The sequence below is a fragment of the Bombina bombina genome, chromosome 2, assembly GCF_027579735.1.
Source record: "Bombina bombina isolate aBomBom1 chromosome 2, aBomBom1.pri, whole genome shotgun sequence".
Lineage (NCBI taxonomy): Eukaryota > Metazoa > Chordata > Amphibia > Anura > Bombinatoridae > Bombina > Bombina bombina.
The window spans coordinates 931,458,007-932,568,006 of record NC_069500.1 but is presented as its reverse complement, the minus strand read 5'-3'; the positions used below and the strand labels follow the sequence as shown (position 1 = coordinate 932,568,006).

The 1,110,000-nt window shown below is 38.5% G+C and overlaps 1 protein-coding gene and 1 non-coding gene across 3 annotated transcripts; both read left to right on the top strand.

Moving 5' to 3' along the window:
- Positions 1-498,728: 498,728 nt before the first annotated feature.
- Positions 498,729-1,064,684, top strand: PTPN13 (protein tyrosine phosphatase non-receptor type 13). 2 transcript variants are annotated; one of them, XM_053703379.1, is made up of 49 exons: positions 498,729-499,143; positions 664,994-665,113; positions 701,377-701,546; positions 723,367-723,432; positions 726,373-726,558; positions 733,854-733,938; positions 774,345-774,878; positions 803,773-803,868; positions 821,989-822,073; positions 832,775-832,994; positions 842,290-842,364; positions 842,444-842,618; positions 857,736-857,889; positions 859,092-859,230; positions 865,844-865,996; positions 868,933-869,115; positions 874,701-874,863; positions 889,976-890,399; positions 893,681-893,778; positions 903,820-903,876; positions 910,939-911,028; positions 914,336-914,443; positions 925,825-925,956; positions 934,559-935,001; positions 937,035-937,163; positions 939,089-939,182; positions 940,375-940,460; positions 940,905-941,055; positions 947,999-948,210; positions 950,059-950,157; positions 962,416-962,744; positions 971,485-971,647; positions 974,033-974,191; positions 975,419-975,590; positions 975,693-975,903; positions 977,783-977,853; positions 978,456-978,517; positions 984,471-984,626; positions 1,011,014-1,011,161; positions 1,021,045-1,021,191; positions 1,028,362-1,028,444; positions 1,029,299-1,029,351; positions 1,034,630-1,034,727; positions 1,035,950-1,036,098; positions 1,043,296-1,043,386; positions 1,044,344-1,044,681; positions 1,045,487-1,045,702; positions 1,058,214-1,058,276; positions 1,063,952-1,064,684. In XM_053703379.1, the coding sequence occupies exons 2-49, from the start codon at positions 664,999-665,001 to the stop codon at positions 1,064,030-1,064,032; spliced, it is 7,512 nt and encodes a 2,503-aa protein (XP_053559354.1). In that variant the 5' UTR covers positions 498,729-499,143; positions 664,994-664,998; the 3' UTR covers positions 1,064,033-1,064,684. The 2 variants fall into 2 exon arrangements, with proteins under 2 accessions (XP_053559354.1, XP_053559355.1); XM_053703380.1 differs by lacking the exon at positions 984,471-984,626.
- On the top strand, positions 930,282-930,474 carry LOC128650579 (U2 spliceosomal RNA). The gene has a single exon (XR_008400867.1). It is a non-coding gene; the product is annotated as a U2 spliceosomal RNA (small nuclear RNA).
- Positions 1,064,685-1,110,000: the final 45,316 nt, after the last annotated feature.

The window sequence follows — 1,110,000 nt, the reverse complement described above, 5'->3', positions numbered from 1 at the left end:
ATATGTTCAAGCATACTTGATGAAGGTATCACTGTTGTAATTATAGTGTGGGCTTATTTTACTGTGCGTCCTCACGGCCTATGGTCTGCTTTAGCTCAATTGATTTTATTGAGCTCTACCTTTTTTATTAATGCAATACATGTTTTTAAGAGTGCCAGCACGTAATATTTAACCCTTTACAAGCATTCTGAGTGCCCCCTAGCCCTAGTATGTATATATATATATATATATATATATATATATATATATATATATATATATGTTCAGTACTGTGATCAGAGTTTTAGGCAGATGTTAAAAATGTTGTAAAGAAAGAATGGTTTTTAAAAATAGAATGTTAATAGTTTATATGTATTAATTAACAAAATTGTGAGTGAATAGAAATCTAAATCAAAACAATATTTGGTAGGACCACCATTTGCCTTCAAAACCGTTTGTCTAGATATACTTGCACACAGTTTTTTAAGGAAGTTGGCAATGGCAAGTAAGTTGCTTCAAACATCCTGGAGAACTAACCACAGTTCTTTGGATTTAGGCAGCCTCAGTTACTTCGGTCGCTTCATGTAATCCCAGATAGACTCAATAATGTTGAAATCCGGGCTCTGTGGGGATCATACCCTAACTTCCAGGACACCTTTTTCTTCTTTATGAAGAACATACTAGTTATGAATGACTTAATGGCTGTATGTTTGTGGTCATTTTCATGCTGCAGAATAAATTTGGGGCCAATCAGATGCCTCCCTGATAGTATTGCATGATGGGTAATTATCTGTCTATACTTATCAGCATTGAGGAGACCATTAATTCTGACCAAATCCTCAACCCCATTTGCAGAAATGCAGCCCCAAACTTCAGACACCTCAACCATGTTTCACTGTTGCCTGCAGACAAAATTATTGTACCGTTTTCCAGTACTTTGGTGAGCAAACTGCCTACTGCTACAGCCAAATATTTAAAATTATGGCAAAGTGCCAATAAGGCGTGAAACGTGTCAGTGACATCACCCTCCGTTAGTACCTGTGTCTCCTGGTAATCACTAAGCTTGTGAATGCTGTGTGTTTCTTACACAATGGAATAAAGGTATGAACTTTTTATATTGCTCCGTCTAAAGTGCTTCATATGTGCCTTCCAATATCAACTTTACTTCACCTCACCTTGTTTGTATACCACGTAAAGGGAAACTTTTGCATTGCTTATATATATATATATATATATATATATATATATATATATATATATATATATATATATATACAGTATATATATATATATAGACTCCAAATAAGTGCACTCTCACTCGCCAACCCAAACACAGACCAGGGTGCTTAATAGAATATTCAATCAGGGTAGAAGTAAGCACTCACTGGATTTACATACAACAACTAATTTATTTGGCAGTGACGTTTCGGGGCATTCACCGTTGTCTGAGGAAGGGGTGAATGCCCCGAAACGTCACTGCCAAATAAATTAGTTGTTGTATGTAAATCCAGTGAGTGCTTACTTCTACCCTGATTTTATATATATATATATATATATATATATATATATATATATATATATACATATATATATAATGTATATATATATTTATATATATATATATAGTTACATAAATAAACATTACTGTTTTTTTAATAACAGATGCATTAATATCAATGTTTTATAATAGTTCTAAAATGCCAAAGTAATGTATTAAAAAATAAAAATAAATAAAGGAAAAAATAGCATGTTTGAGTTCTCCATATACACATTTGTTTATAGAGCACACAGCTGATAATAATAGAATAGTTAATTACAGCCCAAACGGAAAGTATCAAACTGAGAATATCAGCATTTGTTTCCAGACCTTAATGAAAGTTTTTATTTGTTGAAAGATAGAAGCACATATATTATTTCATACTACAATTATATTCTATAATATATTATTATAATGGTGTCAGATTGAATTCCTTTTAGGTTGCTAGTCATGTTTTTTTCTGTTATATTCTTGTGGCAGATAGGTGCTTATATTTTGCAGTTTGCAGGGATTTTCTTTCTGTTTAACGGGTAAATCATATATATTATAAGCCTATATGAGTCTTGCCGGAAGAGCTGTAATTTGTTGTTTTTGTACTCAGAATATGATCTTATTAAGCTTTTTATATTGGATGCCTCTTAGACTTAAAAGTGTCTGTGATCTGAAAATAAGCTAAAATACAAGACCATCAAACAGTTTTACTACAAAGTAGCAGATTACTTTTACTGTGTGAGTAGTTCTGGCACCTGTCAGAAATCAGATAGATAGTATATTTACTATAAGTGGCAGGTAATAACTTTCTGGGCCAGGTTTCTTTTTATCTTTTTTATTTATTTCATTACAATATTACTTTTCTAATGAGTTTGAGATCTTTTAATAAATATATGAACAAGTTTAAACAAAATAAGCAGATGTCTGAATACAGGACATACATTTAAAAACAAGACATGGATATTGTCTTAAGCACAATTAAAACAAAAAAAGACATAAGTAAAAATGTGACTCTCGTTCACATAATCCAACACGTATGCTTTCCCAAACATTGTCCCTCATTCCAAAAACATTGGAAAACATTGGAATAATCATGCAAATTGCTTAAAGGGACAGTCAAGTCCAAATAGGGCATGTCATTTTAAACAACTTTCCAATTTACTTTTATCACCTATGGTTTGTTCTCTTGTTATTCTTAGTTGAAAGCTAAACATAGGAAGAGTCATATGATAATTTCTAAGCCCTTGAAGGCCGCCTCTTATCTCATGCTTTTTAATTTGCTTTTCCCAACAGGGGAGAGCTAGTTCATGTAAACCATATAGATAACATGGTGATCACACCCGTGGCTTGTGGCAGACACTGCACTAATTGGCTAAAATAAAAGTCAATAGATAATAAATAAAATGTCATGTGATCAGGGGGCTGTCAGAAGATGCTTAGATACAAGTTAATCACAGAGATAAAAAGTATATTAATATAACTGTGGTAGTTATGCAAAACTTGGGAATGGGTAATAAAGGGATTATCTATCTTTTAAAACAACTACAATTCTAGTGTTGGTTGTCCCTTTAAAGGGACAGTCTACACCATCATTTTTATTGTTTAAAAAGATAGATAATCCCTTTATTACCCACACCCTAGTTTTGCATACCCAAGACATTTACATTAATACACTTTTTACCTCTGTGATTATCTTCTATCTAAGCCTCTGCAAACTGCCCCCTTCTTTCAGTTTTTTGAAAGACTTGCATTTTAGCCAATCAGTGCTGACTCCTAGGTAACTCCATGTGTGTGAACACAGTGTTATCTATATGACACACATGAACTAACACCCTTGAGTGGTGAAAAACTGTCATAATGCTTTCAAATGAGAGGCGGCCTTCAAGGTCTAAGAAATTAGCATATGAACCTCCTAGGTTTAGCTTTCAACTAGGAATACCAAGAGAACAAAGCAAAATTGGTGATAAAAATAAATTGGAACGTAGTTTAAAATTACATGCCCTATCTGAATCATAAACGTTTATTTTGGACTAGACTGTCCCTTTAACATACGTTTTGCAGGGTTTTCAAATTCATTGAAATCCAGGTGACAACTTTGGGGGGGGGAAATATATATATATATATATATATACACTGTATATATATATATATATATATATATATATATATATGTATATATATTAGGGCTGCACGATTAATCGCGGATGCGATTTTAAACCACGATTAATCACCGTGGTTTTAAAACTGCTAGAGTATGCGATTTTTGGCCCGCCCCATTTGACGTCACCTATGACGTACAGGAGGGCTGCCGACTTGCCTTGCGACATTGAGCCGACTTACCTGGGAGCGATGTGGCTGATGCGGGTTACAGGGAGGGGAGTGCGCTGTGGCTGATGCGGGTTACAGGGAGGGGGGCCGACTTAGCGGGGTGCCTGTGGCTGATGTAGGTTACAGGGAGGGGGGCCGACTTATGGGGGAGCACTGTGGCTGTTTCGGGTTACAGGGAGGGGGGCCGATTGCTTATGGAGGTTACAGAGGGTGCGGGATAACAGTGGGAGCTGATGGGGCTTATGTAGGTTACAGAGGGGGGCTTATGGGGTTTACAGGGGGTGTGGGGTTACAGTGGGAGATGATGGGGCTTATGTAGGTTACAGAGGGGGGCTTATGGGGTTACTGGAGGTGCTGACGTTAAAATCGCGATTCAATCGCAATTGTTTTTGGGGGGGTTTAAATCGCAATTTTTTTACACCCATATCACACAGCCCTAATATATATATATATATATATATATATATATAATCAAAGGAAAAAAAGTTCAATAAACTGCACAGAGAGGTGTAAAACTGTAAGCAAGATTCAGCATGATATATATCTCCTTCCTGTGATATGTGATAGTTCACTTGGTAAAGCAGTATATCGGCAATGATGCAAATAGACAAACAGAGGCGGACTCTATCCCCGGTGTTACTGACACTAGCGGTGCTTAGTGGGACCTCCTAGAGCAATCTGTGCCCAATTACAGCGATATGCTGTACCCACTCACCGCTCTCCTAGTGCCTCCAGCGTCTGGAACAACCACCGTGATCTCCGAAATCCTTCGGCTCTCTGTTTGTTCGAGTACGGCGTTCCGCCGTGGTGCCGGGAGGAGTGTCCTCTCACGTGACCTTGTCACGGCCAATCGACTTGATTGCTGTCGTAACCAGGCAACAGCATAGGTGAATCCAGCGTGTCAACAGGTGGTGCTAAATCTGCGAGCTTCTCCTCGCACTAGGAAATCCTGGTGCAAATTTAGACAACGGTAACAAACTTGATCCCAGGCGAGGTATTTTAAAAGCACAAAAAGTCTTTATTAGATTCCACTTGTGGTAAAAGCATAAGGAGGTACCAAAACACATAAAAAGAATATTCACACGAAAGCATAGGCTAACATGTTTCGGCCTGATGCCGTAGTCGTAGCTGGAGTAATGCAAGCGTGTGAAGCATTTAAAGGAACATCTGTTCAATGATAGGTCAAATAGAGACCAATCATGAACCTTCATTTTAAGTGTGTGAATACAGACATTTAACCCGTTAGTTACCAAAAAGATACATAGAAAACTTTGCACATCATTTTTCCATAAATACAAAAATGCATACTTAAATTATTGACATTTTAGCCTGAAGGACAATTACATGAGTAATGTACATAAACTTATAAACTTAAGATCTATATAATACTTAGTAATTATGTATCAAGTTAATAAATAAATGAATCAAGTCAAAGGGAGCAATTCAAAAGAAGCAATACTATTGCTAATACATATATATATGGTCAAACTGGCACAATTGCGAGTCTATACAACATGATAAGATGAACAAAATTGAACAAAATTGAACAAATACTGCATATGGAATGGAATATCATAGGCATGGAAATAATAATAATAAATAAATAAATTGAAAAGGCTCAATTCCGTATAGAGCTAAAAATAAAACTTTTCCTTTATTAAAATGTCCGATGCTTATGTTGATAACCACCCTCAATCTCTGTATGCAGCACAGTGTTCATACACACTGTTAAACCGATTTTCAAAGTTAAATAAGTTGGGGTGAACCAATATATAAATGAAATGTCAATTGATACAAAACAAAACAAACACAAAACCAAAACAACTTTCTTATTATGGTTGGTATCAATAAACAGTAGTAATGAAAATATACTGGAATGGAAGGACGTTAGTGTAGGTTACAACACAATAATAATAGTCATATATGGCTGTACGTGTGTATATACAATCAGCCCAAGGGTGGACACAGAAATGATAAACCTGATCTATTTCCAATAATTAATTAAGTCATATTCTGAGTTGAGGCCCTTGGGTACGCGTGTTTGCAATCTAAAGATCCAAAACATTTCGCGTTTCCCCAAAGCCTCATCTCTATTACCACCTCTAGGGGGATGTTTAACCCATTCAATGGCTTGCCATCTTAATGTGTTGTTATTTTTATTATGTATGTTTTTGAAATGTTTCACCAAGGGTGTGGTTGCTTCACCAGTCTTAATAGAGGAAAGATGATTTCTTATCCTCGTATTGACATCTGTCGTGGTGAGACCCACATATTGAAGGTTACATTGGATACAAGTCAGGACATAAATGACATAGGAGGATGTACAGTTAAGGCAGGAATCAATGCTGAACTCCTCACCAGTCACTGTTGACTGAAATTTATTTGAGAGGGTAGCAAATTCACATGGTCTACATCTAGACCTGCCACACCTGTACATCCCCCTATGTCTAAGCCAAGACCCACTCGGGGGATCAGCTGGACTGGGAAGTTCAGAGGGAGACAAGTAGTTCCCTATGGTCTTACTCTTTCTGTAGGAACAGCGTAAACCTTGTTCCACACATTTAGTCAATTTGTTATCAGCCACTAGAAGTGCAAAATGTTTTTTCACTATTTTGCATATACTTCTATATTCTTCGCTGTACTCAGTTACAAAAGTAACCTGGTCACTTTGAGTGGAAACACATTTTTTGTTTTTGGACTGTTGTAACAATGTCTGTCTATCAAGTCTGTCTACTTGTGTTTGTGCTCTCTCTAATACATGCTTCGGATAACCCCTATGTTTTAATCTCTCTTTCATTTCAGTACTTTGCTTTATATAGGCATTTTCCTCTGTACAGTTTCTTTTAATCCGTATAAGCTGTCCCTTAGCAACCGCAAAAGGCACATGCCTAGGATGGCAACTCTTAGCATGTAAAATTGTATTTCTGGTAATGGGTTTCCTATACAGATCACTGACTATCTGTCCGTTACTTTTATGCATATACCTCGCCTGGGATCAAGTTTGTTACCGTTGTCTAAATTTGCACCAGGATTTCCTAGTGCGAGGAGAAGCTCGCAGATTTAGCACCACCTGTTGACACGCTGGATTCACCTATGCTGTTGCCTGGTTACGACAGCAATCAAGTCGATTGGCCGTGACAAGGTCACGTGAGAGGACACTCCTCCCGGCACCACGGCGGAACGCCGTACTCGAACAAACAGAGAGCCGAAGGATTTCGGAGATCACGGTGGTTGTTCCAGACGCTGGAGGCACTAGGAGAGCGGTGAGTGGGTACAGCATATCGCTGTAATTGGGCACAGATTGCTCTAGGAGGTCCCACTAAGCACCGCTAGTGTCAGTAACACCGGGGATAGAGTCCGCCTCTGTTTGTCTATTTGCATCATTGCCGATATACTGCTTTACCAAGTGAACTATCACATATCACAGGAAGGAGATATATATCATGCTGAATCTTGCTTACAGTTTTACACCTCTCTGTGCAGTTTATTGAACTTTTTTTCCTTTGATTATTATTTCAGTGCCTCCTGGTAGCACTGTCTCAATTTAAACTGCACCCTCTAGAGCTTCGAAACAATAATATATGGAGAGTACCACTACAGACTTTTATTCCCTGTTACCGGTCACTGAAAGGAGCAATGACTGTTTGGTTATGGACAGAGTCTTTTCAACTGATATAACTACATATTGTTTGGGGGATCTATTTGATGAAATTGAAAAATTGCTTGTGAAAGAACATAAACTTCAGTTTGATGTTTGGACTCTTGATAAGTATATAAAATTGCAGATTATACCAAGAGGTTTGAGGATAAATAAATTTCCGACTTTTGAGGTTAAAGAAATAGATCTAGTAGAATCCTGGAATCTTATACTCACTGAATGTTCTTTCAGGCTTATGCATTGGCTTATTTCTTATAAAACACAACAGCTTGATACTATTAGAAATAAGATTGGCACACTACAACTTGAGCTTAACAATAGGAGGGATGATATTGATTTTTCCAAATTTGATGGGATATTAAGAACTACTCTCTTAGAGTCTAAGAATCTTGTATTAAATTTGAAACATACGAAATATCTCAGAGATTCTGCAGACTATGAAAATAAAATAGTCTATAATTGGCATCATCAACAGAGTAACCAAAACAGGAGATTTAATCGAAGGGGGAGATCCAGGAGCAGGAGTAGAGGTAGGGGTGGCAGACAAGGGGTCTCCAATAAGGAGACAACACTTTCTGGTACCTCAGATAGTGAAGGGGAATCAGGTGAAGATATTGGTGCGTGCAGTGAGGATATACCTGTAACAACAAAAGGTATACTTAAAAACAAGATCCCTGAAAAACAGGTCACGATACAGTTTCCCACGCAAGAACAGTGCACCAATAGTCAAACAGTGAGACCGAAAGAGCAAACTACCAAGAAAGCATCCCCACATACAAACTCAGGGTCTAAATATATAAGTCATACCACTACTACACAAATTGCACCTACCACTACTAACACTAGTGTAGATCGACAAGTTTTTGAACAGGTTTTTTACAAACCAACAGAGAAAACAGGAATAGGCCAAGAGAAGCAAGAGAGGTACCCACGGAGGGGGAACAGGAACACAAAATACAAGTAAACAATGTTATTAATCTCTCTGCTTATTGTCTATCGGAAACACAATTAAGGGTATTAAGTTATGGCTTAAATTTTGCGCCAACATGCAATTTTAATTTGTTTCACACCATGTTGGATATTAACAAATTGATACGTAACTTAACCCTTAAGAAACATTTTAGTGACATTGAGCAGGGTTCTATAGAAATGACACAAAATGGGGCTACTTCTGGCACGACTCCGCATGCAGTTTTGAATTTAAATTTTGAAGAGACATGTGATGTGATTGCCTTGGAGAATTTGGGGAAACAGGGAGATATTGTTGATGATAGAGATTTAGTCAATAGCTTTAATGGCTTCAAGAATCCCTCTGAATTCTACCCAATTCAGAGTAGGGGGTCTATTCTTGAAACCTTCTACCATAGAGTGGAAGCTGATTTAACTAGACTTTCTGAAACTATTCGATCAGGGAGTGTGGTTCAATCTAAGAGACAGAATCTCAGCAAAACCGAAAAACAAGCAATGTTAGAATTACGTGAAAACCAAGATATAGTCATTCGTTCAGCGGATAAGGGGGGGTCAGTAGTTGTTATGAGCAGAGACAAGTATATTGAAGAAGCCTACAGACAACTACATAATACTAACAACTATGAACCCCTTACTCGAGACCCCACCAATTTATACCAAAGGGAATTAATGTCACTTTTGGATGATGGGTTGGAAGATGGGCACCTCGATCAATCTACCTTTGACTATCTTTTGGTCCATAACCCTGTGGTGCCCATCTTCCACCATCTTCCAAAGGTGCACAAAACACTTACCAATGTAACAGGTCGCCCGATAGTGAGTGGGATAGGTTCCATGTTGGAACATCTATCCCAATGGCTTGATGCCATACTTAACCCCTTTGTCACGTCCCTACAAAGTTACTTAAAAGACACCAAAGACTTGGTTAATTTAATTGAGACATTACATTGGGACACTAACAATGTTTGGTTCACAGTAGATGTAACAGCCCTCTACTCGTCCATTCCACATGACCAAGGTATACAGGCTCTTTCATTTTTTCTCAAAAGTTATTCTAACTTTTCTACCAAATTTGTGGATTTTGTATTGAGGGTAGCATATTTTCTCTTGACACACAATTTTTTCAGATTCGAGGGCAAGTTCTATCTCCAGAGATGTGGGACAGCCATGGGGGCCAAATTTGCCCCCTCTTACGCCAACCTTTTTATGGGTTGGTGGGAGCTGTCCCACATCTATGGAGATAGAAATGCCTATAAGAATAACATCGTCTTTTATAGACGTTATATCGATGACCTGCTATTTATTTGGCAGGGAGAAACCGAATCTGTGGATTTGTTTGTACAAGGTCTGAATAACAATTCGATGGGACTTGAATTTACATTTGAAAAACATGAAACCTGTATCAATTTTTTAGATCTCACTCTAATGCATAAAAGTAACGGACAGATAGTCAGTGATCTGTATAGGAAACCCATTACCAGAAATACAATTTTACATGCTAAGAGTTGCCATCCTAGGCATGTGCCTTTTGCGGTTGCTAAGGGACAGCTTATACGGATTAAAAGAAACTGTACAGAGGAAAATGCCTATATAAAGCAAAGTACTGAAATGAAAGAGAGATTAAAACATAGGGGTTATCCGAAGCATGTATTAGAGAGAGCACAAACACAAGTAGACAGACTTGATAGACAGACATTGTTACAACAGTCCAAAAACAAAAAATGTGTTTCCACTCAAAGTGACCAGGTTACTTTTGTAACTGAGTACAGCGAAGAATATAGAAGTATATGCAAAATAGTGAAAAAACATTTTGCACTTCTAGTGGCTGATAACAAATTGACTAAATGTGTGGAACAAGGTTTACGCTGTTCCTACAGAAAGAGTAAGACCATAGGGAACTACTTGTCTCCCTCTGAACTTCCCAGTCCAGCTGATCCCCCGAGTGGGTCTTGGCTTAGACATAGGGGGATGTACAGGTGTGGCAGGTCTAGATGTAGACCATGTGAATTTGCTACCCTCTCAAATAAATTTCAGTCAACAGTGACTGGTGAGGAGTTCAGCATTGATTCCTGCCTTAACTGTACATCCTCCTATGTCATTTATGTCCTGACTTGTATCCAATGTAACCTTCAATATGTGGGTCTCACCACGACAGATGTCAATACGAGGATAAGAAATCATCTTTCCTCTATTAAGACTGGTGAAGCAACCACACCCTTGGTGAAACATTTCAAAAACATACATAATAAAAATAACAACACATTAAGATGGCAAGCCATTGAATGGGTTAAACATCCCCCTAGAGGTGGTAATAGAGATGAGGCTTTGGGGAAACGCGAAATGTTTTGGATCTTTAGATTGCAAACACGCGTACCCAAGGGCCTCAACTCAGAATATGACTTAATTAATTATTGGAAATAGATCAGGTTTATCATTTCTGTGTCCACCCTTGGGCTGATTGTATATACACACGTACAGCCATATATGACTATTATTATTGTGTTGTAACCTACACTAACGTCCTTCCATTCCAGTATATTTTCATTACTACTGTTTATTGATACCAACCATAATAAGAAAGTTGTTTTGGTTTTGTGTTTGTTTTGTTTTGTATCAATTGACATTTCATTTATATATTGGTTCACCCCAACTTATTTAACTTTGAAAATCGGTTTAACAGTGTGTATGAACACTGTGCTGCATACAGAGATTGAGGGTGGTTATCAACATAAGCATCGGACATTTTAATAAAGGAAAAGTTTTATTTTTAGCTCTATACGGAATTGAGCCTTTTCAATTTATTTATTTATTATTATTATTTCCATGCCTATGATATTCCATTCCATATGCAGTATTTGTTCAATTTTGTTCAATTTTGTTCATCTTATCATGTTGTATAGACTCGCAATTGTGCCAGTTTGACCATATATATATGTATTAGCAATAGTATTGCTTCTTTTGAATTGCTCCCTTTGACTTGATTCATTTATTTATTAACTTGATACATAATTACTAAGTATTATATAGATCTTAAGTTTATAAGTTTATGTACATTACTCATGTAATTGTCCTTCAGGCTAAAATGTCAATAATTTAAGTATGCATTTTTGTATTTATGGAAAAATGATGTGCAAAGTTTTCTATGTATCTTTTTGGTAACTAACGGGTTAAATGTCTGTATTCACACACTTAAAATGAAGGTTCATGATTGGTCTCTATTTGACCTATCATTGAACAGATGTTCCTTTAAATGCTTCACACGCTTGCATTACTCCAGCTACGACTACGGCATCAGGCCGAAACATGTTAGCCTATGCTTTCGTGTGAATATTCTTTTTATGTGTTTTGGTACCTCCTTATGCTTTTACCACAAGTGGAATCTAATAAAGACTTTTTGTGCTTTTAAAATACCTCGCCTGGGATCAAGTTTGTTACCGTTGTCTATATATATATATATATATATATATATATCCTTAATAAATATTTAAACAAACACTTCATACTTATAATTATTATCAGTTATTTGTAGGGCGCCACTTTGCAGTGCTAAAAACATGGGTCTAATATGCAAGGTGACAATTAAGGAAGACAAAGGGATAGAGGGCCCTGTCAAGAGATTCACTATTGTAAATCAGCTCTCATGAAGGTTGTAATGGGACCTAGTGGATTGCATCCTGATGTGAGGGTCAGATCCATCCCGCTCTGCTGTTCTCCCTTCTACAAAAAGTGCCAGAGAGGTACAGCAACCAGGCTACTTGACTAATATCCCTATTTGCAGTGATTAAGCTCTGTAGTGAAGAAGCTCTTTCTCTCCCATACAAACACCAGACAAGGCTTAGTGCAGTAGAGAGTAACACACTGTAATGGTCAAGACACAAGGTTTATATATAGTACAAGGTATGACATGTATACATGCAAAAGCCAATCACATAGTGCCCCCGCATCCCCCTTGTGCAAAGATCCCACTGGGAGATAAGGTTTCTCAGGAATAGCATTTAGCTCCTTTTTTTTTTTTCAAATAATTTTTATTGAGGTTCAATTAGGTGCATACAGGCAATAATTGGCAAACAACAAAGAAAAAGAAATATAATTTCACGGTGCACAACCAAAGTAAATAGGTGAATACATCACATGTTCATATGATAACTTACATATTGAGTGTGATCATTATATGTCCCCCAGATGACGTATGGGGCCACTTTTGGACTTCTCAATGATGTCACATGTATAGCACTAAAGGGGGCAATCCCAGGTAAAAGGAAACCACTCTTGGGTTCCAAATTATGAACCTCTTTTTGTTTTTAACCTTAACTCTTTTTTATAAGAGAAATTCAATTCTAACAGTAACAATAACAATAGTGTCTCAGTGCCCATTACAATATGCTTGTTATTCTACCTTGAAAATTATTTAAGAACTGTACTCAAGTAAAAACTAGATCGATGTGAATTACAGTCTATAGTGCTCTAAGAGCCGTCATGTGGGGTAAGCTTGGACTCTGTGTTTTTAGTATAATTCTCCCATGTATTTTGCAATTCAATGAATTGCTCCCGTTTATCAGACAGATGAGACCCATATTCCTCCAGTTCGATCAGATCTGTGACCTTATTACGCCATCATTTTAGGGAGGGGACCTCTGATGATCTCCAGTTTTGTGCTATCAAAACTTTTAGACTGTTTGTGATGATTTTAAGTAGGGGTCTAAAGTGAGATTGGGGTAATTTGATTGATTTATTTAACAACCATATAAGTGGGTCCATGGGGAGAAGGGTTTGGAAGATGTTTTCTATCTCATTAATTATTATTCGCCATAGTGTATTTATCTGGGAGCACCACCACCACATATGACTCATGCCACTTCCAACATGTCCACATCGCCAACAGCGATTATTGGTCTGTGGGAATAATTTGTGTAACCTCCTGGTGGTCAGATACCAGCCATGTAGTATTTTGTAATTAATTTCCTTGATGGATGCAGATGTGGAGGTGGATTTAGTATTGTAAAAGATGTTCGCTGCAGCTTGAGGAGTAATAATTACCCCCAATTCCCTTTCCCACATTTCAATAGAGCGCGGTAGATTACCTGGCGGCAGCTGGGTAATAATATTATAGATGTGTGAGAGGCTATGTTTAATTGGATGCGTGGATGTATATCATTTTTCAATGTTGGTTAGTGTACGTGACATATTTATGTAATGTTGATGGGATGTGATATAATGATGTGCTCTCCTGTAGGAAAACCAATTGCTAGCCCAGCCATGGCCCGCATCCACCAACCGTTCTTGGGAGCTCATCTGATCGTTATTAATGAGCAGCATAATCGGGACCTCCCTACAAGGAATTTGTGTCTCTATGTTCGTATTTAAGGATAGCAAGGAGAACTCGCTGTTATGGATAACTGATGTTAGTGGGCCAGGGGAAGAGGATAGATATGGATTTGTCTTATTGGAATAATCCCAGACTCTCAATGTTTCATGTGTGATTGGGTTACTAATTTGTTTGTATAAGCATTTAGCTCCTTTTTATGTCCAGTAAGTTTAACAATGAAGCGCCCAACTTCTAGTGGGAGCACCAACAAGTTTATCGTTTTTAAAGCTCCAGTTCAGGCAGCTAGAAAATACTTCCAGGCAGCTAGAAAAAGTAAACTAAAATGGTGCTTTGTGATAGGCTGTGGCACAGAGTTTGCTTTACATTATTAAAAGTTTACAATAAGGTAGAAAGAAAATAAATAATGGGAATTGTGGCAAGGAAATATTTTTTTAACCCTTGAGTGGCTGGGCTGTAAAAGAAGCAACTGGCTTTGTGTCACAAAGGTGATCTACAAAGCAGCTGGGCTTGTAGGCTTACATGCTAAGAGCGTTCAAGGGGATGACAAAGGAGGAGAGGAACTAAGATAAGAAAATGTTAGTGTATATTGTATGCATCCCTGGACATTAGAGTCTTTAAGGAGAGCTTGAGATTTTGAAACTTAGGGTAAATTATTGTGGACAAGGCAGAGAGTTCCACAAGATAGGAGCCAATCTGGAGAAGTCTTGTAGATGGGAATTTAAGGAGGTAACAAGAGATGATGAGAAAAGAAGGTCATGAGCAGAGGGAAGGGGATTGGAGGAAGAGTATCTGGAGACAAGGTCAGAGATATAGGGGAGAGCAGTGTTATTGAGAGCTTTGAATCTCAGAGTCAGGATTTTGTGTTTTATTCTGGAGGTTAGAGGAATATGTAAGGAAGATCATCCTGGTAGTGGCATTTATTATTAGTAAGGGAGATAGATGGCAGCTATGGAGGCTAGAGACGATGGAGTTGTAATAGTCAAGATGGGAAATGATGATAGAGTGGATTAATTGATAATTACAAGATGAATTTCAGTCTGGTGTGAGGTCAGGTGAGTGGAGCTTGTTAACAGAGGTGATTTCAAACTTAGGAAAACACACAAGAACTCCTCAAGTTTTACTAGTGAGTATAAACTAAACCCCTACATACTTGTATTCCCAACAAAAGTACGATAAGACACAAAGAAATCAAAATAATTGGGTAGCGCAAAAAAATGCTTCTCACTAGCCGGACAGATAGCTCAGCATGCTAAGGCACTGTGGCTGAGCTCTGTAGTAACCCAAGGGTTGCAGGTTCAATCCCCGGTGAGGTCCACTCAGCCTTTCATCCTTCTGAGGTCAATAAAATGAACAGCGCCTTGAAACACTTACGGGTGATTAGCAGTGCTTTACAAGTATCACATACATATACTATGCATACAAAATTTACAAAATCTCTATAAGAAATCTATAAATCTAGCTCTTATAAATAAATTATTCAAAACAGGGGGGCGGAGTTAGTTGCTGAGCAGTCACGCATCTTAGAAGCGCCATGCACATATCAAAGATCCTAAAAAAATGTACACCAAAAACTCTGGTAACCTCTACAAAGTCACCTAAAACTGAAGACCAACTGCCCAGACCTAGGGACTGACTTGCTCCGTATCGCAAACTTCAGTGAGCACAACAGTGAAGTCATGACTAAGACCACGACTGCGGCCACAACTAAGACCAGCCAAGAGGCTCGGACCTCCCACGGGAAAACAGACCTCTGAGCGCCACATTTGCTTTCCTGGGCTACACTCTACTCTGGAGGGTTGGGGCTCTGCTCCGGAGGTAAGAGTACCTACAATAAGACCGAGAACTGACAAGGCCTACTAAGACAGGCAGGGGCTGACTGATCCTACGGATACCAATCCAGCACAAGGTACAATCTTCCTCTCATGGCATAAGTTGGGGACATATTAATATTACCGGTCTAATTCCCGAAATGCTACGCCACCAAGCCACATATACTACTGCACCAGCGGATCAAGGCCACAACTCACAAGGCCTGTCGCCCACATGGTACTAGGGAAATAGGTCCACTCTGAATTGTAGAGGCTGCAACTCACTACACAAGTTGATCCTTGATCCTCAGACCTGAAAACATATCCAAATATCAGGTATAGTAGATTTATTAGCCCACAAGCCTACTTCACTGAACTTGCTAGGCCACTACAATAGTTCATCAGAGCCCCTTCTAAGAGGCATTACCAATACCTAATAGAGTCTAACAGGCCCTCAGAACTATCCAAAGTATAAAGCTATACACTAGGCCCCACTTTTGACCTCATACAGTACCTACTTCCTTCCATTTCCCACCGGGGGTCTACCGGTGGGTCATATGCACTACTCCTGCTCTGCATCATCATTAGGTGACAAACTCCCCTGGGGAGAGGTACTAGTATAGTTCTATTGTCTCCTTTAGGAAAGCGCCATAGACCATGATGGCCTAAAAAAAAGCAAAGATTATGCTGGACATCTAGGGATGAGAATCATATGTGAAATCATCTCGGGAACAACTGAGTGAATTTTTACCAAGGGCCTGTTCTAATTTAACTTGTGTGAACTCGGATAGGACAACCAACATACTGCTATGTCCCAATCCAATAGGAAAAACACCAAGCCAATAGCACCACTTAAAAAACAGTAGTAGACCACTTCAGACATTCTTTTGGCCACCTCGCTCCGGCAGTCAGGCACCTCCCTGGATGCTGCTATGATGAAAAGTTGCTATAGTGAGAAAACAGTTCAACCAGTGCTCTTAATTCCTCGTTAATATATGTATGTATGTATTAGGTACTTGTAAAGCGCGGCTAATCACCCGTAAGGGTCTCAAGGCTACAGAGCTCAGCCACAGTGCCTTAGCATGCTGAGCTATCTACTCAACTTATTCCAAGTGAACAAGGAAAATAAATAAATAAAATCTTGGTAATAATTACATATACAAGTCGTGGTATATAAAATAAATCATTTCGGGGATAGGGAGTCTTACATGTAATTTATCCAAATATGTTGATCAGTTTTTGAAGAAGTGTGTAGTGGCCCTGCAGTCATATATTAAAGATACAACAGATCTAGTTGTTAAATTGTCAGCGATGAACAAATCAAAAAGAGAGTTATTGTGGCTCACATATGATGTATCTTCTTTGTACTCTAATATATCACGTGAATTAGGTTTGGGGGCCATTAACAAATTTCTTAAGATAGATATATATTTACCAGAGAAACAAAGATTTTTTTACTGGAAGCCATATCTTTTGTACTGAAACACAACTATTTTGTGTTTCAGGAACAATTTTTCCTCCAAATTAAAGGGACGGTCATGGGGACCAGATTTGCCCCAAGTTTTGCAAACATATTTATGGGGTTATTTGATGAGAGATACATCTATATATTAGCTTATGGGGCAAATCTGGTCTTCTATGGCCGCTATATCGATGACCTCCTTTATTTTGGGAGGGGACTGAACAGACAGCTCTAGACTTTGTGAGTTCATTAAATGCTAATGATATGGGTTTAAATTTTACTTCCAAAATTAGGCAAGATTGCATTGATTTGCTGAATCTCATATTGGATTGGGATAGAGAAGGCAATATACTCACGAAAACCTTTTTTAAGTCAGTCGATACAAATAGTTATCTCAATTATAATAGTGACCATCACAAACCGTGGAAGAACAATATCCCATTTAATCAATTCTGTAGAATCCGCAGGAATTGTTCTAATTTGGATATCTACGATGAGCAGTCTAAAATTCTCATGAATAGATTTTTGAAGAAAAAATATCCCAAAGAACTGGTACATGAAAGCTATATTAAAGCAAGAAATAAGGACAGGTCGGATTTCTATAAGAGAAAAGAGCTCTACTTCTGTCGAACATAGGGTTAAACCACTGGACTCTGAGACAGTGGATAGTGAAGTCTAAGATTTATCACTTAATATAATAATAACCATAAAGAGATCCAGTGTATTCTGCAGAAATATTGGTTTGTTTTGCAGGGAGATACAATATTGGGGAAATTTATAGAGCATAATCCCATTTGTACATTTAGAAGAGCATCAACATTAAAGAATAGACTAGCACCTAGTAAGGTTGTAATGAGGAAAAACTGTAACATCAAAACAGATAAGAAATTCAGCCCATTACTAGGCAAACCAGGTTTCTATAAATGTAACAGACATAATTATGGCCTATGTAGTTACACTTCTGGGAATAGGACTTCTTTTAGTTCTTTTTCAACTAAAGAACTTTTTGAAATCAAGTCACACTTTACGTGTGATTCTTCCTTTGTTATCTACATAATTAAATGCTTATGTAACATTCAATATGTAGGGAGGACCTCAAGACCCCAGAAAAAAAGATGGGGTGAACATTCTAGAAACCTCAAAAAGGCAGTGGCCAATCACAGTGTTCCAAGGCATGGGATTTGTTGCCATAATGGCCATTTAGATATCTTTAGGATCTTTCCCATTGAACTTGTCACTCCCAAGTGGGGGGAGAAATAGATTTATTCATCTAAGACAAAAGGAAACGTTTTGGATTTGGAAGCTCAAGACAATTAATTCCTTTGGCTTAAATGAAAATACAGACATGGCAGTGTTCAATTAAGTGTTGCATTTGCACTTATATCTGTATATGTATCAATAGATCCATTTGTATTTTTTTAGATATTTTAATTGTTTGTATGATATTATTATACATTTTTGGCTTTCTGTGTTACACCTTTTTATTAACGTATTATTTAGTACGGGTTCATGTTACATTTTTACATTCACATTGTGTCTTCTTTTTGTAGATTTTGACATTTGCGATGAGCAGTTACATACATTGTTACTCTCTTGATATGCTTCTGGATATCTATTATGCAATATGTATCTTCAAATTATATGCAAAAAGATGAGATATTTTTCGATCCATATCAATTGTACACATTATCCAAGAGTCATATGCGAGGGATCCCGATACCCATATGAACTTATTTTTATTTGGCGATCCACCCATTTGTATATGATTTGGCTTTGGGCAATTCAAAGTTCTCATATTGAAATCTACTTTTACACATTTGTTCTATTTTGGGTGTATCGATTTAATCCATCCCCGATTGGTCTATTTTGATCCAATCATTTTTGCAGACAACATGATGACATATAGGACACTTCACACATGTGCATTGGGTTTTACTAGATGCCGGTTTTAGTGTTTATAAGTCGTGTTATTCACAGTTAATGTATACACCTGAAGAAACGGTCATTGACGACCGAGAAACGCTTTGTGATGCATTGTTTTTATTAAAGCTTATTTTATATACCACAACTTGTATATGTAATCTGATTTTACACCATGACTTATTACCAAGATTTTTTTTTTTTTCCTTGTTCATTTGGAATAAGTGATTAACAAGGAATTAGGAGCACTGGTTGGGCTGTTTTCTCGCTATAGCAGCTTTTCATCATAGCAGCATCCAGGGAGGTGCCTGACTGCTGGAGCGAGGTGGTTGAGAGAATAGCTAGCTGGATTGCTATATAAAGTTCCAGAAGTCTTCTGTTGCACTTTTCAAGTGCTTGAGATCTTGTGAGTACGATGATGAAGCATTCTGCGTATGTGTTTCATTGATCACATTTTTTTGCACGATTATGGTGCCTTCTTCTTTTTTCATCATTCAGATTCGTTTGGATCCTGCCTGATTTACCACCAGCATTGGAAGGAGTTAGCTGCTGCCACCTTTGTGGAGATCACACTTTTGCCACATTGGGACTTTATCACTTGTCACTGCATAAGTATTTTTGTGTGTATGTTATTTATGCATAAAATTGATTGTCACATAAGATTGATTGTTATATTTATAACACATATTAGCATTATTCACTTTTTCCTCCTCTGAGGTAGAGATGATTGTTTTTATTGATTTATCTCATTATTATTGTTGAGTATTGCACTGTATATCAAATATTATATTTTATATTTGGTCTGGCACATCCAATCTCTTTTAGTAACACTTCAGAAATTCCTCCTCTCAGGAAGACACACTCCTTAGTGAAAGAATCTACTCTTTAGAAGATCAGGAGACCGAACATACATTTACACCTCAAAACCCTGGGCCTCCTTCAACAGAAAATATGGCTGGCAGTATTGTGGACACACTAACACAATGTATAAAAATCCTTCAGGATACTTTAACCAAAGCCATTAAAGGCTCAGCAGCCGAATTATGCAGGGATATAGCCGCCATTAGATAAAGAACTAAAGCTCTGAAAAGGAAGCACAAAAATCTGGCGGTCGATCAAGAAAATCTACTTTGCTACTCACAAAACCTTCCAACACAGATATCTGATCTGGAGCTGAAGTTGTCTGATTTGGAGGAGAGATCCAGACGTGGAGTGTCAGAAGATCTCACTATAAAGGACTTCTGTCTGCAATTCCTAACAGACCCGGATGTCCCAAACTTCATTCTGGATAAAGTCCATCATACCCCAAGACCACGTAACATTTCGGCTGACAAACCCAGGGATGTTATCTCTCTCTTATTCTCTCTATATGTATGATACACATAAAGAGAGAATTAGCTACTAAACCAACTTTACCAGAAAACATTCAGACTATCGCAGTTTTTCCGGACCTATCCCAATATAAGCTACAGAAAAGAAGATAATTCGCCCTGCTTACTCAGGCACTTAGACATCATAACACCAAATACCAATGGGGTTACACCACCTAGCTTATTATCAACAGAAACTGACCGTACATACAGTGCTGGCTCTAAATAAGGGACTTGAACTACTCAAAGAATGAGACCTGACGATATCACCTCCTTACTCATCAAGCTCTTCTAAATCTCTACAAGCAGCTGCTCCAGAGTTGACACCCCACCAGCAATGTTCCACACTGCAGAGAGACAAGGAAACCCTTTCTGCAAGATGGGACTACTCTGATACGTTAACAAACTGAGTTAAGTTCTCACAAGTTGTCTTTATTAGATTTAGTTGATGTTGTAACTTATTTTTGTGTTTCTGATATGGGCCTACATTAACATTTAACACTACCTGCTGACAGGAGGGCTTTCAGGGCCACTACCTGCCTAGTTAAGACGTAGACCTTAGAAATTGATTCCCGTCCCTGTACCAACCTAACATGGAAAATCAAGCTAGATCTCTGAAAGTGACTGGGAACTAATGCATTCTACTGTAGGCGACATAAGGTCTTATATTGCGCCCTAACTACTACCTCTAATCGTCGTCCTGTAACCTTCTGGAATCGGACCATTTATAGAACCCTCACTAAAACAATTCTGCACATACTTATGGTTACCTGGGAATACTACTTTCATCCCAAGTTCATCCAAGCACATCCCATATCCTTGAGCAACAGCACATACCTTAATAATAAAAACTTAAGCCCTGTGAGGTAGCTGATCAATCTGGTGTGGATCACAACTGCAGATGGTAGGCAAAGAATGGGTTAAGTGAAAAACTTGTTGTTTAGTGTTCTGGAGTACCTAGCTGATGCCTGGTTTTGCTGGTTACAGGAGAGAGAATATAACAATCCCTGTATCTTTGTTTAAGGCTGGAATTGCCCAATGGAGGTGACTGTGTTAAAGATGGAAATCCTGTTTTAAATGCAATGATACAAGGATCTCAATTATACTAGTATTCAGTGTGCTCCGTCATATAACAAGTTCAAACGAGCGTGTAGAGTAATACTCAGTATATAACAGCAGTATCCGGATAATGTGCGTGTGATAGGATTCACAATAACTGTAGCTGGATCGGAGTTGGTAGCTGCTGAACTGCTCAGTGATTTCCCCTGAGAATGCTGGAGTGTGTGTGTGAGTGTTAGCCAATCAGGAGCTGTGATTCCATGACAGTCTTGGAAGCAGGGAAGAGAGGAAGGAGCTGCAAGTTCGACAGCAAATCCGGAGATAATCTCAGAGGTTGTGCTAACAATGTTGGTTACAGGCACAGGTAAATAATATGGCAAGATGCTGAGTATTATATATTATGGAACAGTCCTTGGAGAATATACCTGTTTGAGTTACACTACACAGGTTAGCTTGAAAGCGAGACAGCTGTAGATATCCGGAGAAACTGTTGTTGAGGAAATGTAATCCCACAAACAGGAGTATGAGGGAATGGTAGCTGAAGCAGTCTAGTAGATTCACTTCTGGAATTAGGTTATTGTTAACCCAAAGAATAATTGAGCCAAGAGAGTTTAGAATAGAGCTAGTTCAGTTTTCCACGTACTGGCTACACTGCTAAACAAAATTAACTGGCAGGTGTGAAAGGGAGGTGCAGGGATTTATGGGAAAGTGTTACAGGTATAGGCACCAGAGCCACAGTCCCTGACATGGCCCCCCATTAAGGGTGCTGCACACCAGCAGGAGGACCAGGCTTATCAGGGAATTGGCGATTGAACCGGGCAACCAAGCGAGAAGCATGCAGATTTGAGGCAGGCTCCCAAGAATCCTCGTCAGAGGTATATCCCTTCCACCAAACCAGATACTGTAGAACTCCACGGAATACCCGGGAATCCAGTATTGAAGTGACCTCGTAGACTTCCTCATCCACTGCACTGGTATTTGTGGGAGAATGGAGTGCTGTAGCCTGGTTGGGGTGTAGGGTTTCAACAGCAAAATGTGGAACGTAGGATGGATACGAATGTCCGAGGGAAAGGACAGGGTGACAGCATTTTCATTGACCACCTTCGTGATCTCAAAGGGTCCAATAAAGAGATGGGAGAACTTCCTGCAAGGTGTCTATAGCCTCAGATGCCGGGTAGAAAGCCAGACTTTATCACCAATGGAGTATGGAGGTGGCTTTCTCCTATTGGAGTCATAGTACTTCTTTTGACGATCCTGAGCTGATTTCATATTCTCTTTGAGGAAGGTGAAGATCTCAGTTAGGGTATTAGTTGTGTCATCAATTTGAGGAGAAGAGGTGTTCAAATGAGGGAATAGCTGAAAAGTCGGATGGTACCCATAGTTGAAGAAGAATGGTGAGTATTTGGTAGAATTATTCGAGGAGTTGTGTAGGCATACTCGGCCATAGTGATGTTATTACACCACTGATCTTGCTGGTGAGCACAGTAACATCTGATGTACTGCTCTAGCCATTGGTTCACTCGTTCAGTTTGCCTGTTGGTCTGGGGATGGTATGCGGTACTATAACAATGATTGATTTGCAGGACAGTACAGAGTTGTCTCCAGAACCTGGAGGTGAACTGAGTTCCCCTATCAGTTATGATGATGGAAGGAATTCCGTGTAAACTAACTATGTTGGATAGGAATAAGTCTGCAGTCTCCGATGAGGTAGGCAATTTTCTATAAGGAATGAAGTGAGCCATTTTTTTAGAAGGTCTACAACAACCATGATGGTGTTGCATTTATTGGATAGAGGTAGATCGACTATATGTATGTATGTATTGTATTGGGTACTTGTAAAGCGCGGCTAATGACCCGTAAGGGTCTCAAGGCGCTGCTCATTTTATCAACCTCGGAAGGATGAAAGGCTGAGTGGACCTCGCCGGGGATCGAACCTGCATCCCTTGGGTTGCTACAGAGCTCAGCCACAGTACCTTAGCATGCTGAGCTATAAAGTCCATTCCAATCGTGTGCCACAGTCTTTCAGGTACAGGAAGAGGTCTTAGTAGACCATAAGGTTGGAATTTTTCAGATTTTGTTGTAGCACAAATGTGACAAGCTTTGATGTAATCCTCCACAGATTGGTGGATGTTAGGCCACCAGTAGTTTCTTTTAATGAGGTCTGAAGTTTTGTGGATTCCGGGATGGCCTGCTAGAGGGATATCATGATGGTATCGGAGTATGGTATTCTTCAAAGTTGGAGGGATGTATAACTTGTCTTTGGCATAAGAGAACCCCTCTGGCCCAGTTTGCAGTTGGTCTTTTGGGTAAGAAGAATCTTTCCTTTGGGTTGTTTGGAGTGTCTTATAACTACCCGTATTGATGTCAAGGAAATGTTCTGGGGACAATATTGAATGGGGTGTGAAGGTTTGTGGAGGTCGATCAAACTGTCTGGAGAGGGCATCTACTTTGCCGTTCTTCACACCAGGACGGTAAGTGATGTGGAAGTTGAAGCAGGTAAAAAACATACTCCAACAAAGCTGGCGAGCGGATAGAGTTTTGCTGGACTGCAGATATTCCAGATTACGGTGGTCGGTATAAATTAATAGAGGGAGTTTAGTGCCTTCGAGCAAATGTCTCCAGTGTTCAAGGGAAGCTTTAATTACCAGGAGCTCTTTTTCACCGATAGGGTAATTTAGTTCAAGCGATGTCATCATTCTGGAAAAGTAAGCTACTGGATGTAACGGATCGGAGGGGGACTTGCGTTGTGACAGGATGGCACCTAGAGCATTCTCGGATGCGTCCACCTTGAGGATATACTGCAGATCCGAGTTAGGGAACTGAAGAATAGGGGTTTGCGTGAATGAACTCTTTAAGAATTTTAAAGCCTTTCATGCCTCTGAGTTCCAGGAGAAGTGACCATGAGAACCAGTGAGACTAGTAAGAGGCTTGGCGATTTTAGAGAACCCTTTAATGAACCTTCTTGCAAGTAGGTATTGGCCATTTCTTTATAGAATCTATTTTCCATCTTAATGCCAGATGAAGAAATCTGATAGCCTAGGAAACGTATTTCTGTGGTATGGAAAGAATACTTCTCTGGTTTTGCGTAGAGCTGGTGAGACCTTAAACGTCTAAGAACCCAACGTACATGTTTGTTGTGGTCCTCCATGTTATCCGAATATATCAAGATGTCATCAAGATATATCACCAAGAACACGTCCAGTAAATCAATGAAGATGTCGTTGATGAAATACTGGAATGTGGCTGGGGCATTGCAAAGTCCGAATGGCATCACGGTGTACTCGTACAGACCATAACGAGTCCTGAATGCAGTGAGCCATTCGTCCCCTTCTCGAATCCTGACCAGGTTGTATGCTCCTCTAAGGTCCAGTTTGGTGTAGATACTAGCATGAATGAGGCGTTCAACGAGCTCGAGTATGAGAGGGAGAGGGTGTCTATTTTTCCTAGTCCTCTTATTAAGTTCCCGATAGACGATAATGGGACGTAGGGAATTATCCTTGTTCTTCACAAAGAAGATGCCTGCACCTGCTGGAGAAGTTGAAGGCCTGATAAATCCTTTCTGCAGATTCTCCTCCAAGTAGGTCTTTAAGTGTTTCAACTCTGGTTGAGAGAGGGGGTATATGTGGCCGTAGGGTATGTCGGAGCCGGGTAGCAGTTCTATAGGGCAATTGTATATATACGATGTGGGGGAAGTGATTTTGCTTGTTCTTTATCAAAGAAATCCAGAAAATTGCGATATTGCTCTGGTATAGAGGTCTCGGTAATGTGTAGTAGCCTCTGTTGGGGATAACAGGAGTTGAGGCAGTAAGCTGAATCCAATTCCACATGTAAGCTGTCCCAGTATATATTGGGTTGGTGTTTTTGGAGCCATGATAAGCCCAGAACAATAGGATACAAAGGTGAGGACGTCAAAAGTAACATATTCAACATGACCAGTACCAATAGTGACCAGGAGGGGAACAGTGTGGTGGGTGATGGGGCCGGAATTTACATAGGAGCCATCAATAACTCGAATAGACACGGGTTTAGTTTTAATTTGCAGTGGTATTTTATTATTAAGTGAAGCATCAAGGAAATTGGAGTAAGCCCCTGAATCGAATATTAGCTTCAAGTTTGTAGAATTCGGTGATCCCACTGTAGAGAGAGAGAGATATGGTACAGTAAGCTATATTAGTGACCTTATTAGTGAGGCAGTTCTTTATCTGAAATCACTTCTTTTCTGACATAGGAGGGTTGGGCAATCTTTCACTGAGTGAGAAGGAGATGCACAGTACATGCACAGGTTTTTTTCTTTTCTGCTGAGTCTTTCTTCGGGCTGCAGAAGACCTTTCATGAAACCAATCTCCATAGGTACAGATACTTCTTTTCCAGAAGATGGTTGTGTGTGCCTTCAGGTAGTTGGCGTTCTGCTCGTCTCTCTCTAAGTCGTCTATCAATCTGGATAGAGAGATTAATTAGACCCTCTAAGGTCCTTGGGAGTTCAATCCTTGCTATTTCATCCTTGAGGGGATCGGACAACCCTAGACGATATTGGTTGTGGAGGGCGATATCACTCCATTCGGTATCTTTTACATATAGCTTGAACTCTGTTAGGTATTCTTCGACTGGACACCTGCCTTGTTTGAGTGCATTCATTTTGGTCTTGGCGGTCAGTTGTTTCTGAGTATTCTCGTATAAGAGACTCATTTGTATGAAGAAACCAGTGAGTGATCCTAATATAGGGTCATCATTTTCGAGAAATGAATCTGCTCATACCCTAGGTTCTCCGGTTAGGAATGATATTACTGTCATAACCTTAATCCTTTCCGTATGGTAGGTCTTAGGTCTCATCTGAAAAAGTAGGTAACAAGCATTTCGGAAATGCAGAAAAACCCTTCTATCCCCAGAGAATTTTTCTGGCAGGCAGATCTGTGGTTCAGGGGTGTTATCTTTTACTATAGCCCTGAGGCTGTTGTCTCGTAGCTGGAGTTCTCTTAACCCCTGTGTGAGTTATTCAGCCATTAGGCAGGTCTGCTGGATCCATGGTAGTGTCCAGTTAATATGTGAGGTAGCTGATCAATCTGGTGTGGATAACAACTACAGATGGTAGGCAAAGAATGGGTTAAGTGAAAAACTTGTTGTTTAGTGTTCTGGAGTACCTAGCTGATGCCTGGTTTTGCTGGTTACAGGAGAGAGAATATAACAATCCCTGTATCTTTGTTTTAGGCTGGAAATGCCCGAAGGAGGTGACTGTGTTAAAGATGGAAATCCTGTTTTAAATGCAATGATACAAGGATCTCAATTATACTAGTATTCAGTGTGCTCCGTCATATAACAAGTTCAAATGAGTGTGTAGAGTAATACTCAGTATATAACAGCAGTATCCGGAGAATGTGCGTGTGATAGGATTCACAATAACTGTAGCTGGATCGGAGTTGGTAGCTGCTGAGCTGCTCAGTGAGTTCCCCTGAGAACGCTGGAGTCGGTTTGTGAGCGTTAGCCAATCAGGAGCGGTGATTACGTGACAGTCTTGGAAGCAGGGGAGAGAGGAAGGAGCTGCAAGTTCGACAGCAAATACGGAGATAATCTCAGAGGTTGTGCTAACAATGTTGGTTACAGGCACAGGTAAATAATATGGCAAGATGCTGAGTATTATATATTATGGAACAGTCCTTGGAGAATATACCTGTTTGAGTTACACTACACAGGTTAGCTTGAAAGCGAGACAGCTGTAGATATCCGGAGAAACTGTTGTTGAGGAAATGTAATCCCACAAACAGGAGTATGAGGGAATGGTAGCTGAAGCAGTCTAGTAGATTCACTTCTGGAATTAGGTTATTGTTAACCCAAAGAATAATTGAGCCAAGAGAGTTTAGAATAGAGCTAGTTCAGTTTTCCACGTACTGGCTACACTGCTAAACAAAATTAACTGGCAGGTGTGAAAGGGAGGTGCAGGGATTTATGGGAAAGTGTTACAGGTATAGGCACCAGAGCCACAGTCCCTGACATGGCCCCCCATTAAGGGTGCTGCACACCAGCAGGAGGACCAGGCTTATCAGGGAATTGGCGATTGAACCGGGCAACCAAGCGAGAAGCATGCAGATTTGAGGCAGGCTCCCAAGAATCCTCGTCAGAGGTATATCCCTTCCACCAAACCAGATACTGTAGAACTCCACGGAATACCCGGGAATCCAGTATTGAAGTGACCTCGTAGACTTCCTCATCCACTGCACTGGTATTTGTGGGAGAATGGAGTGCTGTAGCCTGGTTGGGGTGTAGGGTTTCAACAGCAAAATGTGGAACGTAGGATGGATACGAATGTCCGAGGGAAAGGACAGGGTGACAGCATTTTCATTGACCACCTTCGTGATCTCAAAGGGTCCAATAAAGAGATGGGAGAACTTCCTGCAAGGTGTCTATAGCCTCAGATGCCGGGTAGAAAGCCAGACTTTATCACCAATGGAGTATGGAGGTGGCTTTCTCCTATTGGAGTCATAGTACTTCTTTTGACGATCCTGAGCTGATTTCATATTCTCTTTGAGGAAGGTGAAGATCTCAGTTAGGGTATTAGTTGTGTCATCAATTTGAGGAGAAGAGGTGTTCAAATGAGGGAATAGCTGAAAAGTCGGATGGTACCCATAGTTGAAGAAGAATGGTGAGTATTTGGTAGAATTATTCGAGGAGTTGTGTAGGCATACTCGGCCATAGTGATGTTATTACACCACTGATCTTGCTGGTGAGCACAGTAACATCTGATGTACTGCTCTAGCCATTGGTTCACTCGTTCAGTTTGCCTGTTGGTCTGGGGATGGTATGCGGTACTATAACAATGATTGATTTGCAGGACAGTACAGAGTTGTCTCCAGAACCTGGAGGTGAACTGAGTTCCCCTATCAGTTATGATGATGGAAGGAATTCCGTGTAAACTAACTATGTTGGATAGGAATAAGTCTGCAGTCTCCGATGAGGTAGGCAATTTTCTATAAGGAATGAAGTGAGCCATTTTTTTAGAAGGTCTACAACAACCATGATGGTGTTGCATTTATTGGATAGAGGTAGATCGACTATATGTATGTATGTATTGTATTGGGTACTTGTAAAGCGCGGCTAATGACCCGTAAGGGTCTCAAGGCGCTGCTCATTTTATCAACCTCGGAAGGATGAAAGGCTGAGTGGACCTCGCCGGGGATCGAACCTGCATCCCTTGGGTTGCTACAGAGCTCAGCCACAGTACCTTAGCATGCTGAGCTATAAAGTCCATTCCAATCGTGTGCCACAGTCTTTCAGGTACAGGAAGAGGTCTTAGTAGACCATAAGGTTGGAATTTTTCAGATTTTGTTGTAGCACAAATGTGACAAGCTTTGATGTAATCCTCCACAGATTGGTGGATGTTAGGCCACCAGTAGTTTCTTTTAATGAGGTCTGAAGTTTTGTGGATTCCGGGATGGCCTGCTAGAGGGATATCATGATGGTATCGGAGTATGGTATTCTTCAAAGTTGGAGGGATGTATAACTTGTCTTTGGCATAAGAGAACCCCTCTGGCCCAGTTTGCAGTTGGTCTTTTGGGTAAGAAGAATCTTTCCTTTGGGTTGTTTGGAGTGTCTTATAACTACCCGTATTGATGTCAAGGAAATGTTCTGGGGACAATATTGAATGGGGTGTGAAGGTTTGTGGAGGTCGATCAAACTGTCTGGAGAGGGCATCTACTTTGCCGTTCTTCACACCAGGACGGTAAGTGATGTGGAAGTTGAAGCAGGTAAAAAACATACTCCAACAAAGCTGGCGAGCGGATAGAGTTTTGCTGGACTGCAGATATTCCAGATTACGGTGGTCGGTATAAATTAATAGAGGGAGTTTAGTGCCTTCGAGCAAATGTCTCCAGTGTTCAAGGGAAGCTTTAATTACCAGGAGCTCTTTTTCACCGATAGGGTAATTTAGTTCAAGCGATGTCATCATTCTGGAAAAGTAAGCTACTGGATGTAACGGATCGGAGGGGGACTTGCGTTGTGACAGGATGGCACCTAGAGCATTCTCGGATGCGTCCACCTTGAGGATATACTGCAGATCCGAGTTAGGGAACTGAAGAATAGGGGTTTGCGTGAATGAACTCTTTAAGAATTTTAAAGCCTTTCATGCCTCTGAGTTCCAGGAGAAGTGACCATGAGAACCAGTGAGACTAGTAAGAGGCTTGGCGATTTTAGAGAACCCTTTAATGAACCTTCTTGCAAGTAGGTATTGGCCATTTCTTTATAGAATCTATTTTCCATCTTAATGCCAGATGAAGAAATCTGATAGCCTAGGAAACGTATTTCTGTGGTATGGAAAGAATACTTCTCTGGTTTTGCGTAGAGCTGGTGAGACCTTAAACGTCTAAGAACCCAACGTACATGTTTGTTGTGGTCCTCCATGTTATCCGAATATATCAAGATGTCATCAAGATATATCACCAAGAACACGTCCAGTAAATCAATGAAGATGTCGTTGATGAAATACTGGAATGTGGCTGGGGCATTGCAAAGTCCGAATGGCATCACGGTGTACTCGTACAGACCATAACGAGTCCTGAATGCAGTGAGCCATTCGTCCCCTTCTCGAATCCTGACCAGGTTGTATGCTCCTCTAAGGTCCAGTTTGGTGTAGATACTAGCATGAATGAGGCGTTCAACGAGCTCGAGTATGAGAGGGAGAGGGTGTCTATTTTTCCTAGTCCTCTTATTAAGTTCCCGATAGACGATAATGGGACGTAGGGAATTATCCTTGTTCTTCACAAAGAAGATGCCTGCACCTGCTGGAGAAGTTGAAGGCCTGATAAATCCTTTCTGCAGATTCTCCTCCAAGTAGGTCTTTAAGTGTTTCAACTCTGGTTGAGAGAGGGGGTATATGTGGCCGTAGGGTATGTCGGAGCCGGGTAGCAGTTCTATAGGGCAATTGTATATATACGATGTGGGGGAAGTGATTTTGCTTGTTCTTTATCAAAGAAATCCAGAAAATTGCGATATTGCTCTGGTATAGAGGTCTCGGTAATGTGTAGTAGCCTCTGTTGGGGATAACAGGAGTTGAGGCAGTAAGCTGAATCCAATTCCACATGTAAGCTGTCCCAGTATATATTGGGTTGGTGTTTTTGGAGCCATGATAAGCCCAGAACAATAGGATACAAAGGTGAGGACGTCAAAAGTAACATATTCAACATGACCAGTACCAATAGTGACCAGGAGGGGAACAGTGTGGTGGGTGATGGGGCCGGAATTTACATAGGAGCCATCAATAACTCGAATAGACACGGGTTTAGTTTTAATTTGCAGTGGTATTTTATTATTAAGTGAAGCATCAAGGAAATTGGAGTAAGCCCCTGAATCGAATATTAGCTTCAAGTTTGTAGAATTCGGTGATCCCACTGTAGAGAGAGAGAGATATGGTACAGTAAGCTATATTAGTGACCTTATTAGTGAGGCAGTTCTTTATCTGAAATCACTTCTTTTCTGACATAGGAGGGTTGGGCAATCTTTCACTGAGTGAGAAGGAGATGCACAGTACATGCACAGGTTTTTTTCTTTTCTGCTGAGTCTTTCTTCGGGCTGCAGAAGACCTTTCATGAAACCAATCTCCATAGGTACAGATACTTCTTTTCCAGAAGATGGTTGTGTGTGCCTTCAGGTAGTTGGCGTTCTGCTCGTCTCTCTCTAAGTCGTCTATCAATCTGGATAGAGAGATTAATTAGACCCTCTAAGGTCCTTGGGAGTTCAATCCTTGCTATTTCATCCTTGAGGGGATCGGACAACCCTAGACGATATTGGTTGTGGAGGGCGATATCACTCCATTCGGTATCTTTTACATATAGCTTGAACTCTGTTAGGTATTCTTCGACTGGACACCTGCCTTGTTTGAGTGCATTCATTTTGGTCTTGGCGGTCAGTTGTTTCTGAGTATTCTCGTATAAGAGACTCATTTGTATGAAGAAACCAGTGAGTGATCCTAATATAGGGTCATCATTTTCGAGAAATGAATCTGCTCATACCCTAGGTTCTCCGGTTAGGAATGATATTACTGTCATAACCTTAATCCTTTCCGTATGGTAGGTCTTAGGTCTCATCTGAAAAAGTAGGTAACAAGCATTTCGGAAATGCAGAAAAACCCTTCTATCCCCAGAGAATTTTTCTGGCAGGCAGATCTGTGGTTCAGGGGTGTTATCTTTTACTATAGCCCTGAGGCTGTTGTCTCGTAGCTGGAGTTCTCTTAACCCCTGTGTGAGTTATTCAGCCATTAGGCAGGTCTGCTGGATCCATGGTAGTGTCCAGTTAATATGTGAGGTAGCTGATCAATCTGGTGTGGATAACAACTACAGATGGTAGGCAAAGAATGGGTTAAGTGAAAAACTTGTTGTTTAGTGTTCTGGAGTACCTAGCTGATGCCTGGTTTTGCTGGTTACAGGAGAGAGAATATAACAATCCCTGTATCTTTGTTTTAGGCTGGAAATGCCCGAAGGAGGTGACTGTGTTAAAGATGGAAATCCTGTTTTAAATGCAATGATACAAGGATCTCAATTATACTAGTATTCAGTGTGCTCCGTCATATAACAAGTTCAAATGAGTGTGTAGAGTAATACTCAGTATATAACAGCAGTATCCGGAGAATGTGCGTGTGATAGGATTCACAATAACTGTAGCTGGATCGGAGTTGGTAGCTGCTGAGCTGCTCAGTGAGTTCCCCTGAGAACGCTGGAGTCGGTTTGTGAGCGTTAGCCAATCAGGAGCGGTGATTACGTGACAGTCTTGGAAGCAGGGGAGAGAGGAAGGAGCTGCAAGTTCGACAGCAAATACGGAGATAATCTCAGAGGTTGTGCTAACAATGTTGGTTACAGGCACAGGTAAATAACATGGCAAGATGCTGAGTATTATATATTATGGAACAGTCATTGGAGAATATACCTGTTAGAGTTACGCTACACAGGTTAGCTTGAAAGCGAAACAGCTGTAGATATCTGGAGAAACTGTTAGGTTTGTGAGGAAATGTAATCCTTTTCACTCTGTAGAACTGGACTCTGCCACAAACAGGAGTATGAGGGAATAGTAGCTTAAACAGTCCAGTGGATTCACTTCTGGAATTAGGTTATTGTTAACTAAAAGAATAATTGAGCCAAGAGAGTTTAGAATAGAGCTAGTTCAGTTTTGCACATACTGGCTACACTGCTAAACAAAATTAGCTGGCAGGTGTGAGAGAGAGGTGCAGGGATTTATGGGAAAGCGTTAAAGGTGTAGTCCCTGACAAGCCCATACAATACAGTTGCAGAAGTTACCTAATACCTTATATTCTAAGTCAAATCGAGATGAGAACTAGTCCCAAATATTGATCTGGATAACAGATCCCTCCTTAAATTTCTCCCTCCCCTAAGATTACTCCCAGCTTTAACCAAGCCAATATATATCTAATTGAGAAATAACATACTTCCTCCCCCCCCCCCCCCATTCTATCTCTCATTTTGATGAGATCAGGGAATTTGATAACTTACTGTGTTTTGCTGAGTTTTCTGTTATGCGATAAATAGTGCCGCCACTGTTAAATAATCAGTGTTAACTGCACCATTGTAACACTGAAATATATACTCTGTTACTACTGCATTGTAAAACTTATGTTGTATATTCTGAAAGTTTTGACATTAGTTCGCATTTGTTAAATTTGTGTTTTTAAGTTTGTGTTTGTTCTTTCCTAGAAAATGCATATATCCATACTGCAGCTGTAAAACGTCACCTAAGCTCAAAAAAAAGGTATACTACATTGATTGACATTCCCAGGTATGATTTTATACCCTTCCCCTCCTACTAACCAATTTTCCCATCCCCCCTCTTTTTTTCTCTCCTCCTCTGCTCTCTCTCTTATTATGCCAAGTGGGTCGGAAAATCTCACCTTTGCGACCCTAAATTGTAAGGGACTCAACTCCCCCAAAAAGCATAGCATGTTGAGCAATTACATGCAGGCCATGAATGCTATGATTGTATTTATTCAAGAAACTCACTGGTTGTCTACCCTAACACCCTAACTCAGATCTCCCCATTATGTACATTGCATATCTGCTCTATACACAGATAAAACTAGGGGAGTAGCTATCCTAATCCACAGACAGGTAGGCTTTGAACAGCTTTACTTAGAGACAGATCCTGAAGGGAGATACATTATACTTATATGCAAACTAAATGGACGGACATACACCCTAGTTAACATATATGCCCCTTTTTCTAAGATCAGTTATGCATAACGTAGAATGAGTCAAAACAGGCACACTCCGGATTGGAGGAGACTTCAACATGGTATGAGATTCAGTCATAGATAAACAAGTTAGTCACAATAAAAAGGTAGACACGTATACGATAAACATATATATATATATATATATATATACAAGAACAATTCCAGCAAGATAGCTGGACAGGATACTAACCAGGAAAGCATTGTTCTTGTATATGTTTCTCTCTGATACTCAGCACATATACACAATTACATAGTATAACTACATATTAGATTATATTATATACATTTAAATAAAGTGTTCCCTCAAAGTAATGAGTGGTGCCATTGCTCATCTCTCAAATTTTACGTATACGATAAATACTGCCACCAAGTTTAGAGACACCATAGCACAATATAACCTATATGACATATGGAGAGCATGCCATCCTACCACTCTAAATCCCGTGGCACATACTTGAGACTCGACTACTTTTTTTCAGACGCGTGGACCCTAAATAAAGTTAAAAACACTAAGGTCAGGACCTGTTTGTGGTCCGACCATGATGCACTCACAATCACGCTAGACTCTAACTCCTACACAACATCCTCTCCTATCTGGAAGCTGCCAGGCTACCTATGGTCAGACCCTGAATTCAAATCCTTAATGCAAACCTCTATTCAGGAATACTTAGTACATAATACAGGCCCATCGATTCCCAATCCGACCATATGTGCGGCCCTAAAATCTTATATCAGAGGAATCTGTATTCAGAAGCAATCCTCCAACAAAAAACTGAGAGGAGCCCCCCTGGGACTTTTGGTTGCCAAACTCAGGAGTGCGGAGCGAGATAACAAAATAAGACCTACCCCAGTCTTAAGCGTAGAGATAGAATCTATTCGTAACCACATTAAAGATATAGAAATAAAGTGTGTACAAGATGCTGCCCTTCGATTTAAACAATTACTGTACTACCAGGGTAACAAAGCATCGACCATCCTGGCACACAAGCTAAGAGGTCGAAACATGAACTCCAGCATTCACTGTCAGGGTGCCAGGAATCAGACTGAGACGAGAAGTGCTAAAATAATCACACCTTTATTAATAACAAAAAAATAATAAAAAGTCCAGAAGTCAAATAACAAGCCAGGAGTCAAAACCAGAGCTGGTAGTCAGACGAGCCGAGTCAGGAGCCAAAGCGAATAGTCAGACGAGCCGGAATCAGGAACAAGGAAAACAGCAGAGTCAGGAACAAGCCAGGGATCAGGAACAAGGAAGGACGTCAGACAGCCAGGTAATACACAGGACATCTCACAAACAGATCTGAGACAAAATAAGTGATGACATCACAATTCTGAGACTGCATCCTGTCTCACACAGATGATGCACACCAGTCTGGCCATAAAAGGAAGTGCAGGAAATGAGCAGCATCCCCCACAATGCACCATAGTCAGCAAGAGAGGTGAGTAAAATGGCTGCCAGCAGCACATGGCAAACAAAACAGGGAAAAAACCCTGACATTCACACCATTAACAAAGAAGGGATAGAAGTTACTTCCCCTAAAAATATAGTCGATGCATTCGCCTCATACATACTACTCTAAGCTTTACAATTTATCTATAACTGAAATAACAGATGACCACATAAAATATAAAACTCAATACTTTCTACAGAAATTGCATCTGCCAACAATGTTTTAGGAGATCCAAGAGGCACTGAAATCCCCATTTTCACAAGCTGAGGTAGTAGGGGTCATTAAACAGCTACAAAATGGTAAAGCACCAGGCCCTGACGGATTTACTGCAGTATTCTATAAAACCTTTAGGGACCTCCTTACGCACTTGCTGCTCAAGACGTTTTCAGAGGCCAGAGAGACTGGAACCTTTAGAAGAGAACTCCTAGAGGCTATGATACTGACAATTCCCAAACCTAAAAAAGACCCCACCCAATGCAGTAGTTATCGCCCAATATCTCTAATTAATATAGATGTCAAGTTATATGCTAAATTATGGGTCAGCAGACTAAGAAATATACTACCTGCACTTCTACACTCGGATCAGGTGGGGTTTACATGGGGTCGAGAAGGTCCAGATAAAACTAGGAGGCTATTGAATATCTTTTGAGGCCCAAAGACAGAAGATCCCTATGCTGGCCCTGTCATTGAATGCCTTTGACAGGGTCAGATGGGATTATGTGTGGGAAGAAATGAACCAATTTAGATCCCCAACAGAAATAGTTACAACCATACACGCTCTATACTCTTCCCCTCATGCCAGAGTTAAAGGTCTGGGCTTTAGTTCAGATGTACTTCCCATTACTAATGGAACCCGCCAGGGATGCCCCTTATCCCCACTAATATTCACCCTAGCCATTGAGCCTCTCACCAAAGTTATCAGACACTCCCCCTTGATCTGAGGTGTTCCCTTGATTCAACAGAGCAAAAAAATAGTGCTCTTCGCCGATGACATTACCATTAAAGTCTATGGAGAACTTTTATGTTACCACCAGTTTCCAAGCTTTACCACCTCAAAGGAAACTAGGCCTGAATGGCCATACGAAGAAGGGAAGACATTATTCCAGCAAAGAAACTGCTGAAAGTAAAGTCTGAATACGGTTCAAACCTTTTTTAGGTTATTATAAAGTTGTATATTTTCATCTCATTAATATATAACTTATGTTAATGGGACATATATACATTCCACTTAAGGGACATTGTGGATTTTAGTATATTATTATATTTTTCCATATATAGATTTCTGCTGATGTTTTGTATCTGACTGCCGTGACGTTACTAGGCCATGTTGGCGCCTCTGTGCTTCTTTCTCTTATATTTTTAGTGACACCGGTGTCTATTTATTTTAAATATTTTTTTTAGAAATAATCTTAATAAATAAATACCCTTTTAATTGTTTGTTTTAGTATATTAAATGAGTTTTGAATAATTTAAATACAAAAGCTAGATATATAGATTTCTTATAGAGAGTTTGTAAATTATATATGTATAGTGGGTAACATTTGCTTGCACTACCCCATTCTTTTGATTTCAAACTTAGGGCCTGATAATCAAAAACTCTGCCTGCATAGAGAGAAATCATGCAAAATCTTGGTGTCTCTTCACCCCAGCAAGAGCCGATCTTAGAGAGATTAACAGCTATCAAGCTAAAATTTCCTTTCTAAAAATATCTGAGGGACTTCACAGTACTGAGGAGACTTTTTCGATAATCTTGCCAGGGCAGAGACGAGCTTTAGATCATCGAGTCCTTAGTGTACTGAATCACAAAAGGTGCAAGGGATACTTATCTCATTTGAGGAATATTAAACATACACTGGCTAGTGTCAATTTTTTATTAAACATAGAAACAGAGATTTTGACAGCAGATAAGAGCCATAGCAAGTCTGCACAATATTTCATAAAAGTATAAACTTATCTAGTACTAGAAAAGCTTTATCCTTATCCCAGGCATTTTTTAAAGTCCCCCACAGTGTTTGTTATTACTACCGCTTGTGGAGGTCTATTGCATGAATCAATCACCATTTCTGTAAAGAAGTGCTTCCGCAAATTACTCCTTAATCTACTACCCTTCATCTTGAGAGCATGACCCCTTGTTCTTGAATTTGATGCATAATGTTATCCCTGGAACACAAGGCTGAATACTGGTACCTCTGGAACACAAGGCTGGATAATGGTACCTCTGGAACACAAGGCTGGATACTGGTACCTTTGGAACACAAGGCTGAATACTGGTACCTCTGGAACACAAGGCTGAATACTGGTACCTCTGGAACACAAAGCTGAATACTGGTACCTCTGGAACACAAGGCTGGATACTGGTACCTCTGGAACACAAGGCTGAATACTGGTACCTCTGGAACACAAGGCTCAATACTGGTATCTCTGGAACACAAGGCTGAATACTGCTACCTCTGGAGCACAACTCTGGATACTAGTATGCCTGGAACACAATTCTGGATACTGGTACCCCTGGAACACAAGAACAGATACTGGTACATCTGGAAAACAAAGGTGGATACTGTTAGGAAGGTCCAAGGAGTGACCAGGTAATGATGTCATAGTATGGTAGAATCAATAATAAAGGCATATATCAGAAACAAGTCAAATGCTATTATATTATTTGTTATCTTCTTTCTGCATAAGTAATTTCACTTGAATAAAAAAAAATCAGCTTTTTACAGCATGACGACATTTAGAGTGTTTGCTATAAGCCTATTTCACTTTTGTCTGTGCACCCATAGCTTTATCGATATAATGGTGTGCTGCCCAACATGGGCATATCAACAGCTCCAGCTGATCATTTTACCCTCTACAATGGCGATACAGGTGGATTTTGGCAATGTCTGCAGTCATTTCGAAAAGTGTGACGAGTGGAAACGTTTGCTGAACAAAGTTAGATTGGATTTGCCTTCACTCATTCATGGCACCGGCAAGTGAGAGAGAGATAAAGGACTGATTACATGAGGAGGTGGAGAGTCCCTACTTTATGAGAACTGTGTAGCTCTTATACATCAAACTAAGTAAGTTCAGCTATCTTGTTACTGGATTCCTTATAAGTTACTACCCATGCAATTATTTTCTACATATTTTGGACATTTACTTTTAGTTAATAAATGTATAGAAACATTTTTAAATACACTGACACATTGCTGTTAAACCCAGTTTGAGCACTGATTCGATGTGTCCTTAAATTAAAAAATGTCTGTATATATTGTTATGGGAATCCGGTACACAATGTGATGTGATAATATCCAATGTCCAATGGGGAACAATGGTGAAAAAAATGTGAGAAAAAAAAAAAAAATCTATGTAAAAAGAGAAAAAAGACAAAAAAAGTTAAAAAAAAACTAATCAAAAAAATATATTGATTTTTTTTTTTTTTTTTTAAATGTGAAAAAATAACCCCTAAAAGATGATTCTTGCAAAAAGGTAAAAAATATTGTGAAATAGAGGCTGGTGGGGTTGGTTGGATATCCAGAAATGTCAGGGTGGACCTTCTGTGTATTAATAAAAAAGTCCCATCTGTAGGTAAAAAATGTGTCCTAAGTGATCCTGTGGGAAACAAAAAGTACAATAGTGCAAAACTGTTTAAACACCTGATTAAGGTATTAGAAAAGTGCTTACCATTAGTATGTTAACACGTTTCGGCCTGTTAACAAGCCTTTTTCAAAACTATCTAACTGTGTGTGTGAACTGGTTGCTTTTACAGGCTAAGTGAGTGTCATCTATTGGGAGTGTTTGGGCGTCAAACGGAGCTAACAGCCCGCCCACTTCCTATTTATGTCTGATGTATTGTGGGTGTAATTAAAAAACGGAAATGGCCACTATTTATATTTAAATCATGTATTGTCAATCTTAACCTGTGTGTGATACCCGATGGTGCTAGTCCAAGCTTGAATCTGAAGTCTACAAAGCTTCTGAGCAAGCGTAATACTGTGTTGTGGTTATTATCCTCAATTTTCAGACCGCTCTGAGATTTGTCACAGTCTTTTGGTCTATCTTGGCGTCATATCCAGTTTCGGTATAAAGACGTCACTTCCGGTTTTGGTTATGCCGGAAGTGTACCAGATCATAAAACGGACTTAGAGACTCCTGATTTCTTTGAGTGTTTGAAAACATTTTATTATGTAAACATACTGTATGAGCTCATATGAGCTTGTTAGAACCTGATCTAGACTTGTGTGGTGAGTTAGCAGTCGTAATTAGATGGGATCATTGTAGAATAATAAAAATAAATAAAATAATCATCAAAGTGAGTGTCAGTAATGCTACACTTACAAAAACATTTTAAAAAACATTTTAAAAACTTAAAGTCGGCACTTAAATTGACATAATATAAGAATATATAAAAACAATAGGTTAAGGTTATGCAAAATGTCTGGGAAGATAACAATAATATCTATTATTGTAGATGGTGTGGGAAGGACAAACGTGCGTACATATTAACAATGGCTACTTAGAGAGCATATGTACAATATATCAAATCTAGTTGAAAACCAAATGTGGATACTAATATTTATCAGCAAAAAATATTGAGGTCACGTTTGATGGGGGCCTGTCATGTATATTGATTCCATCTCAGTGTCTACCTGCATCCATCTGGTACATTCGTTAATCAACTGTTCTGGCAGGAAGAACCATCATTCATAGGATTTAAAAGGGTGCTTATTATAAAACTGATATGCTGTATTACTAGATATATCGCAAAGTATAGGGACAGTAAAAACAGGGAATAGCAAAAAGTAAAAAATAAATCTAAATACTCTTAAGAACCAAGAATATAGAGGTGACACAATATACGCTGACTAGTCGGCTTGTGCAAACATATTAGTGGCTATAAGTACAATGATCAGGAAGGGTATAGAGAATTGAAGGGAATATGGAGATATGTCGATAGTGTCAGAAAACGCATTGGAAGAACTAGGGCAATCTACTGGATGCCTACAGTATAAAAGACATGTAAAGGACATATAAATGACAGGTTATGAGATCTAGGGGCAATCATTCTAGGTGTCTACAGTCATATTAGTAAGGTCACTGTATAATTGTATCAGATATCATGAGTGACATTGAGATCTAAACAGCTGTCCGGTCGGGGGTCTATATAGTATGTGGTCAGCTACCTTTATACCATAAGTGTTGAATAGGTGTCTGACAGCAGAATGTCAAGTGTCGGATAGGTAACTAATAGTTTCTCAGTTAACAAATCCTAATTAAGTGGTGGGGTCTCAGCATGAACTTTAATGGAGGTAACATACAATTTAGGTACTGTATAATGGTTATATAATGGAGTTTATCTAATTAGTCTGGGTAATTCTCCCTGGACTACCAGTGCCTTAGTATGTGTCTACTGCAGTCCACACTGGAAATGAGGTAATGTGAGGTTCCAAATGGTCATATCAAGTCCTTATGAGCCTATCACATTGGTTAAATATGAGGACTAGTATGAAAATACATGTGTTCATATTTTGTCAATTCGTCCTAGGTAAGCTTGTTACTTCTTTAGATATAAAAGATGTGATAGATCCTCTTTGTTATTCAGTCCTTTTGGGTAAAGACAATCCAGTGTAAATATCCATTTGGATTCATTGAAGAGCAATTTGTGCTAATAGTTGCCTCCTCTCCAATTCCTAGTCACTTTCTGGATCCCAAAGAATTTGACATCCTTGATGTTACCACCATGTGTCACAGAAAAATGTTTATACAGTGGGGTATCCATGTTTTTCTTTTCAATGCATAGTATATGTTCCCTGATTCTGAGTATTCTTGATGTCTGCCCCACATATTGTAGGCCACACGGGCAATGCATTACATATATTACACCCTTTTCGTGACACCTTATCAGGTTACGTATTTCATATTTTTCTTTCTTTTGGTGTGAGATAAAGGAGTTGGTTTTCAAGCCGCATTGCAAGCTTTGCAACTTGGGCATGGGTAGAACCCTTTGATTTATTTTCCTTGAAAGTTGATCAAGCTTTGCTTTTTCTGTTTTGGAATGCATGGGACTAGCATATTTTTCAAGTAAAAAAAAAAAATTAAACACAATTTATCTAGGTCCCAAGTCGAGACAATAAAGAAACTTGAGAACAACCACAATTTGATGATTAAGCTGGCGGACAAATGTGGCGGCATCGTTATCTTGAACAAGAGAGATTACGATGGGGAGAGTAGGAGGATCCTCAGTGACAATAAGACATACCAGAGATTACCCAACAACCGGTGATCAGATATAAAAGAGAATTAGATGATTTGCTCACCAAGGCGAAGACACAGGGGATACTCAATGACAAAGAACTGGATCGTCTTTACCCAAAAGGACTGAATAACAAAGAGGATCTATCACATATTTTATATATAAACAAGTAACAAGCTTACCTAGGACAAATTGACAAAATATGAACACATGTATTTTCATACTAGTCCTCATTTTTAACCAATGCGATAGGCTCATAAGGACTTGATATGACCATTTGGAACCTCACATTACCTCATTTCCAGTGTGGACTGCAGTAGACACATACTAAGGCACTGGTAGTCCAGGGAGAATTACCCAGACTAATTAGATAAACTCCATTATATAACCATTATACCTAAATTGTATGTTACCTCCATTAAAGTTCATGCTGAGACCCCACCACTTAATTAGGATTTGGTAACTGAGAAACTATTAGTTACCTATCCAACACTTGACATTCTGCTGTCAGACACATATTCAACACTTATGGTATAAAGGTTACTGACCACATACTATATAGACCCCGACTGGACAGCTGTTTAGACCTCAATGTCACTCATGATATCTGATACAATTATACAGTGACCTTACCAATATGACTGTAGACACCTAGAATGATTGCCCCTAGATCTCATAACTTGTCATTTATATGTCCTTTATATGTCTTTTAGAGGTTTTATACTGTAAACATCCAGTAGATTGCCCTTGTTCTCCCGATGCGTTTTATGACACTATCGACATATCTCCATATTCTCTTCTATTCTTTATACCCTTCCCGATCATTGTACTTATAGCCACTAATATGTTTGCACAAGCCGACTAGTCAGCATATATTGTGTCACCTCTATATACTTGGTTCTTAGGAGTATTTAGATTTATTTTTTACTTTTTGCTATTCCCTGTTTTTACTGTCCTGATACGTTGTGATATGTCCAGGAATACAACATATCAGTTTTATAATAAGCACCCTTTTAAATCCTATGAATGATGGTTCTTCCTGCCAGAACAGTTGATTAACAAATATACCAGATAGATGCAGGTATCTACACATTTGCGAGCATCTCTATGTCTGTACTATCTAATTCTGTTGGTTTCTGTTCCCTTTGTCATTTGTTATTTTCCGCAATTTTTTTATATTTTCACTATTCATATTCACCTTCGCTAAGCTGATGACTATCACTAAAAAGTAATGCCCCCTCCACACACTGAGATGGAATCGATATACATGACAGAGCCCCATCAAAAGTGACCTCAATATTTATTGCTGATAAATATTAGTATCCACATTTGGTTTTCAACTAGATTTGATATATTGTACATATGTGCTCTAAGTAGCCATTGTTAATATGTATGTACGTTTGTCCTTCCCACACCATCTACAATCATGGATATTATTGTTATCTTCCCAGACATTTTACATATCCTTGACCTATTGTTTTTATATATTGTTCTTATATTATGTCAATTTAAATGCCGACTTTACATGTAACCTATGTCCCATTGTATATGTCTATTGAAATGCCATTTTTCCATGCTGGCACAGTTCTCTTTTTAAATGTTTTTAAAATGTTTTTTAAAATGTTTTATAAGTGTAGCATTACTGACACTCACTTTGATGATTATTTTATTTATTTTTATTATTCTATAATGATCCCGTCTAATTATGACTGCTAACTCACCACACAAGTCTAGATCAGGTTCTAACAAGCTCATACGAGCTCATAAAGTATGGGCTCGATTTATCAAAGCCCTATGGCTGTAAGTTCTCATAAGAACTTGCTCACCGTAATTTAACAGGCAGCGGTCACCAGACCGCCGCTTCCCTAACCTCTTCTCCACCTCTAAGGTGGTGAAATTCAATCTCCGCAGTCGAGTCCGACCGAGGAGATTGACAGCTCCTGCCCACACATGATTGGCTGCCCCTGTACGCCTCAGCTTTGATAAATCTAGCCCATAGGGTAACATAAAGTGTTTTCAAACACTCAAAGAGATCAGGAGCCTCTAAGTCCGTATTACGATCAGATACACTTCTGGCATAACCGAAACCGGAAGTGACGTTGTTATACCAAAACCAGATATGACGTTAAGATACACCGAAAGACCGTGACAAATCTCAGAGCAGTCTGTATATTGAGGATAATAACCACAACACAGTATTACACTTGCTTAGAAGCTTTGTAGACTTCAGATTCAAACTTGGGCTAGCGCCTTCAGGTATCACACACAGGTTAAGATCAATGATACATGATTTAAATATAAATAGTGGCCATTTCCATTTTTAATTACACCCACAATACATCAGACATAAACAGGAAGTGGGCAGGCTGTTAGCTCCGTTTGGCACCCAAACACTCCCAATAGATGACACTTAGCCTGTAAAAGCTACCAGTTCACACACAGTTAGATAGTCTTGATAAAGGCCTGTTAACAGGTCAAAACACGTTGACATACTACTGGTAAGCTCTTTTCTAATACCTTAATCAGGTGTTTAAACAGTTTTGCACTATTGTACTTTTTGTTTCCCACAGGATCATTTAGGACACATGTTTTACCTACAGATGGGACTTTTTTATTAATACACAGAAGGTCCACCCTGACATTTCTGGATATCCAACCAACGCCACCAGCCTTGTTTTCACAATATTTTTTTACCTTTTTCAAGAATCATCTTATGGGTTATTTTTCAAATTTTTCTAAAAAAAAAATTCCCCCCAATATCTTTTTTTGATTAGTTTTTTAACTTTTGTCTTTTTTCTCTTTTTACATAGATTTTTCTTTCTTTTTTTTTCACATTTTTTCATCACTTTTTTCACCATTGTTTCCAATTGGACACTGGATATTATCACATCACATTGTGTACCGGATTCCCATAACAATATATTCAGACATTTTTTTCATTTAAGGACACATTGGACATATCACTTGGGAAACACAATTGTTCATTTATTTTATTTTATTTAAGCAAGACATACACACTATATATCATCGTCACTAAGGGATAATCCTTTAACCCCTGTATAAAGTGTTTGATGTTCTACCACCTTTACGTTTGTCGTATATTTAAACACCAATTTTGCTTCTAACTGTATGCTAATTCATGCTTATTCATGGATCCATGATTTTATTGTCCTAATCATAATTGTTTTAAAGTGTATTTTTGAGATTTTAATGATCACAGAATAAACTGTAAATTTTATGTACAGTATCATCCTATCTATACATCACTATTTCACCTTAGCCTTGCTTTTAGGCGCTCACTTCTTCGATACTTCAGATTTATACCCACTAGGTCTACTAGGAGACCCACAGAAGCGAGCAATAGGTGCACCCACTAGCGCTAGGTCTACTACCCCAAAACACATATTTGGGAGCAGAGTCTGTACAGCATTATTATTTTTACATACATCTCTAGGTTATATAGTTCAATCTAACATGGTTTGTACAATAGCTATAGTTGTTGGTTATAGAACGATATATCTACTTATTTGAATAATATCAGTAGTGCAGATAACACAACATATATTTATTGGGTTTATTCAAACCACTACAGGCATATAGAAAAATATACTTTTCCCGTTGCTATAATCATTATATCAGTGGGAATAACGGTTACAGGGCATGATATCAATATGACCACATATATATAAAATCTATACATGGAGTAAGTCCAGGAGAGCAGATAACACAGCCAATCTTTAATAGATTTATTCAAATCGTTATTCAACATACAGCAAAATATACATTCTTTCCACTGCAATAATCAAGTTATTTAACATAACATATACGCATCAGTGGAAATAGGATGTATTGAGATTTATGTTAATGGGATTGCACTAACAAGCCTGGCAAATTATCTAGATAGAATCAAGCCCAGTGAACCGAAAAAAATAAATTATATATATATATATATATATATATATATATATATATATATATATACACATATATGCATATATTAAGTTACATCTAATGTTGCAGTTATTGTAGCAACGATGTACTCTATGAATGCCGAGCAGTATTGATACATAGAGAGAAAGTGTCTCTTTACAATTTACCTCTCTTAGGAACTTGGCCAATTCTCAATATACAATTTGTATTTCCTATTTCCTATTTACATATATTAGCTATTGCCATATAGATATGTATCATATTATCCAGGACTATTTAACTCTAGCCCAATATATTATAGATCTTTACCTATAATAGGAATGATACTATTTATCCTTTACAAGTATGGAATGTTGTTGTAACGTGCAATAAACACCCACAGACTCTAACCCATAATCAATCTATAGCCAATAGGAGCAACTAACACTCGTTGGCCTCCAATATACACATGATATTATTGGGATCATCAGGTGATTTTTACAATGAAAGACTATGGGTTAACACTGACATCCTAGGTCGTTTATACTTCAATCGCTGATACACTTTTATATATACTGTAGGAGCCTAAGTCCCTAGTTAGTTGAAATTCATTGAGTCTCCCGGTTAACCACGTCACCTTGTTCTAACCTCTTTTAGGTCTAGACATCATTCCTGTGTTTTTAATATTTTTGTCCATTATTTTAATTTGCCCTAATAAAAGTTATATTTATTATTATTATTATTATTATTATTATTATTTTGAATATCTGCCACTTGTTGCTCACAAGGTCTAGTAATTCATTAGGGAATTAGAGTGCTTCCAGTTGTACATTTTTTTGCAGTCCTGTACTGCTTTCTTGTAAGGTATCAAAATATTGTCTCAAGTTGGTTCTTTTTTTCTTAGATATAAGGAGCTTAATTGCACCCTTTAGCTACCCCGGACACCCATTTCTTCAGCCTTTAAGAGCTTAATTGCCCCCTTTAGCTACCCCTGGACAAATCTCAAATTATATCAAATACATAAAAACTTTTAGAGCAGTGTAATGAAATTGTCAACACTAACTAAATGCATATTGATTTGTGAATGAAACAGATTATTCCTTGTACTATTATTGATATTTACTGCAATACTCATTTTCTTCTTATTTTTCTGATTGATCAAATTCTATATTCACTGAAGGTAGACATGTGCTTTAAATATTTAAAAGATCTTGCTTATTATAATATTAGAAGAATATATTGAGCACTCAGCTCCCTGCCATGCATAATCAATTCACTGTATGAATCATATATTTTATAGCTTTTAACAGTATGCAATACTAAGATTTAAGCAAGCCCCATGCTGTATTCTTTATAATATTGATAACTAGTAAGGTAAGATGACTTACTAAATATTGCAGTTAATAATTATGCTAAAGATTTATCATGTAAAGTAAATATATAGGCCAAGATTACAAGTGGAATGCTATTGATAGTGTAGGGTGTCTGCAGAAAGAATAACACACAATCTGATAATACAAGTCATTGGTAAAAAAGATTTACCAGAGAATGTGAGAGTAGCCAACATTGTTTTTGTCATGTTCCTGTGTATATGCGCTCAGACACAGACCCTCTGGGCAGTGGTAGGGAATTGGAGACACTGACCCCTGACCCAAGGAAGAGTATCCTAGACGTGGATAGATTATATTCTGTGATTCATAGGCCTCTATTTATCAAGGTCTGGCAGACCTGATCCGACAGTGCGGATCATGTCCGCCAGACCTAGCTGAATACGGAGAGCAATATGCTCTCCGTATTCAGCATTGCACCAGCAGCTCACAAGAGCTACTGGTGCAACGCCGCCCCCTGCTGACTCCCAGTAGGGAGCTGTCAATCAACCCGATTGTACTCGATCGGGTTGAAATGCGGCGATGTCTGTTCGCCTGCTCAGAGCAGGCGGACAGGGATATGTAGCAGCGTTCTTTAGACCGCTGCTTCATAACTGGTGTTTCTGGTGAGTCTGAAGACTCACCAGAAACCCGGGCCCGCAAGCTCCCTACGGAGCTTGTTAAATGGGCCCCTTAGTTGCAAGAAGTTATTGTAGAATTCATTGAGAGTTAAACATATGTATACAATATATTTTGTCTTCAATGGAAACATAAATTGACATTGTGACATAGTTAATAGGAGTAGCTGCAGGATTCATGAATGAAAAATATAGCAATGTAAGATGTTCAGGCTTCAGAGTAAACTGGTAGAAGATTGACTCATAGATGCAAAGGTTTGTTGCAGGTTCATAGTACATAATATTATATAGAGCCATATGTCAGCAATAAGCAGAGCAGCACAGGTGATAGACAAGTTGCAAGTTTAAGGCATTAAATACTGTTTCTGCATATATTGGAGATTCACAGGAAAGCTGTTTAACTGAACACATAGATGCAGAGTTCTGAATATATTAACATATTTGGAGGAGGATATTTCAGCTATAACACCTTGTAGCAATGAATAGTTATAAAGTTCTGAGTAAGATGCTGTTGTAGCAATTAGAGAGTGATTATAACCAAATGCATACTTGTAATTTAGAATAAAGTTCAGAGTTTGTTAAGTAGCAGTGTCCAGGAAACAAAATGGATTTATATGGATACTTGCGATTAGATGATTTTAAGCATAGCTAAAAGGAAAGGCTGTAGTTTGAATATGCTGGTAAAATCCATGCAGGAACAGTCACAGACCTCTGTTGTTCTGGAACAAAACTTTAAAGCTAATGCGATGCACATTAGACCTGAGCTGGTTTAAAAAGAGGCTGAGGGAATCAGGTGCATGAATGATTAATTAGGCAGGTAAGTTGAATGCAGATACTGCCCAAACAGTATGATTTTTAGTAGCAGGGAAGGCAGTTTTAAAGGGACAGTGATATAAGGCAGGCAAATGATGTCTTATACTTTCAATTGATAATGCAGCCAAGTTAACAGTGATTTAAAAGAAGGTGATGGGAATTGAAGGGATCCAAGGTGTGTGTCTCTCTCCCCCTCCCCCCCCCCCCTCCATTGTAAATTTGAGTTTTCAGACACCATGGGGCCAAATTATCATTGTGCAAGCGGACATGATCCGATATTGCAGATCATGTCCGCTGCACATCGATAAATGCCGACAGCATATGCTCTCGGCATTTATCATTGCACCAGCAGTTCTTGTGAACTGGTGGTGCAATGCCGCCCCATACAGATTCACGGCCAATCGGCCACTAGCAGGGGTGTCAATCAACCTGATCATATTCAATCGGGTTGATTTGTGGCGATGTCTGTCTGCCGCTTCAGAGCAGGCGGACAGGTTATGGAGCAGCGGTATTAACAAAGGCATTAACGTAAGTATTTTGGCAATATATATAATACTGTGCATATATATATATATATATATATATATACTGTATATACAGGGAGTGCAGAATTATTAGGCAAATGAGTATTTTGACCACATCATCCTCTTTATGCATGTTGTCTTACTCCAAGCTGTATAGGCTCGAAAGCCTACTACCAATTAAGCATATTAGATGATGTGCATCTCTGTAATGAGAAGGGGTGTGGTCTAATGACATCAACACCCTATATCAGGTGTGCATAATTATTAGGCAACTTCCTTTCCTTTGGCAAAATGGGTCAAAAGAAGGACTAGACAGGCTCAGAAAAGTAAAAAATAGTGAGATATCTTGCAGAGGGATGCAGCACTCTTAAAATTGCAAAGCTTCTGAAGCGTGATCATCGAACAATCAAGCGTTTCATTCAAAATAGTCAACAGGGTCGCAAGAAGCGTGTGGAAAAACCAAGGCGCAAAATAACTGCCCATGAACTGAGAAAAGTCAAGCGTGCAGCTGCCAAGATGCCACTTGCCACCAGTTTGGCCATATTTCAGAGCTGCAACATCACTGGAGTGCCCAAAAGCACAAGGTGTGCAATACTCAGAGACATCTCCAAGGTAAGAAAGGCTGAAAGACGACCACCACTGAACAAGACACACAAGCTGAAACGTCAAGACTGGGCCAAGAAATATCTCAAGACTGATTTTTCTAAGGTTTTATGGACTGATGAAATGAGAGTGAGTCTTGATGGGCCAGATGGATGGGCCCGTGGCTGGATTGGTAAAGGGCAGAGAGCTCCAGTCCGACTCAGACGCCAGCAAGGTGGAGGTGGAGTACTGGTTTGGGCTGGTATCATCAAAGATGAGCTTGTGGGGCCTTTTCGGGTTGAGGATGGAGTCAAGCTCAACTCCCAGTCCTACTGCCAGTTTCTGGAAGACACCTTCTTCAAGCAGTGGTACAGGAAGAAGTCTGCATCCTTCAAGAAAAACATGATTTTCATGCAGGACAATGCTCCATCACACGCGTCCAAGTACTCCACAGCTTGGCTGGCAAGAAAGGGTATAAAAGAAGAAAATCTAATGACATGGCCTCCTTGTTCACCTGATCTGAACCCCATTAAGAACCTGTGGTCCATCATCAAATGTGAGATTTACAAGGAGGGAAAACAGTACACCTCTCTGAACAGTGTCTGGGAGGCTGTGGTTGCTGCTGCACGCAATGTTGATGGTGAACAGATCAAAACACTGACAGAATCCATGGATGGCAGGCTTTTGAGTGTCCTTGCAAAGAAAGGTGGCTATATTGTCACTGATTTGTTTTTGTTTTGTTTTTGAATGTCAGAAAGGTATATTTGTGAATGTTGAGATGTTATATTGGTTTCACTGGTAAAAATAAATAATTGAAATGGGTATATATTTGTTTTTTGTTAAGTTGCCTAATAATTATGCACAGTAATAGTCACCTGCACACACAGATATCCCCCTAAAATAGCTATAACTAAAAACAAACTAAAAACTACTTCCAAAACTATTCAGCTTTGATATTAATGAGTTTTTGGGTTCATTGAGAACATGGTTGTTGTTCAATAATAAAATTAATCCTCAAAAATACAACTTGCCTAATAATTCTGCACTCCCTGTATATGTATATGCTTAAATACATACAGGCATACCTCTGAGATATTTTTTGGTTTGGTTCCAGACCACCGCGATAAAGTAAATATAGCATAAAAGTGTTTCCCAGTGCATATAAGTTATATTTCCACTATACTGTAGTTTATTAGTAAATATAAATGAGATAAAAGTACCAATTTATCCCATGGGGGGGGGGGGGGGGGGCTTCCTACCTGATAATAAAACATCTATCAATAAAACAAATACACAACAAACAAAAAGTCCATATTTAGTTTATTAAGTGTGCAATAGCTTAATGTATAAAAAAATCTATGTACATATCTTAATTAAAAAAATACTTTATTGCTAAAAAATGCAAACCATCATCTGAGCCTTCAGTGAGTTATAATCTTTTTGCTGGTGATGTGTATATACAGTATCCCACAAAAGTGAGTACACCCCTCACATTTGTGAAAATATTTTAATTATATCTTTTCATGTGACAACACTGAAAAAAATTACACTTTGCTACAATGTAAAGTAGTGAGTGTACAGCCTGTATGAAAGTGTAAATTTTCTGTCCCCGCAAACTAACTCAAAACAAAGCCTGTCAGTGCTCAGACCATACGCCACACACTGCATCAAATTGGTCTGCATTGCTGTCATCCCAGAAGGAAGCCTCTGCTGAAGACAAGCAGACTAAGGACATGTATTAGTAGAACCATGTCCTGTGGCCTGATGAGACCAAAATAAACTTATTTGGTTAAGATGGTGTCAAGCGTGTGTGGTGGCAACCAGGAGAGGAGTACAAAGACAAGTGTGTCTTGCCTATAGTCAAGCATGGTGGTGGGAGTGTCATGATCTGGCCCAGCATGAGTGCTTCCGGCACTGGGGAGCTATAATTCATTGAGGGAACCGTGAATGCCAACATGTACTGTGACATACTGAAGAAGAGCATGACATGATCCCCTCCCTTGGGAGACTGGGCCGCAGGGCAGTATTCCAACATGATAACGACCCCAAACACACCTCCAAGATGACCACTGCCTTGCTAAAGAAGCTGAAGGTAAAGGTGATGGACTGGCCAAGCATGTCTCCAGACCTAAACCCTATTGAGCATCTGTGGGGCATCCTCAAACGGAAGGTGGGGGAGCGCAAGGTCCCTAACACCCACCAGCTCTGTGATGTCGCCATGGAGGAGTGGAAGAGGACTCCAGTGGCAACCTGTGAATCTCTGGTGAACTCCATGCCCAAGAGGGTTAAGGCAGTGCTGGAAAATAATGGTGGCCACACAAAATGTTGACACTTTGGTCCCAATTTGGACATTTCCACTTAGGGGTGTACTCACTTTAGTTGCCAACGGTTTAGACATTAAAGGGGCACTGAACCCAATTTTTTTATTCAGATATAGCATGCAATTTTAAGCAACATTCTAATTTACTCCTTTTATCAATTTTTCTTAGTTCTTTTGCTATCTTTATTTGAAAAAGAAGGCATCTAAGCTTTTTTTGGTTTAGTACTCTGGACAGCACTTTTTTATTGGTGGATAATTTTAGCCACCAATCAGCAAGAACAACCTAGGTTGTTCTCAAAAAATGGACCGGCATCTAAACTTACATTCTTGCATTTCAAATAAAGATACCAAGAGACTGAAGAACATTTGATAATAGGAGTAAATTAAAAAGTTGCTTAAAATTTCATGCTCTATTTGAATCACAAAAGAAAAAATTTGGGTTCAGTGTCCCTTTAAAGGCTGAGTGTTGAGTTATTTTGAGGGGACAGCAAATTTGCACTGTTATACAGGCTGTACACTCACTACTTTACATTGTAGCAAAGTGTCATTTCTTCAGTGTTGTCACATGAAAATATATATTAAAATATTTACAAAAATATGAGGGGTGTACTCACTTTTGTTGGATTCGGTATATGTGTTCATGTGTGTTTCTGTGTCTATATGTATATGTATGTTGGAAAAATGGTGCCGATAGACTTGCTCGACACAGGGTTGCCATAAACCTTCAATTTGTAAAAGAGCAATATCTGCAAAGTGCAATAAACTGAATAGCTATAAAAGGAGGAATGCCTGTATATATTTATATGTTAATGTGTATATAAACATATAAACACATAAATATATATATGTATATATTCATGTACATATATATTTAAACTTTGCTACCCCTTACTGCGTGACTTACCCCTTCATTACGCTAGGTTCTTTGCCGTGACTATCCGCATGAGAACGAGGCTCCCATTGGGGCCTATGGAACAGTGCTCTCGTGAGTGCAAAGCTTACATGCAATGCTCTCGTGAGTGCAAAGCTTCCATGCAATGCAAACACAAGGTCACATTCGCATTGCACTTCACTAGCGCAATCGCCTTTACACTTCAATCCTTTCCGCAATCTAAGAGCTGTGGTTAAGCACAAAACATAACAACAATACATTACAAACTACACTTACACTCATAAATAAACGATTAACACCTAAAGGGCCATCCCCTCCACAACAAAAAGTACCTAAATAAACTATTAACCCCTAAACCACCATCCCCTCACAATGCAAAGTACCTAAATAAACTATTAACCCCTAAACCAGCATCCCCCCACAATGCAAAGTACCTAAATAAACTATTAACCCCTAAACTGCAATGCCCCCACGACACAAAGTACCTAAATAAACTATTAACCCTTAAACTGCCCATCCCCCACAACACAAAGTTCCTAAATAAACTATTAACCCCTAAACCGCCATCCCCCGCAACGCAAGTAATAAACTAAAATCTAAACCCCCTAACCTAACACCCCCTAACTTAACACAAATTAAAATACCCCTAAATTTACTAAAATATTTTAACTACCTTAAAAAAAAACGTACCTGAAAAATTAAATAATAACTAATCTTACCTTTAAATATAGAAATCTAACATTAAAAAAAAACTAACATTATAAAAAATAAAAAAATGACATTACACAAATAAAAAAGTCTAAGATCACATAAAATAAAAAAAATCCTATTACAAAAAATAACAAAAGTCTAAGAGTACAGAAAATAAATTAAGTAATTACAAAATAAAATATTAATCCTATTCTAATACCCCCCCAAAAAACACCCCAAAATAAAAGAAAGCCCTATTCTAAAAATACATTACTAATAGCCCTTAAAAAGGGCATTTTGTAGGGCCTGATCTAAGGTGGTGAAATTCAATCTCCGCAGTCGAGTCCGACCGAGGAGATTGACAGCTCCTGCCCACACATGATTGGCTGCCCCTGTACGCCTCAGCTTTGATAAATCTAGCCCATAGGGTAACATAAAGTGTTTTCAAACACTCAAAGAGATCAGGAGCCTCTAAGTCCGTATTACGATCAGATACACTTCTGGCATAACCGAAACCGGAAGTGACGTTGTTATACCAAAACCAGATATGACGTTAAGATACACCGAAAGACCGTGACAAATCTCAGAGCAGTCTGTATATTGAGGATAATAACCACAACACAGTATTACACTTGCTTAGAAGCTTTGTAGACTTCAGATTCAAACTTGGGCTAGCGCCTTCAGGTATCACACACAGGTTAAGATCAATGATACATGATTTAAATATAAATAGTGGCCATTTCCATTTTTAATTACACCCACAATACATCAGACATAAACAGGAAGTGGGCAGGCTGTTAGCTCCGTTTGGCACCCAAACACTCCCAATAGATGACACTTAGCCTGTAAAAGCTACCAGTTCACACACAGTTAGATAGTCTTGATAAAGGCCTGTTAACAGGTCAAAACACGTTGACATACTACTGGTAAGCTCTTTTCTAATACCTTAATCAGGTGTTTAAACAGTTTTGCACTATTGTACTTTTTGTTTCCCACAGGATCATTTAGGACACATGTTTTACCTACAGATGGGACTTTTTTATTAATACACAGAAGGTCCACCCTGACATTTCTGGATATCCAACCAACGCCACCAGCCTTGTTTTCACAATATTTTTTTACCTTTTTCAAGAATCATCTTATGGGTTATTTTTCAAATTTTTCTAAAAAAAAAATTCCCCCCAATATCTTTTTTTGATTAGTTTTTTAACTTTTGTCTTTTTTCTCTTTTTACATAGATTTTTCTTTCTTTTTTTTCACATTTTTTCATCACTTTTTTCACCATTGTTTCCAATTGGACACTGGATATTATCACATCACATTGTGTACCGGATTCCCATAACAATATATTCAGACATTTTTTTCATTTAAGGACACATTGGACATATCACTTGGGAAACACAATTGTTCATTTATTTTATTTTATTTAAGCAAGACATACACACTATATATCATCGTCACTAAGGGATAATCCTTTAACCCCTGTATAAAGTGTTTGATGTTCTACCACCTTTACGTTTGTCGTATATTTAAACACCAATTTTGCTTCTAACTGTATGCTAATTCATGCTTATTCATGGATCCATGATTTTATTGTCCTAATCATAATTGTTTTAAAGTGTATTTTTGAGATTTTAATGATCACAGAATAAACTGTAAATTTTATGTACAGTATCATCCTATCTATACATCACTATTTCACCTTAGCCTTGCTTTTAGGCGCTCACTTCTTCGATACTTCAGATTTATACCCACTAGGTCTACTAGGAGACCCACAGAAGCGAGCAATAGGTGCACCCACTAGCGCTAGGTCTACTACCCCAAAACACATATTTGGGAGCAGAGTCTGTACAGCATTATTATTTTTACATACATCTCTAGGTTATATAGTTCAATCTAACATGGTTTGTACAATAGCTATAGTTGTTGGTTATAGAACGATATATCTACTTATTTGAATAATATCAGTAGTGCAGATAACACAACATATATTTATTGGGTTTATTCAAACCACTACAGGCATATAGAAAAATATACTTTTCCCGTTGCTATAATCATTATATCAGTGGGAATAACGGTTACAGGGCATGATATCAATATGACCACATATATATAAAATCTATACATGGAGTAAGTCCAGGAGAGCAGATAACACAGCCAATCTTTAATAGATTTATTCAAATCGTTATTCAACATACAGCAAAATATACATTCTTTCCACTGCAATAATCAAGTTATTTAACATAACATATACGCATCAGTGGAAATAGGATGTATTGAGATTTATGTTAATGGGATTGCACTAACAAGCCTGGCAAATTATCTAGATAGAATCAAGCCCAGTGAACCGAAAAAAATAAATTATATATATATATATATATATATATACACATATATGCATATATTAAGTTACATCTAATGTTGCAGTTATTGTAGCAACGATGTACTCTATGAATGCCGAGCAGTATTGATACATAGAGAGAAAGTGTCTCTTTACAATTTACCTCTCTTAGGAACTTGGCCAATTCTCAATATACAATTTGTATTTCCTATTTCCTATTTACATATATTAGCTATTGCCATATAGATATGTATCATATTATCCAGGACTATTTAACTCTAGCCCAATATAGTATAGATCTTTACCTATAATAGGAATGATACTATTTATCCTTTACAAGTATGGAATGTTGTTGTAACGTGCAATAAACACCCACAGACTCTAACCCATAATCAATCTATAGCCAATAGGAGCAACTAACACTCGTTGGCCTCCAATATACACATGATATTATTGGGATCATCAGGTGATTTTTACAATGAAAGACTATGGGTTAACACTGACATCCTAGGTCGTTTATACTTCAATCGCTGATACACTTTTATATATACTGTAGGAGCCTAAGTCCCTAGTTAGTTGAAATTCATTGAGTCTCCCGGTTAACCACGTCACCTTGTTCTAACCTCTTTTAGGTCTAGACATCATTCCTGTGTTTTTAATATTTTTGTCCATTATTTTAATTTGCCCTAATAAAAGTTATATTTATTATTATTATTATTATTATTATTATTATTATTTTGAATATCTGCCACTTGTTGCTCACAAGGTCTAGTAATTCATTAGGGAATTAGAGTGCTTCCAGTTGTACATTTTTTTGCGGTCCTGTACTGCTTTCTTGTAAGGTATCAAAATATTGTCTCAAGTTGGTTCTTTTTTTCTTAGATATAAGGAGCTTAATTGCACCCTTTAGCTACCCCGGACACCCATTTCTTCAGCCTTTAAGAGCTTAATTGCCCCCTTTAGCTACCCCTGGACAAATCTCAAATTATATCAAATACATAAAAACTTTTAGAGCAGTGTAATGAAATTGTCAACACTAACTAAATGCATATTGATTTGTGAATGAAACAGATTATTCCTTGTACTATTATTGATATTTACTGCAATACTCATTTTCTTCTTATTTTTCTGATTGATCAAATTCTATATTCACTGAAGGTAGACATGTGCTTTAAATATTTAAAAGATCTTGCTTATTATAATATTAGAAGAATATATTGAGCACTCAGCTCCCTGCCATGCATAATCAATTCACTGTATGAATCATATATTTTATAGCTTTTAACAGTATGCAATACTAAGATTTAAGCAAGCCCCATGCTGTATTCTTTATAATATTGATAACTAGTAAGGTAAGATGACTTACTAAATATTGCAGTTAATAATTATGCTAAAGATTTATCATGTAAAGTAAATATATAGGCCAAGATTACAAGTGGAATGCTATTGATAGTGTAGGGTGTCTGCAGAAAGAATAACACACAATCTGATAATACAAGTCATTGGTAAAAAAGATTTACCAGAGAATGTGAGAGTAGCCAACATTGTTTTTGTCATGTTCCTGTGTATATGCGCTCAGACACAGACCCTCTGGGCAGTGGTAGGGAATTGGAGACACTGACCCCTGACCCAAGGAAGAGTATCCTAGACGTGGATAGATTATATTCTGTGATTCATAGGCCTCTATTTATCAAGGTCTGGCAGACCTGATCCGACAGTGCGGATCATGTCCGCCAGACCTAGCTGAATACGGAGAGCAATATGCTCTCCGTATTCAGCATTGCACCAGCAGCTCACAAGAGCTACTGGTGCAACGCCGCCCCCTGCTGACTCCCAGTAGGGAGCTGTCAATCAACCCGATTGTACTCGATCGGGTTGAAATGCGGCGATGTCTGTCCGCCTGCTCAGAGCAGGCGGACAGGGATATGTAGCAGCGTTCTTTAGACCGCTGCTTCATAACTGGTGTTTCTGGTGAGTCTGAAGACTCACCAGAAACCCGGGCCCGCAAGCTCCCTACGGAGCTTGTTAAATGGGCCCCTTAGTTGCAAGAAGTTATTGTAGAATTCATTGAGAGTTAAACATATGTATACAATATATTTTGTCTTCAATGGAAACATAAATTGACATTGTGACATAGTTAATAGGAGTAGCTGCAGGATTCATGAATGAAAAATATAGCAATGTAAGATGTTCAGGCTTCAGAGTAAACTGGTAGAAGATTGACTCATAGATGCAAAGGTTTGTTGCAGGTTCATAGTACATAATATTATATAGAGCCATATGTCAGCAATAAGCAGAGCAGCACAGGTGATAGACAAGTTGCAAGTTTAAGGCATTAAATACTGTTTCTGCATATATTGGAGATTCACAGGAAAGCTGTTTAACTGAACACATAGATGCAGAGTTCTGAATATATTAACATATTTGGAGGAGGATATTTCAGCTATAACACCTTGTAGCAATGAATAGTTATAAAGTTCTGAGTAAGATGCTGTTGTAGCAATTAGAGAGTGATTATAACCAAATGCATACTTGTAATTTAGAATAAAGTTCAGAGTTTGTTAAGTAGCAGTGTCCAGGAAACAAAATGGATTTATATGGATACTTGCGATTAGATGATTTTAAGCATAGCTAAAAGGAAAGGCTGTAGTTTGAATATGCTGGTAAAATCCATGCAGGAACAGTCACAGACCTCTGTTGTTCTGGAACAAAACTTTAAAGCTAATGCGATGCACATTAGACCTGAGCTGGTTTAAAAAGAGGCTGAGGGAATCAGGTGCATGAATGATTAATTAGGCAGGTAAGTTGAATGCAGATACTGCCCAAACAGTATGATTTTTAGTAGCAGGGAAGGCAGTTTTAAAGGGACAGTGATATAAGGCAGGCAAATGATGTCTTATACTTTCAATTGATAATGCAGCCAAGTTAACAGTGATTTAAAAGAAGGTGATGGGAATTGAAGGGATCCAAGGTGTGTGTCTCTCTCCCCCTCCCCCCCCCCCTCCATTGTAAATTTGAGTTTTCAGACACCATGGGGCCAAATTATCATTGTGCAAGCGGACATGATCCGATATTGCGGATCATGTCCGCTGCACATCGATAAATGCCGACAGCATATGCTCTCGGCATTTATCATTGCACCAGCAGTTCTTGTGAACTGGTGGTGCAATGCCGCCCCATACAGATTCACGGCCAATCGGCCACTAGCAGGGGTGTCAATCAACCTGATCATATTCAATCGGGTTGATTTGTGGCGATGTCTGTCTGCCGCTTCAGAGCAGGCGGACAGGTTATGGAGCAGCGGTATTAACAAAGGCATTAACGTAAGTATTTTGGCAATATATATAATACTGTGCATATATATATATATATGGTTTGGGCTGGTTTGGGCTGGTATCATCAAAGATGAGCTTGTGGGGCCTTTTCGGGTTGAGGATGGAGTCAAGCTCAACTCCCAGTCCTACTGCCAGTTTCTGGAAGACACCTTCTTCAAGCAGTGGTACAGGAAGAAGTCTGCATCCTTCAAGAAAAACATGATTTTCATGCAGGACAATGCTCCATCACACGCGTCCAAGTACTCCACAGCTTGGCTGGCAAGAAAGGGTATAAAAGAAGAAAATCTAATGACATGGCCTCCTTGTTCACCTGATCTGAACCCCATTAAGAACCTGTGGTCCATCATCAAATGTGAGATTTACAAGGAGGGAAAACAGTACACCTCTCTGAACAGTGTCTGGGAGGCTGTGGTTGCTGCTGCACGCAATGTTGATGGTGAACAGATCAAAACACTGACAGAATCCATGGATGGCAGGCTTTTGAGTGTCCTTGCAAAGAAAGGTGGCTATATTGTCACTGATTTGTTTTTGTTTTGTTTTTGAATGTCAGAAAGGTATATTTGTGAATGTTGAGATGTTATATTGGTTTCACTGGTAAAAATAAATAATTGAAATGGGTATATATTTGTTTTTTGTTAAGTTTCCTAATAATTATGCACAGTAATAGTCACCTGCACACACAGATATCCCCCTAAAATAGCTATAACTAAAAACAAACTAAAAACTACTTCCAAAACTATTCAGCTTTGATATTAATGAGTTTTTGGGTTCATTGAGAACATGGTTGTTGTTCAATAATAAAATTAATCCTCAAAAATACAACTTGCCTAATAATTCTGCACTCCCTGTATATGTATATGCTTAAATACATACAGGCATACCTCTGAGATATTTTTTGGTTTGGTTCCAGACCACCGCGATAAAGTAAATATAGCATAAAAGTGTTTCCCAGTGCATATAAGTTATATTTCCACTATACTGTAGTTTATTAGTAAATATAAATGAGATAAAAGTACCAATTTATCCCATGGGGGGGGGGGCTTCCTACCTGATAATAAAACATCTATCAATAAAACAAATACACAACAAACAAAAAGTCCATATTTAGTTTATTAAGTGTGCAATAGCTTAATGTATAAAAAAATCAATGTACATATCTTAATTAAAAAAATACTTTATTGCTAAAAAATGCAAACCATCATCTGAGCCTTCAGTGAGTTATAATCTTTTTGCTGGTGATGTGTATATACAGTATCCCACAAAAGTGAGTACACCCCTCACATTTGTGAAAATATTTTAATTATATCTTTTCATGTGACAACACTGAAAAAAATTACACTTTGCTACAATGTAAAGTAGTGAGTGTACAGCCTGTATGAAAGTGTAAATTTTCTGTCCCCGCAAACTAACTCAAAACAAAGCCTGTCAGTGCTCAGACCATACGCCACACACTGCATCAAATTGGTCTGCATTGCTGTCATCCCAGAAGGAAGCCTCTGCTGAAGACAAGCAGACTAAGGACATGTATTAGTAGAACCATGTCCTGTGGCCTGATGAGACCAAAATAAACTTATTTGGTTAAGATGGTGTCAAGCGTGTGTGGTGGCAACCAGGAGAGGAGTACAAAGACAAGTGTGTCTTGCCTATAGTCAAGCATGGTGGTGGGAGTGTCATGATCTGGCCCAGCATGAGTGCTTCCGGCACTGGGGAGCTATAATTCATTGAGGGAACCGTGAATGCCAACATGTACTGTGACATACTGAAGAAGAGCATGACATGATCCCCTCCCTTGGGAGACTGGGCCGCAGGGCAGTATTCCAACATGATAACGACCCCAAACACACCTCCAAGATGACCACTGCCTTGCTAAAGAAGCTGAAGGTAAAGGTGATGGACTGGCCAAGCATGTCTCCAGACCTAAACCCTATTGAGCATCTGTGGGGCATCCTCAAACGGAAGGTGGGGGAGCGCAAGGTCCCTAACACCCACCAGCTCTGTGATGTCGCCATGGAGGAGTGGAAGAGGACTCCAGTGGCAACCTGTGAATCTCTGGTGAACTCCATGCCCAAGAGGGTTAAGGCAGTGCTGGAAAATAATGGTGGCCACACAAAATGTTGACACTTTGGTCCCAATTTGGACATTTCCACTTAGGGGTGTACTCACTTTAGTTGCCAACGGTTTAGACATTAAAGGGGCACTGAACCCAATTTTTTTATTCAGATATAGCATGCAATTTTAAGCAACATTCTAATTTACTCCTTTTATCAATTTTTCTTAGTTCTTTTGCTATCTTTATTTGAAAAAGAAGGCATCTAAGCTTTTTTTGGTTTAGTACTCTGGACAGCACTTTTTTATTGGTGGATAATTTTAGCCACCAATCAGCAAGAACAACCTAGGTTGTTCTCAAAAAATGGACCGGCATCTAAACTTACATTCTTGCATTTCAAATAAAGATACCAAGAGACTGAAGAACATTTGATAATAGGAGTAAATTAAAAAGTTGCTTAAAATTTCATGCTCTATTTGAATCACAAAAGAAAAAATTTGGGTTCAGTGTCCCTTTAAAGGCTGAGTGTTGAGTTATTTTGAGGGGACAGCAAATTTGCACTGTTATACAGGCTGTACACTCACTACTTTACATTGTAGCAAAGTGTCATTTCTTCAGTGTTGTCACATGAAAATATATATTAAAATATTTACAAAAATATGAGGGGTGTACTCACTTTTGTTGGATTCGGTATATGTGTTCATGTGTGTTTCTGTGTCTATATGTATATGTATGTTGGAAAAATGGTGCCGATAGACTTGCTCGACACAGGGTTGCCATAAACCTTCAATTTGTAAAAGAGCAATATCTGCAAAGTGCAATAAACTGAATAGCTATAAAAGGAGGAATGCCTGTATATATTTATATGTTAATGTGTATATAAACATATAAACACATAAATATATATATGTATATATTCATGTACATATATATTTAAACTTTGCTACCCCTTACTGCGTGACTTACCCCTTCATTACGCTAGGTTCTTTGCCGTGACTATCCGCATGAGAACGAGGCTCCCATTGGGGCCTATGGAACAGTGCTCTTGTGAGTGCAAAGCTTACATGCAATGCTCTCGTGAGTGCAAAGCTTCCATGCAATGCAAACACAAGGTCACATTCGCATTGCACTTCACTAGCGCAATCGCCTTTACACTTCAATCCTTTCCGCAATCTAAGAGCTGTGGTTAAGCACAAAACATAACAACAATACATTACAAACTACACTTACACTCATAAATAAACGATTAACACCTAAAGGGCCATCCCCTCCACAACAAAAAGTACCTAAATAAACTATTAACCCCTAAACCACCATCCCCTCACAATGCAAAGTACCTAAATAAACTATTAACCCCTAAACCAGCATCCCCCCACAATGCAAAGTACCTAAATAAACTATTAACCCCTAAACTGCAATGCCCCCACGACACAAAGTACCTAAATAAACTATTAACCCTTAAACTGCCCATCCCCCACAACACAAAGTTCCTAAATAAACTATTAACCCCTAAACCGCCATCCCCCGCAACGCAAGTAATAAACTAAAATCTAAACCCCCTAACCTAACACCCCCTAACTTAACACAAATTAAAATACCCCTAAATTTACTAAAATATTTTAACTACCTTAAAAAAAAACGTACCTGAAAAATTAAATAATAACTAATCTTACCTTTAAATATAGAAATCTAACATTAAAAAAAAAACTAACATTATAAAAAATAAAAAAATGACATTACACAAATAAAAAAGTCTAAGATCACATAAAATAAAAAAAATCCTATTACAAAAAATAACAAAAGTCTAAGAGTACAGAAAATAAATTAAGTAATTACAAAAAAAAATATTAATCCTATTCTAATACCCCCCCAAAAAACACCCCAAAATAAAAGAAAGCCCTATTCTAAAAATAAATTACAAATAGCCCTTAAAAAGGGCATTTTGTAGGGCATTGCCCTAAAATGATCAGTTGTTTTGAAAAAAAAAAAAAAAAAAACAGTAACCCCTCTAACATTACAACCCCCCCCCCCAACCCCCCAAAACAAAATCTAACTAAAAAACCTAATTTACCATTTGCTCTGAAAAGGACATTTGGATGGGTGTTCAGCTCTTTTGCTACCCAAAATAAAAAATCTAAAAAAATCCTTCTTTTCTTCTCCCCAGTGGTCCATCTTCTTATCTTCATCCTGGTGATGGCAGCAGCGATAGCTGCGACAGTGGTCCTCCTCTTCAAAGCACGGACATAGAGCTCCTCTTCATGCACCCCTTTTATATAGGGGGACCCTTGAATTCCTTTTGGCTGATTTGAATTTTCAAATTCAAATCAGCCAATAGAATGAAAGGAAAAAGCTTTCATTCTATTGGCTGATTTAAATGTAGGGGTATTTTAATTTGGGTTAAGTTAGGGAATGTTAGGTTAGGGGGTTTAGATGTTAGTTTATTACTTTGTGTTGTGGGGGATGGCGGTTTAGGGGTTAATAATTTGTTTATGTAGTTTGCAATGTGGGGGAATGGTGGTTTAGGGGTTAATAGTTTAGGTATTTTGCGATGTGAGGGGGTGGCGCTTTAGGGGTTAATAGTTTATTTTGGTGCTTTGCGATGTGTGGGGATGGCTCACTAATTTAAACTCAGAAGTCTTATTTTTTGAAAACATCATCATCATTTTATATTTCATCTGTCAACCTGTATTTGTGTGTGTGTCACTCTGCCTGTGTGTTTGTGTGTGTGTCACTCTGCCTGTGTGTTTGTGTGTGTGTCACTCTGCCTGTGTGTTTGTGTGTGTGTCACTCTGCCTGTGTGTTTGTGTGTGTGTCACTCTGCCTGTGTGTTTGTGTGTGTGTCACTCTGCCTGTGTGTTTGTGTGTGTGTCACTCTGCTTATATGTGTGTGTGTTTCCCTGCCTCTGTGTGTGTCTCTCCCAGCCTCTGTGTGTGTCACTCTGCCTATGTGTGTTTCTCCCTCTGTGCGTCATTCTGCCTCTGTGTGTGTGTCACTCTGCCTGTGTGTTTGTGTGTGTGTCTCCCTGCCTCTGTTTGTTATTCTGCCTCTATGTGTGCCATCCTGCCTGTGTGTGTATTTCTCCCTGTGTATGTGTGTGTATGTGTGTTTGTGTAGAGGAGGTATTGCTTGTAGAAAGGGATTAATCATTGATCTATTTATATACAGAGAGAAGAGCACTCACAGGAACGAACAACCAGCTCAATACCATTGTTAGCCTTTTCTATGGTGATTTACCATCTGGGTGCAGCTTATTATTAGCCCAGTAATGCTTTTCACAGAGTAGAACTTTTTGGGCATTGCCCTACCAAATGCGCTTATCAGGGCAATATTTAGTTTTGTTTTTTTAAATAGGCTTTGCATTTGGTTGGTGGTGGGTACATTGGTTTTAAAATAGGGATATTTTATGCCAAGTAAAAGAGCTAAATGACTTTAATGCAATGCCCTACAAAATGTCCTTTTCTGAGCAATTGTTAGAGCAGGTTTTAGGATCCGATTTATCAAGCTCACCGGAAACAGAAGTTATGAAGCAGCGGTCTAAAGACCGCTGCTACGTAACTTGTCCACCAGCTCTGAGGCCACGGACAGAAATCAACCCGATTGAATACGATCAGGCTGATTGACACCCTCTGTTAGTGACCGATTGGCCGCGAATCTGCAGGGGGCGGCATTGCACAAGAACTGCTGGTGCGTATGCTGTCGGCATTTATCGATGTGCGGCGGACATGATATGCTACATACGCACTATGTTAAATATACCCCTCTGAATCCACATGAAAATATTTATATTTGAATCTCACATTCAATATTCCTATATATCGTATACAATCGGGTTGATTGACACCCCCTGTCTGCAGGGGGTGGCATTGCACCAGAAGTTCACAAAAACTGCTGATGCAATGATAAATGTCGACAGCGTATGCTGTCGACATTTATCGATGTGCAGCGGACATGATACACTACATCGTATCATGTTCACTCGCACTATGATAAATCTACTCCTTAGTGTAAATATATGGGGGTTTTATAATGAGGTAGGCTTTTTTTAAAGGGGTCTTTAGTTTTAGGCATAACTGGGTTGTATTTTTTATAGTGATTTGTTTTTTTTGTAATGTATTTTTTATTTTGTGTAATTTTAGTGGTTGTTATGGGGTGTTAGGTTAGATGTCTGTGGGAGTAGCTGTTAGGTTGTTAAGTAGTGTAGGGGTAGTTTGTGTTTAGTTTTTTTGCCTGTTTAGGGGTTAATATGTTAGGGGCTTTATTGTGTTGTGGTTTGTGTCTGTTTAGGGGTTATTAGGTTAGGGGTTTTCTTGTGGTGGTTAGTTGTTGCGATTTAGGGGTTAATAGATTAGGGGCCTCTTGCAGTGGGGGGTTGTGACAGTTTAGGGGTTAAATAGTGTAGGGCTATAATGCGGTGGACTATTGGTGGTTTAGGGGTTCATAGGTTAGGAAGTTCATTGTTGTGGGCTATTGGTGGTTCAGGGGTTAAGTACTGTGGGGTTAGTTTGTGGAGGTGGGTTATGTCAGTTTAGGGGTACAAAGCTATATTTATTGGGTTCGGTGCTATATATTATTATTATTATACTTTATTTATGAAGCGCTGTCCATGGATACAGTTCATGTAAATAAAACAATGATATAAAACTTGTAAGAGACAGGACACAATTTACAAACACATACAGGAGGAAATGAGTGCCCTATTTTCATGGGAACTTACAATCTAGAAATATTTAAAAGAGATCCTTTACTTTACATCGCCAATGTTGGTGCTGATGCTGCTTGGAATATTTCGCCAGCATCGCCACCCTATGTGATGTATAGTAAAACGCCTGTCTGTGATGCTGCCTTTGAACAGTAATGTCAGAACTTTTGAATATTTTGCCGGCTTTCTAAACATTGAGTTGGATCTTTTTTGAATATATCGCCACACTGCAGCACTTTTGATCATCAGTGCCTTAAAGGAATAGAAAAGTCAAAATTGAAATGTGCATGGGTTCATTTTGATTTAAATAGAATCATTTGTGCAATTCGCTTATATTAACAAAAATGCTTATAGTAAAAGGATCAAAAATATGAGGTCTCAGGTGTTAGAAAAAAAAGCAGGCAAATGGCATTAACATTGAGATACATACACATGTCTAAATATGTATGTGTGTATATATACACTCACCGGCCACTTCATTAGGTACACCTTGCTAATACTGGGTTGGAGCTCCCTTTGCCTTCAGAATTGCCTTAATTCTTTGTGGCATAAATTCAACAAGGTGTTGGAAACATTCCTCAGAGATTTTGATCTATATTGACATGATAGCATCAAACAGTTGCTGCAGATTTGTCGGCTGCACATCCCAAAGGTGCTCTATTGGATTGAGATCTGGTGACTGTGGAGGCCATTGGAGTACAGTGAACTCATTGTCATGTTCAAGAAACCAGTTTGAGATGATTTGAGCTTTGCGAAATGGCGCATTATCCTGCTGGAAGTAGCCATCAGAAGATGGGTACACTCTGTAGTCATAAAGGGATGGACATGGTCAGCACCAATACTCCAGTAGGCTGTGTTGTTTAAACGATGCTCAATTGTTACTAAGGGGCCCAAAGTGTGCCAAGAAAATATCCCCCACACCATACCACCACCAGCAGCCTGAACCGTTGATACAAGGTAGAATGGATCCATGCTTTCATGTTGTTTACATCTAATTCTGATCCTACCATCTGAATGTTGCAGCTGAAATTGAGACTCATCAAACCAGGCAACGTTTTTCCAATCTTCTATTGCCCAATTTTGGTGAGCCTATACGAATTGTAGCCCCAGTTTTCTGGAGTGGCACCCAGTGTGGTCTTCTGCTGATGTAGCCCATCTGCTTCAAGGTTCAACATGTTGTGCATTCAGAGATGGTATTCTGCATACCTTGGTTATAATGAATGGTTATTTGAGTTACTGTTGCCTTTCTATCATCTCGAACCAGTCTGCCCATTCCCCTCTGACCTCTTACATCAACAAGGCATTGTCGTCCACACAACTGCCATTCACTGGATATTTTCTCTTTTTCAGACCATTCTCTGTAAACCCTATAGATGGTTGTGCGTGAAAATCCCAGTAGATCAGCAGTTTGTTTTTTTTGTTTGTTTGTTTTTTTTATTTGAAACAAGCAGTATTGAAAATAAATCACATTAGTGCAATATAGGTTATACAGGTTCTGCTCTGCAATGTCGCACATCATTCTTAAATGTTATGATTAACATCATTCAGTAAGAGTCACTATATGAAGAAAAGAATGAACGTCCAGCAATTTGAGCCTGTTCTGATGTTTCCACAATAAACAAACATGTATGATTGGTACTGACAATGATTTTAAGTAATGGCATGGGGGAACACCCTATATTAGAACAATAGTGCAACAATAATGAGGATTCATGCTCCCTTTTTCACAACAAGCAGGGAGATCATAAGGTCTAAGGGTGATCACCCATAAGTGGTGCAGGGGGGAAGGGAACTGTAGGTACAGGGATCGAAGGGGAAGGAAAAGAGGGGAAGTGACTAACTTGGAGGAAAGTACAAGGGATACTCTGTTACCAAGATAAATAGCCAGAAGTAGTTCTCTTTCAGTGGCACTGCAAAAAGGCTCTCTAGTCTTGTGTTAGATCTAAAACTCCTTACCCTCCCATGTAAGTAGCATAATTTCATGTGTTTCTATCCTGCCTGTCTTCATATAATGATACCTTTCAAGCCGAAGCAGGTCACAGACCCCGGCCTTCCACTCCTGTAAGCTAGGAATTTGTTGTGATTTCCAATATTTGGGAACAAGTCTCTTAGCCCCGTTTAACATCAAAAGTAGCAGCCAGTGACTGACATCTCCCATTTTCCTAGGCAAGTCATGATATATTAAATAGCTAGGATTGGGAGGGAGTATCGTCTTTCGGACTCTGCTCATCTCAATCAAAATAGACTCCCAGAAGGGGTGAATCAGCGGACATGTCCTCAAGATATGAAGGACAGTACCCATCTCGCTACAGCCTCTCCAGCACTCCCCACATGCATGTGGATATATATGTGATGTAGTCTCTGGGGTGTCAAGTGCCAGCGACTCAGAAATTTATAATGCATTTCTTGCATTCTTACAGAGACGGATGATGTCTTGGACTTTTTAAAAATGTTGAGCCACGCTTTAGTGTCAAGATCAATGCCCAAATCTCTCTGCATATCTGGGTTTTCACGTATCGGTGTGATGGGTGAATGCCTGGTGGAAACATAACTTTTTGTTCGAATCAACCTGTCCCTCAACCTGTCCCATGTCGAGAACACATCCTCTATCAAAGGGTATTGTTTTATTTGCTTTGGTCTGTGTTCATTCGAGACCCAGGCCAGGGAGCCCACATTACCTCTCTGAAGTATTTTGGCGTCCAGGTCTTATTTGATGGGCTGTGACACCACTCCACTAGTCTTTGTAAGCTAATGGCTCTATAGTATTCCTCTAAGAGAGGGACTCCAGCCCCACCCCTCTCCCTTGGAAGATAAATGGTTCTCCGCCCAATTCTGGGTTTAATACCATTCCAAACATAAGCCTCGATAGTGTTCTGCATCTGATACAAAATGTGTACTGCTATAGATATAGGGATTGTCGGTAAAATATATAAAACTCTGGGAAGCACGTTCATTTTTATTACTGAGATTTTCCTTAACCAGGAGATATTTTTGTTTTTCCAATTAGTTAAGTCTCATAAAATCTCATCCCTGATGCACTTATAATTTAGTTCTAGTAGATCTCTTATGATGGGTGTAAGGGTAATGCCCAGATCTCTTTTGATAGGACAGCTAAGACGGAGAGCATCAAAGACCTTAGGATGTTCTGTTATATTTAATATCTCTGATTTTGTGGGATTAAGCAAAAATCTGAGACTGCTCCATACTCTCCAAATTCAGTCATAGAGGCCTGAAGGGATGTGTTAGTGTCAGATATCATTAGTAGAATATCATTGGCGTACATTGTCAACTTGTGCTCTGTATTCCCAACTGTGATGCCTTTTATTCATGGGTTAGCCCGTATCTTGGATGCTAGAACTTCTATTGTAAGTGCAAAGAGAAGCAGAGATAGAGGACATCCCTGCCTAGTTCCATTATTAATCGAGAACTCTCTAGAGAGCATCCCATTAACTCGAACCTTAGCGTTGGGTGTTGAGTAGAGAGAGAACACACGGTTAACAAAGTTAGGTTCAAACCCCAATTTTATCAGAGTATGGTGCAAAAATGACCAGTTAACCTGGTCAAACGCCTTCTCTGTGTCTGTAGAGACTAGCGCAAGGGGGATAAACTTATTGTGAGCATGTGATATAAGCTGAATAATTTTAAGTGCCTCCCTGGCTGGAATAAATCCCACCTGATCTGTGGAAACCAGTTTGGGCAGAAACGTATTCAGTCTCTCGGCTAACACCTTTGCCAAGATCTTCATGTCTGAGTTAAGCAAGGAAATTCTCAGGTTTGTTTGTGGGTTTATCCGGCTTGGGTATCACTGTTATATGGGCTTGTAACATTGTACTGGGAAGAATTGGGGTCTCAGGCAACTGGTTAAAAATAAGAAGCAGCTGCAGGGCTAAGACATCAGAGAATACCTTGAAGTATTTGGCACCAAAGCCATCTGGACCTGGGCTTTTTCCCACTGGCATCTCTTTAATTGCTGTTAAAATTTCAGTCAGAGCAATGGGCTATTCCAAGAAATCTCTGTCTTCCTTTGTCAGGGTTGGCAAAGTCACACCCAACAGATATTTGAGGATATCTCGCTCTGATGGGGGTTGGTGTAGATTCCCCTCATCCCCCTGCTCTGGAGTATGAATGTTGTACAAAGACTTATAAAAATTCCCGAACACATCGGCTATTGCTACCCCATCCATTTGGTTATTCCCTTGAGAGTCAATAATCTCGTATACAGAGAATTTAAATTTATTACGTGCTTTGGCTCTCGCTAGTAATTTCCCTGTTCTGTCCCCCTGTTCATAGTACTGCTGCCTAAGAAATAAGGCTTTTTTTTGGTGCTCTTCTTGAAGAAAGTGCAAAAGACTTCCCCTACTCAGGTTTAAGGCTGCTAGGAGTAATTTGTCTCTGGGATTTTCTTTATGATCGTGTACGTTTTGTGTTACCTGTTGTGAGAGTGTGTTGTACTGCTCTTTTATTTTCTTGGTGATGTTGGCCCTATACTTCATTAACTCCCCTTGGATAACACATTTGTGGGCCTCCCAGGTAGTGGTATGGTGCATGGTCTCATCCACAATAAGGCGGATATACTCCTCCAGGGTTTTACGGAGTTCTAATTTAAGAAGAGGGTTGGTTAGTAGAGTTTATCTAACCTCCACACATAAAGTGTGACTGGGATATTAGGCCACAAGATTAAGCAACACTGGGGCATGGTCAGACCATGTTAATGCCCTGATTCTGCTCTCAGAGGTTATGGAAAGGCCTGCAGGATCTGTGAAGATATAATCAATCCAAGTATATTTCCTATGTGGGTGCAAATAAAAAGTGTAATCCATAGTGGTTGGATGTAATGTACGCAATATGTTGTACAAAACCAGGTCCCTCAAGGAACCCACCAATTGCCTGACCACTCTAAGGGGAGTGCTGGAAATGCCATCTGACGTGTCTAGAATAGGATTCAGCGAGGCATTAAAATCACCTCCTAAGAACATAATACCCATCTGTACTTCCTGCTACTTCTTTATAAAATGTCGTAAGAAGACAGATTGAGACTGATTGGGAAAGTACAGATTGGCCAGTGTGATGGGTCTGCCAAAGAGTGAGCCAACCAGTATCATAAATCTGCCCTCCGGGTCTCTTACTTCCTGTGTCAGCTGGATAGGTAAATTATTGCGGATGAGTATACCCACCCCATTTTTTTGGTTGGGCCTGATGCAAAGTAAGCAGTCGGGAAGTGACGATGAAACTATTTTGGCTCCCGATTTCTAGGAAAATGTGTCTCCTGTATATAAATAATATCACCTCCAAACCCACAGTATGTAAATCCCTCAAAGCTATAGAACGCTTCTCTGGGGAGTTGAAACCCTTGACATTAATGGATAAAAGCTCCACTGAGAGTGTCTGTATGCGTTTCCTACGTGGGGCCATCTGAGTCAGGAGAGAGAAGAAGAAAAAAAAGAGGGGGGGGGAATAGGAAGGGGGGGTAAGGGGGTACGTCAGGAGAGAAGGTTAAAGGTAAAGTGGCTGGGGCAGTAGTGAGAATTGGTTAGTGAAGGGTATATAGAGAATAGCTCAGTACATGTGCATGCAAACAATTCCACAATCAGAAATCAAGGTCAATATACCAATATCAAATCAGGGGTAGTAGTCCCTGTACTCTCACAACTAAAATATAGAACATAGAATGCATATTTATAACTTAGAACAACCTTATTAGGCAAAAAAAAATAAAAAAAATTGAAAACAATTATAATTAATTATGAACTCAGTTTTCAGCAACCCGCTGTGACTATATATAACTGGTCATTTCTAAGTGAATCCCCCCCCCCCCCTCAGCACCTGATGAACAAGTACCTTCTACTCAGTGGACTGGTGTCAGGTTTTTCTCCCTGTTGTGTTTGCCATGTGCTGCTGGCAGCCATTTTACTCACCTCTCTTCCTGACTATGGTGCATTGTGGGGGATGCTGCTCAATTCCTGCACTTCCTTTTATGGCCAGACTGGTGTGCATCATCCATGTGAGACAGGATGCAGTCTCAGAATTGTGATGTCATCACTTATTATTTAAAGGGCCTCTGTTCAGTATGCTTTGCCTTTGCGTTGTCTCAGACCTGTTTGTGAGAGTTCCTGTGTATTACCTGGCTGCCTGACGTCCTTCCTGGCTCCTGTTCCCTGGCTTGTTCCTGACTCTGCTGTTTTCCTTGTTCCTGATTCCGGCTCGTCTGACTATTTGCTTTGGCTCCTGACTCGGCTCACCTGACTACCAGCTCTGGTTTTGATTCCTGGCTTTTTATTTGACTTGTGGACTTTTTATTAGTTTTTGCTATTAATAAAGGTGTGATTATTTTTGCACTTCTCGTCTCAGTCTGATTCTTGGCACCCTGACAACTGGCCTATTGTCACTATGTTACTGTGCAGCCTTAATGATATTATTTTTGCAGGAATATGTGGCTGTTTTAGCTTTGCATGTTCACTAAAGCACTTCTTTAAGTAGAGTGAAGTATGAGCAATCAGGAGCAGTTACTTAACCTCCTTATTGTTTGAGCCCTCATTTGTTAGATCAGAATCAGTGTTCACTCTACAAGCAATTATCTATATGGTAATGTGGTATTTAACATAGCTAGTTAAAGATATAACCTTATTAATCGTGTCAGAATCAGTGGATAATCGGCTTAACTTTTCTCTGCTCACCACCCAGTTATCGTGTCAATAGTTTAACCCCTTAAGGACCAGCGATGTACCCTGTATGTCACTGGCCTTTTTTTGTGACTTGATTGTTTTAAAGCGCGGTCTTGCCACCAGCGCTGAGACTGCTCTATTCCACAAAGCCTGCTGGAGGGAGGGCATTAATAGTGTGTTCTTGCTAGACTTGTGCTATTATGTCCTGAAAAAACCCTTAATGACCAGTGACATACAGGGTACATTGTGGTCATTAAGGGGTTAAATATGCAATATGATATGGTGAGTGCATACAGCAGACAGATAACCGATAAACTTAGCAGTAGATCATCACCTCCCTCCGATTAACGCATTTAATAAGATACCTGCTCAGCCAATTACAATAATAAACTACTGTTTTAGCTGAGGGAGAAAAAAAGGGGTACAAAGCAGATAACATAGTAATACATAAAGTCAACATAAACATAAACTTATCTGTGGCGCAGTCTGTAAACTGTTGAGGCAGTTGCCCTGAGTCCCTATGGAAACAGTATGCCTCCGACAAGCCAGTAGGAAATCCCCATCTGTATGAGATCTTTTGCTCCTTGAGAGGAGCGGTGATGAAGCGCAAATCCCTTCTTTTCTGTAGCGTAGCCGGGCATAAATCGGTAAACACCTGTATCTCAGCTCCTTCATATGATATTGGATGCTTATTCCTGGCATGTTTATGGATGTCATCTTTATCTGTGAAGGATAGACATTTGATAATTACGTCCCTAGGAGGAGCTCTAGATGGTGGTTTTGGGTGCAGCGCTCAGTGGGCCCACTCTATTTGGACGTTGGTAGCTTCTGGAGAATTTTTAATGAACCTGAATCGATCTTGAAGGTATTTGAGTAGAGCAGGTGGGTTCACTGCTTCAGGGATGCCCCGTAATCTCAAATTATTCCTCCTGCTCCTGTTTTCAAGGTCTTCCATACATTCTAGGAGGCCCTGTACCGTAACCTCTTGAGCTTGCAGGCAGCTTAACTGATGTATTAAATCTGAACACATATTCTGTTGCCTTTCCTCTACTTGAGTGACTCTCTGATCCACAACTGCTTTCTCTGTTTTAAGCTCTCTGAACTTTTGTTTTACATCTAGCAAGCTTCTTTAATGTCCTCTTTAGAAGAAAGGTGTTTAAGATCCTCTTTAGTAACATAACCACTGTGTGCTGCATCTGTATTTTGTGCCTGAGCCACTACCGTTTGCGGGAATCAGGATGATTTTTGCTGGATCCTGGGGCTGGATCAGTTAAGACAAGAAAACTTTCCACGCTGGAATTCAGCGTGCTCCTAGCTGGTCTAGCAGACTTTTTATTTGGCATTACAGACTATTGCCTAGATTTAGAGTTTTGTCAGTAAAGACCCGCGGTGCTAACAAGCCTTTTTTTCCAGTGCACCCTTAAGCCAATGCTGGTATTACGAGTTGTCTGAATGACTGCGTTAGCCTCAGAAAAGGGAGCGTTGAGCATAATTTAGCTCCACTTCAACCCTCAATACCAGCGTTGCTTAAGGGAGCGGTAAGCTGGAAAAATGTGCTCATGCATGATATCCCCATAGGAAACAATGGGGCTGAGCTGGCTGCAAAATAACCTAACACCTGCAAAAAAGCAGCGTTCAGCTCCTAACGCAGCCCCATTGTTTCCTATGGGGAAACACTCTCTAAGTCTACACCTAACACCCTAACATGAACCCCGAGTATAAACACCCCTAACCTTACACTTATTAACCTCTAATCTGCCACCCCGGCTATCGCTGTTGACTACATTATATTATTAACCCGTAATCTGCCGCTCCGTACACCGCCGCTACCTACATTATAGCTATGAACCCCTAATCTGCTGTCCCTAACATCGCTGACACCTATACTATATTTATTACCCCCTAATCTGCCCCCCCCAATGTCGCCGCCACCTACCTACACTTATTAACCCCTAATCTGCCGACCGGAGCTCGCCACCACTATAATAAATGTATTAACCCCTAAACCGCCGCACTCCCGCCTCGCAAACACCATAATAAATTGTATTAACCCCTAATCTGCCCTCCCTAACATCGCCACCACCTACCTACAATTATTAACCCCTAATCTCCCACCCCCAACGTCGCCGCTACTATAATAAAGTTATTAACCCCTAAACCTAAGTCTAACCCTAACCCTAACAACCCCCTAAATTAAATATAATTTAAATAAAACAAAATAAATTTACTATAATTAAATAAATGAATCCTATTTAAAACTAAATACTTAGCTATAATATAAACCTAAATATAGCTACAATATAACTAATAGCTATTTTAGGATTTACATTTATTTTACAGGCAACTTTGTATTTATTTATATGTATATATTTGTATATAGGTACAATAGCTATTAAATAGTTATTAACTATTTAATATCTACCTAGTTAAAATAATTACAAAATTACCTGTAAAATAAATTCTAACCTAAGTTACAAATACACCTAACGCTACACTATCATTAAACTAATTAAATAAATTACATATAATTATCTAAACTAAAATACAATTAAATAAACTAAACTATAATACAAAAAAACCAAACACTAAATTACAAAACATTAAAAAAATTACAAGAAGTTTAAACTAATTTAAAAAAACTATGGCCTAGATTTAGAGTTGGGCGGTAGCCGTCAAAACCAGCGTTAGAGGCTCCTAACACTGGTTTTAGGCTACAGCCGGTATTTGGAGTCAGTCAGGAAAGGGTCTAACGCTCACTTTGCAGCCGCGACTTTTCCATACCGCAGATCCCCTTACGTCAATTGCGTATCCTATCTTTTCAATGGGATCTTTCTAACGCCGGTATTTAGAGTCGTGTCTGAAGTGAGCGTTAGAATTCTAACGACAAAACTCCAGCCGCAGAAAAAAGTCAGTAGTTAAGAGCTTTCTGGGCTAACGGCAGTTTATAAAGCTCTTAACTACTGTGCTCTAAAGTACACTAACACTCATAAACTACCTATGCACCCCTAAACCGAGGCCCCCCCCCCACTTTGCCGCCACTCTATTAAAATTTGTTAACCCCTAATCTTCCGCTCCGTACACTGCCGCCAACTACGTTATCCCTATGTACCCCTAATCTGCTGCCCCTAACACCGTCGACCCCTATATTATATTTATTAACCCCTAATCTGCCCCCCACAACGTCGCCTCCACCTGCCTACACTTATTAACCCCTAATCTGCCGTCCAAACGCCGCCGCCAGCTACATTATAGCTATGTACCCCTAATCTGCTGCCCCTAACACCGCCGACCCCTATATTATATTTATTAACCCCTAATCTGCCCCCCACAACGTCGCCTCCACCTGCCTACACTTATTAACCCCTAATCTGCCGAGCGGACCGCACCGCTATTATAATAAAGTTATTAACCCCTAATCCGCCTCACTCCCGCCTCAATAACAATATAATAAATAGTATTAACCCCTAATCTGCCCTCCCTAACATCGCCGACACCTAACTTCAAGTATTAACCCCTAATCTGCCGATCGGAGCTCACCGCTACTCTAATACATTTTTTAACCCCTAAAGCTAATTTTAACCCTAACCCTAACACCCCCCTAAGTTAAATATAATTTTATTCTAACAAAATAAATTAACTCTTATTAAATAAATTATTCCTATTTAAATCTAAATACTTACCTGTAAAATAAACCCTAATATAGCTACAATATAAATTATAATTATATTATAGCTATTTTAGGATTAATATTTATTTTACAGGCAACTTTGTATTTATTTTAACCAGGTACAATAGCTATTAAATAGTTAAGAACTATTTAATAGCTAAAATAGTTAAAATAATTACAAAATTACCTGTAAAATAAATCCTAACCTAAGTTACAATTAAACCTAACACTACACTATCAATAAATTAATTAAATACAATACCTACAATTATCTACAATTAAACCTAACACTACACTATCAATAAATTAATTAAATACAATATCTACAATTATCTACAATTAAACCTAACACTACACTATCAATAAATTATTTAAATAAAATATCTACAAATAAATACAATGAAATAAACTAACTAAAGTACAAAAAATAAAAATGAACTAAGTTACAAAAAATAAAAAAATATTTACAAACATTAGAAAAATATTACAACAATTTTAAACTAATTACACCTACTCTAAGCCCCATAATAAAATAACAAAGTCCCCCAAAATAAAAAATGCCCTTGGAAAGAAGATGGCTCCGCTCCGCTCCAGAAGAAAGAAGATTGAAGATGCGGCTTGATAGAAGACTTCATCCCGATGATGGACTTCCGACTTCAGCCGATGATGGATTTCTTCAGCCCCGCTTGGATCCAGACTTCAGCCCGAGGATGGACGTCACTCTTCAGCCCCCCGCTTGGGCTTGGATCAAGACATCGGAGGCTCTTCTGGACAGATCGGGACCCGGTGAGGTGAAGACAAGGTAGGGAGATCTTCAGGGGCTTAGTGTTAGGTTTATTTAAGGGGGGTTTGGGTTAGATTAGGGGTATGTGGGTGGTGGGTTGTAATGTTGGGGGGGTATTGTATGTGTTTTTTTTACAGGCAAAAGAGCTGAATTCTTTGGGGCATGTCCCGCAAAGGGCCCTGTTCAGGGCTGGTAAGGTAAAAGAGCTTTGAACTTTTTTAATTTAGAATAGGGTAGGGCATTTTTTATTTTGGGGGGCTTTGTTATTTTATTAGGGGGCTTAGAGTAGGTGTAATTAGTTTAAAATTGTTGTAATATTTTTCTAATGTTTGTAAATATTTTTTTATTTTTTGTAACTTAGTTCTTTTTTATTTTTCGTACTTTAGTTAGTTTATTTCATTGTATTTATTTGTAGATATTTTATTTAAATAATTTATTGATAGTGTAGTGTTAGGTTTAATTGTAGATAATTGTAGATATTGTATTTAATTAATTTATTGATAGTGTAGTGTTAGGTTTAATTGTAGATAATTGTAGGTATTGTATTTAATTAATTTATTGATAGTGTAGTGTTAGGTTTAATTGTAACTTAGGTTAGGATTTATTTTACAGGTAATTTTGTAATTATTTTAACTATTTTAGCTATTAAATAGTTCTTAACTATTTAATAGCTATTGTACCTGGTTAAAATAAATACAAAGTTGCCTGTAAAATAAATATTAATCCTAAAATAGCTATAATATAATTATAATTTATATTGTAGCTATATTAGGGTTTCTTTTTATAGGTAAGTATTTAGATTTAAATAGGAATAATTTATTTAATAAGAGTTAATTTATTTCGTTAGAATAAAATTATATTTAACTTAGGGGGGTGTTAGGGTTAGGGTTAAAATTAGCTTTAGGGGTTAAAAAATTTATTAGAGTAGCGGTGAGCTCCGATCGGCAGATTAGGGGTTAATACTTGAAGTCAGGTGTCGGCGATGTTAGGGAGGGCAGATTAGGGGTTAATACTATTTATTATAGGGTTATTGAGGCAGGAGTGAGGCGGATTAGGGGTTAATAACTTTATTATAATAGCAGTGCGGTCCGCTCGGCAGATTAGGGGTTAATAAGTGTAGGCAGGTGGAGGCGACATTGTGGGGGGCAGATTAGGGGTTAATTAATATAATATAGGGGTCGGCGGTGTTAGGGGCAGCAGATTAGGGGTACATAGGGATAATGTAAGTAGCGGTTACGGAGTGGCTGATTAGGGGTTAAAAAAAATATGCAGGTGTCAGCGATAGCGGGGGCGGCAGAATAGGGGTTAATAAGTGTAAGGTTAGGGGTGTTTAGACTCGGGGTACAGGTTAGAGTGTTAGGTGCAGACGTAGGAAGTGTTTCCCCATAGAAAACAATGGGGCTGCGTTAGGAGCTGAACGCGGCTTTTTTGCAGGTGTTAGGTTTTTTCAGCTCAAATGGCCCCATTGTTTTCTATGGGGGAATCGTGCACGAGCATGTTTTGGAAGCTGGCCGCTTCCGTAAGCACCGCTGGTATCTAGAGTTGCAGTGGCGTTAAATTATGCTCTACGCTTCCTTTTTGGAGCCTAACGCACTGAAAACCCAGCCATTCTGTGAACTCTAAATACCAGCAGTATTTAAAAGGTGCGTGGGAAAAAAAGCATGCGTAGCTAACGCACCCCTTTGGCCGCAGAACTCTAAATCTAGGCGTAAATATACTATATATATAACTAATAGCTATTTTAGGATTTACATTTATTTTACAGGCAACTTTGTATTTATTTATATGTATATATTTGTATATAGGTACAATAGCAATTAAATAGTTATTAACTATTTAATATCTACCTAGTTAAAATAATTACAAAATTACCTGTAAAATAAATCCTAACCTAAGTTACAACTACACTATCAATAAATTAATTAAATAAATTACCTACAATTAGCTAAAATTAAATACAATTAAATAAACTAAACTATAGTACAAAAACAAACAAACACTAAATTACAGAAAATAAAAAAATGACAAGAAGTTTAAACTAATTACACCTAAACTAAGCCCCCTAATAAAATAAAAAAGCCCCCCAAAATAATAAAATGCCCTACCCTATCCCAAATTACAAAGTAATCAGCTCTTTTACCAGCCCTTAAAAGGGCTTTTTGCGGGACATTGCCCCAAAATAATCAGCTCTTTCACCTGTAAATAAAAATACAATACACACCCAACATTACAACCCACCACCCACACACCCCTACTCTAAAACCCACCCAAACCCCACTTAAAAAAACCTTACACTAACCCCCTGAAGATCTCCCTACCTTGAGTCGTCTTTACTCAGCTGAGCCGAATTCTTCATCCAAGCGGGGCAGAAGAGGTCCTCTATCCGATTGAAGTCTTCATCCAAGCGGGCAGAAGAGGCCTTCTATCCGACTGAAGTGTTCATCCAAGCGGCATCTTCTGTCTTCATCCATCCGAAGCGGAGTGGCAGCATCCTGAAGACCTCCGATGCGGAACATCCATCCTGGCCGACGAATGACGGTTCTTTTAAATGACTTCATCCAAGATGGCGTCCCTCGAATTCCGATTGGCTGATAGGATTCTATCAGCCAATCGGAATTAAGGTAGGAAAAATCTGATTGGCTGATTCAATCAGCCAATCAGATTGAAGTTCAATCCGATTGGCTGATTGGATCAGCCAATCAGATTGACCTCACATTCTATTGGCTGTTCCGATCAGCCAATAGAATGCAAGGTCAATCCAATTGGCTGATTGGATCAGCCAATCAGATTTTTCCTACCTTAATTCTGATTGGCTGATAGAATCCTATCAGCCAATCGGAATTCGAGGGATGCCATCTTGGATGATGTCATTTAAAGGAACCGTCATTCGTCAGGAAGTCGTCGGCCAGGATGGATGTTCCGCATCGGAGGTCTTCAGGATGCTGCCGATCCGCTCCGAATGGATGAAGATAGAAGATGCCGCTTGGATGAACACTTCAATCGGATGGAAGACCTCTTCTGCCCCGCTTGGATGAAGAATTCGGCTCGGCTGAGTGAAGACGACTCAAGGTAGGGAGATCTTCAGGGGGTTAGTGTTAGGTTTTTTAAGGGGGGTTTGGGTGGGTTTTAGAGTAGGGGTATGTGGGTGGTGGGTTGTAATGTTGGCGGGTATTGTATTTTTATTTACAGGTAAAAGAGCTGATTACTTTGGGGCAATGCCCCGCAAAAAGCCCTTTTAAGGGCTGGTAAAAGAGCTGATTACTTTGTAATTTAGGATAGGGTAGGGCATTTTATTATTTTGGGGGGCTTTTTTATTTTATTAGGGGGCTTAGATTAGGTGTAATTAGTTTAAACTTCTTGTCATTTTTTTTATTTTCTGTAATTTAGTGTTTGTTTTTGTACTATAGTTTAGTTTATTTAATTGTATTTAATTTTAGCTAATTGTAGGTAATTTATTTAATTAATTTATTGATAGTGTAGTGTTAGGTGTATTTGTAACTTAGGTTAGGATTTATTTTACAGGTAATTTTGTAATTATTTTAACTAGGTAGCTATTAAATAGTTATTAACTATTTAATAGCTATTGTACCTAGTTAAAATAAATACAAAGTTGCCTGTAAAATAAATATAAATCCTAAAATAGCTACAATGTAACTATTAGTTAGGGTTTATTTTATAGGTAAGTATTTAGTTTTAAATAGGAATAATTTATTTAATGATTGTAAATTTAGTTAGTTTTATTTAAATTATATTTAACTTAGGGGGGTGTTAGGGTTAGGGTTAGACTTAGGTTTCGGGGTTAATAACTTTATTTTAGTAGCGGCGATGTTGGGGCAGGATGTTAGGGAGGGCAGATTAGGGGTTAATACAATTTATTAAAGTGTTTGCGAGGCGGGAGTGCGGCGGTTTAGGGGTTAATACATTTATTATAGTGGCTGCGATGTCCGGTCGGCAGGTTAGGGGTTAATAAGTGTAGGTAGGTGGCGGTGACGTTGGGGGGGCAGATTAGGGGGTAATAAATATAATATAGGTGTCGCTGATGTTAGGGACAGCAGATTAGGGCTTCATAGCTATAATGTAGGTTGTGGCGGTGTCCAGAGCGGCAGATTAGGGGTTAAAAAAATTATTATAGGGTTTGCGATGTGGGGGGCCTCGGTTTAGGGGTTCATAGGTAGTTTATGGGTGTTAGTGTACTTTATAGCACTGTAGTTAAGAGCTTTATGTTCCGGCGTTAGCCCATAAAACTCTTAACTACTGACTTTTTTTTTGCGGTTGGAGTCTTGTCGGTAGAGGCTCTACCGCTCACTTCTTCCAAGACTCGTAATACCAGCGTTAGGCAAATCCAATAGAAAAGATAGGATACACAATTGACGTAAGGGGATTTGCGGTAACCTCGAGTCGCGGAAAGAAAGTGAGCGGTAGACCCTTTCCTGCCTGACTCTAAATACCAGCGGGTGTTAAAAAGCAGCGTTTTTTAACCCTAACGCAGAACTCTAAATCTATGTCCTGTATGTAGGTTCACGTCCCTCCAAGCAGGCCAGCAATTTGTTTTCTTTAAAGAACAGTATTAATTCAGGCTGTTAAATAAGAACCCAGAGGTGTCCCACCTTAAGACGGCACGTCCTCAACCCTCTCCCACTCTGAAGGCAGTACAAGACAGCAGAACGACCACTCCAAGAGGACAGAATGTGTCAAGCTTTAAGTGAGCAGGGTTTATAACATGCCCCCTATATTGTATACTCCTCTAATGAAAGCAATGGGACTCTCTGCAAATGGTAGGCTTAATCATTATGCCCCCAAAAAACTACCTAGGTAACAGTAAAGGAGCGTTATATGCAAGCTCCTCTCGCTAAAGATGGCCTTCTCCTCCCGTACTTCACCATTTGGTGCCTGTCTTTGTAGACTTACCTCCTCCCCTGAAGTCACTTGAGGAGTCTTGGATTGTTAGGAGCTTCAGTATGCTGTCTGGTGAGTTCCTCCACTTGTTGCGGCAGCAGCAAAGGCAGCCCCGATGTGGAGCCGCTCTGCCCATGTGGTTCCCTAGATGTCGCAGCTCTGATCAATAGTGCAGGCCCACCTTGTGGGGTTCACCCAAAATCTGCCAAATCAGCTGAGGAGGTAACTGGTGGTAGCGAGTTCTGGGGCTAGATTTTCTGCCGAGTGTCCTGCAGGATGTGTGCAGAGCCAGGTGAGTCCCCTGAACAAGTCCGTTTTGACGCAACTTCCGGCACAGCAGGCTATCTTCGGTCCGCCAGTGTAGCTTAGAATATAAGATAGCTGAACAGATGAGGTTAGTGGTCAGGACCACTCCAGCAAGTCTCAGGCCAATATAACTAATTTAAAAACATAGGGATGCTCTATTAGTTAGTTGTGAGAGTTTAGGGCTTCAGAGCTTAACAAAGTGTAGCCATCTTCAATCGCGGCTTGGCTCCGCCCCCAGATCAGCAGTTTTTTTTTAAATACTCAGACCAGCCCGTCTTGCACCAAGAACCATGCCATGTTCAAAGTCACTTAAATCTCCTTTCTTCCCCACTGATGCTTGGTTTGAACTTCAGCAAGTAATTTTTACCATGTTTAGATGCCTAAATGCATTGAGTTGCTGCCATGTGATTGGCTGACTAGCAATTTGTGTTACAAAGCAATTGAACAGGTATAACTAATAAAGTGGCCGGTGAGTGAATATTGTACTAAAAAAAATCAGATATATGTAGACATATTTATTTATGAATAAATAGAACATTTTCGTGTATGTGAAGAACATTTTACTTGGAAATATTCATATTTTCATGTTGGGTTAGTGCACATGAGAATATGCGCTCAGGTTTGCGTCAGAGTGGGGTGTTAGGTTTTTTTCACACTTTTTTTTTTCCATTGTCTTCTATGGGGGAATATGTGAACGCGCATGTGATGTTGTAAGTTCAACCGAAGACAGTTTATTTTCAACTCATAATACGAGCGCAACCCGATGCGCGGAAATAGCTTACTTCTAGCGCAATAAACACTCGAGTGGGAGCATTTATTAGCACTCCACTTGCAATCTGGTCCTTAATTTGTATCATATAAACCACTGCTGACTCTCTGAGAAGTTGTGGTGTTTGCCACTGAAAAACAACAATTTACTAGAAGCATATTTGCTAATTGAAAAAAAATGCTTCTATTTCATATTTAAAAGCACTCATACACATTTCTTTTTTGACCTTTGTATCCCTTTTTAAGCGACTTATTACTCAAGCAATTCTATCATTCATATGAAAGGACCTCTGTTAATATGTTAAAATGTTTTTTTGTGTTAACAAATGTCAAGTAAAGAATATAAGGGGGCCGAATGATCAAGATCCGAATGGAACTTGATGCCCCTGTTTCCGCACGAGCCTTCAGGCTCGCTGGAACAGCAGTTATGAAGCAGCGGTCTGAAGACTGCTGCTCCATAACTTCTCCGAAAGAGAGTATATACACTGGACTTAGGAAGATAGAACAGTACTGGCCGACTGACTTGTTCACACTTCTCACCCTTGTGAACAGGGCAAAATGTAAAAGAAAAGGGGTAGTCAGTGGCACCTTAGGCTGTCAGTTACAAAAGCTAATATGAAAAATAGGGGGTAGACTATGAGGCGACAATGGAGTGGCGTGGTGGGCTAGAGGTGGCCAAATGTACAAAGGGCTAAATTTATCTGCCAAATTGATACGGCTCAAGGTGAACAAGAATCAATACAACTGCATACGGGTATGGCTACAGGTTCTAAATAAATACTAGGCTGATTAGGTCAACATTCTAAAGGGTACAACATTCATCGATCTTGATAAAGGCTTGACAGCTGAAACGCGTATCATGTCCGCTCGCACATTCATAAATCGGCCCCTTAGACTTAAAGGGGCAGTCTACTCCAGAATTGTTGTTTAAAAATATAGATAATCCCCTTATTACTCATTCCCGTTTTTGCATAACCAACACTGTTAAATTAATATACTTTTTACCTCTGTGTTAACTTTCGGCTAGCTTACAAGTTTTTGTTGGTAAGGCTGTGCGGTGCTAACGAGCCTTTTTTTCTTACTGCTCACTTAAGCCAACGCTGGTATTACAACTTTTCTTCAAGCCGGCGTTAGCCTCAGAAAAGTGAGCGTTGAGCAAAATTTAGCTCCACATCTCACTGTAATACCAGAGCTGCTTATGGTAGCAGTAAGCTGGCAAAACGTGCTTGTGCACGATTTCCCCATAGGAAACAATGGGGCTGAGCTGGCTGAAAAAAAACCTAACACCTGCAAAAAAGCAGCGTTCAGCTCCTAACGCAGCCCCATTGTTTCCTATGGGGAAATTAATTTTATGTCTGCACCTAACACCCTAACATGAACCCCGAGTCTAAACACCCCTAATCTTACACTTATTAACCCCTAATCAGCCCCCCCGACATCGTCGCCACCTACATTATATTATTAACCCCTAATCTGCCGCTCCGGACACTGCCGCCACCTACATTATACTTATGAACCCCTAATCTACTGCCTCCAACATCGCCGAACCCTACATTATATTTATTAACCCCTAATCTGCCCCCCCAACATCGCTGCAACTATATTAAATTTATTAACCCCTAATCTGCCGCTGCCAACGTTGCCGCCACTATAATAAATTTATTAACCCCCTAAACCTAAGTCTAACCCTAACCCTAACACCCCCTAACTTAAATATAATTTAAATACATCTAAATAAATTTACTACAATTAAATAAATTATTCCTATTTAAAACTAAATACTTACCGATAAAATAAACCCTAAGCTAGCTACAATATAACTAATAGTTACATTGTAGCTAGCTTAGGATTTATATATATTTTACAGGCAACTTTGTATTTATTTTAACTAGGTAGAATAGTTATTAAATAGTTATTAATTATTTAATAACTTCCTAGTTAAAATAAGTACAAATGTACCTGTAAAATAAATCCTAACCTAAATTACAATTACACATAACACTACACTATCATTAAATTAATTACATAAATTACCTACAATTAACTACAATTAAATTAAATAAACTGAAGTACAAAAAACAAACACTAAATTACAGGAAAAAAAAGAATTACAATTTTTTAAACTAATTACACCTAATCTAATCCCCCTAATAAAATTAAAAAAAAAAAAAAAATAATAAAATTCCCTACCCTATACTAAATTACAAATAGCCCTTAAAAGGGCCTTTTGCGGGGCATTGCCCCAAAGTAATCAGCTCTTTTACCTGTAAAAAAAAATACAATACCCCCCCAACATTAACATTAAAACCCACCACCCACACACCCAACCCTACACTAAAACCCACCCAATCCCCCCTTAAAAAAACCTAACACTAGCCCCTTGAAGATCACCCTACCTTGAGCCGTCTTCACCCAGCCGGGCACAAGTGGACGTCCAGAGGGGCAGAAGTCTTCATCCGATCCGACCAAAAGAGGACCTCCAGACGGGCAGAAGGCTTCATCCAGGCGGCATCTTCTATCTTCTTCCATCCGGAGTGGAGCGGGTCCATCTTGAAGACATCCGATGCGGAGCATCCTCTTCCATCCGACGGAGACTGAAGAATGAAGGTTCCTTTAAGTGACGTCATCCAAGATTGCGTCCCTTCAATTCTGTTTGGCTGATACAATCCTATCAGCCAATCGGAATTAAGGTAGGAAAAATCCTATTGGCTGATGCCATGAGCCATTAGGATTGATCTCGCATTCTATTGGCTGTTCCAATCAGCCAATAGAATGCAAGCTCAATCCTATTAGCTGATTGCATCAGCCAATAGGATTTTTCCTACCTTAATTCAGATTGGCTGATAGATGCCACCTGGATGAAGCCTTCTGCCCATCTGGAGGTCCTCTTCTAGCCGGATCGGATGAAGATTTCTGCCCCTCTGGACGTCCACTTGTGCCCGGCTGGGTGAAGACAGCTCAAGGCAGGGTGATCTTCAAGGGGGTAGTGTTAGGTTTTTTTAAGGGGGGATTGGGTGGGTTTTAGAGTAGGGTTGGGTGTGTGGGTGGTCGGTTTTAATGTTGGGGGGGTATTGTATTTTTTTTTACAGGTAAAAGAGCTGATTACTTTGGGGCAATGCCTCGCAAAAGGATCTTTTAAGGGCTATTTGTAATTTAGTATAGGGTAGGGAATTTTATTATTTTGGGGGGCTTTTTTATTTTATTAAGGGGATTAGATTAGGTGTAATTAGTTTAAATAAAATAGTAATTCTTTTTTATTTTCTGTAATTTAGTGGGTTTTTTGTACTTTAGTTTATTTAATTTAATTGTATTTAATTGTAGTTAATTGTTGGTAATTTATTTAATTAATTTAATGATAGTGTAGTGTTAGGTGTAATTGTAATTTAGGTTAGGATTTATTTTACAGATAAATTTGTACTTATTTTAACTAGGAAGTTATAAAATAGTTAATAACTATTTAATAACTATTCTACCTAGTTAAAATAAATACAAAGTTGCCTGTAAAATAAATATAAATCCTAAGATAGCTACAATGTAACTATTAGTTATATTGTAGCTAGCTTAGGGTTTATTTTATTGTAAGTATTTAGTTTTAAATAGGATTAATTTATTTAATTGTAGTAAATGTATTTAGTGTTATTTCAATTATATTTAAGTTAGGGGGGTTAGACTTAGGGTTAGACTTAAGTTTAGGGGTTAATAAATTTAATATTGTAGCGGCGACGTTGGGGACAGCAGATTAGGGGTCAATAAATGTAGGTAGGGACGGCAGATTAGGGGTTAATAAAATGTAACTAGTGTTTGCGAGGCGGGAGTGCGGCGGTTTAGGGGTTAATAAATTTATTAAAGTGGCGGCGATGTCCGGTCGGCAGATTAGGGGTTAAACATTTTAGTTAAGTGTTTCCGATGGGGGGGGGGGGGCTCGGTCTAGGGGTTAATAGGTAGTTTATGGGTGTTAGTGTACTTTTTAGCACTTTAGTTAAGAGCTTTATGTTCCGGCGTTAGCCCATAAAACTCTTAACTACTGACTTTAAAATGCGTTAGGAGTCTTGCCAGGAGAGGGTCTACTGCTCACTTTTTCAGGCGATCATAATACCGGCATTAGGAAAATCCCATTAAAAAGATAGGATATGCAATTGACGTAAGGGGATTTGCGGTATTCTAAAATCGCAGAAAAAAAGTGAGCTGTAGACCCTCTCCTGCCTGACTCATAATACCAGTGGGCGTTAAAAAGCAGCATTGGGACCCCTCAACGCTGCTTTTTAAAGCTAACGCAAGACTCATAATCTAGGCGTTTGTTTCTAAGCCTCTGTAGACTGCCGCCTTATCTCAGTTCTTTTGACAGACTTGCATTTTAGCCAATTAGTGCTGACTACAAGGTAACTTTGCGGTAGTGAGCACATGAACTTACAGTGTCTAGCTGTAAAAAGTCAATGAGATAAGAGGCGGCCTTCAAGGATTTAGAAATTAGCATATTAGCCTACCTAGGTTTAGCTTTCAATACGAACACCAAGAGAAGTAAGCAAATTTGATGATAAAAGTAAAATTGTTTGAAATGACATGCCCTATCTGAATCACAAAAGTTTAATTTTGACTAGACTGCCCTTTAAGTTTAAACTAACAGGAATGTGTGCATCTGGGTCACGGGACTCTATTGCTCTTTGGCGTACAGAGACAGCTACCACATAAAACAGCTGGAATATTTAGCAAATAAACAAAAACAAAAAAGTGTTTATAGATAGAACAGAAAAAAAAAATCAAGTCCCTGAAAAATTATGAAACCTATAGCAGTGAACGGGTTAAAAGATACTTATCACATTGAACTGAAGTTTCATCTCATGTTTTGAATTTAGCACTTTAATATAACAAAAGGTGATTGTATGGAATGTATTAGTAGTAAATTTTATATTTATGTGACTGCTTTTATACAAGGACAAATCCATGCTAATGTATCACATCTACTGAAGTACGCCCTGAAGACATAAACTAGTAGTAGTAGTCAATCAAAACCCATTTTTTTGTGAAATACAAAGTCTCTTCAAAATATAAATCATTTAGAAGCATCAAGGACTACATCATAATTTTATTTAAAGCATAAGTATATCTATGGTGCGATGTCGCAAACTTTATTTTATCAATGTAGAATAGAGACCTTTTCAAAAAATACATGATTATGAGTGGAGCGGTAGTTTGTGCTCTCACTCGCACGTTAATCCCTCTTGGCTTTTTGCGCGCGTCTGGTAGCCAGTGTATTACAAGTTGAAAGTAATACGTTTTTGCTCGCTCGCTAACCTGACGTGTGCAAAATGCTGAACTTAGAGTATCGCGACTGTGTTAATATTTCCCTATAGACTTCAATGGAGCGCACAAACCTGATTGCATTTTCTCTAGTGTGCTAACTTGACATGGAATATTAATATTTTACATTCCAATGTTCTTCACATAGAAGAATATATTCTATTTTGTTCTTAAATAAATATTTCTATATATCTGATGTTTTTTTTTTTAAAATATATATCTATACCTATAGATAGATAGATGATAGATAGATAGATAGATAGATAGATATATAGGCATATCTATTTAATATCTATTCCCTATGTGCAGAACATTGGAATGTGAAATATTTACAGTAAATACACAGTTAAAATCATTATTAATTATAAATATTGCATAAATATGATTTTCATGGTTTTAGCTACTTGACTGCAAAGGGCTCTAATTCAGATATACAGTATATACATTATATATTTGTCTGTAAATACTCATATAAATACATACTGTATTCACACACATATAAATATAAATATATATATATATATATATATATATATATATATATATAGAGAGAGAGAGAGAGAGAGAGAGAGAGAGAGAGAGAGAGAGAGAGAGATAGATAGATAGATAGATAGATAGATAGATACATATAGATATTTAGACGTATTTATTTATACAATATTTTACCAGGAAGGATACATTGAGATTTCTCTCGTTTTCAAGTATGTCCTGGGTCCACAAAACATTGCATTGATACAATGGGTACAATAAAATTCAAAAACAATAATACACAATATATTCAAAAATGTAACATAGAACAGGTAGGAAATATATAATCAACCATGACAGGCGCATACTGTTTTGAGATATGTAGAGAGGGGTCTCTTAAAGGATTTTAGACTTGGGCAAGGGTTGAAAGTGTGCGGGAGGTCGTTCCATAACTGTGGCGATCGGAAGGAAAAGGAGGATTGAGCTGCTTTTTTTTTGTATAAAGGCAAGCTAAATAATGTGCTGGTACTGGATCTGAGGTTATAGGACGTGGGAATAGCTGGGGAGAGCATTCTGCTCAGGTAGGGTGGGAGCTTCCCAGAAAAGCTCTTAAACACAACGCAGGAAAGATGGAGGGTGCGTCTGGATTCCAGCGACAGCCAGTTTACTTCTTTTAGCATATCACAATGGTGGGTCCTGTAGTTACATTGTAGCACAAACCGGCAGAACAAGTTATACAATGTATTAAGTTTATTAAGGTGAGTTTGCGGTGCAGGTGCGATTACTACGTCCCCGTAATCCATGATAGGCATCAGCATTTACTGTATATGTATGTATCTCTATGTTAAAGCCCTTTACCTGCCTTTTATTTATTTTTTAACCCCTTTGAGCCTTTATAACTTTAATAATTTTATTAGTCAGCATTATTATGAGTGTAACTATACTTTTAAATGTAATTTTTAAGTATTTTGTGCAACTTTTTTGTTGTAAGTAACAACTAATCAGAGCTCTGAAGTCACGCTATTCCAATGCGCGTTATAGTTAATTACGCTCAAGCGAACGCAAAAAGCATCATAAACCCCTTTTCGCTTGCGTGCAACAGAGCCACTTGTAATTTGTCAAGATTAAGCTATGTTAAATATGTTTGACAAATGCATCTCTGTAAACTGATACTACTAAGTACATGAAATTATACATTTTTATACTGTCTATCCTGTTTTTTTTCTTGAAAGTTCTACGTTTCTAAGCATTGTTGATAATGTGGAATGATTATTAAAATGCAGTCTAATAACAACATTCTAATTACACTCTATTGGTTAGAGCAAGTCATTTCTGTTTTACTGTTCCCTGTCCTTGCGCTGAATATTGGATACCGATTTGCGATGCGGTCCCATGTTAGCTTATGGGAGTAAAAATTGCGTGCAACGGGTGAAATATATGTGCCACATTTATATGTGGCGCTGTATATAGGATACCAAACCTGCGCAAAAAACGGCGTTGCTGGCTTTTACAGGCAACACCGCATATCTAATGGGGCCCCTGATCTGCCCAGGATGACTGACAAATCATGCACTTACGTGATTGGTTGTTCAAGAGCAGGAGGCGAGGCTGCTTGTCCAATGATACATGCATGCAGCAGATACTGCTTCATTCCCTGCAATCTTAGACACACTGGTGCCCTGTCTCGGAATATTGTCCTTACCCATATTAATAAAAGGGAACCAATGGTAATTGAACTATTATGATCTAAATGGCTCATGACTATATACAGCCATTAAATTCACTGAAATTTAGAACAGCTTGTTGGGTTTTTTTCCGGTGGAATTGTGTGATTTTAAATCTTCAAAAAAAAGTTAATTTTGTTTTGTTTTTTAAATAAACTTCAAGAGACTTTAATAAATCCCTTTCTTTTACTGTGTTTAACGCCTTCAAAATTGTTTAAACGTAGTCAAAGTTCCCCATCTTGAACACCTCCATTATGCTCTAGATAATGATATGGCCAGCAATTTAGCATATGCAAGTTTGCCTTCTTATTATTTGCACACAAGCCCCCCAAAATAAAAAATGCCCTACCCTATTCTAAATTACTAAAGTTCAAAGCTCTTTTACCTTACCAGCCCTGAACAGGGCCCTTTGCGGGGCATGCCCCAAAGAATTCAGCTCTTTTGCCTGTAAAAAAAAACATACAATACCCCCCCCAACATTACAACCCACCACCCACATACCCCTAATCTAACCCAAACCCCCCTTAAATAAAATTAACACTAAGCCCCTGAAGATCATCCTACCTTGTCTTCACCATACCAGGTTCACCGATCCGTCCTGGCTCCAAAATCTTCATCCAACCCAAGCGGGGCTGGCGATCCATCATCCGGCGGCTGAAGAGGTCCAGAAGAGGCTCCAAAGTCTTCATCCTATCCGGGAAGAAGAGTAGATCCGGACCGGTAACCATCATCTTCCAAGCGGCATCTTCTATCTTCATCCGATGAGGACCGGCTCCATCCTGAAGACCTCCACCGCGGACCCATCTTCATCCGGCGACGTCCAACTGAAGAATAACGGTTCCTTTAAGGGACGTCATCCAAGATGGCGTCCCTCGAATTCCGATTGGCTGATAGGATTCTATCAGCCAATCGGAATTAAGGTAGGAATATTCTGATTGGCTGATTCCATCAGCCAATCAGAATCAAGATCAATCCGATTGGCTGATCCAATCAGCCAATCAGATTGAGCTCGCATTCTATTGGCTGATCGGAACAGCCAATAGAATGCGAGCTCAATCTGATTGGCTGATGGATCGGTGAACCTGAAGACAAGGTAGGATGATCTTCAGGGGCTTAGTGTTAGGTTTATTTAAGGGGCGTTTGGGTTAGATTAGGGGTATGTGGGTGGTGGGTTGTAATGTTGGGGGGGGTATTGTATGTTTTTTTTTACAGGCAAAAGAGCTGAATTCTTTGGGGCATGCCCCGCAAAGGGCCCTGTTCAGGGCTGGTAAGGTAAAAGAGCTTTGAACTTTAGTAATTTAGAATAGGGTAGGGCATTTTTTATTTTGGGGGGCTTTGTTTTTTTTTGTTTTGTTTTTTTTTTAATAGTTTTTATTGAGGGACCAACAAATACAAATGCAAAATTCTGTTTGCTCAAGATAACATAAGTCAGAAGTTGATACAGAGATGTGCAATAACATGCATTAGATAGTATATGACAATTCGGGTTAACAACATAGTTGAAAAATAGATTGCTTACATAACGGTTGGAGAGCAAACACCACACCTCCCCCTTTTTTACCTCAGGAATGGCTGCGGCCACTTTTGGACCCCAATGCACTTAAAGTCTCAATTAGAGGATTTTTGAAAGAGATAGACCACTTTTGGGCCTATACTGAACATTGTCCTTCACACAACTACTAGGACCTTGAGTAGGTCCAGAAAACTGGAATAAAAAATGAAGGAGAACACAACTATTAAGAAGATATGGACTAATAACATTTAATATGAAGATATCTTACATAATGCTAGGGAAACACCAGAAAGGGAAGCACAAGACAAATACATTAGAGCTCATGACTAAAACTACTCTTATATCTGCTGTAGGGCCAGTAAAATAGGAATTGTGGAGCCTGTAGTAATAATAAGTTTCATAATTTCAATATGCTTTACTTACATCTAGATCATTTAACGCCAACCACAATCTCTGCCACCCTAATGGTTGCTTGTGCTTTCATGTAGGCTAGCAATTATATTACTATCATAAAATCAAACCGCATTATGAACATTCAAACACATACAGGGAGGCACAATAAGTCCTTCCATGATAGAGCCCGGAGAGCCATCTTTACACTAATATGTGGACAAACTACGATGACGGTTCTACGGGTAGGGCAGAGGCTACGAAACTCTGCCAGCAAATTAAATGTGGAGGATAGATAGGCTATCCCTAACCACAAAGTGGGGGGGGGGGAAGGGAGAGGAGGAGGAAGAGGAGGGGGAAGGGGGGCGAATGAAAAACTAGTTATAGCGTCCCCTATATCAAACTTGGTACCCAGTCAGACCTGCATTTTCTGTGTATAGTCTCACTAAAATATAACCTATGTATACTAGTGGTGAGGGTAAAGAATCACCTAAACAGTATTACAAATACGCTTATCCTGGATGGGGTTAACATAAACTGGGAAGATGCTTCATTCCTGCCAGTGGTATACTGCTTCATACATAGTTCTACATTTCAATTCCAAAGCAGTGGACGAGTAATGCAATATGGCATATAAACATTTACACATATACTTTGTTCTCTATTATACGGCTGAGCATTACATAATATAAAATTATTCCTAAAAAAGCACTCTGAGGTCTCAAAACCACTATGACAGTGCCTCACTGACAGAATAATACATTATATGTAGCCTAAAAAGTACCTAGGTATATTTTAATTATCATAAACCATGATATATTTTTACTAGTACCCTTGAAAAAGCTAGATGCTTGTATATCAAAGACATTTCCATTAAGCGGGCTTTGTTATTTTATTAGGGGGCTTAGAGTAGGTGTAATTAGTTTAAAATTGTTGTAAGATTTTCCTTATGTTTGTAAATATTTTTTTATTTTTTGTAACTTAGTTCTTTTTTTTTTTTGTACTTTAGTTAGTTTATTTCATTGTAGTTATTTGTAGATATTGTATTTAATTAATGTATTGATAGTGTAGTGTTAGGTTTAATTGTAGGTAATTGTAGATATTTTATTTAATTAATTTAATGATAGTGTAGTGTTAGGTTTAATTGTAACTTAGGTTAGGATTTATTTTACAGGTAATTTTGTTATTATTTTAACTAGGTAACTATTAAATAGTTATTAACTATTTAATAGCTATTGTACCTGGTTAAAATAATTACAATGTTACCTGTAAAATAAATATTAATCCTAAAATAGCTATAATATAATTATAATTTATAGTGTAGCTATATTAGGATTTATTTTACAGGTAAGTATTTAGCTTTAAATAGGAATAATTTATTTAATAAGAGATAATTAATTTTGTTAGATGTAAATTATATTTAACTTAGGGGGGTGTTAGTGTTAGGGTTAGACTTAGCTTTAGGGGTTAATACATTTATTAGAATAGCGGTGAGCTCCAGTCGGCAGATTAGGGGTTAATAATTGAAGTTAGGTGTCGGCGATGTTAGGGAGGGCAGATTAGGGGTTAATACTATTTATTATAGGGTTAGTGAGGCGGATTAGGGATTAATAACTTTATTATAGTAGCGCTCAGGTCTGGTCGGCAGATTTGGGGTTAATAAGTGTAGGCAGGTGGAGGCGACGTTGTGGGGGGCAGATTAGGGGTTAATAAATATAATATAGGTGTCGGCGGTGTTAGGGGCAGCAGATTAGGGGTACATAGGGATAATGTAAGTAGCGGCGGTTTACGGAGCGGCAGATTAGGGGTTAATAATAATATGCAGGGGTCAGCAATAGCGTGGGCGGCAGTATAGGGGTTAATAAGTGTAAGGTTAGGGGTGTTTAGACTCGGGGTACATGTTAGAGTGTTAGGTGCAGACGTAGGAATTGTTTCCCCATAGCAAACAATGGGGCTGCGTTAGGAGCTGAACGCGGCTTTTTTGCAGGTGTTAGGTTTTTTTTCAGCTTAAACAGCCCCATTGTTTCCTATGGGGGAATCGTGCACGAGCACGTTTTTGAGGCTGGCCGCGTCCGTAAGCAACTCTGGTATCGAGAGTTGCAGTGGCGTTAAATATGCACTACGCTCCTTTTTTGGAGCCTAACGCAGCCTTTATGTGGACTCTCAATACCAGAGTTATTTTTATGGTGCGGCCAGAAAAAAGCCAGCGTTAGCTACGCGGGTCCTTACCGACAAAACTCTAAATCTAGCCGTAAAGAAATATAACATTTATATCTACTTAATGTTATGGTTATATAAATTATATCTTTTTTTTTTCACTATATTTTCAGTAGAACAAAAAAAAAAAAGGTTCAATGGTTTCTCGGGCAGTTTGACAAACAGACCTGAAAAAAAAAAATAATAATATATATGCTTGTAAGGGTTATTTATATCCTGGCTTGCTATAATTATTTACAATAATTGTGATTCAGGATACACTTATAGCCAGGTGTGTAATTAAACCTTACTAGACCTCATAGCAAAGGTTGCTTTGGGGCCCCTATTTCAATAGGGCTCTTTCTGCCTGTTTGAAATCAGCAGCCACTCAGGACTAATATGGTGGTAGGTTTTTATGTACAGCCTCAGTGTGAAGACCAATTTGTAAGCCTTGCCCCCATATTTATGAGGCATAATCAGGGGTAAAGTCAAGCGGGAACACATGGGAATGGAGTTCCTGCACTATTTTTTCAGGAGGAGCTTAGTTCCCTCTGGACAGAAAACTGAAATGCTTTAGTAAACACTGCTGCTTTTGTGGGTTTTCCGATCAGCCAATAGAATGCAAGCTCAATCTGATTGGCTGATTGGATCAGCCAATCGGATTGAACTTGAATCTGATTGGCTGATTCAATCAGCCAATCAGATTTTTCCTAGCTTAATTCCGATTGACTGATAGAATCCTATCAGCCAATCGGAATTCGAGGGACACCATCTTGGATGATGTCACTTAAAGGAACCATCATTCGTCGTCTAGTCGTCGAGGAAGGAGGATGTTCTGCGCCGGAGGTCTTGAAGATGGAGCCGCTCCTCGTCGGATGGATGAAGATAGAAGATGCCGCTTGGATGAAGATGTCTGCCGGTCTGGATGTCCTCTTCTGCCCGGATAGGATGAAGACTTCTGCCGCTCCGGATGTCCTCTTTTGGTCCATTGGTGCCCAGCTGGGTGAACACCGCTCAAGGTAGGGAGATCTTCAGGGGGGTAGTGTTAGGTTTATTTAAGGGGGGTTTGGGTTAGAGTAGGGGTATGTGGGTGGTGGGTTGTAATGTTGGGGGGTGGTATTGTGTTTTTTTTACAAGCAAAAGAGCTGATTACTTTGGGGCATGCCCCGCAAAAAGCCCTTTTAAGGGCTGGTAATAGAGCTGTTAACTTTTGTAATTTAGATTAGGGTAGGGAATTTTTTTTTATTTTGGGGGGCTTTGTTATTTTATTAGCGGGCTTAGAGTAGGTGCAATTAGCTTAAAATTCTTGTAATCTTTTTTTATTTTTTGTAATTTAGTGTTTGTTTTTTTTTGGTAATTTAGTTTAGTTTATTTAATTGTATGTAATTGTAGGTAATTTATTTAATTCATTTATTGATAGTGTAGTGTTAGGTTTAATTGTAACTTAGGTTAGGATTTATTTTACAGGTAATTTTGTAATTATTTTAACTAGCTAGCTATTAAATAGTTAATAACTATTTAATAGCTATTGTACCTAGTTAAAATAAATACAAAGTTGCCTGTAAAATAAATATAAATCCTAAAATAGCTACAATATAATTATTCGTTATATTGTAGCTATATTATGGTTTATTTTACAGGTAAGTATTTAGTTTTAAATAGGAATACTTTAGTTAATAAGATTTAATTTATTTCGTTAGATTAAAATTATATTTAATTTAGGGGGGTGTTAGGGTTAGACTTAGCTTTAGGGGTTAATACATTTATTAGAGTAGTGGCGAGGTCCGGTTGGCAGATTAGGGGTTAATACTTGAAGTTAGGTGGCGGCAATGTTAGGGAGGGCAGATTAGGGGTTAATACTATTTATTATAGGGTTTGCGAGGTGGGAGTGCGGCGGTTTAGGGGTTAATAGCTTTATTAGAGTAGCAGCGAGGGCCGGTCGGCAGATTAGGGGTTAATAAAGTGTAGTTAGGTAGCAGCGACGTTGGGGGGGGCAGATTAGGGGTTAATAAATATTATGTAGGTGTTGGCGATGTTAGGGGCAGCAGATTAGGGGTTCATAGGGATAATGTAGGTGGCGGCGGTGTGCGGTCGACAGATTAGGGGTTAAATACATTTATTATAGTGGCGGCGATATGGGGGGACCTCGGTTTAGGGGTACATAGGTAGTTTATGGGTGTTAGTGTACTTTATAGCACAGTAGTTAAGAGCTTTATAAACCGGCGTTAGCCCAGAAAGCTCTTAACTACTGACTTTTTTGGGCGTTATGAGTCTTGTCGGTAGAGGGTCTACCGCTCACTTCAGCCAAGACTCTAAATACGGGCATTAGGAAGATCCCATTGAAAAGATAGGATACGCAATTGGCGTAAGGGGATCTGCGGTATGGAAAAGTCGCGGCTTGAAAGTGAGCGTTAGACCCTTTCCTGGCTGACTCTAAATACCAACGGGCGGTAAAAATCAGCGTTAGGACCCCTTAACGCTGCTTTTGACGGCTAACGCAGAACTCTAAATCTAGGCGAAAATTTATTGTGAGGGGGTGGAAGTCTTGGTGAGTTCCCACATTTTTTTTGTAGGATTCGACTCCTGGGCAAAACTATACATGTTCCTTACACTGTGTTCAGGGATCCCACAAGGCTCTACTGTAGTAAATCGAATTCTGATTTCAGGGCTAGATGGACCTGCTAGAGGTGTGTGCTGGTCTCAACTGAGACCCCTTCATATAGCCTTTATTATTTCAGTCTTTACTATATCTATGACCTTGTGTAACCATATTCATCCAGTAATACAATGTATATTACAGTATAGTGAGGTATGGAATGATTGTGAATATTTTATTTTTTTTTTTTAATTATTTTTATTGAGGTAAAGTTTCGGCATACAGGGAAAACAGTGAAGCATTTCACAATGGCTTTCAAAAAGTAGCATTAACAAGATAAATGAAACAGAATACATAATGAGCTACATAGTCTAAGATTGGTGGTAACAAGTGTGCTACGTAAAGACAAAGTTTATAGATGCCCATGAAAATCTAAGCCTTCTCTACGATGACAAGAGGCCACTCTTGGACCCCAGCCCACAAGAGAAAATAAATGATATTTACAGAAGACTATCTGGAGTAGAAGAAACAAACTCATGGATCTAATTACATTCACCTCAGATTTTATTTTTTCATTATGCTGTAACTGCTAGCTATGAGGAGGACACAATAAACAAGGTTTAAACGCTTATTATATATATGTAAAGAAAAACCTTTTTTTTTTTACTGATAAAGACATGCTTACTGTTGACAGAAGACCCGGCTACGGTTTTAAAGACCCCTGCTATTGCTTAGAGAAAGAAGGGGAATTAAGTTAAAAACAAATAGACCTTAAGACTAGATGCCCTGTTAGGATTTCTTAAGAGCTAATTATAAATCTCCACCTTGCGTTAATGTTTCTTTTCTTATGGCACAGAATAGGCAAAACTAAATATCTAGGAAGTGTTGCTAAAAAGATGATCTGCAAATCATAACCCCCTCAACATATCATGCTGCTCCTGGTGACTACTGGGAAAACATAATAGATATGGCAAACATCCTTATCCTACAGTCAGTGAGTGATATTAGCATAAGTCCAAATGACATGAGATACGTCTGCAGGTCTGAAGATCCCCACTATTGCACAAGTAAGGAAAAGGGCTATATTGATATTGCAGGGACCCATGGAGCTAAATGGCATACAGCAGTTACTCAGAAGGTACTTTTAAATCACTTGGCACTAATAACTTCAAAGGTATAGTATGAATTCCCCCAGAGATACTAAATTAGACATACTGTCTGGGTTGTACTAGATGGCCGAATGGTAATACTAAAATATAGGCAATGGGATATGCCCTCAACCACTTATAATACTCTGAATCTCCCTTACTGTCAGTTACATTCCTAGCTATATAAATTAAGGATAGGTAGTCCTAGCTCTACCTCCTGTGGGTGATAATCTTTTACATCTACCCAAAATAGTAACTGTGTGAAAATCGAGATAGCACAGAGTAAGGATATATTTGCAGGACCAGCCTACATTAAAGGTAAACTAAGGAGGGTTTTGTAAAGGGGGCTAAAACCTCAGAGTAAAAAAAAAGAAAAAAGGAAACGTACTGTGCCTAGATATAGGATACTATAAAGCATCAGACTCAGAGGTTATGAGCAGCATAAGATTTCACTAGTATAGAGCACCACACTGCACTTATTTGCCAACATATGTAGATTCACAGGTGATACACAGTCTACGTAACAATCAACAGCAACTTAGAGTCCATGCGGTAGAGGCCATCAGCCAGTGTATGGGGAGCAAAGAGTCACTGCTTGAAATAGTAACGGGTTTAAGGGGTAGCTTACTCTTGGCTCCAAAGTTAGTATAGTTTGCCAGAATGTTCCGTTAACAGCTAGCTGCTATACCTAACAGCCTTCAGGTCACCCCTCGATCATGAAAGAAAAGCAGAGCTCCTGGGTCCCAGACAATGTGATAATGCGTATATGGCCACATCAGAGCCGGCAAGCGTGGAACTGCATTGTAGGGAAACACATGCAACCTCATCACAGCTGAGAGAGGGGGTTAGTATGAAGTAGAGGGATCATACCAGATCGGTCTTGCTTTTGTGCTGGAAGCGCTTGTCTGTTGTTACTTTTCAGTAAGCTGTAACTGCTAGCAAAGCGGTCTTGCTGTTGTGCTGGAAGCGCTTGTCTGTTGTTACTTTTCAGTAAGCTGTAACTGCTAGCAAAGCGGTCTTGCTGTTGTGCTGGAAGCGCTTGTCTGTTGTTACTTTTCAGTATGCTGTAACTGCTAGCAAAGCGTTCTTGCTGTTGTGCTGGAAGCGCTTGTCTGTTGTTCCTTATAATTTGCGGTCCCTCTGCTTGGAGTCCTTGTGAGGTGCCTACATAGATCTGAGGCATATCATTAGGGATTTGCAAGACAACCGCTGTCCTTGCCCCAAGCTTTGAGTCAATCCACACAGCTGCTCTCATAACTCCAGGCTGTCTGACGTCCGTCGATGTGCCAGAGGTAGGGGATAAACGCTGGGGCCCCAAAGCACCAACCCCCCCTCTTTCGATCTCGCAAACTTCAGGTTGGGTAGGTTTGTACGGTGGATTAGCACTGCTGCGATCAAATGCAATAAAAAGCTTATTTTCCAAGGCTGCATGGTGGCTTTGTAGCAAGCTGCGCAACTCCCCCAGGAAACTTGAGGGGATCTCCATAGCGTGCATATAATGAAACACAGTAAGCAAAGATGGGACAAACAATGGTTTTCTGAGAATATATTGTGTCCTATGGAGAAAAAGATTTGCAGTGTTGTGCGGAGTTTCACTGCTTCCTAACGATAGAAGCAAATTAGTGCTCTGCCGGGGGGGGGGGGGGGTGGTGAGATGGTAGACCACAACCCTTAAACTATTCCGGTACGCTGAGTATTGTCTCTGCTCAAAAAATAATAGTATGGCTTAAACAAGCTCACTTTCCTGTATATCCAAAGTCCAAGAAACATATGTAATGGAGTGATAAAGAAGGGATTTTACACATTCTTGTGCAGAGAGTTGTAGGAGCTGATGAATTTGCAGCCTGTCATGGCCGCTGCCCGGAAGTTCCCCCGATTGTGAATATTTTAAACTTTGTTACTTAGTGGTTTCAAAATTTACCATATGAGAACTGTTATATCATCTTCTGTAACAGGATTTTAAGTTGCATAACATTTCTTCTTGATTTTAGATGAAAATCTTGCAGAAACAGAAAATGAGGTTTTCTCAATTAAATATATATGTTTTAAAATTATTTAAAAATATTAACATTTTGAATAATCATTGAGCAAACATGCACAGTATACCCATCATACCCATATACATATGGCATTCATACTGTACACAGAAATACCATTCTATCGAATTGCATAACAAACACATGGACCTCATTAACCTCATTAGACCATTTTGGTTTTCGGCCATTATCGGCTCATAACCTTGTCTCCCCTAAGTTTGACTCAAAACAGTTTGTAAATATTTTGATTAAAAGAGAAAAAAAACGCAGATTATGTTTTCTTTATATTCATTGAGAGTTTTGGCAAGATTGAAACTTAAACTCTGTATAAGTTCTAATAATGAAACTGCTATGACAAATAGCGATAACGCTGTATTTTTTTGAAGTAGCACTATTTTATGGATTTGGATCATATGAGACTCAATATTATTTAGTGACAAGGAACTATGAACTGTTACTAGCTTTAAGAGAGTCTATTACTTAAGTCAATATAACACAATGTATATTACATAGGTACCAGTGTTTAGAATCCATTAACAAATTATCAACGTAAAAACAAAAACTAATCAGTGTGAATCTCTTACCACAACTAGAATGGAATAATACGCAAAACACAGTGGCCTAGATTTAGAGTTTGGCGGTAGCCGTCAAAACCAGCTTTAGAGGCTCCTAACGCTGGTTTTAGGCTACCGCCGGTATTTGGAGTCAGTCAGGAAAGGGTCTAACGCTCACTTTCCAGCCGCGACTTTTCCATACTGCAGATCCCCTTACGTCAATTGCGTATCCTATCTTTTCAATGGGATCTTTCTAACTCCGGTATTTAGAGTCGTGGCTGAAGTGAGCGTTAGAAATCTAACGACAAAACTCCAGCCGCAGAAAAAAGTCAGTAGTTAAGAGCTTTCTTGGCTAACGCCGGTTTATAAAGCTCTTAACTACTGTGCTCTAAAGTACACTAACACCCATAAACTACCTATGTACCCCTAAACCGAGGTCCCCCCACATCGCCACCACTCGATTACATTTTTTTAACCCCTAATCTGCCAACTGCCACCTACGTTATACTTATGTACCCCTAATCTGCTGCCCCTAACACCGCCAACCCCTATATTATATTTATTAACCCCTAACCTGCCCCCCACAACGTCACCGCCAGCTACCTACAATAATTAACCCCTAATCTGCCGACCGCAAAGTGCCGCCACCTACATTATAGCTTTGTACCCCTAATCTGCTGCCCCTAACACCGCCGACCCCTATATTATATTTATTAACCCCTAATCTGCCCCCCTCAACGTTGCCTCCACCTGCCTACACTTATTAAACCCTAATCTGCCGAGCGGATCTCACCGCTACTATAATAAAGTTATTAACCCCTAATCCGCCTCACTCCCGCCTCAATAACCCTATAATAAATAGTATTAACCCCTAATCTGCCCTCCCTAACATCGCCGACACCTAACTTCAATTATTAACCCCTTATCTGCCGACCGAATCTCGCCGCTACTGTAATAAATGGATTAACCCCTAAAGCTAAATCTAACCCTAACACTAACACCCCCCTAAGTTAAATATAATTTAAATCTAACTAAATAAATTAACTCTTATTAAATAAATTATTCCTATTTAAAGCTAAATACTTACCTGTAAAATAAACCCTAATATAGCTACAATATAAATTATAATTATATTATAGCTATTTTAGGATTTATATTTATTTTACAGGCAACTTTGTATTTATTTTAACCAGGTGCAATAGCTATTAAATAGTTAAGAACTATTTAATAGCTAAAATAGTTAAAATAATTACAAAATTACCTGTAAAATAAATCTTAACCTAAGTTACAATTAAACCTAACACTACACTATCAATAAATAAATTAAATAAAATACCTACAATTACCTACAATTAAACCTAACACTACACTATCAATAAATAAATTAAATAAAATACCTACAATTATCTACAATTAAACCTAACACTACACTATCAATAAATAAATTAAATACAATTCCTACAAATAAATACAATTAAATAAACTAACTAAAGTACAAAAAATAAAAAAGAACTAAGTTACAAAAAATAAAAAAATATTTACAAACATTAGAAAAAAATTACAACAATTTTAAACTAATTACACCTACTCTAAGCCCCCTAATAAAATAACAAAGACCCCCAAAATAAAATAATGCCCTACCCTATTCTAAATTACAAAAGTTCAAAGCTCTTTTACCTTACCAGCCCTGAACAGGGCCCTTTGCGGGGCATGCCCCAAAGAATTCAGCTCTTTTGCCTGTAAAAAAAAACATACAATACCACCCCCCCAACATTACAACCCACCACGCACATACCCCTAATCTAACCCAAACCCCCCTTAAATAAACCTAACACTAAGCCCCTGAAGATCTTCCTACCTGGTCTTCACCATGCCAGGTTCACTGATCGATCCAGAAGAGCCTCCGATGTCTTGATCCAAGCCCAAGCGGGGGGGCTGAAGAGTGACGTCCATCCTCCGGCTGAAGTCTTGATCCAAGCGGGCAGAAGAGGACATCCGGACCGGCAAACATCTTCATCCAAGCCGCATCTTCTATGTTCTTCAATCCGATGACGACCGGCTGATCTTCAAGACCTCCATCGCGGATCCATCCTTCTTCACCGACGACTTCCCGACGAATGACGGTTCCTTTAAGGGACGTCATCCAAGATGGCGTCCCTCGAATTCCGATTGGCTGATAGGATTCTATCAGCCAATCGGAATTAAGGTAGGAAAATTCTGATTGGCTGATGGAATCAGCCAATCAGAATCAAGTTCAATCCAATTGGCTGATCCGATCAGCCAATCAGATTGAGCTTGCATTCTATTGGCTGATCGGAACAGCCAATAGAATGCGAGCTCAATCTGATTGACTGATTGAAATAAATATAAATCCTAAAATAGCTATAATATAATTATAATTTATATTGTAGCTATATTAGGGTTTATTTTACAGGTAAGTATTTAGCTTTAAATAGGAATAATTTATTTAATAAGAGTTAATTTATTTCGTTAGATTTAAATTATATTTAATTTAGGGGGGTGTTAGGGTTAAAGTTAGACTTAGCTTTAGGGGTTAATAAATTTATTTGAGTAGCGGTGAGCTCCTGTCGGCAGATTAGGGGTTAATACTTGAAGTTAGGTGTCGGCAATGTTAGGGAGGGCAGATTAGGGGTTAATACTATTTATTATAGGGTTATTGAGGCGGGAGTGATGCGGATTAGGGGTTAATACATTTATTATAGTAGCGCTCAGGTCCGGTCGGTAGATTAGGGGTTAATAAGTGTAGTTAGGTGGAGGCGACGTTGGGGGCGGCAGATTAGGGGTTAATAAATATAATATAGGGGTCGGCGATGTTAGGGCAGAAGATTAGGGGTACATAGGGATAATGTAGGTGGCGGGGGTGTACGGAGCGGCAGATTAGGGGTTAAAAATAATATGCAGGGGTCAGCGATAGCGGGGGCGGCAGAATAGGGGTTAATAAGTGTAAGGTTAGGGGTGTTTAGACTCGGGGTACATGTTAGAGTGTTAGGTGCAGACGTAGGAAGTGTTTCCCCATAGAAAACAATGGGGCTGCATTAGGAGCTGAACGCGGCTTTTTTGCAGGTGTTAGGTTTTTTTTCAGCTCAAACAGCCCCATTGTTTTCTATGGGGGAATCGTGCACGAGCACGTTTTTGAAGCTGGCCGCGTCCGTAAGCACCGCTGGTATCGAGAGTTGAAGTTGCGGTAAATATGCTCTACGCTCCTTTTTTGGAGCCTAACGCAGCCATTCTGTGAACTCTCAATACCAGCGGTATTTAAAAGGTGCGGCCAGAAAAAAGCCAGCGTAGCTAACGCACCCCTTTGGCCGCAGAACTCTAAATCTAGGCGAGTGAGAGCTCAATATATTGCTAGATCATAATTATTATATGAACCATTAGAATGATTAAGCAATAAACAGAACTCTGCATCATGCAGCATTATGCGGGATTGCCAGGATTTGAAAGCTCTTCCCAACCTCTTCTGCAGCTCTCCAGGACTTTATACAAGTTCTGGTTTTCAGATGGAAGCCTAGCCAACCCCATTTCCATCCACTACCCACATTATGAGGGTCCATATGTGGCCTGAGTCTGCATCCAGTTTGCCATAACAATGCCCCAGACCTAGACCTCCCTGACTGAGCTACCAGCCTCCTCATCCAGAATAGTCTCTGGGAGATATCAGGAGGTATTAGTGATGAAAAAGATATAACAATATTTATAGCAATACCCATGATTCATTTGCTTATGTCTCTCAAACAATAATGAGAGTATAACAATACAAACAATCATTACTAAGCTTATTTCGCAAAGGCAATAGGCCAGTCTTATAAAATAAAGAAGTTGTATCACGGATTGCAACGGGATTCCTTACATTTTCACAACTCTGCAGTTCAGGTTTCAAATGGGCACATGCACTTAACAGTAAGACTCCTTCATTTTTACCAAAAAATCCTCAAAAATCAACGCCTAATAAGAATTAATAAAACACAGCTAACCAAAAAAAAATGTCCCGATAAAATGTAGCAAAGACACATCTAATATTAATTATTATTATTAATCTAATATTAATTTCTAAGAACAAATGCACATGAGTGTAGTGTTTGTAAATTTAGGTGATTTAGAAATATATCTGACACAGAGTCCATTTATAAAACAACTAACTCATACACTTTATTTCCTGGTAACTCATAACACTGTTCCCGGCCCTGCTTCTTTGCAACAATTATATACATTTCTAAGCCAGAGCACAAGCTAGGAAGAAAACACTATATATTATAACACAACAGCAAACACCATATCCCTCCCATGCATGATGACATTATAATACATTATATGAAAACACTGTAATATTATTTTTGATAGTCTTTAATGTATTCAGGAGGTCTTCGATTTTCTCTGAGGGGGTATTTTCTATTAGTATCTGAGGACTGATCATGGGCTATGTTTTCTTTCCCCTCACTGCTCTCTGTGTTATTATCCCTGTTATCATGTTCTTGAAATAATTTGGGTATATCAGAGTCATCGTCTTCTGCATCAGATAATTCAGTGTCCTGTTCTTTGTGTAGTTTCTTGAAGAAAGAAGAATTCTGAATAATTGTATGTTCATTTCTTACTGCAGTGATCATTGATCCTTGAATTCTTGTAACTGTATATGGGACCATATTATATAAAGTATCCAACTTGTGTAGTCTATCTTGCTGACACAGGACTCCCCAACAGCAAAAGGAGCAGATTTGGTATGATAGTATTTATTTGCATAAGCTTTCATCTTGGCTTTGGCTTGACTGTCTTTTTGTAGCAAGTCCTTGTTGAGTGTCTCTGTTAGTGAATCATTTATATCCGGAATATTGATCCGAAGTTTGTGATTGAATAACAGCTGTGCAGGCGATCTGCCAGTAGTACAATTGAGAGTTTGCTGTGCGAGTAGGACTGATCTATATAACCACCTTAAAGAGCCAATGAGAGCAGACTGCAAGGACTTTAAATCTGTTTACAACTGACAACCAACCATCTTGATAAAGCCCAGATACAGGTAAAATGTGTAGAAGGCGGAGGAAGTCCGTTTGACAAGTGCTACACAGCTTCATCTGCCCACTCTGTGTGAGTGTCACGAAAGGAGCCTACAATCAGAGGAGGATAAAGAGGGAACAGGTCGAGACCATGCGTACGATAAGTACTAAGTGCAGAGGCAAGGAGAACCATCCTGATGGTAATTAATAAACGGACCGTCACGGTCAGTACTTGCGCAAGTACAGAAGTAGTTGGTTAAGGATTGTTAAGGTAACATCCGTTAAAATGGACAGAGGTATTTACATTGAGACTGAAGTGTGTGGTAAGATACGCAATACTTTTTTGGAATTTAACACATTGTGTCATCAGACTTTAGGCCATATACACAATTGGAAACAGCCTGCAACTTTGCGAGTATTCTAACATTTGGTGGTGAAGTCTATGATGAACTGTTAAACAAAAGGAAGAAGGAACTTTTGGTGGCTTTTATTTAGGCTCTGAGTTTTATTTTAAGTTTGGGGAGACATCCCTGTGTTATTTAAGTTGAATTGAGTGATTTTAAGAAAATTAGATATTTTAGTTTTAAAGTTGGAACTCATATTTTGGAAGTTTTTTTTAAATACGGAATATATAATATGTTTTAAAACGCAACATATGCTAGGATTTGTACAAAACTGTGATTATAGCTTATGAATTTAATTTTGCTGATGCAATTTTTTCTGATGAAATTCATATAAGTACTGCGATTTCTGTGTGCATAAATTGGCATTTTTACAATTTGTTATTATTAATTTAAAGTATTGCTTAAATACATTTGGTAAAATCATTTTTTATCAAATTGGAAGTATCCCTATTTTTCAATTGGTCTGAATATTACACATAGTATAACTGTAGGAGGAGTTATAGCGGTACATTATTCTCTTTGCTTAAGAGCGCCCTCTTTAACCCTTGTTTGTCCAGTAGTACAATGGGGAGTTGATTGATAGTCTCTCAGAAAAGAGTATACATTTTGTTTCCATGGTCTACTTTGTGCTGTAGTTGCCCTTAGAAATTTCCCCATAGAACACATGAATCTTTCAGCTTTTGCATTAGCTTGTGACAACAAAGGAGTAATGCGCTTATATTTAAATCCAAGATATGAAGCAAATTCATTAAACTGAGTACTGTTAAACGGGGGGACTATTATCTGTTTTAACAATTTTAGGAATTCCCAATAAAGAGAAATCTTTGTCTAACACAAGAATAACAGTAACTGGGGATGTTAGCTGATAACTTCTACTACCGGGTATCGTGAATATTCATCTATAACCGCCATCAAGTAATCTCCAGTAGGTAATGAGCCATAAAAATCAAAACTCACATTGCCCCATGGTGCTTCAGGCAATGCAGACATTTTAAAAGTTCTTTATGAGCTCCTGGAGTTGTGGCTTGACACACAATACAACTTCTCACCAACTTTTCTGCTTGTTGATCTATTGTTGGAAACCACACTTTTTCTCTTAATAAACTTTTCATTTTAACTATTCCTTGGTGACCTTCATGTGCTAAGGATAATACTTGTTGTTGTAAACATGTCAGAACAACTTTTCGATTACCTCGCAAGATAATGCTGTTGTCATTATTCACTGAGGGCTCAATGATTGAAAGTTCTCTGGACTGGCGAGATTATTAAAGAATGCTCGCCAGTCCTTCTGATTCCCTGGTGGAATGATCAAAAACCACATTTTAACAGGGTGTCTCGCTAAGGGGCATATACTGCATTTTCATATGAAGGGGGGTAGTTATCAAGCCGTCTACTTTTCTGGCTTCGCCGGCCCAATACGCCCGCCTAAGCTTGCCTCACATCGCCGCCGCGGACCTGAAAAAATACGCCTAAGTTATCAAATAAAGCTGTCAAAAAGCCACGGGGCGATGAGCAGCGGACTGTGAGAGTTATCACTCATCCGATCTCGCTGCCCTTCGGCTTTTTCCCAGCTTTATTGCTAGCCTGTCACTAAGCACTCACACTAAACTACACTGTTCTACCCCCTATACCGGCGCCCCCGGAGCCCCCCGCAACTCAATAAAGTCAGTAACCCCTAAACCGCCGCTCCTAGACCCTTCCGCAACTCTTATAAATGTATTAACCCCGAAACCGCCGCTCCTAGACCCTGCCGCAACTCTTATAAATGTATTAACCCCTAAACCGCCGCTCCCGGACACCGCTGCCACCTACAGTATACCTAGTAACCCCTATCCTGCCCCCCCTACACCGTCGCCCTCTATTATAAAATTATTAACCCCTATCCTGCTGATCCCGCACCTCTCTGCAACTAAATAAATAGTTTAACCCCTAAACCGCCGCTCCCTGAACCCGCCGCAACCTATATTAAATTTATTAACCCCTATCCTGCCCCCCCTACACCGTCGCCACCTATAATAAATTTATTAACCCCTAATCTGCCCCCCACTACACCGCCGCCACTAGGAAGTTATTAAATAGTTAATAACTATTTAATAACTATTCTAACTAGCTAAAATAAATACAAAGTTACCTGTAAAATAAATATAAATCCTAAGATAGCTACAATATAATTATTAATTATATTGTAGCTATCTTAGGGTTTATTTTACAGGTAAGTATTTATTTTTAAATAGGAATAATTTAGTTAATAAGAGTTAATTTATTTAGATTTATTTAATTAATATTTAAGTTAGGGGGGCGTTAGGGTTAGGGTTAGACTTAGGTTTAGGGGTTAATAATTTTATTACAGTGGCGGCGGTGTAGTGGGGGGCAGATTAGGGGTTAATAAATTTATAGTGTAGTGTTAGGTGTAATTGTAACTTAGGTTAGGATTTATTTAACAGGTACATTTCTCTTTATTTTAGCTAGGTAAGCTATTAAATAGTTAATAACTATTTAATAGCTATTGTACCTAGTTAAAATAAATTGAAAGGTACCTGTAAAATAAATATAAATCCTAAGATAGCTAGAATATAATTATTATTTATATTGTAGCTATATTAGGGTTTATTTTAAAGGTAAGTATTTAGTTTTAAATAGGATTTATTTAGTTAATAAGAGTTAATTTATTTAGATTTATTTAATTAATATTTAAGTTAGGGGGGCGTTAGGGTTAGGGTTAGACTTAGGTTTAGGGGTTAATAATTTTATTACAGTGGCGGCGGCGTAGTGGGGGGCAGGATAGGGGTTAATAAATTTATTATAGGTGGCGACGGTGTAGGGGGGGCAGATTAGGGGTTAATAAATTTATTATAGGTGGCGACGGTGTAGGGGGGGCAGGATAGGGGTTAATAAATTTATTATAGGTGGCGACGGTGTAGGGGGGGCAGATTAGGGGTTAATACATTTAATATAGGTTGCGGCGGGTTCAGGGAGCGGCGGTTTAGGGGTTAATACATTTATTATAGTTGCGGTGGGCTCCGGGAGCGGCGGTTTAGGGGTTAATATGTATAGAGTAGCTTGCGGTGGGCTCCGGGAGCGGCGGTTTAGGGGGTAATAACTTTATTTAGTTGCGGCGGTGTAGGGGGGGACAGATTAGTGGTGTTTAGACTCGGGGTACATGTTAGGGTGTTAGGTGTAGACAGCTCCCATAGAAATCAATGGGATGTCTGTCAGCAGCGAACTTGTACTTTCGCTATGGTCAGACTCCCATTGATTCCTATGGGATCCGCCGCCTCCAGGGGTGGCGGATTTAAAACCAGGTACGCTGGGCCGTAAAAGTGCCGAGCGTACCTGCTAGTTTTTTGATAACTAGCAAAAGTAGTGAGAATGTGCCGAACATCTGAAGTGATGTAAGAATCAATCTGTGTCGGACTGAGTCCAGCGGATCGATGCTTACGTCACAAAATTCTACTTTTGCCGGTCTCGAGCCTTTGATAACTAAGGCGTATCAGCCTCGCCACAAATACGATGCGGAATTCCAGCGTATTTGAGGTTGACGGCTTGATAACTAGGCCCCGAAATGTGCACAACAAAATTCATATTTTAAACATCATACAAAACAAATATTTGAACCATTCACACAAAAATAAGCAGGGAAAAATTGTATTATTAAGGTGCATCAAAAATCGTAACAAAATTCTTCACCAAAAATCGTATGTTAACAAAAAAATTAAAATTTGTATGTAATTTACACAGCAATAAATCAAATTAAATATGCACAGCATAAATCGTAATTGAAGTACACTGGATGTGCAAAAATCACAAAGAAATTTGAACTTATAAATACAAAATGCAAAGCGTAATTTTAGTTTTTTTGTAAAATGGGTGTTCTATGGGCATAGATGAAAATGTCTCTCTAATTCCAGCATAATTCTATAAAGATTTTCGCACTGCAGATCTCACAGTTTTTTCTTGCCAACTAAAAGGTGGCGAGCTTTTGTCAAAACAATATGAACACTTAAAACCCTAATAGAAAAATAAATGCATACTAAAATACAGGCGAATGTAAGATTATCTATGCAGAAAGCAGCATAATGTGGGTTTTACTGGCTGCAGGATTTTTAATTTTAAAGTACTCCCCCTGCTCCCTGCTAACTTCGCACTAAGGAGCGAAGTGCCCTATCCAGCAAACTTGATTACTTTAATAGGAGCCATCTCGCCATTTGCAGGGACTGTCCCTTTTTTACGATCATTGCAGCCCTGTGAGAGTCAGCGAGAAAACGTAGGTTTGAGCTAGCGAATATTATATAATCGAGCCCTGAGAGTTCTTTGCCAAATCTTGCAAATAACTTAAACTCTTTTCCATGTACTTTGTCAGAGTCAGCCAGGGGCGAAACTACAGGGGATGCAGAGGTCGCAATTGCGACTGGGCACCCAAGGGTGGGGGCCCAGCTTAAAAAAATATATATATTTTTTTTACAATAAAAAACATTGGCCACTACCTGCACTGATATCATGTGAGTGTGACATGATGCTTCACTAGTGTCTCTGACTACAGTGGTTAGTGTTTCTGTTTTACCCATTGGTGTTTATGTGTATGTATGTGACTGTGTGAGTATTTATGCATGTATGTGTGTGTGTGTGTGTATGTTTGTGGAACCAGCAAATTACAGACCTTGGCCCATATTTATCAAGCTCCGTACGGAGCTTGAAGGGCCGTGTTTCTGGCGAGTCTTCAGACTCGCCAGAAACACAAGTTATGAAGCAGCGGTCACAAAGACCGCTGCTCCATAACCTGTCCGCCTGCTCTGAGCAGGCAGACAGACATCACCAGAAATCAACCCGATCGAGTACGATCAGGTTGATTGACACCCCCCTGCTGGTGGTCTATTGTCCGCGAGTCTGCAGGGGGCGGCGTTGCACCAGCAGCTCTTGTGAGCTGCTGGTGCAATGCTGAATACGGCGAGCATATTCAGCGAGGTCTGTCGGACCTGATCCGCACTGTCAGATCAGGTTCTACAGACCTTGATAAATAGAGGCCTTTGTTACTACATCATGGGGGGGCAGGGGGTAAACAGTGTCAGTCTATAAGGTACCACTATATAGAGTACGGGGGGGCTGGACCATGTCACAGACTACTGTGGTCACTTTATAAAGTACTGGGGCAGGTAGGGTCAGGCCAGCCATCTCACTGGCAGATTACAGACTGTGTCACTGACTCATTATATACAGTACTGGTGGGTTAAACATTGTCACTATATACAGTAATGGGGGGGTCAGACCATCTCACAGACTGTGGGCACAGGGTACCTTTTTTGTAGACATGTAATCTGATTCACATTTTTTTTATGTGTTAAATGTAAAAAAAAAAAGATATGTATCAAATTCACTTTAGGGGCTTGGGGGCCCTTCTTAGATTCTTGCACCTGGGCCCTGTGGTTTCTAGTTATGCCTCTGGAGTCAGCTGTGTACCATTTTCTATTCCGAATTAATACAGCAAGTTTTTGCAGTAAAGGATCAGCTAATGTTGCTTGTTGTATTTCTTCTACACTCATTGCTTTAGGTATAGCATGATTAGTAACAAAATTAATATATTCTTCTGCAACCATGGAACTTGGAGAACTTGTGAGTGAATCTGCTGATATAAGATGTCAAGACATATAATCTGCTGGGTTTTCGTTTCCAGATTTATAAACCACAGTAAAATTGTATAGTTGTAGCCTTAAACCACATATTTCTATTCTAGCGGGCGGTTTGGATTTTAGATTATTCCAGATCAACTGTAAAGGCTTATCATCTGTGATCAGTGTAAATGGACAACCATATAAATATAAATGAAAGTATTCACAACTCCAAACTATTGCCAGAGCTTCAGGTTCGGATTAAGAATAAAATTTTTCCATATAATTTAAAGAACGGCTACCATAAGCAATGATATAATGCTTGCCTTTGTCTCTCTGCACCACAATAGCACCTAAACCAACAGGGCTAGCATCTACTAAAAGAATAGTTTGTCGTTGAGGTTTAAAATAGGACATTGTCTTGTCACTGGTCAAACTCTGTTTTAATTCTTGAAAAGCTTGTTGTTCAGTTTCAGTCCAACGCCATGGCACACTTTTCTTTGTTAACCCTCTTAAAGGTGTGGCAATAGTAGAGAAATTAGTGATAAATCGAGAACAGTAATTAACCATCCCTAGGAATGGTTAATTCCACATTACAGCTGAAAAAACAAATCCATAAAATTCTTTATGTTAAATTCACACTTACTATGATTTAAAGGGACAGTCTAGGCCAAAATAAACTTTCATGATTCAGATAGAGCATGTAATTTTAAACAATTTTCCAATTTACTTTTATCACCAATTTTGCTTTGTTCTCTTGGTATTCTTAGTTGAAAGCTTAACCTAGGAGGTTCATATGCTAATTTCTTAGACCTTGAAGGCCACCTCTTTTCAGAATGCATTTTAACAGTTTTTCACCACTAGAGGGTGTTAGTTCACGTAGTTCATATAGATAACACTGTGCTCGTGCACGTGAAGTTATCTGGGAGCAGGCACTGATTGGCTAGACTGCAAGTCTGTCAAAAGAACTGAAATAAACGGGCAGTTTGCAGAGGCTTATATACAAGATAATCACAGAGGTTAAAAGTATATTAATATAACTGTGTTGGTTATGCAAAACTGGGGAATGGGTAATAAAGGGATTATCTATCTTTTAAAACAATAACAATTCTGGTGTAGACTGTCCCTTTAAGGTAAGTCCTTTCTCATGAAGTCGCTCAAAAACTGCAGTGAGATTTTTATCATGGTCCTCTTGAGTAGCTCCAAACACAATAATATCATCGCTGAAGTTCTTAACTCCTGGAATTCCAGATACTGTTTGCTGAATTGCATTTTGAAGAAGTAACACCAAAATGTAGGCGCTTGTATCTCCACAATCCTGTGTGTGTTGAGAACGTAGTTATATATCTGCTTGTTGGATCCAATTCCAGTTGATGATAGCCTGATTTTAAATTAAGTTTGGAGAAAACTTTTGCCTGGTTGAGATCATGAATTATTTAATCTAATGTTGGAGTAACGTGCCGCTCCCTGATGATGGCAGTGTTGGTTTGCCTTATGTCTATGCAAATTCTTACACTATTTGGGTCTTTGGGTTTTGGCATTGACACTATTGGGGAGACCCATGGAGTTGTCCCCTGCACTCTTTTGATGATTCCTTATGTTTCAAGGTTCTTGAGTTCAGCATCAACTTTGTGCCTTAGATTAAATGGAATTATTCTATGTGGTTGTATTACAGGTTTTATATGGGGATTAATATGCAGCTGTACTTGAAAATCTTACAGTTTACCAATGCCATTAAACACATGAGAATACTGCTGTACTAACTGGTCTGCTACAGACCATGTGCCCTTTCTAGGTGAGATTGTATTCATAAGCTTTATAAGTCCCAAACTGGATGAGGTTTCAAAACTCAGAAGAGAAGAATTTTGACCCTTTACAACATAAAACATAGTTGCTGTTTTGTTGTGTTTGAATGCACATGTGGCTGTAAATTTACCAATGACATTAAGGGGTTTAGTTGATCCATTTGCATATATATTTATTTTACTCTGTAATAACTGTGGTTGTGGGTTTAACAACATGTGAAATGTTTGTTCACCCACTAAATTAACAGCAGATGTGTTGGCTGAGTTAGGTTACACATGCTGCTTACTACAAATATATATCCGTCATCATTGTTAGAATATTGTCCTTTTTGATCAGGAGATCTGACTAGATTTACTTTCCACTGCTCTGATGTATGTGGATCAGTATGTGATTGAAGTTTTTGATACAATTTTGTTTTACATTGTTTTGCAAAATGATTACATTTTCCACATGCCCTGAATTGCTTATTCCTTGCCGGACAAGTCCCATTATGTAGATAGAAACCACCACAGATTCTGCATAACACACATGAGGTCTGGTTCATTCTTGTGGGTTGTGCTGTTGAACTGTCTTTTTGAACTCTATTTGTAATAAACTGATCTTCGGTAGATCTATTTTCTATGCTTGCAGCTTGCCTGTCAGCAATTTCTAATGTTCTGCCATAATCAAGCAAGTCTTTTAAAGATAGTTCAGATTGTCTCAGTGATTATTTCTTAAATTTTGAAGAAGTGCAGCTTTGTATTATCTGTGCTTTAATCTCGTTTTCAACATCAGAAAACTCACAATTCTTTGCTAGTAAACGTAACCTAGTTTGAAATGCATCTAAAGGTTCATCACCCTGCTGTGTAGCCTGTCTGAATATGTATATTTCATACTGAGTATTCTTTTTAGGGAGAAATAAGGTTGTCAGTTTATCTTTAACATGATTGTATGAGTCAGTGGTTGCAGACAAGGTATCATAAATGTCATACACTTTTTCTCCAGCTAAATGAAGCAGTATAGCCTTTTTTTCTGTTTTTATCAGTAACATCCAAAGCAATAAAATAATTTTCAAATCTCTGAATCCATTTTAGCCATCTTGGGCCTACAGAGCTAAGTTCTGCATCAGAGTCAAACACAGGGAAGTTGTATTCATTACATGCAGCCATTCTGGTCAGTATTGTAGCAGGTTACTCACTGTTTGCTGAGACAAAGCAATATGGTTCAAACATAATCCTCTTCACCAATATGTAGTGTTTGTAAATCCAGGTGATTTAGAAATACATCTGACACAGAGTCCATTTATACTGCAACTAACTCACACACTTTCTGCTAGATTACGAGTTTTGCGTTAGAAGCTGTGCGGTTTATGCTCACCACTCACTTACAGACAGCGCTGGTATTACGGGTTTTTATAAACCCGGCGTTAACCGCAAAAAAGTGATCGTAGAGGAAATTTTTGCTCCACATCTCACCTCAATACCAGCGCTGCTTACGTTAGCGGTGAGCTGACTGAACGTGCTCATGCACGATTTCCCCATAGAAATCAATGGGGGAGAGCCGGCTGAAAAAAAAACCTAACACCAGCAAAAAAGCAGCGTAAAGCTCCTAACGCAGCCCCATTGATTCCTATGGGGAAAATACATTTATGTCTACACCTAACACCCTAACATGAACCTCGAGTCTAAACACCCCTAATCTTACACTTATTAACCCCTAATCTGACGCCCCCGACATCGCCGACACCTACATTATATTATTAACCCCTAATCTGCCACTCCGGACACCGCCGCCTCCTACATTATACTTATGAACCCCTAATCTGCTGCCCCCAACATCGCAGACACCTACATTATATTTATTAACCCCTAATAGGATGTCCCGAATGTCGCTGACACTATTCTAAATTTATTAACCCCTAATCTGCCGCCCCCAACATCGCTGCCACTATATTTAAATTACTAACCCCAACCCTAACACCCCCTTACTTAAATATAATTTAAATAAATTTAAATAAAATTACTATCATTAACTAAATTATTCCTATTTAAAACTACATACTTACCTATAAAATAAACCCTAAGCTAGCTACAATATAATTTATAGTTACATTGTATCTAGCTTAGGGTTTATTTTTATTTTACAGGCAAGTTTGTATTTATTTTAACTAGGTACAATAGTTATTAAATAGTTATTAACTATTTAATAACTACCTAGCTAAAATAAAGACAAAAGTACCTGTAAAATAAAACCTAACCTAAGTTACAATTACACCTAACACTACCACTATAATTAAATTTATTCCCTAAATTAAATAAAATTATCTAAAGTACAAAAAAAAACCCCACTAAATTACAGAAAATAATAAACAAATTACAAGATTTTTAAACTAATTACACCTAATCTAATCCCCCTAACAAAATAAAAAAGCCCCCCCAAAATAAAAAAGCCCTACCCTACACTAAATTACAAATAGCCCTTAAAAGGGCCTTTTGCGGGGCATTGCCCCAAAGTAATCAGCTCTTTTACCCTACCGGGAGACGTCTTCATCCAACCGGGCAGAAGTGGTCCTCCAGACGGGCATGAAGTTATAATGTTACTCTCAATTAATGTTTGTTATATGGAACACAACAGTAGTAAAAATTTGGTTGTTACACTTTATTTATTGAATCAACTACTGACAAGCAGATTCTGAAAAATAAAGTGTTTTATTATTTCAAAATATACACAGTCTATATCTTTATCTTATAAACACACACTGTATACCTTTTGACAGAATAATTAAAGTATTGGACAGGGAAATATAAGACCACCTTATGGTAAAAACAGGTTGTTAATAACAACTCTGATTCACAGGTTGTTAAATGAAGCAAGCAAGACTGGGCTATGGTAGAAGTAAGGTAAAGTTATTCAGAACACACTCTGGCTCAGCGTGCAGAAAAGTACACAGATCCTGGATTCACACTCAAAGAATAATTTCAGGATGGAGAGCGTAATACTACCTAAATATGTATAATCAAATACTGCAATATTTGTAAGTGGTAGCAAGCTAAGCAGTCAGTAGTAGTATTTGCAGAGAGTGTACCTGAAATGCTGCAGGAGCTGAGAAGTCTGATGTGGAGCAGGCAGGCAGCGTGTGAATGCTAAATGAGGAGGAAGTGAGCCTGTGAAGTCACTGGCAGAGCTGACAGCCTGGAATGTAGCAGCGGCTGCTGCTGAAGCAGAGAGACACTGAGAGAAGGTAATAAATCTTCCTTTACCCCACTGAGGAATCTTGCAGAGGCATCAAATGAGGAAGTAAGTGAGAGTAGGATCCGGTATTTAGGAAATCCAGCAGATATTTCAACCTGTTAGAAAATAAGGCAGAGAGGCTTAGACAACTTGTAATCCAGAGCATAATACAAGGAGTACTCAGTGGATACTGGAACACAATACCAAGCACTGATTGCAATGTGCTGTGTTGTTTTATAGGAGGAGCAATCAATTAGGAGAAACTTCAGAGTCTCTTAAAGAAACAGTGCTCAACCCTGACATGACCCCCCGCTCAAGGAAGCTGTTCCACAGCGGTAGGACGGGGTCGATCAGGATGCCTGCGATGAAATTGAGACGTAAGGCGAGGAGCATTCAAGTTGGTGATGGGTTCCCAGGTGTCCTCGTCAGGTGAATAATTTTTCCACCTAACCAGATATTGTAAGACCCCCTTATAAAATCTGGAATCCAAAATGGATTCAACTTCATATTCATCCTGACCGAGGGTGGTAGCAACAGGTGGTAGAAGAATTCGCTGATCCCTTGTGCGGGCATAAGGTTTTAGAAGGGAAACGTGAACTGTTGGATGAATCTTAATGTTGTTGGGAAGTTGTAATCGGATGGCATTCTTATTGATGATGCGTTCTATTGGGAATGGACCTATGAACAAGCTTGCCAATTTTTTAGAGGGTATTTGGAGTTTTAAGTTTTTTGTGGATAACCAGACCAAATCACCCACAACATAGTCAGGAGATGGTCTCCTTCTGAGGTCGTAGTAGTGTTTCTGTGTCTTCTGTGCTGAAAGAATATTGTCTTGAATGAATTTAAAGTTTTCTTGTATTGTATTGACAATATCATCAACCAATGGGGAATCAGAGGGGTTGTGTGAAGTAAAAGTGAAGTCAGGGTGATAGGCATAATTCGCATAGAAGGGCGTCATCTTTGTGGAGGCGTTCAAGGAATTATTGTATGCATATTCAGCCATTGATAGGAATTTCATCCAATCTGATTGGTGATAAGAACAATAACATCTTAAGTAATGTTCTAGCCACTGATTCAGTCTTTCTGCCTGCCCGTTTGTTTGGGGGTGATAAGCTGTAGTAAAGCGGTGATCGATCTGGGTTACTTCACATAGTTTGGTCCAAAATTTTGAGGTAAATTGTGTTCCTCTGTCACTAGTTAATATAGGAGGTATGCCATGTAACTTGACTATATTATCAATAAACAGAAGAGCTGTTTCAGAGGAAGTGGGGAGTTTGTGATAGGGGATGAAATGAGCCATCTTTGTGAATAAGTCAATGACTACAAATATTGTAGTTTGTTTGTTTGAAAGAGGCAAATCAACAATGAAATCCATGGAGACATGGTACCAGGGTCTTTCGGGAACAGGAAGAGGCATGAGTAATCCATAAGGAGCTTTGCGATCTGGTTTGGAGGTGGTACAAACCTTGCAGGTCTTTATGTACTCTTGAATAGTCTCCCTCATCTTTGGCCACCAAAAGGTTCGTGAGAGGCGTTCCATAGTCCTACGAATGCCAGGGTGTCCGGAAAGAGGGGTATCATGAGAGGCTTTTATCATCTGTAACTGCAAATGAGGAGGAAGATACAATTTACTCCTGTGGTAATATAATCCGGCAGACTTATGGAGTTCTGGTTTAGGAGGTATTGGAACATCTTTGCAGTAAGTTTTGAGTTCAGAGATGATTGGAGTTATCAGTCCAACAAAACAATCAGGAGGTATGATGCTGGATCTGAGTGGGAGCTCTTCAGATTTTATGAGTGAACGGGATAAGGCATCAGCCTTTCCGTTTTTATCTGCTGGTCTGTAAATGATGGAAAAGTTAAAGCGATCAAAATAGAGGCTCCAACGAACCTGTCGGGCTGAGAGAGTTTTGTTTCTTTGGAGATACTGCAAATTTTTATGATCAGTAAAGATGTTAATAGGTATGGTAGTTCCTTCGAGCAGATGTCTCCAATGTTCGAGGGATCGGCGGATTGCTAAGAGTTCTTTGTCTCCAATAGCGTAGTTTCTTTCAGCAGGTGACATTAATTTGGAGTAAAAGGAGATGGGATGTAGAGGTTGACTTAAAGAACTTTGCTGAGAGAGAACGGCTCCAATTGCATAATCCGAAGAATCGACTTCTAACGTGTACTGGTACTGAGGTTTGGGAAAATGCAAAATGGGAGCTGATGTGAATTTTCTTTTTAAAATTTGGAAAGCTTTCTCTGCCTGAGCATTCCAGATGAAAGGTGTTGTACTGCCAGTTAAAAGTGTTAAAGGCTTGACTATAGAAGAGAAGTTTTTGATGAATTTTCTATAGTAGTTTGAAAAACCCAAAAACCGCTGTACATCCTTCCTTGATTTAGGTTGAGGCCAATCGAGAACTGCGTTTACCTTTTCAGTCTGCATTTGAATACCTAAGGGGGAGATGTTATAGCCCAAGAAGGATACTTGATCTGTGTGGAACATGCATTTTTCAGGCTTTGCATATAGTCTATGCACTCTAAGCCGGGAAAGAACTTGACGAACATGTTTTACATGTTCTTCTCTGGTTCTAGAATAAATGAGAATGTCATCCAAATATATTACAAGACATACGTCCAACAGATCTCTGAACACATCGTTGATAAAGTGCTGGAACGTAGCGGGGGCATTACACAGGCCGAAAGGCATTACCAGGTATTCGAAAAGACCATACCTGGTCCTGAATGCCGTCAGCCACTCATGGCCCTCCTTTATCCTTATTAAATTATATGCCCCTCTTAAATCCAACTTGGTGAAGATGGTGGCATCAGAAAGTCTTTCGATCATTTCTGGAATTAAGGGTAATGGATAACGATTCTTAATTGTACATTTATTGAGTTCGCGGTAATCAATAATGGGTCTTAGACTGGAATCTTTATTTCGCACGAAGAATATCCCAGCTCCAGCTGGAGAAGTGGAAGCTCTAATAAATCCTTTCCTTAAGTTCTCCTCTAAATATTCTTTCAAATGCTCCAATTCAGGGGGGCTGAGAGGATAGAGATGACCGTAAGGGATCTTGGCACCAGGTTGAAGGTCTATCGGACAGTCATATATCCTATGAGGTGGTAAGTTCTCTGCCTCTGTCTTACTAAACACATCTTTAAAATCAGAATATTCATTGGGTAGGTTATCTATTGTTGTATGAGTTTGCATTAATAAATGACCAGTGAGACAAGTATTTCTGCAATAATCTGAATTAAACTTTATTTCAAAAGGGGACCAAACAATAGTTGGGTTATGAAGTTGCAACCACTTCATCCCAAGAACCAAAGTGAAATGAGGAGAGGGTAAGACATCTAAGGACATCAATTCTGTATGTCCACAGATATTCACAAAAACAGGAATGGTCTCATGGGTTATGGGACCAGAAACCATGGGTGATCCATCGATTACTTTGATGGGGACTGGTGTCTTCTTGCAGATCAAGGGGATACGATTCTGAAGACAATAGTGAAGATCTAAGTAGTTACCAGTAGCCCCTGAATCAATGATAGCGTCATCAATTTTCAGTAGACTTTGTTCCAGCTGTAGAGAAAGAGACAGCGTGCAATAAGATGTCTTTAACTGAGAATGTACAGATGAATTAATAAGTTTAAACTTACATTTCTTAGACTTTAACAAGACTGTGCAGTCTTGAACATTGTGAGTAGGACTGGCACAGTATAAACAAAGATTCTTCATCCTACGGCGTAATTTCTCTTCAGGACTGAGTGGTCCTCTGAGGATTCCTATCTCCATTGCCTCAGGCTGAGGTTTAGCGGAGGCGTAGTAAGGACTGGTAGTAGCAGAGTATGAAATTTTAGGTTTTAAATCTGTTGCAGATTTTTCCGCTTTTCTCTCACGGAGGCGGCGGTCAATTTGAGTAGCCATTCTCATAAAGGCGTCTAGAGTTTTTGGTTGTTCAATCCTAGCAAATTCGTCTTTCAAAGCCTCAGAGAGACCAATACGGAATTGGTTCCGCAAGGCTATGGGATTCCAAAGAGAATCAGCAGAAAACTGTTTAAAGTCTGTGATATACTCCTCCACGGGTCTTTTGCCTTGTTTGAGGCTTCTCATGGAGGATTCAGCTGTGAGCTGGATATCTGTATCTTGAAATAATGCATCCATGGATGCAAAGAAAGCTTCTAGTGATCCTAAAATTGGATCCTCTGTCTCAAAGAATTTGTCAGCCCAGTTTCTTGGTTCCCCTCTGAGGAATGATATGGTGGTCAGAACCTTCACTCTCTCAGTGGGGTAAGTCCTGGGTTTCATGGAAAAGAGTAAGTGGCAGGCATTTTTAAACTGCCTGTACATTTTTCTATTGCCTGAGAAATGCTCTGGTAAGGAAACCTGTGGTTCAAGCATAGTCTCAAATTGACTAGATTTCAGTGCAATGGATTCTTTTATAATATTTCTTAGTGCAACATTTTCAACTTGTAAGTCGTGTAAGCCCTGGGCTAACTGATCAACCCTTTGAGTGAGATTAAAAACAACCTGTGGAAGATCTACTGGTTCCATATTTTTTTTTTTTTTTTTTTTTTTTTTTTTTTTTTTTAGGCTTGGTATTATATAATGTTACTCTCAATTAATGTTTGTTATATGGAACACAACAGTAGTAAAAATTTGGTTGTTACACTTTATTTATTGAATCAACTACTGACAAGCAGATTCTGAAAAATAAAGTGTTTTATTATTTCAAAATATACACAGTCTATATCTTTATCTTATAAACACACACTGTATACCTTTTGACAGAATAATTAAAGTATTGGACAGGGAAATATAAGACCACCTTATGGTAAAAACAGGTTGTTAATAACAACTCTGATTCACAGGTTGTTAAATGAAGCAAGCAAGACTGGGCTATGGTAGAAGTAAGGTAAAGTTATTCAGAACACACTCTGGCTCAGCGTGCAGAAAAGTACACAGATCCTGGATTCACACTCAAAGAATAATTTCAGGATGGAGAGCGTAATACTACCTAAATATGTATAATCAAATACTGCAATATTTGTAAGTGGTAGCAAGCTAAGCAGTCAGTAGTAGTATTTGCAGAGAGTGTACCTGAAATGCTGCAGGAGCTGAGAAGTCTGATGTGGAGCAGGCAGGCAGCGTGTGAATGCTAAATGAGGAGGAAGTGAGCCTGTGAAGTCACTGGCAGAGCTGACAGCCTGGAATGTAGCAGCGGCTGCTGCTGAAGCAGAGAGACACTGAGAGAAGGTAATAAATCTTCCTTTACCCCACTGAGGAATCTTGCAGAGGCATCAAATGAGGAAGTAAGTGAGAGTAGGATCCGGTATTTAGGAAATCCAGCAGATATTTCAACCTGTTAGAAAATAAGGCAGAGAGGCTTAGACAACTTGTAATCCAGAGCATAATACAAGGAGTACTCAGTGGATACTGGAACACAATACCAAGCACTGATTGCAATGTGCTGTGTTGTTTTATAGGAGGAGCAATCAATTAGGAGAAACTTCAGAGTCTCTTAAAGAAACAGTGCTCAACCCTGACAGAAGTCTTCATCCAAGCCAGACAGAAGTGGTCCTCCAGACGGGCAGAAGTCTTCATCCAGACGTCATTTTCTGTCTTCATCCATCCGGCGCGGGGCGGGTCCATCTTCAAGACATCCGACGCGGAGCATCCTCTTCATCCGGAGTCTTCTTACTAAATGACGGTACCTTTAAGTGACATCATCCAAATGGCGTCCCTTCAATTCCGATTGACTGATAGAATTCTATCAGCCAATCGGAATTAAGGTAGAAAAAATCCTACTGGATGATGCAATCAGCCAATAGGATTGAGCTGGCATTCTATTGGCTGTTCCAATCAGGCAATAGAATGCGAGCTCAATCCTATTGGCTTATTGCATCAGCCAATAGGATTTTTTCTGCCTTAATTCCGATTGGCTGATAGAATTCTATCAGCCAATCAGAATTGAAGGGACGCCATCTTGGATGACGTCACGTAAAGGGAGCATGCCATTTTAAGCAACTTTCTAATTTACTCCTATTATCAAATTTTCTTCATTCTCTTGGTATGTTTATTTGAAAAGCAGGAATGTAAGTTTAGATGCCGGCCCATTTTTAGTGAACAACCTGGGTTGTCCTTGCTGATTGGACAGCACCAATAAACAAGTGCTGTCCATGGTCCTGCACCAACAATGTGCTGGCTCCTTAGCATAGATGCATTCTTTTTCAAATAAAAATAGCAAGAGAATGAAGAAAAAATGATAATAGAAGTAAATTAGAAAGTTGCTTAAAATTGCATACTCTATCTGAATCATGAAAGAAAACAAATTTGGGTTCAGTGTCCCTTTAAAGGTACCGTCATTAAGTAAGAAGACTCCGGATGAAGAGGATGCTCCACGTTGGAGGTCTAGAAGATGGACCTGCTCCGCGCCGGTTGAATGAAGATAGAAGATGCTGTCTGGATGAAGACTTCTGCCTGTCTGGAGGACCACTTCTGCCTGGCTTGGATGAAGACTTCTGCATGTCTGGAGGACCACTTCTGCCTGGTTGGATGAAGACGTCTCTTAGTAGGGTGATCTTCAGGGGGTTAGTGTTAGGTTTTTTAAGGGGGTATTGGGTGGGTTTTAGAGTAGGGTTGGTTGCGTGGGTGGTGGGTTTTAATGTTGGGGGGGATCTGTAATATTTTTTTACAGGTAAAAGAGCTGATTACTTTGGGGCAATGCCCCGCAAAAGGCTCTTTTAAGGGCTATTTGTAATTTAGTGAAGGGTAGGGCTTTTTTTATTTTTGGGTGGGTTTTAGAGTAGGGTTGGTTGTGTGGGTGGTGGGTTTTAATGTTGGGGGGGATCTGTAATATTTTTTTACAGGTAAAAGAGCTGATTACTTTGGGGCAATGCTCCGCAAAAGGCTCTTTTAAGGGATATTTGTAATTTAGTGAAGGGTAGGGCTTTTTTTATTTTGGGGGGGGGCTTTTTTATTTTTTAGGGGGTTAGATTAGGTTTAATTAATTTAAAAATCTTGTAATTTGTTTAATATTTTCTGTAATTTAGTGGGGGGGGGGTTTGTACTTTAGGTAATTTTAATTAATTTAGGGAATTAATTTAATTATAGTGTAGTGTTAGGTGTAATTGTAACTTACGTTAGGTTTTATTTTACAGGTACTTTTGTCTTTATTTTAGCTAGGTAGTTATTAAATAGTTAATAACTATTTAATAACTATTGTACCTAGTTAAAATAAATACAAACTTGGCTGTAAAATAAAAATAGCCCTAAGCTAGATGCAATGTAACTAACTATAAGTTATATTGTAGCTAGCTTAGGGTTTATTTTATAGGTAAGTATTTAGTTTTAAATAGGAATAATTTAGTTAATGATAGTTATTTTATTTATATTTATGTAAATTATTTTTAAGTTAGGGGGGGTTAGGGTTAGACTTAGATTTAGGGGTTAATAACTTTAATATAGTGGCGGCGACGTTGGGGACAGCAGATTAGGGGTTAATAAATGTAGGTAGGTGTCTGCGATGTTAGGGATGGCAGATTAGGGGTTAATAATATTTAACTAGTGTTTGTGAGGCGGGAGTGCGGCGGTTTAGGGGTTAATATATTTATTATAGTGGTGGCGATGTCCGGTTCTGCAGATTAGGGGTTAAATTTTTTTTTAAGTGTTTGCGATGTGGGGGGGCCTCGGTTTAGGGGTTAATAGGTAGTTTATGGGTGTTAGTGTACTTTTTTGCACTTTAGTTAAGAGTTTTATGCTACGGCGTTGTAGTGTAAAACTCTTAAAGGGACACTGAACACAAATTTTTTCTTTCGTGATTCATATAGAGCATGCAATTTTAAGCAACTTTCTAATTTACTCCTTTTATCAATTTTTCTTCGTTCTCTTGCTATCTTTATTTTAAAAAGAAGGCATCTAAGCTAAGGAGCCAGCCAATTGTTGTTTCAGAACCCTGGAGATCACTTGTTTATTGGTGCTGTCCAATCAGCAAGGACAACCCAGGTTGTTCACAAAAAATGGGCCGGCATCTAAACTTACATTCTTGCTTTTCAAATGAAGATTCCAAGAGAATGAAGAAAATTTGAAAGTAGGAGTAACTTAGAAAGTTGCTTAAAATTGCATGCTTTATCTAAATCACAAAAGAAAAAAATTGGGTACAGTGTCCCTTTAACTACTGACTTTTAAATGTGGTACCAGTCTTGACAGGAGAGGATGTACCGCTCACTTTTTGTCAGACTCGTAATACCGGCGCTATGCAAGTCCCATTGAAAAAAGAGGATACGCAATTTACGTAAGTGGATTTGTGGTATTTCCGAGTCTGGCCAAAAAAGTGAGCGGTACACCTGTACCTGCAAGACTCATAATACCAGCGGGCGTTAAAAAGCAGCGTTGGGACCGGCCAATGCTGCTTTTTAAGCCTAACGCAAGACTCGTAATCTAGCCGTTTATTTCCTAATCCCCCACTCTGACAACACTGTCCCCGCCCCTGCTTCTTTGCAACAATTATATACATTTCTAAGTCAGAGCACAAACTAGGAAATAAACACTATATATAACTATATAACACAACAGCAAACACCATAATGAGCAAGAAAAAAATCTTATCTCCTAGCCTTAGGTGCATTGAGCTTTAATTCGAGAAAATGCATTTTATTCTTAAACGTTGCTTTTTCAGAGACACAATAACCTCCTTCTACTAAACATGTGGCGTGAACATATCTTTTTTTTTTTTTGTACCTGTTTTTTCTTTAATATTATGTTTTTAAATTCTTAGTGCACCTTTTAAGAACACATTTATCATATAGGCTCTCCGTATTCAGCATTGCACCAGCAGCTCACAAGAGCTGCTGGTGCAACGCCGCCCCCTGCAGACTCGCGGCCAATCAGCCGCCAGCAGGGGGATGTCAATCAACCCAATCGTACTCGATCGGGTTGATTTCCGGCGATGTCTGTCCGCCTGCTCAGAGCAGGCGGACAGGTTATAGAGCAGCGGTCTTTGTGACTACTGCTTCATAACTGCTGTTTCTGGCGAGCTTGCAGGCTCGCCAGAAACACGGGGCATCAAGATCCATACGGAGCTTGATAGATAGGCCCCACAGTCTTAAAGTGAATGTCAATTTTGAGGCTAAAGTGTCTGGTTTTTACAAATTTGATTAAAAACAGTGGCACTTTGGGGGGCGGAGACAGCCCTGCATCTGAGCGGTCACACTCTACATGAGCTCCGGCTATATTTTATAGATTTTTTTCTCCATTGACCGCTCAGAGCAGGTAAATACACTCTGACCATGAGTGCCACTTGAGGAAAAACACCTAAGTTAACGAAGAGGACACAGGAGGCAGTTACAGCGCCATATTATACGGCATTTATTCACTGAAGACGACACAGCGCTTACATTACAGGCGCCATCTTAGGGTGCAGGCCATACTACAACATCGCTTCTGAAAGAAACCAGCAACAACAGAGACTTCATAACCTCTGCAAGATGGAGAGAAACCCTTTACCTACAGAGATAGTGGATCGGCTGGCAGCCTTTGAGAGGCAGATGGACAGATGCTTTGAAAACTTGCTGCTTACCCTACACCCGGAGAAAGCTAAGATACATACCCAACACAGCATATCGGACCCTATTAAGCCAGATAGCGCTGCCGCTTCTTCTGTGCCAAGGTTTTGCCAGGAATCTCTGTTAGATGCAGCTTCACCCCTTACGCCGACGCACCTCGCTTCTGTACAGCAGCCAATACCTAGGCCTTCAGGAGAGAGACCTTATGGGGGTGTCCAGCTCCCGCAACGTTCCAGGCAAAGACAGCTCAGCAAGCCCCGGTACGTACCGGACCTCATTACAGACACTAGACCTACCGCCTCCTGCAAACCCTCACATAAAGTTCAGAAGACGATGGAAGGCAGAGAGAATGACCCGCACATTAATGAACCGCAGGGTCTCAAAGATCTCCTACAACTGCCCCAGAAACCTCACTCAGACTTCGACAGAAATCCCACTAATCAGAAACTTTTAGCAGCTGCTGTGTTCATGGCCCTTAGATTGGGGATAGGATAGATTGGTCAGCACCTTACTTATATACATCCCCATAGCCTGATCGATATATGCTACGAGGAGAAGACATGCTTGCTTAATGGGTCAATTTGACTTTTTCCCTCACCGGGTTGAACTGCTAAAAATTTAAGACACGTAGAGCTGAATCATTTCTACTGCTTATTAATGAGTTTATTATTGTCACACCTAAGTTTTTGCATAGTTCTACCTGTTCTGAGTGCTATCCTAATGTTGTATGGAATATCCTTTAAATACTAATACCCATTTTCTCATATATTCCCCAGTTTGTGACTACCCCGCAAAGGGTTTTATATCTCTCATATATGGTGTATTTATATCCTTACCATGTACTATTGATATTTATTAATGTTGTTTATAGTACCCTTGATGTAAAAGAGTCATGCTACCTAGAAGTGATTCTCACATACTCTCCTGCGAAGGAACTATATAGATATAGTGTCTGTTAGGGCACAGTGCAAACTAAGGCATTATTTACTCAGATGCACATGGGAAGTTCTTTTCTTCTCTTTACTGAGCTACTTAAGTCCCCTAGAAATAGCCTTTAATGTCTCTCTGAATGCCAAGTGCACCATAATCCCTTCATCTAATAACCCTATAAGGTACCCTTCATAATTCTCTTATCTAATGGGGCCCCCTCAAACCACAACTTCACTGGCACTCCCTTAGCATTAGACAACTCATGCTTCTAACAAGAGCCCATCCCCCCCCAACTCATCTTTTTCCCTTTTCTCACCTCTTCCCCTCCCCCTCTTTCATTTCTTCTAAGCAGCCTTATCCTGCTGCTTTTTCCCTTCTTGCTATCCCAATCACTAGGCCCAAAAGTGGCCTCCTCAAATGCCAATTTCCTCTATCTGTGCACATAAGCTTTTGGGGGTTCAAAAGTAACTCTCCCTTTACATAGAGGATCACACTATAGAAAATAATATAAAAATAGAGGTTCAAGGTTGATGCCCACACAGATTTATTGTATTATCTCTGCATTATTCATCAGCTTTTTGTGTGTTAACTACTCAGTTGCTCTTATTGCATGGCATTTTATTAACAATGTATTATCTTTATAACCTCAATAAAAAAATGTATTACAAGAAAAAAACAGTGGCACTTTAATTCATCAAAATTTACATTTCACTCCTGTTGAGAAAAAAAACTTACCTTTTAAACTTGACAGCCGCTCCAGCTTCCTCCACCCGTCGCAAAGCCTCTTCCTGGGTCTAAAATGAGGAATCCGGCTTCCTCCAATCACGGTGTTGAATCAGACACTGATTCCCCCGGGGGGGAAGCCGTAATTGGAGGATACCGAACGTCTAAGGTAAATTCAAAGATACTACACTCTGTCTCTTATTACTGATCCCTGTGTAGGTGATATAACCTCAAAAAGATCACCTGAATGTATATAGAAATGAGAATGGTAGGGATAGCACTAAAAGCTAAGAGAATGAGGGATAGAATATGTCTTTTCAGTATGTTATTGAAATATACCACCGTATTTTTATGGTGAGACCTGGTGTCTAATGATATAATCTAGGAGACTGTGATATCCGTGAATACACCTGCACAACCTTAGGTATATAGTGTATAAAATGCAATATTATGTTGCTTCAGTGAGAAGTTGCTTCATTAGAATATTGCTTCAATAAAATTATTAGTACTATCTAAGTTTTTGACCTGTTATATAAGCATGATATTGTAACCCAAAATTGTAAGCGTAAAATAGTCTAATAAATGTCTACCTACACAGTGTGAAGCATATAATGTATAAAATATATGATATGCTGCTTCGATGAAATTTGAATAGCTATGAGGGTTATCCCTGTTGCGTTAATGTAGGTGTGTCAGCAGGATGTTTTAACCCAGGAGGGTGAGCATAAAGAGTCTGATAAATTACTAATATGGTATAATAAAAATATAAATTTAATATAATTTAAAAGAAAATTACAGCTCATAAATACAACCTAACATCTTAAATAATCTATAAATGATCTCAAAATATAAAAAATTTTATAATAGAAATCCTATCCTAATGGATGCCGGCATCTAGGAAATTGCATATATATAATTTAAAACTCTATTGGTACATAAATCAACATAAAATATTGACAATTGTTATAAACTTGACATGATACATTTGTATCTATATAGAAGATAGATGGTGTATAACAGTCCCAGTGTGTATATTAGGGTTCCACGATAAATCTCTTTGATGTGTGAAATGTCAAATGTTTGTATTTAGTTGTACAACCTTATCTCCTTTATAGTATGACCTTTTTGAGAGTCCGATAACAGAGTCCGTTCCCCTCCTTTGGATCGTTTAATCTGTGGTTAGGAAAGCATCCGTATCCGTTCTTCTTGTTTCATCGAAGCAGCATATCATATATTTTATACATTATATGCTTCACACTGTGTAGGTAGACATTTATTAGACTATTTTACGCTTAAAATTTTGGGTTACAATATCATGCTTATATAACAGGTCAAAAACTTATATAGTACTAATAATTTTATTGAAGCAATATTCTAATGAAGCAACTTCTCACTGAAGCAACATAATATTGCATTTTATACACTATATACCTAAGGTTGTGCAGGTGTATTCACGGATATCACAGTCTCCTAGATTATATCATTAGACACCAGGTCTCACCATAAAAATACGGTGGTATATTTCAATAACATCCTGAAAAGACATATTCTATCCCTCATTCTCTTAGCTTATAGCGCTATCCCTACCATTCTCATTCGTAATTGGAGGATGACCGATCCATCATTTCTGACGTCAGAAATGGCTTGCAACAACCGGAGGAAGCTGGAGCTGCTGTCAAGATTAAAAGGTAACAGGAGTGAAATGTAAATTTTGATGAATTAAAGTGCCCCTGTTTTAATCAAATTTTTAAAAAACGGGCACTTTAGGGGCCGTGGCCAAGCTGTCGCCATGAGCAGTCATGAATTCTAGCAGCTCCGTATATATATATGATTTTCATTATATACCAAATATCTCTCAGATAACACTTTGCACAATTATATAAGTGGAGGTATAAGCTAAGAAGAAGTTCTGGGGCCAGCAAACATCTCTTTCTATCTTGATCCAGACCTCAGAAGATCCGAATAGCCTGAGACTGCTAGCGGCGGCCTACACGAGTTCATCAATACCCCCCCCCATCAGATTTCCGGCAAGGTAAGAGCAGCTCCTGACTGCTAAGAGAAACTCACTTCTATAGCTTAAGTTGAAGCTTTCAACATGGAGGAGGAAAATTGCAAGGTTATCCTAACTGTGCTTTCTAATTTTGGTATGCAAATGCAAAGCTGTTTCGATTGGCTCATTTTCTGTGTGGGACCAAAGCATGGAGCGGGAGATGAGGACAAGATTAAAGCAGCGGAAAAGGCAGACCCAAGTCAGCAGCATAATGACATGCAGTTTAGCTTCCTGAGCCCCGCCACTGAGGTGAATAACTCACAGATCCACTTTAGGGAGCACGGTGTCACGAGTGCTAAGAAGTTGCTGGGTACTCCGAATATTCAGAAATATAATACCTCTGACACAGCGGTGCACTTTATCCCTTCTGCAGAATTCCGCAAATTAGATGTGTGCTTACCTTTCACCACATTCCAGGTAGATGCGGCCGATCTCCTGGGAGGCGTTCGGGACGCATGCAAGGCTCAGTCCATAGGGAATCGAGGACCCCTGACATGGAGGGCGGAGAGGCCCTGAAAATACTGCCACGATAAAATGGGACTTTGGCTACTTGCGACTTGCCTGCTATGAGGTAGCTTACACTTTCCTCTTCTTGCAACGGAGCAGGCTAGATACCCTAAGGGACTTCTGGATTACTGACTGATGACAAAGTCTGGCATGGGTTACTCTGAACTCTTGCCTATATAAGAAACTGCTCTGTAACAGGAAGGCTTTTCCCATTCAAATTTACCCTTAAGGACTGTATATTAGGTGGCAGTCCCCTAGCCCTAGCCTGATATTAGATGTTTAATCTCCATGACTCATACTTCTACTTCTTTTAAGCACTAAATTCAATGAAGATATCTCATATATATCTGATATAGCATGTAGTGCTATTCATGTAACTTCCTCATATAATATTTATCACCATAGGAGCTTCCTTATCATATGGTAATTCAGCTGTCCTAATAGTGCTGTTATATGGGTTGGTCATACTTATTTTAATTCCCACACCCTTAAAAGTTTTATGGAACTGGGGTGAAGAGGGATATATCCTTATACCAGCGTCCCAATATACGCCTGGTATGATGTGTATTAGAAGTCTAAGGCTGAGGCGCCGCTTAATATAATCACATATGTGCTATTTACACTCTCCAGGCATGTTTTATATATTTTAATGGCCTTTGTCTTAATTATTACAACCTGTATTATAGTTTACATTTTATAGTTGTTCTTGTTCACAAGATGTTCATGTTCTGACAGATATAGTTATTACCCACATAAGGGATCATAATTTAGAATAAGATTACAATATTAATGCCCTCTTTACTGAGAGCATGAATTCTTGTTTTTTTTGTCCGAACATAGCTACCTTGAGGCTTCTATATACACTACCAAATCTAGGCGGGTGACTCGGAAGGCATTTATAGCTCCAACTACAGACCACAGCGTCCTCTGCGGGCTACTCACATAGAGTTTCATATTGTACAGTCATTTCTGATTACTAGTAGCACAAGCTCCAAAATCATAGAAGTTTTTACTTTTTAACCATGAGTAGCTAACAAGATATATATACATATACAGTGGGGCAAAAAAGTATTTAGTCAGCCACCAATTGTGCAAGTTCTCCCACTTAAGAAGATGAGAGAGGCCTGTAATTTTCATCATAGGTATACCTCAACTATGATAGACAAAATGTGGAAACAAATCCAGACAATCACATTGTCTGATTTGGAAAGAATTTATTTGCATATTATGGTGGAAAATAAGTATTTGGTCACTTACAAACAAGCAAGATTTCTGGCTCTCACAGACCTGTATCTTCTTCTTTAAGAGGCTCCTCTGTCTTCCACTTATTACCTGTATTAATGGCACCTGTTTGAACTTGTTATCAGTATAAAAGACACCTGTCCACAACCTCAAACAGTCACACTCCAAACTCCACTATGGTGAAGACCAAAGAGCTGTCGAAGGACACCAGAAACAAAATTGTAGACCGGCACCAGGCTGGGAAGACTGAATCTGCAATAGGCAAACAGCTTGGTGTGAAGAAATCAACTGTGGGAGCAATAATTACAAAATGGAAGTCATACAAGACCCCTGATAATCTCCCTCGATCTGGGGCTCCTCGCAAGATCTCACACCGTGGGGTCAAAATGATCACAAGAACGGTGAGCAAACATCCCAGAACCACACGGGGGGACCTAGTGAATGACCTGCAGAGAGCTTTGACCAATGTAACAAAGGCTACCATCAGTAACACACTACGCCGCCAGGGACTCAGATCCTGCAGTGCCAGACGTGTTCCCCTGCTTAAGCAAGTACATGTCCGGGCCCATCTGAAGTATGCTAGAGAGCATTTGGATGATCCAGAAGTGGATTAGGAGAATGTCATATGGTCAGATGAAACCAAAGTAGAACTGTTTGGTAGAAATACAACTCGTGGTGTTTGGAGGAGAGAGAATGCTGAGTTGCAACCAAAGAACACCATACCTACTGTGAAGCATGGGGGTGGCAACATCATGCTTTGGGGCTGTTTCTCTGCAAAGGGAACAGGATGACTGATACATGTACATGAAAGAATGAATGGGGTCATGTATCGTGAGATTTTGAGTGCAAACCTCCTTCCATTAGCAAGGGCATTGAAGATGAAACGTGGCTGGGTCTTTCAGCATGGCAATGATCCCAAACACACCGCCCGGGCAATGAAGGAGTGGCTTCGTAAGAAGCATTTCAAGGTCCTGGAGTGGCCTAGCCAGTCTACAGATCTCAACCCCATAGGAAACCTTTGGAGGGAGTTGAAAGTCTGTGTTGCCCAGCGACAGCCCAAAAACATCACTGCTCTAGAGGAGATCTGCATGCAGGAATGGGCCAACATATCAGCAACAGTGTGTGACAACCTTGTGAAGACTTACAGAAAACGTTTGACCTCTGTCATTGCCAACAAAGGATATGTAACAAAGTATTGAGATGAACTTTTTAAATTGACCAAATACTTATTTTCCACCATAATTTGCAAATAACCTCTTTCCAAATCAGACAATGTGATTGTCTGGATTTGTTTCCACATTTTGTCTCTCATAGTTGAGGTATATCTATGATGAAAATTACAGGCCTCTCTCATCTTCTTAAGTGGGAGAACTTGCACAATTGGTTGCTGACTAAATTATTTTTTGCCCCACTGTACTTCAAGCTTTGGTGACCCTTACCTTAATAATTTCCTCCTCAATGGGCAACTATTTACTCTTAGTTCTAATGATTTCAACAAGTCCATTTTGCTATCCTTACTTATTATTGGGGGCCATGGTCCAAGAGTGACCGTATATCACTTTCGTTCTTTCACCTCCAGCGATTCAAGATATATTGCATAGGTTCATGAGTAGCCCATACATTATTTGGGAGGTTTATAAAACTATATTTCATTTTAGTTTTCCTCCATTAATACTTGTTATTATGTGTGGGTTCAAGAGTGGCCTACTTATAGCATATGAGTTTTATATAAATATCTTAAAGGAGGTTTCAGATGATCTTACCTATCATTCCTGGGTTTATATGTCATTATTGGAATATGTTTGTATTGTATATTACTATATTTGGTGACTATATTCTCACCAATTTGTAACTGTTCTGTATATATTTTTTCATTATGGTACAAAAATTGTTCTTATACTTGTTTATATTGAATTGTGACATATTATATTTGTAATTGTTGCTAAAAACCTCAATAAAATAAAAATTAACACAAAAAAAAACGGGCACTTTACCATCAAAATTGACATTAACTTTAAATTTTACTGCAGGCCAGGACCTCCTCTCACCAACCTGAACGATGCAGCTCATCCACATAAATCAAATCCAGAGGGACATCCTCCTGAGGGCCATCGTATTGTGCCAGGTTATGAAAGAAACATGTTGAAATTAAATCCTTGTTTTTCAATGGAAAATACTTTAAAGTATTACCAGAATGATCCAGGCACTGGAACCATGATTTGAGTACACCATAAGTGCCCTTAAACATAGATTTATATAACATTTTCATGTGCTTGCAGATACATTAAATGATGGGATAATACTTCTATTTTGAGACAAGTACTTGAGACATTATGCTAGCATTTTTAAGCTGTAAATCAGATCATATACTGAATAAAGCTATCATTTATGCTCTGGAAATAGGATTACACTCCGAAATTGTGTGTTAGCACTCAAGCCTCTATTTTATTTAAATAAATATTCACTTGCCTCAGAAAATATATATATATATATATATATATATATATATATATATATATATATAAATATATATATATATATATATATATATGGCATAATGATATATGCCATCTCTTACATCTTACATTTTAATGACGTTCTTGTTTCACAGTTGATGTAGAGTATTAATGAAGACTAACATTTCTTCCCTTCTTAGGATATTCCCTTCCATGTATTTTCTAAAAAAAAATGTCCACATCTGCAATGTGAGCACAGATTGGCAGTGTTGTTTGTTTACGTGCTGAAAGATTCAGAAATTATGGCATTTTGCCCACAAAGTTCTAAATCCAGTACAGTGCAACCTACTTTAACCCCTTTTTCTCTCAGAAATGTCACCATACCTTCAAAATGGCACAATGCACATTAACCCCCTCAGTAACACACACAGCAGCCACTTCTATCTAGTGAATAGAAAAGCGTACTGATATGAGCACACCTCATGCATTTCTAATGTTTCCTCCACAGTAGTGGAACCTCTACAATTAACCCTAACTATGAGGATGAATCATATTGGTCAGGATTTCATTGACAGATTTATTAACTTTTTGTTTAATTGTTAGATTGCAAACTTTATAAAATACATTTTATATATTTAACATTTCATTTTTGCCTTTTGGCAAATATTCTTACTATTATTATTCTCGGCCTGCTGATTTACAATTTATTTAAAAAAAAAACATAAAATAAAATGTATAATCTTAAAGAGATGTTTTACTCTTTTCAAGCATCACTGATTTTATTGCCAAGGGCATGTACAGTTTAAATGTCACATTGACTAAGCAGAATGGCTATAGGATGCCTTATGTTTCAGCAAACTTTACAAATAAATGTAAGTTATGACAAAGGTTGCATACTGGTAATACTGTAATTTAAAATGAGTGTCTATGGCCTCTATGCATGAAGCCGTCTACTTTCCTGCATTCGCCGGCCCAATACGCTCGCCTAAGCTCGCCTACCATCGCCGCCGCGGACCTGAATACGTTCGCCAAAGTTATCAAGAAAGCTGTCAAGAAGCCGCGCACCAAGTATGGTGCGATGAGCAGCGGACTGTTGTTAACTGACAGTCATCGATCTCGCTGCTCATCGGCTTCTTCGCAGCTTTCTTGCTAGCCTGTCACTAAGCACCCACACTAAACTATACTGTTTTACCCCCTAAACCGCTGCTCCTGGAGCCCCCCGCAACTGAATAAAGTTATTAACCCCTAAACCGCCGCTCCCGGACCCCGCTGAAACTCTAAAAAATATATTAACCCCTAAAATGCCGCTCCCGGACCCCGCCGCAACTATAATAAATATATGAACCCCTAAACCGCCACTCCCGGACCCCGCTGCCACCTACATTATACTTAGTAACCCCTAATCTGCTGCCCCTATACCGCCGCCACCTACCGGACCCCGCCGCAAATAAATTAATTGTTTAACCCCTAAACCGCCGCACCCGGAGCCCGCCGCCATCTACATTACATTTATTAACCCCTATCCTGCCCCCCTACACCGCTGCCACCTACATTACATTGATTAACCCCTAATCTACCCCCCTACACCGCCGCCACTATATTAAATGAATTAACCCCTAAACCTAAGTCTAACCCTAACACCCCCCAACTTAAATATTATTTCAATTAATCTAAATAAATATTCCTATCATTAAATAAATTAATCCTATTTAAAACTAAATACTTACCTATGAAATAAACCCTATGATAGCTACAATATAATTAATAATTACATTATAGCTATTTTAGGGTTTATTTTTATTTTACAGGCAACTTTGTATTTATTTTAACTAGGTACAATAGCTATTAAATAGTTATTAACTATTTAATAGCTACCTAGATAATAGCTACCTAGATAAAATAATTACAAAATTACCTGTAAAATAAAAACTAACCTAAGTTACAAATACACTAGCAATAAATTAATTAAATAAATGAACTACAATGATCTAAAATAAAATACAATTAAATAAACTAAACTATAGTACAAAAAAACAAACACTAAATTACAAAAAATAAAAAAAAATTATAAGAAGTTTAATCTAATTACACCTAATCTAAGCCTCCTTATAAAATAAAAAAGCCCCCCAAAATAATAAAATTCCCTACCCTAAACTAAATTACAAAAGTAACCAGCTCTTTTACCAGCCCTTAAAAGGGCTTTTTTGCGGGGCAAAAAAAAAGGGCTGGTAAAAGAGCTGGTTACTTTTGTAATTTAGTTTAGGGTAGGGAATTTTATTATTTTGGGGGGCTTTTTTATTTTATTAGGGGGCTTAGATTAGGTGTAATTAGATTAAACTTCTTGTAATATTTTTTTTAATTTTTAATTTAATTTAGTGTTTGTTTTTTTGTAATATAGTTTAGTTTATTTAATTGTATTTTATTTTAGATCATTGTAGTTAATTTATTTAATTAATTTAATGATCGTGTAGTGTTAGGTGTATTTGTAACTTAGTTTAGGATTTATTTTACAGGTAATTTTGTAGTTATTTTAACTAGGTAGCTATTAAATAGTTAATAACTATTTAATAGCTATTGTACCTAGTTAAAATAAATACAAAGTTGCCTGTAAAATAAAAATAAACCCTAAAATAGCTATAATGTAATTATTAATTATATTGTAGCTACTTTAGGGTTTATTTTATAGGTAAGTATTTAGTTTTAAATAGGATTAATTTATTTAATGATAGGAATATTTATTTAGATTAATTGAAATAATATTTAAGTTAGGGGGGTGTTAAGGTTAGACTTAGGTTTAGGGGTTAATTCATTTAATATAGTGGCGGCGGTGTTGGGGGGTAGATTAGGGGTTAATCAATGTAATGTAGGTGGCAGCAGTGTAGGGGGGCAGGATAGGGGTTAATAAATGTAATGTAGGTGGCGGCGGGCTCCGGGTGTGGCGGTTTAGGGGTCCAGGAGCGGCGGTTTAGGGGTTAAACATTTAATTTAGTTGTGGCGGGGTCCGGGATCCGCAGGATAGGGGTTAATAACTTTAATATAGGTGGTGGCGGTATAGGGGGCAGCAGATTAGGGGTTAATATATTTATTATAGTTGTGGCGGGGTCCAGAAGCAGCGGTTTAGGGGGTAATAACTTTATTTAGGTGCAGGGGGCTCCGGGAGCGGCGGTTTAGGGGGTAATACATATAATGTAGGTTGCAGCGGGGTCCAGGAGCGGCGGTTTAGGGGGTAATAACTTTATTTAGGTGGCGGCGGTGTAGGGGGGCATATTAGGAGTCTTTAGACTCGGGGTACATGTTAGGGTGTTAGGTGCAGACATCTCCCATAGAAATCAATGGGATATTGGGCAGCAGCGAACATGAGCTCCCCATTGATTCCTATTCTCCAGGGTGGCGGATTGAAAACCAGGTACGCTGGGCCGGAATTAGTAGTCAGATTGTGCAGAACTTGCGTTCGGAACATCTGTAGTGACGTAAGAATCGATCTGTGTCAGACTGAGACCAGCGAATCATAGCTTACGTCACTATATTCTACTTTTGCCGGTCTCTAGCCTTAGATAAGTAAGGCGAATCAGCCTCGCCACAAATACGCTGCGGAATTCCAGCGTATTTGCGGTTGACGGCTTGATAACTAGAGGCCTATATGTTGTGTGTGTATGTCTATATGTGTTTGTGTGTCTATGGCCCCTATTTATGAAAGGCCTGTCGGACATGATCTGACATTGTTGTGGATCATGTCCGACAGACCTCGCAATATTGGAAGAACGTATTTTTGCGGGTGTCAAGTTAGCGCTAGAGAAAACGTTTTTCTTTCAACTTGTAATAGACGCGCAGCCTGTCTAGTGGGGTTAACGGGCAAGTGGGAGCACAAACTACCACTCGTAATCTGGCCCTATGTATATACATGTGTATTTATTAGTTAATATGTGTAAATATCCATGTGCACATATAAATACATATAAACACTCTTGAGCCCATCCCAGTCATATACCTTAAAACATGCAATATCATTTTTAATACATTTTAATATGTTTTATTGTGCTATGAATAGAAATACTTGAAATTTCTGTGTTCTTTACTTAGAAACAAAATGTTCTTTTTATTTAAAAAATAATAATGCACCACTTGGCCCAATATACGAGTCAGCAGGGGGCGGCGTTGCACCAGCAGCTCTTGTGAGCTGCTGGTGCAATGCTGAATACGGCGAACGTATTGCTCGCCGTATTCAGCGAGGTCTGGCGGACCTGATCCACCCTGTCGGATCATGTCTGCCAGACTTTCATAACTAGGGGCCAATGTGTGTTCTGTATTAAAACAAAGGTCTATATGATAGAAGCCCATTTAGTCTAAACAAACATTTTACTTACTTTTTCTATTTTTTTTTTAATTCTAAATTAAAAAGGCAGTGGCCTCCATTACAAAACATTTAGGGCTAGATTACGAGTGGAGCACGATCATTTGCACACGAGCGATATCGGGCTAGATTACAAGTGGAGCACTAAATTATTGCGTGCCCGCAAACAGACAAATTTGCCCGTTTGTGGTAGTGTGATAATTAAGCAGCCATTACAAGTGGCTGGTTATTGCTACCACGAGATCTCTGGTTAATTTTGTAACTGTGCCCCAAATGACCCCAAAATACTGTGTAGGGTATTGTATTTACAAATAAAGATAGCAGCATCTTTATTTTTTAATAAAATTACTGCACTAGGAAGTATTTTGGGGCTAAAAGTTGGTGGGTGTGGGGTGCACTGAAAAGTTCCTTTACATTGCGGTCTATGGGAACTGGGTGTTCCCAATAAATATATACGTATATGCTTATATGTTAACACAAAAGAGAAAAAATCATATACAGAGTTCAGCGCAACAATTACCATATATTATTCTATATAAGGCGTACTAATACTGATAAAGTCTTAGTATAAATATACTGTTTGTTGGTAAGAAAAGCCTACAAAGTCTTTTCTGCTTCCAATATTAACGTGGAATATGATCAACAGCATTCACTATAGTAGGTGTCTGCTTACCAGATTTACCCTCAATCATATGAGGTAATGAGTGGTCACGAAAAGGTAAACTCAGGTGATTCTGGAGCAGTGGTGGTGTGTTGTCTGTGACGGTTTTTCACAGGAGAGTGTGGGTACTCTGTTCTTGTGCGTGCCACTTGCTGAATGGAAACTTCCAATGGATCTTTTCCTTATTTTGAGGAACTTGTCTGTGGTCTCTCAGGAGTATGGTATTATCCCAGTTCGATAAATTATAGAAGAAAAGAGAACAAAAAAGACATAGCGTAATACTGTATAAAAAGTGTTAATTTATTACAGTGATTTAAACTAACAGGCTATGTATAATTTTAAGCAAATAAGTTGCCTGTTGTAATGCGAGAGGCTTGGAGTATGGCAAGCAAAAATTGAGCCGGACCGCTGGATATAGTAAGACTGCACTGCCACTATTCAAAAGACCTTACGCGTTTCGAAGTACCATACGAACACACTTCGAAACGCGTAAGGTCTTTTGAATAGTGGCAGTGCAGTCTTACTATATCCAGCGGTCCGGCTCAATTTTTGCTTGCCATACTCCAAGCCTCTCGCATTACAACAGGCAACTTATTTGCTTAAAATTATACATAGCCTGTTAGTGAACAACAGGATAAATAGTGGCTCCTTAATCCCACAACATTGATTTCTTCAGTCACACTATTTGACTATTGCAAGTGCACTGCAATTTTCTATCATCAAATACAAGTGACTGTGTGTGTATTAACGGATATAAATCACCGGTAATCAAGTCATTCAGTATCAAGCTCTGCACCATTAGATTGACCTGGTTCAATCTACACCTTTTTACTATTTTAAATATTTGAATGCTTACCTCATTATGGATTGAGGTTTTAAAATGTAAGTGTGTAGCGTTTAAATCACTGTAATAAATTAACACTTTTTATACAGTATTACGCTATGTCTTTTTTGTTCTCTTTTCTTCTATAATTTATCGAACTGGGATAATACCATACTCCTGAGAGACCACAGACAAGTTCCTCAACATAAGGAAAAGATCCATTGGAAGTTTCCATTCAGCAAGTGGCACGCACAAGAACAGAGTACCCACACTCTCCTGTGGAAAACGGTCACAGACAACACACCACCACTGCTCCAGAATCACCTGAGTTTACCTTTTCGTGACCACTCATTACCTCATATGATTGAGGGTAAATCTGGTAAGGAGACACCTACTATAGTGAATGCTGTTGATCATATTCCACGTTAATATTGGAAGCAGAAAAGACTTTGTAGGCTTTTCTTACCAACAAACAGTATATTTATACTAAGACTTTATCAGTATTAGTATGCCTTATAATAGAATAATAATTTATATATGGTAATTGTTGCGCTGAACTCTGTATATGATTTTTTCTCTTTTGTGTTAACATTTCTATAAGTGACAAGGGTACACTTAGATCATTTCAAGCTGCACTACCATTTGAACGACCAGGTAGTTTCATTAGACTACTCTCTATACCACTCTCTGTCCATTTAGAATAATAGGTATAATTTAGCGCTGGTAGCTTCTCTTGCCTTACTCCATATATGCTTATATACATATATATTTAATATGTGTATATACACATATTAACACATAAATATATACGTAGATAATCATATACATATATATTTAAATTTGCTGCCATCGCTGCAATACTTACCCTTCGCTGCGCTTAGGTTCAGAACGAGGCTCCCATAGGAGCCTATGGAAGTGAACTCTCATGAGCAAAATGCTCCCCATCAATGCTGTGAAAATGTAATACCAGCACACATTAGCATGGGCTGGTACTACACAGTGGAGCGCAAATATCGCTTTCTTGAAAGAAATACTGAGCGTTCCACTTGTAGTTTGGCCCATCGCATTTTAAAGGCCGTTTGTGCGCAAGGTAAATTCCAAACATAATACAACTTGAAAGTAAATGCACTCGCGTGAGCGCAATCATAATTTATGTTAGACTGATTACCGCAACTTTTAAAAGTACAGTTACAATCATAGTCACAGTAACTAATAAAAAGTATCTTCAAAAAAATTGCATAAAAAAGTTATAAGGGCTCAAAGATTTCTCAAGTTTGGGGAAAAAAAGGACACAAGAAATGCTTGTGCAATGTTAAATGCCGACAGAGTATGCCGTCGGGTTTTGCGATGTCGGGCAGACATGATTCTCTACAGGGAATCATGTCCACCCGGCATTTGATAAATTGACCCCTTTGTGTGAATATTGGAATATCCTACTAGGGGGTAATTGTAATTATCAAGACAGACATTTATTCATAAAATTTTTATGTGTGGCATTTATCGATGTGCGGTGGTCATGATCCGCTGTAGCGGATCATGTCCGCTCATACTATGATAAATCGGCCCCACTGTGTGAATTAAAAAAGAGCAGATATATAATTTCCTCAGTCACATACTTATTATCCCTAAGGTTTGTCAGAGTGGGCAGTATTGAGCCACATTTAATGCCAATGTGACTAGTATATGTTTCATCCATGATGCAGAGAATTGTGGCGTATGAAGAATCAATACTTTGGACATGCACATATTCACTACAAAATACAAATCATTATAAGGGTCATGATGGAATGGTATCTGTGCATCTGTGTATCAAGCATGTATCAAAGAAAAAAGTATAACTATCAATAGAAATTTATAGAAATTGAAGTAAAAGAAACTAAAAAGAAGAACTATAGGAGAGATAAAACTAACTATAATAATTATAAAGAGAGGAAGGAGAGGAATTATTTAAAAAAAGGGAATAATAAAAGGGAATACATACCCAATAGAAGAAACTATCAAGGTAGAAGTGTAGAGATTGCAAGTAATACTGAACCCCTTAAAAATGGAAGAAGCAATTTAAGTACATTTAGGTATGATACCAAAAAACAAATATGAAACCCAAAATTGCACAAAAGTTCCAGACTGAAGATCTAATAATAAAAAAAACTATTTAGATAAAATTAGCTAGATTACGAGTTTTAAGCGCTATAGGGAAATTAACAACTCAAAAAGCAGGCTTGTATGGGCGATATGGTGGCGTTGAGCTCCATACCGCACCCAAATACAAGCACTGCTTTGATGTGCTCATACACGATTTCCCCATTGACATCAATGGGGAGAGCCGGAAAAAAAAAGTCTAACACCTGCGATCGCGGAAATAAAAGCTCCGTAACTCAGCCACATTGATGTCTATGGGGAAAGAAAAAAGTTATGTTTAAACCTAACACCCTAACATAAAAACCATGTCTAAATACCCCTAATCTGCCACCCCCGACATCGCCTCCACCTACATAATGTTATTAACCCCTAATCTGCCACTCCCTATATCGCCGCCACCTACATACAGTTATTAACCCCTAATCTGCCGCCCTTAACATCGCCACCACCTACATTACAGTTATTAACCCCTAATCTGCGCCCCAATGTAGCCCCAACAATACTAAAGTTATTAACCCCTAAACCTCTGGCCTCCAACATCAATAACACTAAATAAATATATTAACCCCTAAACCTAACCCTAATGTAACCCTAACCCTAAGCATAACCCTAACCCTAACGTAACCCTAAGCCTAAAGCTAACCCTAGCAACCCCTAATTTAAATATAATTAAAATAAATCTAAATAAACCTTACCATTATTAACTAAATAATTCCTATTTAAAACTAAATACAAACTTACCTTTTAAAAAAAAACTAAACTAGCTACAAAGTAACTAATAGCTAACGGCTAGATTACGAGTTTTGCGGTAAGCTGAAAAAGCAGCGTTATCAGGTTCTAACGCTGCTTTTTCACGCCCGCTGCTATTCCGAGTCTTGCAGGTTTAGGGGCACCGCACACTTTTTTGGCCTTACCGCAAACCAACTTACGCAAATTGCATATAGTCTTTTTCAATGGGACTTCCATAGCGTTGATATTACAAGTTTGTCTTGGGACGCCAAAAAGTGAGTGGTACACCCTATCCCGTCAAGATTACTAACGCATTTTAAAGTCAGTAGTTATGAGTTTTATGGTACAGAGCTATAGCATAAAACTCATAACTAAAGTGCTAAAAAGTACACTAACACCCATAAACTAACTATTAACCCCTAAACCGAGGCCCTCCCGCATTGCAAACACAATAATAAAAATATTAACCCCTAATCTGCCACTCCAGACATCACCGCCACTAGAATAAACATATTAACCCCTAAACCGCCACACTCCCGCCTTGCAAACATTAGTTCAATATTATTAACCCCTAATCTGCAGTCCCTAACATCGCCGCCAATATACTAAATGTATTAACCCCTAAACCCAAGTCTAACCCTAACACCCCCTAACTTAAATAGAATTAAAATAAATCTAAATAAAAATTACTATCATTAACTAAATTATTCCTATATAAAACTAAATACTTACCCGTAAAATAAACCTAAGCTAGCTACAACATAAATCATAATTACATTGTAGCTATCTTAGGTGTTATTTTTATTTTACAGGCAAGTTTGTATTTATTTTAACTAGGTAGAATATTTAGTAAATAGTTATTAGCTAAAATAAATACAAATTTACCTGTAAAATAAAACCTAACTTAAGTTACACCTAACACTACACTACAATTAAATTAATTACCTAAATTAAATACAATTCAATAAATTAAATACAATTACCTAAAGTCCAATACAAACAACCCCCCAAAAGTAAAACCCACCACCCACACAACCAAACCCCCCAAATAAAACCCTAACTAAAAAAATCTAAGCTCCCCATTGCCCTGAAAATGGCATTTTGATGGGCATTGCCCTGAAAAGGGCAGTTAGCTCTATTGCAGCCCAAAGCCATAACCTAAAAATAAAACCCACCCAATACACCCTTAAAAATCCTAACATTAACCCCTGAAGATCCACTTACAGTTTTGAAGATCCGACATCCATCCTCAACAAAGCCGGGAGAAGTCTTCATTGAAGCCGGGAGAAGTGGTCCTCCAGATGGGTAGAAGTCTTCATCCAGACGGCATCTTCTATCTTCATCCATCCGGCGCGGAGCGGGTCCATCTTCAAGACATCCGGCGCAGAGCATCCTCTTCTTTTGAGAGGATGCTCCGCGTCGGATGTCTTGAAGATGGACCCACTCCATGAAAAGGGCATTTGGACCACTTCTCCCGGCTTGGATAAAGACTTCTCCCGGCTTTGTTGAGGATGGATGTTGGATCTTCAAAACTTGTAAGTGGATCTTCAGGGGTTAGTGTTAGGATTTTTTAAGGGTGTATTGGGTGGGTTTTATTTTTAGGTTAGGGCTTTGGGCCGCAATAGAGCTAACTGCCCTTTTGAAGGCAATGCCCATCCAAATGCCCTTTTCAGGGCAATGGGGAGCTTAGGTTTTTTAGTTAGGGTTTTATTTGGGGGGTTTGGTTGTGTGGGTGGTGGGTTTTACTGTTGGGGGGATTGTTTGTATTTCTTTTACAGGTAAAAGAGCTGATTTATTTGGGGCAATGCCCTGCAAAATGCCCTTTTGAGGGTAATTGGCAGTTTAGGTTAGGCTAGGGTTTTTTTATTGGGGGGGGGCTTTTTTATTTTGATAGGGCTATTAGATTAGATGTAATTAGTTTAAATATCTTGTCATTTGTTTTTTTATTTTGTTTAATTTAGTATTTGGTTTTTTTCGTACTTTAGGTAATTGTATTTAATTTATTTAATTGTATTTATTTTAGGTCATTAATTTAATTGTAGTGTAGTGTTAGGTGATAGTGTAACTTAGGTTAATTTTTATTTTACAGGTAAATTTGTATTTATTTTAGATAGGTAGTTATTAAATAGTTAATAACTATTTACTAAATATTCTACCTAGTTAAAATAAATACAAACTTGCCTGTAAAATAAAAATAACACCTAAGATAGCTACAATGTAATTATTAGTAATTTTTATTTAGATTTATTTTAATTATATTTAAGTTAGGGGGTGTTAGGGTTAGGGTTAGACTTGGGTTTAGGGGTTAATACATTTAGTATAGTGGCGGCGACGTTGGGGCGGCAGATTAGGGGTTAATAAATGTAGATAGGTGGTGGCGATGTTAGGGACTGCAGATTAGGGGTTAATAATATTTAACTAATGTTTGCGAGGCGGGAGTGCGGGGTTTAGGGGTTAATATGTTTATTATAGTGGCGGCGATGTCCGGAGCGGTAGAGTAGGGGTTAATAAATATAATGTAGGTGGCAACGATGTCGGTGGCAGCAGATTAGGGGTTAATAAGTGTAAGATTAGGGATGTTTAGACTCGAGTTCATGTTAGGGTGTTAGGTGTAAACATAACTTTTATTTCCCCATAGGAATCAATAGGACTGCATTACTTAGATTTACGCTGCTTTTTTGCAGGTGTTAGACTTTTTCTCAGCCGGCTCTCCCCATTGATGTCTATGGGGAAATCATGCACGAGCACATATAACCAGCTCACTGCTCACTTAAGCAGCGCTGGTATTGGAGTGCAGTGTGGATCTCAATTTTGCTCTACGCTCATTTCTTGCCTCTTAACGCCGGGTTGATAAAAACCCGTAATACCAGTGCTGCAGGTAAGTGAGCGGTGAGAATAAAGTGCAAGTTAGCACCGCACCTCTGTTACCGCAAAACTTGTAATCTGGCCGAAAATTTGTATTTATTTTAACTAGGTAGACTAATTAGTAAATAGTTATTAACTATTTAATAACTACCTAGTTAAAATAAATACAAAGTTACCTGTAAAAAAAACCTAACCTGCCTTACACTAAAAACTAACATTACAATAAAATAAAATAATTTAAATTATTAAAATACAGTTTTCTAACTTACAAAAAAATAAACACTAAATTACAAAAAATAAAAAACTAAATTATAAAAACTAAAAACAAATTACTCCTAATCTAATAGCCCTATCAAAATAAAAAAGCCCCCACAAAATAAAAAAAAACCCTAGCCTACACTAAACTACCAATGACCCTTAAAATGGCCTTTTGTGGGGCATTGCCCCAAAGAAATCAGCTCTTTTACCTATAAAAAAAAATACAAACACCCCAACAGTAAAACGCACCACCCAACCAACCAACCCCCCTAAATAAACCTAAGCTAACCATTGCCCTGAAAAGGACATTTGGATGGCCATTGCCCTTAGTGTAAGGCAGGTTAGGTTTTATTATACAGGTAACTTTGTATTTATTTTAACTAGGTAGCTAGTAAATAGTTAATAACTAGTTATTAACTAGTCTACCTAGTTAAAATAAATACAAACTTACCTGTGAAATAAAAATAAAACCTAACACCTAACACCTAGAGTTCTGAATTAGCCGTCAAAAGCAGCGTTAAGGGGTCCTAACGCTGCTTTGGCCATCCGCTGGTATTTAGAGTCGGCCAGGTAAAGGTGTACCGCTCACTTTCAAGCCGCAAATTTTCCATACCGCAAATCCCCTTACGCCAATTGCGTATCCTATCTTTTAGATGGGATCTTCCTAACGCCGGTATTTAGAGTCTTGGCTGAAGTGAGCGGTACACCCTCTACCGACTAGACTCCTAACGCCCATGGAAAGGCTGTAGTTAAGAGCTTTATGGGCTAACGCCTTTATATAAAGCTCTTAACTACAGTGCTCTAAAGTACACTAACACCCATAAACTACCTATGTACCCCTAAACCGAGGTCCCCCCACATCGCCGCCACTATAATAAATATTTTTAACCCCTAATCTGCCGACCGCACATCCCCGCCACCTACATTATCTCTATGAACCCCTAATCTGCTGCCCCTAACATCGCCGACACCTACATAATATTTATTAACCCCTAATCTGCCCCCCCAACGTCGCCGCTACCTAATTTCAAGTATTAACCCCTAATCTGCCGACTGGACCTCGCCGCTACTATAATAAATGTACTAACCCCTAAAGCTAAGTCTAACCCTAACCCTAACACCCCCCTAAATTAAATATAATTTTAATCTAACGAAATAAATTAACTATTATTAACTAAAGTATTCCTATTTAAAACTAAATACTTACCTGTAAAATAAACCCTAATATAGCTACAATATAACAAATAATTATATTGTAGCTATTTTAGGATTTATATTTATTTTACAGGCAACTTTGTATTTATTCTAACTAGGTACAATAGCTATTAAATAGTTATTAACTATTTAATAGCTACCTAGTTAAAATAATTACAAAATTACCTGTAAAATAAATCCTAACCTAAGTTACAATTAAACCTAACACTACACTATCATTAAATTAATTAAATAAAATAGCTACCAATACCTACAATTAAATACAATTAAATAAACTAAATTAAATTACAAAAAAAAAACACTAAATTACAGAAAATAAAAAAAATTACAAGATTTTTAAACTAATTACACCTAATCTAAGCCCCCTAATAAAATAAAAAAAAAAACAAAATAATAAAACCCTATTCTATATTACCAATTAATCAGCTCTTTTACCAGCCCTTAAAAGGGCTTTTTGCGGGGCATGCCCCAAAGTAATCAGCTCTTTTGTCTGTAAAAAAAATACAACCCCACCCAACATTTAAACCCACCACCCACATACCCCTACTCTAACCCACCCAAACCCCCCTTAAATAAACCTAACACTACACCCCTGAAGATCTCCCTATCTTGAGTCGTCTTCACCCAGCCGGGGCGAAGTCTTCATCCGATGGGGCAGAAGAGGACATCCGGACCGGCAGACATCTTCATCCAAGCAGCATCTTCTATCTTCATCCATCCGGAGCTAATTTATTTAATTAATTTAATGATAGTATAGTGTTAGGTTTAATTGTAACTTAGGTTAGGATGTAATTTTGTAATTATTTTAAATAGGTAGCTATTAAATAGTTAATAACTATTTAATAGCTATTGTACCTAGTTAAAATAAATACAAAGTTGCCTGTAAAATACATATAAATCCTAAAATAGCTACAATATAATTATTCGTTATATTGTAGCTATATTAGGGTTTATTTTACAGGTAAATAATTAGTTTTAAATAGGAATACTTTAGTTAATAAGAGTTAATTTATTTTGTTAGATTAAAATTATATTTAATTTAGGGGGTGTTAGGGTTAGACTTAGCTTTAGGGGTTAATACATTTATTATAGTAGCGGCGAGGTCCGGTCGGCAGATTAGGGGTTAATACTTGAAGTTAGGTGGCAGCGACGTTGGGGGGGGCAGATTAGGGGTTAATAAATATTATGTAGGTGTCGGCGATGTTGGGGCAGCAGATTAGGTAGTTCATAGTTAGTTCATAGGGATAATGTAGGTGGTGGCGGTGTCCTGAGCGGCAGATTAGGGTTAATTGTGTAATGCAGGTGTCAGCGATAGCGGGGGCGGCAGATTAGGGGTTAATAAGTGTAAGGTTAGGGGTGTTTAGACTCTGGGTTCATGTTAGGGTGTTAGGTGCAGACTTAGAAAGTGTTTCCCCATAGGAAACAATGGGGCTGCGTTAGGAGCTGAACGCTGCTTTTTTGCAGGTGTTAGGTTTTTTTTTCAGCCCAAACTGCCCCATTGTTTCCTATGGGGGAATCGTGCACAAGTATGTTTTGCCAGCTTACCGCTACCGTAAGCAACGCTGGTATTGAGGGTTGAAGTGGAGGTAAATTCGGCTCAACGCTCCCTTTTTGGAGCCTAACGCAGCCCTTCAGACAACTCTAAATACCAGCGTTGTTTGGAAGCAGCGGTAGGAAAAAAAAGATGCGTTAGCTACGCGGGTCTTTACCTACAAAACTCTAAATCTAGGCGTTAGATAGCTACAATATAACTATTAGTTATTTTGTAGCTAGCTTAGGTTTTTTTTTTACAGGTAAGTTTGTATTTAGTTTTAAATAGGAATTATTTAGTTAATATTTGTAAGGTTTATTTAGACTTATTTTAATTATATTTAAGTTAGGGGGTGTTAGGTTTAGGGTTAGGGTATGTTAGGGTTAGGATTAGGAGTTAATATATTTATGTAGACTTAGTGATGTGGGAGGTCAGAGGTTTCGGGGTTAATAATTTATTTTAGTATATTTTGTTGTGGGGGGCTTGCGGTTTAGTTAATAAGAGTTAATTTATTTTGTTAGATTAAAATTATATTTAATTTAGGGGGGTGTTAGGGTTAGACTTAGCTTTAGGGGTTAATACATTTATTATAGTAGCGGCGAGGTCCGGTCGGCAGATTAAGGGTTAATACTTGAAGTTAGGTGGCGGCAACGTTGGGGGGGCAGATTAGGGGTTAATAAATATTATGTAGGTGTCGGCGATGTTGGGGGCAGCAGATTAGGGGTTCATAGGGATAATGTAGGTGGCGGCGGTGTCCCGAGCCGCAGATTAGGGGTTAATTGTGTAATGCAGGTGTCAGTGATAGTGGGGGCGGCAGATTAGGGGTTAATAAGTGTAAGGTTAGGGGTGTAAGGTTAGGGGTTCATGTTAGGGTGTTAGGTGCAGACTTACGGCTAGATTTAGAGTTTTGTCGGTAAGGACCCGCGTAGCTAACGCTGGCTTTTTTCTGGCCGCACCTTTTAAATAACTCTGGTATTGAGAGTCCACATAAAGGCTGCGTTAGGCTCCAAAAAAGGAGCGTAGAGCATATTTAACGCAGCTTCAACTCTCCATACCAGAGTTGCATACGGACGCGGCCAGCCTCAAAAACGTGCTCATGCACGATTCCCCCATAGGAAACAATGGGGCTGTTTGAGCTGAAAAAAAAACAAACACCTGCAAAAAAGCCGCGTTCAGCTCCTAACGCAGCCCCATTGTTTGCTATGGGGAAACACTTCCTACGTCTGCACCTAACACTCTAACATGTACCCCGAGTCTAAACACCCCTAGCCTTACACTTATTAACCCCTAATCTGCCGCCCCCGCTATCGCTGACCCCTGCATATTATTTTTAACCCCTAATCTGCCGCTCTGTAAACCGCAGCTACTTACATTATCCTTATGTACCCCTAATCTGCTGCCCCTAACACCGCCGACCCCTATATTATATTTATTAACCCCTAATCTGCCCCCCACAACGTCGCCTCCACCTGCCTACACTTATTAACCCCTAATCTGCCTAGCGGACCGCACCGCTATCATAATAAAGTTATTAACCCCTAATCCGCCTCACTAACCCTATAATAAATAGTATTAACCCCTAATCTGCCCTCCCTAACATCGCCGACACCTAACTTCAATTATTAACCCCTAATCTGCCAACCGGAGCTCACCGCTATTCTAATAAATGTATTAACCCCTAAAGCTAAGTCTAACCCTAACACTAACACCCCCCTAACTTAAATATAATTTAAATCTAACGAAATTAATTAACCCTTATTAAATAAATTATTCCTATTTAAAGCTAAATACTTACCTGTAAAATAAATCCTAATATAGCTACAATATAAATTATAATTATATTATAGCTATTTTAGGATTAATATTTATTTTACAGGTAACTTTGTATTTATTTTAACCAGGTACAATAGCTATTAAATAGTTAAGAACTATTTAATGGCTACCTAGTTAAAATAATTACAAAATTACCTGTAAAATAAATCCTAACCTAAGTTACAATTAAACCTAACACTATACTATCATTAAATTAATTAAATAAAATACCTACAATTACCTACAATTAAACCTAACACTACACTATCAATACATTAATTAAATACAATACCTACAAATAACTACAATGAAATAAACTAACTAAAGTACAAAAAATAAAAAAGAACTAAGTTACAAAAAATAAAAAAATATTTACAAACATAAGAAAAATATTACAACAATTTTAAGCTAATTACACCTACTCTAAGCCCCCTAATAAAATAACAAAGACCCCCAAAATAAAAAATGCCCTACCCTATTCTAAATTACTAAAGTTCAAAGCTCTTTTACCTTACCAGCCCTGAACAGGTCCCTTTGCGGGGCATGCCCCAAGAAGTTCAGCTCTTTTGCCTGTAAAAAAAAACATACAATACCCCCCCCAACATTACAACCCACCACCCACATACCCCTAATCTAACCCAAACCCCCCTTAAATAAACCTAACACTAAGCCCCTGAAGATCTTCCTACCTTGTCTTCACCTCACCGGGTATCACCGATCGGTCCTGGCTCCAAAATCTTCATCCAACCCAAGCGGGGGCTGGTGATCCATCATCCGGTGGCTGAAGAGGTCCAGAAGAGGCTCCAAAGTCTTCATCCTATCCGGGAAGAAGAGTAGATCCGGCCGGCAACCATCATCTTCCAAGCGGCATCTTCTATCTTCATCCGATGAGGACCGGCTCCATCCTGAAGACCTCCACCGCGGACCCATCTTCATCCGGCGACGTCCAACTGAAGAATGACGGTTCCTTTAAGGGAATTCTATCAGCCAATCGGAATTAAGGTAGGAATATTCTGATTGGCTGATGGAATCAGCCAATCAGAATCAAGTTCAATCCGATTGGCTGATCCAATCAGCCAATCAGATTGAGCTTGCATTCTATTGGCTGATCGGGTTGGATGAAGATTTTGGAGCCAGGACCGATCGGTGATACCCGGTGAGGTGAAGACAAGGTAGGAAGATCTTCAGGGGCTTAGTGTTAGGTTTATTTAAGGGGGGTTTGGGTTAGATTAGGGGTATGTGGGTGGTGGGTTGTAATGTTGGGGGGGGTATTGTATGGTTTTTTTTACAGGCAAAAGAGCTGAACTTCTTGGGGCATGCCCCGCAAAGGGCCCTGTTCAGGGCTGGTAAGGTAAAAGAGCTTTGAACTTTAGTAATTTAGAATAGGGTAGGGCATTTTTTTATTTTGGGGGTCTTTGTTATTTTATTAGGGGGCTTAGAGTAGGTGTAATTAGTTTAAAATTGTTGTAATATTTTTCTTATGTTTGTAAATATTTTTTTATTTTTTGTAACTTAGTTCTTTTTTATTTTTTGTACTTTAGTTAGTTTATTTCATTGCAGTTATTTGTAGGTATTGTATTTAATTAATGTATTGATAGTGTAGTGTTAGGTTGAATTGTAGGTAATTGTAGGTATTTTATTTAATTAATTTAATGATAGTATAGTGTTAGGTTTAATTGTAACTTAGGTTAGGATTTATTTTACTGGTAATTTTGTAATTATTTTAACTATTTTAGCTATTAAATAGTTCTTAACTATTTAATAGCTATTGTACCTGGTTAAAATAAATACAAAGTTACCTGTAAAATAAATATTAATCCTAAAATAGCTATAATATAATTATAATTTATATTGTAGCTATATTAGGATTTATTTTACAGGTAAGTATTTAGCTTTAAATAGGAATAATTTATTTAATAAGAGTTAATTAATTTCGTTAGATTTAAATTATATTTAAGTTAGGGGGGTGTTAGTGTTAGGGTTAGACTTAGCTTTAGGGGTTAATGCATTTATTAGAATAGCGGTGAGCTCCGGTCGGCAGATTAGGGGTTAATAATTGAAGTTAGGTGTCGGCGATGTTAGGGAGGGCCGATTAGGGGTTAATACTATTTATTATAAGGTTAGTGAGGCGGATTAGGGGTTAATAACTTTATTATAGTAGCGGTGCGGTCCGCTCGGCAGATTAGGGGTTAATAAGTGTAGGCAGGTGGAGGCGACGTTGAGGGGGGCAGATTAGGGGTTAATAAATATAATACAGGGGTCGGCGGTGTTAGGGGCAGCAGATTAGGGGTACATAAGTATAACGTAGGTGGCGGCGCTTTGCGGTCGGCAGATTAGGGGTTAATTATTGTAGGTAGCTGGCTGCGACGTTGTGGGGGGCAGGTTAGGGGTTAATAAATATAATATAGGGGTCGGCGGTGTTAGGGGCAGCAGATTAGGGGTACATAAGGATAACATAGGTGGCGGTCGGCAGATTAGGGGTTAAAAAAATTTAATTGAGTGACGGCGATGTGGGGGGGCCTCGGTTTAGGGGTACATAGGTAGTTTATGGGTGTTAGTGTAATTTAGAGTACAGTAGTTAAGCGCTTTATGAACCGGCGTTAGCCCAGAAAGCTCTTAACTACTGACTTTTTTCTGCGGCTGGAGTTTTGTCGTTAGATTTCTAACGCTCACTTCAGACACGACTCTAAATACCGGAGTTAGAAAAATCCCATTGAAAAGATAGGATACGCAATTGACGTAAGGGGATCTGCGGTATGGAAAAGTCGCGGCTGAAAAGTGAGCGTTAGACCCTTTTTTGAGTGACTCCAAATACCGGAGGTAGCCTAAAACCAGCGTTAGGAGCCTATAACGCTGGTTTTCACGGCTACCGCCAAACTCCAAATCTAGGCCTTAGAAAGTGTTTCCCCTTAGGAAACAATGGGGCTGCGTTAGGAGCTGAACGCTGCTTTTTTGCAGGAGTTAGTTTTTTTTCAGCCCAAACTGCCCAATTGTTTCCTATGGGGGAATCGTGCACAAGCACATTTTGCTAGCTTACCACTACCGTAAGCAATGCTGGTACTGAGTGTTGAAGTGGAGGTAAATTCGGCTCAACTCTCCCTTTTTGGAGCCTAACGCAGCCCTTCAGACAACTCTAAATACCAGCGTTGTTTGGAAGCAGCGGTAGGAAAAAAAGCTGCGTTAGCTACGCGGGTCTTTACCGACAAAACTCTAAATCTAGGCATTAGATAGCTACAATATAACTATTAGTTATTTTGTAGCTAGCTTAGGTTTTTTTTTTACAGGTAAGTTTGTATTTAGTTTTAAATAGGAATTATTTAGTTAATATTTGTAAGGTTTATTTAGATTTATTTTAATTATATTTAAGTTATGGGGTGTTAGGTTTAGGGGTTAATATATTTATGTAGACTTAGTGATGTGGGAGGTCAGAGGTTTCGGGGTTAATAATTTATTTTAGTATATTTTGTTGTGGGGGGCTTGCGGTTTAGTGGTTAATAGGTTTATTATAGCGGCGGTGTGAGCAGACAGCAGATTAGGGGTTAATAATCTTTAAATAGTGTTTGCTATGTGGGAGGGCGGCAGTTTAGGGGTTAATAGGTTTATTATAGTGGTGACGATGTCGGGGAGCGGCGGAATAGGCGTTAATAAAAAATTGTAGTGGCGGCGATGTACAGAGCGGCATATTAGGGGTTAATAAATTTATTTTAGTGTTTGCGATGCGGGAGGGCCTAGGTTTAGGGGTTAATAGGTCATTTATGGGTGTTAGTGTACTTTTTAACACTTTAGTTATGAGTTTTATGTTACAGCTTTGTAGCGTAAAACTCCTAACTGCTGACTTTAGATGGCGGTATGGAAGTCCCACTGAAAAAGTTTAAAAGTGCGGTACTGACGTTGCGTGACGGCCAAAAAGGTGTGCGGTACATCTATACCTACAAGACTTGTAATAGCGGCATTAGAGAAAAAGCAGCGTTATGAAGCAAAGCGCTGCTTTTTCAATCACAAAGCAAAACTCGTAATCTAGCTGACTGACAGCGATCAAGAAGGGGGCAGACTAACACAATCGTTTTCCAATATTAGAAGAGAAAAATGAAGATGTAAGAGAAAATAATGTTTTTTTAGAAAGGGAAAAGAGAATGACAAACCACACTGCCACACCAAGGAAAAGAAAGAACAGCGGCAACAGGGAAAAGTACAAGACCAAGACAAAGAGGAAAACTTAACGGTATCTTAAACCCCATTAATAAGATCTTAAGTAAAAACCAAATAAAAGTTTTGAATAAAGGCCTGAAATCTGCGCCTACTAAACAACTCAAAATATTTGACACCTTTATAGGAATTAATACATTTATAAGGAATTTAACTTTGAAAAACATCTTTATGAAAAACCCTATTACTACAGGAACAATAGGTAACAATCTTTTAAACACATAGATGTAAAAAACAGATCTAGGGCTCCATGTACGAAGCAGCGAAAGCCTTTGCGGGGAAGGTTTGCATATGCGAGCCTGCTTCCCGCAATTTAAGAAGCAGCGGTCATTAGACCGCTGCTTCCTACACCCTACGCCACCTCTTAGGTGGCGAAGCAAAATCACAGAGAGCTCGCTCGCTCTCGGTGATTGACAGCCCCTTCAGTCGCGTGATTGGTCGCGCGACTGAAGGGGCGGGCATTACACACTCCACTGAGTGTGTAATGATACATACGGGCAAGCGGATCAATAGATCCGCTGCCCGTGTGTAGCGGAGGCGGGTGGACAGCTTCGCGAGTTAAGAAGCTGTCCGCCCGCCTCTTAGTACATGGAGCCCCTGAATTTTACCCTACAGGTCTTAGAACAAGCCTATTGGATGCATTTACACAATTGGTGACAAAATATGTAGACAAAATAAAATAGAATTATAAATATAATCTAAATAAAGCAGAAAGTGAAGCTCTAAGAGAAATGGAACAAGATAAGGACATAGGGTACCATCCGATATGCAGCGTCACCCGCAAAAGACGGCAATGCCGGTTTTTGTGCAGGTTTGGTATCACATATACGGCGTAGCATTACAACTTACGCCTGTATATTTCACCCGTCACCTGCAATTATTACTCCCATAGGCTAATATGGGACTGCGTCGTAAATCGGTATCCAATATCCAGCGCAAGGCCTTACGTGGCGAAAATGGAGAAATCTTACTCCATTTTCACCTCGCCATAAAATGCAGCCGTAGCAGGCCTTGCACTGAGTATGGGAGCACCGTAACTACCTAAAATGCCTGCAAAAAAAAAACTAACACCTAACGCATGCGCAATGTCTATCTACCTGTCAACCGCAATCCCCCACCGCAATAAACTAATAAAGTGTATTAACCCCTAAACCGCCGCTCCCGGAGCCCACCGCCACCTACATTATATGTATTAACCCCTAAACCGCCGCTCCCGGACCCCGCCGCACCTAAATAAAGTGTTTAACCCCTAAACCGCCGCTCCCGGACCCCGCCGCCACCTACATTAAATTTATTAACCCCTAATCTGACCCCCTACACCGCCGCCACCTACATTAAATTTATTAACCTCTAATCTGACCCCCCTACACCGCCACCACCTACATTAAATTTATTACCCCCTAAACCTAAGTCTAACCCTAACACCCCCCTAACTTAAAGGGACAGTAAAGTCCAAAAAAAACGTTCATGTTTTAAATAGGGCATGCAATTTTAAACAACTTCCAAATTTACTTTTATCACCAATTTTGCTTTGTTCTCTTGGTATTCTTAGTTGAAAGCTAAAACTAGGAGGTTCATCTGCTAATTTCTTAGACCTTGAAGACCTTGAAGACTGTCTCTAATCTGAATACATTTTGACCACTATAGGGCATTAGTTCACATGTTTCATATAGATAAAATTGAGCTCATGCACGTAAAGTGACCTAGGAATGAGCACTGATTGGCTAAACTGCATGTCTGTCAAAAGAACTGAAATAAGGGGGCAGTCAGCAGAAGCTTAGATACAAGGTAATTACAGAGGTAAAACGTGTATTATTATAACTGTGTTGGTTATGCAAAACTGGGGAATGGGTAATAAATGGATTATCTTTCTTTTTAAATAACAAAAATTCTGGTGTTGACTGTCCCTTTAATTATTATTTAAATAAATCTAAATAATATTACTATTATTAATTAAATTATTCCTATTTAAAACTAAATACTTACCTATAAAATAAACCCTAAGATAGCTACAATATAATTAATAATTACATTGTAGCTATTTTAGGATTTATTTTTATTTTATAGGCAACTTTGTATTTATTTTAACTAGATACAACAGCTGTTAAATAGTTAATAACTATTTAATAGCTACCTAGTTAAAATAATTACAAAATTACCTGTAAAATAAATCCTAACCTAAGTTACAAACACACCTAACACTACACTATCAATAAATTAATTAAATAAATTAACTACAATGATCTAAAATAAAATACAATTAAATAAACTAAACTATAGTACAAAAACAAACAAACACTAAATTACAAAAAATAAAAAAATATTACAAGAAGTTTAAACTAATTACACCTAATCTAAGCCCCCTAATAAAATAAAAAGCCCCCCAAAATAATAAAATGCCCTACCCTAAACTAAATTACAAATAGCCCTTAGAAGGGCCTTTTGCAGGGCATTGCCCCAAAGTAATCAGCTCTTTTACCTGTAAAAAAAAAGAACAATACCCCTCAACATTACAAACCACCACCCACACACCCCTACTCTAAAACCCACCCGATCCCCCCTTAAAAAACCTAACACTACCCCATTGAAGATCACCCTACCTTGAGCCGTCTTCACCCAGCCGGGCCGAAGTCTTCATCCGATGCGGGCACAAGTGGTCCTTCAGCCGGGCAGAAGTCTTTATCCGATCAGGGCAGAAGAGGTCTTCCATCCGGCAGAAATCTTCATCCAAGCGGCATCTTCTATCTTCATCCTTCCTGCACGACGACTACCCGACGAATGGCTGGTCCTTTAAATGACTTCATCCAAGATGGCGTCCCTCGAATTCCGATTGGCTGATAGGATTCTATCAGCCAATCGGAATTAAAGGGACACTGTACCCAATTTTTTTCTTTTGTAATTCAGATAGAGCATGCAATTTTAAGCAAATTTCTAATTTACTCCTATTATCAATTTTTCTTCGTTCTCTTGCTATCATTATTTGAAAAAGAAGGCATCTAAGCTTTTTTTGGTTTCAGTACTCTGGACAGCACTTTTTTATTGGTGGATGGATTTCTCCACCAATCAGCAAGGACAACCCAGGTTGTTCACCAAAAATGGGCCGGCATCTAAACTTACATTCTTGCATTTCAAATAAAGATACCAAGAGAATGAAGAAAATTTGATAATAGGTGTAAATTAGAAAGTTGCTTAAAATTTCATGCTCAATCTGAATCACGAAAGAAAATTTTTGGGTACAGTGTCCCTTTAAGGTAGGAAAAATTTGATTGGTTGATTTAATCAGCCAAACGGATTGAAGTTCAATCCGATTGGCTGATTGGATCAGCCAATAGAATGCAAGGTCAATTCTATTGGCTGATCCAATCAGCCAATCGGATTGAACTTCAATCCGATTGGCTGATTAAATCAACCAATCGGATTTTTCCTACCTTAATTCCGATTGGCTGATAGAATCCTAGAATTCGAGGGACGCCATCTTGGATGATGTCATTTAAAGGACCAGCCATTCGTCGGGTAGTCGTCATGCAGGAAGGATGCTCCGCGTTGGGATGTCTTCAAGATGGAGCCGCTCCTCGCCGGAAGGATGAAGATAGAAGATGCCGCTTGGATGAAGATTTCTGCCAGATGGAGAACCTCTTCTGCCCCGATCGGATGAAGACTTCTGCCCGGCTGAAGGACCACTTGTGCCCACATCGGATGAAGACTTCGGCCCGGCTGGGTGAAGACGGCTCAAGGTAGGGTGATCTTCAATGGGGTAGTGTTAGGTTTTTTTAAGGGGGGATCAGGTGGGTTTTAGAGTAGGGGGTGTGGGTGGTGGGTTGTAATGTTGGGGGGGATTGTTCTTTTTTTACAGATAAAAGAGCTGTTTACTTTGGGGCAATGCCCCGCAAAAGGCCCTTTTAAGGGCTATTTGTAATTTAGTTTAGGGTAGGGCATTTTATTATTTTGGGGGGCTTTTTTATTTTATTAGGGGGCTTAGATTAGGTGTAATTAGTTTAAACTTCTTGTAATATTTTTTTATTTTTTGTAATTTAGTGTTTGTTTGTTTTTGTTCTATATTTTAGTTTATTTAATTGTATTTTATTTTAGATAATTGTAGTTAATTTATTTAATTAATTTATTGATAGTGTAGTGTTAGGTGTGTTTGTAACTTAGGTTAGGATTTATTTTACAGGTAATTTTGTAATTATTTTAACTAGGTAGCTATTAAATAGTTATTAACTATTTAATAACTATTGTACCTAGTTAAAATAAATACAAAGTTGCCTGTAAAATAAAAATAAATCCTAAAATAGCTACAATAGCTACAATGTAATTATTAATTATATTGTAGCTATCTTACGGTTTATTTAGTTTTAAATAGGAATAATTTAGTTAATAATAGTAATATTATTTAGATTTATTTAAATAATAATTAGGTTAGGGGGGTGTTAGAGTTAGACTTAGGTTTAGGGGGTAATACATTTAATGTAGGTGGCGGCGGTGTAGGGGGGTCAGATTAGGGGTTAATATATTTAATGTAGGTGGCGGCAGTGTAGGGGGGTCAGATTAGAGGTTAATATATTTAATGTAGGTGGCGGTGGTGTAGGGGGGTCAGATTAGAGGTTAATATATTTAATGTAGGTTGTGGCGGGGTCCGGGAGCGGTGGTTTAGGGGTTAATACATATAATGTAGGTGGCGATGGGCTCTAGGAGCGGCGGTTTAGGGGTTAATACTAAGATAGGTTTATTGCGGTGTGGGCTATGGTGGTTTAGGGGTTAATAATAAGGGTTAATAATAAGGGTTGTCGGTCTAGGGGTTAATAAATGTATTATTAGGAGTGAGAGGGGGGATTGCGGATATAGGGGTATACGTATCGGGCTGATTTTTGGGAGGCATGTTTGACAGTTACGGGAGATTTAATATTTTAGTTAGTTTTTTTAAGGCGCAGGCAGTTTCTAAAGTGCCGTAAGTCACTGGCGACTCCAGAAATTTGTAGTTAAGCTCATTTCTGGATATAGCTAGTTTATCCGACTTAGGGCACTTTAGCAACTGCCAGAGGGGTATATGTAATACCCCGATGTGCGAGGTAAAATTACGGGCGGCATGGGTTCACTCGCTTACGCCGAAAACTACGCCGTATATCGTATCGCGCCCATAGTAGTTAAAGGGACAGTCTACAATATAACTGTTATTGTTTTAAAAGATAGATAATCCCTTTATTACCCATTCCCCAGTTTTGCATAACCAACACAGTTATATTAATATACTTTTTACCTCTGTGATTACCTTGTATTTGAGCATCTTCTGACAGCCCCCTGATCACATAACTTTTTATTTATTATTTATTGACTTGCATTTAGTACTGTGTTGTGCTAAATCTTAAATAACTCCTTGGGTGTGAACACAATGTTATCTATATGGCCCACATGAACTAGCAGTCTCCTGTTGTGAAAAGCTAATAAAAAATCATGTAATAAGAGGCTGTCTGTAGTGGCTTAGAAACAGGCAGAAATTTAGAGATTTAAATGTTATAAAGTATATTAACCCCTTAAGGACCACAGCACTTTTCCATTTTCTGACCGTTTTGAACCAGGGCTATTTTTACATTTCTGCGGTTTTTGTGTTTAGCTGTAATTTTCCTCTTACTTATTTACTGTTCCCACACATATTATATACCATTTTCTTGCTATTAAATGGACTTTCTAAAGATACCATTATTTTCATCATATCTTATAATTTACTCTAAATTTTTTATAAAATATGATGAAAAAATGGAAAAAAACACACTTTTTCTAACTTTGACCGACAAACACATTGACAACCACCAAAAAACACCCATGCTAAATAGTTTATAAATTTTGTCCTGAGTTTAGAAATAACCAATGTTTACATGTTCTTTGCTTTTTTTGCAAGTTATAGGGCAATAAATACAAGTAGCACTTTGCTATTTCCAAACCAATTTTTTTTCCCCAAAATTAGCGATAGTTGCATTGTAACACTGATATCTGTCAGGAATCCCTGAATAACCCTTTACATGTATATATATATATATATTTTTTCTAGTAGACAACCCAAACTATTGATCTAGGCCAATTTTGGTATATGCCACCATTTCACCGCCAAATAAGATCAAAAAAAAAAAAAAATCGTTAACTTTTCTACTAACTTTTTCACAAACTTTAGTTTTCTCACTGAAATTATTTACAAACAGCTTGTGCAATTAAGGCACAAGTGGTTGTAAATGCTTCTCTGGGTTCCCCTTTGTTTAGAAATAGCAGACATTTATGGCTTTGGCATTACTTTTTGGTAATTAGAATGCCACTAAACAGAGGCGTAACTAGAAACCACAGGGCCCAGGTGCAAGAATCTAAGAAGGGCCCCCCCACCCCCACCCCCACCCCCCAAAAAAACAAGTGAATTTGATACATATCTTTTTTTTCTTTTTTTTTTACATTTAACACAGAAAAAAAATGTGAATCAGATTGCATGTCTGCAAAAGGAGGTACCCTGTGCCCACAGTCCGTGAGATGGTCTGACCCCCTATTACTGTGTATAGTGACACTGTTTAACCCACCAGTACTATATACAGTGAGTCAGTGACACAGTCTGTAATCTGCTGGTGAGATGGCTGGCCTGACCCTACCCGCCCCAGCACTTTATAAAGTGACCACAGTAGTCTGTGACATAGTTCAGCCCCCCCGTACTGTATATAGTGGTACTGTATAGACTGACACTGTTTACCTCGCCCCCCCATGCTGTAGTAACAAGGTCTGTAATTTGCTGGTTCCACAAACATACACACACACACACATACACATGCATAAATACACACACACAGTCACATACAAACATACACACACACACACATACACATGCATAAATACACACACACAGTCACATACAAACATACACACACACACACATACACATGCATAAATACACACACACAGTCACATACAAACATACATACATACACACACATAAAGACCAATGGATAAAACAGAAAGACTAAACCCTGTAGTCAGAGACACTAGTGAAGCATCATGTCACACTCACATGATATCAGTACAGGCAGTGGCAGGTCAACGTTTTTTATTGTAAAAAATAAATTGCGACCTCTGCACCCCTGTAGTTTCGCCCCTGCTGCTAAATGCCGCTGAGCACCACACTTGTATTATGCCCAGCAGTGAAGGGGTTAATAAGGTAGCTTGTAGGGTTAATTTTAGCTTTAGTGTAGTGTAGTAGAAAACACAAAGTATTGATCTAGGCCCATTTTGATATATTTCATGCCACCATTTCACTGCCAAATGTGATCAAGTAAAAAAAATTACTAACTTTTCACTAACTCTAGCTTTCTAACTGAAATTATTTACAAACAGCTTGTGCAATTATGGCACAAATGGTTGTAAATGGCTTCTCTGGAATCCCCTTTGTTCAGAAATAGCAGACATATATGACTTTGGCATTGCTTTTTGGTAATTTGAAGGCCGCTAAATGCTGCTGCGCACCACACATGTATTATGCCCAGCAGTGACGGGGTTAATTAGGTAGCTTGTAGAGTGCTTTAGTGTAGAGATCAGCCTCCCACCTGACACATCCCACCCCTTGATCCCTCCCTGACCACTCTCAAACAGCTCTCTTCCCTCCCCCACCTCACTATTGTCAGCATCATCTTTAGTACTGGCAGAAAGTCTGTCAGTATAAAAATAAAAAGGTTTTGTTTAGTTTTTTAATTTTTAATTTTTTTTGTATATATTTTCTGCAGTGTAGGATCCCCTCTTACCACCCAACCTCCCCGAGCCCCCCAAACAGCTCTCTAACCCTCCCCCCTCTCACTATTTGCTGCCATGTTGGGTACAGGCAGCTGTCTGCCAGTACCCACTTTTCAATAAAATGTGCCCATTTTTATATATTATATATCTTTTTCTGTAGTGTAGCTGTGCAATATCGAGGCATCGAGGCATCACGGCAATATCTTGAAAGTGTCTGGAAGCGATCAGGATTACTTCCACTGCTTGAAACCCCTGAGGACGTACAGGGTACGTCCTTGGTCATTAACTGACCTTTTTGTAGGATGTACCCTGTATGTCCTTGGTCCTTAAGGGGTTAATATAACAATGTTGGTTATTCAAAGCTGGGGAATGGGTAGTAAAGGCATTATCCATCTTTTTAAACAATAACAATTTTAGTGTAGACCGTCCCTTTAAGCCTGCGGATAAGGGTGGGGTTATTCTCCTCTTAGATAAAGATAAATACAACAAAAAAAATTTAAAACAACTGAATGATACGACTACATATAAACTTCTTAATCATAACTCCATTTAGAAATGTAAGGCTATCTTGGTTAATTTTGCAAGGAGTGGACTGGAAAAGGGCATTTTGAGTAAAAAGAATTTGATTTAATTTGTTCTGCTTTCCTTAAAGGGACAATGTACCCAAAATATTTCTTTCGTGATTCAGATTGAGCATGAAATTTTAAGCAACTTTCTAATTTACGCCTATTATCAATTTTTCTTCGTTCTCTTGCTATCATTATTTGAAAAAGAAGGCATCTAAGCTTTTTTTTGGTTTCAGTACTCTAGACAGCACTTTTTTATTGGTGGATGAATTTATCCACCAATCAGCAAGGACAACCCAGGTTGTTCACCAAAAATGGGCCGGCATTTAAACTTACATTCTTGCATTTCAAATAAAGATACCAAGAGAATGAAGACAATTTGATATTAGGAGTAAATTAGAAAGTTGCTTAAAATTTCATGCTCAATCTGAATCACGAAAGAAAATTTTTGGGTACAGTGTCCCTTTAAAGTCCCCACCTTCTATATTTTACCCAATATCTACAAAAAACAAGAAGATCCACCAGGGAGACCGATTGTCTCTGGTGTGGATTCTTTAACTAGTATTGTATCCCTAGATATAGATAGGATGCTACAACCCTATGTATGCACTACTAAATCAAACTTATAAGTCACTATGAGCATACTACAAACACTAAATGATTTAAAGTGGGAACCCAATTGGTGGCTCGTAACAGCAGACTTCACCTCATTATATACCATTATCGAAAAAGATAAAGGTCTAAAAGCAGTTAAAAGCCTAATCTAAAGACCAACTAGTTTCATTTTGCAGGGGATACAGCTCATATTGGACACTAACGTTTTTTGGTTTAATGGCCAATACAATCTTCAAGTCAGTGGTACTGCTATGGGCACCAGATTAACTCCAAGTTATGCCAATTTGTTTATGGCAGCTTGGGAGGACACATTTATGTTTTCTTCTCCCCTTGGAGTGAGTCTGGTGTCCTATAAGTAGTACACTGAAGATTTATACTTTATATGGAAGGGATTGCAAATAGAGCTGGGACTATTTATGATGAATGTCTTTACAACAAATGGAATATTGACCTTAAATGGCAGTGTAGTCAGGATTCTTTTTTATTTCTAGATTTGGAAATTTACATTAAAAATGAACATATCCATACAAAAAAATATGTTAAACCAGTAGATGTGAATAATTACATCAAACTTAATAGCTGTCACCTAAGGAGATGGCTACTAAACGTACCGAAAAGACAATTTCGGAGATTAAAGAGAAATTGTAGTGAGAAGGACATTTTTAATAACCAGGCAATTATTTTTAAAAACAGATTTTTAGAAAAATCATATACAGAAACTTTTATAGATGAGGTTATCGAGGAAACTTCCCAAAAAGACAGATCAGAGTTTCTTCACTGCAAAAAAGAGAAAAGTTAACTAATATCTGAGAATAATCAGGTAAGCCCAATAATTCTCAATGATAGTGTACAAATTAAGGAAGTAATTAATATCATTAACAAACACTGGGATGTCTTAAAGGGACAGTCTAGTATAAATTAAACTTTTATTATTCATATAGGACTCTTCATTTTAATCAAGTTTCCAATTTACTTTTATCATCAAATTTGCTTTTTTTCTCTTGGTATTCTTAGTTTAAACTAAACATAGGTAGGCTCATATGCTAATTTCTAAGCCTTTGAGGGCTGCCTCTTATCACATGCTTTTTTAATCTCTTTTCAACACAAAGAGACAGAAAGTACACGTCAGCCATATAGATAACACTGTGTTCAGGCACAGGGGGGTATTTAAGAGGATAAGCAGAGAGAAATGGCTTTTTTTATTTTGCTGTAAGTAGGTAGTTGGTAACCTTAACAACTGATATAAGATTAAATAATCATAACAATGAATATAAGAAGCAAACAGGGTATTTTTAAATATTTATTAGCACAGATAAAATATTTTATATAGATTAAGCCAAAGTAGTCAAATAGTCCATCCGGTGTAGAGACAACAGTTGAATTGCTTTGTCTTTTAATAGTCTAAATCCATGTAGGGTATCAGGGTGTTAACAAGATGTGTTGAAATCGGCTATAAACTCTCTCCTGTAGGCTGGGTCTTGTCTGCCTTTTGTGTAGTTGGTATTTTCACAGATTATATATATAAAGGAGGGAACCCCTGCCAAAGTAGTCAAATAGTCAATCCGGTGTAGAGACAACAGTTGAATTGCTGTGTCTGTCTTTTAATAGTCTAAATCCATGTAGGGTATCAGGGTGTTAACAAGCTGTGTTGAAATCGGCTATAAACTCTCTCCTGTAGGCTGGGTCTTGTCTGCCTTTTGTGTAGTTGGTATTTTCACAGATTGGATATAAAGGAGGGAACCCCTGTTTTGTACTTTCCGTGTAGTTGGTACGAGCTGATGGTGTCCTCAGAGGGTCTTGTATAGTCAGCTGTTGCACGGTTTGTACTTCTGGTTGTCAGATCCTTATAAAGTCATTTAAAAGTTTAAAGTATTTAATCCTGTCAGAGTTATCTAGACAATAAAGAAGTAATAGTTTAGTTTGGATATAACATTAGGAATGATTTCTATACGCAAGAGTGGTATAACATACTGTGTAAAACACTAATGAATGCTGATTGCCCAAGATGCCAAATTCTCATTGTCACCAAGCAAAATGTACATTGTTTTACTAAGTCAGAACATTTTATGGACATAAAACTTGAAAAATATCTCTGATGGCCAAATAGGTACATAAATGAGCTCCTGTAGTGATTAAGCAATCACTGCGTATCATGTTGCAGTTTATAAAGGATGTACTTGAGCCTCCGTGGTGAGAAGGGGAGAACCTCAATTTTATTTAGGGTAAATTACATTAAAAACAGGCGGATAAATAATTTATACAAATTGCATAGTTTTTAGTGATTTCTAATTACATATTTGTGACAGATTACAAGTTGAGAGCTATTTAACGCTTCCACTCGAGCGTTCGCTCTAGAAGTAAACTTTTTGTGCGTGTCAGGTTAAGCTCTTGTTATAAGTTGAAAGTAAAAAGTAATTACTCGTGCTTTAACCCGACGTGTGTAAAAAGACAAACTTAGAATATTGCGTGCGCAATAACGTATTTCACTATAGTAGTTAAATCGAAAAATCGAACACCGCACTTGCACACAAACACAATCGCATATTCTCAAGTGTGCTATCCTGACATGAAAATATGAAGACTATCGTCTATATATTTATAAATACATATTTCTTTTTTTATTTCGTTTTTTGGTACAAAATATATATATATATATATATATATATATATAGTATACATACATACAGTACATGATCATATATAGGAATAGATATATACAGATAGATAAATATATAGGAATATCTATTTATAAATACTTAGAACATATTCTGCTACGTGCAGAATATTGGAATGTGAAATATTTACTGTTAATACAAAGTATAACACTTTATAAAATATGAATATTACATAAATATTATTTAATGGGACAGTCTACTCCAGAATTTGTATTGTATAAAAAGATAAATAATTCCATTATTACCCATTTCCCAGTTTTGCATAAACAACTTGGTTATATTAACATACTTTTTACCTCTGTGATTTTCTTGTATCTAAACCTCTGCAGACTGTCCCCTTATTTCAGTTCTTTTGACAGACTTATATTTTAGCCAATTAGTGCTGATTTATAGGTAATTCCATGTTATTCTCTTTTCAACACAAAGAGACAGAAAGTACACGTCAGCCATATAGATAACACTGTGTTAAGGCACAGGGGGTTATTTAAAATTTAGCACAAAACAATGCTAAATTTAAGACAATAGATAATAAGTCACAGTCATGTGATCAGGGGGCTAGAAGAAGGTACAAGGTAATCACAGAGGTAAAAAGTATATTAATATAACTGTTTTGGTTATGCAAAACTAGGGAATGGGTAATAAAGGGATTATCTATCTTTTAAAACAATAACAATTCTATGGTAGACTGTCCCTTTAAGGAAGGACAGAAGTTTATAGTGTATCTTACCCGACAAACCAAAAATAGTTTTTAAGAAAGCACTAAATATTAAAGATAAAATAACCTCTAGTTATTTAAGAGAAGAAAAGAACACTTGGCTGAGTAGAGATGAAAAAGGTTTGTCATATGTGTCTCATGTATGGGGTGCAAGAATTTTAGAACTCAAAATACGACCTTAAAGGAGTTTCAAGTGACTAGTAAGAGTAACAGCAAATGAGATACAATAGAACAATTGATTAACTGTCATTCGAATAACGTTGTGTACCTTGTGGAATGCTTTTGTCATCTACAGTATGTTGGTCGTACCAGTAGAAAATTGTTCAAAAGTTACCAAAAACATATGATATAAAAAAGGGATATGATCTCCATACTGTATCTGAGCATTTCAAGAGGGTACACAACAAAGACCTTATGCATATAGTGAAATATATGGGCATTAAAAAATAATGCCTCATTGGAGAGGAGGCAATCTAGCCAATACTTTAGGCAGATCCGAGATGAGATGGATTTTAAACTTAAACACCTTTATACCTAGTGGGCTAAACAAAGACCTTGAGCTATTCCATTTCTTATCGGTATACTTCTGATCCTTTTAAAATATACTTTTTTACATTTTTTCAAATGTTTCATATTTAAATTTGGAGATAGTTGTTCCATATTTGTACACCAACTATGATCCTTATACTATGTCTCCTTAGTATAATTTGTTTTCTTATAAGTATGTCACTTTATATATTGGTCTGTACATACACTTAACATGTGTCCTGTGAGAATGGCATAGTGGTAAAGCATCCACCTTAGAAATAGGTTATCTCTTTTAGTCTAGCAGTTAGTATCCCAAGTAATATCACATATATATTTTTGGATATTTTTACAATATATTTTTACAATACGTTTTATAAATTTAGAATGCTGTTTATAAATAGAAATGTTATTCAATGAGATAAGGGTTTTTATCTAAAATGAGTACTATAAGTATGATTCCTGAACAATACACAGATATGATATCCGCATATCACGCTATAAACAAGACAATCGTGACCACCAGAAGACGATTATGTGACCGACATGTAACAAATGACGTCATGCATTTTTGGCGAATCAGAAGATATCTGAATATTTAAAAGATGGCACTTTTTGAAACCAATTATCCTTGAAAAAGCTGTCTGTTTTCCAGCGAAATGTACATCAGATTCTGGACATTTATAGGACTTTACAAACGTTTGTATCGATGGTAGGATCTTTGGGGCTATCTGATTCATTTGCTTAGAGCCATTGGCCGCACATAGAACTGTTGCTTCTAACCTTGTTCCTAGACTGACACAGTTTGTATTTTATGTCCTTTTGCTTTTAATAAATTTTATTTCCCTACCTTGGGATTGTGGTTATCTATTAATAACCAGAGCATTATTGGGAGTTGCTACTGAGAGCCGTGGGGCTTTTTTACCTGCGATACTTTCCTCTAAGAGCTTAGATATAGCTCTCAATAGTGTGAGTACTATTCCTTTTGGTACTGGGTACTGTTCCATACAGTCTTCACTATTGTTCTCTCTTTTCTCTCCTATATGGTCTATTATGGAATATACAACTATCAAGCATTTGTGAGACTCTAACACATCCTAATTCCATACACATTGGATTTTTCACATATCCTTTCCTATTTGGATACACTGTTTTATTATAATTTTGTTATATTTTAGTGTATACAGCTACAAAGTAATACCTGTTTTTATTGCTGGAAAAAGTTTTGTGTTTTTAACCCCCACACTTAGGGGTCGGCCACTAGCAGGGGCTAGTGGACAAGTTAAGGAGCAAGTTAAGGACAAGTTAAGGACAAGTTAAGGAGCAGCAGTCTTACGACTGCTGCCTCTTAACTTTAGTTTCCGGCGAGCTAGAAACTTTGGGCATAGAAAGCAGCATCCGCTGCTTGTTAAATCCCCTTAATCTAATTCTGTAGCCACAAGACGAGAAACAAGAAGTCATAAAAATCTTTAAAATTATATTATTATTAGTTATTTGTATAGTGCCAACAGATTCCGCAGCGCTATAAACATAGGCAGAATACAAGATAACATTTATAGGGATCAGACGGGTAGAGGGCCCTGCCAAGAGTCGCACTGTTGTAGTCAACTCTAAAGAAGGTGATCTACAGCTAGGCTCTTAGGATTACATGCTAAGCGGGTTCAAGGGGATAGCAATGGACGAGAGGAACTAGTATTAAGAAAGGTTAGTGTAGGTTGTATGCATCCCTGAACAGTAGAGTCTTTAGGGAGCATTTAAAGTTTTCAAAACAAGGGGAGAGTCTTGTGGAGCGAGGCAGAGAGTTCCACAAGATGGGAGCCAGTATGGAGAAGTCCTGTAAGCAGGAGTGTGAGGAGGTAACAAGAGAGGAGGAGAGTAGGAGGTCATGAGCAGAGCGAAGGGGATGGGAGGGAGAGTATCTGAAGACAAGGTGTGAGATATAGGGGGTAGCAGTGCAGTTGAGGACTTTGTATGCCAAAATGAGAATGTTGTGTTTAATCCTGAAGGCAAGAGGAAGCCAGTGAAGGGATTGCAAGATAGGTGCAGGAGATGAAGAGGGATGTGTAATGAGCCTGGCAGAGTCATTTATTATGGATTTTAAAGGAGCTAGTCAGCCGCTGGGGAGAACAGAGAGGACAGAGTTGAAGTAATCAAGGCAGGAAAGGATGAGAAAGTGGATTAAAATCTTAGTTGTGTCGAGGCGGAGCGTGCGGTCTCCTAAGATGGCCGCAACAAATAAAGCTCTTCCGACGGACCGGGAACTATACAAAATAAAACTATTCTAATCAGCACTGTTGAGATCCTAAAGTTGCAGTTTACTGGGGGAGGCAAGCCGGATCACAAAGACACCACTTGGTATGGCTTTTTTTGTCCCCACGGAGTATTGTCATAAGGACTGACTGTCGGCACTAACGGAGGCCTACAAGACGCAAGGTGTTGTACGGGAGCTTGACCGCCACAAGGCAGGATGAAACCCTAGCTACGTATAAGATCGAAAAGATATTACGGGCAATATCTGCCTAAAGCCCTTAATGATTTGTGGAGCGAGCACCAGTTAGATCAAACTCCAACTCGAGACGGTTTGCAAATGCTCCGGAAAACCAATACATCATTTAGAAGGGTGAGAGAAACTGACTAGCGATAAGTATGCTACGACATTGCCTGACACCAGCACCTATTTTATTCCGGTAAGAAGATAGAAGTAGCTCTAACTATATTTGTACGAGCTATGCAAAGACTTATGTGTAATATTGGCCGCAGAAACTATGTAACGGTTTTACCTCATTGCTGTGCCGCAGGGAACCATAAATGATCTGTAAGACCAAGAAATCTTTAATCTTTGGAAAAAGGGGCCTCCTAGTACATGTTTTGCTATAACTTTTCCCATGCAAGATACTTATAAATGTTACCACAAGATTATAACAACCCCTGCACAGAGAATTTGTCCATTGGTTTGTACTAGACATTAATTCTGATATCCTTGTTAGAGTTGTGACGCAGTTACACAGAAACGTAAATTAAACCCTGAACGATCAGTGCACCACTGTTATAGAGCTTGAAACTTTGATTACTCCAATTTTATAAAGAGGTCAGATTACTTTGGATTCCTTGCTGTAATGGTGAACTTTATATACCTTCCCCAACCAGCTTCTCTTTACCTCGTAATTTAGGATAATAGACCAAGGGACCAAATAACGCCTAGACTGTATTGCTGCACTCCAACACCTATAATTCTACACTAGGTATTTCAGCGCACCCCACAATAGAAGAAAATTTGTGGCCATATCTTGATTTTTGGGTCAGTGACACGAAGAACTCCCTAACAACACAATAAATACAGCCTATTCCCCCCCCTTTCCCGCTGTCCCGTGTGTCAGTGGGTCATATTCACCTTCCCTTGCCCGCGATCGCTCTGTGAGAGCAAAGCCCTGGGGATTTAAGGCTCATTCAATACGCTACAAAGTCACTCCTGCCATACCATCATACAAATATTTCATAATGTCACAGAGAAGGGCAGGAAAAGCAGACAAACATCTAAAAACTCCCCAAAAATCTCAGGAGACAGTGAATGCCTTCTTTAAACAGGCCGATAAGAACAAAAATAAAAACGAATCCACTATTCCGCACCCTCCAGTCTCAGAAGAAAAAATGGATGACTCTGAGGATTCCAGGTGCACAACGCCAGAAGCCACTGACTCAATAGATGAACCCCCTATCACTTACAGAGCCATGGAGGCGCTAATAGATCAAGTTAAAACATGCATCAAAAGTGAATGTGCTGAATTAAAAAAAGATATAACAGATCTTAGTCGCAGAGTTGATTTACTAGAGGAACATGAGTTTGTTTTTTCTCAGAAAATGGCAGATCTATCTTCCAAGGTATCACATCAACAACATAACTATACAGATTTAGAAGAAAAACTGGACGAACTTGAAAATCGCACCAGGCGAAACAATCTACGATTCCGAGGGATCCCTGAAACAGTGCAAAACAACGAAATAAAAGAATTCCTAAGGGGTCTATTCTCAGAAATGGCTAATGGTGAGGAGGGTATAATGCTAACAGATGTGGCCCTAGACAGAGCACACAGGGCCCTTCGACCAAAACCTGATGCTGATTCACCGCCGAGGGATATTATTGTCAGATTTCAAAGCTACCCACAAAGGGAAGACATCTACAACTTGGCCAGAAAGAAACAAGCAGTGATGTATCAAGGAAGCAGAATACAGATCTTCCAAGACCTTTCCTCGAGGACTCTGCAAAAACGGAGGGACTTTTCAATCTTAACCCTTCACCTAAGACGACTAAACATTCCATATAGATGGGGTTTTCCCACCTCTGTAATCATCTCGAGAAACGGCAATAGACTTGAATGCAGATCCATATCTGATATTGGCAAATTCTGTAATATGGCAGGAATACCTACACCCACACTGGACGCAGAGCTGTCATCTCATAATACCTTGCCGGACCAATTGGCCCCAAAACAGCAGAGGAAAGCATGGTCCATCAATACCAGTACACAACTTAAAAGGAAACAAGACAACACAGTGAATACGGACTCAATACAACCAGGTTGAACTAAATATATTGACTTGTTGCCAAAGACCGTTGTTTACTATACATGTCCCAGTGTCTGTCCACGCTTATTTTTTAGGCTGATGAGTCATCATCAGAAATTCTTACAATAATATGAAGAAATATTGAGTGAGAATAATGACTGAAGGAATTGGGCAAGTATATCAGTTATTAAGTTCTATTGTTCCAGTTATTGGTTTAGTTAAAATGAACGAAAGTTAAATGTAAACAGGGTTATTACATTAGAAGTCTACTATATACTACATGTAATAGGCATGCGTTAACAGCTCAGGTTATATGACAATGTTCATGTTTCAATGTAGTAACTACTATAAGGGATTTGTTTAGTACATAAGGGCTCCCGAAAGAAAATGAGATGTATCCCCCATAGTATTAACTCCAAAATAACTACCCCCAATATAGATAAATCTAAAATATAACTTAGTAATCTGTAACTTCAAAGACCGATTTTCAAGGTTGACAATGTTCATAGGGCTGGTTACACAGGGGTGTCCAGGATTAAAATTAGAGAAAAAAATTAGGTGAGTTGGATATCTTATATACTATGTTGATTAGCATGGAATTCTATAGCTAAGGATATTAACAGCTGTAACATTGGCAGAAAAGTGTGTAGTTACCCGGTCTGTTATTCTGCCTCATTTGTTGAAAGTTTTTCAAGATTTAAAATATTTGCATTGTATTTGTTAATTAAAATACTGTTTACTGTATCTCTTCACAATACGACGAGATTTGCTCTATCTAAAAGGTAATAGTTCACTTACCCCCTGCTATATCTTTCCTTCCCTTCTCTCCCCATCTTTGTTTATCTCCTCTTCTCTAGACAACAGGCACACAAGACTAATAAGGTAAATTACTAACCTAGCGATCTCTCCAGCTAAAACTAGGGCTGAAAATGAATACAATTAGAGTAGCAAGCCAGAATGTAAAGGGTTTCTTATCAGCGGGCAAACGATCAATTGCCTTTTTTGATTTTTATAAAAAGGGAATTGATGTTATCATGCTGCAGGAGACTCACTTTAAGAAAAGAAATGAACCTCAGTTAGCCACACGACATTTTGACAAGCACTTCCTCAGCTCAAACACAAGTAGACATAATGGTGTTTGTATTTCGTTCAAACGGGGCACCCCCTTTGAATTGACACAGAAATATACCGACAAAGAGGGTAGACTATTGATGCTCGTAGGGCTATATTACGGTAACTTGGTCACCTTTGTCAATGTATATGCCCCGAACCGGCCCACTCCCCATTTTTTTAAAACGGTTATCAATGCTATTCTTGACGTCTCCAAAGGTCCAATTATAATGGGAGGGGACTTCAACTTTACCATGCACCCCTCTCTAGACAATTCCACAGGGAAATCATATCTCAGTAATAAAGCCCTGAAAGCCAATTGTGAAGTCATACACTCCATCTCACTTTTTGACACCTGGAGAGTCGCACACCCTACACAGAAAGATTACACCTTTTTTTCTCACCCCCAACATTCCTACTCCAGACTGGATTATATCATGTGTAGCCAAACACTCTTAACTAGCCTGACCCAGTCTATCATATCACACACACCTTGGTCAGACCACAGCATGGTCGTGTCCACCTTTCTCTGGACAACTAAACCGACAAACACACTGACTTGGAGATTAGACGAGACTATTCTGGCAAATCAAGAAACAGTAAAGGAAGTAACTAAAGCGACTGAGGAGTTTTTTTTACATAACAAACCAGAAGACACATCAGTAGGCAATAATTGGGAGGCGTATAAATGCTTCATAAGAGGACACTTAATCAAATATACCGCTAGACAACGGAAATTGGGGAAAACTCAATTCACCTCACTGACTGACACTTTGAACGCAGCTGATAAAGCACACAAGGCAGACCCGACTTCAGACCAAAAGCTGACTGACCTTAAGCTAGCACGGGAAGGTCTCAACAATTATTTAACCCAAAAAGCCCACTTGAGGGCGTTAACAACCAAAGCCAAGTTTTTCGTAGAAAGTAATAAAGCGGGGCGTTTGTTAGCAAGATCCCTTAAAAGAAGACAGATTAATTCGTTTATTAGGACTATTATACATCCCGCTAGAGGACCGGTCAGCAAACACGAAGAAATAGCAGACACGTTTGTTTCCTATTATACAAAGCTCTATAATATCAATCCCAACATCACCCAGGAGACTACTAAAAATATTTCTCATTATCTTGCTTCTCTGGAGACCCCTTGTATTTCAGAGGAAGATTGCCAGGTTTTAGACGCCCCAATAACAATCCAAGACATAGTAAACACCATTAAGGCACTCCCAAATGGTAAATCTCCTGGACCCGACGGGTTACCTGCCAAATTTTACCAACTATTCCAGGCTCATCTCTGCTCCCCACTACACGCATTATTCACATCTGTAGATAGCGGAGGGACATTCTCTACCTCCTTACTAGACGCCATAATTACAGTGATACCGAAGGCAGACAGAGTGGGGACCCTGGCGGGTAACTATAGACCCATCTCACTTCTAAATACTGATATAAAGATCTATGCAAAAATTCTCTCTAACCGCCTTAATGTAATTCTACCTAAGATCATACATCCGGATCAAGTTGGCTTTGTAAGGGGCAGAGAGGCAAAGGACAACACAATTAGAGTGTTGCAATCTCTGCAGTGTACATCAGATAACAGGACCCCTCTAGCGCTTCTGTCATCTGACGCTGAGAAGGCCTTCGACAGGGTCAACTGGCAGTTTATGTGGGGGGCTCTGTCGAAGTTCGGCTTCTCGGAAGCTTTTATAACAAGAATTCAGGCATTGTATTCAAACCCCCAAGCTAGAGTCCGAGTGAATGGAACCCTTTCACCGTCTTTTCATATAACGAATGGAACCCGCCAGGGTTGTCCCCTGTCGCCTTTATTATTTGCAATAACTATCGAAATTCTAGCAATAAAAATTAGAGAAAACAAAGATATACTAGGCTTGCAATATAATCAAGTAAACCAAAAGTGCCTATTGTTTGCGGATGATGTGATCTTCACTCTCCAGTCACCTTCTACTTCCCTCCCTGCCCTGGTAAACACCCTAGAGGAGTATGGGCAGGTCTCTAACTTTTCTATAAACATGGAAAAATCAGGCATAATGTTATTGAATCTCCCTCAGCAAGATATTGACTTTATACGGATACACACGCCATTTCGTGTTACAGACAAGCTCAAATACTTAGGTCTAAATCTTCCCCAGAATAACACAGACCTCTTTCGGTGTAATTATATCAGTCTACAAAAAACAATCAAAAACCTTTTGGAGGGATGGCATAGGCAGGGTCATCTTTCCTGGTTCGGGCGGGTGAACACCATTAAAATGATGATAATACCTAAATACCTATTTCTCTTCCGGACACTACCGATGACCCTGCCTATCTCATATTTAAGGTCGCAACAGAAAATGATCAACTCATTCATATGGTCCTATAAAAAACCTAGAGTTTCCCAGCACACACTATACATGCATAAAGAGGATGGAGGTCTTAGTGCGCCAAACCTCTTAAACTACTACAAGGCGGTACACTTGTCCAAAGTGATCTCCTGGACACATTCTCGGCAATCAGACCTATGGGTGCAGGTAGAGAGCTCCCTTATTGAAACAAACCAAATGAGAGATATAGCATGGTTGCCTAAAACTCACAGACCACCACAGGCATACCAGAACGCCTATGTCAAGGCCACTCTAGACATATGGGACTCGGTTTTAGCCAATAATACTGAAATCTCCACCCCGGTTTCGCCTCTCACTCCCTTACTAGGCAACCGGCTATTCTTAGATAAGGTCTCCTTTACCCACTGGAACTCCGAGAAACATTTATGTAATTTGCCAATATATCTCTTACTGGAATCAGGAAAATTTAGGGACAGGACTGAATTAAACGACAAGCTGGGAGCACCCTTTCATGGTTGGTTCTCATACCTACAGATAAGACATGCGCTTCATAATAACACACACAAAGCTCACATATTTAGACCACTGACTGTATTCGAAAAGATATGTATTAATCCCGACTACAAAAGATCACTTCTTTCTTCGACATATAGACTTCTGAGAGGGTCTTTTCCTGACCGTAGCCCTACTTTTCTAAAGAAGTGGGAGACTGAGGGACTGGAGGGGATCACGAACGAGGACTGGAAAACCAGTTTTAAAGCTACACATTCTGCTTCCACCTCGGTGCTCTTAACCGAGCTGAATTATAAAATACTCTCTCGCTGGTATCTGACACCACAGCGTCTTAGATACATTTTTCCGACTACTTCCTCAGCATGCTGGAGGCGCTGTGGGGGGATAGGTAGCCTGACTCACATATGGTGGGATTGCCCACTTCTGGCGGAATTCTGGTCACATATAGAAAGATGTATTAATAAAATACTAGGAACAAATTTTTCTCTCAATAGTAAACATATTATGCTCAACATCCTTCCACCAACACATTGTATCTACCGCACAAAACTTCTCCAATTGATGCTAACAAGCGCAAAAAGACTAATTCCGCGACTATGGAAGAGCCAAGACATCCCCACTCATACACAATGGCTAGCTGAGATGGACCATATTATAACACTAGAAAAATATCATTATAACTATATCGGCAAACACGACTTTATCAATGATATACTCTTTATCTGGGAACAGGGTATATCTACCCTAGTTTAACACACAATCAGTGCAGACAAACATTTAGGAGAACTGGATACACTCTCTTACTCTCTCCCCTTTCCACCCTCCCCAACCTTCCCCTTATACTATTGCCTTTCTGTATAACCTCCAAAGATAGAAAACTATAGATAGAAGATAATCATGTGGTGGCATAAAAACTTTGTGATATAAAGGATCTAGAGAACCTAGAGATACTATTTTAATGATTGCCATCTACTTCGGATGTTTTCTGTTATTTGTGTGAATTGTATTTTTCCATTTGTTGTATTGTTTTGAAAAAATTGAAAACTAATAAGAATTATTGGAATTAAAATCTTAGTTGTGTCTTGTGTAAGGAAATGTCTAATTTTAGAGATGTTTTTAGGGTAGAAGCGGAAGGATTTAGCCAAGGACTGAATGTGAGGAGTGAAATAAAGATCTGAGTCAAGTGTGATCCCAAGACATCGGGTATGCGGGGTAGCGGTATTGATGGAGTTGTCGCCAGTTATAGAGAGCTTGGGGGTGGAGATTTTGGAAGAAGGGGGGAAATAAGGAGCTTAGTTTTGGAGAGATTTAGCTTGGGGTAGTGAGAGGAAGAGATGTGAGAAAGACAGTTATTGGCATGGGTAAGCAAGGAAGGAGATAAGTCTGGTGCAGAAAAGTAGATTTAGGTATCGTTGGCATACAAATGATATTGGAACCCGTGGGACTTTATTAGGGAACCTAATGATGATGTGTATATTGAGAAGAGAAGGGGCAGGGCCAAGGACAGAGCCTTGCGGTACTCCAACAGAAAGTGGTGAGGAGGCCCCAGATAAGGCTACACTAAAGATACGGTTTGACAGGTAGGAAGAGAACCATGAGAGGGTTGTGTCACAAATGCTAAAGGATTGGAGGGTTTGGAGCAAAAGAGGGTGGTCAACAGTATCAAAGCCTGTGGACAGATCAAGGAGGATAAGCAGAGAGAAGTTGCCTTTTTATTTTGCTGTAAGTAGGTAGTTGGTAACCTTAACAACTGATATAAGATTAAATAATCATAAAAATGAATATAAGAAGCACACAGGGTATTTTTAAATATTTATTAGCACAGATAAAATATTTTATATAGATTAAGCCAAAGTAGTCAAATAGTCCATCCGGTGTAGAGACAACAGTTGAATTGCTGTGTCTTTTAATAGTTTAAATCCATGTAGGGTATCAGGGTGTTAACAAGATGTGTTGAAATCGGCTATAAACTCTCTCCTGTAGGCTGGGTCTTGTCTGCCTTTTGTGTAGTTGGTATTTTCACAGATTATATATATAAAGGAGGGAACCCCTGCCAAAGTAGTCAAATAGTCAATCCGGTGTAGAGACAACAGTTGAATTGCTGTGTCTTTTAATAGTCTAAATCCATGTAGGGTATCAGGGTGTTAGCAAGCTGATTTGAAATCGGCTATAAACTCTCTCCTGTAGGCTGGGTCTTGTCTGCCTTTTGTGAAGTTGGTATTTTCACAGATTGGATATAAAGGAGGGAACCCCTGCCAAAGTAGTCAAATAGTCAATCCGGTGTAGAGACAACAGTTGAATTGCTGTGTCTGTCTTTTAATAGTCTAAATCCATGTAGGGTATCAGGGTGTTAACAAGCTGTGTTGAAATCGGCTATAAACTCTCTCCTGTAGGCTGGGTCTTGTCTGCCTTTTGTGTAGTTGGTATTGTCACAGATTGGATATAAAGGAGGGAACCCCTGTTTTGTACTTTCCGTGTAGTTGGTACGGGCTGATGGTGTCCTCAGAGGGTCTTGTATAGTCAGCTGTTGCACGGTTTGTACTTCTGGTTGTCAGATCTTTATAAAGTCATTTCAAATTTTAAAGTATTTAATCATGTCAGAGTTATCTAGACAATAAAGAAATAATAGTTTAGTTTGGATATAACATTAGGAATGATTTCTATACGCAAGAGTGGTATATCATACTGTGTAAAACACTAATGAATGCTGATTGCCCAAGATGCCAAATTCTCATTGTCACCAAGCAAAATGTACATTGTTTTACTAAGTCAGAACATTTTATGGACATAAAACTTGAAAAATATCTCTGATGGCCAAATAGGTACATAAATGAGCTCCTGTAGTGATTAAGCAATCACTGTGTATCATGTTGCAGTTTATAAAGGATGTACTTGAGCCTCCGTGGTGAGAAGGGGAGAACCTCAATTTTATTTAGGGCAAATTACATTAAAAACAGGCGGATAAATAATTTATACAAATTGCATAGTTTTTAGTGATTTCTAATTACATATTTGTGACAGATTACAAGTTGAGAGCTATTTAACACTTCCACTCGAGCGTTCGCTCTAGAAGTAAGCTTTTTGTGCGCGTCAGGTTAAGCTCTTATTACAAGTTGAAAGTAAAAAGTAATTACTCGTGCTCTAACCCGACTTGTGTAAAAAGACAAACTTAGAATATTGCGTGCGCAATAACGTATTTCACTATAGTAGTTAAATCGAAAAATCGAACACCGCACTTGCGCACAAACACAATCGCATATTCCCAAGTGCGCTATCCTGACATGAAAATATGAAGACTATCGTCTATATACTTATAAATACATATTTCTTTTTTTATTTAGTTTTTTTGGTACAATATATATATATATATATATATATATATAGTATACATACATACAGTACATGATCATATATAGGAATAGATATATACAGATAGATAAATATATAGGAATATCTATTTTTAAATACTTAGAACATATTCTGCTACGTGCAGAATATTGGAATGTGAAATATTTACTGTTAATACACAGTATAACACTTTATAAAATATGAATATTACATAAATATTATTTAATGGGACAGTCTACTCCAGAATTTGTATTGTATAAAAAGATAGATAATTCCATTATTACCCATTTCCCAGTTTTGCATAAACAACTTGGTTATATTAACATACTTTTACCTCTGTGATTTTCTTGTATCTAAACCTCTGCAGACTGTCCCCTTATTTCAGTTCTTTTGACAGACTTATATTTTAGCCAATTAGTGCTGATTTCTAGGTTATTCCACGTGAGTAAGCACAATGTTATCTATATGTCGCATATGAACTAAAGCTCTCTAGCTGTGAAAAACTGTGAAATGCATTCAGATAAGAGGCGGACTTCAAGGGCTTGGATATTACCATATGAGCCTACCTAGGTTTAGCTTTCAACTAAGAATAACAAAAGAACAAAGCAAATTTGATACTAAAAGTAAACTGTAAAGTTGTTTAAAATGATATGCCCTATCTGAATCATAAAAGTTTAATTTTGACTAGACTGTCCCTTTAACCCCTTAATGACAACTGACGTACCAGGTACGTCATGCATTAACAAGCAGTTAATGACAATGGATGTACCTGGTACGTCAGTTGTCAAACAGAGTGCTGGAAGCGATCACAAATGCTTCCAGCAGCTCTGAGGGTATTGCAGTGATGCCTCGATATGGAGGCATCTTGCAATACCACTTTACAAGCCTCCGATGCAGAGAGAGCCACTCTGTGGCCCTCTCTGCACCGGTAGCGATAGTGCCAGTGTCCGCTGGGTGCACGATGCGCGTGCACGATGCGCGTGCGCGTGCACGATGCGCGAGTGTGCACGTGAGCATGCATGTGCGTGTGCACGGGGCGCGCGTGCACGTGCGCGCGCGTGCGCGTGCACGTGCACCCATTAGCCACACTGACACCAATGAATGAGGGCAGAAAGGGGAAAAAAAAGGGATTTTTTTTTAAAAAAAAATATAAAAGGATCTGGGAGGGGGTGGGGGTGGGGGTATTGTGGGGGGCTGCTACACTACAGAAATAGTTTTTTAAGTAAAAAATAAAATAAAAATACTTTTTGGGGGGTTTTTGGGGCCAAACTGGGTACTGGCAGACAGCTGCCAGTACCCAAGATGGCGGTAATTAGGTAGGGGAGAGGGTTAGAGAGCTGGAGGGGGGATCAGGGAGGTTGGGGCTAAGGCAGGGGTCCATCACAGCTAAAATACTTTATTATTTTTATTTTAAAAATAAAAAAACCTCTTTTATTTAGTACTGGCAGACTTTCTGTCAGTACTTAAGATGGCGGGAACAATTGTGGGGTGGGGGAGGGAAGAGAGCTGTTTGGGAGGGATCAGGGGGTGGGATGTGTCAGGTGGGAGGCTGATCTCTAAAATTAACCCTGCAAGCTCCCTGCTGGGCATAATTAACGTGTGGTGCGCAGCAGCATTTAGCGGCCTTCTAATTACCAAAAAGCAACGCCAAAGCCATATAAGTCTGCTATTTCTGAACAAAGGGGATCCCAGAGAAGCTTTTACAACAATTTCTGCCATAATTGCACAAGCTGTTTGTAAATAATTTCAGTGAGAAACCTAAAATTGTGAAAAATGTTAAGTTTTTTTTTTTATTTGCTCGCATTTGGCGGTGAAATGGTGGCATAAAATATACCTAAATGGGCCTAGATCAATACTTTGGGTTTTCTTCTAAAAAAAAATCTATACATGTCAAGGGATATTCAGGGATTCCTGACAGATATCAGGGTTCCAATGTAACTAGCGCTAATTTTGAAAAAAAGTGGTTTGGAAATAGCGAAGTGCTACTTGTATTTATTGCCCCATAACTTGCAAAAAAAGCAAAGAACGTGTAAACATTGGGTATTTCTAAACTCAGGACAAAATTTAGAAACTATTTAGCATGGGTGTTTTTTGGTGATTGTAGATGTGTAACAGATTTTGGGGGTCAAATTTAGAAAAAGTGTGTTTTTTTCCATTTTTTCCTCATATTTTATTATTATTTTTTTAGTAAATTATAAGACATGATGAAAATAATGGTATCTTTAGAAAGTCCATTTAATGGTGAGAAAAACGGTATATAATATCTGTGGGTACAGTAAATGAGTAAGAGGGAAATTACAGCTAAACACAAACACTGCAGAAATGTAAAAATAGCCATTGTCATTAAGGGTAAGAAAATTGAAAAATGGTCCGGTCATTAAGGGGTTAACATGTTTTCTTCTGCTTTACAGCAAAGGACTGCAATGCAGTTATATATACAGTATATATGTTACAGTTAAAGTGCAGAAACAGTTAAGGTGCACATTACCTAGCTAATCTGCAGATTAACTGATTTGCTCAGTTAAATTGCAGAATCTGCACTTTACCTAGGTAATGTGCACATTAACTGCTTCCGTGTAGTTAAAGTTGGAAAAGTTTGTTTCTCTCATGTAAACTGTTTATTGAAAAAGAAGCCAAAGAATGTTCCGATTTCGGTAATCTGCACATTACGTACTAGGCACTAGTTAAAGTGCAAAAAATTGTAACATATATATAAACTAAAGGGAGTCCCATGGTTTTTCTTATGATAATCAGTTCATATCACTTTTTTTAGAGAGCCTGGGGCAGTTTCTTCTGAAAATGGAGGTAAAAACAAAATCTTAAAGGGCAATGCAGCGCACTTTATGCATCATTCATTGCCCAGACACACTTCAACTTCTTAACAAGTTTATAGTAGTTTTCCCAAGGGTATAACAACTGCTCTCATTCTGTTTTTGCATTTATTAGCATCTTGGCCTCTACACTTCTAAGCATTGTATATTTCCCATTCTGCATTCTGAATCGACTTCCCTGCAACCTATTGTGGAATTATGCAATGAGCACAAATAAATGTAAGAACATCGTACTGAGAATGTGAAATATCTGCCATTCTAGCTGTAATGTATCTGCGATAATGCAGTTGAAAAACACATAATACACTTTCAAGCACTTTAGCTTTTTAGAAAAGTTTGTTTCTCTCATGTAAACTCTCATGTTTGTTTCTCTCATGTTTATTGAAAAAGAAGCCGAAGAATGTTCCGATTTCGGCCGAGGGCAGATACGCTCCAGAGTGCTCTGTGCTAATCAGAGCCTCGGGCTCCGCAACTGCCTCTGGGAACCTTGCCATGGGTCCCAGCCCGCACGTCTGGGAAATTATCTATCGAATCTATCTATTTATTATAGATTTGGTAGATAGATAGATAGATAGATAGATAGATAATTTCCCAGACAGAGAATTTCAAAATGTGCGGGCTGTGACCCATGGCAAGGTTCCCAGAGGCAGCTGCGGTGCCCGAGGCTCTCATTAGAACAGAGCACTCTGGAGCGTATCTGCCCTCGGCCGAAATCGGAACATTCTTCGGCTTCTTTTTCAATAAACAGTTTACATGAGAGAAACAAACTTTTCTAAAAAGCTAAAGTGCTTGAAAGTGTATTATGTGTTTTTCAACTGTATTATCGCAGATACATTACAGCTAGAATGGCAGATATTTCACATTCTCAGTACGATGTTCTTACATTTATTTGTGCTCATTGCATAATTCCACAATGGGTTGCAGGGAAGTCGATTCAGAATGCAGAATGGTAAATATACAATGCTTAGAAATGTAGAGGCCAAGATGCTAATAAATGCAAAAACAGAATGAGAGCAGTTGTTATACCCTTGGGAAAACTACTATAAACTTGTTAAGAAGTTGAAGTGTGTCTGGGCAATGAATGATGCATAAAGTGCGCTGCATTGCCCTTTAAGATTTTGTTTTTACCTCCATTTTCAGAAGAAAGTGCCCCAGGCTCTCTAAAAAAAAGTGTTATGAACTGATTATCATAGGAAAAACCATGGGACTCCCTTTAGTTTATATATATATGTTACCATTTTTTGCACTTTAACTAGTGCCTAGTAGGTAATGTGCAGATTACCTAGGTAATTTAGGAAATGAAACAATTTTTCTGCACTTTAACTGATCACCTTAGTTAATCTGCAGATTAGCTAGGTAATGTGCGCATTAACTGATATCTGCACTTTAACTGTAACATATATATAAATATATATAGATATACACATATATATGTACATATGTATTTATGTGTTTATATGTGTATATTATATCTGTAAATACATATATATATACACATATAAATACATATGTACACACATATAAACATATATATATATATATATATACATACATATACATATTTACATATTTAGACATGTATATGTATGTATCTCTATGTTAAAGTTCTTTGCCTGCCTCATGTCTTTGAGCCCTTATAACTTTTTTTGTGCAATATTTTTTTTTATAATCTTTATTAGATGATTGTAAGTATACTTTATAATGCATTTTTGATGTGTTTTGTGGTTTTGTGACCCTTTATGTTTTGTGAAATAGTTAACCAGAGCTCTGAGGACGCACTATTCCCACGTGCGTTAACTTCAATTGTGCTCAAGCTATCGCGTTTATTTTCAACTTGTAATACGAGCAAAAAATCCAACATGTACAAACACCCGCGATAAAACCCCTTATCACTCGCTCGTAGCTGTTAGTTATCCATTCATAATCTGGCACTTTGTAGAGAAAACCTAATGGCTTTAGTTTATTATTAGCGCTACAAAAACTTCCAGTGTTTAGGTTGTGCTCACCAGATGGTCCTTATCATGTGTCTGGATGTCAGATGTATTTATTTTTTTGCCCTTTTTAACAAATTGTCATATAGTTTTGTCTGTTTGTTTTCTACTCTGGTCCTGCTGTTTTCTTTTATAAGGTATGAGAGTCCACAAGTTATTACTCCTGGGATTCAACTCCTGGCCTCTAGGAGGAGGCAAAGATTCCCAAAGCTCCAAAAGCACTTAAAGGGACAGTCTAGGCCAAAATAAACTTTCATGATTCAGATAGAGCATGTAATTTTAAACAATTTTCCAATTTACTTTTATCACCAATTTTGCTTTGTTCTCTTAGTATTCTTAGTTGAAAGCTTAACCTAGGAGGTTCATATGCTAATTTCTTAGACCTTGAAGCCCACCTCTTTCAGATTGCATTTTAACAGTTTTTCACCACTAGAGGGTGTTAGTTCACATATTTCATATAGATAACACTGTGCTCGTGCACGTGAAGTAATCTGGGAGCAGGCAGATTGGCTAGACTGCAAGTCTGTCAAAAGAACTGAAAAAAGGGACAGTTTGCAGAGGCTTAGATACAAGATAATCACAGAGGTTAAAAGTATATTATTATGGGGGGCGGAGCTTGGCCGTTCAGTGAAATGGCCGCGTAGTGCAATAGCTCCTAGGCCCTAAGTTGTTAAACCCAGCAGTTATACCCGATCGATGCCTCAAATATAGCACCGCATCAGAGGACACAATCCCCTGAACCTGGCTCACCATACCAACAGCCGCAAAACCCCTGCTTGCCAACTCCGAGCTCGCTCACGACATCGGGCGACGCCCGGGCCTGAAGGTAAAGATGACACGCGCCCAGATTTCAGCGGCACCAAAGCTGAGAACTATCCAGGGAGACACAGCGCAGCGACTCAGCGGCTGCCGCCACCCGCCAACGGTCACACACATCAAAGCACATAACAGCTCTGCGGGCGCGGCCCTCTCTCAAGGCGGAAGCTACATACCGGGACAGCAAGGTAAGAAGGCAAGCACATCAGGCCTCAGGCGGCAACGGACTTAGCTACCCACAGCACCGTAGCACATCAACCCTCCATCACAGGGACAAATCAACCCTCAGACTCACTAAAGCCCTCAGTGGAGAAGGAGCACACCCTCTACACCCAAACAGACACTGAAACAAGGGGCATACCTACTCAGCTTCTAGCGGTTACCGTGAATCACACACCCTGCGCACTTTCTGAGGTGATTTACTTTTTCTTTTCCCCTTGCTGCACGGTTCAAAAATACAGTCACTAGAGACAGTGCGCCCACACAACCCCCACTAGGCAGCACTACATTGCCAGAAAAGTAACCCACAAGACAGCAGCCCCTCACAGTGCACAAGAGAAACAGCACAAAAGCCAGCACCAAATCGACTGCCTTACAAACTTTCTCTATAGCTCTCTGTATTTAAAAGAAAAAACAAAAGCAGACAGTCCTCATCCACCCTAATCCTAAGCACACCAAACACAAAGCAGATAAGGAGGACAGTGACACCCTTAGGGGGCACAGGGAGAACAAGCTCAGGTATCAGCAACTGCATTTGATTTATAAACTTTATTTTTGGCCCACAATACTCCTGAAGGAGCAGCTAGCTACTATCCACGCTAGCCCTCAACATATCATAACAGCATGCCAGCGAAAAAACCGACTAGGCTGGACAGCATACCACATCCCAGGACCATGCAGCAGTTCTTAAAACAACCTGAATCCACGTCAAAGACACTACCACAAGCTGCAGACAGCATCGTGCCCGCATCTAGCCCACAGTCCAGTACTCAGACAGTGAGCCCTGCTCTTAGTACTTCACAACAAATCACTAGAGAAGACCTCAAATCTTTATGTTCCAAAGAAGACTTTAAAGAAATGCTCACTGAAGTAAAGGGCTGGTATGGGGACCTCAAAAGGGATTTATCAAAGGTGACGCGGAGAGTTACCAATCTAGAAGAAAATCACAACACAACCAGTAATGACATCAACCATATGTCCCGCCTTCTCTACGACCAAGAAGAAACCATATACAACCTACTAGAGAAGGTCAAGGACTTAGACAACAGGGGTAGGAGGAACAACTTGAGAGTTTGAGGGATACCAGAATCCATCCACCCAGGAGCCCTAGAGGGTTGCCTGCAGGCCATGTTCCGCACGCTAAAAGGGGATGAGAATGCCCCCGAGGTAATTATCGAAAGAGCACACAGGGCCCTTAGAGCGAAACCCCCACCTAAAGCACCCCCAAGGGACATTATCCTGAAACTACTGCACTTCAAGGACAAGGAGGACATCTTAAAACACTCAAGGCAAAAACAGGACTTCACGCATGCAGGCTGCCGCATCCAGATTTTTACAGACCTGAGCCCCACGACACTCCAAAAGAGAAGGGACCTGAACCACATAACATCAGTGCTCAGAGAGAAGAAGATCGCCTATCGCTGGGGGTTTCCGGTCAGCATCATCGCCAATAACGGCAATACCACAGCTATCTATAAAACTCAGGATGACTTACCCCGCTTCTGCGAGACACTTCAGATACACATCCAGACAGAGGACCAACCAAAGGACAGCTCCACACCAAGGCCCCCCTTGGGGACCCGGATGCGACCTGCACCCACACTCAACAATGAAAGGAGCCTACACAAACACCCCTCACTTGTGACTGTTGCTGATGATGCGGAGGAAACGCATCAACATATGGACTGTTCGCCCCCACGGCCTAGGCTGGAGGCCAGTCCCTGATCCAAGGCGTCAGGTCGTATATAATATAATGTTATCTTTAAATTTACTTTTTCAAATGCTGGGTTTGATAACAGGGATAATACCCTATTTTGCTAGTTACCTACTTTGCTAGTTATTTGTTAATTTTGATTGATTGCTGCTTTTATAGTTTTCTAGTGTTAACTTATCTACACAACATCGGCTTCCTAGGTGAAGCAGCCGTACTGTTAGTACACTATACCTACTTGCAAACTCACCCTTCCTCCTCTTACCCTCGCTATCACCCCCCCCCTCTTTTCCTACCCCGACTCCCCCCTTTCCCACCCCACTTTTCACTCACTATCATACACAAGGACTTGAGAGACCTAGACACTACCTGTTCTACAGACTCACAGAGGAGGTGGGGTCTACAGACTAGACAGACACTGCCCAGCCCTCAGCACGCCCGCACTCTAATAAGCAGATTGAACGCAACCGAAGCCCTCTGGAGTTGTGTTACCAAACTTATAACACTCCAGAAACATGCAGCCGCGTCCCATTAAACTCATAACCATTAATGCCAAAGGACTTAACAGTCCTGAAAAGAGATCAATTGCTTTCACGCAGTTACACAAAGCAGGAGGGGATATTATCTGTATACAAGAGACACACTTCAAGAGAGGGAGGGAGCCTAGGTACATCACTCACAGGTACAACACGCACTATCTAGCATCGGGCGGTTCTAGGAAAGGTGGGGTGGGTATCTTCATCAGGAACTCAATCCCCTTCCGACCAACCAAGGTATTCAAGGACCCCAATGGTTCTTACCTCTTAGTGGTGGGGATCCTGTATAACTCCCATATCACAATAGCCAATGCTTACCTGCCAAACCAAGGACAACATATTGTATTCAAACAACTGACACAACTGATCTTGGAACACACGAGAGGTATTTTATTCTTGGCGGGCGATCTTAACCCACCCCTGGTCCCCTCCCTGGACACCTCATCAGGGAAGACCTCTACACCGCACAGAATAATCAGAACTGTCAATTCACAAATCCGCTCACTAAAATTACATGACATATGGAGATTCTTACACCCAGACACACGGGACTACACCTTCTTCTCACATCCACACCAAGTCTACACTAGAATCGACTACCTCATAACGGACCAATTAGGCCTCTCACTGATTGACAACGCTAACATTTTGCCAATTACCTGGTCAGACCACGCTCCCGTACAATGCACATTAGACTGGCCAGATATACCCATAAAACCTTACATCTGGAGACTTGACGACCACACACTAGACAACCCTTTACACAAACTGGCCATTGACTCTACCTTACGGAACTACTTCATTGAGAACCCACTAGACGCTTTGCCCACCTCTACGACATGGGAAGCACACAAATGTGTAGCAAGGGGGGAATTTATACGACTCAAAGCAACAGAAACCAAACAAAACCGACAATTCCTGAACTCATCTTTGTCTCAGATTCGATACTGGGAGTCTGAGCTAAAGAGGAACACATCATCTATCACAATACTTAAGTCCCTAAACACGGTTAAGGCTGAACTGAACAATCACCTCATCAAAGAATATCAGAGTAAAGCCTCAATGCTACAGCAAAAATACTTTGAAATGAACGATAAAATAGGCCCATCTCTAGCCAAGGCATTTAAACGCAAACAATTGAGCACGCATATACACTCTATCTCTGACGCATTAGGGCAACCACAGAAAGACAGTGTGACCATAGCTGAGACATTCCGACGATACTATGAAGCACTTTACAATATCACCAACAACAGCCCACAATCACATATAGACACATATTTAGGGGACATCCAGCTACCCACACTATCTCAAGAGGACTCAGATCACTTGGATAGACCGATAACAGCTGACGAAATTAAATTAGCCATCAAGAGTATGCCAAATGGTAAGAGCCCTGGCCCTGATGGACTGGGGGTGAAATATTACAAAGAATTTGAACATCACTTGCTAGCACCTCTTACAATTCTATTTAACTCGCTGCTGTCAGAGGGGGGATTCACAGATCAGATGCTGGAGGCCAATATCACTGTCCTCCCTAAACAGGGTAAAACACCAGATAGGCCAGAAAATTTCCGCCCGATCTCGCTCCTCAATGTGGACATAAAAATCTACGCCAAGGTATTAGCCAACAGAATCAATAAGATCCTACCTACACTGATACACCCTGACCAGGTGGGCTTTGTGCCAGGGTGGGAGGCGCGAGATAACACACTGAAAGTACTACAGCTTGTCTCGCACGCGCAGCATCAGAACACACCTCTCATACTGGTCTCGACAGACGCCGAAAAGGCGTTTGACCGTGTGCACTGGCCCTTTCTGAAGGCGGTACTAGCGAGAATGAAGTTTAGCGACACCTTTATCAGACAGATATTTGCCCTCTATGAAAACCCTTCGGCTAGAGTAAAAGTCAATGGCCTACTGTCAGATAGATTCCACATCAGAAACGGGACCAGGCAGGGCTGCCCACTCTCGCTGATCTTATTTGCTATTTCAATAGAGACTTTAGCGCAGAAAATTAGAGAGGACCCTCTGATCTCAGGTATCAAAACCATTTCAAACACACAAAAACTGGCATTATATGCCGACGACATCTTACTGACGCTTTCCGACATAGAGACCTCCCTCCCTAGAGTCTTAAACACCTTCAGTGAATACGGCCGACTCTCTAACTTTCACCTCAATGTAGCTAAATCAGAGATATTGAACATCACATACCACACAGAGACACTGACCGCAACATTAGGCACCTGTCACTTGAGATTACAACAAGATAAGCTTAAATATTTAGGGATATACATCTCCCCAGACGCCCAAATTATTTTCCAAGAGAACTACAAATATCTAGAGACCACGCTGATAGCGGACCTATCCAGGTGGAAGAACAAATCTATTTCCTGGCTAGGACGAATAAATGTTGTCAAGATGAATGTGCTACCCAGACTGCTTTACATTCTCCAAACAACACTGATTCCCCTTCCAAGGAATTACTTACAAAAAATTCAGACCCTAATTGAACAATACATTTGGGGAGGGATCAGACCAAGTGTAGCCAGGAGAACTTTATATTTGCCCAGAGACAGAGGGGGCCTAGGGGTCCCAAATATACTAACATACAAACAGGCAATTACACTGAGCAGACTACTGGACTGGTGCTCCAACGACCCTAACAAAGAATGGGTAAGACTGGACTGTGACATCTTAGAAACAAACAACGCAGGCCTAGGTGCCTGGACACTAGAGAAGGACAGACACCCAGCCACAACAAAGTACTCTTTGCTGATAGACTTTTACTCCACATGGGACAAGATAATAAATACTACACCTCATATATCAACCAGACATTCCCCACTAACCCCGATTTATCGGAATGCTGCACTACCCTGGAATCTACCCGATAACAGAACCAATGCCGACACACCTCTAAAAGACTACATCCTCAGGTCTCTGACTGACGGCCATAGGCTCAAGACTCTGACTGACATCTCGGAGGAGTACCCCCACCTGACGCTGAACTGGTACTCATACATGCGGCTGAATCATTACCTCATGACACATAAACACAGACCTTGTTTAACCAGAACACCCACCACCTTTGAGACTTTATGTCTAAAGGGCACACCTACAGCCCATGCAGTCTCCCTGATCTATAAACTGTTACTAACAGATGATGCCCAGACACTCCCCTCCTACACGAAGATGTGGGAAAAGGAGTGGCAGACCGAGATAGGTTATGAGGACTGGCAAAACGCCTTCTCAGTGACCAAGTCAGCTTCAATCTCTATGAGAGTACAGGAATCCAGCTTCAAATGCCTGGCGAGGTGGTATTTTACACCCAGCAGGCTGCAGAGGATTTACAAACAGGCCTCAGGCAAATGTTGGAGGGACTGCGGTGGAGTCGGCACTCCAACACACATTTGGTGGGAATTTCCTATGCTGGATGAATACTGGGTCAGCGTTTTTAATCACATAGAACTAGTCCTGGGGAAACCCCTGCAGAGCAATCCAGGAACATTACTGTACCTTTCCTTACCCAAATTAACCTGCAAAGCAAATAGGGCACTCCTGTTAGTTATGCTAAACGGAGCCAAACTACTAATCCCAAAGCACTGGAAGTCTAGAACTACACCGACCTTCCAAGAGTGGCAAGACCAAGTAGACACACTACTACGCCTAGAAAGATATCACCACATCCGGCAAGGGACGGTAGACACACACGAGATAATGCTGGAGGGCTGGGCAGCACACAGACGACAGATAGTATAAGACAAGCTAGGTCACAATCTGGTCCTATACCTCTTCTACCGACATTCTCCTCTCCTCTCCTCCTCTACCCCCTCTCTCAACTTCCCTCATTACCTCCACCTACCCCCCCACGAGACTTGCACAAACAACCTGTAAACAACCTAGATAACGGGAATACAGGAAAGGGATTGTTTGCACAAACACCCCCAAACAGCTCAATGGAGACAGGTATCACTCCCCCCCCCCTTTTTTTCCCTCACCCCCCTTATCCCCTTTTGGTTTCATGCCCCCTGGTAACCCCAGCATATGATGGTATAACTTTGTGGGACTTGACACAGAGCGCCTGGGACAATGCACTAATGGACTCTTGGACTCTCATCAACTAAGTGCCTCTTGAACTCTGAATTTGTCCCATCCTCTTGAGAATTAAACTCTACCTGCATTATGAACAGTTAATATTTTACCATGCTGAGGGGCGCCAGGGGTAGAATGAGAATGATTAGCATGTGTTAACACTGGTTAGTTACATTTTGTAACGCTATGTTTGAATAATCCTGTATACACATTTATCTTGGAAAAACTGAAAAGCTTGTAATTATTATACGTATTTTCTTTAATAAAGCTTTTTTGAAAAAAAAAAAAAAAAGTATATTATTATAACTGTGTTCGGTTATGCAAAACTGGGAAATGGGTAATAAAGGGATTATCTATCTTTTAAAACAATAAAAATTCTGGTGTAGACTGTCCCTTTAATCCCTCCCACCTCTCTAGTATTCAAGTCTTATCTGCATAAGAGGAAGAATTGAGGTGCTGCAGATATTTGTTGAGAGCGGTCCTCAGATTTGAGGCCAATTTTCCCCTCAGAGACCTGCTACTGAGAGACAGAGGGGAGATTGGAGTATAGTTCTGTTTTACTTTTGAGTGTTTTATTTCTTACAAATAAATAAAACAATATAAATGCATGATTGAGTTTCTTTTTTATTATAATCAGACATTACTGTAAGCTTCAGATAAACTGTAATGATGCAGTGAATTTAACATGACTGTTCTTATCTTTAATGAAATTTGTAAATTCCTAATATTCCCTCTACAGCCTGAATGGGAGCTTGTGTGGCTCATTGAATGAAAACTTCTTATTTTAAACCTTAATTTGTTATATTTTTCATAGATGAATGTCCCTTTAAACTCTTTGTACACTTCTCGGACAGCTAAGGGTTCTAGAGAGGCACTGACTTCCTACTGAAGGGAAAGTAACTCGGGACTCAGACAGTGATGTATAAACCAAGAGAGATGTGATATGGGTGATGAGGATTCATTTCCCCTGTAAATATCATTGTCAGCAGGGTCTGCAGATAATTCTATTATTTTCTAAGGTGAGGATGACTCACATTTTAGTGATTATTTGCCGTTGGTAGCTAAGTGAGGGGAGGTAATATCCAACTTTAAAATAACAATTAAAAAAACATCAACATGCTTTTTGTTAGTTTTTTGCTGCCACAGTATTTTTAAACTCAAGCCCTCGTGGACCCATAACAGATGGCATATGAGAATGGAATTAGAAATAATGTGTTGTCTTGTTTGAGAGGAAGACATTTTGGGAGTGCTCCTGAAGGCAACGGTATCAAGTTTTGTTGAGCAACTGAACATGAGCTATTTATAAGAGACAAGAAGTACAATTTTGACGTTGAGATTATTATGATAGAGGAAGTTCCTAGTCTTTAGGTTACTGGAGATGAGAAATAAGTTAATGCTTACTCATTGGCATGTTTGCTTTGTTGTGGTAAGGTAATGAAGAAGATAGGAAGTTGGTGACAATAGATAATAGATTAAGGGATAAGTATGGAAATAAGAGAGACTCGCATATAATCAAATTTAGAAATTAAAAGGACATGTTTAGGGAATAATACAATTCATCTAATTCATGGGGGCCCATTTATCAAGCCCTAGAGCTGCTGGTGCAATGCTGAATACGGAGAGCGTATTGCCCTCCGCATTCGGCGAGGTCTGTCAGACCTGATCCGCACTGTCGGATCAGGTCTGACAGACCTTTGTTAAAAAAAAGCCCCATGTTGTAGAAATCTTTGCATCAATATGAAATGATCCTCCTGAACAGGACATAGACAGTAAGCCAATCAGCCTTAGCAAAGGTTAAACACATAGTTAATGAGCCTCTGTGCAAAAATAAAATGGTCTAATTTATTAAATAATTTTATTATTTCACTAACATGTTCATTGAAATATGGTTGAGAAGAGAGATTGGGAAGAAAGAACGGCCAAAGTCTGAACCTTAAGATACCCGAACAAAGAACATCAGTGAGAAGACAATGGAAGAGAAGTTATTGAGATAAATAAATACAAAGCTGTATATTTGGAAATTATCCATTAGACACTTCAGCCCCTTTTTCCCTGTTCCATTTTTTTCCCTGAACTCATGTTTAAAGGACCAGTAAATTCAAAATTCAAAATGATCATGATTCCAATAGATCATGCCGTTTTAAACAACTGCTACTATCTAATTTGTATCTTTTATCTTAGTAACATTTGTTGAAAAACATACAGAGGTAGGCTCAGAAGCAGCAATAAACTAATGGGAGTTAGCTGGTGATTCCTGGGTGCATATATATATATATATATATGCTTCTTCTCTTTTGCTCACCTGGTGTGTTCAGCTACCTCCCAGTAGTGATTCTTCAATGAAGGATACCAAGAGAATGAAGCCAATTTGCTAAGAGAAGTACATTGTAAAGTTGTTTGTTCTGTCTGAATCATGAAATAAAATGGGTTTCATCGTATCCCTTTAAGTACTGTAACCCAAGCAGTTGCTGAACAATTAAGTTGAATATCCCCAATGCTCAGGATGTGTTCGTTCTCACATGGCACTTATATGGTTTTTACTAATGTCATATGTATTGCCAGTCTGTTTTATTAAAATAAAAAGGGACCAGAACCTTACACTTAAACCAAACAAACCAAAACAGAAATGATGAGAGAGTTTTACATTTTCAATTACAGGTAATGGGATAAAATAAATAATAAGAGTATATTGTAATGTTTATATTACAATCACATTGTTACCTCTAATAGTACTTGATACTGAAATGATTGCTAAACACAGAGTAAAGCAGACAAATAACAACAAAACACAGCACTTACCAGCTTAGGACATTAGATGGCAAGGGGAGACCTCATGGATTTCCACTTGTCACAAGCTTCTGTGATGGTGAGTTCACCGCGCTAAAGAGATAAGTAGATTTGTCAGTGAGAACAAGTAAAAGTGTTACACCAATAGTAAAACCATATCTGCTGCACAACTAGGAATTGTACATTGTATAGTGCAGATAATGGGTTTGCTGTTCATTTCAGTCAACAATGATGCTTGTTTCGTGTGTTTGGTCTGTACTTTATTTCTAAAGGCAAGAGCTTATTTTACTAACTGTAACGGTAACTTGCAGGATTTAGCTTCAATATTGTATTAAAGGGACATGATACTCAAATGTGTAAAAACGTGAAAGTGATGCAGTATAGCTGTAAAAAGCTGACTAGAAAATATCACCTGAACATCTCTATGTAAAAAATAAAGGTATTTTACCTCAAAATGTCCTAAGTATTCACACCCCATTGTAAATGACTTAAAGCAGCAAATCAGGATGCTTGTCCTGGGACCTGTAATGGAAGTTTACTATGAATTAAATCTCATGAGAGTTAAGTGAAATCTCATAAGATCACAGTAAAAGGATTTATGACCTCAGTACTGCTGATGCTGATTGGCTGCTGATCATTTCTTCCTTCCTTTTTTTTTTTTTTTTTTACCTGCAGCTGGACAGCAGCTGAAGTATAACTGTTTATGCAGCACTTACTCTGGTGAGCTGAGAAAATTGTGAGGTAAAAATATCTTTTTTTACATAAAGATGTTCAAGGCATATTTTCCTGTCAGCTTTTTACAGTTATACTGCATCACTTTCATGTGATTTAGCATATGAGTATTTTGTCCCTTTAACTGAGTTGTAGCAATAATGGAAATGTATATTGCAGATTACATAACATAATGATGCAAGAGCAGAGTGAAGTGAACAGAAGGCAGTCATTGTTTTTTGTCCTTACTTTTCTGCGGCTTGGCATCCTCTTCTCCCCTCTCTGTGGTGGCAGCGATTCCTGCACGCTATGGCCTGTGCCAGCAGACGGGCTGCGCATCTTAAGGAGAACATGGGGAGAAACAACAATTACATTTGACAAAAGCCTCAGACCAATGCAATAGAGATTTACTGTGCATTACTCTGTTATTTGGTTGCAGGTCTGTCTGATAAGGCTTAAAGGGAAATTAGACTCAGAGCATATATAGGAAATTAAGCACTGCATTACAAAATATGTTTTTGATCATCACATAACTTAACACTATTTTTTAGCACCATTAACAAGGTTTTGCAGATCAAAAGCATTTCAGGTATACACCCCCTAAAATGCCTGGTGGGATCCACGTTCCTGATCTCATTTTCTGTGGCCAATTAGGGACAAATGTAAAAATAATTGCACTCTGTGCTAACTAATCACTGTGCAGAATGTTGCAGATTCAGTTAACTTAACCATACTTAAGTATGATGTACGCACTTCATCATACTTTTAGTCATTTTTTTTTAACAAAAGGTACATTATTTTGCAGTGTTCTCTACTGAAGCCAATTATGAAAATATGTAACAGAGTTGAACTAAATTCTGCAGTGTGCACTTCCAATTCTCAAAACCGTGAAAAACCCATTTTTTTGAAATTCAGATAGAGCTTGTCATTTTAAAAAATTTCGATTTATTTCTATTTTCTTAAAGCATAAACCAAGGTAGGCCCATAAGTCCTCAGGAGTCTGCAGATGTATTTAGCACTCTATGGCAGCAGTATTGCAACAACATATAGCATTGCTTCAAATATTGTTGCTAATGCTGCTGCCATAGAGTACTAAAGACATGTGCACTCATAGGTTTACACTTCAACAAAATATATCAAAAGAGCAATGTAACTAATAATAGAAGTAAATTGGAAAGTTGCTTAATATTGCACACTTTATCTAGACCATGAATGTTTATTTTGACTTTACTGTCCCTTTAAATTACAGTAAAAGGGGGCAAAGTAAATAATTAAAGAACATTACAAAGTACAGTATTTTTAAACACAATTAAACATTTTATATCACGTGTTTCATGTCCATTTGTATTGGTTATATTTTCCCATTTTGTCACTAGGTGATTTGAGATAATTGTTACATACCTCTAAAAGTACTTAATAGAGAAATGATTGATAAAGACTGATTGAATAAACCAGACAGATAATAAACATTAAAACAAAACTCTTACCAGGTCAGGCCGTTCAATGATAAGGTCAGACCTCATGGATTTCCATTTCTCATAAGTTTCTGTGATGCTGAGTCCACCGCACTAAAGAGATGTGTAGATGTATTGGTGAGAACAAGTATACCTGACATTGATGCTTGTTTTGTATTTTTCTTTGATTTAAAATCGTATTTATTTATATATATATATATATATATGTGTGTGTGTGTGTGTATATATATATATGTGTGTGTGTGTTTGTGTGCATACTGTACATATAAAATTATGTTAAGTCATTGTTAATCATATTACTTTTTTGCGGCTTAGCTTTATCTTCTCCCCGCGCAGTGGTGGGAGGGATTCACCCAGGTTATAGCCTCTGGTTGCATCAGAAGCTAAGTCATATATGTTCTTCTTTAGATCTGTCAGTGAAACAAATAGTTAAATTAAAGTTACATCCTTCTATTCATTAGTTATACATAGAGAGATGATAGAGAGATAACTTTTGTTAGATTTTTTTGGCTGAAGTTACCCACTAAGGGATATAAAGTATTTCACACTAAAGGGACATGAAAGCAAAACAATTTCTTTCATGATTCAGATAGAGAATACAATTTTAAACAACATTCAAATGTATTTCTCTTATCTAATTTGCTTAATTCTTCAAATATCTTTTGTTAAAGAAATGGCAATGCACATGGGTGAACCAATCACACGAGGTATTTATATGCAGCCACCAATCAGCAGCTACTGAGCCTATTTAGATATACTTTTCAACAGGTTGTTTGACATCCCCTGCTAGCGGCCGATTGGCCGCGAATGTACAGGGGGCAGCATTGCACAAGCATTTCACTAGAAATGCTTGTGCAATGATAAATGCCGACAGCGTTTGCTGTCTGCATTTAACGATGTGTGGAGGACATGGTCCGCTACAGCAGATCATGTCCGCCCGCACATTGATAAATCTACCTCAATGTGTTCAGCTATCTTCCTGTAATAATCTACTGCCCCTTCAACCAGGAATACTAAAGGAATGAAGAAAATGTATTAATAGATGTAAACTCAAAAGTTGTTTAAAATTGTTTGCTCTATCTGAAACATGAGAGAATATTTTTGGGTTTGATATTATTTTAATCAGAAGATAAAGTAAATTGAAGGTATGGAGAAATCCTCAAATAGAATCAGATTAGTTCTGAACTGACTTAAAGGGACATATCAATGGACTAATAAAATGCTCTAATTCATCATTTATTTTTTGCAGTAATGTGTGTCATTCCCTATGCAATGCCCTTCCTGAGCAGGCCATGTACAGCGAGTCAATCAGCCTTGCAAGACTTAAACGCATAGTTACAGGTCGAATTAAGCCATTTTATTACTTCACTAACATATGCATTTAAATTAAATTGATAAAAGAGACTGGAGGAATGAGAGGCCAAAGTCTGAACCTTAAAGGGACATGAAACCCCAAAAAACTAAATTTATGCTTACCTGATAAATGTATTTCTTTCTGGATACGATGAGTCCACGGCTTGAGTAATTACTGTTGGGAATATCACTCCTGGCCAGCAGAAGGAGGCAAAGAGCACCACAGTTAAACTGTTAAGTATTACTCCCTTACCCACAACCCCCAGTCATTCAACAAAAGGGAAATGGAGAAAAAGGAGTAACACAAAGTGTAGAGGTGCCTGAGGTTATAGTCAAAAGAACAACTGTCTTAAAATAAAGGGTGGGGCCGTGGACATATCAGGAAATAAATACATTTATCAGGTAAGCATAAATTTTGTTTTTCTTTCCTAAAATATGGTGAGTCCAAGGCTTAAGTAATTACTGTTGGGAACCAATACCAAAGCTAGAGGACACGGATAAATAGGGAGAGACAAGACAGGCAGTCCTAAACAGAAGGCACCACCACTTAAGGAACCTTTTTCCCAAAAGAAGCCTCAGCCGAGGCAAAAGTATCAAATTTGTAAAATGTTGAAAAAAGTATGTAGAGAAGACCAAGTTGCAGCCTTGCAAATTTGTTCCACAGAAGTTTCATTTTTGAAAGCCCAAGAAGAGGAAACAGCTCTTGTGGAATGAGCCGTAATTCTCTCAGGATTCTGCTGTCCAGCAGTCTCATAAGCCAAAAAAAATATACTTTGTAACCAAAAAGAAAGAGTAGTAGCAGTAGCTTCCTGACCTTTACATTTCCCAGAGTAACAGAAAAAGAGGGCAGAGGATCCTTAGTCACCTTTAAGTAGAATTTAAGACCAAGTACAACATCCAAATTGTGTAACAAACGTTCTTTGGAAGAAGAAGGATTAGGACACAGAGAGGGAATAACAATTTCCTGATTAATATTTCTATTAGAAACAATCTTAAGAAGGAAACCTAACTTAGTACGAAGAATCGCCTTATCGACATGAAAAATAAGATAAGGAGAATCACACTGCATAGCAGAGAGATCTGAGACTCTTCGAGCAGAAGAGATAGCAACAAGAAACAAAACCTTCCAAGATAACAACTTAATGTCTATGGAATGCAACGGCTCAAACAGAGCCAGCTGTAAAACTTTAAGAACAAGGTTAAGGCTCCTAGGAGGAGCAACAGACTTAAAGACAGGCCTGATTTTGACCAAGACAAAAAGATTGCACATCTGGCACATCCGCCAAACGTTTATGTAGTAAAACTGATAAAGCAGAAATCTGACTCTTCAGGGTACTGACTGTCAATCCCCTCTCCAGGCCTTCTTGAAGAAAAGATAAAAATCTAGGAATTCTAATTATATTCCAAGAGTAGCCCAAGGGCTACTCTTGGAGTATAATTAGAATTCCTATATTTTTATTCACACCAATAAAGATATTTATGCCATATCTTATGGTAAATCTTTCTAGTAACAGGCTTGCTAGCCTGAATCATGGTCTCAATGACCGACTCAAAAAAAACATGTTTAGACAGAATTAAGCATTCAATCTTCAAGCAGTTAGCTTCAGAGAAACAAGATTTGGATGAAGAAAGGGACCTTGAATCAGGAGGTTGTTCTTGAGAGGTATTCTCCAAGGTGGGAGAGGTGACATCTCCACTATGTCTGCAAACCAGATCCTGCAAGGCCCCACAGGGGCTATTAGAATCACTGACACCCTCTCCTGTTTGATACGAGCAATGACTCGTGGAAGGAGGGCAAACGAAGGAAACAGGTATGCCAACTTGAAAACCCAAGGAACCACCAGAGCATCTATCAGAACGGCCTGTGGATCTCTTGACCTTGAACCGTTCCTTGGAAACTTGGCGTTCTAACGGGATGCCATCAGATCTAACTCCGGCCCCCCTATTTGAGGACTAAGCTGGAAAACACCTCTGGATGGAGTTCCCACTCCCTGGAATAAAAATTGTGTCTGCTCAGAAAATCTGCTTCCCAGTTGTCTACTCCTGGAATGTGGATGTCAGATACCCAGCAATTGTGGGTCTCTGGTCACTGAAGAATCTGAGTAACCTCCTTCATGGCTAAGGAACTCCAAGTTCCTCCCTGGTTATTGATGTAAGCCACAGAGGTTATGTTGTCTGACTGGAACCTGATAAACTTGGCTGAGGACAACTGAGGCTAAACCAATAGAGCATTGTAAATTGCCATGGAAAAACAAGTAATGAGGTGCACTTAACGACCTGGGTGTTATAAAAGATTTACTTTATTGAAGAATTCTAAAAAAATCCAAAATGTCAAAATTTGACAAAACATTATCAAATAGCTGTTGTGAGCGGTTAGCACTCCACTCCAAGGACTTCTGGTGACGCGTTTCGGCTCCAAATGCCGTAATCGTAGCTGATGATTACGGCATTTGGAGCCGAAACACGTCCGCAGACAGTCTTTGTAGTTGAGTACTAACAGCTCACAACAGCCATTTGACATTGTTTTGTCAAATTTTGACATTTTGGATTTTTTTAGAATTCTTCAATAAAGTAAATCTTTTATAACCCCGGGTCGTTAAGTGCACCTCATTACTTGTTTTTCCATGGATCTTTGAAATAGAGGTTTGCACTCTTGAACTTCGGATGTTCCCTGCGCCCAGTGGTCCCATCCACCTCACAAAGCAACCAATGGAATCGAGGAGGAAGAATTCAGCACCCGGAGAGGATTGAGTATGTCACATGCCATTAGTAAGTGAGCCAGAGAGGTGAGCGGAGTCGACCATAGATCAGGATACAAAGGTTTTGAAAATACCTGACTGATCTTGAAACCTGGATGGTGGTAATTTGATAGTGCACCCTGTGGACAGGCCATTTACGTGTAACTTGGGCAAGTGTTACCCTCAGATCGGAACTTTGGAGTTGAGGTGAGTGGGACAGGGAGACCCGTAAGACTTGTTCTAGTCGCATTATAGACACAAATACATACATTTTTGTGAATAATGTCAAGAATTGGTGCAATACTGTGATTTACGGGTTATTGACTCTAAGAGGACTACAAGTGCCATCCCATACCAGCCTGTATTCCATTGTAAATTGCACTCAACTCCAAGATGTTGATGGAAGAGCAGACTCCTCCCAAGTCCAAAGGCCCTGAGCTTTTAACGAGTTCCAGACTGCCCCCCGACCCAGCAGGCTGGCATCCATAGTCACGATCACCCAGGAAGGTCTCCGAAAGCATGTGCCCTGAGACAGATGTTCCTGAGAAATCCACCACGGGAGAGAATTCCTTGATGACTGATCTAACTCTGTTCTCTGAGATAGATCTGCATGGTCGCCATTCCATTGTCTGAGCATGCACAACTGGAGAGCTCTCATATGGAATCGAGCAAAAGGAATGATGTCCATGGAAGCCACCATCAGACCGATTACCTCCATATATTGAGCCACTGAAGGATGAGCAGAAGCCTGAAGAGAGATATCCGCAATCCTCCCCTCTCATTACTAATATTAAATGTATTAACCCCTAGACCAACAACCCCCCACAACGCAATATGCCTATTTAAACTATTAACCCCTATATCCGCCATCAAACCCACACCGCAAGTAATAACTAAATTATTAACCCCTAAATCCACCAACCCCAACATCGCAAACTACCTATTAAAACTAGTAACCCTTAATCCGCCATTAACCCACAACGCAATAAACCTATTCAAGTATTAACCCCTAAACCGCCATAGCCCATTAACGCAATAAACCTAACCCCTAACCTAACCCCCCTAAATAAACAAAAATTACCTAATTTACAAAATACTAAAGTTACTATTAAATTTAAAAAAAAACCACTACTTTTAAAATACAAATAAACTAAGTATAAATTAAAGGGGCAGTCTAATCAAAATTCAGGAGTAGACTGTCCCTTTAAGCTAAGGTGACCAGATTTTTAAACTGAAATCCGGGGACATTTTTATTTTTATTGGCAAAAGATAAATAACTATTTTATTAGCATAATTTTCCTCAAATTATATATGCAGTGTATTTGGTGTGTGCTTATGGAGTGATTGAATGATATATACGCTATTTCTCACATTTCGTCCATGAGATAAAGAAAAATACTTCTTAGAATTTTTGGGATGTAACTACCAAATGTTAAGAAGATAAGATGGAGAAAAAATTTTTTCAATGCATAAACACACAAGCATACAAATACACACACATACACAAGCATATATATATATATACACACACATGCATATACACGCACATACATATACACACATGCACATACGCACATGCACACATACACAAGCATACATATACAAACATATACAAACATGCACATACACACACATAAATATACACACATGCACAAGCATACATATACATACACAAATATACACACATGCACATACACACATGCATAAGCATACAGATACACACATGCACAAGCATACATATACACACACATGCACATACACATACATATACACACATGCACAAGCATACATATACACACATGCGCAAGCATACATATACACACATGCACATACACACATGCATAAGCATACAGATACACACATGCACAAGCATACATATACACACATGCACATTCACACGTGCACAAGCATACATATACACACATGCACAAGCATACATATACACACATGCACAAGCATACATATATACATGCACATACACACAAGCATACATATACACACATGCATGTAATGGTGTAGGTTAGGAATGTGTAGTTTTTCCAGGGTGTGGGTATGTGTATACTGTATATAGGATATTGGTACTTGTGTATAGGCAGGGTGTGAGCATTGGACTACTGTTCTCAGTCTGGTGTGGGCATGTGTGTACTGTACAGGGGATGTGAGCTGGGTGTCAAGTGTTCACAGTAAAAGTTAGCTTATCACATGTCCTCTTTTTTCATTTTATGTGACATTCCTCAGCATATTTCATGTTATACCACCACTGTCAGGTGCACTTTTCTGTCTCATATTCTATGTTACTCCTGGCAGTATCTGAGTATTAGGTACCCACATACTGCAGCACAGGTGGCACTGGTTTGTTAGGACCCCAATTTTTGCTGTAGCCCCCTAAAGGAGCAAAGTACAAAGGCAAGTAGCTAAGGTTACAAACTATTCAGGCAAGTAGCTCTCTTCTGCTCTTCACTGGGAGGTAATTTCTGGTGTTGCCTCTTTTTATATAGCTTTTCCACAATACTACAGTAATGTATAGGAGGTTTCAACTAGCTATTTCAAATAACAGATTAAAGATAAATGAGCCATTTGTAAACAATTCAATGCACTGGAGCAGGTAAAAGATCAATGTGACAGCTGAGATAATTTTACAGGAGATATGTTCATTTAAATATATGATGGACATAGAAAGAAATGGTCTAGCAGTCTCAGGTTTCAGCATTGAAAGGATATAAATGGATACGGCACATTACGGCTTACATCCATAGCTAGGCATTTACCAAGTGGGGAGCTTGTGAAACAGCTTGTCTCAGGTGGTGAACAGAGGGATCATGCCATTCCACACATCCCAACACTTTAAAGCAGTCTTTTTCAACCAGTGTGCCGTGGCACACTAGTGTGCCGTGAGAGATCCTCAGGTGTGCCACGGCAGACTGACAACAGTGTGACATATTTTTTAAACTTTGCTTGTTTTTTACTCCCAGTGCAGGGGTAGTTTGTAGGAGGCATGGCATAACAGCACAATACATACAGTATGTGTGTGTTTGTGTGTATGTGTATATATATATATGCTGTATTAGGCTACAATGTGTGATTTTTTTAAAATTTTGGGATGGTGGTGTGCCACAGGATTTTTTAATGTAAAAAAGTGTGCCACGGCAAAAAAAAAGGTTAAAAATCACTGCTTTAAAGAAACTGGCTAAATAGAATAGGGGACACAAGTTTAAGGGACAGAAGATCAAAAGAAAACTCCCCACCAGTGACAGTTATATACAATGGGATGGTTGGAAGCCATGCCTGCCACTCCTGAGGCTGATACCAAGTACTAATATAAAAAGTGAGAGACAATGAAAACTCATTAAAAAAACAGCTATTTTTAACTTTTTGGACATAATATTTTACTTTATACTGTACTATGAAAGAGTGTGTGCTAATTATGTGCAGTTGTTAGTAAATTGTTATAGTTTATTCAGCACTAACTGTACAATTCCACCTTAACTGAAAGCTTGAGAGATGATGTGAGAAGGGAAGGGCGGGGCTTAGAGCTGAGTTATTCTGCCATCTGCATCTGCATGGACACCATGGAATACAGGAACTGTTCATGAAATTATGTGTTGCTAATATTTTTTAGGGGCTGCAGACACATGCTTCCTGTGAAGTAACAGTAACCCTAAGAACAAGTTATACATATTCATATACCGTTCATGTACAGTATTATTTTCCCAAATGTACAAGAACGTAGTTTAAACCATGCAGTGTGTTAGAGTATCTGCAAAAACTGTTATCCTGTGAATTACCGTACCACTGTGGCAGCTAGACGGATATTATAATTACAAATTACAGGCTCTGCTGGAGTGTAAAATAATACAATGTATGTCACACTTGAGTAATATATATTTAACGTATCCCCAGCTGAGTACCTCCTGAGTTTCCAATTGTAAACCATTGTCTTATTTTAGTGCAGTCTTGCAGTTGTTGCTGTACAGGAGCTCTGCTCTTCCCTCCTACGCGCTGCCTGCCTTACGCTGGGACCAAGTGACGTTATCAGGATGATCACTTCCTCCCAGTGCTTGGCTGCAGTGCAACAGGAGCCGGGGACATTTCCGGGGACATAATTTGTCCGGGGACAGTCTCCTCAATCCGGGGACTGTCCCCGGATATCGGGGACGTCTGGTCACCCTACTTTAAGCAAGAATTACAGAAAATCTAAGATTACAGAAAATAATAAATAAAATTACAAAATTTTAAATAAATTACACCAAATCCCTATGAAAATATAAAGCCCCCCAAAATAAAAACACCCCCTAATCTAATAAACTACCAGTAGCCCTTAAAAGGACTTTTTGCAGGGCATTGCCCCAAGATAATCAGCTCTTTTGCCAAAAAAATACACAAAGCCCCCCTAACAGTAAACCCCCCCACCCAAAAAAAAACTAACACTAAAAACCCTAAACTACCCATTGCCCTGAAAAGGGCATTTGTTGGGCATTGCCCTTAAAAGGGCATTCAGCTCTTTTGCTGCCCACCCTATCTAAATAAAATAAATCCCCACAAAACAACCCTAAGTCTAACCCTCAAGTGGTCCTCACCTGTCCTGAAGTCCAGCGGAGAAGGTCCTGTTCCAGGCGGTGAAGTCTTCTTCCAAGCGGCGACCTCTTCTTTCTTCTTCCAGGAACCAGCCGGCTTGGAGTGGAGGGCGGAGTTGAAGACCGATGACCACGGAGCTGAAGACTGGAGACTCTGGAACTGAAGACCGGCGACTGCGGAGCCATGGAGAGTGGAGGATCCACTTCATACGAATTCAAGGTACGCAATTAAAAATGGCGTCCCTTGAATTCCTATTGGCTGATTTGAGCCTTCAAATTCAAATCAGCCAATCGGATGAGAGCTACTGAAATCCTATTGGCTGTTCAAATCAGCCAATAGAATTTCAGTAGCTCTTATCCTATTGGCTGATTTGAACAGCCAATAGGATTTCAGTAGCTCTCATCCGATTTGAATTTGAAGGCTTGCTTAAAGGGACAGTCTACTCCTGAATTTTGATTAGACTGCCCCTTTAATTTATACTTAGTTTATTTGTATTTTAAAAGTAGTGTTTTTTTTTTAAATTTAATAGTAACTTTAGTATTTTGTAAATTAGGTCATTTTAGTTTATTTAGGGGGGGTTAGGTTAGGGGTTAGGTTTATTGCGTTGTGGGCTATGGTGGTTTAGGGGTTAATAGACTTTATTAGTTATTGCGGTGAAGTATTGCGGTTGACAGGTAGATAGACATTGCGCATGCGTTAGGTGTTAGTTTATTTTTGCAGGTATTTTCGGGAGTTACGGTGCTCCCATACTCAGCGCAAGGCTTGCTGTGGCTGCCTTTTATGGGGAGGTAAAAATGAAGTAAGATTTTTCGCCACGTAAGTCCTTGCGCTGGATATTGGATACAGATTTGCGACGCGGTTCTATGTTAGCCTATGGCAATAATAATTGCGGGCGACGGGTGAAATATACGCGCGTAACTTGTATGCTACGCCGTATATGTAATACCAAAATCACGTAAAATCTGGTGGCGGAGGATTTTGCGGGCGACGCTGCATATGTAATGGAGGCCGTATTGTTTTATCAAGTAAATATGTGTCAGAAAATAAAGCCTAATAAAAACATTTTACCCTTTCTTTTTAAGAGTTTAAATGTTAGTCTCACACATGCTACAGTGCCTGCTTCATGCCCCAGTGTAACCCATACAGCAGGGTTATCTATGTCCCAATAAAAAAGCAGTGTCTTTTAATTTGTTAAGTGCATGGTCTCCTCAACTGGAAGAAAAAGCACTTACCTGCTCCTCTGTCCTGCATGTAGACAGTTACAAAGTATGATAAGACATAGTTCTTCACAGAGACCTTTGAAATAGAAAGAACAGAGTAGCCAAAACTGGCTTTCTAAACTAGGGCAGCAATTGTTAGAAAAACTCAGTAAGTACCTCTTTACAAGTTCCTAACTGCTTTAAAGCCACCACAACCTGACTGCAAGGAATGACGAGGAATACGGCTATACCCCAAAACTTGCTTGTAGATTAAATCAAAAATTTTCTTCAGGCACCTAAACTTCCCCTCCTACATTCACCAAAGGCAAATAGAATGACTGGGGGTTAAGGGTAAGGGAGTGATATTTAACAGTTTAACTGTGGACTCACCTTATCTTAGGAAAGAAATTTGTTTTCATGATTTAGATGGAGAATTCAATTTAAATAATTTTCCAATTCACTTCTTTTATCAAATTTGCTTAGTTCTCTTTGCATTCTTTACTGAAAAGGTTCAGGCGCTGGGAGCTGCTGGTTGGTAGCTGTACATACATATCTATTGTCACTGGCTTACAGATGTGTGTTTAGCTAGCTCCCAGTAGTGCACTGCTGTTCCTTCAATAAAGGATACCAAGAGAATGACGCAAAATGTATAATTGAAGTAAACTGGAAAGTTGTTTAAAATGTATGTTCTATCTGAATCATAAAAGAACTATTGTTGGTTTTGTGTCTTTTTAATATACCTAAACAAAGAACGGCAGTGAGAAGATACTGAAAGAAAACTCATAGAGATAATATAGAACCAATACAGAGCTGTTTATTATAAAAAGATCCATTAGACTCTCCAGATTCAGATTGCACAGGCTTATAATATGGTCCATACCTCCCTTATACTTATTGCCAGTCTGTAATGTTATTACCTTTCACCGATGTAGCCTTGTCCAATACTGGTATCTCCATATACGTGGGTCTCTTTATGTCCTTTAGAATAAAAACAAGAGGAAAAAAAACAGTTATTTGAAATAACGCATAAGAAACAGCACTTTATTTGTCCATAGCTTAAGATCAAGTCAACAGATTTACAGCACATTAACCTGTTATTGAGTTGCAGGCCTGTCTAATGATAAAAGGAGACATTAAATCTATAGCATATGTCATTAATTAAGCACTGCATTGCATAAGGAATGTTGTATTATTTAACATGAAAGCATTTAACACTACATTTAACTTTTGAAAAATCAAGAGCAGTTCAGGGATTCACCCAGTCTCCTTTTTTGTGACCAATTATGGACAATTGTATAGGAGCGTGTGCTTTGTGCTAACCAATCACTGTGTAGATTGTTGAAGATTCCCTTAAAAGAACAGTAAATACCTTGAGATTTTAATATAAAATGTTACTTACAGTATATGTAGTAAAAAAAGTTTGCATTATACTTTCATTTTATATTTTGTCCTTTTTTCATGAAATGTATCTGTAAAAATTATAGCTTTTCTAATTCTCAGAACTGGAATTACACACTGCAGACTTCTCAAGGCCAAACCTGCTACATATATTTCCCTTATTTACTTCAGCATAAAGCAATAGCAAAACAATGTACTTTATACTAACATAATGGCCTTGCCTTCTGCAGACTCAAGCCCGCAAAAATGATTGGTGAAGTTTGGCTATGGGAAAAACAACTACAGCAAATACGCTGTTAATTTGTTTTTACATTTTTTAGACTTGGCTAATATGTTAGTCAATAGAAGGACAACAGAAATGTCTGGTAATTACAATTGCGTCTCAGTAACAGTCAGACATGCACTTGTTTTATTTGTCTCTAGACTCATCTTCTCATCCATTGTCCAGTATATTAAATTAACATTCTCTTGCACAAATTATATGCTGAGTTTAAGCCCGGTGAAGGGTTACCAGTTTACCGCTCTCGAGTTGGACCTTACCCATATGTTTCACCTCTTAGCTGGGGTCAATAATGCAACAGTTACATGCCCTAACAAATTAAAGCATGCATTTTTGGCACTAGTATAGTTATTTAACCCCTTCAATGCGCATGGCGAGCTATGTTCGTCATGCACATATCAGCCTGCAGGTTCATGACGATGCCTCTTTGTCATGCAGGGGTTGGTGACCTAGTGGGTGCCACTCCCAGGCTTCATGGGAGTGCTGGTGAGGTCACCACACGTACGCACGTGTTGAAGTCACAAAGGTGGTTGAGCCAGGAAGATCAGAGAATCTTCTAGGGTACTGGAAGGGGGAGATTCATTAAACCCCTCGATATCAGCTCCCACAGTAGCTACAAACCTACAAGACCCCTGATATGAAAAAGAATCACCTGCTTTGTAAAAGAAAGCTGATAATTTAAAAACAAATTTCAACAATGTCCCTTTAAATCTCATTTTCTCTTGTAAGGTGTATCCAGTCCACGGATCATCCATTACTTGTGGGATATTCTCCTCCCCAACAGGGAGCTGCAAGAGGATCACCCACAGCAGAGCTGTCTATATAGCTCCTCCCCCAACTGCCACTCCCCAGTCATTCTCTTGCAGCTCTCGACATGGGTAGTTGCTAGAGAGATGTGGTGCATTAATGTAGTTTATCTTCAATCAAAAGTTTATTATTTTCAAATGATCCCTGAGTTGTACTATTTTAGCCTCAGGCAGAAAGTTGAAGAAGAGTCTGCCTGAGGTTTTTGATGATCTTAGCAGTCTGTAACTAAGATCCACTGCTGTTCTCACACATAACTGAAGAGATGAATAACTTCAGCTGGGGGAATAGCGTACAGGGCTACCTGCTCTGAGGTATGTGCAGTTAAAAAATTTCTAGAGAGAGGATAAGCTAGAAAATGCTGACAGTACCTGATTTATTTAAGGTAAGCCTGATTACAGTGATTTAACGACTGGTATCATGCTTGCTGTAAAGGGTAATATTTTTGTTATTTACTCTCATTACTGAATAGATATAACGTTTGCTTGATGTATATAAACGTTTATTACAAATGGTGATAAAACTTTATTCTGGGGCCCAGTTTTTCCACATGGCTGACTAGATTTTGCCTAGGGATAGTTTTTTATGGCCCTCTCACTGTGAGTACAGGTTGGGAGGGGCCTAATTTCAGGCCTAAATTGTGCAGTAGTTTTTGCAGCTTGAGACTTCCAGCTTCCCTGAAGGAGTCCCCTGAACATATAGGACCTCTCTAAAGGGTTTTTGTGCCTTCCAAAGTCGTTGTATGGGCAGGTAGGGCCACAGTAGAGCTGTGGCAGTTGGTTGTGACTGTTTAAAAACGTTTATATCGTTGTTTTTTATCTGGTTTTGAAACTAAGGGGTTAATCATCCATTTGCAAGTGGGTGCAATGCTATTTAAGTCTATTATACACACTGTAAAAATTTCGTAAAATTTACTGCTTTTTACACTGTTTTGAAGTTTCTGTGATTGTTTTTTTCTCTTAAAGGCACAGTACCGTTTTTATTTATTGCTTTTTCACAGTTATTAAAGTGTTTTACAAGCTTGCTGGTCTCATTACTAGTCTGTTTAAACATGTCTGACATAGAGGAAACTCATTGTTCATTATGTTTAGAAGCCATTGTGGAACCCCCTCTTAGAATGTGTACCAAATTCACTGATTTTACTATAAGCTATAAAGATCATATTCTGGCTTTAAAAGATTTATCACCAGAGGAAACTGACAAGGGGGAAGTTATGTCGACTAACTCTCCCCACGTGTCAGAACCTATGACTCCCGCTCAAGGGACCCACACTCTAGAGGCGCCAAGTACATCTAGCACGCCCATAGCGTTTACCTTACAAGACATGGCGGCAGTTATGGATCATACCCTTACAGCGGTATTGTCCAAACTACCAGGGTTACAAGGAAAGCAAGACAGCTCTGGGACTAGGAAAAATACAGAGCACTCTGACGCTTTAGTAGCTATGTCTGATATTCCCTCACAATATGCAGAAGCTGAGAAAGGAGAGCTTCTATCTGTGGGTGATTTTTCTGACTCAGGGAAGATAATTCAACCTGATTCTGATATGTCTACATTTAAATTTAAGCATGAACACCTCCGCGTGTTGCTCAGGGAGGTTTTAGCTGCTCTGAATGACTGTGACACCATTATGGTCCCAGAGAAATTGTGTAGATTGGATAAATACTATGCAGTGCCTGTTTACACTGATGTTTTTCCAATACCTAAGAGGTTTTCAGAAATTATTACTAAGGAATGGGATAGACCAGGTGTACCGTTCTCTCCCCCTCCTGTTTTTAAAAAGATGTTTCCCATAGATGCTGCTACACGGGACTTATGGCAAACGGTCCCTAAGGTGGAGGGTGCAGTCTCTACCCTAGCGAAGCGTACAACTATCCCAGTCGAGTACAGTTGTGCTTTCCTAGATCCAATGGATAAAAAGTTAGAGTGTTACCTTAAGAAAATGTTTATTCAACAGGGTTTTATTCTCCAGCCTCTTGCATGCATTTCCCCTGTCACTGCTGCTGCGGCCTTCTGGTTTGAGTCTCTGGAAGAGGCTCTACAGGTAGAAACCCCATTGGATGATATACTTGACAAGCTTAAAGCTCTTAAGCTAGCCAATTCATTTGTTTCTGACGCCGTTGTTCATTTAACCAAACTAACGGCTAAGAACTCAGGTTTTGCTATTCAAGCGCGTAGGGCATTATGGCTTAAATCCTGGTCAGCTGACGTTACTTCAAAGTCTAAGCTTCTCAATATTCCCTTCAAGGGACAGACCCTATTCGGGCCCGGACTGAAGGAGATCATTTCTAATATTACTGGAGGAAAAGGTCACGCCCTTCCTCAGGATAGGTCCAACAAATTAAGGACCAAACAGACTAATTTTCGTGCCTTTCGAAACTTCAAGACTGGCGAAGCATCAACTTCCTCTAATACTAAACAAGAGGGAAATTTTGCCCAGTCCAAGCCGGTCTGGAAACCTAACCAGGCTTGGAACAAAGGAAGGCAGGCCAAAAAGCCTGCTGCTGCCTCTAAGACAGCATGAAGGATTAGCCCCCGATCCGGTAATGGATCTAGTAGGGGGCAGACTTTCTCTCCTCGCCCAGGCTTGGGCAAGAGATGTCCAGGATCCCTGGGTGTTGGAAATTGTGTCCCAGGGGTATCTTCTTAACTTCAAAGCTTCTTCCCCAAAAGGAAGATTTCACCTCTCACAATTATCTGCAAACCAGATAAAGAGAGAGGCATTCTTACATTGTGTTCAAGACCTCCTAGTTATGGGAGTGATCCACCCAGTTCCAAGGGAGGAACAGGGGCAAGGATTCTATTCAAATCTGTTTGTGGTTCCCAAGAAAGAGGGAACCTTCAGACCAATCTTAGATCTCAAGAGCCTAAACAAATTTCTCAGGGTCCCATCCTTCAAAATGGAGACTATTCGAACCATCCTACCAATGATCCAGGAGGGTCAATATATGACTACCGTGGACTTAAAGGATGCTTATCTTCACATTCCGATACACAGAGATCATCATCGGTTTCTCAGGTTCGCCTTCCTAGACAGGCATTACCAGTTTGTAGCTCTTCCCTTCGGGTTAGCTACAGCACCAAGAATCTTTACAAAGGTTCTGGGATCACGTCTGGCGGTCCTAAGGCCGTGGAGTATAGCAGTAGTCCCTTACCTAGACAACATTCTGATACAGGCGTCGAATTTTCAAATTGCCAAGTCACATACGGACATTGTTCTGGCATTTCTGAGGTCTCATGGGTGGAAAGTGAACGAAGAAAAGAGTTCTCTGTCCCCTCTCACAAGAGTTTCCTTCCTGGGAACTCTGATAGATTCTGTAGAAATGAAGATTTACCTGACAGAGGCCAGGTTGTCAAAACTTCTAAATTCCTGCCGTGTTCTTTATTCTACTTCTCGCCCTTCAGTGGCTCAGTGTATGGAAGTAATCAGCTTAATGGTAGCGGAAATGGACATAGTGCCATTTGCCAGCCTACATCTCAGACCGCTGCAACTCTGCATGCTCGTTCAGTGGAATTCGGATTCCACAGATTTGTCCCCTCTACTAAATCTGGATCAAGAGTCCAGGGATTCTCTTCTCTGGTGACTATCTCGGGTCCATCTGTCCAAGTTATGACCTTCCGCAGGCCAGATTGGACAATAGTTACAACAGATTCCAGCCTTCTGGGCTAGGGTGCAGTCTGGAACTCCCTGAAGGCTCAGGGATCGTGGACTCAGGAGGAGGCACTCCTTCCGATAAACATTCTGGAACTAAGAGCTATATTCAATGCTCTTGAGGCTTGGCCTCAGCTAGCTGCGGTCTGGTTCATCAGATTTCAGTCGGACAACATCACGACTGTAGCTTACATCAACCATCAAGGGGGAACAAGGAGTTCCCTAGCAATGTTGGAGGTTTCAAAGATAATTCTATGGGCAGAGATTCACTTTTGCCATCTATCAGCTATCCATAGGAGTAGAGAACTGGGAGGTGGATTTTCTAAGTCGACAAAGTTTTCATCCGGGGGAGTGGGAGCTCCATCCGGAGGTGTTGGCACAGTTGATTCAACTTTGGGGCAAACCAGAACTGGATCTCATGGTGTCTCGTCAGAACCCCAAGCTTCCTTGTTACGGATCCAGGTCCCAAGGCAGCACTGATAGATGCTCTAGCAGCACCTTCGTCCTTCAACCTGGCTTATGTGTTTCCACCGTTTCCTCTGCTCCCTCGTCTGATTGCCAAGATCAAGCAGAAGAGAGCTTCGGTGATTTTGATAGCACCTGCATGGCCACGCAGGACTTGGTATGCAGATCTGGTGGACATGTCATCCTTTCCACCATGGACTCTGCCACTGAGACAGGACCTTCTACTTCAGGGTCCTTTCAACGATCCAAATCTGATTTCTCTGCGTCTGACTGCTTGGAGATTGAACGCTTGATTTTGTCAAAGCGTGGTTTCTCCGAGTCGGTCATTGATACCTTAATACAGGCGCGAAAGCCTGTCACCAGGAAAATCTATCATAAGATATGGTGTATATATCTTCATTGGTGTGAATCCAAGGGTTACTCATGGAGTAAAGTCAGGATTCCTAGGATATTATCCTTTCTCCAAGAAGGATTGGAGAAGGGCTTATCAGCTAGTTCCTTAAAGGGACAGATTTCTGCTCTGTCTATCCTTTTGCACAAACTTCTGGCTGAGGTTCCAGATGTTCAGGCGTTTTGTCAGGCTCTGGTTAGAATCAAGCCTGTGTTTAAACCTGTTGCTCCACCATGGAGTTTAAATTTAGTTCTTAAAGCTCTTCAAGGGGTTCCGTTTGAACCTTTGCATTCCATAGATATTAAGCTCTTATCTTGGAAAGTTCTGTTTTTAGTAGCTATCTCCTCAGCTCGACGAGTTTCGGAGTTATCTGCTTTACAATGTGATTCCCCTTATCTCATTTTCCATGCAGATAAGGTAGTGTTACATACCAAACCTGGTTTTCTACCTAAGGCGGTATCTAATAAGAATATCAATCAGGAGATTGTTGTTCCGTCACTGTGTTCTAATCCTTCTTCGAAGAAAGAACGTCTATTACACAATCTTGACGTGGTTCGTGCTTTAAAGTTTTATTTACAAGCTACTAAAGATTTTCGTCAAATTGTTTGTTGTCTACTCTGGACAGAGGAGAGGCCAAAAGGCTTCGGCAACTTCTCTCTCTTTTTGGCTAAGAAGTATAATCCGCTTAGCTTATGAGACTGCTGGCCAGCAGCCTCCTGAAAGAATTACGGCTCATTCTACTAGAGCTGTAGCTTCCACATGGGCTTTTAAGAATGAGGCTTCTATTGAACAGATTTGTAAGGCGGCGACTTGGTCTTCGCTTCATACTTTTTCTAAATTCTACAAATTTGATAATTTTGCTTCTTCGGAGGTTATTTTTGGGAGAAAGGTCTTACAGGCAGTGGTGCCTTCCGTTTTATCACCTGCCTTGTCCCTCCCTTCATCCGTGTCCTATAGCTTTGGTATTGGTATCCCACAAGTAATGGATGATCCGTGGACTGGATACACCTTACAAGAGAAAACATAATTTATGCTTACCTGATAAATTTATTTCTCTTGTGGTGTATCTAGTCCACGGCCCGCCCTGTCATTTCAAGGCAGGTGTTTTTTATTTTTAAACTACAGTCACCACTGCACCCTATAGTTTCTCCTTTCTCTTGCTTGTCTTCGGTCGAATGACTGGGGAGTGGCAGTTGGGGGAGGAGCTATATAGACAGCTCTGCTGTGGGTGATCCTCTTGCAGCTCCCTGTTGGGGAGGAGAATATCCCACAAGTAATGGATGATCCGTGGACTGGATACACCACAAGAGAAATAAATTTATCAGGTAAGCATAAATTATGTTTTCCTTGTGAGCATACTGATGTAGGCTCAGGAGCGTGCATGTGTTTGCAACCATGAGGTCGATCAAAAACCCTTTAAAAATTTCATCTAATGATCTTTCTACAAAAATTCACCATTAAAGGGACACTAAACCCAATTTTTTTTCTTTCATGATTCAGATAGAGCATGCCATTTTAAGCAACTTTCTAATTTACTCCTTTTATCATTATTTTATTTTTATCATCCTTTTATTATTTATTTTTCTCTGTTCTCTTGTTATCTTTAGTTAAAAAGCAGGAATGTGATGCATTGGAGCCGGTCCATTTTTGGTTGAGAACCTGGGTTATGTTTGCTTATTGGTGGGTAAATGTAATCCTCCAATAAGCAAGAGCTATCCATGGTGCTGAACCTAAAATGGGCTGGCTGCTAAGATTTACATTCCTGCTTTTAAAATAAAGATAGCAAGAGAACAAAGAAAAATTGATAAAAGGAGTAAATTAGAAAGTTGATTAAAATGTCATGCTCTATCTGAATCATGAAAGGAAAAAAAATTGGGTTCAGTGTCCCTTTAAAATCTATGGGGATTTTTGTAGATAAATTATTTGATAAACTTTAATAAAAAAATTGTGATTGGCCCCTAGATTTGTAACCATATTATACGAATATTATACGTATAGTACCCAAGAAACGTGCACTCTCCTGAGCCTACTTCAGTATGCTATCACATGGAAAGCAAATTATACAAAGGGAAATTGGAAAATGTGATAACAGATGTGAAGGGGACATGAAACACACATTTTTTCTTTCAATATTCAGATACAGAATAACATTTTAAACAGCTTTAGAATTTGCATCTATTATTTAATTTGCTTTGTTCTCTTGGTATTCTTTATTGCAAATTATACCTAGGTAGGCTCAGGAGCTGGTGGCTGACATATATGCTTTTTGTCATTGGTTCACCAGATGTGCTCAGGTAGCTCCCAGAACTGCATTATTGCTCCTTCAATACAGGATACCAAAAGAATGAGGCAAATTTGATAATAGAAGTCAAATTGAAAGTTTTTTAATCAACACACCTGATCTACCTGACATGGGGATAGCTCAAGTCATAAAAAAAGACTTGTAATATAACCACAAAAATTGAAACGCTTAGGATTGTGCTCGAGCGACATTAACTCACCGTACTACTCACATTTTTGTGATCTAGTCCTCTATTTTTATGGGGTAACTGAAATCACTAAATCTTGAATTGTACATTGATTAATGCAGTTAAATGTATTTGTTTTTTATGCCACTTGAACATAATGCTTGTTTTGTGTTTTTCTTATTGGCATATATATATATATATTTATATTCTACTTTATTTATAGTGCCAGCAAATTATGCAGCGCTGTCCATGGGTACAAATGAGAAATGTACAACAATTCTACAATATTTGTAAGAGAAGACACAATTACAAATACAGGAGGAACTGAGGGCCATATTTCAATGGGAATTTACAATCTTGGAGCTAGTCCCTCAATTCTTCCTGTATTTGTTTGATAAATTGTGTCATCGTAGAAGTTTTAGAATTTGAACCCATGGAAAGCGCTGCAGAATTTGTTGGCAGTTTATAAATAAAGTATATATACATATATAATATATATTTAGCAAAGTGAATAAGATGTAACATTAAAGAAACACACAAAACAAGCACCATTTTCAAGTGACATAAACAACAAACAAATTTAATTGCACTAATCAGGGTACAATTCAAGATTTAGTGATTTATTATATAAAATTACAAATATAATTATGCCTGACCATAAAAAAAAAGTAAGAATAAGCAGACGCAATTCAATTCCATTGCTGTTGTAAACATACTTGAAAACAAGAGCAATCTCAATGTATCCTTCCTGGTAAAATATTTTATAAATAAATAAATAACTGGTGGTAACAAGAAGAATCTCCGTTAAAGTCTATAGAGCTGTTTTATGTTACCACCAGGTTATACAGTTTACAACAGCTATGGAAACAAAGACTAAAGGTGCTAATTTTACAGATTGTAGCAGCAATGTGCAGGATTTTCCCCCAATAGTGTATTAGATCTGTTGTAGTAACAATGTAAAGTACATATTACAGATTGTTATTGTAATTACTTTTCTGCGGCTTGGCATCGTCTTCTCCCCTTGCAGTGATGGGAGCGATACCCGCTCATCATGGCCTTTGGTTGCAGGAGCAGCCGGGCTGTACATCTCCTTCTTTAGATCTGTGTAGGGAAACAAATAATTAAAGTAAATGTTCTCTATTCATTAGTAATACAGACAGATGAAAGATAGCTTTAGTTAGATTTTTTTTTTTTTGGCTAAAGTTACCCACAAAATACTGTGCTTTTAAATGAGGATATAGAGAGAGATAGACAGATAAATAGATAGATGTACAGATAGAATAAGTGCTGCAAAATCTGTTGGCACTCTACAAATACCTGATAATAATAATAACAATAGATAGATAGATAGATAGATAGATGATAGATAGGCTTTAATATATATATGCATATATACACATGTCTAAATATGTTTTTATGTATGTATATATATATATATATATATATATATATATATATATATATATATATATATATATATATATATACATATACATATACATATACGTTGATTGGAGTAGCCGTGTTAGTCCAGAGAGTTAGATATAAAAATAACAAGAGTATTGCATTGAGCAATGATACTTTTTTATTGGACTAACTATACATTTATAAGTTGACAAACTTTCGGAAGAGTTCCTTCCTTTATCAAGTCTAAAGCAATACAAAAGGGTATTGCTTTAGACTTGATAAAGGAAGGAACTCTTCTGAAAGCTTGTCAACTTATAAATGTATAGTTAGTCCAATAAAAAAGTATCATTGCTCAATGCAATACTCTTGTTATTTTGATATATATATATATATATATATATATATATATATATATATATATATATATATATATAGTATCTCACAAAAGTGAGTACACCCCTCACATTTTTGTAAATATTTTATTATATCTTTTCATGTAACAACACGGAAGAAATGACAATTTGCTACAATGTAAAGTAATGAGTAAACAGCCTGTATAACAGTGTAAATTTGCTGTCCCCTCAAAATAACTCAATACACAGCCATTAATGTCTAAACCGTTGGCAACAAAAGTGAGTACACCCCTAAGTGGAAATGTCCAAATTGGACCCAAAGTGTCAATACTTTGTGTGGCTACCATTATTTTCCAGCACTGCCTTAACCCTCTTGGGCATGGAGTTCACCAGAGCTTCACAAGTTGCCACTGGAGTCCTATTCCACTCCTCCATGACGACATAACAGAGCTGATGGATGTTACAGACCTTGCGCTCCCCCACCTTCCGTTTAAAGGGACAGACTACACCAGAATTTTTATTGTTTAAAAAGATAATCCCTTTATTACTCATTCCCTAATTTTGCATGACCAACACAGTTATATAAATACACTTTTTACCTCTGTGATTACCTTGTATCTAAGCCTCTGCAAACTGCCCCCTTATTTCAGTTTTTTCGACAGACATCCATTTTAGCCAATCAGAGCTGGCTCACTGGAACTCCACGTGCATGAGAACAGTGTTATCTATATGACACACGTGAACTAACACCCTCTACTGGTGAAAAACTGTCAAAATGGCATTCAATGGCTTAGAAATTATCCTATGAACCTCATAGGTTTAGCTTTCAACTAAGAATACCAAGAACACAAAGGAAAATTGGTGATAAAAGTAAATTGGAATATTGTTTAAAATGACATTCTCTATCTAAGTCATGAAAGTTTATTTTGGACTAGACTGTCCCTTTAAGGATGCCTCACAGATGCTCAATAGAGTTTAGGCCTGGAAACATACTTGGCCAGTCCCTCACCTTTACCCTCAGCTTCTTTAGCAAGGCAGTGGTCGTCTTGGAGGTGTGTTTGGGGTCGTTATCATGTTGGAATACTTTCCTGCGGCCAAGTCTCTGAAGGGAGGGGATCATGCTCTGCTTCAGTATGTCACAGTACATGTTGGCATTCATGGGTCCCTCAATTAAGTGTAGCTCCCCAGTGCCGGCAGCACTCGTGCAGGCCTAGACCATGACACTCCCACCACCATGCTTGACTGTAGGCAAGACACACTTGTCTTTGTACTCCTCAACTGGTTGCCGCCACACACGCTTGACACCATCTGAACCAAATATGTTTATCTTGATCTCATCGGACCACAGGACATGGTTCCAGTAATCCATTTCCTGTCTTCAGCAAACTGTTTGTGGGCTTTCTTGTGCATCATCTTAAGAAGAGACTTCCTTCTGGGACGAAAGCCATGCAGACCAATTTGATGCAGTGTGCAGTGTATGCTCTAAGCACTAACAGGCTGACCCCCCACCCCTTCAACCTCTGCAGCAATGCTGGCAACACTCATACGTACATTTCCCAAAGACAACCTCTGGATATGACGCTGAGCACGTGCACATAACTTCTTTGGTCGACCATGGAGAGGCTTGTTCTGAGTGGAACCTGTCTTGTGAAACCGCTGTATGGTCTTGCCCTCCGTGCTGCAGCTCAGTTTCAGGGTCTTAGCAATCTTCTTATAGCCTAGGCCATCTTTATGTAGAGAAACTATTATTTTTTTCAGATCCTCAGAGAGTTCTTTGCCATGAGGTGCCATGTTGAACTTCCAGTGACCAGTATGAGAGAGTGTGAGAGCGATAACACCAAATTTAACACACCTGCTCCCCATTCACACCTGAGACCTTGTAACACTAATGAGCCACATGACACCGGGGAGGGAAAATCGCTAATTGGGCCCAATTTGGACATTTCCACTTAGGGGTGTACTCACTTTTGTTGCCAACGGTTTAGACTGTGTGTTGAATTATTTTGAGGGTACAGCAAATTTACACTGTTATACAGGCTGTACACTCACTACTTTACATTATATCAAAGTGTCAATTCTTCAGTGTTGTCACATGAAAAGATATAATAAAATATTTACAAAAATGTGAGGAGTGTACTCAATTTTGTGAGATACTGTATGTACTGTATAGTGTATATATATATATATATGTATATATATATATATATATATATATACACCTATATATATATATATATATATATATATATACCACTACAAAAGCAGATTCCTAGAACTTCTAAGAAACTAAGACCTCCAGCACCAAAGTATGTCACCTTATAGCAATCTAAATATCTCTGTTATAGGAACAGACAAGTTAGAACATATAAGAGCAAAGGAACACCTCCAATTAGAAAATCCCCACTTATATATCAAGTTCATTTTTTTCAGTTTTTTTCTTCTTTTCTGCAGCATTTTCTAATGTGAGGTGTTCCTTTGCTCTTATATATTCTAACTTGTCCGTTCCTATAACAGATATATTTAGATTGCTATTAGGTGACAAACTTTGATGCTGGATAAGAGAGGTCTTACTTACTTAGAAGTTCTAGGAATCTGCTTTTGTAGTGGTAATTATTCATTATATATATATATATATATAAATGTGTGTGTACATATGTATTTAAATATATATATTTGTTTTATTATATACTTACTGTGTTCACATTGGTATGTAATGCATAGTTCACATTGGTATGTATGTATTGTGTACTTGGAAAGCGCGGCTAATTACCCATAATGGTCTCAAGGCGCTGCTCATTTTATCGATCTCTGAAGGATGAACGGCTGAGTGGATTTAGCTAGGGATTGAACCTGCAACCCTTGGGTTGCTAAAGAGCTCAGCCACAGTGCCTTAGCATGCTGAGCTATCCGTCTGGCTAAGATATATATAGATATGTATTTTACATGAACATAATGAGATATATATATACATAGAAATACAGTATAGAAGGTTTCATGATTTAGATTTAATGCAAAAAAATTAATAAAAATTATTAAACATGTAAAAAATATTGATATATTCTATGGATTAACAATCGGCTAGATTACGAGTTTTGCGTTAAGGCTCTTTTTCACTACCGCTGGTATTACGAGTCTTGCAGGTTTAGGTGTACAGCACACTTTTTTGGTCGGAACGCAACGTAACTACTGCAGCTTTCAAACAGTCCTTTTCAATGGGACTTCCTTTGCAAGTTTTCCTGGGAGGCCAAAAAGTGAGCGGTACAGCCTAAAACTACAAGATCCATAACGTAAACTAAAAGTCAGTAGTTATGGGTTTTATTCTACAACGCTGCAACATAAAACTCATAACTAAAGTGCTAAAAAGTACACTAACACCCATAAACTACCTATTAACCCCTAAACCGAGGCCCTCCCGCATCGCAAACACTAAAATAAAATTATTAACCCCTAATCTGCCGCTCCAGACATCGCTGCCACTAGAATAAACATATTAACCCATAAAAGGCCGCACTCCAGCATTGTAAACACTAGTTAAATATTATTAACCCCTAATCTGCTGTCCGTAACATCGCCACAACCTACATTACTGTTATTAACCCCTAATCTGCCTCCCTCAACGTCGCCGCCACTATACTAAAGTTATAAAACACTAAACCTAACCCTAAGTCTAATCCTAACACCCCCTACTTTAGTGTAATTAAAATAAATCTAATAAAAAATTCCTATTATTAACTAAATAATTCCTATTTAAAACTAAATACTTACCTATAAAATAAACCCTAAGCATGCTACAATATAATTAATAGTTACATTGTATCTATCTTAGGTTTTATTTTTATTTTACACAAGTTTGTATTTATTTTAACTAGGTAGACTAGTTAGTAAATAGTTATTAACTATTTACTAGCTACCTAGCTAAAATAAATACAAATTTACCTGTAAAATAAAACGTAACCTGTCTTACACTAACACCTAACCTTAAACTACAATTAAATAAATTACATTAATTAAATACAATTAAAGTGACACTGAACTCAAAAAATTTTCTTTCGTGATTCAGATAGAGCATGCAATTTCAAGCAACTTTCTAATTTACTCCTATTATCAATTTTTCTTCATTCTCTTGCTATCTTTATTTGAAAAAGAATACATCTAAGCTTTTTTTATGGTTCAGAACTGTGGACAGCACTTTTATTATTGGTGGATGAATTTATCCACCAATCAGCAAGAACAACCCAGGTTGTTCACCAAAAATGGTCCGGCATCTAAACTTACATTCTTGCATTTCATAATAAAGATACCAAGAGAATGAATAAAATGTTATAAAAGGAGTCAATTAGAAAGTTGCTTAAAATGTCATGCTCTATCTGAATCATGAATGAACAAGTTTGGGTTCAGTGTCCCTTTAACTAAATTACAAAAAAAAAACCACTAAATTACACAAAATAAAAAAATTAATTATCAAATATTTAAACTAATTACACCTAATCTAATAGCCCTATCAAAATAAAAAAGCTCCCCCAAAATAAAAAAAACCCTAGCCTAAACTAAACTACCAATAGCCCTTAAAGGGGCCTTTTGCGGGGCATTGCCAAAAAGAAATCAGCTCTTTTACCTGTAAAAAAAATACAAACAACCCCCCAACAGTTAAACTCACCACCCACACAACTAACCCCCCAAATAAAATCCTAACTAAAAAACCTAAGCTCCCCATTGTCCTGAAAAGGGCATTTGGATGGGCATTCCCCTTAAAAGGGCATTTAGCTCTAAAAAAAACACCCAATAAACCCTAAAAAAAATCTAACACTAACCCCCGAAGATCCACTTACAGGTTTTGAAGACCCGACATCCATCCTCAACGAAGCTGGCAGAAGTCCTCAACGAAGCAGCAGAAGTTCTCATCGAAGCCAGCAGAAGTCTTCATCCAAGCGGGCCGAAGTCTTCATCCAAGCCGGCATCTTCTATCTTCATCCATCCGGCGCGAAGCGGCTCCATCTTCAAGACATCCGGTGCAGAGCATCCTCTTCTTCTGACGGCAACTGAAGAATGAAGGTTCCTTTAAGTGACATAATCCAGGAAGGGAGTCCCTTGAATTCCGATTGGCTGATAGAATTCTATCAGCCAATCGGAATTAAAGGTGAAAAAATGATATTGGCTGATGCAATCAGCCAATAGGATTGAGCTTCAATACTATTGGCTGTTCCAATTAGCCAATAGAATGCGAGCTCAATCATATTGGCTGATTGGATCCGCTATTAGCAGAGTACAGTGTTGAGAGCAACCCCTTCTGGCTTGTGTTTTTCTCCATATCTGTGAACTTCACGGTCTGTAAACGGACGGAGGGAGAGTTTTTTGAGGGCCAAATTGGAAGTTTCTGTCTTCACAAGCAGTGGTACCTGAGGATTCCGTAACCCATCAACACTTTGATCCATACTCTGGGAGTGCCTGGCTGGCACCCACCTAATTTCTTTTATTTAGATGAAATCTGCATTGATATATCTAGTCTATGTCATGATTTGTTATGCTTTCTGAATACGTATTTTATATGCTTGACATGTACATATATTTATTTGTCTTTTTATGAACATATGTCCTTTTATCATTGATATTACCATTGATGTGGCTATGGAATAATAGTCACCTGCAATAAGTATCCCTAAACACTGGTAGACATTTCTATAGATTGAGCGCCATCCCTGATCTTCCTATAATTTTATTTATTTGATAAGTTTGAGGGACTTATCTACTCTTGTGGGGACTGGCTGCTATAGTTTTAGATTCATCTACATAATATACTGAAATACCAATATATCATAGTAGTCTGGTTTCCCTTGCTGGCAGCATCTTTTGGGGCTTACCTGTGGACTTTCTGTCCCTAGATATTCTTGATTTTGTATTGACAATTATAAGTACTTGTTATTTTTTATTACATTGTGCACTGCAGCATACTCAAACAGTATCATGGTGTGAGGCCTGTGGGTCCCCTGGGCAAATGTCTATTCTGGTCCCTAGGTAAATGCTTTTTGTTGGTGCAGACCCCTTAGGCAGACCCAAAGGCAAATACTTATTCTGAGCTAGATTACAAGTGGCATGCTAATTAGCGTGGGTCACGAGAAGTAATATCGCAACCTTGCTAACTAGTGCGCATATTACAAGTTCAAAGTAAACGGTTGCCTTTGAGAACGAATTAAAATTAAAATAAACTGTTACACTCATATATACACTTTCTGATAAAAAAAAATATTTCATATAAATATTAATTCATTTTGTTTATAAGGGTTAAAAGTGATATGGTGGGGGCGGAGTTTAGCCACGCAGGCTGATGGCTGCACTCTAAGAGAGCTCCCATCTCCAAGCCCGGCAAACATCTCTAAGAAGGGCATGTAAAAGTATAACCACCCTTATTTTACTGGGGGTACTCCTGGGATCACACTGCTAGTATAGAGCAAACTTTTGGCTACGATTCTGCAATCAGACTATCCAGCAAACACAGACACCGCTCCTGTGACAGCCATTACAGCGGACATTCGACTATTAGAAAGCAGCAAGCTGCAGCATCTCAAACTCCCTCTTCCTTACGGTAGGAGGACTTAGTGACCGTAAGTCGCAAAAGCCAAGAAAAAACTTACATAGAGAACAGCGGCTACACGGACCTCTCTGGCCTCCACACCGCATCTCATCTAAGACATCCCGGTCGCCATCTTTACACCACGTGGGCTGCTCTCCTGTACTAACGCAGCTCATAAAGGCAGGAAACAGACCCGGAGGAGACAACAGCATAAACGCTTGGCAACACAAGTAAGCCTGTGATTATATAACTACCCCATAAATACTCCAGCTTGGGGGTGCAGGAGGAGGCATAGGGTCATAAACAGAAAAACATAATCACGCACTGTCACCCACTATAAACAGTGCTCATATAACTAAGCGCATACCTTTAGAAAGAAGGGACAGGCAGCTAGAAGGCTACATAGGGTTGCTCTACCTAATTTCTATTGTTTAGTTCATTGAGACAGGAGTGCAACACACGTACACCTCACTCACCTGTCTCTAAAGCACAGCTCCATTGCATGTGGGATGCCTGGTAAAAGGCAGGCAAAGACAGAGAAACTGACAACTAATAAAACTATAAACAACTATCTTAAACCTGCAGCTGCCCCTGACACAGGCACCCCAGGTGAAATGTCAGTCCCCACAGTACCTTTATCAAACCAGGCACAGCTCATAGACCACAGTAACAATATGTATCTATCAAAGAATGATATATTGCACTTATCCTCAAAAGAGGACATTAAGGAGGTTATGCAAGAAATGAGATCTCTATTCGGCGACCTTCGCAAGGACATAAGTGTTCTGGATCAAAGGGTTGTGACACTAGAAGAAAAACAGACAACCATGGACAGACAACTTCAAAAGACCTCAACTATCACACAAGAACATGAACATAAGATCACCAGTCTCGCTGACAAGTTAGAAGACTTAGAAAATAGATGCAGACGCAATAATCTACGAATAAGAGGAGTCTCAGAATCAGTCTCTCCCCCTGCTATTGAGGGTTACCTTCAAGCCCTGTTTAAAATTATTAGAGAAGACCCTTCTGCAGAAGATGTCTCTATAGAAAGGGCTCACAGGGCGTTAAGACCGAGACCTCCACCCAAAGCCCCACCTAGGGACATTATAGTTAAATTCTCACGATTCAAAGACAAAGAAGATCTCATTAGACACGCAAGACTGAAACACCCGATATATCACGCAGGCGAAGAAATACAAATTTTCTCAGACCTCTCCCAAGCAACACTCCTAAAAAGAAAAGAACTAAGTCCTATCACCACCATCCTCAGGAAAAACAGAATTCAGTACAGATGGGGATTCCCTGTGTCACTGATTGCAACAGGTAACAACAAAACAGCTACCTTCAAACCCGGCAATGACCCTACACACTTCTACGATGAACTCTCGCTCTCACCAGCCTCTAGAGACACCACTGACTCTGCACAGTGCTCACAGGAGAGGCGCCTGAACTCACAGAATGCAATTGACTAAAGGACCATACATCACTCTGGGTATCCCTTTACCTTATTTTTCCACGTGAACAGCTCCCCTCTCTACTTTGCTTGGTGACTTTTTTGCTACCACCTGTTCGCCAACAACTTCCCACGGGATGTACCCCTTTGCACCCGGTATTATCCCCCAGCCCCGTGGGGACATATTGATACCTACTGGGAGGCTTTGGGCCTCCCCTACCTCCCAATAGAACTCACAGAAGTCTCAGGACGCCCCCCGGCTGCTGGTAACCTTGTTCTAAAATTGTTATTTGTTATAACACTCTGCTTTACTTGTTATCTTGAAATTGTTTGTGTTTGTTATTCCTGCTTAGGAACTGTTGTTATTACACGACTCCAGACTATAGCTCTGTAGTCTCACATGTGTTACTCATCTAGTTATTGCGCCTACCACACGCTTTATAGATAACACCACGTATTTATGCAAATAGATTTATTCGCTGGAAAGCATACACCTCCACATTAAGCAGGAGACAGTCTACATATAAGAAGAAATCTCTGCTTTTATAACTCTCACCCCGTCATTTTCTTTCACATATACGACATGAGACAAGATCCTCTGGAATGCACATCCCCTATGACACATGCATACCAGATTAGTTACACATAAGAGCAACTTCTACTCTCCTCGGACTTACGCAACCACTTGCCTCCTCTTCAGCCCCATACACAAAACACTTTTACGCCTGAGTGTAGACTAACATAGACCTAGAAAATACAAAACTTCCACACTGTACCATCCGATTACTGTACAATGTAATATAAAACTGTTATTTGTCATACCTTACTGTCTTCATTTTTCTACTTGTAATTAATGACAGTGTATGTGTTTAGGAGTTTGAAACTGTTATTTGATGTTCTTAAAATTCATTAACAAGTTTATATAGGAAATATTCTTATGTAATAAGATCCTTTTGTTGAATGTCTCCTGCCTCTCATCATTTTTAGGTGCTCCTTAAATACCTTCTCAATACACCTGTAGAAAATTAGAGCTTAATATGGCCCCATAAGTGCTATCAGTCTGATACAAAGCTGTCTATCTATATGAACACACCTATATACTCACCCCTTCCCCATTTAGTTTACATGCCTTTCAGACTTTTCAGCATCCAATACCATACCTCTCCTTGCCGGTAAAGGAGATACTACCCCCAATTGCTTCCTCTCCTTTAACTAGAACTGTTCTGCGAAGGAGACTCACTAATCTTACCACTCTCAGAAGGGTATCTTACATTCCCTCTGAGTAACACCTCACCCTCTACTCCTCACCTTCAAAGTCTTTTACCCTATTCTCTCCTAATAACTTTTTCCCTCCTTTCTTTATCCCTCCATTTTTCTTATTTTTATTTTTATTTTATTTTTATTTTTTTATTTTTTTTTCTTCTTCTTCCCATCCCCCTCTCCATCTCTTCTGACAATGACCACCAGACCCAGCAGATTCCAAGACCACTCCTTACAGATCAATAAATGTAAAAGGATTGAACAGCCCGGGTAAGCGGTCAATCACGCTCAGAGAACTTTCTAAACTTAAGAGCCAGATCCTTATGATCCAAGAAACTCACTTTCAAAGGGGCAAAGAACCTAAATGGAATACCCCGAATTTTCCCATAGCTTGTTTTGCCTCTGGCCCGAAAAAAAAGTCTGGTGTGGGTATAATGATCCATAAATCCCTTCCATTCCAGATCCACCAAACAGTCAGGGACCCGGATGGGCGTTTCATACTACTGACAGGCCTCCTCTTTGGTCAACAATTATCATTACTGAACATTTACGCACCAAATCAGGCTCACAAAAGTTTTTTCAAAAAAATAACAAACCTAATTCTGGACCAAACAGGGGGTACTTTATTTCTAGCGGGTGACTTTAACCTAACATTTGACCCCAGACTTGACTCTTCCAAGGGGGCCTCGGGTGTACCTAAAGCTGTTCTAAAAGCAATTAAGACCTCATTTAACAATCTCGCCCTCCACGATATCTGGAGAACTTTACATCCAGAACTCAGGGATTACACCTTTTATTCCCCTCCGCATAATAGTTACTCTAGGATTGATCATATTTTTACTGACGCAAACGGATTATCGCTAACTAATAGATGCGAAATAGGAAACATATCATGGTCGGATCATGCCCCAGTGACATGTTCCATACTATGGCTAGACCTCCCCATCACCACCAAGATTTGGAGACTGGATGACTCCATCCTGGACGATCCAATAAACCTTGCAGAGATAGAAAGAGACCTCTTAGAATACTTCACAATTAATAAAAACACCTCCACATCATTCCAATGTGAATGGGAGGCACATAAAACTGTACTAAGAGGCACACTAATAAAACAAAAAGCAAAGATTCTTAGACAGGCCAGAGAGAAACATACCCAATTATTAGATAAAATCCAAACACTTGAAAAAACCCATAAACAAGATGTGAATAATGAAAACATTAAAAGCGAATTACTCAAGGCTAGAACAGACTTAAAGACCCTCCTAACAAATATACACCAACGTAATGCATTATACTTAAAGCAATATTATTACGAAGGGGGAAACAAACCTGGGAAGCTGCTAGCGCGATGCCTCCGTAGGAGGCAACTAGCTACACATATTCACTACCTACAAACTACTGATGGTCACATAGCTAAAAGTAATAAACAAATAGCCTCCACTTTCAGAAACTATTACAGTTCTCTTTACAATATACCAGACACTAGTGACAATCCTTTGAATAAAGACCCCATATGTAACTCTGATGAGTCTCTGGATAAATATTTCCAAGACCTAGAATTACCCTTAATAACCAAAGAAGAGGGGGAGCACTTAGAAGCACCAATCGCACTCAGTGAAATAAAACAAGCTATTAAAGACTCTCCCTCGGGTAAAAGCCCAGGCCCAGATGGATACACCATAGGATACTATAAGAAATTCACGGATATACTTTCTCCTCACCTTCTTACTTTGTTTAACAGTCTAAGAGACAACCCCGTCTTGTCCAAAAATCTTCTTGAGGCCCATATCACTGTAATCCCCAAATCGGGCAAACCTGCCACTTGTCCCCAGAATTTTAGACCAATTTCCCTAATCAACACAGACATGAAAATACTCGCCAAAATATTAGCCAACAGATTAAATAAATACCTCCCGAAATTAATATCAAATGACCAAGTTGGATTTATACCCGGACGTGAAGCCCGAGATAATGTCCTTAAAGTTACACAACTAATAAACCACGCTAAGATTTCTGGGACGCCCATGATCCTTTTTTCATCCGATGCGGAGAAGGCCTTCGATAGGGTTTGCTGGTCTTTTCTGCGTAAAGCAATGGTTGCTATGGGAATTCCAACCCCCTTCCTAAATTTATCCTTGGCCCTATATTCCAACCCTAACGCTAGGGTCAGAGTGAACGGAGCCCTCTCTGACCCCTTTAACATCAGCAATGGCACCAGACAGGGGTGCCCCCTGTCCCCTCTCCTCTTTGCCATCTCCATAGAAATTTTGGCTCAAAAAATTAGAATTAATGACAAAATAAAAGGACTCAAAATAGGACAAACAGAACATAAACAAGCATTATATGCTGATGACATCCTCTTTACACTTACCAAAGCAGAAAGCTCCATTCCAGAATTACTAAACGAATTAGCAACCTTTGGTGAATACTCAAACTTCAAATTAAATATCAACAAATCCGAAATCCTGAATATAAACTCCCCAATGCACATAATACAGGACTTGAGAAACAAATACAATCTCCCCATTGCCCAACATAGACTGAAATACCTAGGGATATATTTGACTGCCTCAATGCAAGACCTATTCAAACAGAATTACACCACTCTAAAAAATGAAATAACTCACGACCTCTCCACTTGGAAAAATAAACCCCTATCATGGTTAGGCAGGATTGGAGTTATAAAAATGAATATCCTCCCTCGAATACTCTACCTAATGCAAGCCCTCCCTATCCCATTACATGTCAACTACATTACTCAATTACAGAAAATAATAGAACAATACATCTGGGCGGGAACAAAACCAAGAACGCCGAAAAAAACACTATATCTACCTAGAGACTGCGGGGGACTGGGAGTACCAAATCTTCGGGCCTATAGACTCGCGATCACACTTAGGCATATAGTGGAATGGGCACACAACAGTGATAACAAAAAGTGGATACAGATCGATAGAAATATCTTTAGCTTAAACAATATGGCCACCCTAGCTTGGTCACCCCATCAGAAAAGACCTAAACACCTACAAAACTATATAATCACAGCAGACATCCTTTCTGATTGGGACAAACTGACAGCTACCAGAACACATATCTCTTCTAAATTCGCCCCACTCACCCCTATTATCGAGAACATGGAGCTCCCTTACCACAACCTGGGTAATAAACTTTCCAAACCCTATGAATTAAGAATAGGAACCATTCAATTTATTACAGATAATGGCAAACTGAAAACCCAAGCACACATGGCGGAAGTTCACGGGGAGATCTTCTCCTCTTGGCTCCACTACAACCAACTGTTACACTACATATCACATCACAAGTTCAAAAAAGATCTTGGACGGGAACCTACTCCCTTCGAGAACTTATGTATTCAACACACCTACCCCGGACACTTGGTCTCTAAGTTATACAAACTTACTATTATCTCATCCCCCACAACACTCCCCTCATACACTCTCTCTTGGCAGAGGGACTTGAATAAAGATATTGACGCAAACACTTGGCAAAAGGCATTCACTTTAACCAAGCGCTCATCGGTCTCGGCAACAGTACAGGAGGTTCACCTGAAACTGTTAAGCCAATGGTACTTGACCCCAGCAAGATTAAGCAAAATGTTTCCCAGACTGAGTAACTCTTGCTGGAGGGGATGTGGTGGGGAGGGCTCCCTCCTTCACATATGGTGGTCGTGCCCTCTTTTGAAGGGGTTCTGGACCACTGTCTTCAAAACAATCTCCGAAATTGTAGGCACGCAGATCCAGGCGGCACCCGAGGTCCTCTTGTTCTGCTCTCTGCCCAGGCTAGAAGGCCAGGACAAACAAACACTCTTACTCATTATGCTGACAGCAGCCAAAAAACTTATCCCAAAACATTGGAAAACTCAAATAATCCCCACCGAACAGGAATGGAAAAACCAGGTAGATGACCTATTGACATTGGAGCAGTACCATTATCTAAAAGTCCATAAACTAGACCAACACGAATTACTGCTAGCGTATTGGAACAAAACAATTTAGAAAAAGGCCCTCAGTACCCCTGAGTTGGCTTCCAGATGGGAACAAAGACCTTCCCTCCCCCCCCCCCTATAAATATATATATATATTTTTTTTTATTATTATTTTTTTTTCTTCTTCTCCCCTAACGCCTAATTTTCTATTCTTCTCTCTTCTCTGTCCTCCTTTCCCTCCCAGATTTATATACAAAGCTCTCATTTCCACAACTGCCCTTATAGATGATATAACAGATATTATAAAACGACAAGAAAACACAAATAGCTTTAAGAAACACCTCAGACATGGTGATATAGTTAGATCAAAGTTTATTTCTTTATGATTACAATGCCAATGATGCGTTAACATTTGTTATCTATCTTACTGATCCACACGAGACATATGTTTAAACTTATGTTCTTCCCTAGACAATATTGTTCGACCGGATATAATATCATCTCTGTTTAACCCATCATTCTTTGTCACCTGTTCCACCTATACGTTCGGATGACAAGTCTGGACCATATAATGTGCTTAATGCTGTATATCAAACATCACTGTATCTTGTTGTTATTCATATTTCTTTGAATATACTAATAAAATTTTGAAAAAAAAAAAAAAGTGATATGGTATATGGCAAAGTATTCAACTGGTAAGGGCTAGAATGTGTTTATATGTGCATATATACACATATAAACACACTTTTTACACATGTATATACATATATATTTTGAGCCCTTTGAAGTTAAATAGCTTGAAACATGAAATATCATTTTTATTCCATTTTAATAATTTTTGATATTTTATTGTGTTTTGAATATAAATACTTTACATTCCATTGTTTTTCACATTTAAGAAAATGTTCATTTTATTTTTAAATATATATATTTCTATTTATATCTGCATATACAGTATATATATAGATATATTTATATAGATATATTTATATAGATATATATATATATATATATATATATAGATATATCTATATATACTGTATATATATATATATATATATATATATATATATATATATATATTTTTATATATATATATATATATATATATATATATACCTGTATATATTCATATAAATATAGCTATTTATTTTACAAAAAAAAATACAGAACTATATATGTCGAGCAACATAATTACACAGATATTATATACTTAAAGGGACACTGAACCCAATTTTTTTCTTTCATGATTCAGATAGAGCATTCCATTTTAAGCAACTTTCTAATTTACTCCTATTATTAATTTTTCTTCATTCTCTTGTTATCTTTATTTAAGGCAGCTAAGCTTTTTTTTTTCAGTACTCTGGACAGCACTTTTTATTGGTGGATTAATTTATCCACCAATCAGCAAAGACAACCCAGGTTGTTCACCAAAAATGGGCCGGCATCTAAACTTACAATTTTGCATTTCAAATAAAGATACCAAGAGAATTAATACAATTTGATAATAGGAGTAAATTAGAAAGTTGCTTAAAATGTCATGCTCTATCTGAATTACGAAAGAAAAAAATTGGGTTCAGTGTCCCTTTAATTAGGGGGGCTGGCCCCCAAATCAAAATTTCAGACTAAAAATCATTTAGGCTGATAGATATTTGTTAGATCAGTTTAGTTTAAATGTTTAAAATGTTAGATCTAACTTGCAAAAGGTGGTATTAATAATCATATAATGTGAACTTTAACGGGCGATAATTAACCAGCCATTACAAGTCGCTGGTTATTGCTACCGCAAGCTCCCAGTATCAATTAGCGCTTATAAAATCTCTTGTTAATTTTATAAATGTGGCCCAAATGCCCCCAAAGTACTGTGTAGTATATTTCATTAAAAAATAAAGCTAGCAACTTCTTTATTGTTTAATAAAATAACTGCACAAGGCAGTATTTTGGGGGTAAAGTTGGCGGGAGTGGGGAGTTAGAAGAAAAAAACAGCACTGAAAAGTGCCTTTACATTGCGATCTATGGGAACTGTGTGTTCCCAGTAAATATATATGTATAGAAGCATATACATATATATTTATATTTGCTGCAATCACTGCACTACTTACCCCCTTCGCTGCACTTAGGTTCTGAACATTAGCGTGCGTTAGTATTACATAGTGGAGCGCAAATATCGCTTTCACTAAAGCGATATTTAGCGCTCCACTTGAATTCTAGCCCTTAATACCTAATTGCTCATTTGAAACATCACTAATTGCTCTCTCTCTTTATAGTCAAAGGACAATACTTTCTAAATATTCATTTTGGGTAGTGGTTTAAAAAAACAAAGTCAACTATTTAATTTACACAAACAAACCTAAAAGGAGCAGTTTCCAATACATGTGATACCATGTAGCCGGTTGAACAAGTCAATGGGAATATGTTAAGACAAATAGGGTACAATGTCTACTTAAACATTAAGAACCATTAATCTTATTTGCACAGTATGTTGTTTAAGCAGTAAATTGTGCTTACAATTTGTATCCAATGACACATTTATCTATCTTTCTCCTTCTCCATATCAGGGTCAGACATAGAATGTCACAATTTAACCCCTTGTTATAAAGCTATTACACTTACAGAACTGGAAGCTCAAAAGCTTTGTAAAAACCCTTTTTTCAGTTTTAGGGCCTCATTAATGTTACTATAATCACAGATGTGCAGTCATAATAAATTCCAGACTTCTCATGTGTAGGAGCTCTCATGAACATATTTAGAAATCAATAACCAATCACATTGCATCTCCCTCTAAAACAGACATCCTCAAACTTGGCCCTCCAGAGGCTTTGGAACTACATTTCTCATGATCCTGATATTCTGGCTGAGTATCATGGGAAATGTAGTTTCAAAACCTCTGGAGGGCCAAGTTTGAGGATGCCTGCTCAAAAATCTACTCTGTTTTGAACAAAGTACTTACAAAACTATGTTCTGAAACTTGTTGCATCCATTTAAAAAAATGTAGGTGTATAATAAAAAAACTGCTGCACTCAAAACTTGTTACTATAAAGAAGGTGGCGCGATGAGTGTGTTCCCATACTAAATATGCTCAAACAGTCTTATTAACCCAAAGCATCAAAACAACTGCAGAATTTTCTCCATCTCTTTAGTCCACCACCCCCTTGAGTTAGAATATTGTTTGTAAGTATGGATACAGCTCCAGTACGAGTCATTGTAATAACCCAGAAGAGATTGTTACTAAAATACAAAGGTCATGTTGCTCTCACCCTTCAAAGTCTGGATCACACGGAGATCTATAATCTGGTTCTGTTCAATAAAAGGTTTAGTGGGCTTCATGCCTCTAGAATACATTTTCCTCCACAATAACAACAAAACTTCTCTCCTGTAGCACAGTTTGCTGCACAAGTAACAGTTGAGACTCTTCTTAGGCTTTTTCACCATGTGACCATTATGACATCATCAGCCATTGGATTTTCTCCTGTAGCACAGTATGCTGCACAAGTGACAGTTGAGACTCTTCTTAGGCTTTGTCACCATGTGACCATTATGATATCATCAGCCATTGGATGTTACACTTAGCAAAATCCAAAAAAAGGCTCTGAAATAATGATAATGTTATAGAGACCATATTATTTATAGGATTCTGAGTAACAACAGTGTATTTAGCACTATTACACATTATGTGACTAACTGACCCTTCATTTTGAGAGTCATCATAGTCTCCTACATCTAATATCTGACTTTTACAGTAAACAAAAAAAAAAATAACAGTGCTGGTATCTACTTATTTACACTCAAATTTTCTCTAATGTAAATTTTAATAAAAGAAAAAATATGACAACATTTATACAATAAGTAAAACTAATAATCAGTTTAGAGTGGCACTGGGCATGCAAAAACAATGACAAAAAAAGGAATTGTGAAAGAGCAACACATTACAGTGCTACAAATATTAGTGCTGGCTTGAGACCTGAAATAAATAGATAGGCTAGAATAAAAGTATAACAAAACACATTTAAAACAATAAAAAAAAGTATAATTATACTCATTTATAAAAAATATTAATTGTAAAATATATGTGTATAGTTGAAATAAATGTATGAAAAGTGTTTTAAAGAGATATAATACTGTATATGACAAGGTGTTTGACTGGGAAGGGCTCAAAGTTCTACACATATGTGTATATATGTGTATAGATATTAGAAGCTCTAATTCCAATTGGCTGATTCAAAATTTTCAGCCAATAGGAATGCAAGGGACACAATCTTGAATCGCGTACCTTCCATTGAAGATTGGTCCACACCGGATGTCTTCAGCATGGATCTGCTCAGCACCGCCGAGATCACGATAGAAGATGCCGCCTTTGAAGAAGCCGTCTGGATGAAGACTTCTCGCCATTTGGATGAGGACTTCGCCGACGGGATGAAGATTGAAGAGGCCGTCTGGATGAAGACTTTTTGCCGCCTGGATGAAGATCATTCAAGCGGGACTTCAAAAACTGTAAGTGGATCGTAGGGGGATAGTGATAGGTTTTTTAAGGTTTTTTTGGGTGGTTTTTTGGGTGTTTTTTTGGGTGGTTTTTTGAGGGCTATTGGTAGTTTATTGTAGGCTAGGTTTTTTTTTTTTGGGGTGGGCTTTTCTATTTTGATAGGGCTATTAGATTAGGTGTAATTCTTTTTTATTTTGGATAATTTAATTTGTTATTTTTCATAATTTAATGTTTGTTATTTTTTGTAATTTAGTCTTTTTTATTTTTGTAATTAGATACTTTGTAATTTTTAGAGTAGTGTTAGGATTTTTTTAATGTGTAGTTTAGTTTAATTTAATTGGTAGTTAGTTTAATTTTAGTTGAATAATTATATTAGTTTAATTCTTAGTTTTTTTAATTTGACAGGTAAGTTTTAATTTAATTTAAGATAGGGAAATTGTAATTTTAATCTAAAATTAGGGGGTTACTAGTTTAATTTACTTTATTGCAATGTGGGGGGCTTTCGGTTTAGGGGTTAATAGTTTATTTTAATATATTTTGTTGTGGGGGCTTGTGGTTTAGGGGTTAATAGGTTTATTATAGTGGCGGCAGTGTAGGGCTTAATAACTTAAGTATAGTGGGGTGGACGGCAGTTTAGGGGTTAATAATATTTAAATTGTATTTGCGATGCGGGAGAGCGGCGGTTTAGGGGTTAATAGCTTTATGATAGTGGTGACGATGTTGGGGAGCGACGAAATAGGGATTAATAATTAATACACTACTGCTTTTAGATTGTGGTACGGATCTTGTCGTTTTAGGCTGTAACGCCGGTTTTTTTAGCCAGAACGCAAAACTCGTAATGGCAGCGCTATGGGAATCCCATTAATAAATGTCATTTTAAAGAGTGCAGTACTAGCGTTGCATTACAGGCTAAAAGGCTTGCGGTACACCTATACCAGCAAGACTCGTAATGGCTGCGTTGCTGTTTTAACACTGAAAATACCATATTTTCAGCGTTAAAAGACGAACGCACAGACTTGTAATCTAGCTGTTTGTTCTTTATTCATGAGAACATTTTATTTTTATATCTATATCCATATATATATACTCTATATATATATATATATATATATATATATATGCAATGATAAATATTTTATATATATATATATATATATATATATATTTATATACATACACACATATATATGCATATATATATTTGTAGATATGATATATATATATATATATATATATATATGTATATATATATATATATCCAAATGGTCGTAAAGCACTCACAGAAACATATTGTAAAACCCAACAATTAATTTCTGCCCGGGGTGCGTGTCAATGTATCAATACAGTCAGCCAAATAAGAAGGCACTCACTGGATCTTGAAATGCTTATCCTTTTATTCTATGTGACGTTTGGGGTTCCCCCCCCGTCCTCAGACAAAATGTATAATTACAACAGTGCACTTACCAACAGTTAAAGGGACACTGAACCCAATTTTTTTCTTTTGTGATTCAGATAGAGCATGCAATTTTCAGCAACTTTCTAATTTACCCCTATTATAACATTTTCTTCATTCTCTTGGTATCTTTATTTAAAATGTAATAATGTAAGTTTAGATGCCAGCCTATTTCTGGTGAAAATCCTGAGTTGTTCTTGCTGATTGGTGGATAAATTCACCCACCAATAAACAAGTACTGTCCAGAGCTCTGAACCAAAAAAATAGCTTAGATGCCTTCTTTTTCAAATAAAGATAGCAATTTAACAAAGAAAAATGGATAATAGGAGTCAATTAGAAAGTTGCTTAAATTTGCATGCTGTATCTGAATCACAAAAGAAAAAATGTGGGTTCAGTGTCCCTTTAAGGCAGCGTTCCAGAAGTCCCCACGACCACGTGATCCAACAACACGTCATTGGTTGCTAATGGTAATAAACAATTCAATTACAGAAATCTTTCTCATGTAACATAGCGGTTCAATTCAAGGATGCTGGAAGCAAGTTGTGCCTTTGTGTTTCTTTTTAACTTTTTATTTATGAACTTAAGCACATATTTAGATACTTATGGCTAGATTACGAGTTTTGCGGTATGAGTGAAAAAGAAGCGTTAATGCTCTTTTCACTACCGCTGGTATTACAAGTATTGCAGGTTTAGGGGCACCGCACACTTTTTTGGCCGTAACGCAACGTAACTACCGCAGCTTTCCAAAAGTCCTTTTTCAATGGGACTTTCTTTGCGCCGGTATTACGAGTCTGCCTGGGAGGCCAAAAAGTGAGCGGTACAGCCTAAAACTTTAAGATCCATACCGTAAACTGAAAGTCAATAGTTATGAGTTTTACGCTACAAAGCTGTAGCATAAAACTCATAACTAAAGTGCTAAAAAGTACACTAACACCCATAAACTACCTATTAACCCCTAAACCGAGGCCCTCTGCATCGCAAACTCTAAAATAAAATTATTAACCCCTAATCTTCTGCTCTGTACATCACCACCACTATTATAAACATATTAACCCCTAAACCGCTGCACTCCCGCATTGCACTTACTAGTTAAATATTATTAACCCCTAATCAGCCGCCCCTAACATCGTTTCCACCTACCTACATTTATTAACCCCTAATCTGCCACCCTCAAAATCGCCACCACTATACTAAATTTATTAACCCCTAAACCTAACCCTAAGTCTAACCCTAATACCCACTAACTTTAATGTAATTAAAATAAATCTAAATAAAACCTACTATTAATAACTAAATAATTCCTATTTAAAACTAAATACTTACCTGTAAAATAAACCCTAAACTAGCTACAATATAACTAATAGTTACATTGTATCTAGCTTAGGTTTTATTTTTATTTCACAGGCAAGTTTGTATTTATTTTAACTAGGTAGAATAGTTACTAAATATTTATTAACTATTTGCTAACTACCTAGCTAAAATAAATACAAATTTACCTGTAAAATAAAACCTAACATGTCTTACACTAACACCTAACATTACACTACAATTAAATAAATTACATAAATTAAATACAATTAACTAAATTACAAAAAAACAAACACTAAATTACACAAAATAAAAAATAACACCTAATCTAATAGCCCTATCAAAATAAAAAAAGCCCCCCCAAAATAAAAAAAACTAAACTACCAATAGCCCTTAAAAGGGCCTTTTGCGGGGGAATTGCCCCAAACAAATCAGCTCTTTTACAAGTAAAAAAAAAAAAAAACAACAGTAAAACCCACCACCCACACAACCAACCCCCCAAATAAAATCCTAACTAAAAAAACCTAAGCTCGGTTGGATGAAGACTTTTGCCCGGTTGGATGAAGACTTCTGCCGCTTCATTGAGGACTTCTGCCGGCTTCGTTGAGGATGGATGTCGGGTCTTCAAAAACTGTAAGTGGATCTTCTGGGGTTAGTAATATGCTTTTTTAAGGGTTTATTGGGTGGGTTTTATTTTTCGATTAGGGTTTGGGCGGAAATGGAGCTAAATGCCCTTTTAAGGGCAATGCCCATCCAAATGCACTTTTCAGGGCAATGGGGAGCTTAGGTTTTTTAGTTAGATATTAGATATTATTTGGGGGGTTGGTTGTGTGGGTGGTGGGTTTTACTGTTGGGGGGTTGTTTGTATTTTTTTTTCAGGTAAAAGAGCTGATTTCTTTGGGGCAATGCCCAGCAAAAGGCCCTTTTATGGGCTATTGGTAGTTTAGTTTAGGCTAGGGTTTTTTTTTATTTTGGGGGGCTTTTTTATTTTGATAGGGCTATTAGATTAGGTGTAATTAGTTTAAATATCTGATAATTTATTTTTTTATTTTGTGTAATTTAGTGTTTGTTTTTTTTGTAATTTAGTTAATTGTATTTAATTTATGTAATTGATTTAATTGTAGTTTAAGGTTAGGTGTTAGTGTAAGACAGGTTATGTTTTATTTTACAGGTAAATTTGTATTTATTTTAGCTAGGTAGTTAGTAAATAGGTAATAACTATTTAGTAACTATTCTACCTAGTTAAAATAAATACAAACTTACCTGTGAAATAAAAATTAAACCTAAGCTAGCTACAATGTAACTATTAGTTATATTGTAGCTATCTTAGGGTTTATTTTACAGGAATTTAATTTTAAATAGGAATTATTTAGCAATTAATAGTAGGTTTTATTTAGATTTATTTTAATTACATTAAAGTTAGTGGGTGTTAGGGTTAGGGTTAGACTTAGGGTTAGGTTTAGGGGTTAATAAATTTAGTATAGTGGCAGCGATGTTGGGGGCGGCAGATTAGGGGTTAATAAATGTAGGTAGGTGGCGGCGATGTTAGGGGCGGCAGATTAGGGGTTATTAATATTTAACTAGTGTTTGTGATGCGGGAGTACGGCGGTTTAGGGGTTAATATGTTTATTTATAGTGGTGGCGGTGTCCGGAGCGGCAGATTAGGGGTTAATAAGTATAATGTAGGTGTTGGCGATGTCGGGGCAGCAGATTAGGGGATAATAAGTGTAGGATTAGGGGTGTTTAGACTCTGGGTTTATGTTAGGGTGTTAAGTGTAAACATAAATTTTCTTTCCCCATAGGAATCAATGGGGCTGCGTTTCGGAGCTTTACGCTCCTTTATTGCAGGTTTTAGACTTTTTTCAGCTGGATCTCCCCATTGATGTCTATGGGGAAATCATGCACGAGCACGTAAAACTAGCGTACCGCAGCGCTGGTATTGGAATGCGGTATGGAGCTCAATTTTGCTCTACGCTCACTTCTTGCCTGCTAATGCTGGGTTTTTGAAAATCTGTAATAACAGCGCTGTAGGTAAGTGAGCGGTGACAATAACTTGCAAGTTAGTACCACACCACACTTACCGCAAAACTCGTAATCTAGCCAATAGTATTTTAGCTATATTTTATTTAAGCAAAGTCATAGTTATATATCCGGATATATTTGAGATACATAAAAATATGTTTTATTTATCCTGATGAATGTTCTAATAAATACCCTTTCAATTTTTTCCTATATTATTTTATTTGTTATTTTTATTTTCTTCTTGGTGCTTTCTATTGGAGTTATGGATACATATTGATATATGTACACTGAATTTTAGACCCCACAACCTTATTCTATATTAGTATTTCTGATATATTTCAATATTCAATATTATATATGATCCATTTCTATAGATATCTATTTATCTGTAAACAGCATATTTTTTTCTAAACTGAATATTTTATTTGCTATATTGATATTTCCATAGTGGGTCCTTCAATTGCTTTGTAGCCCTGCCGTTATCTTGTGTGTTGTGTTTTGTATATTGACTAATAGGGAGTTAGGGTCTTATTTTGAGGGTTTAGCAATATTAAAGGTTTTGAGGGTGTCGGATTATCTTCTTTTACTTTAAGCTAGGGCAAAACTCAAACCCCTATTCAACAGTGAAATTTCCTGTTCACTAAGGGTTCTGGAAGATAAATTAACAACATTGTTTATGAACGAACTGTCCTGTATGATACTTCCTTCTTTTGAGGATACCGACTGTTGATTGCCCCTTCTGCCTCGTCCCCTGCTCCCTCTACGTACTTTCTTTTTGCTTTTATCGTTATGTTTGGTTTGGAGCTGCCCTCCCCATTTTTGACTATGTGGTGGTAGAGGGTATGGGGTATCTAGCACAGAAATAGATTCCCTGGCTGTTGTTGAATTGCTGGCTTTTTGTGGTAAAGCCTCCTGATCTGAAGTATCATAGTCATATTAAGTTTCACTGAATGTGACTTTTTTACGTTGTTTGGGCCCTGAGTTTTTATTAGTATTCCTACGTGTGGCTCTACCCTTAAAAGATGTTTTGAACTCATTGTTACTAGTCATTTATAGACCTTATTCATCTCATAGTACAACTTATCTCTATGCATTTTTTCTGTTTAAACAGCCACAGTTCCTTTTTTAAATATCTCATATTCTTCTGGAACTGTTTATCTTAATCTTTAAACTCTTGTTGATACTTATGTTTCTTTAATTCCATTTGCAGCTCCTGCATATGCTGAATTAGTTGTACTCTCTGTTTCTTTTTGTACTCAACAAGTAAATCTATGAGTGCCTTTGAGCATGCTGTGAGAACATCATCCCACTTAGCTATAAAGTCCTGGCAGGTAACCTACAAAGAGGGGAAACCTCTACGCAGAATATTCATCCCTCCGCTGTGACATCATCACTATCAGACTGGGCTTTGCGCTACCATCACTGGATGTGCTGAACGGAAAGACAAGGGGCAACCCTGAGGCACAAACCACTGACCAAGCAGATATGTACTGTATATATATATATATATATATATATATATATATATATATATATATATATTTATATATATATATACATATATACATATATACATATACAGTATCTCACAAAAGTGAGTACACCCCTCACATTTTTGTAAACATTTTATTATATATTGTCATGTGACAACACTGAAGAAAGGTGTTGCTGTCCCCTCAAAATAACTCCTCACACAGCCATTAATGTCTAAACCTTTGGCAACAAAAGTGAGTACACTCCTAAGTGGAGATGTCCAAATTGGGCCTAAAGTGTCAATATTTTGTGTGGCCACCATTATTTTCCAGCACTGCCTTAACCCTCTTGGGCATAAAGTTTACTAGAGCTTCAAAGGTTGCCACTGGAGTCCTCTTCCACTCCTCTATGATAACATCATGTAGCTGGTGGATGTCAGAGACCTTGCGTTCCGCCACCTTTCTTTTTAGGATGCCCCACAGATGCTCAATAGGGTTTAGGTCTGGAGACATGCATGGCCAGTCCTTCACCTTTACTCTTAGCTTCTTTAGCAAGGCAGTGATCATCTTGGAGATGTGTTTGGGGTCGTTATCATGTTGGAATACTGCCCTGCGGCCCAGTCTCCGAAAGGAGGGTATCATGCTCTGCTTCAGTATGTCACAGTACATGTTGGCATTCATGGTTCCCTCAATGAACTGTAGCTCCCCAGTGCCAGACCATGACACTCCCACCACCATGCTTGTCTGTAGGCAAGACACTCTTGTCTTTGTACTCCTCACCTGATTGCCGCCACACACGCTTGACACCATCTTAACCAAATAAGTTTATCTTGGTCTCAATGGTCCACAGGACATGGTTCCAGTAATCCATGACCTAAGTCTGCTTGTCTTCAGCAAACTGTTTGCGGGCTTTCTTGTGCATCCTCTTTAGAAGAGGCTTCCTACTGGGATGACAGTCATGCAGACCAATTTGATGCAGTGTGCGGTTTATGGTCTGAGCACTGACAGGCTGACCCCCCACCCCTTTAACCTCTGCAGCAATGCTGGCAGCACTCATACTTCTATTTCCCAAAGACAACCTCTGGATATGACGCTGAGCACATGCACTCAACTTCTTTGTTTGACCAATGCGAGGCCTGTTCTATGAAACCGCTGTATGGTCTTGCCCACCGTGCTGCAGCTCAGTTTCAGGGTCTTGGCAATCTTCTTATAGCCTAGGCCATCTTTATGTAGAACAACAATTCTTTTTTTCAGATCCTCAGAGAGTTCTTTGCCATGAGGTGCCATGTTGAACTTCCAGTGACCAGTAAAAGAGAGTGTGAGAGTGATAACATCAAATTTAACACACCTGCTCCCCATTCACACCTGAGACCTTGTAACACTAATGAGTCACTTGACACTGGGGAGGGAAAATGGCTAATTGGGCCCAATTTGGACATTTTCACTTAGGAGTGTACTCACTTTTGTTGCCAACGGTTTACATTAATGTCTGTGTGTTGAGTTATTTTGAGGGAACAGCAAATTTCCACTGTTATACAAGCTGTACACTCACTACTTTACTGTTTCGTCGTCAAATACGATCATATTAAAAAAAGTCATTAACTTTTTCACAAACTTTGAGTTTCTCACTAAAATTATCTACACACAACTATTGTAGTCATAAGACAAAGTTGTAAAAGCATCTCTGGGATCCCCTTTGTTCAGAAATAGCAGACCTGCATGACTGTGCCATTGTTTTTAGCAATTAGGGGCGTGATCCGATATGCAGCGTAGTTTGCGGCGCAAGCGAGGGAACCCCCGCCGCCCGCAGTTTCAGATCACAACTCGAGCTATCCTATATATGGCGCCGTCAGATGCTAAAGTGCCGTAAGTCTGATAAACCAGCGATGTCCAGAAATCTGCGTAAGCACACATTTCTGGAGTCGCCAGTGACTTACGGCACTTTAGAAACTGCCGGCGCCTACAAAACCTGACTAAAGTATGAAATCTAAAAAGAAAGAGAGATGCACTCAGCTGAGACAGAACAAAAGCTGGAAAAACTTCCGTGCCTGTTCATTTTATTATAGTGTGTCACTCAGGGTGCATACTCTTTTAGCACACTATGCCCCTTCACAGAGAAAAAATATCCTGTAGCATATCAGTCTGACCCTGCCCAATGACAGTCCAGCGTCGAAATACCAGGCAATTCTTCTCTGAACAAGAGAAACAACAACCCCAGACGATCGTTTCGGCCTTCTGTGGGCCTCGTCAGTGAGGTGCAGTCGCATCTCTCTAAGGGCATGGGTGCAAGGAGTCCACGTCTGGTTTCCCCTTTTACTCTTAGGGGGCCCAAGAGCAATTTGCATAAATAAAAAGAAAGAGAGATGCACTCAGCTGAGACAGAACAAAAGCTGGAAAAACTTCCGTGCCTGTTCATTTTATTATAGTGTGTCACTCAGGGTGCATACTCTTTTAGCACACTATGCCCCTTCACAGAGAAAAAATATCCTGTAGCATATCAGTCTGACCCTGCCCAATGACAGTCCAGCGCCGAAATACCAGGCAATTCTTCTCTGAACAAGAGAAACAACAACCCCAGACGATTGTTTCGGCCTTCTGTTGGCCTCGTCAGTGAGGTGCAGTCGCATCTCTCTAAGGGCATGTGTGCAAGGAGTCCACGTCTGGTTTCCCCTTTTACTCTTAGGGAGACCCAAGAGCAATTTGCATAAATAAAAAGAAAGAGAGATGCACTCAGCTGAGACAGAACAAAAGCTGGAAAAACTTCCGTGCCTGTTCATTTTATTATAGTGTGTCACTCAGGGTGCATACTCTTTTAGCACACTATGCCCCTTCACAGAGAAAAAAAATCCTGTGGCATATCAGTCTGACCCTGCCCAATGACAGTCCAGCGCCGAAATACCAGGCAATTCTTCTCTGAACAAGAGAAACAACAACCCCAGACGATCGTTTCGGCCTTCTGTGGGCCTCGTCAGTGAGGTGCAGTCGCATCTCTCTAAGGGCATGTGTGCAAGGAGTCCACGTCTGGTTTCCCCTTTTACTCTTAGGGAGACCCAAGAGCAATTTGCATAAATAAAAAGAAAGAGAGATGCACTCAGCTGAGACAGAACAAAAGCTGGAAAAACTTCCGTGCCTGTTCATTTTATTATAGTGTGTCACTCAGGGTGCATACTCTTTTAGCACACTATGCCCCTTCACAGAGAAAAAATATCCTGTAGCATATCAGTCTGACCCTGCCCAATGACAGTCCAGCGCCGAAATACCAGGCAATTCTTCTCTGAACAAGAGAAACAACAACCCCAGACGATCGTTTCGGCCTTCTGTGGGCCTCGTCAGTGAGGTGCAGTCGCATCTCTCTAAGGGCATGTGTGCAAGGAGTCCACGTTTGGTTTCCCCTTTTACTCTTAGGGAGACCCAAGAGCAATTTGCATAAATAAAAAGAGAGAGAGATGCACTCAGCTGAGACAGAACAAAAGCTGGAAAAACTTCTGTGCCTGTTCATTTTATTATAGTGTGTCACTCAGGGTGCATACTCTTTTAGCACACTATGCCCCTTCACAGAGAAAAAAAATCCTGTAGCATATCAGTCTGACCCTGCCCAATGACAGTCCAGCGCCGAAATACCAGGCAATTCTTCTCTGAGCAAGAGAAACAACAACCCCAGACGATCGTTTCGGCCTTCTGTGGGCCTCGTCAGTGAGGTGCAGTCGCATCTCTCTAAGGGCATGTGTGTGGGCCTTCTGTGGGCCTCGTCAGTGAGGTGCAGAGTGCATCTCTCTCTCTTTTTATATTTATGCAAATTGCTCTTGGGTCTCCCTAAGAGTAAAAGGGGAAACCAGACGTGGACTCCTTGCACACATGCCCTTAGAGAGATGCGACTGCACCTCACTGACGAGGCCCACAGAAGGCCGAAATGATCGTCTGGGGTTGTTGTTTCTCTTGTTCAGAGAAGAATTGCCTGGTATTTTGGTGCTGGACTGTCATTGGGCAGGGTCAGACTGATATGCTACAGGATATTTTTTCTCTGTGAAGGGGCATAGTGTGCTAAAAGAGTATGCACCCTGAGTGGCACCCAAAAATGAACAGGCACGGAAGTTTTTCCAGCTTTTGTTCTGTCTCAGCTGAGTGCATCTCTCTCTCTTTTTATATTTATGCAAATTGCTCTTGGGTCTTCCTAAGAGTAAAAGGGGAAACCAGATGTGGACTCCTTGCACACATGCCCTTAGAGAGATGCGACTGCACCTCACTGACGAGGCCCACAGAAGGCCGAAACGATCGTCTGGGGTTGTTGTTTCTCTTGTTCAGAGAAGAATTGCCTGGTATTTCGGTGCTGGACTGTCATTGGGCAGGGTCAGACTGATATGCTACAGGATATTTTTTTTCTCTGTGAAGGGGCATAGTGTGCTAAAAGAGTATGCACCCTGAGTGGCACCCAAAAATGAACAGGCACAGAAGTTTTTCCAGCTTTTGTTCTGTCTCAGCTGAGTGCATCTCTCTCTCTTTTTATATTTATGCAAATTGCTCTTGGGTCTCCCTAAGAGTAAAAGGGGAAACCAGACGTGGACTCCTTGCACACATGCCCTTAGAGAGATGCGACTGCACCTCACTGACGAGGCCCACAGAAGGCCGAAACGATCGTCTGGGGTTGTTGTTTCTCTTGTTCAGAGAAGAATTGCCTGGTATTTCGGTGCTGGACTGTCATTGGGCAGGGTCAGACTGATATGCTACAGGATATTTTTTCTCTGTGAAGGGGCATAGTGTGCTAAAAGAGTATGCACCCTGAGTGGCACCCAAAAATGAACAGGCACGGAAGTTTTTCCTGCTTTTGTTCTGTCTCAGCTGAGTGCATCTCTCTCTCTTTTTATATTTATGCAAATTGCTCTTGGGTCTCCCTAAGAGTAAAAGGGGAAACCAGACGTGGACTCCTTGCACACATGCCCTTAGAGAGATGCGACTGCACCTCACTGACGAGGCCCACAGAAGGCCGAAACGATCATCTGGGGTTGTTGTTTCTCTTGTTCAGAGAAGAATTGCCTGGTATTTCGGTGCTGGACTGTCATTGGGCAGGGTCAGACTGATATGCTACAGGATATTTTTTCTCTGTGAAGGGGCATAGTGTGCTAAAAGAGTATGCACCCTGAGTGGCACCCAAAAATGAACAGGCACGGAAGTTTTTCCAGCTTTTGTTCTGTCTCAGCTGAGTGCATCTCTCTCTCTTTTTTTATTTTTATTTTTTTTATTTTTATAAAGTATGAAATCACCCGTACTGTCTAACACACCTCCTAAACATAGCCCGACACGTCTAACCCTCTACCCGCTTTCCCCCCTCACTATCCTAACAATATAAAAATGTATTAACCCCTAAACCACCGCTCCCGGACCCCGCCGCCACCTAATAAAGTTATTAACCCCTAAACTGCCGCTCCCGGACCCCGCCGTCAGCTATATTAAATCTATAACCCCCTAATGTGAGCCCCTGTCCCGCCGCCATCTACCTTACCTACCCCCCCTAAAGTGAGCCCCTACCCAGCCGCCATCTATTTTAAAATTATTAACCCCTAATTTAATCCCCCTACCCTGCCGCCACCTATATTAAATTAATTAACCCCTAATCTAATCCCCCTACCCCGCCGCCACCTATATTAAATTAATTAACCCCAATTTAATCCCCCTACCCAGCCGCCACCTATATTAAATTAATTAACCCCAAATCTAATCCCCCTACCCGGCCGCCAGCTATATTAAATTATTTAACCCCTAATCTAATCCCCCTACCCCGCCTCCACCTATATTAAATTAATTAACCCCTAAAATACTAAACTATCCCTACCACTAAACCTAAGTCTAACCCTACAAATAGCCCTGAAAAGGGCTTTTTGCGTGGCATTACCCCAAAGTAAACTGCTCTATTGCCAGCCCTTAAAAGGGCTTTTTGCGGGGCATGTCCCAAAGAATTCAGCTCTTTTACCAGCCCTTAATTTAATCCCCCTACACCGCCGCCGCCTATATTAAACACGTTAACCCCAATCTAATCCCCCTACACCGCCGCCAGCTATATTAACTATATTAACCCTAATTATATTAGGGTTAATATAGTTAATATAGTTATTATATTATATATATTAACTATATTAACCCTAATTATATTAGGGTTAATATAGTTATTATATTATATATATATTAAGTATAATAACCCTATCTAACTCTAACATCCCTAACTAAACTCTTATTAAAATAAATCTAATATTAATATTATTAATTAAAATATTACTATTTAAATCTAAATACTTACCTATAAAACAAACCCTAAGATAGCTGCAATGTAATAAATAATTACATTGTAGCTATTTTAGGGTTTATATTTATTTTACAGGTAACTTGGTATTTATTTTAACTAGGTACAATAGCTATTAAATAGTTAATAACTATTAAATAGCTACCTAGTTAAAATAATTACCAAGTTACCTGTAAAATAAATCCTAACCTAAGTTACAAATACACCTACACTATCAATAAATTAAATAAACTGCAAATATCTAAACTAAAATACAATTAAATAAACTAAACTAAATTACAAAAAAAAAACCACTAAATTACAAAAAATAAAAAAAGATTACAAGATTTTTAAGCTAATTACACCTATTCTAAGCCCCCTAATAAAATAATAAAGCCCCCCAAAATAAAAAAAATTCCCTATCCTATTCTAAATTTAAAAAGTTAGCTCTTTTACCTTACCAGCCCTTAAAAGGGCCTTTTGTGGGGCATGCCCCAAAGAAAACTGCTCTTTTGCCTGAAAAAAAAACACAATACCACCCCTCAACATTACAACCCACCACCCACATACCCCTAATCTAACCCAAACCCCCCTTAAATAAACCTAACACTACCCCCCTGAAGATCTCCCTACCTTGTATTCACCCAGCCGGGTAGAACTCTTCATCCGATCCGGGCGATGTCTTCAATCAAGCGGCAAAGAAGTCTTCTTCCATCCGGGCGATGTCTTCAAGCAAGCGGCAGAGAGTCTTCTTCCATCCGGGCGATGTCTTCAAGCAAGCGGCAGAGAGTCTTCTTCCATCCGGCGATGTCTTCAAGCAAAGCGGCATCTTCAATCTTCTTTCTTCGCTCCTCCGCCGCGGAGCATCCATCCAGCACGACGACTTCCCGACGAATGAGGTTCCTTTAAATGACGTCATCCAAGATGGCGTCCGTCGAATTCCGATTGGCTGATAGGATTCTATCAGCCAATCGGAATTAAGGTAGAAAAATCTGATTGGCTGATTGAATCAGCCAATCAGATTCAAGTTCAATCCGATTCGCTGAACCAATCATTCAAAATTCAGCGTCGCCGGCATTTGCGGGGGACGCTGCATATTGGATCGGGCCCTAGAAGTCTGCTAATTGCAGCTGTGCACCACACCTCTAAAATTCCTGACAGTGAAGGAGTTAATTAGTTAGTTGGTAAGGGTAATAGTATTTTAATCCAGGGATTACCCTCCCACCTGAAACTTTCCAACCTCCCTGATCCCTCCCAAACAGCTCTCACTCACACTCCTGACCACCATCTTAAGTACTGGCAGACAGTATGCCAGTATAAAGTTTCTGAGTTTGTTTGTTTTTTTAAATAAAATTAACTTTACTTGTTTATTTGTTTTTCTGCAGTGTAGGATCCCCCCCCCTTACCCTCCTTGATCCTTACCAAGAAGCTCCCTAACCCTCCCCTTCATAACGGTGTCCGCCATCTTAGGTACTGGCAGCTATCTGCCAGAACCCAGTTTATAGATTTATTTTGATTTGTTATGCATTTATTTATTAATTATTTGATATATATTTCTATAGTATAGTGGTCCAACCCACCCCCCTCTGATCACTAATGTAGGGTCCTCCACCTGAATTCATAGTTTTTTCTGTAGTGTACCATCCCCTCCCTCTCCCATCTACACTTATTTTTCTGCAGGGTCTCGCCCCTTCCACCCACTCCCTCCACCACTGTGCCGCCCACTCACCTCCCTTTATCCCTTGTGAACCTCCCAATGACACAAAAGGATGTTCATTACAGATAGTAAAAACTGCTCTGCTGTAACTTCCTAAGGATCAACATATATATACCTGTACTTTATGTGGTACTATGCGTAAAGTACCTAATGAAGTATGTATACGTCCTTTTGGGTCAAGGGTTTAATAAAGTGTATAACTGTGTATGTATTGTAAATATTTCACATTCCCATGTTCTTCACATAGGCGAATATGTTCTAAGTATTTTTAAATAGATACTCCTATATATATCTGAATATAACTATATCTATAAATAATCATATATATATATATATATATATATATAAATATATATTTTACCAAAACAATCAGATATACAGTATGTATAGAAATATTTATTTAAGAGTAAATAGAACATATTCTTCTATGTGAAGAACATTGGAATGTGAAATATTCATATTTCATGTCGAGCTTAGCGCACTTGATAAACACAGGTTAGCGCGCAAGTATGGGTGCTATTTTGTTTGCAGTTTTTGCAGGACATTGAAGTTTATGGGAGAATACGTTAGCCTAGTTGCGATATTAGAAATTGGAGTTTTTAGGTGCATGGGGTTTTTGCTTGCTCGCTAACTTTTTACTTTTTTTATTAGATGCTTTAATTGAATTTTTAAGTCGCAATAACAATAAATGAGAAAAGAGTATACTGATAACATTGAGATGTACAGAGTATAACATATATGGTTTCATTAAGAAGAAAATGTTTCTCTTCTTTCACATGTAGACGGTGTATCAGATTGAGTCTTTGATCTTTAGCAAAAAACAAGGATACAAAACAACCACGGAACATCTCATTGTGCATTCTTAAGTCAGTTATCTCTTTAGGGGTAGGAAAGGAAGAAGGTAAGGAAAAGAAAAGCTTGACTGGTAAACAATGAAATCTCCCACTCGTTACATATTGAGATATAGGTTGGGTAAAAGTGTTGAATGTTGGGTTTATTGACATTTGCTTCTGTCTGTTTCAGATGAGCTTTGTAGCTGATACAAGATAGTTAGATTGTGTTGTGTTTTATGTGGGGGTTTTCTGTTCCCAGATAAATATTATATCCAAAATAAAATCTTGTTTACCTAAAAAGGTGTAGTGTATTTTTTCCAATGATAGGACACGATCAACCTCTTGAAGCCATAGTTAGTATGTGGGGACTAGAGTTTTTTCCCAGTACCTTGGAGTTAACCGTTTAGCGACTTTCAGCATACATTGAGGAGTTTTTGACAGTATTGAGCTAACTTTTTACTTTTAACTCATAATACAAGTGCAACCCAATGCAAGCAAAGAATCTCTGCCTAGCGATGTTAATGCGCAAGTGGGAGCACTAAATAGCTCTCCACTCGTAATCTAGCCCATTATGTTTTTTACTTTGATACTGATTTACCCTAAATGGTTTCTCAAACATTGTTTATTCATATAATGTTACACAATCTGATTGTGTTTCTTTCACTTTAACATTTTTATTCTTCATTGAGTAGCAACTGGTTCAATACAGGTAGCCCTCAGTTTACGCCGGGGTTAGGTTCCAGAAGGAATGGTTGTAAATCGAAACCGTCGTAAATTGAAACCCAGTTTATAATGTAAGTCAATGGGAAGTGAGGGAGATAGGTTCCAGGCCCCTCTCAAAATTGTCATACGTAACACCTAATACATTATTTTTAAAGCTTTGAAATGAAGACTTTAAATGCTAAACAGCATTATAAACCTAATAAAATAATCACACAACACAGAATATATAATTAAACTAAGTTAAATGAACAAAAACATTTGCTAAACAGCATTATAAACCTAATAAAATAATCACACAACACAGACTTCACTTGCATTTTTCTGCAAACAGTTCTTTCTATGCATTCCAATCTGGACTGATTTATAGACAGGAAGATCTTGTTCCTTTGAAATCTGCTCGATAGATCAGGTCTGGTTAAACTGATAAATTTCAGCTTGCTTGGCTTTGCTGCAACACAAGCGGACAGCTCCACCTACTGGCTATTGTAATAAATGCACTGCTTCTCAATGCTTTTCAATAGCAGTCACATGACTGGAAAAAAAGGTTGTTATTCTGAGACGGTGTAAATTGAACCGTTGTAAAATGAGGGTCACCTGTAATTGAAAACATATATCTTTGTTCTGATCCACAGATCTCATATCTTGCTCCTACACATGTTCCTATTGAAGTCTTGCAAACTGAGTTCTTACCGCTTGAAGAACTGTAATCTAACATGCACTGATAACTTGTTACCTTATCAGAGCAGTGATATATCAGCTCTCAGACATATAACAAGGATGTATTCACTCAACAATATATAGAGAGCTTGATAAATCACAGGCACTAGTTCTAAATAGAAAGAAATCAAATAAAAATTATTATATAGACGAGAAACACAATTGTTTACTTCCTATATTAATAATATATTGGATAAAATGCAATTGTAAAACATATCATAAAATAAAACTGAGCTTGATGACATACAAATCCTAATAATTATATGGGTATGATTTATTATTTGTCAACTGAGGATACAGAAAGACATTAAACTATCCTTTGCACATTCATTTCTAAACCTTATAAATTTAAACATTTTCACACACTTAATTTCATTGTAATTAAAACAAGTTATGAAGGAAATCTTTCTTGACTGTGCTAGGTTGAAATGATTACACACAAATAGAAAAGCAAAGACAGAGATTTATTCCAATTAGAAAATGAAATCATGTGAAACAAACAGTGGATGGAAAACATACCACAGTTTCATGGTTCATTATCAAGCCATACTCAAAATAATTTCTGTTGGCCTATACTGTTATCCTTTACCCTAATGTTATTTTTTAGTTAAAACTATATAGCGGACGTATCTCTCTCTCTCTCTCTCTATATATATATATATATATATATATATATATATATATATATATATAAAATAATAAATATATATATATATATATATATATATATATATATATATATATATAAATAGAAAGAGGCAGGGTGGTGCAGAAAACTCAAACTAGAAAATACAATAAATGAAAAAATAAAATACAATACAATTTACAGTAAAATATTATAGCAATATATAGTAAAATGAAATAATATAATGTGATACAAATGTCTATTAGCTGTAAAAAATCCTAAACGATCAGAAGTAATCAGGAGCACATCAAATATGGAGAGCAAAGTCTTCAGGCGTTAGTCCCCTATTAGATGTACACTTACTTGAATGAACCTCAATCACATGAGGTAAGAATGTAGCACTTTCATAAAAGATAGAACGATCAACTGGATCTCCCAGAGTGTAGACTTCTGTATCTTGGAATATGGATAGTAGAATTAACCAGCAGTGCAACACCTGTAAACAAGTGCAACACCTATGGAAAAATATGGTCAAGTTAGTGTATGAAAGAATTGGAAGTTACTACTTACTACTTACTAAAGAGAGCACGAGGACATTTGGAGGATTCTACTATCCATATTCCAAGATACAGAAATCTACACTCTGGGAGATCCAGTTGATCGTTCTATCTTTTCTACAGGGAGTGCCTTACTCTTTTATGAAAGTGCTACATTCTTACCTCATGTGATTGAGGTTCATTCAAGTAAGTGTACATCTAATAGGGGACTAACGCCTGAAGACTTTGCTCTCCATATTTGATGTGCTCCTGATTACTTCTGATCGTTTAGGATTTTTTACAGCTAATAGACATTTGTATCACATTATATTATTTCATTTTACTATATATTGCTATAATATTTTACTGTAAACTGTATTGTATTTTATTTATTCATTTATTGTAGTTTCTAGTTTGAGTTTTCTGCGCCACCCTGCCTCTTTCTATTTATGTCTCTTTATTAAGGAGTGATAGGTCTCCTCTGCCATTTGGGGTTTGGCAGCAGGATACATCTTGCTGGAATTTTTTATGAGGTGCTGGGTATAGAGTATATACCTTGTGGCATAGCCTTTATTTGACAGTGAGCGCCTAGGAGTGATTCAGTGGATTCTTTCTACTGGTTCATTTATCTTCTGTCTTTATATATATATATATATATATATATATTCACTCACCCACTATCCCTGGGTGAGTAGTAGAAATTGAACTGGGGTGAGTAGTGAAAGATGAATGTTTAATCAACATTAAAATAAGAAATGCTTGGGGGAACTTCAGGGCAATGGCAATGATCAGTCGCATAGCTGCATGCTGCTACAGCTTTTCAACAACACCTTCTAAAGGAATCATCCATTTGAAATATTAATAGAGATGAAACCTCCTATTGTAGATATAACAATAATCCATTTTAAGATCACGGCCCTTACTATAACCCCCGGTAGAGACTTTTTTGGCCCTATGATTATGCAGCACTTAATATTCCTTAAACTGTACCTCTGCCTGCATTTACTTGTATTTCTTTACTGTGCACTCACATATCCAACGGCAATAATAATCTTATTCTACTTGAGATTCGAGAATTCTTGGATCCATATCATGCTGCTGCTTTCATTAATGCTCTAAATTAAAATTTTTGGCCCTTCTGATATAAATGCCCTTAAACAAGGAAAATTGTTCTGAGCCTATGAAAGGAATAAGTGGAGATAACGACACTATGTGGCCCCAGCATCAGCCACCTCTTAGGACGACTAGACAAGGAAGTCTCAGCACAGTTTGTAACCAAGAGGCCTATACAGAAAGGATTACGCCATAACACAGTGGAGTTGGAATATGAAAGCGGAGGCGTATCTTTCATCGGTGATGGCTCGGCTGAGCTGGCTCCTAGTTCAGAAGCGATAGAGTCCGTGCCCAGAGGCATAACTAGAAACCAGAGGGCCCAGGTGCAAGAATCTAAGAAGAGTCCCCCCAACCCCCAAAAAAAAGAAGTGAATTTGATACATATCTTTTTTTTTTTTACATTTAACACAGAAAAAAAATCAGATTGCATGTCTGCAAAAGGAGGTACGCTGTGCCCACAGTCCGTGAGATGGTCTGACCCCCTATTACTGTGTATAGTGACACCATTTAACCCACCAGTACTGTATATAATGAGTCAGTGACACAGTCTGTAATCTGCCGGTGAGATGGCTGGCCTGACCCTACCAGCCCCAGCACTTTATAAAGTGACCACAATAGTCTGTGACATAGGCCAGCCTCCTCGTACTGTATATAGTGGTACTGTATAGACTGACACTGTTTACCCTGCCCCCCCCCCATGTTGTAGTAACAAGATCTGTAATTTGCTGGTTCCACAAGCATACACACACATACATGCATAAATACACACACACAGTCACATACAAACATACACACATACACACACACATAAACACCAATGGGTAAAACAGAAACACTAACCCCTGTAGTCAGAGACACTAGTGAAGCATCATGTCACACTCACATGATATCAGTGCAGGCAGTGGCAGGTCAATGTTTTTTATTGTAAAAAAAATAAAAAATTTGCGACCTCTGCACCCCCTGTAGTTTTGCCCTTGTCCGTGCCTATGTGTTACGACACTTGAAGTGAGTGCCCATCCCTACCGGCTTGAAAACAATATTGTCTGCTTACTGCTTCATTGGAATTCCCAGAGGGTGAGCTTCCCCTAGAGAAAATACCTTGAGGTCTCTTGCACTCCACATCAGTGTAAAGGAGATTAGTGATGTAGTTCATTCAAACTACATCCTTGGCTTACTGGACTCATCAAACTACCGAGGTGTCTAATATATTGCTAGGCGTTCAGAAGCAGTTCATCAGTGCAAATTTGAAGTACGTTTTTCAACTCACTATTCTTTGGGATAAAGGACCATTTAAAGGGACAGTCTACACTGTGGTAATTGTAAAGTCTTAGCTTAGATTAAGCTGCAAGTAGCCTCCTGCACCTTTTCTATATCATGCAGCAAGGTTTTAAAATTAGTATTTTTTCTGGACACTTTAAAATGGCTGCCAAGCTCAGCCCACTGATGACATCATGATCTGGGCTGCATATGGCATCCAATCACAAAAGACTCACTAGTTGAATTCAACAGACTGTCAATGCTTTTCAGGAGAGTGTCTAGATGCAGCCCAGATCATGATGTCATCAGTGGGCTGAGCTTGGCAGCCATTTCAAACTCGCCAGAAACAATATATTCATTTTTTTTTTTTTTTAAACTTGGAGACACCTAATTAATTATTTATGCACTTGATTCTCTCAGCCTCTATTTAGCTATGCTTAGGTTTGTTCTGGATATACAGATCTCTCAGTGTTTGTTCCCAACGTGCCTTTCCTAGAGATATTAAAGTTTATAGCCTTACCTGACTACTAATGCCTAATTTGTACTAACTGCAAGTAACCATATATTTCCTGCTTTGTTTCCTAGACACTGTTATTTTGCAAACACTGAACTCAATCTAAATTACAAGTTTTTATTTTATTTCAGTTAACCAAACTGCTTTCATGGGATTTTCTAATTATTGCCACAACATTATTCAATACTCTAAATTGCAACTTATCTATCACCAGAGCTACACTACTTTTATTACTCTGGCATCTGCTCCAACTTATATTGTAAACTGTGAACTCTGCATTTCCAATGTACTTGGTAAAGCTATATCATACATTCTGAATCCTACAACACCTTTTCCAGTTTGCTTATTGTGAAAAATGTCTCCTATCACATTCATATTGTACTCTCTGGATGATGATGTTTTGCTGTGTATGTCAAGATTACAGTCATTCTCTCTGAAGATAAATACTATGGGGCCTATTTAAGAACGTGTGAGCGGACATGATCTGATATAGCCGATCATGTCTGCTGAAAATCGATAAATGCCGACAGCATACGCTCTTAGCATTTATCATTGCACCAGCAGTTCTGGTGAACTGCTGGTGCAATACAGTTCCTTGCAGATTCGCGGCCAATCGGCTGCTAACAGGGGGTGTCAATCAACCCGATCGTATTGGATCGGGTTGATTTCTGGCGATGTCTGTCTGCTGCCTCAGAGCAGGCGGACAGGTTATTGAGCAGCGGTCTTATAAAAACACGGGGCATCAAGTTCCATACGGAGCTTGATAATTAGGCCCCTATCTGTTTCCTTTAAAGCCTGAATATGTTGCATGGATGTGTTTTACATTTCATGATCTATGCAATAACTCCTATCAACTATGAATCAAAGAATCTCAACTACCCACTTCCAGGATACTGTTCCCCGGGTCAGGGCTCAGTGGGGCATATTTATCATGCTCCGAATGGAGCTTGATGCCCCGTGTTTCTGGCGAGCCTGAAACAGCAGTTATGAAGCAGCGGTCACAAAGACCGCTGCTCCATAACCTGTCCGCCTGCTCTGAGCAGGCGGACAGACATTGCCGGAAATCAACCCGATCGAGTATGATCGGGTTGATTGACACCCCCTGCTGGCGGCTGATTGGCCGTGAGTCTGCAGGGGGCGGCGTTGCACCAGCAGCTCTTGTGAGCTGCTGGTGCAATGCTGAATATGGCGAGCGTATTGCTCGCTGTATTCAGCGAGGTCTGGCGGACCTGATCGGCACTGTCGGATCAGGTCCGACAGACCTTGATAAATATGGGCCAGTGTTTCCAATTCCCTACCACTGTCCGAGGGTCCCTCTCCTAAATGGTTATACACCGGAGTGTGACAATAACTAAAAAGCTGTCTAGCAAATATCACGTGAAGATTTCTTTGTAAGTAAGTAAGTGCTGTGTGACCTGGGCTGCTTTTTTTACTGTCATCTGTAAGGTGAAAAAACAAAAACTGTTAATCAGCTTCATCAGTACTGAATTTACATTTCCATCCTGAAGTATGCCTGCAGGCCAAAATATTTAAATGAGTTGACTCTAGAGGCATTAATTGGCTGTTCATGCTTTTGAAGTAATCAGTAAGGTAATCTGCTAATCATTCTGAAGTCATCACCGATAATATTTTTACCTTAGCTGATGACTTTACAAACCTGATGATGTCTGATGATGTGAAAATGACTTCCAAAGTAGTTTGATGAACATCAAATGACTCCAGGATGGACTCTAAAGTAATCCTGTTTGTCTTGGGTTACTCACTGCTGCCTATTACCTTGTCTCTTTACCTGAACTCGGAATTCCCTCTGGTACCTCTGCTTTCTGATATTGTTGCTGACCTGGCTTGGACTTTGACTTTGATCTGCTTTAACCTTTAATTCTGCAATATTCTGCCTTCCCGTTGCTGACACTGGCTTTGAACCTTACCATGAGTCTGGCTTTTCCTGGTGCTGTTTATCACCTATCTGACTGCCATAGCCTTTGGCCTTGTTTTGTTAGCTTTCAATGTCCTTATCTGGGTCCTTGCTTTATTCTCGGCTGTGGGATTTCCGATCTTTCATTTTCACCTAATGCCGGTATAAGAAGATTACTGGACAGGCAATTGGAGTGATAGGTGGGATCTCTCTGCAGGTCTAATAGTTAAACACATCTGTATAGCCAATGATAAGAGTCATATGAGCACAGCCTTCAATCACTGCTAGCTCAGAGTAGTGCAATGCTGCTCCTGAGCCTATGTAAGTATGCTTTTCAATAAAGGATACCAAAAGAATGAAGTACATTTCCTAATAGAAGTAAACAAAAAGTCTCTAAAAATTGCATTTCTATCTGAACTTTGAAAGTTTCATTATGACTTTCATGTCCCTTTGACTTTAATCAACTTTTACTTCTGAATATTCTTTTAGAACAATGTCCCTTTAATCAGGTACTTGGAAGTCATGCTACCTTATGGGTTCATTAGTATGATTAGTTTTATTAAACAGGAAACAATCGTCCTTGATGAAGATGCTGCTATTTCTGTAATTGTCTACTTAGCAGCAGAATATATAGCTATACAAAAAGAACATGGTTATACTGCGCTATTAAAGTTGATTTATTTAACTAGCTACAATGAAAATGCCTGTATGTATTGAAGATAGAAAAACTTTATATAATCATGCAGTCAAGAACAAAATGCATCAGATCAAGGTCTAAAATCTCTTCAATGCCATAATAAAGATTTAATTTCCATTTATTCTGACAGCAGAAATTGAAACATTGTTCATTGTGTAGTGAGCATTTATAACAAATGGAGAGTATTAATGCTCACCTACTTTGAGGTTCGTAGAGTTTCTTTGCTAACTAGAGAGAATGTAGACTGGGGAACTTTTATAATAATTTCAGTTGGTTAAACAAAGAATATTACGTGTTTTTAAGAGGCAAAACAACAATACTGAACTTGTGTTTGTGTTCGTGTGTTGTCCAAGTGACTAAAATGTGTGTGCACTTTAATCTTGAGTGTAGTCAAACCTGATAATGTTATAAAGGTAATAAAGAACTTCATAATGGATGTTTTAAACATATACTATCCTCAAGTACCCCCAACAGGCCAGGTTATGGCAGAACCAGTGCACAGGTGAAATAATCAGCTGATTAGTAACACCATGGTTACTAACCTGCTCTCACCCATCAGCTGATTATGTCACCTGTGCACTGGTTCAGCTATAATAAAAACCTGGCCTGTAGGTGGTACTTGAGGACCGCTGTTGAGAAACAATGATCTACACCACTCAAATAATTTTCCCTGACCTGTTTTATATTTATGTTCAATCTTATATTGTTTTCTGTAATTTTTACCTCCACTCCCTCCTAATGCTACAGGGTTGAAATATATGTAAATGTGTTTTAATCTGTAAATATGTGAGTTAATGTGTGAGTATCTATATGAATATATGTATAATGGTAAGAAGGGGAAAAATACAAAGCTCCAGTATTTCAATCGTATTCATTTTCTATATTTAAAACATTATACTGAATATACTCCACGTGATAGCATTTATTGCAGCAATTTGTCTCAGAATTATTAACAATTTTAGTGAATAATGGGTTTGGATGTACTTATTAAGGGCTAAATTACAAGTGTATCGCTAATTTATCATGCATCCGCAAACGGACAAAGTTGTGATAAATAACCAGCCATTACAAGCTTGCAGTAGCAGTTAGTGTTTCAAAAATTAACCGGCTGTCAGACCTCTGGTTAATTTTTTAAATGTCTGCCCCCAAAATAACAAGAGGTCCCTTTTTTTAAAAAACAAAAAAAACTGCACTAACCAGTTTTGTGGGGCTAAGTTGGTGGGTGTGGGGTGTGGGGTCCATGGGCACTGTGTGTTCCCAGTAAATATATATATTTATACAGTATGTATGTATATTATATACATATATATTTATGTGTTAATATGTGTAATCACACATATTAACACATAAATATATATGAATATATTTATATACATATATACAGGGAGTGCAGAATTATTAGGCAAGTTGTATTTTTGAGGATTAATTTTATTATTGAACAACAACCATGTTCTCAATGAACCCAAAAAAATAATTAATATCAAAGCTGAATATTTTTGGAAGTAGTTTTTAGTTTTAGCTATTTTAGAGGGATATCTGTGTGTGCAGGTGACTATTACTGTGCATAATTATTAGGCAACTTAACAAAAAACAAATATATACCCATTTCAATTATTTATTTTTACCAGTGAAACCAATATAACATCTCAACATTCACAAATATACATTTCTGACATTCAAAAACAAAACAAAAACAAATCAGTGACCAATATAGCCACCTTTCTTTGCAAGGACACTCAAAAGCCTGCCATCCATGGATTCTGTCAGTGTTTTGATCTGTTCACCATCAACATTGCGTGCAGCAGCAACCACAGCCTCCCAGACACTGTTCAGAGAGGTGTACTGCTTTCCCTCCTTGTAAATCTCACATTTGATGATGGACCACAGGTTCTCAATGGGGTTCAGATCAGGTGAACAAGGAGGCCATGTCATTAGATTTTCTTCTTTTATACCCTTTCTTGCCAGCCACGCTGTGGAGTACTTGGACGCGTGTGATGGAGCATTGTCCTGCATGAAAATCATGTTTTTCTTGAAGGATGCAGACTTCTTCCTGTACCACTGCTTGAAGAAGGTGTCTTCCAGAAACTGGCAGTAGGACTGGGAGTTGAGCTTGACTCCATCCTCAACCCGAAAAGGCCCCACAAGCTCATCTTTGATGATACCAGCCCAAACCAGTACTCCACCTCCACCTTGATGGCGTCTGAGTCGGACTGGAGCTCTCTGCCCTTTACCAATCCAGCCACGGGCCCATCCATCTGGCCCACCAAGACTCACTCTCATTTCATCAGTCCATAAAACCTTAGAAAAATCAGTCTTGAGATATTTCTTGGCCCAGTCTTGACATTTCAGCTTGTGTGTCTTGTTCAGTGGTGGTCGTCTTTCAGCCTTTCTTACCTTGGCCATGTCTCTGAGTATTGCACACCTTGTGCTTTTGGGCACTCCAGTGATGTTGCAGCTCTGAAATATGGCCAAACTGGTGGCAAGTGGCATCTTGGCAGCTGCACGCTTGACTTTTCTCAGTTCATGGGAAGTTATTTTGCGCCTTGGTTTTTCCACACGCTTCTTGCGACCCTGTTGACTATTTTGAATGAAACGCTTGATTGTTCGATGATCACGCTTCAGAAGCTTTGCAATTTTAAGAGTGCTGCATCCCTCTGCAAGATATCTCACTATTTTTTACTTTTCTGAGCCTGTCAAGTCCTTCTTTTGACCCATTTTGCCAAAGGAAAGGAAGTTGCCTAATAATTATGCACACCTGATATAGGGTGTTGATGTCATTAGACCACACCCCTTCTCATTACAGAGATGCACATAACCTAATATGCTTAATTGGTAGTAGGCTTTCGAGCCTATACAGCTTGGAGTAAGACAACATGCATAAAGAGGATGATGTGGTCAAAATACTCATTTGCCTAATAATTCTGCACTCCCTGTATTTATATTTGCTGCCCTTCGCTGTGCGACTTACCCCCTTTGCAGCATTAGTTCTCATGCCGTGTCTCATGCCGGCATGAGAATGAGGCTCTCATTGGAGCCTCATGTTCGCATTGTATCTCACTTGTAATACCAGTGGCAGCGCACATTTGCGTGCGCTGGTATTACTAAGTTGAGCTCAAAAATCGCTTATGCAGAAGTGATATTTTGCGCTCAACTTGTAATCTAGCTATAGAATAAAAGAAAGTCATCTTAAATGGACATTAAACCCAACAAATTTCTATCATGCATATAAAAAAACATAATGTAAATATATTAAAATAGTTTTCTTTACATGAAAAGGGTTACAGTAAAACTGTTTATTTCATATTTTTAAACCAACAGGAAGTGCCAAACTGCTCAGTAGGGTAACATCTCACTGACTAATGAAGAACACTCCCAAAGCTCTGTTCATGTACAGTGACACGCCCGCACAAGCATAAGTACTTAAAAGGGGTTATCCGTCCAGATTAAACAAAATCATCAACATTCCATGGTCAACCAATATAGGGTTAGATTATTAGTGGTGTGCTATTGCGTGCACAATATAAGAATATCGTGGGTACATTAATTTGCCTGTGTATTACAAGTACATGCGTTAGCTCGAGTGCAATTATATTTAAATTGCGTCGGGTTAGCGAGACTGAAGACTTTTGCATAAAAGTTTAGGGATAAAATAAAAGTTGCACCAAACACAACATAAAATTAACAGTTACACTAATATAAACACTATCTGTTAAAAATAAAAATATTAAAAATATATATTTTTATAAGGGTTCAAAGGTATATGGTATATGACCAAATATTTAACAGCAAATTGATATATACATGGTAACATAGTAACATAGTAGATGAGGTTTTAAAAAAGACCGAAGTCCATCAAGTTCAACCTATACAAATCGAAAATATATACAAAAAGCTCCAGTTAAGCTTAAAAAATCCCACTAAAAGGTGACACATTTAATACTAGCAATCATATCCATACATTTTGTTTATAGACAGAAATGTATCCAAATAATTTTTAAATGTATCTAGGGTATTGGCATTCACTACCTCCTTTGGTAATGAGTTCCACAATTTTATTGCTCTTACAGTGAAAAAACGTTTCCGTTGCAGGAGATAATGGCCCCTATTTATCATAGTCTGGCGGACCTGATCCGACAGTACGGATCAGGTCCGCCAGACCTCGCTGAATACGGCGAGCAATACGCTTGCCATATTCAGCATTGCGCCAGCAGCTCACAAGAGCTGCTGGTGCAACGCCGCCCCCTGCAGACTCGCGGCCAATGGGCCACCAGAAGGGGGGTGTCAATCAACCCGATCATACTACATAGGGTTGATTTCTGGCAATGTCTGTCCGCCTGCTCAGAGCAGGCGGACAGGTTATGGAGCAGCGGTCTTTGTGACCGCTGCTTCATAACTGCTGTTTCTGGTAAGCCACGGGGCATCAAGCTCCATACGGAGCTTGATAAATATGCCCCTAAATCTCCTTTCCTCCAACCTTAAATTGGGACCTCTGGTCACAAACAATTTTCTTGGAATAAACAGAGCTTCTGCCATCTCTGTATATGGGCCTTGAATATATTTATGTAAAGTAATCATGTCACCTCTTAAGCACCTTTTTTCTAAAGAAAACAGACCCAGTTTGGCTAGCCTCTCCTCATAGGTTAAATTCTCCAATCCCCTTAATTAGCTTTGTGGCCCTTCTCTGAACTTTTTCTAGTTCTGCAATATCTTTTTTGCGATTGGTCCCCAGAACTGCACTACATACTCAAGGTGAGGTCTTACCAGGGCTTTAAATAGTGACAGAATTATGCTTTCCTCCCTTGAGTCAATGCCTCTTTTAATACATGCTAGTATCTTATTAGCCTTTGAAGCTGCTGCCCTGCATTGTGCACCCATCTTTAGCTTGTTATCTATTACTACCCCCAAATCCCTTTCCTCCTGTGTTTGGCTAAGTCTTGTCCCATTTAAATAATACGTTGCCTGCTTATTTTTACTTCCAAAATGTAGAACCTTGCATTTTCTCGTATTAAATAATAAAATAATAAAATTGTGGAACTCATTACCAAAGGAGGTAGTGAATGCCAATACCATAGATACATTTAAAAATAGTCTGGATAAATTTCTGTATATAAACAAAATTCATGGATATGATTGCTAGTATTAAATGGGTCACATTTTAATGGGGTTATTTAAGCTTAACTGGAGCTTTTTGTAAGTATTTTAGATTTGTATAGGTTGAACTCGATGGACTTCAGTCTTTTTTCAACCTTATCTACTATGTTACTATGTATGTAAATCTAATTTTCCATTTACCTGCCCATACTTATAATTTTTGCAGGTCCCTTTGTAACGAAAGTTCATCCTGCGCTGACCTAATGACCTTACTTAACTTAGTATTATCTACAAAAATAGAGATGTCGCTATTTAATCCTAGCTCCAAGTCATTTATAAAAATATTAAAAAGAATAGGGCACAGCACTGATCCCTGGTGTACTCCACTGATAACCTTTGTCCAATCTGAGTATGATCCATTTACTACTACTCGTTGCTCCCTATCTTTTATCCAGTTATTTATCCATAAACTAACATTTTCAGCTATTCCCAGTCCCTTAATTTTGTGCATTAATCTCAAATGTGGCACAGGGGTGCATTGCCTGGGCAGTGTACATTGTAACAATAGCATATGTTCACATTTTTAAAGTGAACATTTTATAAGTGAAGCATTAGCAATAGAATTATACAAGAAATGGACAAGGATTGGGCAAGGGGCAAGAAAAAGGCAGGTACTTTTGTAATATTATGTTTTATATACCTTATTGTTTTCTTATGCAATTGCTACTGTAATACTGTGTCTTATGTGTTTAACTGGTTCCCTCTTTTGTAAAAATGCCTAACATCTTCATATTCATTTTTGCTGCCTTTTGTCTCTATAACAAACTGCATTATTCAATTACTCCTTCTCCCTCTCCACCTGCAATGTTCATTAGCCCATCTCTCTTAAACTCACCTTACTTTTGTACTCACGAAATTTACATATTCCTAAACACTCTCTCTCCCCCCTGCACCTTGTCTCAAAAGCAGTCTCATTACTGCAAATCTGTATCTCATCTCATGTCACTCTCCCTGTTGCTTTTACTAACTGCTGGTGACATCTCCACTAATCCTGGTCCCCAACAACTGCCTAGCCGTGCACATCCATGTGTACCATCCCACAGACTCAAAAAACACAACTCTGACAACCTTACTCACATTCCTCTTGCATTAAAAGCCACCACCCCTTTCACTTGTGCACTCTGGAACTCTCGCTCTGTTTGCAACAAACTCACTTCTATACATTACCTCTTTATCTCCCACTCCCTCAACCTTCTGGCCCTAACAGAAACCTGGCTCTCTCCCCTTGACACAGCATCCACTGCTGCTCTGTCACATGGGGGTCTCCACTTCAGCCACACTCCTAGGTCTGGTAATAGACAAGGAGGTGGTGTAGGTATTTTACTTTCATCTTGTTGCACCTTTCAACAAATACATCCCATCTCTTCCCTCACATTTTCCTAATTTGAAACCCACATGATTCGCTTATTCTCTCCTCTTTCTATACGTGTTGCAGTCGTATACCGACCCCCTTGCTCCTCAACTCAATTTCTAGATCACTTGGCTACCTGGCTACCTTATTTCCTTTCCTCTGACACCCCTTCCATCATTCTTGGTGACTTCAACATCCCTCTTGACATTCCCACTACCTCCTCTGCAAAACAACTTCTGCAACTCACTTCCTCTTTCGGTTTGTCACAATGGACTGATTCAAACTTCACAAACTCACCCTTTCCTCATTCTGACCACCATCTCCTTACTTGCAACATATCATCCCTCCCTACAACTTTCTCTCCTTCTGCTCCTCACACCAAACTTCACAGAAGCATTATGTCATTAGATCAACAACAGCTTTCTAATTCCCTCAAACCTCTCCTCTCATCCTTCTCCTCCTTTTCCTGCCCTGACCAATCTATTTGCCACTATAACTCCACCCTTACATCCGTCCTTGACAATCTCGCCCCTCTTACCATAGCTCGGAAATCAAACACTCATCCTCAGCCCTGGCATACTCCTCTGACACGATATTTACTCAGATGTTCCCGTACTGCTGAGTGGCACTGGAGAAAATCTAGTAATTCAGTTGATTTTCAACATTACAAATTTATCTTGAACTCCTACTATTCTGCCCTTAATTTCCATAAGCAACATTACTTCTCTACTCTTATCTCTAATCTTTCTTCAAACCCAAAACGTTTGTTCTCCACTTTCAATACCCTTCTCCGCCCTCCCCCACTTCCTAATACAACTTCTCTGTCAGCTCAAGACTTTGCCAGCCACTTCAATAACAAAATCAACTCCATCAGAAATGAAATCAGCTCTCAACATAATTCCTTTCTCTCACCCCCTCAAATGCTCTCAATCAACCAAAACCCACATAACCTTAAACTTAGCTCATTCTCCCCTGTCACTGAGGAAGATGTTTCAGCACTTATTCTGTGCTCTCACCTCACTACCTGTCCCCTTGACCCTATCCCCTCACAGCTACTCCCCTCCCTCTCTGCTACCCTCACCTCTATACTCACACTTTCAACCTCTCCCTCAGCACCGGTATATTTCCCTCATCGCTGAAACATGCACTGGTCACACCTATCCTCAAAAAACCTTCCCTTGATCCTACCTCCCCATCCAACTACCGCCCTATTTCCCTCCTCCCTCTTGCATCAAAGCTTCTCGAAAAACTAGTTTATGCACGCCTATCCCATTTCCTTACAATAAACTCCCTCCTTTACCCACTGCAATCTGGATTTCGTCCCCATCACTCCACAGAGACAGCAATTGTTAAGGTTACCAACAACCTACTTACAGCAAAATCAAAAGGCCACTTCTTTCTGCTTATCCTCCTTGATCTGTCTGCAGCCTTTGACACTGTTAACCACCCTCTTTTGCTCCAAACCCTCCAATCCTTCAGCATCTGTGACACAGCCCTCTCGTGGCTCTCTTCCTACCTGTCAAACCGTACCTTTAGTGTAGCCTTCTCTGGGGCCTCCTCTGCACTTTCACCACTTTCTGTCGGAGTACCGCAAGGCTCTGTCCTCGGTCCCCTTCTCTTCTCAATCTACACGTCATCACTAGATTGCCTAATAAAGTCCCACGGTTAACAATATCATTTGTATGCCGACGACACCCAAATCTACTTCTCTGCACCAGACCTATCTCCTTCCTTGCCAGAAACACGGGGCATCAAGCTCCATACGGAGCTTGATAAATATGCCCCTAAATCTCCTTTCCTCCAACCTTAAATTGTGACCTCTGGTCACAAACAATTTTCTTGGACTAAACAGAGCTTCTGTCATCTCTGTATATGGGCCTTGAATATAACTGTCTTTCTCACATCTCTAACTGGATGTTCTCTCACTACCTCAAGCTAAATCTCTCCAAAACTGAGCTCCTTATTTTCCCCCTTCCTCAAAACTCTCCACCCCCAATCTCTCTATAATTGTTGACAACTCCATCATTATCCCTACTCCGCACGCCCGATGTCTCGGGGTCACATTTGACTCAGATCTTTCTTTCACTCCTCACATTCAGTCCTTGGCTAAAGCCTGTCGCTTCCACCTTAATAACATCTCTAAAATTAGACACTTCCTTACACAAGACACAACTAAGATTTTAATTCACTCTCTCATTCTTTCCCACTTTGATTACTGCAACGCCTAGCTCCTTTACAATCCATAATAAATGCCTCTGCCAGACTCATCTTCCTTACACGTTGCTCTTCATCTGCTGCACCTCTCTGCCAATCCCTTCACTGGCTTCCTCTTACCTCTAGGATCAAACACAAAATTCTCATTCTGACATACAAAGCCCTCCACTGCACTGCCCCCCCCCCCATATCTCAGACCTTGGGGCATATTTATCAAGGTCTGGCCAACCTGATTAGGTCCACCAGACCTCGCTGAATACGGCGAGCAATACGCTCGCTGTATTCAGCATTGCACCAGCAGCTCACAAGAGCTGCTGGTGCAACGCCGCCCCCTGCAGACTCGCGGCCAATGGGCCGCCAGCAGGGGGTTGTCAATCAACCCGATCATACTTGATCGGGTTGTATTGTGGCGATGTGTGTCCGCCTGCTCAGAGCAGGTGGACAGGTTATGGAGCAGCAGTCTTTGTGACCGCTGCTTCATGACTGCTGTTTTTGGCGAGTCTGAAGACTCGCCAGAAACAGGGGCCATCAAGCTCCATACGGAGTTTGTTAAATAGAGACACTTGTCTCCAGATACTCTCCCTCCCGTCCCCTTCGCTCTGCTCATGACCTCCTACTCTCCTCCTCTCTTGTCACCTCATCACACTCCCGTTTACAGGACTTCTCCAGACTGGCTCCCATCTTGTGGAACTCTCTGCCTCCCTCCACAAGACTCTCTTCTAGTTTTAAAAGCTTCAAGTGCTCCCTAAAGACTCTACTTTTCAGGGATGCATACAACTTACACTAACCTTTCCTAATACCAGTTCCTCTCCTCCATTGCTATCCCCTGAACCCCCTTAGCATGTAAGCCTAAGAGTCCAGCTGTTTGTAGATCACCTTCTTAAGAGCTGACTACAACAGTGCAACTCTTGGCAGGGCCCTCTACCCATTTGATCCCTATAATTGTTTTGTTGTACTCCCCCTTTGTTTATAGCACTGCGGAATCTGTTGGTGTTATACAAATAACCGATAATAATAATAATAAAGTATTAAACGCCTTTGCAAAATCTAAGTATATCACATCAACTGATTCCCCTTTATCTATATTTTTACTTACTTCCTCATAGAATCTAATTAGATTAGTTTGACATGATCTATTTCTCATTAAACCATGCTGATTAGAACTCATAATCTTGTTTACATGAATATGCTCATCAATATAATCCCTTATAATCCCTTCAAATATCTTCCCCACTATTGATGTCAGACTAACTGGTCTATAGCTTCCTGGATCATCCCTACTTCCCTTTTTGAAGAGTGGCACCACTTCAGCTTTACGCCAATCCTTGGGTACCATGCCTGAGGATAATGAGTCTTGAAAAATTAAGAGTAGAGGTTTGTCTATAACAGTGCTAAATTCCCTTAACACCCTTGGGTGTATTTCATCTGGGCCTGGAGTTTTATTTACCTTAATATTATCCAATTTCTTCCTGATATCCTCTATACATAACCCAATTAATGGTATGGGCTGGCATGTTCTATTTTGTTCCAAACTATCATCCAATGGTTCCTCTCTTGTGTATACTGAAGAAATAAACTGGTTTAGTATCTCAGCCTTCTCCCTGTCACTGTTAATCATGCTACCCTCCCCGCATTTTAATGTACCTATATTGTCTTTCTTAGATTTTTTGCTATTTATCTACTTAAAGAACCTTTTAGGGTTAGATTTAGAATCCTTTGCAATTAATTTTTCATTTTTAATTTTGGCTAATTTGATTGCTTTTTTGCATGCTTTGTTACATTCCTTATAAATATGGAATTTTGAGTCTGTACTATTTTCTTTGAATAATTTAAATGCCCTACGTTTTTTTCCTAATTTCTCTTAACATATTTATATTCAGCCACATTGGCCTGGATTTTTTATTTTTATAACCATATGGTATTTTTTGATATGTATATTTATTTAACAAAGTTTTAAATGTTATCCATTTATCTTCTATATTTTTATTAGAGAATACTTTGTCCCAATTTATGTTATTTAATGATTTCCTTAAATCGTTGAATTTTGCTTTCTTAAAATTAAAAGTATTGGTTAAACCTTTAAGACACTGCTTATGAAAAGAAATTTCAAATGTGACCATGTTATGATCACTGTTACCCAAATGTTCTTTGACTTCTATGTTTTATATTACATCTGTATAATTTGATAGCACTAAATCCAATATAGCATTACTCCTAGTTGGCTCCTCTATTAATTGTGACAAGAAGTTATCCCTGAGAACATTTATAAATCTATCCCCCTTAGCTGAATTACTAGTTTCATTGGCCCAGTTTATATCAGGGTAGTTAAAATTTCCCATAATTATAGCACTGTTATTAGCAGCCTTACCTATTTGTATTAGTAGTTGTGTTTCATCCAGGTCTCTAATGTTGGGGGGCTTGTAGCATGTTCCTAGTAATATTTTTTAGGATTTTTCCCCCCACTCTTTATTTCCACCCACAGGGTCTCTACATTGTCGCCTGTATCAGAAATATCTTAACTTATTGTAGGTTTAAGGTTAGGTTTAGTATACATGCAGATTCCTCCACCCCTTTTATTATTTCTGTCCCTCCTAAATAAAGTATACCCCTCTAAGTTAACTGCCCAGTCATGTGAATCATCCCACCAAGTTTCAGTTACACTGATAACATCATAGTCCTCTTCTGCAACTAAGAGCGTCAGCTCCCCCATTTTGCCTGTCATGCTTCTTGCATTTGTTATCATACATTTAATTTTCATGTGCTTTCTGCTGATACTTGGTGTGCTTTCCCCTATACTTTCTAATGTGACATTTCTTATGTCATCTCTTCCTTGAGATATCAAAGGACTGACAGATTCACAGACTGATCCCTCTATTCTATTGTGTTCTAACTGACCCTCCCCCTTTTGCCTAGTTTAAAAGATTCTCTAAACTTGCTACCATCCTTTCCCCCAACACACCTGCACCCATGTCATTCAGATGCAATCCATCCTTACTGTACAAATTGTACCCAAGTGAAAAGTCAGCCCAGTGCTCTAAAAAGTCAAACCCCTCATTTTTACACCATGTTTTTAACCATGAATTAACAGACCTTAGCTCCTTCTGCCTTACTGAATTAGCACACTGCACTGGTAATATCTCAGAAAATATTACTTTGGAGGTCCTTGCTGTAAGCTTGCTACCTAACTCCCTGAAGTCATTTTTTAGGACTCTCCGTCTCCCGCTGATTCCTTCATTAGTACCAATATGTACCATGACTGCAGGATCAGACCCACATCCCTCTAACAATCTATCAATACGCTCCACAATATGCCTAACACGAGCCCCTGGAAGACAGCAAACTGTTCTATTTAAAGGGTCTGGATGACAAATTACCCTATCAACCTTCCTAATAATAGAGTCTCCTACCACCAACATCTGCCTCAGGCCCTGACTTGTATGCCCCTCTTCCATGACTGAAGGACTGTTAACTATAGTATTCCCCTCTACCATGTCTGAAGGACTGCCCACCATAGTATGCTGCTCTTCTACAACTGAAGGATTGTTCACTATACTAGGCAACACAGCCCTCTCTGACACTGCCACCCCTGAACTGATATCCCCAACATCTTCACTTAATCTGGCAAATCTGTTAGGGTGTACCAGCTCAGAACTGGCCTGTCTCTTCCGCTTACCTTTACCTCGCCCTCTAACTGTGACCCAGCTACATCCTGGAGTCTACTCATCTGAATCTTCCCCATTCCCACTGCTAGAACCATTAACAACCAGCTCAGTCCTATCCATTTCCCTTTTAAGTGTCTGAATTTCATGCAGTGTTGCAATTCGTTCCTACAGAACTCCAATATACAACTAATATTAAAACTTGAGTGAACTGACTACCATACACTGGGGCCCTTGCTCACAAATCCAGAGATACCCCTGCCTCTACAAGAAATATTATTGAACTCCAGTGGGGGAACGATCAATTAACCCCACAGTACAGCAGAGTGGGGGAAAAAACCTCTAAACCATGCAACATGAATCATTATCTCAAACCCACTGAGTCTGCCACACCAGAGACATTAAGCCCACATTATGACACCATACAAAGTACGTCCACGCAAACGACTGAAACAAATAAAATACCCTCCTCATATGTCACTAAGGATGACCTGAAGAACTTATCTTCAAAAGAGGACATTAGGGGGGTCATGGAAGAAGTAAAGGGTCTTTTTGGAGAGCTCAGGAAAGATATCAATGATCTATCTAACAGGGTCGCCAGTGTGGAACAAGATCATGAAAACATAATTGAAGAAGTAAAAGACACATCGGCCAGGGCACATTACAACACCGACATGATCCACAGTCTAATGGACAAAGTAGAGGACCTTGACAACTGCGGCAGGCGGAATAACCTGCGGGTCAGGGGAATCCCAGAGTCTATACACCAGTCAGCCCTCCAGGGCTACCTCCAGGACCTATTTAGGACACTTAAAGGCACCCCAATGTCTCCAGCAATCGAGATTGAAAGAGCTCATAGGGCACTCCGCCCCAAGCCGTCTGCGAAAGCACCTCCAAGAGATGTAATTCTCTGTGTTCTAAACTTCAAAGACAAAGAGGAGATTCTGAAACATGACAGAAACAAACATCCGATTACACATGCTGGAGTCACCCTACAGATCTTCTCGGACCTAAGCCCAACTACGCTACAAAAAAGGAGGGAACTGAAATTCATTACAAGCATCTTATAGGAAAAAAAGATCATCTACCGCTGGGGCTTCCCCACAAGTATTATCGCTACTAAGGGAGATCACACAGCCATCTACAAAGAAGCAGAAGATCTTGGCCCCTTTTTTCATTCATTGGGCCTAGAGCCCCCTCCTGTTCCGAGACCACCACAGGAAGAGAGGTCCTCTAATTTATTCACCAACCCCAATAGACGGGGTGCCGACGGGGAACAGCGATGAAGATCACCCCACAGAACTGAAGGACTTTTGCTGGTCAGGTTTGCATTAAATGATGGTCAAATTGTTTTGTTAAAATAACACTCTGTTGATGTTGGATCTACTACTAAAGTTTAATAAGGTGTAATGTAACTGTTTTTTTTTTTTTTTTTACCTCTTTCCTACTTGATGATGAATGTTAGACCATGACTTATGCCTCAATTGATGTTTTGGTTATACACATGCCCTCTTGGGACACACTGGGGATCCTACTATAAACGCGGGACTGCACGTTTTGTGCACTACCAGTCAAGATGATCATAGATTTTGACTACCCGCTTTCATAATGTCAAACTTACACTTAGAGACCCCTACTGTGCCCCGGGAGCTGCATAGAGGTAAGTGATGTGTTCATTGAATTTGTATATACCTTAATTAAGTTCTGAATTCACTGTAATCTGAGCGGTTTAGCTATATTTCTTATCATAACTATCCTACGGGCCTAGCAGGGCACAGCCTGTTAGACTTAGACTTAATTTTTTGCAAAATACACACATACAACTGTTTTGATGTGTTTGTTTTTATTGTATATTTGTCTGTTTACACTTCAGACACCATTTTGGGCGGGCCCCGGGACACTGCCCTCAAACTTTGTGCTCCTTCACATACAACCTTGCAGCTATATTACATCACCTAACATGCCGTACACACCACAGAGTAGGACTGGAGGGGCGGGCTTTTACCCTACATGTAAGACACACCCGATCAAGCTATTGACAGTAAATGTCAAAGGCCTTAACAGCCCGGGTAAACGCTCCATAGTGCTGAGGGATTTGCAAAGGATGGGCGGGGATATTGTGTTTCTCCAAGAGACACATTTCGCCAGGTCTAAAGAACCCAAATGGCATAACCATGCTTATCCACATGCTTTTCTAGCATCCGGCCCCTACAAACAGAATGGAGTGGGGGTTCTTATACACCGAAAACTGCCATTCCACTTAATACAGCAAGAAAAAGACAGAGATGGTAGATACCTAATCCTCATAGGACAACTCTATGGCAAATTGATCACATTGCCAAACATTTATTCCCCCAACACTAAACAGGATACATTTTTTAAAAGGGTCACTCAAAAAATACAGGAAATCTCGAATGGTACTCTTTTCATGGTAGGGGATCTTAATGCACCACTACTCCCACTATGGGATACTTCTAATGGAGTGTCAAGCATCCCACATAATGTACTGAAACAGATTAACTCCCAGCTCAAACATCTCCTTCTACATGATATATGGCGAACTCTACACCCCACCGATAGGGACTTCCCCTTTTACTCCAGCCCCCACAAGAAATACTCCCAGATAGACTACCTATTCACAGACTCATTGGGAATATCATATACTACACATAGCAACATCTTGGCCATAACATGGTCAGACCACGCCCCCGTTTTGTGTAACATAGACTGGCCAAACTCCCCTGATATGCCTTTTCTGTGTAAACTAGAGGACACACTTCTAGATAATACAGAAATTAGAGCAGACATAGAGACATCTATGACCGAGTACTTTAATATTAACACACAAGATAACCTTCCTTTCACCTCAGTTTGGGAGGCACATAAATGTGTCCGCGGGATATTAATTAAACATAAATCGAAACTGAATAAACAACGAAGAGAAAAATATAACTCAATACTTCACACCATTCATACCCTGGAGGAAAGACATAAAAAAGAGACAACAGATACCACACTAGAAAATTACCTTTCCCAAGCCAGATTAGAATTTAGGGCCCTACTACAGGAAGAAAACCAACGGTCCGCGTTGAAACTCAAACAAAAATACTACGAGGGGGGGGGACAAAGAAAGCGGGCAGACTATTAGCGAGAGCCCTCATACATCAGAGATTAAAAACATGCATATACTCCATGAAAGATGAACAGGGACAGACGAGACAGGACTGTTATAATATCGCGCAAATATTCCGTAATTACTATAGCAAACTATACAATCTTAAAGGGGGAAATACAGACACCCATACCCAGGATATACAAACGTACCTAAACCACACGACAATGCCAACACTAACTGAGGAAGAATCTAATGACCTAGAAACACCCCTGTCCTAAAAAGAAATAGCAGAGACGATAAAAGATCTCCCAAGTGGGAAAAGTCCAGGTCCAGATGGACTGAGCAACAAATATTACAGAACTTTCCTCCCATTGTTACTTCCCCATTTACACAAATTATTTAATGGACTGAATGACTCCGGACACCTACCTAGGTCTATGCTTTCAGCATATATCACAGTTCTTCCAAAACCTGGAAAGACCCCAGATAGGCCCGAAAGTTATAGACCCATTTCCCTCCTAAACAGCGACATTAAAATATTAGCAAAGATTCTAGCAATATGCATCAATAAATACCTCCCAAAACTGGTCTCCACTGATCAGGTAGGATTTATCCCTGGCAGGGAGGCCAGAAATAATACTTTAAAAGTTTTCCACCTTATTGCTCACTCCAAGACAAAGTCGATTCCGCTTGCTCTGCTGTCTACGGACGTAGAGAAAGCTTTCGACAGGGTGGACTGGGCCTTTCTGCGGAGCACCATGGTAGCAATGGGGTTTTGAAGACAATTTTTGCCCTATACTCCCAACCTAATGCACAAATAAAGGTAAATGGAGTTCTTTCTGCTCCCTTTCTTATCGCGAACGGAACGAGACAGGGATGCCCACTTTCACCAGCCCTATTCGCCATCGCCATAGAAGCACTAGCCTGTAACATCAGACACAACCCTGACATAAAAGGCATACAGATGGGACCAAGTGAAATTAAACTAGCCATGTACGCGGATGACGTAATGTTAACCTTGACAGACATAGAGACATCCATACCAGCTGTTCTGTCAGAATTCACAAAATATGGAGCAGTTTCCAACTTCCTTCTTAATCTAACAAAGTCAGAACTCCTTGGTATTTCCCTAACACCAGAGACTCTGAGCTGGCTTAAGAGTCACTCCCCATTTATACAAAAACACAGCTCATTGAAATATTTGGGAATCCAAATATCAGGCTCCAGCGCGGAGGTCTTTGAAGCCAATTACGGACAGTTGAAAAAAGACTTGACGAAAGACTTTTCCAAATGGAAAAATAAATCCATCTCCTGGCTCGGCAGGATCGGAGTCGTAAAGATGAGTGTCCTGCCAAGAGTGCTATATCTACTTCAGACTGTACCTATAGCCCTCCCACATACCTTCTTACCTTCATTACAATCTCTCATTGAGGAGTATGTCTGGAAAGGCATTAAGCCAAGGATTAACAAACAAACTCTATATCTCCCAAGGGAACAGGGGGGGCTGGGAATCCCACATATCCAGTCCTATAGGAGGGCAGCCCTCCTTCACAGAATAGTAGAGTGCTGTTGGGCCACAGATGACAAGGCCTGGAAACAGGTATGTGTCCATTCTTTTGCTAAGACCCACATCACCAATTTGTTTTGGTCTGATAAAAGACACAGACCGACTGATATCCCTAACCTACCACTACTAGAAGAACTACTTAACGAATGGGACAAAATAATATCCACAGAACCACACATTTCCAGCAGATATGCACCCCTTACACCTATTTACGGAAACCGCGACCTGCCTTTGCATTTGACGGGGACCACTGCCCACCCAGCGCTTCCCCTGAACTGCATAGGCAATCTGTTATCACAAGGGAGACTTAAGACTCCACAGGAACTTCTTGAAGACCACCCTGCCATAGCGAACTCCTGGTTTACATATTCCCAAGTTCAGCATTACATCAACTCTCACAAATTCAGGCACCTCTTTGGAAGGAACCTGACAAAATTTGAACAACTATGCATGTCCCCAGTGGAGATTAAACATGTGATCTCGATATTATATCAAATCATCCTGACCCCGATTGACAATGCATTACCGCAATTTACTTCACAATGGCATAAAGAACTGGGATATACCTTCACACCCGAAGAATGGAGCCAAATGTTCCTACTCGGGAAGAAGGTATCTGTTTCCTCACGGACACAAGAGTCCCACTATAAGCTACTGAGCAGGTGGTACCTCACACCAAGTAGACTAAAAAAAATTTACCCAAACACCACAGGGAGATGCTGGAGAGGTTGTGGGATGGAGGGCAATATGGTACATGTGTGGTGGGACTGCCCACTACTAAATCATTTTTGGGACGAAGTTTGAGAAGAAATACACTCAATTACTGACTTGACAATCCCCAAAACCCCAGACACGCTGCTTTTCCACTTCCCATTCAAATTCCAGACACAAACCCAAAAAACACTACTCATGTTACTTTTGACCTGTGCTAAAACTCTAATTCCTCTGAACTGAAAGTCCACTCATATACCTTCTAAGGCTGAGTGGAAGGCAAAGGTAGACACCACTTTGCAGCTGGAGAGATATCATTATGTTTTAACAGGTCAGCTAGATGTATAAGAGACAATGCTGGCAATGTGGTTGAGACAAAGACACGTTAACAATACAAACTGAACGACACTTAATGACCAGGTGCCCATGGAGGGGGAAGGGGGAAACTACCCGGGGCCCGCCCGGGACTTTTCAGTTTTCAGACTTCAAGATGTTAAATTAATTAACCATTGTTACATGTTATTTTCTAGACTGTGTACTGATTACTTAGGTAAGATGTAGGGAGTTGGGCCTGCACATGCCCTTATGTATTGGAAGATTGGATATCACAGTTAAATGTGCAGACAGTTGGGGGTTTTTTTGGGGTTTTTTGGAAGCAAAGTAACCTAGACATTACTTTTAAACTATATGTTAAAAGAAGGGGGGAAGAAAAAACCTTAATGGACATTTTTTTCAAAGGAACCTGTTTTTACTACTCATGAGACTACCGCTGGGGCTCCCCTGTGACACTTAGTCCGGGGTATTATAATTCCCCACATTCTGCCACTTAAGATATAACCCACGTTAAAACTGCTTACTTAGAATTTTACTTTGTACCTTTCTTTATTTTTCGTATCTTTTGTAACCATGTGGAAAAGATTGTAAGTTTTTATAAAGCTCAATAAAACTATTTTCAAAAAAAAAAAAAGTATAAAATAACCCTTGGTATAGACATACTGTATATTTTAAATAAACATTATCACACACACAATTGTTATCTTAAGGCATGTTATTGAAATATTAAATATTTAAAAAATATTAATAATAATTATAAAAACAAATTATAGATACTATTATATTTACAGTATATATATATATATATATATATATATATATATATATATATATATAAATATACACATATATTCTATGGATTATTAAGAGCTAGTCCTAAAGCCTGTGTACACGGGCCATTTTTTGCAGTACAGCAGTTCCACCCCTTGCTCTCTCTCTATCCCCCCTCTTTTTTGCTCTTTCTGCCCCCTCTCTTTTGTTCTCTCTTCCCCCCTCTCTTCTGCTCTCTCTCCCCCCTCTCTTTTGCTCTTTCTCCACTCTCTTTTGCTCTCTCTCTCCCCTCTCTTTTGCTCTCTCTCTCCCCCCTCTCTTTTCCTCCCTCTCTTTTGCGCTCTCCTCCCTCTCTTTTGCTCTCTCTCTCCCCCTCTCTTTTGCTCTCTCCCCCTCTCTTTTGCTGTTTCTCTCCCTCTCTCTTTTGCTCTCTCTCCCCTTCTCTTTTGCTCTCTCTAACCTCCCTCTTTTGCTATCTCTCTCCCCTCTTTCTTTTGCTCACTCCACCTCTCTTTTGCTGTCTCTCTCCCTCTCATTTGCTGTCTCTCTACCCCCTCTTTTGCTATCTCTCCCCCCTTTCTTTTGTTTTCTCCCCCCTCTCTTTTGCTGTCTCTCTCCCTCTCTTTTGCTGTTTCTCTATCCCCCTTCTTTTGCTCTCTCTATCCCCCCTCTTTTGCTCTCTCTCTCCCCCTCTCTTTTTCTTTCTCTCTCCACCCTTTCTTTTTCTCTCTCTCTCTCCACCCTCTTTTTTGCTGTCTCTCCCCCCTCTCTTTTGCTCTCTCTATCCCCCCTCGTTTGCTCTCTCTATCCCCCCTCTTTTGCTCTCTCTTTCCCCTTTCTTTTGCTCTCTTTCTCCCCACTCTTTTGCTGTCTCTCTCCCCCTCTCTTTTGCTCTTTCTCTCCCCCTCTCTTTTGCTTTCCCTCTTCCGCCTCCTCTCTTTTTCTCCCTCTCTTTTCCCCCCCTCTCTTTTGTGCTCTATCTCCCCTCTTTTGTGCTCTCCCCCCTCTCTTTTGCTCTCTTCCCCCTCTCTTTTGCTCCCTCTCCCCTCTCTTTTGCTCTCTCTCTCCCCTTTCTCCCCCCTCTCTTTTGCTGTCTCCCTCTATTTTGCTCTCTCTATCTCCCCTATTTTGCTCTCTCTCCCCTTTCTTCTGCTCTCCCTCCCCCCTCTCTTTTATTATTATTATTATCAGTTATTTGTAGAGCGCTAACAGATTCCGCAGTGCTATAAACAAAGGGAGAGTACAACAAAACAATTATAGGGATCAAATGGGTAGAGGGCCCTGCTGTTGTAGTAAGCTCTTAAGAAGGTGATCTACAAACAGCTGGACTCTTAGGCTTACATGCTAAGGGGGTTCAGGGGATAGCAATGGAGGAGAGGAACTGGTATTAGGAAAGGTTAGTGTAGGTTGTATGCATCCCTGAACAGTAGAGTCTTTAGGGAGCACTTGAAGCTTTTAAAACTAGAAGAGAGTCTTGTGGAGCGAGGCAGAGAGTTCCACAAGATGGGAGCCAGTCTGGAGAAGTCCTGTAAACGGGAGTGTGATGAGGTGACAAGAGGAGGAGGAGAGTAGGAGGTCATGAGCAGAGCGAAGGGGACGGGAGGGAGAATATCTGGAGACAAGGTCTGAGATATAGGGGGGAGCAGTGCAGTTGAGGGTTTTGTATGTCAGAATGAGAATTTTGTGTTTGATCCTAGAGGCAAGAGGAAGTCAGTGAAGGGATTGGCAGAGAGGTGCAGCAGATGAAGAGCGACGTGTAAGGAAGATGAGTCTGGCAGAGGCATTCATTATGGATTGTAAAGGAGCTAGGCGGCAGTTGGGGAGACCAGAGAGGACAGAGTTGCAGTAATCAAGGCGGGAAAGAATGAGAGAGTGGATTAAAATCTTTGTTGTGTCTTGTGTAGGGAAGTGTCTAATTTTAGAGATGTTTTTAAAGTGGAAGCGGCAGGCTTTAGCCAAGGTCTGAATGTGAGGAGTGAAAGAAAGATCTGAGTCAAATGTGACCCTGAGACATCTCTCTCCCTCTCTCTCTATCCCCCCTCTTATGCTCTCACTTTGTCCCCCTTCTTTTGTGCTTTCTCTCTCCTGTAGGCATGGCCCCACCCATGTCACGCCCAGCCCCGCCAGCATCACGTCCTCCCCTGCCCCGCACACGTTATGCCCAGCCCAGCTCCGCCCCCGTCACGCATGGTGGGCCCAGGCCCAGATGCCAGGAGAGGTCAGTGTGTTGAAGGCCAGGTGTGTTTGTCCTTGCGCTGTCTCTACTGCGCATGACAGCTTCGGACAAACACACTTGGCCTTTTATATTATAGGATTATAATTATTATTAATATTTTTTATTATTATATTTAATATTTTAATAACACGCCTAAGATAACACATTTTTTCATGTGCGCTAAACCGTTAGACCTAAAGCATGAAACCCAAAATGAGTTACACATATTTTACTTTCCAATGTTCTTCACATAGAATTTTTTTTACTTTTTATTCTTAAATATATATTCCATAGGAATAGATATATAGGTATTGTTATATACATATTTTTATTTTAAATTAATATAAATATAACATTGTCCTATATGTGAAGAACATAACTCCTGTCGGGTTAGCGCACAAGCGATAAGTGTTAGGTTTTTTTCTTCTGCGCTTTCCATTAAACTCTATGGGGAGGAAAAAGTTAGTACCGATGCAATATCCAAGGTTCTAGCAATGTTTACGCTAGAGTGGGAGCTCTAAATAAAGTGCCACTTGTAACCTAGTCCATAGTTTATGCATTCTGTCATGGTAGGCAAAGAGTTTAAATAACAATTGAAAGCTTGGAAGTCATGAAGTGTTTAAGACAACAGAACTAGATATATATCAGGCACTCTTTAGAGAATAATATTCTGTTAGCTTGCGACTTTTACAGATCAGTTTATGAATGTTTATTATGTGCTAGATCAAGCTGACATGCATGACAGACTGCAACCCTTTATCTTTTAAGTGAACATGCAAGGGGAAATGAAATCCAGTTTGAAGATAATATATATATTTTATATATTATATCTTTTTATACAACACTATAAAACTAAAAGGTATTTCAGTAGGCAATATTGTCTCATTAACTTTCTGAATTGTGTCACAATATGTTTTAATGTTTAGCTTTGTATCTGACGTCTTTTTTTAGAGAAATTATTTATAAAACACATTTTTCTTATAATTTTTTTAGGGCTAGATTACAAGTGGGGCACTAAATTATCCTGCTCCCGCAAACAAAATTTGCCCGTTTGCGGGCAAGCGATAATTAACCAGCCATTATAAATGACTGGTTATTGCTACTGTGAGCTCACAGTTGCAATTAGCGCTCAGAAAATTAACCAGAGATCAGATTTCTGGTTATGTGCCCCAAATGCCCTCAAAATAGAGGATATTATAGTAAATTCAAGCATTTTTTTAATAAAAAACAACTGCACTAGGCAGTTTTGGGGCTTTAAAGTTGATGGGAGTGGGGTGTTATAAAAAAACAGCATTGAAAAGTGCCTTTACATTACAGTCTATGGAAACTGTGTGTTCTTATAGCGCGCAATGTAAATATATATGTATATGACTATACATATATATTTATGTGTTAATATGTAATGCTGCCCATCACTGCTCTACTTACCCCCTTCGCTTTGCGAGGTTTGGATGCTGTCTCTGCTCCCATAGGAGTCTATGCTTCCTAGCAATGCAAACGCGCGTTAGCATTGCAATTTACTTGTAATACCAGCCCACATTATCGTGTGCTGGTATTACAACGTGGCGTGCTAATATCACTTGCACGCAAGCGATATTTAGAGCTCTACTTGTAATCTAGCCCATAAGTTTGTATTGTAAAAGGCAGAAGTTGTTTTTTTTAATCTGCGCCCTTTAATATCTTCGGGTGTAGATGTCCCTTTAAATCAGATCCATGTAGAGGACAGTACATAGTATGCATGTAGAGGACAGTACATAGTATGTTTTTTTCAGCTTTGTTAAATCCTATTAAATCATTAGGCTACATAACTGGAATCCAAGGAACCTCTATGTTATCTTTGAAAGTAATTGTGTGTGTGTGTGTGTGTAAGGGGGGGGGGGTTGTGTGCATGTGTGTATGAGAGAGAGAGAGAGAGAGAGAGAGAGAGAGAGAGAGAGAGAGAAAGAGAGAGAGAGAATATTCACTAATCTAACCCTCTTGCATTCCTAAAGCTACTATATGATGGATCGCTATTTTTTTTATTATTCAATCAGAACTTTTAAAAATAATATATTCGTCCTTCAACGATACTGAGGTTTCCTCTGCCCCCATATCTTCTTCCTGCTTGCTTCACCCGCTCCCTAAGTCATTCTATAAGCAGCGTTTCTTTATGGGTAACTTGTTAGTCCAGACAACGAAAATCATTAGAGCATGGGCTGTCCGATAAAGGCGTGCGTGTGTTTCTTCAAAGGACACCAGCTGGCCCGACTTATAATTAGAGGAAGAGAAAACATAAAGAAAATGTAAAAAATATAGACGGGCGGAGGAACAGTGGCCTGTTTAAAAATCTTATTCACATGCAGTGTTGCGTATGTGGATACTTTACCATCACTTTAATACATTTAGGGCTAGATTACAGGTGGAGCGCAAATTTAACATGCACCCGTAAACGGGCAAATAACCAGCCAATACAAGTGGCTGGTTAATGTTACCGTAAGCTTGCGGTAGTGCTTTGCGCTAGCATTCATGAACCAGAGATCAAATCTTTGGCTAATGAAACCAATGTCCCCAAATTTGCCCCAAAATAAAGTGTAAAGTCCTTTTTTGAAAATAAAAAAATGTAGCATCTTTTAAAAAAATAATAATAACTAATAATAAGGGCTTAAAGTGAGTGGATGTGGAGTGTTAGAAAAAAACAGCACTGAAAAGTGTCTTTATATTGCGGTCTATGGGGACTGTGTAATTACTCAAAATACAGTATATATGTATATGCTTTTATACCTATATATAGTTTTGTGTTAAAATGTGTATATACAGATAGAAGATACCATTTAAAACCATTTTAAATAATTTCCCAATTGACTTCTATTATCAAACTAGCTTTAGGGGCCGATCTATCAACCCTCTGTCCGACATGATCCGATCAGCGGATCATGTCCGACAGACATCGCTGTATGCGGAGAACAATACGCTCTCCACATTCAGCATTGCACCAGCAGCTCTTGTGAACTGCTGGTGCAACGCCGCCCCCTGCAGATTCGCGGCCAATCGGGGGTGTCAATCAACCCAATCGTATTCGATCGGGTTGATTTCCCGCGATGTCTGTTCACCTCCTCAGAGCAGGCGGACAGGTTATGAAGCAGCGGTCTTTATAACTGGTGTTTTTTTTGCGAGCCTGAAGGCTCACCAGAAACACAGGGCTTCAAGCTCCATACAGAGCTTGATAAATAGGCTCCATATTCTCTTTGTATTATTTGTTGAATGAGCACCAATGCACTACTGGTAACTAGCTAAGCACACCAGGTGAACCTTTGAGAAGAGGCAAATATGTGCAGCCACCAAACACCAGCTAGCACCCAGTATTGAGCCTTCCTAGTTATGCTTTTCAGGAAAGAATACCAAGAGAACAGAGCAAATTAGATAATAGAAGTAAATTTGAAAGTGTTTAAAAATAGTATGCTCTGGGGCCCAATTATCAAGCTCTGTATGGAGCTTGTGGGCCTGTGTTTCTGATGAGTCTTCAGACTCGCCAGAAACATAAGTTATGGAGCAGCAGTCTGCGGACAGGAATCACCGGAAATCAACCCGATAGAGTACGATCGGGTCGATTGACACCCCCTGCTGGCGGCCAATCACCCCCCTGCTGGCGGCCAAACACCCCCCTGCTGGCGGCGCATTCAGCGATGTCTGTCGGACCTGATCCGCACTGTCGTATCAGGTCCGACAGACATATGATAAATAGGTCCCTCTATCTGAATCATGAAATAAAAATGTATGGTTTTACGTCCCTTTAATAAGACTATTAAGGAGCCATTTATTACGTGTTTGATCCCACAGCTTAAAGGGCTTGATCAACCCCCAGACAACTCTTTTCCACTTACTAATGTATATCCCAAAAGGTTTTCAGATGTAGCACTAGTTTTGCGCATTCGCAAAATATACTGACATTACCACAGTCATATTTAGAGACATTAGGAAGCAACATCTCCAAACAGGTACAAATGTGACATGGTCAATCAATTAAAGGGACAGTCTACACCAGGATTTTTATTGTTTTAAAAGATAGATAATCCCTTTATTACCCATTCCCAAGTTTTGCATAACCAACACAGTTATATTAATATACTTTTAACCTCTGTGATTTTCTTGTATCTAAGCCTCTGCAAACTGCCCCTTTATTTCAGTTCTTTTGACAGACTTGCAGTTTAGCCAATCAGTGCCTGCTCCCAGATAACTTCACGTGCACGAGCACAGTGTTATCTATATGAAATACATGAACTAACACCCTCTAGTGGTGAAAAACTGTTAAAATGCATTCTGAAAAGAGGTGGCCTTCAAGGTCTAAGAAATTAGCATATGAACCTCCTAGGTTAAGCTTTCAACTAAGAATACCAAGAGAACAAAGCAAAATTGGTGATAAAAGTAAATTGGAAAATTGTTTAAAATGACATGCTCTATCTGAATCCTGAAAGTTTATTTTGGCCTAGACTGTCCCTTTAAAGTAAAAAAAAAAACTTATAAAATTGAACAAAATCAATAACCCAACAAAAACACATTTCCAGTATACCATTTAATGGCCCTGTTTAAATCCCTTTAAGAGACATATTATTATTACTATTATTATTATTATTATCGTTTATTTGCATAGCGCCGCAAAATTTCATAGAGATACACACATATCTCTATGGTTTTGAAGCCCAACAGGTTTATTGCACAAATGTCCCCTGTTAAAGGGACAGTGTAGTCAAAAGTAAACTCTCATGATTTAGATAGGGCATGCAATTATAAACAACTTTCCAGTTTACATGTATTATCAAATTTGCTTTGTTCTCTTGGGATATAGCCCAACCTGTGATTTAATTGCGAAACTCCTAAAATTTCCATATCTGTACTCATAACGACACAGATAATCATTTCAAGTTATTTTTAGGAGTTGATGTTTTTGAGCTCCAGGGGTATTAATCATTTTAGGATTGTGATCACTGGAAAAACACATTGACAACACCGAACAATATTCAGAAATTGGTATCCACTGAAGTCAAGCACAAAATTTTGATCAACCCCAAATTTATCTAGGCTCAAAAATGCACAAATTATTTGAGAGTTTTGAGTGAGGATGTCCCTGAAAAGATAGTCAAATGTCTATTTTTTTTTATATTAGAACAGCCCAACACTCTCAAATGTGAATGTTTCTTCAGAATAAATATGTTTTGCATGTGACTGTTGCATTTCACAATGTCAAATTTAACATTCAATTTAAAGGTGTAAAATAATAGTGCTTTTATTTTACAAACACATTTGTAATAAACAGTTTTGAAATAGTTTGACCTATTTTTTTAAATAATTACACTGAAGTCAAATATCCTCCTTCACAAGTACACTAACTAGATATAATTAGTAAGCAGTTCCTGGCTGGCTTTCAGCTGCAGGGGGGGAAATAAAACCTTTTAATTCAGCATTTTGGAGGTAAACCAACATAGAATATTGCTTCAGTTTTAAGGTAAAGAAGTGTGATTCATAAAGAATGCAGCTGGCAGAATATTTTTGTATTCAAACCAAGCCAGTCCCATTATGTCCTGTTAAAGGGACATGAAACCCAAAAAAAAAAAAAAAAAAGAACGTGCTATTTTAAACAACTTTCCAATTTACTTTTATTATCTATTTTGCTTAATTCTCTTGTTATCCTTTGTTAAAAAAAACATATCTAAATAGGCTCAGTAGCTGCTGGGTTTCATGTCCCTTTAAATGAATACCTTAATAGCTACATTTGCATTCTAATGTTGAATCTAATTTGAATGCTAAATTCAGTAATTCAAATTAGTTTTTTTTGTTACATTTACGTGTTAAATCAATATTTTTATGTTAAATTCAGTATCTCAGTTGTGTTGCTTCATTTTCTTTTCTTATTTTAACTCAACTGTTACAATGTCAGGATATCAAGAGTATCAGAACTCTAGCTGTTAGAAAGGACTTCCTTTTCTATTAGATGGTGTATAGAGGTATTGCTTAACCAAGCAGTGCCATCTAGTGACTGCAGTTGGGCAGTGCAGTGTGTTCTTGCACCAGTTCCAGAATACTCCTAGATACAAATTTTCTGCTTAAAGTGTCAGTAAACTTTAAAAATAATGTTATATAATTCTGCACATAGTGCTGAATTATATAACATTATATTAGCCAAACATTATAAAACATAATGTACCCTATTAATTTTTTTAAAAAAAAACGCTGTTTTACAGACCTGCTCTCTGTACTCTGATGAGCGGGTCTGTTATATTTACTCAGCGCATCGGGCCAGCTGTATAGTCACAGCCCTGCCCGACCGCGCCATAAGACTAAGTGCAGCTCGCTCCTGCTGTCAGACGGGTCTGTAAAACAGCGTTTTTAAAAAAAAAATTAATAGGGTACATTATGTTTTATAATGTTTGACTAATATAATGTTATATAATTCTGCACTTTGTGCAGAATTATATAACATTATTTTTAAGGTTTACTGTCCCTTTAAGTGCATATGAGTCATTTACAATTACTAAGTCATTGATTAGCACATGGTCTAAAAATGTGTTATGTGCTTGAGGGCATTAGTTGGAAAAAAAACTGCTGAGTGCAATGAGTAAAATCAATGTTTTATTAATTAAAGTACAAAATCATGGAATTATTCTAGTAGCGTTACCCTGGGAAGGAAAAGATCAGAAGAAAGAGGAATAAAAAGGGAATATATGTAACTGCTGACGATAATAAATAGACATACGGTACATTATGATTCAGATGAATAAAAAAAAATCACTCTTTAATTGCCTTTGTTTGCATATGCTGTCGGCATTTATCGATGTGCAGTGGACATGATACGCTACAATGGCTTCAGATGTAGGGCTCAATTACAAGTGGAGCGCAATTTAATGCCACCTGGATGAAGATGGATCGCCGCACTTCATCAATGGTGAGTACCAATTTTGGGGTTAGTGTTAGTTTGTTTTTTAGATTAGGGCTTTTTTATTTTTAATGGGCAGAAAAAGAGCTGAATGCCCATGCAAATGTCCTTTTCGGGGTTTTAGGTTTTTTTTTTATTTGGGGGGTTCGGTGGTTGGGGGGTTGTAATGTTAGGGGTAATTTGTTTATTTTTTGGCAGAAGAGCTGTTTACTTTAGGGCAGTGCCCTACAATAGGACCTTTTAAGGACTATTGGTAGTTAATTTATAGCTTAGGGTTTTTTATTTTGGGGTGGGTTTTTTATTTTAACAGGGGTATTAGAATATGAATAATTTTTATTAGTTTGGATAATTTAATTTATTATTTTTTGTAAGGGTAGGTTTTTTTATTTTCTGTACTGTTAGGGTATTTTTTGTTTTAAGGATATTTTTTTATTTTCTGTAATGTTAGGATTTATTATTTTTAGTAATCTTAGTTTTTTTTTTTTTCTGTAATGTTTTTTTTTTATTTAATTTATTTTTTATTTTATTTAACTGTATTTTAATTGGGTTTAAGTTAGGGGGTCCAATAAAGAAGAAAGTACCCGGGGAGCTCTGGTTAAAATCCAAAGTGCTTTATTTATTCAAATTCATTAAAACTTTTTCCTTGCAGCAGCAAAATCAGCAAACAAACAAACAATCTGTGTGCTTGTAATCAAACACACATAGTGCTTCCACTGAGGTAGCGTCAGAGGGTCAGCTGACGCGTTTCGGCCAATAGCCGTAGTCAAAGCTGTATGACCCCCTCACACACCTCAGTGCTTTAAAACACAAAAGGTTATTTCTCATTGGTTAAATAAAAACATGACGCTACTCAGTTGCTATCGATGGTACATTTCAATGCAATCAATGAAAGTAAATTAGTTTCTGTATACATTTGTAAATTTATTATACACATTTTATCTATTAGCATATGTTACTAAGTACATTTTCCTAGTATTTCGTTAAACCGCTGCTGCTGAAACTCTTTACCCATTCTTTTGTATACATAACTCCCTGTGCTCTATTTCCTCTCTATTCCTTTATTATATAGCAAAAAAAAAAAAAAAAATTAGTTTCTTTGTAAATGTTTCTTTATTTCCTATTAATTGAGTTTTATAATATGTCAAATTATATTTGCTCAAGTTAACCTGTTTTTGTTTCATTTGTTTATTTTATTTATTTATCTAATTCCTTTCATAGAGAAACAAGGAGATTATAACTTTTGATCTCAATAGATTGTCAAAGGGATTGTGATATGGTACTCCTGTTTAAACATTCATTTTCGTTCTGAACTCATTATTTTCCTTAGCTTATCTTTTCTTTTTAAGGGTTTATTCACTGCCAGAAGTTTATTACATCGGATTCCATATTTAGACCCTTTGGAAATCTGGTCTGCAGTTTTATCATCCAGTAAACTTCTTGTTTACCTAAGATGTAATCTAGGTTTCCTCCTCTAGCAGGTGCCCTAACTTTCTGTATTATAGTCCATCTCAACGTATTTGGACTTTTATTATGTTTCCTCGTAAAATGTTCTATAAGGGGAGTAGTCATAGTTCCTGTCTTGATATTTGTGACATGCTCCCGTATCCTACTTCTTACCTCCCTTGTTGTAAGGCCTGTGTACTGTATGTTGCAGGAGATGCATGTTAACAAGTAAATGCAATTTACAGATCTGCAATTTAAACACTCATGGTGGTTAAATGTTCGTCCAGTGGCCTCACTTTTAAATTCATCCCCTGGATTCAGATACTCACATGCAGTACATGTACGGTTGCTGCACGGATATACTCCTACACAGCTTAACCAAGAGCTTGTGTTAACTTTGTTTTCTTGTAGTTTAGTAGGAGCTACGATATTGCCTATTGTTTTTGCCTTCCTATAAGAGAACTGACATCCTTTCTTTGCTACATTCATTAGGTGGTCATCTGCACTTAGTATAGATAGGTTATTTTTTATTATATCACAAATTGTATGATATTGGTCACTGTAATCAGTGACAAAATATATACCTTTATCAGGTGATCTCATACTACTCCACTTTTGTTTATTTTTCAGCAAACTGTCCCTGTCAACTTCCCCTAAGGTCTCTTTTATTTCCATTACCATTGGAGCACTGTACCCTCTCTCTTTCAATCTGGTTTCTAGGTCCCTTGGCCTGTTTGTTATACTCATCTTTCTTGGTGCAATTTCGTCTTTGCCTCGTGAATTGGCCTTTAGTTATTGCCTTGAAGATGCCTTTTGGGTGACAGCTTTTAGCATGAAGCACTGTATTTCCAGATATCGGTTTTCTGAAAATAGTGCTCGATATTCCCTCATTCTCAGATCCTTGTAATTTAATGTCCAGATATTCAATGCTTTCTTTATCAAAATGATAGGTAAAGCTGATCCCTACTCTGTTGTCATTGAGTCTTTTTATGAAGTTTTCTGCTGATCTCTCATCTCCATCCCATATTATTATTAGATCATCTATAAATCTTCTATAGAATTTAATTCTGCCCTGCTGGCAGCCACTATCTCCAAAGATGTGGAACAGCTCCCACCAACCCATGAAAAGGTTGGCATAAGAGGGGGCAAATTTAGCCCCCATAGCCGTTCCACATCTCTGGAGGTAGTAGCTGCCTTCAAACAGGAAATAATTGTGTGTCAAGAGATAATTAGTTACGTTCAATATGAATTTTTTTTTTTTTTTTTTGCTATATAATAAAGGAATAGAGAGGAAATAGAGCACAGGGAGTTATGTATACAAAAGAATGGGTAAAGAGTTTCAGCAGCAGCGGTTTAACGAAATACTAGGAAAATGTACTTAGTAACATATGCTAATAGATAAAATGTGTATAATAAATTTACAAATGTATACAGAAAGTAATTTACTTTCACTGATTGCATTGAAATGTACCATCGATAGCAACTGAGTAGCGTCATGTTTTTATTTAACCAATGAGAAATAACCTTTTGTGTTTTAAAGCACGGAGGTGTGTGAGGGGGTCATACAGCTTTGACTACGGCTATTGGCCGAAACGCGTCAGCTGACCCTCTGACGCTACCTCAGTGGAAGCACTATGTGTGTTTGATTACAAGCACACGGATTGTTTGTTTGTTTGCTGATTTTGCTGCTGCAAGGAAAAAGTTTTAATGAATTTGAATAAATAAAGCACTTTGGATTTTAACCAGAGCTCCCCGGGTACTTTCTTCTTTATTGGATCACTACTTTGTACCTTAATCCGGGTAGAGCTCTCTTCACGGCGCAGATCTGGGACCGAATTGAATACAGCACTCAAGTGGTTGCAGGTGCTAGGTCGGTGTCTCTGAAGAGGAGAGGTGGTGAGTGTTTATGCTACATGATACTTATATGTCCGCTTGTGACTTTCTAAAAATACATTACACTCGAAATTAACCACTCTCCATGGACCGGAGCCGGTCGGTCACACTCACAACTGACAGAGGTAAAGTGTGCATAGTAATCTGACCGTTACCGACTTGTTAACCTGTTAACCTGTGAAACTGTTTCATCACTGTTTACCATTCTTTATTACTACTGTCTTGGCTCTAAAAGACTGAGGACTGTTAAACAAAATACTTACGGTACCCATGAGACATTTATTTGTACACAGTACACATTTTGGTTCAGAAATTAAATTATTTACACAAGTCTGACTGTTAAAAGGGAGGGTTCATTTTCTATTTGAGCTTCTATTGGAGATTTAAAGGTACATCTCCACCCTTATCCTCCCTTATACAGTTCAGTGAAGTGGATGAAAACACCATGGATCAAGTGCAGGAGAATATGACTGTAACTCTTTACTCATTGAAATCAGATAAGGAACGTGACTGTAATATCACTGAATTAGAAAGTATATTTTCAACTGATAAGTCACATTCAACACTGAGTCAATTATTTGACGAAATGGAGAAACTTTTGATTAAAGAAACGAGACTAAGTTGGGATATATGGATTTTAGAAAGATACCACACTTTAGGGATGGTCCCACAGGGATTAAGAATTAATAAATTCCCTACATTCCAGACAGACGATATGGACTTTATTACAAAATGGAATATGATATTAACAGATTGTTCAATAAGGTTGATCAAAATGATTATTGACTTTAAAATGGGACAATTAGTAATAACTAAAGAAGGGATTAAATCTACACAACAAGAATTAAACAGGAGAAGGGATGAAGAAAGTTATCTTAAGTTTGACAGCATACTGCATAAAAGTGTGGCAGAAGCGAAACAACTGCTAATGCAGATAAAACATGGAAAATACTTACGTGACCAGATGGACTATGATAACAATAGTGTATATGTGTGGAATAAAAAAGAAAGATTCCAACAGAGAAAATTGTCATATGGTACGAATAGAGGTTATAATAGATCAAGAGGTAGGGGAAGAAGGTCTAATGAAAAGAAAGTAACTTTTACTGATAGTGAAGGAGAATCTTCTTGGGGAGAAGAATCTGCATCAGGGGGGGAAGATGATAGGCCCCTCTCAACAGAGAACTTAGACCCAAATTCCACAGTAGTAAGATCAAGAACGAATGCCCCTCCTACTGTATCTATCCTAAAAAGAAATAGTGAACAAAACAAATATGTTGAAACTCCTTCCCTTTTATCAGATAAGACATCAGAAGAGATTGAAATAGAACAGGTTTTTCCCATGCCCCAACGGAGACCCAGAGGGGGAGGGAGAGGAAGAGGAAGAGGAGTAGGAAGAGGTATAGGCAAGGAAGAATGGAACAGACAGGAGTACAATTCCCCACAAGCGAGTTACAATCCCCCCGCAGGAGAGATACCAATTACGCAGAGGCAGCAGGGGGAGAATACTTGCACAGACGAAGTACAAATAAAAAGTGTGTTAAATCTTTCAAAGTATGTTTTGACTCTTGAACAAAATAAAGTACTGTCATTGGGTTTAGGCTTCTCACCCTCTACAACCTTTAATTTATTTCAAACGCTCATAGACGTAAATGGGTTAATAAGAAATCTTACATTAAAGAAACATTTTGCTAAAACTAATGATGGTATGTTAAATGAGACAATTGATCAAACTGTTAATGAACATTGCAACACAGGGCTGACCTTTTTGGAAACCTGTGATGTGATTGCAATGGAAACACTTCTCTCAGAGAACATACTAGATATCTATGACCAAAATGACCAAAATACACAATTACCCATTTTTAAAAAATAAATCAAAATTTTACCCAATACAGGATAGGGGTCCTATTCTTGTAACCTTTCAGAGAAGAATAGAAAAAGAACTAACTGAATTATCCAATCAAATAAATACACAGAGAAATAGCAAGAATAATCTAACATTCAAGGAAAGAAAAGCCCTTGAGGAGCTTAGTACTAATAAAGACATCACTATCAGAAATGCGGACAAAGGTGGGTCCGTTGTTGTAATGGATAGACAGTGGTTTGTAAATGAGGCCCACAGACAGTTGAATGATACATCACAGTATATTAAACTCCTTGGAAATCCCACAAATAAATTCTCTAGGGAATTGAGACATCTAGTAGATGATGGCAGGGAACTAGGTATTTTTAATCAAGATACAGCGCAATATCTAATTAATGAACATCCAATTGTACCGATTTTCAATCACTTGCCAAAGGTGCATAAATCCCTCATAAATGTAACAGGAAGGCCAATAGTTAGTGGGATTGGCTCATTAACAGAAAGACTATCACAGTGGTTAGACTCCATCCTACAGCCAATTGTGTTAAATTTATATAGTTATCTGAGAGATACTAAAGATCTTTTAAACCTTCTAAGTGATTTTGAGTGGAAACAACAATATGGATGGTTAACTATAGATGTAAAAGCATTGTACACATCAATACAACACAGCAAAGGCCTAGAGGCCATTGAATTTTTCCTAAGAAGATCAGGCAAATTTAGTGACATCCAAGTGGGATTCATATTGAACGTAACTAATTATCTCTTGACACACAATTATTTTCTGTTTGAAGGCAGCTACTACCTCCAGAGATGTGGAACGCTATGGGGGCTAAATTTGCCCCCTCTTATGCCAACCTTTTCATGGGTTGGTGGGAGCTGTTCCACATCTTTGGAGATAGTGGCTGCCAGCAGGACAGAATTAAATTCTATAGAAGATTTATAGATGATCTAATAATAATATGGGATGGAGATGAGAGATCAGCAGAAAACAGAGTAGGGATCAGCTTTACCTATCATTTTGATAAAGAAAGCATTGAATATCTGGACAATAAAATACAAGGATCTGAAAATGAGGGAATATTAAGCACTATTTTCAGAAAACCGATATCTGGAAATACAGTGCTTCATGCTAAAAGCTGTCACCCAAAAGGCATCTTTAAGGCAATAACTAAAGGCCAATTCACGAGGCTAAGACGAAATTGCACTAAGAAATATGAGTATAACAAACAGGCCAGGGACCTAGAAACTAGATTGAAGGAGAGAGGGTACAGTGCTCCAATGGTAATGGAAATAAAAGAGACCTTAGGAGAAGTTGACAGGGACAGTTTGCTGAAAAATAAACAAAAGAGGAGTAGTATGAGATCACCTGATAAAGGTATATATTTTGTCACTGATTACAGTGACCAATATCATACAATTTGTGATATAATAAAAAATAACCTATCTATACTAAGTGCAGATGACCACCTAATGAATGTAGCAAAGAAAGGATGTCAGTTCTCTTATAGGAAGGCAAAAACGATAGGCAATATCGTAGCTCCTACTAAACTACAAGAAAACAAAGTTAACACAAGCTCTTGGTTAAGCTGTGTAGGAGTATATCCGTGCAGCAACCGTACATGTACTGCATGTGAGTATCTGAATCCAGGGGATGAATTTAAAAGTGAGGCCACTGGACGAACATTTAACCACCATGAGTGTTTAAATTGCAGATCTGTAAATTGCATTTACTTGTTAACATGCATCTCCTGCAACATACAGTACACAGGCCTTACAACAAGGGAGGTAAGAAGTAGGATACGGGAGCATGTCACAAATATCAAGACAGGAAGTATGACTACTCCCCTTATAGAACATTTTACGAGGAAACATAATAAAAGTCCAAATACGTTGAGATGGACTATAATACAGAAAGTTAGGGCACCTGCTAGAGGAGGAAACCTAGATTACATCTTAGGTAAACAAGAAGTTTACTGGATGATAAAACTGCAGACCAGATTTCCAAAGGGTCTAAATATGGAATCCGATGTAATAAACTTCTGGCAGTGAATAAACCCTTAAAAAGAAAAGATAAGCTAAGGAAAATAATGAGTTCAGAACGAAAATGGATGTTTAAACAGGAGTACCATATCACAATCCCTTTGACAATCTATTGAGATCAAAAGTTATAATCTCCTTGTTTCTCTATGAAAGGAATTAGATAAATAAATAAAATAAACAAATTAAACAAAAACAGGTTAACTTGAGCAAATATAATTTGACAATTTTTTTGCTGCTATATAATAAAGGAATAGAGAGGAAATAGAGCACAGGGAGTTATGTATACAAAAGAATGGGTAAAGAGTTTCAGCAGCAGCGGTTTAACGAAATACTAGGAAAATGTACTTAGTAACATATGCTAATAGATAAAATGTGTATAATAAATTTACAAATGTATACAGAAACTAATTTACTTTCACTGATTGCATTGAAATGTACCATCGATAGCAACTGAGTAGCGTCATGTTTTTATTTAACCAATGAGAAATAACCTTTTGCGTTTTAAAGCACGGAGGTGTGTGAGGGGGTCATACAGCTTTGACTACGGCTATTGGCCGAAACGCGTCAGCTGACCCTCTGACGCTACCTCAGTGGAAGCACTATGTGTGTTTGATTACAAGCACACGGATTGTTTGTTTGTTTGCTGATTTTGCTGCTGCAAGGAAAAAGTTTTAATGAATTTGAATAAATAAAGCACTTTGGATTTTAACCAGAGCTCCCCGGGTACTTTCTTCTTTATTGGATCACTACTTTGTACCTTAATCCGGGTAGAGCTCTCTTCACGGCGCAGATCTGGGACCGAATTGAATACAGCACTCAAGTGGTTGCAGGTGCTAGGTCGGTGTCTCTGAAGAGGAGAGGTGGTGAGTGTTTATGCTACATGATACTTATATGTCCGCTTGTGACTTTCTAAAAATACATTACACTCGAAATTAACCACTCTCCATGGACCGGAGCCGGTCGGTCACACTCACAACTGACAGAGGTAAAGTGTGCATAGTAATCTGACCGTTACCGACTTGTTGACCTGTTAACCTGTGAAACTGTTTCATCACTGTTTACCATTGTTTATTACTACTGTCTTGGCTCTAAAAGACTGAGGACTGTTAAACAAAATACTTACGGTACCCATGAGACATTTATTTGTACACAGTACATATTTTGGTTCAGAAATTAAATTATTTACACAAGTCTGACTGTTAAAAAGGAGGGTTCATTTTCTATTTAAGTTAGGGGGTGTTAGGTTAGGGGGCTTAGTTAGTAGTTCAATACTTTGCGTTGTGGAGGGATGGCAGATTAGGGATTAATAGTTTAATTAGATACTTTGCATTGTGGGGGGTTGGCCATTTAGGTGTCAATATGTTAATTAGATACTTTGCGTTGTTGGGGGTTGGCGGACTAGGGGATAATATGTTTATTAGGTACTTTGTGTTGTGGGGGTGGCAGATTAGGGGTTAATAGTTTCATTAGATACTTTGCGTTGCTGGGGTTGCCAGTTTAGGTGTTAATATGTTAATTAGGTACTTTGAGCTGTGGGGTGTTGGAAGATTAGGCATAAATATGTTTCAGCTAGATTACGAGTTTTGCGTTATGAGTGAAAAAGCATTGTTATGCTTCATAAAACTGCTTTTTCCCTAACGTTGCTATTACAAGTCTTGTAGGTATAGGTGTACCACACACCTTTTTGGCCGTCACGCAACATCAGTACCGCACTTTTAAAAAAGTCCTTTTTCAATGGGACTCCCATAGCGCTGGTATTACGAGTTTGCCTGGGAGGCCAAAAAGTGAGCGTTACACCCTATAACCGACAAGATTCATACCGCCATCTAAAGTCAGTAGTTACGAGTTTTACGTTACAAAGCTGTAGCATAAAACTCATAACTAAAGTTTTAAAAAGTACACTAACACCCATAAACTACCTTTTAAACCCTAAACCGAGGCCCTCCTGCATCGCAAACACTATAATAAATTTATTAACCCCTAATCCGCCGCTCCGGACATCGTTGCCACTATAATAAACCTATCAATCCCTAAACCGCCGCCCTCCCGCATCGCAAACACTATTTAAAGATTATTAACCCCTAATCTGCCGTCCGCCTACCCTGCCGCTATAATAAACCTATTAACCACTAAACCGCAAGCCCCCACAATGAAATATACTTAAATAAATTATTAACCCCAAAACCTCTAACCTCCCACATCACTAACTCTACATAAATATATTAACCCCTAAACCTAACCCTAATGTAACCCTAAGCCTAACCCTAACACCCCCTAACTTAAATATAATTAAAATAAATATAAATCAACCTTACAATTATTACCTAAATAATTCCTATTTAAAACTAAATACATACTTACCTGTAAAATAAAATATAAAAATATATTGTAGCTATCTTAGGTTTTATTTTTATTTCACAGGTAAGTTTGTATTTATTTTAACTAGGTAGACTAATTAGTAAATAGTTATTTAATAACTACCTAGCTAAAATAAATACAAAGTTACCTGTAAAATAAAACCTAACCTGCCTTACACTAAAAACTAACATTGCAATAAAATAAAATTAATTAAATTATTAAAATACAATTTTCTAAATTACAAAAAAAATAAACACTAAATTACAAAAAATAAAAAACCACATTATCAAAAATAAAAACAAATTACTCCTAATCTAATAGCCCTATAAAAATAAAAAAGCCCACCCAAAATAAAAACCTAGCCTACACTAAACTGCCAATGGCCCTTAAAAGTGCCTTTTGTGGGGCATTGCCCCAAAGAATTCAGCTCTTTTACCTGTAAAAAAAATGACAAACACCCCTCAACAGTAAAACCCACAACCCAACCAACCAACCCCAACAAATAAAAACCTATCTAAATAAACCTAAGCTAACCATTGCCCTGAAAAGGGCATTTGGGTGGGCATTGCCCTTAAAAGGGCATTTCGCTATTTTACATTGCCCAAACCCTAAGCTAAAAAAAACACCCAAAAAACCCTTAAAAAAACATCAGCCAATAGGAATTAAAGGTGAAAAAATCCTATTGGCTGTTGCAATCAGCCAATAGGATTGAGCTCTCATTCTATTGGCTGTTCCAATCAAAAATCTTTCAGAAATCTTTCAGCCAATAGGAAAGTATGGGACACCATCTTAGATGAGGTCACTTAAAGGGAAATTTCATTTTACAGCGACCATCGTAAGAAGAGGATGCTCCGCGCCGGAAGTCTTGAAGATGTACCCGCTCCGCGCCGGATGGATGAAGATAGAAGATGCCGTCTGGATGAAGACTTCTTGCCGTCTGGATGAGGATTTCGCCAGCTGGATGAAGATGAAGAGGCCACTCAGATGAAGACTTCTTGCCTCCTGAATGATGACTTCACCGGCTGGATGAGGATGGATCTCCGGACTTCGAAAACTGTAAGTGGATCGTCGGCGGTTAGTGTTAAGTTTTTTTAATGTTTTTTTTGGGTGGGGTTTTTTTAGCTTAGGGTTTGGGCAATGTAAAAGAGCTTTTCAGGGCAATGGTTAGCTTAGGTTTATTTAGATAGGTTTTTATTTGGGGGGCTTAGTTGGTTGGATGGTGGGTTTTACTGTTGGGGGGTGTTTGTATTTTTTTTTTTTACAGGTAAAAGAGCTGATTTCTTTGGTGCAATGCCCCACAAAAGGCCCTTTTAAGGGCCATTGGAAGTTTAGTGTAGGCTAGGGTTTTTTTTATTTTGGGGGGCTTTTTATTTTGATAGGGCTATTAGATTAGGAGTAATTCAGTTTTTATTTTTTATAACTTCGTTTTCTATTTTTGTAATTTAGTGTTTATTTTTTTGTAATTTAGAAAATTGTATTTTAATAATTTAATTAATTTTATTTTATTGTAATGTTAGTTTTTAGTGTAAGGCAGGTTAGGTTTTATTTTACAGGTAACTTTGTATGTGTTTTAACTAGGGATGGGCGAATGTGTAAATTTTCTAATTTCGAATGTAGAACGAATGTTATTACCGAAATTCGAATTCTAAATCCGAATCTCGATAAGAAAGAATATTCTTAAAAATTCGAAAATCGAATGTTATTTACAGTTTTCGAATGTCACTTTCGAATTCGAATGTTTATAATTATATTGAATGTCCACATTCGAAATTTCGAATTTAACATTCTATTTAACAAATACTATTCAGAAGTTCAATAGTTCATGTGGTAGGGCGGGAATCTAGTAAATTGATACATAATAGATACAAATATATAATTTCAAATGTTTCTATATAGAATATTGCATAATTCGAATATTACATTTAAAGAAAGCATTAGAAATACTATTACAAACATATAAATTCAAATTTTTAGAATTCGAATATAAATTCGAATTTTTCGAATTCGAATATTGCATAATTTGAATATTACATTTAAAGAAAAAGCATTAGAAATACTATTACAATCTAAATTCGAATTTTTCGAATTTGAATACTGTACACGTATTGCATAATTCGAATATTACATTTAAAGAAAAAGCATTAGAAATACTATTACAATCTAAATTCGAATTTTTCGAATTCGAATACATGTATTGCATAATTCGAATATTACATTTAAAGAAAAAGCATTAGAAATACTATTACAATCTAAATTCGAATTTTTCGAATATTGCATTATTCGAATATTACATTTAAAGAAAAAGCATTAGAAATACTATTACAATCTAAATTCGATTTTTTTGAATTCGAATATTGCATTATTCGAATATTACATTTAAAGAAAAAGCATTAGAAATACTATTACAATCAAAATTCGAATTTTTCGAAAAGAATATTTTCGAATGTAATCGTAAAATTCGAAACCGAACATTCAAAAATCGAATGTTAGAATGTTATGTAAACATTCGAAATTCGATTCGAACGAATGTGTTAAAATTCGTGCCGTTTTTCGACTGTTGCGAAACATTCACCCATCCCTAGTTTTAACTAGGTAGTTAGTAAATAGTTAATAACTATTTACTAACGAGTCTACCTAGTTAAAATAAATACAAACTTACCTGTGAAATAAAAATAAAACCTAAGATAGCTACAATATAACTATTAGTTATATTGTAGATAGCTTAGGTTTTATTTTACAGGTAAGTTTGTATTTAGTTTTAAATAGGAATTATTTAGGTAATAATTGTAAGGTTTATTTAGCTTTATTTTAATTAAATTTAAGTTAGGGGGTGTTAGGGTTAGAGTTACGTTAGAGGTTATGCTTAGGGTTAGGTTTAGGTTTAGGGGTTAATATATTTATTTAGTGTTAGTGATGTTGGAGGCCAGAGGTTTAGGGGTTAATAACTTTAGTATAGTGGCGGCGACATTGGGGGCGGCAGATTAGGGGTTAATAACTGTAATGTAGGTGGCGGCAATGTTAAGGGTGGCAGATTAGGGGTTAATATTTTATTTAGGTGGCGGCAATGTTAAGGGCGGCAGATTAGGGGTTAATAACATAATGTAGGTTGCATCGATGTCGGGGGTGGCAGATTAGGGGTGTTTAGACTCAGGGTTTATGTTAGGGTGTTAGGTTTAAACTTAACTTTTTATTTCCCCATAGACATCAATGGGGCTGCATTACGGAGCTTGTTTCTGCGATCGCAGGTGTTAGGCTTTTTTTTTGCCGGCTCTCCCCATTGATGTCTTTGGGGAAATCGTGCACAAGCATGTCAAAGCAGTGCTTGATTTCGGTGCGGTATGGAGCTCAACGCAACCATTTCGCCCGCACAAGCCTGCTTTTATAATACTTGTAATAGCAGTGCTATAGGGAGGTGAAATAACCCCGCTTTTGTGGCGGTTGTTAATTTCCCTATAGCGCTCAAAACTCGTAATTTGACGTGTCAGTTTAATTTTATTTTCTGGTTTAGTTTTTAATTGTGAATTCAACATTTTATTTATTTTTTAGTTACGTGTGCAGTATGATATACTGGCGTAAGTTACTGGAAACGCCAGAAATGTGTAGTTGTGCACAATTCTGAATCTCGCCAGTTTTTCCGATTTACAGCAGTTTATGGTGGCGCGTGTTATATGATTTAATGTGTTAATGCGATCGTGATTTTTTACTTTTTGCTTAAGTCGGGTTACCGCTGGAGAAAAAACTGTTTACTTCCAAAAATTTAATCTAGCCCTAAATCAGTAAGAACTGCAGATGTAAAATGCTTAGGAATATAATGAGCTGTGAGAGAGCTTCAGACACACCTAAATAACTCCCTTGCCCCTCCCACTTTTGTTGATTCCTATCGGCATTGTGGCACAGTAGTGAAGCAGCTTAGGTCGACATTTTGCTTGAAATGGCAGTTGTATTATAGATAGGAATGGGCAAATGTTATGCAACATTTGAAAAATGAAACAAATTTTACCACATTTGTTCGTTCGTTTCAAATTTTGAATGTTTGCACAACATTCTAACATTTGTTTAATGTAATAGTATTTATAATGCTATCTTTAAATGTAATATTCAATTCAAATGTTACTAACTTGAATATTGCATAATTCAAATTGAATTATACAATATTCTAAATAGAAAAATTCAAATCAATATATTTGTATTAGTATTTCTAATGCTCTCTTTAAATGTAATATTCAAATTATGCAATATTCAAAATAGAAACATTCAAATTGATATATTTTTAATAGCATTTGTAATGCTCTCTTCAAATGTAATATTTGAATTATGGAATATTCAAAATAGAAAAATTGTAATCAATATATGTGTATCTGTTGTGCATCAATTTATTAAACTCCCTACCACAAGAACTATTGAACTTCTGAATAGTATTTGTTAATTTGAATGATGTTACATTCAAAATTTCGAATGTGGATATTTGATCTAATTATAAATATTTGAAAATGAAAGTAACTTTCAAAAACCGGAAATAACATTTGACTGTCCAAAAAAAATGTCCACAGGACTATTTGTTCAACCAAACAAATTTCACTTTCACTACATTCCCTAATTATTTGGCAATGACATCACTGATGGAAGGATGAAGACATGGTTGCATGACAGGGGGGATGAAAAAGTTTACAGGTGCTTATACAAGGGAGAGTGAAGATGGTGCAGATTATACTATATATCATAGTTTATGTCACTGATGATGTAATCAACAATGTCATATGATGTCATCAGTGATGTCATTATGATGTCGTGCAAAGCTCCAAAGGAGGCAGTTTAAGTTAGGAATTTCCTTGCTTTTAGACGTTTACTAGAAAATGTAATCTCTGGCAATAATGTAAGATGAAGGGAGCTGGAGAAGGATTATCAACAGGGAAGATAAAATCCCCAAAAATGAGGGCAGGAGTGACTGAGGAGAGGAAATAAGGTTGCCAGGCAGCAAAATTATCAAACACCAGAAACAGTCCCAAGGCACAAGTGGTCAAAAAGTGGAGCTGTGAGCTTTTTAGTGTTTGATAGCAGTGATAGTAATCAATGGAGAAAACCCTGAAGACGCTGTGTGACAAACAATTGTAAAAACAGTGGTGTTAATCTTCACTATGTGAGTCTTAGGATGTATTACAACCGGGGTGATACTGATTAGTGTTTAATGAGGCTCGGTGGGTCTCCTTACCTGTTTATGCGGCGTGGTAGCTCAGACTCCTTCCATTTGTTTGAAAACTATGGTCCACCTAGCCGCTCCGGTGCCATACTGCCTCCTCTCACTGGCCGCTATTGTTCAACCAATCCAGTATCCTGTGATTCCTCCCAAACACAGCTACGTTGCTGCAATGTCACAAAGTCCTGATCGTGTCACGGCTAGGCAATCTCCGCTCTAAGGCTCTGTTAGAGTGAAAACTGGAGATAAATCTTGCAGGTGCATGTGATATACGATATCTTTGGGGTGCTCAAACCAAAAGCAAAGCTCCTTCCTATCAGCAAAAAATCGTCGGCATACCCTTAAGTAAAATTTCAAGCTCCTTCTTTTATTGGCATAATAGTTAACCAAGGCAAGACAAGTTAAATGCAGGAAAATTATCAAGAAAGAGAGTTGGGGAGCATGGGGGGGATCGATATATAACCGCAGCACGTAGAGAAGGTGAGAGAACAGGCAAATTATGTGGCTTTTAATGGAAGAAAATGTGAGGGAAGAGATGGTTTGTATTCGCTGAAAGGTGCAATAAGAGGAAAGTAAAATACTTACACCATCTCCTTTTTTGTTTCCAGGCCTAGGGGTGTCTGGGGGATGTCATATGCTAACTCGTAGTTTCCCTTAACTTATCATAGATGGAATCTTTACCTGATATTCTTAATATGTCTGTTCTGACTGTGTCTTGAAGAAACAATAAACATCATTAGCTCCATGTACTAACTTGCGGGCAAACAGCTTCTCAACTCGCAAAGCTGTCAGTCCACCTTCACTACACACGGGCAGCGAATCTGTTAATCCGCTTGTCTGTATGTATCATAACACACTCATCAGAGTGTGCAATGCCCGCCCCTTCATTCGCGCGACCAATTGCACGACTGAAGGGGCTGTCAATCACAGAGAGCGAGCCAGATCTCAGTGATTTTCCCTCTCCACCTCAGAGGTGGCGTATGGTGTAAGAAGCAGTAGTCTAATGACCGCTGCTTCTTACATTACGGGAAGCAGGTTCGCATATGCAAACTTGCCCCGCAAGGGCTCCGGAGCAGCTTTCACTGCTTCGTACATGGAGCCACATATTATCTTGTGTAAAAAAGTGTGCTTTGTCCCACAGTAGTAAAGCAAAAAAGCAAAATCTGTAACTTAGATTTACAAAATGCTGCGAATCGCCTAAACTAGCTATTTCATTTGCAGCACTTGCAGGTTACAGAATTTGCATTTGGCCTCTCTTGAGATCGTGAGACAAGCACAATTTTACACATGACAAACTTAAAGGTAATTAATGTCCTTTTATAGTTTAACTAACTTAGCAAAATAGAGTGAGTTTCAAATGATATAAGTTACAGTCAAGTCCTGTCTACAATGAAGTCAAGTGACTGACTCAGACATTGAAGAATATTGCACATCTTTGCCTTGATTGCTTTCACAATATGTTTTGGGTCTCTGTTTCCTGTATTGTGAGCTCCTTCCTATAAGTTTTGCATCAATTGGCTGAATCTAACCAGATAGTGTCAACAGTGATGTCAGCAGCCAAATTATCAATAAACACTAGTGACCCAGTTCATTGGTAGCCATACATGCCCATGTAATAACCTCATGTTTCACAAATAATGTGGTATATTTTGGATCTTGAGCCATTCTTTCCCTTCTGCTGATCTTCGTTTCATCTGAGTATTATTCCAGAACATGGCAGGCTTTTAATAAGTTTTGTGGCCTTCCTTTTTTTGAGGCTTATCAATAGTTTACACCTTGTGGTAAACCCTCTGTGATTACTTTCATAAAGTTTTCTCTTGATTGTGGACTTTGACAATGATACCCTTTCTCCTGAAGAGTGCACGTGGCTAGATGTTGTGGCTTTTTCTTCTCCATGGAAAGGATTTTGTGATCATCCACCACAGTTGTCTTCCATGTTTGTCCAGGCTTTTTTGGTGTTGATTTGGCCATTCTCAATGTTTCTACTATCTCTCTGCTTTACTTGCATTGACTTCTCTTTGAACATCATATTGAGAGTTCACAACAACAGCTTCCAAGATGCACATGTAGAATCAACTCCAGACCCTTTAACTTCTAAATTGTTAATAATGACAGCTATTCAGTCAATTGTCCAATTACTTTTGGTCTCTTGTCAAGGAGAGAACAATATATAAAAAAATGCTGTAATTCCTAAACCATTAACCCAAATTAGATGTAAATACCCTCAAATTGAAACTGACAATACTGTACTTTAAGCCCAAATTCATTATATAACCTTAACTACTTATTTTTTATCAATGTCAAAATAATTAAGTACCTAACTGAACATAGATATACAGCTCAGCCTCTACGTTATAATGTGATTGTATCAGAGAGCACTACTTGATAGTTATCATTCTAAATATGGTAACATCAATAAATAAAGTAAGGCCGGGATTATGGACAGCCCCTGCTAGCGGCTGATTGTGGTGAAATGCTTGTGCAATGTTAAATGAGGAAAGCGTATGCTCTCCGCAGGCAGTGATGTCGAGCGGACATGATTCACTTTATTTCCAATCTATCATAACTTCTTTTTTAAGTCCATTACAAACCATTAATAGGGCTGACATTCAAAATATAAAAAAACATAAATTACACATATGGGGCGCGATCCGATATAGATCGTAGTTTGCGGCGCAAGTGAGGGAACCCCCGCCGCCCGTAGTTTCAGCTCGCAACTCGAGCTATCCAATATACCCCGCCGGCAATTGCTAAAGTGCCGTAAGTCAGATAAACTAGCGATGTCCAGAAATCTGCGTAAGTACAAATTTCTGGAATTGCCAGTGACTTATGGCACTTTAGAAACTGCCGGCGCCTACAAAACCTGACTAAAGTATTAAATCTCCTGTAGTGTCTGACACGCCTCCCAAACATAGCCCAACACGTCTAACCCTCTATCCGCTATCCCCCCTCACTCTCCTAATAATAAACGTATTAACCCCTAAACCGCCACCCCGGACCCCGCCACACCTAATAATGTTATTAACCCCTAAGCCGCCGCTCCCGGACCCCGCCGCCAACTACATTAACTACCCCCTAATGTGAGCCCCTTACACCGTCGCCACCTACATTACCTACCCCCTAATGTGAGCCCCTTACACCGCCGCCACCTACATTACCTACCCCCTAATGTGAGCTCCTACCCCGCCGCCAGCTATATTAAAATTATTAACCCCTAATTTAATCCCCCTACACCGCCACAAGCTATATTAAATTCATTAACCCCTAATCTAATCCCCCTAAAGTAATCAGCTCTATTACCAGCCCTTAAAAGGGCCTTTTGCGTGGCATTGCCCCAAAGTAACAGCTCTATTGCCAGCCCTTAAAAGGGCTTTTTGCGGGCCATTGCCCCAAAGTAATCAGCTCTTTTACCAGCCCTTAAAAGGGCTTTTTGCGGGGCATTGTCACAAAGTAATCAGCTCTTTTGCCTCTAGTCTAAATCCCCCTACACCGCCACCACCTATATTAAAGGTATTAACCCCTAATCTAATCCCCCTACACCACTGCCACCTATATTATCTATATTAACCCTAATTATATTAGGGTTAATATAGTTAATATAGTTATTATTATTATTATCAGGTATTTGTAGAGCGCCAACAGATTCCGCAGCGCTGTAAACATAGTTGGTGTACAGGATAGCTTTTGTAGGGGTCAAGTGGGTAGAGGGCCCTGCCGAGAGTTTTACTGTTGTAATCGGCTCTTATGAAGTGATCTGTAAACAGCTGGGCTCATAGGCTTACAATCTAAGGGGTTCAAGGGGAAAGCAATTGCATTAGGAAAGGTTAGTGTTGGTTGTATGCATCCCTGAATAGTAGAGTTTTTAGGGAGTGCTTGAAGCTGTTAAAACTAGGGGAGAGTCTTATGGAGCGAGGCAGGGAATTCCACAAGATGGGGGCCAGTCTGGAGAAGTCCTGTAAACGTGAATGTGAGGAAGTAACAAGAGAAGAGGAGAGGAGGAGATCCTGAGCTGATCGAAGGGGACGGGAGGGAGTGTATCTAGAGACAAGTTCTGAGATGTAGGGGGGAGCAGTGCAGTTGAGAGCTTTATATGTCAGGGTGAGGATTTTATGTTTAATCCTAGAGGCAAGAGGAAGCCAGTGAAGGGATTGGCAGAGAGGTGCAGCATATGAAGAGCGACGAGTAAGGAAGATGAGCCTGGCAGAGGCATTCATAATGGATTGTAAAGGAGCTATGCGGCAGCTAGGTAGACCAGAGAGGACGGAATTGCAGTAGTTAAGGAGGTGGGGGTGGGCGGAGAAGAGTGTTGAACGTGGAGAACAGACATTTAGGGTTAGAGTAGAAAGAGTAGAGATGAGATTAGAAAAATAGTGTTGCTTATAAAGATTAAGGGCAGAATAGTAGGAGTTCAGGATGAACTTGTAGTGAAGAAAGTCAGCTGAACTCCGAGATTTCCTCCAATGTCGCTCAGCAGTACGGGAGCATCTGCATAGGTATCGTGTCAGAGGAGTATGCCAGGGCTGAGGATGAGAGTGTGGTTTCTGAGCTAAGGTTGGAGGGGCCAGAGTGTCAATGACTGATGTAACGGTGGAATTATACTGGCAGATAGATTGGTCAGGGCAGGAAAAGGAGGTGATGGATGAGAGGAGAGGTTTGAGAGAGCTAGCGAGCTGATGCAGATCTAGTGACTTAGTGCTTCTGTGAAGTTTGGTGTGAGGGGTAGAGGGAGGGGGAGTTGTAGGTAGGGAAGTGATGTTGCAAGTTAGGAGATGATGGTCAGAGAGAGGAAAAGGGGAGTTAAATTTGAAAGAGTGCATCGATAGGTGAAAATCAGATCAAGGGAATGACCATCTTTGTGAGTGGGAGAGTCAGTCCATTGTGACAGGCCGAAAGAGGAAGTCAGTTGAAGAAGTTGTATTGCAGAGGAGGCATTGGGATTGTCAAGAGGGATGTTAAAGTCGCCAAGAATGAGGGCAGGGGTGTCTGAGGAAAGGAAATAAGGAAGCCAGGCAGCAAAGTGATCTAAAAATTGAGTTGGGGAGCCAGGGGGGCGGTATATGACTGCAACACGTATAGAGAGGGGAGAGAATAACCGAATCATGTGTGCTTCAAATGAAGAAAATGTGAGTGAAGAGAAGGGCTGTATTTGTTGGAAGGTGCAACGAGAGGAAAGTAAAATTCCGACACCACCTCCTTGTCTATTGCCAGACCTAGGAGTGTTGCTGAAATGGAGACCCCCATTTGACAGTGCAGCAGTGGATGCTGTGTCTGAAGCAGAGAGCCAGGTTTCTGTAAGAGACAGAAGGTTAAGAGAGTGGGAGATAAAGAAATCATGGATAGAAGTGAGCTTGTTGCAAACAGAGCGAGAGTTCCAGAGTGCACAAGTGAAGGGGGAGGGGTTTTTAGATGTAAGAGGAATGTGATTAAGGTTACCAGAGTTTAGTTTATGAAGTCTATTGAAAGGCACACAAGGATGTGAAAGGTTAGGAGGTTGTGAGGGACCAGGATTAGGGGAGATGTCGCCAGCAGCTAGCATGAGCAAGAGGGAGAGTGACATGAGATGAGAAGCAGATTTGCAGTAATGAGACTGTTGTTTGGCTGAAGTGCAGGGGGGAGAGAAAGTGTTTAGGAATAGGTAAAGTTCATGAGTACAAAAGTAAGGTGAGTATAAGAGAGATGGGCTAATGAACAGTGCAGGTGGAGAGGGAGAATGAGTAAGTGAGTAATGTAGTTTGTTATAGAGACAAGAGGTAGCAAAAAGGAGTATAAAGATATTGAGCATTATTATGAAAGTGGGAACAAAGTAAACACATAAAACACAGTGTTACAGCAGCACTTGCAAAAGGATACAATGAGATACATAAAACATAGTATTACAAGAGTACTTGCCTTATGTCTTGCCCCTTGCCCACTCCTTGTTGAATTCTTGTATAATTCTTAAAAATTAGTGCCTCACTTATAAAATGTTCACTTTGAAAATGTGAACATATGCTATTGTTAAAAAGTACACAGCCCTGTAAGCAGTGCACCCCCTGTGCATAATATAGTTATTATATTATATATATTAACTATATTAACCCTAATTATATTAGGGTTAATATAGTTAATATAGTTATTATATTATATATATATATATATATATATATATATTAAGTATAATAACCCTATCTAACTCTAATACCCCTAACTAAATTCTTATTAAAATAAATCTAATTAATATTAATATTATTAATTAAAATATTCCTATTTAAATCTAAATACTTACCTATAAAATAAAACCTAAGATAGCTACAAAATAATTAATAATTACATTGTAGCTATTTTAGGGTTTATATTTATTTTACAGGTAACTTGGTATTTATTTTAACTAGGTACAATAGCTATTAAATAGTTAATAACTATTTAATAGCTACCTAGTTAAAATAATTACCAATTTACCTGTAAAATAAATCCTAACCTAAGTTACAAATACACCTACACTATCAATAAATTAATTAAATAAACTACAAATATCTAAACTAAAATACAATTAAATACACTAAACTAAATTACAAAAAAACAAAACACATACCGCTAGATTTGGAGTTTTGTCGGTAACGACCCGAAAAACTAACGCCGGCTTTTTTCTGGCCGCACCATAAAAATAACTCTGGTATTGAGAGTCCACATAAAGGCTGCGTTAGGCTCCAAAAAAGGAGCGTAGAGCATTTTTAACGCAGCTTCAACTCTCGATACCAGAGTTGCTTACGGACGCGGCCAGCCTCAAAAACGTGCTTGTGCACGATTCCCCCATAGGAAACAATGGGGCTGTTTGAGCTGAAAAAAAACCAAACACCTGCAAAAAAGCCGCGTTCAGCTCCTAACGCAGCCCCATTGTTTGCTATGCGGTAACCCTTCCTACGTCTGCACTTAACACTCTAACATGTACCCCGAGTCTAAACACCCCTAACCTTACACTTATTAACCCCTAATCTGCCGCCCCCGCTATCGCTGACCCCTGCATATTATTATTAACCCCTAATCTGCCGCTCCATAATCCGCCGCTACTTACATTATCCCTATGTACCCCTAATCTGCTGCCCTAACATCGCCGACCCCTATATTATATTTATTAACCCCTAATCTGCCCCCCACAACGTCGCCTCCACCTGCCTACACTTATTAACCCCTAATCTGCCGACCGGACCTGAGCGCTACTATAATAAAGTTATTAACCCCTAATCCGCCTCACTAACCCTATAATAAATAGTATTAACCCCTAATCTGCCCTCCCTAACATCGCCGACACCTAACTTCAAACATTAACCCCTAATCTGCCGACTGGAGCTCACCGCTATTCTAATAAATGTATTAACCCCTAAAGCTAAGTCTAACCCTAACACTAACACCCCCCTAAATTAAATATAATTTAAATCTAACGAAATTAATTAACTCTTATTAAATAAATTATTCCTATTTAAAGCTAAATACTTACCTGTAAAATAAATCCTAATATAGCTACAATATAAATTATAATTATATTATAGCTATTTTAGGATTTATATTTATTTTACAGGTAACTTTGTATTTATTTTAACCAGGTACAATAGCTATTAAATAGTTAAGAACTATTTAATAGCTAAAATAGTTAAAATAATTACAAATTTACCTGTAAAAGAAATCCTAACCTAAGTTACAAATAAACCTAACACTAGACTATCAATAAATTAATTAAATAAACTACCTACAATTACCTACAATTAACCTAACACTACACTATCAAAAAATTAATTAAATACAATTGCTACAAATAAATACAATTAAATAAACTAGCTAAAGTACAAAAAATAAAAAAATATTTACAAACATAAGAAAAATATTACAACAATTTTAAACTAATTACACCTACTCTAAGCCCCCTAATAAAATAACATAGCCCCCCAAAATAAAAAAATGCCCTACCCTATTCTAAATTACTAAAGTTCAAAGCTCTTTTACCTTACCAGCCCTGAACAGGGCCCTTTGCGGGGCATGCCCCAAGAAATACAGCTCTTTTGCCTGTAAAAAAAAACATACAATACCCAAGCCCCCCAACATTACAACCCACCACCCACATACCCCTAATCTAACCCAAACCCCCCTTAAATAAACCTAACACTAAGCCCCTGAAGATCATCCTACCTTGTCTTCACCTCACCGGGTATCACACCGATCCGTCCAGAAGAGCTCCTCCGATGTCCTGATCCAAGCCCAAGCAGGGGGCTGAAGAGGTCCATGATCCGGCTGAAGTCTTCATCCAAGCGGGGCAGAAGAGGTCTTCCATCCGATTGAAGTCTTCATCCAAGCGGCATCCATCCGGAGCGAAGCGGCAGCATCCTGAAGACCTCCACCGCGGAACATCCATCCTGGCCGACGACTGAACGATGATTGACGGTTCCTTTAAATGACGTCATCCAAGATGGCGTCCCTCGAATTCTGATTGGCTGATAGTATTCTATCAGCCAATCGGAATTAAGGTAGGAATATTCTGATTGGCTGATGGAATCAGCCAATCAGAATCAAGTTCAATCCGATTGGCTGATCCAATCAGCCAATCAGATTGAGCTTGCATTCTTTTGGCTGATCGGATCAGCCAATCGGATTGAACTTGATTCTGATTGGCTGATTCCATCAGCCAATCAGAATATTCCTACCTTAATTCCGATTGGCTGATAGAATCCTATCAGCCAATCGGAATTCGAGGGACGCCATCTTGGATGACGTCATTTAAAGGAACCGTCATTCGTCGTTCAGTCGTCAGCCAGGATGGATGTTCCGCGGTGGAGGTCTTCAGGATGCTGCCGCTTCGCTCCGGATGGATGCCGCTTGGATGAAGACTTCAATCGGATGGAAGACCTCTTCTGCCCCGCTTGGATGAAGACTTCAGCCGGATCATGGACCTCTTCAGCCCCCCGCTTGGGCTTGGATCAGGACATCGGAGGAGCTCTTCTGGACGGATCGGTGTGATACCCGGTGAGGTGAAGACAAGGTAGGATGATCTTCAGGGGCTTAGTGTTAGGTTTATTAAAGGGGGGTTTGGGTTAGATTAGGGGTATGTGGGTTGTAATGTTGGGGGGCTTGGGTATTGTATGTTTTTTTTTACAGGCAAAAGAGCTGTATTTCTTAGGGCATGCCCCGCAAAGGGCCCTGTTCAGGGCTGGTAAGGTAAAAGAGCTTTCAACTTTAGTAATTTAGAATAGGGTAGGGCATTTTTTTATTTTGGGGGGCTTTGTTATTTTATTAGGGGGCTTAGAGTAGGTGTAATTAGTTTAAAATTGTTGTAATATTTTTCTTATGTTTGTAAATATTTTTTTATTTTTTGTAACTTAGTTCTTTTTTATTTTTTGTACTTTAGCTAGTTTATTTAATTGTATTTATTTGTAGCAATTGTATTTAATTAATTTATTGATAGTGTAGTGTTCGGTTAATTGTAGGTAATTGTAGGTAGTTTATTTAATTAATTTATTGATAGTCTAGTGTTAGGTTTATTTGTAACTTAGGTTAGGATTTCTTTTACAGGTAAATTTGTAATTATTTTAACTATTTTAGCTATTAAATAGTTCTTAACTATTTAATAGCTATTGTACCTGGTTAAAATAAATACAAAGTTACCTGTAAAATAAATATAAATCCTAAAATAGCTATAATATAATTATAATTTATATTGTAGCTATATTAGGATTTATTTTACAGGTAAGTATTTAGCTTTAAATAGGAATAATTTATTTAATAAGAGTTAATTAATTTCGTTAGATTTAAATTATATTTAACTTAGGGGGGTGTTAGTATTAGGGTTAGACTTAGCTTTAGGGGTTAATACATTTATTAGAATAGCGGCGAGATTCGGTCGGCAGATTAGGGGTTAATAATTGAAGTTAGGTGTCGGCGATGTTAGGGAGGGCAGATTAGGGGTTAATACTATTTATTATTTATTATAGGGTTAGTGAGGCGGATTAGGGGTTAATAACTTTATTATAGTAGCGCTCAGGTCCGGTCGGCAGATTAGGGGTTAATAAGTGTAGGCAGGTGGAGGCGACGTTGAGGGGGGCAGATTAGGGGTTAATAAATATAATATAGGGGTCGGCGGTGTTAGGGGCAGCAGATTAGGGGTACATAAGGATAACGTAGGTGGCGGCGCTTTGCGGTCGGCAGATTAGGGGTTAATAAGTGTAGGTAGCTGGCGGCGACATTGTGGGGGGCAGGTTAGGGGTTAATAAATATAATACAGGGGTCAGCGGTGTTAGGGGCAGCAGATTAGGGGTACATAAGTATAACGTAGGTGGCGGTCGGCAGATTAGGGGTTAAAAAATTTTTTTAGAGTGTCGGCGATGTGGGGGGACCTCGGTTTAGGGGTACATAGGTAGTTTATGGGTGTTAGTGTACTTTAGAGCACAGTAGTTAAGAGCTTTATAAACTGGCGTTAGCCCAGAAAGCTCTTAACTACTGACTTTTTTCCTGCGGCTGGAGTTTTGTCGTTAGATGTCTAACGCTCACTTCAGAAACGACTCTAAATACCGGAGTTATAAAAATCCCATTGAAAAGATAGGATACGCAATTTACGTAAGGGGATCTGCGGTATGGAAAAGTCGCGGCTGGAAAGTGAGCGTTAGACCCTATTTTGAGTGACTCCAAATACCGGCGGTAGCCTAAAACCAGTGTTAGGAGCCTCTAACGCTGGTTTTCACGGCTACCGCCAAACTCTAAATCTAGGCCTAATTTACAAAAAATAAAAAAGATTACAAGATTTTTAAGCTAATTACACCTAATAAAATAATAAAGCCCCCCAAAATAAAAAAATTCCCTACCCTATTCTAAATTAACAGCTCTATTACCAGCCCTTAAAAGGGCCTTTTGCGGGGCATGCCCCAAAGTAATCAGCTCTTTTGCCTGTAAAAAAAAACACAATACCACCCCCCAACATTACAACCCACCACCCACATACCCCTACTCTAAACCCACCCAAACCCCCCTTCACCAAGTCGGGCCGAACTCTTCATCCAATCTGGGCGATGTCTTCATCCAAGCGGCAAAGAAGAAGTCTTCCATCCGGGCGATGTCTTCATCCAAGCGGCAAAAAAGAAGTCTTCCATCTTGGCGATGTCTTCATCCAAGCGGCAAAGAAGAGGTCCTCCATCGGGGCAAAGTGTTCCTCCAAGCGGCATCTTCAATCTTATTTCTTCCGACCTCCGATCCAGCTGGCCCGACGACTGAAAGACGAATGAAGTTTCCTTTAAATGATGTCATCCAAGATGGCATCCCTCGAATTCCGATTGGCTGATAGGATTCTATCAGCCAATCAGAATTAAGGTAAGAAAATCTGATTGGCTGATTCAATCAGCCAATCAGATTCAAGTTCAATCCGATTGGCTGATCCAATCAGCCAATCAGATTGAGCTTGCATTCTATTGGCTGTTCCGATCAGCCAATAGAATGCGAGCTCAATCTGATTGGCTGATTGGAAAATCAAAATTAAACGTTCATGATTCAGATAGGGCATGCAATTTCAAATTTACTTTTTATCATCAAATTTTCTTTCTAGGTAGGCTCATATGCTAATTTCTAAGACCTTGAAGGCCACCTCTTATCTCAAGGCATTTTGACAGTTTTTCACAGCTAGAGGGTGTTAGTTCATGTGTGCCATATAGATAACATTGTGCTCATACACGTGTAATTACCTAGGAGTCAGCACTGATTGGTTAAAATGCATGTCTGTAAAAATAACTAAAATAAGGAGGCAGCCTGCAGAGGCTTAGATACAAAGTAATCACAGAGGTAAAAAGTACATTAATATAACAGTTTTGATTATGCAAAACTAGGGAATGGGTAATAAAGGGATTATCTATTGGTCCATTTTTAGTGCAACTGTTTTTCACAAGCCAATCTCCACCCACAGTTTTTTTGGGAGTAGCCAATCCGAGCTTTAGTTTGCAGACAATAAGGCTAGTACAGAAAACGATACATATATCTGATAGATGTAAGCTCTCTAAACCAATAGAAGTCCCCAAGACTTCCAAAACCATGCGACCAAAGGAACAGTAGGGAGGAAAAAAGAGCGCTATGTAGCTAATACCAACTGGTAGAGTACAACTATAAAAAGTATTTGCAAAGAGGAAGGGGTATATACCCTAAAAAGTGGGAATGTAGTGGCTCGATAATGTCTTTTTTATATAAGACTGCAAATTATCTCTTTGATTTCTATATGCGTTTCAGACAACTCCTAGAATCAGTGTGGTGTGGAGAAACCATTAGCGTGTAAGTGGTAAACAGTGTGTAAATATTAATGGAAATCACACTTATGTATCTATAAAAATAACAGATTTATTGTATCTCTTAAAACATATATAACATACTTAGTATAACACAAACAGAAATCTGCCTAAAACATACAATTTGTAAAAACATTTACATTAAAACGGTTGGGCAACATAGAAAAAGTAAAATCAAAATGTCTCAAGTGTAACAGTGAGTTATCTCTGTAAAAACTCTTCATCTGTTTAAAGACACATATCGTAGTCTATGGCCTGTATTCATCAAGATCTGTCGGATCAGGTCCGACAGACCTTGCTGAATACGGTCAGTAATACACTCGCCGTATTCAGCATTGCACCAGCAGCTCACAAGAGCTGCTGGTGCAATGCCGCTCCCTGCAGACTCGTGGCCAATAGGCCACCAGTAAAGAGGTGTCAATCAACCCGATCATACTCGATCGGGTTGATTTCTGGCGATGTCTGTCCGCCTGCTCAGAGCAAGCAGACAGGTTATGGAGCAGCAGTCTTTGTGACCTCTGCTTCATAACTGCTGTTTCTGGTGAGCCTGCAGGATCGCCAGAAACACGGTGCATCAAGTTCCATTTGGAGCTTGATAAATATGCCCCTATATCTCAATAGAGATGTCCTGTGTATAGCACTTTTTTGAAAAACGTTCGAACCTTAGTAATCTTTGTAGTCGGGTGAGTGGCTCTTCATAGATAGCTTTCTAGTTTCCTTTCTGGTCTGTTGAGGTCTTAGGGTTTCAAATCCGCCCACTGCCCTTGTCTTTCTGAATTCTTTCTCTTACGGGTCTTTGCCAGTCCTGGAGCTGCTTTTTTAAAAATGTGTAGGCACTTGCTGCGCTTGTTAGTGGTAACGTGGTTATGTGGGACAGCTCTATGGCAAAGCAGAGGTACTTTGTTTTCCTGCTCACAAGTGTTTAATGCAATATTTTGTATTCTTGGGTTGGATTACTCTTTAGCTTTTTGTAGGTTACTTCATCGTTGATAAGTTGTCCTATCATATTATTATATGTTGTTTTGTCTAAGACAACAAGGCTTCCTCCCTTGTCAGCCGGCTTTATTATAATTTCATTGTTGTGTTCTATTTCTCTGATAAGGTTTTTTTGTTTTAGATTGATATTATGTTTGATTTTATCGTTCTGTTTAATTTTGCTTATATCATCTAGAATTAGTTTTTCAAAGGTTTCTATGAAATGTTACTTATCTTGTTTAAGATAGAAATTAGATCTGTTTTTCAGGCCTGAGTGTGTGTATCCATCTGACTGGTCACCACTAGGATGATTTAGATTATTTGTAATGTTTCTTTCAAAGGGTGTTTTTAAGAAGTATTTATAGTTAAATTTCTTATAAATTTATTAGCGTCAACATAGGTATCAAATTTGTTTAGTTTTCTAGTAAACACAAAAGTTAAGCCTATACTTAAAATTTCAATTTGGTTTTTCTCTATTGTTAGAGAAAAACCACATTGAAATTTAAAGCAAAGGCTTAACTTTTAAGCAAAGGATTAACTTCTTTGAAAGAAACATTGTAAATAATCTAAACATATGTAAACATATATTGAAGTGCATTGGAGCCCTTTGCTGTCATGTAGATGAAAACGTAAAAACATATTTATGCAATATTCATATTTAATAAAGTGTTAAAGTGTGAATTTACTGTAAATATTTTACATTCCAATGTTCTGCACATTATCATATATATATATATATATATATATATATATACAAATAAGTGTCTCCGCACTAATAATCTAAATGGTATATAGAAGAAAAGCTAATGAAAGCTAGTGGCATCGAAATATATAAGTAATTTAATGAAAGAATAACATAAAGAAAATCCCTAAATCCGATACATAATCAGACTTAGATACATACAAAACATAAAAGAAAAGGTCTACTGGGCGTCCCCAGTTAGCAAAAAAGATATTTTGGAGTCAGCCCAGACTGTGTTGGAATGTATAAGCTTATGAGCAAAGCAGAAGCTGTAGCAAAGTTGGATGCAGGCGGTAGTGTGAAGCAGTTCATGCATATACTGTATATCAACAAGCTATGTCACAATGTATAGCAACTTGAAAGTAATGAAGTAATTCATGCAATGTAATTCTTGCCCATAACAGCGTGATAAGTAGAGAAGTGTAAACTTGTGAATGAACAGTTCCTGTCATGCATTTGCCTTAAACCAAAAGTATACAAGTGGTGTAGAGGTAAAACAATCCTCTAGATGATGAGATGTGTGTGTTAAAAAGATTTCACAGTACCGGCACTCCAGGACCGAAGTCCACCAGTTGAACACAGGGAATACACTTCAATTACGCTCAGTGAGCTATCTCACCCAATCCGTCCGGAATACAGGGTTACTTGGCAGCAGTCCCGCTGATTTAAGGCACACTTGTCTGGAAATCCAACACCACAGTAATGAAAAGATAAGGCATTAGAATAAACTATCCTGCAAGTAGTTTCAAACAAGCCCGCTTGCATCGACTTCAGTCTGGCGTCTGATGTCACAACAGGCGACACATGTTTTTGGCTCCGCCCTTCACCTTGGCCTGTCACTCCAAGAAAGCCTCCTTCTTTAAAGGCTAGTAGAATAACGCCTACTCAGCATCACAGCCTCAGAGTAGCACTGATAAATGTAACAGATTCAAAAGCAGATACATACAACAAAAATGCAACACATAAATGTTAACAATATCGCTAGTCCAATGGTTATAATAATAATATGTAGATGAACCCATATTATGGTAAAGCATGATCTAAAACAAAAAATGAACAATAAAAAATAAATATAAATTGTGGCAACATCATTGAGATATTTCTATAAAGCAATTCTCTAGATGGCAAAAACAAAAAAAATATTTGTGATGGTTACCTATTTTTTAACTCTGAAAAGGATTCAAAAAATGTGCCCAAAAGGTAGCAATACAGCTACCAATACCGAAAAGGCAAAAAAATAAAAAAAATATAGAGTAGAGCGTAAAAAATGATATAGGGATGATTTTTCAAAAATTATGATCACGAAAATTAAATAATTTTATAAAAAAAAAAAAACAACTCGACAACCAAAACAACCCAATTCTGGAGTAAAATCTGTGGATGAGACCCAGCCACTAGATAAATGTACCCCACGTGATTTCCCTATTTAAGCCACAGGTAGTCATGGAATCCAATTTCTAAATCCAGAGTGCTTCCTTCTCAAATAACAATTTCTGTCTGTTCCCACCTCTCCTCAAAGGACCTACACCATCTACAACCTAGAATTTTAACTGACTTTTATTATGTCCCAGCAGTGTAAAATGGGGAGCTACAGGGGCCAAGGGATCCAATTTACCTATGGCTGTTTTATGTTGTTTAATCCTTTCCTTTATAGCTTTGGTCATCTCTCCAACATAGGCCAGACCACACAGACATTTGATTACGTAAACCACAAATTGTGATTCACAAGTATAATGACCTTTAATAGAAAGACGTTTACCGGATCTCGGATGGGTAACATTATCTCCGGATTGAATTAAATTGCACTGTGCACAGTTATTGCACGGGAAGGTACCATTGGGTGCTTCACTACTAACCACTCTACTCTGACAAGGGCCCACATCAGCCTTAACTAAAGTGTCTCTTAAGTTGCGATTTCTTTTATATGAAAAAAGGGGAAAATCTTTAAAGGTATTAGCTAGAATCCTATTCTCAGATAGCAAAGACCAGTGTTTTTTAAAACACTTTCTTTAAAGGCTGAATGTGGTATCCATATGGTACCACAAATGGAATCCTATCATTAAGCATTTTCTTTTTAGCTTGTTTCTTGATTAATTGTTCCTGAGGAATAAGGTCCACTTTAAGTTTATGTGTCTCCAATAAATCTAATGGATAGCCCCTGCTTTCAAACCTAGAAAAGAAATCTTTAAATTGATCATTCAACCGTGTCTCATCGATGATAATCCTCTTAGCTCTCAAAAGTTGGCTGAAAGGAAGGCTCCTAATCGTTTGTGGAGGGTGAAAACTGGTAAATGCCAGAAGATTGTTCCTGTCCGTCTGTTTTCTAAATACATCTGTGGACAAGAGACCATTTCTCAATGATACCGTGATATCCAAAAGTTTTGAGCACATGGATCATATTCCATAGTGAATTGGAGATTAGAGTCAAAAGTATTCAACTCTTCAAAAAAGGATAAAAAAGAGTTAACATCCCCTGTCCAGATCATAAAGACATCGTCGATGCACCTTTTCCAAAATCTGCAATGTTTCTTAATTTTATCATGAGTATATAAGAAGTTTTTCTCAAATTAATGTACATATAAGGTCGCATATGTGGGGGCCATATTGGCCCCCATGGCCATGCCCTTAGTCTGCAAGTAAAAGGAATCTTCAAAGAGAAAATAGTTTCTTGTCAACACCGTATCCAACAGATCCATAATAAACATGCGTTCCCTAGGTAAGTAGAGAGCCAACCCATTCAATTGATCACCAATGCATTTAAGACCCTCTTTGTGTGGTATGGATGTATATAGACTTTTGATATCTAAAGTTACTAGAATAGAATTATTGCCAACATGTAAGTTCTCAATGTTACGTAAAAAGTCAGAAGTATCCTCCAAATCTGAAAGTACATTGTCAAGTAAAGGGCGTAGTAATTTATCAAGAAAAATTGAAATGGGTTGGAAAATTGAATTGGTACTGGCCACAATTGGCCTACCTGGTGGGTTATTAAGGCATTTATGTACCTTCAGTAAAAAATAAATTACCAGTATTACAGGATCTTTCTAAATCAAAAAGTCAGCTTGTTTTTTGGTAATAATGCAATTGTCCAAAGCCATATCTACAAACCCAACTTAAATCCTTTAAACTGGAGACAGATTTAAAAATTGAAAAGTGAGATCTTTGAGTTAATAAATAAATTCAAAAAAGAAGTGGAAATTAAAAAAGCACAGAAGTTTCAAAGAGACTCCACAGACTACTCTAGTTACAAAGTATATAGGTGGAGGAATCCTAATTTCACTCCTTTTAGACGCGAACGTAGAAGAGCACCTAGATATACTGATAACTCTGGGGACTCATCCTCAGATCAAGAATCCAGAAGCCCCTCCCCATTAGGCCAGAATTCCAACAAACACAAATTAAAAGAAAAAAGAGAATACACAGAGAGGGGAAGATGAACAGGAAATCGTATGCAGACAAGACACAGCAAAAGATAGTGGAAGATCTAGTAATTAATATCTCTTCAGTGACTCTAGACCCCTTGACCATTTCAGTTTTACAAAAAGGATTATACTTTATCCCTACGGTAACTCACAATTTGTTCCAGATTGAAGCAGACCTTCAAAGATTTTTTAGAAGTCTTAGGTTTAAAGCATTTTTTGCTTCCCACCCCCAGACCATCCGACACAAGGGTTTTATGGACACTTTAAACAAATTTCACACACAGGTTCAAGATTTAAGATCCAAGAGTACAGCCTATGCCCCATTAACCAATAACATGGTAGAATAATGTATTACTTTGATTAAAAAAGATTTTGAAAAAATGAAAAAGAAGGGAGTGAAATTGGGTACCTTTAATCTTACTATGGCTGAAAGGAATGCTCTTGATGCCTTAAAAACTAGAAGTGACCTTATAATTAAACCCGCAGATAAAGGCGGGGCTTTAGTTATAATGGATAAGGAACAATATATGACTGAAATTTATAACCAGTTGGGTGTTGAGGGTAACTATTTGAAACTTACATTTAACCCTACCACTAAATTTCAGGCATATAGACAGTCCATTGTAGATATGGCTTTGGACAATTGCATCATTACCAAAAAACAAGCTGACTTTTTGATTCAGAAAGATCCTGTAATACCGGTAATTTATTTTTTACCGAAGGTACATAAATGCCTTAATAACTCACCAGGTAGGCCAATTGTGGCCAGTACCAATTCAATTTCCAACTCATTTCAATTTTTCTTGATAAATTACTACGCCCTTTACTTGACAATGTACCTTCATATTTGGAGGATACTTCTGACATTTTACGTAACATTGAGAACTTACAAGATGGCAATGATTCTATTCTAGTAACTTTAGACATAAAAAGTCTATATATGTCCATACCACACAAAGAGGGTCTTAAATGCATTGGTGATCAATTGAATGGGTTGGCTCTCTACTCACCTAGGGAACGCATGTTTATTATGGATCTGTTGGATACGGTGTTGACAATAAACTATTTTCTCTTTGAAGATTCCTTTTACTTGCAGACTAAGGGCACAGCCATGGGGGCCAATATGGCCCCCACATATGCGACTTTATATGTACCTGAATTTGAGAAAAACTTCTTATATACTCATGATAAATTTAAGAAACATTGCAGATTTTGGAAAAGGTACATCGATGATGTCTTTATGATCTGGACAGGGGATGTTAACTCTTTATTATCCTTTTTTGAAGAGTTGAATACTTTTGACTCTAATCTCCAATTCACTATGGAATATGATCCATGTACTCAAAACTTTTTGGATATCACGGTATCATTGGGAAATGGTCTCTTGTCCACAGATGTATTTAGAAAACAGACGGACAGGAACAATCTTCTGGCATTTACCCGTTTTCACCCTCCACAAACAATTAGGAGCCTTCCTTTCAGCCAACTTTTGAGAGCTAAGAGGATCATCAACGATGAGACACGGTTGAATGATCAATTTAACGATTTCTTTTCTAGGTTTGAAAGCAGGGGCTATCCATTAGATTTATTGGAGACACATAAACTTTAAGTGGACCTTATTCCTCGGGAACAATTAATCAAGAAACAAGCTAAAAAGAAAATGCTTAATGATAGGATTCCATTTGTGGTACCATATGGATACCACATTCAGCCTTTAAAGAAAATGTTTAAAAAACACTGGTCTTTGCTATCTGAGAATAGGATTCTAGCTAATACCTTTAAAGATTTTCCCCTTTTTTCATATAAAAGAAATCACAACTTAAGAGACACTTTAGTTAAGGCTGATGTGGGACCTTGTCAGAGTAGAGTGGTTAGTAGTGAAGCACCCAATGGAACCTTTCCATGCAATAACTGTGCATAGTACAATTCAATTCAATCTGGAGATACTGTTACCCATCCGAGATCCAGTAAACGTCTTTCTATTAAAGGTCATTACACTTGTGAATCACAACTTGTGGTTTATGTAATCAAATGTCCATGTGGTCTGGCCTATGTAAGCGAGACCACCAAAGCTATAAAAGAAAGGATTAAACAACATAAAACAGCCATAGGTAAATTGGATCCCTTGGCCCCTGTAGCTCACCATTTTACACTGCTGGGACATAATAAAAGTCAGTTAAAATTCTAGGTTGTAGATGGTGTAGGTCCTTTGAGGAGAGGTGGGAACAGACAGAAATTGTTATTTGAGAAGGAAGCACTCTGGATTCAGAAATTGGATTCCATGACTCCCTTTAGCTTAAATAGGGAAATCACGTGGGGTACGTTTATCTAGTGGCTGGGTCTAGGTGCACAAACTATGAAAATTCTGCTCTTTGACTCTGTTCCAAGTCTGTCAGTGCACAGCCCTGGGCCGCATGTCACTGAGCAGTGAGCACAGATAGGCAGGCAGGTTTAGGCTAGCAGCGCAACTTTGCAAGCCCCACGGCACACCCACAACATTCATAGTGAAATTGGGCAGGGGAGGAGAAAAGTACAAACAAGCAAAAGCAGCAGGGAAAACTATTTGTTGAAATTGCAGCACTGGCTCAAGGGGCAAAAAAATTGTGTGTCTATAACTTCCCCAGTCCCACTAATGTTCACAAATGCCAGCCTCTAATAAAATAATCTATGCATCTCAACATTGTATTTCTTTGAATTTCAATAAAATTTAAAAAAAAATAAAAATGTTTTTCTTTTTTTTGGTGTCACCCCCTGGAGGGTGTCACCCGGGTGCGGCCCGCCCCCCCCCCCCCCCTAGTGACGCCACTGGTGTTCTGTGGTCTCTCAGGTAGAATTGCATCTCCTGGCCTCTCTGCAACAAGCCTGTGTTCTGTGGTCTCTCAGAAGCAATTGTGTCTTCTGGCCTTTCTGTGTTTCTTGAACTCTTTCAAAAGTCTGTATCCTTTTCATCAAGTCTGCTCTTCTAGCTGCTTGTGGGCCTTATAATTAAAACCTTGCCAGTAGGAACAAAAATCACACAAACATTTTTGTTTTATTTAGCTTTATGTTGTAATGTATGTGTCTACCCTTCGCATCCAAACCACTGTATGGTGAGATAAACTATTCTCAAGCTATTTTTTGTCTTTCTAGGATTCTTTGAGGGACCTCTTAGCACTAATGAGTCTCCATAGATAATCTCGCCAGAATGGAGAGCGCTAGATCATTCAATAATATGGGGCCGATTTATGAAAGTGCGAGAGGACATGATATGATTTAGCGTATCATGTCCACCGCACATCGAAGAATACGGACAGCATACGCTGTCGGCATTTATCATTGCACAAGCAGTTCTTGTGAACTGCTTGTGCAATGCCGCCCCCTGCAGATTTGTGGGATTGATTGGCCGCTAGCAGGGGGTGTCAATCAACCTGATTGTATAGGATCGGGCGGATTGATGTCCGCAGCCTCAGAGCAGGCGGACAAGTTATGGAGCAGAGGTCTTTAGAAGGCTCGCACGGAAACAGGGGCATCAAGCTCCATTCGGAGCTTGATAATTTGGCCCGTATGTGTCTACTGGTTTCTTACCCATAATCCTGTTCACTGGCAATTTAAATGTTAAAGGGACAGTAAACAACAGAATTTTTGTTGTTTAAAAAGGTAGATAATCCCTTTATTACCCATTCCCCAATTTTGCATAACCAACAAAGGTATAATAATATACTTTTTACCTCTGTGATTACCTTGTATCTATGGCTCTGCAAACTGCCCCCTTATTTCAGTTCTTTTGACAGACTTGTATTTTTAGCCAATCAGTGCTTGCTCTTAGGAGCTTCACGTGCCTGAGCTCAATGTTATCTATATGAAACACATGAACTAACGCCCTCTAGTGGTGAAAAACTGTCAAAATTCTTTCAGATTAGAGGTGGCCATCAAGGTCTAAGAAATTAGCATATATACCTCCTAGATTTAGCTTTCAACTAAGAATATCAAGAGAACAAAGTAAAATTGGTAATAAAAGTAAATTGGAAAGTTGTTTAAAATTACATGCCCTATTTAAATCATGAAAGTTTTTTTTTTTTTTTTACTTGACTGTCCCTTTAAAGCCCTAGTATATTTTCCTTCATGAGAAAGCTGCCCGATTTTTATGCAGCAACTATTCCTAAAGCAACATTTGAGCTCTAGATCAGTAGACTTTTCTCTTAGCTACACTAAGAATTATTACCATATTTTCAGTTATATCACAACATAACTCCAATTATCCTGCATCATTTTTATTCAAACTGTTTGTATTTGAATTTCAATTCTAAGATATTTCTTCTTACTTATGCATGTTAAGTAAAACTGCTTTCCATTAATATTGAGCTGGAGCTCTAATAAAATTCAAGATTTGTTTTTGCTTATCTGCTTGAAATCCTAGTCCTACCAAACACCACAAGCAATAAACTATTTTACTTTAGATTTGCATGATTTGAGGCTGGAAAAAAAAAAATTCTTAGTTCTAAAATATTAAAGGGACAGTAAAGTAAAAAAAAAATCTTTCATGATTTAAATAGGGCATGTAATTTTAAACAACTTTCCAATTAACTTTTATTACCAATTTTGCTTTGTTCTCTTGGTATTCTTAGTTGAAAGCTAAATCTAGGAGGTTCCTGTGCTAATTTCTTAGACCTTGAAGACTACCTCTAATCGGAAAGCATTTTGACAGTTTTTCACCACTAGAGGAAGTTAGTTCATGTGTTTCATATAGATAACATTGAGCTCCGGCACGTGAAGCTCCTAAGAGCAAGCACTGATTGGCTAAAAATGCAAGTCTGTCAAAAGAACTGAAATAAGGGGGCAGTTTGCAGAGGCATAGATACAAGGTAATCACAGAGGTAAAAAGTATATTTTTATAACTGTGTTGGTTATGCAAAATTGAGGAATGGGTAATAAAGGGATTATCTACCTTTTTTAAACAACAAAAATTCTGGTGTTTACTGTCCCTTTAAGCTTTAGAAATTTATTTTTATTTTAAGTTTGATAAACATCATAAAAAAATAATAGAGCAAACATTTACATAATTAGTAATATTTTATATTCATTTATTACAACTAAAATGTATCTATGTAGATAGAATAGTTTACTGTTAGCTTCTTCTTATTATTATTTTTTTATAAATCTAATTATTATTATTTTTTATTTTTTTTAAGATTGACTGGTGAACCACAGAAATTATTCCTGCTTTCAACAAGCAAGAAAATACTTAAGAGGAAATTGTTTCCTGTTGATAACAATGATCATAAAACATTACACAAACTGGCAGCGAGATGTTGAGGTTTTCTCAAAGAGTCTAACAGTCTGTTTTCCACTTTTCTTTTGTTAAATTTCTTTTAACAAAAAATGTATCAGAGTGTGCAAACAACTAATCATGCAGCCATCGTTGAGGCCATTATGACTATCCATCACTGGTAATGTTCTAGATAGTACTGTGTATCAATAGTTCTTCAAGCACAAAGCTGGTTATTTCACCCTCTTATAGCTGCTATTTTGCAGGACAACATTCTCCTTTTTCTGAATAATAAATAGGAGATAGTACCTTGTAGTTCAGCAGAGTAGCCAACCAAGTGCTGAATAGAAAAACTCTGTATTTTTTAATGTAGTACAGGTAGCCCTCAGTTTACGCCGGGGTTAGTTTCCAGAAGGAATGGTTGTAAATCGAAACCGTTGTAAATTGAAACCCAGTTTATAATGTAAGTCAATGGGAAGTGAAGGAGATAGGTTCCAGGCCCCTCTCAAAATTGTCATAAGTAACACCTAATACATTATTTTAAAAGCTTTGAAATTAAGACTTTAAATGCTAGACAGCATTATAAACCTAATAAAATAATCACACAACACAGAATATATAATTAAACTTAAGTTAAATAAACAAAAACTTTTGCTAGACAGCATTATAAATCTAATAAAATAATCACACAACACAGACTTCACTTGCATTTTTCTGCAAACAGTTCTTTCTATGCATTCTAATCTGGACTGAGTTATAGACAGGAAGACCTTGTTCCTTTGAAAGCTGCTTGATAGCTCAGGTCTGGTTAAACTGATTAATTTCAGCTTGCTTGGCTTTGCTGCGACACAAGCGGACAGCTGCACCTACTGGCTATTTTAATAAATGCACTGCTTCTCAATGCTTTTCAATAGCAGTCACATGACTGGAAAAAAAGTTTGTTATTCTGAAACAGTGTAAATTGAACCGTTGTAAAACGAGGGCCACCTGTATTTCCCGGGCATCATGAATCACGGATGTCATTTTTGTTTGACATGATTCATGAAGGTTTATTTTTATTTTTGGTGTGGAATATATCTGTGAGGGATTGGAAACTTTTTATAATTCCATGCAGAAATAAATAATCATACAGTTAATCTATTAGCACATCATACTAATTCCCCAATATTCAAAACATCGATATATTCCAAAAAAGGGGGCTGAACCCCTAATTGTCGATGAGTGGCGATTTGTCTGCAAAAGGATATAATGGGGATTGCTATATCAGTAAAAGTCCTCCTACATCACCACACGTCGGCACTACAGTGGAAGGATTTGAAGTGTGCTTACACAGAACAGGCAGTGCTTTCACTTAGACAAAAAGAGATTTCTGTGTAGGAACATTCAAATAATACATACAGTACATAACCTTACATTTACTGAAACTACACTATCTTGCCACAGAAAAGGCAGCAAAACAAAAATGGCTGAATCCCTGAACCTAACCTGCAGGGCAGCCCTTGAAATATATTGCACTACTGGGGATGTTAGCCCATTCAAATGTAAGTTACTCCCCTGGAACACCCAGCAAACTCCAGCATAATGTCTATCTCTATGTCATGTCTGCAATCTGCCTTACTAATAAAGACAAAAACAAATCTTCCTATTGTAAGAGCTATGTTGATACATATACTGTATATACAATGTTTAAATGATATACAATTTCTTGTATAATGCATATTATTTTAAATATTGTATATATCTTAAAAAGCGGGCGGGATTCTGTGTTCTTTTTTTATTTTAAACATATAAAAGACAGTAGACTCAACTTTATAGTGTTACATAACTGCATAACTTTTCAAGGTATCTTTTTTTAGGAAAGGTTTTTTTTTAGAATAGTTTTTTTATTTTTAAAGGCAAAAGAGCTCATTTTTAGAGCAATTGTTGTGATGCTAGCATTTTTTTATTTTTTTTAACTTATGGGGTGTTAGTTTAAGGCCGTGAGGGGTTAGCTGTTAGAGTTCAGCACCTGGGTAGAGCTTGCTGATTGGTGGATAAATGTATCCACCAATAAGCAAGCGCTATCCATGCTGAACCTAAAATGCTTTTCAAATAAAGATAGCAAGAGAAGGAATAAAAAATGATAGTTGCTTAACATTACATACAAAATCTGGATTTAGTATCCATTTACATCCAACAGAATCTCATAAACAACAAGTGCCTTATAAACAGACAATGCAATAGCACTTGTTCTGCATTTTAAATGAGCAGTAGATGTATTTTTCAGATAAATTCCCAATCTTCATTCAATTTGCCAGCCCTCTGTATCATGTGACAGCCATCACCCAATCACAGACTCATATTTGTATACACTGTGAACACTTGAACATGCTCAGTAGTGGCTAGTGCCTCAGAAAGTGTGAATATAAAAAGACTGTGCAAAATTTGATAATGGAAGTAAATTGCAAAGTCTCAAAATAATATCCTCTATCTGAATCATGAAAGTTTAATTTTGATTTCAGTGTCACTTAAAAGACTCTTTATATAGGTGGGGGGTTTTCACATAATTTGTTTGTTCTTTAACTTTTTTAAAGGTGTTTTGATGATTCCAGTATCTTTCACAGTAGCGATTGTTGCTTCTTGCTTGATTATAAGAGTCAAGCGTAACTTGCAGTAGTGACAATAGACAGGTACAGATTTTTTTGAATTGTGCCATTTTTGAGTTGCAATGTTGTAATGAGGATTTTCTGTGAGCTGTTGAGTCCACAACTGGGTTTTATTTAATCTAGTCCATTGAGCATTTAGAAATATTCATTTTTATATAAATTAATTTTTGTGAGCCAGATTTAATATAGAGAGAGGTGCACCAGAAATGTTTTTTTTTTTTTCTATTTTGTTTTCTATGTTATATATTTGTTCTGCATTTTTATAACCATATTGTGCATTATCACTAATAATGGCAGCAGTAATGTTAAAGATATCTGGTGTCTGTCAATTTAAAAACATGAAACCCAAAAATGTTCTTCCATGGCAGATCAATGGTGAACACATTTCTAATTTACTTCTATTATTTATTTTGCTTCATTCTCTTGGTATCCTTTATTGAAGCACACACTCAGGAGCAGCAATGCACTGGCTGCTGAATACTGGCTGCACATATATGCCTCTTGTCATAAACTCACCTGATTTCTTGAGCTAGCTCCCAATAGTGCATTGCTGCCCCTTCAACAAAAGATACCAAGAGAATGAAGCAAATTTGCTCATAGAAGTCAATTAAAAAACTCTTTACAGCTGTATGCTCTATCTGAATCATGAAAGAAAAAAATTGAGGTTTCATGTCCCATTAACAATGAAATTCAATATGTTTCAAGCCATGTAAACAAGCATTTATGACTTGCCATATTGTAAAATATGAAATTACCCTTGTTGGAGTACATTCTTGGCTCGGTTTTTTTGTTGTTTTTTTTTTGGTTTCCATATGAAGAACAGCTGTCTAATTGCTGAGTTGCTGAACAGTATACAGCATATACAGTAGACAAATAGGTCTCTTGTTCTTTTTAGTCTGAAATGTGTATGCTCTGTTTTTTAAACAATTTTCTATACTATTAAAATACAGAAGAATAAATAAGATTGTTCAAGATACAGTATTTAGATAGTAGAAAATGCTAGTAATGTTCTAGAATGAACATAAATTATATTCTCTTTCCAAAGTCTTTTTCTGATTTCAGTCATTACAATGAGTTATCCCATGGTGATATGGATCTGCCAGTATTCAGATGCCTACTTTATTAGATTTATAGACATACAGGGCAATGTATTAAAAGTATGATACATTTTGCTGACAGAGAAAGAAAACATTGGGTAAAAATATGATTGCTTTCTTAAATAGTTTATAGAAACCATATGCCCACAGAGAATGCAATGTATAAAGTAAATCAATTTAAGCTATGTTCACAGAAAAAAATAAGAAAATAATGTACAGAAAAATGTATGGAACAAATACCAGGGTACTAAGCTCATATGTGTGATTTCCCTAATGCATTACTCAAACAATATAACTTGCAATATTTCACTCACAACCAATGTTCCTTCAAAACTGTGACGTGTTTACAAAAAATAGTCTGGGAAATAATACAAAGAAGTCTGTGTGTCATAAGGAAATTTAAATGAGCAAATCATATCAATGCAAACTTAAATGGACAATTTACACTAGAATTTTCTTTGTATAAATATTTTGTAGATGATCCATGTATATAGCCCTTCTGGGAGTATTTTTGTAACAATGTGTAGTTTTGCTTATTTCTTAATAACATTGTGCTGATTTTCAGGCTCCTAACCAAGCCCCACAGTGTCAGATGTATACACACGTTTACAGACTCCTGCTGGCTCATGTTTATGTTATATGTCTGTTCATATGAAGGGAAGGGGGGAGGGGGGAGTGTTTGCTGTTCCTTCCTACCCTGGTCTTGCTATTTATAAATATAGCAGTGCCTGAAGCCGTTCTTCTCAGACACTGCAGTGCTCACTCTACTTCCTCAATTTTAGTAATAGAAGAAGGTGCCGTTTTTGTCACATGACCCATTGTTGTGGAACGTACATTACAATATGGCAGCATACATAGCAGGTTCTAGGCTGCAGATTAACGTTCAAATTATAAAGCTTTTTTCTACAACAGAATGTGGTAAGTAGAAAAGAGTGCATACAGAACTGTAGTTAGTTTATTTAGCATAATCCCAAAAAGTTTGTTAAAAACATTTCAGGCAGTTCCCTTTCACTTCTTTGTAGGAATATGTTAACGAGTTCACGATATTCTAACTTCGGCTTTATGTACTCATCCGGTTAGCGCTCATGCAAAAACTTTTTTTCTTTCAACTTTTAATGAACGCGCAAAAATCTTGCTTCTATCGCAGTTAACACACAAGCAGGAGCCAAAAATACCTCTCCACTCGTAATCAATATAAAAAAAATATTTGTTATTTTGCTTTTAAATGAGGAAAATATATAAGGGCTTGATTTGCTGTCTGTAAAATATATATTTTTTTTCTCGAATGCGCAGAAAATACCATGTACGGATACATATACTGATATTTGTATTAAACTGTTTATCTCTGTATCATTGTGTGGTTGCATTTTGTACTGTTACAAAAGTTAAAGGGACAGTCTATTTGATGTTTTTTGTTGATTAAAAAGATAGATATAAAAGCGTTATCTATCTTTTTAATCAATCAAATTCTTGAATTTTGCACAACTAACATTGCTATATTAATATAGTTTATAACATCTATAACTCTAAATCTCTGCCTGTTTCTAAGCAGGCCACCGCTTATCTCAGTGCATTTTATTAGCTTTTCACAAAAGATAGTGCTAGTTTATGTGTGCCATATAGATAACACTGAGCTCACTCCTTTGGAGTAACGAATACGCTAGCACTGATTGGGCAGTCTGCAGCGCTTTAGAAACAAGGTAATCACAGAAGTAAAAAGTATATTAATATAACAGTGTTGGTTATGCAAAACTGGGGAATAGGTAATAAAGGGATTATCTATCTTTTTAAACAATACAAATATCAAGTAGAAATAAACAAGCCAGACAGAAACACTTCAAGCTGACTTGAGAAATTTCAAAATTGGACTATACACACAAAATATCCATTAGATCAAGATATTCAACAAAGATTAGATCAGGCTAGATCACAACTGAAGAACCTCCCAAAATATTAAAGCACAGGACACTGCCTTTTTCCTATGTCAAAAATATAATGTCTAAGGTAACAAACCTGGCAAATTACTAGCAAAAGCACTAAAACTTAAAATTACCTCTTCAAATGTACACAACTTAACATCATATCAGGTTGAGAAGATTGTAGATTCAAAATCCATAGCCCAAACCTTTTGTAATTACTACTCTAAACTGTACAATTTATTCCCTGGTTGTTCAATAGCCAATCACCATCAAAACTGTGCTAAATGCCTTGAATCACTAGATTTACCCCAACAAAACTCTGAACAAACCCAACACCTATGCAAACCAATTTCTCCTCAAGAACTTGACATAGCTATTAAATCCTTGAAACAAGGGAAACATTCAGGTCCAGATGGGTTTAGCAATTTCTATTACAAACACTTTAAGTCTTTATTATCACCCTTCCTGTTACAACTGTTTAACTATGTGGATACTGACCATCCCCTCTCGCAATATGCTTGAGGCTTACATCACTGTACTGCCTAAACCTGGCAAGCCTGTTACTACCCCTTCTAATTTTAGAACCATTTCACTTCTCAATGTGGACCTAAAACTTCACGCAAAAATCCTAGCCAACCGTTTAAACTCTATATTGCCACAATTGATACATAATGACCAAACAGGATTTGTACCAAAGAGGGAGGTCAAAGATAATACGGTCAAGGACTTCCACTTGCTAAGATACAATTATCTCAACAAATTTGCCTCTATCTTTTTATCTACTTATGCTGAAAATGCATTTGACCGCCTAGATTGTTACTTTCTTATGTGCACAAAAATTTGGCTTCCATAAAGAATTCATTAAAAAAAATAATAGCCCTCTATACACAACCCTCAGCTAGGTTTAGAGTTAATGGCCTATTATCTGATTCCTTCCCAATTAAAAATGGCACCAGACAGGGTTGTCCATTATCTCCTTTGGACTTCTGACCCTCTGTGGCACCACACTCAGAATGGTATAATCCAATCAAGAGGAGCAAGCTACGTAAGTGACACAGGTATTGTTGGTGACCGGTGGAGTTAGAGGATGCTCTTACGGCGGTCAACCTGTTGATACATGTATGAGTGCTCCTCCTTTACTGTGAGTGTGTTGTGATAGCCTTTGCTGATGGGTAGAAACCTGACATTTATTTTGGATACTACCTGGAATCTGTGGACAGCTCTTACCCAACTATCCGCATTATTTGATTATGCTGACAATTGCTTGCCGCTATTCTGCTATGGACTACTGCTTCCAGACTAACTTTTCTTAAGACTTAGCATAGTGGTACACCACAGTATCATTCTCTATTACCAGTTTGAGATCCAGGTTATTATTTATTGGGGGACCTAGTATGAATTGTAATGTTATTATTACTTGCTGATTAAATGTGTGTTTTTGCAGACTAATGTCCCCTCCTTTTTTCGTTTTTCATTATTGATTTACTGTTTTTCAGTGTGTGTGCTTTTTCCTAGACTTTTATGTTTTCCTTATTTGGACTATCTACTTTTCTTATTTTTTGTTTATATATTTCAGTTTTTCTAGGTTGCACCTACTGTATCTTATTATTTATTCTAGGTAAGAAAACCGCCCCTTTGTTTTTTTGTCCTTTCAATGGAAATATTTGCATCCAGACTATGCAAATCCCCAGAAAATGAAGGAATTAAAGTTCAGAACTCAAAATATAAGCTGTTGCAGTTTTCTGATGACTCTTACCACACCATCATAGTTTTTCTCTGCAGAATGTTCCATCCTAAAAGACTATGGCATAGTTTCCAACTTTTCAATTAATTTTTGAAAGTTGGAGATGTTCCCCATTCATGTCCCTGGAAAAGATCTAGCTTTAATTAAAGGTGTTACCCAAATCACAATTCAACCTCACTCACTCACTCACTCAAATATTTAGGCATTTATATGTTATCAGATTTATCAGAACTGACCATTGGTTGGGAAGAATTGGGGTGGTAAAAATTACCTTATTACCAAAAGTCTTATATACTTTACAAACAGTACCTATTCCATTACCATTATTTTATACCTCTTTTACAATCATTAGTTAATTTGTACATTTGGAAAGCAAATCCTCCACAAATTGCTAAATCTACCATTGACCTTTGCCCTAAACATGGAGGTTTGGGAGTACCTGATTTACAAGAATATCGGTGTTAGGCGTTGTTTTCAGGAGGGGGGTGTCAGTTCAGAACTGGGCATCGGGCACACCGTACCAACTGGAAATTAATACATTATTTGTTTAGGATATCCATGAGAATAGATTTCAGACCACGCAGCTATGATTCCAAAAGCTATTCTGTTTATTGAAAGTTGAAAGGCACGTCTTATAGCCAACAGTTACAGCATATGGGGTTAACAACTGACGTATTCATAACTACATCATATTACATAGTATTTCTGCAAGAACAAAGAAACTCGTTTAAAATATAATTGGAAGAAAAGGAGTGTTAGGGAGTCATTTCTACAGAAATACCTAACTTCAGATAACAGTAAATCTGGGCCTCATAGCCCAGCACAAATCAAGGCCGTTTGACATCTTGTAGAGATAACAATGCATCCAAGCACATCGTCAGGGACATTCTCAGGGCTATTCTAGCTATGCAAGTCTCCCTAACATCAGCATATTTCTCACTACATAATAAACACTATAATAAAAGTTATTGAGACAAGATGGATGCCAAAGACAAAATGGCAGCCAAGTACAAGATGGCGCTGGTCATGCTAACAAAATTCCTAACAATCGGAATGCAGTCTTTCTATCCAGGATAATAGACTGGTGCTCCTTTGAGGAGCATCACCATAAACAATTGGTCCAACTGGACCATGACATTTTAAATTCCTCGCAGTTGGGTGCTTCCTGTTGGGTAGATAACTTTTGGGATAAAATGAAGCGGTCTATAGAACCCATCATTTCAGAAACTTATCACGTCTGGAAAGACATAATTAAAACACATCAATACCTTCAATATTAACACACATGATGCAAAATCACAACTTTATTCCGGGACTCCAATACCTTCCATCTGGCACAAAATATATTAATTTTATATTACCTATCTACACTTACCTATCTGGTAGGCTATTATCTAAACAACATATTGAACATCTAGGAGATGGGTTTTATAAACAATGGTTCTAATGTCACCAACTTAGTCATTTTATAAATTCTTCTTCTCACAAACAAGATTTAGTGAGACCTTGTTCCCAACTTTGAAAACTTATGCAGCTACTCCTCTGCCATTACTCACAACATTTCTTTAACCTACAAACTCTTAATCACACCACCTGCTGATTGCTTGCCTTCCTTCACCATTTCCTGGAAAAGGACTTACCCTTCATGATATCTATTACAGAATGGAATTCAATCTTTAGTATCTTTAGTAAAACCCACAAATCAGTAGACTTAGCTAAATTATTAGAGAAAAATATCAAATTGCTCACCAGGTTGTACCTAACACCAGTTGCGTCACTAGGTTTAGTGTCACCCGGTGCAGTAACTCATGGTGTCACCCCCTCCCCATAGTAGTTCAAAAAATATGTTGTGCTTTGGAAAATGGATGTGCGCTGATACCTCTTTGTTTGTGTATTTACTGGGTCATATTGGCAGCACTCCCAGATGTGGATTTAAACTTTTTGTAAGGTGTGCTAAAAAAACAAATTTTGTATTTGTATTTAAAATTACCAGGGAGACTGACCATCTCCCATTGGTTTAAGCACCCCACCCAAGTTCAGGTGTGCTCATAACAGTGTAATAGAGTTGTGAATAAAAAGCCAGGGAGTCTCATTCTATTATGAAGAGTAAAAGCAGGAATGATTCAGCCCTCTGTGGCAAAAGGACTGTAGTGTTAGGACCAGTCGAATTTGGGCACCTTGTAAGTGGTGACTGGCTAAGCAAAATATGGCCATATTGTGTGACTAAGTTCCCAATATTATTTAAAAAAGAATAGTTGTCTCTTGATGGCAATTTTTTGCAGTAGTTCAAAAAATATGTTGTGCTTTGGAAAATGGATGTGCGCTGATACCTCTTTGTTTGTATATATATATATATATATTTTTTATATATATATATATATATATATATATATATATATATATATATATATATGTCTTATATATATATTTACATGCACACACACAAACATATATATATATATTAAAAAAAAAATCAAATATCCCTAAGTAAGATAAATTTATGAAAACAAGTGTTTTAAAGGGACACTCAATCAAAATGAAACTTTTATTATTCAGATAGAGCATGCCATTTTAAACAACTTTCCAATTTACTTCTATTAACAAAATGTGCACAGTCTTTTTATATTTTGACTTTTTACATCACCAGCTCCTACTGAGCATGTGCAAGAATAAGTGTGTATGCATTTGTGAATGGCTGATGGCTGTCACATGGTACGTGTATGCATTTGTGATTGGCTGATGGCTGTCACATGGTACAGGGGGAGTGGAAAAATACATAACTTTTAAAATTGTCAGAAAAAAAATCTACTACTCATTTGAAGTTCAGACTAAGTGCTATTGCATTGTCTTGTTACCTTGCATTTGCTGATTATGCAAATCTACTGTGTTGACTGGTCCTTTAACTAGAGTTGGTTAAATATTTAAATGGCATGGTAAGTCAGACTTTACTTGTGTGTAACACCAGATTTCTGCAACAGGGCCACTTGTAACCTCAACAGGGGGAGGAGGTGTTGGGACTCTAGACATTATTTTTGCAAATTAATTATAGCACAAAAGAAACCTTTGATACTTTATCTACAGGGAGTGCAGAATTATTAGGCAAATGAGTATTTTGACCACATCATCCTCTTTATGCATGTTGTCTTACTCCAAGCTGTATAGGCTCAAAAGCCTACTACCAATTAAGCATATTAGGTGATGTGCATCTCTGTAATGAGAAGGGGTGTGGTCTTTTTTTTTTTTTTTTTTAATTTTTAAACGCTTTATTAGTATCAATTTCCAGAATTACATACAGAAAAAGAAAAAAGCATCTACATTCTTCATTGTTCATATTTCCAAATAATCTGATCCCAAAAAATTAACTAAATAATAAAAAAACAAAATTATACATTCTTCATTGTTCACCTTTACAAATAATCTGATCCAAAAAAATATACTTCTTATAGTACCATAAATAATTATAATCTGACTAGTACAAGGTTTGACTGTTTGTATCAAGAGTTAAATATAATTCCCCTAATGAAAGACACCAGTAACTTATCATCTAGTGTCTTAAACATAGCCTTCTTCTAATATTAAGTATATGCAGAAAAGAAAGAAAAACAGCCAAAGTTTGTAATCATAAATTATCCTCTTGGTCTTACAACCATCTCGAAGAGATGATAGGGTGGGGGGGAGGAGAGAAGAAAAAAAAAAAAAAAAAAAAAAACCCTCACATCCCTTACCTCTCTCGCTCTCTCTAGCGCTTTTACATTCCACCCCAACTTGGGGGGAATAAGCCTGTTATAATATTGATCATAACATATTCTGTATTCCTAAAAGGAGCTGTCAATTGGATTTTTATATGCAACGGTAAAGATAGAATTAACTTTTTCCATTTCTTAAAAAAAACTTCTTCTAACGGGCTCTCGTGAATCATAATGTTCTAACATACACTGTTTAACCACTCCATTTTTACATGCCACCAGTTTGGGGGCTTTTGTCCCTTTCCAGTCCTTCAAGATTAGATTCCTAGAAGGGGTGTGGTCTAATGACATCAACACCTTATATCAGGTGTGCATAATTATTAGGCAACTTCCTTTCCTTTGGCAAAATGGGTCAAAAGAAGGACTTGACAGGCTCAGAAAAGTAAAAAATAGTGAGATATCTTGCAGAGGGATGCAGCACTCTTAAAATTGCAAAGCTTCTGAAGCGTGATCATCGAACAATCAAGCGTTTCATTCAAAATAGTCAACAGGGTCGCAAGAAGCGTGTGGAAAAACCAAGGCGCAAAATAACTGCCCATGAACTGAGAAAAGTCAAGCGTGCAGCTGCCAAGATGCCACTTGCCACCAGTTTGGCCATATTTCAGAGCTGCAACATCACTGGAGTGTCCAAAAGCACAAGGTGTGCAATACTCAGAGACATGGCCAAGGTAAGAAAGGCTGAAAGACGACCACCACTGAACAAGACACACAAGCTGAAACGTCAAGACTGGGCCAAGAAATATCTCAAGACTGATTTTTCTAAGGTTTTATGGACTGATGAAATGAGAGTGAGTCTTGATGGGCCAGATGGATGGGCCCGTGGCTGGATTGGTAAAGGGTAGAGAGCTCCAGTCCGACTCAGACGCCAGCAAGGTGGAGGTGGAGTACTGGTTTGGGCTGGTATCATCAAAGATGAGCTTGTGGGGCCTTTTCGGGTTGAGGATGGAGTCAAGCTTGACTCCCAGTCCTACTGCCAGTTTCTGGAAGATACCTTCTTCAAGCAGTGGTACAGGAAGAAGTCTGCATCCTTCAAGAAAAACATGATTTTCATGCAGGACAATGCTCCATCACACGCGTCCAAGTACTCCACAGCGTGGCTGGCAAGAAAGGGTATAAAAGAAGAAAATCTAATGACATGGCCTCCTTGTTCACCTGATCTGAACCCCATTGAGAACCTGTGGTCCATCATCAAATGTGAGATTTACAAGGAGGGAAAACAGTACACCTCTCTGAACAGTGTCTGGGAGGCTGTGGTTGCTGCTGCACGCAATGTTGATGGTGAACAGATCAAAACACTGACAGAATCCATGGATGGCAGGCTTTTGAGTGTCCTTGCAAAGAAAGGTGGCTATATTGGTCACTGATTTGTTTTTGTTTTGTTTTTGAATGTCAGAAATGTATATTTGTGAATGTTGAGATGTTATATTGGTTTCACTGGTAAAAATAAATAATTGAAATGGGTATATATTTGTTTTTTGTTAAGTTGCCTAATAATTATGCACAGTAATAGTCACCTGCACACACAGATATCCCCCTAAAATAGCTAAAACTAAAAACAAACTAAAAACTACTTCCAAAAATATTCAGCTTTGATATTAATGAGTTTTTTGGGTTCATTGAGAACATGGTTGTTGTTCAATAATAAAATTAATCCTCAAAAATACAACTTGCCTAATAATTCTGCACTCCCTGTACATAAAAGAAAGAAAAAAAACAACAACAAAAAATCCCACTATGGTTGTATGCCTATTTACAGTAGTCTAAAAGTATGACCACACTGTAATTAAACCATGAAAGGAGTTTTGTCATTGAACTATGTTAATCAATACCTCTGACAAAGTTGCTAAATGATTAAAAACGGTTTGCAATATAAAAGTTAAGAAATATTGAGGAGAGATATGCTGGCCTTTTTTTTATATTCACAGGCAATGCACAAGAAAAAACACATCAGATTTTTCAGTATTCAAAACAACTATATAAAACATGCAGAAAATATGGCAAGACTGACTGAATACAAGTAATGACTCATTACATAAAGTTAAAATTGAAACAAAATGTTCTGAAAAATAATTTAAAACAACTAGCAGTTGCGACAAACTAATTATATTCATCCTTGCAGCGATAAAGTTTGAAGGGTTTAACAGTAGTGACAGATTAAAGCAACCACACGGACCCAAACAAGGCAAGTTATTAAACAAGCCCCTGCAGGTTTGGATAGATGCACAGGTGTAAGGTGGCAAGAGCAGTGGGGGGTTTTCAGATCCCCTGTTTAACTCATTGGATTACAGAGGCATTAGTTGTCACCCTCTGATAATTAACAATACATTTTAATCAACTATTATCCTAAAAACATACCATAGAAAATAACATTCTTGATGTAAAGTGACCAGATTGCCTGCTGGGGACTCGGGGAGGCTTCTTATCCAGATGAAGATCACAGCACAAACAATTTCCTGTCCGGCCTGGTGTAGTGTCGAAATGTGCGACCGTGACATCGCCACATTCCTGAGCCCACATGTGACTGGTTGCAAAATCCGATAGAACAGCTGAGCCTGTCATCGGATTTTGCAACCACAATGTGCGCATGCGGGCGCAGATTTAAACAGAACACCGGTAGTCGAGGAAAATTTTAGAACACCAGTAGGAATTTAAAATATAAACGTACATAAATCCTAGACAGAATAGTAACAGGAGCCAAGCGCACCATGGGACTCACGCACACTACAATTTACAATATATTTGTACAATATATTTGTGGCACTTCGCTTTTAGGTGCACAGTTGGCAATCAGACCGCAACAAATAATATCGTGAAGCATTGACTCCAGCACATTAGGAAAAAAAAGGTATCTAAAGTAGTGATGTCGCGAATAGTTCGCCGGCGAATAGTTCCCGGCGAACATAGCTTGTTGGCGTTCGCCGCAGCGGGCAAACATATGTGATGTTCGATACGCCCCCTATTCGTCATCATTGAGTAATACTTTGACCCTGTACCTCACAGTCAGCAGACACATTCCAGCCAATCAGCAGCAGACCCTCCCTCCCAGACCCTCCTACCTCCTGGACTGCATCCATTTTAGATTCATTTGGAAGCTGCATTCTTAGAGAGAGGAGGGACAGTGTAGCTGCTGCTGATTTAATAGGGGAATCGATAGCTAGGCTAGTGTATTCAGTGTCCACTACAGTCCTGAAGGACTCATCTGATCTCTGCTGTAAGGACAACACCCCAAAAAGCCCTTTTTAAGGGCTAGAACATCAGTCTGCTTTTTTTTTTTTTCCTGTGTAATCTAATTGCAGTTGCCTGTCTGCCAGTGTGTGTGTCAGGCTCACGGCGTATACTGTGCCCACTTGCCCAGTGCCACCACTCATATCTGGTGTAACAGTAGTGAAGATTTTAAATAAAAAAAACACTTTTTTGACTGTGTTAAATAATAGCAGTCAGTTTCCTTCACACGTGTGTGTTTCAGTGCCTGCCAGGGCACAGTGTCACCCCAGTGCAACTCATATCTGGTGTAACAGTAGTGTACATTTAAAAAAAAAAACACTTTTTTGACTGTGTTAAATAATAGCAGTCAGATTCCTTCACACGTGTGCGTTTCAGTGCCTGCCTGCCAGGGCACAGTGTCACCCCAGTGCAACTCATATCTGGTGTAACAGTAGTGTAGATTTAAAAAAAAAAACCACTTTTTTGACTGTGTTAAATAATAGCAGTCAGTTTCCTTCACACGTGTGCGTTTCAGTGCCTGCCTGCAGGGGCACAGTGTCACCCCAGTGCAACTCATATCTGGTGTAACAGTAGTGTAGATTTAAAAAAAACAACACTTTTTTGACTGTGTTAAATAATAGCAGTCAGTTTCCTTCACACGTGTGCGTTTCAGGGCCTGCCTGCCAGGGCACAGTGTCACCCCAGTGCCACCACTCATATCTGGTGTAACAGTAGTGTAGATTTAAAAATAAACAAACACTTTTTTGACTGTGTTAAATAATAGCAGTCAGTTTCCTTCACACGTGTGCGTTTCAGTGCCTGCCTGCCAGGGCACAGTGTCACCCCAGTGCAACTCATATCTGGTGTAACAGTAGTGTAGATTTTAAAAAAAAACAACACTTTTTTGACTGTGTTAAATAATAGCAGTCAGTTTCCTTCACACGTGTGCGTTTCAGTGCCTGCCTGCCTGGGCACAGTGTCACCCCAGTGCAACTCATATCTGGTGTAACAGTAGTGTAGATTTAAAAAAAACAAAACACTTTTTTACTGTGTTAAATAATAGCAGTCAGTTTCCTTCACACGTGTGCATTTCAGTGCCTGCCTGCCAGGGCACAGTGTCACCCCAGTGCAACTCATATCTTGTGTAACAGTAGTGTACATTTAAAAAACAACAACACTTTTTTGACTGTGTTAAATAATAGCAGTCAGTTTCCTTCACACGTGTGCGTTTCAGTGCCTGCCTGCCAGGGCACAGTGTCACCCCAGTGCAACTCATATCTGGTGTAACAGTAGTGTAGATTTAAAAAAAACAACACTTTTTTGACTGTGTTAAATAATAGCAGTCAGTTTCCTTCACACGTGTGCGTTTCAGTGTCTGCCTGCCAGGGCACAGTGTCACCCCAGTGCAACTCATATCTGGTGTAACAGTAGTGTACATTTAAAAAAAAATTTTTTTTGACTGTAATAGACTGAATAGCAGTTAGTTGTCTGCAAGCGTGTGTGTCAGGCCTACAGCGTCTACTCTGCCAACTTCTGCCAGTGCACAGTGCCACTCATATCTGTTGTCACAGTAGCTTGCACGCATAGTACCACTAATCGAAAAAAAAATGACAGGCAGAGGCAGGCCACCCCGCAGGGGCCGTCGTGTTTGTGGTGCTGTGATTCCCTTTGGCCCTAGAATAATGCCCAGTGTTCAGAGGCCACCTACCCCGAACTCGAACAGTTCTGAGGATATAGTTGACTGGCTAACACAGGACACCCAATCTTCTACAGTTTCTGCTCGGAACCTTGACGCACCATCCTCCTCCAGCTTAGCTTCGGGCACCTCTCAAGTTACCACTCGCCCGCCTGCCGCCCCCACCAACACTAGCACCACAGACGCTTCACTTGATCTGTCAGAGGAGTTATTTACACATCAGTTGGAAGAAATGAGTGATAGTGATGTGCAACCATTATTGCCAGAGGATGTAGATAACAGGGATATGTCTCAGTCAGGCAGCATTACACACATGGACGTACGGTGTGATGATAATGATGTTGTACCCGCTGCTGCTTCCTTTGCTGAGTTGTCAGATACAAGTGAAGTGGTTGATGATGACGATGCGTCCGTGGATGTCACGTGGGTACCCGCTAGAAGAGAAGAAGAAGAGGGGAAAAGTTCAGATGGGGAGACAGAAAGGAGGAGGAGACGAGTTGGAAGGAGGGGGAGGTCGTCGCAAGGAGCTAGTGGCACAGTCAGACAGCATGCATCGGCACCTGGGGTCAGCCAGACAGCACGCCAATCAACGCATGCTGTTGCCACCACCAGAATGCCGTCATTGCAGAGCTCAGCAGTGTGGCTTTTTTTTTGTGTGTCTGCCTCTGACAACAGTGATGCCATTTGCAACCTGTGCCAAAAGAAACTGAGTCGTGGGAAGTCCAACACCCACCTAGGTACAACTGCTTTGCGAAGGCACATGATCGCACATCACAAACGCCTATGGGATCAACACTTGAGTGCAAGCAGCACACAAACTCAAAGCCGCCATCCTCCTCCTGGTCCAGCATCTTCAGCCACGTCAACCACTGCTGTCCTCCTTGTCCCCTCTCAACCATCCGCCACTCCGTCTCTCGCCTTGAGCAGTTCCTGCTCATCTGCCCACAGTCAGGTGTCTGTCAAGGACATGTTTGAGCGTAAGAAGCCAATGTCACAAAGTCACCCCCTTGCCCGGCATCTGACAGCTGGCTTGACTGAACTCTTAGCCCGCCAGCTTTTACCATACAAGCTGGTGGAGTCTGAGGCGTTCAAAAAATTTGTAGCTATTGGGACACCGCAGTGGAAGGTACCCGGCCAAAATTTCTTTGCACAAAAGGCAATCCCCAACCTGTACTCGATTGTGCAAAAGGAAGTAATGGCATGTCTGGCACACAGTGTTGGGGCAAGGGTCCATCTGACCACTGATACCTCGTCTGCAAAGCATGGTCAGGGCAGGTATATCACCTACACTGAGCATTGGGTAAAGCTGCTGACGGCTGCCAAGCATGGAATGCGTGGCTCTGCAGGGAAGTTGGTGACACCACCACGACTTGCAGGCAGGCCTGCTGCCACCTCCTCTACTCCTCCTACTCCATCCTCTTCCATAACCTCCTCGGCTGAGTCCTCTTCTGCTGCTGCGTCTTCCTCCACATAAACGCCCCCCCCCCCCCAGCTCCCCAGGTACTATACCACATCCCGGATACAGCAGTGTCATTCCGTCTTGGGGTTGACTTGCCTGAAAGCAGAGAGTCACACCGGACCAGCACTCCTGTCCGCCCTGAGCGCACAGGTGGATCAGTGGCTGACTCCACACCAACTGGAGATCGGCAAAGTGGTTAGTGACAACGGAAGAAATTTGGTGGCGGCATTGAATTTGGACAAGTTGACACATGTGCCGTGCATGGCACATGTGTGTAATCTGATCGTACAACGCTTTGTGCATAAGTACCCAGGCTTACAGGACGTCCTGAAGCAGGTCAGGAAGGTGTGTGGCCATTTCAGGCATTCCTACATGGCCATGGCGCACTTTTCAGATATCCAGTGGCGAAACAACATGCCAGTGAGGTGCTTGATTTGCGACAGCCCGACACGTTGGAATTCAACACTCCTAATGATCGACCGCCTGATCCAACAAGAAAAAGCCGTTAACAACTATTTGTATGACCGGGGTGCTAGGTCAGCCTTTGCGGAGCTGGGAATTTTTTTGCCACGTTACTGGACACTCATGCGCAATGCCTGTAGGCTCATGCGTCCTTTTGAGGAGGTGACAAACCTAGTCAGTTGCACCGAAGGCACCATCATCGACATCATACCATTTGTTTTCTTCCTGGAGCGTGCCCTGCGAAGAGTGCTGGATCAGGCCGTAGATGAGCTTGAAGAGGAAGAGGAAGAGTTGTGGTCAACATCACCACCAGAAACAGCCTTATAAGTATCGCTTGCTGGACCTGCGGCAACGCTGGAAGAGGATTGTGAGGAAGAGGAGTCAGAGGAGGAATGTGGCTTTGAGGAGGAGGAGGAAGACCAACCACAACAGGCATCCCAGGGTGCTCGTTGTCACCTATCTGGTACCCGTGGTGTTGTACGTGGCTGGGGGGAAGAACATACCTTCAGTGAGATCACTGCGGACGAGGAACGGGACATGAGTAGCTCAGCATCCAACCTTGTGCAAATGGGGTCTTTCATGCTGTCGTGCCTGTTGAGGGACCCTCATATAAAAAGGCTGAAGGAGAACAACCTGTACTGAGTGTCCACGCTACTAGACCCCCATTATAAGCATAAAGTGCCTGAAATGTTACCGAATTACCGCAAGTCGGAAAGGATGCAGCAGTTCCAAAATAAGTTAAAAAGTATGCTTTACACAGCGTATAAGGGTTATGTCACAGCACAACGGGAATCTAACAGGGGAAGAGGTGAAAGTAATCCTCCTCCTCCCACGACCACGCCGGCAAGGACAGGACGCTTTACAGACGTGTTGTTGATGGAGGACATGCATAGCTTTTTAAGTCCTACGCATCGCCACCCTCAGGGGTCCACCCTCAGAGAACGACTCGACAGACAGGCAGCAGACTACCTCGCTTCAACTGCAGATAGACACTCTGAGGAGCGATGAACCCCTTGACTACTGGGTGTACAGGGTTGACCTGTGGCCTGAGCTATCCCAATTTGCGATAGAGCGTCTGGCCTGCCCCACTTCAAGTGTCCTGTCAGAAAGGACCTTCAGTACAGCAGGAGGTATTGTCACTGAGAAGAGAAGTCGCCTAGGTCAAAAAAGTCTAGATTACCTCACCTTTATTAAGATGAATGAGGGATGGATCCCGAAGGGACTGACAGTGGGCTATACATACGATTAAAAAAGGCCTGATGAGATGAGCTGCCTTGGGCTAAAAATGGTCCACACGCTGCTGTATTTTATCTCTGAATGCCGGATGACTTGCGTGACTTATCCGCCACCAACTAGGATTCAAGCTGCAATGTTTTAGGGCACTTTCTGCCTGGAAAACAAACATCCATTTTTCTGGCCGCTGCAACAATACCTAATTTTTCAGGCATGTGTACATGCCTAATTTTTCTGGCCTCTGGTGCTGCACTGTGGCTTCAAAAACCAAACAAAAAAAAGGCACATAACAGGGATTAAACTGATAGGAATAGTACTACTTAACACACCACTCCTATCTGGTGGCACATTAGATTGCACGCGCAGTGCCCCAAAGTAGGAGGTCCGACCAAGCATCTTTTTCCATCTCCCGGTTCCTAAAATCGATGCCATATACACGTCCCCTGATAGGGGACATAACAGGGATTAAACTTATAGGAATAGTACTACTTAACACACCTTATAATAACGCAGAGAGAGGCAATGCAGAGAGAGGAGTCTGAAGAAGAGGAGTCAGAGGAGGAAGGTGGCTTTGAGGAGGTGGAAGACCAAACACAGCAGGCATCCCAGGGGGCTTGTTGTTACCTTTCGGGGACCCTTGGTGTTGTACGTGGCTGGGTGGAGGAAGAGACCTTCAATGACATCAGTGAGGAGAAGGAACGGGACATGGCTAGCTTGGTATCCAACCTTGTGCAAACGGGTGGTTTGCGGTTGTGCAAATGGACTGTTTGCGGTTGTTTGCGGCCATCTAGGCCAAAATAAACTTTCATGATTCAGATACAGCATGTAATTTTAAACAATTTTCCAATTTACTTTTATCACCAATTTTGCTTTCTTCTCTTGGTATTCTTAGTTGAAAGCTTAACCTAGGAGGTTCATATGCTAATTTATTAGACCTTGAAGCCCACCTCTTTCAGATTGCATTTTAACAGTTTTTCACCACTAGAGGGTGTTAGTTCACGTATTTCATATAGATAACACTGTGCTAGTGCACGAGAAGTTATCTGGAAGCAGACACTGATTGGCTAGACTGCAAGTCTGTCAAAAGAACTGAAAAAAGGGGCAGTTTGCAGAGGCTTAGATACAAGATAATCACAGAGGTTAAAAGTATATTATTATAAATGTATTAGTTATGCAAAACTGGGAATTGGGTAATAAAGGGATTATCTATCTTTTAAAACAATAAAAATTCTTGTGTAGACTGTCCCTTTAAACGGGGAGTTTGGTCTGTCACTGTGAAGCGGGCGTAATCCTTACACTACCAGATGGATACAACATCATACCTGATGTTTTAAAGCATGTTATTCCAAACAATTTAGGAATGTTAGTTGATTTATGCCCTTTATGGATTAAAACCAGACTCTGCATCAACTATGTAATTTTCCATGGGCGTTTTGTCATGGATCCCCCTCCGGGATGCCACAGTCCAGGTGTTAGTCCCCTTGAAACAATTTCTCCATCACTATTGTGGCCAGAAAGAGTCCCTGTGGGTTTTAAAATTCGCCTTCCTATTGAAGCCTATGGCGGTTCACCCGGTTCACCCGTTCGCGAACAGTTGCGTAAGTTCGCGTTCGCCAACCCAAATTTTTATGTTCGCGGCATTACTAATCTAAAGTTAATGTGGTGATGACCGTGGTGTCACCCCTTGGATGGTGTCACCCGGGTGCTGTCCGAAACCCCCCGCACCCCCCTAGTGACGCCACTGCCTAACACCGCAAAAATGTAAATACTTATTCCCAAACACTTCTAGTAGATGCTGGAGACTCTACCCAGGTGAAGGTACTTTATATAATTTTTGGTGGTCCTGCCCCAAAATACAACCTTTTTAGAATTCCCTTAGAAAGTTCATGCAAGTATGCTTGGGAACTCGAATTCCTTTAGACTCCATAATATTCATATTTAATTTGGTTCCCTAAATTTCAATTAAAAAATACACTTGACACTCTTTCAGTTAATGGTCAACAGTGCTAACCAAATAATTCTGCGCTTTTGGAAAAAAGATGTAGTTCCCTCTCTACAAATGTGGATAATGGAATTCCAACATGACCATCTTAATTAAATTTCTATGGTTGTCATGGTTACTGAGGAATTGGTGTCTACATATGTTTGAATCTAAATATTCCTGAATATTTGTAAAGTATTGGTTTACATATATTAAAATTAAATGAAAGAGCGTTTGTGATCATTATCTGAGATTGTAATACAGCTTCTGTTTGATCAAGGTCAGGCACTCTAAATGTTTTCTTCACCTTGCACATTTACTTTGCACAATTTTAAAATACTCCCAGTCATAGGTAGGCTGCTGAAGCATTAAATAAATATTAATTCCATAATATAATTCCCTATTTAAATTATGATTATAATAATCTGTTAAAATCTGACAGCGCTCAACCTTGTGTCTGTAGCTCCTAGTATTGTGGGTACCAGCGCCCCCAAAAAGGTGAATGTAGTGCTAAAAATAAATACACAGAGCGCCTCCTAAAAGGCTAAGACACTAGTAGTGACAAGATTATTTAAATAAATAAAAAATATATTGAAATTCTATAGGGGTATATAAAATATTTTATAAGCTACTTATAGCTAAAATATACAAACAAGATACAAAAGTGGATCCACTTGAAATTAACAATAAAATATGCATATATCTATATAAAAAACAATACAATTGTGGTTAAAAACCACAACAATATACAATCTTAATCACAAAATAAATTACAATAAAACAGCTGTTGATGGTTGGATAAAAAATATAAATATAAAAAAACATCAATTTACTGAGTAGGTGTCCATAAATATGTAGGTCCCAAACTTTAAATTCTTTCCAGAGAGTGAATGTCCAATATGAAGATTCTATTTTAAAACAGTTATCCTTATATATCCCTCGATAAACGGTGAAATGATGAAGTGTGTAAAAAAGAAAAACGTAGTGGTTTTCAAATCAAATTTCAAAAATTATTGTGAATATCCAAAAAATCCTGAAAAGATGATGTGATGAAGTGGGCGTGAATAATCAAAAATGTGTGTACACAAAAATGAAAAAAGAAAAAGGAAAAAATGTGAAAAAATAATCCAAATGAATATTTAGGATGTGTTAAAGTGAATAACACACTTATAAAGTGACCCTTATGTGAATACAAGATGTGAAGAGATGCTCCTAAAAAGTTATTCCTGTGTGTAAACGATGAAAAAATACAGAAATGGATCCTATGTCTCAGGGATCAATTCATTCAAAGATATACCTGTAATAAAACAAATATAACATAGTGCAAAACTGCTATTCAAACTTAGTCAGTAATTGAAAAGAAGCTTACCATATATGTCAACGCGTTTCGGCCCTAAGAACTGGGCCTTTATCAAGACTATAGATGGATTAGCATGGTAGCTCCTTTTATAGCTATTACTGGCCAATAAGTGCCAGTGTTGTTTTGGCGCCAAAAAATAACCTCTACTTCCTGTTCCTGTTGACCTGGAAGTAAAAAAATAACCTCTACTTCCTGTTCCTGTTGACCTGGAAGTAAAAAAATAATAATAACTTCTACTTCCTGTTCCTGATGACCTGGAAGTACTATTGAGTTTATTCTATTTTTGTATATATGTTCCTAGTTTCATGGTATGTTTCAAATAAAGTACATGTTCATTTTTATTTGTTTCATTAATATTTGAAAGATAATATTTGCCTAAAATCGGCAAACCGGAAGTGTGTGTTCAGTCATTTATCACCATGGAAACCAATATAAGAGTGAATGAATAGAACAATTTTCAGTCATATATTTAGATTTACCATGCCTGATCTGAAAATAGGCTTAATCTATCCTAAGGTAACTAGCTATTTTTGAAAATTGTAAGGCTGCTTGTTAGGCCCTTCTTTGACAGAAAAGACGAGTGAATGAAAAATGTATTCTACTTAGGGAAGACATCAAAGTAATAAATATTATAGTGGATATGACACTATTAAGGAATACAATAAAATAAAATAGAAGATTCTTATTTAAAAAATATAACAATTTAAAAGGGTCCTAAAATGTAAGCAATAATATAACTGTCCCTATAGAGATATCTATTTAGAAAAAGCGTATAGAATGTCTTCTGAAATGTCATAAAAAATCATATATTTTTTGATATATAGAAATATCAAGAAACCTATTAAGATAAACATTGTCATATAGCCTCCTATGTGGAGACGACCCAGGGCTAAAAAACATTGGAATGATAAATATGATAAAAACATTGGGATAATGAACATCGATTGTAAACATAATTAAAATATAATTAAATTGTTCGAATGATAAACATGATAAAAACATTAGGATAATGAACATCGATTGTAAACATAATTAAAATATGTAAAAATTAGAATATTAAAATATTTCAATATTTGAAACTCTCCATCAGTAATAATAATGCAAAGTGGCAGGTGAAGAGGGGGGGTGCATGGTTATATTAACAGAAGTACTTGAAATCACAATTACAATAAGACCTATCTCTTTCAAATGCCTACATATACTATATGTGGGGGTGTGCCTAATCTATGCTAGTATGAAAATACATGCACCTATTTAAGCTACACCTATAGGATAGAATAATAACAGCGGCTATAATCTTAAGTTAAGAAGATGAGATAGATCTTCTTTGTTATTAAGACCCTTAGGGTAAAGGCAATCTAAATTGAAAATCCATTTTGATTCAGCAGTTAATAGTTTCTTTTCATAGTTCCCCCCTCTCCAATTGGCTGTAACCAATTGGATACCTATGTAGCTAAGATCTTTTTGTCTTCCCTGATGTTGCTGCGTGAAATGCCGATATAGTGGTGTGTCTACATTTTTATGCTTGATTTTTAACAGGTGTTCTTTGATTCTGTCTTTCAAAAGTCTGGAGGTCTGGCCTACATATTGTAGACCACAGTTACATTGTATCATATAGATGACCCCCTTACTTGTACATCTTATTGTATCTTTAATTTCATACTTCACTTTAGAATTGTGTGAAATAAAGTTTCGTGTTTTTATTCCCCTTTCACACGCTTTACAGTTTATACAAGGAAAGAAACCCCTTAGGTTTCTACCAAAGACATCTTTGCTAGTTGTTTTCGGAGTCCTGGGAACACTAGGGGACAATATGTTCTTGAGATTATTGGCTTTCCTGTAAATAAATGTGGGGTTAGGTGGAAGTTTTTCTCCTATAATTTCATCGTCTTTCAGGAGTGGCCAATGTTTTCGGATTATTCTTTCTATTAGATATCTATTTTCGCTATATCCTGTAATGAATGGGACAATAAGTGTATCTTCACTATTGGTTGACAAGCCCATCTTATTTTTGTTTTTATTTTTATATTTCAATAAGTCTCTTCTATCTTTATTCCGGACTTCTTCCATATTTTGGTTTAGGCTATCCTCTTCGTAGCCTCTCTCTAAGAATTTCCCTTTAAGTATTGTTGCTTGTTCTTCCCACTTTTCTGGGTTTGAACAATTTTTCTTAAGGCGAAGAAATTGTCCCTTAGGAATATTGGATTTCCACTTAAAATGATGGCAACTCTCCTGGTGGATATAATTATTACAGTCCACTTCTTTGAAGAACGTGGATGTTTCCAATATTCCATTTTTCACCTCAATTTTCAGGTCTAGAAATGTAATTTCCTTGGCACTGATTTCAAAATTGAATCTTAAGTTTTTGGTATTATTGTTCATAACCTGTATTGTGTGTAATAGGTCCTCCTTTGTGCCTTTCCATATCATTAAAATGTCGTCAATATAGCGTGCATAGAGGACCAGGTCCGCGCTAGCTGGGCAGGATTCCCAAAATATGTGTTCCCACTGCCCCATATATAAATTAGCGTAGCTCGGCGCGAACCTGGTCCCCATCGCTGTGCCACACGTCTGTCTGTAAAAAATACCCTTATGATTAAAATAGTTATGTGTTAAAATATATTTTATCGCATCAAGAATAAAATTTCTCTGTAATTCTGGTACTTCTTCATCTTTTTTCAGGAAAAGTTCCACCGCCTCTATACCTCCCTCATGGGGTATGCTAGTATAGAGGGATGTGACGTCGCATGTAGCTAATATGTAATTGTCATTCCATTCTATATTATTCAATATGTTCAGAACCTGGGTTGAATCTTTAAGGTAGGATGGTAGTCCCATAACATATCTCTGAAGGTTTCTGTCAACATATTCCGACAGATTGCTTGTCAATGATCCGATGCCTGAAATTATTGGTCTACCCGGTGGGTTCACCAAGGACTTATGTATCTTAGGGAGGTAGTATATTACCGGAGTTATTGGGTCTTTTGTCCCTATATACTTGAACTCCTTATCGTTCAGTATTCCATTGTTTTTGGCTTCTCCTAAGAGTCTGTCTAACTCCCTTTTGTAACCCTCAACCGGGTTCTGTTTCAATACTTCATAAGTTTGGTCATCAGATAAAATTCTATGACATTCTTGATCGTAGTCTTCTTTATTCAGGACAACAATCCCCCCACCCTTGTCCGCTGGTTTGATGACCACATTGTGTTTTTTTTCCAATTTCCTAATGGTGTGCAATTGTTCTTTAGACAAATTATGTTTGTATTTGTATTTGTATTGAAATATAAAAATAAAAACAAAAATAAGATGGGCTTGTCAACCAATAGTGAAGATACACTTATTGTCCCATTCATTACAGGATATAGCGAAAATAGATATCTAATAGAAAGAATAATCCGAAAACATTGGCCACTCCTGAAAGACGATGAAATTATAGGAGAAAAACTTCCACCTAACCCCACATTTATTTACAGGAAAGCCAATAATCTCAAGAACATATTGTCCCCTAGTGTTCCCAGGACTCCGAAAACAACTAGCAAAGATGTCTTTGGTAGAAACCTAAGGGGTTTCTTTCCTTGTATAAACTGTAAAGCGTGTGAAAGGGGAATAAAAACACGAAACTTTATTTCACACAATTCTAAAGTGAAGTATGAAATTATAGATATAATAAGATGTACAAGTAAGGGGGTCATCTATATGATACAATGTAACTGTGGTCTACAATATGTAGGCCAGACCTCCAGACTTTTGAAAGACAGAATCAAAGAACACCTGTTAAAAATCAAGCATAAAAATGTAGACACACCACTATATCGGCATTTCACGCAGCAACATCAGGGAAGACAAAAAGATCTTAGCTACATAGGTATCCAATTGGTTACAGCCAATTGGAGAGGGGGGAACTATGAAAAGAAACTATTAACTGCTGAATCAAAATGGATTTTCAATTTAGATTGCCTTTACCCTAAGGGTCTTAATAACAAAGAAGATCTATCTCATCTTCTTAACTTAAGATTATAGCCGCTGTTATTATTCTATCCTATAGGTGTAGCTTAAATAGGTGCATGCATTTTCATACTAGCATAGATTAGGCACACCCCCACATATAGTATATGTAGGCATTTGAAAGAGATAGGTCTTATTGTAATTGTGATTTCAAGTACTTCTGTTAATATAACCATGCACCCCCCCTCTTCACCTGCCACTTTGCATTATTATTACTGATGGAGAGTTTCAAATATTGAAATATTTTAATATTCTAATTTTTACATATTTTAATTATGTTTACAATCGATGTTCATTATCCTAATGTTTTTATCATGTTTATCATTCGAACAATTTAATTATATTTTAATTATGTTTACAATCGATGTTCATTATCCCAATGTTTTTATCATATTTATCATTCCAATGTTTTTTAGCCCTGGGTCGTCTCCACATAGGAGGCTATATGACAATGTTTATCTTAATAGGTTTCTTGATATTTCTATATATCAAAAAATATATGATTTTTTATGACATTTCAGAAGACATTCTATACGCTTTGTCTAAATAGATATCTCTATAGGGACAGTTATATTATTGCTTACATTTTAGGACCCTTTTAAATTGTTATATTTTTTAAATAAGAATCTTCTATTTTATTTTATTGTATTCCTTAATAGTGTCATATCCACTATAATATTTATTACTTTGATGTCTTCCCTAAGTAGAATACATTTTTCATTCACTCGTCTTTTCTGTCAAAGAAGGGCCTAACAAGCAGCCTTACAATTTTCAAAAATAGCTAGTTACCTTAGGATAGATTAAGCCTATTTTCAGATCAGGCATGGTAAATCTAAATATATGACTGAAAATTGTTCTATTCATTCACTCTTATATTGGTTTCCATGGTGATAAATGACTGAACACACACTTCCGGTTTGCCGATTTTAGGCAAATATTATCTTTCAAATATTAATGAAACAAATAAAAATGAACATGTACTTTATTTGAAACATACCATGAAACTAGGAACATATATACAAAAATAGAATAAACTCAATAGTACTTCCAGGTCATCAGGAACAGGAAGTAGAAGTTATTATTATTTTTTTACTTCCAGGTCAACAGGAACAGGAAGTAGAGGTTATTTTTTTACTTCCAGGTCAACAGGAACAGGAAGTAGAGGTTATTTTTTGGCGCCAAAACAACACTGGCACTTATTGGCCAGTAATAGCTATAAAAGGAGCTACCATGCTAATCCATCTATAGTCTTGATAAAGGCCCAGTTCTTAGGGCCGAAACGCGTTGACATATATGGTAAGCTTCTTTTCAATTACTGACTAAGTTTGAATAGCAGTTTTGCACTATGTTATATTTGTTTTATTACAGGTATATCTTTGAATGAATTGATCCCTGAGACATAGGATCCATTTCTGTATTTTTTCATCGTTTACACACAGGAATAACTTTTTAGGAGCATCTCTTCACATCTTGTATTCACATAAGGGTCACTTTATAAGTGTGTTATTCACTTTAACACATCCTAAATATTCATTTGGATTATTTTTTCACATTTTTTCCTTTTTCTTTTTTCATTTTTGTGTACACACATTTTTGATTATTCACGCCCACTTCATCACATCATCTTTTCAGGATTTTTTGGATATTCACAATAATTTTTTAAATTTGATTTGAAAACCACTACGTTTTTCTTTTTTACACACTTCATCATTTCACCGTTTATCGAGGGATATATAAGGATAACTGTTTTAAAATAGAATCTTCATATTGGACATTCACTCTCTGGAAAGAATTTAAAGTTTGGGACCTACATATTTATGGACACCTACTCAGTAAATTGATGTTTTTTTATATTTATATTTTTTATCCAACCATCAACAGCTGTTTTATTGTAATTTATTTTGTGATTAAGATTGTATATTGTTGTGGTTTTTAACCACAATTGTATTGTTTTTTATATAGATATATGCATATTTTATTGTTAATTTCAAGTGGATCCACTTTTGTATCTTGTTTGTATATTTTAGCTATAAGTAGCTTATAAAATATTTTATATACCCCTATAAAATTTCAATATATTTTTTATTTATTTAAATAATCTTGTCACTACTAGTGTCTTAGCCTTTTAGGAGGTGCTCTGTGTATTTATTTTTAGCATTAAATTATGATTATGATCTCTTCCAAAGTCTAGAAAAAAAAATATAATTATATTTAATTTGATAGGAAATATTTTATTTGATCCAGTATATCATATTACACCAAAATCTTATTGTTGGACGCACCCAAAATTTTTTTATTATATCCAGGTTTAAAAAATAACATTTAACACATTTATTTCTTGTGTTGACCATTTTGCTAATAAACGTGGGGTAAAATATACTTGGTGTAGAATCTTGAAGAAAGATTCTGTTGTTGATAGTGTTGATCTTTCCATATTTTACTATTTACTAGTTAATTATCATTTATCCCATAATTGTTAATGGCTTTTCCAACTTTTTGATTTATTGTAAAAGCCACAATTAAATTATTTGTTTCTAATAAACTTCAAAAATAACAATGAACTTCTTTGATTTCTATTCTTAAATAGAGATTACTGAGTCCAATATTCCCCACCCCAAAGAATCTTATGCCTTTTTAAATAGCTGTAACAAACATTTTTTAGATGCAAATAAGAAAAAATAATATTTTTTTTAGTAATTTGGTTATTTTCTTTCATGTAATTGGCAAGAGTCCTGGAGCTAGAGACGTTTGGGATATACAATCCTACCAGGAGGGGCAAAGTTTCCCAAACCTCAAAATGCCTATAAATACACCCCTCACCACACCCACAATTCAGTTTTACAAACTTTGCTTCCCTATGGAGGTGGTGAAGTAAGTTTGTGCTTGATTTCTTCTGTGATATGCGCTTCTCAGCATTTTGAAGCCCGATTCCTCTTTTCAAAGGCTCTCTGTTATCGGTCGTAGAGATTCATCTCTACCTCCCTTTTCAGATCGACGATATACTCTCATATTCCATTCCCCCTACTGATACTGTTTCAGTACTGGTTTGGCTATCTGCTATATGTAGATGGGTGTCTTTCAGTAAGTATGTTTTCATTACTTAAGACATTCTCAGCTATGGTTTGGCACTTTATGTATTAATATAAAGTTTTAAATATATGTATTGTTCTTATATTTGCCATGAGTCAGGTTTATGTATATTTCCTTTTGCAGACTATCAGTTTCAAAATTGGGAAACATATTTAGGAAGTTATTTTTTCTTACCTGGGGTATAGTCTTTTCTTCAAATTGACTGCTTTTTCATTAATTTTTGCGGGCAAAATTAGGCTTGTGAGGTCGCAAAATGCTGATATTTATCGCGTCATTCTTGGCGCAAGATTTTTTGGGTGCGAAGGTACGTTTGGTGATGAAAATTCATCATTTCCGGCGTCTTAGTTCATGCCAGGTTTCCTTGCACAAGGTTGCGTCTGCCATGACGCGAGGTGCATCATTTCCGGATGTTGTCAGCACCAAAAAATTTCAGTTTGCGTTGTGCGTCATACTTGGCACCAAATAATTTAATTATTTAAACCCCACTTCCTATATGCCTCTTGTTTTTTAATGCTCAGAGGGCTATGCTGTTTGCATTTTTTTCTCATTCCTGAAACTGCCATATAAGGAAATTGATCATTTTGCTTTATATGTTGTTTTTTTCTCTTACATTTGTAAGATGTCTCAATCTGATTCTGTCTCAGAAACCACTGTTGGAACCCTGCTGCCTGATAACAGTTCTACCAAAGCTAAGTGTATCTGTTGTAAACTAGTGGAGATTATGTCTCCAGCTGTAGTATGTATCACACAAGAAAAACAGGGTGAGTAGCACTCTTAATTAGTCAATAAGGAAATACAGGTGCATCCTAGAAAAGTGAATATCTAACAACGTAAGTAAGAGAGTAGAAACCTAAAATACAGGTAACTAAAAGTCTAGGCAAAAGAAAGCACAACTGTATATAATAAATAAGAGACTAGGGCGAATTCTTGAAATACAAGTAAATTTAATAAAGTTACACTAAATAAGTGCATACATCCAAACATACAATCACATACATACAGGGATATAGAAGATGCATAAAAATGTCAGATGGGCCGTGCAGGGGACTGGTGCACCAGTATACAAAAATAGGCAAATGTTCATCACTTAGATGCATGTATAGGTAATATATAATTGTAATCCAAAGTATAGTGCGTGTCCCTAAAGATGCACGGACCAAGTGGATACAGTCTTACCCCTTCGTGTCTAAATGTACATAGTAGCGTGAGATCATCAGGAGTCAAGGGGAGCTTACCCTCGCCGCGTCTTTTTCACAGGCATGTGTAAAGTGCAAGTAGATAACAGTTCATTAGAATACCTGTCTTTTTCACGCGGTTGCTCTACCCTGAATTGTAGCTCCTGAGACACTGAAATTTCCAGATGAGACAAGGGGTAGACCACAGTCAGGCGAAAAGGTCCTCTAACAAAGTGCTGCACTATACTTTGGATTACAATTATATATTACCTATACATGCATCTAAGTGATGAACATTTGCCTATTTTTGTATACTGGTGCACCAGTCCCCTGCACGGCCCATCTGACATTTTTATGCATCTTCTATATCCCTGTATGTATGTGATTGTATGTTTGGATGTATGCACTTATTTAGTGTAACTTTATTAAATTTACTTGTATTTCAAGAATTCGCCCTAGTCTCTTATTTATTATATACAGTTGTGCTTTCTTTTGCCTAGACTTTTAGTTACCTGTATTTTAGGTTTCTACTCTCTTACTTACGTTGTTAGATATGTAGTATGTATCAGTTGTCATGATAAGCTTTTATATGCAGAGAATGTATCCATCAGTACTAGTACAATGCCCGTTGTTCCTTCAACATCTAATGTACATGATATTCCTGTGAATATAAAAGATTTTATTGCTGATGCGATTCAGAAGACTTTGTCTGCTATTCTGCCTTCTAATAAAAATAAAAGGTCTTTTAAAACTTCTCATAAGGTTGATGAAATTTCAAATGACCGACAACATACTGACTTATCCTCCTCTGATGAGGATCTATCTGGTTCAGAAGATCCTACCTCAGATATTAACACTGACAAATCTACTTATATCTTAAAGATGGAGTATATTCGTTCCTTGTTAAAAGAGGTGTTGATTACTTTGGATATTGAGGAAACTAGTCCTCTTGATACTAAAACTAGTAAACAATTAAATTCTGTTTATAAACCTCCTGTGGTTACTTCCAGTTCCTGATGCTATTTATGATATGATTTCAAAGGAATGGAATAGGCCTGGTACTTATTTTATTCCTTCTTCTAGGTTTAAAAAGTTGTATCCTTTGCCAGCAGTTAGATTGGAGTTTTGGGAAAAAATCCCCAAAGTTGATGGGGCTATTTCTACTCTTGCCAAATGTACTACTATTCCTATGGAAGATAGTACTTCTTTTAAGGACCCTTTAGATAGGAAACTTGAATCTTATCTAAGGAAAGCTTATTTATTTTCTGGCTACATTCATAGGCCTGCTATATCCATGGCTGGTGTTGCAGCTGCATCAACTTTTTGGTTGGAAAGCTTAGCGCAACAGGAAACAGATTCTGATTTGTCTAGCATTGTTCACTTGCTTCAGCATGCTATTCATTTTATCTGTGATGCTATTTTTGATATCAATATTGATGTTAAATCTATTTCTTTAGCTATTTTAGCTAGAAGAGCTTTGTGGCTCAAATATTGGAATGCTGATATGGTATCTAAGTCTAGATTACTATCTCTTTCTTTCCAAGGTAACAATGTATTTGGTTCTCATTTGGATTCAATTATTTCAACTGTCACTGGGGGGGAGGGAGTTTTTTTACCTCAGGATAAAAGATCTAAGGGTAAATCTAAAGCTTCTAATCGTTTTCGTTCTTTTCAACAGAATAAGGAACAGAAAGCCAATCCTTTCTGGTTCCAATTGCAAACCTTCTTCAAGTTGGAATAAATCCATGCCTTTTAAGAAACCAAAGCCAGCCCCCAAGTCCATATGAAGGTGCAGCCCTCATTCCAGCTCAACTGGTGGGGGGCAGATTAAAATTTTTCCAAAACATTTGGGCAGATTCTGTCCAAAATCAATGGATTCAGAGTATTGCCTCTCAAGGGTATCAAATAGGTTTCAGAGTAAGACCTCCTGTGAGAAGATTTTTTTCTCTCACACATTCTAGCAACTCCAGTGAAGGCTCAGGCTTTTTTGAAATGTGTTTCAGATCTAGAGCTTTCAGGGGTAATCATACCAGTTCGGTTTCAGGAACAGGGTCTGGGGTTTTATTCAAATCTATTCATTGTCCCAAAGAAAGAAAATTCATTCAGGCCAGTTCTGGATCTGAAAATTTTGAATCGTTTTGTAAGAGAGCCAACTTTCAAAATGGTGACTATAAGGACAATTCTGCCTTTTGTTCAGCAAGGTCATTATATGTCCACAATAGACTTACAGGATGCATATCTTCATATTCTGATTCATCCAGACCACTATCGGTTTCTGAGATTCTCTTTTCTAGACAAGCATTACCAATTTGTTGCTCTTCATTTGGCCTAGCGACAGCTCCAATAATTTTTTTGAAGGTTCTCAGTGCCCTACTCTCTGTAATCAGAGAACAGGGTATTGCGGTGTTTCCTAATTTAGACGATATCTTGGTACTAGCTCAGTCTTTACATTCTGCAGAATCTCACACAAATCAACTAGTGTTGTTTCTTCAAAGACATGGTTGGAGGATCAATTTACCAAAATGTTCCTTGATTCCTCAGACAAGGGTCACCTTTTTAGGTTTCCAGATAGATTCTGTGTCCATGACTCTGTCTCTAACAGACAAGAGACAAATAAAATTGGTTTTAGCTTGTCAAAACCTTCAGTCTCAATCATTCTATTCAGTGGCTATGTGCATGGAAGTTTTAGGTCTAATGACTGCAGCATCGGACGGGATCCCCTTTGCTCATTTTCATATGAGACCTCTTCAGCTTTGTATGCTGAATCAATGGTGCAGGGATTATGCAAGGATATCAAAATGAATATCCTTAAATCCCAATGTTCGACTCTCTCTGACTTGGTTGTTAGATCACCATCGTATAGCTTAAGGGGCCTCTTTTGTTCATCCAACCTGGACTGTAATCACAAAAGATGCAAGTCTTTCAGGTTGGGGAGCTGTCTGGAGATCTCTGACAGCACAAGGGGTTTGGAAATCTAAAGAGGCGAGATTACCAATCAATATTTTAGAACTCTGTGCTATTTTAAGGGCTCTTCCGGTTTGGCATCTGTTGAAGAGAGAACCATTCATTTGTTTTCAGACAGACAATATCACAACTGTGGCATATGTTAATCATCAGGGTGGGACTCACAGTCCCCTAGCTATGAAAGAAGTATCTTTGATACTTTCTTGGGCGGAATCCAGCTCTTGTCTAATTTCTGCGGTACATATCCCAGGTGTAGACAATTGGGAAGCGGATTGTCTCAGCCGTCAGACTTTACATACGGGGAATAGTCTCTTTATCCAGATGTGTTTTTACAGATTGTTCAGGTGTGGGTGAGGTCTTCCAGAAATAGATCTGATGGCTTCCCATCTAAACAAGAAACTTCCCAGGTACTTTTCCAGGTCCAGGGATCCTCATGCGAAGTCAGTGGATGCGTTAGCAGTTCCTTGGTTTTACCAACCTGCTTATATCTTCCCGCCTCTAGTTCTTCTTCCAAGAGTGATCTCCAAGATCATCATGGAACAATTGTTTGTGTTTCTGGTAGCACCAGCATGGCCTCACAGGTTTTGGTATGCAGATCTTATCCGGATGTCCAGTTGCCAACTTTGGCCACTTCCTTTAAGACCAGACCTTCTGTCTCAAGGACCGTTCTTCTATCAGGATCTCAAATCTTTAAATTTGAAGGTATGGTAATTGAACGCTTAGTGCTTAGTTATAGTGGTTTCTCTGACTCATACATTTTCCTGGCATTCTTTTAGAATTCATCGAATTTTACAGTTTCGTCAGGATGGTTTAGATAAAGGTTTGTCTGCAAGTTCCTTGAAGGGACAAATCTCTGCTCTTTCTGTTTTATTTCACAGAAAGATTGCTAAGCTTCCTGATATTCACTGTTTTGTGCAGGCTTTGGTACATATCAAGCCTGTCATTAAATCAATCTCTCCTCCTTGGAGTCTTAATTTGGTTTTGAAGGCTTTACAGGCTCCTCCTTTTGAGCCTATGCATTCTTTGGATATTAAACTACTTTCTTGGAAAGTGTTGTTCCGTTTGGCTATTTCTTCTGCTAGAATAGTTTCCGAGTTATCTGCTCTTTCTTGTGAGTCTCCTTTTCTGATTTTTCATCAGGATAAGGCAGTTTTGCGGACTTCTAGTCTATTTGTTGTCTTTTCTGGTCCTAGGAAAGGTCAGAAAGCTTCTGCCATTTCCTTGGCATCCTGTTTAAAGCTTTTGATTCATCAGGCTTATTTGGAGTTGGGTCAGGCCCCGCCTCAGAGAATCACAGCTCATTCTACTAGATCAGTTTCCACTTCGTGGGCTTTTAAGAATGAAGCTTCAATTGATCAAATTTCAAAGCAGCAACTTGGTCTTCTTTGCATACATTTACTAAATTCTACCGTTTTGATGTATTTGCCTCTTCGGAAGCAGTTTTTGGTAGAAAAGTTCTTCAGGCAGCCATTTCAGTTTGATTCCTCTGCTTATGCTTTAAGTTTTTTCTTTTCAATTATGAGAAACTTATTTTTTTTGATGTGGATTTAACCCCTTAATGACCACAGCACTTTTCCATTTTCTGTCCGTTTGGGACCAAGGCTATTTTTACATTTTTGCGGTGTTTGTGTTTAGCTGTAATTTTCTTCTTACTCATTTACTGTACCCACACATATTATATACCGTTTTTCTCGCCATTAAATGGACTTTCTAAAGATACCATTATTTTCATCATATCTTATAATTTACTATAAAAAAAATGATAAAATATGAGGAAAAATGGAAAAAAACACACTTTTTCTAACTTTGACCCCCAAAATCTGTTACATATCTAAAACCACCAAAAAACACCCATGCTAAATAGTTTCTAAATTTTGTCCTGAGTTTAGAAATACCCAATGTTTACATGTTCTTTGCTTTTTTTGCAAGTTATAGGGCCATAAATACAAGTAGCACTTTGCTATTTCCAAACCATTTTTTTCCAAAATTAGCGCTAGTTACATTAGAACACTAATATCTTTCAGGAATCCCTAAATATCCCATGACATGTATATATTTTTTAGTAGACATCCCAAAGTATTGATCTAGGCCAATTTTGGTATATTTCATACCACCATTTCACCGCCAAATGCGATCAAATACAAAAAAACGTTCACTTTTTCACAAATTTTTTCACAAACTTTCGGTTTCTCACTGAAATTATTTACAAACAACTTGTGCAATTATGGAATAAATGGTTGTAAATTCTTCTCTGGGATCCCCTTTGTTCAGAAATAGCAGACATATATGGCTTTGGCGTTGCTTTTTGGTAATTAGAAGGCCGCTAAATGCCACTGCGCACCACAAGTGTATTATGCCCAGCAGTTAAGGGGTTAATAAGGGAGCTTTTAGGGAGCTTGTAGGGTTAATTTTAGCTTTAGTGTAGTGTAGTAGACAACCCCAAGTATTGATCTAGGCACATTTTGGTATATTTCATGCCACCATTTCACCGCCAAATGCGATCAAATTTAAAAAAACATAAAATTTTTCACAATTTTAGGTTTCTCACTGAAATCATTTACAAACAGCTTGTGCAATTATGACACAAATGGTTGTAAATGCTTGTCTGGGATCCCCTTTGTTCAGAAATAGCAGACATATATGACTTTGGCGTTGCTTTCTGGTAATTAGAAGGCCGCTAAATCCTGCTGCGCCTCACACGTGTATTATAGCTAGCAGTGAAGGGGTTAATTAGGGAGTTTGTAGGGAGCTTGCAGGGTTAATTTTAGCTTTAGTGTAGAGATCAGCCTCCCATCTGACACATCCCACCCCCTGATCCCTCCCAAACAGCTCCCTTCCCTCCCCCACCCCACAATTGTCCCCGCCATCTTAAGTACTGGCAGAAAGTCTGCCAGTACTAAAATAAAAGGGTTTTAAAAAATATATATATTTTTTTTAGCATATTTACATATGCTACTGTGTAGGATCCCCCCCTTAGCCCCCAACCTCCCTGATCCCCCCAAAACCGCTCTCTAACCCTCCCCTCTGCCTTATTGGGGGCCATCTTGGGTACTGGCAGCTGTCTGCCAGTACCCAGTTTGCAATAAAAAAGTGCTTTTTTTTGTTTTTTGTTTTTTCTGTAGCGTAGCTTCCCCCCCCACACACACACAGACAAACCCCCACCACCTTGCTGATCGTTTTTTTTTAACATTTTAGATATTTTTTTAACATTTTTTATTACATCATTTTCTGTAGTGTAGCGGTTCCCACCCGCTCCCTCCCAGTGCACGCGCCCGCCCCCACCCTCCTGTGCACGCGCGCGCGCCCATGCGCGCCCCCAGCCACCCCCGCCCACGATCCCGCCCCCCTTCACATAACCAGGACCATCGATGGCCGCCACCCGCCTCCCGGTCCGGCTCCCACCCACCAACGCAGTAAGCCACCGATCTCCGGTGCAGAGAGGGCCACAGAGTGGCTCTCTCTGCACCGGATGGCTTAAAAAGGTTATTGCAGGATGCCTCCATATCGAGGCATCACTGCAATAACCGGAAAGCAGCTGGAAGCGAGCAGGATTGCTTCCAGCTGCTTTCCACACTGAGGACGTGCAGGGTACGTCCTCAGGCGTTAACTGCCTTTTTTTGAGGACGTACCCTGCACGTCCTCAGTCGTTAAGGGGTTAATTTTTTCAGCGTAAAATGGCTGTTTTTATTTGTATCCCTCCCTCTCTAGTGACTCTTCTGTGGAGTACCACATTTTGGGCATTACTATACCATAAGTCACTAGCTCATGGGCTCTTACCAATTACATGAAAGAAAATATAATTTATGTAAGAACTTACCTGATAAATTAATTTCTTTCATATTGGCAAGAGTCCATAAGACCCACCCTTTTTATGGTGGTTATGTTTTTTTGTATAAAGCACAATTATATTTCCAGTTCCTTTTTTATGCTTTTTACTCCTTTTTCTATCACCCCACTACTTGGCTATTTGTTAAACTGAATTGTGGGTGTGGTGAGGGGTGTATTTATAGGCATTTTGAGGTTTGGGAAACTTTGCCCCTCCTGGTAGGATTGTATATCCCATATGTCACTAGCTCATGGAGTCTTGCCAATATGAAAGAAATTAATTTATCAGGTAAGTTCTTACATAAATTATGTTTTTCCTTTATTTATTTATTTTATTAATAAATATTTTAATTCTACCCTATCAAAAAATAAAATTAATCTGTTTTTTACAATTCCACAAAAGTTTTAGATGAAAACCCTGGAATACATTTTAAATGTCTTTATATTGGAAGCTATTTTGAGACTACCTTTCATCTAGATTACGAGTTTTGCATTACGGATTTAACGTTGAAAAAATTGACATTTCAGCGTAAAAAACAGTAACGCAGCCATTACGAGTCGTGTCGGTATAACTATACCGCAAGCATTTTAGCCTGTAACGCAACGTCAATCCTGCACTCAAAAAAAATGAAATTTTTGCGTAGGATTTCCATAGCGCCAGTATTACAGGTTGTGCTGTGAGGCTAAAATGCTTGCTTTACAGCCTATACCGACACGATCCATTCCGTCATCTAAAAGCAGTAGTTATGGATTTTGTGTAACAAAAATGTTTCACAAAACTCATAACTAAAGTGTTACAAAGTAAATTAACACCCATAAACTACCTATTAACCCCTAAACCGAGGCCTTCATGCATCACAAACACTATTTAAAACTTATTAACGATCGTCTGGGGTTGTTGCTTCCCTTGTTCAGAGAAGAATTGCCTGGTATTTCGGCGCTGGACTGTCATTGGGCAGGGTCAGACTGATATGCTTCAGGATATTTTTTCTCTGTGAAGGGGCGTAGTGTGCAAAAAGAACTGGCACCCTGAGGAATTCAATAAAAATGAACATGCATGGAAGTTATTCCAGCTTCTGTTCTATCTCATGGAGTGCTGTTCTCTCTCTTTGACTTTTTATGCAAATTATTCTTGGGTCACCCTAAGAGTAATGGGGAAACCAGACGTGGACTCCATGCACACTTGCCCTTAGAGAGATACAACTGCACCTCACTGACGAGGCCCATAGGAGGCCGAAACGATCGTCTGGGGTTGTTGCTTCCCTTGTTCAGAGAAGAATTGCCTGGTATTTCGGCGCTGGACTGTCATTGGGCAGGGTCAGACTGATATGCTTCAGGATATTTTTTCTCTGTGAAGGGGCGTAGTGTGCAAAAAGAACTGGCACCCTGAGGAATTCAATAAAAATGAACATGCATGGAAGTTATTCCAGCTTCTGTTCTATCTCATGGAGTGCTGTTCTCTCTCTTTGACTTTTTAAAACTTATTAACCCCTAATCTGCCACCTGCCCACATCCCCGCCACTATAATAAAGTTATTTACCCCTATTCCGCCGCTCCCCGACACCGCCGTCACTAACTAAACCTATTAACCCCTAAACTGCCAGCCCCCAACATCGCCACTACTAAATAAACCTATTAAGCCCTAAACCGTCAGCCCCCCACACCTCCACTAATAAATTAATTTATTAACCCCTTAATGACAACTGACGTACCAGGTACGTCATGCATTAACAAGCAGTTAATGACAATGGACGTACCTGGTACGTCAGTTGTCTAACAGAGTGCTGGAAGTGATCACAATCACTTTCAGCAGCTCTGAGGGTATTGCAGTGATGCCTCGATATGGAGGCATCCTGCAATACCCCTTTACAAGCCTCCGATGCAGAGAGAGCCACTCTGTGGCCCTCTCTGCACCGGTAGTGATGGTGCCGATGGTGCCTTTGTCCGGTGGGAGGAGGGAGCGTGTGCGTGCACGATGCGCACGATGCGAGCGCACGTGCACGGGTGCGCGTGTGCACGTTGGTGCACGTGGACGCGCGTGCACATGCGCACATTAGCCACACTGACACCAATGAAGGAAGGGGGGGGAAAAAAAGTTAAAAAAAAAAGTTAAAAAAAAAGTTTTTTTGTTTTTTTTTAACATATAAAAGGATCTGGGAGGGGGAGGGGTGGGGGTATTGTTGGGGGGGCTGCTACACTACAGAAATAATTAAATATACAAATAAAAGTTATAAATAAAATTTAAATAGTTTGGTTTGTGGGGCCAAACTGGGTACTGGCAGACAGCTGCCAGTACCCAAGATGGCGGTAATTAGGTAGGGGAGAGGGTTAGAGAGCTGGAGGGGGATCAGGGAGGTTGGTGCTAAGGCAGGGGTCCATCACAACTAAAATATTTTATAATTTTTATTTAAAAAAAAAAAAACTCTTTTATTTAGTACTGGCAGACTTTCTGCCAGTACTTAAGATGGCGGTAACAATTGTGGGGTGGGGGAGGGAAGAGAGCTGTTTGGGAGGGATCAGGGGGTGGGATGTGTCAGGTGGGAGGCTGATCTCTAAAATTAACCCTGCAAGCTCCCTACAAGCTACATAATTTAACCCCTTCACTGCTGGGCATAATTCACGTGTGGTGCGCAGTAGCATTTAGCGGCCTTCTAATTACCAAAAAGCAACGCCAAAGCCATATAAGTCTGCTATTTCTGAACAAAGGGGATCCCAGAGAAGCTTTTAAAACAACTTCTGCCATAATAGCACACATAGATAAATCAATAATTTCCATGTAAGTTTAGTGGCTATCTCTACTTCCTAATGTACGTTTCGATAGAGTTTTTAGCCAACTACCACTAGGGTTATTGTTTATCTGGTTGATTATTTTAGAACTATCTGAAAATAATTGAACATTTGCTCTTCTCTATTGCTTTGTCTATGTACATTCTCACATTCATTTCCAACTTTATTTCTGTTTGTCAATTGTCTACATACTAAGAGACAGTTAGATATTTTTCTCTGCCTCTTTGAAACATGAGAGTGGATAGACTATCTCACAAGTTTCTTTGCTGTTTGGTTTTTATCATATTTAATGAATATACCTTATAGGACTGTAATGAGCTTGTTAATATAACTGTTTTTGTTATAAAGTTAAATAACTTACTTAACTCTACAGTCCTATTGTCTTAGACATTTATACTAATATCCTGCCTTCTTGTACTATCCTCTCAGATTGCACTTTCTATTTTGTATTCACTGTTTGTAAACATTGTATTTATTTATTAATGTATATATTGTCCTGTACTATTCCCTATCTATGTCTATAGGAAATTTGGTATGCACAGGGTTAAGGTGATTAGCAGTACATTTCATGTTTTTAACCAATGAATATGGAGTGTTTAGCATAAAAGGGAGCACCCCCTAACAGGTGTTATTCTATGATTACGGTCAATATGACCGAAACCGGTCAGAGTCTTTTTGCTTGAACCACCTCCATGTTGCTGTATGCCCTTGCTTTGTTTTAAAGGAATAAAGGATTTGTTAAACTTTTTAACTGCTGCTTCACTTTGGAACTTTTTTTTGTATTTATAGTGGAATGTGGGGATTCCACTCCTTTATATGAAGCTCAACTATTTGCCTTTTATGGATCACTGCTCCTAATTTCTTATATTTCTAAGCTCTCTACGTGGTATGCACACCCTATATCAGTTTTGGGACTTCATAGTATGTTGATACTGTGTTTTACAATAGGATTACTGGATCTAGCAGTTTATTAGTGTTCCCTTATTGAGGGGTTATACATACACTTGCTGCCTTTGCCTGGCGTGATTGATACGCTTACTGGCAACACCCATCTGACTCGTCATCAAGGAAGGACCCTGGCTGTCCTAGGATTGGCTGATCCCTCGTCACGTGGTACGCCACAAACAGCGTGCATGAGGAAACGGATCACCGCCTCTGCAGGAACGCTGCTTCTGTGAATGAAAGGAAGAGGGATATCGGATATCGGCCCACAGAGGATTCACGCCAGACGACTGAAGTGGTGAGTGCATACCTGCTGAGCTTGAAATTTATACGCGAACTGTTGCTGCTGTGTTGTGCTAAGTGCTACATGGACTTTTGCATTAAGTCAGAAGGATTATACGCTTTATTCCCTCTAAGCTTTAGCCAAGGAAACTTTGATCCGCAGAGCTACTTAGGACTTTACCAAGAGAGAACCTATAAGGTCCGGTCCTAATTAATTGGATTCAGCAATGGTTATTATTACGTATTAAGCATATTAACACCACTAAAAATTTCTCGCTCATTTTTTCTACTTATCCCTAAATAGTGGTGTTTAAATTCCTTCTGTATTTTGGTTTAGGAGAACAATATTGTTAAATGTATGATTCTTAAACATACACCATAAAGGCTCAACTGTATTCCACATGCACTTAAGTGTTATACTGTCTATATATTAGTGGACATTTGTGCATATTACATACCTCATTAAACAACCAGGACTTACTCAACATGGATAATACCCATACATACAAGGACATTGATGAAGACAATTTGGATTGTTTAGATCTAGAGGATGTCTTTAATTGTGACACACCCAATATTAAACTGGGAGATTTATTTCAAGACTTTGAATATCTAAAGCTTAAAGAACAAAGACTAAAATGGGATAAATGGATACTAACTAAGTATTTGGGTTTGAAAATGATTCCTAGGGGCCTTAGGCTCAACAAGTTTCCTACCTATGATATTAAAGATCAGCAATATATAGATAGATGGAATCAAGCACTTACAGAGTGTTCTTTGAAATTAATTTCTCTTTTAATAGAGTATAAGGATGTTTTATTGTGTGAAACGAGAACCAAAATTGCAAATATTGAACTAGAAATGTCTAGATTTACTAGCTGTGAGATTTACACAAAATTTGATAACATTTATAAACAAACTATAGAGGAATCAAAAAAACTGGTCATACAAACTAAACATACTAAATTCCTTAGGGATCAAAAGGATTATTCTCTAGGAATTGTTTATGTATGGAGGCGTAAACAGAGAAATAAGTCATGGTATAATCAGTCAGACAATGAGGAGTTGCAATATAGCAATAAAACAAACAAGAACAAGAATAGAAGGCGCAGATACAAACGAAATAATCACACAAAACAGGATGCAAACCAGGAAACTGCAAGTAACCTTAAAAAGGTGACATTTTCTGATTCAGAAAATGACCTCACAGATGAGGACCGATTTGCATCCAGTTTTGAGTGTATATCAGGGGATGAGGCCCTCTCAGAAATAGAGGAATCAGTTAACTCTATAACTATTTCAAATTCAGGAACCAATACACAAAAAGGCATTCTGAAGACATACACTGAACAGGGAGCTAGAACTAAAACCAGTGCCCCTTCACAAAGTCATTTTCAAACGCAGAAATCTAAAATATAAAAGGGTTTTAAAAAATATATATATTTTTTTTAGCATATTTACATATGCTACTGTGTAGGATCCCCCCCTTAGCCCCCAACCTCCCTGATCCCCCCAAAACCGCTCTCTAACCCTCCCCTCTGCCTTATTGGGGGCCATCTTGGGTACTGGCAGCTGTCTGCCAGTACCCAGTTTGCAATAAAAAAGTGCTTTTTTTTGTTTTTTGTTTTTTCTGTAGCGTAGCTTCCCCCCCCACACACACACAGACAAACCCCCACCACCTTGCTGATCGTTTTTTTTTAACATTTTAGATATTTTTTTAACATTTTTTATTACATCATTTTCTGTAGTGTAGCGGTTCCCACCCGCTCCCTCCCAGTGCACGCGCCCGCCCCCACCCTCCTGTGCACGCGCGCGCGCCCATGCGCGCCCCCAGCCACCCCCGCCCACGATCCCGCCCCCCTTCACATAACCAGGACCATCGATGGCCGCCACCCGCCTCCCGGTCCGGCTCCCACCCACCAACGCAGTAAGCCACCGATCTCCGGTGCAGAGAGGGCCACAGAGTGGCTCTCTCTGCACCGGATGGCTTAAAAAGGTTATTGCAGGATGCCTCCATATCGAGGCATCACTGCAATAACCGGAAAGCAGCTGGAAGCGAGCAGGATTGCTTCCAGCTGCTTTCCACACTGAGGACGTGCAGGGTACGTCCTCAGGCGTTAACTGCCTTTTTTTGAGGACGTACCCTGCACGTCCTCAGTCGTTAAGGGGTTAATTTTTTCAGCGTAAAATGGCTGTTTTTATTTGTATCCCTCCCTCTCTAGTGACTCTTCTGTGGAGTACCACATTTTGGGCATTACTATACCATAAGTCACTAGCTCATGGGCTCTTACCAATTACATGAAAGAAAATATAATTTATGTAAGAACTTACCTGATAAATTAATTTCTTTCATATTGGCAAGAGTCCATAAGACCCACCCTTTTTATGGTGGTTATGTTTTTTTGTATAAAGCACAATTATATTTCCAGTTCCTTTTTTATGCTTTTTACTCCTTTTTCTATCACCCCACTACTTGGCTATTTGTTAAACTGAATTGTGGGTGTGGTGAGGGGTGTATTTATAGGCATTTTGAGGTTTGGGAAACTTTGCCCCTCCTGGTAGGATTGTATATCCCATATGTCACTAGCTCATGGAGTCTTGCCAATATGAAAGAAATTAATTTATCAGGTAAGTTCTTACATAAATTATGTTTTTCCTTTATTTATTTATTTTATTAATAAATATTTTAATTCTACCCTATCAAAAAATAAAATTAATCTGTTTTTTACAATTCCACAAAAGTTTTAGATGAAAACCCTGGAATACATTTTAAATGTCTTTATATTGGAAGCTATTTTGAGACTACCTTTCATCTAGATTACGAGTTTTGCATTACGGATTTAACGTTGAAAAAATTGACATTTCAGCGTAAAAAACAGTAACGCAGCCATTACGAGTCGTGTCGGTATAACTATACCGCAAGCATTTTAGCCTGTAACGCAACGTCAATCCTGCACTCAAAAAAAATGAAATTTTTGCGTAGGATTTCCATAGCGCCAGTATTACAGGTTGTGCTGTGAGGCTAAAATGCTTGCTTTACAGCCTATACCGACACGATCCATTCCGTCATCTAAAAGCAGTAGTTATGGATTTTGTGTAACAAAAATGTTTCACAAAACTCATAACTAAAGTGTTACAAAGTAAATTAACACCCATAAACTACCTATTAACCCCTAAACCGAGGCCTTCATGCATCACAAACACTATTTAAAACTTATTAACGATCGTCTGGGGTTGTTGCTTCCCTTGTTCAGAGAAGAATTGCCTGGTATTTCGGCGCTGGACTGTCATTGGGCAGGGTCAGACTGATATGCTTCAGGATATTTTTTCTCTGTGAAGGGGCGTAGTGTGCAAAAAGAACTGGCACCCTGAGGAATTCAATAAAAATGAACATGCATGGAAGTTATTCCAGCTTCTGTTCTATCTCATGGAGTGCTGTTCTCTCTCTTTGACTTTTTATGCAAATTATTCTTGGGTCACCCTAAGAGTAATGGGGAAACCAGACGTGGACTCCATGCACACTTGCCCTTAGAGAGATACAACTGCACCTCACTGACGAGGCCCATAGGAGGCCGAAACGATCGTCTGGGGTTGTTGCTTCCCTTGTTCAGAGAAGAATTGCCTGGTATTTCGGCGCTGGACTGTCATTGGGCAGGGTCAGACTGATATGCTTCAGGATATTTTTTCTCTGTGAAGGGGCGTAGTGTGCAAAAAGAACTGGCACCCTGAGGAATTCAATAAAAATGAACATGCATGGAAGTTATTCCAGCTTCTGTTCTATCTCATGGAGTGCTGTTCTCTCTCTTTGACTTTTTAAAACTTATTAACCCCTAATCTGCCACCTGCCCACATCCCCGCCACTATAATAAAGTTATTTACCCCTATTCCGCCGCTCCCCGACACCGCCGTCACTAACTAAACCTATTAACCCCTAAACTGCCAGCCCCCAACATCGCCACTACTAAATAAACCTATTAAGCCCTAAACCGTCAGCCCCCCACACCTCCACTAATAAATTAATTTATTAACCCCTTAATGACAACTGACGTACCAGGTACGTCATGCATTAACAAGCAGTTAATGACAATGGACGTACCTGGTACGTCAGTTGTCTAACAGAGTGCTGGAAGTGATCACAATCACTTTCAGCAGCTCTGAGGGTATTGCAGTGATGCCTCGATATGGAGGCATCCTGCAATACCCCTTTACAAGCCTCCGATGCAGAGAGAGCCACTCTGTGGCCCTCTCTGCACCGGTAGTGATGGTGCCGATGGTGCCTTTGTCCGGTGGGAGGAGGGAGCGTGTGCGTGCACGATGCGCACGATGCGAGCGCACGTGCACGGGTGCGCGTGTGCACGTTGGTGCACGTGGACGCGCGTGCACATGCGCACATTAGCCACACTGACACCAATGAAGGAAGGGGGGGGAAAAAAAGTTAAAAAAAAAAGTTAAAAAAAAAGTTTTTTTGTTTTTTTTTAACATATAAAAGGATCTGGGAGGGGGAGGGGTGGGGGTATTGTTGGGGGGGCTGCTACACTACAGAAATAATTAAATATACAAATAAAAGTTATAAATAAAATTTAAATAGTTTGGTTTGTGGGGCCAAACTGGGTACTGGCAGACAGCTGCCAGTACCCAAGATGGCGGTAATTAGGTAGGGGAGAGGGTTAGAGAGCTGGAGGGGGATCAGGGAGGTTGGTGCTAAGGCAGGGGTCCATCACAACTAAAATATTTTATAATTTTTATTTAAAAAAAAAAAAACTCTTTTATTTAGTACTGGCAGACTTTCTGCCAGTACTTAAGATGGCGGTAACAATTGTGGGGTGGGGGAGGGAAGAGAGCTGTTTGGGAGGGATCAGGGGGTGGGATGTGTCAGGTGGGAGGCTGATCTCTAAAATTAACCCTGCAAGCTCCCTACAAGCTACATAATTTAACCCCTTCACTGCTGGGCATAATTCACGTGTGGTGCGCAGTAGCATTTAGCGGCCTTCTAATTACCAAAAAGCAACGCCAAAGCCATATAAGTCTGCTATTTCTGAACAAAGGGGATCCCAGAGAAGCTTTTAAAACAACTTCTGCCATAATAGCACACATAGATAAATCAATAATTTCCATGTAAGTTTAGTGGCTATCTCTACTTCCTAATGTACGTTTCGATAGAGTTTTTAGCCAACTACCACTAGGGTTATTGTTTATCTGGTTGATTATTTTAGAACTATCTGAAAATAATTGAACATTTGCTCTTCTCTATTGCTTTGTCTATGTACATTCTCACATTCATTTCCAACTTTATTTCTGTTTGTCAATTGTCTACATACTAAGAGACAGTTAGATATTTTTCTCTGCCTCTTTGAAACATGAGAGTGGATAGACTATCTCACAAGTTTCTTTGCTGTTTGGTTTTTATCATATTTAATGAATATACCTTATAGGACTGTAATGAGCTTGTTAATATAACTGTTTTTGTTATAAAGTTAAATAACTTACTTAACTCTACAGTCCTATTGTCTTAGACATTTATACTAATATCCTGCCTTCTTGTACTATCCTCTCAGATTGCACTTTCTATTTTGTATTCACTGTTTGTAAACATTGTATTTATTTATTAATGTATATATTGTCCTGTACTATTCCCTATCTATGTCTATAGGAAATTTGGTATGCACAGGGTTAAGGTGATTAGCAGTACATTTCATGTTTTTAACCAATGAATATGGAGTGTTTAGCATAAAAGGGAGCACCCCCTAACAGGTGTTATTCTATGATTACGGTCAATATGACCGAAACCGGTCAGAGTCTTTTTGCTTGAACCACCTCCATGTTGCTGTATGCCCTTGCTTTGTTTTAAAGGAATAAAGGATTTGTTAAACTTTTTAACTGCTGCTTCACTTTGGAACTTTTTTTTGTATTTATAGTGGAATGTGGGGATTCCACTCCTTTATATGAAGCTCAACTATTTGCCTTTTATGGATCACTGCTCCTAATTTCTTATATTTCTAAGCTCTCTACGTGGTATGCACACCCTATATCAGTTTTGGGACTTCATAGTATGTTGATACTGTGTTTTACAATAGGATTACTGGATCTAGCAGTTTATTAGTGTTCCCTTATTGAGGGGTTATACATACACTTGCTGCCTTTGCCTGGCGTGATTGATACGCTTACTGGCAACACCCATCTGACTCGTCATCAAGGAAGGACCCTGGCTGTCCTAGGATTGGCTGATCCCTCGTCACGTGGTACGCCACAAACAGCGTGCATGAGGAAACGGATCACCGCCTCTGCAGGAACGCTGCTTCTGTGAATGAAAGGAAGAGGGATATCGGATATCGGCCCACAGAGGATTCACGCCAGACGACTGAAGTGGTGAGTGCATACCTGCTGAGCTTGAAATTTATACGCGAACTGTTGCTGCTGTGTTGTGCTAAGTGCTACATGGACTTTTGCATTAAGTCAGAAGGATTATACGCTTTATTCCCTCTAAGCTTTAGCCAAGGAAACTTTGATCCGCAGAGCTACTTAGGACTTTACCAAGAGAGAACCTATAAGGTCCGGTCCTAATTAATTGGATTCAGCAATGGTTATTATTACGTATTAAGCATATTAACACCACTAAAAATTTCTCGCTCATTTTTTCTACTTATCCCTAAATAGTGGTGTTTAAATTCCTTCTGTATTTTGGTTTAGGAGAACAATATTGTTAAATGTATGATTCTTAAACATACACCATAAAGGCTCAACTGTATTCCACATGCACTTAAGTGTTATACTGTCTATATATTAGTGGACATTTGTGCATATTACATACCTCATTAAACAACCAGGACTTACTCAACATGGATAATACCCATACATACAAGGACATTGATGAAGACAATTTGGATTGTTTAGATCTAGAGGATGTCTTTAATTGTGACACACCCAATATTAAACTGGGAGATTTATTTCAAGACTTTGAATATCTAAAGCTTAAAGAACAAAGACTAAAATGGGATAAATGGATACTAACTAAGTATTTGGGTTTGAAAATGATTCCTAGGGGCCTTAGGCTCAACAAGTTTCCTACCTATGATATTAAAGATCAGCAATATATAGATAGATGGAATCAAGCACTTACAGAGTGTTCTTTGAAATTAATTTCTCTTTTAATAGAGTATAAGGATGTTTTATTGTGTGAAACGAGAACCAAAATTGCAAATATTGAACTAGAAATGTCTAGATTTACTAGCTGTGAGATTTACACAAAATTTGATAACATTTATAAACAAACTATAGAGGAATCAAAAAAACTGGTCATACAAACTAAACATACTAAATTCCTTAGGGATCAAAAGGATTATTCTCTAGGAATTGTTTATGTATGGAGGCGTAAACAGAGAAATAAGTCATGGTATAATCAGTCAGACAATGAGGAGTTGCAATATAGCAATAAAACAAACAAGAACAAGAATAGAAGGCGCAGATACAAACGAAATAATCACACAAAACAGGATGCAAACCAGGAAACTGCAAGTAACCTTAAAAAGGTGACATTTTCTGATTCAGAAAATGACCTCACAGATGAGGACCGATTTGCATCCAGTTTTGAGTGTATATCAGGGGATGAGGCCCTCTCAGAAATAGAGGAATCAGTTAACTCTATAACTATTTCAAATTCAGGAACCAATACACAAAAAGGCATTCTGAAGACATACACTGAACAGGGAGCTAGAACTAAAACCAGTGCCCCTTCACAAAGTCATTTTCAAACGCAGAAATCTAACTCCCAGGTTTTTCAAGAGGTCCCCAGACAATTCCAGGGGGGAGGGGGTGGAGTCACCGCAGTAACAACAAAAAATATCAAGGAAACAGCAGAGAAACCGAGATATCCACTCAGAAGGAAGAACACCAAGACAAAAAAATACCAGTGAATACTGTGATTAATATTTCTAGCTACCAGCTTACTGAAATTGAAACCAGACTTCTCAATTTGGGTTTGGGCTTTGTCCCTTCTAGAAATTTCAATCTCTTTCAGACCATATTAGATCTGAATAAACTGATAAGAGATTTAACTTTGAGAAAGTTCTATGGAGACAAAGCACACCAAATATCAGAAGTTATTATCCCCCCTACACATAATACTAATGCTGAATATACATCATTTGAAGATACATGTGCATTGGTTACACTTGAAGACCTTAGGATGGAAAGTGGTGGAATTGATTCCTCACAGATCCAAAAGACTACATCTAAACTTAAAAGCAAATCACAATTCTATCCTACTCAGGCTAGAGGTAAAATTCTGGAAGTGTTTCATGAGAGGGTGATTGAAGATCTAACTAAACTTAGTGACTCCTCACACTCCAGACCCTCTAACCTGACTATCAAGGAAAGAGAAGCACTACTTAAATTACAAAAGAATGAAGAAATTGTGATTAGACAGTCCGACAAAGGTGGGAGTGTAGTAGTCATGAATAAGCTTGACTATGTGAATGAAGCTCTAAGACAGCTTGGAGATTCGGACACTTACATTGTTCTACCTAGGAATCCAACTGCGATATACTCTAAAGAGTTGTCGCATCTTTTGGATGAGGTGGTGGAGGAGGGTCTCATGGATCAGGATACAGCCAACCATTGCATGGTTACTGATCCAGTGACACCCATCTTCCACCACCTCCCTAAGGTCCACAAAAGCTTACATGAGGTTAAGGGGAGGCCTATAGTGGCTGGTATAGGTTCCCTAATGGAACCACTATCCAAATGGATAGATGATTTTTTACAGCCCATGGTTTCCTTGTTACCAAGTTATATACGGGACACTTCCCATGCGCTGCAGACCCTGGAGTCAGTGACTTGGATGGAGGAGTACAGTTGGCTCACTATTGATGCTGTGTCCCTGTACTCCTCTATCCCTCACACCCAGGGTCTGCGGGCCGTGGGTTTTTTCCTGGATATGCTCACTGATCTCCCAGATCAATCTAAAGATCTGATTGTAAGAATCGTGAGATTTCTATTGGAACATAATTTCTTTATGTTTCAGGGGACTTACTACCTCCAGAGACGTGGCACCGCTATGGGGGCTAAATTTGCCCCCTCCTATGCCAACCTATATATGGGTTGGTGGGAGAGAGGCCACGTCTATGGAGGTAGTATCGCCCCGTGTGAGCATATAATAAAATATGTCAGGTTCATTGATGACCTACTGATTGTGTGGTCTTCCGACTCTACAGCTGCCAAAGATTTTGTTGCTACCCTTAATGATAATAGGGTGGGATTACAATTTACCTATGATTGGCAAAAAAAGAGTATCAATTTTCTTGACATATCCCTCACAGGTGATGCTAATGAAGGAACCATTATCTCTGCTCTCTACCGGAAGCCAATCTCTGGCAATAGTCTCTTACATGCTCGCAGCTGTCATCCAAAACCTGTGTTCAAAGGAATTGCGAAAAGTCAATTCCTGCGGGCTAAGAGAAACTGCACCTATGAGAGTGCGTTTCGGGTGGAGAGCAAAGATTTAAAAATGAGAATGCAAAAAAGGGGTTACCCAACCAAAGTCATAGACAAAGCATTTTTTGAAGTTAAGGATATCAGTAGGGCCAATGCATTGGAAAAATCAACATCCAACTCTACTGATTCACAAAATAGACTCAAGTTTATTACTTCATATTCAGCTCAATATGATGATGTTTGCAAAATCATTAAAAAGAATTTGCCTATACTAAGAGGGGACAAGGAACTAAGAGACACAGTTGAACAGGGATGTATGTTTGTCCCAAAAAGAAATGTGACCTTAGGTAACATTCTATCCCCGAGTATGTTAAGGAGTGATAAGCAATCAGGATCATCCTGGTTGAAACATAATGGCACATTCAGGTGTGGTAAGAGAGCTTGCACCTCTTGTGACCATATAAATGTTTCTCAAACATTTAAGTCCCATGTAACAGGAGAAGAATTTAATACTAAAGGCTGTGTCAATTGCAAAAGTACATTTGTGATCTATATAATTGAGTGCTCTATTTGCAAAAAACAATACACAGGGAGAACGACCAGAAAAGTAGGCAAACGAATAAGAGAACATCTCTCTTATATTTCCAAAAAACGTCCTTGTTCAGCGCTTTCTGCCCATTTTATTGATTTTCATCACCAGGATGTCACTTCTTTTAAATGGCAAGCTATAGAACAGATTACCACACCACCTAGGGGTGGTGATAAGTTATCTATATTGTGCAAACAAGAGACGTATTGGATTTTTAAAACTCAATGTTTACTACCACTCGGGTACAACTCAGAATATGATATTATAAATTACTGGCAGAAATAAATAGACAAACACTTTGTATTTATATAAAAGTACTCCTCTTTAGATTAGTGAACATAAGAGATCTCTCTAATAGGCAAAAGAGCTTAATATACATTTATTATTATTGATCTACAAGGGTTAAACACATAGATAAATCAATAATTTCCATGTAAGTTTAGTGGCTATCTCTACTTCCTAATGTACGTTTCGATAGAGTTTTTAGCCAACTACCACTAGGGTTATTGTTTATCTGGTTGATTATTTTAGAACTATCTGAAAATAATTGAACATTTGCTCTTCTCTATTGCTTTGTCTATGTACATTCTCACATTCATTTCCAACTTTATTTCTGTTTGTCAATTGTCTACATACTAAGAGACAGTTAGATATTTTTCTCTGCCTCTTTGAAACATGAGAGTGGATAGACTATCTCACAAGTTTCTTTGCTGTTTGGTTTTTATCATATTTAATGAATATACCTTATAGGACTGTGATGAGCTTGTTAATATAACTGTTTTTGTTATAAAGTTAAATAACTTACTTAACTCTACAGTCCTATTGTCTTAGACATTTATACTAATATCCTGCCTTCTTGTACTATCCTCTCAGATTGCACTTTCTATTTTGTATTCACTGTTTGTAAACATTGTATTTATTTATTAATGTATATATTGTCCTGTACTATTCCCTATCTATGTCTATAGGAAATTTGGTATGCACAGGGTTAAGGTGATTAGCAGTACATTTCATGTTTTTAACCAATGAATATGGAGTGTTTAGCATAAAAGGGAGCACCCCCTAACAGGTGTTATTCTATGATTACGGTCAATATGACCGAAACCGGTCAGAGTCTTTTTGCTTGAACCACCTCCATGTTGCTGTATGCCCTTGCTTTGTTTTAAAGGAATAAAGGATTTGTTAAACTTTTTAACTGCTGCTTCACTTTGGAACTTTTTTTTGTAATAGCACAAGCTGTTTGTAAATAATTTCAGTGAGAAACCTAAAATTGTGAAAAATGCTAAGTTTTTTTTTGTATTTGCTCGCATTTGGTGGTGAAATGGTGGCATAAAATATACCAAAATGGGCTTAGATCAATACTTGGGGTTGTCTACTACACTACACTAAAGCTAAAATTAACCCTACAAGCTCCCTACAAGCTCCCTAATTAACCCCTTCACTCCTGGGCATAAAACATGTGTGGTGCGCAGCGGCATTTAGCGGCCTTCTAATTACCAAAAAGCAACGCCAAAGCCACATGAGTCTGTTATTTCTGAAAAAGGGGATCCCAGAGAAGCATTTACAACCATTTGTGCCATAATTGCAGAAGCTGTTTGTAAATAATTTCAGTGGGAAACCTAAAGTTTTTGACAAAATTTGTGAAAAAGTGAACTTTTTTTTTTTTATCGCATTTGGCGGTGAAATGGTGGCATGAAATATACCAAAATGGGCCTAGATCAATACTTTGGGATGTCTTCTAAAACAAAATATATACATGTCAAGGGATATTCAGGTATTCCTGACAGATATCAGGGTTCCAAAGTAACTAGCGCCCATTTTGAAAAAAAGTGGTTTGGAAATAGCAAAGTGCTACTTGTATTTATTGCCCCATAAATTGCAAAAAAAGCAAAGAACATGTAAACATTGGGTATTTCTAAACTCAGGACAAAATTTATAAACTATTTAGCATGGGTGTTTTTTGGTGATTGTAGATGTGTAACAGATTTTGGGGGTCAAAGTTAGAAAAAGTGTGTTTTTTTCCATTTTTTCCTCATATTTTATCATTTTTTTTTATTAGTAAATTATAAGATATGATGAAAATAATGGTATCTTTAGAAAGTCCATTTAATGACGAGAAAAACGGTATATAATATGTGTGGGTACAGTAAACGAGTAAGAGGAAAATTACAGCTAAACGCAAACACTGCAGAAATGTAAAAATAGCCATTGTCATTAAGGGTAAGAAAATTGAAAAATGGTCCGGTCATTAAGGGGTTAACCTCTAGACCTGTCACCCCCTAACTTTAAATTAAAATTATAATATCCCTATCTTAAAATAAAAAAAACTTACCTGTGAAATTAAAAAAAACTAAGTTTAAACTAACAATTAACCTAACATAACAATTACACTAAACTATTATACTAAAATTAAAATAACTACCAATTAAAAAAACTAAATTACACATTAAAAAACCTAACACTACTAAAAAAATTGTAAGTCTAAAATTACAAAAACTAAAAAATACTAAATTACGAAAAATAACAAACACTAAATTACGAAAAATAACAAACGAAATTATCAAAAATAGAAACAATTACACCTAATCTAATAGCCCTATAAAAATAAAAAAGCCCCCCAAAATAAAACACCCCCTAGCTTACAATAAACTACCAATAGCCCTTAAAAGGGTCTTTTGTAGGGCATTGCCCTAAAAAAATCAACTCTTTTACCTGTAAAAAAAACTCACACACAGTAAAACCCACCACCCACCCAACCGACCAACCTCCCAAAATAAAAAACCTAACTCTAAGAAAAACCTAAGCTACCTATTGCCCTGAAAAGGGCATTTGTATGGGCATTGCCCTTAAAATGGCATTCAGCTCTTTTACATTGCACTGAAAATGGTATTTACCTCTTTTACTTAAAGCCCAAACCCTAATCTAAAAAAAACTCACCCAAAAAGACTTAAAAAAAAAAACTAACACTAACCCCCGAAGATCCACTCACAGTTTCTTAAGTCCAGACATCCAGGCAGCGGGAAGTCTTAATCCAGACGGTGAGGTTTTCATCCAGGTGGCGAGGTCTTAATCGATCCAGGCGGAGTCTTCTATCTTCATCCAGGCGGTGTCATCTATCTTCATCCCGGCCATGCAGAGCGGGTCCATCCTTGAAGACATCCAGCGTATAGTGTCCTCTCCATACGGTCACTGCCGTACACTGAATCTTCAATGCAAGGGAGCCTTTTCAAAATGGCGTCCCTTGCATTCCTATTGGCTGATTTGACTTTTGAAATTCAAATCAGCCAATAGGATGAGAGCTACTGAAATCCTATTGGCTGTTCAAATCAGCCAATAGGATGATAATGAAATTCTAATGGTTATTTATATCAGCCAATAGAATTTCATTAGCTCTCAACCTATTGGCTGATTTGAATTTCAAAAATCAAATCAGCCAATAGGAATGCAAGGGATGCCATTTTGAAAAGGCTCCCTTGCATTGAAGATTCAGTGTACGATGGTGACCATATGAAGAGGACACTCCGCGCCAGATGTCTTCAAGGATGGACCCGTTCTGCGCCGCCAGGATGAAGATAGAAGACGCTGCCTGGATGAAGATAGAAGACGCCGCCTGGATGAAGACATCGCCGCCTGTATGTCCGAGATTCAGAAACTGTGAGTGGATCTTCGGGGGTTAGTGTTAGTTTGTTTAAAAATCTTTTTGGGTGGGTTGTTTTTTTAGCTTAGGGTTTGGGCTTTAAGTAAAAGAACTAAATGCCCTTTTCAGGGCAATGTAAAAGAGCTGAATGCCCTTTTAAGGGCAAAGCCGATACAAATGCCCTTTTCAGGGCAATGGGTAGCTAAGGTTTTTGTTAGAGTTAGGTTTTTTATTTTGAGGGGTTGGTTGGGTGGGGGGTTTTACTGTTGGGGGGTCTTTGTATTTTTTACAGTTAAAAGAGCTGATTACTTTAGGGCAATGCCCTACAAAAGTCCCTTTTAAGGGCTATTGGTAGTTTTTTGTAGGCTAGGGTTTTTTTATTTTGGGGGGCTTTTTATTTTTATAGGGCTATTAGATTAGGTGTAATTGTTTTTATTTATGATAATTTAGTTTGTTATTTTTCATAATTTAGTGTTTCTTATTTATCGTAGTTTAGTATTTTTTATTTTTTGTCATTTTAGACTTACATTTTTTAGTAGTGTTAGGTTTTTTTTAATTTGTAATTTAGTTTTTTTAATTGGTAGTTATTTTAATTTTAGTATAATAGTTTAGTATAATAGTTATGTTAGGTTATTTGCTAGTTTAAACTTAGGATTTTATAATTTCACAGGTAAGTTTTTATTTATTTTAAGATAGGGATATTGTAATTTTAATATAAAGTTAGGGGGTTGTTAGGTTTAGGGGTTAATAGTTTAATTTAGTTTTTTTCAATGTGGGGGGTTGGCAGTTTAGGGGTTAATAGGTTTATTTAGTCACGGTGATGTGGGAGGCTAGAGGTTTAGGGGTTAATAATATTATTTAGTGGCGGCGATGACGGGGAGCGGCGAAACAGGGGTTAATATCTTTATTATAGTGTGGGCGATGTTGGGGTGCAGGGGAATAGGGGTTAATAACTTTATTCTAGTGATGGCGATGTCGGGGAGCGGGGGAATAGGGGTTAATACATTTTATTAGTGGTGCCGATGTCTGGAGAGGCAGATTAGGGGTTAATAAGTTTAACTTAGTGTTTGCGATGCGGGAGGGCCTCGGTTTAGGGATTAATAGGTAGTTTATGGGTGTTAGTGTACTTGTAATGGCAGCGCTATAGAAATCCCACGTAAAAACTTAATTTTTTGAGTGCGGGACTGACGTTGTGTTACAGGCTAAAATGCTTGCGGTACAGCTATACCGACAAGACTCGTAATCGCTGCATTCATTTTTTACACTGAAATGGCAATTTTTTTCAGCGTTTAAACCCGAATGCAAAACTCGTAATCAAGGTGTTTTGTCATTAGTAACAATTGGCATATTTTACTCTAAGCCATCAGTAGGTCTCTTCATGTTTTTATTCTTTTAATATAATGTAATAATATTTAATAATAATAATTTAATATAATTTGGTAATATCCTTGCTGCCATATTTGGAAATATTTTTAAAGAAATTAGCGGCTAGATTACGAGTTTTGCAGTAAGCTGAAAAAGCAGTGTTAACAGGTCCTAACGCTGCTTTTTCACTACCGCTGGTATTACGAGTTTACGCAACGCCACAAAAATAACCATCTCCGCTCAAATCAATAACGTAAACCCAGACCCAGTAGTTAATCATATACCGCTAACAAAAACATCTCATTTACCTCTATTATAGCATTTCATTTATTCAACTCATATACTTGGATGAACAGTATATCTACATAGGCTCAACACATGATCAATGATGGATGCACATACATGCCTTTTGTCATTGACTCATACATGTGCATTGATATTCTGGCAAAAAAAGCACATATAAACAATGAACACATTTACATCATACAACTACATTGGAAGGTGGCTTAACATTAGATCTCTCTCTATGAATCATGAAACATAAAATATGGATTTAGTGACCCTTTAACATCACAATTCACTCATAATATACCATTAGGAATTACGTACAATAAGAACAGATCATTAGAAAATATTAGAGCTGTCACTTTTTTCGAAGGAACAACAATGCTATACTGCTTTATATAAGCCAGCATATGTGGGAGAGAATCACCATACATATGTAGATGTACATAACACGCATCACACAACAACAAAGCACACATTTATATTTGAATCAGCACACAATAACAATGTTGTAAAATACAACAACAGAATGAGGATTTGCAAACTAGACAGGCAGGTTGCTAATATGATGACGTCATAAGTTTCAACCATACAGATTACAGCTTTAGGACTGTACCGCCCCTTTCAGATGTTTCTCACTCAATACTACAATACTACATATACGTAAACGAGAGTTTGGAAGATCTTCATTATTATAGTGATTTCAATGGGACGTGTACAATATTGACATCTTGCAAATCACTTATATATACAATACTACAGATGTCAGCCGGAAGATCTTCATTATTATTGCGATTACAATGGGACGTGTACAATAGTGACATCTCGCAAATCACTTATATATACAATACTACAGATGTCAGCTGGAAGATCATCATTATTATTGCGATTACAATGGGACACGTAAAATATTGACAGCTCGCCAATAACTTATATATAGAAGATTACAGATGTCAGCAGTTACTTTATTGTTTTAAAAAAATATTGCAGCAACATTGATCGATCAGATTCTATGCCTTGTCTATGCACATTATACACAAGTATGCACTTTCATTCATGTTAGCGTGGATGTGTGCTTTTTACTATAACATCGCGTTTAATAAATATTTATTACGCATATGAACAAACATCACAAGGATGAACTGTATATGTTATATTTTACACTTTCACATTACGATTCATTGGGGGGGAAATAAATGTCATCAAACACAAGAAAATCCACCCACTTTGAAAGCATTCGCACCGCTCACATACAATCAAGTGTATACAATCAGAAATCATTACGAACATGCTAACATTGGACATTTTACACTATAAATCCCCCAAACAACATGGCCAAAGCGTCCCTTGTGTTCGACATTATATCAAATCGCTTTTGTGTTTTTGCATACCTTGTTACTCCTTGAGGCCTATTTATCAAATGTCTGTCGGACCTGATCAGTGCGGATCAGGTCCGACAGATATTTCTGAATGCGGAGAGCAATACGCTATCCGTATTCAGCATTGCACCAGCAGCTCCTGTGAGCCGCCAGCAGGGGGGGTGTCAATCAACCCAATCGCACTAGATCGGGTTAAATTCCGGCGATGTCTGTCCGCCTCATCAAAGGAGGCAAACAGGTTATGGAGCAGCGGTCTTTAGACCGCTGTTTCATAACTGCTGTTCCTGGTGGGTCTGAAGACTCGCCAGAAACACGGGCCCTCAAGCTCCATTCGGACCTTGATAAATGGGCCTCCTTTTGTGTTTGCTCTGCTGTTTGGCTTTGTGCTGCTTAGCTTGGCAAATATGGAGGATCCGCAGTTAGTTGCTGCTGGTGCTGTTGCACGAGCGGTGTTCAATAGAATCAGGCGTGCTCGCCGTCTCCAAGAGAGACGTAGGGCTCATCTTGTTAGAGGTCCTCCTGTTCACAGGGTGAGGCCCACCTTGGATAACATGAGCGACTTCGAGGTTTATGACAAGTATAGGCTCAATCTCGAACAGCTCATTAACCTTTACGATGTTCTTAAACCTCATATGGAGCCACGTAGACGTATGCGGACTGCAATCCCTGGCATGACCAAGATGCTAAGTTGCATACACGTTCTGGCCTCCGGAAGTTTTCAATCCGGAGAGGCGTACATGCATGGGCTGTCTCAGGGTACCTTTTCTGTGGTTTTTGACAACTTTCTGGATGCCATGGTACGAGTCAGTAAGCGTTACATAGGATTCCCTCAAAATAATGCTGATTGGAGGCGCCTGAAGAGGGAATTCTTTGCAATAGCTCGAATGCCCAATGTCTTGGGAGCAATAGATTGCACCCACATTGCGCTGCGTGCTCCAGAAGATGACTTGCCCTTCCGAAATCACAAACACTTAGTCTGAGTCATAGTCTGAATGTGCAGTTTGTTTTGCGACGCACGGATGCGGATTATGCAGGTGTGTGCGAATTTCGGCGGGGCTTGTCATGATGCCCACATTCTCAGACAGTCGTCCCTGTGGCGGCAGTTTGAGGCCAGACAGTTTCCCCATGGGTGGCTCGCTGGTAAGTACTTGTGCACAACATGGTTAATTAGTTAGACAATAGCCACTGTAATCTTCAAAAACAGTTGTGTTTGTGTAATGTGCAACTTTAGGATGCAATTTACCCATTTCTGTCTTAGCAAATGTCTCGTTTATGCGAAATACGCATATGTAGCATGTCCTAGCTTAAATGGGCAGATATAGAATGCGCTTTAACCATTTAATTGTCTCTTTCCGCAAATATCTAGTTTTAGCTCCAAACAGATATGTAGCATGTCTTAGCTTAAATGGGCAGCTCTAGGATGCAATTTAACCATTTCTTTCTCTTTTAGCAAATGTCTTGTTTATGCGAAATACGCATATGTAGCATGTCCTAGCTTAAATGGGCAGATATAGAATGCGCTTTAACCATTTAATTGTCTCTTTCTGCAAATGTCTAGTTTTAGCTGCAAACAGATATGTAGCATGTCTTAGCTTAAATGGGTAGCTCTAGGATGCAATTTAACCATTTCTTTCTCTTTTAGCAAATGTCTCGTTTATGCGAAATATGCATATGTAGCATGTCCTAGCTTAAATGGGCAGATATAGAATGCGCTTTAACCATTTAATTGTCTCTTTCTGCAAATGTCTAGTTTCAGCTCCAAACAGATATGTAACATGTCTTAGCTTAAATGGGCAGCTCTAGGATGCAAACACAGGAGGGCAAATGGCAGGTACTCCAATAACCAAATAGGCGCAACTGTATTCGGTAAAAAATACAAAACTTTAATGAAAAAATATATTTAAAAATTGTATATAAAATACACAATCAAGCTGGACACAAAGACAGGGGGTGAAAAAGACAGGCCTGACGCGTTTCGCGACCCCTAGTGGCGCTTATTCATAGGCTGCAGCACCTAGTGTGTGGTGCCTTTTTAAAGGGCAAGGAAAACCATTAACCCTTTATGTGCAAATCATAATTAAAAACAGGAACATGATAAAAACAACAACAAGTTTACATTGGGATAACTTACAAAAAATATAAATACAGATACAGATTCTGACATACCTAAGCCAGTGTGTGGAATAATGTGATACCTAAACATGATAATGATAAATAAATATATAACATTACAAAAATTGGGATACTAGGATCAAAAGTATGTCCTAGTCTTCTCACATATATAGTCCAACTAGTATTGTACACTATAGGGATATCACTATGTTAATATAGAAAGAAAAATTTAATTAATAGTCTCAGAAGTACATAGTGCCATTTTAGTTATCAGTGAGGTAATTAATATCGCATGCTTTATTCATTCCTTGAGGTTGGCATGTATTAAGCTTTAATATCCAAAATATTTCTTTCTTATCTAAGATTTTTTGCCTATTACCTCCTCTAATTGGAACTTTGGCGATATCAATGATTTGGACTGAAATATCAGCCTTATGGGTAAAATGCAAACCATTAAAATGACTAGCGACTGCTGAGTCCTTAGAATAGTTTTTAACGTCTCTGACATGTTCCCCAAACCTGGTTCTGACTTCACGTGAGGTTTTACCTACATATTGACTTTTACAGATATTACATGTCAAAAGGTAGATGAAAAATCTGGTTTTACAGTTAGCATAGAAATCTATGATATATTGTTTATTGTCTACACTTGAAGAAAAATGTGTACCCCTAATAAGGTTAGGGCAAGTTAAACAATCTCTGCTACCACATTTATATAACCCCTTTTTTGATAGCCAGTCTCCTGAGGGGACACTCGCAGTATCAGTAACCAAGCTTGGAGCAAGTACTTTTCCCAAAGTCCTTGGTTTTTTAGGGACGTACTTAAAATTATTTACAAATGGTTTGAGAATGTCATCTCCCAATAGAATATGAGAATGCTTCTTTAAAATCTTTACTACTGCATCATAATTTGTTGAATACTCTGTAGTGAAGACTATAGTGTCACTAGTGACTTGGTTCTTCTTATGAGCAGTAATGGGTTGTTTATTATAAGCTTTAACTGCTAATCTGCATTGTTCAAGCCTACTTGGGTTATAGCCTCTCTTGATAAGTCTATCTTTTAGCTCTAAAGACTGCCTTTCATAGATAAAATCATCTTGGGTATTCCTGCGTAGCCTAATAAACTGCCCTCTTGGAATTGCTTTTTTGACATGTTCTGGATGTTGGGATGCCGCATGCAAAATTGTATTGCCTGCCACTGGTTTTCTGTAGGTTTGAGTTACAATTTGATTGTCAATAATTAATAAAGTAAGATCTAAATAGTTAATCTGTTTACCATTTAGTTTGCCTGTAAATTTTAAACCCATAAGATTATCACTGAAATATGACAACAAATCATCCAAATTGACAACCTTTTTATCATTACTGACAATTAGCAACAAATCGTCTATGTAACGAACAAAGAGCACTACTTCTTCCATCCAAGGGTTATTTGTTGAAAAGATATAAGTGAGTTCCCACCATGCCACATAAATATTTGCAAAAGCTGGGGCAAATTTTGCCCCCATGGCGGTCCCCCTGATTTGTAAGTAGTACTCTTTGTTGAACATAAAATAATTGTGTGAAAGCAAAAATTGTAAGGTTTCACAAATATAATCAATTACTTGATCACTCAGTTCTGTGTCCCTTTTTAGAAAATAGTTGACAGCTCTTATGCCTAAATGTTGAGGTATACTAGTGTATAATGAAACTATGTCAGCTGTAATCCAACTATAGTTGTCCTTCCATTGGATTGTGTTCAGTGTGGTAAGCAGATGTGATGTGTCCCTCAAATAGCTGAGTTGTCTTTGTGCTATAGGTTGTAATATTGTGTCAATCCATTCCCCTAAAGGCTCTAAAAGAGAACCTATGCCCGCAACTATGGGCCTTCCCGGGGGGGTATCCTTGTTTTTATGAATTTTGGGGACATGATGAAATAGTGGAGTGACTGGATAATCTGGTATTAATGTTACCACATCTTCATTTTTAAAGATCCCCAAAATAACTCCATCTGCTACAAGTTTACCCATTTCTTTTCTGAAAGTATGAACAGGGTTGCCAGGCAACAACCTATATGGACATACTTTTGATCCTAGTATCCCAATTTCTGTCTTTTTCACCCCCTGTCTTTGTGTCCAGCTTGATTGTGTATTTTATATACAATTTTTAAATATATTTTTTCATTAAAGTTTTGTATTTTTTACCGAATACAGTTGCGCCTATTTGGTTATTGGAGTACCTGCCATTTGCCCTCCTGTTCTTGTCTATATAGTGATTCTGAGTTGATCGCCGGCTACGGCACTCTGCCAGACATTCCCATTGGAGCATTTTACCTACCATTACCGGTTCCGGACGCCGCTACACCGCGCTTACCTTCACTGCACGCTAGAAGCTCTAGGATGCAATTTAACCATTTCTTTCTCTTTTAGCAAATGTCTCGTTTATGCGAAATATACATATGTAGCAAGTCCTAGCTTAAATATGCAGATATAGAATGCGCTTTAACCATTTAATTGTCTCTTTCTGCAAATGTCTAGTTTTAGCTCCAAACAGATATGTAGCATGTCTTAGCTAAAATGGGCAGCTCTAGGATGCAATTTAACCATTTCTTTCTCTTTTAGCAAATGTCTTGTTTATGCTAAATACGCATATGTAGCATGTCCTAGCTTAAATGGGCAGGTCTAGGATGCGCTTCAACCATCTAATTGTCTTTCAGCAAATGTATATTTTAGGGGATTTTCGTGTGTACACAAATTAATTGTATTTTAATATAATAATTTGAACTATATTTGTAATATTTGACATTTTGTTATGTTCATTATTTATAGGTGATTTGGGTTACATGAGCCGGCTTTGGTTCATTACGCCGTTGCGTAACCTCGCGGACGAGGCCCAGGAGTGCTACAATCGGGAGCACAAGCGGACTAGGGCTGTAGTGGAGAGGATGTTTGGGCTCCTCAAAATGCGGTTACGATGCCTAGACAGGTCTGGAGGAGCCCTCCAATACAGCCCTAGTAAGGTGGCGAAGATCGTTATAGCCTGCAGCATCCTGCATAACATTGCTCAGTGGGCTGGGATGCTGCAGGCCGTCTAGGCACCCCAAGACCTCCTGCAAGATGAGGACGACGACCCTGTTCTAGAGGGGCCATTCCGGGACGAGGGACTCAATGTCAGAGCAAACATCATCAACCTCCACTTTAGACGGTAAATACTAGAAGTTATATAGGAGCATTGTGAATATGTGTGAATTTTAGGGAAATGAGAAGTGGAGAATTGTGCAAACATGTTAGGATTGTTCAAAAAATGATTCTAAAAAAATATAATTTAATATTATTATTATCATAGGTAATTTATACATCAGATGATTCTGGCATTGGGTCCTGTAATTACTTTGCCACCTGGTTTTCAAAGACAACATCAGATGGTAAGTATAAACAATGTATGGACTGTGGGTGGGGGGAATTTTGCACAATCAGCCACCATATGGCATACATTTTAAAATGTAGTATTTAGTTTACACATTACTAGATTTTTGGATAGTCAGAAAGGAATACTCTAGCAATACTATATGCTTCCAAGTCATATTCCAAGTCATACATCAGAGGTTAGGTCTGCACAATGTATGACTCAACTTCACACTTGATTGATAGAACATAACACAATATGCTACACACGCTTAGTAAGCTAGTGATTTAAATAGTTTCAGAAATGGGGGGGGGGATGCAGAACTAAGTCACACACTTTTATTAATGATTTGATTTACACTTTTTCTTCCATTAGGTAGATGACTTCATCTAAAGACTGAAAGTGAAGAATTCAAAACTGAAAGTGAAGAATCCCAGACTGAAAGTGAAGAATCCCAGACTGAAAGTGAACAATACCAATGTGATCATGTCTGTGGCATTGTCTTTCAACTGTGCTGACTTTGAAAACCATACAAAGACACGTTCACATGGTAAGTGGCAACAATTCTATGGAACAAGACTGGGGATGCATCCTATTGGAGACACTAAGGTTTAATTTTTATATTTGTTTTTTAGATGGAATTTCACAATCCTCTATTTTGAAAATGATGAATAGGACACCTAATGAAGATAAACTGATATTTTGAAGAGAATTGCCTTTCAAAGACCATACATCCGGGTTAGTTTGAACAATGCATGCTATTTAAGAATCATAAGAGGAATAATGTTCAAAGAATTAGGAATATATACATGTCCTATATTAGAATATGTTTATTTTAGATACATTACCCCTACTTTGTGCTAGAGAGGACTCAGATTCTGACCAATCAGACAAAGGGATACATTTTATAGTTGATATTTAGGTATATTTGTCAAGGTAAAACAGAATGAGAAGCAGTCTGCCAGGAACGAACAGCAGTATCAATAGCTTGTTCTATGGTCCGGTTGCCACTTGGTAGTAGCTTCTTTCTGCCCAATTGTGCTTTTCACAGAGGAAAACTTTCCTGTAGTATATCAGTCTGATCCCGCCAACATGGTCAGTCTAGCCCCGAAATACCAGGCAATTCTCCTCTGAACAAGGAACATGACAACCCCAGACAATTGTTTCGGCCTCCTTTGGGCCTCGTCAGTGAGGTGCAGCCATATCCCTCTAAGCACATTGGGCAAGGAGTCCACGTCTGGTTTCCCCCATCACCCTTAGGGAGACTATCCCCAGGGTCATATTTACATATGCAAAACAGAATGAGAAGCAGTCTGCCAGGAACGAACAGCAGCATCAATAGCTTGTTCTATGGCCCAGTTGCCACCTGGTAGTAGCTTCTTTGTGCCCAATTGTGCTTTTCACAGAGGAAAACTTTCCTGTATTATATCAGTCTGATCCCGCCGACATGGTCAGTCCAGCCCCGAAATACTAGGCAATTCTCCTCTGAACAAGGAACATGACAACCCCAGACGATCGTTTCGGCCTCCTTTGGGCCTCGTCAGTGAGGTGCAGCCATATCCCTCTAAGCACATTGGGCAAGGAGTCCACGTCTGGTTTCCCCCATCACCCTTAGGGAGACTATCCCCAGGGTCATATTTACATATGCAAAACAGAATGAGAAGCAATCTGCCAGGAACGAACAGCAGCATCAATAGCTTGTTCTATGGCCCGGTTGCCACCTGGTAGTAGCTTCTTTCTGCCCAATTGTGCTTTTCGCAGAGGAAAACTTTCCTGTAGTATATCAGTCTGATCCCACCGACATGGTCAGTCCAGCCCCAAAATACCAGGCAATTCTCCTCTGAACAAGGAACATGACAACCCCAGATGATCATTTCGGCCTCCTTTGGGCCTCGTCAGTGAGGTGCAGCCATATCCCTCTAAGCACATTGGGCAAGGAGTCCACGTCTGGTTTCCCCCATCACCCTTAGGGAGACTATCCCCAGGGTCATATTTACATATGCAAAACAGAATGAGAAGCAGTCTGCCAGGAACGAACAGCAGCATCAATAGCTTGTTCTATGGCCCGGTTGCCACCTGGTAGTAGCTTCTTTCTGCCCAATTGTGCTTTTCACAGAGGAAAACTTTCCTGTAGTATATCAGTCTGATCCCGCCGACATGGTCAGTCCAGCCCCGAAATACCAGGCAATTCTCCTCTGAACAAGGAACATGACAACCCCAGACGATCGTTTCGGCCTCCTTTGGGCCTCGTCAGTGAGGTGCAGCCATATCCCTCTAAGCACATTGGGCAAGGAGTCCACGTCTGGTTTCCCCATCACCCTTAGGGAGACTATCCCCAGGGTCATATTTACATATGCAAAACAGAATGAGAAGCAGTCTGCCAGGAACGAACAGCAGCATCAATAGCTTGTTCTATGGCCCGGTTGCCACCTGGTAGTAGCTTCTTTCTGCCCAATTGTGCTTTTCACAGAGGAAAACTTTCCTGTAGTATATCAGTCTGATCCCGCCGACATGGTCAGTCCAGCCCCGAAATACCAGGCAATTCTCCTCTGAACAAGGAACATGACAACCCCAGACGATCGTTTCGGCCTCCTTTGGGCCTCGTCAGTGAGGTGCAGCCATATCCCTCTAAGCACATTGGGCAAGGAGTCCACGTCTGGTTTCCCCCATCACCCTTAGGGAGACTATCCCCAGGGTCATATTTACATATGCAAAACAGAATGAGAAGCAGTCTGCCAGGAACGAACAGCAGCATCAATAGCTTGTTCTATGGCCCGGTTGCCACCTGGTAGTAGCTTCTTTCTGCCCAATTGTGCTTTTCACAGAGGAAAACTTTCCTGTAGTATATCAGTCTGATCCCGCCGACATGGTCAGTCCAGCCCCGAAATACCAGGCAATTCTCCTCTGAACAAGGAACTTGACAACCCCAGATGATCGTTTTGGCCTCCTTTGGGCCTCGTCAGTGAGGTGCAGCCATATACCTCTAAGCACATTGGGCAAGGAGTCCACGTCTGGTTTCCCCCATCACCCTTAGGGAGACTATCGCCAGGGTCATATTTACATATGCAAAACATATGTCAAGGTGCCAGGAATCAGACTTAGACGAGAAGTGCAAAAATAATCACACCTTTATTAATAGCAAAAAATAATAAAAAGTCCACAAGTCAAATAACAAGCCAGGAGTAAAAACCAGAGCTGGTAGTCAGACGAGCCGAGTCAGGAGCCAAAGCGAATAGTCAGACGAGCCGGAATCAGGAACAAGGAAAACAGCAGAGTCAGGAACAAGCCAGGGATCAGGAACCAGGAAGGACGTCAGGCAGCCAGGTAATACTCTCACAAACAGGTCTGAGACAACACAAAGGCAAAGCATACTGAACAGAGGCCCTTTAAAAAATAAGTGATGACATCACAATTCTGAGACTGCATCCTGTCTCACATGGATGATGCACACCAGTCTGGCCATAAAAGGAACTATAGGAAATGAGCAGCATCCCCCACAATGCACCATAGTCAGGAAGAGAGGTGAGTAAAATGGCTGCCAGCAGCACATGGCAAACAACAGGGAAAAAACCCTGACAGTACCCTCCCCTCAATGACCCCTCCCCCGCGGGAGGACAAAAGGCTTATTGGGGAAACGGGCATGGAAGGCACGGAGGAGGGCGGGAGCATGAACATCAGAGGAGGGAACCCAAGAACGCTGCTCCGGACTGTAGCCCCTCCAGTGAACCAAATACTGTACACGGCCCCTGGACATACGAGACTCAATAATGCTGCTGACCTCATACTCCTCATGGTTTTCAACAAAGATAGGACAGGGAGGAGGCAACACAGTGGTAAACCGATAACAAACCAATGGTTTCAAGAGGGAGACATGAAAAACATTGGAGATGCGCAGAGCAGGAACAAGGTCAAGAGCGTACTGTCAGGGTTTTTTCCCTGTTGTTTGCCATGTGCTGCTGGCAGCCATTTTACTCACCTCTCTTCCTGACTATGGTGCATTGTGGGGGATGCTGCTCATTTCCTACACTTCCTTTTATGGCCAGACTGGTGTGCATCATCCATGTGAGACAGGATGCAGTCTCAGAATTGTGATGTCATCACTTATTATTTAAAAGGAAGTGTAGGAAATGAGCAGCATCCCCCACAATGCACCATAGTCAGGAAGAGAGGTGAGTAAAATGGCTGCCAGCAGCACATGGCAAACAACAGGGAAAAAACCTGACAATATTATTTGAAGGGACATGAAATATTACATTCAATTATGTTCCTCATACAATAACATTTTAAAATATTATCAAAATTTGATATGCATTATTTTATCTAATTTTAATTGCTAATGTGTAATTCAACTATTGATTAGACAATATGATGGGATTAATGTCAAATTATGGATATAGATTTCAAGTCTGAACCTGTTTTTAATATTAAGACATAAAATACATGTTATAGCATAGACACAAGATGATTTTACAATTATTAGATTTAAGCAATATGTTAAGACATGTGTTCATTAAATAACCTAAATGACTAATGTTTTTAATATTTCTTTTCTTTCTTTTTCAGAGTTTCATCTGTGATGAATTCCCTAAATCTTTTTTTTTGTAAATAAATTTATTTTCATACTATATATTCTATTTAATTCTTTAAAAGACATATTTGAGACATATCTCTATCACAGTAAGATAAGAAGAAATATATCCATCTAATATTCTGACATGTAAACAAAATATTAGTCCCATGACTGTTAAAGTCATCTATTTTACAAGCACGTGCCTGATATCAAATATACTAATTTTGTTTAATGTATTGAATTAAAAATATCAACACAGCTTATTCAGATAATGTTAAAGTCAAGTATATTTTAAAATTTAATTTTGAGTTAAATACATCCATCTATGCTTTTATTGTGTGATTTATAGATGTTAAAATCATAAAATGTTTATGACGAGGATATGTAGTATAAATTATACATAACAACTTTGTTCAGTTCACTTTTAAGAAATGAAAGTGTTTAACTTACATTAAATTGACAGTGTAGTTTAATGTTAGATTTACATTCTAATCTTTATAATCTTTCTTAGAGACATGAACATGTGTTTGCTGTAACAGTGGCCTACCTTTAGACATGTTGGTCAAATCACGGATGCGCAATTCTGCTTTGAATCATTGCGCAATGATCACGAAAGATAGAATTGCGCACACTAGTGAACATGTGTTTGCTGTAACAGTGGCCTAACTTTAGACATGTTGGTCAAATCACGGATGCGCAATTCCGCTTTGAATCATTGCGCAATGATCACGAAAGATAGAATTGTGCACACACGTGAACATGTGTTTGCTGTAACAGTGGCATAACTTTAGACATGTTGGTCAAATGTATACGTGAATTAGTATATATGTGAAGAATACAGTATGTCAGGATAGGTTAAGTCCAGAGTTAGACCCAAATGCTAGAATGAGGTTTGTAAACACCCTAGCACAGTGAGTATATACCAGGACCTGACCCTGCGACAGCTATAGTAAAATACTCACTGAAATAACTGGAAGATGGTACAGCAGGGTCAGGAGGAGAAACTTCGTGTAGATAGGGTTAACCAAAAAGAGTAATCAAACAAGCAATATCCAGCAACGTGTAATCAGGCAGGTAGGGGTTAACCAGTAGAGTAATCAAGCAAGCAATGTCCAGCAACATGTAATAAGGCAGGTAGGGGTTAACCAGTAGAGTAATCAAGCAAGCAATGTCCAGCAACGTGTAATCAGGCAGGTAAGAGTTAACCAATAGAGTAATCAAGCAAGCAATGTCCAGCAACGTGTAATCAGGCAGTTTGGGGTTAACCAGTAGAATTGTCAAACAAGCAGTGTCCAGCAACGAGTAATCAGGCAGTTTGGGGTTAATCAGTAGAATTGTCAAACAAGCAGTGTCCAGCAACAAGTAATCAGGCAGTTTGGGGTTAACCAGTAGAATTGTCAAACAATCAGTGTCCAGCAACAAGTAATCAGGCAGTTTGGGGTTAATCAGTAGAATTGTCAAACAAGCAGTGTCCAGCAACAAGTAATCAGGCAGTTTGGGGTTAACCAGTAGAATTATCAAACAAGCAGTGTCCAGCAATGAGTAATCAGGCAGTTTGGGGTTAATCAGTAGAATTATCCAACAGACAAAGTCCAGTTAACAGGTATCAGGCAGATAAGGTTTAAGCAAGATGAAGTTTAACAAGCCAAGAAGTTCAAAAAGTACTCACAAGCCGGTCAAGTAGAACAAACAGGCACCGAGGAGAGGAGACGCCGGAATAAGAAGACCTTCTGACGTCAGCAGAAGGGGCCGGTGCGACACAGGGTTGCCAGGCAACTAGGGAAGCGCTACCGCGCTGGCACAAGCAAAAGAAAGGAAGCGATCAGCAGCTGAGCAGCTGAGCGATCGTGACAGTGCCCCCTCCTCAAGGACCCCTCCGGGGGACACTAACAGGCTTTGAAGGATTCTGGGCATGGAACTGCTTGATCAAAGCAGAGGCACGGACATGAGAAGCAGGTTCCCAGGAACGTTCAGTGATGGGATATCCCTTCCAATGGACCAAATAATATAGACGGTTACCTCGTAATCTGGAATCAAGAATCTGACTGATCTCAAATTCTGAAGTACCATCCACAAGGAACGGAGAGGGAACTTTACATTTGGTAGAAAACCGGTTGGTGACTGCTGGTTTAAGAAGAGATACATGAAAGACAGGGTGAATCTTCAAGTTGTCTGGTAAAGCCACCCTGTAGGCAGTAGAACATACCTTGGAAACAATCCTGAATGGTCCAATGTATTTAGGACCCAATTTAGCACAAGGTTGTTTGAGTCGAATGAATCTGGTAGAAATCCAGACCTTGTCTCCAGTCCGAAATGAGGGTGCCTTACGACGTTTGCGATCAGCAAATTGTTTATACTTTTGAGAAGAGAGAAGAAGAATGTCCCGAATCTTCTTCCAGTGTTTACAAAGATTTCTCACTGTACGATCTGCTCCAGGAACTCCAGAACCTCCCGAAGACATAGGAAAAGTTCTAGGTACAAATCCATAGGCTGCCTTAAAAGGAGACGTCTGTTAGGAAGAATTGAAACGGGAATTGTAAGCAAGTTCAGCTAAGGGAAGAAGTTGAGACCAATTGGAGTGCTGATGATTAACATAGTGTCTGAGATAGGATTCAAGAGATTGATTTACCCGCTCCGTTTGACCGTTGGACTGAGGGTGATGGGCAGTAGAAAGAGATACGGTAACTCCAAACTGTTTGCACAGAGATTTCCAAAATCTGGAGACAAATTGAACTCCTCGATCAGAAACTATGTCCAAAGGAAAACCATGTAATCTGGTGATATGGAGTATAAACAATTCAGCGAGTTTCTGGGCCGATGGTAATCCAGGTAATGGAACAAAATGAGCAGCTTTGGAAAATCTGTCTACCACAACCCATATGGTCTTGTTTCCGGCAGAATTAGGAAGATCTGTAATAAAGTCCATGGAAACATGAGACCAGGGATAATACGGAACAGGCAGAGGTTGTAAGAGTCCAAGAGGTAAAGATGAAGACTGTTTATTAGAGGTACAGGAATGACAAGCTGCAACATAATCCTTGACATCTTTGCCCATGGAAGGCCACCAGACATGTTGTTTGAGTCTCCACAAAGTATTATGCACTCCGGGATGTCCAGACAGAACATTATCATGAGCCCAACGAAGAAGTTTGAGGCGGAATTCTGTAGGTACAAACAAGATCCCAGGAGGTATATTAAAGGATGAAGGAACAGAAGTTTGAGCAGACTGTAATGCTTGGAAAGGAAAAGTAGATAACTGAGCTAGAACTTTAGCAGGGCGGAGAATGGGTTCAGAATCCAAAACTGTAGAATCAGAGGCCAGAAATTGTCTAGATAAAGCGTCTGCTTTCGTATTCTTAGAACCAGGAATATAAGAGAGGACAAAATTAAATCTGGAAAAGAACAGAGCCCATCGGGCTTGACGTGAGTTGAGGCGTTTGGCAGTATGAAGATACAGAAGATTTTTATGATCCGTGAGAATAAGAAATGGTTGAATCGTGCCTTCAAGCAGATGTCTCCATTCTTCCAAAGCCATCTTAATAGCTAACAGTTCCTTGTTACCGACGTCATAATTCAGTTCAGAAGTATTGAACTTCTTGGAGAAAAATCCCACAGGAAGGATCTTGCTAGTAACAGGATTTCGCTGAGATAGAACAGCCCCAGCAGCGATCAGAGAAGCATCCACTTCAAGGATGAATTGGAGACTCGGAACAGGATGGCAAAGAATGGGAGCCGAGGTAAATGCAGACTTCAGAGATTCAAATGCCTGTAAAGCTTTATCAGACCAATGCTTGCAATCCTGACCCTTCTTAGTAAGAGCTGTAAGGGGTGCCGAGATGTTAGCAAAGTCTTTTATGAATTTACGATAGTAATTGGCAAACCCCAGGAACCTTTGAAGAGATTTTAAGGAGGTTGGTCTAGGCCAATCTATAATAGCCGACAGTTTGTCAGAATCCATCTTGAATCCAGACGGTGAAATAATGTAACCCAGGAAATGAATAGATTCTTGATGAAAAGAGCACTTTTCAAGCTTGGCAAAGAGAGAATTTTCACGTAATCTCTGGAGTACTAGTGTAACAAATGAACGTGATCCTGTAAAGTCCGGGAGTAAATCAAAATATCATCAAGATAGATAATAACGAATTGATTAAGATAGTCTCTGAATATTTCATTAACAAAATGTTGAAAAAATGCAGGGGCATTGCATAACCCAAAAGGCATAACTAAATATTCATAGTGCCCAAATCTAGTGTTGAAGGCAGTTTTCCACTCGTCCCCTTTACGAATTCTGACCAAATTATATGCCCCACGAAGATCCAATTTGGTAAAGATGGAAGCACCCTGGAGACAATCAAATAATTCGGGAATGAGAGGAAGTGGATAACAATTCTTGATTGTAATTTGATTAAGAGCACGATAGTCAATGCAAGGACGAAGACCTCCATCTTTCTTTTCCACAAAGAAAAAACCTGCTCCTACTGGAGAAGAAGAAGGGCGGATAAAACCTCGGGCCAAATTATCCTTGATATATTCCTCAAGTGAAACATTTTCTTGACGAGAAAGTGGATAAGTTTTACCCTTAGGTAGAGGTGCTCCAGGTAATACATCAATGGGACAATCAAAGGTCCGGTGTGGAGGTAATACTTCAGCATCCTTTTTAGAAAAGACATCACAAAAAGAATGATAATGTTCAGGCAAGGAATCAGGAATGTCCAAAACTGCCACAACTTTACTAGCAGTTTTGGAAGTATTCTGAAGACACTGTTTGAAACAAGAAGGTCCCCAAGCAACAAGTTCTCCTTTAGACCAGGAAAAAACTGGATCATGTAGTTGAAGCCAAGGGAGTCCCAAAATGAGAGGAAACTGTGGAGAAGAAATGATGTCAAAACAAATGGTTTCGGAATGAAGTACTCCTACAGACATGAGAAGTGGTATCGTAGAATATTGAATGAAACCAGAACCTAAGGGTTGACCACTGACAGTAGTGACCTTAATAACTTGGCTCTTCGAAAGCAAAGGAATACGAAAGGCATTGACAAAGTCCGAATCCATAAACATTCCTGCAGCTCCAGAATCGATGAGTGCTTGAGCCCGAAATTTGGTGTTGCCAAAGCGGACAGTGACTGGAACAAACAGCTTGGGATTGAGGATAGAAAAAGATCTTTGGCTTAACTCAGTCCCTCTTTCTGGAGTTAAGCCCTGGCTTTTACTGGACGAGTTGGACAATCTTTTAACATATGCCCCTTAATACCACAGTAAAGACAAAGTCCCAGATTACGTCTTCTGAGATGTTCAGCTTTGGATAATTTGATTGCACCAACCTCCATGGGTTCACTAGACTCAGAGATAGACGTATTAGGAGTAGGAGGATTTGGTGAATGAGGCATAGGACGGAAAGCAGATCTGATAAAGGTTCTTCTGTTACGGTCACGTTCATGGAGACGCTCAGAGTAACGAGCATCTAGCTTGATACATAAGTTGATAAGTTATTCTAGAGAATCAGGAAGATCCCTATAAACCAGTTTGTCTTTCAAAGGATCACAAAGACCTTTACGAAACGCTGCACACAGGGCCCCATGATTCCACATAGTTTCAGCAGCTAAAGTCCGGAATTCTATAGCGTATTGTGCTACAGAAAGAGATCCCTGTCTTAAATCTAAAAGTCCTGCTTCTGCAGCCGCTGATCTACCAGGTTTATCAAACACAGAAGAAAATATGGATACAAAAGTGTCAATATCATGAAGCAAAGGATCATCCTTTTCCAACAGGGGAGAAACCCAAGCCAAGGCTTTACCCTTCATAAGAGAAATCAAAAAGGTGATCTTGGAGGAAGAGGAAACAAACATCTGAGGATTATTTCTGAAGTGAAGACGGCACTGATTAAGAAATCCACGACAGTCTTCAGGATTGCCGTCATCTTTATCCGGTAGCAGAATTCTGGGAATAAACTGTTCTGCAGGTTGTGGCGGATTAAATGCAGGGTTAGAACTGGCCGCAGGAACAACAGGTGTTGCAGAGACTTGTGAAGGTGGAGAGAGATTATGCAAAAGAGCAGTAATTTGATCCAATTTAGAATCCAGGGATTGCAGGTGTGCAGAGTGGGTTCCAAGAAGCTGTCCCTGTAGAGCCACAGCTCTGGATAACTCACCAGGGTCCATTATATGGCCTGTTTGTAATGTCAGGATAGGTTAAGTCCAGAGTTAGACCCAAATGCTAGAATGAGGTTTGTAAACACCCTAGCACAGTGAGTATATACCAGGACCTGACCCTGCGACAGCTATAGTAAAATACTCACTGAAATAACTGGAAGATGGTACAGCAGGGTCAGGAGGAGAAACTTCGTGTAGATAGGGTTAACCGAAAAGAGTAATCAAACAAGCAATATCCAGCAACGTGTAATCAGGCAGGTAGGGGTTAACCAGTAGAGTAATCAAGCAAGCAATGTCCAGCAACATGTAATCAGGCAGGTAGGGGTTAACCAGTAGAGTAATCAAGCAAGCAATGTCCAGCAACGTGTAATCAGGCAGGTAAGAGTTAACCAATAGAGTAATCAAGCAAGCAATGTCCAGCAACGTGTAATCAGGCAGTTTGGGGTTAACCAGTAGAATTGTCAAACAAGCAGTGTCCAGCAACGAGTAATCAGGCAGTTTGGCGTTAATCAGTAGAATTGTCAAACAAGCAGTGTCCAGCAACAAGTAATCAGGCAGTTTGGGGTTAACCAGTAGAATTGTCAAACAAGCAGTGTCCAGCAACGAGTAATCAGGCAGTTTGGGGTTAATCAGTAGAATTATCAAACAAACAAAGTCCAGTTAACAGGTATCAGGCAGATAGGGTTTAAGCAAGATGAAGTTTAACAAGCCAAGAAGTTCAAAAACTACTCACAAGCCGGTCAAGTAGAACAAACAGGCACCGAGGAGAGGAGACGCCGGAATAAGAAGACCTTCTGACGTCAGCAGAAGGGGCCGGTGCGACACAGGGTTGCCAGGCAACCAGGGAAGCGCTACCGCGCCGGCACAAGCAGAAGAAAGGAAGCGATCAGCAGCTGAGCAGCTGAGCGATCATGACACAGTATCCTTATTTACAATCTTCGACATTATAAAAGCTATACTAGCAAGATCTAAATAAAAATTGAACAATCATTATCAATTGATGACAATGCAAGAAGACACAAAATGACTTAAAGCGACAGTCAACAACATAAAAGATTGAAAATAAGAATAGATGATCTCTTTATTTATAAATTAATTTAGGAAACAATGAACTCACGTGAATACAAATATAATTTTACTTTGTCAATAAGAAAAAAAAAAACGTTTTTTTGTGTCCATGGCCTGATTTGTATTAATGATATTCAATCCTGAATGAATATTTTACAGATATGGATGTTGGTGCTGGAACCTCGAGCCCGGGTTCGTCACTGTGTGGTATGTCTCATTTTAATTTACCTTTCTCTTACAAACTTTGACATAACATTACATAATCCATTCACATTGATCTATATTCATATGGATACTCTAATTCTCTTTTCTTGTTATTTTAAAATAAGAATCACAAATCAGAGTTGGGATTCTATTGTAATACAAATCTCAATGTATGAGTATTTTAAGATATTCCTTATATTCTTGATATCTTCATTTTAATGTAATCTTAGGGTCCTGGCCATTTTTTTATTCTGCCCCTGGGTAGTGCTTGACATTGTTTTGCAACATTTAGACAACACTAACACATGTTTACATATGTGCAGATTATAGAAATATACATCTCATATGCTTTTATATTTTCGTCTTATCATTAAAGGGACATGAAAACCAACATTTTACTTTTAGGATTTAGACACATGTTATTTTTTTTTTAAAAAAAAAATGTAATGATATTATCTAAATTGCTTCAGTCTATTGTTATCCTTATTTGAAAAGCATATCTAGGTAGGCTCAGGAGCAGCAATGCATTACTGGGAGTAACCTGCTGATTGGTTGATGCACAAAATTGCCTATTTTCATTGGTTCAACACATGTCTTCCGATAACAGTAGGGCATAGTTGCTCCTTTAAAAAAAGGCAATAAAGCAAAATAGAACAAATAAGTATATTTGAAAGCTTTTTAGAATCAGAGGCTGGATTTGAATCATGGAAATTAATACAATTACACATTTTGAGTTTCATGTCCTTTTAAGAGAGAAGGATAATTAAAGATTCTTGATGATATCCTGGAATTATATATTTGATTGTAATTGCATGCTCCATCCCATTCATTACATCAACATATGGACTAGACAATTCATTAACAGTGACATTGTCAAATAAATATATTTTAAGATTTAATATTAAAGGGACACTGAACACAAAATATGTATTTTGCCATTCAGATAGTGCATGCAATATTAATAAACTTTCTCATTTACTCCTATAATCAATTTTTCGTCATTCTTTTGGTATCTTTATTTGAAATGAAAGAATGTAAGTTTAGATGACGGCCCATTTTTGGTGAAAAACCTGTGTTGTTCTTGCTGATTGGTGGATACATTCACCCACCAATAAACAAGTGCTTTCCATGGCTCTGAACCCAAAAATAGCTTAGCTGCCTTATTTGTCAAAGAAAGAAAGCAATAGAAAAAAGGACAAATTGATAATAGGAGTAAATTGGAAAGTTGCTTAAAATTGCATGCTCTATCTGAATCACAAAGTAAAAAACTTGTGTTTAGTGTCCCTTGAATAAAGAATATCTTCATTAATCCTTACACTGTTTTGATGAAACAATATTGATATCTAAATCACATCTTTCACTCTTGGACTACCTTTATATATATATATATAAGCATATTCTAACAGCACCATGATGATATACGCCTAGATTTAGAGTTCGGCGGGCCGAAGGGGTGCGTTAGCTACGCGTCTTTTTTTTCTAGCGTTGCTTCTAAACAATGCTGGTATTGAGAGTTCTCTGAAGGGCTGCGTTAGGCTCCAAAAAGGGAGCGTAAAGGCATATTTACCGCCACTTCAACCCTCAATACCAGCGTTGCTTACGGTAGCAGCTAGCTGGAAAAACGTGCTTGTGCACGATTCCCCCATAGGAAACAATGGGGCAGTTTGGGCCGAAAAAAAAACCTAACACCAGTCTATTCTTATATTTTTTGATTCTACTCAAATATCAGCAATGATGGTTACCCGATTATTATGCCTGCTCATTCTAGATATTGGGCCCAAAAGTGGTCCTTTCATTTATTTTACCTTGCATTCCCCTCTTTAGTTTTATTTAGTGATTACCGCCCATGAGTGGCTGATGAATTACATTATGGGGAAATTACTTATCATTAGTATTCAAACATATTTCCTATAGAATATCAATGGTCCATGTGTGACCTTCTATATCAGTTGCTTTCCTCCCCCTTAATGTATATGTTCTCCAGGGTCCACAAATGTCCCTTTGTATTCTTGGAGGAACTTATATTATTTAAAATGAGGTTTCAGATCTCCATGTACAGTAGAGTTACTAAAGTTTTTAATTTTTGGTTATTCAGATACTGTTAAGTCTTTGTTTTGATTATTACCTTTCTGTAAAAATGTGATAATTTTTGATGTACCACTTACCCTGTACAACCTTACAATTTGCTAATTGATGTACTTGTTAACAACCTCAATAAAAATTTAAAAAAAAAGAATCAAATTCAAAATTTTCACTTTAACATACAAAGAGGCCCATTTATCAAGCTCCGTATGGAGCTTGTGGGCCCGTGTTTGAAGACTCGCCAGAAACAGCAGTTATGAAGCAGCGGTCTAAAGACTGCTCCTCCATAACCCTGTCCACCTGCTCGCCACAATTCAACCCGATCGAGTACGATCAGGTTGATTGACAACCCCCCTGCTGGTGGCCCATTGGCCGCGAGTCTGCAGGGGGCGGCGTTGCACCAGCAGCTCTTGTGAGCTGCTGGTGCAATGCTGAATATGGAGAGCGTATTGTTCTCCGCATTCATCGAGGTCTTGCGGACCTGATCCGCACTGTGGGATCAGGTCTGCAAGACCTATAATAAATAGGCCTCAATGCCTTTACCAACACTGCGCCCTTTTATATTTCTGCCCTTGTCTGCAAATACTCCTTAAACCACCCCTCAGCTCTGCCCAAGACCTACTTCTCTTGTCATCTCTCAGTACTTAAATTTACAAAAAAAGAAAGAACAGAAGCATTATTGGGCACACTTGGAAGGTATATTACCCGGTTACAATAGGTTGGAGTGTATTGATAGTGTGTATTAGTTAATTAAAACATAACATTTATTTACAAATTGATTAAAAAATATATATTGTGGACCATGCTACCATTTAAACTAAAGTAGGACACAATTGTTAAAAAATATATATAAAAATTATATCGATAGCACTGCAAACTTATTTTTTATATATATTTTTTACCAATTGTGTCCTACTTTAGTTTAAATGGTAGCATGGTCCACAATATATATTTTTTAATCAATTTGTAAATAAATGTTATGTTTTAATTAACTAATACACACTATCAATACACTCCACCCTATTGTAACCGGGTAATATACCTTCCAAGTGTGCCCAATAATGCTTCTGTTCTTTCTCTTTTTGTAAATTTAAACTTATATATTTGGCATTAGGCACTACCTCCTCTGATTCATAGGCTTACTTGGAGAGGGATTTAGGAATACTACCTATAATTTTCCCAGCTTCCCTATAGGTTATTAGGGACGTTTTTCTAATCTCTCAGTACTTACTCACATTCTCTTCTGCAAAACCTTTCCAGAACTGCACCTTTCATATGGAACTCCTTGCCTTGTTCAGTCAGACTTGTATCTAGTCTCCAATATTCAGGCATTGTTTAAAAACATATCTGTTCAGGGATGTCTCTACTGCAACTGCTCCCTCTACCTCAGCTTCACCCTCTACCTCAACGTCACCATGGACTTCCTTTAGAATGTAAGCTCACAAGTCTATCTTTCCTGTTTATTATTTTACATAAAGATGTTTACAGCTTACAGTGACTCAAGGGCACGGCCCTCTACCCTTATGATTTATTTAAATATCTTTTGATTTGTACAGCACTTTGTAATATGTTAGCAGTTTATAAATAAATGGTAAAAATAAAATAATAATATTAATCACCTGCCCGAGACTGGCCACAAACAATCAGTGACTCCTTCCACAAGATTTCCTCACTCTTACTAAACCTTCCAGTCCCAGAAGGAATGGGGAAATGTTGGAAGATTTGGTGATGCCAAGTTGAGAGTAGACATTATTAAAAGTTAAATCAATGCATAGGATACTTTATTTCTGATTGCCCATAATGAGTCTTAGGCTCTCTGGCTGCTGGTCTAATGAGTTTACACCAGGTCAGTGCAACTGTAGAGAGAAAGAAGCCTAGAGATCACTCACACATATTATAGAACAGTAAATAGTATGTTGTAGCCATAGATTTAGCTATTTCTTGGGCGCTGGTGCTACAGGGCTTCTACTATTACAGTAAGTTGCAAACACTAGAAGAGGCCATTGCGGAATGCCAAGTAAATTATGACTCATGTAAATTAAGATAATTGTTATAATGTATTATGACTGATGGAGTGACTTTGTTTTCAAGAAACATAACCCTCTTTATTTTTTATCAAACAGCTTAATGTGGTTTTAAAGATTGCAAACCCTGTTTCACATTTTAAGCATATACAGCTCATACAGAAAGTGGAAGATCATCCTATTTTTTGTTAAATTGCACATAATACCAGCTCTGTTGTATGTGTTCATTTTGTAACATATTACTCTTGATACCCTATGGATGGTGTCCTTCATGTGTTCTTGTTGTAGTGTAACATCTGAAGATCAGTGTAGAGACAGGTTAGTGGATGGAATGGACAGAATAAAACAGTGTAGAAGATTAGTTGTTATGGACTATCTTAATGGGCTTTGAAGAAATGTGGTGTATAAAGAATGCATAAGGGGATTATATGAGCCCACAACATTTTAGTCCTGGTGTAACAAACATCAAATCACGTTACTGTCCAAGCACGCATCTTCTCATTGTCAGGTGGAGTGCTGGTGTTTCAGAATGAAACAAGATGAATCAATGGCTGAGACCCCTAGCTCACAACAAGCCCTTACTAGCACTGAATGTAAACACAGTGTTCAAACAAAGGCCAGGGGTAAGAGAGTAATGAGACTAAATTTGGAAGCTGAACTCTATATAGTACTTTAATTAGCTCCTGCAAAACAAATAAGTACTAGAAAGTAAGTACATTTATAAATTCAAATATTAAAGAAAAATATAAACTTAAAGGGACAGTCAACACAAAAAAATGTATTGTTTAAAAATATAGATAATCCCTTTATTACCCATTCCCCAGTTCTGCATAGCCAACATGGTTATGTTAATACACTTTTTCCCTCTGTGATTACCTTGTATCAAAGCCTTTTCTGATCACATGACTTTTTATTTATTATCTATTGACATGCATTTTACCCAATTAGTGCAGTGTCTGCCACATTGTTAGCACAATGTTATCTATATGGTTTACATGAACTAGCAGTCTCCTGTTGTGAAAAGGTAATACAAAAGCATGTGATAAGAGGCTGTCTTTAGTGACTTAGAAGGAGGCAGAAATTTAGAAGTTTAAAGGTTATAAAGTAAAGTTACAATGCAACAATGTTTTCCTCTCACTAACCTCTAGGCCTTAAGCCTTACATCGCTCCTAACCTATTGGGCTCTACGCTAACTATTCTTTCAACTCTATAGATGGAGAGGGACACATCTCTACAGGCCACAGTTGTAGAGAGACGTTTCAATATTTTATTTAAAGGAAAAGGTTCAGTTTTCCCTTATCAAAAAAACTTTATGATACTGATGAAATAGAAAGGTGTACCTATAAATTTTTACTGGAATTTGAATGCCCTGTGGTGACATTTAATTAACTTTTTTAGATTAAAACCTTCTCTGTAGTGTGTGTATGGTTAGTGTACTTGTGAGTGTGTATGTGTAATGTGTGTGTGTGTGTAGAGTATGTGTGTCTTTGTGTAGTGTGTGTATGGTTAGTGTACTCGTGTGAGTGTGTGTGTGTATATGTAGTGTATGTGTGTGTGTATGTGTAGTGAGTGTATATGTAGTGTATGTTTGTGTAGTGTGTGTATGGTTAGTGTACGTGTGTAGGTGTAGTGTGTGTGTGTGTGTGTGTGTGTATGTGTAGTGAGTGTATGGTTAGTGTATGTGTAGTGTATGTGTGTGTGTGTAGTGTGTGCATGTGTAGTGAGTGTATGGTTAGTGTATGTGTGAGTGTGTATGTGTAATGTGTGTATGTGTAGGGAGTGTATGGTTAGTGTATGTGTGAGTGTGTATGTGTAGTGTATGTGTAGTGAGTGTATGGTTAGTGTATGTGTGTGTGTGTAGTGTGTGTATGTGTAGTGAGTGTATGGTTAGTGTATGTGTGAGTGTGTATGTGTAGTGTATGTGTGCGTGTGTATGTGTAGTATGTGTATGTGTAGTGAGTGTATGGTTAGTGTATGTGTGAGTGTGTATGTGTAGTGTGTAGTTTGTGTATGTGTGTGTATGTGTGTAGTGTGTGTATATGTAGTGTGTGTGGTGTATGTGTAATATGTTTTTGTGCATACGTATGTATATGTGTATCTGTACTATGTGTTGTGTGTGTATGTGCGTACATGTGTGTGTATGCATACTGTATGGATGTGTGTAGTATTTTTTATTAAAATGAAGAAAAAGTATAATTACAGATGTATACCATTGCATTTTTGAACATTGTTTTTCAGAGTTTTTGTGATTAATTTAAATAATTACCTACTCATGCTTAAAGTATTACATTATAAGAGATTGCTTTATATTTTTTTTCTCCAAATTTAACTTGTTCTTTGTTGACCTAGAAATAACACATGAAGTAACTCCTTGAGGGTTGAACACCAGCTAGTTTTGATTTATTTTTTTAGCACATGTAAGATAAACAGGTTCCGTTGCTTTATCAGACCTTTATCAGATTTTTCATTAGGCAAGGGAGACAACAGCCTAGGGGAAACCGTTCTCTAAGGGAATATTTATTCGGCTTGTCAAGTAATAAACCTTTGAAATACACTCCTTTCTAGATACTCTGGTGTAGTTTGTACATTCACTGTAATGGGGGATGTATAAACTTTTTAAAAGGGACACTGTACCCAAAAAATTTCTTTTGTGATTCAGATTGAGCATGACATTTTAAGCAACTTTCTAATTTACTCCTTTTATCACATTTTCTTCATTCTCTTGGTATGTTTAATTGAAATGCAAGAATGTAAGTTTAGATGCCGGCCCATTTTTGGTGAACAACCTGGGTTGTCCTTGCTGATTGGTGGATAAATGCATCCACCAATAAAAAACTGCTGTCCAGAGTACTGAAACCAAAAAAAAGCTTAGATGCCTTCTTTTTCAAATAATGATAGCAAGAGAACGAAGAAAAATTGATAATAGGGGTAAATTAGAAAGTTGCTTAAAATTGCATGCTCTTTCTGAATTACAAAAGAAAAAATTTGGGTTCAGTGTCCCTTTAAGTAAATATATGTCTGTCTGTGGGCTAGCAATAGTGAGAGCAAATGTTAGTGATGACATCACCAGACACAAGTGGGACAACAAGGGCTAGATTACGAGTGGCGTGCCATCGTTTGCGTGCAATTGATATTGGGTTTTTGTGGGCGTTTGCACACAAGTTAAATTCCGCCCGTATTACAAGTTGAAAGTAAATGCGAACGCGTAAGCGCAATAGTGATTTACGCTAGAAAGATTACCGTGACTTCAGAGCTCTGGTTAACTGTTACTCAAGTAAAAAAAAAAAAGAGCAGTTAAACTCATAACACTAACTGATAATTACTTTTAAAAAAATTGCAATAAATAGTTATAAAGGCTCAAAGATATGAGATGTCAGATGGTAGAAAAAAACGGGCCAAAAGTGCTTTTACATAGGGATCCATAGGAACAAATGTATAAATATATTTATGTATATAAATATATGCATGTATTTCTATACATATGTATATCTGTATTTATATATGTATATATATATATATATATATATATATATATATATATATATATATATATATATATATATATATATACACATTTATTTACAGACATATACACACATATAAATACAGATATACATATGTATAGAAATACATGCATATATAAGCTGGTGGCTGTTTTTTTTGTTTTTTCCCCCCAAACGAGGCTCCATTAAAGTCTATGGGAAAATACGATCCTGTGTTCGCAACTTTGCAAAGTTTTTTTTTCCGTGCGAGGATGCAACCGGAGAGGGCAAACTTTTTACTTGCAGACCTGTAATATGTGTGTAACTGGGGGTGCAATGGTAAAAAAAAGTTGAGCGCAGATAAAGAACTTGCGGGAGCACACATATTCGCTTCTCTCGAAATCTAGCCCTATGTTCGGAAGCGTGCACGTCTAAGGGCACTAGCTGTAAAAGTGTAGCTTTACACTTTAGGATTCACGTATAGAAATCTGAAAATCAAGCCTCATCAGACAAGAAATTTTAAACTAAAAAATACCATTAGGTATATGAAAGAGTACTAATTTAACATGTATTCATATACAGGTATATATATATTCTTGAGGGAAAAAAGTAAAAAAAAGTTAAAAAACTCTTTATTTTTATTTTGAAGCTAAACAGAAAGTGAATTTCTATACACAACTAGGCCTGATTGCTTTCTGGCTGATAAACTTATCTCCCAATGCTTTATTAGTGGACACTAAGACACTTCACAAGCATTAAACAATAACGTTTTTTTTGTTTTGTTTTTTTCACTTAAGGCTGCAAAAAAAAAAAAAAAGTATGTTTAATTTAAACATGAATATATATTGCTTCCAGTCCAACAGTTACTGATTTCCAGGATTTTTTTGTATGTCCCTGAATTTTTTTTGTCCCTGGAATTGTCCTCTCCAAGAGATTTGGAGGGCTGCATTTGAGCTGGGGCATGTGTGATACAAGTTAATGGGGAGACGCTACCGGTGAGGCAGTGTGTGCAGCAAGTACTCTGCTAGATTAATCAAAGCAGGTTTAGGCAGGGACTACTTGCTGCACCTTCTTTGAGTGATCAATGTTTAAACTGCCAAGAATCAGAAGAAAAAAACACTTACAAACAGGGCTCCTCCACAATAGGTAAGGAGCTGTGCTGATTTGTTTTAAAAAGGGGACTACTTGGCTAGTACTGTAGATAATTTATTGTTTGCATCTTTGCTTGATTTAGTCTGACAGTAATCTTCATATTTTAGGACTCTGTATCGTCTGCAGCTTACTGATTTTAGCATGAGTTTTAAACATACACCACTTCCAAGTAACAGTGCAAACATATGAAAATTGCTGTCAGACTAAATAATAAAAAAAATCAATTTGCCCCCAACAGCTCACCCAGTCCGGTACTGTCTGCCCTCCGGTTTAGTTTAGTAATTTGACACACTACAGCCTAGCTCCTCCCCTGTACCTCTGTCCTCAGAGTGTCTTTGGAGTCCAGGAAGCATTGCTGGTTATTAGGACAGAGGATCTAAGGTATTTTTGTGTTACTTCTATTCTGTGTGTCTTTAAGCACTCAGCTGAGCCCTGTCATAGTACAATATATAGGGAAGTGATAATATATAAGAGTGGGACCGTTAAAAATAATTGATTAGGAGATGGTTTGTGATTCATTATAACTTTACTGCAATAGTGCAAGAATGCTTCTATTTGTATGGTCTTTTGGAAGAATTAATGACTGTTAATAGAAAAAGTTTTGTAAATATATGTGCACATGTATTATTTGTTTCAATTATACACTTTAATACATTTGGAATAGTGATGCAGACTGTTTTCTGTTTACTGGTACAAATTCTAGTACATTCATTTTTTTTATTCTTCAACATTTTTAAAAGTCTGTTTTTGCACATTGCTTTATTTCATGTGAAATCTCGTCCTATAACATCTCTTACTGTGATGTCACTAAATATGAAAATTACTGCAAGTGATTCAATTCAAAGTTGGCAGGATTGCGCCTGCTATGTTTGGGAGATGTCTACATTTCCAATACCGTTCTGTCTAAGAAGCATTACCTCTAATTAGGGGAATGTAAGGTAGCAGAGTCTCCTGTAATGGAGTTAAGGGCCTGGGCATGACAGGGTAGTGAAAATCCCAGTGTAGTGTAAGTAACAACAATGTTGCAAAGTTAGGGGAGGTCCCAGTCTTACCAGGTTATAAGGAAGGTTCTGGAATATTCCTGCCTCTTCTTCCTGGGATTTTGAAGGAGAAAGTTTGCTGTGATCAACTTTGCAGAGATGTCTAGGTCCAAGAGGAGTTCCGCTTTGTCTCAGCGATTCAGGGACATGGCAGGGTTGACCACATGCAGGACGGCACCTAGAAGACAGGAGGAAGACAATGAGGATGTGATACCACCTACACCTCGAAAAGACAGGCCTGTATCTTCAGTCCTGGGCCCTAGGCCCACTATGTCTACTATTACTGCTTCCCCTTGCGCTTCATCCACCTGGCCCACCACCCCCTGCTTCACCGGCTATTGCTGGGCCCTCTGGGTCTGTTGCTGGGAGGGCTCCAGGCATGGAGGGCACAGCGGTGGAGCGGATTACCCCCAACTTGGCGCAGGCCTTAGATGCCGGTGTTGGGGCTCTTACGGCCTCCGGTATGACACTGGAGGCCACGGCGGCTGTAGTAGGCCTGTTTAAGGCCTTGATGGCTGCGGTACTCCCGACGGCGGCCTTGCCGCCGTGGGGGTGAGGTTTATGGTAATCCGGCCTTAGGGCTGGTTAGGCCAGGGACCGGTGTTTCAGTGGTGGCTCAGGTGGGCCCTGTCACGGCCGGGCCTAGCTCCGTGAGCGGCCTAGTGCCGGAAGGCAGGGCAATATGGTTGCTCAGTCGGTCGCTCCTAATCCAGTGGCAGGCTTCGATTGCGGCCTACCGTGCGCAATGCCCACTTTCGGTTCGGCGCTTCCGTCTGTAGCGTGTGACGTCACTTCTGGGAGTGACGCGCACAGGCCGGGAGCGTCCGGATCGGCAGCAGGGCGTGGGCAGTTGAGGAAGAGGCCAAGCCGGGTACTTACCGGAGGTGAGTGGGGAGTGCCCGGGCTGGCCAGCTCCACTGCGCAACGCTCTGCAAAAAGTGTGAGGGGTGCAAGAGTGGCATGGATGAGCAGGGGGCGTAACATCACTAGAGGGTGCTTCAGAGGGAACCGGGCGCTCAGTACAAGGGGTATTAACCTGCGGGGGGCTCATAGGGGGCAGTTTGATGCAGGTAATCAGGATGTGCATGAGGGCCCCAGGGGCCTAGCAGTATCGGAGGTGCCTATGACAAGCATAAGTGGTGTGATGGCACAAGGTGCATCTGCAGGGAACAACAGAGATTCTAATAGTGTGAATGCACCTGAGTGGGAGAATGCTAGCAATTTGGGAGACATTAGTGGGGTAGTTGATGCTGCGATTCCAAGGGTGTCTACCCCATTGGTTGGGCGCAGTGGGAGTTCAGCTATGGTCAGCCTGGGTTCTCCCCTCTTCTTTCTCTCTCCCTCACAGGGTGCTGGACCAGCTTCTTCGTCTGCGGTGATGGCCAGTGTGGTGGAGCAAGCAGCAAACCGGCAAGCTGGAGAAGGACCCTCAGGAGCAGCGGCAGCAACCATGGCGCCCTCCACTTCGGGGACTGGTGAGAACCAATTGTCATTGCTATCACACACACTTAGCGCAGGCTCCATCACTGATTCTGATTCAGATGGGGGTAGGAAGCTGGGTCTGAACAGTAAAGGGCAGAGGCGCATGTTTAGAATGCTTAAGCTTTTAGTGGCGGAGCGAGCACAGAGTAGGAGCTTAGGCCTACTTGAGCAATCGCGGGTGGCAGCGGAACAGGGCATAGTGCCACCCGGAGTGATCATCCCCCCAGGGGTAGTAAGCGCAGTTTCACAGCAGGGGAGCATAGCTAGCGCCAGGCAGGTGGCTCTGCAGGGAGACTCCTACCCCTGTAAGATTCACTGCCTTCATGCTCACCTGAAGGCCAAGACGGTTCAAAAAATTAGGGATCACAAATATGTGAATATTTTCGAACTGTCATTGGAGGCCCAGAGAGAGAAGGAGTGGAGCAAGGACGGTACAGGGCCCAAAAAATTCCACCGGCCAGACACGTTTGATGAATGGAGGCGTTGCTTCCGGGTTTTTTCATCCTGCTACATAGAGCAGAGGCCAGAGGCCGCTGGGGATGTTATAAAATATGCTGAGATCATTGAACAAATCCATAATAGGTTTGGCGAGGGTATGTGGCGGACCTACGATAGTGAGTTCCGCCAAAAGATGGTGGGCAATCCGGTCCTTAACTTCGGGGTTAAGGACTTGGATTTGTGGTCCTTGCTCACCCCTGAGAAAGGCGGCAGCATGACAAACCGCATGGCTTCACAAAAAGCCCAGAGCTTAGTTAAGCGTCGCGGAAGGGATTGCTGGTGCTTCAACGAAAAGCAATGTGATAAAGGGGCATCCTGTTCCTTTCGCCACGCCTGTATATATTGCGGCAGCCAACACCCAGGCTCTGATTGCACTAAAAGAAGGGAAGGGGGCGATGGCCGAGGAGCAAAAGGGGGCGTTGGGCCAAAGGGCACCAACCCCCCTGAGGCTGGGTGCAATTAGGCGTTGGCTGGCAGCCTACCCTACTAGGGGGGATATCGGAGGGTTTCTGAATCCCGACACAGGGTACGGTGGTGGGCTCGGTATCTCACAGGAACCTGAAGTCTGCATATGAGATGCCGCATGAGGGTAGGATGAAGCTGGTAAAGGAGCTTTCCCTCGGAATGTTCGCAGGCCCATTTGATGAGCCACCTATGCAGGGGTTGGTAATATCACCGTTGGGGGTAGTCCCCAAGAAGGATCCAGGGAAGTTTCACCTTATCCAGCACTTATCCTACCCAAAGGGCGGTTCTGTTAACAACGCTATTGACCCGGCGATCAGTTTGGTGTATTACCAGTTGTTCGATCAAGCCCTGGAGCTCGTCAGGGCGGCCGGACCGGTCACCCTGATGGCCAATCTGGACATTGAGTCCGCATTTCGCTTGCTGCCAATACACCCCACATCGTTCAGGTTGATGGGGTGCAAGTCCGAGGGTCGTTACTATGTCGACAAATGCTTACCCATGGGCTGCTCAGTCCTCGTGTGCATATTTTGAGGCGTTCAGTACGTTCCTCCACTGGGCAATTGCGACAGCAGCGCGTATTGGGGCGGTGGCACATTACCTCGACGACTTTCTGCTGGTTGGCAGGGCCGACACGCAGGAATGTGCGCAACTCATGGCAGTAATGCGATGGTTGATGGGAGAATTCGGGGTACCGCTGGCTGAAGACAAGACCCAGGGGCCTTGCACGAGGCTCACATTCTTGGGGATTGAGATCGACACTGCTGCAAGGCTCTGTCGTTGTGAGGATCATCTGTGTTTTAGTTATCTTGTCCTGTTTGGAAATACACTCCTTGATTAACCTGCCTATATATAGCACTTACTTACTTATCCTATTGCTTGTTATTGTCCGTCTGCCGCCTCCTGGTAGCTTGCGGTATTATCCTGAGCCTAAGCTAGTTCCTTCTGCCTTCCTAAACAACCGTCTCAGCATCAACTGTAGAACCGGATCTACATCGGATCACTGCGCGTGACGTCACACGCCGACCACGGAGAAACAGAGCTCCAACCTTACCGGACCCTCTACTAACGTGAAACACTCTCCAGTTTTGGAATTTACCCTGAGCATTCTTAGGGGTTATCCCCCACAGGTACTATAGATCTATACTTGAAGGTTGCTTCCTTTCCGCTACGTTTGTGCACTGCTGCAAATTCTAAGACCAATTTCTTTTTTTCCATTACTTGCTAATTTTTTCACTTTTTGCATATTCACAACTTGTGAGAATCTTTAGTTTAACTATACAGCTGTATCATAACATATATCATTGCTCAAATTGTTTATCATATGTTAAATTTATACAATCACTACATATGGGTTATACTCTGAGGGACTCTGCTACATCATTTCAGTGTATTAGACACATGGAGTAACTATAGTGTCCTCTCACTATTCTCCCAGATATCAAATCTCTGCAAATTGATTTATCTGTTTGACACTATCACAGGTGATAGTTCATGTCATACATCAGAATCTCTACCTGCTACATACCACCCATTTTTCCTATAAATATATATAACTAAAATCTCAGCAGCTGCGGTTCTTAACCTCATTGTATGATTTTATTCTCAACACCTAGCAAATCATACAGCACCTGACAGAATAACAAGCCCAAAAATGGACCCAGCTGAGATGACTGCCTGCATGCAAACCTTAAATCAAAAAGTTGACTTACTAACAGAGGGGCTGTCTACACTTAAGGCAGAAAATAGTGCCCTTAAAGCTTATATTAAGGAATATATAGAGCCTAAAATACATTCCTCAGAACCCCAAATCAGCCAGCCTGAGAAATTTTCTGGTGACAGGTCCCAATACAGGGATTTTAAAAATCCCTGTCTTTTGCTTTTTACACTTAAGCCCCAAACTTATCCAAATGACAGGTCACGAGTTTTGACTGTCATTTCCTATTTAAGAGGTGAACCCCGCACATGGGCCAATACTTTTTTGAGTCTAACGACACTATATTAAATTCACTTGATGCCTTTCTAACAGCTATGGGTCAATTATATGAAGATCCTTTTAAGCAACAAACTGCTGAGACAGCACTTAGAGCTTTGAAACAAAGAAAAAGGATTGTTGAAGAGTACATCACAGACTTTAAAAAATGGGCAAAAGATTCCCAATGGAATGATGTTTCTCTTAAAAACCAATTCAGGCTTGGCTTATCTGAGCCTATCAAAGATGAGCTATCTCGTATAGATTTACCCCCCACTTTAGAAGGACTTATAAATCTCACTATTACAATAGATAGACGTCTCAGAGAACGTATGCATGAGAGGGCTTACCCAGAGACACACTACAAAAAACACTATTCAAACCCTACACCTCATGCCTCTAGTAAAACAACATCAGAGCCTATGGATATCGGTTTCCTGAAGGGGCCCCTATCTACTCAAGAAAAAAACAGAAGACGTGTGAAGAACCTATGTTTATATTGTGCCTCAGACGAGCATACAGTGAGAGAGTGTCCTTCTTTGCAGAAGCAACGAAAGGGTAAGAATGTAACCACCTACTCCTGCTGTAATACTTATGAATCTACCACGACGTATTGTAAACTTGATCTTTTGTTACAGTGGGATCTCCTACGAGTCAACGTTCCAGCCATTATTGACTCTGGTGCTACAGCATGTTATATAGATAAGGAATTCACTTATAAAAATAAAATACCACTGGTGCAGAAAAAGTCTCCCATTCTTTTGCGTGGTATAGATGGTAAGATTCTCTCCTCAGGACCTGTTGAATTTCAAACAATTCCCTTATTGGTATCTACTACTGAACATCACAGGGAATATATATCCTTTGATGTCATTGCTTCACCAGTATCACCTGTCATACTGGGATTGACCTGGTTAAGTTTACACAACCCCTATATCTCATGGGACACACTGTCACTCACATTCAGCTCTAAATATTGCACCACTACATGCTTTCCTATTGCCATCCTCCACACCACTCAGGTAGATGCAGGAATCAATATACATAGTGAGTATAGGGATTTCATAGACCTTTTCAACAAAACTGAGGCTGAGACCTTAACCCCACACAGGAAATATGACTGCCCTATAGACTTAGTAGCAGGAGCAGATATACCTTGTGGCCACATATTCCCCCTCTCCAAAACGGAACTCGAACACCTGAAATCCTACTTGGAGGAAAATCTAAGGAAGGGGTTTATACGCCCTTCTACCTCGCCGGCGGGAGCCGGAATATTTTTTGTTAAAAACAAAGACGGCTCCCTAAGGCCCATCATAGATTACAGACAACTCAATAAGATCACCATAAAAAACAGGTACCCCTTACCCTTGATTCCGGAATTAATCGAAAGATTAGAAAGGGCCAAATTCTTTACGAAATTGGACCTGCGTGGGGCATATAATCTAATCAGAGTACGAAGTGGGGATGAGTGGCTGATGGCGTTCAGGACCCGATACGGCCATTATGAATACACAGTCATGCCTTTCGGGCTCTGCAACGCCCCAGCCACCTTCCAATACCTAATAAATGACCTGTTTAGAGATATCTTGGACATCTTCATAGTCATATATCTAGACGACATATTGATATACTCTAAGACCCTATCCGAACATGTGTTACATGTTAGGCAAGTCCTATCTCGGTTAAGAGACAACCACCTATATCTCAAACCTGAAAAGTGTATCTTTAATTCACAGAACATAGCTTTTCTTGGATACATAATCACCTCATCAGGTATTCACATGGAGGAATCAAAGATACAAACCATTAAAGACTGGCCCAGTCCCAAGTCTAGAAAAGAAGTCCAAAGATTCTTAGGCTTTTTTATCGCAAATTTATAAAAGATTTCTCTAAACTCACCAAACCGTTAACCACACTAACGAAGTCCACCATACCTTTTAGATGGAATCAAGAAGCTCAAAAGGCTTTTGAGTATTTGAAACTCAAGTTTACCACAGCACCCATACTAAGGTTTCCAAATCCTCAGAATCAATATATATTGGAGGTTGATGCCTCAGACATTGCCGTTGGTGCAGTTTTATCACAAAGAGACACCATAAAACAACCACTTCATCCTGTCGCCTTCTTCTCCCGATCTCTAAATGCAGCTGAACAAAATTACCCCATTGGGGAAAAGGAAATGTTGGCTATTAAGTTGTCCCTCGAGCACTGGAGACACCTCCTGGAGGGTACAAGTGTTCCAATATTGATCTATACGGATCACAGGAACTTGCAGTATTTAAAAAGTACTCGCACCCTCTCTTCTAGACAAGTAAGGTGGCAGCTGTTCTTAACTAGATTTAATTATCAAATAGTCTATCGTCCAGCAAGTAAAAACCACAAAGCTGACGCTCTCTCTAGGTTATCATGTTATGAACGTCACCGTACACCTGATGAAAGTTTGATACCTAGAGATCGATTTATTTCATTTATCTGTGACTTCAAACCACAATTGGTACAAGAACAAACGGAAGATCTGACAAAACCCCTATCTCTTCTGGATAAGAAAGATGATAACCTGTACTACCATCAAGAACTTCTATACATTCCCCCAATCCGGAGACAAATGGTACTCCACACACTCCATGATTCTCTATTAGCGGGTCATCCAGGTTCAAGGAAGACACTCGAGCTCGCCAAGAGGTCTTATTGGTGGCCTAAGATGTCTCAAGACATAAAACAATATGTCGCTTCCTGCCATACTTGCACTGTTTCTAAATCCACAAAACAAGCTCCCTATGGTTTGTTACTACCTCTCACTACTCCGTCAATTCCATGGACTGAAGTAGCCGTTGATTTTATAGTTGATCTACCAAAATCAAACAACTATAACACCATCCTTGTGGCTGTAGACCTGTTTAGCAAAATGGCTCACTTTGTTCCCTATCACAAATTGCCTACTGCTATGGAAACAATCCAACTACTCATAAAAAACGTATTCAAACTCCATGGATTGCCTACGTCTATTCTCAGTGATAGAGGAACTCAATTTTCCAGTAGATTATGGACGAATTTCTGTACGACATTCAAAATAGATAAAAAACTCACTACATCATATCATCCACAAAGTAACGGGCAGACAGAGCGATGCAACCAATGGATTGAACAGTTCATTCGACTCTACTGTTCTGATCAACAAGACTCCTGGTCCACACATTTACCATATGCTGAGTTTTCATTCAACAACACAGTTAACACCACCACCAGAACGACACCGTTCTATGCCAATTATGGATTCCACCCTCGGTTCCATTTTCAACCTGATATTTGTAGCAACTTCCCGGGAATATCTGAACTGACAGATGCTATCTCTTCTAACTTCACTACCATACAAACTGCGATACAAGAATCAAAGGAAACCCTAAAGAAGTTCTATGATAGGAAAAGAAGAAAACCTCCTTCTTATGCTACTGGAGATCTAGTCTGGTTATCCACCAGAAACCTGAAGCTTAACACCCCTTCGAAGAAATTCTCTCCTTTATATATCGGACCTTACCCTATAACTAGGGTTGTGAATGTGAATGCTGTTACGCTTAAACTTCCAGATAACATGAAAGTACATCCTACATTCCATGTCTCCCTCCTAAAACCATATAAAGCCTTGAGGACCTTCCCATCTGATTCTGCTCCACAGGTCTCAATAGATCCAACCACAGAATACGAAGTTGATGCCATATTGGATTCTCGATTGTTCCATGGTACCTTGCAGTATCTTATCAGTTGGAAGGGGTATTCATCAGAACATAACTCCTGGGAACCTACTAGCAATATCTCAGCACGCCGGTTGATTTCAATATTTCATCGTAGAAACCCAGACCGTCCGCACCCTTGAGCCCCGGAGTTGCTCCTTGGAGGGGGTGTACTGTGAGGATCATCTGTGTTTTAGTTATCTGAAGTAATTGTCCTGTTTGGAAATACACTCCTTGATTAACCTGCCTATATATAGCACTTACTTACTTAACCTATTGCTTGTTATTGTCCGTCTGCCGCCTCCTGGTAGCTTGTGGTATTATCCTGAGCCTAAGCTAGTTCCTTCTGCCTTCCTAAACAACCGTCTCAGCATCAACTGTAGAACCGGATCTACATCGGATCACTGCGCGTGACGTCACACGCCGACCACGGAGAAACAGAGCTCCAACCTTACCGGACCCTCTACTACCGTGAAACACTCTCCAGTTTTGGAATTTACCCTGAGCATTCTTAGGGGTTATCCCCCACAGGTACTATAGATCTATACTTGAAGGTTGCTTCCTTTCCGCTACGTTTGTGCACTGCTGCAAATTCTAAGACCAATTTCTTTTTTTCCATTACTTGCTAATTTTTTCACTTTTTGCATATTCACAACTTGTGAGAATCTTTAGTTTAACTATACAGCTGTATCATAACATATATCATTGCTCAAATTGTTTATCATATGTTAAATTTATACAATCACTACATATGGGTTATACTCTGAGGGACTCTGCTACATCATTTCAGTGTATTAGACACATGGAGTAACTATAGTGTCCTCTCACTATTCTCCCAGATATCAAATCTCTGCAAATTGATTTATCTGTTGTTTGACACTATCACAGGTGATAGTTCATGTCATACATCAGAATCTCTACCTGCTACATACCATCCATTTTTCCTATAAATATATATAACTAAAATCTCAGCAGCTGCGGTTCTTAACCTCATTGTATGATTTTATTCTCAACACCTAGCAAATCATACAGCACCTGACAGTCGTCTCCCTGATGACAAAGTGGGCGCCATGCTTGTGGCGGTCTGCAAGGCAATGGCGGCACCATCCATGCCTTTAAAGGAGCTACAATCGGTGTTGGGTCTCTTCAATTTCACATGTAAGGTGATACCCATGGGTCGCGCATTTAATAGGAGGATGGAGGCCAAGTTGACCGCCCCCCTATGCACACGGGTCATAAAAGTGTCGGACAAGATGCTGGAGGACCTCCTGGTTTGGGAAAGGTTTCTCACCGACTTTAACGGGACGCTGTTATGGAAGGCCCCGCGGGCTTCAAGCCAGGCAACGCTAGCGTCATGTTCGCCATTAATAGGCTATCCGCATCCTCACCGGTGGTCGTCCGATATATACATCACCTAGTGCTTCGGTGCTTACAGTATAACATTGTTTGTGGCGCGGCATGTACCAGGGGTGAATAACACCTTGGCGGATGCTCTATCAAGGTTTCAGTGGGAGCAGTTTCGCAAGCTGGCGCCAAATGCTGCGGCACAAGGCTTACCCTGTCCCCCCTCTGTTTGGCAGGTATTGGAATTCCATTCGACACTCGTCGTTGGCTCCGAACACCTGGAGGGCTTACGCACAGCATTAGGGTGAGTGGGTAGAGTATTGCTCAGCGCATAAGCTTAAGGGAAGTCCCTCGGGAATTGTTTCTCCGTTGGCTTGCCCGCTGGCAGCGACAAGGGACATCAAAAGGGGCAATCTCCATAAAAATAGCTGCCATATCCTTTTTCTGCAACCTTCTGGAATACCCCAACATGACAAAAAGTTTCTTAGTGAGGCAGATAATAAAGGGGTGTGGCAGGCTAGAAGGGCAGTTGCGGGATGTGAGAGAGCCAGTTACCTCACACTGGCTGCTTGGGCTGATCGGGGCATTAGACTCGGTTTGCACTGACGCCTATGAGAAAACCTTGTTTGAATGCGCCTTCACGGTGGCATTTTTCGCTGCACTCAGGCCTGGGGAACTAGTAGCTGCCTCTAAGCAGGCAGTTAAGTCTGGGATACAGATGGCCCACGCTAAATGGGCTGGGGATAATCTGATATTGTTCATCCCTCATTCCAAGACGGACCAGGACGGAAAGGGGGCGTGGGTGACCCTCACCCCCTCGAGTTCGGAGGCATGCCCGGTGCAGGCAACCAAGGCCTACATAGCGCTGCGTACGCAGGACAGGCTGCAGTTCCTGCTACACGCAGATGGGTCTAACCTGTCTAGGTACCAGTTTGCCGCAGTCTTGAAGAGAGCGGTGATTGCAGCTGGCCTGGGGAAATTTAGGATTACTCCTCATTCTTTCCGCATAGGGGCAGTGACCAAAGCGGCTGCATTGGGATGGGAGGCGCAGAGTATCCAGAGGTTAGGCAGATGGAAGTCAAATTGCTACAAGGGATACGTGCGACCCCCTACTGAGGCTTAGGAAAGACAGAGAGGTGGGTGAATCGCTAGTTAACGCGTGGCCTGGTTGCTTTGGGCGTTACAGTTCTTAATCATTGTTATCCATTTTAGGTGTAGCGGGGGGCCCTACTTGCGTTTGGATCGTGGGGCACTCATACGTTCAATGGGCGACCCTGCGGGCGCTCTCCCATCCCGACGGGCAGCAACTGGGGATAGCGGTGTCAAAGGCTTCAGAGAGATTGTTGGGACACAGAGGCTTACAGTGGAATGGTTTGCCTCCCCTCCTTCAAGACACCAGGCACAGATGGGGCAGCCTCACATCATCATTTTGCACATGGGGGGCAATGATCTTGGTTGCGCACCGGCTTTGGACCTCATCAACATCATGAGGTCCGAAGTCCGGTGGATTTGCGCGACATTCCTGGAGGTGAAGTTGGCTTGGTCCAACATAATCCCCCGGTTGTGTTGGCAATATTTTCCCACGCCCAAAACAGCTTATAGGGTGAGGAAGAAAGTCAACAGGGAGCTGGGTAGAGCGGTGGTGGCTGTAGGAGGTTTTGTGGTCCGCCATGAACAGATTTCTGCGGATAAAAAGCAGCTGTATCGCCCTGACGGAGTGCATCTGACTGACAAGGGGCTGTTAATCTTCATGGTGGACCTCAAAAGGTCCTTAGTTACCCATATTTGATTTGTGGCGGCAAGAGTTTGTTTTTGCAGAGAAATCCTGTCTCTTGTGGTGGGAGGTCGTGGCCTTAAACATCTGAGGGCAGAGTCTGTAGGGGTGACAGTCGGGCTAATGGGCGGGGGAGATATCCTCAGGTCGTGTAGCGGTCAGCAACTAGTAGCTGCTTGACTAACAATTCTGTGTAAAGTATTGTGTTGTTACAAGTTGAAGCGTGCAGTTTGCTTTGTTAAGTTTAACAAACTACTAAATACTTGTAGTTATTATTGCCTTTAAACCTTTAACCCAGAAATGTCAGTTCCTATTAATGGGTATTTTGTTAGGCAGATGATGGTACAAACTACAGAGGTAGTGTGGTTTACAACGGAGTTATAGAGATAAGACAAGTGACTGTTCTGATTATATTCTCCAGAACCCTGCTGTCTGTGGATTGACAGGATATAACAGAGAGAACTGAGTAGAATCGGACAACTTGGTAAATAGTTTAAGGCAAAGTCTGTATGATTTACACTTAGCAGTCATGCATTTGAATTAACAGTGTAAATAAATATTGGTAATACGGAACCTGTATACTGCGATGTGGAGACTGCTTTCACAGCGTGAACAAGTCCGGTGCTGCTGAGAGAGTGAACGCAGCAACTGTTTGGGTAGTGCGCTGGCTCCAGGCTTTCTGGTTGCGCTTCCCGGTTGCGGCTTGAGGATCCAGCGTGTTACGTCACACGCTTGACAAACAGGTTGTTAGATTTGCCGATGAGAGTAGAGAGCAGCCGGAATGACTGCAAAGTGTGCACAGAGACTGTAGCGGCTTGAGAGTAAGTAGATCTGTGAATTTGTAGGGATAAAACAGAACAAGTTAGTTCCCTTAAGTTCAGGTAACACAGGTATGGACTCGAACTGATGCAAAGTACTTCAATAAACCAGCAATGAACCATGGGAGGAAGCTGGTTTAAATTGGCAACAAGAAAGTACTTAATGAGATGAAAAGGTGGAATGTTGTAGTTAGGTTTAGAGAGTTAAGGTGAAATAAGAGGATCATGACACTTCCCCCCCTCAAAAGATCACCAAGACATCAAGGAGCCGGGCGTTCTGGGTGGCGCCTGTGGAAGAGGGACACCAGTCGAGGTGCCGAGAGGTTGGTAGCAGGCTCCCATGAATCCTCAGAAGAGTCAAATCCTGCCCAATGGACAAGGTACTGAAGTTAGCCATTGGAACGACGTGAGTCCACAATGGAATGCACCTCATATTCAGGATCAGGCAACGGGGAAACCGATGGTGGGAGAGGTTGGAGACGAGATGCATCACAAGGTTTTACAAGTGAGATATGGAAAGTTGGGTGGATGCGGTAGGAGGCAGGGAGCTCCAGGGTGACAGTAACTGGGTTGCGGATGGCAATGATTGGGAAAGGGCCTACAAAAAGGCTGCTAAACTTCCTGCAAGGCGTATGTAATTTAAGATTCTTCGTACTCAACCATACCTTATATCCTATTTTGTAGACTGGATGCGGACGATGACGTAAATCGTAGAAGCGTTTTTGAGTTGCTTGAGCATGTTTAATGTTGTCTTGGACCACTTGGTATGTCTGTTTGATAGAATTGACCATATCGTTAACTTGAGGACAGGGTGTGTGAGAGGATGATAACGGAAGGAACCTGGGATGGAGACCATAATTAATAAAGAAAGGAGAGAAACCAGTTGAGGAATTAGTTGTATTATTGTAGGTGAATTCCGCTTGAGGCAGATACGAAGTCCAAGTCTCATGGAAGGCCACCAAAATTGTCTCTGTAGAAGATCTAAAGTTTTATGTACTCCCAGATGTCCAGCCAGTGGAGAGTCATGGGACAACCGTAGTGCCTTATTACGAAGAGAGGGGGGTATGTAGAATTTTGTGCGGTTGCAGAGTATTCCGTTAACATCTTCTGTAAGGGAGTAAGAGTCTTTTGCTGTATCCAGTTGTTGTTCGGATTTAAGCTCTGTAAAATCTTTAGAAAGAATTCCAATAAAGGATGTTTTGGGAATTATGGTCGAACAGGGAGGAACAGAATGTTGTTTGGGTTCTTTGCGAGAAAGAGCGTCTGCCTTTCCGTTCCTTGATCCGGGACGGTATGTGATGATGAAAGAGAACCGAGAAAAATAAAGGCTCCAGCGGAGCTGGCGAGCAGAGAGAGTGCAGTTTGTCTGGAGGTATTGAAGGTTTTTGTGATCGGTATACAGGGAGTGCAGAATTATTAGGCAAATGAGTATTTTGACCACATCATCCTCTTTATGCATGTTGTCTTACTCCAAGCTGTATAGGCTCGAAAGCCTACTACCAATTAAGCATATTAGGTGATGTGCATCTCTGTAATGAGAAGGGGTGTGGTCTAATAACATCAACACCCTATATCAGGTGTGCATAATTATTAGGCAACTTCCTTTCCTTTGGCAAAATGGGTCAAAAGAAGGACTTGACAGGCTCAGAAAAGTAAAAAATAGTGAGATATCTTGCAGAGGGATGCAGCACTCTTAAAATTGCAAAGCTTCTGAAGCGTGATCATCGAACAATCAAGCGTTTCATTCAAAATAGTCAACAGGGTCGCAAGAAGCGTGTGGAAAAACCAAGGCGCAAAATAACTGCCCATGAACTGAGAAAAGTCAAGCGTGCAGCTGCCAAGATGCCACTTGCCACCAGTTTGGCCATATTTCAGAGCTGCAACATCACTGGAGTGCCCAAAAGCACAAGGTGTGCAATACTCAGAGACATGGCCAAGGTAAGAAAGGCTGAAAGACGACCACCACTGAACAAGACACACAAGCTGAAACGTCAAGACTGGGCCAAGAAATATCTCAAGACTGATTTTTCTAAGGTTTTATGGACTGCTGAAATGAGAGTGAGTCTTGATGGGCCAGATGGATGGGCCCGTGGCTGGATTGGTAAAGGGCAGAGAGCTCCAGTCCGACTCAGACGCCAGCAAGGTGGAGGTGGAGTACTGGTTTTGGCTGGTATCATCAAAGATGAGCTTGTGGGGCCTTTTTGGGTTGAGGATGGAGTCAAGCTCAACTCCCAGTCCTACTGCCAGTTTCTGGAAGACACCTTCTTCAAGCAGTGGTACAGGAAGAAGTCTGCATCCTTCAAGAAAAACATGATTTTCATGCAGGACAATGATCCATCACACGCGTCCAAGTACTCCACAGCGTGGCTGGCAAGAAAGGGTATAAAAGAAGAAAATCTAATGACATGGCCTCCTTGTTCACCTGATCTGAACCCCATTGAGAACCTGTGGTCCATCATCAAATGTGAGATTTACAAGGAGGGAAAACAGTACACCTCTCTGAACAGTGTCTAGGAGGCTGTGGTTGCTGCTGCACGCAATGTTGATGGTGAACAGATCAAAACACTGACAGAATCCATGGATGGCAGGCTTTTGAGTGTCCTTGCAAAGAAAGGAGGCTATATTGGTCACTGATTTGTTTTTGTTTTGTTTTTGAATGTCAGAAATGTATATTTGTGAATGTTGAGATGTTATATTGGTTTCACTGGTAAACATAAATAATTGAAATGGGTATATATTTGTTTTTTGTTAAGTTGCCTAATAATTATGCACAGTAATAGTTACCTGCACACACAGATATCCCCCTAAAATAGCTATAACTAAAAACAAACTAAAAACTACTTCCAAAACTATTCAGCTTTGATATTAATTAGTTTTTTTGGGTTCATTGAGAACATGGTTGTTGTTCAATAATAAAATTAATCCTCAAAAATACAACTTGCCTAATAATTCTGCACTCCCTGTATATCACTATGGGGTTTTCTGCTCCTTCTAATAAGTGTCTCCATTGGTCAAATGATGTTTTAATGGCCAACAACTCTTTTTCCCCAATGGGGTAGTTCAACTCAGCAGGTGTTAATAGCCTAGAGTAGTAGCATACAGGATGTACTATGCCATTAGGTGTAGTTTTCTGGGAAAGTATTGAGCCTATAGCGTACTCAGACGCGTACACTTCTAAAATGAACTGGGCTTTGCTATCCGGTATCTGAAGGATTGGTGAGGTAACAAACAGAGATTTGAGGTCATCAAAAGCTTTTTGGGACTGGGTGGTCCAGAGAAAGGGTGTTGTAGATTTGGTAAGATTAGTTAAGGGTTTGGTGATGGCTGCGTAGTTGTGGATGAACCGCCTGTAAAAATTCGCAAAGCCTAAGAATCTTTGCACGTCTTTAGTATTAGTTGGTGTGGGCCAAGTAGTGATTGCCTTGATTTTACCATCTTCCATCATGATCTTGCTTTGACTGATACGGTAACCAAGGAAAGGCACCTCTTTCACGTGAAAAAGACATTTCTCTAACTTTACGTAGAGCCTATGTGCTTGAAGCCTGGATAACACTTGCCTAACATGGGTGATATGTTCAGAGAGAGAAAAGGAGTAGATTAGGATGTCGTCAAGATAGACCACCAAGAATGTGTCAAGAATGTCCCTAAAGATGTTGTTGATAAAGTTTTGGAATGTTGCCGGGGCGTTGCACAGACCGAATGGCATGACAGTATACTCAAAAAGACCATACCTGGTCCTAAATGCAGTCAGCCACTCGTCCCCGGCCCTTATTCTGACAAGGTTGTAAGCGCCCCTAAGATCTAACTTGGTGAATATAGTGGCGCCACTCAACCTCTCGATCAATTCTGGGATGAGAGGTAGGGGGTACCTGTTCTTAATGGTACGTTTATTCAATTCCCGATAATCGATTATCGGGCGTAGGGACCCATCCTTGTTCTTAACAAAAAATATGCCGGCACCGGCAGGGGATGTAGAGGGTCGGATGAACCCCTTCTTTAAATTTTCACTGATGTAAGTTTTCAAATGTAGTAACTCAGGTCTGGAGAGAGGATAAATATGGCCATAAGGAATCGTTACTCCGGGTAACAGGTCTATGGGGCAATCGTAGGACCTGTGAGGAGGTAACGTCTCGGCCTGCTTCTGATTAAACACTTCAGAGAAATCAAGATAAGGAGCAGGAATAGGAGAAATAGTGGTAGTGAGCAAATGAGACTTTGGGAAACAAGTTGCTAGGCAGTAAGAGGAAGAGAAGGATAGTGTAAGGGAGTCCCAATGAACCATGGGCTGATGAAGTTGAAGCCACGTAATACCCAGAACTATAGGATAGAGAGGGGATGAGATAATGTCAAAGGTAATGGTCTCAGTATGACCTGTGGATGTTGTGGCTAGCAGAGGGATAGTTTGTTGTAAGAAAGGACCAGAAGCTAGATGAGTACCGTCAATAACTTTGAGAGGCAGTGGTGTGCTTTTCAACATAAATGGTATTTTATTAACAGAAACTAAACTTGAATCAATAAAGTTGGCACATGCTCCTGTGTCGATGGCATTACAGTTTATCAGGTGACGGTCCCACTGTAAAGTTAAAGGTATAGTGAGATAGGCTGTGGTAGTGTTTTTCATGTGTAAGCACTGTTTGATGGAGTGTACCTTACCCAGTTTCATCAGTAATGGACAGTCCTTAATGACATGGTCCGGTGATGCGCAGTACATGCACAAATTTAGCGAACGGCGTCTCGTCTTCTCTTGTGGTGTGAGGGGTCCACGCAAGAAACTAATATCCATAGGTTGTTCAGATGGTGAGCTAGTAGTAGGTGGTGTGGGGAGTATCCTACGTACTGGAGGGATAGAAGGATTTTTTTCATGTTTCCTCTCCCTAAGTCTGCGGTCTATGGTTGTAGTAAGTATGTATAATTCTTCTAAACGATCTGGTATGCCTACTCTAGCGAGTTCATCCTTGATCTCTTCTGCTAGACCTAAACGGTATTGATTTTTTAAGGATACCTCGTTCCAGAGGGAATCTCTGGCCCATATCCTAAAACGAGTAATATACTCTTCAACAGGGGACTTCAACTGTTCAAAGCCCTAAGTTTGCCTTCTGCCATTATTTGACGGTGTGGATCGTCATAAAGAGATGATAGAGCTTTAAGGAAAGCATCCAATGAGTTCAGGATTGGGTCTTGGGTTTCATAAAAAGAGTCGGCCCAAGCCCTGGGTTCACCTCTAAGGTAAGAGAGGATAGTGAGAACCTTTGACCTGTCAGTTGTGTAGGTCCTAGGGCATAGGTCAAAGAGCAATAAACAAGCATTCCTAAATTGGCGGAATAAAGAGCGATCCCCAGAGAACTTTTCAGGGTATGAAACTTGAGGTTCAGCCTGATTGTCATTCCCAGAATTCCTGTTAGACAACACTTCCCTTAGACAGGCTTTAAGGCTTTGGTTTTCAACCTGTAGTTCTCTAAAAGCCTGGGTAAGGTTGTCTAGCCTTTGGTTCAGGCTGTGTAGCTGAGGGGTTACATCAGAGGGCTCCATATTCCCTTTATATTTTTAGGCTGGTTTATTATGTAGCGGTCAGCAACTAGTAGCTGCTTGACTAACAATTCTGTGTAAAGTATTGTGTTGTTACAAGTTGAAGCGTGCAGTTTGCTTTGTTAAGTTTAACAAACTACTAAATACTTGTAGTTATTATTGCCTTTAACCCTTTAACCCAGAAATGTCAGTTCCTATTAATGGGTATTTTGTTAGGCAGATGATGGTACAAACTACAGAGGTAGTGTGGTTTACCATGGAGTTATAGAGATAAGACAAGTGACTGTTCTGATTATATTCTCCAGAACCCTGCTGCCTGTGGATTGACAGGATATAACAGAGAGAACTGAGTAGAATCGGACAACTTGGTAAATAGTTTAAGGCAAAGTCTGTATGATTTACACTTAGAAGTCATGCATTTGAAATAACAGTGTAAATAAATATTGGTAATACGGAACCTGTATACTGCGATGTGGAGACTGCTTTCACAGCGTGAACAAGTCCGGTGCTGCGGAGAGAGTGAACGCAGCAACTGTTTGGGTAGTGCGCTGGCTCCAGGCTTCCTGGTTGCGCTTCCCGGTTGCGGCTTGAGGATCCAGCGTGTTACGGCACACGCTTGACAAACAGGTTGTCAGATTTGCAGATGAGAGTAGAGAGCAGCCGGAATGACTGCAAAGTGTGCACAGAGACTGTAGCGGCTTGAGAGTAAGTAGATCTGTGAATTTGTAGGGATAAAACAGAACAAGTTAGTTCCCTTAAGTTCAGGTAACACAGGTATGGACTCGAACTGATGCAAAGTACTTCAATAAACCAGCAATGAACCATGGGAGGAAGCTGGTTTAAATTGGCAACAAGAAAGTACTTAATGAGATGAAAAGGTGGAATGTTGTAGGTAGTTTTAGAGAGTTAAGGTGGAATAAGAGGATCATGACAGGTCGTGACCTGGGGGCCCCCGCCCCGTGGGTCTGCTGGCTGAAGATCCCTTAGGACGTCTGCACCTCCTAGAAGTAATGGGGTGGAGTCATGTTTTTGCAGCCCCCCTTGGCGAATTTTCAAATTCCATAACATCTGGGCCCCGACCTCTAGTCATATGGAGCTGTTATATTATTATTAGGCCTCGAATGCCGCCACAGGTTAAAAGTTCAGTTACGACTTCCGTTGAAGTCAAGTTATTTATTTAAGGTTAAATAAATGTGACCATTTTACATGGTCTTAAACCCAGCTCTCTGTTGTCTGTGTCTTTATTATTATTTCAAGTAGTGATAAGTAGGTATGGTTTTTTAGGGGTTGTAACTACCAAAGTGGAGCATCAGCCCTTAGGGGAATGTAAGGTAGCAGAGTCTCCTGTAATGAAGTTAAGGGCCTGGGCATGACAGAGTAGTGAAAATCCCAGTGTAGTGTAAGTAGCAACAATGTTGCAAAGTTAGGGGAGGTCCCAGTCTTACCAGGTTATAAGGAAGGTTCTGGAATATTCCTACCTCTTCTTCCTGGGATATTCAAGGAGAAAGTTTCCCTCCCTCCCAATCCCTGTGTTTATTAGTTACATCATAATAAGTAGTGATGTCATTCAGGCAAATGGCTTCCTTTTTGGTTGCTGGCTCTCTAGTAGGCCTAAGGCAGGGATAGGGTTAGTTGGCCTAATCGAGGTAAGACCTTAGCGGTAATTTTAGCTGCTTCCTGGAGGTTATTGCTGCAAGACTCTGTTCCTACCAGTGCCTTATAGGTTGAAGCAGAGGCAAGTTTTATCTCCTAGCAGCGGGAGGTTGTGGCCTTAAACATCTGAGAGCAGTGTCTGTAGGGGTGACAGTCGGGCTAATGGGTGGGGGAGATGTCCTCAGGTTGTGACCTGGGGGCCCCCGCCCCGCGGGTCTGCTGGCTGAAGATCCCTTAGGACGTCTGCGCCTCCTAGAAGGAATGGGGTGGAGCAACGTTTTTGCGGCCCCCCTTGGCGAATTTTCAAATTCCATAACATCTGGGTCGCGACCTCTAGACATATGGAGCTGTTATATTATTATTAGGCCTCGAATGCCGCCACAGGTTAAAAGTTCAGTTACGACTTCCGTTGAAGTCAAGCTATTTATTTAAGGTTAAATAAATGCGACTATTTTACATGGTCTTAAACCCAGCTCTCTGTTGTCTGTGTCTTTATTATTATTTCAAGTAGTGATAAGTAGGTATGTTTTTTTAGGGGTTGTAACTACCAAAGTGGAGAATCAGCCCTTAAAATGGTATACATAAATATTGTTTGTATTGCTGTGTTAATAACCCTATACTGGCTAGACAGACATCTAAAATGCTACCACTTGTGTCCCCAAACATTTGGTTTGTATATATATATATATATATATATATATATATATAAAGGTAGTGATGGGTCCAGCACAGGTAAATGAACAAACAGTTATTTGCTTACATGTTATAGTGCACGTACGCCAGAGGGTCCTGCAACTTTTCACATATATATCCAAAAGAAAAGAGATAGTGTCAGCACTGTTCCTTAAGTTCAGATTATCTTTATTGTGGTGACATAGAAGAAAATCAGCAACGTTTCGAATCCCACAGACTCTGTGGGACTCAAAAGGTTGCTGTTTTTCTTCTATGTCACCATAATAAAGATAATTTGAACTTAAGGAACAGTGCTGATGCTATCTCTTTTCTTTTGGATATATATATATATATATACAAATCGTTCGTGGGTAACGGCACTCGCCAGCTATTCATCCACCAGGTGCTCGGCAGGGTAAATACATACAGTAAAGGAGAACTGGATCCAACGGACGGCCTCCGTTGTTGAATGCGATCCAAGGACAGCCGGCACACAGGAAATTTTTCAAACTCCGATTTATTCAGAAAAAAGAGAAACCAGACGTTTCGGCTCTATCGTGAGCCTTTCTCAATGGTATACAGACCGGATGTATACCATTGAGAAAGGCTCACGATAGAGCCGAAACGTCTGGTTTCTCTTTTTTCTGAATAAATCGGAGTTTGAAAAATTTCCTGTGTGCCGGCTGTCCTTGGATCGCATTCAACAACGGAGGCCGTCCGTTGGATCCAGTTCTCCTTTACTGTATATATATATACATACACGACACCCATTTCGCCAACATATTTTTGTTTACATACAGGAATAGAAGATGTTAGGGAGATTCTGTCTATTCTAGGCATGTGGTTTTAAAAATGAAATCATATACTGTAGTATTATTAAAAAAATTGTGTAATATAATGATTTAGTGGCTTAAAGTAAAGGTAAACTTTGGTGAATGAAAGCCCGTTTTAAAAAAAAAAAATACTATTAAAAACAGGGGCACTTTCATTCATCAAAGTTTACAAAGCAGAGGTTTTGATTAAAAACTTGCCTTTTTTCTTTTCACAGCCAGAGCAGCTTCCCCCTCCTAGAAATCCTCTCTTCACACTTCAGCAATAACTAATCCGGCTTCCTCCAATCACGGCTTTCCCCCCAGGGTAGTCATTGCCTGAAGCCATGCTGTGATTAGTCATTGCTGACGTGTGAAGAGAGGATTTCCAGGAGGGGGAAGCTGCTCTGGCTGTGAAAAGAAAAAAAGGTAAGTTTTTAATCAAAACGGCTGCTTTGCAAACTTTGATGAATGAAAGTGCCCCTGTTTTTAATAGTATTTTTAAAAAACGGCTTTCATTCATCAAAGGTTACCTTCACTTTAAGTCATTGAATAAAACATTAATACTGGGTGGTGTTGGGAAATATAACAACATGCACTGTACCACATGTATGAACAACATTTAGGCTTCTAATTTTTTATACCTGTGAACTTGTTAATTCACTAACAGCAAGGAAGTTGTGTTCTTTTTCTCTATTGTTTCTCCTCTCTGTGTGCTGACTTCTGTTTTACAAGTGATTGGTATGTTCTAAACCCTTGCTGTTGCATCTGTAAAGCCTAATGCAGTATTCCTAAAAGCTTCCAGTGACTTTTTGATACATAACCAACTGGTTATGGGCCCAGACACTAAAAGAAAGTCAGTAACGGCTAGATTTAGAGTTCGGCGGTAGATGGGCTGTTAACGCCACGCGTGTTTATGTCTAACGCACGTCATTGTTTGACTCCGGTATTTAGAGTTAATATAAGACCATCTAACGATGCTCCTAACGCGTGTATGTCACACGCGTAATCCTGCCCGCGTTAGACAGTCTCCCATAGAGATCAATGGGAAATCAAATAAATTGCCTTTTTTCACCTAACACTCGATCTCGCGAGAATACGCACAGCTCGGTCATATGACGCATACCACATCATGCACAACAATAACACGCCGCAAATGTCACAACAACAATCAATCAACAAAGCACACAAGCATTACACATTCACAAGCGGGGGAAGTTTTAATACTATTTATACGGGGAATACGCATATACTTTAAGATGCGGAAAATCGCACAATAACAACAAGGATTAAAAAATATATACATACACTAGAAACAAAATCGCATTCAATATCATTATATATTATGAAAAACATACATATACAACACTTCACGAAGAGCACACCATCGCAAATTCACATTTAAAAAGAATACTTTTGGACAATGAAAGCGAAAACGAACACTATGACATCATCGCATTCTACACATTCCACAAATACCAACTCTAAATGAGCATGCGCAAATTAACACACCTAATACACATTGCAATAATATTAATTGCTAATAAAGCACACCTGAACACTAATTACAATGGAAATTGGGACATCATTAAACATTTACACAGGGTATATAAGCACCACACAAGCATGGCTTCTTTGACTGTGTTGCTGGTGGGTCTTTTGAGATTTAAGAATAGAGAGTTTGAGATTTTTTGAGAGTGAGTTAGTGTTAGCGTGAGAGAGTCAGTTGGTAGTGTTAGCGTGAGAGAGTCAGTTGGTAGTGTTAGCGTGAGAGAGTCAGTTGGTAGTGTTAGCGTGAGAGAGTCAGTTGGTAGTGTTAGCGTGAGAGAGTGAGTGAGTTAGTGGGAGTTAGTGGGAGTGGGAGAGAGTCTGTTAGTGGGAGCGTGAGTGAGTTAGTGGGAGTTATTAGTGATAGTTGTTAGTGTGAGTGTCAGTTAGTGGTAGTTAGTGAGCGTTAGTGGGAGTGTTTGTTAGTGAGAATTAGAAGTAGTGTGAGTTAGCGAGCGAGTGATTTATCTGTACACTTAACACATTTACACGCAAACACATTCAATACATACATACACTTATCAATAACACTACATACACTCCATACCCCCTACCCCCTCATACTACACTCCATACCCCATTCCTTGTAGTCCCATTCCCTTTCATCCCATTTACTCTTATCCCATACCCCATACCCATCCCATACCCATCCCCTAGTTACATTTAGTTTACATATCCTCCTTTTAGTCTTATTCTTTTCGTTTATTTAAATACTCCTTACCCTCTTTGTTTTGTTTACATCCCTCACACTTTAAGCACCTTTTTTGTCTTTTTAGTTCTTTATTTTGACCCCCTTTCATTTCATCACACTCACTTTTTGTTTGATTATTTGGGGTTTAGTTTAGGGAGGAGATGGAGGCCAGGCAGGGGACAGGTAGAGGGGGGAGTAGAGGGAGGGGGAGAGGAACAGGGCAGGAAGGGGGGCAGGAAGCGGGGGTGGAAGCGGTGGGTGGACCCAGCCACTTGGTTCAAGATGACCAAGTGGCTGGGCCCAGTGGCGGTCAGAGTAGGGCTTCACAGTCCGGGAAACAGAGGGCATCGTCACAGGGGAAGGCCAAGGCGACTAGGGAGGCGAGGTTTACGATGGAGGAGAAGGAGGCCCTCGTAGAGGCCTATATGGCCAGGCATAGGATGCTGCAGCACCAGAAGACTACCCCGACTGACAGGAGGAGGCTCTGGAACGAGATTAGGAATGCAGTCAATGCAGTGGGTGGCCGGAACCGGGATATGGATTCTATCAAACATCGGTACCGGGACTGTAAACTTGAACTTAAAAAAAAGTTAAGCCTGGAGGCCCGACATGCCGCAGGGACCGGTGGCGGCCCTGCCCTTGAAATGGAGTACTGCAGATGGGAGGAAATGTTGCGGCCCAGCATCTCCGAGGTGGAAGTAGTCGGTATCGGAGGAATCGATACCGGGAACCTGCCACTCTCATCTGACGGTAAGCTCATTGAACAATAATTTCACATACTAATGTATTTCAATGGACACTATACGCAAACATTTACTTTCATGATTGAGGTAGCGAATACAATTTGACAAAACATTCAAATGTACTTATATTACCTAATTTGATTCATTCTTGAGATATATTTTAATGAAGAAATAGCCATGCACACGGTGAAACAATCACAGGAGGCAGCTATATTCAGCTAACAATCAGCATCTTATAAGCATATTTAGATATGCTTTTCAGCAAAGAATATCCAGAGAATGAAGCTAATTAGATAAGAAAAGTACATTCGAAAGTTGATACTAAATGTATGCTTCTAAATCATGAAAGATAAAACATTGGGTTTCATGTGTTAAGGATCAGATTAATGCTATTACGCTGTTTACACGCATTCTATAACTTTGCGGTTACATCAGTATCTAGGCTATAGGTTAGGTGTGCATTTAAACAGACTGAAAACAAACGCAAAAACATTCACATTGACCAGATATCACAAACACGGTTTAGAAAAAGCGGAAATCGTATTGATTGTTTGTTAGATTTCAAAGTGGATTAATGATTCTGCATTTGTAATTGTATTGTAAGCTAAGTCATTTAAACCTTGATTTGCAAATATGCTAATATATATATATATTTTTTTTATTTTTTTATTTATATACAGAGTCTGGGGACGAGGCAGCACAGCCTCCTGCATCTCCCCGGGATGAGAGTGGTGGTGAGGAATTCCCACTTCGGAGGGAAGAGGCCCCCCGTGACGAACAGCGCACGGGAGATGATGAAGAGGCCCCGGAAGCACAGGAGGATCCCGCTGAACCCGCGGAACCCGCGGAACCAGATGTCCCTCAAAGACCCGCACTCCGCCGTGCACGGGCACCCCGCCGTGCACGGGTTCAACAGGCACAACAAGAAGAAATAGCGGAGGTGCGGGTTCTACTGGAGTACATAGACCAGATGCGTACCTCCCGGATAGAAAACATAGAAGGACGACGCAGAATACTTGATGGGCAGAATCAAATAATTCAAGGCCAAAATGAAATAATCAATATACTGAATAGAATACAAGAAGGACAAACAAGAATGTTTAATCTTCATCAGGAAATGTTTACATTTTTCCGGGAGGCGCATGCTGGTCTACCTCCTGTTGCTGGGCCTCTTGTTGCTGGGCCTCTTGCTGCTGGGCCATCTCCTCCTGCCGGCCCATCTCATCCTCCTCCTCAGCCATCTACTCCTCCTCCTCCTCAGCCATCTACTCCTCCTCCTCCTCAGCCATCTTCTCCTCCTCATCCATCTTCTCCTCCTCCTCAGCCATCTACTCCTCACCTTGGTCGTCCCAGTACTCTTCCTTCCACTCCTCCCACAACAGCTCCAAGGAGGACTCTTCGGAGTCGGCAGTTGCCTCTCCCAGAGCCTCAGCCCCGTGGGAAGAGGGGAAGGAAGAGGAAGTAAGTATTTTTTTCCATCTTCAAATTTTTTTTTTGTGTAATGGATAGGTATGTGATGATGTGGTTTTCATACACTTGTGGACCACACTCTGTATATAATCGACTTCTATGGGACCGGGTCCATGGAGGAAGATTCTTTGCAGAGTGTGGGTTATAAGTGTGTGAAAACCACATCATCACATACCTATCCTTGTTCATGATATTGATTGGTTTCTGTGATGTGATGTCCAAACTGTTTCCCGAATCGCTAACTAAATTACCATAACAATTATCCATGATGGCATATTACTGTTTGAATGCCAATAACACAGCTTAAAGGGACAGTCAGAAAATTATTGATTACAAAGAAAACACTGTATTACGCATTATAAAGTTTGAAACAACAAAACATGGAGAAATACATGTGTGACTTATGTGCTTACCCTTGTATCTATGACTATGAAAAATGACCACTTATTTGTTGTTCTGACATAACAACATTTTAGATATCAATGATCAATACATGGTCAATAATATGCTGTATGAGCACAAGGTTTTACATATACAAATGCTATCCAAATGCCCTCTAGTGCTCAAATTGTATAATGATTACAAGCACTCTTCAAGATTTAAGAAATGAGCACACCAACCTCATAGGTTTAGAGAGCAAATTTAAATAAACCCAGACAAATGTTCAATTGTTGAGAAACATTTGATATCCTTGATATTACAGAATTGACTTTTCGAATAATTTTAAAATTATTTTTTTTCTAAACTGTCCCTTTAACAACATTACATATGCTAACACATATTTTAAGCTTGTTGGTATATCTACATGTACTTTGTCAAAAAAAAAATTTAAAATAACATTTATATTGACGTGTTAAATAAAGTCTATTTTCTTTAAGAGACATTATTGTGTTAATATTTTATTGTAAATATTTTTATTTTAACAATGAATATGGTTTAAAGTCCTTTTAGGAGTGGGGGGGGGGAAATATGCTAACAAAAATATATTTGAAGATTAAACTATGTGGATCTCATACATGATACAAAAAACAACATTTGCATTCAAGGGACAGTATCCTATATTTTTTACATAACTGTATGTAATAGACACTACTACAAACAACAAGATTAACATATACTGATATCAATATTAAAAAGCTTCAAACACTTGCAAATAAAATAGGGTTAGCTATATTGAAAATATAGATGAACCACCATTACAACCGTAAAACAACACAATACCCCATCATTAACATATGAAAAGACCCTTTACACAAACTGGACAAAGCTGGAGATGGTACTCACATGAAACTCATTGGCTTTGCGAGGAGTAAGAAAATTACTTACATTTTCTTACAACACAAGACAAAATAAACCGATTGGTTAAACAATGGACTATCTAACTAGAGACAAAATCAAATATTTTTATTTATAATGTGAGTGTCTAATGAACCTTTCATAAAATATACAACGAAATTACATTTAGAAGAAGTCGGCATCATATATTTAGCATATGATAAATGCATATTGATTACTTTATTCAAACACAATAGCGCATATTTATTAATTAGATATGTTCAACATTAAACACAACAGTAATTTTTCAGAAAAAGGAACATTGTTGACAAACATATTAAACATGGACTGGAGAGATTTGCACTTGCCTATAAATATCCTATGCATGAAAACATTTTGCTTTCGTTCGTTGATTCAACCAGACATCCAGCAAAAGAGAATGTGTTGGTCTTTATCAGCTACGGGTCAACAATGTAACATGATGCAAATAATACATATTCGCAAGCTTTGTAAAATTGCATGCAGTCACAAACGTTTTTAACGTGCACAAATATTGCGGGACTACGCAATCCAATCACACGTTTTTTTACCTTTACATGTTCCGTCTTAACATGGCGCTTCCTTGATCACGTAAGAACGCCATCCAATGAAAGGCACATTATTGATCACGTAAGAACGCACAAAAAAAAAAGGCGCATCCTTGATCGCGTCAAAACGCAATACAATAAAAGGCATATTCCTGATCACGTAAGAACGTCAGTCAATACAAGGAATCATTGGACAGCCTGGCAGATGACGTCTTAAGCAACATGGCGCATCCGAGATCGCTGAAAAAACGCAGACAATACAAGGACTCAGTGACATCTTGGCATATCACTAAGAAACGTATTTATATTTTAGGAACTAGTATGTGTGTAGATTGCTATCTAGGAATGTCACCAAATCATGAATCATCTTTTCTGACTTGACTGTCCCTTGAACTATAGCTATGGTGTATATCTTTAACATTTAAAAGATACACATGAGAAATACATATGCCATTGATGTTTTAAGATATGTTTGGATTGTTGTTGAATAACAATAGTTATACATGTATTGATTAAACGTGTCATTTATTCAAGTTTAATTATTGTCAGCCTACCTATAGCCATATATGGGAGGAGATGTATTTTGTTAACATATTAGTTAACTAATATTCATCATCTACATTATTTGCATTACACACAGAGATTGATTTGGTTACACTTTGACAATAATATAGATTTGAAAATGAAATACAGGTGCTGTCAACATTACAATAAGATTGTTTATTAATAAAACTATATGTCCTTGTTCTTGTAAAAAGGACAAAAACGCTTTACAAATGGAAATACATTCATTTACAATAGTGATCAACATCACTTAAAGGGACATTATTTTGTTTTTAAAAAGAGCATACACATAGTCAATACTATTTAAATAAAATGAACACTTTACAGGGATTATATCATTGTATCAATACTCAGATCATTTGGTAAAGGTGCATCAATTCATGCAGAGTTTATAAATACACACATGGATCTGAACATTTAAATATACATATATACACAAATACAAAAATATATATACATATATAAAGAAATTACTCTGCTAATCATAATCAGGCAATGATAGAGCTAAGAGAAAATAATATAAACACAAATAATAAGATTACATTGGAGATGTTAATCTTAAAGTCATTTACTATTGTCTTACATATATGATTTCATTATAACAAATATATTTGTTAGGTCCCTTTAAGGATAAACAACATAAACTAGAGCTTTCAAAAAATAACAGGAAGAATGAGGACAAAGATTTGTGAAATAAAATGTATTTTATTAGTATGTAAGAAAACATACACAACGTTTATAAATAATCTTGTAAAAATAAGGAATATATGAGCCATATGACAAGGTAACACAGTGCATCACAGTCCATGAAGAGAGTTGCCAAGGGCCAGCATAGCCCCATTGGAGACACATGACAAGGTAACACAGTGCATCACAGTCCATGAAGAGAGTTGCCAAGGGCCAGCATAGCCCCATTGGAGACACATGACAAGGTAACACAGTGCATCACAGTCCATGAAGAGAGTTGCCAAGGGCCAGCATAGCCCCATTGGAGACACGTGACAAGGTAACACAGTGCATCACAGTCCATGAAGAGAGTTGCCAAGGGCCAGCATAGCCCCATTGGAGACACGTGACAAGGTAACACAGTGCATCACAGTCCATGAAGAGAGTTGCCAAGGGCCAGCATAGCCCCATTGGAGACACATGACAAGGTAACACAGTGCATCACAGTCCATGAAGAGAGTTGCCAAGGGCCAGCATAGCCCCATTGGAGACACATGACAAGGTAACACAGTGCATCACAGTCCATGAAGAGAGTTGCCAAGGGCCAGCATAGCCCCATTGGAGACACATGACAAGGTAACACAGTGCATCACAGTCCATGAAGAGAGTTGCCAAGGGCCAGCATAGCCCCATTGGAGACACATGACAAGGTAACACAGTGCATCACAGTCCATGAAGAGAGTTGCCAAGGGCCAGCATAGCCCCATTGGAGACACATGACAAGGTAACACAGTGCATCACAGTCCATGAAGAGAGTTGCCAAGGGCCAGCATAGCCCCATTGGAGACACATGACAAGGTAACACAGTGCATCACAGTCCATGAAGAGAGTTGCCAAGGGCCAGCATAGCCCCATTGGAGACACATGACAAGGTAACACAGTGCATCACAGTCCATGAAGAGAGTTGCCAAGGGCCAGCATAGCCCCATTGGAGACACATGACAAGGTAACACAGTGCATCACAGTCCATGAAGAGAGTTGCCAAGGGCCAGCATAGCCCCATTGGAGACACATGACAAGGTAACACAGTGCATCACAGTCCATGAAGAGAGTTGCCAAGGGCCAGCATAGCCCCATTGGAGACACATGACAAGGTAACACAGTGCATCACAGTCCATGAAGAGAGTTGCCAAGGGCCAGCATAGCCCCATTGGAGACACATGACAAGGTAACACAGTGCATCACAGTCCATGAAGAGAGTTGCCAAGGGCCAGCATAGCCCCATTGGAGACACATGACAAGGTAACACAGTGCATCACAGTCCATGAAGAGAGTTGCCAAGGGCCAGCATAGCCCCATTGGAGACACATGACAAGGTAACACAGTGCATCACAGTCCATGAAGAGAGTTGCCAAGGGCCAGCATAGCCCCATTGGAGACACATGGCAAGGTAACACAGTGCATCACAGTCCATGAAGAGAGTTGCCAAGGGCCAGCATAGCCCCATTGGAGACACATGGCAAGGTAACACAGTGCATCACAGTCCATGAAGAGAGTTGCCAAGGGCCAGCATAGCCCCATTGGAGACACATGGCAAGGTAACACAGTGCATCACAGTCCATGAAGAGAGTTGCCAAGGGCCAGCATAGCCCCATTGGAGACACATGACAAGGTAACACAGTGCATCACAGTCCATGAAGAGAGTTGCCAAGGGCCAGCATAGCCCCATTGGAGACACATGGCAAGGTAACACAGTGCATCACAGTCCATGAAGAGAGTTGCCAAGGGCCAGCATAGCCTCATTGGAGACACATGACAAGGTAAAAGAGTGCAACAGGCACAACAATAAACTGATAAAAAGGCCAAATGGCAACAATATAAATACTAATTCAACATGTGGACGGAGGATTATTATCTGCCACCATGGAGCATATCCAGATCCTCCACTTACTGGTCATCATCTTCATTGTCCTGTGCATGTCCAGCTCCAGATTCAGGCCTTGAACGTAATTGCATAATTTCACGCAGAGTCAAGTCCTGAACCCGGAGCTGGGCCTGCATGGTGTTGTTCATCCCTCTCAGGACATCTGCGTTCCTCAACACGGCCTGCTCTACTCTTGCTATCCCTTCTAGCATGAGCCATGCTGAGTCACAGCCTAAAATAAAATAAAATTAAATATTAAGGATAATTACACAACAGAATAAAAGATTTTAATACATACATTGTCATCATAAAGACAAATAATTATTTACATAAATTATTTTTCATATATTCTTTACACATGAATTAGGTTATTCAGACAGACAGAAATCATTAAAGGCTCATGTTACTCAAACATGTTGTCCCCTTTAATTGGTTTTAGATGATCCACTTATACAGCTTGAGTGTATCAAATCTTGTTAAAGGATTTACATTGTACTTACATCAGCTATTTAAAAATTCAATTTAGACTGTGGTAGGCACACCTATCCTTAAACATTTTGGCATTGAGGACAAGCTGTGTAAACATAGCAACCAGAAGAAATTAAATTCCCACTGGGTTAGACAAGAGATAATGTATCCACATTTGGACATAAAATTTTGGATCCAAGTAGTGGTGTTTGGTATATGTAGTGATATCCAATTAAAGGGACACTGAACCTAAATATTTAATGGACTGATTCAGATAGAGCATGACATGACAAATCTTTAGAAATTACACATATTCATTATATGTTTTAATTGTCAAGCTATATTTTGAATGCAAGAATGTTGGTTTTTATGGAAGCCAATATTTGTTGATGAACTTTGTTTGTGCATGCTGGTTGATGGATACATTCATCCAACAATAAAGAAATGATGGCCACATTTATTTTATTGTTTAAACTAATTATAGGAATAAGTTGTTTTCCATAAATATATCAAGAGAATGACAAATAATTCATAAGAGTATTCTATTATACATTGGCTTAACATTGCATGCTGGATTTGAATCACAATTTAACAAATTTAACTTCACTGTACCTTTAAGTATCTTATAAAGTGTATTTAGAATGATACTTACAGCTGTGCCTGGGAAGGACAATCTGACACCCAGGACAATGAAGGTTTAAACAGGGGGGAGGGATGGGATTGGCTTGGGGAGGGATGGGAATGGCTTGGGGAGGGATGGGAATGGCTTGGGGAGTGGTGAGCTGCTGCTCCAGGGTAGGCCGTACAGCTGGGGAGTGGGGAGTTTGGGTCTGGACAGCTGTACGGGCCAGAATACGGGGAGAGCGGCGAAGGGGGGTGTATGGGCGTTTTTTGGGAGGGACAGGATATGAAATATGGGAAGGGCTGGCAGTGGTCGGGGCATGGTCATGAGTTTGGTGATGGGAAGGGCTCTGGGTGTGTGCAGAGGTGTGGCCATGGTCAGGGGTGTGTGCACGGGGAGGGGTCTGTGACTGGGCAGGGGCAGAATCCAGATGACCAGAAGTGGTGGATCCATCTGAAAATGTAAAAGAAATATATTAACATCTCATACATCCTGACATCAAATCAACGCATTTCAAATTGATTATGTTTTCAATATACTTCGAAGTGTGTTTGAATCTGTAAACTATTCTGAAATGAGGATATGGTATCTATATAGGCACTCAGATGAATCTCAATGACTGTCTGTACAATGTGAAACTTATTATTGTGTTTTGGCATGGAATATGCATGTGACATAATGATGGCATGAATTATATATTCTTAAAAAAATATATACACAAGCAAATTTTCATGCTGCCTGATATAGAAAGGGGCCAGTAGTGTATTTGAACAGACAAATAATATTCCTTTTTAAAGGGAAAAAGCTGTAGACTTTGAATGTCTTCAATAAAATGATTTCAAACTAAGAAACATGTTGGAAACATGATAGATATATTTCACATACCATCAGACTCCAAGGCAGCCTCTTCCTCCTCCATCCCACATGTGACATCAATCTCTGTAAAACATAACATGTTGTGTACACCTTAAGATCAGATATTATAACATATGTTACTGTTGCTCAAATACGCACATCAATGTTGCATTAAAGATATACACACACAAAGTTATGATTTACATCATTTTGATGGAGCATACAAATGACAATAGATTTGTTATTGTCAATAAATCAGAATATTAATGTATTGTTTGTCTTAATGTTAAATTCATAAAAGCATAGTACATAGAACATTTAAGATTTCTCATGTGTGTATCACTTGATGACTGTTGTCAAAAAAACAAATTGAAAAAAACATATGTTAGACATCTTATGAATAACAAATGTGTAGACTAATAAAGTAGAAATTATTAATCGCTCAATATTAAAAATAAATATATAAACAGAAGATAAATTCTATGTTTTTTTATAATGTTATGCTTCATCGGAATCATGATCATAATATTGATTAGCAATACACCTTCAATTACATATAAATGAGTCCATGGACTTACCAGGAGACCGCAAAGGCGGCTCTATGTCACTGCTGGATTCCTGTGGGCTTCCCACACCAACTCTCTCTATGAATGATATAGATATATATTATTAAACACATTTTGGATATCACTAAATCACATCTGTCTAGAATTTTAACATTAATCAACTTTAAAATGTGAAGAATAGAGCAGTCATTACACCAGAAAATGCTTGATTGAATCAAGGGGATTCTGTAAACATATCTGTATTGAACATATGTTTAATGTCAGACTACATTAGACATCAAATTCATCTCAGATGCTGCTATTGCATATCTAAATATACCCAATGATCAATGTTCTTAACCCTTTAAGGACACAGCTTTCACTTAGCTCAATTGTTTTATGACGGAATAATTCCGTCATATGTCCTTAAGAAGTTACAAGAATACACACAAACCACATATTGAGGAGCATCTGTTGACAAATCTAAACAAACATGTGTCACATTGACCCATTTATTCAATGTACAGTAATCTTGTTTAGGACACAACACATATTTATCACAATACATAACAAACTTGATTATTACAAATATGTAATCATGGTGCTGTTAGAGTATGCAGATATCTATAAAGTAACTCCAACAGATAATTAGATTTATATATCAATAGTTTTTAATAAAAATAATGTAAAGATGAATGAATCTATTTTGTCTTAAAGGGACACTGACATGATTAATTTAAATAATTGATTTCTATGTTCAAAATGTAAAAAATGATTTTACATTGACTCCTATTATAATTAGAATGTTGTTCGATATTAATCTTAAAGGCAGATAAGGAATATTGGATTCAATAAATATTGTTTGTTGAAGGTATCCACCAATCATCAATATAAACCCAGGTTGGTCAACAAATTTTTAGATGCACATAAACGTACTTTCTTTATTTTAAACTACATTTAGCAATAGAATATGTCACATATGATGATAGTATTATATTTTAGGTTTATTAATATTGCATACTGTATGTGAAAGACAATATTAATAATTGTAGCTCAGTATCCCTTTAATCTAAAATTAAATAGATTCCACAATGTTGTTGTTTGTTAATGAATTATCTACTCCATATGTTGATGTAATGAATGGTATTGAGCATGCAATTAAAATCAAATATGTTATTTAAGGATATCCGAATAATTATATAATTTTCATCTATTAAATAGACATTACATATAAATATTGAACAATGTGTATTTAGTATGTAATGTTCATTCCATGTTTCTAAGACAAATGTCAATTAAAATGAGACATACCATACTGTGACAAGCCCTGGCTTGAGGATCCAGCAGCCACATCCATATCTGTAATATATTAAATGAGGATTGCATATCATTAATACTAATCATGCCATGTTTAAAATATTTACATTAATATCAAATCAATAGAAAAATATTAATCCTTTGGTAGTCCCATGAGTTAATAGTTTCCGCAATTAAATTAATGATAAATATATCCTGGACTCTTATTTTCAATCAGTTGTGTTGTTTACTGTATCTTTAAGAATATCTGCTTGTTATTACATAATCATCAATTGATGGCCATATGTTATAATTTATTAGTATTATTCGTTTTTTATTAGATATAATATTTAAAATAAGAATACTGTATTCTTCACTAATCTAAGAATTTCCATTTAATTTTTAACAACATGTATAAAGCAATGCCACTTTCCGCAAACCCATGTTAACGTGGATGAGAAATGCCATTTTCGCGATCATTGCGCAATGATTCCAAGCGGAATTACGCATCCGTCATTTGAACAACATGTATAAAGCAATGCCACTTTCCGCAAACCCATGTTAACGTGGATGAGAAATGCCATTTTCGCGATCATTGCGCAATGATTCCAAGCGGAATTACGCATCCGTCATTTGAACAACATGTATAAAGCAATGCCACTTTCCGCAAACCCATGTTAACGTGGATGAGAAATGCCATTTTCGCGATCATTGCGCAATGATTCCAAGCGGAATTACGCATCCGTCATTTGAACAACATGTATAAAGCAATGCCACTTTCCGCAAACCCATGTTAACGTGGATGCGAAATTACATTTCCGCTCTGTGACGCATATTCTGTAGAGCGCAAGAAACATCATTCCTATTTCATGTGTCAATAATCTAAAATCAGATATCTAAACATCATATGTAGTGTATGTTGTGAGATCTGTATAGGTTTAGTATCTGACTAAATACACATTTTTGAATTTTAAAATTATAAATATTATATGAAGTTGGATAATTACCTGGTTCAGATTCTCTATCGGCTCCTCCCAGGCCACCGGACGGAGAAGCATCTGCCCTGTCCCCCGCGTCAGGACTTTCAGATCCCGCAGCTGGGAGGGAAGAAGAGGAGGCCGAGGATGGCGAGGATCTAAATCTTTTGGGGACCCGGAGATTGAGGAGCTCGCATAAAGTCACCTCATAAGGGAGTAGGTACAGTTTCCGCGGGGCCTTTCTTTGGCCCCCTCTTTTACGGGCTTGTACCCAGTCCCTTATGAGGTTGACTTTTTTCGATAAACGCAACCTCATATCTCCGAATCTCCTCATGATCTGATCCTGGGTCCTCTGGACGTCACACACCAATCTAACCGCATTGGTGATAGACTCCCAGAGGGCCTTCTTAACAGGCGCATCTGTCGAGCTCCTCTTGTTCCCAAACAGCTGGGGATAAAAGTCCTTGACGGCGTGGACCAGTGCAGCGCTCTCCTCCTTGGTGAACCTGGGAACTGACATGCCTGCTGGGTTGTCCAATAAATATATTATAATAATATAAACTGCCTGCAGGCATTAGAGAACTGACAAAGATGGCAACGTGTAATGGACTTTTATATGGTGAAGTAAACATGAGATGCACCATGGGACAATTTATCTGTACATCTGATTGGATAAAAGTTTGAAATATTGTTATAATGTCTGTGAGACCATCCTGACTCAAGTTGTGTTTGTGTGATGAACTCTGATTGGCCGTTCCTTAATGTTTCATATCTTAGTAACTTCCTTACACATACCGCTTGGTGGTGCTGTAAATTCATTTTTCATGTAGACTTATTTGTAACTCATGGGCCTGTCATGCGGATATGTGTGACGCAGATTTAATATCCGGGATCCGTGAAATATTAATGATTAAATACTCTTTAAAATCTAATCCTGTCACATTATTAATGTTGTAGACATTTCTCGGTTTAATAACGGTCTGTTTCTTTAATACAAATACACATTTAATATTGTATGTCTTTATTGTTCTTTAAATAAATTGATTGTGAAGTATTGACATTGCTCTATTAAATGTATTTATAATGCACATTGATTGTGTGCTATTGCGTGACATTACACTAATGTTTAAATATGCTAATCTGGTGTTTGAAGATGCGTTTCCCACGCAATATTTATTAATGTTAAAATTCCGGTTAGAATGTCAGTAACTTGGATAATCTGTTTATAAATGTTAAACTACAGCTTTGTTATTCGCAAATAAACCTCGAGCTTGTATTTCTCTGAAGTGCTCATATATGTTATTGTGCAATGGCGTATTTAGTTTTAAAGAGACATTACAAACAAACAATTGTATCAAATGATCTGTAGAGATAGAAGATTGTTTAGACTTTAAACTGTAAATCATTTTCTCTTAGTATTTATATATCCTCAACAGAAGAAATTTAAATGCACATGGTTGAGACAATCACATAAGGCATCTCTGTGCATCCACCAATCTTCATCTACTGAGCCTATCTCGATATGCTTTTCAAGCAAAGTATGTCAAGATAGGAAGAGAAGTAAATACACTCTTTAAATCTCTTAAAGGGACACTGTCCAAACAAATTTACCATTGGTGATTGAGCATGAAATGTTAATCAACTTTATTATTTAATACGATTATCAAATGTTAAGTTATTTTGTTATGTTTCTTTGCAAATCAATAATGATATTTTATATTACGGACAATTGTTTAATAAAAACCTGGGTTGTCCTTGACGATTGTTGCATCAATTATTCCAAACAATCAAGTTCTGTCCAGAGTACTGAAGCAAATAAATTAGCTATTTACTGTCTTATTTCTAAAGTAATGATAGCAACATCACAATGAGCATTCATAATATGAGACAAGTTTTAAAGTTGATTAAAATAGAATACTCATTCAGAATGTATAAATCATTGTTTTTTTAAATGGCTACCTTTAAGTATATTTTGAGTTCATGTCCCTTTAAATAAACATTTCACAATAATGCTTAATATATCATAAACCTAGGCACCTTCCTTTTGCTAAATGAGTCTAACATATGAGTAAAGCAAATTTAGATTAACTTCTAGATTGTTTTACACACTGACTGAAATATATTTATTAAATGAGGTCTTTTTTAGCCTTCAGCGTAGAGGGACATTAAGCTATATGTTATGTATGCATTTTGTATAATAATCTTATATTTGACCAACTTAATATGTTTTGTTATTCAATCATTATATTGTAATTATATATATATTCGTGGATTAAATACATCTCTACATAGGCTATTTTGATGCTGATTGTTGTTTGCATATAGATGCCTTATATCATTGACTAAGATATGTGCATTTATTTGTATTTTAACAAGTATATTTAAAGACTGAATGTAATTCTATAGTACATTCTAAATATGTTTAAATTCTTGTATGATATTTGTTACAATGTATACAAAATATAAATTTTGAATGACCCCTTTAAGGACCCAAACATATTGTATTTTGATTTAACATTGACAAAATAAACTAAAGGGGAAATTACATTCTATATAGATATTTGATGTCTAACCCAAGAGGTAAGATTGTAATAAATACATAATATTACTAAGTATAGTTAAATGACTCCACTAGAAAATTACATAGATTAACCTGGCATCCAATAACTAATTTTTTAAAAATATCAAGTTAAATGACCTACCATTTATAAATGTAATAATTGTAAAATATTTTCGAATAATGTTTTGAGATACCTAAGGAAGATACATGATCTTATACAATTCTTTTTACATTCAACAACACTGTCACTTTCATGTAATTGAACCACTTCACCTTATTAAATGTTAAAACAATCATAATATTAATACATATCCTAAATATTTTTAATATATACTTTTTAAATATAAAAGCATTGAAGAATCAGACTCCCCAATTAATGTTAAAAGATATATTTTAATATTCTCTGAAGATTTTTATTTTCTACTATTAATGCATTATTTTCTCTTATGCATGTGCTTGTCAAATGGACTCCCATGACTGGTAGTTGGCTAAGTTTTATTTATTTACAGATTATATTGATATATATTAGAATATGTTAAAAAAAACATATATTTAATTTTAAATAATTAAATATTCCAGGAAGTCATCAGATGCCAATCTGAAATGAAAAATAATAAAAATGGAACAAAGTTAATACACACGTTGTAAAATATTCATAAAATACATTTAAAATCATATGGTGTCTATGCTCTAACTTTGATCAACATTTTTTAAAGATAATCATTACATTGATTTTAAATTAATTAAATCCATACACCATTATATTGTTGATTAAAAATTATATTTAAATATCAAAAATTAAAATTATACATAATAATGTATATCACATGTAAACAATATATGTATGCTGAACATAAATGTAATATTTCATGTCCATTCAAATACCTCTATATCAACTATAATATGTATTCCTTTTTCTGATTGTGATCCCTAAATATCTCATTAAGAACTAAATATGACTAATGTATGTAAGCTACTAATATTCTACAGTCTTCACTAGCATGCATTGGTACACCAACCTGGACAATGCATGGTCTTTGAAAGTCAATTCAGGGGTAAACAGTTGATCTTCAATAGGTGTCTTATTCATCAGTTCATTAAATAGAGGACTGGGAAATACCATCTAAAAAAGTACAATCATCTAAGTGTCTGATTGTGATCCCTAAATATCTAATTAAGAAATAAATATGACTAATGTATGTAAGCTACTAATATTCTACAGTCTTCACTAGCATGCATTGGTACACCAACCTGGACAATGCATGGTCTTTGAAAGTCAATTCAGGGGTAAACAGTTGATCTTCAATAGGTGTCTTATTCATCAGTTCATTAAATAGAGGACTGGGAAATACCATCTAAAAAAGTACAATCATCTAAGTGTCTGATTGTGATCCCTAAATATCTAATTAAGAAATAAATATGACTAATGTATGTAAGCTACTAATATTCTACAGTCTTCACTAGCATGCATTGGTACACCAACCTGGACAATGCATGGTCTTTGAAAGTCAATTCAGGGGTAAACAGTTGATCTTCAATAGGTGTCTTATTCATCAGTTCATTAAATAGAGGACTGGGAAATACCATCTAAAAAAGTACAATCATCTAAGTGTCTGATTGTGATCCCTAAATATCTAATTAAGAAATAAATATGACTAATGTATGTAAGCTACTAATATTCTACAGTCTTCACTAGCATGCATTGGTACACCAACCTGGACAATGCATGGTCTTTGAAAGTCAATTCAGGGGTAAACAGTTGATCTTCAATAGGTGTCTTATTCATCAGTTCATTAAATAGAGGACTGGGAAATACCATCTACAAAATAGAAAATCATCTAAGTGTCTCCAATAGGATGTCTCCACAGCCTTATTCTATCAAATAGTTTGCACTTACCATGTGAACATGTATTTGTATGCTTTTCAAGGTCAGCAGAATTGAAATATAATGCCAGACATGATCCCGTTGGTATACTTCAATTTCAATCTTGGCTTTTTCCCCACTGTCAGTCTTGGAAATCTTCACTGTCAGGCTTCAAATTGTTCCCTTTCAGTCTTTAGATTAAGTCATCTCCCTAATGTAAGAAATTATATATAAAGATTTCATACAAGTGTGTGAATCAGTTCTGTACCCCTCTCCCACCCCCCATTTCATAATAAATATCTATCACTAGCTTACTAAGCCTGTGTATGAACCTGTGTTATTTTCTATCAAGTGTGAAGATGAGTCATATTGAGCAGAACAAACCTCTGTGTGACATTGAACCATAGTCATTCTAGAGTATCCCTTTCTGATTATGTACATTTTAAGTAATGTGTAAACAAAGTTATATTTTTTAAAATGTATGCCATATGATGTATTTGTGTACAAATCATGCCAGCAACAGTCCATACATTTCTACTTACCATCTGATGTCCTCTTTAAAAACCAGGTGGCAAAGACTCGCTATAGGACCCAATGCCCAGAGCATCACCTATATTATGAGAAATAAAGATTATTCTAACATTTGATCAATACTAACATGTTTGCACAATTCTCTACTTGTCATTTCCCTAGAGTTCACATCTATTGAAAATACTCCAGTGTAACTTCTATTATTTACCGTCTAAAGTGGCGGTTGATGACGTCTGCTCTGACATCAAGTCCCTCGTCCTGGAATTCCCCCTCTAGAACAGGATCATCCTCCTCATCTCTGAGGAGGTCTCTGTCCACCGGGACGGCCTGCAGCATCCCAGCCCGCTGTGCAATATTATGCAGGACGCTACAGGCTACAACGATCTTAGCCACCTTCTTTGGGTTGTACTGGAGTGCTCCTCCAGAACGGTCCAGGCACCTGAATCTCATCTTCAGGAGCCCGAACATCCTTTCAACCACCGCCCTGGTTCTCTTATGAGCCCTATTGTAGCGCTCCTCAGACACATCAGTTGGGCTACGCAAGGGGGTAATGAGCCAAGGCCGGCTCATGTACCCAGAATCACCTATAAATTTAGAACAGAACATAATTCAAACAGAATACTTAAACTAGTATATTGTTGTATAAATATATTTTTTAAAAACCATAATCCATATTAAAAGTTGTCAGAAAGATAACATAAAAAAAATAAATTTATATATAAATCTGTATCTTGCCATTTCATCTAAGACATGCTACATATGCGTATTTCTCCTAAACCAAACCTTGTGTAAAATGCTAACTACATGGTTACATTGCATTCTCTATCTGAACACTTAAGGTAAGACATGCTACATATCTGCATTTCAATAAAAATAGACATTAGCAGAAAAAGACAATGACAGGGTTAAATTGCATGAGATAATATCTTGCCTTTTCATCTAAGACATGCTACATATGCGTATTTCTCCTAAACCAAACCTTGTGTAAAATGCTAACTACATGGTTACATAGCATTCTCTATCTGAACACTTAAGGTAAGACATGCTACATATCTGCATTTCAATAAAAATAGACATTAGCAGAAATAGACAATGACAGGGTTAAATTGCATGAGATAATATCTTGCCTTTTCATCTAAGACATGCTACATATGCGTATTTCTCCTAAACCAAACCTTGTGTAAAATGCTAACTACATGGTTACATTGCATTCTCTATCTGAACACTTAAGGTAAGACATGCTACATATCTGCATTTCAATAAAAATAGACATTAGCAGAAATAGACAATGACAGGGTTAAATTGCATGAGATAATATCTTGCCTTTTCATCTAAGACATGCTACATATGCGTATTTCTCCTAAACCAAACCTTGTGTAAAATGCTAACTACATGGTTACATTGCATTCTCTATCTGAACACTTAAGGTAAGACATGCTACATATCTGCATTTCAATACAAATAGACATTAGCAGAAATAGACAATGACAGGGTTAAATTGCATGAGATAATATCTTGCCTTTTCATCTAAGACATGCTACATATGCGTATTTCTCCTAAACCAAACCTTGTGTAAAATGCTAACTACATGGTTACATTGCATTCTCTATCTGAACACTTAAGGTAAGACATGCTACATATCTGCATTTCAATAAAACTAGACATTAGCGGAAAAAGACAATGACAGGGTTAAATTGCATGAGATAATATCTTGCCATTTCATCTAAGACATGCTACATATGCGTATTTTGACTAAACCAAACCTTGTGTAAAATGCTAACTACATGGTTACATTGCATTCTCTATCTGAACACTTAAGGTAAGACATGCTACATATCTGCTTTTCAATAAAACTAGACATTAGCGTCGGTAAATAACTAATGGTTAAATTTAATCCTATAGCTGAACATGACGCTAACAGTTAAAAAATACAGGGGCAATTGTCAAAATAATTAACCATGTTGAGCACAAATACTCACCAACGAGATAACCAGGGGGCATTTGTCTTTCCTCAAACTGTCTCCACAGGGACGACAGAGAGAGGATGCGGGCATCATGACAAGCCCCTCCAAAATTCGCATACACATGCATAATCCTCATCCGTGCGTCACAAACATACTGCACGTTGAGGCTATGAAAATGTTTGCGATTTCTGAAGGGCAAGTCATCAATTGGAGCACGCAGCGCAATGTGGGTACAATCAATGGCTCCCAAGACATTGGGCAATTGAGCAATATCAAAGAATTCCCGCTTCAGGCGCCTCCAATCACCATCATTCTGTGGGAATCCTATGTATTGCTTACTGATACGTACCATGGCGTTCAGAAAGTTATCAAACACCCCAGAGAATGTACCTTGAGCCAGGCCATGCATGTACAGTTCTCCGGATTGAAAACTCCCTGAGGCCAGGACGTATAGACAGCTTAGCATCTTACTCATGGGGGGAACAGCAGTCCTTATTTGTATACGTGGCTCCAAATGAGGTTTAAGAAGCTCGTAAAGGCCAATGAGCTGTTCGCGATCGAGCCGATACTTATCAAAAACCTCAAAGTCACTCATGTTTTCCAAGGTGGGTCTCACCCTGTAGACACGAGGACCTCGAACCAGACGACCCCTTCGTCTCAGTCTGAGCCGCCGAGGCTGCCTGATTCGACCAACAGCTAGTTCGCCAATAGCACCACCAGCAGCGTCTACCATGTCATCGTCATCCATCTTTCAAAACAGCGTAACAAGGTAAGCACTTGATCTGATGTGGATCACAAGTGATGCATTGGCCATGTTGTTTGGGGGATTTATAGTACAATTAGTCCAATGGTAGTGAGTTTGTAATGATTGCTAATTGTATTCACTTGTTTGTATGTGAGCGGCGCGAATGCTTTCACAGTGGGCGTTTTTTGGTTGTTTGCTGAAATGTTAGTTTCAAACAATGATTCTCAATGTGAAAGTGTCCAATATCACACATACAGTGCATGTTTGTAATGTTTGATCATATGCGTAATCAATATTTCTTAAACGCGATCTTATAGTAACAAGCACACGTCCAGGCTAACATGAATGAAAGTGCATAGTTGTGTATAATGTGCATCGAATGTGATCGATCAATGTTGATGCAATATTGTTTGTAAACGATAAAGTAACATCTGCCATCTGTAGTATTGTATATAAGTGATTGTCGATCTGTCAATATTGTATGCGTCCCTTTAAAATTGCACTAATGCTGAATAACTTCCGGCTGCCATCTGTAGTATTGTATATATAAGTGATTTCCGAGCTGTCAATATTGTATGCGTCCCTTTTAAATCGCAATAATAATTCCGAACTTCCCGTCTGCCATCTGTAGTATTGTATATATAAGTGATTGCCGAGCTGTCAATATTGTATGCGTCCCTTTCAAATGGCACTAATACTGAATAACTTCCGGCTGTCATCTGTAGTATTGTATATATAAGTGATTGCCGAGCTGTCAATATTGTATGCGTCCCTTTAAAATCGCAATAATAATTCCGAACTTCCCGTCTGCCATCTGTAGTATTGTATATATAAGTGATTGCCGAGCTGTCAATATTGTATGCGTCCCTTTAAAATCGCAATAATACTGAATAACTTCCGGCTGTCATCTGTAGTATTGTGTATATAAGTGATTGCCGAGATGTCAATATTGTATGCGTCCCATTCAAATCGCACTAATACTGAATAACTTCCGGCTGTCATCTGTAGTATTGTATATATAAGTGATTGCTGAGCTGTCAATATTGTATGCGTCCCATTCAAATGGCACTAATACTGAATAACTTCCGGATGTCATCTGTAGTATTATATATATAAGTGATTTTATATCTGACAATATTGTATGCGTCCCATAAAAATTGCACGAATACTGAATAACTTCCGGCTGCCATCTGTAGTATTGTATATATAATTGATTTGCGATCTGACAATATTTCTTAATTGTCCCATTGAAATCTCCATAATAATGCTGTTCAAAAGTGTGGTTTACGTATATGTTGTATTGTAGTATTGAGTGTTAAAGTTCCTAAAGGGGCGGTACAGTGGTGAATCTGTGATGTGTATGGTTGAATCTTGTAATGACGTCATGATATTATTAACCTGCCTATGTAGTTGTGAAATCCTCATTGTGTTGTTGTATTGTGCTACATTGTTATTGTGTGCTGAATAAAATATAAATGTGTGCTTTGTGGTTGCGTGATGGGGGATACGTGTTATGTACATGTAGTACGTATATATTGTGATTGTGTCCCACATATGCTGACTTGTATATAGCGGTCTGGCATTGTTGTTCCTTCCCATAAAGTGACATCTGTAATCTGGTGTAATGATGTTCTTCTTGTACGTAATTCCTAATGGTTTCTGGTGATGGAATCATGATGTTACAAGTACAGTCAAATCCATATGTTGTGTTTTGTGATTCCTGTAGAGAATGTAATGTGTTTGTCCCCCATCATTTGAATGCACATGTATGAGTGAATGTTAAACGTAATGTATGTGCATCCATGAGTGATTATGTGTTAAGCCTATGTAGATATGCAGTTGCTGCAAGCATATGAGTTGAATAACTGAAATGCAATAATAAAGGTAAATGAGAGATGTTTCCCATTGTGTAGTGTTTGTGAATCCAGAAATGTGTATTGAATTTTATTTTAATTGTAAATGTAATTTTATTGAAATAATAATGTGTTACTAGTGATGGGGATTTGTAGTTGATGTAATCTAAAAGTGTTAAAAATATTTATGGTGTGGTGAATATTTAATATTAAAAACCATAAGTCCACCATAGGGAAATAGTCATTTCTTGATCTATTTATCATCGCTAGGTCTAACGCATGAAATCATGTATTTTCTAGCGCTGGTATTTGGAGTTTTTCAGTCTACGCTATTTGCGTGCGTTAGGGAAATGAGGGTTTCGCGTGCACGAGCACGTCTTCCCAATAGAAGTCAATGGAGGCTCCAAATATTTCTAATTTTTTTTTCTAAGACTGGTTTTCCTCGTAAAGTGAGTGACGTCATGATCTTGTGTGAAAAAGTCGCTAAATCGTGTTCTTTTTGTAATAAATAAATATTTTGTGTATGTCATGTGGTGTATATTGTTTGTATGCATCGATGAGTGTATGTTTGTGATAATGTTATTAGTTAGATGTAGGTATATGAGGGTCTTTTCCCGTGTGTCTATGTAAGTCAATGGGAAAATGGATTTGTGTGGATTTTTTTCAAACACCCGAGATCTCGCAACTTTAATCCTTTGTATTTTAATGAAAAAAAAAAAATATAAGAAAAATAAAGATAGTGTTGTGTTTGTATGAGTGTAAGTGTACTTTGTGTAATATTTGTTTTGTGATTCGTGGATGTTTTTTTTTGCGGTATATGTTTACTACTGGGTCTGAGGTGGCGGTAGAAAGGTGAGCGTTAGGTGTATTTTGAGTGGCGGTAAATAAACTCTAAATACCGGAGTGCGTAAGAAACCCGCGTTAGGAGCCTCTAACGCTGGTTTTTACGGATAACGCCGAACTCTAAATCTAGGCCTAAGTGTTGCATCTATGATCCAAGTAAATACTGTGTGAGGAAACAAGAGCTGCATCCAATTTACTGACAAGTGGTTCAGGTGTGAAATATGCAATAGCAAAGCTCAACAATACCAACTACCAGCTGTGGAAGTTTATGCTGTTATCCAAAGATGACTTATGGGAGGTGCTGGATACAAACAGACCCACTGAAAACCCAGAAGAATGGGACAAGAAAAACAGGCAAGCAAAAGCAGTTATACACCTGTTAGTGGAGGATGATAAACTCATTCATATAAGAAAAGAAAACACAGCTAAAGGTATGTGGACTGCACTAGAAAAACTGCATGAGCGTTCAAACTTAAACAGTAAACTATATTTGCTGCGCAGACTGTATAAGATGAGGTTGGAAAAAGGCCAGGAAATGTGTGAACATGTGAATGCTATGCTAGAGATTGTGGAACAGTTACGTGCAATTGGAGAAGAAATGAAAGACAATTATATAGAAGCATTGATACTATACAGTCTTACACTATGGTGCCCTTATCAATGCTCTAGAAACTAGACCTGAACCAGAACTAACACTAGAATATGCTAAGGGATTATTAATTGATGAATACAATAGAAGAAAGGAAAACATGCAAAGTGAAGAAAATGAGGGATCAGAGGTAGCTCTGAAGGTGCAAAAAGGCACAAAGCAAAACAGAGCAACCAGAGTGTGTTTTCGCTTCAAAAAGGCCGGTCACCTGAAAAAGAACTGCTCAATCTGGAAAGCTGAGCAGCGAAAGTTAGAGCCACTCACAAGAGAAAGAGCTAAGGCAGCCACAAAGGAAACTGAAGCTGCATCATGGAGCGGTAGCTTTAAAGTGACTCAGAATAGTACACCACACGGATGGTGCATTGACTCAGGGGCAACTAGTCACATGACACGCGATGAGACATTCTTCACAGAAATTTATTTCAAGGCAAAAAAGACAAATTCTTCCTAGCGAATGGGAAAAGTATTACAGCATAAGGAAACGATCAAGGGTTCCTGAATTGCATCACACCATCAGGAGGGAAGCAAAGCATCCTAGTAAAGAATGTTCTGTACGTCCCAAGTTTAGAAGGAAGCCTCCTATCAGTGGAGACCCTTGCTTACAATGGACTCACAGTCCAGCTCCAAGGCAATTAATGCACACTTTAAAACAGGAGACAAATCCTAGCAAAAGGAAGGTTGAATGAACACCTGTACAAACTCAGAGAGCAAGCCAAAACAACCATTCATAATCCACACAACAAAGGTATCCACCTGTGGCACAGGCGATTAGGGCATCGAAACTTGTTTTGAACAAAAAGAAGGGGATTACGACCGAATAGTTCACATATTGAAACAGAACTTTGAGATTAAGGAAGGGAACATCATTTATTATCTTGGAATCCAAATAGAGAGGGAAGAGGATGGAAGATATCTTCTTAACCAAAGTCAGAAAATTACAGAAATATCAGAACAGTTTCACATGCAAGAAGCAAAATAAGTGAAAACACCTATGGGACCAGATTACCTGAAAAAAACAATGGAATAGAAAACTTGTTACCGAAAAATGACACTTACCGCAGGGCAATTGGAAAATTGCTATACATTGCCACAGTGACAAGACCAGACATTGCCACAGCAGTGGGTATACCCTGTAGAAAAGTTGAAACACCATGTCAACATGACTGGAATGCAGTAAAGAGGGTTAAACAGAACCTAAAAGGAACAATTCGGATGAAGCTGCTTCTTCCAGCAACATCAAACCCCAAACTAATTGGACATGTTGATGCTGATTGGGCCGGAGATACCACTGACCGCAAATCTACAAGTGGTTACATCTTCCAGTATGGAGATGGAACAATAAGTTGGTCGAGCTGAAAACAAGTGACAATCTCATCAACTGAAGCAGAATATATAGCAGCAGCACATGCATTTCAAGAAGCAATTTGGATTTGTCAACTTCTACTAGATATGGGACTGAATGTGCCTAAACCCATACCAATCTTTGAAGACAACCAATGGTGTATAATGTAGACACAATCAGAAAGAATCAATCCTCAAACCAAGCACATTGATGTAACTGAGATAACTGCAGACACACTCACTAAACCGTTGCCAAAGGAACGTCATTGTTTTCTTCAAAAGAAACTGAATGTAGCATAATTAGGTATATGCCATTGAGAAGGGGTGTTGGGAAATACAACAGCATGTACTGTACCACATGTATGAACAACATTTAGGTTGTAGATGGCGCTGTTCATTTCAGATAACTGTTTATACCTGTGAACTTGTTAATTCACTAACAGGAAGGAAGTTGTGTTCTTTTTCGCTATTGTTTCTCCTCTCTGTGTGCTGACTACTGTTTTACAAGTGATTGGTGTGTTCTAAATGCTTGCTGTTGCATCTGTATAAGTAAAGCCTAATGTAGTATTCCTAAAATCTTCCAGTGTCTTTTTGATAGATAACCAACAGGTGGGTGGGTAAGAGTTCTCAGGGCAGAGGAAGCCACTTGAACAACATACAAATTAATTTCCTGCTCTATGGTTGAGGATGTAATGCTTTGAATGGGTAGAGGCACTAATTGTTCTGAGAAAGAGGGAAATTCCTCTCTTCGGAAGGAGAAAAAAGAGATGCTGGCCTGGTTTAGCTCCTCATAATAAGAGAAAGGCAGGCCCAGCACCTCCAACTAGGGGTTTTCTTTACTCTCACTTCTCTTGACTCGCCTGTAACAAAGCCACAGCTGAAGAAAAGTATGTTTAAATATTATAATATTTAATACGTATTTTTTCTTTCCATATAAGAATGTTTAAAGAAAGAGTGAGATAGAGAAGCTAGAGGAACAAAACGGAGTTACCTATTTTTTACTAAAAAAATACCATATACATTCTTCAAAGTCATAACTAGACCTCACTGGGCTTCAGAGCAAAGGCTGTGGTAGGGCCATCAGTTTAAAAAAATCACTTTCAGCCACATAAAAACAAGATAAGCTACATTTATATGACTGTGAGTTATCCTTCCCCCTTGGTTAGTCCAAGTCAGAGAATGTTTAAGACTTTCCGTACAAATATGGTGGCTAGTTTTTCTGTACAGCTACACTGTGGCGGCCATCTTTGATACCCTGCCACCATATTTGTAAAGGCAAACCCATATACTTTTAGTCCACTGTGAGCCCTGTTTTGTAGGAGGAGTACATAGATAGGTCAGACATTGTGCACCCAAACAATCAACAAGCATGTAAAAGAGAGAGAGTTTAGAATTTGTCAAAGGAACATTTAAAAAAATGTAAGCATTGCATTATTTTTCATGGATAAGTAATCTAAGTTCTGAAAAAGATATTTACCTTGCAGAGCAAAACTTAATGCCCTGCAGCACCTTTTTCTGGCTCTTCTCTTCCTCATCCCACACGTCTCATTTACTTATCCCCATATGCAACACACAAATCGTTCCTCTCTATTTTCTTAAATGAGTAAAATCAATGTACAGTTTCTGGTCAATGTATACATAAAGGTTTAAAACACTTTCCTTGCTAAAAATAATGTATCATTTGCTTTTACAGATAAAAAAAAATGTTTAAACTATGTAAAATTGCAGTGTGATTTCTCAAAATAGTGTTTAGCCCAACACTTTTGTGATGTTTTTAAAAAGACATCAAACCCCAAATGTTTCTTTCATTATACAGATAGAGAATACAATTTAAAAAAAGTTTCCAAATGACTTCTATTATCAAATTTGCTTCATTCTTATGTTATTCTTTGTTGAAGAGATACCTAGGTAGGTAGCGTGCACATGCCTGAAGCATTAGATGACAGTGCTGCCATCTAGTGCTCTTGCTAATGTATAATATTGTTGCAAAACTGCTACAATATAGTACTGCTTTTCAAGAAAGGTGAACAAACTAAAAAAAATTCGGCTTGATTACGAGTTTTGCGGTATGAGGGGTGCTATAATAACTTGCACGTTATTGTCACCGCTCACTTTCCTACAGCACTGGTATTACAGGTTTTCATAAACCCCGCGTTAACTGGCAAGAAGTGAGTGTAGAGCAAAATTGAGCTCCATACCGCACTCCAATACCAGCGCTGCTGAAAGCTGTGGTGAGCTGGTTTCCCCATAGACATCAATGGGGAGAGCCGGCTGAAAAAAAGTCTAACACCTGCAAAAAAGCAGCGTAAAGCTCCGTAACGCAGTCCCATTGATTCCTATGGGGAAACAAATGTTATGTTTACACCTAACACCCTAACATAAACCCTGAGTCTAAACACCCCTAATCTTACACTTATTAACCCCTAATCTGCTGCCACCGACATCGCCGAAACCTACATTATACTTATTAACCCCTAATCTGCCGCACCAGACATCGCCGCCACTATAATAAACATATTAACCCCTAAACCGCCGCCCCTAACATCGCCCCCAACTACCTACATTTATTAACCCCTAAACTGCCGCCCCCAACGTCGCCGCCACTATACTAAATGTATTAACCCCTAAACCTAAGTCTAACCCTAACCCTAACACCCCCTAACTTAAATATAATTAAAATAAATCTAAATAAAAATTCTTATCATTACCTAAATTATTCCTATTTAAAACTAAATACTTACCAGTAAAATAAACCCTAAGCTAGCTACAATATAACTAATAGTTACATTGTAGCTATCTTAGGGTTTATTGTTATTCTACAAGCAAGTTTGTATTTATTTTAACTAGCATCTTCTATCTTCATCCATCCGGCGTGGAGCAGCTCCATCTTCAAGACATCCGGCGCGAAGCATCCTCTTCTTCCGACGACTAACGACGAATAAAGGTTCCTTTAAATGACATCATCCAAGATGGAGTCTCTTGAATTCCGATTGGCTGATAGAATTCTATCAGCCAATCGGAATTCAAGGGACGCCATCTTGGGTGACATCATTTAAAGGATCCTTCATTCGTCGTTAGTCGTCGAAAGAAGAGGATGCTCCACGCCGGATGTCTTGAAGATGGAGCGGCTCCGCACCGGATGGATGAAGATAGAAGATGCCGTCTGGATGAAGACTTCTGCCCGTCTGGAGGACCACTTCTGCCAGCTTGGATGAAGACTTCTCCCGGCTTCGTTGAGGACTTCTTGCCACTTGGATGAAGACGTCTCCCGGCTTCGTTGAGGATGGATGTCGGGTCTTCAAAACTGTAAGTGGATCTTCGGGGGTTAGTGTTAGGTTTTTTTAATTTTTTTTTGTGTGGGTTTTATTTTTAGATTAGGGCTTTTGGGCTGAAAAAGAGCTAAATGCCCTTTTAAGGGCAATGCCCATACAAATGCCCTTTTCAGGGCAATGGGGAGCTTAGGTTTTTTTAGTTAGGATTTTATTTGAGGGGTTGGTTGTGTGGGTGGTGGGTTTTACTGTTTGGGGGTTGTTTGTATTTGTTTTTACAGGTAAAAGAGCCGATTTCTTTGGGGCAATCCCCCACAAAAGGCCCTTTTAAGGGCTATTGGTAGTTTAGTTTAGGCTAGGGTTTTTTTTTTATTTTGGGGGGGGGCTTTTTTATTTTGATAGGGCTATTAGATTAGGTGTAATTAGTTTAAATATCTGATCATTTCTTTTTTTAGTTTGTGTAATTTAGTGGGGGGTTTTTGTAATTTAGGTAATTGTATTTAATTAATTTAATTTATTTAATTGTAGTGTAATGTTAGGTGTTAGTGTAAGACAGGTTAGGTTATATTTTACAGGTAAGTTTGTATTTATTTTAACTAGGTAGTTAGTAAATAGTTAATAACAAGAATTTTTATTTACATTTATTTTAATTATATTTAAGTTAGGGGGTGTTAGGGTTAGTGTAAGACTTAGGTTTAGTTGTTAATAAATTTTAGTATAGTGGCGGCGACATTGGGGCAGCAGATTAGGGTTTAATAAATGTAGGTAGGTGGGGGCGATGTTAGGGGTTAATAATATTTAACTAGTGTTTGTGATGCGGGAGTGCGGCAGTTTAGGGGTTAATATGTTTATTATAGTGGTGGCGATGTCCGGAGCGGCAGATTGGGGGTTAATAATTTTATTTTAGTTTTTGCGATGCGGGAGTGCCTCGGTTTAGGGGTTAATAGGTAGTTTAACTCATAACTACTGACTTCAGATTGTGTTACGAATCTTGCGGGATAGGCTGTACCGCTCATTTTTTGGCCTCCCAGAAAAAGCTTGTAATATCGGCGCTATGGAAGTCCCATTGAAAAAAGACTTTACGCAAATTGTGTAAGTTAATTTGCGGTACAGCCAAAAAAGTGTGCGGTGCCTAAACCTGCAAGGTAGTGAAAAAGAAGCGTTATGAGCATTAATGCTGCGTTTTCACTCATACCGCAAAACTCGTAATTTAGCCGTTTGATAATAGAAGTAAATTGAAAAGTTGTTTAAAATGGTATGTTATATCTGAATCACGAAAGAATAAATTAAATAAAATCTCTCTCTCTCTCTCTCTCTCTGGGATACTTGCCTAGATGTACTAATTTCCTATGCAAATATTTACATTGATTTATATATATATATATATATATATATATATATATATATATATATCAATATGGTTACCATAGGAAGGTTAACTATAAACAACTGGTATACTTAAATATGCATATACGCCTACATTAAGAGGTAATTGCCTAAATTTAAATTACAGACACTACAACAGAGATGGAGGAAAAGACCAACCTGGTATAATTTATTAAATTGTATACATTATATATATATATATATATATATATATATATATATATATATATATATATATATATATATATATATATATATATATATATAAATATTATCACCATCAGGAGGTTAACTTTAACAGACTGGTATACTTGAATATGTGTGGCGGAAATTAGTCCCTAACATACTCCTACATTAAAGGAACAGTCTAGTCAAAATTAAACTTTCATGATTTAGATAGGGCATGCAATATTAAACAACTTTCCATTTTACTTTTAACTTCAAATTTGCGTTGCTCCCTTGGTATTTTTTGTTGAAAGCTAAACCTAGGTGGGCTCATATGCTAATTGCTAATCCCTTGTAGGATACCTCTTATCTCAGTGCATTTTGACTGTTTTTCACAGCTAGATTAGTTCATGTGTGCCATATAGATAGCATTGTGCTCAGGCACGTGGAGTTACCTAGGAGTCAGCACTGATTGGCTAAAATGCATGTCTGTCAAAAGAACTGAAATAAGGGGGCAGTCTGCAGAGGCTTAAATACAAGGTAATCACAGAGGTAAAAAGTATATTAATATGACCGTGTTGGTAATGTAAAACTGGGGAATAGGTAATAATGGAATTATCTATCTTTTTAAACAATAAAAATTCTGGAGTAGACTATCTCTTTAAGAGGTAACAACCTAAATTTCAATAGGGATACAGCAGAGCCCCCCCCCCCCCGGATAGCTCTGCCCACCCACATTGCATGAGAAGGGAGTAAAAAAGGAGTTGTCCTGGTCTGCCTACCTGCGAGAAAAGGCACCCTAGACCGGCACCTAGTGTCGTCGCCAATCCTACCAGCCTGACCATCACTCCACCCAAAAATTGCAAACAAGGCCGCTACCTCTCGCCTCAAAAAAAATTATTTAACAAGAAACTCTTGCCACCAACACCTCACACAACTTAAAGTTGGGTGGTCAGAGCCATTCTAATATTCTCTAAGTATAGATATAACCCAACATCTGATAAATAAACCCCATCAGGGTGGTTTAAGACCTTTTTGTCAGCATCAAATTAGGGTGACAAATGATAAATCCTTATGGCCCAGCTACGGTCTTCCTCACCTCTCTGTTAACTTTCTTCTGAACCCAATTGCACTACAATCACATGCGGTCTACCCCATCTCTTATGAGCATCTCTCAACAAAGCCGGCAACTCATGCGAGCACATTCCCCTCCTTGTCAACCATCTAATTGATGCTCTGGCTGAGGGGAACCAAGCTGCTGACCACCCAAGGATGCCAATGCCCGAATGGACGCCCAATGGACAACTATCCAAATGCACACTGAACCTTGAGTAGAACCTGTAACACAACATCATAACTAAACAAACCTGAAACTTTTCTCCAACAATACACAACAATTTAATGCGGCAACAGCCTAACATAAAGCTTATATCTATTAGAGCACCCACTCCCTAAATGCCTAATCCCTTCCTCTGACTGCCCCCTAGCTGCCGCTGAGGTTGCAGCAGCTATCCTGAAGGAATGCGTACCTATCCTACGAAGATACAAACCCGCCCTTTGTGCAACAGCATGCAAAACCTTCTTGAACTGTTAAGTCAAAAGTGAAGAGCCGTCCTTGTGTATTATAAACTGCCTTCCCTTACCAGGGCGAATCTTTGCAAACTCTGACAGTACTTTCGCCAGGCAACAAACACTCTCACCACCAGCAGCCAACATCTTCCATATACCCTTACCATCCTGGTCCATTTTAGACCGGGGGAGAAACTAGCACTGTTGAATCATATATCCTAACATGACTAGCCTGCATCCCTTTCCAGACACATGAGCTGCCGGTGCCACCAACTCACTCACCCTCAATGCTCCTGCAAACACCAGGACAAAGGCTGCCTGAAACAGTGAACACTCATACTCTGAAATACAAACCCCTTGCAAAGCTTCCAACAAATTCTCAATCTATCAATAGTAATCAGCTCTCTTGCATCAGGCACCCTTATTTCACATTGCCCCCATCCTCTTGCTATTTGATTGACTAAAAATGATCCAGCTGGATCATGCATTCCAAACAATTTGTGAAAAAATGACAAGGCAGCCAGCCGGGCTTGAACTGCCCCCTTTCATAGATCATTCACTCTCAGCACTGACAACTACTCAAACAACATTACCTGCAAACCCTCAATGACAGACACACATCTTCTTTCACAAAATTCCTCCCATGCCCTCCAATGAGCCAAGTGGCTGGGGCCAACACCAAGTGAACAAACAGAAGAATTGAGCCCCAACTTCTGCAAGATACTATAGAAATGCAGACATGTTAAACCCACAGCTGCAGCATTAGAAACCAAGCTCACAAACTGCTCCCATCTAAACCGGGATAACATATCTGCAATGACATTATCCTCCCCAGCACATGTCATGCTATGAAGTGAATATTGTTCAGAAGGCAACGCAAAACCAAAAATCCCAGGTATCTTACCACCACGGTTGAAGAAACAGATAAATATTATAATTAATCTTGTGAACCATGCACGATTACGCAAGCGCTCAGCCTTTAATTTGACTGCTACTACTATGGGGAAAAACAAGTCCTCAACCACGTCCCTGGTGACCAGCACATTAGCATTGCCCCCATCACCTTTCCCTAATGGGGCCTCTAACCTACAATTAAACACCCTACCCATTGGAATAACTCAAAATTCAGTAAACCTAATAGACACTGCAATTGCTTAACCAGAAGCCATTGCCCCGAAGCACTAACCACCTTTAGCATTTTGCAAATCTTATCCTGAAGCCAATGGAATTGCTTAGTTACTGTGTCAATTACAAGGGCCCTGAGTTTTATCCTCCGATTGAGGAACCCCAAATTTGGCCATTAGCATTCGCATCCCCCTCATCAACCTTGCGCAACCACCTGTTTGAAGAAGGAACTGAACATTTCAAACAATGCACAAGCGCGCTGCCCATGGGCAAACATTAGTCTACATAATACTCTCCCCGGAACTTACACCCCATCAGGCGAAATTACCCCAGATGCAACGGCAATAATCTGAACGCTAAATATACAGGGAGTGCAGAATTATTAGGCAAATGAGTATTTTGACCACATCATCCTCTTTATGCATGTTGTCTTACTCCAAGCTGTATAGGCTCGAAAGCCTACTACCAATTAAGCATATTAGGTGATGTGCATCTCTGTAATGAGAAGGGGTGTGGTCTAATGACATCAACACCCTATATCAGGTGTGCATAATTATTAGGCAACTTCCTTTCCTTTGGCAAAATGGGTCAAAAGAAGGACTTGACAGGCTCAGAAAAGTAAAAAATAGTGAGATATCTTGCAGAGGGATGCAGCACTCTTAAAATTGCAAAGCTTCTGAAGCGTGATCATCGAACAATCAAGCGTTTCATTCAAAATAGTCAACAGGGTCGCAAGAAGCGTGTGGAAAAACCAAGGCGCAAAATAACTGCCCAAGAACTGAGAAAAGTCAAGCGTGCAGCTGCCAAGATGCCACTTGCCACCAGTTTGGCCATATTTCAGAGCTGCAACATCACTGGAGTGCCCAAAAGCACAAGGTGTGCAATACTCAGAGACATGGCCAAGGTAAGAAAGGCTGAAAGATGACCACCACTGAACAAGACACACAAGCTGAAACGTCAAGACTGGGCCAAGAAATATCTCAAGACTGATTTTTCTAAGGTTTTATGGACTGATGAAATGAGAGTGAGTCTTGATGGGCCAGATGGATGGGCCCGTGGCTGGATTGGTAAAGGGCAGAGAGCTCCAGTCCGACTCAGACGCCAGCAAGGTGGAGGTGGAGTACTGGTTTGGGCTGGTATCATCAAAGATGAGCTTGTGGGGCCTTTTCAGGTTGAGGATGGAGTCAAGCTCAACTCCCAGTCCTACTGCCAGTTTCTGGAAGACACCTTCTTCAAGCATTGGTACAGGAAGAAGTCTGCATCCTTCAAGAAAAACATGATTTTCATGCAGGACAATGCTCCATCACACGCGTCCAAGTACTCCACAGCGTGGCTGGCAAGAAAGGGTATAAAAGAAGAAAATCTAATGACATGGCCTCCTTGTTCACCTGATCTGAACCCCATTGAGAACCTGTGGTCCATCATCAAATGTGAGATTTACAAGGAGGGAAAACAGTACACCTCTCTGAACAGTGTCTGGGAGGCTGTGGTTGCTGCTGCACGCAATGTTGATGGTGAACAGATCAAAACACTGACAGAATCCATGGATGGCAGGCTTTTGAGTGTCCTTGCAAAGAAAGGTGGCTATATTGGTCACTGATTTGTTTTTGTTTTGTTTTTGAATGTCAGAAATGTATATTTGTGAATGTTGAGATGTTATATTGGTTTCACTGGTAAAAATAAATAATTGAAATGGGTATATATTTGTTTTTTGTTAAGTTGCCTAATAATTATGCACAGTAATAGTCACCTGCACACACAGATATCCCCCTAAAATAGCTATAACTAAAAACAAACTAAAAACTACTTCCAAAACTATTCAGCTTTGATATTAATGAGTTTTTTGGGTTCATTGAGAACATGGTTGTTGTTCAATAATAAAATTAATCCTCAAAAAAACAACTTGCCTAATAATTCTGCACTCCCTGTATATCAAATTTTGCTAACAGAGCCCCTTCCCCAGCCCACCGCACAATGACCAAGGCCTCAACAAATGACTGGTAACAATTCTGGGTCAATCCCATCATTTACTGGACCTAGCTCCACCTCCTTACACAATTTATCACGTACTGCCTCTGGAAACTGGTACACAGATTTAAGATTGCTATGGGTGGTGAATTCCACAACATACGTATTGACCGGAATCCGAAAACCCTCTCACAACCCAACCATCAGCAGACCTGCTGACTGGCAATCAGGCTATAAATGAAGCCACAATTCAAGAGCGTCCACCTTCAGTGGGATGGGCGCACTTTGAACCAACAGTTACCTTAGCTGGCCCTCTTTCATTGGCCTAGTCTTTGCTCTTAACATATTCACACCCTGCATGCGGGCCCCCACAAAAAGTGCAGATGTGCCGAAAGGAACACACCGCTCCACAATCTCACTGGCGATCCTGAAACTTCCAACATTCGCAACCCTTATGCCTATTCCTGAAAAAAGATCTAAGCTGTCCTGGCTTGGCCCCAGGGTGTGATGGCGAAGACTCATCCCCTAAACAGGCCCACAACTGCATATCTGTGATCTCAAAAGTAAGGGTTTCCAGTCATTTTACGCTGGTAATCAGCATCATATTCGCACCATGCACCAGTCAATATTGTCCATATAATTAAGAACAGCATGCACCTTCCCTGGGTGTTTCTCCAAATAGCAACATGCCATCAACTGAAAACACTGACGTCACTCTTCATAAGTATTTGGACGCTGAAACTTCTTAGGGCCCATCCTATATATGTGTGTGTGTATATATATATATATATATATATATATATATATATACATACACACACACACACACATGTGCTATCCTGTGTCTCTACTGAGTGCATAAGAGATAAACCTCCTATTATGTCTATACGTTCTCTAACAGTAATAAACTTTAACAAATAAAACACAACACCATGCTTGGAAGAAAGACTGGTCACGTTTATTAATATAAACTTATTTTAACCACGGCTAATATTGTCAATATTAAGAAAATCTAATCAAATAAATAACTTGAACTTGTAGCAAGTTCAACCAAACTGGTGGCAGCATCTACTCACTATCTTAACCCCTACTGACAGATGGTCAAGGCCCCTCCGGTGCCTGCAGAGTGACACCTGGGTGCTCACGCTTGATGGCAGAGAGAGAGTTGGATTTGTCAAGCTCTACAGCCTGCAATTCGTAAGGGAGAGAAACCCCTAGACCAGCACCTAGTGGGCATCACCCCTCCCTGTTATCTAGGCCATCACTCTGCTCTCTCAGTGCTTGCTCCAAGGGTCCTGACCGACCGCCAGCTAGGGCATGTCACAACCAACCCAGTAAGGCGACCCCAACTGACAAGTCGTGCAACACGCCTGTAAGAGGTAGAAGACTATATTAAGGCCCGGGCTAACAGAGCTAGCTCAGATAAACCTACCAGAGACGGGAGAAACTAATGTCCCTCACCATATCCACCTTGTTCCCGACACCTTCTGCATCCATGGCCGGGCTAGCGGGGAAAATTCCCTTAAATTCTGGACGCAGGAAAAAAGACTGAATCCACTGCAACAGGACCTTATAAAGGTAAGAAAAAAAGACACCAACTTAAAACAATATAACCAACACTTAGAACGCTCCAGACTTCAAGTCAGTTATCCCTTAATTTTGCTGCAGGCCCACTAGAGGGCCTTTCACTGTCAGTGTTTGCTGTGGTTAGTTGAGACAGAGGAGTGTGCACAGAGAAAAAAAATTGCTGCAACAGAAGGGCTAACAGGGAATTTTTAAAAAAAGAAGAATATGCTGCAGTTTTAATCATATTAAACTAATGATTTTGTAAGTGGGGTATCCAAAATATTACATATCTGTGGTAAGTGTATTTAAAAATAAAAGTATGACCATTTCTGTTAGAGATTTATATTACCTTTTGGGTTATTTTGGGTGATGTTAAGAGTAGAGGGGGAAAAAATTATCTCCTAGATTTGGAGTTTTGCGTTAGAAGGGGTGCGTTAGCTACGCGTGCTTTTTTCCCCCCGCACCTTTTAAATACCGCTGGTATTTAGGGTTCACAGAAAGGCTGCGTTAGGCTCCAAAAAGGGAGCGTAGAGCATAATTTACCGCCACTGCAACTCTCAATACCAGCGGTGCTTACGGACGCGGCCAGCTTAAAAAACGTGCTTGTGCACGATTCCCCCATAGGAAACAATGGGGCATTTTGAGCTGAAAAAAAAACCAAACAAAAAAAAAAATCAGCGTTCAGCTCCTAACACAGCCCCATTGTTTCCTATGGGGAAACAGTTTCTAAGTCTGCACCTAACACCCTAACATGAACCCCGAGTCTAAACACCCCTAACCTTACACTTATTAACCCTTAATCTGTCACCCCCGCTATCGCTGACCCCTGCATTACACTTTTAACCCCTAATCTGCCGCTCCGTACACCGCCGCAACCTACATTATATCTATGTACCCCTAATCTGCTGCCCCTAACACCGCCGACCCCTATATTATATTTATTAACCCCTAATCTGCCCCCCACAACGTCGCCGCCACCTACCTACAATAATTAACCCCTAATCTGCTGACCGGACCTCACCGCTACTATAATAAATGTATTAACCCCTAATCCGCCTCCCTCCCGCCTCAAAAACCCTATAATAAATAGTATTAACCCCTAATCTGCCCTCCCTAACATCGCCGACACCTAACTTCAATTATTAACCACTAATCTGCCGACTGGACCTCGCCGCTACTCTAATAAATGGATTAACCCCTAAAGCTAACGCTAACCCTAACCTTAAGTTAAATATAATTTAAATCTAACTAAATAAATTAAATCTTATTAAATAAATTATTCCTATTTAAAGCTAAATACTTACCTGTACAATAAACCCTAATATAGCTACAATATAAATAATAATTATATTATAGCTATTTTAGGATTTATATTTATTTTCCAGGCAACTTTGTATTTATTTTAACCAGGTACAATAGCTATTAAATAGTTAATAACTATTTAATAGCTACCTAGTTAAAATAATTACAAAATTACCTGTAAAATAAATCCTAACCAAAGTTACAATTAAACCTAACACTACACTATCAATAAATAAATTACATAAAATACCTACAAATAAATACAATTAAATAAACTAACTAAAGTACAAAAAATAAAAAAATAATTTACAAACATAAAAATATTACAACAATTTTAAGCTAATTACACCTACTCTAAGCCCCCTAATAAAATAACAAAGCCCCCCCAAAATAAAAAAAATGCCCTACCCTATTCTAAAATTAAAATAGAAAAGCTCTTTTACCTTACCAGCCCTTAAAAGGGCCTTTTGCGGGGCATGCCCCAAAGAATTCTGCTCTTTTGCCTGTAAAAAAAAACATACAATACCCCCCCCAACATTACAACCCACCACCCACATACCCCTAATCTAACCCAAACCCCCCTTAAATAAACCTAACACTAAGCCCCTGAAGATCTCCCTACCTTGTCTTCACCATGCCGGGTATCACCGATCCGTCCAGGCTCCGAAGTCTTCATCCAAGCCCAAGTGGGGACTGAAGATGTCCCTGATCCGGCTGAAGTCTTGGCCCAAGCGGATCAGCCAATCGGATTGAACTTGAATCTGATTGGCTGATTCTATCAGCCAATCAGAATTTTCCTACCTTAATTCCGATTGGCTGATAGAATCCTATCAGCCAATCGGAATTCGAGGGACGCCATCTTGGATGACGTCCCTTAAAGGAACCGTCATTCGTCGGGAAGTCATCGGCCAGGATGGATGTTCCGTGTCGGCGGGATGAAAATAGATCCGGAAGAAAGAAGATTGAAGATGCCGCTTGATAGAAGACTTCAGCCGGATCATGGACCTCTTCAGCTCCCGCTTGGGCCAAGACTTCAGCCGGATCATGAACATCTTCAGCCCCCGCTTGGGCCAAGACTTCAGCCGGATCATGGACATCTTCAGCCCCCGCTTAGGCTTGGATGAAGACTTCGGAGCCTGGACGGATTGGTGATACCCAGCGTGGTGAAGACAAGGTAGAGAGATCTTCAGGGGCTTAGTGTTAGGTTTATTTAAAGGGGGTTTGGGTTAGATTAGGGGTATGTGGGTGGTGGGTTGTAATGTTGGGGGGGGTATTGTATGTTTTTTTTACAGGCAAAAGAGCAGAATTCTTTGGGGCATGCCCCGCAAAAGGCCCTTTTAAGGGCTGGTAAGGTAAAAGAGCTTTTCAATTCTTATTTTAGAATAGGGTAGGGCATTTTTTTATTTTGGGGGGCTTTGTTATTTTATTAGGGGGCTTAGAGTAGGTGTAATTAGCTTAAAATTGTTGTAATATTTTTATAATGTTTGTAAAAAAAATTTTTTTTTTTTGCAACAGTTCTTTTTTTATTTTTTGTACTTTAGTTAGATTATTTAATTGTATTTATTTGTAGGTATTTTATGTAATTTATTTATTGATAGTGTAGTGTTAGGTTTAATTGTAACTTAGGTTAGGATTTATTTTACAGGTAATTTTGTAATTATTTTAACTAGGTAGCTATTAAATAGTTATTAACTATTTAATAGCTATTGTACCTGGTTAAAATAAATACAAAGTTGCCTGTAAAATAAATATAAATCCTAAAATAGCTACAATATAATTATTATTTATATTGTAGCTATATTAGGGTTTATTGTACAGGTAAGTATTTAGCTTTAAATAGGAATAATTTATTTAATAAGATTTAATTTATTTAATAAGATTTAATTTATTTCGTTAGATTTAAATTATATTTAACTTAGGGGGGTGTTAGGGTTAGGGTTAGAGTTAGCTTTAGGGGTTAATCCATTTATTAGAGTAGCGGTGAGGTCCGGTCGGCAGATTAGGGGTTAATTATTGTAGGTAGGTGGCGGTGACGTTGTGGGGGGCAGATTAGGGGTTAATAAATATAATATAGGGGTCGGCAGTGTTAGGGGCAGCAGATTAGGGGTACAGAGGAATAACGTAGGTGGCGGCGGTTTGTGGTCAGATTAGGGGTTACAAAAATTTAATAGAGTGGCGGCGATGTGGGGGGACCTCGGTTTAGGGGTACATAGGTAGTTTATGGGTGTTAGTGTACTTTAGAGCACAGTAGTTAAGAGCTTTATGAACTGGCGTTAGCCCAGAAAGCTCTTAACTCCTGGCTTTTCTCTGCGGCTGGAGTTTTGCTGTTAGATTTCTAACGCTCACTTCAGCCAAGACTCTAAATACCGGCGTTAGAAAGATCCCATTGAAAAGATAGGATACGCAATTGGCGTAGGGGGATCTGCGGTATGGAAAAGTTGCGGCTGGAAAGTGAGCGTTAGACCCTTACCTACACGACTTTAAATACCAGCGGTAGCCCAAAACCAGCGTTAGGGCCCCCTAACGCTGGTTTTGACGGCTAACGCAGAACTCTAAATCTAGCCGTATGTGTTTTACACTAAAGAAAACATTAATAATCATCTTATAATACAAAAAAAAAAAAGGATTCAGTGTACCACAAAAAAAAAATACAATAATGATCAAAATTATGGTAAAAAATAAATAAATACAAATTCCTGTGTGCTACGGGTTAAGCAAGTTAAGATATACTGCAGCAATTTGAAATGACTATGAACGAGGAAGAAGATGATGCATGCATAAATGTCTGCCTGAAAGAGCTTGAACTTAAGCTTCAATCCAGATTTGACGGCCCTATTTACACCCTGAGAAATGCTATCAAGGACCATGAGATGCCAGACAATGCTGAGCCTGAGGACCTAACTTTAATAAAAACCAATGAGCCTTTAACAGTGCAAAGAGAACAATCTGACCCCAAGGAAACATACTCTTTATTTGCTAATATTGGTGAGCGATCCTACCAACCATGCGGTCCTGCGGGAGGGGATGCGGCTGATCCTCTGAAGCGGGAAGCCAAGACCTTACTCATCAAAATTAAAACCCTCACTAATAATAACTTAGCAAACTTATCGGCAATACCTAGGTCGGAGCAAGAAAGGATGCCAATGCTGGGACCTGTTCTTATGCTAACAATTCTCATGATGATCCAAAGTTTTTCACCGACACCATATTGTTTAATCTTGTAGCCCAAGCTGATGCAGGGAGCGAGATGACTGCAAGTCGAATAGTCCCTACAAGTATACAGCTATTTTGGCTGCACCAACAACGGGTTTAGAAATTTGTATTCATGCACTCACAAGACGGTCGGAATTGGATAAAGTAGTGAGACACATTACAGTGAGTGGGAGACTTTAACTCCCAATATATCGGAGTGCTTTTCTTCTAAATTTCAATATTATGTTTCTTTATTAGAGTTAACCATCATCTGTATTAATATGTTTGGTGCTCATGATAATGATCCTGTTTGAAACCAAAGTCTTTAGTTTATTTGTTCTCTAATACTTTGCTTAGAGTAAATGGTGCTTTACATGTGTTCACTATCTTTACTTTTAAATGCTTATGCATCAACATAATGATCTTAGCCCTTTGGCTTACATTTTGGTAAGCAACCTGACATAATAGAACTCATACAGCAATTCCATCTAAAAGTCGTATTCACTAAAGTTACTTGAGCTCCTAAATAGAACTACAGGTTTGGTCTCTCTTATTGTAGTAACTAATAATTATCTCCTCACTATATCCTACCAGGTCTAATGAGAGAATACTTTAAGTAAAATTACTTTCTAAGATCAAATTTATATTTATTCCCAGGTTTTTCCTGATTAGACACAATAGATAGAGGAGGCCAATTCACTATATACTGGTCCCGATACCCCTAGTATTGTGCCATTGTCAGTAATCTGGGAATTGTATTGGTATATATCTTAACACTAAGTTTTCAAGTGACCTAAATGTTATATACAGTCAAATTGCTGATATTTAAGAATCCCCTCACACTAGGCAATCTTCCTCCTTATGCTCTCCCTTTTCCCTATCAAATGCCATCTCTCAAAATGCTAGACATTCACATTGTGACATCTCCTAGTATATCTGTAAGTCAGACGCCTATATATTACCATTTATTAGTATATCAGTCAGCTAAACCCTTATATTTTAAAATATTTCAATGGCCAAAGAGTGGCCCAGTGGTAATTACCGTTTGACACTCCTTTAACGCTTCAATAGGTCCAAGGGTGACTGACTCAGTAGTTGCCTTAACTTTAGAATATATATATATATGTACATAATAAACACACCCAGTTCTTCGACTGGGAATGAACAAGAGCAGCTTTGGCCCGCTATTCCCCATACAGTTGACACAGAAGATGTTTGATATTTTTCAACAAATGTATGTTATTGATCTATTCTTTTAGATGTATGCCAAAGTGTGTTACATACTGATGTAATCGGATATGTGTTGTTTGACTTCTCAATACCTTAATAAAAAATAAATAAAAAATGATTGATTTAAAAAAAAATGTAATCTAGTTTAATACTATGCAGAATAAATCAACTGTATATTACACAAGAGATGCAAAACATACTTTGTGCCCTTTAATGCTATGCTAATAACAATAATAACAAACTATTCCAGCTGCTTTAACGCAAAGCATATTCCCATTGATGAAATACCTTATTGTTTGCTGCTAAAAATAGTGGGTTTGGAAATATAAATAAATATAAAATGATTTGCCCCCTTACAATTAGACATGTGCAATTCGTTTCAGATCGATTCGGAAATTCGGAGATTCGGATCGATCCGAATCTCCGAATTAAAATACTGCCGAATTTACCGAATAAATACGAATTAGTTCGGATTTATTCGGTAAATTCGGATGGCCATGGATTACACTAGTATTGTACAGTATATTAGGTTATATCACTCTGCTATGGGTTACACCTATAGTACATAATACTAGTCTAATACACAGCACACATACCGAAATTCCGAATTTCCGAACCGAACCGCACCGAATCCAGCCGAATTTTTTTGAATCCGAATGAATCCGAAATGAATCCGAAACGAATCCAAAACAAATTAATTCGAAGTTTTCCGAATTCGAATCGATCCGAAACGAAATTCGAAAAACTCTGAATCGATCCGAACCGAAACAAATTTTTCGATCATGCACATATCTACTTACAATGTCTTGAGTCAATCTTATTCATGTGCATGTTACATGTGTAGGATATAAAATGACAACCATGGGTCAATCTCAGTACTAATCTTGACTTGGCCTTTTTTTACTCTAACAATAATTTGAGCCCCATGCCTGTCTTATGTATGCAGTATGGCAATTCATTTCCACTATGCTGACATATGAGAGAAGATAGAAACCAAATGTATTTAACAGTTGTTTAAAAGGGTAATGTGAAATATTTTGTTATAATAAAAAACAACCCTGAAGAATGAAAGACGCCTCCTTGGTCCCACAGGGCAAACAGTGTTATGCATCTGTAAGTTCTCCAAACGGTCACATGCTTTACTCAGCTTGAATTTTCCATTCTAGTTTTCATTCCTATGGTTCTAAGATCTCCCATTACTTCACTATAAATTTTTTCTACTACGCTGCAACTTTGCCACAGAGTGAAACCCCCTATGAATTGCTGACTCGTACTGAATTCCATCAAGGTATTGGATTACCTCCTATACATATATTTTTGTAAGTAATGCAAACAAACAGAGAGGGTAATGCAGAGGAGTTAGGTGTTTGAAGCAGCATTAAAAGTTAGGTGTGGATGGATTTTTTTTTCCAAAATGTGTCAGGATATTGTACATGGGACAAACTAATGCAAAATTGACATGTTCTTATTCATTAGAGCTTGTAAATTGTGCACTACTAACACTAGATTACTATGGCTTCCCCACTGCTAGGGACCTGATATTCAAAACCTCACCAGCATGGAGAGAAATCACACAAAATCTTTGTGGGGTTTTAGACCTTGTATTGTAATTTAGGAGTAGAGTTGCCACCTTTAGTTCAGGCCAAATCCAAACACTCTTAATAGCATATAAACACAAAATCGCACATAGTTATTCACACTCTCACACACTCTAACACACAAAGACACACTCTCTCACACTAACACACACACACTCATACATACATAAATACATTCAAACACACAATACTCTCACACACACAATACTCTCACACACACATAAATACACTAAATCACGCAATACACTCACACACATACACTCTCACACACACATAAATACACTCAATCACACAATACTCTCACACACACACATAAATACACTCAATCACACAATACTCTCACACACACATAAATACACTAAATCACGCAATACACTCACACACATACACTCTCACACACACATAAATACACTCAAACACACACACTCAGAAGCGTAACTAGAAACCACAGGGCCCAGGTGCAAGAATCTAAGAGGGGACCCGCACCCCCGCCCCCCAAAAAAAGAAGTGAATTTGATACATATCTTTTTTTTTTTTTACATTTAACACAGAAAATAATGTGAATCAGATTGCATGTCTGCAAAAGGAGGTACCCTGTGCCCACAGTCCGTGAGATGGTCTGACCCCCTATTACTGTGAATAGTGACACTGTTTAACCCACCAGTACTGTATATAGTGAGTCAGTGACACAGTCTGTAATCTGCCGGTGAGATGGCTGGCCTGACCCTACCCGCCCCAGCACTTTATAAAGTGACCACGGTAGTCTGACATAGTTCAGCCCCCCCGTACTGTATATAGTGGTACTGTATAGACTGACACTGTTTACACCGCCCTCCCATGCTGTAGTAACAAGGTCTGTAATTTGCTGGTTCCACAAACATACACACACACACACACACAGTCACATACAAATATACATACATACACACACAGATAAACACCAATGGGTAAAACAGAAACACTAACCCCTGTAGTCAGAGACACTAGTGAAGCATCATGTCACACTCACATGATATCAGTGCAGGCAGTGGCAGGTCAACGTGGGGCCCAGCAAAAAAAAACAAAAAACTTTTTAGCTGGAACCCCACCGTTGGGGGCTTAGTCGCAATTGCGACCTCTGCACCCCCTGTAGTTTCGCCCCTGCACACACTCAAACACACACACTCTCACCCACACATAAATACACTAAATCACACACACAGAAAGAGACTGACAAACACACACTCACACACACAGACACACTCCCACACAACAACACACACACACAAGAGAGAAATAACTAGGCGAGTACAGTATATTGCAAATGCTGTGGCTGTTGCTGTTTCTCACCAAACACAGACATTTGCATGGAAATCCGACCTGTCCTGGTCATTCCCGGACAGGTGTCAATCCTATATAGGAGTCTGTTTTACATAAAGAACACTTCAACATAAAAAAATGTGTGTTGGTAAAAAAAACATTTAAGAGTCTTGCCTTACCAACGAAACATCTTATAATATCTCACCTGAACAGTGAGGTTTTGAATATCAGGCCCTAGTTAAAAGGTACTGATTATGCTTGGCACATTACTTTGTGCTTTATCTTGACCGTTTCTAAAAAAAATTACTAGTACAAAATAGTTATAGTACTAATAGCTATTACAAAAAAATACACATAAAAAGGCCCACTTGAAAAAAATATATACTTATTGTACATAACTTCTTTCCAGTATCTTTATCTAATATAGATCCAATGATCTAGTGCAGTCCTTTCTGTCTCTCCTCACAATATGCCTCTTATATTTATTACATCTTACAGTTATAATAAGTAAAATGTAATGAATGTTAAAGCCTTGTTTACACAAACTCTGTTGGATTGCCTGGTTATATACAGTATCTTTTCGTGCTTGTTCTCCACAGAAGACAGAGATACATAGAACATGGCCGCACCTATTACTTTATATGGCTTGATTTGGCTTGATTTATCAAGCCAATGTCTCCCATTTGACTGCAGGTTCACACAAGTGCCTGCAGGCTCGCCAGAAACAGCAGTTATGAACTAACGGTCACAAAGACTGCTGCTCCATGACCTGTCTGCCTTCTCTGAGCAGGCGGACAGACATCGCCGGAAATCAACCCGATCGAGTACGATCGGGTTGATTGACACCCCCTGCTGGCGGCCGATTGCCCAAGAGCCTGCAGGGGGCGGCGTTACACCAGCAGCTCTTGTGAGCTGCTGGTTCAATGCTGAATATGGAGAGCGTAGTGCTTGCCGTATTCAGCGAGGTCTGTCGGACCTGATCCGCACTGTCGGATCAGGTCCGACAGACCTTGATAAATTGGGACCTATGTGTGGGCAAGCACCACTGAGCTAATTGGGTTTTTATATGTTTAAAGTTATTTATCTATTTATGCATTATTTATGGTCTACATGTTTTATATGTTTCAAATAACTCAATTTACATGTTTGTGTATTATTGCACAAAGGAACTCAAAAACTAAATTCACCTATGCTCCTCAAACTGTTATAGACTAATGAGAAAAGGTCCACCGTAATGAACTAGAGGGGAAAGTGAACTATAGGTCCGCCTCTCACCCCCCCCCCCCCCAGTTTCCTTATGTACCTCATTCCGCTTATTTTCCCCACCTCAGCTGACACAGAAGTTCCTGTTATTAGCCAGGAAACTGAGGGAGATTTGCAAATGTCATCTATAAAAACAACTAAATTAAAAGCATTTAAAGGGACATTCCGGTCAAAATGTAAATGCACATAGATTAATTACACATTTACAATATACATGTATTGGCAAAAATGCTTCTAGTAAAAGTTATCACTGTTTTAGTGTTAACATTTTTCTCTGCACGTGCATGTGAGGCATAGCTAGATATTGTTACTGCACCCACATTTTAAAAACTGCAGCTACTCAAACCATCAGTGGGGCTTGTATCATGTCAGCAATTAACAAATTGAGTCATTACTAGATGGTAAAAGCACCTTAGGCTCTCTGAGCAAGTGTTTTGTTTAAAATGCTGGTGCACGTTGCATACTTATATACACTTTTGAAACAGTTATAGCTTTTATTAGAAGCAATTTTGCTAATACATGTATATTACAAAAATGCTTCTTTTCAATACCGAAATGCATCCATGTGGTTTCCAATTTTGGCTGGAATATCCCTTTAAATGAATAGTAAAGTCAAAGTTAAACTTTCACAATTTAGATAAAGCATGCTATTTTAAAAAACTTTCCCATTTACTTTTAATATCTAATTTTATTTGCTCTATTGGTATTGATTGTTGAAAAGCATATCTAAGTAGGCTGAGGAGCAGCAATGCACTATTGAGAGCAAGCTGCTGGTTGGTGATTGCACATATATGCCTCGTGTAAGCTAGCTCAAACAAGTGCATAACTGCTCGTTCAACAAAGGATAACAAGAGAATGAAGCAAATTTAATAATATCAGTAAATTGAAAGTTGTTTCAATTTAAAATTTAATGATCTATCTGAATCATGAAAGAAAAAAAATTGGATTTCATGTCCCTTTGGGGAAGATTATATGACTTTTATAACAATATAACTGCAGAATGACAACCATAAAAAAAAAAAAAATTCTGAAAAGTGAAATGCTGGTGGTAGGTTGGATCATGTTTATCCTTCGCCATTCCTGACCCCATTAAAATAAAAATTAAAAATAAATCTTTTTATCCTGCTACCAGCTTGTATTAGTAGCACTAGCTACTACTTTTCCCTTATATAACGGGACAGTAAACACCTTTTTAAGATTTTTTTCCTGCAGTCTTCCAAAAGACTAACATATCAGCAGAGTCTCAACCCTTTGCCTTATTTGAAGGAGCCAATTCTGACCTGAATCTGTAGTTGACAGATCTTGCCACTGTCCACTGTTTGACTTCAGCAGAAAATATTTAAAAAAAAAAAAAATGCAAATTAGGAAGAGATATCTGACAATATTTTTGATACTGGAAAATCCACAATGTTTAAACTTAAATTGCAGGAAATGGGGCAAAATAAATAATGACAAAGTATATTACAAAGTTGGTTTACTATGCATAATAAAGCATTTAATATTGCAATGTCGCAACCCATGTTTACTGTCCCTTAAGGCTACTCTGCTACCTGGAAGACATTCCCCAAAGGAAATAGGAGACAAATGGGTTTTTGATTAACAAAGAAATATAACAACCATCTGTCCAAAACACTCATGCATTTTTAATTTTTGGTGTTAAGTCCTTTTTAAATATAGGACCATCACAGGAGGACTGGAAACATTTATCATAGGGACAATTAGATTGCACAGGCACACGATCCAGTGGCCTACGCTAGTTTTCAGATTGGTGTGGGACAAGCCAAAGGGGACAACCGTGACTCTCTTTTTATGTCTAACAACCCCCCCTCCCGTCACCCACACACAAGGATAAAATGAAATTGAACATGGCTAAGATACTGAAGAAGGTATTTATATATTTTGTAATCCTCTTGTTTATTTTTATATTAAATAATTAGTTTACTATTAACACTACATAAATGGATCATCTACACAACATTTATGCAAAGAAAAATCTAGTGTACAATCTCTCTTTAAGTAAAGGAATTGTACATTTTTGGAGTTCCTGAGAAAAAGGAAAATTACTTTGAGAGTAGGTGGATCAACACCAGTTTTGATTTAATCACCTAATCTTTATCTAAGATGTTTCCATTAGACTACTCAATACTCTTTGGAATTCCTACATTTCCCCCATCCCATCAAAGGTCTCCTTACTGATTGTCAGATAATACCAGACAGGAACAGCACTAATAATGAATTGCTAAGGGAAGTTAGCAAGATCTAGCTTTTCTGCTGTGTAAATGAATCAATCTGCATGCCCTAGGGCTAATGTCTGACTTAACACTTGCAAACATTCCTAGAGTATATATGACTTCTTTTCATCAGCAGAGGATCCCTCCTATATGAAAGCAAACAATCCAAATCAAAGAGACTAACTGCAAAGTTGACTACTTGCAGACAAAATCACTCCATAAGTGAACAAAAAGTTTCTGTCACAGAGTTGAAATTAAATTTCTCTTTATATTCTTTAGTATTATATTCTTTAGTATATATATATATATATATATATATATATATATATATATATATATATATATATATATATATATATATATATATATATATACACATAAAGGGACATAAACCCCATTTTTTTTTTCAAGATTCGAATATAACATGCAGTTTTTTAACAACTTTCTAATTTACTTCTATTATTAAATGTTCTTCGTTCTTTTGGTATCTTAAGCACAGGATCATCCACTTGTCTGGAGCAGTATATGGCAGCAGTTTTGCAAGAATGTTAACCATCTGCAAGAGCACTAGATTGCAGCACCATTTCCTGCCATGGAGTGCTCCAGACACCTACCTAGGCATCTCTTTAAAAAATAATTACCATGGGAATGAAGCAAATTTGATAATATTATAGACTATTTTTTAAATTGTATGCCGTCTGAATCACAAAAGAAAAATGTTGTGCTTCATATCTCTTTAAAGAACTATTAAACTTGACATTTCAACAATGTATAAAATGTTTAATTATTGCAAATGAAGCATTATTACACATTCATTGTTTATTTTTGCTGTCTTTTGCTGAAAAAATACATATAAAAATTGTGCTTCTTTCACTTTTACCCAGGGAGGCTTGGGTTAATACTTTAAGGCAATTTATGTAAGCTTTTATTTACTTCAACTTCCCCTCTCCTAAGATTCTCAACAGTCACATGTTTGTTAAAGGTGGATTATCAGTTTTGCATCAACAATCATGATAGGGGAAGCATTCTTTGCAATAGTTACTAAGTTGAACCAGTGCTAAACCACCTTTAAGGGTCAGTCTACACCAGACTTTTTATTTTTTTAAATGATAGATAATCCATTTATTACCCATTTCCCAGTTGTGCATAACCAACAGAGTTATATTAATATACTTTTTACCTCTGTTATTACCTTGTATCTAAGCATCTTTTGACAGCCCCCTTATCACATGACTTTTTAATTATTATCTATTGACTTGCATTTTATCCAATTAGTTCTGTGTTGTGCTGACTCTTAAATAAATGGCCCAAATGAACTAGCAGTCTCCTGTTGTGAAAAGCAAATAAAAAAGCATGTGATAAGAGGCGGTCTGTAGTGGCTTAGAAACAGGAAGCAATTTAGAGGTTTCAGTTTTATAAAGTATATTAATATAACAATGTTGGTTGAGCAAAGCTGGGGAATGGGTAGTAAAGGCATTATCTATCTTTTTAAACAATAACAATTTTAGTGTTGACTGTCCCTTTAAGGGAAGAGATAAGGACAGGCTTCCCCAGTCTCTTTCAACTGCACATGTGCAAACAGAGTTTGTGCTATATCTGAATATTAGTTTGTGATTGGTTAACCAGGGTTCTTCTGTTCTGGGGGACAGGGAAATCAGTGATATTAATAAACATAAAACAAAATGAAGCTGCAGTTTTCATTGCAAAATTATTCTCAGATATAAGAATGTTCAAAATTATGTAGTTTACAATTTGTGTTTAGTGGTCCTTTAAATACACTTTCTCAGTTTACCCAAGCTAGTGCTTTAAGGTCAAACTGAAATGTCATGGGTGCATTTAAACGCTATACAGAAGTATTTTTGCAATAATCCTTCAAGTAAAAGCTCTTACTGTTTTCAGTGGCATATGCACATATGCTGCGAGTACCCCTTGCACCAGTATTCAAACATCAGACCTGCTCAAAGACGGCCTGATGATCAAAAACTTGTAAAAATGCTTTTTTTTCTTGCATTATATTACAAGCTTCACATGAGAACTCTGCATAGCAAGATAAACAGATCTCAAGCTATAATTTGCCTTTCTAAAATTCACAGTACTGATGAGACGTCTTAGATCATCACACCAAAGCATAGAGCTTTAGATCACCAGGCCCAGAGTCAACAGTGGCTTGTATAAAACAAATTAAGGGGTCAATTTATCAAGCTCCGTACGGAGTTTGATGCCTCTGTTTCCGCGCAAGCCTTCAGGCTCGCCAGAAACAGAAGTTATGAAGCAGCAGTCTAAAGAACACTGCTCCATAACTTGTCCGTCTGCTCTGAGGCGGCGGACAGAAATCAATACGATCGGGTTGATTGACACCGTCTGCTAGAGGCTGATTGTCCGAGAATCTGCAGGGGGCGGCATTGCACCAGCAGTTCACAGGAACTGCTGGTGCAATCATAAATGCTGACCGCATATGCTGTCGGCATTTATCGATGTGCAGCGGACATGAAACGCTACATCGTATCATGTCCACTCGCACCTTAATAATTTGACCCCCAGGTCTTCTCTGTTGGAATAGATATCACTGCCAGCTCTCTGACATGCTCTTTTAGGTATTTTATCCTAATAAATTTTAATTTCAAGAAGTCTATCAGACTCAGGTACTTTTTTTAACCTTGGAGCACACTATACCTTTCCATTGAAACAACAACATCATCCCTGGGTGACCCACCAAGATTAGAAATCTGGAGTCTACAAAGTCCAGCCAGCTTTGTTTGCACAATCTGACAGTGCAAACCTACATGTGAGTACTCATTTGTTGTGATTTTTCGTTTGAGATTACTCCTGTTTTATGTTGTATCTGCACAATGTGAAGCCCTTTCTCTTTTATAGAGATCAAAATCACATCTCCCCTGTTATTGGAGTCTTTTTCCTGTATGCTGGGAGTCAACACCAACAACAGTCAGCTGGAGACTGTAATGCAGCCTGGGTCAATTTCACTACACCACAGTGCATAGGGTAGATTTAACAACAGTCGAGTCAGTGGACATTATTCGTTGTAGCAAATCATGTCTTCTCAACATCGCTAAATGCCGACAGAGTATTTAACATTGCACAAGCATTTCTGGTGAAATGATTGTGCAATCCCGCCCCTGCTCAATGGCGGCCAATTGCTAGCAGGGGTCGTCAATCATCCTGATCGTATCGGTGGCAGACAAGTTAAGGAGCAGCGGTCTAACTTCTGTTTCAAGTGGACCTGAAACGATGGGGCTCCGAAGCAACTGCTTAATAAATGGAGCCCATAGTCTCTTGTAAGTTGCCATTTGTCAGTACTTTACACACATAAAATCCATTTGAATATTAAGATTTTTGCACTATGAGGCGCTCTTCTTTATTTCTCTTCTAGATTACTTCTGCAAGCCCAATCTGCCAGAAGAAGAGCTGACTTTAGGACTTTTAATTTAATTTGTTTTACTATATTTTTTTTTTTTACTTTTTTTTTTCCTTTACAAAATTATTTGGTCTGTTACAATTTTCTGCACATTCACATATGTGCATACACACAGATTAGGTTTGTCTCTCTCACACACACACACACACACACACACACAGGTATACACACACAGGTATACACACACATATACAAATACTCTATATTTCAAATTTTTATTTTTTGACTGTTATTTATTTTATTTGTTTTAGTATTATTTATTGTATTTAGATCCTACTTATTTATCTGTGTAGTGCCCTCTGCTTTTTTCTAACTATTAGAAACTTGCACATTATATTATTTTATAAAATTGTTAACTTTTTCACAAACTTTGGGTTTCTCACTGAAATTATTTACATACCGCTTGTGCAATCCTAACACAAATGGTTTTAAAAGCTTCTCTGGAAATAGCAGACATACATGGCTTTGCCATTGCCTTTTGGTAATTAGAAGGCTGCTAATTTCAGCTGTGCACCACAATCTGAAATTCCCGGCAGTGAAGGGGTTAATTAGGTAGTTTGTAAGGTTAATTTTAGCTTTAGTGTTTTATGGGTTGGTGGGAGCTGTTCCACGTCTTTGGAGACAGAAACCCCTTCAAGGATAAAGTGATACATTTTTTCAGATACATAGATGATCTGCTTTTTATCTTTGAGGGAGAATCATCAGAAGTAGAAGAATTTTGTGCTTATCTCAACCAAAACAATTGTGGTTTAAAATTTGTAGGAGAACACAGTCCAATATCTATCCACTTTTTGGATTTAGAACTAAAGGCAGATCTGACAAATTAAAACATTGTTACTACCTTATATAGGAAGCCAACAGCGGGCAACACTACACTACAATTTAACTCATGTCACCCAAAACATGTGCTCAATGGTATCCCTAGAGGAGAATTTATTAGAGCAAGGAGAAATTGCTCAACAGAGGAAGACTTCATAAAACAAAGTGACATTATAACAGAAAGGCTAAAACAGAGAGGTTATAATGAGGATATGCTAAAAAAAAGTCAGAGAAGATGTACAATTAAAAGCAAGAGAGGATTTGTTATCATACAAAGAGAAACCTTCAAATTCTAAAAATAAAAATAAACCTAGGTTTATTACTACTTATAGTAAAGATTTTAATAGCATCAAGAAGATTGTAAAAGAAACTATTCCTATCTTGCACTCAGATCCAATTCTTAAAAAAATAACGAGTGAAGGAATTGATATAGTGTCTAGGAGAGGTAAAACTTTGTCCAATTATCTATCTCCTTCTGATCTTCCAATCAAAACCAACAAATGCTGGTTAAAAGGAAGAAATGGTTTCTATAAGTGCAGAAAAAATATTTGCAAAACGTGTCATCATGTAACTGAAGGAGACAATTTTGTCTCAAGTACCACTCAACAAAATTTCAAAATCAACTACTATATAAATTGCTCAACAACACACGTAGTGTACTTACTTACATGTCAACTATGTAAAATTCAATACGTAGGAAAAACGAAACGTAGTATCAAAGATAGATTTCTACAACATCTAAGATCCATTGAGGATGATGAATCAGATACCCCGGTATCTAGACATTTTAAAAATTATCACAATGCTGATGCATCATTATTAAAAATCCAGGGTATTGATCATGTTCCCGTATGGAAAAGGGGAGGAGATAGAGAGGATAAATTAAACAAACGTGAGGTATTCTGGATCTTTAAACTCAGAACTAGCAGTCCCCAAGGTTTAAACATGAGGAGAGATTTAGATTTATTTGTGAATTGAATAATTCAGCAAATACCCTTGTCTAACTGATTACATTTCCTCCTCTATCAAAGTTTAATGTTTAAACTATTAGTAGTTACACAATAAACAAAAATGAAATACAAATATCAAGGAAATATATTACCTTAGTGATAATACAGTAAGATTTAAATGTATAAGAGACAAATCATATTGAATATAGTGTAAGATATTTGTATACATCTATACATAAAAAGTATCAAAATATAGGATTGTTTAGATTTAATTTGCAGGAAGTTACACAATGCTGAGAAAAGGTGGACTGTCCCTTTAACAAATCTGTTATAAAGTCTGTTTGATCAGGACCTCATACAAGCAGTGACCAAGTGCGCAAACCCACGAAACATGTCTGCATGAGGTCCTGATCTTTTGCAACATTGTGTCTTGTTTTATCTATAGTGCTATGTTATACAGCCACTGAGGCTGTTATATGTTTTTACCCTGTGTTTACTAATAAATGGAACTTTTTACTTAACAAGGAGTATCTTGCGCTTCTCTAACACTCCGCCTAACATTGGATGCCTATATATATATATATATATATATATATATATATATATATATATATATATATATATATATATACACACACACACACACACATTTATATATATATATATTCTGCCATGTAGGATCCTGCCTATCTTCTAACCTCCCTGATCCTTCCCAAACAGCTCTCTAACGCTCCCCCCTCTAACTAGTGACAGACATCTTAAGAACTGGTGTGCAATAAATACCCATCCATTAAAAGTGGATAGTTAAATGCTACCGCAAGGTAGCATTCACATTGCACCTCACTTGTAATACCAGCTCACATTTCAGTGCGCTATAATTACTAAGTGGAGCACAAATATCGCTTTAGCGGAAGCAATGTTTTTCGCTCCACTTATAATGTAGCCCATATTATTTTAAAACATAATGGGCCAGTTTACAAGTGGAGCGATATTTAATGTTCCCTCTAGAGCGTTAACTGCGCTAGAATTAAGCTTTTTGCTTGCGTCGGGTTGCGCTTGTATTGCAAGGTGAAAGTAAAAAGATATTGCTCACTCATTAACTCAACCAGCACAAAAAGTCAAATTTACATTATCTTGCACATGATAATCTATTCCCCCGTAGATGTCAATGGAGCAAAAAAATCTGAAAAAAAACCTAACACCCTACTCGCGCGCAAACCTGATCGCATATTCTCAAGTGCGCTAACTCGACATGAAAATATAAATATTTCATATTCCAATGTTCTTCACATAGAAGAATATGTTCTTTTAATTCAAAATACATATTTCTACATTTAAGTGATGATTTTTTGCATGAATATATATTTATATCTATATTATACATAAATTATATATAGTTATAGATGTACAAATATATATATAGGAATATCTATTTAGAAATACTTAGAACATATGCTATGTGCAGAACATAAGAATGGGAAATATTTACAATAAATACACAGTTAAACACTTTATTAAAAATGAATATTGCATAAATAGGATTTTATATGTTCTCATCTACTTAACTGCGAAGGGTTCCAATGCATTATTATTATTATTATCAGGTATTTGTAGAGTGCCAACAGATTCCGCAGCGCTTACTACTTATATATATTTCTCTATATGTATACATGTGTATTTATATGTCTGTAAATAAATATATAAACATATAAATACATATGTAAAGTACATAAACATATATATACATACAGTATTTAGATATGTATGAATCTCAATATTAAAGCCCTTTGCCTGCTTTTTTTTCTCTCTAACACCTAAAACCTTTTGAGACCTTATAACTTTTTTGTGCAATATTTTTTTATATATTTTTTATTAGATAGTGTTATTATGAGTGTAACTGTACGTTGTAATTTTTTATGTGTTATGTGACACTTTTTTGTTTTGCAAAACAGTTAACCAGAGCTCTGAGGTCACGCTTACCTGACGCGTGTTAACTTAAATTGCGCTCAATCAATCGCGTTTACTTTCAACTTGTAATGCGAGTGAAAAACCTGATGCCCGCAACACCCAGGATAAACCCCTTATTGCTCATGCGTAACTGCTAACACTCCACTTGTAATCTAGCCCAATATTTGCTTTCTTGTTTCATATTTTTTAGGCTAATAATCTGCTAATAGCGGTGCATTATCATGCATGCTGCTGTATTCACTGGGAACTTGCTCTTGTGGGTTTCTACATTGCTCGCTGTCTAGAGGATGAATTAAAGCGACACTGAACCTAAATTTTTTCTTTCATGATTCAGATAGAGCAAGAAATTTTAAGTAACTTTCTTATTTACTCCTATTAGCATATTTTCTTTGTTCTCTTGCTATCTTTAGTTTAAAAGCAGTAATGTAAATCTTAGCAGCCAGCCCATTTTAGGTTAAGCACCATGGATAGCGCTTGCTTATTGGAGGCTGACATTTACCCACCAATAAGCAAGCATAACCCAGGTTCTCAACCAAAAATGGTCTGGCTCCTATGCATCACATTCCTGCTTTTTAAATAAAGATAGTAAGAGAACAAAGAAAAAATGATAATAGGAGTAAATTAGAAAGTTGCTTAAAATGTCATGCTCTATCTGAAACATGAAAGAAAAAACATAATTTATGTAAGAACTTACCTGATAAATTCATTTCTTTCATATTAGCAAGAGTCCATGAGCTAGTGACGTATGGGATATACATTCCTACCAGGAGGGGCAAAGTTTCCCAAACCTTAAAATGCCTATAAATACACCCCTCACCACAACCACAATTCAGTTTAACGAATAGCCAAGAAGTGGGGTGATAAGAAAGGAGCGAAAGCATCAAAAAAACAAGGAATTGGAATAATTGTGCTTTATACAAAAAAAAAATCATAACCACCACAAAAAAGGGTGGGCCTCATGGACTCTTGCTAATATGAAAGAAATGAATTTATCAGGTAAGTTCTTACATAAATTATGTTTTCTTTCATGTAATTAGCAAGAGTCCATGAGCTAGTGACGTATGGGATAGCAAATACCCAATATGTGGAACTTCCACGCAAGAGTCACTAGAGAGGGAGGGATAAAATAAAGACAGCCAATTCCGCTGAAAAATTAATCCACTACCCAAATCAAAAAAGTTTAAATTTTTATAATGAAAAAAACTGAAATTATAAGCAGAAGAATCAAACTGAAACAGCTGCCTGAAGTACCATTCTACCAAAACTGCTTCTAAAGAAGAGAAAACATCAAAATGGTAGAACACAGTAAAAGTATGCAAAGAAGACCAAGTCATTGCTTTGCAAATCTGATCAACAGAAGCTTCATTCTTAAAAAGCCCAGGAAGTAGAAACTTACCTAGTAGAATGAGCCGTAATCCTCCGAGGCGGGAATCCACCCGACTCCAAATAAGCATGATGAATCAAAAGTTTAAGCAAGATGCCAAATAAATGGCAGAAGCCCTTTGACCTTCCTAAAACCAGAAAAGATAAAAAATAGACTAGAAGTCTATCTGAAATCTGAATAGCTTCAACATAGAATTTCAAAAACTCTTACCATATCCAAAGAAAGTAAGAATCTCACCAAAGAAGTCTCAGGAAAACAATAATTCCTCCCTAATGTTTGTTAGAATTTACAACTTTAGGTAAGAATTGAAATGAGGACAGCAAAAACCACCTTATCCTGATGAAAAAATTCAGAAAAAAGAGATTCACAAGAAAGAACAGATAATTCAAAAACTGTTCTAGCTGAAGAGATGTCCAAAAAGAACAATACTTTCCATGAAAGTAATTAATGTCCAGAGCAAGCATATGCTCAAATAGAAGAGCCTGAAAAACCTTCAGAACCAAATTAAGACTCCAAGGAGGAAAAATTGGCTTAATGACCTGAACCTGAACAAAATGATGAATATCAGGAAGTAACACTGCCTTATCCTGATGAAAAATCAGAAAAGGATATTCACAAAAAAGAGCAGATAACTCAAAAACTCTTCTAGCAGAAGAAATAACCAAAAGGAACAATACTTTTCCAAGAAAGTAATTTAATGTTCGGAGAATGAATAGTTTCAAACGGAGGAGCCTGTAAAGCCCTCAGCACCAAATTGAGACTCCAAAGAGGAGAGATTGAATTAATGACAGGCTTGATACGGACCAAAGCCTGTACAAAACAATGAATATCAGGATGATTAGCAATCTTTCTGTGAAAAAAGAACAGAAAGAGTAGAGATTTGTCCTAACAAAGAACTGAAGACAAAACCTTATCCAAACCAACCTGAAAAAATAATAAAATTCTATGAATTTTAAAAGAATGCCAAGAAAAGTAGGTCTTCCAGACTCAATAATAAATCTTTCTAGAGACAGGTTTACGAGCCTGAAACATAGTATTAATCAATGAGTCAGAGAAACCTCTATGACTAAAAATCAAGCGTTCAATCTCCATCCCTTCAAATTTAATGATTTGAGATCCTGATGGAAAAAATGGGCCTTGAAAAAGAAGGTCTGGTTTAAACGGAAGTGTCCAAGGTTGGCAACTGGCCATCCGAATGAGATCCACATACCAAAACCTGAGAGGCCATGCTGGAGCCAACAGTGTAACAAACAAATACTCCATAAGAATTTTGGAAATCACTTTGGAAGAAGAACTAGAGGCGGAAAGAAATAGGGAAAAAGATAATTCCAAAGAAATGTCAATGCATACACTACTTCCGCCTGAGGATCCCCGGACCTGAATAGGCCCCTGGGAAGTTCTTTATTCAGATGAGATGCCAACAGATCTATTTCTAGAAATGCTAACATCTGAAAAATTTAAAAACATATCTGGGTATGAAAGACCATTCTCCCGGATGTAAAGCTTGTTTAACAGAGATAATCCGCTTCCCAAATATCTATACCTGGGGAAAAAAACACAGAATTTAGATAGGAGCTGGATTTAGCCCAAGCTAATATCCGAGACACTTCTGTCACAGCCTAAGGACTGATAGTCCTACCCTGATGATTGACATACACCATAGTTGTGATATTGTCTGAAAAATAATAAACGTCTCTTCTTCAAAAAGAAACTAACTGAAAAACTCTGAGAAAGCACGGAGTTCTAAAATATCAAATGGTAATCTCGCCTCCTGAGATTTCCAAACCCCTTGTGCTGACAGAGATCCTCAGACAGCCTCCCAACCAAAAAGACTCACATCTGTAGAGATCATGGTCCAGGTTGAAAGAAACAAAGAGACCTGTAGAACTAAATGATGGTGATCTTAACCACCAAATCAAGAGAGATAAATATTAGGATTCGAAGATTTAAAATGCGAAATCCTAGAATCCCTGCACTATAATTCAGCATAAAAGACTGGAAAGGTTCTTTCTATTGAAAATGAGCAAAGGGAATTGAATCCAATGCTGTGGCCATAAGACCTAAAACTTCTATGCATATATAGCAACTGACGGAAATAATAGAGACTAAAGGTACCGACAGACGGAACCCAATAAAATTGTCCCTTGTCTGATAGAGACAAAGACAGTGACACAAACTATCTGGAAACCTAAAAAAGGTGACCCTTGTGTGAGGAATCAAGAGCTTTTGAAAAAAAAAAAGATCCTCTAACTATGTCCTGGAAGAACAAAGTGAATCATATGAGATTCCGCATCCTCAGAAAATAATCTGAATGAAAACAGAAAAATGAAAATATGCATTTATTGTATCTAATGAAAACAAATAATGCTATCACTGACCAAAAAAAGGCAGAATAGTTTGAATAAAACTCCAAAACCCAGTTCCTAAAAATGTAACTGGAAGAAATACCCCAGAAGATTCCAGGTCTGAGCAGCGCTTGAACCCCACGGGTGATCAGCCATGCTTCAACAGTACCCAAAATATATAGGACCGAAACACACTTAAATAAAGTGTTAGCCTTACTGGAATAAAATCAAACAAATTTGGACCGAATAGAACCAAATAAATTTCAAAAAAGTCTTAACCTGCCCCTTGCCAGCCAAGCTGGAATACAGCACGTACATCGCAATTTTAGGGAGCTGATTTCGAACTGAAAAATTTCCAATTGAAAACATGTTACTTGGGAAAGAATTCAGGAATTCGTTCCTTAATAAGAACAACCAAACTAGTATAAGCTTAAAGTTTTAGTCTTATAACTCAATCTTGAAGCGCAGAGTAACAGTTAAGAATTGAATCCAATTATAAAACAAATAATTGATTATCTTAGAACAAAAGAAATATGGATTTTTAGAAATCACTAAATTCTTCTAGCTAAAACAGCTAAAGACATAGATTAAACCTCATTTGCGAAAATATTCAATAAAATGAAGACACAAATGAAATTATTAGCATGATAGTCCAGTTAAAGGACCAGTCAATACACTGGACTTGCATAATCAATAAATGCAAAACAACAAGACAAATGCAACAGCACCTAGTCTAGTAAATTTTGTCCTTTTAACAATGCTAAAATAAATCATAATCTGATACTTGATCTTAAAGTAAACAGAAAAAATGAAGCAATTGCAACATCATCCAAATAAATCACAGGTCCAAGAAAAGTACCTGAAACTAAATAATTTTCCATAAATAAGATACAACCATCTAAAGGAAAATAAATACTATTTTGTAATAGAAACAATAGCATAATTAGTAGGAGTAGAAATAGCCCCAATAAATTGGAGAACCCTCCAAATTGAATTTAACTGCCGGCAAAGAATATAGTTTAAAACCTTTGAAGAAGAAATAAAAGAAAATTCTCAACCTATTCCATTCCCTAGTATGAGGAACTGGAAAAAAACCTCTGAAAACACAGAAGAATAAATAAGCAGAAATAGTGTTAGCTAGTCTTGAAAAAGAACTAGTTACCTTAATATCCAAAATAATCAACACCTTTTCAACAAAGAACAAATGTACTTTAATAAAAAAATAAAATAAAAAAGTAGATTTGTTAGTGTCAATATCTGATGAAGAAAATTCTGAATGAGAAAAAACATCATCAGAGAAGGATAAATCAGTATGTTGTTGGTCATTTGAAACTTCAATAATTAAAAAAGAAGTTTAAAAAAGACCTAAAATTTTTATTAGAAGGCACGATGTTAGACAAAGCCTTTAAAATAGAATCAGAAAAATATTCTTATAAATTTTCTAAATATTTCTTGTACATAAGATGTAAAAAGAATAGCAATATATAAAGCATAAATACTAATGGATTCTGCATGTAAAAGTTTATCATGATAACTTACTACAAACCATAGCTAAAGATAAACATTCATAACATTTAAAATAAATGAACTTAGCTTTGGTAGGACTGAACTCAGTCAACAGGAATCCCTTAGATTGTTTTGAAACAGGAACAGTGAAATCTTGCAATATGTAATAGAAAAAAACAATATTTAAAGCAAAATTATCAAATTCCTTAAATGACAGTTTCAGGAATGGGAAAAGAATGCAAAATAATAAGCTTCTAGAAACCAGAAGCAATAAAAAAGTGAGGTTTAAATAATGTGAGGAAAAAAAGTGGAACAAAAAATACGCCCACATTTTTTGGCGCCAAATATGACGCCCACATTATTGGCGCTAAATACAACACCCATATATTTGACACCAAGTATGACGCCACATCCTCTGACGTCAGAACCGACGCCCACATTTTTTGGCGCAAAAAAATGTCTGAATACACATGCGTCAAAAATGACGTTTAAACAGAATACAACTTCCAGCGTCAACTACGGCGCCGGAAATGACGAAATTTTTGCGCCAAAAAAGTCCGCGCCAAGAATTACGCAATAAAAAGAAACATTTTCTGCCCCCGCGAGCCTAACAGCACACAGGGAAAAATGATCAATTGAAAATTTTCAAGGTAAAGAAAAATAAATTGAATTAAAATGCATTATCTCAAATAATGAAACTGACAGTCTGGATTTTAAAGGAATACTGATTATCCTGAATCATGGCAAATATAAGTTTAAAGACATATATTTAGAACTTTACATAGAAAGTGCCCAACCATAGCTTAGAGTGTCATAATAAAATAAGACTTACTTACCCTAAGACACTCATCTAGAAGAAAAATTAAGACCTTTTTTATCATTAGTTCCATTTCTGGAAAGACTAAATCAAACTGCTTTACAATGGCCATTAGCTGACACTAATTTTATAGTAGCTTATTTAAAAAAAAAAATCTGTCTTGCTCCAACCCGTACCCCACATATGTCTCCCTGAATGGCCTTCCATCATTTCAACATCAAAATGGCAAATACTGAACTTCTCCTTCTAACTATGCCCTATTATAAGCAGCTTCTATTACAAATAAAAATATCACCATGACAGTAGACTCTTTGTAGAACTTTGTATAATCTTTCACTCAAGATACAACCAAAATATAGACCCACTCCCTTATAATGTCCTGTATTAATTACTGCAACACTGTTATTATTTACCAACTTCTCAACAGATAATTCAAACTACAATCTATTTACACCACCATTCATATTTATCCTAATATGCCAATTCTCTCACCGGCTTTCAATAGTCTTTAGGATTAAACTCAACAATTGGGTTTGCATTTACAAAGCAATTTACAACATAGGACCCCTTACATTCTCACCTTATCTCCATCTTCAAATACCCCCCAAGCTGTCTTCTCCCGTGTTTCTGGCGACCGCTGCTCCTTAACCCTGTCCGCCTGCTCTGAGCAAGCGGACAGGAATCGACACAATTCAACCCGATCGAGTACGATCGGGTGATTGACACCCCCCTGCTGGCGGCCGATTGGCCGCGAGTCTGCAGGGGGCGGCGTTGCACCAGCAGCTCTTGTGAGCTGCTGGTGCAATGGTAAATGCGGAGAGCGTATTGCTCTCCGCATTCAGCGAGGTCTTGCGGACCTGATCCGCACTGTCGAATCAGGTCCGCAAAACCTTTGATAAATAGGGGCCTCAGTCTCTGACCTCACCACTTCTGTCCTGTAGACTCCCTATGGTTTAAAACCTTTAAATCTTCCCTCAATACCCACTTATTGTAGGAAGCCTGCAAATTTACTCCGTTATATCCCTAACTTATATACAACACCATTCCCAATTCTTGACAGCTCTTAATTTTTTTAATGATTCCCTTTTAAATTCAAGTTCCTTGGAAGCAGGGGACTCTAATAATTCAGTTTATTAATCCTTGCATTCTCTTTAATTTGTTCACCTGTTTTGCTATGCCGAAATGTTTGACACATAGACACACAATTAGGATACTTAAAGGGACAGTCTAGTCAAAATTAAACTTTCATGATTCAGAAAAAGCATGCAATTTTAAGCAGCATTCCAATTTAATTTTATCATCAAATTGTCTTTGTTCTTTTCCACAGCTAGACAGCGCTAGTTCATGTGTGCCATATAGATAACATTGTGCTCACTCCTGTGGAGTTATTAATGAGTCAGTATTGATTGGCTGAAATGCAAGTCTGTCAAAAGAACTGAAATAAGGGGGTAGTCTGCAGAGGCTTAGATACAAGGAAATCACATAGGTAAAAAGTATATTAATATAATTGTGTTGGTTATGCCAAACTGGACCGGCTGAAATCCCCGCCAGATTGGCGGCTCGCTGCCTTTGACAAAGCCCAGAGGGGCGAAACGCATCAGGGGGGTTTAGTGTAGCCGATGGGAGCTCTTTTTTAAATTGTTTGGCACATGTATTTAGGCAGAATATCTGCCGTTATCCTGGGAGCTTTACTTTATGTGGCTAAAATCTATTCCTAGTAGCCGTACAATGGCAGGCCGTTAACAGAATTGTGTAATGGGATATTTATACTCTGGAAAGGGAATCCTAATAACTTACATGTATTACCTAAGAGGGACTGCATCAAGCATTTATAACCATTCTAAGCACGCTGTTGTAGATTTAATACACACATAATAATATAATTTGTTGCAGTGTTGCTTTAATGTCTATCCCAATTGTTAGGTTATTAAAGTTGGTTCACATTTTCTACAATAATAGCTACTGTTTATACTAGACTCCTGCATAACCTCTTTTGAGCTATATAACAAAGATGCAAGTTAACTAATTAATACCTAAGAGAGTACATGGAATATTCATAACTATTTTAAACACGCCGTTGTACACTTAAATATTATATGCAGTAATATAGATATTTACATATGTTGCAGTCTTAACTACGGTGTTGCCTCAATTTCTACTTTAATTGTTAGACTAATTTAAGTTGGTGCACACTTTCCGGCATTAATACTTTTACCCAATAGTTGTGATCACTCTACAATTCTTAGCAACTTTGGAGTATAAATTTACACACATAACAGAATTCTCCACCTGTCACCAATTTTATCTCCTAAGACACTGAATTAACTATTTAAGACATTTTAATATCCCCAAGTTAACAAAAGTGTGGAGAATATCACACTCCTTATACAAGTCTCTTACACAACTTGGAACATATTTCTCCCTCCTTTTTTGACAATAACTACAGCTCTCAGAATCGAATATATATGTGTGACATATTTAAATGTGGAAATTAAAGGCATAAATTCTTACTCTTGATCAGACAATTAATATTGGATACTCAGTTGCCATATTTTTTTTAACATAATATCCAATTTTTAAACAATTCAGTAAAAGTTAAAATTTAATTTATGTATCCTGCCTCACTAGTCTGGGCAGAGAGTGCTAAAGTGCATACTGCACTGGATTCTTTCTATTTTCCACATACCAAATGAATGGGGCATGGGTAATAAAGGGATTATCTAAATTTTTAAACAATAAACATTCTGGTGCAGGAAGTTCCTTTAATTATAATACTATGTACAAATAAAGATACATTCACCTGGATTGCTTTACTGTTTTGTAATTTAATTTGAGCCTTACATTAGCTGTAATCACACAGGACATTATACTTTCTAGGAAGCTGGAAATTGCACTGGGCTATTATGGAACAATAAAATTATCCAAGTAGGCAAAAGTAATAGTTTATGACCTTGTTTCTTAACCTGTAGTATGTGTACCCCTGTGGGTACCTGAATCATTTGCAGTAATGTATCACAGAAAGCAGTGGTGTTTCTCAGTTCACCACTGACAGGCCAGATTGTATTCTCCTGCCCGGCTGGTCAACTGCTCACTCACTGTGACTGACTCACCTGTAATCAAATAGGGAAATCCTTACAATCTTGCCAGTTAGTGACATATGAGGACTAGAGTTGATAAATGCAGATATATAGTTTCTGACAGGAAAAGTGTCAGGTAAAGTGGGTATCACAGAACCACAGTGAAATTCTACAAGGAAAAGATGTGATGGCTAAACATGCCAGTTAAAGTGTTCTATACCCAAGTATGCCATAAGGAAATGAGCCTGATAAGCTGTGGATGTGATTAAATTACATATACAATTTGAGAACATGAATATTGCTTCCCTCTTTATATATATTTTTTTCAAAAGCTATTGGCACAATATTAAATTATGTGTGTTGTGAGCATGTGTATATATTTTTTATTATTTGTTGCTCTAATATTTCCAAAGATTTGCCGCATTTCCAGTAAAACTGGATTTGAACCCCTTATCTGCTGAGCAATGTCCACAATTTGTGCTGAGCTTATTTGGAGTTTTTAGATGCTGTCACATAGGTCTTTTTTCAGTGAGACACCCCACACACATTATATATTGTTTTATTCAGCAGACCCAGCAGGTTCAAAAGATACCATTATTTTAATTAATATATATATATATATATATATATATATATATATATATATATATATACACACATCATGAAAAGTGAGATTTCTAAAACAAAATGTGTTTAAAAAATTGTAGATTTTTTTTAAATGTAAAAAATAGTATGTGTGTATTTTTCTTCTAAACTCTATAATTAAAAGAAGAAGAGGTTATGCTCATATAAATAATGGTCTTTGGTTACATATAACTTTGGTCTGCTCACAGAGGCTCTTAAATATGGCATTTGCTCAACATTTTGTATACACACTCCAGGAGATGACTATTACCACAGCAATCACCTGGATATGAAAAACCTTTAAAGGGACTTTATTTAAAGAGCGTTTTTTTTAAGTTTAAAACAAGGGATCATGGGGTCTCTAGGTCTTATGATTCAGGCAGAGCATGCAATTCTAAACAGCTTTCCAATCGACTTCTATTATCAACTTTTTTTTGTTCTCTTGGAATGCTTTGTTAAAGAGTAAATCTGAGTAGGCTGATAGGAGCTTAGGAGAGTGCACGCGTCATTACTATTCCATGACAGCAGTGTTTGCTACTATGTATTTCATTACTATAAACAATGTTTTAAACACTGATGCCATATGGCTAAAAACACGTGCACGCTCCTGAGTTTACCTAGGATTACTCTTTAACAAAGGATAAGAAAAGAATTATGCAAAATTGATAGTTACAGTAAATGTGAAAGTTGTTTAAAATGTGCTTTATTCAATACATTTATATTTAATGTTGGCATTACTATCCATTTAAACATTATACTCCCAAGGCACCCAACATTTAAAAAGGCAGACAATTGTCTATCAAACAGAGGGTATTGCAGGTTTCTAGAACTTAAAGGGACATAACAATTAACATTGAAATGCACATAGATGAATTACATATCTGAACAGAAACATATTTTCATTATACTCTATCCGCAAAAATGCTTCTAGTAAAAGTTATTACTGTTTTAGTGTCAACATTTGCTGCACATGCATGTGAATCATATCTAGATATTCTCAGTGCACCAGCATTTTAAGAGAGCCAGTGGGACTTGTATCATGTCAGCAATGATGGAACATGAGTCTTTACCAGATGCTCTCCAAGCAAGTGCTGGGTTTAAAATGCTGGTGTACAGACGGAGCATACTTAAATTTTTTTTCTTTCATAATTCTGATAGCGCATGCAATTTTAAACAACTTTCTAATTTACTTTTCTTATCTAGGTTCTTTTGTTCTCTTGGTATCCTTTGTTGAAAAGGATACCTAGGTATGCTCAGGTGCTGCTGATTGGTGGCTGGCCGGCACTTCCAGGTTTAGGCAGCTTGGTGACATTACCACACATGGGTGTGGTGACATCACTGGCATCACAGAATCCCCCTGGCAGTGCTGGTCCACTTGGCCACCATAATTGCAGTTTTTTAAAGGTAATTATATTTACGTGTTGCAGATGGGGTAGTTAGGGCACAAATGCGTGCCTATAGGGGTACTGAGAAGCACTGGTTTATTATAACTGCATAGCCTATACCCCTGCTATGCAATAGTCACAGAATAAGTCCTCATCAGTTATGGGACTGACAGAAACGTTTCACAGCTTTGTAAACAGGTAGGGTGAAAAGAATAAAAACTGGGGATTATAAAAAGAAAAAAAAAATGTATTCCATGGCCACAAGGCAGTGTTTTTTTTCCCCCAAACCGAAAACTGGTGGACTATTGAGAAGCTGTTTCTAGTGCTGGAAAACAAACATGATCAAAGCTGAACATTCAGCATTAGATGGCAATAGTGAGCTACCTAGTCTCATTTCCTCTAAACTGTAGCTGTAGGAGGAGGATAGGAGGGGGGTGAGTCAGAGAGTCTGGCAGCTTGCTAAGCTGCCTGTGCGTCCCTGTTACAATGGTTACAAGATCCAGCCCTGTGCTGAAACACACAGCAAGGAGCACAACAAAGAGGGAGCTGCAGCTGGACATGGCATGTATACAAGGCTGGCTCGCACAGATGAAGCCCTAGTTCCCTCTTCCCCTACAGACCCACATCTGCACTTCAATCTTCTATTTGGATGCATCATTGGATACTTATTGTAACCCCGACATGTGGTCCTCTCCCCCAGACTTCTAAACTTGTGTGGAGGCCCCTGGCTTGTGTCTGCGTAAGGAGATGCTTTTGTTGCTGCCATTGTGGATGCTTTTTAACCCTAAACCCAAAGATATATAAAAAGGAACAACTTGGGAAACTTCACTTAAAAGAAACAAACAAAACTTTGTAAACGTTCGGATTCTGTTGCAATAGTGCTGGTTCCCTACCTGAAGGTAAGAAAGTGTTTAATATATTAACCCTTCATGCTTTTGTCTTGTTAAGTTCATCTCTAACTAAGTTGTCATGTGTGTTGTTTCGAGGGGGTGGGTGGGAGCTAAATAGTGAGATTTATTTAGTGTAATCAAACATGAAGACACTTTATTTAATAATTACCTGCTCAGCATATTGTCCATCTGAATAACGTTTTTTAAATAGTTTGCTATACTTGAATTACTAATTGGCAGAATGACTGATTTTGCTCTCATGTACCAAAGATTGGGGTGGTGGGATTGTAACCGTAACCCCCCCCCCCCCTCCAAACAAAAACAAACAATGCTGGTCAACTTTTATTGCAAATTTTTAAAATCTAACTTCATTATCTCATCTGGCAGTAAGTAACATGTCTATAATGATTCACTATTTAAATGATTTATTATAATTGAAGTTTAAAATACATAGCATCTTCATTCAAATAAATATATATATATATATATATATATATATATATATATATATATATATATATATATATATATATAATGTGTGTGTTTTAGATTAGAGCACCCACTTATTTTTTTCATTGCAATGAATGTGGTAAATATATAGGAGTAGATCTTACTTTTGCTTTCTCCACTTTGCATGAAGTGGTTAATACATTAAGTAGATGTTAATTGTGCTGCCTCCCTATGACATATGAGGTAGATGCTGGTTTGTGGCAAGTCTTGTACTCAAGTATCTAGGGAATGGATATTGCATTGCATCAACAACTTTAAATTATTATTTTTTTAATTTTAAAAAGTCAATACAACTATTTGACTACTTTAAATAGAGTTTTGAACTAAAAGGCAGAAGCAATATATATGAAATGTAATATTTATTTTGCCCATTCTGAGGTAGTTCTTTGACATGCATGGTGTAATTTTGGCATCTTGGTTGTTAAAGGTTGTGTATTATCACTAGATTATAATGAATAAAATACTCTCTTGTGCTAAAAGGATGTGGAATGCAAAAAAAAAAAAAAAAGCCATCTAATTTCCAAAGCTGTTTCAAATTTATTTTACTGTAATGTTGTCTATAAATTGTACCTTTCCCCTAGCCTTCAGTGGAGCCTGCTTATGCAAGCAATCAATCAGCCTAAGGACGTAATTGCATGGGTGCAACCTGCATATGATTTAGTTGTGTGCATATGTCAGTATGCCACCCCTTCCAGAAAGAGGAAAGGACTTAAATTAAAATTCCATTTAACAGATTTTAACTTTTAACAAAAAAAGTATTTTAAAGTGGCATACAGATACTGAAGCATACTAGAAGTATACTTGATTTAACAAAAATATTTGTTAAAGGGACAGTATACACTAACATAAACACTACTTTATAAAGACAAATATGCACAGATAGTGATCTAAAAATCCAGTATAAAACAATTTTAAAAACTTACTTAGAAGCTCCCAGTTTAGCACTGTTGATGAGGTTACGCTGGGACACCCATCGAAAGGAGCTAGAAAAGCAAGAACAGGCAGACAATCCCACACCCTGCATATGAAAAAAACCTTTACACAACCAGGAGTCTGTAGACATCAGTATACATCTAAAACTTTGGGGCTTGGTTAGGAGTCTGAAAAGCAGCACAATGTTATTTAAAAATAAGCAAAACTATACATTATTATAAAAGCACTCCCATATGGGCTATATAAATGGATCATCTACAAAACATTTATGCAAAGAAAAATCTAGTGTACAATGTCTCTTTAAATAAGTATACTTTAAGTAAGTATAAAAGTGTAATAAGAAAATGCTGTAATATATTAGAACATTTTATCGTACTATTGTTTTTATATAACTTTGTTATACCCCCACAAATGGGTGAAACACACTAGTTTGGCAATACATGGCCAATGGTTGGTGACAGTAAGAACATATGCCCCTGGTGATTGGCTCTCTGGCCCATGCTTAGCTCATGATTGGCTGTGGGTGCATTACCGTGCCAGAACTGACTATAGGGTAGATTTATGAAGCTGCATTTTGTGTGGAGCAGTTTCACATAAGCGAGCCTGCTGCCACATATTTAAAGGTCATTCAAGCCAAAATTGGAATAGATATGGATGCCTTTTAGCTTTGACTAGAAGCATTTTTGTAATATACCTGTATTAGCAAAATGCTTCTAATAAAAGCTATAGCTGTTTCAAAAGTGTATTTAAGTATACACCGTGCACCAGCATTTTAAACACAGCACTTGCCCAGAGAGCCTAAAGCGATTTTACCATCTGGACATGATAGAAGCCCTGCTGGTACTCTGAGCAGCTGTAGTATTTAAATTGCTGGTGCATTGAGCATATCTAGCTTCACATGCAGGAAAAAATGTTAACACTAAAACATTGATACATTTTACTAGAAGCGTTTTTGCTTATACATGTATATTGCAAATATGTTTCTGTTCAAAGATATAATTCATCTATGTGCATGTACATTTTGACCGGTATATCCGTTTTAAGAAGCAGAAACGGCTGCTTTTTTCTCTCCGCCACCTCAGGTGGTGAGATCAAAGAGAAAAAAAACTTGCTTGTTTGGGGTGATTGACATGCCCTGCTCCAGTGCAATTGGTTGCACTGGAGAAGGGGGCAGGATTGTAAAATTAAAAAAAATAAAAAAACTTGTGTAATGGTAGATTTCTCGGTGCAATGCAACATCGCAAGGGCAATTGCAGGTGGACAGGTTGACTACTTGCAAACCTGTCCACCTGCAGGGATAGTAAATTTTGTCCTATGTGTCACTTTTGCTTGTTTAACTCTCATAACATGTCCTTATTGTACTGTTGCTTGCATATAGCTAATATATTACAATATTTTATTGCACTTTTATGTCCCTTAAAGTTATCACTTCTAGAATAATTTTTAAGGTGGAAGTGATCTGCTACCAATATGGCTGTATTGTATGTGCACAAACCTTTGCATCCTGTGCATGCGCCTGAGTTGTGATGTCACTGGTGTTTGGAGCATGTGCAGGGAACACATACACACTGTTATATCGGCATTCGGCAGTGGATTGTTCTGACACTTAAAACTTTGAAAAGGAGCATTTTTACAGAAGTATATTGGAAATTGCTTGTAGTTATTTTCTAGATCCAGAGTTTCTCAATTCTAATTCTCAGGGCACATACCAGATTTTGAAGATATCTGAACTAGAGCACAGGTGAAATAATCAGATGATCGGTAACCTTGGTTATTAAAGGAATACTAAACCCACATTTTTTTCTTTCATAATTCAGATAGAGCATGCAATTTTAAACAGCTTTCCAATTCTATTATCAATTTTATTAGTTCTCTTGCTATCTTTTTTTGAAAAAGCAGGAAAAAAAGCTTTGGAGCCAGCCCATTTTAGGTTGAGAACCTGGGTTGTGCTTGCTGATTGGATGGCTAAATGTAGGCACCAATCAGCAAGCCCTATCCAGGGTACTAAACAAAAAATAGGCCGGCTCCAAATATTTAATTCCTGCCTTTTCAAATAAATATAGCAAGAGAACGAAGAAAAATTGATAATAGGAGTAAATTAGAAAGTTGCTTAAAATTGCATGCTCTATCCGAATCATGAATAAGAGAGAAACATTTGGATTTACTATCCCTTTAACTCTCTCACTGCAGCTAATTCTAAAAATCTAGCCATTATAGCGGAAACAATTACAAATTTGAGCATGTTGTTTTATTACTAGCAGTGTATTTCACCCCCGCAAAGGGATTAAGTACATAGTTAAAGTACCACCCTGGACACAGATCACTACTGATCCATTCACTAACACAAGCTGTACAATCCCAGATGATTGGCTCAGCGGCAGTTTCTGCTCAGGACCAGCAGTGCTGTGCGGATGTTGAGCGGTACTTTAACCCCTTTGAAGAAGTTAAAGGGACACTGAACCCAAATTTTTTTCTTTTGTGATTCAGATAGAGCATGCAATATTAAGCAACTTTCTAATTTACTCCTATTATCAATGTTTCTATGAATTAGAGCTTGTAACTCTCTTGCTATAATGGCCTTTTAAGAAACACTACTCTAGTTAGTTTAAACACTCATTTGCAGTGAAAACAAAAACATTTTATGAATTGGTTTTATATTTCATTGCTGTCCCATGATTCTTCCCTAAATTTCAGTGTTTGGAATATGAGCTGATTTACAAAGTACTTTCCATGAAGGCCTAGTGAGAGCTTAAAGGGACAGTACACTGTAAAATTGTTTTTATATGAATGTATTTTCAATGACTTGTTATACCAGCTGCAGAGTATAACATTTATGAGAAATTGCATTTTCAGGTTTATTTGTCTATATGAAGTAGCTGGTTTTGTGCTTTGAAACCACAGCCTATTACAATGGGTTGAGCTTCAGGTAATATCAGATCTCATTATGTTATCATTTTATGTACACAGACTTGCTTCCTTATTTTATATTTGTCTAGAAAACCAAAGCTCAATACTTAGAGAGAACAATGGAAAATTATAATTTTATTACTTAACTATCCTGCCCCCCACTGAGAGTGTAATTTCTTCTGCTGGCTGTGTTTACTTATGCTATTCAATAGAACATACTCCAGTATAGAAACTTTCAGTATGGGTTGGGAAACCACAAGCTAAATCAGCTATTTCTGATGCCAAATTATGGGTAAAGGAGCTACTTGTAAACAATTTAAAACACTCCAGCAGGTAAAATGAATCATTAAGAACAATTTAAAGGGGGGGGGGAACATTTTGGGTGAACTGTCCCTTTAATCCACACAATTTGCTTGTTTTTACCTTTTTTTTTTTTTTTTTTTTTTTTTTTTTTTTTTTTGAAGAGGGGTTGTCTGTTTTCTTCAGTTCTTAAAGGGACACTAAACCCCCCAAAAATCTCTTTCATAATTCAGGTAAAGAATACAATTTTAAACAACATTCCAATTTACTTCAATTATCTAATTTGCTTCATTATTTAGATATCGTTTGTTGAAGAAATAGCAATGCACATGGGTGAGCCAATCACATTAGGCATCTATGTGCAGCAACCAAACAGGAGCTACTGAGCCTATCTAGATATGCTTTTTAGCAAAGGATATTAAGGAGAATGAAGCAAATTAGAAAATAGAAATAAATTAGAAAGTTGTTTAAAATCACATGCTCTTTCTAAATAACGAAAGAAAAAAAAATTGTGTTTCATGTCCCTTTAACCTCTTCACACCGTTAAGACGTTGAATGCCTTCCTAACAGCGCTGGTTTTTAAAGTGATGGTGAACTCTCCCCTTTTTAAAATCAGATCTGGAATGTAAGCGCTATTTTAGATGGAGTTTAATTCATTAGCTGTAATGAAGATGCAGTATAACATGCTTTTTAATATAGATATGAAATTCAAATACTGCATGCTCCTCCGCCCACTTCAAAAGTAAAATTTTCTGTGAGCTAACAGATTGAATTGTTGTCCAATCAGCGCTCTCCCCATATGGCACTGATTGGAGAGTAATTCAATCATTTAGCTGACAGGAAAATTGACTTTTGAAGTGGGTGGTGTAACGTGGGGTATTTGAATTTCATATCTATAACTAAGTTATAGCGCATCTTCATTGCACATGATGAATAAAACTCCTTCTAAAATAGCGCTTACATTCCAGATCTGATTTTAAAAAGGGGACAGTTTACCATCACTTTAACACTGTTAGGACGGCATGGTCCGTGTTACCATATATGGGTGTTCTGCAGCTTCCCCCTTTGATAAAGTCAAGAATTGGCCTGGGCTCATGCCTAGCATCGTAGGCAGTCCCCCATGATGCAATCTCGGCCTTCAAATCACACAATCGCAGTCCTCTTTTTCCATAATTGAACTCTGAAAATTGTTGGTTCTCTAAATTCCACTGAGTTTCTATAAAGTGATGGGCGCTGCCATGTTTGAACTTAAGTTGCTCCATATTTGTTTCCCCTGCTGAGTTTACTTTACAGAAGCTAAATTAATTTTATAGAAACCAAACCTTTACACTTATATTTTCAATATTTAATCAACTAATATAATTGTAAAAATATATCTACTTATTATTCTAAGGCTAATGTTCTCTTTGAATACATCATTTATATAACATAGTAGATGAGGTTGAAAAAAGACCAAAGTCCATCGAGTTCAACCTATACAAATCTAAAATATATACAAAAAGCTCCAGTTAAAATTAAATAATCCCACTAAATGGTGACCCATTTAATACTAGCAATCATATCCATGAATTTTGTTTATAGACAGAAATGTATCCAAATAATTTTTAAATGTATCTAGGGTATTGGCATTCACTACCTCCTTTGGTAATGAGTTCCACAATTTTATTGCTCTTACAGTGAAAAAACGTTTCCGTTGCAGGAGATTAAATCTCCTTTCCTCCAACCTTAAATGTCTAGCATTTATTAACTGTTTAAAGGGACATAAAAACCCATTTTTTTTCCTTCATGAATCAGATAGAACATAGCATTTTAAACAACTTCCCAATTTACTTCTGTTACCAAATTCTTTTTTTCTTGTTATCCTTTGTTGAAAAGCAGGAAGATAAGTTCAGGAGTGTGCACCTGTCTGGCAGCAGGTTGCAAACAATGTTATACATTAGCAAGAGCACTAGATGGCAGCACTATTTCCTGTCATGTAGTGCTTCAGACATGTGCACACTACATATCTAGATATCTAGACAAAGCAAAATTGAGAATAGAAGTAAATTGGAAACTTTTTTTAAATTGTATTCTCTGTGTGAATCTTGAAAGATTTTTTTTTTGGTTTCATGTTCCACCTATTATAAATTATACAAAGTGGGTTTTTTGTTTTTTGTTTTGTTTTGTTTTTAAATTAAAATTTTCGTCTCTTTTGGCCTAGCATGAACCATTTATTATGCAATAGCTAAATGTAACACCTAAATTATCACAGGACTTTTATCCATTCAGATCTTTTTTGCTTTGTTCATATTTCACTATATATATATATTTTTTTTAATTAGCAGTGTAAATATAACATTTATTTTTTTGTGTTTGCAACAGAAGCAGTTTTATTTTCGAAACATTTTTAAAACTGGTTGTTGCTTTTCATTTGCTGTGAAAACCATCTGTGGTCTTTTTGGCTTCTCACTCTCGCTTGCATTGCCAAAAAAAAAAACTATAATTGTTGCTGACATGGCAATGTAGGCATCCGGGCCATACATAACTGCAGCCAGGCATCAAAAATGAGGAAATTAAAGTTAATTACGTGGTGGTGGTTTTTTTTGTGTTTTTTTTAAGGGAATGCTTCAAAATGCCAATATTCTGGGCTAGACTGCTTTTTACAACCTGAAATATGGAAGCAGCAGTAAAATGTGTGTTTGCTGTTTGGATGTACGTGTTGATAATGAATTAATTACACCCATAACCCTCAACACCATATAAGGAGATTGATGCTAATAATAATTGTATAATTTCACTATTATTCAGTTGATGCATAGGCAGATATATGGTATTTATTAGTTGGCCTGTGACTGTTTCAAAGTGCTATACCGCCTTGTTTTTTTGGCTCAGGAAAATAAAACAGTATTTTTCTGATTGTAGTTTACTGTTTTATCCTTCATAGTTTGCACCAAATTCCTTGTTCTTAACTGACTTTGTATTGACTTATACAGATGTGTACTGCACAATTGTTTTCTCTTATCTTTTTAATGACATGTTAAACCAGCTGCAGAGTTTAAAATGTTTGTTAAATCAGTCTTAACTTTATTTCTATATAGGAAATAGCCGTTTCTGCTAATTGAACTCACAGCCCAATCAAAATCACTGAACTTTCGGAAAGTGCAGACCTTAACTTATCTCTATGTTTTATATATAAACAAAGTCCTCTATCTTATCTCTCACTGTATAGACAGTGAGATCAACAATGGAAATTTTAACATTTTGGTACCGCTCTGTCCCACTCTCCACGGGGAGTGTGATTTCTTCTTAACCTTTGTATTTACATACATTTTCTTACTTATGTACTGAAATTTTCATTATATGTGGAGATAAAATATGCACATGCACCATTTTCTGGATCATAAAAATACAAGAGGTCTATTTCTGAATTTACACCGTAGTACCGAATACTTGGTAAATATTTTACTCTCAGTGTAGTCCTGTGCTGTACTTATTGAAACTGCATTATTTATTGCTTAGTTGAACATTTTGTTAAAACATTAACTTTTTGATGTTGTAGATATTAGCATTAGTTAACCTCTGGTCACAGGGACCTCTTCATAGTACAGTGGCACAACTTAATCCGATTAGCATTTCACCAACTGGCTGGAATGTCTGAGCTTTGGAATGTGAAATCGAGCTGCAGTTCCTCCTTCCTAAAGGAATGAGATTTATGAAGAATCGGTGTAGTTTATAGTCTTGCAAACCAGAAGCAAAAATGCATTTCAGGGAATTAGAAAACTATAATCTTATAGAACATCTTGTGCATGGACAAATTACACTTTTGGGTGTAGGGATGAGTTTCTGATTGCCTGAAACAACATATATAAAATAGAAACTCTTCAAAATAAGGCTACTAAAACATTATATGGTCTAATATTGACACTTATGTATAAAGCATTGAAGAGAGAAAGGCAATGATAGAAAACTTCACGAATATTCAGAGATTTAATAAATCTGAGGATTAAAATATTTTCCACAAAAAAAAAAATCGAAACACCACCGCAGTAAGGGATTATGCTCACAAATTGAATTCAGGAGTAGTTTACCAGAGGTGTAGAACAATGTAGTGGTAGGCACAAATATTATAAGTATATTTATGTTTAAATCATTTTTATTGAAAAATTTTCATTCGTGCAACAACAGAGCAAGTGTTATATGTTTACAGGCATTATCAAATACAACATACATAATTGTCACTATCAATTGCCATCAGCTAATACATCTATAAACTCTCTATATTCCGTCTTATGTATTCTTCACCCTTTTACATTGCCGTGTTGATTAATTCCTGAAAGTCCATATTTGAGTGGGTAGTCTCTGTTGTTGCATAATAAAGCGTAAGATAACTCACATCAATTTTTTATAATTTTCTTTTCTCTACTAATAACCAAAACAAACTTAAACAGTTATAACATAAGTGTTCGGATGCCGGGAAGTGGCTTACCTGTCCTAGATTCCTATAGCGCTTCACAATTCCCTAGGTGTTGCTCCTTTTAATCCTATCTAGCCTTCTAAGTAGACCAGTTAAAGCCATCTCTAAGTATCCAATAATACCATACTTCATCGTTTTTTTCTTTTGTGTTTAACGACCAAGCTGCACATTCATACATGTTATATGTGTGTTGAATTTTATTTTTGATTTCTGGCCAGGTGGGTGTACCCACCTTCCAATATTTGGCTATACAGGTTCGTACTATCGTGCATATGATTCTAATAAAGGTATTTATTGGCTTATTGTATTTTTTAATTCTTTCATGTAGCAGTGCCTGTGTGATGTTGAGGTGAATTTGTTCATCTAATAGGTAGCTTAACATGGAAGAGAGCGTTTTCCACACGGTTTGGACCTCTGTGCAGTCCCATAACATGTGTCTATAAGTTCCCACTTCCCCACACCCTCTATAGCATTGTCTAGAATTGTTTTGTGACATATATGAGGTTCTAGTTGGTGTTAGGTACCATCTGAATATTGTCTGCAGATTATTTTCTCTCAAGTCTGCACTTAGCAATCCCTTTGTAGCTGTATGAAATATCTCATACCATGTGTCTAAGTTTACTGTCTTCTCTATGTCTGCCTCCCATTTGAGCATTAGTGTGGTTTTAGTCTTAGATCTTGCTTTCTGAATACTTAGGTATATTATAGAGATAGCATGTTTCGGTCTCCCCTGTGAATTACAAAGACCCTCTAATATTGATTTATTTTTGTCGTTTGTTTTTCTGAGGTATGCCCGTAGGGATGAAGTTACCTGCAAATACAAGTACCAATGGATTTTTATAGGGGCTAGTTTCTCCTGAATTTGGGTGAAAGTCATTATCTTATTTTGAACCAGCAAATCCGCCACACGGTATAATCCTTTGTTTTCCCATTTAGCTACTTCTCTCTGTGACTCCCCGTGTAGTAGATATCTAATAGGTTGTAATGTTGACCCCACTGGGCATAGTCCCTTTTTGTGGGCCAATTCTAGCCAGATGTATTGTGTGCATTGACTGGCTAGTGAAAGGCAGGCATCTGTTCTGGGAGTGGTAGTTTTACATTCCCATAATATAGCGTCAGCTTTACTCCACGTTCCCATGTCGGATTCTAGCTGTGTCCAAAGAGCCTCATGTTTAGATCTGAGTGTTAGTGTGTCTTGGGCCAATCTAGAGGCCTTAAAGTAGTCAATCAAGTTCGGCACACCCAGCCCTCCCAGGCTCCTATGTTTTGTCATAGTTTTGCTGGCTATTCTGGCATTCTTTTTACCTCTAATGAATGTCAAAATGTCTAACTGTAGCTTCTCTATATCAGAATATGTAATTTTTATGGGGAGGGCCCTGAATAGATAAAGCAGGCGGGGCAGTATCGTCATCTTTACCGCTGACATCCTTCCCATCCAGGAGAAATTACATCTTTTCCACTTCTGCATGCTTGTCTTATGGACTTATATAGCGGAAGATAATTGGCTTTGTATAGTTGGTGTATCTGTGGAGTTAATTTTACCCCTAAGTATGTTAGTGTCTGTTTTGTCTGTTTTAATTCAAAGTTGATGTCTAGTAACTTCTTTGTATGTTGGGGGATCTCTATTGGCATGATTTCACATTTATCTAAATTGATTCGATATCCTGAGAGTGTTGAAAAGTCAGCAATTATCGAATAGAGGTTGGGCAGAGAGTGAAGAGGTTTGGTCAAGGTGACCAACACATCGTCTGCAAACAAATTTAATTTATATTCAGTGTCTCCTATTTTGACTCCCGATATACTAGGCGTAGCCCTAATCTTCGCTGCTAATGGTTCTATGCATAGCGCAAACAGCAAGGGTGACAGTGGGCACCCCTGCCTTGTGCCATTTAAAATAAGGAAAGTATCAGATCTATATCCATTTGAGGAAACCTGTGCAGTCGAGCCAGTATATATTGCTTCTATCGCCTCAACAAAGGGACCCCCAAAGTTCATTCTGGCTAAAGTTTTCTTCATATAGCCCCAGTCCACCCTGTCAAACGCCTTCTCCGCATCCAGAGACAGGAGCAGAGAAGGCGTTTTTGTCTCATTTAAGTAATGTATAGTGTTTATCAAGCGTCTAATGTTGTCTGGGGCTTCCCTATCTTTTATAAAAAATTTTTAGTGAAGATCTTCAAATCTTGATTTATTAAAGATATGGGTCGGTAGCTGGCGCATTTCTTTGGGTCTTTGCCTGGTTTAGGTATGACTATTATTTTTGCTTGGAGCAGTTCTGGGGGAACTGGGTTACCCTCCAGTATGTAATTGCAAAATTTAGTGAGATGGGGAACTAGGCATTCTCTGAATAGCTTGTAGTATTCACCGGGAAAGCCATCTGGTCCTGCCGCCTTTCCCAGTTTTAAGGCTCTGATTGCAAGAACCACCTCTAATTTTGTTATGGGTTTATTTAAATCATCTCTATCTTCCTCCGTCAATTTTTCTAGGGGAGTAGATCCCAAAAAGTCTTGTGTGAGTTTCTCTACTTCCGGAGAATGTTTAACTTTTTGGCCGTTATAAAGTTCTGCATAAAATTCTCCAAACGTATTAACTATCTCTTGGGGATGGGTGGTGTTAGTGCCGTCTTTTTTTTCGATTAATGCTATATTGGCTGCTCGAAATCTCTCTCTGATCTTATGGGCTAAATACTTATCTGGCTTGTTGGCATATATAAAGTATTGAGATTTCAGTCTCATTATAGCTCTTGTGGCTTGGGACGTCATGTGTTTTGCTACTAGTTCTCTTTTAGTTTGTAGTGCCCTTAGTATAGAATGGCTGCCTGTCAGCTTGTGTTGTCTTTCCATACGTGTTATTTCACTTAGTGCTTGTGTTAGGTCTTTTCTTGTTTTTCTATTATGTATTGCCTTTCCCTGGATAAGTGCCCCCCTAATTACTGCCTTGTGGGCCGCCCACACCTGAATTGGGTTGTCTGTCGTCCCTGAGTTGATTTCCCAGTAGTCAGTAAGGTGTTGCAAGGTTTTGGAATGTATTTCTGGGTTTTTATGTAATACGGGGTCATAGGTCCACGACCTAATTCTACAAGGGTCACTCAAACCTTTCAAGCTAAGCTCCACTATAGAATGATCCGACCACACACATGGGGAGATAGAAGTGGAAATTAACAATGGCTGCAATATTTGACTAGTGTATATATAATCTAAGCGAGAGTAGGTATTGTGTGCCGCTGAATAAAATGTGGTATCATTTGTGTCGCCATTTAAGGTAGTCCATGTGTCGAGTAGGGAGTGGGAGCCCAGCGAGTTATGGATAGATTTAATGATACTGCTACGTCTCTGGAGTTTATTTGACCCAAGTGTCTTATTTGAGTTACCCTGAGATGTCATGGGGATATTGAAATCTCCTGCTAGAATTATTCTGGTCTGTGACCATTGTGTCAGGAGGTGTGAGAGACTTTCAAAAAATAAGTGTTGGTTTTCATTGGGTGCATAAACATTGCACAAGACAGTGTCTACATTGTCTAGTTGACCCTTTAAGATTATATATCTGCCTTCTACATCGGTGATGGTGGATTCGTGCACAAAGTTTATTGTGGATTGAATTAATATCGATACCCCTCTTTTTTTTGTTCCTACTGTGGCATGGTAATGTGTTGAGTATTTTTTGGTCCAATAATAAGGGAGGAGTGGTTCAACCAAGTGTGTCTCCTGTAAAAATAGTATGTTGGCTCTAAGTGTATTGTACTGTTTAAAGGCCAGTCGTCTCTTGACATCTGTATTTAAACCCCTTACATTATGGGAGATAATCCTCAGCTCACCTGCCATATTCCATCTGGTTTAATTTGTCTAACTTACCTCGCATCGATACAGCCTCAACACCTACATCGCCCTTCTTGGCTCTACTGTTTTCTAAGCTGCATTTTTCCTCGATATATTCTTGGGAGTCTAACATTGGGAGTTTTCCACTCCCGGCATCCTTAAACACATAATAAAATAAATAACATTCAAACAAAACATCATAACTTGTAACCCAAGGAGTGGGTCCCATAAATCTCTTCCTACCCAGCAAGATATAAACAGGGGCCAAAAGAAAGATGGCCGAGATTGGAAGAGAAGGGAGGAAAAAGGTTAGGTAGTAAGAGGAGGGGGGGAGGTGATAGTGTAATAAAAGGAATAAAGAAGAGGAAAATGAATGAAATTCAGAAAGGAAAAGGTTACTGGAGGTGTTGCTCCAGCTACACTGGCCTGAAAGGTTCTCAAGTGCTGATACATGATATTTAAGCTAAGTTGTTCCCATTCACTGTAATCCATTAGCTTCTTCCCACTACAAAAAGTGTGAGAGGAGGGAATTGTCCCTAGGGATTACATCTTGAGTTAAATTTCGTCAGTCCATCTCTGTTTTCCAAGTCCTTATCAAGTAGGTCTGAGAATATATTGATCTGCTGTTTAGAAAACATTTATGTCTTCAATGAGGTTTGTTTTCCCTGTAGGAGAGGGACCTCCAAAGTTCTTTTTTTGTTGGATTGCAGCCGGGGTTTCATGTCTTCTGTTTTTTCCTATTTGACTTGGACCATTGCGTTTTTGACAGCTGTTCCACTACTGTCTGTGGATGATTTGACTGTGTAGAGGATGGGATCTCGGGAGCCTCTAATCCTAGAATGGTGCAGACTTCAGGTATGTCCATTGGTTCTTTGATGGTTATCGTTTTGGAGTCTTTGGTGATATAGAGTGCAAAGGGGAAGCCCCATTTATAGGGGATTTGATGTTTCCGCAAGAGTTGTGTTAGTGGTCTCATGGAGCCTCTGCGCTGTAGAGTCTTGACGCTAAGGTCTTGATAGAATTGTATTATGTTCCCCTGGAACTTGAACGTGGGGTTTTTCCGGGCTGCTTGCAGAACCTTATCTTTGTCTTGAAATAGCGCCATCCTGATTATGATGTCTCTGGGAGGCATGCCCTCTTTAGGTCTAGGTTTGAGAGCTCTGTGTGCTCTTTCAATGCCCATGTTGAATTCTGCTTTCTCTGCCGTCACTTGATGAAAAAGTTGGGCTATATAGGTGAGGAGATCTTTGTTTTGGATAGTCTCTGGCACTCCTTTCAGTCTAATATTATTTCTCCTACTCCTATTTTCCAGGTCTTCTATTTTTTCCTGGATCTCATTTAGTTCTTGATGGTGGGCAGCAACCGATTGAGTGACATTAGTAATATCTTCCACTAGCGTGTCAGTGTGTTCCTCTAAGGAGTCAATGCGGCCTCCTAGTTCCGTTATTTCTGTTTTAATATCTGCTAGGCTGTTAGTCATTGCCGTATGCATATTATCAATTTTATTCCATAATCTTTTGAAGTTTGATGTTATATCTTGTTTAGAGACCAAGTCTCTCAGATCCCCTTTTGTAACTGGGGTCAGATCTTCATCTGTTACTGTAGGTTCCATATTTGAGTCCTCTTGTATTTCTAGATCTGGCTCTGATAATAGGTTCGGTTTTATGTTCTGTGATGTTTTGAAAAATGCGTTTACTGTGACTGTTTTGGGTGTTTTGTCTCCCTTAATCAATCTTCTAGTAGACACTATAGTAGTGTCCTTGTAAACACCTGGTATTGCAGTCTCTACACGTGGTAGTTTAGATTAAGGGGTCAAGTACGTCTCTATTTTTCTGATTTCGTAGCTGTGTTTCTACCCCTTATCATTAAGATGCTAATTATTCCCAGTGGCTGTATATTTTGTTGTCTCTTGTCCTCTTTGATTGTCTATGTTGGAAGTGATTGAAGTCACGGACTGCTCCTAATTGCGGTTATAGGCAGATATTTGAATTCAATTTGTCCCCTTGCTTCCCCTCTGAGATATTTTATTTGAAGAACAGCTCCGTTATTATTTTATATATGTATTGTTAATATGCTTTCTGCATGGTCTCACCTTAGCTTCTGTGTCCAAGATTTTCCCTCTATTCTGTCAGACACCATGCTGCGTCGTTACCTCTGCAGCGTCTGCATGGCCGGCGCCATCTTGGCAACTCTGTTTGAGCCTTGCGGCCTCCATCTACAATGCTGCCGATCCTCTCACCATCTGCTGCTCCTCACAGGGAGCTCTTGATCCTCAGCTGCTTGTTGCTGTATATTTCACCGGGTTCTGCTTTCTTCTGTCATCCGGTGAGTCTGTAATGGGTCCGGTGCAGCCCTGCACTTCTACGGCTGTCTCCGTGACTCTACCGCTTCCACTGTTGCTAGCTGCAGGATTCTCCAGTAGTGGTGGGATTAGTATAGGTACCCCATTAATTTAGCTTGCAATATACAGCACTTGAGGTCAATTAAACAACTTATTAGCCAGTGTGCTGAGCGGAGCTCTACGCTCATGCGACCATCTCCTTGCTCAGTTAGGCCACGCCCCCATTATAAGTATATTTAAAGGGACATGAAACCCAACATTTTTCATTCATGATTCAGATAGAGAATACAATTTTAAACAACTTTCCAATTTACTTTTATTATTTAATTTTCTTCCTTGTCTTGTTATCCTTTGCTGAAAGGTTTATCTAGGTAAGCTCAGGAGCAACAAAGAACCTAGCTTCTAGCTGCTGATTGGTGGCTGCATATATATATCGATTGTCATTGACTCACCCATGTGTTCAGTCAGCAACCAGTAGTGCATTGCTGCTCATTCAACAAAGTATACCAAGAGAACAATGAAAAATTGATAAACGGAGTAAATTAGAAAGTTGCCTAAAATTGCATACTCTACCTGAATCCTGAAAGAAAAAAATGGGGTTTTATATCCCTTTAAGAATGCCTGGGATATACATATACAAAGGATACATTAAAAGGACTTCAACCAACTTTTTATTTGTTTGTTTTGCATAAAATATTTGTTTGTCCCACGCTCCCTAGCAAGACCAAAACGCAAGTTCTGTAACCTGCCAATACTGCAAATTAAATAGCTGGTTTATGCAATTAAATTAAATTGGATAGACATGATGGGAACACTTTCTATCTGCTTTGAAAATCTATTAAAAACAAATAAATAAAATGTTAACTTCCAAAATGACTACAAATGCTCTAAGATTGTGTTATCACAAACTAGTGGTTCTAGTGCATTTAAATTTGGGGAACTAGCTCAGTGAAGTATTATTATCAGGTATTTGTAGAGCGCCAACAGGTTCCGTGGCACTATGAACATAGGTGGTATATAAAAAACGATTACAGGGATCAAATGGGGAGAGAGGGTCCTGCTGAGAGTTGCACTGTTGTAGTCGGCTCTTATGAAGGTGAACTACAAACAGCTGGGCTCATAGGCTTACATGCTATGGGGTTTTAGGGGATAGCAGTGGAGATAGGAAGGTTAGTGTAGGTTGTAAGCGTCCCTGAATAGTAGAGTCTTCAGGGAGGACTTGAAGATTTTAAAACTAGGGGAGATTCTTGTGGAGCGAGGCAGAGAGTTCCATAAGATGGGAGCCAATCTGGAGAAATTTTGAAGATGGGAATGTGAGGAGGTAACGAGAGGAGGAGAGTAGGAGATCATGAGCGGAGCAAAGGGGATGGGAGGGAAGAGTATCTGGAGACAAGGTCTGAGATGTAGGGGGGAGCAGTGCAATTGAGGGCTTTGTGTGTCAGAGTGAGAATTTTGTGTTTAATCCTGGAGGCAAGAGGAAGCCAGTGAAGGGATTGGCAGAGAGGTGCGGCAGATAAAGAGCGACGTGCAAGGAAGATGAGCCTGGCAGAGGCATTCATTATGGATGGTAAAGGAGTTAGGCGGCAGGTAGGGAGACCAGAGAGGATAGAGTTGCAGTAGTCGAGGTGGGAAAGGATGAGACAGTGGATTAAAATCTTTGTTGTGTCTTGTGTAAGGAAATGTCTATTTTTAGTGTTTTTAAGGTGGAAGTGGCAGGCTTTAGCCAAGGACTGAATGTGAGGAGTGAAAGAAAGATCTGAGTCCAATGTGACCTCAATACATTGGGCATGTGAGGTTGGGGTAATGATGGAGTTATCAACAGTTATAGAGACATTGGGTGGAGATTTTGGAAGAAGGGGGGAAAATAAGGAGCTCAGTTTTGGAGATATTTAGCTTGAGGTAGTGAGAGGACATCCAAGATGAGATATGAGAGAGAAAGTTAGTGACACGGGTTAGCAAGGAAAGGAGGTAGTTCTGGTGCAGAGAGGTAGATTTGGGTATCGTCGGCATACAAATGATAATGAAACCCGTGGGACTTTATTAAGGAACCGAGTGAGGACGTGTAGATTGTGAATTGAAGGGGACCGAGGACAGAGCCTTGCAGTACCCCAACAGAAGGGGGTAACTGGGCAGAGGATGCCCCAGAGAAGGCTACACAAAAGATACGGTTAGACAGATAGGAAGAGAACAAAGAAAGAGCTGTGTCATAGATGCCAAAGGATTGGAGGGTATGGAGCAAAAGAGGGTGGTCAACAGTATCAAAGGCTGCAGACAGATCAAGGAGGATAAGTAGAGAGAAGTGACCTTTTGATTTTGCTGTAAGTAGGTCGTTGGTAACCTTAACAATTGCTGTCTCTGTTGAGTGAAGGGGGCGAAATCCAGATTGCAGTGGGTCAAGGAGGGAGTTTAGTGTAAGGAAATGGGATAGGCGTGCATATACTAGCTTTTCAAGAAGCTTTGAGGCAAGAGGTAGTAGGGAAATACAACGGTAGTTGGATGGGGAGGTTGGATCGAGAGAAGGTTTTTTGAGGATAGGTGTGACTAATGCATTCTTAAGAGATGTGGAAACTATACCAGTGCTGAGGGAGAGGTTAAAGATGTGTGTGAGTTTAGGGGTAAGGGTAGAAGAGAGGGAGGGGAGTAGTTGTGAGTGGATGGGGTCGAGGGGATAGGTAGTGAGGTGAGAGGATAGAATAAGGGCAGAAACTTCATCCTCTGTAACAGGGGCAAAAGAGCTAAATTTATGGCTATGTGGTTTTTGGATGATTGTGAGCTTTTGAAGGGGAGGGAGACCGGTAGTATGTTGAGAGCTGATTTCATTTCTGATGGAGTCGATTTTGTTGTTGAAGTAGCTGGCAAAATCTTGGGCTGAGAGAAAAGTTGTTGTGGGAAGTGGGGGTGGGCAGAGAAGAGTATTGAATGTGGAGAACGAACATTTTGGGTTTGAAGAAAGAGTAGAGATAAGAGTAGAGAAGTAATGTTGCTTATATAGAATAAGGGCAGAATAGTAAGAGTTCAAGATGAACTTATAGTGAAGAAAGTTAGCAGAACTCCAAGATTTCCTCCAGTGTCGCTCAGCAGTACTGGAACATCTGCGTAGGTACCATGTCAGAGGAGTATGCCAGGGCTGAGGATGAGTGTATGTTTTCCGAGTTATGGTAGGTGGGGCCAGCTTATCAAGGACCAATGTAAGGGTGGAGTTATAGTGGCAGATGGATTCATCAGGACAAGAAAAGAAGGGGATGGAAGAGAGAAGAGGTTTGAGAGAGCTAGCGAGCTGTTGCTGATCTAATGACTTGATTCTTCTGTGAAGTTTAGTGTGAGGGGTAGAAGGAGGGAGAGTTGTAGGGAGGGAGGTGATGATACAAGTGAGGAGGTGGTGGTCAGAAAGAGGAAAAGGTGAGTTTGTGAAGTTTGAGAGTGCATCAATAACTGAAAATAAGATCAAGGGAGTGACCATCTTTGTGAGTGGGAGAGTCAGTCCATTGTGACAGGCCGGAAGAGGAAGTGAGTTGCAGAAGTTGTTTTGCAGAGGAGGCAGTGGGATTATCAACAGGGAGGTTGAAGTCACCAAGAATGAGGGCAGGGGTATCCGAGGAAAGTAAGTAAGGTATCCAGGAAGCAAAGTGATCTAGAAATAGAGTTGCGGAGCCAGGGGGGCGGTATATGACTGCAACGCGTATAGAGAGGGGAGAGAATAAGCGAATCATGTGTGTTTTGAATGAAGAAAATGTGAGGGAGAGAAGGGCTGTATTTGTTGAAAGGTGCAACTAGAGGAAAGTAAAATACCAACACCACCTCCTAATCTATTGTCAGACCTAGGAGTGTGGCTGAAGTGGAGACCCCCATGTGACAGTGCAGCAGAGGAAGCAGTGTCTGAAGGAGAGAGCCAGGTCTCTGTGAGAGCCAGAAGATTGAGAGAGTGGGAGATAAAGAGGTCATGGATAGAAGTGAGTTTGTTGAAAACAGAGCGAGAGTTCCATTGTGCACAGGTGAAGGGGGTGGTGGCTTTAGATGCAAGAGGAGTAAGATTAAGGTTACCAGAGTTTTGTTTTTGAAGTCTATTGAAGGGCACACATCAGTGTGCAGGGCAAGGAAGTTGTGGGGAACCAGGATTGGGGAAGATGTCGCCAGCAGCTAGTATGAGCAAGAGGGAGAATGATGCGGTTTTTGTGATGAGTTGCAAGGGGGAGAGAGAGTCTTTAGGAATGTGTGAAGTTTATGAATACAAAAGTAAGGTGAGGTTAAGAGAGACGGGCTAATGAGCAGTGCAGGTGGTGAGGGGGTAAGGAGTAATTGATTAAAGTAGTTTGTTAAACAGAAAAAAGGTGGTAAAAAGGAATATGAAGATATTTAGCATTTTTACAAAATAGTCAAACAGTGTATACAACTCAGTTTACAAACAGCACTTGCCTTATCCCTTGTCCACTCCTTGTCTAATTTTTGTATAATTCTTTGTGCCTCACTTATAAATGTGAACAGATGATCTTACAATACTGCTATCTAAGCCTGCATTGCTTCCCCTTAGCAGTGTTAAATGTATAGGCCACAGCATTCAGCTGAATGCAATAAATTAGGTAATGACCTGATCAAAGACAGTCAAAGGCCAATTGGGAAAATTTGATTCAGGGTGAGATAAGTTAAAAATAACAGACAATAGAATTTGGGGGAGGCTGTGGTTAAACCATTAGTGAAATTATACATTTAGGAATTAAAACAAGTGTTTGCAAGGTTTGAACATCACATAGATAAAGCAAGATATCAGCAGGGTAAATACATAATTAAATATACAGACAAATGCTAAAAGAGAGGCTTGAAATACAGATGACACAAAAACAGGGAAAAGGGCAGGATTTGAATGCAGGGACCCAATTCACATACCAAAAGAGAGGCTGGAAATGCAGATTACACAAAAAACAGGGGAAAAAGGCAGGATTTGAATGCAGGGACCCAATTCACATACCTGAAAGCAGAAGAGAGAGTAGGTTAACTCAGCATTCCTTAGCAGATGTCAATAGGCAGTTTGTTAGTAAACAGCAGTGTGGTCAGTATTGAGTATCAGTCTTGTATAATTCTCTGTGCCTCACTTATAAATGTTCACTTAAGAGATGTGAACAGATGATCTTACAATACTGTTATCTAAGCCTGCGTTGCTAACCCTGCAAGTACCCCCAAAGTATTTTAACTTCATTAAAGGGATACAAAATCGTAACTCCTGCTGCCCTCAGGGAGATGAGAGAGCAGACATCTGTTGAACTTAAGTTGCATTCTGCCACTTTTGAACATGAGCAAAACAGACGTTTTGTTTCTCTTGCATTCACTAAACCAGCTTAAGTTACACTAGAAGAATTTTATGACATCATGCTTCCTCCTTGTAAGGCTGTAACAGCAAATAATGGACACTGCTCAAATTAAGTTAAAAAAATAAATAAAACATAAAATTCATTTAAGGATAATACATATTGCAATGATTTATATGAAGTATAACCCATTGCTTTGTGCTTTTTTATTACAACAATGAAACAGACTGTCTTATGTGTATCCATTTAAACTGTATCAAGTGGTTATTAAAAATGAAGTCTCTGAGAAGTACTATAAAACATAAAAATGCAACAGTTGTTTAAAATCAATATTTCATAAGTTTACAATTGTTTTAAAGCAGGGAGGGTCAGCTGATGACCCAAGAGCCACGTGTGGCCCTCTACACTAGTTTTCGCAGGCCCTGAGAAAAAGCAGAACTAAGGCCTAGTTTTCATCGCTATTGTATATACTATGCAAACCTGTGCTAATAACAAGTATCTCCATTAAAGGGACAATAAACATATCAGAATATTAATATAAATTGTTTAATTACATGTAGTAAAACAGATTTGCAGTCTATTTTCATTATTATTTTTTTTCTCTTTTCCTGTAATTTAATTCTGAATATTGTGAGCTTTCCAATTCATATTAAACATGGAAGTGCAGACAAAACTATATTCAACACCGTCATTGGTTGCACACTCTAGTAAGTCATTTATAACCATTCCTGACTGGCCTCAGCAGAAAAGGTAACCTAAGTTACCATATGGCAGCACCCACTGTTTTATGGACATAAACTTTAAACAACTAATATAATTTTTAAAAATAAATGCACAAATTATTTGCAGGCTAATCTTTGATCTGAATACATCATTCAAGCAATGATTCATTTAGTGTTTAAAGGGACATAATACTCATATGCTAAATCACTTGAAACTGATGCAGTATAACTCTAAAAAGCTGACAGGAAAATATCACCTGAGCATCACTATGTAAAAAAGGAAGATATTTTACCTCACAATCTCCTCAGCTCAGCAGAGTAAGTTCTGTATAAAAAGTTATACTTCACCTGCTCCCAGCTGCAGGTAAAAATAAAAAAAAAATTAAGAAATGAACAGCAGCCAATCAGCATCAGCAGTGCTGAGGTCATGAACTCTTACTGTGATCTCATGAGATTTGACTTAACTCTCATGAGATTTCATAGTAAGCTTCCTTTACCTGATTGGTGAAATAATATGAGAGTTCACGAGGCTCATCCTTTCAGCTGTCCCAGGACAGACACACTAAAATGCTGCTTAGAAATCCTTTACAATGGGAGGTGGCTACTGAGGAACTTTTGAGGTAAAATATCTTTCTTTTTTACATAGAGATGTTCAGGAGATATTTTCTAGTCGGCTTTTTACAGCTATGCTGCATCACTTTCAAGTGTTTAAACATTTGGGTATTATGGCCCTTTAATGGCCCTTTAATGTCCCTTTGAAATCTATGGAGGTGTTTTTATGTTACTACCAGCACAAAAACAAGTGTAACAGAAGTACACTGCAGTAGCGCTAAACCTATAACCCAAAGTAAAGATATTTTTCCACAAACCAAATTCAAGCATAAAAAAGAGACTTGATTAGTAATAACCACAATAGTTAAAATATATGCCTAATACAGAGCAACTTTATGTTGTAATATATACAAACTTCAAAGTAAGTGTTCCGTGTATATAGCCAGAGATATATGCACAAATCCAAAATACATGAGAGTCCAGCTGCTCCTCTTTTAAAGGTGAGTCCTCAGACCTCGAAATATAGTAACACTGAAAAGAAAGAAGGGAGAGGAGCGCAAACTCAAATGCAGAGTAATACTTATTTTAATATATCCACACACACGACAAGTGGCAACTTACAAGGTAAAAGATTAAAAACAGCAATTGATACAATGTATATGATATACACATGTAACATCCCCACGCATCTTCTGCACAGACAACTCTGGTTGGTTTAGCGTCCCTCTGATATCCAGAACCAAATCAGTAACGTGATTTTCAGGGTGAGTTTCCAACGTCTGCAAATCCGTGATGTCAGTGTAACGTCCAGAGAGAGTCTCTATTACGCCGGTATCGGGTCTTATTACCAGCACAATGTGTTCAAACAAGATCCTCGGCACACAAACCAAACAGTTCTTTCCTGCAGGCAATTTTTTATTATTTTTATTTTGGTCCCTTTTTTGTAGATTAACATTTGTGTTTTTTCAAATTCAGTCATTTATATGTGCTGCACTAATAGCAGCCAATAGCAACTTTAATGGAAGAAATGTATAAATGCTAACTTCTCTTGTTTCTATATAGTTGGTTACAAGTGAAGAGATACAAAATTCCCAGATAGGGGATTGTAGATTAAATAATGTAACACTTTATGCTCTCCCATAACCTTGTGTCATTTAACACTTTGAGGGAAGCGGTTAATTATAAGATATCTCTGCAGTTATAACACTCAAAAGTAAATCCACTTTAACTTTGGATCTTATCCACTGGAATAACCTAGAACACCTATAATAAAGTGATTTAATATTTTTAGGGGTGTTATCCATAATGTGCCCTCCACACTTATAATCAATACAGCACCTAACATTTTGTTTCTCACATTGTTTTTAATGTTGTTTTTTCCCCAACTTATAAATAAAACTAATAACGTTTTGTTTTTTTATCTGTCAGTGTTCCTTTTTAAGCGGATTATATTGTGTCACATACAGGGAGTGCAGAATTATTAGGCAAGTTGTATTTTTGAGGATTAATTTTATTATTGAACAACAACCATGTTCTCAATGAACCCAAAAAACCCATTAATATCAAAGCTGAATATTTTTGGAAGTAGTTTTTAGTTTGTTTTTAGTTTTAGCTATTTTAGGGGGATATCTGTGTGTGCAGGTGACTATTACTGTGCATAATTATTAGGCAACTTAACAAAAAACAAATATATACCCATTTCAATTATTTATTTTTACCAGTGAAACCAATATAACATCTCAACATTCACAAATATACATTTCTGACATTCAAAAACAAAACAAAAACAAATCAGTGACCAATATAGCCACCTTTCTTTGCAAGGACACTCAAAAGCCTGCCATCCATGGATTCTGTCAGTGTTTTGATCTGTTCACCATCAACATTGCGTGCAGCAGCAACCACAGCCTCCCAGACACTGTTCAGAGAGGTGTACTGTTTTCCCTCCTTGTAAATCTCACATTTGATGATGGACCACAGGTTCTCAATGGGGTTCAGATCAGGTGAACAAGGAGGCCATGTCATTAGATTTTCTTCTTTTATACCCTTTCTTGCCAGCCACGCTGTGGAGTACTTGGACGCGTGTGATGGAGCATTGTCCTGCATGAAAATCATGTTTTTCTTGAAGGATGCAGACTTCTTCCTGTACCACTGCTTGAAGAAGGTGTCTTCCAGAAACTGGCAGTAGGACTGGGAGTTGAGCTTGACTCCATCCTCAACCCGAAAAGGCCCCACAAGCTCATCTTTGATGATACCAGCCCAAACCAGTACTCCACCTCCACCTTGCTGGCATCTGAGTCGGACTGGAGCTCTCTGCCCTTTACCAATCCAGCCACGGGCCCATCAAGACTCACTCTCATTTCATCAGTCCATAAAACCTTAGAAAAATCAGCCTTGAGATATTTCTTGGCCCAGTCTTGACGTTTCAGCTTGTGTGTCTTTTTCAGTGGTGGTCGTCTTTCAGCCTTTCTTACCTTGGCCATGTCTCTGAGTATTGCACACCTTGTGCTTTTGGGCACTCCAGTGATGTTGCAGCTCTGAAATATGGCCAAACTGGTGGCAAGTGGCATCTTGGCAGCTGCACGCTTGACTTTTCTCAGTTCATGGGCAGTTATTTTGCGCCTTGGTTTTTCCACACGCTTCTTGCGACCCTGTTGACTATTTTGAATGAAACGCTTGATTGTTCGATGATCACGCTTCAGAAGCTTTGCAATTTTAAGAGTTATGCATCCCTCTGCAAGATATCTCACTATTTTTGATTTTTCTGAGCCTGTCAAGTCCTTCTTTTGACCCATTTTGCCAAAGGAAAGGAAGTTGCCTAATAATTATGCATACCTGATATAGGGTGTTGATGTCATTAGACCACACCCCTTCTCATTACAGAGATGCACATCACCTAATATGCTTAATTGGTAGTAGGCTTTCGAGCCTATACAGCTTGGAGTAAGACAACATGCATAAAGAGGATGATGTGGTCAAAATACTAATTTGCCTAATAATTCTGCACTCCCTGTATGTAATTTTTGGTGTTTCTGATTCAGAAACGATTTGATTTTTTGGTGCAATGGCTAATAATGATAAAGAGTGCTTCTATGTACACCCTGTCTTAGTGGACTAATGCCTCTATCCCTTTGCATATTTTCCCTGTGTACAGCACCCTACCCTTACGATTACTACATTACAGAATAATATTGTAACTATAGGGTCATCTTTCAGTAGTGCCATTCTCCTCCTCTCCTTTAAGTATAATTCTTATTTAGTATGTTTAATTACATGGTTTAAAAATATTACGTAGCCTAATTTTCTTTTAATTTGACTTAAAATGTGTGTTTTCCTCTCCTCTTATGAGACTGTAATTTGCCCCCTCTTATGAGACTGTAATTTGCCCCCTTGTAATCTCAACATACTGGAATAGACTGAAGAAACACACGTAGTCTCTTACTCATGCACAAACAAACTAGCGGCATCACGTGTGTCAGGAGATGTGCACATTGTCAGTGCTGAGCATTTTGTTTGCCCCATTTACCTATGACTGTCTAATTAAGACTATTTTGTTTTATTAAAATTCAAGAAAAAAATTGTCTGTGCACAATTAGTGATCCAGAGGAAAAAAAATAGATTATACGAATTACAAAAAAAGGTAAACACATTCCCATATTTATGTACTTACCTAGTTTTTATGTTTTGTATATATGAACAATTAATTCCCTCTAATTTATGTGCAGCTAAACCAGGCATCTTCAAACTTGGCCCTCCAGAGGTTTTGGAACTACATTGGAACTACATTTCCAATGATGCTCAGCCAGCATATCAGCTGGCTGAGCATCATGGGAAATGTAGTTCCAAAACCTCTGGAGCGCTAAGTTTGAGGATGTCTGAGCTAAACAATTGTCATTTAGGGCCTGATGATCTAAAACTCTCCTCTCTAGCGAGATGATCTTTAAGATCTAGTCATTACTGTGTGGTTCCTAAAAGAATTTTAGCAATATAAATACTGCTCAAAAAAGCCCCCAAAGATTTGGCGTGATTTCTCTTCATGGTGGTGAGTTTTTGAATATTGGGTCCTGTTACATTAAAGTTACATTAAAGGGACACTCAAGTAAAAATGAAACTTTCATGATTCAGAGTTTCCCAACCGCGGTCCTCAAGTACCCCCAACAGTCCTGGTTTTAATTATAGCTGAACTATAGCACAGGTGAAATAATCAGCTGATGGATGAGAGCAGGTTGGTTACTGATCAGCTCATTACTTCACCTGTGCACTGGTTCAGCTATAATGAAAATCAGGCCTGTTGGGGGTACTTGAGGACCGCGGTTGGGAAACGCTGATGAGCATGCAATTTGAAACAACTTTCTAATTTAAGTCTTTTTATATTTACACTTTTTTGAGTCCATAGCTCCTACATAACATGTGCAAGAATTCACAGAATATATGTATATGCATTTGTTATTGGCAGATGGCTGTCACATGATACAGGAGGCATGGAAATAGACATAACTGAAATCTGTCAGAAAAAAAATCTGCCACATATTTTAAGTGCTATTGCCTTTTCTTCTTATCTTGCATGTGTTGATTATGCAAATCTGCTATATTTGTCCTTTGACCTCTTTGAGGTGTTAATATAAAATTATTAGACACTAAAACTTTCCAATTATTTGAAAAAGCAGGTACAAATTTGAAAAAGTAAGAATGTAAGTTTTTGAGCCGGCCCATTTTTGGTTCAGCACTCTGGATAACGCTTGCTGATTAGTGGCTGCATTTAGCCACCAATCAGCAAGCGCTACCCAGGTGTTTGAACCAAAGATGGGCTGGCTCGTAAGCTTACATTCCTGCTTCTTCAAATAAAGATACCAAGAGAACAAAGAAACATTGATAATAGGAATAAATTAGAAAGTTGCTTAAAATTGCATACTCTGTCTGAATCATGAAATAAAACAAACTGGGTTCAGTATCATCCCTTTAAACATTTTATATTACAGTATCAAATGTTTTCTTTCTCTTTAATTAGGTACAGCTGACAAAATCACAGTTTTAAATACTTATAAAGCATTTTTTGCACAAATCTTTTACAGAACTGTGCTTAATTGCTGGTATATACTAAATAATAATGATATAAAGGTCCATTTAAAGAGACGCAAAACTCAAAATTCAAGCCCCCATTGATGAAAATGTAATTAAAATTAAAGGGATACTAAAGTCAAAATTAAAGTTTCATGATTCAGATGAAGCATATAATTAAAAAAAATTAAAAAAAAAAATCCAAAATACTTCCATTATCAAAACGTGCACATTAATTTTATATTCACACTTTCTGAGGCTCCAGCTTCTACTGAGCATGTGCAAAAGTGCTCAGTATATACATATATGCATTTTTTGATTGGCTGATGGACATGATACCGGGGGATGGACAATTGGAGTAACTTTAAAATATCCAAGAGAATATTCTACTGCTCATTGCAAATTCAAAGTAAGTGTTATTGCATTGTCTTTATATTATGAGTTTTCAATTATTCAGTTCTTCTGTTTTAAGTTGTCATTTAAACAGCATTACAATATACATTTGTTATTCATTCAGCTTGTTTTTTCTGTAAATTACGTCCTAAAACTGAGAGCTTGAAGCTCAAATTCTGTGAATGGTACAAAATAGTGATTGTTTAGAGCAGGGCACAAACTCATTTACGTTTCCTTAAAGGGACAGTAAAGTCATAATTAGACATTCATGATTTAGACAGAGCATATAAATTTAAACATATTTCCAATTAACGTCTATTATTTAATTTGCTTCCTTTTTTGTTATCCTTTGCTGAAAAGTTTATCTGGGTAAGCTTAGGAGCAGCAAAGAACCTAGGTTCTAGCTGCTAATTGGTGGCTCTGTGTATGTGTGTGTGTGTATACTGTACATACATTAAACAAATTACTTTAATGTCTATTTAAATTGAAGTTTAGTTTGAGTACTTTGCTTTGTTCCTTGCCAGAATTCAACCTGTTTAACCCCTTCAGGACGGAGCCCTCCGTCAAAGTTGGTATAGTAAAGAAAAATGAAGCACATGACCATCTCTGCAATCATATGCTTAAAAAAATGGCGCTGATTGGCTCCTGTGGGACTGCCTGTATTTCTAGGAATGTCCCCCATTCGGATCAACCGCCGTTTGTTTCCAGAATGGAGCAGGATGCTGCAAAAGTTAGGATGTTCCATGCCTTCCTAAAGGCGTTTAAGCCCAGCACTTTTTGGACGTCATGAAACGTATTAACAGCGTCTAGGAGTTAATCATCCTTGCATGCAAAAAAATGATAAAAAAAAATATTATTGTAGTTTGTGCATATTAGTACAAATACGAACCATAAATACACCCATCATATATCTGATTTCCGAATAATAGGATTCTTAAAAAGATATGTTGTGCTGCAGACCATTCTAAGTTTTTAAAGAGGCCCAAGCAGGCCTTGACAAATACTGGGTGCCAAGCTGCTATGTCAACTGGAAATTTCAACCTGATAGCAAATTGCAAATCTCACGTTTTTATTTTCAATTTGACTTTCCCCAGACTTAAACCTGCAGTTCCCCTGGGGCCAAATACTGGGTAGCGTAAGACTGAAGCATCACTTTGCCATGTACAGAAGCACCTCTGCTTTCCTTATGTCAACTTTTCTACTGTCAGTATGGCAGTGCTCTCCTTCTTTTCTATTTCTTCTTTGCACATGCAGATCTAATATCCAGAGTTTTACCCAGTACAATCCTCTCCTTTTTCCTAAGATCCACTGTTCCTTACCTCAGATATGTTGCGCCTTGTTTCATGGGCATCACACATAGTTGAATGGGCAGCCATTGGATGCCAGATTGGGGAAATCAGCAGGGAACATGCATCTGACTTCAACCTGCAATCATGGAGTTCATTACTGTTAGAGGACCACTAAACACAATCCACTGTTGTGTATCTCATTATTTACAGCCAAGAGATTACAAAGTTCTACTGATACTGATAACTAAGGGACTGATTATGACTACTGACGTCAAGGAGAGACAATAACTGTTCTCAGTTTTTAATACACAAGTGCACACTGCTGAAAGGGCTGGCTCTTGTCAAACCCTGTTTTTTCATGATATAGAAAGAAATAAAGATGTTTTCATTAAAACAAACAATAATGTAGCCTTGGGCTACATATTTGTATTGAGGCAAATTTTAATGGAATGTAAAGTCTTTAAAATTAGAAACGGGAAATCAACATCAAAACTTTTTATAGCATATTATTTAGTTCCGAAATAGGAAACAATGACACATTATTTTAACATTATGTCCAACTTCTGCTTTCACAGCTCAAAAACAAGTATTATGACCACAGCAAACGGAAATTACTTATATTTGGATTCCACACGGCAGAAAAAAATGGCTAATTTAGAAGGAGGGGTCATCTTGATACCTTGTTAAGGGCATACAGAAAGAGAAGCGCTCTTCCAGGAACAAAAAGCTCAGTAGTTTTATTCTACTGCGAGTTACCACGCAGGAGCAGCCTCTTTTAGCCCAATTGTGCTTTTCACAGAGGAGAACTTTCCTGAAGTATATCACTATTGTTAAGGGATCTGAAGTATATTTAAGTAATTGTTAAGGGACCATTAAATACAGTATCATTGAATAATCAACAAATGCATAATAAAACAAATAAATAAAAAGAACCTGACAAATTTACTTTCATTTTCCCCTCACCCTGTATCATGTGACAGCAATCAGGCAATCAAACACATATAAGTATACACTGTGAACTCTTGCACATGCTCAGTAGGAATTTGTGCCTCAGATAGTGTGCATAGTATATGCACAATTTAATAATGCAAGTAAATTGCATGCTCTATCGCAATCTTGAAAGTTTAATTTTGGCTTTAGTGTACCTTTAACCCCTTAATGACCGACGGCGTATGGGGTACGTCCTCTAGAAAAATACAGTTAATGACCGAGGATGTACCCATTACGTTGTCGGTCTTGGAAAGTGGTGGAAGCGATCCTGATTGCTTCCAGCCGCTTTCCGGTTATTGCAGTGATGCCTAAATATCGAGGCATCCTGCAATAACCCTCCTTGGCCATCCGATGCATAGAGAGCCACTCTGTGGCCCTCTCTGCACCAGATATCGATGGCCGCAATCGGTGGGTGGGAGGCGGGTGGGTAGCCATCGATGCATGCCTGTGGTAAGAGGGGGGCGGGATCATAGGCGGGGCCGCCTGGGGTGCACGCGCATACACGGGGCGGGAGCCGGTGGGAACCGCTTCACTACAGAAAATTTTCATTGTAATAATTGAGAGAAAGGGGGGAGGGAATGGGTAAATGATCTAAGGGATCTGGGAGGGGGTGGGGGTTTAGCCTTTGGGGGGGGAACTACACTACTGAAAAAAAAAATGAAAAAATATATTTTTTGTAAACTGGGTACTAGCAGACAGCTGCCAGTACCCAAGATGGCTCCCAATAAGGTAGAGGGCTAGAGAGCTGTTTGGGGGGTGGTCAGGGAGGTTGGGGGCTAAGGGGGGATCCTACACAGCAGCATATGTAAATATGCTAAAAATTTAAAGATATCTTTTATTTTTAGTATTGGCAGACTTTCTGCCAGTACTTCAGATGGCGGGGACAATTGTGGGATGGGGAGGGAAGCTCCCTAATTAACCCCTTCCCTGCTAGACATAATACACGTGTGATGCATAGCGGCATTTAGTGGCCTTCTAATTACCAAAGAGCAACGCCAAAGCCATATATGTCTGCTATTTCTGAACAAAGGGGATCCCAGAGAAGCATTTACAACCATTTGTGCCATAATTGCACAAGCTGTTTGTAAATAATTTCAGTGAGAAACCTAAAGTTTGTGGAAAAGTGAACAATTTTTTTTATTTAAACTCATTTGGCAGTGAAATGGTGGCATGAAATATACCAAAATGGGCCTAGATCAATACTTTGCGATGTCTTCTAAAAAAAAAATCTATATACATGTCAAGGGATATTCAGTGATTCCTGAAAGATATCAGTGTTCCAATGTAACTAGCGCTAATTTTGAAAAAAAAAGTGGTTTGGAAATAGCAAAATGCTACTTATATGTATTGCCCTATAACTTGCAAAGAGCATGTAAACATTGGGTATTTCTAAACTCAGGACAAAATTTAGAAACTATTTAGCATGGGTGTTTTTTGGTGGTTGTAGATGTGTAACAGATTTTGGGGGTCAAATTTAGAAAAAAATTTGTTTTTTCCATTTTTTCCTCATATTTTATCATTTATTTTATAGTAAATTATAAGATATGATGAAAATAATGGTATCTTTAGAAAGTCCATTTAATAGCGAGAAAAATGGTATATAATGTGTGGGTACAGTAAATGAGTAAGCGGAAAATTACAGCTAAACACAAACACAGCAAAAATGTAAAAATAGTCTTGGTTCCAAACGGACACAAAATAGAAAGGTGCTGTGGTTACTAAGGGGTTAAGTGTGGTCTTAATAAGCCTGTTTAGTAGCATAACATGAAATACAGTAATTCATAGTTGATAACCTTGTAAAAAATAAGAGTTTTTCATCCAAAACATTGACCGGGTTATTACATCCATTAACAGAAAACCTGTACAAATAGTTTTCCACTGAAGCACAGAACTCTGAGTAAGGATATGCGAATCATTTTTATGTTTATTTTTATACACAGATTCCCCTCATGCCAGTGCAGTGCTACTCTAGAAATATATATTACTTTTGGATTTTTTTTCCTTCTAAAGCCACAAAGTTATTGCACTCTCTGAACCATAGCAGGTGTTGTTTTGAGACAGTAGAACACAAGTTGTTGTGTTTTTTTTTTCGTTTTTTAGACTCCGCACATGTGTAATTAGAGCTTTTGTTTGTGTCTCAATGTGTGCACTTCTTCCAGAATGTGATCTTACCTTGTAGCCTTTAAAAGTTTATGGGTTTGCATACTACAAAATTTCAGTTACAGGATGTAAAAAGTTCAAATCTATGTTTAAAGTCTCTGTTCTTGGCCAACCTTACAAACAGAATTAAAGGATTTAAGTACACTTGTGGTCAGCACAAATTTCTCATTATTTTAGATTGTTTTAAATGCAACATTGCTGGCAAATAGGGAAAAAAAACATCTATTTTAAGCATATATCGAATAAAGTCCACAGTTTATCTTTGGTGATTATAGCCTATTTATCTTGTTTAAGCTGCAATTACCCTGTAGAAGTCAATTTCTTTCTTTCTATAATTAGCCTTTGTTAAATGTGGTTTATATCTCTGTAAACAGTTGCACACGAAAAATAAAAAAAATATATATTTTTCATGCTATAGATATTTGTTTTTCTTCTTCAATGGAACATTAAACACTGTAAAAAAAATTTTTTTATTTTTTTTTATGAAACTGGTTAAACAAAAAAACGTTTAAAGTGAATCTTGCAGGAGACGTGTGATTGTGCTGATTTGGCTGTATACATGCTTACTGACTGAGGAAGGTAACGCACAAAAGTATGTAGGCCCTGGCTTAAAAATATAACTTGTCCATAAGTTTCCTGGTTTATGTTTGGTTTTTGGGCCTACTTTCTCAACAACTGAAATTCTATGCTTATATTTAAAGGACATTAAAGTTAAAATTACATATTTTTTTACGAGTAAAGGGACATTAACATCAAAATTAAACTTGAATCAGAACATGTTTTTTTTCGAGACTTTTCAGTTGTTTTTTTTAATTTGGACACTTTATGAGTACTAGGTCCCACTGAACATGTGTAAGAGTTTACAGTGTATATTAGTCTGTGATTGGCTGATGGTTGTAACATGATACAGGGAACCGGCAAATTGAAGTACATTTGGAAAATTGTCCGAAAAAAAATGCTTTTTTTAAAATTCAGAGTAATTGCTATTCTCTTGTTTTTTTTTTTTATTATGCCCGTGTTGATTATGGAATTCTACTGTATTTAAAGGGACACTCAAGTCAAAATAAACAATAGAGCATGCAGTTTCAAGACACTTTCCAATTTACTTCCATTATCATCTTTTTTTTTTCTTTTTTTTTTATATATACAATTTCTGGGAAACAAGCTCTTACTGTGCATGTGCACAAGCTCACAGGGTATATTTATACTAGTCTGATTGGCTGATGTCTGTCACATGATACAGGGGGCCGGAAAAGGGGAGAAAAAATACATTTGGCAATTATTATTTTTTTTTTAAATTCAGTGTTCTTGCATTATCTTTTTTATTATGCACTTATTGATTATGCAATTCTACTGCATTTGGTGGTGCTTTAAGATTAGATAATGTATAATTTTAAAAATAAACTTTCCAATTCACTTCTAATATCAATTGTGCTTTTTTTTCTTTGTATACAGTACAGGGTAGGGGAAAACAGAGTATAAGTAAACAGGAGACTTAATATAATATTATAATGTAAGAGACAGTGGCGGCTTGTGGGTTATTAAAATGGGGGTTCACTATATATATATATATATATATATATATATATATATATATCTATTATAGATAATAAATAGCTAACTATCTTTTAAGTACACAAATCAAATAGATTCACCACTTGCAGGAGTTAATAGAAAGAATTAAACCATAATGTAAGATATATTTTTTTTAAACTTTCTAAAAAAAGAGCAGCACAGACAATGATTTACACACAATATTAGGCACCACACTTATCTGACCATCTCACAGCATCACATTTTTTTATCAGGTTGAAGGGGCAGAAGACTGCCTGATTACTAAGGGCTCAGATTCTACCAAGCACATCATGTAAAAAGCTGCACCTACCTTGATCCTCAATAGCTGCTTATTACTCCCCTAACATTACAATATTATTGCATGATGTAATAATATTGTAATGTTAGGGGACTAATAAGCAGACAACCTTCAGTCTCTCGTTAGGTTTTTAGGATTCACAAGTACACAGTCTAATTCATTTCCAGCATCTGTGGTCTCAAGCATTCACTTTAGTAGAGCCTTCTCTTTGAAGCAAGGATTATTGCATTAAATTGATGTTACTTGGTATAGAAGCCCCCAATTCTACTAATTTGAGGCATTAGACCGCGAGAGCTTCAATCCATTATGAGAAAAATACATAAACTATTAAGCAAGATCAGATTAAGTTGTGTGCAGGAAAAAGTGTTGCATTTTTATATAAAAAATATGTGAGCCACAAACCAGACCATAATAACTGAATAGCAATCAAATTGGAGCTTTTTAAAAACAAAAACAAAAAACGTGGAACTCATCAAAAGATCTCAGTAGTTAACCTATTTGCTGCCAGAATGGGGTTCAAAGCGTTGGCAGCCAAAGGGTTAAATACGTTCCACCGTTTTTACAATTCCAGTGCCTTTACTAACCTTCCGCAGCAGAGACGTTTTTTCTTAAGCAAAATGTCATTGTCACAGGCATGCGGGGCCCGGCTTGAAATCAGAGTGGCTGCACTGATTTGTCAACTGCTGGCCCTCTCTACAGAAGCCCGCGCACAGGCTGTTACCATTTGCTGTGTGCCGTGCAGGCTTCTTTTCCTGCTCTCTGCCCCCAAGACAATGCTCCTCCTCCCACACACACAGCTCTTAGTGTGCGAGTGTCACGTGACAGCTGGCTCTTGCACACTAAGAGCTCTGCGGTTAGGAAAGCTATGGGCTGGCCTGTAGATGGCGCTGAAGGCAATGCAGGCTTAAAGTGGAAAGGGCTTTTGCCTATACTTCTATCTATCGCACTGCACAGCATGTGCGATAGACGTATTAGGCAAAAGACCATTCCACTTTCAGGCTAAATAATTAAAAACAGCAATTTTAAATGTTTTTAGTCAAAACTGCAGTGGAGCCTGGAGGATTTTTTTATTTAAATCAGCAAAAAAGGTTTAAATTTTTTTTTATTTTTTTTTTATTTCTCACTTTTTTTTTGTCAGGGGGTTCACATGCTCGAATGCTCCTATAGAGGAGCCTCCACTGGTAAGAGATCATTTGAGATATGTATTTATTAGGACTTCCTGCTGCAGAGTCAGAGCCAGGGACAAGTAATAACTAACAGAGTAATTGTAATAGGTTATACAATTAAGTATAGGTAGCTTTGATCTGTGTTATGGAATCATTACTCTGCTTAATTAGAAAAATTAGATAAACTATATAGGTAGTAATTCAAATGTCATTCACACTATTAACTTTATTGACAAAATATCAAAAAGAAGAGAAAAAGAAATTCTCATACATACAAATGGCTTGAGCTCAAATTAAAAACACTTAAACCAGAAAAAACAGTAGAACTCCCATCCAGTTTGTGTGATCTGGAATAGTAACAGCCAGCAGAAAATAAGTATAAATATCAAATAAACCCTTACAATCCAAGGGCTAAAGTTAAATTATCTTATATATATTAGTGAGAATCTAGTTATTATCACATGGTAAGCAAGTTTAAAAAAAACAAAAACGAAAGACAAAGCTTTTCCAGAGGACCCCTGACGCGCGTTTCACAAAACAACTTCTTCAGAGGGGGTCTTTTTTTCTTTGTGTCTTTTGATAGTGTGCACAAGATCATATTGAGGTAGTCCCAGGAGTACATGTCTTTAGTACTGTATGGTCAACATTGTTTGTAACAATGTTTTAAAATAGTGCTCAACTCAAGTTACTTGCCATCTTCTGAGTTTACTTCAGTATGTTAACATAGGGGAAATCTAACTGAACATTGATAGCAAAAGAAAAAAATAAAGTAATATTGAATAAAAGTACATTTGAATTTTTCTATAATATTGTACAATATGTAAATCATGAAACTTAAATTTTGACTTCCAGGTCCCTTTGAATGGCCCACCATTAAAGATCAGTCGTACAGAGAAAAAAAAAGCTCCAATAATTAGTATACATTTTTAGAAACAATAACTTATATAAAAATATATTTATTGTAGACCTGGAGAAAATTGTATCTAGTTCCTATTATATACTGTGGGACTGAATTGTAAGGTCACTGTCTAGATTGTACAAAATCAGCTGTATAAAATAGCAATGGAACAATTGAAGCCTAGAGATCTGTCTTACTGGAGAGCTCTTTGATTTCTTAAAGGTATAGAAAAGAATTAAGTGCATCATTTGGTAGCAGGAGAGCAATAATAAAATGCTCTAACACATAATAGAAGTTTCTTTTCACACTTGTTAGTCCTTTTAAAGGGACAATATACACCCATTTTCATACAACTGCATGTAATATGCACAGATGCTGATCTAAAAATCCAGTATAAAACCTTTTTAAAAACTCACATGCTCCCAGTTTAGCGCTGTTGATGAGGTTAGGCTGGGACACCCCAAAAAAGGAGCAGCAGATACCCCTTACCTGCATATGAAAATACATATTCTACAAACAGGAGCTGCAGGAATATGTAGACATCAGTATGCATCTAAAACTATGGGGCTTGTTAAGAAAAAACAGCACAATGTTATTAACAATTAAGCAAAACTATCAGATGGTCTATATAAATGGATGATCTACAAAACATTTATGCAAAAAAAAATAGGGTTTACAATGTCCCTTTAAGGGGGCAGATCAGTCAGGCATGTTGGATAGTTAGAGTTCTGTAGGATGTACTCTAAGTGCTCTGAGTATTGGAGAGTTAAAGGGAAATTAAACCCAAACGTTTTCTTTCATGATTCAGACGGAGCATACAATGTTAAATACATTTTCCAATTTTCTTCTATTATCAAATTAGCTTAATTTTCTTGGTATTCTTTGGTGAAGGAGCAGCAATGCATTACTGGGAGTTAGCTGAGTACATATGGTAAGCCAATGAGAAGAGGAAAAAAACTTGCATCAACCAATCACCAGCTAGCTCCCAGTAGTATGATGTTGCTCCTGAACCATCCCAAGTATGCTTTTTAAGAAACGATACCAAGAGAACAAAGCAAATTAGATAATAGAAGTAAATTAGAAAATTATGGAACAAATCGACTGTAAAGTAAAAAACAATCCTTTATTGTAGTATAAAGCTAAAAGGCCATGCAATAGCCAGAGGGTCAGGGTAAAATGCATCATAACTCCTTTCGGCTACAAAGGCCATATTCATAGATCATGCCCTCATGCACTTGAGGGTGTGTTTATATAATTAAAACAATTAACCATTTGAGCACCAACACAGAACAGCACAATCATTATACACAATATTTGAAGCAATACCATCTTTACAAGCTCAGAGTAACAAACTGGTAATTCAATAGCTACGTATTCTAAACACAGCACCAAACTCCTCAGTTTATGTATCCAATATACTTCTTGACGTTCTTAAAGGGTCAGGTTATTTCCCCCTCTAGTTGGTAACTGGATGACTTCAATAGCATTCCATTTGAATGTATCAACTACTCCATGATGTACATCAATGAAGTGTTGCGCGAGTGCCGAGCAGGATTCCTTATTAGTTATATATCCAAGATGTTCCCAAATCCTTGAACGGACTTCCCTGGTCGTGAGACCAACGTATTGTTTCCTACACTGAGAGCACTCCAATAAACCACAAAGTGCGTAGAACAATTCACACATCCCTTAGTGGCATAGGGATGTGTTTAAGATTGCATGATCTATGTAAATTGTAAAAGAAAAGATGTGGGTTTCATATCCCTTTAAGTTTCTATGAAAATGAGTGAAATCAATAATAAATACTGCATTTCATTATAAAACGAAGAAAATGAAAGGGGCATTGTACACTAGATTAGTCTTTGCATAAACGTTTTGTAGATGATCCATGTATATAGCCCACCTAAGGGTGTTTTTGTAAAGATGTATAGTTTTGCTTATTTTTAAATAACATTGTGCTGATTTTAAGACTCCTAACCAAGCCCCAAAGTTTTAAATGTAAACTGATGTATACAGACTTCAGATTGCTTCTGTTTGTATGAGTATTTTCATATGCAGTGGAGGAGGGGGGCTGCTCTCAGCCCATTCCAGTGGGTGCCCCAGCCTAACCTCATCAACAGTGCTAAACTGGGAGCTTCTAAGTCAGTTTTTAAAAGGTGTTATACTGGATTTTTATATCAGTATCTGGGCATATTATTCTTAATAGTAGTGTCTATTACATGCAGTTATATGAAAATTGTTGTATTCTGTCCCTTTTTAAAGTGAAGTTAAAGGAACATAACATCCACATTTCTCTTTTATGATTCAGATAGAAGATGATTTTTTAACAACTTTCCAATAACTTCTTTGATCTAATTTACGTTGTTCACTTTGTATAGATTGTGAGTTAGCTGCTAATTGGTGGCTGCACTCCTTATAATTGGCTTAACAATATGTTCAGCTAGCTCCCAGTAGTGCGTTGCTGCTCCTTCAATAAAGACTGTCAAGAGAATGAAGCAAAATTGATAATAGAAGTAAATTGGAAAGATGTATTAAAATTGTATGTTCTATCTGAATAATTTCTTTAATAAGAAGGAATATAGGATTTTTTGCGTTTAGTTATAGATCGCATTTACATTTTATAATGACCTGCTTTTTTTAAAAAAAGAATACACTTTCTGCTGCAGTTGTCAAGACTTCTAGTAAGCTGATAAATGTTACATCATAATTTCTTACGTGTGCTTATACGAGCCAGCTCAACCTTTCATCTTTTTGATGTAGTTTGAACGGAGTACCATGAAGTTGGATAAATGAACAACTTTTATTTATCGTCTTCTGCTAATTGGTCTAGTTTTCAGTTATATTAGTGAGATAATTGCTATATAAATATTTATGAGTGATATAGTGTATTTTTCAGAAACTGCGTTATTACTTAACAGGACATAAACTGCAAAAATAAAATTCTGTAATGCATGCATAGGAGTTAAACACACAGTTAAATTCAGCTTGGAGCTAACTGAACACATCTAGTGAATCAATTACAAGAGACATGTGCATAGCCACCAATAACCAGCTAGCTCCCTGTACTCCATCACTGCTCCTGAGCGTATCTGGGTATGCTTTTCAAACAAATTTTAAACTCACCCAGTATGTTAGTTTATTGCAAGAGTGCGCTAAATCGTATGATTGCAAGGTGTTAACTGTCCCTTTAATTTTACACATTCAGTTTATGGATTAGTAAATTCTCATTAAAATATGTTTTCTGTTAAATTTTAAGAGAAGTATTAAACAAAGAGGTGCCATATCGTAGTACAACATTTAGTTCCCACTCTTAGTTCTTCTACCAATTCTTTTACAATAAATTCAGACATGTACAGATTGATGTAATTTCTAGTTACTACTGGAAAGAAAAAGAGAAATGCAACCCTCATTTCCTTCCTAAGATAGGGAGAGTCCACGGCTTCATTCCTTACTGTTGGGAAATACACCTGGCCACCAGGAAGAGGCAAAGACACCCCAGCCAAAGGCTTACATATCCCTCCCACTTCCTCATTACCTCAATCATTCTTTGCCTTTTGTCACGTTAGGAGGTGGCAGAGAAGTGTCAGAAGTCCTGAAAAATGGTATCTGCCCTTCTAGATAGGACTGGAGTTTTAAGTAGTCATGTCAACCTCTCAATGAGAGTATTGATGAAAGTTAGAGTCTGGAGATGCAGGGAAAGTTTTTCTGCGAAACCATTTAGACTACTGCTAACCGCTCCTAAACAATAAGTGTTGACGAGTTTCACTGCCTGCTTTCTCTCACTCAAGTCCATGTCAGGAGCGCTGCTATAAGACTGTCACACTTGAGAGGCTGTGTTCTGTTCCACAGCATGGATCCTGGAGGTAAGATTGTTTGTTTCAATTTTTACACATAAAACGCTATAACAGGGTCACAGTGTGGCTCCTTTATACCTTGATAGAATCCAGGGTTAACATCCTCTGAAGGGGGTTTATTGAACAGTTGGGGTTAATTAATCATTGTATTATTTACATGCTGCTTTGTGTGTTTTTTTTTTCCTAGGCTGATAGACTGTGTGTTTTTGGCTGGAACAAACAGGTTTCACTTTCGTTTTTGAAAGTGTTGCACAGCTCCTATTACTTGCTGTCTTGCAAGACCGGGTGTGGTCTATGTTCATTTCCTCAATTCCGGCTGAGACTTGAACTTGAGGAGAGCGTTTCCTTTGTTAACTGTCTGGGTCTAGGAGGTGGTGAGTGCCCCAGCCATTGGGAGTATAAAGTATAATAAAAAAATATTTTTGTGTCCTCCTGTGGGTATAACCTGAACTATGGAGGACTCTGACAGGTTAGAAGGTACTCCTTCTGTACTAAATCATACCTGTTTATATTTTGAGGAGACCGTGGTTTTCCCACTTACTCAATTATGTTCCACATGCCTTAACACCGTTATAACGTCTATGAAGGGAGACTGTGAAGGCTCTTAGTCCCTCAGCGTCCCGTGAGATTACTACCCTTGCTACATTATCCACTCCACATGCAGTTCCCCGTAGCACATCTAATCCTCCATTAGGAGGAGGCCTTCTTCCTGCGGACTTTGCAGCGCAGTTACAAATGTTGGTGTCTGCGGCCTGAAGAACCAATGATGCCTAAATTAGACAGAGTTTACGAAGACAGGAAAGTTCCTTTTTGACTTTTCCTGTGCCGATTAAGATAGCGAACATTATTAAGAATGAATGGGAAAGAATTGGCTCTTCCTTTTCCTCCTCGTCTACTTTTAAAAAGTTGGACCTGGTCCCGGACTCTCAACTAGATTTTTGGGGGCTCCATTCCTAAGGTGGATGGTGCTATCTCTACGCTTGCTAAACGTACTACTATACCTCTTGAGGATAGTTCTTCATTTAGAGAGCCAATGGATAAAAAAATTGAAACCTTTCTGAGAAAGATGTTTCAACATACAGGAGCGGCTACCTACTGGTGCAACTATTTGTCAGAACTCATTGAGGTGGAGTCTCCCCTCAAGGATATTCAAGACCGAATTAAAGCTCTGAGAATTGCTAATTCTTTCATCTGTGATGCAAACATTGCAAATTATTCACCTAAATGCAAAGGCCTCTGGCTTTGCGGTCCTAGCCCGCTGGGCTCTCTGGTTGAAGTCTTGGTCTGCGGAGAGGACTTACAAGTCCAGACTCATTTCTCTTCCCTTCAAGGGAAATATTTTATTTGGTCCGGGCCTGGACTCCATTATTTCTACGGTTACTGGAGGCAAGGGTGCCTTCCTACCGCAAGATTAAAAAAACAAGTCTAAGGGATGACAATATTCAAAAAAATTTTTACTTTCGTTCTGACAAATCCCAATGACAACAATCCTCCAAGCCCGAGTAACCCAAGATTACTTGGAAGCTGTCTCAGTCTTGAAATAAATCCAAGCAGAATAAGAAGCCCCCGAAAACAAATCGGCATGAAGGACAGCCCCCGATCCAGGATCGGATCGTGTAGGGGGCAGACTGTATCTTTTTTCAGATGCCTGGTTCAAGGAAGTACAGGATCTGTGGGACCTGGAGGTGATATCTCAGGGATATAAGATAGGCTTTAAATCTCATCCTCCAAGGGGCAGATTCCTTCTATCGAATCTGTCTACCAGACCAGAAAAGAGGGATGTCTTTCTAGGGTGCGTTCGAGATCTATCCTCCTTAGGAGGAGTTGTCCTGGTGTCTATCGAAGAGAGGTTTGGGGTTTTATTCAAACCTTTTCATGGTCCCAAAGAAGGAGGGAACTTTCCGTCCAATTATGGACGTAAAGTGCTTAAACACATTTCTCAGTTTCCCTTCTTTCAAGATGGAGGCGATAAGGTCCATCCTTCATTCAGGAAGGCCAGTTTATGACCACTATAGATCTGAAGGATGCTTACCTTCATGATCCAATCCACAGGGAACACTTTCAGTTCCTGAGGTTTGCATTCCTGGACCAGCACTTCCAGTTCATTGCCCTTCCATTTGGCCTAGCTTCTGCTCCAAGAATCTTTACAAAGGTTCTGGGGGCACTTCTAGCCGTTGCCAGGGTATTGCAGTAGCCCCATACTTGGACAATATTCTGGTGCAAGCACCATCCTTTCGTCTTGTGGAAGAATTCTCTGAGAATTCTCAGTCTTCTTCGACCACATGAATGATTGATAGATAATTTTGGAAAATAGTTCTCTTATCCCAAGTACCAGGGTGGAATTCCTGGGTACTATAATAGACTCCATATCATGAGGATATTTCTAACAGACCAGAGACGTTGCAAGCTAACTTGAGCATATCTTGCCCTCCAGACCTGCTTGAGTCCCTCTGTGGCTCAGTGTATGGAGGTGATTGGTCTCATGATGTCCTGCATGGACATCATTCATTTTGCCAGGTTCTGTCTCAGACCTTTACAACTGTTCATGCTGAGGCAGTGGACTGGCGATCATTCAGATCTGTCTCAACAGATTGTATTAGACAGCCGGTCGAGAGAATCGTGGTGACTCTGTCCAGATAATCTATCCTGAGGGACATACTTCTTAAGACCATCCTGGGAGATTGTGACTACGGATGCAAGCCTATCTGGATGGGGAGCTGTTTGGGGTGCCAGGAAGGCACAGGGGTTGTGGACTGAGGAGGAGTCCTCCCTCCCAATCAATATTTTGGCCACTTCTGGGTTCGTCCCAGTTTATCAGATTCCAATCAGACAATATAATCTTGGTGGCTTACATCAACCATCAGGGGGGAATGAGAAGTTCCTTGGCGATGAAGGAAGTATCTCAGATTCTGGAGGGGGCAGAGGCCCACAGCCGTTTGCTGTCAGCGATCCACATTCCGGGTGTGGACAACTGGGAGGCGGATTTTTTCAGCAGGCAATCCTTCCATCCACGGGAATGGTCTCTCCATCCTGAGGTGTTTGCAGAGATATGCAGCAAGTGGGGGACACCAGAGATAGATCTTATGGCATCTCGTCTCAATACCAAGCTTCCCAGGTACGGGTCGAGGTTGAGGAATCCCCAAGCGGATCTAATAGATGCACTAGCAGTGCCCTGGAGGTTCAAACTCGTATATCTTTTTCCTCCATTACCCTTTTCTTCCTCGAGTGGTGGCCCAAAATCAAGCAGGAGCGGGTATCAGTCATCTTGATTGCGCCATTGTGACCACAAAGGATGTGGTTCACAGATCTAGTGAGGATGTCCTCATCTCCTCCATGGAAGTTACCTTGTCGCAGAGACCTGCTGATACAAGGTCCATTTGTTGACTGACTGTGTGGAGATTAGTCTTAGCCAAGAGAGGTTTCTCTGAGAGGGTCATTGATACTCTTATTCAAGCTCGTAAACCAGTTACTTGGCGTAGCCCATAAAGTTAGTTTTTTTTAAAAATGTATAGTTTTGCTTATTTTTAAATAACATTGCTCTGATTTTCAGAATCCTAACCAAGCCCCAAAGTTTTATGAGAATACTGTCAGCTACCTACTCCAGCTTGCTCCTGTTTGTGTAAAGGCTCTTTTCATATGAAAAAGAAGGGGAGGGGGGAGTGTGTTATTTCCCACTTGCAGTGGGCTTTCCAGCTACCTTTTCAACAGAGCTAAACTGAGAGCTTCTAAGTAAGTTTTTAAACAGTTTTATACTGGATTTTTATATCGGTATTTGTGCATCTTATTCTTTATAGTAGTGTATTACATGCAGTTATGTGAAAATGAGTGTATACTGTCCCTTTAAGGTTGCCAGGATCTCTTCTTTTCTCCAGGATGGGCTGGAGAAGGGCCTTAATCCTAATTCCCTGAGGGGACAGATTTCGGCCCTGTTGGTTTTATTGCACAAGAGACTGGCTGAGCTTCCAGACGAAACAGTGAATTTACAGCCGAGAAACACGTTGCATTTGGGGGGGGGGGGGGCTATATGCATATGCCTTCTTATCACTTGAAACTTTGGTTTTATATGTGAGTTTTAATAAACCTCTTGTTTTACTTTAGCCAAGTGTTAGCACCTTACTTCTACCTTTACTGCTCTTTGGTGCGGTTTTGTATTTGGATACTTCATCTGAGTACTGCATCTGGTGTTCCTGAGAGATACCTGTCATCAGGGTTAGCTGATACACCCCAATTTATCAGCTCGCTTCTACAAGCACATAAGGGTGCTCCAGCTAAATGTGAGTAGTACCCATTTGGCTTTATATCGGTGTGGGATATATTGCATTTTTTATCTACACATGAGGCGCCCCTTTTGTCTTTTGTATCCATCTTCAAAGCCTGATCCGGAGTGATCTGCAAGGAGGAGAGCAGCCCGTGTACTTGACATTGATGGACTTATCGTGGGATTAGATTACCCTTGATCTGTCCTTTTTATATTTTATATAACTTTTGAATTTATATTGCATTTGTATCTACATTTTTATGCATTTGTAAATGATTTTATGTATTATCAATTTTATTTTTTACCCTCCCAGGTCTTTTTTGCTTTTTGTTAAATATCTAATTTTTTATATATTTTATATTTGTATTTTTACCATTCATTATGCAGTAGAGAGCGCCCCCTAGTTTGGTTGTTTTTTTTGAGCTTCCATACGAGCAGTCCTTTGTTAAGGCTCTGATTAGGATCAGACCTGTGTTTAGATCTGGGGCTCCTCCTTAGAGCCTAAATCTTGCTCTTCAGGTTTTGCAACAGGTTCCGTTTGAGCCTCTGCATTCCGTTGATATTAAATTGTTATCTTGGAAGGTTCTCTTTTTATTGGCTATTGCCTCTGCGCGCAGAGTTTCTGAGATCTCTGCCTTGAAATGTGAGCCTCCTTATCTGATTTTTTTATGCAGATAAGGCAGTTTTACGTACTAAATTAGGTTTTCTTCCTAAGGTTGTGTGAGATCGCAATATCAATCAGGAGATTGTGGTTCCTTCCTTGTGTCCTAATCCTTCTTCATTGAAGGAATGCTTACTTCACAATTTTGATGTGGTTCGCACCTTGAAGTTTTATCTTCAGGCTAAGGAGTACTAAGGAGTTTAGACAATCTTCCTCTTTGTTGTCTATTCAGCGAAATGTAAGAGGCAGAAGGCTACTTTGACTTTCCTATCTTTTTTGTTAAGGAGTGTCATCCGCTTAGCTTACGATACAGTGGGACATCGTCTTCCTGATAGAATACCGGCTCATTCCACTAGAGCAGTGGCTTCCTCTTGGGCCTTTAAGAAAGAGGACTCTATGAATCAGATTTGTAAGGCGGCTACCTGGTCCTCACATACTTTTTCAAAAATTTTCAAGTTTGATGTTTTTGCTTTGGCTGAAGCAGCTTTCGGGAGAAACTTTTTGCAGGCTGTGGAGCCCTCAGAATAGGGTCCACCTCTTCCTTTTAGTTCCCTCCTGTTATTCATTTAGTGTCCTCTGGGGCTTGGGTATAGTTTTCCCAACAGTAAGGAATGAAGCCGTGGACTCTCCCTATCTTAGGAAGGAAAACAATTTATGTTTACCAGATAAATTCCTTTCCTTCCGGCCCCCGCCCATTTTTTCTTGTCTATGTGCGGTCCCCTATTTATTTTATCCTTCAGCCACCATTTATACCCTAATGTTTCTCCTACTTTTCCTTGTTCCCTTGGCAGAATGACTGGGGTAATGAGGAAGAGGGAGGTATATTTTAAGCCTTTGGCTGGGGTGTCTTTGCCTCCTCCTGGTGACCAGGTGTTGTATTTCCCAACAGTAAGGAATGAAGCCGTGGACTCTCCCTATCCGTAAGGAAAGGAATTATCTGGTAAACATAAATTATGTTTTTAGTTCCCACTAGTCAAGAGACTACTTAAAGTGAATGTCAACTTTCATAAATCAGTGCCCGTTTTTTAAAAAAAAACTATTAAAAACAGGGGCACTTTCAATCATGAAAGTTTACATTGCACCATATTTTACAAATACTTACCTTCTTCTGAAACGCCGGATTGCCGATCCCACACCTGCAACTCCTCTGTACTTTGTCAGCAATCACGGCTTCCCTCCCAGGAGCGTTCATCTGGTGAGGCCACGCCGTGATTGGAGGAAGCCAGTTTCCTCATTGCTGTGTTAGTGCAACAGGAAGAAGCAGGCAGGGCGATCCAGTGTTTCAGGAGAAGAAGGTAAGTATTTGTAAAATCCGGTGAAATGTAAACTTTTATGAATGAAAGCGCCCCTGTTTTTAATAGTTTGTTTTTAAAAACGGGCACTGATTCATGATAGTTGACATTCACTTTAAGTAATCTCTCGACAATTCAGACAGATTTCAGTGAGAAACCTAAAATTTGTGAAAAAGTGAACGATTTATTTTATTTGATCGCATTTGGCGGTGAAATGGTGGCATGAAATATTCCAAAATGGGCCTAGATAAATACTTTGGGTTGTCTACTAAAAAAATATATATAGTTTTGATAGGTAAATATAAAAAAAGGATATATTTCTGTTTAAATGTAGTGATGTCAAAAATGCTAAAAATGCTCTGGTCTTTTGGGAAAGTTTTTTTTGTCTGAAATGCCTGGTCCTTGAGGGGTTAAGTACATAGACCTGCTGGGTCACTTCAATACACATGCTGGTGAAACCTTTAAGTGGATATCCTAACCAAAACTGACACCACCTGGTCTGTACTGTACTTATGTTTGTTCCCAAAAAATACCCAAAATACAGTACTGTTCAGTGATGTAAACATCACTTCCCTTGTTTGTTTTTCTTCTTGGCAAGTTGAATAGTTAATTAATTAATTCATTCATTTCTGCATTAGCAAATCTTAATTAATCTGTGGTGTTATATTGGTTCTTTACAGTTGCCAATGCTGTTTTATGCTAGAAAAATGTATTTGTGTACTCCTGTGGCCTCCACGCACTGCTACTTAAACAGTAAGCTCTTTAGTGAGGATAATCCTTTGGTGTATGGTGCTATTGTTCCTGGAATTTATATTAATATCTTACATCTTGCTTGCAGAATGTTGCAGCATAAAGAATAAAACCGTTAAATGAACTTGAAACCCAAAAAAATTTATTTCATGATTCAGATAGAGCAGGCAATTTTAAACAACTTTTAAAAGTAGGAATTTATGCTTAGGTGAGTGCACGTGTCTGGAGCAATATAGGCAGCAGTTTTACAAGAATGAGAGTGGGGGGAAAATAGATAACTAAGAAATACCTAAAATGCATTTTTCAAATATGATTTTAAACTATTTTTAATTTGCTTATTTTATCTAATTCGCTTTATTCTCCTGGTATCCTTTTTGATGTAAAGCAAACCTAGGTTGGTTCATGAGTAGCAATGCACTACTGGGAGATAGCTGTTGTTGGTGGCTACATATTATATGCTGCTTGTCATTAGGCTCACCCAATGTGCTCAGCTAGCTCCGAGTAGTGCATTGCTGATCTTTCAACAAACAATACCAAGAGAATAAAGCAAATTTAATTAAGTAAAAATTAACAAAGTAAACAGTATAAAGTAAATTGGAAAGTTGTTTAAAGTCATATGCTCTGAATCATAAAATAAACATTTTGGATTCATGTCCCTTTAAGCCATATATTGAACAATATGTAAAGGGTTTAGCCTTAAGAAATCTACAGTGTGCATATCTTGTTTTTGAAACATTGTTTTATAATGCCTAACTAGATGATATATATTAAAGTCTCAAGGAGTTTACTTTCCCTTTAAGATGTGTAGCAGTTAGGTTTAATGCTTATCTATCTTTTTATTCCCTGCTGGCAGAGCTGCATCTGTGACAGGAAACCACACAGATTTTGTAATTCAATTGTTTACAAGTATTTCTATATTGGCATTTTAAATAGTTGATTTAGCGTGTGGTATTCTCACCTTTTCTGAAATTTTCTGGCCTTAGGTCCAAGCTATAGATAAGCCATCAGAAGAAATTACACTCCCAGTGGAGTATAGAAGAGATAAGGTAATAAAATGTTAATTTTCCATGGCTTTGTCCAAGTATTGTCCTTTGGTTTATGGGCAGATATAAGATAAAGAAGCATTTATATGTACACAATGTGCCAAAGTAATAAGATCTGATTATGCCTATTAGGTTTTGGCTTCAAAAGACAAAATCAGCTGTTTCATACACGCAAATAAACCTTAAAAAGCTAATTCTCATACATTTTATACTCTGCAGCAGGTAAAAAAAAGTAATTAACACATTAATGGAAAAACAATTTTAGAGTATACTATCCCTTTAATTCTTCTTCTGTGTATTGGTGGTGTCCAAAGGGTTAAATCACCACAGATTTTTGTGTGTTATATTCTGGCATCCTAGAAGTTAAATCCCTACATTTAAAGTTAATGCATCGATACAATGTTCCTTGAATGCTTGTACAATGCATCAAAGAAGATTGATTTAAAAAAAACAAAAAACAATACTATTTGATAAAAAAAGGTATTTTTAACTCTTTAAATTGGTCTAGAAAGGTAAGTAAGTACTGACGTAGGACTTCTTTCCATTTAGGTGGTTAAAGGGACAATTAAGTCAAAATAAACTTTTATGATTCAGAAAAAGTTGCAGTTTTAAGACACTTTTGAAGTTACTTCCATTATCAAATTTTTATATTCACACTTTCTGGGGAGCAAGCTTCTATTGAGCATGTGCACAAGCTCACAAGGTATACGTATACTAGTCTGTGATTGGCTGATGGTTGTCACATTATACAGGGGGCCTGAAAAAGGGAGAAAAAAATACATTTAAAGGGACAGTATACACTCATTTTCATATAACTGCATGTTATAGACACTACTATAAAGAATAAGATGCACAGATACTGATATAAAAATCCAGTATAAAACTGTTTAAAAACGTACTTAGAAGCTTTCAGTTTAGCTCTGTTGAAAAGGTAGTTGGAAAGCCCACTGCAAGTGGCAAATAAGACACTCCCCCCCCCCTTCTTTTGCATATGAAAAGACCCTTTACACAAACAGGAGCAAGCTGGAGAAGGTAGCCGACGGTATTCAAATTAAACTTTGGGGCTTGGTTAGGAGTCTGAAAATCAGAGCAATGGTCTTTAAAAATAAGCAAAATTACTCAATATAATTCTCTCTCTAGCTCAAACAAGAGATTCCTTGACATAGGACTATTGTTCCACAATGTATGCTACCACTAAAATCTCTCATGTAAGAGCGGCCCTACTAGTTTAGATGTAGTAATCGAACGATTCATTGTTATGTATATTGCATTATTTCAATTACTATGTAACTTGAGAAAACCAAGATTTTTGTTCTCTCGATTTGTTTTTTCTTCTATATTGTTTTTTGTTATTATGCCTTTTATTACAAAAAATTAATAAAGAATACTTTATCATAAAAATAAGCAAAATTATACATTTTAAAAAAAAACAAAAAACTTTATGGGCTTTATAAATAGATCATCTACAAAACATTTATGCAAAGAAAAAATGAGTGTATAATGGCCCTTTAACAGAAAAAAAAATCTACTGCGTATTTGAAATTCAGAGTAGGTGTTGAATCATTGTCTTTTTACTATGCACTTGTTAATTATATAACATGGTGGTAAGTTATAAAAATCTCTATAGACTTAATGGAGATAAAGGTTTTTATTACCAGTCTCCAAACTTTACCACCTCAATGGGAATGAGCCCTTAAAGGGACAGTCTACCATAGAATTGTTATTGTTTTAAAAGATAGATAATCCCTTTATTACCCATTCCCCAGTTTTGCATAACCAACACAGTTATATTAATATACTTTTTACCTCTGTGATTACCTTGTTTCTAGGAACCTTCTTCCACCCCCCTGATCACATGACTGTGACTGTTTATTATCTATTGTCTTGCATTTAGCATTGTTTTGTGCTAAATCTTAAATAACGTTCTGTGCCTGAACACAGTGTTATCTATATGGCCCACGTGTACTTTTTGTCTTTTTGTGTTGAAAAGAGATTTAAAAAGCCTGTGATAAGAGGCAGCCCTCAAAGGTTTAGAAATTAGCATATGTTTAGTTACCTATGTTTAGTTTAAACTAAGAATACCAAGAGAAAAAAGCAAATTTGATGATAAAAGTAAATTGGAAAGTTGATTAAAATTAAAAGTCCTATCTGAATAATGAAAGTGTAATTTATACTAGACTGTCCCTTTAAAATCTGAATATGGTACTGGTTACGAATTAGTATTTTGCATGCAAGTTTAATATGTCCATGCAATGATATTTCACTTCCGTTTTATTCTTTTCTAAGTATTGTACTTGGTTTTTACCACAGTCTATACAATGTTCCGTAAGTGCTTGTTGCAACATATTTGTGGTACATTACATCAAAGATGATTTATATAATTCAGAAAAACTACTATTTGATACGCAAAGTATTGTTTAACTCTATAAACTGGTCAGAGGCTAGAAAGGTTAGTTCTGACTTAGACTCTGAATATAGTTTTGGTTAGTAGTTAGCGATTTGGATGCCAATTTGATATGTGCATGCAATGATATTTAACTTCCTTTATTATTTTCGAAGTATGTGCTTGTTTTTTATCAGTCACAGTAACCACAATTGTAGAATAAGGAAGAGGTGTATGTTTCATAGTATTGTATTTAAAAGGACAATCAGGTCAAAAATAAACTTTTATGATTCAAATAGGGCATGTAATTTTCCAATTTACTTTTATCACCAGTTTTGCTTTGTTCTCTTGGTATTCTCAGTTGAAAGCTAAACCTAGGTAGGCTCATATGCTAATTTCTTGGACCTTGAAGGCCGCCTCTTATATGAATGCATTTTGACAGTTTTTTCACCACTAGAGGGTGTTAGTTCATGTGTGTCACATAGATACCATTGAGCTCATGCACGTGAAGTTATCTAGGAGTCAGCACTAATTGGCTAAAATGCAAGTCTATCAAAAGAACTGAAATAAGGGGCCAGTTTGCCGATTCATAGATAAAAGGTAATTACAGAGCGAAAAAAGTATATTTTTATACAAAAATGTTGGTGTTGACGGTCCCTTTAAAATAGATCTGAAATTGCTTTATCTTTTTTACCTGATTTTTAACTTTGTTTCTACATTTGAATTTGAATACAACAATGTTGTTATTGAGATTTAATATGGTATATAGAGTTCGTTTTTTCCATAAAGGTGAAGTCAAATTTAACCATCTGTCCAATTTTACTTCTATGCTCTTATTTTCTTTGTTCTATTGGTACCCTTTGTTAAAGAAATCCATACCTATATAGGCTCATGGGCAGCAATGTAAATCCTTTGGTAAGCGCTCAGAAATACATACGGTATCCTGAGCACCAGACTGGACCAGAACTGAGTTACGCATCATCGCTCCCGTGGGGAGCGTTGAGGAGGAGACACGTGTAGTGCTGCAAAGTAACAAACATCAACAGCATGGAATACAGGTGAAAGTTATTTCTGAGCACTTACCAAAGGATTTAAATTGAGGCTCACGACTTCACCACAGGGTAAGCTGCTCGTTCTATTACGGACCTTTTAGCAATTCCTGTACACACGCTAAGCTGAGGTAGACTATTACTGTCTTTTTTTCTTGTTTGACCGCACTGCTCTTAGGACTTGAATGGTTCATCAGGTGTTATATCAGTACTTACCATTTCTGACAGGATTAGGCTGGGTGAGGACAAGTCACGCTTATAATATATACACTGCAATAAAAGGACATACGTCAAGGGATGTAATTGGAACACCTAGGGTATATTCTCACTTATGCAAACATATTTTGATGGAGACCTTCTTTTACTGATTAGCTATCAGTGAATGGACATATATGCACACTGTGTCATTTTTTCATATGCTTATTGAAATAGAAGTATTAACAGAGGAACACCTTTGGAACTGTTAAATATACGGAATAACCCCTAATTGTGACACATTGTTTGCATCTCTTTGCACATCTCCCTCAGGAAAAATCACCTAATTTATTGGGGAATGAGAGAAATATATCCGGGACTCACAGATTGAAATGACTGTCACATATTGTGTGCTAGTTCACATATAACTTCTTGCACATTTCTCACAGGATAACCATACCTGAAACAATCAAATAAATGCAGAAGGTTAAGGATAATTTGAAACCTTGGGAAGCATAATTAGTCACTCTCAAATCCATGTGACAGTGTTACTGAGGGGAATAAAAAGAGTGCAATACACACAGATTGAAGAGTAGACAAAGGGGAGCAATATCTTTTTTCTTTCTCAACTGTTTGCAAGCATATTTAATATTGACACAGTATTTTCTTTTCACATTCTATACATATTATTGAAATTCAGAGACAGCCAATTGAAAATATGGCCTCTGAGAGCTATGTGTTTCAATCGTTTGAAGAAACATAGGAGGATTCTGGGGATTATGATGATGACAAATTAGAACAGGAAGAACATGAAAATCTGGACTCACTTTTCTTTAAAATGGATAAATTGTTGAAACAGGACACTAGACTTAAAGGGACATGAAACCCAAATTTTTTCTTTCATGATTTAAAAAGAGCATACAATTATAAACAACTTTCTAATTTGCTTCTATTATCTATTTTGCTTCATTCTCTTGATTATTCTTTGCTGAAACGCATATCTAGATATGCTTAGTAGCTGCTGATTGGTAGCTGCACATAGATGCCTCCTGTGATTGGCTCACTGTGTGCATTGCTATTTCTTCATTAAAGTATATCTAAAGAATAAAGCAAATTAGGTAATAGAAGTAAATTGGAATGTTGTTTAAAATTATATTATCTACCTTAATCATGAAAGAAAATGTTTGGGTATAGTGTCCCTTTAAGATTGATGATAAAACATTCAATATATACAAAAAGTTTCTCCGTATACCAAGGGGTTTACGAATCAAAAAGTTCCCCTTTTTTGAAGTCACAGACATAGAATTTATTAAGAAGTGGAATGAGTTATTAACCCAATGTTCCCTCTCTCTCATGGATTTACTTATTGAATATAAGAAACAACAAAGGGCCAATTTAATTACAGATATTAAGAAAATACAGGACTTTATACATCCTTTATCTGGTAAACCTGATTTTAAGGGGTATGATGACAAAATTAGGAAGGTAATGGAGGAGTTTAGAGAGAATTTATGGTATTTAAAAAAAACTAAAATTTCTAGGGACAAGGAAGATTATGAGAAAGGTAATGTAGATAGATGGGCACATACAGGAGGAAGAAAAGAGATATAGGGCCAGAAATAATAATAGACAAGACATGAAGAAAGTTAGGTTTCATGAAACCGACACTGAGTATGACTATGACTCCTCAGACTTTGAAGTTAGCACAGAAGAAGCCAATTCCGCTACTACTTTTGTATTACAACCCACAGTGGTTAGGGAAGATACTGCCACAAACACCTCCCAAGTTCCAAAAACCCGAAGGGTATTTTGCAGGTGAAGGCAAAAGAAAAAAAACATAGGACACGGCGGGGAGGCAAGCATAGGTGTAGGCAGAGGGCAATATGTGGAGCAGCAAGGGAAAACACATCATTATCCCAGGAGACAGAGGGGAACCCAGAGTAAAAAGTATGTTTAGGATCTAACAATGTGATAAATTAGTCATCAGTAAAACTTACTATCCATCAGATAAAGAGTCTATCACTAGGAGTAAACCTTCTTCACATTATGTCCTATTACAGACAATTGTAGATATAAATAAATTTGTGAGATCACTTACTCTCAAAAAATACGTCTTTGATACATCTGGGCCTGTCAGTGATCTAAATGACTCTGAAAAAAACATTACTGACACTTTGCAGGACGCTAATATATTTTCTTTTGTTGATATATGTGCAGAGTTTGATTTGACACACTTGCAGAGGGAAACGGGGGATGACACCCAAAATATACAAAGCTCAGAAATATCATTAAAGAAGCTTAAAGGCAAATCACATTTTATCCTACACAGACTAGAAATAACAGCATAGAGGTATTCCACAGGACAATTGAGAAAGAATTGGTCGATCTGCATAGAAAAAGTGTGGACAAACATGACACATTTAGATATGACAATTTAAGCAAACAGGAAAGGGTGGCTATAAAACAGTTGAAAGCCAACCAGTCAATTGTAATACGGAATTCCGATAAGGGAGGCAATGTGGTCGTCCTTAATAAGGACGATTACATGAGAGAAGCATACAGGCAATTACATGATGAGGAGATATATGAAAGATTATCTATCAATCCAACTTTCAAGTACAGAAAAACTCTTCATGATCTTCTGGATTGGGCGGTAATGATCGGTGCAATAACCAAAATCAATTTTGATTATCTATTGGTAGAGCATCCAATTGTACGGATTATTCATTACCTTCCCAAAATCCATAAGAGCATGACTCCCCCCCCCCCCGGGTCGCCCTGTAGTGGCAGGCATAGGTTCATTAAATGAACCACTTTGTGCCATGATTGACACTTTTTTGCAACCTATCGTATTGGGTTTAAAGAGCTATATCAGGGACACCACAGATCTTATCAGAAAAATAGAACAGGTGAAGTAATCGGATAACTGCTGTATTGTCACCGTTGATGTGATGTCCCTGTATACCTCAATTCCCCACGATAAGGGCATTATGGCCGTACAATCATGTCTGGAGTTATACACTGAATATGATGCTGATTTGAGGGAGTTCATCTTAAAATCCATTGAGTTTCTACTGACACACAACTTTTTCTTGTTTGAGGGGGTTACTATCGCCAAAGACAGGGGACAGCCATGGGGGCAAAATTTGCCCCCACCTATGCCAACCTGTATCTTGGTTGGTGGGAGCTGTCCTGTGTCTCTGGTGATGGGAACCCTTTCAGAGAATATATCATACATTACGGTCATATATTGATGATCTCGTTTTCATACTCAGAGGAGAAGATTCAATGATTAAGAACTTCTTTGATTACCTATCTAATAATCAACAGAACTTGCGTTTTACTATGGATATGAGTAGAACACAGATGCATTTTCTTGATGTACTGTTAAAACATAACAGAGGAAGGCAAACTATAGAAGTGGAGTTGTACAGGAAAGAAAGTGCAGGTAATACCCTCCTTATTTCCAACTCTAGTCATCCAAAACCTGTAATAAAGGCTATTCCAAAGGGCCAATACATGAGGACGAAACGGAACTGTAGCACAGTGGAGGCTTATGAAATACACTCTGGAAAAACCACAGAGCGTTTTCTAGAAAGAGGGTATAAAATACAACACTTAAATCAGGCCAAAGAACAGGTTGATTTAATAAAAAGAGAAGACCAAATATTAAAACTAGGGAGAATATTCATCAGAAGCCTGTATTTATTATGGCCTATAGCAAAGAACACAGTGCAATCTGTGATATCATTAAAAAGTCCCTCCCTATCCTTAGAGTAGATGACACCTTGGATAAAATTATTATTATTATTATTATCATTTATTTGTATAGCGCTGCCAAATTCCGTCGCGCTGGGTACAATGATAGGGGTATACAATGACAAAGATTTGTGATACAATACAAAACATAACAAGACTAAACAAATCTAGCGCAGGAGGAAGAGGGCCCTGCTCCGGAGAGCTCACAGTCTATAGGTTTAGGGTGCAGAGACATAAGGTTGGGGTAGCTTGTTACATCGGTTGTATTTGCAGCAGTGAGTCAGGCAGTTCATGTACATGTATTAGCTTCGTTCGGATGTGGGATGGAGGAGAGATGGTAAGCCTCTCTGAATAGGTGGGTTTTCAAGGATCTTCTGAAGCTATACAAGGTTGGAGACAGTCTGATGGAGCGGGTTAGAGAGTTCCAGAGGACAGGAGCAGCACGTGCGAAGTCTTGGAGGCGGGAGTGGGATGTAGAGATAACAGGAGTGTAGAGACGTAGGTCAGAGGTTGATCGAAGAGGATGGGATGGGGAGTATTTCATGATGAGAGAGGAAATATAGTTGGGAGTTAGACTGTTGAGTGCTTTGTAGGTTAGGGCTAATACTTTAAATTGTATTCTGGAGTGTATGGGGAGTCAGTGTAGAGACTGGCAGAGCGGAGCAGCTGATGTAGATCGTCGACTTAGGTGGATGAGTCTAGCAGAAGCATTCATAATAGATTGGAGGGAGGAGAGGCGGTGTTTTGGAAGGCCATTTAAGAGTAAATAGCAAGGATGAGGGAATGAATAAGTATTTTTGTAGTATTTTGATTAAGGAAGGGACTAATTCTGGAAATGTTGCGTAGGTGTGAACGGCAGGATTTGTTAAGCATTTGAATATGTGGGTTGAATGGGAGTTCTGAGTCTAGTGTGACCCCAAGGCAGCGGACCTGGGGTGAGATGTTGAGAATAGAGTCTCCAACCATCAGAGAAATGTCAGGTGTTGGATGTCTCGAAGAGGGGGGAATAAGAAGCCGCTCAGTTTTGGACAGATTGAGTTGGAGGTAGTTTGAAGACATCCAAGAGAAAATTGCAGAGAGGCAGTCAGAAATCTGGTTGAGTAAAGAGGGAGAGCTATCAGGAGAGGAAAGATAGATTTGGGTATCATCAGCATATAGGTGGTACTGGAATCCAAAGGAGGCTATAAGTTTTCCAAGGCAGGATGTATAAAGAGAAAAAAGCAAGGGACCCAAGACACAGAGCCTTGCGGTACTCCAACTGAGAGAGGCATAGGATCACAAGATATGTTGTTAAAGGAAACTGAAAACGAGCGGTTTGAAAGATATGATGCAAACCAATAGAGGGCTGTGTCTCGGATGCCAAATGAATGTAGTATTTTTAGGAGGAGAGGATGGTCAACTGTGTCAAAAGCTGCGGACAGGTCAAGAAGAATTAGTAATGAGTAATGGCCTTTTGCTTTGGCTGATAACGGGTCATTTGTTACTTTAGCAAGAGTGGTTTCTGTTGAGTGTTTAGGGCAGAAACCAGATTGTAGTGGATCAAGTAAGGAGTTAGTTGTGAGAAATTGAGTTAGCTGATTATAGACTAGTCGTTCCAATAATTTTGAAGCAAAGGGAAGTAAGGAGACCGGTCGATAGTTAGAAGGCGTGGAGGGGTCAAGCGAGGGCTTTTTTAGGATTGGTATGATTGACGCATGCTTGAATGTGTCAGGAAATGTGCCAGCAGTGAGGGATTGGTTAAAGAGATGAGTTAGGGTAGGGGTTAGTGAAGCAGAGAGAGGGGGAATAAGTTGTGAAGGAATAGGGTCAAGTGGGCAGGTTGTGAGATGAGCCGAGGAAAGGAGTGCAGAGACTTCTTCCTCTGTTACAGGAGGGAAATAGCATCGATTTTTGTTAATAGAAGGGGTGGGAAGGATCGCTGGTTTTGCGGGGTGCAAGGTGCAGATCTCTTTTCTAATGGTGTCAATTTTATTTTTGAAGTGATCAGCAATAATTTGAGCAGTGAGGTTGGTAGTGGCCGGGGGGGGCAGGCAGACGTAGTGGAGAGAGGCTGTAAATTTGTGACCCGGAAATCTAGGACTCTGTCAAATATCCTCTCTCCATCTATGTTACCCACAAAAAATTTGCACAATTGGTCAACTCCGAAGAAGGGCTTTTTTAATTGTGGCAGTAGAAGATGTACATCATGCACAAATGCCACCTTGGGGGATACCTTTAAATCCATGGATGATGAGAAATCCTTTAAAATTAAGGATTACATCAATTGCAATACTTTGTATATAATATATTTACTCACATGTAAATCTTGCAATATGAAGTATGTCGGTCAGACAACGAGACCTCTCAAAAAGAGATTTCTTGAACTTCTTAGATCCATAGGGGATGAGAAATTGGATACCCCGGTTGCCTTACATGTCAGGAATAAGCATAATGGAGACAGCAAATTGCTGTCTTTTCAGGGCATACAACATGTGAAAAGACACATAAGGGGAGGAAATAGACTTAAAGGGACACTGAACCAAAATTTTTCCATTCACGATTCAGATAGAGCATTCAATTTTTAGCAACTTTCTAATTTACTCTTATCAATTTTTCTTCGTTCTCTTGCTAGCTTTATTTGAAAAAGAAGGCATCTAAGCTTTTTTTCTTGTTTCAGCACTCTGTACAGCACTTTTTTATTGATGGATGAATGTATACACTAATCCGCAATGACAACCCAGGTTGTTCACCAAAAATGGGCCGGCATCTAAACTTTCTTGCATTTCAAATAAAGATACCAAGAGAATAAAGAAAATTTGATAATAGGAGTAAATTAGAAAGTTGCTTAAAATTTCATGCTCTATCTGAATCACGAAAGAAAAAATTTGGGTTCAGTGTCCCTTTAAACTTCTGAGTCAAAAAGAAGTTTATTGGATCTTTCAATTAAACACAAGGGTCCCCAGAGGTCTAAACTTGGACTGGGATATTAAATTATATGTCGACTGATATGATTAATTTGTGTGTTGATACTATGATGTCATACATGTTACATATATAGCACTCTGATTTCAGTATTTCTCTAAAATTGCTTATTCGAGCATGATGTACCCTGATGGTAATTTGAGTCTTTATTAAAATATGTTGTTAATATCTGCAATGATACAAATTAGGGTAAGGAGATTATAACATGTTTTATTATAATTCTAGAGAATGCAGATGGTATCATATAGTGATTATTAACCACAAATTAGAGTACATTGTAATATGGGGAAAATTATTTGTTCATATATGAGGATGTGTCCCTACAATTCAGTGAGCATTTATTTATTTATTTTCCATTTGAATATATGGTTTTTCATTAAATGAAGATGTACCTCCTTGAATTATATTTGTGCATTGTGATTATACAGTTACCTTTTAAGTTTAAGTTTCAATTTAAGAGAGTGTGATATCCAATTACTTTAACTTTCTAGTGACACGCAACGAAAAGGGGTGTGTTTACACCCTGTATTAGGGGAGTGTGTCAGTGGAATGTTAAGGGTCATTGAAAAAGTGAATGCCTAACAAAACGCGTTTGACCTGTATCTCTTGATCGCAAGTTTTATCTTTTAGGTGTTCTGGCAATAAAGAAGCTTTTATTTTCAAAGCAAGAAGTGGCGTCTTGTTTCATCCCCCAGACCTATCATATTGACTGAGTGCAAAGATTTGGCTTATTTTGGTTCATGAGGAGCAATGTACTACTGGGAGCTAGCTGGTAATTGGTGGCTGCACATATTGCTTCTTATCATTGGCTCACCCAATGTTCAACTAAGTCCCATTGGTGCACTGATGCCCCTTCAACAAATGATACCAAGAGAACGAAGCTAATTTGATAACAGAAGTATACTAGAAAGTTGTTAAAAAGCATATACTCTAACAGAATTGTGTGTGCTTAATAATTGTAATTCATTTTATAGTCAGTTTGTGATTGTATATTGATGACATTTTTTTATTTTTGTTACTGATATGATATACATTTTATATATACAGTGAATATGTATATATATATATATATATATATATATATATATATGTGTGTGTGTGTATATATGTGTGTGTGTGTATGTATGTGTATGTATATATATATATATATATATATATATATATATATATTTGTATACACAGAGTATCTTTTTATGTGACAACACTGAATAAATGACACTTTGCCACAATGTAAAGTAGTGAGTGTACAGCCTGTATAACAGTGTAAATTTGCGGTCCCCTCAAAATAATTCAACACACAGCCATTAATTGGGCCCATTTAGCCATTTTCCCTTCCCCGGTGTCATGTGACTCATTAGTGTTATGAAGTCTCAGGTGTAAATGAGGAAGCAGGTGTGTTAAATTTGGTGTTATCGCTCTCAGACTAGGGATGGACGAATGTGTTTATATTCGAATTTTAATGTTATTTTAGAATAATTTACATAATTGAATGTTGATAAGAACGAAAACTCTTAAAAATTGTATTATCGAATGTTATTTACAGTTTTCAAATGTCACTTTCGAATTCGTATGTCACTTTCGAATTCGAATGTCACTTTCGACTTTGAATGTCACTTTCGATTTAGAATATTACATTTATAAAACACAGTTGCAGACTAGAAATACTATTTGGAATTTAAATGCTAACATTCAAATTCGAATATTACATTTATACAACACAGTTGTAGACTAGAAATACTATTTCGAATTTGAATGTCACATTCGAATATTACATTTATTAAACACAGTTGTAGACTAGAAATACTATTTTGAATTTGAATGGGACATTCGAATGTAGAATTTGAATATTACATTTCTTAAACACATTTGTAGACTAGAAATACTATTTCGAATTTGAATGTGACATTCGAATTTGAATGTCATATTCAAATTCGAATATTACATTTCGACATTGAATGAATACGTAGCTAAACATTCTATTATTCGAACGAATATTTTCCAATTTTATTGAAAAATTTGAAAATAGAATCTTAGAATGTTATATAAACATTCAAAATTTAATTCTAGCAAATTTTTCAAAATTAGTTTTAAATTTTGAATTTTTAGAAACATTTGCCCATCCCTATCTCACAATCTTTCATACTGGTCACTGGAAGTTCAACATAGCACCTCATGGCAATGAGCTCTCAGAGGGTCTGAAAAAAAGAATTGTTGCTCTACATAAAGATGGCCTAGGCTATAAGAAGATTGCCAAGACCCTGAAACTGAGCTGCAGCATGGTGGGCAAGACCATACAACAGTTTCACAGGACAGGTTCCACTCAGAACATGCCTCGCCATGGTCAACGAAAGAAGTTGAGTGCACGTGCTCAGCATCATATTTAGAGGTTGTTTTTGGGAAATAGACGTATGAGTGCTGCAAACATTGTTGCAGAGGTTGAAGGGGCGAGGGGTCAGCCTGTTGGTGCTCAAACCATACGCCACACACTGCATCAAATTGGTCTGCATGGCTGTCATCACAGAAGGAAGCCTTTTTTAAAGATAATGCACAAGAAAGCCTGCAAACAGTTTGCTGAAGAAGAGCAGACTAAGGACATGGATTACTGGAACCATGTCCTGTGGTCCGATGAGACCAAGATAAACTTATTTGGTTCAGATGGTGTCAAGCGTATGTGGCGGCAACCAGGTGAGGAGTACAAAGACAAGTGTGTCTTGCCTACAGTCAAACATGGTGGTCGGAGTGTCATGGTCTGGGCCTGCATGAGTGCTGTTAGCACTGGGGAGCTACAGATCATTGAGGGAACCATGAATGCCAACATGTACTGTGACATACTGAAGCAGAGCACGATCCCCTCCCTTCGGAGACTGGGCTGCAGGGCAGTATTCCAACAGTACGACCCCAAACACACCTCCAAGACGACCACTGCCTTGCTAAAGAAGCTGAGGGTAAAGGTGATGGACTGGCCAAGCATGTCTCCAGACCAGCGTTGTGTGGGGCATCCTCAAACGGAAGGTGGGGGAGCGCAAGGTCTCTAAAATCCACCAACTCCGTTATGTCATCATGGAGGAGTGGAAGAGGACTCCAGTGGCAACCTGTGAAGCTCTGGTGAACTCCATGCCCAAGAGGGTTAAGGCAGTGCTGGAAATTAATGGTGGCCACACAAAATATTGACACTTTGGCCCCAATTTGGACATTTCCACTTAGGGGTGTACTCACTTTTGTTGCCAACGGTTTAGACATTAATGGCTGTGTATTGAGTTATTTTGAGGGGACAGCAAATTAACACTGTTATACAGGCTGTACACTCACCACTTTGCATTGTAGCAAAGTGTCATTTCTTCAGCGTTGCCACATAAAAAGATATAATAAAATATTTATTAAAATGTGAGGGGTGTACTCACTTTTGTGAGATACTGTGTGTATATATGTATGTAAATGTGTGTGTGTGTGTGTATGTATGTATGTATATATATATATATATATATATATATATATATATATATATATATATATATATATATATATATATATATATATATATATATAATGTGTGTGTGCATTATGTAGCATTATGTATTTATTTATGTGTGTGTTTATGTATGCGTGTGTGTGTGTATATGTGTATATTTATATATGTGTATATATATATATATATAATGTGTGTGTATATATATATATATATATAATGTGTGTGTATATATATATATATATATATAATGTGTGTGTATATATATATATATATATATAATGTGTGTGTATATATATATATATATATATATGTGTGTGTATATATATATATATATATATATATATATATATATATATATATATATATATATATATATATATATATACACATACACATAATAATGTTACTGTGAACTTTATAGACTAGCTCAGTTGGCCTTTGGCTATGGTAATTAGCTGTATTGACTAGCATGTGAATTAAATGAATTCTTTGTGGTTCAAGATAGATACTGAACAATATTGAAGACATATGTTGTTGGTATCTAGAGGGCTTCTCAGTTTGCCTTTTGGGAATTTAAAGCCTTTGCGATTTAAAAATTAAACAAAAACATGAGATCTTAAAGTCACTCTTAAAGTAGACACTTGCAACATTTACATGAAAACCATTCCCAACATTAACAGTAAATAACTTCTTTATTATTAGTAAACAGAATAAACAGTGTTTGTATTGTTTGGTGAACTAAGCCAAAAATAAGATCAGAGAGGTCAAATTATGGCTGAATTCTCCCACCAGCAGCAATACAATGACAATGCAGTAAAAACTGCTCTAGCTGAATGCAATTCTATCTGTCATGTAAAGTTCATTGGTGCTACTAGTCTGTATCTACAGATCAACAGGAAACAGTGACAAATGTGTAGGTGTCAATATATTGTCTTGAAAATGACTAATTGTATCTATTTGGTATCAACTTTCATTTATGTATAAAGTGGTAATTCTAAAAATAATAATAGATATATTAGCACACAACAGAAATAGAAGCGGATAATATCAGTAAGAGGCACTAATATATATGTGTATATATATATATATATTATTATTATTTTTTTTACACACACACACACACACACACACACACACACACACAGTGTAAGATACAAGTGATGAAGTGATGTAACACCTTTCTAAAGTCACTGGTACACTCACAAATCAAGTGAGATGGGAAGAAAGTCTTCAATCGAACCTGAAGGAAATCCCACAGAGGCAGCTCTTCTATAATGTCCGGCCAGACACTTGAGAAACACTAAAACGATAAAATACAATGTGCCTCATAGGGTAGACCAGCTGAACACAGGCAGAAAAAGAGTAGCAAATATAGGTCCTACTCACATGTAGTAGAGCACCCCACAGCGCACAACAGGCAAGCCGGATCCTCTGGGTCGCCTGGCAGACTCACTTCCAGCACAAAAACGTGGTAAACATCAGAGGGGGGCTGACTGCCTGTTAAGCCTTCGGATACAAGAGAGGACAAACCCGCTAACTTCAGTTTTCAGGGCAGGCAGGCAGTGCACCATCCACTCACACGACAGTAAGAAAGCAGCAGATGTTTAATAAAAGCTGTTTATTAAAACATATATAGCTACACGTTTCTCGTGTCCAGCACCGTTTCACTGCCTGTGTTCAGCTGATCTTCCCTATTGAGGCGCATTCTATTTTTTCAATTTAGTAATTCTAAAAATGTATTTTTATTCTTTCTATGGGGAGACACTGTTCTAATGCACATTTGATGCTATTGTTGTCTCTCTATAACATATGTTCTTTATGCCAGCTGTCTATTCTACTTTTATTTTTATTTATTTAAAAAACAATCTATATTGTGTTAGCATCTAGCGTTCTAATGATTCATTTTCTAAAAGCTGGTATATGCTTGAAAAGTGCTCTGTGCCTAACTCTGGAAAAGGGCAGATTCTATATATGGAACTTTGTAATGCTCAAGAATAGATCATTATAATGTTAAGCAAGAACACAGTGTGTATCTTTGAATTGACATGCTTGATTTGAGTTTGAATTGATATGTAAAATGCCTATGTAACATGCCAGCAGCTGTAAATGTTGACCCTGTAAGACAGTGAGCATGCATACTGCAAGAACAACTATGTTTTAATGTGTTTAATGCTGCTATTTTAAAGGGACAGTCTACACCTTAGTCATCTTAAATCATTACTTTAGATTATGCTGCAAATAGCCTCGCGCACCCTTTGTATATCATGCAACAGTAACAGTAAAAAGTTATTTTAAAATGACTATTGTTTCTGGTTACTTTGAAATGGTTGAAAGATATAAGGAACACACCGTGCCCACCGATTCAAGGAAGTATAAAAGACGATTTTAATAACAGTGCAATTAAGCATACATTGCACTTACAAGATAAAAGTTGTCAACAGGCATATCACTCGGGTAACGAAAGCCTCCGTAGCTGGCCAAACTGGATACTTATTCTATGTGGAGTGTGAGTTTTCAGCGTTCTTAATAATAGGTCCCGTGCAATTTCCTGCCGTATTCCTTGGATTTGCCACACTGTTAAGTCTTTTAGTCTCTCACTCGAACACCGTTACACCACAAGAAAAGTTCCTTATGAGTCTGGATACACTTGCAACAAATTGCTAATGGATTCACCCTACGCGTTTCGTTTGCTCAATGGACAAACTTCTTCAGGGGTATTTTTTGTTGTTGTTTAGCATGATGCTAAACAACAACAAAAAATACCCCTGAAGAAGTTTGACTCTTTGTCAGGACCAGGATACCCGGATTACATACTAAGCTGCAACTGACGAAAAGGGAAACACATATTCTTTCTGAACTCTGTACTAAGTATTTATACAGACATTTTAGTAGTTATAGATTACCTACAGCCAATTTAATGCACGTATTGTACTATTGAGTATATGATTTGTATATTATTCTTTTTTTTACTTTCGTATTGATATTTGATCCTGATCCAGTGTGCACTGATATTTTATTTTTTAAACATTTAACTTTGAAATGGTTGCCAAGCTCTGCCAACTGATGACATCGTGTTCTGGGCTGCATTAAAGGTTCACTAGTTACAAAAGACTCACTAATTGGATTTAAGAGACTGTCGGTGCTATTCAGCAAAGTGCATAGATGCAGCCCAGATTGTGATGTCATTAGTGGACAGAGTTTGGCAAAGTGACCCAAAACAATAGTCATTTTAAAATAACTAACTTTCCAAATTTGCTTCAATTACTTGGTATCCTTAGTTTAAGGAGCAGCAATGAACTACTGGAAGGTAGATGAACACAACTGGTGAGCCAATGAAGAGAGACATATGTGTGGAGCCACCAATCAGCATTTACCTCTCTGTAGTGCATTTTTTGTAATTGAGCCTACCTAGGTATGTTGCTCATCAAAGAGGATACCAAGAGAACAAAGTAAATTTGATAATACAAGTAACTTGGAAATGCTCTATCTGAACCATGAAAGAAAAAAAAAAAAAAAAAACTTTACTTGCCCTTTAACAATGATTTTCTTTATTCCTACTCCAAAGAGACAGTAAATATTTGTTTGTGTATCCACCTTTATGTTTACGGACCTCTCTCACATTACTTAATCAGTCCCACAGTCTTTTATTCAGCCTTTTTGTCAGTTCATTTATATCCCAAAGTATTAAGATCCCCCCCCCAGCCATCCTTTCGCCCAAGCCTTTTTTTCACTCTGGTGTCATCAGGAGTTATGGCCAATTACAAGCCGTAGTGACTAAAAGCTCTCCCTTAGTTTCATGATGATATCCTGAGAAGGGATGGGCGAAATGTTTTGCAACATTCGAAAATTGAAACGAATGAACCCTTTCTGTGACACTTAGAATGAGATCCAAACTTTGAAAACCTCAATAATGTAAGCACCGTTAGAAGATATTAAACTTAATGCACTAGTACGGTAGCATTCAATACTCCCACTCAGCGGCCATGCTAAGCTTTCTAACGTTTTCTCTCTGACCTGGACCTATGCTTGTAGAGTCAGAGAAAGTATTTGGTTACTTTTACATGAATTTGGAGCAAGTGTATTCTGAGCAGGGATTTAACCCCTTAAATGCATGTGTATGTTCTGGCCAGTCAAGTGTTAATAAGTCATTGTTGTGTGTGTATGTATATGTATATATGTGTGCGATTTAACTATATATACATTTATTACATATATCATTGTTGGTTTGTGTATTTTTTTTTATAAGGAGCTTCCCCCCCCCCCCCCCCCCCTAAAATGGCTGAAATATGTGGATAATCTTGTAATACCTTTTGCCTAAGCAGGTTTATTTCAGCTGGTTTTTTATTTACTTCTGTTTGACTAATTAAGTTGCAAAAAAAAATCGGAAAAAATTATCTCAAGACAACAGAATGAAAACAAGATTTATATTATATAAAGCTACACATTGTATTGACTCATTATACACAATTAAGCTTTTTAAATAAGTCTGTAAAGGATTAATACAATAATTTTAAAGAAGAAAAAGATACTAATGTGATATATGCTTATGCTGGCTGTATATCAAAGTGAAGAATAAATATAATTTTATTCAAATAATTCTTGTTTTAAGAGTCTTTGTCAAATAAAATGTTGCATTTCTATCTGATTAAACTTGGTAAACAAATTGAAGAAAGATTTAGAAGAATGTTCTTTTCATTCTGAATGGTTATTCAGTTCCAGCCAAAAAGTGAAACTTTAGCTAGGATGGTTTAAAATATAATCTCTGTTGTACAAAATAGCCAAGGTTAGCAACACTGCCATCTGTAAACGTACAATAAAATGCTAACCAGAAAGTACTGAGTCTCTAGTGATATATATTTTTTCTCTCCCCTTTTATGGGGCACTTCTGTTTAGTGGAAAATATAGAAAGTAGTAAAAAAAAAAAGCAAAATTTCATCTGTTTTGCACTAAACACTATCTTTTCTTATTTTTTTTATTTCCAGGTTATTAAAAGGGACATTATATGTAAAATGTATTACCATAAAGGGTTTAAACATGCAATAAATTAAAAAAAAATTGCAGCGCACTTTCCTACACAGTGTTTGTTTGATATGGGCAGTAGCTCAAATTCTAACTGTTCCTTATTGACCACAACAAAGGGAATAAGATAAGATATGTAGGGCTGTTTTTGAAAGGTATTTCTCTGGACTATAAAACAATGCAACTTTTGCTAACAAAATTACAATTTTCAATTCTTTAAATAGACATTATTTAAAGAATTGAAAATTGTAATTTTGTTAGTAAAAGTTGCATTGTTTTATAGTCCAGGGAAATACCTTTCACAAATATCCCTACGTATCTTATCTTATTCCCTTTGTTGTATAAAATACCTGTCATGGTGACATTTCTTGTGTGTGTGTGAGGGACTTCTGCTTTCAAATACATGATCATTTTTACTATGTTCCATTTTACCATAATATATGATGTACGCTAATTTGAAATCTTTAGTATGGGTGGTGTATTGAAAACTGAAAAAAAAATGCTTCTTGTAAAAACTATTGTTTAGTGACAGGTTTTACCTTCCTAGGGGTATGTATACAGGGCATACCATTGTATTCAGATACTGTTCCTGCTTAGAGAGCTAGTGGTGACGTATGCTTTGTGTGCTGCATGCACAGTAAAAGCTGTGACTGAAACAGTGATAGATTTTACTAAAAACATTGTTGCTAATAAAGCGTCTGTAAAGTTGAAATGAACGCATGTGGTTTCAAACTGAATTCGAATGTCCCTTTTAAATGAACAGTGTACTGTAAAACAGTTTACCAGCTGCAGGGTATAAAATGTATGAGAAAATGCTTCTTTATGCTTATTTTTGTATATAAAATAGCTAATTTGTTCTTTGCTCCACAACCCATTAAAATGGATTGAGCTTGCATGGAAATCCGATTTCCCCATTTTATCACTTTCTGTACACACACATGCTTCTTTATATTACATGCCTGTATACCAAAGCCCAATACCTAGAGTGAACAATTGAAAATTAACATTTATCTCTCCAACCTTCTACTCGGAGTATAGAAACTTTCAGTATAGTTAGGAATACCACAGACAAAATCAGCTATTTCAAAGGTCAAACGTTAAAGGCACAGTCTAGTCAAAGATGATAAACTTACATGATTCAGATAGGGAATGCAATTTTAAACAACTTTCCATTTTTACTCTTATCAAATATGCTTTGTTCTCTTTGTAATTTTTGTTGAAAGCCAAACCTAGCTAGGCTTATATGCTAATGTATAAGCTTTTGAAGGCTGCCTCTTATCTCAGTGCATTTGGCAGTTGTTCACAGCTAGGCAATGCTAGTTCACGTGTGCCATATAGATAACATTGTGCTCATTCCTATGGAGTTATTTATTAGTCATCACTGATTTGGCTAAAATGCAAGTCTGTCAAAAGAACTGAAATAAGGAGGCAATCTGCAGAGGTTTAGATACAAGGTAATCACAGAGATAAAACGTGTATTCATATAACTGTGTTGTTGGTTATGCAAAACTAGGTAAAGGGTATTAAATGGATTATCTATCTTTTTTTAAACAATAAAAATTGTTGAGTAGTCGCTTAAAAGGAGTTGTATTTAACAATTTAATACACTCCAGTAGCTAAAATTGATCATTAAGAACAAATTAAAGAGGAGAAAAATGTCCCTTTTTGTCTCTAATGTTCCAAAAGGTTGTTATTTTGAGGCTTCTACTTTCATGTTTTTCAACCATATTTATTTCCTTATTGTATGTTGGTCTAATCTTCATAGCCTTCCTAATCTGAGACCTACTGAACTACTTTAAATACGTTTCACACATCCTCTTCCTTTTTCTAAGTAATTGTTCTACCAAAGAAATTGGAATAGTGCATTCACCCTATTATCCTCGTCCAGGTTATGTCTGGCCATATCACTATATCAATGAGGTTTTCTGGTGGCTCAGCTTTGACTAGGCCTGGTTGTCATGGTAACTTAGGAACAAGAGTCCTAGGGAGATGAGCAGTACTGCTCTGATAAACATAGCCACTAATACAAGAGTGAGATCAAACACAAACGACTGCTGCTAGACCAAAGGAAGGGGAAGCTAAAAAGAAAAAAAGAATCCAAATAAAGAACTGCCAGTACATCTAAACAGAAAACTAACAATAGATACTTAATACATTCTATATTTCAATTTGTATTAAAAGATTGATCCACTAAAATGATAATGTGGCGTACGGATAGCTTACTAAATTGAAGAGGGGTCTCTGCACACCATACAAAGAAAAGAAAAAAGCAACAATCTTGAATATGTGAGTTTGTTAAAATAAACAATCAATAATTACATTTAAATAATAAAAAATCTCTGTGTGTATGTATATGTTATATATATATATATATATATATATATATATATATATATATAACTATTGCATTTAAAGCACTAGATGACACTTTACCATCACTTTTAAAGGGGCAGTATACACTAATTTTCATATAACTGCATGTTATAGACACTACTATAAAAAAGAATATGCACAAATACTGATCTAAAAATCCCCCTTCCCTGCATATTAAAAGATAAATATCATAAACAGGAGCCAGCAGGAGTCTGTAAACGCGCGTATACATCTGACACGGTGGGGCTTGGTTAAGAGTCTGAAAATCAGTACAATGTTCTTGAAAAATAAGCAAAACACTACCAGATGGGTTATATAAATGGATTATCTACAAAACATTTATGCAAAGAAAAATCTAGTAGACAATGTCCCTTTGAGACTGGGGTATTAAATATAATAGGAGAGAGATGCTAGATATATAGTGAGAACTGAAGAGACAATCTTATCTAGGGTAATTGTAATCTTTTTGTAGTCTAAACCAATATATTTTGTTTATAGTTGAATGTGTATTTCATTGGTTTACATGCACACATATGCATCTTCTTTTTTTTTAAAAAAATACCTCTTTAGAGGCTGAGGGGTTAATCTATGTTAACAGGTTGCAAGATGACTGACATAAGAAGGGGACATCTGTTAGTAAAGGAGCTTTACAAATAACATAATGAACAGGAAGAGGTTTAAACGCTGCAAAGCTGTTTGTTTGCGGCAGCTTGTCTGCTGCCCTGTGTTCTTGCAGACACAACCTCATTCATGTGTTTAGAGATAATAATTCCGCTTTACCGTCACTGCCGCCTTCATGGGATTAGTTCCAAAGGACTTGTGTAAAATATAATATATTACTTCCCTATTAGTGCTCAATGTCAGGCAGCAGAACATACATAACAAATGAGTATATACACAACAAGACATTTTATCATTTTGCCATCATATAATTCCCCGTTAAGAATTTGCCTTTACCTAGACTATAGTTATTTAGACTACTATTCTAAAATACATGAAAGAGGTATAAAAGATTGATTAAAGGGACACTCGGGTTTTATTAAATTTTCATGATTCATACAGCATGTAATTTTAGACAACTTTCCAATTTACTTCCATTAAAAATAATGTGCACAGTCTTTTATATTTACATTTTTTTGAGTCACCAGCTCCTACTGAGCATGTGCAAGAACTCAGACTATACGTATATGCATTTGTGATTGGCTGATTGCTATCACATGGTACAGGGGGAGTGGAAATATACATAACTTTTAAAATGTGTTAGAAAAGAATCTACTACTCATTTGAAATTCAGAGTAAATGCTATTGTATTGTCTTGTTATCTTGCATTTGTTGATTATGCAAATCTGCTGTGTTTACTGGTCCTTTAAGAAATCTGAGTTGCAGTGGAACAAATGCTTCTTTACTTATGCAGAACCCTGGTGGATGATCATTTTAAAAAATGAAGAAAAAAAAAAAATATAATATAAATTCATCTCATAAATATGCATATATAAGATAGGGGAAAAACTTTATTACGTTTACATAAAGCAGAGAAAAATAATAACTTCAATGTCCATTTAAAGTCAGAATAAAAAAAGTAATTAAATACCACAGGAAGGTCAGGCTTTTTTTTTTTTTTTTTTTAAAGCGCCACATAATAGCAATATTATAAATGTGGCACAAATCTCTCTACACTGAATATAAATAAAACAAGTAAATATTTAATGTAAAACTTTATTCTCACTTAAAGTGACACGGAACCCCAAAAATGTCTTTCATGATTTGGCTAGAACATACAATTTTGAGCAACTTTACACTTCTATTATCAAATTTGCTTTGTTAGCTAGCTTGTTATCCTTTGCTGAAGGAGCAGCATTGCACTACTGGCAGCTAGATGAACACACCTAGTTAGCCAATCACAAGAGAAATGTGTGTAGGCACACTAGTGAATGATATGTGCGTATTCTTTTTCAACAAGGGATACCAAGATAACAAAGCACATTTTAAAAATAGAAGTGAATTTAAAATTTACTTAAAATGACATGCTCCATCTGAATTATGCAAGTTTAATTTTTATTTTCCAGGGTCGACTCCAAGGGGGGGCTATGCCCACCCAAATGGAATGCTGTGCCCCCTCAAATATTGATATGATCATACGCTTTAAAAATAATACATAAAATAATGAATTGTTATGTAATGCTGCATGCTGGGGGCGGAGTTAGCTGCCGAATCACGCATCTGCAAGGAGCTCCGTGTCTTAGCCTCTTATTTGGAATTGGAAGTTAGAGACTTTTTGGGCTTGTCTTTAGCCCTATTAATTTTACCTAACTATCGTGAGTTACTCATTTTCTTAAACAATAGACCATGATAAGAATATGATTGTATCATATAAATATAGGTCTATAAATTGCTACCGGCTTCTATCGACGCCTCAAAAGTGCACTGTGATCTTAGGCCGGTAGCCATTTATAGACTTATAATTATATGATACAATCATATTCTTATAGGTTCACCGTACATAGGTTGTATTAAGTAGCCTGATATCCGTTAGTTATTGTGAAACAGGTATAGCTAATTCTAATCTACAAAATTACCAGTACCTGAAAACCTAGTGTCCTCACTGCTATTGCAAACAAAGGGGTTCACTGCATTGGGGGGTTTGGAGTGCATGGCTGTTTAGGGGACATGATTGAGATTTGAGACTGAGTTTAAGGGTTTTGGATCATGGTGATTAAGGGGTGAATTGTTTTTAAGGAGCTATTGCACTGGGGGTCTCAAGTTTAATGGTTCTGTTTTAGTGCAATGCATAGAATTTAGACTTCATTCTTTTACCTAGTGATTTAGCACATATTCTCCAAATATTAATAGTGGGGTATAAGCCAACCAGAAGCTACACTTTCCTGCAGAATATGTAGGTCTGCTCTTATTTTGTCTCTCATACATGCTTTGTAAATTCGTGCCCCCTCGTGAAAAAAATGCCCCCCCCATTTCATTCGTTCTGGAGCCGACCCTGGGTGTGTCTCCAATATTTCCATCTTGTTCCTCAATGCTCTGATACTTACTACTCCCCCTAAATTTCAGAAGTCTAAGTCAGGGCTTGGTAAAACCTGGGAAGCAGGGAACCACAGCTATATCCATACGTACATATACACATATACAAAGCATTGCCTGGGTCCTGCAATAAATGTGTCACTGACTTCTTCATTTTCTGGCTAACTACTGCATTTATATACATTTATCAACCTAAGCTTTAAGAGTTCACTTTAGATCTACTTGTCCTTGTATTGGAACACTTTGAATGTAATACAGGCCTACTGTGCCTTAGATACGACCAGATGAATGTGTACTGGTAAATCTCTTCCAGTTGATGTGCTCTGTCTCCGTGAGTTCTCAGTTATCTGGGGTGTATCAGCAGATGTCCATACCAGCTTGGTTAACATCAGTCTTGGCCTCTCAAACAGAATTACATAATTATCATTTCACTGTGGGTCTGCTGATAACTTCTTACAGAATGTCATCCATTTATCACTTGCCAAATTTATCTGTAGATAATTGTCAAACAAAGCTGGCCACTCTTGTATTTTTTCACTACATAACTTTCAGAAAACTGCATGTATTTTTAGCAAGATGTACAAAGATGGGAAATAAAAGGCACAATGAATAATTATGGTTGCCTGTCCGCCACTTCTTTCTCCCACACAATCACAGTACATATATGTGTGATCACTGCAACATTGCACTCACGTCTGTAATCTCTACATTAAAGGGAAAGTCAAGTCCAAAAAAAACTTTCATGATTTAAATAGGGCATGCAATTTTAAAAAACTTCCCAATGTACTTTTATCACCAATTTTGCTTTGTTCTCATGGTATTCTTAGTTGAATGCTAAAACTAGGAGGTTCATATGCTAATTTCTTAGACCTTGAAGACTGCCTCTAATCTGAATGCATTTTGACCACTAGAGGGCATGTTTCATATAGATAACATTGAGCTCATGCACGTAAAGTTACCTAGGACTGAGCACTGATTGGCTAAACTTCATGTCTGTCAAAAGAACTGAAATAAGGGGGCAGTCAGCAGAAGCTTAGATACAAGATAATTACAGAGGTAAAAAGTATATTAATATAACTGTGTTGGTTGTGCAAAACTGGGGAACGGGCAATAAAGGGATTATCTTTCTTTTTAAACAACAAAAATTCTGGTGTTGACTGTCCCTTTAACCAAACAGAGCAGATCTGTCCAATTTGATGCAGTCCATAATTGGCTGCTCAGAGCACAGCTTTATGAATTAAACTTTCTCCAAGTTTTACAATTACTTTGTCTCTTTTTGTCCGGTATTAATGAATTGTGTGTGTGTTAACTGTGTTTTGTACAATGTGTTTTTTTGTTTTGTTTTTATATCATGTTTAAACAGGCCCTGTCTCAAGCACAAAAGGGGTTAATTTGGTAGTATCGATTTATTTTGACATTTGATTTTAGATTTGTTTTTGTTTTTCAAGCGTTAACATTTAATTTGATGGGTGGGGTGGAGGAAACTCTGAGAACTGACTACAGTTGGATTGCAGATGAGCAAAGCTGGTTAATCCTGTCCTTTAAAATCACTGTTTGATGTATTTTTCCCAAGGTCAGAAAAATGTGATGTTCTTTATAAATCTGATATATTCTGTACTGTGGAACATGGGAATTTATTTAAGCACATGTACAAAAGAAGATGATTACTCTTACTCCTACAAACTTGCAAGCTAGTATTTATTGACTACTGTATTTACAGATCCCATAGCAGAGTTGTATTCATTAAAGGGACAGTTCACCCCCCAAAAAATCTCCCCTTTAAATTGTTCCCAATGATTCATTTTACCTGCTGGAGTGTTTTAAATTGTTTACATGTAGCTCCTTTACCCCTATTTTGGCATTTGAAATAGCTGATTTAGCCTGTGGTATCCCAAACTATACTGAAAGTTTCTATACTGGAGTATATTCTATTGGATAGCCTAAGTAAACACTGCCAGCAGAAGAGATTACACTCTCAGTGGGGGGCATGATAGTTAAGTAATAAAATTATAATTTTCCATTGTTGAGCTTTGGTTTTCTAGACAAATATAAGAATAGGAAGCAAGTCTGTGTACATAAAAGTGATACCATAATGAGATCTGATATTACCTGAAGCTCAACCCATTGTAATAGGCTGTGGTTTCAAAGCACAAAACCAGCTACTTACACAAATAAACTGAAAAATGCAATTTCTCATAAATTTTATACTCTGCAACTGGTATAACAAGTCATTGAAAATACATTCATATAAAAACAATTTTACAGTGTACTGTCCCTTTAAACATTAAAAGCCATATTGCTGAGGCTGTGCCAGATTCACTATACAACTAGTAAGAAGAATGTTTTCTATGCTTCTTAAAAAGACAGTGTACACCAATTTGCATATAACTGCATGTAATAGACGCTACTATAAAGAAGAATATGCTCAGATTCTGATCTAAAGATCCAGTATAAAACCTTTTGAAAACTTTCTTAGAAGCAACCAGTTTAGCACTGTTGATGAGGTTAAGCTGGGACACTCCCTGAAAGGGGCTAGGAAAGCAGAAAGTGCAGAACCTCCCCCTTACCCTGAATATGAAAATACAGATTACACAAACAAGAGCAGCAGGCATCTGTAGACTTGAATCTACATCTGATACTATGGGGCTTGGTTAGGAGTCTTAAAATCAGCACAATGTGATTACAAATAAGCAAATACATTGTTACAAAAACACTCCCCGATGGGCTATATAAATGGATCATCTACAAAACATTTATGCAAAGAAAAATCTAGTGTATAATGTCCCTTTTAATCATTTTACCATCTGCAATACAGCAGACAAGTCAGTAACACCAGACAGAGTATTTGAATGGCGAGTTGTTAGCACGACCATCTCATCTGAAATAGGCAAAATAAGTTACAAAATAAATTTGAAAAAATAATTTTAACCCCCCCACCCCAGGTATAAACAAATTCTGGCAAATATAAGTCAAATTATATGTTTTTGAAGTTGTTTTTTACTTGGGCTTTAAAGGGATGTTAAACACCTGGGTACAACTACGGTATCCTGGTTAATACTCTCCATGCTAGTATTTTTCCTCCTGTGCCTGCAGCTTTCTTGAAAGCTATTCTCATATTTTAATCCTTCAAAGGTGCTAGTTATAGAAGTTCTGCATCATCACACTAGGCACCGCCATCTTGTGCCCTGTAACAGAAGTGGTGCAAATTCACAGATCAGCAGTGATATTGTTGTCTTCTTGACAAGCTATATCATGCACTACATTTTAGCCGTACAATACAGAGCATTTCTCATATACTTGGGCGCCTTTTTTTTATTTGTTTTGTAGCTTTTGAACTGTGTGAAAAAAATATTCTACAATGTAACTCTTCTGCTTTCTATTATGTGAGCTTATCCAGAGTACAAGGGACAACTGTCAAAAAGCCGGTAACGTCACTGAGCTCTGCTTCTGTCACAGAATATAACAATACTTGTGTACCAAGATGGTAGCTCCCAATACAATGATGTAGAGCTTTGCCAAATGGCTCCTGTAATGGGTTAAAATAGCAGAATGGCTTTAATGAGAGCTACAGGCACAGGAGGAAAAATTATAGTAAAGTGAGTAGTATCCCTGCTACTGAAGTTCTACTCAGCAATTTAATGTCCCTTTTAAACAGTTGTCTGTTGCAAGCTCTTTTTATAGTTTGTGTACTAGTCAATCTGACATATTGGGACGTATTTAGAAGAAGTCAATTCTGTTTCCAGGAAGGTTTATTATGATTTAAATGTACATTGTACATCCTGAATATGCAAGTTCATTTTTTTTTTTTTTTAATTTTCAATCCTTTATTAGATATATAAATAAGACAAACATATTTTAGGACATTACATACAGCCACATGTACATGAAGAAAAAAGAAAAGAAAATAGTCTGTAGCTATATACTCCTTCTCTCAGTCCCTTCCCTTTGGTTCCCCTTAGAAAAAGGGGGGGGGGTATTGAATTCATATTTCCCCTCTCTTCTCTCTCTCTCTCTCTCTCTCTTCGGTCTCCCAACCAAGCTCCATATCTTTAATGTTTGGATGTTAAGAATATGACCTATTCGATTTACTAAATCTATGCCCATATATTTAATAAACTTACTCTAAGTTTTACAAAAAGTTTTAACTTTTCTTCCTCCCATTGTTTTAGAGTCATATGCCTCTATTATAATCTGTTCAATTATAGAGTTTTTAGCCTGGCCATAAGAAGGGGTCTCATGTTCAATCCAGAATTTAAAAATTAGTTTCCTAAGGATTCAAACAGTTTGAGTGATAAAGTGTCTTTCTTTTTTCCATGCATTTTTTACAGAAAGGAAAAGCACTGTATCTTTTGTTAAAGGACTAGTAAAAACAGTAGATTTGCATAATCAACAAATGCAAGATAACAAGACAATACAATAGCATTTACTCTGAATTTCAAATGAGTAGTAGATTTTTTTCTAACAAATTTTAAAGTTATGTATATTTCCACTCCCCCTGTACAAAGTTACAGCAATCAGCCAATCACAAATGCATATACGTATAGTCTGTGAATTCTTGCACATGCTCAGTAGGAGCTGGTGACTCAAAAAGTGTAAATATAAAAGACTGTGCACATTTTTTTTAATGAAAGTAAATTGGAAAGTTATTTAAAGTTACATGCTGTATCTGAATCATGAAAATTTAATTTGACATGAGTGTCCCTTTAAGTTAATTTTTATTTTTGTTATCATAAAGAGTAAATATGACATTTTCGACCAAAATTGCTTTAATTTAGGGCAGATGAAAATAAGATAATAATAATAATAAGCCCATATCTGGATTGGTAAAGCAGCACTTGATATAATAATTTGTGATATCTTTCTTCCATTTAGATACTCTACACGGAGTCAAGTAGTCTTTGTGGACTAATTTAAACTGCGTTTTTCTCTCATATGCACCGGGACATTTAGGCACTTGTCAGTGTTTAGACTTGTTATTTTATCCATTAGTTCAATAGTTTATGGAGGTTTCCTCCATTTATTTTGAAAATAGTTATTTAATTTTTTTATTTCTTTCCCTTGAATTAATCTATATATTGATTAAATGAAATATTACTTTGAGTATAAAATATCTAATAAAGGATGGGTCTGCCAAATTTTAGGATTTTTTTTTAATAGTTTAAAAGGCATAGTTTTTCAACTGAAGGTAAAAAAAGATTGGTCAAAACCAGAGGGATTTTAACTCGAAACTCCTCTAAAGTATATAGTTTTTGTGTCTCTGGATTAAATAAAACTTTAATAAACTTTGATTAGGAGCCAATATTGAGAAGACGTTGGTCGACAAAGCTAAAGGAAAATATAAATTACCTTTCACTGGGAGCCGTTTCGATATTTTAATGTCAGCTTTGAAATTTTTCATAGTTTCTCTCCAAATCCCCAAGATATCTTAGAGGATGCGAAGCAAACTCTTTCCCCAGTTCCTTGTCTGAGGCATGTACCAAGAAATGTAATGAGTGAGGATTACCTATATATTCCTCTAGTTCTCTACAAGAATATTTATTAGAATGGTGTAGCCAATCTATGGAGAATCTGAATCTAAGAATCGCTGAGCAGTTGTAAAGTTTTATGTCTGGCAACGCTAAACCCCCTGTAATAAAGGGTGCCTATAATTTGGACAATTGCTTTCTTTCCTGACTATAAAAAGTATCTAAGATCTCTTTGGAACCACGTAAACTCTTGATTCCTAATCTTCAAGGGAAGCATTCTTAATACATAAAGAACTCTTGGGAGTATGAAAATTTTAAATATATTATTTTGCCTGTTATTGAAACAGGCAAGTTGGCCCAAGTTTTTAATCTACTCCTGCTCTCCTGAAGAATGAAGGCAAAGTTGTCTTATTATCATTCCTCCGATTCAGCTGAGATGTTTAATCCTAAATCAGAGATTTAGTTTCTGAGAAAGGATATATTTGACAAGCATTACATTTTTTGAGCCATGAAATGCTAGACTTAGTGAAGTTGGTCTTATATCCCGCAATATCGCTATATTCTTTCAAAAGATTAGTAATTTGGTTTATATATAAAAATGGATCTGTCACAAAAAATTAAATTAAAAATTAAACTTTCATGATTTAGATAGAGCACGTCATTTTAAGAGACTTTCAGTTTACTGTTATCAAATTTACTTTGTTTGCTTGTTATCCATTGTTAAAGATCATAGTAGGTAGGTAGACTCAGGAGCGTCAATGCACTGCTGGGAGCTAGATGGTGATTAGTGTGACTGCACACACATGCCTCTTGTCATTGGCCCACTAGTTATGCTCAGCTAGACTCTAGTAGTGCATTGCTGCTCTGAAACAGACTTTATTTTGTGATCATTGTGATGAGAGCAGGAAGTGTCACCAGATTGGGGGCAGGGCTTAGGTCAGTTTGTCTGTGTCGCAGTTAGTTAGTGAGATCAATGCTACCTGATTTACAATAAAATGCTCTACAATAAAATAGAGTTGTACTATCCTTGCTGTGTCCTGCATGTGTCCTGCATCTCATGACATGGTGTCAGAAGTTCTTGCCTGCGCTTCTGTTCCTGATCGATGATGATGTCAAAGTTTACCCCACCTGAGCCTTTTGACTTCTCTCAGCCTGCAGCTTGGCCCACATGGCGTCAGCGGTTTCAGTGCTTCAGGATTGCTTCCAAGCTGGACAAGGAGAGTGGTGAAGTACAAGTTAATTCTCTTTTATACTCTATGGGGAAAGATGTGGAGCCAGTGTTCAATGCTTTTACTTTCCAAGAAGGGGAAGAATTTGACTTTGAAATAGTTATGAATAAACTCACTTTGTGCCCAAAAGAAATGTGATTCATGAGAGAGCTTGTTTTCACAAACGTGCTCAGCGTGTGGGAGAATCTGTGGAGTCATTTGTGCGCAGCCTGTATGAACTAGCTGAATTCTTTGAGTTTGGTGTTGCTAAAGAAGAGCAAATCAGAGACAGAATAGTTATTGGAATTGCAGATGCTGAAGTCTCACTGAAGCTGCAGTTAGAGTCTGATTTAACATTAGATGGGGCTATTAGGATGGCCCGCCAGAGTGAACTGGTGAAAAAGCAAAGTGAGAGAGCTTGTTTTCACAAATGTGCTCAGCGTGTGGGAGAATCTGTGGAGTCATTTGTGCGCAGCCTGTATGAACTAGCTGAATTCTGTGAGTTTGGTGTTGCTAAAGAAGAGCAAATCAGAGACAGAATAGTTATTGGAATTGCAGATGCTGAAGTCTCACTGAAGCTGCAGTTAGAGTCTGATTTAACATTAGATGGGGCTATTAGGATGGCCCGCCAGAGTGAACTGGTGAAAAAGCAAAGTGCTGATCTGAGGTCTGAGAGTACTGTGGATGAAGTGCAGCAGTTCAGGAGAGCTTCCAGTGAAAGGCACAGTGTGAGCAGTAGACCTAGGGAAACAGATAGGCCCAGAAGTGGATGGGCGCAGCGTGCCCAATGCACACGGTGCAACTGTGCCCATGATCAGAGTGTCATATACCATGCTAAAGACAAAAGATGTAGAAAATGTAACAGGATGAGCCATTTTGAAGTGGTGTGTAAGACCGAATATATTAAGGAGATGCAGGTGGATAGCGACCAGGAGGGTCGAGAAGTGTCCTTTGTTCGGTCTGTTGTTGAACGGCCGAGTTCAGAAGATGATTGGAGGGTTACCCTTACTGTAATGGGAGCCAAAGTCACCTTTAAGATTGACACAGGAGCAGACATCACTGTAATGTCTCTTGCAGCGTTCCTAAAACTGCCTCAACAGCCCCAGCTGGCAAAAGTTACAACAAAAGTCCATAGTCCTGGTGACCGCATTGATTGTGCGGGGAAATTTTTTGACAGCTGCGAGTACAAGCAAAGAAAATTCACCATGTGGGTACATGTGATTAGAGGTCAGTGTGTTAACAACTTATTGAGCAGAAAAGCAGCCTGTGGTTTGGGCCTAGTGGCCAGAGTGAATGAGATCTCAGATATGTTGGGCGAATTGGGCCTACTGAATTGCAAACCAGTCCATTTATCACTTAAAGGTTACGCAGTCACATACAGCATTACCACACCCCATAGAATCCCATTCCCACTCATGCCTAAAGTGGAGAATGAGCTTCTGTGTATGAAAAATATGGGGGTTATTGAAGAGGTTGTTGAAGCAACTGACTGGTGTGCTCCCATTGTGCCCATTGCGAAGAAGAATGGGAAGGTACGCATCTGCGTAGACTTGAAAAGGCTGAATGAGGCGGTGAAGAGAGAGAGAGATGTGCTGCAAACACTTAAAGACATAGCTCCGAAATTGGCGGGGGCGAAGTTTTTATCTACATTGGATGCTTCTAGCGGCTTCTGGCAGATACCTGTAGATCCAAAGTGCCGCACACTGACTACCTTCATTACACCAGTAGGTTGGTTTTGTTTTGCAGACTCCCCTTCGGGATATCCTCTGCTCCTGAAATCTTCCAAAGAGAAATGAGTTCTCTCCTAAGAGACCACGTGGGCACGGCAGTCGTCATGGACGACATCTTAGTGTATGGGTCTACGTTGGAGGAACATGATCAGCGATTTAGCTATGTACTGCAGACTATCAGAGAGTCCGGGCTGAAGCTAAACAAAGAGAAATACCATTTTGGGAAAGCTGAGTTGTGTTACTATGGGCATATCATCAATGGGGATGGCATCAAGCCAGACCCCGAGAAAATTTGTGCTATTGAACAGATGAAAAATCCTTCTGATGTACATGAGCTGAGACAAATATTGGGCCTTGTAAATTATGTGGGCAGGTTCCTTCCAGATTTAACCACAATACTACACCCTATCACAGAGTTGCTAAAGAAAGATGTTGCCTCGGTCTTGGAACCTTCACAGGAAGAATCTTTTATGCAGGTCCAGTCCCTGCTGGGGACTGCCCCAGTGTTGGGGTTCTACGACCCTTCCAAAAAGACTGTGCTTAGTGCTGATGCGAGCAGTTATGGGTTAGGGGCCGCCCTCCTGCAGCTGAATGAAAACAAACTACAGCCCATTGCCTACTGTTCCTGTACACTGACGGCTGCTGAGTCAAAATACGCCCAAATTGAGAAAGAGTTCCTGGCTGCAGTTTGGGCCTGTGAGCGCTTTCAGCGTTACCTAGTGGGTTTAGAGAAATTTAGTCTGGAGACTGATCATAATTCCTATGATATTGACAAAACACCCCTAAGATGCCAGAGACTTCTAACGAGGCTGCTCAGATTCAACGTTCAGGCAGTGCATGTGCCGGGGGAAACAACTGGTTGTGGCAGATACACTATCCAGGCTCCCGCTGGCTGCTGCTGAAGAGTCTTCAACAGAATCAGATGTAAAAGTGTATGTAGATTCAGTTCTGGCCTCCAAATCCATTTCTTCAGGGAAGCTAGAACAAATAAAGAAAGAGACCTATTTAGATACAGACCTTCAAGAAGTTATAAAGTACATAAAAGAAGGTTGGCCCGAGAGTCGGGTAGCCTGGATGTCTTTAAGTTCTTACCAGTCAGAAAGGTCGCAGCTCACGGAGCTGGATGGGTTGGTGCTGTTCCAGGACCGCATTGTTATTCCTGTTAGCATGTGGCAGGAGATGTTAAACAGGATTCACGATGGCCACTTAGGCATTACAAAGTGCAGAGAAAGGGCAGCTACGGCTGTATGGTGGCCTGGAATCAATTCCGACATTGCAAGCCATGTGTCTAAATGTGCCTTTTACTCAGAGAAGGGAGCCCTTGATTTCTACTCCTCTGCCTGCAGGCCCATGTCAGAAAATAGCTGCAGATTTGTGCAAGCTGCAGGGAAAAAGTTCTTAGTCGTAATCGACTACTATTCCAGGTATTTGGAAATTGCACCTTTTGAATGAGATTACAAGTCAAGCCGTTATCACTCGTCTCAAGAGCTTGTTCCGCTGGTGGGGCATTCCGATGGAGCTGGTGAGTGATAATGGAATGCAGTTTGCTTCCACAGAGTTCAGTTCTTTCAGCAGGGAATATGATTTTATACATTCCACGTCAAGTCCACATTACCCGCAGGCCAACGGAATGGCTGAAAGGGCAGTTCAAACAACAAAATTCATTTTAAAGCAATCTGAGCTGTACCTGGCCCTCTTGTCCTATAGGGCGACTCCCATTCAAGCCACGGGGTTTATCCGGCACAGCTGATGCCAGGACGCCAGATTCGCACCACCTTACCCTCTGTGCGTGTCTTCCAGCCTATTAGCTCTATTCCTCAGGAGATATTCCTCAGGCAAAAAGGGGCTATCGATTCTTCTACAACAGGAGACATTCCGTGAGGCTCTTGCAGGAGCTGAATGCGGGGCTAAGTGTCAGAATTAAACTGGATGATGAGAAGAAATGGAAGACGCCTGCTATGGTAATTGGACGCTCTCCAGAACCAAGGTCTTATGTAGTTCTTACTGATGGAGGGACAGTTACACGCCGTAACCGAAAACATCTTCAGCCTGTACCTGAGAGTTTGGAACTGGATGCCTCAGTACCACCGCCGGTGGGATTCCCTGTTTTAAAAGGGGTGCCTTCCCCTCAGCAAGATCACAGCAGGGATATGTCTTTGTCTCCAGCGGACTCTCAATCACCTTCTTCTGTATCAGAGGACAGTTCATGTAGAGTTACATCAAGCGGAAGAATGGTGAAACTTCCGGCCCGATATCGGGATTAACTATTAGAACAGTGACCGGAAGTATGGGCAGAATAATCCCATGGTCACTGTGGACTAGGGTAGTCTACCCCGATGTTCAAGTCAGGATGTAATTCATGTCGTTTATATTTTCTGTAACTTATTTGTTACATTCTATACAAAATTGTTGTTGTATACCTTGTTATTTGTTATATTCAAATTGAAAAAAAAGTATGTTTTGTCCTTTGAAAAGGGGGAAGATGTGATGAGAGCAGGAAGTGACGTCACCAGATTGGGGGTGGGGCTTAGGTCCGTTTGTCTGTGTCACAGTTAGTGAGATCAATGCTACCAGATGTATGTTTCCATGCTCTACAATAAAATAGAGTTGTACAATCCTTGCTGTGTCCTGCATGTGATGACAATTATCAACCCCCTTGCATGGGTCAAACCCAAAGCATTTTATATTTGCACTATTTTTGCATATAAATTAGAGCATTTTCTTTTTGCACATTTATGTTATTTAAATATGGTGGAATATACTGACGCAGCATTATATACAGTATTTTTTTTAGATTAGAACAAATGCTGAATTCCATATGTCCCTCATTGATCATAGCAAAGGAGGCCAGGGACATAGACTCCTAAGGGTGTATCCTTAAACTGTTAAAATATTACATTATACAGTCAACAAGATCAAATTAAAGTGATAGTAAACTTTTCCATTTGTATAAACAGATCCGGAATGTAAGTAAGTTAGTAATTAAGATGCTCTATAACTTACTTTTTAATGTAGCGCTGAAATTCAAATACCCTGCGCTCCACCCGCCCACTTCAAAAGTTATTTTTTTTGCGAGCTAACGTTTTTTCTGCAAGCTAGCAGTTTGAATAGTTCTCCAATCGGCGCTGTAGCCGTATGGCACTCACACATAGCACAGATTGGAGAACAGTTCAAACAGTTAGTGCACAGAAAAAAATTACATTTGAAATGGGCAACTGGAGCACGGGGTATTTGAATTTCAATTAAAATGTAAGTTAAAGTGTATCTTCTATACAACTGATGAATTAAACTGCATCTAAAATATTGCTAACATTCTGGATCTTTTTATACAAAGGGAAAAGTTTGCCATTACTTTAGTTTAATTTTGTTTACTTTACAATGTAATATTTAAAGGGTCAGTCTACTCCAAAAAAATGATTTGTTTAAAAAGATAGATAATCCCTTTATTACCCATTCCCCAGTTTGGCATAACCAACACTGTTATATTAATACACTTTTTACCTCTGTGATTACCTTGTATCTAAGCATCTTCTGACAGCCTCCTGATCACATGGCTATTTATTTATTATCTATTGACTTGCATTTTAGCCAATTAGTGCTGGGTCCTGCACAACTCCACGGGAGAGAGCACTATGTTATCTATATGGCACAAATGAGTTAGCAGTCACTTCTTGTGAAAAGCTGGTAATAAAGCATGTGATAAGAGGCTGTCTGTAGTGGCTTGGAAACTGGTTGTGCAAAGCTGGGGAATGGGTAGTAAAGGCATTTTCTATCTTTGTAAACAATAACAAATTTGAGATATATATATATATAATTGGAACATTATTTGTAATGTCCAAAATGTCTACCAGGATCTGATTTAATTGACCTATTGCAAAATGTGAAGACCATTTTGATGTTGGAAACAGTTTGCCAAATAGTGTACATTTTTGTAAAGAAGTGTTTTAATTTCTTTGAAAGAACCAGAAGCTAAAAGTAAAGAGACCAAAAACCCATTATTTTATTGCGGGAGAGGGTGTACGCTTGTCCTTTGAATCTGCTGTCATGAGCAGTACCATAATTATACCCCTCTAGCTTTCCTGTGATGAAAGAACAAGAGACTCCTCTTTGCAAATGATCATCCAAAGTGCAGTGTGTCCAGGTGCTACGGATATCGTTTTTAACTTCTTTGTAAGCAGAGATTCCGGTGGCACCTTGGAAAATGTTTCAAGCAAGGCTGATGAGATCAATGAGTTCAAAACGGCTTTTTAGCTTTTTCAGAAGTGATTTTTGGCTCACACCTTTTTACTTTCTTCAAAAAAAGAAAATGATGTTAAAGGGATATGAAACCCAAAATCTTTCTTTCATGAATCAGATAGAGCATGCAATTTTAAACAACTTTCTAATTTACTTCTATTATCAATTTTTCATTCTCTTGGTATCGTTTGTTGAAAAGCAGGGGCTTATGCTGAAGAGCATGCTTATTTCTGGAGCAGTATATGGCAGCAGTTTTGCAAGAATGTTATCCATTTGTTAGAATACTATTTGGCAGTACTATTTCCTGTTATGAAGTGCTCTAGATGCCTACCTAGATATCTCTTTAACAAAGAATATAAAGGGAAGGAAGCAAATTTGACAATAGAAGTAAATGGGGAACTTTTTTATTTTAAATTGTATGCTCTCTCTGAATTACTAAATATTTTTTATTGGGTTTCATTTCCTTTAATAGTCTTTATGTTGCTTAATGGAGAAGTTGGATGTGCAGTTTTAAAACAAAATAAATGGGTATTACACTGTACATATATTTTCTCCATAAAATGTTTATAAATTATATAAAACACAAAACAAAATACCCCCCCAAAAAAGGGTTAAAACTGTGCATAATAAAATAATGAAACTGTATTGCAAAAGTTTTTAAATTTACTTTCCAGTAATTTAACGCACTGTTTTTTTTCTTTTTCTTTCAAATCTTATGAGAATTAGAAGGGCATACTCCAGGCATCCAGAAGCCAAAACCACAAACAAGATAGCTGTAATTTTTGGCAAAGTGACTTAAATTTTTATTCCTGATTGCAGTCAAACTTGAAAGTGTTATTAAAGGGACAGTCTACCATAGAATTGTTATTGTTTTAAAAGATAGATAATCCCTTTATTACCCATTCCCCAGTTTTGCATAACCAACACAGTTATATTAATATACTTTTTACCTCTGTGATTACCTTGTATCTAGGAACCTTCTTCCAGCCCCCTGATCACATGACTGTGACTGTTTATTATCTATTGTCTTAAATTTAGCATTGTATTGTTCTAACTTTCTGTTCCTGAACAGTGTACTTTCTGTCTCTTTGTGTTGAAAAGAGATTTAAAAAGCATGTGGTAAGAGGCAGCCCTCAAAGACTTGGAAATTAGCATATGAGCCTACCTATGTTTAGTTTAAACTAAAAATACCCAGAGAAAAAAGCAAATTTGATGATAAAAGTAAATTGGAAAGTTGATTAAAATTAAAAGTCCTATCTGAATAATGAAAGTTTAATTTATACTAGACTGTCCCTTTAAATGTAATAACATTCACACACACTCATACAACACACACTCTCATAGAACATACACACCGCACACACACACTCATACAATACTCATGCGCTCACACACTCTCATAGAACATACACACCGCACACACACACTCATACAATACACACACACACACACACACACACTCTCATAGAACATACACCACACACACATACAATACTCACGCACACACACTCATTCAATACAAACACACACACTCTCATAGAACATACAGCACACACACTCATTCAATACAAACACACACTCTCTCATAGAACATACACACCACACACTCTCATAGAACATACACGCACACACACACACACTCATACAATGCACGCACACACACATTCACACAATACACACGCACACTCTCATAGAACATACACACCACACACACACACAATACTCATGCACACACTCATACATACAATACACACACTCATACAATAAACACGCGCACACACTCATACAATGCACACACCACACACACTCTCCTACAAACACACAAGTCATGACTCAGTAACCATTGTGTTGTAACCCAGTGATGAATCCCGACCCGTGGTTTGAAGAAATCTGTTTTTTTCTACATATATCTATAATAAAACACCCTTGTCTGTCTCCTTCTAATGTGTTTCTTGTTTTCCATATTCATGCTTGCTCCTGAGATTAATATACATTATTTTTAAATTACAAATATATTGCGTATATCATTTTAAGATACAATATACATAGCCAATGATATCTTGTGTTATTGAAAAATAAAAAGTTTGTCCTGAACGTCACAATAAACAGATCAGGAGGTTATCTTGCAGTGATGGGATCCAGGTTGTTATAATTGAAAATAAATAGCAGACTGATATATTTTTTTTTAGGAAACTTGCTCTGGGCAATTATAGTTTTTATTGTTTTTATAGAAAACACAGGGATTACAGTCATAGAGTGTTTCATCAAATGCCAAAGATTATTGATTCAGTGGCTTAGGTACGTATAAATATTGAATGTTGTTTAATGGGTGATTCCCTTTAATAAAAACAAAGGCTTCTATTCAGCTCTAGGTTATAAAAACACTTACAGCTATTTATCTTGAAGGGACATAAAAGTCTGTGTATGATCAAGCCTTAATGTAAATAAATGCAGGTTTTTACACCTATAGAGAACCCCTAACCTTTAAAATAACTATAAACTCCAGCATTGCTCAAATAGAAAGAGCTTAAAGGGACATGAAACCCATTTTGTTTTTCTTTCTTCATTTAGAAAGAACATACAAATTTAAAAAGTTTCCAATTTACTTTTATTATCTAATTTGCTTTGTTCCCACCCAGCGCTACGGAATTTGGCGGCGCTATACAAATAAATGATAATAATAATAATAATCTTATTTTGAAGAGATACCTAGGTAGGTAGCATCCACATGCCTGGAGCACTAAATGGCAGGAAATGGTGCTGCCATCTAGTGCTCTTGCAAATGTATAACATTCTTGCAAAACTGCTGCCACATAGGGTTTGATTTATCAAAGCTGTGGCGAAAACAGGGGTGCATATACGCGCCCCTGTACGCCTCAGCTCGCCTGTGGCGGGGCAAATTTACCCGCAGGTAGTCATCTTTGCACACAAGCGCAATTTTGCGCTTGCGTGCAATCCCGCACTCTGCCCGTGCACAGCCAATCGCGCGGGCAGGAGCTGTCAATCTCCTCGGTCGGACTAGACCGCAGAGATTGAATTTCGCCACCTTAGAGGTGGCAAAGAGGTTAGGAAAGCAGCGGTCTGATGACCGCTGCTTGTTAAATACGGCGGCCAGGTTCTTGTGAGATCTTGTAGCCGTAGGGCTTTGAGAAATCAAGCCCATAGTGTTGTAGACACAATTGGTTCAGAGCTTACCTCCCTGGTTATTACTATAGGACAGAATTACTATAGGACAGAATTGCTTGTCCTGTCTTCACAGTTGATTTTGCTATTTCTATGGATTTACTTCTTTATTATTTTAAACTTTTGTTTTTTTACTATGTATCAGAATTAGATGGTGCACCGATGACTTATTTCATCTCTGTTTACATCTAACAGCCCTAGTTTAGTATTTCTTTTTTACCTCAAAACCACAATGTGTTAATTTCCAGTCTGAGGAACATAACGTTTCTGTGGATTAAAGAGCTATGTGACTGGGATACACACACACACACACACACACACACTAGGGATGTGCAATTAATCACATGATGCCATTAATTGCAATTTTATTTATCAAGAACAAAAAAACATTGTGGAACAGCACTTATCACTCCTAAAGGACAGCAGACTAGGAAGCGTTACATCAGTGACACAGCACATAATGCTACCGCCACCGATATACTTGCCCTATGTTTTGTTGCTTGAGTCCTAAGGTGTGCACAGACCAGGAAGATGGCAGACTGTTGGGGCTCTTTTCTCTGGCCTATTCAGCCTGCAGTGCAAACTTCAAAGTAAACAAGCAGCTGTTTTGAACAATGCAGTTCATTTTTTAATGCAAAATCACAATATTTCATCAAAAAACGTCATTTTTTTTCTGCCCATATTGCACAGCCCTACCTCCACCTAAAAAACAAAAAAAAACATTATTTAACTCAAACATGTTTGTAATCGTGTTATTACTGTTTTCCTAAATGTTTATAATGTATAATTACTTTTGCTAAAAATTAATTAGTCTTATATTACATTTATATACAGCTTGCATTTATAGAAAAAAATACTGTATTGTTCCGAGTATAGGCCGTACCCGATAATAAGCCGCACCCTTGCACCTCCATATTGCTTCTCCTCCTCTCTCTGCAAAATGTTCCAGGCACTGTGACCAGGCTCCACTGTCAGCTTGAGCCAGCCTCCAAGTCTAAAAATCTGTAACTCTGTGCAAATAGTGTCCGTTCAGTTACATATGTATAAATGATAAATGTCCACATATGTGCAAAGTAGACCGTGAGACCAAATGTTTATTGCAAAGGACGCTTGAACATCTGTCAGATGCTCCCTGCTCACTGTAATGCCTCTATTTAGTCCTAAACTCAGGAGGGTTATACTGAGTGGGGACTGTGGGTATGGGTAATTCAGGTTATGTGCTCGGTGTTGGGGTAACATGTATGTATGTATGTAAGGGAAACTACCTTGTCATCAGAGGCTTTCGCACAGATCTCCGCTACTTCTTGTGCCGATCCTCGGCGTCCAACGTCATCATAATCCAATAGTCCCAGTCACCCCCCTTGGAGCAATCCGTATCTGCCTATAGGTAGGTCTATTCTGCTGAACAGGAACCAACCTCCTGGTAAATTAAACAGGGGCCCCAGTAGCAAAAAATGAAGAGGATCTAGGTGTTGAACTTTATTTATCTTCAGCAAAAAACATCTTGTAGACATGTCTATATGATATTTTTTACTGAAGATAAATAAAGTTCACCTTTTAACTTTAACACCCGGGATCCTCTTCATTTTTGCCATCTCCTACCATCTGTCCACCAACTGCCCAGCGCCAGACGCCCACAGCAGCCCCATCGTCACGCTCCTCACTGCTGCTGTCTACTCCTGTCTGCTCCAGCCTCCAACCGCCCATAGCACACACGCTAATGCAAAAACTGCAAATAACATCCGATTATAGGCCGCATCCGATTATAGGCCGCATCCGATTATAGGCAGCAACCCTAATTTAAAGATTTTCATTAAGGGAAAAAGTGTAGCCTGTACTCTGAACAATACGGTACATTTATTTTATGTACAAATGTATAGTTTTGTGTATAGTTGTTATTTTAGTACAGTCCTCCTCAGTAGCATCAAAACTCGCTCGCATTTCAAAGATCAGCCCAGCTGTGACTGCTTTTCTAGGGCCTGTTGTAAAACTTATATTAAATAAATAGTCTTACAATGTTTGCTTCTATCCCTAATATTTTTTTGAAGTAATGTTGTTTTCCAGAAAGGCAGTTCTGACATCCTATACTAGATTCGCTATGTGAAATACAAAGTAAATACAGTATATTTATGGTAGTATTGTTCTCTGTCATTGGGATATCAAGGGAGGAATGGAAATAAAAACAGTGGTTACAAACGCATAAATATTATATTGGTACCAACCCCTTGTTAGGTCCGGGAATCCCCCCCCCCCCCCCCGCCTTCTCAGTTAAAAATAAATGTGCAACCCCTCTGCAGAATTGCACATCTCCAAATTCTAAAATACTTGATAGATACATCTGCTTTAGTTAATATTAAAATAAAATGTTTTAATCTTGACTGTTAATAAATTACTGTAAATTATGAGTGGCTTTGACTGATATGTGTGCTAGAGTAAGTCCTGCTGCTCAAAATCTAACGATACAAAAGGTAAATTAGAAGTCCGCACAAGTGACCAAGCCCAGCAATCCAACATGCAAAAAAAGGCTTCCAGCTGCTATATATCAAATGTGGCTTTTATTGCTTTTTCTTAGGGTCCAAAGAAGCATTTTTTTTCGGGCCTAGAACATGCATAAATAAGGGCATGTTCTCAGAGGCGTAACTAGAAACCACGGGGCCCAGGTGCAAGAATCTAAGAAGTACCTTGCCATCTGCAATGTGCAGTGTTTGCTAATTGCAGAGTGTGGTTACCTAATTAACTGTTTCACTGCTGGGCCGAACACAAAACTGGCCTTAGAGGGAACATTGGCTGGAAGCCTTTTTTTTTTTTTTATTGCATGTTCATAATCTAGCAGCCGAGCTAAAAAATATTTAGGAGCCAGAAATATTTGGGCCTCCATATATAGGGTTGCCACCAAGCAGGCATTTTACCAACATTGTAAGTATTGTGAAGTTCACGTTAGTTTAGAAATTAAAATAAAAAAAGCCCTGTCGTGAAATTTTTTCGGAGTTGGATGAAATCTAATTATAACCACATAAAAATTTAAAATGATTCTTAGCAACTGGTATTTTTTTCCAAGAATGGTGACAACCCTACATTCATATAATTGTATTGATTGTTCAAATCCACAATGCTGGCTGCATGGCATTCTGTGATTAATGGTTCCAAGACTTCATTAGGAAAATTCAATACTACAGATCACAAGGTGCAACCTGCATCACTAGCCGCACGACCCAGCAGTATAGCTAGAGCTGCTAATTGGATCAGCAACCGTTTATGCTTGGGACCAGCATTCTACAATGTGTATAACCTCTTTGCGTGGGTTAAATTAATATAGTTGCAGTGTCCCTAGTCTTAAAATAATGTGGTCTAATGAATTATACAGCATGTCATTTTTTGACTGTAATAGCCGTTTAAAGCACCACTTAATACAGTATTGAATAATTGATAAAAAAAATCATAAATAGACAATGTAATAACACGTACTGTAAATTTAAAATAAGCAATAAAATATTTTCTTGTGTATTTCAAAGTTGATCCTATTTTCTCTCCTCTTTCAAATGACATAATACACTCACAGAGAAGCTCACTAACAGGAACAGACAACTAGCTTAATAACATTGTTAGCCTATTCTATGGCAATTTACCATCTGAGTGCAGCTTCTTTTTAACCCAGAAATGCTTTTCACAGAGTAGAACTTTCCTGTAGTATATCAGTCTGATCCGCCTATTGAGGTCAGTCCAGCGCCGAAATACCAGGTAATTCCTCTCTGAACAAGGAACACAACAACCCCAGACGATAGTATTGGTCTCTTTCAAATGAGATATTATTTGTCTGTCCAGTTGGTTATCGTAACACTAACCTCACAGCCTTAGTTATAAAAAAAAAAGGCTTCATCATCCCGTTGCAATATTAATATATCATAAAACCCCCTCATTTGAAAGAACGGGATCCCACAATTTAAATAAGGCATTTTTTTTCCTATTACTATAATGATTACTTGACAGTTAATGCTCACCTCTCAGCTTGTAAAATCAGCGTGTGTTTGCCAATAGAAGAATCAGAGATAAGAGGTGGCATTCTTTGCAGACACAAAGAGTGGAGTATATCTTATGTTGTGTTAATACAGTAAATATTTCAGTCATTATGAATGTGCAGTATAATGCGCACCCTTGTTCTTGGATCACATCAAATCGAACAGCTGTTTTACTGTGATTTCACACTAAGAAAAACATAGTGTCCAACAATTTGGTAAAAAGGGCCACACTAGTAGTTGTTTTTTTTTTTTTTTTTTTTTGGACTGGACAAACATTTTAGAAATGTCATTGAAATAAGATGAGTTCTTTAGCAACGCTAGTACCACATTAAAGGAAAGAACATAAAAAAGTCAGTTGAACATCAGAGGAAAAATGTGCTGTAAAATACAATAAATATAGTTTTATTAGCCTTTAATAAAAAAATATATATATATGTATACTGTATGTATGCGTGTGTGTATATATATATATATATATATATATATATATATATATATATATATATATATATATATATATATATATATAAAACCACATACATGATTAGTATATGGTTCTCTTTTTAATAAATAGGTATTTTTACCATAAACCAATTTTTAAAAGTTAATAATATTCTTTCATTTACCTCTGAAGTAGAAATAGAATCGAATGCAGCCATGGATTATTCTGTGCAGCAGTTTCTCGTTAAGTATTAAGCCTATAAGCTATGCACCAAAGGGCAAAATAGCGTGAAATCATAAGAATGCTTCTTTATTATTGCAGTGATTAACATTGCTATGAACATATTACTGCATGGGTTTAAAGCCTATGCTTCTCATTTGGGGGGTGTTTTACTGTTGCTTGCAGACTATCTGTAGTTTGGTAGATAGAATTAAGGCTATGGAACCCAACATGACTTTTATGATGATGTGCATTTATTCAGATAATATGGTAGGCAAATGTACGTTAGTAGGGTTGCCAGTCGTCCATGTTTCACCTGAGCAGTCCTGAACCATCCTCATAATTTCCTGGCAGACCAAGTGTTAGTGAACCAATCAGGGATCACTTAAGGCGTGGATATGCCAGACTTAAATTACAAAGATCAAATTCTATGCATCTCACTCAGAGCAGTAAACTAGAAGCATAAATAACTTACTTGTATATAAAATGTTGTATGTAATCATAACCAAGTTTGTATAACACAAGAAGTACTCATAAGTAAAGAGCTCTCATTTGCTTTAATTTAATACGCATTGTGCTTTCCTTACTTATACGTTAGTTAGCGATATTGGAGCAAGTCCCCAGTGACCCTGAGGATAAAGGATCTACATCTAAGCCCTCTAAGGCAGGGGTTCTAAAACTTTGCCTTCCAGAGGTTTTGGAACTACGTTTCCCAAGATGCTTAGCAAGATAAAATGCTGGCTGAGCATCATGGGAAATGTAGTTCCAAAACTTCTGGAGGGCCAAGTTTGAGAATACCTGCTCTAAGGAAATTATCATGAATCCACTGATTAGAATGTAATACAGTATCAGAGAAAATGGACATAGTCTGCATGAACTTGCATGGTTAGGGATGAAGACTTGGCAAAATAGTGCAGCCAAATTGTTGCCTGAGCGTTACGTATGAAACACCTTGAGATTGGAATATAATTAGTAGAGAGAAAAAAAATGAAATAAAACTCCATTCATTATTTTGTTTGCTGTTGCTGTAAAATACCTTCCAAATTACATTGATTGTGATAAGATGAGGATCTATATACGGCTCCATATCTGTCAAGTCTTGTTATAAAAATACTTCTTACATATATTATATTATGCAATAACAATTGTATTACAAATACTCACAGCATCTTATTTTATAAGCCTAAAACATTTTAATAATCTTAAAAACATATAAATCTGAAACGGGAATCGAACCACTGATTCTCGGTTTGTACAATTACTAAACAAAAAATGTATATATCATTTAGACCACTAGGCTATCTGATATTTAATTATTCCATTTCCAGAACCCTTCACTATTTGTATCGGATTCTAGGCTCAAAGCTTCTATAATAGCCCTTCATTATATCTAAATCTCTGGAATATATTTATAAAATATCATAAAATATAATTCTATAAGGACTAAAAAATAAAAATAGGTGTGTATATATAAATTAAGATCGATAATGAGGATCAGACTCACAATAAAAATAATTATAAAACTACATTGCAAGTTTAGTCCCTTAAACCACCATGAATAAATAACATATTTATGATAATGGTATCACAAGACACTCTTTTTCATACCTCCTAGTTTAATCAAAAATATTTAAAAGACTTTATGGGAATTGAACTCTTCAATATATAACCATAAAAAAACATTATTGTTAATATGTTATATTATTAAGGATCACTAAAGTTAAAGGGACACTAAACCCAATTTTTTTCTTTTATAATTCAGATAGAGCATGCAATTTTAAGCAACTTTCTAATTTACTCCTATTATCAAATTATCTTCTTTCTCTTGCTAGCTTTATTTAAAAAACAGGAATATGATGCATAGGAGCCGGACCATTTTTGGTTGAGAACCTGGGTTATGCTTGCTTATTGGTGGGTAAATGTAAGCCTCCAATAAGCAAGCATTATCCATGGTGCCGAACCTAAAATGGACTGGCTGCTAAGATTTACAGTCCTGCTTTTTAAATAAAGATAGCAAGAGAACGAAGAAAAACTGATAATAGGAGTAAATTAGAAAGTTGCTTAAAATCTCATGCTCTATCTGAATCATTAAAGAAAAAATGTGGGTTTAGTGTCCCTTTTAAACTTTCATGATTCAGAGCACACAATTTTAAACAACTTTTTTTTCAATGCTCTTCCATTATCAACATGTGCACAATATTTTTATATGCTCACTTTTTGAGGAACCAGCTCTTACTGAGCATGTGCAAGAGTTCACAGTATATGCATTTTATGATTGGCTGATAGCTGTCACATGATACAGAAGGGAAGTAAAATAGAACTAACTTTGAAATTTGTCAGAAAAAAAAAATCCACTATTCATTTGAAATTGCGACTGCTTTTGTACTGTCTTTTTTTGTTTTGTTATTATTATGCATGTGTTGATTATGTAATTACAGTATACTGTATTTAATGGTCCTTTTAATGGGATAGTTGCTTTGTTAATTTGTGTTTTTGTTCCTTTCTGTTTATCAAGACAATCTAAATTATTACATCTGGTTTCTCATAGCATTTTAGAAAAAAAACTGCGGATATAGTTTCTTGAGTTTCCGGATGAAAAACACAGCAATTTTTAAGATTAATGACTATATCACAACCCACTTTGTTGAAATGTAAAACACTTAAGGATTCCAGTGGCATAGAACATTAATTTAGTATGTTTTGGCCTTGTCTCTATCCTCTCTCATTTTCCCTAGTGTAGACAGTTATGAATTAACATAAACAATTCTATCTCAGAATTCCACAGAAACTAAGCAAGATCCTGCTTTATTTTTACAATAACAATAAGCAATACATTACGTTTTTGTCTAATAGCATTGAAACCATCCATGGTGCTAAAGTCATTGTTAGCTAACAATTGTTAAAAGTCTCACACATCAGTGAATAGATCCCCTTACTAGTTTATAGGTTATATTTCTTCCTCAAAGTAGTTTTTTTTTTTGTCATTTAAAGGGACATGCAACCCATTTTTTTTCTTTCATGATTTAGATAAAGCACTTCAATTTTAACCAACTTTCCAATTTACTTGATATCACATTTGCTTCAATTTCTTTGTATCCTTTGTTGAAAAGCATGCCTAAGTAGGCTCAGGAGTAGCAATGCACTACTGGGAGCTAGCTGGTGATTGGTGGCTGCACATACATGTCTCTTGTCATTGGCTCATCTGATACCAAGAGAACAAAACAAATTTGTTAATAGAAGTAAATTGGAAAGTGGTTTAAAGTTGTATGCTATCTCTGAATCATGAAAGGAAAAAAATGGGGTTTGTGTTCCTTCAAAGCAGCATTATAATGTAAAAATATGCTTTAATTTGTTACTTATTTATTATTATGTTATTGGCCACCTGGGATACATCTGATGTAGAATAAAACTGCAACAATAAAATGTTTTAATATGTTATTACATTATTGCCCTTTTGCTTGCATTTAACCATGGGGTTGACCCTAACAAAGCTGTTAAATACATATTTAAATTCAGCACCAAAGCGTGAGCACGTATAGTGAGCCAATGACCAGATGCATATGTGTGTAGCCTACTAGCCACCAACCAAAATATAGCTCCCAGTAGTGCATTTCTACTATCTAGCTATGTTTTTCAACAATTAATTTTAAGAAACAAATTCAATTTGATAATAAATGAAAGCTGGAAAGTTTCTCTGCATGCTCTGTCTAAATCATGAAAGTTTAATTTTTACTATCATGTCTTTTTAACTATGTGTTTAACCCCTTTGTGGAAGTGAAAGTGTATTGTAATTTTTTCCCTTTTATTGTGTTTCCAATTACTTGTTTTGCCAGCAGCACAGTATAAAATGTAAGGGAAATTGCTAATTTAGGTTTCTTTTTTATATTTATAACAGCTGGTTTTGTTCTGTGGCACCACAACACATTAAAATAAGTTGAGCTTACAGGGAAATCAGATCTCCTTATTTTATCACTTTATATACACACTATTTCTAATCTTATATTTTATGCCTGTATACCAAAGCTCAATACTTGTATAGAACAGTTGAAAAATAACATTTTATTACTTACCTCTCCTACCTGCAACTGGGAATGTAATTTATTCTACTGGCTACGTTTACATAGATTTTCTATAGCCAAAACTTAAATATTGATAGTTGCAGTATAGGTTGGGATACTACAGAGAAAACCCCCCAACTATTCCAAATTCCAAAATAAATATAAATGAGCTATATATATATAAACGATTTCATGCGCTCCAGTAGCTAAAATGGATTATTGGAAACAAACTAAAGGGGGAAATTGTACTGCATAGTGTCTCTTTAAGCACAGTTGCCAGCAAGTATTCATGCAATCAGTATTGAATTTCTCCATTAAGCATTTTTTTGCATGATATTCCTTAAAATTGTCTAGTCAAAAATAAACTTTCATGATTCAGATAGAGCATGACATTTTAAGCAACTTTCTAATTTACTCCTATTATCAAATTTTCTTCTTTCTCTTGGTATCTTTATTTAAGAAAGCTGGAAAGTAAGATTAGGAGCCGGCCCATTTTTGGTTCAGCACATGGGTAGTGCTTGCTGATTGGATGGTTACATTTAGACACCAATCAGCAAGCACTACCTAGGTGCTGAACCAAAACTGGGACAGCTTCTAATCTTACTTTCCAGCTTTTTAAAAAAAATAAAGATACCAAGAGAAAGAAGAAAAATTGACAATAGGAGTAAATTATTAAGCACCATGGAGTAGCTTATAATTAGAATATTGCATCACAAAAAAAGAAGCTTTTTACAATGTATTATCTTTTTTGTGGGGTTTTTTCTTCATGAAGATCTTTGTTTTTCCTTCCCATGCACACATTATATCACTCTTGGCTAAATGACTTTGCAGACCGTTACATATCCTACAATTTAATTTGGGTGTTGCCCTCAGATGTAATAAGGAAAATATCCTCTTTATATTACTCAAGATTTAAAGCAAATAAAACCTAAAAGACTTTAAACATACCTAGACATAAACGTAGGCCAAAGAAAGCATTTTTATGAGTCTCAAATATATTTTATCCAATTTTCACAATGAAAACATCAATTTAAATTCCTGAAGAATAATAGTGTTTCATTTTTTTTTCTATTGGCCTACAAATTGATCTCATAAACCTCATTTTTGTAGAAGCCATTCATTATATGCTTCTGGTTTGGGAAAGACCTGACAGGCATTTGGATGGTTCATCCTACCATTTATATTAGTTTCAACTTTATTATTAAGGTGAGAGAGCTTGTAAAATTCTTATTCTGCATATTTGTGTTCATGACTAATATTGGCTAATCAAATGTGGCTGTCAAGAAATTAGGAAGTCTCCTGGGGCATACAATGTATCTTGTTCGGCAGAATCTGCTTCCTTAAGCACTAACTATATTCCCATTTGCGATTAGAAAGTGCACCTGTGAAAACATTCTTCCATATTTCATCGTACAATGTTCTCCACAGAAAATTTTGCCAGTCGGGTGGCATTTTAAAGTAATATTTTAAATTATATCATTTTCAGCTATCCAAAGCACACATTAATTGCATAATTTAACATAAATGTATTTAATGATAATTTGTGCAATAAGAATTGAATATTTTTAATACTGGATAATTTTAGCTTAAAGTGATGGTAAAGTTACCTTCATGTCTATCTCTAATATAATTCTTTGTTTATAATCAATAGTACTTTAATTCATCAATTTTCTTCAAATTGTAATGTAAATCAAGTTATCACCATTTTAATTCACTTTTTTAATGTCCGCAAATTCAACCTGTTATTTTTGTTTTGTTTTGTTCTTGATCAGGTTTTTCTTTGCGCCAATCGAAAATATGGCCGTTAGGTGGCTGTCACACCACATCACCCGCCTACTTGATGTTATGCGCATGCTCTACAATTTATTTATTTTTATCTGAATCCACAAGCGCTCCAGTTTCGCGCATGCGTACTTAGATTATTTAGGAATTCCCATAATACGTCATCATATTATTATTACTGACTACTCAGATACGGAGAAGCGCATCACTTTAGTCATCAAACTGTTAATTGGAACTACCGTTGTCCTTTAAAATCTGAAATTTTCATTTATTTTGAATCTAATAGCTCATTAACATATTTTATCTGACAGTATAGTAGTCAATGAATATAGTAATTTATTGACTACTATGTGTCATTGGTGATAGGCGTATGCACAGTTGGAATCAACTTCATGAACTTTGAAGGGACCGAAGACGTCACACTCAGGATTACAAAGAAGTAGCGGATGGGAGTAGTCGGCCGCAAGATGGTACAGACTTTCAAAAATAAATATTATAAAAACTATAGCTAAAAGATAAAAAATAAATTAGCTACTGGATTAAGGGACTATAAATAAATGCTTGGTCAATTTCAATAACTGTTAAATATACCTTCACTTTAATAGTGGCTAAAATTTTATCTGGGTGGTAAAATCAGCCGGGTGGTGCACCCGCTAAAAAGGTCCTGGGGAGAACACTATTATATCCTAGTTGTTCAGTATATTGAATATCGATCTACCTTTTGAACTTGTCCTAGCTTTTATCCTTGATCAGTGTTTCTCAATCCTAGTTGATAATTTTAAAGGCCAGGTTAGATGTAATACCTTAAGTTAATGAACCTCTTCCTTGGGGCAATAAAGGCTTTTTTCCCCCCATTTGCATGGCCTGTGAATAGTGTTGCCATCTTTCTTGAAAGAAAATACAGGTGTTCTGTCAGAATAAGCTACCCATCAGAAAAAGCTATCCTATCACTGCACATGCAATTTTTCACACCACCGCATTCCAAATCTGTAACACAAATAGGTTTAAAATGCTGTGACCTCAGACAGCACATGCAGAGTTTTGGGGTAGCTTTTTCTGACGGTGTAGAAATTCCTCAAGCTATGCCTCTTTGAATGTTTGCTTACCCGCATGCACAGTCACAGAGGTAGCTTTTTCTGACATACATTTTTCTTTGTTAAACGATGAGTGCACATGCAAAGGGAGCAAAAGTGGGGTTAATCAAATAATACCCAACATGGATTATAATTTTTGACATGCCAATATTTAAATATCAATTTTTCCATGTCAAAAATGTATAATCCATATTGGCTATTATTTGATTAACCAGTTTATACCCCATTGCTTGTGCAGCCAAAGTTGAACTTTTTATTAATAAACATCCGTTTATTAATTAGTTATAATAATAATATTATTATTATTATTAGTTACCTCTGTGACTGCGCATGCGGGTAAGCAGTCAGAGGCATAGCTTGAGGAATTTCTGCACCATCATAAAAAGCTATCCTACACTCTGAATGTGCTGTCTGAGGTCACAACATTCCAAACATATTTGTGATACAGGTTTGCAATGCCGTGGCGTGAAATAGCGCATGCGCAGTAGTAGGTTAGCTTTTTCTGATGGGTAGTTTATTCTGACAGGACACCAGCGAAACTCAATAGCATAAGTTTGCATAAATAATTATACAACATAAATCAGAAACTAAAGCTGCTAGGACTGATTTTAAAGTCTCATTTGATTATTAATAGATTACAACCTACTTACAAGTTTCACCCTGATAACATCTTTATTTCTATATTAAATTATTCTTTTCTACATTGACCTGAAGCTTAAAAATACCAGTCATGTCTGTAAAATCCATACAAAGAGAGAAGCGCTCTACCAGGAACGAACAGCAGCTCAGTAACTTGTTCTATGAAGAATTACCACCTAGGAGCAGCCTCTTTTAGCCCACTTGTGCTTTTCACAGATGAAAACTTTCCTGAAGTATATCAGTCTGATCCCGCTAAGTAAGGTCAGCCCAGCCCTGAAATACCAGGCAATTCTCATCTGAAAAAGGGAAATGGCAACCCCAGACGATCGTTTCAGCCTTCTGTGGGCCTCGTCAGTGAGGTGCAGCCACATCCCTCTAAGCACACTGGACAAGGAGTCCATATCTGGTTTCCCCCATCAACCTTAGGGAGACCTCCCTAGAATCATAATACAAATTCATACAAAGAGAGACGCGCTCTACACGGAAGGCCGAAACGATCGTCTGGGGTTGCCATGTTTCTTGTTCAGAGGAGAATTGCCTGGTATCTTGGGCTGGACTGACCTTGTTAGGCAGGATCAGACTGATTTACTTCAGGATAGTTTTCTTCTGTGAAAAGCACCACTGCGCTAAAAGAGGCTGCTCTTGGGTGGTTACTCACCATAGAACAAGCTACTGAGCTGCTGTTCATTCCTGGTAGAGCACTTTTCTCTTTGTATGCATGTCTGTAAAATACTAGCTAGTTGGCAACCATACCTGTGAACAAATTTTAGAAGCAATATTAAAGGGACACTAAAGTCTGAATTACGGTAAACTTTCATGTTTTAAATAGAGCATACAATTTAAATAGATTTTCCAGTTTACTTCCATTATCAAATTGTGTGTCTTGTCAAATGCACACTTTTTGAGGCACCAGCTACTGAACATGTGCAAGGGTTCACAGTGTATACTTATGAGTCTGTGATTAGCTGATGGCTGTCATATAGTACAAGGGAATTTTTGTTTTTAAAAGATAGATAATCCCTTAATTACCAATTTCCCAGTTTTGCATAACCAACACAGTTATAATTATACACATTTTACCTCTGTAATTACCTTGTATCTAAGCCTCAGCAGACTGCCCCCTCATTTCAGTTCTTTTGACAGACTTGCATTTTAGCCAATCAGAGCTGTCTCCATGGTAAATTCAAGTGCATAAGCTCAATGTTATCTATATGAAACAAGTGAACTAATGCCCTCTAGTGGTGAAAAATGACCATAATGCATTAAGATTAGAGGCGGCCTTCAAGGTCTAAGAAATTAGCAGATGAACCTCCTAGGTTTAGCTTTCAATTAAGAATACCAAGAGAACAAAGCAAAATTGGTGATAAAAGTAAATTGGAAAGTTGTTTAAAATTGCATGCCCTATTTGAAACATGAAAGGTTTAATAATGAAATCTGCAATGTTAGATTACAAGAAATTACTTAAAGGGGTACTAAACCCAATTTTTTTTCTTTCATGATTCAGATAGAAAAATTGACAAAAGGAGTAAATTAGAAAGCTGCTTAAAATGGCATGCACTTTGTTCTTTTGCTATCTTTATTTGAATATGCAAGAATGTAATGTTAGAAGCCGGCCCATTTTTGGCTCAGCACCTGGGTAGAGCTTACTGATTGGTTTGCTACATTTAGCCACCAACACCAACCCAATTTTTTTTCTTTCATGATTCAGATAGAAAAATTGACGAAAGGAGTAAATTAGAAAGCTGCTTAAAATGGCATGCACTTTGTTCTTTTGCTATCTTTATTTGAATATGCAAGAATGTAATGTTAGAAGCCGGCCCATTTTTGGCTCAGCACCTGGGTAGAGCTTACTGATTGGTTTGCTACATTTAGCCACCAATCAGCAAGCGCTACCCAGGTGCTGAACCAAAAATGGGCCGGCTCTTAAGCTTACATTCTTGCTTTTTCAAATAAAGATAGCAGGAGAATGAAGAAAAAATTATAATAGGAGTAAATTAGAAAGTTGCTTAAAATTGCGTGCTCTATCTGAATCATGAAAGAAAAAAATGTGGGTTTAGTGTTCCTTTAACTGAAACGTTTTGTGGAAGCTTTATGCATTATAAAGAAATACTATATAATTTTGTTATGTTAAAAGTATGTAATTGAAATATATATGTTTTGTTTATTAACAATTGAGGGGCTGTATATATATTTTGCTAAGGATGTTTGCAATAAACAGAGACTCCAAGATTTTACAATTTATGCTGTATACATATTTTGCATTCAAATACCCTTATTGTTTCTTTACTAGTCTTTGTTATGTAGCTGTTTGATGCCTCTTTTTTTAATTGTGTGTATGTATATGTGTGTGTATATGTGTATATATATATATATATGTGTGTGTGTGTGTATATATATATATATATATATATATATATATATATATATATATATGTGTGTATATATATATATATATATATATATATATATATATAAATAATTTATTTTTACAGAGTCTGGGCTAATATATTTAAAAAGATTAAAGGGATGATCTAAACTAAATTAAACTTTCATGATTCTGATAGAAATTGCAATTTTAAGAAACTTTCTAATTTACTCCTATGATCAATTCTTCGTTCTTTTGGTATCTTTATTTGAAAAAGCAAGAATCAGTTTAGGAGCCGGCCCATTTTTGGTTCAGAACTGGGGTAGTGCTTGCTGATTGGTGTCTAAATGTAGCCACCAATCAGCAAGTGCTACCCAGGTACTGAACCGGCTCCTAAGCGTACATTTTTGCCTTTTCAAATAAAGATACCAATTGATAATAGGAGCAAATAAGAAAGTTGCTTAAATTGTACGCTCTATCTGAATCATGAAAGTTTAATTTTGACTAGACTATTCCTTTAAAACAGATTGCACTACTATTTGCTCTTTGCAGCCCTTAATGGCAAAACTTTGTAAATTGCACAAAACAAAATGAATGTGTTAAGTGATTTTGAAGCGTTTAATAGTCAGATAGTTTGCAATGTTTAACTTTTGTTATTTGTTGTGTATAGATTGTATTTAATGCCCCTTTAAATAGACACTGCACTGCAAAATTTAAAGTAAAAGCTATTAAAATTTACACTAATATAACCCCAATTTCTGAAAAAGTTGGGACAGTATGGAAAATGCAAAAAAAAAAAGCAGAGTAATCTGAAAATCCAATTCACCCTGCACTATATTGAAAACACATTAACCCATTATTTGATGTTTTACTTTGTGAATTTTAATGTATTTTTGAAAATATACACTCATTTCAAATCTGATGATTGCAACACGTTTTAAATAAAGTTGGGATAGGGGCAATTTAGGACTAATAGTAATGTGATAAGAAGGTGATGTGAAACAGGTGAGGCAATCGTGTAATCATAGTATATACAGAGCCTCCAAAAAAGCCCTAGTCATTCAAGAGCAAGGATGGGTCGAGGCTGGCCAATCTGCCAACAGATGTGTCGGCGAATAATCCAACACTTTGAGAACAACATTCCACCACGACAAATTGGTAGGATTTTTGGGCATTTCACCTTCTACAGTGGACAATATAATTAAAAGATTCAAGGAATCTGGTCAGATCTCGATGAGTTAAGGGCAAGGCCGAAAACCACTTCTGAATGCGCTTGATCTCTGATCCCTCAGACGTCACTTTCTCAAAAACCGTCATGAGTATGAAATGTATATCCTGACATGGGCTCATGAATACTTTTGTAAACCTTTGTTAGTCAACACCATTTGCTGCTTCATCCACAGATGCAAGTTAAGGCTTTACTATGCAAAGCAGAAGCCATATGTCAATACTGTGCAGAATGTGTTAATAAAGTGTTTTCATTATAGTACAGGGTGAATTACATTTTCAAATGATTCTTTTTGTTTTTTGCATTTTCCATATTGTCCCAACTTTTTCAGAATTGGGGTTGTCTCAGTCAGTTCTGACAAAATGCAATTTCTTATTCTATTTGTGAAGTAACATAGGCCACAAAAAGTCTGTCAGTGTTTCTTTTTTTTAAATATTTATTTTAATAAAAACGCTTTATCTCGATGACACAAACATCCTGAATAAAACATCTTGTCAGGATTCTCTTTGCAAATATTTTTTATGTGGTTTCAATGTGTTCACAGTAATTACACTTGGAAGTGGTACCCTCAATGGCTTGTGGTCTGGGTAAGAGTAATAATGTATTAGTGTGTTTGTACTGAGCTTTGTAGCTGTTACAGAAGGACTAAAAGTAACACTATAGCATTATGTATTTTATAACTCATTTATATACAATCTTGCAGACTCAATAGATGCCTTTGTTACATTTTATATGATCACTGGGAATGAAGTAGCTGTTATTGAGCTTTAAAGGGATACTAAACCACAATTTTTTTTTTTCATGATTCAGATAGAGCGTGCAATTTCATTCTAATGACACGTGAGTCCACGGATCATCATCAATTACTGTTGGGAATATCACTCCTGGCCAGCAGGAGGAGGCAAAGAGCACCACAGCAAAGCTGTTAAGTATCACTTCCCTTCCCACAACACCCAGTCATTCTCTTTGCCTCTCATGCAAGGAGGAGGGGAAGTGTTTGGTGTCTGTAGAAAATTGAACTTCAATCAAGATTTTTTTATTTTAAATACCAGATATTCCTTTCAAGGCTGGGCTTAGCCGTACTCCACGTTAGTTTCTTCAGTAGGGCAGTGGTGGCTTTAAAGCAGTTAGGAACTTGTGAGGTGGGCCTTACTGTGTTTTCCTAACATGTTGCTGCCCTCATATAGAAAGCCTGAGTAAGTTTACTCTGTCTTTCTTTTATTCACAGGTCACTGTGAGGAGCGGCATCCTCTCATAGTGGGTGAGCTGTCCTCCTGCCGGACAGCTTAATATACAGGTAAGTGCCTTTTGTCTTCTGCGGATGCTGGCACGGCAGGGATTCAGACCTATCTGTATTTTATTAGGGACAAGAAATCCTTAATAATGACATTTATATGGCAGTGAGCAGGCACTTTCATGTAAATGGGGAGATTTAGGAGTTATTCTACTTCAGGATAGAAGGGGTTAACCCTAATTGAGGCTCAGAATGTTTATATGCTTACCCTCGGAGCCCGGAGTGTAGAAACTATGGTACAGTGGCAATCCTTATTTATTAAAGGAAGGAGGAACATGTGAAATGTGTGATACGTTTTTTATCTACATTTCCTTATGGCCCGAAGGAAAAATACAGAGGGCTCAGTGCAATTTGTTATGTTTTTTTTTTTGTGCGGGAGAGCCCGTTTTCCCTTTCTGGCCACTTTTGCTTATTTTAGGTACAAATACAGTCTCAGTGCAGATTCTACATTTCCTATGGCCGTATAAAGCGTGATGTTTGCGCGCTTCGTTTTCAGACAGTGCAGTCTGTTGCATCTCCTTCTTTTTTAGAGACGGAGCGGCGCCATTTTGGGTCTGCCTGTAGTCCCGCCTCTTTCACCGGGTGGAGATCGGAACAGCGCTTTTAAGGCAGGTCTATTGTTTTAAACAATTTTTTAGAAGGGAGAACGGTTCACGATAGTCACCGGGATTTTGTGACTGTTTCCAGTGTTTTGAGCCGCATTAATCTTCCTGCCCTCAGCGGTGCAGTGACAGCAGTTCGAGTTATAATGGCTGAACCACCTGGAGCTGCTGCTATTCCTGTTTGCACAAACAGTAACACAAAAAGTCTCATGTGGGTGTTAATACACAGTTGTCTTTATTTTTTATATTCTCAAACAGTAGCATAATTTTTAAGTCCCTTACAAATGCATTCTCTGTTGTTGTGATAGCCAGTATGAGCTATCCTATTTATTAAAGACTCTATGTGGGACTGATGTTCTTGTGGGAACGGGACATTTATTGAGATAAAATGATTTGAATTGTTTTTAATTTTAAAGACTATTATAGTTTAATCTTTTGATAAACTAGGTAGTGCAACACCTCAAGATGCTTGTTACCTAGGAACCTCTTTCCTCCCAAGATATTGCTGTTTAGATATGCAACAACTTCTCCTATACGTCCTAAGCCTTTTTTGCGGCCACAGGCGGTGCCCTGCGGTTCCTCTTAGTTTCACAAAATGGACGTTCCCCTCTAAGCCTCATATCTCCCAGGATGATGCTGTTTAGACAATGCAACAGTTTTCTCCTTATCTGTCCCAAGCCATTATGGCGTCACATGCAGTGCCCTGCGGTTCCTCTCAATCTCCTGGAGGAGTTTTTTTGCTTACAGATTTTGCAGTTCAGGTAGCTTTTTCGGTATCTGTGGCTTTATCTCTTTTCTTTTCATTACCTACAGGGAAAATTCAAGAGGACATTTTAAGATCAGATGGTAAGGTCTCTGCTCCGCATTCTACGCAGTTTGTTTCCCCCCTAATTCTGGTGAAGATTTTTCATCGTGAGTTTTCTGAGGGTCAAATCTCAGATTTCGATCAGTATAATTCCTTCATTTGTTGCTGAAGTAGCAACCTTCAGTTTTGAGCTTTAACACCTTCATATACGGTTAAAGGAGGTTTTGGCTACTTGGACGACACCGATATCCTATCATTGTCAACCCTTGGAAGTTTTGTAACTTGATCATCTTTATGATCTTCCTATGTGGAAGTATCTCTAGACATGCTTTCAAGACTTTTTCTGTCTCCTGTCTTTTAAAGACTCTTATTTTTCCATTAAAGGCACATCACTTTTAGTAGAAGGGAATATTTCCACTATGGCTACTAAGATTTTCAGTTCTTATGGAGGTTAGCGACTCCTTTAGGGATCCAGGGACTAAAAGCTGGAGGCTTATTAATCTAGCTGGACAGATAGCTCAGCATGCTAATGCACTGTGACTGAGCTCTGTAGCAACCCGGGGTTGCAGGTTTGATCCCCGGCGAGGTCCTCTCAGCCTTTCATCCTTCCGATGTCTATAAATTGAGCAGTGATTTGCCATGCTTAACAAGTACCCAATACATTCATACATACATGTGCAAGGAACTAAGATATGAAGCATCTTTTGAATGTGCTTGGTCTAAATAGAATGAGAGCCAAAATAGCTGGCTTTATTGTGCTAGCTTGAGTTCCATTTTTGGCTATAATCTTGGTCAGTTGATCCTTCCTCCAAGTCCAGATTTCTGGCACTTCTTACAAGGGCACAACCTTGTTTGGGATGGTCTGGCAAAAATTATTTCTGATTTTATGGGAGGGTCTTTTCAACCATAGAAAGAAAGGACAATTTTCCTCTCTACCTCTTTCAAGCGGGTACAGTCCAAATTTTCTTTGCAGCCCAAGCAGTCTTGGGACAAGGGGAAGCATTCTAGAAATCCTCTGCTGAGGCTTTATCAGTAAGAAGGGCTTATCCCCGATCTGGAATCGGGTCAAGTGGGTGACAGATTTTATCGAGTCTAGAATCCTTGGCTGTGAACACAGTAATCAAGGTTGTAAATAGAATTCATAACTTCCTCCCAGGGATTCCTTCTCTTATGTTAGTCTGCATACCAGATAAAGAGAGAGGCATTCTTGAAATGTATCCAAGATTATTTTCCTCCCTGGGAGTGGTTGCCTATCTGTTGTGGTTACCAAATAAAAGGGACTTCTCGTCCTTGCTAGACCTAAAGTGTCTCATCAGTACTATCCTTTGATCAGAGATTATTGGTTCTATGCTTTCCTGGGTGTAAGAGGGTCAGCATGATGACTATAGACAGATGGATGTGTATATCTTGTTCCCATCCACAGGGATCATCAAATTCATGAGCTTCACCTTTCTAGTCAAGCCTTTCAGTTTGTGGCGGCTTCAGTTGGTCCTGCCTCAGTTGCCAGATTCCTCTCTAAGTTCTGGGGGCTCCTTGACAAGGATTAGGTCTCGGGATTTGTAGCAACGACCTACCTGGATATTGGTTTAGATGCCATATTTCAAGCAGCTATCTCTCTTTTAGAGATATTGTTGTACTTTCTGGTTCTGACAGATGGAAAGTGATTCTGGATAAGAGTTCTCTGGTTCTATCTACGAGGATAGTTTTCCAGAGGTCCTTCCTAATAGTACCCATCTTTCTAGTTTGCAGACTTAAGTGATTCTGGTATGGGGGAATTGGTCTCATGTTCACTCCATGGACATCATTCCCTTTGCTTAATTCCATTCCGAGTTTTGAAGTTTGGCATGCTCAGTTTACAACAGGGATCTTTGGATCAGTCTCAAAAGATAGATCTAGATCAGTCGACTGGTGACTCTTTCACGTGGTGGGTGCATCTGTCTCAGGGCAGATGCTTCCAGAGAACTTTATGGTCAAAGTATCCTCAGTGGTGTCCTTTATTCTCAGGGAGTTTCCTCTGTCAGGAAGAAGGTGGTTCGGATTGTTCGGTGGGCTAAAGCCTGCAATTACTTTTATATGCCATGCACGTTCCAGGAGTGGTTTTTGGGGATCGGTTTTCCTGAGCAGATAGACATTTCATTTCGGGGAGTGGGCTCTCCATCCTGAGGTTTTCTCTTGGTTCACCCTTTCAGGCGGGTGCTGGAGCTGAATCTTTTAGCATCTCGTCAATTTTTAGGATGTCCAGAGCTCCGCAGGCCGCTCTGATAGATACTATATAAGGGGGTTTAGTCTAGCGTACCTGTTTTACTCCATTTGCTCTCTGTGCACAAGTGATTGCTTGTATCAAGCAGGTAAAGACTTCGGTTAGTCTATTATCCTCTGCCTGGTTTCACAGTATCTGGTTGTCAGAACTTGTGAAGGTGTCATCTCTTCAAACTGGAAGTGGTCTTGAGGAAGGACTTATTAATCAGGTTCTAATCCTTCACCTAAATCTCGCTTCCCTGAAGCTGTCTGTTTTGAAGTTGTACACTTACTTTTATCCAAGTGTTTTTTTTTTCTGATGCGGTCATTGAGACCATGTTTCAGGCTTGGGGAATCTGTTACTTGTAAGAATTCCCTTAAGATATGATGTAAATGTATTTTTCTGTGTGAATCCAGGAGCTACTTTTTGAGTAGGGTCTGGATCCCATAAATTATTATTTTTTTCTCCAGGGATGTTGGGAGAAGAGTTTGTCTGTCAGTACTCTGGAGGGTCAGATTTCTGCCGGAACTATTTTGCTGCTCAGCGTCTGACGAATGTGTCAGTCATGCAATCTTTTGTCAGGCCTCGATCAGATTCAGGCTTGTGCTTTGTCAGTTGCTCCCCTTTGGAGCATTTTCCTTGTTTTTATTGTTTTGCAGCAGGCTCTGTTGGAGCCAATGCTTTCCATAAGATATTACGTGGTTTGTTTCTTACTGCCTCTCTTCTGTTTGGAGGGTTTTTGAAACATTCAGCTTTGCGGTGTGTTTCCCATTATCTCATATTTTATGCAGATAAGGTAGTTCTTTTTTCCAGGTTTGGTTTTCTTTTAAGGTTTTGTCTGTTCACAACTGGGAGGTTGTGCGGGCTTTTAAAATTTATTTGCAGGCTACGAAGGACTTTTGTCAGTCTTCCGCAATGTATGTTTGTTTTTCTGGAGACCGTAAGGGTCAGAAAGCTCTGCCACTTCTCTTTCTTTCTGGTTGAGAAGTTTTATTCGTATGGCATTTGAGACTGCCAAACTGCAGCCTCTTGTGAGACTCACAGCTCATTCCACTACGGCTGTTTCTCTGTGGAACAGATTACAAGGCTGTGACTTGGTTTTCCTTGTTCACTTTTTCTGAATTCTGTGAATTTGTTATTGCCTCAGTTGTGGTTTCTTTTGGGATAAAGGTTTTCCAAGCAGTGGTGACTTCTGTTTAGGTTATCTGTCTTGTTCCTCCCTTATCATCTGTGTACTCTAGCTTCGGTATTGATTCCCAACAATAATTGATGATGTTCTGTGGACTCACCGTGTCATTAGAAAGAAAACAAAATGTATGCTTACCTGAAAAATGTATTTCTTGACACGGTGATTCTGCAGCCCGCCCTGTATTTTTCAGACAGGTTTTTTGTTGTATAAATCTCAGGCACCTCTGCACCTTGTGTTGCTTCCTTTCTCTCCTTTTCCTTTGGTCGAATGACTGGGGGTTGTGGGAAGGGAAGTGATATTTAACAGCTTTGCTGTGGTGCTCTTTGCCTCCTCCTGCTGGCCAGGAGTGATATTGCCAACAGTAATTGATGATGATCCGTGGACTCACTGTGTCAATAAATACATAAATGTATCGGGTAAGCATACATTTTGTTTTTAATCAACTTTCTAATTTACTCCTATTAGCAATTTTTCTTTCTTCTCTTGCTATATTTATTTGAAAAAGAAGGCATCTAAGCTAAGGAGCCAGCCAGGTTTTGGTTCAGAACCCTGGAAAGCATTTATGCACCAATCAGCAAGGACAACCCAGGTTGTGAACCAAAAATGGGCCGGCTTCTAAACTTACATTCTTGCTTTTCAAATAAAGATAGCAAGAGAATGAATACAAATTGATAATTGGAGTAAATTAGAAAGTTGCTTAACATTGCATGCTCTATCTGAATCATGAAAGATTAAAATGTGTGTTCAGTGTCTCTGTTACTACCAGTAACTTTTTATCTCTTAAAGGAATATGAAACCAATTTTTTTTTCTTTCATGATTCAGATAGAGCATGACAATTTAAGCAACTTTCTAATTTACTCCTATTTTTTTTCGTTCTCTTTGTATCTTTATTTAAATATGTTTAGAAGCCAGACCATTTTTGGTTCAGCACCCTGGGTGTGCTTGCTGATTGGTGACTACATTTAGCCACCAATCGGCAAGCGCTACCCAGGCGCTGAACTAAAAATGGGCCGGCTCCTAAGCTTACATTTCTGCTTTTCAAATAAAGATACCAAGGCGACGAAGAAAAATTGATAATAGGAGTAAATTAGAAAGTTGCTTAAAATTGCATGCTCTATCTGAATCACAAAAGAACAAATTTGGGTTTCATATCCCTTAAACTATAGAATAGAAAAGGGTCAAAATTGAAATGGGCATAGGTGCATTTCAATTTTAAATAGAAACATGTTTGCAGCACACTTCCGTTAGAAAAAATCCTTGTAGTAAATGTTATTACTGTTTCTTTCATGTAATTGGCAAGAGTTCATGAGCTAGTGACGTATGGGATATACAAGGAGGGGCAAAGTTTCCCAAACCTCAAAATGCCTATAAATACACCGCTCACCACACCCACAATTCAGTTTTTACAAACGTTGCCTCATATGAAGGTGGTGAAGTAAGTTTGTGCTTGATTTCTATGATAAGCACTTCTTAGCATTTTGAAGCCCAATTCCTCTCAGAGTACAGTGTTTGTCAGAGGGATGTGAATGGAGTATCGCCTATTGATGTTATGGTTTTCCTCACGGGAAATCTTTTCAAAGGTTCTCTGTTATCGGTCGTAGGGATTCATCTCCTACCTCCCTTTTCAGATCGACGATATACTCTTATATACCATTACCTCTGCTGATACGTTTTCAGTACTGGTTTGGCTATCTGCTATATGTGAATGGGTGTCTTTCGGTAAGTATGTTTTTCTTATTTAAGGCACTCTCGGCTATGGTTTGGCGCTTTATGTATTAATATAAAGTTTTAAATATATGTATTTTACTTATTTGCCATGAGTCAGGTCTATGTATATTTCCTTTTGCAGACTGTCAGTTTTAGTTTGGGAAGCATGTTTAGGAAGTTATTTGTCTTACCTGGGGTATAGTCCTTTTTTTTTTTCAAAATTGACTGTTTTTCCTTTTCGCTGGCAAAATTAGGCTTGCAAGGGCGCAAAATGCTGTTATTTATTGCGTCATTCTTGGCACAAGAATTTTTTTGGCGCGAAGGTACGTCTTTGATGACGCAAGTTCGTCATTTCTGGCATCTTAGTTGAAGCCAGGTTTTCCTTGCACGAGGTTGCGCCTGTTAAGACGCGAGTTGCGTCATTTCCGGATGTTGTTGGCGGCAAAAAAAAAAATCAACTTCTTTTTGCGCTGTGCGTCATTCTTGGCTCCAAAAAATGTAGTTTATTTTTCACCCCACTTCCTATATGCCTCTTGCCTTCTATATGCTCAGAGGGCTATGCTGTTTGCATTTTTTTCCCATTCCTGAAACTGTCATAAGGAAATTGTAAATTTTGCTTTAATGTTGTTTTTTCTTTTACATTTTGCAAGATGTCTCAATCTGATCCTGTCTCAGAAGCAATTGTTGGAACCCTGCTGCCTGATCACAGTTCTACCAAAGCTAAGTGTATCTGTTGTAAGTTAGCTGAGATTATATCTCCAGCTGTAGTATGTAACAGTTGCCATGATAAGCTTTTGCACACAGAGAACGTTTCCATCAGTACTAGTACAGTTTCTGTTGTTCCTTCATGATATCCCTGTTGATATGAAAAATGATATTGCTGATGCGATACAGAAGGCTTTGTCTGCTATTCTGCCTTCTAATAAACGTAAAAGGTCTTTTAAAACTTCTCATAAATTTGATGAAATTTCTAATAACCAACAACATACTGAAATATCATCCTCTGATGAGGATCTCTCTGATTCAGAAGATCCTACCTCAGACATTGACACTGACAAATCTACTTATCTTTTCAAGATTGAGTATATTCGTTCCTTATTGAAAGATGTGTTGGTTACTTTGGATATTGAGGAGTCTAGTCCTCTTGATATCAAAACTATTAAACAATTAAACTTTTTTATAAACCTCCTGTGGTAGAGTTACAGGATGCATATCTTCACATTCCGAATCATCCAGACCACTATCGGTTTCTGAGATTCTCTTTTGTAGACAAGCATTTCCAATTTGTTGCTCTTCCATTTGGCCTAGCAACTGCTCCAAGAATCTTTTCGAAGGTTCTCGGTGCCCTTCTATCTGTAATTAGAGGACACGGTATTGCAGTGTTTCCTTATTTGGATGATATCTTGGTTCTAGCTCAGTCTTTACATTTAGCCGAATCTCACACGAATCAACTAGTGTTGCTTCTTCAAAAACATGGTTGGAGGATCAATTTACCAAAGAGTTTCTTGATTCCTCAGACAAGGGTCACCTTTTTAGGTTTCCAGATAGATTCAGTTTCCATGACTCTGTCCTTAACAGACAAGAGACGAATGAAATTGGTTTCAGCTTGTCGAAACCTTCAGTCTCAATCATTCCCTTCAGTGGCTATGTGCAAAGAAGTTTTAGGTCTCATGACTGCAGCATTGGACGCTATCCCCTTTGCTCGTTTTCACACAAGACCTCTACAGCTTTGTATGCTGAATCAATGGTGCAGGGATTATACTCGGATATCACAATTGATATACTTAAATCCCAACATTCAACACTCTCTGACTTGGTGGTTAGACCATCATTGTTTAATTCACAGGGCCTCTTTTGTTTGTCCTACCTGGACTGTGATCACAACAGATGAAAGTCTTTCAGGTTGGGGAGCTGTCTGGGGATCTCTGACAGCACAAGGGTTTTGGAAGCCTCAAGAGGCGAGGTTACCAATCAATATTTTAGAACTCTGTGCTATTTTCAGGGCTCCTCAGGTTTGGCCTCTGTTAAAGAGAGAACCTTTCATTTGTTTTCAGACGGACAATATCACAACTGTGGCATATGTCAATCATATGTCACTCGCAGTCCCCTAGCTATGTAAGAAGTATCTTGGATACTTTCTTGGGCAGAATCCAGCTCTTGTCTAATTTCTGCGGTGCATATCCCAGGTGTAGACAATTGGGAAGCGGATTATCTCAGCAGTCAGACCTTACATCCGGGGGAGTGATCTCTCCATCCAGATGTATTTTTCAGATTGTACAGATGTGGGGTCTTCTAGAAATAGATCTGATGGCTTCTCATCTAAACAAGAAACTTCCCAGGTGCCTGTCCAGGTCCAGGGATCCTCAGGCGGAGATGGTTGAAGCTTTAGCAGTTCCTTGGTTTTACCAACCTGCTTATATCTTTCCGCCTCCTAGTTCTTCTTCCAAAAGTGATCTCCAAGATCATTATGGAACAATCGTATGTGTTTCTGGCCTCACAGGTTTTGGTATGCGGATCTTGTTCGGATGTTCAGTTGACAGCCTTGGCCCCTTCCTCTAAGACCAGACCTTCTGTCTCAAGGGCCGTTTTTTTTTTTTATCAGGATCTCTAATCGATAATTTGAAGGTATGGAAAGTTTCTTCAGGATGGTTTGGATAAAGGTTTGTCTGCAAGTACTTTGAACGGACACATCTCTGCTCTTTCTGTTTTATTTCATAGAAAGATTGCTAAGCTTCCTGATATTCACTGTTTTGTTCAGGCTTTGGTAAGCTTCCTGATATTCACTGTTTTGTTCAGGCTTTGGTTCATATCAAGCCTGTTATTAAATTAATCTCTCCTCCTTGGAGTCTTAATTTGGTTTTGAAGACTTTGAAGACTACTCCTTTTGAGCCTATGCATTCTTTAGATATTAAACTACTTTCTTGGAAAGTGTTGTTTCTTTTGGCTATCTCTTCAGCTAGAAGAGTTTCCGAATTGTCTGCTCTCTCTTGTAAGTCTCCTTTTTTGATTTTCCATCAGAAAAGGAGTCTTGCAGACTTCGTTTAAATTTCTTCCTAAGGTTGTGAATTCTAACAACATTAGTAGGGAATTTGTTGTTCCTTCCTAATCACAAGAATGTTCTTGAAAGATCTTTGCATTCTTTGAATGTTGTAAGAGCTTTAAAATATTATGTTGAAGCTACTAAAGATTTCAGGAAGACTTCTAGTCTATTTGTTGTCTTCTCTGGTTCTAGGAAAGGTTAGAAAGCTTCTGCCTTTTCTTTGGCATCTTGGTTAAAGCTTTTGATTCATAAAGCTTATTTGGAGGCGTGACAGTCCCCACCTCAGAGGATCACAGCTCATTCTACTAGATCAATCTCCACTTCTTGGGCTTTTAAGAGTGAAGCTTCAGTTGATCAGATTTGCAAAGCAGCAACTTGGTCTTCTTTGCATACATTTACTAAATTTTACCATTTTGATGTGTTTGCTTATTCTGAAGCAGTCTTTGGTAGAAAAGTTCTTCAGGCAGCTCTTTCAGTTTGATTTTTCTGCTAATGTTTTAAGTTTTTTCTTTCAATTTATGAGAAAAACTTATTTTTTGTGGATTTAATTTTTTCAGTGGAAAATTGCTATTTTTATTTTATCCCTCCCTTTCTAGTGACTCTTCTGTGGACTTCCACATCTTGGGTATTTTTATCCCATAAAAGCTCATGGACATAAAAGAAAACATAATTTATGTAAGAACTTACCTGACAAATTCATTTCTTTCATATTGGCAAGAGTCCATGAGACCCACCCTTTTTTTCGGTGGTTATGATTTTTTGTATAAAAGCACAATTATATTTCCAGTTTCTCTTTTTTGTATGCTTTTTTTCCTCCTTATTTTATCACCCCACTACTTGGCTATTCGTTAAACTGAATTGTGGGTGTGGATTGTATATCCCATACGTCACTAGCTCATGGACTTTTGCCAATATGAAAGAAATGAATTTATCAGGTTAGTTCTTACATAAATTATGTTTTTTCTGCACCTATGCACATTTCAGTGTTGACCTTTCTATCATTTTAGACATTGCAAAGGGTTCGAGTAGGTGGTAAAAATAGTGCTCATGTGCTATTTCAGATGGGGGATACATCTGGTGCACAAATGAAAAGCAGAAATACACATGTATGCTCCATTTATTGGTTGTATCCTCATCTGATGCATAATGAGGGTTTTTCATGAGTGCATCTTCAACTATGATTTTATTGCCTTTTGAAGGAGATAAAAGCCAAAAGAAATTAGTTTAATAATAAAATACTCTGCCGGTATAGAGCTGCACTTACAATGTAGCCTTTTGCAGCTGTATCCTTTCAGCTGTGAAATGCAAATCCAAAATTGGCCAGTCCTTCCCTTTAATACCTGTGAATCCCTTTATCAGTGCAGCTACACATGAGGGGGGAATTAAAAGGACATAAAACCCAACATTTTTTCAGTTTCAACTGAAATGATCATTTAATCAATTTATGTTAAATTATGCAATTAATGACAGTCCTATTTCTTATAAAGAAACCATTAATGCTATAAAGAGAGCAGCACCTAATAGAGCGGCTGGTCCAGATCAGATCCAAGTTGAGCTATATAAAATACTGTCAGATGATATTGCACAAACGCTTGCCATGCTATTTAATAAATATTTTTCTGCTCTAGATATTTTACTTCATCATTAATAGCTCTGATCTTAAAAAAAAACAAAGACCTAGAACAGATCAGCTCCTATAAGCCGATAGCACTATTGAATAGTGACTATAAAAATCCTTATGAGTATTATAGCAACCAGATTTAAATCAATTATTGGACCCCTCATACATAAGGACCAGGTTGGCTTTATGCCAGGTAGAAATTCTTCTCGTAATTTAAGGAAACTCCAATTGATTTTAAATACCTATTATCCACATAGAAGAAATTATTTAAAGGGCCTGGACACAGGAATTATCTCAATTGATGCGAAGAAGGCCTTTAACTCCATTACTTGGGACCATCTGTTTATAGTACTTCAAAGGGTCAAAGGGTCCTTCGTAGTGTATCAAAGGGTCCTTCCTAAACTTCATTTGTTTAATCTATAAATGCCCAAATGCCTCTATTCTCATTAATGATAATCCCTCAGCAAACTTTTCCCTTCACAAGAGATCAAGAAAAGGATGCCCACTTTCCCCTTATTTATTTAGTTTGGCTTTAGAACTCCTAGCTATTTGTTTAAGAAAAGAGATTAAAGGGATTAAACTGGGTACAAGCAAGGTCACTACATTATTATATGCAGATGACCTATTAGTTTTAATGTCCAATACTAGAAGAAATATCATGTTACTAATTCAAATATTAAAGGATTTCAGTGCCTTCTGAGGCTATAAAGTAAATATACTTAAAACAGAAACTTTCTGGCTAAATAAACATAAAGACTCATATCAAACATGTCAGTTTAAAGAAGCGAAAAATGCCTTTATGTATTTAGGCATTATATTATCTATATAGATTAATGAATGTTATGATTTTAATTATCACGCAATCCTTATGAAAATAAAACACGATCTGGAAAATTGTGCCAAATTCAAGCTAACGCTAACAGGCAAAGATAAGTCAATGTGCAAAAAATAGCAGAAGCATGGCAGTTTCCAGTGGCGACCATACATTCAAGTTTTTAACTGGCAGACACCGCTCTACTTTTCACTTCATGGAGAGAAACGCATACTAAACTTAAAAACAGAATATATATTACACCAAGTATTAAGGCTAGAGGGGATAACTCAGGAGCTTTCTGTCACAAATGCAAGGCATTTAAAGCAGATATCTATCATTGTTTTTGGAACTGCCCTAAAGTCAAAACATAAGATTAATTACTGGATAAATAAAATCAATCAAATTCAAATAATGGATAACCATGTATTCTTTTTTTATAGACGGACAAAAAAATTGCCTACAAAAATATTCGCCAACTAAATGCTATAATCATGGTGGGTAGATTATTGATCTTGAAATATTGGAAATCTAACAAAGACCAGACCCTAGCTTGACAGAATTCCATCATAAACTTAAGCCAGCTGATTATGGAGCAAATGGATACCTCGATAAATTCAGAAGCACAAATTAAACGTTTTTTTTTATAAATGGAAGAATGTAATCATAAACTACCCTAAAGAAATTCAACTGCAGTTAATTGCACCTCTTAGGGGCACAGTGTTTCTTGAGTTGGCTATTGCAAACAAAGAATTTCCAGAATAGCAAGCGGGGGAGGGCATGGGTGAGTAAGGGGTTGGTGTTATGTTTTTTTTTTCAATTCAAGTACGCAAAAGTGTTTGCACGGTATGACGGAAGTAAAGATGGCACTACTGAATGATAACAGGTTATCACAATTGTACTCTTGTTTTATTATGATAATCGATATGTATGTAAACATAACATGCTGTTTTTCTGTTTTTCCTTTTTGTGTCCATCCTATTGTCGGAATGTATCTTGAATTGGTTTATAAATAAAAAAAAAATTTAAAAAAAAAAAACACACACATTTGCCCTACAATTTGTGATAACATGCAGACCGGTTCACAACATGTGAATCCTGTCCACACGCAAATTAATAAATCTTGCCCTTTAGTCTGATCTGGTAGATTATTATTTTTTTTCTGATTCAATTATTCATGCCCCCTGTATCATGTGACGGTCACTAGCCAGTAACAAACTCATATAGATATATTTTCTGTGAACTCTTGCACATGCTCAGAAAGTGTGCATATAGAAAGATTGATAATTTTTTGTTCTATCTGAAATGTTAAAGTTTAATTTTGACTTTATTGTCCCTATAAGTATTCCTTTCTGGTATAATTTCTCTCTAAAAGTCCAAGCAGTTTAACTTCTCTGTCCAGTAATATCACTGTAATATCCAGTAATATCATCCTCCTTGCCTGCTAGAGCAGTGTGTATTTTTTATATTGCTTCTCACTTTCCCCATATTAATGAGAATAGACACAAAGAAAATGTCTTTGTCTCACTGAAATATAAAGATTTAATGCGGTTGTTTTTTCAGATGAAATAAGACTACATTGCAAGTTCTATGCTGGACTTGATGCCACCTGATTAGTATTAAATTTTCATCAAAATGCTGATCACTTTTTTTTTTTTTAATAAAGTTAAATGAAAAATAGAGATAAATTCTGGCTTTAGAATAAAAACAAAATTCTTCCAACTTTTAAATCCAATGCTATTTCCTAAAAAAAAAAAAGAGAGAGATAGATAGACAGGAAAGGCCTCAGATCAGAAATGCTGTTCTCATTTCTGAAGTTATGCAGACTCATCTTTATAAACACAGCACATACTTGCATAACATTTCAGGCTTGTAAGAGCTTACCTGGATCAGTTGCTTTAAATTTTCATTCTACCATCTCCAGCACAAGCCTAGACACTGATTAGAACAAAAATCCAAGTTTACTGTTTTAGGCTCAATTACAGCTTATACGTTTTATCGGAAAGACAGTTTTTAAATATTTATGCACCAAATCTATAAAGCCAACAGATTTTATTAGGGTTAAAGGGACATTGTACTCCAAAAATGTTTTCCCCTTGAATGAGTTCCCAATGGTCCATTTTACCTGCTGAAGTGTATTTAAAGGGTCCGTCTAGTCAAAATTAAACTTTCATGATTCAGATAGGGCATGCAACTTTCCAATTTACTTTTATCCTCAAATTGCTTTGTTATCTTGGTATTCTTTGTTGAAAGCTAAACCTAAGTAGGCTCATATGCTAAATTCTAAGCCCTTGAAGACCACCTCATATCTGTGCATTTTTACATTTTTTCACAGCTAGACAGTGTTGGTTCATGTGTGCCATATAGATAACATTGTGCTCACTCCCATGGCGTTATTTGAGTCTGCATGGATTGGCTAAAATGCAAGTCTGTCAAAAGAACTGCAATTCTGCAGAGGCTTAGATACAAGATAATTACAGAGGTAAAATGTATATTAATATAACAGTGTTGATTATGCAAAACTTGGGAATGGGTAATAAAGGATTTTTTTTTTTATCTTTTTAAACAATAAACATTGTTATGAGACGAAGAAACGATTTTATTCATAGATTATATTTACAGAAATCCAAAAAGTAGCCAGGAGTAAAATTACAGGAGCCATGGCATCCAGTATTTGTCATGCTCAGGTATAAAGTTTAGATTTAAGTTTTAATAGATTTGCCTAAGCACTGTCAGACTCCTGTTTAGAATGCTGGTAATTGTAGCTCCACCAGGTAGCTGGAAGTATGGTGTTGCTTGGCCAAATACACAGTTACAATGTTAACTTGGTTCTGTAGATTTGTAGACTTATGATGTAGAGTGAGTAACAGAGTATTTTTTTTAATTTTTTTTGAGGAGTGTGTTAAGAAAGTGCCAGTTTATTTTATCTGATCGAAAACATTTTGTCTAGAAGTAGTATATGTGTGTGTTGAAGGATGGCGATTCAGTTTAGCTTGGGTACCCAAAAATCTATATCCCGACCTTAATTATAAACTTAAAATTAGAAAAATATATTTCTGAATACAAGCAATGATCTTTTTTGAATAGAGCATAATAAAAACAGTTTCTCCTATATTCTAAAGTTGTTACTATTACCTTAATCCTAGATTTAATCCAGTTTGTGAATTTAATAAAAAAAACTCATTGGTGTAGAGCACAGTTAATATGTTTAAGTGTACCGCTTTTAAGTACGTCCTTAGATTATTATTGGTGCGCATATGTCACATATGTTAAGTGCTGCTCAAGTGTTATCAGATTTTTAGTACGGTTAACAAACATGACTAATCTAGGATAAAATAACTGTTTTGAGGTAAAATTTTAATATGGGATTAAAATTAATGTGTTTTGGCCTATTTATTTCAGACCTCCCAACTGTCCATATTTGAGAGGAACAGTACCTAATTGCGAACTATGTCCCTCGGAGACAACCATATGTTCCTATTAGCAGAAATTTTCCCATGCATGGACTGCACAGACACACCCAGGTACCACCAGACACACCCACTGACCACTCAGACACACCCATGGCCCAGCCACAAACCCCCAGTGACCCCTCCATTTCCAACAGGCCCTGCCCACAAAACAGCTACTGCCCCTCCTCAAGCTCCCGAGTCCCTAGTACCCAGCCACAAATGTTGGGAGGTATTTCATTCATATCCATTTAAAAATTAATAATAATTTGTTTCTTAAAAAACCCCAAAAAACCCTATAGTTAAAGGAATAGTCTAGTCAAAATAAAACTTTCATGATTCAGATAGAGCATGCAATTTTAAGCAACTTTCTAATTTACTCCTATTATCAATTTTTCTTTGTTCTCTTGAAATCTTTATTTGAAAAGTAAAAATGTAAGCTTTGGAGCTGGACCATTTTTGGTTCAGCATTTGCTGATTGGTGTCTAAATGTAGCTACCAATTAGCAATCGCTACCCAGGTGCTGAACCAAAAGTGGCCCGGCTCCTTAAGCTTTCCATTTTTCCTTTTCAAATAAAGATACCAAGAGAACGAATAAAAATTGATAATCGGATTAAATTGGAAAGTTGCTTAAAATTGCATAATCTATCTGAATCACGAAAGTTCTCATTTTGACTAGACTGTTCCTTTAAATATATGTTTTGTTTTTGCAAGACTGCATGATGTAAAAGCATGGGTATGTGTTTTGTTGTTTAATTCTTTTTGCTTACTGACTAGAGTTAACCGCAAAGAATCTTTGCAGTTGAGCCAGAAATCTGGTAAATGTGGAAAACCTGCTTAGTGCAGCTTTTCTCTACAATTTTAAAACTGTGGTGAAAAGCAATACATTTTTGGGTGGTGACCCATGAGTTTGTGGGACTTCTAGAGAAATAGGGGTTTAATGTTCCCCTCTCAATCAGCTTAAAAAAACATTTTTGAAACTTCTAGGAAGTTGGAGAAATGGAGTGAGTTTGTAAGATGTAGTTTTATAATGGATTTTCTCATGAAATTACATCTAAAAAAAACCCTCCGCTTTTTCAATATTTTAGTCACATTATTACATATGTTTTGTTTGGAAGGGGTAGATTTTATAACGTGACTAAAAGGAAGATGCTAATGTGTGTATTTTCACTTGAGTAATTGTGTAATGGTCTGAGACATGCAAATGAGCAAGTACCAGGTAAAGGTTCAAGATACTAAGGGGTCGATTTATTAAAGGCTTCGCAAGCCTTTTGACCCACTACGGCTGCAGGTTCTCACATGAGAACCTGCACGCCGTATTTAACAAACAGCGGTCATCAGACAGCTGCTTTTTTAATCTTTCGCAACATCTAAAGTGGCGAAATTCAATCTCCGTGGAAAAGTCCGACCGGGGAAATTGACAGCTCCCTCAAGGGAATTCAGCCCGCCAGAGGCGAGCTGCGGAGGATAGGGGCGTGTATGCGCGCCCCTGTTCGCCTCAGCTTGGTAAATCGACCCCTAATTCGTAATGTTTTTGTATAATTTCTAGTTACTTTTTATGCATGTTTTGTTTAGCTATGTTTAAAATAAACCTCACCCTGCAGTTACTAGTTGCTTCACTTTTTCTAAGTTACATTGTGGATAGTACAGCCATTCCAAGCAAGCACTTTCTATGAGATTAATGCCAGGCTTCCTGATGGCAATTGCCATGAGAAGAGAGGCCAAAGAAGTATTATGCATTCCCCCCCTCCCCCGAGGCATTAAAGGAACACTGAACCCAATTTTTTTCTTTTGTGATTCAGACAGAGCATGATATTTTAAGCAACTTTCTAATTTACTCCTATTTTCTCCAACATAGGTGTGTCCGGTCCACGGCGTCATCCTTACTTGTGGGATATTCTCTTCCCCAACAGGAAATGGCAAAGAGCCCAGCAAAGCTGGTCACATGATCCCTCCTAGGCTCCGCCTACCACAGTCATTCTCTTTGCCGTTGTACAGGCAACATCTCCACGGAGATGGCTTAGAGTTTTTTAGTGTTTAACTGTAGTTTTTATTATTCAATCAAGAGTTTGTTATTTTAAAATAGTGCTGGTATGTACTATTTACTCAGAAACAGAAAAGAGATGAAGATTTCTGTTTGTATGAGGAAAATGATTTTAGCAACCGTTACTAAAATCCATGGCTGTTCCACACAGGACTGTTGAGAGCAATTAACTTCAGTTGGGGGAACAGTGAGCAGTCTCTTGCTGCTTGAGGTATGACACATTCTAACAAGACGATGTAATGCTGGAAGCTGTCATTTTCCCTATGGGATCCGGTAAGCCATGTTTATTAAGATAGTAAACAAGGGCTTCACAAGGGCTTATTAAGACTGTAGACTTTTTCTGGGCTAAATCGATTCATTATTAACACATATTTAGCCTTGAGGAATCATTTAATCTGGGTATTTTGATAAGATTATATCGGCAGGCACTGTTTTAGACACCTTATTCTTTAGGGGCTTTCCCAAATCATAGGCAGAGCCTCATTTTCGCGCCGGTGTTGCGCACTTGTTTTTGAGAGGCATGACATGCAGTCGCATGTGTGAGGAGCTCTGATACTTAGAAAAGACTTTCTGAAGGCGTCATTTGGTATCGTATTCCCCTTTGGGCTTGGTTGGGTCTCAGCAAAGCAGATACCAGGGACTGTAAAGGGGTTAAAGTTAAAAACGGCTCCGGTTCCGTTATTTTAAGGGTTAAAGCTTCCAAATTTGGTGTGCAATACTTTTAAGGCTTTAAGACACTGTGGTGAAATTTTGGTGAATTTTGAACAATTCCTTCATATTTTTTCGCAATTGCAGTAATAAAGTGTGTTCAGTTTAAAATTTAAAGTGACAGTAACGGTTTTATTTTAAAACGTTTTTTGTACTTTGTTATCAAGTTTATGCCTGTTTAACATGTCTGAACTACCAGATAGACTGTGTTCTGAATGTGGGGAAGCCAGAGTTCCTTCTCATTTAAATAAATGTGATTTATGTGACAATGACAATGATGCCCAAGATGATTCCTCAAGTGAGGGGAGTAAGCATGGTACTGCATCATTCCCTCCTTCGTCTACACAAGTCTTGCCCACTCAGGAGGCCCCTAGTACATCTAGCGCGCCAATACTCCTTACTATGCAACAATTAACGGCTGTAATGGATAATTCTGTCAAAAACATTTTAGCCAAAATGAACACTTATCAGCGTAAGCGCGACTGCTCTGTTTTAGATACTGAAGAGCATGACGACGCTGATAATAATGGTTCTGAAGGGCCCCTAAACCAGTCTGATGGGGCCAGGGAGGTTTTGTCTGAGGGAGAAATTACTGATTCAGGGAACATTTCTCAACAAGCTGAACCTGATGTGATTACGTTTAAATTTAAGTTGGAACATCTCCGCATTCTGCTTAAGGAGGTATTATCCACTCTGGATGATTGTGACAAGTTGGTCATCCCAGAGAAACTATGTAAAATGGACAAGTTCCTAGAGGTCCCGGGGCTCCCAGAAGCTTTTCCTATACCCAAGCGGGTGGCGGACATTGTAAATAAAGAATGGGAAAGGCCCGGTATTCCTTTCGTCCCTCCCCCCATATTTAAAAAATTGTTTCCTATGGTCGACCCCAGAAAGGACTTATGGCAGACAGTCCCCAAGGTCGAGGGAGCGGTTTCCACCTTAAACAAACGCACCACTATACCCATAGAAGATAGTTGTGCTTTCAAAGATCCTATGGATAAAAAATTAGAAGGTTTACTTAAAAAGATGTTTGTTCAGCAGGGTTACCTTCTACAACCAATTTCATGCATTGTCCCTGTCGCTACAGCCGCGTGTTTCTGGTTCGATGAGCTGGTAAAGGCGGTCGATAGTGATTCTCCTCCTTATGAGGAGATTATGGACAGAATCAATGCTCTCAAATTGGCTAATTCTTTCACCTTAGACGCCACTTTGCAATTGGCTAGGTTAGCGGCTAAGAATTCTGGGTTTGCTATTGTGGCGCGCAGAGCGCTTTGGTTGAAATCTTGGTCAGCTGATGCGTCTTCCAAGAACAAGCTACTTAACATTCCTTTCAAGGGGAAAACGCTGTTTGGCCCTGACTTGAAAGAGATTATCTCTGATATCACTGGGGGTAAGGGCCACGCCCTTCCTCAGGATCGGCCTTTCAAGGCCAAAAATAAACCTAATTTTCGTCCCTTTCGTAGAAACGGACCAGCCCAAAGTGCTACGTCCTCTAAGCAAGAGGGTAATACTTCTCAAGCCAAGCCAGCTTGGAGACCAATGCAAGGCTGGAACAAGGGAAAGCAGGCCAAGAAACCTGCCACTGCTACCAAGACAGCATGAAATGTTGGCCCCCGATCCGGGACCGGATCTGGTGGGGGGCAGACTCTCTCTCTTCGCTCAGGCTTGGGCAAGAGATGTTCTGGATCCTTGGGCGCTAGAAATAGTCTCCCAAGGTTATTTTCTGGAGTTCAAGGGGCTTCCCCCAAGGGGGAGGTTCCACAGGTCTCAGTTGTCTTCAGACCACATAAAAAGACAGGCATTCTTACATTGTGTAGAAGACCTGTTAAAAATGGGAGTGATTCATCCTGTTCCATTAGGAGAACAAGGGATGGGGTTCTACTCCAATCTGTTCATAGTTCCCAAAAAAGAGGGAACGTTCAGACCAATCTTAGATCTCAAGATCTTAAACAAGTTTCTCAAGGTTCCATCGTTCAAGATGGAAACCATTCGAACAATTCTTCCTTCCATCCAGGAAGGTCAATTCATGACCACGGTGGATTTAAAGGATGCGTATCTACATATTCCTATCCACAAGGAACATCATCGGTTCCTAAGGTTCGCATTCCTGGACAAGCATTACCAGTTCGTGGCGCTTCCTTTCGGATTAGCCACTGCTCCAAGGATTTTCACAAAGGTACTAGGGTCCCTTCTAGCTGTGCTAAGACCAAGGGGCATTGCCGTAGTACCTTACTTGGACGACATTCTGATTCAAGCATCGTCCCTTCCTCAAGCAAAGGCTCACACGGACATTGTCCTGGCCTTTCTCAGATCTCACGGATGGAAAGTGAACGTGGAAAAGAGTTCTCTATCTCCGTCAACAAGGGTTCCCTTCTTGGGAACAATAATAGACTCCTTAGAAATGAGGATTTTTCTGACAGAAGCCAGAAAAACAAAACTTCTAGACTCTTGTCGGATACTTCATTCCGTTCCTCTTCCTTCCATAGCGCAGTGCATGGAAGTGATAGGTTTGATGGTAGCGGCAATGGACATAGTTCCTTTTGCGCGCATTCATCTAAGACCATTACAACTGTGCATGCTCAGTCAGTGGAATGGGGACTATACAGACTTGTCTCCGAAGATACAAGTAAATCAGAGGACCAGAGACTCACTCCGTTGGTGGCTGTCCCTGGACAACCTGTCACAAGGGATGACCTTCCGCAGACCAGAGTGGGTCATTGTCACGACCGACGCCAGTCTGATGGGCTGGGGCGCGGTCTGGGGATCCCTGAAAGCTCAGGGTCTTTGGTCTCGGGAAGAATCTCTTCTACCGATAAATATTCTGGAACTGAGAGCGATATTCAATGCTCTCAAAGCTTGGCCTCAGCTAGCGAGGGCCAAGTTCATACGGTTTCAATCAGACAACATGACAACTGTTGCGTACATCAACCATCAGGGGGGAACAAGGAGTTCCCTAGCGATGGAAGAAGTGACCAAAATCATTCTATGGGCGGAGTCTCACTCCTGCCACTTGTCTGCTATCCACATCCCAGGAGTGGAAAATTGGGAAGCGGATTTTCTGAGTCGTCAGACATTGCATCCGGGGGAGTGGGAACTCCATCCGGAAATCTTTGCCCAAGTCACTCAACTGTGGGGCATTCCAGACATGGATCTGATGGCCTCTCGTCAGAACTTCAAAGTTCCTTGCTACGGGTCCAGATCCAGGGATCCCAAGGCGGCTCTAGTGGATGCACTAGTAGCACCTTGGACCTTCAAACTAGCTTATGTGTTCCCGCCGTTTCCTCTCATCCCCAGGCTGGTAGCCAGGATCAATCAGGAGAGGGCGTCGGTGATCTTGATAGCTCCTGCGTGGCCACGCAGGACTTGGTATGCAGATCTGGTGAATATGTCATCGGCTCCACCATGGAAGCTACCTTTGAGACGAGACCTTCTTGTTCAGGGTCCGTTCGAACATCCGAATCTGGTCTCACTCCAGCTGACTGCTTGGAGATTGAACGCTTGATCTTATCGAAGCGAGGGTTCTCAGATTCTGTTATCGATACTCTTGTTCAGGCCAGAAAGCCTGTAACTAGAAAGATTTACCACAAAATTTGGAAAAAATATATCTGTTGGTGTGAATCTAAAGGATTCCCTTGGGACAAGGTTAAGATTCCTAAGATTCTATCCTTCCTTCAAGAAGGATTGGAAAAAGGATTATCTGCAAGTTCCCTGAAGGGACAGATTTCTGCCTTGTCTGTGTTACTTCACAAAAAGCTGGCAGCTGTGCCAGATGTTCAAGCCTTTGTTCAGGCTCTGGTCAGAATCAAGCCTGTTTACAAACCTTTGACTCCTCCTTGGAGTCTCAACTTAGTTCTTTCAGTTCTTCAGGGGGTTCCGTTTGAACCCTTACATTCCGTTGATATTAAGTTATTATCTTGGAAAGTTTTGTTTTTGGTTGCAATTTCTTCTGCTCGAAGAGTTTCAGAATTATCTGCTCTGCAGTGTTCTCCTCCTTATCTGGTGTTCCATGCAGATAAGGTGGTTTTACGTACTAAACCTGGTTTTCTTCCAAAAGTTGTTTCTAACAAAAACATTAACCAGGAGATTATCGTACCTTCTCTGTGTCCGAAACCAGTTTCGAAGAAGGAATGTTTGTTGCACAATTTGGATGTTGTTCGCGCTCTAAAATTCTATTTAGATGCTACAAAGGATTTTAGACAAACATCTTCCTTGTTTGTTGTTTATTCCGGTAAAAGGAGAGGTCAAAAAGCAACTTCTACCTCTCTCTCTTTTTGGATTAAAAGCATCATCAGATTGGCTTACGAGACTGCCGGACGGCAGCCTCCCGAAAGAATCACAGCTCATTCCACTAGGGCTGTGGCTTCCACATGGGCCTTCAAGAACGAGGCTTCTGTTGATCAGATATGTAGGGCAGCGACTTGGTCTTCACTGCACACTTTTACCAAATTTTACAAGTTTGATACTTTTGCTTCTTCTGAGGCTATTTTTGGGAGAAAGGTTTTGCAAGCCGTGGTGCCTTCCATTTAGGTGACCTGATTTGCTCCCTCCCTTCATCCGTGTCCTAAAGCTTTGGTATTGGTTCCCACAAGTAAGGATGACGCCGTGGACCGGACACACCTATGTTGGAGAAAACAGAATTTATGTTTACCTGATAAATTACTTTCTCCAACGGTGTGTCCGGTCCACGGCCCGCCCTGGTTTTTTAATCAGGTCTGATATTTTATTTTCTTTAACTACAGTCACCACGGTATCATATGGTTTCTCCTATGCAAATATTCCTCCTTAACGTCGGTCGAATGACTGGGGTAGGCGGAGCCTAGGAGGGATCATGTGACCAGCTTTGCTGGGCTCTTTGCCATTTCCTGTTGGGGAAGAGAATATCCCACAAGTAAGGATGACGCCGTGGACCGGACACACCGTTGGAGAAAGTAATTTATCAGGTAAACATAAATTCTGTTATCACATTTTCTTTATTCTCTTGGTAGCTTTATTTGAAATGCAAGAATGTAAGTTTAGATGCCGGCCCATTTTGGGGGAACAACCTGGGTTGTCCTTGCTGATTGGTGGATAAATTAATCCACCAATAAAAAAGTGCTGTCCAGAGTCCTGAACCAAGATGCCTTCTTTTTAAAATAAAGATAGCAAGAGAATGAAGAAAAATTGATAATAGGTGTAAATTAGAAAGCTGCTTAAAATTGCATGCTCTATCTGATTCACAAAAGAAAAAAATTGGGTTCAGTGTCCCTTTAAGCACCCTAGTGGAACAGTCTGGTACCACCACAAAAAAAACTGTCCAGTTGTGAATACTTCAGAAATAGTAATAAGTTAAACTTAAAGGGACATGAACCCCAGTATTTTTCTTTAATGGTTTTTATAGAGCATGCAATTAAAAAAACAAAACAACTTTACAATTTACTTCTATTATCTAATTTGCTTCATTCTCTTCATATCCTTTGTTGAAACACATATTTAAATAGGCTCAGTAGATTCTGATTGTCAGTGCACATAGATGCCTCGTGTGATTGTCTCACCCCTATGCATTGCATTGCTATTTCTTCAACAGGGATATCTAAAGAATTAAGCAAATTATATAATTGAAGTAAATTGGAATATTGTTTAAAATTGTATCCTCTGTCCACAGGCCTCCACAACAGTCCAGGTTTTCTGAATTACCTTGCATGAGCTCAGGTAAAATAACCACGTTTACTAATCAGATGATTATTTCACCTGTGTTCTACAGATAACCTCAAAATGTGGCCTGTTAGGGAGACTCGAGGACAGGTTTGAAAACCAATGTTCTATCTAAATCATGAAAGAAAATGTTTGGATTTCATGAACCTTTAAAGGGACAATGTCCTCATACAAGCAACCTCTTGTTTGTATAACTTTTCTATAACCAGTACTGCAGTATCAACAGGCAAAATCAGTTATTATGAATGGCAAAATAAAGTTAAAGTAGCCATTTGTAAACATTGTAATACAAACCAGCAGGTGAAATAGATAATTGGGAACATACTGAAGAAAGGACCATTTTTACAGTACAATGCTTCTTCCCCCTTTGTATTGGCAATGATTCTGCTGCCATTTTGAACACAAGACTAACAGAGTGAAAGCTGGAATGTGTAAGCCTAACAACTCCTATCACAGATAGATTGTTTCCCTTTTCTGACTCATTAGTATGACTCCAGATGTTTTGCTGTAGATTCTAAATTCCCAGCTTCTGTCAAACAGTAATCTAGATAAACTCAAGATGTGAATAAGGTACACAGTATAAAAAATGAAATGTGGTGCTTCTTTGTCTCATTTTATTTTTAAAGAGACACAAACCCAATTTATTTATTTCATTATTCAGATAAAGCATGCAATTTTAAGAAACTTTCTAATTTACTCCTATTATAAAGCATAGGAGCCGGCCCATTTTTGGTTCAGAACATGGGTAGCGCCTGCTGATTGGTGACTCTTATGCTTATATTCCTGCTTTTTCAAATAAAGATAGCAAGAGAACGAAGAAAAAATTATAATAGGGGTAAATTAGAAAGTTGCATAAAATTGCAGGCTCTATCTGAATTATGAAAGAATGAAACAAATTGGGTTTTGTGTCCCTTTAACTCAAAATAATTTGCTGGTGCTTTAGGAGCACAAAACAAACACGCACAAAATGCCTAAAAAGAAAGAATATAATTAAAATATAGATATAATAAAGAGTGACCACATAACAGCACTCAAGCAAGTACAAACTCTATTAAACTTTGTTATTGATGGCAAATTTCATCATAAAAATAGTCTCAAAAGTTATATTGATAACGCATCAACATAGTTGCCAATTGACATGTAAAGAGAGTCTCCCAAATTTGTAGTTATAAAGTCCAGTGTCTGCAAAATGACTTGAAAGGAAAGACAAGAAACGTTCATCAGCTTTCTGAGGGGATCAGTGGGTGCTGGAAATGTTCCCTGCACTCACGTAGTTTTGCGGGATAGCATGGAGTGTCAATACCGTACAACTCTGGCGTTCATGGGCTCAAACAAACCAGCAGCAGAGTTGTGAGTAGGGATGGGCGAATGTGTAAATTTCTGAATTCGAATGTTAGAATGAATGTTATTACCGAAATTCGAATTACAAATCCGATTGTTGATATGAATGAATATTCTTAAAAATTCTATAATCGAATGCTATTTACAGTTTTCGAATGTCACTTTCGAATTTGAATGTTTATAGTTAGTTTGAATGGCCACATTCGAAATTTCGAATAAGGACCAGTCAATACAACAGATTTGCTAAATCAACAAATGCATGATAAAAAGACAATGCAATTGCACTTAGCATGAACTTCAAATAAGTATTAGATATTTTTCTAACACATTTTAAAGTTATGTACATTTCCACTTCCCCTGTACCATGTGATAGCAATCAGCCAATCACAAATGCATATACGTATATTCTGTGAATTCTTGCACATGCTCAGTAGGAGCTGGTGACTCAAAAAGTGTAAATATAAAAAGACTGTGCACATATTTTTAATGGATGTAAATTGGAAAGTTGTTTATAATTGCATGCTCTATATGAATCATTAAAGTTTAAAGTGAATGTAAATTTTGATGCTAAAGTGCCCAGTTTTTAAAACTTTGATTAAAAACAGGGCCACTTTAATTCATAAAAATTTACATTTCACTCCTGTTGTGACAAAAAACTTACCTTTTAAACTTCACAGCAGCTCCAGCTTTCTCCGGTCTCACAAGCCATTTCTGATGTCAGAAATGATTGATAGGTCATTCTCCTATCACAGCTTCCCCCCCGGGGGATTCAGTGTCTGATTCACTGCTGTGATTGGAGGAAGCCGATGACTCATTTTAGACCCAGGAAGAGGCTTTGAAACAGGTGGAGGAAGCTGGAGCTGCTGTGAAGATTAAAAGGTAAGTTTTTTTTCACAACAGGAGTGAAATGAACATTTTTATGAATTAAAGTGCCCCTGTTTTTAATCGAAGTTTTAAAAACTGGGCACTTTAGCATCAAAATTTACATTCACTTTAATTTGACCTGAGTGTCCCTTTAACATTCTATTTAACAAATACTATTCAGAAGTTCAATAGTTCATGTGGTAGGGAATCTAGTGAATTGATACATAATAGATACAAATATATCAATTCAAATGTTTCTATTTCGATTGAATATTGTATAATTTGAAGATTACATTGAAAGAAAGCATTAGAAATACTATTACAAATATATAAATTCAAATTTTTCGACACAAATATTTTAGAATGTAATCGTAAAATTCGAAACCGAACATTTGAAAAGAGTGTTATGTAAACATTCGAAATTTGATACGAACGAATGTGTTAAAAGTTGTTTCATTTTTCGAATGTTGCGCAATATTCGCCCATCCCTAGTTGTGAGTGTTGATCCTCCATGCTGTTGAGTATAAAATATAAGGGAAATTGCTCATTTTGGTTTATTTTTGTATATGAAATAGCTATGTTTGACTATTGAAGCCAAAATTCCATATAATTGAACTGAGCCTGAAGAAATAGCAGACATCCTAAAATTATAAATCTGCCTTTACACTATAAATCTCTTGTATCCCCCATCGGTAACTTGAATTTTGCTTGTTGCCTCTTGTTTACATAGCCTTTCTATAGCGAATACATAAGTATTTGTATTTTTAATATAGGTGGTGGTTTAAATGGAAAAAAAACATCTATTTTAAATGCCAAAATAAAGGTATTGGAGTTATTCATAAATAATTTGATACACTTCAGTGAGTAAAATATATTATGGGAACACATTAACAAAAAGAAAAATGTCCCTTGTGTATTAATCCCCCCATGTTTGTACTGCAGGATGCCTTTCTTCTTTCATCCATGCATGAACTGCTAATGGCAAACAAACACACAATGTGTTTATTTTAATATGTAATGCATCATTTTCTAATAAACATGTTTTGCCAACATTTTAAAGGGTCATTGAAATTAATTTTATAAATGCAATTGTACATCAAATATTTACATTACAAAACAAATACCCTCATTTTCTTAGCAAAAAAATGACATATCACTCAAATAGTAAACTGCTTGAAAGTGATGGAACATATATGTAAAAAGCTAACTAGAAAATATTACAGGAACATTTCGGTGTGAAAAAGGGAGATATTGTACCTCAAAATTTCCTCAGTAGCCACATCCCATTGTAGAATAACTTTAAACATCCTATCAGAATGCATGTCCCAGGACTGGTAAGATAGAGTGCACCTAGCATGTGCAGGAACAGTCACTTTATTTCCTCCCGAGTTTAAGGAAGCTTTAAATTATGGTTAAATCCCACAAGATCACAGTAAAGCAGTGTAAATGCTGGATTAATTATGCTTATCAGCTGTTTTTTCTTTTTTTTAACCACTCAAATGATAGACCAGCTAAATGGTAACTACCCACAGAGCAGTTATACTGGACAATTGGTCTTAGTTTTTAGTAAAGAAAACCCCAGATATACATCATAATTTTTCTTCTCAAAGTTGCATAAATAAATACTATTGAAAATTTAGGTTTAGTAGTATGTCCCTTTTTAAGGAAGTTTATCTAACTTTTGTTTTTATCAGTTAGAGCCTGGGAAAACCAAGGTCACACACTATGCTAACCAATCATTGTGTGTAATATGTCCTGTGATTGTTTAAAGGGACAGTAGAGTCAAAATTAAACTTTCATGATTGTGATAGAGCAAACTTTCCAAGTTGCTTCTCTTATTAAATTTACTTTTTTCTCTTTGTACAAGAAGAAAAAGTAGGTAGGCTCAGGAGCAGCAATGTACTACTGGAACCTAGCTGAACACATTGGGAGAGGTAGTGACAAGAGGTGTATGTATATGTGTGTGTGTGTGTATATATATATATATATATATATATATATATATATATCTCCCAGTAATGCATTTCTACTCTTGAGTGTACCTAGATTTACTCTTCAACAAGGGATACTAAGAGAACACAGCAAATATGATAACGTAAAACTGTTAAAATGTCATGCTTTATCTGAATCAAAAATGTTTAATTTTAACTTTATTGTTCCTTTAACATAAGGATATCAATTATAAGGTAAAAAATTATGCAGTTTCCTATTTTATGCTCAACCTTTGTTCCACCAACAAACTTTTGGGTGCAAAATTTTGGCCCATTATGGGCCAGATTACAAGTATTTCGCAAAATTGGGAGCGCGATATTTGCAATCCACTCCTAATACCAACGCACGCAATTGTGCGCTGGTATTATAAGTGACCCGCTATGTGAATGCAACCTAAGGCTCGCATTACATGGAAGCTTTGTAGCCTCGTCCTGATGCCGTCATACATGGTACAGAACCTAAGCGCATCGATGGGCAGCAAATTTAAAATGTTTATGAATATATACATATATATTTGTTTATAGGTGTACATACACATATTAACACATAAATATATACTGTATGTATTTAAGCATATACATATATATTTATATTGATAGCACAGTCCCCTTAGACTGCAATGTAGACACTTTTCAGTGCCCTTTTTTTGTTCTTTCTAACATCCCGCTCACTTTAACTCCTTATAACTGCTTTGTGCAGTTATTTTTTAATTAAAGATGCTAGTATTTTTATTTTTTATTAAAGAGCACTACACTTAATTTTGGGGGCAATTGGGGCACATTTTTAAAATTAACCAGAGATCTGATCTCTGGTTCATTTATGGAGCGCTAATTACTACGGCGAGCTCGCTGTAGCATTAACCAACCACTTTTAATGGCTGGTTAATTTTTGTGCGGCCGTAAACAGGTGAATTTGCCAGTTTACAGTAGCGCAATAAATTAGCGCTCCACTTGTAATCTAGCCCTAAGTCAGAGGAAATGATAATTCCTATTGTGAGATTAATGAATAATAACCCTGTATTTGTTAGCAGAGGTTGACATCCCTTGTCCTATCGCCTATGCAGAGTTCTAGTGATGCTCTTTTTTTAGAAACAAATTCCAAGCATCTGACGTACTCTGCGCATAAAGAGATGCTTTTCCAGTTAAATAATAACACAAGCATGCTTTCAATATAGTGCTATTTTATGTTCTCCAGTGAATTCATGCATAGATGTGAGTTTAGACCATGTAAAATGCTGAAAAATAAAATCTAATACTGCATATATTGTGCAGGCAAAGAGTTTACTATTACATCAGCTTTCTAAAACCTTCTTTGAGCTACGCAGACAGTTTTTAGCTTTGTAATTTCTTTTAAAGGGATATGAAACCCCCAAAAAAGTATTTTGTGAATCAGAGTTTATCATTTAAAAAAAAAAGTTTTAATTTCCTTATCAAATTTGTTTCGATCCCATGATATTTCTTTCATGTAATTGGCAAGAGTCCATGAGCTAGTGACGTATGGGATATACAATCCTACCAGGAGGGGAAAAGTTTCCCAAACCTCAAAATGCCTATAAATACACCCCTCACCACACCCACAGTTCAGTTTTAGAAACTTTGCCTCCTATGGATGTGGTGAAGTAAGTCTGTGCTAAGATTTCTACGTTGACATGCGCTTCTCAGCTTTTTTTGAAGCCCGATTCCTCTCATAGTACAGCGAATGTCAGAGGGACATGAAGAGAGTATCACCTATTGAATGCAATGATTTTCCTAATGGGGGTCTATTTCATAGGTTCTCTGTTATCAGTCATAGGGATTCATCTCCTACCTCCCTTTTCAGATCGACACTATACTCTCATATACCATTACCTCTACTGATAACTGTTTCAGTACTGGTTTGGCTATCTGCTATATGTGGATAGGTGTCTTTTTTGGTAAGTATGTTTTTTATTACTTAAGACACCCCAGCTATGGTCTGGCACTTTATGCATTTATATAAAGTTCTAAATATATGTATTGTACTTATATTTGCCATGAGTCAGGTTCATGTATTTCCTTGTGCAGACTGTCAGTTTCATATTTGGGAAATAAACATATTAAGAAATATTTTTTTCTTACCTGGGGTTTAGTCTTTTTTCAAATTGACTGCTTTTTTCTTACAAATTGCGGGCAGCATTAGGCCCGCGGGTGCGCCAAATGCTAGACTTTATTGCGTCATTCTTGGCGCGAGAATTTTTTGGCGTGAAAAGTACGTCCGTTGACGCAAGTTCGTCATTTCCTGCGTCGTAGTTGACGCGGAACCCTTACATACGGTTGCGTTGTTAGTGACGCAAGTGTGTCATTTCCGGATATTGTTGGCGCCATAAAATGTTCTCTTACGTTGTGTGTCATACTTGGCGCTAAATTTTTAATTAATTTTATACCCCATTGCTGTTATACCTCATTGCCTTTCTCTATGTCAGAGGGCTATGCTGTTTGCATTTTTTCCCATTCCTGAAACTGTCATATAAGGAAATTGATCATTTTGCTTTATATGTTTTTTTTTTTATTTTTCATTTTGCAAGATGTCTCAATCTGATCCTGCCTCAGAAGTATCTGTTGGAACTTTGCTGCCTGACATCGATTCTACCAAAGCTAAGTGCATTTGTTGTAAACTTGTGGAAATTATATCTCCGAATGTCATTTGTAATAGTTGTCATGATAAACTTTTACATGCAGAGAATGTATCCATCAGTAATAGTACATTGCCAGTTGCAGTTCCTTCAACTTCTAATGTACATGATATACCTATGAACTTTAAAGAATTTGTTACTGATTCTATTCAGAAGGCTTCGTCTGCATTTCCGCCTTCTAATAAACTTAAAAGGTCTTTTAAAACTTCACATAAAGTTGCTGAGATTTCTAATGACCGACAACATAATGATTTATCCTCCTCTGATGAGGATCTATCTGATTCAGAAGATCCCTCCTCAGATATTGACACTGAAAAATCGACTTATTTGTTTAAAATAGAGTATATTTGTTCTTTGTTAAAAGAAGTGTTGATTACTTTGGATATTGAGGAAGCTAGTCCTCTTGACATTAAGACCAGTAAACATTTAAATGCTGTTTTTAAACCTCCTGTGGTTTCTCCAGAGGTTTTTCCTATTCCTGATGCTATTTCTGATATGATTTCTAAGGAATGGAATAAGCCAGGTACTCCTCTTATTCCTTCTTCAAGGTTTAAAAAATTGTATCCTTTACCAGCAATTTTTATAGAGTTTTGGGGAAAAATCCCCAAAGTTGATGGGGCTATTTCTACTCTTGCTAAACGTACCACTATTCCTATGGAAGATAGTACTTCTTTTAAAGATCCTTTAGATAGGAAACTTGAATCCTATCTAAGGAAAGCCTATTTATATTCAGGTCATCTTCTCAGGCCTGCAATTTCTTTGGCTGATGTTGCGGCTGCATCAACTTTTTGGTTGGAGAATTTAGCGCAACAAAAATTGGATTCTAACATATCTAACATTGTTCGCTTACTGCAACATGCTAATCATTTTATTTGTGCTGCCATTTTTGATATTATCAAAATTGATGTTAGATCCATATCTTCAGCTATTTTAGCTAGAAGAGCTTTATGGCTTAAATCTTGGAATGCTGATATGACATCTAAGTCTAGATTATTATCTCTTTCTTTCCAAGGTAATAATTTATTTGGTTCTCAGTTGGATTCTATTATTTCAACTGTTACTGGAGGAAAGGGTTTTTTTCTGCCTCAGGATAAAAAACCTAAGGGTAAATCTAAGGCTTCTAACCGTTTTCGTTCCTTTCGTCAAAATAAGGAACAAAAATCTAATCCTTCCCCCAAGGAATCTGTTTCCAATTGGAAGCCTTCCTCAAATTGGAATAAATCCAAGCCTTTTAAGAAACCAAAGTCAGCCCCTAAGTCCGCATAAAGGTGCAGCCCTAATTCCAGCTCAGCTGGTAGGGGGCAGATTAAGGTTTTTCAAGGATTTTTGGATAAATTCTGTCCAAAATCAATGGATTCAGAGCATTGTCTCTCAAGGTATCGAATAGGATTCAGAGTAAGACCTCCTGTGAGAAGATTTTTTCTCTCACGTATCCCAGCAAATCCAGTAAAAGCTCAGGCTTTCCTGAAGTGTGTTTCAGACCTGGAGTCTTCAGGGGTAATCATGCCGGTTCCTTTTCAGGAACAAGGTCTGGGGTTTTATTCAAATCTATTCATTGTCCTAAAGAAGGAAAATTCATTCAGACCAGTTCTGGATCTGAAAATTTTGAATCGCTATGTAAGAGTACCAACTTTCAAGATGGTGACTATAAGGACTATTCTGCCTTTTGTTCAGCAAGGACATTATATGTCTACAATAGACTTGCAGGATGCATAACTTCATATTCAGATTCATCCAGAACATTATCAGTTCCTGAGATTCTCTTTTCTAGACAAGCATTACCAATTTATTGCTTTTCCATTTGGCCTAGCAACAGCTCCAAGAATCTTTTCAAAGGTTCTAGGTGCCCTACCCTCTGTAATCAGAGAGCAGGGTATTGTGGTGTTTCCTTATTTGGACAATATCTTGGTACTAGCTCAGTCTTTACATTCTGCAGAATCTCACACAAATCAACTAGTGTTGTTTCTTCAAAAACATGGTTGGAGGATCAATTTACCAAAAAGTTTCTTGATTCCTCAGACAAGGGTCACCTTTTTAGATTTCCAGATAGATTCAGTGTCCATGACTCTGTCTCTAACAGACAAGAGAGGTTTGAAATTGGTTGCAGCCTGTCGGCACCTTCAGTCTCAGTCATTCCCTTCAGTGGCTATGTGCATGGAAGTTTTAGACCTCATGACTGCAGCATCGGACGCGATTCCTTTTGCTCATTTTTACATGAGACCTCTCCAGCTTTGTATGCTGAATCAATGGTGCAGGGATTATACAAAGATATCTCAGTTAATATCCTTAAATCCCAATGTTAGACACTCTCTGACGTGGTGGTTAAATCACCAGCGTTTAGTTCAAGGGGCTTCCTTTGTTCGGCCAACCTGGACTGTGATCACTACAGATGCGAGTCTCTCAGGTTGGGGAGCTGTTTGGGGATCTCTGATAGCACAAGGGGTTTGGAAATCTCAAGAGGCGAGATTACCAATCAATATTTTAGAACTCCAATTCACAGAGCTCTTCAGTTTTGGCCTCTGTTGAAGAGAGAACCGTTTATTTGCTTTCAGACAGACAATATCACAACTGTGGCATATGTCAATCATCAGGGTGGGACGCACAGTCCCCAGGCTATGAAATAAATATCTTGGATACTTGATTGGGCGGAATCCAGCTCCTGTCTAATCTCTGCGGTGCATATCCCAGGTGTAGACAATTGGGAGGCGGATTATCTCAGCCATCAGACTTTACATCCAGGGGAGTGGTCTCTCCATCCAGATGTGTTTTCTCAGATTGTTCAGATGTGGGGTCTTCCAGAGATAGATCTCATGGCCTCTCATCTAAACAAGAAACTTCCCAGATACCTGTCCAGGTCCAGGGATGTTCAGGCGGAAGCAGTGGATGCGCTGACACTTCCTTGGTATTATCATCCTGCTTACACTTTCCCGCCTCTAGTTCTTCCAAGAGTGATCTCCAAAGTCATCATGGAACAATCGTTTGTGTTGCTGGTGGCTCCAGCATGGCCACACAGGTTTTGGTATGCGGATCTTGTTCGGATGTCCAGTTGCCAACCTTGGCCACTTCCGTTAAGGTCGGACCTACTGTCTCAAGGTCCGTTTTTCCATCAGGATCTCAAATCATTAAATTTGAAGGTATGAAAATTGAACGCTTAGTACTAAGTCATGGAGGTTTTTCTGACTCAGTGATTAATACTATGTTACAAGCTCGTAAATCTGTCTCTAGAAAGATTTATTATCGAGAAGACCTACATTTCCTGGTATTCTTCTCATAAATTCTCTTGGCATTCTTTTAGAATTCCTAGAATTCTACAGTTTCTTCAGGATGGTTTGGATAAGGGTTTGTCTGCAAGTTCCTTGAAGGGACAAAGCTCTGCTCTTTCTGTTTTATTTCACAGAAAGATTGCTAAACTTCCTGATATTCACTGTTTTGTACAGGCTTTAGTTCGTATTAAGCCCTTCATTAAATAAATTTCTCCTCCATGGAGTCTTAATTTTGTTTTGAAGGCGTTATAGGCCCCTCCGTTTGAGCCTATGCATTATTTGGACATTAAACTACTTTCTTGGAAAGTGTTGTTCCTTTTGGCCATCTCTTCTGCTAGAAGAGTTTCTGAGCTATCTGCTCTTTCTTGTGAATCTCCTTTTCTGATTTTTCATCAGGATAAGGTGGTTTTGCGGACTTCATTTAAATTTTTGCCTAAAGTTGTGAATTCTAACAACATTAGTAGAGAAATTCTTGTCCCTTCTTCGTGTCCTAACGCTAAGAATTCTTTGAAAAGATCCTTACATTCTTTGGATGTGGTAAGAGCTTTGAAATATTATGTTGAAGCTACTAAAGATTTCAGGAAGACTTCTAGTCTATTTGTTATATTTTCTGATCCTAGGAAAGGTCAGAAGGCCTCTGCTATTTCCTTGGCTTCTTGGTTAAAGCTTTTGATTCATCAAGCTTATTTGGAGTCGGGTCAGGCCCCGCCTCAGAGAATTACAGCTCATTCTACTAGATCAGTGGGCTTTTAAGAATGAAGCTTCTGTTGATCAGATTTGCAAAGCAGCAACTTGGTCCTCTTTGCATACATTTACTAAATTCTGCCATTTTGATGTATTTGCTCTTGCCAATTACATGAAAGAAAACATAATTTATGTAAGAATTTGCCTGATAAATTCATTTCTTTCATATTCGCAAGAGTCCATGAGGCCCACCCTTTTTATGGTGCTTATGATTTTTTTGTGTAAAGCACAATTATTTCCAAATTCATTTGTTGATGCTTTTTACTCCTTTCTTTATCACCCCACTACTTGGCTATTTGTTGAACTGAATTGTGGGTGTGGTGAGGGGTGTATTTATAGGCATTTTGAGGTTTGGGAAACTTTGCCCCTCCTGGTAGGATTGTATATCCCATACGTCACTTGCTCATGGACTCTTGCCAATATGAAAGAAATTAATTTATTAGGCAAATTCTTACATAAATTATGTTTTTTGTGTTGAAGAGATAAGACAAATTGATGATAGAAGTTAATTAGAAAGTTGTTTAAAGTCACATGTCTATATCACTGGTTTTCAAACCTGTCTTCAGGCCTCCCCAACAGGCCAGGTTTTCAGGATTACCTCGAATAAGAGCAGGTAAAATAACCATGTTTACTAATCAACTGATTATTTCACCTGTGCTCCAGTTCAGATAACCTCAAAATGTGGCCTGTTAGGAAGGTCTGAGGACAGGGTTGAAAACCAGTGCTCTATATGAATCATGAAATAAAAATGTTGTGTTTCATTTTCCTTTAAGCTAGGACAAAATGATGTAACCTGGAGTTGATGTAGTTTTGGAAAATTCTATATGAATGTACAAGTGGATAAAAATAGATTTAAAATGACCATTATGTCTTCAAAGTAAAAGAATATTAATATGATTATTGTTAAATTCTAAATAGATTTAAAGCAATTTAGTCTCTGCTTTTACTTCAGGATTTAAATGCAAATTTGGGACCACTTTTTATAGTGATTACTTGAGAAAGGAATTATTTTTGTAGAACGTTTTTGAGATGTGTATTTATTGAGATGTGTAACGTGCAATACATGTACAGTATATAGCCAATTAGCTGCTTAGTTTATGCAAAACTGCATCAGATTTTACAATTTATTTATTTTTTACAACTAAGGGAATAATAACAAATACAAATGTGTTTTAAATGTTTTGCGTAATATAAATAGTTTTGCACACATTTTTTATTTGTATTATTTTAGATGGGCGTATCTGCACTGCAGCATCTGATTATTCGCCAAAGACAATATTACATATTTGATTATGTATTCTTATAAACTTTTTCATTGTGTACTACATTTTTAATGCTTAAATAAACTGTGTATATCCCAAATTATATATATATATATATATATATATATATATATATATATATATATATATATATATATATATACCGTATTGTGCCGCATATAGGCCGCACCTGAATATAGGCCGCACCCTTAAAGTTTGGTGCCATTTTGAAGAAATCCAATTTTTAAAGAAAATACACAACTTGTGCAAGCAATGAGTCCCAATGCAGGGTGTCAGCACCCAGGGGATAGTTTTACACTTCTCCAAGAGTATAGAAAAAAAACAAAGGAAATATGTTTTACTCCTAAGTAATTTAAAATGTGAAAAAAAACTTTATTCAGCCATTAAAGCTGTAATGGCTGAATAAAGGCTTTTTTTCACATGTGAAATTACCAGTAGAAAGGACTACAGCATCTTTCCTTTTTTTATTTTAACACATTAAAGCTGCAATTTGGTATGTACTGGTACATTATTAGCAGGTATGATGTGATGGGGAAAAAAAGCACTTTCTTACCTGACAATATCAGTAGCAAAACGGACTCACATGAACTATTGCAAGACGTTGAAGAACTATCCAATCCGGTGGACTACAGTCCCCATAAGGCCACAGGGTGCACCGGAAGTTCGGCTGTATAAGCCCGTTCTCCAAATTACACTGTGCTCAGCACAGTATTACCGCATCTTCACACACCTTCACAGCGGTGGCTCCTGCATATGAACATCCTGCTCATCATCCAAACCAATCAACTATTGCAAAACGTTGCAAAACTACCCAACTCTGGTGGACTACAATCCCCATAAGGCCACAGGGTGCACCGGAAGTTCAGCTGTACTGCACAACTACAATTTTGCCGAAAAACACCCGATTATAGGCCGCGCCCCGCATATAGGCCGCACTGCACATTTAAAGCAACAAATCAAGGGAAAAAAGTGCGGCCTATATGCGGAACAATACGGTATATATATATATAGATTCAGTAATAAATAAGCACTCTCTGGACTTTGGTCATCTGTGTAAACAAAAGTATTTATTTGTGACGTTTCGGGACACCAAACAGTCCCTTCATCTGACAAACAACAATACAAAATGGCAAAAATTTAAAGGTGAATAGAACCCTCCCCTGATTATTGATCCAATCGGTGCAAATATTGTGTGAAGACAGGAGAGACAAACCCCCTGATAGGATCATCCTAAAGATAGAAACAACCTGATAGGCTGAAGCCAAAGTGTTGACTGTGCAACGTGAATTAACTAAAGAAAATGTGAATAAAAGATTATCCCCTTGAAACGTCACAAATAAATACTTTTGTTTACACAGATGGCCAAAGTCCAGAGAGTGCTTATTTATTACTGAATCTATGGATATTTTCTATAGCACCCTGGCAGCTGAACATTGATCGTGAGAGTGCATGCACTTACAAACTGAATATCTATCTATCTATATATATATATATATATATATATATATATATATATATATATATATATATATATATATATATATATATACTGTGTACATATATATATATATATATATATATATATATATATTTGATTATATATTCTTATAAACTTTTTCATTGTGTACTACATTTTTAATGCTTAAATAAACTGTGTATATCCCAAATTTTATATATATATATATATATATATATATATATATATATATATATATATATATATATATATATATATATATATATATATATATATATATATATATATATATATATAACATTTGACATATTTTACTTATGGAGTTTTCTCTCTAAGTTAGTTGATTTATCCAAGCCCGCAACATTAGCAAAATGATAAAAGTTTCTTTGTTGCTATCCTTTGTTGAAAAGCAGGTAGATAAGTTCATGAGTGTGCATGTCTGCAGCACTATATGGCAACAGTTTTGCAACAATGTTATACATTAGCAAGAGCACTAGATGGCAGCACTATTTCCTGTCATGCAATGCTCCAAACTTGTGCACCATACCTATCTAGATATCTCTTCAACAAAGAATAGCATGAGAACAAAAAAAAATTGGATAATAGAAGTAAATTGTAAACAATTTTACAATTGTATTCTCTATCTGAATTATAAAAGAAATAATTTGGGTTTCTTGTCTCTTTAAGAGGCAACATCAGAAATCAACCTCCCAGTTGGTGTGGGAGAGAGCCTAACTTAAAAGGTTGCTTCTGCAGCTGCTTTGAATACAATTTATTTTTAACTGCTTGTCTGAGTACATTGTTCCTTTTAAGTATCCATTGTATAAATAGTATTTTACTTAAAATATTATGACCTCTTCTAGTGGTCTTAAAGGGACAGTCTACACTAAAATTGTTATATTTTAAACAGATAGATCCTTTACTACTCATTCTCCAGCTTTGCACAACCAACATTGTTATATTAATATACTTTATAACATTTAAACCTCTAAATTTCTGCCTGTTTCTAAGTCACTACAGACAGCCTCTTATGACATGCTTTTTATTAGCTTTTCACAACAGGAGACTGCTAGTTCATGTGGGCCATATAGACAACATTGTGTTCACAGCCAAGGAGTTGTTTAAGATTTAGCGCAACACAGTACTAAATGCAAGTCAATCGATAATAAATAAATAGTTAATAAATAAAAAATCGTGATCATGGGGCTGTCAGAAGAGGTAAAAAGTGTATTAATATACCTGTGTTGGTTATGCAAAACTGGGAAATGGGCAATAAAGGGATTATCTATCTTTTAAAACAATAACAGTTATTTTGTAGACTGTCCCTTTAAACCTTCTAGAGAACTATAAATCGTATTCCATTAGACATAATGCGGTTACTTAGAGGGCTATGAAACCCAAACGTTTTCTTTCATGTTTCAGATAGAGCATGCAATTTTAAACGACTATCCAATTTACTTTAGTTAGCAAATTCAGTTAATTTATTTGGTATTCTTTGTTGAAAGAGCAGCATTACACTACAGGAAGTAAACTGAAATACTGGGTGAACCAATAACAAGAGGTATATATGTGCAGCTACCAATCAACAACTAGCTCCCAGTAGTGCATTGGTGCTCTTGAGCCTACCTAGGTATTCTTTTCAACGAACCATACAGAAGGAACAATGCAAATTAGATAATAGTAGTAAATCGGAAAGTTGTTTAAAATTGTATATCCCTTTAAGTAAAACCATTATTTTTGCAAGAGTTATTTAAAATGTGTATTTCTCAATTCAAACGTTACGATATATAGAAAGAAAAGCATCATTTTGTTTCTGCTTATTTTATTCTGAGTATGGAGTTTAAAAGTTCAAGAATAAGGTTAGAGGCGTCATGATAAAATAATAAGGTAGTCTCAAATCTCTGGTAATAAATCTCTTCAAGCCAGAATGCCCCAAGGAATTCCATGGCCCACCTTGTGTGTGTTTATACTACAGAATTCTCCTCTGCTTATGCAATATTAAGCATGCAGACTCCCTTTAAAGGCACAGTCTACTTGATTTTGCTTTATATTTTAAAACACCTTTGCTACCCATTCCACAGCTTTGTTTAACCAACATTCTTATATTAATATACTTTATAACCTCTAAACCTCTGCCTGTTTCTAAGCCCATGCAGGTCGCCTCTTATCTCAGTGCATTTTATTAGCTTTTTACAGCCAGACAGTGCTAGTTCATGTGTGCCATATAAATATCATTGTGCTCATGCCCGTAGAGTTATGCAGGAACCAGCACTAACTGGCTAAAATTCAAGTTTATAAAAAGCACTGAGATAACAGGCAGCCTTCATAGACTTAGATGCAAGGTAATCACAGAGGTAAAAAGATTATTAATATAACAATGTTGGTTATGTAAAACTGGGGAATGGGTAATAAAGGGATTATCTATCTTTTTAAGCAATAAAATTTTTCAAGTAGACTTCCTTTTTAAGCCTTGTTAGGTATTTAAAAAGCTTTGTAGAAAGTTGAAATGAAACAATTCTGATACAGACTACAGTTTAAAAAAACAATCTTTCTGATTGACTTCTGTGATCAGGTTTACTTCTGTTTTCATATTCACCTCTCTCTTGGGGTCTAATGATCAAAAACTCGCAGGCATGGAGAGAAATTTCACAAAATCTTTGTGGGTTTTTTGAGCATTATATTGCAATGTAGTTGTCTCTCCTTTACACCCTGAACCACGTATAGCTACATAGAGCTAATATTTAAGGGTTTTTTTTCCGGAACACGGTCAGACTCCAATAGGTGCAGATCAGCAAGAAAAACAATAACTGCTACTCAAACAAACCTGGAGAGCCTTAGCAGACGGCGGATCAGGCCGGAAAACAACTAGGTAGGTACAAAAATGGCAGGCTCTACTCGGTTAGTGTAAAACTAAAAAATATAAATTTTATTGGTTTCCATTTAAAAGTATAGTGTTCCCAAACACTGGGCATACACAGCAAGGTCTGACAGACCTTGCTGTGTATGCCCAGTGTTTGGGAACACTATACTTTTAAATGGAAACCAATAAAATTTATATTTTTTAGTTTTACACTGAGTAGAGTCTGCTATTTTTGTACCTATAAAGCTATTATTTGCCTTTATAAATATGTTTGAGGAACCTCACAGTACTGACAAGACATCTTAGATCATCTCGCCAGAGCGGAGAACTTTAGGTCATTATCAGGTCTTCATCAGGTCCCTTGGTCTGATCGGATGAAACTTGGACCTTTTACATGATGGAATAATGAATTAAGCTTAGGAGCATGTTTTCAAATCTATAGGCCCTAATTATCATATGGCGCGTGAACAAGGTTGGGGAACCTACCTGCCTGCATTTGTGGCGAGCAGAGAGCAGACACTGTTTATCTGCGGCCTGCATTTATTATTGCACAAATAAATTGCTATGTAGCGTTATCCACCGACCTCTTTGTTAATCTCCCAGAACAAATACATTTGAGGTGATTTAACCTCTGAGATGGTGCTTGATAAATAGAGCCATGTGTGGCAATGGTGTATACAGCAATGTTATACAAGGAAGAACTTTAAAATGTTGTACCTTACAGTACTATATGGTAAAATTCTATGGCAGGACTCCACAAATTTGTTCAAAATCTAAGAGGTAGTCCATAATTTTAGGAGCCAGCAGCTTATGACCATCCTTATAAGATATTAAATGTGTGTGTATGAGTTAGCATGAGTTGTTTGCAGGGAAACCTGTTGCGTTGCACAACCACTTGACCCCCAGTCTGTCTGCCATATTACTGATAATATTATTGGTAAAGAGGGTTTGCAGGAGATTTTAGAGGGAGGGCTTGGCCAAAGTTGGATTTGTATTTTACAGCTGCAAGGCCTTGAAAGGATCCAGCTTCACAAGCCTACATTTTAGGCGAGGGTGGTGGATAGGGGGAACTAAATCAGGAAGTCAGGGCCTAATTTTAAGGAGCCAGTGGCTCCCTATCTCCTGGGTTTGTCGAGCCCTGTTCTATGGTAAAATAAGCCAATGAGCAGCTTTATAGTTAGAAGCATTATTTAATAACGTATACTTAACACCACAAACTGATATGCAGTAGGTGTATGTAGTAGTAATAAGTGAACACAAAAAATGGATTGTTACATGTTGTCAATCAGCACTTCCTCTAACAGTTGCTTGTATAAAATTGCTATACACCTGCACCACATGATGCTTAATACATGTCCCAAGGCTACCTCAGTATGCCCTTTTTAAAAGTGGCCAGATTTAAATCAAGGAGACAAAGAGAACAAGCTAAAAAAAAATTTTTTTATTATTATTAATTGTATTTTTCATGTTATGAACATTTTAATTCTTATGGATTTCCCTTTAATATTCTGTATTGATCATTGTCAACTTGTGATGGCTTAATTTGGGGACCCAAAACCCTAGAGATAGCTTTCCACGCTGATAAATACATTAAGGAACAAATTGTTTTCAACTGGCACTGTGTGTAAGTGAAAGTGGATTAGATCTAGTGAAGATCCCTATAAGGAATCTAAATTAGCTGTTCCCTACCTCTAATAACATATTCATTTACAAAAAAATAGAAAGATAAGAGGTTTAAGAAGAATGGGGAATAGAGGTTTAAGGGGCACTATCATCCACTAAAAATAGTAAACCTTTATTAATTTTATCTTTAAAATCATCCAGGTTAAGGAAATAATTCTTGGCTAATGGGAAATTACACAAAAAGATTATATTGATACAATTTAAAAATATTCTTTATCGAATGCATATGCAGATATACCATTAACCCTTTAAGGACACAGCTTTCAGTTTGCTCAATTGTTTTATGACGGAAAAATTCTGTCATATGTCCTTAAGAGGTTAACATTAATCCCTTAAAACATCAATACCTGGTACCTTGATACCTTAATATCTAAATGCCTTAATCTCTTAATGCCTTGAGTATCTATCTGCTAAATGCAGAAAATGAAAATTATACAGTTATATACACTCTTATATTAGTTAGCTCATAATATTACACTTTCCAAGTATGCCCGGCCGATAAACAGGATACCTCGGCGTCAGTCTGGAAGTGTATATGAGACTAACTGATACTAAGGCTGACAAACAAATAATTATTAGCACAAATGCATTTCGGCCTGTGTACGGGCCTTTGTCAATGTAATGCTGTCTCGGTTTTGGCAATACCTCCGTATACAGTAAGGAAACATAAAATAATTCAACTGGATAGTCGGATACAAATACAAACTTTTTAAAGTTTTAATGTATACTCAGTAGCAGACCTACTCAACAGAGGACCCTGATGCAAAATGTTTTTGGGACCCCCAAAGGTAACTTCGTAGTAAGCAATAGTAATAACATATATGCTCTGTATAATGAATTTGAGGATAGATAGATGGACCTGCACTAATAAAATACTCCCCTGCATGAGGATTGTACACATTCTGCACACACATATGTATAGACTGGCTACTATGGGCCCCCCAGCACCCGACCCTGGTGCAACTGCACCTACTGCACCAATGATAATTCTGCCCCTGTGTATACTGTATCAAAATGTTTTAAAGGAGGAGAAGAGTTGCCTGCAGGAACACTTTGGAAGTAACCCTTGGTCACATATAAGGATATAACAGTTGGGACTGTGGCTTTTTCATAAGGCTTTAAGAGTTGGGTCTATCACACTATATATTACATTATAATGGAATATATTTTATCCTATCGTCATTTAAGTATTGTGAGTGCCGCTAGATCTTGTTTTCAGGCAGGGTTATTATGACTGCCTCAGAAATATTTGCTTCTTTTGAAAGATCCTAACATACTACTCTAGGGTTGCCACTTTGGTCATGTTAACCTGGACACTTATAAGTTACACATGCTGCAGGGAGTGCAGTGAGCAACATATATTGTGCCTCTGTAAACACATGAATAGTGCCGATGGACAGTGCTACTCATGTTCCTCCCTGCACCATGTGTAACCTGAGGTAGCAACCCTATACCACTCCCTCTGGTGCTGTCCGCTCTTACATTCTGCTTTCTCTGGGTTAGCTGTGAGTACCCCCCCAAAAAAAATACTGCTTGTAACAGTAGCTACTCACACACACACAGCTTTTCAGTGTGTTTGCTGTCCATATGAATTAAATATTTTTATATTCAACATATTTTGGAAATACAAGATATATTTAAAATGTGCTCAACCATCAGTAAACGAATAAAAATAAAGCTTTCACACACACTATAGATGGAGGAGTCAAGTCACATTTTACTCTGTTAGGATTCAGATAGAGCATGCAATTTTAAGCAACTTTCCAGTTTACTTATATTATTAGATGTTTGTTCTCATGTTATTCTTTATTGAAAAGCATTTTTACTTATCCTAAGCAGCAGCAATGTATTACAGGAAGATAGCTGGTGGTTGGTGGCAGCACAAATGTGCCTGTTGTCATTGGCTCACCAGATGGGTTCAGCTAGCTCCCAGTTATGTGTTGCTGATACATTTTGATAACAGAAGTAATTTGGAAAATAGTTTAAAACTACATGCTCTGAATATGAAAGTTTAATTTTGACTTTATTGTCCCTTTTTAAATATGCATTTTCTTATTACATGTTAAGAGCATTTTTCAGCCTTAAAATACAATTTAAATATTAAAATAAAGTGCCCAGAGGGTGAGCACAGCTTGCATGTGAATAAAGTGGTTAGTGTAATTACTTTAGAGAATTGGGTTTACGAACATGATTTGGTAGAATAACGGCTTTTCCTGTGCACAGGCCATAACTTGGTTAGTATTTAGATTTTACCCAGTCTGCAGACACTGACATGTGGCAATGAAGAGTGCTGAGTGAAACCTCCTTCTTAGTAGAAATCACAAGAAGCACTGGTGCTCTTTCCTGCCTGGCTGCCGTGTCTAATGGAAGCCTGGCCCAGAGCTCTCTCCCTCATTCCCTGACCCTGTAAAGCATGTGAGTCAGCGCAGCAGGTAGACATCTTCAAGTAAAGGCGCAGAATTTGATTTATAGATGTCTTCAATCTCATGTGGGCACAGCTGGCATAAATGAGCCATATGAAAAATTTCAGTTTATGCTTTTCACCAAAGGCTACAAAAAATACAAAAACAAAGTTAGTTAAGTTTACATGTTCTATCCGAATCATAAAAAATTGGGTTTCATGTCCCTTTAACATTTAGTTTAATTTTTAACTGTTAAAAATCAGCCTTGCCCATTCGGTCACAACATCATACACCCCTTCAATATACCCTCTGGATAAATGTATGTAATGAAGCCAGTCCTCTTTCACAATACTAAATCTGCAATAACCTTACCTACTAAAATAACGCTCCAAGGCTTTAAAGATTGCAATACATTTACATTACTCATTAAATGTTCTAAATTAGAACCTACAAAATCAGGCTGTGTTAACCAGTACAAACTAACCTGTTGTGAAATGTAATATAGACATCAGCTAAAAATGACCTCTAACAGTGTCTTAAAGAGGGATTGTTTGTGCACATTTGTGTGTACGTGTGCAGAGTTGTCATCAAGCAGAACACCCACTTTATGATGCATTTATTGGTTTTCATCATCATCTTGATTATATAAGATATTTAGGACGTTGATCAAAGTTTTGTTATAATATACCGGTACTGTTTATAAGCTGTGCTTTTCATGCTATTAAACAAATAACACATTCTCAATCTCTGCTCTTTTGCCTTATAAAAATAGATTTATTTGGATATACTCTTTGAGATCATTCTTCCTAGATTTCGTAAACCTCCTTCACAAATAAATCTATAAATGCACAATAAAAAGGCACTCATATAGATATTTATTTGTTATTCTTCTGTGTTTAGTGGTCCTTTAAGATTCACCATATAATAATCTTAGATACATAGAAATGTGAGTGAGCGCACAACGGGACCTCAGTAAGGTAACTGTATATAAAAACTTGTTACCTGTGAGAAGGCTGTGAATCGGTATATCCGGTATGTCCGTAGCAATGGAGGTGTGGATGCTTTCCTCCCGGAGAACTGCTGCTGATTGCACTCCAAGCCCTGGTCTGTGAACCAGGTCACATGTAACTAGGCATCCAATGTTAGGCGGAGTGTTAGAGAAGCGCAAGATACTCCTTGTTAAGTAAAAAGTTCCATTTATTAGTAAACACAGGGTAAAAACATATAACAACCTCAGTGGCTGTATAACATAGCACTATAGATAAAACAAGACACAATGTTGCAAAAGATCAGGACCTCATGCAGACATGTTTTGTGCGTTTGCGCACTTGGTAATAATCTTAGGTGGTGGCAGCTTAGAGAGAGTTTAGTGTTGGTGGCATTGAAGGGGAGTTTTGGGCATTTTTTTTCTAGGTCTAGAACAGACTAGAGAGTGTTTGTTTAACCCTTGAATCCACTGATCTAAGACACAGGCTTGTCTGTAATTGCTAAACTGTAACAAATTGTTTAAGATAGAAAGGGTCTGTTAACACTTTCTGTGACAAAATTGGTTAACCCTGTACATCACTACTTGTAGATCACTATGTTACTATGTAACAGTTGGCAACTCTTGGTAGGGGCCTCTACCCACTCATCTGGTCTTTAATTTGCCTCTTAAATCTTACCTTTTGTATATAATACATAGGTTTACAATGCTGCAGAATCTGTTTGGGAGGTTGACTGTGCCCCTTTAAGTTTAGAAGTTACACCTAAAAATAAAAATTCCTATTTCATCCTACTCATATCCAATATTTTCTAGCATCAGAACCCTATTAAAATTCAATAATAAAGGGAAAGGTAACTTTTTTGTAATTATAAGACACTTCCATTGCGTTGCTATAGAATAACACATCAGCCAATAGTTTTCAATAGCCAAACTCCAGCCACCATTTTCATTATTTGAAGATTCAATCTGGGCTTTAATCCACAGACAACAAGGCTTTTTATGGTCATAAAGTTGCTATAGAGTGAATTGTTTTGCAGTTGTTATCTGATATAGCCAATTAGGTGCAGATATGTAGCAGACTTAGCCTTAATAAGTCAGCAGGGTGCATTTCAAGTTCTGAAAATTAGAAATTGCTCAATTTTCAGAGCTAAATTACATGAACGTTGGGCAAAATAAACAAAAAATATATATTGCAAAGTTGTTTCATTACACACAACTAAACAATTTATATAAAAAACTCAAGGTTTTTACTGTCCATTTTATTCTAAACAAAATATTTGCTTTATTTTCCATTTTGGTGGTTAAATGTTTCTGTTTAATGTTTTATTGTTTGTAGTTCAAAGTGTCCAACATATTTAAAAAAACAAAAAAAAAAAAACAAACATATAATAATTATTCAAAATATAATGTGATCATAATATAATTTCTTTTAACTGTTTGAGTGTGATTATCCTGGCTGTATGCACTGGATCCTGCCCTTTAATTTGATGCTTTATTTGGCCATCTTATCCCTTTATCTTCTGCAGTAGTCATTTTATATATTTGCTGGTGTTTATTTCTTTTTGCCGTCAAAAAATCTTGGAATACTAAGGGTGGAAGTGACAGACACACCAGATTCTGCTAAAAACTACATGTACAATGGTACACATTAAGCAGCGTTCACTTATTCATCAGGCTGAATTATTTAACAGCTTCAGAACAGTGCAATTTCCAGTGTTATGCAGTTCTACATGAGTAGTTGTTTTAAAGAACTATTTATTTGTTTGTTTTGCTGTTGTATTAACAAAGTTTTCATTTTGTGTATTACACATATTATAAATCATTTGGCCGGGATAACCATCTACACCATTCATAACAGTTGCAACAAGTACTCATTAGCATTAATTATCCATGTAGCTAACAGCTAAAAACAGAAATTGTTTGCTTCTTTTTACACTGTCATTAACAGCATTACCATGTGTTTTGCTAAAAAAAATATTTATATATGTATGTATGTGTGTGTGTATATATATATGTGTGTGTGTGTGTGTGTATGTATATATATATATATATATATATATATATATATATATATATATATATATAAATATATATACAGGGAGTGCAGAATTATTAGGCAAGTTGTATTTTTGAGGATTCATTTTATTATTGAACAACAACCATGTTCTCAAGGAACCCAAAAAACTCATTAATATCAAAGCTGAATAGTTTTGGAAGTAGTTTTTAGTTTGTTTTTAGTTATAGCTATTTTAGGGGGATATCTGTGTGTGCAGGTGACTATTACTGTGCATAATTATTAGGCAACTTAACAAAAAACAAATATATACCCATTTCAATTATTTATTTTTACCAGTGAAACCAATATAACATCTCAACATTCACAAATATACATTTCTCCTGTTAAGTGTGGTCAGTCCACGGGTCATCATTACTTCTGGGATATTAACTCCTCCCCAACAGGAAGTGCAAGAGGATCACCCAGCAGAGCTGCTATATAGCTCCTCCCCTCTAAGTCACACCCAGTCATTCTCTTGCACCCAACTAATAGATAGGATGTGTGAGAGGACTGTGGTGATTATACTTAGTTTTTATATCTTCAATCAAAAGTTTGTTATTTTAAAACAGCACCGGAGTGTGTTGTTCCTTCTCAGGTAGAATTTGAAGAAGAATCTACCTGAGTTTTTTGTATGATTTTAGCCGGCGTAGTTAAGATCATTTTGCTGTTCTCGGCCATCTGAGGAGTGAGGTAAACTTCAGATCAGGGGACAGCGGGCAGGTTCACCTGCAATGAGGTATGTAGCAGCATATTATTTTCTGAGGAATGGAATTGACTGAGAAAATACTGCCAATACCGATATAATGTAAGTTCAGCCTTAAATGCAGTAGTAGCAACTGGTATCAGGCTGTCATGTATGTATATTTACATTTCAGTATTCTGGGGAATGGCACTTCACTGGGATAATACTGTATGCATAACATTTTTTTAGCCTAACTTGCAGTGGGAACGACTAGCAACAGGCTTTCTAATGACACTTCATTTATTGATGTTAAACGTTTTGCTGGCATGTTAAATCGTTTAATTATCTGAGGTACTGGGTGAAAAATTGTTTTGGGCACTGTTTTTTTCCACTTGGCGGTAGTTTTATTTAATTTAAGACAGTTTACTGATCTCCCTCACTGATGTGTGTGAGGGGGAGGGGCCTATTTTGGCGCTTTTGCTACGCATCAGAAATTCAGTCACAAGTCTGTTTTTCTTCCCTGCATGATCCGGTTCGTCTCTACAGAGCTCAAGGGTCTTCAAAAATTATTTTGAGGGAGGTAATCACTCACAGCAGACCTGTGAGATTGTGCTTTGACTGTGATAAAAACGTTTTTATTATGTACATTTTTTCTGCTATGTAAGGGTTTGTTATTCATTACTATGGGAGCAATCCTTTGCTAAATTGTGTTTTTACCGGAAAGAATTTGAATTTATAATTTCTCCGGTTCATTGTTACTCAACTGTCATAACTTTTTTCTGTGCTTCTTAAAGGCACAGTACGTTTTTCATATTACTTGAAAATTGAGTTGAAAAGTATTTCCAAGTCTGCTAGTTTATTGCTAGTGTGTTAAACATGTCTGACTCAGAGGAATATCTCTGTGCTATATGTGCTAAAGCCAAAGTGGAGCCCAATAGAAATTTATGTACTAATTGCATTGATGCTACTTTAAATAAAAGTCAATCTGTACAAATTGAACATCATTCACCAAACAACGAGGGGAAAGTTATGCCGACTAACTTGCCTCACGTGTCAGTACCTGCATCTCCCGCTCGGGTGGTGCGTGATATTGTAACGCCGAGTACTTCAGGGCGGCCATTACAAATCACATTACAGGACATGGCTAATGTTATGACTGAAGTTTTGTCTAAATTACCAGAACTTAGAGGTAAGCGTGATCACTCTGGGGTGAGAACAGAGTGCGCTGATAATAATAGGACCATGTCAGATACTGCGTCACAATATGCAGAACATGAGGACGGAGAGCTTCAATCTGCAGGTGACGGTTCTGATCCCAATAGAGTGGATTCAGACATTTCTAACTTTAAGTTTAAGCTTGAAAACCTCCGTGTACTGCTAGGGGAGGTATTAGCGGCTCTGAATGATTGTAACACCGTTGCAATCCCAGAGAAATTATGTAGGCTGGATAGATACTATGCGGTACCGGCGAGTACTGACGTATTTCCTATACCTAAGAGGCTTACAGAGATAATTACTAAGGAGTGGGATAGGCCCGGTGTACCCTTTTCCCCCCCTCCTGTATTTAGAAAAATGTTCCCAATAGACGCCACCACACGGGACTTATGGCAGACGGTCCCTAAGGTGGAGGGAGCGGTTTCTACTCTGGCTAAGCGTACCACTATCCCAGTGGAGGATAGCTGTGCCTTTTCAGATCCAATGGATAAAAAATTAGAGGGTTACCTTAAGAAAATGTTTGTGCAACAAGGTTTTATATTGCAACCCCTTGCATGTATTGCGTCTGTCACGGCCGCGGCCGCTTTTTCGTCCGACTCTCTGGAAGAGACTCTTGACTCAATAACTATAGATGAGATTTCAAACAAGCTTAAAACTCTTAAGCTAGCTAATTCATTTGTTTCAGATGCCGTAGTACATTTAACTAAACTTACGGCTAAGAATTCCGGATTCGCCATTCAGGCACGCAGAGCACTGTGGCTAAAATCCTGGTCAGCTGACGTTACTTCTAAATCTAAATTACTTAACATACCTTTCAAAGGGCAGACCTTATTCGGGCCCGGTTTGAAAGAAATTATCGCTGACATTACTGGAGGTAAGGGCCATGCTCTACCTCAAGACAGAGCCAAACCTAGGGCTAGACAGTCTAATTTTCATTCCTTTCGTAATTTCAAGGCAGGAGCAGCATCAACTTCCTCTGCACCAAAACAGGAAGGAGCTGTTGCTCGCTACAGACAAGGCTGGAGACCCAACCAGTCCTGGAACAAGGGCAAGCAGGCCAGAAAACCTGCTACTGCCCCTAAGACAGCATGAAGTGAGGGCCCCCAATCCGGGAACGGATCTAGTGGGGGGCAGACTTTCTCTCTTCGCCCAGGCTTGGGCAAGAGATGTCCAGGATCCCTGGGCGTTAGAGATCATATCTCAGGGATATCTTCTGGACTTCAAATCCTCTCCCCCAAAAGGGAGATTTCATCTGTCAAGGTTGTCAACAAACCAAATAAAGAAAGAGGCGTTTCTACGCTGTGTACAAGATCTTTTACTAATGGGAGTGATCCATCCGGTTCCGCGGTCGGAACACGGACAGGGGTTTTACTCAAATCTGTTTGTGGTTCCCAAGAAAGAGGGAACCTTCAGACCAATCTTGGATTTAAAGATCCTAAACAAATTCCTAAGAGTTCCATCGTTCAAAATGGAAACTATTCGGACAATCCTACCCATGATCCAAAAGGGTCAGTACATGACCACAGTGGATTTAAAGGATGCTTACCTTCACATACCGATTCACAAAGATCATTACCGGTATCTAAGGTTTGCCTTCCTAGACAGGCATTACCAGTTTGTAGCTCTTCCATTCGGATTGGCTACGGCTCCAAGAATCTTCACAAAGGTTCTGGGTGCTCTTCTGGCGGTACTAAGACCGCGAGGAATTTCGGTAGCTCCGTACCTAGACGACATTCTGATACAAGCTTCAAGCTTTCAAACTGCCAAGTCTCATACAGAGTTAGTACTGGCATTTCTAAGGTCGCATGGATGGAAGGTGAACGAAAAGAAGAGTTCTCTCTTTCCACTCACAAGAGTTCCCTTCTTGGGGACTCTTATAGATTCTGTAGAAATGAAGATTTACCTGACAGAAGACAGGTTAACAAAGCTTCAAAATGCATGCCGTGTCCTTCATTCCATTCAACACCCGGCAGTGGCTCAATGCATGGAGGTGATCGGCTTAATGGTAGCGGCAATGGACATAGTACCCTTTGCACGCCTACATCTCAGACCGCTGCAATTGTGCATGCTAAATCAGTGGAATGGGGATTACTCAGATTTGTCCCCTACTCTGAATCTGGATCAAGAGACCAGAAATTCTCTTCTATGGTGGCTTTCTCGGCCACATCTGTCCAGGGGGATGCCATTCAGCAGGCCGGATTGGACAATTGTAACAACAGACGCCAGCCTACTAGGTTGGGGCGCTGTCTGGAATTCTCTGAAGGCTCAGGGATCATGGACTCAGGAGGAGAGTCTCCTGCCTATAAACATTCTGGAATTGAGAGCAGTTCTCAATGCTCTTCTGGCTTGGCCCCAGTTAACAACTCGGGGGTTCATCAGGTTTCAGTCGGACAACATCACGACTGTAGCTTACATCAACCATCAAGGAGGGACAAGAAGCTCCCTAGCGATGATGGAAGTATCAAAGATAATTCGCTGGGCAGAGTTTCACTCTTGCCACCTGTCAGCAATCCACATCCCGGGAGTGGAGAACTGGGAGGCGGATTTCCTAAGTCGTCAGACTTTTCATCCGGGGGAGTGGGAACTTCATCCGGAGGTCTTTGCCCAAATACTTCGACGTTGGGGCAAACCAGAGATAGATCTCATGGCGTCTCGACAGAACGCCAAGCTTCCTTGTTACGGGTCCAGATCCAGGGATCCGGAAGCGGTCCTGATAGATGCTTTGACAGCACCTTGGACCTTCGGGATGGCTTATGTGTTTCCACCCTTCCCGATGCTTCCTCGATTGATTGCCAGAATCAAACAGGAGAGAGCATCAGTGATTCTTATAGCGCCTGCGTGGCCACGCAGGACCTGGTATGCAGATCTAGTGGACATGTCATCCTGTCCACCTTGGTCTCTGCCTCTGAGACAGGACCTTCTAATTCAGGGTCCTTTCAAACATCAAAATCTAATTTCTCTGAAGCTGACTGCTTGGAAATTGAACGCTTGATTTTATCAAAGCGTGGTTTTTCGGAGTCAGTTATTGATACCTTAATACAGGCTAGGAAGCCTGTTACCAGAAAGATTTACCATAAAATATGGCGTAAATACTTACATTGGTGCGAATCCAAGAGTTACTCATGGAGTAAAGTTAGGATTCCTAGGATATTATCCTTTCTACAAGAAGGTTTAGAAAAGGGTTTATCTGCTAGTTCCTTAAAGGGACAGATCTCAGCTCTGTCCATTCTTTTACACAAGCGTCTGTCAGAAGTTCCAGACGTTCAGGCTTTTTGCCAGGCTTTGGCCAGGATTAAGCCTGTGTTTAAAACTGTTGCTCCACCATGGAGCTTAAATTTAGTTCTTAACGTTTTACAGGGTGTTCCGTTTGAACCCCTTCATTCCATTGATATCAAGCTGTTATCTTGGAAAGTTCTGTTTTTAATGGCTATTTCCTCGGCTCGGAGAGTCTCTGAGTTATCTGCCTTACATTGTGATTCTCCTTATCTGATTTTTCATTCAGACAAGGTAGTTCTGCGTACTAAACCTGGGTTCTTACCTAAGGTGGTCACTAACAGGAATATCAATCAAGAGATTGTTGTTCCATCCTTGTGTCCTAATCCTTCTTCAAAGAAGGAACGTCTTCTACACAATCTGGATGTAGTCCGTGCTCTGAAATTTTATTTACAGGCAACTAAAGATTTTCGACAAAGTCTTCCCTGTTTGTCGTTTATTCTGGTCAGAGGAGAGGTCAAAAAGCTTCTGCTACCTCTCTCTCTTTTTGGCTTCGTAGCATAATACATTTAGCTTATGAGACTGCTGGACAGCAGCCTCCTGAAAGAATTACAGCTCATTCTACTAGAGCTGTGGCTTCCACTTGGGCCTTTAAGAATGAGGCCTCTGTTGAACAGATTTGCAAGGCTGCAACTTGGTCTTTTCTTCATACTTTTTCCAAATTTTACAAATTTGACACTTTTGCTTCTTCGGAGGCTGTTTTTGGGAGAAAGGTTCTTCAGGCAGTGGTTCCTTCCGTATAAGATCCTGCCTGTCCCTCCCGTCATCCGTGTACTTTAGCTTTGGTATTGGTATCCCAGAAGTAATGATGACCCGTGGACTGACCACACTTAACAGGAGAAAACATAATTTATGCTTACCTGATAAATTCCTTTCTCCTGTAGTGTGGTCAGTCCACGGCCCGCCCTGTTTTTTATGGCAGGTCTAAATTTTTTTCTCCTTTCTCGTTGGTTCTCGGTCGAATGACTGGGTGTGACGTAGAGGGGAGGAGCTATATAGCAGCTCTGCTGGGTGATCCTCTTGCACTTCCTGTTGGGGAGGAGATAATATCCCAGAAGTAATGATGACCCGTGGACTGACCACACTACAGGAGAAAGGAATTTATCAGGTAAGCATAAATTATGTTTTCTGACATTCAAAAACAAAAACAAATCAGTGACCAATATAGCCACCTTTCTTTGCAAGGACACTCAAATGCCTGCCACCCATGGATTCTGTCAGTGTTTTGATCTGTTCACCATCAACATTGCGTGCAGCAGCAACCACAGCCTCCCAGACACTGTTCAGAGAGGTGTACTGTTTTCCCTCCTTGTAAATCTCACATTTGATGATGGACCACAGGTTCTCAATGGGGTTCAGATCAGGTGAACAAGGAGGCCATGTCATTAGATTTTCTTCTTTTATACCCTTTCTTGCCAGCCACGCTGTGGAGTACTTGGACGCGTGTGATGAAGCATTGTCCTGCATGAAAATCATGTTTTTCTTGAAGGATGCAGACTTCTTCCTGTACCACTGCTTGAAGAAGGTGTCTTCCAGAAACTGGCAGTAGGACTGGGAGTTGAGCTTGACTCCATCCTCAACCCGAAAAGGCCCCACAAGCTAATCTTTGATGATACCAGCCCAAACCAGTACTCCACCTTCACCTTGCTGGCATCTGAGTCGGACTGGAGCTCTCTGCCCTTTACCAATCCAGCCACGGGCCCATCCATCTGACCCATCAAGACTCACTCTCATTTCATCAGTCCATAAAACCTTAGAAAAATCAGTCTTGAGATATTTCTTGGCCCAGTCTTGACGTTTCAGCTTGTGGTGGTCGTCTTTCAGCCTTTCTTACCTTGGCCATGTCTCTGAGTATTGCACACCTTGTGCTTTTGGGCACTCCAGTGATGTTGCAGCTCTGAAATATGGCCAAACTGGTGGCAAGTGGCATCTTGGCAGCTGCATGCTTGACTTTTCTCAGTTCATGGGCAGTTATTTTGCGCCTTGGTTTTTCCACACGCTTCTTGCGACCCTGTTGACTATTTTGAATGAAACGCTTGATTGTTCGATGATCACGCTTCAGAAGCTTTGCAATTTTAAGAGTGCTGCATCCCTCTGCAAGATATCTCACTATTTTTGACTTTTCTGAGCCTGTCAAGTCCTTCTTTTGACCCATTTTGCCAAAGGAAAGGAAGTTGCCTAATAATTATGCACACCTGATATAGGGTGTTGATGTCATTAGACCACACCCCTTCTCATTACAGAGATGCACATCACCTAATATGCTTAATTGGTAGTAGGCTTTCGAGCCTATACAGCTTGGAGTAAGACAACATGCATAAAGAGGATGATGTGGTCAAAATACTAATTTGCCTAATAATTCTGCACTCCCTGTATATATATATGTATATGTATATATATATATATATATATATATATATATATATATGTGTGTGTGTATATGTATATATATATATATATATATATATATATATATATGTGTATGTATATATATATATATATATATATATATATATATGTGTGTGTGTATATATGTATATATATATATATATATATATATATATATATATATATATATATGATCAATACAAATATTTGCATAGGAAACTAACACATCTAGGCAAAATTCCACGCTTACTTTTCCCCAGAAATACTCCATATACAATGTTACCAATGCACAGGAGAATTCTGGGTAAGATATGCAAATTAAATATGCAAATTCTAATTTTTTTTGCTTCAAATACTGTTTTAACACAGCGATCCTTTTAACGGGATTATTGCAGCAATACAGAAATCACTCACTAGACAGCCTGTTTCGTTCTTTTTAGAACTCGTCAGTGGGAGATAGATTTCTGGTTATGTGTATATATATATATATATATATATATATATATATATAAAAATTATTTTATTATTATTTATGAAATATGTTGCTAACACCTTTAGGGTGATAGGCAGTGTTCCCTCTAAGGCCAGTTTTGTGAGTGCTCCAGCAGTGAAACGGTTAATTAGAGCAATTGACAAGCACTACACAATGCAGACTGCAAGGTGTGTTTCCCTTACCACTGCTTCACTGCTGTGCCGCTCACAAAACTGTCCTTAGAGTTAACACTGGTGGTAGGTATTCCAGAGATTCAATGATGGGTGATGTTGACGTGTTCTGAGGTGTTATTTGGTTGCACCTGGCAGGAGTTAAAATTATATGTAGCTGTGATGACTAAGCCTATCTGTCCAGCTGTCACTATGTGAGGTGTGGGCATGAAGGGGTTAATAGCACTCAGCTTCTGGTTCCTTTACACCTTTACCTCTACAAAGGACCTAAAGGGACACTACATTAAGCCCCAAATCCTGCATACACCACCCCAGATTAACAATGCTGCCACCACCAAGAGTTTTTAATAAGGGTGTCTTGGAAATCCCAATAACTTACACGACTAACAATTAGGTAACGTGCCTTTTAACCATGTCTCTTCAGAATGTGAATTCAGATATTAGAGCCCAAAGACAGAATTAGATTACTATATGTTTAATAACAAAAGACAAATACAGGTTACACAGTACCAAATTACAAAAACAGAAGACATACAAAAACAAGAATAAATGCAAAGATACAGTTCTTTAAAATAAAATAAAATGGAACATAAACTAAAGACAGTACCTACACTTATTACCACACTTTCAAAAGGGTATGTGGGAACCTCCTTTAGATGTTACTTCTTCTGTCCCAGGCAAGTTCTGAATACTTTTTCTGTAACATTAAATTATATCTCAGAGTCTCCCTTTGTCTTGTCAAGACCACCGCCCTTGTCTTAATTTACGATCATTTAACCACGTATAGCAAGGCCTTAAACCATGGTACCAAGAGATAGCAGGCACCAGGAAGGGAGGGGGGTCTTTAGAGCACTGCATTCTTTAACACACACACAGATGTTACACAAAGAAAGAACACTTCAGATTAACCCTGGCAATGCTGAGACACCATACCACCTCTGCTGGGTAGCTGTTCCAAGAATTAAAGGACCAGTCAACACTGTAGATTTGCATAATCAACAAATGGAAGATAACAAGACAATGCAATAGCACTTAGCCTGAACTTCAAATGAGTAGTAGATTTTTTTTTCTGACAATTTTAAAAGTTGTCTTTTTCCCACTCCCCCTGTACCATGTGACAGCCACCAGCCAATCACAAATGCATACACGTACCATGTGACAGCAATCAGCCATTCACAAATGCATACACACTTATTTTTGCACATGCTCAGTAGGAGCTGGTGACTCAAAAAGTTTAAATATAAAAAGACTGTGCACATTTTGTTAATGGAAGTAAATTAGAAAGTTGTTTAAAATTGCATGCTCTATCTGAATAATGAAAGTTTAATTTTGATTGAGTGTCCCTTTAACTACCCCTCATGAGTGTATCATGACAGTAGCAAAAAACAAAAACCACTTTGCAGTATTATGCATTCCGTATTCTGTTCCCCTTTCCTCTTATTTAATTCTGAAAATTGTGTGCTTTCCAATTCCTTTAAATGGAAGTGCAGATCACAATCATTGGTTGCACAATTTAGTGACCCATTTATAATTGTCCCTAAATGTAATTCAGGCATGGCTTTGAATCTATCTATCTGTTTCATTTTCCGTTTAGGAAACCTGGACGAAGGATACATCTCCTATACAGGATTATTAGCGTAATTGTTATCTCTCTATTGTGAAAAGATGGATGCAGGATTTACATTATCTGATCTTACTATGTCCAGCTCTAAACAGCATATCTAAGCATTGTTCATTGCATCATTTGCAACAGTATGTTCACCCCAATGCTAATATCTCAGCTTTCACAGTGCTGTGTGGTTGCAGTGTTCTGTGTATATCAGTGTCACAAGTGACATTGCCACTGAGCGTCCAAACTCTTGTTAACTCTATGGATGCCTGAGAGGGTTTTACCATAAGTTGAAGCCTTCACTACAATGAAAAGTGTTAAAGGGACATGAAACCCCACATTTTTATTTCATGAATCAGATAGAGCATGCAATTTTAAACAACTTTCTAATTTACTTCTGAAATAAAATGTTTTTTTTTTTAGTTCTCTTTTTATCTTTTGTTTAAAAGCAGAGATGTAAGCTCAGGAGTGTGCACGTGTTTGGAGCAGCACTATATGGCAGCAGTTTTGCAAGAATGTTATTCTTTTGCAAGAGCACTTGATGGCAGCACTATTCCCTGCCATTTAGTGCTCCAGCCACCTACCTGGGTATCTCTTCAACAAACAATACCATTGGGATTTAAGCGAATTTGATAATAGAAGTAAATTGAAAAAAAATAATACATTTTTAATTTGTATGCTCTGTTTGATTTACAGAATAAATTGTTTGGGTTCATATACCTTTAACAACTCCTGATACTTACTTTATCATAAAGTTGCCACTCACCTATTAATCAAGATTCTAGATTTGTGTTATTTCTGCAGAGAAAGCTGGCTTTGCCTGTGAGATCTTTACCCATGATATTGCGGCCACAATACTATTAATTAATATTCTGTAGCCATAACAGTCCATATGGGTGATCTAGTTAGGGCACTCTAATCAAAGTGTATTGGTTTGCAGTTCTTTTCTGCTGAAGTAAATTAAGGAAAGATATGTAGCAGGGTTAGCTTTAAGAAGTGTGTAGTGAGCCTTTTCAATTCTGAGATTAATTAAATATACAACTTTCAGAGTTAAATTACATTAAAAATGGGCAAAATAAATGAAAGTATATTGCAATGTTGTTTTAATATGTATAACAATATTAAAATCTCAAGTTGTTTACTGTCCCTTTAAGATGTTTGCTGTTATTAGATCTTTTGTTCTGACTCATATTTTTCCCCAGATAATGTTGCTAGGTTTTACTTGATGAACAGCACACTTGCTATCAAATCTACAATTCTTATTTTATATATGCGCCATTGTGTATATATAGTTTTACATCTGGCTCTCAAATGTCCCGGTTATGCCTATTGTAGAAATCTAGACAAGTATTATTATACATTGATTCAGATATGCAAAATTAACTTAAAGCAACTAAATGCAACACAGGTAATGAATTTAATAAGTAAAAGCTTACAGTTTGTAAACAATTCTCAGAATAATCTATTGGAAACAAATGTAGCTACATTCTTTGTAGAGAGTATTGTGAGTCATTTATGTTTGGTTCTCATTAAATAAATGCAGGGAACTTATATACACTTTACCATTATTACCTTCTCGTTCTGTTTATACATCTTAATGGAAGCTCAATATTGCTCCAAACTGTGGTTCTTGCAATCATGATGTTTTGTTTGGTGAAATTAGGTATTCTACAAGAAACTTCTAATGAATGTTTGCCTCTGTGGAAAGTGGGTGGGCATTAAATGGAAGTTTTAAATTTCTCAGAAAATACTGCTCATTTAAAAATTCAAATTAAAGGGATACTACCCCAAAAATTATTTCATGATTCAGATAGAGCATACAATTTTAAACAACTTTCCAATTTATTTCTATTATCAAATTTGATTATTGTCTCTTTATATTTTTTTTTTTAAAAAGCAGCAATGCATTACTGGGAGCGAGGTAATGCATTGAGTGAGCCAGTAAAATGAGGCATATATGTACAGCCACCAATTAGCAGATCCTGAGCCTAACTGGTATCCTTTTTTTGCAAAGGATGCCAAGAGAAAAAAACTAAATAGATAATAGAAGTAAATTGGAAAGTTGTTTAAAGTCAATGCTCTGTCTGAATCATAGAATAAAACAATTGGGTTTTATATCCCTTAAAGCAACTTTCTAAGTTACTCCTATTGTTAATTTTTCTTCGTTCTCTTGATATCTTTATTTGAAAAAGCAGGAATGTAAGCTTAAGAGCCAGCCCACTTTTGGTAAGCACCTGGGTAGTGATTGGTGGCTAAATGTAGCCACCAATCGGCAAGCGCTTCCTAGGTCCTGAACCAAAACTGGGCCGGTTGCTAACCTTACATTCCTGCTTTTCAAATAAAGATCGCAAGAGAATGAAGATTTTTTTTAAAAAATAGGAGTAAATTAGAAAGTTGCTTAAAATTGCATGCTCTATCTGAATTATGAAAGAAAAATTTGGGTTTAGTATCACTTTAAGTGTTATTGCATTGTCGATTTACTAATAGTTTGTTGATTGTGCAATTCTCACTAAAATTGCACTATGGCATTCTATCGTAGCACACTGAGTGATTTGTTTAAATTAATCTGCACAAATTAAGTCACTTTAAAAATGTAGGCTACATCCTCTTGACAGAGAAGACAATATAAATCATACAACATAATCATTCCCTGTGTCAGGTTTGTGAAATAAATGTGTGGCTAAACATGGCTCATGTTACTGAACTTATACTGATTAATTTGAAATATGAAACGGATGTCAGTAATCACCATATTCTGAATAATTCTAGTTATTTGATCGTTAGAATTGGTCAATGTATATAGACATAATAATGTGATTAATAGGAACATTCATCTCCTAGGTGTTCTCATGTTGTTGGCATGGCAGTAATCTTGTTGATTAAACAGTATTTGGCCAACCTACTGTGCTTACATTTCATTTACACTATTAAAGGAGATCCCTTGGAGCAGTGATTTTTAACCTTTTTTTTGCCGTGGCACACTTTTTTACATTAAAAAATCCTGTGGCACACCACCATCCCAAAATTTTAAAAAAATCAGACATTGTAGCCTAATACAGCATATATATATACACATACGCACAAACACACACATACTGTATGTATTGTGCTGTTATGCCATGCCTCCTACAAACTACCCCTGCACTGGGAGTAAAAACAAGCAAAGTTTAAAAAATATGTCACACTGTTGTCAGTCTGCCGTGGCACACCTGAGGATCTCTCACGGCACACTAGTGTGCCACGGCACACTGGTTGAAAAACACTGCTTGGAGAAATAAAAAGCAGTGTTGCTTGTTCTTTCAATCCTATCACATTATTCGGCATCAATGTAATTCCACATTTTCTTCACATGTTTAGTAAGAGAGCACATCCATTTGCAATGTCGAGATCTGATTTATTTATTTATATTGTAATGGAAAAAGAGCTGCTTTGTTATGGACAGAATTGGTTTGACACTTTTGATATACAAAGCAGCCTGATATGGTTGATACCAAATCACCTACATCCTGCTGCTGAACTATATTTATGAGCAGGCTTTTTCAGTGGAGTTACTACAGACGGCAAAGAGAACCTATGACATGCCTGCCATCTTGTTAGCCTGACAATTACTGATAAAGCTTTGGTTTCTGTGTATTTGAAGATAACAACAAAGACAATATAACCCTTTTCTTCAATGTTATCATGTTTAGATTAAGGCTTCCTATCAAAGGAGACTCGCTGTATTTATTATTTTGTTCTCCAACCTGTAAATTTCTGAATGGCTTTCATTGAATTTATAACAAATGCCTGTGCTATTTTGTTTTCCAGATAATATGCATGTCTCATTGGCAGAGGCCTTGGAGGTACGGGGAGGGCCATTACAGGAAGAAGAATTATGGGCTGTACTGAGCCAAAGTGCCGAAAGCCTGCAAGAGCTATTGAGAAAAGGTACCAGTATTTAATTTGCCAGTTTTCTTTGTTTTTCTTTATAATTTTTTTTAATTGAATATTCTGATTGCGATTTTAATTGCAATTTTATTAAACTATTTTAAAACATCAAATTTGCATTAAAATGCATTTAGTTATTCAAAACAGTGGCTTGTTTCCCTTGCAGTATGCACTGCAGAGGGAATAGGCCGGAGAAAAGAGCACCGTCATTCCGCCACTTTCTTTGTCTGTGCACATTGCAGGACTGGAGCAACAAACCATGAGACAAGTAAAATGGCGGCAGTAGCGTTACGTGCTGCGACACTGATGTGTGATACTTCCTGGTCCACCTTCTTGGAGGAGCATTAATTGTACTTATGCCACTTTAACCCTGGGATATAAAAAAACCTACAACCAAGTGCATAGCACTTTTTGCAGTCCTCTTTTGAAGGCATTAAAGTGACATTTAGGTTCCTGTTATAGGTTATAGTTCCTGTAAAACAGATGTTCCTGTACTAAGGAAAAAAGTAAACAAAACCATTTTTTTTTTACACATGAGCAGGAGATCTCTGTCCACCATTATAGAATCGTGTTTATCAGTCAATGCGCAATCGGTCCTTAAAGGGACAGTCTAGTATAAATTAAACTTTCATTATTCAGATAGGACTTTTAATCGACTTTCCAATTTACTTTTATCATCAAATTTGCTTTTTTCTCTTGGTATTCTTAGTTTAAACTAAACCTAGGTAGGCTCATATGCTAATTTCTAAGCCTTTGAGGGCTGCCTCTTATCACATGCTTTTTAAATCTCTTTTCAACACAAAGAGACAGAAAGTACACGTGGGCCATATAGATAACACTGTGTTCAGGCACAGGGGGTTATTTAAGATTTAGCACAAAACAATGCTAAATGCAAGACAATAGATAATAAACAGTCACAGTCATGTGATCAGGGGGCTGGAAGAAGGTTCCTAGATACAAGGTAATCACAAAGGTAAAAAGTATATTAATATAACTGTGTTGGTTATGCAAAACTGGGGAATGGGTAATAAAGGGATTATCTATCTTTTAAAACAATAACAATTCTATGGTTGACTGTCCCTTTAAAGTGAAGGTCAATTTTGATGAATTAGTGCCTGGTTTTTAATAACCCTATTAAATACAAGGGCACTTTAATTCATCAAAATTGACATTTCACTTGTTTTCTTCAAAAACTTACCTTTTAATCCTGGCAGCCACTCCAGTGCTTCCCTCGGCCGTCAGAAGCCTCTGCAGAGGTCAGAAATGATGAATCCGGCTTCCTCCAATCACGGCTTCCACTCTCCGGGGGAATCTTGGCCTGTTGCGACGCCGTGATTGGAGGAAGCCAGATTCGTCATTTTGCACCCTCAAAGACGGCTTGCGATGGGCGGAGGAAGTGCTGGAGCGGCTGCCAGGATTAAAAGGTAAGTTTTTGAAGAAAACACTTGGAATGTCAATTTTGATGAATTAAAGTGCCCTTGTTTTTAATAGGATTATTAAAAACCGTGCATTAATTCATCAAAATTGACCTTCACTTTAATGCTCAGTTGTACAAAGACGTGCACTTGCTGTTGGCTTTAAATTCAAAGTTAACATCTTCAATAGAAATAGTATTTAAGTAACATTTTTAATGTCCCTAAATAGTGCTTTACCATATGCATATTATAAACATTTTTTACTATTTAAAGGGCCACTAAACCCATAATCTTTCTTTCATGATTCAGATAGAACATACTAATTTAAACAACATTACAATTTACTTCTATTATTTATTTTGCTTCGTTTTTTAGATATCCTTATTTGAAGAAAAAGCAATGCACATGGGTGAGCCAATCACATGAGGCTTCTATGTGCAGCAACCAATCAGCAGCTACTGAGCATATCTAGATATGCTTTTCAGCAATGAATATCAAGAGAATAAAACATATTAGATAATAGAAGTAAATTAGAAAGATGTTTAAAAATGCATTCTCTTTCTAAATCGTGAAAGAAAAAATGTGGGTATCATAGCCCTTTAATGTCACTTTAAATCTCACCTTTGCAGAGAAAAATTACATCTTAAAAGTTCTTGTAGATTCTACTAGTGCATTTATAGGCAAATCAGATCAGTGTAAACATTGTTAAAGTGACATTCAACAGTTTTAAGTTTGTAATATAAAATGTTAAATTATGTTTGGTTAAAAAAAAAAAAAGTAAAAAACTTTGCAATATACTTTCATTATTTATTTTATCCCCATATCCTGATTTTAACTCAGGAAATTGTAGGTTTTGTCAATATCACCGAGTTTCTGGGTGCCGCCATTTTTGAACCTAGGGTTTCTAATTTTTCTGCTGAGGACATTTAGGGACAAATATAAAATAACCATATAACACACGGTGGGACTCCAGAGGAATCTTATTTGGTTTAGACTATTGTTTTTTTAAGCACTTTTTTTTTTTTTTTTAAAGGGTTTGTGTTAAGCAAACCACCAAATAATTGTTAACATTCTTTATATCTTGTTATGTGTCTAGAGCATATGATGTCAGTTTTATTTGACATTTATGTAAAGCCAAAGGTGGCTAATGCAAAACCTCACCATGCCAAACCCAAACTGGTCCCACCATTCCTCCTACTTAATTACGTACAATAAGAATGTTGTTGTGTTAAGGGTGTATTTTCTGTTTATGACATGCTATGTCTTGCACTATGTAAACTAGAATATTTCTTAGTCTGATTATGCAGTAGACACTGTATTTAGCAAACATAATAATTATAGTTTTGTATTATGCTCCTCTTTAACATCTATGAAGGGGTAAAACACAGGGGTGAAACACTTAGGTAAATTTCCCTTGCATATCCTAAACCGGACAAGGCTGATCAGCCAATCACAAACAACAGTCACACAACACTGCCATGCACTGGCTTTCTACAAGGAAATAAACACCGCACTAGACCATTATGTTGCATTTTAAGTTAAAGGAACAGGAAACCCCAAACTTTTCTTTCATGATTTGGATAGAACATACAATTTTAAACAACTTTTAAATCTACTTCTGTTATCAAATTTGCTTCATTATCTTGTTATCCTTTGCTGAAGGAACAGCATTGCACTACTGGCAGCTAGCTGAACACTTCTAGTTAGCCAATCACAAGAGACACATTTGTGCAGGCACCAATCGGCACCTAGCGCCTACTAGTGTAGGATATGTGTGTATTCTTTTACAACAAGGGATACCAAAAGAACAAAGCACATTTGAAAATAGAAGTTAATTTAAAAGTGTCTTAAAAGGACATGCTATATCTGAATCATGCAGGTTTAATTTTGACTTTCCTATCCTTTTAAATATAATATTTTATATGTCAAATTCCTAAAGAGAGACTCTGTTTAGTTACTACTAATGCCGTTGGTCTGTAATAAAACATTTTAATTAACTTGTAGCAAGTAACATTCTTTGTTTTCATCCCTCCTCATCTTCTAAGCTAAGGTTTTGGGTCACACAAGTCTCATGACATACTGGTTGAGTATCACAGCATGTAAAGATTAGCATACAAATAAGCACATATATTGGTAAAAAAATTAAAGCTTTAAAATGACCAACTCATTGACAATATTTGTGATTTGCTAGAAAGATATATCTGTTGATCAGTTCATTTAAAAAAATAAAATTATATGTATGCTTATAAATGGACTCAACTTCAGATTTTCTAATTTAACATGTTTTTAATATTCTAGCAGGAATCTGAATAGCAATTTGTATTTGTAAAGGCTATTATCACCTGATATAATGGTTAATAAACCTTTTCCATCTTAATATGAGGAGAGTCCACGGCTTAATTCCTTACTTGTAGGAATACAGAACCTGGCCACCAGGAGGAGGCAAAGACACCCCAGCCAAAGGCTTAAATACCTTCCCCACTCCCCTCAACCCCCAGTCATTCTTTGCCTTTCGTCACAGGAGGATGGCAGAGAAGTGTTGAAAGATTCGGAGTAGTCTCTTATGGAGGGTAGTACTCTTTGGCATGGGACTGGAGTTTTAAGTAGTCTTGTCAGCCTCTCAGTGAGAGCATTGATGAATGTTAGGGTCAGGAGGATGCAGGGAGAGTCTTTCTGCGAAACCATCCAGACTCATATTAACATCTCCTAAGCAATCAGTGTTGACGAGTTTCACTGCCTGCTTCTATCACTCAAGTCCATGCCAGGTGTGATGCTACAAGACTGTCAAACTTGAGAGGCTGTGTGTCTGTTACACGGCTATGATTCCGGTAATATCGTTTAATTTTTTTCATATGATAAAGCAAGAAGACAGGGTCACAGTGTAACTCCTTTTATCTGTATGGAATCAAGGGTTAATATCTCTGGAAGGGGATTACTGAACAGGGGAGGTTTATGCATGATTTGCTTTCTTATGTTTTATGCTGCGACATGTGTGAGATGAGGCTCTGGCAGATGTGGGAACATTCAGGGGTTTTTTTCCTTTCGTTTTTGGATCACTGTGCAGCCTGTCAGTTTGGTGTGCTTTCCTTCCTGCAGCAGGGGTGGTCCTGCATGGCACTCCATGTGACCGGGTGTGTTACAGGAGACCGTGCGGGTTACAGGAGACAAAGCGGTTTCTCTGTGGGGCTTGGGTCATAGGAGTTGGTGAGTGCCCCAGACATTGGGGGTATAAAGGTGCCATTTATATTTTTCTATAGTCCACTTGATAACGTAAGCTATGGAGGACTCTGATGCATTAGAGGGTACTCTCTTTTCCTAAATCTAATACCTGTTTTTATTGTGAGGAGGCTACGGTATACCCGCCTGCTTAATTATGTTTGATAAGGTACTTATATCTAAGAAACCCAAGATGTTTAGTACCACTGAGCCGTGCACCTCTGAGGGGTCTCCGTCTCACGAGGTGCGTTCCCTGCAATCATCTCCTACTACACATGCAGCTCCCCATTGCATGCAGCTCCCCATTGCACTATTAAGCCTCCTTTGGGAGGGGCTCTCTTACCGCCAGACTTTACTGAACAGTTGCAAATGGCAGTGTCTGCGGCCTTCAGTGCTTTACCTCATTCTGCTAAGTGCACGCGAAAGGTTAAATACTGCTATCCTTTCCAGGGGTTATCTACCAACTTGATGGATTTATCTGATACAAAATTATCCGCCGATGAAGACTCCTCTGATACTTCAGAGGAGGATCTTTCTGGGTCGGAATCGGCTTCCTCTAAGCCTCCTGCTGCGGAGGAACCAGACTTTAGATTTAGGATAGAGCACTTACGCTGTCTGTTAAAGGAAGTGTTGGCTACGTTAGAAGTTTCCTGAACCTAAGTTGCCCGAGGAACCTTCTATTCCTAAGCTTGATAAGGTTTACGTGGACAGGGTGGTGCCACAAACTTTCCCGGTTCCCATTAAGATGGCAAATATTATTAAGAATGAATGGGAAAACTCTGATCCTATTTTTCACCTTCCTCTTCCTTTAAGAAATTGTTCCTGACTCCCAATTAGAGTTGTGGATGTCTGTCCCTAAGGTGGATGGAGCTATCTCCACACTGGCTAAGTGCACCACTATCCCGCTTGAGGATAGTTCATCGTTTAAGAAACCTGTGGATAAGAAGCTTGAAACTCTGTTGAGAAAGATGTTTCAGCACACGGGATATTTATTTCAGCCTGCAGCGGCGGTGGCTGCGTTAGCTGGAGCCACTACCTGTTGGTGTGACTCGCTATCGGAGATGATCGAGGTGGAGACTCACCTCCATGTAATCCAGGAAAGAATTAAGGCTTTGAGGGTAGCTAATTCTTTTATTTGCGATGCAAACATTCAGATTATTCGCCTGAATGCCAAGACATCAGGTTTTTCTGTCCTTGCCCGGAGGGCTCTGTGGCTGAAGTCTTGGTCTGCTAACATGACTTCAAAATCTAGATTGCTTTCTCTTCCATTTAAGGGGAAGGTTCTTTTTGGTCCAGAACTGGACTCTATCATATCCACGGTCATGGGGGGCAAGGGTGCCTTTTTACCGCAGGATAAGAAGAACAAACCTAAAGGACAGGGGCCTAATTTTCGTCCCTTTCGTTCGGATAAACCCAACGCCAGCAACCCGCTGCGAAGCCTGATCAGTCCAATGGAACTTGGAAACCATCTCAGTCTTGGAATAAGTCCAAGCAGAATAAGAAGCTGCAGAGACAAAATCAGCATGAAGGGGCAGCCCCCAATCCGTAGCTGGACCGTTTGAGGCAGACTATCTCACTTTGCGGAGGATGGCTGGGAGACGTGCAAGACCCTTGAGTTCTGGAGGTCATTGCTCAGGGTTACAGGATAGGCTTCAAATCTCATCCTCCCAGGGGCAGATTTCTCTTATCAAACCTGTCTTCAAGACCAAAAAAATTAGCTTTTCTAGGATGCGTGACAGATCTCTCCTCCCTAGGAGGGATTGTACCAATACCTCTAACAGAAAGAGCTCTGGGATACTACTCAAACCCTTTTGTGGTCCAAAAGTGCTTAAACAAGTTTCTGTCGTGCCATCTGTTGATTCTGCCCATAGTTCAAGAGGGACAGTTCATCACTACGATAGACTTGAAGGATGCTTACCGTCATGTGCCAATATACAAGGATCACTTCAAGTTCTTAAGATTCACTTTTCTAGACCAACTCTTCCAGTTTGTAGCTCTTCACTTTGGGCTGGCTACTGCTACAAGAGTCTTTATGAAGGTTCTGGGAGCTCTGCTCGCAGTGGTGAGATCCAGAGGTATTGCAGTAGCGCCTTATTTGGACGACATCATGGTCCAGGCTCCGTCCTGCTGCCTGGTAGAAGACTATTCGAGTGCTCTTCTAATTCTTCTTCAATCTCATGGATGGAAGATAAACTTAGGAAAGAGTTCTCTGGTTCCCAGTACCAGAGTGGAATTCCTGGGCACGATAATAGATTCCATATCTATGAGGATATTCCTTACAGACCAGAGACGTTGCAAAATTACTTCCAATTGTCTTGCCTTCCAGACCTCCTTAAGGCCATCTGTGGCCCAGGGCATGGAGGTGATTGGACTCATGGTGTCCAGCATAGATATCATTCCATTCGCCAGGTTTCACCTCAGACCTCTTCAGCAGGCGATCACTCTGATCTATCACAACAGATTTCTCTGGACAACCGGTCGAAAGAATCGTTCTCTTGGTGGCTCTATCCAGATCGCCTGTCTCAGGGGACATCCTTCTTGTGACTATCCTGGGAAATTGTGACTATGGACACAAGTCTGTCAGGATGGGTAGCTGTTTGGGGCGCCAGGAAGGCGCAGGGATGATGGACTTGGGAGGAATCTTTTCTCCCAATCAACATTCTGAGCCTTCGAGCGATCTTCAATGCTCTGAAGGTTTGGCCTCTTCTGGGTTTGACCCAGTTTATCAGATTTCAATCTGACAACTTTACCTCTGTGACCTACATCAACCATCAGGAGGAACAAGAAGCTCCCTAGCCATGAGGGAAGTATCTCGGATTCTGGACTAGGCGGAGGCACACAACTGTTCGCTGTCAGCAATCCACATTCCGGCTGTGGACAACTGGGAAGTGGATTTTCTCAGCAGACAATCCTTTCATCCAGGGGAATGGTCTCTCCATCCTGAGGTGTTTGCCGAAATTTACAACAGATGCTGGATGTCGTAGATCTATCTCTTAGCGTCCAGACTCGACACCAAACTACCCAGATGCAGGTCGAGGTCCAGGGATCCTCAGGCAGAGCTTATAGATGCCTTAGCGATTCCCTGGGGATTAAACCTAGTTTACATTTTTCCTCTGTTACCACTTCTTCCTCGAGTAGTGGCCCGCATCAATCAGGAGCAAGCCTTGACTATTCTAATTGCTCCATCATGGCTGTGAAGGATGTGGTTTACGGACCTGGTGGGGATGTCGTCATCTCCTCCATGGAGGTTACCTTGTCGCAGAGATCTGCTGGAACAGGGTACCTTTGTTCATCAAAATCTAGATTCTCTGAGGCTGACTGCATGGAGATTGAACACCTAGTCTTAACCAAGATAGGGTTTTCGGAGAAAGTGATTGATACTCTCATTCAAGCTAGAAAGCCGGTCACCCGTCGCATCTATCATAAGGTCTGGAGGACCTACTTATTCTGGTGTGAAGAACGTGGATTCCCTTGGCATAATGTCAAGTTGTCCAGGATTCTTTCCTTTCTTCAAGATGGTTTAGAGAAGGGACTTACCGCAAGTTCTTTAAAGGGACAGATTTCATCTTTCTGTGCTATTGCACAAGAGCCTCGCTGAGCTTCCTGATATTCAGTCTTTTGTTCAGGCTCTGTCTAGAATCAAGCCTATATTTAGACATTCCGCACCTCCTTGGAGTTTAAATTAGGTTCTTAAGGTTCTGCAGAGGGTTCCGTTTGAGCCCATGCTTTCAGTGGACATTAAGTTACTTTCTTGGAAGGTTCTTTTTCTATTGGCTATTGCTTCAGCACGCAGAGTCTCTGAGCTGGCGGCCTTGCAATATGAGCCTCCTTACCTGGTATTTCATGCTGATAAGGCTGTTCTTCGCACTGGGTTGTGGGTTGTGTCTGAACGCAACATCAATCAGGAGATTGTGGTTCCTTCCTTGTGTCCTAATCCTTCCTCCTCAAAGAAACAATATCTTCATAATTTGGATGTGGTTCGGGCTTTGAAATTCTATCTTCAGGCTATGAAGGTTTTTAGACGGACTTCGGCATTGTTTGTTGTCTATTCTAGGAAGCGCAGAGGGCAGAAGGCTTCTTCCACTTCCCTATCTTTTTGGTTCAGGGGCATTATCCACTTAGCATATGAGACAGTGGGACATAAGCCTCCTCAGAGGATTATGGTTCATTCAACTAGAGCTGTTGCTTCTTCTTGGGCCTTCAAGAATGAGGCCTCTATGAAGCAGATTTGTAGGGCGGCTACCTGGTCCTCCTTACATACTTTTTCAAAGTTTTAGAAATTTGACGTGTTTGCTTTGGCTGAAGCGGCTTTTGGGAGAGAGGTTTTGCAGGCTGTGGTGCCCTCAGAATAGGGTCCGCCTCTCTTTTTACCCTCCCGTTTTTCATTCAGTGTTCTCTAGAGCTTGGGTATATGTTTCCCACAAGTGAGGAATGAAGCCGTGTACTCTCTTCATATTAAGATGGAAAACATAAATTATGCTTACCTGATAATTTCATTTCCATCTGTATGAGGAGAGTCCACGGCCCCCACCCGTTTTCTCTGTTGGGTGGACCAAAATTTTTGTTTGTTCTTCTGGCACCATTTACACCCTGATATGTCTCCTACTGTTCCTTGTTCCCTCGGCAGAATGACTGGGGGATGAGGGGAGTGGGGGAGGTATTTAAGCCTTTGGCTGGGGTGTCTTTGCCTCCTCCTGGTGGCCAGGTTCTGTATTCCCACAAGTAAGGAATGAAGCCATGGACTCTCCTCATACAGTTGGAAATTAATGTATCAGGTAAGCATAATTTATGTTTTTTCCATCATCCATTCATTCTTTTGTTTAATATATAGAGCCCGATTTTCTCCATTTAAAGTGACAGTCTACACCTTAGTCATCTTAAAGTCTTACCTTCAATTAACCTGCAAATAACCCCCTGCTCCCTTTGTATATCATGCAGCAGGAACAGTAAAACAAAGTCATTTTAAAATTAATAGTGTTTTTGGCCAGTTTGAAAGGGCTGCTAAGTTTAGCCCCCTGATGATATCATGATCTGGGCTGCTTATGGCATCCAATCACAAAAGACTCACTAGTTGGATCCAACAGACTGTCAATGCTATTCAGGAGAGTGCCTAGATGGCAGCCATTTTAAACTGGCCAGAAGCACTATTTATTTTAAAATAACTTTTCTACTGTTCCTGCTGCATGATATAGAAAGGGTGCAGGGGGCTATTAGCAGGTTAATCTGAGGTAAGACTTTAAGATTACTAAATTATAGACTGTCCCTTTTAATGTGGTTAAATATCTGAGCTCCATCCACACATTTCACTGATTTCATGATTCGGATAGGGCATGCAATTTTAAACAACTTTCCAATATACTTTTATCATCAAATTCTGTTTATTCTCTTGGTATTCATTATTGAAAGCTAAACCTATGTAGGCTCATATGCTAAATTCTAAGCCTCCTCTTATCTCAGTGCAGTTTCACAGTTTTTCAGAGTTAGACAGCACTAGTTCATGTGTGCCATATAGATAAGATTGTGCTCACTCCTGTGGAGTTATTTATGAGTCAGCACTGATTGACTTAAATGCAAGTCTGTCAAAAGAACTAAAATAAGTGGCAGCCTACAGAGGCTTAGATACAAGGTAATCATAAAGGAATGGGTAATAAAGGGATTATCCATCTTTTTAAATTCTGAAGTAGACTGTCTCTTTAAATGTTTGTCTGCCTGTATGGTATATTTGTGTTGTGCAAAAAATAAAATAAAAAACATTATGTTCTAGCCTACAAAATTAGAAAAGTGGTGAATGTTTATTTTGGTGATAAAGCTTATGGGACAAGAATTACTTTTTAATGTTCTTTAAAAATATTGAATAGAGCATACAATTGTAAACAACTTACCAAGTTACATATATATTCTAATTTACTTCATGCTCTTATCATTTTTTGAAGGAGCAGCAATGCACTACTAGGAGCTAGCTGAATACATCTGGTGAGCCAATCTATTTAGGCTAGCTCCCAGTAGTGCATCACTGTTCCTCAGCCTACCCAGGTATTCTTTCAACAAGGATACTAAGAGAATAAAACAAATTAGATAAAAGAATTCAAATGGAATGCGGTTTTCAATTGTATGATCTGTCTCAATCATGAAAATGTGTCCCTTTTAATTTGCCAAGGATTTACTCAGAATCTGATTATATACTTGCTCTTTGTATCAAATCATTTGTTGAAATCTGCACCTTGCACTATGTGGAAAAACTGTATAGCTGTCACTAAAGATTAAGAATATTTTGTCTTCTGTAAATTTTAAGTTCTCACTGTGATGTGTATTTGAATAAAATATGCATGTAGGCATTTTACATATGAAGTAGTTTGACTGCATTACCTTTGGGCTTTTGTAAACAGACTTGTGTAAACCTGTACTTGACATATTCTATATGCGTAGTATTTTGACTTTTAATATATATTTTTTTTATGAGCTGTACAGCATTATGTGCTGTATGATTTATGGGGACATTTTCAAAACCACAACATTATGCAAATATTTCTACATAAATATTTTTGTGAACTTTGATCTATTTTTTTTTTAATTTCAGTTTTAAAGTTTAAAACATTACTATAATAATGGAAACAATTGTTACCAAGATATACATACATAGATGCACAGACTATAGAGCAGGGGTATCACGCTTGTTGTATCTGGGGGCCACTTGCAAAGTGTTCTTCTCCCATGGGGGCAACTTGAAAAGAGTGAGTGCCCTGGAACTGGACATGCTAGAAACTAGAAGTGACGTTTACCCACCACAATAGACAAACACAGTGTATATTTATCTTGTGAGAGTCAAGTGTAGTGATGATTCTGGAACTGAATAAAAAGTGACATTTATCCAAGCAGTGCATAATGGGAGCCTACACTGGACAATGCATGCTTGTCTTTATCTTGTGAGTGCCCATATAGATCAACTTGTTACACCTCTTAGAACCCTAAAAAAATTGATGGGGCCAAATTAATAATTTACCTTATAAACAAGGGAGGGCCAGATTCAACTATTTTGAGGGCCTTATATGGCCCCAGGGCTGGTACTCTGAGACCACTGCTATAGAGTAATAACATTAAATAATGAAAATATCAAACTGCACTCAGACACTCCAAATCTAATCAGTACTAAAGATGTCTGTAGATTTATGATAAAATATATTTCTATAGCTAACCTCTATTTCTCTTGTAAGGTGTATCCAGTCCACGGATCATCCATTACTTGTGGGATATTCTCCTTCCCAACAGGAAGTTGCAAGAGGATCACCCACAGCAGAGCTGTCTATATAGCTCCTCCCCTAACTGCCATATCCAGTCATTCGACCGAAGACAAGCAAGAGAAAGGAGAAACCATAGGGTGCAGTGGTGACTGTAGTTTAAAGAATATCCCACAAGTAATGGATGATCCGTGGAGTGGATACACCACAAGAGAAATAAATTTATCAGGTAAGCATTTCTTGTTGTTGTTTTTTTGTCTGTTTTTTAAAAGAGAGAAAAAAATTGACACTTTGTTTTAGACCATTAGCATACATTTGCATAAATAATTATACAGCATAAATTAGGTACTAAAGCTGCTATGAATTATTTGAAATGAATATTTATTATAATTGGATTCCTAACACAGAAAAAGTTCCACCTTAAAAATACCGGCCATGTCTGTAAAATACCATCAACCCTAGTAACTATAAGGGGATAAAGAGAGAAGGAAAATCAAAAGAAGCACACAAATTTCCATGTTTGGATCCAATATATGTAACCAGATATATCTATGATAAAATTAGAAATTATAAAAAAAGAAAGCAAAAAAAACTTACTGTCTGTCATTTCCAAACAAACACCAGAAATGGAGGGCGTAAGTGTTTACAAGAACAATCTATAAATCTACTGAATCTCCTGCTCTGGCTGCAATGAAAATAACTAAACCGTTAATCTAGACCTCTCAGTAGCAGCAGTTTAGACATTGAATATACATAATGAAAGGCAGAACTAATAGATAAACCTGTTAACAACATAAAGAATATAGTACAGAGCTAATTAGTGTCTCCACTAAGAAGATGGCAAACCTTAGGCAGGAGCATTATTAATACGTATTAACTGCACAGAATTAAAATATATAAAGACGATGTAGGACACAATTATAACGGGACCTAGTAGATTGTAACCTGATCTGTCCCACTGTGCTGTTCTCCTTTCTCCAAGTACCAGAGGTGGGACCAAGTCATTGGTTTCCAAGTCACAAGTAAGTCTCGAGTCTTTGTATTTAAGTCCCAAGTCATGTCCCGAGTCAAGACAGGCAAGTCCCGAGTCAAGACAGGCAAGTCCAAGTTAAGTCTTGAGTCAACAAAGGCAAGTCTAGGACAAGACCTCAGCTTTAAGCTTCAAGTGTTCAACAAGTCATTAGTACTCATAGCACTTGCATAATATAGCGTCTGAGTATAAATTACTGTATATAATGTATACCAATTCATATCAAATTTATGCTTACCTGATAAATTTATTTATTTCTTGACACAGTGAGTCCACGGATCATCATAATTGTTAGCTGTTGGGAATATCACTCCTGAGCAGCAGGAGGAGGCAAAGAGCACCACAGCAAAGCTGTTAAATATCGACCAAAGGGAAAGGAGAAAAAGGAAGTAATACAAAGTGCAGAGGTGCCTGAGGTTTATAGAAAAAATAAACTGTCAGAAAAATACAGGGCAGGCCATGGACTCACCCTGTCAAGAAATAAATAAATTTATCAGGTAAGCATAATTTTTATTTTCTTTCTAATGACACAGTGAGTCCACGGATCATCATAATTACTGTTGGGAACCAATACCCAAGCCAGAGGACACAGATGATAAGGGAGGGACAAGACAGTTAACCTAAACAGAAGGCACCACTACTTGAAGAATCTTTCTCCCAAAAGAAGCCTCAGCCAAAGCAAAAATATCAAGTTTATAAAACTTAGAAAAAGTGTGCAAAGATGACCAAGTGGTAGCCTTGCAAATCTGTTCCACAGAAGCTTCATTTTTGAAGGCCCAGGAAGAAGAAACAGCCCCAGTGGAATGAGCCAGGATTTTCTCAGGAGGCTGCTGTCCAGCAGTCTCATATGCCAAGCGAATAACACTCCTCAGCCAAAAGGAAAGCAAAGTATCTGTAGCTTTCTGACCCTTATGCTTCCCAGAAAAACAACAAACAAAGAAGAAGACTGGCGAAAATCCTCAGTCGTTTGCAAATAATATTTCAACGCACTAACCACATCCAGGTTGTGCAACAAATGCTCCTTATTAGAAGATGGATTAGTAAACAAAGAAGGAACAACAATTTCCTGATTAATATTCCTATCCGAAACAACTTTGGGAAGGAAACCTAAGGCAGTACGCAGGACCACTTTATCGGAATGAAAAATAAGCTAAGGGGATTCACGCTGTAATGCAGAGAGCTTGGAAACTCTTTGAGCCAAAGAAATTGCAACCAAAAACAAAACCTTCCAGGATAACATCTTAATATTCAAAGAATGCATAGACTCAAACGGAGCCTGCTGAAGAACCCTAAGAACAAGGTTAAGACTTCATTGAGGATTAACAATCTTAAACATAGGCCAGATTCTAACCAGGGTCTGACAAAACGATTGAACATCTGGCACGTCCGCTAGACGCTTATTTAACAAAATAGATAAAGCAAAAATTTGACCCTTCAAGGCACTTGCAGATAACCCTTTCTCCAGACCCTCCTGGAGAAAAGACAAAATTCTAGGAATCCTAACTCTACTCCAAGAGAAACCTCTGGATTCACACCAATACAGATATTTACGCCATATCTTATAGGAAATTTTTCTAGGCACAGGCTTAAGAGCCTGAATCATAGTTAACCGACTCAGAAAACCCACGCTTAGATAATATCAAGCGTTCAATCAACAAACAGTGAGCTTCAGAGAAACGAGATTTGGATGAAGGAAGGGCCCCTGACGTAAAAGGTTCTTCCTTAATGGAAGTCTCCAAGGTGGAAGAGATGACATCTCCACCAGATCCGCATACCAGATTCTTCGAGGCCACCCCGGAGCAATGAGAATCACCTATTACCTCTCCTGCCTGATTCGAGCAATGACCCATGGAAGGAGAGCGAACGGTGGAAAAACATACGCTAGACTGAAATTCCAAGGAACTGCCAGAGCATCTATCAGCACAGCCTGAGGATCCCTTGACCTCGACTTGTACCTCGGAAGTTTGGCATTCTGATGAGATTCCATGAGATCCAACTCTGGCTGCCCCCACTTAAGAATCAAGCTGGAAAACACCTTCGGGTGAAGCTCCCACTCCCCTGGATGAAAGGTCTGTCTGCTCAGAAAATCCGCTTCCCAATTGTCCACCCCTGGAATATGGATTGTAGACAGACAGCAGTGGTTAGCCTCTGCCAACTGAATAATCTTGGCTACCTCTGTCATGGCCAAGGTACTCAAAGTTCCTCCCTGATGTTTGATGTAAGCCACTGAGGTTATGTTGTCCGACTGAAATCTTATAAACTGGTCTGAATCTAACTGAGGCCAGGCCAGAATAGCATTGAAGATTGCCCTCAGTTCTAGGATATTTATGGGATGAACCGACTCCTCCCGAGTCCATAGACCCTGAGCCTTTAACAAGCCCTAGACTGCTCCTCATCCCAGCAGACTGGCATCCGAGGTCACGATCACCCAGGAAAGTCTGGGAAAGCAAGTTCCCTGGGAGATGTGATCCTGAGACAACCACCACAGTAGAGTCCCTTGACACCAGAGACAGATCCACATAATCCCTGTTCCATTGACTGAGCATGCATAACTGCAGAGGCCTGAGATAGAACCGAGCAAATGGTATGATGTCCATAGCCGACATCATCAGATCAACAACCTCCATACACTGAGCCACTGACGGCCGAAGAGAGGACTGAAGGGCAAGACAAGAATTGAAGAACTTTGTTTTTCTGGCCTCTGTCAGAGGGAAAAATCTTCATTGATAGAGAATCTATGATTGTTCCCAAGAACACCACCCTTGTAGTTGGAATCAAGGAACTTTTTTCCCAAATTCACCTTCCATTCGTGAGAATGCAGAAAAGACAACATCATCTCCATGTGGGAGTTTGCTTGTTGAAAAGATGGCGTCTGAACCAGAATGTCTTCCAGATACGGTGCCACATCAAAACCCCTCAATCGGAGCACCGCCAGCAATGCTCCCAGGACCTTTGAGAAAATCCTGGGAACTGTTGCAAGACCAAACGGAAGAGCCACAAACTGAAAGTGCCTGTCTAGGAAAACAAACCTCAGAAACTTGTGATTGTCCCTGTGGATGGGAATATACAGATCTACAGATGACATGAATTGTCTCTCTTGAACCAAGGGAAGAATGGAACTAATAGTTTCCATTTTGAAAGATGGAACTCTGAGGAACCTGTTTACGCTCTTGAGGTCTAAAGTTGGTCTGAAGGTTCCCTCCTTTTTGGGAACCACAAACAGATTGGAATAGAAACCCAGACCCTGCTGCTGGCTGTATTGGAACAGGAAATATCACTCCCATGTCGGAAAGATCCTGAAAACAACGTAAGAATGCCTCTCTCTTTATCAGGTCTACAGATAACCTGGAGAGAAGGAACCTGCCCCTGGGAGGAAAAGCCTTGAACTCTAACTTGTATCCCTGGGACATGATGTCCACCGCCCAAGGATCCGGGACTTCCCAAGCCTGAGCGAAAAAAGAAAGTCTGCCCCCACAAGATCCATTCCCGGATCGGGGGCAGACCCTTCATGCTGAATTTGAGTCAGTAACAGGCTTCTTAGATTGCTTCCCCTTGGTCCAAGAGTGGCTGGAATTCTAGGAGGTCTTAGGCTGTTCCTGCTTGGAATAGGAGGGGGAAGGCTTACCTGAAAAGCTTTGAATGGAACCAAAATTACTCTGACGGCCCTTCTGTTTATTCCTCTTATCCTGGGGAGAGAATGCCCCTTTGCTCCCATAGTATCAGAAATAATCTCAGCTAAAACCGGCCCAAACAAGGTCTTACCCTTGTAAGGAATCGACAAAAGCTTAGACTTAGATGACAGATCCGCAGACCAGGACTTCAACCATAAGGCTCTGCATGCCAGTACAGTAAAGCCAGAAATATTTGCTTCCAAACCGTAACACATCACCACTGAGCCTGTATCAACAAATCCTAAAAAACTGTAAATAAAACATAACGTCCCAGTGCCCTGCACAACTGCCCTACAATATCCTGTTCACCTAACAGGAGAAATGTATACGTCCCTTATATAACAGAATCAACTGTTAAAGTGCCAACATTTCTTCCACATAGAAAATAAACTTAGCACTTAACTTAAAATAAATCTGCCTGGCAGCAGGGCAGCTCACAAAGTTTGAGAGGCATCCTCCTCACATGGACCTGTGGAAAATAAGAGACTGAATAAACCTACACAGACTTTCCAAATAGGGCAGCAACAAACTGAGAGGCATAGTGGGGATTATACCCCACTAGTTCCCAAATGCTTAAAAGCCACCACTGCTCTACTGAAGAGACTGACGCGCACAACGGCTAGACCCCAAAAAAGATCAGAGCATACCTGCTTTGCTTTATAAATATTAAACTCTTGATTGAAGAAATTTCTTTCAGACACTTAAACTTTACCACCGCCTTGCAACACAGGCAAAGAGAATGACTGGGGATTGTGGGTAGGGGAGTGATATTTAACAAACTGGAGAAAAAAGGCAGGCACTACTCGGGGGTTTAAAATAACAAAGGAAAACTTTTATTGATAAACATAAGCCCAACAAAACAAAAATAGGCTTAAAAATTACCAACAGCAGTACAGACGATAGAATGACACAGAGGGACAGATGGCCTGACGCGTTTCGCGCCCCCTAGTGGCGCTTAATCATAGGCCTATGATTAAGCGCCACTAGGGGGCGCGAAACGCGTCAGGCCGTCTGTCCCTCTGTGTCATTCTATCGTCTGTACTGCTGTTGGTAATTTTTAAGCCTATTTTTGTTTTGTTGGGCTTATGTTTATCAATAAAAGTTTTCCTTTGTTATTTTAAACCCCCGAGTAGTGCCTGCCTTTTTTCTCCAGTTTGTACCTACCTTGGGCTTGATCACCCTGGCTACGGCACTCCGGAGTCTCTGCTCTATCATTGGATAACCCTGATAACCCTGAGGTCTTTCTGCGGTTCCGGTTCCGGGTCAGTGCAGCCGCACGCCGTACTCCTTCTTCTACACACAGTGATATTTAACAGCTTTGCTGTAGTGCTCTTTGCCTCCTCCTGCTGGTCAGGAGTGATATTCCCAACAGTAATTATGATGATCCGTGGACTCACTGTGTCATTAAAAAGAAATATGTTTATCTTTTCCCAGTTCAATTTAATGTGTGATTTAAAATTTGAAATTGTCACATAAGGACAAACAGTGAAAAAAAGTGTATTTATTGATAAATAACAGTAACAAAATTATTATAGAAATAACACAACTGCCAAGTACCCAAAAACCCAAGTAATTGAAACATGCTGTGCTGTCATACTTTGAGAGAGAGTCAATGTGAGTGAGGGTTCTTTTCTTTGAATCCTATTAGGCATTGCACTTGCAAAAGATTAAATTGGCCAAAAGTCTAGTAGTATGATGCCTCCACCGGAGCACTAGAAGCAGGCACTGCCAAGACCCTAATGTCCACTTTAAATAGTGCTGTAAGAGTCTTCATGTTCATAACCTAGAACAAGAGAGCATTCTGATATGTCAATGTAGTGATTTGCTGAAGTGCTGGAATGGTCCCAATGTCCTTTTTTGGTTTCTTGCGATATACGGCAAACAGCAACACCTCATCTTCAGGCTGTTTGTACCGCTTTCGTTTCATGCTCAAAACAAGAAGCAGCAGATACATCCTCAACAGCATATTGCAAGATTACTTCTAGCAAAGAGTAAGCACAGCAGAAAGTAACAGACAAATAATACTATTAACTCAATATGCAGTTAGTTTAACTAAAATCTGTTTTTATTTCAATCATTTAAAGTGTGCCATTAGAGAAAAAAGGGATATGAAACACAAAATTTTTCTTTCATGATTTATATAGAGCTTGCAATTTTAAACAGCTTTATAATTTACTCCTATTATCAATATGTCTTTGTTATCTTGATATCTTTATTTAAAAATAAGGAATGTAAGTTTAGGAATAAGCAAATTTTTGGTTCAGCACCTGGGTAGTGCTTGCTGATTGGTGGCTAGCTACACATAAGCCACTAATCATCAAATACTACCCAGGTGCTGAACCAAAAATGGGCTGGCTCCAAACCTTACATTCCTGCTTTTAAAATGAAGACACAAAGAGAACAAAGAAAAATTAATTATAAGAGTAAATTAGAAAGTTGTTTAAAATTGCATTCTCTATCTATCTATCTATCTATCTATCTATCATGATAGATAGATATCTTAACTTCAGGGCTGATAAGCATGTGATGCTCTACCCACTGCAGTGAAAAAGCTGGATCTAAGACAGCTGATTTTAGGTAGATTGGGTCAGAAAAAGGCACAGTGGTTCCATCTTTTGTGCTTGACATTTTCACATTGGCAAGGAATCTTTTGGTCAGGGATGACTGCAGACCTCTGACCAGGCTAGTTAAGAAACAGACCTCAGATTTCAGCCTCTTCAAGTGGTGATTTAGAGCAATAACATATGGGACAACAGAGCTGATTGTCACCATTTTACTATTCCTGGGTCAAATCTGTTGCCTCTGCAAATGGCTTCAGGATGTCCACCAACTCCTTCAATTGATGCCACTCTCTTTATGTGAATAACAATTCCTTATTTCCAGACTTTTCCAGAAACAACAGATCTTTTGATGATCACATTCAAATACTGCCTGTACCTGTCTCAGTGTTGAGTTCCATCTTGTGAAAACAGCATCTGGAATCTTTCTTTCTCCAAATTAAGACTGAAAAATGTCTTTGAATGTTGTGCTTTTGTGAAGCAATGAGCAGATTTTGGATAATTTTGAGAAAGCCTGCAACATCACATTTTGTTTCTTTCAAGCCGTCCCCCACTAGGAGCTGAAGAGTGTGGGCAAAATGCTGAAGTTAGTTTACTTGCCATAGTAGCATCTAGGGATTACTGCTCCTCTTGGCTTAAGTCATTCCAGACCTGTGAATCATCAAGTTGACCCTCATCATGTATGTCTTCTTCTTGTTCAGTGGGGAAGCACACAGTAAGGCTTTCTTCATGCTGGCCGCATTATCTCTAATAATAAAGTATAATTTATCTTTAATGCTGAAATCTTCACAAATGGTCTGAAATTGCTTACTTATTAAATATATTGGGGTGTAATTAAAACAAAAATGACAAGTCTTTCTTGATCATGTCGAGTCACAAGTCATCAAATTTGTGACTTGAGTGTAAGTCATGCGACTCAAGTCCACATCTCTGCCACGTACCACCAGAGAGCTACAGGGACCAGGCTACTAGACTAATAGCCATATTTGCAGTGATTAAGCTCTATAGTGACGGAACTCTTTCCCTTCCATACAAACACCAGACAAGGCTGAGGGCAGTAGAGAGTAACGCACTTTAATGGTTAAGACACAGGGTTTATATACAGTGCAAGGTGTAAAATGTAAACATGCAAAAGCCAATCGCATACTGCCCCCTGCTGTCTCCCCTTGTGCAAAGATCCCGCTGGGATATAAGCTTTCTCGGGCATAACATTTAGCCCCCCTCCCCCTTTTATGTCCTGTAACATTTAACTGCGAAGCACCCGGCTTCTAGTGGGAGCATCCCCAAGTGTTTGGTATAATTTTAAAGCTTTTGTTCAGGTTCAAAGTTTGGTGCATTTACTGTGTGGTCACAAGGTAGCGTAGCCAGGATTAGTAGGGTGTATCGCGGGTCCAAAAAGATACATCATGGCAGAGAGAAAAATGTCCTGAAAATTGTTCTTTTGTGAAGGGATGGGGTACAGAGTTTAACAGTGCATAAAGAAAAAAGAAATAAAAGTACTTGTGGATAAGAACAGTCTTTTTAACACCTGAGTGGCTGGGCTGAAAAAGAAGCAACAGGCTTTGTATCAAAACTCTATAACCCAAGGGAACATCAAACATAGTTATCACATTATTGGAAATATATAGGAAGGAATGTCTATCATCAAAACAAATATATAGCACAAAGCAGTGAGCTGAATAGATCTATCTCTGGAGCCTAACAACACTTTAATGCTACATAACTTAGAGAAGATAAGTAGTGTTTGATATTGTCCAGTGTTTTAGCTTAACAGCTAAAGTTGTGTACTAGTGGAACAGTGGTCAATGTATGCTAAATATCAGTAAGGTGAATCCCACCAACATGAACCACATCAAAACAAACTGATTGTCCTGTGCCTTTTCTCCAACTATAGCCAATAATACTGGGAGAGTTTATGTACTCGGAATTCAACCAGTGTATAACAAACAAACTGCGCTAAAACCTCTGAGGACATTAATAAGAAATAATGCCATTCACCTAACTTTATTTGTGGAGCAAGTCTTTTTGATGGGAAAGCGGAAGAGATCACTTCCAAAACACACACTTTCACTGCTTGAAAATTTGTCCAGAAACATGAAAAACCCCAATCATTCCAGTCCGAAGCAGGGCTTCTTGCTTCCTCCATTGAGACTAGGCTCTGCAAATGATATGTAATGCTGGGGCTTTTTTCAGTTTATAACAATAGCACTGTATATACCAAACAAATGAGCCTCTTCTGCTCTGATATGTCAGGATCTCCTTGGTGGCTTGAGGCAAGGGACAATAGTGTGTTCCCCAGTAGGTGACTCCTCTGCCTCAATACTTGCTCCAAACTCTCCTGCAATCCTCGATCTACAGCCTTCATCTCCCGGCTAGGAGAACAAACAAGATCACTCATCCATTGATGAGCAGTATCGGTAGATAAGCAACATTCTTCTTTGAGGCCCAGCACTCTCCATTCCCTCAGCCTGAAAAATGTTATTACACAGAGCTTTGTTGAAAACCCTATGTAAGTCTTCAGCGAGGTGCTCAAAGTGCTCCTGTAGCAGAGCACAGAAGTTAGAGATAAGAGATTATGTATTCTTCCTGTGATGCCATCATTTCAGGAAAATGAATTGCTCTTCAGCTACAACTCAGATCATTTTGTAATTCCAAGTTTATTTTCAGCATTTAAGTATAGCATAAAAAGCTGCTATACCACAGTAACCGAAGGTGGGGGGTTATGTCAGGTGAAGGCTGGATCTGTTCCGGTTCTTAAGATCTAAGAATATCCTCACTAGTTTTCTCAGATTGATCAGCATGCTAAGCAACAACAAAATATGAGAGTTGATAGTGGATGGCTCTTCCATGGAGTGATAAGCAGTTGGTTTATCAACTCAACTTCTCTGCCTCTGAAAGAAGGTGCTATCATGGCCACCAGGAAGCATCCTAAAATTTGATCTAGTTTTAACCCAAAGGGACATAGAACTACAAAAAGAAAATTATATAATATGTTAGAGCATATTATTATTACACTGTGGCTTTCATCTAAATATGTCTTTAAAACACATAGTTAAAGTCAGTTGCAGTGCACCAGTGTATTACTGATAGATTAATGTTTCTGAAGACCCAAAAAACAAGAGACATATGTGTGTAGCCCCCAGTCACCCATTGCTGCATCTGAGCCTACCTATGTATGCTTTTCAGCAAATGAAAGAGAATAAAGTGAATTTAATAACGGAAGTAGACAGAAAGTCTTAAAATTGCATGCTCTGTCTGAATGATGACATTTGTCCAATATGTCCCTTTAACTGCATTCTCTAAGTTATGTACTTTAATCAAACAATGTCAGAGGACATCAAAATTTAAGTTTTTGTAGTACTCTATATTTGCATCTAGCATGTTCAGTTATTTACATTTTGTTTCTAATGTGCTGCTTTCCTATATTTACACTTGTATTTATTTATTGGTTTATTTATCTGTTTAACCTCTGAAACATGTGGACAATTAAACTGACAAGTTATTTATAGATTCATAGAATTACTGATGCATAATGTTTTAATACAGATACTAAAGATAGTTAAGACCATGCCAGACCACACATCCTTAAAAAATAGCATAATTTTACAAAATGTTCCATGGTGCTTGACATTAAAATGCTTAGTCACTGTTGACAAAAGAGATAGTATGTATTAAATTAGCCATGAATCTGTAGCTAATGTTGCTGTGCATGCATATATAGACACTACAGGTCAAAACACTGTTTATATCTGGGTTCAAAAATCAGAGGCTGATACAGGAATCACGTATGGGTGGCACATAAGGTTCCACCTCCAAAGGTAGAGGGGCTATTAATAATCAACGGCCAGTGCCAAAGAACTACAAATTAAATGATAAAGTAGGTCTTTGGTATTGGTAATTTAGTGGCCCGTTTTCTTTTGCCTGTGGAACCCTTTCCCACCTTTTGAATTTATTTTATAATAATATAAAATACCATTATTGTTTGAAAATATTCTGCCGGAGTACCATTTACTCATAGTTTTAGCAGATAATAGCTCTGTTGGGGCAGCATACAAGGAATGTTAATAGCTTTTTATAGCTCATCTATTAACTGAGTCTTGTGTTTTCAGTAGAATTAAACATTTCTGTTGTTTTTTTCTTATTATTTTTTTAAAAGGAACACTAAAGTAAAACTAGAACATGATTTAGAAAGAGCATGCAAATTATCAAATGTGCACACTTTCTGAAGCACCAGCTCCTACCAAAACATGTGCAAGAGTGTACAGTATTGTCACAGGAAGGGTTGACAAACCCTGCAACTTTCACTAGTTTGTGACCCTTTAATCAGATTGACACAGCCAAACCACTTCAGGCAAGAGTGTGACCCAGAAAAAATGCTCCAGGTTACCATTTAATGCCACACACATCACACTAAACTATCTCTGCTGCCACTATTTAGGATTATTCTATATTATTATAAAATTCAAGATTAGTAGATTCAAATCCCAAAACAAAATTTGGAAAAAAAATCAATCTAAAAACACAATAATGTTATTATTAGTCTTTTCTGTGAAAGATGGTCATTTAAATTGGCAAGAAAAAGTAGGTGACGTTTGGAATTTGGTTTTCTGCATGAATTAGTCATAAAATGTCATCTCATCTTCATCAAAGTCACAAGTATGACAAACACAATGTTCTTAAGATAAAAACACACAAACTATTATAATCTTTCATGTCTTTATTGAGCACATCCCATTAAACATTCACAGTGTGTGGTAAACACTTGGATTTAATAGCTAGTTGATCCTCCTTTGCAGCAATAACCTCAACCAAGAGTTTCCGGTAGCTGCAGATTAGACCTGCACAACCTTCAGGAGAAATTTTGGACCACTCTTCCTTACAGAACGTCTTCAGCTCAGCCATATTCTTAGGATGTCTGGTGTGAACAGCTTTCTTGAGGTCTTTCTTTTACAAAGATATGACAAGTCCACGGATTTCATCCTTACTTGTGGGATATTAACCTCCTGCTAACAGGAAGTGGCAAAGAGCACCACAGCAGAGCTGTATATATAGCCCCTCCCTTCCCCTCCACCCTCAGTCATTCTCTTTGCCTGTGTTATACTAGGAAGACATGGTAAAGTGAGGTGTTAGTTTTAGTTTCTTCAATCAATAAGTTTTTTATTTTTAAATGGTACCGGTGCGTACTATTTTCTTCAGGGGGATATGGAAGAAGATTTCTGCCCTGAGGTTTGATGATCTTAGCATTTGTAACTAAGATCCACGCTGGTTCCCACAAGACTTCTGAAGGTAACCATGAGAAATCTTCAGTGTGGAGACCGGTTTCATGCTACAAGCAGCATTAAGATATGTGCAGCCTTTTTTTTCTGAGAAGACTTGGTGTATCAGAACTGGCTGGCATTATTTCCCTATATGGGAATGGGGTAAGCAGTAAAACCTATTTTAATAAGAGGGGTGTTACTGGAGTCCCTATATTTTATTTATCATTAGTTGATATTTGGGCATTATGTGACATGGGAGACAATATAAAAACAATGTTTTATGTTTTTTATTTTTGGCACTTAAAACTTATTGGTTTTATGCTTGAGGGTTGTATTGTGTGTTTATTTTTACTTTAGTGCAAAACCGCATTCCTATATGGTGTTGTTTGGGCCTACTCCGACTTTTGACCTTAAGGGGCGGAGCCTTTTTTGCACATTTCCTTAAGGCTTAGCAGTAGCAAACAGTAACTCGGTGACTCCTGGACTGTGTAGCTGGTCTGAAGGGTTGGAAACTTGATTCAAAGTACCCTGGGGGCAGGTATTTGCCATAGCAGAGCTGTGGCGAGGTGCAGAGGGTATTTTTATCTATCTTTTGACTACATGTTGATATAAGTACTTCTAAAGCCTTATTTCTGCCCTTGCTTCTGGGTGCAGTAATTTTTGGATTAACCAACGATATTTAGTTAAATTTGGGAATAATTTAACGTTTTTTGTGCATTTTGGAAAAATTGTTCACTTTTTCTTTTCTTAAAGGCACAGTACACGTTTTTTCTAATGTTTATTTTATGCTATAAATAAGTGTTTAACGACTTTTGTGGTATTACTAGTCTGTTCAACATGTCTGACATTGAGGTTTCTCATTGTTCTATGTGTTTAGAAGCTATTGTGCAACCCCCTCTAACATTGTGTAACTTTTGTACTGAAAGGGCTTTACAATGTAAAAAGCATATTTTAAATAAAGTAAGTGTGCCTAAGGATGATTCTCAGTCTGAAGAGAATCAGGATATGCCATCCAATTCTCCCCAAGTGTCACAACACAACCTTTAACGCCCACACAAGCGATGCCTAGTACTTCTAGTGCATCTAATACCTTTACTCTGCAGGAGATGGCTGCAGTTATGTCAACTACCCTTACAGAGGTATTGTCTAAATTACCAGTGTTGCAGGGTAAACGCAGTAGGTCAAGTATTAATATAAATACTGAATCCTCTGATGCTTTATTAGCTATTTCCGATGTTCCCTTACAGTGCTCTTAGTTGGGGATCAGGGAATTACTGTCTGAGGGTGAAATTTCTGATTCAGGGAATGTTTTGCCTCAGACAGATTCAGATGCTATGTCATTTAAATTTAAGCTTGAACACCTCCTCCTGTTGCTTAGGGAGGTTTTAGCGACTCTGGATGATTGTGATCCTATTGTGATTCCTCCAGAGAAATTGTGTAAAATGGATAAATATTTGGAAGTTCCTACTTACACTGATGTTTTTCCGGTTCCTAAGAGAATTTCGGAAATTATTTGTAAGGAATGGGATAGACCAGGTATACCGTTTTCTCCCTCTCCTAATTTTAAGAAAATGTTTCCTATATCCGATGCCATTCGGGACTCATGGCAAACGGTCCCTAAGGTAGAGGGAGCTATTTCTTCCCTAGCTAAGCGTACTACTATTCCCATTGAGGATAGTTGTGCTTTCAAGGACCCTATGGTTAAGAAATTAGAGGGTCTACTAAATACATTTTTTGTTAATCAGGGATTTCTTTTACAACCTACGGCTTGCATTGTTCCAGTAACTACTGCGGCAGCTTTTTGGTTTGAGGCTCTAGAAGAGTCTCTTAAGGTTGAGACTCCATTAGATGACATTCTAGATAGAATTAAGGCTCTTAAGCTAGCTAATTCTTTTATTACTGATGCCGCTTTTCAAATTGCTTGGTCTGCTGATGTGTCATCAAAACATAAGCTTTTAGCTATTCCCTTTTAAAGGTAAGACCCGTTTTGGGCCAGAATTGAAGGAGATCATTTCTGATATTACAGGAGGTAAGGGCCATGCCCTACCTCAGGATAGGTCGGTTAAAATGAGGGGTAAACAGAATAATTTTCGTTCCTTTCGGAACTTTAAAGGAGGATCCCCCGCTTCTTCTTCTTCCACAAAGCAGGAAGGGAATTTTTCCCAATCTAAGTCAGTCTGGAGACCCAATCAGAACTGGAATAAGGGTAAACAATCCAAAAAACCCACTGCTGGTCCTAAGACAGCATGAAGGGGTGGCCCCCGATCCGGGACCGGTTCTAGTAGGGGGCAGACTTTCTTTCTTTGCTCAGGCTTGGGCAAGAGATGTTCAGGATTCCTGGGCACTAGAAATAGTGACCCACGGTTATCAATTGGAATTCAAGGATTTTCTCCCAAGAGGGAGATTTCATCTTTCAAAATTATCTGCAAACCAGATAAAGAGAGAGTCATTCTTACGCTGTGTAAAAGACCTTTTTACTATGGGAGTAATCTGTCCTGTTCCAAAATTGGAACAGGGACAGGGGTTTTACTCAAACCTATTTGTGGTCCCCAAAAAAGAGGGAACGTTCAGACCCATTTTGGACCTCAAGTGTCTAAACAAATTTCTAAGAGTTCCATCATTCAAGATGGAGACAATTTGAACGATTTTGCCAATGATCCAGGAGGGTCAATATATGACTACCGTGGATTTGAAGGATGCTTACCTTCATATTCCAATCCACAAAGATCATCATCGGTTTCTAAGGTTTTCCTTCTTGGACAAACATTATCAGTTCGTGGCTCTTCCTTTCGGGTTGGCCACAGCACCCAGAATCTTCACAAAGGTTCTAGGGTCTCTTTTGGTGGTTCTCAGACCGCAAGGGATAGCGGTGGCGCCTTATCTGGGCGATATTCTGATTCAGATGTCAACATATCATCTGACAAAATCTCACACGGACACAGTGTTGTCTTTTCTGAGAACTCACGGCTGGAAGGTGAACATAGAGAAGAGTTCACTTCTTCCACAGACTAGGGTTCCTTTCTTGGGAACTCTGATAGACTCGGTAGAAAGAAAATATACTGTTAATCACTCACATCATCAAATTATGTGGATTATTTTGATACCACACAGAACATGTCTGTCATATTTGGTTACCCAGTAACACAAAAATGATTACAACATATCCAAAGATATCCTGGAGTGTCTGGAATTCTGTTAAGGATAATGTATGCTGACAACCACCTGACAGGTTTAGAACAGGGGTCTAAGTCTGGCAATAAACCCAGTCCAGCAAAAAAATAGACTATGATCAATAAAAATGACTGAAGCTTGATTTTTTGATATTCACAAGACTTTATAGAAAGAATGTATGTCCACGTCAGCGACTCAAAGGAATTATCTTTTTAACAAAAGCAAGCAAATAGTTTAAACCTCAACATCCCAGATACTATTTACCTCTGTATGTTATCATGACAAGTATATATGTATAGTTGCGCATATATATATATATATATATATATATATATATATATATATATATATATATATATGCATTTTGTGATTTGATGATGACTGTCACATGATATGGAGAAGGTAAAATGGGAGTAGCTTTGGAATTTCTGAGAAAAAAATCCACTGCCCATTAAAAATTGAGTGAGTGCTAATGCCTTGTCTTTCCATTAAGCATTGGATGATTATGCAATTCTACTTTATATAATGGTCCTTTAACAAACAAATTTCAGAATATCAGACAAAACAAAATACCTTATTTTTTCTGTGCACATGCCTATTTGTTACTACTGAAACACCAAGGTGGCCCCTGTGGTTTATCTCTTTTAATATTGTGTCAAAAGTTTTAATACTTGGTCTGAGAATTTTTGCTTCTGCTTAGGGGTATTTTATTGCTGAGGTATAATCAATTCCTTGAACTGAGATACTGAAAATAGTTTTCTTTACTAAGAGTTTACTGAGTTAAAATATATATATATATATATATATATATATATATATTTTTTTTTAATGCAACTGTTAATTAATCACTCTTAAAGTGTACATAATTTAGGAATTTATCTGCAAATTGTTTATTAATGTTTGTGATTTAACTTGACCCCAAATTGTCCATTTCGCTCACCCCATAACCATTCCCAAATAAAAAACACATACTCCAAAGTGGAATAAAAAAGGCTGCAGCTTGTTTTATTAACTTTTTCAACAAAATAAATAACTTTAAAAAACAGAAACCAGAGCTTGCCCCACCAAATCCATTTTTCCTGTGCCTGCAACCATAAGGCACGCCTCCCCATGAAACCCACCTCTCCTGTCTACCCCATTAGGAGGTACCAACAACCCACACAATGGCATAAGCCAACACACCCAGGGCAAGCACTCACCTACCGAGGAGCACCGCCCAAAACAGCTATGGCCATTTCAATACCTTCTTTTAAAGTGAAGTTAAATAAATGTAACCCCACCTCGTTTAAATGGACCCCATCACGTAAGAAAAAACACCTTCCAGACTCCCCCTCAAAGCGAGGCCCCCTAACTTCACTCAAACGAATTAGCCTACCCCTACCCAACTAGTCAGTCTTAGACTTCCGCAACCAGATCTCCAACACCCCTTTATTCAAACACGCCCTGCCAACAAAGACCGCTAGCCAGTTTTTATTCTTCCCCACCAGATCTGAGACCCGAAAAGCCCCAAAAAAGGCCAAAACAGCAGCCCGAAACAATAAAACCTCAAAGTCAGATCCACCTCAGGCAACTTCCCCACCACCTTTTCCAATAACGAAAAAAAACACTGTCCTCCTTCCATCCCTAACATCCCTACCCCTGTATAAACCCTGAACCGCCATCCTAACCACAAAATGTTTAGTCAAGTCATCCAAACCTCTCAACTGAAACAAAAAGGCCAACGCAGCCATCCTTCTCTGAATCTCAGCCACAGCAAGCTGCTCCTTCCCCCACTGTTTTATCCACTCCAACAGAACCCCCAAACAAATATCCCTGAAGCCATCTAACTCCGGCTTCCCGGCACAGAATCCCACAACTGCCATACCCGGCGTAGACCCTCCAGGTAGACTGAACTAGGGCCCCTTTTACCAGATCCAACACTACTGAGAGCCCAGTAGTCACAATTTCCTCGGGCAAGCCACACCCTCCGTTTCCGCCTCCGGAGCCTCCAGCCTGAAACGCTCCCACTGAAAACGGGACAAGGCATCAGCAATTGAATTAAATTTGCCCAGTACATGCACAGCCCTAAAAGGTAAGTTAAGCCTCAAGCATTCCAGAACAAACACCCGCAACAAGCGTATCACAGGAGGCGAATTGGCAGTCAAGTTATTGATTGAATACACAACCCCCCCATGTTATCGGAATGGAAACACACCCGCTTATCCCGAAGCTCAGTTGCCCAAACCTTCAATGCCACCACCAACGGGAAAAGTTCCAGGAACGTCAAGTTTTTTGTCAGCCCCTTGGCTTCCCAACACTCCGGTCAAGCCTCCGCACACCATCTTCCATTCAGGTAAGCCCAGAAGCCACAAGAACCAGGTGCATCCGTGAACACACACAAACGTTCATCAGACCACCCAACATCTTGAATCAGTAACCCGGCCATTGAAGTCCTTCAAGAAAGCCAACCACACCCTCAAATCGTCCTTCAGTTCTTTGGACAATTAAATATGGTGATGAGGGGCCATGACCCCCACCGACACCAAATACAGCCTCCTAAAGAAAACCCTTGCAACTGGAATAATACGGCATGCAAAATTCAGTTTTTCCAGCAGAGACTGCAGTTGCCTTAGCTTAATCTTCTCCACTACCAAGGCACCCCAAATATATTTATTCAGGTCCACTTCCTTGTCCTACAGAAGCCGGCCCTCCATCACTACTGAATCTAATTCAATGCCTAAAAAGCATAATCAGGTAACCGGACCTTCCGATTTTTCTTCTGCTACCGGAATCCCAAATTCTGAAGCCACCAACCCAAACATATCCAAAAGTCTCTGACAAACCACCGAATTTGCAGGACTCGCAAACAAAAAGTCATCCAAATAATGAACCAGAGACGACAGCCCGGAATGCTGTTTAACGACCCACTCTATGAATGTACTGAACTTTTCAAAATAAGAACATGAAATCGAGCACCCCATAGGCAAACACAAGTCGACAAAAAAACACCCCTTCAAATTTACAAATGATGACAATGACGGTGAACCGGCAGAAGCCAGAACGTCCCTTCAACATCAACCTTGGCCAACAAAGCCCCGGGACCTGCAATTCTCACCAATTTCACTGCCTTGCCAAATGACCCATAGTTAACAGAGACTAACTCTGGGTCAATGCCATCATTGACAAACCCCTCGGGTAAGAGAGGTGATGAATCATACGAGACTGACCTTCAGCCTTCTTGGGCAACACCCCCAAAGGGGAAACTCTCAAAGTAGGAAATGGAGGGGACTCCAGGGGGCCTGCCATTATCCCCAAAGCCACCTCCTTCTGCAATTTTTCCAGGACCACATTTGGGAATTCCCTAGCAAACTTCAGGTTCCCAGCAAATCCCCCCCCCCCTGCTCCTTGAATGGAACTAAACCCTGACAACAGCAGTTCTGCAATCTCCCCCTTTTCTCTTCTACTGGCTTAAGCCTCTAACCACACCATCTTTTCTACCTTCACCGGAGTCCGAGCTCACAGGGGCGGCCTCAACCGGTTTTCCCCCAAACTTTCCCTTTTTGAAACACCTGGAGAGCCCATGGCTACCTCCACACCCCAAACACTCGTGCTTAAATTTGCAGTTCCCGCCTAAACGGCACACCCCGTCGTTAAATTGAGAACACAGTTCTTTTCGCATATCAACTGCAGACCCACTTCCCGACAAGGGGCCGGTAGACCCAACCCCTTACCCACGAAAGGGCTGACCCCGCAATGGTGTCATGATTTCAAGCCAAATACCCATATCGCGGTCATCCCACCTCATTTCCGGCCTGACTGCCAACCTCTGACGAAACTTTTCATCATAGCTCCACCAGGCCATTCCCCCGTATGTCCTATACCCGCCCGCAATCTCATCAAAATAACAAAAAAGCGCCCCCCCTGCTCAGGGGACTTTTCTGTTACCACGCTTGCAAGGATACAGAATGCCTTGAACCAATTCCCCAGCGTCTTAGGGAGCTTACGATATCTCTTCTTCCGCTCCTCCTCCTTCCCTTTGTCTGATTTGTCATCCTCCTTAATTTCCAACACCTGATCCAGAGGTAATAAACAGAACATTTCCAGAAACTCCCGCTTCCAGATTTTGATTTTTTCTTTCACCTCATTCGCAAGATGGATCCCCAATGGGCCTATGGACCATAGACACGGGTATCTCAACACCTCTTCAGCCACATTCAAAGAACAACCCACTGCAACCGAACCCCCCGAAATGCCCACACCAGCCGCGACCAGAACTGCCCCACTGACCGGAGCTATCCACCCAACTGTCGCCACACTGGCGCCTGGAACCAACGCCTTCGCAACAGACTCCCCCCCCCCCCCCCCAACAGACTCCCCCCGTGGAGCCTCCAGACTTGCCATCAACGCCTTCAATCCATTCAGCAGCTTCTCACGCTCACCACTCCACTAATCCTGCCCCTTGCACCTCAGCACCCCCAGCCAACTCACCTGCAGACTGGGGGGCTGTCCCTGATCCTTCCCGACTAGAAGCTCCAACACTAGGGTCAGCTTGGGACACCTTCCTATCCGCACGTCTCCATTCTCCTTCCCCTGATTTGTGTCCCACACTCGATCTCTTTGGTGGTGATTGTCTTCTCTCCCTTCTCACACTTCCTTTTGACCTTTCAACCCTTGCCCATGTAGGTGAATGAACCTCAACTGTCTTCCTGATAGGGGAACGTGATCTGCAACGGCCCTGACCAGACAAAGACCTTCTCCTCCGATGCCTGCTAGGCACTGTACTACCTCCACTCGACCCCTCTTTCCCCAAATATCTAACCCCCCTTTGGGGAGAGATTAAACGTAAAAGCTGCGCCAGGGCAGACACATCGCCTACCTGACCAGCCCTACTAGGTCCAGGAAGGGCAGATTCCATAGTCTCCTCCACTTCAAAGTCACTGCAAGCCTCCAACTGCAGCAGCGGCTCCGTTCCCTGTTCCCTTTGAGCTGTAGGGGCCTCTTCCCCTCCACTGGAAATGCCTGAGTCTCCAAGAAAAGTTCTGCATAAAATAAAACATTGTTTTTGTTTTTGTTTTTTAGCCACCATCAATTTACCTACTCCCTGCCTACTCCCCCCCCCAAATAAAAAACCGCTCACCCAACCCTCTATAACCCTACCCTCAAATATGAAGCAACACATCTCACCCCTATAAAACCCCTAAAGCCCCACTAAACCTAGAAAATCTAACTAATAAATTGGATACCCTTATTTATTTATAATTTAGTTTTTTTAAAATGCGTGCTGCGTGATATAGCACAGCTATACCAACCCCAGCCAAGGTCACTAGCGACCTATCCAGCACCACCATGATAATCCCCCATTAACCCTGCTGAAAAAATTTCAATACCCTGCTTCACATTTGCATATATATTTCTATTTACATTTCTTTGGAGCTGGCCGGGCTAAAACACCCTCCCTCTTCCCTCCGGTAACTGTCCTTTACTAGCGCAACACTCCCGCAATTATTACCGCTCTCACCAGGCCTCACTTTTACCCGTTGATGCTCTGGACTCCTCTGCTCTTCCGGCACTCCGACGTGCAGTGACGTCATCACTGTGCGCCACCGCTCCACCGGATCATGACGCCGCCTCCGCTTCAGACGACCTGGCCCCAGATGACTCGGCTTACCAGGCCTCACAGAAGATCTCCTCCTGGAACCGGATGCCACCTTAGGACTTAGCCTTGCCGGAGGCCCCGACGACTGCACCAGCCTCCTACTCCTGGATCCTCCGCTGCCAGCATCCCTCACCGGTCCTCCGCCAGCCTCCTCTGCCGTCTTGAGCTGCTCCCGGATCCACTCAGCACCCCTGCACCTGGCCAACGCCATAATTTCTTCTTGCAAGACCTCCATGGGTATGGGCACTTAAGCCGTAACTCTTCCTGTCAGGTAAGTGAAAAGAGCGCAGAGCGCCAAAACACTGAACCACCAATATTTTAAACCTCTCATCCAAACCCCACTCCCTTATCCCTTACCTGACCCTCCATTCAACCAATTAGGGTCAATTAACCCCTTCTTCCATTCATCTTGTCCGTGGTTCTTCCTATCACCATCCTGGATTGTGATATTTATTCCCAAAACTGCATGAAGAAATGTTTATTACTTTATTAGTTTAACTACTTTGTGCGTACATTCTAAAAAATGTTGCATGTGAAAACCCTTTTGTTAATTAACGTGACAGTAAAGTAAAAATTAAACTTAATGGATTGGATAAAGCATGACATTTTAAAAAACTTTCCAATTTACTTCTTTCATAAATTTTGCTTAGTTCTCATGGTATTCTTTGTTAAAGAGTAATGCTAAAGGAGCTAAGGAGCGTGCGTGTGTCTCTAGCCATCTGGTAGTAGTGTTTGCAATATTGTTTATAACAATGCTATACATTGTTGCAAATACTGCTGCCATAGACTGCTAAAGACATGTGCACGCTCCTAAGCTACTATTAGCCTACCTAGGTTTACTCTCTAATAGAGGATATCAATAGAACTAAGCAAATTTGGTAATAGAAATAAATTGGAACATTGTTTAAAATAGCATGAATGATAAAAGCTTAATTTTGACATTACGGTCGCTTTAACTGATTTTTACAATTGTTGAAATTGCTGTTTTTTTGTTTTTTAAAGATCGCATCATATTGTTCCATATAAGGAGGACAATTTTGGAGTGTAAGTTTTTTGGAAATTGCTATGTCAGTGTAACACAGACCTTAGATTATGACATCATCATTAGGTGACTATACTCAGATGTTGTAGACTTGCTATATCCCTGCACGCATATCACATAGTAAAATGTAGGTAACAAGCTACGCCCATGCAGGCCTTAGCAGAATGTTCTTGCTGTAATCAGTTAAGTCCATAATTTTGTTGCTACAAGGAAAATAAACCGCAGAAATTGATCATCTTATGTTGTGATGCTTTGTCTTCACAGTTCGGCAGTAAATATTAATTATGTATTTTTTTATTTAAATTAACAATGAACAGTTGCATGTGTTTTTTTTTTTTTTTTTAAAGACTGTTCTCAAGTGCAATTCTGTAACTTAAGCCTTTTAAGTTTTTATCTGCTTAGTGGCAAGAAGTTGTGCGACAGGGATACACATTAAATGGTTTACAAAAAAAGGATGACATCTGTAGGAAGACATTTGTTATTGACATCATAATTGTTAAGATCAACTGCTCTATTCAATTTCTTGACCCATTTTGCTATTGAAAAGCACAAAACATTCAGAAGCAAAGAACTTTGATTCTTTGAAACTGAGTCACAACTTCTTGATTATTTGGTGATCTGGGATACAAAACAATCTTGGGTTGTGTAACACCCTTCTCCTTATGAGATTACAGCTATATGTGTATATATATGTATGTATATGTGTGTATATATATATATATATATATATATATATATATATATATATATATATATATATATATATATATATATATATATATTGCTTTGATTTGAAAGTGTGTGTTTGGAATATGTGTTTGCAATAATAACCTAACAATAGTATAACAAAAAATTTTTTGTATATTACTGATCAAAATTCACAGCATTAAACATTGTATTGTTAAATTGTTTATATGAAAAGTTACCTTGGCAATGTTCTCAAAAAAAAAAAAAAAATCTTATTTAACTGTAGACATTTACTGGGAGGTTGTCATATTTGACATTTATTCTTCAAGATTCAGCTGTTATGATTATATTCTATTTTGTTGATTACAGGCAAGCAGGTCTCTAAGCTTTGAACATTGGAAAGGCACTTAGGTTACATTATATATTATTACTTTATAGAATCTGCATTAATTACAGGGACATGAAACCCAAAACGTTTCTTTCATGATAGATCACCAGTTCTCAAACCTGTCCTCAGACCTCCCTAACAGGCCAGATTTTGAGGATATCTTTACTAGAGCGCGGGTGAAATAATCAGCTGATTTGTAAACATGGTTATTTTACTTGCTTTCACCTAAGGTAATCCTGAAAATCTGGCCTGTTAGGGAGGCCTGGGGACAGGTTTGAAAATCAGTGAGACAGATCATACAATTGTAAACAACTTTCCAATTTTCTTCTATTGTCAAATTTCCTTTATTCTCTTAGCATCCTTTGTTGAAGCAGCAGCAGCAGCAATGCACTAGTGGGAGGTAGCTGAACACATTGGGTGAGTCAATGAGAAGAGGCATATTTGTGCAGCCACCATTCAGCAAATAGCTTCCTCCAGTAGTGACATGCTGCTCCTGCTATACTTTTCAACCTAGGATACCAAGAGAACAAAGCAAATTAGATTATAGACATAAAATGGGAAGTTATTTAAAATTGCATGTTCTATCTGAATCATGAGAGTTTTAGTTTTGACTTTATTGTCCCTGAGGGCAAGTGTGGTCAAAAATGCCACAAACCTAAAGAACATTCTAGATTTGGTTCGAAAGGATTCCAGTCATCATGAGTCATTGTTTGCCTGATAAGATATTTTGGTAGTATGTATGTTTTTTTAAAAATAAAACCAAATAAACAAGAAAACAAACCTATATTCTCATGGAAACTCTTTAGACGAGTGTTTAAAACCAGGTAGGTATAACTGCTCCTTTTGGTATATTATACTGTATATAAACATAAAAAAATGTGTATTACTGTTAACTGTGATGGTTGATGTTTTGTTTGTTTGTTCTCTATTGACTATTTTATCTTTCTTTCTGTTCAGCTGATCCTTCAGCACTTGGTTTTATCATCTCCCCGTGGTCTCTTCTGTTGCTGCCCTCTGGAAGTGTCTCATTTACAGATGAAAATGTTTCCAATCAGGACCTTCGTGCCTTTACAGCTCCTGAAGTTCATCAGACCAAGTCGTTGACCTCACTTACCGATGTTGAGAAGGTAACTATCTTTCAAATGTCATTTTAAAGGGACATGAACGTTGGGATAGAGACAAAATATAATAATATGTACTTTAATTACTTTACCTGCAAATTTATACTGCAGTGCCTCGCCATTAACCCTTTCTTTTTAGTTTCTGAATCGTAAAGCTCTAACTCCCCCTTCACATTTCCTTCTATGGCTGTATCTATATCTATTGTTGTTTTGGTAGAATGAATGCAAAAGGTCAAAGGTATTATCTGCTGGAGCATGCCTAGCAGCTGTGAACTCAGTTGAAATACAATGCCTGTGTCTAAACACTGATAAGGGGGTGGAGTTGGCTGCTCCAGGCAGCTTAGCTATGTAATTAATTTTGCTTATTTTTGAAAATTATTTTAAAAACAAACTATTTTTTTATTCAAACTATTTTTAATTAATAAGCCCTTTTAGGATATGCACAGATCTCAACCTGTTTTATGGCCCTTTAATAATGTATTAAAGAGAGGCACACAAAAAGAGAGGTGGTCTTTTTTCTAGTGTTATTGATAGTGGTGCTCATTTTTACACTAATCATTAAACGTGGGATTTCATGGTAAAGACAAACTATTGTTTGTCCTTATTTTTATAGGTACATACTAGTGTAGTAATGCTTTAATGTTTTAGACTATTTCATTATTGCTCAAATACATGTGTTTAATAACTTAGTTAATTTGTTCAAGAACCACAATGCATTGCTGCTCCTGAACTGGCCAGATAATCAAGAGCATCATATGCATGTAGATCTCAATACACTTTGACATGGATTAGGCTATTAGCAAATAAAAAAAAGGTGTAATGTGTTTTTAATTTACACAAATCATTTTTTTCTGTGCCATTGAAAGATAGGTGGTTTGGAGCCAATTTCAAAGAAGATCCCCCCCCAACCTCCTATTTTTTTTAGTTTTGTGCTTATCACTAGAATTCTGTTGGTTTTATTAAGATTGCTGGATAATGAGAGCCTTGGGAAATGCAGTATGCTTTGGGAAAATCCTCTCATCAACTGAAACTTCTTTATGTAAAGGTCATGGTTGTCATGGCTTGTACAGTGTAGGTTTTATTATTATTTTATTTCTTCAAGATTAAAACTCATGTACTCACCTACATTTAAACATTATCTCTGAAATTAATTATTATTTTTTAATTGCACATTATATTAATCCTAATATAAATTTGTAATAAGAGTACATTTTTTTGCGATGATAAAACAAATGCTGTTTAAAGGAATTGTTATGCTAAAAAAGGCCCAATAAGGTTAAAGGGCCATTATACACTCATTTTTTCTTTGCATAAATGTTTTGTAGATGGTCTATTTATAAAGCCCATAAAGTTTTTTTTTTTAAAAAATGTATAATTTTGCTTATTTTTAAATAACATTGCTCTGATTTTCAGACTCCTAACCAAGCCCCAAAGTTTTATTTGAATACCGTCAGCTACCTTCTCCAGCTTGCTCCTGTTTGGGTCTTTTCATATGCAAAAGAAGGGGGAGGGGGGGGAGTCTTATTTCCCACTTGCAGTGGGCTTTCCAACTGCCTTTTCAACAGAGCTAAATCGACAGCTTCTAAGTACGTTTTTAAACAGTTTTATACTGGATTTTTATATCAGTATCTGTGCATCTTATTCTTTATAGTAGTGTCTATTACATGCAGTTATATGAAAATGAGTGTATACTGTCCCTTTAAGTACAAAAATTATCATTGTAGTAATCTTTTCTTTTCTAAAATAGGATCGTTAAAGGACCCTTCAATACAGCACAATTGCATAATTAACAAGTGCATAATTAAAAAAACAAGGCAATAACACCTACTTTGAATTTCAAATAATCAGTAGATTTTTTTTTTTCTCTGACATATACATTTTTCTCCTATTTTCCGGGCCCCTGTATCATGTGACAGACATCAGCCAATCACAGACTAGTATACATATACTCTGTGAGCTTGTGCACATGATCAGTAGGATCTTGTTCCCCAGAAATTCTGAATATAAATAGACTGCAAAATTTGATAATGGAAGTAAACTGGAAAGTGTCTTAAAACAGCATGATCTTTCAGAAACATAAAAGTTTATTTTAACTTGAGTGTCCCTTTCAGATGTATTTATTTTTTTAAAAGCTCCGTCTTGTCATAGTGGCGTTGTAATAAGTACAAAATTAATATTGCAGTATTAGTATCAAATTAAATGGAATTGGCATTTATGTAATATTTTTCAGACAAAATATTTTGACATGCACAAATGCTGCTCTTCCATACAGACGATGGAACAGTTTGACCAAAATGTCCCATAGATCACTATGTGTAATATCTAGAAACCAAAACACCATCAACCGTAGTGCTATTGAACAGTAAAAATGGAACATCATTTTTAAGGAATATATGCACCTCCATAACTCCAAACGGGCTACTCAAGGACCCAAATAAGCTTAAAAGGGTCATGAAACCTAAACATTTTCTTTCGTGATTTAGAAAGAATATTCAATTTTAAACATCTTTCTAATTTACTTCTATTATCTAATTTGCTTCATTCTCCCGATATCCTAGATAGGCTCAGTAGCTGCTGATTGGTGGCTGCACATAGATGCCTCATGTGATTGGCTCACCCATGTGCATTGCTATTTCTTCAACAAAGGATATCTAAAGAATGAAGCAAATCAGAGCATAGAAGTACATTGGAATATTGTTCAAAATTTTATTCTCTACCTGAATCATGGAAGAAAAATGTTGGGTTTTGTGTCCCTTTAAGTAACTCACCGGAGGACTTTGTATAAGTCTTACAAATGTTTACAACAATGTGAGAAGACACTTGGTTATAGGAACAGAAAAATTACGAAGAATCAATATCATTATTGCATCATAAGCAATGAAACCTCTATGTAAAGAAAATCTAACTCTTCCACAACTTTAGTAGTATGTTTAAAACAATAAAAACAATTTACCATTAAAATTAATGATAAAAGCATACGTAAACGCTTGAGGAAAAAGGAAGGTAAAATAAACGTGACAATTAATATATATATCATATTTTCTAAATGATAATACATATATAAGCTTATGTTTGTAATTATTGGATTGACTGTGGTTAATACAAGGGAAACCGCGCTTTATGTAACCCAGTAAAATCCAAAAAATACCCGGGTACTTAAATATAGAATAGTGTGGGGGTGGTTTTTGCGGCCAGCATGATGGAGAATACTCTGTATATAGATAAGGTCTTTGAGGGTTCATATAGAAGTGTACTTTACTATATATAAATTTAAATTGGAACCTCTATTTTGAGTTTGGTTAATTCCTCCCATTTGTCAAGGGTTCACTCTTGGGCCCAATTGTACGGTACCTAAATTACACTTAGAGGAACTCTGGAGATATAGACGGTCTCTTTTGGACCTTGAAAATACATAAACATAGAAGATTATTAAGTTAAAATAGTAAAGTACATAGTAAAATGTATATTAGTTACAAGACAATATGTTAACTGAAGATAAGATCTGCAAATAAAGCTAGTCCTGAATATATTTATAAGGGAGCGTTAGACATTGTTTCTCAACTAGGGAAAGAGGTGGAATGAGCCTATCATATGGGTATACCAAACGTTAGGTTTTGTTGTTGTGACCACTCTTAAAGGGACAGTCAACCCAAAAAGTGACATCAGCATGTTCTTGTAATCCGTGTCATTTTTCTATCCTCCTTGTAACCGGCTTTTGCGCATGTGCAATGCGCCTATTGTAATGATGTGTATGCTTTATGTTATAGTTTAAGCTCAATAGTTATGCTTAGTTCACTCTGTGCACTACAAACAGTTAACATTTTAGTCATGTGATTGGAGGGGGCGGGCAGTGATTGTTAAGATGGATGCTGCTGAATAAAGTCTGTATTCCTGTTCTCTCTCCTTGCTGTTTGCTAATACATTATAAAGATCATCACATGGTACCAGAAGTGGGGTGAAAAGTGACATGGCAGCAAACAGCAACACAAAGAACATTCCTTCTCTGGTTTTAGAATCAGGGAACATTTCTGATAATAGGTCAAAGTGGAGGGAGCTGATTGAACTTGTGTTTGCAGGCCCAGATGCAGACAGATGGACTGAGCAACAGAAGGCAGCACACTTTTTGATATGTGTGGGACAAAAGGGACGTGATGTATGCAGAGCCTGGCAGGCAAGTGGGGATATCACTGCAGATGACAAAAAAAAAACAGAGGTATTGTTTGCAAAGTTTGAAGCATACTGCAATCCAAGGAAAAACATCACAGTGCAGAGGAAAATGTTTTATGAGAGGAATCAGTGTGGAGGTGAATCTGTGGATGAATGGGTGACACAGCTGCGCTTGCTTGCCAAAGACTGTGCTTTTTATGATGCAGGTGATATGATAAAAGACCGTATTCTGATGGGCAGTAAGTTTAAAGAAGTTCAGGAAAAGCTGCTGCAGGAAGAAGATTTAAATCTTGAGAAAGCCATCAGGATTGCTTGAGCATATGAAATGTCAAGAAAGGAAATGCAGGTACTGGAAGGAACACAACACCAGATCAGTGCTATAGAAAATCAAAGCAGCAGATACTGGCAAGAAAGAGGACACAAGGGGATAAAAGGCAAGTGGGACACTGGGACAAGTAACACACAAGCAACCTGTGGCTACTGTGGAAACATGCACAACAAAAATGCTGCCTGTCCTGCAAGGTGGCATATATGTAATAAATGCAAGAAAAGAGGACATTTTGCCAGGGTGTGTAAACTGTTTTCCCATATTGCAAGGACACAAACACAGGCTGTACACGCCATAGAGGTCAATGATGACAATGCAGGGTTAGACTCAGATTGCACCCCAATATATCTTGCAGCAGTACAGAAATCGCACAAGTCTGCAGATGAAGCAAATGTAACCCTACAGATAGGGGCTCACAAAACTCCAGTCACATTCAAAATAGATACAGGGGCACAAGAAAAACTGTGTGCCAAGCCACACATACCTGGAACTCCTTAGAAATGAATTCCCCTTAGAGACTCAAGACCTACCAAAACTGTTGGGATATGGTGGTGAAAAGCTGAAAGTGATGGGTCGCTGCCATGCAAAATGTTTTTACAAGGGATCTGAAAAGGTCTTACAATTGTTTGTGATAGAAACAAAAGCCCCAGCAGTATTAGGTCTAAAAACAAGTAAAGATATTGGACTTGTAAAGATCATTATGGCTGTGGATGGTGGGTGCAGCGAACTGTCAAAGGACAACATTAAGCATGAGTACAGTGATATATTCAAAGGCCTAGGGTGCCTCCCGGGGATTAGCCGCATACGTATAAAAGAGGGTGCACAGCCTGTCATTCATGCCCCAAGGAAAATACCTCTATCCCTTGAGGCTAAAGTCAAACAAGAACTAACTAGGATGGAGAAGTTGGGGGTAGTAAAAAAGGTCACAGAACCATCAGAATGGGTCAGTTCTATGGTTGTGGTAGAGAAGAAAAACACAGGCGCAATTCGTATTTGCATTGACCCACGTGATTTGAACAAAGTAATAATGAGAGAACACTACAGACTCCCCACCATAGATGATATAGCTCACAAGCTAGTAGGAGCAACAGTGTTTAGTGTACTAGATGCACAATCTGGTTACTGGCAATTGCGTCTTGATGAACCCAGCAGTCACCTGACCACTTTCAACTCCCCCTTTGGACGATGGCGTTTCACAAGGGTACCTTTCGGCATTGCTTCTGCTCAGGAGATATTTCAAAAGAAATCACATGAGTTGATTGCTGGTCTACATGGTGTTGAAGTAATAATTGATGATTTGCTGGTTTATGGAAAGGATCGTACAGAACATGACGAAAACCTTATTGCCTTACTCAAGCGGTGTCGGGAGAAAAATCTTAAACTCAATCCAAACAAAATGCAAATTGGGGTAGAAGAGGTTACATATTTTGGACACCTTCTAACCAAAGAGGGTTTAAAGCCTGATCCAAAGAAGATAACAGCAGTTATTAGCATGAAGGCCCCATCCTCCAGGAAGGAACTAGAGACATCATTAGGCATTTTTAATTATCTATCCAAGTTTTCTCAGGGCCTCGCTCAGCTGACAGCCCCACTACATGCATTGCTACAAAGGGATGCTATTTGGTCTTGGGACGCAAACATGGAAAAGACATTTGAGAAAGTAAAAAAACTGATCACTAAACATCCGGGGCCAATACTGAAATATTTTGATGTAAACTGCAACACTGTGCTTCAAGTGGATGCATCCCAGTTTGGGTTAGGTGCTGTGCTAATGCAACAAGGACATCCTGTTGCATATGCTTCACGAGCTCTGACAACAACACAAGCCAATTATGCTCATATTGAGAAGGAGATGTTGGCCATTGTAAATGGATGTGAGAAATTTCACCAGTATATCTATGGTCGCCCAGTGGTTGTGGAAACTGATCACAAACCACTATCTGCTATACCTCCACGCCTGCAGAGGATGGTTATGAAACTACAACAGTATGATCTCACAGTGAAATATAAACCAGGAAAGGAAATTCCGATGGCAGATACGCTGTCTAGTGTGTTTCCAGAAGAACATGAAGCACGGGATGAACCTGAATTGGCAGAACAGGTACATACAGTTCTAGTAAATATTACAATAGCTGATGTACGGCTGGAAAAAATTAGACAAGATACCAAACAAGATAAAGTACTAGAAAAACTAATTTGTGTCATATGCAATGGCTGGCCAGAAAAACGAAAGAAGCTTTCTCCTGAGTTGCAGGGATTCTGGCCTGTGAGAAATGAACTATCCTTTCATACGGATATCATATTCATGGGGGACCGTATTGTTATTCCTAAATCACAGCAGGCAGAAATATTGGAGCAAATTCACCAAGGACATTTGGGCATTACTCTTTGTAAGCGCAGAGCACGGGATGTGGTTTACTGGCCTAATTTGGACCTTGATATTGAGACACTTGTGAAGACATGTGAAACCTGCCAGACATTTAAAAAAAACAATGCAAAAGAACCTCTCACGTGCATGGCAGAGACTGGCCACATATATTTTTCATTTTGAGGACAACCACTACCTGATAGTAGTAGATTACTACAGCAAATTCTTTGAGTTAGCACAGCTGAGAAATCTAAAAGCATCAGCAATCATATGGACTTTCAAAACAATACTCTCGAGACATGGAGTGTGTGAAGAACTTGTGTCTGATAATGGCCCGCAATTCTCAAGTGCTGAATTCCAGTGCTTTCTGCGTGAATGGGGAGTCAGGCACAAACCAGTAAGTCCGTATCACTCACAGGCCAATGGTTTAGCTGAGAAGTATGTTGGCATAGCCAAATCCATTATCCGAAAAGCACAATCATCAGGGCAGGATGTGTACCTAGGCCTGTTAAACTATTGTGCAACACCCATGGAGGGTTTATGTTCACCTGCACAGCTGCTCATGGGTAGAGCACTGAGGACCACAGTGCCTATTGCACCACAGAAATTGCAGCCTCAGACTATCCCACAGGATCAGGTAACAGGTCAGAGGAACATAAACATGAAAAAGCAAAAGCTGTATTTTGACAAATCTACCAAGTTACTTGGTCCACTCAGAGCTGGGCAAGCTGTGAGACACAGAGTCACTGGGGATACATGGGAACCTGCTCGAATTGTCAGTGAAGCTAATTCACCAAGGTCATATATAATCAAAACCAAGTGTGGACAGAAACTGAGACGCAACAGGCGTCATCTTCGACCAGACACTGCAGCTGATACTCTACTCGGGGAACCAAGCAGCAATGACAATAAAGAGCAAAGCAATGAATGCACAGAATTCCCTAACATGGATGTAAAGTCTACTGAGGACTTTGAGGACAACATAAGTGTATCAGCTTGCGATAATGCTGGGAATGACTCTCAACCTGACACTGTACTGCTAGTGAGCCAGCAGTTACTTTCTCTCGTTGTGGTCGAGCTATCAAACCAAAAATATGGGAAGACTTTGTCTCATATTAAGTGTTTCATATTTGAAGGGGAAGATGTAATGATGTGTATGCTTTATGTTATAGTTTAAGTTCAATAGTTATGCTTAGTTCACTCTGTGCACTACAAACAGTTAACATTTGATGTGATTGGAGGGGGCGGGCAGTGATTGTTAAGATGGATGCTGCTGAATAAAGTCTGTATTCCTGTTCTCTCTCCTTGCTGTTTGCTAATACATTATAAAGATCATCACACCTATTGTATTGAAGGGGAACGTTTTTCCAATTTACTTTGTAAACATTTTTCTTTTAAATGTTATTGGTGAAAAGTTCCATATGATCCTTCTGATACGTTTGTTCCAGTTGTGGGTGCAATAGATGCAGTGTTCATAATGTTACCCAGCTGGCAACATTTTCCATGGAGAAGTCCCTGGGTGGGGCAGTCTAGTATTTTCAAAAATTATATACTTTTCTGCTATCCAAAGCACAAATTAATTGCATAATTTAACATAAATGTATTTAATGATAATTTGTGCAATAAAAATTGAACATTTTTAATATTAGATCATTTTACCTTAATATTGGCTAAAATTTTAGCCAAGTGGTCAGTAAATCCAGCTGGGTGGGGCACGGCACCCGCTCACTCATTAAAAAGGTCCTGGGGAGAACACTGATATGTACAGATATGTGTAGTTTGTAGCAAGGTCAGACTAATAGCATGGTATATGTATAATGAAGATGTATCAAATGTTTATTATGTTTAAGAACTTCAGTACAGAGGACAACATAATTTGTCCCCCTGCTTTCTCTGTGGACAGAAGACATTACTGATCTATGCTATGGTAGCACCAACTATGGCTCATTCTCTAATGTAAAGATGAGATTAAATTGGACCATTGATCCGTAGTATTTCCAGTAAAGTTTGAGAGTATTTAACATAATTATGCACTGCCTATTGACTCTACGCAAAATTTAGATGGTCACTCACTTTACAACAGAAATATCACAAGTGTGCCACCATTTATCTAAGGAGCTTAATTTCTGTATAGGTGTCATCAATCATAGTAATAACAAACAAACTTTGTTTAAACTTATTTTGTTTTCTAAAAGAGCTTGGCCTACTGTAAAACAGCTTCTAATTAGTGTGGGCAGCACTAAAGCACTGAAATGGAAGTTTGGATGAAATTAAATGGATATTGAAAGTATGAAATTATTTGTAGTTAAAACACTTTGCAATATACTGTAATTATTTTTTTTGTCCCCTTTTACTATAAATTAACTCTAAAAATAGTTTGTTTGTTTTTTAAATTCCACTGAGTTTCTATAAATAATGGACGCCCCAATGTCTAAACTTAAGTTTTATGCTTCGCTTACTGTCTTTCTGCAAACAATAAGGAACAGATATAAAACCCGTCAACAATGTCGGTTGTTTACACAAACTGTACTTTATTGCCTGGTTATACTGTATATAGTTTATATATCTTTCCCTAATTGTTCTCCACAGAAGACAGAGATAAATAGAAAACTATTTCACACATGGCAGCACCTATTACTTTATAGAATCTAGAGTACCTTATTATAGAAACTAAATTTTTCATCAATATTTAAACCACTAATATAATGATAATAAAAACAGCTACATATTATTGTAAGGCTAATAATTATTCATTGTAATTGTGTTTTATTTTGATTTTAATATACCTGTAAGTACTTTTAAAAAAATAAAAATAAATACGGTCATCAATTATTTTGTTTTCTAAGCATTGGCGTAATATCACTGTATTTGCAATTTATCCTTGGAAAACCTTTTTTTTTTTTTTTTTTGGTAAATCTGGATTTTGATGTGTGTACTACACGCTTGTTTCAATTTTTTAATTTACTGATGTAGCTTTATCACCTATATTTGTATGAAAAATGAGTTTCAATGTTTTATTAAATTTTAATAGGAGCAATTTATTTCTGCTTTGTTGTATGTGGTGCATAGAACAAAGAGAATATTAAAAGATTGCACTCTTTATTATTTTTTTCTTCAAAGATTATTACAATAAGTCAAATTTCTTTTGTTTTGTTTCATTTAAAGTTCATTAAAAATGCACAATTTCCCCCAATTATTTTATCATTTTTTTGCAGTTAAATAGCATTTTACTTTGCACAATACTTGCATTCAGAAATAGCTCGTAACATCCGCTATCATTTTTCAAGATTGTTAAAATTGTATTCTACAAATGTACTGCCATGAATTCTCACACTAGTTAGTTGTATTAGCACAATCAACAGAACACTGAATAGAAGGGAAAATAATTGTTTGCTACTTATACTTGGTCATTTGCATTTTTTTCGAAATAGCCCCCTTTTTTTTGGTCTTTTAATCATTTTTTCAAACAAAGTTTGGCTTCTGTGTCAAACAAGTGATTCATCATTGAGACCACAGGGATGCGGTATTATTTTCCCATTCAGATTGCCAAAAATTTCCAAGCCACCAAGCATGGTTTGCCAAAGGCAGTCTACAGTATCAGAAAGGCAGAATCAGAATTAGTTTGCATCTTCTGTAGCTCAGTGTGTGATTATATGCTTTATTAGGTTGGACGTATTTAATTACTTTTAAATTGTAGGCCCAGAAAATGTGGTGCAGCCTGACTTCACTTGAAGCCATGTAGCTCTTCGTTTTCATGCTAATTACAGTAGATGTTTATATTTTCAGTTAACACTTTGATTCTACACATAAGCAATAGTAAACTTTGAACATAATAGCTTCTTTTTTTTTTAAACTCATAGCATTTACTACACATATTTAGACATTTTATATTATTATCTCAAACCGTCCCTTTAGTATGAAGGAGGCATTCCGGAGTCAATGGGAATAAGTGAACCAAACAAACTTTTCAAATGACTGTGTAGAACCATTTAGGCTGGGAACAATTTAATGTGGGAGAGGTAAGAGCAGATGGATGAAAAGTGCAACAATGTTGCAGTCTTCTGGATGTTACTGGCTTACCTTTTATAATAGTTTAGATGCAGTCTTCAGACCTCTTCTACATTTTGTGCTTTGGTGAGCTGTTTTCTGCTTCCCTGCGATAACTCATAGTGGATCATGTGAGGTGTTCGAGTGCTGCCACCATAGCGCTTCAGAACCTTTGCCTTTATATTCTCAAACTGAGTCAATTAGAATATTTTGGAGCCTGACATACTTTTAGGAGCCAGACAGTGGTATTTGTATATAGCTATATGGAGAAGAACTAAAAAGTTAGAAGCCTGGGGTAAACTTCTAAGAGCTTGTGGCTCCTGGGCTCCTGAGTTTGTGAAGCAGATGCCAACTTTATTAACATTGTTTAATTAACATCAATAAAACCCATTTTTTACAAAGAAAATAACCCCATACCCAAGAAATTTGTGCCCACTATCTACCATGTGTCAGCTAATTAAAGCCAGACATACATACCAATACAAGATCTCACTTATCTAGTCAGCTATCTCCACCGTATGACCTGCCAATGCCTCTTATTTTCAAAGTTCCACAAGGGGGTCGAAACCCCCTTCTTTCATGCTTTCATACAGGGTTGCTATACATGGGGTATAATAAATAAAGAGAAGGTACACTGGAACAGACGGATTACAGGGCCTATGGACCTTACAGATTAGTGATTATATACTATTATTACAAATACTGCAACCATATAGTGCTCAAATTGCATGCATGCTCTTGAGCCTACTTCAGTATGTCCTAATTGGGAGGGTGCTAAGTTTCACAGGAGACCAAGAGAGAAAGGTAAATTCTTTGCCTAGTCTAGTAGCTGATGAAGCTTGAGATGTTTTGCATTTTCTTCAAGATTCAGGGATATTACTCACATTTTTCCCTCATAGGATAGTTCCTAGAAGAGATTGACATTGGAAAGTACTGTCTGTACAATGTAAATCTCTACTTTGTAATTATGGTCAGAAGCTTGCCATGGGCTTCCTTGTGTTTGGTCATGATGATGTACTCCCTTAGTATATACTCTTCTGTTAGTTACAGTACAGGATGGGCTCTCTACTGTATTCTCAAGGATAAAAGCTGGGTAAGAACAGTGGAGGGAACAGTATCAGGGTAAATACCTGTATGTCTCATGCAGCCCACAGGATTATCAGTATGTACATTTGTTATGTATAGTTTAGCCACATCTCGTCATACTTTAGCTATAGGGCAGCATTGTCGAATTGTGCACAAAGAAAGTATTGCACTTTTAGTCAGTAGACTGTACTGCAAGATAACAGATTGTGCATATCTGGCACGTTACCAAATGGCTGCATTAGTTTACAGCATTTATAGTTAGTGCTCAAAGGAGATACAGCCTTTTTAGGCAAGCGACTTTACCTTGTCGTAGCAGTCAGCCTTGTTAGCACGCTTTTTTTTGCCAGACTGCAGCAGGAGTGCTAAGGAGAGGCCAGGATGCACTCACATTGCACGGAGAGGAAGATACAGGAACACGTAGGTTACTCTGAGGGGATGAGAGTTTATGCAGCGATGTTAGTATTTTCCCATTACTCTGCCTGTTGGCACACTTTCCAAATCCTCCTCTTGCCACTTGTTTATAGTGCACTCCTGGTGGTTTGTTTTACTGTTTAGGTCTTCTATTTTCCTCATCCTGTATATAGTGTGTGTGTGTGCGTATATGTATTTTGGCATTATCTAATGTTATAAAGTAGCAGACTGGGATTTTTTTCCCCAGGATTTGGCCGTGGGGGTGGGGGGGGGGGTGCAAATGCTCATATTTGGGTTTTTACACTTACATATCTGTGTTTTCAGATTGATTTTACAATATAATTTATATACTAATTCAACTGCATATTGCTGTATTTGCGAATCTTCTTATCCACCTTTTTTCTTTTGCTTGCTAAAATGCTGAATCTGTGCTATTGTTCTGTTCTGTACTACAGTACCAGTTTAAATCATGTATGCAGTTCCACAGTAGCTGCTTAAAACCTATAGAAGGGTGTCTCGTATACTGAATTGCGCAGGAGCTTATCTACGTAAATATATTCCCCTCTTCACATTTCCAGAGTCTGCAACCAATTTGCTTTTAGTTGTTCACTTTCTTCCTGTTGTTGTTCTTCTGAGGGTGCTTCCTCAGGTAATTAAGATCAACTTCAGCAATCGTACCAACTCATGCTGCGGTCTGCAGAAGGGGTGGGTATCAAAGGATTATGCAGGTTTTCAACTTTTCTCTATAGTATAAAAAAACAAAAACACGCTTTGTCTGAATCACACTCCCCAGATAAGGGTCAAAGTCGAGATCCTCAAGCGAAATTGATAGATGCTCTAGCAATTCCTTGATCTCATCAGCTAGCTTATCTTTTTTCATCCAATTGTTCTTCTTCCAAGGATAATTGCTTTTATCAAGCTAGATCAACTTCTGCAATATCTATAGCACCTGCTTGGCCTTGGATGACATGGTATGCAGATCCAGTCCAGATGTCCAATGTCTCTCCGCTGCATCTTTCTCGGTGGCAAAATATATTGCCTCAGAGGTTTTCTGATCTGTCATTGAAACCTTGATTTAGGATCGTAAGTCTGTGGCTAGGAATATTTACCACAAGGGGTGGAAAGTGCATCTATCTTGGTGTTCAGATTGGGGATACACATGACATTCTTTTAAAAGACCTCAAATTTCACAATTCCTTCAGGATGGTTAGATAAGGTTTTTAGGCCATCACTCTATTGGGTCATATTTAGACTCTTTTAGTTTTATTTCATAGGAAAATTGTTCATCGTTCTGATATTCAGGCATTCATTAGGTCTTATTTAGAATCAGACCTGTAGTCAAGCCTTTTTTCTCCTCCATGGAGTTTTCAAGGTGTTGCAATATCCTCCCTTTGAATTTATACAAAAACTAGATGTTGTTTTATTTTTATTGGCCATCTCCTAAGCTAAGAGAGTACCTAAATTGTAATCTCTCTCTTTTGACCCTCCATATTTGTCTTCATCAGGACAAAGATGCCTTTTCTGTTTTTTTTCCTAAGGTGGTTTCTTTAGGGAATATCAGGAGATCAGGAGATATTGGTATCTTCCTTAGGTCTCAATCTAAATTCATCAAAGGAGAGATAACTACACAATCTGGATGTGTTTAGGACACTGATATGCTATTTACAGGCTAATAGGGATTTCTGTGAGTCTTTATTTTGTTTGCCCTGTTCTATGGTACACTTAAGGCCTTGGAAAGCCACTTCTGTTTAGTTAGCCTTATAGTTCAAGGGTTGAATCACATGGCTTACTTGTAGGTGGGTCAATTGCCACCTTCACGTATCACAGCTCTTTCATATTGTTTTGTATCTACATTTTGGAATTTTGAGTATATGGCTTTCCTAGAACTAATTGCTAAGTCTGAAACTTGGTCATCTTTGCATATGTTTACAAAATTTTATCAGTGTAACGGGTTTTGCCTTGGTGGAGGTAGCTTTGGAAGGAAGGTCCTTCAGGCTGCTGTTCCTGGTAAATAGGTGCCTGCCTTACCTTATTTTCTGACTTTTCCCTTATTTTTCCTTTGTGGACTCCACAGCTTGAGTATTGGTTCCCACAAGTAAGGATTTTCGTGGACTTTCACCACATTAGGAAGAAAACATAATTTATTTTTAATTGATAAATTCCCTTCTTTCTTGGTGGTGATAGTCCATGAACCCGCTCAATTTTTCCTGGCAGCAGTTTTAGTTTGCACCTCTTTATCCTAATATCTTTCTTACTACTCCTAGCTTGGTTATACGTAATACTGGGGGGGGGGGGGAGGATGAAGTAAGAGGGATACTTAAAGCTCTGCATGGAGTGCCCTTGCCTTCTCCTGGTGGCTAAGAGATGAATTCCAACAAGTAAAGATTTTTGTGGACTATCCCCACATAGTAAGAATACATTGTGTTCCAGCTAAATCATGAAAGTTTATTTTTGACCTACAACTCCCTTTAATGAAAGTTACAGTTCACATATCTTAACCCCTTAATTGCTTGTGATGACACGCCTGTCTTCATCCTGTGGGCTCCCCTTCTGATTCGGAACCTAGGGACCTCTCATGCTGCAGACATAGAAGAAATTTGAATGAGTTTAGCAATTGTATCTCTACATTTTCCTCTCTTATCCACTATAGATAGCAAATTGAATTCACCTGTAGCATTTACATATTGTCGAAAAATTTAAAAAATTACAATACAAACAGAAAATAAATAAAAGTAAATATGTAACTACATTGTGCTAGTTATTTTAACCTGTTATTTTTAAATACTGTACTGAGTTCACTTTTCCCCCTGAGAATGTATCTGTGACCAGTATCTGTTTTTCTCTTTTGTTTGTATTAGTTATAAGGCCCACCAGCAGAGACACATCTGCCAGCCAGAGGATATTTATTATAGTTAGGATTAAGTAAGGTCAGTTTAGTCTTTGTACATACTAGCTCAGATGAACACTAGAAACTCATCTGCCTCATGCTTATTAGTATATGGCACATTTGTTTATAGGGAGGACACAGGAAGTAAAACTTCTCTCATGACGTTAACATTTCCTTTGATCATGTTTATTCAAACATATTAAAGTGCATGATATTTTATTCTCTGAAGTGCTTAAATATTGACAGCTTTATTAAAAGTGATGACTTTATATATATATATATATATATATATATATATATATATATATATATATATATTATATTCAGAGATATAGAGCCTCAAAATTGGATTGTAACAATTTACACATTCTTAAAGGGATATTTTAGTGCAAAAATTGCATGCTATAATATGTTACAGCATGCGATTTTTGCACTGTCGATGCTGTAATTCTGTGTTTAAGCCATTTTTTTTTCTTTTTCTATAAACCACTGAAGTGTACTCAAGGGGGCAGATGTATCATGGCCCGAATGAGGCCAAATAGAAAAAAGAGTTAAGAAGCAGCGGTCTTAAGACTGCTGCTCCTTAACTCGTCCGCTGCCTCTGAGACTGCGGACATCAATCCGCCCGATCGAAAACGATCGGGTGGATTGACACCCCGTGCTAGCAGCCGATCGGCCGCAAATCTGCAGGGGAGCTCCATAGCACAAGCAGTTCATTCAGCGATGTCTGGCTGACATGATACGCTACAGCGTATCATGTCCGCCAGACATTGATAAATCGGCCCCCTGGAATCAAAAGCGAAGACACATGATAATACATTCATATAATATTGGCAGTCCAAAAAAAAAAACCTTGCTGAACTGTGACGGACTTCCCCGCTACCCCGACTGGGTAGCGCCATTGACCGGGTCCTTCCTCTGCCTGGAACAAGTGGCTATGTAGCCCAGGAAAGTGATTTCTATGTAGCCCAGGAAAGTGATTTTAGCTGGAGCTCACCCAAATAACTAGACAGACTAGCCTTCAGGTGAACAAGAACTGATTTTATTGAGAACACGCACTCCTTTTATACACACATCTCATCTTGATAACACAAAGGACAATCCCACAATTTTCCTCACATAATCCCAATACTTAGGGGTGGCGGTTTCGGGTGATCCCGGTAGTTCCGTCCTCCTTGGGTACTAACACTACCGGGGAGGCCCAGGGACTGTTGGACGGTTCAATGACACCGAGGTCCAACATTCCTCGGAGCTCCCAGTGCATACTGTCCCTGCTGGCCTCAGGGACCCTGTAGGCAGCCTGTCGCAGGGGTGTCTGTCCCGGGGTCTCCACCCGGTGGATGGCTGTGGTGGTAAACCCAGGGACAGTAGAGAACATGTCTCTTCTTTGTTCCAAGAGTCGCCGGACTTGCCTTTTCTGTCCGGGCTCTAACCTGTCATATAGGGATATGTCATCCACCCCCTGGGGGGTGTCAGTAGGTCCGGGAAGCTCCGGCATTGGAAGACTATCAGAGTCTTCCACTGCCGGCGCACAGATAGCGGCCACATCTCTAGGTCTCTCTATGTATGCCTTTAACATGTTCACATGAAAGGTCTGACAGATCCTTTCATCTGAACATTTCGCTACCAGGTATGTGGTGTTGTTCAGTTGTTCCACAACCCGGTAAGGTCCTTGCCAAGAGGCCTGTAGCTTGTCCGTTTTGACAGGCCTCAGAGCGAGGAACTTCTGTCCCACAATCAGGGTTCGGGTACGGGCATTGCGATCATACCATCGCTTCTGCCTGTGCTGAGAGGCTTGAAGGTTCTCGCGTACCTGGGCAGCCAGGTCCTTCAGCCGGTCTCTGAGCTGGAGTACGTACTCCACAACAGAGTGCTGTTCCCCCCCCCCGGTGGCTCCCTCCTAGTGGGCTCGTACCAAATCTAGTGGGCCCCTAACCTTTCGACCATATAGAAGTTCAAAGAGGGAAAAAACGGTGGATTCCTGAGGCACCTCTCAATATTCAAAGAGGAGGTGCGGCAGAAATCTCTCCCAGTCCTTGTGAGTGACCGAGAACGTCCGAAGCAGTTGCTTTAGGGTCCCATTAAACCTCTCAAACAGCCCATTCATCTGGGGATGGTAAGGGGCGCTGTGCAGGGGTTTAATCCCACACAACTCCCAGAGTTGTTGAGTGATTTCCGCAGTGAACTGTGCTCCCTGATTGGAAACCACTTCCCGAGGGAAGCCTACCCTGGTGAATATCCGGAGCATCGCATTTGCTATGGTCTCCGCTGTGATATTGGCCAAGGGGATTGCCTCGGGGTATCGGGTGGCATAGTCCACCACTGTAAGGATGTATTTCTTCCCTGATGGGCTGTGCCGAGCTAATGGCCCCACAATGTCTACTGCCACTCGGCTAAAGGGTTCCTCAATAATGGACAGGGGATGGAGGGGGGCTTTCGTATGGTCACCTGTCTTTCCTACCTTCTGGCAAACCTCACAGGATTTACAGTATTCCTTAATATCGGCTGTAATGCCTGGCCAGAAGAAGGTTTGAGTCAAGCGGTGGTGGGTCCTTTGCTTTCCCAAGTGGCCGGCTAAGGGGATGTCATGCCCTATGTTCAGTAGGTTGGACCGAAACTTCTTCGGTACGACGAGCTGGCGTTTGGCACCGGTCCTTTTCTTCTCTTGGAGATCCGGTACAGGAGCTCTCCCTCCCACTGGAATCGTTCGTCTCCGGGGCCCTGGGGGTCAGCACCTACTCTGTCTCGGTAAGGGGCTAGGGTCGGGTCGCTCAAGGTTTCTTTGGTGAAGTCAGAGGGGGTCGCCCAGGAGGGGGTGTCAGTAAGTTCGGGGTTAGTGGGGACGGGTAGTCGGGGAAAGGTAGGTGTCGGGGTGGTAGGTCTTACCTGGGTCCCCGGAGTTGGTGAGGTGGTGGGGCATCTGGCCTGCTGGCGGGTAGTCACTGGGCAGGTATCCGGAGAGGCATCCCCACATAGGCAGACACAAGGTGGCCAAGGTCGTTTCCCAACAGGACCTCGGCAGGGATGTGGTGCATAACCCCCACTTCTACATTGCGGGAGTCGGTTTTCTAGTTCAAATGGACCCAGGCTGTAGGAATCCTGAGGACCTCACCTCCGGCTACCCCCACAGCAAGGGTGCGCCCAGTGCAGCCGGAGGGGGGAATGAGGTGAGGATGGATCAAAGAAACGGTGGCCCCAGTATCTCTCATTCCTTGAGCCGCCTGCCCGTTGACCCAGACAACTTCCCGGTGTTGTTGTCGGTTGTCTTGGTCCATTGAGCCGACATGGTGCAAGACACCCACTTCTTCTCCTGTCCACTCAGCATAGGGGTCAGAGCTCACTGTATGTGCACAATGGGCAACGGCCTGATAGGTGCGGGCTTGAGGAGACCCCCACGAGGTTGAGGCAGGATTCCTTGGCGGCTGGGCTGGGGGTTTTCGTTGTCTGGCGGGGCAGTTCCGTATAACATGCCCGGGGTGTCCACACCCATCACACCCCCGGGGATGGCTGCTCCCAGCCGGATAAACAGGGGGCGGCCGGGTCTGTGGCTGCCGAAAGAACATTTGGGTTAAAGCTGGGGCTGGAGCGGGTTGCTGGTTGGGGGTCTGTGGCCGCCTGGCGCTGGGCATCCACATACCGATCAGCCAGGGCGGCAGCTTGGTCAGCTGTTCTGGGTCCCTTGTCTTTTACCCAGTCCCTTATCTCTGCTGGGGTGTGGTTGTAGAACTGCTCCAGGAGGATGAGTTGAACAGCTTCGTGTAGGGTGGTGATGTGGCACCCAGTAACTCGGTATACGGCTGCTCCTGTTGTCTTTGTAGTCCCCTGTAGTTTAGCCGTTGAGCCTCCAGGGTAAGTCCATACCGAGCAAGGATGCGCTCCTTCACCCGGTCATAGTTGACTTGATCTTCGGAGGGGACTGTGTGGAAAGCCTCCAAGGCCCTACCGGATAGTTTCCCAATTAAGATAGTAACCCGATCGGCATTAGTGACCCCATGCATCCGGCACTGGGTCTCGAACAGCTGTAGGTAGCGGTTGATATCCTCACTCCCATCATCCTGGAAGGTTCGGAAAGCCCCGTGAGGTAGTTGCTTGGGCCGGGAAGGGGGGTTCAGGGGATCCGGCATGACCCCCCTATAGACTTCTGAAGCTCCAACATGTGTATCTTGTTGGCGTCAGTCACTATCTGAGTAAGGATCTCCTCGGGGGAGTTAGGTCCATAGAGAGCCAGTTGCCACTGTACCTGCCGCTGTTTGTCGGATGTTGTAGTCCCTGGAGTGGAGGCTGTACTGGGCTGTCCTCCACTTTGGTCGCTGTCTGACCCACCAGCCTGTTCGATAGCCCGATCGTCCTCCATCAGTTCGGCTACGTGCACTGCCTTTGTCTTGTTGCCGGCGACTTTCCCTCTAGTCTGCAGCAATGTTCTCAATTCTTCCTTCCGGAGCCCCTGGTACTGCTCCATCCAGCAAGATCTTCAGTTGGTGGTTTGGACTTTCCATGTAGACGGAAGCATCCCATCGCTGCCAACCAATGTGACAGACTTCCCCGCTCCCCCGACTGGGTAGCGCCATCGACCGGGTCCTTCCTCTGCCTGGAACAAGTGGCTATGTAGCCCAGGAAAGTGATTTCTATGTAGCCCAGGAAAGTGATTTTAGCTGGAGCTCACCCAAATAACTAGACAGACTAGCCTTCAGGTGAACAAGAACTGATTTTATTGAGAACACACACTCCTTTTATACACACATCTCATCTTGATTACACAAAGGACAATCCCACAATTTTCCCGCCATTCCCGCCCCTCCAGACAGCCCGGCACCTCTATAGGAGCCACAGTCTCACATAATCCTAATACTTAGGGGTGGCGGTTTCAGGTGATCCCGGTGGAGCGGCGGCACTTCCAGGGTGTCATTTTAAAGCTCTCAGTCCCCAGATGCCACAGTCCAAAAAATCAGCATGATTCGTTATTGGGGACAGGAGTTACATTCCGTTTAAGTTATGGGGTTAGGGATGTCCAAAACCCCCAGTTCTCAAAGGAGCTCCCCTCTGATAATTGCCACAGCTCTTGTCCTCCCTAGGGGCTACCAATCCCCAAAAGAGCGGAGCTCTGAGGCAAAGGGCTGCTGGAGCAACCAGGGGTAAAGTTAGCAGGTGTCCTGTGGCCGACCGGGAGTTCCAGGAGCCCGGCCAGCCTGAGAGGAGTTAGGCGGGTGTCCGTTGTGAGGCGGCCGACTGGGAGTTACAGAAGCCCGGCCAGCCTGGGAGGGTTTTCTTGGTCATACACCAAACAAAAGCTTCCAGAGATTGTGGTTGCTCTGAAGAGCCCAAAACCACTGAGAAACAGTTGGGGTGAAGTCTATAGGGGGGCAAGGGTTCAGCCCCTGCAGCCTAGTATCCGTGACATGAACTATACAGATGGTGTAATGATCGTGGGATATTCCTCTATCAGACCAAACTTGGCCAGTAGTCTTCTTATCCCAGCGTCAAGTGGAATGATAGGAAATATCCCAGAACAGAGAGAGTTTATGAAATGAGGTATGCAGTACACACGGTAGGCAGGGTAGTCCTTCACGGCAATAAGATGAAGGCAGAGAATGGTCAAGATAGGCAGAGTCCGGCAACAGGAAGGCAATCCAGCAAAATAGCAGTTCAGGGGTAAACCAATAGAATAGTCAGGAACAGGCAAGTATCAGCAACAAAGGATATCCAGCATTATCACAGTTCATGGGTAAACCAATAGAATGGCAGACAGGCAGAGTTCAGCAATGGTAAGGAAAACCAGCAATTCAGGGGTTAAGCAAGCAGAGTGGTCAGATAGGCAGAGTTCAGTATCAATAAGGCAATCCAGCAATTCAGGGGTTAGGCAACAGAGTGGTCAGATAGGCAGAGTTCAGTATCAATAAGGCAATCCAGCAATTTCAAGTACACAACACCCAGGAGTACACAAAGTAACACTTATACTTGGGCAGAGAATGTAAGTAAATAAGGTACTTGCATAGGTGTAGATTTGCGCCAAGGAGGAAACAGCTGATCCGGACCGGCATCGGAAGACCCGGAGTGCGGCGATGAGATCATCGCCAAGCGCAGAAGAAACCTTCAAGTCCATTGCAACAGCCATGGTAACCGGAGGAAAGCCGACAGAATCTGTGGCGACGGCCACAAGAGACGAGCGGCATGACAGATGGCTTCCAGAATGAAGCAAACTGTTTTTGACTCAAGGCAAAAATTCACAGATTTTAGTTTTAAAGAAAACTAACAAAATGATCAAAATTTATCATACAAGCACAGTTTTTACACAAAAGAAGCAGTTTTTAATGGTTAATTTTCCCTGTTTGCTTCTAAAATGCTTTTTATGTATTGCAGGTATTTAAATATATATTTGTGGGCTTACAATGTACATCAGTTGAACCATAAACAATCTAAGCTTACATGCAAGTAGTTTTTTAATATTTAGTAATCTTATCTTATTCAGTGTTTTAATTCAAAGCACATGAAAGAGTCCTATTAATATAGATATTTTGCTTTCATTTGTTTATAGATTCATATTTATTCCCTTGGGATGACCTTGTACTGGGGAGCAGATTACGAAGTACCTCAAAGTCAGGTAAATATGGCCATTTAAATATTTTTATATATAGATAATAGGCATAAATTGGAAAGGTGTTTAGACTTGCATGCTCTATATGAATCATGAAAGTTTCATTTAGACTTCACTGTCCCTTTAAGCACTGCATTGTGAAAGATCTTCCTAACAATAAATGTGTGGTTATTTCATATTGCTTGAAAATCAACTAATTGGGTTACATGTAAATGAAGTGCTTCACTGGTCTAGCTAGTAGCTGAATTAAGCAAATTGTGACATACTTATGTACGTTATATGTACTACACAGCTCTGGAGGGAGTAAACCCCCACACAACCAAAATTTAATAATGAATACAGGTTTCATATTTTTATGTTTAAATTAACTGGGTGTAAGTTTTCATATTTAAATAAAAAAAGGCTAAAGCAAAATTTTTAACAATGTTTTAAAACCTTTACAATAAATATTGTTTATCAAATTTACTTTATTCTCTTGGTATCATTTGATAGACTATGGTAGGATCTAGAGAAGAGTTTTTCAACTACAATCTTAAAGTGACACTGAACCCAAAAATGTTCTTTCGTGATTCAGATAGACCATGACATTTTAAGCAACTTTCTAATGTACGCCTATTATCACACTTTCTTCATTCTCTTGGTATCTTTATTTGAAATGCAAGAATGTAAGTTTAGATGCCGGCCCATTTTTGGTGAACAACCTGGGTTGTTTTTGCTGATTAGTGGATAAATTCATCCACCAATAAAAAAGTGCTGTCCAGAGTTCTGAACCAAAAAAAAGCTTAGATGCATTCTTTTTCAAATAAAGATAGCAAGAGAGCGAAGAAAAATTGATAATAGGAGTAAATTAGAAAGAAAACATTTGGGTTCAGTGTCCCTTTAAGGGTACACCAACGTGCCCGATTTTCATATCTGAACTAGAACAGATTATTTCACCTGTGCTCTAGTTAAAGGGACATGAAACACAATTTTTTCTTTCTTTCATGATTTAGATAGAGAATACGATTTGAAACAACTTTCCAATTTATTTCTGTAACCTATTTTGCTTCCTTCTCTTAGTATCTTTTGTTGAAGAAACAGCAATGCACATGGGTAAGACAATAACATGAGGCATACATGTGCAGCCACCAATCAGCAGCTCCTGTGCCTATCTAGATATGCTTTTAAACAAAGAATACCAAGAGAATGAAACAAATTGGATAATAGAAATAAATTGGAATGTTGTTTAAAATTGTATACTTTCTCTGAATCACAATAGAAAAAAAATTGGGTTTCATGTCCCTTTAAGATATGAAAACCTGGCCCATTGGTGTGCCTTGAAGACTGGAGTTGAAAAACACTGGTCTTGAGCATGCACATGTCTTAGCATCATGTGGCAGCAGTCTAACACTATTATACATATAGTGCACAAAGCACATGCACACTCCTCAGCCTACATCAGTATGCTCTCATAGAAAGAAGGTACGTCTGAGCTAAGGAGACCATGAGAGAGAGGTACATTTGGTAACAGATGTAAACTGGAAAGTTTCTGAAACTGTACCCTCTACTAGACTCATGAAAATTTCATTTGAATGTTCATGTCCTTTAAGAACTTTTAACCGAGTGTTTGGTTTTCATTTTAATGTCCCCTTTAAAGCTAAAAATAGATATGCTCAGAAAAACTCTTGTGGAAAAGAATCCTCAAAAATCACTATACAGGTAGCCCTCAGTTTATGCCGGGGTTAGGTTCCAGGAGGAATGGTTGTAAATCGAAACCCAGTTTATAATGTAAGTCAATGGGAAGTGAGGGAGTTAGCTTCCAGGTCCCTCTCAAAATTGTCATAAGTAACACCTAATACATTATTTCTAAAGCTTTGAAATGAAGACTTTAAATGCTAAACAGCATTATAAACCTAATAATATAGATTGTATCATCAAACTAAGTTTAATGAACAAAAACATTTGCTAACAGCACCTATTTAAAGGGACAGTTCACCAAAAAAATGTCTCCCCTTTAAATTGTTTGCAATGATTCATTTTACCTGATGGAGTGTTTTAAATAGTTTACAAGTAGCTCCTTTATCCCTATTTTGGCATTTGAAATAGCTAATTTAACCTGTGGTATCCCAACCTATACTGAACGTTTCTATACTGGAGTATATTCTATTGAATAGCCTAGGTAAACACAGCCAGCAAAAGAGATTACACTCTCAGTGGGGGGCATGATAGTTAAGTAATAAAATGATAATTTTCCATTGTTCTCTCTAAGTGTTGAGCTTTGATTTTCTAGACAAATATAAGATAAGGAAGCAAGTGTGTGTACACAAAGTGATAACATAATGAGATCTGATATTACCTGAAGCTCAACCTATTGTAATAGGCTGTGGTTTAAAAGCACAAAACCAGCTACTTCATATGCACAAATAAACCAAAAAATGCAATTTCTCATACATTTTACACCCTGAAGCTGGTATAACAAGTCATTGAAACTACATTAATATTAAAACAATTTTACAGTGTACTGTCCCTTTAAATAATCACACAACAGACTGCATCATCATCAAACTAAGTTTAATGAACAAAAATGTTTTTTTACTTCCATTTTTCTGCAATATGCAATGTATTTCAATCTGGATTGATTAACAGTTAGACAACCTCACCTCAAGCAGCTGGACAGGAAGATAATAGGGAAGTTGCTGCTAAATCTTGTTGCTCGATAGCTAATGTCTGCTCTGTGTACACAGATCAATTTAAGTACAATTTGCTGTTTGAAATAATAATCAGGTACAATGTTAGAGGGATATTTTATTTCATGATTTCATGCTAACGTTTTTTTTTAATAGTTTATGAAAATTCTTTCAATTAAACTACAATGTATAATGTGAATATCTCAAATTATTTTTCTATATTTTAAAGTTTGTTAAATCTTCTTATTAATAATATGGTCTCTTTCTTTCTCCTTATCAGCCTATACAACTTGGGGAACGTATAAACAGCATTTTGCTTTCAATGTGTGAAGATCACTGCTACACACGGCTGTCTACCCGCACTGTTTTGGATGGCTGTAGCGCTCATGTCAGAAATAGCAACTGTGCGCCATCGTTTTACTACATCAAGCAGCTAGTGAAATTGGTTCTTGGCAGTCTGTCTGGGGTATGTTAATACATGGTTTGGCATTTTATAAAATATATTTAGGTAGTTTAACTGTTTTTAATAAATCAGTTCACTGAATGACAGTATTTTAAATAGGCACGAAATTGAAAATGAAGCATTCCTGATTCAGATAGACAACTCAAATGTATTTGTGGATGCACATATATATGCCTCTTGTAATTAGTCCATCTGATGTGTTCAGCTAGCACTCAGTAGTGCATTGCTGCTCCTTCAACAAAGGAAACTAAGATAATTGTTACAGAAAATGTTTGGGTTTCTTGTCCCTTTAAACCAGGGATGGGGAACCTTGGCTCTCCAGATGTTTCAGAACTACTTTTCCCATGATGCTCAACTGGACTTCACAGTGCCTAAGCATCATGGGTAATGTAGTTCTGAAACATCAGGAGTGCCAAGGTTCCCCATCCCTGCTTTAAACAGCATACTTAGGTAGACTCAGGAGTGTGCATTTGTCCTGAAACAGTATGGCAGCAGTGATTTGTAACATAGTTATTTTTTAACCAACTACATTTAAGGTAATCTTTTTATATTATACAATTTTGTGCTATTACTATTACACTTTTTTACCTCGGAATTGTGGCAGTATATAATTGTGCTAGATCTACATGAGTTGGCATAGACACTGGCTAAAGTATACACTATTAGCACTCAAGTCAATTTAACCTCACTGAGGTGTAAACTCAAATTAAATATTAAAAAATTAAATCTTTATTGAAACAAATTATAATGTGGGAACAAATGTAAAAGAACAGTGCTAGCATTATACCATACTGAGGCATCCTTTGATAAACTGAATCGTTATTTAGTCTATTAATTCAATACTGTATACTTCAGGTGTATGACACTTTAAGTATTTGTTATTGACCATTATATAGTTCCTTCTATACTATAGAATTATTAATATATAGTCCCCACAAATAGTTACAATTATAACCTCCAGCACACTGAATAAATCAATTATATGTGAATATGGAGAATATAAGGTACCAAATACTAGAGAAAAAACTAAATGTTAGGTTTTAGTGATTGTAACATGCTTATAGCGCTTCTGAATGTTTTAACTATGTTATACATTGTTGAGCATTATAGGGCAGACACACACACGCGTGTGTGTGTATATATATATATATATATACACTTCATGCACAGATCATACTTATCAATTAAAGGGACAGTAAAGCCAGAATTTAACTTAAGTTAATTAGATAAAACATACTATTTCTTTTACAAGATATGACGAGTCCATGGATTTCATCCTTACTTGTGGGATTAAATCTCCTGTTAGCAGGAAGTGGCAAAGAGCACCACAGCAGAGCTGTATATATAGCTCCTCCCTTCCCTCCCAACCCAGTCATTCTCTTTGCCTGTGTTAGTGATAGGAAGAGGTAAAGTGAGGTGTTAGTTTAGATTCTTCAATCAAGAAGTTTTTTATTTTAAAATGGTGCCAGTGAGTACTTTTTTTCTCAGGGAGAAACCGCTAATCTATTACTTCATAAGAGGAGTGGAGACATCTTATTTTCTGCCCTGATGTTGATGATCTTCGCAAACGTTCCTAAGATCCATGATGGTTCCCACGGCGCAACTGAAGGCAGTGCAATAAAAATATTCAGTGTGGAGAAAGGTGCCTTGCTACAAGCAGCATTGACGTATGTTCAGTCTTTTGTTTCTGGGGAGACTTGTTACATCAGAACAGGCTGACATTATCCTCTATATGGGAGGGGTAAGCAGTATGCACTATATGTAAGGAAATGGTGTACCTGGAATCCCTTTATATTAATTGCCAAAGTATGTAAAATATATCTTTGAGGCTGCAGGGGCCTGAATAAATAAAAAGTTTGTCAATAACTGTTTTATCGTTTATATTGTTTTTTTTTTACACATCTAAGTAAGCGGATGCAATACGGTTAGAGGATTTGGGCACATTAAAATAATTTTTATTGCCACAAACACTTTTTTGAAGATAACAGAAAAATTGTTGCGCTTTTATTATTTAAAGGCGCAGTACACTTTTTTGTATTAACTTTTTTGTCTATATAATTGAATTAAGAGCTCAATATTTTAAGTATAGAACGAGTCTATTTAACATGTCTGAAACTGAGGAAACTCCTTGTTCTATGTGTTTAGATGCCACTGTGGAACCCCCTCTGATTTTTTGTCCCTCGTGTACTGAGAGGGCCTTACAATGTAAAGCACAGATTTTATGTAAAGAAAATGTGTCTAAGGATGATTCTCAGTCTGAGGAGAATCAGGGTATGCCGCCAAATTCTTCCCAAGCATCACAAACTTTAATGCCCACCCAAGCGACGCCTGGTTCTTCAACCGCGTCTAATTCATTTACTCTGCAGGATATGGCTGCAGTTATGTCAACTACCCTTACAGAGGTATTATCTAAATTGCCAGTGTTACAGGGCAAACGCAGCAGGACAGAAGTCAATGTGAACTCGGACGTCATGTCCTTTAGATTTAAGCTTGAACACCTCCGTCTGTTACTTCGGGAGGTTTTAGCGATTCTAGATGACTGTGACTCTATTGTGGTACCACCAGAGAAATTGTGTAAAATGGACAAATACTTAGAGGTACCTGCTTACACTGATGTTTTTCGGGTTCCTAAGAGAATTTCGGAGATTATTAAGAGGGAATGGGACTGACCGGGTATCCCGTTCTCACCTTCTCCTAATTTTAAGAAAATGTATCCCATATCTGACACTGTTCGGGACTCTTGGCGAACAGTGCCTAAGGTGGAGGGAGCTATATGTACCCTGGCTAAGCGTACAACTATTCCTATTGAGGACAGTTGTGCTTTCAAAGACCCTATGGATAAGAAATTGGAGGGTCTTCTAAAGAAACTGTTTATTCATCAGAGTTTCCTTTTACAACCGACGGCCTGTACCAGTTACCACTGCGGCGGCCTTCTGGTTTGATGCATTAAAAGAGTCTCTTAAGACTGAGACTCCTTTAGAGGATATCTTAGATAGAATTAAGACTCCTAAGCTAGCTAATTCTTTTATTACAGATGCCGCTTTTCAGATTGCCAAATTGACGGCTAAGAATGCCGGATTTGCCATTTTAGCGCGTAGAGCGTTATGGTTAAAATCTTGGTCTGCTGATGTGTCATCTAAGTCAAAGCTTTTGGCTATTCCTTTCAAAGGAAAAACCCTATTCGGGCCTGATTCAGAATAAATAATTTCTGACATTACGGGAGGTAAGGGTCATCTCCTACCTCAGGATACATCTGCTAAGCTGAGAGGTAAACAAAATAATTTTCGTTCCTTTCGGAACTTTAAAGGAGTCCCCTCTTCTTCCTCATCTTCCAACAAACAGGAAGGGAATTTTGCTCAGACCAAGTCCATCTGGAGACCCAACCAGGCTTGGAACAAAGGTAAACAACCCAAGAAACCTGCTGCTGCTACCAAGACAGCATGAAGGGGCGGCCCCGATCCGGTAACGGATCTGGTAGGGGGCAGACTCTCTCTCTTTGCCCAGGCTTGGGTAAGAGATGTTCAGGATCCTTGGGCACTGGAAATCGTGTCCTAAGGGTATCAACTGGAATTCTAAAATTCTCCCCCAGGGGGAGGTTTCTTCTTTCACGATTGTCTGTAGACCAGATAAAAAGAGAGGCGTTCTTACGTTGTGTAAAAGACCTCTCTACTATGGGAGTAATTCATCCCGTTCCAATACTGGAACAAGGGCAGGGATTTTACTCAAATCTTTTCATGGTCCCCAAGAAAGAGGGCAAGTTTCGTCCTATTTTAGATCTGAAAAGTCTAAACAAGTTTCTCAGAGTCCCATCATTCAAGATGGAGACTATTCGAACAATTCTGCCATTGATCCAGGAGGGTCAATATATGACTACTGTGGACTTGAAGGATGCATATCTTCATATTCCCATCCACAAGGATCATCACCAGTTCCTAAGGTTTGCCTTCCTGGACAAACATTTTCAGTTCGTGGCTCTTCCCTTCGGGTTGGCCACAGCACCCAGGATCTTCACAAAGGTTCTAGGGTCCCTTCTGGTGGTTCTCAGGCCACGGGGCATTGCAGTGGAGCCTTATCTGGACGATATTCTGATCCAGGTGTCGTCTTACCTTCTGACAAAATCTCATACAGACTTGGTGTTGTCCTTTGAGGACTCACGGATGGAAGGTGAATCTAGAAAACAGTTCACTAATTCCACAGACAAAGGTTCCCTTCTTGGGAACCCTGATAGACACTATATCCATGAACATTTTCCTGACAGAGGTCAGAAAGTCAAAGATTCTGAATACATGCCGAGCCCTTCAATCCAATCCTCGGCCATCAGTGGCTCAGTGCATGGAAGTAATTGGATTGATGGTGGCAGCAATGGACATAATTCTGTTTGCTCGATTTCATCTCAGAACACTGCAACTGTGCATGCTTGGACAGTGGAATGGGGATTATACAAATTTATCTCCGCAGATAAATCTAGATCAGGAGACCAGAGACTCTCTTCTTTGGTGGTTGTCACCAGATCATCTGTCCCAAGGGACATGTTTCCGCAGACCCTCATGGGTGATGGTGATAACGGACACCAGTCTACTAGGCTGGGGTGCAGTCTAGAATTCCCTGAAGGCTCAAGGTGTGTGGAGTCAGGTGGAGTCTCTACTTCCAATCAATATTCTGGAGCTCAGAGCAATATTCAATGCGCTTCAGGCGTGGCCTCAGTTGGCTTCAGCCAAATTTATCCGTTTCCAGTCGGACAACATCACAACTTTGGCTTACATCAATCATAAGGGAGGAAAGAGGAGTTCCTTAACGATGACAGAAGTATCCAAGATAATTCGATGGGCGAAGGCTCACTCTTGTTATCTGTCAGCAATCTACATCCCAGGAGTGGACAACTGGGAAGCAGACTTTTTAAGTTGACAGACATTTCATCCGGGGGAGTGGAAACTCCATCCAGAGGTCTTTGCCGCTCTGATTCTCAGGTGGGGCAGACCGGAGATGGATTTGGTGGCGTCTCGTCAGAATGACAAGCTTCCAAGATACGGATCCAGGTCCAGGGATCCTCAAGCCGAACTGATAGATGCCTTGGCAGCGCCTTGGTCGTTCAACCTAGCTTATGTGTTTACACCATTTGCTCTCCTTCCCCGAGTGATCGCTCGGATCAAACAGGAGAGGGCTTCAGTGATTCTCATCGCTCCTGCGTGGCCTCGCAGGACTTGGTATGCTGATCTAGTGGACATGTCCTCTTTACCACTGGAAACTTCCATTGAGACAGGACCTTCTCATTCAGGGTCCCTTCCAACACCCAAATCTAATTTCTCTGCAGCTGACTGCTTGGAGATTGAACCCTTGATCTTATCTAAGCGGGGGTTCTTTGATTCGGTCATTGATACTTTGATTCAGACACGTAAGCCTGTTACTAGAAAGATTTACCATAAGATATGGCGTAAATATCTTTATTGGTGCGAATCCAAGAACTACTCATGGAGTAGAGTTAGGATTCCCAGGATTCTGTCTTTTCTCCAAGAAGGATTGGAGAAAGGGTTATCAGCAAGTTCCTTAAAGGGACAAATCTCTGCTTTGTCAATTTTACTACACAAACGTTTGGCAGATGTTCCAGACGTTCAGTCCTTTTGTCAGGCTCTGACCAGAATCAAGCCTGTGTTTAGACCTATTGCTCCACCCTGGAGTTTGAATTTAGTTCTTAATGTTCTTCAAGGGGTTCTGTTTGAACCCATGCATTCCATAGATATTAAGTTGTTATCTTGGAAAGTTTTGTTATTGGTTGCTATTTCTTCTGCTCGTAGAGTTTCTGAGCTTTCAGTGTTACAATGTAACTCGCCTTATCTTATCTTCCATTCAGATAAGGTGGTTTTACGTACCAAACCTGGGTTCCTTCCTAATGTTGTTTCAAATAAGAATATTAATCAGGAAATTGTTGCTCCTTCATTATGTCCTAATCCTTCTTCTAAGAAGGAGCGTCTGTTGCATAACTTGGACGTGGTCCATGCCCTGAAGTTTTACTTGCAGGCGACTAAGGATTTTCGTCAATCATCTTTATTATTCATTGTTTTTTCTGGAAAGTGTAGGGGTCAGAAAGCTACGGCTACCTCTTTCTTTTTGGCTGAAGAGTATCATCCGTCTGGCATATGAGACTGCTGGCCAGCAGCCTCCTGAAAGAATTACAGCTCATTCTACTAGGGCTGTGGCTTCCTCATGGGCATTTAAAAAACGATGCTTCTGTTGAACAGATTTGCAAGGCTGCAACTTGGTTGTCTCTTCACACTTTTTCCAAATTTTCCAAATTTTATACTTTTGCCTCGTTTGAGGCTGTTTTTGGGAGAAAGGTTCTTCAAGCAGTGGTGCCTTCCGTTTTGGTTCCTGTCTTGTCCCTCCCTTTCACCCGTGTCCTGTAGCTTTGGTATTGTATCCCACAAGTAAGGATGAAATCCGTGGACTCGTCATATCTTGTAAAATAAAAGGAAATTTATGCTTACCTGATAAATTTATTTCTTTTACGATATGACGAGTCCAAGGCCCACCCTGCCGTTTCTAAGGCAGGTATGTAATTATTTTTTATTAAACTTCAGTTACCTCTGCACCTTTGGATTTTCCTTTCTCTTCCTAACTTTGGTCAAATGACTGGATTGGGAGGGAAGGGAGGAGCTATATATACAGCTCTGCTGTGGTGCTCTTTGCCACTTCCTGCTAACAGGAGATTTAATCCCACAAGTAAGGATGAAGTCCGTGGACTCGTTATATCGTAAAAGAAATAAATTTATCAGGTAAGCATAAATTTCTTTTTTAAGTGACTTTCTAATTTACTTCCATTTTGCTTAGTTTTCTTTGTATCATTGGTTAGAAAGTAATCCTAGGTGAGCTCAGGCCAGTGTCTTTAGTTATCTGGCAACAATGTTCATAGCAATGCAAACACTGCTACGATAGACATGCACACTCCTGAGCTCGTGTAGGACTACCTTTTTAGCAAAGGGTATCAAGAGAACTAAGAAAAATTGATAATATAAATAAATTGGAAACATGGTTAATATTGCATACTCCATCTATATTATAACGGTTTAATTTTGACTTTACTGTCCCTTTTAATGTTGAAGTAAGCGCAGAGTGAGACACAAGATGCTTTTAGCAACTTATTCATGATGGAAGCATTTTGGGAATATACAGCAATTTTATGTCCCTATTTCTAAAAACCTAATCTGATACTATGGTTGCATTTCATGAACCTTATAGTTGTATATTTACAGTTTTGATACAGAAAAATAAAATAGATATTTTTAATATTTTGCTCCCTGCAGATTGACCAGCTTGCCAAAAAAGCAAATGAACCAGATCGCAGTCAGGCAATTCGTGACCGACTGAGAGGAAAAGGTCTTCCCACAGGTAAGAACAGTAATGAGAATTAGGAACAGTAATAATTGGTCTCTCTGGGAGAGGCCTTGGTTACTCTAGTACATTATCTCACTGCATGCTTGTATTTACTGCAGAGGGACAACTCTGCGTGTTGTAGTAATTATCTATGTTGTGTCTTAACAAAGAAATGTGGTCACATCACATTGTAATGTTGCTGCTGTCTAAGATACTCTGCTATGTAAGAATGGTAAGAAAATGTCATCATCATTATATTGAAAGATCGAAAACTGTGACAAACCATTTAGTAGGATTCTAGTTTGAGATATAGCAAAGAAATACTAATTATGAAACCTGCAGATGCTGCAAATGAATTAGCTGCTTTGGACAATTTGCAACGTTTTAAAATCTAGGTAACAGATTTAGCTTTTTGGCTGCTGGGACAAAGCACCGTTTTTACACAAAATCTAGAAGTCTTTTTAAGTCCTGGTATAATGGTAAACAGGTTATCAAAGTTTTTATGATATCTGCATAATTTATTGAATCTAATGACGCCAAACACAGAATAACTATTTTATTTTTCTCTGTGATTTTAAATAAATAGTTAATTCTGGTTAGAAAGCAGCACAGTACTGTATGCTGTACAAAAACTCTCATTATGTAGCAGTTTCAGAAATAAAACTAGACAGTGTAAAACTGAAAATATTATAGTATGTTTGTTTCTTGTTTTTTTATAGGTTTTTAAATATAAAAGAAAACCAAGTGGAATTTGTAGTCTCTATCATTTTAATCCCAAATCAGTTTCTTTGTTTAGATTTGTCATTTATAATAACAAGACAGTTTTATATGTTTAGTATGATATTGATAACGTAGATTCTCTAGAGTTTTGAGTATATGATTCACTATTTTTTAATAGAATACAGCCAGGAAAATAAAAAACTATAGTACATTTGGGATGTAAAACACAATATATTTTAATGGTTAAGGACTACATCACAAGTGGAGCCTATGAAAGCGCACTTTTGTGAGCAAGGTCGCGTTTGCATTGCGCTTAACTTACGGTGTTACTGAATATCACGCTCGCTAAAGTGCTATTTCTTTCATGTAATTAGCAAGAGTCCATGAGCTAGTGACGTATGGGATATACATTCCTACCAGGAGGGGCAAAGTTTCCCAAACCTTAAAATGCCTACAAATACACCCCTCACCACACCCACAATTCAGTTTTACAAACTTTGCCTCCGATGGAGGTGGTGAAGTAAGTTTGTGCTAGATTCTACGTTGATATGCGCTCCGCAGCAAGTTGGAGCCCGGTTTTCCTCTCAGCGTGCAGTGAATGTCAGAGGGATGTGAGGAGAGTATTGCCTATTTGAATGCAGTGATCTCCTTCTACGGGGTCTATTTCATAGGTTCTCTGTTATCGGTCGTAGAGATTCATCTCTTACCTCCCTTTTCAGATCGACGATATACTCTTATATATACCATTACCTCTGCTGATTCTCGTTTCAGTACTGGTTTGGCTTTCTACAAACATGTAGATGAGTGTCCTGGGGTAAGTAAATCTTATTTTCTGTGACACTCTAAGCTATGGTTGGGCACTTTGTTTATAAAGTTCTAAATATATGTATTCAAACATTTATTTGCCTTGACTCAGAATGTTCAACTTTCCTTATTTTCAGACAGTCAGTTTCATATTTGGGATAATGCATTTGAATTAATCATTTTTTCTTACCTTCAAAAATTTGACTCTTTTTTTCCTGTGGGCTGTTAGGCTCGCGGGGGCTGAAAATGCTTCATTTTCTTGCGTCATTCTTGGCGCGGACTTTTTTGGAGCAAAAATTATTTTCCGTTTCCGGCGTCATACGTGTCGCCGGAAGTTGCGTCATTTTTTGACGTTATTTTGCGCCAAAGATGTCGGCGTTCCGGATGTGGCGTCATTTTTGGCGCCAAAAGCATTTAGGCGCCAAATAATGTGGGCGTCTTATTTGGCGCTAAAAAAATAAGGGCGTCGCTTTTGTCTCCACATTATTTAAGTCTTATTTTTTCAGTGCTTCTGGTTGCTAGAAGCTTGTTCTTTGGCATTTTTTCCCATTCCTGAAACTGTCATTTAAGGAATTTGATCAATTTTGCTTTATATGTTGTTTTTTCTCTTACATATTGCAAGATGTCTCACGTTGCATCTGAGTCAGAAGATACTACAGGAAAATCGCTGTCTACTGCTGGAGCTACCAAGCTAAGTGTATCTGCTATAATTTTTGGTATCTGTTTCTCCAGCTGTTGTTTGTATTGCATGTCATGACAAACTTATTAATGCAGATAAAATTTCTTTTAGTACTGTTACATTACCTGTTGCTGTTCCGTCAACATCTAATTTTCAGAGTGTTCCTGATAAACATAAGAGATTTTATTTTTTAAATCCATTAAGAAGGCTATGTCTGTTATTTCTCCTTCTAGTTTACATAAAAGTCTTTTAAAACTTCTATTTTTTCAGATGAATTTTTAAATGAACATCATCATTCTGATACTGATAATGGTTCTTCTGGTTCAGAGGTTTCTGTCTCAGAGGTTGATGCTGATAAAGCTTTGTATTTGTTCAAGATGGAATTTATTCGTTCTTTATTTAAAGAAGTATTAATTGCATTAGAAATAGAGGATTCTGGTCCTCTTGATTCTAAATCTAAACGTTTAAATAAGGTTTTTAAATCTCCTGTAGTTATTCCAGAAGTGTTTAATCTCCCTGATGCTATTTCTGAAGTAATTTCCAGGGAATGGAATAATTTGGGTAATTCTTTTACTCCTTCTAAACGTTTAAGCAATTATATCCTGTGCCATCTGACAGATTAGAGTTTTTTTGGGACAAAATCCCTAAGGTTATGGGGCTGTCTCTACTCCTGCTAAATGTGCTACTATTCCTACGACAGATAGTAATTCATTTAAGGATCCTTTAGATAGGAAAATTGAATCCTTTCTAAGAAAAGCTTACTTATGTTCAGGTAATCTTCTTAGACTTGCTATATTTTTAACGGATGTTGCTGCAGCTTCAACTTTTTGGTTAGAAGCTTTAGCGCAACAAGTAACAGATCATAATTTTATAGCATTATTATTATTCTATAACATGCTAATAATTTTATTGGTGATACCATCTTTTGATATCATTAGAGTTGATGTCAGGTATATGTCTCTAGCTATTTTAGCTAGAAAAGCTTTATGGATTAAACTTGGAATACTGATATGTCTTCTAAGTCAACTTTGCTTTCCCTTTCTTTCCAGGGTAATAAATTATTATTTCTACTGTTTCTGGAAGGAAGGGAACTTTTTTACCAAAGGATAAAAAATCTAAGGTAAATTTAGGTCTAATAATCATTTCGTTCCTTTCCTCACAATAAGGAACAAAAGCCTGATCCTTCATTCTCAGGAGCGGTATCAGTTTGGAAACTATTTCCAGTTTGGAATATATCCAAGCCTTTTAGAAAACCTATAGCCAGCTCCTAAGTACCCATGAAGGTGCGGACCTTATTCCAGCTCAGCTGGTATGGGGCAGATTACGTTTTCTTCAAAGAAATTTTGATCAATTCCGTTCTCAATTTCTGGTTTCAGAACATTGTTTCAGAAAGGTACAGAATTGGCTTCAGTTAAGGCCTCCTGCTAAGAGATTTTTTTCTTTCCCGTGTCCCAGTTAACACAGCAAAAGCTCAGCATTTCTGAAATGTGTTTCAGATCTAGAGTTGGCTGGAGTAATTATGCCAGTTCCAGTTCTGGAACAGGGGCTGGGGTTTTATTTTATCTCTTCATTGTACCAAAGAAGGTCAATTCCTTCAGACCAGTTCCGGATCTATCAATATTGAATCGTTATGTAAGGATACCAACATTCAAGATGGTTACTGTAGGACTGTCCTGCCTTTTGTTTAGCAAGGGCATTATATGTCTACAATAGATTTACAGGATGTGTATCTACATATTCCGATTCATCCAGATCACTTTTAGTGTCTGAGATTCTCTTTTTAGACAAGCATTACCAGTTTTGTGGCTCTACCGTTTGGCCTAGCCTCAGTTCCAAGAATTTTTTTCAAAGGTTCTCGGTGCCCTTCTTTCTGTAATCAGAGAACAGGGTTTTTTGGTATTTCCTTATTGGACAATATCTGGGTACTTGCTCAGTCTTCTCATTTTCGAAGAATCTCATACGAATCGACTTGTGTTGTTTCTTCAAGTTCATGGTTGGAGGATCAATTTACCAATCAGTTCATTGATTCCTCAGACAAGTGTAACCTTTTTAGGTTTCTAGAATAGATTCAGTGTCTATGACTCTGTCCTTGTCAGACAAGAGAAGTTTAACATTGATATCAGCTTGTCAAAACCTTCAGTCACAATCATTCCCTTTGGTAGCCTTATGCATGGAAATTTTAGGTCTTAGGACTGCCGCATCAGATGCGATCTCCTTTGCTCGTTTTCACATGCGACCTCTTCAGCTCTGTATGCTGAACCAATGGTGCAGGGATTACTCAAAGATATCTCAATTAATATCTTTAAACCGATTATACGACACTCTCTGACATGGTGGGCAGATCACCATCGTTTAGTTCAGGGGGCTTCTTTGTTCTTCCGACCTAGACTATAATCTCAACAGATGCAAGTCTTACAGGTTGGGGAGCTGTGTGGGGGTATCTGACGGCACAAGGGGTTTGGGAATCTCAGGAGGTGAGATTTCCGATCAATATTTTGGAACTCCGTGCAATTTCAGAGCTCTTCAGTCTTGGCCTCTTCTGAAGAGAGAGTTGTTCATTTGTTTTCAGATAGACAATGTCACAACTGTGGCATACATCAATCATCAAGGAGGGACTCACAGTTCTCTGGCTATGAAAGAAGTATCTCGAATTTTGGTTTGGGCGGAATCCAGCTCCTGTCTAATCTCTGCGGTTCATATCCCAGGTATGGACAATTGGAAAGCGGATTATCTCAGTCGCCAAACGTTGCACCTGGGCGAATGGTCTTCACCCAGAGGTATTTCCTCAGATTGTTCAAATGTGGGAACTCTCAGAAATAGATCTGATGGCTTCTCATCTAAACAAGAAACTTCCCTGGTATCTGTCCGGATCCAGGGATCCTTGGGCGGAGGCAGTGGATGCATTATCTCTTCCTTACAAGTGTCATCCTGCCTATATCTTTCCGCCTCTAGTTCTTCTTCCAAGGGTATTCTTAATATTCTAAAGGAATGCTCGTTTGTCCTGCTGGTAGCTCCAGCATGGCCTCACAGGTTTTGGTATGCGGATCTTGTCCGGATGGCCTCTTGCCAGCTGTGGACTCTTCCGTTAAGATCAGTCTTTCTGTCTCAAGGTTCTTTTTTCCATCAGGATCTCAAAACCTTAATTTTAAGGTGTGGAGTTTGAACGCTTGATTCTTGGTCAAAGAGGTTTCTCTGACTCTGTGATTGATACTATGTGACAGGCTCGTAAATCTGTATCTAGAGAGATATATTATAGAGTCTGGAAGACTTATATTTCTTCAGGATGGTTTAGATAAAGGTTTGTCCGCAAGTTTCTTGAAAGACAAATCTCTGCTCTTTCTGTTCTTTTTCACAGAAGGATTGCTAATCTTCCTGATATTCATTGTTTTGTACAAGCTTTGGTTCGTATAAAACCTGTCATTAAGTCAATTTCTCCTCTTTGGAGTTTGAATTTGGTTCTGGGGGCTCTTCAAGCTTCTCCTTTTGATCCCATGCATTCTTTGGTCGTTATATTACTTTCTTGGAAAGTTTTGTTTCTTTTGGCCATCTCTTCTGCCAGAAGAGTCTCTGAATTATCTACTCTTTTTTGTGAGTCTCCTTTTCTGATTTTGCATCAGGATAAGGCGGTGCTGCGAACTTCTTTTGAATTTTTTACCTAAGGTTGTGAATTCTAACAACATTAGTAGAGAAATTGTGGTTCCTTCATTATGTCCTAATCCTATGAATTCTAAGGAGAAATCATTGCATTCTTTGGATGCTGTTAGAGCTTTGTATTATTATGTTGAAGCTACTAAGTCTTTCCGAAAGACTTCTAGTCTATTTGTCATCTTTTCCGGTTCTAGAAAAGACCAGAAAGCTTCTGCCATTTCTTTGGCATCTTGGTTGAAATCTTTATTTCTTCTGTTATGTGTGATCAGTCCACGGGTCATCATTACTTCTGGGATATAACTCCTCCCCAACAGGAAATGCAAGAGGATTCACCCAGCAGAGCTGCATATAGCTCCTCCCCTCTACGTCAGTCCCAGTCATTCTCTTGCACCCAACGACTAGAAAGAAGGAGTGATCCATCCGGTTCCGTGGTCGGAACAAGGACAAGGGTTCTACTCAAACCTGTTTGTGGTTCCCAAAAAAGAGGGAACTTTCAGGCCAATCTTAGATTTAAAGACTCTAAACAAATTCCTAAGAGTTCCATCGTTCAAAATGGAAACTATTCGGACAATTTTACCCATGATCCAAGAGGGTCAGTACATGACCACAGTGGATTTAAAGGATGCTTACCTTCACATACCGATCCACAAAGATCATCACCGGTATCTAAGGTTTGCCTTCTTAGACAGGCACTACCAGTTTGTAGCTCTTCCATTCGGATTGGCTACGGCTCCAAGAATCTTCACAAAGGTTCTGGGTGCCCTTCTAGCGGTACTAAGACCGCGAGGGATTTCGGTAGCTCCGTACCTAGACGACATTCTAATACAAGCTTCAAGCTTTCAAACTGCCAAGTCTCATACAGAGTTAGTTCTGGCATTTCTAAGGTCGCATGGATGGAAAGTGAACGAAAAGAAGAGTTCTCTCTTTCCTCTCACAAGAGTTCCATTCTTGGGGACTCTTATAGATTCTGTAGAAATGAAGATTTACCTGACAGAAGACAGGTTAACAAAACTTCAAAATGCATGCCGCGTCCTTCATTCCATTCAACACCCGTCAGTAGCTCAATGCATGGAGGTGATCGGCTTAATGGTAGCGGCAATGGACATAGTACCTTTTGCACGCCTACACCTCAGACCGCTGCAACTATGCATGCTAAGTCAGTGGAATGGGGATTACTCAGATTTGTCCCCTACTCTGAATCTGAATCAAGAGACCAGAAATTCTCTTCTATGGTGGCTTCATCGGCCACACCTGTCCAGGGGAATGCCATTCAGCAGGCCAGACTGGACAATTGTAACAACAGACGCCAGCCTACTAGGTTGGGGCGCTGTCTGGAATTCTCTGAAGGCTCAGGGACTATGGAATCAGGAGGAGAGTCTCCTTCCAATAAACATTCTGGAATTGAGAGCAGTTCTCAATGCCCTTCTGGCTTGGCCCCAGTTAATAACTCGGGGGTTCATCAGGTTTCAGTCGGACAACATCACGACTGTAGCTTACATCAACCATCAGGGAGGGACAAGAAGCTCCCTAGCAATGATGGAAGTATCAAAGATAATTCGCTGGGCAGAGTCTCACTCTTGCCACCTGTCAGCAATCCACATCCCGGGAGTGGAGAACTGGGAGGCGGATTTCTTGAGTCGCCAGACTCTTCATCCGGGGGAGTGGGAACTTCATCCGGAGGTCTTTGCCCAAATACTTCGACGTTGGGGCAAACCAGAGATAGATCTCATGGCGTCTCGCCAGAACGCCAAACTTCCTCGCTACGGGTCCAGATCCAGGGATCCGGGAGCAGTTCTGATAGATGCTTTGACAGCACCTTGGAACTTCAGGATGGCTTATGTGTTTCCACCCTTCCCGCTGCTTCCTCGATTGATTGCCAAAATCAAACAGGAGAGAGCATCAGTAATTCTAATAGCACCTGCTTGGCCACGCAGGACTTGGTATGCAGATCTAGTGGACATGTCATCCTGTCCGCCTTGGTCTCTACCTCTGAGACAGGACCTTCTGATACAGGGTCCATTCAAACATCAAAATCTAACTTCTCTGAAGCTGACTGCTTGGAAATTGAACGCTTGATTTTATCAAAACGTGGTTTTTCTGAGTCGGTTATTGATACCCTGATTCAGGCTAGGAAGCCTGTTACCAGAAGGATTTACCATAAAATATGGCGGAAATACCTATACTGGTGCGAATCCAAAGGTTACTCCTGGAGTAAGGTTAGGATCGCTAGGATATTGTCTTTTCTACAAGAAGGTTTAGAAAAGGGTTTATCAGCTAGTTCATTAAAGGGACAGATTTCAGCTCTGTCCATCTTGTTACACAGACGTCTGTCAGAAAATCCAGACGTCCAGTCCTTTTGTCAGGCTTTAGCTAGGATCAAGCCTGTGTTTAAAGCTGTTGCTCCACCATGGAGTTTAAACTTAGTTCTTAACGTTTTACAGGGTGTTCCGTTTGAACCCCTTCATTCCATTGATATAAAAATGTTATCTTGGAAAGTTCTGTTTTTAATGGCTATTTCCTCGGCTCGAAGAGTCTCTGAGTTATCAGCCTTACATTGTGATTCCCCTTATCTGATTTTTCACTCAGACAAGGTAGTTCTGCGTACTAAACCTGGGTTCTTACCTAAGGTAGTCACTAACAGGAACATCAATCAAGAGATTGTTGTCCCATCCTTGTGTCCAAATCCTTCTTCAAAGAAGGAACGTCTTTTACACAATCTGGATGTAGTTCGTGCCCTCAAGTTCTACTTGCAGGCAACTAAAGATTTTCGCCAAACTTCTTCCTTGTTTGTCGTTTACTCTGGACAGAGGAGAGGTCAAAAAGCTTCTGCTACCTCTCTCTCTTTTTGGCTTCGTAGCATAATACGTTTAGCCTATGAGACTGCTGGACAGCAGCCTCCTGAAAGAATTACAGCTCACTCCACTAGAGCTGTGGCTTCCACTTGGGCCTTTAAGAATGAGGCCTCTGTTGAACAGATTTGCAAGGCTGCAACTTGGTCTTCGCTTCATACTTTTTCCAAATTTTACAAATTTGACACTTTTGCTTCTTCGGAGGCTATTTTTGGGAGAAAGGTTCTTCAGGCAGTGGTTCCTTCTGTATAATGAGCCTGCCTATCCCTCCCGTCATCCGTGTACTTTTGCTTTGGTATTGGTATCCCAGAAGTAATGATGACCCGTGGACTGATCACACATAACAGAAGAAAACATAATTTATGCTTACCTGATAAATTCCTTTCTTCTGTTGTGTGATCAGTCCACGGCCCGCCCTGTTTTAAGGCAGGTAAATATCTTTTAAATTATACTCCAGTCACCACTTCACCCTTGGTTACTCCTTTCTCGTTGTTTCTTGGTCGAATGACTGGGACTGACGTAGAGGGGAGGAGCTATATGCAGCTCTGCTGGGTGAATCCTCTTGCATTTCCTGTTGGGGAGGAGTTATATCCCAGAAGTAATGATGACCCGTGGACTGATCACACAACAGAAGAAAGGAATTTATCAGGTAAGCATAAATTATGTTTTCATCATGCCTATGTTGAGTCGGGTAACACTCCGCCTCAAAGGATTACAGCTCATTCTACTAGGTCAGTTTCTACTTCCTGGGCGTTTAAGAATGAAGCTTCGGTTGATCAGATTTGCAAAACAGCAACTTGGTCCTCTTTGCATACTTTTACTAAATTCTACCATTTTGATGTGTTTTCTTCTTCTGAAGCAGTTTTTGGTAGAAACGTACTTCAGGCAGTGGTTTCAGTTTGAATCTTCTGCTTATGTTTTTTCATTAAAATTTTATTCTGGGTGTGGATTATTTTCAGCAGGAATTGGCTGTCTTTATTTTATCCCTCCCTCTCTAGTGACTCTTGTGTGGAAAGATCCACATCTTGGGTAATCATTATCCCATACGTCACTAGCTCATGGACTCTTGCTAATTACATGAAAGAAAACATAATTTATGTAAGAACTTACCTGTTAAATTCATTTCTTTCATATTAGCAAGAGTCCATGAGGCCCGCCCTTTTTTGTGGTGGTTTTGATTTTTTTGTATAAAGCACAATTATTCCAATTCCTTATTTTATATGCTTTCGCACTTTTTTCTTATCACCCCACTTCTTGGCTATTCGTTAAACTGAATTGTGGGTGTGGTGAGGGGTGTATTTGTAGGCATTTTAAGGTTTGGGAAACTTTGCCCCTCCTGGTAGGAATGTATATCCCATACGTCACTAGCTCATGGACTCTTGCTAATATGAAAGAAATGAATTTATCAGGTAAGTTCTTACATAAATTATGTTTTTGTGCTCCACTCATAAACTAGGCCTACATTTATTTAAAGAAAAGCGAGTCTTATATGCCACAAATATTGTATATTTAAAGGCACATGAAACCCCAAATTTGTTTTTGATTCAGATAGAAGATACAATTTTAAACAACTTTTCAACCGCCTTCCATTTTCAAATTTGCTTCATTCTCTTGGTATCCTTTGTTAAAAAAAGCAGCAAGGCACTGCAGGGACCTAGCTGAAAACATCAGGTGAGCCAATGGCAAGTGGCATATATGTGCAACCACCAATCAGCAGCTAACTCCCAGCAGTGCATTGGGACTCCTGAGCCTACATAGGTATGCATTTTAACAAAGGATACCAAGAGAATGAAGCAAGTTTGGTAAACAAAAGTAATGTAGGAAGTTGTTTAAAATGGTATGCTCTGTCTCAATCATGAAAGTTAAAGATGTGTTTTGCATGGTATGTTTATTGTTTGTTGCTTGCAAAGTCTTGTGTATTTGCTTTACAATAATTAAACATTTTAATAAATGTAATTTGCACAGAAATGATTCAGCAGCCTTAGGATACCTCAATACTCTGTCATTATTTTTTTATGACATACTTTGTTACCTGTTTGTTTCTCTTTTATTAGGTTGTTATGTTTTTAATATATATTTGGCCTGACTTATTATATAAAAGTATCTTTCTAAAACCCTACTTCTAACTGCACTGAATAAATATTTATTTTGAATTGAACATATCGATTAAAGGGATAGACAAGTCAAAATTGCTTGAACAAATTTTACTTCGAGATAGAAACATTTTTGCAATAAACTTCCGTTAGTAATAAACGTTAATAGAAGCAGTATTGCTGTTTCAGCTGCATACGCACATATACTACGTGTGAGTAGAGGGTCAGGATTCAAACACCAAACCTGCTCATAAGGTTGTACTGGGTGTATACAGCATTAGATAAGAATAAATTAGTATCATACAAACTGGTGCTGACTCTTTGAGAAGGTGTAGTGTTTGAATGTATAGGACCCTCACAGCATATTTGCATATGCCACTGAAAAACAGTAACAACTTTTAATTTCCAATTTATTTCTATTATCAAATTTGCTTTGCACCATTGATATTCTGTGTTAAAGAAATACCTAGGTAAGTATCTGGAGCCCAACACGGTAGGAAATAGTGCTCTTGCAACTGGATAACATTCTTGCAAAAGGGCTTCCATATAGTGCTCTAGAAATGGGCCGGCTCCTAAGCTTAGATCCCTGCTTTTCAACAAAAGATATGAGAAGAATGAAAAAGTAATAATACTAGAAAATTAGAAGTTGTTTAAAATTGCATGTTCTATCTGAGTCATGAAAGAAAACATTTAGGGTTTCTTATCCGTTTTCAGTACACTGTAAAAATATTTCCATTTAAAATGTAAATGCACCCATGCACATTTCCTTGTTCACGTTTCTCTCTCTTTAATAATCTTCTTGCTATAATATACATTTGCTTTGAATGCCAAGCTATACACATCTTCAGGTCTTTTAGTTTTTAAGATTTTTATGTAAAAACAAAAAAAAAATGGTTCTGATCATTCAGATTCTGAATTAATCGCGGTTTTAAATCGTATATGCGATTAATCGTGCAGCCCTAATTCAGAAATATAGTCTCAAGTCTTCCAATACCTGGTTTCAATATCTGGGCTAATGTTGGTGTTGTGATTTAAAATGTGAAATACTACCTATTTAGAAGGCAGTTGAACCATTGGTACTTTAACACAGTGTTTTTCTTTAAAGCAACAGTAAAAACCTTGCAATTTTAATATTATGTTTGTGTGTAGTAAAACAACTCTTCAATATACTTTTTATTATTTATTTTACTCCCTTAAACTGTAACTAAGTCTGAAAATTAAGAGGACAGTAAAGTCAAAATTAAACTTTCATGATACAGTTTTAAACAACTTTCCGGTTTAAGTCTATTATTGCCTTGTTCTCTTGGTATTATTTGTTGAAAAGCATACCTAGGTATGCTCAGGAGCAGCAATGCGCTCCTGGGAGCTAGCTAGGGATTGGAGCTGCACATATATGCCTTTTGTCATTGGCTCACCCAGTGTGTTCAGCTAGTACCCAGGGTGTACCTCTGATTTTGAGCCTCCTCTTCTACATAGGATAAAAACTTGGAAAGTTGATTAAAATTGCATGCTCTATCGGAATCATGAAGATCTAATTTTGACTTTATTGCCCCTTTAAGAGTGTTGCAGCTGGAAGGGCACATTACAGACATCAACAGCCTAACCCTGCCAAATAAGGCAAGTGGTGCGGATGGAGTTTGAAAAAATTAAAAACTCATGCAGCAAGCAGGGTCTTGTTGCATTTAAAACATTTTAAAACTCACCAACTATGTACATTTCTTGCAAAACTGCACAAAAACTTGTAATCAAAAGATGTTTATTGTCCCTTTTAATGTGAGCATTTAATTTATGCTAAGAAATGTACCTCGTTTTATGTGCTGGAACGTTGTTGTTTTTTTATAATAAAGATTCACATATATCTATATTTACAATCAAGTTACTTTATTTGTAGCAAATTCTTATAGATGTTGGTATCCTCCTTCCATTCTGTCCTCTAAATAATTTGCTATCACTCTATTTAACCTCTGATCTACTTATTCATTTCCTTTTAGGATGTCACAATTTGCTTTAATTATTGTTTCATATCTAAAATGTTATTGTTTGAAGATAAAATGTATGTTGGAAATGATTAGGATTACTTCACTCCAAATAATTTGATACGCGTAAGAAGGAAGTCACTGCATCGGCCCTTTTATTCCTTCGCTATCCCAGCAGTTGCTAAACTGACTCACAACTGAATCACAGGAAAACAGCAGATTACATTGTGCCTTTGGCATTTAAATACATTTGAAAGTTATATGAATGAAGGTGTGACCTGGGTCTGTCAAACCACTACTCAGTCACACATTCAGTGAGCTGCCAAGTGCCGTTCCTTTAATCACAGTTCTAAAGATGAAGGTAATACAGAAGCTGCCTTTGAACACTGTTCATAGGACACTAAATTCAAAACTAAACTATCATGATTCAGGTAGAGCTAGGAGACCATCTAATTTACTTCCATTATCAAATTGGCACAGTTTTTTTTTTATACACTTTTTGAGGCACCATCTCATACTGAGCATGTGCAGGAGTTCACAGTATATGAGTCTGTGATTGGCTGATGGCTGTCACATGATACAGGTTACCAGCAAATAGAAGTAAATTTGAAAATTTGAAATTAAAATAGAAAGTTGTGGTAAAATAAAATAGGAAATATTTAGGGCTGTTTTGTTAGTGTTAAGGGGAATCCCTATATTTGAAATATTCTTACTCATTTATGTTTATTTTTGTATTAGAAATAGGTGGTTTTAAATTTATCACCCTTTGTTTTCAAGGACATGGCAATGTAAATGGCTGAGCCTGCAGAAAGAGCAGATCTGCTCATGTTATCTCTTTCTAAATAAATGCCAAAAGTTAAGTATTGGAATGATAATAAAAAACAACTATTTCAGATGCAACAAGTTCTTTCTCTCGTGCTCTCTCTCTCTCCCATTCCCCATTGTCCACTGGGAAGTTAAGTGCTATTGCCTCCTGTTTGCAAAGCTTTTCTGTAGAGAATATGGCAGTACTGACATTTTCAGTGTAGGTGGGGTTTTTATCAGGCAAAGACAGGTAGAATAAATGTAACAGGACTGCTTGGAAACAATATACTCCAGCAGGTAAAATGTATGGTTGGAAAGATATATTGAAAGGAAGAACATTTTGCAGAACAATGTCCCTTTAAAGGGGTCGCTTGTTTTTTCATTTTCAATTGAATTTAAAGAATACCAAAAAAAAATTGTTTTTTTTTTCATTTGGAAAAATCAAAATGATCATATACATAAGCTATAAAATATATTTAACTTGTTGATTTTAATATTGAAAAAAAGGTGTAAGTTGTCATTTATAACAAATCAAATACTACTTGGGGCTATTAAGATAAAGACAATACTCAGTCCAGTGGCACTTACTTCAGTTTAGTATATTTTTTGTCAGTTTTATAAACAAATATATATTTTTAGACGTGATAGCTAAAAATTTTCTTCTACTGACATTTCTCCTCTGCTGTTTTCTCCCAACTTTACTTTGTTTCATTTAAAATCCCTTTGGATTTATTTGTACCTACACTTTTTCAGGTACTATTTATACAACTCCCAAATGATTACTGACTTTGATAACCTCACTAAACTGTAGTAGAACAGCTGTTCAACTTGAAAAAGTTTCATTGTGGTTGGTCAAACAGCTATAAAAGAAAGGAACCATTTTTATATGAGCCATATGACTGAACTTGGTTGATTCATTTTCAGTTATATAGAGAAGCGTATCTGAAACGGCAGTACTCCTGAACTTTTCTCGTACCACAGTTTCAAGGGTGTATCGAGAATGGAGCAATGAACAAAAAACATCCAGTCAGCGGCAGTCCTGTGGAAGAAAAACACTCATTGATGAGAGAGGTCAGAGGATGGCTAGACTTGTGCAAGCGCGAGCAAACAGACAGGCAACAATTTCTCGAATCACATCAGAATTCAACCTTTGTGCAGAGAAAAACATATTGCAACACACCACTAGGTGCACCTTGTCACGGATGGGCTACAATAACGGGCGGCCACGTCGGGTGCCGTTGTTATCAGAGAAGAACAAGAGAGCAGTCTTATGTGGGCCCAACATCACTAGCACTGGACCATCGAAGACTGCAAAAAGGTCGCTTGGTCTGACGAGATGAAGTTCCTAGTGCGTGATGTTGAGGCAGGCTCCCAATTCAGTGCAATCCATGGACCCGTCATGTCTGATTAAAACTGTGCAAGATGGAGGGGGCATTGTTATGTTGTGGGGAATGTTTTCCTGGCACACGTTGGGTTCATTGATAACCCCTGGATTTAAGTCGCAATGCCACAGCGTACGTAAACCTCTCCTGTTGTAGTATAAAAGGAAATATTTGCAGCGTTTAATCATATACTTCTTGCATTAAAAATATAAGTAATGTTAACCCCTTAATGACCAATGATGGAATTATTCCATCATGAAACCATTGAGCAAACTGAATCTGTATATTTCAGGGGTTAATGAACTTTTATACAATTGCCAGAAAATAGTGGAATTTAGTATTGTTCATCATTGAAGTTATTATTACATTGGGTTCATTTATAAAAAAAATTGCTTTGATTATCTGTTGCAACAATGTAGTTCTAATTAGCTATAACCTATAATTTAAAAACAATCAAATAATCTAGTTTTAAACAACTTTCCAATTTACTTCTATAATCAAATTTATGTAGTGAGGAAAAAAGAAACACTGAGTCCCGGTGTGCTGTAGATCCACAGGTTTATTGGAACAGAGCCTGTAATGGGCGTCAGTAAGGTGCTCCCTAATGCCTGACGCTTTTCGCGCATGCGCTTCATCAGAGACAATGCTCTCACCTGCACTGGGACCTTAAATAGGCCATATCAGCCAATCCAATGTCAATTAAGTATTCAGTGTGGTTATAATTAGTGCATTGATTAAATTCAATTACGTTAACTTTTATGCTGACAATTCAATAACATTGCCAGCCTCTGAAAAGCAGGTCCCAGTAGAGGGAAACCGATAAAACTAAATAACAGTACTGTATACAAGATGATCAAGAATTGTTATAAATCAAATCTAAAAATGTTTTTAGTCACATTTGTGAGTTTTTTTTAAACAATAGAACTATAGTTGTGGATTTTAGTTTTTAATTCTATAGAACCCAAAAAGATTCTCAGTATATGGGGTAATGTAGGATAGTTTCTTAAAAGTTACAATTATAAAAGGATGAAGTGAAGGTTAAAAAGAACAATATATATCTAAACCAATATGTCACTTTACTAAATTTAAAATAATAATGAACATCATAGGAGAAGGAGGAAATTGGAGAAACCAACTATATATATATATATATATATATATATATATATATATATATATATATATATATATATATAAAATGCCATACATGTAAGAGAAAGGAGGACAAGTTTGTTCAATTGTATTGTATTCTGACTTTTTTTGATGTGTGTAAGACAACATTCGCAGTAAGATTCTAGTCCTCATTCCTAATATATGTCAAAGTCATGCACCTTGTAATTCTCCTAAAAGTCTAACTCTATTGAGTAGAAGGGGAAAGGTAAAGAATTCTAATCTAAGGATGGTGAACATTAGATATTAAGGTTAGCTATACTTATATAGATTTTACAATTAGTAATGTCTATTTTTTGTTGCTCTTTTTGCTTATTTTGGCTTTTCATACCGTTTAAGCATTTTTTTTTTTTTTTTAGCTTTAATCGGCTTTTTTTTGGGGGGGGGGAATTATCTGAGTAATTTTATTTGGAAACTTTGTCACTTACTCTTTATGTATGTTAGATTTCATAGCCGGTTTTGTTCTTTGGATGCACAACCCATTAAAATTGGTTGAGATTGTTTCTTCTTATTATCTCTGTCTGTATACTGTACCAAAGTTCAATATTGAGTCAAGCAACGATTCTAAAAAAAAATTGCCGGTCAAGAAGTGGTTCTCCACGCCAACACTTGCAGGGGCAGCCCTTAAGGAATTCTATAAAAAAAAAAGTGACTGTCCCTGCGAGTGTCAAATTACAGAGGGAAATACTGTTGTGTTTTTTAATTTTAATATTACGCTTAATACAAATCAAATTACGCAGTTTTTAGTGCGCTGTACCTTTAAATTTGCTGTAATTTTCGTATGCATAGGTTTTTCTTTCAGAATAATTAGTGTTTTGAGTATTTTGGTAAAAACTCTATTTTTAACTGGCGAGAAAAAACAGTGAGAACTGTAGTGCACAATTGTTTATAGAATTACGCACATAGAACACTGTTAAGCCCATTTTTTTAAAAAACAATTACGCTTTCTATTTCTACTTTTTAAGTACAAATTTCTTGCTACATAAAGTGTGCTTAAATTATAATTTAGGCTGTGCATAGTTACAATGTATTACTGTGTAATTTACCTACAAATTTTAATTTTTGATAAATTACGATTTTTGGGTGAACAATTTTGTTACAAATTTTGATGCACCTTAAAGGACCAGTCAACACAGTAGATTTGCATAATGAACAAATGCAAGATAACAAGACAATGCAATAGCACTTAGTCTGAACTTCAAATGAGTAGTAGATTTCTCTTGCAAGGTGTATCCAGTCCACAGATTCATCCATTACTTGTGGGATATTCTCATTCCCTACAGGAAGTGGCAAAGAGAGCACACAGCAGAGCTGTCCATATAGCTCCCCCTCTAGCTCCACCCCCCAGTCATTCTCTTTGCCGGCTCTAAGCACTAGGGTCTCTCTACGGGAGGGTAAAGTGAATGTGGTGTTAGAATTGTAGTTTTATATCTTCAATCAAAAGGCAATCGGATTAATGGTAGCGGCAATGGACATAGTCCCTTTTGCTCGAATACATCTCAGACCACTGCAACTGTGCATGCTCAAACAGTGGAATGGGGATTATGCAGATTTGTCTCCTCAAATACAGTTGGACCAGGGGACCAGAGATTCTCCTCTCTGGTGGTTGTCTCAGGATCACCTGTCTCAGGGAATATGTTTCCGCAGACCAGAGTGGATCATTGTAACGACCGACGCCAGTCTGTTAGGCTGGGGTGCGGTCTGGGACTCCCTGAAAGCTCAGGGCTTATGGTCTCGGGAAGAAGCTCTTCTCCCGATAAACATTCTGGAACTGAGGGTGATATTCATCGCACTTCAGGCATGGCCTCAACTAGCTGCGGCCAAATTCATCAGATTTCAGTCGGACAACATCACGACTGTAGCTTACATCAATCATCAGGGGGGAACAAAGAGTTCCCTAGCGATGAAGGAAGTAACCAAAATAATCAGGTGGGCGGAGGATCACTCCTGCCATCTCTCAGCAATTCACATCCCAGGAGTAGACAACTGGAAGGCAGATTTTCTAAGTCGTCAGACTTTTCACCCGGGGGAGTGGGAACTCCACCCGGAGGTATTTGCCCAGCTGACTCAGCTATGGGGCACTCCAGAGTTGGATCTGATGGCGTCCCGTCAGAACACCAAACTTCCTCTCTACGGGTCCAGGGACCCCAAGGCGGTATTGATAGATGCTCTAGCAGCGCCTTGGTCCTTCAATCTGGCTTATGTTTTCCCACCGTTTCCTCTTCTCCCTCATCTGGTCGCCAGAATCAAGCAGGAGAAGGCTTCGGTGATTCTGATAGCGCCTGCGTGGCCACGCAGGACTTGGTATGTAGACCTAGTGGACATGTCATCTGTCCCACCATGGACACTGCCAATGAGGCAGGATCTTCTAATACAGGGTCCATTCAAGCATCGAAATCTAGTTTCTCTGTGTCTGACTGCTTGGAGATTGAACGCTTAATTCTATCAAAGCGTGGTTTCTCTGAGTCAGTTATAGATACTCTGATTCAGGCTAGAAAGCCTGTCACCAGGAAAATCTACCATAAGATATGGCGAAAATATCTTTGTTGGTGTGAATCCAAGGGTTACTCATGGAGTAAGATTAGGATTCCCAGGATATTGTCTTTTCTCCAAGAAGGATTGGAGAAAGGATTGTCAGCTAGTTCCTTAAAGGGACAGATATCTGCTCTGTCTATCCTTTTACACAAGCGTCTGGCAGAGGTACCAGACGTTCAAGCGTTTGCTCAGGCTTTAGACAGAATCAAGCCTGTCTATAAACCTGTGGCTCCGCCATGGAGTCTAAATTTAGTTCTTTCAGTTCTTCAAGGGGTTCCGTTTGAACCTTTACTCTCCATAGATATTAAGTTATTATCTTGGAAAGTTTCGTTTTTGGTAGCTATATCTTCTGCTCGAAGAGTTTCAGAATTATCTGCCTTACAGTGTGATTCACCTTACCTAGTGTTCCACTCAGATAAGGTAGTTTTGCGTACCAAGCCTGGTTTTCTTCCTAAAGTTGTTTCTAACAAGAATATTAACCAGGAAATAGTTGTTCCTTCTCTGTGTCCTAATCCTTCTTCGAAGAAGGAACGTCTGTTGCACAATCTTGATGTGGTTCGTGCTTTAAAATTCTATTTACAAGCAACCAAGGATTTCAGACAAACGTCCTCCTTGTTTGTTATCTATTCTGGTAAGAGGAGAGGTCAGAAAGCGACTGCTACCTCTCTTTCCTTTTGGCTGAAAAGCATCATTCGTTTGGCCTATGAGACTGTTGGCCAGCAGCCTCCTGAAACAATTACTGCTCATTCTACTAGAGCAGTGGCTTCCACATGGGCTTTTAAAAACGAGGCTTCTGTTGAACAGATTTGTAAGGCAGTGACTTGGTCTTCACTGCATACTTTTTCCAAATTTTACAAATTCGATACTTTTGCTTCTTCTGAGTCTATTTTTGGGAGAAAGGTTTTGCAAGCAGTGGTGCCTTCCGTTTAAGGTACCTGTCTTGTTCCCTCCCTTCATCCGTGTCCTAAAGCTTTGGTATTGGTATCCCACATGTAATGGATGAATCCGTGGACTGGATACACCTTGCAAGAGAAAACAGAATTTATGCTTACCTGATAAATTACTTTCTCTTGCAGTGTATCCAGTCCACGACCCGCCCTGGCATTTAAGTCAGGTAAAATATTTTTTCATTTTAACTACAGTCACCACTGCACCCTATGGTTTCTCCTTTTTCTTCCTAACCTTTGGTCGAATGACTGGGGGGTGGAGTTAGAGGGGGAGCTATATGGACAGCTCTGCTGTGTGCTCTCTTTGCCACTTCCTGTAGGGAATGAGAATATCCCACAAGTAATGGATGAATCCGTGGACTGGATACACCGCAAGAGAAAGTAATTTATCAGGTAAGCATAAATTTTGGGTTTTTTTCTGACAATTTTAAAAGTTATGTCTTTTTCCACTCCCCCTGTACCATGTGACAGCCATCAGCCAATCACAAATGCATACACGTACCATGTGACAGCAATCAGCCATTCACAAATGCATACACGCTTATTCTTGCACATGCTCAGTAGGAGCTGGTGACTCAAAAAGTTTAAATATAAAAAGTGCACATTTTGTTAATGGAAGTAAAGTGGAAAGTTGTTTAAAATTGCATGCTCTATCTCAATAATGAAAGTTTAATTTTGATTGAGTGTCCCTTTAACAATACTTTTTTTTTTTTCCTGCGTATGTTTGTGTGAATTATTAGTTTTGTCAGATTTCTAAATTACATATTTTATTGTGCACTTTTGTAATGTACATATGTCCTTCCCATACAAAAACGCAGTATACACTCCTTAGCGAGACACCCTGTTTTTAGGGTAAAAAGTGGCTTTATAGAATTCCACCAGGGAAATAGGATTGGCGAGCATTCTTATAGAATCTCACCAGCCCAGAGAGCTTTTTAGAATCCGGCCCTTAGAGAGAACAATTAAAAATAAACATTTTATTGCTTATCTCTCCTACTTCCCACTGGGTATGTAATTTCTTCCGCTGGCTATGTTTACACAGCTGTTCTTTTTTGTTTTTTTTTTACAATTTTATTTTATTTTTGTGAGGTAGGATTTTGCATGTACAGTAGACATTGTATGTAAACAAGGACAAATAAAACAGAGAACGCAACTACATACAAAAATCAATGATTGACAATTTTATATAATTCTAAATATATAGACAATGAAAATTATTCTTGCTCCTCACATTTTACAGTAATTTTCACTTAAACTGTTTTAAACTGTACTGCTTAGATCCAGCAGCTAAACGGTTTAGATGAATAACCAAAGGAAAAGCAAAAAAAGTGGAAAAGAAGAAAAAGAAAGAGAAGAGAAAGGAGAAGAAAGAGAAAAAAATGGAAGGGGTTCCCTCTATATCCCGTTCCCTCCCCCCTGCGCTCATCCAGAAACTTCCATTTACCTCGAAGCATATATTCCATCAACAAAATAGTATTTAGATAGGGAGATAGAACTGGTTTCTGAAGGCTTATTTCCTGAACTATTATACATTTTTCCTATTTTTGTATAAATGCTTTTAAGCGACTTTCTGTAAGAGATAAGGTATCTATTTGTTCTAGTATTAGGAGATTGCGTAGCTCTGACTTTAATTTCTCTAGCATGGAAACTTTTTTTTTTTTAGTTTTAATATAATTTTCCTGCCCAACAAAATGGATAGGTTTAAAATTTAGTGTCTCCTTTTATATCTAAATCCATCCAAAAGGAAGATAACATCTATTACATAGTCTGCTAAGTCTGTACCTAGTATTTCGGCCCACTTAGAATGAGTTCTTTGCATTATTTTCTCACTTTTTATATTCATCAGGGCCTTGTAGGTAGAGGAGATAGAATAAATTCCACTTCTGAACAGAATAAAAAATAAATTCCATAAAGGATGGCAGATTCTTAGGACTAACAGGACTTTTATATGGCAGACCGATAACGCTAGTGAACATATACGCCCCAAACCTTAAGAAGGCCCCCTTTTTTCAAAATATATTTAAAAAAAATTTGGATCTCGCAGTGGTACCCATCTATTTTGCAGGAGATCTCAATTTTCCTTTACAGCCAGGGAAAGACAGCTCCAATCCTAAAATTTCGATATCGAAAAAGATCTCTGTGTTTTTATGGAAAAACTTGAAAAATCTTAATTTGTACGACATCTGGCACTTTATACATGCAGATAAGAGATTATACCTTTTTCTCAAACCCCAATAAATCCTACAGTAGGTTAGATTACATATTTACTAATCAAAAGGGTCTCGCATCTGTACACCGTTGCAAGATATCGCCAACATCCTGGTCTGACCACTCGGCAGTAATATTAATATTTCCATGGCCTGAAGCACGATCAGACCCATTCATTTGGAAATTGGATGAAACTCTGCTGAACAAAACATCTCACTGAATACTTCACTCAGTAGAAGACAATTATTTAATATGGGAAGCACACAAATGCGTAATTCGGGGAGAACTAATAAAATTAAAAGCACACCAGCAAAAACAATATCGCCAACAATATAAAGAGCTGACAGAAAAATGTATAGAGCTAGATCACTTGTTAAAGTGAAACCCAAATGACGCCGCATTAACACAGGAATACCATACAACCCGTACAGCATTAGACCACTTTTTAGATATAGAATACCAAACTATGAACAAAAAAACAAACAGTATGTTCTACTATGAGAATAATAGGGCAGGCAAACTGTTAGCCCGCACACTAAAAAAGAAAAGATTCAAATCATATATATATATATGAGATACACCAACCAAAGTATCAGGCTCCCCTTTGTACCACTAAAGAGATTCTTTGCACCTTCCAAGACTACTACACTGACCTTTATAATATCACAAAATCACCTGCACCTGACAATCACCTCTCTGACCTCCATGCATATATAAATAATTGTCATGTCCCTAGACTCACTTTGGAACAATTAACTGCCCTAAAAAGACACATAACTGCACAAGAACTTCAATATGCAATAACCAATCTACCAAACGGGAAAAGCCCGGGCCAAGATGGCCTATCAGCCAAATATTATAAAGTTTTCTCCTCAATTCTTGTCCCACACCTGACTCAGCTTTTTAACGAGGTTGCTGAAGACAACCCATTCCCACCCTCGATGCTTGAAGCACAGGTATCGGTAATTCCAAAACCAGGAAAGCAGCCATCTACACCAGCGAATTTCCATTCGATTTCGCTACTTAATGCAGATATCGAATTATATGCAAAAATCCTTGCGACCCATATTAACCTAGTCCTCCCATTCCTGATTCATTTAAATCAAGCTGGCTTCACGCCAACACGAGAAGCTAGAGATAATACCGCTAAAATTCTGACTCTTATGGAGTATGCCCATAAATACCAAGTTCCCTCCGCGTTCATATCTATGGACGCGGAGAAAGCCTTTGATAGAGCTAACAATGAAAATCTTTTCATTATACAATGAACCCCAGGCCAAAGTTAAATTAAATTACTCCCTTTCAGAGTCATTTCAAATTTGCAATGGAACCAGACAGGGCTGCCCCCTATCCCCTCTACTTTTTATCCTGTCTATGGAAATTTTAGTCTCATACATAAGAAATGACCCCACTATTACAGGACATAAGCTAGGTCCGACCGAATACAAGATCACGCTTTATGCGGATGACGTATTTCTCACCCTCACTAATCTTGAATCCACAATACCTGCTTTACTAGACGTATTAAAAACATATGAGCGATTCTCTAACTTCAAAGTAAACATCACAAAATCTGAATTGTTGCACATTAATTTAGCACCTGAGACTTTGTTTGACTTGCAACAAAGGTTCCAGCTTAGAGAGCAAGGAAAAGCAGTAAAATACCTAGGAGTTTACATATCCCCAAATATACAAGACGTTTTAACTTTGAATTATGAGAGCCTCATTCTAAACATAAATTCACTATTGAGAAGTTGGAGTAATAAATTCGTGTCATGGCTAGGGAGACTTAACGCAATAAAAATGATCATGCTGCCTAAGGTATTATACTTATTGCAAATCCTGCCCATTCCCCTCCCTGACCAAATATTGCATAGATTACAGAAAATATTGAATAACTTTATTTGGGCAAATAAGCACCCACGCATCGCTACAGCCACAATGTATAGGCCTAGAGAGTTAGGAGGTATAGGAGCACCTAATATCCTACATTATAGGCTAGCCACCTTTATGGTCAGGGTGGTAGATTGGTGCAAACATGCTATGAATAAAGAGTGGGTTCAACTGGAGAACCACTTGGCTAACAATATCAATCTAGGTGGAAATTGTTGGCTCCCCCCTAGTCAGCGATCACTCCCGGACACAACAACAACATCAACATGAGAAACCTATAAACTTTGGGACAAACTTATAAAACAACACACCCAAATCTCCACGATGAACTCTCCCTTGACCCCTATAATTGGCAATGTAACATGCCCATTAAACCTTAAAGCGAATGAATCACTCACTGTAACCATTAAAGACGCTCTCCCAGCTTCCAAGTTTTATGCTGCTGGGAAAGTTAGGCCACTGGTAGATCTTATGACTGGTAGTGGTTGTAGGTTCCAAAATTCGTTATTATATTCGCAGCTAGCGCACTTTCTTTCCACCCATCCGTCAAAAGCGCATTTCTCCGCCCACTGACCCCTTTTGAAAATATTTGCATTAATCAATTGCCCAGTAGAGGTATCCTCTCTATTGCGCATAAACAGCTCCTAATATCCCACTATAAAGCTTTGCCATAGTATGTTACCAAATGGGAAGGAGAAATTGAAAGTACTATATCAAAACAAACATCAACTATTCCCTAATGCTTCAGCGGTATGCTGGAGAGGATGCCAATGTAATGGGACTCCGTCCCACATCTGGTGGCAATGTACGACAGCCATGAAATATTGGGAGGCAATTAAGATTGAAATTGAACATGCACTGAATGTTCTTTTACCGTTTAATATATGGGGTTTTATTTTCAACCATTTTCTCAAGATAAAATGTAAACTAAGACTAGCGCTTTTGACAATAATGATTAATGCCGCTAAAAAGTTAATACCTTTTAAATTGGAAAAAAGCAGATCTCCCCACGGTAGCGGTATGGAGGCACACAGTATCACATAGTCTAACGTTAGAAAAAATACCATTACGGACAGACACACCATCAAGATGACTAAGATGACTATAACTCGATATGCTTTTTATGGGAAAAATATTTAAACGCAGTGCCTACACGTCCCACATGATTCCTAAGTTGGGTTATCAATATCTTACCCCCTAAAGGTCGCTTAGGTGTTTCGATTCCGTCGCAGACATCTTACCTATTGTAATTCATTTTATTGTATAGATCTTCAGTGATCTTCCCTTTTTATTAATACAAAGTTGTCTTAAAAATATGTATGCGTCAGCTGATACCATGTTCTGGGTATACTTGTCTAAATCAAACTGTATGCATAATTGATTTTCTCAATAAAGCTGTTTAAAAAAAAAAAAAATCCATAAATTTGGAACTCCGGTTATACCCAAATTGTTGAAATAGAGAGAATGTATAGTTTCTTACTTGGTAATAGGCAAATAAAGGACTATTGGGAATCTCAAATTCTTGTTTAATATTCTGGAAAGTTTAAAACAAATTATCTTGTTAATTAATTAAGAAAGATTTTTAAATTCTAATTCTGCCCATTCCATAAAATGCTTTGTTGCTATAAAGTAAGGATTTCCCTGTATGGGGAGATATTCAGATACCAAAAAGTTAGATCCGCTGATTAAGCAAATATCTTGCCAAGCTTTAATAGATTCTCTAAAAACAGGCATCTTTTTACATAATAGAGGTAAGTCTCTTACCTGAATGTGTGCTAATGCTGATAATGTGAAAAAAATAAACAATTTTTTTGTTCGAGTTCCACGTCCACATAATAATCGCCTTTGAATAGCCAATCGATTACAAATTTTGCTAGAGTTATTTTATTATAAATCATAAGATTTGGTAGATTCAGCCCACCTTTTTCTTTGGGCTTTCTTAATTTTTCCAAACATTGTCCTCTTACCTTGCCAAAGAAATTTAGTTTTTATTTATCATTTGTATATCAGAGTTATATAGAGGAAACGGGATAGTTTGCATTAGATAAAATATTTTAGGAAATATTATCAATTTGAAAATGTTTACTTTACCCATTAAAGACAAGGGTAATTTAGACCACCTGGCTAGAGTATCACATATCTGATTTCATTTATCTCTGTAATTTATTGCATACCAAAGCTTCGGTGAGAGGAATATTTTAATACCTAGATATTTAAAATTATTTTGAACTTCTTGGAAGGGGTGAGATATTATAGAGTGATATTATAGTAAGCCATAATAATTCAGATTTTAATTTATTTATTTTATATCCAGAAAAAGATCCGAAGTTTCAGATCAGTTTAAGTACAATGGGAATATATGTATCGGCTTTGTTCATAAATAATAAGAGATCATCCGCATAAAGAGAAATTAATTCTTCCTTATCCATTATTTTAATGCCTTCAATGCTATTCCTTATTGCTTTTGCTAAGGATTCAATGGCTAGATCAAAATGTAGAGGTGAAAGGGGGCACCCCTGCCGCATACCCTTATATAAGGTAAATGGTTCTGATGTAGAAAAGTTAACTATTAGGGAGGACATTGGCATATTATATAAAGATCGTATTAGCTTAAAGAATTTATTTTTAAAACCGAATTTATATAGGGTTGTAAACAAATGATCATGGGTAATGGAATCAAAAGCTTTTTCAGCATCTAGAGGTAATAATATAGAGTTATTCAGATTTATATATTTGCCTATCTGTTCTTAAGCATTTAAATATGATAGTATTGTAAAAACTTTATGTAAATTGCAGATAGATGATCTACCTCTTATAAATCCAGATAGGTCTTTATGGATAATAATGTTCATTAAGTTTTGCATTCTGTTAGCTATAATTGAAGTCAGAATCTTATAGTCTGTATTAAGTAAAGCAATGGGTCTATATGACCCCATATTTTCAGTATTTGTATCTTGTTTTAATATTAATGATGTATATGACTGTATAAAGTTTTTGGATGTTCCATCTACTTTATAAGATAATGATTATAAAGGTTTGTTAAATTAGACCCAATTGATTCTTTCAATATTTTATAAAATTCATAAGACAAGCTATCGGGGACAGCTGCTTTATTGGTAGCGGATGTCTTAATAATAGCTTCAACTTCCTCAATTGCTATAGGGGTTTCCATTTTTTCTAATTGTTCTTCACTTATCTGTGGAACTCTAACTTTTTCCCAGAAGATTTTTATGCTTTGTCTATTTTTGGCTCACTATACACTTTCTTATAATAAATTAGAAATTCTTGTATGATTATATCAGTTGAGATAATGGATTTCCCCTCCTTTTTAATTAGAGATATGATTATTCTGTTTTTGATTTCTAGTCAAGTTGGCAAGATATTTCACCGATTTATTTCCAGGTCTAATAAACATACTCTTTGCTTTCCTTTCTGCCAGTTGCGTTTGTACCAGTAGAAAATCTCTATCAGCTTTTGCATCAATATATTTGTTCCAGTTTTCCAAATTTCTATTTGTTAGGTATCTGCTATATGCATTAGTTAGTTGATGTGCTAATTGCTCTGATCTGATTCTTATCTTTTTTGACCTATCATATATGCTATAATATCTCCTCTAATCATACATTTAAAGGCCTCCCAAGAAATTTCATTTTTTTCTTCAAAATAATTATTGTTAAAATTTAGAAATTCTTCCCATTTACGTTTTAAAAATTGTGTAAACTTATTATTGTTTATTAAATATTGTGGGAACCGCAATCCTGAATTTTTTTAATTGTTCAGCAAATGTAAGCTCCATAGTAATTGGGGAATGGTCTGATAAAGTGATTTCTTTTATTTTTGTCTTTTCAATCCTATCTGTCAGTGTAGGGGAGATCAAGAAGTAATCTATACGTGAGTGTGTCTTGTAAGCTTTTGATACGCACATGCATTCTCTATTATTTGGATTTTTCAGCCTCCAAATGTAATTAACATTTAATTGTTTAAAGGGACACTAACCCCTCATTTTTTCTTTCATGATTCAGATAGAGCATGCAATTTTAAGCAACTTTCTAATTTACTCCTATTATCATTTTTTCTTTGTTCTCATGTTATCTTGATTTGAAAAAGCAGTAATAAAAGGTTAGGAGACGGCCCATTTTTTAGTTCAGCACCTTGGTAGAGCTGCTGATTGGTTTGCTACATTTAGCCACAAATCAGCAAGTGCTACCCATGTCCTGAACAAAAAATGGTCTGGCTCTAAAGCTTACAGTACTGCTCTTTCAAATCAAGATAGCATGAGAACAAAGAAAATTTGATAATAGGAGTAAATTAGAAAGGTGCTTAAAATCTCATGCTCTATCTGAATCATGAAATAAAAAAATTGGGTTTAGTATCCCTTTAAGTATGTGTTTATGCAGTTTAGTCTCTCTGATGTTGGCCCTATTATCATCTGGTTTTCCCATCCTATCCAGGTTTGCTAGAGGAGCAATATTAAAATCCCCACATATGATGATATTATTATTCAGGTTAGTAATTATTCTGTTTTTAATTTATCCCAAAGAGATATATCTCTATTATTAGGACCATAGACCTTGCACAATGTAAATATCTGATTATGAATTTTGATCTGAAGAATAATGTACCTTTCATCTTTATCTCTTGTGAGATTAAAGTAAGGTTTAATAATTTTTTAAACAGAATAACTACTCCTTTTACAGGGAGTAAAAAAAATTGTGCCTACCCAGCCAGTCTTTAAAGTGAAGGTAAAGTTTTTCTTTCTTGAAGACAACCTCCCATTTATCATTATCACATTCATGTAGTCGCTAACGTTTTTTTAAGATTTCTGCCATAGTTTTAATAAAAAATACATTTCTAATTCCCTACCGTTTGGATCTCCTCCCCACCCCTACTTCCTCCTTCTTCGTTGTCTGACGTCTTCAGCGGTCCCACACGCTGAAGACGCGTCACAAATGCGCGTTCACAATCTTAGATTGCAATGCGTGTGCGCAAATCGCAGATGCTGCTTTTCAATGCACATAATCGCCGGTCAATATTTTCTACTGTGCATGCGCGAAATCAAACGGGTGCGCTCTTGGATTTAATTCAGAAGAAAAATAAATCGCGCATGCGCAAATGAAACAAGGGGCGGATGATGTCGAGTGACGGCCGCCTAACAGCCAGAGTTTCAATTGGTTGGGGAAAAAACATGATAAAAACAGAAGAAAAAAAAAATAAAGACGGGTTGAATTAGTGGATAGTTTATGCATAGTTTTATAACGGCGATATCTTAATATATACACACATATATAACAATTGATGAATGAAAGTCCTATTTATTTTAAAAAAGAATGCTATACTAGATCGATATTAGGGTGAGTTTACCTTCACTTTAATTTTTCAGATTCTGATTTCTGAGAGATGGGTCTCCTGTATAATATGTTTTAATATTGCTTTCCTTTTAATAGGAGATGTCACACCGCCTATATTCCATGAGATTTTTTTCAAACTCATTTTATCTTAGATGAATAAGGCATGGCAACCATATCTAGTTATTTTGAAAAATAGGGGGGAGGGGTGGAGAGAGGGGGAAAGAAAGGAGGGAAGGGAAAAAAAGGAGGAATAAGAGAGATTAAAAACACTACTTCAATAATCATTAATCGCATATATACAATCATTTTGCCCATTTATTAGTCAGATTAAAACTTTATATTTTTTTCAGCCAAGGACTCTTGGGCTGAAAGTGGATTATCAAACAATTGGATTTCATCCTGTATTGTGATCTTTAATTTAGCAGGATAAATAATAGTGGCATTAATTGCAGCTTTGATAAGCTGAGTACAGATCGGGATCAGCGTCCTTCTCTTGTTCACTGCATCAATAGAAAAATCTTGGAAGATAATAAAAAAAAATCCCCTCAATAAGTGGGGTATTAAAGTGAAGGTCAATTTTCATCAATGAGTGCCCGGTTTTTAAAAACAGGGGCACTTTCATTGATGAAAATTAACATTGCACTGGATTTGAAGAAATACTTACCTTTTACTTCTGCAAAGCCGGATCGACGATCCCCCTCCTTCTTCTTCCTGCTGTAGACCACAGCAATGACGAAACTGGCTTCCTCCAATCACAGCCAGGCATCACGAGCTGAACGCTCTGGGGTGCAAGCCATGATTGGAGGAAGCTGGTTTTCGTCATTTCTGACGTCAGTACAGAGGAACTGAGGCTGAGATCGGCGATCCAGTTTTGCAGGAGTAAAAGGTAAGTATTTCTACAAATCCAGTGCAATGTTAATTTTCATCAATGAAAGTGCCCCTGTTTTTAAAAGTATTTTTAAAAATCGGGCACTCATTGATGAAAATTGACCTTCACTTTAAGTAAACTATTTTTACGCCCGCAAGATTTTGACCTTGGTAGTCCAAGCATTTCATTATCACTGGTCTGGGTGAGGAATTGCCCTGCAAGTTATTTCTAATTGCTCCTATTCTATGTATTCCAATAGTAATGGTAGTAGTTTCAGTTAAGAAGGCCTATTAATTTAGGTAGATAGTGTGATGCGAATTGCATTAGATCTTTGTTCATAAATCCCTCTGGAATACCAATTCATCTTAAATTATTTCGCCTTGAACGATTCTCAAGATCTTCAATCTTAATTTTTAATGCTGCATATTGTTTTTTTAGTTCAATTATGTCTATTTCTTGCATAGTCGCCCTATCCTCCACATCTGAGACTCTCTGTTTGACTTCAATAATGCGATTTTGAAAAGTTCTTACTTCAGTGATTAATGAATCTAACCCCTGTCCGATTTGTGTAAATGGGGGCATAAATATGTCGGTTGTTTTATAACAGTTTCTGAATTAATTGGATTCTGTATGGGATCTTTTAATTGATTCAGATAATACTTTGCTTATGTTTCTTTCTTGTCTACTTTTTGAGGCCATTGCAGTGGATTTATTCTTAGAGGAAACAAAAAAAAAATTCCATATGTGAAAAAAAGATATGTGTAAAAGTGAAGGAATATTCAAATAAAGAAGCAGAAGGGAGTATATTAACTGTGTTTCTCATCTTCCTTCCTTTAAAAAGAGAAGTCCAGTAAATATACAGGTGGCCCTCGTTTTACAACGGTTCAATTTACACCGTTTCAGAATAACAACCTTTTTTTCCAGTCATGTGACTGCTATTGAAAAGCATTGAGAACCAGTGCATTTATTAAAATAGCCAGTAGGTGGAGCTGTCCACTTGTGTTGCAGCAAAGCCAAGCAAGCTGAAATTAATCAGTTTAACCAGACCTGAGCTATCGAGCAGATTTCAAAGGAACAAGATCTTCCTGTCTATAAATCAGTCCAGATTGAAATGCATAGAAAGAACTGTTTGCAGAAAAATGCAAGTGAAGTCTGTGTTGTGGGATTATTTTGTTAGGTTTATAATGCTGTTTAGCAAATGTTTTTGTTCATTTAACTTAGTTTAATTATATATTCTGTGTTGTGTGATTATTTTATTTGGTTTATAATGCTGTTTAGCATTTACAGTCTTCATTTCAAAGCTTTAAAAATAATGTATTAGGTGTTACTTATGACAATTTTGAGAGGGGCCTGGAACCTCTCTCTCTCACCTCCCATTGACTTACATTATAAACTGGGTTTCAATTTACAACGGTTTCGATTTACAACCATTCCTTCTGGAACCTAACCCCGGCGTAAAATGAGGGCTACCTGTATTTTTGTGACATTTTTTAGTGCTCTAACGTGTCCCTACATCAGTGTTTAATATCTGATATATTTTATAGTCCCTTTCAGTTTTTTATCTTTTTTTTATCTAAATTTTAATAATAATAAAAAAAAAGATATATCTATTGTGACAGAAAAAAGTAGAATTTAACTCTGTATTTTATCTTCTTTACAATGACATATAGGCAGCTGGGTCACAACATGAAATTATGCAACAAGTTATTAAGTTTTAGCATAAATGGTTAAGGGCCATAAGCATACGTAGCTCTAAGTCACAATATATGGTTATACATCAGATGTCGATTTTCTAAAATAAGCAATTACAAGAAGGCTAGGCTTCAGAAATATATAAATGACATATATAGGACCAGTCAACACATTAGATTTGCATAATCAACAAATGCAAGATAACAAGACAATGCAATAGCATTTAGTCTGAACTTCACATGAGTAGTAGATTTTTTTATAACAAATTTCAAAGTTATGTATATTTCCACTCTTCTTGTACCATGTGATAGCAATCAGCCAATCACAAATGCATATACGTATAGTCTGTGAATTCTTGCACATGCTCAGTAGGATCTGGTGACTCAAAAAATGTAAATATAAAAGACTGTGCACATTTTTTTTAATGGAAGTTATTTGGAAAGTTGTTTAAAATTACATGCTGTATCTGAATCAGGAAAATGTAATTTAACCTGAGTGTCCCTTTAAGTCACAGTATGAGACTATGCAGTGAATTATGGTACACTAGAATGAGTGTTTACAAACCATAAACATACGTAACTCTTAATCACAATATTTAGTTATACATCAGATGTCACTTAACTTATTTTAGAGATATTATATAATTCACTAGCAGATAGTATGATAATTTTTCTATGTTTCTATAAGTTTTCAGCGATAAGGCTGTATTGGTAATTACTCTCTGACCTTATAGGAGAAGATTATTGATTTATACTGGAATTAAAATTTTTGAGAAAAAATATTACGATTGATCTTGTCATAGAATCTAGTGCCTGGTTTCTCAACAGCCGGGCCGTGGCCCAGTACCGGGCCGTGATAGCCCTGCTGGTGGGCCCTGACCTGTCATGCCCCCACTGTACACTCTTACCCCACTGCACACAAGGGGCAGACTGAGACCAATCAAGGCCCCAGGAAAACTGTCTCACACTGACCCAAATGTATTCAAATTTATGCAAATGAACATGGTAGCCTCCCTGCCCTAACTCCAACAGGCCCATCAACCTCCAGAGCCAGTACCCCCAACATTAAGGGCCAAAGAAAGGGCCCCCAACCTCCAGGGCCAGACCTCACACTCCATGGCCCTCACAGTGACAGACCCTTGGCAGGACCCTCACACTCCAGGGCCCCCACTAAACCCACACTGAACTGCTTAGTTGCTGATAGGGCAAATCCCTGATGCTTACTCTCTCTCTCTCTCTCTCTCTCTCTCTCTCTCTCTCTCTCTCTCTCTATATATATATATATATATATATATATATATATATATAAATAAAACTACCGGGCCCTGGACATGTCCAGCTAAAATTTACCGGGCCTTGAGGTCACTTTGGTTGAGAACCACTGGTGGATTTATAAAATGTAGTCTGCTAGCACTTGTGTGTTTTAATCAGTCTGTCAATTTTTTCCAGATAACTTAGCCTTTCAAATACGTTGCGTTTTTTTATAGACAAGGGCCACTTTTTTTTCATCCGCTAATTCAATTCAGTCAATCTGTGAACCATAGAGAATTCAATCTGTGAAGCCTAAAGAAGTCCAATACCATCTTACTGGCACTTATGTGGAAGGTAAAACTGACCGGCAAACATTTTGAGATTCATGCAAGCAAATATCTAGATAATGTTATTCTATGTACAATCAATGTACTTTGTGCACTAAATCCGGCGATCTTTCCCTCGCCTAGGGAGTATGCAGGGTGCTTGGATTGCGGGTGATATCGGTTTCAGGGTGATCCCCTCTTTAGCACAGCGTTGCAATGCTCAGGTTTTCGCGCCTGTGTCTAGGCTCCTCCCACAGGAACTCGTAGTCGTGTACACAGCTGTTCTATAGCCTGTACTTAGTATAGAAGCTTTCAGTATAGGTAGGGATAGCAAAGGTAAAATCTGCTTTTTCAAAGGCTAATTTAAAGGTAAAGGAGCTATTTGTAGTAAACAAAATGATAAATTGCAGCAGGTAAAATGAATCATTGGTAACAAATTTAAAGGGGATACAAATTTAGGGTAAACTGTCCCTTTAATGAGCTATTACAAAGACATGCATCCCAAGCTAGGGACATACGTATTGGATAGAAGGGGTAGCATTGTATAGGGATTGTCCTAATATTTATTTTGTTAATATTTGGACATGGATTTTAACAATGTATGTACGTGTGTGCTTTATTTTTGTGTGTGATTAACTTTCAATTGAAAAATTAAAAGTTTTCTTTTCTTTTGAGTCTGCGTTCGGAATGAATGCAGTTAAATTGCAGGCTTATTCTGTGGTGTTTTATTTACAAAAACTGGATGTGTGATCAGAATTGGCCAGTCATCCGAAAAGTCAAGTATATGATATTTTCCATATATCTTTCCCAACAATGAGCATCTATACACAAAAAAATTCTGCAGTTAGTTTTTTTTGTGTGTGTAGCAGCTCGATTATTGCGGCTTGGATGAGATTTAACCTAATGTGGCGGAAATGGCTTAGGGTGTAGGTATTGTGGTGACAAAACTTGATACATCTTTACTCTGCATTAGTAAATATTCAGAGCCACTTCCATGAGAGGAAATTCATTAAGTCCAAATAACTGCTATCTTGTTTTACAGTTGAAATATTTGTGAAATAAATCATATAATTATAGTTTTTAGCTTTATTATATATCCCTTTTGTATTCAGCTTTTTTTTCTTTCTATTTTATTGTTAAAGGGACAGTAAAGTCCAAATTAAACTTTCATGATTCATATAGGGCATGTAATTTTAAACAACTTTCTCATTTACTTTTATCATCAAATTTGCTTTGTTCTCTTGTTATTCTTAGTTGAAAGGTAAACCTAGGTAGGCTCATATGCTAATTTCTAAGCTCTTGAAGGTCGCCTCTTATCTGAATGTATTTGACAGTTTTTCATAGCTAGAGGGCAGTAGATCATGTGTTTCATATAGATAACATTGTTCTCACGCATGTGAAGTTATTTTAGAGTCAGCACTAATTGCCTCAAATGGAAGTCTGTCAAAAGATCTAAGATAATGAGGCTGTCTGCAGAAGCTTAGATAAAAGGTAATTGCAGAGGTAAAAACTATATTTCTATAACAGTGTTGGTTATGCAAAACTGAAGAATGGGTAGTAAAGGGATTATTTATCTTTTTAAACATCATTGTTGGTGTTTACTGTCCCTTTAATCTAAATGTGTACAGTATAGTAGCATCTATAGGATGGACAAATGTATGACGCAGATAAAAACAAAAAATTCTAAGACTGGACAGCAAAACTCTTTATTTTGTGTATATTTCAGTATAACAGCATGAAAAAGAACTTGTTTATGGGGCTCAAGCAGAGTATTCTTCTGTGTCCAATTGGAAAATAAATATTCAGCTTTCAGATGATTTTAATTATAATGTAATGCCTCACATTCTTTTTCCGAAAAAATAATTAGTGGCATTAGTCATTTAGTAGTAATTAGTTTAAGATGCTGAGTGCAAAATAGCGAAGTGTAGACAGAATATCACAATAAATGGAGCATAGAAAGCCTAGAGGCACAAATAAGTCAATGTTCAATTCACAAAAAGTATAATAGTATTTTTTTTCAATGTACTTCTATTACCAATTTTGCTTCATTCTCTTAGAATCCTTTCTTGAAGAAGCAGCAATGCATTACTGGGGACTAGCTGAACACATTGGTAAGCCAATCACAAAAGGCATATATGTGCAGCCACCAATCAGTAGCTAGCTCGTAACTTCTGAGCCTATCTAGATATGCTTTTAAACAAAGTATACAAAGGGAACGAAGCAAATTAGATAAAAGGGGCGCGATCCGATATAGATCGCAGTTTGCGGCGCAAGCGAGGGAACCCACGTCGCCCGCAGTTTCAGCTCGCAACTCGAGCCATCCAATATGCGGCGTCGTCACTTGCTAAAGTGGCGCAAGTCTCACAAGCCAGCGATGTCCAGAAATCTGCGTAAGTACAGATTTTTGGAGTCGCCAGTAACTTGCGCCACGTTAGAAACTGCCGGCGCCTATAAAACCTGACTAAAGTCTAAATCACCCGCACTGTCTAACACGCCTCCTAAACATAGCCCGGCACGTCTAACCCTCTATCCGCTATCCCCCCTCACTATCCTAACAATAAAAAAGCTATTAACCCCTAAACCGCCGCTCCCGTACCCCGCCGCAACCTAATAAAGTTATTAACCCCTAAATCGTCGCTAGCGTACCCCGCCGCCAGCTATATTATATCTATAACCCCCTAAAGTGAGCCCCTAACACCGCCGCCATCTATATTAAAATGATTAACCCCTAATTTAATCTACCTACCCCGCCGTCAGCTATATTATCTATATTAACCCTAAGTATATTATAGTTAATATAGGTATTACATTATATATATTAACTATATTAACCCTAATTATATTAGGGTTAATATAGTTAATATAGTTACTATAGTATTTATATTAACTATATTAACTCTATCTAACCCTAACACCCCTAACTAAATTTATATTAAATTAATCTAATTCATTTATAAACTAAAATATTCCTATTTAAATCAAAATACTTATCTATAAAATAAACCCTAAGATAGCTACAATATAATTAATAATTACATTGTAGCTATGTTAGGGTTAATATTTATTTTACAGGTAAATTGTTAATTATTTTAACTAGGTATAATAGCTATTAAATAGTTATTAACTATTTAATATCTACCTAGTTAAAATAATTACCCAATTACCTGTAAAATAAATCCTAACCTAAGTTACAAATACACCTACACTATCAATAAATTAAATAAACTACAAACATCTATCTAAAAATACAATTAAATTAACTAAACTAAATTACAAAAAATAAAAAAAGATTACAAGATTTTTAAGCTAATTACACCTATTCTAAGCCCCCTAAGAAAATAATAAACCCCCAAAATAAAAAAATTTCCCTGCCCTATTCTAAATTAAAAAAATTTCAAAGCTCTTTACCTTACCAGCCCTTAAAAGGGCCTTTTGTGGGGCATGCCCCAAATAATTCAGCTATTTTGCATACAAATACAATACCCCCCCCCCCATTACAACCCACCACCCACATACCCCCTATTCTAAAACTACCCAAACCCCCCTTAAAAAAGCCTAACACTACCCCCCCTGAAGATCTCCCTACCTTGTCTTCACCACACCGGGCCGAACTCCTGATCCGATCCGGGCGATGTCTTCCTCCAAGCGGCAAAGAAGAATTCTTCCTCCGGCGATGTCTTCCTCCAAGCGGCAAAGAAGAATTCTTCCTCCGGCGACGTCTTCCTCCAAGCGGCAGCAAAGTCTTCATTCTTCCGGCGGCATCTTCAATCTTCTTTCTTCGCTCCGCCGCCGCGGAGCATCCATCCCGGCCGACGACTGAACGACGAATGAGGTACCTTTAAATGACGTCATCCAAGATGGCGTCCGCCGAATTCCGATTGGCTGATAGGATTCTATCAGCCAATCGGAATTAAGTTAGAAAAATCTGATTGGCTGATTGAATCAGCCAATCAGATTCAAGTTCAATCCGATTGGCTGATCCAATCAGCCAATCAGATTGAGCTCGCATTCTATTGGCTGTTCCGATCAGCCAATAGAATGCAAGCTCAATCTGATTGGCTGATTGGATCAGCCAATCGGATTGAACTTGAATCTGATTGGCTGATTCAATCAGCCAATCAGATTTTTCTAACTTAATTCCGATTGGCTGATAGAATCCTATCAGCCAATCGGAATTCGGCGGACGCCATCTTGGATGACGTCATTTAAAGGTACCTCATTCGTCGTTCAGTCGTCGGCCGGGATGGATGCTCCGCGGCGGCGGAGCGAAGAAAGAAGATTGAAGATGCCGCCGGAAGAATGAAGACTTTGCTGCCGCTTGGAGGAAGACGTCGCCGGAGGAAGAATTCTTCTTTGCCGCTTGGAGGAAGACATCGCTGGAGGAAGAATTCTTCTTTGCCGCTTGGAGGAAGACATCGCCCGGATCGGATCAGGAGTTCGGCCCGGTGTGGTGAAGACAAGGTAGGGAGATCTTCAGGGGGGTAGTGTTAGGCTTTTTTAAGGGGGGTTTGGGTGGTTTTAGAATAGGGGTATGTGGGTGGTGGGTTGTAATGGGGGGGGGGATTGTATTTGTTGTATGCAAAAGAGCTGAATTCTTTGGGGCATGCCCCACAAAAGGCCCTTTTAAGGGCTGGTAAGGTAAAGAGCTTTGAAATTTTTTTAATTTAGAATAGGGCAGGGAATTTTTTTTATTTTGGGGGTTTATTATTTTATTAGGGGGCTTAGAATAGGTGTAATTAGCTTAAAAATCTTGTAATCTTTTTTTTATTTTTTGTAATTTAGTGTTTGTTTGTTTTTGTAATTTAGTTTAGTTAATTTAATTGTATTTTTAGATAGATGTTTGTAGTTTATTTAATTTATTGATAGTGTAGGTGTATTTGTAACTTAGGTTAGGATTTATTTTACAGGTAATTGGGTAATTATTTTAACTAGGTAGATATTAAATAGTTAATAAATATTTAATAGCTATTATACCTAGTTAAAATAATTAACAATTTACCTGTAAAATAAATATTAACCCTAACATAGCTACAATGTAATTATTAATTATATTGTAGCTATCTTAGGGTTTATTTTATAGGTAAGTATTTAGATTTAAATAGGAATATTTTAGTTTATAAATGAATTAGATTAATTTAATATAAATTTAGTTAGGGGTGTTAGGGTTAGATAGAGTTAATATAGTTAATATAAATACTATAGTAACTATATTAACTATATTAACCCTAATATAATTAGGGTTAATATATATAATGTAATACCTATATTAACTATAATATACTTAGGGTTAATATAGATAATATAGCTGGCGGCGGGGTAGGTAGATTAAATTAGGGGTTAATCATTTTAATAGAGATGGCGGCGGTGTAAGGGGCTTACATTAGGGGTTAATAATATTAATATAGCTGGCGGCGGTATAGGGGGATTAGATTAGGGGTTTATAATTTTTATATAGGTGGCGGCGGTGTAAGGGGTCAGATTAGGGGATAGATAAGGTAGATGACAGCGGTGTAAGGGGTTCTAATTAGGGGATAGATAAGGTAGATGGCGGCGGTTTTAGGGGCTCACAGTAGGGGGTTAGTTTATGTAGATGGCGGCGGGGTCCGGGAGCGGCGGTTTAGGGGTTAATAACTTTATTAGGGATTTCGGGGGGGGGATCGCGGTTGACAGGTAGATGGACATTGCGCATGCGTTAGGTGTTAGGTTTATTTTAGAAGATCGCGGTTGACAGGGAGATAGACATTGCGCATGCGTTAGGTGTTAGGTTTATTTTAGCAGCCAGTTTAGGGAGTTACGGGGCTCCAATAGTCAGCGTAAGGCTTCTTACGGCTGCTTTTTGTGGCGAGGTGAAAATGGAGTAAGTTTTCTCCATTTTCGCCACGTAAGTCCTTACGCTGCATATTGGATACCAAACTGCGCTGGTTTGGTATACCTGCCTATAGCCCAAAAAACTACGGGCGACGGCAGAAATATACGCGCGTAACTTCTAGGTTACGCCGTATATGTGATACCAAACCCGCGCAAATATTGGCGTCGCCGGCTTTTGCAGGCGACGATTTTTATCGAATGGACCCCAAGAAGTACATTGGAAAGTTGTTTAAATGTTTGTGCTCTGTCTAAATCATGAAAGATAATTTTTGGGTTTCATGTCCCTTTAAAAACAACTAACCACATTTCTAAAATGTATCTAGAATGATAACTGTATTCGTTAAAATAAGTTATGACGTAACTTTCTAGAAGAAAAAAAAAAGTTAAAATGCTCTAACACTTTAATGGGACATAAAAAAAAATATTTTCTGATTCAGATAGAGTATGCAATTTTAAGTAACTTTCCAATGTATTTATCTAATTAGTTCCATTCTCTTTGTATCATTTGTTGAAAAGTTTACCTAAGTAGGCTCAGAGCTGCTGATTGGTGGCTGCACATATATACCTCTTCTATATACTATTTCTCAATGGCTTTCAGCCAGCTTCCAGTAGTGCTTTACTGCTTCCTCAACAAAGGATACCATGAGAAAGAAGCAAGTTAGACAATAGAAGTAAATTGGAAAGTTGTTTAAACTTGTATCATCTATCGGAATCATGAAAGAAAATGTCCCTTTAATGTATTGCAAAGGTTTTCACTGTCTGCTGGTATTTTAAGGGTACTGTAAACACCTTGCAATTAACCTTGTAAAACATGTTTGTTACGTTGCTATAGAATAACATATAAGCCAAGTATAAATGTTTTTTAAAACATATTAGCATCTTGTTTGCTGCAGTTGTTTTTCAATATACTTTAAATCAACTGGTTAAAATTATAGTTATAATCTAAAAGTGATCTATCTGCTAAAAAAAATAAAAATATTTTAGATAGTTATTTTTAGGAACTAATGTGTAATATATACTCTTATATTTACTGTGACATCAGATGATTACATTTCTGTAGCTCACAGGGTGTCTGGCATTTGAAGATCTGACTAGAAAGAAAACAGTCTGATGATTTTTCCACAAAGTATGTTGCGTTTTTGACACAATGATAAGGCAAAATGGAGTTAAAAGGATATTTATATCACAGTGCTTGATTTTTGTGCTTTACTAGGGTGTGTACTAATGTAAACCCAATGAAATAACAAATGAGGTCTCTCTGCGTGCATCTTGGCACATCTATAAAGTGATCCCCACCCCCCAAGATTTGAACAATTAAAGTTTATTTTGTCTCTGATTTAATGTTTCTATCCTCATTTCAGGAAATATTTCAGCATCGGATATATTTAGTATTCACTCGTCTAATAGCTCACTGCAATCTGCCCTCAACAAAGGCCTTAGCAAATCCATGGGATTTCTTGCATTCAAAGATCAGCAGATTGATGAGGATTCCTGTCTCTGCACTTCATCAGACTACAATTCTGGATATGAGGATGGGATGAACTCTGTTCACTCCTATAACCAGCTTAGGGCTAATGAATTGGAAACAAAACATTTTAACAGTGGCCAAAGGCAAAAATATTGGGTTTCTTCCTTTGATTTAAGTTCATCAGTTGACAAGAGTGCAGGACATCCTTGCTTCTCAGAAACAACAAACATGCGGACTACACCCACCTCTAAGGTCAACAATTCCAGACAGTCAGATGGAGTATTGGATCCTTTTAGCTATCAGAAACTGGAGCAGGCACGACATGGACCAAAAGTGCCAACTTCTGTTGCAATTTCAAGTGCCTTGGATAGGATTAGAGAAAAGCAGAAGAAACTACAAGTACTGAGAGATGCAATGAGCTTAGAAGGTGGGATATTCTTTACTTTTATTTATTTGTCTTCTAGATTTCTAGTGTAAATGACACACATGGCTGGGAAGGTTACTATTTTACTATAATCTTAATGGTATAAAATACATATATAATTATTATAATGTTTTCTAAAGGAACTTACAAATACTTGAAACATGAGGATCATTAATTTGCACTTCTGAGAGGAACATGGGCAGATTGGATGGGCCTTCTAGTTTATTTTGCTCTCATATGGTTTAGTTCTTTAAACTTAGTAAAATAAATGTAAGGATGTAAGCTAGGTTGGATTAAAGGGCCATTAAACCCAGAAACATTATTTCATGATCCAGATAGAGAATACAATTTTAAACAACATTCCAATTAACTTCTATTACCTAATTTGCCACAATCTTTAGATATCCTTTGTTAAAGAAATATCAATGCACATTGGTGAACCAATCACATGAGGCATCTATGTGCAGCCATCAGAAGCTACTGAGCCTATCTAGATATACTTTTCAGGAAAGGATATCAAGAGAATGGAGCAAATTAGATAATAGAAGTAAATTAGAAAGTTGTTTAAAATGGTATTCTCTATCTGAATCATGAAAGAAAAAATTTGGGTTTAATGTTCCTTTAATATTGTTCTTAAGGGACCACTAAAAACAGTAGAATGGAATAATTGACAAACACACAATAAAAAGACAATGCAATAGCATTTACTTTGAACTTGAAATGAGTAGTAGAATATTTTCTTGCAAATTTCAAAGTTAATCCTATTTTCCCTCCCATTTATATTTATACTGTGCATTTTTTCCACATGCTCGGTAGGAGCTGGAGCCTCAGAAAGTGTGCATAGAAAAATAATGTTTTAATAATGGAAGTATATTATAAAGTTGTTCTTTTTTTAAATTGCGTGCTTTATCTGAATCATGAAAGCTCATTTTTGACTTTAGTGTCCCTTTAAAGGGATATGAAACCCAATTTTTTTCTTTCATGATTCAGATAGAGCAGGCAATTTAAAGCAACTTTCTAATTTACTTTTTATTCATTCTCTTGGTATGCTTTGTTGAATGAGCAGCAATGCACTACTGGTTGCTGACTGAACACATGTGTGAGCAAATGACAATCGGTATATACAGGGCCGTCTTCAACACAGGGCAAAAAGGAGAGTCCTAAAAAAATAAAAAAATTTTTTTTTTTGTTCATGCCAGACTGTTGATGTCATGTGACATGGGACACACACACAGTCAGTCCTAATGCTGTCACAGTCAAAAGTTCTCTGCTTATATTTATTTGTGAGAAACTATGCCAGACCGTGCCGGTGTCATGTGACATGCCAAGCTAGTGCCATGTGCTTTTTTAGGTGTGTACTGTGCAGAACTGATTGCTAAGCCCTAACTCGGCATGAAGGCAAACCCACTGCATCAGAAAAGGTTCTGCTGGGGTTACCACTGTTACCAGGTTACTGCTCTGGTGGTGGGGATTGTTTCTGGGTAGGGCTAACTGTAGGCGCATGCAGCAGAAAGCTGGAGCGGCAGGGACATGAGGATTTGAGCATCTGTGCAGCTGCACACACTGCTCTCTTCAGTCTTGAGGCTGTGTGACTCGTCTCACACTGTATCCATACAGCCTGCTGGTCCCCTTAGCCCTGCTGTTGTTGCTGTGGCCCTAAGATCAACTAACTGAAGTTTGTTAGGGTAGATTTTGTTGAGCTGGTCATTTGAAAAGTAGATCCCAACACAAAGTGTGGTACTCCTGCTTTTGAGGGTATGTGTCGTGATTAAGCTCCATATATATGTGGAAACTGAAGCTTAAATAGACCTTATAGTGCAAAAATGTCATGTTCTAAGTCATTGGAATATTAGATTTTAGCATTGGTGACCCTGCAGTGCTATGTGTTTGGCCCCCGCAAAGGAGTTAAACACATATTTCCAGTACTGTTCAGGAAAGCACTGCTCAGTCAGCAAGCCAGTTTGCTTGGGAGTCCTAAGATATATTCTTTTTTTTAGTTTTTGTTAACCCAGTTATTACTAATGCAGTGTTTGATAAAAAAACTTAGTCAGTCAGTATACAAGCTGAAGGCTTCGTTAGGTTGTTTTTAGTAACGCGAGATAAGTGAAATGATAAACTTGTTGGACTAAATAGATGCTCTCTAAAATATTGTGATTGCTGGGAAGTGTGTGTTTCCACTGAGTAAGCATATTGCACATCCTTTCTTTATCTCTATAAGCTAATTTCTGCTTTACACGAATGACACGTTGTTTGTGTACAAGATATATCCATTTTACAATACGAGTCAACCTGCAGTTTGCTTATGGTGCGTTTTGGGTTTTCATTGTTTTACTTTATTTCAAGTGTAGTAATTAAGTCCTTAAAGTGATTTTAATGAATATTATTTTGCTGGCTAGTATATAAAAGTATTATTAAAATAAGGGGCAATTTAATTGATTAACATATTTTTTTAAGACTCACCATTTGTTAAATATTTACCATTTAGTGATGGTAAACATTGCGCCGTTCCTCCACCTACATTGTATACTTTATTTAGCTGAGCAATGACAAACCCCCCTTCAGCCAATCGTTGGGTGCCCCACGAGCTGGAGGCCAAGGGACTATATCTGGCCTTACACTTTTCCATTTTCCATATTGTATGTGTATGATTTGCTGAGAAGTTTTTCTGTACTTTAGTATTATATGTTATAGTGTTTTGATGGAGATGTAGGAAACAGACGATTGTGTGTAGATCTGCCTGGGTCTTTATAGTACACCTAATGTAATGATGCCTAGATATACCGGCAGATATTGACACCAGTTAAAGCCTGAACCATATGACGGTTGTATATACAGTGTTCTTCCAGGGACCTATTTAATGTGCGCACCACCTTGTGGATTTTTAATAAAATCTAATTTTATTTTTATTTTTTTAAATTTAAATCTGATTTTTTTATTTAAATCAATTTTATTTTTTACATATATAGGTTTGTTTTTGAGGAAAAATCTATCTAAAGATAGTATCTATTTAACATACATTGTAATCTAAAGGTTGATCATCCTAAAATATAAATTGTTTTTTAATTATATAGCAAGATGCTGTACAATTATGGCTGTAATGTTTAATTTATTTGGTAAATTAAATCCATGGGGTGAATTTATCATATGCCAGGGAATCATGTCCGCCTGACATTGCTAAATGCCAACAGCATACGCTCTCGGCATTTAACATTGCACAAGCATTGCTTGTGCAATGCCGCCCCCTGCCTCGTTGAAAGCAGCATACGCGGCTTATTAAATCTACCATGAATCCATTCACAATGTCATGATCTCCCAGAGCTTTCTGTAAAATTATTTTGGGCAGCTGTTTTATCTTGAAGATATTATAACATATGATTGGATTTCTAGTTCTCAAAACTTTGAATTTGTATCTGCAGAAATAACCTGCCCCTTCTTCACAGCAAAAATGTTAGAAAATAAACATTAAGAGTGGAGAAATAGACCTTAAAGAGACAAAACTTTTGGGTTTCAGATAGAACATACAATTTTCAGATTTAAGATGTACCTTATTTATCAGATGTTCTTTATTCTTTTGGTATCCTTTGTTGAAGGAGATCAGTGTTCCACTGGGGACTAGCTGAACACATTGGAGGAGACAGTGACAAGCAGCTAGCTCACAGTAGTGCATTTGTATGCTTTTCAACAATGGATACCAAGAGAACGAAGCAAATTAGAGAAGTAAATTGGAAAATTGTTACAAATTGAATGTTCTTTTTGATCCATGAAACTTTAGTTTTGACTTTGCTCTTCCATTAATTCCATTCTTCCCCTGCTAATCTATGTGCACAGAATCAACCCATACTAAGTTTCAAGAAGCTCACTTGAATAGAAGATTGTTTGGAATGGAATAGATCTGCACAGGGATCTAAGTGTTAGGAGGGAGGGAGGGACAAGAATTAAAAAATGAAATATAAGGTTATTGTTTAAGTTAAATAAAGCTATATCAATTGTTATTATTAATGCAATCATTATTTCTTTCCTTCCAATAAAGTACAGCTGAAAAGTTGATCAAATATAAATGATTAACCTTTTAAACTGGAGGTAGTTCACCTCCCAATAATTTCATTCATTTCAATGATCTATCTATGCATATCTATTGATACATAACCAAATCAATAATGTTCTGACATAACTGGAAAAATAATCTGTTATTCTAAAAATGAAAACCATGATTTAAATCTTTCTTACTGACTAGTGATTTAAATGGTCAAACCATGATTTAAATAAATTTGTTTAAAATCAAATCCACCCTTCTGACTACCCAGCTACAATTTAAGCTTATTTTAAGATATAAAATTATCATTGAATCAATTTATGATAAATTATGCAATTAATTTGTGCTTTGGATAGCTTAAGTAAAATGTATAAGTTGCATTCAATATTAGAATATTGCAAAGCATTACACAGTCCCCTCTCAGCTTGCAAAACACTGATATATATACTGTATATAATGATAATCCAGGTGCCCTTTGAAAATCTCTATTACTCTATTTAATCCCTATACCATATTCTATTAAATCTGTTCCAGGGTCCATGTTGATACATTTTATTCTAAATCCTTTCTGAGAAAATAAAATACTGCTTGCTCACATTTATACATGGCTTGTATTGTTTTCATTTAGTAGTAACCAAACTGACTTGAATTTCAGAGCTAAGTTTACTGCTTCAGACTGCAGCATTAATGATTTAGTTGATTATTCAGTTTAGCTATTTTTATCCTTTGGACGTTTCAATATGTTCCGCATGACTTGACCATTATTACTGACTTTTCTTGGTACTGATATTATCTTTGTTGGGCATCCTTTTAATCCATGGAAATAAATAGATGTTTTACTTATTAAAAGGAACAGTAAACACTTTGTGATTGTAATATAAAATGCTTAAAGGGATATGAAATCCAAAAATGTTCTTTTGTGATTCAGACAGAGAATAGATTTTTTTAAAAAGTTTCCAATTTGTTGAGGAGATACCTAGGTTGGAGTCTGTAGCACTACATAACATGAAATAGTGCTGCCATCTAGGGCTCTTACAAATGGATAATATTCTTGCAAAAATGTTGCCATATAGTGAACCAGACACGTGCATGCGTACTGAGCGTTCCTCCCTGCTATTCAACAAAATATACCAAGAGAACGAACACATTTTGATAAGACTTACATATGGAAAGTTCTTTAAAATTGTATGTTCCTATTTGAATCATGAAACAAAAAAATTGGGGTTCATGTCCCTTTAATTGTGCATAGTAAAATAACTTTGCAATATAATTTAATTTTTTTTTAGTTATCCCCTTATCTCATAATTTAAAGTGATTGTAAACTTTAATGAATTGAAGCCCAACATCAAATAATCTTAAAAACAGGGGCACTTTAGTTCATTAAAGTTTACAATAATGCTTATTTCTCCAACATAGGTGTGTCCGGTCCACGGCGTCATCCTTACTTGTGGGATATTCTCTTCCCCAACAGGAAATGGCAAAGAGCCCAGCAAAGCTGGTCACATGATCCCTCCTAGGCTCCGCCTTCCCCAGTCATTCTCTTTGCCATTGTACAGGCAACATCTCCACGGAGATGGCTTAGAGTTTTTTGGTGTTTAACTGTAGTTTTTATTATTCAATCAAGAGTTTGTTATTTTAAAATAGTGCTGGTATGTACTATTTACTCTGAAACAGAAAGGTGATGAAGATTTCTGTTTGTAAGAGGAAAATGATTTTAGCAACCGTTACTAAAATCGATGGCTGTTTCCACACAGGACTGTTGAGAGGAATTAACTTCAGTTGGGGGAAACAGTAAGCAGACTTTTGCTGCTTGAGGTATGACACATTTCTAACAAGACGATGTAATGCTGGAAGTTGTCATTTTCCCTATGGGATCCGGTAAGCCATTTTTATTACATAAGAAAAAAAGGGCTTCACAAGGGCTTTTAAGACTGTAGACATTTTCTGGGCTAAAACGATTGAAATATAAACATATTTTAATACTTCATAGCTTTGAGGAATTATTTTATTCTTGGGATTTATGTAAAATAACCGGCAGGCACTGTATTGGACACCTTATCCTCTAGGGGCTTTCCCTAATCATAGGCAGAGCCTCATTTTCGCGCCTCTATTGCGCACTTGTTTTTGGGAAGCATGACATGCAGATGCATGTGTGAGGAGCTCTGATACACAGAAAAGACTTTCTGAAGGCGTCATTTGGTATCGTATTCCCCTTTGGGCTTGGTTGGGTCTCAACAAAGCAGATACCAGGGACTGTAAAGGTGTTAAATATAAAAACGGCTCCGGTTCCGTTATTTTAAGAGTTAAAGCTTTCAAATTTGGTGTGCAATACTTTTAAGGCTTTAAGACACTGTGGTGAAATTTTGGTGAATTTTGAACAATTCCTTCATACTTTTTCACATTTGCAGTAATAAAGTGTGTTCAGTTTAAAATTTAAAGTGACAGTAACGGTTTTATTTTAAAACGTTTTTTGTACTTTGTTATCAAGTTTATGCCTGTTTAACATGTCTGAACTACCAGATAGACTGTGTTCTGTATGTGGGGAAGCCAAGGTTCCTTCTCATTTAAATAGATGTGATTTATGTGACACAAAATTTAGAGAAAATGATGCCCAAGATGATTCCTCAAGTGAGGGGAGTAAGCATGGTACTGCATCATCCCCTCCTTCGTCTACACCAGTCTTGCCCACACAGGAGGCCCCTAGTACATCTAGTGCGCCAATACTCCTTACTATGCAACAATTAACGGCTGTAATGGATAATTCTATCAAAAACATTTTAGCCAAAATGCCCACTTATCAGCGAAAGCGCGACTGCTCTGTTTTAGAAAATACTGAAGAGCATGAGGACGCTGATGATATTGGTTCTGAAGTGCCCCTACACCAGTCTGAGGGGGCCAGGGAGGTTTTGTCTGAGGGAGAAATTTCAGATTCAGGGAAAATTTCTCAACAAGCTGAACCTGATGTGATTACATTTAAATTTAAATTGGAACATCTCCGCGCCCTGCTTAAGGAGGTGTTATCTACTCTGGATGATTGTGAGAATTTGGTCATTCCAGAGAAATTATGTAAAATGGACAAGTTCCTAGAGGTCCCGGGGCCCCCCGAAGCTTTTCCTATACCCAAGCAGGTGGCGGACATTGTAAATAAAGAATGGGAAAGGCCCGGCATACCTTTCGTCCCTCCCCCTATATTTAAGAAATTGTTTCCTATGGTCGACCCCAGAAAGGACTTATGGCAGACAGTCCCCAAGGTCGAGGGGGCGGTTTCTACTCTAAACAAACGCACCACTATACCCATAGAAGATAGTTGTGCTTTCAAAGATCCTATGGATAAAAAATTAGAGGGTTTGCTTAAAAAGATGTTTGTTCAGCAAGGTTACCTTCTACAACCAATTTCATGCATTGTTCCTGTCACTACAGCAGCGTGTTTCTGGTTCGATGAACTAGAAAAGGCGCTCAATAAAGATTCTTCTTATGAGGAGATTTTGGACAGAATTCATGCTCTCAAATTGGCTAACTCTTTCACCCTAGACGCCACTTTGCAATTGGCTAGATTAGCGGCGAAAAATTCTGGGTTTGCTATTGTGGCGCGCAGAGCGCTTTGGCTAAAATCTTGGTCAGCGGATGCGTCTTCCAAGAACAAATTGCTTAACATTCCTTTCAAGGGGAAAACGCTGTTTGGCCCTGACTTGAAAGAGATTATTTCTGATATCACTGGGGGCAAGGGCCACGCCCTTCCTCAGGATAGGTCTTTCAAGACCAAAAATAAACCTAATTTTCGTCCCTTTCGCAGAAACGGACCAGCCCCAAGTGCTACGTCCTCTAAGCAAGAGGGTAATACTTCTCAAGCCAAGCCAGCCTGGAGGCCAATGCAAGGCTGGAACAAAGGAAAGCAGGCCAAGAAACCTCCCACTGCTACCAAGACAGCATGAGATGTTGGCCCCCGATCCGGGACCGGATCTGGTGGGGGGCAGACTCTCTCTCTTCGCTCAGGCTTGGGCAAGAGATGTTCTGGATCCTTGAGCGCTAGAAATAGTCTCCCAAGGTTATCTTCTGGAATTCAAGGGACTTCCCCCAAGGGGGAGGTTCCACAGGTCTCAATTGTCTTCAGACCACATAAAAAAACAGGCATTCTTACATTGTGTAGAAGACCTGTTAAAAATGGGAGTGATTCATCCTGTTCCATTAGGAGAACAAGGGATGGGGTTCTACTCCAATCTGTTCGTAGTTCCCAAAAAAGAGGGAACATTCAGACCAATCTTAGATCTTAAGATCCTAAACAAGTTTCTCAAGGTTCCATCGTTCAAAATGGAAACCATTCGAACAATTCTTCCTTCCATCCAGGAAGGTCAATTCATGACCACGGTGGATTTAAAGGATGCGTATCTACATATTCCTATCCACAAGGAACATCATCGGTTCCTAAGGTTCGCATTTCTGGACAAGCATTACCAGTTTGTGGCACTTCCGTTCGGATTAGCCACTGCTCCAAGAATTTTCACAAAGGTACTAGGGTCCCTTCTAGCGGTGCTAAGACCAAGGGGCATTGCAGTAGTACCTTACTTGGACGACATTCTGATTCAAGCGTCGTCCCTTCCACAAGCAAAGGCTCACACGGACATTGTCCTGGCCTTTCTCAGATCTCACGGGTGGAAAGTGAACGTAGAAAAAAGTTCTCTATCTCCGTCAACAAGGGTTCCCTTCTTGGGAACAATAATAGACTCCTTAGAAATGAGGATTTTTCTGACAGAGGCCAGAAAATCAAAACTTCTAAACTCTTGTCAAGTACTTCATTCTGTCCCTCTCCCTTCCATAGCGCAGTGCATGGAAGTAATAGGTTTGATGGTAGCGGCAATGGACATAGTTCCTTTTGCGCGAATTCATCTAAGACCATTACAACTGTGCATGCTCAGTCAGTGGAATGGGGATTATACAGACTTGTCTCCGACGATACAAGTAGATCAGAGGACCAGAGTTTCACTCCGTTGGTGGCTGTCCCTGGACAACCTGTCACAGGGGATGAGCTTCCGCAGACCAGAGTGGGTCATTGTCACGACCGACGCCAGTCTGGTGGGCTGGGGCGCGGTCTGGGGACCCCTGAAAGCTCAGGGTCTTTGGTCTCGGGAAGAATCTCTTCTCCCGATAAATATTCTGGAACTGAGAGCGATATTCAATGCTCTCAAGGCTTGGCCTCAGCTAGCAAAGGCCAAATTTATACGGTTTCAATCAGACAACATGACGACTGTTGCGTACATCAACCATCAGGGGGGAACAAGGAGTTCCCTGGCGATGGAAGAAGTGACCAAAATCATTCAATGGGCGGAGACTCACTCCTGCCACTTGTCTGCAATCCACATCCCAGGAGTGGAAAATTGGGAAGCGGATTTTCTGAGTCGTCAGACATTTCATCCGGGGGAGTGGGAACTCCATCCGGAAATCTTTGCCCAAATTACTCAGTTGTGGGGCATTCCAGACATGGATCTGATGGCCTCTCGTCAGAACTTCAAGGTTCCTTGCTACGGGTCCAGATCCAGGGATCCCAAGGCGACTCTAGTAGATGCACTAGTAGCACCTTGGACCTTCAAACTAGCTTATGTATTCCCGCCGTTTCCTCTCATTCCCAGGCTGGTAGCCAGGATCAATCAGGAGAGGGCATCGGTGATCTTGATAGCTCCTGCGTGGCCCTGGTGAATATGTCATCGGCACCACCATGGAAGCTACCTTTGAGACGGGACCTTCTTGTTCAAGGTCCGTTCGAACATCCGAATCTGGTCTCACTCCAACTGACTGCCTGGAGATTGAACGCTTGATCTTATCAAAGCGAGGGTTCTCAGATTCTGTCATTGATACTCTTGTTCAGGCCAGAAAGCCTGTAACTAGAAAAATCTACCACAAAATATGGAAAAAATATATCTGTTGGTGTGAATCTAAAGGATTCCCTTGGGACAAGATAAAAATTCCTAAGATTCTATCCTTTCTTCAAGAAGGTTTGGAGAAAGGATTATCTGCAAGTTCTTTGAAGGGACAGATTTCTGCTTTATCTGTGTTACTTCACAAAAAACTGGCAGCTGTGCCAGATGTTCAAGCCTTTGTTCAGGCTCTGGTTAGAATCAAGCCTGTTTACAAACCTTTGACTCCTCCTTGGAGTCTCAATTTAGTTCTTTCAGTTCTTCAGGGGGTTCCGTTTGAACCCTTACATTCCGTTGATATTAAGTTATTATCTTGGAAAGTTTTGTTTTTGGTTGCAATTTCTTCTGCTAGAAGAGTTTCAGAATTATCTGCTCTGCAGTGTTCTCCTCCTTATCTGGTGTTCCATGCAGATAAGGTGGTTTTGCGTACTAAACCTGGTTTTCTTCCGAAAGTTGTTTCTAACAAAAACATTAACCAGGAGATAGTCGTGCCTTCTTTGTGTCCGAATCCAGTTTCAAAGAAGGAACGTTTGTTGCACAATTTGGATGTAGTTCGTGCTTTAAAATTCTATTTAGATGCTACAAAGGATTTTAGACAAACATCTTCCTTGTTTGTTGTTTATTCTGGTAAAAGGAGAGGTCAAAAAGCAACTTCTACCTCTCTCTCCTTTTGGCTTAAAAGCATCATCAGATTGGCTTACGAGACTGCCGGACGGCAGCCACCTGAAAGAATCACAGCTCATTCCACTAGGGCCGTGGCTTCCACATGGGCCTTCAAGAACGAGGCTTCTGTTGATCAGATATGTAAGGCAGCGACTTGGTCTTCACTGCACACTTTTACTAAATTTTACAAATTTGATACTTTTGCTTCTTCTGAGGCTATTTTTGGGAGAAAGGTTTTGCAAGCCGTGGTGCCTTCCATCTAGGTGACCTGATTTGCTCCCTCCCTTCATCCGTGTCCTAAAGCTTTGGTATTGGTTCCCACAAGTAAGGATGACGCCGTGGACCGGACACACCTATGTTGGAGAAAACAGAATTTATGTTTACCTGATAAATTACTTTCTCCAACGGTGTGTCCGGTCCACGGCCCGCCCTGGTTTTTTAATCAGGTCTGATAATTTATTTTCTTTAACTACAGTCACCACGGTATCATATGATTTCTCCTATGCAAATATTCCTCCTTTACGTCGGTCGAATGACTGGGGAAGGCGGAGCCTAGGAGGGATCATGTGACCAGCTTTGCTGGGCTCTTTGCCATTTCCTGTTGGGGAAGAGAATATCCCACAAGTAAGGATGACGCCGTGGACCGGACACACCGTTGGAGAAAGTAATTTATCAGGTAAACATAAATTCTGTTTTTTTAAAAATACTTACCTTTGCGTTATGGTAAACATAACGCCGATCCTCCGCCCGCATCTGCTGCTTTCTTTAGCAGATCAATGACTATTTATTGCTGCAATTATTACCCAGAAGTAACGTAATAGATTTCACATCACTGAAACTGGTTTAGGTTCTTTTGCATTTAGAGACATCATATTATTAAAAACGCTGATTGTTTTTTGCAGAGTTCAAAATAATAGCCAGATTTGGCCAGGCTTGCCAAGCATTAGACCAATAAATGCCACTGAAATAGCTTTAATGTGGTGATTAAATAAATATATAAAAAGTATGTATTAATGTCTATTTTATAAATCGTTATACGTTAACTTAATATATACTGTGTATATTTGTGTGTGTGTTTTTGTGTAATATAAAGAAGCATGTGTTTGTACAGAAAATGGTCAAATAAGGATCTGATCCCCTGCAAGCTCAACCCATTTTAATGGGTTGCAGTGGCAAATATCATAATCCGCTACTTCATATACAAAAATAAACCCAAAGAAGCAATGTCTCATACATTTTATACCTTGAATCTGGTAAAACAAGTCATTAAAGTGAAAGTCAATAAACAAATAAAGGGGACTTTCATTCATGTATAAGATACTTCATGTAGAAAGCTCCTTTATTTGTTTAACCTGATCGCCGTTCTTAGCTGCTACAGCAGCCCACGGCTAAAAAAATTTTTTGCTAAGAGGGGACATTTTCGCCTCTTAGCCAATAGCCATGCGGTAAATCCGGATTGGCGCCCATATCTTTTAATATTCTTAGGCAGCAAGTGAAACACAAGCTTAAACCACTGGTATAGCTATGTGAGCTCTGTATTTAATCAGCCGTTGCAGAAACAGTGCTAAATATTTTTATCTTAATTGGACATTTAATAATAGTTTTTTTAAACTGCTCTCTGCATTCCCCATTAATATTCTAGATTCTGGCCTTTAAAGTCCGCAAAAATGCACAGTAACACAAGCTACACATATACATATACACACACTCAAATACACAGAAAAACACACTACATAGCATACACTTACACATGCAGATACACACACACACACACACACACACACACACACACACACTACATAGCAAATACTTATACACACAGATACACACTCACACACTACATAGCATACACTTATACATGCAGGTACACACACACACACACACACTACATAGCATATACTTATACACACAGATACACACTCACACACTACATAGCATACACTTATACATGCAGGTACACACACACCCACTACACAGCATACACTTATACATGCAGATACACACACACTACATAGCATATACTTATACACACAGATACACACTCACACACTACATAGCATACACTTATACATGCAGGTACACACACACTCACTACATAGCTTACACTTATACATGCAGATACACACACACCCACTACACAGCATACACTTATACATGCAGGTACACACACTACATAGCATATACTTATACACACAGATACACACTCACACACTACATAGCATACACTTATACATGCAGGTACACACACACTCACTACATAGCTTACACTTATACATGCAGATACACACACACCCACTACACAGCATACACTTATACATGCAGGTACACACACTACATAGCATATACTTATACACACAGATACACACTCACACACTACATAGCATACACTTATACATGCAGGTACACACACACTCACTACATAGCATACACTTATACATGCAGATACACAGACACTACATAGCATACAATTATACATGCAGATACACACACACTACATAGCTTACAATTATACATGCAGATACACACACACTTATACATGCAGATACACCCACACCCACTACACAGCATACACTTATACATGCAGGTACACACACACCCACTACATAGCTTACACTTATACATGCAGATACACACACACTACACAGCATACACTTATACATACAGATACACACACACTACATAGCTTACACTTTTACATGCAGATACACACACACACACACACACACACACACACACACTACATAGCTTACACTTATATATGCAGACACACGCACACACTACATAGCTTACACTTATACCTGCAGATATACACACACTTCATAGCTTACATTTATATTAATCACATGCTCTATGTGAATCATGAAAGAAAAAAATTGGGTTTTATGTCCCTTTAGCAAAATGTTCTAGTGATATGTTAAAGCTAATAATAGAGAAAATAATGATAGAGAAAATAGATTTCACTAAGAAATCAAATTCTTCACTCTACATCTGATTTATTATAACTGTAATAGGTCATTTCTGCATGACATAACATACCATAGTGGTAGCTCTGCATAATGAATCAAACAGTGGTATACTATATATATATATATATATATATATATATATATACATACACAGTATATATACAAATTTTAAAAATGCCACGCACCAAAATTGCGTAGGGCGTCCTAGGGAACTAACATTTCAAAATTCAAAAGAGGGACAGCTTTTTTCACAAAGACCTGAGAGTGCATCATTTTTGAAGTCTATTAATGGTATTTTTGCACCCAGGCAGATGTCCGGTTGGAGGGTGATCCTGTTAAATGGACTGTGATATATATATATATATATATATATATATATATATATATGTATTTTTATATACAGGTTCGGTGTTTATAGTGATCTAAATTCACCATATATTTAATACACAGTACCATATTGCCTTATAACTTCGGATAAACATGAAAAATCACTTTATTGCAAGTAAAAATTTACAGGGACTGAGGGATTAACTTCATCATTCAAAATAGATGAAACAATGAGGAAGTTAATCCCTCAGTCCCTGTAAATTTTTACTTGCAATAAAGTGATTTTTCATGTTTATCCGAAAACAGCCAGCCAGGAGACAAGGGGATCATCATAATATGTGGACCAGATTTGGGATTTATACACAGTCACCCGGTCCACATATTGCAGGGCAGAAAGGCAGCACTCTGGTGTGCCAGTGCCAAGCCTTTAAGTCAGTCAGTGTATTGTCAGTCATTGTCACTTGACTGATTGACTCACTTACTTACAGGCTCCTTCCTTCCGTTCCTTCTCCAAGTCTTCACACTGAGGCTGAGCTTATTATGATGGCCACACTCAGTCACACATTCTTCCCTCCTTCCCCCATCGAGAACAAAATCCAAAGGCCAAAAAATATATATATATACATATATATTACATACACTGACTTAATAAGTGTAAAAACTATTTTTCTTCATTTTGCGTCACCTGGCGAGGGGAGGGGGCATAATATGCAAATAAATTCTTTCCAAATCAGACAATGTGATTGTCTGGATTTGTTTCCACATTTTGTCTCTCATAGTTGAGGTATACCTATGATGAAAATGACAGGCCTCTCTCATCTTCTTAAGTCAGCACAATTGGTGGCTGACTAAATACTTTTTTGCCCCACTGTATATGTATTTCTTTATTCTCTTAAAGGGAAATCACTTTAATATTTATCCCAAAAGTCTCGTACAAACAAGGGGCGCTTTTATCCACTTTTTACCTATACTCGGGGGTTTAATCGTATCTTAAGTGTCATATATTTTTAAAGCATTATAATGTCCATCATTTGTCACTCAGACACAGGTCAGGATACCTGTCAACAGGTAAAAGGAACAGTTTAGAGGAAGCATTTATAGGAAATGGCCTCATTTAGGCCTTTGGGTGCAGCTGACTGCAGTTCGTGAATCCATCCGCATTCTTTTTGCAGAAGCATTTTAGTAATGTCACCCCTTCTTCCTCTAAGTTTTAGTTGCTCAATTGCAAAGAAAAGAAATCTCATTTTTGTCCTTGATGTACAGTATTCATATGTTGGGCTATAGGCACACTACGATTCCATGTAATGTTGCTTATATGTTCTAATACTCTAGTACGTAGCTCTCTAGAGGTTTCGCCTACATATATCCGAGGACAGTTGCACATAGCAACATAAATCACACATCGTGATCTGCAGTTTAAGAAGTCAGAAATTGTATATTTTTTATCTGTTTTTGGATGTGTGAAGATTTTTGTAGGGGCCATATTTTTACATGCCTGACACCGACCACATTTATAGAAACCTTTGGTTTTTTGTAACCAAGTTCTTGGTTTCTCTTACTTGGTGTATTCAGTCCACGGATTCATCCTTACTTGTGGGATATTCTCAATCCCTACAGGAAGTGGCAAAGAGAGCACACAGCAAAGCTGTCCATATAGCTCCCCTCAGGTTCCACCCCCCCAGTCATTCTCTTTGCCGCTCTAACAAGTAGCATCTCCACGGGGGTGGTAAAGAGTATGTGGTGTTATATTTATAGCTAAGCGTGGTTTCTCTGAATCAGTTATAGACACTCTGATACAGGCCAGAAAGCCTGTCACCAGGAAAATTTACCATAAGATATGGCGGAAATATCTTTGTTGGTGTGAATCCAAGGGTTACTCGTGGAGTAAGATTAGGATTCCAAGGATATTGTCTTTTCTCCAAGAAGGATTGGAGAAGGGTCTGTCAGCTAGTTCCTTAAAGGGACAGATATCTGCTCTGTCTGTTCTGTTACATAAGCGTCTGGCTGCTGTACCAGACGTTCAGGTGTTTGCACAGGCCCTAGTCAGAATCAAGCCTGTTTACAAGCCTGTGGCTCCTCCATGGAGTCTAAATTTAGTTCTTTCAGTTCTTCAAGGGGTTCCGTTTGAACCTTTGCATTCCATAGATATTAAGTTTTTATCTTGGAAAGTTTTTTGTTTTTTAGTAGCCATTTCTTCTGCTCGAAGAGCTTCTGAATTGTCTGCTTTGCAGTGTAATTCACCCTATCTGGTGTTCCATGCAGATAAGGTTGCTTGGCGCACCAAACCTGGGTTCCTTGCAAAAGTGGTTTCTAATAAGAATATTAACCAGGAAATCATTGTTCCTTCTCTGTGTCCTAATCCAGTTTCTAAGAAGGAACGACTTTTACACAATCTTGACGTAGTTCGTGCTTTAAAATTCTATTTTAAAGCAACTAAAGATTTCAGACAAACATCATCCTTGTTTGTTGTCTATTCTGGTAAGAGGAGAGGTCAGAAAGCGACTGCTACCTCTCTTTCCTTTTGGCTGAAAAGCATCATCCGTTTGGCTTATGAGACTGCGGGACTGCAGCCTCCTGAACGAATTACAGCTCATTCCACTAGAGCTGTGGCTTCCACATGGGCTTTCAAGAATGAGGCTTCTGTTGAACAGATTTGTACGACAGCGACTTGGTCTTCACTGCATACATTTGCCATATTTTACAAATTCGATACTTTTGCTTCTTCGGAGGCTATTTTTTGGAGAAAGGTTTTGCAAGCAGTGGTGCCTTCCGTTTAGGTTACCTGACTTGTTCCCTCCCTTCATCCGTGTCCTATTGCTTTGGTATTGGTATCCCACAAGTAAGGATGAATCCGTGGACTGAATACACCATGTAAGAGAAAACAGAATTTATGCTTACCTGATAAATTACTTTCTCTTACGGTGTATTCAGTCCACGGCCCGCCCTGACATTTAAGTCAGGTTCAAATTTAATTTTTAATAACTACAGTCACCACTGCACCCTATGGTTCTCCTTTTTCTCCTAACCGTCGGTCGAATGACTGGGGAGGCGGAGCCTGAGGGGAGCTATATGGACAGCTTTGCTGTGTGCTCTCTTTGCCACTTCCTGTAGGGATTGAGAATATCCCACAAGTAAGGATGAATCCGTGGACTGAATACACAGTAAGAGAAAGTAATTTATCAGGTAAGCATAAATTCTGTTTTTTTCTTGTGAATAGTGGCTATTAGTCAAGATATCTTTCAGATTATTTGAACTTCTATGGGTTATCACTGGCTTCTCAGTAATCACCTCTAAGAGATCTTCCTGGAGCACATGCCAGTGTCTCTGGAAGATATTCCTAATGGTGGTGTTTTTATCATCAAAAGTGCCAATTATTCTCACAGGTTGCAATTCTGCTGTTGGTGTATTTTTCGTTTTATGTTGATTAATCAACAAAGATGATCTATCTAGAGATTTCGCTCTCTGATAAGCTTTTTTTAGGCATCTACCTGGATAGCCCCTTTCTTTGAATCTTCGCCTTAGTTCACTTGCCTCAGATTCAAAGTCAGATACACATATACACACACACACACACACTACATAGCTTACATTTATACATGCAGAGACACACACACTACATAGCATACACTTATACATGCAGATACACACACTACATAGTGTATACTTATACATGCAGATACACACACTTATACATACACACACACACACACACTACATAGCTTACATTTATACATGCAGACACACACACACTACATAGCTTACATTTATACATGCAGACACACACACACTACATAGCTTACATTTATACATGCAGACACACACACTACATAGCATACACTTATACATGCAGATACACACACTACATAGTGTATACTTATACATGCAGATACACACACTTATACATACACACACTTATACATACACACACACACACTACATAGCTTACATTTATACATGCAGACACACACACACTACATAGCTTACATTTATACATGCAGACACACACACTACATAGCATACACTTATACATGCAGATACACACATTACATAGCTTACACTTATACATGCAGACACACACACACACACAGATACAATACAGATCATACTTATACATGCAGATTTACACACACACTTATGCATACAGTTACACACACACTACATAGTGTATACTTACACATGCAGATACACACACATTACACAGCATACACTTGTACATGCAGATACACACACACACTTATACATACAGATACACACACACACACGCACACACACTACATAGCTTATACTTATACATGCAGATACACACACACACACTTATACATACAGATACACACACACACATGCACACACACTACATAGCTTATACTTATACATGCAGATACACACACTACACAGCATACACTTATACATACAGATGCACACACACACTGCATAGCTTACACTTATACATGCAGATACACACACACTACATATCATACACTTATACATGCAGATTTACACACACTTATACATACAGATACACACACACTACATAGCTTATACTTATATATACAGATACACATACACACTACATAGCTTACACTTATACATACAGATACACACACACACACACACTACATCATATTTGGGTATCTGTAATTCATTGTATGGGGTCCTGGGGTTGGCAAGTACATTAGCTGGCAGTCTGAGACTGCCACTGTACGTTACCCTGGTGTTAGCACTGCTCATCATATAAAACTGAAGGCATGCTAATATTATCACCAGGGGTTAGACGTTGTCACTACCAGAGGTTAGAGGTCACCATTAGATGTCACCAGAGGTTAGAGGTCAGAGGGTATACAGCCTTCTTACTCATGATTAACCCACACACCAATCTAACAGGTATCTAACCCAGGGAGAGAAAAGCCAGCTGCTTCTGATTATGGGCCCAATATAATTTTTTTTTTTTTTTAAATATATATATTTTTTTAAATACATGGGGCAATGCGGGACAAATGGCAAGAAACCCGGGACAGACCCCTAAAATCGTGACTGCCCCGCGAAAATCGGGACAGTTGGGGATCTTTCAAATGTGGCAGTTACATGCCTAAATTTAAGTTGTACAGGGGGAAATAATGTATTCTCGGGGTTAAGTACAATTGGTGCCATATATAAATGATTTCCTTAGGGTATAAGTTTTTTCTGTCAGCTGAGCTTCAGTTTGCTGCATGCCCCTCTCTCAGTAAAAGGGTTAATTGGCCACAGGTTGTTGAGATCACATATTGAGGTTAAATTGTGATTTATATAACCTTTTAACTACAGACAAATGAGCTGACTACTATACTGCTTGCCCAATCTTGTATATGGTTACTCTGATAATTATTGTTTTTGTGAGAGTTTATTCTGCCTGTGGTAAACTTCAGTCTTGGTTTTGCAAGACACCAGAAAATAAAATCTCAGGAAAATGTCATAGGGATATGAAATGATGTTGCAATGGTGTATAGTGTATCACATTTTGTAGATTTAACAATGTGTTTTACTCATCATAGAATGTATATTAATACATGTTGGCTCCTGTATTACATCCTAATTAATTTTCATTTGAATTGTTTGGTGTTGTGTAGCATAGTTTGTAAACCAGACTGAAATAATGGAAATATTTTTTATTTATTTTTTTGCTCAGAACATAAGAATATTTGTCTTCCCTTTCATTTAGATATGTAAAAACTTTTATTAAGTAAATAAATTATATAGAATAATGAAATGCAAAGCACATTTTACTTAAAATATAGATCATCCCTTTATTACCCATTCTCCGTTGTGCATAACCAACACGGTTATATTAATATACTTTTTACCTCTGTGATTACCTTGTATCTAAGCATCTTCTGATAGCCACCTGATCACATGACATTTTATTTATTATCTATTGACTTGCATTTTAGCCAATTAGTGCTGTTGCGCTGACTCGTAAATAACTCAACGGACTTGAGCACAATGTTATCTATATGGCTCACATGAACTAGCAGTCTCCTGTTGTGAAAAGAAAATATAAAAAACAAGTGATAAGAGGCTGTCTGTAGTGGATTAGAAACGGGCAGAAATTGTGAGATTTAAATGTTATAAAGTATGTTAATATAACAATATTGATTGTGCAAAGCTGAGGAACGGGTAGTAAAGGTGTTAGCTATCCTTTTTAAACAATAACAATTTTGTTGTAGACTGTCCCTTTAAAGGGACAGTCTACTCCAGAATTATTGTTGTTTAAAAAGACAGATAATCCCTTTATTACCCATTTCAAAATTTTGCATAACCAACACAGTTATATTAATATACTTTTAACTATGTGATTACCTTGTATCTAAGCCTTTGCAGACTGCCCCCCCTATTTAAGTTCTTTTGACAGGCTTTGCATTTTAGCCAATCCGTGACTTCTCATAACTAACTCTACGGGCATGAGCACAATGTTATCTTTATGGCACACATGAACTAATGCCCTCTACCTGGGATACACTGTCAAATGCATTTAGATAAGAGGCGGCCTTCAAGTGCTTAGAAATTAGCATATGAACCTGCCTAGGTTTAGCTTTCAACTAAAAATACCAAGAGAAAAAAGCAAATTTGATTTGATCATAAAGTAAATTGGAAAGTTGTTTAAAATTGCATGCCCTGTCTGGAAAGTTTAATTTTGACTTTACTTTCCCTTTAAGAGGGTTTCCCTCCCTCATTTTTATCATAATAAATGAGTGGTTTAGGTACCCTAGCCAGTTTTTCTCTGAAGTAGCAATAAGCTAATTTTTTGCTAACAGGTTCTGTTGAGAAAAAAAACTGCTGTCTGTGGGTTGGTTTCTGTTGCTGTACAATTGTCATTGCAATACCAGGGATTTAATAGTTCAAAAAGAAAATGTACTAATGTGTTTACTATTTCACTTATGTTTTCAACCACTGCAAATGGGTTAAAGTCATAAGTATGCTCCAGAGCATAAATTCACTATTTGGACCTAGCTTAACATATCTGGTGAGCCAATAAAAAAAAAGACATATGCTTGTAGCCACCAATCACCAGCTACCTCCCAGTAGTGCATTGCTGACCCTGGGCTTACCTAGGTATGTATTTAACAAAGGATGCCAAGAGAACAAAGGTATACTTGATAATAGAAGTACATTTAAAACGTTTTCTAAATGTGTATGCTCTATATATGAACGGTGGCATGAATATACCAACCTTGGGTTGTCTACAAAAAAACGATTTTAACAGGTAAATCAACAAAACAAAAAACAAGGCTCTGTTTCTGTTTAAAAATGGGGTGATACTAAAAATGCTAAAAATTCTACAGTATTTTGGGCAATTTTTTTTTCTACGAAATTCCCAGTCCTTAAGGGGTTAAAGATCTATTATAGTGGAAAAATCACATGCTTTTAATTTGTTAGAACATGTAATTTTAAGACTAGCGACCATGGACCTGTTTGTGTTTAACCCACACAAAGGAGTTAAATGCATAATAGAAGTACTGCTTGGGACCTGCTGTACTAATTCCACAACCCAACTGTTTAACATAGAGGTTCAGGGTCACTAGTTTTAAAATAATATGTTCTAACACTGGGGTCAACAAATCTGTTTAAAATATAGGAGCCAGTAAAAAATATTTAGGAGCCAGGCACACTTTTAGGAGCCAGACAGTGGTATCTCTATATAGATACATGGAGAATAACCCAAAAACTTTGGAGCCAAGGGATAAAATTCTAGGAGCCAGTGGCTCCCAGATTCCTGGGTTTGTCGAGCCCTATTCTAACACATTTTATGACTATAATGACACTAATTTTAAATATCAGAATCTGATTTAAAAAATATATAAAATGTTGTTTACGATAGTGTGACATTCGGAGAATACGGTATCTAATAGTAAATGAACTTACAAGTTCATGCTTATAGACTTATTTATAATAATACATTTTAGTACTAGAAAATGAAAGAAAAAAAACACTTTTTATTCTGGAAGTTATGTCTTATGTTTTCATATATGGAGCTCTTGTATATTTTGCTAGTCCTTTCACCTAGCAGTGTTTGATTATTTAAACTGTAGTTGAATAAATACATATATTATTTTTTTTATTTTTATAAAAGTCATATGGTAAGGGCGTTTGGTTACAAACAATAGCATAACAGCAGCTGGGATTTCACTTTGATATATTTTATTTAAAGGGACATTAAACACTAAATACATTTTATAAGCATAATACTGAGATTATTCACTACCTCTTTATAGACATGGGTGCTGCCATGTTGAAATCTAGTTTTCACTGTATTCCAGAGCTGATCAACAACTCTCCTTCAGGTACCTGCAGTAAAACTTGGGTTCCATAATGGCAGCAACCATAATTAGAGGGAAGTACATTAAATGTATTTAGTGTTTCAATTTAATGATCATTGCTGGAAATTTGCTTTGATACAACTAGAGTTAGCCTTGGAGGGGGAAAATAGACATACCAGTTGTTTTACAGAAACAAACTGTTTTCAAGTGTTAAAAGGTTGTACTCATTATTATTAGATCAAACCTCTTTTTGCACCTTGAGGCACTTGTAATGTCTCCTAAAGCCTTAGGCCTAGATTTAGAGTTCGGCGGTAAAAGGGCTGTTAACGCTCCGCGGGCTTTTTTCTGGCCGCACCATAAATTTAACTCTGGTATCGAGAGTTAAAACAAATGCTGCGTTAGGCTCCAAAAAAGGAGCGTAGGGCATTTTTACCGCAAATGCAACTCTCGATACCAGAGTTGCTTACGGACGCGGCCAGCCTCAAAAACGTGCTCGTGCACGATTCTCCCATAGGAAACAATGGGACTGTTTGAGCTGAAAAAAAACCTAACACCTGCAAAAAAGCAGCGTTCAGCTCCTAACGCAGCCCCATTGTTTCCTATGGGGAAACACTTCCTACGTCTGCACCTAACACCCTAACATGAACCCCAAGTCTAAACACCCCTAACCTTACACTTATTAACCCCTAATCTGCCGCCCCCGCTATCGCTGACCCCTGCATTACAGTTTTAACCCCTAATCTTCCGCTCCGTAAACCGCCGCAACCTACGTTATCCCTATGTACCCCTAATCTGCTGCCCTAACATCGCCGACCCCTATGTTATATTTATTAACCCCTAATCTGCCCCCCACAACGTCGCCGACACCTGCCTACACTTATTAACCCCTAATCTGCCGAGCGGACCTGAGCGCTACTATAATAAAGTTATTAACCCCTAATCCGTCTCACTAACCCTATCATAAATAGTATTAACCCCTAATCTGCCCTCCCTAACATCGCCAACACCTACCTTCAATTATTAACCCCTAATCTTCCGATCGGAGCTCACCGCTATTCTAATAAATGTATTAACCCCTAAAGCTAAGTCTAACCCTAACACTAACACCCCCCTAACTTAAATATAATTTACATATAACGAAATAAATTAACTCTTATTAAATAAATTAATCCTATTTAAAGCTAAATACTTACCTGTAAAATAAACCCTAATATAGCTACAATATAAATTATAATTATATTTTAGCTATTTTAGGATTAATATTTATTTTACAGGCAACTTGGTATTTATTTTAACCAGGTACAATAGCTATTAAATAGTTAATACCTATTTAATAGTTACCTAGTTAAAATAAATACAAAATTACCTGTAAAATAAATCCTAACCTAAGATATAATTAAACCTAACACTACCCTATCAATAAAATAATTAAATAAACTACCTACAATTACCTACAATTAACCTAACACTACACTATCAATAAATAAATTAAATACAATTGCTACAAATAAATACAATTAAATAAACTAGCTAAAGTACAAAAAATAAAAAAGAACTAAGTTACAGAAAATAAAAAAATATTTACAAACATAAGAAAAATATTACAACAATTTTAAACTAATTACACCTACTCTAAGCCCCCTAATAAAATAACAAAGCCCCCCAAAATAAATAATTCCCTACCCTATTCTAAATTTAAAAAGTTACAAGCTCTTTTACCTTACCAGCCCTGAACAGGGCCCTTTGCGGGGCATGCCCCAAGAAGTTCAGCTCTTTTGCCTGTAAAAGAAAACATACAATACCCCCCCCCCCAACATTACAACCCACCACCCACATACCCCTAATCTAACCCAAACTACCCTTAAATAAACCTAACACTAAGCCCCTGAAGATCTTCCTACCTTGTCTTCACCATACCAGGTTCACCGATCCGTCCTGGCTCCGATATCTTCATCCAACCCAAGCGGGGGCTAGACATCCACTGAAGAAGTCCAGAAGAGGGTCCAAAGTCTTCCTCCTATCCGGCAAGAAGAGGACATCCGGACCGGCAAACATCTTCTCCAAGCGGCATCTTCGATCTTCTTCCATCCGGTGCGGAGCGGGTCCATCTTGAAGCAGGCGACGCGGATCCATCCTCTTCTTCCGATGTCTCCCGACGAATGACGGTTCCTTTAAGGGACGTCATCCAAGATGGCGTCCCTCGAATTCCGATTGGCTGATAGGATTCTATCAGCCAATCGGAATTAAGGTAGGAATTTTCTGATTGGCTGATGGAATCAGCCAATCAGAATCAAGTTCAATCCGATTGGCTGATCCAATCAGCCAATCAGATTGAGCTCGCATTCTATTGGCTGTTCCGATCAGCCAATAGAATGCGAGCTCAATCTGATTGGCTGATTGGATCGGCCAATCGGATTGAACTAGATTCTGATTGGCTGATTCCATCAGCCAATCAGAAAATTCCTACCTTAATTCCGATTGGCTGATAGAATCCTATCAGCCAATCGGAATTCGAGGGACGCCATCTTGGATGACGTCCCTTAAAGGAACCGTCATTAGTCGGGAGACATCGGAAGAAGAGGATGGATCCGCGTCGCCTGCTTCAAGATGGACCCGCTCCGCACCGGATGGAAGAAGATAGAAGATGCGGCTTGGAGAAGATGTTTGCCGGTCCGGATGTCCTCTTCTTGCCGGATAGGATGAAGACTTTGGAGCCTCTTCTGGACCTCTTCAGCACCGGATTATGGATCGCGATCTTGGAGCCAGGACGGATCGGTGATACCTGGATGGTGAAGACAAGGTAGGAAGATCTTCAGGGGCTTAGTGTTAGGTTTATTTAAGGGTGGTTTGGGTTAGATTAGGGGTATGTGGGTGGTGGGTTGTAATGTTGGGGGGGGGGTATTGTATGTTTTCTTTTACAGGCAAAAGAGCTGAACTTCTTGGGGCATGCCCCGCAAAGGGCCCTGTTCAGGGCTGGTAAGGTAAAAGAGCTTGTAACTTTTTAAATTTAGAATAGGGTAGGGAATTATTTATTTTGGGGGGCTTTGTTATTTTATTAGGGGGCTTAGAGTAGGTGTAATTAGTTTAAAATTGTTGTAATATTTTTCTTATGTTTGTAAATATTTTTTTATTTTCTGTAACTTAGTTCTTTTTTATTTTTTGTACTTTAGCTAGTTTATTTAATTGTATTTATTTGTAGCAATTGTGTTTATTTAATTTATTGATAGTGTAGTGTTAGGTTAATTGTAGGTAATTGTAGGTAGTTTATTTAATTATTTTATTGATAGGGTAGTGTTAGGTTTAATTATATCTTAGGTTAGGATTTATTTTACAGGTAAATTTGTTATTATTTTAACTAGGTAACTATTAAATAGTTCTTAACTATTTAATAGCTATTGTACCTAGTTAAAATAAATACCAAGTTGCCTGTAAAATAAATATTAATCCTAAAATAGCTATAATATAATTATAATTTATATTGTAGCTATATTAGGATTTATTTTACAGGTAAGTATTTAGCTTTAAATAGGATTAATTTATTTAATAAGAGTTAATTTATTTCGTTAGATTAAAATTATATTTAAGTTAGGGGGGTGTTAGTGTTAGGGTTAGACTTAGCTTTAGGGGTTAATACATTTATTAGAATAGCGGTGAGCTCCGATCGGAAGATTAGGGGTTAATAATTGAAGTTAGGTGTCGGCGATGTTAGGGAGGGCAGATTAGGGGTTAATACTATTTATGATAGGGTTAGTGAGGCGGGTTAGGGGTTAATAACTTTATTATAGTAGCGGTGCGGTCCGCTCGGCAGATTAGGGGTTAATAAGTGTAGGCAGGTGTCGGCGACGTTGAGGGGGGCAGATTAGGGGATAATAAATATAATATAGGGGTCGGCGGTGTTAGGGGTAGCAGATTAGGGGTACATAGGGATAACGTAGGTGGCGGCGCTTTGCGGTCGGAAGATTAGGGGTTAATTATTTTAAGTAGCTGGCGGCGATGTTGTGGGGGGCAGATTAGGGGTTAATAAATGTAATATAGGGGTCGGCGGGGTTAGGGGCAGCAGATTAGGGGTACATAAGTATAACGTAGGTGGCGGTCGGAAGATTAGGGGTTAAAATTTTTAATCGAGTGGCGGCGATGTGGGGGGACCTCGGTTTAGGGGTACATAGGTAGTTTATGGGTGTTAGTGTACTTTAGGGTACAGTAGTTAAGAGCTTTATAAACCGGCGTTAGCCAGAAAGCTCTTAACTCCTGCTATTTTCAGGCGGCTGGAATCTTGTCGTTAGAGCTCTAACGCTCACTGCAGAAACGACTCTAAATACCGGCGTTAGGAAGATCCCATTGAAAAGATAGGCTACGCAAATGGCGTAGGGGGATCTGCGGTATGGAAAAGTCGCGGCTGTAAAGTGAGCGTTAGACCCTTTAATCACTGACTCCAAATACCAGCGGGCGCCCAAAACCAGCGTTAGGAGCCTCTAACGCTGGTTTTGACGGCTACCGCCGAACTCTAAATCTAGGCCTTAATTAGCTGTGTCTACCACCCTCTACCTGGCTCATCCAGTTGCTTGATAGATCCGTCACTTTGATAGTGTTTGGTCTTGGTGGAGTTAAGAGAAGCAAGTGTTCTGTTCTCTGCTACATACACCTAGTTTTATTTATTGGCATCGTAATAGTAGATACAGTGGTAAAGTTGTTCTCACTTGCTTTAAATACATAATCCCCAGACAGAGAATGATTTTTTATAGATCATATTTAATCCAACATGTAAAATACATTTCCCATTGTTCTGTTATTATATATAGTAGAAATGATTAGGGCAGATGTCAAACTGAATCCACGTTTACCCCCCAAAAAATATTCCCTATGTAATTTTCAAAGTATTGGTACAACACCCTGAATTCCAAAATCCAGACTTTTTTTCATTAAAAAAATGAAATATATTTATATATATATAAAATAAAATTATTAGAAATTACCATTTTCCCCTCCCATTAAAACACAATCTTCTCTGCCTACATCTTTGATTTGGTTTTTGTGTTCTAAAATGCAAATTCTAGTGTATATTTTTTTTAAACAACAACTATTACCTTTCTGGTTAGATAACTCTACTACCTTTCTGTTGGTATGAGTGCAAAAGTATTAAACATTATATAAACTACCTTTAGTTTGCATATAAGCTGTATTATGATGTGATATGCACAGTAAAACAACTTTGCAGTATACTTTCATTATCCATTTTGCTCCCTTTTCTTGTAACTTAAATGGACAGTTCACCCAAATTTTTCTCCCTTTAAATTGTTCCCAATGATCTATTTTACCTGGAGTGTATTAAATTGTTTATAAGTAGCTCCTTTACTCCTCTTTAAGCATTTAAACATATACTGAAAAAGTTGATACTGAAGTCTAGGCTATTGATAAGCCTAAGTAAACACAGCCAGCAGAATAAATTACACTCCCAGTGGGGTGCAGGATAGTTAAAATGATTGTAAATCCTAGCTTTGTGAAATGCTATGATTTACAATTGGAACAAATAAAATGGACTTTGTCATGAAGTATAAAATACTTCATGCAGAAAGCTCCTTTTTGTGTTGGAAGCGTTCTCCGCACTGAGCTCCTCAGGCAGCCCACGTCAGAACGCTATTTTGCTGACAGGCAACGTTTTCACCTCTTAGCCAATAGCGTGCTATCTATCCGGCTTGGTGCCAGTTAGAACGCACGGCTATTTTCTAAGAGGTGGAAACGTCACCTCTTAGCAAATAGCGTTCAGCCGTGGGCTGTCTGAGGAGCTCTGTAAGGAGAACGCCCATTTTTGGTTTAGCACATGAGTAGCGCTTGCTAATTGGTTTCTAAATGTAACCATCCAATTAGCAAGAACTACCCAGGTGCTGAACTAAAAATGGTCCGGCTTTTAAGCTTTACATTCAAGCTTTTTAAAATAAAGATATTAGAGAACGAAAAAAAAATTGATAATAGGTGTAAATTAGAAAGTTGCTTAAAATTGCCTGCTCTATCTGAATCATGAAAGTTTAATTTTGACTAGACTATACCTTTAAGTTCAACCCATTGAATTAGGCTGTGGTTTAAAAGCACAAAACCAGCTAATATACACAAATACAACTGAAAATGCAATTTTTCAAATATTTTATACTCTGTCTGCAGCTGGTATAACAAGTCATTGAAAATACATTAATGGAAAAACAATTTTACAGTGTACTGTCCATTTTAAGTCTGAAAATTGTAGATGTTCCTGTCCTGAAAGATGGAAGAACACATGGCAGGCTTTACAAACATAAGCTTGCCACAAATCTGTATCTCATCTGGAGTCTGTTATCTTATTATTTCTGCTGATTCCAAAAATTGGAGATTTTTATTAACCGAATTACAGTGACAACTGAATTGAGTCCGGATTTGGTGGGTGGAGTTTTCTGCACTAGTTTTTCAATAGTCAACGTTTTAATCTGTTCTAATAACATTCAGATGCCTAATATATTAATCTGTTAGAAGAATGTAGAAAAATTACAAGGTGTATAATTGTCAAATGCTATATGTTCATTGCTCCTTTAATACTTTTGAATAGATTTGTTCATAATAGACTACATTTGCACTAAAGATTATGATATGTAAACTTTTACTAAATAGCAATATATATATATCAATGCTTTTATTGGTTTAAAGTGATTTATAATATTTACTGTTTTTGTGTTTTTTTAGAGACAGCTAGAGTACCCAGAACTTCACACAGTGATGCCTACAGCACATCTAGTGAAAGCCCCTCTATCTTATCTTCTGATGCAGAGTGTAGGCAAGGTAAGAAGATAAAGAAAATTGTTGGTGCTATTTACTTAAAGGGACATGGAAGACATATTTTTTCTTTTATGATTCAGATAGAGCATGCAAATTCAAACAACTTTCTAATTTACTTCTATGATCTAATATGCTTCATTCTCTTGATATCCTTTGCTGAAATGATAAGCGCAGTAGCTGCTGATTGGTGGCTGCACATAGATGTTTTGTGTGATTGGCTGACCCATGGGCATTGATATTTCTTCAACAAAGGATATCTGAAGAATGAAGCCAGTTAGATAATAGAAGTAAATTGAAAAGTTGTTTAAAATTGTATCCTCTACCTGAATCACAAAAGAAAAATTTGGGGTTTAATGTCCCTGTAGTGCTAACGACGGCTCAGAGCCGTCGCTAGCACTCAACCACCTTTTTTGCAATCTGGGGGCTCTTTCCGACTCCCACATTGGCGATCAGGCCTGTATAGTGACAGGCAACACCGGGGCTTCCCGTTACGTGCGGTGACGTCATGCACAATGACGTGATGACGTCACTGCGCAACTTTATTTAAAATTTACAATACAAAGTATAGGGAAAGGGGGCATGCTGCTTAGAAGCCTGTATCTCAGGCATATAAGCAGCTACAGACCCCCAAGACCCACCGTTGGAAAGGTAACCTTTCCAATGGTATAAGTCATGGGGATCTAGGGGGAAAAAGTCAATTTATTTTTTTTAAATAGTAAAAAACTGAAAAAATAAATAAATCCAGTTTAGCACTCAAAGGGTTAAGAAATAAACATATTAAGTAATATTGGAAGGCTGAAAATCCATTCATGTTTCTTTTAAAAAAATGTCTTTCGACACATACTGTATCTCTATGGGATGATCTAGAATTGAGACCAATCCCTTTGTCCTCTATGTCCTGGTTACTTTTTAGAAAAAACGAAACTGCCCAAATTGAACCAAGTTGCGAAAGCAATGTTTCTTACCATCCAGACTATACCCCATACTGCCTGGATTCTAGTGTAATTTTGGGGAAGATTTGAATTAGTATAACATTGGTTGTTTAATTATTTGTACATTAGATAACATTAAGTAAGATACAGAGAAAGTTAGTGCCTCCATTAAAAATGTCAGGTTTTTTTCTCATTTAGAAGAATATCATTTTAACCAAAACCCTGTTCTCTCATCTTTTATGGATGCTGTACCTGAAACTATTCATAACATATGGGTAGCAACTTAATATGGCTTTTCTCAGGCACACATTTCCTAAAGACCATGTTGTTATAGGCTGGTCTCAAATAAATAAAAAATAAAATCTTAAAGCGTTTTTCTTCCTAATGGGAAAGAGTCCACAGCCGCATTTATTACTTAAAGGGACATTATACACTCAATTTTTCTTTGCATAAATGTTTTGTAGATGATCTATTTATAAAGCCCATAAAGTTTTTTTTTTAAATAAATGTATAGTTTTGCTTATTTTTAAATAACATTGTTCTGATTTTCAGACTCCTAACCAAGCCCCAAAGTTTTATGTGAATACTGTTAGCTACCTTCTCCAGCTTGCTCCTGTTTGTGGAAAGGGTCTTTTCATATGTAAAAGAAGGGGGAGGGGGGGGTGTCTTATTTGCCACTTGCAGTGGGCTTTCCAGCTGCCTTTTCAACAGAGCCAAACTGACAGCTTCTAAGTAAGTTTTCAAACAGTTTTATACTGGATTTTTATATCAGTATCTGTGCATCTTATTCTTTATAGTAGTGTCTATTACATGCAGTTATATGAAAATTAGTGTATACTGTCCCTTTAAGGGAAATAAGAACCTGGCCACCAGGAGGAGGCAAAGGCATAAATACTCTTCCCACTTCCCCTATCCCCCAGTCATTCTTTGCCTTTCGTCCCAGGAGGTTGGCAGAGATATGTCAGAAGTTTTCTTTTAAAATTATTTTACTTTTATTTCTTTTTCATATGTCTCTTATGGGGGTGCTACCTTTCGACATGGGACCGGAGTTTTAAGTAGTCCTTTCAGTCTCTCGTGGAGGGCCTGGGCGAAATTGAGAGTCCGGAGATGCAGTGGGAGCTTCCCCTGCGACACCATCCTGACTATTCACAGCTCTGTTTCAGCACTTGGCATTGCTGAACTTCGTTTTGCTACATGCTGTCTTCTCAAGTCCATGACGGAGGCAATGCTACTATTCGTCACACTTGAAGGGCCATGTTCCTGTTCCACGGCCTAGATTCTGGTAAGATCGTTTCATTTTATTCCGTTATCTGTAATGTGATTATTATGACAGTTAAGTATGGGCCTCGCTGAGGCACCTTCTGCTCCGATCTGGGAATCATGGGATAATTCCTCCTTAGGGTGGATTAGTGAACGGTGAAGGGCTTTTTGTTTATCATGTTTCTTATGTGATTCAACCTGCTTGTGTATGTGCATAGGAGCTCTGCGGCCAAGACATATGCCTATGTGGCACATATTGGCTTGTTCTTTCGGTTGTGGTTTACACACACAGAACTATACTTTCGGGTTATGCCTATTTCTTCTATAAGATACGACGAGTCCACGGATTCATCCTTGTGTGATATTATCCTCCTGCCAACAGGAAGTGGCAAAGAGCACCACAGCAGAGCTGTCTATATAGCTCCTCCCTTGACTCCACCCCCCAGTCATTCTCTTTGCCTACTCTAAGTAATAGGAAGGGTAAAGTGAAAGAGGTGATAAAATGTTAGTTTTTATTTTCTTCAAAACTCTAAACAAATTTCTTAGAGTCCCATCCTTCAAGATAGAGACCATTCGGACAATTTTACCAATGATCCAGGAGGGTCAATATATGACCACCATGGATTTGAAGGATGCGTATCTTCACATTCCTATCCACAAAGATCATCACCAGTTCCTCAGGTTCGCCTTCCTGGACAAACATTACCAGTTTGTGGCCCTTCCTTTCGGGTTGGCCACAGCTCCCAGAATTTTCACAAAGGTGCTAGGGTCCCTTCTGGCGGTTCTAAGGCCGCGGGGCATAGCAGTGGTGCCCTATCTGGACGATATTTTGATTCAGGCGTCAACTTACCATCTAGCCAAATCTCACACTGACATCGTGTTGGCTTTTCTAAGATCTCACAGGTGTAAGGTGAACATAAAAAAGAGTTCACTTGTTCCTCTAACAAGAGTTCCGTTCCTAGGAACTCTGATAGACTCGGTAGACATGAAAATTTTTCTGACGAAGGTCAGAAAATCAAAGATCTTAACCACTTGCCGAGCTCTTCATTTCATTCCTCGGCCGTCAGTGGCTCAGTGTATGGAGGTAATCGGACTAATGGTAGCGGCAATGGACATAGTTCCGTTTGCTCGCTTGCATCTCAGACCACTGCAACTGTGCATGCTCAGACAGTGGAATGGGGATTATGCAAATTTATCTCCTCAGATAAATCTGGATCAAGAGACTTTCTTCTTTGGTGGTTGTCACAGGATCATCTGTCCCAGGGAATGTGTTTCCGCAGGCCAGCATGGGTCATAGTGACGACGGACGCCAGCCTCTTGGGCTGGGGTGCAGTCTGGAATTCCCTGAAGGCTCAGGGTGTGTGGACTCAGGAGGAGGCCCTACTTCCAATAAATATTCTAGAACTGAGAATGATATTCAACGCGCTTCAGGCGTGGTCTCAGCTGGCTTCGGCCAAATTCATAAGATTCCAGTCGGACAATATCACGACTGTAGCATATATCAATTATCAAGGGGGAACAAAGAGTTCTGTAGCGATGATAGAGGTTTCCAAAATAATTAGATGGGCAGAGACTCACTCTTGCCATCTATCAGCAATCTATATTCCAGGAGTGGAGAACTGGGAAGCGGATTTTCTGAGTCGTCAGACTTTTCATCCAGGGGAGTGGGAGCTCCATCCAGAGGTGTTTGCACAATTGTTTCTTGCACACCAGAATTGGATCTGATAGCATCTCAGAATGCCAAACTTCCTTGTTACGGGTCCAGATCAAGGGATCCTCAAGCAGTACTGATTGATGCTCTAGCAGTACCGTGGTCGTTCAACCTGGCTTATGTGTTTCCTCCTTTTCCTCTCCTTCCTCGTCTGATTGCCAGAATCAAACAGGAGAGGGCTTCGGTAATCTTGATAGCGCCTGTGTGGCCACGCAGGACTTGGTATGCAGATCTGGTGGAAATGTCATCTCTGCCACCATGGAAACTGCCACTGAGACAGGACCTTCTCATTCAGGGTCCGTTCCAACATCCAAATCTAGTTTCTCTGCAGCTGACTGCCTGGAGATTGAAACGCTTGATTTTATCTAAGCGGGGATTCTCTGAGTCGGTCATTGATACCTTGATTCAGGCTCGAAAGCCTGTCACTAGGAAAATTTATCATAAGATATGGCGTAAATATCTTTATTGGTGCAAATCCAAAGGCTACTCCTGGAGTAAGATCAGGATTCCTAGGATTTTGTCCTTTCTCCATGAAGGATTGGAGAAGGGGTTATCAGCTAGTTCCTTAAAGGGACAGATTTCTGCTTTGTCAATCTTACTACACAAGTGTCTGGCAAATGTCCCAGACGTTCAGTCGTTTTGTCAGGCTTTGAATTAAGCCTGTGTTTAAACCTGTTGCTCCGCCATGGAGCTTGAATTTAGTTTTAAAAGTTCTTCAAGGGGTTCCGTTTGAACCCATGCATTCCATAGATATTAAGCTTCTATCTTGGAAAGTTCTGTTTTTAGTAGCTATCTCTTCTGCTCGAAGAGTTTCTGAGCTATCTGCATTACAATGCGACTCGCCTTATCTTATATTCCATTCTGATAAGGTGGTTTTGCGTACTAAACCTGGATTCCTTCCAAAGGTTGTTTCAAATAAGAATATTAATCAGGAAATTGTTGTTCCTTCTCTGTGTCCTAACCCTTCTTCTAAGAAGGAACGTCTGTTACATAATTTGGACGTGGTTCGTCCCTTGAAGTTTTACTTGCAAGTGACCAAAGATTTCCATCAAACATCTTCTCTGTTGTCTATTCTGGAAAACGTAGAGGTCAAAAAGCTACGGCTACCTCTCTTTCTTTTTGGCTGAAAAGCATCATCCATTTGGCATATGAGACTGCTGGACAGCAGCCTCCTGAAAGAATTACAGTTCATTCCACTAGAGCGGTGGCTTCCACACAGGCTTTTTAAAACAATGCTTCTGTTGAACAGATTTGTAAGGCTGCGACTTGGTCTTCCCTTCATACCTTTTCCAAATTTTACAAATTTGATACTTTTGCTTCTTCGGAGGCTATTTTTGGGAGAAAAGTTCTTCAAGCAGTGGTGACTTCTGTTTAGGTATCTGTCTTGTCCCTCCCGTTCATCCGTGTCCTGTAGCTTTGGTATTGTATCCCACAAGTAAAGGATGGCTCCGTGGACTCTTCGTATCTTATAGAAGAGAAGGAAATTTATGCTTACCTGATAAATTGATTTCTTCTAAGATACAACAAGTCCACGGCCCGCCCTGTCAATTTAAGACAGATTATATTTTTTGGTTTAAAACTTCAGTCACCTCTGCACCTTTAAGTTTCTCCTTTTTCTTCCTATACCTTGGGTCGAATGACTGGGGGGTGGAGTCAAGGGAGGAGCTATATAGACAGCTCTGCTGTGGTGCTCTTTGCCACTTCCTGTTGGCAGGAGGATAATATCCCACAAGTAAAGGATGAATCCGTGGACTTGTCGTATCATAGAAGAAATCAATTTATCAGGTAAGCATACATTTCCTTTTTATTCAGACTTGCTGAACTTTTTCTGTGGGTCTAGTTTTGCTGCCCTTTAGTGGGTGCTTTTTGGGATTTTGCGGGGCATCTGGTGACCAGGCGCGTTTTTATGCTTGGGTGGGTCTTCTTCCCCTTCTGCATTCCTGACTGAGTGGCGACGGAGGAAAGAGTCTGCTCCGCTGAGGTCTGGTCATAGGAGGTGCTGAGTGCCCCCAGCCATTGTGGGTCAGGTGTCAGCCGCTCTTTTTTCCCCAATCTCTGTTTATCTTGTGCAGTCTTAAGCCATGGAGGATTCCAATCCCAGGACTATTTTTATATCCGATTCTGAGTCATCCTCGGATGAGGATTGTAATTCTGAGACGTCCTCGGATGAGGACCGTAATTTGGCCCTGTTATCGCAAGTATGCCAATTTTGCCTCTCGTGCCTGGATAGTTTGCCGGGTACCTCAGGCTCGGGAGACCCTGGGCCTTCCGAGCCATCGGTTTCTGGGGGCTCTGCTCCTCAGGAGGCGCCCTTCCAATCGCATACTCCTTTTACTTTTGAGTTTGGCCCCGATGTTAATGTTCCCTCCGCGCAGGGTGGATTGTTTCCCCCGGAGATGGCGGGACATTTTCGATTTTAATATTTTAATGGCGCTGATTCGCTTGCAGGACCCTGAAACTTGCGTGCCTGCCTTCCAATTCCGGGTGTTCAGACCGTGAACGGCACTATAATATTCCCCCCAGGGGTGTTTGTTCCCCCTTGTTGTTCTTTTCGTTATAGGATTGTTCGGCTATGTGTCCTATTACTACGACTTTTTGACTTATTGGGGGATCCTTTCCTTTATGGTCCGAGGACTTCTCAGTTCTCGCAAGGTTCTTTGAGATAGGCTAGTGGGGATGTGTCTCTCTATTGTCTGTCTACTGTGTGTTTTCCCAGTCTTTTTTTCTGGAGGTTATGGTTTCCGTTTGGCAGGTCCTGCGGAGACATAGTTCCTTCTGGGCGGATGCCTGTGGGTGCTCTTGTTTTTCTTTTATACGGTCCGGATTATTTTTCTTTGTTTTCCCTATGGGAATTCTGGGATGGCTTGATTTAAGTTCTTCTATGGAAGTTGTTCCCAGATTTATTCTGGAGTTTTGTGTGTGACCTGTTACTTGTTAGTGACGCATGTTGCGCTGGGCTGGTCCGGCGGGACCTACTGATTCTCTTGTTTAGTTAATTGTTTTTATCCCCCAAAAAATAACTATTCTTCTGGACCTTTGGGTTTGGATGTCGGAAACGCTTGGGCTGGCCCGTGTCAGTCCACACCCGGCGTTGGGACCGGTGGTATTTCACCACGTCCTTTCGCATCCCTGATCCGAGGAGTGTGGTCCTTACCGTGTGGAGCGGTTATGTCCTTTTGAGCTGCTGTTGATGGTTCTACTAGAGTCTTTGCCATTGTGTAGTTTAGGCTGTCTTGAGGAGGTGGCCAATGTCCTCTTCCTCCGCCCTGGGAGCTTTTTAGGCTCTGATGGAATTTTGGAGTGACTTTTCCAGTGTTGTCACTGGTGCCCTGGTTGTCTTTATCGCCCCTTGCGGGGTTGGGCCCATGGTGAGGTCTGGTCTTGGAGTCCTGTGCGTCGGGGCTATGGATTAGGGTTTTTTTCCTAATGGACTCATGCTGCGGGTGTTTTTCACAGTATCTCTTGTGTCCTCCTTGGATTTTGATTTGAGGTTCTTTTTTCTCATTGAGATAGCCTGCCAGCTGGTCCGGCTTGAGGCGTGTCGCCTTGGGCGCTGACTTATGAAAGTCTGGTTTCCTCCTTTATGGTTCCGGCATGGATCTCAGGGGAGAGTCTACGGTTCTGGCAGACTAGCTCTTTATTCTATCTGTATGTCCCTGTTATGCCCCTGGGATTTAGGGTTGGGACAGGATGGGTCCTATTGTCTCCCTTTTAGGGAGTCTGTGGTATTTTCGGTTTGATACCTTTGTGGAGGATATGCTCTGGGCCTTTTTTGTTAAAGGGTTCCCTTTTCTTATTCCTCTTTCGTGTCTAGCTCTTGCTCAGTTTGACCTTTTTTTCCCCTTTGTCTCTGCCTTCTGCAGACTTTGCCACGGCACATGGGTTGGGCTTGTTGGTCGCCTTGCTGCTTTTGTTAAGGGGGCTCGAGAGGTTGCTCTCACTCTTGGCCCTTTTGTTGGGTTCTGGGAGGTCTGTATTCCTTTCTGTCCTAGGATTTGCGCTGGTCACTCAACACTTTGGGCATTCTGTGCCTGTACAATCATTTGTAAATTGGTTGGGTGCCCTGGGGACACGTGCTCCCTGTCTCGTGTTTTTCTAAGGGACTCTTGTCTCTTTTGGACTCCTTGTCTGCTGGCAAGCTATTGAGCCTAGGTGGGCCTAGTGGTTAGCTTATCTGTCTAGCAAGCTGCAGTTCTTGAGTTTCTACTCAACTGTGATTACTTGCTATTTTATATCTGATGCCTGTGGGCTTGCCCTTAGGGATTGTGTCCTCAGGTCTCTGGGGTTTTCCCGGGGTCTGGTCGCTTTGCTCAAGCATGCCTGGTGGGGTTTCTGTTGGTCAGCTATTTTGGCCTACGGTTTGCTTGCTACCCAGCTTGCAGAAGGTTTCTGTTGTCTCCAGGGCAACTGTTACTCCTTGAACGCTAGCATGCACTTTAGGGTCCCTTGTGAGGTGTTTTTCTGAACCCTCTGGGGGAGTTGGATCCTTGGGATCTCTTTGTTCAAAAGGGTTAATTAGGAAGGATGTTCCGCTGCTCTGCGGCCTATAGTGGTGTAGTGTTCTGCACAGTTTTCAAAATGTTTGTTGATCCCTGTTTCGGACGAGCTGGGACTTTGTTTTCTTGGGAATATGTTTTTAGGTTGGTGCCTTTATTGGTCCGCCTCTTACTCTCCCATTTTGGCATTCTGTGTCCTCTTTGGCTTGGGTATAAATTTCCCATAAGTAATGAATGTGGCTGTGGACTCTTTCCCATTAGGAAGAAAAACATAAATTATGCTTACCTGATAATTTCCTTTTCTTCCGTAGGAAAGAGTCCACAGTTTTTTATCTTCTGGCACTCTCTCACTGTGATGCTTCTTCCACTGTTCTTTGTTCCTCGGCTGAATGACTGGGGGATATGGGAAGTGGGAGGAGTATTGATGCCTTTGGCTGGTGGGTCTTTGCCTCCTCCTGGTGGCCAGGTTCTTATTTTCCATAAGTAATCAATGCGGCTGTGGACTCTTTCCCACGCAAGAAAAAGAAATGATCAGGTAAGCATAATTTGTGAGGGGGTTTACATTTTCATATTGGATTATTGTAGGATTTTTAAAAAAATTAAAATGATTGTTTGATAAATTTTCTTATCCACAACAAGTCTTTGAAATTAATGGTCTATTGTCAGTAATCTACATAGTATTTAATGGAGACCCACATACAATTTTTGCTTTTCAGGTTCCAAGTGTTGTTGAACAGCCCACAAACAGGCACACTCTATCAATTCTCCTATATTTTTATTAAATTATCCTTTCCACCAGTAAAAATATACCATTTGTGTGGAAATATTCACACATCCCTAATTCCCTAATTTGTACATGTGGAGAAACAGAAAAAGATGTATTGGGTGGCTGCATCATTGTCCCAGTATTTGAGACAGCCATTCCTGGGCTACCTACTGAATACTGTTTCTCTTTTGGTGCAAACCCATATAGTTTTAGAAATACAGACAAAGCCCAACAGGTAATAACTTATGAAATTTAATGGAAATATTTTTGTTTGGTTTATCACTGGAATCTATTAGAAAATAATGGTTATTTTACTAATCAAGGAAAATAGATTTTTGTTTGTTTGTTCCCAGAGACTGAATATTCCAAACCAAGTCTTAAAATTAGTCAAAATCTCCTGAGCTATTTTCATTGTAAGATTTTAAAACTGTGCAAAGCTTCATAGAAACGAAACATATATTATGATTAATAATGATAATAGAAATGTCACTTACTAATTTTTAAAAACGAAGGTTCATAATAGTGTAAAATAAATAATATTATTTTCAATATGATGTCACTAACCACAACCCATGAAAAAGGGCTGTTCCACAAGCAATCTATGCGGCCAATCAACTTCTTACAGTTTGCCTATTAATTCGGGTAGTGTGGGCTCCCGACTGTGCATTAAAGTGAATACATTATAGCATGCGCACCATCCTTACTGAAGAACATCCGACTAGGACTTAGTCCTGGATTTGATCATTAACATTGTTAGAAGTCTCTGAGTAGCTATCTGTGCTTTTGCAGTGCTATCTCTTAGTAGTGTAGTAGGTGGTGTAAGCAACAACGTCCGTGGCAAAACTGCGCACACGCATCCTTTTGTATGCACACAAAGTCCTACCCAGGTAGACCACCGTGATAGGACTTGTATAATGAGTCCCACATTGGGTTTGGTATAGCAAGCCATTTTATTAGAAAATTACATAAAAACGGGGGGGGGGGATGATAACAGTAATTGGTGAAAAATATTTATTGGAACATACTTTTGATTGTTGGAAAAAGAAATTCAGTTTCATGTCCCTTTTAAAGAGTCCTTATGGCCATTTAAAATAGTTTTCCAGTGGGGTCAAGAGATATGTTTAATATAATGGTACTTGCTAGAGATTATTGGGCAGAAGTGTTGAGAAGAAACAGGGCATGATATTAAACTAGTAGAGTAGACTTGATCCTTGCTTATCTTTGTTGTTTTAACAATGGTTTGTAGGCGTAATTCTGGTTTTCCCTCAGTTCAAGGAATATTTAAAAAAAAACATAAAACAGGGAGGTTTTACTCTTTAGAAAAATGTACTTTAGAGCATGGCCTGATGGCTCCAACAAAAATATTATTTATTCCAAACTCAACATATAAACATCTACAATATAAAAGGATCTCACCCCTGGTAGAACAGCAGATTGAGTTGGCACAGGGATGTAACATTTAGCTTTGCACACTGCATCCATATGGCGTAAAAAAAAGTTTTTACTGCACTCTGCTTTTTAGAACGCTTTGAAATAGAATGCTAAAGAACAAGTAACCACTCATATACATTCTTAATAGTCTTGATCACACGTTATTACTATAAAATGTGACCTGTATTCAGGCATACTATCATTTCCTAGAGCAATCATGTCACTTGCTTCTGATACAATTTGTATTGCAATCTAGCAACAAAATCATTTATAAGTTGCTTTAGGGTGTACTTTTTATGTTTACATTTTTTTACATTGAGCAGCTATGTACATATATGTTGGCATTAGACATTTTTTGGCAGAGGTTCTATTGTCTGTAAGAGTTGTCTACAGTTGTTATTTTAGTAAGATTATGTGTGCTAAGCAGAATAGCCTATAAAAAGAATAAGAAAAAAAATAAGTGTTTGGAATTGTAAAGCTTTTATTGCTTCATAGAAATAATAAATTCCAGAGTATACTTTATATGTCATGACTAGTTATGTTTATAATATACTATCACTATTACAGAAGTAAAATCCTGTTACATTTGCATTGTTGCATAATGCTCCCTAGAGCGCTTGGGATTCTGTAGTAAGTAAATATGTTCTGTGGAAATTAACATTGTCCTATATGAATGCATTTTTGATGGTCATTTGTGGAATTGGAAAATCTGTACAGTAGAGAATATATGCAAAGTAACCAGTTTTTTGGAGAGTACAGATTGATTTTGTTTTGGTATTTGTGGACATTTGACTGGATTGTGTCTGTGTATAGAAACTAGCTTTGTGGTGAACATTTGTGAATATGTAGAGATAGATAAAGCTTTAGTAATTTGCTAATCTGTTTTTTTGTTAAAACTATTGTGTTGGTTAGGAGTTTGGCAAATTATTGGTGTTACTGTGTGTGTATGGTGTATGCACACCTGAAAAAGTCCTAAGGCAATATATATTCAACAATGGTAAGAAAACAAATGCAAAGTTAACTAACTACTGGTAGATACTAAACTCGGTTCTTAAAGGAATACTGAACCAACGTTTTTTCTTTCATGATTCAGATAGAGCATGCAATCTTAAGCAACTTTCTAATTTACTCCTATTATCCATTTTTCTTTGTTCTCTTGGTATCTGTATTTAAAAAAGGTTGAATGTAAGCTTACGAGCTGGCTCATCTTTGGTTCCGCACCTGGGTAGCGCTTGCTGATTGGTGGCTAAATGTAGCCCCCAATCAGCAAGCTCTACCCAGGGTGCTGAACCAAAAATGGGCTGGCTCGTAAGCTTACATTCCTGCTTTTTCAAATAAAAATACCAAGAAAGTAAATTAGAAAAGTAAATTAGAAAGTTGCTTCAAATTGCATGCTCTAATCTGAATTATGAAAGAAAATATGTGGGTTTAGTATTCCTTTAAAGAAACATTAAACTCATTTTGCTTTTGAGTAACATTTGTGCTTTGTTTTATGTTCTCTGGAGATGCAGATGCCTAAAAGCAAGATGCTGCAAATAGCCTAAACCAGGTGTTTATTTTGCAGCATTTTTAGGGTACAGATGGATAAAATGACTCTCAAGTTGTGTTTGTCTGTTGCATGCAAGGACGGGCTATTGCAAGCTAAAGAATGGACTGCAAACAATGCAACTTCAATCATAGGTTGAAACAAATATTCAATTTACTAACAACATTTTAAAGCGACATGGAAATTTAGTATTTCTGCAGTAATAAACTCAGTTTCAATTCCATTGTGGTGCTGAGATGTAGGGTTACGATTTCGACTGTTTTCCTAGACAGTTATGAGTTACTCATGGTGCAGGGGTGTGCAGGGAGGAACATGATGAATAATGTCGTCCCTGCACACCCTGCACCATGTGTAACTCACAGACATCCCAACTCTCCCTGGAGTTCAGGGAGTCTCCCTGATTGCAATAGCTGCTCCCTGAGCTAGCAAATGGAATGCAATCTTCCTGAAACTCATCCAATGTGGCCCAAATTTATAAAAGTTTTTTTTTTTAAGGAATGCCTTTAGTTGCTGGGAAGTTATAGAACCCTTAAAGCATGCTTCAGTAATGAAAAAGCCCCCACTGATTTTAATAAAATAAATCACAAATGCTACCTTATTTACTGCACGTAATTAAACTTTGTATTCTAAAATATTTAAGCATTCAACAAGCGTACGATCACTGGAAAATAGGTTTGTTGTAAGTGGTTGTGCAATAAAGCTACTTTTTTTTTTTTTTTTTTAAATACATTTTTATTAAGACACACAAGAAATAATAACATATTACAACTTCACATGAGTATGTGTATATAGGTTTACAGATATGTAAAAGTACACGATGAATGTTAAGCATCTAAGTAGAAATGATTTCTTATACATAACATACACATAGGTCTTCATTTGGAAGCGGGTAGTAAGGTGTACTTTCACAAAGGTAAATATAGGGTCTCTTTTTACTGTTATGAGGGATATTATGAGTGTGGGTTAGCATACTTATATCTTTGTTTTGTGAAGAGGTAAGCCAATGAAACCGAACTCTGTAGGTTGAAGAAGATGTAGAATGATAATATGTCAGGGGATCTATATCAATGGTATAATCAATAATAATACTGCGAGGGCAGGGAAAGAATGCAGCGGGCAAGAGCCGCTTAGGTTTAAAGAAAAGTGGGTATAGGACCCAGTATAGGGGGGGGGGAGCGGAGCTATAATAATTTGCTCTAAATTAAATGTGGCAAGTACAGACAAGTATGCACAAATATACACAAATATACACAGGGAGAAGGGAGACCTAAAAAGTACTCTGGGCATTCATATGTAGATTAAGGAATAGGGGAGGGAAGCCAGTTGGTAAGTGGCCAAACATTCTTTTATACCAAGTGTAATGGTTTTGCAGGGATCTATATACAGGGGGTGGTGTACATTTTCAGTGATTACCAAACCTCTAGGGGTCAAGCATTAAACAAACATCAGTTAAATACAATATTCAGATGTCATGTAGTCAATATAGTTAGTAAAGGTGAACTTGCACTAATGACCCCTGATATAGTGAGTTATGAGCTTATCTATGGGAGTATATAATTATATGGCCTATACAAATTTTTGTTAAGACTAACTGACCAGTTGAAACAAAAATGGTGACAGAATAACATGAGAAAATAAACATTTTCAGGCCCTAGAGGTTTATGTGCTACAGGAGGGGAGTCTTCTGAAGGAGTAAGAGTGGCCATCAACTATTAAGTAGACTTCTGTCAGATAGTCTTCATAGATACAATAGCTTGACAGCTTATGGCATGACTTGACAGTCTCTGTTAGGACTCTAGAGAATTAGGCATCTGTACTGAGCCATCTTGCTTCCTGATACTAACCATGAGAGACGTTTACTCAAGGAGAGAGGGTCATGGTATATGAGGAGGTGATTGCCATGAAACAGACCCATATCCAGTCTAAATACATGGGTAAAGACATTTAACCTATTCCAGACTTGGTCACAACAAGGTAATATAGGGCCAGATCATAAATTTGATTCCATGTTTCCCACATGTTACGTGTGGGCACTGTCAGGAAGGTGGGGGAGACCTGGGTAACACAATACAGTGAGCCGCAACCAGTTTTGTATATTATTGAGTCTCCTTTGAGCGTCTTCCCCAGGTCATGCCTAGGAGAGTCCTGAGGGAAGGCAAAGTGTGTCCCGATATTAGCAGCTCTCACAGGTGACTGAGTTATTGGGCGGCTTCTTGAGAATGTCTCGGTAGTCAGTGACTCGCTGCAGAGTGATGTGCTTTCAGTCTCTGGGACGTGTAATGCAGTAGGCATAGCGCTGTCTCTCAAATGCCGCTTTTTATTTCGGTCTAGACAGGTCTCTGTGTCTCTCTGCAGCGGAGCCGCTCTGGCTTGTGGCAGGAACTTCGCAAGATCCGTGAGTGCCTGCAGGCTTTGCTGGAGATCAAGGTAGTGTGCTATCGATCTCTGATGTAGGATTTCCTCCTCCCTGTGCACGTGTGCCATGTTGCTGAGGGAAGTATGATAGATATGTATAGGCAGCTTCCAGTGAGTGACATAGAGGTTGTCACTCACCGCTGTCTTTCCGTAGCTGTCCGCGTAGTCCCCACTGGGAGGGAGATGGTGAGGGGGGTTCAGCTGCCCTGAACAAAGTAGCGATCACTAGACAGGGTATATGTGGGTAGTTTAGGAGTTATGGGGTCCGGTTGCAGGTCCGGGTCCCCACCTCGGTAGGTTGTGCTGCAGCAGCTTGCTATGTAAAAGTGATGCGTTGTAATCCGCCTAGTTCGAGAGAGAAAAGACTAGGCCTAAAAATGGTGGCTTGTATCTTTCCTGGTTCAGGGCTGCTTCATGCTGGAGCTTAATGTCTGAGCGTCTTCTCTAAAATCTTCGTCATATAAGCTGGTTCAGGGGCCGCTTGATAGAACTTGTAGAAGAGTGTAAATCTGATATTTGTCTAAGAAATAGTGGTTTTTAGTAGCTTAAACCAGTATTAGTTTGGAGAGCTCTATATGATAGCGTCTGCTCTGTTTGGCGGTTGGCTCCGCCCCCTCCAAAGCTACTTTTTTTTAATGTGACTTTAGTGGGAAGCTACTTTAATGATAAGTCTCTATCTTATTTAGGGTTTCAAGGTGTCCAATTTATAACTGAGAGGTGGGGTGGCGGCACAGTAGCGGGTGAAGCCACCTCCCTGAAATGAGTTTTTGCAGGTTGGGATGTCTGAACTCATAACTGTCCAGTACAATGGCTGAGGGTGCAACCCTAACTGGGAAAGGTGCTAAACACTCCTAATCATTATTGTGCCATCACTAAAACTTAAGTGTTCATAAAACTTAAAGGACCAGTCAACACAGTAGATTTGCATAATCAACAAATGCAAGATAACAAGACAATGCAATAGCACTTACTCTGAACTTCAAATGAGTAGTAGATTTTTTTCCTGACAATTTTAAAAGTTATGTCTTTTTCCACTCCCCCTGTACCATGTGACAGCCATCAGCCATTTGCAAATGCATACACGTATCATGTGACAGCCATCAGCCATTTACAAATGCATACACGTACCATGTGACAGCCATCAGCCATTCACAAATGCATACACACTTATTCTTGCACATGCTCAGTAGGAGCTGGTTCTCCTGTTTTAATAACTTAAAGTAGCCAAACACTAAAGCTCCGCCTCTGTACTGGAGGCTGCCATCTTGGAGATCAGGTATTCTCACAGCCTGTGACATAAGCTGTGCACACTTACAGATCAGTAATATTGCCTTTTTTTTTTACAGCTGTATAATGTGCTTCAGGTTAGTGTGCATGATACAAAGCAGGAGCTGCACATTTGGCTGTGGCTGCATTGCTCTATATTATTGTTGAGTGTTTTTTTAAATATATTTTGTGTAACTCTAAAACTGTGTAAAAAATGTAAAGCTCACATAATGTATCATGCACACTAACTCAAAGAAAATTATACAGCTGTAAAAAATAAAAAAAGGGTGGACAATATAATTAATCTGTGAGTGTGCACTGCTTTTATCACAGTCTGTGAGAATATCTGAGCTCCAAGATGGCTGCCCCAGTGCAAAGAGGCGGAGCTTCAGTATCAGGCACCTTTCAGCTATTAAAAACAGGAGAACTGATTTGTAAAGAGCTGGTTGTTAATATTCTTTTGTAGCTGTGCACAGCATTTTAATGTCCCTAGATAGTCTTTTTTCAAAATGCCCATTGGTTTACCTAGGATATGGGGAGGGCTAAAGAAGAGAAAATTAGTTTTAAAATGGAAGGTCAGTATAGGTAATAGTTAGTAGCTAACCTTACTTAAACATAAGCAGAAAAATATTGAAATATGGCAATTTATTTTTAAAATGTACCCACCATAAAGTATATGGACTGGAAGTTTGTTTACTGTAGCTCATCAAATACGCAACTGTCTTTTTATGAGGGGCTCATTCAATCATTGATTTGGTTGACAAAGAAGAACTTTAAATTATTTCTCTCTAGTTAGCTGAGGCTTTTGCTGCTAGCCGGTATAGTTGCCACCTATTCCATGTTTTTCTGGACACTTATAAATTACACATGCTGCATGGTGTGCAGAGAGGAATATGAATAGTGCTGTCCAGGCTCACTATTTGTGTGCTGTCAAGGTGCATAGTGCATGTTGCCCTCTGCACACCCTGCAGCCTGTGTAACTCTGTAACTTATAAGTGTCCATGAAAATATGTTAGAGGTGGCAACCCTACTGCTAAGGTTGTGAATGTTTTTTGTGTGTGTTTTTTTGTTGTTGTTATTTTTGCGTATTATCAAACTGCTATATTGATATCAGGGGCGGACTGATCATCCGGGCAAATAGGACCTGGACCGAAGGCCCAGCATGTAGGGGGGCCCATAAATTTAATCTCCATAGCTCCTGGTGTGTTGTTAAAGCTGGGGTTGACAGCTACTCTGTCAGCAACTAAGCAGTTAAGTGTGGGTTAGGTGGGGGCCCTGGCCTCAGAGTGGGGGCCTTGTGCCTGGATGTGGGGTTTGTTACTCGGGAACCTTAGAGTGTGGTGGGGGTTACTGTCAGGGCTCTGCCACTGAGGGCCATGGAGTTGGAGTTGGATGTTGGGGGTCCTGGTCCTGGAGTTTGAGGGAATGGTGGGGGCAGGGCAGAGAGGTTACCATGTTCATTTGCATAAATGTGAATGAATGTGGGTCAGTGTGAGACAGTGGGGGCCCTTCCTCAATTTTTGCCCAGGGCCCTGATTGGTCTCAGTCCGCCCCTGATTGATATATTTTTACTTTCAATTCATTGGGTTCTTAATAAAAGAAAAACAGTAATATCCATGTTATAACACTTTAATATACCTACACTTGCTATATATTAAAAAAAAATAATGTAAAAGGGTCAAACACATAATTAGTCCGCTCCAAAGCAGCAATGGACTCCTGGGAAATGTGCCTCTTGAATCATCTTTGGTGTGAAATATTCTGTAATATTAATCAAACCACAATTATCATCTTTTCATTTTTTGTGTTAGTATACCTTTGTGCCACATACCTAACCATCTTAAAGGGATACTAAACCCAAAGTTTTTCTTTCATGATTCAGATAGAGCATGCAATTTTAAACAACTTTCTAATTTACTCCTATTATCAATTTTTCTTTGTTCTCTTACTTTCTTTATTTAAAAAGCAGGAATATAAAACTTAGGAACCAGTCCATTTTTGGTTTAGAACCGGGGTTATGCTTGCTTATTGGTGGCTAAATGCAGCCAACAATAAGCAAGCACTATCCAAGGTGCTGAACCTAAAATGGGCCGGCTACTAAGCTTTACATTCCTGCTTTTTAAATAAAGATAGCAAGAGAATGAAGAAAAATTGATAATAGGAGTAAATTAGAAAGTTGCTTAAAATTGCAGGCTCTATCTGAATCATGAAGAAAAAAAAATTGGGTTTAGTATCCCTTTAATTCATTGTGTTTTTATTTAGTTTTCATATAATATATATATATATTTTTATATTTTAAGGAAGAAGAATTGAAGCATATAAAAGATATGACTCATTAGCGATCACTGCAGGAGGGGAAGAAGCAAATCAGTCTTCTGGATCAAGGTAATTGATGTCCTCGCTCCCATTATTTCCATTCATGAAAAAGACCATAGTTTTCTTAATTGTGAAATCACCCAATAATTTGGTAAGATTTTGTTATTTTTAAAAGTTGTTTTTTCTTTTACGTAAGTGATCCATGAGCTAGTGACGTATAGGATAAACATTCCTACCAGAAGGGGGCAGTACCACACTCATTTCTAAGTTTTACAAACTTTGCCTCCTGTGGAGGTGGTGAAGTAAGTTTGTGCTTTATTTCTTCTATGATAAGCGCTTCTAAGCATTTTGAAGCCCAATTCCTCTCAGAGTACAGTGTTTGTCAGAGGGATGTGAAGAGAATATCGCCTGTTGATTTCATGGTTTCACTCATGGGAAATCTTTTCAAGGGTTCTCTGTTATCGGTCGTAGGGATTCATTCTCTACCTCCCTTTTCAGATCGACGATATACTCTTATACCATTACCTCTGCTGATATTTTTCAGTACTGGTTTGGCTATCTGCTATTTGTGGATGTGTGTCTTTCGGTAAGTATGTATCATTTTTTAAGACACTCTCAGCTATGTTTGGCGCTTTATGTTATATTGTAAAGTTTTAAATATATGTGTTTTCTTATATTTGCCATGAGTCAGGTCTATGTATATTTCCCTTTTGCAGTCTAGCAGTTTCAGTATGAGAATCATGTTTTAGGAAGTTTATTTAAACTTTTTTCCCCAATTTGACTTGCTTTTCCTTAATTTTCGTGGGCAAATCTAGGCTTGCGCAGATGCTAAATGCTGTTATCTATTGCGTCATTCTTGGCGGAAATTTTTTTTTTACGCACAGTTGCGCCTATAGTGACGCAAGTTTCATCATTTCCTGCGTCTTTATTGACGCTAGTTGTTTTGACAGAAAGTCGCGCTTGTTATGAAGCGAGTTGCGTCATTTCCTGGTGTTGGTTTGGCACCAAAACATTTTTCACCTCCTTTTGGGTCGTGCATCATACTTGCGCCAAATTTTTATTTTATTTTACCCCACTTCCTTTTATGCTTCTTGCTCTCTTTATATTATAGAGAGCTATGCTGAATACTTTTTTGCCTATTTTTTTAGCATAAGCATTTTTTCCCATTGCTGAAACTGCTATATGAGGAAATTGAATATTTTTTGTTTAAATTTTTTTTTTTTCCTTTTACATTTTGCAAGATGTCTCAGACTGATCCTGACTCTGATGTTACTGTAGAAACTAAGATGCCCTGAACACATTTCTTCAACAAGCTAAGTGTGTTTTTTATTGTCAAGCTGATTTTATTCTCTTCAGCTCAATTATGTGGCCTTTATTTATCTTATTTTATGCTGATATTGTTTCTATATGCACAAATACATTTACTGTTTTTAATTTTTCAGTTTAATGTACCTGATTTAATTCTGCAGATTTCACATGTTATTACTGTAATCATAAGAAGGCTATGACTGTTTTTGTGTCTTCAAATAAACTTATAACAAAATTGTTATAAGATTTTTTCAATTTTGTTTTGACCGACAGCATACTTAAAGGGACAGTTTACTGTAAAATTGTTTTTCCCTTAATGTGTTGCCAGTTACTTTTTTACCAGTTGCAGAGTATAAAATGTATGAGAATTTGCTTTTTAAGGTTTATTTGTGTATATGAATTAGCTGGTTTTGTGTTTTGAAGCCACAACCTAATAAAATGGGTTGAGCTTGTAGGTATAATCAGATCTCATTACTTTATCACATTGTGTACATATGCCTGCTTCTTTATCTTATATCTGTCCATAAACCAATCACCAATACTTGGAGAGAACAATAGAAAATTAACATTTTATTACGTTATCTCTTCTATAACCCACTGGGAGTGTCATTTCTTCTACTGGCTGTGTTAACACAGCTTGGTCTTGAGGCCGAAAACTTTCAGGATGGGTGGGGATACCACAGGCTTAATAAACTATTTAATATGTCAATATAAGGGTAATGGTACTACTATTTCTTTGAAAGTTAGTACTTAATTTCAAAATCTTTTTAACTTTCAATCTTACCTTAAAAGAGCATTTTTACATACTGTTTATATTCTTAGTTCAGCTATATCTATGACTGACATTGCTGCTCTCTCAACTTTATTGTTGGACATTCAGTATAAGCAGTTTTCAGATTCTGAAGTATATAACACTGTTCATTTACTTCAAAATGTATTCATTTTATTTATGATACTATATTTGTTGTCATTTAAGATTAATTTAAAATCTATATTTTTAACTTTTCTATTTAGAAGAGCTTCATGGTTTTAATCTTGAATTTTGACATGGTCTAAATATATTTTTTATCTCTATCTTATTAGGATAATAATTTGTTTTGATTTCTATTATCTCCACTATATCTGGAGGTAAAAGAGTTTTTTTTCTGCCCTACTTTTTGGCCGTTGATGTGGATCAGTTGGTAAATGCCCTGACTACAAAACCTTGTTCTAAGATCCAAGGGTCACAGGTTCATATCTGGCAGGTTCGATGCAGGCCTTCGGCCTTTTGTGGTGAATAAAATGTGTACCATTTATTTGAGTAATAATAACAACTATTACTTTTCAGCTGCCAATTTGGTTAACGCCGAGTACAAGCGCTAAAGAAGCGGGGTTTTTTTAGTTCTACTAGGAGAAAAGCGCTATACAAACACTAGTTATTAAGACTGCATGAAGGTGTGGTTCTCAAACCAGTTCTTCTGATGGGGGGCAGATTAAGTTATTTTTGGATGGATTCAGTCCAAAGTCTATAGAATATTATTCTTAGGGTTTTGAATAGATTTTTAGAATGAGACCTTCTATGGGAAGATTCTTTCTTTCTCATGTTTCAATACACTCTGTGAAGGTTCAGGTTTTTTCTGAAATATATTTCAGAACTGGAATTTTTTTCAGAGGTGTTTTGTACCAGTTCCTTAGCAGGAACAGGGTTTGGGTTTCTATTCAGATCTATTCTTTGTCCCAAAGAAGGAAGATTTATTCAGACCAATCTTGGATCTGAAATCTTTAAATCGTTTTTGTAAGTGTCCCAACTTTAAGATGGCGACTATAAGGACTATTATGCCTTTTGTTCAGCAAATGTTCACAATAGTTGTATGGGACGCTTATCCTCACATTCCAATTTATTCAGACCACTTTCGGTTTCTGAGATTCTCTTTTCTAAGCAAGCTTTACCAATTTGTCGCTTTTCCATTTGGTCTAGCGACAGCTCCAATAATCTTTTCGAAGGTTCTCGGTGCCCTTCTATCTGTAATCAGAGAACAGGGTATTGTTCTGTTTTCCTTATTTTGGACAATATCTTGGTATTAGCTAATCCTTTCATTTAGCAGAATCTCACACAAATCAACTAGTGTTGTTTTTTCAAAGACATGGTTGGAGGATCAATTTACCTAAGAGTTTCAGGATTCCTCAGGCAAGGGTCACCTTTTTAAGTTTCCAGATAAATTCAGTGTCCATGAATCTGTCTTTAACAGTCAAGAGACAAATTAAATTAGTTTTAGCCTGTCTAAACCTTCAGTCTCTATTATTCCCTTCAGTGGCTATATGCAGGGAAGTTTTTAGGTTTCATGACTGCAGCATTGGACGCGATTCCCTTTGCTCGTTTTCTTATAAGACCTTTGCAGCTTTGCATGCTGAATCTATGGTGCAGGGATTATTCTCAGGTATCACAGTTGATATACTTAAATCCCAACACTTAGACCATCAGTGTATTATTCAGGGGGTCTTCTTTGTTTGTCCTTCCTGGACTGTATTCTTACGGATGCAAGTTTTACAGGTTGGGGAGCTGTCTGGGGTTCGCTCACAGCACAAAGGGTTTGGAAACCTCAAGAGGCGAGGTTACCAATCATTATTTTAGAACTCTGCGCTATTTTCAGAACTCTTCAGGCTTGGCCTGAATTTAAGAGAGAATGTTTCATTAGTTTTCAGACAGACAATATCACAACTGTGGCATATGTCAATCATCAGGGAGGGACTCACAGTCCTTTTAGCATTGAAAAGAAGTATCTTGAATACTTTTTTGGGCAGAATTCAACTCCTGTCTAATTTCTGTGATTCATATCCCAGGTGTAGACATTTGGGAGGCGGATTATCTCAGCCGCCAGACTTTACATCCAGGGGAGTGGTCTCTCCATCCAGATGTGTTTTTTTTCAGATTGTACAGATGTGTGGGGTTTCCAGAAATAGTTCTGATGGCCTTTCATCTAAACAAGAAATTTACCAGATACCTTTCCAGGTTCAGGGATCCTCAGGCGGACATGGTGGTTACGTTAACAGTTTCTTCTTTTCTGCTTACATTTTTCCGCCTCTGGTTCTCCTTTCAAGGGTGATCTCCAAGATGATAATGGAACAGTCTCATGTGTTTCTGGTAGCACCAGCATGGCCTCTCAGGTTTGGTTTGGTATGTGGATCTTGTCCGGATGTCCAGTTGCCAGCCTTGGCCACTTCCTCTAAGGCCAGACTTTCTGTCTCAAAGGCCGTTTTTCCATCAGGATCTCAAATTGCTAAATTTGAAGGTATGGAATTTGAACGCTTAATGCAGAAGTCTCTCTGACTCAGTGTTCAATACTATGTTACAGGATCGTAAATCTGTTTCAAGAAAGATTTATTATCGGGTTTGGAAATAAACACTTATAAGTGTAGTTTGAAAATGCAATATTATATATATATATATATATATATATATATATATATATATATATATATATATATATAATTTAAAATTTCATAATAAAATACTGCTACAGTATCACAATTTACATTCTTTAGTAAGTGGTGTTTTTTCTGGTTCCAGAAAAGGTCAGAAAGCCCTTGCCATTTCTTTGGCATCTTGGTTAAAGCTTTTTGATTCACAAAGCTTATTTGGAGGTGGGGCAGTCTCGTCTCAGACATTTACAACTCATTCTACTAGATCAGTCGTTTCTTCTTGGGCTTTTAAGAATGAAGATTCGGTTTATCAGATTTGCAAAAGCAACAACTTGGCTTTCTTTGCATACATTTACTAAATTTTACCATTTTGATGTATTTGCTTCTTTTGAAGCAGTCTTTGGTAGAAAAGTTCTTCAGGCAGCTGTCTGTTTGATTCTACTGCTTATGATTTGTTTTTGTGAAGTTTATAAGAAAAACTTAATTATTGTTTGTATTTAATTTCTCAGCGGAAATAGCTGTTGTGATTTTATCCCTCCCTCTCTAGTGACTCTTATGTGGACTTCCACATCTTGGGTATTTTATTCCATACATCACTAGATCTTGGACACTTGCCACTTACATGAAAGAAAACATAATTTATGTAAGAACTTACCTGATAAATTATTTTCTTTCATAGTGGCAAGAGTCCATGAGACCCACCCTTTTTTGTGGTGGTTATGATTTTTTTGTATAAAAGCACAATATTTTTTCTAGTTCCTCTTTTTGTATGCTTTTTTACTCCTTTTTAAACCTCGCTACTTGGCTATTCGTTAAACTGAGGAATGAGTGTGGTGGGAGGTGTATTTATAGGCATTTTGAGGTTTGGGAAACTTTGCCCCCTCTTGGTAGGAATGTATATCCCATACATCATTAGCTCATGGACTCTTGCCACTATGAAAGAAATGAATTTATCAATTAAGTTCTTACATAAATTATGTTTTTTTTTGGCTGCTGTGCAATAATTATCCTCACTTACTTGAGAATGCAAGGATGTTGTTGACAACATTTTCTGTTTTGCCTATGAATTTTTTTTTTAACTTACCTATTAGTTCCTCTGTAAGTACAGATGTCAGCACTTGTGCATATGGTTGTAATTAGGGATGGGCGAATGTTTCTAAAAATTTTAAATTTAAAACGAATTTTGATACATTTGTTTGTTCGAATCGAATTTCGAATGTTTATATAACATTCTATTTTCGAATTTTCGTTTTCGAATTTCTTAATAAAATTCAAAAATATTCGTTCGAATAATAGAATGTTTAGCTATGTATTCATTCAATTTCGAAATGTAATATTCGAATGTGACATTCGAATGTGACTTTCAAATTTGAAATAGTATTTCTAGTCTACAACTGTGTTTAATAAATGTAATATTCAAATTTGAATGCTACATTCGAATTTGAATGTCACATTCGAATTTGAAATAGTATTTCTAGTCTAATACTGTGTTTTAAATGTGATATTCGATTCGAATGTGACATTCAAATTCGAAATAGTATTTCTAGTCTAATACTGTGTTTTATAAATTTAATATTCGAATGTGATATTCGATTTGAATGTGACATTTGAAATAGTGTTTCTAGTCTACAATTGTGTTTTATAAATTTAATATTCGAATGTGACATTCGAAAACTGTAAATAACATTTGAAAATCGAATTTTTAAGAATATTCGTTCTTAGCAACATTCTATTATGTAAATCAAATTTCTACAATAACATTCGAATTCGGATATAAACACATTCGCCCATCCATAGTTGTAATCTCACTCTCTTTGCCATGTTTCATTATACTTTTTGTATTTGTTAAAGGACAAAATAAACACAGTAGAATAACACAATAAATGCATAATAAAGAGACAATGCAAAAGATTGTTTTTTTATCAAAAATTTCAGTTACATTTTCCTTCCTAATGCATCATGTGACAGCCATCAGCTAATCACCAAATGCATATACGTATGTAGTGTGAATCTTGCACATGCTCTTTAGGAGCCAGTGCCTTTGAAAGTATGCATATTTAGATAATGAAAGTGAATTGGAAAGTTGTATAAAATTGTGTGCTTTATCTGAATTATGAAAGTTTAATATTAATTGACTGTCCCTTTAATGACTATCATGTTTGGCCTTTTGTTACCCTATAATGCTTCTTGCTGCAATGGTCAGTCACTTTTGCCATGAAGCTTTCTCAGTGGCTCACACTGGAAATATTTGAACTATAGTGATGTCGCAAACCTAAAATTTTGCGTTCGCGAACGCGAACTTTCGCAACCGGGCGAACCGCCATAGACTTCAATAGGCAGGCGAATTTTAAAACCCACAGGGACTCTTTCTGGCCACAATAGTGATGGAAAAGTTGTTTCAAGGGTACTAACACCTGGACTGGGGCATGCCGGAGGGGGATCCATGGCAAAACGCCCATGGAAAATGACATAGTTGATGCAGAGTCTGGTTTTAATCCATAAAGGGCATAAATCACCTAACATTCCTAAATTGTTTGGAATAACATGCTTTAAAACATCAGGTATGTACATTACTGTTACACCAGATATGAGTGGCACTGGGGTGAAACTGTGCCCTGGCAGGCAGGCACTTAAACGCACACGTGTGAAGGAAACTGACTGCTATTATTTAACACAGTCAAAAAAGTTTTTTTTTTTTTTAAATCTACACTACTGTTACACCAGATATGTGTGGTGGCACTGGGCAAGTGGGCACAGTATACACTGTGAGCCTGACACACACGCTGGCAGGCAGGCAACTGCAATTAGATTACACAGGAAAAAAAAAAGCAGCCCTAAAAAGGGCTTTTTGGGGTGCTGTCCTTACAGCAGAGATCAGATAATTCCTTCAGGACTGTAGTGGACACTGAATACACTAGCCTAGCTATAGATTTCCCTACAAAATCAGCAGCAACTACACTGTCCCTCCTCTCACTAACAATGCAGCTTCTGACTGAATCTAAAATGGATGCTGTCCAGGAGGTAGGAGGGTCTGGGAGGGAGGGTCTGCTGCTGATTGGCTGGAATGTGCCTGCTGACTGTGAGGTACAGGGTCAAAGTATTACTCAATGATGACGAATAGGGGGCGCATCGAACATTGCATATGTTTGCCCGCTGCGACGAACGCGAACATGCTAGTTCGCCGGGAACTATTCGCCGGCGAACAATTCGCGACATCACTATTGAACTACTTTTTTTTTCTGATTTTGTGTAATGTACCCAAATGTAAATGGATCTTCGTTGCTTTGTGCAGCATACATATTACACTTCCCACAATATTTTTGGATAGGTCGTGTACACTTGCATTACAAGTGGGGAACCATTGCAGACATACTTTCAGAAGATTCATAGCATTATTGTAATAGAAGAATATAGACCCCAAATCCAATTAAATACATACTCCTAAACATTTTGACCAACAAAAAAAAATGTAGATTTATGGAGTTCCGTCCTTACTTTATATAAAGTTTAAAGCAATTAATAATAATTTTATCATTTTAAGACACCTATGCAACACTTCAAATCTAAGTGTGTTTTCATAGGATACAGTGTCATTTCCTGTGGGCATACACAATTGACTTCAGTTTGTCTACATTGATATACTTATTACATTTTTGTTTTCCTAGTGATGCATGATGATTTTTGGCATTTCTGGGTTTTTATTTTAGTAGATTTGGTCGCTAGACAACCATGCTATTCATAAATAAAGGTGTTGTAATGCACTTTGTAATTACAAGACATTTCTGTTGTCTTGCTATAAAGTAACATATTAGGCAAATGTAAAAAAATAAAAAAAAAAAATGAACATCTTGTTAGCTGATGTTAAATTGCAATGAACATGGGGCAAAATAAATAATAAAGGTATATTTCAAAATTGTTTCATTGCACATAACAAAACAAAACTGTCTTATAAGCTTTTCCTGTGTCAGCTTTGAAGAAATTAATTCTTGCTATTTTTTGTCTGGCTGAACAACTGTGTGAATAACAAGCAATTTTATGATCTATTTTTTTTTAAATATTCTATTCAATGTAGGAAAATATTTACAGCGAAGTGCGCAAGTAACTTGTTGTTTTAGTAAAATAATGCCTGAGAAATGCAGATGTCACTCATCTCCTTCCATTGTGTTGATAAAGATTCAAATATTTTGAATGTGCTGTTCATGTTCCAAACTTGCACCAAAAAGTAATTGAAATAAAAAAAATAAGGAGAAATGAGAACCGAGTTCTGCATAACAAACAGCCCAGTCACGTCACGGTTGCCAGAAAAGAGATCATATGGGTGGACCTTGACAGCTTTGTTTTTTCTTTTTAGCTGTGCCTTGCTTAATGTCAATGATTCGCCCTTCATCTCCACCTACAAATAAAGCCCACAGTGGAATTTCTCCTGGGGCTGTTACTCCTTACTATGTTATTTGGATTAAGGAGTGCACCTGCCTCCTGATTTACCCTACATCTTCAGTGATTATAGTAGAATTTGGCAGTATGCAGCGGAAATCTCAGCCAAGTGGTCTATGGAGACCCATCTGAAAATTGTATAAAAAAAAAAACGTGCATTACTTTGTTTAGACAGATGATGATACTTCTGATTACTTTGCAATTTTCATTTTCTCCATGCTTTTAAAATCCATCTGTTTTATTGGTGTCAGGAAACCCCAATATTTTCTTTCATGATTTGGATAGAACATACAGTTTTAAATAACTTTGCAATTTTTTTTTCTATTATCAAATTTGCTTCACTACTGGCAGCTAGCTGATCACATCTAGTTAGCCAATCACAAGAGACAAATTTGTGCAGGCACCAATCAGCAGCTAGCTCCCTCTAGTGTGATATATGTGTGTCTTCTTTTTCAACAAGGGATAACATGAGAACAAAGGCTATTTGAAAATAGAAGTGAATTTAAAAGTGTCTTAAAATGGCATGCTCTATCTCAATCATGCAAGTTTAATTTTAACTTTCCTATCCCTTTTAAAAACAAACACCATATAGAATTGTGGGTGTCCGCAGATTCCACCAGGTTGCAAAAAACCCCAAAAACAGCCAACTATAATAATAGTGTAAATAAATACAATATCATCACAGTTTTAGAACTCTAAGTAGTATGATATGACATGTAACCTACCGTTTAAAGGGACACTATAAACACTTCATGCACCTCCCTCTAATCATGGGTGCTGCCATTATGGAACTCAGGTTACACTGCAGGTATCTGTAGAAAAATTGTGCACATTTGCAAACAGGGTAGCACTGGAATGTAGTGAAATATAGATTTCAACATGGCAGCACCCATGACTAGAGGGAGCCGGGGAATAACCTCAATACTATACTTATATAATGTATTTATTGTTTAATGTCCCTTTAAAAGATGACCATGCCAAAGCCTGATTTATTTCTGATTTTATTTCTGTAATTTTTATTTTTAGTAAATTAAAGGAACACTCAAGTCAAAATTAAACTTTCATGATTCAGATACAGCATGCAATTTAAACAACTTTCCAGTTTACTTCCATTAACAGAATGTGCACAGTATTTTTATATTTACACTTTTTGAGTCACCAACTCCTACTGAGCATGTGCAAGAATTCACAGAATACACGTATATGCATTTGTGATTGGCTGATGGCTGTCACATGAAGCAGTGGGAGTGGAAACAGACATAACTGAAATCTGTCAGAAAAAAATCTACTTCCCATTAGAAGTTCAGACTAAGTGCTATTGCATTGTCTTTTTATCATGCATTTGTTGATTATGCAAATCTTTTGTATTTACTGGTCCTTTAAATACGGATTGCAGGGTTTAATAACTTATGTATTTTAACCAAAATGTAAAACCTAGCTCAGTTGCAAGTTATTAAAGTTAAAATGTTTAACTTTGCTGCTATTGAAATACCAACATGTATGGAGTGGTAAGGTACTTTATATTAGTTGAGTATGCTGACGATATATTTGCGTATGTTTGCATTCTACAAAAAAAATATATAAATAGTAAGATATTTTTTCTCTCTCTTTTCATTTTGATTTCGAAAGCCAACAATATGAAGCCACAACAGACACAGCCAATATCAGTCAAGAAATGCGAAAACGACAAGAGGAGGACATGCTCCAAATGCAAGCAAAAATGGCGCTACGACATTCAAGGATGAATCTGTACCAAGGTGACATGCCACGAGCCTCCATGTTGGACCTTTCAAGAGATCCGCTGAGAGATATGGCCTTGGAAACAGCTATGACACAAAGAAAACTGAGGGTATTTTTCTCTTCATAGCTATGTCATTATCTTTTTATTCTGTGGTACATTTTTTCAGTTTAAATAATAAAAAAATAGAGGTGAAACACATAGTCAGAGCTGCATACACAACCTACATGCGGCCACTGAGCCAATCAGTAGCTGGCGTATGTACATTTGGCCCAATCACAGCTGCACCCCTATCTAAAGTGGCACAGGAGTATTCCAGGAGGGCAACTTTGACTATATGCTTAAACCCTTTGCAGGGGTTAACACATAGGGAAAGAAAGATTTTGTTTTAAAATAAATTTCTACAACAAATTACATTATTTTATTTTGACAATAGAATGTCAGTTCAAGCATAACTAAAGAAATTGTTACTTTTATTGTGTAAATCTGTATTATCTTAATGTATCCAGTGTTATTAGTCTTTAACAAGAGTTATGACACCCATGGCTGCGCCTGTTGACCAGTCTGTATTCTAATACTAAGGGCTCGATTTACCAAAGCCCTATGGCTGCAAGTTCTTACAAGAACTTGCTCAACGTAATTTAACAAGCAGCGGTCACCAGACCGCCGCTTCCCTAACCTCTTCGCCACCTCTAAGGTGGCGAAATGTAATCTCCGCGGTCGAGTCCGACCGAGGAGATTGACAGCTCCTGCCCGCGCATGATTGTCTGTGTGCGGGCAGGGGGTGGGATGGCACGCGAGCGCATAATTGCGCTTGTGTGCAATGGTGATTACCTGGGGGTAATTTTGCCCCGCTACAGGCGAGCTGAGGCGTACAGGGGCACGTATATGCGCCCCTGTTCGCCTCAGCTTTGATAAATCTAGCCCTTAAAGGAGCACTAAAGTCAAAATTAAACTTTCATGATTCAGATAGAGCATGCACTCTTAAGAGACTTTACAATTTACTTCTATTATCAAATTTTGCACTTCTACTGAGTATGTGCACAAGTTCACAGGGTATACGTATACTAGTCTTATTGGCTGATAGCTGTCACATGATACAGGGGGCGGCAAATGGGGGGAAAACAAATTTACTGCTAATTTGAAATTTATACTAAGTGCTACTGCATTGTGTTTTATTATGCACTTGTTCATTATGCAAGTCTTCAGTATTTAATGGTCCTTTAAATTAATAATTATCATGATTCACATATAGGCTGTTTTTGTTAAATCACAGCCCTTTGTAGTATATATGATGAGTAAAGCAGAAAACCAATAAGATATATGAATTAATTTACTAGAAAACCCCTCCTTGCATCATTAAATGTATACACTGCATATGAGTAATAAATGTCAGTGTGTGTTTTAGCATAGGTGTTTTAAAAGGATATAAACACCTCTTGCTTTTTGTGTAAAAATTGTGTTTGCCCAACGTTCCCTAAAGAGGTCACAAATCAAATTGTGTAACTTGCAAATCAAATGGTTAGTTTAGGTAATTTTGCAGCATTTTGAAAACCTAGGTTACAAAATTTAGCTTTTTAGTCTCTCTCTGGAGTGTGGATAAAGCACAAATGCTTAATGTCCCTTGAACCCTTGTTTTAGAGAAAACATAACCAAGGGGAATAACGTAATTTCGATTTTTTTATGTGAAATCATCTAGTTTTTACCAAGAATAAGAATATGTTGTTCTATTAATTTCTTGGGTGTCGGTGTCATGAAAAGGTTATTCATAGAAACATAAATGCAAAAGGGATAGTCAACACAAAAATAGTTGTAACATATATCTATAAAGTTGCCCTAGATCGTTTTTTCCAAATATTTGCCAGTTTTTAAAGATAATCCGTTTTCAAGTTAAATCACTTACTTTTCCCCTGCTGCCGTTTTAAAATGTCCGTGTAGCTTCGCACCTTTTTCGTCATCTGTGACATTAAAATCCTGTGTTCCTGTAATTGTTCTAAGTTACTCATTACCCTTTTTTTGTGCGCATGCGCAATGCGCCTATTGTACTCTGGGCACTTTTTCACAGGATTATAGGCGCACAGCAGCTGGGGACCAATAAAGTTGTTTTATGAAACATAATAAAACTTTTAATATTACAGTCTCAAAGGTGTTTTGTGTCCCTTTGACTGTGATGCAATTTAGATTATTTATTATGTGGTTTCTAAGTGAACCTTCAGTTACATAATATATAAGTGGTTTAATAGAGAACCTGTGGCGCAAGTACCGGCTCTCACAGACAGGGATAGACAAGGTGTCCGTACACGGACACTGGTGTCCGTGACTAGCCCTTGCAGTGTCCGCTACAACCTTAGTATATCTTTTTTCTCTGATTAAATAATAGGAATAAAAAAAAATATGTAGTGTGATTAAAGTTAGTGACTTGTCAAGAGACTGCTAGCGATATTGGGTGATAAGTTATGGAATAAATAAAGCCTGAGTGAAATACTGGATGTGTATCTGTCTTTGTATAGAGCTGGGTGTTATTATACAGATGCAGATACCACTGATCCTATAACCAGCACTCCTCTGGCTATACCCATGTGCCAGTGTCACTACTGTGTCATTATATAGTGTTGGATGTTATTATACTCATGCAGATACCACTGATTCTATAACCAGCCCTTGTCTGGCTATACGCATGTGCCAGTGTTACTACTGTGTCTTTGTATAGAGCTGGGTGTTATTATACAGATGCACAGTAGTGACACTGGCACATGCGTATAGCCAGACAAGGGCTGGTTATAGAATCAGTGGTATCTGCATGAGTATAATAACACCCAACACCATATAATGACACAGTAGTGACACTGGCACATGCATATAGCCAGAGGAGGGCTGGTTATAGGATCAGTGGTATCTGCATCAGTATAATAACACCCAGTACTATATGATGACACAGTAGTGACACTGGCACATGGATATAGCCAGAGGAGGGCTGGTTATAGGATCAGTGGTATCTGCATCAGTATAATAACACCCAGCGCTATATAATGACACAGTAGTGACACTGGCACATGGGTATATCCAGAGGAGGGCTGGTTATAGGATCAGTGGTATCTGCATCAGTATAATAACACCCAGCACTATATAATGACACAGTAGTGATACTGCCTCATGAGTATAGCCAGAGGAGGGCTGGTTATAGAATCAGTTGTATCTGCATCAGTATAATAACACCAAGCACTATACAAAGACACAGTAGTGACACTGGCTCATGGATATAGCCAGAGGAGGGCTGGTTATAGGATCAGTGGTATCTGCATCAGTATAATAACACCCAGCGCTATATAATGACACAGTAGTGACACTGGCACATGGGTATATCCAGAGGAGGGCTGGTTATAGGATCAGTGGTATCTGCATCAGTATAATAACACCCAGCACTATATAATGACACAGTAGTGATACTGGCACATGGGTATAGCCAGAGGAGGGCTGGTTATAGAATCAGTTGTATCTGCATCAGTATAATAACACCCAGCACTATATAATGACACAGTAGTGATACTGGCACATGAGTATAGCCAGAGGAGGGCTGGTTATAAAATCAGTGGTATCTGCATCAGTATAATAATATCCAGCACTATATAATGACACAGTAGTGACACTGGCTCATGGGTATAGCCAGAGGAGGGCTGGTTATAGGATCAGTGGTATCTGCATCAGTATAATAACACTCAGCACTATATAATGACACAGTAGTGACACTGGCACATGGGTATAGCCAGAGGAGGGCTGGTTATAGGATCAGTGGTATCTGCATCAGTATAATAACACCCAGCACTATATAATGATACAGTAGTGACACTGGCACATGGGTATAGCCAGAGGAGGGCTGGTTATAGGATCAGTGGTATCTGCATCTGTATAATAACACCCAGCACTATATAATGACACAGTAGTGACACTGGCACATGGCTATAGCCAGAGGGTGGCTGGTTATAGAATCAGTGGTATCTGCATCAGTATAATAACACCCAGCACTATATAATGACACAGTAGTGACACTGGCACATGGCTATAGCCAGAGGGTGGCTGGTTATAGAATCAGTGGTATCTGCATCAGTATAATAACACCCAGCACTATATAATGACACAGTAGTGACACTGGCACATGGGTATAGCCAGAGGAGGGCTGGTTATAGGATCAGTGGTATCTGCATCAGTATAATAACACCCAGCACTATATAATGATACAGTAGTGACACTGGCACATGGGTATAGCCAGAGGAGGGCTGGTTATAGGATCAGTGGTATCTGCATCTGTATAATAACACCCAGCACTATATAATGACACAGTAGTGACACTGGCACATGGCTATAGCCAGAGGGTGGCTGGTTATAGAATCAGTGGTATCTGCATCAGTACAATAACACCCAGCACTATATAATGACACAGTAGCGACACTGGCACATGGGTATAGCCAGAGGAGGGCTGGTTATAAGATCAGTGATATCTGCATCAGTATAATAACACCCAGCACTATATAATGACACAGTAGTGACACTGGCACATGGGTATAGCCAGAGGAGGGCTGGTTATAGGATCAGTGGTATCTGCATCAGTATAATAATACCCAGCACTATATAATGACACAGTAGTGACACTGGCACATGGCTATAGCCAGAGGAGGGCTGGTTATAGAATCAGTGGTATCTACATCAGTATAATAACACCCAGCACTATATAATGACACAGTAGTGACACTGGCACATGGGTATAGCCAGAGGAGGGCTGGTTATAGGATCAGTGGTATCTGCATCAGTATAATAACACCCAGCACTATATAATGACACAGTAGTGACACTGGCACATGGGTATAGCCAGAGGAGGACTGGTTATAGGATCAGTGGTATCTGCATCAGTATAATAACACCCAGCACTATATAATGACACAGTAGTGACACTGGCACATGGGTATAGCCAGAGGAGGGCTGGGTATAGAATCAGTGGTATCTGCATCAGTACAATAACACCAAACACTATAAATAATGTTTTTAATTTCAAATGTACCTTGGTGTCCTTCACTAAGGTCTTTACTTTGGAAAATGTCCGCCACAACCTTTGTCTGTGCCTATCCCTGCTCACAGAGAACAGTGAGAACGCTCATTACTAGTCTGCATTCTAATAATTATTGTGAGCAGGAGACATTTTAAACATAAAATACAAAAAGACAATGTTCTTATGTATTGTAAGAGTTTTTATTGCAGTATTGCTAAAATTAATTTTTCAGAATATTTGTTCCTTAAAAAGTTTAATTTTGCCTAGATAGTCAGTATAGGTGGGGATATCACAGGGAAATTTAGATATTTCAAATGCCAATATAGATTAAAAGGAGCTATTTGTAATCAACTTTATTGGTCCCCAGCTGCTGTGCGCCTATAATCCTGTAAAAAAAGTGCCCAGAGTACAATAGGCGCATTGCGCATACGCAAAAAACAGGTTATGAGTAACTTAGAACAATTACAGGAACACAGTATTTTAATGATGTCACAGATGACGAAAAAGTGGCGGAGCTACACAGACATTTTAAACGTCAGCAGGGGGAAAAGTAAGTGATTTAACTTGAAAATGGATTATCTTTAAAAAATGGCATATATTTGGAAAAAACGATCTAGGGCAACTTTATAGATATGTTACTATTTTTGTGTTGACTGTCCCTTTAACTGTTCTGGAAAATATTGAATTTAGTCTTAAACTGTTTTGTCCTTTTAGCATATGGAAAATTGATTTCCAATTGCAACTCAAATGCTTAGAAACTTTCAATGTTAAAGGGACGGTGTACTGTAAAATTGTTTTTACCCTAAATGTCTTTCCAATGACTTGTTATACTTGTTTACTTTTGTAAATAGCTGGTTTTGTTCTTTGAAACCACAACCCATAAAATGTGTTGAGGTTGTAGGAAAATTAGATATCTGTATTTTATCACTTTCTGTACACAGACAGGATTCTTTAAATTATCTCTGTAAACCAAAGAACAATACTTAGAACAATTGAAAATTAACATTTTATTGCTTATCTCTTCTACTGAGAGTCTAATTGTTTCTGCTTTCGTTGTTTACACTGGTTTTCTTCAAAGGGACAGTCTAGTCAAAATTAAACGTTCATGATTTAGATAGGACATGCAATTTTACACAACGTTCCAATTTACTTTTATCACCAAATTTGCTTAGTTCTCTTGGTATTCTTTGTTGAAAGCTAAACCTAGGTAGGCTCATATGCTAATTTCTAAGCCCATGAAGGCCACCTCTTATCTGAATGCATTTGACAGTTTTTCACAACTAGAGGTGTTAGTTCATGTGTGCCATATAGATAACTTACTTATGAGAGGGCACTGATTGACTAAAATGCAAGTCTGTCAAAAGAACTGAAATAAGGGGGCGGTCGGCAGAAGCTTAGATACAAGGTAATCACAGAGGTAAAAAGTGTATTAATATAACAGTGTTTGGTATTGCAAAACTGTGGAATGGGTAATAAAGGGATTATCTATCTTTTTAAACAATAAAAATTCTTAAGTAGACTATCCCTTTAACCTATACTTAAAGGTACAGACTACTTCAGAATTTTTATTGTTGAAAAAGATAGGCAATCCCTTTATTACCCATTCCCCAGTTTTGCATAACTGACACTGTTATATTAATCAGGGCCGTCTTTAATATTGACTGGACCCTGGGCAAAAAATTTCTTGCCCCCCCCCCCACGCAATTTCGCTCTCCACCCCAACATCCCAAAAAACAACTAAATTATTTTTTATGTTTTTTAATTATTAGCCCAGCGGTGGATCATCCACTGCTGGGCTAATAATTTTTAAAAAATTAAATAAATTGCAATATGTGAAACTGGACCTAAGCAGTACTAATAAGTAAATAAATATATACATTCCTCCACTGTGTATTTATTTAATATTCTTTTGAATGTGATTCTGGTGTGAGGTTAGCTGGTTAAAGAGATTTAGGGCAGCCAACAGGAGCAAAGCAAGGTAAAGACTGAGGAGGAAGCATGGAGGTGCAGACAAATATAAGTTTACTGATTGGAACAGCAGAACTACTATGGGAAGCTGTAAAATCTGAGACAGAGAGAAAATAAAAACTATAAAAATAAACCTTACATTAATGTGTGAAGTATCAGCATGACACTATATATCAGCCACAGCAGTACATGTCGCTTCTTTGCTAGGAACAAGTTCCCTCTCACCCTGCACTAGACAATGCTGTATGGGGAGGGGCGTGTGTGCACTCACTTATTCTTCCCACTGACACCTTTCTACAAAGCACTGTTCCCCTAGCAAACTTCAGTTAGTTGATCTTAGGGCCACAGCAGAAAGAGCAGGGCTAAGGGGACCAGTAGACAGGATGCTGTCTGTCCAAGGCTGCATGTATACAGTGTGAGATGAGTCACACAGCCTCAAGACTGAAGAGAGCAGTGTGTGCAGCTGCACAGATGCTCAAATCCTCATGTGCCTGCCGCTCCAGCTTTCTGCTGCATGCGCCTACAGTCAGCCCCACCCAGAAACAATCCCCACAACCAGAGCAGTTACCTGGTAACAGTGGTAACCCCAGTAGGACCTTTTCTGATGCAGTGGAAATGGCTGGATGCCGAGTTAGGGCTTTGCATTCAGTGCTGCACAGTGCACATTTAAAACAGCACATGGCAATAGCTTGGCATGTCACATGACACCGGCACAGTCTGGCACAGTTTAAAAAAAAATATATATATATATATATATATAAGCAGAGAACTTTTGACTGTGACAGTATTAGGACTGAATGTGTGTGTTCCCCATGTCACATCAGCAGTCTGGTATGAACCATAAAAAAAAACTCTTGGGCCCCTCAACAGAGACTGGGCCCTGGGCAGCTGCCCCTTTTGCCCTGTGTTAAAGACGGCCCTGATTTTAATACACTTTTTACCTCTGTGATTACCTTGTATCTAAGCCTCTGCAGACTGCCCCCTTATTTCAGGCCTTCAAGGGCTTAGAAATTAGCATATGAGTATGAGTCTACCTAGGTTTAGCTTTTAATAAAGAATACCAAGAGAACAAAGCAAATTTGATGCTAAAAGTAAATTGTAAAGTTGTTTACATGCCCTATCTGAATCATGAAAGTTTAATTTTGACTAGATAGTCAGTATAGGTGGGGATATCACAGGGAAATTTAGATATTTCAAATGTCAATATAGATTAAAAGGAGCTATTTGTAATCAATTTAATACACACTTCAGTAGGTAAACTGTCCCTTTAAAGTAGTTTTCATTTCTTAAAGTGAAGGTCAATTTTCATGTGAAAGTGCCCGGTTTTTAAAAAAACTATTAAAAACGGGGGCACTTTCATTCATAAAAATTGACATGGCACCGTATTTTAAAATACTTACCTTGTTCTTCTGAAACGCTGGATCGCCATTCTGAAACGATGCCCTGCCTGCTTCTTCCTGGTTTACTTAACCAGCAATGACGAAACCGGCTTTCTCCAATCACGGCGTTGTCTCAGGCAATGATTCCCCCAGGGGAAGCCGTGATTGGAGGATGCCGGAATCGTCATTGATGACGTATGAAGAGGCTTGGGACGGGCTGGTGAAGCACTGGAGCGGATTCAAGAAGAAAAGGTAAGTAATTTTAAGAAAACGGGTGAAATGTCAATTTTCATGAATGAAAGTGCCCTTGTTTTTAATAGTTTTTTTTAAAAAACGGGCACTTTCACATGAAAATTGACCTTCACTTTAAATAGACAATAAACACATTGTCATTACAAGACATTTTTGTTGACTTGTTACACAATAACATATCAGGCAAGTCTGTTAAAGGGTTATGAAACCCAATATTTTTTCTTTCATGATTCAGATTTAAATTTAAAGCAACTTTCTAATTTACTCCTATTATCAAATGTTCTTCCTTCTCTTGGTATCTTTATTTGAAAAAGCAGGGATGTAAGATTAGGAGCCAGCCCATTTTTGGTTTAGCACCCTGGGAAGCACTTACTGATTGTTGGCTACATTTAGTTGGAAAGTTGTTTTTAAAATTGTATATTCTAAAAATTGCTTCATTCTATTTGTATCCATTGTTGAAGGAGCATCAATGCATTACTGGAGCCAACTGAACACATCGGGTGAGCTAATGAAAAGAAGAATATATGTGAAGCCATTACTCAGCAGCTAGCTCCCAGTAGTGCATTGCTGCCGCCAAGCCTACCTAGGTATGCTTTTCAACAAAGGATACCGTGAGAACAAAGCAAATTAGATAATAACTTTGGAAAGTTGTTGTTTTATTGGAATCAGGAAAGTTTAATTTTAACTTTACTGTCCCTTTAATATAATATTATTCAAATAAATGTGTGGAGTATTGTTAATATATTGTTTTTATTTATTTTTTTAGAATTTTTTTGGGCCAGAATTTGTAAAAATGACAGTGGAACCATATATCATACTGGATCTTCCAAGATCAATCTTGGTAAGAGGATATTCCTATGTTTTTTTTAATTTTATAAATTAGTTTTTTCAGAAATCATTTTGACTATTAAAATTTTCAGGCTAAGAAGGGAAAGACGGAAGAGAATCGACGGAAAGTGAACATCATTTTGCTTAACGGACAAAGGCTTGAGCTGACATGTGACACCAAGTCTACGTGTAAAGATGTGTTTGATATGGTTGTGGCCCATATTGGACTAGTTGAGCATCACTTGTTTGGTTTAGCAATCCTAAAAGGTAGGTTACACAGATTTGTATAAAGATCTTCTGAAAATCCAATTCTCATACAAAAATAAAGCAAATCTTTCTTTAAAAAAAAATGTTTCTGCAAATTTTATGCTAAAAAAGCAATTAAATGATGCTCTGTGTTAGAAATTTTTTTTACTGCACTATCACTTGTCTGTAACTACTCCTGAAAAGGAATAAAACACATAGTTAAAGTTATCTCCAGAGCAGCAATGCACTTCCACCCCTGAGCTGAACACTTTGGTGACGTAGTTTACAGATTTTATCCCTGGAATATTTAAATAGATGTTTTTAAAATCCCTTTGCCCCAGGTACACCTTTGTCTCTTAGGCCAGGTGTTTAGCATTGTTTTTAAAGACACTCCCATATAGCTTTTGACTGGCATATTCTAAGCCAAACCCTTTTGAATCAGGGGCAGAACTACCATTGGTGCAGCAGGTGAAGTGGCTCCAGGGCCCAAGTGCTGGAGGGGGCACATAGCAGCGTAGCCATGTGCAGAATGTGTATAATCCTAATGCACAGGAGCTTTTTATTAGTGCACGTTGTCCATCATCTATCTATCTATCTATCTATCTATCTATCCTAAAAACTATTTTACAGAGAAGCGTGTATAGTATTGCTATTGGCTATTAATGAGTTACCTTCGGGGGGCTTTGCACCAGGGCCCTCTGTTGAGTAGGTCCACTACTGTTTTGAATTGAGCATAAAAATGGGAAAGCAGACTATTCTCTCTCTCTTCTCCCCCCCCCCCCCCCCATCTGCTGAAGATGGATGATTTTAGACATTACAGAATTTGGTTTTGTATTTCGTGGGCTAAAATTCTCTGTGATTATTTTATTTAGTTAGCAGTGTTGCACAAATTAGGGTTGTGATAGCTAGAGTGGCCATGTATTATTTAGACTGTTTTGTTGTAAAATATGTGATTGTGTATTTATACCTGTATATATTCATCTTATTACGCTATATATATATATATATATATATATATATATATGTATATATATATATATATATATGTATATATGTATATATATATATGTATATTTATATGTTCCTAATAAATTCTTTGGAAATAATGGAGACCCCTTATAGTGATTATTTCACTTAACTTAGTTGTAATAGTTTTAGTGTTTTTTACCATAGAATTATTTTTAGTTATTATTAAATTAAAAATCCTTTACCATTGCCTATGCACATATGATATCCCTGATTGACTCTCTATCTAGACAATGATCAGCTTGTGACCATTGCTGCTCAAGTGCTGACTTTAAAGGGACATGAACCCAAAATATTTCTTTCATGATTCAGATAGAGAATACAATTTTAAACAGCATTCAAATGTACTTTTTTTAATTTAATTTGCTTCATTCTTCAGATATCCTTTGCTGAAGAAATAACAATGCACATGGGTGAGCCAATCACACGAGGCATCTATGTGCAGTCACCAATCGGCAGCTACTGAGCCTATTTAGATATGCTTTTCAACAACGGATATCAAGAGTAGCAAGCAAATTAGCTAATAGAAGTAAATTGGAAAGTTGTTTAAAATTGCATGTTCTTTCTAAATGAAAAACAAAATGTGGTTTTCATGTTCCTTTAAATACTGTATGTGTTCAACCCTTTATGCACACTAATTATATGCTCTAGCATGTTGCAGCATTATATTATTTCTCTTTTATGTCCTTTTAAGTATTTGTGTACAAGCCACAACTTGAAAATGTAGGTTATTGAAAAAATGCCCAATTTTAAACCTCAAGAGGACTCTGCATTGTCCAGCTTTCTGGCATTGTGATTTTGTTTGTATGTTTACATGCCGGTCATTTGAGTGTGTGTGTGTTTTAAAACGGGGCTATGGTCAGCCACAGTTATATTCTAATGGGAACTAGAATAAGGTGTCTTAGAAACATTGTAATTAATGCCTTGCACTTTAAAGTAATGAAAGGGCTATTTTTTCCCATTGGCATGGAGAGTCCACAAATCCATTCTAATTACTAATTCCCACTAGTAATTAGAATGGATTTGTGGACTCACCATGCCAAGGAATGAAAAGAATTTATCAGGTAAGCATAAATTTAGTTTTAGTGCAAAAATTGACATACTCTTAAGCTGTTAGAGAACTACCGACCTGCTGAAGAGCCGCAGAGAACTGCTGGTCCCAAGCAAACACAGCCGGTAAGCCAATCATCAGTGGTGGTCTCACAGCTCACTAGCCATGTCCTCTTTTCTGCTATGTACAAGTTCAGAAGTTTTGTTTACAAGCAGGAACTCCCCAGAGTGTAAATATGACATTATTTACACACTGTAAAAAATGCTTGAAAGGAACTATGGAAACAAGCAAGTAAAAAAGTAAATAGAGGAGGCAGCATTGAATATTACCCAATACACAAATATGTGTTCTCAGTCATTTACAAACAACATATGGGCCTAAAGAACTTTGAGAAAGTAATGTAAAATGTAAATTATACATAGTAAAAACCTTTGCTATATACATTCAGAATTAATTTAGCATGTTTTTGTGTAATAATTGTGCTGGGCCCACCACGTTCCTTAGAGAGGCCAAAAACAAAATTTATGCTTACCTGATAAATTTCCTTCTTTCCAGGCATGGAGAGTACACAATTCATTTCAATCACTAGTGGGATATTCACTCCTGGCCAGCAGGAGGAGTCAAAGAGCACCCCAGCAAAGCTATTAAGTGTCACTTCACTTACCCATAAACCCTAGTCATTCGGCCAAAGGAAACAGAAAAAGAAGATAACACAAGGGTATAGAGGTGCCTGAGGTTTATACAAAAAAACTGTAGTCTGAATTTAAAACAAAGGGTGGGTTGTGGACTCTCCATGCCTGGAAATAAATAAATTTATCAGGTAAGCATAATTTTTGTTTTCTTTACTATGGCATGGAGAGTCCACGATTCATTCCAATTACTAGTGAGAACCAATAGCCAAGCTAGATGACAGAGAATGAAAGGGAGAGAGAACAAGACAGGCGGACCTAAACCGAAGGCACCACCGCTTGAAGAACTTTTCTCCCAAAAGAAGCCTCAGCCGAGGCAAAAATATCAAATTTGTAGAATTTGGAAAAAGTATGTATGGAGGATCATGTGGCCGCCTTGCAAATTTGCTCCACAGAAGCTTCATTTTTGAAAGCCCAGAAAGAGGAGACAGCCCTAGTGAAATGAGCCGTAATTCTCTCAGGACGCTGTTGTCCAGCTGTCTCATACGCTTAACGGATGCCACTTCTCAACCAGAGAGAAAGAGTGGTAGAAGTGGCCTTCTGACCCCTACACTTACCAGAGAAAACAACAAACAGGGCAGAAGTCTGCCAGAATTCTTTAGTTGCTTGAAGATAAAATTTTAAAGCACGCACAACATCCAAGTTATGCAAAAGACGTTCCTTCTTAGAAGGACAATTAGGACAAAAAGAAGGAACAACAATTTCCTGATTAATATTGTGATCCGACACTACCTTAGGGAGAAAACCCAGCTTAGTACGGAGGACCGCCTTATCAGCATGAAAAATAAGGTAAGGGGAATCACACTGCAGAGCCGAAAGTTCAGAGACTCTACGAGCAGAAGAAATGGCAATAAGAAACATAATATTCCAAGAAAGTAATTTAATATCAACAGAATGCATCGGCTCAAACGGAGCCTGCTGCAAAACTTTAAGAACAAGATTAAGGCTCCAAGTAAGAGCAACAGGTTTAAACACAGGCCTCATCCTGACCAGGGCCTGAACAAAATGTTGAACATCTGGCAGATCTGCCAGACGTTTGTGCAAAAGAATAGTCATTGCAGAAATCTTACCCTTCAGAGTACTGACTGACAAACCTTTCTCCAGGCCCTCCTGAAGAAAAGCCAAAATTCGAGGAACCCTTACTCTGTTCCAAGAGAAACCCTTTGAATCACACCAATGAAGGTATTTACGCCATACCTTATAGTAAATTCTGCGAGCCTGAAGCATAGTATCTATGACTTTCTCAGAGAAGCTATGTCTAGCCAAAACTAGACGTTCAATCTCCAAGCAGTCATCTTCAGAGAATCCAGATTTTGATGAAGGAAGGTGGTCCTTCCTCAAAGGTAACCTCCAAGGCGGAAGAGATGACATTGTCACCAGATCCTGCGAGGCCATGCAGGAGCTAATAGAATCACAGACGCTCTCTCCAGCTTGATACGAGCAATTACTTTTGGAAGGAGAGCAAACGGAGGAAACAGGTATGCTAGATTGAGGTTCCAAGGATCCGCCAGAGTGTCTATCAGAACGGCTTGAGGATCTCTTGACCTTGAACTGTACTTTGGAAGTTTGGCATTCTGACGAGATGCCATCAGATCCAACTCCAGAACCCCCCACCTGAGAGTTATCATTGTAAAAACTTCTGGGTGGAGAGCCCACTCTCCAGAATGAAAAGTCTGTCTGCTCAAAAATCTGCCTCCCAGTTGTCCACCCCTGGGATGTGGATGACAGAGAGATAGCAATCGTGAGACTCTGCCGACTGTAGAATGCGAGTCACTTCCTTCATTGCCAAGGAACTCTGAGTTCCTCCCTGGTAGTTGATGTAAGCCACCGAGGTAATGTTTTCCGACTGGAATCTGATAAACCGGACCAAAGCTAGTTGAGGCCAAGCTATCAAGGCATTGAAGATTGCTCTTAACTCCAAGATGATTATTGGAATAGAAGACTCCTCTGGAGTCCACAGGCCCTATGCCTTTAAAAGGACAGTCAACACCAGACTTTTTGTGGTTTTAAAAGATAGATAATCCCTGAATTACCTATTCCTCAGTTTTGCATAGCTAACACAGTTATAATAATACACGTTTTACCTCTGTAATTACCTTGTATCTAAGCCTCTGCAGACTGCCCCCTTATTTCAGTTCTTTTGACCGACTTACATTTTAGCCAATCCGTGCTCAATTCTCTGTAAATTTACTCAGTTATCTATATGAAATACATGAACTAACACCCTCTAGTGGTGAAAAACTGTCAAATGCATTTAGATTAGAGACAGCCTTCAAGGTCTAAGAAATTAGCATATGAAACTCCTAGGTTTAGCTTTCAACTAAGAATACCAAAAGAACAAAGCAAAATTGGTGATAAAAGTAAATTGGAAAGTTGTTTAAAATTACATGCCCGATCTGAATCATTAATTTTTTTTTGGACTTGACCGTCCCTTTAAGAAACCCTAAACTGCTACCCAGCCCAACAGACGGGCATCCGTTGTCACAATCACCCAGGAAGGCCTCAGGAAGCATGTGCCAAGAGTGTCTTGATAGAGAGTCCAGGTTGATCCTTTGCAAGAGATCAGAGTGGTCCCCGTTCCACTGGCTGAGCATGCATCGTTGTAGAGTTCTCTGATGGAACCGAGCATAAGGAATGATGTTCATGGAGGCAACCATCAGACCAAACACCTCCATGCATTGAGCCAATGACGAGAGAAAGGCATGAAGCATGATGCTTGGATTTTTTTCATAAATGGAAAGAGTCCACAGCTGCATTCATTACTTTTGGGAATTCAGAACCTGGCCACCAGGAGGAGGCAAAGACACCCCAGCCAAAGGCTTAAATACCTCCCCCACTTCCCTCACCCCCCAGTCATTCTTTGCCTTTCATCCCAGGAGGTTAGCAGAGAAGTGTCAGAATTTACGATTTGTCTCTTATGGAGGGTAGTACTTTTCGGCATGGGACTGCAGTTTTAAGTAATTCTGTCAGCCTCTCAGTGAGAGCTTGGATGAAAGTTAGAGTCCGGAGATGCAGGGAGAGTCTTTCTGCGAAACCATCCCGACTCATTTTTAACAGCTCCATAAGCATTTGGCGTTGACGAGTTTCGCTGCCTGCTTTCTTCTCTCAAATCCATGGCAGAGGCGAGGCTACTATCTGTCATACTTGAAGGGCCATGTTCCTGTTCCACGGCGTAGATTCCGGTAAGATTGTTTCATTTTACTTTTCTCATGATTGATTTGTATTACAAATGTTTTCCCGAGAGGCTATCACCTTGCGGGACCAACTAGAGTAATCAGGGTATCAGTGAGGCTCCATTTGTATCTTGGAATCCAGGGTTAATATCTCCTAAAGGGGGTTATATGAACAGGGGGGCAGGTTAATCATGTTTATGTGATTCGACCTGCTTATGTGTAGAATTACTTAGGCTCATGGTTTTGTGGAACATAACGGCCTTGGAAGTGACGCGGCCTTTGCGGTCGGGCACGCTTTTTCTGGACTGTACGGTTGACCTTGTGACTTGGTGTGGTCATGTTTTTGACTCTCCAGTTCCGCATTCCTGACTGTGTGGCGACGGAGAAATTCTGGTCCGCTGGTGTCTGGTATATAGGAGGTGGTGAGTGCCCCAGCCATTGTGGGTGTAAGGTGCCGTTTAGATTTTTTTCTTATTTGGTCCATTTTTTTGTATTCATATCCCAGTTATGGAGGATCCTGATGTTGAGATTGAAGTGGTCTCTGATTCAGATTCTACTCATTGCAATGAATACGAATCAGCCCAGATGACACATGACAGTCAGTTATGTTCCATATGCCGTGCTAGAGGGCTCAATTCATCGGTATTGGGGAATCTAGGGGCTGCTGAGCCATCTGCCTCTGGGGGTGCTGTGCCTCGAGTGGCGAGTTCCCTACCACTTACTGTTGCTACACGTGCAGGTGACCAAGATTATGCTTATCCTTCCCTGGATGGGGGTTTGTTCCCTCCGGAGGTTGCGGCACGTTTCCGTATTCAAATCCTGATGGCGATGGTGCATTTGCTGCTTCCAGATGTCTGTTTAAGGTTATGTTTGTGTCCGGTCAACCCGGGCCCCCAGGCATGGGGTGGCCCGTTCAGCTCTCCGGGGGAACGACTGTTCCTGAGGCTCTGGTGGAAGTGTGCTGTGCTTTTCGTTATAGACTGGCATGCCTTCGTGTTCTGTTACGGCACGTTTTGGCGTTGTTGGACGATCCCATCCTTAATGGATATTGGAGTTCTCAGTCTTCTTCTTGGTATAGCTCATAGAATTAAATATAAGCGTATGAAGTAATCTTATAGTCTGGTTATTTAGTATCCTTTCCAATCTGAGCTTGGATGAGCAGGGTTCCGTTAGGCTGATCCTACGGATGTGTCTGTTCCTTTTAGGCGAAAACCTAAGGGTTGCCTTTTCTTTTATTTAATCCGGTTAGGATGTCTTTTATTTGATTTTAAAAGTTCATGTTTGGTTTCATATTCCTTCGGAAGTTTTCCTTTTGGAATTGATACTCGCGATTTCTTGATTGCACTGTTTACTTCTACGGAAGTTGTTTCTGGGGACACGTTTAGTCCTTTGTGTTGTCTGTCATTTATTTTTCCCTCCCTGGGGCCGAATATTGCGGCCTTGACAGTAATGGCTATGGTTCAGACTGGTTCTGATTGGGTTCAGCTCCTTCTGTCTTGAGGCCTCTTTCAGACACGTGGCGCCTGTTCTGCTTGGCTGGTCCGGTTAGGGCGCTGAGTGATTGCTTTATCATTTGTGTTTTTCTTAGCTTGTTTTTACAAGTGTCAGCTAAGCATTCTGAGAGGACCTATGGGTCCGTGGGGCATGGGGGACTGGTTCAGTCCTCAACAGCCTTTGAGCTGGTCGTTTGGGACTCGGTGGAGTTCTAGTGCGTCACACTCGGTTGGTTCTGATATCGTCGGGATTTAAGTGTTTTTCTTCCCTGTGTGGGTTGAGGAATTGGAGGTTTTAGGGCCTCATTTCTGCTGTTATGGGCGGTCTTGCCCTTTTAGGGTTATTGGAATTGTCCTTTTTGACTTGTTCTTTCTTGAGGAGTCTTCCTTCGGGTCGAGATCTCTGGACTTTGTCTGCTTCTCCTTAGAGGTTGACCTTGCGGTCTTTTTCCTACTCTGGGGGTTAGTTGTTCTTTATTAGGAATGATAGGCTATGTGGTCTCCTTATCTTGGCTCCATCTAGGGGCTGTTTTCGGGGTTTGGGATGCTATGTATTCTTTTTCCTTGGATGTGGTCTTCTGGTTTTGTACTCTGAGGATATTATGGAGACTAACTTTTGTTACCTCGCTCTTCGGGTGACTTTATCCCCGATGTTTCCCCTTGGTCCTGGAAGTTTGGGGAACGCCTGTTCGGCTTAGAATCTTAGCGGCTCTGTCATGCCCTAGCTCCTTAGGAGTTGGACATTTTTCAGGGGTGTTCTCTTCCCTTTACAGGTTATTTTTATCCCTTGTGGTATTGTTTGTCTAAACAATTCTGGGGCTCGGGCCATTGTCTGGATCTTTCTGGGCCTAAGCCGGCTGCTCTGATTAGTGGTTAGCCCCATGGTTTCGCTAGCTGGATCCCGCTGTGGTATGGGTACTTTTTCTTCATGGCCTTATCTGGTATTTTTTTAGATTTATAGATCCTGTGGCTGGTTCGGGAGCTCCAGTTCCCCAGGGAACTTAGGCTATAACTCTTGGTTTCACCAGTTTAGCTACTAGCGGCTTGGCCAGGAGTGCTCTGTACTTAGGCTCCTCATGGCCTGCCTTGTTCTTGAACGGTATGCGCTTCCCTTCTTGGGGAGTTTCCTTTTCATATTCATCAGTGGTGCCTGTATGTTTTTCATTCGGCTCAAATTAGATCTTTGGCCTTGTGTGTGTGCTGCTTATTTGTCTGTGCCCTTCCCTTGGGGGGGGGGGGGGGGTGTTTTGCCTTTCTTGAAGAGGTGGGGTTTTCCTCTCTCTGGAGGGTGCTGGTCCTGTCGTGTGTGCAGGTGGTTGGAACAGGTGGTTTATCCTGTATGGAGAGTGGTCCGCCTTTCTGGGATTGTTCTGTTCCGTCTGTGGTTGCAGTCTCTGTATAGAGCATAAGGCGCTTCTGACTTTTTAGGCCTATCTCTATGGGGTCCTCCTTGGGAGTACCTGTTTGTGGGTACTTTTGGATGGCACCTGAGCTCTGTTGGGGTGACTGAAGCCACCCCATTATGCCCTTTTATCTTGGGGACGGTGGTTGGGGTTCTTTCTGTACCTCTGTCCTTCAGACCTGCCTGTTGTTTGGGCTGGTCCGGTGTTCCAACCACGTAGTGGATATTAGCAGTCCGTCGGTTGGTGTTGGTTATCTTCGGATGCTTTTTACTTGCCTGCAAGTATTTTATTTTCAGAGTCATCCCGCTATGACTGCAGCGTGTGGTGTCAGAGGTTGCTCTCTGGGTTTGATGCACGTGTTGACTGGCAATATTTCAATATTCCGAGTTCTTGGTGACTGGGGACTCCGGTTTCAGTCAGGTTTTTTTGGGGTGGTTGCTCTGTTTTTTTCTGAGAACTTTTCTTCTCTGCTCTTGTTTCCGGTCTCAACCTGGTGGTTCTGTACAGTTTGGGGTCTGGGCATTGCCCCCCCTTGTTTTCAGGATCACTTAGGGTCTCTGTGAGCTTGGCTCGCTTTTTGGGGTTTTCCATTTTTTATCTGGATCTTCTTGACCCTGTGTGGGGTCTTCCAGGAATCCTTGTTTGTTCCTCCATGTCCTCTCCCCTTTGGGAGTTTTGGGTTGTCGTTCCCCTTTCTCTTGTAAGGGGGTACGGTTGTGGACCGACCTTGGGGCGATAGGTCTACTGGAGGAGTGTTGGCTCAGTTGCGGCTGTTTTCTGCGGTTTCTAGCAATGTTGTGGTATGTCTGCGAGTCAGTGTCCTTAGGGACTTTTCCCTTTCTAATTTTTTCTTGGCTTCGGACAAAGCGGGATTTTTGTTGGGTGGTGTTTTGAGGCCTGGTGCCCTCAGAATTGACCCCTGTTGTACCTTCCCATTTAAGCATTCAGTGTCCTCTATAGCTTGGATATTGTTTTCACAAAAGTAATGAATGCAGCTGTGGACTCTTTCCATTTATAAAGAAAAACATAAATTATGCTTGCCTGATAATTTTCTTTTCTTCAGATGCAAAGAGTCCACAGCTCCCTGCCAGTGTTTTTATGTGGAGCGGTCATAATTTTTGTTCTTCAGGCACCTTTCCACCCTGATGTTTCTTCTACTGTTCCTTGTTCCTCGGCAGAATGATAAGGGAAGTGGGAGGAGTATTTAAGCCTTTCACTGAGGTGTCTTTGCCTCCTCCTGGTGGCCAGGTTCTGAATTCCCAAAATTAATGAATGCAGCTGTGGACTCTTTCCATCTGAAGAAAAGAAAATTATCAGGCAGGCATAATTTATGTTTTTCTGACGTCCATAAAAAAAACCTTAATGGACAGGGAATCTATAATTGTTCCTAAGAAACACACCCTTGTATCTGGTATAAGGGAACTCTTTCCCAGATTTACTTTCCACCCGTGGGAACGTAGAATAGACAACAACATCTCTGTATGAGATCTTGCTAGATGAAAAGATGGCGCTTGAACTTAGATATCATCCAGATAAGGTGCCACAGCAATGCCCTAAGACCTGACCATTGCCAGTAGAGCCCCCAGAACCTTGCTGAAAAGTCTAGGGAGCTGTAGCAAGGCCAAAAGTAAGGGCAACAAACTGGAAATGTTTGTCCAGAAAGGCAAACCTTAGATACTGGTAATGATACTTGTGAATGGGAACATGAAGATATGCGTCCTTCAGATCTATTATCGTCATGGACTGACCCTCTTGAACCAAAGGAAGAATGGAACGAATGGTTTCCATTTTGAAGGACGGAACCCTAAGGAATTTGTTTTTGGGAACTACAAATAGATTTGAATAAAATCCTAGCCCCTGTTCCTTTAGAGGAACTCCAACAATCACTCCCAGGGAAAATAGGTCCTTTACGCAATTTAAGAAGGCCTCTCTCTTTATCTGGTCTGCAGATGACCTTGACAGGTAGAATCTGCCCTTGGGAGCACAAGATTTGAATACTATTCTGTAACCGCAGGACACTATGTCTACGGCCCAAGGATCTGGAACATTGCGTATCCAAGCCTGCCGAAAAAAAGAGAGCCTGCCCCCCACTTGATCCAATACAGGTTCTGGGGCGGTCCCTTCATGCGGATTTAGAATCAGCGGAAGGTTTCTTGGCTTGCTTTCCTTTATTCCAAGGCTGATTGAACCTCCAAGAAGACTTGGAGTGCTCCAACCTGGAAGAGGAGGAGGAGGAAGACTTCTGACTCTTAAAGTTACGAAAGGAACGGAAATTTAAATTCTGGCGACCCTTAGACCTATTCTTTTTATCCTGAGGTAGGAAAGAGCCCTTTTTACCTGTAATTTCGGAAATTATTTCAGTCAGACCTGGACCAAACAATGTTTTACCCTTATAAGGCAAAGATAAAAAGAACTGCGCCACCAGCTATCACACAAACTGAAAAACGCCAAGAAAAAAGAACACCTCCCATAGAGAGGAACTGACCCTCTAGCAAAAGCTGTAGCGGAGCGGCTTAGAAGTCATATGACAGCAATTGTATCCTGCCGAAAACATGGCAAACATAAGGCACAAAAAAACACCACCTAAACTGTAAAGGAGGATTACTACTCACAAAAAACTGAGCCCAGACACTATATAGCCCACTATATAATAAAGTCCTATCAGCCAGAAAATCCCAAATGCAGTGCCCCTATCATGTCCCATGCCCAGAAATAAAGATGCTCTGTATAGCACATATGTACTCCACACTATACAAGTTTCTTCCAGTAATGAAAGTGTCTAACACCTAGAGTGCTGGTACCTTCTAACCTAGAAGGGAAAGCACTTAACTGTGGAAGCAGCAGTCAGGCAGGGAATAATTTCTCAGGTGTGTCAGATTACTCCACATCTAACAGTGACCTGTAGAAAAAGAAAAAAAAAAGAGTAACCAACTTTGTTTTCTATAATAGGGATAGCATAGTTGTTAGAAGTAAAGCAAAGACTACCTTGCCACCTTCTAACTGCTAAAAGCCACCACTACTCTTACTAAAGAGATTGACATGGACGCAGCATAGTCCCAAATCATTGCTTGCAGGGAAAAGTAACCAATAAAGGATTAAATCTCTTAAGACACCATCTTCGCACATCCTCCCTTGACAGAGGCAAAGAGAATGACTGGGGATTATGGGCAAGGGAAGTGACACTTAACAGCTCTGCTGGGATGCTCTTTACCTCCTCCTGCTGGCCAGGAGTGAATATCCCACCAGTAATTTAAATGAATCGTCGACTCTCCATGCCATAGGAAAGAAAAGCAAATTCTGTAACCTAGGTTACCTACAAAATGCTGCAATTGTCTAAACCAGCAACACAAAATACTAGACGGCACCAATGGATAGACTCTTTTATGGCAGTGTCTAATTGTCCACTATTAAAGGGAATCCCAAAAATGTTCTTTAATGGTTCAGATAGAGCATACAATTTTAAAACAACTTTCTAATGTACTTATAATTTGATGTTTGCTCTTGTCATCCTTTAAGGGAAACCAGATTAAACATAGTGATCAGTTGTTTCAATTCAGTTTGCAAATCATTAAATAAAATTACAGTTTTAAATATGTGTAGGTCTTTTTTGAATTCTGTAATTAATTGCTTATATAACTTATGCATATACATACAAATTTAGTTTGATGTACCATTAAAATGTAGAGCAGTCCTTGTTATGCCATATGAACTTTAGCATTTAAAAACATCACTGGGAGATTTTACTTTTAAAAAGTTGAAAATTAATTGTTTTTTTTTTGGTAAATAAAGGGCTTGTACTATCAGCTGTGTATTTGCTTTTACATATTCTACCCTATTCTCCTATCTGTTTATTTTTTATTTCTGTGATTCTCACAACATGATCACAGAAAACCTACCAAGAGTTCAATAATAACAAACAAAATGATAGTGTCACCTCATGCAGAAGAGAAACACATTTCCTAACACCGAGTGGTCTCTTAGGTATTTCTGAAAGACATTTGATATTCTTGTTAACTTTGCTGTATAAAGAGTAGATTTTTAAATCATAGCATCTGAGCTTGCAGCAAGACTTTCCTAGCTGTGTAGTTAGTCAATATTTAAATGGGACATTAAAAACTTTGAGATCATAATATAAAATGTTTAAAGGGAAATGAAACTTAAAAAAAATTCTTTATTCAGAAAGATAATATAATTTTAAACAGCTTTCCAGTTTACTTCTTTTATCAATTTTTCTTCGTTTTCTTGATATCCATTATAAAAAGAGCAGCAATGAGATACTGGGAGCTAGCTGAACACACTGGTAAGCCAGTGATATGAGGTATATATATATATATATGTGCAGCCACCAATCAGCAGCTGGCTTCCAGCTCCTGAGCCTACCTAGATATGCTTTTCTACAAAGATACCAAGAGAACTAAGCAAATTTGATCATAGAAGAACATTTTATTGTTAATTATAATACTAAAACATGTAGCAATATAATTTCATTATTTATTTAGTTCCCTTTTCCTGTAATTGAATTCCAAAAACTGTGGTCTTCCAGTTTTGTAACTGTGTAAGTGCAGGCTCCAGATTTTATATTGCTGTATTTCATGTAGTCATTGGTTGCACATTTGAGATACACATTTATAGCTGTCCATAATTAGCCTCAGCAGAGAAAGAAACCTAGAATACAACATGGCACCCATTGCTTTACGGACACTAAAACTTTACATTTATTTTTTCAGTATTCAAACTTATGTCATTTTTCAAAATCTGCATATTTCTACATATTCACTAGCTAATATTTGCTTTGAATACATAATTGTATGCAACGTTTGTGACGACCAGGGTTATCCAACCCTGCGCCAGTCAATTGTTTGGCACAGAAAGGGTTATCAGACCCCTTCTACTGTCACTAATATGTCACAATCTAGCCACGCCAGGAAAGCTTGTGATTTAGTTTAGTGGGTGCAAGGGTTAACAACACTCTTCAGTCTGTACTAGACATACAAGAAATGCCCAAAACTCCCCTTTAATGCCACCCACACTAAACTAACTATAATATCTAGCTGCCACCACTTAAGATTATATGATATGGGAAACCTTAAGGAAACCCCAGATTTACACATTAACTCTCAGAATACAATTTAGCAGAAAATAACCTAAAATATACAGTTCTAATACTCCAGTCTCTTTCAGTAACATGGTTCAAATATTAGACAAAGGCCAAAGCTCAATAAATGAATGATTTATTATGCCAAAAATTATTATGCACAATGCATTATTAATAAAACGTTGTTACAAATAAAATTAAACACAAGCAAACAGTTTTTCAAAATAAAAAGAAGAAAATAGAAACCTCATACTGTACTAATCTTTGGTTTCTGTGTGCCAGGGAGATGGCATGAAGCAATGGGTCCTTACTCTGTAGAACAGCTTCCCTTGTAAGAATGACAACTTTACATGTTAAAACACAAAACTTTATACAATTTTCAGGAGATCAGGTTGCTTGCCCAACCCTCTTTGCAGGAGCTGAGAAGCCCCCTATCTTTTACGACTGTCAACAAACTCTAAGTCTTTGCCTGAAATTATAGAACACATCATAATTTCTGCCAGATACATCCATTTTCATATAGACAGAAAGGCAATCTCTTATTTACATTGTGAGAATCAATTTGATACCAAATATGACATGGTTGTCATATTTACCTTCATCTAATGTCATAACATGTTTTAAACACATATCTACATTATACCCATGTCCCTTTATTGACCTTATCAGTTTCTGTGAAGAGGCAGTGTTCTGTGTCTCTAAAACCGACACTTTTACTGCTTGAATGCACCAATGCCTATATGATAACATTTATTCAAGTGGAAATCTGAAACAATTTATAATGGGGTCTAGTTTTATCACAAAAAAAACAAACATAAACACAGGACACAGTTCTTCTTGAAAAAACAAATGTTTTTTTTTTAGCTCACAGGCTAAAGAGAATTAACCCCTTGGCATCTCAGTCATGGGGTATTCGTGACAACGTTTATTTAGTGTTTACTGTTTGTTTAATAACACATTCCAATTATAGTAGATGGAAAACTGTGTTTATTTTGCCTTTGTTTGATTAAAAGGCTTTGAAAAGTAAAAAAAAATATAATAATATTTTTTTTTAATATATATATATATATATATATATATATATATATATATATATATATATATATATATATATATATATATATTATAGTGGTCAAAAGTCTCAAAGCTAAACATAACAATGTGTCATATATCATCATTTCTTCATGAATTGAACTTTGGTGTTACAGAGCATGAATTTTTCTTCATTGATCTTGATCTGAAACTGTCTAAAGTAGCTCCAGAAGGTTGGAAAGAAGATGCAAAGAAAAAAGGAAAATCTGCTGTAAATTTCACAGTGTACTTCCGGGTTAAATTTTTTGTGGATGACATTAGCCTTATACAGTAAGTGCAGTTTTTTAAAAAATCTTGTACTGTCCTATTCATTTTTATTTTATTTTTCTGATCTTGTCAGGAAATTACCTTCCCCAGCATAAATATCATGGCTGACCAAATATTAAAGCATTGATATCACCATGGCCACAGTGTTGTAGAAATAGCATTAGCCCCAAACTCTATTCCTAGACTTAACCTAAATCCCTTACTCTGGTTCTAACTCTAAACCTAACTCGTGTCCTTAACCCGCTCCTTAACTCTAACACCTGTCCTTAACCCTAGCTCCAGTCCCTATCCCTAAGCTCAATCCCTAGCCCTTGCCCTAACTCTGTCCTTAACCATAACACTATCTGTCTATAACCTTCGCTCCAACCACTAGCCCTTGCCCCAATCCCTAATGCTAGTTCCAACCCATGTCCCTAACTCTAGTCTCTAACCCCAGTTCTTAACCATAATAACTGTCCTTATCTCTAGCGCAAGTCCTTAGCAGTAACCCAAGCCCCTAATGTTAGCCCCAACACCAATCTCTAACCCTGTCTCATGACCCTAATCCAAACTCAAGTCCCTAACCCCAGTTCCTATTTTCTTTCCCTTACACTAACTTCGGGCCTATCCATAAAACTCAACCCCTAGTCTGAACTCTAGTTGTTAGTCCTAACATTAAGATCATACTATAGGTTAAACCGTGTTCCCTAGCCCTACTCATATCCAACACCCAAACCTTTACTCTAGCCTATCCTACAATCCCTAACTTTAGTTTATTCCCCAATCCCTAACTCTATCCTATACCCAATCCCTAACTTTAGCCTATCCTCCAATCCCTAACTCTAGCCTATCCCCAAATTCCTAACTCTAGCTTATCCCCCTAACCCTGGCCTATCCCCTAACCCTGGCCTATCCCCTAACCCTAGCCTATCCCATAACCCTAGCCTATCCCCTAACCCTAGCCTATTCTCCAACCCCTAACCATATCTTATAGCCCAATCCATAATTCTAGCCTTAACCCTAATGTCATACCTTTATATACCTCATATTTAGATCAAGATTATTGTCCATAATATTCTTTTAGGTGGATAACATGCATATTGGGTTCTTGCTGACATTCCTAATGTGAGATTATGGTCAGCAATCTCTCTGTATGACTTTTTAGTTTGTTTTGTTCAATTCTTATGATTATATGTATCAGTTCTTATATATTTTTTTCTGTTTAGACACAGCCTTACGTGCCACCAGTACTACTTGCAGCAACGGAAGGATATCTTAGATGAGCGATTGCGTTGTGATGATGAGACCACTTTGCTCCTGGCGTCCCTGGCACTCCAAGCAGAATATGGGGACTACCAAACAGAGGTATGAAACGTTTGGCTTTCATTGAGAAGGTGTTAAAATGACTTTCTTTCATGTAATTAGCAAGAGTCCATGAGCTAGTGATGTATGGGATATACATTCCTACCAGGAGGGGCAAAGTTTCCCAAACCTCAAAATGCCTATAAATACACCCCTCACCACACCCACAATTCAGTTTTACAAACTTTGCCTCCTATGGAGGTGGTGAAGTAAGTTTGTGCTAGATTCTACGTTGATATGCGCTCCGCAGCAAGTTGGAGCCCGGTTTTCCTCTCAGCGTGCAGTGAATGTCAGAGGGATGTGAGGAGAGTATTGCCTATTTGAATGCAGTGATCTCCTTCTACGGGGTCTATTTCATAGGTTCTCTGTTATCGGTCGTAGAGATTCATCTCTTACCTCCCTTTTCAGATCGACGATATACTCTTATTTATATACCATTACCTCTGCTGATTTTCGTTTCAGTACTGGTTTGGCTTTCTACAAACATGTAGATGAGTGTCCTGGGGTAAGTAAATCTTATTTTCTGTGACACTCTAAGCTATGGTTGGGCACTTTATTTATAAAGTTCTAAATATATGTATTCAAACATTTATTTGCCTTGACTCAGGATGTTCAACATTCCTTATTTTCAGACAGTCAGTTTCATATTTGGGATAATGCATTTGAATCAATTTTTTTTTTCTTACCTTAAAATTTGACTCTTTTTTTTCCCTGTGGGCTATTAGGCTCGCGGGGGCTGAAAATGCTTCATTTTATTGCGTCATTCTTGGCGCGGACTTTTTTGGCGCAAAAGATCTTTTCTGTTTCCGGCGTCATACGTGTCGCCGGAAGTTGCGTCATTTTTTGACGTCCTTTTGCGCCAAAAATGTGGGCGTCGCCTTTGTCTCCACATTATTTCAGTCTCATTTTTTCTTTGCTTCTGGTTACTAGAAGCTTGTTTATTGGCATTTTTTCCCATTCCTGAAACTGTCATTTAAGGAATTTGATCAATTTTCCTTTATATGTTGTTTTTTCTCTTACATATTGCAAGATGTCTCACGTTGCATCTGAGTCAGAAGATACTTCAGGAAAATCGCTGTCTAGTGCTGGAACTACCAAAGCTAAGTGTATCTGCTGTAAACTTTTGGTAGCTATTCCTCCGGCTGTTGTTTGTATTAATTGTCATGACAAACTTGTTAAAGCAGATAATATTTCCTTTAGTAATGTACCATTGCCTGTTGCAGTTCCTTCAACATCTAAGGTGCAGAATGTTCCTGATAACATAAGAGATTTTGTTTCTGAATCCATCAAGAAGGCTATGTCTGTTATTTCTCCTTCTAGTAAACATAAAAAATCTTTTAAAACTTCTCTCTCTACAGATGAATTTTTAAATGAACATCATCATTCTGATTCTGATGACTCTTCTGGTTCAGAGGTTTCTGTCTCAGAGATTGATGCTGATAAATCTTCATATTTATTTAAAATGGAATTTATTCGTTCTTTACTTAAAGAAGTACTAATTGCTTTAGAAATAGAGGATTCTGGTCCTCTTGATACTAATTCTAAACGTTTAGATAAGGTATTTAAATCTCCTGTGGTTATTCCAGAAGTTTTTCCTGTTCCTAATGCTATTTCTGAAGTAATTTCCAGAGAATGGGATAAATTGGGTAATTCATTTACTCCTTCTAAACGTTTTAAGCAATTATATCCTGTGCCGTCTGACAGATTAGAATTTTGGGACAAAATCCCTAAGGTCGATGGGGCTATTTCTACCCTTGCTAAACGTACTACTATTCCTACGTCAGATGGTACTTCGTTTAAAGATCCTTTAGATAGGAAAATTGAATCCTTTCTAAGAAAAGCTTATCTGTGTTCAGGTAATCTTCTTAGACCTGCTATATCATTGGCTGATGTTGCTGCAGCTTCAACTTTTTGGTTGGAGACTTTAGCGCAACAAGTAACAGATCATGATTCTCATAATATTATTATTCTTCTTCAGCATGCTAATAATTTTATCTGTGATGCCATTTTTGATATTATCAGAGTTGATGTCAGGTTTATGTCTCTAGCTATTTTAGCTAGAAGAGCTTTATGGCTTAAAACTTGGAATGCTTATATGGCTTCTAAATCAACTCTACTTTCCATTTCTTTCCAGGGTAACAAATTATTTGGTTCTCAGTTGGATTCTATTATCTCAACTGTTACTGGTGGGAAAGGAAGTTTTTTTACCACAGGATAAAAAATCTAAGGGTAAAAACAGGGCTAATAATCGTTTTCGTTCCTTTCGTTTCAACAAAGAACAAAAGCCTGATCCTTCATCCTCAGGAGCAGTTTCAGTTTGGAAACCATCTCCAGTCTGGAATAAATTCAGCCTTCTAGAAAGGCAAAGCCTGCTTCTAAGTCCACATGAAGGTGCGGCCCTCATTCCAGCTCAGCTGGTAGGGGGCAGGTTATGTTTTTTCAAAGAAATTTGGATCAATTCTGTTCACAATCTTTGGATTCAGAACATTGTTTCAGAAGGGTACAGAATTGGTTTCAAGATGAGACCTCCTGCAAAGAGATTTTTTCTTTCCCGTGTCCCAGTAAATCCAGTGAAAGCTCAAGCATTTCTGAATTGTGTTTCAGATCTAGAGTTGGCTGGAGTAATTATGCCAGTTCCAGTTCTGGAACAGGGGATGGGGTTTTATTCAAATCTCTTCATTGTACCAAAGAAGGAGAATTCCTTCAGACCAGTTCTGGATCTAAAAATATTGAATCGTTATGTAAGGATACCAACGTTCAAAATAGTAACTGTAAGGACTATCTTGCCTTTTGTTCAGCAAGGGCATTATATGTCCACAATAGATTTACAGGATGCATATCTGCATATTCCGATTCATCCAGATCATTATCAGTTCCTGAGATTCTCTTTTCTGGACAAGCATTACCAGTTTGTGGCTCTGCCGTTTGGCCTAGCTACAGCTCCAAGAATTTTTACAAAGGTTCTCGGTGCCCTTCTGTCTGTAATCAGAGAACAGGGTATTGTGGTATTTCCTTATTTGGACGATATCTTGGTACTTGCTCAGTCTTTACATTTAGCAGAATCTCATACGAATCGACTTGTGTTGTTTCTTCAAGATCAAGGTTGGAGGATCAATTCACCAAAAAGTTAATTGATTCCTCAGACAAGGGTAACCTTTCTGGGTTTCCAGATAGATTCAGTGTCCATGACTCTGTCTTTAACAGACAAGAGACGTCTAAAATTGATTTCAGCTTGTCGAAACCTTCAGTCTCGATCATTCCCTTCGGTAGCCTTATGCATGGAAATTCTAGGTCTTATGACTGCTGCATCGGACGCGATCCCCTTTGCTCATTTTCACATGCGACCTCTTCAGCTCTGTATGCTGAATCAATGGTGCAAGGATTACACAAAGATATCTCAATTAATATCTTTAAAACCGATTGTACGACACTCTCTAACGTGGTGGACAGATCACCATCGTTTAATTCAGGGGGCTTCTTTTGTGCTTCCGACCTGGACTGTAATTTCAACAGATGCAAGTCTCACAGGTTGGGGAGCTGTGTGGGGATCTCTGACGGCACAAGGAGTTTGGGAATCTCAGGAGGTGAGATTACCGATCAATATTTTGGAACTCCGTGCAATTTTCAGAGCTCTTCAGTCTTGGCCTCTTCTGAAGAGAGAATCGTTCATTTGTTTTCAGACAGACAATGTCACTACTGTGGCATACATCAATCATCAAGGAGGGACTCACAGTCCTCTGGCTATGAAAGAAGTATCTCGAATTCTGGTTTGGGCGGAATCCAGCTCCTGTCTAATATCTGCGGTTCATATCCCAGGTATAGACAATTGGGAAGCGGATTATCTCAGTCGCCAAACGTTGCATCCGGGCGAATGGTCTCTTCACCCAGAGGTATTTCTTCAGATTGTTCAAATGTGGGAGCTTCCAGAAATAGATCTGATGGCGTCTCATCTAAACAAGAAACTTCCCAGGTATCTGTCCAGATCCCGGGATCCTCAGGCGGAAGCAGTGGATGCATTATCACTTCCTTGGAAGTATCATCCTGCTTATATCTTTCCGCCTCTAGTTCTTCTTCCAAGAGTAATCTCCAAGATTCTGAAGGAATGCTCGTTTGTTCTGCTGGTAGCTCCGGCATGGCCTCACAGGTTTTGGTATGCGGATCTTGTCCGGATGGCCTCTTGCCATCCGTGGACTCTTCCGCTACGACCAGACCTTCTGTCGCAAGGTCCTTTTTTCCATCAGGATCTCAAATCCTTAAATTTAAAGGTATGGAGATTGAACGCTTGATTCTTGGTCAAAGAGGTTTCTCTGACTCTGTGATTAATACTATGTTACAGGCTCGTAAATCTGTATCCAGAGAGATATATTATAGAGTCTGGAAGACTTATATTTCTTGGTGTCTTTCTCATCATTTTTCTTGGCATTCTTTTAGAATTCCGAGAATTTTACAGTTTCTTCAGGATGGTTTAGATAAAGGTTTATCCGCAAGTTCTTTGAAAGGACAAATCTCTGCTCTTTCTGTTCTTTTTCACAGAAAGATTGCTAATCTTCCTGATATTCATTGTTTTGTACAAGCTTTGGTTCGTATAAAACCTGTCATTAAGTCAATTTCTCCTCCTTGGAGTTTGAATTTGGTTCTGGGGGCTCTTCAAGCTCCTCCGTTTGAACCTATGCATTCATTGGACATTAAATTACTTTCTTGGAAAGTTTTGTTCCTTTTGGCAATCTCTTCTGCCAGAAGAGTTTCTGAATTATCTGCTCTTTCTTGTGAGTCTCCTTTTCTGATTTTTCATCAGGATAAGGCAGTGTTGCGAACTTCTTTTGAATTTTTACCTAAAGTTGTGAATTCTAACAACATTAGTAGAGAAATTGTGGTTCCTTCATTATGTCCTAATCCTAAGAATTCTAAGGAGAAATCATTGCATTCTTTGGATGTTGTTAGAGCTTTGAAATATTATGTTGAAGCTACTAAGTCTTTCAGAAAGACTTCTAGTTTATTTGTTATCTTTTCCGGTTCTAGAAAAGGCCAGAAAGCTTCTGCCATTTCTTTGGCATCTTGGTTGAAATCTTTAATTCATCTTGCCTATGTTGAGTCGGGTAAAACTCCGCCTCAAAGGATTACAGCTCATTCTACTAGGTCAGTTTCTACTTCCTGGGCGTTTAGGAATGAAGCTTCGATTGATCAGATTTGCAAAGCAGCAACTTGGTCCTCTTTGCATACTTTTACTAAATTCTACCATTTTGATGTATTTTCTTCTTCTGAAGCAGTTTTTGGTAGAAAAGTACTTCAGGCAGCAGTTTCAGTTTGAATCTTCTGCTTATGTTTTTCATTAAACTTTATTTTGGGTGTGGATTATTTTCAGCAGGAATTGGCTGTCTTTATTTTATCCCTCCCTCTCTAGTGACTCTTGCGTGGAAAGATCCACATCTTGGGTAATCATTATCCCATACGTCACTAGCTCATGGACTCTTGCTAATTACATGAAAGAAAACATAATTTATGTAAGAACTTACCTGATAAATTCATTTCTTTCATATTAGCAAGAGTCCATGAGGCCCGCCCTTTTTTTGGGGTGGTTATGATTTTTGTATAAAGCACAATTATTCCAATTCCTTATTTTATAAGCTTTCACACTTTTTTATCACCCCACTTCTTGGCTATTCGTTAAACTGAATTGTGGGTGTGGTGAGGGGTGTATTTATAGGCATTTTGAGGTTTGGGAAACTTTGCCCCTCCTGGTAGGAATGTATATCCCATACGTCACTAGCTCATGGACTCTTGCTAATATGAAAGAAATGAATTTATCAGGTAAGTTCTTACATAAATTATGTTTTTTCTCATCAAGCTTTCTCTTAATACACCTGTTTGTGTTATCCCATTCGGACAATAAGGAATTCCAATTTGTTTAAACATATTTTACCTATTTTTTATTCAAAAATATTTTAACATACTTATCTTTTTGCTCTTTAATATGCATGATTGTTTTTTTTTTTGTGTCTGTTCAGTATCTCTTTTACTGGGACTGTAGAGTAAGCTTTTATAGTTCTTTGTACATGATGACGATGATGATTATTATTATTATTATTATAATAATTATTAACCAGAGATGATAAAAACATATTTAATTATTTGATTTTTCAAATTGTCAAGGAAAACCCAGGGAAAAATAACCATTAAAAGATGTGTAGCGAAAAAAGATTGCATAGTGAATGAGAAGTAAATGGTTTTTACATTTAAATTGATGCTAATACAGCTGTATTAGTTGTGTACTTTATACTAATGCTCATTGGCTGAACACAATTGCTCCTAATGCGTATTGGTTCCATTAGACACACCATATTTGGAAGGGGGAATTTGGCTATTGAATAGCAACAGAGCAGAAATATCTTATAAGAGCAATAAATATTTTGGTTTTTATTTTTTGTATGTGTTTAATTTTGTTAGGAAACCTAATAACCGAGGTAAGAAAAATACTAACACTATGTTTGCATAGTATATCCCTTTCATGACAGGCCTAATTTGTCTACACCAGAACAACCTTTTTTTTAATTAATTTATTTTTGTTAAACTATTGACATTGGTAAAATAATACATGAACTTTTCTGTGCCTTTATAGGTTCATGGTATGAGCTATTTTAAATTGGAACATTACTTGCCTGATAGAGTGGTCGAGAAATTGGATCTATCCTACCTAAAAGAAGAGTTGCCCAGGTTACACAGTACCTATGCAGGAGCCTTGGAAAAGGAAACTGAGTTGGAATTCCTTAAGGTGATTTCACAGTACCAGTTTTAAATGAGTTCCTATTTTTCTTGTGTACTTGAGTATCACTTTATATTATACATGTGTTTTCTTTTTCCATGTCTCATTACACCCCCCCCCCTCCCATCAGAAGAAGTAGAAATGTTAAAAAGAAACAGCTTTAGCAGTTTTGCAGCACCGCCTGCTGGCCAGAATTATTTAGCAATCCTGTGTCTTAGTTTTTGAAATCAGAGTTTGACACAAAATATATTCCTATTTTAACAATCTACAAAGTAAAGAATATATGAAGGGTGGGACTGGGAAATATTGCTTAGAACCTGCATGCAAAAATGTTTTCTATTCTAATATAACTGATCTGTGTGTCAGTGTCTCTATATTGAATGTTAAAGGGACACTGAACCCAATTATTTTCTTCTGTGATTCAGATAGAGCATGCAATTTTAAGACACTTTCTAATTTACTCCTATTATCAAATTTTCTTCATTCTCTTGCTATCTTTATTTGAAATAAAAGCCATCCAAGCATTTTTGGGTTAAGAACTCTGGACAGCACTTTTTGATTGGTGGATGGATTTTTTCCACCAATTAGCAAGGACAACCCAGGTTGTTCACCAAAATGGGCCGGCATCTAAACTTAGATTCTTGCATTTCAAATAAAGATACCAAGAGAATAAAGAAAATTTGGTAATAGGAGTAAATTAGAAAGTTGCTTAAAAATTCATGCTCTATCTGAATCTCGAAAGAAATTTTTTGGGTTCAGTGTCCCTTTAAGGTTAATGTAAAATAAATACTGAGGTAAAGGACATGTTATGTTGACACTTATAAGTGTGTGGTAAAATAATTTGAAATAAGTGAATGTTTAGCTTTACTTTTAATTTGAATGCTATGCTGCATAATTACAGTATCTATACAAAATAAGGATTATTTTAATACAGTAGAATATCAGAGACAACAAATGCATAGTAAAATAATAATGAAATAGCAGTTCATTTAAAATGAACAGTAGATTTTTTTTCGGATAAATTTGAAATGTCTTCCATTTGCCGGGCTTGTTGTATCATGTGACAGCCATAAACCAATCACAGACTCACAAACACTATCAACTCTTGCAGATGCTCAGGAGGAGCAGGAAGTGTGTATATAAAAAGTCTGTGCACAATTTATTGATATGTCAATTAGAATTTTTTTTTAATTTTTAATAAATTGTATGTTTTCTTTGAATTGTGGAAGAAAAAAATTGACTTTAGTGTCCCTTTTAAAATAGCTGGTGTATTTTCCAAGAAAGGTTGTAACCCACTGAGTGGATATGTGTATACAATATTGAATCATTTATTACTTTTATGTTTTGTGCATCAGAAAAATAACTCAACTTCTCAGTGGGGTGTGTCACTGTAAATAAGGCCTCACCCAAAATAATGATGTAATCTGGTCCTCAAGGGCTGCAAACCTTTACAGTGACATAAATGTCTAAATTAAACTTTTATGATTGAGAATAGAGCAGGCAATTTAAGACACTTTTCATTTTACTTCTATTATTAAATTGAAATCGTTCTCTTGGTATCCTATGTTGAAGAGCAGCAATGTACTACTGGGAGCTAGCTGGTGATCAGTGGCACACACATATCTGCCTCATGTCATTGGCTCAGTAGATGTGTTCAGCTAGGTCCCAGTAGTGCATTGCTGCCTTGGAGCTGAGTTTTCAGGGGTTAAACACAAAGAAAAATGTCAGCAATGGTGCATCAATAGAAAATGCTCTAACATATTTTCTTTTTTGCACTCATATGCCCTTTAACCTTATCAAAGTTATTAAATTAGAATTCCTTTATTCATACAGAAAGATCCTGATACTCAGGCTTGTTTGCACTCTTAAAATACTAAATGCTGACACCTTTGTCCTAAGAACAACTGTGACATGAAATGTCATCTAAACGGCTTTTAACAATGTAGTTATGACTGTAGGATTTGAGCAGAGCTAATGAAAATGCTAAAGAGAAACTAAAGTGAAAATTAATTTTCCTGATTCAAATAGAACACACAATTTTAAAAAACCTTCCATTTTACATCCATTATCAAATTGTATACTCTCTGAAGCACCAGCATGTGTGATTCGCTGATAGCCGTCACATGATACATGGGGCATGGGAAAAGAATAATATTTTGAAATGTGTCCGAAAAAAATGTACTGCTGATTTGAAATTCCTAGCAATTGTTTTTGCATTGTCTTTTTATTATGCATTTTGTTGTTATGCAGTTCTACTGTATTAATGGCCCTGTAAAAGAATGGGGTTTGCTAGGGATTAATAAAAATTAGTATATAACTGATTTTTACAGTGCAATACAAGTAAAATGTTAATTCATATTATTGTCCTGGCTGTTTGTTTAATTTTTATTTTTTATAATCCTGTTCTATGAGGAGAATTTATCAAGCTGCAGAGGTGGCACAGAGAAATCACTCAGAACCAATCACATGAGAGCAAGGCCGACCCTGTTGTCCAGCCTTAAATTCAGCTGAGTTATGCTGCATTACATGTGGCGATTGCAGGTGGACAGTTCCTGTGCTTGAGAACTAGTCTGCTTGCAGCTTGATACATTTTCTTATATGTTTCATATAGGCTTTATCTATAACTGAACATATTTCCCTGTGCTTTTCCCCTATCTTCAGCTGCTTTTCCAACCTGTGGCTTATTAAATTAACCACCTGTTTTCTACATCAGTGTTTCTCAACCGCGGTCCTCAAGTACCGCCAACAGGCCTGGTTTTCAATATAGCTGAACAAGAGCATGTGTAAAATAATTACTGTTCTACATCACTTACCTAGGAAGCTATAGAAGAGAAAAGAATATTTATCTCAGGTTACTTACCTAGGAAGCTATAGAAGAGAAAAGAATATTTATCTCAGGTTACGTTATATGCCTCATCCCCATTTGTTTTTGTTTTTTGTGGTAGGTGTGCCAAAGGCTCACAGAGTATGGAGTACATTTTCATCGAGTGCATCCTGAAAAGAAGTCTCAGACTGGTATCCTCCTTGGGGTGTGTCCTAAGGGAGTGCTCATATTTGAAGTTCACAATGGGATACGGTCTCCAGTCCTCCGGTTTCCATGGAGAGAAACAAAGAAAATCTCCTTCGCTGTACGTATGTTTCCAGGGTACTAGAGATATAAGATGCAAGTAATAAGTACACATAATATATAGTAAGAAACCACTTTAATGGACTAATTACAATATGTTTCTGCTCTATTGCAATACATTTACCTACCAGGTGAGACTGAAAAAAATTTGAATTATAGACCTCTTGTTTGCTGCAGTTGATTTTCAATAGCCAACTCTGCCCACCATTTGCCTTTTTTTGGAGGAGCCAATAATGACCTGTTACTGGGGTAGACAAAGCTAGGCACAGTCATTTTGTTAGCTAAGTTTGCATTGTTTTAAAGTTTGTGAAAACTGCCATGAGCACTTCTAATCCTCAAAAATGGAAATTCATTTTCATTTTGGGCACTAAAGTTAAAATTACAGGTTCTTGATTCAGATAAAACATACATTTAAAAAAAAAAAAAATAACCTTCCAATATACTTCCATTATCAAAACATACACATTATTTTTATATACACACTTCTGAATGTCCAGCTCATACAGAGCATGTGCAAAAGTGCACAGTATATACATATATGCATTTTGTGATTGTCTAATGGCTCTCACATGATACAGGGGGAGGTAAAATTAGATTACATTTGAAATTTGCAGAAAATATTCTAATGCTCATTTCAAATTAAAAGTAAATATATAAATGTCCACAGCACTGTATCATGATACAGTGCTGTGGACATTTATATATTCACTATTGGAATTGGGGAGATTTGGCAGGACCCTGTCTTCACGAGCACTGCACTCCTGAGTTGCTGTACTAATCGTTGTTCAAATTAAAAGTAAATGCTATTGCTTTGTCTTTTTTGTGTATGTGAATCTGTCACCTACTATATTTAGTGGTCCTTTAAACAAAATAAATTGTGTTTTGCTACACATACCTAAATGTTTTATATTAAAATTTCAAAGTGTTACTGTTCCTTTAACCACTTTGCCACCAAGGACAACTGCAAAGTACAGCTAGCAGCATATTTAGTCTGATTTACTTGAAATTAATGATACTGATTTCCTCTTAATGTTGTAATGTTGCTGCTGAAACAGCGCTAATTAAAACCACACTCCTTTGGTGATGATATTTGAATAGTAAGCTAAATTTAATGCTTCCAAAGTAAGCAGAATTTTAGAGTTCACGTTAGGGCATTTGGTATAGGCTTTAAAGGGTCATTGTATTGTAAAATGTTTTCCTATTTTGTGTGTTTCCTGTGATTCATTGTACCTGCTGAAGTGTATTTAATTGTTTACAAATGGCGCCTTTATCTTTATTTTGTCATTTAAACTAACAGTTTTTGCAGTACTGAAAATTTCAATACTGCTGTATTGGCAACAGAAAAGCTATGTAAGCAAGAGTAGTCTAAAGAACTCAAACTCCCAGTGGGTGATGGGAAAGATATAGAGCCCTACCTATGGCACCAAAGACAACTGCAAAGTACAGCTGTGTGTAGGAAGTGCTGTTTCTATTTTACCCAAGCACTCCTTAACCACATATTGCAACATATAAAGAAACTATTCACTGTTGATGATGATTCATTGAGGTTTCATCAACAGAACCCTTTACATCAGTGTTTCTTATATCCAGTCATCAAGTGCCCCTAACAGGTCTGGTTTTCATGATAGCTGAACTAGAGAACAGGTAAAATAATCAGTCATCATGGTTACTAACCTGCTCTCAACCGTCAGCTGATTATCTCCCCTTTGCTGTAGTTTAGCTGTCATGAAAATCTGGTCTGTTAGGGAAACTTGTGGACTGGAGTTAAGGAACACTGCTTTACATTACAATGGCATTTTATATGTGAGCTCTGCTAAAACAAGGGCACCTCTGGCAGCTGTATTCTCTGATTCATTAACACTCACTAGAGAGCAGAGCAACAACAGCACAGGGCAAAACAATTGTATTAATTAAATGCAGCAATACACTCACCCAGAGGGATAATAACTTACACAGCTATTATTGACTTGTGGAAACCAGGTCAATAAGCAGCTGTTCACTTACGAGCAATAAAAAAATAATTTTCTTTGATCCATCCTGGAGGTGACTGCATCCTTAAAATCAGAAATATTTAATGCAGGATTTATCAAAGCCTTTTTATTTCAATAAATGAAAGATGAAAATGTATGCAGTAAATTGCAAGAGCTGTTCTTCCAGATAGTCATAGCTGTGAGGCCCTATAGATACACAATTAAAAATTGACGCTAACGGCACATTTAGTCTGATTTACTTGAAATCAAAGATTCTCATTTCATCTCAAATGTTGCTGCTGAAACAGCCCTAATTAAAACAACACACATTTGGTGGTAAGATTTGAATAGCATGATAAAAGCAATACTTACAAAATAAGCAGAATGTTGGGGTTAAAGGGACAGTCTAGTCAAAATTAAAACTTTCATGGTTGAGTTAGGGCATGTAATTTTAAACAATTTTCCAATTTACTTTTATCATCAAATTTGCTTTGACCTCTTGGTACTTGTTGAAAGCTAAACCTAGCTAGGCTCATATGGTAATTTCTCAGCCCCTGAAGGCCGCCTCTTATCTCAGTGCATTTTGACAGTTTTTACAGCTAGACAGCACTAGTTCATATGTGCCATACAGATTGCATTGTGAATCAGCACTGATTGGCTAAAATCAAGTCTGTCAAAAGAACTGAAATAAGGGGGCAGTCTGCAGAGGCTGGGGAATGGGTAATAAAGGGTTTATCTAAAATAGAATAAAATTGGGTTCAGTGTCCCTTTTTAAATACTAAAATTATAAAATTTTAATCTAAGAACAATATTTGTTCTGGTACATGAACTGTTAGGTCTTCAAATAAATCACATATCATCTAAAATATGTTACAGGTTATTTCTAATCCTTTGAGTTTCTGTCATATTTCTTCTTTGCAGTTAGAGTAGAGAAACATAATACATATGTTTAAAGTTAAATAAAAGTGACGGACGAGAACTGTCTTTACTATTCAGTTGCAGGTGTTTTTCATTACAGGTTTCCTGAGCTCATTTTTAGTTTAGGTCAAGACTGTAAGATACATTAGAAAAAGTAAAATAAAATACCTTGGGAAATTTAAAGAAGAGCCCAATACTTAAAGGGACATTAACCCCTTAAGGACCAGGCATGTCAGACAAAAACTTGCCCAAAAGACCAGAGAATTGTTTTTTTATTATTATATTATTATATATATATATATATTATATTATATTATTATATATATATATATATATATATTTAGTAGACAACCCAAATTATTGATCTAGGCCCATTTTGGTATAATTCGTTCCACCGTTTTGCTGCCAAATGCGATTACATTAAAAAAAAATTAACTTTTTCACAAACTTTGGGGTTTTCATTTAAATTATTTACATATCGTGTATGCAGTCATAAAACAAAAGGTTGTAAAAGCTTCTCTGGTATCCCACTTGTTCAGAAATAGCAGACATGCATAACTTTGCGATTGTTTTTTGGTAATTAGAAGGATGCTAATTGCAGCTGCGCACCACACTTCCCAGCAGTGAAGGGACCACTAAGGTAGCTTGTAAAAGTAAGTTTACCTGTAGTGTAGAGATTACCCTCCTAACCTGATACCTCCCCCCCCTGATCTCTCCTAAACAGCTTTGTTCCCTTCGTCATCCCTCACTGTTCACCATCATCTTAGGTACTGGCAGACAGTCTGCAATGTCAAGTGTTAGTGTCTTTTTTTCTTTTCTTCTTTTTTTTCAGTTTATTTTATTTCTGCTGTGTAAGATTCCCCTCCCACCTCCCTGATCCCTCCCAAACAGCTCTCTAACCCTCCCCCCTCTATTGCCTGTCATCTTGGGTACTGGCAGCTGTCTGCCAGTACCCAGTTTACATACATTTATATCTGTATTTTTATTTTATGTTTAAATAACATTTTCCTGTAGTTTTTTTTTTCTGACAAATTTAAAAATTTGCTTTAATTTCCCTGTCCCCTGTATCATGTAACAGCCATCAGTAATTTTCAAACTCATATATTAACACTGAGATCTCTAGCACATACTCAGTAGTAGCTGGTATCTGAGAAAAAAAGACTGCACAATTTGATAATGGAAACTTTTTTTTCTCTTTTTAATTTTTTTAATGCTCTATCTGAATCATAAAAGTTTAAGGACAACTAAACACATTAGAATAGTATAATCAGTAAATGCATAATAAAAAGAGAATGCAAAAACACTTAGCTTTAACTCCTGAGTAGTAGATTTCTTTTTGACAAATAATAAAGTTAATTTACCCCACTGTATCATGTGACAGCCATCATCCAATCACAAAATGCATATACGTATATTCTGTGAATTCTTGCACATGCTCAGTAAGAGCTGGTGCCTCAGAAACTGTGTAAATAAAAATATTTTGCACTATTAGATAATGGAAGTGAAAGTCGTTTAAAATTGTGTGCTCCATCTGAATCATGAAAGTTTAGTTTTGACTTTAGTGCCCCTTTAATTTACTATACTCCATTTTTACCATACACACATTTGGATACTGCTACTGAGAGAAATGTGTGTACCCTATATAATAAAGTTTTTTTTTTTTATTGTTTTTGGACACAAAATGATATTAATATAACCAACCCGTTTGTTGTTTGTACTGTTCTTTCAAGATTTCACTTACTTGTAACTTTAAAAATCAAGGGTAGAACAAATAGTGTAGCTGGTTCTTTATTGATCTTTAAACATTTAATTTGTTTGTGGGGTGGGGGAATTGATACTTTAATTTAGCTTTCACTAGCAATAATTTTGGAATTGCCTCTGGAAATATATAATGAAATAATGTTGTAACGATATAATAGTCTTATATACTAAATCACATAATGTTGTTCCTTCTTTTTCATATTGTTTTTGTTCTGCTTATTGCTTATTTATCGCATTATTTGTGGATTAAGGATTGATTATTCATGTCATTCATATCTAGTGAATCCGTAAAGGAGATGTGATCTCTGATCTACTTACATTTACGAGTAAACTCCACTTGAATATAAATACAAGCCAATAGCAGTGAATAGGATTAGAAAAAACCGACATGTGATATACATATATACTATATATATATATATATATAAAAACAAACAAACGAAAAGGGTACAGGACAAATGGCTACTATAAATGTGTCTTTTTCCCAAAAATTTTTTTAGCAAACTTTAGAAAACATTAATGTTATGCTAGATTATAATTTTAATTTGGTGCAGACCCTATAAAAAATTATTCTTCAACAAACTACAAGAGGAGAACAAGGACCATCAAAAATTTCTTAAGGCCCTGTATAGATAGGGAATCAAGCACTCTTTACAAGAGGAGAACAAGGACCATCAAAAATTTCTTAAGAAATTTTTGATGGTCCTTGTTCTCCTCTTGTAGTTTGTTGAAGAATATATATATATATATATATATATATAAAACTTTGTATGCTTATATGAGTGCTGCAGAATATATAAGTAACATTTTAAATGTTGCTCTTTGCTTCTTGAGTTTTATGTCCCTTTAATTCAGGAAATCTCTTTCTTGCCAGTGTTTTTTTTGTTTTGTTCTTTTTAACATCTTGAAATGTAATTTTTTTTTTTTTTGGCTGCAGAAGAAGAAAATATGTTTGCAAAACACATCAGACGGCATAAAACATGTATTCCAAACGGACAGCGGCAAAATCTGCCAATACCTTCTCCACCTCTGCTCTTCTCAGCACAAGTTCCAATTACAAATGAGGGCCAGACAGAGCAGTCAGGAAAATCAGGAGATTGGTAAGTTGCCTTATAAAATGTGTTCTTAGACTGGATTTGGACGGACACATCATCCCAATGAATTCCATTTGTTACAAATATCATTTGGCCCAAAAGTAAAATAATATCATATGCAGCAAAGAATTTCCACTAGGTTCTTGTTGATGTGCTAAGTAGTTTTATTTAAATACATACAATATTTATTCACTTCTTTTATACAGAACAAGACCTTGTTTATATTTTTACATTTAGATGTAGACTTAGAAGCAGCACTGCACTATTAGGAGCAGCAATGCGCTATTAGGAGCAGCAATGCACTATCTGAACTAGCTTTAGGTTACAAAAGGAATTTATGTGTAGCCACCAATCAGAAGCTAGTTCCCTGTAGTGCACCTGAGTCTACCTAGGTTTACTCTATAACAAAGGATACCATGAGACTGAAGCAAAATTTATAATAAAGTAAATTGTAAAAGTTGTTTAACATTTCATGCTGTATCGGAATCGTGAAAGTTTAATTTAGACTTTACTACCCATTAACATTACATATATATATATATATATATATATATATATATATGTATAGAAAAAAGGAATAAAAGGTAGGCGCTGTCAAGCATACAAAAAATTATTGCATTTTTTTGTATGCTTGACAGCGCCTACCTTTTATTCCTTTTTTCTATTTCTTATTTAGAGGGGTGATATAGAGAATCTCCCTTCGCTCTAGGTGGGCTGCAGTCTCTTGCATCTACAGAATTAATAATCTGTTATTCTTTATTTCTTTCATGTAATTAGCAAGAGTCCATGAGCTAGTGACATATGGGATATACATTCCTACCAGGAGGGGCAAAGTTTCCCAAACCTCAAAATGCCTATAAATACACCCCTCACCACACCCACAAATCAGTTTTACAAACTTTGCCTCCTATGGAGGTGGTGAAGTAAGTTTGTGCTAGATTCTACGTTGATATGCGCTCCACAGCAGGTTGGAGCCCGGTTTTCCTCTCAGCGTGCAGTGAATGTCAAAGGGATGTGAGGAGAGTATTGCCTATTTGAATGCAGTGATCTCCTTCTACGGGGTCTATTTCATAGGTTCTCTGTTATCGGTCGTAGAGATTCATCTCTTACCTCCCTTTTCAGATCGACGATATACTCTTATATATATACCATTACCTCTGCTGATTTTCGTTTCAGTACTGGTTTGGCTTTCTACAAACATGTAGATGAGTGTCCTGGGGTAAGTAAGTCTTATTTTCTGTGACACTCTAAGCTATGGTTGGGCACTTTTTTAATAAAGTTCTAAATATATGTATTCAAACATTTATTTGCCTTGACTCAGGATGTTCAACATTCCTTATTTTCAGACAGTCAGTTTCATATTTGGGATAATGCACTTGAATCAATTATTTTTCTTACCTTAAAAATTTGACTTTTTTCCCTGTGGGCTGTTAGGCTCGCGGGGGCTGAAAATGCTTCATTTTATTGCGTCATTCTTGGCGCTGATTTTTTTGGCGCAAAAACTCTTTTCTGTTTCCGGCGTCATACGTGTCGCCGGAAGTTGCGTCATTTTTGACGTTCTTTTGCGCCAAAAATGTCGGCGTTCCGGATGTGGCATCATTTTTGGCGCCAAAAGCATTTAAGGAAACGCCAAATAAAGTGGGCGTCTTATTTGGCGCTAAAAAAAATATGGGCGTCGCTTTTGTCTCCACATTATTTAAGTCTCATTTTTCTTTGCTTCTGGTTGCTAGAAGCTTGTTCCTTGGCATTTTTTCCCATTCCTGAAACTGTCATTTAAGGAATTTGATCAAATTTTGCTTTATATGTTGTTTTTTCTCTTACATATTGCAAGATGTCTCACGTTGCATCTGAGTCAGAAGATACTTCAGGAAAATCGCTGTCTGGTGCTGGAACTACCAAAGCTAAGTGTATCTGCTGTAAACTTTTGGTAGCTGTTCCTCCAGCTGTTGTTTGTATTAATTGTCATGACAAACTTGTTAATGCAGATAATATTTCCTTTAGTAATGTACCATTACCTGTTGCAGTTCCATCAACATCTAATGTTCAGAATGTTCCTGATAACATAAGAGATTTTGTTTCTGAATCCATCAAGAAGGCTATGTCTGTTATTCCTCCTTCTAGTAAACATAAAAAATCTTTTAAAACTTCTCTTTATACAGATGAATTTTTAAATGAACATCATCATTCTGATTCTAATGACTCTTCTGGTTCAGAGGATTCTGTCTCAGAGGTTGATGCTGATAAATCTTCATATTTATTTAAAATGGAATTTATTCGTTCTTTACTTAAAGAAGTACTAATTGCTTTAGAAATTGAGGATTCTGGTCCTCTTGATACTAAATCTAAACGTTTAGATAAGGTCTTTAAATCTCCTGTGGTTATTCCAGAAGTTTTTCCTGTTCCTGGTGCTATTTCTGAAGTAATTTCCAGAGAATGGAATAATTTGGGTAATTCATTTACTCCTTCTAAACGTTTTAAGCAATTATATCCTGTGCCGTCTGACAGATTAGAATTTTGGGACAAAATCCCTAAAGTTGATGGGGCTATTTCTACCCTTGCTAAACGTACTACTATTCCTACGTCAGATGGTACTTCCTTTAAGGATCCTTTAGATAGGAAAATTGAATCCTTTCTAAGAAAAGCTTATCTGTGTTCAGGTAATCTTCTTAGACCTGCTATATCATTGGCTGATGTTGCTGCAGCTTCAACTTTTTGGTTGGAAACTTTAGCGCAACAAGTAACAGATCATGATTCTCATAATATTATTATTCTTCTTCAACATGCTAATAATTTTATCTGTGATGCCATTTTTGATATTATCAGAGTTGATGTCAGGTTTATGTCTCTAGCTATTTTAGCTAGAAGAGCTTTATGGCTTAAAACTTGGAATGCTGATATGTCTTCTAAATCGACTCTACTTTCCATTTCTTTCCAGGGTAACAAATTATTTGGTTCTCAGTTGGATTCTATTATCTCAACTGTTACTGGTGGGAAAGGAACTTTTTTACCACAGGATAAAAAATCTAAGGGTAAAAACAGGGCTAATAATCGTTTTCGTTCCTTTCGTTTCAACAAAGAACAAAAGCCTGATCCTTCATCCTCAGGAGCAGTTTCAGTTTGGAAACCATCTCCAGTCTGTAATAAATCCAAGCCTTCTAGAAAAGCAAAGCCAGCTTCTAAGTCCACATGAAGGTGCGGCCCTCATTCCAGCTCAGCTGGTAGGGGGCAGGTTACGTTTTTTCAAAGAAATTTGGATCAATTCTGTTCACAATCTTTGGATTCAGAACATTGTTTCAGAAGGGTACAGAATTGGTTTCAAGATAAGACCTCCTGCAAAGAGATTTTTTCTTTCCTGTGTCCCAGTGAAAGCTCAAGCATTTCTGAAATGTGTTTCAGATCTAGAGTTGGCTGGAGTAATTATGCCAGTTCCAGTTCTGGAACAGGGGCTGGGGTTTTATTCAAATCTCTTCATTGTACCAAAGAAGGAGAATTCCTTCAGACCAGTTCTGGATCTAAAAATATTGAATCGTTATGTAAGGATACCAACGTTCAAAATGGTAACTGTAAGGACTATCTTGCCTTTTGTTCAACAAGGGCATTATATGTCCACAATAGATTTACAGGATGCATATCTGCATATTCCGATTCATCCAGATCATTATCAGTTCCTGAGATTCTCTTTTCTGGACAAGCATTACCAGTTTGTGGCTCTGCCGTTTGGCCTAGCTACAGCTCCAAGAATTTTTACAAAGGTTCTCGGTGCCCTTCTGTCTGTAATCAAAGAACAGGGTATTGTGGTATTTCCTTATTTGGACGATATCTTGGTACTTGCTCAGTCTTTACATTTAGCAGAATCTCATACGAATCGACTTGTGTTGTTTCTTCAAGATCATGGTTGGAGGATCAATTCACTAAAAAGTTCATTGATTCCTCAGACAAGGGTAACCTTTCTGGGTTTCCAGATAGATTCAGTGTCCATGACTCTGTCTTTGACAGACAAGAGACGTCTAAAATTGATTTCATCTTGTCGAAACCTTCAGTCACAATCATTCCCTTCGGTAGACTTATGCATGGAAATTCTAGGTCTTATGACTGCTGCATCGGACGCGATCCCCTTTGCTCGTTTTCACATGCGACCTCTTCAGCTCTGTATGCTGAATCAATGGTGCAGGGATTACACAAAGATATCTCAATTAATATCTTTAAAACCGATTGTACAACACTCTCTAACGTGGTGGACAGATCACCATCGTTTAATTCAGGGGGCTTCTTTTGTTCTTCCGACCTGGACTGTAATTTCAACAGATGCAAGTCTTACAGGTTGGGGAGCTGTGTGGAGATCTCTGACGGCACAAGGAGTTTGGGAATCTCAGGAGGTGAGATTACCGATCAATATTTTGGAACTCCGTGCAATTTTCAGAGCTCTTCAGTCTTGGCCTCTTCTGAAGAGAGAATCGTTCATTTGTTTTCAGACAGACAATGTCACAACTGTGGCATACATCAATCATCAAGGAGGGACTCACAGTCCTCTGGCTATGAAAGAAGTATCTCGAATTCTGGTTTGGGCGGAATCCAGCTCCTGTCTAATCTCTGCGGTTCATATCCCAGGTATAGACAATTGGGAAGCGGATTATTTCAGTCGCCAAACGTTGCATCCGGGCGAATGGTCACTTCACCCAGAGGTATTTCTTCAGATTGTTCAAATGTGGGAGCTTCCAGAAATAGATCTGTTTAAACAAGAAACTTCCCAGGTATCTGTCCAGATCCTGGGATCCTCAGGCGGAAGCAGTGGATGCATTATCACTTCCTTGGAAGTATCATCCTGCCTATATCTTTCCGCCTCTAGTTCTTCTTCCAAGTGTAATCTCCAAGATTCTGAAGGAATGCTCGTTTGTTCTGCTGGTAGCTCCGGCATGGCCTCACAGGTTTTGGTATGCGGATCTTGTCCGGATGGCCTCTTGCCATCCGTGGACTTTTCCGCTAAGACCAGACCTTCTGTCGCAAGGTCCTTTTTTCCATCAGGATCTCAAATCCTTAAATTTAAAGGTATGGAGATTGAACGCTTGATTCTTGGTCAAAGAGGTTTCTCTGACTCTGTGATTAATACTATGTTACAGGCTCGTAAATCTGTATCTAGAGAGATATATTATAGAGTCTGGAAGACTTATATTTCTTGGTGTCTTTCTCATCATTTTTCTTGGCATTCTTTTAGAATTCCGAGAATTTTACAGTTTCTTCAGGATGGTTTAGATAAAGGTTTATCCGCAAGTTCTTTGAAAGGACAAATCTCTGCTCTTTCTGTTCTTTTTCACAGAAAGATTGCTAATCTTCCTGATATTCATTGTTTTGTACAAGCTTTGGTTCATATAAAACCTGTCATTAAGTCAATTTCTCCTCCTTGGAGTTTGAATTTAGTTCTGGGGGCTCTTCAAGCTCCTCCTTTTGAACCCATGCATTCATTGGACATTAAATTACTTTCTTGGAAAGTTTTGTTCCTTTTGGCGATCTCTTCAGGATAAGGCGGTGTTGCGAACTTCTTTTGAATTTTTACCTAAGGTTGTGAATTCCAACAACATTAGTAGAGAAATTGTGGTTCCCTCATTATGTCCTAATCCTAAGAATTCTAAGGAGAAATCAATGCATTCTTTGGATGTTGTTAGAGCTTTGAAATATTATGTTGAAGCTACTAAGTCTTTCCGAAAGACTTCTAGTCTATTTGTTATCTTTTCCGGTTCTAGAAAAGGCCAGAAAGCTTCTGCCATTTCTTTGGCATCTTGGTTGAAATCTTTAATTCATCATGCCTATGTCGAGTCGGGTAAAACTCCGCCTCAAAGGATTACAGCTCATTCTACTAGGTCAGTTTCTACTTCCTGGGCGTTTAGGAATGAAGCTTCGGTTGATCAGATTTGCAAAGCAGCAACTTGGTCCTCTTTGCATACTTTTACTAAATTCTACCATTTTGATGTATTTTCTTCTTCTGAAGCAGTTTTTGGTAGAAAAGTACTTCAGGCAGCGGTTTCAGTTTGAATCTTCTGTTTATGTTTTTCATTAAACTTTATTTTGGGTGTGGATTATTTTCAGCAGGAATTGGCTGTCTTTATTTTATCCCTCCCTCTCTAGTGACTCTTGCGTGGAAAGATCCACATCTTGGGTAGTCATTATCCCATATGTCACTAGCTCATGGACTCTTGCTAATTACATGAAAGAAAACATAATTTATGTAAGAACTTACCTGATAAATTAATTTCTTTCATATTAGCAAGAGTCCATGAGGCCCACCCTTTTTGGTGGTTATGATTTTTTTGTATAAAGCACAACTATTCCAATTCCTTATTTTATATGCTTTCGCACTTTTTTATCACCCCACTTCTTGGCTATTCGTTAAACTGATTTGTGGGTGTGGTGAGGGGTGTATTTATAGGCATTTTGAGGTTTGGGAAACTTTGCCCCTCCTGGTAGGAATGTATATCCCATATGTCACTAGCTCATGGACTCTTGCTAATATGAAAGAAATGAATTTATCAGGTAAGTTCTTACATAAATTATGTTATTTGAGGTTTATTTTTTTAACCTCTTATCTGGAGCGCTAGTGGACCCAGAGCTTCCTGAAGTTCTTTTCTAGGATTCTACTTGTATATACTAATATATATATATATATATATATATATATATATATATATATATGTATGTGTGCAATACTAATCTGCAATGGAAACGAAATTTAATTTTCAGTAAAAAAAATTAAAAATATCTCTTAAATATTCTAGTAGAAAAGCAGTTTTAGTGAAAAAAAACAAAAAAGTATGAAAAGTATTATTTCCTTTTTTATTATTTTGAATGTTTTTAACTTTATCCAAATAGTGCGTTTTTTAAGAGAAAATCTAATAGACATAAAAAATATATATGGCTATGTTTGTTGTGCATAAATAAAAATGTAACTCTCTCTAATTTAAATAAAAAATAAAAATAAATGGGGATTTCTGATCTGGCTTCTCATTAAAAGAAGTTAACAAGGCTAAGTTTGTTAGGGAGAAGGTTCTTTGTTCATTTAAAGTCTATTCAGGGTCAAACTGGGAATAAATAGCAGCACTCGAAAAATTGAAGACCAGTCCTATTTTCCATTGTCTTAGCATAATGCGCGCACACCGTTTTTCTCAAAGAAAATTACTGGGATACTCCTTTCCTCTATATTTTATATTCGAATTATATTATATTAGTTTGTATTGAAAAAAAAGTGCCAAATTGTGGATATATAGGCACCCTCTAACCGAATTGCATCAATTAATTAATTACCCCTTTAAATTGTAGTTTTGCAGCCCTCCTGGTAGGCCAATCCAGCCTTGAGTCTATTTCATTTACTTATTGTAAGGACATAATACATTTACAAAACCCTTTATCCAAACTTCTTGAGACCGGAAAAGTTTTGAAATTTGTAATAGTTTGGATTTTGGAATATTCGCATCTGTAAAATGCATTAGCTTGGAGAGGGAATGGGACCAAGTGTAAATAACAATATCTTATCATTTGGGCAATATTGCACGCCCTAATACAGCTTATACATGTAACCTAAAGGTAGTTTTATGTCATTTTAATACTTTTTTTATACAAGTACTATCAGAAATCTAATACAGTAACAGTAATGTAATCAGAAAGGTAATAGCTGTTTTAAATAAATATAGACTAGCATTTGCACATTAATCAAACCAAAGACAGTGAATGTTGAGACTTACTGGGGGAGAAACATTCTAATTTTAAATAATTTTTATTTAAAAAAATACTAATAAAAAGTCTGGATTTTGGAATATATTTAATGTGCAATTTATACATAAACTCTTAACCCTCAAAATTGATATTAAAACCTATATTATATTAAAATGCATGGTAAATTATGCTGTAATAAGTGGAAAAAATGCAGTGGCTTCTTGGTGTAATCTTCTTCTTTTTTTTCTTAATACTTCCCCTAACATAAGTAATTGAAGGGCCGCTAAAGTCGAAATTAAAGTATGATGATTCAGATAATTAATGCGATTTAAAAAGCGCTACCCAGGTTCTGAACCAAAAATGGGCCGGCTCCTATGCTTACATTCCTGCTTTTTCAAATAAAGATACCAAGAGAATGAATAAAAATTGATAATAGGAGTAAATTAGGAAGTTGCTTAAAATTGCCTGCTCTAACTGAATCATGAAAGTTTAATTTTGATTGGACTATTCCTTTAAAGGGACACTGAACCCAAATTTTTTCTTTCGTGATTCAGATAGAGCATGCAATTTTAAGCAACTTTCTAATTTACTCCTATTATCAATTTGTCTTCGTTCTCTTGCTATCTTTATTTGAAAAATAAGGCATCTAAGCTTTTTTTTGGTTCAAACCTGTGGACAGCACTTTTTTATTGGTGGATGAATTTATCCAACAATCAGCAAGAACAACCCAGGTTGTTCACCAAAAATGCGCCGGCATCTAAACTTACATTTTTTCATTTCAAATAAAGATAGCAAGAGAATGAAGAAAATTTGATAATATGAGTAAATTAGAAAGTTGCTTAAAATGTCATGCTCTATCTGAATCATGAAAGAAAAAATGTGGGTTCAGTGTCCCTTTAAGTATTTTTTCCTCATGCATCTTTTAGTTAAACATGTTTACATTTAAAGGGACAGTCAAGTAAAAAAAAACTTTAATGATTCAAATAGGGCATGTAATTTTAAATAACTTTCCAATTTACTTTTATCACCAATTTTTGCTTTGTTCTCTTGGTATTCTTAGTTGAAAGCTAAACCTAGGAGGTTCATATGCTAATTTCTTAGACCTTGAAGGCCACCTCTAATCTAAATGCAGTTTGGTAGTTTTTCACCACTAGAGGGCATTAGTTCACATATTTCATATAGATAACATTGAGCTCATGCACGTGAATTTACCATGCAGACAGCTCTGATTGGATAAACCCCAAGTCTGTCAAAAGAACTGAAATAAGGGGGCAGTCTGCTGAGGCTTAGATACAAGGTAATTACAAAGGTAAAACGTGTATAATTATAACTGTGTTGGTTATGCAAAACTGGGGATTTGGTAATTAAGGGATTATCTATCTTTTTAACCCTTTGAGTGCTAATGACGGCTCTGAGCCATCACAGAGTTTCTCACTCTGGTGCTAATGACGGCTCAGAGCCGTCACTAGCACTCTCCCACCTTGAGGGAGATCTGGGGCTCCTTACTGCTCCTACCCCGGCGATCGTGCCTGTAGAGTGACAGGCATCGCCAGGGCTTCACGTGATGTGCGGTGACGTCACGCGCAATTATGTGATGACGTCACCACGCAACTTTATTTATATTTAACAATGTTAAGTATAGGAGGAGGGGGCATGCTGCTTAGAAGCCTGTATCTCAGGCATCTAAGCAGCTACAGACCTCCAAGACCCATTGTTGGAAAGGTAATCGCCTAACCTTTCAGTGTAAGTCTTTGGGGTCTGTAAAAAAAAATTAAAAAGTTAAAAAAAAAGTTTTCAAAAATAATAATAATAAAAAAAAAAAATTAACACCCAGGTGGGAAATGGCTTAGCAGCCAAAGGGTTAAACAACAAAAATTCTGGTGTTGACTGTTCCTTTAAGGTTATTTTTAACATGCTCCTGAGGCTAACTACTATTCAGGGTATATTTTGTGTATTGTACTGGAGCCAGGTGGTGTTTGCATAGGAAGTTAATTTAATAAATATAGCTTTTAGAACTAATCATATTTAATGAAAGCAGCTAATTTCAGTGTCAAAAGAATATTTTTAAACTGACATCCCTTTAACTACATCTACTTATAACGAGTTATGTTTAAAAAAAAAAAAGATATTTCTTTTACAAGATACGATGAGTCCACGGATTTCATCCTTACTTGTGGGATATCGCCTCCTGGTCAGCAGGAGGAGGCAAAGAGCACCACAGCAGAGCTGTATATATAGCTCCTCCCCTCCCTCCCACTCCAGTCATTCTCTTTGCCTGTGTTAGTGATAGGAAGAGGTAAAGTGAGGTGTTAGTTTAGATTCTTCAATCAAGAGTTTATTATTTTTAAAATGGTACCAAAGTGTGTTATTTTACTATAGGGTGTAGCCGTATTCCTTGTCAGCCTCTAGAGTAGAGCTACAGGTGGTTTTAAAGCAATGGGAACTGGTGGGGTTTTACCCTCACTGTGCCTCCCATATTAGTGCTGCCCTTCTGTCTTAGCAGATAGTAACTAAGGCCCTTCTGTGTCCACAGATCTGCTGGAGGGAGAAGACCTCTTGTTCCTGTGAGACGTTTCATGCTGTTACTCAGCATGGAGGTAAGTGCAGTCTTTATTTTCTGGGCAAGCTTGCTGTGTCAAAACTGGCTGTACTTTGCCTGTTGGGGGATTACAGAGGCTCTCTGGGAAGGGTTTTCCCTACTAACAGAGTGTGGTTTTCATGTCCGTGTGCTATAACTGACTAATGCCCACGACACTGAAGATATTCCTTGCTGAGTTTTATGTAACTAGAAACACATCTTCACAAGGGTTTGCTGGCTAATGTGACTGATGCTGGGGATTGTTCCGGTTCCAGTTTATCTGTTTCGTGGCACTAAAGGGATTTTTATTACACTTGTCCCTGTCTACAAACATGTTTATGGTGGCAGAGTTTTTTTTGGGGGGGGCTTAGACGATGCCCACGAAGGGTGGGGCTTCCTTTGGCGTGCTGGGGCTGGAAAGCAGCCGTGCAGCGTCTATTTAATTTATGGAAGGTTCTGACTGAGATAGGAGCCATTAGCAGCGATGCCACGACCGCATGGTTGCGGGTTAAGCAGGCATCTTACACTTTGGAGGATCGGTCTGGATCTTGTGCTAGTCTGGTCGGTGACCGTGGGGGCAGGTAGGCGCCTCAGCAGAGCTGTTGAGGCGAGGTGCTCCTTCCTTACTTGTATTTGAACACTTATATGATTGTTTTCATTTTCCACCTCCTTGGAATGCACATTACCTTGTCAGAATAAATTGCTCTGACCAGTTTTTTTATCTCAGTTAAACTGTGTATATTTTGGCCATAATAATAATAATAATAATAATTTAAAGAGATAAAACCAAAATTTTTTCTTTTGCTTGCTTTTCTGGGTATCATGGATTCAGAGGTTAAACTGTTCTATGTTCCATGTGTTTGGATGCCACTGTGGAACCTCCTGTTCCTTTTTGCCCATCATGCGTTGAGAGGGCTTTGCACTATAAAGATAGAATATTTTTGGATAATTCTTTGTCTAAAGCGGATGCTTCTCAAGAGTCTACGGATGAGATGCAGAGTATGCCGCAACTTTCTCCCCAAGCGTCACAGCCTGTAACGCCCGCTCAGGCGGTACCCTGTTTTTCGCCAGTTTCTGCAGCATTTACCTTAAAAGACATTGCTGCAGTGATGTCTTCTACGCTTTTTGATGCATTATCTAACTTTCCCATATTGCACGGCAAGCGTACAAGAAGGGACAATTGTGTAGTCAATGCAGCCCCTGATTCTCTGATGGCGATTTTGGATGTACCCTCCCGAAGTTGGAGGGCACGGAGGTCCTGTCTGAAGGTGAACTCTTGTCCCTTGCCCTTGACTGATTCTGAGGTCTCCTTCAGGTTTAAGCTTGAACACCTTTGCTTATTACTGAGGGAGGTGTTGATTACTTTGGATGATTGTGACTCAATAGTGGTCCCTCCAGAAAAATTGAATAAGTTGGACAAATACTTGGAAGTTCCTTCTTATTCAGATGTTTTTCCAGTTCCGAAGAGGACTTCAGAGATTATTGAAAAAGAATGGGAGAGACCGGGTATTCCCTTCTCCCCTTCTCCTGTTTTTAAAAAGATGTACCCTATAGCCGACGCTATTAGGGACTCTTGGCAGACGGTCCCTAAAGATGAGGGAGCCATTTCTACCCTGGCCAAACAGACTACTATTCCTATTGAGGATAGTTGTGCCTCTAAGGACCCTATGGATAAGAAGCTGGAGGGTCTTCTTAAGAAGGTTTATTTCCACCAGGGATTTCTTTTACAACCGGCGGCCTGTATTGTTACAGTTCCTAGTGCGGCCGCTTATTTGTTTGATGCTCTGGAAGAGTCTCTTAGAACTGAGACTCCTTTGGAAGAAATACAGTACCGGATTAAAGATCAAGTTAGCTAATTTGTTTATTACGGATGCTTCTCAGCAGATTACTAAATTGGCAGCTAAGAGTTCGGGCTTTGCCATCTTAGCACGCAGGGCTTTATGGTTGAAATCTTGGTCTGCGGATGTGTCATCCAAGTCTAAACTTTTGGCTATTCCTTACAAGGGGAAGACCCTGTTTGGGCCTGACTTGAAGGAAATTTTTTCTGACATAACGGGAGGTAAGGGTCATCTCCTCCCTCATGATAACAAACCCAAACAGAGAGGGCGACAGAGTAATTTTTGTTCCTTTCAAAATTTCAAGGGAGTTTCCTCTTCCGCTAAACAGGAAGGAAAATATTCACAATCTAAGTCCACTTGGAGACCCAACCAGTCTTGGAACAAGGGTAAGCAATCCAAGAAGCCAGCTGCTGCTACCAAGTCAGCATGAAGGGTCAGCCCCCGATCCGGGACCGGATCTTGTTGGGGGCAGACTTTCTCTCTTCGTACAGGCTTGGATAAGGGATGTTCAGGATCCCTGGACACTGGAAATTGTGTCTCCCAGAGGAAACCTTCTTCCAGAGGAAGGTTTCTTCTTTCTCGATTATCTGCAGACCAGATAAAGAGAGAGGCGTTCTTACGTTGTGTAGGAGACCTCTCTTCCAGGAGTAATATGTCCCGTTCCAATACAGGAACAGGGACAGGGGTTTTATTCAAATCTCTTTGTAGTTCCCAAAAAAGAGGGAACATTCCGACCTATTTTAAACCTCAAAAGTCTAAACAAGTTCCTCAGAGTTCCATCCTTCAAGATGGAAACTATTCAGACTATTCTTCCATTGATCCAGGAGGGTCAATTTATGACTACCGTGGATCTAAAGGATGCATATCTTCATGTTCCTATCCACAGAGATCATCACAAGTTCCTGAGGTTTGCTTTTCTGGACAAACATTTTCAGTTCGTGGGGGGGGGGGGGGATTCAACTTTCTCAATGGTATGTGAAGAGTCACGCAAGAAATATATATGAATGCCAGAAAACACAATTTAGGTACAATTTATGGGACAACTTATTGCAGGAGTCTCCCTGCATTGGTATTCTTCTGTCTACATTCTTCCTCCTGTGATTCTTAACTAGCATGCATTGTGCAAACTAATCTGGATGTATGGTCTTTGAAAGGCAATTATCTTCAAAATATCAGTTTATTTGCCAACCTGATTCTCAGATGGGGCAGGTCGGAGTTGGATCTTATGGCATCTCGTCAGAATGCCAAGCTTCCGAGATACGGGTCCAGGTCCAGGGATCCCCAGGCCGAGCTGATAGATGCCTTGGCAGTGCCTTGGTCTTTCAGCCTAGCTTATGTGTTCCCTCCATTTGCTCTCCTTCCCCGGGTGATTGCTCGAGTCAAACAGGAGAGGGCATCTGTGATCCTCATCGCTCCTGCGTGGCCTTGCAGGACTTGGTATGCTGATCTGGTGGACATGTCATCTCAGCCACCATGGAAGCTTCCATTGAGGAAAGACCTTCTCATTCAGGGACCCTTCCATCATCCGAATCTAGTTTCTCTGCAGCTAACTGCTTGGAGATTGAACGCTTGATTTTATCTAAGCAAGGGTTTTCTGATTCGGTCATTGATACCTTGATTCAGGCACGTAAGCCTGTTACTAGAAAGATTTACCATAAGATATGGCGTAAATATCTTTATTGGTGCGAATCCAAGGGCTACTCATGGAGTAGGGTTAGGATTCCCAGGATTTTGTCTTTTCTCCCAGAAGGATTGGAGAAAGGGTTGTCAGCAAGTTCCTTACAGGGACAGATTTCTGCTTTGTCTATTTTGCTACACAAGCGTCTGGCAGATGTTCCAGATGTTCAATCTTTTTGTCAGGCTCTGACTAGAATCAGGCCTGTGTTTAGACCAATTGCTCCTCCTTGGAGTTTGAATTTAGTTCTTAATGTTCTTCAAGGGGTTCCGTTTGAACCTATGCATTCCATAGATATTAAGTTATTATCTTGGATGCTATTTCTTCTGCTCGCAGAGTTTCTGAGCTTTTGGCATTACAATGTGATTCTCCTTATCTTATTTTTCATTCCGATAAGGTGGTGTTACATACCAAACCTGATTTTCTTCCTAAGGTTGTTTCTTATAAAAATATTAATCAGAAAATTGTTGTTCCTTCCTTGTGTCCTAATCCTTCTTCTAAGGAGCAGCTGTTACATAATTTGGATGTGGTTCATTTTTAAAGTTTTACTTACAGGCAACTAAGGATTTTCGTCAATTGTCTTCCCTGTTTATTGTGTTTTCTGGGAAGCGTAGGGGTCAGAAAGCTACGGCTACCTCTCTCTCATTTTGGCTGAAGAGTATCATCTGTTTTGCATATGAGACTGCTGGACAGCAGCCTCCTGAATGAATTACGGCTCATTCCACTAGGGCTGTGGGTTCCTCATGGGCATTCAAAAATGATGCTTCTGTTGAACAGATTTGCAAAGCTGCAACTTGGTCGTCTCTTCACACTTTTTCCAAATTTTACAAATTCGATACTTTTGCCTCGTCTGTTTTGGGGAGGAAAGTTCTTCAAGCAGTGGTGCCTTCCATTTAGGTTCCCTGTCTTGTCCCTCCCGTTTCATCCGTGTACTATAGCTATGGTATTGTATCCCACAAGTAAGGATGAAATCTGTGTACTCATCTTGTAAAAGAAAATGAAATTTATTCTTACCTGATCAATTTGTTTCTTTTACGATACGATGAGTCCACGGCCCACCCTGTTTTTCTAAGACAGGGATTTAATTTTGTTAAACTTCAGTCACCTCTGCACCTTGGCTTTTCCTTTCTCTTCCTAGCTTCGGTCGAATGACTGGGGAGGGAGGGGAGGAGCTATATATACAGTTCTGCTGTGGTACTCTTTGCCTCCTCCTGCTGACCAGGAGGCGATATCCCACAAGTAAGGATGAAATCCGTGGACTCATCGTATCGTAAAAGAAACAAATTTATCAGGTAAGAATAAATTTCCTTTTTGTTTTCCTTACAGAGAAAGCTTCATTGAGGGGCCTGAATATCCATACAGAATCAATGAGAGGATACAGTTTGGGTCGAGCTATCAGCTCAACTAGTCTGGCAAGCAGTACGTTCAACAGGATGGCAGTGCGACCTGTATCCATTCAACCTGACCTTCTAAAGAGACTTTCTTGCTCTGACCTGTCAGCACTTCAAGTCCACCTTAGCGGTGGACCAAAGGAAAGAATACAGAAAAGCCCTTGGGACAACAGGCCACGTGTTATAAGCAAATCTTATCATGACCTGAGTCAAGTCTCTTTATCTCCTCGACATAGAAATGCTAATGCCAGAATGGACAGCCCTTCTCATAACATGGAGGAATTAGGGAGCCAAGCATCATTTCATCAAATGACCAAGTCTGACACTGAGTCGGTGTCTGGATATGGGAAGCTAAATAAGTGAGTTGTATTTTGTTTTCAGTTACCCTGTGCAATATTGTTCTTATGTAAACTTGCAGTTTGAAGACAATCATTCTATCAGGAAGCAGCTTATTAAGGTTTCTCTCATGTTTATCTTGACAACGGATACAGCTGAAGATGGTCCTAGCCAACCACTTGGAGATAGACAGAATCTGCATGCAAACAATTAATTGGTAAACCCCCATATGTCTCATGTTTCCCTCAATTTTATTGCCTGTTTGGAAAGGCTGTTTTCCTCAGAGTTCTGCTCATTTTCCCTTCCTTTACTCCTGTATTGATTCCTGTTGATAGTTTGAGTTCTCTATTTCCTCCTGCTACCTAATAGCTTAAAGGGACAGAAAAGTCAAAATTAAACCTTCATGATTCAGACAGATAATGTAATTTTAAACAACTTTCCAATTTACTTCTATTATCAAATTAGCTTTGTTCTCCTGATACCCTTTGTTGAAGAGTAAACCAAGGTAGGCTAATAGGAGCTCCGAAGCATGCACGTATTTTTAGCAACCTATGGAAGCAGCGTTTGTATCCATGAATAACATGACTATAAACATTGTTGCAACCGCTGCTGTTAGGTGGCTAGATATACGTGCATGTTCCTGGGCTCACCTAGGATTAGTTTTTTAACAAAGTATGCCAAGAGAACGAAATTGATTACAGAAGTAAATGGAAAGTTGTTTAAAATGTCATGTTCTTTCTAATCTATCTGCATGTTAGATGCCAAAATAAAGGAACTCCACAACATTTGAGATTGTTACTTTTTGTCTTTTTGTCATTTATAACTATTCCTAATTAGCCACAGCAAGGCAGATTTAGGTAACAAGAACAAGTAAGATTTCTTGCCAGTACCAACACTAAGCCTTTCTTGGAATTCTCTTAAGGAAGTCATTACCTTGAGCATGTCACGCAAAGGGGTGTTCCCTGCATTTAAAGGGACAGTCTACTCCAGAATTTTTATATTATTTAAAAAGACAATCCCTTTATTACCCATTCCCCAGTTCTGCAGTTATTATTAATATACTTTTTTACCTCTGTGATTACCTTATATCTAAACCTCTGCAGACTGCCCCTTGTTTAAGTTCTTTTGACAGACTTGCATTTTAGCCAATCAGTGCTGACTCATAAATAGCTCCACAGGTGTGAACACGTTATCTATATAGCACAAATGAACTAGCGCTGTCTAGCTGTGAAAAACTGTCAAAATGATAAGATAAGTGCAGCTTTCAAGGGCATAAAAATTAGCATATGAGCCTACCTAGGTTTAGCTTTCAACAAATAATTCCAAGAAAACAAAGCAAATTTGATGCTAAAAGTAAATTGGAAATTTGCATGCCCTATCTGAATCATGAAAGTTTAATTTTGCCTAGAATGGCCTTTTAAGTAATAAAAAATTATATGAAATGAATAAATTACTGCTTATATGGGCATTTCTCACAATGTAGGCCAATCTATTGGAGTGGGTAGTTGTCTGGGGCAACCACTAAGATCATCGGATGCTGTATTGCACAGATGGGACTTTTTGTGTCAATTTTCTTGAACTCTTTAAGATCTGTCTTGAAATCCAACAACTCAACAGCAGTAATTTATATCAATAACCAAGGTGTCCCATGCATTAAAAACACCCTACAGGAAGTCTCAAATTTTCTGACATGGCCGGAGTTGCATGTTTCAGTTCTGTCTATGAATGGACTTCTGGAAAGCAGAATACTTCGCCCTCTTTTTAACCTTTTTATTGATTCCTTGACAATTTTTTCCTTTTCAGAGCTTAGTGTCTTATAATTGAAAACCCCCTTATTTTTTCTCTCCAGTATGAGGTAGTTTTATGCACAGTACCTGATTAACTACAAAAAGTGGAGCCATCCCCTACTATGCAGCTGGAAGTATTGTTTTGTCCTAATCTTTCTAATAACTGGGAGGCTCACTTTTACATAGATATGTAAAATATTCCCTGCAAACTAAAGCACCTTTCCCAAGCCTAACATTCTGTTTGCCTTGCACTAAGTGTCCAGGTCCCCACATTTTTTTTCCTCTTTTTTCCATTGGCTTTGGCAGCCATTATTTAGGCATACCAGGGGGTGGGGAATAATCTACTTATTTCTTATGACTGTGCATTATATCTCTTTCTTTATGTGCTGTCACAATTAATATTAGAGAAAAGGGGAAATGTTTTTGTTTTTTACATTTCAATCCCTATCTTCACACTCTAAGTGATAGAACATAAAGACCCACCCTATCTAGATTGTTGTTTTTGCTGTTGAGTTCTTTCTTTTTGTCTTCTCATCTGCCTTTTAAGTTGAAAGTGGTGAAATAAGGTAGGATAATGAATGGTTTCCTAATGAAGAATGTGTTTTAAAGGGACAGTGTACTTTTTTTTTCCCATTATTAATGTTTAAAACGATAGATAACACCTTTACTACCCATTCTCCAGCTTTGCCTAACCAACATTGTTATTTTAATATACTTTATAACCTAAGTTTGCCTGTTTCTAAGCCCTAGCGGGCCACCCTTATCTCTGCTTTTTAAATCTTGCACAACAGCTAGACAGTGTTAGTTCATGTTTGCCATATAGATAACATAATGCTCGCTCCCGTGGAGAATGATGATAGTTATGCAAGAACCAGCACTGATTGGCTAAAATGCCAGATTGTAAAAAGCACTTAAATAAGGGGCAGTCTGCAGAGGCTTAGATACAAGGTAATCATAGAGGTAAAAAGTGTATTAATATAACCGTGTTGGTTATGCAGAACTGGGAAATGGGTAATATAGGGTTTAGCTATCTCTTCAAACAACAACAATTGTCTAGTAGACTTTCCCTTTAAGTTTTTCTTATCTCCAAGTGGATGGTTCCCTGTTACTCATTTGGCTAGAATATTCTCCTGATTCCTGTGCTTTTATTGAGAACACGAAGAAAGATACTGAAGAAACCCTTTGCATGTGTCCTTTCATTTTTTTTTCTTTCTGATTGCACCCCAGTCCTTTGCAAAACCACAATTTAAAGCAGTCACCAAAATGCAGAGAAAGATGTGGTTAGTCCATAAAGGGAAGAACAGTGTAGTTTATATGAAGAAGAGAGTATTCCATATAAATTCAGTTATAACTGCCTAGTAAAGAATGCAAGTTTTATTGTATTTATTAAAAATGTAACAAATAATACAAAACTGTTTGTTTTGCTTTTTTGCCTACCTGTTCATGGATTTGTAATACATTAAACTCTCACAATTCTGTGTGTCTGTTAAAAAAAATGTTTTATTTGTTCTGTTTAGCTGCAAAATCTTCACTGGAGTTGATCGGAACCTTGACTTGAGGAAACCTGAATCCGATTCTTCATCAATGGATGACAGTGGTCACGCGTATGTTGTAGGTCAGCATATCTGCAGCACAATAGCTTTAGTTCATTCATATGTTCTCAATATTTATTACATAATAACTTTATGGTAAAGTATATATGCATTTTCTTTTATTATCTACATTCCTGAGAGTTAATTTGTTCAGATTACATTAATTGCTCTAGCTACATATGCAGTAAAGCAGGGGTGTCAAACTTATTTTAGTCGCGGGCCATTTTCCATACAAGTACAACTCACGTGGGCCGCCCACTACCTACATATCTTGTCATTGCTAAACAGTGCAGTGGCATTTGCTATAACTGTATACATTTCAAAAGATTGTGTTCTTGTTAGGTGTCCCCTTCAGGGGGTAAGTGTCAGTGCAGGCCAAAGCCTGGGGCCTAGTGTACCACCTGAGGCATATGTAGATTACCTGATAAGGGCCCCTTAGAATGACTCAGACCACGCAGCAGTATGATCGAAAGCCAATTCTGTTTATTGCACAGTGCAAGCCTTTCTTATAGTGACATACAGGGTTAAGGGGATGACACGCTAGGACCGCGTCATCTTACACAGTTATACAGAGCAATTTACAAGGAAAAACTGGAACATGAGTTTCTCATAACAATATTTACAGAGTCATAACAAACTACCATCTGCAGAGACAACCGAGTGTCTAAAGCCTCTTGTTTACATTATCTTATTCTATCTTACTTCTAGGCATTAGGCCAGGGTACATTGGCAAGGCCGAATAGCTAAAGAAACTCATAACATGCATATAATTCTCACTGCATAATACCCCAGTATAATAAAGTCTATTCATTACAAAATGGCTGCGAGGAACAAGATGGCTGCCATCAGGTTCATATTACCCCTAACATACCATCCTTTTATTCTAACAGAATAACATAAAAATAGACAGGCATAGAAAATTAGTAAAGCCTTATATTATGGTAACAGAACTCTATAAGAATACTAAAGAGAAAAATATTTGCATGTCGTGATATACTTTTATAGGCTAATTGTCACTGCATATAGGTACAGTCCCTCCAATACCTTCCATCTATCCTCCAGCCCTCCCAAAACTACCGGTCTACCAGTACAGAAACCCAACCAGCCCCCCATCTACCCCCAAACAACGCTGCATCTTCTATCTCTCCACCTGCATTGCTAGCACCCCCCAATATGTCCAACAGTTCCTTTTCCACAGTAAAGCATGACATAGCAACAGCACAACTGTCTCTAGGTGGCCTCTGAATACTTTAAGAACAGTCTTTGTCCATTTGAGAGCGCTGCACCTTGACACTTTGCTATAATACAGTTCTCCAACCGTTCATTTGCAGTAGGGGTGCTTATCCACGGTTCTTCCGCAGGGAGATACTGGAAATCTGATGGTTTGTTCATGGGGTAGACAAGGCAACCAGTGGATACCCATGGCAAGCAGACACTCGAGTCACAGGGAGTCTAGGAAGCAAACAGAAACAGTACAGGATGAGTACACACCGCAATACAATCACAATTATGTCCAAATAAAACGTCACTTTCATCCTATGTCATTTAAAATCAAACAAAACATTGTTGATATATAATACAACCTAAATACATTGACATTTCTCAGAGAATAATTTACAACTTCTCTATATCACTTTGAACTTCTAAAAAATAAAAGAACCTTGTGTTGCTTTATTCTGGATGGCTGCTATCTATAATGCTTATAATTCTCCAACCTAAATTCTCTCACACTCCTATATGAGGAAAGCATACAAACAGAACATCATTTAAAACTACAAGCTCTTTTAAAGGTAAACACATCTTTATGGTAAGAATTACTCTCTTTGACAAACATCAGGAATGACCAAATTCACTTTGCAGATACCATACTAATTAATAAAAGGGAAAAATACATTTGCTTTCATAAACTATAATTATGCTATTCCCTGAACAAACATTTCTCTGTATATTTACTATAAACTTCTAGCTTAGACGTGTCCTCCTTATGTAAAGGGTGAAGGGTCTAAAATATTATGCTATGTTGCAGCATTTTCCTTGAACATATTTTCTTATACTCAGTGGGCCATTCAATAGGGTACAATGCTGCGAAGTTCACAGTTACATTTATCTAAAGAGTTACTATGTTAAGCACATAAACTACAATGTGCACTAATACCAATGAAGCATATGATTTCTTAGACCAAGTATGATCAATAAAAATAAAACAAATACAAGAAAATACAAAACAAGCAATATAAGGAATAGGGTTAAAACAATACTCCCCTAATTTAATTGGTTGATCCTGTAACAGCATAACAGGACTTCCATATCGAGCGGTAAGGCACAGTCCAGAGAAGGATAGTCTTTATGTCCTGAAGACACACATCAGAGGAAACAGTCATGGATTACCCAGAGTCCAGTTTTGGGGCTGGTACCAGCATGCAAAGCAAAGAATGGATCCAAAGATAGTTCAGTAACTTTTTTTTTTACTGCAGTATGGTGGTTAAAACAAGCTTGACAAAAGGTCTTTCATCTTTATCTTTTCTTTCTTTAAAGGTTTACTCGCTTTCAATCTTTAATCTTTTGAAGAGTGCACTTATGGAATTTTGCCTGTACAGAATTTACCTAAATATGGAAACTCAAAAATAATTCAGTTAGTGTGTTTCAATCTCTGAAGACAGCATACTCTCATCCTGCAAATACAAATATAGTGTTAAGAACCACATAGAAAAATAAAACATTTTAGGCATCTGAAATTAACACAATAACATTGTACGAGGAGATTCAAAACGTTGTAGGTTCACCTCCTAAAAATAATCTCCTCCATTACATAAAGATATTCATCAATACTCATCAATACTTCCCCCATGTTTGCGTGAAACATCTCATGTGACACGCAAACACAAGATAACAAGAAACTAAACGATAACTCATGCACTCCACTCATGCAGAGACAATTCTCAATAGCAAGCAAAATGAAATACACTTCACAATTCAATATGCTGTCCACAAAAGAGAAAAACATAACAAACAATGAAAACCAATCGTTCTTGTCTTACACAAAACGAAACATTAGCTGCTGACACAAATTTCAAACAACTACAATTAACTTAGAATGCAACACATATTCTGACATTTGCTGAAATGCAACACACTCAGAACATGACAAACAATTAAAAACATCCACTATGTACAAAACTTTAATATCACACAAAGAAAGCAATCACAGCAGATGCCCAAGAAACTTAAGTTGCAGATTGCACAAATAAAATTGCGCTTATTTGGGAAAGATCAGATAACCACAGTAGCCACTGTTAAAGGGACATTCTAGGATAAATGAAAATTCATTATTCAGATAGGACTTTTAATTTTAACCAACCTTCCTAGATTAAACCAAACATAGGTAGGCTTATATGCTAATTTTTTTAAACCTTTGAGGACTGCCTCTTATCACAGGCTGTATAAATCTCATTACAACACCAAGAGACAGAATACACGTAAGCCATATAAATAAAACCAAAACTGTGAACAGATAAATTAGCTAGTTATATAAATGCAGTAGAATCAGATAAACTGTGCATCATTTGTTTTAGGGGTGTTTATTTCTAGACACCTTATAGACCACGGCTTAACTGTTAAGCAGCAATCAAAGTCATTGCAATAATAGTGGTAGACTAGTTAATAACCAAATAACTATATATATTTTTAAAGTGTCACTGAAATCACTTCATTAAATAATATCTCATTTATTTATTGAACGCAGTGGGGGTTATTTTAAATAACAAAGAGTTATATCTGTGATATACAGTTTGACAGCCACAGAAATAAAATTATCATTTTTTAAGCTATATTCTATGACAGAATATAATATAAATACTTGTTTCTTTGTAGTGAGCAATTTATAGTTATCATTTTTTATAACATAGAACACCAGTACTGCCGCTTTAAATGTACAGTGCAAATTGTTCTCTCTGTAACAAAGCCAAAAAAAAAACCAAAACATGCACAGTGTTATCAGTCTTTCTCAAGGATAGTAAGGCAAGCTCAAAGTTTCATTTCTACTTAAAGGAGAAACACTGTTTACTGCTTAAAAATATAAAATTCACACTAAAACTTGATAAATGCTAATTAGTTTAACCACAACAAAATTATTGGATTTAACGTTGTATATAATTGATATTCCCCATTCTGCAGCTCTCCAGCCAAATATAACAACCGCATATAACACAAAAAAAAATAAGCTTTCTGAAAAAGAAATACTAATACAATTTCTCCTTTAAATTAATCCCAATGATCCTTATAATAAAGAAAATGTATACTGACGTTCATTAAATAGCCTAAACAAGCATAAGCAGCATAAGAACGCACTCACAGTGGGATGCAGGCTAATTAAAGGGACATTTTAACCAAACGCAAAAATAATCTTTAATTGAAACTGCTAACACAGTGACATATACTAGTGTTAGGCTTACAGTAAACCTCATCGTCTTTTATGTAAATATTCCCTTAAATTCTCAGATGTTATATCAGTTTTCCTGTATCCCTTTAAATATTTTCACTCCTCTGTTTTTTTCTCGTTTTTTTTTTTTTTTTCTGTCCGCTAGTCTCACGGATCCCTACACTAAAATTGTAGACAACTTATCACTTCAGTTTGCATTACAGAGAGAATTAAGTTATGCTGCAAAAAAAATATCTGCTATCTGAACAGCAAATTTAAAATAAATATATACAAAGAAAGGTCTCTAAAAATATATTTAGCAAACTACTAATACAGGGTTATTGCACTGGTTCTTTAAATAAGAAAATGACAATTTTCTATTGCTCCGTCTACACACTGAGCTCTGATTTTCCAGACAAATATAAGATAATATGCCGCTTGTATAACAAGTCATGGACAATACATTACTAGCAACACCTTGTTACAGTGAACCGTCCCTTTAAGGACTAACCATTCATCACGCAAATTACATATGTATATCCTAACCATAATTTAGGCTGCTTGTATGATTTACCACACCAATTTCACCTCTGTACTGTAGCATGACCTGCAGATTAATTTACTTGCAACAAAAACGGACGCCCTTTTAGAAAAACTTTCAATTACAGCCTATAAATATATTTCATTGTGTGCACCCACGCCGTGCACAGACCTTACAAATACAACATACGTTAACCCATTAATCATACCAGAAACAATTTCATATTTACCAGAGCGTGACAAAAATCCCATACCATCGCACTTTCAAAGCCGTTACTTCACTTGCAAAAACAATATCATATCTTTACATGCCGCCACACAATTATCACTTAAAACTAAAACTGCATATGAATACCACATACTTAAAACATGCTGGTGACTTTGAAATACAGTTACATAAAATAACATTACAAAATATCTTCTTAAAACGTCTGATTTCCCAACAGAGAAACATAAGGAAACATTCTTACGATACAGACACTCAAGTTCATTCCATCTCGCATACCAGAGATTCACTCCCTTTTTTCCTTTCTCAGAAAAGCATCTATTTTCTAGCGTACGACATACATATATATATATAAAAAACACTAGATTAACTTTTCACCATTTCCACAATGCATTTTTTCTTTTTTTCCGAAACCCCACAAAATGGCCACTTTTGCAGGGTTTGAGACAATCATTTTCAAATAATACATTCTGTTCCTGGTCCAAAGTAAATCTGTTACACGCATACCATAGTGAGAACCTACAGACCATCACACATTATGCATCTCAATATACAAAATTTCAGTTTTGTTACTGCAAGCAAACAAAAAAAATCTTACAAACGGAGACAGGATTTCTTTTCTCTCTTTTTTTTTTCTTTTCTGAGCTATGTGCGCGCTCAGTGGTGGCCCCCCTTCTTTGCCTGCTACATTCTTTAACACAGAGATTTCTCTATTTATCAAACAGCAGTACTTACTGACCGTGTTTTTTAAAAAAATATTTCTGTCTTTTGCAGAAACTATTAACTCTTCTTTTCTTTTACCTTATACATGTAATTTTCTCTGTGCATTCTTATCTATGAGCAGTTCCCCTTTCTCAATACAATAATAGCCACAATTAACATGCACAGCCACTTAATATTTTCTACGCACAGCATAATTTTATATAGCAGCAAAAGCAAGCATCAGATATCAACATGAGCTTCAGGTGGGTAGCAAAACTCTATTATGGGAATGAATATGGGAAACTTCAACACACGTGAGACTTACTCACTTCACTGCCAAGTTGCCCGGGGGACCTTATCTTAAAAGAACCTCCCGTCGACTGGCATACATATATTACTTGCGCGCTTATCACCGACAGGACTCACAATACCTGTCGTGTCCCAGCACAGGACTGATTACCTGTCTGGAGGGGTATCACAACTGCCGGCAGGACTTTAACCTCCGCAAACCTGTGCTTCAACCACAGGAACCCCTTTAACCTTATATCATATATTATCAACACCTATTACCAGACTAAATTTAGGTTCAAATTCACAGAAAGAAAGCATGGTAAAAGCACTCATAGTTACTCACTGCGAATCCCACTGTCCTGACGCCAAAACTGTTAGGTGTCCCCTTCAGGGGGTAAGTGTCAGTGCAGGCCAAAGCCTGGGGCCTAGTGTACCACCTGAGGCATATGTAGATTACCTGATAAGGGCCCCTTAGAATGACTCAGACCACGCAGCAGTATGATCGAAAGCCAATTCTGTTTATTGCACAGTGCAAGCCTTTCTTATAGTGACATACAGGGTTAAGGGGATGACACGCTAGGACCGCGTCATCTTACACAGTTATACAGAGCAATTTACAAGGAAAAACTGGAACATGAGTTTCTCATAACAATATTTACAGAGTCATAACAAACTACCATCTGCAGAGACAACCGAGTGTCTAAAGCCTCTTGTTTACATTATCTTATTCTATCTTACTTCTAGGCATTAGGCCAGGGTACATTGGCAAGGCCGAATAGCTAAAGAAACTCATAACATGCATATAATTCTCACTGCATAATACCCCAGTATAATAAAGTCTATTCATTACAAAATGGCTGCGAGGAACAAGATGGCTGCCATCAGGTTCATATTACCCCTAACAGTTCTGTAACTCCTAATTAACTTACTCTGGCTTGAGGAAATGTGCTCTAATGCTTTTAAGAAGGTGAGACACACGCTCCACCTGCGACCCACTGTTTATAATAGTGATAGACATACCTGTTGTACATAAAATAAATACATAGAAATATATATAAAGTATGTGATTTTAGTTAAAGAGAAAATGATGGAAAGGAATGGACAGAAATGATGTGGGAAATCAGTGCTACCATAGTAATGAACTGCATGTGTTAAAGAAATCATTATGCACTTATCTGTCTTTTTCTTTTTAATAACGTATGTTTTAATGTATGTGCATCCCTAACAGTAAGCGCACTCGCTCTTTAAGTAATAAGCATATTATAATTATAATTTTAATGGAGGTGGCGTGGGCCGCACAAAATTAGGTTGAGGGCCGCATGAGGCCCGCGGGCCGCAAGTTTGACACCCCTGCAGTAAAGGGATATGGAAGCCAAAATGATACTGTTTTGGTTCAGATGCTGCTTTAAGAGACTTTTCAATTTACTTAAAGGGACACTCAAGTCAGAATTAAACTTATATGATTCAGACAGAGCAGGCAATTTTAAACAACTTTCCAATTAACTTCCATTAACAAAAGGAGCATGTGCAAGAATGCACAGAATATACATATATGCATTTGTGATTGGCTGATAGCTATCACATGATACAGGGGGAGTGGAAATAGACATAACTAATTAACTTGTATGATCAAATGTGCTTTGTTTGATTGGTATCCTTTGTTGAAGGATCAACAATGCACTATTGGTAACTAGATGAACACATCAGGTAAGCCAATGACAAGAGGCATATATCTGCAGCTACCAATCAGAAGCTAGCTCCCAGTAGTGCTTTACTGCTCCTAAGCCTACCTAGGTATTCTTTTCTACAAAATATAGCAAGAGGACAAAGCAAATTAGATAATAAAAGTAAATTGGAAAATTGTTTAAAATTACATGTTCTGATTCATGAAAGAAAAATGTTGTTTCATATCCCTTTAAATATTTCTTTGAAGCCTTTGTTAAATAGCTTAACTAAGTAGGTTCATGAGCAGCTGTTCACTACTGTAGGCTCACACGTGTTCAGCTAGCTCCCAGTAATTCATTGCAGCTATGAAGCTGACTTTTCAACAAAGGAAACCAAGAAAACAAAGTAGAAATAAACTGGAAAGCCTCTTAGAATTGCTCGCTGTTACTAAATCATGAAAGTTACATTTTTTTTACTTTCATGTCCCTTTAATGCTGCAATGCTACTTTAGAATCCATAGAAGAATGTTGTTCTTGTAAATTGCCAAAGAATTCCTAATATTTAGGCCTACTACCTAGACTTCTATTTACACACCTTGGCTCTGAACAAATTATAATTTAGTGGTACAATGGTGACAATTTTCCCAAAAATGACCAATTTCCTTTAGGTATTTCTTCCAGCCAATCATTTTAATTAGAACACGTCACTTACCAATAGTAGTTTATCAATTATTTCTCTATCTAAAAATAATGGTCATAAAATGACTCCAGCGCAAGAAACAGGGAAAGTCAAATATGAAAAGAAAGTATATTGCATGAACATTTAATTTTGATCATTTTTTAAATGACACATTGTCCATGGACAGGGTCCAATTACATACTCCCAGTAGAGGTCTGTTTAGGAAAATATTTAAAGGGACAGTGTTCTGTGATTTTCGGTTTCTCAACTTTTGTGTTTCCAATAATCCATTTTACCTTCGGGAGTGTATTGCATTATTTACAGAAAGCTTCTATACCTTGATTTTGTCATTTGAAGTAGCTGTTTTTGTCTTTTTTGTCCCCACCTATACTAAAAATTTCAGTCCTTAAGTAATTTTATGGAAAAGCTATGTAAACAAGAAGGTTTAGAAAAAATCATGCTACCAGTGGGGGGTGGGGGTGGGGGGGTGGGTGACAGAGAGGTACTTATGTTCATTAACATTGTTCTCTCTAAGTAAGAAGGACTTGGTGTAAATATAGAAAGCTAATGAGGTCCATTTAATTGGTTTGTGTTTTTAAATAACATAAGTGGCTATTTCATGTACAAAAAAAGTCAAAGGAGCAATATCCCGTACATTTTATATCTTGTAACTGGTATAACAAATTATTGGAAGCTCATAAAACTGACACCAATTTTAAAGTACAGTGTCCTTTTAAACACAATATTTATTCAAAGTCATCTAAAAGGCACAGTCAATTGAGACACATTTATTCTTTGCAAAATATCCAACATTTTAAATTACCTTGACAAAATATCAACATATAGCAATTTCTGCATTTACCAGATTTATCTAGCACCCAATGGCACGTGACATTTTTATCTGTAGCTCACACCATATATTGCTAAATACGTATGAACAGTAGTTTAGACCAACTCTAAATATGTCACATTACTACACCATGTTAGTTTATGCATGTTGTTCCCTCTGCTATTATAATCTTTGTTTTGTTTATTAAAGAGACAGTCTAGTCCAAAATTAACTCTCGTGATTCAGATAGGGCATGTAATTTTAAACAATTTTCCAATTTACTTTTATCACCAATGTTGCTTTGTTCTCTTGGTATTCTTAGTTGAAAGCTTAACCTAGGAGGTTCATATGCTAATTTCTTAGACCTTGAAGGCCACCTCTTTTCAGAATGCATTTTAACAGTTTTTCACCACTAGAGGGTGTTAGTTCATGTGTTTCATATAGATAACACTGTGCTCATGCACGTGAAGTTATCTGGGAGCAGGCACTGATTGGCTAAACTGCAAGTCTGCCAAAAGAACTGAAATAAAGGGGCAGTTTGCAGAGGCTTATATACAAGATAATCACAGAGGTAAAAAGTGTATTAATATAACCGTGTTGGTTATGCAAAACTGGGGAATGGGTAATAAAGGGATTATCTATCTTTTTAAACAATAAGAATTCTGGTGTAGACTGTCCCTTTAAGCAATACTGATCAAATATATCTTATGTTTCAGGTGTCAGTATGCACAGTCCTGGCAATACTTCATCCCCCATTCCCTACAACGGAAATGGTAGGTCTGTTATGTACATAGATTCATTTTTTTTAAATTTAAATTAAATAAAAACATTTTCAGGCCCATTTATCAAAGGTCTTGCGGACCTGATCCGACACTGCGGATCAGGTCCGCAAGACCTCGCTAAATGCGGAGAGCAATACGCTCTCCGCATTTAACATTGCACCAGCAGCTCACAAGAGCTGCTGGTGCAACGCCGCCCCCTGCTGACTCGCGGCCAATCGGCCGCCAGCAGGGAGCTGTCAATCAACCCGATCGTATTCGATCGGGTTGATGTCTGGCGATTCCTGTCCGCCTGTTCAGAGCAGGCGGACAGGGTTATGGAGCAGCGGTCTTTTGACCGCTGCTTCATAAGTTGTGTTTCTGGCGAGTCTGAAGACTCGCCAGAAACACGGCCCTTCAAGCTCCATACGGAGCTTGATAAATGGGCCTGAATATGTTATCTTCATATCAAAGGAATATGTAATCCTTTTTTTTTTCTTGCAGGATTCAGATAGAGCATGATATTTTATCAAGTTTCTAATTTACTTATGTTATCAATTTTTCGGAGTACCTTGGGTATCTTTTGTTGAAAAGCACAGAGATAAACTCAGGAGCCGACCCATGCCTAGAGCACTATATGGTAGTAGTTTTGAAAGAACGTTATTTATTTGCAAGAGCACTAGATTGCAGAACTATTTCCTGCTATGTACTGCTCGAGATACCTACCTAAGTATCTCTTCAACAAAGAATACCATGGGAATGAAGCAAATTTCATAATAGAAATTAAACTAGAAACATTTTTTTTTTTAAAGATGATCTGTCTTAATCACAAAAGAACGTTTTTGGGTTTTATATCCCTTTAAGCTCATGAATTTTGTTTGGTGATCTTCACATCAGTTTAATTACTATTGCAGATACATCTTGTTTGTTTTTAAAGGGACAGTCTAGTATAAATTAAACTGTCATTATTCAGATAGGACTTTTCATTTTAATCAACTTTCCTATTTACTTTTATCATCAAATTTGCTTTTTTCTCTTGGTATTCTTAGTTTAAACTAAACATAGGTAGGCTCATATGCTAATTTCTAAGCCTTTGAGGGCTGCCTCTTATCACATGCTTTTTAAATCTCTTTTCAACACAAAGAGACAGAAAGTACACGTGGGCCATATAGATAACACTGTGTTCAGGCACAGGGGGTTATTTAAGATTTAGCACAAAACAATGCTAAATGCAAGACAATAGATAATAAACAGTCACAGTCATGTGATCAGGGGGCTGGAAGAAGGTTCCTAGATACAAGGTAATCAGAGAGGTAAAAAGTATATTAATATAACTGTGTTGGTTATGCAAAACTGGGGAATGGGTAATAAAGGGATTATCTATCTTTTAAAACAATAACAATTCTATGGTTGACTGTCCCTTTAACAGAATTCAGTAGCCCTTCTTCCTAATTGTTCATTATAATTACTGAAGACCATCCCACCTTATCTTTGGTTGCAAGAGACATCGTTTTTGTATAATCACCACACTTGTTATATAAAAATATAACCTCAGTTTTCATTTCACATTGTAAAGAAATAATTTAAAGTGATTGTAAACTCTCTCTTTTGTATCCACAGATCCGGAATGTTAGTGATATTTTAAATGGAGTTAATTCAGCAGTTGTAATGAAGATGCGCTATAACTTACTTTTTAATGTAGCGCTGGAATTTAGATTCCCTGCGCTCCAGCCGCCCACTTCAAAACTATTTTTGTTTGGTGAGCTAAGGGTTTAAGCTGTACTGCACTCGCACAAATTTTTTTTTGTATCTAGAGCACTGATTGGACAACAGTTTGACTTTTGAAGTGGGCGGCCGGAGTAAGATAAAGCGCATCTTTATTACAACTGATGAATTAAAGGGATATGAAACCCAAAAAAAATATTTAGCAATTTAGACAGAGCATACCATTTAAAAAAAAGTTTCCAATTTACTTATATGATCAAATTAGCTTCTTTTCTATGATATTCTGTGTTGAAGAGATAACTTTGTAGTAGTGCTGCTATCTAGTGCTCTTGCAAATTTATAACATTAGTGGAAAACTGCTTCCATTTAGTGCTCCAGAAATGGAATGGCTCCTAAGCATTACATCCCTGCTTTTCAAGAAAAGATACCACGAGAACTAAGAAAAGTGATAATACAAGTAAACTAGAAAGTTGTTTAAAATTGCATGCTCTATCTGAATCATGATTTTTTTTTTTGAGTTTCATATCCCTTTTAAAGTCCATCTAAAATATCACTAACTATCGGATCTGTTTAAACAAAAAGGAAAGTTTACCATCACTTTAAGCTGCATTCAAAAGGCTTCATTAAACTAAAGTAATAGAAGTGCTGAGAATAGTGCTCCGTCATTCCCGGAAATATTTATTGTTATTCATGTGTGAAATATCTCAGTTTGTCAGGATTCTTTTTAATATATTCTACGCTAACAGACGAAATGGGAAAATAATTAACTCTTAAATAAACACAGAACATATTTCTGACTTCAGGTTCTTATTTTATATGGACCTTTCTGGCCTAGTACTAGAATGGTATTTCTACAGGAAATCTGGTTTCTATCTTTTTTAATGTTCATATTACAGGTCCCGGATTTTTTGTTGCTGCATATAGGCGTAGGTTTGGCCAGCTGGTTTTATTATATTTATTTAATTTATTTATTTTGCCGAAACAATACTTATGGTGACAGCTTATGGGACAATTATTTGAAAAATAAACTGTTCTATCAGTATTTAGTTTTTTGTTGTTGTTGTTGTTTTTTTTTTACTGTAATTTTAATTTAAGTAAAGAAACAGTACTATGGGATGTTCTTATTATTTAGAGTACGTAATTATAGCACTAGTGAGTCTGCAGTGCTAGGTGTTTAATTGCGCCCCCCCCTCCGGGGTTAAAAACATAGTTAAGGTGACGGTAAATTTGCCGTAATACAAAAAAAATTTTAATAAAAGTTTGTCATCATCCTTTGTTTTTATTGTGCTCAATTGAAGTTAATCATTTACATTACCCCTTCTCTCTAGCGCCGCTATGTCCGTCCTTCGTTAAAGTAATTTTTTTAATTTTGCTGTTTGCCAATGCCAATCCAATTGCGTGCCTTACGGCACTTGAAGACAACAAAAATCACATTACAGAGCTTCACATGCACTCAGATTTGCGGTTTATAATTCACATAGCTCTCTACGTCACTAAACAGTAGAAACAGGAAATGTAGGGGGTGGAGGAAGCAACAACAACAACAAAAATGATAGGAATAAAAGTGTAATTTATTAAAAATAGGAATACAAATATATTTTTTTTTAGCGGTTTGAGTACTGAGGTTATGTAAGAAAAGCGTTTCAAGTTGGTTGAATTTAAAGTACCCCTTGGGAGCAACAGAGCACCATGAGCCCCAGGCGCATACAGTTGGTGATCCAATCAGCAGCGGCAGTTACACAACTTAGCTGCATGACTTCCTGTGCTGATTGGCTCAACGACATTGACTGCTCAGGACCAGCAGTTGTTTGCAGCTGTTACCCACAAAGGGATTCAAAATAAAGCATTGCTGAGTCCTTAGTGCAAATAAATTAAAGCATGGAGGTTTTGCACTATAATGTGTAACTAGACACAGCATTCTTAAAGGGACAGTCTAGTCAAAATTAAACTTTCATGATTCAGATAGGGCATTTAACTTTTCAATTTACTTTTATCATCAAATTTACTTTATTCCCTTGGTATTCTTAGTTGAAATCTAGACCTAGGTAAGATCATATACTAATTTCTAAGCACTTGAAAGCCGCCTCTTATCTTAGTGCATTTGACAGTTTTTCACAGCTAGAGGGCATTAGTTCATGTGGGCCATATAGATAACATTGTGCTCACGCCCGTGTAGTTACCTAGAGGTCAGCACTGATTGGCTAAAATGCATGTCTGTCAAAATACCTGAAATAAGGAGGCAGTTTGCAAAGGCTTAGATACAAGGTAATCACAGAGGTAAAAAGTATATTAATATAACAGTGTTGGTTATGCAAAACTGAGGAATGGGTAATAAAGGGATTATCTATCCTTTTAAAAAATACAAATTCTGGAGTAGACTGTTCCTTTAAAAATACTTCTCAAAAAATATTTATATAAAAAAAAAATTGTCAATTCTATAAAATCAATATTTATGTAGCTTTGTCTTTTTGTTGAACACTTTTCAGTGACTGAAATAACACAGATGTCACTTTTTCTTTCCCAGATTTATTCTTTAAACAATCCATTCAAGTGTGTAAAGGCAATGATCATTTCATAAGCCAATATTTTGTCAGTCTTTATTGGAATTGGCAAAAATGGAGTTGTAAGTGCCAGAAGATGCCACACATGCTTTTATATTGTTAGGCAACTGTTGTTTTGGAATTTCAGAGTGGAATGAGCTTTTACCTTATTTATAAAATAATGTTGGCTTAGTTTATGTTTATTGCATAAATAACCATAAGAGCTAACGTAATGAAATATTGCATCACACGTAACAAAATGTATCTGTAGCTAGGGTTGGTAGGTGTCCAGTATCCAACTGGGCAGTCTAATATTTAATTTGTCTGTCCAGCATATACAGCTTTGGAAAAAAAATAAGAGACCACTGCAAAATGAGCAGTTTCTCTGGTTTTACTACTATTAGGTATGTGTTTGAGTTAAATGAACATTTTTATTTTATTGACTACTGACATTTCTCCAAAATAAAAATATTGTCATTTAGAGCATTTATTTGCAGAACATGACAGCAAAAAAAAAAAAACAAGTTAATATGCATTTTAAAACAACACAATTCTAATGTTTTAACTTGAGTATAATTGATAAATCAATATTTGGTGGAACAACCCTGATTTTCAATAACGGCTTTCATGCGTCTTGGCATGCTCTCCACCAGTCTTTTATATCGCTGTTGGGTGACTTTATGCCACTCCTGGCACAAAAAATCAAGCAGCTCAGCTTCGTTTGATGGCTTGTGACCATCCATCTTCCTTTTGATCACATTCCAGAGGTTTTCAATGGGTTTCAGGTCTGGAGATTGGGTTGGCCATGACAGTTTCTTGATCCGGTGGTCCTCCATCCACACCTTGATTGACCTGGTATAGAGCATTGTCCTGCTGGAAAAAAAACAATCCTTAGAGTTGGGGAAATTTAATTTTACTCAAACACATACCTATAAATAGTAAAACCAGAACCTTAGTCTGGTCTGACAATGATGTGGATGCATAGCTATCATGGACTTTAGGATCATGTATCGATCTGAGGTGGGATGTGGATGTATAGCTATCAGGGACTTTAGGATAATCTGATCTGAGGTGTGATGTGAATGTATAGCTATCAGGGACTTTAGGATAATTTATCTGATCCTGAGGTGTGATGTGAATGTATAGCTATCATGGACTTTAGGATAATGTATCTGATCTGAGGTGTGATGTGAATGTATAGCTATCAGGGACTTTAGGATAATCTGATCTGAGGTGTGATGTGAATGTATAGCTATCGGGGACTTTAGGATAATGTATCTGATCTGAGGTGTGATGTGAATGTATAGCTATCATGGACTTTAGGATAATGTATCTGATCTGAGGTGTGATGTGAATGTATAGCTATCATGGACTTTAGGATAATGTATCTGATCTGAGGTGTGATGTGAATGTATAGCTATCATGGACTTTAGGATAATGTATCTGATCTGAGGTGTGATGTGAATGTATAGCTATCATGGACTTTAGGATAATTTATATGATCTGAGGTGTGATGTGGATGTATAGCTATCATGGACTTTAGGATAATGTATCTGATCTGAGATGTGATGTGGATGTATAGCTATCATGGACTTAAGGATAATGTATCTGATCTGAGGTGTGATGTGAATGTATAGCTATCATGGACTTTAGGATAATTTATCTGATCTGAGGTGAGATGTGGATGTATAGCTATCATGGACTTTAGGATAATTTATCTGATCTGAGGTGTGATGTGAATGTATAGCTATCATGGACTTTAGGATAATTTATCTGATCTGAGGTGTGATGTGGATGTATAGCTATCAGGGACTTTAGGGACTTTAGGATAATGTATCCGATCTGAGGTGTCATGTGGATGTATAGCTGTCAGGGACTTTAGGCTCATGAATCTGATCAGAGGTGTGATGTGAATTCAGATCATGAAACCAACTACTGCTTTACCATATCATCTGCTACTCATCCTGAATTTTTGTGGAAGACAGTTGGTTACCCTGCTTGTTTTGGGTTATTAAAAAGTGAAGTTAAATCTATCCCAAATTTGTATTCCTCCCCCCCCCACCCTTGAAAGAGTGGAGTATAATGAAGGGAGGTAAAAAACAATTTCTTTATCTGTAAAATTGGGAAAATGAACTAGAGGTATGATTACATAGTAAAGTTACACACAGTCACAATGCTTTTTGTCTCCTGAGAAACACACAGGTAGTGAACCAATAAGAAGTTTGTACTAATCAACAGCCATTCCTAGAGACAGCATGAGAATTAACCAGTTGTATTAGTTAAAGTGATGGTAAATGTTACACTTCGTATAATCAGATCTGGAATCCAAGCAATATTAGATGAACTTTAATTCAGCAATTCTAATGAAGATACACTGTAACTTATTTTTTAATGTAGCCATGAAATTTGAATACGGCACTTTTAAACAATTTTTTCTTTGTGAGGTGATGTTTTAAACCTGTTCTCCAATCAACACTGTAGCCATACGGCACTCACACACAAAAAAAATTTGTATGAGTTTCGTATGGCTAGAGCCAGTTGGAGAACACATAAAAGTCACCTCACCAAAACAAAATTTGTTTTAATTTGTATGTTATGCCCTTGGTAGAGGAGACTCAGTTGCATTGATGCTCAGGCCCCCAAATGCAGCTCACCTCTCTTTGAGGCATGTTCCAGAACCTTGTCATGTCTACCTTGTCTTTGTTCCACATACAATAGTGTATATGTTGCATTTTTTTTATTACAAGAGTAATATAGAGTACAGTCAATAGTTGTGAGATTTCTTTACAGCATTTCAATCATTTCATTTCAGAAATCCTGCACAGTAAACTTAACGCAGCAGCTATGCCAGAGAGAGAGCTCACTCTGGTGAAGCTAAAGAAAGATCCAAAGTATGATCTGGGTACGTCACTTAAGTTTATTTATTTCAAATATGTAGCACAAAGAGAAATCTGTTGCCACTTTTTTTTTTTAAAGGAATATGAAACGCAAAATGTTTCTTTCATGATTCTTTCTCCTGCTATCTTTTGTTGAAAAGCAGGGACATAGGCTAAGGAGCCGGCCCATTTCAGTTTTGTAAGAATGTTATCCATTTTCAAGAGCACTAGATGGCAGAACTAGTTCCTGCCATTTTGGGCTCCAGATGCAGATACCTAGGTATCTCTTCAAAACAGATTATCATGGGAACTAAGCAAATTTGATAATAGAAGTAAATTGGAAACTTTTTTTTACAAGGATTGATAATGTTATCTGTTTATATTCTTGCTTTTATTTCCCATGTAAACTGTATCCATGACTTTCATTGGACTACTCTAGTTATGGTTTAAATACTACTGAAATTGTGGCTTGAGCAATAAAGTTCCAACAATGCAGTTTGTTCCTAGGAGCATAGACAATAAATCCTGCATGAACATTGAGATCTCGAATGAGAGAAGTTATGCCTAGGACTCTTACACTTTTGTGTTGAGTTGTACCACAAAGACTGCATCTATAAGAAACGAGAGATTAGCCACTTTGTAATACATCATTGTTAACATAAGTAGAACGTAACGTATTGTAACGCACCCATGATAGTCCTGTTTTTCTTTTGATTTTTCTTTCTGTTTTGTGAATTTGAAACAAATAAAAAAAAAAAAAAAAAAAAAAAGAAGTAAATTGGAAACTTTTTATAAATTTGTATACTCTATCTGAATCACAAAATACATTTTTTTGGGTTTCATATCCCTTTAATCTTTTAGTATTCTGTGTCACCGGTCACCCTGTAATTAACAACACTGTTTTGTTCAGTACTTTTTAACTCCATATTAAATCTGATACTCATTATTTGATCTAGGACATTTGAATAAATATTGGGTTTGTTCTGCTGTGTTTTTGTATTATTTGTCTCATTAATGCACATAAAATATTGAGCTCTGCAATAAGAACATGATCCAATACATTAGAGCATTTTCTTATTGCACTATTGCTTGCATATACCCATGTACTTAAAGGGACAGTATACTGTCAAATTGTTTTCCTTTAATGTGTATCCAATGACTTGTTATACCAGTTTGCAGAGTATAAGATATATGGAAAAAATAATTATTTAGGCTTATTTGTGTATATGAAATAGCAGATCTTGTTGTTTGAAACCACAGCCCTTTAAAATGGGTTGGGCTTGCATGTAAAATCAAATGTCATTATTTTATCACTTTCTGTACACACACACACACACATTTATTTTTTATTAACTCTGTCTACATACCAAAGCCCGGTATTTAGACCCCAATTCTAAAAAGATTCCTGGGCTGGTGAGATTCTATGAGAATGCTCGCCAGTACTTCTGTATACCCTGGTGGAATTCCACTTTTTACCTTGGAAACAGGGCGTCTTGCTAAGGGCCGTAAATTGCATTTTCCTACGTGAAGGACATAAATTACAAAAATGCACAATAACATTCGGAATTTTTACATTTTACAATACTTATAATTAAACCATTCACACACAAAATATGAAGGAAAAATTTGTATTGTTAAAGTGATGGTAAACTCACTACATTAAGTCTGCAATATATTAAAGCTCCCATTTTTAGGCTAAATAATGTAGGAGACTGAATAACCAGCAACTTTACTCGCACCGTAACCCTGTTCCTGGCCGCCTCCGTGTTAAAGAAATGTTTTCCTATTTTGACTGGCATATGGTACAGCCAATAGGGGATGCACCATACGCCCTATGTATTTTCTCATCGCTGTGCTCCTGTGCCGCGGCGTTGAGAGTTCTCAGTTAGGATTCCAAACTGTGCAGGTGCAGTTCTCAGAAAATCAGACAGCAGCCTGAGAACTGCACCTGCGCAGTTTGGAATCCTAATTGAGAACCCTCAACTGCGCGGCACAGGAGCGTGGCTATGAGAAAATACATAGGGTGTATGGTGCATACCCTATTGGCTGTACCATATGCCAGTCAAAATAGGAAAAAATTATTTAACACGGAGGCGCCAGGAACATGACAACGGTGAGATTAAAAGTTTTTAGTTATTCGGTCACCTACATTTTTTAGCCTATAAATAAAAGCCTCAATGTATTATTTTAACTTAGAGCTTTAATATATTGCAGACTTCATGTAGTGAGTTTACCATAACTTTAAGGTGCATCAAAATTCATAACAAAATTTTTACCAAAAAATCATATTTTATATTAAAAAAAAGAAAATTTGTAGGTAAATTACACAGGAATAAATAAAGGGATAGTAAAATCCAAATTAAACTTTCATGATTCCGATAGAGCATGTATTTTTAAACAACTTTCTAATTTACTCTTATCATCAAATTTGCTTTGTTCTCTTGGTATTCTTGGTTGAAAGCTAAACCTAGGAGACTCATATGCTAATCTCTAAACCCTTGAAGACTGCCTCTTATCTGAATGCATTTGACAGTTTTTCACAGCTAGAGGGCATTAGTTCATGTCTTTCATATAAATAACATTGTGCTCATGCACGTGGAGTTATTTAATTACCTGAAATGCAAGTCTATCATAAGATCTGAGATAAGGAGGCAGTCTGCAGAAGCTTAGATACAAGGTAATTACAGAGGTATATTTCTATAAAAGTGTAAAGGGATTATTTATCTATTTAAATAATAACATTAAAATGATAGTAAATCCTAGCATTTGTGAAACTCTAGGATTTACCAGTGGAACAAATAAAGGGGACTTTCAGTCAGGAAGTATAAAATACTTCATGCTGAAAGTTCCTTTATTTGTCTGAAGCGTTCGCTGCACTGATCTCCTCAGGCAGCCCACGGCAGAACGCTATTTTGCTTTGATATAAAATAAACGCCCCAAAAAGTAAATAACATGAATATTTCTATAAGCAAAATCTACACATAACCTGCGATTTAGATTATTTTAGATTATAAATTAGGTGCATATACTAGTTCTACTGGAGAAAATTCTCATTATTTTGCCTGAGCTCGCCTTTGAAAAAGCGCAAAAAAAATAAAATAATATAGTTTTTTATATATATCTGGGCGCAGTGAGGCAAACGCATAAGAGAATAAAAAGGAGAATTCTGATAGTGCTTCATAAATCTTGCTCTAAGTGCTTTTGCATTGTCTTTTTACTATGCATTTGTTGATTATGCAGTTCTTCTGTATTGAATGGTCCTTTAAGGGGAATATTTTACTATACCAAGTAAGATTAATGTGCTCTCACTATTTCCTAAATCTATTTATTTAGGTTTCCAGATTGTGGGAGGAGAAGCAACAGGCAAATTAGGCCATGGCATATTTGTTAGCTCTATAACACCTGGTGGACCAGCTGATGTTGATGGGCGTTTGAAACCAGGTATGGATTACACTTAAAAATAAAATATGTTCTAGTAATGAATAGTAGGGCAGGAAGGCTACACCTCCTCAATTTTTAGACTGTGGAGGGAGTAAGCCTAGTTCCATCCTTCAATAATCTCTATGATCAAAATAAAACAAATATATTTTCCCTGAAAGGGATATTAAATAGTAAATAAAAGATATAGTGACACGGGGGCGTGTCTAGGCAGCGGCCATGTTAGGTTGCAATATCTGCAGCTCTGAGTATGATCTCTTTAACCCGCCGGTTACAGAGCCCATCCTGCAAGTTGTTTAAAAATTACTGTCACACTTGCTCGACTCATGTGCCACTGAGTGGATTGATATAAAACTTGCAGGACTTATGATTACTGGATCCAGATCTAGACCGTTGAGACCTCCGGCGGCGGCCTCACCACGAGGATTCAACACCCCCCCCCCAGTACATGGGGTATAGCAGTCGCATCAGACTGCCTTTTCTTCACCCTAAGAGGGGAACCTTCAATTTTAATAAGCCGCTATTCCAATGGATCTCCTTACTATAGCAACCACGCCAAATCCAAATGGAGGCTGTTACTAGATGGGAAGCAGACATACACTGGCTCCTGCGGGATCATTACCGAAAACTAGAGAGAGACCTACGCCATATAATTTTTAATGTGCGGCCTCAGATACAACGGACACCACTCAATGGCACTCTGGGAGACCATGACTGCATCCTTGATCTGGGCTTGGCCGGGGGGGCAAGTCGGGGGGCTAAGTCGGGGGGCTGCCTCCTTGGCTACGGCACTGACCTTAGTAAAGCCAGAAGAGGGTCAGACTTTAACCACTAGCACTCCCACATTAGTGGACCCAGAGACTCCCAGAGACCTGTCTCCGATTCTAACTAAGCCCGTCTTGAGACAGTTTGAGGAAAACTACTGTGAAAACTGCAGAGGTATGTGATCCCGTGTGTGGTGATGGGGCAACAAATGAAGTCATTTCAGGGAGGCAAGGCTGGATTTTTCTTATGGTGCACAATGACATTACGGTCCTGAGCACTTTGGATCCACTTACTGTTAAGGACCGCCGAAACTTGCTCCCTTACTACGAGATGCACAGAGCACATGGTACATACAGACCGCCTCACACCCCCTTGAATAAACTAGGCTCCCAGGGGACAGCGGACTCTGATACAGGGACAGTGCATCCCCCTTCCACAAGTGTTAGAACGCCAAGAGATGATCGCCATGGTGTGGGGTTATAATGACAGGAACACTGCCTCGCTATAACGCCACACTGGCCCGGAGGGCAGTCATCAAACCCAAACTAATGTTTGCATCTGTTTCAGCTAAAGAGAAAAGCTGCTCCTCACATATTATGCTCCCAAAACCACGAGAAGTGAATTCAATCTAACGGAACATTGACCTCATGATGATAATATATCTGAGACATAGTTGATGTTTGCACACCATTTGCATTACTACCAAACTACTATACTTCTCAGGACTGTGTCTAAAAGCTCTTTTAACTACTTGCCAAACAAATCCCTATAATACATGAGCTCAAACGCCATACTCCTGCTAAGTGTCAAGTATATATAAGTCTCTAGCCACACGTTGCATGTCTCCATCCTGGGCCTCTGTCATTCCACTGTTTGATTTCCTCCTCCGTGTTGCCCACGCTTAGTAGGCTCTAGTATGCCTAATGTAGTTTTAATTTTAGCTTATATTGAGCTCTATTATGTTGATGCAATATATCCCTCATGTTTAAAGTGTACTGTATATGTATACAGTTTATTCCCATGTAGGTAATATCTTTTTTAAGTTACTAAAAGTGTTTGATGTTTTATTAATTTCATTTATTCATACTAATAGGGGGACACTAGGTAAGCATATCACCAACTTCATTTTAATCTTTTATATAGATAAGCACACATGTAGTGATGCCAGTAAAGATCACAGCTAACTCCTAAAAGAGATAGATAGAATTGATGGCTACAGTGGCTCTCTATATGTACGGAGATATATTTCTCCAACATAGGTGTGTCCGGTCCACGGCGTCATCCTTACTTGTGGGATATTCTCTTCCCCAACAGGAAATGGCAAAGAGCCCAGCAAAGCTGGCCATATAATCCCTCCTAGGCTCCGCCCACCCCAGTCATTCTCTTTGCCGTTGTACAGGCAACATCTCCACAGAGATGGCTAAGAGTTTTTTGGTGTTTTAATGTAGTTTTATTCTTCAATCAAGTGTTTGTTATTTTAAAATAGTGCTGGTATGTACTATTTACTCTGAAACAGAAAAGAGATGAAGATTTCTGTTTGTAAGAGGAAGATGATTTTAGCAAACGTTACTAAAATCGATTGCTGTTTCCACACAGGACTGTTGAGATGAAGTAACTTCAGTTGGGGGAAACAGTTGGCAGACTTTTCTGCTTGAGGTATGACTGGCCACATTTCTAACAAGACTTTGTAATGCTGGAAGGCTGTCATTTTCCCTATGGGGACCGGTAAGCCATTTTCTTAGTTTAAGTAAAAGGATAAAGGGCTTCATAAGGGCTTAAAAAGCTGGTAGACATTTTTCTGGGCTAAAACGATTACTTTACTAAGCATATTTGGCAGATTATAACTGTTAATAGTTATTATAATCTTGGGGATTGTTTTAAAAAAACGGCAGGCACTATATTGGACACCTTTTTCACTGGGGGCCTTTTCTAGTCATAGGCAGAGCCTCATTTTCGCGCCACTAATGCGCAGTTGTTTTTGGAAAGCAAGGCATGCAGATGCATGTGTGAGGAGCTTAGAACCACTGAAAAAGCTTATAGAAGGCGTCATTTGGTATCGTATTCCCCTCTGGGCTTGGTTGGGTCTCAGCAAAGCAGATACCTGGGACTGTATAGGGGTTAAATGTAAAAACGGCTCCGGTTCCGTTATGTTAAGGGTTAAAGCTTTCAAATTTGGTGTGCAATACTTTTAAGGCTTTAAGACACTGTGGTGAAATTTTGGTGCATTTTGAACAATTCCTTCATACTTTTGCACATATTCAGTAATAAAGTGTGTTCAGTTTAAAATTTAAAGTGACAGTAACGGTTTTATTTTAAAACGTTTTTTGTGCTTTGTTGACAAGTTTAAGTCTGTTTAACATGTCTGAACCATCAGATAAAAGATGTTCTATATGTATGAAAGCCAAGGTTTCTCCACATTTAAATATATGTGATAATTGTGACATAGTGTCCAAACAAAGTAGGGACATTGATGCCACAGATAATGATATTGCCCAAGATGATTCCTCAAATGAGGGGAGTAAGCATGGTACTGCATCATCCCCTTCTGTGTCTACACCAGTTTTGCCCACACAAGAGGCCCCTAGTACATCTAGTGCGCCAATACTTATTACCATGCAACAATTAACGGCTGTAATGGATAATTCTATTGCAAACATTTTATCCAAGCTGCCTACTTATCAGAGAAAGCGCGATTGCTCTGTTTTAAACACTGAAGAGCAAGAGGACGCTGATGATAACTGTTCTGACATACCCTCACACCAATCTGAAGGGGCCAGGAGGGAGGTTTTGTCTGAGGGAGAAATTTCACATTCAGGGAAAATTTCTCAACAAGCTGAACCTGATGTTGTAACATTTAAATTTAAATTAGAACATCTCTGCGCACTGCTTAAGGAGGTATTATCTACTCTGGATGATTGTGACAATTTGGTCATTCCAGAGAAATTATGTAAGATGGACAAGTTCCTAGAGATTCCGGTGCCCCCCGATGCTTTTCCTATACCCAAGCGGGTGGCGGACATAGTAAATAAGGAGTGGGAAAGGCCCGGCATACCTTTTGTTCCTCCCCCTATATTTAAGAAATTATTTCCTATAGTCGACCCCAGAAAGGACTTATGGCAGACAGTCCCCAAGGTCGAGGGGGCGGTTTCTACTCTAAACAAACGCACTACTATTCCTATAGAAGATAGTTGTGCTTTCAAAGATCCTATGGATAAAAAATTAGAGGGTTTGCTTAAAAAGATGTTTGTTCAGCAAGGTTACCTTCTACAACCAATTTCATGCATTGTCCCTGTCACTACAGCAGCGTGTTTCTGGTCGAAGAACTAGAAAAGTCGCTCAATAAAGAATCTTCGTATGAGGAGGTTATGGACAGAGTTCAAGCACTTAAATTGGCTAACTCTTTTATTTTAGATGCCGCTTTGCAATTAGCTAGATTAGCGGCGAAGAATTCAGGGTTTGCTATCGTGGCGCGCAGAGCGCTTTGGCTAAAGTCTTGGTCAGCGGATGTGTCTTCCAAGACAAAATTGCTTAACATCCCTTTCAAGGGTAAGACACTGTTTGGTCCTGATTTGAAAGAGATTATTTCAGACATCACCGGGGGAAAGGGCCACGCCCTTCCTCAGGATAGGTCTTTTAAGGCTAAAAATAAGCCTAATTTTCGTCCCTTTCGCAGAAACGGACCAGCCTCAAGTTCTACATCCTCTAAGCAAGAGGGTAATACTTCTCAACCCAAACCAGCCTGGAGACCGATGCAAGGCTGGACCAAGGGTAAACAGGCCAAGAAGCCTGCCACTGCTACCAAAACAGCATGAAGGGATGGCCCCCGATCCGGGACCGGATCTGGTGGGGGGCAGACTTTCTCTCTTTGCTCAGGCTTGGGCAAGAGATGTTCAGGATCCTTGGGCACTAGAAATAGTTTCTCAGGGTTATCTCCTGGAATTCAAGGAACTACCCCCAAGGGGAAGGTTCCACAGGTCTCAATTGTCTTCAAACCAAATAAAAAGACAGGCATTCTTACATTGTGTAGAAGACCTGTTAAACATGGGAGTTATTCATCCAGTTCCATTAGGAGAACAAGGGATGGGGTTTTACTCCAACCTGTTCATAGTTCCCAAAAAAGAGGGAACATTCAGACCAATTTTAGATCTCAAGATACTAAACAAATTTCTCAGGGTTCCATCGTTCAAAATGGAAACCATTCGAACGATCCTCCCTACCATCCAGGAAGGTCAATTTATGACCACGGTGGATTTAAAGGATGCGTACCTACATATTCCTATCCACAAGGAACATCATCGGTTCCTAAGGTTCGCTTTTCTGGACAAGCATTACCAGTTTGTGGCACTTCCATTCGGATTAGCCACTGCTCCGAGAATTTTCACAAAGGTACTAGGGTCCCTTCTAGCGGTTCTAAGACCAAGGGGCATTGCAGTAGTACCTTACTTGGACGACATCCTGATTCAAGCGTCGTCTCTGTCAAAAGCAAAGGCCCATACGGACGTCGTCCTAGCCTTTCTCAGGTCTCACGGATGGAAAGTGAACATAGGAAAAAGTTCTCTGTCCCCGTCAACAAGAGTTCCCTTCTTGGGAACAATAATAGATTCCTTAGAAATGAGGATTTTTCTGACAGAGGTCAGAAAATCAAAACTTCTAAACTCTTGTCAAGTTCTTCATTCTGTTCTTCATCCTTCCATAGCGCAGTGCATGGAAGTAATAGGATTGATGGTTGCAGCAATGGACATAGTTCCTTTTGCACGAATTCATCTAAGACCATTACAACTGTGCATGCTCAGACAGTGGAATGGGGATTATACAGACTTGTCTCCGACGATTCAAGTAGATCAAAGGACCAGAGATTCTCTCCGTTGGTGGCTGATCCTGGACAACCTGTCACAGGGAATGAGCTTCCGCAGACCAGAGTGGGTCATTGTCACGACCGACGCCAGTCTGGTGGGCTGGGGCGCGGTCTGGGAACCCCTGAAAGCTCAGGGTCTATGGTCTCGGGAAGAATCTCTTCTCCCGATAAACATTCTGGAACTGAGAGCGATTTTCAATGCTCTCAAAGCTTGGCCTCATCTGGCAAAGGCCAAATTCATAAGGTTTCAATCAGACAACATGACTGTTGCTTATATCATCCATCAGGGGGGAACAAGGAGTTCCCTGGCGATGGAGGAAGTGACCAAGATAATTCGTTGGGCGGAGGATCACTCCTGCCACTTGTCTGCAATCCACATCCCAGGAGTGGAAAATTGGGAAGCGGATTTTCTGAGTCGTCAGACTTTCCATCCGGGGGAGTGGGAACTCCATCCGGAAATCTTTGCCCAAATAACTCAATTATGGGGCATTCCAGACATGGATCTGATGGCGTCTCGTCAGAACTTCAAGGTTCCTTGCTACGGGTCCAGATCCAGGGATCCCAAGGCGACTCTAGTAGATGCACTAGTAGCACCTTGGACCTTCAACCTAGCTTATGTATTCCCACCGTTTCCTCTCATTCCCAGGCTGGTAGCCAGGATCAATCAGGAGAGGGCTTCGGTGATCTTGATAGCTCCTGCGTGGCCACGCAGGACTTGGTATGCAGACCTGGTGAATATGTCGTCGGCTCCACCATGGAAGCTACCTTTGAGACAGGACCTTCTTGTTCAAGGTCCATTCGAACATCCGAATCTGGTTTCCCTCCAGCTGACTGCTTGGAGATTGAACGCTTGATTTTATCAAAGCGTGGGTTTTCAGATTCTGTAATAGATACCCTTATTCAGGCTAGAAAGCCTGTAACTAGAAAAATTTACCATAAAATATGGAAAAAATATATCTGTTGGTGTGAATCTAAAGGATTCCCATGGAACAAGATAAAAATTCCTAAGATTCTTTCCTTTCTACAAGAGGGTTTGGAGAAAGGATTATCTGCAAGTTCTCTGAAGGGACAGATCTCTGCTTTATCGGTTTTACTTCACAAAAGGCTGGCAGCTGTGCCAGACGTTCAAGCGTTTGTTCAGGCTCTGGTTAGAATCAAGCCTGTTTACAGACCTTTGACTCCTCCCTGGAGTCTTAATCTAGTTCTTTCAGTTCTTCAAGGGGTTCCGTTTGAACCCTTACATTCCGTAGATATTAAGTTATTATCTTGGAAAGTTTTGTTTTTGGTTGCAATTTCTTCTGCTAGAAGAGTTTCTGAGTTATCTGCTCTGCAGTGTTCTCCGCCCTATCTGGTGTTCCATGCAGATAAGGTGGTTTTGCGTACTAAGCCTGGTTTTCTTCCGAAGGTTGTTTCCAACAAAAATTTTAACCAGGAGATAGTTGTACCTTCTTTGTGTCCGAATCCAGTTTCAAAGAAGGAACGTTTGTTACACAATTTGGATGTAGTCCGTGCTCTAAAATTCTATTTAGAGGCTACTAAAGATTTCAGACAAACATCTTCTTTGTTTGTTGTTTATTCTGGTAAAAGGAGAGGTCAAAAAGCAACTTCTACCTCTCTTTCTTTTTGGCTTAAAAGCATTATTCGATTGGCTTATGAGACTGCCGGACGGCAGCCTCCTGAAAGAATCACAGCTCACTCCACTAGGGCTGTGGCTTCCACATGGGCCTTCAAGAACGAGGCTTCTGTTGACCAGATATGTAAGGCAGCGACTTGGTCTTCTCTGCACACTTTTGCCAAATTTTACAAATTTGATACTTTTGCTTCTTCGGAGGCTATTTTTGGGAGAAAGGTTTTGCAAGCCGTGGTGCCTTCCATTTAGGTGACCTGATTTGCTCCCTCCCTTCATCCGTGTCCTAAAGCTTTGGTATTGGTTCCCACAAGTAAGGATGACGCCGTGGACCGGACACACCTATGTTGGAGAAAACAGAATTTATGCTTACCTGATAAATTACTTTCTCCAACGGTGTGTCCGGTCCACGGCCCGCCCTGGTTTTTTTAATCAGGTCTGATGAATTATTTTCTCTAACTACAGTAACCACGGTACCATATGGTTTCTCCTATATATATTTCCTCCTGTCCGTCGGTCAAATGACTGGGGTGGGCGGAGCCTAGGAGGGATTATATGGCCAGCTTTGCTGGGCTCTTTGCCATTTCCTGTTGGGGAAGAGAATATCCCACAAGTAAGGATGACGCCGTGGACCGGACACACCGTTGGAGAAAGTAATTTATCAGGTAAGCATAAATTCTGTTTTTGTGTTCAAGCCACACATAGGAGTGCAGTTCTGAGTTCTATCTAGAGTCTCGTGTGCATAATACTATATACATTTGAGTTACTACTTTCTGTCGATGTGTCACCCGCAGCCGGGGTGGCGCGTCCTTAGTCTCACATACTGAGACTTCCTATGTTATAGACTATAAGTTACTGCCTAAAGATAAGCATATGCACAGAGCTTATTAATACAATCCCCTAAAGCCTGAATGTATAGATTTGGAGAATATTCTGCTGAAACATGTCCCATTTTTCACACCTATAAGCCTACTTAAGGTGTTGACAACCCTACATGCCCTTTACAATACAATTCCTACTTTCTGGGAGTCACTTTTGCGTTAGGTTATATTGTACCCACTATGTTTAGGCTACCTATTAAGGTTAACAAAATGGTTCCCCACAACACCACATGTGCTCAGCCTAACTAGAAGTATCTACCAGTGTTGTTGTTCATTATATATATATATATATATATAAATTGAAAAATAAGGTCAGTTATCTGGGACCCAAAGTGGTCTCCTTTGATCAAAGGTAACCTCCTGTGATTTTGTTTTATACTCCTGGGGTCCAAGAGTGGACTCTTGTGTTTTTTAGGAGGTTTGTACATCACTTGGCATACTGCTTGTATTTTCTTTTCTTTAAATTTATTTTCTGATGTATTCATTGTTAGCTTGAAACTGTCTTATTTTATGCAAATACTGTGTCGTTTTCATTTGTCACTGTTTGATATTCATGTATGCTTTATTTTGAGCCTCCAATAAAAATCATTTAAAAAAAAAAAAAAAAGATATAGTGACACATTCAAAACAAAAATAAGCTTGAGAACAATATGTAGATATGCATATTTTAAATATATATATATTTATTTTTTAAAATATTGAAGATATTAGTGTTGAAGGTTTACTTTCTATAAAGTACTTTAGTTTCTATAAAGTAATGTACGCTACCACGTTGGAACCTAGGTTTTCCCCTGATTTATCTCTTCTGCTGAGGATAAATAGAGACAGATATAAAACAGTGGAATATAGGTTTGTTAAGTTACTATCTAACAGGGTTTCCATCCTGCCTTGTTTGCATATTTTCTTTTTTCAATTTTTTTTTTCTAAGATGAAGAGATAGATAAAGGGAAAACTTTGGTTTCAACATGGTGGTATCCATTACTTTATAGAACAATATGAAACTGTTTAATGTCCCTTTAATCTAGTTTCCAACTGATTAGCAGTTTAGAGCTATGTTATTGCTGCAAACTTCTTACTGTAAGCAGCAGTTCTATTTCTTATCTACATGTGATAGCAACACTTTTATCCCTTCTTTTTATATTTTTTTTCTTCTCTTTGAGAAATATAAGATTGTTCACTAGTTTTTCAATACCACTTAAAAAAACATTTTGTTTCCATCCATATTTTCAGAAATTGAAGATTGTTCATTAGTTGTTTTAATATTACTTATCACTTTTCACTTTTTTTCTACATGTATTTATTTTTGCAAAAAATAAAAAACACAATTGCTGGATCTCTTGGTAAATACTATTATTTTCTCTTTCATGACATAAAATATACATTTGGAACCAGCACTGTTCAGATATTAAAATGGATTTGATCATTATTTGCATAGTCTAACTTATCCTATATAATAAAAGGCCAAGTGTGTTTGTCCGAAGCTGTCATGCGCAGTAGAGACAGCACGAGGACAAACAAACCTGGCCTTTGAGTCCCTAGCTGATCTGCAGCCGCGGCAGAAGTGGGCATGGCCGGGCGTGAGCAGGGGCATGGTCGACGTGAAACGGGCGTGACCATGCGTGAATGGCCGTGAAACGGGCGTGTGATAGAGGGCTGAGAGATAGATAGGGGAGAGAGAGGGGGCAGAGAGAGGGAGGAGAGAGACAGCAAAAGAGAGAGAGGGGGAGAGACAGCAAAAGAGAGGGGGGAGAGAGACAGCAAAAGAGAGAAGGAGAGGGGGAGAGAGAGACAGTAAAAAGAGAGGGGGAGAGAGACAGCAAAAGAGAGGGGGGAGAGAGACAGCAAAAGAGAGAGGGGGAGAGAGACAGCAAAAGAGAGAGGGGAGAGAGACAGCAAAAGAAAGAGGGGGAGAGGGACAGCAAAAAAAAATGCCCCGCAAAAGGCCCTTTTAAGGGCTATTTGTAATTTAGTTTAGGGTAGGGAATTTTATTATTTTGGGGGGCTTTTTTATTTTATTAGGGGGCTTAGATTAGGTGCAATTAGTTTAAACTTCTTGTAATTTTTTTTTATTTTCTGTAATTTAGAGTTGTTGTTTTTTGTACTTTAGTTAATTTTAGTTATTTTAATTTAATTGTAGGTAATTGTATTTAATTAATTTAATTTATTTAATGGTAGTATAGTGTTAGGTGTAATTGTAACTTAGGTTAGGGTTTATTTTACAGGTAATTTTGTACTTATTTTAGCTAGGTAGTTTATTCAATAGTTAATAACTATTCTACCTAGTTAAAATAAATACAAAGTTGCCTGTAAAATAAAAATAAACCCTAAGCTAGCTACAATGTAATTATTAGTTATATTGTAGCTAGCTTAGGGTTTATTTTATAGGTAAGTATTTAGTTTTAAATAGGAATAATTTATTTAATTATAGGAATATTTATTTAGATTAATTTAAATAATATTTAAGTTAGGGGGGTGTTAGGGTTAGACTTAGGTTTAGGGGTTAATAGATATAATTTAGGTGGCGGCGGTGTAGGGGGGCAGATTAGGGGTTAATAAATGTAATGTAGGTGGCGGTGGGCTCCTGGAGCGACGGTTTAGGAGTTAAACATTTTATTTAGTTGCGGCGGGGTCCGGGATCGGCAGGATAGGGGTTAATAACTTTATGTAGGTGGCGGCAGTATAGGGGGCGGGGTTAATAGGTATAATGTAGGTGGCGGCGGTTTAGGGGTTCATATATTTATTATAGTGGCGGCGGGGTCCGGGAGCAGCGGTTTAGGTGTTCATATATTTATTATAGTTGCGGCAGGGTCCAGGAGCGGCGGTTTAGGGGTTAATAAGTTTATTTAGTTGCGGGGGGCTCTGGGAGCGGCGGTTTAGGGGGTAAAACAGTATAGTATAGTGTGGGTGCTTAGTGACAGGCTAGCAAGAAAGCTGCAAATAAGCCGATGAGCAGCGAGATCAATGACTGTTAGTTAACAACAGTCCGCTGCTCATAGCCCCGTACTTGGTGCGCGGCTTTTTGACAGCTTTCTTGATAAATTTGGCAAACGTATTCAGGTCCGCGGCGGCGATGTTAGGCAAGCTTAGGCAAGCGTATTGGGGCCGGCGAATGCAGGTAAGTAGACAGGTTTATAACTAGAGGTCTATGTCACTTATGTTTTTTGTAAAAAATAGAATTGCATTTTATGTTTTGCTTCTGTATGACTTTAACTTTAGCTAGCTTTGACAAGAGCATGATTTTTTGTTTTTTCTGCAGGTGATCGTCTCATATCTGTGAATAATGTTAGTCTGGAAGTTGCCAGTCAACAAGCAGCATTGGAAATTCTTCAGAATTTCTCAGATGACGTCACGTTGCTTGTGTCGCAACCAAAGGAAAAAACAGTAAAAGGTGGTATTCCTTCTCCTATTACAGGAATGTCAGCCCTATACCTACAGATACACTTACCTACACAAAATATTCTATAGACTCTCAGGTTTTATTTCTTGTTATTTTTTTAGAAAACTTCTTTCATTATATTTCACTTTCAGTAATTTACTGTTGACAGATTATGAAGAGCACCTGCTCTCTCATCTTTGCCAGTGAAGCACTTCTTTGGGTCCATCATTGTTGAATTTTCACAGCTGGCTTTCATTAATTTTGCCCCCCTCCCCATGTATAGAAACCCAAAATAAACTTAAAGGGACAGTCTACACCTTAGTCATCTTAAAGTCTTACTTTAGATTAAGTTGCAAATAGCACCCCTTCTATATCATGCAGCAGTAACAGTAAAAAAGTTATTATAAAATTAATATTGTTTCTGGTCACTTAAAAATGGCTGCCAAGCTCTGCCCACTGATGACATCACGATCTGGGCTGCATCTATGCTCTCTGCTGAATAACAATGACAGTCTGTTGAATACAATTAGTGAGACTTTTGTAACAAGTGAAGTCTTTAATGCAGCCCGGTTTGTGATGTCATCAGTGGGCGGCGCTTGGCAGCCATTTCAAAGTGACCAGAAACAATATTCATTTTAAAATAACTTTTTTTTTTACTGTTACTGCTGCATGATATAGAAAGGGGTTGAGGAGGATATTTGCAGTTTAAAAGACTTTAAGATGACTAAGGTGTAGACTGTCCCATTAATATTTTTAACAGTAGGCTATATTGTAATTAAAAAAGAAGAAAAAAAGCATTAATGAAGGGAAAATAAACTTTGCTGCACTGCAGATGAATGTTTGTAATGTATAAATCATTTTAATTCATGTCCTTATTTAAAAATCCATCTTTATGACAATAACACCTAGCTGCATAAACAGAGATGCAACTGTTCGCTCTCATTTCCTTTAATATGACGAGTGGTATAGCTCCTCATTGGCCTTACCTTCTCCCAAAATGTAATTTAAAAGAGAAAAAAACACTTTCCTCAGATGATTGGCCAGAAGGGTAAGCGAATAGGCACTAATAGGTGGGATGCATCAAGCCATTTTTTTAATGTTAGGCATTAATATGTTTTATGCACTGCAAACCTTAATAAGTTGTGCGATTATTTGGTAAGTTCCTTTAAAGGGACATTAAACACTAAAAAATTAAAGATGGAGTGATGTATTCAAATCATTAATTGGCCTGAGGATAATATGCAGACATATTTCTTTCCAATGACATAGAGAGTCCACGAATCCATTCCAATTACTAGTGGGAATTCAACTCCTGACCTACAGGAGGAGGCAAAGTACACCCCAGCAGAGCTGTTAAGTGTCACTCGCATTACCTATAATCCCCAGTCATTCTTTGCCTTGTACATCGGAAAGATGTGCGAAGATGGTGTCTGAAGATATTTAATCCTTTAATGGGTACTTTTCCCTGCAAGCAAGGATTGGGGCTATGCTGTGTCCATGTAATCCTTTTTAGTAAGAGTAATAGTGGCTTTTAGCAGTTGGAAGACGGTGAGGGTAGTCCTTGCTTAACTTCCAACATGTATGCTACCCCTATATAGAAAACCAGGGTTGGTGTTTTTCTTTCTCTTCAGGTCTCTGTCAGAGGTTGTCTGAGTCTGTCATGCTTGAGATACTGTTCCTGGTCTACAGCTGAGCTCCAAAAGTAAGTGCTTTTTTTCCTTCTAGGGAGAAGGCCCAAGCACTTTAGGGGTTAATACCTCTCTTCTGAACTATGGAGCCTGGGGACAGTTAAATTTCAAAATCTCTTCACTGGTGGGATTTTGTCTGATGGCTAGACAGTTTATGCATGGCTCTGTTAATAATATAGAACAGCTTAAGAAGGGAAGCGACAGGATTAGACGGTGACCGCCTGGGAAATCAGCTATAAACTGAGTCAAACCTAATGGCCCTGTTTGCTTATCCGTACCCCCCTGCTCAGCGGCAGCACCTCCGTTCGTTTCTGGTAGAGGAGGTTACCGCACTTTGTATTAGTATCCTTTTCAGTCAGTATACAGTATGGGGAGCTCTGTGGTGGCGTTCTCTATACGTATCTATAGCTCGGCACCTTGCTTTCAGTACCTTGTGAGGACAAGTCCGTAGGAAAGGGTTTGTAATAAACGTCTCATTTCAAGCTTAATGGCAAAGCTCAAAATTTGCTCCATTAGCTTGGTTTCTTTTTCTCAGGCGCCATGTTTTTATCTTTTATGCGGTGGTGCATACTTCTACTACGCTTCCCGCCACTGATAGGACATTTGGCGGTCTTTACATGTATCAGCATGGAGGGGTCTCAGTATGTGACCCCGGTGCGATATTGGGATATACAGTTATCTCTATTAGTACTGTGACCAATGTGTTTTAGTCAAAGTCAAGCCTGTCTCGTACATCAAGAGGCTTTGAGGACCAGATAAGCGGTGTATATGTTTTTTTATTCAGCTTGTTTGTAAGGCTGTACATTTCCTGTTGTTTTGCAGCAGGAAGTTTCTAGAGATGTCTCAGTTATTGTGTTAACGTCCCGGTCATCAATTTTCTGATTACAGTTTAGTAGTCCGACAAGACTCTTTAGCAGAGGCTTTCAATAGCGCCCTTATTGTCTGATACTCTTATTCTTTACCGGTATCAGTGGGGTTAAAAGCTTTTGCCATGAGATGGTCTCTGCGCTCCTTATTAAACTCACGTTTTTACTCCCTCTCTGCGTGTGGGGCTATTTTGTACCTTTTTTCTGAATGTTGGTTCAATGAATGGGGTTTGAGGTTTTTCTCTACCTCTCTACAGGGAGTATCATACTGTGTATTGTATATGAAGACTTTTAGTTCTCTTCTCTCCACACTGTTTAAGAATTTCCGTTTATAAATTTCTTGTTACAGTGATTCCTTGGTGTTTGGCGCCATCCCGTCACCTGGTGATGTTATTACATCCTTTTTGTTACACATCAAATTCTGATTATTTTGTCTCTTTTAAAGGATAATATTCAGTTGAATCATTATCTTTCTCTATGGTTTTTTAACTTTTTTTGTACAAGGAAGAGCCCTCTGGTGTCTCAGTGGTAAGTCACTGGGACACAACATTAGTCACTAGAGTTTTAGTCCTGATGGGGGCATGACTCCCTGGACTGAAATAACTCTAGGATTTATTTGTTTTTACTCTATTTTGTTGTAGTCAGGTGCAGTTTTCACAGTGAGGACTGTGACAACATCTATTGTATTATGTAATTATGTAAATTATTATTGTATTATGTAAAATTCCTAGTTATCCTAATGAATTCCTAGTTATCCTAATGATTTTTGTACTATATTCTTGTTAAGAAGTTAATGCCTCTTGTCATTGAGTTTTAATGCACATATATACTTTTTAATTTTTGGAAGCCTGTATTGCATACGCTAAAAATTATGGAGACAATTTTTAAATCCCCTCATGGTGAGGAGATTTGCAGCTAGTACTGGTTCAATTTCTATTTATGTATATATATATATGTGTGCAGTATGATATGTCCCTCATAGGGAGTGGGTTTTCTTTTAATGAATTTCCATACTCAGGGAGTAGTGATCAGTTGACTGAATAGGCCTTAACTTCCAGAGTTCAATCTCTCTAATGATCAACTATGATCTGTGTTTGTTTGATCTCCTTTTATCTTGTATGGTACAAGATACAGGATGGATGTTCATGTTTTGTTCTTATCAGAGATTCAATGAAGGGAGAGGTTTTCTCTATTTGTTAAAAGAATCTCCTCCGGCTGATCAGGACTTAGATTTTTAACCAAGCCTTTTTTCTTCCTTTCCAGGAAAGGACCCTCGGACCATGAAGTACCTTAACAGATTTTTCAAGGTTCTGTCCTTCAACTTGGAAACTTTGATTGTTATCCCTTTAGTTCAAGAGAGTCAGTTCATGTCTTTCTTCGAACTGAAGAATGCTTCCTTCATGTTCTTTCCACAAGGAATATTTAGGATTTGTTTTTCTAGATAAACATTTTCTGTTTGTAGTCCTTCCTTTCGGCCTTTCCTCGACCCTTTGAATCTTTATGAAGGTTCTAGGGGCTCCTCTGGCTGTGGCCAGATCTCAAGGATTTGCGGTGGCTCCTTACCTGGACGATATCTTGGTTCAAGCTCCATTTTTTTTTTCATTTAGCGAAATCCCATATGGATTCTCTGTTGTTGTTTCTCCGCTCTCACGGGTGGAATATGAATCTGAAAAAGAGTTCCTTGGTGCCTTATACCAGGGTATGTTTTTTGGGGAATGATCATAGGCTTGAACTCCATGAAGATTTTCTTGACAGAGGTCAGCATATCCAAACTTCTTGCTGCCTGTCTTTCTCGGCCTTATGGCTAGGATCAAGTGTAGTATCTGTTCTTATCCAGTTTAATATCAGATACGTCCCCTATTTGGGGACCGTATATTAAATGGATATTTTGAACAGGCAGATGAAAGAAGAGCTTGCTCTGGCCACTCCAAGCATTGGCCTAGTATTGCTGTTCCTCCAGGAGCGGTATACTCCTCTAAAAAATCCCTTAAGTCCATCAGTGGCTCTGCATATGGAAGTCATTTGTCTAATAGTAGCTTCAAGGGACATTATTCCTTTTGCCCGTTTCCATCCGAGACCTCTACAGTTATCCATGCTCAGATATTGGAACGGAGACCTCTCTAACCTGAGGATAGTCTTAGACATCCAGACAAGAGATTCCCTGTCCCAACTCCTCCTCCAGACCATCTGTTCTGGGGCACATGCTTCCTGAGAGCATCTTGGGAGATTGTGTCTTTGGACACTAACCTTTCAGGCTGGGGTGCAGTTTGGGTCGCTTAAGCTCAGGGAATTTGGACTCGGGAGGAGTCTGCTCTCCCATTAAGTATCTTAGAGTTGAGTGCAATCTTTATTGCACTGATAGCTTGGCCTCATTGAGTTTGGTCCGGTTTGTCAGATTTCAATCGGAAGATATTTCTTTGGTGGTGTATATCAACCACCAGGGAGGAACAAGAAGTTTCTTTACCATGAAAGAGGTAACTCACGTTATTCAGTGGGCGGAGTCTCACAATGGTCACTTTTCTGCCTTACACATCCCAGAAGTGGGCAACTGGGAAGCCGATTATCTGAGCATATAGACCTTCATCCAGGAGAGTGGGCCCTTCATCCGGAAGTATTCTCAATGTTAACTTTCAGATGTGGAGTTCCTGAGTTGGATCTGATGGCGTTCTCCTCTAAATGCTGAACTTCCAAATTACGGATCAAAATCAAGGGATCCGCAAGCAGCTCTGGTCAACGTTCTGGCGGATCAATGGGACCTTGGTTTCATTGACCTATTTCCTCCGTTTACCCTCCTTCCTCGGGTGATAGCCCGTATCAAACAGGAGTGGGCTTCGGAGTTGCTCCAGCATGGCCTTGCAGAATTCGTTTTGCGGGTCTGGTGCAGATGTCATCCGTTCCCCCGTGGATATTCCTCTGAGGAAGGACCTTCTACTTCAGGGTCCTTTTCTACATCCAAACCTAGATTCTCTGAAGCTGACTGCTTGGATATTTAACGCCTAGTCTTGTCTAGACTAGATTTTTCAGATAAGGTGAAAAATACCATGATTCAGGGGTGGAGTGCATACCTTTTCTGGTGTTGATCTAGGGGTTTCCCTTGGAGTCAGGTGAGGGTTCTCTGCATTTTGTCTTTTCTTCAGGAGGGCACACACACTTCTGGCTGACTTACCAGATGTTCAATCCTTTCTTCAGGCCTTGGTTAGAATCAGGCCTGTGTTTTCGTCTGTTGCTCCTCCGTGGAGCCTCAATCTTGTTCTTGGGGTTCTGCAGCAGGCTCCGTTTAAACCTATGCACTCTGTTGATGTTAAGTTATTGTCTTGAAAGGTTTTGTTTCTTCTCGCTATTTCTTCTGCTCCTAGAGTCTCTGAGCTTTGGCTCTGCAGTGTGACCCCCCCCCCCTTACCTTATTGTTTTATGAGGATAAGGCAGTCCTTCGTACCAAATTGAAATTTCTTCCTAAGGTGGTTTCGGACCGCAATACCAATCAGGAATGTTTCATTCCTTAGTTATGTCCTAATTCTTCTTTTCATAAGGAACGGCTGTTGCTCTAAAATGTTATCTTCAAGCATCTAAAGATTTTCGGCAATCTACTGCCCTGTTTGTCGTTTTCGCTGGTAAGCGTAAGGGTCAGAGGACCCCTTCTATGAGACAGCTGGGCAACATCCCCTGAGAGAATTATGGCTTATTCCACGAGGGCTGTCTCTTCTTCCTGGGCTTTCAAAAATGAAGCATCTGTGGAGCAAATCTGCAAGGCGGCTGCTTGGTCCTCATTGCATACTTTTTCCAAATTCTACAAATTTTATATTTTTCCCCTGGCTGAGGCTTTCTTTGGGAGAAAAGTTCTTCAAGTGGTGGTGCCTTCTGTTTAGGTCCGCCTGTCTTGTTCTCCCTCCCTTCCATTCTGTGTCTTTTAGCTTGGGTATTGGTTCCCACTAGTAATTGGAATGGATTTGTGGACTCTCCATGCCATTGGAAAGAAAACAAAATTTATGCTTACCTGATAAATTTCTTTCTTTCCTGGTATGGAGAGTCCACGACCCGCCCTTAATTTGAGTTAAGATGGCAGTATTTTTGTATAAACCTCAGGCACCTCTATACCCTTGTGTTATCTTCTATTTCCATTTTCCTTTGGCCGAATGACTGGGGATTATGGGTAATGGGAGTGACACTTAACAACTCTATTGGGGTGTCCTTTGCCTCCTCCTGCTGGCCAGGAGTTGAATTCCCACTAGTAATTGGAATTGATTTGTGGACTCTCCATGCCAGGAAAGAAAGAAATTTATCAGATAAGCATAATTCTTTTTAATTATATTACTTTATTGAATATTAAATAAGTGTAAAGTTTTGTTGTCCATAAAGCAATGGGGGCAACCATGTTGTAACCTAGGTTTCATTTATTTAACCTTTTCTGCTGAGGCCAATAAAGGACAGCTATAAATGTGTCACTAGAGTGTGCAACCAATGACTGTGTGGAATATAGTAGTGTCAGGTCTAGAGTCTATATTTCCACTTTTAATAGGAATTAGAATCCACACAATTTTCACAGGAAAATGAAACAAAATGAGCAAAGAAAACATGTTGCATTTTTTTTTACTACAGATAATAACATTTTCTATTACAATTTTAAAGTTTTCTTAAAATGATTTTTTTTGTTAATAAAGCATTTGCTTTTCTAAAGGGCTTGGCTGTAATGCCCTAAATATAGCTAACAGGGCTGCTCTTATTTCTTTTAGGTAACTTGTTCTCAAACAATGCAAAAAGTATATATATAATGTGTGTATGTATATGCATATGTATATATATATATATATATATATATATATATATATATATAATGTGTCTATGTATGTATGTATATATAATGTGTGTATGTATATGCATATGTATATATAATGTGTGTATGCATATGTATATATAATGTGTGTATGCATATGTATATATAATGTGGTATATATAATGTGTGTATGCATATGTATATATAATGTATGTGTGTATGCATATGTATATATATATATGTGTGTATATATATATATATATATATATATATATATATATATATATGTATGTCTATGTATATGTATATATAATATGTATATGTATAATATGTATATGTATATATGTGTATATGTATATATAATGTGTGTATGTATATATAATGTGTATGTATGTGCATATGTATATATAATGTGTGTATGTATATATAATGTGTGTATGTATATGTATATATAATGTGTATGTGTATATATAATGTGTATGTGTGTATGTATGTATAATGTGTGTATGTATATGTATATATAATGTGTGTGTATGTGTATGTGTGTGTGTATATATATATAAATAATGTGTATGTATGTGCATATGTATATATAATGTATGTATATATAATGTATGTATATATATATATATATATATATATAAAATGTGTGTATGTATATATAATGTATGTATATGTGTGTATATATATATATATATATATATATATATATATATATATAATGTGTGTATGTATATATATTGTGTGTATGTTTATGTGTGTATGTATATATATTGTGTGTATGTATATATAATGTGTGTATGTATATATTATGTGTGTATGTATGTATATAGAATGTGTGTATGTATATATATAATGTGTGTATGTATATATGTGTGTGTATATATATATATATATATATATTTTTATATAGATATATACACAGTATATAATGTGTGTATGTATATATAATGTGCGTATGTATATGCATATGTATATATAATGTGTGTTTGTATATATAATGTGTGTGTATTTATGTGTATATATATATATATATATATATTGTGTGTGTGTGTGTATGTATATGTATATATAATGTGTGTATGTATATATGTGTGTATACTATATATATATATATATATATATATATATATATATATATATATATATATATATATATAATGTGTGTGTGTGTGTGTATATATAATGTGTGTATATGCATCTGTATATATAATGTGTGTGTATGTCTATTAATGATTGGCACATGAATAATGAAACCAATGCTTATTGTGTAATATTATTTTTTGTAGCAAACTTACTAAATGGTGCTAAAAGCCCGTCATGGAGAACATTTCCTCCACAAGAGAATGAGGCAGAGTCTTCATCAGAAGAACAGACCAGGTTACGTGGGCACCAACGACTGATATCTGGCAGCTCCTCAGGAATGTCTGCTGGTAAACGAGATGGAAGTTTGAGTTCCCAGGACTCCAGGACAGAGAGTGCAAGTCTCTCAAATAGTCACATTAATGGCCTCATTAATAACCTTGCCAAAGACCAGACGACCCTTCCTGCCAGGAGATCTTTATCAGGAAGTACTAAATCCAGTGACAGAAAATGGGCACAAGCCGATAGTATCAAAGCAAAAGGAAATCAGCCAGATCTATCAGAATCCATAGATTATTCTGACAGGGGTGACTCCGACATGGATGAAGCCACATACTCAAGTAGCCAGGAACAAAGGACAGTCAAGAAGGTACAGCTCCGTTATATAAGAAGAAAAAATGTACTTCAATGAGGTCTGTACTTGTGTATATGCTCTCCAGCCCTTGAAGATCTAAACAAGCCAGTATTATATCTCTGGTTTGCGCCTAGGTCAGTTAATCAAAGTGATAGAGTCTATTTAATCCTGTTGTGCTAAAGGAGAGAAATTTGGCGGCCCTACTGTGCTGATTTAACTTTGTTATTGGATTAACCAATTTTTAAGTTTTGAATGTTGTTTCTTGGAGCAGCCAGGTATAAAGAGCCAACAAGAATATAAAAGTTAACACAATAAGTGTTGTTTTATGTAAGTCTGCACAAGTACCCATTAGCTGTGGGGATAAGATTAGATGCTGTATAGGAAGCCTACAGCAGGTTACGGCAGGGAACACCCACAGCTCTGCCATCACTTCTGCTTGCTTTTAGTCTTTTTATTAATCACTGTTTCTAGGTATACAACGGTCATGTTCATTAGCTTAGATTACCATAGAGATGTACCATAGCATGACTCAAACTATTGCACTTTAAGGTGACCTCTACTGGTTACTTGTATAACATTGCTGCACACACCTCTGCATCTTAGTGCTCAAGACACATGCACGCTCCTGAGCCTACTTTAGTATGTCTTCATGGTAAGGAGCCAAGTTTCAACCAAGAAGACTAACAGAAATAGGCAAATTTGATAACAGAAGTAACTTTTTTTTAATTGTACACTCTGTCTGAATCATGAAATCTTACTTTTGAGTTTCATGTCCTGTTAATCCACTAGACACTACATATTAAAACGAACTGGAGCACTTACTAAGTCACAGTCCAATTTACTTCTGTTAACATGTTTACTTTGTTCTTTTAGTATCTTTTGTTGAAAAGTAGGTAGGTTCAGGATTGTGAACATGTCTGGGGAACTATATGGCAGTATGTTTGTGGGAAACTTTTCTAGTAATGTTATACAGTTGTAAGAAGACTAGACGGCAGGAATGTTTACAAAAACTAGTGCGATACAGTGCTCCAGACGTGCATGCTTCCTACCTAGGTATCCTCTTCAACAAAGGATTCTGTGAGAAGGAAACAAATTTGATAATAGAAGTATGTTACAAATATTTTTATTTTTAAATTGTATGTTCTATCCGAACCATCAAAGAATCATTTCCTTTCAATTTGAAAATAGGCCGTTACTCTGTCATCTAAATTTAGCCAAGTCAGACAATACACACACAACTACATTGCTAAAAGTTTGCATAAAAAATATGTTTTAAAAGAATAAAAAAGGATATAAAGTCATTGCTTTTCTTTGCTATATCTAATAGAGAGCATTTTAAAATGCATCACAATTTTTATTTATAAATTAATATTGCCATGCTGATAAAAAAATAGTGTTTCAAAGGCCCTTAATTCAAGTAGGGACCACGATGCTAACTTTATTTTCGCATCCAGACTATCTAGCATTTTTATTATTGATGCCCTTATTGTGTACGTTTTATAAATAACGGTTAGTTCCACTTATTGGACTCTCTTGTTTTGAATATTACCATTAAGAATTGTGATTTGCACCCATGATATCAGTACACACTGGTATAAACAGCCCCTAGATGAGGATGTCGGAATTTGGGCTTTTATCCACTGAGGGATTTAATTTTTAGCAATGGTCATCAGGTCATATTAAATTGTAAACTGTAATTTTTTTCCTCCTTAATGTGTTCCCAACAATTAGTTTTACCTGCTAGAGTATATTAAATTGTTTACAAATAGCTCCTTTACCTTTGAAATTTGAGATGGCTGCTTTTGTCTGCTGAAACTAACGTCTTTACTAAAAATTTAAATATTGCATTGTTGGATATAGAAAAGCTATGTAAACGAGATGCATCAGCAAAAATCTGTCTCCTAGTGGGAAACAGGGGATAGAGGGAGTTGAGCCCATGAAAATATGTTCCTGCAGCTAATTTGAAAACAATGAATCCCTTGCCTGTTCATTTAAATTAGAGACTAACACTTTTTAAATTAAATGCCATTTTTCTTATTTTCTTTTAGGATTGTTCATCAGAAAATTCTTTACAGAAACCAAATGGTACCAAGCTTAATGTTACCTCCTTGAAACCTGGAGATATATTTACTGTATTGTTGCCCAAGAAAGATGACAGCTTGGGGATAAGTGTCACGGTACTGTTTGACAAGGTTTTTAGATGTTTTTCTCCTTTGTTTTATTCCGTGCATGAATTTCAAATGTCATTTGTAGCATTGCTGTGGTCTCTCATAGCTTTTTTTTTTACTTATTTATTTATGCTCCATGAATATTGAATGTATAGGCAGCTGTGGGACAATTTTCAGTGCTATTCTTGTGTATGTCGTGACATTTTGTAAGTAGTCTAGTGTCTCTAATTTGGCATGTTATTGCAATTATAAAATAAAATGTTCTAACGCCTAAGAACCAATGTTCTTTAGTAATGTATGATTTGAACAAAGAGGCTAATACTGGGACACTGTAAAAATATCTTCAATTTATTACGCGTTTCGGCTCATGCCTTCTTCACAGAGCCAAAACTATTACACATGGGGACATTTTATATTGTCTGCTATCTCTAATTGGTTAAAAAAACATTAAATACAGGTGCATTGAATAATTAGACGGTGTAATGTCACTTACTCTGAATCTCCGAAACAGTTAATTTCTAAACAAGTTGTGACACTGGATAGAGGAATAAGGAAAACAAAATATGGCTGCATAGGCATTCATTATCTAACTTCTACATCAATGAACTTGTAATCATTTCATCCTCCTTTATAAAATGCATGATGCAACTGTTAAAGGGACGTCAACCCCACATTTTTTCTTTCATGATTCAGACAGAGAATGCGATTTTAAGCAACCTTCCAATTTATTTCTATTATCATTTTTTTAATATTCTGTATGTTGTATGACAACAGTTTTGCTAGACTTGTTATCCATTTTCAAGAGCACTAGATGGCATCTAGTAATCCAAACATGTTCATGTTACCTATCTAGATATCTCTTTAACAAAGAATACAATGAGAATAAAGCAAATTTGACAAAATAAGTAAATTGGAATGTTTTTTTTAAATTGTATGATCTGTCTGAATCATGAAAGAAAACAAATGTGTGTTTAATATCCCTTTAATAGGGGAGATAGTCTTAATATATTACAGTGACGCACGTCTGCTCTGTAAAACAGATATTCATTTGTTCTTTTTTAATTGTACTATGTAGCACAAGGAAAGCTTCATTCAATCTGACCTATTTTTGCTATCTAACTAATAAGCCTGAAAACATGTAGGTGGATAATCACACACTCCAGTGGAAAGTACGTTTTAAATCTTAGTTCTTGATATATGTATCTGTCTGTTTCCATGCAACATCTACTTAAGTGTTTGTTAAGCAACCTTTTGATTACATATGTTTGTTGAACTTGATCCGTAGTTTCAATCCCTATCTGTTCTCTAGTTCTATAATAAATTACTGCATTTCATTGTTATTTATCAATGGCTATATTTAATGTGTTTGTTTGTTCTAACATTCCTACCATACCAGATCTTAATAATAACCTTTTATGTATTCCGGTATTGAAACAGTAAATAAACAATACCAGGTTTATTATTGCATTAAAGGGATATGAAACCCAAAATCAATCTTCCATGATTCAGATAGAGCATGCAATTTTAAACAACTTTCTAATTTACTCCTATTATCAAATTTTCTTTGTTTTCTTTCTATCTTTATTTGAAAAAGAAGGAATCTAAGCTTAGGAGCCGGCCCATTTTTGGTTTATCACCTGGGTTGAGCTTGCTGATTGGTGGCTAAATGTATACATGAATCAGCAAGAGCTATCCAGGGTTCTGAACCAAAAATGGCCAGCTCCTTAGCTTAGATTCCTGCATTTTCAAATAAAAATAGCAAGAGAATGGAAAAAAAAAATGATAATAGGAGTAAATTAGAAAGTTGCTTAAAATTGCATGCTCTATCTGAATTATGAAATAAATCATTTGGATTTGGTATCCCTTTAATATAACACTTTTCTTGCATGTTTAAATACCACTACTGAATTATCAAACTTTATCATTTATGCTAGGGTGGTGTAAATACAAGTGTAAAACACGGAGGCATTTATGTGAAAGCAGTCATACCAAATGGTGCAGCTGAGGCTGATGGGAGAATTCAAAAAGGTAAATTTTAGTGTTATTAATATTGATAATACTGATATCTACAGTGAGTGTTTTATACTACAGTGTAATTATTTGTTAAAGGGACAGTAAACACTTTGTAATTACCACATTTTTCTGCGATCTTCCAGTAGAGTAAGATGTTGGTAGAGTCTAAATATTATTAGGACAGATTAAAATTTTGTTTGCTGCAGATGTTTTTCAGTGGTAAAACTTCACCCACCACTTTCCTTATTTGTAGGAGCTAATCTGATTCTGGACATGTTATGATATGATAGGGCTTAACACCATCATTGGGTTAACAAAATCTCCATTGTTTGGCTTTAGCAGAAATGATAAGATAACAAACCGTAAATTATGGATATATACTTGTCAGGGTTAGGCTTGTTAAGCCTGTAATGTGTACTTTCAGTTTTCAGGGAAGGAGAATTCACAATTGCCAGGCTTAATTAACAAGTGCATAATAAAAAAGACAATGCAATAACACACAAATAAGCATAATATATTTTTTTGTCTGACAAATTGTATTTTTTTCTCCATTTGCTGGCCCCTTTTCATGTGACAGCCATCAGCCAATCACAGGCTTATATACATATACACTATGAACTTTTGCACATGCTCAGTAGAATCTGGAGCCTCAGAAAGTGTGTACAGTATATAAAAAGACTGTGCAAAATGTTATAATAGAAGTAAATTGGAAAGTCCCTTAAAACTGCATGCTCTATCTGAATCATGAACGTTTAATTTTGACTTTAGTGTCCCTTTAAATTACAGAAAAATGCGGAACTTAAATAATGAAAGTAGTTGTTTTACTATGCATAATTTAAGCATTTTATATTACAATCTTAAAGTGTTTACTATCCCTTTAACCTGACCGTACAGCGCAAAAAAGTGCACGGCTATTGGCTAAGAGGTGGAAACGTCACCTCGCTGAAAAAAATTAGTGTTGCAGTGGGTGGCTGGTGCCACTTAGTTTAGCAAGAAGACAGTGGCAAAGAAAAGGTAGTTTTAACATATATTTTTTAAAACTCATGACTTAAGGTCACATTTATTTTTAGCGCTGGTAAATCCTAGAGTTTTTAAAACATTAGGATTTATAATCACTTTAGATAAAATAGTTATGTGCAAAATGTTGGTGTATAATAACAAAGTGCTCATGAGTTTATCATGTGTTAATCCTCCTTCCCTATTTTAGGTGACCGCGTCCTTTCTGTCAATGGGACAAGTTTGGAAGGCGCAACTCATAAACAGGCTGTGGAAACATTAAGAAATACAGGGCAGGTAGGCCAGGAATTTTTAAATAAACATGTTTGTATATATATATATATATATATATATATATATATATAAATGTTTTTGTTGCTTATAACATTTTTTGTTTTTAAATTATTTATTTGTTTTTTGTATTGAAAAGTTGGCATAACCGTTTTTCATGGTTATGGTGGCTTGTATTTGTAAACCAATACAACAGTAGTCTCAGTCAGCCTGTATACTGCAGTATTAGTTGTCCAAAAGCTTTAAACTATTTTTTACTTGACAAAATGTTAACATATATATATATATATACACACAAACATATATATATATATATATATATATATATATATATTTATTTATTTTGTAGGAGATATTGCTATTTGTCTTGTGTGTAATTATTAATACAACTCTCAATATAGAAAGAGGAGTTTAACATTATTAAATATTTAAATATTTTCTCTCTTGCAGGTCGTAACTCTGTTACTACAAAAAGGCCAGTTGCCAGCTACTAATTTACATGCCCCAGTTACCCCCCAGTGTACGCCTCCTAATCAGTCTGAGCCAGACAGGTCACAGGAAAAGGGGGAAAAAATAGCAGAGTCCAGTTTTGTCACTGAAGGTAAATTTATATTTATGGTCAGCTGCTGTTAAAGTGCTGTATTTCTCTATCAGGTGCTTAAAGGACCACTAAATACAGTGGAATTGCACAAGCAACACATTCCTGCTAAAAAGACAATGCAAAAGCGCTTAGTTTGAATTTTTTTTTCCCGTTTTTGTCTGACTATTTTTAAAGTTAGTTACATTTACCCTCCCACTGCATCATGTGACAGCCATCAGCCAATCTCAAAATGCATAATCGTATATATTCTTTGAATTCTTGCACACGCTCAGTAGGTGCTGGTGCTGCAGAAAGTGTGCATATAAAAAGTGAGTGCACATTTAGATAGTGGGGGTGAATTGAAATTGTTTAAAATTGTGTGCTCTATCTGCATCATGAAAGTTTAATTTTGACTTTAGTGTCCCTTTAATAATAAATATAGGAATCTAACAAATCCAAGTGTAGGGAATTACTGTCCTGCGTATGGTGTAGTGCCCTTTTGTTCAACAGGCCCAGGGAAACAATGTATAACTCCAATGCATTTATCTTGCCCTCCTATCTATACTGTATGTGTTTTATTTAGGGAAGAATTTGTATTGGCTGTTGTGTAAATATTAATATTCATCTTCAAGCAGCAACAGTGTTCTTTTTGGAGGAGAGAGAAAAATAGAGAAAATCCAATATATGTGTATTTGTGAATCCTTTTTAGTAACACATGGATATCACTGAACAGGGGTGTCAGCAGATTAAACAAACGTTAATCTCATGAAGAGAAGTAATATGTTGACAGAATCTTATAAATATAATAACAAAATGTTATTAATAGCAAGTTACAACCCAGATATATTATAAGATGCTTGTTCTCGGCGTTTGACAGCCCCTTCAGTCGCGCAATTAGTCGCGTGAATGAAGAGGCGTGCATTACACTGCATTGCGATGAGTGTGTAATGATGCATACAGGCCAGCGGCCGAAGAGATCCGCTGCCCGTATGTAGCGAAGGCGGGCGGACAGCTTTGCAAGTTGAGAAGCTGTCTGCCCACCTCTTAGTACATATGGGGGCCCTTTAAGACGGTTATATAATATGAATAATTCTGCTTAGTAATATACGTTTATTATTTATTTTACTCCTATTTTCCGCAATTTAGCTTATTTAAATTACAATCCCAACCCTGATACATATCCATCCCTAATTGGCCTCAGCAGGGTTGATCTGATAAGGAACTGCAAAATAATGGCACATCTCTAACAAAATGACTGGAGTTTGTCTATTAAAAACCGTTGCAGCAAATAATGTGTTAACACATTAAAAAGGTGTTTACTGTCCCTTTAAATACAGAAGGAGAAATAGGGAACCAACCACTGTGGTCCATTTCAAATAGTTGTTTTTTTATTCCTGTTATACCTACACATATACTTACAATTTCAATAAATAAGTACTGGTTATAGAAAAGCTATGTAAAATAGAAAATGTTATAGAAATTACACTTTCAGTGGGGGTTGGACAGAGATACTAAAAGGTTTTTTTTTTTTTTTGTCCTATATAAGTTTTAATCTTACTGTGTATACAGTGAAAGTTAAGATAAGAATGATTCTTTATATATAGAGAGATAAGACAATTACTTCTGCTTTCCCTGCCGCACAACCTTTTTTGATTGGGTTGTGGTTTCAGTTAACAGAAACATTTATTTATTTCATAAAATGATGATGGTCCACAGTCCTCCATAACATATGGGATATATTTCACTCCACTAGGAAGAGGTCAATAACCCATACAGGAGCTTTAAAACCCTTCCATCTCTCTCTTAGTCGGACAGCATCTTGGCAGTGGCCTATATTAATTATCACGGGGGTTAACCACAGTCGACTGGCCATACAAGAAGTGTCTTTTACTTTGTCATGGGCAGAGAGGAATTATCTATCCCTATTGACAATTCACAATACCATGTGTGAACAACAGGGAGGTGGAACATTCCAGCAGTCCATAGGTCCATTCAAGAGAGTGGTATCTCCATAGGACATTTTTAATCAATTATTGATCCAATGGGCTTACAGGACATAGATCTAATGGCCTCTCTGTTAAATCTCACACTTATAAGCTATTGTGCAAGATCAAAAGATCCTAAGGCTCACATATTAGTCACCTTGGTATGTCCATGGGACTTTCATCTAGCATACCTGTTTCCTTTGTTTGTTTTGATTTCAAGAGTCATTTCTTGGATCAAATAGGAGTCAACGTCAGTAATATTAGTGGCTCCAGCCTAGCGCCGCATGACTTGGCATGCGGACATTGTGCAGATGTCCTTTTGCTTTCCATGTCTTCCTCTGAGACAGAATCTGTTGTCTCAAGGTTCTCTTTTCTATCGAGATCACAAATCTCTAGTTTAATGGCTTGGAGTTTGAACGCTCTAGTTTAGGAACAGACATTTATTTGATTTGATGATTGAATCTTTGATGCAGGCCAGAAAGCCTCTAACACAATAGATTTAACACAAGATTGGAAGGCATATTTTAAGTTGTGTTCTTCCAGAGGCTTTTCTTGGTATCCTTTAAAATTCCTAGAATCCTTCAGTTTTTCCAGGATGCCATTGACAATGGTTAGTCCACTGTTTTCTGCCTTATCTCTTTTTTCATAGGAAGTTGGCTAAACTTCCTGACATTCAGACTTTTGTTCAGGCATTAGCTAGAATTAGGCCACTGATGGAACCTATTTCTCCACCCCGGAATCTGCACTTACTTTTCTCTATATTACAAGGTTCTTCTCTTAAACCATTTAATTCCATTGATATTGACTATTATCTGGGAAAATACTCTTTCTAATAGCAATCTCTTTAGCATAAAGAGTTTCTAATTTATTAAAGGGAATGTAAAGTTTAATAAATAAGTGCCCTGTTTTAAAAAAATACTCTTAAAAACAGGGGCACTTTCTCATTAAACGTTACAATGAAGCTTCTTTTTTAAAATACTTACTTTTCTTTATGGAAAGCAGACCAGCGATCCTCCGCCCGCATCTCCTGCTGTAGTTAGCACAGTGATGACAAATCTGGCTTCCTCCAATCGTTGTGTGGCCCCACGAGCTGGACGCCAAGAGGGGCACGCAATGATTGGAAGAAAACGGATTCGTCATCAATCTGCTAACTACAGCAGGAGCTGCAGGAGGAGGATCGCCGGTCTGCTTTCCATAAAACAAAGGTATGTATTTTAAAAAAAGAAGCTTCATTGTAAAGTTGTTTTTTTTATTATCTCTTTTTAATAAAAGGTAACATACAGCCATTACAGAAAACAAAAATAATGGGAAAAAAATAAACATTGGAGCTCCCCTTTTACAGTTCATATTCACTGTTTTAAATCACAGAACATAATTCAATTTCTATTCCCTTTTTGTTGCCCTTTCTTTTAATTATTAACAGGACCCAAACACACATATAACCAAAAACAAACAAAACAAAACAAAAAAAAAACAGATTTCCCTCTCCTTCTCTCCCACTCCCCTCCAAATTTCACCAAATTTCCAGTAAGACTATTTCATAGTTCCTAAAAGGATAAATCAAATAGTCAAAGTCTTAATAAATGTGGGCCATTTAAAAAAAAAAATAAGGTTATTTCACGATCTGAGTTCATGTCCGTATCGATTTGTTCAATAATGCATTGTTTCTTTAAGTAATTTTTAATTTTCAGAATGAAGGGGACAGCTTTATCTCTCCACTTCTTAAAAATCAAACTTCTTGTTGCTAAAATAGTGATGTTAACGATTTTATTAACATTCAAAGTTTGATCTGCTCCCATTAGAAAAATTGTTCTTCTTAATGAGATATCTAGGCTTTCAATATTCAATGTGTTGTTCAACCAAAATTCTATTTTAAACCACATTTGTCTGATCTTTGGGCATAGCCAGACCATATGTATTAAATCTGCTGCATAGAGAGCATATCTTGGGCATTTATTAAACTTAGGGTTGTGCCATCTATAGCCCTTTTGTGGTGCATAGTAAGTTTGATTTAATAACTTTAAATGGGACTCTCTCCATGTTGCAGATAGCGTTGTTTGTGTGGTTATACCAAAAGATCTTTCCCATTTATGTGCAATATCCAGTAAGTTTAGATCACCCTTCCTAGAAACTAGTGTCTTGTACCAGGCTGATACCGATAAGACTCCATTCTTGGCCAAAAGTGGCCAATAATCAAATTTCCCCAGTTCCAGCCAAAGTCCTTAACCAATTTGAACACATAATACCTTATTTGTAGATATGCAAAGAAATCTCTTCTATCAAGATTAAATTCTTGTTTCAAAAGATCAAAAGGTGTGGTGACATAGCTTTGATTCCTAAATAAACTGTTTGGAAATAATGGAGACCCTCTCATAGAGTTTATTTCACAATTTATTTGTATTGGTTTAGTGGTTACCATAGAGATTTAGTATATTATATTTAGTATAAAGTAAAGATATTTAAATTAATTAATAACCACAAAAGGTTTTAATGTGTTGTGCATTTTGATCAATAAATTGAGCTATAAAGTTCTAGGCTGTTTGTAAAGTAATTCATGTTCAGAATCCAGTCTATCGCTATACAGTTTAGAAACACCATATTATATATGTTTAAATCTGGTAGAGCTAGACTTCCATAGTCTCTAGGTAAGAACAGTTTATTAATGGAAATTCTAGGTATCTTATTTTGCCATATTAATTGGCGGAATGCCTTATTTAAACCTTTGATATCCTTAATTTTCAGTAATACCAGAACATTTTGTAAGATATACAGAATCTTAGGTAATAATACCATCTTAAATAAAGCAGCCCGGCCTGACATAGAGATTGGTAAATTCTGCCAGTTTTTCATATCTTCCTTGATTCTGTTGAGAATAGGAGGAATATTAAGATTATACCAATGTTGGGGTTGAGGGGAAATAATATACCAAGATACTTAAATGAATGAATTACTATTCTAAATGGAATATCTGTTGGGGAGTCCTTATGTTTCCTGATCCAAAGCAGTTCTGATTTCAGATTATGGATTTTGTAAGCAGAAAATTATCCAAACGATTGTGCTAATAACAGAAATTTCAGAATATTAGCATGAGTATTAGAAATAAACAAGCGTACATTGTCAGCGTATAAAGCGATTTTCATTTCTTTTGCCTATCTTCTCATTGTAAAGTTTAATGAATGAAAGTGTCCCTGTTTTTAGGAATATTTTTAAAAACTGGGCACTTATTGATTAAACGTTGCATTCACTTTAACCTTGTCTTGTGATTCTGCATGTCTCACTATTTACAAGGTAAAGGCTATGTACTAAATATGATTTTCTTCCTAAGGAAAATACCAATCAAGAGATGGTTGTTCCTTCATTGTGTTCAGATCCTGCTAACTCTAGGTAGCGGTTATTACATAATCTGATTAGTTCTATCTCCAAGCAACTAAAAGATTTCAGAAAAAACTTCTAGTTTGTTTTTTTACTACTAAATCTAGCAAGGGGCAGAAAGCTAGTGAGGTAGCATATGCATCTTATCTCATAAAAAGGGATTCAAGACTTTCTTGATGGTGGGAAGGTCACCTTTTCTAAGAATATTACAGCTCTTTCTTTAAGAGAAATTGCAACATTGTTGGTGTTTGAAAGATTATGCATCTTTGGAGCAGATTTGCAAAGCAGCAACATGTCTTATCTGCATACTTTTTTCAGAGTTTATGGCAAGCAGCTTTTGCCAGTAAAGTCCTTCAGGCCACAGTGTTGACTAAATAAGAACTGCCAAAAAAATTGTCCCATCATTTCTATAACATAGATCACTTTGGTTATTAATCCCATATGTTATGGAGGACTGTGGATCATCATCATTTTACAAAAGAAAACAAAATGTATGCTTACCTGATAAATTATTTTCTTTCAGAATATTGATGGTCCACAGGCTCCGAACTTTTACATTTTTTGGTGACAGTTCTAATGACACCTCTATATAGACCCTGTTTTGCCTTTCCTACCTTTCCTTCCTATTCTCTACTCGACTATACGTAAAACTAAGAGAGAGAGAGAGATGGGAGGTGAAAGGGTTTTAAAGCTCTTGTATGGGATCTTGACTTCCTCCTAGTGGTGGGAAATATATCCCATATGTTATGGAGGACTGTGGACCATCATCAATTCGAAAGAAAAGAAAATAATTGAAAATTGATCAGGTAAGCATACATTTTGTTTTCACATACAAAAATAATCCTAGTAGCAATTTCCCTGACATTTTAAACTCTGCAGCTCGTATAACAAGTCATTGTAAAAAAAAAAAAAGGGTAAACGTACAATCCCCTTTCCTTTGGAAAGGGTAAACACATAATAAGCATAATGTGTTATACTTTTTGCACTTTTGTGTCCCTTTAGGCCATCAATTTCCTTTTATACATTTCCAATATTTTCTGGTTTTTTTTTTTAAATATGTTTTTTTTATTGAGTGACAATTCAACAACAATTACAATCTGATATCAAATGGTTACAATAACCCAGTAAGAAAAGTTCTTTATAGAGTAACAGCCTTGTCTCTAATACATAAGGTAATACAAAAACAAAGATTTATCTTGTGTTGTCAAAATGTCCCTCCCCCTTTTTTTTTTTTTTTTTTTTTTAACTTTATCCATCTCACCATTTTAACTATCTTCTTCCCCGGAGTTCCCTCCCCTCTCCCCCCGCCTGAGGCCACTATTCTGCTAAGGCCCCCCTATTTCTGATGTATTTTTAGCTGTTTTTGTGCTGTAGCTGAAGTTTATTCACAGCTGAGCTGTACGACTAGCGCTTATGATTGGATCAGCGGTGGATTAGGGAACCCCTTTGCGGGGGTTAAACACAATGTAGTGCAGGGTCACTAGTCTTTAAATAGCATGCTGTAACTAATTAGAGAAGGTAATTTTTTGGCTATTATGGCTCTCTAATTATAGATCACATTTTAGTGTAGCAGAGCTCCTTATAATTAAATTGTATCTATTTTTCAGAAAATATGTTTGAAGTCAAATTATTGAAGAACAGTTCAGGCTTGGGGTTCAGCTTTTCACGGGAAGAGAACATCATTCCAGATCAGGGGTCAAGTATTGTGAGAGTAAAAAAATTATTCCCAGGCCAACCAGCGTCTGAAAGTGGCAAAATAACCGTAGGGGATGTGATCCTCAAAGTGAATGGGGCCTCGTTAAAAGGTTTATCACAGCAGGTAAGCACTGCAAGCTTGTTTGGGTAGAAAATATAAATTGATGATGAATGTGATGCACAGATTTATCTCTGTAAGGACATTTCATATTTATAAATTCTGCACTGTGGTTATGCTGCAATTTAGTATTTTATTTCTAGAGGTTTTTACTAATACAATTATTTGGTTGACTTGGGATCTTGAACTCTGGCATTAAAGGGACATGAAACCCAAATTTGTCCTTTAATGATTCATGCAGAACATGTCATTTTAAACGTTCAAAGGTACATCTATTATCTAATTATCTTGGTATCCTTAGTTGAAAAGTATACCTAGGTAGGCTCAAGAGTAGCAATGCATTACTTGGAGCTAGCTGCTGATAGGTGGTTGAAGATAAATGGCTTTTTTATGTTTGCAGCTAGCTCCCAGTAGTGCATAGCTGCTCTTTCACAAAATGATACCAAGAGAATGAAGCAAATTTGAAAATAGAAGTAAATTAGAAAGTTCTAAAATCACATGCTCTATTTGAATCGTGAAATAAAATTGTTGGATTTCATGTCCCCTTAACTTAAGATTTTGTCATTGAATATATCGAAATTTAGAATATCCATTTTTGCCATTGGATATCTTTAGTTTTATACTGTAAAAAAACCATGTGTGTGTGAACTTTGATACATGTATGTGTGGTCTGTGTAATCTAACTTCCACTTCTATGTATACATGCTACAGGCAACATGACTCTGCTGCAGTTACTTTCTTTCTTACAGCACCATACAGACCAATTTCTGGGACTACATTTCCCACAATCCAGTGCTGCCAGATGTTGCTACTGAGCATGTTTTATACTTTTAAACATTTATATCTCTGCAATCATTGTTTTTATTTCACCAAATAGAAGCTAGATAATGAAATCTATCTAAATTTCCTAAAGATTGGTTTCAGTGTTTAGAGAAATGCATGTCGGTGCCAATTTTAAATAAAACTACACAAAAGATAATATTTATAATATATTATGTCTAGGTGTGTTCAACCTTTTCGAAGCAGCTATATTGGAATTTGTTTATGCCACAGTGCGATTGATCAAGTTTTAGAAATTTAATTAATCAAATACAAATATATACTATTCTATTTAAAAAAAAATCATGCAATGAGCAATTCTTTAGGATGCTATGTGCCACTAAACCTAATATATGCTCAAGCACAAAAGCATTTCAATTGGCTTCTTGTTGAGTGGACAAGGATAAGTCAGATGCAAAAATGAGGTGGCCTGCAAATTAGGGGCAGCTGAGTAGTTGTGAATGAGAAAGGATGCAAACATGGTGTTACATTTTGTGGCTGCTAGGCCTTAAAGGACCACTAAATACAGTATTATTGCATAATTAACATGTGCATAATAAATAGAGAATGCAACAACACCTACTCTGAATTTCAAATAAGCAGTAGATTTTTTTTCTGACCAATTTATTTTTTCTCCCATTTTCCAGCCCCCTGTATCATGTGACAGATATCAGCCAATCACAGACTAGTATACGTATACCCTGTGAGCTTGTGCACATGCTCAGTATGATCTTGTTCCCCAGAAAATGTGAATATAAAAAGTGCAAAATTTGATAATGGAAGTCAATTGGAAAGTGTCTTAAAACTGCATGCCCTTTCTGAATCATAAAAGTTTATTTTGATTTTAATGTCCCTTTAAGTTTGACAACCCTAGAAAATTAACCTTTTTATATAAATATATTTTTAGCTCCAAACCATTAAACTTTTACTAAAATTAGTTGTTTGCAAATTACTTTACTTAGATGTTAATATCAATTAGGAACCTCTATATTCAATGATTGTCTTATACTATATACTGTTTGTAATCACCTTTAGGAAGTTGTCTCTGCTTTGAGAGGCAGTTCTCCAGAGGTCACCTTGCTGATGTGCCGGCCTCCTGTTGGGGTATTACCAGAGATCAACCCTTCGTTTATGGTAAGAAATCGCAGGCACATGGTGCAAATGGTAATGCTATGCAAATAATATCATCTGTATATTTTGCTTAATAAATATAATTTTTCAGATAGTTCCTCCATGTAATATTAATGTTGTGTTTTACTTTAGGAAGAAATAGCCCATTCTGTTTTATTGTATTCAGGTAGTCTTTGTGGACTTTTTCAATATTTGTATGTACATTGTGTGTGTGTGTTCGTTTGTGTGTGTGTGTATATGTATGTGTGTATATATATATATATATATATATATATATATATATATATATAGGCAAAAAGAGTCAGTTGCACTCTCACAAACAGTTCTCCAAGGGCCAGGGTGCTAGAGTAGTTGAAATGTAGCCAAACAGGAAACAGCACTCTCTGGACTTAAGTAAAAAACAAGTAGTTTATTCAGTAACGTTTCGGGGAATGCTCCCCTTCATCAGACCAACAACATACAAGTGAAGCAAACATTTAAGCATACACAAACCCCTCCCCCTAGTGCAAAAAACCGCCAAAAATGGTTGCCATAGCAACCAAACAACCAGTTCAAAGTAAATACATTTACCAATGCAACAATGACATCAAAGAAACCAGATCATTATGGTTAATTAGCATCAGGTCAATTAGCAAATCAACACATCATCCTACCACATAATACACCTGCTGTATATTAGTACTTCTAATACCCCAGTGGCAGTGTGTCCTTTTAAAGAGACATATCACAATATTATTAGCTAAGTACAGGAAAACAAGAATGTGTAGAAAAAAGGGGTTGAAAAAACGTTTAGTTAAACATCGGCACCTCATCATATTGAAATGCAATTCACGTAATGCACTTATAGTTAATGCCTAACTCATAATACCCGTACTACATAGTCAAGGGTCATGTGTACCATTAATGCTATAGACGCCAATAACAGCAAACTCGTTATTCAGATACCTCAAACGATGTGACCGTATTACATGCACAAAGTGTAGCACGACCTATGTAGTCACCCTGTTCAGCATCGGACCAACCTCGCGCTGAATCTAGCACAGTTACTAGCGGAACAACAAGGGTTATGCGCATGCGTGTAAACCCGGCGCAGTCCGGCCCCCAATGCTCCAGCTAGGTACCCAATAGGATAGAAAGGACAAGCCCCCACACCGGACAAACAGAGTTATTAAACTGGCATGGTAAGAGGGTGGGCCCCAAGGTACTACTAAGGGAAGGAAGGGTCCGGGTCATGAACGTAATAAATGCAGCAGGATATGCAGTAGAAGATAGTACAACACACCTAATACCCAGATATCAGGAGTCACCCACTTAGGTGTAGTAACCCAGCTAGTTCAGTCTGACATACACGATGAGATGGGTATATGCGTCTGTCTTTTCTAACCTGTCAGCACCGGTCTTGCGGTCAAGACACCTATTGTCCCTGCATAGGCAATTTTACAGGGTCACATAAAGGTTGTCTATAAGTGTGCGCATGCGTGTCAGCCATGCCCAGTCAATTATTATTGGTATAAGGCAAGGTCCCTGATAGGCCGTATGGGACAAGCCCCTATCCCTGTGTGAGTAACAGTTTTGCTAAGAGATAGGGGGGCAGGGGTCCAAAGTCAAAAGATATGTCGGTCACAGTATGTTTCAGGCTGATGCTATGATTACAGGTTTGCTAGAGTCCGGTGGCCCAGAATTATAAGGATCGCTATAAAGGAAAAGAGACCCCTAAACTAATGTGAATAAATACATAGTACAGGCAGGTCCCATCCCCCTAGGTACAGAAAATACTAGTGCTAACAGGGTTCCGTAGTGCCAGGTTAATAGCACCAGCACTCAGTGATGTGTCAACACTGCGGTGTGCATCAAAAGTAACATCCACTAGTGTACATAACAGAAACAACCTAAATAAGGGTACACCCATTGGGCACCCCTCCTGGAGGGTAAATATGGGCAGAGCCTACAGCCAATCAGCAACCAGACTTCATGAACCCACTGTGGATAAAAGAATGCATACATAGTATCAGATACTGTACAAACTATATTAATCCCCTTAGAAAGATACAACCAGATACATTAGAAGCGTAAACAGCTCAGTTCATAAAAAACAATGCCAGTCTATCCCCATGTTCAAACCTCTGGGGTGTATAGTGTCCAGTTTGAAAATCCACTCGGCCTCCTTCTGTAGGAGACGGGTGTCCCTGTCACCTCCCCTAGGCATTGGGGGTACATGATCGATGAGTTTAAATCTCAGGTCCGCCACAGAGTGACCCTTCTCCATAAAATGTCTGGCCACCGGTTGGTCACTCTTGCCTTTCTCAATTGCCATCCGGATGGCACTCCTGTGATTAGCCATCCTTTTCTTAATGTCATCTGACGTCTTACCTATATAGAATAGGCCACAGTTGCAATTCAGCATGTACACCACAAATTTTGTGGTACACGTAAGGAAATGCTTGATCTTGTAGCTTGTGTTATTGTGTGGATGTTTGAACTGCTTGCATTGCAGCATGGCGTTACACGTTACACAACTCGGGCACTTGTAGGAGCCCCTTTTGGTGTTTGTCTTGACCTTGCTGTAGCTATCAGTTGGATCAGTGTTCATTAAGATGTCTTTTAGGTTTCTTCCCCTCTTATATCCAATTCTGGGTGGTCCATAGTCGTGGTATGGTAATGATGGATCAGTCTGGACAATATCCCATTTCTCTTTTAAAGTAACTCCTAGTGTTCTCGTGCTAGGGGTGTATGCAGTGACAAAATTCATCCTCTTCTGTTGGTCTCTTTTTGGCATTTTCATGCTCAACTGGGTCCTTGCTTCCTTTATAGTGTTACCATTGTATCCTCTGCTGTAAAACCGTGATTCCATTTCTTTCAGTTGTACCTCACGGTTTTCCTCTGATGTGTTATTGCAGATGACTCTCAGCAGCTGTGCCTTAGGGATGGCTTTTATGAGTGATCTTGGATGGTAACTAGAAGCATGTAGCAGTGTGTTTCTGTCGGTAGACTTTTTAAATAAGGTGGTACCCAATCTGTTGTTTATCTTATAAATTCTTAGATCCAGGAAATCCACTTCATTGTAGCTGGACACTTCCTTCAATTGAACCTGTCCCCCTATTGTGTTCAGGGATTTGACCCACTCGCCAAAGGACTCAATCGTGCCTCTCCAGACTACAACGATATCATCAATGTAGCGCTTGTAAAAGCGTACTTGTTGATTGTCATATACCTTGAACACCTTTTCCTCCACATGTTCCATGAATAAGTTTGCAAAAGCAGGTGCCATATTCGAGCCCATGGCCGTTCCCATGAGCTGAAGATAAAATCTCCTTTCGAATTTAAAGTAGTTCAGCTTAAGACATAGAGATAGAAGTTCAATAATAAAGCTGGTAGGGGGACCCACATATGGGCATCTTTCAAGGCAGTTGGTAATTATCTCCATCCCCATTTCGTGCGGTATAATAGTATAGAGGCTTGTGACGTCAAGACTGGCAAGCACGTCTCCTGGCTCTATGTCAGATATGTCAGTGAGATATGCAATGAGTGTGGTGGAGTCTCTTAAGTATGAGCGCATGTTTACAACCAGTGGTTGTAGCATAGAATCAACATATTTAGCCAGGGGTTGTAGGAGTGACCCCCGTGCTGAGACAATGGGGCGTCCAGGTGGATGTACCAATTGTTTGTGTATCTTGGGGAGTGTATAGAGAATAGGCCTGACTGGGTTGTTAGTGGTTAGCCATTCCTTGGTGGTTGGGTCTATCCAGTTCATTTGTGCTGCATGTTCAATAACTGAGTCAATCCGTGCTTTATAGGTAATCGTGGGGTCACAAGGTAGGGCTTTGTAGGTTGAGACATCCGCCAGTTGTTTATCTATTTCAGTTTTATAATCTTGATAATCCTGCAGGACAACCGCACCACCCTCAACTCATCAAATTGAAGAAAAAAGAGGTGGATCTTAAACTTCATGGCATTTACCTTTCTGAGTACCATAGAAAGAGACTGATACCTAGAGGCTTTAGAATCAACAATGTGCCCACCATAGGCAGACAGAACTCTGACTTCTGCAGGAAATGGGTAGCGATATTGAATAAATGTTCCCTTGATTTGATCTTGCTAGTGGTCGAGGAAGTCAGATGTCAGATGCAAAAAGCAAAGGATGATATCAGCATTTTGGAGGAAGTTAAAGGCCAGATCCTGATGCAGGACAAATCAGAGAACTGGATGGACAAGATTAACACACAACTACGGGAATACAACAATGCCTTAATTGCCTTCAAAAACAAAAAACTTGGTTATGTTATGGAGGATTATAAGGATAAAAAGGTTTACCGATGGACACTTGGACCGGTTGAAAGAGCCCAGTACCAGCCAAGAAGACAAAGAAGGTTTAGAACATATGCACACCGACAACTGAACACGGTGGATTCAAGTTCTGGCTCCGACACGGATTACTCGGGTGACCGGCCACAGGAGAATGAGAACCAGCACAGCACTCAGCCTTTTTTAGGCATTACCACCCGCTCCAGGGGAAGGGGCGAAGACCGCATACACGCAGGGGCGGATTTTGGAAGAAGACCCCCACTACCCCGCAGGAGGAGGAGGATGTAACGGTCAATCTTAGCCAGCATGTCCTGAATGACAACGAAAGGCGGGTACTTATGAAGGGCCTCTCCTTTGTACCCACAACTAAGGCTGATGACTTCACTACTTATATTGACAGTATGCGTTTCCAGAGGCAGCTGAAATTGGGTGACTTTTTCCAGGGAAAGGGATTGGAAGAAAACAGACACCCCTTTAAGAAACCAAGTACATTTGAACCACCCACGACGAATCCAAGTATTAGAACTTATACTCGCCTTATCCAACAAAGATTGAGACAGAGGGAGCAAGGCCTAACTAGAAATAATATGACAACAACTGACTGGGAAGCTGTTCAATCCCTTAGAAATGACTCTACCATTGTCATACGCCCAGCGGACAAGGGTGGTGCGGTTGTCCTGCAGGATTATCAAGATTATAAAACTGAAATAGATAAACAACTGGCGGTTGTCTCAACCTACAAAGCCCTACCTTGTGACCCCACGATTACCTATAAAGCACGGATTGACTCAGTTATTGAACATGCAGCACAAATGAACTGGATAGACCCAACCACCAAGGAATGGCTAACCACTAACAACCCAGTCAGGCCTATTCTCTATACACTCCCCAAGATACACAAACAATTGGTACATCCACCTGGACGCCCCATTGTCTCAGCACGGGGGTCACTCCTACAACCCCTGGCTAAATATGTTGATTCTATGCTACAACCACTGGTTGTAAACATGCGCTCATACTTAAGAGACTCCACCACACTCATTGCATATCTCACTGACATATCTGACATAGAGCCAGGAGACGTGCTTGCCAGTCTTGACGTCACAAGCCTCTATACTATTATACCGCACGAAATGGGGATGGAGATAATTACCAACTGCCTTGAAAGATGCCCATATGTGGGTCCCCCTACCAGCTTTATTATTGAACTTCTATCTCTATGTCTTAAGCTGAACTACTTTAAATTCGAAAGGAGATTTTATCTTCAGCTCATGGGAACGGCCATGGGCTCGAATATGGCACCTGCTTTTGCAAACTTATTCATGGAACATGTGGAGGAAAAGGTGTTCAAGGTATATGACAATCAACAAGTACGCTTTTACAAGCGCTACATTGATGATATCGTTGTAGTCTGGAGAGGCACGATTGAGTCCTTTGGCGAGTGGGTCAAATCCCTGAACACAATAGGGGGACAGGTTCAATTGAAGGAAGTGTCCAGCTACAATGAAGTGGATTTCCTGGATCTAAGAATTTATAAGATAAACAACAGATTGGGTACCACCTTATTTAAAAAGTCTACCGACAGAAACACACTGCTACATGCTTCTAGTTACCATCCAAGATCCCTCATAAAAGCCATCCCTAAGGCACAGCTGCTGAGAGTCATCTGCAATAACACATCAGAGGAAAACCGTGAGGTACAACTGAAAGAAATGGAATCACGGTTTTACAGCAGAGGATACAATGGTAACACTATAAAGGAAGCAAGGACCCAGTTGAGCATGAAAATGCCAAAAAGAGACCAACAGAAGAGGATGAATTTTGTCACTGCATACACCCCTAGCACGAGAACACTAGGAGTTACTTTAAAAGAGAAATGGGATATTGTCCAGACTGATCCATCATTACCATACCACGACTATGGACCACCCAGAATTGGATATAAGAGGGGAAGAAACCTAAAAGACATCTTAATGAACACTGATCCAACTGATAGCTACAGCAAGGTCAAGACAAACACCAAAAGGGGCTCCTACAAGTGCCCGAGTTGTGTAACGTGTAACGCCATGCTGCAATGCAAGCAGTTCAAACATCCACACAATAACACAAGCTACAAGATCAAGCATTTCCTTACGTGTACCACAAAATTTGTGGTGTACATGCTGAATTGCAACTGTGGCCTATTCTATATAGGTAAGACGTCAGATGACATTAAGAAAAGGATGGCTAATCACAGGAGTGCCATCCGGACGGCAATTGAGAAAGGCAAGAGTGACCAACCGGTGGCCAGACATTTTATGGAGAAGGGTCACTCTGTGGCGGACCTGAGATTTAAACTCATCGATCATGTACCCCCAATGCCTAGGGGAGGTGACAGGGACACCCGTCTCCTACAGAAGGAGGCCGAGTGGATTTTCAAACTGGACACTATACACCCCAGAGGTTTGAACATGGGGATAGACTGGCATTGTTTTTTATGAACTGAGCTGTTTACGCTTCTAATGTATCTGGTTGTATCTTTCTAAGGGGATTAATATAGTTTGTACAGTATCTGATACTATGTATGCATTCTTTTATCCACAGTGGGTTCATGAAGTCTGGTTGCTGATTGGCTGTAGGCTCTGCCCATATTTACCCTCCAGGAGGGGTGCCCAATGGGTGTACCCTTATTTAGGTTGTTTCTGTTATGTACACTAGTGGATGTTACTTTTGATGCACACCGCAGTGTTGACACATCACTGAGTGCTGGTGCTATTAACCTGGCACTACGGAACCCTGTTAGCACTAGTATTTTCTGTACCTAGGGGGATGGGACCTGCCTGTACTATGTATTTATTCACATTAGTTTAGGGGTCTCTTTTCCTTTATAGCGATCCTTATAATTCTGGGCCACCGGACTCTAGCAAACCTGTAATCATAGCATCAGCCTGAAACATACTGTGACCGACATATCTTTTGACTTTGGACCCCTGCCCCCCTATCTCTTAGCAAAACTGTTACTCACACAGGGATAGGGGCTTGTCCCATACGGCCTATCAGGGACCTTGCCTTATACCAATAATAATTGACTGGGCATGGCTGACACGCATGCGCACACTTATAGACAACCTTTATGTGACCCTGTAAAATTGCCTATGCAGGGACAATAGGTGTCTTGACCGCAAGACCGGTGCTGACAGGTTAGAAAAGACAGACGCATATACCCATCTCATCGTGTATGTCAGACTGAACTAGCTGGGTTACTACACCTAAGTGGGTGACTCCTGATATCTGGGTATTAGGTGTGTTGTACTATCTTCTACTGCATATCCTGCTGCATTTATTACGTTCATGACCCGGACCCTTCCTTCCCTTAGTAGTACCTTGGGGCCCACCCTCTTACCATGCCAGTTTAATAACTCTGTTTGTCCGGTGTGGGGGCTTGTCCTTTCTATCCTATTGGGTACCTAGCTGGAGCATTGGGGGCCGGACTGCGCCGGGTTTACACGCATGCGCATAACCCTTGTTGTTCCGCTAGTAACTGTGCTAGATTCAGCGCGAGGTTGGTCCGATGCTGAACAGGGTGACTACATAGGTCGTGCTACACTTTGTGCATGTAATACGGTCACATCGTTTGAGGTATCTGAATAACGAGTTTGCTGTTATTGGCGTCTATAGCATTAATGGTACACATGACCCTTGACTATGTAGTACGGGTATTATGAGTTAGGCATTAACTATAAGTGCATTACGTGAATTGCATTTCAATATGATGAGGTGCCGATGTTTAACTAAACGTTTTTTCAACCCCTTTTTTCTACACATTCTTGTTTTCCTGTACTTAGCTAATAATATTGTGATATGTCTCTTTAAAAGGACACACTGCCACTGGGGTATTAGAAGTACTAATATACAGCAGGTGTATTATGTGGTAGGATGATGTGTTGATTTGCTAATTGACCTGATGCTAATTAACCATAATGATCTGGTTTCTTTGATGTCATTGTTGCATTGGTAAATGTATTTACTTTGAACTGGTTGTTTGGTTGCTATGGCAACCATTTTTGGCGGTTTTTTGCACTAGGGGGAGGGGTTTGTGTATGCTTAAATGTTTGCTTCACTTGTATGTTGTTGGTCTGATGAAGGGGAGCATTCCCCGAAACGTTACTGAATAAACTACTTGTTTTTTACTTAAGTCCAGAGAGTGCTGTTTCCTGTTTTGCTATATATATATATATATATATATATATATATATATATATATATATATATATATACACACACACACAACACACAGAGAAAGTCCAGCACTCACACGCTCTCAGCTAAGATTAAAAGCAAAAATGGAAGGGTTAGTTACCGCATCTGGCCAAATGGGACAAGCTTCCAAAAGCTGGGTCCCTAAAACAGCCACACAATGCAAGCTCTCAATCCAACAAACTGGGAACAAGTGAAGGGTGCACAGGCAAATGTAATCACCCTAGACATATACAAAACACGGAAGGGGGACTGCACTCTCAGACTATGAGACAGAGTCACAGGCAGTTAACCTGTAAGTGAGTGCTGTACTTTCTGTGTGTTATATTAATTTGTTTCTCCAACATTGGTGTGTCCGGTCCACGGCGTCATCCTTACTTGTGGGATATCTCTTCCCCAACAGGAAATGGCAAAGAGTCCCAGCAAAGCTGGCCATATACTCCCTCCTAGGCTCCGCCTACCCCAGTCATTCTCTTTGCCGTTGCACAGGCAACATCTCCACGGAGATGGTTAAGAGTTTTTTTGGTGTTTAAACATTCTGGAACTGAGAGCGATATTCAATGCTCTCAGGGCTTGGCCTCAACTAGCAAAGGCCAGATTCATAAGGTTCCAATCAGACAACATGACGACCGTTGCGTATATCAATCATCAGGGGGGAACAAGGAGTTCCCTGGCGATGAAAGAAGTGACCAAAATAATTCAATGGGCGGAGGATCACTCCTGCCACCTGTCTGCGATCCACATCCCAGGTGTGGAAAACTGGGAGGCAGATTTTCTGAGTCGTCAGACATTCCATCCGGGGGAGTGTGAACTCCACCCGGAGATCTTTGCCCAAATAACCCAATTATGGGGCATTCCAGACATGGATCTGATGGCGTCTCGTCAGAACTTCAAGGTTCCTTGCTACGGGTCCAGATCCAGGGATCCCAAGGCGACTCTAGTAGATGCACTAGTAGCACCTTGGACCTTCAACCTAGCTTATGTATTTCCACCGTTTCCTCTCATTCCCAGGCTGGTAGCCAGGATCAATCAGGAGAGGGCCTCGGTGATCTTGATAGCTCCTGCGTGGCCACGCAGGACTTGGTATGCAGACCTGGTGAATATGTCATCGGTTCCACCATGGAAGCTACCTTTGAGACAGGACCTTCTTGTTCAGGGTCCATTCGAACATCCAAATCTGGTCTCCCTCCAGCTGACGGCTTGGAGATTGAACGCTTGATTCTATCGAAGCGTGGGTTTTCAGATTCTGTGATAGATACTCTGGTTCAGGCCAGAAAACCGGTAACTAGAAAGATTTACCATAAAATATGGAAAAGATATATCTGTTGGTGTGAATCCAAAGGATTTCCATGGATTAAGATAAAAATTCCTAAGATTCTCTCCTTTCTACAAGAAGGTTTGGAGAAAGGATTATCTGCAAGTTCTCTAAAGGGACAGATCTCTGCTTTATCTGTCTTACTACACAAAAGACTGGCAGCTGTGCCAGATGTTTACAGACCTTTGACTCCTCCCTGGAGTCTAAATCTAGTTCTTTCAGTTCTTCAAGGGGTTCCGTTTGAACCTTTACATTCCATAGATATTAAGTTACTATCTTGGAAAGTTTTGTTTTTGGTTGCAATTTCTTCTGCTAGAAGAGTTTCAGAGTTATCTGCTCTGCAGTGTTCTCCGCCCTATCTGGTGTTCCATGCAGATAAGGTGGTTTTGCGTACTAAGCCTGGTTTTCTTCCTAAGGTTGTTTCTAACAAAAATATTAACCAGGAGATTGTTGTACCTTCTTTATGTCCGAATCCAGTTTCAAAGAAGGAACGTTTGTTACACAATTTGGACGTAGTCCGTGCTCTAAAATTCTATTTAGAGGCTACAAAAGATTTCAGACAAACATCTTCCTTGTTTGTTGTTTATTCTGGTAAAAGGAGAGGTCAAAAAGCGACTTCTACCTCTCTTTCCTTTTGGCTTAAAAGCATCATCCGATTGGCTTATGAGACTGCTGGACGGCAGCCTCCTGAAAGAATCACAGCTCACTCCACTAGGGCTGTGGCTTCCACATGGGCCTTCAAGAACGAGGCTTCTGTTGACCAGATATGTAAGGCAGCGACTTGGTCTTCACTGCACACTTTTGCCAAATTTTACAAATTTGATACTTTTGCTTCTTCGGAGGCTATTTTTGGGAGAGGTTTTGCGAGCCGTGGTGCCTTCCGTTTAGGTAACCTGATTTGCTCCCTCCCTTCATCCGTGTCCTAAAGCTTTGGTATTGGTTCCCACAAGTAAGGATGACGCCGTGGACCGGACACACCAATGTTGGAGAAAACAGAATTTATGCTTACCTGATAAATTACTTTCTCCAACGGTGTGTCCGGTCCAAGGCCCGCCCTGGTTTTTTAATCAGGTCTGATGAATTATTTTCTCTAACTACAGTCACCACGGTACCATATGGTTTCTCCTATATATATTTCCTCCTGTCCGTCGGTCGAATGACTGGGGTGGGCGGAGCCTAGGAGGGACTATATGGCCAGCTTTGCTGGGACTCTTTGCCATTTCCTGTTGGGGAAGAGATATCCCACAAGTAAGATGACGCCGTGGACCGGACACACCGTTGGAGAAAGTAATTTGCACCCAGGCCTGTCTCGGGTTACCTCCTGTGGCTCTGGGGACAGCACAGCTTCCTGTGAGTGCCAGTGAGCACCCAGGGCTGAGCATGTTGCAGGGTCATGGGATGTGTATCCAGTCCATTTTGAGAGTGCAGTCCCCTTCCATGTTTTGTATATGTCTAGGGTGATTACAAAAGCCTGTGCACCCTTCACTTGTTCCCAGTTTGTTGGATTGAGAGCTTGCATTGTGTGGCTGTTTTAGGGACCCAGTTTTTGGAAAGGTTTGTCCCATTTGACCAGATGCGGTAACTAACCCTCCCATTTTTGCTTTTAATCTTAGCTGAGTGCTTGTAAGTGAGTGCTGGACTTTCTCTGTGTGTTAATTTTTTTTGTAATTTTTCCTATGGGCCTTGAACCCAGGCCTGTCTGGGTTTAACTGCCGGTGACTCTGGGGACAGCACAGCTTCCTGTGAGTGCCAGTGAGCACCCAGGGCTGAGCATGTTGCAGGGTCATGGGATGTGTACCCAGTCCAGTCTGAGAGTGCAGTCCCCTTCCGTGTTTTGTGTGTGTGTATATATATATATATATATATATTATATATTGTATTATAATGTACCAATTTCTTTTTTTTTTGCAAGTTGCTGATAGTAAACATGAGTATATTGTTTCCTAATAACATTTTATGTAGAAACGGTAAAATGTTTTAGTTCCATATTAGATTTCCTAAAACACTGTGACAAATAGTGCATGTGTGTAATAGTGCCGCTTGCCTTTGGCCCACCAGATTTGCTTAGCTAGCTCCCAGTAGTGCATTGCTGCTCTGGAGCTGTCTTAACATATGTGTTAGGGATTTCACTCATTGTTATAGGTAAATATAGGTAAACAGTTAAATAATAAAACTGCTTAACCATATTAGAAACATTTGTTTTTGCACTTGTGTTCTTTTAAGTTGGGTTTGGGGGGGTACTTTTATATGGCACAGTTGTTTTGCCTATATTCATATTTTCCAGTAAAATTATCACAATTTGAGCTGTAGAAACATTTTCCTACCAAACAATTAAAAAAAACTTGTCGACTTACATATACTCTTCAGCAGTCATTTTATGTGTACTCATTGTAATACAATTCTTGCAGACACCATTAAATTCCCCTCAGCAGTCATTCCTAGAGGAGAGCAGATCTTGTACTAATGCCAGTGAATTGGAGAACGATGACAGCTCTGATGAAAATGAAGAACTGATGGACAGAAGTCGGAGGCGACTAAAGAATCCGTCGAGAAGAGATAGCTATAGTGACAGCAGTGGGTCTGGGGAAGAAGATTTTTTACCTACACAAGATGAGATGTCAGGCTGGGACACAGAACTAAACCAAACTCCAGGCACACCAAGCATCCAGGAAGAGACCATTCGTACCAGCTTTTATACACCACAGGAGTCCCCAAGCAAGCCAGAATTTGATGATAGGTGAGTTGTATATTATACACTAAACTGGAAACTACTACAAACGTATGCGGTTTTTGCCAGCCAGGTGACATTTATGAAGTATCCCTGTGGGGGGCAGTGTAATACTTTGCAATATTATATAATTTTCTGTTATTTATAAATGCTAGTTAAGCTATCCAATACACAAATTAATTGCATAATTTAATATAAATTAATTTAATGGTAATCTGTGCAACAGATATTGAAATATTAAAAATTAAACATGTCCTGGTGAAAATAATGCTATTATATTTTTACTTTATCAGATCATCCTACATCAGTTTTTCTCAATTCCAGTATTTATGGACCCCTAACAGGCCAGAATTAAAGGATTTACCTACCTGAGCACTGTTGTTATAATGATTGACCTAATAAACAGCAGCCTTAGAAGAAAAGTCCTTAAAATCTAGTCTGTTCTTGAGGACTGAAATAAGAAACACTGTCCTATATATGTAACATGCAGATATAATTTGTCATGACTGAGTTGTTAGTATAATGGGCTTCTTATAAGTAAAACCATAGTGTAAGCCCACCATGCACAATTTTGCCAGACCAGTTAGTGTATTACATATTCAAATGTATGTTGAACTGCAATAAATAAAAAAATGCTCTAATGCGCCCCCTGATTAGCAGAGCAGCTATGTTCAGCTCTGGACAAGTTGCGCACCAACACTACAGCTCTTTCCCTTTAATTAGTTGATGAACTAAAGAGCAGTACACTACAAGTTTTCTGTTTTTTTGTTTTATGATGATCTAAAATATCAGAGATATTTTTTTTTTTTAAATTCTTTTTTATTGAGAGCCAACATATGAGTACAGTAATCAACAATTCCATACAGTATCATGAAGTTTACATCCATTAATATAGTAGGTATACCATCCTTTGAGAGACGATATTATTCAGAACATAGCAGAGATTCAGTATATCAGTACATAACAGTTAAGATATTCCGGATGCTAATGACAATTGACATTTTTGGTGTCTACATATGTTTAGCCCACTCATTTTACATTTTCATCCCCAACAAGTCCCCGAGCCCTCCCCCCCCAACTCCAAAACACTAACCACCTTATAACAGTAATAATAAAATAAAAAAAATAAAAAAAAAAAAAGGAGAAAAGGGGTGAATCTCTCCCTCCATCCCCTCCACCCCATCCCCCGCCTCCTTCTGATCTAGAAGAGCATCTCTTCACAATTACCAGTCTCATCTCGAGATTCCATATAGCCGTCTAGGCATTGCCACTCCCCCTTTAATATAGCTGCCAGCACAACCTCCTGGTGCCTGAAAGGCCTCAGTACCTGTCGCTGCAGCGGCGGAGCCAGTGTGAGAATTAGGGGTCGCCACTTTTTAAGGAAGTGGGGGAGCCTTCGCTCTGTATCTAGCTTGGTGTCATATTGTTCAACAAACAGTTGTTTCATTAAGCTCCGTTTGAATTGTGCAATGGAAGGGGGCTGTCTATGAATCCATCTAGTTAGTATGCAGCGCCTCGCCAGTAAAACACATAATGTTAATAGTTTATGTAAATGCTTGTAGGAGTCCTCCCACTGAAAGAGAAACACCTTGCCTATGTCTAAGTTAAGGGAAAGTTGGAAACTTAATCGTACCCAATATTGAAAATGACCCCAAAAGCGTCTAATTAGTGGGCAAGTGAAAAGGTAGTGTCGGAAAGAAGGGGAATCTTCTCTACATTTAACACATCTATTAGGGCACCCCGAGTTCCATTTAGACAATCTGTTAGGGGTGAGGTAGTCCCTATGCAGCAGCCTAATCTGCGCTTCTCTTAGTGGTATTTCTAGAGTGGCTGCTCTAGCCATTTCCAGACTTCTACCCAAGTCTTGGATGTCCAATTGTGGAGAGATGTCGGCCCTAAGCCTTTCTAATATTTGTGTCTGCATCCCCTCCTCCCCTCTTCTTATCAATACTTTATAGAGGTTGGAGATAGCAAAGACCCCTATCTTAAACAGGGTATGTGTGACAGCAAAGGGTGAAGCGTTCCAGAATGTGGGGTTGTCTCTCTGGAGTCCGGTGATATAATGCCTAACCTGTAGGTAAGCATAGAAATGTTTGTGCGGGATGTGAAATCTGTCTCTAATGTCTTGGAAGGATCTAACAGAATGTAGCAAGGGATCCAACAAGTCACCCACAGTTTTAAGCCCCTCGGCGCTCCAGAGGCGAAACGGTTCACAATCATTACCCGCTGGGAATTCTTGATTACCGACAAGGGGGATAAACCTAGGAGATGGGTAGGAGACACCCATATATTTGCTAAGCAGACTCCACGCTTTTAGAGGGTCCCTATACAAGAAATTATTGCGAATTTGTACCGGTGCGTCCTTTAGTCTGACATAGGGCAAGTAGGATAAGGCCGATGGGGCACATCCTGCCTCCTCCAGGTGTGACTCATAAAAATGAGCAGTGTTAAGCTGCCAATCTGTGACAAGTCTTGCTAGAGCGGCCCAATTATATAGTTTTAGATTGGGGAGACCCAAACCCCCACTAAGATAGGGCTGACTAAGTTTGTGGACCGCTATGCGTGACTTCCTCCCTCTCCAAATAAAATTGATCATTGCCCTGTTAAGCATGGCTAAATCCTTTTTTGTCACAAGGAAGGGCAGCATCAATAGGGGGTACATTATCTTAGGCAAGATCGACATTTTTACCAGGTTAATCCGTCCAGACAGCCCCAGAGGAAGATCAGTCCAGCCCCGGAGCTGAGTGGACAGTGTTTTACACCTGTCTGATATATTAAGGTCATAAATCCTTTGAGGATCATTGTGAAGCTGAATTCCCAGGTATGTGAGAGAATTGACCATCACCTTAAATGGGTATGCGTGAGGGGAGTCAGGATGTCTGTGCAGCCACAATATTTCTGATTTGGATGTGTTGACTTTATACCCCGAAAAGCTGCCGAATTCCGAGATAGCTTGTAATATGGGGGATATGTATAGAGCCGGTGATTCCACGAACAAAAGCATATCGTCAGCATATAATGCCAGATGTGTAGGGACACCCCGTATCCGCATTCCAGGAAAGACTTGCTTTAGCTTGAGCGCCAAAGGTTCCAATGCCAGGTCGAACAGTAGAGGGGAGAGTGGGCAGCCCTGTCTGGTCCCTCTCTGTAGAGCAAAGTCAGGGGAAAACAAGCCGTTAGTCAGTATTCTAGCAGTTGGGGAGTCATAAATTTTGTGGATAATATTGAGAAAGGGGCCGTTGAATTTAAACTTGGTCATGGTATTGGTTAAGTGTGTCCAGTCCACTCTGTCGAAAGCCTTTTCTGCATCGAGGGAAAGCAGAAAGGCCTCCGGTCTGTCCGTCACCCCACCCTCAGTCTCCTTCGTCCAGTAGTGATTGATCGCATGGAGAACCCTGCGTAAGTTGACAACAGAGGTACGCTTGAACACAAAGCCTGTTTGGTCAGGGTGAAGTAGGGATGGCAATATAGTTTTCAGTCTAGTGGCCAGGATTTTCGTGAAGATTTTGTAGTCGGTGTTTAGTAATGAGATGGGGCGGTATGACTCTGGCATGGAAGGGTCTTTCCCAGTCTTAGGAATAAGGGTGATGTGGGCAGCGGCAAAATGTTGCGAGGGTAACACGTCTTCCAAAAAGTAAGTATTATATAGTTTAGTTAAAGTCGGTGTAATCTGCGCATGTAGAATCCGGTAGAATTCAGATGGCAAACCATCTGGGCCTGCCGCCTTACCCAATGCCATGGACTTTAGGGTGAGCGTAACTTCATCTGGAACTATGCGAGCATTCAGAAGGTCCGTTTGTTCCCTCGTCAGCTGCGGGAGTTTAATGGTCCTCCAAAAAGAGCTCTGCAGCTCAGGGGGGCCTGGTTGTTGTCTAAGATATAATTGGGAGTAATAATCCGCAAAGCACCTAACTATGCCGTCAGGTGTCCGGAATGTTTTGCCCTGGAAGCGTAATGCCACCACATTAGACCTAGTAGTCTTTGGTTTTGTGAGAGTCAACAAAAGCTTACCCGATCGAGCCCCAAAACGGTAATATTTACTAGCCGTACGAAGCAAACCCGATGCAGCCTGCTGCCCCATAAATGCATCAAACTCTGACTTTACCGCCACATAAGCCTCATAGGCGTCTCGCGTCTTAGATTGACGGAACGCCAGATATGCCCTACCCAGTTTCTTACTAAGGTCGTTATATCTCTGTCGTGTTCTATGTCTGAGATTGGAGGTGTAGGAGATGATGGCACCAGAAAGGACTGTCTTAGCCGCTTCCCAAAAGAGTTGGGGGTTGTCTAAGTGTGCTATGTTATCCGAATAATAGTCTGTCCAGGACTGTGTTAAAAACTTAATAAAGTTTGTGGAGGATGCAAGGTAGGAGGGAAATCTCAAGGTGTTTCTATTAGGGCACGGTCCCCTAGCTCCCATCACCAATTCGATTGGGGCGTGGTCCGATATAACTATATCTCGTATACGACACATCTGGACTTTGCTAGTCAGAGAGTTAGGAATTAGAAAAAGGTCAATTCTAGACAGAGTGGATTTAGCTCTAGAAAGACAAGTAAAATCCCTGCCCTCTGTGTGTAGCAACCTCCAAATATCACACACATCTAAAGATGATTCAAGCATGTTAAAGATCTTAGTTTCAAATCTAGCCTTATAATTGATCTTGGGGTCCCCCCTAGTCGGGTTTTCAATCCACAATCTGTCCAATGTGTGAGATGGGGCAATATTAAAGTCACCTCCGACTATAAGGTTCTCACCCATATGGGGGAGCAAAAATTTCGTTAAGGTCTCCCAGTAATCCTGGGATCTATGATTGGGGGCATAGATGTTACATAGTGTGTAGTCAAGGGAATTAATCCGTGCTTGCACCAATATGAATCTCCCCTCAACATCAGTCTGTACCAGATTAACCTGAGTATCTAAGCGTTTACCAAAAACTATGGCCAGGCCCCTACTAGCGCTAGAATGAGACACAAATTCCACATGACCCACCCAATCTGATCTAAGCTTAAGGTGTTCTACATCAGTTAGGTGTGTTTCCTGTATAAGCGCCACGTCTGCCCCTTGTCGCCTCAGATGGGTAAGTATAGCTTTGCGTTTTATGGGGGAGTTAATACCCCCCACGTTCCATGAGACAAATTTTAATGACATCTTAAATCACCAGAGCACAGAGTACACCCGATGCATCCCGGGAGTAGCGAGGGACAGGGGGAGGAGAGAGAGGGGAAAAAAAAAAAAAAAAAACCATTAACAAAAAGAAAAACTGCAAAGATATGAGATCTGAAAAAACATACTGAGTAATATAAATAACAAGTATAGACCATCCCTGAGATCCCTTGAGAGAAAAGAATCATCCATTGTGTAGGACATAAATACTCATACAATGATATAATCTGCATTGCCCCATGACGTACAAGCATGTCAATGCCATCAAATATTGTAGCCAAACCATCAGGAACATCCAGGGGTACAGGAGGGGGAGCGGCCGCAGGCAACCCCACATCGTAGTGTGACATAGCAGTAATAGCTTGAGTTTTACCCCCCCCGAGCCAGACAAAGTCCGTCCACGAGGGAGAAAGGAATGCACACGGCCGCCCCCCCACAGAGCCCATGACATAAAATTGGACAATACCTGCGAACAAATGGGTGAGCAAAGTAAATACAACAACAAAAAAAGGCAGAACGAGTGATAAAGAAACCAGCAATAATACAACCAATAACAATAGCAGTGACAGCCCCAACATATCAGCAAAACCTCCCGCCACCCCCTCCATCCCCGTCTTTTTGAAAGTCAAGAACCACCCTGGTTTCTTGGGTTTCAGAGGGAGGTCAGGCGCCCCTAAGTTATTGCCGAGCAACAAAACCTCAAAAGAGGTTAGGAGTATGCCCCTCCAGGGCCGCCCGTAGGCAGCCCAGGAGGGACAAAGGGTAATCTGCGCCCACCCCACCAGGAAACCCAGCAGATGATAACAAGTAGAGCCTGCACAAAAGGAAAACAACAAAAGCTTAACAATAACATTTTGTATTTTTTTAAGTAGTATACTCATCTGGGCTTGGAAGTCCATATAGAGGGGGAGCAGGAGGCTCCTACATAGCGTTGTTTCCCCAAGTGAAGTGCCCCCACTGAGCACAAATCCCCCTCCCCTTGAGAGCCAGGAGGGGGGTGAAACATGTTGAATAGAGAGGTAGAAGACCTCCATTTGCATGTCCTATTTTGACAGTTATTGTCACTTAAATTAACCCTCCAGGGGTCCGATCATGTGGGGGGTTGGTGATCCTCCGTTGCAAGATAACTCTGAAGTGCTTGAGGTGTATGGAAGAATTTAACCCCATGAGGAGTATGCAGACGTAACTTAGCTGGATAAAGCAGGGCCACCTGACGGCCCCGCTCGTGGAGCTGTGAACAAAGAGGGGCGAAGTCCCTTCTCTGCTTAGCGACATCCGATGAAAAGTCTTGGAAAAGCAACAGACGGGAGCCCTCAAAGCTAATTTCCTTACGGGCTCTGTAGGCGCGAAGTATCCTGATCTTCTCCTGGAAATTTAAACATTTAAAGATAACCTGTCTAGGTTTTGAGTTGAGGTGTTCAAGGGTACGTTCAGGCCCAATCCGGTGGGCTCTTTCAACATCAATGGGAAGGATGTCGGAGGGGATCCCCAACATTCTCGGGAAGGTCAGAGCAGTGAACTCTAAGAGGTCCTTCCCCTTGACAGATTCTGGGACGCCAATGATGCGTAGGTTATTACGCCTGCTTCTGTTCTCCAGGTCGTCAACCCGATCCTGGAGTAATTTGTTTTGTTTAACCAACTGCTTGAGAGTAATCCCCTGGCTATTCTGTCGATCCTCCACACCAGAGATGCGCAACTCCGCCGTGTTTAGTCTGGAGGAGAATTGTCGCACCTCAGATGTCAGGGTATCCACTCCTGATTGTAAAGATTCCATTTTAGGGAGGAAGAACGATTTAAGCTCCTGCAAGAGAGAGGCCTGATCTGGAATCTGAATTATGGGGTCCCCCATGGCTTGGTGATCATGCTGTAGTTCCACAGGTTGTTTTTGCTTTTTCTCTGCATTTTTCACTCTGTGACTCATGGCGGCAGAAGTAGCAGGGGACAGTCTTTGAAAATATTTGTCAACTTTCATGTGGCCCCACTAGACCGTTAGTCAAGCAATCTCAGCCTAGTCTTGATGACAGAGAAGCAGTGTGTTGTCTAGGAAAGCAGGTTTACTCTTTTTATCGTGTGTGCCAGCTCCAGGGCAGGCCCCCCAGCAGCAAGTGAAATGTAACCAGAATGAAAAAGAGGGGTGTAACAGCAAGGATGAGGGCAGCTAGTGAAGGGCTTTATACTTTATTAAGAAAGGTGACTTGTTTCCCTTCGAGTTTCCCCTCCGCTAAGATATGTGGCAGCGCCAAGCAGGGCCTCTCTCTCCTCCTCTGTTTCAGAGGCAAATCAGTCCTATAAGTGCAAGCTCCCTGTATGATGAGTAGGGGCAGCACCCACAATAATAATGCCAGTCTTTATAAGTCCCAAAAGTATGGCTCAGTATCCGCCCCTTCCACACTTAGTAAGTCTCTAAGGCCAGGTCTCAGGGGAAAAAGTAATCACGTGAAGCCCCCAGGCCCAGGGTCATTCCTCCACTTTTCTCTTAAATGACCGGAATTGTAAAGCAGCAGTTACACGGATGCGGTATAAACAAAACCGCTCCGTGAAGATAGGTTGTTACCTGCCCTCCGATACTCCGGCAACAGCGTGGTGTGTGTGGTGCGGCCCGCCACGCTGGAAACAAAGATGGCGATGATGCGGCCGGAGCGCGATGCGTCTCAAGGCTCCCGGTTGCCAGGACTGATGGTATGTCCTGCTCACTTAGGGTCGATGGCCGGCGCAAGTAGTCTCCTACCCGGCAAATCAGTTGTGAGAGGCTGGGCAGCGTCGTAATAGCATGCAAAGGTACTTAGTTATCTGCTGGCTTGCGGAGCTCCATCTAAACACGTCTGCCCTGTAAGCCTGCCCACCGGAAGTCCATCAGAGATATTTTTAATTATTATTTTACAGGAAAACCACTAAACCATCAAAACCATCATGATTACTATCTAGCAGAAACACAACTAAAATGTTTGTCCATTTCTTGCAAAGAATTTGTTAGGAATCAAATAACGCGATATATTTAGCTAACAGAAAAATTCTATAAGCTAAAATACAACTATCCAGTCCAATGGATGCAGGTCAATTCTAGCTATCATAACCACAATTGGTGCAACACCAATAACTAAATATAAGGATCACATAGAATGAACCCCAAGAAAAGTAAGAATGCTTAGCCCAGTTCTTTACTTTATGCCCTGTCCCAGGTTGGCCATCTTTTTTGGAAGGTGGAAAAAGAGTGTGTCTAGTTACTGGTTCTGCTAATTTTATGCCCAATTCACTAGAGTGTATATTAGTATACTCCAATCAAAGGCTATTTGGGAGTAGGCCGAAAGCCTTGTCTAGACAATAAAGGTTCATCTGAGGGAAGTGATTTCTTGCATGAAATAGACCTTATGCGTTTACACATAGTTTGCTTTAAGGAGTGACTATGTGAATATACCAGGAATAAATTATCTGCCCAAAGTTATGACCTCAGATGGCTGTTACCACTAATTTGAGCCATTTCTCTAGATAAGGGAATTGTGGGTCTGCAGGTTAATGAGCAGATTTTCATATGTTTAGAAAGGAACATTATTTGGTTTCTTAGTCTGTGTTTTGTTTTATTTCTAGCAATCCTCCTTCTCCTATTCCAAATGATCTGACACCATTCCAGAGTGGAAATATTTCTCAGATCTCCCTTACAGAAACCTACCTTACAAAGTCAAAGTCCTTCCTAGAGGACAATTTATCCTTGAGGAATTTGGGATTAAAAGACTTGGAGGAGTTTGAACCAGTAAGTTTTAATGGTGCTAAAGATGTTTCAGTTTCTATATATTTTATTTGCTTTAATTGAAAAAGGGCCTGTAATTGTTTTTTTAAATTCCCGAATAAAGCAATTGTTGTCATTTTTGCAGAAACATGTCTCTTTCTACCTGTAAAAGGATATCAAGCACCTTGAAATTGTAATGTCAAATGTTTAATTATTCCCAATTAAAACTTTACAATATGTTTTCATTATTTATTTTGCCCGCTTTACTGTAAGTTAGGTCTAAATATTGTGCGTTTTGCAATTCTGAGAATTGAAAGTGCATACTGCAGAATTCACAAGCTTAACCCAGCTGTTAATCTGTCCATAACTGGCTTCAGCAAGGGGATACGATTAGCACAAAAAAATAATAATAATATATATATATATATATATATATATATATATATATATATATATGTATCCAAAAAGGTCCGCACTCACTGAATTTTTAGTTGTAGTGTTTTATTCAAAGGTGACATTTCGGGAAAATCATTTGAATAAAACACAAAAACTATAAATCTAGTGAGTGCGGATACTTATAGCGTTGTTTGCTCACAATACATTGATATGCAATCTGTTGTAGTCAGTGAATTAAGGGTGCTCAAATCAATAATTTCCCCTTTTAAGCCATACACAGGAACTTTAATGTGACATAACTGTGATCCTTTTTGTGGCTTTTTAGTATGTTTAAGTATTAGCTCATATACATGAATTTGCTATCTTAGATCACTATAACTTCCAAAAACGAAAATCTAATTTGTTTTCTCAAATCACTCAAATTACAAAATCCGGAAAAATATAAACTAACACTCAGTAACATCCACTTGCTGGCACAATTTATAAAGATTAGTACAGTAGTTTGTTTTCTCTAAAAATAAAACCCCAAAAAAATCCCATAGATCTTTCCATTCAGTAATGGGATTTTTCCTATGTTAATAATGAAACAAAAAGCTTCAATAAGGGATCAGTGTCGTAATTTCTGTTTGGGTGATGTCAGGGAAAGGAAGGGTCAGGCGGCCATTACAAAACGGCCGGAGTAGGAGAAGTGTTTTTACTTGCAAGATATTTTTTTATCCAAATTGGGCTACAGTTTGCAGTAAAACTCGTTACTTACATAATCTAAAGAAGTTATAATAATTTTTGGGTTGACTTGCTCTTTAATCTTTGTACGTTTGAGCTTTGCTATTAGCTGTTGACATGCAACTTTATATGACATTGGTACATGTATAATAGATTGAATATATCTACAATTCTTTGATGTTGAATGTAGCTATACAGGTATATGTGTTATGGTGCATATGTACAAGATTGTAATAGGCTCAGAAGCGTGCAAATGTCTGCAGCAGTTTTGCAAGAATGTTATACATTATTTCCTGCCATGTTGTACTATATACATGCGCACGCTACCTACCTAGGCATCTCTTCAACAAAGAATACCATGAAATCTAAGCAGATATGATAATGGAAGTAAAATGGAAACTTTTTTAAAATTGTATGCTCTGTCTGAATCATGAGACAATTTTTGGGTTTCATGTCCCTTTAACCCCTTAATGTATGTCGCTGGTCCTTGAATGGGGATTGCTATTTTGATAGTGCTGTCTCGCCACTTGTGGCGAAACCTGCGCTACTATGACCTTAAAAACCCTTAATGACCAGTGACAATTCCATTTGAGCATGTAATTGTAAGAAACGTTTAAAATCACTTCTATTAAATTTACTTTGTCCATATGTACATAACCTCAGCTGCAGTGACACCGCTTTTAAAATCAATAAATATAAATATTGTTAAAAACTATACTTTTAAAATATTAAAAGTGACAGTATAGTGATTGATTAAACATGCCCAGTATACCCATCATGCACAGAAACAATTGGCATTCAGGTGGTTTAACAGTGGTGAGGATGGAATCAAATTGTAATACATTAATCTCACACATACAAATGACCATTTCCCTTACACAGTTGACAAAGGGGTTAATTCATAAGAACTGTTCTGGAAGGGCTATTGTATATGTCAGTTTCATGTGGCTTCTCAGTTTCTATCTTGAAGTTTCTGTTGGTAACAAGTTCTTGGCTGGGGGCTTTTAACACACAGATGCATTTTGCATTGTGATTATTCGAAAAATACTGACCTATTCCTAAGGGAAAACAATAAAAAACCTTTTGGGGGCAAATTGCCAATAGATTGTGATCAACCCACCGTAATATGCAAGCATTACTGCAATAATTAAATACTGTAACAGATCATTTTTTCTTTTTGCAGTTTTATGTCGCATTACATTCTTCAGGGTACAGATTAATAAAATTAAACTGCCAATTTTATTACCCTGTAATTGATATTAATTGTGTCCAATTATTATTATTTTTTAGGAAGTTGAGCTGCATGTCACTCTGACAAAATCAGAGAAAGGAAGTCTGGGTTTCACAGTGACCAAAGCAAATGATTGTGTTGGTTGCTATGTGCATGACATTATTCAGGATCCTGCCAAGAGTGACGGACGCCTACAGCCAGGAGATAGACTTATTAAAGTATGTTTGAATGGGAAATTTACTTGGCATCTTTCTTACACTTTCTTAAACTTAATTTATTGTTTCTTTTGATTGGATGCATTTTTGTTACTTGCCCTAAATTTAAGTTATAATTCCTGTTTAAAGGGATAGTAAACACAATTTATTTTTCTTTCCTGATTCAGATAGAGCAAGCAATTTTAAGCAACTTTCTAATTTACTCCTATTATCACATTTTATTTGTTCTCTTGGTATCTTTATTTGAAAAGCAGGAATGTAAAGCTTAAGAGCTGGCCCATTTTTGGTTGAGAACCTGGGTTGCACTTGCTTATTGGTTTGCTAAATGCAGCCACCAATCACAAGCGCTAGCCAGGGTGCTGAAACAAAAAATGGGCCGGCTCCTTGGCTTATATTCGTAATTTTTCTAATAAAGATACCAAGAGAATGAAGAAAAATTGATAATAGGGGTAAATTAGAAAGTCGCTTAAAATTGCTTGCTCTATCTGAATCATGAAAGAAAAAAATTGGGTTTACTATTCTTTTAATCACTACTTTCCAAACTGGTTCAATAACAATGTTTTTTTGTTTGTGGGGGAGTTGTTTTTTTTTTGTCTTTTTTTTTCTCAATTAACCCCTTCATGCCGGTTCCAATGTAAACACTTGCTTGAAAAATGGCCGGGATCGGATCATGGTGGGACTGCCTACAATGCTAGGTATGCCACTCAGCACGATTTTGCATTAAACCAAAGGAGGAAGCTGCAGGACGCCAAAAAAGGTAGCACGTTCCATGTCATCCTAAGGGTGTTAAAGCCCAGCACTGTTATGGCGGCTTGGAACGTCCTAAGGGCGTGAATGGGTTAAAGGGACATTTAAATAATTTATTTTATTTTTGAATGCAAGCATTACTTTAAAAACCTATTACAGTTTTTGATTTTGTAAAAAAACAAAATACAGATATATTGTTTTCATTTTGGTAAACCCTATCCTCAATTGGGGGCCTTGTCCTTACTAGCCAGGGAGCAGTTTACCCCTAGGCTTCAGCTGTGTACCAACATACATATCCTGTTAGATCCTATATACATTTAAACAACTTAATGTGAATATCGATAAATGGTAACTGCTTATCATTAATACGCAAGGTAGTAAATGTTTGAATTTAATTTTCATTTCTTTTTTTTTGGACATTATACAATTTTTTATATATTTTTTTTTTTGGGTCCTCACATTTTGTGACCTTTATTTCTGTAGGTTAACAATGTTGATGTCACAAACATGAGTCACACAGAAGCGGTAAATTTACTAAGAGCAGCGCCGAAAACTGTGCGTCTCGTACTAGGCCGCGTACTTGAGATCCCTAAACCACAAGTGCCTTCTCATCTTCTCCCTGAGATTACACTTTCATGTAGCAAAAGAGAGATGGGTACGTCTTAAGCTTTCTGTTTATTAACATCTGCATAGTGTATTATGTTTTGCTTTGCATGAAATAATGAACACGGTGCTTTATTTGTATTTTCCCCTGTAGGCCTTTGTCTAGCGGGCGGTCATGACAGCCTTTCACAGGTTGTTTATATAGAAGATATCAAGCCTGGGTCTGCAGTAGATCTCGAAGGAAGCCTAAAACCTTTAGACATTATTCACTACATAAATGGATCCAGCACATTAAACATGACGTTAGTAGAAGCAGAAAGAGCCTTGGAATTTTCTCTCCCTACCGTGGTCCTGAAAGCTACAAGGTACGAGCGCATTAGCAACGCTATGTATTTTATTCTTGTATTAAAATTAATGGACCTATTTTAAAAGTCTGAGTTTTCAGTAGTTTATTTCAGAACAGTTTAAAGGACATTATAGTACAAGAACTGCTGGTCCCAATTAGAAAGCAGCAGGTGAGCCTGGCGACAGTCTCACAACCTCGCCAATCGCCAGCTGTATCTAACTTGGCAGCTACAGTGCGTATGGCTCCAAGCAGCTGTGTGTGGGTTAATCACAGAGTTGTTGCGTTACAAGTGCAAAAATTGCATGTGCGCTAAAGGATTAGAATATGCACTTTTTCCTACACTAGACTATCCTTTTGAAATGTCATCTCAATAAAGTGATAAAGGGAAAGTAAACATAAAATATATAATCAAGCTTTGTGCTATAAGTTCACTCTGCATGCGGTACAGCATCTTATTGTCTGTGGCGCCCATCTTTAAGAAAAATTGAAAAGTGTAAACAGAGCACGTTGGGTTTGCACAAGGTAATTTGAAAACATTTTGTAATACATGCTGGAAATGTAGGTAATCATTTAGTCATTTAAATGCTTGATTACATATTTATGTTTACTAAACCTTTAATCTTAACATAACTTTTTACATTTTTTAAAATGGACATAGATTAGAACAATGAAAAGATACAACTCACAACATTTCCACACATTTGTGTGCAATTTTTTATTTTAAATAAATGTTTTATTACACTTTTTTTTTTTATCCTTCAATTTGCAATTGAAAAATCTGTTCCTTTATCAAAGAACTAAGCGTATCTTGCAATATCATTCTATAATGTTATTATGTATGCACTTGACAGCAGTTTTTCAGAAAGCAAGACAGCAACATTTGCCACAAAATACACTGAGCACTAGGCCTTTGGCTTGTGAAAGTGCAACACACTAAGTTCTGGATTTGCACAGATCTTAGGGCTAGATTTATTAAAGCCCTACGGCTGCAAGTTCTCACAAGAACTTGCTCGCCGTCATTTATCAAGCAGCGGTCACCAGACCGCCGCTACCCTAACCTCTTCGCCACCTCTAATGTGGCAAAATTCAATCTCCTCGGTCTAGTCAGACCGAGGAGATTGACAGCTCCTGCCCGCGTGTGATTGGCTGTGCGCGGGCAGGGGGCGGGATTGCACGCAAGCTCAAAATTGCGCTCGTGTGCAATGGCGAATACCTGCGGGTAATTTCGCCCCGCCACAGGCGAGCTGAGGTGTACAGGGGCGCGTATACGCGCCCCTGTCTGCCTCCGCTTTAATAAATCTAGCCCTTAGTGTGTGGCAATTTTACAAAAAGTAATCCAGCTCCGAAAAGAGCTGAAGGATGCGAGCGACTGCCTTCTGTCTTTTGAAGCTTGCGTAACTGCCGAATACACAGGCCTCGCACCACCTCTCACCCTTGTAATAGTAATCAGCCAGAACTCAAAACTGATACATGTTTGTTTTATTTTTTTTTGGGGGGGGGTTGTTTTTTCTTTTTTGAGGCTGGTTTTACAAGCCCATAATATTTTAATATTTACATTGTTTCTTTTTCTTTCTCCCCTCTTCCCATTTCACCCTCTTCCTTCCTCTTCTTAACATTTGTTTGTAATATGGACATTTTCAATAAAGATTGCATTTAGAGGGAAATCTCAGAAAAGCAAATTTTAGAAGGAATATGCAGTAAATTGGAAATTGGTAGGCCTGTTAATATAAACCAATTAGTCTCATTATCTCTTTCACTATATTTAATTAGAGTGCCTTTATTATTTTATCACTTTTGATGATGTTATAGATACATTGTTATACATATTGATGCACTTTTATATCACTTTTTTTTTTTTTTTTTAAATTATGGATATTGTATTCTCATTTCATATACAGGGAAGGAAGTCCAGTAAATCCAAAGAACATGAACATTTTAAATTCAAGTCCAGTATCTGCCAAAATGAACGGTAAAAGATCTCTGTTTTTTAGTGTCCTCTCATTTGTGCAGGACACCTTCAACAAAATTGTTCAATAAAGGATCACATCACACTCATAGCTAAAACAGCCGTTTCTAGAATCCTGTATGGTACTGCAGGTTGTCATGGGATACAGTCACCTGTATAGCAAGTTTGGAGAAATATGTTGTGTAGTTATGAGTTAAATTTCATTTGTAATAAAAAGTCAAATGATCTCTGATTTTAATACATTCCTAGAGCATGGCAATGTTTAATGATCCAAGGATATCTCACTTCTTTGTTTAAATACATTACACAGCAGGGTATTTCTTTCATCTGTCTTATAGTTTTTTACAACTCACATCTGGTAGTGTCTTCTTCGATAAAACAGTCTTAGGGGGGAGGCTGTTCTGCATTTATGAACAATATTATATTGCACCACTTGTGTCTACTTTTGAACTCTGTTGACCCTTTTGGAATATATATAAAACACAGGGTATTTATAAACTACATGTTAATAATACAAACTAATGTCATCTTTATTGTAATTTTAAAATCCTATTTGCAGTGGTTGTTGCTTAAAGTTTGTCTCATTGAGATTTACTTTTTCCTAGGTTATTCCAGTATAGACCAGTTAAGACGATCAGAAGAAGCTTCTGATGTTTATACTCCAGAGGTAAATATTACTTTACAGTTGTGAGCACTAGGGTTGTGCTTAAAGGGACAGTCTAGTCAAAATAAATGCTAAAGCCGCCTCTTATCTCAGTGCATTTTGACAGTTTTTCATAGCTAGAAACATTGCTAGTTCATGTGTGCCATATAGATAACATTGTGCTCACTCCCATGTAGTTACCTAGAATTGTTCACTGATTCGCTAAAATGCAAGTCTGTCAAAAGCACTGAGATAAGTGGCAGTCTGCAGAGGTTTAAAACTGGGGAATGGGTAATAAATGGATTAAACAATAAAAATTCTGAAGTAGACTGTCCCTTTGGTGCATTTTATGCAGATCCTCCTACAATTCATGATTTTTGCAGTTATAGAAACATTTGTATTAACAAACCTAATGTTTTATGCAAGATTGTCTTTATTAGATTTTTTTTTTTTTTTTAAATCCTTTATTGTTTAAAATTATTACAGTACACTTGCCACAAATATAAAGTGTGTAAACAAGTTAAACTGATGCCCTACTATATTAAAGTAACAGGATTAAAACAAATGCAGATCTATTAATGTAAAACAGGGATTGCCAACTTAAAAGCCCGAGGGCTATATGTAGCCCTTGGCTCTTGTTTTTGTGGTCCTTCAGAAAAAGCAGACCTAACAACCAGTGCCATAGTTTTTGTGGCACTAGGAAAAAGTGTAAATAAAATGTGTGCTTTAGGGTGACCACAACTCAAAATAACTCTGTGGAACAGCAGACATAATGTAACCTGCAACCTTACCTTAAGTATATCATTTTATAATATTTGTTTAATAGCCATACATTTATATGCGACCCTAAGGCTTCTAAAATATTGATCTGTGGCCCCGGTGTGCTAGGAAGTTGGCAATCCCTGATGTAAAATATTGATTCAAATAAATTGCTAGACCAGGATAGTTTTATCCTTAAGAGTACAACATTAAGCATTTTGTATTTGTTGTCTATTGATAAAGCTACAGTATTTAGTTGATTATTTTAAAATGAAAATGAAATTCAGTTATAAAAATGCATTATGTAAGGCCTTGGTGGTTTTCTTGCACACCTCTGTGATTTTTACATTTAAAATGTAATCCAAACATGTGCATTTTTGCTTCTTTGAGTTTACAGATTGAAATGCTGTCTTGCAATCTCACTGTGTTTTTTATTGGTATATTTCTCTTCTTTCTAACTGCTGATGTTTATTTGTATACATTTATTGTAAGATTAGGTTATACAGGGGGCTTATTTAATGAAAACATACCATCTGCTAATGGCTACACTCCCTTGGTGTGATTCTGTAGTTTTCTTCTGCATTTAAAGGGACAGTATACACTCATTTTCATATAACTGCATGTAATAGACACTACTATAAAGAATAAGATGCACAGATACTGATATAAAAATCCAGTCTAAAACTGTTTGAAAACTTATTTAGAAGCTGTCAGTTTGGCTCTGTTGAAAAGGTAGCTGGAAAGCCCACTGCAAGTGGCAAATAAGACACTCCCCCCCTCCCCCTTATTTTGCATATGAAAAGACCTTTTACACACACAGGAGCAAGCTGGAGAAGGTAGCTGACAGTATTCACATAAAACTTTGGGGCTTGGTTAGGAGACTGAAAATCAGAGCAATGTTATTTAAAAATAAGCAAAACTATACATTTATTTAAAAAAAAAACTTTATGGGCTATATAAATAGATTATCTACAAAACATTTATGCAAAGAAAAAATGAGTGTATAATGTCCCTTTAAGAGTGATCTTCCACACAGTGGGAAAAAGTTAATTCTTTCTACATACTTTGAAGAATGAATATAAGGTGCAAGGTGTAGCTAATATGCACTTCTAAAACAGGATCTCTGCTGAATACTTAAAGGGATCGTCTTGTCAAAATTAAACTTTTAAGACTCAGAGCAGGAAATTTTAAGCAACTTTCTAATTTACTCCTATTATCCATATTTCTTTGTTTTATTGGTATCTTTATTTGAAAAGCAGGAATGTATGTATAGGTGCCGGCCCATTTTTGGTTCAGCACCTGGGTAGCGCTTGCTCATTTGTGTTTAAATGTAGCCACCAATCACTACCCAGGAGCTGAACAAAAAATGGCCCGGCTCCTAAGCTTACATTCTCACTTTTTCAAATAAAGATACCAAGAGAATGAAGAAAATTGATAATAGGAGAAAACAGCCCTTTAAAATTTAAATTAACCAAATCCAGATAATGCAAGATAGCCACACATAGCTGTATTCCTTAAAGGCACAGTATACACCAATTTTCTTATAACTGCATGTAATAGACACTACTATAAAGAAGAATATGCACAGATACTGATCTAAAAATCCAGGATAAAACCGTTTAAAACTTACTTAGAAGCTCCCAGTTCAGCTCTGTTAATTAGGTTAGACTGGAACACTCACTGAAAAAGGCTGGGAAAGCAGGAATAGCAGTCCCTTCCCCCTTCTCTGCATATTAAAAGGCCCATTACATACACAACCAGGAGTCTGTAGACATCAGTATATATCAAAAACTTTGGGGATTGGTTAAGAGTCTCAAAATCAGCACAATGTTATTTAAAAAAAAAAAAAGCAAATCTATACATTTTTACAAAATCACCCCCAGATGGGCCATATAAATGGATCATCAACAAAACATTAATGCAAAGATTATATCAATTAGTTGCAATAAAGTAATTTGTCTCTGAAATATGTATTTATTCTGTACTAAATTAATTATCATAGTACAGGTAGCCCTCAGTTTATGCCGGGGTTAGGTTCCAGAAGGAATGGTTGTAAATCGAAACCGTTGTAAAATGAAACCCAGTTTATAATGTAAGTCAATGGGAAGTGAGGGAGATAGGTTCCAGGCCCCTCTCAAAATTGTCATAAGTAACACCTAATACATTCTTTTTAAAGCTTTGAAATGAAGACTTTAAATGCTAAACAGCTATATAAACCTAATAAAATAATCATACAATACAGAATAAATAATTCAACTAAGTTAAATGAACAAAAACATTTGCTAAACAGCATTATAAACCTAATAAAATAATCACACAACACAGACTTCACTTGCAGGAAGATCTTGTTCCTTTGAAATCTGCTCGATAGCTCAGGTCTGGTTAAACTGATTAATTTCAGTTTGCTTGGCTTTGTTGCAACACTTGCGGACAGCTCCGCCTACTGGCTATTTTAATAAATGCACTGCTTCTCAATGCTTTCAATAGCAGTCACATGACTGGAAAAAAAGGTTGTTATTCTGAAACGGTGTAAATTGAACCGTTGTAAAACGAGGGCCACCTGTACTGGGATATGTAGAAGTCCTGTAAATTTCCATATCAAGGACAATACTAATGATCATAGGTTTTCCCTGTTTGGTTAAAGGGACAGTAAACACTTTTAGATCTTAATGTAAAACAATTTTATTTAGTCAATATTCTTTGTTTATTTTTCTACCTTTTCCAAAAATTTAAGTCTGAAATGTAAATTTTTTCAAGGCCTGAAAATGGAAAGTGCGCACAGGATTTAAAAGCCTAACTTTGCCACATATCTGATCCTAATTTGCAGTTTGTTAGCCAAACAATGGGAATTTTGATTTAAGTCCAGATTTGGCTCTGCTAAATGAGGAAAGTAGTGGGTGACGTTTGACCATTGAAACACAATTTCTGGAAGCAAAGTGTTAATCTATTCTAATAACATTGAGATTCTGCAGATTATGAAAATATATTGGAAGATTAAATATAGTCAGAATTTGTGTGTGTATTTACCCTCTATCTAAGACATACAATGACATTCTAGAACAGTTTATTTCCTCAGGCCTCCCTAACAGGCCAGGTGAGCACAGGTGAAATAATCCTACTGGGTATCTTCTGTTCCTCCGCCCCCCCCCTTAATTTCCTCTTTTGGTTGGGTTGTGACATAGAGAGCAGTCTCACCCACTCTCTACATAGGCTTCCTAAGGGCTGGACTTCAAGCGTGTCATATGACACACACACTGATTGGATGTTCATTGGAATTGTCATAATAAAAAAGAGTTCATCCCAGTGGACCAGCATAACAATGTAATAGAAGCATTACCATAGGCACAGATTTAACCCTTTTCACTGATAGATTTTTTTTTTTTTTTTAAAAAGTACACGTTTTTAATGGCATTTAAGATTACATATATTGCATTTGATTAGCTGAAGTTTACCATCACCTTAAAGGGGCATTTAAGTCAAAATGAAACATTCATGATTGATATAGAGCATGTCATATTAAACAATGTTTCAATTTATTTCTGTTATGAAATTTGCTTTGTTCTTTTTGTATCCTTTGTTAAAAAGTAGCCATAGAAGTAGCATTTTACTACTTGGAGCTAGCTTAGCACATCCAGTGGACCAATGACAAGAGGCATATATGTGCATACACCAATCACCAATTAGCTCCTTCTAGTGCATTTGCTGCTACTGAGGTTATGTGCACATGCTTTTCAACATAGGATATCAAAAGAACAAAGTGATTTTGATATTAGAAGTGCAAAGTTGTTTAAAATGATATGATGTATCTGGATCATAAAAGTTTAATTTGAACTTTTTTGCCTCTTTAATAATATAGAATATAGAATATATATATATAGAACACAAAATTGTAGCTATATAAAAAAAGGAAATGAAAATCAAAGCTGTATTGTTTTACTAATATATGCTTTTGATTTAGTACAAATTTGCCATGGCAGCCCAATTTCATGAAGTAATAAAAGTATACTAGTTTTACCATTTTTACACTTATTGCGCAAGTAGTGGTTTATTTTATTTTTTCCTAAAGATGTCAGTATTTTTGTTTCTGGTATTCACTGTTCAGAATATAACTTTTACTTTAAAGGGACATGAAACCCAAAAAAATTATTTCATGATTTAGGTAGAACATACAATTTTAAACAACTTTTCAGTTTACTTCTATTATCAAATTTCCTTCATTCTCTTGGTATCATTTGTTGAAAAAGCTACTGGTGTCTAACTGAACACATGGGCGAACCAATGACAATTGGTATATATATTCATTCACCAATCAGCAGCTAGAAGCTAGGTTCTTTGCTGCTCCTGAGCTTACCTAGATAAACATTTCAGCAAAGGATAACAAGAGAAGGAAACAAATTAAATAATAGAAGTAAATTGGAAAGTTATTTAAAATTGTATGCTCTGTCTAAAACATAAATGTCTAATTATGACTTTACTGTCCCTTTAACCCAGTGTTTCTCAATTCCAGTCCTCAAGTTCCCCCTAAAATACCAGATGTTAAAGGGACACTGAGCCCAAATTTTTTCTTTTGTAATTCAGAAAGAGCTTGCAATTTTAATCAACTTTCTAATTTACTCCTATTATCAATTTTTCTTCGTTCTCTTGCTATCATTATTTGAAAAAGAAGGCATCTAAGTTTTTTTTGTTTCAGTACTCTGGACAGCACTTTTTTATTGGTGGATGAATTTATCCACCAATCAGCAAGGACAACCCAGGTTGTTTACCAAAAATGGGCCGGCATCTAAACTTACATTCTTGCATTTCAAATAAAGATACCAAGAGAATGAAGAAAATTTGATACTAGGAGTAAATTAGAAAGTTGCTTAAAATTTCATGCTCAATCTGAATCACAAAATATTTTTTTGGGGTACAGTGTCCCTTTAATGATTGCTGATATAGAGCACAGGTGAAATAATCAGCTAAAGGGCGAGAACAGTTTAGTAACCATAATTACTGATTATTTCACCTGTTCTCTAGTTCAGCTATAAAAAAAAATCTGCCCTGTTAGGGGTATTTGAAAACTGGAGTTGAGAAACACTGCTTGAACCTAATTATTTATAAAGTTTGATACTTTGTAAGTGATTTGTAACACAGTTGATGGTTAAATGTAACAATATGTAATGTGTAACAACATAATTGCCATTCTAAACCTGTATTTTTTTTCTGTGTGCCCTTAAAGGCAGATATAGTTCATGTTGTAATGGAAAAGCCTGAGTCTGGAGAGTTGGGATTTTCCTTGGTGGGAGGCGAATTTGGTATTTTTGTGAAGTCCGTCAGTCCTGGGGGTGTAGCTGACAGAGAGGGAAGCTTACAGGTTGGAGACAGATTGCTTCAGGTAATTTATTATTGTGTTTTCCCTTTGGTTGCTGTGTAAAAGGGTTGATTATAGCACTGGGTTTGCAAACAGTACTTTCTGATGCTGCTGTTAAAGGGACAGTCTTACACCAGAATTTATATTTATATTGTTTAAAAAGATAGACAATCCCTTTATTACCTATTCCCTAGTTTTGCACAACCAACACAGTTATATAAATAAACTTTTTACCTCTGTGATTACCTTGTATCCAATCCTCTGAAAACTGTCCCCTTATTTCAGTTCTTTTGACAGATATCCATTTTAGCCAATCAGAGCTGGCTCACCTGAACTCCACGTGCATGAGCACATTGTTATCTATATGACACACATGGACTAACACCCTCTAGTAGTGAAAAAGTGTTAACATGCCCTGAGAGAAGAGGCGGCCTTCAAGGGCTTAGAAATTAGCATATGAACCTCCTAGGCTTAGCTTTCAACTAAGAATACCAAGAGAACAAAGCAAAATTGGTGATAAAAGTAAATTGGAAAATTGTTTAAAATGACATTCTCTATCTGAATCATGAAAGTTTATTTTGGACTAGACTGTCCCTTTAAGATGATTATTAGTGTAATTACAGAGACTTTAAAGGGACACTGTGCTGTAAAATGGTGTTTCCATTTCTAGTGACTTGCTGCAGATTACAAAATATATCAGAAATCCCTCTTTAGGTTGATTTTTGTATACGAAGTAGCTGTTTTTGCTTATTGAGAACACTGCCTATTTAAATGGGCTGGGCTTGCAGAAAGGACAGATAACCTTATTTTATCTATTTCTCTATGCACCTCTCCTTATCATATCTTTATCTATTTATACACAAAGACTGATATTAAAGGGACATTTAACCCAAAAAAATTATTTCATGATTCAGATAGAGGACACAATTTTTAAAAAGTTTCCAATTTACTTCTGTTATCAAATTTGTTTCATTCTCATGTTATTCTTTGTTGAAGAGATACCTAGGTAGGTAGCGTGCACATGCCTGAAGCACTCCACAACAGGAAATAGTGCTGCCATCTAGTGCCCCTGTTAATGTATAACATTGTTGCAAAACTACTGCTATATAGTGCTGCAAACACGTGCACACTCTTGAGCTTACATTTCTGCTTTTCCACAAAGGATAACAAGAAAACTAACTTAATTTGATAATAGAAGTAAATTAGAAAGTTGTTTAAAATGTTATGTTCTATCTAAATCATGAAAGAAAAAAATTGGGTTTTATGTTTCTTTAAGAGCAATTTACATTTATAGGGGCAGTCAAGTCCAAAAAAACTTTCATGATTTAAATAGGGCATTCAATTGTAAACACTTTTCCAATTTACTTTTATCACCAATTTTGCTTTGTTCTCTTGGACGCTAAACCTAGGAGGTTCATATGCTAATTTCTTAGACCTGGAAGACCCCCTTTAATCTGAAAGTCTAGAGGATGTTAGTTCATGTGTTTCATATAGATAACATTGAGCTCACGCATGTGAAGTTACCTAGGAGTGAGCACTGATTGGCTAAAATGCAAGTCTGTCAAATGAACTGAAATAAGGGGGCAGTCTGCAGAGGCCTAGATACAAGGTAATCACAGAGGTAAAAAGTGTATTATTGTAACTGTGTTTGTTATGCAAAACTGGGGAATGGGTAATAAAGGGATTATCTATCTTTTTAAAAAACAAAAATTCTGGTGTTGACTATCCCTTTAAGTATCTATCACTCCCACCCTCCACTGAGTCTCGTTTACATAGCTCTTCTTTAGAGAATATAAAAATATTCATATTTCAATATAGGTGGTGGGGAACAGGAGACATCGGCTATTTCAAATGACAAAATAAAAGTAAACAATCTATTTAAAGGGACATTCCAGCCAAAATTGGAATCCACATAGATGCCTTTCAGTTTTGAATAGAAGCATTTTTGAGATAAACATGTTTTCGCAAAAATGCTTCTAATAAAAGCTATAGCTGTTTCAAAAGTGTATTTAAGCATGCACTGTGCACCAGCATTTTAAACACAGCACTTGCTCAGAGAGCCTAAGGTGTTTGTACCATCTGGTAATGACTAAATTTGTTAATTGCTGACATGATACAAGCCGCACTGGTTCTCTGAGCAGCTGCAGTATTTAAAATGCTGGTGCACTGAGAATATCTAGCTATGGTTCACATGCACGTGCAGAGAAAAATGTTAACACTAAAACAGTGATAACATTTACTTGAAGCATTTTTGCCAATACATGTATATTGCAAATATGTTTCTTTTCAAATATGTCATTCATCTATGTGCATTTAAATTTTAACCAAAATGTCCCTTTAAAGGGGAGGAATAATAAAATAAATAAAAAAATGTTATATACTCAAACAGGTGAAATGGATCATTGGGAACATTTTTAATGGGATACAGTTTTACAGTACAATTGTCCCGTTAACTTTAAAGGACAAATCCAAGTATTAAATATTTAAAAGGGTTGCACTTGCATTACAAAATTAGTCTTGTCCTTCAATAATAAGACAGTAAATAAATACTTATGTATCTAAGTGCTGAATTCCCACAACTACATTTCTATTGTTATAAGTTGGTTGTTGCTTATGGTTATTACTGCAAAAATATTGTAAGTAAACTTAGTGCAGTCTTATTTTACTCAAATCAAGAGACTGTGCGCTAATACTCAGCCTCTTGTATAATGCAGGGACTAAACCACATTGCAGATGTGTTCCCCTCTGCAAGAGCTAAACTGGGAGGCTTAAGTTCTTAAAGGGACATTATACGCTAGATTTTTCTTTGCATAAAGGTTTTGTAGATTACCTGTTTATATAGCTCATACAGCTTTTTTTTTTTTTTTTAAATGTATAGTTTTGCTTATTTTTAAATAACATTGCTCTGATTTTCAGACTTTTAACCAAGCCCCAAAGTTTTAGGAGAATACTGATGTATACCTACTCCAGCTTGCTCCTGTTTGTGTAAAGAGGCTTTTCATATGCAGAGGAAGGGGGAGGGGGAGTGTCTGCTATCTCCCACTTGCAGTGGGTGTTCCTGCTACCTTTTCAACAGAGCTAAACTGGGAGCTTCTAAGTACATTTTTAAACGGTTTTATACTGGATTTTTAGATCAGCATCTGTGCATATTATTCTTTATAATAGTGTCTATTACATGCAGTTATATGAAAATTGGTGTATACTGTCCCTTTAAAGATAACGGGCATTAAATAAAATCATGTGGGTACATTTGTTAAATCATAAGAAATATACTAATGTCAATAAATTAAAATTAAACCAATATAAAATCAAATAAAGGATACATCACAACATAAAAAAATAAATGAATAGCCACAGCATCACTGTATAAAAAGGACAACAGTCCTTTCTTTCATGTAAATGGCAAGAGTCCATGAGCTAGTGACATATGGGATATACATTCCTACTAGGAGGGGGCAACGTTTCCCAAACCTCAAAATGCCTATAAATACACCTCCCACCACACACATACTTTAGTTTTACAAACTTTGCCTCCTATGGAGGTGGTGAAGTAAGTTTGTGCTTGATTTCTTCTATGATAAGCGCTTCTAAGCATTCTGAAGCCCAATTCCTCTGAGTACAGTGTTTGTCAGAGGGACGTGAAGGCAGTATTGCCTGTTGATTTTTATGGTTTCACTCATGGGAAATCTTTTCAAGGGTTCTCTGTTATCGGTCTCAGGGATTCATCTCCTACCTCCCTTTTCAGATCGACAATATACTCTTATACCATTACATCTGCTGATAGTTTTCAGTACTGGTTTGGCTGTCTGCTATATGTGGATGGGTGTCTTCGGTAAGTATGTATCATTATTTAAGACACTCTCAGCTATGTTTGGCGTTTTATGTTTTAATATTAAGTTTTAAATATATGTATTTACTTATATTTGCTATGAGTCAGGCCTATGCGTATTTTCCCTTTGCAGTCTAACAGTTTCAGTATGGGAATCATGTTTTAGGAATTATTTTTTACCTGGGGTTTAGTCTTTTTTTTTTTCCAATTTAACTTGCTTTTTCTTATTTTCGCAGGCAAACTAGGCTTGCAAGGGCACAATAATGCTGTTATTTATTGCGTCATTTTTGGCTCAAAACTTTTTTTGGTGCGAATTTCGTCTACAGTGGCGCAAGTTTCATCATCTCCTGTGTCTTTGTTGACTTTAGGTTGTTGGTGCGAAGTCGCACTTGTTATGACGCGAGTTGCGTGATTTCTGGATTTTGGTTGGCGCCAAAAAATGTTTCATTACTATTTGCGTTTTGCGTCATACTTGGCGCCAAATATATTTTAGTTATTTTACCCCACTTCCTTTATACTTTTGCTCTCTTTATATTCTAGAGAGCTATGCTGTTTGCTTTTCTGCCTATTTAGCATATGCATTTTTTCTCATTCCTGAAACTGCTATATGAGGAAATTGGATATTTGTTTAAATGTTATTTTTTCTTTTACATTTTTGCAAAGATGTCTCAGTCTGATCCTGCCTCAGAAGCTACTGTAGGAACCATGCTGCCTGAACACAGTTCTACCAAAGCTAAGTGTATCTGTTGTAAGCAAGCTGAGATTATATCTCCGGCTGTATTATGTAACAATTGTCATGATAAGCTTTTGCAAGCCGATAATGTTTCTATTAGTACTAGTACAGCACCTGTTGTTCCCTCAATATCTAATGTATATGATATCTCTGTTGATATTCAAAATCATATTGCTGATGCAATACAGAAGGCTATGTCTGGTATTCCACTTTCTAATAAACGTAAAAGGTCTTTAAAAACTTCTTATACTACTGATGAAATTTGTATTGACAGACAACATACTGAAATATCCTCCTCTGATGAGGATCTCTCTGGTTTAGAGGATCCTACTTCAGACATTGAAATTGATAAATCTGAATTGAATATATTTGTTCTTTATTGAAAGAAGTATTCGTTACTTTGGATATTGAGGAGTCTGATCCTCTTGCTAACAAATCCAGTAAGCGTTTAAATTCTGTTTTTAAACCTCCTGTGATTACTCCTGAGGTTTTTCCTGTTCCAGATGCTGTTTCTGATGTGATTACTAAGGAATGGTCTAAGCCTGGTGCTGCTTTTAATCCTTTTTTCTAGGTTCAAGAAGTTATATCCTTTACCAGTGGCTAAATTGGAGAATTGGTGAAAAGTCCCTAAGGTTGATTGGGCTATTTCTACTCTTGCCATACGTACTACTATTCTTATGGAAGATAGTATTTATTTTAAGGATCCTTTAGATAGGAAGATTGAATCTTATCTAAGGAAAGCTTATTTACATTCTGGCTATATTCTCAAGCCTGCCATTTCTATGGCTGATGTTGCAGCTGCATCAACTTTTTGGTTGGATAGCTTAGCACATCAGGAAGCAGATCCTGATTTGTCTAGCATTATTCGTTTGCTTCAACATGCTAATCATTTTATCTGTGATGCTATTTTTTATATCATCAAGATTGATGTTAAATCCATGTCTTTAGCTATTTTAGCTAGAAGAGCTTTATGGCTTAAATCTTGGAATGCTGTCATGGTATCTAAATCTAGATTATTATCTCTATATTTCCAGGGTAATAATTTATTTGGTTCTCAGTTGGATTCTATTATTTCCACTATCACCGGGGAAGGGAGTTTTTTTTGCCTCAAGATAAAATATCTAAGGGTAAATCTAGAGCTTCTAATAGTTTTCGTTCCTTTCGTCAGAATAGAGAACAGAAAACCACTCCTTCCCCTAAGGACTCTGGTTCCAATTTGAAGCCGTCTTCAAGGTGGAATAAATCCAAGCCTTTTAAGAAACCAAAGCCAGCCCCCAAGTCTGTATGAAGGTGTGGCCCTCAATCCAGTTCAGCTGGTGGGGGGAAGATTGAAATTATTTCAAGACATTTGGGCAGATTCTGTTCAAAATCAGTGGATTCAGAGCATTGTCTCTCAAGTGTATCAAATAGGTTTCAGAGTAAGACCTCCTTTGAGAAGATTCTTTCTCTCTCACGTTCCAACAAATCCTGTGAAAGCTCAGGCTTTTCTGAAGTGTGTTTCAGATCTAGAGCTTTCAGGGGAAATTATACCAGTTCCGCTTCAGGAACAGAGTCTGGGGTTTTAATCGAATCTATTCATTGTCCCAAAAAAAGAAAATTCATTCAGACCAGTTCTGGATCTGAAGTTTTTTAATCGTTTTGTAAGGGTCCCAACTTTCAAGATGATGACTATAAGGACTATTCTACCTTTTGTTCAGCAAGGTCATTAAATGTCCACAATAGACTTACAGAACGCTTATCTTTATATTCTGATTCATCCAGATCACTATTAGTTTCTGAGATTCTCTTTTCTAAACAAGCATTACCAATTTGTCGCTCTTCTATTTGGCCTAGCAACAGCTCCAAGGATCTTTTCAAAGGTTCTCAGTGCCCTTCTATCTGTAATCAGAGAGCAGGGTATTGCTGTGTTCCCTTATTTGGACAATATCTTAGTACTGGCTCAATCTTTTCATTTAGCAGAATCTCACACAAATCAACTAGTGTTGTTTCTTCGAAGACATGGTTGGAGGATCAATTTACCAAAGAGTTTCTTGATTCCTCATACAAAGGTCACCTTTTTAGGTTTCCAGATAGATTCAGTGTCCATAACTCTGTCTTTAACAGACGAGACAAACGAAATTTGGTTTAAGCCTGTCGAAACCTTCAGTCTCGATCATTCCCTTCAGTGGCTATGTGCATGGAAGTTTTAGGTCTCATAACTGCATCGGACGTGATCCACTCGTTTTCATATGAGACCTCTGCAGCTTTGCATGCTGAATCAATGGTGCAGGGATTATACTCAGATATCACAATTGATATACTTAAATCCCAACATTCAACTCTCTCTGTCTTGGTGGTTGGACCATCATCGGATTATTCAAGGGGCCTCTTTTGTTCATCCTTCCTGGACTGTAGTCTCGACAGATGCAAGTCTTTCAGGTTGGGGAGCTGTCTGTGGGTCTCTGACAGCACAAGGGGTTTGGAAACCTCAAGAGGCGAGATTACCAATCAATATTTTAGAACTCCTTGCTATTTTCATGGCTCTTCAGGCTTGACCTCTATTAAAGAGAGAACTGTTCATTTGCTTTCAGACAGACAATATCACCACTGTGGCATATGTCAATCATCAGGGAGGGACTTGCAATCCTTTAACAATAAAAGAAGTATCACGGATACTTTCTTGGGCGGAATCCAACTCCTGTCTAATTTCTGCGATTCATATCCCAGGTGTAGACAATTGGGAAACGGATTATCTCAGCTGTCAGACTTTACATCCAGGGGAGTGGTCTCCCCATCCAGATGTGTTTTTTTCAGATTGTACAGATCTGGGGTCTTCCAGAAATAGATCTGATGGCTTCCCATCTAAACAGGAAACTTCCCAGATACCTTTCCAGGTCCAGGGATCCTTAGGCGGAGATGGTAGATGCGTTAGCAGTTCCTTGGTCTTCCCAACTTGCTTTTATTTTTCCGCCACTAGTTCTTCAAAGGGTAATCTCCAAGATCATAATGGAACAATCGCATGTGTTTCTGATAACACCAGCATAGCCTCACAGGTTTTGGTATGCGGATCTTGTCCGGATGTCCAGTTGCCAACCTTGGTCACTTCCTTTAAGGCTAGACCTTCTGTCTCAAGGGCCGTTTTTCCATCAGGATCTCATATCACTAAATTTGAAGGTATGGAAATTGAACGTTTAGTGCTTAGTCATAAAGGTTTCTCTGACTCAGTGATTAATACTATGTTGCAGGCTTATAAGTCTGTTTCAAGGAAGATTTATTATCGGGTTTGGAAAACCTATATTTTATGGTGTTCTTCTCATAAATTCTCTTGGCATTCTTTTAGAATTCCTAGAATTTTACAGTTTCTTCAGGACGGTTTGACTAAAGGTTTGTCTGCAAGTACTTTGAAGGGTCAAATCTCTGCTCTTTCTTTTTTATTTCATAGAAAGATTGCTAAACTTCCTGATATTCACTGTTTTGTTCAGGCTTTGGTCCGTATCAAGCCTGTTATTAAGTCTATTTCTCCTCCATGAAGTCTTAATTTGGTTTTGAAGGCTTTGCAGGCTCCTCCTTTTGAGCCTATGCATTCTTTGGATATTAAACTACTTTCTTGGAAAGTGTTGTTCCTTTTTGCTATCTCTTCTGCTAGAAGAGTTTCTGAATTGTCTGCTCTCTTGTGAGTCTCTTTTTCTGATTTTCCATCAGGATAAAGCTGTTTTGCGGACTTTTAAATTTCTTCCTAAGGTTGTGAATTCTAACAACATTAGTAGGGAAATTGTTGTTCCTACTTTGTGTCCGAATCCTAAGAATTATCTTGAGAAATCGTTACATTCTTTGGATGTGGTAAGAGCTTTGAAATACTATGTGGAGGCTACTAAGGATTTCAGGAAGACTTCTAGTCTATTTGTTGTCTTTTCTGGTTCTATGGAAGGTCAGAAAGCCTCTGCCATTTATTTGGCATCTTGGTTAAAGCTTTTGATTCACAAGGCTTATTTGGAGGCGGGACAGTCTCCGCCTTAGAGAATTACAACTCATTCTACTAGATCAGTTGCCACTTCGTGGGCTTTTAACAATGAAGCTTCAGTTGATTTGCAAAGCAGCAACTTGGTCTTCTTTGCATACATTTACTAAATTTTACCATTTTGATGTATTTGCTTCTTCTGAAGCAGTCTTTGGTAGAAAAGTTCTTCAGGAAGCTTTCTCAGTTTAATACATCTGCTTATATTTTAAGTTTTTTTCCTGAAATTTATAGAAACACTTATTTTTTGTTTGGATTTAATTTCTTTGCGGAAATAGCTGTTTTTATTTTTATCCTACCCTTTCTAGTGACTCTTCTGTGGACTTCCACATCTTGGGTATTTTATCCCATACGTCACTAGCTCATGGTCTCTTGCCATTTACATAAAAGAAAACATAATTTATGTAAGAACTTACCTGATAAATTCATGTCTTTCAAAATGGCAAGAGTCCATGAGGCCCACCCTGTTTTTGGTGGTTAGATTTTTTTTGTATAAAAGCACAATATTATTCTCCAGTTCCTCTTTATATATGTCCATAAACAGAAATGTTTTTATGTTGCTTAAAGGCGCTTTGTACTGTAAATGTTTCTACCCATACATGTGTTCCCAATGGTCCATTTTATCTGCCGGAGTGTATTTGTTTTCAAACAGCTCCTCTATCTTTATTTTGAAACCATTGATTTTGCCTGTAGAAACCGCCATCTACACTAAAAATATAACAAACATTTGTGGAAAAGCTATGTAAACAGGAGAAAAGAGCACATATTAATCTTCCAGTGGATGGGAGGGGGGGTGTTGTGGAGAGAGAGTGTTTTTTGTAACTGAAATAGTTGGTTGTGCTCATTGAGTACTCCAGCCATAAATAGCAGTTCATAACCTAATAATAAGGCTGTGTGTTTAGACAAAGATAATATTTTCCGTACATTTAAAGGGATAGTCTAGCCTAAATGTAGCAACTAATCAGTAAGCGCTACAAAGGTGCTGAACCAAAAATGGACTGGCTCCTAAGCTTACATTCTAGGTTTTTCAAATAAAGATACCAAGAAAACAAAGAAAATTTGATCATAGGATAAATTAGAAAGTTGCTTAAAATTGCACCCTCTATCTGAATCATGAAACTTTAATTTTTACTAGACTATCCCTTTAATAGTCTGCAGTAGGTGTAATAAGTCATCTGGAACACATTAAAGAAAACACATTTTTATAGTACAGTGTCCCTTTGATTTACGATGATCAGAGATACCACTGGCAAAGTGACAACTGGAAAACTATTAAAAATGTAGTGCTGTGCTCAGTTATTTGCTTTTTGGATGAGTCCAGTGATTCCAAATAAATATTGTAAAGATCTTTATGTATTTTGATAAATATTTTAAGTCAGGCTAAATTGCTACTCACACGAGATAAAGCTTGAGCTAGCTCTACCATCAGCGCATGCCTGATTACTCTTTCAGGCATCCGTAAAAAAACATCACCACAGAATCTCCAATTATAAATACAATATGTTTTATTGTCAAATAAAACTAAAATTGTAAAATAAGTTACAATAAAGTCACTCAGTTTACAAGTATACTGTAGTCAAAATAGGACTGATAACATTTCTCTACATCACAGATGCAATCAGATACTATTAGAGTATAAGCCATAGTGCTCAACCCAAACACAGAATATGCAGCTGTTTGAAAGTTCTGATTCTTTGACACATAATAGTAAAAACTGAAAAGGGAACAATCCTATTAATATTTTAAATAAAATAATTTTTGCAATGTACAGTACTTGTTTTAGCAAAAATGTTTCTAGTAAAAGCCATCACAATTTCAGCAGCATATGTAAATATAAACACCACACCTGCTGAGAGAGACAGTATTGATTATGTCAGCGACTAAACAGTTTGCTGCATACAGGCACAGGGAGCACTCTCTGCATATGTGCGTATGCTGCTGAAACCATGATAGCTTTTACTTGAAGCATTTTTACCAAAACAAGTATATTGCAAAATGTTTTTACTGAAATTTTAAATGCTCTTGTGCTGCACATTATAATGTTGGCTGTCCCTTTTAACCCCTTCATGGCCGTAGGCCATTCAATGCCATTCCTAATGATTAATGTGAAATCGAACTGTCCCCATTAGTCCCCCATTATTTGATCCCTGCCTTGAAATCACATAATTGCATCAAGGATCACGTGATTTCATTTTTCAAGCAAGTGTTTACCCATGTTAACCACTTGCCCCGGTCATGAAGGGGTTAAAGCTATCTTGCTTGTGAGGTGCTTTAAGGGGATATAAAACAGGTTGAGATCTGTGCATATCCTAAAAGGACTATTACTATAAAAATAGTTTGTTTAAAAATTGCTGGCAAGTATTTTAAAATATTTTTCAAAAATAAGCAAAAGGAATTACATAGCTAAGCTGCCTGAGGCAGACAACTCCCCCCCCCCCTTATCAGTGTTTAGACACAGACATTGTATTTCTATGTGTTCACATCTTCTTGGCATGCTCCAGCAGATCAGATAATCCCCATTCACTTTTGTATTCTACCAAAAGCAACCATAGATATAGATGAAGCCATAAAAGGAATTGTGTGTGTGTGTGGGGGGGGGGGGGGGGGGAGTTAGAGCAGAGCTTTATAATTCAGAAACTAAAAAGAAAGGGTTAATAGTGAGGCACTGCAGTATAAATTTTCAGGTAAAGTAATTAAAGTACATATTATTAGATTTTGTCTCTATCCCAACTTGTTTTATGTCCCTTTTAAATAAATCTTGTAATATATGATGTGTTTATGTGTGAATCTTGTTTGTCTATGTTGGTTTATTTGAAATAACTTTTCTATTTCGTATTTGTATTTAACCATTTAATATGGCACGTGCTGATACAGCCGGTCTAGTAAATATTGGGTAAAGCTCTAATGCTTGTAAATACCCTTTTAAACAAACTATCTGTTTAAATATGAAGAATACTTATTGCCTTTACTGGCTTGTTTTTAAACTGGTTTATTGTGGATTTTGCCAAAACTGATTTTTTTAAATGATTATTTTATTTTACTTGTTAATACTGAAGTTATGGCTTTCATTTAGAGAGAGTTAATATTTAATGCAGTAGCTGGTAAAGGTCAAAGTTAAGAATAGGTATATGAAATGAAATGAACAATTTGCTTAAAGGGATACTGAACCCAAATTTTTTTCTTTCATGGTTCAGATAGAGCATGTAATTATAAGCAACTTTCTAATTTACTCCTATTATCAATTTTTCTTCGTTCTCTTGCTATCTTTATTTGAAAAAGAAGACATCTAAGCTAAGGAGCCAGCAAATTTTTGATTCAGAACCATGGAAAGCACTTTTTTATTGGTGCTGTCCAATCAGCAAAGACAACCCAGGTTGTTTACAAAAATGGGCCGGCATCTAAACTTACATTCTTGCTTTTCAAATAAACATACCAAGAGAATAAAGAAAATTTGATAATAGGAGTTTATTAGAAAGTTTCTTAAAATTGCATGCTCTATCTGAATCACGAAAGAAAAAATTTGGGTTCAGTGTCCCTTTAAAGGGACATAATGGAAAAATAATACAATGCTGTAATGTACATGGGCGCTATTGCTTGTCTATAACTATGTTTAACCCAAACTTGTGGTTAAAGGACCATTAAAGGGACACTAAACCCCAAATTTATTTTTCATGATTCAAGTAGAGAATACAATTTTAAACACCATTTCAATTTACTTCTATTATCTAATTTGCTTTATTCTTTAGATATCATTTGTTGAAGTAATTGCAATGCACATAGATGAGCCAATCACACGAGGCATCTATGTGCAGCAACCAATCAGCAGATACTGAGCCTATCTAGATATGCTTTTCAGCAAAGTATATGAAGAGACTGAAGCAAATTAGATAATAAAAGTAAATTAAAAAGTTGTTAAAATTGCATGCTCCTTCTAAATCACAAAAGAAAAAAATTGGGTTTCATGTCCCTTTAAATACAGTAGAATTGCATAATTAACAAATCCACAATGAAAAGACAATGCAATAATTTGTCATTACTTTTAGGTTGGGCAAATTGTAGATTGAGAGCTGTTTATCTAGCTATGCAGAGTTCAGTATGTGAAGGAGAGACACCTACATAACAATATTCTGCTCAGAAAATGCCCCCAAAGATTCTGTGTGATTTCTCTTAATGCTGGCAAGTTTTTGATCATCAAATTTAAAAGTTCAATTTCTTCTGCATCCCGTATGATGTGACAGCCATTAGCCAATCACAATTGCATATACATATACACTGTAAACTATTGCTGTTGCTCAGTAGGAACTGGCGCTTTAGAACATGTGAATATAAAAAGATTAATAAGTAAAGTAAAATGGAATTGTATTTTATTTTGCATGCTCTATCTAAATGACACAATGCTTTGTGTTGCTGTGCAGGACATGACCAGTAGGAAACACAGGAGCAGCATATTATTGTATCTGCTACTTACTACTAGGCAATGTGTTCTATGGAACAATATCTAGTGCAGGGATTATGTATGTGTTGAACACATTTGTGGGGTTAAACACATAGTTCAAGAGACTTTGGTGCAAAAATAAACTGCTTAAACAAGTTAAATAATTTTCTTGCTGCACTATTATGTACCTTTAACTGGTTCTGCTGCATACCATAAAATAATAGCTTAAATTATAGAAACAATTTACATGCGCTCTCTGATTAGCTACAGCAAAGGAGACCATTTAACATACTCAAGAAGGGTGTATTCCTGGACTACTCTGAAATAGTTAAACCCTGTAGGGTTACAAAAGGGATATTCTAAATACATTTAAATAACATTTAGTATGTTTTGCAATACTGTGATTAAAGGCTGCATAAGCTATGCATATACTGTATATAGCGTTGAGAACAAGTTAGGATTTAGAGTTATTGCTGACTGTCGCATTCATTTTGATTTTGTTTTATAGCCCATAGAAATGGGTTAAATACATTAAAGGGACAGTCCACACCAGAATTTTTGTTGTTTAAAAAGAAAGATAATCCCTTTAGTACCGATTCCGCAGTTTTCCACAACCAACACTGTTATAGAAATACACTTTTTACCTCTGTGATTACCTTGTATCTAAGCCTCTGCAAACTGCCCTCTTATTTTAGTTCTTTTGACAGACTTGCCTTTTAGCCAATCAGTGCTCACTCCAGGGTTACTTCACGTGCATGAGCTCAATGTTATTTATATGAAACACATGAACTAATGCTCTTTAGTGGTCAAAATGCATTCAGATTAGAGGCAATCTTCAAAGTCTAAGAAATTAGCATATGAACCTCCTAGGTTTAGCTTTCAACTAAGAATACCAAGAGAACAAAGCAAAATTGGTGATAAACTTAAATTGGAAAGTTGTTTAAAATTTAATTCCCTATTTACATCATGAAAGTTTTTTTTGGACTTGATCGTCCCTTTAACCCCTTAATGACAAGTGACGTACCAGGTACGTCCTGCAAAAACTTGCAGTTAGTGACAATGGACGTACCTGGTACGTCACTTGTCTAAGAGAGTGCTGGAAGCGATCGCAATCGCTTCCAGCAGCTCTCAGGGTATTGCAGTGATGCCTCGATATTGAGGCATCCTGCAATACCCTTAGAAAGCATCCGATGCAGAGAGAGCCACTCTGTGGCCCTCTCTGCACCGGTAGCGATGCGGCCGGTTCGTTGGTGGGTGGGAGCGCAACTGGGAGGCGGGTGGGCGGCCCATCGCTACCCGGCATCCGGCTCCTGTTAGTGCAATGTGCACGCCGGGTGCCGGGAGCGTGCGGGGGCGCGCGTGCGCGCGCACGCCCGCGATCACCTACCCACACTGACACCAATGAGTGGGAAGAGGGGGGGAAATATATATATATGAGGATCTGGGAGGGGGAGGGGGTTGGGGTATTGTGGGGGGCTGCTACACTACAGAAAAAAATAAATTAGTAATAAAAAATAATTAAAAACACTTTTTTGGGGGGCAAATTGGGTACTGGCAGACAGCTGCCAGTACCCAAGATGGCGGCAATTAGGTAGGGGAGAGGGTTAGATTGCTGGGGGGGGGGATCATGGAGGTTGGGGCTAAGGCAGGAGTCCATCACAGCTAAAACATTTTATTTTTTTTTATTAAAAAAAATAAAAACTCCTTTTATTTAGTACTGGCAGACTTTCTGCCAGTACTTAAGATGGCGGGGACAATTGTGGGGTGGGGGAGGGAAGAGAACTGTTTGGGAGGGATCAGGGGGTGGGATGTGTCAGGTGGGAGGCTGATCTCTACCCTAAAGCTAAAATTAACCCTGCAAGCTCCCTACAAGCTACCTAATTTAACCCCTTAACTGCTGGGCATAATTTACGTGTGGTGCGCAGCAGCATTTAGCGGCCTTCTACTTACCAAAAAGCAACCACAAAGCCATATAAGTCTGCTATTTCTGAACAAAGGGGATCCCAAAGAAGCATTTACAACCATTTGTGCCTTAATTGCAGAAGCTGTTTGTAAATAATTTCAGTGGGAAACCTAAAGTTTGTGACAAAATTTGTGAAAAAGTGAACTTTTTTTTTATTTGATGACATTTGGCGGTGAAATGGTGGCATGAAATATACCAAAATGGGCCTAGATCAATACTTTGGGTTGTCTTCTAAAAAAAAATATATACATGTCAAGGGATATTCAGGTATTCCTGACAGATATCAGGGTTCCAATGTAACTAGCGCTAATTTTGAAAAAAAGTTGTTTGGAAATAGCAAAGTGCTACTTGTATTTATGGCCCTATAACTTGCAAAAAAAGTAAAGAACATGTGAACATTGGGTATTTCTAAACTCAGGACAAAATTTAGAAACTATTTAGCATAGGTGTTTTTTGGTGATTGTAGATGTGTAACAGATTTTGGGGGTCAAAGTTAGAAAAAGTGTGTTTTTTTCAATTTTTTCCTCATATTTTATATTTTTTTTTATAGGAAATTATAAGATATGATGAAAATAATGGTATCCTTATAAAGTCCATTTAATGGCGAGAAAAACGGTATATAATATGTATGGGTACAGTAAATGAGTAAGAGGAAAATTACAGCTAAACACAAACACTGCAGAAATGTAAAAATAGCCATTGTCATTAAGGGTAAGAAAATTGAAAAATGGTCCGGTCATTAAGGGGTTAATAAATGCCTGCTTAAAAGCAGCATTTGAATACTGTGATATAGATTGTGAGCCAATGACAAGAAGGATATGTTTGTAGCCATCTAGGTCCCAACTGTGCATTCCTCCTCTGGAGATGATTTTTACAATTTGTTTAATCCCATTTCAAGGGTTAAAAATATAGTTATAAGAAAACAGTATTGCAATCTATCCGATTAAATGGATATTAAACCTATGAATCAGATAGAGCATGCAATTGTAAACAACTTTCTAATTTGCTTCTGTTATCAATATTTCTTGGTATTTTATTTTTTTGAAAAGCAAGGACGTATGCTTAGAAGCCGGCTCATTTCTGGAGCACTATATGGCTTCAGTTTTACAAGAATGTTATCCAGTTACAAGAGCACTAGATGGCAGCAGTTTTACAAGAATGTTATCCAGTTACAAGAGCACTAGATGGCAGCACTATTTCCTGCTGTGTAGTTTTCCAGACACCTACCTAAGTATCTCTTCAACGCAGAATATCATGGGAATGAAGCAGATTTGATAATAAAAGTAAATTGTATACTTTCCTAAAATGGTATGTTCTGTCTGAGTCACAACAGAACATTTTTTGGTTTCATATGCCTTTAAAGCATTTTTTTTGCAGTTGTATGTCTCCTTAAACCGAGCCTTAAAGGGACACTAAACCCATTTTTCTTTCATGAGTCCATGAGCTAGTGACGTATGGGATATACATTCCTACCAGGAGGGGCAAAGTTTCCCAAACCTCAAAATGCCTATAAATACACCCCTCACCACACCCACAATTCAGTTTTACAAACTTTGCCTCCCGTGGAGGTGGTGAAGTAAGTTTGTGCTAGATTCTACGTTGATATGCGCTTCGCAGCAGGCTGGAGCCCGGTTTTCCTCTCAGTGTGCAGTGAATGTCAGAGGGATGTGAAGAGAGTATTGCCTATTTGAATTCAATGGTCTCCTTCTACGGGATTTATTTCATAGGTTCTCTGTTATCGGTCGTAGAGATTCATCTCTTACCTCCCTTTTCAGATCGACGATATACTCTTATATACCATTACCTCTACTGATTCTCGTTTCAGTACTGGTTTGGCTATCTACTATATGTAGATGAGTGTCCTGGGGTAAGTAAGTCTTATTTTCTGTGACACTCTAAGCTATGGTTGGGCACTTTATTTATAAAGTTCTAAATATATGTCTTTAAACTTATATTTGCCATGATTCAGGATGATCAATATTCCTTATTTCAGACAGTCAGTTTCATTATTTGGGATAATGCATATGAATAATCATTTTTTTCTTACCTTAAAAATTCTTTCAATTGACTTTTTTCCCTGTGGGCTGTTAGGCTCGCGGGGGCTGAAAATGCTTCAATTTATTGCGTCTTTCTTGGCGCTGACTTTTTTGGCGCAAAAAATTCTGTTTGTCATTTCCGGCGTCAAACTTGACGCCGGAAGTTGTTCGTGTTTGTGTCATTTTTTTGACGTTTTGCGCCAAAAATGTCGGCGTCACCGGATGTGGCGTCATTCTTGGCGCCAAAAATTCTAAGGTGCCAATAATGTGGGCGTCTTTTTTGGCGCTAAAAAATGTGGGCGTCATTTTTGTCTCCACCTTTTTTTCACATTATTTCAGTCTCATTCTTCATTGCTTCTGGTTGCTAGAGGCTTGTTCATTGGCATTTTTTTCCCATTCCTGAAACTGTCATTTAAGGAATTTGATCAATTTTGCTTTATATGTTGTTTTTTCTTTTACATATTGCAAGATGTCTCACATTGACCCTGGATCAGAATCTACTTCTGGAAAGACGCTGCCTGATGCTGGTTCTACCAAAGTTAAGTGCATTTGTTGTAAACTTGTGGTAACTGTTCCTCCGGCTGTAGTTTGTGATGAATGTCATGATAAGCTTGCTAATGCAGATAGTATTTCCATTAGTAATATACCATTACCTGTTGCTGTTCCTTCAACATCTAATACTCAGGATGTTCCTGTTAATATAAAAGAATTTGTTTCTAAATCTATTAGGAAGGCTATGTCTGTTATTCCTCCTTCCAGTAAACGTAAAAGGTCTTTTAAAACTTCTCATTTTTCAGATGAATTTTTAAATGACCGTCATCATTCTGATTTGTCTGTTTCTGATGAGGATATTTCTGGTTCAGAGGATTCTGTCTCAGATATTGACACTGATAAATCTTCATATTTATTTAAAATGGAATTTATTCGCTCTTTACTTAAAGAAGTTTTAATCGCATTAGAGATGGAGGATTCTAGTCCTCTTGATACTAAATCTACTAAGCGTTTAAATTCGGTTTTTAAACCTCCTATAGTTATTCCAGAAGTTTTTCCTGTCCCTGATGCTATTTCTGAAGTAATTTCTAGGGAATGGAATAATCTGGGTACTTCGTTTACTCCTTCTCAAAGGTTTAAGAAATTGTATCCTGTGCCATCTGACAGATTAGAGTTTTGGGACAAAATCCCTAAAGTTGATGGGGCTATCTCTACTCTTGCTAAACGGACTACTATTCCTACAGCAGATAGTACTTCCTTTAAGGATCCTTTAGATAGGTAGATTGAATCCTTTCTAAGGAAAGCTTATTTATGTTCAGGTAATCTTCTTAGGCTTGCTATTTCTTTGGCTGATGTTGCTGCCGCTTCCACTTTTTGGTTGGAGGCTTTAGCACAACAAGTATCAGACCATAATGCTCATAGCATTGTTAAACTTCTTCAACATGCTAATAACTTTATTTGTGATGCCATCTTTGATATCATTAGAGTTGATGTCAGGTATATGTCTTTAGCTATTTTAGCTAGAAGAGCTTTATGGCTTAAAACTTGGAATGCAGATATGTCTTCTAAGTCAACTTTGCTTTCTCTTTCTTTCCAAGGTAATAAATTATTTGGTTCCCAGTTGGATTCTATTATTTCAACTGTTACCGGGGGGAAAGGAACTTTTTTGCCTCAGGACAAAAAATCTAAAGGTAAATATAGGGCTGCTAATCGTTTTCGTTCCTTTCGTCAGAATAAGGAACAGAAGCCTGACCCTTCCCCTAAAGGAACGGTTTCTGTTTGGAAACCTTCTCCAATCTGGAATAAATCCAAGCCTTTTAGAAAGTCAAAACCAGCTCCCAAGTCCACATGAAGGTGCGGCCCTCATTCCAGCTCAGCTGGTAGGGGGCAGGTTACGATTTTTCAAAGACATTTGGATCAATTCGATTCACAGTCTTTGGATTCAGAGCATTGTTTCACAAGGGTACAGAATAGGTTTCAAGGTAAGGCCGCCTGCGAAGAGATTTTTTCTCTCTCGCATTCCAATAAATCCAATGAAGGCTCAGGCATTTCTGAAATGTGTTTCAGATCTCCAGTTGGCTGGAGTAATTATGCCAGTTCCAGTTCTGGAACAGGGTCTGGGGTTTTACTCAAATCTATTCATTGTACCAAAGAAGGAGAATTCCTTCAGACCAGTTCTGGATTTAAAGATATTGAATCGTTATGTAAGGATACCAACATTCAAAATGGTAACTATAAGGACTATTCTGCCTTTTGTTCAGCAAGGGCATTATATGTCCACAATAGATTTACAGGATGCATATCTTCATATTCCAATTCATCCAGATCACTTTCAGTTTCTGAGATTCTCTTTTCTAGACAAGCATTACCAGTTTGTGGCCCTTCCGTTTGGCCTAGCAACAGCTCCAAGGATCTTTTCAAAGGTTCTCGGTGCCCTTCTCTCTGTAATCAGAGAACAGGGTATTGTGGTATTTCCTTATTTGCACGATATCTTGGTACTTGCTCAGTCTTCACATTCTGCAGAATCTCATACGAATCAACTTGTGTCGTTTCTTCAAAGACATGGTTGGAGGATCAATTTACCAAAGAGTTCATTGATTCCTCAGACAAAGGTAACCTTTTTGGGTTTTCTAATAGATTCAGTGTCCATGACCTTGTCTCTAACAGAAAAGAGACGTCTGAAATTGGTTTCAGCCTGTCGAAACCTTCAGTCTCAATCATTCCCTTCGGTAGCTTTATGCATGGAAATTCTAGGTCTCATGACTGCTGCATCGGACGCGATCCCCTTTGCTCGTTTTCACATGCGACCTCTTCAGCTTTGTTTGCTGAACCAATGGTGCAGGGATTATACAAAGATATCACAATTAATATCCTTAAATCCCAATGTACGACACTCTCTGACGTGGTGGATAGATCACCATCGTTTAGTTCAAGGGGCTTCTTTTGTTCGTCCAACCTGGACTATGATCTCAACAGATGCGAGTCTGTCAGGTTGGGGAGCTGTATGGGGATCTCTGACAGCGCAGGGGGTTTGGGAATCTCAGGAGGCGAGATTACCAATCAACATTTTGGAACTCTGTGCGATTTTCAGAGCTCTTCAGTTCTGGCCTCTTCTGAAGAGAGAATCGTTTATTTGTTTTCAGACAATGTCACAACCGTGGCATATGTCAATCATCAGGGTGGGACTCACAGTCCTCAGGCTATGAAAGAAGTATCTCGGATACTTGTATGGGCGGAATCCAGCTCCTGTCTAATCTCTGTGGTTCACATCCCAGGTGTAGACAATTGGGAAGCGGATTATCTCAGTCGCCAGACGTTACATCCGGGCGAATGGTCCCTTCACCCAGAGGTATTTCTTCAGTTTGTTCAAATCTGGGGACTTCCAGAAATAGATCTGATGGCCTCTCATCTAAACAAGAAACTTCCCAGGTATCTGTCCAGATCCAGGGATCCTCAGGCGGAAGCAGTGGACGCGTTGTCACTTCCTTGGAATTATCATCCTGCCTATATCTTTCCGCCTCTAGTTCTTCTTCCAAAAGTGATTTCCAAAATTCTAATGGAACGTTCGTTTGTACTGCTGGTGGCTCCAGCATGGCCTCACAGGTTTTGGTATGCGGATCTCATTTAGATGGCCAGTTGCCCACCTTGGACTCTTCCGTTAAGACCAGACCTTCTATCTCAAGGCCCCTTTTTCCATCAGGATCTCAAATCATTAAATTTGAAGGTATGGAAATTGAACGCTTGATTCTTAGTCATAGAGGTTTCTCTGACTCAGTAATTAATACTATGTTACAGGCTCGTAAATCTGTGTCTAGGAGGATTTATTATCGAGTCTGGAAGACTTACATTTCTTGGTGTTCTTCTCATAGATTCTCCTGGCATTCTTTTAGAATTCCTAGAATTTTACAGTTTCTTCAGGATGGTTTGGATAAAGGTTTGTCTGCAAGTTCCTTGAAAGGACAAATCTCTCCTCTTTCTGTTCTTTTTCACAGAAAGATTGCTAATCTTCCTGATATTCATTGTTTTGTACAGGCTTTGGTTTGTATCAAACCTGTCATTAAATCAATCTCTCCTCCTTGGAGTCTTAATTTGGTTCTGAGGGCTTTACAAGCCCCTCCGTTTGAACCTATGCATTCTCTGGACATTAAATTACTTTCTTGGAAAGTTCTGTTCCTTTTGGCCATCTCTTCTGCTAGAAGAGTTTCTGAGTTATCTGCTCTTTCTTGTGAATCTCCTTTTCTGATTTTTCATCAGGATAAGGCAGTGTTGCGGACTTCATTTAAATTTTTACCTAAGGTTGTGAATTCTAACAACATTAGTAGAGAAATTGTTGTTCCTTCATTGTGTCCTAATCCTATGAATTCAAAGGAGAGATCTTTACATTCTTTGGATGTAGTAAGAGCTTTGTAATATTATGTTGAAGCTACTAAAGATTTTAGAAAGACTTCTAGTCTATTTGTTATCTTTTCTGGGTCCAGAAAAGGTCAGAAGGCCTCCACCATTTCTTTGGCATCTTGGTTAAAGTCTTTGATTCATCATGCTTATGTGGAGTCGGGTAAATCCCCGCCTCAAAGGATTACGGCTCATTCTACTAGGTCAGTTTCTACTTCCTGGGCGTTTAGGAATGAAGCTTCTGTTGATCAGATTTGCAAAGCAGCAACTTGGTCTTCTTTGCATACTTTTACTAAATTCTACCATTTTGATGTGTTTTCTTCTTCTGAAGCAGTTTTTGGTAGAAAAGTACTTCAGGCAGCTGTTTCAGTTTGATTCTTATGCTTATAATTTCAGTTTTTTTCATTATTGAAATTAAAACTTTTGTTTTGGGTTGTGGATTATTATTTTTCAGCGGAATTGGCTGTCTTTATTTTATCCCTCCCTCTCTAGTGACTCTTGCGTGGAAGTTACACATCTTCGGTATTTATTATCCCATACGTCACTAGCTCATGGACTCTTGCTAATTACATGAAAGAAAACATAATTTATGTAAGAACTTACCTGATAAATTCATTTCTTATTAGCAAGAGTCCATGAGGCCCACCCTTTTTTGTGGTGGTTATGATTTTTTTGTATAAAGCACAATTATTCCAATTCCTTATTTTGATGCTTTCGCTCCTTTCTTATCACCCCACTTCTTGGCTATTCGTTAAACTGAATTGTGGGTGTGGTGAGGGGTGTATTTATAGGCATTTTGAGGTTTGGGAAACTTTGCCCCTCCTGGTAAGAATGTATATCCCATACGTCACTAGCTCATGGACTCTTGCTAATATGAAAGAAATGAATTTATCAGGTAAGTTCTTACATAAATTATGGGGTTTTTTTTTTCTTTCGTGATTCAGATAGAGCATGCAATTTTAAGCAACTTTCTAATTTACTCCTATTATCATTTTTTCTTCTTTCTCTTGCTATCTTTATTTGAAAAAGAAGGCATCTAAGCTAAGGACCCAGCAATTTTTTGGTTCACAACCATGGACAGCATTTGTTTATTGGTGCTGTCCAATCAGCAAAGACAACCCAGGTTGTTCACCAAAAATGGTCCGGCATCTAAACTTACTGTCTTGCTTTTCAAATAAACATACCAAGAGAATGAAGAAAAATTGATAATAGGAGTAAATTAGAAAGTTGCTTAAAATTGCATGCTCTATCTGAATCACGAAAGAAAATAAATTGGGTTCAGTGTCCCTTTAAACCTAATCTGTAGGTGGAACATGAGGCCCTTATGTAGAATTTGTGCTGCACAAATTTAATGTATTAATATTAAATGTATTGAAAAGCTGAATATACTACACATACTGTTGATAATAAATTCACAAATGAATATTACATGCTCTATAATGCTAAAGTTGCAGCATCTCAAATGTAAGACACTCGAGACCCTTATGAATTAGTAAATGTCACCTCTAGCATAATACTTCTATCTCTTATGCATATTAATGAGGAGTTAAAAAGATGCCCTTAGAATATAAACTCCTTGACTCAAGATTGCAACCAGTAGATAACGTAGCCCATAATTATGGCCTTAATACAGCTAACAATACTAGCTACATAATACTGGCCTTGAATTTATAGTTCTAGGGGGTTTTTTTCTTTTCCAAAATCAACAAAACAAAAAAACATCTTTTGAACTGAAAATGGGGTTAAAGCTTACATTATACACTGATGGGAGCAAGATTGCTTTATTTCAACTTGTATAAAATATTTATTTTAATGTTCCATTTTAGCTTGGCTGTTACTTCTAGAGAATCTTTAAAAAACAATACTACATATTTAAAGGCGCATGAACATCAAAATTAAACGTTCATGATTCAGATAGAGCTTGCAAAGTTAAAAAAATTCCAAATTACTTAATTTGCCAAATTTATTTTGTTCTCTTGGTATTATTTGTTGAAGAACATACTGTTCATAGGTTGACTCAGGAGAATGCCCATGTCTTGAGAAGCAGTGTTTGCTACAATGTATAACGTTGTTCCTTAACTTATCGTTGTTTGTTTTCCAACAAATGATACCAAAAGACTTAAAGGGACATGAAACCCAAAAATTGTCTTTCATGATTCAGATAGAGAATACAATTTTAAACAACTTTCTAATTTACTTCTATTATCTAATCTGTTTCATTCTCTTGGTATCATTTGTTGTAGGAGCAGCAATGCACTAATGGTTTCTAACTGAACACATGGGTGTGTGAGCCAATCACAATCAATATATATATGCAGCCACCAATCAACAGCTAGAACCTAGGTTCTCTGCTGCTCCTGAGCTTGCCTAGATAAACCTTTCAGCAAAGGATAACAAGAGAATGAAGCAACATTAAACAATTGAAGTAAATTGGAAAATTGTTTAAAATTGTATTCTCTATCTGAATCATGAAATATTTTTTCGGGGTTTCATGTCCCTTTAAGTAAATTTGGTTATGAAAGTAAATTAGTAAGTTTTTTTTTGTTGTTTTTTTTTTTTTTTTTTTTAATTGTGCTCTTTATCTGAATCCTAAAAGTTTAGTCTTGGTTTTTATGTCCCTTTAATTTTCATATGGAGCAAAATAATTCACACTGCTTTTTGACATAAGTCTGCAGACATGGGTTCTGTTTATTCTGGTTAAAACATGCAAATGAGATTCACAGTGTACCAATTGTATTTTTATTTTTTTTACATTTCATTTTCATTTTTTTGCCCAGAATCAGTGAACTGAGGATTAGAGTGAGAGAGACAAATTGTATTATTTGCTACAGTGAATTATCTTGCTCAGTCATATTTACAGTGGACAGGGTTTCTCTCACATGTTTAGAATTTTTTATCTTACCTTGCAAATGATTTAATAAAATGCCCACTCAGGAGTCCTAAAAAGACAATGTGATCTAATCATACTGACCAGTTTTACGCATAAAATAAGTGATTCGGTGCCTGAACCCGCCAAATGCTACCAATGATAATTTAGGTATTTCACATAAGCTCTAACGAGTATTAGAGTATCTCTTCAGTGAATTTGTATTTATTTATTTTTATCCCTTCATGGAGAATTATACATGTAAATGACTTGACTAAACATACACTTTATGAATGATTATAGTGATCCTTAAGATTCATTAGATTTTACATACAGGTTTTATTAAGGCAGACCATTTTATTTCAGCATGCCATTTAAATATCCTTTTGATAATGATATACTTAGGTTATGTGTGAGCTACTTAGTTCTGTAATTGTGTTTCTTTTTCATTGCAAATAACTAACATCACATTTGGGTTGCATTTCTCCACTATGTTTTTTTTTTCTACTTGAAGTTAAAGGGATATAAAACCCCAAAATTGTATTGTGATTCAGACAGAGCATACAATTAAAAAAGGTTTCTAATTAACTTCTATTCTCAAAGGTGCTTCATTCCCATGGTATTTTTTGTTGAAGAGATACCTAGGTAGGAATCTAGAGCACTACATGGCAGGAAATAGTGCTGCCCTCTAGTGCTCTTGTAAATGGATAACATTCTTGTAACAGTGCTGCCCTCTAGTGCTCTTGTAAATGGATAACATTCTTGTAACAGTGCTGCCCTCTAGTGCTCTTGTAAATGGATAACATTCTTGTAACAGTGCTGCCCTCTAGTGCTCTTGTAAATGGATAACATTCTTGTAACAGTGCTGCCATCTAGTGCTCTTATAAATGGATAAGATTCTTGTAACAGTGCTGCCCTCTAGTGCTCTTGTAAATGGATAACATTCTTGTAACAGTGCTGCCATCTAGTGCTCTTATAAATGGATAGCCCTCTAGTGCTCTTGTAAATGGATAACATTTTTGTAACAGTGCTGCCCTCTTGTGCTCTTGTAAATGGATAACATTCTTGTAACAGTGCTGCCATCTAGTGCTCTTATAAATGGATAACATTCTTGTAACAGTGCTGCCCTCTAGTGCTCTTGTAAATGGATAACATTCTTGTAACAGTGCTGCCATCTAGTGCTCTTATAAATGGATAACATTCTTGTAACAGTGCTGCCCTCTAGTGCTCTTGTAAATGGATAACATTCTTGTAACAGTGCTGCCCTCTAGTGCTCTTGTAAATGGATAACATTCTTGTAACAGTGCTGCCCTCTAGTGCTCTTGTAAATGGATAACATTCTTGTAACAGTGCTGCCATCTAGTGCTCTTATAAATGGATACAATTCTTGTAACAGTGCTGCCCTCTAGTGCTCTTGTAAATGGATAACATTCTTGTAACAGTGCTGCCATCTAGTGCTCTTATAAATGGATAACATTCTTGTAACAGTGCTGCCCTCTAGTGCTCTTGTAAATGGATAACATTCTTGTAACAGTGCTGCCATCTAGTGCTCTTGTAAATGGATAACATTCTTGTAACAGTGCTGCCATATAGTGCTCCAGAAATGGTACGGCTCCTAAGCATATATCCCTGCTTTTTAGCAAAAGATACTAAGAGAAAGAAAAGCAATTGATAATAGAAGTAAATTAGAAAGTTGTATAAAATTGTGTGCTTTATCTGAATCATAAAATAACGTTTTGGGGTTTCATATTCCTTTAATTGAAATAGTAACTTACAGGTGCATTGTTTTGTGCACATGGCATTTTGTGAATCAAGTGTAAGACCTCTTTGTATATTATTTTGTCCCACCTGCTTCTACATTAACAAATGAATGGAAAACATTGCATTACTTTACAACAGCTCTCAGTGTCTATACCCCTGTGATTTCCAGCTATATTGTCAGTAATAGGTATTTTCCATTAACCACAGGCAGCCACTTTTTTGTATATAACTTTATTAAAACTGGTCATAATGGCAATAGTTAAAGAAACATAATGAGAGGCGCGATAAAACATAATTTGTTAAAGGGACAGTTTCTGGTACTGAAAGTAAAGCTCTTCTTGCAGGTGTGTATTTTTATTTAGTGGCATGTTTTTAAGTGTCATAACTAACATGATCATATTTTCTTGGCAGGTTAATGGGGAAAGTATGATGGGAGCCACACAAGCAAAAGCTGTGTCCAGTATCCGAAGTGCTAAGGGACTACTGCAGTTTGATGTGGCCCGAGAGATTATGCCAAGAGATTCGGCGCCTAATTTTATTAAATGCAATGGAAATTTAGGTGAATATTAATATTACTCTATCTCTAGGACAATGTGTATTATTTGTACATAGACCATGTTTGTTTTGAATTTTGTTTTCAAGATGGTCAGTTTAGAGTCTTTAATAATGAGGATGATAGGAGAGTCAAAGTCCCATGAAAAGTCATCACTCTGTAGAAGAATGATGCGTTATAATATGTTATAGATTATAATAAATATAAGAAATAAGTTGTATCTTCCTGAGGACACTAATAAATCTTAAAGGGACACTCAATCAAAATTAAACTTTCATTGTTCAGATAGAGCATGCAATTTTAAACAACTTTCCAATTTACTTCCAATAACAAAATGTGCGCAGTCTTTTTATATTTAAACTTTTTGAGTCACCAGCTCCTACTGAGCATGTGCAAGAATAAGTGTGTATGCATTTGTGATTGGCTGATGGATGTCACCTGGTACGTGTATACATTTGTGATTGGCTGATAGATGTCACATGGTACGTGTATGCATTTGTGAATGGCTGATGGCTGTCACATGGTACAGGGGGAGTGGAAATAGACATAACTTTTAAAATTGTCAGAAAAAAAAATCTACTACTCATTTGAAGTTCAGACTAAGTGCTATTGCATTGTCTTGTTATCTTGCATTTGTTGATTATGCAAATCTACTGTGTTGACTGGTCCTTTAATGTTCACTGTAAATCAACGATCAAGATATATTCTAATAGGCTATCAATATGGACTGTACTAACCAACTTATCTCACCTCCGAATACTTTTATGGTTCTGCAGGAAAAAGAAAAAAAAGAGAATAATAAAGAAACTAGGACAAACCAAGCAAAACTACTAACCTTTCCTTAAATAAAAAAAATACCAAAACACACACTCTTTTTGTAGAGTTAAAATAAGATTCCACTGCTGATATCCTAAACGAAGATTGATAAAATTAAGCCTATTGTCTATGAAAGATAACCAGTGTATGGGATATACACTACCGGTCAAAAGTTTTAAAACCCCTCACATTTTCCAGTTTTTATTGAAATTTTCACAGTTTGTCTCAAGTTTACGTTGAAATTAAAGCATTGCACTAATAAACCGTTGGAGATAAAAAGGAAGTCATGGAAACAACATATTTAACAATTTCATCTAATTTTTGTACTCGCAATAAAGCCACCTTTTGCAGATATAACAGCTGAACACACTTGTGGGAATTCTTTCTACAATTGAAATCAGATATTGTTTGTAAAGTTCTAACCAACACTGTTGTAGAAGTTCCCACAGATGTGTTGCCCTTGTAGGTTGCTTTGCTTTCTCCCTTCTGTCCAGTTCATCCCAAACCAGCTCAATGGGGTTTAAATCTGGAGACTGTGCTGGCCATTCTCTGATTTGAAGTTTACCATCATGTTCTTTTTTTTATAAGGTAGTTCCAACATAGCCTTTAGGCATTTATTGGGTTATTACAGAGGGTATTGAATGGAGCTGGAAAATGTTGTAGTGGTCTTTTTTGTTCAAAGTGCCACTCAATCTGTGCAAGTTACTGACTATGGACCCAGCAGAAGCCTTAGATCATCAGCTTCCTCCTTCATGTTTGACAATTGTTGTTGCAGAATGGGGAACCATTCTTTCACCTGCTCGACACAGTACCAGAACCAAAGATTTTACATTTAGATTTTTCAGTCCATAAGACCATCTTCCAGTCTCCATTAGTCCATTGGTTGTGCTTCGTGGCCCTAGCAAGCCTTTTTTTATTTGCTATTTTAGCAACATCTTTCTTACTGCCACTTCACCTACCAAACCTGCACAATTAAAAAGTGAAATTTTCTTACTTCAATCAGATTTAAGCTGAGCCTGAAGTTTGTTGCTCTGTGAGCCACCTAAGCTGTTTAAGAAACTTGTCTTCTGATTCTGTTATGACTTTGGGTCTGGTTATAATGGTCTGACTTTCATCCTTTGTTTATTGCATATTACTCGCCATTATAGGAGCAATATACTAGTTGCAGAACTTGCAGTACTATACAGTCCAAATCCGTAATGCTTAAGAGGGTGTAATAACACTGTCCTTAGACAGACAGAGGGTTAATCAACAAAAGCTGGGACAACTGTAGGGATTGTTAGGATCAACTTTCAAGGCCTAATTTTCATCCATTGCTGCAGAAAAAACTGTAGGTGGTTAAAGGGGCATGAAACCCATTTTTTTTTTAGAAAGAGCATGCAATTTTAAACATCTTTCTAATTTACTTCTATTATTTAATTTGCTTAATTCTCTTGATATCCTTTGCTAAAAGGCATATCTAGACAGGCTCAGTAGCTGCTGATTGATGGCTGCACATAGATGCTTCGTGTGATTGGCTCACCCATGTACATTGCTATTTCTTCAACAAATGATATCTAAAGAATAAAGCAAATTAGATAATAGAAGTAAATTGGGATGTTGTTTAAAATTGTATTAACTATCTAAATCATGAGAGAAATTTTTGGGTTTAATGTCCCTTTAACTCATTTCTTGTTCCCTGAAAAAGGCCTGTGTGCATAAAGCTCTGGTTAATTTTCTTAAAGTGCCCCAAATGCCCTCAAAATAGAGGGCATTATAGTTTTTTTTATTTTACAAAGTTTACAGTTTTACAAAGATATGACGAGTCCACGGATTTCATCCATACTTGTGGGATATTAACCTCCTGCTAACAGGAAGTGGCAAAGAGCACCACAGCAGAGCTGTATATATAGCCCCTCCCCTTCCCCTCCACCCTCAGTCATTTTCTTTGCCTGTGTTATAATGTGTTATACTAGGAAGAAATGGTAAAGTGAGGTGTTAGTTTTAGTTTCTTCAATCAAGATGTTTTTTATTTTAAATGGTACCGGTGTGTACTATTTTCCTCAGGGGGATATGGAAGAAGATTTCTGCCCTGACGTTTGATGATCTTAGCATTTGTAACTAAGTTCCACGTTGGTTCCCACAAGACTTCTGAAGGTAACCATGAGACATCTTCAGTGTGGAGACCGGTTTCATGCTACAAGCAGCATTAAGGTATGTGCAGCCTTTTTTTCTGAGGAGACTTGGTGTATCAGAACTGGCTGGCATTATTTCCCTGTATGGGAATGGGGTAAGCAGTAAAACCTATTTTAATAAGAGGGGTGTTACTGGAGTCCCTATTTTATATTTATCATTAGTTGATATTTGGGCATTATGTGACATGGGAGACAATATAAAAAACGATGTTTTATGTTTTTTATTTTTGGCACTTTAAACTTATTGGTTTTATGCTTGAGGGTTATATTGTGTGTGTATTTTTACTTTAGTGCAAAACTACATTTCCATGCGGTGTTGTTTGGGCCTACTCTGACTTTTGACCTTAAGGGGCGGAGCCTATTTTGGCGCAATTTCTTCAGGCTTGGCAGCAGCAAACAGTAACTCGGTGGCTCCTGGACTCTGTAGCTGGTCTAAAGGGTTGGAAACTTGATTTGAAGTACCCTGGGGGCAGGTAGGCGCCACAGCAGAGCTGTGGCGAGGTGCAGAGTGTATTTTTATCTATCTTTTGACTATATGTTGATATAAGTACTTCTAATACCTTATTTCTGCCCTTGTTTCTGGGTGCAGTAATTTTTGGATTAACCAACAATATTAAGATAAATTTGGGAATAATTTAACGTTTTTTTTTGCATTTTGGAAAAATTGTTAATTTTTTCTTTTCTTAAAGGCACAGTTTACACGACTTTTGTGGTATTACTAGTCTGTTCAACATGTCTGACATTGAGGTTTCTCATTGTTCTATGCGTTTAGAAGCTATTGTGCAACCCCCTCTAACATTGTGTAACTTTTGTACTGAAAGGGCTTTACAATGTAAAAAGCATTTTTTAAATAAAGTAAGTGGTTCCTAGGGATGATTCTCAGTCTGAAGAGAATCAGGATATGCCATCCAAATCTCCCCAAGTGTCACAACCTTTTATGCCCACACAAGCAACTTCTAGTGCGTCTAATTCCTTTACTCTGCAGGAGATGGCTGCAGTTATGTCAACTACCCTTACAGAGGTATTGTCTAAATTACCAGTGTTGCAGGGTAAACGCAGTAGGTCAAGTATTAATGTAAATACTGAATGCTCTGATGCTTTATTAGCTATTTCCGATGTTCCCTCACAGTGCTCTGAGTTGGGGATCAGGGAATTACTGTCTGAGGGTGAAATTTCTGATTCAGGTAATGTTTTGCCTCAGACAGATTCGGATGCTATGTCATTTAAATTTAAGCTTGAACACCTCCGCCTGTTGCTTAGGGAGGTTTTAGCGACTCTAGATGATTGTGATCCTATTGTGATTCCTCCAGAGAAATTGTGTAAATGGATAAATATTTGGAAGTTCCTGCTTACACTGATGTTTTTCCGGTTCCTAGAGAATTTCGGAAATTATTAGTAAGGAATGGGATATGCCAGGTATACCATTTTCTCCCTCTCCTAATTTTAAGAAAATGTTTCCTATATCAGATATCATTCGGGACTAAGGTAGAGGGAGCTATATCTTCCCTAGCTAAGCGGACTACTATACCCATTGAGGATAGTTGTGCTCTCAAGGATCCTATGGATAAGAAATTAGAGGGTCTACTAAAGAAATTATTTGTTAATCAGGGATTTCTTTTACATTGCATTGTTCCAGTAACTACTGCAGCAGCTTTTTGGTTTGAGGCTCTAGAAGAGTCTCTTAAGGTTGAGACTCCATTAGATGACATTCTAGATAGAATTAAGGCTCTTAAGCTAGCTAGTTCTTTTATTACTGATGCCGCTTTTCAAATTGCTAAATTAGCGGCAAAAATTGCAGGATTTGCTATTTTAGCACGTAGAGCATTGTGGCTCAAATCTTGGTCTGCTGATGTGTCATCAAAACATAAGCTTTTAGCTATTCCCTTTAAAGGTAAGACCCTTTTGGGGCCAGAATTGAAGGAGTTCATTTCTGATATTACAGGCGGTAAGGGCCATGCCTTACCTCAGGATAGGTCGGTTAAAATGAGGGGTAAACAGAATAATTTTCGTTTCTTTCGGAACTTAAAAGGAGGACCCCCCTGCTTCTTCTTCTTCCACAAAGCAGCATGAAGGAGTGGCCCCCGATCCGGGACGGGATCTAGTAGGGGGCAGACTTTCTTTCTTTGCTCAGGCTTGGGCAAGAGATGTTCAGGATTCCTGGGCACTAGAAATAGTGACCCACGGTTATCAATTGGAATTCAAGGATTTTCTCCCAAGAGGGAGATTTCATCTTTCAAAATTATCTGCAAACCAGATAAAGAGAGACGCGTTCTTACGCTGTGTAAAATACCTTTTTACTATGGGAGTAATCTGTCCTGTTCCAAAATTGGAACAGGGACAGGGGTTTTGCTCAAACCTATTTGTGGTCCCCCAAAAGAGGGAATGTTCAGACCCATTTTGGACCTCAAGTGTCTAAACAAATTTCTAAGAATTCCATCATTCAAGATGGAGACAATTTGAACGATTTTGCCAATGATCCAGGAGGGTCAATATGTGACTTCCATGGATTTGAAGGATGCTTACCTTCATATTCCAATCCATAAAGATCATCATCGGTTTCTAAGGTTTGCCTTCTTGGACAAACATTATCAGTTCGTGGCTCTTCCTTTCTGGTTGGCCACAGCACCCAGAATCTTCACAAAGGTTCTAGGGTCTCTTTTGGCGGTTCTCAGACCGCAAGGGATAGCGGTGGCGCCTTATCTGGATGATATTCTGATTCAGGCGTCAACATATAATCTGACAAAATCTCACACGGACACAGTGTTGTCTTTTCTGAGAACTCACGGCTGGAAGGTGAACATAGAGAAGAGTTCACTTGTTCCACACACAAGGGTTCCTTTCTTGGGAACTCTGATAGACTCAGTAGCCATGAAAGTATTTCTGATGGAGGTCAGAAAATCAAAGATTTGGAATGCTTGCCGAGCACTTCTGTCCATTCCTCGGCCATCAGTGGCTCAGTGTATAGAGGTAATCAGATTAATGGTAGCGGCAATGGACATCGTTCCGTTTGCTCACTTTCATCTCAGACCACTGCAACTGTGCATGCTCAGTCAGTTGGAATGGGGATTATGCAGATTTATCTCCAAAGATAATTCTGGATCAAGAGACCAGAAACTCTCTTCTTTGGGGGTTGTTGCCAGATCATCTGTCCCAGGGGACTTGTTTCCGCAGACCCTCGTGGGTGATAGGGACAACAGATGCCAGCCTTCTGGGCTGGGGTGCAGTTTGGAACTCCCTGAAGGCTCAGGGTGTTTGGACTGAGTCTCTACTTCCAATCAATATTCTGGAACTGAGAGCAATATTCAATGCGCTTCAGGCGTGGCCTCAGTTGGCTTCGGCCAAATTCATCAGATTCCAGTCGGACAACATAACGACTGTGGCATATGTCAATCATCAGGGGGGAACAAGGAGTTCCTTAGCGATGATAGAAGTATCCAAGATAATCAGTGGGGCAGAGGCCCACTCTTGTCATCTGTCAGCGATCTACATCCCAGGGGTAGAGAACTGGGAAGCAGATAAGTTGACAGACTTTTCATCTGGGGGAGTGGGAACTTCACCCGGAGGTATTTGCCTCATTGATTCTCAGATGGGGAAGACCGGAATTGGATTTGATGGCATCTCGTCAGAATGCCAAGCTTCCAAGATACGGATCCCGGTCAAGGGATCCTCAGGCCAAACTGATAGATGCCTTGGCAGTAGCTTGGTTGTTCAGCCTAGCTTATGTGTTTCCGCTGCTTCCTCTCATCCCACGCGTGATTGCTCGAATAAAACAGGAGAGAGCTTCAGTGATCCTGATAGCGCCTGCATGGCCACGCAGGACTTGGTATGCAGCTCTAGTGGACATGTCCTCTCTGCCACCGTGGAAACTTCCTTTGAGACAGGACCTTCTCATTCAAGGTCCTTTCCAACATCCAAATCTAATTTCTCTGCAACTGACTGCGTGGAGATTGAACGCTTGATTTTATCGAAGCGAGGATTCTCTGATTCAGTTATCAATACTTTGATACAGGCTAGAAATCCTGTCACTAGTAAGATCTATCATAAGATATGGCATAAATATCTTTATTGGTGTGAATTCAAGGGTTACTCATGGAGTAAAGTTAGGATTCCTAGGATTTTGTCTTTTCTCCAAGAAGGATTGGAGAAAGGGTTATCAGCAAGTTCCTTAAAGGGACAAATTTCAGCTTTGTCAATTCTGTTTCACAAACGTTTGGAAAATGTATCAGATGTTCAGTCTTTTTGTCAGGCTCTATCTAGAATTAAGCCTGTATTTAGACCTATTATTCCTCCCTGGAGTTTGAATTTAGTTCTTCGAGTTCTGCAAGGGGTTCCGTTTGAACCTATGCATTCCATAGATATTAAACTATCTTGGAAAGTTCTGTTTTTGGTTGCTATTTCTTCTGCTCGAAGAGTTTCTGAGCTTTCAGCATTACAGTGTGATTCGCCTTATCTCATATTTCATTCTGATAAGGTGGTTTTTACGTAGCAAACCTGGGTTCCTTCCTAAGGTTGCTTCGAATAAGAATATTAATCAGGAAATTGTTGTTCCTTCCTTGTGTCCTAATCCTTCTTCTAAGAAGGAGCGTCTGTTACATAACTTGGACGTGGTCCGTGCCTTAAAGTTTTACTTACAGGCAACTAAGGATTTCCGTCAATCATCTTCATTATTCATTGTTTATTCTGGAAAGCGTAGGGGTCAGAAAGCTACGGCTACCTCTCTTTCTTTTTGGCTGAGAAGTATCATCCGCCTGGCATATGAGACTGCTGGACAGCAGCCTCCTGAAAGAATTATGGCTAATTCTACTAGGGCTGTGGCTTCCACATGGGCTTTTAAAAATGAAGCATCTGTGGAACAGATTTGTAAGGCTGCGACTTGGTCGTCCCTTCACACTTTTTCCAAATTTTCCAAATTTGATACTTTTGCTTCTTCTGAGGCTATCTTTGGGAGAAAGGTTCCCAAACTAAATTTATGCTTGCCTGATAAATTACTTTCTTTTACGATATGACGAGTCCACAGCCCTCCCTGTTATTTTAAGAGAGGTTTATTTTATTTTTTGAAAACTTCAGTCACCTCTGCACCTTTTTAGCCTTTCCTTTTCTCTTCCTATAACCTTCGGCAGAATGACTGAAGGTGGAGAGGACGGGGAGGGGCTATATATACAGCTCTGCTGTGGTGCTCTTTGCCACTTCCTGTTAGCAGGAGGTTAATATCCCACAAGTAAGGATGAAATCCGTGGACTCGTCATATCGTAAAAGAAAGTTATTTATCAGGTAAGCATAAATTTAGTTTTTTTATTTTTAAAAAAATGTACTTTTTTGGGGGGGGGGGGTAACCTAAGCTTATTTCTTTAACCTTTGTCAGTTTACTGCTTACCTTTGTAACATTTCAGGTTATTCAGTTGACTTGAACTGCTTAACTTTCTATAAAAACTAGGAAAATTAGGTGTCTAGTTCTAATACTGTATTTATGGAACATAAAAGCCAAAATGTATTTCTATAATTTTTTTATGGTATCCTATGTTGAAAATCATCCCTAGGTCGGCTCAGGAGCGCCCTACTGGAAGCTAGATAGTGATTTGTGCCTGACTACAGACATGTGCCTCTTGTCATTGGCTCACCAGATGTGTTCATCAAAAGTGCAATAATAAAATCCTCTAAAACATTAGAGCATTTTTATTTTGCATTTTTATGTCCCTTTAAGTAAGCAAAATAATGTATACCATAAAGTAATGTTTTCAGAGTTATATATTCACAATAAGCAATGTAGAGTAAAATGAATAACATACTGAAGAAAACAAATTCTGAAAGCATTTGACCAGGATTTGCCAACTTTATGCTTTTCATATTCTGTATGTGACTTACTTAGGTTTTCCAGTTGATTTAAATAATGCATATTTTAAAACAGCCAATTATGGGCTAGATTACAAGTGGAGCACAAAACTTTTGCGGGTGTGTGATGATTAACCAGCCATTACAAGTGGCTTATTGCTACCGCAAGTTCATGGTAGCAATTAGCACTCAGGAAAATCTCTGGTTAATTTTCTAAAAGTGCCCCAAATGCCCTTTAAAATAGAGGGCATTATAGTTTTTTATTAAAAATAAGTAGCTTTTTTTTATAATAAAAAACTGCACTAGGCAGTGTTTGGGGTCTAAAGTTGGTGGGAATGGGGTGTTAGAAAAAAACAGCGCTGAAAAGTGCCAACTGTGTGTTCCCAGTAAATATATATATTTATATGAATATATCTCAAGCGATGGTGTAAGTGCACTCTCACCAACTTTTGCAATTTGTCAGGGTGCTATGAGATAGAAGATAAAATGTAGCAAAGAAGCACTCACTGAACGGTTCCAACTGTGACAAAAAGTTTTAATTCAAACTAGTGACGTTTCGGGACAGTAACAGTCCCTTCCTCTGACACATGAATATATATATGTGTGTGTATACACATATTAACACATCAATATATTTGTATATAGTCGTATACATATATATTGAAAAATATGCTACCATCCCTGCGCTACTTACTCCTTTGCTGCGCAAGGTTCTGACGGTATCAGAAAGAGGCTCCAATTGGAGCCTATGAAAGCGCACTCAAATGAGTGAAATGCTTCCTAGCAATGCAAATGGCAGCTCACATTTGCATTGTGCTTTACTCGTAATACCAGCGCACATTAGTGTGCTCTAGTATTACTCATTGGAGCGCTAATATCTCTTGAACGCAAGTGATATTTAGCCCTCCACTCGTAATCTAGCCCTTAATCAGCATACACATTTATTACATCTGAAGGTATACTAGAAATCCTGTGGTATATCTAATCTTCCTCATCTTCTTTATTACTCTCTGTTATTCTACCTTTAATATATAAAAATAATTTTTTATTTATTTTTATTTTTTAACAAGATTTGGAACTTGATGCCATTAACCATGAAGATGAGGACGATGATCAAAACGATGTGATCCAGTCGTTGCTTAATGTTGTACACGAAGAGACACAGAACCTTCTACAAATGAACAGAAAGAATGCAGTTTTAGACAAACAGTTTGCAGGTAACGCAATGCTGATTCATCAACTATCTCTTAATTGTGCTGATGCAATTTGTAATATTAAAAAACAAAACTAAATGGGTTGGGGCTGTGTAGATTTGTTACCTAAGATGCAACTAATGTTGCTTGGGAAGTCTGCAAAAAAGGAAATGGACTGAACTTCAAACTCAAATTAAAATTTCCCATTGGTGAAAAGCAATGGGAATCTATAGAAAGCAGCATAACTTGACTGAACCTCATACTACTAAACCTCCCCTTGTTTTTAGAAAAAACAAATCAAACGTAATGGTGTATTATTTTCAAAAGTTATTTCACCTGCCTATCTAAATGCAGGTAGGACTTCTAGGGTGTTTTGTTCCTAGATTTATAATGTAGAAAATAAGAGACCAGCACAGCAGAAGAGGGGTGCCTGTAGGACCAGGAGACACTGCTAAGTCCCCAGACAGTAGTATTAAAACTAGCAATTTATTGATACAAAACAGCAACATTTCGGCAATGTTGGCTCATTCTATCCCTCACTTTACGGTCGTCTCCCCTATATACACCATGGAACAAGGTCATTTAATGAAATAGATCACATAAGTGGTCTCACAAGTAAAGAAGCCATTTATGTTATATTTTTTACCACTATGTGGGTGATGAAAATTAGTACCTCTTATTATAGGATTGCAGATCATGCAATTCAAACATGGGAAATTTCCTGTTCTCTTGCTACCTAAAGTGGTCTGTTTTAGCTCTTTCCCAGGTCCTATATCTGTCTTTATGAGGTGATCCCTTAGGTTTTTCACTCTTCTGTGGGCCATTAATGGAGGTTTTGCAAAATAAACTACATCCTTTTTACACTCCATGAGAATATGCCAATTCTCTCTGATAAGTCTAGCATTTTTATCACTCACTGGACTTTGCTGGCTGACAAAAACCATTCTATTTTCTTTACTTTTGTGAGTTGTTTCTCTGGTTTTGTGCAATGCCTCAATAGTGGTATCTATAAGCTAAGGGGGATCGTCCCTGTCAGTAAAATTTTTTGCCATTTCTTTTAACCTAATCTCCTGCCTGTCCTTGTCACTCACAATTCTGTTTACCCTGAGAAGCTGACTTTTGGGTAATGAATTGACTAGTAGTCTTGGGTGAAAGCTATTGTACTTAAGTAAATTATTTTTGTCAATATCTTTCACATATAGATCGAATTCCAGATGGTGTCCTGACTTATAAATCTTTGTGTCCAAAAATGGTACTGATTCTTCACTGTAACCGACAGTGAACTCTAAGTCTATAACCTTAGAATGAAGATCCCCTACAAATTGAAGTAGTGATTCTATGTTGCCCCACTATACGCCAAACACATCATCTATGTACCGCCACCATATTGTTTAAATAGATTCTCATAGACAATTCTTTCCTCAACCTCATTCATGAAGAGGTTGGCGCATGATGGGGCCACATTACAACCCATTGCTGTCCCCTTAGTCTGAACAAACCACTGATCCTGAAAGAGGAAATAATTCCAATATAGGATAAGTCTCAATAGTTCCTCAACAAAAGCTGCCTGTTGATATGAGTATCTCTTGTTCACCAGAAGATTTTTCTTTATAATGGCTATGCCATTTTCATGCTTTATAGAAGTATATAAACTTCTCACATCCATGGTGAACAAGAGAAACTTATCATTAGGAAACTCGAGTGCTTTTGCTTTCTCCAAAAAATGATTAGTGTCTTTAAGGAAGCTAGACATTTTTACCACCTCTGGTTGCAATATTTTATCAATAAATTTGGAAATGTTGGTGTATATGGAGTCCACACTAGAGACTATAGGCCTCCCTGGTGGCCTTTGGTTGTCCTTATGGACCTTGGGGACAGTATGTAGGGCTTTCTTTAATGTTGCTGCAATTTCCTTCTGTATATCATATATGGGATTGGTCTTTAACTTTTTATAAGTGTTCATATCTCCTAACTGTGACATAGCTTCTTGTATGTAGTATGTTTTGTCTAACAAGACGGTAGCCCCTCCCTTGTCAGCCCCCTTTAGTTTGACATTCTGATTTTTCTTTATTTAAAGTACAGTAACAGTTTATACTATAGAATTAACAGCATCTATTTTCAGGTTTTAAAGTAACCATGAAGTTAAAGGTTTTTTAGTATATGTATATATATATGAAGTTGTTTTTTATTCTGTGTAATACTGATAGGCTGTCAGTAGATGGAGCTAAAGCTCCATTATAGGTGCATTGGCGCCAAAGAATAGATATAAAAGATCTCTGTGTAACAAAGTATCAAGCATGAATAAGGGGATGTGACCCCGAAACGTCGCTGTTTTGTATCAATAAATTGCTATAAAGAAGTTTTTGAGTGCTGAGGACTTTTTCCCTAGTTTTTGATCCTAGATTTATGTGATGAAGCCTCTAGTATTAGGTCCAAAGGTATAAACCTAAGTGGTATTTTGTTTATATTGCTCACCCATGTATGGGAAAAAACATTGATCATGCACAGATGTGATTTTTTATTACCAAATCACCAAGTATTTTTTTATATCAAACTTGTTTTCATTAATAGACCAAATCTAATTTTGTATAGATTTTACAAGTAATATATAGTTGAAATGTATATTCTATTTAACAGTAAAAGGAAATGTCCTAAACTTACAAAGGGATTCACACATCATTGGGTTCATGGTTTAAAGACACATACGATGCTCTGTTATTTCTGTGTTTTATGAAACATACAGGTACCAATTAACATGTATTCAAATAACATACTAATTTAAAGTTTTGAAACCCATAGGTTCAAAACACACTCCAGGCAGTAAATATTTATTATTTAGTTTATAGTCATGTTAGAGCCGATTACAGAAAGCGCCAACAATTGCAAATAGACTTGTTTCTATGGTAGTATAGTTGTTTTTGTGTGAGGATTATATAGAGAGAACCCATAATCATTTAGCTGCAAGTGGTTGCTGGTAATTTATGTATCCTAAAACTTTTTTTAAATTTAGGAATATGAAATGGCATAGAACTTACATGCATGCCAGTGTTTACGTTCTCAAAAGCAGGGCAGTTCCTTGTTTCAGCTGTGCATGTAGCAAATAGGAAAGGAGAGCAAATGAGATTTCTTTTGGCTAATTCTCTGTATGATATTTATCTAGGCTACATATTGCACACTTTTTATTTATATATATATATGTGTATGTATATATATATATATATATATATATATATTTATATATATTAGTCTACACACCCTTGTTAAAATATCAGGTTTCTGTGATGTAAATAAATGAGACAAAGATAAATCATTTCAGAACCTTTTCCACTTTTAATGTGACCTATAAACTGTACAACTCAATTGAAAAACAGACTAAAATATTTTAGGATGCGTTAAGTAAACAAAAAAACTAAAATAATGTGGTTGCATAAGAATTAAGCAATCACATTCAAAATCATGTTAAATAGGAGTCAGTACACACCTGCCATCATTTAAAGTGCCTTTGATTAACCCCAAATAAAGTTCAGCTGTTCTAGTAGGTCTTTCCTGACATTTTCTTTCCTACAGCAAAAGCCATGGTCCGCAGTGATCTCCCAAAGCATCAGAGGGATCTCATTGTTAAAAGGTATCAGTCAGGAGAAGGGTACAAAAGAATTTCCAAGGCATTAGATATACCATGGAACACAGTGAAGACAGTCATCATCAAGTGGAGAAAATATGTCGCAACAGTGACATTACCAAGAACTGGACGTCCCTCCAAAATTGATGAAAAGACGAGAAGAAAACTGGTCTGGGAGGCTGCCAAGAGGTCTACAGCAATATTAAAGGAGCTGCAGGAATATTTGGCAAGTACTGTCTGTGTGGTACATGTGACAACAATCTCCCGTATTCTTCATATGTCTGGGCTATGGGGTAGAGTGGCAAGACGGAAGCCTTTTCTTACCAAGAAAAACATCCAAGCCTGGTTAAATTTTGCAAAAACACGTCTGAAGTCTCCCAAAAGCATGTGTGAAAAGGTGTTATGATCTGATGAAACCAAGGTTGAACTTTTTGGTCATATTTCCGAAAGATATGTTTGGCGCAAAAACAACACTGCACATCACCAAAAGAACACCATACCCACTGTGAAGCATGGTGGTGGCAGCATCATGCTTTGGGGCTGTTTTTCGTCAGCTGGAACTGGGGCCTTAGTCAAGGTAGAGGGAATTATGAACAGTTCCAAATACCACTCAATATTGGCACAAAACCTTCAGGCTTCTGCTAGAAAGCTGAACATTAAGAGGAACTTTATCTTTCATTCTTTCATTATGACAATCACCCAAAGTATACATCCAAATCAACAAAGGGAATGGCTTCACCAGAAAAAGATTAAAGTTTTGGAATGGCCCAGCCAGAGCTCAGACCTGAATCCGATCGAAAATCTGTGGGGTGATCTGAAAAGGGCAGTGCACAGGAGATGCCCTCGCAATCTGACAGATTTGGAGTATTTTTGCAAAGAAGAGTGGGCAAATCTTGCCAAGTCAAGATGTGCCATGCTGATAGACTCATACCCAAAAAGACTGCTGTAGAGTGCTGTAATAAAATCATAAGATGCTTCAACAAAGTCTTAGTTTACGGGTGTGCACACTTATGCAACCATATTATTTTATTTTTTTATTTTTACTTCCCTCCACCTAAAAGATTTCAGTTTGTTTTTCAATTGAGTTGTACAGTTTATAGGTCACATTAGAGGTGGAAAAAGTTCTGAAATGATTTATCTTTGTCTCATTTTTTTACATCACAGAAACCGGACATTTTAACAGGGGTGTGTAGACTTTTTATATCCACTGTGTGTATGTATATATATATATATATATATATATATGTGTGTATATATATATATATATATATATATATATATATGTGTGTGTGTGTGTGTGTATATATATTTTTTTTTTTTTTTTTTAACCAATCACATTCCTATTTTCTTTCCTAAGACATGATGAGTCCACGGAATCGTCATTTACTAGTGGGAATATCACTCCTGGCCAGCAGGAGGAGGCAAAGAGCACTACAGCAAAGCTGCTATATATGTCACTTCCCTTACCCATAATTCCCTCATTCTTTTTGCCTGCGGTGCAGGTGGAGGTAAAGTTTTGGTGTCTGATCTACAATCAAGATTTTTTTATTTTAAAAGCAGAGTAGGTTTGCTCTGATCTTTCTAAAGGGTCTAGCATTAGCCCATGTCAGTCTCTTCAGTATGGCAGTGGTGGCTTTTGAGCAATTGGGAACTTGTGGGGTACAATCATCCCTGCATTTTCCCAAAACATTCTGCTGCCCTATTTAGATTGCCTGAGTAAGTTTACTCAGTCTTTCTATATTTCCACAGGTCCATGTAAGGGATGGCATCCTCTCAAACCAGGTGAGCTGTCCTACTGCCGGACAGATAAATGTTAAGGTAAGTGCCAGTTTTATTTTTCTATGTAAGCAGGGAAAAAGTTGGCACTTATTCAGCTGAAACGCTGCAGAGGGACGTTTTTTTATTATTCCTGTCAGGGTGCAGGTTTTTATGGCAGTTTTTGCAGGCACTGTTAGTGTGAGGAGTTATTTATTTTTTTGATGGCACAGTGAGAATCCGTTTTTAGTAACGGATTTTGTACTTTTATTGGGGGTTTTATTGTTTGTTTTAAAGCCTGTTTTCAAGAAAGTTGTTTTAAACATTCTTCGAGTGTATCTGAGGGTGAAATTTCGGATTCAGGCAGTATAATTCCTTCTGCTGATGCTGAAGTTATGTCCTTGAGATTTAAGCTGGAACACCTCCGCTTGTTATTTAAGGAGGTTTTGGCTACCTTGGATGACTCCGATACTACTATCGCTGTTAACCCTAAGACGTCTAGTAAGCTGAACAAGTATTTTGATGTTCCCTCTGTGGTGGAGGTATTTCCTGTTCCAGACCGTGCTTCTGAGATTATTGCACGGGAGTGTGAGAGACCTGGTATTCATTTTTCTCCATCTCCTATCTTTAAGAAAATGTTTTCTATAGCTGACTCTATTAAAGAATCGTGGCAAACGGTTCCTAAGGTAGAAGGAGCTATTTCCACTTTGACTAAGAGGACCACTATTCCCATAGAGGATAGTTGTTCCTTTAAGGATCCAATGGATAAGAAATTGGAGGCATTATCAAAGAAAATGTATGTTCACCAAGGTCTTCAATGGCAGCCTGCGGTGTGTATTGCTACTGTTACCAGCCCTGCTGCTTACTGGTTTGATGCCTTGTCTGATTCTATTCAGACAGATACTCCTCTTGAGGAGATCCAGGATTGGATTAAGGCTCTTAAGTTAGCCAATTCCTTTATTATGGATGCCTCCTTACAGGTCATTAAACGAGGAGCAAAAATCTCTCTTTTTGCGGTTCGAGCTCGCAGAGCCATTTGGTTAAAATCCTGGTCTGCGGATGTTTCTTCTACATCTAAGTTATTAGCTATTCCCTACAAGGGTAAGAAGCTACAGCTACTTCTCTTTGGCTAAGGAGTATTTTTTGTTTGGCCTATGAGACTGCTGGACAGCAACCTCCTGAGAGAATCATTGCTCATTCCACGAGGGCTGTTTCTTCTTCCTGGGCATTTAAAAATGAAGCTTCTGTGGAATAGATTTGCAAGGCTGCAACTTGGTCCTTTTTGCATACTTTTTCAAAGTTTTATAAACTTGATACTTTTGCCTCGGCTGAGGCTTCCTTTGGGGGAAGGGTTCTTCAGGCAGTGGTGCCTTCTGTTTAGGTCTACCTGTCTTGTCCCTCCCTTATCATCTGTGTCCTCTAGCTTGGGTATTGATTCCGTGGACTCACCATTTATTAGGAAAGAAAACATTATTTATGCTTACCTGATAAATTTCTTTCTTTCCGGATATGGTGAGTCCACAGCCCACCCTTTATTTAAGACAGTTATTTTTTCTAAAACCTCAGGCACCTCTACACTTTTGTGTTATCTTCTTTTTCCATTTTCCTTCTGCCAAATGACTGGGGACTATGGGTAAGGGAAGTGACATATATAGCAACTTTGCTGTAGTGCTCTTTGCCTCCTCCTGCTGGCCAGTAGTAACATTCCCCCTAGTAATTGATTCCGTGGACTCACCATATCCGGAATGAAATACATTTATCAGGTAAGCATAAATTGTTATTTTTGCAATTTTGACAGTAAATACATTATTTTCGTACAGTGGATCTCATTGATGAAGATCTAGAAGAGAAGGCTGAGGACACAGACTGTGATGGTTGTTCATTACCTGATGATTCTCCTGAGGTAACAATAACCACTTCTATATTTTACACAATTTAAAAGTACATAATATACTGTGATATAGAAATTAAGTATGCAGAATTTAACTTTGTATCCACCTTTGAGTACTTTTGAGGGCTCTTTCTTCTAAGAAATTAAATTTGTCTAGGACATTTCCATTTTGCAAAGGTGTTTATGTTGCAACAATGCCAGAGATGAATTTTACATCACAGAAAAAACTGATTGACCTATAGTCGTGACATTTTTTCCCAGTCTTGTTAACAGCAAAAATCTGGTTTATCAATTCCAAATATTAGGAGTTTTTAAATTTAAGAACTGCACATTTTACACTCCCCTGGGCTTAGCATTTAGAGATTATTACTGCTTATTGATTGTGCACATGCTTAATCATAAATGTGCTCCATATTGTCTGAGATTTGCATCCAAAAACATAGTTGTATCTATATTATTATAATATCCCTTTAATTTGTAAAATTATAATTTAATTATTTTTTTATATGCATCATGTTAACTAGCAGCGAATGATCCAATTGTGTTACATTGCAACGGAATCTGATGGCGCTCTACAAATAAGTTCTAATAATTAGCACAGTATCCTAATACACGTCTTGTGTAAATGGCTTGTACAATAGTATGTCCTTTTTATTTGTGCAATATTTATGCCCAAGTGCTTAGGACATTAAAACAAATGGAAATCATCGAGCTCAGGAATGCAGTTACAAAGATTATTTGTAGGAAACATTCCAATAACATTTACTGTGACATTAGTTAAGAAAAAAAAGTGTTGTAAAAAAAAATACAATAGAAAATTGTGTTTTTTAATAATTGTTAATTGCTATCATCTTATTTTTCCGCAGTCCGCAAAATTAAATGATATAAGATACTGCGCTGATAAAGCCAGACTTAAAAGGTGAGAAATCGGAGAAATGTGACATTTGCAAAATAAATGTTGAAATGAATTAAAGGGACATGAAACCCAATGTTTTTCTTTTATGATTTAGATATAGCAGGTGATTTGAAATAAGTTTCCAATTTACTTTTGTTATCTAATATGTATTGTTCTCACTAAATATATAATATATATATATATATATCCTCCATGTGTATCTGCACTCTCAATCTCCTCCAGTCATCAACCAGGGTGCCAGGTCAGTAATATTCACGGTATTTTCAAAATAGGACTGCACTCGCTGGATTTAAGCATAAAACTTATTTTATTTTATTTTATTGTGGTAACGTTTCGGAGTCCACAGACTCCTTCCTCAGACCAGTACTGGTCTGAGGAAGGAGTCTGTGGACTCCGAAACGTTACCACAATAAAATAAAATAAGTTTTATGCTTAAATCCAGCGAGTGCAGTCCTATTTTGAAAATACTATATATATATATATATATATATATATATATATAGGAATATCTATTTATAAATACATAGAACATAAAAAAACTGTGTGAAAAACATTGGAATGTGACATATTTACATTAAATATATAGTTAAAACCTTTATTAAATATGAATATTGCATAAATATGATTTTACATGTGTTCAGCTACTTGACTGCAAAGGGCTCAATTGCACTTATATATATATATATATATATGTCTATATATGTGCATATATGTATTTATGTGTTTACATACATATATACACACATAAATACATATGTACACACATACATATACATTTTTAGACATGTTTATGTATGTATCTCTATGTTAAAGCCTTTTGCATGGTTTTTGAATACCTGAACCCTCATATTTGAGCCTTTATAACTTTTTAATGTAATTTTTTTAATAATAATTTTTATTAGATAGTGTTATGAGTAGAACTGTATTTTTGATGTGTTTTGTGTAACTTTTCTGTCTTGTGTAACTGTTAACCAGAGCTCTGGAGTCGTGCAATCCCGACGCACATTAAATTAAATTGCTCTTGATCGAACAGGTTTACTTTCAACTTGTAATACGTGCGCTGCTTGCAACGTGCACAAAGAGCCACAATAAACCACTTTTTACTTGTTGCAACTGTTAGTGTGGCACTCATAAATTTTCAAGTAGACTGTCCCTTTAAATGTACCGTTTACTAGAGCATTTATATCACATAATGTCATGGTAACCTTTCATATATCTTGTGTGTTAAACATTAGTATGACCAGATTATTAACACAATACATTTAAACTGCAATATTAAAATGTTACTAGTTGGGCTTAAAGTGTACTCAGGCAAGCAACTGATAAGAGTTTGTTATATTCAAGCTGCTGCATGAACACTCTTTCTCCCTATATTGGGCTCGATTTACCAAGCTAGGGCGGACTGGGACGTACATATTCGCCCCTGTCTGCTCCAGCTCGCCTCTGGCGGGCAGCAATCCGCTGACGGAATTCAACTTTCCACACAAGAGCTATTTTGTGCTCACATGCAATCCTGTCCGCGTACATCCAATAGCGTGCAGGCTGGAGCTGTCAATCTCCCCTGTCATACAAGAGGTGGAGAATAGGGTAGGAAGCAGCAGTCTGATGATCACTGCTTGAGAAATACTGACTGCGGGTTATCTTGTGATAACCTGCAGTCATAGGGAGGAGAAGGGCTTGCTAAATTGAGCCCATTGTGGGCTGGGTGACAACTGTGATAAAATGTATACATAAGATGAGAATCTTAAATAGACAAATAAAAGGAAGGAAATTATAGTTTATTCTGCTTAAACAATATAATTTGGTATTATATTATGGCAGTGTATCTGCTATACCCTGTCACTCTAAGGAGGTATTTTGAAAGACAACCAAATATATGCCTAGTTTTAGAGTTCTGCGTTAGCCGTCAAAACCAGCATTAGGGGGTCCTAACGCTGGTTTTGGCCTACCGCTGGTATTTAGAGTCTTGTAGGTAAGGGTCTAACGCTCACTTTCCAGCCGCAAATTTTCCATACCGCAGATCCCCTTACGTCAATTGCGTATCCTATCTTTTCAATGGGATCTTTCTAACGACAAGACTCCAGCCGCAGGAAAAAGTCAGGAGTTAAGAGCTTTATGGGCTAACGCCGGTTCATAAAGCTCTTAACTACTGTGTTCTAAAGTACACTAACACCCATAAACTACCTATGTACCCTTAAACCGAGGCCCCCCCACATCGCTGCCACTCTAATAAATTTTTGTAACCCCTAATCTGCCGACCGCACACCGCCGCCACCTACATTATCCCTATGTACCCCTAATCTGCTGCCCCTAACATCGCCGACCCCTATATTATATTTATTACCCCCTAATCTGCCCCCCCCACGTCGCCGCTACCTACTTACACTTATTAACCCCTAATCTGCCGACCGAACCTCACAGCTACTATAATAAATGTATTAACCCCTAATCCGCCTCACTCCCGACTCAAAAACCCTATAATAAATAGTATTAACCCCTAATCTGCCCTCCCTAACATCGCCGACACCTAACTTCAAGTATTAACCCTAATCTTCCGACCGGACCTCACCGCTACTATAATAAATGTATTAACCCCTAAAGCTAAGTCTAACCCTAACACCCCCCCTAAGTTAAATATAATTTAAATCTAACGAAATAAAATAAATCTTATTAAATAAATTAATCCTATTTAAAGCTACTTACCTGTAAAATAAACCCCAATATAGCTTCAATATAACAAATAATTATATTGTAGCTATTTTAGGATTAAATCTTCCTACCTTATCTTCACCACGCCGGGTACCACCGATCCGTCCAGAAGAGGGTCTGAATTCTTCATCCTATCCGGCAAGAAGAGGTCCAGAAGAGGGTCCGAAGTCTTCATCCTATCCGACAAGAAGAGGGCATCCGGACCGGTAGACATCTTCATCCAGACGGCATCTTCAATCTTCTTCCATCCAGCGCGGAGCGGGACCATCTTGAAGCAGCCGACGCGGATCCATCCTCTTCTTCTGGCGACTCCCGACGAATGAAGGTTCCTTTAAGTGACGTCATCCAAGATGGCGTCCCTCGAATTCCGATTGGCTGATAGGATTCTATCAGCCAATTGGAATTAAGGTAGGAAACATCTGATTGGCTGATTGAATCAGCCAATCAGATTCAAGTTCAATCGGATTGGCTGATCCAATCAGCCAATCAGATTGAGCTTGCATTCTATTGGCTGTTCCGATCAGCCAATAGAATGCGAGCTCAATCTGATTGGCTGATTGGATCAGCCAATTGGATTGAACTTGCATCTGATTGGCTGATTCAATCAGCCAATCAGATTTTTCCTACCTTAATTCCGATTGGCTGATAGAATCCTATCAGCCAATCGGAATTCGAGGGACGCCATCTTGGATGACGTCCCTTAAAGGAACCTTCATTCGTCGTCTAGTCGTCGGGAGAAGAGGATGTTCCGCGCCGGAGGTCTTGAAGATGGAGCCGCTCCTCGTCGGATGGATGAAGATAGAAGATGCCGCTTGGATGAAGATGTTTGCCGGTTCGGATCTCCTCTTCTTGCCGGATAGGATGAAGACTTCGGAGCCTCTTCTGGACCTCTTCTTGCCGGATAGGATGAAGACTTCGGAGCCTCTTCTGGACGGATCGGTGATACCCGGCGTGGTGAAGATAAGGTAGGAAGATCTTCAGGGGCTTAGTGTTAGATTTTTTAAGGGGGGTTTGGGTTAGATTTAGGGGTATGTGGGTGGTGGGTTGTAATTTGGGGGGGGGTATTGTATGTTTTTTTACAGGCAAAAGAGCTGTTTTCTTTGGGGCATTCCCCGCAAAGGCCCTTTGAAGGGCTGGTAAGGTAAAAGAGCTGTAAAATTTTTATTTTAGAATAGGGTAGGGCATTTTTTAATTTTGGGGGGCGTTGTTATTTTTTTAGGGGGCTTAGAGTAGGTGTAATTAGTTTAAAATTCTTGTAATCTTTTTTTTATTTTTTTGTAATTTAGTGTTTGTTTTTTTTTGTAATTTAGTGTTTGTTTGTTTTTGTAATTTAGTTTAGTTGATTTAATTGTAGGTAGTTTATTTAATTAATTTATTGATAGTGTAGTGTTAGGTTTAATTGTAACTTAGGTTAGGATTTATTTTACAGGTAATTTTTTAATTATTTTAACTAGGTAGCTATTAAATAGTTATTAACTATTTAATAGCTATTGTACCTAGTTAAAATAAATACAAAGTTGCCTGTAAAATAAATATTAATCCTAAAATAGCTACAATATAATTATTTGTTATATTGTAGCTATATTAGGGTTTATTTTACAGGTAAGTATTTAGCTTTAAATAGGATTAATTTATTTAATAAGATTTATTTTATTTCGTTAGATTTAAATTATATTTAACTTAGGGGGGTGTTAGTGTTAGGGTTAGACTTAGCTTTAGGGGTTAATACATTTATTATAGTAGCAGTGAGGTCCGGTCGGCAGATTAGGGGTTAATAAGTGAAGGTAGGTAGCGGCGACGTTGGGGGGGGCAGATTAGGGGGTAAAAAATATAATATAGGGGTCGGCGGTGTTAGGGGCAGCAGATTAGGGGTACATAGGGATAACGTAGGTTGCTGCGGTGTACAAAGCGGCAGATTAGGGGTTAAAAATAATATGCAGGGGTCAGCGATAGCGGGGGCGGCAGATTAGGGGTTAATAAGTGTAAGGTTAGGGGTGTTTAGTCTCTGGGTACATGTTAGGGTGTTAGGTGCAGACTTAGGAAGTGTTTCCCCATAGGAAACAATGGGGCTGCGTTAGGAGCTGAATGCTGCTTTTTTGCAGGTGTTAGGTTTTTTTCCAGCTCAAACTGCCCCATTGTTTCCTATGGGGGAATCGTGCACGAGCACGTTTTTGAAGCTGGCCGCGTCCATAAGCAACGCTGGTATTGAGAGTTGCAGTGGCGGTAAATTATGCTCTACGCTCCCTTTTTGGAGCCTAATGCAGCCCTTCAGAGAACTCTAAATACCAGCGTTGTTTAAAAGGTGCGGGGGGAAAAAACCATGCATAGCTAACGCACCCCTTCTAACGCAAAACTCTAAATCTAGGCGATAGTTTATTACATAGCTGGGTGCTGTCCTTTCTAAATTACAGGTAAATCTCAGACATTTGTATAACTTGCAAAACAATTATAAAATTCTAGCTTGTTTCTGCTCTCTGTTCTATATCTGTTGTTGGATGATGTAATTATATTTGTTTGCTTTTATATAGTAATTTGTATTTAAGTTTATGTAAATTGTTAATTATTTTGATAGTTCACAATCGGGAGATCACATAGGAAGGAAAAAGGAACAAGAACTGACCTGGGAAAGTGATGACTTATCACTAGAATCATTAAGCAAAGATATTCCAGGTAAAAAAATGCACTGTGCTCATTTTCTTATGGGCTATAGTAGGGATGGTTGAATGTTTCACCAAATTTACTAAAAAAAAAAACTTTACAGAACACTAAACATTTGTTTTTGCAAAACCAAAAAGTTTTTATTCACATTATTAAATGTACCATTTGAATATTCATATATTAACATTCAAATGTTAATCCTCAGACTTCAGTGTATGTGTGTATACATTTTAAAATGATAGAAGGAATTTATGGGGAACATTAGTTCCCTATGTTACAGCAAAATTTGAACAAAATATCATTACATACTGAGCAGCTGCATAATATATCTATAGTATATTAAGATATTTGATCATCAAAACAAATTGACCACTGCAGAAATTGACCACTACTAATTTGTTTTTGAGAATTTGTCTACTGCAAAATAGTTGACCATTATTCCAAATCATTTGACGTGAAAATCAGATATTGTTAGATATTGAAGTGTTAACCTAAATTCTGTAGAGATTTTCAAATGATAGAATAAATTTCATGGAACATTATTTCCCTAAGTAATAGTAAAATTTGAACAATTTGCATATCGTTGCACACTGAGCAGCTGGATAATATATCTATATTTTATTTAAGATATTTGATCATCAAAGCAAATTCACCACTACTGATTGGTTTTTGAAAAATTGTCTTCTGCAAAATTGTTAACCATTATTCCAAATTAGACATGTGCATGGCGAAAAAATTTGGTTCGGTTCGGAGCGATTCGAATTCGGAAAAATTTGAATCAATTCGGTTCGGATTTGTTTCGGATTCATTCGGATTAGGTTAGGTGGGATTAGACTAGTATTATGTACTAAATTCGGCTGGATTCGGTTCGGAATTTCGGTAAGTGTTAGGTGGGATTAGACTTATACTGTACAATACTAGTGTAGTCCATGGCCATCCGAATTTACCGAATAAATCCGAAGTAATTTGGATTTATTCGGTAAATTCGGCAGTATTTTAATTCGGAAATTCAGTTCGATCCGAATCGCCGAATTTTCAGAATTTCCGAATCGATCTGAAACGAATCGCACATATCTATTCCAAATCATTTGACATGAAAACCAGAACTTATTAGTTTTCTAGATACTATCATGGAATGTTATGTTGTGTTACGTCACATTCCCTTTCTATGTATTGCATATATATATATATATCATGCAAGATATGCAAATTATCACAAATTCTTCGTTACCAGACTGCTTCATAGTGACAGATGAAGAACTCTCCTCCCTTCCTCTCGTTCAAGTTATGCCTTCCGGCAGGTATTCAGGTTCCCACTTAAAGCAGGTTATACGAACAATTCATGGCATGCTTGATCAAGGTGTCCCTTCAGAGGAGTTTGAGGTAAATATTTATATTTAATATAGTGTTTTATGTTGTCATGGATAGAATATCTTGTATGAGGAGAGATTATACATATAGTTTCCTTTTGTTCCTTCTAAAATAGTTACGTTTATAATGTGTGGGTTTTTAAAGTAATATAAAATAAATCTGCATTTCTTAGAAGACATGTGGAGGTTATGGTATGTATCATCAGAACATACATATTGTAATATTTATAATGCATTGTCTCACCATTTAATTTTAGTTAAAATTTGTGCCTGTCCATTTTCATAATGGGGATTTATATTGGAAAACATAAATTGTGAATTATATTAAGCATCATATATGAAAAGTTTTAATATATATGCATTAAATACAATTTTTTTCAAACTCTATTAATATTTCCATGGCACCTCAGAGGCACCTTTTTCTGCCAGGCCATTGAGATGCAAGGGTATAAAAACCTCAGAAATCGGTATCATCGGTTTTAAAATCAGTAAGAACAAATACATATTGATAATGTTTAAAGCTATTTATTACTATCCTATAATATAAAAGGCCAAGTGTGTTTGTCCGAAGCTGTCATGCGCAGTTGAGACTACGCAAGGACAAACGCACCTGACTTTACACAAACTAACCTGGCATCTGCCAAGTGCCGATCGATGTGAGAGGGACGTGACGTGGGCGGGGACGGACGTGACATGGGCGGGGCCGGGTGTGCCATGGGTGAGGTCGGGCAGCACTGGGCGGGCGTGAGAGAGCTCAAAAGATGGGGGATAGAAGGAAAGCAAAAAGACAAAGAGGTGGGATAGAGAGCAAAAGAGGGTGGAGGGAGAGCAAAAGAAAGGGGGGAGGGAGAGCAAAAGAGAGGGGGAGGGAGAGCAAAAGAAAGGGGAGAGAGAGAGCAAAAGAGGGGGGAGGGAGAGCAAAAGAGAGGGGGAGGGAGAGTAAAAGAAAGGGGAGAGAGACAGCAGAAGAGAGGGGGGAGAATGGGGAGAGAGAGAGCAAAAGAGAGGGGGGAGAGAGAAAGCAAAAGAGAGGGGGAGAGAGAAAGCAAAAGAGAGGGGGAGAGAGAAAGCAAAAGAGAGGGGGAGAGAGAAAGCAAAAGAGAGGGGGAGAGAGAGAGCAAAAGAGAGGGGGGGAGAGAGCAAAAGAGAGGGGGGAGAGAGAGAACAAAAGAGAGGTGGGAGAGAGAGAGCACAGGAGAGGGGGAGAGAGAGCATAAGAAAGGGGGGAGAGAGAACAAAAGAGAGGGGGGAGAGAGAGCAAAAGAGAGGGGGTGGGGAGAGAGAGCAAAAGAGAGGGGGGGAGAGTGCAAAACAGAGGGGGAGAGAGAGAGTGCAAAAGAGGGGGAGAGAGAGAGTGCAAAAGAGGGGAGATAGAGAGAGCAAAAGAGGGGAGATAGAGAGAGCAAAAGAGAGGGGGGAGAGAGAGAGCAAAAGAGAGGGGAGACAGCACAAAAGAGAGGGGGGACAGCGCAAAAGAGGGGGGAGAGAGCACAAAAGACAGGGGGGACAGCTCAAAAGAGAGGGGGAAGAGAGCACAAAAGAGAGGGAAGAGAGAGCAAAAGAAAGGGGAGAGAAAGAGAGCAAAAGAGAGGGGGGAGAGAGAGAGAGCAAAAGAGAGGGGGGAGAGAGAGAGAGCAAAAGAGAGGGGGGAGAGAGAGAGAGCAAAAGAGAGGGGGGAGAGAGAGCAAAAGAGAGGGGGGAGAGAGAGAGAGCAAAAGAGAGGGGGGAGAGAGAGAGAGCAAAAGAGAGGGGGGAGAGAGAGCAAAAGAGAGGGGGGAGAGAGAGCAAAAGAGAGGGGGGAGAGAGAGCAAAAGAGAGGGGGAGAGAGAGCAAAAGAGAGGGGGAGAGAGAGAGTAAAAGAGGGGGAGAGAGAGAGCATACAAGGGGGGAGGGAGAGCAAAAGAGAGGGGGAAGGAGAGCAAAAGAAAGGGGAGAGAGAGCAAAAGAGGGGAGAGAGACAGCAAAAGAGAGGGGGGAGAATGGGGAGAGAGAGAGCAAAAGAGAGGGGGAGAGAGAGAGCAAAAGAGAGGGGGAGAGAGAAAGCAAAAGAGGGGGAGAGAGAGAGAGCAAAAGAGGGGGAGAGAGAGAGCAAAAGAGAGGGGGCGAGAGAGAGAGCATAAGAAAGGGGGGAGAGAGAGAGAACAAAAGAGGGGGGAGAGAGAGAGCTAAAGAGAGGGGGAGAGAGAGCAAAAGAGAGTGGGAGAGCAAAAGAGAGGGGGTGGGAAAGAGAGCAAAGAGAGGGAGGGAGAGAGAGTGCAAAAGAGAGGGCGAGAGAGAGAGTGCAAAAGAGTGGGGGAGAAAGAGAGCAAAAGAGGGGAAATAGAGAGAGCAAAAGAGAGGGGGAGAAAGGGGAGAGGGAGAGCAAAAGAGAGGGGGGAGAGAGAGAGCAAAAGAGAGGGGGGAGAGAGAGCATAAGAAAGGGGGGAGAGAGAGAGAACAAAAGAGAGGGGGGACAGCTCAAAAGAGAGGGGGAAGAGAGCACAAAAGAGAGGGAAGAGAGAGCAAAAGAGAGGGGGAGAGAGAGCAAAAGAGAGGGGGGGAGAGAGAGAGAGCAAAAGAAAGAGGGAGAGAGAGAGCATACGAGAGGGGGGAGAGAGAGCAAAAGAGGGGGGTAGAGAGAGCACAAGAGGGGGGATAGAGAGAGGAAAGGAGAGAGACAGCAAAAGAGAGGGGGGATGGAGAGAGAGAGGGAGAGAGAGGGGGGAGAGAGAGAGCAAAAGAGAGGGGAGAGAGAGCAAGCAAAAGAGAGGGGGGAGAGAGAGAGCAAGCAAAAGAGAGGGGGGAGAGAGAGAGCAAAAGAGAGGGGGGAGAGAGAGAGCAAAAGAGAGGGGGGAAGAGAGAGAGCAAAAGAGAGGGGGGAAGAGAGAGAGCAAAAGAGAGGGGGGAAGAGAGAGAGAGCAAGAGAGAGGGGGAAGAGAGCACAAAAGAGAGGGAAGAGAGAGCAAAAGAGAGGGGGAAGAGAAAGAGAGCAAAAGAGATGGGGGGAGAGAGAGAGAGCATACGAGAGGGGGAGAGAGCATACGAGAGGGGGAGAGAGAGCGCATACGAGAGGGGGGAGAGAGAGCAAAAGAGGGGGGGAGAGAGAGCAAAAGAGAGAGGGGAAGAGAGAGAGCAAAAGAGAGGGGGAAGAGAGCCTAAAAGAGAGGGAAGAGAGAGCAAAAGAGAGGGGGGAGAGAAAGAGAGCAAAAGAGATGGGGGGAGAGAGAGAGAGCAAAAGAGAGGGGGAGAGAGAGAGCATATGAGAGGGGGAGAGAGAGAGCAAAAGAGAGGGGGGAGAGAGAGAGCAAAAGAGAGGGGGGAGAGAGAGAGCAAAAGAGGGGGAGAGAGAGAGCAAAAGAGAGGGGAGAGAGAGAGCAAAAGAGAGGGGGGGAGAGAGAGCAAAAGAGAGGGGGCACAGCGCAAAAGAGGGGAAAGAGAGACAGAGATAGAGAGTGCAAAAGAGAGGGGGGGAGAGAGAACAAAAGAGAGGGGGAGAGAGAGAGCAAAAGAGAGGGGGAGAGAGAGAAAAAAAAAAGAGGGAGAGAGAGCAAAAGAGAGGGGGAGAGAGAGAGAGCAAAAGAGGGGGAGAGAGAGCAAAAGAGAGGGTGGTAGAGACAGCAAAAGAAAGGGGGAGACAGCAAAAGAGAGGGGGGAGAGAGAGCACGAGGGGGGATAGAGAGAGCAAGCACAAGAGGGGGGATAGAGAGAGCAAAAGATGGGGTATAGAGAGTGGAAAAGAGAGGTAGAGAGACGGCAAAAGAGAGGGGAAGAGAGACAGCAAAATAGAGGGGGGAGAGAAAGAGAGAGCAAAAGAGGGGGAGGGAGGGAGAGAGAGCAAAAGAGGGGGACAGAGAGCAAAAGAGAAGGGAGAGAGACAGCAAAACAGAAGGGGAGGAAGGGGAGAGAGAGAGCAAAAGAGGGAGAGAGCGAGAGCAAAAGAGAGGGGGAGAGCGCAAAAGAGAAGGGAGAGAGAGCGCAAAGATAGGGGTGGAACGAGAGGGGGGGAGAGACAGCTAAAGAGAGGGGGGAAAGAGCAAAAGAGAAAGGATAGAGAGAAAAAAAGAGGGGGGAGAGAGAGAGCAAAAGAGAGGGGGGGAGAGAGAGCAAAAAAGGGGTGATAGAGACAGCAAAAAAGGGGTGATAGAGACAGCAAAAGAGGAGGGGGAGAGAGAGCGCAAAACAGAGGGGGAGAGAGCACAAAAGAGGGGGAGAGAGCGAAAAGAGAGGGAGGAGGAGAGCGAGCAAAAGAGAGGGGGGAGAGAGAGGGAGAGAGAGCAAAAGAGAGGGGGGATAGAGTGAGAGCAAGGGGTGGAACAGCTGTACTGCAAAAAAATGTCCCATGTACACGGGCTTTAGGACTAGTTATTGAATATTTGATTTTGAGCCTATGAATATAAAGTTTGTAACATTATTAGAATAACATTATTTATTGATAGTCTTTTTAATGATTTTAATTGTGGTGTTGTATATAGGAGAAGAAGCCCTAGTTGGTGCACCCCTTTTTAATTTGAGTTTGATAGATACAAGTGTATAATTACTGTACACAGCTATGACTACATTTTGTGACTGCACATGCTTTTAAAGAGACATTAAATACTTCATATATTTTATGCAACTCCCTCTAATCATGGGAGCTGCCATTTTGGAACCTAGGTTACACTGCAGGTATCTGAAGGAGAGGTGCTGCACATATGCAAATGCATCAGCCCTAGAATGCAGTGAAAACTAGATTTCAACATGGCAGCACCTATGACTAGAGAGAGGTGTGAATAACCTGAATACTATGCTTATAAAATGTATTTAGTTTTTAATGCCCTTTTAATAGTGTCAGCTTTTATGAGATTGTGAGCATACAGCTCAGTGTCACAAGAGTGCATTATATGCGTCCTACTGTGCCCACATTAATTAAACTAGCGATGTCCAGAAATGAGCATAAAGACAAATTTCTGGAGTCGCTAGTGACTTACGGCACTTTAGAAACTGCCGGCGCCTAAGAAAAGTAAATAAAATAACAAATCTCCCGTAAAAGTCTAACACGCCTCATAAAAAATAAGCCCGACACGTAAAACCCCTATATCCGCAATCCTCTTCGTTCGACGTCCAACTGAAGAATGAAGGTTCCTTTAAATGACGTCATCCAAGATGGCATCCCTTCAATTCCGATTGGCTGATAGAATTCTATCAGCTAATCGGAATTAAGGTAGGAAAAATCCTATTGGCTGATGCAATCAGCCAATAGGATTGAGCTCGCATTCTATTGGCTGATTGGATCAGCCAATCGGATTGAACTTCAATGCTATTGGCTGATTGCATCAGCCAATAGAATTTTATTAGCCAATCAGAATTAAGGTAGGAAAAATCCTATTGGCTGATGCAATCAGCCAATAGGATTGAAGTTCAATCCGATTGGCTGATCCAATCAGCCAATAGGATTGAGCTCGAATTCTATTGGCTGTTCCAATCAGTCAATAGAATGCAAGCTCAATCCTATTGTCTGATTGCATCAACCAATAGGATTTTTCCTACCTTAATTCCAATTGGCTGATAGAATTCTATCAGCCAATCGGAATTGAAGGGACGCCATCTTGGATGACGTCATTTAAAGGAACCTTCATTCTTCAGTTTGACGTCGAACGAAGAGGATGCTCCGCGTCGGATGTCTTCAAGATGGAGCCGCTCCTCGTCGGATGGAAGAAGATAGAAGATGCCGCTTGGATGAAGACTTCTGCCCGGATCGGATTAAGACTTCTGCCCGGCTGGGTGAAGACGGCTCAAGGTAGGGTGATCTTCAAGGGGTTAGTGTTAGGTTTTTTTAAGGGGGGATTGGGTGGGTTTTAGAGTAAGGTTGGGTGTGTCGGTGGTGGGTTTTAATGTTGGGGGGTTGTATATCTTTTTTTTACAGGTAAAAGAGCTGATTACTTTGGGGCAATGCCCCGCAAAAAAGCCCTTTTGAGGTCTATTTGTAATTTAGTATAGGGTAGGGAATTTTATTATTTTGGGGGGCTTTTTTATTTTATTAGGGGGCTTAGATTAGGTGTAATTAGTTTAAACTTCTTGTAATTTTTTTTTATTTTCTGTAATTTAGTGTTTGTTTTTTGTACTTTAGTTTAGTTTATTGTATTTAATTTTAGGTAATTGTAGTTAATTAATTTAATTTATTTAATGATAGTGTAGTGTTAAGTGTAATTGTAACTTAGGATAGGATTTATTTTACAGGTACATTTGTATTTATTTTAACTAGGTAGCTATTAAATAGTTAATAACTATTTAATAACTATTGTACCTAGTTAAAATAAATACAAAGTTGCCTGTAAAATAAAAATAAATCCTAAAATAGCTACAATGTAATTAATAATTATATTGTAGCTATCTTAGGGTTTATTTTATAGGTAAGTATTTAGTTTTAAATAGGAATAATTTAGTTAATAATAGTAAATTTATTTAGATTTATTTAAATAATATTTAAGTTAGGGGGTGTTAGGGTTAGACTTAGGTTTAGGGGTTAATAACTTTATTATAGTGGCAGCGACGTTGGCGGCGGCAGATTAGGGGTTAATACATTTAATAGGCTATGTGGGCTATGGCGGTTTAGGGGTTAATACTTGAATAGGTTAATTGTGTTGTGGGCTATGGCGTTTTAGGGGTTAATAATTTAGTTATTACTTGCGGTGTGGGTTTGATGGCGGATATAGGGGTTAATAGACTTTATTAGTTATTGCGGTGGGGGATTGCGGTTGACAGGTAGATAGACATTGAGCATGCGTTAGGTGTTAGTTTATTTTTGCAGGCATTTTCGTGAGTTACGGTGCTCCCATACTCAGCGCAAGGCCTGCTACGGCTGCCTTTTATGGCGAGGTAAAAATGGAGTAAGATTTCCCCATTTTCGTCACGTAAAGGCCTTGCGCTGGATATTGGATACCGATTTACGACGCTGTCCCATGTTAGCCTATGCGAGTAATAATTGCGAGCGACGGGTGAAATATACGCACGTAACTTGTATGCTACGTGTATATGTAATACCAAAATCGCGTAAAATCTGGCGTCGCCGGCTTTTGCGGGCAACGCTGCATATGTAATGGAGGCCCTAGTGTTTAAACCCTTGAGACGGGATTTGACAGGGCACCTTTAAAAATGAATTCAGGAAATTATATTTAAGTGCAAGTTCTATATATGTGTTTCACTGTGAAATTAAACAGGATTGTGGGACTTATTTGTTTTTTTATTTTCATAGAATCTTCAAGATTTAAAACCTCTGGATGAATGTCTTATTGGACAAACAAAAGAGAACAAAAAGAAAAACCGATACAAGAATATCCTTCCATGTAAGTAGCATTAAATATATCTTAAATTCATTCTCATTTACCTTTCCTTTAAAAAACCAATTTTACAGCAACATTTGCTATTTGTTCGTGTGAAAGTAACACAAACTCTCTATCCACATACAAATATGTTATATATTTATTATTTATAGGCGCCTACAAATTCTGTGCTCAAAACTCATTGCGTAAGGAGCATAACAAGAAAATTTAATAGGTTGTGAGAACTGCTCATAGCAGTTGGGTATTTAGGTTTTGGGCTGCCTTTAGGAACTCAAAATTTTGCTGCACCCCTCAGGTTTTAGGCTGTTTTTGATCATAATATTTTTTGGTCAGGGTGTAATTTTACTTTATATATAAAATACAGACGGCTAGCACTAGTTAAGTCAACTGCCGCTCCCTACAGAGACTCAAAAAGTGCTGCCCCCTCCAGTCTGACGCCCTAGGCAAGTGCCTTGTTTGCCTAGGCCAAAATATGCCCCTGGCTCATAGGTGTACAACCTCACATTTACTCATGGTTTGTCACTGTCTAGCTATGAAATCAAATGCAAAAGAGAGACACCCAAGAGCACATTTGTCAAGGGCTCTAGAGTCGCCTTCTCATGTATAAGTTTTATAGTTATACTGAGGGTACTTAGTATAAAGCAATATCTTTCTTCTTGTATATCCTATTTTCCCCATCCTATGTAAAATAAAACTTTATAAATGAAGCTAGTTGACCACAGTATTTTACTTCAGCTATAGAGGACCTCACAGTAGAATTTGGTGATCTAATCAGGTTTATTCACTTTATTTTAGGGCATGGGCCATGAATGGCACCCAAGGATAACAAATAGACACCCTCCTCATTTATAAGCAGTGATTTAGAATTGTGTACTTAATGTGTAGTTTGTTTTTTAATTGAAAAAAATACACCTAGCAACACATTTAAAGACAGAGTTTTTTTGCTTCCTGTCAATTCAGATGATGGAACAAGAGTGCCCATTGGAACAAGCGAAGGATATATCAATGCAAGTTTTATCAAGATTCCAGTTGGCAATGAGGAATTTGTTTATATTGCATGCCAGGGACCTCTTCCCTCTACAGTGGCAGACTTTTGGCAGATGGTATGGGAACAAAATTCTAGTGTGATTTCCATGATGACCCAGGAAGTAGAAGGAGAGAAGATAAAGTGTCAGCGATACTGGCCTGATGTACCTGGCAGACCCATGAGGATATACAAACAACTCCAGCTTACACTATTGAAAACGCAACAAATGGAGAGCTTTGTATTAAGAGTTCTAGAGTTACATAATATTTCGGTGAGAAATTGTTGGTCTTTGTGAATTCCGTTCGGTGACATCTTTAAACTTCCTTCTCTTGTGTGCAATTGAACAACTTCTTGTGCTATTCTGTTATTCATAAATCATTGCATGTTGATAATCTCAATTTTTTTTCATAAATAATCCTTTTAAAAAATAATATGCCAAAAATAAAATCAAAGGTTTTCACTACATTTATGTTCGGGTGATACATAAGCAAATTAAGGTTTATTAAATAATAATTTACTGCAATCGTACACTTAAATTCTAATTATTTGTTGGTTGGCTAAAACTTAATGCATGATAAGTTAAAGGACCACTAAACACAGTACTATAGTATATTCAACCAATTCATAATAAAAAGACAATACAAAAGCACTCCTTGAATTTCAAATGAGTAGTAGATTTTTTCTGACAAATAGAAAAGTAAGTTACTTTTTCTTCCTAATGCATCTTGTGATAGCCATCAGCCAATCACAAAATGCATATACATATATCCTGTGAGTTTTGCACATGCTCCCTATGAGCTGGTGCCTCAGAAAGTGTGCGTATATAAAAAGATTGTGCACATCTAGATAATGGAAATGAATTGGAAGCATCTTTAAAGTTGTGTGCTCTATCTGAATCATGTAAGTTTCATTTTGACTTGACTTTCCCTTTAATATTTGGTAAGGTTTAAGTCTGTAATTCTCTTTATATGAATCTGTATCACTATCAAACATTAATTTAGAGCAAACAAACATGTATTCTAATATACATTTGATTTGATAAAAAATATATCTATTTTATATGTTTTTGTCCGTAGACTAATGAACGGCGGCACATTGCTCATCTGAACTTCATTGCCTGGCCTGACCATGACACTCCTACTGATCCTAACCAGCTTCTCACGTTCATCTCCTACATGAGACACATCTATAAGTCTGGGCCAATCATAACACACTGCAGTGCAGGCATAGGACGATCAGGCACGCTCATGTGTATAGACGTCATGCTTGGTCTTATAAGTAGAGATTTAGAGGTGAGTTATACAGTTGTGATATCCAAGATAATCTGTATTAAGTGGTATTTGTAAATACTGTATACTGTCTTTGGCAAATGTATTGAAACCAGAAAATACACAGCTTTTTATTTTTTAGCCTTTTAATGAAACTAGAAATATGAGTGTCAAGACTTAGAGGTGAATCAATGGCAGTGTAGCTCTTTAACTGCCAAGAGGCTATAGTAAAATCTTGTCTGTGCATAATGCTGCTTACACTCATTTGTTATTACTTGTTTAACGTTTTATATTTAAAATATTTTTAAATTTGTTTATAATTCTCACTCTTAAAAGTATTCTGCTAGATCAATAAGATCAATATCATTTAGTATAATGGATATACCATTACCAAGCACAAACTCCACACACCTCAGTTTAAAAGGTTCACTTTATTCAAGACTGATAAAATACAGTATAGTGACGTTTTGGGGTTTCCCCCTTAATCATAAATGTATGATTAAGGGGGAAACCCTGAAACGTCACTATCCTGTATTTCTTTTACAAAGATATGACGAGTCCATGGATTTCATCCTTGCTCGTGGGATATTAACCTCCTGCTAACAGGAAGTGGCAAAGAGCACCACAGCAGAGCTGTTTATTTAGCCCCTCCCCTTCCCCTACACCCTTAGTCATTCTCTTTGCCTGTGTTATACTAGGAAGACATGGTAAAGTGAGGTGTTAGTTTTAGTTTCTTCAATCAAGAAGTTGGTTTTTTTTTTAAATGGTACCGGTGTGTACTATTTTCCTCAGGGGGATATGGAAGAAGATTTCTGCCCTGAGGTTTGATGATCTTAGCATTTGTAACTAAGATCCACGCTGGTTCCCACAAGACTTCTGAAGGTAACCATGAGACATCTTCAGTGTGGAGACCGGTTTCATGCTACAAGCAGCATTAAGGTATGTGCAGCCTTTTTTTCTGAGGAGACTTGGTGTATCAGAACTGACTGGCATTATTTCCCTGTATGGGAATGGGGTAAGCAGTAAAACCTATTTTAATAAGAGGGGTGTTACTGGAGTCCCTATTTTATATTTATCATTAGTTGATATTTGGGCATTATGTGACATGGGAGACAATATAAAAAACAATGTTTTATGTTTTTTTATTTTTGGCACTTAAAACGTATTGGTTTTATGCTTGAGCGTTATATTGTGTGTGTATTTTTACTTTAGTGCAAAACTGCATTTCCATGCGGTGTTGTTTGGGCCTACTCCAACTTTTGACCTTAAGGGGCGGATCCTATTTTGGCGCAATTTCTTCAGGCTTAGCAGCAGCAAACAGTAACTCGGTGGCTCCTGGACTGTGTAGCTGGTCTAAAGGGTTGGAAACTTGATTTGAGTACCCTGGGGGCAGGTAGGCGCCACAACAGAGTGTATTTTTATCTATCTTTTGACTATATGTTGATATAAGTACTTCTAAAGCCTTATTTCTGCCCTTGCTTCTGGGTGCAGGAATTTTTGGATTAACCAACAATATTAAGTTAAATTTGGGAATAATTTAACGTTTTTTGTGCATTTTTGATAAATTGTTCACTTTTTCTTTTCTTAAAGGCACAGTACACATTTTTTATAATGTTTATTTTATGCTATAAATAAGTGTTTAAACGACTTTTGTGGTATTACTAGTCTGTTTAACATGTCTGATATTGAGGTTTTTAATTATTCTATGTTTAGAAGCTATTGTGCAACCCCCTCTAACATTGTGTAACTTTTGTACTGAAAGGGCTTTACAATGTAAAAAGCATATTTTAAATAAAGTAAGTGTTCCTAGGGATGATTCTCAGTCTGAAGAGAATCAGGATATGCCATCCAATTCTCCCCAAGTGTCACAACCTTTTATGCCCAAACAAGCGATGCCTAGTACTTCTAGTGCATCTAATTCCTTTACTCTGCAGGAGATGGCTGCAGTTATGTTAACTACCCTTACAGAGGTATTGTCTAAATTACCAGTGTTGCAGGGTAAATGCAGTAGGTCAAGTATTAATGTAAATACTGAATCCTCTGATGCTTTAATAGCTATTTCCGATGTTTCCTCACAGTGCTCTGAGTTGGGGATTAGGGAATTACTGTCTGAGGGTGAAATTTCTGATTCAGGGAATGTTTTGCCTCAGACAGATTCGGATGCTATGTCATTTAAATTTAAGCTTGATCACCTCTGCCTGTTGCTTAGGGAGGTTTTAGCGACTCTGGATGATTGTGATCCTATTGTGATTCCTCCAGAGAAATTGTGTAAAACGGATAAATATTTGGAAGTTCCTACTTACACTGATGTTTTTCCGGTTCCTAAGAGAATTTCGGAAATTATTAGTAAGGAATGGGATAGACCAGGTATACCGTTTTTCTCCCTCTCCTAATTTTAAGAAAATGTTTCCTATATCAGATACCATTCGGGACTCATGGCAAGCGGTCCCTAAGGTAGAGGGAACTATATCTTCCCTAGCTAAGCTTACTACTATACCCATTGAGGATAATTGTGCTTTCAAGGATCCTATGGATAAGAAATTAGAGGGTCTACTAAAGAAATTATTTGTTAATCAGGGATTTCTTTTACAACCTACGGCTTGCATTGTTCCAGTAACTACTGCAGCAGCTTTTTGGTTTGAGGCTCTAGAAGAGTCTCTTAAGGTTGAGACTCCATTAGATGAAATTCTAGATAGAATTAATGCTCTTAAGCTAGCTAATTCTTTTATTACTGATGCCACTTTTCAAATTACTAAATTAGCGGGAAAAAAATTAGGATTTGCTGTTTTAGCATGTAGAGCATTGTGGCTCAAATCTTGGTCTGCTGATGTGTCATCAAAACATAAGCTTTTAGCTATTGCCTTTAAAGGTAAGACCCTTTTTGGGCCAGAATTGAAGGAGATCATTTCTGATATTACAGGAGGTAAGGGCCATGCCCTACCTCAGGATAGGTCGGTTAAAATGACTGGTAAACAGAATAATTTTCGTTCCTTTCTGAACTTTTAAAGGAGGACCCCCCGCTTCTTCTTCTTCCACAAAGCAGCATGAAGGGGTGGCCCCCGATCCGGGACCGGATCTAATAGGGGGCAGACTTTCTTTCTTTGCTCAGGCTTGGGCAAGTGATGTTCAGGATTCCTGGGCACTAGAAATAGTGACCCACGGTTATCAACTGGAATTCAAGGATTTCTCCCAAGAGGGAGATTTCATCTTTCAAAATTATCTGCAAACCAGATAAAGAGAGAGGCGTTCTTACGCTGTGTAAAAGACCTTTTTACTATGGGAGTAATCTGTCCTGTTCTAAAATTTCAACAGGGACAGGGGTTTTACTTAAACCTATTTGTGGTCCCCAAAAAAGAGGGAACTTCAGACCCATTTTTGACCTCAAGTGTCTAAACAAATTTCTAAGAGTTCCATATTCAAGATGGAGACAATTCGAACGATTTTGCCAATGATCCAGGAGGGTCAATATATGACTACCGTGGATTTGAAGGATGCTTACCTTCATATTCCAATCCACAAAGATCATCATCGGTTTCTAAGGTTTGCCTTCTTGGACAAACATTATCAGTTCGTGGCTCTTCCTTTCGGGTTGGCCACAGCACCCAGAATCTTCACAAAGGTTCTAGGGTCTCTCTTGGTGGTTCTCAAACTGCAAGGGATAGCGGTGGCGCCTTATCTGGACGATATTTTGATTCAGGCGTCAACATATCATCTGACAAAATCTCACACGGACACAGTGTTGTCTTTTCTGAGAATTCACGGCTGGAAGGTGTATGGAGGTAATTGGATTAATGGTAGCGGCAATGGACATCGTTCTGTTTGCTCGCTTTCATCTCAGACCACTGCAACTGTGCATGCTCGGTCAGTGGAATGGGGAATGTGCAGATTTATCTCCAAAGATAATTCTGGATCAAAAGACCAGAAACTCTCTTCTTTGGTGATTGTCGCCAGATCATCTGTCACAGGGGACTTGTTTCCGCAGACCCTCGTGGGTGATAGTGACAACAGATGCCAGCCTTCTGGGCTGGGGTGCAGTTTGGAACTCCCTGAAGGCTCAGGGTGTTTGGACTCAGGTGGAGTCTCTACTTCCAATCAATATTCTGCAACTGAGAGCAATATTCAATGCGCTTCAGGTGTGGCCTTAGTTGGCTTCAGCCAAATTCATCAGATTCCAGTTCCACAACATAACGACTGTGGCATATGTCAATCATCAGGGGGGAACAAGGAGTTCCTTAGCGATGATAGAAGTATCCAAGATAATCAGTTGGGCAGAGGCCCACTCTTGTCATCTGTCAGCGATTTACATCTACATCCCAGGGGTAGAGGACTGGGAAGCAGATTTTCTAAGTAGACAGACTTTTCACCCGGAGGTATTTGCCTCATTGATTCTCAGATGGGGCAGACCGGAATTGGTTTTGATGGCATCTCATCAGAATGCCAAGCTTCCAAGATACGGATCCCGGTCAAGGGATCCTCAGGCCGAACTGATAGATGCCTTGGCAGTACCTTGGTTGTTCAGCCTAGCTTATGTGTTTCCGCCGTTTCCTCTCCTCCCACGCGTGATTGCTCAAATCAAACAGGAGAGAGCTTCAGTGATCCTGATAGCGCCTGCGTGGCCACGCAGGACTTGGTATGCGGATCTAGTGGACATATCCTCTCTGCCACCGTGGAAACTTCCGTTGAGACAGGACCTTTTCATTCAAGGTCCTTTCCAACATCCAAATCTAATTTCTCTGCAACTGACTGCGTGGAGATTGAACGCTTGATTTTATCAAAGCAAGGATTCTCTGGTTCAGTTATCAATATTTTGATACAGGCTAGAAAGCCTGTCACTAGAAAAATCTATCATAAGATATGGCGTAAATATCTTTTTGGTGTGAATCCAAGGGTTACTCATGGAGTAAAGTTAGGATTCCTAGGATTTTGTCTTTTCTCCAAGAAAGATTGGAGAAAGGGTTATCAGCAAGTTCCTTAAAGGGACAAATTTCAGCTTTGTCAATTCTGTTTCACAAACGTTTGGCAAATGTATCAGATGTTCAGTCTTTTTGACAGGCTCTATCTAGAATTAAGCCTGCATTTAGACCTATTACTCCTCCCTGGAGTTTTAATTTAGTTCTTCGAGTTCTGCAAGGGGTTCCGTTTGAACATATGCATTCCATAGATATTAAACTTTTATCTTGGAAAGTTCTGTTTTTGGTTGCTACTTCTTCTGCTCGAAGAGTTTCTGAGCTTTCAGCATTACAGTGGGGTTCGTCTTATCTCATATTTCATTCTGATAAGGTGGTTTTTACGTACCAAAACTGGGTTCCTTCCTAAGATTGTTTCGAATAAGAATATTAATCAGGAAATTGTTGTTCCTTCCTTGTGTCCTAATCCTTCTTCTAAGAAGGAGCGTCTGTTACATAACTTGGACGTGGTCCGTGCCTTAAAGTTTTACTTACAGGCAACTAAGGATTTCCATCAATCATCTTCATTATTCATTGTTTATTCTGGAAAGCGTAGGGGTCAGAATGCTACAGCTACCTCTCTTTCTTTTTGGCTGAGAAGTATCATCCGCCTGGCATATGAGACTGCTGGACAGCAGCCTCCTGAAAGAATTACGTCTCATTCTTCTAGGGCTGTGGCTTCCACATGGGCTTTTAAAAACGATGCATCTGTGGAACAGATTTGTAAGGCTGCGACTTGGTCGTCCCTTCACACTTTTTCCAAATTTTACAAATTTAATACTTTTGCTTCTTCTGAGGCTATCTTTGGGAGAAAGGTTCTTCAAGCAGTGGTGCCTTCCGTTTAGGTTCCTGTCTTGTCCCTCCCTTTCATCCGTGTCCTATTGCTTTGGTATTGGTTTCCCGCAAGTAAGGATGAAATCCGTGGACTCATCATATCTTTGGAAAAGAAAACTAAATTTATGCTTACCTGACAAATTACTTTCTTTTACGATATGACGAGTCCACGGCCCACCCTGTTCTTTTTAAGACAGTTTTTCTTTATATTTTTTGTAAACTTCAGTCACCTCTGCACCTTTTTAGCCTTTCCTTTTTCTCTTCCTATACCTTCGGCTGAAGGTGGAGGGGAAGGGGAGGGGCTATATATACAGCTCTACTGTGGTGCTCTTTGCCACTTCCTGTTAGCAGGAGGTTAATATCCCACAAGTAAGGATGAAATCCGTGGACTCGTCATATCGTAAAAGAAAGTAATTTATCAGGTAAGCATAAATTTAGTTTTTATCAGTCTTGAATAAAGTGAACCTTTTAAACTGAGGTGCTGTGGACCGACATTTTTGAACATTATATTGCAATGTATGTGTCTCTCCTCAACATCCAGAAATGGTATAATTTGTCAAAAAGCATACCTATGTAGGCTCAGGACCAGCAATGCTCCATTTGCAGATAGCTGCTGATTGATGGCTGCACATTAATGTCTCGTGTCATTGATTCACCTGATATGTTCAGCTAGCTCCCACTAGTGAATTGCTTCTCCTTCAGCAAAGGATACCAAAAGAAAGAATCAACTTTTGTATTTTTTTAAATTGTGTGCTAAATCATGAAAGAAAACATTTGGGTTTTGTGTTTTTTTAATTCTGGTACCACAGTTAAAGACTCAATGGACTGCAAGGTTGAATACACTTTGAACTGCCTAAACTACCCTTTGTTTAGGCAGAACTAGCAATGACTGGCTGGAATCGGTCATGAGCTGACTCTGCCAGGATTCTTTCAGCCTTGTTGACATTTTGGATACAATTCTTGTTGCCATTTATTTATCTGTGATGATTCATTAGATGAGTTACTCTTACTTTGCAGGAGCTTCAACATGCACAGTTCAGGCCTATAAAGCACTATTGTTAGTTAGCAAGCAGTGCTTCCAAGAACTAGATTATGATTACCTTTTTTAGGAAAACTATTCTTTGTGTCAACCCTTAAAGCAAGGGCTAATTCCCCAGTACAAGAAGCCCTACCCAATGCTTTTTTCCATCCCCTATAGTATCATCCTTTCATGTCCTTCCTTCTTTCCACCTTTGATCCTCCCTAAATCTTTATAATGACCAAAGGGTTCTCCTACATCTTGATTGAAAATTAACCTGAAACCCATTTAGAGCTCAGAGAAGACTGGCTCATTTTCCTTCAGGTTACCATTCCAATGAGTGGCCAGTTATTTTCCTTGTTTTACATGTGGGTCCAAGTAATTTCTTTGGCTACAAAGATCTTTATATTAATTAGGTATTAATGCTGACAGTAGAGAAAATCCTCCTTAATGTAGTAATTCAGTCCATCCTCTTTGCAAGTGGGTACAGGGGTTTTATTCAAACGTTTTTCACTGTGCCAAAAAAAAGAGGGACAATTTCATTCCATGACAGATCTCAAGGTTCTTGACAAGTTTTGCAAATACTCCCAATTTTAGTTGCTTTGTTACATTTTGGTAGCCACGGAGCCTGTTTAGCGAGTAGATGTGCACTATTGATCTTAATGACACTTAATGACACTTTTCTATTGTATTTCCATCCATAACATTCACCACTGTTTTCTCTTCTTTGATTTTGATCACGATCATTATCAGTTTGTGGCTTTTCTCTTCAGTTTGCAGCGAACCCTGTGATTATTCATAAATAGGTTTTGCTCCTTTTTATTACATCTGCATGGCATATCAGTGTCCCTAATTCTGGAAGCCATCTTCACATTGGCCTACATGGCATTGTTTTCTGGTGCTTTCAATGTTATGGAGGATGCTTATCCTTCTAAAAAGTTCTCCTTTTTGGAACTCATTCTATACTTGTCTTGACAGCTTCACTCAATCCATTGTCTACATACATTCTGTCTTCCCTGAAAGGTACATTTTATATATGATCTTCTTCCGACTTGTCATAGAAGCATCAAAAATTGAGGCCTTCTTTTGGGATGTTCTGTAAACCTATATTTTCACTTATGTTATAATGAATCCATGGTCCCTTTTATAAGATTTTGGAAGATCAACAAAGTAAAATTCTTAGGGCACCATTCTGGCCTTGAATGATTTGGCTCACAGATCTGATCAAAGTATTGATGTTGTTGTTTTTTTGTCCCCAGATTCAGAATTCTAGAATCGCCACAAAGGGATGAGTGATAAAACTGGTTTTAATAATTTCTTTATGTTCTGCAAGACAGCACATGATGACCCATTTTCCTGTGTTAGTGCCCTTTTTGTCATTCACTTTTTCTCTAATGCTTTGGCTAAACGGTAAAATAAAATAGAACACGAAATAGGTGGGAAGAGAAGTTTCCATTGTGTAGTTTGTTTGCTGTTTCTGCCTTTCTTTAAGCAAGCATCTAAATATTTAATCAATTGTCTCAAAATAATTTCCTGTTTCATGTGCTGTCTTTCAAAACATAAATGGATAGTATGGAAATCCTGTTATATAAAATCTAAGACTTGATTTTAGTATACTTCTTTGTTTTGTTTTATCATGGGGGGGCGGAGCTAACCGCCATACTGAATGGATGCAAGCTAGGGAAGCTCCACCAAAAATCTTGTTTCTAAAAGGGTTTAAGGACACCTGCCTACTTGTAACTAGACCCGCAAATCCCTGCAATACATCAGAGACCAGGCGAGGGTCTGAGAGTAAGTGATTCAACAGTGTAAATGCCGGCTCTGGAACAAAAATATACGGCGGTGATTGTGGCCTACCACAAAGATATACATCCTAGCTTCGTCGTCTTCTAAAGAAACGATTACCCAAGGTATTGAGACTCGTTGCTATGTGAGAAACTGATGTTACAGTTATGGAAATTGGATCCCATACCCTTCAGGCTACCTTTGTAATTAAAAGCGGGGAAACAGGCTTTTAGCTGCTCATATACATGTATAACAGTGTCTCCATGGAGCTGGCAACCTCCCTTTTGGCAGCATTATGCGATCAACTTGATCTACATTATGCTGCACTTGTGGACACTTTGAAAAATGCAACTAGCGCTCCCTACGCTACAGTTCTATCTGAAGATACACGCGTCAACACAGCAGATGCTTTATCAGATAGCAGTGATATTACCCTGCATAGCTAGCCAGCAGCACATACACCACGGAGAGTCTGAGCCTGTCGAAAAAACGGAACGGAGAGTGCTAGAAATAGCGAAGAGCCTGGAACCTGCTCAAGTTGTGGATCTGGACTCAGAATTTGTGTCGGGACAGCGGACCGTAAGCCTTCTATCTATCGAGGGGGGAATTGTCAGCGTACCCCTGACATACCAGCTACAGCAGCCTAAAGACAGCTCTCCCCACATCAGTATAGCCGGATCAATGCAAATGGACTGTTTAGAGGTGTACCTCATACACATTGCTGATAGTGTGGACACACTCCAATTACTGAAAAGGTTCCGCTGGAAGACCGGAGTAGGTTAGATTTCAAGCCTCTCACCTAATATAGCTGTAAATGCATAGACTTAGCATTCAAGCAGCCGGTTGTAGTTTGAATGGATCCCCTGACTCAAAATGTATTATATGTATAGCAAATCACTAAGGGGCCTTTGCTATAAGCCCAACGTAAATGCTCACTGAGATTACTATCTGCTCTCCACCGTTTGATATGTTTTTGTTTCATAGCCCTAATGTTATATAGTTTTTCAGCATTGTATAGTTTTGCATAGGAATTCATACAAAGGGTCACGACTGTTGAGAACATATAGTGCACTTTCAGCATACTATAGCACAGTATTTCTATTAGACAGATATTATGATGTCTCCTTCCCACGCTATACTTTATAACAATAGTATACAAGTTAGTTGAATAGCGCTTTGTCTATACAAAATGTTTAATATAGACCTTTGAATGTTGACCACCCAAGGTTGGTTGTGCACCAACTGGATACCTATTATTTTCCTATGTTCTGTTTGTTGGGCTGCTATTATTATTGGGGTCTGTTATTGATTGTGTATTTTACGTTGTTTTCTTGAGCGAGCTAATGTTTACTACTGATTTTTACACTCATAACCTGTTAGATTTTATATACTTTTAGTAGTAGGTATGCCTTCCACTCGCAACAGACATCCCACACAAAACATTTTTAACAAACACAACAGCTCTATGTTGCTTTATGCCAGCTGCAATTTCACATACGGGGACAGTTCCAAACATTTCTATAATCTAATCTCCCATATTAGGACTTTGTGGTTGAGCCAGTTCTGTTATCTTACATATAATAATGGGATCCTAAAGACATTTAATGTTCCTCTCTATTCTTGTTTAAACTAACTGCATGCTGGAATAATATGTGATCTCTATGGAGTTCTGTAAACATTAATTACTTTATTTAAAATATCCCAAAAAACAAACAAAACAAAAACCAAAAAAACAAACAAAACTAATATATAGTATAGGGACACGCTCTTTCACTTCTTCACGTATAGAATAGGATGCCAAATCAACCAGATTCTGTTCCTATAGCGCAGAATGCATAAATACCTCTTCTCGCTGTCTTTTGTTTTACTAAGTTAGGGAAGCCATTTGCGCTATTTTCGCGGCTGCAACTCATTACTGCAGGGGTGTTGCCGGCGGCCGAGGTTGTACCCTATTTTTTGTTTTGCTCAGCAGTACATTTAATATAGAGTAGCCGCTTCCCTTATCCTAGAAAGTTGCTGGTCCCTTTCACTATCTCCGCCCTCCATAATGACTCATACAGATTATGGCCATTTAGTATTAAGTCTAGAATATAAGTTACTTAACTATCTCTTCATCCATACCCACTGCCCTAACCGTTCATCCCTTTTCGCTAATTACATACCCTCATAAGGAACTATGCTACGATGACAGAACACTATAATGTATCCGTTACTTTAACCTGCTCACAAAATAGTGGTAGTTAATGCAGGTACTTTCTTCAATATCTATACTGTTATCTCTACCCACACGGCTTAAGCACACAAGTCAGCCAGATCACTCCTTCATATAGCCCCAGAAGCTATAGTCTCATACAAAATACCTCCACTCTGTCATTCTGAATGCCTGAGGTTATCTACCATAGTGCTTTAACAAAATTTTAAATACCGACACTATAACTTATTTTCAGTTGGCATAGATTCGACCAGGTGACCATCAATTTTACTGCCACTTTTTTTAATCTCTCATATCCTTACATTCTTTAGATGGACATAGAGTCTCAACATTAAGACTTCACTGCGGAAGCTCTGCCCCCTCCCCATTCCCCCTCTATTTTGAGCGGCTTTTGTCCGTTGCACTTAACCCCCCCCCCCTAAAATACTATGGTCTGATACTGGCCACAACAAAAGCTAAGTCTCCACATCCTGACATTATTGGATTTGATAGATTAAAGATTTCCTCTCTAGCTGATGTGGGGAATACTCGTCGCATAATAATATAAAATGAAGTTCCATATTACTTAGTCCAAACACTTTTCACACAATTTATCAAGGTATGTGTGATCCCTCTTCTACATTTTCATCCCACATTACAGATCTCATTACCTCCATGCAAAAAAAAATAGAACTTGTGACACAGCTTTATATCCAATGGTTATAGCCCCTATCTCCCCCTCACTAAACACTTTTTATAGCTACCTATATATGTCCCTTCATGAGATCTTAGAAACGCTATGTGAAGTCGTAATTCTTGGGTTTTTAACAATCTTTATATAACACCACTGTATATCCTGCCTTGATGTAACTACTGTGTTTGAACAAACTTTTTATCTTACTTTGTTTTTTTTTTCCTCAAAACTTCAATAAAAATTGTTTAAAAAAAAAAAAAAGTATGTTATCATGAGTATTTAAATAGCAAATAACTATATTTAAAGGGATAACCTATACCTTAGTCATCTTAAAGTCTTAACTTAGATTAAGCTGCAAATAGCCTCCCACACTCTTTCCTTATCATGCAGCAGGAACAGTAAAAAAGTTATTTTAAAATGAATAGTGTTTCTGAGATGGCTGCCAAGTTCAGCCCATTGATGATGACATGATTTTGGCTGCATATTTCATCCGATCACAAAAGGCTCACTAGTTGGATCTAACAGACTGTCAATGCTATTCAGCAGAGTGCCTAGATGCAGCCCAGATTGTGTTGTCATCAGTGGGCTGAGCGTGGCAGCCATTTCAAACTGGCCAGAAACACTATTCTTTTTTACTCTTCCTGCTGCATGATATTAAAAGGGTGCGGGAGGCTCTTTGCAGCCTAATCTAAGGTAAGACTTTAAGATGACTAAGGTGTAGACTGTCCCTTTAAGTCCCTAAAGTTAACATATTCATCTGAAATATAAGACCTAAGACTGGGTGTAGTAAGGAAAAGCGAATGGTTGTACTGGATGTTCCTAGTGTCAGATCCAACAGCAAACAATACACAACAAAAATTTAGGAGACCATAACTAAATGTTCATCTGCAATTATCTTTAACACAACGTCATATTAAGGTTTCTTTGTTACTAGAATGTAACAGTAGTCAGAATGTTAACAGTATTTGGATGATAATGAAGAATTCAGTGTATTGTATGAAAATGAATTGTGATTTTCACTACAGACAACGCATTTCTAACAATAGTTATTCTGTTTGATTTAACAGTTCAACATCTCAGATCTAGTGCAAACAATGAGGCTTCAGAGACATGGAATGATACAAACAGAGGTACAGTACTAAATGGTTCAGAAAAGCGACATAGTACAGAGTATACTTAGGATTACATGTAAAATAGATTAGTTATAGTGCATTTCTTTATTAAAGTGAAGGTAAACTTTGGTGAATGAAAGCCCATTTTTAAAAAAATACTATTAAAAACAGGGGCACTTTCATTCATCAAAGTTTACAAAGCAGCCGTTTTGTTAAAAAAATTAATTTTTTTCTTTTGACAGCTAGAGCAGCTTCCCCCACATAGATATCCTCTATTCACACGTCAGCAATGACTAATCCTGCTTCCTCCAATCACAGCTTTGCCCCCAGGGTAGTCATTGCCTGAGGCCATGTTGTGATTGGGGAAGCTGCTCTAGCTGTGAAAAGAAAAAAGGTATTTTTTTTTTAACAAAACGTCTGCTTTGTAAACTTTGATGAATGAAAGTGCCCCTGTTTTTAATAGTATTTTTAAAAAAACGAGCTTTCATTCACCAAAGTTTACCTTTACTTTAAATGGTTAAAAACTATTGTACATGTCTGGGGTTTTTGTTTTTATAATAAAGAAAAGTAAAATAGTTTAGTTTATGTATAGATAATACAGAAATATGTATTAAATGCCAGTATAATTCTTAAACTTTAAAAACTATTTGCTTGCATTCTGTTGGTTTAGTGGACACACATTAAAAACACTAAATACTTACTGACTAAAACTATAAAATAATTAAGGGCTAGATTACAAGTGGTGCACTAACTTGCACGCAAGCTATATTGGGTGGAGGGGGGTTCGGCTATTTTGGGCATCAGAATAGCGCTCCTATTACTAGTTGAAAGTAAACGCTTTTGCTCAAGCACAATCGCGTGTTAGCGAGACTGAACTTGCGTAAAGGGTAGTGAGTTAAAAAAAAAAAGTTGCATAAAACACAACATAAAAACATTTAAAAGTACAGTTACACTCATATAAGCACTTATTGATAAACATAATTATAAAAAAAATCAAAAAATTCAAAGATATATATAGTATACAGTGTTTAACAAAAAAGGTCTCTAACATATATATATATATATATATATATATATATATATATATATATATATATATTTATACATACATACATACATACATACACATACATGCATATACATGTCTAAATATCCATCGTAATGGACTACACTCTCAAACTAAACCGGGTACACATCCTGTGACCCTGCACAATGCACAGCCCTGGATGCTCAATAGCATTCACAGCCAGCTGCACAGCCTCCAGAGACCCAGGCAGTTAACCCCAGACAAGTGTGGGTGCAAAGCAAATTAATCAACAAAACACACACAGAAAGTCTGGCGCTCGCTTTCAAATACACAGCTAAGATTAAAAGCAAAAAATGGAAGAGTTACTGCATCTGACCAAAAGGGTCAAGGTCTCTTCCCTCCTGGCACCTATCCACAGCCATACACTGCATTGTTTGGCTGTGGATAGGTCCCAGGAGGGAAGAGACCTTGACGTGTTTCCTGGGCTTGACAGATGCAGTAACCAACTCTTCCATTTTTTTGCTTTTAATCTTAGCTGTGTAGAGTTTGAACAATGAGATTAGGACTCTTAACACTTTCCATGTTCTTTGTATATTTTATATTTTATGTGCTATTTTTTTTTTTTCTACTGCTGTTTTTACACACACACACACACACACACACACATATATATACACACACACACACACACACATATATACACACACACACATATATACACACACACACACACATACACATATATACACACACACACACACATATATACACACACACACACACATATATACACACACACACACATATATACACACACACACACACATATATACACACACACACACATATATACACACACACACACACATACACATATATATATACACACACACACACACACATACATACATACATACACACACACACACATATATACACACACACACATACATATATATATATACACACACACACACACACACACACATATATACACACACACACACACACACACACAGACATATATACACACACACACACACATATATACACACACACACACACACACACATATATACACACACACACACATACATACATACAGTCATGGCCAAAAATATTGGCATTTCTGTCAGATAATGCACTACTTCGCCCAAAAAATTGTTGCAATTACAAAGGTTTAGGCATTCTCATGTTTTTTTCTTTTGTTTGTATTGGTATGACACAAAAAAGTGGAGAAAAAAAAAGCCAAATCTGACACATTCCACGCAAAACTCCAAAAATGGACAGGACAAAATCTTTGGCACCTTCTCAAAATTGTAAGAAATATTTGCATTACAAGTTTGTGATGCTCCTGTAATTTGCAATTAAACTCACTTGTATTAATTAACAGGTGCTGACAATATAGAAATCACACTGGCAATCTTTCTGTTGTGTGCCTCTGTGTGCCACACTGAGCATGGAGAAGAGAGAGAATTCTCTGAGGATTTAAGAACAAAAATTGTGGGAAAACATGGACAATCTTAAGGTTACAAGTCCATCTCCAGAGATCTTAATGTTCCTGTGTCCACTGTGCGCAACATTGTCAAGAAGTTTACAGCCCATGGCACTGTAGCTAATCTCCCTGGAGGTGGACGAAAGAGAAAAATTGATCAAAGATTGCAACAAAGAATTGTTCGAATGGTGGATAAAGAACCTAGATCAACTTTCCAGACAAATTCAAGCTGACCCTCAGGCAGAGGGTACAAATGTGTCAGCTCGCACTATACGTCACCATCTGAATGAAAAGGGATGCTAAGGTACAAGACCCAGGAGGACTCCACTGCTGACACAGAAACATAAAAAAGCCAGATTGGAGTTTGCAAAAACTTACCTGAGGAAGCCACAATCCTTTTGGGAGAATGTGCTTTGGACTGACAAAACAAAATTAAATTTTTTTTTGGTAGAGCCCATTATTCTACTGTTTTCAGAAAAAGAAATAAGACTTTTAAAGAAAATAATACAGTCAAACAATGGTGGAGGTTCACTGATGTTTTGAGGTTGCTTTGCTGCTTCAGGCACTGGATGTCTTAACTGTGTGCATGGCATTATGAAATCTGAAGAGTACCAAAGAATTATGTGGTGCAATGTAGGGCCCAGTGTCAGAAAGTTGGGTCTCTGTCAGAGGTCATGGGTCTTACAGATGGACAATGACCCAAAGCGCACATCAAAAAGCACCCAGAAATTGTTTAAGACAAAGCGCTGTAGAGTACTGAACTGACCAACAATGAGTCAAGATCTCAATACGATAGAGCACCTGTTGAGAGATCTCAAAACAGCAGTTTTGTTAAGGAACCCTTTCAATCTGAGAGACCGCAGTTGGCGAAAAGAGTGGTCCAAAATTCCAGTAGAGAGGTATAAGAAACTCATTGATGGTTACAGGAAGCGATTGATTTCAGTTATTTTTTCCAAGGGGCGTGCTACTAAATATTTAATTGAGAGTGCCAATAATTTTGTCCAGTCCATTTTTGGAGTTTTGCGTAAAATATGTCAGATATATGGGTTTTTTTCTCCACTTTGTGTATCATACCAATACAAACATGGAAAAAATAAACATGAGAATGCCTAAACATTTGTAATTGCAACATTTTTCTGGGCGAAGTGGTGCATTTTCTGACAGAAATGCAGGGGTGCCAATATTTTTGGCCATAACTGTATGTGTGTGTATATGTATGTATGTGTATATATATATATATATATATATGTGTGTGTGTGTGTATATAATTATGTATACATATGAGCCCCTTGCAGTCAATAATGTTTTCAACTGTGTATATACTGTATTTTCTTCACATAGGGAAATATCTTCTTTGTTTATATATATATATATTTGACACACAGAAAAATACAGCGCTATAGAAAAATAGAGTCCCAATGAAGTAATCACCAGTGTAGTATCTCTAATCACAGTCCTCCTGTATCTTTAAACCACAATCAGTTCTTGATAAGGAGGCAAGAGGTCCCCAGTATACTTGCAGCCTAATCCCAGAAAAGGGGTCACCCAAAAAAGAAAAACCCGTAGAGAATCTAAAACAACAGAAGAGGGAAGGGCGCACAGACAACAGGGTCCTCTCTGGTGTAGAATGTAAAGTTTCAAATGCAGCAAAGAAAAAGATGAGCCAAATGAACACTCACTTGTAATAACCTCAACACATATGAGGTATGGTAACAGCAGGGAAGGTAATTAAAGCCCAGATTCCTCTACAAATGTATATCCAAACTAATTTAACAGAAGATTAACCATTGAAAGTTAGGAATCCTTAGTCCTGTAAGCTATTCGTAACAAGCAGAGTGACAAGGGAGCACAAAGGGGGAACAAACGGGCCAATTAAAAAACCAAGGGAAACCTTTAATTGGAAAAAAGTATATATAACATGTACACAATGTATCACATAAAAATGTAAACCAAATACAAACTCTCATACACTAGAGAGAGTGAATAAAAGCGTGCCGTAGCACAACAAAGCGATCAAATTTGAGTAATGAAGCGACCAACAGCGTTGTGAAACGCGTCAGGCCACTCTTCATTACTCAAATTTGATTGCTTTGTTTTGCTATAGCACGCTTTACCAATTAAAAGTTTCCCTTGGTTTTTGAATTGGCCCGTTTGTTCCCTCTGTGCTCCCTTGTCACTGCTTGATACGAATAGCATACAGGTCTGAGGATTTCTTACTTTCAACAGTTAATCTTCTGTTGAATCAGTTTGGATATACATTTGAAGAGGAACCTTCAATTACCTTCCCTGCTGTTACCATACCTCATATGTGTTGAGGTTATTACAAGTGTGTGTTCATTTAGCTCATCTTTTTCTTTGCTGCATTTGAAACTTTACATACTACAACAGAGAGGACCCTGTAGCCTGTGCGCCCTTCCCTCTTCTGTTGTTTTATATATATATATATAAGTATATAAAAAGTAACTTCTATTCTAAATTATCAATAAATTATCAATAAAATGACATAACGTTTTTCATGACATTTGACAAAGGTGTGAAACTCCCCCGAAACGTTATGTTGTTTTATTGATAATTTAGAATAAAAGTTACTTTTTATGAAGACCAGTGAGTGCCTTTTTTTTGATGGGATTCTCTCTCTCTCTCTCTCTCTCCACCTTTTATCTGTATATATTCATATAGATATACAGGTATAGATATGTTTTTAAAATAATAATCACATATATATTTAAAAATAAATAGAACATTGTTATTCTATGTGAAGAAAATTGGAATGTAAACTATGCGAGTCGCGTTGTAGGTCTAACTCGGTGTCAGGTTAGCGCACTTGAAGACAGATATCTTAAGGCGCGTTATGTAAATATTGTTTTTTTATATTTAATAATTATTAATTATAGAGGTTTTAAAAAAATCTTAAATACATATGTATTCTAATTATTTTTGTAGAACCTCTATAATTATTAATTATTATGGTTTACATTTTTATATTTAATAATTCATTATAGAGGTTCTAAAAAGTTCTTAAAAAATACATATGTATTCTAATGATTTTTTTAGAATTTGTTAGAACCTCTCTTTATAGCCATTATTTAGAATGTCATTTTATTTTCTATGATCCTACAACCTAACATTGATCCTATTTTAAATATGTTTTTTTTTTATTTTCCTTTACAGGAACAATACATTTTCTGCTATCAAGTTATCTTATATATCCTGAAACGTCTACAAACTGATGATCTTCATAAAAGCAACTAAATGATTCACTGTCCACCAGAGCAAAACTCATTGTGAAAGTTTTATTTCTTTATCCAAATTTAAATTGTTTTATTGATACATTTGTTGTATTTTATTATCATTTAAAAATGAAATTGTTTTACACAATATTCCCTAACTGGTCAATTTTACCAGTAATGCTTAAAATAACAAGAGCTGCATTTTAGTAGCTTACTTATGTCCGTTCAGTTGGTAGGAACTTTACTACAAAAAGGATGCCAAGTGCAGTTATTAAACTGTGTTTTTTTTATATATTTTTTTTTTAGTTTTGGGGTTTAGGGAGTGTAAAGACAGTATTTTAATACAATGAAATTGTTACAAAGACTCTTTGCTTTTGTAAACCCAGTAGGCTTGTATATTCGCAGGTACATTTTCAAATATTTTCTAAAGATGAATTCATTTTCAATGGAATTCTTGAAATCGGTATTTAAAAAAACAAACATTTAGACAGATTATTTCTGTAGACCAAAAATGTAGTAAATTTATTGTAATTATTGCATACATTTCATAATGTTTACTTATAGATTTTTATGTACTATTTATATACTTTTACAAAAAAAAAAAAGAGGAATCCCATTTGCCTGGTTTATTGGGCATTTTTCTCTACTTTGTAAATAAAAAGTAAATTTTAAAACTTCTGAGTGTTTATTGTGTTTAAAAGAGAACAAGAGCATTGTTCATAAGTACAAATATTCAACCATAAATGTGTTACACCAAAACTGTTACTTTGCTTTTGCATCTGCTTATATCACACAAGTATATCAAGTGAAAATTGACAAAAATCTTTTAAAATAGTTTGGCCAATAGTCTCTCCATTTCTCTTTACCCCCCCCACTCACACACTGACTGCTTTTTTAGTAGTGCATTTATTAGTGGTGTTATGACATGGTCAGTTAGAGATCTTAGGTGTCCGCTTTTCAAAATATTATTACCAATGACTTCTTTATAGAATGTTGAATGTATTTTTTTAAGGGAGGAGTTGATCTTAAAAATGACCTATTGTCCTGTTTCCCCGTATTCTCAGTATTTCTTTCATCAGATGGTGAGAGTCCACAAGTTATCATTTGTTGAGATTCACCTCATAACCACTAGAAAAATGCAAAAGATACTTCAACACACCACAGCATTAAATTCCTCTCACTTCCCATGATCCTCTTTTTCTTTTGCCTTGATGGAATGACGTGAAAGTTGAAGTGCAGATCTACTCGCCATTGAGAGGGGTTCTTTAAACAATCTGAGGCCCATTTCCTCCTCGTAGTATGCATATGGCCAGAGGGGTAGACAAGGAGGTATCAGCCAGGCAGTGAAAGGTCTTTTCTCATTGAGAAATTGTGTAGGTCTCCCAGGTGACATCTGGACTTGTCCACTGACCTCCTGGTCTACAGTGAGCTGCTCCTTGTGGGACCCACAGACCTCCCCAGGTCAAATGTGGACTTGTCTCGCCAGTTCTCTGGGCTGTAGATACTGTTACTTGTTAGATGCATTGCATTGTGCTTACACTGCCTATGATGGGCTTGTCTACTGAAAGCAAGTTGCTGCAGAGAAATAAAGGAACATTCAACCCAAAAATTTTCGAAGTAGAACATACAATTTTAAACAACTTTCTCCTGTTAAGTGTAGTCAGTCCACGGGTCATCCATTACTTATGGGATTATATCTCCTCCCTAACAGGAAGTGCAAGAGGATCACCCAAGCAGAGCTGCTATATAGCTCCTCCCCTCTACGTCATACCCAGTCATTCTCTTGCACCTAACTAAAGATAGGACGTGTGAGAGGACTGTGGTGTGTTAAACTTAGTTTTTATTTCTTCAATCAAAAGTTTGTTATTTTAAACGGCACCGGAGTGTGTTGTTTGTTCTCAGGCAGCATTAGAAGATGAATCTACCTGAGTTTGTCTATGATCTTAGCAGTCGTAACTAAGATCCACTTGCTGTTCTCGGCCATTCTGAGGAGTGAGGTAACTTCAGAACAGGGGATAGCATGCAGGGCCCACCTGCAAGGAGGTATGTGCAGTAAATTATTTTCTAAGGAACGGAATTGACTGAGAAAATACTGCTAATACCGATGTAATGTAAGTGCAGCCTTAAATGCAGTAGTAGCGACTGGTATCAGGCTGATATGTATGTATGTATACTCTGAGGTATTTCTGGGGAATGGAATTTCACTAAGAAAATACTGTCAATATTAAAGTAATATTTGAGCCAGCACTGCAGTGAAAGCGACTAGCAGCAGGCTTATTAATAACACTTCATAATTTTCAATTTTTAAAACGTTTACTGGCATGTTAATCGTTTTTTCTGAGGTACTTGGTGATAAAACTTTATGGGCATGATTTTTACCACATGGCTGTCGTTTTTTTCTGCATAAAAACAGTTTACTGAGCTTCCCCACTGTTGTAATATGAGTGGGAGGGGCCTATTTTAGCGGTTTATTGTGCAGTAAAAATTTAGTCACAGTCTTCCTATTTCTTCCTCCATGATCCAGGACGTCTCTACAAAGCCCAGGGGTCTCCAAAACTAGTTTTGAGGGAGGTAATCAGTCACAGCAGACCTGTGACAGTGTGTTTGACTGTGATAAAAACGTTTATTATTTCAACTGTTATCCGTTTTGGGTATTAAGGGGTTAATCATCCTTTTGCTGGTGGGTGCAATCCTCTGCTAACTTTATACATTTTCTGTTAAAATTTGGTTGTTTTAACATATTTGGTTCATTGTTAATTCAACTGTGTCAAATTTTTATGTTTTCTTAAAAGCGCAGTAGCGTTTTTTATATAGCTTGTAAATTTATTTAAAAGTTTTTTTCCAAGCTTGCTAGTGTTATTGCTAGTCTGTTTAAACATGTCTGACACAAATGAATCTGTTTGTTCACTATGTTTAAAGGCCAATGTGGAGCCCAATAGAAATTTGTGCACTCAATGTATAGATGTTACTTTGAATAAAAGTCAAACTTTATATGTTAAAAAAATATCACCAGACAACGAGGGGGAAGTTATGCCGACTAACTCTCCTAACGTGTCAGTACCTTTGCCTCCCACTCAGGAGGTGCGTGATATTGTGGCGCCAAGTACATCAGGGCGGCCCATACAAATCACTTTGCAAGACATGGCTAATGTTATGACTGAAGTACTATCTAAATTGCCAGAATTAAGAGGTAAACGCGATCACTCTGGGGTAAGAACAGAGTGGGCTGATAATAATAGAGCCATGTCTGATACTGCGTCACAATTTGCAGAACATGAGGACGGAGAGCTTCATTCTGTGGGTGACGGATCTGATCCAAGTAAACTGGATTCAGACATTTCAAATTTTAAATTTAAGCTTGAGAACCTCCGTGTATTACTAGGGGAGGTATTAGCGGCTCTGAATGATTGTAACACGGTTGCAATTCCAGAGAAAGTATGTAGGCTGGATAAATATTTTGCGGTACCGGCGTGTACTGACGTTTTTCCTATACCTAAAAGGCTTACAGAAATTGTTAACAAGGAGTGGGATAGACCTGGTGTGCCCTTTTCACCCCCTCCTATATTTAGAAAAATGTTTCCAATAGACGCCACCACACGGGACCTATGGCAGACGGTCCCTAAGGTGGAAGGAGCAGTTTCTACTCTGGCTAAGCGCACCACTATCCCGGTGGAGGATAGCTGTGCTTTTTCAGATCCAATGGATAAAAAGTTAGAGGGTTATCTTAAGAAAATGTATTGCATGCATCGCGCCTGTCACTGCTGCGGCGGCATTCTGGTTTGAGTCTCTGGAAGAGACCCTTAGCACAGCTCCATTGGATGAGATTATGAACAAGCTTAAAGCCCTTAAGCTAGCTAATTCATTTATTTCTGATGCCGTAGTACACTTAACCAAACTTACGGCTAAGAACTCCGGATTCGCCATTCAAGCGCGTAGAGCGCTGTGGCTTAAATCCTGGTCAGCTGATGTGACTTCTAAATCTAAATTGCTTAATATTCCTTTCAAAGGGCAGACATTATTCAGGCCCGGCTTGAAAGAAATTATCGCTGACATTACTGGAGGTAAGGGCCATGCCCTGCCTCAAGACAGGGCAAAACCAAAGGCTAAACAGTCTAATTTTCGTGCCTTTCGTAACTTCAAGGCAGGAGCAGCATCAACTTCCTCCGCTCCAAGACAGGAAGGAACTGTTGCTCGCTACAGACAGGGCTGGAAACCTAACCAGTCCTGGAACAAGGGCAAGCAGGCCAGAAAACTTGCTGCTGCCCCTAAGACAGCATGAAGTGAGGGCCCCCGATCCGGAAACGGATCTAGTGGGGGGCAGACTTTCTCTCTTCGCCCAGGCTTGGGCAAGAGATGTCCAGGATCCCTGGGCGTTGGAGATCATATCTCAGGGATATCTTCTGGACTTCAAAGCTTCTCCTCCTCAAGGGAGATTTCATCTTTCAAGGTTATCAGCAAACCAGATAAAGAAAGAGGCGTTTCTACGCTGTGTACAAGACCTCTTACTAATGGGAGTGATCCACCCAGTTCCGCGGTCGGAACACGGGCAAGGATTCTATTCAAATCTGTTTGTGGTTCCCAAAAAAGAGGGAACCTTCAGACCAATCTTGGACTTAAAGATCCTAAACAAATTCCTAAGAGTTCCATCGTTCAAAATGGAAACTATTCGAACCATCTTACCCATGATCCAAGAGGGTCAGTACATGACCACAGTGGATTTAAAGGATGCCTACCTTCACATACCGATTCACAAGGATCATTACCGGTATCTAAGATTTGCCTTCCTAAACAGGCATTACCAGTTTGTAGCTCTTCCCTTCGGGTTAGTTACGGCTCCAAGAATCTTTACAAAGGTTCTGGGCTCTCTTCTGGCGGTACTAAGACCGCGAGGCATAGCGGTAGCTCCGTACCTAGACGACATTCTGATACAAGCGTCAAGTTTCCAAACTGCCAAGTCTCATACAGAGTTAGTTCTGGCATTTCTAAGGTCGCATGGGTGGAAGGTGAACGTAGAAAAGAGTTCTCTATTGCCACTCACAAGAGTTCCCTTTCTAGGGACTCTTATAGATTCTGTAGAAATGAAAATTTACCTTACGGAGGACAGGTTATCAAAACTTCTAAATGCTTGCCGTGTCCTTCATTCCATTCAACACCCGTCAGTGGCTCAGTGCATGGAGGTAATCGGCTTAATGGTAGCGGCAATGGACATAGTACCATTTGCGCGCCTGCATCTCAGACCGCTGCAATTGTGCATGCTAAGTCAGTGGAATGGGGATTACTCAGATTTGTCCCCTCTGCTAAATCTGGATCAAGAGACCAGAGATTCTCTTCTATGGTGGCTTTCTCGGCCACATCTGTCCAAGGGAATGCCCTTCCGCAGGCCAGATTGGACGATTGTAACAACAGACGCCAGCCTTCTAGGTTGGGGCGCAGTCTGGAATTCCCTGAAGGCTCAGGGATCATGGACTCAGGAGGAGAGACTCCTTCCAATAAACATTCTGGAATTAAGAGCAATTTTCAATGCTCTTCTGGCTTGGCCTCAGTTAGCAACTCTGAGGTTCATCAGGTTTCAGTCGGACAACATCACGACTGTGGCTTACATCAACCATCAAGGAGGAACAAGGAGTTCCCTAGCGATGATGGAAGTCTCAAAGATAATTCGCTGGGCAGAGTCTCACTCTTGCCACCTGTCAGCGATCCACATCCCAGGCGTGGAGAACTGGGAGGCGGATTTTCTAAGTCGCCAGACCTTTCATCTGGGGGAGTGGGAACTTCATCCGGAGGTGTTTGCCCAACTGCTTCATCATTGGGGCAAACCAGATCTGGATCTCATGGCGTCTCGCCAGAACGCCAAGCTTCCTTGTTACGGATCCAGGTCCAGGGACCCGGGAGCGGTACTGATAGATGCTCTGACAGCACCTTGGGTCTTCAACATGGCTTATGTGTTTCCACCTTTCCCGATGCTTCCTCGATTGATTGCCAGGATCAAACAGGAGAGAGCATCGGTGATTCTAATAGCACCTGCGTGGCCACGCAGGACCTGGTATGCAGATCTAGTGGACATGTCGTCCTGTCCACCATGGTCTCTGCCTCTGAGACAGGACCTTCTGATTCAGGGTCCTTTCAAACATCCAAATCTAATTTCTCTGAGGCTGACTGCATGGAGATTGAACGCTTGATTCTATCAAAGCGTGGATTCTCGGAGTCAGTGATTGATACCTTAATACAGGCTAGGAAACCTGTTACCAGGAAAATTTACCATAATATATGGCGTAAATACTTAGGATATTGTCTTTTCTACAAGAAGGTTTAGAAAAGGGTTTATCTGCTAGTTCGTTAAAGGGACAGATTTCAGCTCTGTCTATCCTTTTACACAAACGTCTGGCAGAAGTTCCAGACGTTCAGGCTTTTTGTCAGGCTTTGCCTAGGATTAAGCCTGTGTTTAAGACTGTTGCTCCGCCGTGGAGCTTAAACTTAGTTCTTAATGTTCTGCAAGGTGTTCCGTTTGAACCCCTTCATTCCATCGATATCAAGCTGTTATCTTGGAAAGTTCTGTTTTTAATGGCTATTTCCTCGGCTCGAAGAGTCTCTGAGTTATCGGCCTTACATTGTGATTCTCCTTATCTGATTTTTCATTCAGACAAGGTAGTTCTGCGTACTAAACCTGGGTTCTTACATAAGGTAGTCACTAACAAGAATATCAATCAAGAGATTGTTGTTCCATCATTGTGCCCTAACCCTTCTTCAAAGAAGGAACGACTTTTGCACAATGTGGACGTCATCCGTGCCCTGAAATTTTATTTGCAGGCAACTAAAGATTTTCGTCAAACTTCTTCCCTGTTTGTCGTTTATTCTGGACAGAGGAGAGGTCAAAAAGCTTCGGCTACCTCTCTCTCTTTTTGGCTTCGTAGCATAATACGTTTAGCCTATGAGACTGCTGGACAGCAGCCTCCTGAAAGGATTACAGCTCATTCTACTAGAGCTGTGGCTTCCACTTGGGCCTTTAAGAATGAGGCCTCTGTTGAACAGATTTGCAAGGCTGCAACTTGGTCTTCACTTTACACTTTTTCAAAATTTTACAAATTTGACACTTTTGCTTCTTCGGAGGCTGTTTTTGGGAGAAAGGTTCTACAGGCAGTGGTTCCTTCCATGTAAAGATCCTGCCTGTCCCTCCCGTCATCTGTGTACTTTTAGCTTTGGTATTGGTATCCCATAAGTAATGGATGACCCGTGGACTGACTACACTTAACAGGAGAAAATATAATTTATGCTTACCTGATAAATTCATTTCTCCTGTAGTGTAGTCAGTCCACGGCCCGCCCTGTTTTTTTACGGCAGGTCTAAATTTTAATTAAACTCCAGTCACCACTGCACCCTATAGTTTCTCCTTTCTCGTATGGTTTCGGTCGAATGACTGGATATGACGTAGAGGGGAGGAGCTATATAGCAGCTCTGCTTGGGTGATCCTCTTGCACTTCCTGTTAGGGAGGAGATATAATCCCATAAGTAATGGATGACCCGTGGACTGACTACACTACAGGAGAAATGAATTTATCAGGTAAGCATAAATCATATTTTCTAGTTTACTTCTATTATCAAATTTGTTTATTCTATTGGTATCATTTGTTGAAGGAGCAGCAATGAATTATTGGTTTCTAACTGAACACATGGGTGAACCAATGAAAATCGTTATATATATATGCAGCCACCAATCAGCAGCTAGAACCTAGGTTCTTTGCCGCTTCTGAGCTTACTTTGATAAACCTTTCAGCAAAGGATAACAAGAGAAGGAAGCAAATTAAACAATATAAGTAAATTTCAATGTTTTTTAAAATTGTATGCTCTGTCTAAATCATAGATGTTTAATTATGAGCACAGTGGAAAGAGATGTAGATAGGTAGGTACTTTTCACCTCTAGCCCACCAGCTATTAGTATGAACATATACACATGATTCACATTGTCTTGAGACATATTTGTACACCATACACCCTATATTAGCAATTTGTAGCACTTTGGGGCACTTTAAAAATTGTTTTTTTAAGCTTATTGTCAGACTCAGTTTGATATCTAAAAGATATGGTGATGAGCAAGGTAAATATTTGGTCCACAGCTGAGAATAATGTAAATGTATATGTGTAGCAAAAAGATACTGGGTAGCGACATGAATTACTATAACAGTAATGCAGCACCCTTGTATCACCAGGCTGGAATTGTTGTGAAGGAAGAGTAAGTGCGTTAACCCTATTGCTGCCACGTGCATAAATAGGCACAGAAAGAATGCAGCAGGGAAACTCACTTACAATCCTAGGAGACTTAGTAAAAATATAGTATATATAGTATCTTAGTTAGCAACTGAAATATACTAGTTGAGAGACCGGTAATATTTGTCTAGTAGGCAACAGTTAGAAAAATTAGTAACATTTCAGCAGACTGCCTTACTATTATTTAGAGGTAGATATATGCAATGTATTTTTTAGAATGACACACTACATGCGTGGTATAGGAGAAACCAGCCACAAGGTAATCCTTATTGTGTGACAGTATGCAGAGTAAGCTATATTAGGCAAGTTACGTGGAAGCGTTACAAGTGTTGCATAGTAGTATACTGCTTGGCGCAGATTTTATGCAGAGTAGGCATATTAACTTAAGCTTACCCAGTAAGAGGTCGATTAAGGAACCGGCTTGTGAGATCCAGCTGTAGAGGAGAGCAAGCGGCAGTCGGGTGAATCGGAGGATAGTGAAGCTGGCGTGTGACGTCACCGCAATCCGGCGTCTGGAGGAGTTGCAGGGAAACAGCTGAGAGTGCCGTGGCTTTCTGAAAACAGCTGACAGGCAGAGCAATACTGAAGCAGTGTAGAGAAATGAAAGGGTATGGATAGAGATCGAGTGACCTAGATAGACTCAGTCCCAGAAGAATGTGTACAGCGTTCACATAGGCAGAAGCTTCAGAAATAAAGATCTTTAGGAATAATAAGTGAACAGCGTTCACAGGAGAGGGGCTCACAGTAATGGTATAAACAAACCTTCAATACTAAGCAATAAAACATGGGCCAGGTGGAGGTTATATAGGGTGGAGCAATGATGAAGTAGGATGCTTTAAAGAGACAGTAGGATGTTAATACTTGTTGAAGGATGAGGAGAGCATTCCTGACAGGATCCCCCCTTCAAAGAGCAACTCCGGTGCTCAAGGTTTAAGACGATCCGGGCTCTGCTGATGAAATCGAGACACCAGACGAGGGGCAGAGATGTTGCTAGCAGGCTCCCAGGAGTCATCATCACGAGAATAACCCTTCCAGCTGACAAGGTACTGCAAAGTACCCCGAATGCATCGAGAGTCCAGAATAGAACGAACCTCATACTCCACATTGGGGTCAATGGTAACCGGTGGAGTATACTTGTGTGTAGAAGGATCCCTTACTGCCCTGTAAGGCTTAAGGAGGGACACATGAAATGTCGGATGAATTTTTAACGTATCCAGTAGTGTGAGGCGAACAGGATTGACATTATTTACACGTTCAATAGGGTATGGTCCAACAAAAAGTGGAGAAAGTTTCTTTGATGGCGTATTTAATCTCAAGTTTTTTGTGGAAAGCCACACCAGATCACCGACTGCATAGGGAGGAGCAGGTGTTCTATGTCTGTCATAGTACCGCTTGTGAATTTGTTTTGCGTTGGTTATAGCAGATTCAATGGATCTGAAGTTAGAGGAGATCGTGTCAGAGAAATCAGAGATGGTAGGTGAGAGACACTCGTATGTAGGGAGTAATTGAAAACTGGGATGAAATCCATAGTTGGTGAAAAATGGAGTTTGATTAGTAGTTGAATTAAGGGTGTTATTATAACATATTATAACGGCATATGGTAGATGTTTAGACCAAAGATGTTGTTGCGTTGAACAGAAAGTTCTCAAGAACTGTTCTAGCCACTGATTACATCTTTCTGTCTGTCCGTTGGTTTGTGGATGATAAGCAGTGGTGAGTTTTCTATCAATGGCGAATACCTTACAGAATTCAGTCCATAGCTTGCTGGAGAATTGACTTCCACGATCGCTCAGTATAGTTGTAGGTAGACCATGGTTTTTAACAACATGTGCAACAAGTAAATTAATGGTTTCCATAGCAGTTGGTAACTTATGAAATGGGACAAAATGACACATCTTTGTAAAAAGGTCCACAACAACTAGGATAGTGTTATTTTTTGAGGATACTGGTAAATCGACTATAAAATCTAGTGCGATTTCTGACCAGGGTCTTTTTGGGGTAGGAAGTGGAAGCAGCAATCCGTAAGGTGGGTGTTTCTCTCTTTTGGACGTGGTACAAACGGCACAAGTGAGGACATGATCTCTAATGTCGGTGGTCATATGAGGCCACCAATAATTCCTCTTTACTAATTCTTGAGTTTTGTTAACCCCTGGATGTCCAGCGAGTAGAGATTCGTGTACAGAACGAAGTAGCGGAGGTCTAAGAGATGGTGGGATATACAATTTTGTATTGTAATAATAACATCCATCAGGTTTAAGTTGCAAATGTAGTAATGGTTTTGTTTGGTCTTTTACTTGTTCCTTTCGGAGTTTAGAGATGGTATCAAGAGTAAAACACAAAAAATTCTCTGTTGGAATAACAGATTGTTCAAGTGGTGGAGATGATGTCTCAACAGGTATTCGAGACAGGGCGTCTGCCTTCTGATTTTTCCCAGATGGACGGTACGTTATGAGGAAATTAAACCTTGAAAAGAAAAGGTTCCACCTGACTTGTCTTGCTGATAATGTTCTTGTGGATTTTAAGTATTGCAGGTTTCTGTGATCTGTATAAATCAGTGTTGGAATGGTAGTGCCTTCTAATAGATGACGCCAATGCTCTAAGGAGAGTTTTATCGCAAGTAATTCCTTATCCCCAATGGGGTAATTCTGTTCAGCAGTATTTAAGGTGCGTGAATAGAAAGCTACTGGATGTAATGGTTTTTTAATGTCTTCCCTTTGAGATAGTACGGCGCCTTTTGCAAAGTTAGACGCATCAACTTCTACAACTTCTACAAATTGGAGTTTTGGGTCTGGGAAACGGAGTATAGGTGAAATAGTAAATTTCTCTTTAAAAAGATTGAATGCTTTTTGAGAATCTACTGTCCATTTAAAAGGTATATTGGCCTTGGTTAGTGTTGTTAGTGGAATGGCTAGCTTAGAAATTTTTTAATAAACTTTCGATAGAAGTTTGCAAACCCCATGAAACTCTGTACCTGACGTTTAGTTTTAGGAATAGGCCAATTTAAGACTGTGTTAATTTTGTTATCCTCCATACGAATTCCTGATGAGTATATTTCATAACCAATGAATGATATGGACTGTGAGTTAAATATGCACTTTTCAGCTTTCGCATATAAGTAATTGCTTCTAAGCCTGGAGAGGACTTGTCTTACATGAGTGATATGTTCATGATAAGACTTGGAGTAAATCAATATGTCATCCAGGTAAATGACAATGTATACATCTAGGATATCTCTAAATAGGTCATTAATTAAATGCTGAAAAGTAGCAGGGGCATTACATAGCCTGAATGGCATGACGAGGTACTCGAACAGGCCGTAGCGAGTCCAAAACGCCATCAACCATTCATCCCCAGATCTTATTCGGATAAGGTTGTATGCACCCCTTAAGTCTAGTTTTGTGAAAAACTTTGCCCCTTCCAGCCTCTCTATGAGTTCTGGAATGAGGGGCAGAGGGTAACGGTTCTTGATCGTTATCTTGCTCAATTGCCTATAATCGACTATAGGTCTGAGGGACCCGTCTTTGTTTTTCACAAAAAATATACCAGCTACTGCTGGAGAAGTGGAGGGCCGTATAAACCTTTTCTTTAAGTTTTCGTCAAGGTATGATTTTAGGTGTATGAGTTCGGGGTTAGATAAAGGGAAGATGTGCCCACAAGGAATCTCGGAGCCAGGTAAGATCTCAATGGGGCAATCATACTTCCTGTGAGGAGGTAAGTTTTCGGATTCTGTTTTACTAAATACATCTGCAAAGTCTTTGTATACTTCGGGGATTTGATTATCCACTGATACTTCAGTAGTTTGCAAAACATTAGCTGGAAAACAGGTATTTACACAATAGGTGGAGTTAAATGTGAGAGACTAAACCAATTAATCTGGAGGTTGCGTGTGTTTAGCCATTGTATGCCTAACATTATAGGGGATACAGGTGAACAGATTACGTCAAACATTATATACTCTCTGTGATGGTCACTAGTTGTAACCAGTAGGGGAACCGTTTGGTATTCCACTGGCCCAGTGGTTATGGCCCTACCATCTATACCTCTCAAAAAGACAGGAGATCTTTTTTGCATTAGTAGAATTTTATTTACAGAGGTGAATTCTTTGTCAATATATGAAGCTGTTGCACCAGAATCAATTATCGCGGAAGCGCTGACCCGCTGATGTTCCCACTGCAAAAGAAGAGATAGTTTTAGATATAAGAGCGTATGTTCCTGGGTTGTACAACAGTATGTTTGGTAGGAGGTCTTACCCTTGTTTTGTCTCAGGAGAGAGGGACATTCCTTAACTGTGTGGTCATCGGAGGCACAGTATAAACAAAGATTGTTATTACGTCTTTTGACCTTTTCCTGAGGAGATAGGGGTCCCTTTAAGAACCCGATATCCATCGGTTCAGCAGGAGTTTTGACAGTAGTAGATACGTGTGGTATGGTTGTATGTTTTTTATTGCATGACTCATGATAAGATCTCTCCTGGTGCCTTTCTCTGAGGCGTCTATCTATGGTGATGCTCAGGGTCATTAACTCTTCAAGTGTAGGGGGTAATTCTGATCGGGACAACTCGTCCTTAATACCATCAGAAAGACCTAATCTAAACTGGTTCCTGAGCGACAGGTTGTTCCACTGTGTGTCCTTTGCCCATTTTTTTAATTCCGTTATGTAGTCTTCAACTACTCTTTTCTTTTGTCTCAGACCCCTTATGGCAGTTTCAGCTGTAAGCTGCTTATATGGGTCTTCATAGAGTTGACCCATAGCTGCAAAAAAATTCTCTAGTGAATTTAGGATGTCTTCATTGTTTTCAAAGTAGGTGTTAGCCCAGGTACGTGGCTCACCCCTGAGATATGATATAGTGGTAAGGACCCTAATTCTATCATTAGGATAAGTGTGTGGTCTGAGAGCAAACATTAGTAGGCATGCATTTTTGAATTTTCTATATTGAGACCTATCCCCATGAAATTTTTCTGGGGGACTAACCTGGGGCTCAGACAGAGGGATTCTTTTATCTACAACATCCCTAATGTAAGCTTTTAGTGTGTCGTTCTCTGCCTTAAGGGTGTTTAGGCCGTCTGTTAACAGGTCAACCCTTTGATTTAAGGCCTGCATGTGGGCGTTGATCTCAGCTGGGTCCATCTTTCCAAAATAGGCTTAGTATTCTGTCAGACTCAGTTCGATATCTAAAAGATATGGTTATGAGCAAGGTAAATATTTGGTCCACAGCTGCTGAGAATAATGTAAATGTATATGTGTAGCAAAAAGATACTGGGTAGCGACATGAATTACTATAACAGTAATGCAGCACCCTTGTATCACCAGGCTGGAATTGTTGTGAAGGAAGAGTAAGTGCGTTAACCCTATTGCTGCCACGTGCATAAATAGGCACAGAAAGAATGCAGCAGGGAAACTCACTTACAATCCTAGGAGACTTAGTAAAAATATAGTATATATAGTATCTTAGTTAGCAACTGAAATATACTAGTTGAGAGACCGGTAATATTTGTCTAGTAGGCAACAGTTAGAAAAATTAGTAACATTTCAGCAGACTGCCTTACTATTATTTAGAGGTAGATATATGCAATGTATTTTTTAGAATGACACACTACATGCGTGGTATAGGAGAAACCAGCCACAAGGTAATCCTTATTGTGTGACAGTATGCAGAGTAAGCTATATTAGGCAAGTTACGTGGAAGCGGTACAAGTGTCACATAGTAGTATACTGCTTGGCGCAGATTTTATGCAGAGTAGGCATAATAACTTAAGCTTACCCAGTAAGAGGTCGATTAAGGAACCGGCTTGTGAGATCCAGCTGTAGAGGAAAACAAGCAGCAGTCGGGTGAACCGGAGGAAAGTGAAGCTGGCGTGTGACGTCACCGCAATCCGGCGTCTGGAGGAGTTGCAGGGAAACAGCTGAGAGTGCCGCGGCTTTCTGAAAACAGCTGACAGGCAGAGCGGTACTGAATCAGTGTAGAGAAATGAAAGGGTATGGATAGAGATTGAGTGACCTAGATAGAACTCAGTCCCAGAAGAATGTGAACAGCGTTCACATAGGCAGAAGCTTCAGAAATAAAGATATTTAGGAATAATAAGTGAACAGCGTTCACAGGAGAGTGGCTCACAGTAATGGTATAAACAAACCTTCAATACTAAGCAATAAAACAGGGGCCAGGTGGAGGTTATATAGGGTGGAGCAATGATGAAGTAGGATGCTTTAAAGAGACAGTAGGAAGTTAATACTTGTTAAAGGACGAGGAGAGCATTCCTGACACTTATTGATGATTTAAATTTAGTGCAGTCGGCTTAGCATACTGAAAGATTGCTTTTAAATTGTGCACAGTTTATTTTCTTTCACCTGCACTGTTTCTTCTTGTTTCCTTTTGGTTCTTGAGAATCTTGACTTTAGTGATTCTTTCCGTTTCCTATGTTGCTGTAATCTACTTAGTGTGTGAGGAAGACTGTCAGGACTGGGGGAGGTGATGACTGGTGAGATGCTCTGATCAACAGATCTTGGTTTAAAATTTGAGATATACATTTTATTTAACCTTTTGTGTGCTGTGTTATTCACAATGTAAGACTATGTTTTTCACAGTTATTATTGTGCTTATTTGACAGTACCTTATTATTGTAACTGTTTCCCTCTTAAGGGTTAACCAGTTTCAAATTTTGCCATTTCTTACCTTCGGGGTTAATTATCTGTATGCTTTGTTCTGCTTATTTGCTACATTCTATCTGATACTTAAGCTATTTCCTTACTGTTACGTTATGTCTTTTCCACTCCCCCTGTACCATGTGACAGCCATCAGCCAATCACAAATGCATACACGTATCATGTGACAGCCATCAGCCATTCACAAATGCATACACACTTATTCTTGCACATGCACAATAGGAGCTGGTGACTCAAAAAGTTTAAATATCAAAAGACTGTGCACATTTAGTTAATGGAAGTAAATTGGAACATTGTATAAAATGGCATGCTCTATCTGAATCATGAAAGTTTAATTTTGATTGAGTGTCCCTTTAACGAATTCTTATCTGTTATGCCTCCAGCTGTTAAGCGCAGACGTATGCAAAGATTGGGAGGTGATCCTACTTTGCACTTTAGCTCATCAGTTACTTCTCTAAGTTACTGATTGATGATAGAGGTTTTTTATGACTCTAAGGACTCTTATTCTGAGGATAGTCTCTCTTAGTCTCAGGATCCTGATGCTGTGGCAGAGGATGTGTCCTTTAATTTCAGGCTTGAGCATATTCATACTTTATTGCAGGAAATTTTAGTTGCTCTAGAGGTAGATGATTTTGTAGCTAAAGTTAAGCAACCAGGTAAGAGGGATTGATGCATTTTTTTAAAGCAGCTCCCAAACAGCCTTCTTCTTTTCCTGTGCCCGAGAGGAATGGCAGACGTCTGGTATTACTTTCGTTCCATCTGTTAAGTTTAAATTTATGTTTCCTCTTCCTTCTGTTAATACAGAGATTTTGGAAACTTTTCCTAAGGTAGATGCAGCTATTTCCAATCTGGCCAGGCATACCACTATTTATTTGAATTAAATTTCCTTGTTTAAGGTTCCTTTAGATAGAAAACTTGATGGTTTTTATTGGCGATCCTTTCGGCTCGCAGACTGCTGCTACTTCTGTTTGACGTGACAACCTTTCAGAACTTGTTTCTGAGGAAACCACTTTGGGTGAGATTCAGGATCTCCTGATGACAGCAAATAGCTTTATTTGTGATGCATCAGGAGAAATGATGCCGTTCCTTAGCAATCTTAATTTTCAACATTAAAAAAAAAACTTATCTTGGTTACCATTGGGAGCATATACATTGAGTGTGACAAGTTTATAAAATAGCTTCCTAACCAAAATAATAAATCTCCCTGTCTTACTGTATCCTTTTATTGAGAAAAGCAATTAAAAGGGGACAACCCTTTTAATCAGAATGCCTACCCCATTTGTTTTTGTAAAGGTAGACGCAATAAAAACAGTTTAAATTGAAACGTTTTGACTCTCTACCCTGTTAAAAATGTGCCTCCTGTATAAACATGATGTCTTAGTTTTTCTCTAAAGTCACGTAGAACACTATATCTTTTGTCTTTTGTGCGAGCTGTTGAAACCCTTTGCATTTAATGGCAATATGGTTAGTATTTTCCTATACTCCATGGTCAGGAAATAAGGAAGGGAAAGCCTAGCATTCTACATGTATATGAACAAGACCTATGATTCCTGAGAACAGTTGTCCTAATAAATCTATAAATAACAGTATTAGATTCCAGGTGTAACCAATAGATGACAGTTCACAGTACAAAATTAGTTTACCTCAATAGAAAGAAAAAACAAAATATCACAATACAATGTAACATAAACAATACACTTCATAAGATATCAAATAGATGTTCTAGGGGTCTACCAAATAGTGCCACTTCCCTATAACAAGTTGCCAGGGCAGTATTTCCAAATAAGGACATTGTCTATAATAGTCCCCTACATATCCATTTTAGCACACAATAGCATAGTGTCCTTGGTGTACAAGACAGAAACTAATGTGTTTATAACATGTGAAAAGTCATTATTATTAATTTATTATACTTTATTTATGAAGCGGAAACATATTCTGCAGCGCTGTCCATAGATACAATTCATTTAAATAAAACAATAATATACAACTTGTAAGAGACAGGACAAAATTTACAAACACATACAGGAGGAATTGAGGACCCTATTTCCGTGGGAACTTACAATCTAGAAGGGTAGGAGGTTGAGAAACAGGAGGTGAGGACTGCAAGATTGAGAAAGATGTTAATGCAGAGTTAGATAAGGGAAATCTTGTTAGGTAAGAGAAATTAATGTATTATTGAGTTGGGTGGTAGGCTTCTCTGAACAGAAAAGTCTTCAGAGAGCATTTAAAGGAAGAAAGGCAAAGCCTGACAGCACGAGGGAGAGTGTTCCAGAGGGTAGGTGCTGCACAACAGAAGTCCTGCAGTCTAGCATGAGAAGAGGTGATAGTCGCAGATGCAAGGAGCAGGTCATTGTTGGATCTTAGTGGGTGGGCTGGAGCATACTTGTTGATTAGAGAGGATAGGTAGAGGGGAGCGGCGTTGGTGAGAGTTTTGTATGCAAGGGTGAGAATTTTGAAGTCATATTAATAGTCAACTATAACAACACCATGAAATACAAACTATCTAATGCTACAGCTAAATCACATCTATTACAGGTTAGTGAGAAAAATAAAGTACAGGAAACGAATGAGTAAGTCGCAACCATCTATGTAAACTGTCAGAGAGTCCCAGTGGGCTCCCCTTCAGTCAATGAAGGAGCAGGGAGCTGTTTTTCCTTTATACTCTTAGTGGGGACCTTAGTCCAGCATTGTCTTTCCTCCCTGTGTCTTTGATAGGAGGCCAGAGAGTGAAGCTGAGAGGTTTGTCCATCTTCAAGTTTAAAGGATAACTCAAGCCCCTTGGTAAGATTGTCCAAATCTTAAAGGGACATTGAACCCAAAAAAATTTATTTTGTGATTCAGATAAAGCATGAAATTTTAAGCAACTTTCTAATTTGCTCCTATTATCAAATTTGATTCATTCTCTTGGTATCTTTATTTGAAATGCAAGAATGTAAGTTTAGATGCCGGCCCATTTTTGGTGAACAACCTGGGTTGTTCTTGCTGATTGGTGGATAAATTCATCCACCAATAAAAAAGTGCTGACCATGGTACTGAACTAAAAAAAGATTGATGCCTTCTTTTTCAAATAAAGATAGCAAGAGAACAAATAAAAATTGATAATAGGAGTAAATTAGAAAGTTGCTTAAAGGGACACTGAACCCAAAAATTTTCTTTTGTGATTCAGATAGAGCATGCCATTTTAAGCAACTTTCTACTTTACTCCTATTATCAATTTTTCTTCGTTCTCTTGCTATCTTTATATGAAAAAGAAGGCATCTAAGCTTTTTTTCTTGGTTCAGAACTCTGGACAGCAGTTTTTGATTGGTGGATGAATTTATCCACCAATCAGCAAGGACAACCTAGGTTGTTCACCAAAAATGGTCCGGCATCTAAACTTACATTCTTGCATTTCAAATAAAGATACCAAGAGAATAAAGAACATTTGATAATAGGAGTAAATTAGAAAGTTGCTTAAAATGTCATGCTCTATCTGAATCACAAAAGAAAAAATGTCGGTTCAGTGTCCCTTTAAAATGTCATGCTCTATCTGAATCACAAAAAAAATTGGGTTCAGTGTCCCTTTAAGGGCCTTTGAACATATAAGTAGGGATTTCATGTAAAATCACAAGGCTAAAGGGGATGTGCTTCTCTTGCAGTACTTTACTGGTGAATTGAGACTCCTTCCTCTTTTGAGTAGTCGCAGGACAAAGATTAAAATAGACTTGAAGAGAATGGTCCAAATTAAAAAAAAAATCTACATCTGTTCTGCTTTCTGAAAAAAAAAAATTATTTGTCTTTCTTTTGGAGAAATTTGAAAATGGTATCTAAAGCGGATGCATTAGGCCCAGGTGGAGGTCTTAATGCTTTGTGTGCTCTGTCAAGCTCTATAGGAGTAGCTTATAGGTCAGACTAAGATTAGAGAATAACTCTTGTAAATATAGTTCCAAGTCCAGTGGTAGAATGGACTCAGGAATACCACAGACTCTATTATTTTGCCTGCCTGTATTGTCCATATTCTCTCATTTATCTTGAGGAGATAACATTTTAGAATTCAGGACATCAGTTTAAGTTGATACAGAGTCTAACATGCCATTCTCTGTTTCTTGAGCTTCCTCCAAGTCACTCTCCATCCAATTTCAGTTATGTTATTTCAGTTATTTTCTTAATGCCCCTAGTTCTATTTTAATAAGCGAATTCAAGGAATCAAAGTCAGCTTTTGTAGGCAAATTTGCTATATCGGCTTTAATTTGAGTTGCATATTGAGATGTTATAGACATAATAGACAGCTGGGTGCTATATTGTTGGGAGACAAAATCAATAGGAGGGTTCGCCCCTTCGGTGAGTGAGCTCTCTTGCGTATGAAAAAACGTGCTCACTGAGACCAGTATTAAAGCTTGAGGTTTATCCGATTTAAGATTTTTGTTGGTAGCCATTCTCTTGGCAGAGTGAGAAACAGTGAGGGAGGTTAGGGTGAATGGAAACCAGAATTTAGGAACAGATACACAGAACAATGAAACTGTTTTTTAAAGCTTAACTTATTGATAAGCAAAATAACAGTTTGTAGTTCAAATTGAAGTTCACATATAAAATTAGGCCCAATGCAGAACTCTAAAGTCCAATACGAGGTTCAGAATACTTAAAGGGACAGTAAAGTCCAAATTAAACTGTTATAATTCAGATAGGGCATGTAATTTTAAAAAACTTTTCAATTTATTTTTATTATCAAATTTGCTGTATTATTTGTTGAAAGCTAAACCTAGGTAGGCTCATATGCTAATTTCTAAGAACTTGAAGGCTGCCTCCTATCTGAATGCATTTACAGTTTTTTACAGCTAGGGGGCATTAGTTTATGTGTGCCATATAATTACACTAATTGCCTGTAATTCAAGTCTGTCAAAATAACTTAAATGAGTCAGTCTGCAGAAGCTTAGATACAAGGTAATCACAGAGGTAAAAAGTGTATTAATATAACAGTGTTAGTTATGAAAAACTGGAGAATGGTAAATAAAGGGATTATCTATCTTTTTAAACAATAACATTTTTGGTATTTACTGTCCCTTTGAGTAATTAGCAGTAAAAAGGTTCAATGGGCACTGGTGCTTGAATTGAAGAGTAAAGGGTGAGGTTGGACACACCCTGTGGGTATTTTTTTTGAAACTGTCACAGGATACCAGATAGATACAGCAGACACAGTTGGTTTGAGGAAGGCTATCACTGGTATAGCAGACACAGCTTTTTCAGCAGGCACAGGATACCCAGCAGGTACTGTTGGTGAGACATTCATGGGATACCAGATAGGTACAGCTTCAGGAACAAGGTGAGCATACCCAGGTTTCAGTCAAGTCTGCTTAGCTTTCAGGAACCAGGTGAACAATGGTGCGAAATAAGTATGCTTGGTCTCCAGGACAAAGTGAGCAAACAGGTATAAGGTAATTATACATGCAACAAGGTAAGTATACACAGGTACATGGTAAGTATACTAAAGCTTAACATGAACCAGGAACGAGGTTGAAAGGCAATAACTCAGCCTAGAGTTAACTCCCACACCTGAGTCCTCCAGATTGGTGTCCCAGTAATTAAAACATGTTCCTTTAAATTCCGGCAGCGAGTGCCTAGGGGATGCAGGCAGTAGCAGGAGGAGATGGATCTCAGCGTCCATCCCTGTGGGACTCTGAGGCTGTAGTAGTTACTCTTGGCATTCGCCAGGACTGGACCGGTGCTCCCCAAGTAAGTCTCTGACAGCAACAGTATAAAGCAATCCTCCTAAGTATTTCTAAATACCTTTCCTCAGAGATAAAGGCTGTCCGCTATGCTTTAGCTGTATTGAAGGCAGATACAAATCTTGAGGCAGCTGAGGTTTGATCTCCAGAACGTGCCTATATAGCCTTATACAGTGGGCAGTGTAATATTTTTCTAGTTAAGCAAGGGCAAACTAAACTTGTTCAATAAATAAACCCCCCAAGTAGTAACATCAGTCAATATATGGACACATTAAAGGGACAATACACCATATTTTTTTTCTCTATAAAATTTCAGTTATGTCTTTTCTTAATACCGCTAGTTCTATTTTAATAAGCGAATTCAAGAAATCAGTCAACTTTTGTAGGCAAATTCACTATATCCGCTTTAAGTTGAGCTGCATATTCTGCAGTTCTAGACATAGTGGACAGCTGGATGCTTTAGATTGTCGGGAGACAGAATCACCCCTTCGATGACTGAGCTCTCTTGTGTATGAAAAGTGCTCACTGAGACTGGCATTGAAGCTTGAGATTTACCCGATTTAAGATTTTTCTTGGTAGCCATTCTCTTGGCAGAGTGAGTAACAACGTAAGGCAATCCTAAGTATTTCTAAATACCAGTGCTCAGAGATAAAGGGTTTTCCCTATGATTTAGCCGTACTGAAGGCAGATATACATTTTGAGGCAGCTGAGGTATGATCTTCAACACGTGCCTATATTTCCTTATACAGTGGGCAGTGTAATAGTTTGTTTGTTAAAGGACCACTAAATACAAAAAAAAACACATTACAAATACAAAAAAACAAATACTACCAGTAAAAGCCCCATCATAAAACTAAAGTCCCCTTAAAAAAAAAACACCCTCACTAATAAACCCTATTCTGAAACCTACTCTAAAAATTGCCCTAAAAAAAAGGGCGTAAATAATTTTAAAAAAAATGACCAGTGCATTTTTACAGTTTTGATAGTACAACTACAGTGGATAAAAACAACACAACATATGTGTATTCCAATAGCAGCTTACAGTGTAAGTAGTGATACGGAAAGACATACAGACATCAGGTTGACTGGGTAATGAAATTGACTTTGCATAAGCATTTTAACAAGAATACATCTTTCATGAGGTCAAATGAGATGTAAAATTTGTTAGAAAAGTTATTTTAAAAATAAAATAATTCGCAAGTGATTTTTAAAAGATGAAGAGTTTGTGGAAAAACAAGGGCTTTTTATGCCACTAAGGATTAGGTTATTTTATCAAATATTTACTGAAAACAAAACTAATTTATATGGATCAATGCAACTATAAAAAGCATAAATATTTAAATGAGGTATTCTAACAAGAAGCCACTAGATGTCAGCACTTGACATCAAAGATCCACAACACTGAATCTACTTACAGATACAAGGACCATAGCATTTTAAAATGGCAAATTTAGGGCTAGATTACAAGTGGCACTTTAACCGTTTTTTTTTTCGCTTGCGCAATACACTGAAAGTAAACTTTTAACGCGGGCGGGTTAGTGCACCGTATTACAAGTTGAAAGTAAAAAGGAATTCGGATATTTCAACCGTGTTAACTTTTTCTCCCCATGGACTTCAATGGAGTGCACTGTCAAAAACAAAACAAAAAAACCCAACCTAACATTTAAAGCTTGTGCGCCAACCCAGCACGCATTAGACCAACTCCGCCAAACCCGAAGGTAGTTTTGCATATTTTGCATTCCAATGTTCTTCACACAAAATTTTCTTTTAATTTGAAAATATATATTTCTGTATATAGCTGATGATTTTTTAAATATATATCTATACCTATATAATTATATATATATATATATATATACACAGTATATACAATATATATACATACAGTATAGATAGATATACAGTATATAGAAATATATATCTAAAATAAAAAGAACAGTTTCTTCTAAGTGAAAAACATTGGGATGTTAAAGGGCCACTGTAAGTAAATATTTTCTATGCATGTTACTAATTAACTACCCCAAATACACTTTTTATCAATAGCATTTCATTAACATATCTCTACAGTATATCAGAAATCTTGTCTGCAAATGTAATTGTTTTCCAAACCCACTCCGTGGGTATCCTTTGCTCTGTACCAATCCGTTTACAATACCTAGGTTTCAAAATGGCGCTTTAAACACAAAGTTATTGGTTTAAGTATTTTGAACATGCAGTGCTGAAAATAGTGGGCAGGATAACGTGACATCATCGGCGACTAAAAGATATAACTTTTAGAACGTTATGAAACTTTGTTTTGGAGAAAATATAGGTCAGTAGGTTTTAATTAATGTTTATTAACTTTAATATGTTAGTTGTTTAGCTTAAAAATTATAACAAAGTAATCCTTTAAATATTTACAGAAAAAACACTGTAAAACGCATTACAATTTAATACAAATGATTTTTCATGTTGTATTTGAGTGGAAAGGGTTCAAAAGTGTATATATGTGTATATATGTATATTCAATATATACACCTAGAAGCACATAAATACATGCATACATACAGGCAATAAATAGTGCTATTCCTGTAGTGAGGTGGTGGTAAATCAGATGTACATATACTAGTGTGTGTACTAAAATTGGTGCTGACTCAAAGTACTTTGTAATAAAACAAATATATGAATGCAAAAACTTCCTCAGGGTGTATTTGGGATTCAGTTGATCCCTTGGGATGGGAACCTGTATTATTATATATACCAGTGTAATGCTGGTATGAATTAACTTTCCACTACGTTAGAGAGGGATGATTCTATACACAAAACAATTTAAAACAGAATATATAACTGTATAAAATGAAAAAATGACTTAGACAGATAAATAAGTCTCTTGAATAAAAACAATGATGTGAATCCAAATATCCTGATGCGGAATTTATGAAATGACTACTCACAAGATATATCCTCAATCATATGAGGTAAGTATAAGGCTCGAGAGGGGGGACATGGGGTGTCCGGTCCTTCTCCGATCCAGAATAGACTTGTTTCCACTTCTTTTCCCTATGATTTAATTGTCCTTAATTTGTTTTTGTAGTAAACTTCTTCCTCTGTTTCTTGGTGTATGGTAGGTCTTTCTCCTCTTTGATTGGATTTTCCCTCTAGTGATTCCTGGGGTATGGTAGATTTTTGGAGTATGGTTAGTTCTCCCGTTTATCCGGTATTTCCCCGTCAGATAGCGTGTAAAGTAAAGCAGAAAAACAAACCACAATAGTGTTATACCATTAAAACACAATTTATTATAAAACACAAGATTTCTATAAAATTTCTCCTTATATTCATTAACCTCAATAATTTATGAGGTAAATAACGTGGCTCTTTTCCACTCAGCGGAAATGCTATATGGAGACGTTAATGTCCACAGTTTGTTTAAAGTTCATAAATTGGATAGAATCTCGCCTTACCAGAGAGCTTTACAAAATCAGACCCCCTAGTCTGTAAAATGTTGTTCTTCAATTTTTATTGATTTCTTTTTTAATTAAAATCCTGACATTTGACTGAAAAGGACAGGCAAGGCTATTACAGAAGCACGAAAAGAATTAGTGTAATAACTATTGTTTTTTTCAATAGGTGAGAGCCTGATATAAGGATTGCACTGTCGTTGGTCTGATGTGGGTATGTGAATGATGCAAGGATCTGACAGAGCATGTGCCTGATGGAAGAATGAGCGAGACAAACATCTAACATTTCACATGGTTGATAGGGGAGCAGTAGGGTCTTATGTGACATGTGGCTGACAGAGGCAGGAGTGGCAAGTGTCAGATGCGGCACGTGGATTACAGAGTAGCAAGAGAATTAAAGATATAATGTGGCACATGGCTGGCAGAGCAGAAGATCCAGGGGTCTGATGTGGTGTGTGGATGACAGAGGAGGATTATATGTTAGCATCTGATGTGGTATGTGGCTGACAGAATAGCAAAAAAGACGAATGACTAATTTGTCATGTGGCTGACAGAGGGACAGGAGAACTAGGAATCTGATGTGGTTTGTGGCTGATGCATGGACAGAAGAATCAATTCTCTGATGTTGAATGTGGCTGAAAAGAGGACAGGGAGAGCCATGCTCTGGTGTGGCATGTGGCTGATTAGATGGGAAGACAACCCAATTATCTGATGTGTTATGTGATTGGCACATGGGCTGTAGAGTAAGGTCACTAATGCGGCTTGTTGCTGATTTACTTAAAGTAATGGCCCTTTCCTTTCCTGTAATTGGCAAGAGTCCATGACCTAGTGATGTATGGTGTGACGGATACCCTGACTACCCCGACTGGGTAGCTCCGCCAAAGGGGTCATGCTTCCTCCCTGCCGACTGCAGCTATGTAGCTGGCAAGTGACCACAGCCTGTAGCCACCCCTGGTGCCCGACAGCATCAGTACCCAGGGTGCCACCCTGTGGCAGACTCCAGCTACCCAGACTGGGTAGCTCTACCTGAGGATCCTTTCTCTGCCTGGAACAGGCTGCTATGTAGCCCAGGAAAGTGATTTTAGCTGGAGCCCACCCAAATAACTAGACAGACTAGCATTCAGGTGAAACAAGAACTGAGTTTATTGGGACAAACACACATCTTTTATACACACACATCTTGATAAAACAGGGAGACAATGCCACAGTTTTCCCGCCATTCTTGCCCCTCCAGACTGACCAGCGCCTGCATAGCAACCATAGTCCCACAGAATACCAGGACACAGTGGTGATGGTTTTGGGGTGATCCCATGGGAGGGGCGGCACTTCCATTTGAAAGCTCTTGGTCCCCAGATGCCGCAGTCCAAAAAGCGGCATGATTCGTTATTGGGGACCGGAGCTATAGCTTGTTGAAGTTATGGGGGTAGGGGTGTCAAAAAACCCCAGTTCCCAAAGCAGCTCCCCTCCGGTAATTCCCCCACCTCTTGTACTCCCTAGGGGCTACTAATCCCCAAAAGAGCGGAGCTCTGGGGCACTTGGTTGCTGGAGCAACCAGGGGTAAATTTAATGGGTGTCCTGCTGTCCTGTGGCCGACCGGGAGTTCCAGGAGCCCGGACAGCCTGAGAGGGGTTAGGCGGGTGTCCGTTGTGAGGTGGCCGACCGGGAGTTCCAGGAGCCCAGCCAGCCTAGGAGGGTTTTCAAGGTCATAGACCAGCTCTTCTCTAAACAAGTTTGGAACACAAAATCATGCAAACAAAAAGCTTCCAGAGATTGTGGTTGCTCTGAGGAGCCCAAAACAACTGATAAACAACAGGGGTGAGGTTGTAGGGGGGTAGCCTTAGCTGTCTGGTATCCGTGACAATTCCCCCCCCCTCCAGTTCGGCAGACCCAGCTAGACCCTTAACGGGTCGGCCTGGGGCTGTCCGACGGTGGTCCTCCACTTCTCGGTTGCTGGGAGAGGTGATCCCCTCTCTCCAGAGCTTGGGGCATCCTGGGGGGTTCCGGCTGGCGTTTATACCCTGCACCCTGGGCACATGGATAGTCACATAAGGCAAAGTCCCAAACAAGTATGCCAAGGCCGGCTCCCAAACAATTGCTCTCCCACAAGTTCCAGGGTCCTCAAGTTCCAGGGCCACACTGGCTCTCTCCGTTACACTCGGTTTAGTACTGGCGGACCCACCCCAGACCAGAGGGGGAGGTTGCTCCTTGGTGGAGCAGGCAAAGCTCGGATGCCCAAACATGTGGCACCAACTGTATAAGCTTTTCTCCTCCTTGACTAATGCAACACCTGCCCCCGGTGAGAAATACTCCAGGACAAGAAAAGGGTAGAGACCCTTCCAAGCTCCTGAGGGGAGAGACCGTCTGTCTCTTCTCCCGAGAAGGAGATCTACCGCTGGGGAGGGAGGTCTGCTACCTCCGCTCCATGGGAAACTGTGCTGCCGCTGGGGAGAGAGACCAACTGTCTCCTCTCCCAGAAAGGGATTTGGCCGCTGGGGAGAGATATCGATACCCGTTTCTCCCTGCAAGGGCTTCTCTGTAAGGGGAGGGAGGACGACTACCTCCACTCCCGAAGGATGGATCTGCCGCTGCAGAGAGAGACCAACTGTCTCCTCTCTCAGAAAGGGGTTCTGCTTACGGGGAGGGAGGACGACTACCTCCACTCCCAGGGGATGGCTCTGCCACTGGGGAGAGAGACCGACTGTCTCCTCTCCAGGCTCCTGGCTCTGCTGCTGGGGAGAGAGACCGACTGTCTCCTCTCCCAGGAAGGGGTTCTGCTTACGGGGAGGGAGGACAACTACCTCCGCTCCCAGGGGATGGCTCTGCCACTGGGGAGAGAGACCGATTGTCTCCTCTCCCAGGAAGGGGTTCTGCGTAAGGGGAGGGAGGACAACTACCTCCGCTCCCAGGGGATGGCTCTGCCACTGGGGAGAGAGACTTAGTGTCTCCTCTCCCTGCTCCTGACTCTGCCACTGGGGAGAGGGACCGACTGTCTCCTCTCCTGGGAAGGGGTTCTGCCGCTGGGGAGAGTTATCGATATCCGTCTCTCCCTGCAAGGGGTTCGGTGTAAAGGGAGGGAGGACGACTACCGCCTCTCCCTGGTTTACCAGAGCTGCTGCAGGGGCTGGGCCGAGGCCGGCGGCTCTCTGTCCTGTTGCCAGCGCTTCTGCTAGAATGGCCCCCTGGTCCAAGACCATAAGCTCGGAGCCAGACTGCTGATCGGGATCCAGCAGCCCTGGTTCCCTTTTTCTTTGTTGCCACTCCTCCACGGTCGAGCTCCATGAATCCCAGAGGGCTGCACCCCTGATCTGTATACCCTTGGCACGCTGCTTAACGAGATCTAGCAGCCTCTTGTATTCCTTGACCAGTGCCTCTTCCTGGTCATTTATAAAATCCAGATCATCTAGTAGCCAGGATTCCTCCAAGAGATCCAGCAGTTCCTCTTGGAGCCCAGAGATATCCTCCAGACCCTGGTCCATCTCGCTCCCAAACTGTGGGTCCTCAGTCCTTTTTGAAAATAGGAATCCAGGGCCAAAGCCCTCTGTGGGGGAGCCATCCTCCAGCCATGGCTGCACTTGCATAGCGAGCCATTGGAGGGCCCGATAGCCATCCTCCACCCACATCTCTTGCTGGACTAGTCTATATAGAACAGATAGCCATTCTTTCTTTGGCTGTTTTCCCAGAAAAGGCACTCTCAAGGTCCACCGAACCCAGAACCTCTGGTCATTCGTGGGGAGGACCTTTCCATCCTTCAATTCCTGTTGAAGAGCCTCCCCCCAGAGGTCTCGGAGGGCAAGGTTCCTCCATCCCAGAACGTCCTGTTCCGGACAAGGATCATTTGTTCCAGTCAGCATCTTTTGTACTCTCCTTAGGAACTCTGCCTCCATATTTACCGGCTACTGTGGCACTTCTCCTCTGTCAGCAGGAACCTTGTAAAAGAAGCAAATCCCACCGCTACCACCAATGTGACGGATACCCCGGCTACCCCTACTGGGTAGCTCTGCCAAAGGGGTCCTGCTTCCTCCCTGCCGACTGCAGCTATGTAGCTGGCAAGTGACCACAGCCTGTAGCCACCCCTGATGCCCGACAGCATTCGTACCCAGGGTGCCACCCTGTGGCAGACTCCAGTTACCCAGACTGGGTAGCTCTACCCGAGGATCCTTTCTCTGCCTGGAACAGGCTGCTATGTAGCCCAGGAAAGTGATTTTAGCTGGAGCCCACCCAAATAACTAGACAGACTAGCATTCAGGTGAAACAAGAACTGAGTTTATTGGGACAAACACACATCTTTTATAGACACACACATCTTGATAATACAGGGAGACAATGCCACATTTTTCCTGCCATTCCCGCCCCTCCGGACTGACCGGCCCCTTCATAGCAACCATAGTCCCACAGAATACCAGGACACAGTGGTGACGGTTTTGGGGTGATCCCGAGGGAGTGGTGACACTTCCAGGGTGTCATTTGAAAGCGGCGTGATTCGTTATTGGGGACCAGAGATACAGCCTTTTGAAGTTATGGGGGTAGGGGTGTCCAAAAACCCTAGTTCCCAAAGCAGCTCCCCTCCGGTAATTCCCCCACCTCTTGTACTCCCTAGGGGCTACTAATCCCCAAAAGAGCGGAGCTATCGGGCACATGGTTGCTGGAGCGACCAGGGGTAAATTTAGCGGGTGTCCTGCTGTCCTGTGGCCGGCCGGGAGTTCCAGGAGCCCGGACAGCCTGAGAGGGGTTAGGCCGGTGTCCGGTGTAAGGTGGCCGACCAGGAGTTCCAGGAGCCCAGCCAGCCTAGGAGGGTTTTCTAGGTCATAGACCAGCTCTTCTCTAAACAAGTTTGGAAAACAAAACCATGCAAACAAAAGCTTCCAGAGATTGTGGTTGCTCTAAGGAGCCCAAAACCACTGATAAACAACAGGGGTGAGGTTGTAGGGGGGTGGGGGGGTAGCCTTAGCTGTCTGGTATCCGTGACATATGGGATATACAATCCTACCAGGAGGGGCAAAGTTTCCCAACCTCAAAATGCCTATAAATACACTCCTCACCACACCCACAATTCAGTTTTACAAACTTTGCCTCCTATGGAGGTGGTGAAGTTTGTGCTAGATTTCTACATTGATATGCGCTTCTCAGCTTTTTTGAAGCCCGTTTCCTCTCAGAGTACAGTGAATGTCAGAGGGATGTGAAGGGAGTATCACCTATTGAATGCAATGGTTTTCCTCATGGGGATCTATTTCATAGGTTCTCTGTTATCGGTCGTAGAGATTCATCTCCTACCTCCCTTTTCAGATCGACTATATACTCTCATATTCCATTACCTCTACTGATAACCGTTTCAGTACTGGTTTGGCTATCTGCTATATGTGGATGGGTGTCTTCAGGTAAGTATGTTTTTATTACTTAAGACACTCTCAGCTATGGTTTGGCACTTTATGTATTTATATAAAGTTTTAAATATATGTATTGTACTTATATTTGCCATGATTCAGGTTTCAGTATATTTCCTTTTGCAGACTGTCAGTTTTTATATCTGGGAAATGCATTTTTTATGGAAAATGTATTTCTTACCTGGGGTGTAGTCTTTTTTCAATTGACTGTCATTTTCAAATTCGTGGGTAGAGTTAGGCTTGTGAGGGCGCAAAATGCTAAAGTTTATTGCGTCATTCTTTGCGTAAGATTTTTTTGCCGCAAAATTACGTTCGTTGATGCAAATTCATCATTTCCTGTGTCTTAGTTGACGCCGGGTCCTTTCACAAGGTTGCTTCATCTATGACGCGAGTGTGTCGTTTCCGGACGTTTTTGGCGCCAAAATTTTTTTTTTTTGTTTGCTGTGCGTCATACTTGGCACCAAATATTATTTAAGACCCCATTCTTTTTTTGCCTCCTGCCTTTTTCTATGTCAGAGGGCTATGCTGCTTGCATTTTTTTCCATTACTGAAACTGCCATATAAGGAAATTGATCATTTTGCTTTATATGTTGTTTTTTTCTCTTACATTTGCAAGATGTCTCAATCTGATCCTGTCTCAGAAATCACTGTTGGAACCCTGCGGCCTGATAACAGTTCTACCAAAGCTTAGTGCATTTGTTGTAAACTTGTGGAAGTTATACCTCCAGCTGTGGTTTGTAATAGTTGTCATGATAAACTTTTATTTGCAGAGAATGTATCCATCAGTAGTAGTTCATTACCTGTTGCTGTTCCCTCAACATCTAATGCACAAGATATACCTGTAAATTTAAATGAATTTATTTCTGATTCTTTTCAGAAGGCTTTGTCTGCCATTCCGCCTTCTAATAAATGTAAAAGGTCTTTTAAAACTTCTCATAAGGTTGATGAAATTTCAAATGACTGACAACATACTGAATTATCCTTCTCTGATGAGGATCTATCTGATTCAGAAGATCCTGCCTCAGATATTGACACTGACAAATCCTCTTATTTATTTAAATTGGAGTATATTCGTTCTTTGTTAAAAGAAGTGTTGATTACATTGGATATGGAGGAAACTAGTCCTCTTGATATTAAAACTAGTAAACATTTAAATTCTGTTTATAAACCTCCTGTGGTTATTCCAGAGGTTTTTCCAGTTCCTGATGCTATTTCTGACATGCATTGGAATAAGCCTGGTACTTCTTTTATTCCTTCTTCAAGGTTTAAAAAATGGTATCCTTTGCCAGAAGTTAGATTGGAGTTTTGGGAAAAGATCCCCAAGGTTGAGGGGGCTATCTCTACTCTTGCTAAACGTACTACTATTCCTACGGAAGATAGTACTTCTTTTAAAGATCCTTTAGATAGGAAACTTGAATCTTATCTAAGGAAAGCTTATTTATATTCAGGTAATCTTCTTAGGCCTGCAATTTCTTTGGCTGATGTTGCAGTTGCTTCAACTTTTTGGTTGGATACTTTAGCGCAACAAGTATTGGATCATGATTTGTCTAGCATTGTTAAGTCGATTCAACATGCTAATAATTTCATTTGTGATGCCATTTTTGATATTATCAAAATTGATGTTAAATCTATGTCTTTAGCTATTTTAGCTAGAAGAGCTTTGTGGCTCAAATCTTGGAATGCTGATATGACTTCTAAGTCCAGTTTGCTATCTCTTTCTTTCCAAGGTAATAAATTATTTGGTTCTCAGTTGGAATCAATAATTTCAACTGTTACTGGGGGGAAGGGAGTCTTTTTGCCTCAGGATAAAAAACCTAAGGGTAAATCTAAAGCTTCTAACAGTTTTCGTTCCTTTCGAAAAAATAAGGAACAGAAACCTAATCCTTCCCCCAAGGAATCTGCTTTCAAATCAATTGGAAGCCTTCTTCAAATTGGAATAAATCCAAGCCGTTTAAGAGATCAAAACCAGCCCCCCAAGTCCGAATGAAGGTGCGGCCCTCATTCCAGCTCAGCTGGTAGGGGGCAGATTAAAATTTTTCAAAGATGTTTGGATCAATTCGGTCCAAAATCATTGGATTCAGAGTATTGTCTCTCAGGGGTACAGAATAGGATTCAGAGTAAGACCGCCTGTGAGAAGATTTTTTCTCTCACACATTCCAGTAAACCCAGTAAAGGCTCAGGCTTTCCTGAAGTGTGTTTCAGACCTGGAGTTACCAGTGGTAATCATGCCAGTTCTGTTTCAGGAACAGGGTCTGGGGTTTTATTCAAATCTATTCATTGTCCCAAAGAAAGAAAATTCATTCAGACCAGTTTTGGATCTAAAGATTTTGAATCGATATGTAGGAGTACCAACTTTCAAAATGGTGACTATAAGGACTATTCTTACTTTTGTTCAGCAAGGGCATTATATGTCCACAATAGACTTCCAGGATGCATATCTTCATATTCTGATTCATCCAGATAACTATCAGTTCCTGAGATTCTCTTTTCTAGACAAGCACTACCAATTTGTTGCTCTTCCTTTTGGCCTAGCGACAGCTCCAAGAATCTTTTCAAAGGTTCTAGGTGCCCTACTCTCTGTAATCAGAGAGCGGGGTATTGCGGAATTTCCTTATTTGGACGATATCTTGGTACTCACTCAGTCTTTTCGTTCTGCAGAATCTCACATGAATCAACTAGGTTGTTGGTTGGAGGATCAATTTACCAAAAAGTTATTTGATTCCTCAGACAAGGGTAACCTTTTTAGGTTTCCAGATAGATTCAGTGTCCATGACTTTGTTTCTAACAGACAAGAGATGTTTGAAATTGGTTGCAGCCTGTCGGAACCTTCAGTCTCAGTCATTCCCTTCAGTAGCTATGTGCATGGAAGTTTTAGGTCTCATGACTGCATCATCGGACGCGATCCCCTTTGCTCGTTTTCATATGAGACCTCTCCAGCTTTGTATGCTGAACCAATGGTGCAGGGATTATACAAGGATATCACAATTAATATCCTTAAATCCCAATGTTCGACTTTCTCTAACTTGGTGGTTAGATCACCATCGTATAATTTTTGGGGCCTCTTTCGTCCGTCCAACCTGGATTGTGATCACAACAGATGCGAGTCTTTCATGTTGGGGAGCTGTTTGGGGATCTCTGACAGCGCAAGGGGTTTGGAAATCTCAAGAGGCGAGATTACCAATCAATATTTTGGAACTCAGAGCGATTCTCAGGGTTCTTCAGTTTTGGCCTCTGTTGAAGAGAGAACCGTTCATTTGTTTTCAGACAGACAATATCACAACTGTGGCATATGTCAATCATCAGGGTGGGACTCACAGTCCTCAAGCTATGAAAGAAGTTTCTCGGATACTTGTTTGACCGGAATCCAGCTCCTGTCTAATTTCTGTGGTTCATATCCCAGGTATAGACAATTGGGAAGCGGATTACCTCAGTCGTCAGACTTTACATCCGGGAGAATGGTCTCTCCACCCAGATGTGTTTTCTCAAATTGTTCAGATGTGAGGGCTTCCAGAAATAGATCTGATGGCATCTCATCTAAACAAAAAACTTCCCAGGTACCTGTCCAGGTCCAGGGATCCTCAGGCGGAAGCAGTGGATGCATTGACGCTTCCTTGGTGTTATCCACCTGCTTATATTTTCTCACCTCCAGTTCTTCTTCCAAGAGTGATCTCTAAAATCATCATGGAGCAATTGTTTGTGCTGCTTGTAGCTCCAGCATGGCCTCACAGGTTTTGGTATGTGGATCTTGTTCGGATGTCCAGTTGCCAACCTTGGCCACTTCCTCTAAGGCCAGACCTTCTATCTCAAGGTCCGTTTTTCCATCAGGATCTCAAATCATTAAATTTGAAGGTATGGAGATTGAACGCTTAGTGCTTAGTCATAGAGGTCTCTCTGACTCAGTGATTAATACTATGTTGCAGGCTCGTAAATCTGTTTCTAGAAAGATTTATTATCGAGTTTGGAAGACTTACATTTCATGGTGTTCTTCTCATAAATTCTCTTGGCATTCTTTTAGAATTCCTAGAATTTTACAGTTTCTTCAGGATGGTTTGGATAAAGGTTTGTCTGCAAGTTCCTTGAAAGGACAAATCTCTGCTCTTTCTGTTTTATTTCACAGAAAGATTGCTAAACTTCCTGATATTCATTGTTTTGTGCAGGCTTTGGTTCGTATCAAGTCTGTCATTAGATCAATCTCTCCTCCTTGGAGTCTTAATTTAGTTTTGAAGGCTTTACACGCTCCTCCGTTTGAGCCTATGCATTCTTTGGACATTAAACTACTTTCTTGGAAAGTGTTGTTTCTTTTGGCCATCTCTTCTGCTAGAAGAGTTTCTGAATTATCCACTCTCTCGTGTGAATCTCCTTTTCTGATTTTTCATCAGGATAAGGCGGTTTTGCGGACTTCATTTAAATTCTTACCTAAGGTTGTGAATTCTAGCAACATTAATAGAGAAATTGTTGTCCCTTCCTTGTGTCCTAATCCTAAGAATTCTTTGGAGAGATCCTTACATTCTTTGGATGTGGTAAGAGCTTTGAAATATTATGTTGAAGCTACTAAAGATTTCAGGAAGACTTCTAGTCTATTTGTTATATTTTCTGGTTCTAGGAAAGGTCAGAAGGCTTCTGCTATTTCCTTGGCTTTGTGGTTAAAGCTTTTGATTCATCAAGCTTATTTGGAGTCGGGTCAAGCCCCGCCTCAGAGAATTACAGCTCATTCTACTATATCAGTCTCCACTTTGTGGGCTTTTAAGAATGAAGCTTCAGCTGATCAGATTTGCAAAGCAGCAACTTGGTCTTCTTTGCATACATTTACTAAATTCTACCGTATTGATGTATTTGCTTCTTCAGAAGCAGTTTTTGGTAGAAAAGTTCTTCAGGCAGCTGTTTCAGTTTGATTCTTCTGCTTATGTTTTAAGTTTTTCTTTTCATTTATGAGAATAAATTTATATTTTGGGTTGTGGATTAATTTTTTTCAGCAAAAAATGCCTGTTTTTATTTTTATCCCTCCCTCTCTAGTGACTCTTGCGTGGAGTTCCACATCTTGGGTATTGCTATCCCATACGTCACTATCTCATGGACTCTTGCCAATTACATGAAAGAAAACATAATTTATGTAAGAACTTACCTGATAAATTTATTTCTTTCATATTGGCAAGAGTCGATGAGGCCCACCCCTTTTTTATGGTGGTTATGATTTTTTTTTGTATAAAGCACAATTATTTCCAAATTCGTTCTTTATCACCCCACTACTTGGCTATTCGTTAAACTGAATTGTGGGTGTGGTGAGGGGTGTATTTATAGGCATTTTGAGGTTTGGGAAACTTTGCCCCTCCTGGTAGGATTGTATATCCCATACATCACTAGCTCATGGACTCTTGTCAATATGAAAGAAATTAATTTATCAGGTAAGTTCTTACATAAATTATGTTTGTTCATGGCTGAGAAACATGTAGAATTTGTTATTTCCTTACAAAGCATGTGTAGTCTGTGATAGTTATTTCTGAAGTGGGACAAATGTGTACACTGGTTATTAGAGTTAACTTACTACTTTAGCAGTTAGTCCTTTTTGATATGTTTTCTATCACACCTGTAGCAGCTCCTGTGGTTACTGTTGCTCTTGTTGATTTCCCATTGTTCCAGGTATTCAGAGTTCAGCTAGCTTGGTGGCCGCAAAAGGGTCAAGATTGTGTTTTTATCACCATTGTGTTTTAATCACATATACTGTATGTGTACATTTCAGCTTTTATACTGTTATCAGTGGAATGGGATATATTGCACAATAAGGTGCCCCATCTTCTTGTCTTTTTAAGATTATTTACAAAGATTGGAATAGGAAAAAGTGGTAAGACTCATAAAAAGGCTATATCAGATTTAATACCAATAAACAGTGATATAAAATCAAGTATATCTGTGGTTTAGAGCTTAGGATCCAGTGATCATCAGACAATATTCTTTGCTATGCAGGCAACTGTGCAACTATACTAAAACAAACGTTTTAGACTTCAGATTGGCTGATGTTTCTTACACATGAAAGTATCTTAGCATTTATTTAAAAGAACACACACAAAAGGAACACAGGAGCAGTGGGAGTTTTTGAACAATCCCATTTTAGATGCATATGTATACTCTATTAGATTTGATTGTAAAGGAAAAAAGGAAACCTGAATGGTTCTCCAGAGACATAGCACATGCTGCAAAATTTAAAAAGATAGTTTATAAGAAATACAGGAAATATGGATAATCCAACAAATACCAAGGGGCTGAATTATCAAGCTCTGAATGGAGCTTAATGCCCCTGTTTCCGTACAAGCCTTCAGGCTCGCCAAAAACAGCAGTTATGAAGCAGCGGTCTAAAGACCGCTGCTCCATAACTTGTCCGTCTGCTCTGAGGCTGCGGACATCAATCCGCCCGATCCTATATGATCGGGCTGATTGACACCCCCTGCTAGCGGCCGATTGGCTGCGAATCTGCAGGGGGCGGCATTGCACAAGCAGTTCACTAGAACTGCTTGTGCAATGATAAATGCCGAAAGCGTATGCTGTCGGCATTTATCGATGTACGGCAAACATGATACGCTACATTGTATCATGTCCGCTCGCACTTTAATAAATCAGCGCCCAAGTATTTACACAGGGATGCTAACACTATTGAGTAAAAAGCGCTGGAAAAAAAAACTTCTTTAGCCATACTAATGTAAGACTACAGGCAGATGATGGTAAATTTATTGAAGGAGATAGCATGCTGCCTAAATGATTACTTCTATTCTGTCTACAAAATACAGGATGCTAATGTAAACAGTAATGTGGTTAGACCTTTTAGCTTTTTAAAATTGTTGTATTTTATTATAAAAAAGTGAAGAAGAATGTATGTGTTTAGACAATATTCATCCAAGGGTTTATGAGAATTTTAATCTGTGTTCTTCCAGACAAATTTTGAGTTGCAGTTGCAAATTGGAAACGAAACATTGATTTTGGACTGATAAGAACCAAAATTTCCATCGTCAGCCCGTATTTCCTTCTGAATTGTAAGAGTATTGGGTTTCTATGAAAAACCTTATGCTAACCTCTAAATATTAAATTCATTAAAGGGACATAATACTCATATGCTAAATCACTTGAAACTGATGCAGTATAACTGTAAAAAGCTGACAGGAAAATATCACCTGAGCATCACTATGTAAAAAAGGAAGATATTTTACCTCACAATCTCCTCAGCTCAGCAGAGTAAGTTCTGTGTAAAAAGTTATACTCACCTGCTCCCAGCTGCAGGTAAAAATAAAAAAAAAATGAAGAAATGAACAGCAGCCAATCAGCATCAGCAGTGCTGAGGTCATGAACTCTTACTGTGATCTCATGAGATTTGACTTAACTCTCATGAGATTTCATAGTAAGCTTCCTTTACCTGATTGGTGAAATAATATGAGAGTGCACGATGCTAATCCCCTAAGATGTCCCAGGACAGACACACTAAAATGCTGCTTAGAAATCCTTTACAATGGGAGGTGGCTACTGAGGAACATTTGAGGTAAAATATCTTTCTTTTTTACATAGAGATGTTCAGGAGATATTTTCTAGTCAGCTTTTTACAGCTATGCTGCATCACTTTCAAGTGTTTAAACATTTGGGTATTATGGCCCTTTAATATACCTAGTAGTCTAGCCTGAATAGAAATACACATATATGGGTGCTTTATCTGAATCTGGTAATAAAGACATATATATATATATATATATATATATATATGTTAGAGCTAAGAAGAGCTTACATATTACCTAACTCAGAAATTACAATCCAACATACCCAAAGTAGAATTTTTTTATTTAAATCACAACACTAAGAAATACTATGGGGACGATTTATCATGTGTCGGGCGGACATAAACTGCTGTAGGGGATCATGTCCGCCCGACATCGATAAATGCCCGACAGCATTTATTTAAAAAATATGGACAAAATGATCAAGAAATATGTGTGACGGAGAACTTAATACACCATTATATAACAATCTTTCAAGTAAGTAAAGAGCAAGAAAAGCAAATGGGTACTGAAAAATAGTTTATTAGACACTCAGATTTCTCATTCATGGGATTTGTTACTTGAAGTAAAAAGATCGTGAGATGTGTATAATTATTAGGATATCACCTACCATGAAAGAAGAAGAGCTGACATATTGCGCTACTGGAATAAAAAACATAAGGCTAACAAAGGATTTGTTTTGGGCTACATTTGAAGTAATTGAAAATGGAGAACTTGATGGTTTGAGTCACTGCAAGGAAAATTTTCTTCAGTGGAGAATGTTATCTGATCCTGGAACTGTCTACCTTCTTGTTAAACCCATTCAAACCTCTCATCTAATAAAGAGCCAAGGGGGGGACTTTTACATCATAACCAGTCAGGCTATATGAAATACACAGAAGATCCATCACACAGCTACTTTCAGGAAATACATTCCAAAAGAGATATATTCTTTACAAGGATTTAAAGAGTATTAAACCTGAGAAATTGCTATATGTTGTTCCATGCAGGCTTTATGCTGGAATAAGAAAATGATTTAAACCCCCTTTAAGTTGGGGATTAACACTTTATCAATGGCAACTATGCTGTGACACACAATAAAACCATCTGAAGTGGCTGGCCTGTATTCTCAATGCACAGTACCCAGATTATGTATTTTCATTAAGGAGAAGAGATGATCAAACATCAACAGATAATAGTCCACTAATGAGAATAATTCATATAAATCAAGAAAAAGATGCTTTAAAAACAAATGGAACTACTGCACTTAAAATAAAGCATTCCACATCCTTGCTAGAAGTCAACTCTACATTGAAATAAAGATCGTCTATGATAGCATAGATATTAGAACATAAGGAAGAAGGAAAACTTATTACCCAGGTAAAGAATTTGCAGTATGGACAACCCTGAAGATCCAACTCAATTTTTGGTATATAAGATGTGAAATCAAAGACAATGAATGCTAAAATTGATTTAGAAAACAAGCATCATGAGACATATAGTACAATATTGCCCTAAAGGCTTAGCATGGAGTTTTGGGGGGATATGAGGCCTGGATTTTTCTTTTGTGTGTCGGTTTAAGAATGTACTTTTGGACGGCTTTCCAATTTTCTTCTGTTGTCTGGTTTGCTTGGTTCTCATGGTATCACAGAGAGAGGGGAGGGCGGTGCTGCTGCAGTATGCTTCCGTAGAGGACCGGGGTAAACGGACCAGACCAAAAACAGTGAAGGGGTGTGTGGAGCCAACCAAATGCGGGGGACAGCCGCAAAGACTCAGCAAAACGAAGAAATGGAAGGCTGCTGAGCAACAGGTAAAAAAGAAAAATGTATTCCATTAAAATGACAAAAAGACACAACAATACAAAAAGGGTATTAGCCATCTAACATGTTTCGCGCATGGAAGCGCTTACTCATAGATGTTCTCATGGTATCCTTTGTTGAAAGTAAAGCCTATCGGCTAGATTACGAGTTTTTGTCGGTAATGGTGTGCGGTGCTAACGCTACTTTTTTTCTCACCGCTCACTTAAGACAACGTTGGTATTACGAGTTTTCTGCAAGCCGGCATTAGCCTCAGAAAAGTGAGCGTTGATAAAAATTTAGTTCCACATCTCACCTCAATACCAGCTTTGCTTAAGTCAGCGGTAAGCTGGCTGAACGTGCTCGTGCACGATTTCCCCATAGGAAACAATGGGGCTGAGCCGGCTGAAAAAAAACCTAACACCTGCAAAAAAGCAGCATTCAGCTCCTAACGCAGCCCCATTGTTTCCTATGGGGAAATACTTTTTACGTCTGCACCTAACACCCTAACATGAACCCCGAGTCTAAACACCCCTAATCTGCCGTCCCCGACATTGTCGCCACCTGCATTATATTATTAACCCCTAATCTGCCGCTCCGGACACTGCCGCCACCTACATTATACCTATGAATCCCTAATCTACTGCCCCCAACATCGCCGAACCCTACATTATATTTATTAACCCCTAATATGCCGCCACCAACGTTGCCGCAACTATATTAAATGTATTAACCCATAATCTGCCGCCAACGTCGCCGCCACTATAATAAATTTATTAACCCCTAAACCTAAGTCTAACCCTAAACCTAACACCCCCCTAACTTAAATATAATTTAAATACATCTAAATAAATAATTCCTATTTAAAACTAAATACTTACCTGTAAAATAAACCCTAAAATAGCTACAATATAACTAATAGTTATATTGTAGCTATCTCAGGATTTATTTTTATTTTACAGGCAACTTTGTATTTATTTTAACTAGGTACAATAGTTATTAAATAGTTATTAACTATTTAATATCTACCTAGCTAAAATAAGTACAAATTTACCTGTAAAATAAACCCTAACCTAAGTTACAATTACACCTAACACTACACTATCATTAAATTAATTACATAAAATACCTACAATTAATTACAAATAAATTAAATAAACTAAATTACGAAAAACAACAAACACTAAATTACAGAAAATAAAAAAGAAATTACAGATATTTTAAACTAATTACACCTAATCTAATCCCCCTGATAAAATAAAAAAGCACCCCCAAAATAAAAAAAAATCCCTACCCTATACTAAATTACAAATAGCCCTTAAAAGGGCCTTTTGCGGGGCATTGCCCCAAAGTAATCAGCTCTTTTACCTGTAAAAAAAAATACAATACCCCCCCAACATTAAAACCCACCACCCACACACAGAACCCTACTCTAAAACCCACCCAATCCCCCCTTAATAAAACCTAACACTACCCCCTTGAAGATCACCCTACCTTGAGCCGTCTTCACCCTGCCGGGCACAAGTGGACCTCCAGAGGGGCAGAAGTCTTCATCCGATCCGGCCAGAAGAGGATATCCAGACTGTCAGAAAACTTCATCCAGGCGGCATCTTCTATTTTCTTCCATACGGAGCGGAGTGGGTCCATCTTGAAGACATCCGACGTGGAGCATCCTCTTCCATCCGACGGCCACTGAAGAATGAAGGTTCCTTTAAGTGACATCATCCAAGATGACGTCCCTTCAATTCCGATTGGCTGATAGAATCCTATCAGCCAATCGGAATTAAGGTAGGAAAAATCCTATTGGCTGATGCAATCAGCCAATAGAATTGAGCTTGCATTCTATTGACTGATTGGAACAGCCAATAGAATGCGAGCTCAATCCTATTGGCTGATTGGATCAGCCAATAGGATTGAACTTCAATCCTATTGGCTGACTGCATCAGCCAATAGTATTTTTCCTACCTTAATTCCGAATTGGCTGATAGGATTCTATCAGCCAAACGTAATTGAAGGGACGCCATCTTTGATGACGTCACTTAAAGGAACCTTCATTCTTCAGTCCCCGTCGGATGGAAGAGGATGCTCCGCGTCGGATGTCTTCAAGATGGACCCGCTCCGCTCCGGATGGAAGAAGATAGAAGATTCCGCCTGGATGAAGACTTCTGCCGGTCTGGATGTCCTCTTCTTGCCGGATCAGATGAAGACTTCTGCCCCTCTGGAGGTCCACTTCTGTGCCCGGCTGGGTGAAGACGGGTCAAGATAGGGTGATCTTCAGGGGGTTAGTGTTAGGTTTTATTAAGGGGGAATTGAGTGGGTTTTAGAGTAGGGTTGGGTGTGTGGGTGGTGGGTTTTAATGTTGGGGGGGGTATTGTATTTTTTTTAACAGGTAAAATAGCTGCTTACTTTGGGGCAATGCCCTGCAAAAGGCCCTTTTAGGGGCTATTTGTAATTTAGTGTAGGGTAGGGAATTTTATTATTTTGGGGGGATTTTTTATTTTATTAGGGGGATTAGATTAGGTGTAATTAGTTTAGAAAAATTGTAATTATTTTTTTATTTTCTGTTATTTAGTGTTTGTTTTTTTTGTACTTTAGTTTCTTTAATTTAATTGTATTTAATTGTAGGTAGTTTAGGGAATTAATTTAATGATAGTGTAGTGTTAGGTGTAATTGTAACTTAGGTTAGGATTTATTTTACAGGTAAATGTGTCTTTATTTTAACTAGGTAGTTATTAAATAGTTATTATCTATTTAATAACTATTGTACCTAGTTAAAATAAATACAAAGTTGTCTTTAAAATAAAAATAAACCCTAAGATGGCTATAATGTAATTATTAGTTATATTGTAGCTATCTTATGGTTTATTTTATAGGTAAGTATTTTGTTTTAAATAGGAATAATTTAATTAATTGTAGTTAGTTTATTTTGTTTTATTTAAATTATATTTAAGTTAGGGGGGGTTAGGGTTAGACTTAGGTTTAGGGGTTAATAAATTTAGTATAGTGGCAGCGACGTTGGGGGCGGCAAATTAGGGGTTAATAAATGTAGGTTGGTGGCGGCGATGTTAGGGACGGCAGATTAGTGGTTAATAATATTTAACTAGTGTTTGCAAGGCGGGAGTGCAACGGTTTAGGGGTTAATACATTTATTAAAGTGGCGGTGATGTCCGGTCGGTAGATTAGGGGTTAATAATTTTATTATAGTGTTTGCGTGTGGGGGGTCTCGGTTTAGGGGTTAATAGGTAGTTTATGGGTGTTAGTGTACTTTTTAGCACTTTAGTTAAAAAAGAAAGTTACAAGTTACAAGAAAGTAGAAAGTTACAAGATGTTTGAAATAATAAATAATTACTTAATTTAAAAAAAGTAGGAAATGCATGTTTATGCACAAATTTTAATTTATTGGGGGAAAGTGACACATCTGGCCAAATTATGATAATTACGTCAGTTGAAGGGACATGGAACACACGTTGTTTCATTCATGGTTCAGATGGAGCATGCAATTTTCAGTAGCTTTCCAGTTTGCTTCTGTTGTCAGTTTTGCTTTATTCTCTTGGTGTCTTTTGTTAAAGGAGTGACAGCGCACTGCTGCGAGCTAGCTGAGCAGATCAATAAGCTAATGATAGGAGCTATACATGTGCAGCCACCAATCAGCACCTGGCTCTCAGCTCATGAGCCTACCTAGGTATGCTTTTCAGCAGGGGATGTCAGGAGAATGAGGCAGATTGGATAGCAGAGGTGAATTGCAAGGTGTTTTGGGGTTGTGTGCTCTTTCTAAATCATGGATGAAGGTTTTGGGGTTTCGTGTCCCTTTAAGCTTAATAAATACAATTACAGTATATGCTGGAATCAGTCATTTCAAATAAAAATTCTTAAAGGGACAGTCTAGTCAAACAAACTTTCATGATTCAGATAGGGCATATCATTTTTAATAACTTCACTTTTATCATCAAATTTGCTTTGCTTTCTTGGTATTCTTTGTGTACATCTAAACCTAGGTAGGCTCAAATGCTAATTTCTAAGCTGTTGAACTGCCTCTTATCTCAGTGCATTTGGAAAACTTTTGACAGTTAGACAGTGCTAGTTCATGTGTGTCATATACGTACCATTGTGCTCACTCCCCTTAAATAATTTAGGAGTCAGCACTGATTGGCTAAACTGCATGTCTGTCAAAAGCACTGACATAAGGGGGCAGTCTGCAGAGGCTTAGATACATGGTAATCACAGAGATAAAAAGTGTATTAACATAACAGTGTTGGTTATGCAAAACTGTGGGAATGAGAAATAAAGGGATTATCTTTCTTTTTAAACAATAAGAATTTTGGAGTAGACTATGCCTTTAATATTAATATTAAAATTTTGAATAAAAAAAGGTATATAAAAGCCATAAAATATATATATTGAAATCGTAAAATCTTAAACCAGATAAAGTTGTTGCCTGATGCATATATCTACCTACGCACAAAAGTTTTATGCAGTGTATTTGTTTCTGTTGAGCCTTTGGGCGTTTAATTATTTATTTACTGCAAATGTCTGACAACTAACATAATTATGAGAGATGCTATGATTTGTTGTTCCTAAATGAGACTCGTCTAATTTAATGTCTAAGGGTCATAATGCACTTCCACTTCTATAAACAGAATAATGTGTATGGACCACGTTGTAGTCTAGCCATGGAGGGATCGGTTTTAGCACAGACTATAATTATAAATTCAATTTACCCTGGAGCCTGGAGGATATGGAACCCTGGAGTTTTCTATTGTGGCTCAGACAGAGCATGCCATTTTGAGATAGTGTCTGGTTTACTTCTATTGTCAAATGATCAAGTTTGCTTTGTTTCCATGGTGTTATTTGTTGAAGATACACCTAGGTAGGTGTCTGAAATTGTGCTGCTATCTAGTGCTCTTGCAAATGAATAATATTCTTGGAAAGCTGCTGCCATGTGGTGCTCCAGACACGTGCACGCTCCTGAGCTTATGTCCCTGCATTTTGACGTGAAATGCTAGGAGAACCGAGAGGATTTGATGGTGGAAGTAAACTGAGAAGCTTTTTGGAGTTGCGTATTCTGTCTGAGTCATGAGGGAGGTATTTTGGGTTTTGTGTCCCTTACATCCTATCACATTTAGCTAGAAAAGAGTAAAGTAAAGAAAATGTATCTGTTTATAGGTATCCACTTGTAGACCTTGTTACAATAATGTATATTTTACTTTGGGTCTAAGACAAGTAGTTGTGCGGGAAGGCATGTAATATATTAACAAAAATAAGGAGAAACACCCACAAGTATTTGAGTATGCTCCAAGAAAGAAATACTTATGTGTACAATATGTAAAGAGATAGTAGTGATATTAATAAAAAATAATCAGCTAGATGACGAGTTTGGCGTTATGACTCAAATAGCATCGTTATGTCCCCTAACGCTTCATTTTCCCTAATGCTGCTATTACAAGTTTCCGTAGCGCCACAAATATCCCCATACATAATACATAACGCTCACACAGACCCTGTAGTTATTCATATTCCGATACCAAAAACATGCACGAATCATTTAAAAAATATCATACAAAGTACACTTACACTCATACAAACACTATACAATTTTTATTTTTCAAGTATCATTTTTTCTTTAAAAATATAACGGATAAAAGTTACGAGATCTCGGGTGTTTGAAAAAAAATGCGCACAAACCCATTTTACATTGACTTACATAGACATACGTTAACATACACTCATCTAGCTACATCTACGTACAAATAGCATCACATACACACAGAATTAGATACATACAAACAATATACAGCACATTACGTACACAAAACATTTTTTAAATAGGAAATTAACACGATTTAGCTACTTTTTCACAGACGGACATGACGTCACTCACTTTACGCTCAACACAAGTGTTGGAAGTTTTTTTAAGGAAATTTCTAGCCTCCATTGACTTCTATGGGGAATACGTGCTCGTGCATGCGAACAGCAGATTTCCCTAACGCACAAGATATTTTTCTCCTTTAAAACTCATAATAGCAGTGTTACAATTGTAGCGCTAATTAATTCATTCTTGCGTTGGTCCCGCTATGACAAATAGATCAAGAAATAGACTATTTGACACTGGACTGGAGTTATGGCTTTTACTTGTGTGAACATCACTACAACATCAAATTCTTTTACGAAATTACATTACATCAGCTATAAATAAACATCAATTCTATCATCAACAATACGAAATTGGTTTCATGAATTAAATCATATTTAAAGGACAGAAAAAAATCATTTTTAACATTTCATTATTCACAAACAGTAGGCAATTTTAAACACTTGTATCATTTACGTCTATTATAGCATTTAATTTATTTAAGTCATATGCTTGGATGAACAGCATATCTACATAGGCTCACCAGATGAAACACACATTTATCTTTTTAATCAGCACACAAGAAGAATGTTGCAAAATACAACAACACAACGAAGATTTGCAAACTAGACAAGCATGTTGCTAATATGATGATATCATTCTAAGCTTCAACCATACAGATTACAGCATTAGGACTGTACCCCCCTTTAAGCAGTTTCTCACTCAAATATGGATGATCCGCAGTTAGCTTGTGTAGGTGCTGTTGGACAAGTTTTTTACAACAGAATCAGGCGGGCTCGGCGTCTCCAAGAGAGGCGTGGGGAACGTCTGATCAGAGGTCCTCGTGTTGAAAGGGTGAGGCCCACCTTTGAGAACATGAGCGACTTTGAGGTTTATGACAAGTATAGGCTCAATTGAGAGCAACTCATGGGCCTTTACGAAGTACTTAAACCTCATCTGGAGCCACGTAAACGTATGCGGACTGCAATCCCTGGCATGACCAAGATGCTTTGCTGCATACACGTTCTGGCCTCCGGAAATTTTCAATCCTTAGAGAGGTACATGCATGGGTTGTCTCAGGGTACCTTCTCTGTGGTTTTTGACAAGTTTCTGGATGCCATGGTACGAGTTTGTAAGCTTTACATAGGATTCCCTCAAAATGATGATGATTGGAGGTGCATCAAGAGGGAATTCTATGCAATAGCTCAAATGCCCAATGCAAAATGCCCAATGTCTTGGGAGCAATAGATTGCACCCACATTGCGCTGTGTGCTCCAGCAGAGGATCGGCCTTTCCGAAATTGGAAACATTTTCATAGTCTCAACATGCAGTTCATTTGCGACTCATGGATGCAGATTATGCCGGTGTGCGCAAATTTTTTTTTGGGGGG

Bases quoted from the DNA above. Each gene is read 5' to 3' on its own strand.
- PTPN13 (XM_053703379.1), top strand. From the start codon at position 664,999: ATGCATGTCTCATTGGCAGAGGCCTTGGAGGTACGGGGAGGGCCATTA. The intron at 733,939-774,344 runs GTAAGAACAGTA...TCCTCATTTCAG, and splicing joins AGGAAAAGGTCTTCCCACAG to GAAATATTTCAGCATCGGAT. The intron at 940,461-940,904 runs GTAGGCCAGGAA...TCTCTCTTGCAG, and splicing joins CATTAAGAAATACAGGGCAG to GTCGTAACTCTGTTACTACA.